The sequence below is a fragment of the Trichosurus vulpecula genome, chromosome 3 (assembly GCF_011100635.1).
Source record: "Trichosurus vulpecula isolate mTriVul1 chromosome 3, mTriVul1.pri, whole genome shotgun sequence".
Taxonomy (NCBI): Eukaryota; Metazoa; Chordata; class Mammalia; order Diprotodontia; family Phalangeridae; genus Trichosurus; species Trichosurus vulpecula.
Window position 1 is genome coordinate 211,549,372 of NC_050575.1, and position 1,153,433 is coordinate 212,702,804.

Here is a 1,153,433-nt window from a genome sequence, read left to right on the forward strand (position 1 = left end):
GGATTCTTCCCCTTGCCCTTCCTAGCAAACCATCTCTTGTAACTACTTCATTAACAACTCACAAGGATGAATTTAGAAGAAGGAAATTCAGCCAAGCAGGTCAGCAAAACTAACCAACCCATCAATTGACTGACAATATATACAGTATTACACACCCTCAATTCCCCACCTTTGCAAAGAAGGGAGGGAGGTATGTTTTTTCATCCCTTCTTTGAAGCTAAGCTTGGTCATTAAAATTACCAGTGTTTATATTTTAAGGGTATTTTTTTTGGTGGTATGCTTTCCATTTATACTGCTGTTGTCCTTATGTATATTGTTTTCATGGTTCTGCCTATTTCATTCATCAGATCATGCAACTCTTTTCCATGCTTTTCTGAATTCCACATATTCATAATTTTTTTCTGTGCTGTAATATTCCATTGCATTCATGTGCCAAAATTTCTTTAACCATTCCCCAATCATTGGACATCTAGTTTGTTTCTAGTTCTTTATTACTATAAAACGTGCTGCTACATGAATATTTTGATGTACTTGGAACCTTCCTTTCTATCTTTGGCCTCTTTGGGATATATGGCTGAGCAGTTAGATCCTTGGGTCAAAAGGTACAGACCTTTTGATCATCATCTTAGCTTAATTCCGAATTGCTTCCCAGAATGTTTGAACCAATTCATAGTTCCCACCAACAGTGCATTAAGGTGCTTGTCTTTCCGTGGTCTCTCAGATTCATTTTTGCCAAGGGAACAGTTATACCCAGAGGTCATTTGTAGAGTAGGCCTATTAAATATCATTCCAGTATTATAGTCATAAATTAGGATGTGGTATAGCTTCCTCCCATAGTGAGTAGCAACCCCACTCTGACTCCTGACACCTTGATACTCCATAGTCTTTTTACCCTTTCTTCCCCTCCATGTATTCTGTGATCTAGCTTCTAGCTATACCGGCCTATTCCCCCCACAAGACATTCCATCTTCCAACTCCAAGCCTTTGCATGGTCTAGCCCCCAAGCCTAGAATTCTTTTTGTCCTCACCTGTACCTCTTAGTTTCCCTGGCTTCCTTCAAAACTAATCTCAAATTCCACCATCTGTAAGAGGTCTTTCCCTCTACTAGTACCTTTCCCCCTGCTAGTCCCTTCCACCTATTATGTATATATCTTCTATGTACATAATTATTTGTGTGCTGTCTTCCTCATTAGAATATCGAAGGCAGAATCTGTTTTTTGACCTCTCTTTGAATTTTCAGCACTTTGCACAATGCCCAGCACATAGTAGCCATGTAATAAATGCTCATTGACTTGGTGAATATGAAAAAGGAAGACACTTCAAAGCTGATTTGCAGGTCAACCCCCTCTGCTCCCAATAGTCCACTGAAGGGTCTCTTTGGTATCTCTAATATCATCACAAGCTGCCTCTGTGGTCTCAGAATCCTGTCCAACTGAACAAATAATCCTTCTGCCCATGTTACATCTCAAGAAGGCTCCCTGTGGGTCCTCAGTTGGGCTTTCCCTGGTATACTTGCTGTTTGACCAACCTCGGTCTCTCAGGGTATTTGAAAGCAGCTAGCATTGGCTAATAGGTGTGTATGTGTGTGTGTATCCCCTAATTAACAAGCCAAATGACCCCCCATGCTGCGGCATGCAGCAAGCTCACTGTCTATACTTCTATGCATTGCCCGTTTTCATTACCTGGTAATATTGCCATCAAACAGTTGATTGGCTTTGTGATGTTTGTCGTTATTATGTTTTTATTGTTGTTTTTAACTTTCTTTTTTGTGAACAAATATGAACCTTTCAATATTTTTTGACATTTGTCTCTGTCGGTCCTTAGGCAGCTCCATTTATATGAATCCTCCTACACATATTTCCAGTGTTTTTGGCACTTCTGGATGGGAAAAATACGGAAGATACTAAAGAAGAGACCTATATGACTTAGGACACTTAAAGACATTTTGAGATCATAGAATTTGGAAGCAGAAGGGACCTTAGAGATCAAGATAGTCCAACCTCCTCATTTTAAAGATAAACTGAGGCTGATGAGTTGAGTTGCCCATAGCCCACCATAAATTAGTGTCAGTTCAGGGACTAGAATTCAGGTGTCTTGAGTCCCAGCCTATTACTTTTCCTACTTCGTCTCTTAAAGAAGCTACATAAAAGACCCAGTCAAAGACATGTACAGTTTGACTAAAAAAGGAGGTGAACAGGGCATGTAATAAGAGAGACCATAGATTGACAGCCCACATGCCGCATGGTACCCATCAAAATGAAAAGAACTATATAGGCATATGAAAAAAATGCTCTAAATCACTACTGATTAGAGAAATGCAAATGAAAACAACTCTAAGGTACCACATCTCTCCTGTCAGATTGGCTAAAATGACAGAACAGGAAAACGATAAATGCTGGAGAGGATATGGGAAAATTGGAACACTGTTACACTGCTGGTAGAATTATGAACTGATTCAGCCATGCTGGAGAGCAATTTGGAACTATGCCCAAAGGGCTATAAAAATGTTCATACCCTTTGACCCAGCAATACCACTTCTAGAGTTGTATCCCAAAGAGATCACACAAGTGGGAAACGGACCTGTATTTACAAAAATATTTATAGTGGCTCTTTCTGTAGTAGCAAAGAATTGGAAATCAAGGGGATGCCATCAATTGGGGAATGGCTGAACAAGTTATGGTATATGAATGTAATGGAATATTATTGTGCTATAAGAAATGGGGAAGATACGGACTTCATAATAACCTGGAAAGACCTACATGATATAATGCTGAGTGAGTAGAGCAGAACCAGGAGAACATTATACACAACCACGGATATATGGATTCTGTGATGACTAACCTTGATAGACCTCACTCTTCTCAGCAATACTTCTCAGCAATGTTCAAAGACAACTCCAAAGGACTCATGATGGAGAGAGCTGTCTACATCCAGAGAGAGAACTATGGTGACTGAAAGCAGATTGAAAGCTCTCCTTTTTTTTTTCCGCTTGCTTTTTTTTTCTCATTTATTTTTGTTTTTGGGTTTCTTTTTTTTTTGGTTTTGTTTCTTCTTTCTCATGATTCGTTCCATTGGTCATAATTCTTCTTTACAACTTGACTATTGTGTAAATAAGTTCAATGTGAAGTTATATGTGGAAGATATAGCAGATACCATGCCATCTTGGGGAGGGAGGCGGGAAGGGGAGGGAACAAAATGTGAAACTCAAAATCATGCGGAACTGAGTGTTGTAAACTAGAAATAAAAAATATTAATAAAAAAAAGCTTAAAAAAAAACAAAAAAAAATGAAAAGAACTAGAAAGCCTCATATCACACAGACAATAAGTCAGCGTGTTAAGTTTTGCACTTAGGTCATTTCCCTCTAAATCCACTGTTCTTGCTATTATACCAAGCCACCATGTTGCTGCCTCTAGCCATAGCCCAAGTCTGCCAACCATTGCCCTGCAACTGTTCCCAGATGAATAGTGGTGAGATGGGGGAAAAGCATTTATTATTCAGTATATGTGTGCGCTAAACCAAAAGACCAACGTAGTAGCAAGTAAACCCATTTTTATCTAAGGAAACAGCAGACGGAAATTGGAGAAGTTACACAGATTAGACTATACCAGAAAATACATGAGTGAACTCTTTAGAAGGGAGCAAAATGTGATCTCAGCTCAAATCTAGAGAGACTTAATCCCATTGACCAAGTCTCAATATCATTTTATTATTATTATTCAATTTTGTTTCATTTTCAATTCTTAATTCTTTCCTGCCTTTCTCCCCTCCCCCACCCATCAAGAAGGCAAAGAAATTATCTTTCTGAAGTTTAGCTGGGCAAGCTGGAAGTTGGGCTGTGTTGAGGAGCATCCCTGCAGCTTCCAAATTCTTTTCACATGGCTCTCCCAAAAAGTGTCTCATATCACAAGTGCCTTTCTGCCAAACAAACCCTAGCATCAACTCCACTCCTCACACAGGACTGCACTATCAACATTGTCTTGGCCAATTAGGAGTCACATCTCCATCTGTAATCACAGCAGTATGGAAAATGCCCCAGGTTTTGTTAGAAGCCCACTTACAGAAACAAGGAGAATTGCAGGTTTGTTCAGCAAAACACATCAGAACTGATTAAAAAGTAGAATGAACAATGAATTTGCAGTGTGAATGCAAGGGGCATTTCAGTGGCTCCTGGAAGACTGCTACTGACCTTGGAACCTCTAGTGATTTTATGGTTTGGTGTTTGGTGTCCTCCATGGATCCCCATGCTTGGAGATAATCCAGGAAGCAAATAGCATTCCTACAGGAATCAGGATGGCTGATCATTACTTGCCATATAGGAGGCAGAAGTACTAGGATTGTGGTGAGCTGAGAGTTGCCCCCTCCCCTTTGACCTTTGAATGCTCGAGAGGCAATCTTCCAATATGGGTTTTTTTTAAAAATTTATTTATTTATTTTTAGTTTTCAACATTCACTTTTATAAGATTTTGAGTTCTAAAATTTTCCCCTTCTCTCTCCTCCCCCCTCCCCAAGACAGCATGCAATCTGATATAGGTTATACCTGTACAATCATGTTAAACATATTTCCACATTAGTCATGTTGTAAAAGAAGAATCAGAACAAAAGGGGAAAAAAATGAGAAAGAAAAAACAAAAAAAAAGTAAGTTTCGATCTGCATTCAGAATCCATAGTTCTTTCTCTGGATGTGCCAGTATGGTTTTGAAGTATACCTGGATAATACTGTAGTTATGACAGGAATTTCAGATCTTCCTAGGAGTGACCTGCTCAGCTTCACAGGCTATTGGATTCCATTCAGTCTGGACTATTGCAATAGCCTCCTAATTGGTCTCCCTGCCCTCCAGTCCATCCTCCAGACTGCTGTCAAAAGGACCTTTCCAACACACAATTCTGACCATGTCATCCCTTATTCAATAAGTCCTACTGATTCCCTATTATCTCTAGGATCAAATAAAAAATCTGCTCTTTGGCATTTAAAGCTCTTTCCGACCTAATCCTAATCTATTTTTTCAGCCTTATTATGCAACGCAGCTCCCTTCCACACAATCCGCAGTCCAGCCAAACTGACTTTCTTGCTGTTCCTCACGTATGACACTCAATTTCCAATCTCCATGCCTTTACACTGGTGAGTCCTCCATGCCTGAAGTGCAGTCTCTTCTCGCTTCTACATTCTGAAACCCTTGCTTTTCTTTAAGACAGCTGAAGGGCCACCTTCTGCTTGAGGCCTTTTTAATCCTCTCCACAGGCTATTGTCTTCCCTACCAAGGCTACCTTGTGTTCTGTAGATTTTGTATCTACCATGTACCTACATATGTAGGTGTGATTTCTCCTTGAGGGACGTTTTGTTTTTATTTTTGCATCCCTAGAACCCAGCACAGTGCCCGGCACTTAATAAATACTTGCTGACTGATTGTTTTGTATTATGAGTATTTAATCCTTTTGGGTCATGCAGAGTTAGGAAGGAGGTTAGAATTTTGAAGAGAATGAGGACATGAGCAATTTTGATAAATTATAAATTGCTGGAACATATTTTATCCCCTAGGCTACACAAGATGAAAGTGAACCTGGGCTTTATAAGCCAGTAAAAGGAGTGGGAAGAGTCATGGAACCAGCGGTGTGCTGGAGCCAGCTCAAGCCCAACTGACTGTTCATTTTCAGTATGAGCATTTATTTACACTTAAGAAAATCGACAAACTACACCTCAGGGCTGGGTTTATTTTGTTGATTGTGTGGACTTTAAAAAGCTATGCAGAAAATTTTAATAATGCAGATTAAACTTAAAAGTGTGTCTAATTTATATTTCTTTTCAGAGAGCTGATTGTAAAACCAGCACAACCCTGAATAGGGCCCAGGCAAGTCATGCCCATGCATGTGCTCAGGGCTTTCCAAAGGGACTTAAGTTGACAGTTCAGAACCTGCAGGGCCACTGAAGAGACAAGGAGCCATGTGGGTGTTAGCTGCTCCTTAACCTGCCTGCCTTTCTGTGTTTACTTTCAATGTGGAGCAGGTGCTCTTGGGGAAAGGAAAAACCTTACACATACCTTTTACACACATTTCCAGAGCACATTAAAGTTTTCAAATGTATTCCTTAGTTTCTACAAAGTGTTAGAAGTAGGAGGAATCAGGGGATGCACTTGGGCTAGGGCTGGAGGGAGCATGGTACAATGAGCCAAGAAGACTGAATATGAAGTGAGAAAATGTGGATTCAGATCTTGACTCTGCTACTTACTGTCTATGTGATCTTGGGCAAGTCATTTCCCTTCTCTAGGCCTAAAGTCTTAAAGTATTCGTGTCAAAAAATCTGAATTTACCAATGTGTGGATTATTCATGGTAATTTTTAAAATACTAGTGTGGCTTTCTGCCATCTAGCACCTTCTAGGCTGTCTCCCCATACCCTTATCCTATACTCAAGGAGGCATTAGATGGGTGGACTAGATAATTTCTAAGGTCTCTTCTAGTTTTAATATCCTGTGATTTAAAAGCTTGGTTGTAATAGGACCAATAATAGCCCTGAATTACCCTGTGATAACACATCAGCTCATTTAGTGTGATTTCAACTAGCCCCTGTAATTGTCTGCACAGCTCCATTCCCCCTTCCCCCCACCTCCCTGAGATGGGAACATGGATCAGAAGGAGAAGGCATCTCCTCAGCTCCTCACCCTCCTCCATGGCAGCTCCTCCTCCTTGTAAAGCTCCAGGCAGCAGGTTCCCCCATCTCCCAAGAGTCTCAGACAGGAGTAGCGTACCTAGGGCCCTGCTCCCAGAGGCTGTATTTTTACAACATCTCTTTCATTTGCCATCTTCTCCCCAACTATACAGACAATGTCCTAGATCAGACGTTTCTCACTTCTTGACTAGTTTGAATAGTCTCTTAATTGTTTCACCTTGTTGCAACCTCTTCTCTTTCCAATCTATTCTGTAAACAGCTGCCAAATAGATATTCCTAAATATCCGGTCTGACCATGCCATTCCCTTCTCAAGAAGCTTCAGTGGCTCCCTGTTGCTTCCAGGATAAAGTCTAAATTCCTCTATTTGGCATTTAAAGTCTATATTTCCAGGCTAATTACACATTACTCCCCTCCATATACTCTGCAATCCAGCTGAACCATCTTACTTGTCTTTCTCCGTACGTATCGTTCCATCTCCTGGCTTTTTTCAGAGAGCTGGCTGTAAAACATTTACCAGCACACCCCTGAATGGAACCCAGACAAGTCACGTCTATACATGTGCTAGAGGCTTGAGACCTTTACGTATACCTTTCCAAAGACACTTAAGTCAGTAGTTTGTCCAGTCCCTTCTCATTCCTTTGCACCGGCTGTTTCCCCCATGCCTGGAATCCTCTCCCTCCTCGCTGCTGCCTCTTGGAAGCTTCAGTTCTCTTCAAGGCTTAGCTTGAGTGCCACTTCCTACAAGAGATCTTTTATGGTTTCCTGAATTCATAATGCTCTCTCCCTCTCTGAAATTACTTCGCATTTACTTTATATGTATTTAGTATTTACTTATCTGTGTACACATTCATTCTCACCAGTAACAAGTTAAGTTCCCTGAGGCCAAGGCCTGTTTTGGTTTTGACTTTGTGTTCAAGTCAAGAAGCATTTCTTAAGTGCCTCTGGTATGCCAAGCACCATGCTTGCTCTGCATTGGAGACACAAAAAAAGGCAAGAAAAACAAACTACGGGCCCGCACCCCCCCTCCCCCCACCAAAAAACCCCAACAAACCCCAACCACCCAGTCTCTGTTATCAAGGAACTCAGAGTGCCTAATACATAGTAAGTGCTTAATAAACATCTGTGGAATTAGATGGAATTGAATTAATCTCAGAGTAAAACCATGGTGGGTGGTGAGAATGGGAGTGGGGGTAGGGGAGGAGGAGGGAAACACTCTGACATCAGCTCAGAGCCAGCTCCCATACCAAGGCATTGTTTAGTGTGTCATTATGGCCAGATGACTTCATATTTGGGTGGGAGAGAGCAGGCAGGCTGTCTCCCTCCAGATACCCAAGGAGGTTTCTGACATTGTCTGTTTTCCTTGGCATATGAGAAGCAAACACTGGGCTGAGTTTTTCAAAGGCTGAGCTCATCTTGAGAATGGAGAAAGTGACGCCTTACTCTGTAGGGAAGAGGGTTTTTGACCTCTCCTCCCCAGGTTGTAAACATCCCCAGGATTGGGGCTAGTCCTGGAGAATATCAGCCAATAAAATAGAAGAGAGGTTTGGTCTGGAGAGGGATTAGTATTCAGCCTTGTCCTGTGTGACATCCATTTACAGTCATGAATCATCCCAGGATACTTTTGGTATTATCATAAATGCTGTTGGCTGAATATATATTTACTAAATATTCTGTAATATGATTTTGGAGATATGGGGCAGCACAGTGGAAAGAGCACTGTCTCTGGAGTCAGAGGTCCCGGGTTCAGATCCTGCCCCCGATCCTACCTATGTGATCTTGCTTGGCTCAGTTGTTCCTCTGGGCCTCAGTTTCCTGATCTGTTAAATGGAGCTGGACTAGATAATTTATGAGTTCTCTTCCAGCTCTGTGATCTACGATCCTATCAGTCTATGGCACCTGGAGGAGTCCAAGTGAGAAAATCAATCACTCAACAAATGTTTATTAAGTGCTTTCTATATGCCAGGCACTGTGCTAAGCACTGAAAGACAAAACCAAAGAAACATTCTCTGCCCTCAATGACCTTATATACTAATGGGAAAGACAGCTTGTGAATAAATGGGTACATGCAAGATACATATGGAGTAGAAGGAAGATAGCCCAGGTTATGTGATGAAGAAAGCCTCCTTCAGAAGGCAGTATTTGAGCTGAGTCAGAGTGGGGAGTCAAGGACCATTGTCAAGGATATTGTCAAAGACAATGCAGTTGCAAATCTGGGCGACTGGGAGGATGGTGGTTTTCTCAGTGGTAATAGGGAAGTTCAGAGGAGGTGTATATTTAGGGAAAAGATGATGAGTTCTATTTTGCACGTGTTGAGTTTGAGATGCCTACAGGACATCCAGTTCAAAATGTCCACTAAGTAATTGGAGATTCAGGATTGGAGCTCAGACAAGACAGCCCTAACTGGATGTAGAGATCTGGGAGTCATCTACATAAGAGATGATAAGTGAACCCATGGGAATGACTGATCACCAAGTAAGGTAGTACAGAAAGAAAAGAGAGCAGGGCCCATGGCGGAGACTCGGGGGTCACTCACAGTTCAGGGCAATGTCAAGGATGAAGATCCAAACTCAAAACCAAACTGAATTCCCTAAACATTTATTAAGTACCTACTGTAAAGAAGTAAAGAAGGCTGAGAAAGAGCAGTCAGACAGGTAGGAGAACCAGGGGAAAGCTGTGTAGCAAAAACCCAGAGGGGAGAGATAATGTAGTTCGGAGAAAGCGACTGTCAGGAGAGGTCAAGAAGCAATTTAAATTGTAGAATCACAGACATAGAAGGGGACCCTAACTCTCATCTGATCCAACCACCCTCATTTTACAGATAAGTAAACAAATCTGAGTTAAAATCCCGCCTTTGATGATTAATACCTGCGTAACAGTTGAGCAAATAAGTCACTTAACCTTGGCAAGGACTCAGTTGCTTCAATTGTGCAATAGGGTTTGGGGGGTGGGATTAAATGGCTTTTCAAATTCTAGATCTCTGATCATATAAATGGAACCACAGGAAAGTAAAATTATTTGCCCTAGGGCACACGGTGAGTTAGAAATGGAGCTGGAATTTGAAGCAGGGTCTCCTAACTCCCAGTCCCATGTTGTTTCCCCTATACCATGTTGCTGTCTCAGGTCACCGGGAGGGTCTGAGTTGGGCTTGGAGTTCCTGCATTACCTTGCTTCTTGCAATAGTTGCCTTCCTTCTTTTTCCCCCAGCAGTGCTGCCATGGCCAACCACCGCCCGCCCCAGCCCCCAACTACCACCAACACAGTGAGGATGACCACGTCAGCTCGCCTACTTGGGGAACCAAGAAGAAGCCTGGATATGTGGGTGGGGCTAAATAGAATGGAGACTGAGAACAGGGAATTTTTAAAGCTGAAGTTCCCTGGGAGAGTTTTGAGGAAGGGGAATAAGGAGTGAGGGTAGTGAGGTGTCACCTTGACTTCCCATCCATCAGTTTCCCGAGGGCACGGCTGGGCCAGAGGACATTGAAGCATCAATCCCAATTCCGCCCCTGGCTCCTGCCCCAGACATCCTCTCCTTGCTCCTTCCTCCCAGCTCCCAAGAGCCATCCATCTCCTTACTTGCTACAATTTTTGCATGTGCTCATCATACAATTTCCAGAGTTGGGAACAGGCTGTCCCCACCCAGCTGGCAGCAAACCTCAAATACCAATAAACAAGGGAAACTGAGGCGGCATGTTGGAAACTCAAAACCAAACTGAATTCCCCAAACATTTATTAAGCACCTACTGTGCTGAGAAGAGGTCCACAGGCTTCACTAGATTGACAAAGAGGTCTATAGCACAAAAATGGTCAAGACCCGCTTTGTGTACATGAATCCTGTAGTGCAAAGCAGAGCATTTGGAGGAGGGGGCCCTAGAGAGGGTGTTGCAGGATAGGTGGGGTTTCAGGAGGCTGGGATGGAGAGAAGGGCATTCCAGCTGTAGGCAATGGTGTCAACAGAGGGTTGCAGATGCCACAGGTGGAAAGTTTAGGGGCATGGGGAGAGTCTAGTTTGGTGGGAGCATAGGGTAAGTATGTGGGAGGAGAGGAGTTCAAGGCCAGGCTCCAATTGACTCTGGGCTGGAAGTCATCAGGCCTGGGTTCTATATTTGGCTCTGCCCCTAACCATATGCGGTCTTGTATCAATGTGGAGATTCTAGGGGAAAGACAGACAGCTGCATGGGGAGGTGACATTTGCACAGCTGCTTGCAATTGTTAATTAATGCACCAGCCTGCCCCTCCCCCCACAACAAAGCTTCACAGTGTTTTCTTGTCAGGCTGGTCATCAGCTGGTTGTCATGGTGGTGAGATGGAGTCCGACCTTAGCCCATTGTGTTTGTTATGGGGCAAGGTGAAGTTCTGGAGTGTGTGGTCATCAAGGAGAGAGCCCTGCATCTGGAATAAGAGGTCTTAGGCTTGGGTTCAAATCCAACCTCTGATTCTTACTCATTGTGTGAATTTGGGCAAGCACCCAATCTCCTTGGGCCTTGTTTTCCTTCTCTTAAATGAGAGGGGAAGACTAAATGGCCTCTGAGATCCTTTCCTGCTCTAGATTTTATGACCTATGATCCTTTGACATGGGGAGGGATACCCTGGTCAACTGATTTCCTTAGCCTCTAGATGGGTCAGTTGGTAGAATGTTGGGTCTTAGTGATGAAGGGAGGCCCTTGTTAGGGAAAAAGAGAAGAACTGAAAAATGAAAGATAGTGACTAGTACTGCTCATTGGGTTAAGGAAGGAGGTGCCTGCCTGCTCAGAGGTACCAGGAGAGAGAGGTTATGTGAAGGAGCAGTTTAGGGCCCAGCTAAAATGAGAGCAAGGAAAAGGAAGAGAGACACATTGGGAGGGGCATTCAGAATCTCCAGTCTTTGTGTCTGTCCTTTCCTTCTTTCCCACAATCCCCTCCTCTACTCCCCCACCAAAAAGGAGATGAGTTGTTGACTCATTGGCCCAAGTCAGCAGTTTTGTGTGTGGATGGGGATTTCCTTTGTACAGGCCTAAGTCTGACAGAGTAGAATGCCCAGGGTTCTCCTCTGGGGCAGGCAAAGTCAGGAAAAATACAGCAACGTGGAGATGTTTCTAATCACCCCAATATACTTCCTTGCAGGAAACACATCTTTTGCTCAGATCCCTGGATTAAAAACTTTGTTTCCTTAAAAGTCAAGAATCATTATTATTATTATTACTATTAACTCACATTTGTATAGCACTTTACAAAGTGCTTCATCACCAGGACTCTGGGGTCCTATTTGCAGATGAGGAAACAGGCTTACGAAGGTGATGGAACCTGCCCAGGTTCCTACGGCAAGTTAAATACTTCATCTAGGATTCAAACCCAGGTGTCTAACATTAAACCCAGCCTTCTTTTCATCGTGGCAGGCTGCCTCTCAGCATGGTGCCTTGTTACCTCAGTAGATAGAGAGATTAAACACTTACTAAGTTCTTCCCATGTGCCAGACACTATGCCTGGGTGCAAGTTCTGGTCCTCAGATTTGCAGATCTATTTTGTCAGTTCGATATTGGGGACTAAGCCATGATACTTAAAATCACAGGAGATTCCTGCAGCTCTGCTGGTCAGAGGAGGCCCCATTTCGCTGGGCTGGGACAACTCCCAGGCAGCTGGGCAAGAGCTAGTTGACCAGGAGACCTAGATCCTGAAAGTTGCTCAGACGGTAGAGGTACAAGGTGAATTAGAAATATCCGCTCAACATTTCTACAAAGGGCCTTTATCTTGGAGGGTGGGAGCCAAGTATAAATGATGGGCTATTTGAAATAATTTATACTTCTGTATTAGTGAGTCTTTTGTATCTTATGCAGGTTCTGTAATGGACAAAATAGTCATCTTATAACTGATATCCATTTTTCACACTGAGTACCATTTCTGGAAGGGTCATTGTTATTCATATTTTGGGAAGATCCTGAAGACATTTGGGAAGACATGAACTATACGTAATCTTTTGTTTTCAAGATTTTCCTGGAGTTACTCCAGAGTCAGAGAGAGAAACTTAATCTCTTTGGGGTTAGACATCCCCCTGGACTGAATTGGGTCTGTGTGAACCCAGAGCCCCTTGCTGAGGCCCCCTGAGCAGTGCGGTACACTAGTTTGATGAGGTATGTGTTTATATGTGTGTGTGGCATAGTGGTCTTGGAGTTAGAAAGAACTTAGTCTGAATCCTATCTCTGATACATATTCTCTATGTGACCCTAAGCAGGTCACTTAACGTCTTAATTCCCTAAACAATTTTCTAAGACTATAAATTGCAGAGTGGTTGCTGATTTACAGCAATGGAATAAGTTCTTCCCTACACTACTAAAATCACAAATTAGAAAAAAAAAGAATAACAGTACCTGCTTCACAAGGTTACTTGTGAAGGTCAAATGAGATAATATATGCAAAATGTTTTACAAAACTTAACATACTATTATCAATGTGAGTTATTCTTATTATTCAGAAATCCCTTGGTTCTCAAGCTCAATGTGGGTCCACATTGCTTATTAAGCACCTACTGCGAGCAAGCCTACTAGACTGAAGCCCTAGATTTGCTCCAGTGATGACAATCCCATTCCCTCCATGCCAGCCTGCCCGGTTTGTCCATACAATCTTCCTGTAAGTGCGCCACAAGGTCCACCCAACCTGCTGGTGACCTTCCTCAAAGTCTTTTGACATTTGGAAAGTACCAGGGGAAGCCAAAGAATGACCTCTTGTTTCCACCATGTGGCCCGTCCAGCTTCATATATAGGATATATATAGGATCATAGCTATAGAGTCAGAAGGGACCTTGGGGTCAATTAGTCCAGTCCCTTTATTTTACAGACAAGGAAACTGAGACCTTTGGAGGTTAAATAACTTGCCCAAGGTCACACAAGTATTAAGAGTCAGAGTCAGAATTTTAACTCACATTGTCTGTCTAAACCAAACATTCTTTTTCATTACACTGCACGCCTTATTAAACTTGTACATCCCATATTCCTGAGGGCCCTTTCAATCATGCATTTCTTTAAATCATATCATTTATATCAGTAGTGTTAAACTCAAATAGAAAGGGAGGAGCACAAAAACCATTCATAAGAATCCCTGCTGGCTGCATGTTGACTTTAAAAAAACATTAACATGATGCATGTTCTATTGCATTTTTAATTTATTTTGTTAAATATTTCCCAGTTACATTTTAATCTGGTTCAAAGAGTGTTGTGGGCATGTTCAACATTTCTGCTTTACATAGCTTCTCTTTAAAAATTCCTCATTCATAATATGTTGTTGTTATAATGCAAAGAGCTTGTACAAATCATGAATCTCCTTAGGCATTCGCATTATTTGGATCCACACTGCATATTTCCAGTCAGATAGAACCAATAACCATATTTTACATAATTATAATTTCAAGTAGTGTGAATTCAAATACATGTGTATTTATATAATACACTTATTGGAGTGTCATATGCCTGCGAGTCATGGAACAGTCTCCAAAGAATTGAAAATGAGTGTCACACAGAGGGCAACAGAAAGGCAGTGGTGGGTGGCAGCAGGCTCCCCTGTATAACCAGTGAGGAACTCTAAAGAATAGGAATAAAAGGTATCACCAGGGAAATGTAGCCTAGAAAGAGAAGATAGGCTGGTCACATGGGAAGGGTAAGAGGTGACAGGTGGACAGCCAGAATGTCCCATTGGTATCCTTGTGAAGTCAGGAGAAAAGTGAGGAAGCCCTTCCCACATGTTGGATGGACTTCTGCATGGGCAGGCATAGATGGACTATGATCATCATTACAGACAATGGCCAAACCAACGGGGGTCACAGGTCCATTGTAATCCTGTGGTACCAGAGTCATGTGCTTCAGTCAAAGGTCACAGAGGTACTAGGTCTGCCTGTAATTAGACCCTTGCTTTTTCAGCTTTAAGTTTAGTGTTCTTCCCCATATACCACAAGCAGGGCAGAGCTGCCAGAGAAGCCTGCCTTTAAAACACGGGGACTTGGTTTTCCACGCTGCCGCCTACAAGTTACAAATCACAAGTCACAGATGTACATGTACATCTTTATAGATGGGCGCCTATCTCTGTACCATGCCTAACTGGGGTGCTGTAAAACAGCGCCCACGTGCTCCCCTGACAGCATGTGGGCAGGGAAGCTTATATCCAAGTCCTTCATTCTCCCCAGATCCTCAGCATGGGCCTGACCTTGACCTTTACACCCTCAAATGTCAGAGCAATCCTTCTTCTTGAGCTCAAACGAACTTAATATTGGATAGTAGATTACATTTCCTATAGAATTTAAGCTCTGAGAGAACAAGATCTCTCTTTGTCTCTCTCTCTTTCTCTGTCTCTGCCTCTCCTCCTCTTCCTCTCTTCCTTTGTCTCTGTTTGTCTGTCTGTCTCTCTCTCTTTCTGTCTCTCTCCTCCTTTTGCTCTCTCTTCCTCTCTGTCTCTGCCTTGTCTCTCTCTCTTCTTGTTCTTTCTCTGTCTCTCCTTCTCACTTTAGCTCTTGCCTGACCCTTCCTCCCCTCTCCCCCACTTAGGTCCAGTCCTATGATTTCATTTGCATAGAGAGCTCCCAGTGAGAAAATCCCTTTTACAGGTCAGTACTTATTCTGCACCTTCCTATCTTAGAGATTCCCTGGGAGCACTGAGGCATTCAGTGATGTGCCCATGGTCACACAGTCAGGAGGTGTCAGGGGCAGGCCTTACCATCCCAAGTCTCCCTGACTCCCGGGCCACTTCTTTCTCTCCCTTAGGCCATGCAGTCTTCCTTGTTACATAGCAGCTGTTCCATAGATATTTTTTTTAATTGAACTACCTTGTGTTGAAGCAGTATGGCATAGGGAAAGCACTCTGAGTTTGGAATCAGAAAACCTGCATTCAAATTCTGGGTTCAAAAGCTCTGCTGCTTTCTGGCTCTGTGTGGTCTTGGGCAAGTAATTTTCTTTCTTTGGGCCTTGATTTAATGGGATCATATGGCTAGAGCCATAAGGGGACCTTTAAGGTCATTAAGCCCAACCCTCTCATTTTACAGATCAGAAAACTGAGGCCCGGAGAAGTTAAATGACTTACACAGCTAGTAAATGCAGTGAAGCAGGATTTAAACCAGGTTCATGCCCAACTCTAACTTTCCTTTACAGAGCTGTCAAACTCACTGTCCAGGGGCCATGTGTTGTCCAAACTAGATGAAAATGTAATTGGGAAATGTTTAACAAAATAATAAACATAGATAATGCTAATTCGTGTCTTTCTAAGTCAGTATGTGGCCAGCAGGGATCTGTATCTGAGTGTGACAACTCCACATGGTCTCCATAAAATGATGGGGTTTGGCCAGATGATCTTTAAGGACCCTCCATCTCAATTCTAAATCCTTTGATCTGGGCTTGAGTCCTCGATCCAGCAGGAGGACAATCTTGGTCAAATCCCTTAATTCCTCAGAGCCTTAGCTCCCTTATCTGCCAAACAGGCCCACTCTTCCCTTCATGGGGGGCAGCTTCAGGGAATCGAGAGGAAGGCGCTTTGTCAACCTGGAAGCTTCTCCTGTTATTTGCTTTCTTCTTGAAGGAAGAGAAAAGGACAAGAATCAGTCCTCCTCCCTCTCCCCCCTACCCCGCCCCCAGGAGGGCTTCTGAAAGAGAGAAGAAAGGGAGGTGGGTGTGGAGGAACGGGTGAGGGGAGGGGAGAGAGCGTGAGGGAGCAAAGAGTGAGCGAGGGAGCCAGCGAGCGAGCGGATGTCACAGCTTACCTCAGAGCCTGAATTAGAAGCCAGAAAAAAAATCACAGCAGGAAATAATGTGTTACCTAAAATAGCAGCATCACATGGGAGGGAGGCCTGGAGTAGGGATGGAGGAGGTTGCTGCCTCCTTCCTCCCCAGCAGCAGCTTGATGAGTGGCTGGGAGCCACTGTATTTATGTAACAAAGGGCAGGAAGGACTGAGATAGTGTTGTCGCTACCGCTTGGGGTGGCCATGGGTCGGAGTGGGGGGAGGGGGGCACTGTTAGCCTCTTGACATTTTCTGGCTTCGATTGGAAGGAAGAGTTGTCCTTTCCCATCCTGGGTCGTCCTCCTCCTCCCCGATCCCCCTCTCCCTCCCTTTAGTTGGCCATCTGGACTGATGGCTATTTGAACACAGTCCTGGCATTCTCCTTGCCGCAAGGTCTTACCTCAGTTCTTCAGCCCAGGGCCCTCTCTCTCAGAGCCTTGGCACCAGGATTTGATTAGGAAGCCAGAAGGTCTTAACTTCATGCCTAGCTTTGCCCCTGGTACTTCAAGGGCAGCTTCCTGCTGGAAGCCTTTCTCAGTCCCCAACCCTACCCCTTACCCCCAACTGAAACACTACTAAGACTTCCTTCCATCCATGCCGATTTATGCTGTAGGTGTCTTGTGTGTGCATGCACTTTGTACATATTTTGTATTCATTAATTTTTTTTTGGAGGCAGTCAGGGTTAAGTGACTTGCCCAGAGTCACACAGCTTGTAAGTGTCTGTGGTCAGATTTGAGCTCTGGTCCTCCTGACTCTGGGGCCTGTGCTCTCTCTACTGTGCCACCTAGTTGTCTCTGATTAGAATATAAACTGCTTGAAAATAAGAAGAGTTTTTGCTTTTCTTTGTATCCACAGAATTTAACACAATTCCTAGCACATAGCAAGCTTGTTGATTGGCTGCTCGATTGGTCCACGAGGAGTTGACTATCAAATAGGGACAATACGGTGACTAAGAGAGAAAAGACCTTATAGTCTCAACTTTCGAATTAGATAGAAGCCTGAAGCTTGAACAGAGGACAAGGAATGAATTCTGAAGATATTAGGATGGGAGTGAGGGAGACTTGTCTCTTGCGCAAGAGAGAGATGTAATAACGTCTCATAGTCCTACAGCAATTAACATTTTCCAAAATGCCTTATATACATTATCTCATTTAAAATTCACAACAATGCTGTGAGGTAGGTACTTTTATTATTCCCAGGAATAAATGACTTGTCCAAGGTCACACATATAGCAAGTGTATGAGTCATAATTTGAACTCAGGCCTTACTGATGTCAAATTGAATGATCCACCCACTATGCAATGCTTCCTCTCAGGAAAGGTATGGGGGATGGAAGCAGGGACTGTCCACAGAAGGACCTAAACCGAGATTCGAAGGTCTGGGGGATTCAGTAAGTTTTACCCCATCTGAAGTCCATGATATAAAAAGCCTTGGGCAAAATGCAGGGGAGGCACCGTGTAACAGAAAGAGTTTTGAACTTAGGAGACAGTAATGAACTATGCTTTGAATCCTGACTCTTTAATTGTGTGACCATAGGCAAACCATTTAATTTCTCTGAGCTTCAGTGTCCTCTGTGTGTAACGGGTAGACCTGTTGGCCTTTGTTTCACATAAAGCTTGGGAATCATTGGCAGATATTATCTGGAACACATTTCCCATAAGGCATAAGTTGTGTGTGAGTCCACAGTGTGGTATGCCACTAAGGGCTCTGATTGGTAGAGAATGCAAGTTTGGACAGTCAGAGGCTGGCATTTTGGGATCAGTGTATAGAAGTGAGAAGTTAGCAGCATGGACCGAGGAGGCAAGATGTAGGGTTATGATTCAGGGGGTGAAAGAAACCATTTGGGAGCACTGTGATTCATGGGCCCTTGGATCCTCAATGTAGTATCTAGACCATGGTGACTCCAGAGCTGAGGCTGAGAGCTTTCAGTTATCATCCAACCTGTCCCCCAAGGAGTCCCAGGAATGATACTGAAAGAGGAAAATGTCACCACACCACTTAAGCATCCACCTGTGGCACTCTGAATTCATCCCTTGAATACATCCATTTTTCTCCTCTGATGCTGTCATCACCCTGACATTGGCCCTCATCATTTCATGCCTGGACTATTTCTGGGTGGTCTCCTTGCCCCAAGTCTTTCCCCACTCCAGTCCATCCTTCATTCAGCTGTCAAAGTGGTCTTCCCTAAAGTACAGGTCTGACATGTCATCCCCCTACTGAATAAATTCCAGTGATCAAGATCATTCAAGATCATTCAAAGTTCTTCATAACCTGGCCCTACACTACCACTTTTCCAGTCTTCCTAAACCTTATGCCTCATTAGGCACTCTGTGATCCAGTGACAGTGGCCACCTTACTGTTTCTCGATTGAGACCTTCCATCTTCCAGTTTGGGACAATTTCTCCAGCTGTCTTCCATGCATGGAACGCCTTTCCTCCTCACCTCTGCCTCAGGCTTCCCTGGTGTCCTGCAGGTCCCAACTAAAATCCCAACTTCTACAGGAAGCCTTTCCCAGCGGCTCTTAATTCTAAATCCCGTTTGTCCGGAATATAGCTTGTTTGTACATCATTGTGTACTTATTTTCTTACCCATTAGACTGTGAGTTCCTTGAGGGAAGGGACTGTCTTTAGTCTTTCTTTGTATCCCCACTGCTTAACACAGCGCCCGGCACATAGTAGGTGCTAAAATGTTTATTGTCTGCCTGCCTGACTGAAGTGACTGTGCCTTTCTGAAATGCTGGGATATAATAGACATCAAAGGAAAATTAGATGGCAACTCCCCTAGAACTATAGGAGATTGTTCCTATTTGGGTATGGGTAACAAGGAGTGTTTTACTACTTAATTCTCTTCCATGTAATTTTCATCGTTCCATATCTTAATTAAATGATAACATTAATGAATCTCTGATATGATTTAGAAATACAGTTCCTTCTTGGATGTGGGCTTCAGCCACTAGCTAAATATTTACTACTTCCCTTCTTCTCCCCAACAGCCATGTTGAACCTGAGAGTAGCTAAGTGTGAGGGAGGGAGTGGGGGAGATATGTAAAATAGGAATGATAATATTTGTATTTCCTACTTTACAGGCTTGTTGTGAGAAAAATGCTTTGTAAATGGTAAAATATATAGACTTTTGATTTTTGAAAATTTTTCATTATATCCATGTAACCTTGGACAGGGAACTTCCTCTCTCTAGGATTCTGTTTTCCCATCTTCAGAATGAAGCAGTTGGATTAAATGGGAGATTTGCAACCCTTAAAGCACAATATAAATGCTAACTATTTCAGTAAATTGTGTGACGAAAGCAAAGACAGAGTCTGTAGTAGAAATTTTTATGGAAACCCTGCCTACTCTCTTCTCCCGTTTTCATCAAGAATACACTTCATATAGGTATAGGTCACTCTCATAAAGATTTTGCAAAGATGAGACAGTAGCCACATGGATCAGTAATTATTGACATCTGATTAATTGCTTTTTTAAGGATGTTAACGCTGCCTGTTTTTTTTTCCCATTCTTTTAGTATTTTCTCCCTGAGATAACTTACAAAATGATCCCTCAATTGGCCTTCCAGATTGTTTCACTTCAGCACAAATTTCCTCAGTGTATATTTGGCCAGGTCCAGATACTTTTCCTGACTTTTTCTTCTTAAAAGGTGCCATGCCTACTTCCTTATATGCATATCTGGAATGGGGGATGTTACAGTCTAAATGCAGTGATTCCACTGCCGTTTAAAATAGAAGAGTATAGAAATGATTACCACTCTGCTCTATTTTCTATTTTTTGCTTGTAATAATGTTGCCTAGTTGGGTATCATGCCAAGCTTCCCACAAACTTGTTTTCATCTCCACTACTTTTTTATCATTTCATTAGCAAAACTGCTTCTAATCTTTATATTCTATTTAGGTTATAAATAAGTGTGTTTATATGCTAAGTCTTTCCTGCCCTTAGTTGCCGTCTCTCTCTGCTTTGCAAGGAGACCGAGTGTTTTTGCTGACTAAGGCAGTTTCTGGATTCTTTAGGCCTCCTCTTTGTGGCAACTGTTTTACATTGCTTAAACTTTTCCAGGAAGTAGTGATAACCAAGTTCAGTATGTTTGCCTTTTTCCCCTTCTCATTTGACATCAACAACTTATTTAAAGAGGTCAAGTGGAAGTTGCTCCAATTGTATGCATTTTGAAAAAAAAAACATATTCTAATTTGATGTGATTTTGACCATTGCTGTAATGAGTAGATGATCTGATTGCACATTGGCATTTAATTCTGATATGACTCCAACGTCAGTAACTAATCATTTCCCATCTGTTAAGATGTAGACAATTTCATTTCTTCCCCCTGCTATTATTCGGCGACTGCCAAATTCAGTGAAGTCATCCAGTGCCTTCTAACTTGCTTCTCAGGGAAAGTATTCATGATACCAAGGCATGACACTTCTGAGGAGTCTACAGACCTCTGGCCTCTGTCATTTCTTAAACCTGAACAATATTTTTCAACATATTTTTCTCTTTCCTATCCCTAAACTAAAGTTATCAAATGTCAACATAGATGTTTGGATGATCTTGTCAAGTTCGTCAAACCTCACCTTTGTCTCTATCTATTTTATTCTATGTAACGGATATTCCTACATGAGCTACAGTGTCAACCTGGCAGGAGGTCTCTAGTGGAGGGCCCCAGGGATCTATTCTTGGCCCTGTGAGGTTTAACCTTTTTATCTATGAATTCAACAAAGGCATAGATGGTATGCTCATCATATTTGTGGGTGATGCAAAGTTAGGATGATAGCTAACAGGGTGAATGACAGATTTAGGATCCAAAAGGATCTTGACAGGCTAGAGCCTTGGGCTGAATCTGATAAAATGAAATTTAGTAGGGATATACGGAAAGTCTTGCACTTGGATGCAAAAAATCAACTTTTCAAGTATAAGATGGGGAGGCATGGTTAGAGAACAGGATTCTGAAAAAGATCTTGGGGTCTTAGTGTCAGTCAGTCAGCAATCATTAATTATTTACTATGATCTGGGCACTGTGCTAAGTCCTGGGGATGAAAAACAAGGTAAACGATAATTCCTGCCTTTAGGGAGCTTAGATTCTAATGGGGGAGACAACATATGAACAATTAGATGCATATAAAATAGAGTAGATGAAGCTAACCTGAGAGGGGGAGGTATTATCAAGGTGAGGGAACTGGGAAAGGCATCCTACAGAAAGTAAGATTTGAGCTGAATTGGAAGGAAGCTGGGAAAACAAGAGGTAGGAGTGAGGGGAGCAGAGCACTCCTGGTATGAAGATGCCATAAAATAGTTTCAACCCAGAGTAGAGAGATGGAGAGGGAACATGGTTAGGTTGTTCAGCAATCTAATTTCCTCCTGGAACAGAGAGCTTCTCTGCCACACTGGAAGACTTCTCACATGTACCTTTCATGCCAGAAAAGAGAGAGAGAGATGGGTCTCCAGGTCCCAGCATAGATCAAAAAAAAATTGTAGTTACTCGCTGTTCCATGTTAACCTGGATGGGATATTAGTAAACCTTTAGAATCACTGGTTGACCATGTTTGCCTCCCTCATATGTGGGCTACGGGCCAGTCAGACAATAATATATACTGAGTATTCAATGTGTATGAAAAAGAGAAGGACTCTCTAGAGAATATGGAGGCGATAAGCAGAGGTATACCTTACCCCTCTTCCCAGAACTTCGCAGCCACCCCTATTTGAAGGACTGAAGGAACTCAATTTTGCAAGATCTGAGGACAGTGAAAGGATTATGTGACTGAGACCCCCAAAATGTAGCTACTGGTATTTCTCATCAAGTCCAGTTTCCCAGATGGAATATAAGGTCCTTGAAGGCAAGAACTGTTTTGATTTTGTCTTTATAGCCCCAATACCTAGTAGAATGGGGCTCTTCCCTGCCTCTGGAAGTCTTTAGGCTCAGCAGTGAATAGGGGGACTCTTAGTGGATGGGTCATACATGGTGGGAAGCTGATCCCCATAGTTCTCCCCTAGTTGACTAAAAAGGGGGCTACATGTGTTGGGGATGGGAAAGGGTCCCTTACACAGTACCTGACACATAATATGCTTATAAATGCTTGTCAGCCAACTGGTTGATAAGGACAGCAAAGGAGAAGCAGTTTAGTGTGGTGGAAAGTGCTGTAGACAGGGAGTCAGGAGACCTCAGTTTTCATCCTTCTCCATCACTGGTGCTGTAGAAAGACTGCTAGAATTGGAGTAAAGACCTGTATGACCTTGGGCAAATCACTTAACCCCTATGGGCCACAGTTTCCACATCTGAAAATTAGGGTGTTGTTCAAGGTGACCTCTCTTTCCTGTTAGCTCCAAATCTATGATGACAGTAATTATAGTGATTAATAAGCTCCATGGCCTTCATTTCTCTGAGCCTTATTTTCCTTATGAATATATGGGGGATCAAATGATCTTTAAATTCCCTTCCAGCTGGAGCTGGAAGTTTGCTATTTTCTAAAAATGAAGAGCTTTGGAGGTGGAAAGTGGAAAGAAAGACTATAGATGTAGTGGGAAGAGGGATACTTGGGATGTTTCCAGACATAAGCTTGAAGAAAACAGTTTCAGCTGAGTGTTGAGGTCAGAAATCATACTGCAAATGGTGGAGGACTGAACAAGAGGAAAGGAAATGGAGGCAGCAAATGAGGACAGCTTTTTCAAGGAGTTTGGCTGAGAAAATGAGGAGAAAGATAGGGTAATAGCTTGAGAGGATGGTTAGCAGTGAGTGAATTTTTTTTTAAGGATGAGGGATATGTGGGCAGGTTTGAAGGTAATAGGAAGGAAGTAGCAGATAGGGAGAAGTAGAAGAATAGAAAGAGAGGATGATGGAACATGCAATCTGTTGGAGAAGATGGGATCCAACACCCATGTACAAGTGTTGGCCTCAACAAGGAGAAGGGCATTTTCTTCGTCAGAGACTCTTTTGAGAGGAGGAAGGAGTGTTTCATCATCAGTTCTCTGGGACTGAGATTAGTTATTGAATGAAGCAGAGTTCAATGGCTTTTTATTGTTGTTTTCATTCACACTATTGGAGTCACAGCGTAAATTGTTCTCCTAATTCTGCTTCCTTCATTTTGTATCATCTCACACAAGTATTCCCCGTTGGTCTGAATTCCTTATATTCATCATCATGACTGCTTATCATGCAGTAATATTCCATCTCATTCATACACCATGGTTTGTTCAGCCATTCCCTTACTGACAAGTATCTGACTTTGTTTCCACATTTTTGCCAGCATAAAAAGGCTATCAGTTATTTATTTTACTTTTTATTGATGTTTTCTGCTTCTTACATCACCATGGTATCCCATGTATCCCTCCCCCTCTGCCTTCCCAAGAGCCATCCCATATGACAAATAGTATTATTTTTAGAGAAGAAAAAAAGTCGGTATAACCAACTGACACATTGAGAAAGTCTGAAAATGTGTGCAATGTATAACACCTATGGACAAAAAACTATTGGTTATTCTTTTTTAGAGTAACCCCAGTGCATTTTATGAGTAGTAGCCACGAAGCCACAATTGCATCTCAACCTAGCTACTATAATCCTTCCCTCACCCTTCATCCCAACAGCATGGAGAGACGGTGAAGCAGAACAGAAAGAATATTGTATTTGGAGTCAGAGGATATGGATCCAAATCCTCATCTGTGTAACCTTGGGCAAATTGCTTATTCTCCCTGGATCTCAGTTTTCTCGGTTGTAAGTTGAAGGCATTATTCTAGATGACTTCTTATGTTCCTTCTAGTTCTAAATCTATGATTTTATGAACCCCTTGTCATTGTGGATGGACAAGTACTGATCTGTGTTTAATTCAAATATTAGATTCTCAAATGAATCCATGAACTCATCACTTTGTCCTCCAAGCCAAAGACTATGGCTCTGAAACTTAACCATCTTGGCTCTGCAACTCTTTCCCTAGGGCCTGTACTTTCCTGATGGGGGCACTTTGGCTCTGTCATGGAGTAGTCTCCTTATGGAGACATGATAAGATATAAGTCTAAGCTCTTTGAGACCTTCCAATACCAATATCTTCTCAAGCAGCTTGCTCTTAGAATTTGTATTGATTAGAGTAGATATAGGCAGGGAATCCATACAACTAAGAAATGCTTCCCCCTTCAATACTTCAGCAACTCTGGAGGTTTCCTAGTTTCTTATTGGATATGCTTATGCATAACTAGTGAAATGATCAGACGGTCACCACTAGGATGTTACTTATATCTTTAGTGTTCCTCATAGAGAGAAAAACTCAATGCAGACAAGTCCCAAAGATTTGTTGGTAGTTTTATTCTCCAAATATTCAGCATGAGTTGGCACAGTGGGCATAAATTTCACACTTCTTAGTGACATCTGCTGTCATCTTTGGTCAGTAAAATCTGTTTCCTATTAGCTTCAAGGTTCACTCAACACATATGGACAAAGTCATCATGTAGGGCTTTCGTGGCCATAGGGTGATATGCTCTGGATAGCAACAACCACTTCCTGATTCCATGTGTGGGATCAGTCATAGTCCAATATAGCATTCCATTGCATAGTTCCAACTTCTGACATTTTCCCAGCAGTAAGGTGCCTTCTGGCAATTGGAACTTGGGTCCGTCAGCATCACTTCCTTGCTTTTTTACTTTTATCCCCTCTCTTAGTCCTTCATCATCCATCTGCCCTCTTTGCTAGTCATCCACAGATAATTGAAGCAAGGAAGTTGATTCAATGAAACAAAATTCATACATAGAGCCTCTCTCAGTCACCCTCTTATTCATTCCTTCATATACCAGAGCATCTGTTTCCCTTAGTCCCTTATAAGTGGAAGTTCTATCCTTGACAATTAATGTTTATGTTTTTTTTTCTCTTGAAGTTCTCTCCTGCTATTAGAACTGAAGGTATTTTTTGAAGGTCATTTTAATTTGTATTATGCTTGGGATTTTTAATGATGGTTGCCTTTGAGCTGTTTCCTGGAGCAGATTTCTGTTGATACTGCCCAGAAATTGTGGAATTTTTTAAATGCCTCAGTCGTTAATTTCACTTCATATCTTTGTGCTTAGTCACTGATATAATTTTATTTTAAATAAGACATTTTTCAAGGTTTCATTTGATTCTTTGTAGATTATAGGATTCCATGATTCTCAACCATATGACAACACTCCAAGGATATTGGTATTAAAAAAGATCGATCTTTGTTTTAGAGAGAAGCTTGGGATTATTAACAAGAATTTCATAATTTGCTAAAGGTGATCCAGCCTGCATCTCTCCTTATGTCAGAGGAGAAGAACTCATTTTCCATTTTAGGTGCTTGTCCAGCACACACACACACATATGCACAATGTATCATATACCTACATACACACATAGACATAGACATATGTATATATATATATATATACATACATACACAGATACATATGCATATAGATTCATATATAAATGTAATATCACAGTGGATAGAGTGCTGGCCCTGGAGTCAAAAAGACCTTGGTTCAATCTAGCCTCAGATGTTCACTAGCTATGTGATCTGAAGCTGCACATTGATTTGGGAATGTCAGGGGTGGAGAACCTGTGACCTGGAGGCCGCTGTGGCCTCCAGGCAGCAAGCTCCCCACCCTTGGAACAAATTGTGATATATGGATGCGATAAAATATTATTGTAACATAAAGAATGGCAAATATAGAGAATTCAAAGACATGTATAAAATGAGGCAGATTAAATAAGCAGATCCAAGATAACATTTACACGATGATCGTAATAATATAGAGCAAAATTGTTGGTGGAGTTGTGAACTGATCCAGCCATTCTGGAGAGCAATTTGGAACTATGCCCAAAGGGCTATAAAACTCTGCATACCCTTTGACCCAGCAATGCCACTTCTAGGGCTATATCCCCAAAGAGATCACACAAGTGGGAAAGGGACCAGTATGTACAAAAATATTTATAGTGGCTCTTTTTGTGGTGGTAAAGAATTGGAAATCAAGGGGATGCCCATCAATTGGGGAATGGCTGAACAAGTTGTGGGTTATGAATGTAATGGAATACTATTGTGCTACAAGAAATGGGAAAGATACGGACTTCATAATACCTGGAAAGACTTACATGATCTGATGCTGAGTGAGGGGAGCAGAGCCAGGAGAACATTATACACAGTTACAGACACACAGTATCTGTGATGACTAACTTTGATAGACTTGGCTATTCTTAGCAACACAAGTTTCAAAGACAGCTCCAAAAGATTCATGGTAGAAAAAGCTATGCACATCCAGAGAAAGAATTGTGGAGTTTGAATGCAGACTGAGGCAAACTATTTGCTCTCTTTTTTTCCCTTCTTTTTTGGTTTTGTTTCTTCTTTCTCATTATTCATTCCATTGGCTATAATTCTTCTTTACAACTTGACTATTGTGTAAATAAGTTTAATGAGAAGGTATACGTAGAACCTATATCGGATTACATGCTGTCGGGGTGGGGGAGCAGAGGGAGGGGGAGAAGACTTGGAGCCCAAAAACTTGTGTAACTGAGTGTTGTAAACTAAAAATAAAAAATAAATTTAAAAATATATAAAGTAAAATACTGAATGATTTCAGAACTTGATGCAGTGCCCAGTCATGACTTTGGAAGCATATTGACAATGATACATCCTTCGTATCTCTTGTTAGAGAGGTGGTGGAAAATAAGTGTGGAATGAGGCATACATTTTCAAACATGGTTAAAGTACTGAATTATTTTATTTCTTTGTTATGAGGGAAGGTTCTGTTGGAATGGAAATGAGGAATATCTTTAGGAAGTAAAAAAGAAAGAGAGCATCAGGTTCCTAATTTTTCAATCCAGATTGGGCACAAGGTATGGAAAGTGCAGACTTTGCAGAGATCTGGTCCCTGGGAAGCTAGGTGTTACAGGTATGTTATTGTTCAATATAGTATTCAATATAGATCAGGGATCTAGATGTAATTCTCCACTTCTCACTTTCTCTCACCCTCTATATCCAATTAGTTGCAAAGTCCTGTCAATTCTACTTTTGCAGCACCTTTCCAATGGGAGCCTTTCTCTTCTCTGACATTGCTAACACCTTGGTGTCAGCCCTTTTCGGTTTACCTCTTTACTGTTTCAGGAGCCTGCTGGTCTGTTTCTGCCTCAAGTCTCTCTCTACTCCAGTCCATCTGCCACTCAGTTGTCCAAGTATCTTCCTAAAGCACAGGCCCGACCATGTCACATACTGCTCCTCCAACCCCAATCCAATGCACTCTAGTAGCTCCATATTACCTTTAGGATCAAATATAAAATGCTATCTGGAAGCCCTTTGTAAGCTGGATCCTTACACCTGACACCTCCACGCAGTCTGTAATCTAGTGACACTGGGTTCCTTGCTGTTCCTCACACAGAGCACTCTCTTGTTGTGGGGATGAAATGAGATATTTGTAAAGCACTCATTACAGTGCCTGGCATATTGCTTCATAAATGCTTGTTCCTTTTTCCCTTTCATCTCCTGACTCCAAGCATTTTCACTCACTGTCCCCCCTGCCTGGAATGCTCTGCTCCCTCTCCTTCACCTCCTGGCTTCCCTGGTTCCCCTCAAGTTTCAGCTAAATTCCCACCTTCTGCAAGAAGCCTTTCCCAGTCCTCCTTAATCTTAGTGCCTTCCATCTGAGGCTAATCCCAGTTTAGCCTGTATATGTTCTATTTGTACATAGTTGTTTGATAGTCTCTCCACCTCCTCAATTTGACTATGAGCTGTTTGAGATCAGGAACTATTTCTTGTCATTCTTTGTATCTCTGGGCCTAGCAGAGTGGCTGGCACATAGCTGCTTAATAAACCTTAGCTGACTGACAGATTGACTCACTTTAATTTTAGTGGCTATGGATATTCCATTCAGCAATGCAGATTGCAATCCTTTGAGATCTTAATACAGTCTTCATAAGAACTCACACTTATGGAAAGCTTCATCGTAAGAGAATATTCTCTCCAACACTTCTTAAACTGTGGGTCTCAACCCCACATGTGGTCGTGAAAAATTTGGCAACAGTAAAAGGTTTCTGAAAGCACAATGACCAAAAATTAATTAAAAATCAATGAGTGATGACTCCAAGGTGTTTCTGGCAGCACTTGCCTGTGTTGCATCATGCAATCTCATTGCAGCCTTGGTTCTGAACACAAAACATATGCACTTTGCACTGTGCATGCTCTCAGGCCACACAATGCCAGTGAAGCTGCCAAAACTTGAAAAGCTGCCTCACTTGAAAAGGGGTTGCGAGTGGGAAAAGTTAAAGAAAGCCTGCAGTCTAATCTATCTCTTCATGAAATGCTATGTCCCTCCCTCTCCCCCAGTTGACCCTCTACTGGCCATCCCTCTGTTGAGGAGCTTCCCCAGACTTAGAGTAGTCCTTGGCTAATAGACACACGCCTATCATCAGTTCCCTCCTTTCTAGCTGCATCCTGTTCCCATAGCCTTCAAAAACCCAGGGGCACTTCCATGCCACAAAAAGACATTGGAGGGGGAGCTCAGTGGAGGGTTATTGGCATAAGTGGGTCTCAATAGTGTTTGGACCTAGAAGTGTGTTATGTCAGATGTCCGCTAACAAGCAAGTGAGGAGGAATTCTTCACCTGACACAATCCTTTTATTATCACAAAAACACCCAGTTCAAAGTCAATTCCTAGAGACCACTATGGCTAACCATGGGGACTTAAAGAGAACAACATGCTAACAGGAACTCACAGTAAATAAACTGGAAAATTATACCACAGGGACCCCTCTGCACATATAGAACTCTCCTCCCCACTTAGTAGCCCAGCTACCTTGTCCCTTCACCCAGGTTGCTGCCCTCCTCATTGTAAAGCTCCAATGGATATGTTCTCATTGTCCCTCTAAAGACATGATTATAGCCTGTCATTTTCTGTGCAACTTCATTGACTGTGGACCCCTGGAAGTTACTCCCAGGGTAATGGCTCAGAGTCCATTATTTATTCAAAGCCCCTTATTTTCATTGGATCTCACCAGACAAAGTAAGATAATGCAAGAATTCAAAGCAAAAGATATTTAATTACAAATAATAGTAAGGTAAATTAGAAGGAAAAATTCCCCAGAGGCAAAATAGGGCATAATCTCCCACAGCTTCCTACACTGCCAATTGGAATAGGGACACTCCTTGGAAAACTCATGCTATTAGAATAGCATCCCAAAGGCAACTCCTCTCATAGCTCTCTGGTTTAATTTCCTACATAAAAGAGATCTAGCCCATGTGCGGAGATAGTGCCATGTGGAGAACCTGGGGAGCCTGTTTAGAGAGCACTGTGTTGATGGGGAAGGAAAGTGTCTAGAAGAGACAGTGCAGTATGCATAGACATTCTGTAACTGGTTCAGGCCAGCTAACCATGGGTTGAAGAGGAGCCTCTTTGGTTTGTGGTAGAGGCATTCCAAAAAGCTCATCAGTTTTAGCTACTTTGTCTTTTGTCTTACTGACTTTTGGCTTCATTTGGTGATTCCTTAGCTCACCGGTATCTGGTGTGAGACCATGGCAACCTTGGGAGTGTAAACCATAGGACTCTCAGAATCAGAATATAGACTGGATTTCCCAAGCCAACTCAGCATCCATGCTCAAACCGAATGGAACCTGATACAGAATGTCTACATGTGCTCCACAGTCTCTCCAAGGCACTTCCCCTTCCATACCACCAGGATTCTGCTGGAAGCAAGCAGCCCAGGCTCTCTTCAAAGAGAGGCACCATGGGCCGTGACATTAGCTTTGCTTCAATTTTACTGTACCTCTGAAGCTGCCATTTCCTGGTTCCCCCACAGAGTGGCTGATGTCTTCCGCTGCTGGGCTGCTTTTTCATTGAGCTGCTATTGCCATCTGCTGGGGAGCTTCTTTTGCTTCAAAGGAAGTGTTTTTTTTTTTCTTTTGAGGGATTACCCAAGCTAGGGTTCTTTTAGATTTCCTTCTTACCTTCTTCCCTTCCTTTCTTCCTTCATTTTCTTCCTTCTTTCCTTCCTTCTTTTTTCTTTCTTTTTCCTTCTTTTTTTTCTTCCATTCTTCCTTCTTTATTCTTCCTTTCTTCCTTTTATTTCTCTTTTTCTTCCTATCTTCCTTTCTTTTTTCTTCCTTTCTTCCTTCCTTCTTCCTTCCTTCCTTCCTTTTCTTCCTTCTTTCTCTCCTTCCCTCCCTCCTTTGCTCCTTTCTTTCTTTCCTTTCTTCTTTCTTTCCTTTCTCCTTTCTTTCTTTTCTTCTCTCTTTCCTTCTTCCTTCCTTCCTCCCTTCCTTCCTTTCTCTCTCTTTCTTTGTTTCTTTCTTTCTTTCTTCTTTTTCCCTGACAGACAGTAACACTCAAGCCATAGGGTACAGCTGGCCACTTTTTCCCTGCATTCCTATCTCTTCACCCACATTGCTGCCCTCCTCACTGCAAAGCTCCAGGGGTTATGTGTTCTTTTTCTTATGAGTATTTCTTCTAATTACATTAGAGTCCATTCATGCTTGCCTGTTTTGTAGAACTTCATGTCTCTCCATAAATCTATAAAGTCCATCCAAGGCCTTCCTTTTAATCAGCAAATGTATATGTTTTTTTTTTTTTGAGGCCATCTCTATGGTATATTAGGAGGGATAGAAATTCCAGTTTATTTCGCTTTAAGATTTGCCATGACTACCGAATTATTGCTTTTTTTACTTTACGATCTGCTGAGAAATAGGAGGCATAGCAAAAAAATCACCTACAAATAACTTGAGAAGAGCATTCTTCTAAAGGTCCCATTGTTGCCAAGTGTTGAAGGACTGAGTCAGTATTGTGCTTTTCTCCCCACTGGCTTAGGCAATTTTTCATTACTTGTGGCCACAAGGGAAGAACTGTGGACATGCAAACAGAGATCATATCCATATTCTCTATCTAAGCAGAATATAGTTAACCAGTTTATAGTCTTACAACAGAATTGAAACGACAAAGGAAAAACTGAGAGTGGTACAGAATTGAAAGACCAAGACAGCATAGTACAATTCTGAAAGACAGAGGTATAAAGTGATCAAATTTTGATTTGAATATTTTGAGAACCGGGAGTTCAGCAGATACTTTCCAATGTTCTGCCTAAAAACAGGACACTTTGACATAGAAAAGAAGTTTTCTCCTAGTTGTCTTTCAGGGTAGCAACGTTTAGTTTGCCTATATTCTCTAGAAATACAACAGAATAAGATAGGCCTAGCATCCTGATTCCACACAAGTCACCCCAAGGAATGGAATACTTTCACAGTTAACCAGCTCATCAAGTTGACAATGCTGCATGGGCCTATCTGCACTCTAGGCCTTCTAAGACAAAGCATTCATGATCTCATTTATCATGGTAGGAACCTAACTTACTTAAGATCTAAAATTCCTAACCAAGACTGACATACTAAAAATGACTGAAGACCAGATACAAAGAGAGAAGTGTCCAGAATGTGTTCTCGTATAGTTCTCTAAGTACTCCCCTGAGTTGGGGAAAGACCGTCAAAGCAAGCCTGGGCATGTTACCCCATTGATAATTAAGCAAGACTGATTCCTGTTGTTGAACATGGGCTGACATGCTGAGCAGTGGCAAGTCTTGACCAATCTTTAACAGTTCACTTCAGGGCATCTTTAGTAAGTTTGTACATTAAGAAACTTGTGCTATCAATGACCATATAAAAAAATGCTCCAAATCACTAATAACTAGAGAAACTTAAATTAAAACAACTCTGAGGTCCCACCATACACCCATCAAAACAATTGGCAGAAGAAGAAAATGAGGAATATTGGAGGGGCTAAATGCTAATGCACTGCCGATGGAACTGTGAATTATTTCAGCCATTCTGGAAAGCAATTTGGAATTCTGCCCAAAAGTCATCAAACTGTCCATACTCTTTGACCCAGCAGTACCACTACTAGGCCTACACCCCAAAGAGATTAAAGAAAGAGAAAAAGGACACATATGTTGAAAAATATTTATAGCATCTCTTGTCATAGTAGCAAAAAACTGAAAACTAAGAAACTGCCCATCAGTTGGGAATGGATGAACAAATTATGGCATATGAATATAATTGAATAGTATTGTGCCATAAGAAATGATGAAATGGATGATTTCAGAGGAAACTGGTAAGATTTCAATGAATTGATATATACTGAAGTGATTGGAACTAGGAGAACAATATATAGAATGTCAGTAGTATGAAGAAAATTCTGAAAGACTTTAGAACTCTGATTACTGCAAAGATAAATTGTTACTCTAGAAGATCAAAGATGAACAATGCTAGCCATTTCCTTCCAGAGAGGTAATGGACTTAAAATGCAGAATGAGACATTTTTGGGCAGGGCCACTGTGGAAATTTTTTTTTTTTGCTGGACTCTGTACATTTGCTATATGGGTTTTCTTTTTCTTTTAAAATTGTTCAATGGTGATGGAGAAATAGGGGGTAGAGATAACAGACACTTGTGAAAATATTAAAAATTAAATTTAAGAAAAGTATTCTGTACCATTCTTTCAACCCACTCTGGCCGTTTGTTTGAGATAAGACTCAACAGCAACTAGTCAAAATATTCTTTTCCACAAATTCCTTAAACTTAACTGATGTAAATGCAGACCTTTTGTCATAAATTACATTGTCTAGAAATCCATTTGTTGCAAATAACTAAGCAAAAACTATGAGTGTTGCTGCAGAGGTTTGGGATGAAATGAGGAATACTTTAGTTCTTTTTAAGGAGGAGATTACCACAATCAAAAAATTATTTCTTTGGGATAGTGTTGCAAAATTAATATATACCCGTGACTTAAAAGGTCACAGAAAACTATATGCCTTTGGCCAGTTGTACTGAATAAACCATCTGAGACTCCCTTAGACTCTTGTCAAAAGCAGAATCCACTTCAGACTACTTGATATAGCTTCTAGCTAATGCTTCCATGAGAATAATTCCCGGATGTGCTGCCTGTATTGTTTCTTCTGGAATAACAATGTGATTTCCCCATACATTTACCAGCAGATAACTAACGTGGACAATTAATGAATGGTTTGATTTCCTCAGGCAATTTCTCTGCTGGCTTCCCCCCACCCCAACCCCATTCAATTTTTTTTAGTTAGTTTTTCAGTCGTGTCTGATTCTTTGTGACCCCAATTGGGGTTTTCCTGGCAAAGATAGTGGAATGGTTTGCCATTCCTTCTCCAGTTCATTTTACAGATAAGAAAACTGAAGCAAACAGGGTAAAGTGACTTGCCCAGGTTCACATGGCTAGTAGGTGTCTGAGGCTGGATTTGAACTCTGGAAGATGAGTCTTTCTGACTCCAGACCTGCCACTCTATCTTGCACAATTAATAATAGAATTTATTTAGGAAGGGGTGGATCAGTGAGGTCTTCTAACATAAAAACTTCCAGTGGACATGGTGGAACATAATTTGAAATCTATCTTGGCAGATGGCAACAAGCCAACAACATTTTCTGTTGCTATTTCAAATATGTCTTTAGAATTATTGAACAAAGGACCTCAGAGCACCATAAATGGTAATAATGAAGGGTGCATTCTTATCCTTTGAAAAGGAGCTGCATAAAAGGCTTGTGAGTAGTACAAATTCTAAAGGAGCAATCATAAAGATAGCCATGAAATATCTCCACTCCTACACCCTCAGCCGTGTTTTCTTTGTCAGTTTATCAGTTGGTGTGCAACTCTGCTCTACGGATCATATTGTTCTGGAATAGCTGACACATCAGCTCCATCTGACATTTTGTCGCTAAGCACAACTGCATCACCGTTAAGTGTCACTGCTAAGAAACAGTGGCTTACTTTCTAGCACAGATGCAGGAGTCAATGACTGCTTGACATTTTTGAAAATGTCCTCATGTTGGCAACTTTCACGTGAGGAATAATGTCTTTCCAGTAGACAGCAGAGTTGCTTGGCAACAGTGGCTTTCTATGGAAGAAAACCTTATTTTGGGAAGAAAACCAGTGGCGTTGATATCACAGCTTGAGAAAGGAACACTGGGCATTCCTAAATTTGAGGCATATTACAGATGAGGGTCAACATCCTCTTTCTATATGTTTACTTTTACTAAGACAAGCAGAATCAGTTCAAAGCAAAGGGCATGCAATCAAACACCGTACTGAAGAAAATGACATTAAAAGATTCTTCAATACCCATAGTTGTATACTCTCCCATGTTACCACACCACCAATGGGGAAGCCTATAAGTGCAAAGATGACACATGACAAGGGAACGTGCTCACATAAAGGAAATGTGTGGTCTGAGCACACAAATGGAAGGTATATATGTAGGGATAAGTATGGTCAGGGCACATGTGTATCTCGGGCAAATGACCCCACCAGTGCTGTCCTCTATTAATATCATCATACCACTGATGTTGATCCTCTACTAGGCGTTGTGTTTCTATTCCTTGTTGGGAATTTCCACTGTTCTCTGACTAAATTGTTCCCTGAGCTGCTTTCTATTGCTATCTGCTGGTTTTTGGCTATTGCAGCCTCTTTGAACTATCTGCTGCTCTCTGCTACCATTTGCTACAGTCTAGCTGCAGATAAGTCTCTCTTCTTCAATGAAGGATGATAATCATTTCAGATCATTTGAACCCCAATAAGGGCCAAAGGCTGAACTAATCAACCAGACATGTTTTGCTTTGCTTTGCTCTAAAAATGCTCTTTTCTGTGTCAGCAACTTTAAGACCAGATGAGGCTGACCAAGAGCATTCTTCCTGTTTGTAACCACTAAAAGACAAGATACCTAGACTTATCTTGGTATCCTATGGACATATGCTATACAGGGGAAACACAGATATCCTGGGATCATAATTTCCCATTGACATTTTGTCAATTGTCTCATCTTATTGTATTTACAACTTATTCAACTAAGAAACTTCCTCTCTCATGGTATGGTTAAACACATATGGAGACCATAAATCTGAGGGACATAGACATCCTGGGATTGTCCTAAAACATATAAGAGGCTTGTTGTTCTTTTATCAGACAGTCAGAACTTATGTTTTGGCTCTGTGCATGCATGTATCTGCTAGGTTTAAGGGAATAAACAATATGAATTCATATATCACTTAGCCTGTTTGCCTCTTTTGACCAAACTTTCAGGTCAACAAGGGTTAAGTTAACTTTGTTCTCATTCACAGTTCTAGATCCCCACCAACTATCTGACTTGAGATCATAAAATTCCTTTGGACTCATATAAAATTCCTGATTGTCAGCCCATGTCCCCTCAGGAAATACTGGGAACCCCTTCTAACAATACTGCAAAATAGGTCTGTGAGGTTAGAGCCATGAGCCTACTTTTAAGTACCCATAATACATGCAAATTAATCTGGAGCAAGGAACAAAAGGAATAGCTAAAGCTATCAATTTTTGGCTTAGATCTTTTGTTCTGAATCCTGTGTTTGTTATTCACATCTGTCAGCAATAAAATCACTAGGTTTTGTTGAGCATTTCTATTAGGGAAAAACCTAACTGGTCTCTAAATATTTTAGACTACACCTATATATAGAAATGATTTCTATAATTTTATAAATGTTGCTTTGCAAAACGTAACAGTGCAAAGTCATAAATAACATATCACTTTACATGAGTCAGTGTGGAAGAAATACTGGCCCTGTGCCCAAATTCTGGTGCTTCCATCCACAAAAATTGGGCAAGTCAGTCATTCAGCCTGAACCTCAGTTTCTTCATTCCATATGCAACTAGTGGTGCAGCGTATAGAATGCTGAGCCTGGAGTCAGGAAGACCTGAATTCAAATTTGACCTCAGACATTTACTAGTTTTGTGACTCTGGACAAGTCACTTAACCTCTGTCTGCTTCTGTTTCTTTAGTTGCAAAATAAGGAGGATAATAATAGAATCTACCTCCAGGGTTGTTGTGAGGATCAAAATAGATTATATTAAAGCACTTAGCACAGTGCCTGGCACAAAATAGGTGCTTAATAATAAATGCATATTTCTTTCTTCCTTCGACTAAGGATAATACCTACGTAGGTACTATAGTTAAGGGAAGCCAGAAGGCAGAGATGAGGAGGAAGAGTATTCTAGGCATGGGGGTCCTAGCCCAGGCCTCTCTTGCTCATTGCTTGGATTTTGATGTCTCAGAATGAGTATAAATAGCAATTGTTTTCTATTCTGGTCAGAAACTCTGAGGGTCTTTCCCTTCCAGATTGATTCTTTTGTGATGGCAAATTAGGCCATCTTTTGCTTTAATGCTTACCTAGCCCTTAATCACTAAATGGGTGTTACCTCAGACAAACTGAGACCTGGAGAAGACCTTAGTTTAAAAAAGGCCAAAGTCACCCACTGGATCCTGGACCATAGCCAATTGTCCTGACTTTTGTCTCGCCACTGGATTCCAATGACTCTGGAGGAGAGAGTGAGGCTGATGACTTTGCTCTGCTCTGCCTGACTTAAATCCAGTTCACTTGCAAGTCAAGTTGGGGGAGGCACAGTGTTGGGAGATGTAAAGAACAGCAAGAAGACCAGTGCTCCTGGATTGTAGAATGTGTGAAAGGGAGTAAAGTGCAAGAAGATGGGAAAAGTAGGAATGAGTCAGGTTGTGAAGGACTTTAAAAGCTAACCAGACCACTTCATATTTGATCTTGAAGGTAATAGGGAGTCACTGGAGTTTATTGAGTAGTTGAGGGTTACATGAACAATCCTGCGCTTTGGCAGCTGAATAGAAGATGGTTTAGAGCAGGGAGATGTGGGAGGCAGGGAGATCAATTAGGAGGCTATTGCAATAGTCTAGGTGGGAGAGGATAAGCCTTTGTCCTAGGTGTCAGTGTGAGTAGAGAGAAAGGGATATGTATTAGAGAGGTTGGGAAGATAGAAACAACAAGATTTGGTAGCAGATTGGATATATGGGGTGAGTGGGAGTGGGGAGTTGAGGATGAGCCTCAGGTTATGAGCCTGGATGACTGAGAGGATAGTGTTGCCCTCTACAATAGTAGGGAAAGTTTGGAAGAAGGAGAATTTGGTGTTAAAGAGAGGAAGTTCTCTTTTGGACATATTGAGGTTTCTGGGGGACATCCAGTTTGAAGCAGTTGGAGATGTGAGACTGGAGGTCAGCAGAGCTTAGGGCTGTATGAGAAGACTTGAGAATCATCAGCATAGAGATAATAATTAAACCCATAGGAGCTGATGAAATCATCATACAAAATTGTTGTTTGTCCTTCATCTTTGAAGAGGACCAATGGTGATGTCTTGACTCATGGGTGAATTGGATTTAAGTGAGGTAGAGCCTCACTCTCTCTTCCAGAGTCATTGAAGTCCAGTGGCAAAATAAAAGTCAAAATGACTGACAATGACCCAGGATGCGGTGGATGACCTTGGTGTCTTCCATGTCTGACTAAACTCTAAGCCAGGGATGGGGAACCTGCAGCCTCGAGGCCACATGTGGTCTTCTAGGTTCTTGGGCGTGTCCTTTTGACTGAGTCTAAGTCTTGCAGAACAAATCCTTTTATTAAGGGGATTTGCTCTGTGAAGTTTGGATTCAGTCAAAGGGTTGCACTTGAGGACCTAGAGGGCCACATGTGGCTTTGAGGCTGCAGGTTCCCCACCCCTGCTCTAAATGCTCCACAGCACCTGCTTCAGCTGCTTTCATGGCTGTTGGAACAAATTGTTCTCATCTGCCCATTTTGTCAGGGGAAGTCTTCACATGCTTGGAAAGACAACCCCTAACTCACCAATGGGTTTCAGGCCTGTTGGTTACCCTCAGCCTGGTTTAGCCTATCTACTGAGATGGTTTTAGTAGGGTGTGGCTGCCATGCATGCTACAGCTTTTTGGAGTCACAAGTGAGAACTGGGTAAGAGGTGGACAACAACAGTGGATGAGCAGCCCTGAAAAGGGCTCAGCAAGGCCTAACACCAGAGGCTCTAGTCCTCCCTGAACACCTATAGTGCAAAATAGTACAGAGGGAAAAGAGGAGAGGGCCAAGGACAGACCCTCGGAGGGATATCTATGGTTAGTGGGAGTGAACCAAAAGAAAATCCAAAGGAGACTGAGGAGGAGTTGGGTGTGTAGGAGGAGAACCAAGAGACAGCAGTATCATGAAAACCTAGAGAGCAGAGAGTATCAAGGAGAAGAGAGTGATTGACAGTGTCAAAAGTCTGGAGAGAGGTCAAAAAGGATGATGATTAATAAAAGACCATTAAGTTGGCAACTAAGAGATCATGGGTAACTTTAGAGAGTACAGCTTCAGTTGAATGATGAGATCAGAAGCCAGACCACAAAGGGTTTAGAAGAGAGTGTGAGGAAAGGAAGTAGAGACTTATTTTAGACAGCCTTCTCAAGGAGTTTAGTCACAAAAGGAAGGAGGTTGATAGCTCCCAGGGATGGTCAAATCCATTAAGGGTTTTTCGAGGACATAGCTATATTTGTAGACATCAGGGAGTAGACAGGGAGAGATTTAAGATTAGTAAAAGGGTAATATAATAGAAGGGGCAATCTGCTGGCACAGAGAGTAGATTCCAAGGTTTATGGAGAAGAGTTTGCCTAGTCAAGGAAAAAGGCCACCTCTTGAAAGGAGATAGTGACATTTGATTGATGTGAGATGAAGAGGAAGGAGAAAAGGATGCTCTTAGCAAATGGCCTCAAGTTTTTTTCAGTGAGGTTAGAAGCAAGGTCCTTAGCTGAGTGAGTGGATGGGGATGGGATTGCCACAACAGTGTTGGGGAGGAATGGAAAGGTTTGGAATAGCTTTTGTGGTAAGTAGGATAGTGAATCAATTAGGGAATTGTCAGCAGATTGCCTTACTACAGAGAAGACCCAGTTCAGATTATGTAACAAATTTATTGTGGATCGTGTCAACACGGTTTCATGATTTTCTGTAGCTCCGTTCAATAGCACATAAGCAGGCAGTGAATGGTGAGTGTAATCCAAGACTGGGGCTTGGTAAGAAATGATCAGCCATAGGATAAAGGGGCAAGGGAGTTGAGTGTGGAGGATAGTATTAATTTGAACTCAGTCACCAAGGGGGAGAGACAAGGGAGGAAGGACAGTGTAGCTAGTGAAGTAGTGCTGACTTGGTCAAAACTAAGGGATGGAAGGGGTCATAGTGAGGATGAAGAACAGGTAAGGCAAGGCTTAAGATGGAAGGACAAAAAGTATGTGATCAGATAAAGGAATTTCACAGTTCAGCAAAATGGAGGGGGAACACTTATATGATGGCAAGATCAAGTCTACAGCCGTTTCTACGGGGCTGGAAAAGTCTTTTAATTGGCTGCTAAGCCAGAACTTTTTGGATAGATTAGGGGACAATCCACACTCCACAGGCTGCTATTCCTTTTGGCTTTGAAGCTCAAGGACAAATCCCTGAGATACTTTTTCCCCACTGAACCATAAACCATGAGCTCATGGCCTCCTGGCGCAGCTAAGTGGTGAAATGGATAGAGTGCTGGGCCTGGAGTCAGAAAGACTCATCTTCCAGAGTTCAAATCCGGCCTCAGACACTTACTAGCTATGTAACCCTGGGCAAGTCACTTAACCCTGTTTGCCTCAGTTTCCTCATCTGTAAAATGAGCTGGAGAAGGAAATGGCAAACCACTCCAGTATCTTTGTCAAGAAAACCCCAAATAGGGTCATAGAGAGTTGGACACGATTGAACAACAAGATGGCCTCCTAGGAAAGTCTGTGTCTGGAATGGGCCACCTTCTATTTGTGCCATTTCTTTTAATAATGCAGGGCCTTGTGAGAGATCTTGGAAGGTAACTGGCATCTTCCCCTTCCTGGGAGCCTAAATAGAAGATGGCAGCTATTGGAGCAGTTGTGGTAACAGCAGCAGAAGCAAACAGGCCAAAGGAGAAAGAGTTGCCTATAGAAAATTAAGAGACCAGTGGCAAGAAAGAACCCACTTGAGATTGGCTAGACTGCTCTCAATGAAGGTGAAATATAAAACGGCTAATTAACATCCCTTGGAAAGAAACTCTTTGCAAGGCTTGAATATTATCTTCTCAATTGATTGTGCTAGAAGTATGTTACTCAATTCTCTTCTAATTCTATGATTTTCATTGCTTATCATTCCCTTTTCTGTGTGGGAATAAAACTGCCTGTTCTATAACTGGCTCATGTTTTCTCCTCCCCCACTCCAATCACCAGCTTGTTGGCAAGAACCTTTGAATTAGAGCCAAAAACAGAATTGTTCTCAGTAGTTGGGGTTGAAGAGTCACAGATCATAGATTTGGAACTACAAAAGATCTTGGAGGTAATCTAGTCCAACCCTTCTCATTTTTTCAGATGAAGAAACTAAGGGCCAGAGAGATCCAGTGACTCAGTGTCACACAGGTGACAGAGTAGCAGAGTGGGGATTCAGATCCAAGTCACTGTCTCCAAGGTCTCTTTCCCTCCTGGCTGTACTTCTGACTTTCCACATTTTGCCTCCATGTTCCCACATAGGAACCTTCCTCCCCATTCCCTTTTATGTGTTGTCTTCTCCCATTAGAATGTAAGCTCCTTGAGGACAGGGTCCATCCTTTTTGTTTGTATTTGTATCCCCAACACTTAGCACCAGGCTAAGGAGGGGAGAACTAGTTTCATTCGTAAAAACAAATCATATGATCAGCCCATGAGTAGCTGCCGCACTTCTAACCTAGTCAAGTTAGGGAGACCCAGTCCCAAACAACCAAAAAGCAGTTTGTGTGTCCAACAACTGGAGAAGCACTGAATAAATAATGGTACTTTAAGTTACCATGTTAACAATAGTGTCCATAGAGATCCAGCCTTGGTGGCAGGAAGACCCTGCTTTAAGACTCCTGCCTCTGACACCTACTGGTTATGTGACCTCGTGTCAGTTGCCTCTCAGAGTCCCTAGGCAACTCTCAAAGGCTATTAGTTGTACATCTGAGCTTGATCTGCATTGGTAGAAAAGAGTTTCCCTATTGGGAGTTCTTTCTACCAAGAAAATCACAGGTCTAGACTGCCCCCCCCCAAATAATAATGTAGTAGAATATTATGGTGCTCTAAAAAAACAATTACTATGAAGTGCACAAGGAAATAGGGAAGGATCTCTGGGAGGTGATGCAGAGTAAAATCAATAAATATGCGACTGTCTACGGGTGCAATGCAAGTATATTTTTTAGAATAGAAGGGAAGAATAGAAAGAAGGAAGTAAAACAGGGCCAACAGTAGCATAAATTCACCCTGTAAAGGGTATTTTCTTTGGCAGTTAAATGGCACAACAGATGTAGCACAGGGCCTGGGGTCAGGAAGACCTGAGTTCAAATCTGTCCCAAGACACTTGCTAGCAGTCTGACCTTGGGCAAGTCACTTCTCTCTGCCTCAGTTTTCTCAACTATCAAATAGGAATAATAATAGCACCTATCTCCCAGGGTTTTTGTGATGATCAAATGAGATATTTTTGAAGTGGTTAGTACAGTGTCTGGCACGTAATGGACACTTAAGGAATGATTTTTTCCATTCTTTGCTTATTTATTGTTCGCCAGTTCGTTTAGTTCTGTTTTATTAAAGACTTACAGGGTTTGGGGTACAATTTGGTTTCCTGGTCTTAAGTTTATGCTTTTTCAGACAAGAGAGATTTACTTCCTTTGATCTGTGTTAAAGCCATTGCATCGAACATGAGTCAGATAGACTTGGTACAATTATCCCCACGGTGCCACATACTTCAGCCCTGAGCAAATGTGTCTCTGGAAGAGGCCAGAGTGTATATTCAACATTCCCTGGGAAGTGCTCCAGTCATAACATGTGTCACCAGAAGTGGCCAGGGCCCAGGCCTACCCCCTCACACGCTCCATGGGTCGGCTGCCGCTGTTATACCTGCATGCAATCTCTTTCTTCTTTGAGCTTTGTGAATCATGTGCTTGCTAGAGGAGCCAGGGACAATACACTTGTTATCATGTAATGAAGTTCCAAAGATTTTCTGGTTGGGGCAATGAGCCAGAGAAGTGAGAAATCCCTCAAAGTAAGCCTAGGCCTATTATGTCATGGGAGAGGCTCTCACACAACATTCATATTTGCCTTTTTTATTTTGGAAACTCAATAATGTTCCATTTCTTTGGCATATTTTAAGTTTAGTCATTTGTTCCCCAGATGCTCGACATGTAGGTCATTTTTAACTTTTCAGTATTATGAACAAAATAGCTATGAATATTTTTGTACTGACAGGTACTTTTTCTCTTTTAATAACTTCCTCAGGATATAGTAAGAGATAGTGTGGTCAAAGGGTATGGTCAGTTTCATGAGCCTTACCATATTTGCCAGGCAATGCTCCAAAAAAGTTTACACCCAATCTACAGCCCCATCAACAATGTAATAGGTTAAGTCTTAATCTATACTCCTGACCCATAAAACTGGGTGATGCGATGGATGCCAGTGGGTGAGTAAATAAGAGTGAGCTCCTAAGGCCAGGAACCTCAGAATTTTGGCTTCCATGTCCACCTTTGCTTGTGGTGGATTGTGTGACTTAACCAGTCTCTTCATTCTTCCCCTCCAAAGGGGACACAGGGAGCTTTCCTGAGCTATTTCAGGGGCATAAATGATGATCCTTATTATAATACAGCCTGTATCATAGCTTATAGTACAATTATGTATGTCTGTGTCTTACCTTCCTTATTTGATCTCTGAGGACAGGGGCCAAGCTTATTTATTTTGGTATTGCTTATCTTCCTCAGCATCTATCACAGTTAATTACATTACCTAGGAGTGGTTGTTGAATGAATGAATGAAGGAGAATGGTGAAGTGGCACAAATACTTGCTGAATTTGGGGTCAGAAGACCTCAGTTCAAATCCTAGCCCTGTTAATTAGTGTGTGGTTATGATATTAGTATATGGGCAAATCATTTAACCTCTGTTTCTGCTCCTCAGTTTTCTCGTTTGTAAAAAGAGAGACTAGATGGATGGCCTCTATGTCTCTGGTCAGTTCTAGAGCTATGATCCTATAATTCTATGAATGAATGAAGGAATGAACAAGCGAGTGAAAGGAGGAGTGAATTTGTTCTCAGACATGAAGCTTTACCCCTTAAAGGAAAAAAAAACAACAACCTTAGAACTTGTGGAACAAGCCAGTTTGGGTCACATGGAGAGACATGATGTAAGGCTATCCAGCTGGAGGAGGGGCATAGTTACTTCTTATCACACAGACAACTCTCAGAACCCCTGAAAGTCAGCTGAACTGGGGCTCTGACTCATTCCTGTGACTCATATACTGTCTCCCTAGGCTCTACTTTCTCTACAGCACATCCTCTGTAACAGCAGATCCAGAGGCCTCTGCAGTCTCAGGTGGGGGAGGGGGGATCCCTAGCTCCTTACCCCATAGGTGAGTCATCAGCCTGAGTGGGAGGCGAGGACTCTGTTACTCTGCATTGACCTTAGTGGGGAAGGAAACTGAGCTCTGCAGCTCTCTGGGTCACCTTGAGCAAGTCCAGGCACCTGTTGGGGAATCTATTTCCTCTTCTGTCAAATGAGGGGGTTGAATGAGCTGCTGTGCTTTCAGAAATAAAGTTCTCGGAACCTGTAAGTGGGGGCCAGTGTGACACGAGGCAGAGGGATAGCTCTGGAGTCAGTGGCCCTGGGAGCACATCCTGCCTCCTATGCAGTCCCTTTGGGACTTTCCTCAGTTTCCTCATCTGTAAAATGAGGGGGTGGGCTAGATGGCCCATGAGGTCCTAAGTGCCCTCCCAAAACATGCTTCCCTGATCCTCATCTCACCCTTACAAAAACAGCCATTTGGACTTGGATTGGCACACAGATGTTAGGAATGAGAATTCCCTGGTTTTCACTAGAGAGCAGCAAATGCAGACTGACTGACAGACAAGAAGGGTCATAAGATTATGCAACTCTATGCTAGTGCTGGAAGGGACCTTAGAGGTCATAGGATCATTGATTTGCCCCTGGGAGGGACCTAGGGCTCATCTAGTCCAGCTCTTTCATTTTATAGATGAGGAAAGGAAGGTCCAGGGAACCTGCTTAAGGTCACTTTGGTAGAAAAATTGAGCCAAAAGTTGAGCTCAGGTTCTCAAATTCCAAATCTAATAAACTTTTCACTTTCCCATGCTGTTTCCCACATCATCTAATCTAGCACTCTCATTTTACACATGAGTACAGTGAGGACCAGAGAAATTAAGTAACTTGCACAAGGCCACCCAGAAAGTGAGAGAGGAACCCTGTTTTTTTGATTCCAAATCTAGCACAGTACCTGCCAAATCACCTAGTCTTAGCCCCTCATTTTACAGATGAGATATTTGAGGACTCAAGGTATCTTCCCATTTCATATCCCAGAAGTCAGAATTTCACCTATCTGGTCCCATTGTTCCTTGATGGCTGGCCATGAATATCTGTGCCCCAGAGATCATCACAAAATAGACAGACAGCTACACAGACCAGGCCCAGACAGAAGTGTTCAGTCCCAGGCATGGCCTGTTAGCCAGGAAATGAACTCAAAGGGAATAGTTCCCTTAGGCAAGGAGAAAGGGGGTGGGCATGCCCCTGGGAAGAAGGCATTTTAACCCTTTGAGGAGAACTGGGAAGGATGTTGGAGGAGGGACTGGGCCCTTGGGATTAGAGAGGGTGGAGTCTCATGTCCAGGACATGTCATGGCCCTGGGAACTTTCCTCTGGCTGTAGGCTTCCCTGTTTCTGATCATTGAAAGACCAACATCCTCAACCTCCATCCTGCCTGGCTTGTCCAGGGAGGGGGTGTGTGTGTGTGTGTGTGTGTGTGTGTGTGTGTGTGCTCATGAGCCCAAGTGCTGCTAATTGAATGCTAGTGTTTCAAGCCACCTCCTCTGCCCAGAAACTCTCCACAATGAACAATGCTCCTGACATACCCGGGAAACCTCAGCTCAGATTCCCAGCAGGAAACTCTGATAGGGTACAAATTTCCAAGATGGTCCATATTCTCAGTCACAGGCCCTGTTGAGATGGACTGAAGGAAAAGTCACTTACAGTTAACTCAACATTCATTGAAGCCCAGGTGCTAGGCAAGGGGCAAATGAAACCATATATTATTGTTCAGTTGTATCCAATTCTTTGCGACCCCATTTAGAGTTTTCTTGGCAGAGATGTTGGAGTGATTGCTCTTTTCTTCTCCAGCTCATTTTACAGATGAGGAATTGAGGCAAACAGGGTTAAGTGACTTGCCCGGGGTCACAAAGCTAATAGTTGTCTGAGTCCGGATTTGAACTCAGATCTTCCTGACTCCAGGCCCAGGGGCTTGATCCACTGCACCACCCAGCTGCCCTGATGTTGGCTCTACCCTAAAAAACTTTCAAGTCTGTCAGGGAGGACAATATATACACAGGGGCAGGAAAAGTACCCTAGGTCCCATGGGAGGAAAATCCTGGAGTTTTGGGGGTTAAGGAATCATAGAATCTTATACCTGGAGAGAAGGTATCTTGGAGGTCATCTTTTCCAACCCTTTATTTTACAGATGTAAATGAGATTCAGAAAGGAAGTGACTTGCTCAAGGTCACACAGGTAGCAGAGCCCAGATGAAAACCTAGGTCTTTAGATTCCTGATCCAGTTTCTCTCCATCATATCACACTAACACCAAGCAGTTTTCTTCCTTCCTTCCTTCCTTCCTTCCTTCCTTCCTTCCTTCCTTCCTTTCTTCCTTCCTTCCTTCCTTCCATCCTACCTTCCTTCCTACCTACCTTCCTTCCTTCCTTCCTTCCTTCCTTCCTTCCTTCCATCTCTTCTTTCTCTCTTCCTTCTTTCCTTCTCTTCTTCTTCCTTCCTTCTTTCCTTCCTTCCCTCTCTCTTTTCTTCCTTCCTTCCTCTCATCCTTCCTTTTTTCTTTCCTCCTTCCTTTCATCAGAAGCTGTTAAGGAAAAGTAAATTCTAGGTGACATTAACTGTGGAAAAATTAAAGATTGGCTTTTATTTCCTTAGAAATGGACTGAAATCAGGATAGAGCATGAACCCACCATTGCCTTTATTATCTGTGCATTCAGGTCTCCCCAGTCTGAGGGAAAACAGGGGCCAGGATCACATGAGTCCAGAACTATAGTGAGAAAGAAAGGATGGAAGGTGTCTGTGACACACAAGGAGCCAAACCTCACAGACTGTAGCAATGGAAGGAATGCTGGATCGGAAGTCAGAAGACCTGGATTCAAATCCTGACTCTGTCCCCTTGCTACCTTTCTGCTTAACTTCTCTGGGCCTCATCTACCTAAACTGCCAAAAAAAACAAACAAAAAAAAACAAACCCCAAAACCGAGAGGGATGGACTTCTAAGATCCCTTCTAGCCCTAGTGCTATAATCCTCCAAAAGTGCAACCAATAGTTCTGGACTATTACTGCAGTGTTTATCAGGGGGTATGAGCTTTGCTGTGCTCAACCAATTCTCCTTGCCTCAGTTGTCCTTGCTGCAGTCATCAGTAACTGCATCCATCCATCCATCCATCCATCCATCCATCCATCCATCCGTCCATTCATTCATTCAGCAAGCATTATTTATTGAGCTCTGTTGTGGGCCAAGGCACCATACCATGGTGACACAAAGATAAAAAACGAAAAAATCCTCTCTTCAAGGAGCTTCTATTTTATTGGGAGATTAGTGACAACATGTACACAGATAAGTAAATGTAAAATATATCCAAAGTTAATAAAAAGTAATTTCCAGAGTGGAGCACCAGCAACTTGGGGCATCAAGATAAGCCTCTTAACATTTTACAGTGAACACCAAGATAAGGTCAAAATGGGTAACACATAAAGGGTGATACCATAAGCAAATTAAGACAGCATGGAATAGTTTATCTGTCAGATTTATGGATAAGGAAGAATTTAAGACCAAAGAAGATACAGAGCGCATTTCAAAATGTAAAATAGATCATTTTGATTATATAAAATTAAAAACTTTTTGCACAAACAAAACCAATGCAACCACAATTGCAAGGAAAGCAGAAAACTGGGTGGGGATGGATTTGCAACAAGTATCTCTGACAAAGGTCTCATTTCTCAAATATATAGAACATTGAGTCAAATTTATAAAAATGTGTCATTCCCCAATTGATAAATGGTCAAAGGATATGAACAGGCAGTTTTCAGACAAAGAAATCAAAGCTATCTATAGTAATATGAAAAAACGCTCTAAATCACTATTGATTAGAGAAATTAAAATTGAAACAACTCTGAGGTACCACCTCACACCTATCAGATTGGGGACATCTAGCTCTCTAGAGAACGGCAAAAGTTGGAACTCTGCAATGTATCATTGTTCTGATTCTGTCAGTGGTACTGGGAAGCAGGTATTGCTACACAAAGCATTTTACTCTATTACCATAAAAGTACTATTTGCTGGCTTTGGATAGTGGGGACAAGAAAGGATATTTAATCTAGTAAGAAATAAAGGTTCAAATCCCACCTGAGACACTTACTAGGTTTGTGCCCCTAAACTGTTAAACTGCTTTGTGACTCAGTTTCTTCATCTATAAAATGTTGGACCTGATGATCTCTAAGATCCCTTCCAATTCTAAAACTTATGGTCCCATGAATTGGTTCCCTTATCTACAAAAGGTAGGCACTCTGAGAGCAAACTACAATAGGAGGTGTTGGTTCTGATAGGAAGAACCAAGACCTGAGAGTTTTAGTCACACACTGCTTGTCTATGTGAGCAACTCTAAGGTGATGACCCCATCAAACCTGGGGTAGCTTTTCTGATGGACCCCGTGAGGAGGTGCCACAGATGCTACACACAAAAATAAAAAAGGAGCCTATTTAAAGGCTCCTTTATTGTATCTAGTGGCTGGAAGACAAAACACACATGATTAATCTTTATGGCCCCAGATGTATCCGCCATCCATCTATTCATCCCATGACCAAGAACTGGTCCCTTGCAGCCAGAGGTCCTTGACTGAGGTGAGGCTGGGGGTGAGGGATCAGCAGAGAGAATATGGCATTGCTTTACTTTATATCGCTCTAATGCTTTTATCGCAGCCTACCTTGGGTTAAGACTTTTTTCCTTTCTCTCAAAACGAATGATGCTGTCTTAGATTAGGAAAGCCATGTTGGAGGACATGAGAAATGCACAGGTTTCCCTACCACACCCAGTGGGTGGGTATTGAATAATACCACCCATTTGCCTAAGGGAGAGCTTAAGCAGAGAGAGAATTAGAGAGGAATTGGGGTTCCTTACTGGCATCTAAATGTGGGGTACATTCCTTTGCTTGGAGAATGCCCATCTCCAAAGGGAAAAAGGACTACAAGATTCCTCCTCACCATATCTGAACCTGGAGTTGATGACAGGGATTTTCTTGAAGCCGAAAGGTAACAATGTCTTGCTTGTTAGGAAGTTCTGGTGAAGTTAAAGCCTGTTGATGGTGGCTGCAAAGGGTCATAGCTGCAGGGACAAGACCTTAGACTGGGGCTGCATAGCTGCAGTTGCAACACAGGAAGCCTGTGTTTCCTACCAGACAGGGCCAACTATGAAAGCTTTACCTTCTGTGCTGGCCAAGACTGTTCAAATGACAGAGAAAGGGTTGACTCAGTAGAGGATTTTGACTATGGCTGAGATCAATGCCTGATGCCACACACTGGATACTAGATAGGACCACAGGAGGGACTATAACTGGAGAATGGAAAGAAGGCTGGATTTGGAGTCAGAGGCCTTGGGTTTGAATCCTGCCTTTATCACTTACCACCTATATGACCTGCCTATGTCATTTACCCTCTATGAGCATTAGTTTCTTCCTCTGTAAAATGAAAGATTTGGATTGAATGACCTCTAGCATCCCTTCCAGTGCTCAATCTTGTGCTCAAAATAGCAAGGAGAAAAACCTCTCTATTTGGTCTGAGAATTTGTTTAGATGTCAGGGAGAGGATTGCTCACTGGAGAGTATATTTTCTCCAGGTTCTGTCTTGGGTTCTATTTTTCTTTGATCTTTCAATAATATTTTGATTTTATGAATTCATGCTTTTGAGGGAAAGTTGTGTCAGGTAATGATTTCCCCAGATTTTGTGAGTGGAGGGTACAAAACAGAGAACTAAGAAATCCCACAAAGTGAACCTAAGCCATTCGTGGGGAGGACACCCCAAGAAGGAGAAGGCACAATCAAGGACTTCACAGTCTATTTGGGGAAACAAGATATTTCTGCACTTGAAACACCTGAATAAATAATATTATAGAGTGTCACCTATGCAAGTCAAAATGGGTAGATAAATACTTAGCTGCTCTGGCAGCACTGAGTGGAAAAATGAGCAATTACGTGGGAGAAACCTGGAGGAGGTGAATTGTGATCCATGTTTGGAAGTAAAAGGACATAGCATAGAGATGTTAGTGGCAGTAACTGTGAGAAACCCCTATACATCCCATCTCAAATGTACTTTGAAATGTTAGTTCTGAAGAAAGACATGGGCTTCAAAATGAACTTGGGGTATTCAAGTAGCACCCAGAGTGCTACTTGAGGACATTTCCCCAGGTTTGATGTACTTTGTGGGCCAGCATACACTCAAAACCATAATTTGTGAACCCTTACCAGTGTGTTTTATTTTATTAGGTCAAGTGGACCCTTCAGTTTAAAGCAGAAGGTATTTAATCTAAAAACATAGCATAATAAGTGCCAAGAAAGCTCCCTCACATACACACAGAAATATAATCTCCCAAAGATTATCACACCATCGTTGGAGGAAAGGGCACACACAATACAGGTAACACAAGTAACCAAAAAACACATATGAAAGAGCCACACAGAGGGAACACCTGTGGCATGACATTGCTCTCTGCTGCATCTGGCATCTCTGTGGCCTTCTGCTGGTCTTCAGTTCTGATGTGGCTTCTTCCTTCCAAGGGGAGATCTATGCCAACTCTAGCTTATAGCCTGTTTTATGATGCAGACCCCAGTCAACCAGATTCAGTAAGCCAGCTAGAAGAATCCTTAGGGCTATGTTTTGAACTGCTTTTCTCTTCCAATTGCTTGCAAATAAACTAAACTCTTAGCTGACTAACTGTGAAGAAATTCCTTTAATCTCCTTTCTACCCTGATGATACTTATAGCAGTTCATGTAAACTAATTTTTCTGTGGGAAGAAGACTGAAAATGATGAAGTTTAGACTGTGGAAACCCCCCTGAATCCCACCCTGAATCTGCCCACTTGATCTGGCTTTTCATGCCCAAATAGCCTAGTCTAGCCTAGCCTTCCATTGTCTGGCTGCCTCTGGATTGCCTTCTGGCTGTTTCCACCCTTGAGCCTGATCAAAATATCTATACCCTAGCTCTTTTACCCTAGCTCTCATTATCTGTCATCTCCAGGTAGCTTTCAGCTATTTCCCACCCTGGATGGAGTCTGAACTCATCCCAGTCCCATCAAGCACCTCCTTAGACTCCTCCTCAAGACCCTCCCCTCCCTAAACCCCTCTTCTAGTCACCCCAGACTACCTGACCACCCCTTAATCCCTCCCACAATCTTTCTGTACATAAACTCCATCTTGCCTCCATGAAGGCGCTCAGATTCAATCTAGCTCAGTTCAGATTGATCTGGCCCATTGGCATAAGCACCACAAATGCTTAGGATCCCTAAGAGTCTACACAATATGGCAAACCCTTAATAAACTTTGTTTTTCCTTGGCTGAGAAGGCTTGAGTTGAATCCATTTTGCAGGAAAACGCAGTTTGGGGGATCACTGGACTTCCTAGGCAGGGCCAAAGTCCTGAGAAAGAACCCTGTGATAGTCCCTAAGGAAGGCTGTGCAGACCACAGGACTCCCAGAGGAAGACGAAGTGGTAGCCCCCCCCCCCTTAATCTGTGGGAATCCCAGGGCCTCCTAGGGGCCAGACCCTAAGGAGGACCCAAGTGATGGCCCCTTAGAATGGTTGTGCAGACCACAGGGCTCCCCAGGGAGATCCTGAGTGGTTGCCCTTTTAACACTGCAGTGGGGATGTAATTTCCCCACTCTCACCCAAAGAACTCAGGACCAGAGTGGGCAGATGAAGACATTTATTACATTCCTCAAGAGAAAGCACAGGTGTAGTGCTCCCTGGAACACTCACATCAATACAGCCACAGGAGCAGGGGTAACCATTCCCTTCACTCCTCCTAGAGTTATGGTTAGTTTACAATCTTTATTTTTTTACATAGTTTTCCTAGGTTATACAGTTTATATAGGTAGGATAATAAGGATAAAGAAGCAAAAGTGAAGTTAATTAGATTTTCCTTGTCTTAGTTTAGGATTAAACTACATTCTTTTACTTCCCCTACTTTCCCTTTTTAACATATGCAAATTATGCAAATCAGTAGGCCTGGATTCTTGACCAAGACCAGACCCTAGATAAGCTTGAACTGGTTCAACCTGGTTTGGCCTCTCTAATTCCCCTGACTGTCTTCTCAAAAAGCATGCACATGTGTACAAGCCTCTGACCTCTCACCTGACTGACCTTGAGGCCTGATTTCTGCTAAAGCTGGGGTGGGGGAGGGGGAAGTACACTTTTAGTTCTGTGGAAACAAAACTCCTCCTCCCATTTCTTATACTACATATAAACCTTACCATGTGATGCACATTAGCTTTTACACATCATAAGACTTTAAAGCAAGAGATTTAGTCAGGGAAGGAGGCAAGTTGAGGAAAATGAATCCTGTATGATTGAAAGGGAAAAAAACAGTCATGGGAAAATGCAATACGTACGTAACAACCATTTTTCTTTCCGTACTGATTGTGAAAAGGAAAGGATGTAGCAAACAGGAAAAGAAAAGGTTTTATATTTTACTAAGGCAGGAGTTGTTAGCAGAACAAAGCTACAAGCTTCTATCTTCAGACATCAGGGAAGCTAGTACAACATGCTAGTGATGACATACTTAGATCTTGAATCCATATTTTCTTACTCTACATTCAGAGCTCTTTCAACGACAAGAAGAGTGAAACATGTATCAGAATAAGTGGTCAGTATTTCTATCAAGCAGTATCTGTTAATAGTTGAAATTTAGTGAGGAAATTATATCTATGTGTTTGTCTTTCTTTGTCTTGCTTGAATTGTATCATACTTTCAATTTATATGTAAATGTGATAGGGTATGGGACCTGGACCCCAAAAACACAACCCCACTCCTGAATCTTCCCACACATCCCTACCTAGATACTCAATAATCCTTTCAACTGTCCTTTCATTGTGGCCCCTGACCCAGCCCAACCCTTCACAGTTTGTTACCTCTGGACTACCCCAGGCTACTTCCCACCCTTAATCCCATCCAAATCTTCCCACTCTCTTTTTTCCTTAAAAAAGGTCAATCTTGTCCCTACCGGCTTCTATAGGCAACCAATAAATCTTGTCTCTCACCGAAAGAAGTCTTGAGTGGCTGAAATCTTTCAGGGCAGATCCGTGCCCTTTGCCCTGTCATTCCAGAGTTCTTAGCACAATATATGTAATGTAAATGCTAGTAATTAGATCCACTAATTATTATGACTTATTTCGATAAGGATATTTTTACATATTGAAAAACTTAGTTGACTTGATTATGTGCTAAACATTGTTTGATTTAATTCTTTACCGGAATGGGAAGGCTAACCAATCGGCCTATGATAGGCCAGGCACCACTGTCCATCTGGTGGCAGCTATCCAATTTTAAGAATTATTTTTAGGAGGAAATAAACAGCCTGGAACATTCCCTGGAGAGGAAACAAAGTGCTGGGGAAAGAACACTGGACTGAGTCTGGGGATTTGGATACCAGTTTTGGCTCTGATATGTGTGACCTTGGACAAGTCATTTTTATCTCTTTATGCTTTAATTTTCTCATTTATAAAATAATGGGGTTGGACTAGATCCAGAGTCCTCGGGCTATTTGCAGCCCTCCCCTGCTCCCCATATTGCAGAGCCCCTTGGTCCACCTGTTCAAATGAATATGTAATTGGACTAATGTGTCTTTTTGAAGAAAAACAAATATTTAGGCAGAAGTGGTTTAAAGACTTGATTACTATGAACTTAAAACAAACTCACAATTTGAGTCTGGCTCCCTTAGACTGGATGGACTATTTCTAAGGTTCCTTCTAGGAATAACATGATATGAGTCTATTCCTTGAAATAAATTGGATTTGGAAGCTCTCAGCATCTTGTTTCCTCCTGAAGGTTTAGGCCTGTGCTTAGAGTGTTTTTCTCATGCAATCGAACTTCATCGATACATACTATGTATTTGACAAATATATGGAATCCTAGAATCCTAGAGGTGGAAAGGACCTTAGAAGTCAGTCCAGCCCCTACCTGAAGCAAGAATTAATCCCCATTAAAGCCTATTGAGGGCCTGGCTTCTATTTAAGAAAGAAATGATACAGACATTTGCTAGGAGTATCCCTGTTTCTAGACTTAGAGCTTTAAACATGAATATTTGAATTTTTTTGCACTTAACAAGTTCCAAAAACCATTAGCAGTTCCATATACAAAATAAAACCAAAAAAGACAATTGCTTATGAAAACAGGAATCTCTTCTATGTATGACTTGCTTTCCAGGAAAATGCAATAAAAAGGAGGCAGGATGGGGTGGGAGGTTTCTGTGGCTTTACTGATTTCCTTATTCTGATTGGGGAGCGGTTTTTTGGGGGAAAGATGAATTGGGGGGAGGCCCAGATATGTGTTTTCATCATTGTAGGAAACTTCCAATGTGGAAATTCCCCCCTTTTCCCATGAAGATCTGCAATTCCTCTGCAATTTAAAGTCTTTGAGACTTGCCTAGGGCACTGAGAGGTTTAGTAATTTTCCCAGGGTCTCGTATCCCACGTATGTAAGAGGCTGGACAGGAACCTAGGTCTTCCTGACTCTCTATCCTTTCCTGCCTCTCTCCCTACTCTGTTATTACTTTACAGAAATAAACTGAGGAGGAATGAGCTCATATTTACAAAGTACTCCAAGTTCTCTGGCATGAATTTTTTATACTATGAATATTGTTCTTTTTATTACTATATTAACCAAGGCCACACCCTGCCTGTGCATTTTAGGGGGTGGGGAGGGAGGCTTAAAGAGAAAGTTTGGGATCATAGAATGTTAAAGAGCCAACAATGGTTCTGTTCCACCACCTCCCCTCTTTCTCCTAAAATGTTGAATTAATTTTAATTTAGAAACTTGTTCTCACTCTTTTGTTAATACAATAATGCAATAACCAGCACAATATCCCATCGAAAGAATGCTGACAGCCTGTGTTTGTTTATGTTGTGTCTGTCTCTGAGAAGTTGCAATTGCTAATGTACTTTTTAAAAAAATACAGTTAATTCTCAGAGGAGAGATAAGGAAAATTTTTCATTCCTTCTCCTTCTGCAGAAGGCCAGCGGTTTCTGTGAGGTCTCAACACAAGTCAGGGGCAGAGATAGCATGCTTTAAAAGTAAATATATAAAAAAGTTTGTACTTAATAAGTTCCAAAAACCACGAGCATCTCCACATACAAAATAAAACCAGAAAAGATGATTGCCTATGAAACTGGCACCCCCTTGAGAAGGGATTTAAGGCATTTCAGGGTCTCCTTTGGTGTTTGGTTACAGAGACAAACTACCAATCACCGTCAATTCATTTATTGCTGGCTAGCCTAATTAATAAATTGATTATTAATTGTCCAGGAACTTTGTCTCTCAGGGTTTTCATTCATCACACTGCCCTCGAGAAGCTTATGTTCTCCTGGGAGACATATAAACAGATAAGGAAATACAACATGAGGAGAGACTACTACTGACTGCAGGAATGCAATTCTATTAAATTCAACACACAAGCATTTATTGAGTACATGCCTGTACCAGGTGCTATGTTTGGTGCTGGAAATATAAAGGGTCCTCAAGGAACTTACATTCTAAAATATGAATGACAGAAGTGGCCTAAAAATAGCATATGAATGCATGTGGGGGGTTTTTTTGGAGGGGGGGAAGGCAGAGCAATTGGGGTTAAGTGACTTGCCCAAGGTCACACAGCTAGTAAGTGAGTCAAGTGTCTGAGGCCAAATTTGAACTCAGGTCCTCTGGACTCCAGGGCCAGTGCTCTACTCGCTGTACCACCTAGCTGCCCCAATAGCCTATGAATGTAACAGGGAATCTGGGCAAGTTCAGATGAGGCAAATAGTTGAAATATGTCTGAATGCCCTATTACATTTATATAATATTTTATGTTTAGGATGAGTTTTACATACCTTATCTCAGTTGATAAGGGAATGAAAGGATGTGCATGTATCCATGTCTTCATGTGTTCCCTTAAATATGATCCAAAGATATCTCTGCATCTGGCCTCAGTCAGTCTCATCACTCACAGACTAATCAGCACAAATCTATTCCTAATGTTCCCAGAAGAGGAAGGATGTCAGACTCCTTTAAGGAAAGAAAGAGAAACTAAAAATGACCAGTTCAGGATTCCTCTCATAGATCTTTGGGTTCAAATGCTGGTGCCAGATCAAAGAATCACCAGAACACATGCTTATTGCAGCCTGGAAATGAGCTGGCCCTGGGGATGGAATTCAGCTGAAGTCTCTCAGGAAGGGTCATTCACACCCAGCTGTCATGCTTTTTATCTAGGATTCCTAATCTTTTTTTAAACAAATGCTTCTATCTCTTCTTTACCCCCATTGCTGTTGGGAAGATTGTCTGGGGAAGGCACAGATAGATAGGAGTTCTTCTGAAAAAAAGAAAAAAAATCTGGGGGAGGTTAACTATACTGGAAGCGCCATATGAGTCAACAATGTTATATGGCAGTCAAGAATGTGAAATCTTTCTTAGTTTTCACTGAGAAACACAGGTTTTGAGAAGAGCATGATCCCATTGTACTTTTCCTGGCAAGACCACATCTGTAGTATTTTGTTCAATCCTAGGAATGACATTGTATGTAAGACACTAGAAAGCTAAAGGATATGTGGCTAATTCCAAAGGTTGCACAAGTAATGGGGATCTTCTGCCCATTCCCCAACATTTAGCAGCTAATGGTTTCTAAATGAATAGCTATTTGGTAAACATTACACTTGAAGCACTAAAGGCTGAAAGCAAAACCCAGTATCTGAAACAAGAGGTTCTATGCATAAATTTAGAACATCCTTGATGAAAACATGAAAGGAACAGGCATACTTTCATAGGCAATTGTCTTCTTGAAATGTAAAGGAGCCCATAAGCTCGGTCCTTATGACTGCACAGAGTGCTTCAGATGTTGGGGTATTTGCAGATATTCTCTGACTGGTTCTAGTCTGCTAACTCCATGGTGGACAGTAGCCTCTTTTACTTGTTGCAGTTGTAGAACTGAAAATGGGGATGCCTTCAAAAGGCCTTAGTAGACCTCTGCTCTCTCTTTTGGTTGGAACTCTCTGCTCTTGCTCTTCTTCACTCATGGTGTCTCAGTCTGTAACTGAGGCTGACATGTGGCCCCATGAATATGGATCTTGTTTTTTTTGTCTACCTGGGCACCTCTTCTTTCGTGAAGGAGATTAATCTGGAGGCTCCAACCTATTGAGTCATGAAAGGTCAGAACAGTAAGCCTATGGGGGTCGGGGAATCCATGGAATCCAGGAATAGAATTCATGCTGGGTTTTGCAGCCAATCTAGCATTGATGTCCCAAGGACCATGGATTGAGCAGCCTTTAGAATTCAGCCCAATGGTGGCTGAGGTGAGGGCTCAATCTAGCAGAGATTCCACATTTGGACATGAACTTGTAGGACCAGCACTATATAGAAACTGTGCTAAGTCTGAGCTCTGTCTCCCCAGAGACCAAGGTGGAATAGGAGAGAGCGAGCCCTCAAGGTATTAGAGGGCAATGTTTGTCCAGTACTTTTACTGTTGTTATATCTTTGGAGTAATTATCCCTTTGTGAAAACGAATTTATGTTAATTGGTTAAATGGAACTAGAGGGCTAGTAGCAGGCACCTAATAGCGGGGGGTGGTGGAACACAACTGGAGAGGGCCTAAGACAGTATTACAGACACCAGAACCCCTCCTGGGTACTCTTAGAACCCTGAGTTGAACATGTAGCAGTCAGGTACTGGAATAGCATGTCAGAGCACATACGCTACATTTTAAAGATACATATTAACACTTGTGACTTTGATACAGAAGACACCTCCCAATAATACCAATCAATCGATAAATGTTTATTAAGTACCAGTTACTGAGCTAAGCACTGGGGATACAAAAAGAGGCAAAAGACAGCCCTTGCCTTCAAGGAGTTTACAGTCTAGGTGAAGACAACATGCAAACAAATATATATAAAGCAAGCTACAAACAGGATAGGTAGGAAATAATGAACAGAGGGAAGGCACTGGAATTAAGAGAAGTTGGGGAAGGTTTCCATTAAAAGATGGAATTTTAGTTGGGACTTAAAGGAAGTCAGGTAAGTCTGTAGGCAAAGCAGAGAATGCAGAACATTTCCAGGTATGAGGGACAGCCAGAGAAAATCCCTGGAGCAGAGAGAAATATCTTGTTCAAGAAGCTCCATTACGGGGCAGATAGGTGTTGCAGTGAGTAGAGCACTAGCCTTGAAGTCAGGAGGACCTGAGTTCAAATTTGGCCTCAAACCTTTGACACACTAGCTGTGTGACCTTGCCCTCCCTTCCCCCCTCGAAAGAAAAAAAAAGAAACCCCATTACAAACTACAATCCTCAAAAAAAGTTTGTTGGTTGATTGTTAATAGAAAGAAAAATATGTCCTTTAAATTTGGCATGGTACTCACATTGACCTTTGTATTTGACCAGTTTTGTTCGTCTCTCAATGGCATCTTTATTTACATTCATAGACCATTTTCTACCTCAGGCCACATCTGCACAGTCCCATAGTTGACTCAGAAGTACATAGAATATGAGTGCCTGCTGGGTTTATTGTTTGTTGATTTTAGGCCAGGAAAACATTTGACTCAGGAGAGTAAAATACAGCCTCAAAGGCTCTCCCACAAGGTGTGTGTCTCATGCATATATTAAGATCATATAAGATGTAACCATAGATAGAAGTTTGTTTAACAATACTCTGATTTGCAATACCAAGTGAGGCATAAAACAGGGAAATGTATGCTTGCCAGAGGTGTTTTGCATTGCCATGCAGGATGTCTTAAGTAAAATCTAAATGGAAATTTAGAAATGGATTTCTTATAGATTCTAATAATTAATAATTGTGTGGCACTTTAAAATTTGCAAAGCACATTGCACCATTAACTCAGTTGAGCACCACCACAACCCTATGAGGAAGGTGGTGTTGTTCTGTTTTATCTGACTCTTTATGGCCCCATTTGGGGGTTTTCTTGGCAAAAGATACTGGAGTGGTTTGCCATTTCTTTCTCCAGCTCATTTGACAAATAAGGAAACTGAGGCAAACAGGGTTAAGTGACTTGCCCAGAGTCACACAGCTAGTAAGTGCCTGAGGCCAGATTTGAACTAAAGAAAATGAGTCTTCCTGACTCCAGGCCCACACTCTGTTCACTGCACCACCTCATTGCCCTTCCTAAGAGGAATGTACTACAGGTTTTATTGACTCCATTTTACAAATGAGGTACCTGAGGTTCAGAGAGGCTAAGCCCCATAGTCTATGAGACTAAGTGCCCATAGTCCCACAGCCAGTGAGTGTCAGAGGCAAAGACTGAACCCAGATGTTCCTGACTCCTATTCCATCATGCTATTTACCACATTACGCTGCCTCTGAAATGGTGAGACACCTATTTGGGGATGACATTGTGCTGATTGCCTCAAGTGACCCATAGAGAAAGATGTCAATCTACCAATCTGCAAAGGGAGAGCCGGCCTTGAATGGAATGGATGGAAGAATGCATACAGTGGAGTCACATCTTATTTGGGGGCTAGGTTCTAAAGTCAGCATGTAAGGTGAAAATGACAAATAATTTGTATGATCCTTAGATCCTTAGAATTAGAAGGGATTTTAAGCATCTTCTAGTCTGACTCCCCCACTTCATAGACATGGATACTGAGCCCAGAGATTTAAAGTCACTTGTCAAAGTCAAAGTTATCATCTCTTGAAATGCAAATCAGAATAACTCTGAGGTACTACATCACATCTATCAGTTTGGTTAACATGACAAAACAGTAAAATGATAAATGTTGGAGAAGATGTGGGAAAATTGGAACACTAATGCATTGTTGGTGGAGTTGTAAACTGATTCAACCATTCTAGACAGCAATTTGGAACTTTACCCAAAGGGCTATAAAACTGTGCATACCCTGTGACCCAGCAATACCTAGCAATACCAGTTCTAGATCTGTATCCTAAAGACATCATAAAAATGGGAAAACGACCCAAAATATTTATAGCAGTTCTTTTTGTGGTAGCCAAGAACTGGAAATTGAAGGGATGCCCATCAACTGGGGAATGACTGAACAAGTTGTGGTATTTAAATGTAATGGAATACTATTGTTCCCCAAGAAATGGTATGCAGGCAGATTTCAGAAAAACCTGGAAAGACTTATATGAACTGCTGCTGAGTGAAGTGAGCAAAACCAAGAGAACATTGTACACAATAACAGTAATATTGTGCAATGACTAATTTTGATAAACTTAGCTCTTCTCAGCAATGCAATGATCTAAGACAGCTCTAAAAGACTCATGATGGAAAATTCTATTCACATCCAGAAAAAGAACAATGGTGTCTGAATGCAGATCAAAGCATACTATTTGCTCTCTCTCTCTGTCTCTCTCTCTCTTTGTTTCTTCTTTCTTGTGGTTTCTCCCATTGGTTCTAATTCTTCTTTACAACATGACTAATGTGAAAATATATTTAATAAGAATGTATATGTAAAGCCTACATCAGATTACATCCTGTTTGGGGGAGGTTAGGGGGAGGATAAAATTTAGAACTGAAATCTTATGGAAGTGAATGTTGAAAACCAAAAATAAATAAAGAAATTTTAATAGCTATCCTTTCTTTCAAAACCTTTAAAATTACCTATAAAGTTCAGTATGTTAGTACAATAGTGCAGGCCCCTAGCTGTGATGATTGCAGACCCCTTTGCCCAGTTCTTCCCTACTTTGTGAGTGAGATGATGGGGAATAGAGGAGGGGAAGGGGGCAGCCATAGGGCACCTGGCTGTGAAATTGGAGATCCTTATCCAGCTGTTGCTTTGGCCCAGTTCTACTTTGGGTATATGCCAGTCTGCCTTAACCCTAAGAGTCTATACTTATCCTGAAGTTAATGGATAGAGTTTTTCAGTCATTTTCAGTTCTGTCTGACCCTATTTGTAACCCTATTTGAGCTTTTCTTGGCAAAGATACAGGAGTAGTTTGTCTGCTCCAGTTCATTCTACAGGTAAGGAAACTGAAGCAGACAGGATTAAGTGACTTGCCCAGAGTCTGTGATGAATGAAAAACCTGAGAGACAGGGTTTCTGAATAAGCAATAATAATTTATTAATTAGGCTAGCTAATAATAAATTGATGGTCAGTGGTTTGGTAACCAAAGACAAAAGACATGGAGAACCTAAGAGCTTTAAATAATCCTTGAAAGGGAATACCCTTGACATCTGAAAATTAATCCTGATTGGTGGACATTTAATGAGGCGGTGGGCTAGCAGGCTCCTTCTGCTGAGAACATAGCTTGATCATGAGACTCAGTCACCTCTAGCAATCTCTATCCAAATCACTCTGGTTGGTTTTCTCCTTCATAAACTGGGTAACCCTAAACTCTAATGGAAGGCTACTAGGACAGGGGCTCTTCTGGTAATCCAGAAGAACTAATCCAGACTAGATTCTGTTTACTCTCTAAACAGAAGTAAGGTCTCCTAGTTGGGTGGGGTCCTGCCCAAGATTGAAGGGCATGTTACTTGAAAGCTAGGATAATCTCTTCAATCATTCATATCTTTCAGAGACTGACTTTTTACAGGAGCTGGATCTTAAATGAGGAAATAAAGGAGAAAAGCCTGGATCCCAAATTAATAATTGGTTATTAATGTAATAGTAAAATAATTTTTCTCAGGTCACACAGCTAGTAAGTGTCTGAAGCTGGATTTGATCTTAGAGATATGAGTCTTCCTGATTTCAAGGCCAGTACTGTATCCCCTGAATCACTTAGCTGATCTAGTAGATGGAGTATTGAACTTGGAATCTGGAAGACCTGAGTTTGAATCCTGCCTCAGACACTTACTCACTGTGTGACTTTGAGTAAATTACTTAACCTCTCTGGGCCTCAGACTCTTCATGTGTAAAATTAGGGGGTTAGATCTGATGACCTTTCATGTCCCTTCAAAGCAGCATTTCATGACCTGGTCCGTTCCTACCTTTACAGTCTTCTTACACCTTACTGCCCAACACATACTCTTTGGTCCAGTGACACTGGCCTCCTGCTTATTCCATAAACAAGGCACTCCATGTCGTGGCTCTGGGTATTTTCTTTGTCTGTCCCTCATGCCTAGAGCATCCTCCTTCCTCTGCTCCAACTATTGACCTCCCTGGCTTTCTTTAAGCTCTAACTAAAATCTCACATTCTATAGGAAGTCTTCTTAATTCCTCTTAATTCCAGTGCCTTCCTTCTGTTAATTTCCTGTTTATCCTGCATATAGTTTGCTTTGTCTATATTTGTGTGCAAGTTGTCTCATTAGACTGTAAGCTCTTTGAGGGCAGGGACTGTCTTTTGCATCTTTTCGTAACCTGAGTGCTCAGCACAGTGCCAAGCACATAGTAGGGGCTTAATAAATGTTTATTAGTCTTTACATGTAATTGGAAAAAAATTATTAAAAATAAATGTTTACTGATTCCTTCTAACTCTAAATCTATAAACTCTACAAGCCAATTTTCCTTCCCTACATTATTCCAACATCTCAGAGGCTGTTCACCTTAAAGATCTGCTGTGGAAAAGCTGGGCTGGTGTAGAAGGTAGAGACATGACATACAAGACCCTTCAATTTTTTAGAGGGAACACGGTGTTGCTATGGGTAGCTAGGTGGTGCAGTGGATAGAGTATCAGAAAGACTTGAGTTCAAATCCAGCCTCCCAGACACTTACTAGCTGTGTGACCCTGGGCAAGTCATTTAATCCTTTTTGCCTCAGTTTCTTCATCTGTGAAATAAGCTGGAGAAGGAAATGGCAAACCACTCCAGTATCTTTGTCAAGAGAACCCCAAAAGGGGTCATGAAGAGCTGGAAATGGCTGAAAACAACAACATAATGTTGCTAGGGAAAGCAACTCTGGATACTAGCAGGGCCTGTGGTAGGGCATGAGACATACAGCCTATGGCAGAGTAATTCCCCATATCTGCTTGATGAGCTTGAATTTAAATTATTTTTCTTTTTTTTGTTGTTTAATCAAATTCTCCTAAGTCCAATGCACATACAGCTCAACTCTACTTTATTATCCAGACTAGGACATTCATTTGGATTGGCAGCCCATTGAATAAATCCGACATGAGATATATCCCAAGATTGGTTTTTAATGTAGGAGTCTTTTGGATGATTATCTGCATCAAGCCCTCACATAGTTTCTTGGGAACTTCTAAATGTCATCTAAATTCATCTTGCATCTTAATAACAGACCAAGCAGAAACCACAGATTGAATAAGTACACAAATATGCAAAAGATATGTGATTTCATCAGACTAGGGGACATCCTAGAGCTTGGAGCTTTCTCCATGAAAGCAGATTGCAACCTATTTATTAGATAAGCCTTAGGGAGTTTCAATCTGAGGTCCATAGCAGTTAAATTATTTTTGTTGTTATTTTCAGTCATATCCGACTCTTTGTAATCTCATTTGGGGTTTCTTGGCAAAGATACTGGAGTGGCTTGCCATTCCCTTATCCAGCTCATTTTACAGATGAGGAAACTGAGGCAAACAGATTTAAGTGACTTGCCCAGTGTCTCACAGCTAGTAAGTATCTGAGGCTAGATTTGAAATAAGGAAAATGAATCTTCCTGACTCCAGGCCCTGTATTCTATCCCCTGTGCCACCAAGCTGGCTGTATTTACATATAACCATACAGTGAAGAGAGGTGGGATGTAATCCTCATTCTTTTTGATTTCAAGCCCAGCACTCTGCCCATTACACCATTAAGGAAATAATAGGTAAAATATTTAATTAGGACTGAATTTCAAAATAACAGAAAAAATATCTCAATGCTTATTTCTGAATAGCTCAATCTCATACTAGATTCACATCAGAGTAGCATGGGAAAATAGCTTCTCCAAGGTTCTCTCTTGGTGTTCTCATTAGCTCCCATGGGTTCAATCATGGTCTCTGTGAGGATGACTCCAAGATCTATGTATGCAACTCAATTCAATTCAACAAACATTTATTAAGCATCTATCATATGTAAGGCAGCCAAGGGTGTGCCAGAGCTGTTCCTACCAGCTTAAGAGATAATTGTTAAATTTTCAGTGTGAAATCAACAAACATTACATATCAGGGCTTGACTTGTTTTGTTGATTGTCTAGACTTAAGAAAGTGAGGAAGAAAATTTAATAATGCATATTAAATTTAAAAGTATCATATATCCTTTTTTAAAAGAGATGATTATTAAACATTTACCAGTACACTCCTGAAGGCAGTCCTCATCTCTTGAGCCATTCCTTTACTACACCAACTTCCTGCAGGACATCTGAAAGTAGTTGCTCCCCAGGCATCTCAAATTTGACGTCTAAAATAGAATTCGTTATCTTTTCTTCTCCTAATTTTCTTATTTCTGTTAAGGGTACTACTATCCTCCTGGTCACCCAATGAAGTCAATAGCCCAATGCTATTCATTCTACCATACACCCCTTATCTAATCAGTAGCTAAGTTTTTTTTAAAAATTAATTAATTTATTTAAAAACATCTTTCCCCCAGTTACATTTAAACACAATTTTTAACATTCATTTTTAAAATTTTGAGTTCCAAATTCTCTCCCTTCCTCCCCCACTGAGAAGGCAAGCAGTTTGGTATAGGTTATACATGTGCAGTCATGTAAAACATATCCATAATAGTCATGTTGTGAAAGAAAACATAGACAAAAAAAACCTCAAGAAAAATAAAGTAAAAAAAAGTATGCTTCAATCTATATTCAGACACCATCAGTTCTTTCTCTGGATATAGACAGGATTTTTCATCATGAGACCTTCAGAGTTGTCTTGGATCATTGTATTGCTGAGCATAGCTAAGTCATTCACAGCTGATCATCTTACAATATTGCTGTATCTTTGTACACAGTATATTTCGCTTTGCATCAGCTCATGCAAGTCTTTCCAGGTTTTTCTGAGAGCATCCTGCTCATAATTTCTTACAGTACAATAGTATTTCATCATAATCACATACCATAATTTGTTCAGCTGATTAATGGGCTTCCTCTCAGTTTCTAAATTTTTGTCCCCAGAAATGAGTTGCTATAAATATTTTTGTACATATACGTCCTTTTCCTTTTTTAAATCTCTTTTGAGATACAGATCTAATAGTGGTATTGCTAAATGAAAGGGTATGCATGGTTTTATAGCCTTTTGAACATAGTTTGAAATTGCATTATAGAATGGTTGAATCAGTTCACAATTCTACCAACTGTGCATTAATGTCTCATTTTTCCCACATCCCCTACATTTGTCATTTACCTTTTCTTAGCCAATCTAATAGGTATGAGGTAGTACCTCAGAATTGTTTTAATTTGCATTTCTCCAATTAATCATGAATTAGAGTATTTTTTTATATGCCTATAGACAGCTTTGATTACTTCACCTGAAAACTGATCATGCCTTTTGACTATCAATTGGGGAATGGCTCTTATTTTTATAAATTTGATTCAGTTCTCTAAATGTTTGAGAAATGAGGCCTTCATCAGAGAAACTTGCTTCAAAATTTTTTTTCGCAGTTACTATTGCCAACTGTATTTCCCTCCATCCGATCCCCCCCTTTATTTTATTCTCTCTCTACTTTCACCCTGTCCGTCCTCAAGAGTGTTTTGCCTCTGACTACTCCCTTCTCCAATCTGCCCTCCCTTCTATCACCTCCCCCACCTCCTTCTCTTATCCCCTTTCCTGCAGGGTAAGATAGATTGAGTGTGTATGTTATTCCCTCTTTGAGCCAATTTTGATGAGAATAATGTTCATTCACTTCCCCTCACTTCCCCCCACTTCCCCTCCACTGTAAAGGCTTTTTCTTGGCTCTTTAATGTGAGACAATTTACCCCATTCTACCTCTCCCTTTCTCTTTCTCCCAGCATATCCTCTCTCACCTCTTAATTTTCTTTTTAGATATCATTTATATTAAACTCACACCTGTACCCTCTTTCTATATATAGTCTTTCTAATTATCCTAATAATGAGAAAGGTCTTATGAGTTACAAATATCATCTTCTCATGGAAGAATGTTAACAGTTTAATCTTATTAAATTCTTATGATTTCCCTTTCCTGTTTACCTTTTTATACTTCTCTTGAGTCTTGCATTTGAAAGTCAGATTTTCTTTTCAGCTCTGCTCTTTTCATCAGGATTGCTTGAAAGTCCTCTATTTCATTGAATGCCCATTTTTTCCTCTAAAGGATTATACTCAGTTTTGCTGGGTAGGTGATTCTTGGCTGTAATCCTAGCTCTTTTGCCCTCTAAAATCTCATATTCCAAGCCCTCCAATCCTTTAATGTAGGAGCTGCTAAATCTTGTGTTATCCTGACTGTGGCTCCACCATACTTGAATCGTTTCTTCCTGGCTGCTTGCAATATTCCCTCCTTGACCTTGGAGCTCTGGAATTTGCTATAATATTCCCGAGAGTTTTCATTTTGGGATCTCTTTCAGGAGGCAATAGGTGAGTTCTTTCAATGTCTATTTCACCTTCTGGTTCTAGAATATCAGGGCAGTTTTCCTTGATAATTTCTTGAAAGATAATGTCTCATGTCTTTTTTTGATCATGGCTTTCAGGTAGTCCAATAATTTTAAAATTATCTCTCCTGGATCTATTTTGCAAGTCAGTTGTTTTTCCAGTAAGATATTTCACATTTTGGGGCAGCTAGGTGGGGCAGTGAGTAAAGTACTGGCCCTGCAGTCAGGAGACCTGACTTCAAATCTGACCCCAGACACTTGACACACTTACTAGCTGTGTGACCTTGGGCAAGTCATTTAACCCCAATTGCCCTGCTTTCCCCCCTCAAAAAAAAAAGATATTTCATGTTTCTTCCATTTTTTCATTCTTTTGGTTTTGTTTTATTGTTTCTTGATTTCTCATATAGTTATTAGCTTCCACTTGCTCCATTCTAATTTTTAAGGAATTATTTTCTTCAGTGAGCTTTTGGATTTCCTTTTCCTTTTGACCAATTCTGCTTTTTAAGGCATTCTTCTCGTCATTGGCTTTTTGGACCTCTTTTACCATTTGGCCTAGTCTGTTTTTTAAAGGGTCATTTTCTTCAGTATTTTTTGTGCCTTTTTTTTTACCTGATGATTTGTTTTTCATGGTTTTCTTGCATCACTCTCATTTCTCTTCCCAATTTTTCCTCTACCTCTCTTACTTGATTTTCAAAATCCTTTTTGAGCTCTTCCATGGCCTGAGATCAATTTATAATTTTCTTGGAGGCTTGGATACAGGAGCTTTGACTGTTTTGTCTTCTGAATGTGTGTTTTGATCTTCCTTGTCACCATAGTAACTGTCTGTAGTCAGAGTTTTTTCCCTTTTTTGCTCATTTTCCTAGCCTATTACTTGATTTTTAACTCCAGTGTGGAGGGAGCACAGTCCTAAGCTTAAGGGGTTTTGTGCAACTGTTTCCATAGATACTTCTCAGGACCTGTAAGTTTTCAGTTCTTCCAAACCTGTGCTTTGGTCTGTGAGTAACCGCAAACACTCTTTTCTTCCCTGGAACTGTGAGGAGGGTCCCCCTTCCACTGTGGCTGCAAGCTCTGCTGTGCTAGTGCTCCTCCTTGCCCTGGGACTGTCACCCAGGACTGCAATCCAGATCTGAGTATGGGCAAAGTAACAGAATCCTGCCTCAGTGCTAGCAAAAAGACCCCTGTAATCAACTTCTGGCCAGTTGTTTGACCCCCCTTACCATCTGTGGGCTGAGAGTTCAGGAAGCAGCCACTGCCACTGATGATTCAGTCACTCCCAAGGCCTGTTCCTGATTTGCTGTGGCTGGGGCTGTGCTGGTGCAACCAGAGCTAGACTGCACTGCATTCTCACTCAGGTATGACAGCCCCTTCCTGCTCACCTAACTTTTCTTTGGTGTCTGTGAGCTCAGAGGTCTAGAAACCACCACTGTTGACAGTTATTCAGTTGCCCCGAAGCCTGCTCCAGGTTTGTTGGGGCCTAGTCTGTGCTGGCCAGGCCCGTGCTGGACTGTGCTCCTCTTTCACCCCGGGGCAACAGATCTTTCCTGTCGACCTTCCAAGTTGTCTTGGGCTGGGAATTTGTTTCACTCCAGCTTGTTGTGGGTTCTGCTGCTCTAGAATTTGTTTAGAGTCATTTTTAAGGGTATTTGGAGGATTTGGGGGGAGAGCTCAGGCGAGTCCCTGCCTTTACTCCACTATCTTCAAGTTTTTGTTTTTTCAGGCAATGAGGTTAAGTGACTTGCCCAGGATCACATAGTCAATAACAGTTTGAGGCTGGATTTGAACTCAGATCCTCCTGACTCTAGGGCCGGTGCTCTATCCACTTTACCACCTAGCTGCCCCCCAGTAGCCAAGTTTTGCTAAGTCTGCTTTCACATCAGGGTTTCTCTCTCTGGACCTGGAAAGAAGAATGTGTAAATTGGCCTTCAAGGCAAGCATCCTTGGTATTGCTACTTGAAAATCGTGTTTGTCAATATTGGACTTCTTCAATTTATCTCTCTGTTCTCAACAGTTCTTTTTCCTTACTCTGTGGAGTTTTGGGAACATGCCAGGACTCCTGAGATGCTGTCATGATAGATTTGGAAGCTCCCTCACTCAGACCCCATATACTCTCTTTGCAGAGTCTTCTGTTATCCCTCCATGATATAACCACTCACTCCATAAGCACCCAGTCTTATGAACAATGGAGTTTTGGAAATTTCTTCCAATGAGTGATCATTATTCAGGCCCAGGCATTCTGGGAAATGTAGTCTGCTTTTCCCTCCTTTATCTTACCAATGGTTGCTATGGACCCAAGTTGTTCGGTCATATCCAACTCTTCACCATCCCATTTGGGGTTTTCTTGGCAAAGATACTGGAGTGGGTTTGCCATTTACTTCTCCAGCTCACTTTACAGATGAGGAAACTGAAGCAAACAAAAAATTAAGTGACTTGCCCAGGGTGACATGACTAGTAACTGTCTGAGGCCAGATATGAACTCAGGTCTTCCTGACTCTAGGCCCAGGGCTCTAGGCACTATGGCCACCTAGCCCATGGAAAATGCACATCATAGATGTATGTATATTATAGCATGTTGCCAATGATGATATACATGTGAAAATGATAGAAAAGACATTGGTAAGGACATGTATGACCAGAAAAGGAGATAATGTGCTGAGAGCAAGGGATAACAGATGAGTAGTTCAGGTGTTGTACTAGGAGCCATGAAATAGCAAAGAAATAGAAGAAATTTTTTAATACATTCTGTAGCTCCTCTATGAAGGATTTTGGGAGGAACTAGATAAGTGTCGTGCAGGCTGAGAAGGCTTGGTAGGGTCAGATTCCCTGAGAAAGAAAACCTACTGTAAATGGCCTTCCTAGGGTCCTTGGTCCACAGATCCATTTTGACTCATGGAACCTCTCCCTGAATGCTATTGTAGCAATGATTCTAATCTCTCTTTTCCAGAATGAAGAAAGCTAAAAACCTCTCTCTCTTTCTCTCTCGGTTTTGGAGATACTCCCATGAAGGGCAATGGAGACGCTTTCTCTCATGCCATGAGCTTGAGCCCCCATTCTGGTTGGTAATGATTAATTCCTCAGTTCCACTTACACAATTAACATCAATTAGCTTTTACAAAGTGATATTTACTTCAAAGATATAGCAAGAAGAAACATACAAATATCTCCCCATAAAACTTCATTAGTATACTGTCCACTCTACCATTTTAGTCCCTGGGAAGCTGATTTAACTCAGTTTCTACATAGCATTAATGTTACTTCCAAATGTGGCATGGCTGCTAGATAAACTCAGCTATCACTGGGTTGGGTGCTGAAGGTCATTCCTTGAGGCCTTGATGCTGGACCTAGCATGGACTCAATTCCCAGATCTTCTGGTGGCTTGCTCTCCTAACATTTCCAAGATCCCAAGGTTATAGCTATCTCCAGCATCCTCCACCTAAAGGAGGAAAGAACAAATGCAGAGCAAAGAACTGAGGACTCTATTTATGGACCACACATTGAGCTCAGATAGGGAGGACCTGTGGCCTCTCCTCCTACGCCACAGTCTCTATCCTTTCATTGGAATGTAGCCAGGAAGGAAGGAGTCAGACCAACGGACTGTCCCTGACTTTTGAACATACCCCACTTCTGGCTATGTGCCAATCAATAGTCTGCCTCTTCATTACATAGGTAGCAGACAGGAACCAGTTACAGAATGTCTGCACATGCTCCACATTAGGGACCAAGACCCTCCAATTATACATCATTATGCCTTTCTGGAAGCAGGCTATCCAGACTTTTCCATGTTGGAGATTGCATCATTCCCCTCTCCCCTTCCCCCTCCCCAAACTCTTACACTGTAATTATCAGAGTGGCTAGCCATTCTAGTTAAGAAAAGGGCAGCTACACTAGCCAGTTACTACCTCTATTTCTCTCTGTACCCCAAATTGTCACTATGATCAGAACACTCCAAATTCTGAGTTTGCCCATCTGCTCTCCTGCAATTTCAAGTCAATCAGGAGAGCAAGCATGATGCAGTAGAAAGATTGGCTGGGTTTGGAGACAGAAAACCTGAGTTTGATTGCTAGCCCTGCCTCATACTATCTGTGTGATCTTAGGCAAGTCACAACCTCTCTGGTGAGGAGAGTTTTGTTATTTATAAAATGATTGCATTTGACTAAAAGACCTTTAAGGTCTCTCAGAGATCAAAATCAATCCTATGATGTAAGAGAAGGACTTATCTTATTTGGTTGTTGGCAAGAAATCAAATTCATTTGTATCTACAAACACACAGCAAAAAAGTATTAAAGTTATCATAATGTTCAAAAGTTAACTGATCAGTACAATTGTCCAGCAATACATTTCTTGGTCATGTTAAACTTACTCATCTAAGCTAATATCTGGTGGAACCCCTCTAGGACTCAGGAACTAGACACCATAAGTTGGAAAGTCATCCAGATGGTGGCATGGGGAGAGCCACACAATGTGACCTATTCCCTATAAGCCTTTCCTCTCACAGTGCTCAGCAAAGAACCTACCCTTCAGTTCGCCTGACCTAGGTCACTGTCAGGATCATGATCAGCAACTGGCTCCTGGGTGGGAAGACCCCTTAACTTGACCCTGCTCTAACCCACTGCTGTACTCATGGTGATCTTGGTGTGCCTCTCCCACTAGAGAACCATTACAGAAACGTGTATAGCCTACAGACAGACCATGCTTGCTACAGACCATAGCAGTCAACAGTTACTCTAAAATTCACAACAAAAACCTACTCTTTTACCAACCCTGCTCCACTAACTTTTGGTCTTATTCCCCAGCAGCTAATGCCCTCCCAAATTGTGTTGGATTTTGTCTTTACTTTATATGTATATACTTGTATATGTACATCTCTAGCAATAGAATGTAAGTCCCTTGGAGGCAAGAACTGTTTCCTTTTTGTTTTCGAATTACCAGCACATACTGACACCAAATCGACAATTAATAAATGCTTGTTGGTTAATTAGAAAGAGTGTGTAGTACAGTGAAAAGAGCATTGGTTCTGGTGGCAGGAGATTCAAGTCCTCTCTCTGATATTTCTTTCTTATACCTTGTGTAAATCATTTAACTTCTCTCAGCCTTTATTATCTTCCCTGCAAAATGAGGCAATTGAACCAGGTGGCTTCTAAGGTCTCTTCTGGCTCTAGATTTATGATCCTATAATTATTTATCTGAAAGGGCTTATATTCACTTATGTCTGGGTACATATTGTCTCCCCCACAGAACGTAAGCTCATTGTGGGCAGGGACAATTCCTTTCTGCCTTCATATTTGCCAGTGCCTAGCAATATACTGTTTTCCTGAATATTTATTTATTTTTAAATTTTTCCCCAGTTACATGAAAAATAATTTTTGACATTCATTTTTAAAACTTTGAGTTCCAAATTCTCTCCCTTCTACCCTCCCTCTCCCGCCCCGCATTGAGAAGGCAAGCAGTTTGATGTAGATTATACTTGTATAGTCAGGCAAAACATATCCCTAATAGTAATGTTGTAAAAGAAAACATAAATCAAGAAACCCCCAATAATTCAAGAAAAATTAAGTAAAAAAAAAAGCATGTTTCAAACTATATTCAGACACCATCAGTTCTTTCTCTAGGGATGGATAGCATTTTTCATCATAAGTCCTTCCTGTCTTGGATAGTTGTGTTGCTGAGAATACTAGCAATATACTTTCCACATACTAGGTAGTAGGTGCTTAATAAATGCTTGTGATTGATTGAATCTAATAGATAGATGACACATCCTCTACTAATGAGGATCATAGATTTAGAACTGGAAGGTTGTCTGGTTCAAGCCCTTGTTTTACAGATGAGGAAACTGAAGTTTGGAGGGGCTAAGTGACTTGCCACCATCTAGTAAATATTGAGGTAAGATATGAACTTGGGTCCCATCAGATGGTGGGCTTCATGAGGGCAGGGACTGTCTGGTTTTTGCCTTTCTTTGTATCACCAGTGCTGAGTGCAATGGCTGGCACATAGTAGGCATTTAATAAATGCTTATGACTGCCTGAAATAATGCTTCGCATACATTAGGCACTTAATAAATATTTCTCAAATTATAGTGATAAATGGAAAAGACGTTATGAAGGAAGAGTCAGCTGGAGTTGGTAGGCAGTTTTGGCTAGAATGTAAGGTGTGAAGGGTAATAGGTAAATCAGCCTGGAAAGATAGGCTGGAGCTAGCCTATGAATGCCATAGAGTGGACAGAAGATGGTGGAAAGAAAGAGGGAAAGTTGGGATCACCATCTCTCTGGATCTAGGAAGGGTTGGAATGGAAAGCACAGAGGATGAGGTTAGTTTTCCATTCAGGAGCCAGAGAGCTCAGCTTAGCAGTATGGGTAACCTGAGAAAAGAGGGACAATCCTTTTTGGTTTCTTCTCTAATTCTCACACTAGTTCCCCAGTGTGTGCACCAACAGTCAGGGATTTTGGTGTTTGTTGGTGGCTTGCTAGAAGAATTATCTTGGTGATCCTGCTTAATGATGTCATCCGCTGGCACTGAGCTGACTTAGGGCATTGGGCTTATGGGGCTTGCCTTGACTTGGCTGAAACTGCTGTGCCAGGAAGAACCCATGTTTTAGCTGCAGGTGTCTGAAATGGAAATGAGAATCCAAGAGCCCTTCCCTGTACATGGCAGGTTCAAGGATGTTTGCAGCCTCAGGCAAATTGCCTTGGCACACCTGGGATCCTGCACTGATGCCTGCCCAACTCCTCTGCCACTGCTCTCAGTTAGGGTTCCTTGATTGCATGCTGGAGTCCTAGGCCACCCCCACTCATGTCTCCTTTCTTTTTGCCTCCTGGCAGTGAAAGTCTGATCAGGCCTGGGACCTAACTTGGGACTAAGGAAAGGAATAAGCATTTATATAATACCTACTATGTATCAGGCACTGTGGTAAGTGCTTTACAATGATCTCATTTGATCCTCATGAGAAATATAATATTAATAATAGCTAACATTTAGATAGCACTTACTATGTACCAGACACTGACCTAGTGCTTTACAATTACTCTTTCATTTGAGCCTCACAACAACACTGAGAGGTAGGTGCTATTCTTATCCCCATTTTACAGATGAAGACCCTGAGAGAAGCAGAGATTAAGTGACTTTCCCAGGGTGACACATCTAGGAAGCATCCGGCAATTCCGGTTAATGCTGGGAAAGGATTGTGGTGTGGTAACTAGGACGTACAATGCCCAGATGTCTCCTCTAAACAATCTTCCATCCTCTCATCACCCCATATCTACTCATTTAAGTCCCGCCTGTCTTTCAGCAGCTGGCTTTGGCGCTGTCTTCTCCCTGAGACCTCACCATGGCACATACAATTAGGTGCAACCGATTACAGGATCATAGCTATAGAGCCTGCAGAAGACCTCAGAGGCCATCTGGTCCCACTCGCTCATTTTATGAGTGAATGAACTGAAGTGTAAAGAGCCAGGTCAGACAGGTAGACAATGGCAGAGATAGGATTTGAGCCTCTGACTACAAAGCTGTAGCTCTTTTTATGCTGCCAGGCTGATTTTGCCCCCTGGTGAACCCTGTACTGCTTTGTTGTTTTCTTAAATGCATGTATAGTAGGTTCACAGGTGATAAAATATAAGCTTGAGGGTAGAGGCTTGTTTCATTGGCACAGTATTGGACACACAACATGTATTTAGTAAAGTCTTGTAGACTGATTGAAGCTTCCTAGAGTTTGAGCCAGAAGGGACTTTCTAGTAGCACAGTGGGTAGAACACAGTCTGATATCAGGAAGACCTGAGTTCAAACGTGGCTTCAGACTCTTACTGGCTGTGTGACCCTGGACAAGTCACTTAATCTCTGTTTGTCTGTTTCCTCAACTGTAAAATAGAGTTGTGGTGAGGAACAAATGAGAAGATTTTTGTATAGGACTTAGCACAGTTCCTGGTACATAGTAGTTGCTAAATAATGCCCAATGTTGTAGAGTCATAATAAGCAGCAGAGATGGTCTCCTACCCGTGGGAGGGAGATTTGAACCCAGGTCCTCAGACTACAGAGCCAGTGTTGTTTTTTTTTCTTTTTTACTGTACCATGAAAACTCAATTCTAGAAGTGATTTTTTCAGTGCCTGTTATGTGCCAGCCCCTGGCTTAGGGACCAGGATTATAAAGCCTATGACATCTTGTTTCATAAGTGTTTGAAATAAATTGAATTCCTTTCTGCCCCATAAACCTCTGGCTGCTAAGTAATTGCACTGGCTGGGACCACCCCCACCTCACTCCACCCAAGGCTGTACATGCAATTTCCCACAAACCACCACTTCAGAGATGTCAAGGGAAATTCGATGGAGGGAAATTACATGTTTTCCAGCAAACTCATTTGTATAACAATGTCATTTGCATACTGGTGGGGACACTGGACTGCCTTTCCTACCAAGTTTCCTTCCTGGAGGACACCAAGAACATCCCAGATTTCTTTTTTAGGGAGGAAGCAGTTGGGCAGAACAGAAATCCCAAAGGATATAATTTTGTTACAGAAAAATACTCTTTTAGTAGAAGGCTGGAGACAATGGGACCTGAAGGGCGCTCAGTGGGTAGTTTTTTATGCTTTATCCCCCTTTCACTCACCTCCAGCACTTGTCTGAAGAGACTTAGAGGCTTCTAGTCTATCAAATACGCAGACTTTTTTCACCAATTTTCTGTGATCCTTGACATAGTCTCCCCTTTACACTCCTAGGTCTTTGTTGTCTTTTCTTGGAAGTAACCTGTGGAGAATGACATCCATTTGGGGAGGGTTCATAAATCCCCTCATTTTACAGATGAGGAAACTGAAGTGTAGAGGTGCTGTGTGACTTGCCCCAGGTCATAGAGATTCAAATTCAGGCAGCCTGACTGCAGATCCAGGGTCCTGTCCACTTTTTGGGGCGGCCAGTCCTTGGAATGAGTGGATGAAGTTAGAGGGCCAGATGTGTCTGCAGTTTGCAATGCCATTTGTTGGAGGTTGGGCCAAACCTCAGACAATATAATTACATTAACATTTATTATTAAGTAGTACTCTATTCTAGGTGCTATTCTGAGGGTAAAGTAAGAAAAAAAAATACCGGGCCTTAAAAAGCTTACATTCTACTGCAGAATAGAGCAGGTACTAAGACAAGGAAACATTGAATCATAAGAAGTAGGCATTTCTAGAGAGCAAGAGCTGTGTCCTCTCAGGGAACCAGGAAAGGTGTGTAGGGAGTGAGTAGTCACTGAGCTGTGCTTGAAGAAGGCTCAGGGGTCTAAGAAGGGGAGCGGAGGAAGAAGTGCCCCCCAGACATGGGGGATCACTTGTGTCATGGAGATGGGAGATGGGATGTTGTGTAACAGAACAGCTAGCAGGCCAGTTTGACCGAACAAAGAACGTATGAAGATAAGTCATATGCAATATGACTGCAGAGGTAGGCAGAAACCAGATTGTGGAGGGCTTTAAAATCCAGGCTGAGAATTTAATCCTAAATTCTTTGAGGTCAGGGTCTATTTGGCTTTTGTCTTTGTATGCAGCCTAGAGGCAGCTAGGTGGTACAGTGGATTGAGCACTGGGCCTGGACTCAGGCCTTACTTCAGATACTAACTAGTAGTGTGATCTTGGGCAAATCACTCAACCTCTGCTCTTCAGTAAAATGGACATAATGATGCCACCTACCTTTAGGGGTGAGGATCAAATGGTGCTTTGCATACCTAGAAGTGCTAAATAAACACCATTATTATTACATATTCTCTCCCTGAGGACAGGGATTGCCTCACTTTTTTGACTCCTAGCACAGTGGCTGACATATTGTAGGTGCTTAATAAATGCTGATTGGATTGGATTGGACTAGACAGGGGGAGAGATGCCTCAGGCCCAGGGCACCAAGCTCTCTGTGCTCACTCTAGTCTTATAAGGAGGGAGGGGAGTTTTCTGAAGTCTAGCTTCCCTGATGATGAGTCACCACAAAGCAGAAATCTGACCCCCTTGACTCCCATCCCCACCCAGCCAGGAGTGCCTAGGAAGTTGGGGGAGCCAGGACCTGCAGCCTGGGAAGGTAGCCAGCTGCTTTGGGGTGGGAGGGACTTTACTGGGAAGTGACAAGAGCAGGAGGTGTGGTGGCATTTTTTAGTCACTTGCCCAAGGTTGGGGGTGGGGGAGGAGAGGGAGATGGTGCAGGGGCCAGGGAGTCTCAGAGCCCAGATCACTTCTGGGAGACCGGGACAGATGAGACTGATGATTTCCTGACCCTTTAGCTGCTGATTCCCAGGGGCTCCACCGTCACAGTATCACATAAGCCGATTGGCGTCAGGCACTCTCCTTCTCCCTGGGTGCTCAGCCAGCGACAAAGTTGCTGTAAGAGACACCAGGATATCCGGGAAAGAGGAGGGTGGGGGGTAGCTGGGGACTGGGTGGAGAGGGGGGGGGGACCTGGCAGGGAGAATGCTGGGAAATGGGCAGCCCCCTTCTGGGAAAGGGCAGTGACTCACCAGCCCAGCCCCCTGCCTACCTTCTATCTAGGCTCTGGAAAGATTCACTGGAAGGGGGTGGGGGGTGGGAGGAAGGTGCCGGCCTGCCTGGTGCTAATCAGAAGGCCTACGAGGAGCAGGAAGAAGGCTTGCATCACTTGGCTCTGAGCCTGCTTCCTGGGCCTGTGGCTTAAAGCCAGGAGGGATGCTTGCTGCTGCTCCTGTGACACAGGCCAACCTACCTTCCCAGGGCCATTGTGTCACAGGATATTGGCAAATGACAGAAAAGGAGTCCCCCAAAAAGAACTAGAAATAGAACTCAGACCCTCTCTTCCCATCCAGTTGTCACAAGGATCCTAGGATCATACATCTGGACTTGGAAGGGACCTTAAAAATATCTCATCCAATATGCTCATTTTAGAGATATGGAAACAGGCTCAGATAGATGTGACTAGTCAAAGGCCATTGAGAAAAACAGCAAAGATTTGAAGCCAGTCTTCTAACCTCAGACCAGCATAGCTTAGTAATGACCTGGACCTGATGTCAGGAAGACCTGGGCTCAAATACCTCAGCAGATAAGAGCTGTATGCCACTAGGCAAAGTCATTTAACTTTTCTGTGTGTTTTCTTCATGTGTAAAATGAGGGGAGTTGGATCTGATGGCCTTTCTAACTCTAAATCTAGTATCCTATTGTAATGGGGGCAAATGCCCTCTGATCTTTGGGACTACAGGTTGTGGCTCACCATTGGCTCACATCCTGTAGATCATTACATACATTGGCTCCTATGGTATCCCTTCCACTGCACCATGATTTAGAAGGACAGAATTTGAAAATAGGAAGGAACCTCAGAAATCATCTAGTCCAATCGCCTTTTTCTGCAGATGAGGAAATTGAAGATCAGGTAGGGAAAGTGATTTTGTGAAGTCATACAATTAAGGTGGGATCTGCTACCCTAACTGGTAACTCAAAGTCCAAAGCCAGATCTTCTGACTCTAAGATCTAAGGGAAATTTTGGAGCAAAACAGGATCTTAAGCCTATTTTCCACACCGAAAATGGCAGTAAACAATAAGTAATTTTGAGATATAAGAAAGAAATGTGTGTCTAACTGATTATTTTTTCATAGATTCCCTAGTCACACAACCAGAGTGGGAGGGTGAACTGGAAGACCTTCAGCCAGCATTGTGAGAAGTCATTCAGAGAACCCAGGATCCAAGGCTAATGAATTCAAGGGATCCCTCAATAAGGAAAGAGCTGACAGCCCTTTGATTATCAAATCCAGATACTAGTGATTTAAAGCTAGAAGGCATCTCAGAGATCATTTCATTTTCCTCCTCAATAAGCACTGATTAAACACCTACAATGGGCCAGATACTATGCTAGGTACTGGGGTTAAAAAAACAACAGCAAAACAACCTTTGCACTCAAAGAGCTTACATTCTTTTTTAAAAAGACTTTTTGTTGATATCTTTTGTTTTTATATCACCAACATTTTCTCAACATCTTTCCTCCTTCCAAAGAGCCTCCCATGTAACAAATTTTTTAGAAATTTTTAAAAATTTTGTATTATTTATTCAATATTTTTAGTTTTCAGCATTGATTTCTACAAGATTTTGAATTACAAATTTTCTCCCCATTTCTACCCTCTTCCCCACTTCAAGATGGCATATATTCTGATTGTCCCATTCCCCAGTCAGCCCTCCCTTCTGTCACCCCACTTCCCCCCATCCCCTTTTCCCTTACTTTCTTGTAGGGCAAGATAGATTTCTGTGCCCCATTGCCTGTATATCTTATTTCCCAGTTGCATGCAAAAACAACTTTTTTTTTTAACATCTGCTTTTAAAACTCTGAGTTCCAAATTCTCTCCCCTCTTCCCTCCCCACCCACCCTCCCTAAGAAGGCAAGCAATTCAACATAGGTCACACACATATCATTTTGCAAAACCTTTCCACAATATTCATATTGTGAAAGACTAACTATATTTTGCTCCCTCCTATCCTGTCCCGCTTTGTTCAATTTTCTCCCCTGACCCTGCCCCTTTTCAAAAGTGTTTGCTTTTGATTACCTCCTCCCCCTATCTGCCCTCCCTCCTATTATCCCCTCTTTTTTTATCCCCTTCCTCCTTCTTTCCTGTAGGGTAAGATACCCAATTGAGTGTGTACGTTATTCCCTCAAGTCAAATCTGATGAGAGCAAGATTCACTCATTCCCCCTCACCTGCTCCCTCTTCCTTTCCCACAAAACTGCTCTTTCTTGCCACTTTTATGTGAGATAATTTACCCCATTCTACATCTCCCCTTTCTACCTCTCTCAATATATTCCTCTCTTATCCCTTAATTTGATTTTATTTTTTTAGATGTCATCCCTTCATATTCAACTCACCCTGTGCCCTCTGTCTATCTATCTATTTATCTATCTATCTATTCCCTTCAGCTACCCTAATACCGAGGTCTCATGAATTATACACATCATCTTTCCATGTAGGAATGTGAACAAAACAGTTCAACTTTAGTAAGTCCATTGTGATTTCTTTTTCTTGTTTACCTTTTCATGCTTCTCTTGATTCTTGTGTTTGAAAGTCAAATTTTCTATTCAGCTTTGTCCTTTTCACTGAGAAAGCTTGAAATTCCTCTATTTTATTGAAAATCCATATTTTGCCTTGGAGCATTATACTCAGTTTTGCTGCATAGGTGATTCTTGGTTTTAATCCTAGCTCCACTGACCTCCGGAATATCATATTCCAAGCCCTTCAATCCCTTAATGTAGAAGCTGCTAGATCTTGTGTTATCCTAATTGTGTTTCCACAATACTCAAATTGTTTCTTTCTGGCTGCTTGCAGTATTTTCTCCTTGATCTGGGAGCTCTGGAATTTGGCGACAATATTCCTTGGAGATTTCTTTTTGGGATCTATTTGAGGAGGTGATCTGTGGATTCTTTCAATTTCTATTTTACCCTCTGGCTCTGGAATATCAGGGCAGTTCTCCTTGATAATTTCTTGAAAGATGATATCTAGGCTCTTTTTCTGATCATGGCTTTCAGGTAGTCCAATAATTTTTAACTTATCTCTCCTGGATCTATTTTCCAGGTCAATGGTTTTTCCAATGAGATATTTCACATTGTCTTCCATTTTTTCATTCCTTTGGTTCTGTTTTGTAATATCCTGATTTCTCATAAAGTCACTAGCTTCCACTTGCTCCAATCTCATTTTTAAGGTAGTATTTTCTTCAGTGGTCTTTTGCACCTCCTTTTCCATTTGGGTAATTCTGCCTTTCAAGGCATCCTTCTCCTCATTGGCTTTTTGGAGCTCTTTTGCCATTTGAGTTATTCTATTTTTTAAGGTGTTATTTTCTTCAGTATTTTTTGGGTCTCCTTTAGCAAGTCATTGACCTGTTTTTCATGGTTTTCTCACATCCTCATTTCTCTTCCCAGTTTTTCCTCTACTTCCCTAACTTGCTTTTCCAAATCCTTTTTGAGCTCTTCCATGGCCTGAGCCCAATTCATATTTTTCTTGGAGGCTTTTGATGTACGCTCTTTGACTTTGTTAACTTCTTCTGGCCGTATGTTTTGGGCTTCTTTGTCACAAAAAAAAGATTCCAAAATCTGAGTCTGAATCTGATACCATTTTTTGCTGCCTGTTCACGTTCCCAGCCAACTACTTGACCCTTGAGCTTTTTGTCAGGGTACGACCACTTGTAGAGTAGAGAGTACTTTGTCCCAAGCTTGAGGGGCTGCGCTGTTGTTTTCAGAGCTATTTCTACACAGCAAGCTCTGCCACACCAGTGCTCCTTCTCCCTCAAGAACCGCCAACCAGGATTGAGGCCCAGATCCAAGCAGGGCAAAGCAGGTTTTATTCTTCTGCTCTAATCCACCACTTAATTTCTCCCACCAGGTGATCCTGGGGCCTGAAGCAACTGCAGCTGTAGCTCTGGAAGCAGCCTCAGAGCTGCACCACCTCCGCGGCCCCTGATGCAATGGCTGACCGCAAACTCCTTTCACTCTGTCCCAGCAGCTTTTTCCACCAACCTTCTCTGTTGTCTTTGGTGTTTGTGGGTTGAGAGGTCTGGTAACTGCCACAGCTCAATGCTTCAGGGTGCTAAGGCCAGTTCTTCCCAGCTCCCGGTCTGGTTGGTCCTGGTGTGTCCCATGCTGGGGTCTGTTCTGCTCCACTCCCAGTGCCGTGCGATAGACCCTTCCCAGCAACCATCCAGGCTGTCCTGGGCTGGAGCCCTGCTTCCCTGTGCTATTTGGTGGGTTCTGCAGCTCTAGAATTTGTTCAGAGCCTTTTTTTGTAGGTGTTTGGAGGGGCCTGGGCCAGAGCTTAAGCAAGTCCCTGCTTTCCAGCTGCTATCTTGGCTCCACCCCCCTTTTTTAAATTTTAAAGTGATATTTCATTTCCCCCCAATTATGTGTAAAGACAACTTTTAACATTCATTTTAAAAAAATTTTAGTTCCAAATTTTCTCCATCTTTTCCTCAGCTCCCCATCTCTGACAAGGCAAGCAATTTGATATAGGTTATGCATGTACAATCATGCAAAGCATAACAAATAATATTTTTAAAGAAAACTCAGCAAACCCCATTAATACATTGAAAAAGTCTGAAAACATATGTTGCATTCCAGACCTGTATACCTCTCACTTCTGCAGAGGAGTGGGGTGGGGCAGGAATGTCTTTCATATCTCTTCCCTGGGGTCATGCTTGTTCTTTGTAATTTTGCAACATATACTTTTGATTGTTTAGTGGTTATTGTTCCTTCTATTTATGTTGTTGCAGTCATTGTGTATACAATTTTATACACAATCCATTGTGTATTGTTTTCTTGGCTTTGTTTATTCATTCTGCAACACTTCTTGTAAGTGCAAGCTTCTCTATATCTTTATTCCTCTCCTGTTTCTTACAGTACAGTAATATTCCATTACACTCATGTATCACTACTTGTTTAGACACTCCTTCAATTGATAGGCATCTACTTTGTTTCGAATTCTTTGTTATTACAAAAAGTGTGAAGCTTACATTTTAGTGGGGGTTTCCAGGAATGGAAAGGGGAAACAACTTGTATACGTATAGGTAAATACAAATATGTGTACCAGATAAATACACAGTAATTTCAAGAGGGCCAAGGCAATTGGCGGAAGCAGGAAAGGCCTTCTATAGAAAGTGCTTCCTGAGCTGAGCCTGAAAAGAAGCTAGGTATTCTAAGGAGTGGAAGCAAAGGAGGAAAGCATGGTGACCAACTGGTAGAGCAAGGCTTCTTAAACTTTTTCTACTTGGGACCCTTTTTCATGTTTTGGCAGTGTCTGTTGGCTTTGCATGGCTTGAGTGCATGTGCTGTATGAAGTGCACATGCTTTGTGTTCAGAGCCACGGCTGCAGTGAAGTTTTGTGATGCAACACAGGCAAGCACTGCCAAAAACACCTTGGATTCATAACTCATTTCATTTTTAATTAATTTTTAGTTGTGCATTCAGAAACCTTTTATTGTTGCCAAATTTTTTCTTGACCTGGGGTCTCCACCCACAGTTTAAGAACCACTGTTGTAGAGGATAGATTCCATCCCATAGAAAAGGGCTGTCCAACCTTAGGTTATCTTAGGGCCTCATTAAAATAAGATAATTATTTGAGGGCCGCACCCAGAATAAAAAATACAGTACACTAATAGTAAGTGGGGGAATGCATGTCATCAATATGACAGGTGAAGGTGCAGAGCGGGAAAGCAAACACAAAACAACAAAGAGACAACAAAACAGTATAAAGATAGGTGCATACTGACTAGTCTGCATCATGCAGACGGAATGCATCCCACAGATAGATTGAAAATTCTGTGCGATATGTTCCATCCGTAATACTCCTTAAAAACACCAAAGAAAATTAACATCAACGAGATCATTTTTTACTGATAGAATTAAAAAATCTAATATGCATTCCATGCAAATTATTATTTTATTTTTTCGCTAGTAAAAATTAAAACCCGTAAGCAGGCCACATAAAATCTCACTGTGGGCTGCATGCAGTGCATGGGCTGTATTTTGGACAGCCCTGTTGTAGAACATAGATTTGAGAATGAAGAGACTAGAGGCAAGAAGACCAATTGGGAGGCTATAAAATTTCAGGCAAGAGGTGGTAAAGGCATGAACTTGGAGGATGCCTATATGAATAAAGGGAAAGTGAAGGATGTTGTGGACAACAAATGGCAACTCATTGGACACGGGGGATGAGGGAGGGTGAAAAGTCCAAGATAGCTCCAAGATTATGAGCTTGGGTGGCTGGAAGGATTATGAAATGGGAAAGTTAGAAAGAGGTTTGAGATTGGGGAGGGAGATCAGGGATTTTCTTTTGGACATGCCAAGTTTGTGCTGCTTATAAGACTTCCAATTGGAAAAATCCAATAGCCAGTTAGTGATGAGGGACTGTAGCTTAGGGGAATGACTAGAGAGGTGAAATAATTTACATAAAACTGCAAGGTTGTAAGTAACAAAGATGAGATTTAAATCCAGGTATTCTGAGCTCTTTCTACTGTGCCCTCATGCAAGGTCCTCAAGAATAAGCTAGGCAGCCAAGTGTGATGCTCCCGTGTTTGCTTATGTCATTTTCTTTTATGGAGTGTAGTGCTTTTGCTCTATGCATTGAGGAGGCCCAAAGGATTGGTTTTGGTTTTTGTTGTCGTTTGTTGAATAAAAGTTTATTGTGGTTACTCTTCAAGCACTAAAGCACAAGTTAATTCAATGAGTCTCCTTGTACTGGCTCAACATCAGCTCTTCTCTATATGACCATCATGAAACCTCTTTACAGCAGAATTATTGACTGCTTTCAAAACCAAAGAGGGGACAGTCTGGCACATGGAATATGCATGCTGTTGTTATTCTGTAGAAATCAGGTGCAGAGCTTCAGCAGAAATGGAAGCCTGCAGGTTGAATCAACATGCCAAGTCATGTTTTAGACAACTTCAGTGGCCCCCATCAAGAGGAAGCAGGGGCCCATAAATGGGCAGAATGGAAGCCCCAGCAGCATGGGTGGTGATTTTCCCAGGGCCCGTATCTGCCCACACCCTTTCTAGGTTCCATTGTTTGGTGGAATCCACTGTTTAGCCAGCATTCTTGTTGTTACTTGCCTAGCCTTCCTCCTAGGAGGGAATCAGACAGGAACATAGCTACCTCATGGGTGTTGTTGCAAAGCTGAAAAATGAGATCATGGATTGTCAAGTGATTTGCAAATTTTAAAGCACTATGTAAATGTCATCTATCACTATTTTTTTTTTGAAGGCAGCATTTGAATGCTGCATCTAGTGCTGTATTTGGAGTGGTGAAAACTTGGGCTTGAATCCTGTCTCAGGCTGGTTGAGTGACCCTGGGCAAGTCATATGATGGCCCTGAGCCTCAGTTTGTAAATAGAAATAATAATAGAGGATCAAATGAAATAGTCTGTCTGTCTATCTATCTATCTATCTATCTCTATATAAATTTATATAAATGTCATAAAAATAATGTTGATGACAATAAGTATTACAATTATTAGACAGTGTGGTGCAATTGAATGAGCCCTGGATTTAATATCAGAAGCACTGGGTTTCTGTCTCTTATTGGTCATGTTATTATGGAAATAGAATTTTGGCTTTTTAATTTTTTGAACCTTTGTTTCCTCATTAGTAAAATGGTAGCAACCATAATATTTATACAATTCATCTCACAGAGTTGTGAGGATGAAATAAGATGATGTATATAGGGTACTCTATAACCACAAAGAATTATGTGAATGCTAGCTTTTACAAGCTTACAGGGGTCCTAGGGCCCCCCCCCCCCGCCCCACCACCCAGTATCTCCACCAGTGTACAACTCACGAAACCATAGAAATATGGTCAGAGTCTGCATTGCATAGCATTCCTCTCTTCATTGGACACATACATACTACCCACCCACTCCCCCACCCTGGGGGGCACTCCTTCTGTCAGGGCCCACACATTCCCAGGACTCTAGGGATAGGATCTGGGGGAGCTGGTGATCTCAGGCAGGGAGGTGGGGTACTAATACAGATTCCAGGATAACACTGTTTTCCAACTTTCTTCTAGTCTTGTGATATGGTCAGTTGATTCTGTATTGTGTCGATTCCGTAGGTATTGTTGACAATAAAAAGTATGATAAGTACCTTAGGAGGAAACTAGGTAGTACAATGATTAGAGCATTGGGCGGGGCTTCAAACACAAACCACTTGCTGTGTGTCCCTGGACAAATCACTTGACCTCCGTTTGTTTCAGTTTCTTCAACTTAAAATGGGCATAATAACAGCATCTACCTCCTAGGGTTGTGTCATGTTGTTGTTGTTGTTGTTGTTGGGGCAGCTAAGTGGTGAAGTTGATAGATTGCTGGGCCTGAAGTCAGCAAGACTCATCTTCCTGAGTTCAAATCTGGCCTGAGACACTTAGTAGCTGTGGGACTCTGGGCAATTCCCTTAATCCTGTTGGCCTCAGTTTCTTCATCTATAAAAAATGAATTAGAGAAGGAAATGGCAAACCACTCCAGTATCTTTGCCAAGAAAACCCCAAATGGGGTCATAGAGTCTGACAAGACTGAAAGAAATGACAGAAGAACAACTGGATTTCCTGACTCCTACCTAGCTGCCCCTCCAATGAGATAGTATTTATCAAGTGCCAGAAGTGCACAGTGCCAGAAGGTGACAAAGGGTAAAGAGAAAGTCATTGAAACATAGAGAAAACAAACATTCCACACCCTGGGAAAGATCAGAGGCTTGAACAGCTCAATTGCATTAGTAAGAAGGCTTCAAAGACAATGAACTTGCCTCTAGGGCCCAAGTTGTAATTCTACCTTGTCCCAAGCCACTCAACCACAAAGACCTCCAAAGGAGTCTGGGAAGTATGTCTGACTACTGAGACCCACCACCATAAGGTAAGGTAGAGTACCTTACTAGGGGAATTGTCACTGAACAAGGAAGGATTGTTAAAGAGAAGACTAAAGTTTACTTACTGCCTCCCTGGCAGTAACATAACTCGGATATGAGAGATTAAAAAAAGAGAGGCCTCTGCCAATCCTAGGCAAGGAATCTTTGCCTCGCGATGAAAGAGCACAATACCACCCTACCTGAAAAGAGCACTATGATACACCAGCTGACAAAAGCACAGTATCGCTCAGCCAAGCCATTTGCTGAAGGTGGTAAAAGACTTAAGCTGCCCATCAAAGAGTAACTCTGGAAGTCTAGCATATCCACCCACATCCAGCAAACCAGGTGTAGAATTAGAGATGCTAACTCTGAGAAGAGCCCAACAGTTAAACGGCATGTCCAGGCCAGTATGGCAGCAGCTACCCAGCAGTTTAGTAATCTGCCTGATACAGCCTGGCAGCAGCCAAGTCACCTGTTTGACCAAGCCCAGCAATGGATCAATCCAGTTAGCAGAGGCTCTGTACCCTAACAAGAAGCCAGCCCAACTTAGCAATAGAGCAATTTATCCATTTCCAAGTCTGTATCCTATAAAGAACTTTTGAGGACTCTCTGGAGAAAAATAGTTCCAGAGTTGTGAGTTGCCTTGCCCTTGTGTATGCCTCACTACCACTGAACTTTAAGTTTGTGTGTATTTGTGGGATAGTCTACCTCTGATTTGGGGAAAAATGCTTTGTGATTTCTGTTCCTGTTGTGCCATTTGAGTAAATGATTTTTGCTAAAGAAGTAACTAATCTAGGGGTTGATTGTTAAAGGGAAGCACACTGGTGGTATTGCAGTCAAGGGTGCTGGGAACCCTGAAGTTCAAGGACAAAAGGCTCAGGTTCCGCCTCAAAAGAATTTGACTCAAGCCTTCTTTCAGTGAGAGACAAGGTTTATTAAAAGACATATTGAGGTGGGAGAGATTTTAAGAATCTGAGCAATTTAATGGACCTTTTATACAGAAAGACTGCAGGAAGATTTGGATGTGATCTAGGAGTGGTCAAGAAGTCTGGGGTGACTGGGAGGTAACAGAAAAGGGGTCTAGATGGAATTAAAGAGTGGTGAAATAGCCTGGAGTGAGGCCAGGTGCAGAGAATGAGGGGCACAATGAAAAGTCAGTTAAAAGGATTACACTGGGATAAGCTGAGTGGCTCAGACAAATGTCAGATACTTGGTTCAGGGGCTTTGGGGTCCCTTTAGGAGTCCAGCATGAATCCCATGCCCCATCATCGTTGGGTGCTTATGAACCAGTATTGAAAGATAGCCACCCATAGAGTTACTCTTATAACCCTGAAAGTAGTAGTATCTGTGTACCTCTGGGGACCCAATCTATCAATGATAGTACAAGTTGGGGGAGTGAACCCAGAGGGGATGTTATAAAAGTGAGTACAAGATACTATAGGGTATACCAATTGAAATTTCAAGAGAGAAATTTCCAAGTTGATTTAATTGATTTATTAGTTAGGCTAGCAATAACCAATAGATTGAGATCATTGGTCTTTCTTGGTTACCAAAGACCCATCTGAGGATCACAGGCTCTTCAAATCCAGGTGTGTCTTCCTTCTGATTGACCTGACAGTACATCCTTGGAACCTCTCCTGGCAAATGAAGGCAACTGTAATTGGTAGATGTTTGGCCTTCAGGTGTGGCTGATTATGCCCCTCTCTGACACTCAAGGAATTCCAGTTACTCCATGAGACAGCTGCCTCCAGCAACATTGGCTCAATTAGGTCCTCCCTGGTTTTAACTTCCCTACTGGAGACCAAGTTGCCCCAAATCTTGATCAGAAAGCAAGGTCACAAGAATCATCCACCGGGTAGTGTGGCCTTAGCTCAAACTGGAAGCAAGGGACCTCATGCAGGCTAATAAGCAGATACCTTGGGGGCTGGGAGTAATTACCTTAATCACTCCCTTCAGAAACTGCCTGTCCTTCAGATGTGGGTCTATCAAAATGAGGAAAAGGTTGGATCTCATAGAACTATTGGCTATTAAGTAGGACAATTCAATATTAATTAATTAATATTAATGAGAGACACAGTCTCCTCCATGAATCAGTAACTGATATGACAATTACAGATTTCAGGATTAACTCACCAGAATACAAAAAGGCCTGAAGGTACTAAACATGTCATCAAGGGTTTTCAACTGTGGGACTAAAGTGTTTTAAATGATGGGAATAGTGTGAGGGGAAGAGGGAGAGAGATTGACTGATGCATTGACAGGAACCATTGAGGGCAGTCCCCGTTGGTAAGGCATCCTTACAAAGACAGAACCACATGGGGAAAGAGTGAGAGGGAAGGGTAAACATTCAGTCTCTTTTTCAGTAACCCATTTCCACTGTCTATTTCACCAATTCATCATATCTTAGGGCTTAGACATATCATGCAGTGTCTGGTTTCTCAGAACATCTCCTAATACAGTTGTCTGGTCTTCCTGAAATCTCTCCTCTTGGTCTTTCTGGAATGGGCTTGTTCCCAGAGCAACTTCTTTTAGCAGATCTGCTTCTCTAGTTCAGGTTACTTGTAGAGATCCCTGGATGTTTCTGTTAAATTCTTTTGCAAAGCAGATCTCAATACAATTTAATACAGTCACTTTAATGTTGCTTTGCCAGTAACTAGGTCATGTGGTAAAAACTAGCTCAAACCTTATGGTATAAGAACATCGAATTAGTAACTTTTAGACCAGAGGATTTGCATTTTTTTTTGTATACTCCTTGCTGCTCATATCTTTATCTAAACCAGATATTTGATTTAGATACTGCCAACAATAGGCTGAAGGGAGGATCTAAAAGAATCTATGAAGAATCTTGTAGAATGAGCTCTTCTAGTTAAAAAATTTGACAATTACCATTGTAGTTATAAAAAGCTAAGGTTATCAGTGCCTTTTAAATTGGCATTGACTCCACTTTCATTTAACTTCTTTAGACTGGAATTCATTTATTTCATTCTTGGGTTTAATCCCCACAGAGGGAAGAAACTTCAGTTTTATTACCTTTAACTTCCCAGTGATGTAAGTTAGTAAATTGTCATATTGACATATTTAGGCATAACATAACACTACTCAACATGACTATATACATATCATGCCATGTCACAGCTGTGCCTTGCCATGCTACACCTGCATCGTGTCACGTTATGTCTTTTCAGGCATGTGTCATACCATGCCATGTTAAGATTCATTTCCTCCAGCCAGGGACCAGCACACATGTCCTATAGAAAGGGGGCAGAGCATGCGCCAACTCCACAGAAGGAGCCTTAAGCCAGTTGCACATGCTCAGATCACCAAAATGGAGAGCAATGTCATGCTGTGGCAGACCATGCCACACACCCTGGATATACTAGCTGCGTAACTGTGGACAATTCACTTAACCACTGTCTGCCTTAGTTTCCTCATCGGTAAAATGTGGATAATAATAGCACCTCTTTCCAGGGTTGCTATGAAGATAAAATGAGATATAATAAACAGCTTTCCTCCCAGCTGTGGTAAGTCCTAATATTGCTAATGAGGCCCATAGGAAGAATGAAGAATGGTAGTAGTGGGTGTTCTGTGGTTGGTGGAGCCTGGAGCCTGTGATTGGGCCACTCTTTTGCTTGCCTATAGTTTCCGCTGGGTAGCTGGAAGCCTTGTAGCTTCCAGATGGCTAATTGCTTTCTGCAAATCACCATGATTCACTGTCCCTGTTCAGAACATGGTCTCTTTTCAAAGATTTAATGGCTTCCAAAATTAATTTAGCCTGAACTGTTTTGCCCTGGCTCCTATGTACCATCTTCCTCCCTCTTCCCATCCCTCAGGAGGCAGGGAGACTGGCACCAAGAAATTTAGCATTTTGTCCCATAGGAAACAGCAGGATGGGAACATGACATGTTCGTATTTTGGGGAGAGCTTTTATTTGAGATTGGGATAGACCCTGATTTTATATGTGGGTCTAACATAGAGACAGTGCTTAGCTGGGACTCAGTGGACTCACCTACACCAACTGATATTGTGGACCCAGCCATTGAATGTGTACCAGGTTAATCCTTGGGAAAGTTTCACTTCTAATTTGGTGATTAGGTTCCCCATTCTTTTACTCACTGATTCCCTAACAAATCCCTCACTCCAGCATCCTGGAGAAAATTACTAATTATAGTAATAGTAATGATTTAAAAGTCTAAGGGGTTCCCCACAGGCAGTGAAGTAAAAGATACTCAACTTACAAAGAAATCCTATATGGGACAAGTGATTTATTCTAACACAGAGAAATGCTAAACCTCAAACAGAAGTTAGTAACAATTTATAGTTGCTATTACAATCTGCTGAGAGTTTGGTAGTTAAGCATCATCAGTACATAAAAATTTGAGAGGCCACTCATTAGATATACTGCTAACAATGTCATGCCAGTGGATGACACCACCACCAGAACCACAGGCCTTCAGACCTTCTGAAACTCACAAGGTCACCTGGTTCCTTCCAGTTAGGATACCCTTCACCTAAGAACAGGAAAGAATAAACACAAAGATAAAAAACAAAAGTCACTATCCTTCAGAGGGTTACATCTTATCGAATCCCTTAGGTAAAGAAGATGCCATATCTGGGACTCAGGAGGAGGATGAGCCCCTGGGGAGTCATGCTAATGGACAGATATATTTCTAGGTATAGCTCTCAGATATTGCAAAGAGATGGCTCTCATCTGAAGCAGATTGTTTTTTTTTGTTGTTGTTGTTGTTCAGTCATTTCTCAGTAGTGTCCAACTCTTTGTGACCCCATCTGGGGTTTTCTTAACAACAATACTAGAGTAGTTTGCCATTTCCTTTTCAGGAAACTGAGGCAAACAGGGTTAAGTGACTTGCCTAGGGTCAAACAGCTAGTAGGTGTCTGAGGCTGGATTTGAACTCAAGAAGATGAGTCTTTTTGACTTGAGGCCAGCCCTCTAGTTACTGTGTCCCCTACTGGAGCCAATCAGTTCATCTCCAATCATGATATTTAAGGAGATCTCTTTTCCTGATGAAATATTAATGGACATATCCCAGCAGACGTCCCCCTAGTCCTCTCAACAGAAGCTGACAATGCATTCACTAACTTGTACCAGGATGGCCATTTTATTCCTACACAGTCTGATGACATTCTCTTATAAGGGTGTGGTTCTATCCCCACCCCAATTAATCCAGGAAGCCTAGACTGCTTGAGTGAATCAATCAATCAAAAGTACTGGATGCTTAGGGGCAGAGGTGCTAAATCAATTTGAGAAAAATAAATTGTTTTGATCATTGGGTAAAGAACAACAACCACCACACAGGACATATGATTGGCTGTAAGTATCAGATACACTTTTTAACCAGCTTGTGTATGCCTCTAGTTTTTTTGGGGGGGCAAGGAGGGAGATGTTTTATACTAATAGTTCTTGCTATGGTGTCTAGCAAGTGCTCTTTTTAAAAAGCTAATGGAGGTCAGCTGGTGATTGATAAAGGGGAAATACATAGGCCCTCTCAGGATTACTGGTTAGAACCCTTAGGGAAAGTAGGTTAGCATCTGCCCTCTGGGACCTCATACTCCCAGTGTGAGTACCCAGTTGGAGTAGTAGCCCGTGGTGGTACTGTAACTATAGGACAATTTGGATGCTTTCCATTTGCAAGGACCCACTGGAGAGATTCTTTGTCTGGGACTCTTGTTCTTGTATGCATAATCCTAAATGCAGGGTCTAGTTTTGCCTTGAAGGATCCACTAGAGAAAAATCAATATTTTCTCTTTTGCTTTAAACTGTAATTGGATAGTGTTTTTCGAGGTATTTTCTTTATAAATTTTCCCAGTTCCTTTGAAATACCTATTGCTTGTTTGAATATTTAAGTGATGATATCTTATATACCATTATGAGTGTGGAAGCTGTGAGCAGTATGGATTTTGCAGCCCTAAAATACTGGTACCTAGAAGTTCACCCAAAGCACATTATGGGAGCTCAGAAATATTCACTTTTTTCTTTTTTTTCTTTTAAGTAGATCTAGACAGTTTGCTTTATTGCAGCATCAATCTAGGCAGTTTGTCTAAATCCTTAAGGATTGCAGGTCTGTAGCAGGGGCAGACTGTTGACCCTTGGTCTGTAGAATAAGATTTGCCTGCTAGCCTAGGAACCCTGAATAATAAGCCCCAAGTGCTTTAGAGATCATAGCAGGCCCTTCCCCACCCCCCCACGCCCCGCCAGAGAAGAGTGCTGGCTATGGGCCAAAGGCAACGACCCTTGAAATCCGACAAAGAGTTTCACTTAAGGGGAACTCCATGAGAATTCAATGAAGGAAGAAAAGGATTCCCAGTAATCTAGAGCTGTGACTTATCCCTTTGCCACTGTGTGTGTTCCCTACACATGTGTCTCCAATATTTTTGTGCTTTAAGGTTGAATTCATTCTCCCCATGGACCTTGTGTGTGCAAGGAGAGTGTGTGACTCTGGTTTGATGGGGGATTGTTTTTCAATAATTGCTTTTTGATACACCTGATTTAGTAAACACCCCTTCTAAGAGCTAATTAAGTCATGCCCATAATCTTTGGGAAACACACAAGTCCTTGTGAGTCACATTACTAGAAAAACCCAGCCCCTAACTGTTAAACCTACAACCCTGCATTGTAGTAGCTGCCCTCTGAGAAAGATGGAAGGAAAGAAGGAAGGGAGGGAGGAAGGAAAGAAAGAAGGAAATGTTGAGGTTTTGGATGAATCCAGGAACCCCAAGACTGGAGTTCCCAGACAGGGTCGTTGAGGCAGGGTAACCCTCAAGGACCAGAGTACTAGAGAGGGTTGAGGCCATCTGGAATGAATTCATGATTTCAAGCATTTTTTAAGTCAAGGTGGCAAAGATTTATTATGCTTTTCAGGGGACAAGAATTCTTAGGGAACCTACAACCTTACTGGGGTACAGGTAAAGTTTATATAGGTTAAACTTTAGTAAAACATGTGCTAAAAATGTTAATTAGGTGATTCAGGGTGGGATTAGGGAGTGGTTAAGGAGTGGTCAGTTCTTAAAGGAACATACAATTTTGTATCTACTTCGCAGGTATCTTACCCAGAGTACACTGGGGAATAGCCCAAAGGGAGGCTACATGGAGTTGTGATTTTAGGCCTGAAACATCACTAAGTCAACTCACTGTCAGGGATGACTGGGAAATACCCAGTCTGCTTCCATCAATGTCTTGTTAGACACGATAAATGTAAGGGAGTATACATATGTCTAGGTCTAGCATGCATATGATAGGTCAGTGAGTAGTAAATATCCCTATGACCTAGTACACAGCCAGTTCAGCACAGCCAGTTCTCATGTACACAGCTGGTCAAACTAATAAATTCTACAGGTACAGCTGGCCACTGTATCAGGAAGAGAGATAAACATTTTGCTAGGGCATGCTGTCCTGTTTTGCTAGAGAGAAACTGCTAGTGACAATGTTTTGAGGCCAGGGAGAGAAGTGATTTTGGAACTGTGGTCCAAGCACAGGCACCCAAGCACCCCATAAGAAGGAAGGGAGGAAGGGAGGAAGGAAGGAAGGGAGGGAGGGAGGGAAGAAGGGAGGAAGGGAAGAGGGGAGGGAGGGAGGATGGAAGGAGGAAGGATAGAATGAAAGAAGGAAGGAAGGAAGGAAGGAAGGAAGGAAGGAAGGAAGGAAACAAGCATTGATTAAGTGTCTGCTACATGCCAGGCATTGTGCTAAGAGCTTTACAAATATTATCTCATTTGATCCTCACAACAACCCTGTGTGGTAGTTGCTGTTATTATCCCCTTTTTACAGTTTAGGAAGCTGAGGTAGACAAAGGTTGAATTATTTGCCCAGAGTCACATAGCTAGTAAGTATCTGAGTCCACCAATGAGAGTAGGAGTTGGAAAATTAGTCTTAGAGGGAGTGTTACACTCCTCAAGTTCATCCCCAAGGGCTTGGTATTTTACTACCTAGAAGATATTTGTGTCCATATATAGAAGTTGTATATTCCTTCTTCCAGATCATTTATAAAAAAGTTATAACTCAGACTAGTCCATAGGTCTGCCTGCCTCAAACTCCTCCCCACTCTAATCCATCCTCTATTCAGCCACTGGAGTGATTTTTCTAAAGTTCGAATTTGACTATATTGCCCCACCCCTACTCAATAAACTCCCGTGGCTCCCAGGATCCAATACTAAATCCCTATGTTTAGCATTCAAAACTCTTCATAACTTTGCCTCTTCCTACCTTTCCAGTCTTCTTATACCTTATTCTCTGCTATGTAATATTTTTTTTTTGAGGTAATCAGGGTCACACAACTAATAAGTAGGGCTGGGTTTGAACTCAGGTCCTCCTGATGTCAGGGGCTGGTGCATTATCCACTGCACCACCTAGCTGCCCCTACTATGTACTCTTTAATCTAGAGACATTGGCAAGACACTCTATCTCTCAGTTCTGGGAATTTTCTCTGGCTATTCTCCAGGTCTGAAATGCTTTCCTTCTTCATCTCTGCCTACTGCTTTCCCTGGCATTGAGTCCCAACTAAAAACCCTTTCCTAACCCCTCTCACTTCTAATGCCTTACCTCTGTATATTATTTTTTAGTTTTTCTGTATATAGCTTGTTGTCTTCTCCCATTAGGTTATGAGCAACTTGAAGTCTTTTGCCTCTTTTTGTATCCCCATCACTGAGCTTAGTGCCTGACCTCATTACTCCGGGGATGGAAAGTGCATAGGAAAGTACCCATTTATCCATGCTTTGGGTTTCCTGGCTAAATCTAATATTTATTTACTGTAATAGATTTTACCAGGAAACCAAAAGCAAGAACCTTCTTTCTCTGGGGCAATGGGTTAGTCAGTCAATAAACAATTATTAAGCCCTCACTATGTACTAGGCATTGTGCTCAGTGATGAAAGTTTGTTTATTCCATAAAAAGCCATTTTTTCCTTAAAAAAATGAAAAAACCCTAGCAACATTGACAAAATCTTTTTGTAAGTTTAAATAAATCATAGTCTTTTCCACTATCCTCTCAGTGATCTGAGCACTAGCAGGTAAACATGACTCTTGTCCTCAAGGAGATCTCTCCAGGACCTGGCATGCCATCAATTGCCTCTGAATACATGTTGAAAACCAAGGTGTGGCCATTATTTGTTTAACCTAAATTTATAGAATCTCTCTGGAGGTTTACAATGGGTTCTCAGGTTACTTCTGACTGTTTCATCTAAATTGGTTTTCTGTCTTTGGTAATCATTCTGTGAACCCCAAGCTCAATTCAATTTGATAATTATTTATTAAGCACCTACTATGCATCAGGCACTGTGCTGGGCACTGGATCATGACACATGGTCTTTCAAAATATATTCCTTTTGCAGAGCCTCAATAGGAATATACTTTATTTTCTTGAAATCTAGACCACCCTGGAAAATACAGGCCATAGGGTTGTTGCCATGGTCATACTTGCTTGACACTGTCTTTGGGGCATTTTGTGTTCCATAATTAACTATTTGGAAACAGTAACCTGAGCTTGAGAGTGAGTTAGGGGTTTTTTTGATGGAGGAGGGGGGTTGGAAGTCATGACATTGAATACAGAGGCATGAAGAGTTCATGCCTTTTGCAAGGTAATGCATCCCTGTGCTTGGAAGCACTGTGCAGTGAGAGTGTGGTTTTGGGTAAATCACTAGCCATCTAGTGGCTAGCCAATCACTAGCCAAATTCTAGCCATCAGCTCCCTCATCTGTGGAGGTTGCACTAGAGGATCTCTAAGGTCCCTTCTGGCTCTAGATCTGTGGTCCTATGATGCTCTCCTTGGCCCCGAAAAAATCCCTAACGTCCTTCAAGGAACAGCTCAGGCACCTCCTCTTATGAAATGAGGCCTTCCCTTGTCCTCCCAGTACATTTGAAATTGCTTTGCATATACTTATCTGTGGGCATGTTGGATTCCCCTTAGTAGAATGTAAACTGCTTAAAAGTGGGGATGATTTCATTTCTTTCTTTGTATCACAGACCCCAGAGCAATGCAGCCAGCTAGCATTTAATAAACTGGTGTTGGATTGCATTCTCACACTACTTTCCCCAAGGCTGGCATTTTATGCTATGGAATCAGCTGTAGGGAAGCTGAGCTGGTGACCCACCTCATCTCTTCCCCAAAGTATTTTATCAGTCATTGAGGAAGACCTTCCCTCCCTGCTTAAAACTTCATCCTATCTCTTCCTAGATGGCATCAGCTGAAATGACTTTACTGGGCTACCCACACCTATACCCCTTTCCCCTAATAACTCATTAATCCAGGAAATGATCTCTTTGTTCTTCTTGTACTCTTTGACCCTTACACACCCTGGGGAGGAGAGAATGAGGAAACTCATCAGGAAAGTGAGGTTGGTATCTGATTAAGGTAAAAGGTAAGTGTGTCCGGCTGAAGCCTGATCTTCCTTGTCCAAGGAATACTGCAACTACTGCCTTCCCTAAATCCAGTTGCAGGGTTTCCAGGCCCCCAGGACCTCTAGGATGTGAAACCACTGGAAATCTAGGCAGGGAGAGGATGTTTGCAATGGATACTTGTCTTCTGGCCCTTAGTTATCTGTGGACCTGACTGTAAATAGAGACATCTTCTTGGTGCCTTGGCACAAAGCTGCCCCCCCCCGCCCCCCGCCGCCTGGAATGCTCTCCCTCCTGGAACCCCTAACTCCCCTGAAGTGCCCCCTCCTACCAGAGGCCTTTCCTAAGTCCCCCAGTGGTTAATATTCTACACCCCGCTCCGCCCATCACTGTGTATTTATGTTGTCTATCTCATCCCATAGGTACTTGTCCATCAACATGTTATATCCTCCTAGTAGAATGTAAGTTTCTTGAGGGCAGGGACAGTCTCCCGTAGTTCCTAGCACAATGCCTGATGCTTCTTTTCTTTCTGGCCAGGACCAGTGATTTCTTTGGTTTAGCTCTTGATGAAGAAAGTCCTTCCATCTATGCACCTTCTTTGCAACATATTGCCTTAGAAGTTTGCATCGTGAAGCTAAGAGGCTTGGTTGGGGTCCCACAGCAAGCATGTGTCAGAGTCAGGATTTGAACCCAGTTCTGAGATCAGTTCACTATCCTGTACTATGTTGCCAAGTGCTTAATAAATGCTTAATGATTGCTTGATTAAGATGGGGACTATGTAAAGTTCCCTCCCCAGAAATCTCAAGAAGCAACATCATTTCATCTGCTGTATATCCCTACTAGAAGGTAACCTCCTTAAAGGCAGGACCAGTTTTTTGCTTTTGTTTTAGTCTTTGTATCCAGCACCTTGCATGTGCCTGAAAATATTAAGTGCTTAACAAATATTTGTTCAATTGAACTGAATATAGATTTATATGATTTTTAATAAAAGTAAGGAAGGCACCTTCATCAACAATCCTGGGAATCCAGTCCAACCCACATGCAAAAGAAATCCCAACCATAACATACTTAGCAAATGGTTGTTCAGTCTCTGCTTGAAGCTCTCCAAGGAGATGGAACTCATTCTACTCTGGGACAGCTCAAATTGTTAGGAAATGTTTCCTAACACTAAGTCTAAATTTTCTTTGTAGCTGTTACCCATTGCTTCTACCAAATGAAGGGATAGGCCAAACAATCCTATTCCCTCGCTTTACAGATGAGGTCAGCTGAGGATCAAGGGATTACCACTTGCTCAAGGTCACACAGATAAGTGTCAGAAGCAAGATTCGAATCTGTGCCTTTTGGATGATGACTGTACTGCCACCATACATGACTGCTGAGGGCAGAAGGGAGAGCACCATGACAAGTATCTACCCCCAAATTGCCCAAGGGTCTTTGATATGATTGGTATTGCTATGCCAGGGTGGAAATATTCACTAGAATGAAGCCAGGTTTGGGCCTGTACTCTGCAACATTTGGTGAACATACCACCTACACCATTGCCCTTGCCCTCATCCTGGGAATAGGAGAGGTCAGAGCAAGCATGAGTTAAACTCTTGGAATTTTGTCAAACAAGAAAAAATGTTAACAACACCTGATGGTGTCCCATATCCTCTCAGCTGAACTCTCCCCTTGTTCCTGTGGCATGAGGCTCACCCCTTACATTAGTGCACCCTCTACTGTTCTATAGTAATGTGGAATTACACAGTAAATCAGGGTCATGTACTTTCTGCCCCACAATCTCTTCCCCACCCCCAACCCCCCAAAGTGTGGAGAGAACTTTGGACTGAAAATCAGGAAATCTGGGTTCTAGTTTCTGCTCTGATATTATGGGACTTTAGGCAAGTCACTTAACCTCTTGTGGCCTCATTTCTGTCATTAATTAAATGAGAGGCTTAGGGGCTAGATTAAATAATTCTGTAGGTAGCTTCCAACTCCAACACTCTATGATTCGAATGCTAAAATGCTTGGTATAAAGAGAATAACACGCACAATAATCACAATAACATAAAAGAAAACAATGTATTATATGTAATACATGATATATTTATTATGTTTTAATATAATGTTTTATTATATAATATTATATATGTATACAGAATATAATTTTTTCTTTCTAATAACTCTACTTCCTCCCCACTATATATACAAAACAAACCCAACCCTGAGCCTAGACTGAACCTCTACCTTTTAGAATCTCTAGTTTCCTTTATGACTTAGCTTGAATGCCACTTTCTGCAGGAGACTTTTTCTTGTCTGCTCAGCTGCCGGTGCACTCTTGTCTAGGGTTACTTATCTTCTACTCCATATGTGTCGTGTATATGTCTATTTATGTACATGTGGTCCCTAGCCTACTCCCAACAGAATGTAAGCTCCTGGAGGGCAGGGGTGGTTTTGCTTTAGTTTTTAGGTGCTTAATATTCAATTCATCTCAATAAACGTTTATTAAGCTCCTGCTTTGTACCAGATATAGTGCTAAGCTCTAGGGATCCGAAAAAAGACAATAAATAGTCTCTGCCCTCAAGGAGCTTAATCGATAATACTTATCAATTGATTCTTTTTTTAAATTGTTATACTCAACTTGATACACACCAGCATTGATTCTTTATGATCCTCCCACAGCTTCTTCTTCTGTCACCTTACAGATCCTTCCTCACATTAGCCCCTTTTCTATGGGGCTCACAAACTCCAGTCCAGGTCACTAACTACTCTGAGATGTCACTATGCCCAGGTTGAAGCTCAAGGGGTTCATAAACCTGGTAAAAGAGTCCTATTGTCCCTATTGAGACTTGATTTATCTAGCCAGCTAAGTGGCACAGTGGATAGATTGTCAGGTCTGGAGTCATCTTCCTGAGTTCAAATCTGGCCTCAGACACTTGCTGATTGGGCAAGTCACTTAACTCTGTTTCCTCATCTGTAAAATGAGTTGGAGAAGGAAATGGCAAAGCACTCTAGTATCTTTGCTGAGAAAACCCCAAATGGGGTCACAAAGTTTTGGACACAATTGAAGTAACTGAACCACAATGTATCTGTACCCCAGGCATTGTAAAGAGCTGAACTATCACAAATGAGTACTTGGAAACAGGGCCAGGAGACCTGGATGGAGTCAGATGAGTGGTATTCACCTGATGGTGTCAAGTTCACAAGTCATAGAACCATAGAATTAAAGCCAGAAGGGACCTTCAAGGTCACCTTGTTCAGTCCTCTAATTTTACAGATGAGGAAACTGAAGCCCAGAGAGGTGAAACTGGGCTAAGGTCACAGAGGAAGTAAATGCCAGAGCTGGTATTTGAACCCAAGTCCTCTGATTTCATATGCAGAGCTCCTTCTGTAGCACACCAGTGCCCTGTGAGCTGAATGGCAGGAAGAATAACTACCTGTACCTTGCTAGACAGGCCAACCCTGTTCCTGTGAAGCCCTGTGGGACCTGTAAGACCTGTGGGACCCATTCTTATCGGGGGCAGACTTGGGCTATTTCGCTTGGCTCAGAGGTTTGCCAACCACTGCAGAACTTTGGGTCTCCTGCAAGGTAGACAGTCTAGTACTTTGTATCATACCTTGCACTAACGGGGAGACTAAATAGCCTGGACTTAGCTGAGGTTTTCTGAAGCTCTTCTAGAATGGATTTCATTGCAGGATATGGTGGCAAATACCCGTAATCCCTGCTGTGAGGGAAGCAGAGACTATCCCTTGTGCTCTGGAGATCTGCATTGCAGTGAGCTAAGTGTACCAGGTGTCCACACTAAATCTGATACTAATATGGTATGTCCCCCCGGGGAATAGGAAGTGGGGGACAATCAAGCTGCCCAAGATAGGGTTGAACTGGTTCTGGCTGAACAGTCAGATGAAGCTACCGTGTCAACCAAGAGCAGAATTGGGCCTGCGAGTGGCTGCTGTAGTTCTAGCCTGGGTAAAATAAGGAGACCTAGACTCCAAAAAAAAAAAATCAAAATGGATTTTACCTCCCCATCAACCTGCCCTGGTGGGAGCCTAATTAATCTCTTTGGGAGTGATTGCTTCTGCCAATCTATACCCATTTTTTGCCCATGCCCTTGACAATAATCAATCTACAAAGATTTTTGAATTCACCACTGATTTGACACTAAAATATTGGAAAGCTGCTTGAGCCCACGCAGTTATCCAGTTCATCTTACAGTAATTCAGAAGAAAAGAACACCCATTGATCTAACTTCCTACTGGAGCCTCCCGTCCAAGGACCAACTAAACTCGAGCACTTAGTCCTTATCAGCTCTTGCAAATGCAGTTGAAGGACAGAGCAGTGGCTGGACATCAGGTAACCTCTGTCCTGGTCATACTCTGCTACTAGCTAGCTGAATGACTTAAGACATTCCATCTCTTGGCTTCTGGTATTTTTTTCTGGTTTCCCCCCACACCTGAAATACTCTCCCTTTTCATCTCCACCTGCAGGCTTCCCTGGATTCCTTCTAGTCCCAGCTAACACCTTCCCCAGGAAGCCTTTCCCAATCCCTCTTAATTTTAGTATTTTACCTCTGTTATTTCCCATTTATCTTATATATAAATCATTTATACATAGGTGTTTGCCTGTTGTTTCCTCCATTAGATTATGAATTCTTTGAGGGTAAGGCACACTCTTTTGCCTTTCTTTGCATCCCCAGAGCTTACCATCGTGCCTGGCACATAGGAGGCACTTAAATGTTCACTGACCAACTGACAATCTCTCTAAGTCTAGGTGTTCTCATCAATAAAACAAAATGGGTTGATGATCTCAAAAGTCCTTTCTAATGTCTAATATTCTGTGATTCTGTCATCCCCCAGGCAAGATGACCATACAAACTCAAAGTGTGCCCTTTTCAATTCAGATAGAAGCAGGAGAGAATAATAGATGGACTGCTGGTACACCTACTGTATGGAGGACTATGGGGCAGAGTTTGTTTGTTGCTCTTTGGATTACAAGTGCTGCCTCGGGAGAAGAACCATTGGGTCACTGAAGGGGTTAAGCTCAGCCTCTCTCTGTTCCCGGGCAGTTGCCTCATAAGCTATTACTTAACTTGACTTACCACTTTCCAGGGGGTATCATGGAAGGACAGATGCCTGATGCAACAGAGAGATGAAAGTCCTTGCTCATCGGAGGCCAGGAAAAGGTCAGACTGGGCCAGGCCAATCTAGGATTTCAACCTAGGATTGCAAAGCACCGTTCCTCTAGGTTCCTTGGTTTCCTTTCTCTTCCCTCTTCCCCTTCCTCTTTGCTGGGGGGGTGGGGTGGGTGGGGGTGACTTTTCAGTCTTTCACAGTGATTAATGCTTTAATCTCCTTAACCTGTAACCTGAACATATATGACTTCCAGCCTTAAGGGGTTACAAACCAAGTTATAATTCAATAACCATAGTTTGAAGAATAGAAGAAACTGAAGCATACAGCCAGCCAGAAGATGGCTCCTCTGGAGAATAAATTCTCATTCAAAGTATGCTTTGGGGAAGGGGGAGGTAAGTCTTTACGATGATCAGAGAGAGAAGGAATATCTTAATTTGGAGTTAAAGAACCTGGGTTCAAATCCTAGCGCTGCTGGTTGACACCTAAAGTGAGCCTTAAAGGAGACCAGGGATTCCATAAGGCAAAAGTGAGGAGAGAGAGCATTGAAGGCATGGGCAAGTCCAGGCCTCAGTTTCCTTATTTGTAAAAAGAGAGTATGGGATGAAATGACATCTAAGGTCCCTTCCAGCTCTATTATCTTATGATCTTCATCAACAATGCCACAGACTCTTTGTGTGACCTGGGAAAAGCCTTTTCTCTGCTCTAGTAGAATAGGAGTGAGAATACCGGCCCCTTTCCTACTTCACAGATTGGTGGAGCGAGCACACAAGAAAACTGGGCTTCATTGAAAATTAAATGTGTAGGGAGGAATAAGAGCCTGTATATAAAGTAATTGGAGGAAAGAAAATTGCAAAGCACTATATTCTGCCTGCAGCTTCCTCTGTAATGAATAATTGGATTCTTCAGGGCCCTGTGGCTTTCTTTGGGAAAAAAGTACTTGGTTTCAACAGTTCCCTGGTAGGTATTTTTTTTTAAATTAAAGGGGCCATCCCTTGGCTCCCCTCTTAAAAAGCACTACACTGAATGGGTTCTGCCTCAGTCAAAGTGAGAACTCTGAAAGACCTTAGCTTAAAAAGGCCGAGGTCTCCCACTGCATTCTGTGCCATCTCTAATTGTCCTGATCTCTGACTGCTGGACCCAAATGGCTCTGGAGGAGAAAGTGAGGCTGGTGACTTTGCACAGCCCTCCCTCACTTAAATCCAATTGACTTGCAAGTGATAGCATCAGATTCCCGGTGTCATGGTCCTCTTTGAGAATGAAGGACAAACCATAACAAAACATAATTTTTTGGTAGACTTAGGGAGACAAAGATGCTAAATACAAGTGGGCCCCCACTTTAAGAAAATCCAATCTATGAAAATCCAAATAGACAAACTTATTGGCAGGTACTGGGGAGGGGTTCTATTCATTTAAAAGGATTGACCACAGGCACTTACTATTAAATGTATTGGCCCAAATATAGGCTGTATGTTTTTTCCTAATTCTGGCTTGTATTAAACCTTAGTGCAACCTGTAATCAGTTTTTTTTTTTTTTAATGATTTATGCGCTTGTTTTTTTTTTTTTTGGCTTTCAGAGAACTCTTTTTTTAGGGGACTAATCTATATTTAGACCATAAAACCATAGACTGTCTGAGTTGGAAGGATCATCTAGTTTAATCTCCTTATTTTAAAGATGAGGCCCAGAAATTTGCTCAAAGGTATATAATTTAATAATAACAAACTAATTCTATATAATTAATATATAATAATATAATATAGAGAAAATTATATAATTATTATAATTATATAATTAATTGATTAAGTTAATTAAAATATGATAACATTAAAATAATATTATACCATGCAATATTTAATAATACAATACATAAATGTAGATAACATCTATTTATATAGACATAAATGATAATAATTAGATTGATAATTTAATATTTTTGGAATGGATTTCATATGTAGGTAGAGGTTATGCAGTGAGGTCTACAATTCATTGAATAATTAACTAGGTCAATTCAAAGGTTTATAAGATAATAAATATCTGTAAATGGGGCAAGAAGAGAGCCCTAGGAACCCAATTTGACCTATAACAATTTTGCTTTCCCAGGCCATTCACCGGAAAGGAATGTGGATATTTACTCAGATTACAAACTACTCTGCCCTGCTCCCTTCATTTAGTTTAGTCAGTTTCAATAAGAGCACTGGTCTCTCCTCACTTAATCATTAATGCCCTCATAGGTTTATTTGGTGAATGGAATTTGGTCAAAGGTATGGGAATGATTGTCCTTGCAAAAGTAGAGGCATATGTGGAGCTCCTACCTGTTTCCTCTAAACTGGGGTGGGATACTTCACTTTACACGAAATTTTTATGAAAACCAAATTTATGCAAATCAAGTTGGAAAATGTGTGCTGGCTGCCCTTTTGTGTGGAATGCATCTGACAGTGTGCCTACTTACTCTTTGGTAGTGTACTACTGTGCCAGTTAACACCTTTGAAAACTATGACAGAGCAGATAAGCAAATGAACACTCTGCTTGCACCTGTCCTATAGCACTTAATGCATCTGACTTTGTTTTCTAGTTCTTTACTCTGATGCCCACATTGGTGAAGGTGGGGAGGTGATTGTGGCAGAAAGGCACAAGCTTTGGCACATTCTACCAACTTGAAAAGAATGGGCCCAGGGAAGTACTGCAAGTCTGTTTTCCAAGGACCAGTCTATGTTATCATCAGAGTATTAGCCCCTAGGTAGTGACTTTTTTTTTTTTTTGACGGCAGTTAATGAAACTTAGAGGCCCTACAGTCTTGCCTTCATCAGTGGAAGAACCACATCAGTGACATTCCGGATCTTTGAAATATTAACATTTGTATCACTTCTACTAGATTCAAGTCCTTTGAGGGCAGCTACTGGGCCTTATGAACTCTGAGAAAAGTATCTAAAATTGGTGCCTCTTTCTTTCCTTTCCTTTTACTCTCTTCTTAACTCTGTAGTTTAGCTTCTGACTTTATCATTTGCCTGAAACTGTTCTTTTCAAAGTTACCAAGATCCCTTATTTGTCAAATCTAAAGGCCTTTTCTCAATCCTTATCTTTCTTGACTTTTCTGCAGCCCTTGACGCTGCCGGCACTGTCTTGACACTCTTCTCCTTAGGTTTTTTCTAATCTGTTCTATCCTAGACATTCTCCTAACTGCCTGACTGATTCTTCTCAGTCATCTTTTTGTCTCTTCATCCAGATGGCTTCCGCTAAGCATACGTGACCTTCCCAAGGCTCCATCTTAGGACTTCTCTTCTCTCTTTATATCATTTCTCTTGGTGAGCTCATCATCTTCCATGGATTCAGTTAGCATCTCTATACAGATGACTTTCAGATGTATTTATCCAGCCCTAACCTTCCTTCTGACCTCTAGTCTTCTTTCTCCACCTGCCTCTTGGACATCTCAAACTGGATGAGGTAGACACCTCATACTCAACAAATCCAACTCCAGACTCGTTATCTTTCTCCCCAAGTTGTCTCCTCTTCTGAACTTTCCTATTTCTGTTTGGTGTACCACCATCTTTCCAGCCACCCCAACCCCAGACCTAGGTGTCATCTTTGACATCTCATCCTCTTTTTCTCATTCCCCTCTCCCCATCCAATCTATTGCCTAGTTCTGCCGATTCTATCTTTGCAACATTTCTTGAATACAATCCTTTCTCTCCTCTGACACAGCTGCTGCCCTGGTGCAGATCCTCATGCCCTCACCCCTGGATTATGGCAATAGCCTCTGGTTGGTCTCTGCCTCAAGTATGCACACCCCCACCCTACCCCCATCTCTAGTCCATCTTCCATTCAGGTATAAAAGCGATCTTCCTAAAGTTCAGGTCTGATGATGTCACTTCCCTGTTCAAAAAATTCCAGTGGCTCCCTATTACCACTAGGATCAAATATAAAATCCTTTGTGTGGCTTTTAAAGTGATTCATAGCCTGGCCTCCTCCTACTTTTCTAATCTTCTGACACCTTACTCCCCTCTGTGTTCTAGTGACACTTGTCCCTTTGCTGTTCTTTGTACAATCCCTCCATCGCCCTACTCCACGTCTTCTCATTGGCTGACATTAATGCCTGGAATTCTATCCTCTGCCTCCTGTTTGCCCAGCTACTTGCAAGCCTCAGGTAAAATCTTGCCTTTCACAAGGATCCTTTCCTGGTTCTCATTAATACTAGTGAATTCCCTCTGTGATCACCCCCCCCCCCATTTATCCAATATAAATCTTGTTTGCATACAGTTGTTGGAGCATTGTGAGCTTCTCGAGGGCTGGGGTTGTTTTGTTTTTGTCTTTGTATTTCCGCTGAGCACGGGGTTTAGCACCTAGGGTTTAAGAAGTACTTCCTGAAGGGGTTTGTTTTGTTTTTAAATTTGGGGTGGGGGGGACATGGGAGGGAGGAAGTAACAAATGCTTGACAATTTTTAAAAAATGAAGTTGAATTGAAAAAAGAAAAATGGTCGTTGAATTGCCTGATATTTATAGGCACCCATGTGATCATGGCAGACACTTCCATTGGCACACTGGAACTTGCCAGCTGAAGACAGGTTAGGCTTTTCTTCCAACATTCCCAATGCATTAACATCCTCTTTTGTCTCTTTCCCAGTTATGAGTGCCTTTCTTTTATTTTTTTTCCTTTGGAGGTAGTTGGAGTTAAGTGATTTATTTGCCCAGCATCACACAGCTAGTAAGTGTCAAGTGTCTGAAGCCTGATTTGAGCTCAGGTCCTCCTGATTCCAGGGCTGGTGTTCTATCTACTGCTCCTACCAGTGCCTTTCCTAAAAACTTAGCTGTACAAGACAGCTGGGTGGAGTAGCGAGCATGCTGGACTTAGGACTCAGGAAGAGCTGAGTTTGAATCCTGCTAACTAAATCCTAATGAGACACTAACTCTGTGACCCTATACAAGTCACCTAACTTCTCTCAGACTAAGTTCCTTCATTTGTAAAAAGAGAATAATAATAACACACGTCTTATAGGACTATTGTGAACATCAACTGAGATAATATGTGTAAAACACTTTGCAAACCTCAAAGTGCTCTTCATTATTAAGACATTGTGGCAGAGTGGATAGAGACCTGGCTGAGTGATCAGGAAGTTTTATTGTATAGTCATTTTTCATCTCAGAAAGATACTGGAGTGGTTTGCCATTTCCTTCCCCAGCTCACTTTACAGATGAGGAAACTGAAGCAAACAGGATTAAATGACTTGCCCAGGGTCATGCAGCTAGGAAGTGTCTGAGGCTGTATTTGAACTCCAGAAGATGAGTCTTTCTGACTCCAGGCCCAGCGTTCTAGCCACTGTGCCACCTAACAGCCAAGTCAGAAACACTTGGTTTTAAGTCCTGCTTCTGACATTTACTGGCTTGTCCAGTGAGACACTTAACTTCTCAGCGCCCTAGACAGCTCTCCAAGACTATAAATTGCTTAGAAGGTGCTGATATGTAGTGGTAGACAGAGTTTCCTCATCAAAAGTAGCCTACGCTAATGAAAGAACCATTCCAAAAAATCATATACACACACATATTTATGTATACATTATTTATATATACATATATAGTTATATATAAGTATATGCTTTATATATTTATGCATAAATTATATATAACATAAACTTATATGTGTTCATCTTGTCTTCTCTGATAGAATGTAATTCTTGTCTTATTTTTACCTCAGTATCCCTAGTGCCTAGCACAATGCCTGGCACATAGTAGGTGCTTAATAAATGACCACTGATTGATTGATTTCCCTGCCTCACTTCTGTGTTATGGGTTCCCATGGATTTCTGCGATCATTTCCCATGGTGGGAAAGTGGTTTGGAAATAATAAGTTACAGAAGCTAGTTCTCAAAGTTAGGTATATGTTTTCACTGGCCTTAGAACAACATTCTGGTTGAAACATACAGAACAGGAAGGGTGATGCCCCACATCAGGTGTGGCCAGACACCTGATGCGTCTGTGTTTCTCCTTGGCTGCTGTGTGTGTGGGTAGGGGAGGCACAGCTATTAATTTTGGGGGTGGAGGGACGTGGAACTTCAACTTTGATTTCCTTGACCCGCTTAGTTTAAAATTTTAATTTACCTTTAATGATTATAACCCTCCATGAGAGCTCTCCTCTGATGCCACATCAAGGCGTGGAAATGACCTTGCTTTATTCTACAGGCCATGCCAGGGGAGCAAAAGCCCTGGCAGGTCTTACCCAGCTGACAGGGCTTTGAGCATGGGCTGGGCAACAGACTCTATGTCTAGCCAGTCTCCATGAGCTCCGGAAGGCTCATCTCCAGGTCAGGCTGCTGCATGATGGTTTTTCATTAACAGCAACTCTTGAAACCGCCTCCTGAAGTCGTGATCTGAGTAAGACTCCCCACACTGATGCACTCACGTTCCCTTGAAGTATTTAAGAAATATAAGTTATCATTCTCAAGAATTTTTAAAATGCTTTTTAAGGTGTTAAGCTGAAGCTCCAATGCCTTCTGACATGTCTCCTGTGTGAGTGACTCATGCTCAGCTCTCCTAGACCCTTGAAGAGGAGGATTCTTCTCCAGCTGTGCAGGTGCGTCTCCACCTCTCACTGGCAGCCAGGAAATTAACCACAATCTCTTGGCTGCTGGCCCCCAGACTCCATCTAGCCCGGGATGGAAAACAGGCCCAAACCTCAGAGCTTATATGAGGTCATCCTTGTCAACATGACAACTTAGCAAAAAGAAACACAGAAACACAGATCCATCTGGGCAGACCACTGAGGCATGAAGCTTTTGTGGCTCCCCATTGCTGCTAGGATTAAGTACAAACTCCTTTCCTTTTGGCATTTAATGCCCTTCACAATCTGGCTGTTGTTTAGTCATTTTTCAGTCATGTTCAACTCTCTGTGATCCCATTTTGGGGTTTTCTTGGCAAAGATACTGGAGTGGTTTGCCATTTCCTTCTCCAGCTCATTTGACAGGTGAAGAAACTGAGGCGAACAGGATTAAGTGACTTGCCTAGGGTCACATAACTAGTAAGTGTCTGAGGCTAGATTTGAACTCAGGAAGATGAGTCTTTCTGACTCCAGGTCTGGCACTCTAACCACTGTGCCCATCCGTGGTAGAGCATTCAACCTCATATTGGCCTAATTAGCCATAGTTAGACACATTGTGCATTGACTTCAACATAGTGGTGTCATTCTGGTCCTCTTGGAAGAGGAAGGACAACTACCATTACCATTACCATTACAATCTGGCTCCAGCCTGACTTTCCCAGCTTGTAGTATATTCCTTCCCTTCCCTCATTCTCCTTTCTGGATGAACTGGAATTTGTGATTCCCAGGACACAAGATTCCATCTCCCTCTTGTGTGCTTTTGCCCTGGCTTTCTTCCATGCCTGGGATGTTCTCCTTCATCGTCTCCACCTCTTGGAATCCTCTCCTTCTTTCAAGCCCAAGTTCTGACACAAGGACTTTCTAGACCTCTCCAGTTATTCGTACCCTCTCCTCTCTAATATTATTTTGTATTGATTTGGTGCATATTTTGTATTTAAGTTTAAAGTTTAACAACTTTAGACCAAAGAAGTAGCCAGTCTAGAAGGAGTTGTTAGAAAAGTGATTTTGCTTTTTGGAAATTCCTTCATAGGGTACAAAATGACCATATCTGTTTTGCTAGTAAATATAGTCGTTTTATTTTACCTTGACAATGACTTCAGCTGCTACTAACCAAAATAAGTGTGATATGAGTTTCATCCATTTGTTTATTCAAGTCAATGGTGCCATTCGAGCAATTCAAGCGTACCTTTTGATGAAAACATTGCTTAGCTTTGTCATACTGAAATAGTGCTTAAACTATTTTGGTGGGGTGCAGAAAGACATTGCTTTAAGACATTGCTAGGCATCTTTAGCAGGACATGTGGGTAGAGTGATATGGCAGTGAAGGTGTTAAGAGTTGAACTATATGTTAGCTAATGTCAGCATTAGCCAGATAGATTTGGTTGATGTTACTTTTTTTTAAATTCTGAACTAAACAAATAACAAATAAAACCAGTATTTCAATATGCATAGTAGAACAGGGGGGAAAAAAAGATCGTACATGAAGTTGTGAATCCATATTACAGAGGGCTTGTTTTTCAAGCATATAAAAAATTCAACATGTAACTTTCAAAGCTGTCCTACTTGTCTGTTTTTCCTTCTGACGTTTCTGTTCTCTTTTGTACAGTTAAAAAATGCTTCCACTACCCTCTTTTCTTTCTTTTTTGGTAATTATTACTAGCTTTCCTTCCCTAACCCCTAACCCCGTTAAAGAAAAAAGGAAAACAAAACTTCTGCAAAAAGAATGCATAGCTAAGAAAAACAAATTCCCTCATTGATTGACTGTGTCTGAAAATGCACGTTTCATTTAGCACTTTGAATCCGTCACTTCTCTATCAGGAGGCCTGTGGCCTGTTTCACTATCGGTTCTCTAGAATTGTAGCTGGTTATTGTGCTGATTAGTAAATGTTTCTAGGATGTTTTTCCTGGCAATGTTGTAGCTGTTGTATAAATTGTTTTGTTCTGCTCACTTTTTTCTGCATCAGTTCATACAAGTCTTACCAAGTTTCTCTTACAGTGCATTAATATCTCCTCACCTTCATGTACCATAATTTGTTCAAGCACAGTCTAACTGACGAGGTACTCTTTTAAAAAGTTTCCAGTTTTTTGTTATAACAAAAAGAGTTACTATAGATACTTTTGTACCTATGGGTTGACCTTGTTATCCTGGGTTCTGATTTTGAATTTTAACACTGACATTTACTTGCTGTATGACTGTCCAGTCATTTAATGACTGACCAGTCATTTAACCTTCCTGGGCCTCATTTTCCATAGCTGTATAATGAGGGTATTGGGCTAGATGACCTTTTAGGTCCCTCATGTATCTAAATCTATGATTCAGGGATCCTAGGTATGGGATCTTATATGGGGCAGCTATGTGACCCAATGGATACAGCATTGGACCTGGAATCAGGAAGACTCATCTTCATGAGTTCAACCCTGTTTGCTTCAGTTTCCTCATCTGTAAAATGAACTGGAGAAGGAAACAGCAAATCATATCAGTATCTTTGCCAAGGAAACCCCCAATAGGGTAATGAAATGACAGACATGACTGAAATAACTGAATGAGAAAAACATGACCTTATATCCTGGTCCAGTAACTGGGTCCCTATTTCATTTCTCTGTCTAGAATTCCAGTTCTTCTAAGACTAAAGTCCTACTTTGAGGCCTGTAGTCCTTCTAGTGACTGAAGTCCTGTCTCTGCCTTTATGGCTGGATTATTCCTCTTCCCCAGGCCAAAGTAGTACATGCCTGGACTTCTGCCCAGCCCCTGATGTCTAATCCTCCTCATACTGTACTCAGACCATCTTTCAGGACCTCCATCTATAACTATTGCTAAATCTCTTTATTGTTGACCTTCAGTCTGCTTGAATTTTCTCTTATTCTTTGCTCAGACCTTCCTTCATTGCTTGATCTGCCCCTGTGGATATATCTGGTTTCTGAGTCCTGGTCATTCGTTGTCTGGTCTAAATTCCTGTACAGTTTGTACAAGGATAATAGGATCAAAGATTTGTAGATGGATGGGACCTCTGAAATCATCTAGTCCAACACTTTCAATTTGCAAATAAAGAAACTGAGGCCCAGAGATGTTAAGTGATTTGCCAATAGCCTTATTACCTACTACATTCTTTCAGGAACTCTAGAGTACGATCAAACCAGCCTAGTTACTATTCCTCCCATAAGATATTCCATTTCCCACTTCCATTCCTTTGTCAAGGCTGACCCCCAGGTCTGGGATGTGCTCCTTCCTCACCTCTTCCTCTTATAATCCCTCTGTTTCCTTCAAAGCTCAGCTTAAGTACACATTTTCCCATGGGGCCTTTCCTGATTATTCCCTTGCCCCACCCCCAGTTGCTAGTGCCTTCCCAATCACTATGTGTTAATTTTGTAAATGTTTATATGTTTACATGTTCACCTCATCCCAAAATGCAAGATTCTTGAGAACAGGGACTGTTTCATTCTTTCGTCTTTGTGCCTGGCATGTAGTAGCTGTTCAATAAGTGTTTCTTGATTGATTTCCCTAAGGTCACAAAAGTATTAAGTAGCAGAGACAGGATTTGAATCCAGATCTTCCTCCTCCAAATGCACCATCTTTTCCTCTCTACTATTCTGTCTCTGCTAACTGGGTGCTCTTTCTGAAACTGGGCAGCAACAGGGTCTGTGGCCACAGCCTAGAGCTAGCGGTTGTGGACAGAAGGGTGGGAATGAGATAAAAGCGTATGTCTCACAGAGGTGGGGGTGGAATAGGAATACATCAAACTGTCCATTCTGGCTCTCCATACCCTCAGGATGGTCCTATTCCCCATAATTTGTTTAGCTATCCTTATAAACATCTTTCCCCTCCTCATTTCCATCTATTAATTTCTCTTCTATTACACTTGCATGATTTAATCCTACTGCATTTCATAGATCCCATATATCAAAGCCTTAAAAATGAGGATCTGGTCAGGTGATTTATGTTTCTTCTTACAGATTTTGATTTGTGAGGTGGCGTGATTGTTAGCTGCTCTTGGGGATTTTGCCTTGTCCTAGTGTCTCTAGCAAGAAGAGTCTTTTGTCATTTTGGTTACTAGCAGAAGGAAACCAGTTTCCTTGTCTAGAAATTGCTTTTGGGGAGGAAACTTTCATTAATCAAAGAGTTGGAGGGGAACTTTGAGGTCATACAATCTAATCTCCCACCCAATGCAGCAATCAATCTCTTTCCCAGACAATGGCTCAAATCTCCCATTCCAATCTCCAGTTTCTTCCCAGATATCTCCACCCTTTTTCAATCTCTTTACTTCAGCTTCTGTAGATCACCTTCCACTCCTCAACCCAAGTAATCTCTCAGCCAAACCACACATATTTAATTGGTTGGATTTTTCCCATCAGTTGGTTCTGTCATCTTTTCAATTTTACAGCTCTCGGAGTAAGTGAAGTATGTGGGTGGGAAGGGTGTTATCGGCTGAACTCACAATCCTTCAGGAGGAAAATTTAACCTCTTGTTTTCCTTGTATTTTTATTAAGAAGTATTTGAAATAAATCCTCGCTACTTTATTTTGCCCTCTGGAAATTGTAGAGCCTTCTGAGACCTAGATGGACAATGAGGGTTCTGCTTTTTCACAATGCCTCAAGGCATGTTCCTCCTCCCAATTTTGCTTTCCCCACCCTCCTTCCCAGACAGTTAAGGAGGTCATGCTGGGCATTACACAGTCAGTCCCTGCCCCACCGGAAGGGAAACCAAATGAGATGCATGTTTAGACAGGATGGAACCAGGAAGATTTACCAAGTCTCTTCTGATTAATGAGAGAAAGTTTCAGGGAAGAATTGGAATTTCCGACAGTGCTCAACTGCTGAAGGTTGGTGGGAGAAAAATATGTTCCAGGTATAGGGTGTGATTTGACAGAAGCTATTTCAGGAGAGCTTTTGGACAAGCTGATGAGAAGCTGGCTTCAGGTGTAGAAAGTAATGTAAATTCAATAAAGAAAAATTCTCTATACCCTAAAGCATGTGATTATTGAAGGACGATGAAAATTGTCAATATTGAATGATAATTCAACATTTTGTTGAATTGATTGAGCTTCATCGAAGCGCAATGTATATGTGATCCTTGTGCCAGAGGTGCCTGCAATACCTAGGGGACCCAGGTGACTTCCCTTTTGTGGACCCAAGTTTTCCCATTTGAATAAAAGGATTAGGTGTTGAACTAGTTGATCTCCTAAGGTCTCTTCTAACTCTGACTGACATCTTCAGGAGTCTTTTTTTTCCTTGCACAGAACTGGGTTAAGTGTGACCCGGGAACCACAAAAGATACTATTTGGCTATAGAGGAATAGTGACTAGGACTGGGAGATACATTCTGTCCTCAGACCACATCTGGAGTATGTGTTGTGTTCAGGTCAGGTTAACACGTTTAGGAAGAACTAAGAAGCTAAAGAGTGGCCAGTGAAGATAATAAAAATAGTGAAGGGCCCGGAATTCATGCCATATGAGGATGGGTTGAAGGAAAAGGGGATGTTTATCCTGAGGAGGAGAATCTTTAGGGGGATATGATACCTGTCTGCAAGTGCTTGAAGGGCTGCTCCATGTGTAATGTGGGGACTGGCCAATGAGGGCCCAGTCCTTAAAGTCTTTCCTGTTGGGTTATACAGAGAATGTATATTTCCTGGCCTGCTTTCAATCTGTCCTCATTTAGAGGCTATGAGTGATTAGGGGACTGGTGCTTAGAGTGTACTGAGACAGAACTGAATTCTCATACAAAATGACTGTTCTGTTCCTTCTTTAACCTTCTCTACTTGCCCCTCCTCTCCCAGTTCCTTCCTCATTACATATTGAAGGGGGATTAAGACTTACTCTGCTTGACCATAGAGGGCAGAATTAGGAGTGCTAATATATAGAGTATAATTATATGGAAGTTATAATGAGGAAAATTGAGACTTGATGTTAGGGAAAACTCTCTCTCCACTAGAACATCCCAACATGGAATGGGCCATCTAGGGAAGTAGTCGCTTCTCCTTACTAGAGGTCTTCCGGCAAAGGCTGTATGACCTCTTGCTGGGTATGATGGAGAGAGGATGTTTGTTTAGATGTGGGGTTGTGCCAAATAGGTTCTGGACCTAGAACTCATGGCCCTTCCCCTCAAGAGCTGATAATTTAGTTAGGAGGCCGAACATCTGCCTAAGAACGAGTTCAACGGCAGTATAAGATTATGAATAACTGACAGTTGTCACAGGAGGTCCAAGGTCAGGGTAAGGAAGACTTAGTCATGAAGCTGCTTCAGCAGTTGGGGGACGCTTCATGGAGGAAAGGTACTTGGACCTGAGAGGATGGTTAGGACTAAAAAACACAACTGAATTCAACTCAACTCATTATTTTAGACAAGGAGAATAGCATGGTTCAAGGTCTGGAGCATGTGGCTAGCTCATAGTAGGGATTCAGTTACTACTTGATGAGTAAATGTTGTTAAATTTGGGATGTGTGTGTGTGTGTGTGTGTGTGTGTGTGTGTGTTGGGGCGGGGTGGAGGGGTCATAGGAATTTCAGAACTGGGAAGAACCTAAGGGGTCATTTTACAGATGAGGGAAATGAGGCTCAAAAAGGTCAAGCTTTTGAGGGATTAAGAATCAGGGTCAAGATTTGCACCCTGGTCTTTGACCTCAAATTCAGCTTTCCTTCTATTATATTGCACTCGATGAAGAGACAGAGAGATCACCTATCAGGCAGAAGGCTGATGTTAGGCAATTATAGGAGACAGGGATGGATGGATAGAGCATGTGTAGATTGTGGAAGGTCATAAATGCCAGGATGAGGGAACATTGAACGTGCCAGCAAGCTGTTCACTCCATGAGGCTTTGTTTCCTCATCTATGAAATGGGGATAGGAATGTTGACACTATCTATTTACAGGGTGGTTGTGGAGATAAAGCTGTGAAAATTTTGAAGAATCATGTTATTAGTAGTAAAATTCTTGCTTTTAGGCACATAATGTTTGTTGACTGATTCATATTAAGTTACTGAAAGGGAAGGGAAGAACATTGTGGGAGATGGGTATTAAAGGCAGAAGAAACATAATTTTTTTTAGGGTTTTGATTTTTTTTTTTACCTTGCAGTCCAGAGCATAGCATAGTTTATGGCACCCTGGTAGGAGCTTTGTAAATGTTTACTGATTGATTGATTGTGGCAGGTTTGAGTGTATTGGCCTCAACCAAGGTCCCCAAGCACTCAACAATGTGTTCTTTCACATCTCTGTGTGGAAATTCTCTCCTAGAGCTCCTTACCCGCAATCTGAACTCTGGGAATGTCTATCACTAACTTTGTACTCTATGAGGGTGGTCTATGGAGAAAAACCACTTTTCTTGATGTGGGTGGGGACTGTCTATGCTATCCCAGTAGATGTAAAATGTTGAAATGTGTAAAACTCTATCTTGGGATTCCAGGAAGGAGCCACTCCCCAGTGGGGAAGGGTGGGAACCAACCTGGAAATGATTCAGCGTTATGAGCCCAGTGAAAAGGTGGAGCCAACAGCTGGATCTGGACCCAAACCAACATGACATCTTAATTCAATCTGAGGTAGTGAATCTTACCTGGACTTGAAGTGGGATCAAGGGGATGTCCTTGGATGTCCTGGAATTTACTAGGCACAGAAGGCACTGGTAATGATGTCAGAGGCAACTTGTTTTACGCGCTGACAAGGAGACTCTGCCAAGGGGTGGTATGAAGGCTTTAAATGATTAAGGCTAGTCTGAGAAACTAGCTGGAGGTGAAAGGGATTAACTTTACCCCAAACTAGAAAACTGGCCTCATCCAACCTTATTGATGCCCCTACCCTATGGCCTTGATACAGTGGTGGGTCAAGGGTGAGAGTAAGACTCTCAAGAAAAGACAAGGTTTGATGGGCTTGTAATGAAGACTCTTTCTCTTACTCTTATTTTAACCTTTCATATCTACTTTGGTTTATTTAAAAATAATATTTATTTTTCCTAAATTAAACCAATCACAAGCAGCAGAAACCTCAAATCTGGAAAACACTTAAGCAAAGCACAACAATATAAAAAAATGGTTTCAGATGATTATATATACACCTACCTTGTGGTTAAAAGAATCAAAGACCATTCAAATTAACTTTAAGAAGGTAACACTACCTATTGATTGAGGAATGCCTAAACAAACCATGGTATGTGAATGTAATAGAACATTACTATATTGTAAGAAACAAGGAACATGATAAATTTAGAGAACCATAATAAAACTTATATGAACTGATACAAAGTGAAGTTAGCAAAGTCAGGGGAAATTAACAAACATGCACACGCAAAACATAAATGAAAAGAAAAATAACAAAACAAAAAAATTGAATGTTGAAAAATTATAGTGACCAAGGTTGGCCCCAAAGAAGAGATATGAAAAGACACTTCTTATCCTGCTTTGCAGAGGTGGATGCCCATGAGCATGGAACATTGCATATAATGTCAGATGTTTTCTTGGTGTTGCTTGGTTTTGCTGAATTTTTTCCTCTTCTTCTTTTAAAATTCTTCATGGAAAAGAATAGCACTCTTGGTTGGGGGAAATGTAGGTGCTATAAAAACAAATATATCAATAAAATTCATGTTTAAAAAGTTTGTACTAATGTTGTCCATTGTATTTACTATTAGTTTTGGGGCTGTTTATGTTATCTTCCTTCATGCTTTTACTCATTCATCATGTATTTTGTTTTTGTTTTGTCTGGTTTTTTTTGGCAGGGCAATTGGGGTTAAGTGACTTGCCCAAGGTCACACAGCTAGGACATGTGTCAAGTGTCTTAAGGCTGGATTTGAACTCAGGTCCTCCTGACTCCAGGGCCTGTGTTCTACTCACCTAGCTGCCCCATTCAATCATGTATTAATTAAGTACAAGGCACTGGGTTAGGTATTTTAAAAAAATGAAAATGTCCTTGATGTCAAGGAACTTAGATTCTTTTGTTCTTTTGAATCTGCTTCCCCCCACCCCGTCCTCATCATCATCACTTTATCCACTTCCTGGATTTCTTGGCATCTTTAATATTCATTTTTCCTTATGGCTGCTTGGTTTTATGTTACGCTTTTCCTCAGTTCCTTAGTAAATCTTCTTTACTCCAACCCTCCATTGGCTGAATTAAGGAAAAATAAGATTTCTTGATAAACTTGTCCAGAGAATTGAGGAATAGTCAATAATAATTCTCATTTCTATAGTGCTCTACAAAGTGTTTTCCTTACAACAAAACTGTGGAATCAATCCAAGTGTTATTGAATTGGAAGATACGACTGCTGATCTACCCTTAGTGAGCTTTGAAAGGCAGTAGAGAGTAGGAGAGGTCCAGCAAGACTGAAGAAGAGCAAATGTCCTGATTTTCATGAAGGGAAAGAAAATTTGCAAATTATAGGTCATTGGCCTTGACTTCAACTCCTAGCCAAATTCTGGAATGTGTATTATTAAATGTATTGTTAATGAATATTTAGAAATGGAAGCAATGGTAGGTATCTATCAATTGAGGAATGGTCAAACAAATTATGCTCGATGAATATAATGGATATTGCAGATATGACAAAGCGGGTGGATTTGGAGAAATCATGAAGACTTGTATGAACTAATATAGGGTGAAGTGAGCACAACCACGAAAACAGTTTATATAATGACTACAAAACTATAAAGTAAAACAACTGTGAAAGACCTAAAAACTGATTAATCCAGTGACCAATCATGACTCCAAAAGAATTATCTGCTCTTCCCTTGGTAGGGAGTTGATGGGTGAGAGGAGCTGAAAGAGACATGCATTTTCAGACATGGTCAATGTGTAGATTTGATTTGCTTCACTATAGTTATTTATTACAAGGGAGGGCTTTTACTTGTTTTGGGGTGTGTGTGTGTGGAAAGAGCTAAAGGAAGGATCATGATAGCAAAGGAAGAAAAGAAAGTGTCAGTGCAACATTTGAAAATACACAGAAGAGAACAGAACAAAGTTCCCAAGTGGGCAAAGACAGGTATATTTAATTATGTTAAATTTAATATACATTTAAAAATTCTATTTATAATAGATATATGTAGTATTAAATACATATGCAGAAGGAAAAAAATAGCGAAGAAAGTGGTAATCGGAAAGATCTAGCAGGGTCATGCCTGATATTTCTTTTTTTTGATAGGGTTACTATATTGATAGATCACACAAATGTGGTAGAAATAGTGTGCCTATAGTTCAGCAAAACAACTGACAAATTCCATCATGCTATTTTTATATACAAGATGGAGGGATGTGAACTTGACAATAGCGGATGGATGTCTGGATTTAGAAATGGCTAGTGGTTGGGCTCCAAAATGCTTAGATATTAAATTGGAAGGTCTCCGGCAGAGTACCCCAGGGATCTCTGCTTGGCCTAGTGCTGTTGAACATCTTTTCATGGCATGAATAAAGTTATTGGTGGCATTCTTGTCAAATTTGCAGATGATATCGAGCTAAGAAGGATAGCTAAAATGTTGTAGGACAGTCAGGATCCAGAAAGGTATCAGTGGGCTAGAACATGGGACCAGAGTTAACAAGTTGAAATTTAATATGGATAAATGTAAAGTTTTTCAGTATTGCATGAAACCTCTACAAAAAGTGACCACGTTAGGACATAGAGAGCTCAAATAAATGCAGAAAGGTGGGAATACTGAACACAACCTTTACTGAACACAAATTGTGATCAGTGAGGGAAGCATGAACAAAAGAGAGCTTTAAATGGAGACTAAATAATGAATGGGTCATAGAAACACTAAGTAACTACATTCAAGAAATAACAATGAGGCAACACATTGAATTTCATGGGAGGCAGCTAAATCAGTCCTTAGAGGAAAATTTATCTCTGATCAAACAAAGAAAGGGAAGCCTAATCACTTAAGCATGCAATTTAAAAAACCTGGAAAAGAGACAAATTAATAACCCTCAAGTGAGTACAAAAGCAGGCATTTTGAAAATAAACCAAGATCAGGTTTCAGGCAAAAGGTCAATAAAATTGGTAAACCATTAGCTAATGGGGAGTGGGGGAGGGAAAAGGGGAGAGGCAGAGAGAGAGAGACAGAGACAGGGACAGTGTGTAAATGACCGAAATCACAAATGAGACGGTAAAATTAAAAATGACTATAAGAATTAAAGAACATTGTCAGAAACTGTTATTTATAACCAGCCAACAAAACTGAATGAACTTAAATGGAATGACTACTTACAAAAATATCTAAATTAACAAAACAGCTATTAGGGAATTAAAAAACTTGGTCCCCGATAAAAGACATTGTCTTGCACATAGTAGAGGCTCAATGAAATGTAGTTGGGTTGAACTGATGGGGCCTGTCACTTCCATAAAGGTTTGCACTATTCACTGGAAACTCTATACATAGAAACATGTCTATAAAACTTCCCAAAATTTTGAAATCCCGCTAAGTACATCACTCAAAGTCTGGATGGGAAATTATGCTCAATGCTGAATGGCAAGACCACAGGTCGAGAAAGACAGAGGCTTTCAAGCCGAGGGGTTAGAAAGTGACCTGAGGTGGAAAGGTATCAGGGGAAGGTGGGGCTTCAGCAGCGCCCCGGAAGTGGTTTGCGGTAGCCCACCAGCGCGCCGGAAGCTGTTGCTTGCAAAGTAGCCGGAAGCGCCCCTCGCAGCTCGCCTTGTAGCGAGTTGGGAAGGCCGCCCTAGTTTCTGTCACCATGCTACTCTCCGCTGTTTGCCGTAAGTGGGGCCGAGGGCAGCGGCTGCGACTGCTGAGGGGTGGCGGGTCACTAGTGATAGCGCAGGGATGGCAGCGGTTTGGCGGGATGCCGGAACTAGTGGTCTCTCGGCAGGCCTCTGATTTGCAGGCTCTCGGCACTACAATGCCCAGGAGGCCCCGCGCTGCGCGTCTGCGCACTCTCCGCGCCTACCCGGGCTTCTCCCCTCAACTACAACTAAAGCGTAGAAGTTTTCGGCTTTGGTGCTTAGGCGATCGAAGTTGTTAATTATCTCCCCCCCTCCCACCCGCCCCGCCCCCAATGGGAAAAGTCTAGACAAATTTGTAAAACTTTGTAACGTATGTAAACTTGGTAAACGTCTGAGCCTGAGGGACGTGTCCTGGACCTGGCCTGGCCCTGGCCCATCCCCTGGTCTTAGAGTGAACGTTGTAGAAGTCAGAATTTTCAGTTTTGAAAGGCTGGACGGATCGACGGAAACTAAGTCCCACCAAGCATTCCAAACCCAAGTTTTGTGCCTTGCCTGGGTGGGCTGTTAATAATTATTAATAATTTGCAGCCCTCCCACGAAAGTCTTAACTGTATTGAGGGGAACTTGGTGTCTTGAGTGTGTTCCCCGATAGCAAGCTATAGTGATAACGGCGGTCTAACCGTATGTGGTTAATTTCGTGGGTAATGGTAGTTGTGTTCTGTAAAATTAGAATGGAAAGCTGTGGGTAATGGGCTTAACAACAAAGGTAATTGGTGTATTTTTTCTCCACCTCCCACCTTCGCTTTGCTGTCAAAAGTTGCCAAGAGCAAGTCAAAGTAAGTAAAAGTTTCCGTTGTTTTATAATGTTAAAGAAACCTTATTTTATGGATCTTTTTATATCATCTTCATTGTCCAACATGTTTCTTTCCTTTCTGGTATCCAACAAGTTTCTTTGTAACAAGATTAAAAAAAGAGGAAACAAAAGTTTTGAGAAAAAAATACATTAATTTTGCCTGGCATTATATGCAATATTTTTATACTCACAGCCTCCCAACCTTTGTAAGCAGGGAGGGAAGGTGCATTTTCACACCTCTTTGGGGCCTAGCTGGGTCATTATAATTACAGCGTATGGTTTTTTTTTTATTTTGTTTTTTTCATTTACATTGCTGTAGCCATCATGTAAGCCGTTTTCCTGGATTTTCTTATTTCACTCACTCTGCATTAGTTTATGTCTTTACATGCTTCTCTGAGTTCTTCATGTTGTTTCTATGGGGTCATAGATCAGGAACAGCAAAGGACATTAGAAGTCATTGAGTTCAACCACCTTATTTTACAGATGAGGATACTGAGGCAAAGAGGCAAAGTCACTTGCCCTGGGGTCATACAGCTAGCAAGTATCTGAAGTAGAATTGAACTCAGGTTTTTCTGACTCCAAATCCAGTTTTTTATAGCACAGTAATATTTCATTATATTTATATGCCACAATTTGTTTAGTTATTCCTCAATTGATAAGCATCTATTGCGTTTCCATTTCTTTGCTACCATAGAAAGTATGGATATGGATATTTTCTTGTATATGGGACCTTTCCATTTCTTTACCCCCTTGAGGGAGATATCTAAGCTTTCCCTTTTTTAAAAGTTTATTAGCTTCCTATGTAATTTAGAATAACTAGGTGAGCCACCATAAGTCCATTTTTTAATTAAAACTTTTTTGGTAATTTAAATAGTTCAAAAAAAATTAAAACCAAACCCTTTTCCTGCCTGTCCAGTTCTTCAGTGGACATCTCATGGAGGGGCAAAGGCGTGGTGGTGGGGTCTACCAAACTTGAACTCAACATCTTCTACCTTAAATCATCATCCCTTTTTTCCTTTTGCCCTATATTAAGGGCCCTACCATCATTCCTCAAATTAGGGGGTATGTCTGAGGTTTATTCAGGGATGCTAGTGGTTCAGATTTAACACTGATGAGGCCACAGGGCCTGTTTCACGTCATATAAGTTTCATTTTCGGGACTGGATTATTATCATTTCAAAAATATCAAAAACACAAGACCAGAGAGTCTGCAAATAGTAGTACCCCACTACTGGGCGGTTAACCATCATTTCAAAAAAGGTCTCATAGCAGATGACTAGAGTAAGGTCTCCTCTACTGAATAAAGCTTGATGTTTTGAAAGGGCATTTGTCTGTAGTTTGTTTAAAAAAAAGTAAAATTAGCAAAGACTAGGTTTCCTTTGTCAAAGTAAATGGATGAATTTTTGCTATTTTGTAACGCTTTAGTAAATGTGCTGTGGGGACAGTTAACAAAGAAGACAGCCCCTGCCCTCACGGAGCTGAATCTGATAGGGGAAAGAATAGACAGAACTATAATACAGGGTAGTCTGTGACAGTGCAAAGAGATGTATTATGGGAATAAGCTATTCGCTTATATAAAATTTCAAATAAGAATTTAGTGGGTTTCTTATGATTTTATGGCAAAATGGTCTTAATTCTCTGTGCTTCTCTCATCTGTTGTCTCTATTAAGGGAATTGATGATGTTATGTTTTGTATTAGGTAGTGGAGTGCTTGTCATTACCTCTCTGTCATAAGCTTTTTGAGGGGCCATGGCTTATGTGTCAGTATGTGTCCACCTGGCGTGGTGTAGTGATCATGACGCCTAAGTTGACATTTATTAAGCATGTGCTTTGTTAGTGCTGGGGATACAAAAAAAGTTGTTATTCCATACTTCACTCACGTGTTTTTCATTTAACTCTGCAAGATACTATTAGGAATACAAAGTTACATAAGAGTCCTTGCCTTTGAGAGTCATAAAATCCAGGGGTCAAGTCACTTAAGAGCCAAATCAGTGGCGTACTTTACAAATCTTGGCACTCTTTTGCTATGAACATAGAAAACACTCCTTAGACCAAATAGGAAGTAGCTATTAAAATCTTGCCTGACAGATACCGAAGAGCAGATGGGAGCATGTACTTGTAATGGTTCATAACTACTGCTTATGGGTAGGCCATCAACTGTAGTGATTCAAAGGTTAAGACCAACTTATGTTGCGGAATTCCTATTTCGTATTCTTTGTATCCTGATACCTAGCCTTATCCTGATATCTGACCTTAAGTGGCAGCAAGGATATCTTTTATTAGACAGATAATAGACAGATATCCTTATAGTTTCCTGAATTAGCCTACAGGTTCTGCTGAGATTACTTAGTTAATCCTCTAGATAGAATTATTAGGTTACCATACCATATACCATATTATCATGCATATTATAGAGCTCAGGAAATAAGAAACTAGGCTCCCCTGCATACCTCCTGAAAATGCAGGACCTCTTATAACTAAAAATCTTCCACCTGATGGGTACAAATAAAATAGTGCCTAATAGTCCAATTCCTCTAATATTGTACTGTGTGCTGTCAATATATGCCAATGCTCAAATGGCTTTGTAGTTCTTTTCCTCATTTGGTGATAAATTCCTCTGTAATTTTAGGACCCTCCTTGTGAAAATGCTGAGCCAAGCAGGGACAGGCTACACCTTCAACACCAAGAGAAACCGATTACGAGAGAAACTGGTCCTTCTGCATTTCGACCCAGTTGGTAAAAATGAGAGAAGTTGCTTCATGGAAGGTTTAGGGTTTTCCAGGGCTTATTATAATTTCTGGACGTGCACAAAGCAACTTGGAAGTTTGTCCGCAGGGTTTAGATTGGTCATCTAAGTCTTTTCATGCCCATATCCTTCTGCCAGTCTGTTTCTCTGAATGTAGGAGATTCTGATAAGGGATAGGGGTAAAGATTTGAGGAGACGGAGGTGGTGATTTAATTTTGGTATAAGATGTAGGAAATCAAACTTTTCATGCCTGTCATTCATTTAAATGTTGTTTAGTTCAGTAACTTTAATTAAGTCATATGCCCGTAATAATGCCTAGGGGGAAAAACCCCTTTTCCTCAAAGAGGCTAGTGTTTGCTTTGTCTGCTGGTGGCTCCAAGTATCCTTTCAGGTGTGAACCATCATACACTCTTAACTCCTAGGTAGGCCTAATCTTGCTCAGTTCCCAGGAGAGTGATTTAGTAGTCAGCCAAAGCCTAAGACTTATTTCCAGCTTTCTCTCTTAATTCTCTCCTGTTTGGTGCCCCAAGGGGGCTCATGCTGGCCAGCTCCTCAGCACTTCAGTGATTGGCGGGTGGCTGTGAATTTGTTTTTTTGGCCAGTGTTCCTTTCGTTGGCTGCCAAATCATTAACTAACTAAACTGGATGCTAATGTTGAGTGGATCTTTCTAAAAAAGTAAAAGGAGAAAGAATGTATAGGAGAATTAAGGTAGAACATGGAGAAAGCTCATTTCAGATAAATGTTTTTGGATGATAAATGTAATCAAATCTAAGTTTTTCAGATTTTAAGTTTTCCATTAAAATCTGCTTCTTTGCAGTGAAAAAACGGGTCCTCTTTGTGGAGAAGAAAAAAGTGCGCTCCATTTAAACAATGGATTGAAAATGAATTTGATTTATAAATGAGGAAGACTCTTGCGGGGGGGAAACACTGATTCAGAAATCCTGCAATGTGCACCCAAAGGAAAGGAAGTGGCTTGGAATCACTGCCTCCTGTGATTTGAATGCCATTGTGAAGGAAAACAATGCGTTGAAAGAAAATTCTTTGCTTTAGGACATAGATCATTGCATCAACATTTATTTATCTTTCTGGTTATTTTTACAGCCTTCAATAAAAAAAAATGTTAAAATAGCTAGTACTATTGTCTCTTGGTGAGTTTTTTCCACTGATTTTTTTTAACAATATGGTTGATTTTTTTAGAAATGACCATTGTTTCATATAATAACAAGAAATAAAAATTTTCCTAACAGAACTTCAGGTGTAAGGGTTTCTAGCCCTCCTTCTTACCCCAGAGAAGAGCAAGAATTAGCCTTCCAGAATGATCATTCAACAAGTGCCTAGGTAGAGGCAGAAATGAAAAGGAAAGGTTAGGAACGTCCCCCCCTCCCCCCCCCCCACCATATGGAGAATTTAGAATACCAAGAAGCCTCAGAGAACCTACTTTGTGCTCATGCAATTAGAAAAATTTGCAGATAGCCCACCTTCTTAAGCCCAGATCACCTAAAGTCTATTATTTTTTTAGTGCTGATAGGAAGTGTTACTCATATTTCTACCTTAGAGAATCTCAACCTTGTTAGGAAGAGCTATTTTTAATTTTTCAGAAGGTTTGTGATTACATTGTAGGAGGAGGAAGGTCTAGTGCCTTCACATGGTTGCAGCAACTAGCTTAGCATCATAGAATTTTAAAACTGAAAGAAACCTTGTATATTTAGTCCAAATTCTTCATCTAGATTAAATATTCCCAGAGACGTTAGGAAAGTTGCCCATGGTCATGCAGCTGGCTGGTTGGCGGCACCAGAACTAGAAAGCATCACAGTGTAATAAAAGCACTGGGCTTAAGAGACAGAAGATGTGGTGACTCCATCACCTACATCTTCATGACCTTGGGCAATTCCTTTGGCTTCTGTAAAATGAGGCAGTTGGATTAGTAAATCACTGAAGTCCATTTCAGCTCTTAATACTCTGTGACCCTGTTTCCTGTTGAGTATGTGTCAGATGAGGCTTGAGGTCCTCCCTATCTGTAGATTCCTATATCCAGGCGGAGGAATCCTGCCCTTTTCAAAGAAGCACCTGCCATTCTCCTCAACCATTTCTCAGAAATTCACTCTTCCTGAATGCCTGTCTATAAGGAAATCTCCAGTGGGGAACCAAAAGGGAATAGCTCCCCCTCAGAACTACCTTGGTTTCCATCTCAGACTGAGGATCTCACTACTAGCAATGGTGAGAGAAGAAATGACACCTTGGTTGTAACCCTCTAGGAGGTTAATGCAGTTACAGAAATGCTAATCCTTCCATGGCCACAGACCAGCCTGTGGGACATTTAAAATCTGCACTTCAGCTTCAGAATGGAGAAGGGAAGGTGCCAAGTGGTCTCTGGAGTCCCATCCTAAGTTTTTGTCTCCTACACAGGCTCAAATAGTGCTGAAGCTTGGGAAGAGGAGTTGGCTATTTCAAGGCATTACTTTGATAAATATCTGTAAGGATATATGATTAAGCCTTGGGCCAAATAGCTTGTTTCATTCACTGTCCCCTGTTGAGCCAGTATAGAATGTATATGCATGGGGACCCACTGTTTTTTTAACACTTAAATTTAGGAACCTCAAACAATTGTTCACTTATTTGTTCATTCCATTCATTCACTGAACATTTATTGAGTGCTGATTGTGCAAGGCAGTATAGGCTATGTGATGCTACTGACCCACTATCATTAGGATGTCTTTGAATCGTTTTTCAATCAGTTTCATCAATCGTGATGAAATTGCAGATCCCTTCAAAATCCTAGCCTAGCCTCAGGCTGCACCCCTAATCCTGGCCAGCTGCTTTGCAAATGTGTGTAAGAGGAATCAGTCATCATTACTTTATAAACAACAGAAAGCAAGTACCTTATGGATGGTGGGTGAACATCCTTTGTATGTAAAGGAGAACACACTGTTATAGTGTACAAGGTAGTTGAATTCTCTGCCTTGTACATACTAATTGCAATCATATGAGCCTTAGAATGTTAATCAAAACAGATTAAGTGGCAGGTCCTTCTTGTAAGGGAAAGAAGTCTGGGTTCCTGAGGATTGGACGCTGACTGATGCAACGAAGTTGGCTCTCTTGATCATTTCTTCCATAGGCAGGTTAGGATAATAAGCCAGGTAGAAGGCCAATGCTCCCACAAAACTATCTCCAGCCCCCTGCGAAGGAAAAGCATATTTATATGAACTAGAACATAGCCCAAGATATTTCCAAGGAAACTTAGATGATACGTGCCTACTGTTTTTGTTTAAAAATGCTTCTATGAATAATGGAGATGATCTCAGAGAATCCTGAAAAGTATGAACTGATGCAAGTAAAGTCAGTAGAACAAGGAGAACAACAATGACAGAAAAAAAAAAACCTCTGGTCAGGCAATGACCAACCATGTCTTCAGAGGACCTCTGATAATGGAGGTTATGCACCTCCTGACAGAGAGGGGGTAACTCTCAAGATGCTGAAAGAAAAGGACATTTTTCAAAATGGCTACGGTATAGCTTTGTTTTGCTTGACTATGCTTATTTGGTAAAAGGCTTTTTTCCCTCTTTTAAATTCGTGTTCAGGAGGAGAGGGGGATTAGTAATACTAATGCCAAAAAAAGAGGGGTGGGGGCTATTGAAACACTTCTAAAATGCACAAATGAGAAGAGATGGAAGTTAAAAAGGAAGAATGGATAACTGGGGTAGTTCTGAAAGTAATGAGTAGAATTTATTAAATATTTTTTATAGAAGGAAATGGTATGAAATACAGACATGGTTTCATATAATTGGGTTCTGCTATGTATATCAAAATGCTAATTTTTCTTGCTATTTAAATTCAGAATAATTTTTATATAATTTATTTTTAATTTTCAGCATTCACTTCCATAAGATTTTGAGTTTTAAATTTTCTCCTTCTCCTGCTCTTCCTCCCCAAGATGGCGTGTAATCTGATATAGTCTCTACTTATACATTCATATTAAACATTTTTACATTAGTCATAATGTAAAGAAGAATTAGGACTAATGGGAGGAACCACAAGAGAGAAGAAACAAAGTAAAACAACAAAAGAAAAGGAGAACAAATAGTATGCTTCCATTTGCATCCAGACTCCAAAGTTCTTTCTCTGGATGTGGATAGCATTTTCCATCATGAGTCCTTTGAAGTTGTCTTAGATCCTTGCCTTGCTGAGAAGAGCTAAGTCTATCAAAGTCAGTCTTCACACACTGTAGCTGTTACTGTGTACAATGTTCTTCTGGTTCTGCTCATTTCACTCACCATCAGTTCATATAAGTCTTTCCAAGTTTTTCTGAAGTCTGCCCGCTTATCATTTCTTATAGCACAATAGTATTCCATTATATTCGTATACCACATCTTGTTCAGCCATTCCCCAATTGATGGACATCCCCTCAATTTCCACTTCTTGGCCACCACAAAAAGAGCTGCTATAAATATTTTTGTACATGTGGGTCCTTTTCCCGTTTTTATGATCTCTTTGGGATACAGCCCTAGAAGTGGTATTGCTGGGTCAAAGGGTATGCATAGTTTATAGCCCTGTGGGCATAGTTCCAAATTGCTCTCCAGAATGGTTAGATCAGTTTACAACTCCACCAACAATGCATTAGTGTTCCAATTTGCCCATGTTTTCTCCAACATTTATCATTTTTCTGTTTTGTCATGTGTTAGCCAATCTGATAGGTGTGATGTGGTACCTCAGTGTTGTTTTGATTTGCATTTCTCTAATCAATCAGAATAACTTTTAAAAAAGTATTAAAGATTAAGTTCCTATTCCTTTTATGTGTAGTTCTAAAGATTGGGTTGGCGAAGATCTTATGGGGATTGGAATTGAGTAATGAGCCATTTGGATTAGAAAGCCACTAAAATGACAGTACTTCTATAGCACTGGCCTTATAAAGGTTGCCTAACTGGGCAGCACATGAAATAATAAGAGAACAATTAAGTATCAAATGGTACTGCCATGCTAGGCTCTACAGTTTAGATTGTAGAGCTGTAGGAGTTCTGAGAAGCGAGAGGAAGGCTGGACTTGAGTTTAGCTGTGATGGATGAGTAAGACTTGGATAAGTAGAGAAAAATAGATTCCAGGGAAAAGGGTGGTTCTTTTATGAAAAAGCATAAGGCAGGACTAATCCTAATAAGACTGGTCTGGTTAGGGTGTAGAGTTCATGTTTCAAAGTACAGGAAAATAAAACTGACTGGGTAAGCTGGAATCAGATCGTGGAGGATACTAAAAGTCAAGCAGAGGAGTTTGGACTTAATGTAACAGAATAAGAAATCATTGAAAGTTTTTCAGCCGTATTTTACTTGAATACTTCACTGGAGTGCATGCTATTTCCGCAGATGCACACAACAACCCCTTCCACACCTTAGTAGGTGAATGTTCATAAATTAGCACTGGTGCTACGGTCAAAACTATTCATCAGCTGGTGGCTAATAATCTGGCAACAGGCCTCTATGAAGCTGGTGAAATGGTTCCTCAGATGGCTGATGCTGAGTTTGTCACCAGGCATTGTCACCTTGAAGCTAATCCAGTTTTGAAGGATTATAAAGTATCAGAAGTATCAAAACATTAAAACATGATAGACTGACTACTGGCTGAGGCCCAAAGTTCCAAGGAACCTCATCTTCATAGGATCCTCAAAAGGGATCAAAATGAATCACTCAATCAAGTGCTCAGTAAGCCACTATTACGTGTCGGGAACTGTGCTAAGGGCTGGGGATAGGAGGACAAAAGTGAAACAGTCTCTGTCTTCAAGGAGTTTATATTCTAATGGAGGAGATATACACATTTTAAAACATTTAAATAATATATACAAAATGAATACAAGGTGGGTTGGGTTTTTTTTGGGGCGGGATGGGGAGGCAGGACACACACTGTTAGCTGATTGGACCAGGAAAGGCTTCATGCAGAAGGTGGCACTGGAGCTGCGACTTGAAGGAAAACAGAGATTCTGAGAAGCACAGGTGAGAATGGAGTGAGTTCCAGCCAGGGGGGCCAACCAGTACAAAGACATGGAGATGGGAGATGAAGCAGCATGTGTGTAAAAGAGCAAGGATGCCAGTATGGACGGATTGTAGAGCGAATGGAGGAGAATCACATCGAAGAAGACTAGAGAGGAACAGAGAATACACATCATGAAGAGATTTGAAGACAAACAGAGAGGTTTATGTATGAACCTCGCGATAATAGAGAGCTACTGGGACTTACGGGGGCCGAGAGGAAGAGAAGCTGGTGATGTATTCAGATTTGTGGTTTAGGAAAATCACCTTGGCAACTGTGAGGAGGATGGATTGGAGTAGGCAGCAGCCTGAGGTAGGGAAACCAAAGAGGTTACTGTAATGGTTCAGGGGAGATGATGAACCTCTAAAGTAGGGTGGTGGCCTTGTGAGCAGAGATAATGGGACGTATGTGAGAAATACTGTACAGACGGAAATGATACAATTGGGCATCTGATTGCATATGTGAGGATAGCAAAGTTGTGAACCTGAGTGACTGGAAGGATGGTGGTACCTTCAGTAGTAATAAGGATACCAAATACGAAATAGGTCCCAGGTTTATATAATCCTTTTAATTTATGCATTGATGGTGGTAGAATGATGGAAAATGGGGCAAAAGGTTACCAGAAACACACAGTTCTTAGGCTGCTAATAAATATTCATTTACTGTTTATACTCAATGTGTGAGCAGCTACAGTGGATACAGTGACAGGCCTAAAGTCCGGAAGATTCATCTTCCTAGCTTTGTGAGCCTGGGCAAGTCACTTAAACCTATTTGCCTCAGCTTCCTCATCTGTAAAATGAGCTGGAAAAGGAAATGGCAAACCACTCCAATATCTCTGCCAAGAAAACCCCAAATGGGGTGATGAAGAGTTGGATACAACTGAAAACAACTGAACAACTCAATTGTATTTTTTGTCCACTGACCAACAAATCAACATGTTATTGAAGCAGGTGAATAGTATCCATATTGACATTTCTGCCATAAATGAAACCAAATGATATAATGCTGTTGCAGATAAATGAAAGGATATCTATACTGTATTATCAATGATGACTTATGTATAAGTAGTCTAAAAAATCATTAAAATATGTACACTGGAAAAGAAGATAAGTGAGTAATCATGTATTGAGAATGTGAGACAATAGATAGATAATCCAAATTGTATAATGGTACTCTTGAGAAAGCAAAAGAATCAGAAGGAAGGCTCACAGTATGGCAGGGTGATTTGTGGAAAGACATGAACCAAAATTGTACAGGCTGATAAGTTGTGGAGGGATTGTGATCTGTACTAGTGAAGGGATTATAAACATCAATTGGATGCTGTCTGGTTCCTCCACTACTGTATCAATTTGTTGGTCATAGGACAAAAATTGGACAGAAAATGCCAACAGTTAAAATAATATTTTAGATGGCTTCAGAACTATGTATTTTTTTAGACCTTATGCCCCATTTTCAACTGGATCACAGATCCATCTAATTATTTAAGGGGTACCAATTGGGAAGCTAGTTTATTGTCCCAGATATATGAAGCAACAAAGGCTTAGGTTTAGCATTAATGGAAGTAGAAAGGAAGGAATAAGTGACAGACACTTCAGAGAATAAGCAACATGATGATAGATTAGGTAAAGGAGACCAAGTCAGAAGGGGAAAATGAAGATCATCATAATAATAGTTAACATTTATCTAGAACTTTAAGATTTGCAAAGCACTTTACATATATTATCTCATGTGATCCTCACAACAACCCCGTAAAGTAGGTGCTGTTATCATCCCTATTATACAGACGAGAGAAGTTAGTGCATTGCTCTGGGTCACACACCTAGTGTCTCAGGCAGTGTTCAAATTGCCTCCTCTACCTCTCCCAGCTGCCCAAGACAAATGAGGTGTTAAGCCTGGGAAACCTGACAGAAATGGGGAAACTGGAGAGGGTAGGAAGCAGGAGTGAGGTTGGCATTGTAGGAAAAGATGATGAGCTTTGTTCCACCCAAGTTTTATTTGAAGTGACACTGGGACATCCAAGCGGAAATGTGGAAGAAGCAGTTGGGTCTACGGGACTCAAAGTCCAAGGAGAATTCAGAGAATTGAGATAAACATTTGGAAATCATCAGCATTGTTATGGTCAAAGCCTTGGCAGTGGATAGATAAGCTTATGGAAGTAAGAATACAGAGGAAGAAATGCAAATCCCATTGATTGAGTCTTGATGTCCACAGTTAAGGGGAGAAAGAATAAGAGGAATCCATGAAGGTGATAAAGAAGGAGTGCTTGAAGAAGTAGGAAATGAAGGAGGATAATGCAGTAATGGAAGTCAAGGGAAGAGAGAGCTTCAAGATATGGGGAATGAACAAAAGTCAAACACAGCAATATGGAGATGACTGGTAGATCCTTAACTGGGGTGTGACATCAGTGGGGAGCCTGGATTTAGTGACAGCCAGAAGATGAAAGGAATGGGAAGGAAAAGATAATGATGAAAGCAAGTTTGTTGCCCATGGAACAGGCATTCCAGAGGGCACAGTGAAAGTGGTGGATAATGTGAAGGGGCATAGGAATAAGCATTGAGGGGGATGGGAATAAGGAATCAGGAACGGGGTTTGTATGATGACTACGGGGGGTTCTGAATCACTGGAATATGTAGGGTATTATCTGGCAGAGGCTGGAAATTAGGCAGGAGAAGGTATAGCAGCAGATAGAAGGTCCCTTCCTGTAAAAGATATGCAGTAAGCAGGAGATGGAAAGCATGCTGCCTGATCTTTCCTCTTCTCTCTAGGCTGGGGATCGGGCAGGAGAGCAGGAGCACACAGAAGGAGTGCCAGTTATCCTCTCACTTTACCAGCTTTGTTCCCACCATTCTCATCAACTAGCTTTACAAAGGGATATTTCCTTTGAACAAGAATAAACTACAAACATTTTGGAGAGCAGGCTCTAAACTTAGTTCAATTCCTACACAGCATTAGTGCCACCACACTTATATCCAGCTGAGGTATAACTGTTGCATGAACCTGCATCTCAGCTTTCTGCTGTGCTGGTGTATCATAGGTCATTGCCAAAGGTTACAAATTGCTCCTCAGGGCATCAATCCTGTGCTGGCTACAAACCTGAAATCTGGAAGGTGGGATGCCAAGGCTTCCTCTGGGACTTCTGAATTCATGACACTATCAGCTCTGCTCCCTTCACTGATGGCTGAGCAGTCCCAAGAGCTCGGAGGCAGAGCCCATGGCTGAAGCTGATGGGCCTTTTTGAATGCCTCCTCTTTGACACATGGTGAGTCACCCAGAACCAGTTACAGAATGTCTATGCAGGCTCCAGTCTGTCTCTCCAACGCCCATCATAATGACTCTCCCAGAAGATGCTGCCTAGAGAACTTCTACATGGAGCGATGCCATCTTCTCCCTAGCATCCTCCAAATGAAGGAACCATCTGAGGCACTCAGTGGATATGCCAGTCTCCCATCACACTGAGTAGGAGAGTCACATCTATGCTTCAGGGAACTTTGTGGAAGATGGTTTGGAGAGGAGAGACACTTGAAGAGGGAGACCAGGTAGGACACTATTGCAATAGTCTAGTTGAGAGGTGATGTAGCAGCTGTGTGAATAGAGAGAAGGGGCTGGATGAAAGACATTGGAGAGGAAGAAATGGAAGCTCTTTGAGATATCCCTAGCCCTGTCCACTTAGACCAACACGAGAGAGAGGAGAACCACTTCTGTCATGGATGGAAATTTTATATATTACAATTGGCTAATGAGACATTTCACAGTAGAGGGAAATTTTATGCATTTTTTTGCATACTGTGCCTAAAAATACTGTACATATATTTAAAAACATACTATGCTGTTTAATGTATTTTTTTTCCTATAGTAAGATTGAGGAAACACTATTCAGAGGTTGATTAGTGTATGCTGATAGTATTATTGCTATCATGGCTTGTTCTATATCTTACTCCTTTTTAACTTCCGCTGAAGTATTGCAAATTGCATTGCTAGAGATGAGTGTAATATCAATTAAGTTGGGACTTTTTGACTGTTTTAGAATGATAAATTAATTGTCTTTGATTGAGCCTTACTAGGTGCAAAGCCCCAGGCCCAAACCCCTATCTACTAGGTGCTATGCCTATGTGGGTGTGAAGCCCTCAGGGTTCTAAGGGGAGTTGCTAAGATCAGAGCCAATAACAGTATGTGCCTAAGTTCCAGACTCTCAGATAACATTTGAAGACTGTATAAAAAGAGAGAACAGAGCTATTTGTTTGAGGCTTTCACTCCTGGAGGCAAGAGACTCTGGACAGCTGCTCTAAGAGCCTCCCGGCTCACCCAGATGTTGATGGTTTCTTGGTAACTATTTGGTCTGTTTATAATGTATGTTTGTAATTTGTTTGTACTTGCTCTGAAGTTTGGGGTGCTGGCCTTTTCCACTGAACTAAGTGACTGGTATTTGCAAGTTGGATTGAAATAAGATTGTTAACCCCTTAACGTTGCTTCCTTAGTAAAGCAGATCAAAAGAACCTGTGCTGGCAGTGTTCTTGTTGTTGGGCTTGTGTTGGTCTTTCACCCCACAGCAGCTGATAGCCAAATTGTTGCAACAATGAGAAAAGTAATCAATAAATTAATCAACAGTTATTTATTAACAAACCCTACCATATGCCAGGCATATAAGTACAAAGAATGAAAAGTTAAGACCTTTATGAAAGTTATATAATTGAGTAAAGCCAAAATGTTTACGTTTGAACCAGGACAACATTTAACAAACACCCTTTGCTAAGTACTGATTTATTTCACAGTGAACAGTTAGGGTTAAGTGTTATGATTTCACATTTTGGAACTTGTGCTATCCCATAATGAAAGACTTTGCTTCCACATTCACTCTTTCCCTCCTTTTTACGTATGTATATTTGACTCTCTCTTGGTTGCTTCCCTCTCATCCATAAAAAGCACACTTATGTCTCACCTACATTGACAATTTCATCTCTCCTTCCTCTTCACAATTAAAGGCAATGGAATAATTTTTTTATACTCATTTGCTTTTGTTTTGTCTCTTCTACATCTCCCTTGATCCCCTGATATCCAGCCTACAATAAGACTCTGAAACTACCTAGATTAGTCTTGTCTTGCCATGGCCATTCTAACCACTTCAATATCCTGCTTTTCCAGGTTCTAAATTTTCCCAGCCATTCCTCCACACTTTAATTTCATTCTCTGTTCATTCAGTCAACAAATACATTAAATATTTACTATCTTCAAGGCACTCTAGTGGGTACTAGGGAAACAAAGACAGTAAATAAACAGTCTCTGTTCTCAAGAAACTTCCAAAGAAATATGTATTAAATGATAAAGTGATGTGCTTAAACTGCCTCATTTGCATTCAAACTGGCATATCTGTAGCTGTACAGAAGAAGCCTACCCAAATGTGGAGAAAAGTTTAAGTCAGGAACTAAAAAAATTAAGTTAACTTTTAAAAGTTTATCTCTTGAATTGAAAATGTTTAGATCAATCTCTTTAAGGTCAATGGAGAATTTAAGTTTATTTCTTTAATTTAAAAAAAACTTATTAAAGCCATCGATAAAGGAGCTTTATAAGTTGATTCATATTCTTGAACTGTCAACTTTAGAAATTAAAGTCATCATTTCTAAGCTTTTTGCTGCATTGGATTTGGGCCTGTCTACCATTCTGCAAATGGGTTAGTTTGTGCATAAGGGCTATTACACAAAGACAAACACAAATAGGGCTACTAACTTTCTATGTAGCCTTGGTCAAGTAACTTCCACAAAATGAGGGTGTCAAGATGTGATGATATCTAAGGTTTTGGGGAACTTGAACATTTTCAGAGTCCCGAGTTCTGCTTTCCTATCCCCTGCCCATCGTTATGGCCCTGCTGGCAGGCAGGAAGCTTTCTTTGTAACTCTACACAGCATATAAAACCTTGTGGGTGCTCTACATTTGCTGTCTCACTGATATAGGTCAGTAGTCTTGTATTGTGCTAGTTCTCAGTTCTCTTTGTGTTTTCCTGTTTCTGTAATCTCTTCTATGGTGAATTAATGCCCCTTGGTGGACTAAATGTTGTTTTCTTTTAGGTCAGTGAAAGTGTGGATTTGGTTGCTATGGACTGAAGTTAAGTATTCAGACTCTGGAAAAAAATAACCTGTTATTTCTATTTATACCTAATGGCTTCTAAGTGCCAACAGATTACTTGGTTGTTGATTCACATCTCCAGCATAACTATTTTTATATAGTAGTAAGATGCTTCTTATGGAAAGTGTTTTTTAAGTGGAAACTATTGGGTCACTGTGATTTTCCTGTAAATAACATGCTTTCTAATCAACTACACTCAGAATAACAGAATAGCTATCATTGATACAATGGAATGATTTTTAGCCTTTTACTGAAAATAATTTTTGTGCCAAAAAGGTAATCACGTGAATAATTTTCCATCAGTAAAAATAACTGGTTGGCTTCTTTCTCACTCACTGTCATTTCCCTTAAGGAGGAGGCACTGTTACCGGTTAAAAGGCCTGCATGGGGTTGACTGAAACCATTGATGAACGTCCAAGCCCTAATACAAGGGCCTACCTGATGACACTAGCACTAGGTAATTTTGGTGTTGTTCTGATTTGTTGGACTAGGATTCCTCTGGTACCAATATTCTATGATTCACTAAAAGAAATTAGTATAGAGAAAATTACTATGTAAGGGAATGAGACACTATGGAAGAAGAACTATGTGGAAATCTTTTGATGCCACTTATGGGGGTCCTCAGTAGCTTAGGGGAGGGGGAAGGGTGATGACACACAAAGTGACAATGCTTCGTGCAGATGGAGTTCCTGCTTATAGTGAGTCCACAGGAGCCAATGAAAGAACTCAATGAAGTGCTACTGCAGTATTTTAGAAGCCAAGAACTTTGGATCTGAAAGGGGCATTAGATAATATAGCATCATAGATTTAGAGCCAAGGGATCTTACAGATGATTGAGTCCAGCTTCCTCATTTTACTAAGACATGGAAACTAGCTCAAACCTTAATTTCATTCATTTATTAAGTGCTTACTATAAGGCAATATCCCAGGCACTAGGGCTATAAAGTTAAAAATGAAACTGTTCTTGCCTGTAGGGAGCTTTCATTACATTGAGAGGGAGGGGTTATGACATGTATATAGAAAGGTATAATATAAAGTATTTTGAGGAGGAAAAGAGCAGCTGGATATATCAGGGCAGGCAACCAGAAGGAAGGAGCATTTCAGCATAAAGGAGATGAGGATAAGGAAAAGTGGATATGAGGACATTGTGGAGTCCAGGCATGGGGAATAGCTTATAGAACGTTTGGAGACAGAAGATAGGATGCCAAGTTATGTAATTCAGTTTGGTTGGAACATAGAATGAAAGGGGGTGGTGTGAAATAAGGCTAAAGTGGTAGTGTGGATCCAGCACATAGAGGGCATTGAATGCCAGAGGGATAAGTCTTTGATCCTAGAGACACTGAGGTGGCACCAAATGGTTTTGAGTAGGGAAAACTCAAACAAACAAACAAAAAACCACTCTCAAGTCCATGATCAGACTTGGGCTCTAGAAGGCAGCTCAGTGACAGCACTGGAGAGGGGACAGATTGGAAACAGGGAGACAATTTAGAAAGCTTCTATAGTAGTCCAGCTGATAGACATTGGGTAGTTGATGAGACATGGGCAATGGTTTGATATAGAGAGTGAGGGAGAAGAGCTAAGAAGGATTCCAGAGTTATAAACCTCAGTGTTAAGAGGATATTGGTTCCCTCAACAAAAAATGGGAGACTTGGGAGACACATGTGGAAAAATGGTAAGTTCCATTTGGGGCATACTGAGTTTGAGATGCCACCATCCAAGTACAGATGTGCAGCACATCTGGAGTTAGAGCTGTGGGCCTGAAGTGAGATTAGGGTTAGAGATAGAGTTTTAGGAATCATCTGCATCAAGAAAATACTTCAACTTATGGAGGAATCACCAAGGAAGAGAGTATAAAGAGAAGAAGGCACAGAGCCTTGAGAAACCTCTATGGTCCAAGGACAGGAGATGGATGGTGATCAAAGGAGCCTGAAAGGAGACTCTATCATGGTTAGACAAAGAGAACCCAGAAAGATGAGCCTCAGAGAAGACAAGGGAGGGCATAACATCTTGGAGAAGGGTGTTAATATCAAGAGAGCAATGAGGCTTGGGGATTTCATAGAATCTTGGGTAAGTACTATCACTAAGTTGTGTTTTGGGCACTTTTCTGCTTCTTTTGGCACTTCCACCATCACCATGCTTTCTCCCTCTGAAGCTCCTCCATTTTTATCTCTCTTTGTCCTCACGTTGCCTTTGGCTACCCAGGTACTGCACTAGGTTCCTGTGCTCCCAACCTAGACCTTTCCATTTTACTTATCTGTCTGCTAGGTGACAGGGTTAATTTAATAAAACAACTCAAGTTAAATTGTTAATGATTAAAAATAGATTAGTGTGTGTCACCTCTTCAGGTCATATTTACCTTTCAATAGGGTCTTTAATGCTTTTACTTGGTGAACTGGGGTTAACTTGGGATTTTAGACACCCTGGCTGGATCAGGTGGGAAATATTTTGGCGCAGAAGATCATTTTTAGCCACTCACCACATCACATAGACTGTTATGTGTTCACTTCATCCTTGTGTGGCCCTCACCCCAAATACACCATATTTGGGAATACACACTTCTGAGGGCTCAGACACTGGGGATTACAGGGAGGTTTCTGTGCAATTAATCTTCTTGGGCTAAATTCAAAATCATGATTCTTGGTAGGTACATGATACATGATCTTTTAAGTTTAAGGCTTTTTTAATGGAGACATTTTCTAGGTCCAATTTTAGAGCAACTCTATGTTCCAGTGTTCACCTTCCTTGAACACTACTGGAGGAGAGAAAAACTGAATGAGAAAAGAATGGATTCACTCTCATGATCCTACTACCTCCCCATTTCAAAGAGAATTCTATGTTATTAGGAAGATAAGAAAATATGATGATCAGTTATAAAGAACAGGTACAATCTAACACTGAATTGGCACCTCAAAAACAGGATGTTAGACAAGATGATACTGCAGGGGACAGTTATAAATACTACAAATGTCAAATATGGTGGTAAACTAAACAATGTTGCAGTGGGGTTTTGCAACTTTAACTGTAAAGTTTGGTTAGAACATTTTAGAAATATTATTGTGAAACAGCATTAGTTGGGGCAACCTTATATAGAATATGCCTTTCCGTTACATTCAAAATAACATATAGACAGAAGGTTCTAGATTTATTCCACATTTTTTGCCTTCATATACTCTGTGTTCCAGTTAAATTGGCCTATTTCTCCACACTTTTGCATAGGCTATCCCCAATACCTAGAATGTACTTCCTCCTCACTTTCCCCACATGGAATCCTTCCCTTCCCTTAAAGATTCAGTTCCAGTACTAGCTGCTACAGAAAGCCTTTCTTAAAAGTTGTAATACTCTTTCCCTACTCAGATTATCTAATAGTTTCTTATCTTATAAAGGCAAAACTACCTTTGGGATTCTGTGAATGCTTGAATAGAATGTGTAGATAGGGCTGCTTTTGGGGAGAAGGAAGGGCAGGGGGTGCACCATCAGCACCTAGCCCAGGGCTCTGAACACAGCAGGCACACAATAAATGCATGTTTAGGTGAATTGAGAGAATAACTAAAGCAGAGCAGAGTATCTCGAATGGGAAGTTAAGTCAACTAGTAAGATAGTTCTAGTTTACAGAAAGCTGGATAAATCAGAAGGAATCATGAGTATCTGATGTAGCTAGGAGAAGAAGTAAAAAAGGATGATGCTAATCCCAAAGGTAGCTTTTCATTTATAAGATAGTGATGATATTTCCACAATCATGCCAAGAACAATGGGGTCATCCAGTACCTCACACATCAGGAATTTGTACCCACTTTCTGATGCTGGATGATTCATTAACCAAACTGCCAACTGGCTTAACGGTTGAAGCTTTTGCATTCCTAGAAGATGTCTCAACAAATTCCATCTAACATGTAGAGTCCATTTTTCTTTCTCCTCAAAAACCTCTTCCTACACCAAGCCATTTATCACTTCAGGCTGTCAAAGTCTACAATATGGACCTAAATTCCTTGGGCAACTTAGCTGACTTAGAGTGGTGTGGGAGGCAGGGAAAAGGGAGATGAGTTAGATCATGATAGAACCAAAATTTAATGTACGTTTTCCTCCCTTCCCCTGCAAACCATCCAAAGAGATGTTGAAAGAAGTTAAGTGGCCAAAGATAGATCTCCTACAAGTCTTTAAAAGACATCAAGAATGATCTATTTAGCAAATCTGGCAGATATATTTAGAAAGATTTAGGCATATCTGCATCAGGGAGAAAAACTGGAACTAGTCAGTTCTGAATCCCTTAGGAAATTGAAATTACTGTTTGGTCTGGTTCAATTTGAATCCTTTGGGGATAAGTTAGAACTAAGATGATATCCTTTCAGTTTGGAGGTAGAGAAATAATCTGAGGTTGGTCTAGTATCCCTTTGTAGCTATACCCATTAGGAACTGACCTCTAGGTTATCATATCTCTGCCAGAATTGAAACTGTGTCACCTTAGATATATTGTATGCCAAAAGTCTATTCAACTCACTATACTATAATTTCTGTGCCTTGTCCAAGTAGATGCTAATGTGAGGGAAGAAAGCTATATATTGCTGTATCTGGTTATGTTTTAGGTGTTTACCACAAACATACATACAAAGTAGGCCATCTGAAAAAGGAGAAATAAATCTGTATATCACAGATCCCCTAAGCAGGAAGTTATGGGAAGGTATGCTTCAATGCAGTCAGGCCTGCCTGCCTTACTGACCAAGTGTGGTACCTTGGAGGGAGCACACTGACTCTTTGACTTTGTTTCTTGCCTTCATTTCCTAACTCTGTGTTCTTAATGGGCATAGGTCTTTGCTTGGTTCACTCGTGATTAATTAGCCTTATGTTAATTAGCCCTATCCTCTTTAAGAGGCAGAGAGCATGAGAACCTATAGAGTGGGTTTAATATCAGCCATACTTTCTATGACTATTCTGAGGTATGGTTACTGATCTATGCTTGGATTCTGGGTTCTGAGTTTTGCACTATTCATTCGAGTCTGGTTACTGCTGTGTGTGCTGGCTGCTGACTGATAAGAGGCCAGTTTTGGGTTTTTTTTTTGCTTGCAATGCTTTGGTATCTTTCTTATAAATCAATCCTGTCTTATACCCACCAGAGTGCAGAATACCATTCAGAGAACCTGATAGCCTCAAGACTTGATATGAAAAAAATGTGTAAAAAGAGTACGCTAAAAGACTCAATTTTGCAGCTCAAAAGCTAATAGTTTTTTGAGAAAACAAAGAGTCCCAACAATGTTTTGAACAATGGTAGCCCTCCATTGTGGCTCATCTAGAAGAAATGAGGAGTGGGATAAGTCCTAGTTTAAAATGATACAGTTTCATTTTTAACTAATTTTAATTATTTCATTGGATGTGATAAATTATATACATTCTTTGCTCTAGCTTGCACCCTGTTCCTCTAGTCTCTCATACCAGTTTTGTTGACCCTCACTTTGGTCTCAGACTCTTGATGCTGCCAGGTTCCTTGGATCCTGCTGATCCTAAATAGTGACCATACTCATCTAGTTTGTAAGAATACTTCCTGCTTCTGGCCCTACTCTCATGATTCATCTTTCACTTGATTATTGGTCTCCTTCGCTATTATGATCTATTCTTGGCCTCTGGACACTCAAACTCAATATTGTATTAGCACAGACCTTTCCATCCCACCTGGTACTACTCCATCTAATATGAAATCTCAACCTGGATCACAGAAGTCTCTTAGTGAAACCCGATGGAGGGAATGAGGCTGGGCAGTATCAATGGAATAAACAAGATACTCATTTGGATATGTAAGCTGTGTTATATTTTTAAAAAATAATTTCAGTATTTTATGGACACACCTACTATGACATCACTACATAATCATAGAAACTTAGAAATGGAAAGGACTTTAAATCTAGTCCAATTCCCTTGTTTTACTAAAGATTGGTGAAGTCCGAAGAGATGGAATGTCTTGTCCAAATCTCTACAGCTAGCTGGGAGCAATGCCAGGGCCAGGACCAAGTCACATTCCTAACTTCTAGTCCAGTCTTCTTTCCACTATACCACATTGCCCAATCTTCACCAGCTCTAGCTCTAGATCAAAACCCACAAATGATGGAGGTGACACCTAAATCAGAAAGAACCAGTATCCCTATAGAATTTGGGGTCCCTCACAGCAGCAGCATCAGTAGCAGGACCAGCAGGGTGTCCATGGATGGCAGTGGCAAGTATTAGCAATGTGAAAGATCATGGGAAAGCTCTGACTCTTTCTAGTCTGGACCCTTCTACAAGGATAAGTCATATAAAATTAAGAAAGGCCAGGAATAAATGGAACCCAGTCTCAGATACACAAGACAAATATTCAATATTCCATGCAGAAAAAAGCCTACAAAAAAACAGAATAACTAACTATTCTTCCTTAAACCAGAGAGGACTCAGTGTCACACAAGGAAAGGAAAGGAGAAGCGTGGCTAAACATTGTGTTTTTATTCTCCATTATGCTTATACTTTTCTTACTTCTGTTTAATTTGTGGCAAATGCTGACACAAATCAGCGTGCTATCTTCTTTTTTTGACACCTGTATTTTTCTTGAATCCTGAATTTCCACCTAGATTGAAACTGTATAGGGGCTAAAGGCTTCTTTCAGAAAGAGACAGGCAAATGGAGTACTAGATCAATGGATAGTTGATAAAGAGTAAGGTCGCGTGGTCTGTGTACAGTGCCATTTCACTGCCAGATAAGGTTACATATGCTCTTAAGTAATGATAGCTATTTCATTTTTTGTACATTGATTAAACTTGAGTTATTAGGGGTAAAACCACTGTCCTTCATCCCAGGCACACATATTCAGTTCAGTGAATAGAGTTTAGAAGATATCAAAATGATTCCATCTATAATAGAAACTGCAATTTGATATTGATTTACACTCAAATAAACCGAAGGCAAAATAAAGCTCTATTTTAGGGCGAAAAGTTCCAATTGCACAGAATTTCACAAACATATTCAGATCCACCATATGTCTGGAGCAGGCTGAATTCATTAGATTCAAAATTCAAGAGATCAGCAACCTATGGACCATTAAAGGGCACCAAATAGCTTGCGGTGGGTTTCAGGCCATGGTCCAATTTGATAGGCTCTATCTTGGGGCCTAGTTATGTTTCTGCCTATGCTCCTGAACTTTTGGCTTGAAAGGTGGATCAGGGTTGTATTCTAGGCTCGTATGTGGGTTTAGCTATGTCAGAATGCACCAGCTTAACCAGACATTTAATGGTGAGATTGTCTGGTGACTGTGGGGAAGTGTGTGCTAGAATATAGGTTAGCTTCAATCTGGGAGTGAGTATCTCAGTAACAGAGAAGCAAAAGGGGCTGTGTCTTTGCAGTGAATCAACCGTCCCATTATTAATCTTTTAGAGTAGTTTGGAGAAGGGCTGTAGAGGTAGCTGAGCCCTGAACCAGGATCAACAGATGACTCTTACTTACTTGGAACAATCTCTGAGCCAGTGTGTGTCTAGATCTTAGTTTACTTATGAATCCAAATAAGAGATTGGCTCTCTGTCACTTAAGTCTTGTCAACCCCTCCTCCAGCCAAAATATTTGTGGTGAATTAATTTATTCTAAAATTCAAGGAATTCTATTTCATGAAAGAGAAATGTGGGTTGTAGCTGAGTGTGGACTAAAAATGGAACATAAAAAGTCCATTCTTTCATCATTATTAATGGAAGCTTTGTATGTAAATAACCCAAATACTGGTAAGTGACTTAAAAGATGTTAGTGAGATACCCTTTTTTAAAAAATGGTCTTACTCTCTAGACTGGTAATCTTTTTCTATGGGCTTCCACAATTCTGGTTAGAAAACAGTTAATCCAATAAAATCTAGCAATTTTCAAAAGAATCTGCTGAAATATTTCTGCCAAATGTTCATCTTCTAACAGCTGCTTTTTTATTTCAGTGAGAGGTACTTGAAATAAAATCATTGTTCTTTGTGAAAATTGCATGCTAAATAATGTACAGTTACCAGATTATTAAATAGCAAAGGCATCTGATAATATTAGCAGCAACCACAGGTTCCACTTCTGCTGATGCACAAAATTCTGAGTAATTAGTCATTGTGCAATATTGTATTTATATCCTTTCTGCCAGAGCCGTTAGGCCACAAAATCAGCAGGCAGTTGCTATTATAAAAGGACTCTCTAGGTTATTTATAATGTTTTAGCTTCAGTACAGTTGCTGCTTCATTCTTAGTCCAGGTCTAAGTTATGAAAATAAAGCAGAGAGTTGAGCAATTATGCAGTGAATTCAGGCTGCATTGATAACTAGGATAGATAATTCCTTACAAAATATGGATCTTGGAGTATGAAAAATGTGGTATATTTGTCTAAGAAGTCTACTTCACAGATCTCAGGTTGACATAATGGAAACAGCAGTGGGCTTGGAATGAGATGAGTTTGAATCCCATTTACTATGCATATGATCCTGGGCACATCAGTTTATCTCTATGAACCTCAGTTTCCTCATTTGTAAATAAGGGGGCCATAAGGGGAAAGTTCCTTTCCTGCTCTGATCTATGATCTCAACAGCTAAGCAACTCTGCTTCGAGAATCTATCTATAAAACTTCCTTAAGCATGAAGGTTGTCCTATCTTATCAAGAATAGCTGGGTGGTACAGTGGATAGAGTGCTTCAAATACTTCCTAGTTGTGTGACCCCAGGCAAGTCACTTAACCCTGTTTACCTCAGTTTTCTCATCTGTCAAATGAGCTTTAGAAGGAAATGGCAAACCACTCCAGTATCTTTGTCAAGAAAACCCCAAAAGGGGTCACAGAGAGTTAGATACAACTACAACAAATGAACCTCCCCCCCAAGAATGGCTATTCATGAAAAAATGAAGGGAGGCTTGGGTAAATTAAGTTTATTTATTTACACATTCATTTAATAAACAATTTTTGAGTATCCATTATAAGTATGGTACTGTGTTTGACGCTATGGGGGAATGGAAAGAAGAAATAAAGATAGAAATAATCCCTAGCCCTTCATGAAATCTACTAATTTGGCTAAATGAGTCCTAGATGTGAGGCAGCTGTGGTCAGAGCAGATAGGGCAGTGGATAGAGTGCTGGGCCTGGAGTCAGCAAGACCTCAGTTCATATCTAGCCTCAGATACTCACCAGCTGTGTGATCCTGAGCAAATTTCAACCTCTGTATGGGTTTTTACTGTAAAACAGGGATAAAAGTAGCACCATTTCACAGAATTGTTGTGAGGGTCAAATGGAGAAATAATATCTACAAAAGCATTTAGCATAGTGCCCAGTACATAAGACGTGCTATGTAAATTATTTATTCCCTTTGCCCTTCCCTTAGAGTTTCCATCCAGCTCAGTGATTCATTATTTATATGAAATATAGTCTCTTTGAAGAGGTTTGGATAATACTTTATCCCAGCTATTCTCTAAGAAATATCATTCCTGTGCTCATACATCTTTAATATCTACCTACTTCCCATCAAGTAAAGTTCAGACTCTTGAATAGAAATGAGAAAGGAGAAGATGATGTAGAATCATTGATAGCTAAGGTATCATACTCACATTTTGAGACCTACTGGCGAGGGAGTGTTGGGGCTTAGGTGAGCATGGGGTTCAGAGGGAAGGTCCTTGCCTTGCCTCATAAACCTGGACCTGTAAAGGAGCTGTTGCTTGGATTCTCACTATGGTTGTCATCCCCACATGGGGTTGCAGCCCACAGTTTACAGATGAGGCACTGAGGGAAACAGAGGTTGAGTGATTTGCCCAGGATCACACAGCCAGTAAATGTCAAAGCTACATTTGAACTCAGATCTTCCCGGCTCTAAGCCTAGTATACCACCTAGCTGCTTCTTAGCTCTAGGATTTATTTGGTCAAACTACTAGATTTTATGAACACAAACAGGGATTATTTCTATTTTTATTTATTCTTTTGATTCCTCCATAGCATCAAACACAGAGCCGTATTTATAGTGGATACTCAATAATTGTTTGTTAAATGACTTTTACCAAGGCTTAAAATGAAGGGCAATATTACTCCCTAGGACCATATAAGTTTGGCACTGGCAATTGTGTTTCTTCTCTCTACCTGATTTTTAATCCTCTCCCCTTCTAACACTCCCTTCCATTACTTCTTTAGTCTTTGGTCTCTTGTGGTATACCTATGGAGCTTAAGACTGGGCACATGATTGGGAGAGCTTAGGTTTGACCATGGGATAATGCCAAGAGGTTGTGTGGTGTGGTAGAAAAAGTTGTAGATTTGGAGGAAATACTAAAAAGGGAAAGCCCACCAAAATAACTGTATAATCCATAATCTACACAAGGTATCCAAAAGACTCATGTACAATTGTAAAATATCCTTTAAAGAAATAAAGAACTTCATAACTGGAATGACATTCAGTGCTCATGATTTTGCTCTTGTAATTATTTTATAGTGTGAATGTGAAAAATCAGGTATCCATTTTGAACTTAGGGTACATGCTGCAATCAAAATCTAATTTCTGCCAAAACTTCTTTCCAGTTTTCTTAGGGAAAAGAAGAAAAAGTAGGAATGAAGTGTAAATAACACTTCCAGACCTCAAATTACACTATAAAGCAGCAAATATCAAAGCTATTTGGTGCTGGTAAAAAAAAAAGTGGATCATTGGGACAAGATAGAGAAGAATCAGCACAATTGAACGGGATAACCTATTATGTGAGAAATCTGAGAACATAAATTATGAAATGAAATCTCAGGGTTGGAAACAGTTAATGTTGGAAGGGATGTAGGAAGTCAGGTACGACTCTTACAGTAGGGCTGTGAAACAGTTCAACCATTTTTGGAAAATAGTTTTGAATTACAGGAGAAAAGTCTCTAAACTGTTCACATCCTTTGACCCAGGAATCCCACTACTGGGCATAAATCCCAAAGAGGACAATGACAAAAAGAAAGGTCCTATATACACAAAATATTTATAGCACACTCTTCATGTTAGCTAAAAATTGGGGAAAAATGTTCCAATTAATTGGGGAAAAGCTGAACAAACAGTGGCTATATTTTAATGTACTGAAATAAATTATTACTGTGCAGTAAGAAACAATTAATATGAGGAATTCGGAGAAGTATAAGAAGACTTTTATGACCTGATGCAGTATGAAGAAAGCAGAAACAAGAGTACAAGATACATAATGGCTTCAACAATGCAAATGAAGACAACTCTAAAGGAAACTAACTACTGTGAAAAATCATGGTTCTGGAAAACATATCATGAAACATATATCCCTCCTCTTGGCAGACAGGTAGGGAACTATGGACGCAGAAACTGTTAAATGTGGATACTTTGTTTTGTTCTTGCTTAACTGTTTCTCTCTTTTTTTTTCATACATGGAAGGTTCAGTGGTAGGAACAGGGTGGGGAAATATATTGAGAAATACCCTGATGTTTAAAAACAACAAAGGTCATCAATTTAAAAAGAAAAAAGAAAAAGCATTGAGCCCTCCTCCTCTCTGATGATGAAACTTCTTTTCAATAGCAAGGATGAGATTTTTTAGAGTCCTGAGTTTTATAGTTGATCACACACAGAATGAAGATAGATAATTTAAAATGTTTAATTCTGTCTTATTAGCTAACATAGGAGGTAATTTTCTGAGGTGAAAGTAATATAATAATGCTAAAACTGTATCTTGTGGGTGACAGGCATTATGCCTGTCAGTTTTTTCAAAAGACAATTATTGCATGAAATGTCCTTTCTTTGTATTCACTGAACCTTTTTTTTTTTTTTTTGATCTTCTTTCTATCTTTCCCTGGACAGCATGGAAAGGAGAATTTTCATAGATGATTCAGTAAATTCAATTCAGTTCCCTTCAACATATCTTAAGTTCCTACTATGTGCAAGCCAGTGTTAATTTTTAAGTAGAAAAGGGAAAAAAGAAAATAAAAGTATGTGTGGGGATGTGTGCACAATAATAATCTATTAATTCTCTAAATTCAGACATGTTTTTCCTTATTAAATTTTACTTTTTGCTATTATGAAACTGACAAAGACCAACAAAACTAAACCTTCTGTATACAAAGAACTTGAAATCTTATTACATACATCATATTTTTTTTTTTACCATTTTAAAGGTATTTATTAAATTCAGTACATTAGCCAGTCAGTGAGTCAACAAGTATTTATTAAGTATCTACTAGTGTACCAGACACTGTGCTAAGCTCTGGGGATGCAAGGAAAGGCAAATTCAGTCCCTGCTCCTAAGCAGCTCACAGTATAATGGAGGAGATGCCATACAAACAACTATGTACAAACAAGGTATATACAGGATAAACTGGAGATGATCAACAGGATCCATGAAATGATACTCAGGAGTAGTCAGAGAGGTAAGTGGAAAACTTGGAGAGAGCACTGACATGAAAACTTAGAAGACAGCATCAAGGAGAAGAAGCTAAATGACAATGTCAGAGGCTGCAGAGAGGTCAAGGAGAATGAGGATTGGGAAATGGCCATTAAATTTGGCAGTAGAGATCATCATTGGTAACTCTGGAGAAAGAAGTTTCAGTTGAATGACAAGGGTGGAAGTCAGACTGCATAGAATTTAAACGAAGGAAGTTATTGCAGTCAGCCTTCTCAGGGAATTTGCCACAAAAGGGAGAGAAGGTAGGGGTAATAGCTAGTCGGGATGAATGAATTGAGTGAGAGTTTTTTAAGGATAGGTATGTTTGTAGGCAGTAGGGAAGCATCTAATAGACAGGGAGAGACTTAATGAGTGGGGATGGTAGAAGGGTCAATCTGCTGGAGATGGGATCACTTCCAGGATGGGACAGAATCATTTATGCATGTAGAAGAGTTTGCCTTGGCAAAGAGAAGGACATGTGAGACAGAGTCTGTAGAGGAGATAGTGGCAGAAGACATGATCAGGAGAGGAGACGACAGAGCTCTTGGAGTGGTCTTAATTTTTTCACTGAAATATGAGGTGAGGTTCTCAGTTGAAAGGGTAGCGGTTGCTATGGAAGGGTTATGGTGAAAGGTTTGGAAAAACAGCTGTGGTGAGTGAGGAAGTGGGTCAATTAAGGAGGTGTAAAAGAATTACTTTGCTGCAGTGAGGGCTTATGGTGAGACCTCCTATGGCTCCCCCTCTCTCCACTCTTTCATTTGAGATCCTGGACTCTTATTTTACAGAAAAAATTGAGGTACTTGTTGTGAGCTCCCTCTTTCCCCTTTTTTCCTCATCTCCTGTCACTCATATGACTTCTGATACTATTTCCTCTTTCACCCCTGTCTCACACGATGGGGTGGCCTTACTCTTTGCCAGGGCTAATGCCTCTACCTATCCAAGTGATCCCATTCCATTCTGTCTTTCAACAGATCGACCCCTCTGTAATCTCTATTCTCTCACCTATTTTTAATTCCTCCCTATTCCTGGTTTATTTTCTATTTTCTACAAAGATGCTTTTGACTTCCCCATCCTGAAAAAAAGCTCTTCTTTGATCCTTCCATCCCTGATAACTATTGTCCAGAACACACTCTCTAATGGAAGGTGTCTCACAAGATTCTGTCCTGGGCCCTCTTCTCTTCCTCTATACTACTTCACTTGGTGATCTAATTATCTCACATGGATTTAATTACCATGTCTATGCTGATATTTTCCCTATTACTGTAGAGGACAATTAATATCCTCCCGGTACCCTAGGCTCACAACCTAAGAGTCACCTCTATCATACCCACTATCTCTCATAGACCCCCTCCTCCCACTCCCCCATATTGATTCTGTTGCCAAGGCCTGTCAATTTTGCCTTTGCAATATTTCTTGAACATGCCCCCTTACCTCCTCTGACATGAATACCATTGGCACAGGCCCTTATCACCACATGCCTGGATTATTACAACAGCCTGCTGGTGGATCTGCCTGCCTTGAGTCTTTCCCCATTCCAGTACATCCTCCATTTGGCCAATGAAGTGATTTTTCTAAAGCGCAGGTCTTACCAAGTCACTCCCACTCAATAAACTCCAGTGGCTTCCTATTGCCTCTAGGATCAAATATAAAATTCCCATAATTTTTATGATGAGGATAATCTACATATGAATTGAAGTAATTTTCAATGAGGGTACTAGTAGGGAACAAGTAGGCTTTCCCAGGGTATATGGAACACAACAATGGAACATATCTCTATCATCTCACAATTACCTGAAATGAATAATGTAGAGAATGTCAGATCTCAACGGGCATAGTGTTTGTTGACTATGAAAAAGACATTTGATTGAGTAGAACAAAACACTACTTTATAAGCTTGTTTGTAGAATGATATCTCCTATCAGTTTCAAGATAATTTAAGATTCCTTGGAAGAAATAAAAACAGAAAAAACCCTGTTCATTAACTTTTTTATAATAAATGTCACACAAAACACAGAATAAAGATATATATGCTTGTCAAAGGTGTTTGCTAGTGTAATGGAAGAGTAAGACCTTGCAGAGACTCCTGGAAGAGATCTGTAATCACTAAAAAGTGTCTGGTCTGTCCATTTACACTGGAAAGACTAAGTGGATAAAGAATGTCCGTTGTCTAGGGTTCAACATTAATTTCAGTGGATATCTTATAGAGCTTGCCCAACAATATGTATGTCTGGGTCAGATAGTTCAGAGAGACAATGAGCTGGGGCCAGAGTTAATAAGGAAGGGAAGATACACTAGACTGCTTTTAGGAAATTGCAAAATGCTTTTAGTAATCCTAAGGTTTCTATGAAAGCAAAGGCCCACCTGTTTAATAATAACATTTTTACCAGTGTTACTATATGTTACTGAGACTTGGAAAATTGCTGCCTCTGAAGAACTAAAGATGATTATCACACAACGGGCAGTGAAAAAGCACAACATATTCTCAAAAGGGAATGGAGAAGAGAAACAGGTGTGAAAGATGTCATCGAAAAATTGTATAACAGGAGGAGAATGTGTAAGAATATGGGATGTTAGGTAGACAGCCAGAGTACACTACTGTTACCTTGTGATAAGTAGAGAAACTGAGTTAGGTTTCTAGTATATTAAGTGGATGCACTATGGCAAACTTTTGTGAGAACATAGATGAGAAAACAGGATAGGGAGGCATGTGATCTGTATCACTGGAGGGAACTCCCAGATTGATGAAATCACAGATGCATTGTATGGTTTATTATGTTTATGATTTTCCTAACACTGAACCAACTCTGCATTCCTGATATAAATCAATAAAAATCTTTTTAATATATGTATGTAGCCTCTTTGTTAATATATTATTCAATATTCATTAGATATTTGGTCTTTTGTTTTCTATTATTTAGTCTACAGTTTTCTTTCTCTGCTTAGTCTCACCCTGATTTTTTATGTTTCTAGTAAACAACATATTGCTAAATCCTGTTTTTTAATCCATTCTGCTATTATCTTCTGTTTTATATGTAGGATTATCACATTAATAGTTATGATCATTAATTATGTATTTCATATACATACATATAATATATCACACACACATGTGTATATGTATTTGTAATATATATATATATATACACATCACATATGTATGTATGTATGTACACACATATACATTTTATATTCTTTCGTTGCTTTTCTGCCTGGTTGTTTACATGGAAGGAACTGGTGTAATAGAAAGGATGTGATCAACACTGATTATCTGTAATTGAAGTAATCTTCTTCCACTAGACTATCCCTCTTCTCTTTCTTTCACAATGGCTTTGATCACTGCTTCTTACCTGTTCTTTTTTCTTTTCCCTTTTCCTTTTATGCCCTGTTTAGATTGTCCTCTATCCCCTTTTCCTTCATTTCTTCCTTAGTGTACTACTTTTCCTCTCCCTTTTCTTTCCTCTTAAGACCATCAACACAGGACAGTATTTAATTTTTGTCTTTTGTTTGTCTTACTTAATTCTCCCAGGGAACCTTGGAAACATTGGCATTCAGCATTGTTACATTGTTAGTGGAGTTGTGAACTGATCCCCCCATTCTGGAGAGCAATTGGGAACCATGCCCAAAGGGTTATAAAAATGTGCACACCCAGCAATACCACTTCTAGGGCTGTATCCCAAAGAGATCACACAAGTGGGAAATGGACCAGTACGTACAAAAATATTTATAGCAGCTCTTTTTGTGGTGGTAAAGAATTGGAAATCAAGAGGATGCCCATCAACTGGGGAATGGCTAAACAAGTTGTGGTATATGAATGTAATGGAATACTATTGTGCTATAAGAAATGAGGAGCAGATGGATTTCATTACAACCTGGAAAGACTTAAACGAACTGATGCTGAGTGAGGGGAGCAGAACCAGAAGATCATCATACGTGATTACAGACACACGGTATCTGTAAGGACTAACATTGATAGACTTGGCTCCTCTCCTCAATGCAAGGCTCAAAGACAGCTCCAAAAGACTCATGATGCACATCCAGAGAAAGAATTATGGAATCTGAATGCCAATTGAGGCAAACTATTTGCTTTCTTTTTTTTCCTCCTTTTTTGGCTTCGTTTCTCCTTTTTCATGATTCGTTCCATTGGCTATAATGCTTCTTTACAACTGGACTATTGTATAAATAAGTTCAATGTGAAAGTATATGTAGAACCTACATTGGATTCCATGCCATTTTGGGGGGGAGGAGGGAAGAGAGGGAGGGAGAGAAAATTTGGAAGCCCAAAACTTGTGGAACTGAGTGTTGTAAACTAAAAATAAAAAATAAATTTATTAAAAAAGAGAAAACACTGGCATTCAGAAGAGTTCCTTTGATCTTCTCTCACACTAGAATGTAAGTACTTCATCATTGTTTAGGCCCTGCCAAATGCTCAACTGTATTTTTCTTTATTAGGGTTCTCTGGACTCTTATCTTTGCGTTTCTAAGTTTCTCTTAGCTCTGTCCTTTCACTAGGAGTACTTGAAAATTTTCTATTCCATTAAAGGAAATTTCATTTCCTCTCAAACCTGCTGGAGGATTATACTCAGTTTTGCAGGATTAGTTATTCTTGGCAGTAAGTCTTTATCTTTCGCCCTCTGGAATATTTTATTCTAAGATTTTCTCTCCTTATAATGGTTGATGCCAAGTCTTGTGTGATCCCAACTATAGTTTCTTTCTGGCTGCTTGAAGTATTTCCCCCTTTGACCTAGAAGCTCTGGATTTTGGCTATCACCTTCCTTGGAGTTCGATTTTAGGGCTTCTTTCAGGTAGTGTCTTTCTATTTTTACTTTGCCCTCTGATTCTACTAAGTCTGGGCAGTTTTTATACATGATTTTTTCAAATGTGCTATGCTAACCAAACTTTTTTCTTGGTTATGATTTTTAGAGATTCCAATGAGTCTTAAATTCTCTTACCTATTTCTTAGATAAAGGTAGCTAGGTGATGCAATGGATAGAGTGCTGGAGTCAGGAAGACTCATTTTCCTGAGTTCAAATCTGGCCTCAGACACACTTGCTAGTTGTGTGACAAGTCAGTTAACCCTGTTTACCTCAGTTTCTTCATCTGTAAAATGAACTGGAGAAAGAAATGGCAAACTACTCCAGTACTTTGCCTGAGAAAACCCCAAATGGGGTCACAAAGAGTTGGACACTACTTAAACGACTGAACAATAACAAATTTCCTAGATGAGTTATTTTTGATTATAGATATTTTATATTGTTTCCTATTTTCCAATCTTGATTTTGTTCTAATGTTTCTTGTTTCTCAGAATCATTGAGGGTTTTTTGATATGTCACCTGGCCAATTTTCATTTTCCTCCTGCCTCTGCTTATGACTTTCTGGACTCTGCCACCTTGCCTCAGCTGCCATTTCATCCTGCAGCTTCTTTTAGCACTTAGTGCTTCCTCACTCTGGAATAAGCCTCTGCCTTGCTGGCCCACTTCTAATGGCCAGTTCCTTCCAGGGCCTCCACTTTGGAGAGAGGTCCAGGACAGCCAAACTTCAATCCCTTTCTGGCTTTCTCTAACCTCCCCTCTTACCTGGCCTTTTGTAGCTCCCTTTATGAGCTGTCTTCACCTATGTAAGTTCCTTGAGGGCATGGCCTGTTTTTCTTTTTGCTGGTATTTGTATTTCTAGCACAGTGCTTGGCATATAAGGGCTTAATAAATGCTTATTGCTTTGTGCTCCATGATTGCTGGAGTAAATGTGGGAGAGCTAGGTTCCTTGTGCCTTTTCACAATACTATTATTAACCAGAACTCTGTCATCCCTTATTTTTAACTTGAGTTCTTTACCTGATTCTACTTATAGTTAAAATAAATGCATCCTTGTGAAGTAAGGAAAAATTAAGAATACTAGATGCTTTAAAATAGAAAACTAGGTCAGTTTTGAATTCTCAGATCTTAGAAAAAGAAAATTTGGATCTGATGGTTGTTCTTTTCCTATGTATATCCTCATCATACCACAGGCCCAGAAGGCTAGTTCAGGAATGTTAGCAAGCAAGGGAGAAACAGTTTTGTGTAACAGAAAAGTCACTATTCTGGAAGTTAGGAGATCCGGGTTTTAGTCTGGCCCTTCTATTAACTACTCACATGATCTTGGACAAATCATTTTACTTCTCCGGGTCTCAATTTCCACACATGTTAAATTAGGAGCATGGGTAAGATAATTTCTAAGGTTCCTTTCAGCTCTAAAACTGTGATTTTTGTGGTGCTATTTTCACCTTCCTGTAAGGTTACTAGAGCAGACATCCTCATTTTAAGCTGCTTGATGTGAAAATAAGTTTTATATTCTTTAACGTCCCTTTGAATTTTCACATTCTATGAATCCTTTTGGTTCTTTTCATAATAATTCACATCTATATTGTACTCTAAGATTTGCAAAGTGCTTTCCTCAAAACATCCCTGTGAGGTAGGTTGTACAAGTACCACCCACATTTTACAAATAAGGAAAACTGAGGTTCTGAGTGATTAAGTGACTTGCCCTTGAGTGCACACCAAATAAATGTTTGCGGCAAGATTCTTCTGATCCAAGTCTGGCATTACACCCACTATGCTACATTGCTCCTTACATATCTGGTTTAATCTGAACAGGGCTAATACGGACATACAAAAGTCTGATATAGAACTCCAAGTGTTTTTTTTTTCTATTTCTTTTCTTCTTCCTTCCTTCCTTCCTTCCTTCCTTCCTTTCTTTCTTTCTCTTTTCTTTTTTTGGGGGGTGGGAGGATTAGGATTGGGTTTCCCTATCTCACTCAGGCTAGAAGTGTAGCAGTCATTACAGACTCAATCTCTCTGCTGATCAGCAGAGAAGCTTTGACCTGCTCCTTTTCCAACCTGGCCTGACTCTACCTTCCTCAGGCAGCCTGGTGGGCCCCTACTCCTAGGGGCTCATCATATTGGTGCTGGACTTAATGTGGGTACCTGACTGGCTTTAGTTATATGACAGCTCAGGACTCCTTAGCTCAAGCCTTTATCTCCTCCCTACTTTTCAAGCATTCTACTCCTGTTATGTGCTCTATGCTATGGCCAAACAGGCCTACACAAGGTTCTCCAAACTCATCCTGCTTTCCTGTGTCTCTACCTGTTTACATCATTCTTTATGAGTTGAAAGCACTGTCACCTTCATCACTTGTTGAAATCCTAATCTTCTTTTAAGGCCTACCTCAAATGCCACCTCCTCCATGATACCTTTCCACATCCCCGTATCCAGTTCAGATCTTTCACTCCTCTATTAATATAATAATAATCATAACAATAATAATAAAAACTTAAGACACTTTATACATGAGTTTTTATGGATGCCTTTTGTTTTTTTATACTCATCAAAATGCTCCTTTGAAAAATGAAAAACAGTGACATTTGACAGAATATGTAACATTTTCTACCTATGTACATTTAAGTTTTGCAGTCTCCTCATATCAATTCTGTGAACAATAATCTTGTTTTATACTCAGAGAGAGAAGTAAAGTGGCTTGCCTAGTGGGGTCATATAGTATACTGTGAAGCTCCCTGACACGGAGACCATGACATTGTTGTTACTTCTCTTAAGCTATGTAGCATACTTTTTATTATGCTTATTTCTTCAATTATGTTGTAAAATTCTTCAAGGCAGGGGCTATGTCTTATATATCTTTGCATTCTCCTTAGTCCCTAGCACTGTTAATATTTGTTGTATTGATCCTTATCTTAATTCTAATGCTAGTTGATGTCCAAGGATTCACAGAATCATGAGAATTGGAAAATTGTCTAATTCATACCTTAACCAGAATTCTCTCTATAATCAGGGGTTCTTAATCTGATGTCTATGAACTTGTGTATTTTTTTAATATGTTGGTAAGTATATTTCAATATAAGTGATTTTCTTGGTAATTATATTTTATGTATTTTAAAACATTATTACCAGAAGGTGTCCCTAGGTTTCATCAGATTGACAAAGAGATCCAAGGCACACTAAAAGGGTTAAGAACTCCTGCTCTGTATCATCACTGAAAAATGGTTATCCAGTCTTTGTTTGGGGATCTCCAGTGGAAATGGCTGGGGTAAGACCCAGTACCTCCTGAGGGGTCCCATGCCACTTTAGGATAGCTCTAATTAATTGTGAGGAATCTTTTCCTCAAAACCAGCCCAAATTTGGCTTTTTGCAACTTTCACACATTGCTGATAGTTCTGCTTTCTGGTGAAGCAGTACAAGTCGCATCCTGCTTCTATGTGCGATCCTTGTTCCTCTTAGGACTTCTTTTCTCCATGCCAAGGTTATTCAACAAGTCTTCATATGGAAAGGCTATGTACCAATTCAACTGGGCTCTATTCGGCAGCAATGTCACCGTTCTACTCCTTCCCAAGTGATTCACTACCTTATCCTTCCATAGTGGTTGTTCCAAGCCTTCTTGTCTTTCCTCAAGCATACCCTGGCACCTCTTCCCCATATGCTGTCTGCTGAGAATCTCACATTTCACTAGAGTAACTGCAACTATTTGCCAAAAGCTTCCTTTCTCCCCTTACCATCTCCTATCACTCATATATTCTGCCTCACTGTCTCCTCATTACTTGCATGTCAGATGTGGAGGTGGCCCTTCTCACTGTAAAGGCAAAGCCTTCTACACGTGCCCTTGATCTCCCCCCTTCCCCCTTTCCAGCAGATACTCCTACTCTCATCCCCACTCTATCTTTTATCTTCAGTTTCTCCCTATCTTCTGGCTCTGGTCATGCTGCCTGCAAGCACATCCATGCCTTCCCTACCCACTATCCTTGCTAGCTGTTGTTCCCTCTCTTTCCTCTGTAATCCAGCCTCAGACACTTAGTAGCTGTGTGACCCTAGATATGTCACTTTACCTCTCTTTGGCTCAGTTTTCTCAACTGCAAAATGGGGACAAATAATAGCACTTACCTTGCACAGTTGTTGTGAGGATTAAATATTTCTAAAAAGTGCTTGGTACAGTGCCTGGCACATAGTAGGTGCTATATAAGTGTTTATGCCCTCCCTCCCCCCATTCCTTCTTGGCTAATCTCCTTGAGAAATTGTTCTACAGTAAATGCCTCCACTTCTTTTACTCTCCCTCTCTTCTGAACTCTTTGTGAGGTGGATTCTGATTTTATCATTCAACTGAAACTGCTTTCTCTAAATTTACCAATGAACTTTTAGTTGTTAAATCTAACAGCTTTTTGATCATTCACCCCTTCTGGATACTCTCTCCTTTCTAGGTTTTTGTGACACTGCTGTCTCCTGGTTCTCTTCCTACTTATATGACTGCTCTTTCTCATTCCCCACAGGTTCCTTTTCCATGTCACGTCTGCTGGTGTTCCCCAGTGCCCCATTCTTCTCTTTTCCTTCTATTGTCTCACTTGTGATCTCAACACTTCTAATTGGTTTAATTATGATGATTCCTAGGTGTATATATCCAGGCCTAGTCTCTCTCCTGAGCTAGTCATGTATCACCAATTGCCTTTTGGACATCTTGAACTGGAAATCCTTTAGACATCTCAAATTTAACATGTCTAAAGCAGAGCTCATTATCTTCTCCCAAAACTTTCCCCTCTTCCCAACTTCTCTATCACTATTGAAGCTGCTACCATCTTCTAGTTATGCAGGCTTGTAACTGTTGTTTTCCTTAACTTTTCACTCTCACCTGCATCTGTTGTCACCAATCTATTGTCAAATCTTGTTTCTGCCTTTACAATATCTCTCATATACGTCCCCTTCACTCTACTCACACAGCTACCCCTCTAGTTCAGGTCCTCCTCACCCAGTGCTTAGACTATTATAAGAGCCTTCTAATTGATCTCTGTACCTCAAATCTCTTCTGTCTCCAATTCATCCTCCACTCAGCTACCAGAGCATTTTTATTTATAGTTCTGACCATGTGGAGATCCTCCCCTCCCCCAACTCAATAAACTCTAGTAGCCTATTCTCTGGAATCTGATATAAAATCCTCTGGGCATTTAAAGCGCTTTACCAGCTGGCCCATTCTTACCTTTCCAGTCTTACTTTTTTCCCCCTTTCCACATACTCTATGGTTCAGCTACACTACCTTACTATTTCTCACACACAACACTTATTTCATCTCTCATAATGCACTGGCTTTCCCCTATGCCTGGAATACTCTCTACTTCTTGGCTTCCTTCAAGACTCAGCTCAAATTCCACATTCTTCAGGAGGCCTTTCCTAGTCTTCCCAGCTGCTATTACCTTCTCTGAATTTACCTTCCATTCACTCACAGCATATATCTTGCATATAGTGATTTACATGTTAGAATATGATCTTTTTGATGGCAGGGACTGTTTTAACCTTTCTTTGTACCTCCAATGCTTAGCATAGTGTCTTAAATATAATACATGGTTAATAAATACTTTTTGATTGGTTGCCCTCCTTTGCTGTCAGGCACCAAACTCATTACTCTAGATATAGTCAGACCAAGGTGGACTACAGCAGTATTCTTTATTATCACCTCCCTAGTCTTGGACACTATGCCTCTCAATGTAGTCAAAGGCTGCATTAGATTTTTTTTAAGCTGTCAGATAACATACTACTCTTGAGGTCCACTAATTCTCCCAGATCTTTTCAGGTGACCTGTTGTCTAATAATCTTATGTCTTACGTCTGTGAAATGTGTAAGACTTTATATTTAATCTCATTAAATTTTATTTTGTTATTGGATCAAGAATTTGGAGCTGGAAGAACATCCAGAGAACATCTAGACCAACCCCTTTATTTTACAGATGAGAAAATTGAGGTCCAGAGACATGAAGAGACTTGCCCAAGATAATACAGGTTTTATGTTTGTAAATCCAGCACGTTTCCATTATATCATATTGGTTATATTATATTCAGCTCAATATTCTAGCCTATAAAGACCTTTCAGAATGCTGACTATCATCTAATATGTTAGTTATCTCTCCCAGTTTTGTGTCATCTGCAAATTTGCTATGTGTGGCATCTATGCCTTTATCTAAGTCAATGATAAGAATCTTACCAACAAAGGACCAAGCAAAAATCCCTGGGGTACTCTACTGGAGACCTTCTTTCAAGCTAACAAAATTTTTTTTAAAATTAAATTAAATTTTTTACAATTATCAATAATTATTTTTATAATTTTCAATTACTGTTTTTTGCTCTCTAACCTCCCTCTCAAAAGAAAAACAAAACTCTTGTAACAAATATGCAGTCAAGCAAAAAAAAAATCCCACACTGGCAATGTACAAACATGTGGTATATTTAGTCCATCATTTCTTTGTCAGGAGGTGGGTAGCATTCATGGAATTATTAATAGTTACTCTGAGTCTAACCAGTTTTGAATCTTTCTAATCGTACTACTGCTTAATACACATTTCTTCTTTCCATAAGAAATGTCCATCTACGTTATTCCCTTGATCTTCCAGTTTAGAAGCCCAAAGAAGGAAATGCCGATGGCCTGGCATGACTTATTCTTAGAGAAACTCCACCCTTTGCCATCATCACTTCTTTTTCACTAACCATTTCTTTCCAGTCCAAAGATTGTTCTCCTTCTCAGAGAAAACAGATGCAACTTAAGAGTGAGGTTTTCTCTCTTCCCCTCTCAGGTATCTTTGTTTCATCACCATGTGTGCAAAGAGCCTTTGCTTTCTTTGCTCTTCCTCTTTTTCACAAGAGGCCTGTAACGACAACAGCTGTAAGACCCCTTGATTGCCCTTGGCTTTCCTTGCCAGCCTTAGTTCATTGGAAGTTTTACCATTCTTGATAGCTATCCTTAGAAGATCTGTGCCATGCTTTTATATTCATCTTCGGAAACCTCACTTCTGAAAATGTCTTTTACAATTTAATTGTGATTAGACATAATCCCACTTTTACTTCAGACAACTCTCATTTTTACTCATGGGTGGAACTATTTCTCTTTGTCTTCATATTTTCATTCTTGTTTCCTTCCCATCCCTCCTGGGCTGACTGCTACAGTAGCACTTTATGCTAGAGAATCCTCCTTATCTTCCTGAAACACTTTAAAACTGCTCTCCCAAAATTTAGGATGCAAGTCAGACTATGCCTCACTTTCATTTCTTTCTCAATTACAGACTCTAAGATAGAATGTTCACTTCCTGCTAGGTTCTCATCATTTTCACCCTAGCAACCAGTTCCTTTCCTTGGTAAAAATTACCCAGGGCAGATTTTCCCTCTTATTGGTTCCTTTACTTTTTGAAGAATGAAATTATCATTGAGTCAAGTCAGGAGGTTATTATCTACTCTGCTTTTGACACAGAGAGAACTATTGGCTATGTTGATAATGGGAGTTCTTCATTACCTCTGTATGATGACTTTGCCAGGCTTGTGACCTGTTTCCTGAGCTTCTTTTCATTCCTTTGCCTAGGCCAGGGCTGTCCAAAATATGGCCCATGGGCTGCATGCGGTCCGCAGTGCGATTTTACGCGGCCCTGCCTGTGGGTTCTAATTTTCATGAGTGAAAAAATAAAATAATAATTTGCATGGAATGCATATTAGATTATTTAATCCCATCACTAATAAATAATCTCATTGATGTTAATTTTTTTTGGTGTTTTTAAGCAGTATTACGGACGGAACATATCGCACAGAATTTTAAATCGATCTGTGGGAAGCGTTCAGTCTGTACAAGGCAGACTAGTCAGTATGCACCTACCTTTATACACTGTGCTGTCGCTTTGTTGTTTTGTGTTTGATTTCTCGCTTCACACCTTTGCCTGTCATACTGATGATGCATATTCCCTCACTTTCTATTAGTGTACTGTATTTTTTATTCTGGGTGCAGCCCTTGAATAATTATTTTATTTTAATGCGGCCCTAAGATAACCTAAGATTGGACAGCCCTGGCCTGGGTAGTCTTCAATGACAACTGATATCTCCATTGATCTTTGCCCAAATACTCTCCACCATGCTTCCCCCCTCTGATTTCTAGACTTACTTATGTAAATAAATATTATTAATATACAATCCCACTTTGCCAGCCCCTCCCTTTTCATGCCCTTTTTCAACTATTAAATCCTTCTAGAGGCATGTTTCAGTTACGAGTCTCATTCTCCCAGACGTCAGTGAAACCTGTGAAGTCCAGTTTGCCTCTCTGCATTAGGACCTCTAGTTCATCTTGCTGGGTACCCCTATTTTGTGCAGAGGCATCTGAGGCCATGGGTTTTATTGACTCTTTTCGTGAACTTTTTCTCTGGTGAACTTTTGGGTATTCTCTATTGCTATAAGTGAGTGAATAAGCACTATATAGCGCCTCCATATGTGCCTGCTCTGTGCTAGGCACTTTACAAATACTTTCTCATTTGATCCTGAGAAAAATGATTATTTTCTTCTTATATTAATAACCAATTTTGTATCTGGGACTCACAGATTCTTTCTTTTGCTCTTACTCATTCAAAACCCACCCTCTCCAGGACACTTCTGACCTTGTCCAAAATTGATCTCACCCAGACTATCTTATCTAGGTGGAATTTTTACAGTAACCCCACTAATGTTCTACTCAGGTGGGACTGGGTAGAGAACAGATCCTTTTGTATAGATTGCTGGAGGCAGAATGATATGAGTGAAGATGAGTCTCTTTGTCCAAGAGAGCTGACATGATCTGAGTCCTTCATTAGAAAATGCCCAACTCTCATAATATTCATTCTATTGTTAATTGCTAACCAATCAGTACTGATTTTCACCCCCAGGAACAACCCCTTTTCCAAAGGTATTGAAACATTCAGCAGGCTTTATGCGGGGTCTTTGCTTTCCAAGAGAACCACTGACCTTAATTTATTATCTGCTAGCCAAATTAATCAATTAATTATTAATTACCCAGAAACTATATCTCTCTGGCTTCTCATTTGTCTCAATCCTCACAACAACCCTGGGAGGTAGTTGCTATTATTCTCCCCATTTTACAGCTGAGGAAATTGAAGCAAACAGATGTTAAGTGACTTGCCCAGGGGTACCCATTAAGTGTCTAAGGCTGGATTTGAATTCAGGTCTTTACGATTTCAAGTTCTGTGCTCTATTCCCTGTATCATCTTGCTGCCTATATCACAAGTTGGAGTTAATCTTATATTAGCATACAGAACTAAGGCCTCAGTTGTGTTCTAAAATATTAAGAAATAATTAGCATAGTAGGCTGGAGTCCTAAGTCTCATTTAAATCAAAGACCTAATCAATCTTTCTTGAAGAAAAGACCTAATCAGGGAAGGAGCTTAATTCTCAGAAATGAAAGTCATTATTAATAATCTGTGAACAAAAACGAGTATGAATATCTTTTTTTACTTAATCCAGTTAAGGAAGGTATCTCTGTTCACTTTTGATCAGGATGAAAGAAGAAGCTTTAGAGCAGGGTTTCTTAACCAGGAATCAATGATATGGATAGATTTCAGGGGATTGGTCTGTGAACCTGGATGGGAAAAAAATTACATTTTTATTTCATTAATCTCTAACTGAAATTTAGAATTTTTTTCAATTATTTAAAAAAATATTCTGAGAGAGGTCCATAGGTGCCTCCAGCATGTACCCAAGGGGTCCATGACACAAAAAAGGTTAAGAACCTCTTTTTAGGAAAAGTAGTTATAGTGGGAGTAATGGGCATCAGAAAGAGGTTTTTTTTTAAGAGGAAGCATTACTTATGTTCTATGTAAGTAGATCCAAAATCTTAAACTTAAACTACATATATTTATTTTACTTAACTATGAAATTTTGTAGTTTGTTTCACAATTACTATAAAATGAAACTGGAAATTGCTTGGGTCAGAAAGCATTCTTTTTAGCAGCATAAACTCTCCTAGTCTGAACTTCCCTCAAGGCAGAAATGCTTGTATAAATTGTGTCTGAACAGTTTTCTTTCATGATTTCCGGTATTTTGTTTGGTGGATATACATGGGCAATTTTCTCCTTTCCCTGTCTTTTCAATTTAAAGGGCTTCTGCTTTGTAAGGCATTTTTGCCATTTTACCCCAAATGCGCATTTAGGGTTAGGGTTAGGGTTAGATATACCCCATGCTGGCTAAGAGTCTGTCATCCCAATAAATATTTTAAGTCATAAATTCCCTTTCTTGGACATATCCACTTAACTAGCTGTTCCCCAAATCTGCTTTTCTCTTTTTAAGGCCTTTTCTGTGATGAACATTGGTGAGGAAAAGACCACCTCTGCCCCAGGTCTTCAGTTTCTTGGTCAAAACTGTCATTTTTTTTGCAGTGCCTTCTAGATTTCTTCTGGCTTCATCTTATGTGCCCACATGAATCACCAGAAATGAGTAGTAGTCATCTGCATTGACAAGTCTTGGGAGGTTCTCAGCCCCCTCTTATATACATGTCGCAGCTAGGTGGCACAGGGAGTAAAGTGCTGGACTTGAAGTCAGGAAGACCTGACAGCAAATCCAGCCTCTAACAGTTGCTAGCTGTGTAACCTTGACAACTCACTTAACCTGTCTGCCTCAGTTTCCTTATCTATAAAATGGGGATAATAATTGCACCTATCTCCCAGGTTTGACAGAACTTCCCAGGTGAAAAATGGGGCAGGTAAGGCTGTACAATAGTTCATCTGAAGAATATTTGAGGGTTTTTGTAGACCACAGGCTTAATATTCTTGATGACTCAATAAATACACTATACACTCACATGAGCAACAAGATGATAGACTAGACATTTTCTCTGATCCCTTGACCTCTGAAACCTGTCTAAAATATAGTTTATGTGCCAGTGATAAAGTAACTTCATCTGTCTGTCTCTGTGGTCTAGAACACTTAATATCTAAAAGAAGGTAAAAATGAACACTGAAACTAAACAAAAAAACAAAACCCCAAACCCAAGAACTCACGTTCACTGATTCTGAGCTCACTTAGTACCCTTCTTCCATCTCTTGTTCTACTGGAAGCAAGGCTGTACTAGCAGACCAAAGGACATGATCCTATGCTCTAGTCCTGTCTCCCTCTTTTCAGTGCTGTGGAGACCCTGGCTCCAGGCTGTGGCAGTTGCTCAGGCCTCAAAAGCCAGCTTGGTCATAGCCCTTCAGAAGCAAAAGCCTGCTGAATCTGCAACCTGGAAGCACCAGTGCTGCAAAGCTCTGAGAACAGGCTCTGAATGGCTGCTGCAGAGCCAGAGAACTGAAGAGCAGAGTGAGATACAGGTCACCAGGACAGGACACTATACATGTGGGAGGCTATGCAGAATTCCACCAAGCCTGAGAAAAAGAGCATACCACCCAGCTGTGGCCAGTTTTGACCACCCAAAAGTTGTGGCAGAGACTTAAGCTGGTGAGCTGTGAATTGCCCAGTGTTGGAAAAGGCTGAGATGCTTTGAGATCCAGCCCCCCAAAAATCACAGTCAGAGGGAAGGGAGTCAAGAACTAAATATAAGCAAAATAAGGGAGAAAAAAAAGACTGGAAGTATTAAAGATTTCAGGAAGAAGAAAACTCAAAGTCCTTGAACATAAATAAATCAACAGGAAAAACAGTAACACCAGAAAGATATATGGCCTCTAGATCTAAATGAACTCAAGCATCTATGAACAAACACTGCAAAACAAAGGAAAATAATTCAATACTTGATCAGACAGAGGACCCTGTGCAAGTTGAGGAGAATATGGAACTACAATATGCTGTTCCTGAGTGGTTTAAAAGAGAAATCAGAGTTATGAGAGCTGAATTTATGTCCTGTACAGCAAAAACAATGAACACAATAGAAAAACTTGAATCTGCAATGACAAGGCTCACAAGAAGAAACAAAAGAAAGAATAAATTAGTAATGCAAATGCACAGAAGAGAAGGATAACCTAGAAGAAGAGAAGCAAAAAAACAATATCAAAAGAAAATATGTTCACTGTGCAACCAAAACATTCCAATCTTGGAAGGAGACAGGATGCATAGGAACAACCTAAGAACCACAGGTTTCCCAGAACAGGACAGGACAAAAATCCTTAACGTCATAATGAAGGAAATAGCAGAAGAGAACTGTCCAGAACTTCTGAACACAGAAAATGAAATTCCAATGGAGAGAATTCACAGATGGCCTCCGGAAAAAAAACTGAAGACTGCAAACTCTACAACACATAGTAGTTAAATTTAACAATTCAATTCAGAAACAAGTTCTGCAAGTCATCAGGAGAAAGACCTTCAAATACATTAGAATAATGCAAGACTATTCTGTACTCACTAGAAAAGTAGGAGGGAATGCAGTAATGTGTTCCAAAGAGCAGAGGATCTCAGGATGCCGCCCAGGGTGACACATCCTACAAATCTGAGTTTAACTATACAGGACAAAAGATGGATGTTTAATCATAAAGAAAAATTTGAAACATTTTTAGAAAGAAAACCAGAACAGACATGATTATTTGCTTCTCAAACACTCCAAATGACAGAAAGGTATGAGTGAAAAAATGTAGCACATGAGGACAGCAATAGATTGACAATAGAAAGACCAGTAAGATACTTCTCTCTAAACACACATAAGGAGACAGGGGTGACAACAGAAATCTGGTAGAGGTAACAGTGAAGAGGTGGACAGGGGATTACAGACAGAACCAGCTGATGCCATTCTTCCAGGTGAATCAATACTTCTTTTGTGAGACTCCATTACAACACAGGAGAATATCTTGCAGTTTCCCCTCAAACCCTATAAATGAGCAAAAATGACAAAAAATGGCAACAGTCAATGTTGGAGGGATTGTGGAGTGATAGGCACTACTAATACATTGTGGTATAGCTGTGAGATGGTACAACCATTTTGGAAAACCTTTGGAATTCTGCAAATGAAATGACTAAAATATATACTCTTTGAATCAGAGACTTTATTACTGGGCTTATATTCCAGGAAAGCTATCCATAAGAAGAAAGTCCTTAGATACACCAAAATATTTATAGCAGCACTTTTTATGATAGCTAAGAGTTAGAAACAAAGTAGATAACCATCAACTGAGGGAGGGTTAAATAAATTGTGGTACATGAATGGAATAGAATACTACTGTGCTGTAAGAAATGATATATATGATGAATACAGAGAAACATGGAAAAATCAGAGAACAAAGAAAAGAATTAGGAAACAGACACATCTGTCAAGTCTTCCAAACTGAGCTGGGGACATCTGTAGTTACTGCCACCATTTCCTTCTAGCACAACTTGGGAAAAAAAAAAGAAGCAAAAATAGAAATGGTACACTCAACTATTAGCATTAAATTTGAGGCAAAATTTAATATAGCAACCTGCAGAATTACTGACGTAGAAGAGGGAATGGTTTTCATTGGGCAGATATCTCAAATGGACATTGTTTCCATCATCCAGATCATCAATAATTCTTTTATTAGGAAAGCAGAAAGGATATATAAGAGAGATGGTTAAAAAACCAATTGGGACTGACTGTGGTCCTAGCAAAGAGATAAAAGACACATTCACTGCAACTTCTCACTTAACCACACAAATTATCCAAGCCACATTAGACTTATAAAGAGGTAAACTGATTAAGTGGGGGCAGCTAGGTGGCATAGTGTATAGAGTGCCAGGGCTAGAGTCAGGAACACTCATCTTTGTGAGTTCAAATCTGACCTCAGATTTATTAGCTGTGTGACCCTGGGCAAGTCACTTAACGCTATTTGCCTCAGTTCCCTCAACTGTAAAATTAGATGGAGAAGGAAATGGCAAACTACTCTAGTATTTCTGCCAAGAAACTCCAAATGGGGTAACAAAGAGTCAGACATGACTGAAAAATGACTGAACAACAACAAAAGACTGGTTAAGTACAGAATAGGCAAGAATTTTAACAATGAGAGTGACTAATGTGAGCAGTGAATAAATCATAATGCTGGCAGTAAAGAGAAGCATGAGATTCTGAGCCAAAAAACGAACTTTGTTTTCTGTCAGTATCCCCTCTACTCCACAATACGCTGCTGTATCCCACCTCCAATTATGCAGATGATTTATTATAACAGTATCTGTCAAATAAAATATTTGCTAGACTGTCTTAGATTAAGCATTAGCAGTATTGAAATGACTTCTGGAAAAATCATAACTTGAAAACGGCGATACATTCTTATTTGAAGATACTGTTGCTGGTGTCATATTCTGAGAATAATAATTTAATACAATAGTGTGGTAGTACATAACTTCACTTGGCATCAAGTGTGGAAACTAATTGGATAAGGCTGGGCACAGGAAAGGAAAGGGTATATGTGTTAATTCTATACAGATTAATAGTTCATTTATTGATTTAATAAACATTTTTTGGCTATTTTTTGGTGATGGGGTGCTATGGAGATGTGCAAGAAATAGCTGCTGACTTCCATGAGCTTATATTCTAATAGCAGACATTATACATATAACAATAATACACTACACCATATAATTAATGTTGCATGACTGGTGTAAATAATAATTGCTGTAGCAGTTGAGAAGAGGGAGAGAGTACTTCTGGCTGGTAAAAGGGGCATCTGACCAGTCCTTGAGAGATGAGTAGGATTTCAAAAGGTAGAGATGGGGAGAACAGAATTCTAGGCAGAAAAGAAGGCACAAAAAAGATATGTTTTATAAAACTATTAAACAAACAAAATATAGAAACATACATATAAATTTATAAATAAATAAGAACTTACATAAATGTGAGATAATAGTATTGAACTGAGGAGTGACTTGGCTAAAGTGGTATTTTCAGATTTATCTGGCTACAGTACATAGAACAGATTGGAAAAGGGAAAAGATTAGAGGTAGGAAGACTAATTCCTTAGCACAAGTCTTAAAGTGATGCTCCTTAACTAATATGGTGACTTGAGGGGAAGGCCAGCCCCTCTTTAATGACTCTCAAGGAGGCTGGTTTCAGTGAAATGGGAATTTCTTAAGCAGGTATTTGGTAGCAAACTTGATGATACATATTAGCTTTGAAAGTGTCTATATCTTCTAACTCCAGAGAAGCCACATACAACTACATGTTACAGGATTAAAAACCGGAGTTCTCCAAAGCATCTGGAGGTTATTAAGGGCCAAGAGAGCTTACTGTGTTCTTCCAGGCTCCAGGGTAGCTGAGATCCCTTATAGTATTTCTCTTACCCAGATTAGGATGTGAGAGTGACCGTGTTCCTGTTATCATCCTGGCTGCTGAGGTCCTATAGAGATGTACAGTATCTAGGGACAAGGTTACATGTTTAAATGCATGCTTCCTTCCACATCAACCATATTGCTCCTAGGGCAGAAAAGACCTATGTGAAGACCTTACTGAGAGAGGTGAGGAGAGATACTCTACAAAGATAACAGCCATTGCACATAACTCAGGTACACTTGTAGGGGCTTCCCTCAGAACATGAACAGGAATAACCTTGGCAAAGAATGGTTAAGACCTGCAAAGAATTCCTTCTCCTGATCAAGAGAACATCTATTTGTCCAATGATGAGAATTCTTTCAGGCAGTTGAGCAAATGAGACTGTACTTTGAAAATAGTAGGCACTCAAAAAATAGCTACTGAACTGGGTGGTAGATACATTTGCCAAAGATGTGGCAAAGGCTTCATTTACAGGGTGCTGGGTGATAGCTTGCTGGGGACATGCTAGGGAATATTTGTGCTTCAGGCAGTGGCTGGATGGGATGATCTAATGTTAGGATTCTACAATGAAAAATGCCCTCTATATATTATAAATAATCATATTTATCGACCATGATCATAACAGAAGTGGTAAAATTGGGAAGGAGAAGAAGGAAGGCTGCCAACTGTTTGTACTAAGCCAGACAACCCATATCTGGAATGTCCATATCTTTAATCAGTTAGCAAGCATTTACTACATATGATACTACATACTACACTATGCTAAATACTGAGAATACAAAGAAAGAAGAAGACAAGGTCCCTGCCCTCAAAGAGCTCACATTTTAATGGGAGAGAAAACATGCAAACAACTATTTACATACAAGATAAACACAGGTGTAAACGGGAGATGATCTCTGAGGGAAGGCTCTAGCCATAGGGGAAAGGGGCAAAGCAGAGACTGGGAAAGACTTGAAGAAGGTGAAGTTTGAGCGGAGTCTTTAAGGAAGCCTCTGGCGGTGAGAACGGAGGGCATGCCAGTTAAGGGACACCCAGTGCAAAGGGACAAAGAGTCAGGAAACGGTATATTGTTTTAAAATAAATGAAGGAGAAGAGAAAAAGAATGAGAAGGAGAGAAAATTACCTTTTGAGCAAAGCAATTACAGGTTAGTATTCACCTTTGAGCTCTTGAACCCTTTCCCACAAGCTAGAGCTATTACTGCAGTGGACAAACTCTGATCTGGTATTACACTGTTTTATAAAAGACCAAGAGTAGCATAACAAGTGCTTACTGAAATACCAATCCAAATGAGAAAGGAGAATATAGCCCTAGCTATCCAGGACAGGCTCCAAAGGCAGGCGGACACCCTAAGCATTCTCCTACTTCCCATCCCTCAGGGCCAGCTGATGATAAAACAGTAGTCGCACTTGCTGCTTACAAGACCCAAAAGTCAGAGAGAAGGAATGTGGCTTCTTTTGCCATGGAGGAAATGGAAGGTATTTTTTAAGGCAATAAATATAGGTAAGTTACAAAGGGAATCTCCATTAAAAATAAAAAGATTACTGGAGGAAAAAACTTGACAAATACTCACTGAAGTAACTTGGTACAAATGTTGTGACATTTCCTAGAGGGAAACTGCTGGCTTTTTCTAAGCCACCATTATTCCTTAGCTGAGGAAATGGGATTTTATAGACTTTGTCATAGGGGGAACTCCCCTGATTACTTTCCTCTTCTATTACAGGCTGAAGAAGATAAGACTGTTTTATGTTCCTACAACTAGAAAGAGATATCTGAGCAATGAAAATAATTTAAGGCTTCTTTATGTCCTGGAGGTAGCCATGAGTCCCCAAAGGCTATCCCAGGGGGGTATTTATTAGGACAGGTTTTCAGCATAAAGCCAGTGACAGACTGTTGCCTGAGGCCAAGTGCAGCTTATAACTTTTAGATTATCTAGTAGTTGGTTAAGGGTTTGGCCAAGGCAATTCACGAAACATGGAAGAATAAAAAATAACCCTCAGTCCTTACAATCAAAGTTTCCAAGTCCTTTCTTTCCTATTATTTCTGGTGACAAAGCAATCTTTTTTTTTCTTGTAAGAGCTCTGTGAGATAGTTAGAAAAGATATTTTTTTTTTTTGCAGATTTACCAATTTGTAGATTTTTATCAGAAAACAGAGGTTCAGAGAATTGTGAAGAAGGATTTGGTTGGATCACTGGATTGGAACCCAAGTCTTCTAATTTGTTCACTAATCCTGCCATTCTATCCCACTGGCTCCCTGGGCCTTCATATCCTCACTCTGAGATTAAAATTGGCTAATTAGTTACTAAATTATTTTTTCCCTAGAGTGCTAAAAAAAGTTTTATTAAATCTCAAGACATACCGTAGTATCCACAGGCTTGAGGACCTTCTGTGTGGGAATATGCTTTGGGCCAGGTTCTTCAGCTGATACAAACACACATCCTTCAGCACCCAAGGTAATGATTACTATTTTGCAACCCCTTTCTATCAGCATGGATCCAGCCTTTCCAGCTGCTGCAGGGTTACTAATTGTCAACTCAGTTAAAATCTCAGCCTAGAAATCAAACGGGAAAGTAAAGAAATTGACAGGTAATTTGTGCCAATTTATCTGAAGTTATTTTATTAGAAAACTGTTTCTATTCCTTTCAATTGATTTGGTTTGGAGACTCTTGACAAAAGTGGAGTGGTGATGCCACTGAAGCTGGATTACCTTGCAGATTACAGGTGAGAACAAATGACATTTATATAGTGCTTTAAAAGTTTTGCAAAATACTTTATATGCATAATCATAATAGTGGAAACTGATAATTATGTAGCACTTTAAAGTACACACATACAAATATAAAGGGTGTGCCAAAAATCTTAGTGCAGTTTTAAATTTTAATAGCTTAAGGCTTTTGGGATACTCTTTATGTTCTCTTATTTGAATCTCACAAGATACTATAGGTATAATTATCCCTTTTTATAGATGATGAAACTGAGAAGTGGAGTAGTTAAGTGATCTGGCCCAGGTCACACAGCCAGTAAGTGTCAGATGGAATGTGTACCCAGACATTCCTGTGTTATATGGGAGATTCCTTCCATGGAGTGGAAAGATAGACTAGATGGTCTCTAGTACTTTCCAGCTCTAAAATCACATGATTCCATGAGGACTAGATTCCTGTAGTTTACCAAATGAATTTATTGAGATTTCAGTAATCACACTAGTTGGGATGGGGAGATTTTTCTAAGATCATTTCAGTTTTTACAGAAAACTATGAGGAGAACTGAGGATGGGTGGGAGGAAATTCCCCTTTACAAGTATGAAGAAGCCATATGGCTTCTTGGTGCTGTATGAGGTCAGGGCCATGCTATGGGTGTAGTACAGTCTCACAAAAGCTTAGGTATGGCAGTCAAACATTTATTCTAAGCCTACAACTATCTAATTAAGGCTTTAAAATATTCCTAGCATATAGGGAAGAAACTCAATCCCAGGTCAGGTACTAGGAGGACTCAGGGATACAGTCCTGGTATTGGCTGGGTACCTAATGATTTTGGGGAAAATAGTATTTAACTATTTATAAAGCTATAGTACCATAGAGGGTGGTGGACCCTCCTGTGATATTTCCTTCAAAATCAACCAACTAATCACTCAATCAACAAGTGTTTATTAAGCACCCACTATGGCTTACATCTAGAGGCATCAGGTTTGTCTCTTTCTCCTATCGCCAGATCAAGGTGTGAAACTCCCTTATTGCCTGACTGGTGTGGTTTTTGCTAAGGCAGTAGCAGCAGTGGTCACTGAGCTCATACCACAATAAAGTGAGTTCATACACTCAAGCTGGCCCTTGGATTTGGCTTTTAAAACCAATGGGGACATATCAAGAAGCAGACACAGATGAGAAGCTCATCTATGTCCATCAAGTACATATGAAGACTCAGAGATGGGCACAGACACAGAAATACTGGGTACAGGTGAACTTGGAGAGAAACCTGAATAGGTATCTGTACAGTGAAACATGTGCACCTAGAGGCTGATGACAGACGAAAAGATGGAACTTCAATAAGACAAAGAGGAAAGGGATTTTGGTAGGCAGAAAAGAAGATGAAGATACTCAGCCCTACTGTGGCCTAGACAGGGCTTGGCAGGATGCTCCATTTGTGCAGGCCCAAAGAATTAGAAGAATTGGCATGTCAGGGAACTTCACCTATACTGAGGAGTAGCCTGGACCTCAAACGTACAATGTGTCATATGAACTATAAAGGTCTCGAGGGAATGCAGGATCCAAAAAGGAAAAGCAGGTAATTTAGTGGTGCTGGGAAGGGAGGGAGAGGGAGCAGGAGAAAATGGTAAAAGCTTTAAACCAAGCAGAGATGAGGAGTCTGCTTCTGATAAGTAGAAAGAGGTGCTGTGGTCCTGAGAGGGTCCAGGGAATGAAGATGTCCATCAATGAGGCTCATGGCCACTAGTAAGACTGGTCCCAACTTAGAATCATGGGTGAAGAAAGTAATCTTCTCTGATGGGCAGAACTGACCTTATCATAGAACTAGTAAATCTGCTTCAAGCAAGCTCACTGAGAAACAGAATAAGGTACAAAATTATTTGGCTGCTTCCTTCCACGGTGCTTATCACTGCCACAGCACTAAGCAGTTCTTGTTGCTCAGAATGAAGCCCATTCCTTTGTACTTCTCTGATTCTTCTGTTTCCTGGGAGATGAAATTGTAAATAAGGAAGTAAAGAATTATAAATCAACAAGTATTTATTAAGCATCTCAAGCATATTGAGTATTTATTAAACCTGTACAAGTTTCTCTACTTGTACAGGGGATATCTATGCTGGGGATACAAAGACATAACCAAAAGCTTAATAACGTAACACTAAGCTTAACCAGCATTTATTAGGTGCCTACTACATTCCAGGCACTGTGCTTGGTGCTGTGGATACGAAGATAAAAATGAAGTATTTCCTGCTCAAGGGGCTTCCATCCTATTGGGAGAGAAATATGAGTAGAGAAAAGTAACTACAAAATAATATATACAAGGTGGCTACAAAGTAACTTTCGTAGGGAACTGGCATCTAGGGAGACCACGACAGGTCTCCTAGAGGTGACGCCAGAGCAGATGAGCTTTGGCAGATGAGAGGAGAGAGTGCCTTGTAGACCTATGCAAAGACATGAAGACAGCAGATAGAATGTTATGTATGGCAAGCATCAAGTACACTAGACTGGCTGAACAAAGCAGGTGTGAAGTAAGGTGCTGTGCAATAAGCCTAGAAAGGTAAGCAGCCAGGCGCCATATGGTGAAGGGCTTTAAAAGGCAAACACAGGAGTTTGCATTTTATTCTAGAGGCAAAAGGAAGCCAACGGAACTTTTTGAGCAAGGAAGTAGCACAGATAGATTTGTGCTTCAGGAATGTCTGTTTGGCAGATATGTAGAGCCTGGATTACAGAGGAGATATGCTGGAGGCAGAAACCAATGATGAGGGAATGTAATAGTTCAGGTGATGGGTGATGAGTGACAAGACTGGCTGTGATATGGGTTAGGGACAGAAGGAAATGGATTTGAGAGATTTTGTGAAGGTAGAATTGACAGGGTCCAGTGACTGGATATGAGGGGTAACAGAGAGAAGAGTCAAGGATAACTCTGGGGTTGTAATTAAAATGACACAAATGATAGCACTGTACTCCAAAGAAACAGGGAAGTTAGGAAGAAGGAGAGGTTTTGTGGGAAAGACAGCAAGTTCTGTTGCGGACATGTGAAGTCTGAGATACCTTTGGGAAGATCCACTTGAAAATACTCAATAGGGAGCTGGTGATACAGGATTGGGTCTAGGAAAGAAAGGAGATCTAAGAATTATCGACGGAGGTAATGGATAAATTCATGGGAGTTAATGAGATCACTGAGAAAAAGCATAAAGAGAGAAGAGGTTCTAGGATGCAGCCCAGGGGCCTACCTATGCAGATGGGATGGGACAAGGATGTCATGAAAATCTGGAGAGGGGAGTGTCTAGGAGGAAGTGAAGGTCAACAGTATAAAGTACTGCAGAGAGGTCAAGTAGGATGAAGACTGAGAAGTGGTCAATGACTGGTGACCAAATGGTCACTGGATTTACCAATGAATAAATTATTGGCAGGAAGACAGGTTATATGGGAGTTAAGAAGTGAAGGAAGTATGGAAATGGTGGCAATGAATATAGACAGCTTTTACTAGGAGTTTGGTTGTGAAAGGAGCAGAAAAATAGAATGACTGCTTGAGACGATGCTAGAATCAAGTGAAAGTTTTTTTTTTTTGAGAATGAGGGAGATCTAGGTCTGTTTTTAAGCATTAAGGGAGGAGTCTGTGGATAAGGAAACATCAAAAATTAGAGACAGAGGTGGTATGATCAAAGGAGCAATATCCTGGAGGATAAGGGAGGAGATGGGATCAAAGGAACAAGACAGAGATTGGTATTAGCAAAGAAGAGTATGTCTTCCTTCAAAGCTGGAGCTAAAGAGAAGAGAGTAGGGATCGATGATGTTGAGCTAATTTGGCATAAAGAATTGAGGAAAAGAGAGAGTGCCTCAGAAAGAGGTCAGGGTGCAGAGGAAGGCTGTGAGCCAAGTACTAAGCTCCTTGAGAAAGGTGGGAGAATAACCTGTGGGGCCAGGGAAGAACAGCTGCTAGGATCTGGACAGCATATGTTTTATACTCTTGTCTTAGGATAGAGCTCAAACTCAGGAAGGTTTTTGTTTGAAAGGTAGCAGAATTTAGGTTTTGTTTTGAAAATTCCCAGTAAGTGGCAGATCTAAATAGATTTATGGATATTCTGAGTAAGGATTGATATAGCATCTACTCTTATCTCATTAAATCCTCACAACAACTCTGGGAGGTAGGCATTATTACCATTCTACAGCTAAGACATTCACTTCCAACTCTGCCCCAGAAATGAATGACTGAGTAACTACACAACCAGGCTCTGTCCCTGTACTTTATCCCTCAAGAAAACAGTTTTTCTGCTTGTCATGGAGTGATCAGGCCCTCTTACTATATTACCTCAGTCTCATTGCAGCAAAATATATCTGAGACGGTATAGAACTGGGCATCGAGGTCGGCTGTGGCAGGAGCAGGATTAAACAGGGTCTTCACTGCAACAGAATAAAAGAGTTGTATAGTGGCTGGCATTTGGATACTATGCATTTTTAAACATGCCTCAGGGGAGACCCTGAAATGGCATCTTTTTGGTCCTCTTAATTTTTCCACCATTTAAGATACCTCAGGGAACACCTGGAGAAGCAAGCAGTGAGTAAAGAGAATCAGCATGGTTTCATCAAGAACTGGTCATGCCAGACTCACCTCATTTCCTTTTTTGAACAGGGTCAGTAGACTGGTGAGAATAGGGGGTTACTGTAGAAATATTTAAAGGCAATCAACCCTTAGACACAGAGCTTACCTAAATTTCAACAAAGCATTTGGAAATTGAATTCAACCAATATTCATTAAGCTTCTTTGAGGTGCCAGACACTGTGCTAGGTTCTGGGGATACAAAGCCCGAAATAAAACATTTCCAGGCCTGTAGGAGCTTACAGGAAGGCATTCTAACTGACGAGACACAATATGTTCGTGGAAAAATATAATCTAAGTTAACGTGAGGAGGAAAGCAAAGGAACACTTCATGGAGAAGATATCACTTAAATTGATCCTTGAGCATAGTTAAGGAACATGACAGGAAGAAGTGCAATTCAGGCCTGGAAGATGGTTTATGTACATCTAAGAAAGTGGAAGATTGGGTAAAAAGCTCAGTGGCCAGCTCACAGTCCAGTCTGGTGAAAACAAAGTATGTGAAGGAAAGTAATGTGAAATAAAGTTGGATAAAACTGATCATGCTATGGAGGATGGTGGTCTATTAGGTAGTCTCAGAACCAGTTGAATGACTGTGCTCAATGAACAGTTGCTCGATGTCACTCTGGATGGAGGTCTCTGGCGAGTGCTCCAGGGATTGATCTCTCCATGGCCTTGTGCTTTTTAACCGTTTTTTTTTCCCAATGACTTGGATGAAGGCATAGACAAGATACTTGGTGTTAAAACAAAGCTAGGAGGACTAGCTAACACAATGAATGGTAGAATCAGAATCCAAAATAAATCTCAATAGATTGGAATGGTGGGCCAAACCAAATAAGATGTGATAAATATATGGCCCTAAACTTGGGTTCAAGGTATCAACTTCGCCAATACAAGATGGAGGAAATGTTCTTAGACATCAGTTCATCTGGCAAAGTTCTGGGGGTCTTAGTGGACTGCCAGTATGATAAGCTGACTGTGATATAGCAGCCAAAAAATGTTAATATCATCTTAAGCTATTAAAAGAGGCATAACATCCATAGTGAGAAAGGTATTAGTTCCCTTTTGTGTGCTGTCTTCCCTCATTAGAATGAAAGCTTTTTGAGGGCAGGGACTGTCCTGCTTGCTTATATTTATATTCTCAGCACTTAGCACAGGACCTGTAGTAAAGTAAGCACTCTACGATATCTGTCTATTGAATTTGAAGGAGAGGAGGTAAAGTACTAATCTAGAGCCCACTTGGGGAAACAAAAATGCCCTACATGAAGTTCCCAAATCTAAAAATAGTCCCAAATACACAAAGATAAACTGCATGAAAAAAAAACCCTACTTTAAAAAATTCTGAAATTTTGAAAATAAACCTTCTGTTGCAGAAAAGGTTTGGAACTTTTACAGACCCGAATGAGAACGACTCTCTAGCTTCTGAAGGTGTTTATCAAATGGTGACTATGCCGTTACCATACACGTTTATGTGACAAGATTCACTTCCAGATTCTCTAAGCTAAAATAACATCACCAGAAACTGTTTATGTTGGGCTGCTTCAGTGGTGATTCAAGTCAGTCCTGGCATTAGGCCTGGGAACTGGGCTGAGGGTTTGTATTGGGGGACATCTGACATGCTAGTTTTTAGAGCTCTGTGACTGGTACTGAGCCAGATGGCTCGGTTTTCACCATATTTGTAAAGTTCCCTAACATTTGCTAAAACTAAAAGACAAATGTAAAGCCAAGTAGATATAAGAAGGCACAGTAGTTTGCTGTGAAAAATTGTTAAAGAGATCAAAATCAAAATAAAGTTGCCTCTTAAAAATGCTAATTTTAAGCTACCATGAGAGAGAAAGAGAGATGTTTTCATAGAAAGAATGACAAATGTGCAAAATTACCTCCGCTCTTGCGGGCCATTGTCAGGGCTTCCAGAGAAGTAGCTGGAGATATTTCTAGCTGGCAGATAATTACTCTGGCTCTGCTAATGATATCAGCTGCCTTCCTCAGGTCATCAGAATTCAACAGCAAGTTTGCTCCGGCCACGATGACGATAATATTCTGTCCTAGAAAGATATTTCTGGGTACTTATTTAAGTTACAAAAACAAGCATCACAGAATGTCTGAGTTAGAAGGGACTTCAGAGGACATCCAGTGTAATCCATCCCAGAATAAGAATCCATCCTACAACACACTGACAAGCTTTTGTTCCAAGACCTCCAAATGGGAGGAAAACTTCCTAAGGCAGTCCCTTTCACTTTTGGATAGTTCCAATCATTGTGAAGTTTTTCTTCACATTGAGCCTAAATTTGATTTTTTTTCACAACTTCTACCCATTGATCCTAGTTCTGACTGCCAATCAGGACAATCAAGGCCAAACAGAACAAATCTAATCTGCTTCTCATATGGCAGGCAGCCCTTTAAATATTTGAGGTCATGTGTTATGTTCTTCTTAAGTCTTCTCTTTTCTAGGCTAAACATACTCTGTTCCTTTAACCAAGCTTTGTTCGACATAAACTCAAGGCTGGTCACCATCCTGTCTGTCCCCCTTTGGACACTCTCTACCTTATTAATGTTGTTTTTTAAATGTGGTACCATTACTTCACTTGTGGTCTGACCAGGGCAGAGGGTAGTGGGATTACCACCTCCATATTTCTGGAAGCTGCGCCTCTCTTAATGTAGCCTAAAACTGCATCACCTTTTCTGGATGCCAGCTCTCATGGCTGCCGTATGTTAAACCTACTAAAGCCCCTAGACCTTTTCCAGATGAACTACAATCTAGTCAGACTTCTTCATCTTAGATTTGTAAAGCTGTTTGTTTGTTTTTAACTGAAGTGTAAGACTTTACATTTAGGTCTATTAAATTTTATTTTTATAGAATCAGGACCACAGAATTTTCCATCTTATTTGATTTTGCCCAGTGTTCTAGCCTGTCATAATATTTTTTTAAATCTTTACTGTCTTCTGGTGTTAGCTATCCCTTTGAGCTTGGCATTATTTACACATTTGATAGGTCACTGATAAAAAATGTTATCTAGCACAGGACTTAGCATAGATCACTAGAACAGTCAATAAGACTCCACCTTCTAAATGACCTTATCTTGTAATCTTATAACATCTATGAGCAAATAATTTTTGGATGCTAAATGATATAGAAAGTGAAGCAGTTGGATTGGATAAGCTCTCTGGTCCTTTCCAACTCTAAATCTATAATCCTATTCAATTTATTACTTCTCTTTCCATGAAGGGTAACTTTGGTAACTACAATTTTTTTTCCTCTTTGCATATCATATTTTGATCACTTTCAATCTTGATAAAATAGTAAGTTACTTATCAATGTTATTTAGCAATACTCAATAATATTAGGCCCACATACCAATGAATGCATTATGATTTTGTTGTTATGGAAACTCTATCCACCAGAATAGATCAGAATCTGAATGTAAGTTAGCAGATAAATCTTAGAGGCTTAGAGAGAGTAAGTGACTTCCCCATAGAAATACAGTGTGTTGAATGTCAGAGACAGGATTTGAATTCAGGTCTTCCTGACTCATAAGTTTAGCACTCTGTCCACTATGCCATGGTATTTAGAAATTACAGAATAATAATAATAATGATAACTTATATTCACATGGCACTATATCATTATTCAGCAAGTTGTATGGAAGGATATGAACCAGAATTACACAGGATGGATGAGAAGGGATGGATAGGCTTCAATCTGAAATGGCAGAAGGAGGACCCACATCAATAAAGTACTGAAATAAATACCTGAGTATAAAATACCCAAGCTTCAGAACAATCTTGTGAGGCAAGCAAGGCAAGTATTGCTATCCCCTTTTTACAGATGAGATAACTGAAGTGCACTGTGATCTAGTTGAAAAACTGTGGGTCTGGAGTCAAGTTACCTTGGCTCGGTTAGAGCTTTGACACTTGCTAGCTGTGTGACCATGGACAACCTGCCTGGGCCTCAGTTTCCTCATCTGTAAAATGGAAACGACAATGCTTGAAGTGTGTATGTCACAGAGAACTTTATCTATTATGTGCCATCTGTAAGTCTCCATGCTAAGTGATAAGAAAACAGAAATGAAAAATGACACAATTCCTGCCTTTAAGGAACTTGTAATCTAATAAGGGTAATATGACATGAACACCGATAACCATAACACAAGGCAGAAGTTAAGAAGTATAAAGGAAAAGTCTAAACAGAAGGCCATAAAAATATCTGAGAAGGGAGTTTACATGTAGCTGGGGTGATCAGGGAAGGCTTCATGCAGGAGATGATACCTGAGTTTGGCCTTCAAAAAATGGAGGCATTTCAGAAAGCAGAGGTAGGGATGGGGAAATGTGGGGCAGGATAAGCAAAAGCACAAAGGAGAGACGGGAGGACAAACACAGGGCACAGTGAATGGACTAGTAAGAAGGAGGGAGGTATGAGATAAAACTAGAAAAGTAGGCTAGAGTCTAATTGTGGTGGGGATTATACTTAATTCAGTGAGCAGTGGAGAGCAGCTGAAAGTAAGTATGCTTATGGGGAATGTCATTTTGAAAAGATATATAAAATACATCTTTCTTTTCTTTCCTTTCCTTTTTTATTTTTGGCAGGGGATAAACAGAGTGATGATGGTGGGCAAAGAGGTGGAATTTGTTGTAAGGGCCTTGGAAACCCAAGCGCAGACTTCACTTTTGTTGGTAAAAATAGGAGCAAAATTTGCATGACACATATCGTCAATTACCTATGTGCAGTCAGTTTGTACGTACAAACAAATGAGGCATCAAACGTGGCAGAGTTTTGTATTACAAAAAGTCTATAATTTGAAATACATTTAAAAATATTTAACAGATGTGAAGCTGTGTCTGATACTGAAAGAATCCAGTGCCAATGATAATACTTAATAATATTACAACCCCAGAATTATCCCTGTATATATCATCTTAGGGGAGGGAGAAATGGGACATTGCAACCTGTCCCATTAAGCAAGCTTGGATCCACTGTCATATGACACAAGAGCCTGCACCAAGATGCTCCTGGCCATGTTGTTTCTCTGGAGAGATGAATGCTGTAAATCATAGAGGCTGTTCTTATGGCAGGCTGATTTGTTGCTAAAAGATGTGGCCTAAAAATAACTTTGAACAAACTCTAACCAGTCACCTGACAAAGGCATGGTGCTGGTTGGAAGAGAAGATGAAGGATATATCAGCATAAACCCTTCCTTACTATCAGAAAAATAAATCGAAGCATATGTCCTCTGGGGTCATAGCAATGCAAAAGACAGCATTATTATCTTACAGCAAGGATAATCTCTGAGGTCCCTTTCACTCTTCCCATTCTATGACTCTAGGAAAAAAATAAGGAAAGTGTATACACAAACACATAGACACAGCACTGAGACTTTTGGAATACCTTGTGCACATATACATCTTCCTTATTTCTTGACATATTTATATTTATGTTCGTGTCAAAGTATACGTATATGTATACATACACATGTACCTACACATACTTCTAGTTCTTATATATGTATATATAAGAATACCACATTTAGAGTCAGAAGACAAAGGTTCAAATTCTAGTTCTGTCATTTGTTACCTTGGGCAGATCACTTAATCCCTTTGGGCTTCAGTTTCTTCTGTGAAATTTAACCTGTAATATAAGAGGGTTGGACCAGATCCTTTTGAAGGTCCCAAGTTCTCTAAATCTATGGTCCTCTGAATTTGAAGCTATCACTAACGTACAAAAAGAGGTATTAGACAAAGAAGAATTAGCTGTTGTTGGTAGCCATAATTATTCAAAATGAAGTTTAAGGTGGATAATGATATATTCAGACTTTTAAATATTGGAATATAATGGAAACCAATCTGCCTACTGTCACAATATGGAGAACTCCTAATCAATTCTATAATTCTTGGCTTACCAAATTCAAGCAAAAACTGAAATCAGGAGCAAGAATCTAATTGGAGGAAATATGACGAGCTTAATTTTTCACAAATGTAAGCTTTTGTAAGATTCTGATATAAACAGAGAAATTTATAATTTGGTCACTTTCAAATATAGGACCCAAATGAACACAAAAGACAAGTTAAAAGCAAATAGTTCCTGCTTGGCACCCAGGGGATGTTCAAAAACTATGATGTGTCAAATTGTTTTCCCTGCATGTACTTTCATTCACCACATTCAGTAAAATTAGTAATACTGAACTGCTTTTATAGATAAATATGAATCCAGGCTTACATGAAAAGTACAACTGGATAATAAGGAATAAAAAGTTCATCTATGAGGATTCAGTGCAGCTAGGTGGTGCAGGGATATAGTACTGGGCCTGTAGCCAGGAAGACTTGAATTCAAATCCAGCCTCAAATACTTCCTAGATGTGTGACCTCAGGCAAGTCACTTAACCCTGCTTGCCTCAGTTTCTTCATTTGTACAATGAGCTGGAGAAAGAAATGGCAAACCACTCTGGTATCTTTGCCAAGAAAACCCCAAATGGGGTCACAAAGAGTGACTGAAATGACTGAACAACCACAAAATGATGATTCCAAAACTCTATAAATAGCAGCTGACATTATACCTGAATGAATAACTCAGGAGAAAATCAGTGGAAACAGTTGATTTGATAAAATTGTATTTTGGGACTTTTCAAGGAATATCAGTGGCAGGATGAGAATTATGTAGTTGGTTGGGGCAAAGGTGATGCTTCTTTTATAGTTTTGAAAGTAAAATATTCTTTTATAAAATGGTTATTTAACATAAGAAATAACTACCTTCATTATTGACAATTATTGAAGCAGCTCCTGTAGAAGCATCTTTGGTCTGATACATAAATTCTGAAAGAAAAGAAATACAAAATAGTAGGTAGAATACAACATGCATAATATACTTTGACAAAGTAACAAAAAAGATATGAACAAATAATTCAATTCAACCAACATTTATTAATCACCTATTCTGTACCAGGCAATGATTGTGTTAGGTACTTGGGCTATATGTACAAAACAAAACAGTTCCTTTCTCAAGGAGCTTACATTCAATTGAAAAGTACTAATTTGTTACTACAAAGTAAAAAACAGGAAGCAAAGGAGTTTACATTTTGATGAATTATTTCATAGCAGTGGCCACAAATTCCATAGCCTTTATAGATAATGCAATGGCATTTTCCTTTTTAAAAAAAGTTTGTTTAAAAATTTAACACGGCAAATCAATACAAATATATGTACATGATGACAATTTACATCTAAATTAATTTCAATGAATAAAAATCACAAGACTATTTCAGTCATTGCATTCCCTTTGAGTCCCCTTTAAAAATCTTTGTCTATGCATTCTCATTTTCTTTTCTTCATATGACCACATTTAGTGAGTATACAGATATACTCCTTTCTTTTAGTTCTGCTTTTTTTTATACTTTGAATTATTTCATACAGGTTTTTCTAGATTCTTTGTATTCGTTGTATTTCATCAAAGTACTATAATTTATCTAACCACTGTCCTACTGTTGGCCATTTAAGTTGTTTCCAACTTTTCCTAACTGTGTATTAATTATGCTGCTATGGAAATTTTTGCACAAATAGCTTTTTGTTTTTTATAGCACTTTCAGGGTTTATTCTCCAAAATGATACTATTAGGTTAAAGGTTATGATCATTTTTTTTTGGCAGATTTTACTTAACTTCAACATTACTCTCTAAAAAGATTCTGCAGGTTTGCAATTCTTCCAGCAATGAATGAACCTATCTTTTTTTTTTTCCCCACAGCAATGCTGACTCTGAATTTTGTTACATTTTATTATTTTTGCAAATTTGGTGGATGTGAGTTGATATCTTGGAGTTGTTTTAATTTGCACCTCATTTGTTACTAGTGAAACTAAGCATTTTTCGAGCAGTTACTAATATTTTGTATTTTTTCTTTTGAAAATTATAAGTTTATATCTTTTGGCCATTTATCTCTTGTGGTCTAGGAGTAACTACTGTGACTAGCTTAACAATCCCTCATATATTTCAGATGTTATTTTAAAAGTCATTTTCTATAAAAATTTCCTAACCTTCCTGTTTCTCATATTCCTTTTAATTCCTTCCAGTTAGTTATATTCCTTTCTGTGGCAGAGAAAAATTTTAATTTTAATGCATGAAAGTACACCTATATATCCTCAATAATTCTTTAATCTGCTGAATTTAAAAAAAATTAATCAGCACAATTCAGATATTTTATTCACTTTTCTTTCATTTTTCATGTTTAAATTTCTCATCCACTTGGAAATTAATGGAATATATAAAAAAAGATCTGAGTCTAAATACTTTCCCACTACATTGACAGCCAATTTTCCAAACAACTTTATTAAAAAATGAATTCTTTTTTGAGTTCTTCAAGTACTAATTTTTATACTAATTTGTAAACTAGTACAAATTTTTTGATGTCTGGTATGTTTATTTTATTAGATCGAACTATTTCTCTGTTTATTTGTCCAGCTTCGGATTGTTTTGAGGATAACTGCTTTGTAATATATGTTAAAATCTGGGCATGTAAAATCCCCTCTTCCCCCATCAGCTTGTCTTTTCTAAATCACTTCCTCTTTTTTTTCTTTTGTTTACTGAAAAGACTTGAAATAAGAGGCAGGTAAGATGTCAAAACCAAAAAGCATACTTGTTTCCTTTTGTAGGCCTTCCACAAAAAAATCATGGTAGGTGAAGCTGTGAGAAGGTGAAGCATGGGTGGTGGCATAATGTTACATAATGTCACAGTAATGATAGTTGTACTACTAACTAAATGTGTGACTTTGGATGAGTTGCTCCACCTCTATACGCTTGTTTTCTTTTCTGTAAAATGAGCGAAATGTACTAGATATGTCTTGTATAATACACACACATACACATACACGTACATGCACACACTTGGATATGTATGTACATATATACATGTGTGTATGAATAGGTGTGTGTGTAGTGTGTGTGTGTGTGTGTGTGTATACATGTACGTTATGTTTTCTGGTCTAGGCCTGGGTGTTCATTGGTCCAGGAACGCTCAATGAGGAAACTGACATCAACATTATAGATAGCCATCAAACTAGGAATATACAATTTTTTTTGGAAATTGTCCTGAAATTTATACTCTTAGAGAGATGCCTGGGGCCTTAAGAAGTTAATTTTGCCAAGGGTTGGAGTATGTGTCAGAGGCTGAGCTTAAACCCAGGACTTCCTGATTCCCACGCTGTTTTTGATCCTGTCTCTTAATTAATGCATAGCAGGTATCTGATAAATGTTTATTGAATGGAACTTCTCTACATTAAGGTCTTTTCCAGTTCTACCTTTTCTGAATTTATCCACTTATATCCTAAATGCTTTAAGTTTGTACATTATTGTTTTCTCTGCCACCTCAGTTTGAAGCAAGGCTACCTGATAAACAGTAATAACCTGCTTTTGCTTAACCTCTGCTGGAAGAAATGATCATTAAAGAATTAAATTACACAAACTAGGCTAGGGAAAATACTGATGGAGAAAAAAATCTTTGGCCAATAGAGGATAATACAATAATAAATCTTTTTATAGCCAACTGTTTTCCCCTCCCAAAACAAGAAGAAAAAGATTTTTTTAAGCTCTAAAAGATGAAATTTTACCTGTAGAAATAGCATTCTGTTTTAAGTTTTCTATATAATCACTGCCAAAAGAATCTTTGCCAACCTGTACCAAAGAAATGATGAATATTAGAGCTTTTACATTTAGCAAAATGCTATGGTGTAGTTTTTAGAAAAATTAACATTTAAAAAGGGCATATCTGTACTATACTTTATAAACATGAACTAATTAATCCTCTTAATGTAAGATGTTAGACTTGATATTTTAGCCCAGAGAATTACAACTATGAATTAATGTTCTAGTTACTTCCTACCTAAAATGAAAAACACTTCCTGACTATTTGAAGTGCTGACACGTGAAAGATGGATTAGACTTAATCGGCTTGGTCCAAAAGGATAAAGCTGGATGGAAGTTACAGGGAAGCAAATTTTGGTCTAATACAATGGAAAACTTCCAATAAGAACAGTCCAGTAATGGAATAGGTTGTAGTGAGGTTCATCACTACTTAGCATCCATGGTGCTAAGAGGCACGATGGATCACTTAGCCAGAATATTGTGAAGGAAACTGACTAAATGAAAGTTTTTGAAAGACTGGACACCTGAGCTAAACCTCTGAAAGAAGAGAAAGACTTTGAAATGAGGAGATAAGGGGGAGGGGGGATTCAGTCAGACAATAAGCATTTATTAAATGCTTACTATTTATTAGTCATCCCTGAACTCTGGGGATTCGAAGAAAGGAAAAAAAATTGTCTCTGTCCTTAGCAAATATACATCTGAATGGGGGAGACAACAGGTAAATAATGAAGTATTTGTAAGATGTATTACAGAATAGATGAAGGTAATTTGAAAGGGAAGGAATTAGCATCTGGAGGGATCAGGAAAGGCCTCCAGTGGAAGGTAGGATTTGAGGAAAGCAGGGAAACTAAAAGGCAGAGGGGGCAGGGCATTCTAGGTATGTGACAGAACAAGCAAACAAAGATGGCATCCTTTTTGAGGAGCTGCAAGGAAGCAGGTGCAGCTGGATTGTAGGGTCCGTGGGGAAGAGAAAGGAGTAAGAAGGCTGGAAAGGCAGGAAGGGGCTGGGTTTATGAAGAGCTTTTAGAATGCCAGACAGCATTAGATTTGATTCTGGAGGTAACAGTGACTCACTCGTGCTCATGGAGCAGGCGAGGTGATATGATTAGAACTATGCTTTAGAAAAATCACCTTGGCAGCTGAGTGTATGACAGAGTAGAGTGGCGAGAAACTCGAGACAGGAAGAATAGTTAGAAGGCTACTGAAACAGTCCAGGGGAGAGGTAATGAGGTTCTGAACTAGGGCTGTGAATGTATGAGTAGAGAAGGAGACACACATGAGAGATGCTGTGAAGGTGCCAAACTGGTAAGCCTCGGCAGCGTACTGGATATATGAGATGAGTGATAGAGAGGTATCTAAGAAGATACAAAGGATGCAAGCCTGGGTGACTGGCAAGATGGTGGTATTCTCACCAGTTATAGGGAAACTGGGAAGAATTTTGGGGGAAATATAATTCTCTTTCGGAAATACTGAGTTCGGGTTATCTATAGGACATTCAGTTTTAGATAAAAAAGAGGCAGCTGTAGATGCATGATTATAGGTCAGCAGAGGGACTAGGGATGGATAAATAGATCTCAAAATGATTTGAAAAGAGATGAAAATTGAACCCATAGGAGATGATGAGATCATCAAATGGGATAGTGTGGAGAAAAAAAGAAAAGAGGGGCCAAGACAAAACCTAAAGGGATACCCAAGATCAGTGGGCGTAACATGGATGAAGAACCAGCAAAGTAGACTGAGAAGCAGCAGCTGGATAGGAAAGCCAAGAGAGAAAAAAGCATCAAACCTAGAGGATAGAGAGTATATAGAAGAATGTGACTGACAGTGTCAAATAGAACGCAAGGAGACTCAAGATTAAGAAAAGGCCACGGGGGGGGGGGGGGGGGGGGGGCAGCTAGGTGGCACAGTGAATAGAACAACGGCCCTGGAGTCAGGAGGACCTGAGTTCAAATCTGCCCTCAGACACTTGACACATGTACTAGCTGTGTGACCTTGGGCAAGTCACTTAACCCCAATTGCCCTGCCTTCCCCACTCCAAAGACAAACAAAAAAAACCCCAAAAAAACAAAACAAAAAAAAAAAAAGAAAAGGCCACTAGATTTGCCGGTCAAGAGATCATTGATAAGATTGAAGAAGACAGTTACAGCTGAATGATGAGGTTGAAAAACAGTTTGTAAGGGTTTTAGATGAGAGTACAAGGTCAGGAAGTAGAGGAACCTATATGGTTTTCTTAAGGAGTTTAATTATGAAGAATAGAAGAGACATAGATCACCTAGTGGGGATATTTAGGTTGAATTTATTTTATTTTTTAAAGCATGGGAGAGACAAGTGCATGCTTCTGGGATCAGAGAAGGAACAATTAGAGAGGGATTAAAGACAAAAGAAAGAGTGTTATGACAGTGGGAGCAATCTGCTGCAGAAGGGAGGAAACAATGGGTTCAAGGATGCATATAGAGGCATGGCAAGGAGAAGGGCCAGCTTTAGAAAATTTTTTTACTTTAATTTTCAATTAATAGGCACTTAATTTCACTCCCTTCTATCCCTCTACCCCAATTAAAAAAAAACAACACCAAAACAAAACCCCTGTAACAAAAATGCATAGTCAAGGAATGCAAATTCCCACATTGTTTGAGCACAAGTACATCTCATTCAGCATCTTAAGTCTATCCCCTATCTGAAAGGAGGTAAATAGCATAGATCGTCATCAAGACTCTGCAATCATGGTCACTGCATTGATCAGAAAGCTTAAATCTTGGTTTCTCTCTACAATGTTATTGTATTAATTGTTCCATAACCCTTTCAAACAAGGATTTGGTCATCAATTCTTTCCCTAACTTCTTCTGTTTCTCTAATTTGTTTATGATGTGAGAAGGATTACTTCTTTGTTGAGACCAAAGTGAAGGAACAGACAGTAGAGGAAGGTGTCTCAGTGATCTGAAATGAGGACAACGGAAGAAAAGAGAGGTCTTGCCAAACGGCCTGTTTTTTTTTTTTCAGTGAAGTGTAAGACTGAGAGGAGTAGAGGGAGTGCTCAAAGAGAGAAAGTCTGTAATAAACACTATGGAGAGAGCCTCCACAACCCAAGGAGAGAAAGGACACTTGGAGGCTCAGAGAGAACATTTGGAATAGACACTATGGAAAAAAGGCATAAAAAATAAGTTAGGAAGTAAGTGAATGTTTTTGCCTTGCAGCAGGTTAGGGCCCAATAGAGATTAGATCACCTATGTCTGCAGTGTGCCCAGTCAGCACAACTTTGTGATTTCCTTTAGCTCTTTTCAGCTGTGCTAATAAAAGGAAGTAGATGGTGGGAGTAGTTCAGGGTTGAAGCTTGGCAACGTATGACTGGCAATAGGATGAAGGAGCAAGGAAATATAGGGTGTAGGATAGTGTAGAGTTGACTTGATTCACCAGAGTCGAGATAGGAAAGAGAAGATAATCTAGCCAGTGCAGGGATAATAACGGGAAAGAAATGAGGGGTAGAGGAAATACAGATCATGTTTTGGATGAAGAACTGTGTTAGAGGTCGTTAAGGCATATGGAAAGATAGAGTGCTAAAAGAGTATGATCAGATGAATGATTTTCAAAGTTCATGAATATGGAAGTACAGGATTTATGGGTGATGTCAAAGTCAAGGGTATGGCCAGCTCTCTATGTAGGTGAGGTGGAACAGAGGAGTAGGCCATAGAAATTGAACAGATTGAGGAACTAGAATGTTAGGGTATTTGAGAGGATATGAATATGGATGCTGAAGTCCCATAGTATGAGAACAAGAGATGGGAAGGAGAGAAAGACTGTGAGCCAGGCACTGAACTCATTGAGGAAAGAAGGAGAGTGTCCTGGTGATATATAGATATTAACTGCCAAGACCTTGATTGGGTGATTAATTTGAAGAGGGAACATCAGAGGAAGAGAGGTTGCTTATAGAATGAGATTAAAGGAAAGCCTATTACTGTCTTATTTTTTTAAATTTATTTTTTTTTAATTATAGGAAATGGGGCACAGAAATCTAAGGCCTATTACTGTCAATGTGAACAGTGAATATTCCAGCTCCCTCATCATAGCCAGTGAGTAATGGGTTACAAGAGAAAATGCAGCCAGTGCTATAAAGGGAGGGTAGTGAGGGAAGTGTGTTGTTGGGAGAGAGCCATGTCTCAGGGAGCGCCAGAAGATGTAAGAAAGAAAGAAGTTTAAGATGAAAGAAATTTGTTAATTATGGAGTAGGCACCACAGAGGGCACAGTGGAAGGGGCAGGTGATGTAGCACACTGGGGGCATAGGGTGAAGGTAGGTAGGAGTGAGGCAGTCAACCTGAAGTTATGAAATGGGGTTTGTACACTGACAGCAGGGGGTTCAAGGTCACTGGAATGGGCTAAGTTTAAGGGAGCAGGGGTATGCTAGCCAATGAGAATATTAGTGATTCAAGTGAACTCCAGGAACGGGGAGTAACCTGTGCAAATGCATAGAGGTTCTTGGGAGAGTGGTTAGGGATTGTGGGTGTGGAGTGTAGCACATGCCGTCAGAAGCAATCACTATGTCAGTTGGTTTTGATTAACTTCGGTTCCATGGGGATGGACACATACTTTGGCCACTTGCTAAAGGGCATGAATCACCAGAGGCTCGTTGTTAGTCTTTTAGCCCTCATGGGGGTAGGGGAAGGGGTGTGTGCTGCTGAGAGTCTCTGAATGAATAAGTCCTTTCGTAAGAGATTAAAACATATTTCTAAAAGACAGGCTTCATTCAGGCATTCGGCTTATTAATTTGGGGGTGGGGGATGGAATAGTGGCACATCTGGAAATAAGTGTGATGTCAATAAGTCAGTCAACATGCACTTAATAAGCCCTTATTATTACCAGGCACTTCCTGGAACTTCCTCTACACCTGGAGCCTTCTTGTCCTGGAATATTTTATTATCCCTGCGGTCTGTTCTCCCTGTAATTTCTCTCTGCAAAGCCTACACCCCACTCCCCTCAACTCCTACTGCTGATTTCCTCCTGGAGCCCACATTTTGTGGAGAGGCTCAGTCCAATATAGACTTTAAAATTATGCCCACATTGTGCTTATATTTGTATCTCTTTCCTTCCCTGTTCCTATGCTAAGTGCTGGAGAGATAAAAAAGGGAAAAAGAACATTCCTTGCCTTCAAGGACCTTACATTCTAATAGAGGAGAGATATGTGTACATATAAATAACATGCAAAAACATAAATAAATAGGCATATATAAGATACATACTGATACATGGAAGATAATCCAGAGGGAAATCTTAATAGAAGCTTGGGGGAGGGGGGATTAGGAAGGGGCCTCTTGCAGAAAGTGCAATTTGATGTGAAAACAAAAGACATGAATAAAAGTAATTTTTACAAACAAAATTCCAAATGCATGGCAGCAGTAGACAGTATGTCCAGTTGGGGAATAGCTAAGTATTCTAGTAGGGCAGGTATGTAGCATGGGTCAAGGAGAGTAATGTGAAACAAAGACGGAAAGATAGGAAAAGACCAAAATCTTCCACTGGTTATGGCAAAAGTGATGCCAGAGACCAATGGTCCAGTGGGCTTCTAGATGATCTGGAAGTCTCCTTTGATATCTGCTTCTTCAGAGAACACAATCCTTCATCCCTTCTCTGACCTCATAGGAATTTCAAAGATTCTTATTTCCATTCATTTCATATTGTTAGGATCTCAATAATAACAGCTAATTCCAATAATAATAGCTAACATTCACTAGTGCTTCAAGATTTGCAAAGCACTTCAGATATAACATCTCATTTGGTACAATAAACTTGCAAAATAGATGAAGAAACTGATGCTTTGAGAAGTTAAGTGACTTGCCCAGGATCTGAGGCAGGATCTAAACCTAGGTCTTTCTGACCTATTGAATATAATATTGAAAGCTTAATACAAAGAGTTTTTGCTGCAGGGGAATCCTCATACAGTAGGAATACCTCTGCCAAAGAGGAGTTATCTATAGCAAGTTGGCCTAACTCCAATGCCAGGTAAGTACTGAATTATTCTATTTCTTACTTCTGTAAGTCATACCAAAAAAACTCTTCTTTCTTTTAAATTTCTTTCTAAGTCTTTCCTTTGGGAAAAATCAAGTGTTGCACAGTTGGGTATATATCCAGCATAGGATATGACAAATAACTAGAATTATATTGTTCATTTCTAAACAAGTGTGTAGATCCCAAGTTAAAATCACATTGTAATGCTCTCCTCCCTCTATCTAACATTTTTGTATTGATGAAATATGACTAAAATGAAGATCAAAGGTAAATATGAATCAAAAAGGTAAAAATTAGTAATGGTAGTTGGTGGTAGGTCTCACAGGGAGGTATTCCAAAAGGGAAATAAACAGTCTGAAGGTCATTAAGTCATTTGAATAATTATTGAATAACTACTGTATTCAAATGCTTGTGCTAAGTGTTGAGGAGAATACAAAGATTACTAACACATGGGTCATGTCCTCAAGAAACACATCATCTCATAGTTACAAGGGGGCAGTAGAGATGTGCATGCTGAGGTAAATTATATTTTAAAAGTTGAACATCACTGTAGCTCAGTCTGTTATTATTATTGAATGAACTGAGCCCTCTTATACTTTATATACAGAATTTGCCCCACGTGCTTAAGGGCTTTCTCTAGTTCTTTTAGCATTTCAGTGGTAGTAGCAGCAGTAGGCTTGCTATCTGATATCCTTTTCTCTCTCTCTAGGATCAAATCATCTCCTTTTGGAGAGTAGGTGGGTCTGAATCAACTTTCACAGTGTAGACTCTTAAAATAATGCAGTGTGGGTCCTGATTGAAAAATCTCCTTTTTTTAGAGAGAATGTAAGTGCAATAAATACTAAATCAAAATATTGTATTTTTTTCCAAGTCTTTCCAGTCATGACTCTCTCCAATATACATTATTATTTTTGGATTTAGGTTAAAGAGATAACTGAGTGAAGGGAAAAATCTCTTAGTGAATGAAGTATTAAGAAAACACTTATTATATGCAAAATACTGCTCTAAGCATAGGGATACAAACAGAAGATAGTCATTGCTCTCAAGGGCCTCTCATTCTAACGGGGGAGACAACAAACACGTAAGGAACTTTCAGCTAAAAGTCAGACAGAAGGTTCTCCAGGTACTTAGGATAAAGCAGCGCGGGCAGATGGTAATACTTCTTCTTATTACTACCACTGATAAAATATCAGTTTCTGAGGCTGAACCATTGACATCGCTAAGGACTTTGGTGATAAGAACTTTGTTTTCTTCAACAGATGTGGCTGTAGTCACTGTCAGGTTCCATCACAACCCAAGTTGCTTCCCAGGATGATGGCTATAGATGCTGTGTTGGAAGCATTGCCATTCCCAGTGTTTCGGGTTCAGGGTCCATCCAGGTCTGGAGGGTGGTGGTGCCCTGATCTGCCAGGTATATGCTGCCTCCTGTCTCTCCTCCAAAGGTACCTTGTTGCTTCAGCTAGGTTCATTTGCCTGCCCTGAGGCAGTCGATTGGGATAGCTGCTTCCCCAGATGAAGGCTGTGAGGCTGGGGCTGATAGCAGAACTAGTGGTCTAGGGGAGGGGAAGGAACATTCCCATTCTTGGGCTCCCGTACTTATCTACTCGTTGGTGGCAGCTGGTCAGCAATTATTACTGGTGTTGATGGGAAAGGTGGGCCCCTTCTCAATAATGACTACTCCCTTCAAGGATGGCTGCAGGTTATAGGTTGTAATTAGGTTTGGTAGTTTAGGAGATACTGCTATTCTAAGAGTTCTTGGGTTCAGAGTCCTGGGCTGCGTCCATCAAGGTCTAAGGGCATGTGCTGGTTAAGGTGGTGGGAATGGTGTGAACTGCCTGGCACATGCTGCTTCCTATCCTTCAGGGACTCACATGTACAAAATTCTTTGTGGCAGTTCTTTTTATGGAGTCAAAGAACCTGAAACTAATAGTGTATGCATCAATTGGCAATGGCTGAACAAATTATGGCATATGAATATAATGGAATACTATTGTGCCATAAGATAAGATGAAAGAGATAGTTTCTGAGAAACTTAAGACTTATATGGATGGATGTAGAGTGAAGTGATCAGAACTGGGAGAACAATTCTCGGTTTTTTTTTTTTTTGGCAGGGCAATTGGGGTTAAGGGATTTGCCCAAGGTCACACAGCTAGTACATGTATCAAGTGCCTGAGGCCAAATTTGAACTCAGGTCGTCCTGACTCCAGGGCCGTCAGGGCCGGTGCTCTACTCACTGCGCCACCCAGCTGCCCCGGGAGAGCAATTCTTACGGTAACATCATCATTGTAAAGACAACGTTGAAAGACTTAAGATTTAAAGATTCAATGCAATGACTAGCCACAATTCTAGAGAACTGATGATGAAACATGTTACTCACCTCCTCACAGAGAGGCGATGGATTCTGGGTGCAGATATTTTCTGGACATGGCCAATGTGGGAATTTGATTTGTTTGACTAAGCATATCTGTTCCAAGATTCTTTCCTCCCAGTCCCTGCATGTAGGAGAGATATGAGGGAAAGAAAATCGAGTGCTAATTTCTATTTTACCAGGTTGGTACAGAGGCAACCTCTCTATCTTGGAGAGCTAGTTGCCTCCTGTGTATGCTGTTTCCTAGGAGACTGAGATTCAAATTCTGCCTTAGGCACTTACTAGGTGTATGATTCTAGGCAAGTCACAAACTGTGTCGGTTTCTTCATCTCTAAAATGAGGGGGTTTGACTTAATAGCCTCTAAGGTCCCTTTCAGTTCTAAATCCAAGATCCTATGAAATAAAAACAAGAATTACCCATTTTCAAAAAATTTTATGGCAAATGGAGACATGTTAGATGTTGGAATATACTTCAGTATGTTTTGAAATGATTTCCTCTTTCTGCTTCCACGTTAGCAGTGCTAATTTGATTTATGGCCAAAGAACATATGAGGAGGAGGGGAGTACTCAAACAAATCTGGTTAGGTCTTGTGCAGGATGCCTGTGCAATCTCTTCATCCTGGGGATATTCACTTTGTTTTTCTAAACATCTGTAGGAATTTTTATCTTCAATTATCATCAGCAAGCATCACTGGGCTACCCTGGCCTATGACTTGGTTGTACATGGACTACACACACCAAACTCCTGTAAGTGTTTCATTACATGTCTCTCTAGTGGATGTATCATTACAAAAATATTGATGTAATTCATGCTTCTTATTCTTATTCACAATTTCTTAACATATATTTTCCCTTAGCTCAACATCAGTGGTTTTTCCATGTGCCACCAAATGGACTTACATCATCACAGCTGGAATTCTGGCTTACTACAGGGAAGTGTGGTTTATAGAAGTAAATTAACGGTGCCAAGGAAAGAGAAATTTCATATCAGTTTATCTTGTGTCCCATCTGTTCATTTCTATAATAAATAATCCTATGATTTCTTCTTTCCTTTGGAAATTTTTTATTTTTTATGCTGCTGTAAAGCAAGTTTAACCATTTTGGTTATTAAAAATAAGTGGCTTTTACCACTGCTAGGTCTATATCCCTAAGACATCCAAAAAAAGGGAAAAGGACCTATTTGTGCAAAAATATTTATAGCAGCTCTTTTTGCAGTGGCTAAGAACTGGGGGGAAATGGCTAAACAAGCTATGGTATATGATTATAATGGAATATTGTGCTATAAGAAATGACAAGCAGGATGATTTCAGAAAAACTTTCAGAAAGATTTACATGAACTGATGCACAGTGAAGTGAACAGAACCAGGAGAACATTGTACGGTAACAGCAATATTGTACAACGAAGAACTGTGAATGACTTAGCTATTCTCAGCAATATAATGATCTAAGACAATCCCAAAGGACTAATGATGAAGCATACTATCTGCCTCCAGAGAAAGAACTGATATTGACTTAATATAGACTGAAGCATGCTATTTTTCACTTTCTTTCTTTTTTTTCCTTTTATTTGAGTTGTCTCGTACAAAATAACTAATATGGAAATGTTTCATATAATTATACATGTATAACCTATATCTGATTGCTTACTGTCTCAGGGAGGGGGGAAGAAAGTGTAAGAGGGAAGGATATAACTTAGAATTCAAAACTTTAAATAAAAATGTTAAAAAATTGGGAAGAAATAAGTGGCTTTCACACTGGAGAAAATACTATTGTTTCATGTAACAAGAACAGCCTGCATCAACATTAGCGGGGCAGCTAGGTGACACTGTGGATAGGGGGCTGGGTCTGATGTCAGGAAGACTCATCTTTGTGAGTTCAAATCTGGCCTCAGACACTTACTAGCTGTGTGATTCTGGGCAAGTCACTTAACCTTAACATTTTGCCATATTATTGTGATTAAATAAATTAGTGTTCTAGGTTGTCAAGTCCAGGCCAACCTGTTTAGTTTTAGCAGAAACTGTATTATCTTATTTCTCATCGTGGTCAGCAGTGCTTAAGTTCTATTACAAGCACACAGAATAGATGTATAAACCAAAAAAAAAAAAAAGAACAGGTGATGTGATTCCATAAGTTCCATGGCTGCAGTCTATAAATATAAACTTCAATCTCTATGCAATAGCCATGATATTCATTCATTCATCAACAAAAACCTGTTAATTGCTAATAATATACTTTGCTAGATGGTAGGGAAGTAACAAAGACAAATAAAACTCAGTACCTGTCTATGATCAGCAAAGTCTTCCCTGATCTCCCCAGATGTTACTGCCCTCTCCTTCCTTAAATATTCCTAGAGTGCTTGGTCAGATTTCTTCTTTTCCTTACTAACTCTCCACCTTGTATTATGTTTATCTGTATATATGCTACATGTCCTGCATACAGTAAGCTTCTTGAAGGCAGGGATTGTCTCTTTGTACCTGTAATCCCCAATACCTAGAACATTGCCTGGAACATAGTAGGCACTTAATAAATGTGCGCTGAAATGCTATTTTGTTTTCTGTATCAGCATCCTCTAGATCTAGTGGCAGCTAGGTAGTGCAGTAGATAGAGCTCTGGGCCTGGAGTCAGGAAGACTTGAGTTCAAATCCAACCTTAGACACTCACTAGATCTGTGACCCTGGGCCAGTCACTTAACTTCTGTTTGCTTTAGTTTCCTTATCTGTAAAATGGGGATAAAGCTAGTACCTATGTCTCAGGGTTGCTGTGAGGATCAAATGAGATAAAATTTGTAAAGCACTCAGCACAGTGCCTGGTACAACACAGGCAGGATATGAAGGTTGACTCTTGGCTATTATCGATATCTACTATAGTACTTGGGGAAAGTGCTAACGTAGTACTCACTACATTGTAGGTGGCTAATAAAAATAAGCTATTGGATTCACTGACTGTTCAATTCCTTTGAAATTCTCAAAAATCTCCAACGGTTTTCTTAGGGCTTACAGTGAACGTTTCATAATTTGGCATTTACCTTGCCTCTTTCCAATCTAGCCATGCTGGCTTTCCTTTATCTCCTGAAAACACCTTTAAAATTCTTGCCTTCTTTCCTTCTGTCCTATCCAAGCCTCACTAGGGTTTAAATGCCCATCTTAAGCCTCACCTCTGATCTGGAGCCTTCTCAGATCATCCTAGCCCCCAGTGATCTCTTCCTCCTCCTACACCACTTCTTGACACATCAGACACAAATTTGTATTGTTGGTTAACTATATGAATATGCATTATCTCCTCAGCTAGGCTGTAAACTCCCTGAAGGCAGACCACTCTCATACTTTATAACACTTAAAAGTTCACTGTATATATCCTGCTCATAAACATTTGTTGATTGATTTAATGATGAACAATTCAGCTTAAAAATATATCCTAAGACTACGCCCAAAGGGCTATAGAAATGTTCATACCCTTTGACCCAGCAATACCACTTCTAGGGTTGTATCCCAAAGAAATCACGCAAGCGGGAAAAGGACCCATATGTACAAGAATATTTATAGCGGCTCTCTTTGTGGTAGCCAAGAATTGGAAATCAAAGGGATGCCCATCAATTGGGGAATGGCTGAACAAACTGTGGTACATGAAGGTGATGGAATACTATTGTGCCATAAGAAATGGGGATGATGCAGACTTCATAACAACCTGGAAAAACCTACACGACATAATGCTGAGTGAGCGGAGCAGAGCCAGGAGAACGTTGTGCACAGCCACAGATATATGGATTCCGTGAGGACCAACCCTGACAAACTGTGCTTTTCTCAGCAACCTAAGGGGCAAGGACAACTCCAGGGGACTCACGATGGAGAATGCTATCTTCATCGAGACAAAGAACTGCGAAGTTTGAATACAGACTGAGGCACACTACATGCTCGCCTTTTCTGCTTCTCTTTTGTTTTTGTTTTTGGGGTTTTTTTTTTGGTTTTTTGGTTTTTTTTTGGTTCTGTTTCTTCTTTCTCATGATTCATTCCATTGGTCAAAATTCTTCTCCACGACTTGACTAGTGCATAAATTAATTCAATGTGAAGTTATACATGACAGTTATATGAGACTTCATGCCGTCTTGGGGAGGGAGGGGGGAGGGAGGGGAGAAAAACTGGAACTCAAAACTATGTAGAACCGTGCGTGGTAAACTAAAAATAAATAAAGAAATTTATTAAAAAAAAAATATATATATATATCCTAAGACACTCTTGTAAAATGAGGTTTTCTTCATTTGAATTCTTCATTTTGCATGTGTTTGATCAAGCAGGGAGAGGTGAATTCTATTATATTATTAATAAAGCTGTACTTCAGTAATAGGGGAAACGATAATTGCATAGCCTGTAAATCATTGAAGGAATCCTGTGGAGAGAAAAGTGCTGTACACAATAGGGAACTGAAGGCTGACAGTTCAGAGATGTTTCAGTAAAATCTGCAACGTACTGAACTTGCTCTTTCCACCTTTTCCCTAAGAAAAAATCAGTCAAGCCTTATTTCCATTAAAAATGTATAAATACCCTTTAAAAAATATCCCAAGGTATAAATGAATCTTCAAATTTTATTAAATGCAAAAGATGAAGGCAACAACCCTTTCACCTTTGGCAAGAATGTAGGTTCTTGCCAAATATACCATACACAGCAAAGCTAAGCATAATCCTGAATGAAAAAAAGGACATTGAATAAATTGTCAGACTTTCAGGATTTTGTTGGAAAAAACCCCACACTTGAACTTAATAGAAGATTTGACATATAAGATCCAAGAGAAATACAAAGTACATATCAAAGACTAATTATAAGGGACTCAATAAGGACAGGGTATTTACTTTTTATATGAGGAAATGTAAAATGTATGTCTAATATTGTTATTAATAATTGGGTAGCTTGTAACACAGATTGGGGTAGACCTGACTATGATATGATTTTTAAAAGTAAAACCATTTAGGAACAGCTAAGAAGAGTAATTATCTTATACAAATGAGATATGAGAGGAAGAATCAACACAGAGGGAATTAGATGGGGGAGGAGGGCTAGTAGTTCTGAAAACCTACTTTCATGGGGAATGGGTTCAAGAAGGAACAATACATATATATCTATCTAGAAGGGTATAAAAGTCTTCTAATTTCAGGAAGAAATAAAACACTATGGGGATAGGGAGGGGGGAGAGAATAAGAGAGGAATCTTTAGAGAGGAATATGAGGGGATAGGACAAATGGGGGTATAGAAGGGTGTTTAGATTAATGGGAATGGAAGGATAAGGGAGGGATTCTTGGGGGGGGGTAGGTTAAGTAACAGCAGGGCAAGGTAGTGGGTAGAAGTAAAGTAAAGGAGTCAGGAAGGATAGGAAATAAGAGATACACACAAATATAAAATAAGACCAGGAGTAGAATTTGTTAGGGAAAAAGAAGAGGTGGTAATTATGATCTTGGACAAAGTGAGAAAAATAGGGAAACTACACTGTCAGCCATATTCATCAATGTTGTGTTGGACTATATAAAATAACTAGACAGTATAAGGTTGGAATATTGCTGTGGTGTAGGAAATAAGTTGGTGGATTGGAAAAATATGGAAAGACCTGGACTTATGAAGGAAGAGGCTATCCACCCTCAGAGAAACAGAGGACAAATAAGTATAGTATGGTCTTACATAGATGGCATATGAATGTATTTGTATATTTATGAGTATGATTATAGATATCTAAATATATGTATGTGCATGTAAGTATGTACATATGGGTATATGTATGCATAATACACATATCTTTGTGTGTGTGTGTTTATGTGTATATGCATATGTGTATGTATATGTGTATGTACATGTATATATGTATATATACCTATAGAGACACACATATATGTGTGTATATGTGTGTATATATATATATGTGTGTATATATATAAAAATATCTCTGAGCTTAGGTGTAAACTTGGGGAGAGGGGGAGAAGAAAGGGGAAAAAAGAACAAAGTAAAAAGTATACAGCAGAGAAAAAATTAAACTTACAAGGAAGCAAAGAAAAGATGGACAGCTCTCAACACAATGTATAGTATTTATTATACAGGTTTTCTTGAAATGCAAATTTGTTGCTGTATATTTTGAATACTCTCTTACATTCTGCTGTGCACAAGGCAATGCTTTTTTTTTCTTTTTTTCTTAAGTTCTTAAGTTTCTCTTTTCTTAAGTTCGTAATACGTTTCTTTTCTTATTGTATATTTAAGTTTTAGTATTTAATAAAAAAGTTTATAAAAAAAACATAGGTTCTTATGGCTTATTTTCAAATAGTTTCAGTAAAATGGAGAGAAATGTAAATAAAAACTTATGTGTGTCTTTTGTTTGCAGGAGAGTCTGAAAATGTTTATCACAGCAAAAAACAAAAAGTTTGCCACTCATCACACCAGCTGGAAATAATTTAAAGATGAGTAAAACACCAGCTACTTCGCTAAGTATCTAAAAAGCTTTGTTGCTGAAGTTAAATCTATCCAAACACAATCAATTCATTTCGTTCAATTATCACCTTTATGAAGATGAATGCCATATCTATATATCTAGCCTTAATCTCTCTCCTGACTGAATCCCACTTCTCCATCAAGTAACTGCCTGTTGACAATTGTAACTAGATACTCCAGACATCTTAAGCCCAAGGTGTACAAAATTCATTATCTTTTTCCCTAAAACCCACCTATCTTGGGAATTTCCCTACTTCTATATCAGATACCAATCAAATTAATCAGTGAACATGTATCTATTAAACTTGTTGTGCCAGACATTGTGCTAAGCACTGGGAGATACAAAGAAAAGCAAAAATAGTCTCTCTTCTCCAAGGAGCTTATCTGTATAGAAACAGATATATACAATATGCATACGGAGCAGATAGAAGATAACAGTAAAGGAGAAAGTCCCAGAAGCCGAGATCAGGAAAGGCCATTTGGAGAAGTGACATTTGAATCAAGCCTTGCAGGAAGTAAGGGGTACTCAGAGGCAGAGGTGAGGGGTAGAGAGGTCCTAGCACAGGGAAAAACCAGTAGTGGTGACAGGAAATGGAGTGCTGTACGTGAAGAACACCAAGGTGATTGGATGTTATTCTAAATATGGTTGGATTGTAGAATGTGTGAAAGGGAGTAAAATGTATGAAGATTAGAAATGCTGGAGGGGGTCAGGTTGAGAAGAGCTTTAAATGCTGAACAAAGCACTTCTAATTTGATCTTGGAGGTAATAAAGAACCACTGGAGTTTATTGGGGGGGGTGTCAGACATTTGTTTTAGGAAAGTCACTTTGGCACTTAGTGGAGGAGGGATTGGAGTAGGGAGAGACCTGGGGCAGGGAGACCAATTGAAAAGCTATTAAGATCATTCAGGAGAGGCAATGGATGGCCTGAACCAGGGTGGCAGAGTAGAGAGTTGTAATAGTAATTAAGGTGGGACTTTTTGCTGTTGACCATTAATGATTCTGGCCTTTGTTTGAATGGGGCAGATAAAGTGGGATGTTTTTGTATTTCTCAGCACTGAGACAATTGGGAGCCATTGATTTGTATCTGATGTGATACAAATTGGGGGAGGGGAACTTTTCCACACCCAGCCTGGGTGAGGTCAGGGCCCTTTGGGGCCCTGAACAGCATATATAAGCAGAGGTTAGCACTCTCACTCTGAGCTCTGAGCCACAGCAGGAGTGGCATGTGACTCTTGGCCAGCTGTTCTAATGAGCTCCCCAGCTGTACGCCCAGATGTTGATAACTGCGAATTGTATTTGGTCTGTAATTCAGGGTGCTGGCTTTTTCCCCTGAACTAGGTGGATGTTATTTGTATGCTGGATTAAAGTAAGATTGTTAACCCCTTAATGTTGCTTTCCTTAAGTAAAGCAGATCAAAAGGACCTGTGTTAGCAGCTTTCTGGGTGCTGGTTGTTGGTGGATCTTACACCCCCACAGAAGCTGTTAGCTGGATTGTTGATACAAGAGTAATGTGAGCAGAGAGGGAAGGGGACTTATATAAGATGTATTGTGGAGGTAGAAACAAGATTTTGCAATTAATTGGATATGAGAGATGTGTGGAAGTGAGAAATTAAGGGTGACACTGCAGTTGCAATCTCAGGTGACTGGAAGGATGGTGGTGCTCTTGACAGAAATAGACAAGTCTGGAAGGAGGGAGAGTCTGTGAGGAAAATATAATGAGTTCTGACTTGGACACAGTGACTTTGAGATAATTATGAAATGTTCAATAGGCAACTGGCGATACTGTTGTTTGTTGTTGTTCTTGTTTGTCTTTCATTCTGGAAGAGGACCGTGATATCAGGAAGGTGATGCCATGACTTGCAAGTGAATTGGATTTAAGTGAGGGAGAGCTGTGCAAAGTCACCAGCCTCACTTTCTCTTCTGGAGCCATCTGGGTCTAGCTGCAAGACTCAGGGTGACTGGAGATAGCTCCCTGATATGGAACTATAGCTCAGAAGAGATATATAGACTTGGGAATCATCTATACAGAGATCATAACTGAATCAATGAGACCTGTCGAAACTACGTAGTGGAGAAAGAAAATGTAAGGGGGCTCAAAACATACCTTGGGAAATCCAGAGTTAGTGGGTGTGGCATGGATGAACATCCAGCAAAGAAGACTGAAGAAGAGTCAATTAGATGAATAGGCAGAGAACCAAGAAAGAGTAGTGTCACAAAAACCTAGAAAGGAGAAAGAATCCAGGAAAAGAAGGCAGTCAACAGTGTTAAATGCAATAGAGGTTAGAAGAATAAAGACTGAGAAAAGGCTATAAGATTTGGCAATTAAGAAACCACTGGCAATTTTATGTGCATAATGAGGTCAGAATCTAGACTGCAGAAAGTTAGGAGAGGAGAGAAAACAGAGACAGCTAGTTTAGATGGTTTTCATAAGAGGGCTAGTAGGTGGCACAGTGCATAGCGCCCAACCTGAAGTTAGGAAGATCTTCATGAGTTCAAGTCTGGCCTCAGATATTTACTAGCTGTGTGATCTCAGACAAGTCACTTAACCGTGTTTGCCTCAGTTTCCTCACCTGAAAAATGAGTTGGAGAAGGAAATGGCAAATCATTCCAGTGTTTTTGCCAAGAAAATCCCAAATGGGGTCATGAAGAGTCAGACATAGCTGAAAAACAACTTAACAACAGGAGTTTAGCTAAGAAGGGGAGTAATAGATATAGAATAATACATAGTAGGTCTAAGAAGATCAAGTGAGTGGTTTTTTAAGCATGGGTAAGACATGGGTGTATTTGTAGGCTGCAGGGGAAGGAGCAAGTAGAGAGGGATTGAAAATTAAACAGAGTGGGGATGATGGGAGGGCAATCTGCTGGAGAAGACAGGAGGGGATGGAATCAAGGGTGCATGTAAAGAATATGGCAAGGAGAAGGGTCCCCACTTCATCACAGACAAAACTGAAGGAGATAGTGGGGAATATTATCAGAATGATGTGAGATAAAGATAAAGGAATTCTTGGCCTATAGTTTCAATTTTTTTCAGTGAAGTGTGAAGGTGAGGTCTTCTGTTGAGAGGGTATAGAGAGGAGGTACTGTAGGAGTCTTGAGAGAAGAGAAGTTTTGGACAGCTCTTACGCAGATTGGGATTGAGAGCTGATTAGGTTATAGAAGCATTGCCTTGTTGCCTGAAGGCCTAGTTAGGATCAAATAACATAAATCTGTAGTGGACTCAATCAGCAAGGTTTTGTGATTTCCTTCATGTCAATTAAGTAGAATGTGAAGAAGAATCACAAAGAGGAATGGTGGGAGTGATCCAGGGTTGGAATTTGGCAAGATGTGATCAGCCTTCTCATAACCCTAATATCAGTCATCCTTAACTCTTTGTTCTCCCTCGTTCTCTCCCCTCTCCCCCAAATCTGAGAAGCAGTCAGTCAATAAACATTTATTGTTTACTGTGTGCCAGGCACTCTGCTAAACACTTGAAATACAAGGATAGGCAAAAGATAACCTCTGCCCTTGAGGACTTCGCAATTTAATGAAGAGAGACAGCATGCCAACAACTATATACAAAAAAGATATATACAAGATAAATAGGAAATAGGAAGGCACCAGAATTATTAGAGATTGGGAAAGGCTTTCTACAGAAAGTAGGATTTAACAATAGCCGTGTCTATTGGAAGTGAGGTGGCCCAGTGGCTGGGCTTTGAGTTAAGAAGATGAGAGTTCAAATTCAGTCTCAGACACTTACTAGCTGTGTGACCTTTGGCAAGTTATTTAACCTCTGTTTACTTTAGTTGCCTCTGTAGGAAAATGGGGATAATAAGAGTACCTACCTCCCAGGGTTGTTGTGAGTATCAAATGAGATATCTGTCAAATGCTTAGCACAGTACCTCCCACATAGTAGGTGCTATATAAATGAGGGCTATTATTATTATTATTGTTATTAAACCTCCACGATAATTTCTGAATATGTCATTTTCTCTTTATTCATATGGTCACCATTCTACTTCAGAACCTCATCACTTCCAATTTGGAATACATAAATAGCCTTCCAAGTTGTTCCTCTCTTGCCAATCTCTCTTCCCCAATCCATACTTCACACTGCTGCTGAAGGGATATTCTGGGTCTAACCATGTCTTTTCCCTACTCAAGAGGCTCCAGGGGCTCCCTAATCCCTCTTGAATTAAATCAAAACTCCTCTATTCTGCATTTAAAAGCTCATCGCAATCTGGCTCCAACCTACCTTTCCAGATTTATTACATATTACTCATGTCCCCCGCTCTTGCCCAGGCTTTCCCCCATGCCAGGAACGCACTCCTTCCTACATGAGGCCTTTTTCGGATACAGTTTCTAGTGCTTCCTTTCCAAAAATAATTACTAAGTACTTGCTTTGTATCTATCTTCCCATAATATACAAGCTTCTTAAGGGCAGGGACTATTTGATTTTCATCTTGGTGTCTCAGCACCTAACACAGTAATTATCATACAGCAGGAAATCATGTGGAACAGTGGAAAAAAGGCTGGATTGGGTGTTAGAGGGTACCAGGAATCCTTCTCTCCCTCACTACCTCTGTGACATTAGGCAAGTCACTTCCTTTCTCTGTGGTTCATTTTCCTCATTCTTAAGATGAAGGGAAAGGGAAGGATTAGATAAGATCCCTTCTGGCTCTAAATCTGTGATCCTGGGTGCTTAATAAATAATAGCTGATTGGTTGTGATTTAGAGGCTGGATGAGAAAATCCACAGAAACTCTATTAATGTTTCTCATATTCACTTTAAATACTGGTTCTGAGATTAGTAAGGCAGTGTATCTTGCATAATTTACACTTGCCATAGAAACCAGTGATGGTAAAACCAATGAAGAGTTCTGAAGGACAAAAGAATCAGGACACTTGGCCCATATAAATCTCTCTGTTCTCCCTTATACTTACCTTGCACACCATGGAAGTCTTGGCTCCAAGCCGGGCTGCTTGCACACACTGGTTAGCACCTTTTCCTCCAAAGCCAATAAAAAACTTATGTCCATGGATGGTTTCTCCAATTTTTGGCAGACGTGATGTAAGGCTATTATAACCAAGAAAGAAAAAAAAACCAACATGGGTAACAGAAATGGCAATTAAGTTGTTCAGAACAGAAAAATAAACTTTAAAGTGCCATATTCAGCTATTACTATTCTTTATTAAGCCTTTTCAGACTAACCCAGATCAGTGTTTTTTTTTTTTTTCAATGAACTTTAAATAGCACTCATACCTATCAGATCTATGTGGTATGCTATATGGGGCTACCAGATGTCTGCTCTGCTCCTGAATCTCTACCTCTAACCCCAAGCTTGCCTTCCATTCTTCATTTTGCTCTACTGTAAGAAATTCTACTAATTAGAGATTTTCTCAAGTTATTAATCATAATGATACTCTTCAGAGAATTAAGGGGCTCTCCTCATTCATTCCTCAGTGTGAATTAGGGCAATATGATTTCCTCCTGGTTCACATCAGACACAATTACAAGAAATTGGGAGTAGTGTTTGGAGCAGGAAAAATAACTAATTTTGAAGTGTGGGAGAATCTGGAGGGGGGTGGGATGAGGGAAAGGAATAGAACAAGGGTGAGAATAGAGATTTTTAGCTAGTAGAGAACAGCAAAAAGATACCAAGTACCCTTGGAGATAGGGAAAAGAAGCTCAAAATCATCTATATTTTAATTTTTGTCTCAGGTAGGGTTTTTTTTTCTTCAAGAATACTTTTGGTATTTAGTGATATGCTACTGTGCACATTCTGTAACTGTATTTCTTTTGTCTCTCTAATAGGATATTATACTCTTAGAAGGCAAAGAGTACTCAATAAATGTATTGTTGATTGAACATCTTCAGCTGCTTTGTTCTTCCCCTTTCCCCCCCAAGACTAGGACAATGCTCAATGGCCAGTGAACACTTTATAAATACTTGTTTGAATGACTGGCCTTGTCCTCGCCACTTTAGCTGCCTTACTCAAGTCTGCTCTCACTAGCAGGCAAATATATTGTTCTCCTTCCTGCTGATCCAGGGCTTTCATCATGTTCTGCCTTTTCACCAAAATCAGACTCTTTCCATCTAATTTCCTCAGGGCTAGGTGCTTTATCAGGTAACAAATAATGAAGCTAAAACAGACTGCCCAGCCACAGAATCTAAAGGGAGTATGCTGGCCATCTAGTTCAAGCTGCACTTGAGGAGGGACTCTTCCTGACTCTTTCCTCAATGAAAAGTGGTTACCTAGTCCCCTCTTGATGATCTCAAACGACAGGGCATACTAAGCAGCTGTCAAATGTTTAGACAGCCCTAATTCTACCTTTCTGCAATGTCTACCCACCAAAAAATTCAAATGTTTCATGGTGGCTCTCATGCTCTCCTAAGTCCCTTCTTCTCTTGAATGTATACCTCTAGCTTCTGCAAGAGATGATTATATAGAATGGTCTCCAAGTTGCCAATGTCCTTCCTAAAAGATGGTGTCAAGAAGTGAATATAGTACTCGAGGTCATACAATGTGATCAAAGTAGGGTCCAGTAGGAATATCAGCTATGGAGAGGCCACTGTATAGTGGACATAATATTAGATTTGGAGTCAAGGGGTATAGGTTCCAGTCTTGGGTCAGTACCTGTATAACCTTGGACAAATCATTGAATTTCTGTGGGGGGAGGGTCTCAGTCTTTAAAAATAAGGGGGATGGACTATCAGGGGTTTTTAACATGGGGTCCATGAACTTGTTTTTTGTTTTTTTAATATTTCAATAAATATATTTCAACATAATTAGTTTCCTTTGTAATCCTATGCATTCAAAAACATTCTTTGGGGGGGGGAGGTCCATACATTTTACCAGAATGTCAAAAGGCTCGATGATACAAAAGATCCCCTGGACCACAGGATCTCTAAGGTTCCTTCCAACTGCAAATCTTTGACTTTCCTCATTCTGGACATTGTGCTTCTGTTAATTCAGCCTGAGATCATGTTGGCTTCATTCTTTGTCACATCATGCTGTTGACTAATAGAGCTTGCAATTTATAAAAATCCTGTATCTTTTTCATGTGAGCTGTTGTCTAGCCAAGGCTTCTGTTTTCTGTACTTGTGAAAATAATTTGATTAAACCCAAGCCTTGCACTTTATATTTATCCCTATTAAATTAATCTTCCTTTTCTCAGACTAATAGTTGTATTTGTACCCTTAATTCCATTCCTTTCCATCACATTTGGCAGCTTTGACCTCTTGATCATCCTTCAGCTTCTTGTCACTCTTTTTCTATCTCTTAGATTCGTCTAGTGACTTAAATATTTGCACAGGACTCCTCATTCTTAAAGCGCACGCACCCCCACCTCCACTCCTCACCCGTACCCCTTTCTCTTGAGCTTGCCATTATCTCAAGCTATCATTCTATATAATTTCTCCCTTTCATTGCTACACTCTCAGGAAGAAAGAGTACTTTATAATCCTTGCCTCAATTTCCTCAGTCTCCACTCACTGCCTTTATCCCTTTTATTATGGTTTCTGATTCTAGCACCCTGTTAAAATTGCTCTTTTACAGGTTACCAGTGATGTCTTTTTAAAATTGTTATTGCTATCTTTGGTTGTTGCATCACCTTCATTTTCCAATATATCCGTCCTCCCATCAATAGTCATTTTCTTACATCACAGAATAAAAAAGAAAGAAAAGCAATTCAGCAAAACCAAAAGATTAAGTCCAATGGTATATTCAGTCTCCCACACTCATAGTTTCCCATCTTTGTAAAGAATGGATGGAGGGAGGTGCATCCTCATATCACTTCACTGGAGCCAAGCTTGGTCATAATTAGAGTCCAGTTTTGAATTTTTTTTTGTTCTTTCCACTTACATTGTTATAGGTATTGGACATCTTGTTTTCCTGGTCTTTCTTACTTCGCTTTAGTTCAGAAGTCTTCCTGTGGATCCTCTACATTAATTATTTCTTGCAGCAAAATAACTTTCATTCCATTCATATACCACAATTTATTTAGTTATTTTCCAACTGATGGGCATCTATTTTGTTTATAATTCTCTGTTACTACAAAAAGTGTGCTACAAATATTTTGGTGTGTATGGGATGTTCTTTCTACTTCTTTGAGATATATGCCTAGTGGTCAGATATACTACCAATGTCTTAATTTCTAAAGATATCCTGGCTCTATTCATTCACTATACTTCATTTCTACCTCCTCACTGAGAAACTTCACCCTGAGGCCCTGCTTTTTTCTTTCTTTGATGACTCCTTGGCTTGTAATACTACTTTAGAAAGGGCTCTAGATATACTCATTTTACTCTTACTTGAACTTGCTCTGTAGACATTTCTACCACATCACAGCAGCCTTGCCCCCACTCTCTTCCTCATCCCTTCCCTCCAATTCCCCTTTATGTGTTTTCCTTCCCCATTAGAAAGTAAGCTCCTTGAGGGTAAAGATTATCTTGTTTGCCTATAATTTTATCTCTAGTGCTTATCACAGTACTTAGGACATAGTGAGTACTTAATAAATTCACTCTCTGTGTATATATGTATACATACACACATGTATGTATGTATGCATGTATGTATGTATGTAAATACACATAGAGTCTTCATCCTTGAAATCTTAGTGGTTTTCAAAACTGTTGAGGATCCATTCTGCAGGAAAATCCCTCCTCTTACCTGACTAACCTTAGTCTCTGTTGCTAGTTCAGCATCAATCTTTCACTCCCTAAAAATAGGTTTCTATATTATAGAGCAGGGCTGTCCAAAATGCAGCCCGCCAGCCGCAGTGCGATTTATGCAGCCACCTACAAGCATAAAAATTTACATGAATGCTTTAGTAAATGAAGCTGAGCTAATGCAGAGCTCTCACTAAAATGGCAAGTCAAAATATATTGTCTATTGTTTCAATAAAAACCTAAGGTTGGACAGCCGTATTTTAGAGTATTAATCAATTTCTCAATTCTACATCCTTATCTGGATGTTCTACCAGCAGCTTAAATTCATCATTTACAAATCAGAACTCATCTTCCTCTATAAACCATCCTCTCTATTCCACCAAACTTCCCAATTCCTTTTGATGTTACTACCATCCTACCAATTATCCAGGTTCTTTGATTCTTGCTTCTTCATGTATAACCTTTAATCAGCTGTCAGGTTTTATTGATTCTAACACCACCGTACCTCTCATATAAGTCTCTGCTTTATTCACTTTGCCACAACCTTAGTTCATATCTGAATATGAACTTCTTGTCTGAACTATTACAATAGTCTCCTAATCTTCCTACTTTTAGCCCCATTTCCTATTCAATTCATTTTCCACACAGCTGACAAAATAATATTAGTAAGGCACAAATCTGAGTGGGTCACTTCTTTGATCATAAACCTTCAGTGTTTTCCCAAAAGCTAAATGGTAAATGGACATGAATATTCTTTGAAAGAAGAAATGCAAGCTATCAACAACCATATGAAGAATGCTCTAAATCACTAATTAAAAGATAAATGCAAATTAAATGAAATTTTAACTCATACCCATCAAATTGACAAAGATAATAAAAGATAAAGAGAGCAACTGTTTGAAGAGCAGGGGAAAGACAAGCATATTACCACGCACATTGGGGGAGCTGTAAACTAGCATTTCCTGAGGGCCTACTGTGTTCCAGGCACTGTGCTAAATGCTCCTGGGATCCTCACAACAACCCTGTGGGAGGTGCTGTCATTATTCCCATTTTTTACTTTTTGTAGTATCAGAGACCTGAGAGGAAAGTGGGCTTTCCTTTGATTGGAGAATGACTGAACAAACTGTGATATATGATTGTGTGAACATAATGGAATATTACTGTGCCATAAGAAATGATGACTATAAAGAATTTAGGGAAACTGGGAAGACTTGTGTAATTGATGCAGAGCAATGTAAGCAGAACAGTTTGCATGACGACTACAATAAACATAAAGGAAAACAATTACAGACTTTAGTATTCGGATCAATGTAATGCCCAACTGTGACTCAACAGGGCTAATGGGGAAGCATGACTTCCACCTCTTGGCAAGACTATCATCTCAGCAGAGAGCTGGTGAATAGATGCAGACATTTTCAGAAACAGATAAACTCTACACGTACAGTATATATTTTTTAAAACTAAACTTCTTTGTTACAAAAGAGGGTTTCATTGGTGATGGTGCTGAACCATTGGGGAAATGACCATAATGCCTTTTTTAAAAAAATAAAACACTTAAAAGGAGACCTTCAGTGACTCTCTATTGTGTTTAGAATAAAATATAAATTCCCTAGCTTGATGTTGAAAGCCTTCTACCATCTGGCTCCTAAATACCTTATTTCATTCATGTATTCTACATTTCTTCCAAGCTTGACCACGTAGCCTCCTACCTCTACAGAGACACATGACTCCCATGCCTGGCATCTGCCTAAATAATTTCTCTCTTTCAGAATCCCTTTCTTTTCTTCAAGGCTCAGCCCAGATGCCACTTCTTTAGTGTAGCCTTTCTAGATTTCCTCTGGATGTTAGTTTTCTCTCTCTCCCAACATATCCTTTGGGCACTTTACCATGATCTCTTCTTGATCCTAATCACTCCCTACCTTGTTTATTAGTGTGTATGTAAAACCCCCTCAGTAAAATGTAACATCTTTGAGGGCAGGGACGATTTTGTTTTTGTATCCGCAGTCCCTGGTATGGTACCTTACTTATGGAAGGTACTGAAGTAAACTACAGAGTTCAGGCAGATGCTAACAATTACAAAAAACAATTACATTGTAGAATCAATACAGTAGGAATCAAAAGTAATGTTAATTTTTATCTTCCCATGGCCAATAATTCTAGATCATCAAACATTTTTTTAGATCCTCACTCTAGCAGGTTAGGTAGCACTCTAAACTTTGTGTCGGACAGTTAAGTGGCACAGTGGATAGTGTTAGATTTGCAGTTGGGAAGATAAGCTCAAACCTTGCCTTAGAAACTTATTAGCTGTGTGACCCTGGGGAAATTACTTAACTTCTCTCAGCCTCAGTTTTCTCAATTGTAAAATGGGATAAAATAGCACCTAGATTATTATGAGGATTAAACAAAAAACACATACAGTGCATTGTTAACCTTAAAGTACAAAAAAATCCTAGCTATTATCATTATTATTGATTGTGGATTTGTACCTCTCTCCTGACAGGAGGGCTGGGATGTGTTTCATCTTCTGTTCTCCAAAACCAAGACTGTTCATTGCAATTAATTCAAGTTCATTTGCTTCTGTGATGTTTTCATTTTTATAACTGTAGTCACTGTACTGTATATTCTATTGGCCGTTTGGCCTTAGCACGTACACATCTTCCAATGTTTCACTTAATTTCTCACAGTCATTGTTTGTTATGTAGAATAATACTTCATCATTTTCATTTACCACAATTTATTCAGCCATTCCTCAATTAATGAGCACCCACTTTTTTCCTCTGGCCTTTTTTTGGTGGTTATTAAACAGTGCTACTATGAATATTTTGTTTTAAGTGGGACTTTCTTTCATTGAGCTTGGGATTACACATAGTAGTGTAATTGCTAGGTCATATGATATGAATTATTTAGGGACTTTTCTCAGTAATTCCAAATTGTTTTTCAGAATGATTGGAACAATTTATAGTTCTACCAATAGTTTCTTTGTGTGCTTCCTTCCTGTAGTCCCCTTTGACAATGACTGCTTTCATTTTTATGACTGTTACCCACTTAATATGTATGAGGTAAAATAAATGATGTTTTTGTTTATATCTGTTAATAATTTGCATTTTAAATGAAAACTGATTATTAATATCCTTTATAAAGAGATTGGGCCACCCAAGCCATTTGTCAAATGCCCTTCTAAAATCTTGACAAAATTATTTCTGTATTTCAACAGATTCATTACTTCACTGGTGTAGGTACTCTCTTCACATTGCAAATCATCTATGCCATCTCATGTTGTGTGATTCTTGTCCATGTTTTTCCATAAAATCCTCCATGAAGGATTGACTCAGCAGGATGGGAGACTTTCCTCGATGCTTTGAACATTTCATGCATACCAGTAAAGCACCTGAGATGTGTCCTTTTGTTATCTCTCACTTTCAATACATGACAGGCTTACCTCCTTTCCTGCTGATACAAATGCTTGGCATCTATTCTGCAGACTACTTAAATCTACCATGTGTCTTTTCATTGCCATTTGGGTCATATACAATTGGTCTTTTCTGAGACTGTTGCATTATGTGATTTGCAGTCATATATTATTGGGAGAATATCAGTGTTAGGAAGATGGGTTTTGCAGTAGCAAAAAACTTAGATTCATAAAGCATTTTTAAAATTTCTGAATTCACTCAAAACTACTCCCCTCCTCCTAATAAATTCTGGGCCCAGTTCATTGGCCATTTGTAGTGTTTTTCCAAATTGTATGTATTGATGGACTACCTCAGTGAGTTGCTCATCTAAATGCATGTCTAAATTTAGCCATTATTAGTTTTCTACTCATTTTGCTTCTCCTGTGTGGACAGCTGGGTCAGCTTCTTTTGATCTCTTTTAGAAGGCCTGTAATGTTATAGGCTTTGATATAATAAGCACACTGTTATCCGTAACTATAAGCATCTGCAGTTTATTAGTTAACAGAGAATCTTTCTTCTATTTGTACTTTGCTTCAAACATCCTCCATTGCTGGGAATATATGTCTTCTGCTTTGCTTTATGCTGATACTTCTCAGTCCACTGAGCAAAATTGTTTTAAGATATCTCATATATATAATGGAATCTTGTATGATCAAATGCTTTGAGGGCTTAAACATGTATTCTGATCTATTGAGTCAAATGCTTTTCTGTAGTCAGTAAACAACACACAAAATCTTATATTTTCTATAATTCCCAGGCAAATGAATACATAACACCTATAGAATACAATGTGCAAAAGTCGGCCTATTTCCTTTTGTTTTCATCCAGGATATCTATCATTATTGAGTTCACAAACTATTTTCATAAAAGTTTTATATAGATGAGGGAGCAGATATGTAAGATGGTACATTGTGAATAGGGTGATGGACTTAGGCCTGAGTTCCACCACGGACATAGTGGTAGATGGATTCTTCACGAGTCCCTTAACATATGTGGTCTTGAACAAATCCTTTTGATGGAGGGAGTACCTGTGATGAGGAAATCATAGATCTTCCATCTATTTGCATGTCATCCATAATCTTTTCCACTCCTTGAGATATCCTGAAACACTGATCCTTAACGTGTTTTCAAAGTGGTGTCACTACCAGCACAAATTTGTTCTGTATGTATTGTGTTAGATCCAGACACTCTTACTGACTTCACATCTTTAAGCGCAATCACTAAGTCCTGATGTAAGGAATGAAGTGTTGAGAGTCAAAATATAGTGGTTCTACTATCATCACTGAAGAGAATAGATCACTGCAGAAATGCTGACAAATATGTTCGAATTTTTTTTTTATCGATTTCCTAGTCTTTCAGGGTCATATTAAAAAAAAAACCCAACAACTAGATTAGTTCTCTACTGGAATGTTTTCCACTTAATGTTTTGCTGTTTGTGGAGTGTTAATCTTGTAATTTTTCACCTTGGTAATGTTTTGCAAATGAATTTTGATATACTCATATACTTGATAAACTCAAGGGTCTTCACATTGAGTGCTATGTCTCTTGCCTTGGCGAGATGATCAAGTGTTTGCTGGCTGAAACATTTTCTTTTTCTGAGGGTTTTTTTTTTGATCTTCTTCCTTCTGGTGACTATTTTCTATCAGCTAAACATCTCTGAGAAACAGCGGTGGTAGAAGTCAATGTCTTCAATTTTGTCCACTTCCCATCATTTATAATCAAGGGTTTGTTTAAATAGGTCAGGTTGGAGTTCTCACAATTGCATAGACTGTCTTCTCATTTTTATCCTTTCCTCTAATTTGGCATTTAATCTTTGTTCTAACTAGTTAGTCATTGGGATGCAAACAGATGACTGATTCTAAAATTCTGTAACACTGAAATAGCATCACTGACTCCATTTTGCCTTTATCCATTTTGTGAAGTCTCAAAGTCACCTGAGTTTGGAGAAGTCACAAGATTACTCTCTCCCCATCCCACCCCTACCCCTGTAAGACTCAGCTGACTCAAAGAATGTCACAAAACTATCCCTTTTTCTTCTCTTCTCAGTGTCTCTTGTCTCCCAATCCCCTCCAGCCAACTGTCATCCTTACTTCACTGTCTCTAGATCTCCTCTTCCAAAAACAAACCAGGTGTCTTAACCCTTTCATTCTGTTTTTCATCCCTTCCAAACTGTTTATTAACAGAGTAAAAACCAAAGTTCTGGGTTCTTGGCTACTGAGAGCCCTGAACCCAGTTTGTTTCTGTAATTGCATGTACTACTAAACAAATTGCTTATTTGGATGATGCCCAGTTTCATTATTTAACAGTACAGTTCTGGCAAGCCAACCAGGATGGGGACGATGTGAACAGCTGTAGGGATCAAAGAACCTTCACTGCAGAAACCCCCTAAAGAACACTCTGGTAAAATTTTCCACCGAGGGACTTTCTAGGTGAAGGAACACCCATCCTTGGACCTCCACACTCTTCAAACTACACTCAGCCAAGGTGAGTAGACCCTGATGACGGTATCATGGGGGCCAGTCCTAATAAGCTGATGGATACCCCCTTGAAGATATTCTTATTAGCCTGAGAGGAGGGAAAACTTCCCACTCACAAGGGGATGACTAAAAATAAAACTCTAAAATTATGTGAAGATTGGTCTAAAATATTAAAAAAAAAGTCCACATGGGTCTCTAATCTGGTCCAAAGAAGGAAACTTTGATCACTACTAATGAAAAGAATTAAAACTTCTTGAGATCTAAGAATGTAGGCTATTAAAATATTGGGTGTTCTCTTCCTGACATGGTCTGTCTCCTTGATTCTCTCTTGCCTGCACCCTCTGTTCTGGTGCCTCTCCTTTCTCTATCCTGCACTACCTCCTTCCACTTATACCCCACCTGTTACTAATATACCTCTTGATCCTGACTTTGTTACCGTGCCTTTTATCTTTCTGCAAGAACAAATTATTCCAAACCCTCGGGGCAGGGGAATGTCTGGTTCAGAATCCACTAGCCCTTCATGCCCTCTGACTTAGCCATCTGGCAGGCCAGGACACTCCAGTTCAATGAAGATTCTGGGACAATTATTAGGCAGTGTCAGGCAACAATACATAATCCCACTTGGGGGGATATGACTGACTTATTGGACATATTATTTTCCTCAGGGAAAAGAAAAGCTAGCATTGAAGCTGTTGTTTCCCTCCTCCTGGAGGCAAACAATAAGGCAGTCAACCAAACTGGGGTCCCCCTAGTATCCTCAATGGAACCCAAATGACCCTGCTGACCACACTAGGTTGAAGCTGGCTAGAGAATATTTAATTAAGGGAATGGAAGAGTGTGCTAAGAGGCCTGAAAATTGGAATAAGTTCCAAGACACCACTCAAAATAAGGATGAATCTCCAAATCAGTTTTTTGAAAGGCTGTGTGAGAACGCTAGATGCTTTGCACGTCAAGATTTTTAAATCTGAGATGCTTGCATACTCCATAATGCCTTTGTAAACTGGTCTTTCCCAGACATTAGGGGCTACTTCTTAGTGCAATGCCCTGGGTGGCATGGAAAGGATATCTGTGAACTGCAGGGAACTGCCACCTATGTTTATGAAGGCCAGGGAAAGCTAATGAATCAAAACCCACTGTGGCACTTCCTGATATTCCCAATGACACTCAGAAAGGGAAGTCTGATAGTTTTCAGCTCTTAAAGCTACTTGCAGAAAGAAGCCATAAAATCTCTAAAGACAAATTGCAATCATGCAAGAGTGAGGTTGAGTATTTAGGCTTTCTATTAAGTCACAACTCTCTGTGGATCTCTCCAAAAATCATCTGTCCTCCAAAATCTCAGCCTTCCAACAACCAAACATCAGATGCATGCCATTCTGGCTATTGCAGACCCTTGGCTGGGCTGACAAGGAAGGATATTTCTGAACTCTTGATCATCACCAATGAGTACAAGGATGTGCTGGCTACTTTGAAGGCAACCCTTCTCCATGCTCCTCTACTTGGAATCCCTGATTATGAGAAGTCATTCTCCTTGTTTGGACAAGAACAATGAGGGGTGGGGTAGCCTCTGGGTTCTTCACTCAGACCCTTGGCCCTAAACACAGGTGCACTGGGTACTTTTTCATCTTACTGGACCCAGTGGTTAAAAGGGCTCTGTCTTGCCTCTGTGATGTGGTAGCTACAGTCACCTTGGTGGACAAGGTCTGTGACCTAGTCCTGAGCAATCCTTTGACTGTTTACTGCCCCCATGAGATTGGGTTGAGGTCTTACTGCTGTACCACCAGATCCAAGCATTCTCTAACCAGAGGCTGGCACAATACAAGGTAGCCCTGCTTGCAAATGACGATGTGTCTTTAAAAAGATGCAGCCTCCTGAACCCAGTGTCCCTTCTTCCCGATCTGCCTGTGGGGGGTGCAGCCAAGTTGCCCCCTTATAACTGTAACAGTGTAGTAGATTTGACTGACTACCCTTGCAGTGACCTGACATTTTACACTGATGACTCCTGTTTTGTGGAGATCAGGTAGTGCCACACCAGAACTGTGGCTGTCTCTGACAGAGACCATCTGCCCTGCACCACTTGACACCTCCTTCAGCACTCAGTCACTGAACTTGTGGCTCTACCAAAGGCTGCAAGCCTGCAAAAGGGAAATCTGTCAACATGTACATGGACTCGAGTTAGGTGTGGGGCTTGGGAAGGTGCCAGAGGCCTCAGCCCCACCCTCCCTAGTCCCCTCATAGGAGCTTCAGTATCAAGATCCTGAGATACTTCAGTGTGGTGAAAAAGAGAGCAAGCGCAGGGAACTTAAGTATGGGGCTAAACAGGTAGAAGGAGTCTGGGTCACACCAGAAGGTAAGTCATTTCTACCTCCGAGTGTCTATAGCCAGTTTTGCCTTTTAGTGCATACTGGGGTCATTATGGAACTCAGGGGATTGCTGATACTATCGGAGGGCACTGGGTGGTTCCTGGGATCACATCCCTTTACTCTACTTGTCAGGTATTCAATCAAAAAGCCTTTAGGCAGTTTTCCTCTGCCAGATTGCCACTTGCTTGTATACCTTTGAAATCCTTTCAGATAGATTTTGTCCAGGTCCTGCTCTGGGTCTTTTGGGCCTTCCTGCTATTGCCTTGTTACTGTTGATCAGGTGAAGGCATTCCCCTAGGTTAAGAAAATTGCCTTGGTATTTAAGAAAGGTCTTTTACACTAGGTGATTCCTTGCCACGGCCCTTCTGCTGGCATAGACTCTGATAGGGGTTCACATTTCACTGAATAGATCCCCTCCAAAATATACAAAAATTTAGGCATCTTCCCATCTTTCTATGCAAAACCATATGGTACTAGACCCCATCACAGCCTCTGAGGGAGAAACCTGCTGCTCATATATCAATTGATCTGGAGTCATCCAAACTGCATATATACACACAATAACTGAGGAATCCCATGCTAACTCCCAAGGTTCCTCCTGGTGGGATCCCACTTTCTAGATGTCCTGGTTACAGTTATGAGGTTTTGGGCAAAACATTTTATGATCTCTACTCTTTCTGCTTACAATCTTTGCGATTCTTCACATGTACATAACTGTAATAACATGGTTACTAGCAGCCACTGTGGAGGTGTAGGACCAACAACACCAGCACAGAAGAGTGCTGCTAGCACAGATTCTTTGATGTGCTTTTCTAAGGAAAGCAAGTTTAAGGGGTTTACAATCTCACTTTAATTAGACATATTCACTTAGTTCAGGGGAAAAAGTCAGCACCCTGAACTTCAGAGAAAACACAAACAGAAATTACAAGCAGAAATTATATAAACAGATGGTGGCTGGAAAGCAGGGACTTGCATGAGCTCCCCCCAGGTCCTTCCAAACACCTATAAAAATGACTCTGAGCAAATTCTAGAACTGCAGAATCCACGAAATAGCAGAGGTAATCAGGGCTCCAGCCCAGGACAGCCTGGATGGTCACGGGGCTGAGAGCGGAGCAAAGCCCAGCATGAGCCGCGCCTGGACCAAGCAGACCAGGAGCTGGACGAAACAGTCCCTAGTGCCCTGAATCAGTGAGCTGTGGCAGTTACCAGACTTCTCAAACCACAAACGCCAAAGACAACAGAGAAGGTTAGTGGGAAAAGCTGCTGGGACAGAGTGAAAGGAGTCCACAGTCGGCCACTGCCCGGGGGGCGGCAGAGGTGGTATAGCTCTGAGATTGCTTCCAGAGCTACAGCTGTAGTTGCTTCAGGGCCCAGGCGCACCTGGTGGGAGGAATTAAGTGGCAGATCTGAGCGGGAGCACAGAAGCAGCTTAGATCTCAGTCCAGTCCGGGTTGGTGGTTCTTGGGGGAGGTGTAAAGCTGGTGTGGCAGAGCTTGCTGTGTAGAAATAGCTCTGAAAACAACAGTGCAGCCCCTCAAGCTTGGGACAAAGTATTCTATACTCCACAGGCAGTCATACCTCAACGAAACACTCAAGGGTCAAGTAAGTTGGCTGGGAATATGGCCAGACAGCAAAAACGGACTCAGATTCAGACTCAGACTTTGGAATCATTCTTTGGTGACAAAGAAGACCAAAACATACAGCCAGAAGAAGTCAACAAAGTCAAAGAGCCTACATCAAAAGCCTCCAAGAAAAACATGAACTGGGTCTCAGGCCATGGAAGAGCTCAAAAAGGATTTGGAAAAGCAAGTTAGAGAAGTAGAAGAAAAATTGGGAAGAGAAATGAGAGTGATGCAAGAAAACCATGAAAAACAAGTCAATGACTTGCTAAAGGAGACCCAAAAAGATACTGAAGAAAATAACATCTTAAAAAATAGACTAACTCAAATGGCAAAAGAGCTCCAAAAAGCCAATGAGGAGAAGAATGTCTTGAAAGGCAGAATTAGCCAAATGGAAAAGGAGGTCCAAAAGACCACTGAAGAAAATACTACTTTAAAAATTAGATTGGAGCAAGTGGAAGCTAGTGACTTTATGAAAAATCAAGATACTATAAAACAGAATCAAAGGAATGAAAAAATGGAAGACAATGTGAAATATCTCATTGGAATAAACACTAACCTGGAGAATAGATCCAGGAGAGACAATTTAAAAATTATTGGACTACCTGAAAGCCATGATCAAAAAAAGAGCCTAGATATTATCTTTCAAGAAATTATCAAGGAAAACTGCCCTGATATTCTAGAGCCAGAGGGTAAAATAGAAATTGAAAGGATCCACAGATCACCTCCTCAAATAGATCCCCAAAAGAAAACTCCTAGGAATATTGCTGCCAAATTCCAGAGCTCCCAGATCAAGGAGAAAACACTGCAAGCAGCCAGAAAGAAACAATTTGAGTATTGTGGAAACTCAAGATCTAGCAGCTTTAACATTAAGGGATCAAAGGGCTTGGAATATGATATTCCGGAGGTCAACGGAGCTAGGATTAAAACCAAGAATCACCTACCCAGCAAAACTGAGTATCATGCTCCAAGGCAAAATATGGATTTTCAAGAAAATAGAGGACTTTCAAGCTTTCTCAATGAAAAGACCAGAGCTGAATGGAAAATCTGACTTTCAAACACAAGAATCAAGAGAAGCATGAAGGGGTAAACAGGAATGAGAAATCACAAGGGGCTTACTAAAGTTGAACTGTTTTGTTTACATTCCCACATGGAAAGATGATGTGTATAATTCATGAGACCTCAGTATTAGGGTAGCTGAAGGGAATATACATATATATATATACACACACATATAGACAGAGGGCACAGGGTGAGTTGAATATAAAGGCATGATATCTAAAAAAATAAAATAAAGGGATGAGAGAGGAATATATTGAGAGAGGGAGAAAGGGAGGGATAGAATGGGGTAAATTATCTCACATAAAAGTGGCAAGAAAAAGCAGCTTGTTGGAAGGGAAGAGAGGGCAGGTGAGGGAGAATGAGGGAATCTTGCTCTCATCGTATTTGAATTGAGAAGAAAATAACATACACACTCAATTGGATATCTTACCCCACAGGAAAGAAGGAGGAAGGAGATAAAAAAGGGGGCACGATAGAAGGGAGGGCAGATAGGGGAGGAGGAAATAAAAAACAAACAGTTTTGAAAAGGGACAGTGTCAAAGCATAAAATTGAATAAAGGGGGATAGGATAGGAAGGAGCAAAATATAGTAGTCTTTCACAACATGAGTATTGTGGAAGGGTTTTACATAATGATACACATGTGGTCTATGTTGAATTGCTTGCCTTCTTAGGCAGGGTGGGTGGGGAGGGAAGAGGGGAGAGAATTTGGAACTCAAAGTTTTAAAAGCAGATGTTCAAAAAAAAAAGTTTTTTCATGCAACTAGGAAATAAGGTATACAGGCAATGGGGCATAGAAATTTATCTTGACCTGCCAAGAAAGTAAGGGAAAAGCAGATGTTGGGGGGAGTGGGGTGACAGAAAGGAGGGTTGACTGGGGAATGGGGCAACCAGAATATATGCCATCTTGGAGTGGGGGGGGAGGGTGGAAATGGGGAGAAAATTTGTAATTCAAACTCTTGTGGAAATCAATGCTGAAAACTAAAAATATTAAATAAATTAAATAAATAGAAAAAATGAATGCTAAAAATTGTTTTTGCATGTAACTTGGGGAAAATAAAATATTAAATTAAAATTAAAAAAAAGGTACTGATAACATGAAGGTGTGAAGTTTATGAATAGCCTTGTAAAATAAGATGACTGTGAAAATTATCCCATGTAATGATGACAGGATCTTTGGATTACAGATTTAAAGTTGGAAGGGACCTTAGAAGTCCATCACAGCCCCTTCATTTTACAAAGCCAATGAGGTCGCCCAGAGGATAGAACACAGGACTCAAGGCCAGGAAGACCAAGGATGAATCCTTTCTCAGACACTCTTTAGCTGTTTGATCCTGGGCAAGTCACTTAATCACTCTCAGCTTCAGCTTCCTCATCTAAGAAACTGGGATAAGGGATAGAACCTGCCTCCCAGCTTGTTGTGAGAATAAAACAGAGATGACTGGTGATTAGACAATATCCTTGGTACAGGGATAAGTGTCTGAGACTTATAAATCAGAAAAAGTTAGTGGCACCATGGGTTAAGAGGACTACCAGAATAGAGTAGAGGAAGCAGGTAAAGGACAGGGAGAGCTCAGAGACAGGGATGAAAAAAATGTGAAAAGAGAAGCCTTAGAAAGGAGAAATAGCAATGATGAGCTAATGGAGGACTTGAATTTAGTAGCTTGTAAATGACACTATGATAAATTAACTTTCCATGCTAAATATGAGATATTAGGTATTAATAATTTGTTTTGGCATAATATAACAATGAAAATGTATGTGAGGCATAAATATTTTGTTGGTATTGTGATGATACCTCTTTATTAAAATAATAAATGAATAATATGAATAAAGGACAAATTTAGCCTCCAATTTGAACTGCATTTAAATCATGCTGAAAATCTTGATAAATTAGGCTACACTATTCTTTTTTGAGGCAATGAACTGTTAAATATTACTATTTTAGATCCAAAGAAGACTTACCAATAATTTTGAAACATTCTACTTCTTCCCCTTTCCAATTCTAATTTTACCTTGGATTCTAAACACCTTTTTAGTGCTGATGCATACATATGTACATATATGTTAGTAATACCTACACAAACACACATATACAGACACATATCTGGAAGGTTAACTTCTTCTAAAACTGGTACTCAATTAAGGGAAAAACTATTTTTAATGTAATGTTATTATCCTGTTATTCAATTTAGCAATGACAAGTGATTATGAGACTTTGATTTGCATCAGAAATCTTTATAACATAACAGAACATTCTGTTATGAAATGGCAATGATGAGTAATCTGTGAGATTGAAAAAACAGAAAAATTCTTGGCTTGTCACTGGGGACTATTGAGGTGTTAATGGAACCTGTTCCTTAGGCTCAATTCCAGGAATTGGGTGCCCAATCAGAAGATGCCATCTTAGGCACCTTCCTACAGTTTTAGCCTTACATGGTACTATTCTTCCATCAATTTATCACAAAAGACTGAGTCACCTATTCTCTCAATATAGACATATGAGTCTCTTAGAGGGCAGGAGACCTCCCTACTCCCCAGGGGAACAACTAAGACACAATTCTGTCTGATGGTAGTTACCACTATTTCCAGCATCGGAGAGAAAATAATAGACTCACAAAACAGGAAGAGGGGCTAGGCACTCAACTGCATAAATTATTTAATACAGTACTCTGCATAGTGGCCCCATTTCCTGAATAACAAGATTGGAGGCTGATTATTGTGACATATAACCAGTATCTAGGAAGACTTTTTACTTGTTGATAGGGTCAACCTAAGCTACAGCTTTGGTTACCCTAAGTCAGAAGTTCCCAAACTTATTCGGCCTACCACCCTCTTTACCAAAAAAAAATTACTCAGTGGTCCCCCTGGAAATCTACTTTCTTTAACCCTTTAATGGTTTTCTTTTTTGAAATTTGTGTCCTTTCAAAAAAAATAAAATATTTTTTTAAAAAATGATACATCTTAAATTTAATAATTTATTGTAAATTTGTGGATTTTTTCCTGCATTGAAATTTTGATGATGTGATATTTCATCATGTAACTGTATGAGATTGTATTGTAAATAAGTCATTACACACACATATTCCTGACAATGCAGGCTGGACTTCCCAATCACACGTGACATGTTGGCCTGCCAACACTTGCTTGTTAAGACCTGTCAGCAGGCTTGACCACTAATTGGTTATAACTTGCATTTTGTGTGTTTATTTGGAAAATAATGTAATCACTATGACTTTAGCTCTGTTACACAACAGATGAAACACGTGTGAATGGCTTTTCAAAATTTTCTTACCTTCTCTTCTTTTCTTAGCTCCCTTATTTTTATTCAATGCCCCCCAATTGCACCTGAGGCTACTACCACCTCCCCCCCCCATCATTCCAGTGCCCCCAGAGGGTGGTACCGCCCACTTTGGGAATCTGTGCTAAGTGGTAAGTAACTTTATATGGTATACAGTCCTAACTGTCCACAGGTGCCTAACAAGGAGCCTTCCTCAAAGTATTAATGGCTCGGCTGTTAAGCTAAATTATCGACAGTATTATTAACATTCATTCGTTGTTGTTCATTCTGTTTAGTTGTGTCTGACTCTTTAGGATCCCATTTGGGATTTTCTTGGCAAAGATAGGGGAGTGTTTTGCCATTTCCTTCTCTAGCTCATTTTACATATAAGGAAACTGAGGTAAATAGGGTGAAGTGACTCTCACAGGGTCATACAACTAGTAAGTGTCACAGGTCAGATTTGAATTCAGGAAGATGAGTCTTCCTGACTCCAGGACTGGCACTATTTCCACTGCACCATCTAGTTGCCTATTATTAATATTCATCACAACATAAAATGGTAATATATCTGGTGAGGCTAAAAGTCTGTCAAACAACTTAACAAACTATCATGTGTCTTATAGACAATATTGTTTTATAGATAAATTTTCAACTTTATCTCAATCTTAACATACTTCTAGGTCCCTAGACTCGCTGGTCTGACATGACGGTTTAGAGGCAATATTTGGGGCTTCCAATAAGGTGGCAGGCTGAATTGGCAACAGGTCAGCCACTTCCCTCCTCCTTCTCCAGCAAAACCCTAAATTTTAACCAGAATAGGAAAAGGAATAGGAAATCCAGTGAGAAGCTATTGTAACTGACATCTTCCACCCCAGAAGCCCAAAGCTAATAGGAAAGGAGACTCTTTTAGCAAAGCAGGTGATAGCATCACCAGAGCTTCAAGGCTCTATGTTTGGATTCGGAAAGCCCCAGGTGTTTAGAATATCCTACTGGAGGCAAGGGCACTGCAGGGAACAGAAGATGGCATTGAGCACCTCAGTACTGCAACACTCAGACCAGGTTACCCCAGGCCCAGGGGATGTCCCTGAAAATCTTTTCTGAAATGCCAGAAAGGGCTTTGAAGATCCAGTGATCTGAACCTCAAAGATCCAGGGTGGTTCAATCCCAGGAGGCAGATGTCAGAACAAGAACTCAGGGGACCCAAGGCTAACCAAGTCACCCAAAAGTGCAACAAGAGGTGAGACCTGGCCCTGGCACAAAGCCCCAATTCATGAACTCCAGATGGGATGCTAACATTCTAGCAGGGGCGAAGAAACAAATATCCTTTTAAAAACCTTATTATCTTCAGAGATAACTGAGGGAATAAAACAAGCAATAAAGAGGACCTGGGATGGATTCTGTTCTGAGGGTTTTAAGAAGGGAGAGAGAAGAGAGTGTACAACAAACAATAAGGGAGTAGAACTTGCTATTACTCCTAACAGGGGTGCATGAGAAGAATATACAAACATGGAGGATGTTGTGGGGGGGGGGTAGGGAACAGATGAACATAACTTATCTGAAATGGACAAAGGAGGCTGAACGAACACACACACACACACACACACACACACACAGTTGAGTGAATAAATACATTGAAAACAAGCAGGGATTTGTGGAGGGGGAATATTCACAAACAAAATAAACTTTCTTATCCAGGAGGGAATAAAAAGGCGGGGGTCGGAGGGAGAGGAGAAAAGCAAAGAACTAGAATCTAAAGGGGTTGCCTCTTAGATACCTGGAGAATGGTTGAACAAATTGTGGTATATGAATGTAATGAAATATTATTGGGCAATAACAAATGATGAGAGATGATTTCTGAAAATACTAGGGAACACAAACTGATGAAGAATTAGGTGGTATAATTAATTTTTAATTAAGAGGAATAATTTATATAAGGACAATAACACTGGAAAGAAAAACATCTCTGAAAGGCTTAAGAACTCTGATCAAAGCAATGACCAATCATGTGTCCAGAGGACCTATGATGAAACATGTTACTCATATCTACACATCTATAGCTATCTATATATCTTTATCTATATGAAAGACATGGCTTCTATGTAGTTGTGTGGATCTGCTTGGCGTATATTCTGGTTGCCCTGTTCCCCAGTCAGCCCTCCCTTCTGTCACCCCACTCCCCTCCCATCCCCTTTTCCCTTCCTTTCTTGTAGGGCAAGATAAATTTCTAGGCCCCATTGCCTGTGTATCTTATTTTCTAGTTGCATGCAAAAACTTTTTTTTTTTTGTTTTTGAACATCTGTTTTTAAAAACTTTGAATTCCAAATTCTCTCCCCTCTTCCCTTCCCACCCACCCTCCCTAAGAAGTCAAGCAATTCAACATAGGCCACATGCGTATCATTATGTATAACCCTTCTACAATACTCATGTTGTGAAAGACTCACTATATTTTGCTTCTTCCTAACCTATCCCCCTTTACTGAATTTTCTTCCTTGACCCCTGTCCCCTTTCAAAAGTATTTGTTTTTGATCACCTCCATCCCCATCTGCCCTCCCTTCTATCATCCCCCCCTTTTTTTATCTTCCTCCTTTTTTCCTGTGGGGTAAGATACCTAATTGAGTATGTATGGTATTCCCTCCTCAGGTCAAATCTGATGAGAGCAAGATTCACTTATTCCCCCTCACCTGACTTCTCTTCTCTTCCTACAGAACTGCTTTTTCTTGCCACTTTTATGCGAGATAATTTACTCCATAGTATCCCTCCCTTTCTCCCTCTCTCAATATATTCCTCTCATCCCTTAATTTTATTTTATTTCTTTTAGATATCTTCCCTTCATCTTCAACTCACCCTGTGCCCCCCCCATATATATACACATACATATATACATACATACTCACATATACATGTATATATGTAAACACACACATACGCATATATGTGTGTGTGTGTGTGTGTGTGTGTGTGTGTATATATATATATATATATATATATATATATATATATATATATATATATATATATATGCATATTCCCTTCAGGGAATCATACACATCATCTTTCCATGTAGGAATGTAAACAAAACAGTTCACCTTTAGTAAGTCCCTTGCAATTTCTTTTTCTTATTCTTTTTCTTGATTATCTTTTCATGCTTCTCTTGATTCTTGTGTTTGAAAGTCAAATTTTCTATTCATCTCTGGTCTTTTCACTGAGAAAGCTTGAAAGTTCTCTATTTTATTGAAAATCCATATTTTGCCTTGGAGCATGATACTCAGTTTTGCTGGGTGGCTGATTCTTGGTTTTAATCCTAGCTCCATTGACCTCCAGAACATCGTATTCCGAGTCCTTCGATCTCTTAATGTAGAAGCTGCTAGATCTTGGGTTATTCTGATTGTGTTTCCACAATACTCAAATTGTTTCTTTCTGGCTGGTTGCAGTATTTTCTCCTTGATCTGGGAACTCAGGAATTTGGTGACAATATTCCTAGGAGATTTCTTTTTGGGATCTATTTGAGGAGGCGATCGGTGGATTCTTTCAATTTCTATTTTGCCCTCTGGCTCTAGAATATCAGGGCAGTTCTCCTTGATAATTTCTTGAAAGATGATATCTAGGCTCTTTTTTTGATCATGGCTTTCAGGTAGTCCAATAATTTTTAAATTATCTCTCCTGGATCTATTTTCCAGGTCAGTGGTTTTTCCAATGAGATATTTTACATTGTCTTCCATTTTCTCATTCCTTTGGTTCTGTTTTATAATATCTTGATTTCTCATAAAGTCACTAGCTTCCACTTGCTCCAATCTCATTTTGAAGGTAGTATCTTCCTCACTGGTCTTTTGGACCTCCTTTTCCATTTGGCTAATTCTGCCTTTCAAGGCATTCTTCTCCTCATTGGCTTTCTGGAGCTCTTTTGCCATTTGAGTTAGTCTATTTTTTAAGGTGTTGTTTTCTTCAGTGTATTTTTCAATATTTTTTTGGGTCTCCTTTAGCAAGTCATTGACTTGTTTTTCATGATTTTCTCACATCCTTCTCATTTCTCTTCCCAATTTTTCTTCTACTTCTCTAACTTGCTTTTCCAACTCCTTTTCGAGCTCTTCCATGGCCTGAGACCAGTTCATGTTTTCTTGGAGGCTTCTGTTGTAGGCTCTTTGACTTTGTTGACTTCTTCTGGCTGTATGTTTTGGTCTTCTTTGTCACCAAAGAAAGATTCCAGAGTTTGAGACTGAATCTGGGTGAGTTTTCGCTGCCTGGCCATGTTCCCAGCCAACTGACTTGACCCTTGAGTTTTTCAGCAGGGTATGACTGCTTGTAGAGTTAAGAGAACTATGTTCCAAGCTTGGGGGGATGTGCCAGGTCTGCCACACCAGCAGTCCTCCTTCCCCAAGAACCCCCAACCTGGACTGTACTTAGATCTTCAGCAGGCTCTTCACTCCTGCTCTGATCCGCCACTTAATTCCTCCCACCAGGTGGGCCTGGGGCTGGAAGCCACTGCAGCTGTAGTTCTGTAGCTGCCCCACCTCTGCTGCCCGCAAGGTGGCAGCCGAACCACGAACTCCTTCCACTCCCGCAGCTTTTCCCACTAACCTTCTCTGTTGTCTTTGGTGTTTGTGGGTTCAGAAGTCTGGTAACTGCCACAGCTCACTGATTCAGGGTACTAGGGCACCACCTCCCAGCTCCTGGTCTGGTTGGTTTGCGCCGCCCACACTGGGCTCTGCTCCGCTTCGCTGTGCTCCCAGCTCCACGCAGGATAGACCTCACCCAGAGACCATCCAGGCTGTGCTGGGCTGGAGCCCTGCTTCCCTCTGCTATTTTGTGGGTTCTGCAGTTCTAGAATTGGTTCAGAGCCATTTTTTATAGGTTTTTGGAGGGACTTGGTGGGGAGGTCACGCTAGTCCCTGCTTTCCAACCGCCATCTTTGATGATGCTTATTTGTTACAAGGGATTTTCCCCCCCTTTTCTTTTCCTTGATTAACTGGGGGTAGAGATAGAAGAAAGCAATAGTACTACTAAGAAAAAGAAAGCCATTGTGACATTTTATAAAATGCATGGAAGGGATCAGAAGGAAGTTAGAAGGAAGCACAGATAAGCAGGGAAGTTTTGAAAAGAACATAATGAATTTACAATATACTTCAAAAAAGTGGTAAAAAGTAGAGACACAGTTTCATATACAACCCTTTTTTGTATGTTCTGCTATATGTATGCAAATAATCTTTTGGGGTTCAGAATTTTTAAAAAAATTATTAAAAATTTCTGTGGCCTCATACATATTTTGACAGTTCCTATTCCAATAAAGATTTTTCATACATGCTTTTGTATGGAAATGCAGCTATCATTCTTCATATTTTAGAAATTAAATATAACTAGGTACAAAAGATAAAGAAATAAAAGTATTCAATGTAAAGGGAGCAGACCTAGTGGAAACAGTGAGTGACATCACTTAAAAAGTTAAAAACAGAATCTCAAAAGGTGCAGCTCAAAAGGGTAGTGATGTAAGAGAGAAAGGTTATGTTTAAAATGAATTCACAACTTTAAAAATGTTAACCTGGGAAGATTGAAGAATTTATCAGTTTTAGTAAATGACCTAACATTTGCTTTGCCTAGTTTTAGGTGTTGGGCAAATCTCAAGTTCTGGGCTTCAGTGTCCTCTTCTGTAAATGAGGGGTTGGCCTACATGATCAGAGGTTCCTTCCAGTTCTGGATCTATGATTCTGTGTCACATCACTGAAAGGTTGTGTGGCTTGAAGCACTGGTGTGAGAGTCAAGAGACCTGAGCTATTGATTTGCTGAATTCTCTCTGCATAGTCATCCCTCTTTAAACCAGTCTCTTCCTTTGCAAAATGGATTAATAACACTTGTCAATCCCTTAAGTTTCTGGGTATCTTACTTGGAATTACTCCACTGAAAGGGGGTTATCAGCAAAAGGTATCTAAATTTTGAATAATGTTGTGGTTGGTAGTGTTTTATAAATATTACTCATGGCAGAGGAATGATCTGTGAGATGCAGATGAGAAATCTCTAACTCAAAGAGGTCATGTGCTAACACAAAGGGCTAATGCATTTTGGATGCCAAGTTCCATCAAAAATTCTGTGATTATGCTGCCAAAAGGCAGGAAAGCCTTTTGAATGAAAACATTTTCCTGTTCTCTCTGGCACTAGGCTTCTTGTTCATTATAAGATTCTATGTACATGCACTCTATTAATAATTGCTGCCTAATGAAAATTCATTGTTAACAATTCACTGCTAGTGTGTGTAGTGTGATGCCTGATTTTACAATTAATTCTATTATTAAAAAGCTAAATGTCTTTGATATCCTTGGAAACATTTTTTTATTTGACCATCATCTCTGCTGTTTCTCATTATCTGTGTCCCAGACACATTCACATGAATAATAGTCATTTTCAAAACAAAAATAGGGATAATTTTATACCCAGAATAAAAGAAGGTAGTAAACTAACTAAAAATTATTGCTTTAGACCTTCATGATAATTTAATACAGAGGAAACATGACTTCCTTTACAAAAACAATTGTTCAGTGTTAGCAAGTTCTTCCTAGCTAGTATTATAAAATGAAAGAGTCCTAGATCTGGAAGTTCTAGAGCAGAAATTTAGGGCTAAAAGGGACCTTTGAGGTTACCAAGCACAACATGAGACAGTGACCAGCAACAATCCCTTCTACAACATATCTGACAAGTATCCAGTGAGAGGGCACTCAGTGCCTTCTGGGGATGCTTGTTCTATCTTTGGACAGTTACAAGTGTTAGGGAGTTATTCCTAAGGTGGAGCTGAAATACAGCTCTTCAGTTTCTCTCTATGGCCCTCAGAACCAAGGATGGCCTTGTTCTTTTTCCACATGATAACTGTCAGCTAGACGACTAACATGTTCTTTTTTTCCTTAATTTTAAACATTGTAGTTCCTTCAAGAATTCCTCACAGAGCATGGTTTCCAGTCCTCTCATCATCATGGTCACTTTCTTTGGATACACTCAAACTTGTCAATGTCCTTCTTAAAATATGTACTGAAAAACAAACTGTGCTCTGACATGGATCTTAGTGAAGAGACTTGCTTTGAATTTCACCTCAGATATTTACTAGCTTTGGTCACAGGCAAGTCACTTAACCTCTCAAAGCTTAGTTTCCTCATCTATAAAATGGAGATCACATTTGCACTATCTACCTCATGGGACAATTGTGAGGAAAGTACTTGGTATACTTTAAAGTGACATACAAATGTGAGTCATTATTTTTACACATTATTGGAGAACCAGGAGGAGGCAGCTGCTTGTAGGGGTGAGATGAAGCAGAATTCAGTGTATGCCCCCTTTCAGAAGAGGTATGCAGTGCAGAAACCCTATCCTTCTGTAGTGTATGAAGAGCCTGAGGAGGCACAGCAGGGGCCCAAGGAGGGCACCTTTGCTCCAATAGATCTCCTCTACTCATTCGATAATTCAATGAATCCCTTAGGCAGGGTCCTTTTTCCACTGTGCAGATCTCAAACCACTCCCAGCTTCTACAACCTGAGTGAATCGTGTTTAAATTTTTCAGTAAATCATCTATAGAGGATTCACACAACAAGCTGGAGGGCCTCCTCCACATTCTTCTCATGTTTAGTGGATATGAGCACAACCTGTCTGTCCACATGTTGTCTATCTCATGCCCTTTGCACGTGCCTGGCCAACCACCTGTTTGGGTCAGACATGACTGTGATAAAGTCTTTTATGTCACTTTTTATACGCAAATCATTGCTGGTTATGTACCACAGGCAACTACCACCCATTCTGTGTCTTTCCATTGCAATTTAGGTCACCTCGAATTTAGACTTTTTCTGAGATTACGGTGTTTTGTGATTCATAGTCATAACTTTTTTTTTTTTTGCATCTATGATTTCATTGTAGACTGAACTTGCACTAGAGTGGATCTATTATGGACTACAAAGAAGCCAGTTCCCTGGGAGGACCCTGAAATGGCCCAGCTTCCTGGGTTAAAGTGGAACTTAACATTTTATACCCACACTCCTAGATCTACTTTGGAACCAGAAGGGATGATGGGGCTGAAGAACACAGGTGGCACATGGCAGTGAATTCAGTATACTCTGCACATATCAGAGAAGACAAAGGCTCATAAGAGGCTATTTCGAATAAGATGGAACATTGAATAAAATGCCCTCTTGTAGATGACAGTGTTATAGAACAGAAAATGGACAAATTTTGTGCACTTGAGGGCACTGCATTGGAATTTTCTTTCCTTTTCTTTTTTCTAGTCTAGTCCTTTTTTTACTCCTATTTTTACTTCCCTTATACCAAGACTGACATTTTATAGAATGCCTTGAGATTCTTAGGGGAAAGGTAAGATCCTTAGGTAAATATAAAATGACTTAAAAATGTATTTTAAAAAAACTCTCTTCCACTGACACAAGGAATAGCAAAGATGACATATGGCGCTGTCTAGGTTATATCACTATGTACAGTAATCCTGTGCATGGCCAGAAACTCCACCCATGAATTTTGAAGATGGAACAAGATGGAGCAAGAATACAGAAGCAAGCCTATTGGTTTAGCTGTGGGTGTTTTAACTGGTGGGAAACCAGCCCACAACAGTTACTGGCTCATTTGGACACTCTCCAGATTGTCAATGTCCTTCCTAAACTGTGTTGAAATTCCACTATATGCAAAGTTTTGTACCTTATAGGTCCTGAAGTGAGATATAATAGAAGAAAAAGACGTAATCTCCATGCCTAAACATATTCAAAGAAGAAAGACACGGACATATCCCATGACATAATGCTGAGTTCCTCATGGTCAGGGGCTGCTTCATTTCTGTCTTTTTATCTCTGGTGCCTAGCATAGTACCTGGCCCATAGCAGGAGCTTAATAAAGGCTTGTTGACTTACTGATATATGGTAATACAAGTATTTAGTACAGTGCCATGCACAGAGGAGTTGTTTAATTAACGTTTGTTGAAAGGACATGATATGAGAATGATTCAAAATGCAACTGATTCCTACTTATTCATATCGTTGATTGTCTGAAACAAAATTTTAACTCCAAGTTACTTTCCAGTTATTACTCTACTTATTTCTAAGCTAACTCTTCCTTCCATTTTGTTAGACTTCAGATTTAGCCTAAGGTAAAAAATGAGAGGTAGTATGACTTCTTGATTAGGGTAGTTTTGGAATCAGGAGGACCTGGTTTTAAGTCCTATCTGCCTTTCAGAGTTCTAGGAGAATCCTGTAAGTTGGATAAGCCATTGCTATACAACAATGGAAAAAACTTCCACACCAGATGTTTTGCCTGACTACACATGTTTAACCTATGTGGAATTGCTTGCCTTCTCAACGAGGGGAGGGTGGGGAGGGAGGAAGGGAGAGAACTTGGAACTCAAAGTTATAAAAACAAATGTTAAAAACTGTTGTTTACATGTAACTGGGGAAAAATTAAATACTAAATAAATAAATAAACCCCCCCAAACCTTCCACATCAGGATCTCTCAATATGGATGAAATAATAGGTCCCATCTATCTTAAAAAGGAAAAAATATAGTTAGGAATGTAAATCTACAAAAAAAGAAATAATGTTTTTTCCAAATCAAATACTGAGTTAAGAAATCTTTTTTTGGATTCTTGGTGCTAGTACACTGATATGTGTCATGGACAACTAGGAACTGGAATTATAAATGTGAAGCCAGTGGTAGCAGACCAGAAAGATGTAGGAGTTAGGAGACCTGGATTATAGCCCTGGTTCTTCCACTACTGAGTTGTGTGATATTGACCAAGTCATTTAATCTCTTTGTGCTTCAGTTTTTTTTATACCTAATCTCACAGAAATCTCATGAAGATGAAATGAGAAGATGTGGGTGCAAAGTATTTGGAATACAGAGGTACTACATTCTTCATTCTTCTCTGTTAAAGATGTACCATTGTGGCATGAAGGTGATCCTGCATTCTCAAAGGGCTTTCCAGTGTAAGTCTTCCTCAAGCTGGGAAGTTTGGAGCCCAGCCCAGTGATAGACTGTGCCTGTCATCCAAGAACCCAACAACCTAGCTGGCCAGCTGGCCAATCAGGAGGCACTTATTCAGCACCTATGTAGTACTGGTATTGTGATAAGCACTGAGGATATAAAGTAAGGCCAAAAACAATCTCTTCAGGGAGCTCGTATTTTAATGGGAAACACAAGCATGAAAATAACAAGATATATACAGAGTCGACAGAAAGTAATCTTAGAGGGAAGTTAACTTTAGTATCTGAGAAGACTAGGAAAAGAACTGCAGAAGGTAGGATTTGACTCGAGTTTTTAAGGAAGCCAGGGAAACTAACAGAAATGAGGAGGGAAGAACATTTCTGATATTGGTGGGGAGAGCCAGTACAGAGGCATGGAGAGATGGGAGACGGAGGGTCCTGTTGGAGTAACAATATGTAGGCCCATGTAGCTAGATCACAGGGTATGTGGAAGGGAGTAAACTGTAAGAAGAATGGAAAAGTAGAAAAGGGCCAGGTTGAGAATAGTTTTAAATGCCAAAGAGGCCTTTATATTTGATCCTAGAGGTAACAGGGAGCCCCTGGCCTTTATTAGAGTATGTTGGGGGGTTGAGGGGGTGGCAGTGACATAGATCTATGCTTTAGGAAAATCACTTGGGCAGCTGACTGAAGGATGGATTGGAGGGGGACAGACTTGAGGCAGGGAGATGTATTAGAAGGCTATTGCAATAGTCCAGGTGAATGGTATTGAGGGCATGTTACTGAGGTGTTGCTGTGTGAGTAGAGTGAAGGGAAAATATAAGATTTGTGAAAGTAGAAATAACAAGATTTGGTGGTAGATTAGATATATGGAGTAAAAGTGAGGAGTTGAGGATAACACAACAGTTTCAAACTTGGATGAATGAAAGGATGATGGTTCCCTCAACAGTTACAGGGCCATTGGGAAGAGAGGGACGATTTTTAAGGAAAGAGAATAAGTTAGTAAGAAAGATAAGTTTTGGAGATGCATCCAGTTTGAGATGTCCAAATGGCAGCTGTGGTGTGGAACTAGAGCTTAGGAGACTGGAACTAGAAAAAAAGACATAGGAATCATCTACTAGAGGTGATAGTTGAACCTATGGGAGCTGATAATAATCAAGGGAGACAGGGTAGACAGAAAAAGAGGAGAGTCCAGAACCTTCAGGGATACCAATGGTCAGCTGGTATAACATGGATGAAGATACACTAGAGGACACTGAGGAGTGGTCTGATAGATAGTAGGAGAACCAAGGAGATAATAGTGTCACCAAAATTTAGAAAGCAGAGAGCACCTAGGAGGTGATCAATGGTATTAAATGCTGCAGAGAGGTCAAGATGGATAAAGACATAATTGGTAATGTTTCAAAAAGTAGTTCATTTGAATGATAAGGTTAGAAGCCAGATTACAAGAGTTAAGAGTGAGACGACTGGAAACGTCCACCTTATGTGGATGGCTTTCCCAAGGAGTTTATACAAGAATGGTAAGAGAGATTTACTGAAAGGTTCATCACCAGAAAAATGGCAAGGAGGTCATGAATTTCTTCAGGTAGGCCAACTCCTGGGGGTTGTGATCTATATTAGTGATGTGACTAGCCACAGTGATGAAATATCAGATCCTTTAAAGTATCAAAATACTGTATTGATACAAGTTATTCTTTATACCATAAAGTAGACATCTGAAAAGCAGTGTGGTGTAGTGGGAAAAGGGCTACACTTGGAACCAGAAGACCTGGGTTTGCCCCCTGACTCAAATATGTTGGAGCTGAAGCACCACAAGCAAATTCATCGCATCTCAAAGCCTCCATTTACTCATTTGCAAAATGAGAATGATATTTGTAATGCTGACTTCACAAGGCTGCTGTGAGGGGAATGCTGCACAAACCTAAAAACACTACAAAAATGAGGCATTTTCATCGGATAACTATTGAGTACTTGGGGAGTTGGGACGTTTGAATGATGCTGGGCGAGGTGGTATTGGACTACTGATACAAGTACAAAGGGAAGAGGAGAGAACATCCTTCCTTTAATTTGCCCTGAACATTAAACCCTAGAGGTCTATTACACATTTTGTCTATAGCCTTATAATGTATGATATTTGGGCCAAAGAGTAGACCAGGAAATCCAGATGAATACATTAGAAATGCAACACTTCCATTTAAAGTATTTTATAAAATAATAAAAATCTAGAGCTGTGGGTTCTGAACATTATTTACTGAAACTCACTTAATGTTTCTTTCTTGTCACCCTGCCTCCTGCAAAATAAATAGATAGGCTTAGTTTCCCTGAGGTGAAAAGAAAGATATGGCCAGGGCATACCTGGTGTGACATCTGTAACAGGGATGCTGCTGTCATTCAGCACCTGCCTGTAGACATCCTCTCTTTGAAGGTCTACAGTAAAATCTCCATCCTGGACCTCAGAGGACGAAGGTGAAGGCAAAAGTAATGCCTTCTTTTTCAGTGCAGTAGGGTGTAAAAATCTGGGGGCACAGGAGAAAATAATGAGGTAGAAGAACTTTGTATTTCAGAAGGGAAAACCTACCAGGACAGAAAACATAGAGAATTCTGGAGACAGCAGCCCAACAGTAATGTGACACCCTATTTTAGAATCACTGATCAATACAGTTATGAATAGTTCAAGAGCTTATTCACAAGTTTTGGGTTTTTCATACCTCAATCATTGACAAATTAATATTGGAATTTAGTAATACAAAGAGAACACTTATAATAAAGCTAGGAATCTCCAGTCTTTGGTTTAATTCAATGTTTTATAGGACAAGTACCAGGGTATTTCTAGGATCTGAAGAATTAGAGCTCAAAGGGATTCTGAGTCTAATTCCCACCTTTAATATATTAGGAAGATGAGGACAAGAAAGGAGAATTGCTCAAGGTCACATGGATAGTAAGACTTTTTTTAGGTCTGCAGTGGCAAAAACCAAAAACATGCCTTTAAATACCCTGTCAGTAATGTTTTCCAAAGGCCATAGAGTAAATGGTAATGTTCCACGGAAAGCTATTGTCACAACTCTGCTTTGCTTTTTCCTTCTATTTAACAGGTTTCCATAGGCTTACACATTCAGAGGTGAAAGGGACCTCAGAAGCCATCATCTATTCCAACTTTCATTTTATCAAATAGAAGAATGAGACCCAAAGTTCATGAATGGGCTTGCCCTAGGTCATATGGGTACTAAGTGGCAGAGCTGGGAACTGAAGCCAGGTCCTTTGACTTCAAATTCACTACTCTTTTCTGTGTCTCTTTCCTTCTATGATGTGTGTCGGTTTCCTTTTTCAGGTACTTGTTTCTTTAATTTACCAAATGTAGCGCTAAGGTTCAGCTTTGTTATTTATTCAATATTTTTTTTGCTCCCTATTTTTACTTTAAAAGATCAGCAGAATGTTGCATATTTCCCAATCCTCCCAAACTTAAACTTTTCTTTTTATGTTTGTCTCTTGATGGATTTTTTTTTCCCCTGTGGCCCTTGTTTTTTAATGCTGATTAGTTACATTCCATAGTTGTTTTCCATCTACACAAATGAATACATTAATAACTCATATTTTCATTAATGCTTCAAAGGTTTACAAAGCATATTGCACTACTGGTTAATCAATCTTATGGATAGCTTTTGGTAGGTCTAACTTTATAAGTAGATGGACATATATTGGGAGATGAGGAAGGAGTTTCCTGTAGAAATGTCATTAGATATCTATTTTGGGGGATCCTGAAAGCTTCTTAGTTTCCAATGGTCCCCTAACAAAATGTACATATTAGTGGCTAAGATAACACCCAAAGCTTTACTTGTTATTATCTTAGCTTGAAGTCAAAGCTGGGAGACTGGGACATATGATCAGTACTCTGGGATAGAGTAAGACATAAACTGAGAAGGGAGACAGAAGAGGCAATTTCTTTGTCTGTAAAATGACAGTAATGATACTTATAATACCTATCTCTTAGAGCTGTTGTAAACAAAGTCCTTTGTAAACCTTAAAGTACTATAGAAATGTGAGTTATTTTTATCGATGTATATGGGACAAAGTGGTGTAGTAAGTGTGGGATTGCTTTTATATCCCACTTCTGACCTTGCAGACTCATCATAGAGATGTCATCTGTATTCTAGCCTCAATCCAGCTGGGGAGACAAAATAAATATATTTCAAACAATTAGGAAATAATTAAGTTCTCCAGTTTATGATGATGACAGTAGGAGTTCAGAGAGGGAGAGATCAATTAGTACTCAAGCAGATGCTTGTTGGATGAATGTTGAGTGAATGAACGAAAGAGAAGACTTCATGGAAGAGATATGATCTGAAGAATGCTTATCTAAACAACCTACTCAAAGAGAAGAAAGGGCATGCTAGTTGGAGAGAATAACTTGAGGAAAGGCCCAGAGGAGGAAATGAGGTCAGCCTGAGCAGAGGATCGTAAATAGATCTTTCTCATGGGAATAAAGGTTGTATGCTGTGGAGAGAAAAAGGGAAAAAAAAAACAGAGAAAAGAAAAACTGGATTTGGAGTCACGCAATCAGTTCAAGTCCTTGCTCTTCTATTTAGTGCCTATGTGATCTCGAACAAGCTATTTAATTTCTTTGGGTAGTATTTTATCTGCAGAATGAGAGAGGTTGAAATGGTAATTGCCAACATTCCCCTGCCAGGTATATAATCCTAAGATGAAAAAAAATTTTTAGTTGATGAATTTTCCTATGGCTGGCTCTAATTCTTTCGACATGAGAAGATTCCAAACCTGGGAATTTTTCAGGATTCTGACACCCTCTATTAATGAGACATAGTAGCTCATGATTTTATTTCTGTGGATAAGATGATAATAATGGTGTTAGTTGCAACTGTCAACTAAGATCTAAATATTTCATGTAGAAATATAGAACTTTTTAGTCTTTTTAGTAAAAATAACAGTTCACATTTATATAGTGCTTTAAGGTTTGTAAAATGCTCGACAGGTATTATTTCATTTAACACAATAAGCCTGTGAAGTAGGTGCTATTATCATCATTTTAAAGTTGAGGAAACTGAGGCAGAGTAAAATGATTTGTCCAGGGTTACACAACTAGTAAGTGTCTAAGGAAGGATTCAAACTCAAGTTTTCCTGACTCCTAGTCCAGAATGCTATCTATCCACTATCTATTTACTATCTATCTATCTATCTATCTATGTATATCTACCTACTATATATATATATATATACAAACTCCTCAATATATACTACATATATGCACTCCTTAATATATACTATATATAATATACAACACATACTATATACTATACAATATATACTATATAGAATATGTACTTAATATATACTATACTACTTAATAATATAGTACTTTACATTTGTATAGGCATTTATGATTTCTCAAAGCACTCTTACATACACTACCTCATTTCATTCGTACAAAGACTTTTGTAGTAAGCAGGTGATATTATCCCTATTTTTCTGATGAAGAAAATGACGCTTAGAGAAGACAGATTTATATGGCCTGGAGTAAACACTTGACCTTGGTATTATTTGCCCTTGATCATGGAGAGAGCTGAGGTACTATCATAATAATTTTTCTGAGTATTGGGTATAATGCCTTTTTCTTCCTAGAAATAGATTCAACATTAGAATTTCTGATATGTAGAAATTTGTTATATATTTACATATATGTATGTAGATACATAAGTGTAGTAACACATGTTAATAGTTCAAACAATTTTTATCTGAAGTTTGTTTTGTTTGAGGACACATTGTTTGGCTACAGGCAATCCTGCAGAAAAAAAGACCACAGTAATATAGTTGTTTGCAAATTCAGCTGATCAGTTAGATGGCTGCCAAGGTCATTCCCAATTATAGAATTCTATGACTCTGTGAGCAGGCCACCAATAATGAATTCTTCTTAATGCCTAAATCTGGGAATAGATCATATACACATTGATGGGCCAAAATGCTATTCTTTAGCCTTTCATTTATTAATAAATAATCTTTTGGACTATCATGAGGCAAGACTTGTCTCAAGAATCGATCATGCAAAATAAATCTAGTTAAGAAAGTAAAGTTTTACTTGATTCACTAGGATTCTCTAAATAAATCATCATATCATCTGCAAAAAGTGATAATTTAGTTTCTTTTTTTCCTATTCTAATTCCTTCAATTTCTTTTTCTTCTCTTATTGCTACAGCTAACGTTTCTAGTACCAAATTGAATAATAGGGGTGATAATGGACATCCTTGTTTCACCCCTGATCTTATTGGGAATACATCTAGCTTATCCCTGTTACAAACAATGCTTGTCAATGGTTTTAGGTAGATGCTATTTATAATTTTAAGGAAGGTTCCATTTATTCCTATGCTTTCTAGTGTTTTTAATAGGAATGGGTGTTGTACTTTGTCAAAGGCTTTTTCCGTGTCTATTGAGATGATCATATGGTTTCTGCTAGTTTTGTTGTTGATATGGTCAATTATGTTAATAGTTTTCCTAATATTGAACCAGCCTTGCATTCCTGGAATAAATCCTACCTGGTCATAGTGTATTATTCTCGTGATGAGTTGCTGCAATCTTTTTGCTAATATTTTATTTAAAATTTTTGCGTCAATATTCATTAGAGAAACTGGTCTATAATTTTCTTTCTCTGTTTTGACTCTACCTGGTTTGGGTATTAGTACCATATTTGTGTCATAAAAAGAATTTGGTAGGACTCCTTCTTCACTTATTTTCCCAAAAAGTCTACAAAGTATTGGAATTAGTTGTTCTTTAAATGTTTGATAGAATTCACATGTAAAACCATCTGGCACTGGAGATTTTTTCCTAGGGAGTTCATTGATGGCATGCTCAATTTCTTTTTCTGAGATGGGGTTATTTAGAAATTTTACTTCCTTTTCTGTTAACCTGGGCAGTTTATGTTTTTGTAGATATTCATCCATATCTCTAAGGTTGTCAAATTTATGGGCATACAGTTGGGCAAAATAATTCCTAATTATTGTTTTGATTTCCTCTTTATTAGAGGTGAACTCACCCTTTTCTATTACTTGAAATAATAAACAACTTTAGCAAAGTTGCAGGATATAAAATAAACCCACATAAATCCTCAGCATTCCTATACATTACTGACAAAGCCCAACAGCAAGAGACAGAAAGAGAAATCCCATTCCAAGTTACTGTAGACACTATAAAATATTTGGGAGTCTATTTGCGAAGACAAACCCAGGGCCTATATGAACATAACTATGACACACTTTTCATGCGAATAAAGGCAGATCTAAATAAATGGAAAAATACCAGTTGCTCACGGTTAGGCCGAGCTAATATTATAAAAATGACAATTTTACCTAAATTAATCTATCTATTCAATGCCATACCAATCGAACTACCAAAAAATTATTTTACCGAGCTGGACAAAATAATAACAAAATTCATCTGGAAAAACAAGAGGTCTAGAATATCTAGGGTATTAATGAAAAGAAATGCTAGAGAAGGTGGCCTAGCCATACCAGATATTAAACTTTACTACAGAGCAGCAGTCATCAAAACTACCTGGTACTGGCTAAGAAACAGGGGTGTGGATCAGTGGAATAGGATAGGTACACAAGATGGAGAAGTCAACAACTACAGCAATCTACTCTGATAAACCCAAAGAGGCCAACTTCTGGGCTAAGAAATCACTATTTCACAAAAACTGTTGGGAAAATTGGAAAATGGTAGGGCAGAAACTGGGCATAGACCAGTATCTTACACCATATACCAGAATAAAGTCAAAATGGGTTCATGATCTAGGAGTAAAAGCTGATACTATAAGTAATTTGGGAGAGCAAGGAATAGTTTACTTATCAGATTTATGGAAAAGAAAAGAATTCATGACCCAACAAGAGATAGAGAGCATTACAAAATGCAAAATGGATAATTTTGATTATGTTAAATTGAAATGTTTTTGTACAAAAAAAGCCAATGCAACAAAAATTAGGAGGGAAGCAGAAAATTGGGAGAAAATCTTTGCAACTAGTATCTCTGATAAAGGCCTCATTTCTAAAATATACAGGGAACTGAGCCAAATATATAGGAATACAAGCCATTCCCCAATTGAGAAATGGTCAAAGGATATGAACAGGCAGTTTTCTGAGGAAGAAATTAAAGATATCTATAGCCATATGAAAAAATGCGCTAAATCACTACTGATTATAGAAATGCAAATCGAAACAACTCTTAGGTACCACATCTCTCCTGTCAGATTGGCTAAAATAACAAAGCAGGACGATGACAAACGCTGGAGAGGATGTGGGAAAATTGGAACATTGTTACATTGCTCGGGGAGTTGTGAGATGATCCAGCCATTTTGGAGAGTAATTTGGAACTATGCCCAAAGAGCCATAGGAATGTTCATACCCTTTGACCCAGCAATACCACTTCTATGGTTGTATCCCAAAGAAATCACACAAGAGGGAAAGGGACTCATATGTACAAGGATATTTATAGTGGCTCTCTTTGTGGTAGCCAAGAATTGGAAATCAAAAGGATGCCCATCAATTGGGGAATGGCTGAACAAGCTGTGGTATATGGAGGTAATGGAATAGTATTGTGCCATAAGAAATGGGGATGATAGGGACTTCGTAACAACCTGGAAAAACCTACACGACATAATGCTGAGTGAGCGGAGCAGAGCCAGGAGAACATTGTACACAACCACAGATATATGGATTCCATGAGGACCAACCCTGACAGACTTTGCTCTTCTCAGCAATGCAAGGTGCAAGGACAACTCCAGGGGACTCACGATGGAGAATGCTGTCTTCATCCAGAGAAAGCACTGTGAAGTTTGAATGCAGATTGAGGCACACTACATGCTTGCCTTTTTTCTTCTCTTGTTTTTGGGGTTTTTTTTTTGGTTCTATCTCTTCTTTCTCATGATTCATTCCATTGGTCATAATTCTTCTCCACAACTTGACTAGTGTATAAATTAATTCAATGCGAAGTTATACATGATAGCTATATGAGATTCCATACCGTCTTGGGGAGGGATGGGGGGAGGGAGGGGAGAAAATTTGGAACTCAAAATTATGTAGCACCGTGTATGGTAAACTAAAAATAAAAATATTAGAAAGTAAAGTTTTGATTGTTGATGAGGTGTGTTGGATTTCAGTAAGTATTTATTAAGTTCCCGCCATGTACCAGGCATTCTCCTAGGCACTGGGAAACAAAGACAATGTGACAGTTCTTGCCCTCAAGAAGCTTCCATTTTATAAAGGCATCTTTGGCCTAGATATTAATCTAATCCTTATCAAACCGCAGCTGCTGTTCAATAGGCTCACATTTCTCATTACTAAATGTAGATTTTAAAAGCTTTTGTTATGTATATGAGCTACATTTCAGCTAATGGCCCAAAGAGGTGAGAAAAGTGGCTAATGAATTAGGGTTCTAGTTATATTATGTACGACAATCAGATGGCAGGTCCTATTTCCACAAGTAGGTTGGATTTATTTCCTCACCACCTCACACATTACCACCATCAACTCTCATGTGAACTATTGTAATAGCTTCCTAAATGGCTTCTTTTCTCCAATCCATCCTTTACATTGCTCCCCAAATACTCTTCCTAATGCAGAGTTCCTACCCTCTGTTTAAAAGCTTTCAAGTGGTTTCCTATTGCTTGTAAATTTAAACTCCTTATTGCATTAAAGACCTACTACAATCTAGGTCTAATCTACCTTTTCATTGTTAATAAACTTTTGTTCAGCATTTGCTATGTACAAGATACAGTGCTTAGCACTGGGAAAACAAAGATGAAAAAATGATACAATCTCTGACCTCAAGGAGTATAGTCTTGATTCCAGAAATATGACACATAAACAAACTGATATAAGGTTGGATTTGATAGGACTTCCAAAAGAGAGCCAAAGTGTTCACATCAATTCCCAAAATATTTTCTGCTTTCCAGTCAAACTGGCTGCCTACACATTCACTGGTCTTATCCTGTACTCTCCAGCGTCTGGGCATTATTGCAGGCTGTCCTTTTCTCTATAAGGGAGGCCTTTCTCACCTTCCCCTACTGACCTCCTCTGGTTCTTTCAGACCCCTGATCAGGTGCCAGTTCTTCTGTGAAGTCTTCCCTGATCCCCTGGCTGAAAGACAGTCATCAATGTCTTTTCATTTTTCCTGCAGCACACTATCTGGATTTTTTATTGAGTCCTATCAAGTTCTAGCATGCTTCATGTTTATTGCTCTTAAGCAGATAAACAGCTGACAAATCATTAATGTCTCTGCAAAGTTGAACCCTATGAGACTATCATTGATTATTTCTCAGACCACAGAAAATATAAAGGTTTTTTTTTTCCCCCACTGAATTTTCAAAAAGACTTTTGGTAGAATATCTTGTAAGGAGTTTTGCTAATTTAAGGCCTGTATTTATATTTCCCATTATCTACTGATAAGACTTAAAATTCAGAAGAATTCAACTTTATTAACATCACAGTCTGGGGACTGGGCACAAGGTTTTAAAATAAAGGTGTGAATTTCTATTTGTAAGTGACATTTATAAAGGAACATGTGATACTTCTGTAATATTATGGAAGAAATGGCAGTTGGAATTATTTTTGACCACAAAAATAGCCAATATGAATGTTATATATTTGGGAACCCAAGGAAAAAAAAAAACTAGTTTTATTTAGAAAACAAATCAATCACATAAACAACAAAAATAATTTATAGTGTTCTTTAGTGCATAGACAAGAAATGCCCCAAGTCAAATGGCTAATTTAAAACTTGTAAAGAAAAGCAAAAAGATCACTTTGGAATATCCATGGAGAGATTTTTAAAATTACAAAAAATGGATTCTATTGCTGTTGCCACATATAGGAGATAAAACGCTACATAATCTAAATAAATCTTGCTTTTGATGATCACGAAATCTAAGATTTAACCACCAACATTACCACATGATATATTTTTGAAAAGTAATTTAAAATTTTACCCACTAAGTCATAACCTAATTTGACATAAAAAAGTACAAGAAATATGTTATGCTGTCAATATGAAAATGAAATAAAATTCATTTATGTAGACTGGTTACTCAAGTTTAGCTACATTTAACTGGGCTTCCACAGATTTGAGCACTCACATTTTTCTATGTAAGGGTTAAGTTAAAAGAGGTACCTGGGAGGCCTGAAATTCACTACAAGTTACTTCGTACAACCTATCCTGAAGATTATTAGAATTAGCAGGATGTGTGCTCCTTATGGGCAGAGATTGTCCTGTTTTTCTGTTTGTATCACCAATGCTTAGAACAGTGGTTTGTACAAGGTAATTAACATAATAAATGCTTTTTTATTTTAAGAACTTTGTAATATTATAGTTAGAGAATGCATGAGCAGACTTATTACTAATGTGAAAATCATTCCTGCATCAATGGTTTGTGTACAGTCAGACCAATGACTTGTAAGAATAAAAATCAAAATTAAAATATCAAAACTAGTAGAATAAAAATGAGAAAAAGCATGGCACGTAATGAAAATAATCCCATCCTGACCTACTTAAATGCATTATTCATGATGAAAAATGCAAAATGGAAATAAAAAACAGACCTAGACTACATCAATGTTATCTAAAATTGTAACTGATACAAGGCAGTTACCATAACATGGAGAGCAAAAGTGCTTAAAAAGTGCCTTAGTCATCTGATACTTATTTGCCAAGTGGGGAGAGCTAGCAGCCAAGGATAACACCAGTTTGGAATATAAACTCATTTGTAAAATCTTACAGAGAAGAATGATAGATTCTACAGGGTGTTCCTAAAGTCTGGACACATAGGCAAAAATGAAATGAATGAAATTTTCAACATTTCATTTAATTGGAATGTGATATGGATATGATTTCCATCATTTGTGATGCTAAGGTTGTAAGCTTTGTAAGATTCATGTGAACTCGATGTAATAACTCCACATTGCCACCAATTTTAGCACATTCACTATGCGTTTTATGCGTTCAAGCAAGTGTGTTGCATCTGTGATTTTCATTGAGTACACCTCCTTTAGCATGAACCAGAAAAAGAAGTCACTGAACAACACAGAGTCTTTGGTGAAATGGTTAATGAGATGTTAATGAGATTTCCTATGTGTCCAGACTTTAGGGACACCCTGTATATATCATCACTTCATAAAACAGAGATTAGCAGTAGAGGGCAAAATCATTTTAAACAGAGTTTGGAAACCAGCCCAATCAGTCATTATAAGAGCATGTAAGACAGAAATTGAAAGGAAGACAACAAACATGAGAAAAATGGAAGAGACATTTAATGATCTTTATAACGAACTTTTCTTTTCAGAACCAAGGACAGTAGAGCCACCAAACTTTGGACTCTAGAATCCTAGTATGTACTTAAAGGCAAGAGAAATCACACTGACGACAAAGAAAGGAAAGGCAACTGGATTATGTTAAGTACACCTGGAAGAGATGTATGATAAAGGGGGTACAATTGTGAGAGTACTGAAGAACTGATTCATAAGGTATACAATAGAGGGGATGACACCAATGATGTAGAAAAAAATTATAGACCTTCTTTATTAATTCTGGAAAAAGACCACTGAGAGAATACTGACAACTATCAATCTATGTACCTAGTTTGTCATTTATTATGAGAATTTACACACACTCCGAAGCTGTCCTTGATAAAGGTATTTGTAGGAAACAGAGAAGTGTTTACAGGCAGAATACAATATCACATTGTCCTTATTGTGTATTGACTATTAAAAAAAGGCACTTGGTTTGGTAGAGTAAAACACAAACCTTTTATAACAAGATGTCTCCCAAGTATATATCAACACTAGTCAAGATTTTTGGAACGCTAAAACAATTGAGATAATCTTGTTTGATAACTTTCTAATCATTAATAGCAAATGAAACAAGATATATGCTTGCCAAAGGAATTCACCATAATTACAGTGGAAATCCAATTCGGTACTTGAATTGAGGAGCGATTTCTGATAGATGATAAAGTCCTCTAGATGTTTTGTCTTTTCAATGACATCATGGTCATTGAATCAAATACTGTAACACTGCAGAACCTCCTGAGATTTATAATCACTCAAAAGAATTTGGCCTATTGACACAAGAAAAATCACATGGACAGAGTATCCAAAGTGATGGAATCATAAATCAATTGAAGAATGTATCAAATTTTAAAAAGATATAAAATTATTAATATGCCAATTTTAGAATAAGCAAACTAGTTATATGGCAAACACTAGAACAATGAAAATTAGTTTTAAACTTTTAGTTTCCCTGTGTTTGAAAGAGAATGAAAGATGGTCAAGTCTTGGTCTCATTATATGGCAGCAGGCACATAAGACACTTGGAGGAACACAGCCTCACTCTCCCTTCATAAAAATTCAGATGACCAGCACAGCACACACAGACAGAAAGCAAACATCCAGAGACTGCAGACAATTTGCAACCTTGCACTAGCTGATTGTTGATGTTAAAGTGATGACTTACTGAGTGGCATTCTGTGTTAATTGCTTTTAATTATTTCCTTAACCATTTTCTCTTGTTTCACAGAATCCCTACTTTCTAGGATTATAAGCTTATAACTAAATGATATCCTAATCACCAAAATAACAGAAGATAAACTGTACAAATATTTTAGAATATCCTACATAATTTTGATATATATCAATGAAAAAAGAGAAATATAAAATTTTCATTGTTACTCTACCAGTGTTATTTGGTGTTCACACAGCTCTAAGATAAGAAAGGTACAATCCGTGATACACTTACTCTAAAAAAACAAGAGCAAGAATTACTCAACTGTTTCCTGTACTTTTTCTAGTAACTTCTAGCACTGGGGACAGCTATGTAGTAAAGTGAATAGAGTGCCCAACCTTGAGTCAGGAAGACTCATCTTTTTGAGTTCAAATTTGGCCTCAGACATTTACTAGCTGTGTGACTCTGGGCAAGTCACTTAACCCTGCTTGCCTCACTTTCCTCATCTATAAAATGAGCTGAAGAAGGAAATAGCATCTAGCCACTCTAGCATCTTTGCCAAGAAAACCCCAAATGGGGTCACAAAGAGTTGGACATGACTGAAAATGCCTGAATAACAACTAGCATGAGGATTTCCCATTCTTCTGAGTCAATGCTAGAATACTACAATGAACATAAACTACTATTTCTTGACATGGATATTTTACTGTATAATTTTACTGTTGATTGTGATGGATGTATGCTATCACACAAAATGCTACTAAGGTTCAATTAAAAAAGTTTCTCAGGTAGCTCTTGTTATTATTGAAGGAGTAACAAGGTTGAATGAATTCTATGCATTTACAAATGCTACTGATAAGAAGCCTCTTGTGGAACTCTTGGACTACACACTTAATTATGTCACCATGTACACTATATTAGAGTCTTTTCCTTAGTGCTTGAGATTTATCTATAAGCCTTGAAAAGTGCTACTTAATGCTGGTACTCTCAGTACCCTGCTATTAGGAGAACACTGACAACATCTAATGCTCATAAAATACCATGCTAGGTGCTAAGAACCCACAAGATTTAAAAATGACACATTCCTTTTCTTAAAAGAATGTACATTTTACTGGGGGAGGTGTAGAGAACAGTACTTATCTATAAATGGCATAATAGGATTAGTATTATAAATTAGGAACATATAATTCTTGACTGGACAGTGATTTCACTGCTCTGACAGGCAGTGCAGAGGCAGTGCTGGACCTGGAGTCAGGAAGACAGTAGTTCAAATCTATCTTCAGAAGTTAGGAAGGTGAGGTCAGAGCAGGGTGATGAATTCATAGACTAAGAAGGGACTAATGGCTTAGTAAGGATAGTCAGGGGCAGGTTTAGGAGAGGTGAGGCAGTGAGAGAAGTGTGACTCTGGGCAAGTTACTTAAACTCAGTCTGCCTCAGCTTCCTCATTTGAAAAGTAGGGATAACAACAATACTTGCCTCCCAAGTTTGTTGAGAAGATAACACGAGATATTTGTGATATACTTTGAGAAACCTATACAAATGCCAGCTATTATCATTTTTATGTTTTTTTAATAAAACAAAATTTTATTAATTTCTTGTAATTAAATACTGTAAACTAGCATTACCTCCATTTATGCACCATTCAAAACAAAGGAATAATTCTTTGGGTATTTTAAAAATGATGCATAACTTTTTAATACGGCAAACAGAAAGTTAAAACTTATGAAACACCTTGATTAATTATGTAAATTGATAATTTAAAAAAAGGAGAACTAATAATTTGGTTCTTTTCTTCATAAAGTGGAAATTTAAACATTTTTCCTGATAGTCTTGAGGTTATCAACACGTCAAGAGTAGTGCAAAGTGTGGCACATGTAGGATCATTTAGGAAGGCACATAACTGACATGTCTTATTGGAATTAATAAATTGTGCATAATGAAATCATTCAGTCAATGCATGATAGAAAGCATCTTTCCAATTCAAAGCTATCCTTGGGCTCCTGTATTAATTCAATTTTGCATTATCCTTTATGGCATCATAGAGTAATAGTTATATATAGCATAACCTTGAAATTGAGAAGGAAAATAAATGCTGCTTGAAAAGTTATTCTGGGTAGCCATTTGGTTTGAATCAGGAGAAACAGACTCTCAGTGTTAGCCTTTGCCACATAGAGTGTCCTCAGCCCTGGCCATTTACTTGGTTATGCTGGATATCTCACAGTGACCATTCTCTTAGTTGAGGCCAGGCATCTTCTCTTATAGCGGTCCATCAGAGGATCATTCACCTGGACTGAAGCCACCCTAGCTTTGTCGGCTTCCCTTTCTGCTGCATTAGTTGTATGATTTCCTCTCCCTTACCACCACTGTTTTAGATCTCTAGAAGCAGGAGCTCTGGGGACGAAAAGTCCAAGGGAGCAAGGTAGGGGATAGGAATGTCCTTGGCTTTCCCTCTATTTGCTGCAAACTCCTGCCAGGTAGTCTCTGAAGGGGGCAGCAGGCTCCATAATTCAGATTTTTCTACAGTCAGTATCTAGATCCAATTCCTTTTCAAGTGAAGCCTTTTGGAGTCTAGCCTTTGCAGCTTGGAGCTGCTCATTTTCTCTTCTCAACCTTTCATCTGTCAGCCAGAAGAAACTCTATGTGTCACTTCAGGTCAAAAATCTTCGTTGACTGCTCTTCTATTATTCTTTTGTCATCTTTTGGGGCTTTGCTGTCTGTACATGGTTCTGTTGGGTCTTTCCTCCTCTTAAGGAGAAAAAGTAGAATGTCTGGGTCCGTGCTGAAGACCCCTCACACTGCTGGTGAGGGATTCTCAGGGGCAGGACTAAACTGCTGAGACCTAGGTACACTTTGGCCCCCAGACCCATGCTTGGCAGATGGCTTGCATGATGTCAGAAGATGAGGGGTTCCATCAGAGGTCTGCTGGGCTTTCCACTTTTCCTGAATAAGCAAGAGTTATTTCATGTGGCTAGCCCTTTATAATTCTAGTGGTAACTGAGCCTGCTCAGTTCGTGGCTTCAGAAAGATATGGCCTCTTTTTATTTCCTCGTAGCTAATGACCAATTTGCTTTCCTGTTCTGCTGTCAAGCCAGGCTGAGGGGCCTGTCCATCATTTCTTTTGTTTTTTTCCTTTTTGGAGGAGAGAAGGCAGGGCAATTGGGGTTAAGTGACTTGCCCAAGGTCACATAAGCTAGGAAGTGTGTCAAATGTCTGAGGGTGGATTTGAACTTGGGTCCTCCTGACTCCAGGGCCAGTGCTCTCCTCACTGTTCCACCTAGCTGCCCTCCTTCCCTTCTTCAGCCCTTGCTGGAACCAGAGCTATTTCTGTTATTGATAATATTATCGTCACTCCCTTGCATTCAGCAATTCAGTCAAACCAGCTTTCTCTCTATTCTTCACACTCCATGTGCCATCTTCATACCTTTGCACTGGCCATCCCCCATGCTTGATACCTCCAACTTGCTGAATCCTTTTCTTCCTTTAAAAAGCAGTTCAAGCATCATCCTCTACATGAAATCTTTTCTGGTCTTCCTAATTGCTAATGCCACTCTTTCAAACTACCTTGTATTTAACATTTTACACATTTGCGTAAATTCATTTTTACATTTATGCTATACTCACAAACTTTTTGTGGTATTTGTTTTCTCTCACATGAGAATGTAAACTCACTAGTAGGGAGTGTTTATTCTGTACCCATACCATAGTACCTGGCACATAATTAGTGATTAATAAATACTTGATTGATTACATGGTCATTTCTTTTTGACAATAAATTTTAATTTGCTTTGGTTCAGTGCAGGGAAATTGAGGAGAAACTTTTTACCAAGTTGTCACACTCTCAACATATGGGTAGAAGACTGAGAGTACAGTGCAGACCAGAGCTGCACAACATACGGCCTGTGAGTTTTGGAGGGGGGCAGCCTGCAAAAAATATAGAAAATGTGAAAATAAAGATATAATGAATGCTTTGTCAGTACCCACTTAACCTGCCTTCCACTAGTCACTATCGTGCCCATCACGTAACTTGGTGGGCTGGTTACCACTATACACTCTCTCCTGTTTGTCATGTGACCCACAACCAACAACCAACCATCGTCAGTCTGTCTGTAGTCTGAGAGGGGCGAGAGTTGGATCTTTTTGCTGTGTTTTTAGTTGTTGCTAAATGTAAACAGTAAGAAAACCTGAAAAAATGTTTTAAATTTGTACCACTTAGCAAAGTAATTTTTAACATTAATGTGATTTCATGATAAATAAAAATCTTAATAAGTGTAATTGATATTAATTGAACTTTCCTTTTTAAAATATGGTTTATTTGCAAAATAGTTGGGAAATGAGCTGCTAAAAACCTATCTGCAGCTCGAAATTTAGCCTATTTAAACCCCTACCTATTGCCAAGTTGTGCAGGTCTTTTGTAGAACAAACATGTCAAACACATGGCCTGTATGTGGCCTGCAACATTGTTGAGTGTAGCCTGAACTAGATGAAAATGTAATTGGGAAATATTTAACAAAAAAAAAATACAAGAGAAAATAGATGTTAATATGTGGTTTTCTTAGTCACTATGTAGCTCACAGAGACCCTTACCCTCATTTTTATTTCAATTTGGGACAACTGATGTAAACTATTAGGAAGGTTTTGGTATAGTGAAAAGAGTACTGGCATTGGTACTTTACCTTCCAGTTCTGACATTTGCTAGCTATGGGATCCTGAGAAATATCATGTACTTTCTCTATGCCTCCTTATGCTAACCCATAAAATGTGGGTAATAATATGCATACTACCTACCTCATAAGGTTGTTGTGCACAAAGTATTTTGCAGAGTTTAAAGTGCTAAATAATGTGAATTATTATTATCATTACTATTGAGGATGCTGTAAATTGGCTAACAAAACTTGTTAGGTTTATCATTATTTATCATTTTAGTTCAAGTCCAAAAATTAATTAGTTCTCAAAAGACATCAAGACCTGCCTTGACTGCCTCCTTTGAAACAATGATGAAATCTGTGGGACAAACAGTAACATATTATTGATGCTACTCTGGCTGCAGTGACTCTTCATTCATTTTTACTCTAAGAGGCATTATGGAGCTGTCCAAGGTGAATTCCTGCACTTATAATTGAGAATGTGAGGTATGTGTCAACAAGGTCCAGATTGTGGATGTACCTGTGTGGTATTGCCAGGCATATGGATCATGTAAGAAAACATTGCCTCCAGGCTCACTTGACAACATCCTTCTTGATCTGTTGTGTTTAATATTGCTGACTATTTCTTCATACTAACTACTTTCTCCTCCCCTAACAACAAAGTTTTAAAGTTCAGAGAACTTTACCCTTCTAAAACATACATTCTGCTTCTTTCTGAACTCTTATTGTGAGAGTTCTCCAACTGTTAGGTCTTAGCCCTCTTATCTCTACATTTTCTTTCTTGTCAAGCTCATTTATACCCCATTTCAATTACTGCCTCAGCATAGATTACTTCTAGATCTACATGTTCTCCTAACTTTTCAGTTCTAGACCCACATCTTCAGCTGCTTAGATTCATACCTTAATAGCACTTTGAGATCAGTGAGTCCAAACTAATCTTATCATTTCCTCTAAACCTTCTCCTCTTAATTTCACTATTTCTGTCTATAGTGTCATTTGCTCAGTCTCTTAAGGATGAAACTTTGTGGTTATCATTCACTCTTCCATCTACCTCACTTCTCACAGTCAATGTTATCCAGTCTTTTTAATTCCACCTTTGCATCATTCAATCTCTTTTCTCTATTTCTACTGCCACAACACCAGAACAGGTCTTTTGCAGCCATTCTACCTTTTTGAATTATGTCCACACAATGCTGAGCATGAAAGTATTCTCAGGGGCAAGGGTATACACGCAGACATACACTCATAGATCAACAAAGCTGCAAGGAAAGATAGCATTTGGTTTAACCTGTGGAATCTGCCGGCACTTAGTTTTTTCAAGGCTTGGACTATTATAACTTGAATCCTGGACTTTGCCTTTTGCTAGCTGCCTTCTCTTACCTTGACTCAATTCTTGGTTTTGACACTATTTCTGCTTCAGGCATTACCTCTCCCTTTAACCTTTTCAGCTCTGACTTCTATATCTAGAGCTTGGCTTGTTCACATCATGATTCTGACCCCTATGCAGGAATTTCTTAGCTGCCCCTCCATACCCATACCCATATTGGGGAAGATTCAATCAGTACAATAGATCCAGCTTACTTGTACCCCTTAATGGAAGTGGATTAGTTTATCCCTGCTTGTTTTACTGATACCCAATACACCATGATTATTTGGCCTCTATTCACGACTGCTGTTTATTCCAATTGCTTCCCTTTATGTATGACTACAGGCTTACTACTACTGTCTCTCCTACTTTGTACCTATATCTTATTTATTACCAAAAACTAAAGTCCTGGCCTCAAACCTTATGAATTCCACCTAAACCCATTTCCTAAATAGTCCACCAATTTTCTCTTCTTAGGGTCCATATCACAGTCTTTCTAGACATTTGATGTCCCTTCAGGAGACAAAATAGTCTCTGGACCATGTATGTCTGTCCTTATGGTCAGATTTGCTTTATTAATACAGTTTATCAATAGGGTTAAATTTAGCTGACTTCCAATGAACTAATTCTTTTGATACTAATTTGTACAACTAACAGAAAAACTCTTATTAGAATATTTAAAAAAACCCTACTGGCAAGTAACTTTAGGGATCAATCAAATGTGGATGAAAGGTGATTTAGTTTTATTTCTCACAAGTAGGAAAAACTTGATGTTTTTAATGACTGAACTTAACTTGGCTTTGGATCTGCTGAAAATATGACTGGAAAGAAGGGTTATATTAGGCTAAAGCACGATGGAAGTTACTTTTGGTACTGCACTATGTTAAAATGATGTCAGCAGTTTCTAAGCAGACAACAAAACTATAGTTGATTTTAAAGGAAAAACAAGCAAACCAAAACAACTATGGCCAACTTATCACCTGCTTTGAATCTAGTCTTTTTAATTAATTTATTCTATTACCCAACTAAAATTTCCTGAGAATTAGGCAATCATTTCCTGACTCTATATGGATTAAAATTAAAAGCACGAGTGAACATGAGTCTTCTCTCACAAGCTATCATTTTAAACTACCAATGTGCAAAATGACAACATAATTTTCTGTCTGACATCATAGCTTACCGCCATGTAAATGACTGTTGTGTCATTAACACAGGTTTTTAGTGAGATCCCTACAGAGCAACCTTAGGGGTATTGAAGCAGGATATGTACTCTTATGTAAAAGAATGCGTGACCCATTTCATAAGAAATAAAATCATCAATTAAAAGTGACATGTCATATATTAACTCTGTAAATAAGCATGAACCTTATATCATGCCACATAAGCTCAAAACACATATGCAGCCTGAGTATAAAATGCCACACAATAAAAAATTTAGAAGATAACAAGATCAGGCACTTTTCTAAACTAAACTGGGATAGAGAGAATCATTAAAGATGAGATAGTTTATTTTTACTATAAAATTAAAAAGCCTTTGCATAAATAAAATAGAATCAGAAAAAATGGAAGAGTGGGAAAATATTCACTAAATATATCACCAATAAATTTTTGATATCCAAAACATATAGGAAATTGAAACAAACATATCATACTAGAAGCCATTTCCCAATTAGATATGTGGCCAAAGGATTTACAGTTTTCAAAAGAACTGCAAACCACAAATAATCAGGTGAATAACATGCTCCAAATCACTAATAAGATACATATTAAAATTGCTGAGTTTTCACCTGAAACTATCTATGCAAATTGGCAGAGATGAAAAAATGGCAACAATCGAAGTTGGAGATGCTTCGGAAGGACAAATACAATGTAGGTGATGCTGTGAAGTGGTCCAGCCAATATGCACAAAAAGGGACTACACTGTCTATATATACTAGAGTACTACGCGAATACTATAACTGAGGACGTCAAAGACAGAGACAAACGTCCAATATATTTCCAAAGTATTTGTAGCAGCACTTTGTGATTGCTAAGAATTAGAGACTAAAGTTGGGCATCCACTGATTCAAGAATGGTTGAAAATGTTTGATATATGAATATAACAATATGATATTGTACAGTAGGAAATAATATAACGAATCGGAGAAATATGCTGCAGCAAAATGAAATAAACAGAATCAAAAGAACAATATGCATGACTATAACAATATGAATGAAAAGATTGCTAAAAGGAATAACAGAAAATTTGATAAAAGTCCCTGAAAACACTTCCTCAGAGCAGAGAGATGGGGAACTGCTAGGTCAGAATACTATATACCAATGTGGTCTCCACAGCAGATGTTTTAGCTCTAATTGTTTTTCTCAATAGGTCGGTGGTTGAAACAAATGGGATATAAAAAAAAAATACTTTTAAGTGATTAAGCAAGTATGGAACTAAGTTTATGCTCTGGGCTTCCAAAGATTTAACCTACTTTGCGGCTTTGTTTTTCATAGCATTCAGTGTACATAGGGAACTTAGTATATTTGCCACATTTAGGGAAATGCTTGTATTCATTCATTTATTCAGTAAGTGAGTACTATGTACTAGGCATTGAGGTAGGTGCTAGGAATAAAAAGAGAAAAAAAATAGTCCTTGCTCTCAAGGAGTTTACATTTGATCGAAAGGAAACATTCACACTTCTAAGGGGGACTGGCCAAGCCGCTTAGTGTGTGCTATGAGCGTGTGTAGAACGCTAGGCTGATGCGATACCAATGTGGATTGCCTGCAGACATCCTGTAACTGGTTTTGGTCTGCTAGCCTCATGATGAAAACCAATCAAAAGGTACTGGTTGACCAGAACCTGGTCCTTTTCTTCTTCTGACTTCTTCTGCCTGGCAGTGAAAACTCCCAGAATGGTCTCAAGGATCCTAAATAGCATCCCAGAATAGTTTCAAGGATCCTAGACAGTAATTCTTAGAATCACAGTGACACGCAGCCCTACTGAGGCTGTCCTGTGAGACATAGGGGTAACATAACTGATATTTAGTACGCTTGTGCGGAATGACTATACTGTTAAAGTGTTGGCAAGATGCCTTATCTGTTGCCCTATAAAGCAAGAAGGCACTGGTCAGTGAGTGGGGAATCCACAGGGAAGCCATAGGTAATGCACAGAGGAATGATACCTGCCTCAACCAGACCCCACTGAGGCTTCAGGAGATTCAGGGGAGCTCATGAGATGTGCTTGTCTTGACTGACCCCCATCAAGGCTTAGGGGCAGTTGCCCTCACTTCTCCTGGGTGATTAGGGAATACTTGGTTAGAGAATGCTATAGGGGTTGATTCTCAGTGACCTTCTAAGAAGACCAGACTAGAATAAAGCTTACTATTAACCCCTCTAAAACTCTTTCCTGTCTGACCAGATCAAGAGTGAGCCTGTTAGAGGCCAGAGTCCAGAGCTTCCCAGTGCCTCCTGTGTGTTATCTGTGAAACATATACCTGGGCCCAAATGCCCCATAATAATTACCTGAGTTTTACCTTAGACTTACTACCTTAGTTTTAGATACACTGCAGATCGAGTCGGTGCTATTGTTATCCCCATTTTTTACATTTGAGGAAAGTGAGGCAAAGGTTAAATGAGTGGCCCAGGATCAAACAGCTAGTGCCTGAGGCTGGATTTGAACTCATGTCTTCCTGACTACAGGCCCAAAGCTCTATTCATTGCACCATCCACCAGCCAAATAGAGAGTTAACATTCTAGTTATTTGACAAACATTCACTAAGTATTTACCACGTTTAAATTTCTGGGAATGGAAGCAAAAATTTAGCCACTCTCTTCATGGAATTTATAATTTAAAATGGGAGTAAGATAATTGTTGTCATTCAGTCATTTTTCAATCCAGTTGGACTCTTTGTGACCCCATTTTCTTGGCAAAGATACAGCTCATTTTACAGATGATGAACTGAGGCAAACAGGGTTAAGTGACTTGCCCAAGATCACACAGCTAGTAAGGGTGTCAGGCAGGATTTGAACTCAGGAAAATGAGTCCTCCTGACCCCAAGCCAGGCACTCTATCCCTTGCACTACCTAGCTGCCTAATAAGACATATACACAAATAAGAATGATACAACTATGATAATGACAAAAGAAAAGTCTGAAATTCTCTAATCCCACATATCTCATTACCTCAATGAAGTGTTAATAAAACATGTTATTGTCTATTACCTCATTTATTTTTTTTTCTGTACTTGATTTTTGAGTTTCTTTCCTTTAAAAGTTTAGGAATCTCCAGCCACCATGGCTGCTTCAACAGGAAGCATTCAGCCCAGCTTCAACAGAGCTACTCCAGCAAAGACCTCAATTTTGTAGCAGACCAAAAAATGGTCAAGAAAGTCAATAAGAAACTTTTTCTACCCAGAATTTCACCTCCCCCCCCACCAAAAAAGAATCAGCTAGAAGCCTATAGGCAAAAAAATGCCAGTTCAGGCAAATAAGCCCGTAGCCTTTCGGTTGAGCCTTTGATGGGCTTGAAAATCTTGTAGCCTACAGGGTTCTGGGTCATGAAGGAGTAGGTTTTCTTCAGAAAGTACCAGGGAACCAGAAGTCTACAAGGTAGTCAGAAAACTCCAGTACCCTGAAGAGCTCCAGTGGGCCACTGTGGCATAGAAATGCTCAAGTCTAGGGGCTCCAAGGTCCATAGTAGTCTGCACTGAGTTGCCATAGAGGTTTCTCAGTCCCATCACTCTGAACCTCAAAGATTTGGGTCCAGTAGGTAGAGAGAATTGCAAGAATTTAGGTGACTCAGTGTAAGATCAAACAAGGGCCACTACCCCACGGAAAATTATAGCAGTGGGAGGAGCTTGGCTCTACCCATTTCAGGAATTAAAGCTAGAGAGATGAGTAAATCAAAGAAGATAGTGATTGGTATAAAAACTTACTGCAGCACTAGAAATAAGTAATCCTGTAAACACTGCAGGCACAGATAACAAATTGAAATTCTTAAGGAAAGAACTGGAAGGAGAATAAATGGTTTAGAAAAGAAAGTGGTTCACCTTATCCAAGTAAAATGAGAAGAAATCCCAGAAAATTAGAAGATCTGAAAGAGAAATCAATGACTTCATGAAACAGCAAGAAAATTAGAATAAAATAAAAAAAATTTAAAAACATAAGCCATCTGGTACCAGAAACAATTGACTTGGACAGTAGGCCAAGGAGAGACTGTTTAAGAATCATGGCTCCCAAGCAATCTTATTTCAAGTTCTCTGCCGTATTCGAGATAGGTATTTCATGTCAGTGGAACTGATAGGTAAAGTCTTGGCTGTAATTTCCAGAGTTACTACACTAATAAAAGACTGAAATATTCACTGCAATTACAAAATACTACAGAAGTACTAGTAACAGCAATTTAATCCACATGACCTAAAATCAATATGATGATATTGACAAAATGGAGAGACAGAAGGATGGTGAAGATTTGAAACCATGCCATTGGAGGAAACTAGCAATACTTATCCTGGTGAAGTCTTGGGGTGAAGGGAGCAGGATGAGATATGAGAAGTCTTTATATATTTGAAAGACTGCCCAATTCCAGGGGCAACTCTATTATAATTAAAAATCTTCTAATCATTAAGTGGGGGAATGAACTCATCATCATTGCAGATGTATTTAAACAGTGGCTGGAAGATTCAATAGACCGGATTCATGATTTGGGTAGAGTTGGAGTTATACTTTGTGTATTTTGAGGTCCCTTTTAGTCAGAGATTCTGATTTCTTCCAACTCAAGGATCCCATGAATCTTTGCTTGGGCTTCTCTCATTTTTAGTTCACACATTGTAAAGGAAGAACTTACTATGAGAACCTCCAAGGCTCCAACTTCTCTTTCCAGCCTTTTTTCCTTCATAGTACTCCAGCATATTCTTAAATTCTAGCCAAACTGAACTACTACCTATCTCCTCACATGGTGTCTCCACGCAGGGTGTTCATGTCAGTAATGTACTTCATCTTGGAAAAGGAACTTATTCCTTCAAGGATCAGCTCAGCTGTCACTACTCTTGTGAAGGTTACCTTCATTCCCTCAAATAAAAGTATTCTTTCTGTCCAAGTTTTCGCAGAGTACTTCACCCGAATCACTCCTTCGCCTCAATCACTCATTACTTTGCATTAAACTGAAAATATAGATTTATCGCTAGAGGGGAAGTTATGGGTCATATAGCCTAACCTTATTTTACACATAAGAAAACTTAAGCCTAAATTGGGTGTGCCACGTTCTAGGCTGAAATCTCTGTACATATCCCATAGCTATTTAGTAGACTGTAAGCTCTTTGAGGCTAGTTTTTTCACTGTACTTCCAAATTCTAGTACAACACCCTGCACTAAGAAATGTTTGTTGAATTGTATTAAATTAAGCTGAAGTTCTGGCAAAGTCTTGTTCACGTTTCCAGCTTCTCCAATGACCACCTTAGTGTTTACCTGAAAAAATTCTTTTCCAGGTAAGCTGTTGGGGCCTTAAAGATAGATAATCCAGTCCAATCCAGTTAAATAAGTTTCTTAAGGAGATAAGAAGTTTCTTTATGTGGATTGGATTGGATGATCTCAAAGGTCTCTTTTCCAGTTCTAAATGTATGGTCCAAAGACAATATGCCCACCCTCCCCAATAATACTTATTTTTAGGTTGTTTTCTCTTGAGAGGCAGTGGGGCACAAAGTCAAAGGGTCTAAGCTCTTTTAGGTATTAATTACATGTGTGACCTTAAGCCAATTCACCTTTATGGGCTTCTATTTCCTCATCTGGATAAGAGGTGGGGAGGGTTTAACTAGAGGACTTTGAAGTTCCCTTCCAGCTCTAGATCTATGATGCCATGTACATGTCTTCTCCCCCCCCTTACCTGGTCCACCTTTCCCTCCTAGAATGTTGGCTCCTGAAAGGCAAAGCCTATTTTTTTTATTTTTTGGTATTTCCAGTTCCCTGCAGTTAGCACAAAATAAATGTTTGCTTACAAGAATTCACAGAGTGCCCCTACCATAGTTAGCTGAAGCAACAGCTCCAGAGATGCTGGCATTTATTATTTGTACTAACGATGTAAAAGCATCTTTGCATTTCTTCATGTCCAGGGCAGAATCAATCACTCAGCAAACATTTATTAAGGGCCTATTATGTGCCCAGTGAAGGCAGGGTGCTGCAAGGGAAAAGAGTGCTGCATTGGGAGTCCGAGGGCATGGCTTCGGGTTCCAATCTTGGCTCTGCCCCTAACTCCATGTATGACTCTAGGTGGGTCACGCCACTTCTCTGGGCCTCATTTTGTTGCCGTTTGTCCTCCCTTCTCAAAGAGGACCCTGACATCAGGAAGGTGATGTCATGACCTGCGAGTGAACTGGATTTAAGTGGGGCAGGGTCACCGGCCTCGCCCTCGCCTCCGGGTCCACTGGCGAGATACAGATGCGGACGAGGGGAAATGGTCCCCGGGCCTCGTTACAGATCCTTCGCGACCCTCCCTCCCTAACCTTGTGTCCCGGCTCCTCGCTCAGGAGTCCGGGGCAGCCTGCCCGCTCCGGGCCGCCAGCGGGCTCCCCGACAGCGGCGTCCCCCGGCACTAACCTGACCAAGTCGGTCATGCAGGAGCCCACCACCACCACGGCCGAGTCCGCTTGTAGCCCCGCCGCGCAAGCTGCCATTGTGAGCACCAGTCAGGCCGGCAGATTCGCACTTGAACTTTGCCCTTTGCCCTCCACCTCGGAGTTAAGACACCTCGTCCTTCCCCTCCCGAACGACTAGACGAGGGCCTTTCCCTTCTCCCTCCCCCACCTCCCTCCCCTCCCCCAGCCACCGGCGGGCATCTTTCCAAGTGCCTGATATAAATTAGCCCTCTAGCGGTTCTATTGCTCTTCCGTTAGGGTTTCCTCCCCCAAGTTCATTCCTTCCTCACATTTCGGGCCCTGTTCGAGGTTATCTGGTTATTTGGTTATCAGAGAGAGGAAAGCGGGGTGGGGGGGAGGGGAACTTTCAGGCGGCGACTTGGCTGCCCCCCCCACCTCCATGATTTTTCGGTGCTCGGGAGCGCGCACGTCGCCAGGCTCGAGGCGGGTTGTCGCGGCGGCGCGCACGTCCCCGGACGGCGCTGCGCGTTGCGGGCGGGGGCGCGCTCGGGGAGTGTGCTTGGCGCGCGCGTTGTAGCCGGTGTCTGCGTCTGTCGGGCTGTAGTCGCAGGTACTCGGTGTGGGATTCGGTTGTGCGGGCGGCGGGGAACGGAACTGAACAGGTGACGGCAGGAAGGTGGCCGGAGGGCGCCGCCTCTTCTCCTGAGAGAGCCCCCGGCCCGCCCAGGCGCCTCCTTTCCCCCCCTCCCCACCCCCGCGCGATATTACCCTTCAGACTGAACCCACCAGGCCCACGCCTCGTCTTCCTTCCTTTTAGGCCTGTTCGGCCTCAGGCCCTCACTGAGTATGACTTGGGAAACCTGTATGGCTAAGGAGCGTGGCCCAGAGGGCATTGAACGCAGGACCTGGTCTCAGGAAGACCTGGGTTCGAATCCCGCCTCAGACACTTACTAGCCGGGTTGACCCCAGGCAATCATAATACTACCACATCCATCATAGTGTTATTATGAGAAGCAAATGAGAGATTAGACGTAAAACGTGTCACAAATCTCTAAGCGCTCAACAAATGCAAGTTATTCCCATTTTGCAGATGTAGAAATAGGCGGAGAGAGGCTGAGGGTCTGTGTATTTCGCAGAGTTCCCAAAGTGGTTGTGAAGCGCAGATGAGAGAATTTGATCCTGGCTCTACTTTCTACCGCCTTGTGACTTCAGACAAGTCAGTGGTTTCAGTTTGTCCATCTGTCAAAGGACAGGGTCGGACTAGACCTTTCAGATCCCTTCTCGTTCTAAACCTGTGATCCTAGGATTCTAAAGGACTTTGGAAATCTTTAAAGCCCTATCCAAACACCAGCTGTTATTAATCATTATTATTATTATTGGTTGAGCCGAATGAAATTTTCATTTCAAAGCTACCATGGAGGTACCCTGGAGAGGGACTGCTTATTCTTTTCTTCTTTCTAGAGGGTTTTCTCCCATGCCCTATCCTGGGTTGTGACAAAAGTACACTCTTCCCCTGGTCTCTGCATGATGTTTCAGGGATTCAGCACATGTCCTTCTTTCCTCTCACCCTTCTGCTTTTCATGGCCTCGATGTGGCATAGTGTAAGTGGGTTTACCCTTGGCGCCCGACATGGGCCTCATAAGTCAATCAATTTGGAGGTTTTCTGCTGTGGAAGACCACACAGGTCTTTCCAGTGGGTAGGTGTTATCTGATTTCTATGAGCAGTACTGTACTGCCTTCCCCATTCATTTGCAAGGCCCACATCAGCTTTACAGTTAGACCTGAAGTGGCCTTTGACCGTGGAAATAGTATAGACAGTTCTAGCTTTACCTAAGTGGACCTTTCCACAGACCTCTACACAAAGCTGTTTTTACCTAATGTGGTTTGTGGGGAAGGGAGGGAGGCAGGAAAGGGGCCACTTGGGTCTGGGGGCTGGGAACAGAGAAGTTGAAAGCAGGAGGAAGAATACATGGACCAGCAACATGGACACAGATGAGAAGATGGGAGACACATAGGGCAGGCACCGACACATGAGGACGGGTGGAAGACAGGCACTCGGGCACAATGTGGGGTGGATTAACAAAGGTCTCAAATTAATCCCCTAGCTGGCAATGGCAATGGGGTCTCTTCTTCTGGTTTCACTTGTACGATATTTCTTTTTGGTGGTGAGGGTGGGAAGCTACAGAGTACCAAGTGGAGGGGCAAGAAGGGGAGAGAGAGCACAGTACTGTACAGTAAAGTTAACATAGGTTATTTTTTTGGAATGTGGATTTCTTTCAGAATTCTTTACAAAGTCATATTTACCTGTCAAATTAAAGTCTGTATAACTTCTTTTTGCCTTTATCTCCCCACTCTGGATGGAAGGCAACTTTAACTGAAGCGCATTGCATAGATGTATATTTCACTATAAAGGAGTTTGCAAACTATAGGCCAGTGAACTTGACTTCCATTCTTATGAAGATTTTAAAATACATCATTAAAGAAATTAGTTGGTAAATATCTTAAAAGGGAATCAATCAGTGATTACAAAGAGCCATCATGGCTTCATCAAGAATAAGTCATGGAAGATGTGATTACTAATCTAGTAGATTAGAATTCTGTGGTTATAGTTTACCTAGATTTTTTCTTAAGTTTTCTACATAGTATCATACTATTCTTGTGGAGAAAGCAAAGATATTGTATGGATTAGATTATACAATCAGATGGATTCAGAATTTGTTGGATAGGTTGATTCAGAGGAGTAGTTGTTTATGGTTCATTGCCTTCAAGGAGGTTTTCAGTGGACTATTCCAGGGATCTGTGCTTGGCCCTGTGCTGTTTAATATTTTTATCAATGACTTGAATTAAGGCATTGTTGGTATTCTCATCAAATTTGCAGATGACACAAAGCTAGTAGGAATAACTGTCACGGTGAATGGCAGTGATAAAATCCAAAAGGATCTTGACAGGCCAGAGTATTGGGTTGGAATCTCATAAGATAAAATCTAGTAGGAATAGATGCAAAATTTTGCATTTAGGTGCCGAAAAATCAACTTCACAGGCAACTGTTTAGATGAAGAAGATCAACTATGTTCACTCCTTAAAATAAATCAAGAAACATTATTAATTTTACTATCTTTTTTTATTTGGTAAAATCTAAATTAACTACTTGACGTTTGTAGGAATTGGAGTGAAACAAGCTGCTTAGTTAGAAATCTGTAACTGTAGGTGTTCTTTATAAATGTAGGACAGTTGGACAAATGGAAAGTCCTTTGCATTTGTTATTATATTTCTGTATCTTGTTCATTGTCTAAGATGCTCTGCTTATGCTAATTTTACTTCACATTCTTTGTGGAGTAGTAGGAATGTTTAGAATTTTGGGGGAAGTCAGGTAAGGAAATGGTTATGAAATGGTTATCTGCCAAGCATAGCATGTAAGTGCATAGTGACGTTACCTTTTTTGTTTCTAATACATTTTTCACTACTGCTTGTTATTGATACTCTTCTTTACATGTTTACAGTTTGACTAGGGAAATTGTACTGCTTAGTTTCATTCAATAGCATTGAAAGAGAAACAGGTTTCCCAAGTTACATTCTTTCAAATAAATCTTTGAAAAACATGTCTGGTCTACCTACTTCAAAGGGGAGCTTATGTTGGTGGAAAATAACATCTAATACCTGTGTGGGATTAAACAAGTCTTTCCCTTACATAGTGGGAACGAATGGCATCTGTAGGATAAGAGATGAGGTGTGCTTATGGATAAGTAGAAGCCTTCAGTAATAATAATTCTTAATGTAGCTTACATTTATTTAAAAAGTCCCTTACATATCCTATGTTATCACATTTGATTCTCCCAGTAACTCTGTGACATAAGAAATATAAACATTATTGGCCCAGTTTTGCAAATGAAGAAACTGAGGCTTAGAGAGGTTAAGGATTTTACCTAATGTTACATAACTAGTAAATGGCAGGGCTATAGCTTCTCAAGCCCAGCTATTCTGGCTCATTGCCCTCCTTGAGGACATAGACTGTATCTTAGCCTTTCTTGGTATCTCTGCTAGCACCTAGCATAATGCCTGGCACTTAGTAAGTGCATGATAAATTTATTAACTGACTTTCTGTTACAAGTGCCATGATCACCTCTCTTTTGGAAAATTCACTTCAGCATCTCTCCTGTATATTATTATTATTATGACAAATGAAGTTTTACTATGGGAAATACCTATGAAACTTCCCTTAATGAGTTCTCTCTTTGTCTAGGTCTTAGGATTTAAAGTTGGAAAGGATCTTAGAGATTATTTAGTCTAACTCCTCATTTCACAGATTAAATTGAATCCCAATATGAAAAGTTAGAATGAAACATTGCTTGTCTCATTCTTTCCATGTTGTACCTTACTAGAAATTATTGGATTGTGATTTAGGGCTATTACTTATTTTGAAGCATTAAGAAAAATGTGTTCATTTTAAGTGTTCTTTGTTTACGAAAAACGGTTGCCCATGTAAGAACCTATTAAAAGGCATTCATAGCCTATTCCATGAAGTGATCTCTGCTGGATTTATGAAATGGTTGCTTTTGTGCTTCTACTTAAAAAAAAAAATCTCTGGTTAAATTTTCACAACTCATTTAGCTTTAACTCTTCCTACAAGTTGGAAGGTAGAGTAGAACATCTTTTAGTAGTAAGCGGTAATATAGAAGTCATTTATTAAGTGGAAGAAGAGTAGAATTGTATTTCTGTCATTCCTTCTTGTCTTTGGGAAGCAGTGGAGGATCTGTTCTGAGCAGCCAGTGGAGTGGTTTTTCCCTTGGAAGCTTCTTGTGAAGGGCTAGGAAGGCCAAAAATAGTGTGAGCTTAGGAAAATTGAGTGATTCTTGTTTTCTGGACTTTTCATAGATAGGTGAAGGGAGTAAGTGTTATTGGACTCCAGTGTTTTCCCATATATTAGGTCATTTTCCAATCAGCAAACATTTTTTAACACTTACTGGGACTGTGCTAGGTGTTAAGGATACAAAGACAACAGTGAGACAGTTCCTACTCTCAAGAGGCTTAGATTCTATTTAGGAGAAACAACATTCACATAAATAAGTATATGCAGGGTATGTTTATGTACATGTGTGTATATATATTTGTGTTTGTATTATATATGTATGTATACATATTTGCATATACATACATACACACACATATATAAATACATATATGTAGGCTTTGGAGGGAGGGTATTCGAGGCTGGGGAGACATCAGGAAAAGTTTCATGTAGAAGGCAATACTTGACTCTTTTATTTTCTTGTGCTTTTGCACTCCACTTTGTATTACATTTATTTGTTTATATGACTTGTTCCCCTCACTGGAATGCAAACTCCTAGCACAATGCCTTGCTTATATAAGCACTTAGTGCCTTTAATGGATGGAGCCCGTTGATGTTTTCATATAGTAGAGCTCTTAAGTGTTTACTCATTAATAAAAGAAACTATTTCATAGCCAAGAGATCTAAAATTGGTAGGTAGTGAAATAAAAACTGTGGGCTGATTAGGGGGCCATATGGGATAGGAGGAGCATGCTGCCTGAAGTCAGAAGACCTAGGTTTAGGTAACAGTCTTGTTACTCATCATCAGTGTGATGTTGAACAAATCCTTTAATCTCTTTGAGCCTGGTCTTCTTTATCAATAAAGTGGCAATTATATTTACTATACTTATCATACAAAGATTTATTAATTACATACCCTTGTATGTAAAATTTCCCATGGCAGTAGAAAAATGGACAATGAACAAATACATTGAAATTATCTTTTTGTGTTCCCTTTGTGTGAGATGATATTTAAACATAAGAAAATGCACTGAATGTATTTTGTAAGCATCTCAAAAACTGTATAGAATGTGAGGTTTGCTGTGTTTGACCGAAATTTCTTTACTTTTCCTTGCAGAGTGGCGAGTTGCAGGTTAAGCTAAAATGTCCCCTGAAGTAGCCTTGAACAGAATTTCTCCATTGCTTTCTCCATTTATATCCAGTGTGGTCAGAAATGGAAAAGTAGGACTGGATGCTACAAACTGTTTGAGGATAACTGACCTGAAGTCTGGGTATGTATCAGAAGTAGGGTAAAGAAGCCCTTTTCATAACTCTTTTCTTAGGGGTGCATATATGTGGCAGACATATTCTGTTGTAAACATTTATTAATGCACTTAGCTTTTACACAGTTTTGATACTAAGTTTTGAGATTCTTTCATTTGCATTTTAGACCACAGTCTTGTCAAATTTTCATTTATTTTGCTTATTTTTGTGTCATATGCAGTGGGGCAGGAGATTAGTAAGCATGGTTTTCATTAATGTGTGGATTTTCTCCTAAGGTCATAGATTTTTTGTTGTAAGAGAGCCCAGATGGAAGTCATCAGGTTTTATCTATAGAAGAGGAAACTGTGACTTAGAGAGGTTAAGAGCTTACTACCTGAATGACTTCAGGGAAGGTCACATAGGTTAAGTAGAGAGCAGGAATTTGAACCTAGGGGCTCCTGATGTCAAATCTGATATACTTTCCACTAGGCCAGAGGTTGGCAGACTATGACCTGTGGCCCATATCTGCTGCTTGTTTTTTTATGGTCCATAAATTAAGAGTGATTTTTATGTTTTCAAATAAAGTTTCATTGGAACACAGGCATGCTTGTTTGTCTATGTATTGTCTGTGCTTACATACTACAAAGGCAGAGTTGAATAGTTGTGATATAGACCACATGTGACATTGTCATCATTTTGCACTGCTGCTTTGAGTACTACGAATCTCAGTGACACAGTTCAGTCAGTTAGTCATCAAGCATTTATTAAATGCCTACCGTGTGCCAGGTACTGTGCTAAGTGCTGGGAATACTGAAAGAGGCAAAAACAGCCCTTGCCTTCAAGGAGGTCATATTCTAATGTGGGAGACAATAAGCAAACAAACACATACAAATAAGCTATATTCAGGATAAATAGGAAATAATTAAGAGAGGTTGGGAATGGCTTCCTATAGAAGGTGGGATTTTAGTTGGTTCTTGAAGGAAACCAGTAAAGCTCGGAGGTGGAGCTAAGTAGGGAGAGCATGTCAGGCATGGGGGACAGCCAAGGAAAATGCCCAGAACAGAGAGATGGAGTGGCTTGTTCAAGGAACAACCAGGAGGCCAGTGTTATTGGATCACAGAATATGTGGGATGGGGGCAGGGAGGGTGTAAGGTATAAAAAGATCAGAAATGAGTATATGGGGGGGTAACTTATGAAAGACTTTGAATACCAAATAAAGGACTTCATATCTGATCCTGGCGGTTATAGGGAGCCACTGGAGTTTTTGAGTAGGGAGTAACATGGTTGGACCTGTGCTTTAGGAAATCACTTTGGCAGCAGAATTAGAGCATGATTTGGAATGAGGGGTTGGGGTTATGGCAAGCAGACCAGTCAACAGGCTGTTAACAAAGATCCAGGCATGAGGAGATGAGGATCTACAATTGTGTGATGGCAGTGTCAGAGGAGAGAAGGGGATGTATTTGAGAGATGTTACAAAGGTGAAACTGACAGGCCTCGGCAACAGATTGGCTATGGAGGCTTCTAGGTAGTGCAGTGGATAGAGCGCCAAACCTGGAGTTGAGAAGACCTTTGTTCAAGTCTGACCTCAGACACTTAGTGGCTGTATTACTTTGGGCAAGTCTCTTAACTTGTTTGCCTCAGTTTCATCATCTGTAAAATGAGGATAACAACAGCACCTACTTCCCAGGGTTAGTGTGAGGATCAAATGAGATCCTCATTGTAAAGCATTTAGCATAGTGTCTGGTACATAGTACCATTTCTATAGTGGTACTCTAGTGGTACATTTCTACAGAAATGTTTGATATTCTTATTTTTAATAAGAGATGATACTGAAGTTTCAGGTCTAAGAGATTGGGAAGATGGTGGTGCCCTTGATAGTAATAGGAAAGTTTGGAAGGGGGAATGGTTTGGGAGAGAGAAATAAGCTTATTTTTGGACATGATGAGTTTAAGATGTCTAATGGATATCCTGTTCGAGATTCCTGAAACACAGTTAGAGATATAAGACCAGAGGTCAGCAGAGGTTGAGACTGCATATGTAGATCTGAGAATCATCAGCATAGAGATGATAGTTGAATCCATGGGTGCTGACAGCATCATCAAGCAAAGTAATATAGAGGGAAAAGAGAAGAGGGCCCAGGTTAGAGCCCTCTGGGACACCCGTGACCAGTGGGCATGACCTGGATGAAGATCCTGCAAAGCAGACTGAGAAGGAGTGGTCTGAAGGTAGAAAGAGAATGAAGAGAGAGGTGTCTTGAAAACCTAGAGAGAAGACAGTATTAAGGAGAAGAGGATTATCGATAATGTCAAAGGCTGCGTAAAGGTTAAGAAGAATGAGTATTGAGAAAAGGCCATTGGATTTGGCAGTTAAGATCATTGATAACTTCGGAGACGATAGTTTTGTTGGAATGATGGGATCAGAAGCTAGATTGTAGGGTGTTAAGAAAAGAGTGAGAGGAGAAAGAGTGGCAGTACTTATTATAAATGGCCTTTTCAAGGAATTTAGACACAAAGGGAGAAGAAATATAGGACAATAGTTTGTGGGGATGGAAGAATCAAGTGAGGGTTTTTTGAAGATAAGGGAGATATGGGCAGCAGGGAGGGAGCCAGTAGACACAGAGAGATTGTAGATAATTGAAAGAGTAGGGATAACAGAGAGGGCATTCTCTTGGAGAATGGGATTGCTTTTCTAGGTAGAGGAGTTTGCCTTGGCAAGGAGTAAGGCTACTTCATGTGAGACAGTGGCGAAGGAGGAGATAGTGGCAGAAGGCATATGAGTGATGAGAAAAAAAGAAAGGAAAAAAGGCCATGGCAGATGGCTTCATTTTTTTTTTCTGTTAAATATAATGACAAGTTTCTCAGCTGAGAGGGTGGGAAATAGGGAGAGCCATGGGAGACTTGAGGATGGATGAAAAAGTTTGCAAGACTTGCTGTGGAGAGTGCAGTAGTGAGTAATGAGGGGAGTATAGTATGATTGCCTGCTAGCAGTGAGGGCCCAGTTGAGGTTGTATAAAATAAATTCATAGTGGACCCAGTCAGAATGGTTGTGTGATTTTTCTCTCTTGTTCAGCATGGGGGAGAGAAGGCAGTGGATAGTGGGAGTGATCAAGGCTGAGGTTTGGCAGGGCACAATTGGCCATAGATAAGGGGTCCAGGGATTTAAGAAAAGAGGACATTGTGGAGGTGAATTAGTTGGCCAGGAGTTCAAGATGGGGAAAGGGACAGGGGTAATAGTCGAGAAGAGAAGTATAAGAAGAGGGAGGTAATAGTAGAAGATGAGGGAGAAAACTGATAGATTATAGTCAGGTAAGGGGATTTCAGAATTCTTGAACATGGAGGGTGGTTCATTTGTGGATTATGGCAAGATCAAGAGTATGACCGTCTTTGTGTGTGTCTGAGCTAACATGGAGGAATGTTTCTTGGGACTTGAGAAACTCAGTAACTCAAGTGTTAATATATGTATATTGAAGTCTCCTAGTGTGAGGACAGGGGTTGGGGGGGGAGAGAAAGATTGAGAGCCAGGTACTGAATTTGTTGAGGAAGGAAGGGGGATTGAAAGAAGAAAGTCTTATAAGACTTTACACAACATCTGCCAGGACTTTGATTGACTGGAAGATGTGGATTTTATGGGACTCAAAGGAGGACAGGTTACTGAGTGATGGAATGGAGGTAGGGGGAGAATCTGGAAGTGGCACTGGGGAGCAGGGAGTATTTTAATGCCATACCCTTGACCAGTGAGCTGAGGAGAATGAGTGAAAATTCAGCCAGTACTGGAAGGAGTGAGTGACTGGGGAAGTGGTGTCTTTGGAGGGCAGCCAGGTCTTAGTGATTGCAAAAGATAAAAGGAGTGGGAGAATTAAAAGTTTAAGATGAAAGTAAGTTTTTTACCTATGGAGCAGGCATTTTAGAGGGCACAGTGGTGGGCTGGATAGCATTTGCTTGGGACTTTGAGGTGGAGGGTTGAAGAAAATGGGAAAAAGGAGTCTATTGGAGGGGAATGGGGTTTAGATAATGATCTACAGAGATTCAGAATCAATGTAATGTGTAGAGTATAAACAGGTGCGAATATGTTAATCATTAAGGGGAAGGCACTTCTCCTTTTCCCAGAGGAACTTGTTGATCAGGCAGGAGACACTCACGGCAGAAGATGGAAGTTTTTCTCCCCATTGTACAGTCAGATGGAAAGACACTGATATTGGGGGGAAAATGAGGCAGCAGAAGGTTGAAGTCACCTGGAGCAGGGGTGGGAGATGGAAGTCATACTGGTGCAGATGCAAGTTTTCCCCTGACCTGGGCTGCCTTTCCTCTTCCTCAGCCCAGGAGATGGAAGATGTGAAGTTAGATGAAAGGTCATGTCTTACTTCACCTTTCTTCTTTGTTTGGAAGATGGAGATGAGGGAGACCCAGCCGGAAGTGAAGTCATATCCCAGGAGGTGAAGTGGGGTTGATGCAGGTTACCTTTTTTATAACTTGACAGCATTTTGAATGCTGAATGGCTTTGCAAATTAGCTTTTGCTTCAGACTTGATAATGTTTCTTAATTATTTCAACTTTAAATTACAAGGCAGAACTGCACTTTTATGTGAAATTTGTGTGGCAAAGTCAATTCCAGGACCATTAACATTATTTGAATCACCAGTCATGTCAAAAACTTCCTGTGCTGTCAGAAGTTAAAAAAAGAAGTGACCTCCATTGCCACACAAATTTACAGAAGATATGTTTTCTGAGCTCCAGCTATGGTTCCAACAGTGTTTTTTGGATCTTGGTGCAAGTACAAAAGATATTTCCATAATTCAAGATTCATTTTATTATACATTTGAGAAATTTTGACCTAATCTTCAATTGGATTAATTTCAGTGTTAAGGCATGCTAAAAGGCAGATATCAAGAGAAAAATCTAATAGAATTCTATAAATGTCTTCTATCTATGTGATTCCTTCACTTCTGGCTTTACTTATGCTTATCACAAAGTATTCTAAACAATGAATATGGTTAATTAAAATCATGCTTGTGGGTTGATATCAATATTTAACAGTACCTCACTGTTTGAAAAGACATTTTCGAAACTGAAATACATAAAATCCTATTACAGATCAGCATTAACAAATGAACATTTGCAATCAATTTTTATGAGAGCACTAACTTTGAACTTCTAGTAAGTGAAATGTTATCTTCCCAAAAAAGGTTTTTTTTCTCATTAGCAGACCTTTATTACAAAAAAATGTACTCAGTTATATTATTACTGTATTTTGAACTGCATCAATAAAATATTTGTGGAAATTTGCTTTCTCTCTTGTTTTATAAGCACTTACATAATATCCTCGATTTTGCTCTTTGGCATGCAACACTTAAAGTGTTCACTGTCTGGCCCCTTACAGAAAAAGTTTGCCGACCGATGCATTAGACATGTTGCCTCCTCTTCCAGTCTGGTTCAATCAAATAGGCACACTGTAACTGTTGAATTTTTAGATGTAGGTACTTGACTTATTTTGATGACTAGTCCTGATGTGAGATATTTAGGCATCCAGATTATGTTAGAAGGGTATATACTTGCCTCTAGCACCCTGGCCCCTCTGCATCTTAATGCAAGTTGTTGTTAGTTTAGTTTCTTTCTCTTCTCTTTATTCTTGCTTTACTGACTTCCTCTTCCTCTCTTACATATATTCTCTGTTTTAATAACAATAGCTAACATTTGCCTAGTACTGTATGGTTTAAAGTGCTTTACATATATTATCTCAATATATTGTCACAACCACCCTGTGAGGTAGATGCTATTATTATCCCTATTTTATACACAAGAAAACTAATTTTATGAGGTGAGGTATCTCAGGAAGATTTTAAATCAGGCCTTTCTGATGCCATGTCCTGCACTCTGTCCACAGTGCTTCCCAGTTCCCCAAATCAACTGAACACTTGGGTATAGTATTTCTTTGGTACAGAGACATATCAACCATTTGGTTGGTTGGACAACTCTATGGAGTAGTAGAAGATAATTGTTGAGATCTAGAATCACCTGTTTTTGATGATGGGGTAAAAAAAGACTATTAGTAGAGGTGATGGGAAAGAAGCTTTAAGGCCGATGTTGCCAGTTTCCCAAATGTAAGAGAGTTCTTTCATTCATTAGTTTTACAGATATAAAAACATACAGCAGTTACTGTGGGCAGTTGGGTGTATAATGGGAAGAGCCTAGGACTTATAGTTTGAATACTTGGATTTAGGGCTTTTATCTTCCCCTTACTATATGACTTTGGGAAGCACTCTTTTCCTCACAGGGTCTCAGAATACTTTCCTTTATTATGTAGTTGTCATCAGGAGATTATGCAGGAAGGGTATTTTGCAGTTATTTTTGTTAGCAGTTCTTCTGAATAAATATGGTATAGTGATATGCTTATCACAAATGTGTTATCTTAGTGTGGTATTTCAGTTTTGATTTTTGTCATTCAGGGACTTGTATTATAATTGTTTTTTTAAAGGTCCAAGAATAAAGAGTATTATTAAAGTAGTCCATGGATATTATCTATGTGATCCTTTACTTCTGGATTTACTTTGTATTTCTCACCTTCCTGCTTTTCTTTATGCCTTTCTTCTTACCACTTCTATTTCTTTTGTAGTATTTTTTTCTGAGTTTGTATTAGGGTTTTATGTAATGTTCCACTTACTCTTCTGTGTACTTCCTTTACCCAAGTAATAGCTATCATGACTTTTCTTTATATATCCCTCTGTTTGAAATAAAAATCAATATTAACTAGGAAAAGGGCCTAGAAGTTGTGCCTTTGTTTGTAATTTACTACCCAAATATTTTTAAGGGTTACAACTCATTTTGCAGGTGTTAAACTGCTGTAGATTTGCTTATTGTAAACTTAGAACTTTTGTTCTCATTTTTGGTTAGCCATTGAGGGATATAGACTTCCTTTGTACTCAATTTTGAATGGAAATGAGGATAAAGTAATTTTATGGATAGAGCATTGAAGTCAGAAGACTTGGGTACAGTGGCATAACCAAGTAATGTAGCTTCTTTCCTGAAGAGTGTGCTTTTGGGCAGTTGGTGGCTCAGCCAATAAAGTACTAGACTTAGAGTTAGAAAGACCTGAGTTCCAATTCTGCCTCATACATTTACTAGCTATGTGACTCTGAGCAGGTCATTTAGCCATTTTTTGCTTCAGTTTCCTCATCTGTAAGATGGAGATAATAATAGCATCTACCTCCCAAGGTTATTATTAGTATCAAATGAAATAATAACTTGTAAAGTACTTAGCAAATCTTTAATGCAAGGTGGTGTTGTTGTTTTAGTCTTTTTTTAAAATTTAGTATTTTTCCCCAGTTACATATAAAAAACTGTTTTTAACCTTCATTTTAAAACCTTGAGTTCCAAATTCTCTTCTTTCCTCCCTCTGTACCTCGCCTCATTCAGAAGGCCAGCAATTCGATATAGGTTATACATGTGTAGTGATGCAAGACATTTCCATAATAGTCATGTTGTGAAAGAAAACGCAGAAAAAACTCGAAAAATAAAGTAAAAAAAGGATGTTTCAGTGTGTATTCAGACACCATCAGTTCTTTGTCTGGGAATGGATAGCATTATTCATCATAAGTCCTTCAGAGCTGTCTTGAATCATTGTATTGCTGAGAATAGCTAAGTCATTCATAGCTGGTCGTCACACAGTATTGCTGTTACTTTGTACACAGTACATTTCACTTTGCATCAGCTCATGTATGTTTTTCCCTGTTTTTCTGAGCTCATCCTGCTCATCATTTCTTATACCACAATAGTATCCATCATAATCACACATCACAATTTGTTCAGCTATTCCCCATTTTATGGGCATCTCCTCAATATCCAATTCTTTGCCACCAGAAAAGAGCTGCTATGAATATTTTTGTGTGTGTGGGTCCTTTTCCTTTTTGTTTTTTTTTTGGGAGGGGGGCGGAGTATAGACCTAGTAGTGTTATTGCTAGGTCAAAGGGAATGCATGGTTTTATAGCCCTTGGGCATAGTTCCAAATTTCTCTCCAGAATGGTTGAATCATTTTACAACTTCACCAACAGTGCATTAATGTCTCATTTTCCCCACAATCCCCTTCACCATTGGTCATTTTCCTTTTCTGTCCCATTAGCCAAAGGTATGAAGTAGTACCTCAGAATTGTTTTAATTTGCATTTCTCCAATCAGTAGTGATTTACAGCATTTTTTCATATGACTATGGATAGCTTGAATTACTTCATCTGAAAACTATTCATATCTTTTGATCATTTATCAATTGGGGAATGGCTCTTAAGAAATGAAGCCTTTATCAGAGAAGCAAGTTGTTATTGTTGTTATTATTACCTGAACTGACAGAATTTCCAGATTTGGATCAAGATGTAAAGAGGAGGTTTTAGTGGTAAATAAGAAAGGGGAGCCATTAGTTTCTGTCTTGCTGCTATTTAACTACAATACTTTTGTATCAGTCATTTAATATTTGCCTTAGTTTTTTCACCTCCAAAATGGAAATAGAAATATCTTCTACTAGGGTAATCCTAGATGTCATCTGTGTAGCACTTTAGAAAAATTCATTAAAATTCTTTTAGGAATGTAAGAAAGCGGGGCATGGGGCAGGGGAGGTGTTTTGTTTCCACAGACTTGAAGGTGTACTTCTAAAGCTTCCCACCCCAGCTTTAGCAGAAACTAGGCCTCAGGTCGTTTGGGTGAAAGGTCAGAGGCTTGATTAAACAAGCCATTTGAGGAGGGCATGATGTAGGCAGTCAGGGGGTTGTATCTGGCCAATGAAGAGCCTGGTGGGAGATTCGAGGTGGAGGTCAATAAAAGGACTGACGTCCATCTGAATCCTTTGTACTTTCTCTTTGTACTCTTTTCAGGGGAGGTACCCATTTATTCAGGGGGAATAAATGTAAATTATAATTAAAACGTTCCTGGCTTCCCAATGAATATTGTTTATTCCTAGACAATGTAGGTATGTTTCTAACAAGAAATAATTTCTTTTGATTTCTTAGCAACCATTGCTTAAATTGCTCAAGTTTCCATGGTGGGCCAGTGCCAGAGTTAGGAATGGAACTCAGACTAATTAATGCTCAGTGCTCCCTTTGAACATTTCTCTTTCCTTCAGTGCTGATATTTAAAATCATTATTCACAATGTTACAGTAGCAGAATCTACTATATAATTTGTAACTATAAAGTAGTAAATTTTTTCTTAGACACACATCAATCATTGAACAGTTATTTATACTATATATTTCACTTGATCATCTCACCAATTCCCATGGATTCAACTATCATCTCTGTGCTGGTGATTCTGATCTACCTATCCTGCCCCAACCTCTCCTGCCAATCTTCCAAGTTGTTTTAGGCTCGAAATTTGTTTCATTCTGTCTTTTTGTGGGTTCTGCTGCTGTATAATTTATTTAGAGTCATATTTTAAAGGTATTTGGAGGGGTTTGGGGAAGAGCTCAGGCAAGCCCCTGCCTTTGATTCACCATTTTGGCTCTGTCTCACTCCTCCTGACCTCTCTACTGACCTCCAGTCTTGCCTCTTGTGAGGACAAGCAAAGTGGGATTTTTGGTGCTTTTTTCTTTTTGGAATTAAGTTTCCCAGGTTTATGCTAAATTGTATATACTTGAAGGATTAATCTCCTTTGAACCCTGGTAATCCACAGCTGTAACACTTTAGGTGCTGAAGCATAGTTTTTATGCCTTCAAGCACTAAGCCAATTAGGTGCTGAGGCACGGGGCTTTCTCATCTTTGAGGCACTTAAGTCAGTCAAGTGCTGAGTTTTGGCTCTCTGTGCTGAGCCAATCAGGTAACACACATGAGTAAAACCACATATAACCTGGAAGATTGATATCCCCTCAGGGTTCACTCATGGGAAGAATACTTCGCCTGAGAACTTTTGAGAGGAAGACTAGACTCTAGGTAGCCGTTGTTTAAAGTCCACTCCCCCCATGAATGTGAACCTAGAAGAAGAAGATGAGCATTGAGCATCAAGCTTGAGCTTCAGGTGTGAAGAAGAAGAGAACAAGCATGAGGAGGAAAATGAGCGTTGAACGTTGGGAGAGCTGGCAGCCGCAGCAGCTGAGCAAAGGGAGCTTGCATAGGGATGGGGTTTGGTGAGACTGGGATAGCTAAATATTCTCATTCAGCAAAAGCAGTGCCCCCAAGGCAAAATGACTACCAGAAGAATTAATGTCTACAAATTAGAGCTCTTCTCTGAGCTGTAACAGTTTGTTGCTGACTTGGAGGGAAAATTGAGCCCACACACAGTTGGCAACAGTGGAGTAGAAAAGGAGTGGGCAGCTTTCAGAGATTTGGTGTACAGCACTGCATTTGCTCATCTGGGTCAGAACACTTGCAAACACCAAGACTGGTTTGATGAAAATGGTGAGGAAATTCAGAAGCTTCTAAATGAAAAACGGGAACTCCACAGGGTTTATCAGCAGGATCACTCATCCATCTCTAAGAAGGCAGCATTTAATTCCATCAGAAGTAAAGTACAAACAAACCTTAGAGAGATGCAGGATTCTTGGCTCCCTAAGAAGGCAGATGAGGACACCAGCAGTTAAGGGCATCAAGGAAAGTCTTACAGAACGTGGTATTTGAGCAGTGTCTTAAAGAAAGGGATCCTATAAGTTGATGAGAATGAGAAGTGTGTTCTGGGTGTGGTGGTGGTGGTGGTGGTGGTGGTGGGTATAGCTATTATAAAGGCAGGAGATGGCATATGGAGTGTCATGTATGAGGAACCAAGAATAGGCCACTTTGGTTAGACCAGAGTGTGAGAGGAGGAATAATGTACAATGATATTAGAAAGATATATTGGAGAAAAGTTGTGAAGAAAGGGTTTTAAAAACTAAATGGAGGAATTTATATTTGATTCTACAACCAATAACATGCTGCTGGAGTTCATTGAATAGAGGAGTGACATGGTCAGATATATGCTTTAGGGCAGTCAGTTTGGTACCTATAAGGAGAATGGATTCAAGTAGAGAGAAACTTGAGACTGATTGGATATGTTGGGTGAGGTAGAGTGAGGAGTTGAGGAAAATGCCATGGTTGTAGATCTGTGAGACTGAAGGGATGATGACTTCAATAGAATTATAGAAGTTTGGAAGAGGAGTAGATTTGCAGGGAAAGATAATGAGTTCTATTTTGGACCTGTTAAATTTGAGGTGTCTGTAGGACATCCAGTTTAAAATGCCTAATTGGCAACTGGTGCTGCTAAATTAATCATATATTATGACATTAGAGTCACACCTTGTAATATATTTTAATATATAAATTAGAGGTTTTGAAGAACCTCAGATAAAAGAGCCATATACTAGTCAAGGGCCAAGGTCTGAGTGTCCCTGCTCTATATTCATATCAAATAGAAATTGACATAAAGCCCATTCATATGTCTTTCTTCTCATGATATGAGGTGGAAAATTGGAAGCTTATGTGAAGGGTGCTTTCTTAGTTTTAGATTCTGGATAATTTCAACTTTTGGCTGGGTTATTTTTGCTTAAGATAGTGTTAATCTGCTTAAATTCAACCTTACACAAATCCACTTTCACAAAGTTTTTTGATGAATATAGCACCTGTGAAGTTTCATTACAGTGAGTTAAAGAAGAACCCTCTTATGTTCACTGTAGTAGGATTTCACTTAGTTTCAAAATGTGTTATAATTTTGGCAGTTCAGTCATGACAAATTTACTTGGTTTACTCCTCTAGGTGGAGTGTATGCTGGGATTTAATAGTGATGATTTCTGCATTTCAGGAAGCTGTGCCAAGAGCCTACAGAATGTGTAGTAACATCTTTGCTCCGGGTTATTCTGATTACAAGTATAGTGCCATCTGCAAGATGCCGTACTTTGCCATTATAAGTGATACTTATAATCTGGAAGATGTCTAAAATGTCTCCTCAGCATTTTGGAATTATGCCTGGAAATATATAACTTCTTAATAGTGGGAGAAGAGCAGAGGTCTGTCTGCAACCTGTTGTAGCTAAACCTTAATAAGCTCTTTTTAACATGTCCTGGTGACTCAGCCCTACTGGCAAATGGCAGACTTCTCTGTCGAGGGCATCTGCTGTGGCATCTCACCCTCCCACACCTACCTGTTGAATTTTCTACCCATATTCTGCATTTGATTACCGAGTTAAAAATAGATTCTTAATTCAGATACTTTGTTCCATTGTTCTGTTGATTGCTGGTTAGATACAGCTACTGAAAAACATGAATACACAGAGAGTCTTTTTTGGCTAAAGTCGTTTTGGACAAACAATTGTCTTTAGCTGGCAGGCTAAATTTTTTCCATCTCATTTTATGATGGAAAAGGTAACAGGTTACTTTAGATTGAAGGCGATTCTTAAGGATTTAAGGTTTTAAAATTTCACTGCTTATTTTTTTCAGCTATTTCTTTCTCTAAATTATTTTCGTTTTCAGTTTCAAATTTTTTTCCTCCCTTCTTTCATTCCCTTAACCATTAAGAAGGCAAGAATTATGATAACCATTATACATAGGAAGTCATGCAAACATATTTCTGCATTAGTCATGTTCTGGGGGAAAAAAGCAAGAAAAGTAAAGTGAAAAAACATGTTTCAATCTGCAGTCTGAGTCCATCAGGTCTCTATCTGGAGGTGTAATACATTTTTCATCATGAGTCTTTTGGAATTGTGATGGATTATTGTATTGATTAGAGTAGCTAAATCTTTTGATTATCTTTACAGTATTTCTGTTACTGTGTACATTGTAGTCCTGGTTCTGTTTATGTCACTCAGCATCAGTTCCTATAAGTCTTTACAGGTTTTTCTGAAACCATCTCCATCATTTCTTAGAGCACAATAGTTTTACTGCTTATTTGCACTTCTGTCAAAAGTGGTAACAAAATAAAAGTCATTCAGTTATGTAATATGTTAATGATAATAGCTGACATATCTAAAACATTTTAAGGTTTCCACACTTTAGTATGTACTTATTTCATTTAATCGCAATTCTGTGAGAAAAGTATTACATGTATCAGAAGTTTTATGTGATTAGTCCATATTCACACAACTAGTTAGTATCATATTTGGATCTAGGTCTTTCCTAGTTCTAAGTCCAATGGTCATTTATTTTCATAGCCCTGTTCTATGCTGCCTATTATATTTTAAATTATTCACTGCTGCCTGATTCTTTCTCTGCCTTCAAACGTATAAATCTCCCTTACTTGAAAAAATAGTGACTTGACCTGACTGTCCCTTGTAAATGCTCTATCTCTCCCTTCTTTCACAACCAGTTTTCTTAAAGGCTCTGTTTTTCTCCTGTTACTTCAGGGACCAACTGATGTGAAATCTTTTCCATGAAGTCTTTCTTCATTCACCCAACTGAAAATTATGTCTCCCTTTTCATATTTTGCTGAAGCACTTTTTTCTTGATTGCTTCTTTGCCACATTTTATCCTTTATCATTTTTATTTGTGTACGTATTATGGCCTCCCTATTGGAGTATAAACTTTTTGATTTCAAGAACTATGACATTTTTTAAACTTTGTATCCCTACAGCCTAGCATAGTACCTTGAACACAGTAGGCACTTAATTAATGTTTATTGAATTAAATTTGTTGAATAAATGAGTGAATGAAATTGTGATGGTATAGATGGGATAATAATAAATAACATGAAGAGGCAGTATGGTACAGTGCAAAGAGTGCTGGATTTGGAGTCAGAGGCACTGGTTGAAATCTTGGCTCTGCCACTTGCTACCTGTGACTTTGGGCAAATTGAATAAACTCTCTGGGCCTCACCTTCCTTTTAAGTAAGAGGTTTGGACTAGTTCGTCTCTGGTGTCCTTTCCTGTCCTAAATCCATGATCTGCTCTTAATTGGTAGTACCTACTTTGGGTGGTTTGTGTGAATCTTTGCATTCTAGAACAGTGGTTTTCAAATACAGTAGTATTTGAAGTAATGGAAACCAGAACCTCAGCCAACTCCCCCCGCCCCTCACAAATTTTTATGTTTATTTTTATTTTTAAGATTATTCATTATTCTGCAAAAGTACAAGCATCTTATTTAATTTGAATATCTTTGGTATAAAATTATGAGTGAACTTGATAGTGATATAGAAACCGGGGCACTGGATTAGAATCTAGGGTCTTAAAGCCATCTGTGGTCCCAGCAGTGATAAGGAACATGGAGACAAGGTAAGTCAAGTGAAGGTCATCAAGCATTTATTAAATGCATACTATGTGCTAGGCACTGTGCTAAGTGTGGGAATACCATCAGGCAAACAAAAAGAAAGATAGTCCCCTGTCCTCAAAGAGCTTACATTCTAACAGGGAAGAACAGGCTTGAAAGGAAGCTAGAAGGGTTGGAGGAGATAAAGATACACACTTGAGGGAATGGTAGAGAAAGTCTATAAAGTAGAGCCCAAAGAGGAAGCAAGACATTGGACTAGACATTTTCCTTTAAACTGAAGTTCTAGATATCCAGACCAAGAACTCTGAGGTAAGTTTGGCTGTGCAGGATAGAGGAAAGACATAGGAACAGGCCAGACCCAGTTCAGGGTCCAGGAACCAGCCAAGCAACATTTTGGCATAAGGGAGCCTGTAGAGGCACTCGCAGTCAGAGCTAGGGTATGAATTAGAACCTGGTTGGTGCTCTACAGTTAGAATTATCCATGAGGAATGAATGTCAGGACAAGCAGCAAGCCAGAAATCAGATAGTCACATAAAAACCAGGGCAACAGAGCAAACTAGGAATGTTGAAAAATTTTAAGAATAGTGTTAGGATGTTGAGAAAGGAAATCCAAAGTGTGAGCAGTTCATTGCTAATAGAGCTTCAGGACCTGAATAAACAGGGCAAAGCCAGTAGATGAACTAGGAAAGATTTTACTTCTGAGCCAGTTTTCTGCCTCAGGCCTGTAGCTTTTGTAGAATTTATATGGAGTCAAGAATGAATCCAGAATGATTAGCTTGGGAATTGCTGGTAGCAACAGAATAATTGGCAGTGTTTGGCTGAGGGGAAGAATATGTGGGCATCTGATGGGCAGCCATTGACAATTTTCAGCATTTGTCAAAGATTTAAAACCTACTATGTAAGCATAAATCTCCCAGCATTTATTAGTTGTGAAGAGTGAAGTAACATTAGTCTCTTAAGGAGTTGATGTGCTAAGTGGGCAGATGGAGTATATAAAGTTTTGGTTTTAAGTGGTTGAGGTTGTAGACAATGGACTCTTGGAGACAGTTGTATCAGGCAGTTAGGTGGTCCGATGGATGGAGCTTGCGACTTGGGGTCAGGAAGACCTGAGTTCATATCCTGTCTCAGTAACTTACTAGTTGTGTGATTCCGGGCAAGTCACTTAACCTTTCTGTGTCTCAGTTTCCTCATCTGTAAATGGGAATAATAACAGTACTTATCTCCCAGGTGTGTTGTGAGGATCAAAGGAGTGAACATATGTCATGCTCCTTACAAACTAAAGCACTATAGAATAGCAAGTATTAATATAGCACTGTATTCTGCATTTTTGGCAAAAGTCTACCAGAAATTTTTTTATTAATCTAATGTTAATCTAATATCTAGGAATTTTTAGCCTAAGAAATGTCAAAACTGACATAGTCTACCCATGCCCTAGGACATTTCTTTTGGTAGACAATTTGAGGTAGCATTTGTAGGACTCTGGAACTAGGAAAATGTTATAATATGTTAAAATATAGTTTTGGTTTAACATTCCAGAATGATAATCGCTACTCAATTCCTTAATCATTCCCCCCCTCAAGGGTTGAAAAATAATAACTATAATGGTAATGATAATGGCATTTGCATAGCACTTTAAAAGTTTGCCAAGGGTTTTACGTATATTATCTCATTTAACCCTCACAACAACCTTGTGAGATAGGTGCTATTATTATTATCCACATTTATAGATGAGGAAACTGAGACTTGCCCTTGTTCACACTACTGGGGAAGATGAGAAAGGCATAGGTTTAAACAAATGTATTGATAAATTTGTTTATTACCCTAGATCAAGGGTGGAGAACCTGTGGCTTTGAGGGCACATGTGGCCCTCTAGGTCCTCAAGTGCAGCCCTTTGACTAAATCCAAATTTCACAGAACAATTCCCCTTAATAAAAGGTTTGTTCTGTAAAACTTGGACTCAGTCAAAAGGCTGTGCGTAAGGATCTAGAAGGCCACAGGTGGCCTTGAGGCTGCAGAGGCCTCTCCCCTGTCCTAGATCCTTATTCCCAGGGCCTTTAGTCTTTTTTCTTTACTTTCCCAACACCTTCCTTAAGGGAATAATCTGGAAAAGGTATAGACTGGACAACATATTTATTTTTTAATATAGCTAGTTGAACTAAAAAGGAGATTTTTAATATGCTCCTACATAATACTTCTTGTGCGTGGGTCCTGCCAAGCCCACTCTTTTCCCCATAGCTGAGAATCATAGTACTCTGAAGAACTTTAGAATGTGGAAGGTATCTGGAACTGCTGGAATGGATGGAAAATGGGTTTGCTAGGCATTATGGGCAGGTGTTGATCTTTGGTCCTATTAGCAATATTATCTCTGCAGTACTTAGTACCTACTGTTACTTTGTACACCCCACCCTGGCTTAGTACTCACTGGGGCTGTGAAAATGGGATTGTACTTACTGGGGATTGCAGGTGTCTAGAATGCACTGATTACCCTGGTTTTAGAATTTAGGGGCAGAAAAACAAAGGTCATTTTCCTGGAGTCATTGGAATGGGACCAGAAGTTTTACTTGGGACCACTACAAACACCTTAACCAGTTTTAGTGTTAGTAGTTTAAAGAGGATTTTTGTGCTAACCTTTAATAGGTGTTTGGAGTACTGCATCTTAGTCTAATGGATAAAGGAAGGAACTTTGTTAGTGGACATAGTTATTCTCTTCCTGACTTTGTGACTCTGGGAAAATTCCTTTTCCTACTATAACTATGATTGTGAAATTAAGATACTATTTCCTGTCATCCTACCTGTCCCATTGTGATTTTATATATATAGAGTCTTTAAGGCCACATAATAAAGTTAGGAGAACTTCATTTAGCACATTAATATTCACAAATTTATATTCATGCCTAAAATTTGTGCCCTAACTTATACATTAGATGACTCAGTAATGTATTATCTTAACATTTCCCATTTTGCTTGGATAGTCTTACTTTCTCTCTGTTGCTTGTGTAGTTCAGTAATCCTCTTTTTTATATTTCAGCAATTCAGAATATTTCTTCCTTTTGGGATATTAAAGCAAACTTTTTTCAAGGACCTTTTAAAAATTGGCTCTCTGAAATTTTTTTGCAGCATATTGCAGTGGAAAGAGCATTGGCTCTGGAGTCAAAAGAACCTGGGTTCTAGTCATAGCTCTAACACTACCTGTTTGATCTTGGGACTTGGTTTCCTCATCTGTAAAACGAGGGGGTTTATATAGATGGCCTCTTGGATCCCTTCCATCTCTAGATCTGTGGGGATTAAAATTGTCCAACCTACAATAAAAGACACTGAGCCAATGTACGGTGGTACTTTATTAAAGGGTCCATGGTCCCCTTTAATGAAGTGGACCTCAGATCTTCCTCATGATCTGAGATGCCCCCTTCTTCTCAGACCTTGTTTTTATGTGATTTGATACCCAAATATGCAAAAGAGGCATGGCAAAATATAGAATCGCATTGGTTGATAGATCTTGCTTTTGAGGGCCAAAAATGACATATTTGCAGGGCGGTCCCAGGTTGGGTGAAGCATGGAGTACATAAGATGGTCACCTGCTCATGTTGCACAAGAGAGAATGGTCCAGAGGTACAGAAATAAGTTGGAGGACTTTCCAAAGCATCAAGGCGTCTCATGCATGTTGGATTTGGACGTGGAATTTCAGCAAAACAGGATGGGGATATCTTTGTCAGCATTCTTGTGGTTGCACAAGTGAGCCTTATAACTTGGTAAACAAGTAGCGAACGTTACATTTAAGCCTGAGACCCACTACTAGAACCTATCTATCCCAATATGATTTATATAGAATATCAAACTGATTAATACTGATTGGAAAAGAGTAGGGATCCATATGAGTTATTTCTCACAGAGCCGTGACCCTGTGATCTTACTGGATTTTTAAAAATATTTCATTTTTTGGGGAAATAATGATTTTTATCTTCTTGCCTCTGTCTTATTGAGAACAAGGGCTGGTAACAAATGGAGTGGTATTTTCAAAAATGTTTTCATTTTTGTTCCTATGTGATACTTTCAAGGATACAGTAGTACAGGGCTGTCCTACGTGGCCTGCCTACAAGCATAGAAATTTATAGAAATGCTTTAGTAAACGAAGCCGAACTACTGCAGAGCTCTCACTAAAATGGCAAATCAAAATATAGTGTCTATTGTTTCAATAAAAACGTATGGTTGGACAGCCCTGTAGTAGTATATTGCCAATGCCATACACACAGCGGCTGCTATGAATATGCTGGCATGTTTACAGGTTTGAATCACAAGATATAACAGAATCTCTGGCTCAAAGACAAAATCAAGACATTTATTCAAATACCAGAAAGCCAAATCCATCATAGTAATAAAGAAGTCTATACACATTACCAATGCAGAGAGCACCTCCATCCCCAAGCCTTCCTTCCATCAGGCCTCCCCACAAACAATCTCCTGTAAACAAAATCACTCCCTCTCTCACTCACGCTAGCTGCTCTTCTCTCTCTCTCTCTTTCTTTCTCTCTCTTTCTCTTTCCCTCTCTTCGCTGTCCCTCTTTCCCAGCTCTAACTGGTATCTCACCCACTCAATTCTTGCTCCACCCCTTCCCCCTCCACCTGTTTGGCAAGCTCCTCCCACCATAGGCTCATGTGACTCAGGGGCTCAAAGCAGGTTACATAGGCCTATTAAAGGATGGGAAAGATCTTCCCATTGCATTAACATTATAAGTAGCTCTACTTCAAACAAGCTCATTAAGGCTTGTATGTATGAACTTTGTGTTTTGTAAAATATTCATATCCAGGTATGGTTTGGGGTTAAGTAGAGTAGTATAACTTGTTCTGGTTTTGTCTTTATATTTTCTTTCCAGGCTTTGGTTTAGAGTATGGGTTCCCAAACTTATTTGGCCTACTATCCCCTTTACAAAAAAAAATTAACTTTTTAAAAAAAATTTATGGTGTTTCAAAAAAATATAAATCCTTTTTTAAAAAATGGCACATCTTAAATTGAATAATTTATTGTAAATTTTTGGGTTTTTTCCTGCATTGAAATTTTGATGATGCAATATAAACAAGTCATTACATGCACATATTCCTACCAATGCATACTGGACTTCCTGGGTACCCGCCTGCCAGCATTTGCTTGTTAAGACCTGTCAGTGGACTTGACTATTGATCAGTTACAACTTGCATTTTGTGTGTGTATTTGGAAAATAATGTAATCACTATGATTTTAACTCTGTTACACAATAGATGAAACATGTACGAATGGTTTTTCAAAATTTTCTTATTTTCTCTTCTTTCCTTATGCTTCCACTGCCCCCTTATTTTTTTCATTGCCCCCCAGTTGCATCTGAGGCTACTACAGCCCCCCCTGGATTGTTCCAGTGCCCCCCAGGGGTTGGTATTGCCTACTTCAGCAATATATAGTTTAGAGGGTAAACAAAAATTTAGTGCACTGAAGTAAAAGAAAAACTTTTGCACCTTGAAACTTATTTTCAAACTGGAGTATGCCCTATAATGGTAGCAAGAACAAGTGGGAGAAGACTAAAGAGAGACGCTTGATTGTAGAGGAACAGAAGTTCCTCATTACAATTTTTTTTCTTTTAAAAAATTTAATTAAATCTTATTTTATTTTTTCAATTAACAAGAAGTTATTTTCTCTCCCTCCCACTCTTGCCCTTCCTCACTCCATGGGGAGAAAAGGAAAAATTAAACCTTTATAATAATTATGTACAGTCAAGCAAAATCAATCTGTGCATTGGCCATGTCCAAAAATATGTCTCATTCTTTATATTGAGTTGGTCACCTCTCTGTCAGGAGGTGGGTAGCATTCTTTGTCATTCGTGCTCTGGGATCATTGTTGGTTATTGTTGATCAGAGGTCTTAAAATTGTTTCTCTCGAAATCGAGTCCCTCAAAATTGTTCATTTTACAGTATTGTTACTGTATAAGTTGTCCTGGTTCTTAGGTTCTGCTCACTTCACTCTGTATCAGTTCATATAAGTCTTCCCAGGTTCCTCTGAAGCCATCCCTTTTGTCATTGCTGATGGCAAAATCCATTACATTCATTCATTTGTTCAGTTTTTCTCCAATTGGTGAACATCCCTTTAGCTTCTATTTCTTTGCCACTACATAAAGAGCTGCTATAAATATTTTTGTGCATATAAGTCCTTTTCCTCTTTCACTGATCTCTTTGCATATGGCCCAGTAGAGATATCTCTGTGTCAAAGGGTAAATACAGTTTAGCACTTTTTGGGCAGAGTTCCTAAATGTTTTCCAGAATGCCTATACCAACTCACAGTTCCAACAACAGGGTATTAATGTGCCTGTTTTCCTACAGCCTTTCCAACATTTGTCATTTTTCTTTTTTTGTCAACCTTGCCAATCTGATAGGTATGAGATTACAATTTTTGAAGAGGCAGTTCATCCTTGTTCTCAATTGTGCAAGCATAAAATTACATTTCCACTTCACTTGCATCCCATATCATAAAGAGAGCCAAAGATACAAGGAAAAGAGACTACTTAAAAGCTAACTTTGAATAGTTTTTTGAGCTTCATTTGCTGTTGGGTGGTGGGGGAGAATAGGAGGGAGAGAGAGGATTGTGGGTATTAATAAAGCTTGCCGTCAGCGACATCAGAAACTCTTTCCTTCCCACATCTTATTGGCTCTGACTTGTTTTTAGGATTGCAGAACTGCATTTTTAGTGTATTATATGGCTTATTTAGCTTTAATTTTTGAAAATTAATCCATTTTCTGTTATATATGTAAGTTTTAAAAGTTGTGTTTCTGTATTATTATTGTGTCTTTTGGGGTCAAATTTTTGTCATGGTAACATATCACTGAAATTATAATATGTCATTTGGAAAACAATATTCAGTTTACATTAAATATATCAAATATCACTTATTGAATCAAGTAAGATTTGACATTATAAAATCATATTTTAAAATGTTTGAGAGTGAAATTCCATGTAGACAGTCATATGGCAAAAGCCCTGTTGAATAAGTACACAGTAGAGGTTCAGATAGGGAGGTGAGTTGGTATTAGGAAAGGTCCATAGGAGGTTTTAGGAACCCAGACATGGAGAGTTTCAGCAAGATGGGAGCCTAGATCTCCGAGGCTGGAAATGTTGTGTGCGTAGTTTGTCCTTTATTCTCAAAGAGGACTGTGACATCAGGAAGATGATGCTTTGACTTGCAAGTCATTTGGATTTAAGTGAGGGAGGGCTGTGCAAAGTCACCAGGCTCATTTTCTCCTCTGGAGCCATTTGAGTCCAGTGGCCAGATATAGATCAGGATGACTGGAGATGGCCCAGGATGCAGTAGTATTAAATTAATAGATAATAAGGAATGCTGCTCTATGTTATACATAATCAGAGGAGGGAGAGGTTAGGATATATCACTAGCGGACATGACATTTCTAAGATTTACCAATCAATACCCAGAAAAAGACCCACTATCTTTTGGTTTTATATTACTTGCTTCCTCCATCCTTCCCCTTCTCCCTTCCCAGAAAGCTTTATGACAAAGATTTTTTAAAAAGAGGAAAAAAAGAGAAAAAACTCAGCAAAGCCAATAGATATATCAAAAAAGTCTGTTTTATATTTGTGGACCTCCTCCTCTCCAAAAGAGAGTGTGTGTTGAGGGTGTCTTCTTATATGTCTCCTTTAGGGCCAAACCTGGTCATTTTAATTCTGCATTATTCAGTTTCAGTGGTAACAGTAAAGTTGTTATTTCCATTTTTATTGTTGTTTGTTAAAGTTGATTTCTGTCAACTAGGAAGTGACCAAAAAAAGTTGTGATATGTGGATATAATGGAATATTACTGTGCTGTAAGAACCAATGAACATGATGAATAGAGAAAAGCATGAACTCATGCAAAGTGAATTAAGCATTACTAGGCAAACAGTAGACGTATACAACCACAGCATTGTAAATTAAAAGAACAACCAAACTATTTAAAAAGGAGGCAATGTTTAGTGTTGCTTGTACCTGGGATTATGTTAAAAATTGAACCTTAAGAATATTTTAAGGAGATTATGTCTAGGTTTCATGTTTGGAAAAAAGAAGGGAAGGGAATAAGCATTTACATAGGGCCTACTATATGCCAGGTTCTGTGCTAAATGCTTATACAAATATTTTCTCATTTGATGATATTTGATAATGATGAAGAAACATGTAAGTTTGATAGAAAGACCTTTTCCCACAAATATTTTAGCATAAATTCTTTCAAAATTTCTCACTTGGCTGTACTGCCTTGCTGCTTTTCTGATTGACTTTTTCACCACATAGTTCAGTCAGGTACCTTCTCTTGTATCTCCCCCCTCCTCTTCCTCATCCTTTTCAGCCTCCTTTTGTGCCTTGTCTTCCCCCATTCAATTGTAAATTCCTTTAAAGCAGGAAGTATATTTTTCACATTCCTATCCTGTAGAGCTCAACAGTATCTTGCACTTAGTACGCCCTTAATAAATGTTTATTGATTGATATTGATGATGGGTAATATATTATCAACAAATGCAGTACAGCTTGGGTAGAAGATTGGGTGTTTGGACCAGTGTCATTGATCAAAAGAAAAATGAGCAAGGCCCGTGAGGTGAAGCCTCTTGCAGAAAGAGGGCATACTTATAGGAGAACTTTTCTCTGGAGCATCCTTTTTTAGTCTTTTTTTTTTGACACCTTCATATTTTGCCTTGTATTTTATGTGTTTGTATATATGTCATGTCCACCTTTTAATAAGAACCTGAAAGCAATGACATTTTTATCTTTGTCGCCTCAGTAGCTCATATAGTACCTTGAACATTGTAGGTGCTTGATAAATTTTTATTGCATTTTTTAAAAAAAGCATTACTAACAAAAATTCAAATAATAGTTAAAGGTTTTAAAAATATTCTGGAGGGCTGGATAACCACAGGTTGTTTTAGCTATTTTGTTTTTGTAGAAAGAGTGTCTAGGAGGTTATTCAGTTACATACCCTTAGCCCACCTGTATGAGAGACAGGCATAGAGTTCCAAAGCACTCAACATCAGTGACTTTCTAAAGAAGCAAGTTACAAGGAAAATCTTGGAGTCAGCACTCATTTTGCAGTACATTACATATTGTCTAAATCTGTGGCTGTAACTATAACTATATCACAGTGAAATAACTGATGTCCATGGCAACCCTGAGTAATAAAGAAAAGTTTAAATTTTGTTATTTATACACAATTCACCAAATACTTTTTTCAAGGATCATTTAAATCTTTTAGAAAGATTTCTGTTGATTAGTTTAAAATAATTTAAAGAAAGAAATACTATTTATTTAGAAAATTTCATCTATTGGAGTCACTTCATTTATATTGTATAACGTGCTTTTCTGTATTATATTCTTCTTTTTTTTTTTTTTTTTTGGTTTCCAGTCTGTCAGACTTCTCTGTCTCTTAAAATTATATTCCTTTTAATTTTCTCTTTGAAGCATTCTTTAACTTATTTCAAGGGACAATTCATTTTCCCTGATCAGAATGGAGATATTTTCCTTCAACTCTTTTCCTTTTTCTAGTATTGGTACCAACATGTAATTTCTATCAACATAGATGTTTCTTGGCTGTGGCAGAAACATAGCACACTTTCTATGGTCTACTGCTGCATTCTCTCTTATTTTTTTGTAGCTGCTAGAAAGTTTCCTTATTCTCTTGTTTTCCTTATTTGTAGTTCTTATGGATAACATACTTGGTGAACTGATATTCCATACTGTTTGTTGGATGAAGTGGGGACTTGTTTGTTGGAGAATTTTGAAAATGGTGTTTTTTATTTATGATAAGATTTCTGTTGTATCTTATGACAGCTGCTCATTTGCTTCGTTCCTGTAATTAGCACATTGTTGGAAGACAGTGTGATATTGTAAAAACGCAGTAGATTTGGTGTCGAGAGACTTAGGAAAGTGAGATTTCAATCTCAGCTCTGTTACGTACTAGTTGTACATCCTTGGGTGATTCACTTAGCTTTTTTGGTCCTTTCTTTCATCTGTAAAACAGCGATTGGAAGAGATGACCTCTCAGGTACATTCCAGTTCTGATCTTATATGATTTGGCATATGAAGTAAAAAGTTGCAGTGGATTTTGAAGTTGTATATGTGTAGGCCTCAAATAGAAATCCATATCATCATCCAACTACAGTGACCTGTCGACATTTGCGGGTTTCACAGTCATAATTTTGGTTATTTACGGGTTGGCCATTGATAATTAAATGGGAATTTTTGGAGATTTACAATATACTGTGGAAAATTGCAGATCACATAGGTATGTAAATAAAAGAAAAAAATTGTTTTAAGTATATTGTAAAAGCATAAATACTGTACATTAATCTCTTTTATAATTTACTACCATAAGACTACATACATAAATTTATTGTAAACAGTTAGATTTTGTCAGATTTCAGTGCACTAAAGAACTAAGGGATTTGCATACTCTTTGGGAACTCCTCCTCAAACTCAATCATGTGCTGTTCTCCAGCATTGATCCTTGTCTTTTGGACTTTTTGTAGGAGAAGGAACTCTGTGAAGCAATTGCTGCAGCTATGCTGAGGGCTGTGAAGACTCTGCATAGTGCACGAGATATTACTCTTTCTTGTGTAGTAATTATTAACTTTTTTATGGGTACAGTGTGTTGTTTTACTTGTTTTATGTGTTAAATAAATATGATCAGAATTATTAAAAATAAAGGTTTGCGGTAAGGCCTTGTTCTGGGTTTTTTGCATTTGCAGAGGTACTGTGCCCCTAATGCCCACAAATAGAGGGATGATTGTATTTCAACACATACCTGAAGAGGAATCCCTCACTATACCATACCTGGAAAAATAGTCATCGATTTGGAGGCATCCATTTCTACTTTTGGATAGTTCTATTTGTTAGCAAGCGTTTATTAAGTGCTTGTTATATGCCAGACACTCTGCTAAGCTCTAGGAATACAAATAGTTGTTTTTCCTTATATCAAGCCTAAATTTGTATTATTGTAATTTCCACCTATTATTCTTGGTTCTGCCTTCTTGGCCTGTTCAACAAAACAGGTTGAATATGTTCTCTTAAGTCAGCTTGAAGACACCTATCATGTTCATTTCTCTCTTTCTCCCCTTCAAGTTTTATGTTCTGTAGGTTAAATATCCCTGCTTCCTTCAGGTGATCTTCCTAAAACATGGATTTAAGGTTCTTCCCCATCTTGGTTGTCCTCCTCTAGATATTCTCTAATTCTCCTCAGTATCCTTTAAAAAATAAGTTTTTATTGATATTTTCTGTTTCTTACATCATCATAGTTGTTCCAAGTATCCTTTTCTTCCCCTCTATTCCATATCAGAGAGTCCATACCATGTGACAGTGTTTTTTTTTGGAGAGAGAAAAATCAGCACAACTGATTGATGCATTGAAAAAGTCTGAAAACATATGTAATGTTTAACACCTGTGGACTCCTACCTTCTCAGAGGGGTAGGTTGGGGGTGTTATTACATTTCTTTATTCTAGTCCTGCTTGATCTTTATGATTTTCTTACATTTAATGTTGATTGATTGATTGGTGTGTAGTTATTCTTTCCATTTACATTATTGCAGCTTTGATTTTCACAAAAGTTTAAATTACAAATTTTCTCCCCTTTTCTACCCTCCCCCCCAACTCCAAGATGGCATATATTCTGATTGCTCCATTTCCCAGTCAGCCCTCTCTTCTGTCACCCCATTCCCCCCGACCCCATTTCCTTTTCCATTACTTTCTTGTAGGGCAAGATAGATTTCTATGTCCCATTGCCTGTATATCTTCTTTCCCAGTTGCATGCAAAAACAACTTTTTTTTTGAACATCTGCTTTTAAAACTTCGAGTTCCAAATTCTCTCCCCTCTTCCCTCTCCACCCACCCTCCCTAAGAAGGCAAGCAATTCAACATAGGCCACATGTGTATCATTATGTAAAACCCTTCCACAATACTCATGTTGTGAAAGACTAACTATATTTTGCTCCTTCCTAACCTATCCCCCTTTATTGAATTTTCTCCCTTGACCCTGTCTCTTTTCGAAAGTGTTTGTTTTTGATTACCTCCTCCCCCCGTCTGCCCTCCCTTCTATCATCCCCCCTTTTTTATCTTCTTCCTCCTTCTTTCCTGTGGGGTAAGATACCCAATTGAGTGTGTATGTTATTCCCTCTTCAGGTCAAATCCGATGAGAGCAAGATTCACTCATTCCCCCTCATCTGCCCCCTCTTCCCTTCCTACAGAACTGCTTTTTCTTGCCACTTTTATGCAAGATAATTTTCCCCATTCTATCTCTTTCTTTCTCCCTCTCTCAATATATTCCTCTCTCATCCCTTAATTTGATTTTATTTTTTTTAGATATCATCCCTTCATATTCAACTCACCCTGTGTCCTCTGTCTATATATATATATATATATACACATACATATATACATACATATACGCGCACACACACACATATGTACATACCCACATATATATATAATACACACACACACACACACACACATATACATATATATGCATATTCCCTTCAGCTACCCTAATACTGAAGTCTCATGAATCATATACATCATCTTTCCATGTAGGAATGTAAACAAAACAGTTTAACTTTAGTAAGTCCCTTTTTCTTGTTTACCTTTTCATGCTTCTCTTGATTATTGTGTTTGAAAGTCAAATTTTCTATTCAGCTGTGGTTTTTTCACTGAGAAAGCTTGAAATTTTATTGAAAAAATTTTATTGAAAATCCATATTTTGCCGTGGAGCATGATACTCAGTTTTGCTGGGTAGGTGGTTCTTGGTTTTAATCCTAGCTCCATTGACCTCCGGAATATCATATTCCAAGCCCTTAGATCCCTTAATGTAGAAGCTGCTAGATCTTGTGTTATTCTGATTGTGTTTCCACAATACTCAAATTGTTTCTTTCTGGCTGCTTACAGTATTTTCTCCTTGATCTGGGAGCTCTGGAATTTGGCGACAATATTCCTAGGAGTTTTCTTTTTGGGATCTATTTGAGGAGGTGATCTGTGGATTCTTTCAATTTCTATTTTACCCTCTGGCTCTAGAATATCAGGGCAGTTCTCCTTGATAATTTCTTGAAAGATAATATCTAGGCTCTTTTTTTTTTCAGGTAGTCCAGTAATTTTTAAATTATGTCTCCTGGATCTATTTTCCAGGTGAGTGGTTTTTCCAGTGAGATATTTCACATTGTCTTCCACTTTTTCATCCCTTTGGTTCTGTTTTAATATCTTGATTTCTCATAAAGTCACTAGCTTCCACTTGCTCCAATATAATTTTTAAGGTAGTATTTTCTTCAGTGGTCTTTTGCACCTCCTTTTCCATTTGGCTAATTCTGCCTTTCAAGGCATTCTTCTCCTCATTGGCTTTTTGGAGCTCTTTTGCCATTTGAGTTAGTCTATTTTTTAAGGTGTTGTTTTCTTCAGTATTTTTTTCAGTATTTTTTTGGGTCTCCTTTAGCAAGTTATTGACTTGTTTTTCATGGTTTTCTCGCATCATTCTCATTTCTCTTCCCAGTTTTTCTTCTACTTCTCTAACTTGCTTTTCCAAATCTTTTTTGAGCTCTTCCATGGCCTGAGACCAGTTCATGTTTTTCTTGGAGGCTTTTGATGTAGGCTCTTTGACTTTGTTGACTTCTTCTGGCCATATGTTTTGGTCTTCTTTGTCACCAAAGAAAGATTCCAGAGTCTGAGACTGAATCTGGGTGCTTTTTTGCTGCCTGGCCATGTTCCCAGCCAACTTACTTGACCCTTTAGTTTTTCAACGGAGTATGACTGCTTCTAGAGTATAGAGTACTTTGTCCCAAGCTTGAGGGGCTATGCTGTTGTTTTCAGAGCTGTTTCTATACATCCAGCTCTGCCACAGCAGCACTCCTCCTTCCCCAAGAACCGCAAACCCAGACCTGACTCAGACCTTAAGCAGGCTCTGCACTCCTGCTCTGATCTGCCACTTAATTCCTCTCACCAGGTGGGCCTGGGCCAGAAGCAACTGCAGCTGTAGTTCTGTAGCTGCACCACCTCTGCTGCCCCTGGCCACCGCAAACTCCTTCTACTCAGTCCCCTGTGGCTTTTCCTACTAATCTTCTCTGTTGTCTTTGGTGTTTGTGGGTTGAGAAGTGTGGTAACAGTCACAGCTCACTGATTTAGGGCGCTAGGGCCTGTTCCGCCTGGCTCCTGTTCTGGTTGGTCCTGCCGTCGCCCACGCTGGGCCCTCCTCCTCTCCCCTCCCAGCTCCATGCGCGATAGACCTCACCCAGTGACCATCCAGGCAGTCCTGCGCTGGAGCCCTGCTTCTCTCTGCTATTTTGTGGATTCTGCAGTTCTAGAATTTGTTCAGAGCCATTTTTTATAGGTTTTTGGAGGGACTTGGCGGGAAGCTCACACAAGTCCCTACTTTCCAGCTGCTATCTTGGCTCCCCTCCCCCCCCCCCATTTGGACTTTTCTTATTGATGGCTTTTTTAGTCAAAAACAAACCTCAAAACCTGAAATAGTTTTAGAAAGAATTTTATTAGGTCATTTGGCAAAGAAGAGAGTAGGGTACAAGAAGGTATGGCTCTCCCTCCAGTATTTCTTTTTTAGGTCCCATTATATGGATTGCAGATAAGGGAGTAAGGATATTTGTAGGGCAGTTTAAGATGTATATCAACAGGTAACTATAAATATTCACATTTGGGGAACCCAAAACACAGGCTTTGGGTAGACCCAAAATAAGACCTGAGTAGAATCTGTTCCCTGCAGCTATCCAGCTTCCCCAAAGCATCTCTGAGGTCAGTCTGACCTCTACCTTAAACTTCGAGTTAGACAATTTTCTAGTCACATAAATCTAGGTTCAAACAGTATTAATAAATACTAAATAAATTTTTTTCCTCACAGCTTCCTTAGGGCATTAGCCCAGAGTCTCAGATTCAAAGGATATGGACATTTTAGTCAATTTATTTGCATAATTCCAAACTGCTTTTCAAAGTGGTATGCCTATATTCCTATAACCCCTTGAACATTGACTGTTATAATTTTTGTCATTTTTGCCAACTTGCAGTATGTGAGGTGAAATCTGAGGATTGTTTTGATTTGCATTTCTCTCATTATTAGTGATTTAGAGCATTCTTTCATGTGGCTGGGAGTATTTTTTCTTTGAGATTTTTTTGTTCATGTTCCTTGACCATTTATGTTTTGGAAAGTAGCTATTAATTTTATATATGTTTATTAATTATTTACATATGTTGCACACCAAACCCTTATCAGAGATATTTGATAGAAAAATTTTCCCATTTGACCACTTCCTTTCCTATCTTAGATGCATTAATATTATCTGTTCAAATGATTTTCAATTTCAGGTAATCAAAGTTATTCATTATCTCTTTTGAAATTGTTTCTATCTCTTGTTTGGTTAATAATATTTCCCCTACCCATAGCTTTAAGAGGTATACAATCTGTTTCTCTTCTCATTTTTCTATAGTATGATCTTTAATATTAAGATTGTATATCCATTTAGAATGCATCGTGGAGTATGGTGTAAGGTGTTGGTCTAAGTCTAATTTCTGCCAAAATGTCTTCCAGTTTTCCTAGCAGTTTTTAATCAAATAGGGCATTTTTCCTTAGATAATTTGTATTTTCTGCTTTGTCAAACACTGAATTATTGAGTTCTATCATTTCTGAATCTCCCTGGTCTAGTCTGCTCTGTTGATCTATCTCTCTATTCTTTAACCAATACCAGTTGGTTTTGATGACTGCTGCTGTTTCATAGTACAATTTGAGATCTGGAAGCGCTATCTTCTTTGTCTCTACTTCTTTTTGTCATTTTTCTTGATATCCTAGCTCTTTTGTTTTTTCCAAATGAATTTTGTTTTTATTTTATCAAGTTCTGTAAAGTATCTCCTTGGTAATTTGGTTGCCATATGTCCCCCTTAAATTGTGGCACTGAGAACTTTAAAGAATACTCTAGATAAGGTTTGATGAGGGCAGCATAGAGAGGGACAATCCCCTCTTCATTCTGAAGCCCATCCAAAGGCGATTGAAGAACACATTTGCTTTCTTTGGCTGCCATTTCACAGTGCTGACTGAACAGTAAACTTGATAGTCCACTAAATGGTAACCTACTATAATGGGATTTTCTCAGTTCTTCTAACCTGTTGTTTGATGTATGCTTGCTGCTGTGCCAGTGACTAGAACTTAAACATCCTGATTGGTTCCAATAATAAACCTTTGATGACTCAGATAATTAGATCATATCCTTCTTTGCTTTAGTTTATACCAGTAGGCTTAAATCCATATTGTAAAATGTGTATACCCAAAATGAAGGGCTAAATTGGTTAACATTACAGATTGAACGCAAGAAGGCTTTGGAAATTCTTGAGATAGACACATTGAGATGGTGGTGTGAGAGAACATCTTCTGAGCAATAGAACAAGTATCTGCTATTTGAGAAACATAATAAAAATCCTTCTGTTTGCTGATGTTGCTGTTCAAGTAAGCATAAATATTGTGAGAACATATATAAAAATGAATTAGTGTTCTAAGTTGTTGTGGAAAGGGAATTACAAGAAATATAGAGATTGATGAGTATCACAGTAAATATAATTATCTTCTTCTTGGTCCTTTAGCATGCCTAAGAATGCTTGGGGTAATTATATATAAAAATAATAATAATAATCATCTCTGAATACCTGTAGAATTACTGTATTCTGAAATCACATCAGAATATGGTACTTTATAATAATTGGCATAACACTGATAATAGTATGTTATTAATTGATAGTTCTGACATAAATATTAATATCTCCATAGTAGTATAAATTAAAGACAGATTAATCTGAGGGAAAAAAAAGATCATGTTAGTGAATTATCGTTTTTAGAATTACAAGTATTTTCTGGAGAATAGAGGTTAAAAAGTGGAGTAAAAAGTCCAACTGGATAACTACTTTCTTCACCTTTTCATATTTAAGTTAATAAAGAACAGCACTTAAGAGTTGGAAAGTTGAGAATATTTATATAATTTGTAAATATTATCTCCTTTTTTCTTCAGTTATAAAAATCACAGTTTCCTACTTTGCATTTGTCAAAGCTATATATGGATTTATATTTTCCAAGTTGATGAGCATTTTAGCAGTATGTCAGTGACTTGGGTGGCATTTCAAATTTTCTTTCAAATTTTAACTGATGAACATTTTTAAAGTCTGCTAGTCACATTAAGTCAAGTCGTGTTAGAATTTTTTTTTTTTTGTTAAAAGAAATATTTACCATTTGCCTTTTCAAGTTTGCTCTCTGTTGTGGTTCATAGGCATTTTGAAAACTTTAATAATGAACTGATGTCCAATCTAGAAGACTTATAAAAGTGCCATATGCTCTTAATTCAGTCTGCTCAGTAGGAGTTTAATACAAATGGAGAAGTCACACATGTTAAATATGCTTACTATTAGAGTACAAATTAAAAATTCTCAAGTACTGTAATCTTCCATTATCTGAATTTTAATTATTCCTTATTTTTTCTTCATGGCATTATGTTACTTCTAACTTTCTATTTTGCTTACACTTAGTTTTGTAAGAGTGCAGAGCTACTTTTTCCTTGGAGAATTGAGCTTGGCAACCTAGGTGTGGGATTAACAGTGAGGTGGGGGTTTGCTGAAATTGTAAGACTGGTGGAGCAGCAAAAGGAAATACAATTAACATATTTATTGAGTGCTGTGGGGGATACTAGAATAGATGAGGTTTATTATAGTTCACTATTCTTAAGGACTAGGACACTGCAATCTATCAGTTAAAAGAGAGAATGTAAATCTAATAAAAGATAGTGTACTGTAAGCACCATAGAAACTGTTGCAGTTCTACATGAGAAACAAGTAGATGTGAAATTAAAAAACTATGCTTTTACCTGGAGTCATTGAACTTGTTTTTAAAAATATATATTGACAACTATATTTCCATATAATTGGTTTCCTTTGTAATTCTGTGTATTTCCTTTTATATCTTTAAAAAACATTCTAGAAGAGACTCCATAGGCTTCAACTACAGGGATTCCTCCCAAAAAAAGGATAAGAACTCCTGTTTTAATGAATCTGTAATCTTATGGGTGTGAATATTCCCTAGAACAATACAAGTTGCAACACATTCATTGTCTTTTTCATCCTGTTTAGATGTTTTCCACATTCTGTCATATCATCCTTTTCTTATAATGGGGATGTTCATAATGAGGGCCCTATCCTGTAGATATCTTTAGATTATGTGGATACTAATATGGCACACTAGCTCTCTGTAATTCTTTGCTCTTGATATATGATTGGCCTATGTTTCTTTGTGGTTGTCCATCTCTTTGAAGATATTTTATGTGTTCTTTTTGGTTGTAAGTCATTTTTGGAAATATATTGTTTTATTTATGCCCTCTTTAAGTTTGCATTGCTTTTTTGGTGATCCACAGTCTTGATTCACAGAATTACAGAATTTTAGAGTTATGTGGGAACTCAGCAGCCTCATAGACCAAACCATGTCTAAAACTAAAGCCCTACTATAGCTTATCTAGCAAGTGGTCATCCAACCTCTGAATGAAGACTTGCAGTGAGGGGGGCAGCCTGCCATCTCTTGAGATATTTTATTTCACTTCGGGAAAGCTATAATTATTAGGAAGTTTTTACTTACTGCAAGCCTAAATTTCTCTCTTTGAAACTTCTACCTATGAATCTTGGTTCTGCCTTCTGAGGTCAAACAACAGATTGAATCCCTTCTACATGATGACCCTTGAAGACAGCTGTCATATCCACCCAAGTCTTCTCTTTTTCAAGCATATTAATCTAAGTCAGAAGTTCTTAACCCTTTTTGGTGCCATAGATACCATCCCAGAATGTTTTTAAATGTATGAAATAAAATACATAGGATTTGAGGGAAAAGAAATAGTTATTCAGAAACACCTCCCCCTCCCATTCTACAGAACCCTGATTAAGAACCTTTGCTTTAAGATAATTATGGCATTCTATGACTTTTAGTTATAACATTACTGGAAGAAGAGAATCTCAGTGATAGAACCCCAGAATTAGATGTGCCTCAGCAGCAGTCATCTATTCCAACCATACCTGAAAAAGAATTCTTCCTACAAGTAATCATCCAGTCTTTGCTTGAAGACCTGCAACGAGGGGGAACCCATGACCTTTAGAGCTAGACCATTATGAATGTGGGTAGTCCCCCCTCACTTCCCCATTGTGTCTAAATTTCTCTCTTGGCATATTCCACCCATTTCTCTGATATGCTAGGAAGCTCAGCAAGCTTAAACCCAGATGTCAGAGTGACATAAATGACTGAACTAAAGGATATAAAAGAGTACATTTATTTTAACAGGATATAGTAATTGAGCAGAGCAATGATATATGTTGAAAATTTTCGTTCTAATTCTAGTTCTGGTTCTTGTGGACCTCTGTATGTCTCTTTTTCTGTCAGGGAGATACCAATTACAATGGTGGCTGCTAAAAGCTTGTGTGGTTTGGGAAAACTGCCAAGTCTGAGGAGGCTCCTTCCCATATTCTTGGCACTGGGTATTTTTTATGTCTATGGGGCTGCCAGATACCACATCAACAGTGTGATGCCTTCAGCTATACATGAAACAAAGAAACTTTTATATTTTAGGTGACTTTTTACTATAAGCAACTGTCAGCATCACTTAATTTCCAGTGGTTTGTAATCTTATCTTCCCTACTGTCTAGGCTAGGGACTTCACTTGAAATCCTGTTTCCTTCTAGACACTGCTTCCTCCCTTATAATATGTATAGGCTTCACCATAGCTACCATTATCTGAGTTCTGCTCTTTGGGGGTAAACAGAATAAGTCTTATCTTTCTGAGTGACGTTTTCATTCGCATACTTGAAGATACCTAACATGTACCCTTTAAATCTTCTGCTTTTTAGGCCAAATGTCACTCACAGGCCAAACGTTGTTTCATCTGATTTCTTGGGTATGATGTATTTAAGGCTCTTCACCATCCTGGTGGTTCTTTTCTGGGTATTTCTAGCTATTCAGTGTTTTTCCTAAAATATGGCACACAGAACTGAACATATTAGATGAGATGTCTTCCTAGAGCAGAGTAGAGCTGAACTATCACCTCCTTATACCTGGAAACTATGCTTAATGTGGTCAAAGATTATATTAGCTTTTTGGCTGCTATAGTACTTACACTGTTGACTCCTATGGAGCTTGAAGTCCACTGAAGCACTTAAGGTTTTTTTTTTTCTTTTTAAATTATGAACTTAATCATCAACAACAGGAACAATTCAATATACAAATAAGAACAGAAAGAGACTTGTATATGGAACTGTAAGAGAAGTGGCCTGCTCTGTGGTCCTGCTCTGAACTTTCTTCTCTTCTGTACATTTTAGAATGTTTTGTTGAAGCTCTTTTCTTTCTTTCTTTTTCTCTTTTTTTTTAGCATTACTATATCAATACCTATTCTGTTGGTTTCCTTTCCCGATTTTGACTCTCCCTGGTTTAGGTTATCAAAACTGTATTTGTATCAAAAAAGGATTTGTACCAAAAGAAATAAAGATTTGTTCTTTGCTTACTTTCACAATTTGTACGATATTGGAATTAATTATTCTTTGGATGCTTGATAGGCTTTGCTTTTAAATTCATCTGGTCCTGAGTTTTTTTCCTTTGGGAGTTCATTTATGGATTGTTCAATTTCTTTTTATGATACTGAGTTGCTTAAATTATCTATTTTCTGTTTTGTTAATTTGTGTATTTGGTGTGTTTTTTGGGTAAATATTAATTGATTTCATTTACGTTGTCAGTTTTTTGGCATATAGTTTGGCAAAATGTATTCTAAGAATAACTTTTATTTTTTCATTTGCTATGATCTCTTTCATTTTTGAGATTGGTAATTTGCTTTTCTTTTAAAAATCAAGTTGGGTAATGGTTTATTTTATTGTTTTTAAACCAGTTCCTAGTTTTATTTATTAATTCAGTGGATTTTTGAGGACTTTCATTTGGTTCATTTCTTTTTTTATTTTCAGAATTATTATTTTATTATTTAATTGCATTGTTTTAGTTTTCATTTTTTTAGTTGCAAGCTCAGTTCATCGATCCATTCTTTGTCTCTTTTGTTGATGTAAGTATTTTAAGATAGAAAGTTTCCCTATGGAGTACTTTCTGTGTCAAAAGTTTTGTGGTCTTATCATGTGAGATGTTTCTCTACCCAACCTTTCCTTCTCCTCCCCCCCCCCCCACCCTCATTATGTCTCCTCCCCTCTTCCTTTGTCATTTAAAATCAGCAGAACTTGAAACCATTCCTAGGACAATGGTCCTATTTGACTCCCTTAGAATTCTGAAGAGATACTGTTATCAGTAAACTAGTCAATTACATTTTTCAGCAACTCTTGCATGCTAGGCACTGTGCTATACAAAGAAAGGCAAGTGAGAGTCCCTGCTCTCTAGGAGTATAGTCAAATGGAAATGACAACATGCAAACACTATGTATAAGCAAGCTATATACTGGTTAAATTGGAGCTAGTCAATAGAGGAGAGGATCAGAAACATTTTTAGTAGAGGACAAGATTTTATCTAGGGCTTGAAGAATGCCAGGGAAACCAGGCAGTGGAGGTAAAGGGAGAAAGAATTTCAGGCATGAAGTGCTCCCAGTGAAAATGCCTAGAGTTAGGAGGTGGAATATATTGTTTATGTAAGGAATAGCAAAATGGCTAGTTTCACTGGATTGCAGAGCATGGGGTGGGGGGCAGATTAAGCCATAATAATGACAGGAAAGGTATGAAATGGTCAAGTTATAAAGCCTTTAGATTCTATCTGTTTTATCATGGAGATGATAGAGAGCTACTGGAGTTTATTGAATAGGAGGGTGATATGATCAGACCTGTGCTTTAGGAAGATCAATTTGATAACTGAGCAGAGGAAGGACTAGAGAGGAAAGCAGACCAGCCAGAAGGCTGTTGGAATAATCAAGGCATGAGGTGATATGGGCCTGCACTAGGGAGGTGGCGGTGTTAAATGAGAAAAGCAGACATATTTGAGAGATTTTATAAGGTAGAAAAGACAATGCTTGACAATTGAATTGATATGGTTGGTGAGAGATGGTAGTGAGAAATTGAAAATGATACCTGGGTTGTGATCCTTGGTGACTGGGAGCATGGTAGAGCCCTCAAAAGTAATAGGGCAATTTGGAATAGGGAAAGATTTTTTTTGGAGCGGGGAAGAGAATGAGTTCAGTTTTGGACATGTTAAGTTTAAGATGTTGATGGGACATCCAGTTTGAGATGTTCAACAGGCAGTTGGAGATGCCAGTCTAGAGATCAAGAGAGAGGTTAGGGTTGAATAAATAGATCTGAGAATCATCAGCATAGAGATGATTATTGAATCCATGGGATCTGAGAAGATGACTAAGTGAAAGAGTATATATAAAGAGAAGTGGTGGGCCCAGAATAGAGATACCAGTCAGCGTGACCTAGATGTACTTCCAACAAAGGAGAAAATAGGAGAGGTCAGTCAGGTAAGAGGGCTGGAACAGAGCAATTTAATAAAAGCATAGAGAGAAGAGAGTATCAAGAGGGTGATTGACACAAGACAGTAGAGAGGTCAACAGAGATGATTGAGATTGGATTTTGCAATTAAGAGATCTTTTTTTTTTTTTGCATTTTATTAATTTTTAAACATACACAATTAATTTATTTTTAATTATATTCCATAAGATTTTGAGTTTTGAATTTTCTCCTCCATCCTCTCCTCTCTCTCCCCAAGATGGTGTGCAGTCTCATATTGGTTCTACTTATATATTCATGTTAAACATATTTCCACATTAGTTATGATGTAAAGAAGAATTAGAACTAATGGGAGGAACCATGAGAAAGAAGAAACAAAACAATGGAAGAAAAGAAGAGCAAATAGTATGCTTCCGTCTGCGTTCAGGCTCCCAAGTTCTCTCTCTGGATGTAGATAGCATTTTCTATCATGAATCTTTTGGCATTTTCTTAGATCCTTGCATTGCTGAGAAGAACTAAGTCTATCAAGGTCAGTCATCGCATAATGTGGCTGTTATTGTTTACAATGTTCTCCCAGTTCTGCTCATTTCACTCAGTATCAGTTCATACAAGTCTTTCCAAATTTTTCTGAAGTCTGCTGCTCATCATTTCTTATAGCACAGTAGTATTCCATTACATTCATATACCACAGCTTGTTCAGCCATTCCTCAGTTGATGGGCATCCCCTCAATTTCCAATTCTTGGCCACCACAAAAAGAGCCTACTATAAATACTTTTGTACATGTGGGTCCTTTCCACATTTTTATGATCTCTTTGGGATATAGACCTAGAAGTGGTATTGCTGGGTCAAAGGGTATACACATTTTTATAGCCCTTTGAGCATAGTTCCAAATTGCTCTCCAGAATGGTTGGATCAGTTTGCAGCTCCACCAACAATGCATTAGTGTTCCAATTTTCCCACATCTTCTCTAACATTTATCATTTTTCTGTTTTGTCATGTTAGCTAATCTGATAGCTGTGATGAGGTACCTCAGAGTCATTTTGATTTGCATTTCTCTGATCAATAGTGATTTAGAGCATTTTTTTCCATGTGACTATAGATATCTTTAATTTCTTCCTCTGAAAACTGCCTGTTCATGTCTTCTGACCATTTATCAATTGGGGAGTGACTTATATTCTCATAAATTTGACTCAGTTCTTTATATATATAAGAAATGAGACTTTTCTCAGAAACACTGGCTGTAACAATTCTTTTCCCAAGCTTTCTGCTTCCTTTCTAATCTTAGTTGCATTGGTTTTATTCATGCAAAAGCTTTTCAGTTGAAAATAATCAAAATCATCCATTTTGCATTTCGTAATGTTCTTTCTTTTGTTTGGTCATAAATTTCTAACCTCCATAGATCTGACAGGTAAACTATTCCTTGCTCATCTAGTTTGCTTTTAGTATCAGTCTTTATATCTAAATCATGTACCCATTTTGGTATATAGGCTGTAAGCTGTTGGTCTGTGCCTAGTTTCTGCCATACTATTTTCCAGTTTTCCCAGCAGTTTTTGTTAAATAGTGAGTTCTTATTCCAGAAGCTGAAGTCTTTGGATTTATCAAATAGTAGATTACTATAGTCATTGAATGTTATGTCTTGCATATCTAACCTATTCCACTGATCTACTACTCTATTTTTAAGTCAATACCAAGTAGTTTTGATGATTGCTGCTTTATAATACAATTTACGGTCTAGTGCAGCTAGGCCACCTTCCCTAGCATTTCTTTTCATTAATTCCCTTGATATTCTGGACCTTTTGTTCTTCCAGATAAATTTTATTATTGTTTTTTCTAGCTCTATAAAATAATGTTTTACTAGTTTGATTAGTATGGCACCGAATAAATTAATTTAGGTAGAATTGTCATTCTTATCATTTTAGCTTGGCCTACCCATGAGCAACTGATGTTTTTCCAATTATTTCAATCTGACTTTGTGTGAAAAGTGTTTTGTAATTGTGTTCATATACTTCCTGAGTTTGTTTTGGCAGGTAGATTCTCAAATATTTTATAATGTCTACAGTAACTTTAAATGCAATTTCTCTTTATATTGCTTGCTTTTGGGCCAATGAAGAGACCTTTGGTGGCTTTGGAGAGAACAATTTCGTTTGAATAATGAGGTCAGAAGTTGGATTGTAGAGAGTTAAGAAGAGAGTGAAAGGACAGAAAGTGTCTATACCAGTTGTAGTTAGTTTTCTTCTCAAGGTGTATACCCAGGAAAGAGGACAATATAGGACAATAGTTAATGGAGGTGGGTGGATTATGTGAAAGTTTTTTGAGTAAGCAACCAATAAAGATTGAAGATTAGTGAAAAAGTAGGAATGATAGACGGGACAGTCTGTTCAAGAAGAAAGGATGAAATGGGATCACTTGTGCATGTAGGGGTTTCCTTTGGCAATGAGAATGGCTACCTCTTAATGTGAGACAGGGATGAAGGAGAAGATAGTGGTAGAAGGCATCTGAGTTGGGTATGATGAAGCATTAGAGGGTGCTTTCAAGTGAAGGGCCTCAATTTCTTTTTTCAATGAAATCTGGGACAAAGTTTTCAGCTGAGAAGGTAGGGGAAGAAGGAGCTATAGGATTTTTGAGGAGGTATAAAAAGGTTTGGAAAAGCCACTGTGGTGAGTGGAATAGCAAAGATTAGGAAGTTGTGAAAGGGTTTCCTTGCTGCATTGAAGGCCCATTTGAGATCACATGACATAAATTTGTAGTTAACTGAGTTGGCGTGATTTCATGATTTTCTCCAGTTTCTTTCAACACAATGTAGGTAGGAGCAAAGGCAGTAGATGATGGGAGCAATTGGAAGCTGAGGCTTGGCAGGCAAGATCGGTGATAGGATAATGGGGTAAGGTACTCAAGGGAAGAGGATATTGTAGAGGTTGAACTGGTTTACTAATGAGTCAAGATAGAAAAAGGGGAAGAGAGTATAGTCAGTGCAGGGGGTGATGGCCTGGGAAAGATTTGAGGAGTAGAGGTATTGGATAATGAAAAATGAAGTTAGGAGTTTCAAAGCAGAAAGAGAGGTGGAATGACAATAGATTGTGATCAGATAAGGGAATTTCTGAGTTTTTGATCATGAACACTTGGAAGTGATGACAGTTTCAAAGTTATGGTTATATTTGTGTGTAGCTGATGTGGGGTAGAGGAGTAAGTCATGGTAAGTGAGTAAGTTGAGAAACTGGGATGTTAGAATGTTTGAACTAGTATCATTGTGTATCTTGAGGTCTCCTAATATGAGTTTTGGAGTTGGAGAGGAGAGAAAAACTTTGAGCCAAGCACTGAACTCCTTGAGGTAAGAAGGGGTGTATCTTGGAGGTCAGTAGACAAAAAACTACCAGAATTTTTTGGGGTGGTATATACGAATTCAATGGACCTCAAAGGAGGAGAGGTGATTGAGGTAGAGGGAAAGGAGAGCCTAGAAGTGGCAGAGGGAATCAAGCAGCGTTCTAGCTCTCCCATCTTGAGCACTAATGGAATACAGAGTAATGATTGAAAATGCACCAAAGGGTTGCTGGTGAGTGCAAAATAAATAAATAAAAGCAGTGAGAAAGGAAAAGGTTTAAAGTGAAAGCAAGTTTGTTAGCTGTGGAGCAGGCATTCCAGAGAGCACAATGGAATGAGTGAATATCTCTAGGGTGGCACATTTAGGAAGTTTGGTTGAGGACAATGGGAATAAGGTAGGAGACCATAAGGGATGGAGAATGGGTTCTGAATGACAGTCAGGGCTTTAGAATCACTGGGATGGGGAAAGGGGAAGGGGGTCGGAGTTTATGAATAATTGAGGATGAATTCAGATAGGCATGAAGCATTTTGTTACAAGAGAAGCTGTTTTTAGAGGCGAGTATTGTATAAGTGCAAGAAAAAGACAGCATCCCCTCTATAAAGGTAAAAAGAAAACTGGAATCTCAATTAATGCTTGGTATTTAATGGTTTGTTTAATGCAGAGGGCATTTATAGTGTTTGTTTTGCCCAGAAAAGAATGAAGATAAAAATTTCATTTTAGATGGCTAGAGACTTTCTGGCTCAGGAATCAGAAGACCTGGATTTGAAAATTCTGACTCTGAAAACAGTATACATAATGATTACAACAATGTAATTGGAATGACTAGCCACAGAGTGATCAAAATTGAATGTTGTAAAATTTTAAAGAACAGGCTTGGAAGTGATATGAGAAGATACCACCATTCCACAATCTTCCTATGCACAGGTAGGGATCATGGGTATTTAAGTTTACATAAAATGTCAGATTTAAAAAAATATGTTGTTTGGTTTTGCTAATTTATTTCTCTTCATCTTTTTTTTTCATTTTTAAATTTATTACTTATTTTTAGCATTCCTTTCTTTTTAAATTTTGAGTTCCAAATTCTCTCCCTCCCATGCCCTCCCCCACCCACTGAGAAGGCAAGCAATATGATGTCAGTTATACAAGTGAAATCATGCAAAACACATTTTCATATTGGCCATATTTCAAAAAGGAAGAAAAATAAAGTGAGAAAATTATACTTCAGTTTGTACTCAGAGGTCATTAGTTTTCTCTCTGAAGGTGGATGGCATTTTTTCATCAAGAGTTTTTTGGAATTGTCTTTAATCATTTGTAACTAGAGTGACCTTTGTTTTCTTTGAGTGACTCAGCTTACCTCATTGAGCCTCGCTGGGCGCTGGGGCTTCTCTTCCGAGGCAGGAAGCCCAGAAACCATGCCAGGAAGAAGAGAACTTCCTGTGTGATGAGTCATGAGGCTGGCTGAGGGGAGGTGTTGACTCCAGAGCCACGCCCTATTGGGTGTTAACTTAGTCTATGCTAGGGGGAGAGGCCAACTCAAGAACCAATCGGCCCTGGTCATTCAGGCGGCACTTGATGATGTCAAAAACTCTATAAGAGGGGAGAGGACAGCTTGAAGAGCTCTCTTTCCTTTTCCGGTTGGCGCGGCAGCGGTGGGGAGCATGACTGTGGGCCAGCCCTTGCTCTCGGGCCGAGCGCAGATGTTGGTAACTATGAATTGTATTGGGTCTGTCTGTTGATATTTGTAATTTGTTTGAATTTTGGTTTTGAGGTTCGGGGTGCTGCTTCTTTTCCCCCTGAACTAAATGAATGTTCTGAACCTCAGGGTGCTGGTTTTTTCCTCTAAAGTATGTCTCTTGATGCTTGTGTGTATGCTCCCCTGAACTAACTGAATGCTAACTGAATGCTGGTTTTTCCCCTGAACTAAATGAATGTTGTCTGTATGCTAACTGAATGCTGGATTAAAGTAAGCTGGTCAACCCCTTCACTGTGCTTTCCTTGTTTAAGCAGATAAAAAGAACCTGTGCTTTCCCGTCCCGGCAGCCTCCTGGGTGCTGGCTGGGGGGGGGGGGGAGGGATTCTTACGCCCCCTCAGAAGCTGCTAGCCGGGTTGTTAAAACATCTTTGTATTGATCAAAGTAGCTGAGTCTTTTGCAGTTGATCATTATTACAACATTACTGTTACTGTGAAATATGGTCTCCTGGCTCATCTCATTGCACCGTTATCAGTTCATATAGATCTTGCCATGTTTTTCTGACACACCCCCCCCCCCCATCATTTTCCGCAGTACAGTAGTACTCCATCATAATCATATGCCATGACTTGTTCAGCCATTCCCCAATTGAAGAGCATTCCATCAATTTCCAATTCTTTAACACCACAAAAAGAGCTGCTAAAAATATTTTTATACATTTAAGTCCTTTTCCTTTTTCTTTGATCTCTTTGGAATACAGACTTAGCAATGGTATTGCTGAGTCAAAAGGTATGCACAGTTTTATAGCCCTTTGGACATAGTTCCAAATTGTTCTCTAGAATGGTTTAATCAGTACTATACCACCAGCAGGTCATTAGTGTAGTATTTTCCCTCATCCCCTCCAGAATTTTTGTTTCTAACAGGTGTGAGGTGGTACCTCAGAGTTGTTAAAAATTAAAATTTGCCTTTCTCTAATCACCAGTGATTTAGAGAATTTTTTTCATATGACTATAGATAGCTTTGATTTCTTCTTCTGAAAATTGGCTGTTTATATTCTTTGAGCCATCCTTTGGGGAATCGCTCTTAATTTTTTTAATTTCACTCACTCTACACTCAGTATATATTTAAGAAATGAGGCTTTTGTCAGAGAAACTTACTGTAAAAGTTTTTGATCTCACTTCATTGTCTATGGTACCTTTTAGCAAAATGTAGTTTCCTTGATCATCCCTTTAAATTAGTTCTATTTTTGCTTTTGTTTTGTCTGAGATCATGATTGCTACCCCTGTCTTTTTTTAGTTTAGCTGAAGCATTTTAGATTCTGCTCCATCCTTTTATTTTAACTCTGTCTGTTTCAAGTGTGTCTGTTGTAAATAACACATTTTTGGATTCTGGTTTCTGCTCCATTTTGTTATCTACTTCTGTTTTATGGTGAATTCATCCCATTCACATTCTTAATTATGATTACTTAATTGTGTTTTTCCTTCTATCCTATTTTCTTCTGTGTCTTCTTCTTTCCTTCTTTTTATCCTGTCCCTCCTCAAAAGTCTATTTTGCTTCTAACCACTGACTCCCTTAATCTGTCCTCCCTTTTATCATCTGCCCCCCGACCCTTTTCTCTTATCCTCTTTCCCTCCTATTACCCTATTGGGTATGTTATATTTCTATATATAACTGAGTTTTTGTGTGTACAAGTATGAGTGAGTGAATGTGTGTGTATGTTTTTTTTCCCCTCTTTGTATCAGTTCTGATGAGAGTGAGGTTCACGCTTTGCCCACCACCCCCATCCCCACCCCAATTTCCCTTTCCACTATAAAAGCTTTTCCTTGTATGCCTTCTGTGAGAAAAAATTCCGCATTCTGCCTCTGCCCCTTCCCTTCTCTAGTGTGTCCCTCTTTCTTACTCCTTCATTTTTTTGTAGATCATTCCAAGACAATTGACTCCCATTTGTGCCCTGTCCTCTGTCTATGTAAACTCCTTTTAGCTGCCCTAATAATGATAAAGTTCTTAGGAGTTACATGTATTATCTTCTCATATAGGAATGCAAACAAATTAACTTTATTGAGACCCTTATTATTTTTTTTCCTGTTTACCTTTTTATGTTTCTCTTGAGTCTTGTATTTGAATGTCAGATTTTCTATTTAGCTCTGGTCTTTTCATCAGGAATGCTTGAAAGTTCTTTATTTCATAAAATATCCATTTTCCTCCCTGAAGGATTATGCTCAATTTTGTTGGATAGCTCATTCTTGGTTGTAATCCTAGCTCCTTTGCCTTCCAGAATATCATATTTTAAGCTCTCCACTCCTTTAACTTGCATGCTGCTAGATCTTGTGTGATCCTGACCATAGTCAGACTCTACATCTGTGGCTCTACAGTACTGGAATTGTTTCTTTTTAATTGCTTGAAATTACTGGGCGTTTTTATTTTGGGATTCCTTTCAGGAGGTGATAGGTGGATTCTTTCAATTTCTACTTCATCCTCTGGATCTAAGATATTGGGACAGTTTTCCTTGATAATATTTTGAAATATAATGTCTAGGCTCTTTTCTGATTACAGCTTTCAGGTATTGTAGTAATTCTTAAATTATTCCTCTTTCATTTTCCAGGTTAGTTTTTTAAAGGAGATGTTTTGTATTTTCTTGGTGTCTCATGGAATCATTAGCTTCCACTTGCCCAATTCTGATTTTTAAGGAATTATTTTCTTCAGTGTGAGCTTCTGTACCTCTTTTTCTATTAGGCCAATTCTGTTTTTTAAGGTGTTATTTTCTTCAGTATTTTTTGATGTCTCTTTTACCAAGATGTTAATTCTCTTTTCTTAATTTTCTTGCCTCACTCTCATTTCTTTTCCCATTTTTTTTCCTCTACCACTCTTATCTTCTTATCTCTTCCAAGAATTCTTAATGGGCTTGGTTCTAATCAGCATTTTTTCTTTGAGGATTTGTTTGTAGCTGTTTTCACATTGTCATCTTCTGAATTTATGTCTTGGTCTTTCCTGCCACTGTAGTAGCTTTTTATAGTGAAATTCTTCTTTTGTTGTTTGCTCAGTTTCCCAGCCTATTTTCTGAATTTGAACTGTCTCAAGCTTTGGGCTTTTTTGTGCCACAGTTCTGGGGCTAGTTGGAAGTCTGCAGATTTTTGGTACTTCCAAGGTGGTGTGATGTAGAGAGAGGTGTAGTCACTGCTTTCCTGGTCTGCACTCTGGTCTTTACCCAAGAAGGGTCTCTGGTCTCCTGTAGCCACAAGCGTTAGTGCTCCTCTTTGCCTTGGACCTGTGACCAGGGCCCCTACTCCTTTGTGACTGATGCCTAGTCACTGCATATGGGCGATAGAGTTGACAGTCAGTGCCAGCAGTACCCAGTACCCTTAGAGGGTCCCCTGTAATAATCTCTTTCTGACCAGTTGTCTGACCCCCTTGCCATCTCTGGGCTGAGACCTCCCAAAGCTCTTGTTGCTTGGGCTGCTGTTGCAGCCAACATATGTGTGGGCTCAGGAATGGCCTCCACTCCAGGTCTGCCTTCTGAGTACTTAAATTTTCTTATGCCAGAAAAATGTCTCACCTTGACTTTTTGTTGGCTGTGCTGCTCCAAAATTTGATTTGAGGCATTATTTTAAAGTTGTTTGGAGGGAAATGTCATGTGAGTTCAGTTAGATTGCTTCTAATTTGCCATCTTCCTCTTTTTCTTTTAAAAATATTTTCTAAGAGATGGCTTTATGGGAGGGTATAAACAAATGCAACAAGGGGGATGATGTCTAGGTGATGTAAAAGTAAAATGTATATCAACAAAATTCTGTTTTTTAAAAAAAGAAAATTCTGACTCTCACATTTACTGTTGTATGACTTCGAGCAGTTCACTTAACATCTTTAGACCTATTATATCCTCATCTGCAAAATGAGGTGGTTGAACTAGATGAAACAAAACAATTGAGGGGCTGGGACTTTTGTGCCCTTTTAATTTGATTCTCTAAGGACCAGTGGTTGAGTTATCTTCGTTAGTCTCCAGAATGATCACCTATACGTATCTCATTTTCAAACTTTTTGAATTATTTAGAGAATTTTTCTTTTTCCCTCTCTCCCTTACCATCTATCCATGATTTATTATATAGAAAAGGAATGCATTAAATATATTCTCTTGAACACATTTATACTATTTTTTTCTGCTATCCTTGATATTTAATTTCAACCCTCCTCAGTGTAAAGAAACTGCTTGAATTGTTTGTATTATTTTTCTCTTCTGATTCACTCCAAGCCCTTTTCTTTTTAAAAGAGTATGTTATCAGTTGTTTAGATTACCTGTTTTGTTGCTTTAAGATTTCATAGGATTTTGATTTTTTTTATGTACAAAAATTTAGAATTTACATATTTTGATCCTTCTTTGTAACATTATAACAAAAATACAGATGTAATTGCAGTTTTTCATTTGTCTGGTTTTCTTTTCAGCCATTGGGGAATGAGAAGTAATAAACTTTTTTTAGATTGGTGTTGCTTGCTTTCAACATATTGATAGTATTTTCTCAAGAACCTACTGAATATGTCATGAATTAAAGCTGTTTTATTGGCACACATGAAGCCACATATGAAGGTGTACCATATGACAGAGAACCACAATGTCAGAGTACAAGTGGGTTGAGGAGACCACATGCAGCTAAGTTTGACTGGTAGCTTTTCAAGTTTTATTGCCCTTCCCAATGAAAAGGCTTGGGGGAAAAGAAAGGGAACCAGTATTTATTAAGCACTTACTATATGCCCGACATAAGGCTAAGTGCTTTACAGATATTTCTTTTGATCCTTACAACAACCCTGTGTGGTAGGTGCTGTTATTACTCTTATTTTACAATTGAGGAAGGAACCTAGGGCAGACAGTGGTTAAGTGACTTGCCCAGGTCCATACAGGACTTAAAGACCAACTTCTCTTGCCTTAGGGTGATCAGAATCCTAATGGGGTGGGAAATGAGGAAGATCACAGTATAGTAGCATCATATATTTGGAGCTGGAATGGGCTTTTGAGGGATCTTCAAATCTAACCCCCTTGTTTTATGGATGAGCAAACGGAGGTGCAGAGAGTTGAAGTGATTTGCTGAAGGTCATATATCTAGTAAGTGTCCGAGGCAGAATTTAAACCCAGGATCTGCCAATTTCCAAGTCTAATGCCCTACCTAATATGCTGTGACACTTCTGAATAGATACCTAATAGAGGCTGGTAGTGAAGAAATTAGTTTACAGTAGGCGAGAGATTTTCGTTCTTAGATATGTAAAACTTGTCAAGAGGATATAGGACCTATATGTTGAATCACAACACTGTCTTATTATCCTGTATTACCTTTCCTAATAAATAAATTATTCAAATTATGTTAGGGTAAGTAAATTTATTAACAGATGAAATATTCTAAAAAGTAAAAATGCTAGTGAAAAATTTGTGGATTCGAGAGAGAACAGTGAAGAGGTCAGGGGTGTAGTGAGAAAAGAAGGAAGCATAATTTTATAGTGCATGTGGAAAATTTGAAAGAGATAGTTGAAGAAATAATTTCTACTGATCAAAATCAAATGAAGGTGACTTGGATATGAAAACCTTTTAATGGTGAGTTAGAAAAAATAAGTGACAATGAAAAACAAACTAATTTATCTCTATAATAAACAAGAACTGATTGATTTCTAATCGATGAAGTTACAGAATTTTTGGTTTATCCTTTGAGAAACCTATCTCATTTTTATTAATTGTGCTCATAAGACTTTAATTCTATTTATGACAACTTATTTCTGTGAATTAAGATTTTCTTTCCTGTTCTCAGTTAAATTCAAAGGAAGAAAAAAATTGGAAGCTTTATATGATGTATAGATATCTCTTTCAAAAAGAATACTTAGATTAAAACTGTTCATTGATAAGAAATAGAATCAAGAGTTTCACTAATATATTTGACTGTGTTCTAATAAACATGTAACAACTTTATGATATTAAAAATATATACCACATAAAGTTTTCATTATGAAAAATTTATCTTATTTTTATGTGCATATGCCTGGTGAACTCTAGAATTTATTTTCTTTCATACTGAATAAGGGGTACAGAAATATACGGAAAGCCAGATTGTATAGGCACCAAAAAAGATTAAGAATTCCTGTTCTAAACTGTTTCAAATTCAGGTGATTATCACAAAAACGAAACATTTTTTTCCATTATGAGATTCTCCTAGTCATATAACTTCCTTTTGACGGTGAGCTAGGTCTTTGTACACATACTTCTTTTTGTGTATTAAAGGAGACGTTCTGTTGAGCCCAGGGACCTGGTCATGACTGTTGTATTAACCAGACAAACAAACAAAATTATGTTTTTATAATGTAAATGGTTTAGAGATTCTCAGAGTTTTGAAAAAAAGTGACACGTTGGTAATGGCAATAGTTTTTCTCCCACAGTGGATATTCTTGGAAAACAGAAAGTATTACATAACTTTTTGTTGATAATTTCTATTTATATATTACCTTAGTTTCATTACTCCTACTTCTTGTGCTTCCTTGTGCCTCTCTACTCTCCCATTTTGCCCTTATCTGGCCAACTCATCACCTATTGTGAAACAGATTTGTTGTTGTTCAGTCATTTTTCATTTGTGTCCGACTTTTTGTGACCCCATTTGGAGTTTTCTTGGCAAAAATACTGCGGTGGTTTGCCATTTCCTTTTCCAGCTCATTTTATAGATGAGGAAACTGAGGCAAGCAGGGTTAAGTGACTTGCTCAGAGCCACATAGCTAGTAAGTGTTTGAGGTCATATCTGAACTAACGTCTTCTGGGCTCCAGGTCTGGTGCTCTATCCAATGCACTACCTAACTGCCCTAGCATAATGCAAAGGGCACTGAATGAGGAGTCTGGAGACATGAGTTCTTTTATGGTTTTGCTATTAGCTTGCTCTTTGAAGTTCAACAATTTATTTTGCTCTCTCTGGGAATCACTTTCCTTATTTATAAAATTTGAATGTTAGCCTAGATCAGGGGTAATTAATTAATCTTTTTAATGCAATGGGTCCTTTTGTTAGGGTGAATCCTTTCTCAAAATAGTGTTTTTAAATAAACAAAATAAGAGAAAATATAGAATTACAAAGGAAAATAATTATATCAAAATACAATTATCAGAATATTTTAAGAAGAAAGTTTTTAGACCCCAGGTTAAGATCCCCATGATTAGATAAACTCTTTGGATTTTCTGTCTAATATTCCATGATACTGTTAATTTTGTAGTTTTATTACAGGAAATCTGCTTTAGTCGGAAAATTGCGTATCCTTTGTCAATTTTACTCCAGAAATCTCTCACTTCCTGGAATTTCTTTTATGTCATCAACAAGTGAAAAAGTAGCATGTATGTTATTAATGTCAGTATCTGTGATGGCAGAAAAAGTTGCCCAAGAAACATTCTTTTGCTTCTCTGAATTGCTGCCTTGATACAAGTAAGCTACTGATAATGATGAAACTTGTTCTCTGTTAGTGACAGGGCCTTGAAGCTCATAAACTGTTGCCACTGACAAACTTCTGTCACTGAAGATGAATTAAGTCTTCTTTGACCTTGGAGTTGAAATAGACAGATTGCTGTCAGTGGAATTTGTCAGTTTTCTTTGCTATGAAACTCACTCTGAGTAGACGTTGACTAGACGTTCTCTTGCCTTGTTTAACAGTTATGCCTTTGTTGAAATGAGTAATACTAGTGAAGTATAAATGAAAGAAAAGCATTGTAGTTAGAGAAAATCCCAAAACATTGTGCTTTAAAAAATGTTTTATTCATAACTTTTGTTTTCATTTCAGTTGTTTCTCACTAGCGCTCCCATATCAAACCCTCCCTTGTTAAAAAGAAAAGCCCTAAGTAAAAATACCTGATACAGAAACCTTGTCTGAGAATATTTATTTTATTCTGTCCTGTCTCTCTTCCATGAGGTATTTTTATTATTTCTTTCCCCAAGTGATTAATTGGTTTTACTAGTACTGAGTTAAAAACTTCCTTTTGGCAATCTTTTCATTCACATTGCTCTACTCATTGTATCATATTGTTTTCTTGATTATGCTTATTTCATTCTGCAACGATTGATACAAATTCACATTTTTTGAATTCTTGCTAATTTATTCATTTCTTACTTCATGGTATTATCCTATTTTGTTCACATATCATCATTGCACCATTCTTCACTTGAGCACCCACTTTGGTTTAATTCTTTGGTACCACCAAAATTTTTATTATGAATATTTTGGTATGTATTAGATCTTTGATTTGTCTTAGATTTTCTTGGGGCATATGCCCAGTATCGTTACTTTTGTTTGTTAAGTCAAAGGTAGGGCACTTTAGTCGCGTGCAAAATTCCAAATTCAAATTCAGTAGAGTTGGACGACTTTCTAGTTTCATTAGAAGTGCATCAGTGTACCTGTCTTCCCACAACCACTCCTTTGTTGATTGTTGCCAATTTTTCATCTTTGACAGTTTGCTTAGAGTGATATTTTATTGCATTTTTTCTTACTATTATTGATTTGAAGCATGTTTTCATGTGGTCATTTATAGTTTGCAGATTTTCTCTTTAAAACTTTTTTATTCCTCTCACCCTTTTCCTAGCTTCTCTTACTTTCAGGGGTACCATCATACTGTCATCCTCTCAGTCACTTGAGCTCACAGTCTACCATACTCTCTCTAATCTTTTCCCTCTTCCCCCACCAATTCCAACAGTATTGTCGTTTATACCTTTGTAACATCTCTCATATAAACCTCCTTCTGTCCTTTGACGTTCTACTTTGTGTACTCTGACACTGGCTATGACACTGGACTTATTCCTTGTACTTGACACTCCGTCTGTCCACTGAGCATTTTCAGTGGTGATTTCCTATGCCTGGAATACTTTTCTTCCTCATCTCTGCCTCCTAGCTTCCCTGACTTCAGCTGAAGTCCCACCTTAAAGCAGCAAGCTTTCCCAGCTCTCTTTAATTTTCTTTCCCTCTGAGATTACACCCAATTTATGCTGTGTGTAGACAATATATACACACACATATATAAATACAATATACATAGTGTGTATATATGTATACAGCTCATACATAGTTATTTGCATGTTGTTTTCTTGCCACCACTCTGCGTTTCCCCCCCTCCCCTAGCTCCTTGAGAATAGAGACTGTTTTTTTGCCTTTCTTTGTATCTCCATTGTTTAACATAGTGTCTGGCATTTAGTAGGGCATTAATAAATGCTAGTTTACTGACAGACTTTTCAGTTTATAAAATATGTTTTAATTCAGTGGTTAATGTGGTGAAAAATGGTTTTTGTTAATATAAATAATATTTCTCAAGAAAACCTTTGAGAACTTTCCCAATTAATTCAGTTCTACCCTATATTACCATAAAAATGTTGCGAACCAGAGATGGTAGACTATAGTTTCATGATGAATGAAGATTTGTTGTCTCTGTAGAACAATATGTAAGTAGTAACTTTAAAGTTTACAGTCTGTGGTTTGTTCAAAATATGAATTACTTTCTTTTGAGGTAGTGTAGCATTAACTATAATAAAATCCTTTTTTTTCTTTAACTCAAATTATTGGGAATCTATGATATGTGTAAATAAGAAATATTTTACTTAGCAACACAGTTTTAGTTGGAATGTTGGTTTTCTAAATTTTTGGTGTAGGAATTTGAAAAGGTAGCCTTTGGGAGTATGAATTAGTTTTATTATGGAATGCATTTTTAAGGAAATCATGTTTATTCCTTCAGTGTTAATCAGCCTGATTCTTCATAATCCCATGCGTGTGATCATCTTTGTTAGCTTTTATGGGAGAGTTAGAAAAACATCTAATGCTTGCCATTACCAGAAGTGGCGAATCAGTACCATAAGCAATCTCTTCGTACTTACTGGAGTACATAGCTTGCAATTCATTCTGTGAAGTGTTTTTTCTGTAGTGTCATAATCAGCACTGGCATGATGCCAAGAGCATGCTGTATACTAAGGTCATCCAAAGTAGGAGGCACTGAATTGGGTTTTTTTTTTTTTTAATCTCTTCTTGTCCTTGGATAATTGACATGATATAGAATTCTGAGTCTCCTCCTCTTTTTTGATTCTCACAAACTGATGCAGCATAGAGGAGAGAAAAATACTTAAGTGAAGAAGAGAACCAAGAGTCAAGATATACACAGTGACTTACAATAATGTAAATGAAAAGATTAGTAAAACGAAGTTGAACTGTGAGTAATGGAAAAAAGAAATGAAGACCTTGAAGAACAGATAATGAAACATACTTCCCTCCTCATAGCAGAGATGGGGGACTGCCAGCAGAGAATTGTTACATTATCAGATGCAATTATAGTGTTGGAGGTTTTTGCTTAATTTTCTACCTTTGTAGGAACCTCACAATAGAGGGTTCATTTTTGTGGGTAGTCAGAAAGGAGGCCTTCCCAGAAATGACTCTGATTAAAAGACAAATTGCATCAATACATTTTTTAAAAAAATATTGATTATTTTCCCCTCCTTTTGGCCATTCCTTTCTCTAGATAATACCTTATATATACTTATTAATTTCTTCCCACTTCCTCCTAAATGAGAGAGTTAGGTAGGAAGCATAACTTGGAGCCAGGAATACTTGAATTCAAAACCTGCCCCAGACACTATTTCTGTAACTTTGGGAAAGTCACTTATGCTCTCTCAACTTCACTTTTCTCGTCTCAAAAATAGGGACTCTAATAGCACCTATTTCACAGAGTTGTTGTAAGGGTCTAATGAGGTAATATATGTAAAGCACTTTTATCCCTTAAAGAAGTGATGAAGGGATCAGGAGTGGAAAAAGTTTAAGAAACCCTGACTTGAAGCACCACATAAATGAAATGTAGCAGCTGCAACAGCAAATGGCTACATTGTTTGTGCTGAGTTAGCATTTTGAGACCAAGTTGAGGGTGAGGTTGGGGGAACATGGCCCAAGAAAGGATGGAAGTGGGTACCTGGAGGTGAGTAGGGAGTATATGTGTTTGGGGATGGTGTCATAGTAGGTAAGGGTCAGGTGAAAGGATTATGGTTGGTGAAGAGTCCTTTGGTAGTACTAGCTAGATCTCTATATAATTTCTCTCCAGACTTTTTAAGACGAAGCTCAGACCCAGTTCCTGCTGTATCTCCTAGATATTTCTCCCCCTTCCCAGTGATTTTGGGGAACTGTACTTATATCCATGTGCTAGAAGATCAGAAGCAGTGCAGTCTTAGGTTTACTTTACTGTAAGATCCTTTTTCTAAAGGTGTTTGGAGAGCTAACTTCCAGGCAATGGAAGTGAGAAACAGAGATGAAAATCTGTACGCTGTCTCACTAAGGAAGCCCATCCTACCAAATAAACCCATTCCCAATTCCCTTTTTCTCTAGTGTTTACTGTTCTAACGCTCTACTCTGCTGAATAGTATCTGGAATAATTACCTCAGTAACCCTAGTAACATAAATGTTTGTAGAATGATTGGAAAACTAATTGAAGAAATTAAAAAACAGTTGAATCCTATTGTACCAGTTATAGTACATAAAGAAGAAACTTGAAAAATACTAAGATATATGCCCATATAGAGAGGAATATGTATGTGTATGTCAGTGAAGATCAACAAAAACATATAGTAAAAAAAATACTCTTACGTTTCATTGATTAAGCCCCTGCTGGGTATTGGAGAGTCCCCAGTAAATTTATTAATGTCTTTTAATGGGAAACATTAATTATATAAAAAAGTACAATCATTAAAGAAGATTTTCAGTTTCCCAGAGGCAATCCAGACCACTTTTTTCATTCTGTCTAATTCTAGACCCAATTGTCCGTTTGTACTGTCCAGGATATCTGTGTATATGCAGATGGGTCAGCATTATGTATTGTTTATACTTCTACATGTCATAATCTGGACAATAGCCATTCTTCTTCTCCTTTGTTTTCCCATGTGGATGATGATGATGAACTCAGTTGAGTGATAAGAGATTTTTTTCTAGGAGGTTCTGTAGTGTTCTAGTATAGTCAGTGGTGCTATAACTTGACATGTGTTCCCAAAAAAGCACCATCCTGTACAAAATTGAGCAATAAAAACCACAGGGATTATGGGGAAAACAGGCTTAGGGTACAATTCTTAAAAACTTCATCTGTGACACATTAAAAAAAGATAGGAATCTAATAAAAATGGTAGTACAGTTTTATATATGTGAAAAGGTTAAGAAATACATATACACTATAGTAAATAGTGGCAGTGTAGCCTTGAGTTGCTGCTCAGTGGTTCCCCCCAACATCCCCCTTTCTTTCTTTGCAAAGTCTGGCGCAAGTTGGGCACACCAAAACTGGGCCATGGTGAAGACAGATGGTGGTGGTGGTGGAGTAGATCAGTCCTTTTCTGCGTGCTTTTCCTATGCACTAAAATATATACAGTATATATGGTACTTTATCTTACCAGAGGATGGAAGTTTGGAAATGAACACCAGAAGGGTTACAGCTTGTGAGTTATTGTGAAGTGGTGCAGTTTTCTGCATTCATGCTGTTTCTTGAGGAAGAAATTGAGCAGAAGCAAACTCAAAATGAATTTTGCTCCAAACTTTCCCTGATATATCTGTCTTGTTGGAACAAATATGTGTTGTTTGAAACAAGCATCTAATCTAGCAGAACTGACTGTACTCAATGCAGCCAGCATAGTGGCATATGAAGAATCTTACCCCCATAGGGAATCCATCTTAGGGGTTTGCACTATATCTACTTTATGTCAGTGGTAAATACCTGTCAATCAGTCAGTAAGCATTTATTAATAGTCTACTAACTGCCAAGGAGTATGCCAGGCATTGGGAATACAGAGAAAGTCAAGGAACAGGAATTGCCCTTGAGGACCACATAATGTAATGGTGGAGACAACATGCAAACAACTATGTGCAATATGCAAACAAACAAAAATATATATGTATCTATATACATATTTGCACATACATACAGATACACACATATGTAATATATACATAAACACATACATATATATGACAAATAGGAAATAATCAGCAAAAGAACTAGTCTTAAGACTTAACACTAGAATTAGGGAGGATTGGGAAAGGCTTCCTATGGAATGTGGAATTTTATCCGAGACTTGAAGGAAGCCAGGGAAGACAGGAGGTAGAGACGAGGAGGGAGAGCGTAACATGTATGGGGGACAGCCAGTGGAAATGCCTGGAGCTGAGAGATGGAGTATCTTATTTGACCAGTGTCTTTGGCCTCTGGCAAACATAAACTTCTCTCTCTCTGACTTTCATTGATATTTATGGTCAGAACTGTTACAGGAAAGGCCTGACTCAGACTAGTACTCTGGCAGTTTAGGCTCAAAAATGCAACAGGGAACAAGGGCTGGGCTATTGATGTGTCTTTCTAGTTATCTAACCTCTAACTTGGCCCAGAGGCTTGGGGAGGCAGATACACCCAAACTGATACTAGACTCAATCCATATGGTGTCTTTGTTGAATGGTCCTTTCTGAATATCCTTCCCTTGCCGTGACCAAGTAAATCTCTTTATCTTGACTGCTAAATGTTCCACAAATATAATTTTGTTCCATTCTTGAGCCTAAACTGCCAGAGAACTGGTCTGAGTTAGGCCTTTCCTCCAACACTTCTGATAATATCAGTACCTAGTTCAGTTCCTAGTAGGAAAAGACCTAGTTGAGCCCACATCAGGACTGGGGGAAGAGGGGAAGATCTACCACAAGAGAGTTATTGAATAGAGTTATATCTGTTTTTAATTCTTTTAAGGAATCTTAAATTTGCTATATCAATGGAAGACATCTTAGAACATTTAAAAGTGGCATTTTGCTATTCTTCAGCATTCAAGTATTTTTTTAGTCAGCAGTCAGCATAGGGAGATCTTGTACTATAGTCTTCATCTCCCAGTCAGTTGCCTGATGGTAAAGATCTGGTCTACTATGGAATATCGCTTACAAAAGCCTATCTGTTCTCTACTAACTCAAAAACAAAGGCCTGTCTTTTTAATGCCAGTATTATTCTGATGGTGGTACATATCTGTGATTCATGGACCACTGCATTCTCTGAAGAACTAAAAATTAATATCACATAAAGGGCAATGGAGAGGAACATAGCGTATGTGAACAGGCTGCAACATACAACAAACCAGAAACTTTGAAGAAGAACCAAAGTAAAGGATATCAGAGAAATGTATAATCATTTAAATGAAGATGGACTAATTATGTGGTAAGAATGAGGGATAAGTAACCCCTTGATAGATTGTTCTTCATTGATATCCTAGAGGTGGTAGGAGAAAGTAAGGAACACCTCTAGCATGTTGAATGGGTCCTATGTGGCAGAGTTCTGGAGGATGTGAATAAATGAATGAAAAAACACCTGTCTGACCTTTCCTTCTTTGTCTCCTTTGCTAGAAGTTCATCTAGGTTACTGTGACTAACCATAGATATTGCCTAAGGCTTTATCCTGACCCCTCTGTTCTTTTCCCTCTCTACTTTTTTCCTTGTTGATATCAGCAACTTCTGTGGATTCAGTGATCTTTTCTTGCTGATGATTCTCAGATTTACATATCCAGGTCCAACCTCTTTGCAGACCTCTAGGCTAGTACCTCCAGCTTCCTATTGGATATCTCCAACTTGATGTCTCATAAACATCTTAAACTCAGCTTGACCAAAACTGCTCATTATTCTTCCACCCCAAACCCTCCCTTCTTTAAGATTTAAAAAAAAATATTGCAAGAGCAGTCACCCAGGCTTGCCATCCTCAGCTCTTTATTCTCTCTTACCTCCCATAAGCAATCATTTGCCAAATCTTGTCAATTTTACCTTGGTAAGATCTCTCATATACATTCTTTCTCTTTTCTGAATTTACTACCACCTTAGTGCAGCCCCTCATCACCTTATTCCTGGATTATTCCAATAGCCTTCTGGTTGATCTCCTTGTCTCATATCTTTACCCACTCCAGACTGTTCTCCACCCAACTGTCAAATTTGTTTTCCTAAAGCACAGTTCTCATCAGGTCACCTTCCTGTTCAACAAACTCCAGAGACTGTTTGTCATCTCCAGAATTAAATATAAAATATTATTTGTCATTCAAAGTCTTTTATAACCTGACCTCTTTCTACCTTTCATGTCTTATTATACCTTACTCCTGCCCACATACTCTGCAGTACAATGGCATTAGCCTTCTTACTATTCCTCACACAAGATACTCCATCCACTTACTCTGGACATTTTTACTGGCTGTCTCTCTTGCTTGGAATGCTTTTCTTCCTCATCTCTTCTCTCCCTGTCCCTCCCCCCCAACACCACGCCCCCATTCCCTCTCTTAACTCCCAGCTAAACTACTACCATTTTCAGGAAGGCTTTCCTGATACTGCTTAATACTTGTGCCTTCCCTTTGTTGATTATCTCCTAGTTATCCTGTCTGTTTGTATATAGTTGCTTGCATGTTGTCACCCCCAGTAGATTGTGAGTTCCTTGAGAGCAGGGACTGATTTTTAGCTTTTGTATCCTCAGTGCTTAGTAGAGTACTTGACAGAGTAGGCACTTAATAAATGCTCATTGATTTGTCTATGCTATACCAATAACCAAGAATTCTAAAGGAAAAGGGGCAAATCTTTTAATAAAATCTTAGAAGGAGTTCAAAGTTTCTAGCCTTTTTAATAGGTCACATTATAGAGAATAACTTTCTTAGGAACTGCAAAGGTGAAGTGACAGCAGCTTTTTGGGTTATAAGAATTTGAACATACTTCGTCTTATTGTGTTTTTCAGGCATTTTGAAGTAGTCTGTGCTATATAGTTCTCTGTTATGCAAAGAAAAAAACTAGGTAACTGACAGGTAACTGACTCATCAAGAGCCAAAGGTGACATCCATTCAACCCACTGTTAAAAATATCGGCAAGAAGAAAGCCTACCTATGGGAGATTTTAGACACCTGGTAGTTGCTGGAGCAAATAGTTGAAATAGAAAGGGGGCAGACCAAGGTGGCAGGGTACTAAAGTGGCTTTTTTCAGCAAGATATAAAATGTTGTAAAAGAGTATCGTACTGTATGTAGAAGTATCCTTCACAGCCAATAAGAAACTGTTGCTTCGTGCTCCTGATTGGCAACTTTCCTGGGGATCATCATTTTAGGAAGGATTCAACTGTGATTCTGTTCATTTCTTGAGGATAAGTATGGTATAACTGGTTTTCTTTGTAGTTCTACATATTTTCTTTTATAAATTTACAAATGTTATTCTGAAAATTGGTCCACAGACTTCACCAGACTGTGCCAAAGGGGTCCATGACATAAAAAAAGGCTAAGACCCCCTGCCTTAGACTAATCCTAGGGCTCTCCATATTTCTACTATCCTTCAGAATCTCCAAGGTAACAGAGGAATGATTTGGCCAATGATAACACCTCTTCACTGCCTCCTGCACCCAAGACATTTCACTTGGAATGTTGATCATTTCTAGAAGAGGAACATTTAAAAAATATTCCAAGTAGACTATAATGTCTGGGGGGAAAATGCTTAGTGTTACTTTTAATGCCATTATCATCATTAGGCTACACTTTTTTAGTGTGCATCAGTTAATGCTTTTTACGCAAGCATTTTCAAATAGCATGTGTTATAGGGGACAGAAATGCTTAGAGTGAAATATTTTAAGTACTATTTATGAAATCTGCCCCCAAAATATTTTTTTGTATGTAGAATGGAAAGGAAATCAAATCATTGCAACCTGTAAGCTTTGAATTTAGAGGCAACTATGTGGCATAGCAGATAGAATACTGAGCTTGTAGTCAGGAGGATCTGAGTTCATATGTAGTTTCAGACACTTCTTAGCTGTGTGACCCTGGGCAAGTCACTGAACATTTGTCTGCCTTAGTCTCCTTAACTGTAAAATGGGGATAACAGTAGGACCTACATCCTTGGTTTTTTGTGAGGATCAAATGAATCTTAATTGTAAATCAGTCAACATAGGGTCTAGGATGTAATTGGTAGTTGCTTAGTAAATGATTATTCTCTTCTCCATTCTCTCTTACCTGTAATAATAAAGTTAAGCTGTTAAGCTGCTACTTCTGTATTAAATCTTGAAGTTTTCCAGTAAGTTTACTAATTATCCAATATAAAGAGGAATAAGTGATTGTAATGATCAATATAGAATGGCTCAAGCACAGCCATAGCCATGTTAAGTTTTGTTGTGATTTAAGGGAGGCAGCTTGGTACAGTGGAAAGAGTACTTTTATTTGAAGTCAGAGCACCTGGTTTTGAAGTGTGATTCAGTCACACGCTGCCTGTGACATTGGGCAAGTCACTGAACTTCTCAGGGCCTCAGTTTTTTTCATCTTTCAAATGAAAAGACTGGACTAGATTAGCTCTTAAGATTCCCTCCAGCACAAACTCCTTTGAAATGGAGTGATTTGTACTAAATTCACCGTGAACCTGAGATTAACATCCTATGTAGCTCTTCTGTCATCCATTCAAGTATGAACAGTGGCTGCTTAAGTGTATTACTACCCAAGGTGTCTAGATTAAAGGGCTCCACAGTCATTTGGATGTATATGTTTGTAATAAAGACAAATGTCACATTATTTTGTAGTCATATCTCAGGTAATTTATTAAGCTTGTAGAAAAATTCTTTCGGCAGGTTCTTTCTACTTTAAAAATTCCTAAGGAATTTTGCTCAGCGCCCTGTTTTATCATTTGACATTTTTAATTATAGCAAGCTACTCACTTGTAGCCCACAGTATGAGTGTTTCCTAGATGAATCTCTAGATGCTTTGTTTTTTCTCTGTGACACTTTTCCTTTCTTCCTACTGCCTTAGAGTATACCTCTTTTCTCCTTTGTTTCCTGGTAACTCTGGTTCTCTAGTCTTTGTAATTCTTTCCCACCTCTACCCCCTATTAAGTTACCTTCTTCTGTTTCAATTTCATTATGTATTTATGATAGATACTATAACAATTATTTAGTAAAAATTAAAAATGGTATTTTCACATTAAACCAAAATACACAACTCCTCCCCGATTCACTTTATAGTGATATTTTTATTTGTTTATTATGTTGTTGTTAGCCTGCTGACAATTATGACTTATGATCATCAAAGATCCTTCTTTTGAGTAACACATCTGTACTTGTGGTTATCTTTTTGTAAGGTAATAGAGTTAAAAAAAACTCCTAGTTGAGTCCTGGATGATTAAGATTCTAGATTGGATATTTTCATTTTATAGTAAATAAAGCTTAGTTTATTGTCCTTCTTTTCTAGTTTAAATTATGATATGCCAATTCAAGAGATTCGCATTTACAATGGAAGAAAGGAAGCTGTATGATAGTATAGTCCAAAATTAGCTCATTTTGGATGTAATGACCGACTGTAAAGTATCTGCATACACATATATCTTTAAATGTGCTCATTTATTTTTGTGGTGTATATTTGGATCTCAAAGAATAGAAATTGTTTTGAATTATACTAGTTCTGAAAGTTGAGATTTGACTCTTGGTGTTACTAGTTGGAAAACTTTTGGTTATTTTGCTATAGTAGTAAAACCTTTTTGTTTTAGGGCCATTGAGGTTTTTGCTTCAAGATAGTCACTGTCTCCCTTATTAACATACCTTTAAAATATTTATATTTACTTGCATTTATAGTTTCTCCCTCCCACAGCCCACATTTCCTCTCCTGTTAAAAAGAAAAGGAAAAGAAAACCCTCATCATAATGTTTGTGTGTGTGTGTATGTTTATGTATATATGTGTATGTGTGTGTATGTATGTGTGGGTGTGTGGGTGTGTGTGTATTCTAGGAAGACAAATTCCCACAAGAATATGTATTCCCCCTCTTCCCCCACCTCTCTCTCTCTCTCTGAATCTCAGTAGTTATCTCTCTGGAAGGATGAAAGTGGAATGACTATTTCTGTAACCCTTTCATCTGTATATATAAATACATTTTGGTTAATTGTTTTCTGATTTTTTTTTCTTTTTGAAGCTGTACCTCCTTGACTCCTGGACCTAGTTGTGATCGATTTAAATTGCATATACCATATGCTGGAGAAACATTAAAATGTAAGTAACTGCTGCTTATTTTTCAGAGAAACACCAGTTACTATATTTTCTTTATCTCAAATGATATTTACTTACACATTAAGAAGTGCTCCTGCTCTGCATTTATATCTTTGTGGCATGCTTTCCATGATTCCTTGGAATTATGCTTTTGTTATTAAGGTTATGACTTGGTTAAAACACCTCATCTCTCTGCCATGTCTAGTTTTACCCACAGAAAGAGAACTGACAGGTATTAAAGTGCAAATAAAAAAGCAGGGATTTAAGTCTTTTTTTTCTCCTTAGCAACAGGAGACTGTTACTTTCATTCATATACTGCCAATTTAAGAGAGACACCAAAATGCAGTCAGTCACCTACTTATGAATACTTGCCTTATGAATGACCACTTAAAATCACTTCTTGTAGAGGATCCTAGGGGTGCTCTCACCTTTGGGATTATCATGAGCAGATAGGTGTTCTTGGCATTGTTTCCCTGTAAAATAATGATCTGAAAGGTGTGATTTTAAAGCATAATTATAAACATATTCCACATAAAATTGTCTGCATGAAGTTAGTATAAATATTGATAGTAAAGTAGAGATCATTAATTCTCAACTTGGAATCAAAAAGAACTGAGTTTGAATCCTCCAACAAATGGTTACTAGCGGTGTGAATCTAGGCAAGTTACTGAACTCTTCAGCTTCAGTTTCACCATCTGTAAAATGGTAATAATAATATCCATACAAAGTTATTTGAGATTCAGATGAGATAACATTTGTCAAGTGCTTTATAAACCTTAAAACATTGTTATCAGTGTTAATTATTTTTGTCAATAAAATATTATTAAACTAGAAAGCAAGATTTGCCTGCTCCTTGAAGGCTTTCTTAGGCCACCCATCTGGAAGTGGTCTCTCACTTAGCCTTAAGGCCTTCTTAGTCTTAAACACTCATAAGGCTAAACATTGTCTTATCATCAATCCTTAGGATAGTACATTGCACATAGAGTGTACACTTAAATGCTTTTGAATGAATGAATAAATGAATGATATAAAAAACTGAGCATAGTAAGAAATTAGGTGCTTTCTGAGAAGTTTAATATTTCTACTATGCTGCTTGGCATTATGTTAGTCAGCATCTTTTTATATTTTTACAAGATTCACTTACTTGAAGATTATTATTCTTGAGCATGCATGGTATTTTTAGCATCTAATTAGAGAGGCAGGTCACCTCAGATTTAGCAGGTATTCTAAAAAGGGCTTTTTGAAAGGAAATTAACAAGTTTTGTACATTAGACATTCTCTCTCTTCTAGTGGTAATGCCAGTTTTTATACTTTTTGGTATTTTTCTGCTTTTTGGAATGAAGTAACTATTGGCATTTTGAGATACTATAATAGTTTATTAGAATCCATAATGCATCAAATATATTATTTTGTAACTAGCAACAAACCTTTCTTAAGAAAATCATTTTTCACCCATATGTACAAAAATATTTATAGCCACTGTTTTTGTAGTAGCTAAGAATTGGAAATCAAGGGGATGCCCATCAATTGGAGAATGGCTGAACAAGTTGTGGTATATGAATGTAATGGAATACTATAGTGCTATAAGAAATGGGGATGATACGGACTTCATAACAACCTGAAAAAACCTACACGATATAATGCTGAGTGAGCGGAGCAGAACCAGGAGAACATTATACACAACCACAGATATATGGATTCTGTGAGGACTAACCCTGATAGACTTTGCTTTTCTCAGCAACACAAGGTGCAAAGACAACTCCAAAGGACTCATGATGGAGAATGCTATCTACATCCAGGGAAGGAACTGTGAAGTATGAATGCAGATTGAGGCATACTTTGTACCCACCTTCCCCCCCCCCTTTTTTTTTCTCTCTTTTGTTTTTGTTTTTGGGGTTTTTTTGGTTGTGTTTCTTCTTTCTCATGATTCATTCCATTGGTCATAATTCTTCACAACTTGACTAGTGCGTAAATAAGTTCAATGCAAAGTTATACATAGAAGATATATCGGATTCCACGCCGTCTTGGCGGGGGGAGGTAGGAAGAAATTCTGGAAGTCAAAATTATGTAGAACTGAGTGTTGTAAACTAAAAATAAAAAATAAATAAATTAAAAAAATCATTTTTGTTGGAAATAGTAACAAAATATAATCTATTTGTTGTTTTTGTAATGTATTTTACCAGCATTTTTTTTTATTTGGGTTTAAACACCTTTTTAACCTCTCACAACAAATCATAGGATATTAGAGCTGATACAAAAGATTTTTTGGAAGTCACTTAGTCCAACTCATTGCTTATGTGAATGAGGCAATTGATCTTGAATATAAGATGAAAAGAGGTGAGCTAGGAATTATAGGTCTTCATATAATCCAAAGGAGGTATAGCATATGGGATAGAATTCTATTGTTAATGAGCAAAATCTATATTTAGACTCCATGTATCATACTTATTAGCTTTATGGCCATGGCAAAGTTAATTTTAGGGTAAACCTAACTACCAATAATAGTACATTTTCACTACCAACTTGTACCTTGAAGGTAGTACCTACCTCATAGATTTCCACTGTTGCCAATTGCATATTGGCTCAGCTTTCCCTCCAAGTTAGTAAAAAAAACTTCGCATAAGAAGTTTTCTAATCTGGAAGGTATACTGCATTTATATATTGGTATTTAATAGACTGTGTCATTGTAAGGAGAAGAGACAGACAGGATGTGAGAGTGATGAAGGTGTTGTGTGGCACAGAGTACTGGATGTCGGTCACAGACTTATCCTCTCCAAGCTAAACATTTGCATTCAACAAAAGTAGCAGCCCCAAGGCAAGACCAGAAGACTTAATTTCATCATCTATGAGGTTATTCACACATTGCCAGAGCTAGTTCAGTGTTTGGGAGTCTCCAATAGAAAGTGTGGGAGAGAAGAGGTATTAGGCTGCCTACCAAACTGAAGGTCTACAGAGCTGTTGTGCTGACCTCATTTTTTTATGCCTGTGAAACCTGGACAGTCTACCAGCACCATTCAAAGAAACTGAGTTGCTTCCATTTGAATTGTCTTAGGAAGATTCTGAAGATTGCCTGGCAAGATAAGGTACCAGACAGTGAGATCCTTTCTCAAGTTGAACTGCTAAGCATTTAAACTCTCCTGCAGAGAGTGCAACTCTGATGGGTTGGCCACATTGTTTGAATGCCAAATATACATTTGCCTAAAAGACTATTTTACAGAGAATTAACCCAAGGCAGGTGCTCACATGGTTAGAAGAAGTGATATAAGGCCACTCTCAAGGTCCCTGAAGAACTTTGGAGTTGATTGTGAGACATGAGAGATACTCTCGCAGAAGACCACCCAGCATGGTATACCCACATCAAAGAAGGCACTGTGCTCTATGAGCAAAACAGAATTGCAGTAGCTCAAAAGAAATGTGAGATGCACAGATTGACAGATATTTCCACTCCAAATGTTCGTAAAGATTATTTGTGCCTGACCTGTGGCAGAGCCTTGTGAGCTCCTGGTCTCATCAGACACAGTTGGACACATTTTACCTTGCCTCCAACATAGTGATGCCATTTTGGTACTCTTTGAGCATGAAGTACAACAACCAACCAACCTCAAAAAGTTATTATTATATAAAGTGCTTTAAGAAACTTTAAAATGCTGTTTAGAAACATTGTTCCAGAAAATTACCCATAAGAATTAGGAAAAAAAAAGGCAGGGTAATGATTAATAGAATCTATAGGACATTGAAATAGAATCCTCAGATTTACTTCACCAAGAAAAGTCATGGTCAAACTTCATAATTTCATTATCAAGCAACACATATTTCATGTATCCAATTTACTGCAATTATCTTGAAGTTACAGTCCTTAAAGATGCAGAGAATATCCATGTCTCTCCTTGCTGAATGGCCACAGACCATAGTTTACTCTTTAATCTACCTGATGTTGAGGATGCCTCTCTGTAAGCTACTTCCATCTGTAGAGGCATCACCAAAAGCACAAATCAGAAGCATGAAAGCCAATCTAGGCTCATCTTCTTTTATATTCCTGGCCCCCACTTCAGTTTAATTCGTTCTGTTCCAATCTTGGGAGACTGCTACAATTGTTCTGGTCTGGGCTTCACTCAAACCAGTTCCCTAATAAATTAGGTTTGCTCTTTGAACAAAAAGAGACACTCATAGGTCATTCAATATTTATCAAAAAGAGATTTACCTCACCTATAGCAGGATAATTATAGATAGTTGATAAGGATCATCATGGAGGACACTTTGATTTCAATTAGCTGAGCGAAGCTTCTTTGCCAGTTACCCTATTGTGATATATCAGCCAAGCATGAGAGCATCTACTTCCTTGTGGACTGAATTCCTGATCTTTGTCTGGAACTATGACCTATTATGACTTCTTTTTGGATTTTCTGATCGTTATTTGGTCTCATTTTGGGGGGAGGGGTGCGGTACTTGTGGGAGAGATCTTGGAACTGCTTTCCTCCTACTCCACCATCTTTGTCTGTCTTGGTATATAGGTTCTTAAAAGATAACAAACTGAATGCTAGTTGCATTGAATTTGAAAGACTTATGGCTTTATATCAATTGGAACATTAATGAATATACATATTTTACATCATTATCTGGCACTTGTAAAAATAATTTATCAAATTTTATGGAATAGAAACATCATAATAGAAATAAACATAAAAGTTATAGAAATAATTAGCACATCCTTTATAAAAAGTAATTCAACAAAAGTAGTAGACAGTAATGGAAACATGAATAAAAGACTATGAGTCTAAATGGAGAGCAAGAATATCCCAATAATGAGTTGGCTAAAGGAAAAATCATAGAAGCAGTTGGTAATTATTTTCAAGAGCTTTAATGTGGCAACATACAAATTTTTATCAGAATCTTCCAAGCAGTCCTTTAAAGAAAAATTCCTTAAAAGAAAATAAATACTGAAAAGTTGTAAAAGGGAAGTTAATGATTTTGAGAATTCATTGTAAAAAAATATAAAGTCAGCACATTTAAAAGCCTAAAGAAAGTCGAAACATTTATTTTTAAAAATGAGAGGAAAAACAGATAAAAGGGAAAAACATTAAATTCATAAATAGAAGAATAAACTGGCTTTATAAAATGATTTTTATCAAATATGATTCAAAAAGAGACAGCATCCAATTGATTTTCTGTTAAAGAATCTGGTGTTAGAAATTGAGTAAATCATAAATGAATTACTAAGGAAGAAAAAAAAAACTCTTGGTCCAAATTTTTTTTAAAGTTTTTTCACCACATATTTAAAGAAAGATTTAATATAAGTGCTACAAAAATTAACCCCAATAATAAAGAACATTATCTACCAGATTCCTTTTATGAATAAAATATTATTGTGACACCCATACAGGGGGATAAAGCTAAGAAAGATAACTTTATAATAATGTGAGCATTTAATTAGAATTGTGGCAAACTACAGTATCATGGTATATCCAAAAATTAATTGATTAAGAACAAGTTAAATTAATTGTAGTCATTGATCAAAATTAGGAAAACAATTAGTATTGTTCAACAAATGAACAGAAATTAAAATATTACGTTAATTGGAACAGAAAAAGTGTTTAAGAAAATATGGCATGTATTTATATTAAAAAAAAAAGCCTAAAAAGCACAATCAGGGAAAGGTTATCTAATACCAAGGGCTAATTTTGTTTATCAAAACATATTATGCTAGAATCTTTCCCAATAAGTTCAGTAGTAAAGTAAGAATGACCTCTTTGCCCATATATTTGACATAGTAATAGAAATATTAGTTCTAACAGTAAAACAAAAGAAAGTACATTTTAGCAAAGACAAAGAAATATCATCCTTATTTGTGGATTGATGCTTTGCTTAGATGGTCTCAGAAAATCAGTCAAAAAAGTCATCCAGATGCTTATTCACTTAAGTAGCAGGTTATAAACAAAATCTACAAATATCATTGGGATTTCTGTATATTGGTAACAGAATCCTGGAAGAAGCATTGGAAAGGGAAATTCCATATCACATCACTATTATACATAAAATAGCTAGAAGTTATACTATCAATTCACTGATAGGTTTTCCATAAATATAACTAAAAAATTCTCTTTACAAAAGTAAAGGAAAACAAATAATTGGTCTCATATTCACTGCATTTAGACTATGTAGACATAATAAAATATAAAGGAACTACTCAAATTAATACATTGATTTTATTCTCTATGAATCTAGTTACTAAGGGAGGGAAAGAGAGAGTAGGAGATACTTTATAGTAGTAGACAAAATAAAAAAATTAGTGTAAAAGGCTCAAGAACTTCATGATTTATAATTTTAGAAAATTAGTAATGTTGAAGATCTTGTATTGGTAAGCTTTAAGTAACATTATTAATTAAAAAAGATTGGCAGCTTAGAACGGAGAGAAAAAAATACTAATAAATTACATAAACTCTGTGAAAAAGTGAATGGAAGAAATAGAACACAAAAATGTAAGGATGGAAGAACAAATATCAAAACCACACCAGGAGAGCAAAATTGGAAGATCACTTAGGTCTATGCAGACCAAAGCAATTAACCTCAAAGACAAACCTTTTCAGACAATCCAAGAATGATTTGAACTATAGAAAAGTACAGTGAAACACCGTGTCCTGCTACCTTACTAGGTTTCCAGATACCTCTATTGCCAGTCATGCCTTGAGTCTGGTGGAGACAACGCATTACCTTCTGCTTTTGCCTGATGGAAGAGTAGTCTTCAGGATGCCTCATAGGAGAAAGCAACATTGCACATAGAGTGGGTGAGAAATCTACCAGATCAGCTTTGGCCCTTTTAGCTTTCTATTCCGTTATTCCCACCTATGCCTCATTTCTACCCTGAAAATCCCACACCTCCCCCCACCCTGCCCCTGCCTCACCATGCCCCATTTCAGATTTGCCCACCCTTTCTGCCCTCTGGAACTCAATGTTCTACAAATAACAAACTTCCTCTTGGAACCCTTCCGCTTTTGCTCCTTCCTTCCACCTTCTGGTACTTAGTGAGACCTGATTTCTTCTAGATAACACTTCATTCCTGGGTATGCTTTCCAGTGCTGGATGTACTTTCTTTCATACCCTTTGACTCACTGGTTATGGTGAGGGTATTAAAATATTCCTCATTCCAGATCACTATTTTTAAACTTTCTACAACCATCATTCGAAATCACTATCCTCTTTTGAGGTTCAGCCAATTGAAATTTATCTCCCAATCCAGATTCTGGCAGTTGTTATCTACTTATCCCTAGAAAATTTTCCCTCCTTTCTCTGAATTCAGTACCTGGCTCATGGTCTAATTTTCTACCTCAGCTCCTACTTTAATTCTACAGAACTTCAACATAGATTTTATCTTCCCTCAGATTCCCCAACTTTCTGGTTCTTCACCTTCAGCATCCATAGACTTACTCCTTCACTTCACCTTAGTTATACATTGGGATGTTCATGTCCTTGATCTTGCTGTCTCTCCCAAATGTTAAACCTCCATGTTCAAGAACTTCAGGTTTTCTTTATCAGATCATAATATATTATTTTCCCATCTATCCATATACTTTACTACTCCTACATCTATTCTTCATATTCACTGGGACTTCTATTCACATTGCACATTAGGACTTTCTTGGGCAATTTACTCCTCGTACTGATTTCACAGTCTCTTGACATCATCTCCATCATCTCCTTTGCTTCAGGCTGTTCTGATGTGATGACGCTACTATTTGCCAAGGCCAACTGCTATACATGAACCCTTGACCCATCCCTTCCTGACTTTTCTAGAAGATTTGTCTCCACTATTATTTACACTTTGTCTTTAATCTTTATCTGTTGACTCCTTCTCTATTGCCTACAACTCTGTCTATGGTTCTTACATACTTAAAAAAACAAACACATCAAGTATCTTTCTGTATCTTTCCCCTTAGCTACATGCCTTCAACAAGTTTTCTATATTAGGTGCCGCTACTTCCTCTCCTATCACTTTCTTCTAAACTTGCAATTTTGACTTCCAGTCTCATCATTTAACTGAAATAGATTTTTTCACAGTTACCAATGATATCTTAATTGCAAAACCTAATTATCTTTTCTTAGTCCTTATCCTACTTGACCTCTTTGCTGTATTTGAAATCATTGACCATGTTCGCCTCATAGGTACTCTTTTTTGGGTTTTTGATAGTCTTTTCTCTATTTGATCTCCTCCTCTCTGTCTTCCTGCTCCCTCTAAGCCTTTTTTGCTAGATCTGCATCCATGTCTTACCCACTAACTGTGGGTATTCCACAAGACTCTGTCCTAGGTCTTTGTCTTGTTTCCTTCTATAGTCTATCATTTTGTGATTTCAGCAGCTCTCATGGGTTAAATCATAGTCACTCTACAGATGATTCACAGAATATAATTACAGTCCTAGTTTCTCTTCTGATCTTCAGCCATGCATCACCAACTGCCTTTTGGATATTTTAAATTGGATGTTCTATAGTCATCTCAAACTCAATATATCCCAAACTGACTTATTATCTGTACCCTCCAAATCTTCCTTTCTTCCAAACTTCCCCATTAACTATTGAGGGCACCACCAGTATGTCCATTCACCCAGGTCTGAAACCTCAGTATCACCCTTGACCTTTCATTCATCTTACATACTAATTAATTGCTGAGTTACAACAGCTCTAGTATGTTTCCCCCTCTTTTCACTCACATAGCTACTACTTTAGTTCAACTCTTCATCATCTGTTTTCTGGACTATTGCAACAGTCTGATGATTGAACTGCCTGCCCCAGAAGGGTGTGTGAGGAGTAGAAATACTGTCATCAAACTGGTGTACAAATGTAAAAAAGCATTGGTCCAAAATGGGAGGGGGATAGGTCAAGAATGAGATGTAACAGAGGGACAGTCCATATGTGGCACTGGTACTCGCCTGATTGCAAGGATACAGGAAGGCTCCCAGCATATATTAGGCTACTACCTCAGTAGAGAATTTATAACAGGACATTGACAAGAGTTCAAGGCAAAAAGTCCTGAATGGGACTTCTACCACTGGAGAGAATACTCAAAGTCATAGTTACATTGAGTATTGAACTGTGGCACATAGATACCTTTCTATCCACTGTGCCACAATGCCTCTCCAAATAGGTGTATTAAAATTCTCTAGTTGTAGTAGGTCCTGTGGATTATTTCATGTAGAAATAGGAAGTAACTCCCTTTGTATCACAGCCTTCATATTTCTTGTCAGTTCAGAACTACCTATAACTTTGAAACCTTACTGTACTAGCAGCACTTTGGTTTTTCAGGGTGTTTTGTGGCTGAGATATTGGTAAGGCTGACCCCTTAATACTTCGATGGATCTATGATTTCATTGACTTGAGTACTCCTTCCAGCAATGCAAATCACAACCCATTGATTCTCCTATAAAGCTTCCACTGAGAGTTCACTCATTAGTCTGGGAGTCTTCCTTTAGATCTCCTGGCAATCCAGTGGAGCATGTCTCCTTTGCCCACTCTTCATCTCTTGTTTTTGCTTCTATTTGGAATCAACTCACAAGTGTTGATTAAGTGCATACTGTGTGCCATGACCTGCTTTTTAGTATGGTATCCTCAGCCTAAATCGTAAAATATTATAGATGAGTGCAAAGCAATTATAAGAAACAGCTTTAATCTTATTATTATAAAAAATGAAATGAATAGAAATTTTATGGGTCACGGAAGAGCTGAAGAATCTGAGGTGATTGAAAATCTGTGCCTAACACAACCTTTAGATGTGCAACATAATAAAAAAAATGGATGGCAAAAATATAGTCTATCTTGAATGATTTTAAAGAGGAGATGGGCATACTTAGAATGAAATAAAAAAAAACTTTTTTGAGTTTTATGGCAGGAATCCAACTCATAGACCAAATATAGCAAAATAGAGATATTTTAAAAGCTGGTATCTTATTTCAACCATCAGGAATGAAAACATCCAGCCACAGTCCCTAATAAAGTCTAAAGGACCTGAACACAACAGCCTATGCTGCAGCTATACAAGCCACTATGGGAGAGTAGCTTGAGAATGCTATTGAAGACCTTCCGAAAGGCACTGGAAGATTCTAGCAGTGTCTTTGAGCATCATATTCCTCAATTAATGGCGATGAAAAAGAAACATGTGGAATGAAATTCAGAAAACAAAAGTAGATAAAAAATTATGGATGCCCTTAATAAGTAATTGAAAGTGAAAGCTAAAAGATTAGCACAGTACAAGGTGTCAAGGTAGTTAAAAAAAAAAAGGGGGCAGCTAGGTGGTGCAGTGAGTAGAGCACCAGCCCTGGAGTCAGGAGAACCTGAGTTCAAATCCGGCCTCAGACACTTGACACATGTACTAGCTGTGTGACCTTGGGCAAGTCACATAACCCCAATTGCCCTGCTTTCCCACCTGCAAAAAAAAAAAGAAGATAGTTAAAAAAAAACCCAACAAAATCAGCAATTCAGTGTCAATGAAAAACTGAGCTATAGAGACTTGATTTTGTCTCAACAATCCGGCTGGCAGCTTCTGTCGGGGTGTAAGATCCACCCACAGCCAGTACTGGGGAAGCTACCAACAGCACAGGTTCTTTTGATCTGCTTAACTAAGGAAAGCAAGGTGAAGGGGTTGACAAGTTTACTTTAATCCAGCATACAGACAACATTCACTTAGTTCAGGGGAAAAAGCCAGCACCCTGAACTTCAGAACAAAATACAAACAAATTACAAACATCAATAGACAGACCCAATACAATTCATAGTTACTAACATCTAGGTTCAGCCCGGGAGCTCAGAACAAGGGCTGGCCCAGAGTCACGCGCACCACCACTGCTGCAACAAAGAGCTCCAAAGAACGGACAGCCAACCCCTGGTTTTTATATCTTTTTCAGCGTCAGTTGTGAGTCACACATGCGACTCACCCACGTGACCTAGAATCATCACAAAGAGGTGGATGTAAACCCACAGTGGTCTAAGAGCCTCTGCTCTCCCAGACATGTAAACTAGGCCCTCCCTGGAGTTAGCCCCACCTTGGGCCCCACCTTAGTTGCCAATCCACACCCACTAATGTTTTAGACCTAATAGCGTTTGGGCCTGGGGCTTAGCACCTAGTAAGGCTCAATGAATTACTCAAAGGGAACAAAAGCCAAACTATTCAAGGGCACTTGTTGAACTAAGTGCTAAGGAGCCTATTTTGCTTACCAGCACAGATTTGGCCAACATATTATAAGAGATCAAAAACTCCTGAAGGAGGATAAAAAAAGTTTCTGGTTATTCATATTGTTGGAAGAAATATAATACTTCTTTCAAAGTGAAAAGTTTAATTAAACTGAAAACAGAAATCAGTTAATCAACAAGTGTTTATTAAGTGCCTATGTTCCAAGAATTGTGCTAGGTGCTGTGACAGAAATAAATGAATGAAATAATCCCTACTCATAAAGAATTTATATTCTAATGGGGGAAACAAGGAAATAAATAAGTATCTAGGAAATTAATACATATCCATATAAAGTAGTTAAATGCCAGGTAGTTTGACAGGGAGGGCACTAACACTTGGTAACAACAGGAAAGGCTTAGTGTAAAAGGCAAGACAGGAAACAATAATTAAGCGTTTCCTAGGTGATGGGCACTAGTCTAAGTGTTGTTAATACAAATACTGGCATAAATTAAGAGGGTTCCTGCTCTCGAGGAGTTTACATTCTAATGGGAGAAGATATTACACAAAAGTGAGCTGAAAAGGATAGTGGGAGGTTTGGGGGCGGGGGGGGGCCCCCCCCGTATGGTACCAAAATCTGGAAAGTCAGCAGCAGAGCCAGGATAAAGGATTAGGATTAAGGGAAGTTCCAGGGTAAGAAGACTAGGGAGGGTGGATGTGCCAGGGTCAAGAGGCTGTAGGTGCTGATGGGAGTTCCAGGGTGAGGCTGCAGCTGAGGCATGATGCTGCAGAGCCAGGGAAGAAAAGGTGGTGCTTTGGTTTCATCTCGAAGGAAGAGAGGGATTCTTTGAGGCCTCAGTGAGGAAGGAGTTCATGTAAACATGAAAAAAAAAAAACCAAAAAACAATCTACCACAAGCTGGGGGCTTTGTCTTTCTGGTTGCTGTTTTTTGCTCTTTACTTTTTAAAAAATCTACAGGAGCAGAACAGTAATAATTCCTCCCCTCCCTACTAATAGCTATTGACCACCAATATTTATTGCTGCAGAGCTAACTGTTAAAGACCACATGGTTTTTAACTTCCTTCCCTGTTCTAAAGCCCACAATTCTCTGATCTTGTGATCTAGTCCAGCTGCCTTATTTTATAGATGAGGAAATTGAGTTGCAGAAAGAGTCAGTGACTTGCTGAGGTTTATTATGGCTCATTAGTTATAGAGCTAGATCTGAACCCCATGTTGTAGCACTCCTTCGAGGATGTAAAATTTTTTTAACTTATTACACCTAGTTTTTTTTGAGAGGAGTGATGAGTGTGACTGGAAAAGGGAAAGGGATGAATTTCTATATTTGGACTTTTTCTAAAATGTTCTCTTTCCCTCCCCTTTTTGGAGGGTTCTTTAAAAATTTGGGGTAAATAATTTGTGCCTATCCCTTATGGGCATACATGTGGCATATTTATTGATGATAATTGGAGCCTAACACAAAGTGGTTAGTTAATATATGTCAAAGCTAAACTTTTTACTACTAGAAGGTCATACTTTATACTTGTATGTAAAACTCTCTATTGCAAAAAAGGCCAGTTTGCCAATTAATTTAAATAAATAAGAACATTCTTCATCAATATGAGTGGTGAATTTAACCCTCTTTGGAATACTGAGCAATTTGTGACCATATGTTAAATACCATAAGACAGCTTTAAAGATTTGGTCTCTGGCCATTGCCAGATTGCATCGTAGGAGTACAACAGCATTGAAAAGCATTGACAATGTTTTCATTGGCTCTTGGGGGACATAACAGCTCCTTGATATAACATATAAAAAACCCTGTTTTCAAACAAACCCATTATATGGAAGTGAAGTATAACAGGAATCTATTCTCCCATTCAAATGTGTAAAACTTACCTCTGACTGCAAAGTGGAAAAATCAGTATGAAAAAGATTGTGTGGGAGGACAGGTTATTTAAAATAGTAGCAATGTATACGGAAGATAAGCCAAGGGATAGTTGACAAATGCTCTTATTCTTTTTAAGAGTATGTACTGGTCTTTATCAAACATAAAAAAATAAAAATCCCATGTTATTCATTTTCTTTTTGCCAACTTTTATGGTATTAAAATTGTTTTTTAATGTTAATGCTGATTTCATGCCATAAGGGCTGCCAATTAGGGATTTTTTTCCTTCCAGGAGTATGATTCATTATCTGGTGAAGTCAAATATTAATTTTTCTCCTTACCATAAGTTCAGAATGCCTATGAATCATTTGTGGCATTCAGTAGGATCGTGGCTAAGAGAATGAAATTTTGTGCCAGGAAACATAAGATGGTTTTGGAATTATATAGTATTTTACAACTTCTTCACTTGGAGTCCAAGTCTTGGACAATCAGTCACTGGATAGTCCCACTGGCACCAGCTGAGGACAGTGTTATTAAGTATATAGCAGGACCAAGAGCCTCATGAAAGATTTTCTGGTCATTCATTAATTGAATAGACACTCAGTTAACCTCTCAGTGCCCTCATATAACTCTAAGACTAAATATTTTCAGTGCACCTTCTGATTTGTACTGGTTAAGGGAGTTTCTTCACCTGGAGCTTCTTGTACCAGTGAATTCAGGTCAGGTCCAAAAAAACCCACCCCCAAACCCTGTGTAGTTTTAGGTAAGGAAACAAAAACCAACACTACTCCTTAGCTGGAGGAGGTAGGCAGCAATTTGGAATCACTATTATTATATTTTATTAGTCTGGGGCAAACATTAGATTGATTTCAATAACTTCTTGCTCCTGCTACCTCCTATCAAATTTATTTTTTATTTGTTTTTTATATTGTATATACTTATGTACATGTTTTCTCCTTAGATAAAATGTAAGTTCTTTGAAGACAGATGCTGTTTCAATTTTATTTTTCTATCCTTAAAGCCTACTATTTTCTTTCATATATACATACGCACATATATACATACTCTCCATATATGTGTAGTATATATGTAGAGAGAGTGTGTGTTTATACACACACATAGACACATACATATATGTACATACATTAAGAAGTTGAACTCAAATGAAGAAATCCAAGGATCAGAGCAGGGAAGCATTGTAGAGATGATGTGGGATGAGGGACAACCAGAAGGGATATTGTCACTAGAGTAGCTGGAAGAGATGATGAAGAGAACAAAAAAGAGATCACAAATTGGGCCCAGGGGCATAATACAATAATAATGAGGACTTCAATTATCTGGACATTTCCTGAAGCTTTCTTTTTCGAAAGCAGAGTGACCGATTCATTTTTATTTTGTTTTGCTTTAATAATTATTTCATCCTTCAAGAAGTGGAGGAAGTAATGGAGGGAACTGGTACCATGACAATAATAATAGCTAGTACTTATATAGTACTTTACATTTTACAACTTGTTTTGCAAATATTAAATCATTTTATCCTCATAACACAGGTAGGATTTGGAAACTGAAGCAGACAGGTGACTTGTCCAAGGTCATACATTCATGTCTGATTTGAACTCATGTCTTGCTAACTCCAGGTCCAGTGCTCTATCCACTGTACCAACTTGCTGCCTTTTAAATAGTGAGCATCTACTTTGTGGAAAAATATGCCAGATTTGAACACAGAGGATGTGGATTTGAATCCAAGATCTGCTACTTAATTTAGTGAGCTGGTCATTGAACCCATCTGGACTTTAATTTCCTAATATATTAAATGAGGTTACTGGACTAAATAAAGGACCCTTTCAGCTCTAGATCCTTTAGTCTCTGATGCTTGTCTAGACATGATTCTTCCCAGTGAGGAAAACCTAGTTGCTAAAGTAGGACTGTGAGCATCTTCCCCACAGACTATTGTTAACGTTTATTGCAGCAATTTTGCGGCATAGAGTAGATTTAACACAAATGTGTAGAGCATTAGGCCTTTATTGTGGTACATTGTACCTTATGTAAAGGAAGACCCAAGGGTGATAATGAGACATTTGGTGGTGGGAGCATGGGAGCAATGCCAGTGAAGGAAGAATATGGCCATGTATATATTATTGGACCTTTCATTCATTGGTCTTCATGCATAGATCATAAGGAAGATGGTGGTGATGGTCAAGTGGAGAAGCAGCCTTTCTGACTTGGCATCCCTAGCTTTAGCAGCTCTCCACCCCTTCTAGTTAATGTGGGAAATAGCTGAGGTCCATCTCTGCCATGATGCAATGATGTGAAGCCATACTTTTATATACAGAGGTTAGGTTCTTGCCCAGGGATGTTTGTTTGGTTTTCCTTTGCTAATGAGATAGCTACAGAGAGACTAGAGGTTGATTTGCAGAGAGATTATTTTACTAGCATGAGGCATGGCAACTTATTTACCTTCCCAGAAAAGTTCAGTAAAGAGCATAGCTAGAGCTGAGGCAGCCACCCATAGGAGAGGGTTAAGTCCCAAAATCAAGACAGATATTTTGGATTTTGTCATGTGTTTAGATAATAGATTGTTGGAAAAATTATGAGGGTTTTAGTAATCTGACAACTGAGAAAACTTAATACAATTTAGATTGTATTAAGAGACGTGTAGTGTCCAAGACTAGGGAAGGGGTAATCCCACTAGTTTGCTTTGCTTGGACTAGAGAGAATTGTGTTCCTTTCTGGGTACTATATTTTAGGATAAATATGGGGATGTTATATGGGAGAGAGATTAGGGCTCATGCAGCTTGGCCTTGGAGGTCAGAACTCATGGCAATTAGTTGAAAGTTTCAGAAAGGCAGATTTAAGTTCAGTGTTAGGAAGAAAATCCCTAATATCAAGAGCTATTCAGAAGTGATTTGGTTCCCTTAGGAGGTGGATTTTCTTTCTTTGGAGGTCTTAGGCAGAGTTTAGATGATCACTAGTCTGGCATGTTGTAGAGAAGATTTTCTTTTTCATTTTTCGTTTTGACTAGGCAGCTTATGAAGTCTCTTCTTTTCTTGGAGATTGTGAAACTCTCTCCCTGATTAGTCTGGAGTGTACCATGATTCCATTTTCTTCTTCAGTATGGAGACCACCTATGTTTTAGTGTTCCAGGTTGTAGATGGAGAGTTGGAAGAGACCTTAGAATTCATCCAGGCTAACCTCTTCACTTTAGAAATGAGGAAACTGAGGCCCAGAGAGGTGAAAAGACTTTCACAAGGTCATACTGGGAATATAAGCACCTGGATTTTAACCCTAGTTCCCATATGACATTTCATTTGGCTCTATTAAAAATGAAAACTAACTATAGCAGGTGGCTAGAACCCTTACTTTCTACACTTCCTGAACTTGAGGTCCTTAGTTCTTAGTTTTCCTTATGACTAACTGCTACAATAATATGCCTGGGTCATGGGGGCAAGGCATGAGGAGAGGGAATCCTGATTGAGGATTTTCTATTCTCAGTTTTTCTGCCTCATCTAGCATAGTTGGTTTAGGTCTCTTTTATCTGGCAACACCTTAATACAAATAGTGGCTCTGTTCACATGTTTTCTGGAAGTAATTGAAGAAATTGAACATTTTCCCTTTTATCCTTTTAAACTGATCAGAAGCTTATGTCCTTTCTTTTTTTCTGTGCCCCTTGTTTGTCCCATTTTATTTCCTGCAACTTTCTTACTATAACATTTAGAGAGGCAGTGTGGCATAATGGATGGAAGCACTTGGATTCAAGAAGACTTGGGTTCAAGTCGTGTCTCTGATTAGCTGGTTAACTACGGGAGAGTCACTTGTCTTCTCTGAGGCTCAATTTCCTCATCTATAAAATGGCGATAGTAATATCTATTCTACCTTAGTCTCTTCATGTTTTTGTGAGACTCAAATGAGAAAGCATTCTGCAAAGTGTGCATAAATGGCAGTTGTTACCGTCGTCATCATCATCATCATCATCATCATTGTTGTTGTTATGTTATAGCCAAATTGCTCTACTTATTCATTGTTCCTCAGATGTGGCTTGTATTCTAACACCTGGTATTTGTTCAGCAGCTTTCTCTGTTTAAAGAACCTTCTTCCCTCTTTTCTGCTTGTTGAAGCCTTTACTTTTCTTCAAAGTCCAAGTTAAGTCTCACTACTTCCATGGAGATTTCCTTTACTGCCCTGATCTTTTCCTCCTCCAAATTGCAGCACTAATTAGTTATGCAGATCATTTGTCTCTTAGCACAATGTGCTAATTTTATTTATCATTTTATATACATTTTCTGTTTCCCAAATTAAATTATGAATCCATAGAGGTCAAAGAATCTGTCCTTATGCCTTTCTAGATCCTCAGCACAGGACCTTGCATGCAATTAATTAATACTCAATGAGTGTCTGTCTGAATGTTTGCTCTTGATGCTGCTTCTATATCTGCCGGATTTCCCCTTTTACCAAGGAAGTGCATATGTGTAATCAAATATACATGTACAATTAGCTTCTTCCCAGAGGTTGCCGGTGTAGATAACCAATGCTTACCTTGATTACAGCATCAATTTCTGAGTTATGGCTTCTTACCCTGAGAAAGTACTAATTCTTTTGTGAGCCAAAGGAGAAGGAACTAGTTATTTTATCATTACATTTTTGGACTGTCATTGCTTTAGAAAGTTCCTTAAGTTCCTTAGAGGAAGGGTGTTATATACATATATGTAAAGAAATAATAATTGAAGTGATTTCCACCTAAAGGGAGTATGCTGAGTCCTTTGCAGCTTTCTGAATATGGATTTTCCAGGTGTCAGTCAGTCAATAAACATTTGTTAAGTGCTTATTATGTACCAGGCGCTGTACTAAGTGCTGGGGGTACAAAGAAAGGCAAAAAATAGAATTTGTACTCTAGTTCCTTACAATTTTATTGGGGAGACTATATAAGTACACAAATACATACCGACAAGCTATACACAGGATAAATAGGAAATAATGGGTTACGGCACTAGAATTAAAAGGGTTTGAGTTTCTCTAAAAGGTAGGATTTTAGCTGGGACTTTAAGGAAACCAGGAGTGGAGGAGGGAGAGAATTCTATGCTTGGGAGACAGCCTGTAAAAATGCCTGGAGTCAGGAGATGGAATATCTTGTTTGAGAGTAGCAAGGAGGCCAGTGTTACTGGATTGCATTGAACACTTAAACCAGAGACTTTTCTTTAGAATCATCAGAAAGTTGTTTCTAGTAATGATTAAAGAGATCAGGCATACTGGAGTAGATTTGGCTCTGCGCTTGTTGAGTGGTGGGACAACGGATCTGTGTTTCAGTTTTGCAAGCTCTAAAGTGCTTTTGCTCACAGTGAGAATTCAGTTAAGTGTTGTTGACTGAATGACAGTTCAGTCTATAAATATCACGTTTGTTTCTGTTGCATCCAGCAGTCTGGCTACCAGCCACACGCAAGTCAGTTTACTGTCTCTCAAAACGATTATGAACTTCTTGTCTAAGTGTAGTCTTTAGTGTCTGGGAATCATGCTTGTTTTAGAATCCCATCTAGTGGGATAAGGTAGCTCCTTTGTTGTTAAAAAAACATTTTGTTTAATGTTGTGTACAATAGAAACCCTCTACAAATATTCTTGTTGGGGGAGAAGGAAAAACTTCTGATATAGACTAGCCACATTTATTATAATCTTTTACCTTATGTAGTTGTTTTGTTTCACGGTATACATTTGATTTGTGGTCCAGCTAAATCTGTGCAGAAATGAACAGTGTCATAATGAATTTCAAATACCCAATTTTGTTATCAGTAGTACCTGATCTTCCCCCCCCTCCCCACTTTCCCCAAATGTTTGTTTCATTTTATTCTGCTGTTCTCACTGACCTCTACACTGTTGAATGCTTTCTTTTGTTCCTGAAGACTTTGGTATGTGTGAATACTTTGCTCTTACAGAGATTATATTTGAATTGTTTCTGTTCTTTTGAATGTAGTTTTCCAGACTGTGATGTCTTTTTGTTTGCCTTTGGCTTTTGTCAGCTGAAATTTAAATAAGCAAATAGTTTATTGTTGCTCTGATGTTACCATTATTTTTTGTGGCTTCTTGTTTCTATTTTGTACTTCTTGAGTTTTCAGTGAATGTTGTTTCCAATTAAAGAGACTCTGTAACACTTTCGTGATCATAAATATTAAACCTTAGGATATCATCTGGTCCAACTCTCTCATTTTAAAGTGGAGAAACTAAAGATTAGAGAGAGGTTAGCGCTCTCTCTCTCTCTCTCTGTAGTCATGCTTAATTTCTCTTCATTCTCTCTTTTCAATTTTATTTCGTCTTTGATTGTCCAAATTTCCATACTTGTTTTTATTTTTTAAAAATTGGTTGCTTTTCCAGGTTTTTTTTTAAAGTTGTGTTCTTAATTCATTCGTTTTTCTTTCCCTTTTTTGTTAATGACCATGTTAAGAGATACAGATTTTCCCTAAGGACTTTTGGCTTCATTATTTTGTTATGTTACCCCCTGCCCCCTTGTTAAAATTTTCTTGAGCAAAATTATTTATGGATTAATAAATCTTTGCCATCATTCTGCAGTTGCCTTCTCACTGCTCCTCTCCTATTTCCTTCTTCCATTGTTGATTTCTTCTTGGAACTTCCTAGTTTGAAGAAGGACCCAGCCCCTTTCATGTTTTGGACTTTGGCACGTACCCCTACTGGGTGCTATCCCCTTCTCCCCCCTTTCTAGTCCTTTTTGTGTATATATTGTCATTTTCTGTCAGAATGTAAGCTCTTTGAGGTTAGGCACTGTCTTTCTTTTTGTTTGTACAGTTATATCCCTGATGAGGTTTGATGTTGAGGGGTGCTCGAGACCCCCAAATGCTGATGCATTGAATCCTGCCGAATGAATTTGACTCATGCCTTCTCAGCCAAAGAAAAAGACAAAGTTTATTAAAGATTCGCCATATTGGGTAGACTCTTAGGGAGCCCAAGCATTTGTGACACTTATGCCAGCAGGCCAGATCAATCTGAACTGAGCTAGATTGAATCTGTAGGTCAGCTTCCTTTACTAAAGCATTTATGTAAATTTCTTTGCTTGTAGGAGGGCCATGGGACCCATGGGCTGCATTTTGGACAACCCTGAGGTACTGTAAACACCCCATAAAAAAAAAAGAATAAGAAAAAGAAAAAATTAAGACTTCTTCTCTGGTATGAAGGGAGGGCCAAAAAAATTTACTTGGATTTTCCAGATCATGGGGGTGCCACACTCCTAACTGGGGTATGTGGAAGGGATAACTATATTTGTATTTTTAGAAGTTAGCTTAGTGCCTGACAAATAGTAAGGATTTAACAAATGTCTGTTGACTCGACTTCTTTATTGTTTATATGATTTGTTCTTTGACTTACTAATTCTTTAAGGTTATGTTCTTTAATCTATTGGCTCCTTCCTACCTTTTGAGCTTTCTTAGACCTTACCACCCTTTGTCTACTCTCTAAAAAAAATTAAATTTATTTTTAGTTTTCGACATTAGCTTTTATAAGATTTTTGAATTCTAAACTTTTTCCCCCCTCCCTCCAGTCCTTATCTCCAAGACAGCATGCAATCTGATATAGGCTATACATGTGTGGTCATATTAATTTCCACATTAGTTATGTTGTGAAAGAAGAATCAGAACAAAAGGGAAAAACCATGAGAAAGAAAAAACAAAAAAAGAGAAAATAATATACTTCTATCTGTATTCAGACTCCATAGTTCTTTCTCTGGATGTCGATAGCATTTTCCATCATGAGTCTTTTGGAATTGTTTTATTGCTCAGAAGAGCTAAGTTAACAAAGTCAATCATCACACAATGTTGCTGTTATTGTGTATAGTGTTCTCCTGGTTCTGCTCACTTCACTCAGCATTAGTTCATACAAATCTTTCTATGTTTTTCTGAAGTCTGCCTGCTTATTATTTCTTATAGCATAATAGTATCCCATTACATTCATATACCACAACTTGTTCAGCTGTTCCCCAATTGATGGACAACCCCTCAATTTCCAATTCTTTGCCACCACAAAAAGAGCTGCTATAAATATTTTTGTATATGTAAGTCCTTTTCCCATTTTTATGATCTCTTTGGGATATAGACCCAGCAGTGGTATTGCTGGATCAAAGGGTATGCACATTTTTATACCCTTTGGGCATAGTTCCAAATTGTTCTCTGGAATGGTCGGATCAGTTCATTACTCCACCAACAATGCATCTCCAACATTCCTGTTTTGTCACGTTAGCCAATCTGATACATGTGAGTTGTTTTAATTTGCATTTCTCTAGTCAATAGTGATTTGGAGCATTTTTTGATATGACTATAGATAGCTTTAATTTCTTCATCTGAAACCTGCCTGTTCATATCCTTTGATCATTCATCAAATGAGGAATGACTTATGTTCTTATAGATTTCTCTCCCTGTATATTTCTCTATATATTTTAGAAATAAGGTCTTTATCAGAGACACTGGTTATAAAAATTCTCAGTTTTCTGCTTCCGTCCAAATCTTGGTTGCATTGGCTTTGTTTGTGCAAAAACTTTTAAATTTAGTGTAATCAAAATTATCCATTTTGCATTTTATAATGTTCTCTATCTCTTGTTTGGTCATAAATTCCTCCGTTCTCCATAGATCTGACAGGTAAACTATTCCTTACTCTCTTAATTTGCTTATAGTTTTACCCGTTATGCACTCTTAAGATGCAGCTACACATACATCAGGGAGCTAATGGCACAGTGGGTAGAGCACAGCCCTGGAGTCAGGAAGACTGATCTTCCAGAGTTCAAATCTGGCCTCAGACATTTACTAGCCATGTGACCATTTACCTCAGTTTCCTCATCTGTAAAATGAGCTAGAGAAGAAAATGACAAACCACTCAAGTATCTCTGCCAAGAAAACCCCAAATGCTGTCATGAAGAAGAGTTGGCTATGAGATCAAATCACTGGACAACAACACACGTGAACTCTTTACTTCCATCTCTGTGTAGTGGCTGTCCCTTGTGCCTGGAATCTTCTGCTTCCTCAATTCTATCTCTTAGTTTTCTTGTTTGTCTGTTTTTTTCAAAACTCAGCTCAAATCCTGCCTTCTGCAGTAGGCCATTCCTGGTCTTCCCTATTACTGATGCCTTCTACTTTCAGATTACCTTTTTATATATCTTATATTTACCTAGATATTGACCTGTTGTCTCCTGCACTAGAATGTATACTACTTAAGAGGAGGAACTATGAAATTTTTTTGCCTCCTTTTTATCCTCAATGCTTATGTATTGCCAACACAATATTCACTTCCCTGACAGCAACTATGAATATGCTGGTGTAGTTCTGAATGGCAAAATATAACAGACTCTCTCTATATAAGACAGAACCAAAACATTTATTCAGACACCAGAAAGTCAAATCCCAACACCAGTAAACCGAATCTGTTATAGCAACAAAGAAGTTAATACATATTATCACAGCAGGGAACAACAGTGCCTTCCCCCTCTGCCCCCCTTGGCCTTCTCACAAATAAAAACTCACAGCTACCTGCCTGCTTGACTGAACTGCCTGCTTGCCTGCTTCCTCTCTCTCCCTTCACTCTAACTACTCTGACCAACTTCCTGCTCCACCTTTCCTGTTCAGCAAGCTCCTCCCACCACATGTGACTCAGGCTTCCATGTGACTTAAGTAGGTCGCATGGGCCTCAATGGATGGGAAAGATTTTCCAAGTAAGCAAAAATACATTAACAGTACAGCTTAGGACATGGCTTGGGACATAGGGCTCTTAATAAATACTTGTTGACTTACTGACTTCATTTGAGTTTAAATCTTTTCTTTAGATTCCCCTTATTGAAGATAATTTTCATTGTATTATATTTAATGTTTCTGTTATTTTGCATTTGTTTTTGAGGCTTTTATGACTTACAACAAAACGTTTCATTTTTAATGGGTTCTATACAAATCTAAAAAATAAGTATACTTCTTAGTATTCCATTCAGTAATTTCCAGAGAGCTATTATATCTATTTTTTAATAAAAATTCTATTTAGTTTCTTAAATTCTTGTTTAACTTTAATATTTTTTCTAGATCCGAAATGGTCACATTGGAGTCCCTTGCAATTATTGTTTTACTGTCTATTTTTCCTTGTAGTTTTCGTAGCTTTCCTTTAAATTCATAGATGCCATATCATTCAGTGCATGTACATTTAGTACTGATATTTTTTGTTTTCTGTGGTATCATAAAGCATAATGTAGTTTCTCTTCTTATGTCTTTTAACCATGTGTGTTTTTACTCTTGTCAGGATTAATGCTTACTACCTCAGCTTTTTAAAAATTGCTTTTTTATTCTGAACTTAAGCAGCACCCCCAAATAAGCATTTATATATACACAATATAACACAAAAATTTTGAAACCTTATATGAAAACCATATAAAATCATATATGAAGCTATAGCTCTCTATTTCATACTCTTTTATTTATATATATGTATATATATATAAAATAAATTCCACATGTTGTTTTCATAACTGTACTGTTTGTTTATGTTTCCTTCTGAGATTCCTTCTTAAAAATGTTTTACTAGCCCTTCTCTCTTTCTTTCTCTCTTTCCTCTCCATTCTGTTTCTCTCATTATAGGTACTTATACCCCTTTCTCCAGAGGTGGGAGGAACTATGTTCCAGGAACTGTGCTGAGCACTTTACAAATTTCATCTTATTTTATCCTCATGACAACCCAGTTAGGTAGATGCTATTATGATCCTCATTTATAGTTGAAGAAATTGAAGCAGATAGAGGTTAAGTGATTCACCCAGAGTCACACACTAAGTGTTTGAATCCAGATTTGAACTCAGGTTGTCCTAATTCCAGACTTCCTGCTCTATGCACTGTCACAAGTAGTCAAGTATAAATTAATCTATATAATAGCCATATTTGAAAATGTATTTATGTCTCCTTCTGCACCTTGAGTCCATCACTTTTCTGTCAGGAAATGGTCAACATGTTGCATCATAGGTCCTTTGGTGACATGGTTGGTTACTGCCTTTAATCAGTAGTTGTAAGTCTTTCAAAGTTGTTTTTCATTACAATGTTGTCCTTTTATAAATTGTTCTGATTCTACTTACTTTACTCTGTATCAGTTCATGTTAGCATTCCCTAGAATATTCCCTTTTGCCATTTCTTATGGTGCAGTGGTATTCCATTACATTCATATACCACAAGTTTTGTTCAACTGTTCTCAAATGATGGACAGCTTCCTTAGATTTTAGGTGTTCACCTCCTACCCTCCTCTTTCAATCCTCCCCTTTAGGATCTGGGAGTCTGTTTTGCTTCTGACTGTTCTCTCCTCTACTACCACCAACCTCCCCACCCCCACCTACCATCTCTCTCCAGTGCCCCTATTCCCACTCATTTTCCTGTTGAGTTTGATGTACAGATTTATAGCAAACTGTGTGTGTACATGTATTCAACCCTTCTTTGTGCATTTTCCCTGAGAGTGAAGTTAATCATGTTCAGTTTCCTCCACTCCTTCATCCAAATTTGTATCCTCTACTTCCAGAGCACCCTGTTTTTCTTCTGTTTTTGTTATTTAATGCCCTCAAAACCCTTTGAACACATTAGGCTTCTGAAAGGAATACTTGTTTCTTTTCCCTCTATTAGAATGTTAGTAGTACACCATCATACAGCCCTTCTTTCTCAGATCAATTTACCTTTCAAGGTTTCCCAGGACTCTTGTGTTTATATTTTTGACTTCCTACTTAGCTCAGGTCTTTTTATCAGAAATATTTAAAGGCCTTTTTTTCCAATAAAGATCCATTTCCCCTTCATAAGATTATGCTCAGCTTTTCAAAATAAGTTATTTTTAGCTGTATGCCTTTATCTTTTGCCTTTTAGAATATTGAATTCCAAGACCTCTTCCCATTTTGACAAGAAACTTTCTAGGATTTATATAATTATGACTGTGGCTCCTTGGTACTTGAACTTCCTTCTTTGCTTGCAGTATTTTTTTTTCTTTTATGTCTAAGCTCTGGATTTCAGCTATGACATTCCTGGTCCTTTTCCTTTGAGGAATTTTTAAAGAACATGATGGGTGGATCTTTTTCTCTCTTTACTTTGCCCTCCGGTTTTAATCCATTTGGTGAGTTTTCATTTATGATTCTTTGAAGTATAGTGTCTATAAACTTTATATGTAAAGTTTATAGGTTTAAAAAAATAATGGTTTTTAGAAAGTCTGATCATTCTTAAATTATTTCTCCTTGACCTATTTTCCAGGTCAGTTGTTTTTGATGTCATATATCTTAAATTTCCTCTTATTTCTTCAAACTTTTGGTTGTGTTCTAACATTTTTTTCTGTCTTATGGAGTCATTGCTTTTTGTTCTATTCTAGTTTTACTAGTAAACTAAGATTTACTAGTTCTAAGCTATTTCTTTAACTTTCAGTTATTTCCTCCAGAGCTTTTATTCATTTATTTCTTGCTTCATTTCTTTTAAGTATTCATACAATATTTATAACAAATCTATTTTAGGCCAAACTTTTGAATATCACTAGAGCTACAGTAATTTTTTTTTATAGTTGTCAGTTTCCTCTTTGATTTATTCATCTTTCTAGCTTTAGTTCCTAAATTGAGGCATTGTACCAGGGCTAAGATCTGTCCCATATGGTACCTCCTATTCATTGCCACTGGGGTCTGCTGTTCTGTCCCCTGCCCTTGTGCTGTCAGAGTCAACAGTTAACTCTGGCACCAGGGCAGGACACCTTGCTTCCAGTAGGTTTTGTCCTGGGACAGTGTTGTTGGCCTGAGTAGACTTTGACTCTTACTTATTGTGGTAGGCCTGCATTGCCACTCCCCAGGTGGGCACTGCTACTGCAGGGATTCTGCCTGATTTTCTGGGGGCAAAGACAGAGCAATACGAAAAGCAGCAAGGCCAGAGACTTCTCTAGGCTCTCTTTTCCATATTGTAGTAATTTCTGCTGGTGTTTTAGAAGGGTTTTTACTGGAGTCCGAGTTTTGTGCTTGTCAAGGGATCTTCAGTGGATGAAGGTTTAGAGTTAGAGTTTTATAGTTTACAGTTCACAGTTTGGAGGTGAGAGAGGAAACTTTTTAATTGATGGCAGCATCCTGGCTTGTTCTCAGCTAATTACATGGAGTACATTTGGCACATTTGTCTATATACCTAATTCTACAAATATCCCTGAGTTTCTGGAGAGATTTAACATTGTCATTTCAGGTGCCTCCCCCAGTGGCTTGCACCAGTGAATCATAGCAAAGGCCATCCAGCAAAATTATAGTTGGACTCTCAAATTTCAAACTATAAAAAAAAACAAACTCTTTTTTGTTCATTTGCAGACTACTTGCAGGGTTTTCCCTACCATATTAGACATAAATAACTCTATTTGAACTGATTTTTAAAAGTATTGAGTGAAACATAAAAAAGAATTCAAGTATGTTCTAATGGTGCTTTCCATTATCACGCACTATGTCAAAACCACAGCCAAATGGATGAAAGATTTTTTATAGATATTCTTTATGATATATTCTATATAGTGAGGTGCTCCAGATGCTTTTGTTTTTCATAAACATTGTGCTAGTTTCATCAAGCTCAGAATGTTGTAGAACCTCCTAATGAAGACTTCTTTAAAGGGAATTAGGCTTAACTCTCTGCACATGAAGAATAGTTATTGTCCAGACTAGGATGTACAGTTGAATTGGGAGCTCATAGAACTGATTCATTAGTGTATATCTTGGAAGATACTGAAAATAGATAGTTAACTGGGTATATAATTGAATAGGATATAGAAGTAGCCTGAGTTGCATTTGGAATATTGTGCAGTGCTTTTAAGTACTCCAAGCTCTTCTTTAAATTGAAATAACTTTTTGTAACATCATATTTTTGAGCGATGGTATATGTCTCCAAATCATGGAATATTTTGAGGAATCAAGACTGTGGGTCTTCCAGAAGGCAATGGAGAGATAGACAGATAGATGGTGCATATAGATAGCCAGTAGCATATAGCCACCATGATTTGTATTAAAAAAAGAGGATAATATTCAGGATATATGTGACTGGTAAAGGAAGTAGGTTTATTGTGTAGCTCAATTGAGAGATAATAGAGAGGGGTGCAGATGTTAAGAAACCTAGCAGAAATCTGCCATCCTATTGGGGGGACCATTGGAGAGGATTTGTGGGAGCACAGGATGAGAAAACAAAGCTGGGTACCTACATTTGTGAAATAATTGATCTTTTGGAGTATTGAAGTTTCTGCCTTACAGATCTATTGCAAGGATCAAATGAAATAATGTAGCAAAGTACTTGATAACCATAGTGTGCTATAGAAATGTAAGCAATTGTTTGTAGGCTTCCACAGAATTTTCTTCAATTTTTCAGTATTATGCTACAGAGTTCCTTTTCAAAGTTATACTCATTTCATGTCTGCTTCTAAAAACCACAAGCAAAAACATGGAAAGGTTGAGAAAATTCAGTCTCTTTTTGTGGTGTCAGATACATTGTAGTCATTAAAAATGAATTTTAATAAATTGAACTAATGAAACAGTTTGTGCATATCCCTGTGAAAATTATCAAGATGGGAAATTTCTGCTTGAGAATATTTATTGATCAATAAAATGATGCTAATTCATAGCACTTAACTTTAAAATGTGCTCAATTTAAGTACTCAAAGCAATATTAGGTTAAAGGTTTAGTTTAAACCTGTTATAGTATTTTAAGATTCATTATACACCTATCCTTAATTAATCAGAGCACAACATATTAAGGTTTTAACAATATAATTGTTTCCCTGATATTTATAAATAAGAACCATGTTGCCCAGTTTTCTGGAAATAATGTTTCATGTTGAGTGATTGAAGCAAATGAAGATGTTTAACCCAGAGAAGAAAAGACTTAAGACAAGATGTGATCACTGTCTTCATATATTTAAAGAGCTGTGAGATTTTTGTTACTTCTAGAGGAAAGAACTTGGGCAAATGGGTAGAAGTTATAGGGAGGCAGAAAGAAATACTTTTCTAACAACTAGAACAATCCAGCAGTGGGATGGACCTTATGAGATGGTGAGTTCCCAGTCACTGAAGACATTCATCAGTATTGACTGTGCTCTTTCATATATTAGAATTAGGGGAGTTGGACTAGAGCAGGGATCTTAACCTGGACTCCATGAGCCTAAAACACACTTAAAAAAATTATATTCCAGTTGTATTCCATAATTAGTTTTCTTTATAATCCTATGCTTATTTTTATGCTTTTACAAACATTCTGAGAAGAGGTCCATTGATTTCACTGAACTGCCAGAGGGGACCATGATGCAAAAAAGGTTAAAATCCTGACTAAATGACCTCTGATATAATCATAACTCATAACTTTTATTGAAGAATACAACACCTTAAAAAAGGGACTAACTCAAATGGCAAAAGAGCTCCAAAAAGCCAAAAAGGGAGGGAGGGGCATTCTCTTCTGTCTTCTTTGTGGTCAAGCTTAGTCATCATTATTCATCATTTCTTTAGCACAATAATATTCTATTTACCTGTTGTTCTTTTTCTAGCTATTTCCCAGTTGATAGGCATCTACTATGTTTTCAGTTTTTTGGTATTACAAAAAATGTTCGTTTAAGTATTTTTGAGATTTTTCTTTGTACACTGACTTCCTTAAGATTAATTCCTAGGCATAATTCCAATTGTTTTTCAGAATTGTTGGACCAATTCACCAATTCACAGAATCATCAGTAGTATATTAGTGTGCATGTCTTTCTATAACCTCGGCAACAATGATTATAACTAACTTTTATATTCTTTCTATACTTTTATTCTGATTCTTTTGTAATAATTATCACAATAATAATATTATTTCTCATTTAATAATTAGTACAGCGTTTTGTACAAGTTGTTTCCAATACGTCCTCACTTTTATTTTTAGCATAAAAATAGTGATAAATTTTATTTATGGCATGAATTTAGAAGTGTCAAGGCAAGATATTTCAGAAATTTATCCAGTGAACATTTGTTGAGCACCTATTTTGTGCATAGTACTGTATTAGGCACTGGAGATTGGAGACAAAATGGTGAGAACTATAAAAGGTAAATTTTGTCAGTGAACTTGCATTTCTTAAGTTCTTTCTATATGCTCTCAAGAGACTCACAGTCTAATGGCGGGGACAACATGTAAACAGCAATATGAAGGAGAATGGGGGAATGCTTCTTGCAGGAGGTGGTACTTCATCTGTGACTCGAGTAAAACTGAGGAAGGTAAGAGGTGGAAATGGGAAAGGAGGGCATTTCAGGTATGGAAGACCATACTCTGAGGCCAGAGATATATTAAGAAAAGCAGAGAAGCTAGTATCTCTGGATCACAGAGTATATGGAGGGGAGTAAGGTATGAATGGAAAAACAAGAAGTGGCCAGGATATGAAGTAATTGGAAAACCAAAGAATTTTATGTTTGATTCTGCTTGCAGTAGGGAACCATTGGAGTTGATTGAATAATCTAGGTGCATGATGAGGGCCTTACATCATAGTGGCAGTGTCAGAGAAGAGAAGTGGTTGTATACAATGGGAAGAAAAGGGAAGGGAACAAGCTTAAATATAATGGCTACTATGTTCCAGGCACTGTGCTAATCATTTTTACAAGTATTATCTCATTTGATCCTCATAGCAACCTTGTGAGGTTGGTGCTTACATACCAGAAATGTTGCAAACATGTAAAAGACAGGACATGACAACTGAATGGATATGGGGAGGGGGGGCAGCGAGAGAAAGTGAAGAGTCTAGGATGAAACCTAAGTTGAGAGTTTTAGAGACATAAAAATCCAACTGTGTTCTTTTCATTGAAATTTAGATTTAAGTTACTTTTGCAAGTGACAATATAATCGAGCTGGCTTTCCAAAACTTTTTAATCTGCGAGAACATAGTAGGAAACATGGAGTAAATCAGTCTTTCTGCTTCATCTCATCAGTCCACTATAGTGGGAGATATAGCTAACTTTGGATAATTGTATGGAGAAAATAGTTTCAGTGAAGGTGAAGACAGAGAGAATGCTGGTGGAGAGCCAAGGGGAGGGTGGAGTCAGGATGGAGGCTGGAAAGCAGGGACTTGTGTGAGCTCCCTGCCAGGTGCCTCCAAAAACCTATAAAAAATGGCTCTGAACAAATTCTAGAACTGCAGAACCCACAAAATAGCAGAGGGAAGCAGGGGATCCAGCCCAGGACAGCCCGGATGATCGCTGGATGAGGTCTATTGCGCACGGAGCTGGGGGCGGAGGGGAGCAGAGGAAAAATTGGAACGAGAAATGAGAATGATGCGAGAAAACCATGAAAAACAAGTCAATGAATAGCTAAAGGAGACCCAAAAAAATACTGAAAAAATATTGAAGAATACAACACCTTAAAAATTAGACTAACTCAAATGGCAAAAGAGCTCCAAAAAGCCAATGAGGAGAAGAATGCCTTGAAAGGCAGAATTAGCCAAATGGAAAAGGAGGTCCAAAAGACCACTGAAGGAAATACCACCTGAAAAATTAGATTGGAGCAAGTGGAAGCTAGTGGCTTTATGAGAAATCAAGATATTATCAAACAGAACCAAAGGAATGAAAAAGTGGATTTTTCTGACCCATTCCTGAATATCCACACCAGTGTGCATTCAAGAGCCTCTCAGGCTCTCCCTGATCTCCTTTATAAGGTACATAGTTTTAAATAGTTGGAAAAGAAAGAACTTTACCACTGAGTTTCTTTCTTGCTCACTGATAAAATGATATTAGTTTCTGATGTTGAAACATTTGATAGCTCCAAAGACTTTGGTAGCGAGAATGTTCTTTTCTGGGTCTTTAATTGTAGTGGCTGTAGCACCTGCAGGAGCAATTGCTAGGCTGCATGTCCACACGGGTTGCCTTCTTCCTTCCTTCCTTCCTTCCTTCCTTCCTTCCTTCCTTCCTTCCTTCCTTCCTTCCCCTTTTTCTTCCTTCCTTCCTTCCTTCCTTCCTTCCTTCCTTCCTTCCTTCCTTCCTTCCTTCCTTCCTTCCTTCTTTCCTGCCTTCCTTCCTTCCTTCTTTCTTTCCTTCCTTCCTTCCTTCCTTTCTTTTTCTTTCTTTCTTTCTTTCTTTCTTTCTTTCTTTCTTTCTTTCTTTCTTTCTTTCTTTCTTTCTTTCTTTCTTTCTTTCTTTCTTTCTTTTCTTAAATTTGTAAGTTGTTTTATTTTAAACTTGAATACAAAACAAGAAGAGAAAAAACCAAACTTAAAGTAAAATAATAAAAAATAAGAAAAGAAAAAAAGCATTGCTATGTGCACAGCAGAATGTGAGAGAGGATTCAAAACATACAGCTATAAATTTCCATTTCAAGAAAGCCTATATAATAAATACTGTGAATTTTATTGAGAGCTGTCCATCTTTTATTTGCCTTCTTGTAAGTTTTCTTTTGCTCTCTGCTGTGCTCTTTTTACTTTGTTCTTTTTTCCCCTTCCCTTGTTGACTGAAGACCAAAATTAAGCACAGATATGCATACATGTATACACATATGTACACATACATTCACATACATGCATATACAGACACAGACACACCAAGATATAAATATATAAATATACACACACTTACCTATACTTACATATACTTAGATATCGATAATCAGTCATATGCAGACATGCATCTGTGTAAGGCTGTACTATACTTATTTATCCTCTGTTTCTCTGAGGATGGATAACCTCTTCCTTCATAAGTCGAAGTCTTTCCATATTTTTCAAAGTCTACCACCTTGTCATTTTCTACACCACAGCAATATTCTCATCTTATATTATCTAGTTGTTTTAAATAGTCCCCCAAAACACTGAGATGTGTGTGTGTATGTGTGTGTATGTATATGTGTGTATGTATATGTGGCTGACATATAGTGTAGTTTCCCTATTTTTCTTTTGATTAAATCTATTTTAGCCTTAACTTTGTCCAAGATCATGATTACCATCCCTGCTTCTTTTTCCCTAACAAATTCTACTCCCTATCATTATTTTATGTTTGTGCATATTTCTTATTTCCTATCCCTCCTGACTCCTCTACTTTACTTCTACCCACTACCTTGCCCTCTTATTACTTAACCTACCCCCATCCCTCCCTTACCCTCCTATTTCCATTAATCTAAAATGCCTTCTTATACCTCCCTTTAACCTATTCCCTCAATCTCCCCTCTAAAGATCCCTCCCTTATCCTCTCCCCTTCCCCTTTCCTCTCAGTGTTTTATTTCTTTCTGGATTTAGAATACTTTTATACTCATATATATATATGTATGTATGTATGTGTATGTATATATATATATATATGTATATATATATATACATACACATACATACATACACAAACACATTCCCTCTTGAACCCATTCCCAGTGAAAATAGGTTTTCAGAACTACCAGCCCTCCCCCTCCATCTAATTCTTCTGTGTTGATTCTTCCTCTTGCACCTCATTTGTATAAAATAGTTACTCCTTTTACCTGTTCCTGAACAGTTTTGCTTTTTAAAATCATATACTCAGGTCTACCATAGTCTTTCTTTTTTTCATATTTTATTATTATTTAATATTTTAGTTTTCAATATTGATTTCCACAAGATTTTCAGTTACAAATTTTTTCCCTCTTTATACCCCCCCCACTCTAATATGGCATATATTCTGATTGCTGCATTCCCCAGTCAGCTCTCTCTTCTGTCACCCCACTCCCCCCGACCCCATTTCCTTTCACATTACTTTCTTGTAGGGTAAGATAGATTTCTATATCCCATTGCCTGTATATCTTATTTCCCAGTTGCATGCAAAAACAACTTTTTTTGAGCATTTGATTTTAGAACTTTGAGTTGCAAATTCTCTCCCCTCTTCCCTTCCTACGTACCCCCTAAGATGGCAAGCTATTCAACATAGATCACATGTGCATCATTATCTAAAACCCTTCCACAATACTCATGTTGTGAAAGAATAATTATATTTCCCTCCATCCTATCCTGTTCCCCTTTACTCAGTTTTCTCCCTTAACCCTGTCCCTTTTCAAAAGTGTTTACTTTTGATTGCCTTCTCCCACTCTCTGCCCTCCCTTCTGTCATCCCCCCTTTCTTATCCCCTTCCCCCTGCTTTTCTGTGGGGTAAGATACCCAATTGAGTGTGTATGGTTATTCCCTCCTCAAGTTGAATCCGATGAGAGCAAGATTCACTCATTCCCCCTCACCTGCCCCCTCTTTCCTTCCAACAGAACTGCTTTTTCTTGCCACTTTTATGGGAGATAATTTACTCCATAGTATCCCTCCCTTTCTCCCTCTCTCAATATATTCCTCTCTCATCCCTTAATTTGATTTTATTTTTTTAGATATCATCCCTTCATATTCAAGTCATCCTGTGCTCTCTGTCTATATATATGTATCTTCCCTTCAGCTACCCTAATACTGAGAAAGATCTCATCAGTTCCACAAATCATCTTTCCTTGTAGGAATGTAAACAAAACAGTTCAACTTTAGCAAGTCCCTTATGAATTCTCTTTCTTGTTTACCTTTTCATGCTTCTCTTGATTCTTGTATTTGAAAGTCAAATTCTCTATTCAGCTCTGGTCTTTTCACTGAGAAAGCTTGAAAGTCCTCTATTTTATTGAAATTCCATATTTTCCCTTGGAATATGATACTCAGTTTTGCTGGGTAGGTGATTCTTGGTTTTAATCCTAGCTCCTTTGACCTCCAGAATATCATATTCCAAGTCCTTTGATCCCTTAATGTAGATGCTGCTAGATCCTGTGTTATCCTGATTGTGTTTCCACAATACTCAAATTGTTTCTTTCTGGCTGCTTGTAGTATTTTCTCCTTGACCTGGGAACTCTGGAATTTGGCTACAATATTCCTATGAATTTTCTTTTTGGGAACTTTTTCAAGAGGTGACGGGTGGATTCTTTCAATTTCTATTTTACCCTCTAGTTCTAGAATATCAGGGTAGTTTTCCTTTATTATTTCTTGAAATATGATTTCTAGGCTTTTTTTTTTTGATCATGGCTTTCAGGTAGTCCAGTAATTTTTAAGTTATCTCTCCTCAATCTATTTTTAGGTCAGTGGTTTTTCCAATAAGGTATTTCACGTCGTCTTCCATTTTTTTCATTCCTTTGATTCTGTTTTATAATTTCTTGATTTCTCATAAAGTCACTAGCCTCCACTTGCTCCAATCTGATTTTTTAGGTGGTATTTTCTTCAGTGGTCTTTTGGACCTCCTTTTCCATTTGGCTAATTCTGCCTTTCAAGACATTCTTCTCCTCATTGGCTTTTTGGCACTCTTTTGTTATTTGGGTTAGTCTATATTTTAAGGTGTTATTTTTTTCAGTATTTTTTTGGGTCTCCTTTAGTAAGTCATTGACTTGTTTTTCATGGTTTTCTTGCATCACTCTCATTTCTCTTCCCAATTTTTCCTCTATTTTTCTTACTTGCTTTTCCAAACCCTTTTTGAGCTCTCCCATGGCCTGAGACCAATTCATATTTTTCTTGGAGGCTTTTGATGTAGGCTCTATGACTTTGTTGAGTTCTTCTGGCTGTATGTTTTAATCTTGTTTGTCATCAAAAATAGATTCTATAGTCTGAGTCTGAGTCTGCATCCTTTTTCGCTGCCTGTTCATGTTCCCAGCTAACTACTTGACCCTTGAATTTTTTGTCAGGGTATGACTGCTTGTACAGTAGAGAGGACTTTGTCCCAAGCTTTAGGGTCCAAGAACTGCTGTTTTCAGAGCTCCTTCTACACAACAAGCTCTGCCACAGCAGCACTCCTCCTTCCCCAGGAACTGCCAACCAGGACTGTGACCCAGACCCAAGCAATGCAAAGCTGCTTCTGTGCCAGCAAAATGCTCCTTGCACTTCTGCTCTGATCTGTGTGAGCCCAGTTCTCTGTAAGGAGCTGATGCTGGACCTCTGGAAGCTCCCACTGGAGTTTCCTGCTGCTGCTGCTGCCTCCATTGCCGCGCCACTTCCACCATCCCCAGGGCTGGGGCCAGACAGCTCTCTAACCTGATTCAGCAGTTTTCCCACTAACCTGCTCCGTGGTCTTGGGTGTTTGTGCATTGAAAAGTCTGGTAACTGCCACAGCTCAGTGTTTCAAGGCCCTAAGGCCTGCTCTGCCTGCCTGACTCTGGGTTGCGGCCCACGTTGGGCTGCACTTGGCTCCCAGCACAGTGTGATAGACCCTTTTCAGCAACCATCCAGGCTTTCCTGGACTGGAGACCTGCTTCCCTCTGCGATCTTGCAGCTCTAGAATTTGTTCAGAGCCATTTTTATAGGTATTTGGAGGGATTTGGGGGAGGGCTTAAGCAAGTCCCTGCTTTCCAGCCACCATCTTGGTTCTCCCCTGAACTTCCTCCTACCCTAGTCTTTCTTATAAACTACTCAATTACTAATAACAATCTTAAGCATGTTTTACATTTTATATAGATAAAATAAATAAAATAAAATCTTTCTCATTTGATTTTTAAAGTCTTTTTTAAGTTCTTCTTTGGATTCTTTATGAACCGGCAACCATTTTGTATTATTCTTTGGGTGTATAAGCTGGCAATAATCACAATATATGATAATTGTCATTATGCTTATGTAGTTCTGTATCGCAAAATATAAGAGACTCTCTATATAGAAGGGACAAGAAGTAATCCATTTCTTCAGACACCGGAGAACCAGGTCCCCACACCAATAAGTCCGACCTATCCAAGCAGTGAACAAATTCCATAACCAGTAAGTCAACTTTGTAATAACAGCAAAGAATCTCAAACACAACATCACAATAGGGAACCAAGCCACCCCATAACCTTCCCACCCCTTGCTGGGAAATTGCCATCCACAATCACTTACAGCACAGCTAGCATGTCTGCTCTCTCCCTCAGTTCTAACTTGCTCTCTCTCAGCATTTCCTGTGACACACTTATTTTCCTCTCAGCGAGCTCCTTCTACCACATGTGACTTAGGCTTCCTGTGACATGAACAGGTTACATGGTCTCTTAATGAGTGGGAAAGGTCTTCAAATCTAAATTGTTATTAACATTAGGTTAGAAGAGGGTTTCTTTGCTTTGGTGTTCTCCTCTGAATATGAGCCCTGGTTTTCTCTATTTCCATAATAATTCTCTGATTCTTTCTCCTTTGCCTGTTCATTTTAGTGTTTTTGTTTATAGCATGTTAGTTTTTGTAATCATCTCTACTTCTGGAGTAGGGGGGATGCTCCCTCTTGCCTTAGATCCTCCTTCATTTCTCCCCCGAGGCCTGTAAGTGAAACCAGGACATCTAGCCTCCTGTAAGTGCCCACAGCCAGCAGTGTTCCTGCCCTGCTGCACTTAACCTGGTATGTGGTTGTTTCTTCTAGCCTCCCTGCCGTGTCTTCACAGCACAATTTGGTATGGTGTTACTTGTTAGTAGAGCTTCCCTTGATCTTCCTTGGCTCAGACATCCAACTCCCCTCACTGTTCTGGGGATAAAAGTTCCTTTGGCTGAGACTGAGGCGGCCTCCCAACCCAGCTAACCCCAGGGCTTGCCTCTTGTTGTTTAAGTGGACCTAGCTTGGCGGTGTTTATTCTTCACAGGGACCAAATCTCCTCCTCCGATTTTTCTTTAGGTCTTCTTGTGGATTGTCCCAGGAGGACCATTGTTTTGCCTTTACTCCTATTTATTTTTACCAGCTCTAAGTTTGCCCTGAGGTGCTGTTTTATCTCCCTTTGTGGGGAAATCTGGAGAGCTTAGAATGTTCTGATCTGCTCTGCCATCTTCCCAGAATCCTCTCTCCATGGGTTGCTTTCTAGAATGATGGCTGAGGGCACTGGGTGGGAAGCATTGCTATGCCATTGCTTTTGGGCTCAGGGTCCTCGGCTGTCTCCATCAAGATCTGAGGGGAGGTGGTGATCAGGGTGTTGGTTTGACTTGCCTAGCGCATACTGTCTCTCCCTCAGGGTCCCCAACTTTTTGGCTCAGCAACCTTGTCTACCCTTTGTGTAGGAGATTCTTAGGATGACTGGCCCCTTCTCTATAGGAGCTGCTTGTCCAGATGATGACTGTGAGGCCTGACTCAACACAGGGCTGCTGTTCTGGGTGGGATTGTGGAAGAGAAGGAACATAGGAAATGGCATTAATGCTTTTACTTGGGCATGCTGTCTTGCTCAGTCATATCCCAAGGCTTCCTGTTGCTGTCACAGGTGTTGGAAAGGGACTAAGGCAGAAGTTCCCAAAATTTCTTGGTTCATGGTGCCTTTGGTATCTTAGTAAATTTTTCATTGCACCCCTATACCAAAAGAAATACCTAACAGTTCTATTTATTAAGTAGTTAGGGAAAAGATTCAAAATATTCTAGTCTGCCCCCATAGGTTTTATATGGTACCCCTGGCCACCACAGGGCACAGTTTGGGAACCATGGATGTAAAGGGATCAATGCTTATGTTCAGGGCCCAGCTCTGATTCTTAGAATGGAGTCGTGGATAAAGTCAAGCAAGTGCCAGGAGGTTCATTAGTCTCCCATCCTCACACCCCTCCCCTGCAAAATAATTTAGCTTTCCTGATACCTAAAGATTTTCAGTCTCAAAGCCAAAAATGTCCTTGTGGCTGGCACCCCTTTTTCTCATTCCCAGTGTCAAGTGGAATATTTGACAGGAAGTCTCTCAAGGAAAGAAAAAACATTGGGAAGGCAGAACCAAGATGGCAGAGTAAAAGCAAGGACTTGCTTGAGCTGTCCCTCAAATCCCTCCAAATACCTGTAAAAAATGACTCTAGACAAATTCTAGAGGTATAGAATTCACAAAATGACAGAGTGAAAAAAGTCTCCAGCCAAAGACAGCCTGGAAGGTTGATGGGAAGTGTCTATCACACCCTGCTGGGAGCACAGCCCAGTGTGGGCACAGCCAGCACAGACCAGGTGGAGCAGACTGGGTGAAGCAGGCCTCCGGGCACTGAAGCATTGGCAGCTGTGGCGGTTTCCAGACTTCTAAACCCACAAACCCCAAAGATATTGTAAAAGGTCAGTGGGAAAACTCTGTCAGACCTGGCTGAGAGAAGAGTGGGGTCTGGCCCCAGCCCTGGGGTGGTGGAAGCGGCTGTAGTGGTGGCAGTAGCAGTGGCAGCTGCTTCTGGAGGTCCAGGCCCAGAGATGATGGGAGGATCAAGTGTCTGATCAGAGCAGGAGTGCAGGGATCTCTTTGCTGGCACTGAGGCAGGATTCTCTTCCTTTGCCCTGCTTGGATCTGGGTCCCTGTCCTGGGTGGTGGTCCCGGGGTGAGGAAGAACACTGGTTTGGCAGAGCTTAGGGCAGTTGTGGAGAAGGAATGCTCCTAACATTTCCAGGGCAGAGAAAGTGCTTGAGGTCACTCACAGACCAGAGCACAGGCCAGGAGAGAAGTAATGCCTCTCCTTGGATCATACTGCCTCAGAAGAACTGACAATTTACAGGTCCCTAGAAATAGCCCTGAAAACAGCTGTGCAAGACACCTAAAGCTTGAGACAGAGCACTTTCCACTCTGGAAGCAGAGTCCTAAATTGACAAAGATTTCAAAAGTCAAGGAATTGACTGGGAAGATGTGCAGAACAGTGTAAAAAAACCTCAGACTATAGAATCTTACTTTAATGACAAAGAAGATCAAAACATACAACCAGAAGAAGAAAACAAAGTCAAAGATCCTACATCCAAAGCCTCCAAGAAAAATATGAATTGGTCTCAGACCATGGAAAAGCTCAAAAAGAATTTGGAAAAGCAAGTAAGAGAAATAGAGGAAAAATTGGGAAGAGAAATGAGAATGATGCAAGAAAACCATGAAAAACATGTCAACGACTTACTAAAGGAGACTCAAAAAATACTGAAGAAAATAACATCTTAAAAAATAGACTAACCCCAATGTTAAAAGAGTGCCAAAAAGCCAATGAGGAGAAGAATGTCTTGAAAGGCAGAATTAGCCAAATGGAAAAGGATGTCCAAAAGACCACTGAAGAAAATACCACCTGAAAAATCAGATTGGAGCAAGTGGAGGCTACTGAATTTATGAGAAATCAAGAAATTATAAAACAGAATCAAAGGAATGAAAAAATGGAAGACATTGTGAAATATCTCATTGGAAAAACCACTGACCTGGAAAATAGATTGAGGAGAGATAATTTAAAAATTATTGGACTACCTGGAAGCCATGATCAGAAAAAGAGCCTAGACATCATCTTTCACGAAATTATCAAGGAAAACTACCCTGATATTCTAGAACTAGAGGGTAAAATAGAAATTGAAAGAATTCACTGATCGCCTCTTGAAAACCATCTCCAAAAGAAAACTCATAGGAATATTGTAGCCAAATTCCAGAGTTCCCAGGTCAAGGTGAAAATATTGCAAAACAGCCAGAAAGAAACAATTTGAGTATTGTAGAAACAGAATCAGAATAACTCAACATTAAGGGATTGAAGGGCTCGGAATATGATATTCTGGAGGTCAAGGGAACTAGGATTAAAATCAAGAATCACCTACCCAGCAAAAATGAGTATAATACTTAAGGGTAAAAAATGGACATTCAGTGAAATAGAGAATTTCCAAACATTCTTAATGAAAAGACCCAATTTAACTTTCAAGTACAAAAATCAAGAGACGCTTGCAAAGGTAAATAGGAAAGAGAAATCATAAGGGAATTTAAAGTGTTGAACTCTTTACATTCCTTCATAGAAAGATGATATTCGTAACTCATGAGACCTTTCTCAATATTAAGGTAGTTGAAGGGAAATACATCTATATATATATAGACAGAGGTACAGGGTGAGTTGAATATGAAGGGATGATATCTAAAAAATAAAATTAAGGGGTGAAAGAGGAAAATATTGGCAGAAGGAGAAAGGCAGAGATAGAATGGTGGTAAATTATCTCACATAAGAGAGGCAAGAAAAAAGTGTTATAATGGAAGGGAAGAGGGGAGACAGGTCAAAGGGAATGAGTGAACATTACTCTCATCAGATTTGGCTTAAGGAGGAAATAACATACACACTCAATTGGGTATCTTACCCTACGGGAAAGTAGGGGGGAAGGCAATGAGAAGGGGGGAGATGATAGAAGGGAGGGCATATTGGGGGAGGGGGTAGTCAGGAGCAAACAGTTTTGTAAGGACAAGGTCAAAGAGGGCGGGATAGGATGGAGGGAAATATATTTAGTCTTTCACAACATGACTATTATAGACGTGTTTTGCATAATGACATGTGTATAACTTATATTGAATTGTTTGCCTTCTCAGTGCGGGGGGTAGGCAGGGAAGAAGGGAGAGAATCTAGAACTCAAAGTTTTTAAAACAAATGTTAAAAATTGTTTTTACGTGCACTTGGGAAGTAAGATAGACAGGCAGTGGAGTGTAGAAATCTATCTTGCTCTACAAGAAAGTAAGGGGAAAGGGGATAAGGGGGCTGGGGTGATACAAGGGAGGGCAGACTGGGGAAAGGGATAATCAGAATGTATGCCAACTTGGGGTAGGGGGGAGGAGAGAAAAGGGAAGAAAATTTGTAATTCAAAATCTTGTGGAAATGAATGTTGAAAACTAAAAATAATAAATTAATCTTAAAAAAAGAAAAACCAGAAAATCTTGACATCTTCCATTTCTTCTCAGATAGCTTCATATTTTTTGAACACATTCACAGCATACCCACTTTCATTGCCTTCTTCCTTGAGTTTCTTTTATGGGAAAACTTGGAGTCTCTGTGGTCCCAAGAGATGATTTGAATTCCCAGGACCTGCTAAACTCTACTTTTTCTGTTATATTTAAATTTTGTCTTGCATTTTAGTTTTTCTGTACATTTCTCTCATCAGACTACACGTTTCATGAAACTAAGGAAAATATTCGGGTCTTAAATTTATGTTCCTATTTTCTTCCTTGGACATAGTAAGAACTTAAAATTTTTAGTCACATGATTGTTAACTAATCATAATTGCACAGGAAGCTGTTCTATGTAGAATAATCAGCAAATACTCCAGATATGATTGTATGTATTTACCTACTTTTGATTGTACTCATAATGTTTTGTTTTGGACTGGATTTGTGATTTCATTGGCCAGGGGAACGGTCAGTGAAGAAGCTCCCTCTACCATTGCACATTTTAATTTGCTTGCAACTTAGAGTTTTAGAAAGAATACTGAGTCACTGCAGGGTTAATTGAATTGCCCAGAATTGCATAGCCAGCATGTATCAGAGGCAAGGCAGAGGTTAGGTTTTCCACCTCCCAGGCTAGCTCTCTATCCAGCATGCCGTGATATTTCTGTTTACGATATATTACATTACAAATCTGTTTGTAAATTGTTTACATGTTAGTAAAAAATTCTGTTTACATACTGCTTTTACTGTTTCCATATTTTACGATGCCCACATAATGAAGGACATGGTCCTTTTAGAAAAAGAATTAATAATTATTACTTCAGTTGTTTTCTCTTGAATTGTATTAAAAACAAAAAATATCTGAAGTTTTGTGTATGGCAGTAAGGATATTTTGATTTTAACACAGAATTATAAAATTCATTTAATTTTCTTCTATCTTAGGGGATATTATTTTCAATGCTCACTACCCAGAATTGCCCCCTGATTTTATCTTTGGTGAAGATGCTGAGTTTCTGCCAGATCCCTCTGCTCTGCATGTGAGTATCTTTGGCATTCTTATATGATGATTATTTGATGTTGAGAAAAAGAATGGCTTTAAATAGAGAAATTTGCTTGTTATGCAGTTTGCCACCCACCCCACCTTTTGCTATCCATACCCACATCCATTTTTTCTCTGATGTGAATAAACATCCCTTTGCTGCTGTAATGTTAATAATTAGATCATTTAGTGTAGTTTTATTTTCAGACTGTTTAAATCAATTTCAGAGAGGATAGCTGTCTGAAAGAGAGGCAGGTTTTGTAGTTCCTCTATACTTACCGTGCAAAAATGGTGAATTTCGTACATTACTAAGTAATGATCAAGAAATCCAGTGAGAAGTTATATAAAGTGACCTCTTTAATCCTTGAAAATGTCCTCCAGAAAAGCAGGAAAGGAAACTCCTCAAGCAGAATGAGGGCTAGCTCAATTAGTGACAGGACATATGTAGCCTGCAAGACTATACCAAAAGCAGCAAGAACAGAGTCTTTTCCATTTTTTCCTCCTTCCCCAAGAAGGCCTCAGGGTGGGGAGCTGGGAACCCAGAGGAGCCCTTGTGATTAATGTGGTTCCTCAATGCTCATACCTGGAGAGTCCAGGCCCAGGAGATTTGAGGTGCCTGACACTGTCCTGAAATGCCAGAGAAGACTCTGAATACCTAATGCTTTTAATTTCAAATATCTAGGAGGATCTACTACCAGAAGGTCAGAACCTCAGAGATTCAGGGTGAAAACAAGCAGAGCGAACCACTCTGACTTAATAGTGAAGCAGGAAGCAGAGTGTGGCCCTGGCATCAAGCCCCATTTCAGGAATACAAACTAGAGAAATGAATGAATCAAAGAAAACACCAACCAGTACAAAAAAATTGAAAATCTATCTTCATAATAATTGCAAGTAGAGACTTAAAAGAAAAAGAAATTGGTTTTCTGCAAGGAATATATAAATACTGGAAGAAATAAAGGAAGAAAATTTTAAAAACTCTAATAAAAGCTTTTCTGAAAACAAACAAACAAAACAAACAAACTCCTAGTAGTTTAGAAGAGAAAATACTAAACCTTAGCCACGAAATGGAATCCTTGATACTAGAGAAGACCCAAAGAAATTGTTGATGCCATTGAGAGTGTAAGAAATGTTAGAAAAATCAAAAGATTAAAATAGTAGAAGAAAATATAAGATTTCCAATGTACATAGCAACTGACATAGAAAATAGGCTAAAGATAGATAATTTTGAGAACCATTGGTCTTCCACAAAACCATGATTAAAAAAAAGAGCTTGGACATTATATTCCAAGCAACCATAAATAGATCCCTAGATCTATTATATAAAGGGCAAAGTAAAGTTGGAAAGAACCCACCAATTTTCTGAAAAGAACCTCAAAAAGAAAATCCCAGGAACATTATAGCCAAAATCCAGAATTTCCACATCAAAGAAAAAAAATGCTTCAAGAATCTAGAAAGGAACAATTAAAGTATTAAGGAACTATAGTCAGGATCACAGAAGGCCTGATAGCTTCAGCCAAAAATGAGAGAAGTTCTTGAATTTCAAGATTCCAAAAAGCAAAATATATAGTCTTATAACCAAGAATAAACTAATAACCTTATCTACCAAGTTGAGCATAATTTTACCAGGGAAAAATATATCTTTAATGAAATAGAGGACTTTCAAGTATTTCTTATGAAAAGATTGATGTTGCAGTAGGAATTGTGAAATAGAAACACAGAGTCAAGAGAACTTAGAAAAGAAAATTTATCTGAGCAATTGGAAGAAGGTGTGTGATGATGGAGTGGTAACATTCTAGTGGGTGTAAAGAAATAAGCATCCATTCAGAAAATTATTATCTTCAAAGGATATTGAGGCACTAAGACAGGAAAAATAGAGGACTTGTGGGTAAATTGGTTTTTTCCTGAAAGTTTTAAGAGGGGAAAGAGAAGGGAGGATAAAATGAGAAATACATTATTATACAAAGAAGGAGGAAGGTGATGGAATTTGATGTTTCTCATAATTGTGGTATGTGAGAATATACAAATGTATTGAAGTGGGCATCAGATAAACCTAACTTGTATTTGAAATGAATAAACTGAAGTTTGAACTCATACACACACACACACACACACACACACACACACACGCACACAGACACATGCATACACATACATAGAGTTTGGTATTGAAGTACATCAAACTCAACTTGGAAACATTGAGGTTTGGGGTAGGATTGTTAAGAGGGAGGAAGAATAGTTATCACAAGTAAGTCACATTTTCTAATCTTGATGGGGGAATTAAAAGGCAAGAGGAAAGAAAATACAAGAACTAGATTGTAAGGGGAGTACTTTAAATTGCTTTTTAGACAATTGGAGAATGGCTTAACAAATTGTGGTATGTGAATATAGTAGAATATCATTGTGCCATAAGAAATCGCAAAAAAGTGAATTCAGAGAATTCACTTGGGGAGTATGAATTAATGTAGAATGAAATGGGCAGATCCAAGAGAATAATTTATACACAAGGTTAACAACGTTTTAAGCAAAACATCTTTGAAAGACTTAAGTCTAACCAATGCAATGACTATGTCTTCAGAGGACTTCTGATGAAACCCACCTCTTGCCAGAGAGGTGATGGATATAAGGCATAGAGACATACATTTTTGTATACAGCAACATTTCGAATTTGTTTGATTAAGCTTGTTTGTTAGGAGGTTCCCTGCCCTCTTCTTCTTTATCTCCATTAATTTGAGGTAGTGTCAGAGGGAGTGTAGAGTAGATTAACAATAGTGATTAAAAAGAAAAAGAGGACCATTGAAACATTTAAAAAAAATAGCAGAGAACAGAAGGAAGTTCAGAAGGAAGCATGAACAAGGATGACAGTTTTGAAAGTGACATGTAAAATTTATTACATGCTTTTTAAGAAGCAAGTTCTATGAAGTAGAGATTCATGGTTTCATGTAGAATCCCATTTTTGTGTTCTGCTGTGTGTATGGAAATGTTCTGTTCAGTGATCTAGTTCAGTGTAAAAAATTTTTTTAAAAATCACTGCATTACTATAGGATACTGGTTAAAGTATTCTACATGTCAGTTTAATGAGCCACATCTGAAACAGTTTGTTTGAGCATAATACTTAGTGCTTACAATAGTTTTCTGTTGCACACTGCAAATTAACATTTTAGTCAGCAGAATATTTTTTTTTTATCGTTCCAGTGGTCTTTTTGTGTGGTAGAGTAAGGGGCAAAATTCGACTGGATTTCAGCATCGTCTGAGGAGTGAAGACCATGCCCTGTGCATGGTGGGTTATGCTGCCGTAAACAATTTATTAGTTGGAATGAGAAGATACTGGAATTAAAATCTGATTTTACTTGGACAGGATTGTATTTTGCATGGTTACTGTAGGGAGAATGTGACTTCTTGATTTAATATTCCTGCCTATTATATAAAAAGTGTTGCTTTATCTTTGCTTGCGCAAGAGAAGCTCTGCCAAGTTGCTAGTGTCTTTTGAACTATATGTCTGTATAATTCATATACCTATGAACTATAAATGAACTATGAGCACATATCTATGTGCCTAATGGAGAGGGTTTTATTAATTCCTTAGAAGGTTTTCATAACCTTGTGACCTTTTTTTTTTTTTTTGCAGAGGAATGGGTAATAAAGCTATAGTAACAAATTTTTCAATGGAACCTCGATTTTTAGACAGTTCAGAATTTGCTATATTAAAGAGATTGAATAGCACTGCAAACACTGTTCCTTTATGTTGATTTATCTCTTTCCAGTTTACAAAGTGCTTTTTCATACATTATCTCCTTGTATCCTTACAAGAATCATGTGAACAAGCAGAGGCAGATTTTAGCTACATATTCCATGGCTAAAACTTGTCTTTTCAAGGAGGAAAATTATAACTCCTGAAATCGCACATATGTATCACTGAATAAAGAGACTGTTTCAGCTGACTAATAGTAAATATGTAGTATACATCTAAAAGAAAAGCTATAACTTTTTTGCCAAAAATTTTTTTTTTGTAATTTCAAAGGATTATAATGATTTGTTACCCAAAGAATGTATGAAATTCCCTGTAGTGTTCTTTAGAGCTTCTCTATGAGTCAAAACCATTTTTGGTTGAGAGAAATGATACTTAACTTTTCTGAGCTATTATGAGGAATAACTCAATGTTGATTGGCCTAGGAACATTGCCTAGGGGAGATGGGATGATGGTATATGAAGATGTAGAGTGATAGCTGATAATAATAGCTCACATTTGCATAGTGCTTTGAAGTTTGCAAAGTACTATTGAATCAGTCCCTTCCTTCCGTCCTTCCTTCTTTTTTTCCCTTTCTTTCTTTTTCTCTTTTTCTTCTTTCTTTCTCTCTTTCTTGTTCGTCCTTCCTTTCTCTCTCTCTCTCTCTCTCTCTCTCTCTCTCTCTCTCTCTCTCTCTCTCTTTCTTTCTCTTTTGTGTTCATCATTTTTGGTAATGAAATGATTACTTCAAGATTACTGTCAAGGGTACCACTCTTCTCCCAGTCACTGAGACTCTTAACTTAGGTTCTTTCCTCAACTTCTTATCATTTTCACGCCCCACCCCCCCTTTATATACAGGTGTTTGGTCCTGTCATTTCTACCTTCACCTTCACAACACGTCTTTTATATGCCCCCTTCTCTCCTTTGACACTGCTGTCATCCTGGTACAGGCCCTCATCACTTCATTTCTGGACTATTGCAATGGTCTGCTGGTTGGTTTATTTGCCTCAAGTCTCTCCCCATTCCATTCCATCTTCCATTCAGCCATCACGTTGATCTTCCTACAGTGCAGGCATGGCTATGTCATAACCTATTGAGTGAACTTTAGCGGTTCCTATCACCTCCAGCATCAAATATAAAGTCCATTAGTTGGCTTTTAAATCTCTTCACAACCTTCACAATCCCTTCACAACTCCATCCTACCTTTCCAGTGTTCTTTACCTTACTTCTCTCCACAAATTCTGTTATCCAGTTACATTGGCCTCCTTGATGTTCCTCATGCATGACACTCCTTTCCACTTTCAGTGGCAGTTACCCATGTTAGTAACACTCTCCTCATCCCTGCTTCTTAGCTTCCCGGCTTCTTTCAAGTTCCAGCAAAGTTTCACTTTCTGCCATAAACCTTTCTAAGTCCTTGTTAATCTTAGTGTTTTCCCACTTTTGAGTATCTCCAATTTATCCTGTGTATTTATTTGAATGTTGTCTCATTCATGTGAGCTCCTTGGAAGCAGGGATTTTTTTTTCCCTTTCTTTGTATCACCAGCACTTATCACAGCATCTGGCACATAGTAGGTGCTTAACAAATGCTAGTTGACAGACTCAATGGGCCATGAATTTTTTAGGCATATCATATTGCTAAGAATATCTACTAGGATGCCTTAGGGTAAAAATCTGTTACTGAAGGGAGTCTCCACATTGATTAAATATTGACTTCTTGAAGTGTGTCTTTAACATTTGTGTGCTATTTCCTGAAGAAGTTTTAGATGCTCAATCCCAAGGCCAAAGCCTAAACTTTGGAACTTTCTCTCTTGCTCCAAAGTGGTACTAGTTTAGCTGGTAGCAAAAAATATAAGAATGAACTAATCAAAGAATTATCAAGCTCATTCATGAACTGCCTCAGTTGACCTTGAAACAGTGGCAGAAACATCACAGCAGGAGAATGGAAAGGATGAAGGCATATGCTTGTAATTTTTATATAGTTGATTACTAGCAATTGAACAATCCTGTCCAATGAATATTTGTTTAATAACTTAGCATCAAACTGGAGAGAGGCCTTCTTTTCAGCAGATTTATTAATAACTCAAATGAAGACAGAAAGTGTGGCTAATATTAGACTGACACAAATATTAATATTACATTTAAAAGATTAAGCATTTGATATGACATACTTAATATAAAAGTGACACAAAGTCGAGAGGTATAGTTAATATGATTTATGAAAGAGTCAGAATTCAAAGGACCTTGATAGGCTAGAATGAACATGGGGCTCCAATCAATAAGCTAGACATTTACTAGACACAAGTATAAAATCCCGTACTTACATTTAAAAAAAATTGCCCTTGGTCAGGGTAGGGGAAACCTAAGAAGGAGTTTGTGTTCTATAGACCTGATGCCTTTAGATACATGGATCCTGGTTAGATGCTAGAGTATGTTGTGACTCTTTTAAAAAAGTATATAGCATACACAAAGACTAGTGAAGAGCCCAGTCCCAGGAGCATTCCTGCACTCTGCTGTTGACATCTAGCATATGACATCTGGAATACAAGGTCAGGAGCCACATTTTAAGAACAACATTTTTTGTACTAGAGGACATTCAATGGTGACTTTTAAACATTTTGTCAACCCGTTTATTCAGGAAGAACCTACACAAAATCCCAAGGGACTCAGTGCATTTCTTCTGTGTATTCTGAAGTGTGACTTTTTATGTAAGAAAAGAAATATATGACCATCAGTAGTGTTAAATAGTTAACTTTCAACAATGTTTGAAAGAATTGTGAATATTTGGTTGCACCCAGGTTCAACTTTGCATCCTCCTTCTTCTGTGCCTTTGGGTAGGCTGCTGCCATGCTTGGAGTATCCTGCCTTTTTGTTTCTACTTATTAGAATCTTTAGCATCCTTCAAAGCTTGGGGAAGGTGGTTTTTTGGCTTTGGCTTTATTTTGGTCAAAGTATGCTTTCCTTCCTTAGCTTATCTTGTATTTGCAAGATGTCCCAAAAGTTTTAGTCTGGTTTTAAACTGGCTGTTAAAGCTTAAAACTATAAAGCTATTACGACTTAAAACTGCACTAGGGCTTTTAGAACAATCTGTACTTATCTGTGTACATATTTCGTGGTGTGTTGCTCCTTACAAACTCCTTAAAGTCAGAAACTTTTTCATTTTGTCTTTGTATTTTGCTTCCTTGCATTCGGTAGATGTTTAATAAATTCTTACTGAGTTGAATGTGTAATACAGATAAATGTTAAGAGGAAACATGACAACTACCGTGAAATATTCATAGGACTATTAGAGAAGGAAGAAACAGCAGATTTATTCTGCATTCATTGTTCCAGAAGACAGAATCAAGACTAATGGGTGAAAGTGGATTTTTCCTTATTATAAGTGGATTTTTATTTATTATAGAAAAACTTTTCTTTGAAGTAGAATTCTCTATGCAGTAGAATGGGTTCCCCTTTCACGAAATTAGTTCCTTATCATTAACCTATATAATCAAAGATTTGATGGCTTACATATAGTCCTACTTAAATTTGCTAGAGCTTATCACCAGATTGGCTATAAGGTGATTTATATTTTGGCCATGGAAATACTCAAAGACCAAGTTTAGAAGAGTTATGACCTGTGCCAATAGAAAGAGAACATACACTGACAGATTTACAGTACATTTTGCATCAATAAATATTCATACTCAAACACATGTATGTTCTGATCTGTGTGGGTATTCCTTACAATGATATAGATCACAGTTAATCCATATTTCTGCCTCTTCTGCAAACCTTATCCATGACCTTTTGCAAGTTCTCCACAGGACTATCATATAGTATGACTGGTGTTCTTCCTCACCTTTTCCTTATTATTATTTATTTATTTAATATTTTTAGTTTACAGCATTGATTACCACAAGAGTTTGAATTACAAATTTATTCCCCATTTCTGCCCTCCCCCACACTCCAAGATGGCATATATTCTGATTGCCCCATTCCTCAGTCAGCCCTCCTTTCTGTCACCCCCCTCTGCCCCCATCCCCTTTTCCCTTACTTTCTTGTAGGGCAAGATAGATTTCTAAGTCCCATTGCCAGTATATCTTATTTTCTTTTCTTTTTTTTTTTTTTTTTTTAAATGCAATTTATTTCTTTAACATATTTGGTTTTCAGCATTGATTTTCACAACAGTTTGAATTACAAATTTTCTCCCCATTTCTGCCCTCCCCCCCACTCCAAGATGGCGTATATTCTGGTTGCCCTGTTCCCCAGTCAGCCCTCCCCTCTATCACCCCCCTCCCCTCTCATCCCCTTTTCCCTTCCTTTCTTGTAGGGCAAGATAAATTTCTACGCCCCATTGCCTGTGTATCTTATTTTTTAGTTGCATACAAAAAGTTTTTTTGTTTTTGAACATCTGCTTTTAAAACTTTGAGTTCCAAATTCTCTCCCCTCTTCCCTTCCTACCCACCCTCCCTAAGAAGGAAAGCAATTCAACATGGGCCACATGTATATCATTATGCAAAACCCTCCCACAATACTCATGTTGTGAAAGACTAACTATATTTTGCTCCTTCCTGTCCTGTCCCCCTTTATTCAGTTTTCTCCCTTGGCCCTGTCCGTTTTCAAAAGTGTTTGTTTTTGATTACCTCCTCCTCCGTCTGCCCTCCCTTCTATCATCCCCCCTTTTTTATCTCCTTCCTCCTTTCTTGTGGGGGTAAGATACCCTATTGAGTGTGTATGTTATTCCATCCTCAAGTTGAATCCGATGAGAGCAGGATTCACTCATTCCTCCTCACCTGCCCCCTCCTCCCTTGCAACAAACTGCTCTTTCTTGCCAATTTTATGTGAGATAATTTACCCCATTCTATCTCTCCCTTTCTCTCTCTCTCAATATATTCCTCTCTCATCCCTTAATTTTATTTTATTTTTTTAGATATCATCCCTTCATATTCAACTCACCCTGTGCCCTCTGTCTACACATATGTATATATGTGTATATATGTATATGTATATGTGTACATATGTATATGTGTGTATATACGTATACATATATACGTATACATATATACACATATACACATACATACATACACACACACATACATACATACATACATGCATGCATGCATAGATATGTATATTCCCTTCAGCTACCCTAATACTGAGAAAGGTCTCTTGAATTCCACACATTATCTTTCCATGTAGGAATGTAAACAAAACAATTCAACTTTAGTAAGTCACTTATGATTTCTCTTTCTTGTTTACCTTTTCATGCTTCTCTTGATTCTTGTGTTTGAAAGTTAAATTTTCTATTCAGCTCTGGTCTTTTCACTGAGAAAGCTTGAAAGTCCTCTGTTTTATTGAAAGTCCATATTTTGCCTTGGAGCATTATACTCAGTTTTGCTGGGTAGGTGATTCTTGGTTTTAATCCCAGCTCCATTGACCTCCGGACTATCGTATTCCAAGCCCTTCAGTCCCTTAATGTAGAAGCTACTAGATCTTGTATTATCCTGATTGTTTTTCCACAATACTCAAATTGTTTCTTTCTCGCTGCTTGCAGTATTTTCCCTTGATCTGGGAGCTCTGGAATTTGGCAACAATGTTTCTATGAGTTTTCTTTCTGGGATCTTTTTCAGGAGTTGATCTGTGTATTCTTTCAATTTCTATTTTACCCTCTAGTTCTAGAATATCAGGGCAGTTTTCCTTGATAACTTCTTGAAAGATGATGTCTAGGCTCTTTTTTTGATCATGGCTTTCAGGTAGTCCAATAATTTTTACATTACCTCCCCTGGATCTATTTTCCAGGTCAGTGGTTTTTCCAATGAGATATTTCACATTGTCTTCCATTTTTTCATTCCTTTCGTTCTGTTTGATAATATCTTGATTTCTCATAAAGTCACTAGCTTCCACTTGCTCCAGTCTGATTTTTCAGGTGGTATTTTCTTCAGTGGTCTTTTGGACCTGCTTTTCCATTTGGCTAATTCTGCCTTCCAAGGCATTCTTCTCCTCACTGGCTTTTTGGAGCTCTTTTGCCATTTGAGTTAGTCTATTCTTTAAGGTGTTATTTTCTTCCGTATTTTTTTTCTTCAGTCTCCTTTAGCAAGTCATTGACTTGTTTTTCATGATTTTCTTGCATCTCTCTCATTTCTCTTCTCTATTCTTCCTCTACTTCTCTAACTTGCTTTTCCAAACCCTTTTTGTGCTCTGAGACCAGTTCATGTTTTTCTTGGAGGCTTTTGATGTAGGCTCTTTGACTTTGTTGACTTCTTCTTGCTGTATGTTTTGGTCTTCTTTTGTCACCAAAGAAAGATTCCAAAGTCTGATTCTGAATCTGAGTCTGTTTTCATTGCCTGTTCATGTTCCCAGCGAACTACTTGACCCTTGAACTTTTTGTCAGGGTATGACTGCTTGTAGAGTAGAGAGCCTGTTGTTCGAAGCTTGAGGGGCTGCACTGTTGTTTTCAGAGCTATTTCTACACAGGAAGTTCTGCCACAGCAACCCTCCTCCCCCACCAAGAACCTCCAACATGCACTGCGACTCAGATCTAAGTAGGCTCTGCACTCCCACTCTGATCTGCCACTTAATTCCTCCCACCAGGTGGGCCTGGGACCTGAGGCAACTGCAGCTGTAGTTCTGTAAGCAGCCTCAAAGCTGTCCTACCTCCGCTGTCCCTGGGGCAGTGGCCAACTATAAACTCCTTTCACTCTGTCCCAGCAGTTTTTCCCACTCGCCTTCTGTGTTGTCTTTGGTGTTTGTGGGTTGAGAAGTCTGGTAACTGCCACAATTCACTGATTCAGGGCTCTAGGGCCTGTTCCGCCTGGCTCCCAGTCTGGTTGGACCAGGTGCAGCCCATGCTGGGCTCTGCTCCCCTCTGCTCCCAGCTCTGTGCAATAGACCTTAACCAGCGACCATCCAGGCTGTCCTGGGCTGGAGCCCTGCTTCCTTCTGCTCTTTTGTGGGCTCTGCATTTCTAGAATTTGTTCAGAGCCATTTTTTGTAGGTGTTTGGAGGGTCCTAGGGGAGAGCTTTAGGCAAGTCCCTGCTTTCCAGCCACTATTTTGGCTGTGCCTTTTCTTAATATTAAGGGATATGTCAGTAGAACAATTGGGCTATTCATTGATTATCCATTGCTTTTGCCAACTGGGCAGGCCTGTATCTTTTCACTCATACAGTTCTTTGATGACCTCTTTTATTTTAATTTTCTTTAATAGTTCAGTATGTACCATGTGTTACAGAAAGCTTATACCCACAATGTACCTCTTTACTGTCCTCTGGCAGTACTGATTTTTGCTTCTTTGAAGAAGCATGTAGATAGGGAAATGGTGATTACAAAGCCAGCATGGCTTCATCAAGGTCAAGTCATGCACAGCAAACTAATTTCTTTTTTTTGACAGGTTTGGTAAACTAGTATATTATGTTGTGGATATATAACTTAGCTAGGTTTGATAAAGTACCTCATACTATTTTTATGGAGAAGATAGATATAGATTTAATTCAGAACTCGTTGGATGACCAGACTGAAAGAGCGGTTGTTAACAGTTTAATGTTACCTTGTCACATCGTTGGTGGAGTACCCCAGTGATTTGTACTTGGTTTTGTATGTTTTAACCTTTTTATAGATGACTTAGATAATGTCATTGATGACATGCTTATCAGATATGCTCATCAGATTTGCAGATGACATAAACAAGAGATATCTAACACAGTGCATGTTAGAGTAAGATTTCAAAAGGATGCTTCTAGGCTGTAAAACTTTGGGATGAACCTGTTAAGGTATAATTTAGTAGGAGTAAATGTAAGGCTTTACAGCTTCATGAGTACAAGATGGAGGAGACATGGTTCAACAGCCATTATTGTGAAAAAGATCTGGGGGTTTTAGTAGACTACGAGTTCAACAAATCTGCATTGTGATGTTGCTGCCAGAAGAGCTAATAATTTTTGGGCTACATTAAGAAGAGCATAGCTTCTAAGAATAGTGTACCTGCTCTTGTCAGACTTTGCCTGAAATACTTTGTTCACTTCTAGGCATGACAGTTGAAGAAGTACATTGATAAGCCAGAAAATGCCCAGAGGGGCATCATCAAGGTGGTAAAAAGGCCTTGAGTCAGTATTATCTGAGGATTGACTGAAGGAACTGGGCATTTTTTCCCTGGAGAAGAGAATACTCGGCAGTGGCATGGTAGCTGTCTTCAGTATTTGAAGGGCTGTCACAAATTTCATTTTAATATAGAAATAATCAGACATTTTTATTTCCACTTCTAAAAATTGTTTGCCTAAAAACTCTAGATGTAAATATTATATTTGTGTGTAGGGTAGAGGAAAAAATTCTTAGTTACATGAAAAGGTTATTGCCTCCTTTTTCTGCATTGATGCATTTTCGTTATCAGTTATTAAAAATGTAAACAAACAAATCCTGTTTTCTGTCATTTATTCTATTATCATAAAGACCCAATGTGCCTAAATTGAGGTAACTGATTCCACTACATAAATGAGCCATATTTTGCTACTGTTCTCCTGATACTAGGTTGAAAAATACAATTTTTGTTTTTATTCATGGTAGATTTTATATATAGACCATTAAGTAAGTCGAGATAGACATTTCAACCGTAAAAGTCAACCAGTTAATCATGAAATAAGTGCCTACCATGTATCAGGTACAGTGCTAGGTGTTTGGGATAGGGGTTGAGATAGTACTTGTCGTCTCATTGGTGTATCGGTGATGTCCTGGGTAAGGAAATTCTCTCTCCTGCTGGAGATTCTTATTCTCTCTAAAGCTAAGAGTCTTAGAGAGTTTTCAAGGGCAGTGAGAGTTTAAGTGACTTTCTCTGGGCCACATGGCCAGTGTGTCATAGATAGAACCTGAACTCATACCTTCCTGACTTAAGAGGTCCTGTGCTCCCTCTCTCCTTTAATAGCATTTATGTTTTAATTATCTTGAAAATGAAAGAAGACACTGGATATCAAGTATCTATTGATACTTACTATGTTAAAAATTTAAACTGATAATTTAAAATGTGTATTAATTTAAAAATAATAATAGACCCATGACATGTTAATTTAAATAATATGTATTTACAGAATAACGATATTTTCCCAAGTAAACGAAAATGAGAAGAATTGCATTGTTTTACATTTTTACAAATTTCTTTAATGTCTGACTTAATAGAAGACAGCTGGATTCTCATGCTTTCATATTCTTTCTGTTGTGATATGTTGTTATGATTGAAGTATATGAAGAAAATCTGGCTTCACACAGATACGTAGTTCAAAAAGGGAAGAAAGAGTATTTTCATAGCTTTTTTCAGATAATTGGGTTAGTTGTAATATGGGATTTAAAACTATATTAGTGAATTTTTCATGTTATGTTAACATTAAAATTCATTGGTCTATCTTGCCCTTTGTCTTTTACTCATGTATGATTTTGCAATATTATGTATTGGTCATTTGGAAAATACTGGTTCACTCAATTCTGTAGATCTTTCAAATGTTGATACATTTCATTATATACGGTATCCAAAAATAGCCTTCATTAATGTTATCCAGTGCTCTCATAAGGTAAGTCATTAAGTATTGGGAAGCTGTCAGAGTCATTATGGTAAAAACAAGTTTTCCAAAATTCTAATATTTACTTGGAAGCTCAAATTTTATCACTGACAATAAATGCTGTCAGTTGTTTCCCTTGAACTGATAGGTTCATTTGTTTCATTTTTTAGAAAATGTCTGCTTGTTACTCAAGTCTGAATATCCAGTTTGCCTCTCGGTTGTTCTATCTACTAAAAATGATCCTCTGTGGAAAAAAAGTGGTTCATTCATTTAGCAATTCAAACAATTGCACAAATGATTGTCTTGGAGACAACCATCATACTTTGGCATGCATCAGAAGTGCTTTATATATGTTTCCCATTTCATCACAAATTATTAAAAAGATACATATATTCAAAGGTTGAGATTTTTTTATTGATTCATTAAGGACATTCTTAAATGAAATCTCCTTTTTATTTTTTAAACTGTTAGTGGGTGATCCTAAAGAATATGACAACTAGTAAAGTTTGGTGCCACTGCCTTGATTTGGGCTAAGGTGCCACTACTTTTACCCACTATTGCTTTCATACCATTAGTACAAATATCAACATTCCAGAATAAAACCATGAAATTAAGAAAGTTATTCAACACTTTGGGTCTGTCAGCTCTACTTGTTTTTCTTGTCGAACAGTCACATAAAAGATCTTATCTAATACCATATAAATACAAGCAAAACAAATCAATCCTTTTTAAAAATTTTTTATCATTTTTATTTAATATTTTAGTTTTCAACATTGATTTCCACGAGATTTTGAGTTACAAGTTTTCTTCCTGTTTCTACCCTCCCCCTATTCCAAGATGGCATATATTCTTATTGCCTCACTCCCCAGTCAGCCCTCCCTTCTTTCACCCCACTCCCCCCGACCCAGCCCCCTTTCCCCTTACTTTCTTGTAGGGCAGGATAGATTTCTATGCCACATTCACTATATATCCTGTTTCCCAGCTGCATGCAAAAACAACTCTTTTTTTTTTTTTTGAGCATGTGCTTTTAAAACTTTGCGTTCCAAATTCTCTTCCCTCTTCCCTTCCCACCCACCCTCCCTAGGAAGGCAAGCAATTCAACATAGGTCACACAAGTTTCATTATGTAAAATACTTCCACAATACTCATGTTTTGAAAGGCTAACTATATTTCCTTACTTCCTATCCTGTCCCCCTTTATTCAGTTTTCTCCCTTGACCCTGTCCCTTTTCAAAAGTGTTTGCTTTTGATTACCTCCTTCCTCTATTGTTTCAAGAATCCAGCTAGCAGCTTCTGTGGGGGTGTAAGATCCACCCACAGCCAGCACCCAGAAAGCTGCCAACAGCAGATGTTCTTTTGATCTGCTTAACTAAGGAAAGCAAGGTGAAGGGGTTGACAAGCTTACTTTAATTCAGCATACAAATATCATTCACTTAGTTCAGGGGAAGAGACCAGCACACTGAACTTCAGAGCAAATTAGAAACAAATCACAAACATCAACAGACAGACCAAATACAGATTCATAGTTAGTAACATCTAGGTTGAGCCCGGGAGCTCAGAACAAGGGCTGGCCCAGAGTCACGCGAGCCACTACTGCTGTGGGACAGAGCTCCAAGGAAGAGGAAGTCAACCCCTGGTTTTATATCTTTTTCAGCTTCAGGGGTGAGTCACACATGCGACTCACCCATGCGACCCACCCATGCGACCTAGAATCATCACAAAGAGGCGACTTAAACCCACTTGGTCTAAGAGCCTTTGCTCTCCCAGACATGTAAACTAGGCCCTCCCTGGAGTTAGCCCTACCTTGGGCCCCACCTTAGTTGCCAATCCACACCCACTAAGGTTTTACAACTAATAGGGGTTTGGACCTGGGGCTTAGCACCTAGTAAAACTCAATGAAATACACTAAATTACTCAAAGGGAACAAAAGCAAACTATTCAAGGGCACTTGGTTGAACTAATTGCTAAGGAGCCCATTTTTCTTACCAACACACCTATCTGACCTCCCTTTTATCACCCCCCCTTTTTTATCTCCTTCCTCCTCTTTTCCTGTGGAGTAAGATACCAAATTGAATGTGTATGTTATTCCCTCCTCAAATTGAATCCGATGAGAGCAAGATTCACTCATTCTTCCTCACCAGCCCCCTTTCCTTCCAACAGAAATGCTTTTTCTTGCTACTTTTATGGGAGATAATTTACCCCATTCTATCTCTCCCTTCTCCCTCTCTCAATATATTCCTCTCTTACCCGTTAAATTTATTTTATTTTTTTAGATATCATCCCTTCATATTCAACTCACTCTGTGCCCTCTGTCGATATATATGTATATATATATATATATTCCCTTCAGTTACCCTAATACTGAGAAAGGTTTGATGAATTCCACACATTATCTTTCCATTTAGGAATGTAAACAAAACAGTTCAACTTTCGTAAGTCCCTTATGAATTCTTTTTCTTGTTTACCTTTTCATGCTTCTCTTGATTTTTGTGTTTTAAAGTCAGATTTTCTATTCAGCTCTGGTCTTTTCACTGAGAAAGCTTGAAAGTCCTCTATTTTATTAAAAGTCTATATTTTGCCTTGGAGCATTATACTCCTTTGACCTCCAGAATATCATATTCCAAGTCCTTTGATCCCTTAATGTAGAAGCTACTAGACATTGTGTTATCCTGATTGTGTTTCCACAATTTTCAAATTGTTTCTTTCTGGCTTCTTGCAGTATTTTCTCCTTCATCTGGGAGCTCTGGAATTTGGCAACAATGTTCCTATGAGTTTTCTTTCTGGGATCTTTTTCTGGATTCGATCTGTGGATTCTTTCAATTTCTATTTTACCCTCTGGCTCTAGAATATCAGGGCAGTTTTCCTTGATAATTTCTTGAAAGATAATTATCTAGGCTCTTTTTTTGATCCTGGCTTTCAGGTAGTTCAATAATTTTTAACTTATCTCTCCTGGATCTGTTTTCCAGGTCAGTGGTTTTTCCAATGAGATATTTCACATTGTCTTCCATTTTTTCATTCCTTTGCTTTTGTTTTATAATATCTTGTTTTTTCATGAAGTCAGTAGCTTCCACTTACTCCAATCTGATTTTTAAGGTAATATTTTCTTCAGTGGTCTTTTGGACCTCCTTTTCCATTTGGCTAATTCTGCCTTTCAAGGCATTCTTCTCCTCCTCATGGGCTTTTTGGCGCTCTTTTGACATTTGAGTTAGTCTACTCTTTAAGGTGTTATTTTCTTCAGTATTTTTTTGGGGTCTCCTTTGGGAAGTTATTGGCTTGTTTTTCATGGTTCTCTTGTATCCCTCTCATTTCTCTTCCCACTTTTTCCTCTATTTCTCTTAGTTGCTTTTACAAATCCTTTTTGAGCTCTTCCATGCCCTGAGGTCAATTCATATTTTTCTTGGATGGTATTGATGTAGGAATTTTGACTTTGTTGACTTCTTCTGGCAGTATGTTTTGATCTTCTTTGTCAACAAAGAAAGATTCTTTGGTCTGAGTCCTTTTATACTGTTTGCTCATTTTCCCAGCCAATTACTTGACTTTTGAGCTCTTTGTTAAGGTAGGACTCTGCTTTCAGTGTGGAGGTTATACTATCCCAAGCTTCAGGGGTTTTGTGCTGCTGTCATTAGAGATATTTCCAGGAACCTGTAAATTTTCATTTCTTCCAGTGTTCAAAGGAGAGGTGTTTACTCCTCTCCTGGCCTGTGCTCTGGTCTGTGAGTGACCAGTAAGTACTCTTTTCTGCTTTAGGTCTGTGAAGAGGATTCTGTCTGTACCACTCCCCCAAGCTCTACCACACCAGTGCTCCTCCTCACCCCAGGACCACCACTCAGGACTGTGACTCAGATCCAAATATGGACAAAGCAAGAGAATCCTATCTTAGAGCCAGCAAATAGATCCCTGCAAATCCCTTTGAGCAGTCATTTGATCCCCCCACCATCTGCGGGTCAAGAGCTTTAGAAGCAGACACTCCTGCTGCTGCCTGTGCCACTCCAGGGCTGTGGCTGGACCTCACTCCTCTTTCATTTAGGTCTGACAGAATTTTCCCATCGTCTTTGTTGTTTGTGGGTTGAGAAGTCAGGAAACCATCACAGCTGCCAGTGATTCAGTTCCCTGAGCCCTGCTCTGTGTTTGCTCAGGGCAGGCTGGTTTTTGAAGAGGCAGAAGAACTAAGACCAAATTGCTAACATTCACTGGATTATTTAGAAAGCAATAGAGTTTCAGAAAAATAGCTGCTTTTGCTTCATTGACTCCACCAAAGCCTCTGACTGTGTGGATCACAATAACATGTGGCAAGTCCTCAAAGAGATAGGAGTACCAGATCATCTTGTCTCCTGAGGAGCCTGTATGTGTGTCATGAAGCAACAGTTAGAATTGTAAGGGGAAAAGTTGATTTTTTTAAAATTGGAAAAGGAATATGACAAAGCTGTTTATTGTCACCTTATTTATTTAACTTATATGCAGAGCATATCACCTGAGATGCCAGGCTGGATGAATCAAAAGCTACAATTAAGATTGCTGGAGGAAATATTCATAATTTTAGATATGTAGACTGCTACTCTGGTGGCAGAAAGTGAAGAATTTAGAAGACTCCTAATGAAGGTAAAAGAGGAGAGTGTTAAAATTGTTTGAAGCATAAACATAAAAAAAAAACAACTATGATCTTGGCAATTGGTCTCATTACTTCCTGGAAATGAGAGGGAGAAGAAATGGAAGCCATGTCAGATTTTATATTTTTGTGCTCAAAGATCATTGCAGGCAGGGACTGCTGCCATGAAATTAAAAAGACATTTGCTACTTGGGAGGAAAGGTAGGACAAATCTGGACAGCATATTAAAAAGAGATATCACCTTTCTGACAATGGTCTGCGTAGTGAAAGCTGTGGTTTTTCTAGTATCGATGTGTGGCTATGAGAGTTGGACTATATAAGAAATGGTAATTGCTGCAGGATGAAATGATTTCCAATTGTAATTCTGGAGAAGACTTTTGAGAATCTCTTGGACAGCAAGGATGTCAAATCAGTTAATACTTAAAGAAATTATTTCAGACTGTTCTTTGGAAGGACTGATACTAAAGCTGAAGCTGAAATACTTTCGTTTCATAATGAGAAGATGAGAATCATTGGAAAAGACCATGATGTTGGGAAAGATTGAATGCGAAAAGAGAAGGGGATGGCAGAGATTGAGATGGATATATAGTTTCATGGAAGCAATAATTGAGAGCCTGGGTAGACTTTTGGAATAGTGAAAGATAGAAAGACCTGGCATGCTATGATCCATGAAATTACAAAGAATTAGACTTAATTAAATGACTGAAAGATAATTGCAACATATTTGTAGTACGTGGATTTGTTGTCCTTTAGTTTAGGAAGGAAAGTCTTTTTAGACATTTGGGGCTAATTTTTTGCAGCCCACACTGATATGTTATACTTTGGTCACTAAGTACAGGCCCATTCTGGATTAACCTCTCTGTAAATTTTGTTGAAGATGATTTGGTCCTGAATTGTTACCATAATTCTTTCCATTTCTTTAAATAAATCTGCATTGCTCAGCCATTTGTTCAACATTTTTTTTTTGTTGACATTATTTAAGTTCTAATGGATTTTATTGCCTACCAAATGCCTTTTGATTCCACCCTTGGATCTTGTCAATTTCATAGGCTCCATCCTGAAACAACCACTTTAAGTTATATTTGACAAATCCAGTAATATAATGTCAGCCTTTTTACTATTGCTCTGTGAAATGATGTATGTTTATTCCTAAAGTGATTCTGTAGGCTTTTGACTTATTTATCAAGTGCTTTGTGAACATCATTAATCTTATTCTTCCATTTTGTGTGTCATTCTGTAATGATAGCTCTCTTAATGTTCTGTGCCATTTGTTTTGTTATTAATACTTTGATTTTTGTTATAGTATCTGTTACAATAGCAACACCAGATCTGTTATTGTCCATTTTACAGTTCAGGAATTATATGTTTAGATTGGTGTAGGTGTTAGTTACTTTAAATATATTTTGCCCATTTTGCTTTTAGAATGCCACTAAGTTTCTTAACATATTCAGCCAAAGCCATAACCTTTTCCTTAATATCTTTATGCTTAAATGTGCCTTGCTTAGAGGAAATCAAAGTATTTGTAGGTATTGTCTTTTTCTTTGGTTAAGCATGACCCTTGGATGCCAACTCAGATTTCAATTTATCTTTCCTTGCTATAGGTTAAGAATTTTGCACTTATTTAATCCAGCTGATATTTTGAGATCACTGGAGAAGGATTCTACAAGATCAAGCAGCTGTTTAATTTGTTTTTTGTTGGAGTCATGTAACTTGATATGATCCATGTATATTAAGTGATCTGTACAGTGTTTTAGTTTGACTTCTTCCTTAATATGGTAACCATATTTAGTTCCATTGAGGAGAGATTAAATGGATTTAAGGCTAGGGCAGATGAACAGTAAGCCCAAATTGTGTTTCTGAAAAATGCTACTTTTTAAATAACAATTGTTCTTGACATTTTGTTGGTGGTATGTTTTCAGTAAAAAAGTTTTCCATGTTGGCATGAAATCCACTCTTGTCTTCTTAATGTACTTTATACAAAACTATAAAGATTTATTAATTACCTACTATATGACAGGCTGTATGCTAAACACTAAGGATACAAATAAGAAAAAAAAAGTCTCTGTCCTCAAGGACCTTACAACCTGATGGGGAAAGACAATACACAAAAAGAACCTGAAAAGTGCATCAAGGATCATGCCAGTGAATACCTGGTGTATGGGGCATGATGATGGTGTTTTTGAAACCAAGCAGAGCAGCTCATGGCAAATTAAGAGGCTTGGATTTTGAGCCCTCTATAAAGGGAAACTATGGGAGGAGTTTTTTGCTCTATCTTCCACTTAGGGAGGCAGGAGCACCTGAAGGTATTGATGGAGGAGCAAAAGTTGAGCATTCTCCATGATGATCCGTTTCCTGGTAATGAGTTTTTCCAGAGTGGGCATGATGAATATGGTTGTGATGGAGTTTCCGTTTCTCATCAGTTGCTCTTCTGGGTTTCAACTCTCGGGAACACCCCCACACCTCACTCCCACTCCCAGAATAAAGCTGATCACCTGAAATCTCATTATTATGCTAATTGACTCAGTTTTTGATAATCATCACTTTTCATCTTCCCAGTCCCCTCTAACTGGAAGGCTGGAGTGTGGAGCAGTATACTTCTTTCAAAGCTTTCATTTATAGAGAGCTCAGAACTTTCCAGATATCTTTCCATTTTCCATCAGCAGCTCTTGCTTGGTTTGAACTCCACAAAATATCATGCCCTTTTATGGGATATTGTCTGGTGGTTTTCTCTCTCCTGCTTTTGAGCTTCCTTTTGCGTGTCATCTTCCCCCATTAGACTGTAAGCTCCTTGAGAGCAGGGCTGGTCTTTTTCTTATTTATATCTGCAGCACTTAGCATAGTGCCTGGCACGTAGTAGATGCTTAATTAATATTTATAGAATTGAAACGCTGGAGTTGAAATCAAGCAGAGCAACTGGTAGTAAATGAAGAGATGACTGGTATTTTGAATCCTCTATAAAGGGAGGATAATAGGAGATGTTTTTTATTCTGTTCTCTAGACTTCCAGTCTGAAAGGCGCAAAGCAACTTAGAATGCTAATGAGATGTGAATAGCAAAGCTCAAGCAGTCTCCATGATGTTGAGTTTCCTGGTCATGAATTTATGTGGTCAGGAGTTTATTCCGGGGGGTGGGAGGTAGGGCATGCTTGGATTTAAAAAAAAATTATTTGCAGTACATGAATAAGGTATAGGTTTGGAACTGGGTGTAAGACTATAGTAATCAACAAACCAAGTATATATGTTACAATGCTTTTGGGCAGCTTTTTCAGTAATTACCACATTGATAATAATGTGCTCCTTAAAGTCCTTGCTGTGTAGTGAATATATTTCCTTGTGTTGTGTGTGTGTGTGTGTCTGTGTCTGTGTGGGGTGGGTGTGTGTGTCTGTGTGGTGTGTGTGTGTCTGTGTCTGTATCTGTGTCTGTTTCTGTGGGTGTGTGTCTCTGTGTGACAGAAATTGTGAATTCTTTGTGAAAGGTCTATAAATGTGTAATTGCCTTATAGCAGAAGTGGTGATTAGGATCCTCATTCTTTGTTAATAGATGTTTGATGCCTTTTGTTAAGAAAGGTGGTTTCATGCGTATACCTTAAAGGAAGCAGATAAAATGCCTTGTATCACATTTATACATCCATGTGAAGCATTTGAGCCATTGATGTCTGGTTTTGCAGAGAGGCTAGAGTTTTCATCACCTCTGTAGATGTAATTATTCTGTTTTTCCTTACATTAAGGGTAAACAAACTTTTTGTTTTTTGCTCTATCCAGTGTGTGTTTTGTTGTGTTGTACTTTGCATGACCATACAGGATGGTATATAAATTACCTGAGACAAATTGTACTTTTGATATGGTTTCATGTGTGTTTCCTCTGACATTAAGTTGATTCAGAATTTGTGAACTTGGGCAGATGAAACTAGATTGAGCTGGTTCCTTCACCTCTAGTTAGTTTTCTGTTAGTTGAGAATGGGATTTTGTGCCATACATTTTTTTTGTACTCTTTTATTGTATTTTTAATTTTGTAGTTTTGAAGAGTGTATTATTCCAAGGAATGCAAAGATTTGTAGCTCCTACAGAGCACAATTTGATTTTTCTAAGATCAAAGTGGTTTTGGTTTGGAATATCAAATGTTTCAGGTATCATTAAAGCCAGCAGTGAAATAGGATCAATTTCATCAAAATACAAAAGAGAATACAGTTGAAAACAGAACAGAATCCTGAGAACCAACAAACTGTTGCTTAGAAGTGGCCTTATTTATCGTTAGAAATCAGGGAAAGATCTTCATAGGTATTTGGCAGCTGGAGGGGTTGTTAAGGAATGCTTTCCTATGTAGCATAGGATGACTGAAGTTGAAAGGATAATGAGAAGAACAGTAAAGAGAGAGTTGCTAATCATCGATATGAAGACAAAGCACTTGTCATGGGCGAGACAATATTAAAAAGCTGGAATACTAAAATTGGAAAAAAAGTAAATTTTGCTGATGAAATTCGCTTTTTCATTGAAAGCTATAGCAAAATGGCATATAGAAGAAGACCAAGTAAGCATGTAAGATCTGCATATCTTCATTAGATCGTAAAACATTCATCTCCAAAAAATGTTTTAAGGATGGGAGAAGGGAGAAGGGTAGAAGCATTTACATAGCACCTACTACATGCCAAGTACTATGCTGAGTGCTTTACATATATTATCTCACTTCATAACAACAGCACTGTGAGATCGGTGCAGTTATTATCCTCATTTTACAGTTGAGGAAACTTAGGCAAAGAGGTTAAATGACTTGCCAGGGTCACATAGCTAGTAAGTATCTGAGGTCACATTTGAACTCAGATATTCTTGACTCAAGGCCCAGAACTCTTATCTACTGCACTAGCAGCTACTTCTGTATAATTTACTTCCAGTGAGCTTAAAAGTTATGTGTTCATTGAGAGAGTGATGACTTCTCTGACAAACATTTTGTCGTACAGAAACAGAATTGATCTGGAATTGACAATAATTCCAAAATGTAGAATATTGCAATACAATTTTGTACTATGTCATATGTAATGAATGGTTAAGAAATTAATCTAAGTGATAGAGACAAATCTACTCAAGTGTCCTTGGAAATTTAATTGATTTATACCTCATTGAAAACCCATGGACTTTAATCAAGGCTATACTTGCAAAAATGTACTATTAATTAAAGGTAACCAATGTGATAAATGTGGTTTCACAATGAAAAATTTTAAAATGTGTCAAAATCTTGTGTACTCAGTTGAAATCATGAAAAATAAGTTATTGTAACAAAATGAATTCATATTGCAAATTAAAAGGTTTTTTAAGGTGCAAGAAATATTATGGCATGTTGTATAAGTCAAAACATGTTTTACTTTATCCCAGTTAATGTGCACACCACTGTAGATGACCAAAAATTTTCCATACTCTCCTTTATGCTTCTTCCTTGCCTCTGGTTTCTTTACTTTTTAATCTTCTATAGTGATATTTTTGACTGAAATTGGATTTTTTATTTTGTTTTGAGGTGTGTGTGCATATGTGTGTGTGTGCGTGTGCGCACGTGCGCATGTGTGCATGTGTTGCTTTGACTCCTGGTATCATTTTATATTTGATTTTGCTTTTACTTATTGATTAAGGGAAGCTAGAATTTTTGAATTAATTATTTTGTATTTTTTTTTCTTCCATTACATTTAAAAACATGTTTTAACATTTGTTTTTAAACTTTGAGTTCCAAATTCTCTCCCTTCCTCCTTCACCACTCTCTTCCCCATTGAGAAGGCAAGCAATTTGATATAGGTTATGCATGTGTAGTCGTGTAAAACATTTCCATATTAGTCATGTTGTGGAAGAAAACATAGACAAAAAAGGAAAAACCTCTCAAGAAAAAAGTTTAAAAAAAGTATGCTTCAATCTGTATTCAGATACGATCAGTTCTTTGTCTGGGCGTGGATACTATTTTTCATTGTGAATCTTTCAGAGTTATCTTCAATTTACATTGTACTGCTAAGAATAGGTAAGTCATTCATAGCTAGTAATTTTACAGTATTGCTGTTACTTTGTACACAGTGCATTTCACTTTGCATCAGCTCATATAAGTCTGTCCAGATTTTTCTGAGAGCATCCTGCTCATCATTTCTTATAGTGTAATAGTGTTCCAGCATAATCACAAAGCATACTTTTTTAGCCATTCCCTAACTGATAGGCATCACCTTAATTTCTAATTCGTTGCCACCAGAAAAGAGTTGATATAAATATTTTTATACATATAGGTCTTTTTACTTTTTGTTTTTTTAAATCTCTTTTGGGATACAGACCTAGTAGTGGTATTGCTGGGTCAAAGGGTATGCATAGTTTTTTTTTTTTAAATTTATTTATTTAACATATTTGGTTTTCAGCATTGATTTTCACAACAGTTTGAATTACAAATTTTCTCCCCATTTCTACCCTCCCCCCCACTCCAAGATGGCATATATTCTGGTTGCCCTGTTCCCCAGTCAGCCCTCCCCTCTATCACCCCCCTCCCCTCTCATCCCCTTTTCCCTTCCTTTCTTGTAGGGCAAGATAAATTTCTACGCCCCATTGCCTGTGTATCTTATTTTTTAGTTGCATGCAAAAACTTTTTTTTTTGTTTTTGAACATCTGATTTTAAAACTTTGAGTTCCAAATTCTCTTCCCTCTTCCCTTCCCACCCACCCTCCCTAAGAAGTCAAGCACTTCAACCTAGGCCACGCATGTATCATTATGTATAACCCTTCCACAATACTCATGTTGTGAAAGGCTAACTACATTTTGCTCCTTACCAACCCATCCCGCTTTATTGAATTTTCTCCCTTGACCCTGTCCCCTTTCCAAAGTGTTTGTTTTGATTACCTCCACCCCCATCTGCACTCCCCTCCATCATCCCCCCCCTTTTATTTTTTTTATCTTCCTCCCTCTTTTTCCTGTGGGGTAAGATACCCAACAGAGTATGTATGGTATTCCCTCCTCAGGCCAAATCTGATTCACTCTGGTTCACTCATTCCCCCCTCACCTGCCCTCTCCCCTCCCCCCACAGAACTGCTTCCTCTTGCCACCTTTATGCGAGATAATCCACCCCATTCTATCTCTCCCTATCTCCCTCTCTCAGTATGTTGCTCTCTCATCCCTTAATTTCATTTTATTTCTTTTACATATCTTCCCTTCATCTTCAACTCACCCTGTGTCTGTTCTCTCTTTTACATATATATATATACATATATATGTATATACATATATATGTATATACATATATAAAAGCACACACATATATACCTACATACACACATAGATACATACATACATACATACACAATCACTTATATGTATACATAAACATATATATATATATGCATATTCCCTTCAACTACCCTAATACTGAGGTCTCATGAATCATACACATCATCTTTCCATGTAGGAATGTAAACAAAACAGTTCAACTTTAGTAAGTCCCTTATGATTTCTCTTTCTTGTTTACCTTTTCATGCTTCTCTTGATTCTTGTGTTTGAAAGTCAAATTTTCTGTTCAGTTCTGGTCTTTTCACTGAGAAAGCTTGAAAGTCCTCTATTTTATTGAAAGTCCATATTTTGCCTTGGAACATGATACTCAGTTTTGCTGGGTAGGTGATTCTAGGTTTTAATCCTAGCTCCATTGACCTCCGGAATATCGCATTCCAAGCCCTTCGATCTCTTAATGTAGAAGCTGCCAGATCTTAGGTTATTCTGATTGTGTTTCCACAATACTCAAATTGTTTCTTTCTGGCTGCTTGCAGTATTTTCTCCTTGATCTGGGAGCTCTGGAATTTGGTGACAATATTCCTAGGAGATTTCTTTTTGGGATCTATTTGAGGAGGTGATCGATGGATTCTTTCAATTTCTATTTTGCTCTGTGGCTCTAGAATATCAGGGCAGTTCTCCTTGATAATTTCTTGAAAGATGATATCTAGGCTCTTTTTTTGATCATGGCTTTCAGGTAGTCCAATAATTTTTAAATTATCTCTCCTGGATCTATTTTCCAGGTCAGTGGTTATTCCAAGGAGATATTTCACATTGTCTTCCATTTTTTCATTCCTTTGGTTCTGTTTTATAATATCCTGATTTCTCATAAAGTCACTAGCTTCCACTTGCTCCAATCTAATTTTTAAAGTAGTATTTTCTTCAGTGGTCTTTTGGACTTCCTTTTCCATTTGGCTAATTCTGCCTTTCAAGGCATTCTTCTCCTCATTGGCTTTTTGGAGCTCTTTTGCCATTTGAGTTAGTCTGTTTTTTAAGGTGTTGTTTTCTTCAGTGTATTTTTCAGTATTTTTTTGGGTCTCCTTTAGCAAGTCATTGACTTGTTTTTCATGGTTTTCTCGCATCCTTCTCATTTCTCTTCCCAATTTTTCCTCTACTTCTCTAACTTGCTTTTCCAACTCCTTTTTGAGCTCTTCCATGGCCTGGGACCAGTTCCTGTTTTTCTTGGAGGTTTCTGTTGTAGGCTCTTTGACTTTATTAATTTCTTCTGTCTGTATGTTTTGGTCTTCTTTGTCAGCAAAGAAAGAATGCAAAGTCTGAGACTGAATCTCAGTGCGTTTTCGCTGCCTGGCCATATTCCCAGCCAACTAACTTGACCCTTGAGTTTTTCAGTGGGGTATGACTGCTTGTAGACTAACGAGTTCTATGTTCCACGTTTGGGGGGGAGGTGCCAGCTCTGCCACACCAGCACTGCTCCTTCCCCAACCCCCAACCCGAACTGGGCTTAGATCTTCGGCAGGCTGTGCACCCCTGCTCTGATCCGCCACTTAATTCCTCCCACCAGGTGGGCCTGGAGCCGGAAGTAACAACAGCTGTAGCTGCCCCACCTCCGCTGCCCCCGGGGCTGGAAGCCGAACTGAACTCCTTCCACTCCCGCAGCTTTTCCCACTAACCTTCTCCTCAGTCTTTGGTGTTTGTGGGTTGAGAAGTCTCGTAACTGCCACAGCTCACTGAATCAGGGCGCTAGAGCCCCCTCCGCCCGGCTTCTAGTCTGGATGGTCCACGCCGCTCAGGCTGGGCTCTGCTCCACTCAGTTCCTAGCTCCCAGCTCCGAGCTCCGTGTGGGATAGACCTCACCCAGAGACCATCCAGGCTATCCTGGGCTGGAGCCCTACTTCCCTCTGCTGTTTTGTGGGTTCAGCCATTCTGTAATTGGTTCAGAGCCATTTTTTATAAGTTTTTGGAGGGTCTCCGTATGGAGCTCACATTAATCCCTGCTTACCAGCCGCCATCTTGGCTCCGCCTCGGGTATGCATAGTTTTATAGCCCTTTGGGCAGAGTTCCAAATTGCTCTCCAGAATGACTGAATCAGTTCACAATTCCACTAATGGTGCATTTGTGTCTCATTTTTCCCACATCCCCTCCACTATTTGTCTTTTCTGTCCTATTAGCCAATCTAATAGGTATGAATGAGGTAGTATCTCAGAATTGTTTTAATTTGCATTTCTCATTGATAGTGATTTGGACTATTTTGTCATGTGACAATAGATAACTTTGATTACTTCATTTGAAAACTATTCATATCTTTTGATCATTTATCAGTTGGGGAATGGCTCTTATTTTTATAAATTTTACTCAGTTCTCTATATGTTTGAGAAATGAGATCTTCATCAGAGAAACTTTTTTTTTCTTTTGCCTAATTTCTAAGGAAATAATAATATTTATTTATTTTTAGTTTTAGTTTACCACACACGATTCTACATAATTTTGAGTTCCAAATTTTCTCCCCTCCCTCCCCTCATCCCTCCCCAAGACGGCATGGAATCTCATATAGCTACCATGTATAACTTCGCATTGAATTAATTTATACACTAGTCAAGTTGTGGAGAAGAATTATGACCAATGGAGTGAATCATGAGAAAGAAGAGACAGAATCAATAAAAAAAAACAACCCCAAAAACAAAAACAAAAGAGAAGAAAAAAGGCGAGCATGAAGTGTGCCTCAATCTGCATTCAGACTTCACAGTTCTTTCTCTGGATGAAGATAGCATTCTCCATCTTGAGTCCCCTGGAGTTGTCCTTGCACCTTACGTTGCTGAGAAGAGCGAAGTATGTCAGGGTTGGTCCTCACGGAATCCATATATCTGTGGTTGTGTACAGTGTTCTCCTGGCTCTGCTGCACTCACTCAGCATTATGTCATGTAGGTTTTTCCAGGTTGTTACGAAGTCCCTATCATCCCCATTTCTTTTTTTTTTTTTTTTTTTTTTTTAATTTATTTTTTATTTATTTTTAGTTTACCACACACGGTTCTACATAGTTTTGAGTTCCAGTTTTTCTCCCCTCCCTCCCCCCTCCCTCCCCAAGACGGCATGAAGTCTCATATAACTGTCATGTATAACTTCGCATTGAATTAATTTATGCTCTAGTCAAGTCGTGGAGAAGAATTTTGACCAATGGAATGAATCATGAGAAAGAAGAAACAGAACCAAAAAAAAAAAAACAAAAAAAAAACCCCAAAACCAAAAACAAAAGAGAAGCAGAAAAGGCGAGCATGTAGTAGTGTGCCTCAGTCTGTATTCAAACTTCGCAGTTCTTTCTCTGAATGAAGATAGCATTCTCCATCGTGAGTCCCCTGGAGTTGTCCTTGCCCCTTTAGGTTGCTGAGAGAAGCGCAGTATGTCAGGGTTGGTCCTCACAGAATCCACATATCTGTGGCTGTGCACAACGTTCTCCTGGCTCTGCTCCGCTCACTCAGCATTATGTCGTGTAGGTTTTTCCAGGTTGTTATGAAGTCTGCATCATCCCCATTTCTTATGGCACAATAGTATTCCATCACCTTCATATACCACAGCTTGTTCAGCCATTCCCCAATTGATGGGCATCCCTTTGCTTTCCAATTCTTGGCTACCACAAAGAGAGCTGCTATAAATATCCTTGTACATATGGGTCCTTTTCCCGCTTGTGTGATTTCTTTGGGATACAACCCGAGAAGTGGTATTGCTGGGTCAAAGGGTATGAACATTTTTATAGCCCTTTGGGCATAGTTCCAGATTGCACTCCAAAATGGCTGCATCATCTCACAACTCCCCCAGCAATGTAACAATGTTCCAATTTCCCCACATCCTTTCCAGCATTTATCATTTTCCTGCTTTGTTATTTTAGCCAATCTGACAGGAGAGATGTGGTACCTAAGAGTTGTTTCAATTTGCATTTCTCTAATCAGTAGTGATTCAGCGCATTTTTTTCATATGACTATAGATATCTTTAATTTCTTCCTCTGAAAACTGCCTGTTCATATCCTTTGACCATTTCTCAATTGGGGAATAGCTTGTATTCCTATATATTTGGCTCCGTTCCCTGTATATTTTAGAAATGAGGCCTTTATCAGAGATACTAGTTGCAAAGATTTTCTCCCAATTTTCTGCTTCCCTCCTAATTTTTGTTGCATTGGCTTTTTTTGTACAAAAACCTTTCAATTTAACATAATCAAAATTATCCATTTTGCATTTTGTAATGCTCTCTATCTCTTGTTGGGTCATGAATTCTTTACTTTTCCATAAATCTGATAAGTAAACTATTCCTTGCTTTCCCAAATTACTTATAGTATCAGATTTTACTCCTGAAGCATGAACCCATTTTGACTTTAATTTGGTATACGGTGTAAGATATTGGTCTATGCCCAGTTTCTGCCCTACCATTTTCCAATTTTCCCAACAGTTTTTGTGAAATAGTGAATTCTTAGCCCAGAAGCTGGCCTCTTTGGGTTTATCAAAGAGTAGATTGCTAAATTTGTTGATTTCTCCTACTTGTGTACCTATCCTATTCCACTGATCCACACCCCTGTTTCTTAACCAGTACCAGGCAGTTTTGATGACTGCTGCTCTATGGTACAGTTTAATACCTGGTATGGCTAGGCCACCTTCTCTAGCATTTCTTTTCATTAATACCCCAGATGTTCTAGACCTCTTGTTTTTCCAGATGAATTTTGTTATTATTTTGTCCAGCTCAGTAAAATAATTTTTTGGTAGTTCGATTGGTATGGCAGGCACTGAATAGATAGATTAATTTAGGTAAAATTGTCATTTTTATTATATTAGCTCGGCCCAACCATGAGCAACTGATATTTTTCCATTTATTTAGATCTGATTTTATTCACGTGAAAAGTGTGTCATAGTTATGTTCATATAGGCCCTGGGTTTGTCTTGGCAAATAGACTCCCAAATATTTTATAGTGTCTACAGTAACTTGGAATGGGATTTCTCTTTCTGTCTCTTGCTGTTGGGCTTTGTCAGTAATGTATAGGAATGCTGAGGATTTATGTGGGTTTATTTTATATCCTGCAACTTTGCTAAAGTTGTTTATTATTTCAAGTAGTTTTTTACTTGATTCTCTAGGATTCTCTAAATAAATCATCATATCATCTGCAAAAAGTGATAATTTAGTTTCTTCTTTTCCTATTCTAATTCCTTCAATTTCTTTTTCTTCTCTTATTGCTACAGCTAACGTTTCTAGTACCAAATTGAATAATAGGGGTGATAATGGACATCCTTGTTTCACCCCTGATCGTATTGGGAATACATCTAGCTTATCCCTGTTACAAACAATGCTTGTCAATGGTTTTAGGTAGATGCTATTTATAATTTTAAGGAAGGTTCCATTTATTCCTATGCTTTCTAGTGTTTTTAATAGGAATGGGTGTTGTACTTTGTCAAAGGCTTTTTCTGCGTCTATTGAGATGATCATATGGTTTCTGCTAATTTTGTTGTTGATATGGTCAATTATGCTAATAGTTTTCCTAATATTGAACCAGCCTTGCATTCCTGGAATAAATTCTACCTGGTCATAGTGTATTATTCTCGTGATGAGTTGGTGCAATCTTTTTGCTAATATTTTATTTAAAATTTTTGCATCAATATTCATTAGAGAAATTGGTTTTTAATTTTCTTTCTCTGTTTTGACTCTACCTGGTTTGGGTATTAGTACCGTTTTTGTGTCATAAAAAGAATTTGGTAGGACTCCTTCTTCACCTATTTTCCCAAATAGTCTACAAAGTATTGGAATTAGTTGTTCTTTAAATGTTTGATAGAATTCACATGTAAAACCATCTGGCCCTGGAGATTTTTTCCTAGGGAGTTCATTGATGGCATGCTCAATTTCTGTTTCTGAGATGGGGTTATTTAGAAATTTTACTTCCTTTTCTGTTAACCTGGGCAGTTTATGTTTTTGTAGATATTCATCCATATCTCTAAGGTTGTCAAATTTATGGGCATACAGTTGGGCAAAATAATTCCTAATTGTTGTTTTGATTTCCTCTTCATTAGACGTGACCTCACCATTTTCATTTTTGATACTGGTAATTTGATTTTCTTCTTTCTTTTTTTTAATCAAATTGGCCAAAGGTTTATCAATTTTATTGTTTTTTTCATAAAACCAGCTCTTTGTTTTATTTATTAATTCAATAGTTTTCTTGGTTTCAATTTTATTACTCTCTCCTTTGATTTTCAATATTTCTAATTTGGTATTTAATTGGGGGTTTTCAATTTGCTCTTTTTCTAGCTTTTTCAGCTGTATGCCCAAATCATTGATTTCCATTTTCCCTATTTTATTCATGTAGGCATTTAGGGATATAAAACTTCCCCTAAGAACTGCTTTTGCTGTATCCCGTAAGTTTTGGTATGTTGTTTCATTATTGTCATTCCCTTGAATGAAGTTATTAATTGTTTCTCTGATTTGTTCTTTGGCCCACTCATTCTTTAGAATTAAATTATTTAGTTTCCAATTAGTTTTTAGCTTATTTTTCCATGGTTCTTTATTAAAAATGATTCTTATTGCATCATGATCTGAAAAGGATGCTTCGACTACTTCTGCTTTTCTGCACTGGATTGTGGGGTTTTTATGCCCTAGTACATGGTCAATTTTTGAGTATGTGCCATGTACTTTTTTTTTTTTTATTTATTTTTTATTTATTTTTAGTTTACCACACACAGTTCTACATAGTTTTGAGTTCCAGTTTTTCTCCCCTCCCTCCCCCCTCCCTCCCCAAGACGGCATGAAGTCTCATATAACTGTCATGTATAACTTCGCATTGAATTAATTTATGCTCTAGTCAAGTCGTGGAGAAGAATTTTGACCAATGGAATGAATCATGAGAAAGAAGAAACAGAACCAAAAAAAAAAAACCAAAAAAAAAAACCCCAAAACCAAAAACAAAAGAGAAGCAGAAAAGGCGAGCATGTAGTAGTGTGCCTCAGTCTGTATTCAAACTTCGCAGTTCTTTCTCTGAATGAAGATAGCATTCTCCATCGTGAGTCCCCTGGAGTTGTCCTTGCCCCTTTAGGTTGCTGAGAGAAGCGCAGTATGTCAGGGTTGGTCCTGGAATTCATGACCCAACAAGAGATAGAGAGCATTACAAAATGCAAAATGGATAATTTTGATTATGTCAAATTGAAATGTTTTTGTACAAAAAAAGCCAATGCAACAAAAATTAGGAGGGAAGCAGAAAATTGGGAGAAAATCTTTGCAACTAGTATCTCTGATAAAGGCCTCATTTCTAAAATATACAGGGAACTGAGCCAAATATATAGGAATACAAGCCATTCCCCAATTGAGAAATGGTCAAAGGATATGAACAGGCAGTTTTCGGAGGAAGAAATTAAAGATATCTGTAGGCATATGAAAAAATGCTCTGGATCACTACTGATTAGAGAAATGCAAATCAAAACAACTCTTAGATACCACATCTCTCCTGTCAGATTGGCTAAAATAACAAAACAAGAAAATGATAAATGCTGGAAAGGATGTGGGGAAATTGGAACATTGTTACATTGCTGGGGGAGTTGTGAACTGATGCAGTCATTTTGAAGAGCAATTTGGAACTATGCCCAAAGGGCTATAGAAATGTTCATACCCTTTGACCCAGTAATACCACTTCTAGGGTTGTATCCCAAAGAAATCACGCAAGCGGGAAAAGGACCCATATGTACAAGAATATTTATAGCAGCTCTCTTTGTGGTAGCCAAGAATTGGAAAGCAAAGGGATGCCCATCAATTGGGGAATGGCTGAACAAGCTGTGGTATATGAAGGTGATGGAATACTATTGTGCCATAAGAAATGGGGATGATGCAGACTTCATAACAACCTGGAAAAACCTACACGACATAATGCTGAGTGAGCGGAGCAGAGCCAGGAGAACGTTGTGCACAGCCACAGACATGTGCCATGTACTTTTGAGAAGAAAGTATATTCCTTTTTATCCCCATTCAGTTTTCTCCAGAGGTCTATCATATGTGCCTTTTCTAATATTCTGTTTACCTCCTTAACTTTTTTCTTCACTTAACTTTTTATTTTGAGGTTAGATTTATCAAGTTCAGAAAGGGGCAGGTTGAGGTCTCCCAGTATTATAGTTTTGCTTTCTATTTCTTCCTGTAAGTCCCTTAACCTCTCCTTTAAGAATTTGTATGCCTTACCACTTGGTGCATATATGTTAAGCAATGATATTGCTTCATTTTTTATGGTGCCTTTTAGCAGGATATAATGTCCTTCCTTATCTCTTTTAATTAAATCTATCTTTACTTTTGCTTTGTCTGAGATTAGGATTGCTACACCTGCTTTTTTTACTTTAGCTGAGGCACAATATATTTTACTCCAGCCTTTTACCTTTACCCTATGTGTATCCCCCTGTTTCAAATGCGTTTCTTGTAAGCAGCATATTGTAGGATTATGGTTTTTAATCCATTCTGCTATCTGCTTCTGTTTTATGAGAATGTTCATCCCCTGCATAGAGTTATGATTTCTATCTGTGTCTTTTTCTCCATCCTAGTTCCCCCTGTTTATGCTTTTATTTCTCCCTTTCCCCTTCTCCTCAACAAAGTTTTGCTTTTGACCGCTGACTTCCTCAGTTTACCCTCCCTCTTTATTCCCTTCCCTTATCTTACCATTTCCCACTTGCTACTTCTCCTCTCCCTTCTGATCCCCCCTTCTCCCTTTCTCCCCCTTCCCCTCCTACTTCCTGTAGGACAAGTTAGATTTCTAAACTTATCAGGGTATTTTATTCCCTTCTTGAACTAGATCAGATGAAGTAAAGCTCAAATACTGCTCTTCTCCCTCCCTTCTTTCCCTCTACTATAATATGTTTTTGTGCCACTTCATTTGGTGTAATTTACCCTTTTCTACTACCTCCTTACCCCTCCTCTCATAGCCCTCCCTTTATATCTCTTACTTATATTTTATATCTTTACATCAGTTAATTTATACAGGCATTCACAACCTATGTATATCCCTTTTAATTTTCATAATAGCTGTACCATTCTCAAGACTGACTTTTATATGTGTGTGTGTATATATATATATATATATATATATATATATGTATATAAAACATACATAAGATGATATAATCCCACATAAAGATGTAAACAAGCTGCCCTTATTGGTTAATAAGGTTTGTGGGGTTTTCCCCCCTGGTTACCTTTTTATGTCTCTCTTGAGTTTTGTATTTGGAGATCAAATTTTCCATTGTGTTCTGGCCTTTTCATCAGGAAGGTCTGGAATTCCCTTATTTCATTGAATGTCCATCGCCTTGCCTGAAAAATTATGCTTAGTTTTACTGGGTAGTTGATCCTTGGTTGTAGTCCCAGCTCCTTTGCCCTTCGGAATATCATATTCCAGTTTCTTCTGTCTGTTAATGTGGAAGCTGAGAGATCCTGCGTGATCCTGACTGTAGTTCCACGATATTTGAATTGCTTCTTTTTGGCTGCTTGCTGTATTTTCTCCTTGAGTTTATAGTTCTGAAATTTGACTCTAATATTTCTTGGTGTTTTCAGTTCGGGATCTCTTTTAGGGGGTGATCGGTGAATTCTTTCAATGACTATTTTGCTCTCTGGTTCTAGGACCTCTGGGCAGTTGTCTTTGATAATTTCTTCAAAGATACTGTCAAGGCTCCTTTTTTCATCGTGGATTTCATCGTGGACCAATAACTCTTAAATTGTCTCTCCTGGATCTATTTTCCAGTCAGTTGTTTTCCCAATCAGATATTTCCCATTTTTTTCTATTTTTTCATTGTTAACATTTTGCTTTACTACTTCCTGGTGCTTCATAGAGTCATTAGCTTCCACTTGCTCAACTCTAATTTTTAATGAATTAGTGTTTTCATTTTGCTTTTGAGTCTCCTTTGCTAATTGGTTGATTTTACATCTCAAGGTGTCATTTTCTCTCTTTAGATTCTATATCTCTGTAACCATTTCACCAATTTTATTCTTTAGGGACTTGATTTCGTCTTCTTTTAGCTCCCTAATTTGCTTTTTAAAATCCTCCTTTAGCTCTTCCAGCAATGCTTTTTGGGCTGGAGACCAGTTCGTATTACCTTTTGAGGTATCAGACACGTTTATAGTGTCATTGCTGTCCTCTTCCATATTGATATTTTGATCCTGCCTGTCTCCATAAAAAGAATCTATTGTCCTCGGTTTTTTTGTATTCTTCTTCACATTTGTTGTTTTGCCTTTTCCTGGCGTTACAACGAATTTCTACCTTTGGGCCTCAGGGCTCTCTGTCCCAGCTTTCTTATTCTGGGGGTTTTGAGTCTAGAATTATAGCCTTCAGTTTCCTGAGGTGAGGGGAGGGGTCTGGCTCCCTGGCATCTCACTCACTATGGGTGCTCTCCAGCACTTGCTTTTCAACAGTGGTCTCAGGTGTTTGTTGTTTGAGCTGATCTCTGGCACTTCCCCTGGGGAAGCAAGATTACGTCTGGGCTCCTGGTGTTGACCCCTGCCGACTCTGCCCCTCTGGGACTAATGAGCTTCTACTATTTGTCCTGTGAGGCCCCACTACTTTCTCCTCTGTTTCAGCTTTCTTTTTTTTCCCCGAGGAATTCTCTGGGTGAGGGGGGGAGGGATTAGAGCCATTTATCTGGCCATTGTGTCTCCCGGAAGTTCAAGAAGCCGAGTTTCTGGGCTGCAAGCGTCAGGAGTGGGTATTTTCCCGGCCGGTGGCGTTGCGCTGCCTCTCGTGGCTTCCACAGACTGGTGTCCTGTGTTGGGAGGCCTGGGGATCTCCGCTGGTTTCGGGCGCCCAGCTTTCTCCCAGCCTGTCTCCCACGTGGATTTCCTGGCCAGCTGCTTCTGCTTTGGTCTGGAGCAGCTCCGCCGCCGAGCACTCTCCCAGCCTACAGATTCGTGTCTTCAGCCTTTCAGACTCTTCCGGCTCAGAAATTTGCCCCACGGAGACTGCTCGCGGTTTATGACTCTCTCAAATCTGCTCAAATTCACTTTTTTATGGGAATCTGACAGACCTTGTGAGAGAGCTCCGGTAAGACGCTGCCTACATGCAGCCATCTTGGCTCCGCCTTTATCAGAGAAACTTGCTTCAAAATTTTTTTCACAGTTACTATTACTAACTGTATTTTGCTCAATTCTATTTCCTACCCTTTGTTTATTCTATTTTCTCTCTCTTTTCATCTTGTCCCTCCTCAAATGTGTTTTGCTTCTGATTACCTCCTTTCCTCATTTGACCTCCTTTCTATCCCCTTTTATTCCCTTCCCACTCCCCCCCCCCCATCCCCTTCTTTTCCTGCTTTCTTGTAGGGTAAGAGAGATTTCTATACCCAATTGAGTGTGTATGTTATTACCACTTTGAGACAATTCTGATGAGAGTAAAGTTCACTCACTCTGCCTCATCTTTCCCCCTCTTCGCCTCCACTGTAAAAGGTTTTTCCTTTGCCTCTTCTATGTAAGATAATTTGCTCCATTCTTCCTTTCCCTTTCTCTTTCTCCCAGCATATCGTCTTTCACTCCTTAATTTATTTTTTTAGATATCATGCCTTCATATTCAACTCACAACTGTGTATTTTGTCTGTATATACTCCTTCTTACTGTCCTAATAATGAGAAAATTTTTATGAATTACAAGCATCATCTTCCCATGTTGGAATGTAAATAGTTTAACTTAATGATTTCCCTTTTCCATTTACCTTTTTATGTTTCTCTTGAATTTTGTATTTGAAAGTCATATTTTCTATTCAGCTCTGGTCTTTTCATCAAGAATGTTTGAAAGTCCTCTATTTCATTGAATGTCCATTTTTCCCAGTGAAGGATTGTATTCAGTTTTGCCGAGTAAGTGATTTTTGGTTTTAATCCTAGATCCTTTACCCTCTAGAATATTATACTCCAGTCCCTCCAATCCTTTAATGTAGAAGCTGCTAAATCTTGTGTTATGTTGACTGTGGCTCCATGATACTTAAATTGTTTCTGGCTGCTTGCAATATTTTCTCCTTGACCTGGGAACTTTGAAATTTGGATGCAATATTCCTGGCAGTTTTCATTTTGGGATCTTTTTCAGGAAGTGATGGATGTATTCTTTCAATTTCTGTTTTGATATTCTAGAATATCAGGACAGTTTTCCTTGATAATATTTTGAAAGGTGATTTCTAGGCTCTTTTTTTTGATCATGACTTTCAGGTAGTCTACTTATTTTTAAATTATATCTCCTGAATCTATTTTCTAGGTTAGTTGTTGTTCCAGTGAGATATTTCACATTGTCTTCTATTTTTTCATTCCTTTGATTTTGTTTTATTGCTTCTCGATTTTTCATAAAGTCATTAGCTTCCATTTGCTCCATTCTCATTTTTAAGGAATTATTTTTTTCAGTGAGCTTTTGGACCTCCTTTTCCATTTGGCCAATTGTACTTTTTAAGGAGTTTTTTTTCTAGAGAATTTTTGTGCTTTTTTTTCTATTTGGCCAATTCTGCTTTTCGCGGCATTCTTCTCTTTTGCTTTTTGTACCTCTTTTACCATTTGGCCTTGTCTGTTTTCTAAGTTGTTACTTTCTTCAATGTTTTTTTTTTTTTTTTGGTATCTCCTTTACCAAGCTGTTGACCTGTTTCTTGTGATATTCTTGCATGGCTATCATTTCTCTTCCCAATTTTTCTTCTCCTTCTCCTACTTGATTTTCAAAATCCTTTTTGAAGTCTTCCATGGCCTGAGACCAATTCATATTTTTCTTGGAGGTTTTGGATATAGGAGCTTTGATTTTGTTATTTTCTCAGTGTGTGTTTGATTTTTCTTGTCACCATAGTAGCTTTCTATGGTCAGAATTATTTTCTGTCGTTTCCTCATTTTTCCAGCCTATTTCTTTAGTTTTAGCTGTTTGTTAAAGTAGGGCTCCGCTTCCAGGGTAGAGGGAGCACTGTCCCAACCTTCAGGGGTTTTGTGTAGCTATTCTCAAAGGTGCTTCTCAGGAACTGTAAGTTTTCGGTTCTTTCATGGTGGTATGATTTTAGAAGACTTTTTTTTACCACTTTCTTGGCCTATGTTTGGTCTGTGAGTGACAACAAGCACTCTTTTTTGCTCTGCGACTGTGACAAGGGCCCACACTCCACTCTAGTTGCAAGCTCTGGTGTGCTAGTGCTCTTCCTGGCCCTGGGACTTCCACCTAAGACTGCAACCCAGATCTAAATATGAGCAAAACAACAGAGTCCTGCCTTAGTGTTAGCAAAGAGACCACTTTAGTCTCCTTCAGACTAGTTGTTTGATCCCCTCACTGTCTGTGGGCTGGAAACTCTGCATATATTTACTGTGTGTGTATACAGAGAGAGATGTACAGAGAAAGAGATACCCACACACACCTTTGCTGCCTCAGTGATAGACAGTGATAGAAAGGAGCAAAGATTCATGAAACAAGGAAGTTGGAGAAAAAGTTTTTGCTCTTGGATAAGTCATTAAAAGCACTTTATATAACTTTCTTAAGGAGTATAGCCACAAAAGGAGGAGATATACATATACACACATACGTATATGTATACACACACTATATATATGTACATACACAATATAATATACTGCCATAACTTGTTTTATTGCACTTCATTTTATTGTGCTTTGCAGATTTTTTTTTTGTTTTGTTTTGTTTTTAACAATAAAAGGAAACTTTCTGGCAACTCTGTGTTGAACAAGTCTATCAGAGCCATTTTTCCAACAGCATGTGGTCACGTTGTGTCTCTGTGTCACATTTTGGTAATTCTTGCAATATTTTGAACTTTTTCATTATTATGTGTTGTCATGATTTTTTTTTTACAAAAGTGACTATTTTATTGTAAATGCATTACAAGCTGCTTTTCTTTGCTTTGAGAGACTTCCCTACCAGTACATCACTTCCAAAGTCACAGGTGACATCAGTGATTTCATTATTCTTACCCCTCTATCGGTGCTTTCCTCTTTCTATTGAATAATTTATATGCATTTTTGAAGAGGCATAATTTCCATTTCTTGCAATGTGCTGTGATATACCTTTTTTAAAAAATTAATTTAATTTTTTTAGTTTGCAACACTCCAGTTCCACAAGTTTTTGAGTTCCAAATTTTCTCCCTCTCCCTCTCCACCCCTCTCCCCCCAACCAAGATGGCATGTAATCTGATATATGTTCTACATATACCGTTACATTAAACTTATTTTCCCAATAAGTTATGATGATTTTTGATTTGTAATTGTTGATGCTACTATTGTAATTGTTTTGGGGCTACATGAACCACACCTACATAGAAGGTGAATTTTAATTGATAAACATTGCGTGTGTTCTGACGGTCCACTCTCCTGTCTCTCTCCCTCTCCTTAGGCCTCCCTATTCTCTGAGACATGACAGTATTGAAGAATATTACATAAACTTAGTTGATAAATCAGCAGCAGTGTTTGAGAGGATTGACTCCAATTTTCAAAGTCCTACTGTGGGTAATATACTATCAAACAGCATCATATGACATAGAGAAATCTTATCTGAGAGGAAGAATCAAGCAATGCAGCAAATTTCATTGTTGTCTTATTTCAAGAAATTACCATAGTCACCCCAACCTTAAGAAACCACCCCTCTGAGTAGTCAAAAGCCATCAACATCAAGGCAAGACCCTTCACTAGTAAAAAGATTACAACTCAATGAAGGCTCAGATGATGGTTAGCATTGTTTAGCAATAAAATATTTTTAGGTTAAGGTATGTGCATTTTTTAGTCATAGTACTATTGCATACTTAATAGACTGCAGTATAGTGTCAACATAACTTTTATATGCAGTGGGAAAACAAATAATTTGTGTGACTTTCTATATTACTATATTCTCTTTCTTTCAGTGGTCTCGAACCAAACCCTCAATATCCCTCCTTTCTTGTGTGTGTGTGTGTGTGTGTGTGTGTGTGTGTGTGTGTGTACATACACATATCCACTTATGCTTTTCAAAGTAATTTAGCTACAAAAGCAAGGATGGAACTATACAGTCATACAGAAAAAGTATATGTATATGCATATTGCATGTGTGTGTATGTATATATATCTCATATGAATACATACATTTATGTATAAACACAAGAGAGACATCTTTCTTAAGGAGTTTACCTATAAAAGGGAGGATGGAGATAGAAATTTGTATATCCATGTATATCTATTTGTGTGTATATATGCATATATACATATCTCTATACATCTCTGTATAGGTAGATATTTTAATAGATATGGACATACATACATATTCATATTTCCATTTTCTGCTTTGTCGCTGAACCCCTTAGGAAATCTGTCTGCATTTGGTCACTCAGTCAATATGCATGTATTAAATGCCTACTATGTACCATGCACTGTGCTAAGTGCTAGGCATACAAAGAAAGGTAAATAACAATCCCTGCCCTCTAGGAACTCACAATCTATCAACTGGTACTTCCACTTTTGCTTTTCTAACTCTCTGTGATCTAGCTTCCCAACCTGAACATTCAGCTGAAATTGCCCTCTCCACAGTTACCAGTAAACTCTTAATTGTCTTATCTAATGGCCTTTCCCAATCTTGATCCTCCTTGACCTCTCTGCAGCATTTGACATTGTTGATAACTTTTTCTTCCTGTATACTCTCTGTTAGATTATCAAAATACTACTCTTTCCTGGTTCTCCTCCTGGGTGTTCACCTGTTCCTTCTCACTTTCCTTTGCTAGTTCATCATTTATGTTATACTTCCTAACTGTAGTATCTTCCAGGGTTGTTCTTGGGCACTTTTTTCCTTCTCTTGGTGGTCTCATCAGCTCCCATGGGTTCAGTTTATCTCTTCTGGTCTTCCATCATGTATCACCAAGTGCCCTTTTGACAGTTTCATCTAGATCTCTTATAGGCATCTCAAATACAGCTTATCTAAATATGAACTCATCTCTTTTTCCTGTCTTTATCCCCCAAACTCATCTTCATCCAATTTCTCTATCAATGTTAAGGGTACCACTATCCTCCCAGTAATTTAATTTTGCAACCTTGGTATCATCCTCCATTCTATACTCTCACTCATTCCACATATCACTCTCCGCCCACCTCCTCCACCCCCATCTTGTTATTTTTACCTTCACATTATGTCTTATTTATGTAATATTACTTCTTTTTGCTCACATAGCCATCACCCTAGTTCAAGATCTCATCTTTTTCTTAACATCTTAACTATTATAATAGCTTTCTGGTTGAACTCTGCCTCAGGTGTCTGTTTCTCATTCATCCTCTGCACAATTACCAAGCCGATTTTCTTAAAATGTAGGTCTGACCATGTCACATACCCCTTCACCCCCTCCCACCCCCCATTCAGTAAACTCCTATGTCTTCCTGTTACCTCCATATAACACATAGTTGACAAAATGAATGGAATTCTGTGGCTTCCTTTTGAGCTGGGGCATGAAGGAATTTTCTTGCTCTCCTGATCAGAATAAGCTAGATAACTCCCACTCACCTCTCTTTCCTCCTGAATGGACAGTAATAGATAGGAACAAATGTTCATGAAACATAGAATTTGGGGGAAAAAGTTTTAGCCTTTGGTAAGTGATTAAAAGCTCTCTCTACTTCAGTTTCTTTAAGCAAATTAGAGATTTGGAGCAACTAACTTCTAAAGTCTTCCCACCTATGAACTTGTATGATCGTTTGAGAAATAAATTGTGAAAAGTCTGTGGAATGCCTGGCTATAGAGTCCTAGCTAACATGTAATCATTCTCATGATTTTTAAAGTTGCAACACATTTCTCTCCATATATTACTTTATTAACTTCTCTCATGGATTATTAAGGAATTGAAACTTTTCATTACATTAGTATTCTGAAGAAAAAATGTTTCCTTTTGGGATGTTGAGGATTCAAGAAATGTTCATATATGCTTTTTATAGTTTCCCTTTTTCTACTATTTGTAGAAATAGTGTTGAGCTATGTTGTGTGCACAAAGATATAAGAGAAATATAACTTCTATCGTACATGTTACATGTCCCAGTACTTTATGTTATGGCGTAAGAGCAGATGACTAATGAATCTGCTCAGAAGTCCTTTGTTTCATGTATGAATGAATGAATGAATTAGTGAATAAAAAACTTAAGTACTTACTCTATCCTATCCACTTTGCTAATACACTGGTAATAAAAATAGAAAAATGAGACAGTCCCTCCTCTCAGGGAGCTCACATTCTAATTGGTTAGGTGTGTTCAATTCTAGGTTTGGTGGAAAGGTCCATGGTGAAGCTATAGGGTGGATGGGAAAGCCAGTTATCCTTAGAGTGTGTTGGCAGGAGAGATGTCAATGCCCAGAGGTCAGCAGGGAGGAGCAGTAAGCAGATGGTAAGGACTGAACAGCATAGTGGCAGGGTAGATAATAAGGGTCAGTGGTTCTCAATCTTGCCAGATAAATAAATTGGGAACTCCCTGCTTAGCAGAGTAGCCTGAATGCTCTCCAGCTGGGTTGATTGGAAGAACCCAGGCCATAGAAGAAACATGTTTACACATGATAAGCCTTTCCTTCTGTGTGCTCTTAGCTTATGGGATGTTGTGAAGAAGAGATATAAAGCACAAGTATCCCCACTGATCTTTTATTTAAATTTTATTCATTTTAAAAAACCCAAACAATTTATTTATACATCTATTATGAGAGCTGGAAAAGGAACTTCATTTAAGAAAAAAAAGAAAAAGAAAGCGATGTATGATATAGAGTCTTGTACAGAAGAGGGAAAAGACAAGTCACAAGAGGGGAAAAGATACACACACACACACACACCTCAGAAGAACTCAGAAGAGGTAGATAGATATGATGGTAGAAGCTTTTGGAGGAAAGAAGCTGGGCAGCCAAGGTCCAGGATCTTTGCTAGTCATCTGCTTCATATAGGCTTCCTGCAGATACTTTTTTTAAAGGTTATGGGTTTGTCCAGAGCTTGGCAGCATGTGGATCCACTGGATTGTCGATATTACATTCTCCCAGCAAGTTTTAGATATAGAGTATGATAGTTCTGACATCTTACGGGGCTGTTGTTGTTCAATTGTTTGTCATGTCTGACTCTTTGTGGCCCCATTTGGTGTTTTCTTGGCAAAGATATTGGAGTGGTTTGCCATTTCCTTCTCCAGCTCATTTGACAGATGAGGAAAGGAGGCAAACAAGGGTAAGTGACTTGTCCAGGGTCACACAACCAGTAAGTGTCTGAGGCTGTATTTGAACTCATGAAGATGAGTTCCCCTGATTCCAAGCCCAGTGCTCTATCCACTGTGTCACCTAGCTGATCACCTGTCTTTGAAGAAGACCATGCAGATGCTGTCTGTGTCCACTTTGGTATGGTAAGAAAGTGTGACAGACTTCATAGTTGGTGCATTGAGAAGTAACTTGTGTAATTCTAGTGAGAGCTTGTACCTCAGGACTTCATATACTATTCCAGCTGCCTCATGGATGGGCCCAACCCATTTAAAGAAATTGACTTAAGGAAGACAGAAATTCCTTTGTCTGTAGATATCATTAAGGTTGATGATTCCTGCTTTTGCCTCTCTAGGGATCTTTTCCCTGCCTATTTCCTTCCATTCTAGTCTTGGTCACCTTTTGGGTGATGATGGTAGCTAGGTCATGATTCTGAGAGGCTATTGGGGAAAGGATATACCAGGTGGCAACTGCTATAAATTCTGTTCTTGCATTGAGCTTTCTGGAATGAATCATACAGGGATGACACAATTTAAGCAAGATTAATAAAAGCCTGTCTTTTCATTGTTCTTCTAATGAAGTCCTTTGACTTTCCCTTTTTAATTTTAAGAGGTTTGTGTTGATTGTTAGGATTTTGTTTAGGCTTACGTAGTGATGTTATATTACTAGTTAAAGGCTATTAAAAAAGTCTTTCAACTTATTTTGTTATAAAACTTGGATGCCTATAGATTTGAGCACATTAAAAAACAAAATACTATTACAAATTTTGAACCCAATTCCAATGTATGTTTTTTCCAACATTTTGAAAAGCAGAAAACCTTAGCTTAAAAAAAAAAACAGTTTCAGTGAAATTCTCTGCATCCGGCTGATATTGCATGCCAAAGTACAGCCCCCACAGAAGTCTTCAAGAGCCAAGATTTTTAAACTTACAAATAAGCCTATGAGGAAATTGCCAATTCAACCTTAAGATCATCCAGTGAAATCCTTCGTAATTCATAATTGCAGTCTTGAATTGATTCTGACTTGGATAGGTATTACTTTCCAAAGTCAAACCTCTCTTTCTCTTATAAAATAGATTTAAGTTGTTAAGATGGTGAAACAGATGAAATTACACCTATGCAAAACATTAAACTTCTTTCAGAAGTTTAAAGCTGTTTCCTGAAATGAGAAAGCATTGACGCAACATTGTAGTAGACAGTGTGCTATACCTGGAGTTAAGAAGGACTGGGTGCAAAGCCCCTCTCTTTATTGTTGTTTGACCATAGGAAAGTCATTTGCCTTTCTGAGCCTCAGTTTCTTCATCTGTAAAATGAAGGGGTTAGAATAGATAACCTTTCATTATCCCTTAACTTTCTAAATCTGTGACCTGTCATCCTATCAATGAGTTTTCCCCATGAACACTACATGTATATGCTAGATGGCTACTTTTTATTGGTAATTGTAAGGAAGCATTCCTTAAAAGACAGTAGAAATTTGTACTTTTCCATTCCATACTTATGTTATTCTTTGTATAGCAATGATATAAAAACAAATGAAAACCAAAATTTCCCTTAATTGTACCAGTTGAAGGCAAGGACAGTCTCAAAAAGTAAAAAGTAGGAAATATGGAAGTCTTGTAATCTTGGCACTTGAGAGGACTTCAGAGGTCCACTCAATCCCTGAGCAGGAATCCTCTCTATATTGTCCAGTCATTGTAAATTATATACAGCAACTTTAATAAAAATTAACTAATCTTTTGCTTTCATTTAGATCCTTTAGGATACCTGTTTCAGTCAGTTGATGGAAATAGTTTGAAATAGGCTATTGATTAATGGCTAATGTTTATATGGATACTTAAGGTTTATAAAACACTTTGTCTTTTGAAAATAAATTTTTATTCATATCCTTTTTTTTAATCAACAGATTTTCTCTCAATATCTCTCTCCCTTACATTTCTTTTTTGTTATTATTTTGGTTCAGTCTTTGTTATGGTTGTTCATAGGATAATAGAATGGGCCACATTTATCATTTCATCTAGTGTAGTCCAACCTCCCTAATTTGAATTTACAGAAATTCTTTTGAAAATCAACAAAATACCTCTTGGTAGAATGCCTCTTGATCTTAAATATTTGTGTTAATTTGCTGTGTATCTTGGATGTCAGAATTTTTTCAGATATTTCATGCAAAGATTTTTTCCCCCAGTTTTCCTTTTTACCCTAGATGTATTGATTTTATTCATGCAAGAACTTTATAATTTACATTGTCAAAATTGCTTATTGTCTCTTTCATGATCTCCTACATCCCTTGGTTAAGAATTTTCCCTCTAGTACTTGTTGTAAAGTGCCTCTTTCCATTCTTCTCTAATTTTTTATGATGTGAACTTTGATATTTAGGTTGCCTACTGTCTTTTTACCTGACTCTTCACTTCCCAAATATCTCTGTCTTTTGAACTCCATTGCCTTGATGGGCAGTAGTTATGAAAACATCACTTAAGATCTTCATTTCCCCTCCTTTCCCTCTTTCTCTCTCTTTTTCCTACCACTTCCTCTTTCTCTACCTCTTCTTCTCCTCCTCCCAACTTGGACTTCTCCATACTCCAGAAACCTTCTCATCCTGGAAGTTGCCTTTATTTTGTGAACTTCTCACCCAGAAACATCTCTTCACCTCTTCTGCCTCATCCTGTGATTAGTTGGAACCTCCATTTTGTACCCATGCTAGCCCCATGCTCACTCTTTTTCTTCTCTTATGGAGTAATTTCTAAGTCTTTGGTCTGCTCATGCCCCCACATGGGTACATTCTCTTACTTCCCTCTTGCTTTTTAACTCATTTTTATATATTATCTTCCTTATTTTTATATATTATCTTCCTTAGTACTGTGTGTGACATATAGTAAACACTTATTAACTGCTTGTTGACTTAAATTCCTTTTTAAAAAGTATTTATTAATTAATTTATTTTTAGTTTTCAACATCATTTCCACAAGATTTTGAGTTCCAAATTTTCTCCCCTCCTCTCCCCTCCCCCACCACCCCAAGATGGGATGCATTCTGATTACCCGTTCCCCCAGTCTGCCTTCCCTTCTATTGCCCCCCCCCCATCCCCTTCCCCATTACTTTTTGTTGTAGGGCAAGATAGATTTCTATACCCCATTGCCTGTATATCTTATTTCCAAGTGGCCTGTAAAAACAGTTTTTAAAATTTGTTTTTAAAACTTTGAGTTCTAAATTCTCTTTCTTCTTCCCTCCCCACCCACCGTCACTGAGAAGTCAAGCAATTCAATATAGGTTATACATGTGTAGTTATGCAAAACATTTCCATAATAGTCATGTAGTAGAAGACTATATTTCCCTTATCCTATCCTACCCCCTATTTATTCTATTTTCTCCTTTGACTCTGTCCCTTTTCAAAAGTATCTGCTTCTGACTGCCCCTCCCCCAATTTCCCCTCCCTTCTATCATCCCCTCCCCCCATCACCTTCCCCCCTACTTTCTTGTAGGGTAACATACCCATCAAGCCAAATCCTGTGAGAGTAAGGTTCACTCATTCCCTTTCACCTCCTCCCTCTTCTTTTCCATTGTAAAAGCTTTTTCTTGCTTCTTTCATATGAGATAATTTACCCCATTCTATCTCTCCATTTCTGCTTCTCCTAATACATTCCTTTTTCATTCCTTAATTTTTTTGATATCATCCCTTCACACTCAACTCACCCTGTGCCCTCTGTCTATATGTGTGTTTGTGTGTGTGTGTATATATATATTTAAAGATGTGTGTGTGTGTGTGTGTGTGTAGTTATAGATATATAGTCTGATGAGTTATAATTTTCTTCTTTCCGTGTAGGGATGTAAACAGTTCAACTTTAATAAGTCCCTTATTATTTCCTGTTTACCTTTTCATGCTTCTCTTGATTCTTGTATTTGAAAGTCAAATTTTCTATTCAGCTCTGGTCTTTTCACTGAGAAAGATTGAAAGTCCCCTATGTCATTGAATGTCTATTTTTCCCCTGAAGTATTATACTCACTTTTGCTGGGTAGGTGATTCTTGGTTTTAATCCTAGCTCCTTTGACCCCCAGAATATCATATTCCAAGCCCTCCAGTCCCTTGATATAGAAGCTGCTAGATCTTGTGTTATCCTGATTGTGTTTCTACAATACTCAAATTGTTTCTTTCTGCTGCTTGAAATATTTTCTTCTTGATCTGGGAACTCTGAAATTTGGCAACAATATTCCTAGGAGTTTTCCTTTTGGGATCTCTTTCAGGAGGCGATGGGTAGATTCTTTCAATTTCTATTTTACACTTTGGCTCTAGAATATCAGGGCAATTTTCCTTGATAATGTCTTGAAAGATGATGTCTACGCATCTTTTTTGATCATGGCTTTCAGGTAGTCCAATAATTTTAAAGGTATCTCTCCTGGATCTATTTTCCAGGTCAGTTGTTTTTTCAATGAGATATTTCACATTGTCTTCTATTTTTTCATTCTTTTGGTTCTGTTTTATAATTTCTTGATTTCTCATAAAATCATTAGCTTCCATTTTCTCCATCCTAATTTTTAAGGAATTATTTTCTTCAGTGAACTTTTGGACCTGCTTTTCCATTTGGCCAATCCTGCTTTTTAAGGCATTCTTCTTCTCATTAGCTTTTTGTACCTCTTTTGCCATTTGGGTTATTCTTTTTTTTTAAGGTTTTATTTTCTGCAGTATTTTTTTGGTTTCTCCTTTAGCAAGCTGTTGACTTGTTTTTCATGATTTTCTTGCATCACTCTCATTTCTCTTCCAAATTTATAATTTGCTTCTCTTACTTGATTTTCAAAATCCTTTTTGAGGTCTTCTGTGGCTTGATACTAATTCATATTTTTCTTGGAGTCTTTGGATGTAGGAACTTTGACTTTGTTGTCTTCTTCCGGTTGTATGTTTTGATCTTTTTTGTCACCAAAGTAAGATTCTGTGGTCCAAGTTTTTTTCTGCTGTTTGCTCATTTACTTGACTTTTGAGCTCTCTGTCAAGGTAGGACTCTGCTTCCAGAGTGGAGAGTGCACTGTCCCAAGCTTCAGGGATTTTGTGCAGCTGTTTTCAGAGCTACTTCTAGGCACCCATAACTTTTCAGTTCTTCTAAGGTGGTATGATCAGCGGAGAGGAGAAGAGAGGTGTTTACTCCTCTCTTGGCCTGTGTTCTAGTCTGTGACCTCAAGCATTCTTTTCTGCCTTGGAACTGTGAGGAGGATTCCCTTTCCACAGCTGCCACACCAGCGTTTCTCATCATCCCAAGTCCACCACCCAGGACTGTGACCCAGATCCAAGCAGGGCAAAGGAAGAGAGTCCTGCCTCAGCACCACAAAGAGATCCCTGCAATCCCCCTATGATCAGCTGCTGCCCCCCCTCCCCCATTTGTGTGCCCAGAGCTCCAGAAGCAGCCACTGCCACCACCACCACCTCCACCACCTCCACCACCTCCACCACCACCACCACCCCAGGGCTGGGACTGGACTGTGCTCTTCTCTCACTGAGGTCCAACAGAATTTTCCTGCTGACCTTCTACATTGTCTTTGGCATTTGTTGGTTGAGAAGTCTGGAAAGCACTACAGCTGCCAGTGATTCAGTCCCCTGATGCCTGCTCTAGCCCCATCTGTGCTGGCGTGACCCACAGTGGACTGTGCTATGCTCCCAGCCCAGCGTGATAAACCTTTCTTGTCTAGCTTCCAGGTTGTCTTGGGCTGGACATTTGTTTCACTCTGTCATTTTGTGTGTTCTGTAGCTCTAGAATTTGTTTAGAATCATTTTTTTAAAGGTATTTGGAGGGGTTTGGAGGAGAGCTCAAGGAAGTCCCTGCTTTTACTCTGCCATCTTGGCTCTGCCCCTCAAATTAAATTCTTTGACCCTTTATTGTATGAGTCAGAGATGAAGAAAATGATGTCACAACCTTTGTGGAGAAAAGGCTAGTCATCCTAGCTACTGCCAACACCAACTGCAGATCAACTGCCACCTATGGGCAAATGGGCCCAAGAACCCTGGGAACACCAATGTCTTCAGACCACCCGGCCATGCTTACAGCCTGACCCCACAACCATTAACTTTTGACCAACTGTCACTGACGTGGCAGGTGGACTAACTAGTGGAATGCAGTATCTTCTCTTTTCTTGCCCTCTTTCCATTCTAACACTTGTAGGCATCATTTCACAGATCAATGCCTTTTTGAAACAGGGCCTGTCATCCCAGGTTCCACTACCACTAGCTGCTGACTAGTTGCTAAACATGTGAGCCCAAGAGCCCTAGGAACAATAGCACCCCATGGACCACAGACTTTATAGCCAGCTCAGCCACCTTCTGAGGGAGTAACACTTGAGGAGATATGACTGATCTGCTGCTTCAGGAGCTTCAGCCACATATTGGCCTCCTCAATTTCTGTAAAAAACTCATGAATAAATAATAGAGTTTTCACCACCAGAGTCCTTGGCACCTTCAAATAATTCAATGGATCTGATTTTATTAATGGAAATAATATTAAAGAACCCCTTGTACCCTAAGGACCATGGCATCTTTCCATCTGGTTTAGCTTCCTTCCTATATGTTTTACCTTCTCCTGATAGTTAGAATATTAGGTATTTGAGAGCTAGTGCTCTCCTGTTTTTCTATTTGTGTCATTAATGCTTAGTGCAGTACTTTGCACATAGTGAACGCTTGATGGTTATTCATCCGTTCATAACATCCTGACATATATAGAGCTTAAAAGCTTTCTATAAATATCAGTTTTAATGTTATTAATTATATAGATATATAGAAATTGCATATTTTGACAAAAGCATTATAATTTGATTAAATCTAATTTTACATTATCCATACACTCAGATACAAACACAGACTCAGGCATAATAGAATCCTGCTTTGTAATTTGGAGGCATTCTAGGACAGTGTGTAGTCTAGGGCTCATTGGGTGCTAAATAAATGTTGATTGGGGTGGAATTGAGTCTATTTTGATTGTATTATAAATATATAGTAATTATGGTAAATAGATTTCCTACAGAATGCAGTATAACAGATTTCACTGAACAATAAGAAATCATAAACTGCATATTAATGGAATATGATCATCAATATTCTATGAAAAAACCTTTTTTGTATTTATGCATATATGTGTATATACATTACATATGTGTGTGTGTATATATATATACATATATATATATATTTACATCCAACTTATATATACATGTCTGCCTCCTAAATTTGGTGAAATCTTTATATATCATTCTGTGGGAACTTTTTTATCCAACCTCTCTGTATAGATACAGTTCAGTGCTTATTGATATTCATTAAGTATTATAGGTATGTGTATATATATGTAGTTGTATATATACACACACATATATATACACACACATATATATACACACACGTATAGATCTCTGTGTATATATAGTCACATGCACATACATTTATATCTCTTTGTGTGTGTATGTATATATATATGTATAGTCCATATCCAACTTTAATCTAGTTTAGTTTTGCCATAAAAACCAATATGGCACAAGCATAATTTGAAGAAATTTGACTAAAATGTATTGAGGGGAAATTGGCTACAAAGCAAAGTGATTTTGGCCTCAGACTATAGTGATACTGGCACATTATACTATCTGTTTCCTTGTGAGAATTCCAAGATTATAAGAAATTGCTGGCTTAGAGGCAGCAGCTTGTTAGTTTTCTGGAAGCACATTCACAAAGTTTATTTGGAAAAAAAAAAACCCAAGATCTTTTTCAGGTCCCTTGAACTGTGAGTACATTTAAATTTGATTTTATGTAGTCCTTAGACTCAAATTATTCAGTCATGATTATTTGTTTTCCTGTCTGTTAGAACAAGGAGAGTAGCCTTCTCTGTTCCAATAAATATTTGAGAAAACGAAAGTATTAAATAAAATGGCAAGTTAACTTTGTGGCAGTAGTCCTGGTTCTGTACAGTTCTATATGGTTGCCTTGCCTACCTGGGAAAGAGAGGAGAATCTTAGTCTCCCTGAATCAGTCACTTGACCTTGCTTCAGGCCTTCTACACCTCTAACTGTTTGCCTTGCCCCCTCCCTCTTTGGGGTGGGGGGTGGTAATTCCTCTCTTCTTCTAGCTTTACATTTCTACCTGAGATACTAGGACAACTCTACCCTGAGAATGAACCTCTAGGGACTATGAAAACCTATCAGAATGCCATCCTCAATGATTAATCTACTTTCCACCCTGTCCTACTTTTCTTATTTCAGAAATCCTGAATCCTTGCTTTCATTGTTCAGAACTTGTTCTCTATCCCACATTGGCCACTCCCTCATTCTCATCTGCCTCAGCTGAACTCCTCAATGTGCCACCTTAAAGTTACCCCACCCCCCACCCTTCTTTTCCACTATGCCCTCTAGAATGTCTACTCCCTAGGTAACAACCTTTTTTTTTTAATCTTAAAACCTTTTTTTTTTTCCCCATTCATTCCATCTTATCATATCCATTGAGACCTGGCTCCCTTCTAATGGCTTAGACTCCTTGGTCACCCATTCTAGCACTGGTTATTCTTTTCCTCATGCCTTCATTCGCCATGGTGTGGAAGTCAGAATACTCCTTGCTCCCATTGTCACCTTCAAGCTTTCTTTCTACCACCATTGCCCAGTAACTGCTCCCAACTGTACCCCTGGAGGAACCAATTCAAACGTTCACTGTCTTCTTCTGTTGAGTCCCTAGCCACCTTATGTTAAGACTTGTCTTTGCCTGCCAAGTCTCCCTCTCTCCTTTACCTTTGCTCCTCTACGTGTGCTGCTGAACAAAATAGTGAGAAAAATCACAAAACCATGATGATTGAATCTGCTACAGATTTATACATTATGTAATCTCAACTGGGTCCTAATTGTAGCAAGGCAATGCTTTTACACCCCCTTAATCAATTCTTTGTCCCAGCCACCAAAATAACTTTTTAAAACCTTTTCATCCCTCCTCAAACCTTTCATAGCTCCCATTTCTCTCATCCTCTCAGCGAAGAATGTTGCTTCATATTTCACTGAAAAAATTAAAATCATTCTCTGAGAGCTGTCTCATATTTCCTCCTCATATTATTCATATTCCTCCTACCATTATCTCCTACTTAACCTCTGTTTCATATGAAGAAATGGCTTTTCTCCTTGCCTAGGCAAATCCCTTTACATGCACAAGTCATCTCATTCCATACAGAAGATTGCTTCTTTAGTGAACCTACTCTCTCACTAATCTTTGATTCCCTGTTTTAGGGGTAATTCCCTACTGCCTAGAAACCCATCCACATCTCCCCCCACTCAAAAAACCTTCACTTGATCTATCCATCCCTGCTAGCTATCATTCAATCTCCCTTTTCTTGCTAAACCCCTGGAGAAAGCAAAGCTGCCTACAATAGGTGTTTCTACTTCCTTTCCTCTCACTTCCTAACTCTTCAGTCTAGCTTCTGACTTCATCATTCAACTGAAACTGCTCTCTCCAAAGTTACTAACCGTCTCTCAATTGCCCAATCTAATAATTTTTAAAATTTTTTAGTCTTTATTCTTCTTGACTTCTTAGCAGTCTTTTACACTGTTGATCATTTTCCTTAATCAGGGATGGGGAACCTGTGACTTCGAGGCCACATGTACCTAGTTTCTTTCTTCTTTGTCTCTGTTTCTTTTTTTTGGGCCACTACTTTCTCAAAGCTCTCCTTCTACCTGTCCAACTGCTTCTCAGTCTCTTTTGTTTGTTCTTCATTCTGGGTGCTCCTACTAACAATGTATGCCCCTCAGAGCCTCTGTCCTGAGCCGCCTTCTCCCTCTATACTCTTTTCATTTGGTCATCTCATTAGCTCCCGTGGATTTAGTTATTATCTCTGTGCAGATGATTCTCAGATCTTCTTATATAGCCCTAACCATTTTGCTGACCTCCAATCTTACATCTCTAACTTCCTGTAAGACATACCGTACTGGAGGTGCTGTAGACATTTTAAACTCTACATCTCCCAAACTCAACTCATTTTTTCTCCCAGATCATCCCATCTTCCTCACTTCTCTTTTACTGTCAAGGATATCATCATATTCCCAGTCATCCAGGCTCACAATCTAGGTGCTGTCTTCTACTTTTCTCTCTTACCCCATATCAAATCTCTTGCCAAGTCTTGTGAATTCAACCTTTCTAGTATCTCTCGTATGTACCTTACTTTCTGCTCTGATATTGCCTCCAACTTCATATAGGCTCTCACCCATCTGCTAGACTGTTGTACCAACTTTCCGATTAATTTCTCTGTCTCGAGGCATTCTTTAATCCATCAGTCCTCAACTCAACTGTTAAATTGATTTTCCTAACACTTAGGTTTGAGTATGTCATTTTTCTATTCAGTAAACTCCATTGATCCCGTGTTTCCTCTAGGATCAAATATGAATTCCTCTGTTTGGTTTTCTAATCCATTCCTAACCTGATACTCTCTTAACCTTCCCGGTCTTCTCACACCTCTTCACCCTTTATATGTTTTCTGAGATCCATTGACACTGGCCTCCTTGCTGCTTGTTCCTGCATACTGCGCTACATCTCGTGACTCAGTGAATTTTCCCTGAATGCCCTCCAAGTCTGGAATGCTGTCTTGTGTTTTTCTGGAATACTTATAGTCTTTAACTTGGCTCCATTTGACCTGTCTTCAAGAGCAATATGTTTTGCTTATTTGGAGATCATATTTTCTTTTAATGATACTTCTTTTTTGCTTCTCTTTGTGTACTTTCATGTATTTGCGTTTTTAATCAAATATTCTCTCTTTTGTTTCTCTGGTGAGACTTGCCACTGTACATTCTAGTTTTTCTCTTCTGCCAACGATTCTTTCATAATTCTTATTTCTCTTTTGAAACCATTCAAGAACATTCTGCTGTGGTTCCAGTCTCTCTTTGGAATCCACAGGTTCTTCTGCTTCATCAGATGTTGAACAATTTTTGTTTGTCTTATAATATTTATTCATACATATCTAGACTCTTAGCTTATCTGGAGGTCACATTCCATTGTGTTATTAATATTTTTTCATTTGGTTAATCGACTTATGCTTTGAGGGCTTTAATTGCATTTTCTTGCTCATGAGATATATAGTTATTTCAGTCTTTTGTGCTTATATTCCTTTATTGCTCACCTTTTGTGTCCTCCTTTAATTTGAAATGATTTCACTGAGGTCTGGACCTTCAAGTAATCTCTGTTTCTATCTGTGTTGGGTAATTCATGATTCACTAGCTTGAATTTCTGCCCCATGTGAGGTCTGGGGGATCAGAACTGGCCCCAAATAGATTCTGGGCTGTTTCCCTCAAGCTTAGTAGAGTGCCACAAGCATGGCACATGTGCCGCTCCTCAGCTCTGTTGGACCACCGAGTGTTGCCATACTGTTGTATTTTCCTGGCATTGGAAAGAGTGAAGGTAGTGTAGAGTTGAGTTCTCTTGCATGCTTATGAGTAGGCTTATGCAAGTCTGCTGTTGGAGTAGTGGGTGGTGAAAGATAGGGTCTTGAGTGAATATGTTAGGAGTTAGAGATTATTAGCCTTCTTATTGTTAGTTAATTTTTTTTACCATCATTTTTACCTCATTTAGATTCTTGTTTGCATAGACAGTAGAGATAGCTAAAAATTATTTTATCTGTTATGCATAATTCCTACTTTTACAAAGGATTGAGAGGTCATGAGAATCAGAGAAAGTGCTTCTTCTACCATCATGCAGTCATGGGGTATGGAAGTTGTTTGGACACTGGCATGCCTCATCTCTTTCTCTTATCTTTTCTGACTTCAAGTCCCACTTGAAAACTCACTTTCTCCAAGAAGTCTTCTCCAAACCCATTCATTGCAAGTCCCTATCCTTTAGGTTTATCCCCAGATTATCCTTTCTATATCATGTTTTTGCATGTTGTATCCCCTTTTACACTATGAACTCCTTGAGAATAGGGACCTTTTTTTTCTTGAGGGAGGACATTCTTCATATTCTCAGTACTTAACATACTTCTTGGCACACAGTAGGTGCTTATTAAATGCTTCTTGACTTGATGTGACTTTATTATATTTCAGCCTTTTCAGATCATAAGATCGTAGTTTTAGAGTTAGAGACCTTTACTGAAAACTCATCTAGTCAAATTCTGTCTTTTCCAAATGAGAAAACTTAGTCTACAAGGATCATGTAGTACTAATTACCAGATTCACTATTTAGTCCTCGGTCCTCTTATTCCAAATTCAGCTCTCTTTCTAATGTACCATTCCAGATATAATTTATATTATTTTATCTAGTGTTACATTCTAAGTGTTTTAACTCTCATTTTAGATGGAAAATTTCAGCACAGCTTTCTTTTGGAGGTCAATGAGATCTATATCTCTTGTTCACAAGTCTCTTTGTGGGTGGCTGAAGTGGTGTACAGAAGTAGATCAAGTGAAATAAATGTGTTGAGAAAAATTGTAAGGTTAGAGTATTTGATAGGATGTGAATATGCATGTTGACATCTCCTAGTATGGGGGCAAGGGTTAGGGAAGATCAAAAGAATGTGTGCCAGTCACTGAACTCATTGGTAAAAGAAGGGGAGTGTCCTGGAGATCAGTAAAAAATTCTGACTGGGTGGTATATATGGATTTGAGTGAACCTCAAGGTTAGAGAGCTTACTCAGTTGAGTGTTGGAGGAAGAACCTGGACATGACAGTGGAGAGCAAGGAGTATAACAATTCTCCCACCTTGATCACTGAGTCTGTGGTATGAATCAAAGTGCAATCAGTGCTGGAAAGGATGGCCAGGGAGGCTGTGTCACAAGGAGGGAGTAAAAAACTTTAAGATGAAAGTAAGCTTGTTGCCTATAGAGTAGGCATTACATAGGGGACAGTAGAAGAGGTGGGTACATTTTGAGTGGGTCATTGGGTAGAAGGTGTGGGTTGACAGCCATTGGAATTAGTGATGGGACATGGCAGGCTATGGAGAATGTGTTTTGAATGATTACCTTTGGGGTTCAGAATAACTGAGATGGGGAGAGTATGACAGGTGGAAACTTGTTAGTTGTTGAGGAAAGAATTTAGATAGATTTTTCATTTTTCATTCCATAAGGGTTTGGCCTGCGAGTGGAGTTCTTATAGCTTGCATTTGAGAAGGGATTTGATTCCAGGTCTTTCTGGTTCCAAATCTTTGCCGTATTCTCTATGCCCTAAATTTAGTACATTATGATCTAGAGAGTATTGATGTTTTTTCATTTAGAACCAGTTTTAAAATTAAGATTTATAAATCCTGAGGCTGAAGAAAAGAGGTTAGATAAAATTATGTTTAACCTGCTATGTGTCAGTAGGGGTTTATTGTTGCATCTTTCTCACTTCCTCCTCTAGGGCTCATCCTGTTGGTTGGTCTTTATACCACCCCAGGCATCTAGAGATATTTTCTTGCTTCTGACTTGGAATCATTTTAAGTGCTTAATACATTGTTGTTGATTGATTAATTGAATTGAGCACACTTATTTTTCTATTTATTAACTATTTCCATTAAGATATAATGTTAGGAAAGATAGTTACATTGGACATTTAATTCCATAGGAACAGTGCTATAAATGAGAGTATTTTCTTCATTAGTTAAATGTGATATGACATTCATTTCAGTATTGATAATGTTAACTTGAAAGTACATTGGTTGGGGATAAAGTTATACAAAATATATCTGTATTCCATAAGTAATTTGATTGATGTAGGGTACAGGGGGACCTCCCTTGTTTTTCACATTACATTTGTTAATATTAGGTAGTCTAGGATTGCCTTCACTTATTTTTTCAGTAGCCATATTACACTATTAACATATTAAGATAATTTGGTGGAAAAAAAATCTTTTCAGAAGATCTGGGTTGACATTTCAAATAAACCTCTCTGAGTCTCATTTTCCTTATTATCTTAAAGGTATTGATAATAATACATTGTCTGCTAATAGAATTATCATGAAGGTCTGTATGGAGGGTGCTTTGGAACTGTTTATAAAGAGCTAATACAAATGTGAGCCTTTATAGTTAACTAAAACCTCTTAAGTTTTTTTTTATTTTGTTTTATATGAACTTCATGAAAGTGTTAGCTAGATTTTATATATTTTTAAGCATGGAACTTTGTATTTTTGTCTCTACCTTGACAGTGTTAGTCATAGTTTTAACTACACCCTTAAGCAGAGGACCTCTGAATTTCTATCTGTAGTCTTGACCTTTGGTTTGAGCTTCAGATCTGTATCTTTGCCGACAAAACATATATCCCATAAGCATCTCAGAGTTAACATGTCACATCAAAACTGAGTTAATTACTGTTATTTATAAAGTTACTCCTTATTATCTCATACTTATTAAACATTTAAAAAGAATAATTTATTTCTGTGTGCTGTGCATTTCTTTAGGTATAAGCTCCCTGAGATCAGTTCCTCTGTCTTATCAAAGCTAAATCAGTATGTAGCATAGTGTTTTGTACACAGTATTCCTTAATAAATATTTGTTGAATTTAATTGAATTTTTATCAGTTGAGTTTGGCCCAAGAAGTAGCAAAGCATAGTCTATAGAGAACAAGTTTTGAAATGGGTAAACCTAGGTTCATGTCCCACCACTGGCACATACTGATTAAGTGACCCTCAGTAAAACACTTAATCTTTCCATGATTGCAATCCTCTTAGACCCTGATTTTCTGAGAAGGTGCCAAACTGCATGTGTAAAGACAGTATCCTCACTCAGGAATTCCCTATATCAGTGAAATCACAGGTCTAGTTCCTATCCCTTCCTTACTCCCCTTACTCCCCACCCCTTACCTCCAAGTTGGTCCGTAGTGGAAAAACCAAGTGAATAAAGATTATCTATTTCCCATATTATGACATACAGTTGAATGCATAATATAAAAAACTTCCGAATATGTTTATTATCCAGGATCCACATGGACAGTGAGTTGGGCCCAGACTTAAGCTGAAAAGGGATTTACTATATTGCTTTCAGAAAATTACAAAGCTTCTTTAATGATCCTGAAATTCTCTCAGAAACAAAGGGTTGTCTTTCATTGCCAGCATTCTGACACTTTTGTGTGACTTTGAGATACGGTCACAGAAGTCTGAAGAACTAAAAATGACTATCACACAGAGGACAGTACAGAGGAGCATTGTGGTTGTGAGCAAATTGTAGCACATAGCCAGTGAGGAGTTTCATAGAACAGGAATAATAAAAGATGTCATCAGGGAAGTATAGAGAGAAAGAATTGAGTTGGTCATGTGAGGGCTAACAGGTGAATAGCCTGAGTGTTCTATTGGTATCTTCTTTATGTCAAGACAAATAAAAAACATTATTCCATTACATTTGGTGGACCTCCTGTGATGTATTTATAGGAGAACATGATTAAGAGTCACATAAGGTGGAGAAGCATAGATGGATTGTTATCTTCATCTTTAATGGGAAGATCTAAAGAGATTAGATTACAGATACATTATAACATTGGAGAAATTTTATCATTGCCAAAAGGAAATCATATATGCAAATTATTTCTGCCCCTGGTTGAAGCATGTAGCCTTTTATCATTGCTTCTTATTGAGGATGATTGTAAAATAGATTTCCTTATAGATCTTTATGATTTGATTAGGCCTCCAGTATAGCTTAGATAAATCATTACTTTGATGCAAGAGAATAGATTTTACTGCAAGCACCTTTTCTATAATTTTGTGAGTTCTGTTATGAGAAAACTTTGGTAGCTATATGTTATTTGGCTACGTGATCTGTATATGTACTTTGTAACATTTGTTCATAATTTGGAATGCAGTTGGATAGAAATGTAGGATTGTAAAATTTTGGTGTTTGAGACAATCCTAGAGATGACTGACATTTTCTAATGAAAAATGGAAGCCTGTAAAGTGTTTGCTGTAGCTAAATGATTGCAGTTAATTTCTTGTAAAGAAACACAGAAGCAACTTAAAATATGATCATACTGTTGTTTCTTGTAGTACAGCCAGGAAAAACAGTAACAAGCTGTCTTAAAAAAAATCATATCCCTGGATGATATTCTAGCAACCTGGAAAATTTAAATATATCTCCAGGAAAAAAAACCAGTTTGTATTCAGTTAGAACTCATATTTGCTAATTTTTTTTTTGTTTTTGCAGTTACCTTTTACTCCCAAGGACTATATGGTAGTAATGGAGATTCTGAGTGACATCAGTGACTTAAACTGAGAGATGTCAATACTGATTATATAGATTCCCAGAGCAAAGACTAAATATGCCTGAGTGAGGGATGATTAAACCATACTCTCTCTAGTCTGTTCTGGAATTTATAACAATATTAACAAAAGGAATATAAGATTATATAGACAAACGTTTGTAAAAGACAATGTCTACATGGTTCTTTAGCATTTTGCTACATAAATGGGCTTTGGCTAAGAATGATATCATATGTGCTATACAAAAGGATAATTCTACATTTAAAAGAAATCAACTTCAACAAAGTGCTGCAGTGGCCACAGAAAGGAGGCAATCCATTACTCTTCAAGAGTGAGCTAACTTTCTAGTTTTCAATAATTCTGTGGTTTATAGGTTTGGTGCTTTTTTATAGGCTATAAAGAAGACACTGCTACTACCTGTTAAGTATTTGTCTTTTAAATGCTTCCAGACAGAATAATTTTATTCTCTTTGGACAACTGTTTATTCTTTTATTCTGTCTCTTGTCCTTTTTCAGGGTATGGAATATATTTAGGGTAAAATCTACTTTTTACTTTTACTTAATAATTAAAGGAAGCTGTACTCAAGAAGTGGGGCTTTAAATTTATTTTGAATGAATTGAAGGAGTTCCTCTCTGGACAGTCAGAGGTTGTTTTAACTGATGAATGACTATAGTAAGAAGTTCACAGTTGAAATTGTTTAAAGGGGGCTAATGAAAATTTTCTTTGATATGAATTCCAGTAGAAGTTGGAGAAGTTGGGGCAGGGATGTGTTGGTAAATATTAGCAGTGGTGGGAAGGGAGTGATGGGAAGTCTTGTAATTAAAACCCAGTGCTAGAGATGGGGGGAGTTTCATAAAGAATATATTTTTACTAGGTATAATGGCATATGAGGAATCTATTAACATTTTGAACTGTTTAGAGAAAGGAAGTAATCATAGAAATTAATTTTGGTACCTTTCCCAGGTCTCATACAGGTTCTATTTGGTTGACCAGTAGAGGGAATTAGAAGTGATTATGATGAGAGTCTACATTACTTCTTTAGAAATAGCAAATCGGGGGGCGGAGCCAAGATGGCAGCTGGAAAGCAGGGACTTGCTTAAGCTCTCCCCCAAATTCCTCCAAACTCCTGTAAAAAATGGCTCTGAACAAATTCTAGAGTGCAGAACCCACAAAATAGCAGACGGAAACAGGTCTCCAGCCCAGGAGAGCCTGGGAGCAGAGCGCAGCCTAGCGTGGGCCGCGCCAGGATAGACCAGACCGGGAATCAGCCAGCAGAACAGGCCCTAGGGCCATGAATCATTGAGCTGTGGCAGTTACCAGACTTTTCAACCCACAAATGCCAAAGACCACTGAGAAGGTTAGTGGGAAACTGTGGGATCGAGTTGAGACTGGTCCAGCCACCAGCCCTGGGGAGGAGGAGGTACTGCAGTGATGGTGGTGGCAGCAGCAGGAAGCTCCTGAGGCTGCCTCCAGAGCTCCAGTGTCAACTGCATCCCAAGTCCCTGGCTCACACAGTGGGAGGAATCTAGCAGCGGATCAGAACAGGAGTACAAGGAGGGCTCTGTGGGCACAGAGGCAGATTCTCTTGCTGTGCCCTGCTTGCATCTGGACTGCGGTCCTGGTTGGTGGTTCTTGGGGGAGGAGGAATGCTGCTGGGACAGAGCCTGGGGTGACTGCGGAGCAGAAGTAGCTCTGAAAACAGCAGTGCTTGGACCCTAAAGCTTGGGACAAAGTACTCTCTACTCTACAAGCAGTCATACACTGACAAAAAGCTCAAGGGTCAGGTAGATGGCTGGGAACATGAACAGGCAGCAAAAATGAACTCAGACTCAAACTCAAACTCTAGATATCATATTCCAAGCCCTTCGATCCCTTAATGTAGAAGCTGCTAGATCTTGTGTTATCCTCATTGTGTTTCCACAATACACAAATTGTTTCTTTCTGGCTCCTTGCAGCATTTTCTCCTTGATCTGGGCGCTCAGGAATTTGGCAGCAACGTTCCTAGGAGATTTCTTTTTGGGAACTTTTTCAAGAGGGGATAGGTGGATTCTTACAATTTCTATTTTACCTTCTGGCTCTAGCATATCAGGGCAGTTTTCCTTGATAATTTCTTGAAAGATGTTATTTAGGCTCTTTTTTTGGTCATGGCTTTCAGGTATTCCAATTATTTTTAAATTATCTCTCCTGGATCTGTTCTCCAGGTCAGTGGTTTTTTCAATGAGACATTTCACGTTGTCTTTCATTTTTTCATTTCTTTGATTCTGTTTTGTGATATCTTGATTTGTCATAAAGTCACTAGGTTCCATTTGCTCCTTTCTAATTTTTATGAAATTATTTTCTTCAGCAAGCTTTTGGACTTCCTTTTCCATTTGGCCAATTCTGCTTTTTTAAGGCACTCTTCTTCAGGTACATTACCTCCCCTGATTCTATTTTCCAGGTCAGTGGTTTTTCCAATGTGATATTTCATTGTCTTCCATTTTTTCGTTCCTTTGGTTCTGTTTTATAATATCTTGATTTCTCATAAAGTCACTAACTTCCACTTGCTCCAGTCTGATTTTTCAGGTGGTATTTTCTTCAGTGGTCTTTTGGACCTGCTTTTCCATTTGGCTAATTCTGCCTTCCAAGGCATTCTTCTCCTCACTGGCTTTTTGGAGCTCTTTTGCCATTTGAGTTAGTCTATTCTTTAAGGTGTTATTTTCTTCCGTGTTTTTTTTTTCAGTCTCCTTTAGCAAGTCATTGACTTGTTTTTCATGATTTTCTTGCATCTCTCTCATTTCTCTTCTCTATTCTTCCTCTACTTCTCTAACTTGCTTTTCCAAACCCTTTTTGTGCTCTGAGACCAGTTCATGTTTTTCTTGGAGGCTTTTGACGTAGGCTCTTTGACTTTGTTGACTTCTTCTGGCTGTATGTTTTGATCTTCTTTGTCACCAAAAAAGGAATCTAGAGTTTGAGTTTGAGTCTGAGTTCATTTTTGCTGCCTGTTCATGTTCCCAGCCATCTACCTGACCCTTGAGCTTTTTGTCAGTGTATGACTGCTTGTAGAGTAGAGAGTACTTTGTCCCAAGCTTTAGGGTCCAAGCACTGCTGTTTTCAGAGCTACTTCTGCTCCGCAGTCACCCCAGGCTCTGTCCCAGCAGCACTCCTCCTCCCCCAAGAACCACCAACCAGGACCGCAGTCCAGATGCAAGCAGGGCACAGCAAGAGAATCTGCCTCTGTGCCCACAGAGCCCTCCTTGTACTCCTGTTCTGATCCGCTGCTAGATTCCTCCCACTGTGTGAGCCAGGGACTTGGGATGCAGTTGACACTGGAGCTCTGGAGGCAGCCTCAGGAGCTTCCTGCTGCTGCCACCACCATCACTGCAGTACCTCCTCCACCCCAGGGCTGGTGGCTGGACCAGTCTCAACTCGATCCCACAGTTTCCCACTAACCTTCTCAGTGGTCTTTGGCATTTGTGGGTTGAAAAGTCTGGTAACTGCCACAGCTCAATGATTCATGGCCCTAGGGCCTGTTCTGCTGGCTGACTCCCGGTATGGTCTATCCTGGCGCGGCCCACGCTAGGCTGCGCTCCACTCCCAGCAACGTGCAATAGACCCTTCAAACCAACCATCCAGGCTCTCCTGGGCTGGAGACCTGTTTCCGTCTGCTATTTTGTGGGTTCTGCACTCTAGAATTTGTTCAGAGCCATTTTTTACAGGAGTTTGGAGGGATTTGGGGGAGAGCTTAAGCAAGTCCCTGCTTTCCAGCTGCCATCTTGTCTCTGCCCCCGACATTTGTCTTCTTATGTTTATAATTTCTCTTTCGAATCATTCTGTACTATGTTGTTATTTTTCTGTGTCTTTTTTTGATTCCACAGCCTCTGTGTTTCATCAGGCATTGCCTTGATTTCCTTTGTCTTGCAATATTTATAGAAGTTTGTATTCTTTTTGATGTTTTCATATTTAGCCTTTCTTCTAATTTTAGTATTTGTTCCATTGATTTATTCACTTATCCTCCAGCTTTTTAAGAGCATTTTCTTCCTCTTGATATATTTGGAGTTAACCTTTTGAAAATAAATTCATTGCCCTTTCCTTTCTAACTTTTCCACTCTTTTGTGTATATACCTCATAGCCAGATTCTAAATCTATATCATCCTCCTTTCATGTTGGGGGGTTTGCTTTTCCCAGCTTTCTTCCTTGCCCTAGATTAGGTAGCATTATCTCACATAATTATTACATACAAGTAAACATCTATATGAGCATGATGGAGGAATGGGGGTACCAACTGGCTATTCAACGTCGTTCTCATCTGAACTGGGTAAAGAAAGGAGGACACGCACACAGAGTTCAGAAACACATTTAATTCAATAGGGAAATAGGGAGAAGAGGCAACTAGAAGGATGGTAGATTAAGAGAGAGATTAGTCTTAAGCAAAACAAATGCCTTCGGATGTACAAAAATGTTTATAGCTCTTTTTGAGGTTGCAAAGAATGGGAATTTGAGCCTGTGGCCATAAATTGGGGAATGGATGAACCAATTATGATATACAAATCTGATGGAATACTGTTGTGCTGTCAGAAATGATCGAGAGGTTTGCAGAAAAACCTGGAAAGACTTATTTGAACTGATACATAGTGAAGTGAACAGAACCAGGAGAATAATTTCTACAATGACCATAAAATAGTAAAGGGAAAAAACTTTGAGAGAATTAGGTACCCTTATTAGTATAATGATGAACCATGATTCTAGAGGATTAATAATGAAATATGCTACCCTCCTTCTGATAGAGAGATGAAAGTCTCAGAGTTCAAGACAGATTTTTTTGTACATGTCCAATAAGGAAATTTGTTTTGATTGACTACACATTTTTATTATTTGCGATATATTAAAGTAATGGGAGGCAGGGGAAGAGTCTGGAGTTCAGAACATCACCAAAGATGTTGTCAGTATAACATAGCTTTCCAGTGATGAGGGTGTCTATGTAAGAATTCTGGAAGGACTTAGGAGGAAGATAAGATCCAAGAGAAATTTCTACTCAAAATCGACATTTGAGATGAAGGACAAGATTGAATCAAAATCCACCTAAGTGTTTAAGTGTGAGTGACTAGGACAGTGGTGTCAGAATGACTTTTTTTGCCTCCTTGTAACAGTCTTTAGTCTTATGATCTTGTTCTGACCTTGTTATGGATATAAAGGATTGTTAGCGTTTCTTTCCCAAAGGTTTTGAAATTAGGATATTCCACAGGGCTCTTTTCTGTTCCCATTCTCTTCTGTTTGAGATGAATGACAAGTCCAAGAAACATAGTTTCTGGGTCATTGTAATGTTAATGTAATGGGAAGATCTTTCCTGTCCACTAATGTGACCTGCACTGAGCCTGAGTCACATGGATACCTGAGCATTAGTCACATGGAACTTGACAATTTGATGGAGGAGGAAGTGAGAAAGTGAGACAGAGCTAAGAGAGAGAGAGGCAGAGCAGTTAGTGTCAGTGAGGGAGAGGGGAACTTTGCCTAGGGAAGCTGGTTTGTGGGGAGACCTGATGGAGGGAAGGCTTGAGCATGGTAGTGCTCCCTCCATTGGTAATGAGTAGAAACTTTTTTGTTGCCATGGTGGATTTGGCTTTCTGTTATCTGAATAAATATCTTGGTTTTGCCTTTGAGGAAGAGAGTCTTTTATATTTTGCTGTTCAAACCTGGAAATATGCCTGCATATTCAAAGCAGCTGCTGTATCACCTTGGCAATATGGTAATTAATAACCAATTCATTAATTAGGCTAGTAGATAATAAATTGAGGTCAGTGGTTCTTTTGGAAACCAAAGACCAGACTTGGAGGTGGCTTGGATGTTTAAATATCTTTGGAATAGGGGGTGTCCCTGAGGGTGGATACCAGTGCTGATTGGTTAACAATTAATGAGAGAATGAATATTATAATGAGAGGTGAGCTTATTCTAATGAGGGGCCTGGAATTGTGACTGATCAGTCCCTGGACCAAGAGACTCATCTCAACCCTGACAACTCCTGCTTCAGGCAATCTAGACAAAGGGATCCACCTCCACCTAGTTTTACCTCAGTAGAACAATGGGCTGGAATTCACCTAGATTAGCTCCTTTTTATCCTTTAGTCAGAAATAAGCTCTCTCAGTTGGGTGGAGTCCAGCCCAAGATTGAGGAGAATTTCTTGTTTTTTGCCTTGTTCTTCATTAGGAAGTAAAAAGAGAAAAAACTCTCCTAATAACTGACCTATTAATAATTGGTTATTAATAAAAAAGAGAATCTTTGCATTCTGTATGTAAAATTAGTTATTAATATAATAAGAAAATAATTATTTTCTCACCTTTGTACTATTTCATTTGGTGATCTCATCAGTTCCCTTGGATTCAGTTATTGTCTTGATACCAACCAATGCTGATTTCTGTGTGATCCCCAGTTTCTTATCTTCAGCTATCTGTTGGACATCTTGAACTGCATGTTCTGTAGGCATCTTAAATTCAACATATAGATATGAATTCATTATCTTTCCCTCAAAACTCTATCATCTTTCTAACTTCTCTATTACTATTGAGCATATGGCCATCCTCTCAGTCACTGAGGCTTGCAACCTAGACATCATTCTTGACTCTTCACTCTCTCCACTCCCCCTTATATATCTTACTGATTTTTGTAATATCTCTCATATATGCACTCTCTTCTTTTCTGACACTGCTTCCACCTTGGCACAGGTCCTCATTGCCTCAGGCATGGACTGTTGTAAAAGCCTGCCACAAGTCCCTGTCCCACACCATTCCCCAGACCCCCCATCTAGTTCCTTCTTCACTCTGCTGGTAAAGTGATCTTCCTAAAGAACAGGTCTAACTGTGTCACTTCCCTGCTCATTATTTTTCAGTGGCTCCCTCACACCACCATGATCAAATATGAAATCCTCTGATTGATATTCAAAGCCATTCATAACCTGCCTCCCTCCCTACCCCATCTTTACAGCCTTCCTAGGTTATACCTTTTCCCTTTCCCTCCCCCAATCCATCATGAACTTTGTGAAGCAGGGACATTGGCGTTCTTGTTATTCCTCTGGACGTTTTCACTGACTTTTCCCCATTATAAGAAAATCTCATCATCCTCATGTCTACCTCCTAGCTTCCCCGGCTTCTTTCAAGTCTTAGGTCAAATCCCACCTTCTACAGCAAGCTTTTCCTGATTTCCCTTGATCCGAGTGCCTTTTCTCTGTTGATTATCTTGAACTTACCACGTATGGAGCTTGTTTATTAATATTTGTTTGCTTGTTGTTTTTCTCATTAGATGGTGAGCTACTTGAGAACTAGGACAGTCTTTTGCTTTTCTTTGTAACTCTATCAACTAGCACAGTGCCTGGCACATAGTAGGTACTTACTAAATGTTTATTGGCTGATAGAATATCCTGCATTTGGTTTCCTATTGTATACATTTATTGTCGTACTTTACCTCCTTGTTCTGTTATTAATTATCAGAGCCAGAATTCAAACCCAGATTCCTGACTCTTAACTCTATTATCTGTTGTCATGTTGTAACATTAAATAATGTGCTAGGAATAAAAAGACAAAAATGCCATAGTTCTTGCCCTCAAAAAGTTTACATTTTACTGGAGGGACACAATGTGAAGTAAATACAAGATTTTCTTTTTTTTTTCTTTCTCTCTCTTTTTTGCTTTTTCTGGACTAGACCTGTGATTTCATTAGTTTGAGGAACTCATGATGGAAACTCTCTCTGATGATGCCACTCAGCCACAACCCTGCAGCTTAGCAGCTTTAAGGGGTAATAAATGCTAGGGGTAATAAAAGAGCAAGTGACTCACCCAGAATTACTTGTAGCTATTATGTGTCAGAGGCATGATTTGAACTGGGGTTTGTCTTGATTGAGGCCAAGTCTATCCAGTATACTCTGTGTGTGTGTGTGTGTGTGTGTGTGTGTGTGTGTGTGTGTGTGCAGATATGCATATACATGTAGATATGTGTATATATAGACATATGCAAAAAATAATTACAAAGTAATTTGGAAGTATAACAGAGACTATCAACTGGGGGAATCAGTAAAGGCCCTTTTTAGAGGTGGCAGTTGAGCAGAACCTTAAAATGTAGGTGGAGTGGGATTTCCAAAAGTTGAAAGTGAGAGAGTATTCCCCTGCATGGGGCAGGTGAGGGTGGGGGATGGCTTATGCAATTCAGAAAGGCAGGAGATAGAGAATATCAATTATGTAGCACAGTGCATGATTCACTTTGGCTGACGTGAAGAATGCATGATGGAGAATAACGTGGAATCGGCTTGGAGAGAGACAGACAGACAGACTGACTAGAGGCAGAATGTAAAGGGTTTAAAATCTCAAAGATGGGACTTTATATTTTCCTAGAGACAACAGGGATCCACTAATAGTGACATGGTCACACTTTTACTTTAGGAATGGCCATTTGGTTTGTATATGGAGAATGAATTAGATAAGGGGAGAGGCTGGATTCAGGGAACCACTTAGAAGGCTCTTGTAGTAATCTATACAAGACGTAATGAGGTCCTGAAGTAGGGTGGTTATGGTGTGAATGGAGAGAACAAATTCTGGAGAGAGATGTTACAGGGATAGAATGTACAAGACATGACAACTTGGGGATTTTCTTCTTTACCCTTGATAAAGAAATAAGTAGCATTCTTTTGCAGGTAACAAACTTGGTAGGGATATCTAAAAATGGATCAATAATACTTAGAACTGTCTTTACAAATGGATGTCTGGTTAGTAATATGTTGCTTTAAATGAAGTCATTTCCTCTTCCTCCTTAGGATTTGTGATATTACTTAATAAAAAGTAAAAACATTAAAGTTTTACACAAAGTAAAAGTCAATAAGAATTTTAAAACAAAAATGACATTTCATTTGAGTGATGATAATGTAGGGAGAAATGATGAAAACCTACTGTTTGTAGATAGTCATTGTTGACACACATAGTCGTCTTAAAATAGTTTCATGAAGTAGAGGCCATGTTTTTCCTTTTGCTATCTTTTGTGTTCTCCAAATGAGGTGACTTTTAAAAAATTTCATGCCCCTCCATCTACAATTAGGTTAACAGTATAAAATTCCATTGATCATTTCCTACAACTTCATTTTCAGACACTGAAACTCGTTAGAGTTTGGTGGAGAGATTTGTAAAAGATTCTTATGCCTGTGACTATTACATTCTAATAGATTGTGTAAAGTTTTCTGGAAATGTTATCTGAGGCTCAAATTTTAAAGAAGGAGCTCAAAGTTACATGTTGCATTTATTTGATCAAGTAGGACAGTTTGGTTTGATAACAAATTTGATTTAATGTATGAGTGTAAAGTATGTCTTAGAACTTGTTTAAATCATAATTCCCTGAATCTTGAGATTGAAAAACAATTGACAGTGATGTGGATTGTATTGATTTTCTTCTAAATTTCATAAGATTTCAAAGAAACCCTCTCCTCACACCTTCCTCAATTCTTTAGTACTCTTTGACACTGTTGTTTCTTCCCTGTTATTATCCCCGCCAAGCTCAGCCTAGCTTATTGTGGTGAAACTGATGTTCCGTCTCCATTGCCATCGCGCTAGAGCTACCTTGTGATAAATAGGCTATAGGTTTGAGGTCATCACTGTTCTGAAATCAGTAAGTACATAAAGTTTAAATATAGCTAGAAAACCTGCAGACTGGATTGTGATAAAGAAAAAACATTCATGTAGAGCTGAACTTAAGGTATCAGGTTTTAGTGATACCTTATTTTCCCATAGCTCTCCCTCTGTTCTGCTGCTCAACTCTTAACATCTTCTTAATAATAGCATTTTATCTTTGTCAGGGATACATGAAAATACAAAGGATCTGTGGTTTTGTCAGAACAAAAATATTCCTGGAAAGTGTGGAATTCCCTTTACCAACACAGATTGCAAACTGTGGCTTAATTACTTAAGTCTTTTGAGAGTTGCTTAAGAAGTAAAACAACTTACCCAAGATTAAAAAGCTAATAAGTATCAGAAATTGTATTTGAACCCAGGTCTTCCTAATTATAACTACATCCAGAAATCTTATCTACTATCCAACATTTTCATTAAAATGGAAGAAAGTCTAGAACAGAGAGAGCTGAAGTCAAAAGAAGCTTATAACTTTAGTTGTGTGCTTATGGCTTATTAATAGCTCCAGTACCTCTGAGACTTTCTGAGGCAGTTTGGCCTCTGTATTTAAGCAAGACTATGATAGCGAATTTTGTAAGCATTTTTTTATCTGGTCCTTTGTTCATGTCATCTGCAGAACCTTGCATCCTGGGATCCCTCTAATCCTGACTGCCTTCTGCTTGTGGTAAAGGAGCTTGTGCAGCAGTATCACCAATTTCAGTGTAGCCGTCTCCGGGAGAGCTCTCGCCTCATGTTTGAATACCAGACATTACTCGAAGAGCCACAGTATGGAGAACACATGGAAATTTATGCTGGGAAAAAAAATAACTGGGTGAGTCTTCAGGAGAAATAAACTATAAGCAAAACTTAAAAAAGAGTATTCTCAAAAATCCTTTCCTAGTAAATATTAGTTGTAATAGTAGATGTAGTATTGGAACTGGTGTCAGAAAGACCTGAGTTCAAATTCAGCTGCAGGGCACTTAATAACAGTGTGACCCTGGGCAAGTAAGTGAACATTTCCTAGCTTCATTTTCCTCATCTGTAAGAAAAAAGATAATAATAGCGTTTATTTCTAAGGGATGGTGTGGAGTCAAATGAAATAACATGTATCCACAGTTCTGTTTCTTTAGAGTGGAGGTTCTCTACCCGGGTTCTGTAAATTTTCAAAAAAAATTTTTTAAAAATTATTTTGCTTTGTAATCATCTTTATTTTATTTTATTTTATTTAAGTACATTATTCTAAGAAGGGGTCCATAGGTTTCACCAGACTGCAAGAGTGGCTCATGACACACACACATCAAGGTCCAGCTGGGTGGAGTGTGTGTAGCTATCACAAGGTCCAGAAGCCCTCCTTTAAAGAGGCTCCTGTCTCAAGATCCATTAATAGTACAAAATCAGCGAGGGGGTTATATATATTTAGAAGTTGTGTTGTGCTAGCAGACATGTTGGTATCATTGAAAGCACTGCAAACTGATGTGACATGTTTGTTCAAGATCATTTAAATTTATTAAATGACTGCATGTATAAGGGTAATTTTTAAGATCTTTCTATTCCTAATGATAACACTACCAATATTATAGAGCCATTCACACACAAATAGTGAACTCATACATACTATTATAGGTTGTGTGCTATCACAAAGGAAAACCTAAAAGTGTTATACTCTGTAGTCACTGAGTCTTCAAAAAATAGTACTTTCTGGCTCAGAGAACAGTATGAAAATATAGAAATTATTCTCTTTTTATAATTCCAAAACTTCAGTGTTGGTTTGTCATGCTTTATGTTTTGATTCATTCCAGTTAAATATAAGACTTAGAAAACCAAACATATTTGAAAAGCAAAATCACTTCATTTATTCAAGAGCATTAATTTCTTATTGATGGGTTGTTAGGTGAACATACTTGTTTGAAATTTAAACAATCTATTTAATGACTGATAATTTTTCTTTGCTATGGACATTACCCTAAGAGTGATATATAGTTATATGCAAGACAAGGTCACAAACTAATTACATTTGCTTCAATTCAACAGTTAAATTACATTTGCTTCAGTTCAACAGTTATTAATTTATCTGTGTTTTTTAATTCATTATTCTGGGAATGAAAATCTCATGGGGAACATGATACAAAAATGAGTAAGACAGTACCAGCTTTGCAGAGGAACAAGGGAATAAGCATTTATATGGTACCTACTGTGTGCCAGATACTATGCTAAGTGCTTTATAAATATTTTCTCCTTTCATACTCTGCCCTATGAGGTATGTGCTGTTATTTCCCTATTTTACAGTTAAGGAAGATGAGGCAGACAGAAGTTGAGTGACTTTCCCAGGGTCACACAGCTAGCATGTGTCTGAAGCTAAAATTCAATGTAGGTTTTTCTGGTTCCTAGTCTAGTGCTTTATCCACTTTGCCACCTAGCTGCCTGTTCTGAGAATTTAGTGTTTTAGAAAAGGTAATATAAGGGCACAGATCCTTATAGTACATATTAGAATCTGTTAAATATGTAAGATTATTCAGTAACACTTTGGGGAGGAGAAATTACTTATAATGCGGTGAATTAGGGAAGACTTAATTAAGAAAGCTACTCTTGAGCTGTTCCTTGAAAGACAGACTTTTGATAGGCATGGAGTTGGCAACAGATGAGGTAGGATTGGAGCAGGTTCCAAGTATAAGGCATGGAATAACCAAAAGTATTGAAATGGGAAAGGACAGAATTCATTTGGTGAACAGAAAGTAGTTCAGTTTTATTGGAATATAGAATTGTGAAGGGGAATAGTGACTGATAAAACTGAAAAGATGAGAGTGCATTATCTCCAGAAACTCAGCTTCCCACAAGATCAGATCAACTCTGAAACTCAGTCTCTTTTCTACCACGCCCCTCCTCATTGCACTTCTCTCTCCTGCTAATTGTGGTGGATTGTGGGTTGACATTGAGAGCTCCTCCCAGATCCCTTGTGTAAGGGAAGGCAGTTAAGGCAAAGGATGCATCATTTCCCCTTGGCCATAGGACTTCATCTTACCTCTGTGTTGGTACTTTTCCTTGCCTTCCTCTCTCCCTCTGCCTTCATTTTTAGCTTTTTTTATGCTGTTCTCCCTCGTTAGATTTTGAGCTTCTTGATGCGTTTAGCATAGTGCTGGGCATATACTGTGTCTGGCACACAAGAGCTTAATAAATGTTTATTGACTGAGTCTTGAATACCATGATTAGGAAAATGGAAATTAGGAATTAAGATTTAGGAAAATATATTCAGTAAACATTGAAGAGTCTGTGAAGGTTTTTTAGGGTGAAAATAATATCTGAATTTGTTATTATTCTCCTTCAACTATTCAGTCCTTGAATACTCAAGTAGATCTGTAGTCTTATCATTTTAAGAGCTCTCTCCAACAATGCAGATCGTGGTACATTTATATCTGCCTATCCTCTGAAACTCTTGTCTATATACTTCCAAAGTTCACACAAGAAGTTCTGTTATGTGAAGCCTCCTCTCCTTTTTTCTTTACTTATGAACTCATTTTGCCACAAAATACAGTAAAACTTTTAAAACCAGTTTCTTTTCAAATCAAAAACTGACCATATAAAAATGTAGCGTAGTACAGTGCCAAATTATAGTTAGAAAATATAGGTTCTAGTTCTGTCCCTGCAATTTACTATTACTACTTCTGCCACTGCCATTATCACTGCTTGACAAATGTCAAATGACAAAATTTAGGATTTAGATTTTAACAAATGCTTTGCTACATTTTCTCCTTTGGTTGGTTCCTTTGTTAGTGAGATGTGAGTAAATGAGATAAAGCACTTTATAACCTAAAACATCATAATAGTAGTGCAAACATTTAAGTAGTGCTTTAAAATTTACAAGGCACTATTCATATATCATCTCATTTGATCAGTAAATATACTTTTTCAAGAAAAAATTCTTATGACAATATTCTTTGTAGTCTAGACTGTTATTTATTGTACTGCTATATTCTTAAGACTAGCTGAGTTCTGCAGATAGTAGTACCAGGAGTTACCTAGATAAGTATAATCTAGATTTTTTCTGACTGGAAAAGTTTTTTTTTTTTTTTTTTAAGAAAAACTGACTAGATTTTCAACTCCTCTTAGGCAGTGGGACCAGTAATAGAAAGAACATGCAGTTAGAAATCTGGAGACCTGAGATTATGATCTCACTAACTGTGTTGGAGGCAAGTCACTTAGGCAGATGTAATCAGTTTCTTATCTATGAAATGAGGATTTTAAAGAATTTATCTACTTTAATGTTATGAAGATCAAATAGTCTTAAGAAAGAGGAACAGCAGTATGCAAAAGAAATATATGCTTATTTTCTACCTTTTTTTTTTAATGTGAAGCACTTTAAACACAGTAGGTATTTAACATAAGCCCATTTACCAATTGACTTCCTGCATAATTTCCTTGAAATTACTTTTGAATAAAACAAAGTACCACGAAATGTCCTGGTCAAGTTGGAGATAAGTTTATGTTTATATTCAGCAAGCATTTAATAGAGTGCCTTAAGTGCCTGCCTCCTGTGCTAAGTATTATGAATGTCAGGTTAAAATAATAGTACTTTATCTCATGGACCCATACAATAAGCTTATGAGGTTGGTAGGTAGGTAGAAGTATTATTCTAATTTTATAGAGGAGAAACATGAAGCTTATAGAAGTTAAATTATTTTACCAAGTTCTCACATTTGGTAAACAGCAGAATCAAGATTTAAACTAGAGCTTCTGAACATATCCAGTGCCACATCAATATTAAATAAGAGAGCTGAGTTTTGAATGCAGTCCTTTTGATTCTAAATGAAGAGCTCTTTCTGCTACCACAGGTTGTTTCTCACATTCAGATCTGAAAGAACTTTTAGCTGCTGCTCTAGATCACTCATATTCCTTAAAAGCTAACAGCATTTACAACACTCTTCCATTCAGAATCTTAGATTTTCAGGGATCATCTAATCCATCCTGTACTGGAAAAACAGCATACCTGACCATTTGTTATCTAGCCTCTCTTTGAAATGTACCAGAAGCGAGTGAGACATGCCACAGAGTATAAGTTTTAAATGGAGAATTTATTAGCTGGTGGCCATTGGGGTCTTGCTACCCAAATCAATGGCCCCGTGTTGGGGTGAAGGTGTGGCTTTTAAAGGACATATGGGGTACAGAGGTTAATTATCTCCTGGAACTTACAGGCCAGGTCACAGGGTGGGGGGAACAGGAACAAAGGGTCCTGACTGATCAAAAGACTCTGATAGGTTATCGTTAAATGGGATAATCTTATTGACATTCCTTTGTGGAGTCACGGAGCCCCAGGGATATCTACTAGACAGAAAGGGTCTGCCAGGTTATCCTTCAGTGGGATGGTCCTATCTATTGACATTCCTGTGAGGAGTCACAAGGCCCCAGGGATATCTGCTAAATGCCAAAGAGATCTGAGTCCATTCTTTCTGGGGGTGCTTGTCAGTAGCTAGGGGGTTTCTCAGGGGTCCTAACAGTAACTGATTTTTCCAGTACCACAAAGATCTCCAAAAAGGAAAAACTCAATGCCTCCTAAGGCAGTTAATTCTAGTTTTGGATAGCTGTAATTGCTAGGCAGTATTTTTTTTTTTACATCGAGTTTAAATTAGCCTCTTTGAAAATTATTCCTTGTGCCTCTACCTGAACCAGTTGCTCCTAGTTGTTCCCTCTGAAACCAAAGACAAAAATCTAATCTGTCTTCCATATGATAACCTTTCACATACTTGAAGAAATTTATCATATCCTCTTTGAATCTTTTTTTCCAAGCTAAAATCTTCATTTCCTTTATGTAGATTTTTAATGTAGTATGAATTTGAGGCCCTTCAGTATTTTGATTACTCTCCTCTGCCTGCCCTCCAACTTTTCAATGTCTTTCCTAAATTGTGTCACCCAGGATTAAATGCATTACTCTAGTGATGATATGCTTAGGGTAGAGGACAGTGTAGCTCTTATCTTGTTTTTTTCTCAAAACTGCCTCATGATTCACTAAAACACTCAGATGCTTTTCCTAACAACTTCTGTCTAAACATGCATCTTTCATTTTATGTGTGTGATGTTGATTTTTTGAACTCAATTGTGAGACTTCACATTATCCCTAGTAAATTTCATCATGTTAGATTTGACCCTGTACTTTAGTCTGTCAAGATAAGTATTGACTGTCATCCATTTTTAGATATCCCTACTAAGTTTGTTACCTGCAAAAGAATGCTACTTATTTCTTTATCAAGGGTAAAGAAGAAAATCTCCATGTCTATAAGCTTCTTTACATTTAGCAAGTTCTTAATCTATGTGATGATGCTGTCTTTTAGCCCACTAACTCTATAGCCCCATCTACTCATTTTTATTTATCTTAAGATTCTGGAAAATGTTTATTTATTAGCAGATGATAGTAACAAATCTGCTTCTTTTCTTCAACCCATCTCTCTTCCTCTTCTATAATTGGGAAATAGCATTAAACTCTACTTAAAAAGAACAGAAAATTTTTCATCATAGACCACAGAAAAAATTAGATCCTCTCATGTTTTCCCAGTTACAGTAAACCTCAGACCCCCTACCTGACTAGAAATTATCAACATAGGGCAAAAATCCTTTTCTTTCCATTTTTTAATCTTAAGGGTAGATATTCTCCTTTTTTCTTCCTTTAGTCTAGAGCACAGTTACCCTACTCCAACTTCCTGTAGGGAAAGGATGGAATTTGCCCCTTATTGTTATAGCAGCCACCATATTATATCCTCTATTTTTCTGGCCGATTTCAGGAAGGACTCTAATAAAAAATAGCTACTTTTCGTTCTGCTCCCCTCACTCGGCATCAGTTCATATACGTCATTTCAGGTTGTAACGAAGTCCCTCTGCTCCTCATTTCTCATAGCACAATAGTATTCCATTACATTCATATACCACATTTGTTTAGCAATTCTCCAAGTGATGGGCATCCCCTTGATTTCCAATTCTTTGCCACCACAAAAAGAGCTGCTATAAATATTTTTGTACATGTGGGTCTCTTTCCCACTTGTATGATCTCTTTAGGATATAGCCCTAGAAGTGGTATTGCTGGGTCAAAGGGTATGCACATTTTTATAGCCCTTTGAGCATAGTTCCAAATTACTCTCCAGAATGACTGGATCAGTTCACCACTCTACCAACAATGTAACAGTGTTCCATTTTTCCCACATCCTCTCCAGCATTTATCATTTTCCTGTTTTGTCATGTTGTCCAATCTGACAGGAGAGATGTGGCACCTAAGAGTTGTTTTGATTTGCATTTCTCTAATCAATAGCGATTTAGAGCATTTTTTCATATGGCTGTGGATATCTTTGATTTCTTCCTCTGAAAACTGCCTGTTCATATCCTTTGACCATTTCTCAATTGGAGAATGACTCGTATTCCTATAAATTTGATCCTGTATATTTTAGATATGAGGCCTTTATCAAAGACGATGGTTGTAAAGATTTTCTCCCAATTTTCTGCTTCTCTCCTAATCTTTGTTGCATTGGCTTTGTTTATACAAAACTTCTCAATATAACATAATTAAAATTATCCATTTTGCATTTTATAACACTCTATCTCTTGTGTCATGAATTCTTCCCTTTTCCATAAATCTGACAGGTAAAATATTCCTTGCTCTCCCTAATTGCTTATAGTATCAGCCTTTATATCTAAATTGTGTACCTATTTGGACTTTATTTTGGTATAAGGTGTAAGATATTGGTCTATACCCAGTTTCTGCCATACTATTTTCTAATTTTCCCAGGAGTTTTTGTGAAATAGTGAGGTATCTGTAAGGACTAACTTTGATAGACTTGACTCCTCTCATCAATGCAAGGTTCAAAGACAGCTCCAAAAGACTGATGATGGAAAAAGCTGTGCATATATCCTGAGAAAAAAATTATGGAGTCCGAATGCAGATTGAGGCAAAGTTTTTGCTCTCTTTTTTCCTTTTTTTTTGGTTTCGTTTCTTCTTTCTCATGTTTCATTCCATTGGTTATAATTCTTCCTTACAACTGGACTATTATGTAAATAAATTCAGTGTGAAGGTATATGCAGAACCTACATTGGATTACATGCTGTCTTGGGGGGAGGAGGAGAGGGAGGGAAAGAAAATTTGGAACCCCCAAACTTGTGGAACTGAGTGTTATAAACTAAAAATAAAAAAGAAATTGTTATAAAAAATAAAGTGTGGGAAAGGCAAGAAAGAAAGAAAGAAAGAAAATAGCTACTCTAGGTCATTCTACCAGCAGCCCCAGTGATAGGATCTTCATTCCCTCAACAATTTCTATGACAAGTACCCTATACTCAATACTATGTTCATTTCTGAACTTATAGTTAGGGAAAGGCTATCAGGATGATAAAAGGCCTTGAATCCATGTCATATGGGGATCATTTGAAGGAACTGGGGATAGTAATGGAATACCCAGGTTGACATGAGACCTGTCTCGAAGTATTAGAAGGGGCATCATGTGAAAATGTCCCCTTCATAACTGTAAAATTCCTTGAATTTGTGATCCTTCCTCTTAGAATCTCTAGCTCATTTCAAAAGCTCAGTTTAAGCATTGTCTTCTACATGAGACTTTTCTTGATCTTCCTAACTCCTAGTCCTATTCTTCCCTACAAATTTTTTGTATGTACTTTGTGTGTGTGTATGTATGTGTATATATGTATGCATTGTTTTTATTATTTGTAATCTGTGTTCATAAAGTAAATTCCATTTTCTTACTAACATGTTATGCTTTCTTAGATGTGTGTTTGTGATGGTTGGGGGGGGGGGTGCGTTGTGATATTTAGTTAAATAAAAGATATTTTCAGAATTTCCCAGATCACAAACAGTTAGAATTTTTTCATCCTGTCATGTATTGGGGGGTGGAAATGGGAATTCCCTGCATTCAAGGAATAATGCTTAGGGTCACCCAAGGCTAAACTTGGGAGGTCCCCTAAAGTAAGATGCTTACTTCTCTCTTGGATCTAAGTACCATTTCCCCCATCCCCCATGGGTTGGATTGTGTATCTCATGTGTCATAGAGTAGGTATGATATTTTTTTTTCAATCAGCAAGTAGAAGTGCCATGACTATGTGCCAGGTACTGTGCTGTATAGATTGTACCTGTTCTCAAGAAATTCATATTCTTTTGTTGAGAAATTGTACATATGTAATATGTGCATGTGTAAAATACATATGTATGTATATGTATACACACATATATGTGCATATGTATGTGTGTGTATATATATACATACATATATATATATGTGTGTGTGTGTGTATGTGTATATATATATATATATATATATATGTGAATACAAAATAATTTCAGGAGAAGGCAGCACTGTCAACTGTGGTGATAGGGAAAGTGTAGGAGATGACAGGAATTGTGCTTTTAAAGATGCAAGGTGGTAATCAAGAGGAAGTGCATCTATTCCAGGCAAGGGATAAACTTGTGCATAGATATGGAGATGGGAAATGGAACATCATATGTGATGAACAACAACTGTGTAAGTTTGGTTGGTTTGTAGAGTGTGTGAAGGGGAGTAATGTGTGATATACCTGGGAAGGTAGACTAGATTAGAAGGGGATTTAAATGTGAAACAGAAGAGTTTATATTTTATCCTAGAGGCAGTAGGAAGCTGCTAAAGAGTGTTGAGAGGGGGAGTGGCATAGCCAGACCTGTACATCAGGAATATCATCTTGAAAACTATGTGAAAGACAGATTAGAATGGAGAGTCCAGCTCTTTGTGATCTGATAGACCATGACATACCAGGCCCTTCTCTCCTCCGCTATCCTTGAAATCTGTTGAAGTTCATGTTCATTCCTTCCATGACACTCTATCTATCTAATTCTCTGCCATCCCCTTTTGCTTTTGCCATCAATCTTTTCCAACATCACGGTCTTTTCCGTTGAATTCCATTTTCTCATTATGTCACAGAAGTATTTAAGCTTCAGCTTCAGTATTTGACCTTCCAGTGAATAGCCTGAATTAATTTGTTTAAGTATGGACTGATTTTCATCTCCTTGCTGTCCCATGGACTTTCAAAAAAGTCTTCTTCAGCATCACAATTCGAAAGCATTGATTGTGTAGTGCTTAATTTTCCTTATAGAGTTCAATTGTCACAGCCATACATTGCTGGTAGAAAAACCACAGCTTTGACTATACAGACCTTTGTCATCAAAGTGATGTCTCTGCTTGTCCCTGTATGCTGTCCAGATTTGTGATAACTTTTCTTCCAAGGAACAAATGTCTTAATTTCATGACTGCAGTCGCCATCTGCAGTGATCTTTGAGCCCAAGAATACACAATCTGACAGCGCTTCCATTTCTTTTCCCTTTAGTTGCCAGGAAGTGATGGGACCAGTTGCTAAGATCTTAGTTTTTTATGTTAAGCTTCAAGCCAGCTTTTATACCCTCCTCTCTCTCCTCTCTTACCCTCATCAAGAGGGTTCTTAATTTCTCTTCACTTTCTGCTGTCAGGATGTATCTCCTTTACCAAGCTATTGACTCGTTTTTCATGATGTTCTTGCATTGCTCTCATTTCTCTTCCCAATTTTCTTCTGCCTCTCTTACTTAATTTTCAAAATCCTTTTTGAGGTTTTCCATGACCTGAGACAAATTCATATTTTTCTTGGAGGCTTTGGATGTAGAAGCTTTGACTTTATTGTCTTCTTCTGAGTGTGTGTTTTGATCTTCCTTGTCACCACAGTAGCTTTCCATGGTTGGAGTTTTTCGGTTTTTCATTCATTTTCCCAGCCTATTTCTTGACATTTATCTCTTTGTTAAAGTAGGGCTCTACTTCTAGAGTGGAGGGTACGCTGTCCCAAGCTTCAGTAGTTTTGTTCAGTTTTTTTCAGAGATACTCTTGGGACCTGTAAGTTTTCAGTTCTTCCAAGGTGGTATGATCTAAGGAGAGGTATGTTTACCACTCTACTGGCCTGTGAGCAACTAAAAGCAGTCTTTTCTTCTTTTTTTCCATTTTTTTTAGTGAGTTACTCTTTAAAAAAATTATTTTAGACCAATGCTAAAACTTAAATGCATAATAAGAAAAGGCAAAAACATGTCATATGCACAGCAGAATGTAGGAGAGAATTCAGAGTATATAGCAATAACTTTCCATTTCAAGAAAGTCTATATATTAAATGCTGCACATTATGTTGAAAACTGTCCATCTTTTCTTTGCTTCCTTGCAGGTTTTCTTTTGTTCTCTCCTGTACCTTTTTACTTTATTCTTTTTTCCCCTTCTTCACCTCTTTTCCCCCATCTCCAGGCTACCATTAAGCATGGATATATTTATATGTAGATATTGATATATTCATACACATATACATATATATATATGTAGACATACATATATACATACACATATGGACATATACTTTTCTCTAAGAGATTCTGCCCCTAATCTTTGTTTTTATGCTTGTGTGTATCTCTTTCTTCCAATCTCTCCTAACTCCTCTACCTTACTTCTGCCATCCTATTGACAAGCAGTATTTTCTTTTCTTTTTTTCCCATTCTTTTCTTTCTTTTTTTTAAATTTATTTTTTAGTTTTGGTTTACAACACTTTGAGTTCCACATATTCTCTCCCTCCCTCCCCTCGTCACTTCCCCCCAAGACGGCATGTAATCTGATATATGTTTTACATATATCTTTGCATTAAACTTATTTACACAATAGTGAGGTTGTAAAGAAGAATTATAACCAATGGAATGAATCATGAGAAAGAAGAAACAAAACCAAAAAAGAAGAAAAAAAAGAGAGCAAATATTTTGCTTCATTCTACATTCAGATTCCATAATTCTTTCTCTGGATATGGATAGCTTTTTTCATCATAAGTCTTTTGGAGCTATCTTTGAACCTTGTATTGCTGAGACAAGCCAATTCTATCAAAGTTAGTCATCACAGATACCATGTGTATATGGTAATCGTGTATAATGTTCTCCTGGCTCTGCTTCCCTTACTCAGCATCAGCTCATGTAGGTCTTTCCAGGTTATTATGAAGTCTTATGTCCCTCCTTGTATGTAATTATGTAGATCTTCAAACCTTACTTGAAAAATGCATGATGTGTTTCTCTGAAAGTGGAAATAACAGGTCGGGTTGGCCACTTACTTCAACAAATATAATTTACCTTATTTTCTTTTAAAAAAAATTCATTGATATTTCTACATCATAGTTATTTCAGCCTATGCCCTCCTACTGGGGAGTATTCTTTTGTAACAAAGAAAAAACAAAGTTAAAGAAAACCACTTCACTTATATCCATGTGTCTGATAGCTTATCTCTTGAAGGAAAGGAAGGGATTCCTTTCCACTTTTCTCCTCCAGTGCCATGGTTGCTCATTATAATTGCATTTTTAAAATTTATTTTTCTCAGTTACATGTAAAACATTTAACATTCATTTAAAAAAAATTTGAGTTCTAAATTCTCTCCCTTACTTCCTCCCCTATACCCCATTTGGAAGGCAAACAATTTGATATAGATTATATTGTGGCGTAGTAGATAGAGTGCCAAGTCTGGATTCAGGAGGACTTGAGTTCAAATGTGGCCTCAGACACTTACTAGCTATATGACCCTGGGCAAGTCGCTTAACCCTGTTTTTCTCAGTTTCCTCACCTGTGAGCTGAAGAAGGAAATGGCAGACCACTCCAGTATCCTTGCCAAGAAGATCCCAAATAGGGTCATGAAGAGTCAGACATGAAAAACAACTGAGCAACAATAATAACATACATGTGAAATCATGCAAAACATTTTTCCATATTAGCATCGCTGCAAAGGAAACAGAAACCAAAAAAACACCCCCCCCCGAAAAAAACAACCCCAAGAAAGTGAAAAAAAAAGTATGCTTCAATTTGCATTCAGACTCCATCACTTCTTTTTCTGCTGGTGGATAGCATTTTTCATAAGTGCTTTGGAATTGTCTTGGATCATTGTATTGATCAGAATAGCTAAGTTATTCACAGTTGATCATCATGCAATATTGTTACTGTGTACAATGTTCTCATGTTTCTTCTCTTTCACTTTGCATGAGTTCATATAAGTCTTCTAAGGTTTTTCCTAAACCATCTTGTTTGTCATTTCTTATAACACCATAGCATTCCAACACAATCATATACCACAACTTGTTCAGCCATTCCCTAATTAATGAGCACCTCCTCAAATTCCAGTTCTTTACCACCACAAAAAAAGATCTCTTTGTGATAGAGATCTAGTCATGGTATTGCTCTGTCCAAGAGGATGCACAGTTTTATAGCCTTTTTGGCATAGTTTGAAATTGTTCTTCAGAATGGTTGGATTTACTCCTTTTGTTCCTTAGAACTTTGAATAAGAACTAATGTGTTCAAGGAAACTAAAGGCACCAGTGGTGCATTAGTGTCCCAAGTTTTCTACATCCCCTCCAACAGTTGTCATTTTGCTTTTCTATCATATTAGCCAATCTCATAGATGTGAGGTGGTACTTCAAAGTTGTTTTAATTTGTATTTCACTAATCAATAGTGATTTAGAACATTTTTTCATATGGCTATAGATAGTTTTAATTTCTTCTATAAACTGCCTGTTCATATCCTTTGACCATTTTTCCATTGAAGAATGACTTGTGCTTTTATAAATTTGACTTAGTTTTCTACATATTTCAGAAATGAAGCCTTTGTCAGAGAAACTTACTATAAATTTTTTTTTCTCTGATTTCTACTTTCCTTCTAATCTTGGCCGAATTGATTTTGTTTGTGCAAAACATTTTTAATTTCATGTAATCAAAATTATCCATTTTATTTCCCATGAGCCTCTCTAATTTGGCCATAAATTCTTTCCTTATCCATAGATCTATTAAGCAAAATTTCCCATGCTCCCGTAATTTGCTGATGACAACACCCTTTATGTCTAAGTCATATGCCCATTTTCACCTTATCTTGGTATGTGATATGAGAAGTTGATTTTTCCTTAATTTGTGCCAAACTACTTTCAAATTTCCCCAGCAATTTTTGTCATATAGTGAGTTCTTGTACCAGAAGCTTGGGTCTTTGGATTTATCAGACACTAGATTACTATGGTCTTGGTATTACCATGTATTGTGTACCTGATCTATTCCACTGATCCAACATGCTATTACTTATCCAGTACTGTATTGTTCTGATGATAACCACTTTATAATATAGTTTGAGATCTGGTACTGCTAAGCCACCTTATTTCACTTTTTTTTTTCATCAATTCCTTTGATATTCTTGACCTTTTGTTATTTTTTTCTAGCTCTATAAAATAATTTTTTGGTGGTTTGATTTACATGGCACTGAATAAGTAAATTACTTTTGGTAGAATTGTCTTTTTTATTATTTTGGCTCAACCTACCCATGAGCAATTAAGAGATTTTTAATTGTTTAAGTCTGACTTTATTTGTTTGAAAACTGTTTGGTAATTGTATTCATATAGTTCTTGGATTTGTCTTGGCAAGTAGACTCCCAAACATTTCATAATGTTTGCAGTTATTTTAAATGGCATTTCTCTTTCTATCTCTTCCTGTTGAACTTTATTGGTAATATATAGAAGTGTTGATGATTTATGTGGGTTTGTTTTATATCCTGCAACTTTGCTGAAGTTATTATTTCAAGTAGTTTTTAGTTGATTCTCTAAGATTCTCTAAGTATACCATCATGTCATCTTCAAAAATGATAGTTTTATTTCTTTATTGTCTATTCCAATTGCTTCAATATCTTTTTCTTATTGCCATGGCAACATTTTTTGTACAATATTGCATAAAAGTGGTGTTAGTGGGCGTCTTTGCCTTACACCTGAATTTACTGGGAAGGCTTCTAGTTTATCCCCATTACAAATAATGTCTGCTGATAGTTTTAGATAGTTCTCCTTTTTGTTTTTTAGGAAAACTCGATTTATTCTTATACTTTCTAGTGTTTTTAATAGAAATGAGTTTTTGTTACTGATAGGGTTAGTTATTCTGATAGGTTTCCTAATATTGAACCAGCCCTGTGTTCCTAGTATAAATCCCACCTGATCATAATGTATGATCTTTGTGATACATTGCCGTAATCTTCTTGTTAGTATTTTATTTTAAATTTTTGCATCAGTCTTCTTTGGGAAAATTGGTCTGTAGATTTCTTTCTTTGTTTTTGCTCTTCCTGATTTAGGTATTAACACCATATTTGTGTCACAAAAGAAATTTTGTAGAACTCCTTTCCCCATTTTTCCGCATAGTTTGTATAGTATTGGAATTAACTGTTCTTTAAATGTTTGGTAGAAGTCAATTGTTAATCTATCTGATCCTGATGATTTTTTTCTTAAGGAGCTCATTAATGGCTTATTCAATATCTTTTTCTAAGATAGCTTTATTTCAGTAAGTTTCCAATTAATTTTTAATCCATGTTTTTATTTAAGGGAAACAGTCATAATCTCGGAAAAATCAAAAGCAAAAATAGACCTAATTAAAAGAGTTAAACAGGAAAATTACATCTTTCTACGAGGTTCCATAGACAGTAATAGCAATACTAAACACATATGCAACAATCACATAACATCCAAATTCTTAAAGGCAGTATTAAATTACAGGAGGAAATAAACAATAAACTCTGCTATTGGGGAACTTTGACTTTCTCCTCTCAGAAATAGATAACTCTAGCTATAAAATAAACAAGAAAGAACTTAAGGAGATGAACAGGATTTTAGAAAAGTTAGATATGACAAAACTCTGGAATAAAATAAATGAGAATAGAATGGAATATACCTTTTTCTAAGCTGTATGCGGCAACTTCACAAAAATCAACTATGTATTAGGGCATAAAAACTTCACAACCAAATTCAGAAAAGAAGAAATCTTAAATCAAGCAACAGAAATTACATTTATTAAAAGGCCATGGAAAGATAGATTAAAAATTAATTCAAAACTAAATAATCTAATCCTAAAGAATTAGTAGTCAAAGATCAAATCCTAGAAACAATCAATAATTTCATTAAAGAAAATAACAACAATCAGAAAACATACCAAAATTCATGGAATGCAGACAAAGAAGTATTTAGAAAAAAATTTATGTCTTTAAACACTCACATCAAAAAAATAAAGACCAGATCAATGAATTAGGAACTCAATTTTAAAAACTAGAATTAAAAAAAACAACTAAAAATTCCCTATAGGAAGTTGGAAATCCTAAAAATCAAAGGAGAGATGAGTAAAAGTGAAAGAAAATCACTGAACTAATAAGTAAAACTAGGATCAGATTTTATGAAAAAAAATCAATAAAATAGATAAACCTTTTGTTAATTTCATATAATTTGATTTTCTTAAGTGATCTAAAAAAGGAAGAAAATCAAATTCCCATTATCAAAGAGAAAAGGGTTAATTCAATGTGAACAAAAAGAAAATTACGGCAGTTATTAGGAGCAATTTAGCCCTATTATATGCCAATAAAAATGACAAAAGATGAATATATACATAGAAGTAAATTGCCCAGATAAATGGAGGATATAGAATATGTAAAGCCATCAATGAGCTCCCTAAGAAAAGATGGATTAACACCTGAATTCTACCAAACATTTAAAGAACAATTAATTCCAATACTATATAAACTATTTGGAAAAATGGAGAAAAGAGACCTACCAAATTCCTTTTTATGACACAAATATGGTACTGATACCTAAACCAGGAAGAGCAAAAAATTTCAATAAAATAATAGTGGGGAGATTACAGCAATATATCACAAAGATCATACATTATGATGAGGTGGGATTTATAACAGGAATGCAGAGCTGGTTCAATATTAGGAAATCTATCAGTATACCTAACCATATTAATAACAAAAAACAACAAAAACCATGTGATTATCTCAGTAGAAGCAGAAAAGGCTTTTGACAAAATGCAAAACTCATCCTAATTTTTACTCTACGTTTCTTATTTGATTTCTCAAATCCTTTTTGAGCTCTTCCACTAATTTTTGTTGGGCTTCTGTCCAATTCACATTTTTCTTTGAAATTTTGCTTTTAGCTGTTTTTATATCGTATTCTGATTTTGTATCTTCATCTTCCTTATCAACATAATAACTTTTTATGGTCAGTTTTCATTGCTGTTTGCTCATTTTTCCAGCCTATTTCTTTAATTTTTCATTAATGTTGGATTCTGCTCCTGGGGTGGAGGGGGCACTGTGTTAAGCTTCAGGATTTTTCTTGCTGTTATTTTCACACTACTTCTGAGAGTCTGTAGATTTTTGATTCTTCCAAGGTGTCATCTAAGGCAAGGCTGTCCAACCTTAGGTTTTTATTGAAACAATAGACAGTATATTTTGTTTTGCCATTTTAGTGAGAGCTCTGGGGTAGTTTGGCTTCATTTACTCAAGCATTTATGTAAATTTCTATGCTTGTAGGTAGGTGGGCTGCATAAATCTCACTGCAGGCCACATTTTGGACAGCCCTGAACTAAGGAGAAGTGTGGTCACTTCTTTCCTGCTCTATCCTCTTGTTCTTACCCCAGAAGGAACCTAGTTTCCCTGTAGCCACAATTTCTAGTGCTCATATCAACCCTGAAACTATGACCAGGACCCCTGCTTTTCTGTGGCCATAAGCACTAGTGCTTCTTTATCTCTTGGAACTGAGGCCAGGTACTTTACTTTCTTGTGAGTGACTGCATACACTCTTCTCCACTCTGGAACTATGATCAAGGCCCCTGTTCCTTGGTGGCAAGAAGGGCTATTGTGTTAGGGCTCCTTTTGTCGTGGAACTGCAACTTGGAACTATGAATGGGCAATGCAGCAGTGTCCTGAACCCAGTGCCAACAGAGGATCCCCTTTAATCTGTCTTTGACCAGCTGTCTGACACCCTTACAATCTATGGGCTGAGATCTCCTGAAGCTGCTGCAGCTGCTTCCAAGGCCTGCTGTTCATGTTGCTGTGGTGGGCTTACACTATGCTCTAGCCCCAACCATCACCCTAGTGTTTCCTGCTATCCTCCTAAGGTGTTTTGGGTGGAAAGTTGTTTCATCCCAGGCTTTTATTGCTTCTGCTACTCCAGAAATTAATTTAAAGCATTGTTTTATAGCTGTTTGTAGGGGAATTTGGGAGAATTCAGATGAGTTCTCGCCATTACTCTGCCATCTTGGTTCTGTCTTTGGTATTATAGTTACATAATATTAAGCCTCGTTTTATTGTTCTTTTCCTGAAAGTTTCTTGAGGGCAGGGACTGTCATTTCTTCTTTTTTTTTTTTTATCCCCATTGCTTAGCATTATTCCTGGTACGTAGTAAGGACTTAATAAATGCTTGTTGATTAATTACCTCAGTCTTATAAATAACTGTGATGGAGATTTAATTAATTAAATTTAATATCACATAGTTTATACTCTAATCTCTCATCTCACCTACCTTATGTTTTGGGAATGCTTCCACATCCAATGCAATGAAGTGCTCAGAGCCTAGGGGAAAGTAAACAATAACTTTGATCAAAATATACTTAACTCCTGGGTAAAAGCAGCCCACAACAAGCTTCTGTGAGGTTTGGAAGACTGCTGTTCAATACATATAGTTGTCTTTCTGTGCTCCTTACCCAAAGAGCTTGTCAAGTGGTTGTGGGTGAAAGGTGAAGTTAGTTCAAATTGCCTAGGTTCTCTTTCTCATGGTGCTTGAAATCCTTGCTCACAGCCTTGCTCATAACACTCAGAATATTGCTATAACATCCTCTTGGTTTTCTTTCTTTCAGTGTCTCTCCTTTCTAGTCATTTCTCCAGATAACTGACAAATTGACATTCTTAGCAAACAGGTCTTACTATATCATTCACCCCCTTCACTCATAAAATCTTCTTTGCTCTCTCCTCCTTGAGATTATTGGAATATTAGTATTGGATATTCATAATGATATAATAATGAGATATTGGAATTTGTATTTATAGATATGTATAGAATATTAGGGGCATAGATTGAGAGCCAGAAGAGACCTAAATTAAAGGTCCTGGAGGACAAATTTGCTTGTTTCACAGATGATAAAAATAATGCTCAGAGAAGTTAAATGACTGGCCTAATGTCATACAACTGGTAATATTGTCAGAGGCAGCATTAGAACTCAAGTCTACTTGACTCCATGTTTCTATTCTCTATTGTATTGGCCATACCCCAATAAAATGTAAGCTTTCCCCTGTCTCTAAATCTTTGTTATCACTCAATAAATGCTTTTTATTGTCAAACAGTTGTTCTCATTGCATACCCTTTTAATGTTACTATCCCTAGAGCAGTCCCAGTGCTTTCTGCAGCTGATCTGAACTACTGGAATACTGATCAAGGAGTCCCCAGACTCATAGATATTGCTCATAGCTGGTAGAAAGTGGCAATCCTTGGAAAATGTCCAATGATCAGTCCCACTGAAAACAAGAATAAGTATAGAAAATTTTAAAATTGGTCACTGAGAATGCCTTTTGATACTATAATCCCATTATTCACTTTTCTGGGGATAGTTGGATATAATTTTAAAAGCACAATGTGAACAGAAGAGAGTTCAGACTGAGGCACTGTCAGTATTAGAATAGTTGTAGTATTTGAGTGACTTGACTCCCTGAAACTCTTTGCTATCGTTCTCTGAGATGAACATTCATGTTGTTCAAAGTTTTTTTTTTTTTACAGTGGAGGTAAGTAAACTGAGTACTGTTTTTTGAACAAAGAGTGTATCGATTAATTGAAGAATGGCTAAACAAATTGTTAGAAATGGATGAAGTGAGATATTGTTGCTTTGTAGCAAAAGATGATTATGAGAAATTCAAAACAACATGGGAAAATATAACTGAACTGATACAGAGTAAAATAAACAGAACCAGGGAAATGGTGTATTTAACATTTAGTTTAATGGAAGGAAAGTCATCTCCTTTGCTTGATATTCTTTTATTTTTCCTTCTGTAAGTCCTCACTTTCCATATCCTGCCTATTATACCTATCTTTTTTGGATTCTCCTTGCTCTCACCTCTAAATTTGTGTTCATTGAAGTTGGGATTGGCTCCAGACTATCACCTGCAATTATATTCTCCTTTTAACAGAGAAAACAGGTCTTACCTGTTTTTGAATTTACCTTATGAAAATCTGCCTTTTCACCCGTCTGATACTTTTCCCCATCTCCCAATTGCTTTTGCCCAAGAATGGAAGTTCTTCAGAACTAATTAGATGTCCTATATTGAAGAAACTTTTGCCTCCTTTTTTTAATGGGTAATCAGTAATCAATTTATTAATTAGGCTAGCTGGCAATCAATAAATTGGTGGTCAGCAGTTTCTCTTGGTAACCAAAGACCTTTTTCTCAGTAACCAAAGACCACTTTTACCTTTTTGTTAAACTGTCTCATTAGTAGATATATATTTGTGTATACATATATATGTATATGTACATATATTTATCTCTATATATAGCTTTCACCAAATTGATAATCATGATTAAATAATAAAGTATTTTTTAATTTATTGTTTTATGTAGAATACACTTGATGTTTCATTGTCATACAGTTTTTTGTATTTTAATGACAGTAATACGTGGCATCAAGCCAGTGTACTATAAATGTTAAGAGCAATGGTTTGAGTGCTTCATTAGAAGTCCACCAAATAGGATACTGCTATAGCATGATAATTGCAATGTATTTTGCACTCTTTATTAATATACAGTTTAATCTTCTTAATTGTCACTTTCATCCTTCCTCCCCATAGTTAGAATTCCTTTCCCAATGTTAACTGATAGACTTCAGGCCTTAAAGATAGGTGTTATAATAACTATTCTTCACCCTTTTGGTAAGTTTTTGGTCTCATTGTTATGGTTCTTTTTCTACAGACTGGGGAATTCTCAGCTCGCTTCCTTTTGAAGTTACCAGTAGATTTCAGCAACATTCCCGCATACCTTCTCAAGGTAAAAAGAAAAAAAAAAAGACTCTCTATGTTTATATTACAAATGAAGTGTCATGTTAACTATTTAACCAGAAATATTAGTTAGCTAGTAATTCCTCAGGATGATGAACAATGTTTATTGCCTGTGTCATATCTTTGTAGTTTAAAAATTATGACAACTTCAAGTTACTTAGAAATTAATTTTCTTTTGAAAATATAACATAGGAAAACTAAGCTTAGAAATAAAATAAATCATTTGGAATTCTTATTTGTGAAGTCTTGAAAGAGTTATATTGCTCCAAGTAGAACTTCATACAAAATAGTATAAGCTAATGGATTTCTTACTTTATTTGAGTATTGAGATAAATTACAAAAGACTGGAAATAGGAATTAAGGTTGTTCTGGTAGGATGGTTGGGCTAAGAGATAAGATTCAAACATGAATTGTGACCTAGAGTTCACAGTTCCTAGTTCAAGACCTAGTTCAAACATAGATACATGAATACTGAGCCACTAAGGGTGCATCAAATTTTTTCCTCATTTTTCTTTTTTTAAAAAAACTTTTTGATTGCTACCTATTACATTTATTGCCTATTACCTTGTATTACTTTCACTATTAATTATCTCTCCTTATTATCTTCTTTATAAAACTCTTGTTACAGAAATTCTAAAAGAAAGGGAAAGAATGTACATTTTGGCCAAAAAAATAAAATAAGCACATCCTTTATGTCTGACTATAAATACAGTATTCTGCACCCATTGCTCCTCACTTTTGCAAAGAAATCTTCTCTGTTAATAAAAAAATAACTTTAATAACTCTCTTCCCAATGTCTGATTTTACTAAAATCCTGCCCTGTTGCCTCATCCTAGTGTTGGAGAGCATTCTGGGTTCCTTTTCAGATGGAACTGTTTTGCTTTGTTGTAACAATAAGCAATTCCTATGTTACTTCCCCACTGAGGGGGAAAAAGGCAGTTGAAGGTTTGTAGGAAGATGTCAGGACCCAGGGATTTCCTGATCCCCCCATACAGAGGGACTAATAAAACCCTAAAATTGCATGAGAAGGAGCAATGATAATGAAAATGAAAGAGAAATAGCCATGAGTACCTATGAACACCTATATCCTGTTGAGGACTTCACCAAAATACCGTCAGAATCGGCAGAAACTTTGAGCTGTGACAAGCTAGGGCAGGCAACAGCATCATAGTTGTGTCATAAGAGGATGTTGGTAGAGTCTTTCTTTCTCAAGGTATAAGAACAATTTATGTAACAGTATATAATTGTTCCTTAAATGTTAATTAAAATCTATCTGGCCTAGAAATACAGACCTAAATAGAGAAATAGTAATTGGTGATGTTTATACCATATCAGTATGAAAATATGACAGTATTGCCAAAATTAATTTAGTTGTTTAATGTTATACAAAGCTAAACCGCCAAAGGATTGATTTATAGAGCTGGAAAAAAAACAGAAACAAAATTCATCTGGGGGAACAAACATCAAGAATCCTATAGGAAATAATGAAGAAATATGAGCCTACTAGTACCAGATCTCAAACTGAACTGCAAAACAGTAATCATCAAAACTATTTGGTACTCTCCTGATAGATTTAGAGTATTTTTGTTTTGTCAAACCTTTAAAAAATGATTAAAACTTATGTTATACTAGTTACATTCTAAAAAATGTTCTCATGTGTGTTTTGGCTAATTGAATTTCTATTTCTGAAATTGGGTTGTTTAGGATCTTTTGTCTTGATTTTAACAACTTGTCTATTTCATATTTTTGTAGATATTCCTCTATTTCCTTTTAATTCTTAACTTTGCCGGTATATGAAACTGTGTATGTTAATTTCTGGTAATTTTCTTTGTTTCATTTCTGATTGTCATAAATTTAGTCCATTCATTTTTCATTTTGGCAGTTTGCTTTCCGTCTCTCTTTTTGAATAAAATTAACCAATAGCTTACTAATTTTGTTAGGTATTGCGTTTGTTTTTGTTTTCGGAATATCAGCTCTTTGTTTTCAATTTTGTTTCTCTTTTATTTTTTCAAAGTATCTTCTTTTGTGATTCTTTTGGATTCTTAATGTACTGATACCTCAGCAACATATAAAGAACAAAAAAATGTGTATGAATGAATCACATAAAAAGGAGTCACAGTTTAGAGAAGGGAGGGAAAGAAGTGAGGGAAGAACAAAATGATTATTTTTTGAAATTGGGTGGCAAATGTGTTGATTACTCAAGAAAAGAGGGAGATCAGCAGAAAATAAGAACGATCTAGAAACACTCATTTGGTTGAGCAAATTCTAAATTCTTTGTATTTTATTTTTTTAAATCTGCTAATTTTAACACAGTAATTTAAAAAAATGTTGTTTTTGCTGCTCTATCCTTCTTGAGCAAATGATTTTGAAAATGGCAATGGACTTAGTGTTACAGAATCTCCATGTTACTCCCGGGGTCTCTTACTTTTTAAAAATATTTTTGCCAATTTAACAAGTAATAATAATTTCTCAATGCTGTTTCAAGTTTAAATTTTCTTTTTATCGTAAAATTTGAATAGTTTTTAAGATGTTTGTCATGTTCCTTTGAGAACTGCTTATCTTATATTATTTAGCAATTTATAGATTGAGGAATCCATTTTACTTTTATAAATTCGTATTAATTTGAGATTTTGGTTGACATTTTTATTAGTTATTACAATTATTATGATGTCATTTCTATTTGTGTACATCTTATATTTCCTCAGTAAATTGTAGACACCGGGCAACAGAGATAGGACTGTTTGGTTTTTGTCTTTCTTTTGTCAACACAAGTGCCTTGTACAATGCCTAGTTCATAGTAAGAGATTTAATAAATGTTTATTGAATTATATTGAGCTAAATTATTTTTTAATATTGTTCAGTGAGGCAGGTAGTACAGTGGATAGGAAGACCTGAGTTCAAATCCAGCCTCAGATGCTAGCTGTGTGACCCTGGGCAAGTCAGCTCACCCTGTTTCTTTCAGTTTCTCATCTGTAAAATGAGCTGGAGGAGGAAATGGCAAACCACTCCTGTCTCATTGCCAATAAAACCCTAAAAGGAGTCATGAAGAGTTGGACACGACTGGAAATGACTAAGCAACAGCAAACTCCTAACTAGCCCTTGAGTTGTTTTGAGGATGTTATGAGATGATATTTGTGAAGTGCTTTTCATAGTCCCTCACATATAGGAGATACTTTTAAAATGTTTGTTCCTTTCCCCATTAATAGCACCAACTTCCTAGGGTTGTTGTGAGAAAAGTTGTAAAGTACATTATAAACCTTAAAGGCCTATGTAAATGCTAGTGTTTGTTACAAAATTATTTTCATGTAATAAAATACATTTGTTTTTCTTCAGTAGTTCCATTTTTTAAAAAATAAGTTAGCATTTCCTTCTTCACAATTGTGACAGATTTCATTACATTTTCTAGATTTTTTTTTATAAAATCTTGACATGATTGAGCATTTGACATTTATAGTATGGCATGATATCTTAAGTTTTTAATATCTTATTTTTGATTTCTCAGCAATTTTTATGGAATAATAATTCCCCTCCACCAAACTCTGTTGTATTATGTGTCTTTGTCTTTAATGTTATATTATTTGTTATAATCCATTGTTCTTTTTCATATTTTTTCTACTATTATGTAGTTTTGATAATTACTCCTTTACAATATAATGTGCTATCTAGTAGCACATGGCTCCTTCACTTTTTGCTTTAATTATTCCCTTTGATTTTCTTGTCCATTTGTCCTCCTGTATAATTTTTATTATCAATATAATTTGTTGTAGCAGCCCCTTGGCATTTTGTTTGATATTGCATTAAATCTACAAATTAATTTGGGTAATATTACTATTTTTACTATATTGCCCTGACTTAATTTTGTACATTTTGTTCATTTTAGATTTTTTTCTTGGTGTAACATATCTTACTAAAGCTATTTAGTGTGTTGATTAATTATTTTTGGTTGAAACTCTTCAATTTTCTAAATATACCATTGTATCTTCTGGGAGTATAGATTTTTTCTTCTTTTCTTTACCAGTGTTTATTTTAACTTCTTTTTCTTGTCTTATTACTATAGCTGGCATTTAAAAAATGATGCTAAATAGTAATTCTGTTCTTAGTAGGATAGAATCTGTTTATCCATTGTATGTTGTAGTGTTAATGGAATATAAGACCTTCCCTGGCCATTAATAGGCCTATGTGACCAAATGTGTTCAATCACAGCTGTGATACATTCTGAGTCACATAGAGCCCATTGGGGGAGTAACTTGTCTAAGGAGGAGCTTTCTTAGGGGGAGGCTTGCTTGTAGGAAGGCTTTCACACCTTTTGGTGCTAAGCTAATTAGGCATTGAATCATGAGGGTTGTGATGCCTTCTGGCTCTGAGCCTATTAGCCAGAAGTGTGTGTATGTGTACATATAAATATATATAAATAAATAAGGAAAAATATATATATATATATTTTCCCTGGACAGGACTCTGAGTAGCCGTTTTGTTAAGAGCACCCCGCCTCCACCCCCCCACCCCCCCACTACTCAGATATTAGTGCTTCCCCAATGTGGTGATATATGTAGGTGTCTGTATTACTATGTTCAGACAATTGGAGCCTTGTCTGTTGAATCTCTGTGCTAACTTCTCTGCTTGTATTCCATGCTTATATTTTCTCCACATTCAGGGTGCTGACCTTTCCCCTGAACCAATGAAAGCTTTATATATGTTTGATTAAAGTAAGACTATTGACCTGCTTAAAGTTGCCTTTCCTTTAAGAAAATCAGATCAAAGAACCTGTGCTAGCAGGCCATTCTGGGTGTGCCAGGCTGCTTGCTGTTATACATGTACTTGTGTAACATCAATTCTTTTTCATCATGTGAAGGAAATGTCTTATGATTAATACAGGTTTTAGAGCTTTAAAAAAGAATTATCACTCATAATTATGGAGAAGCACAGGTATATAAAACAGGTGTTTAAAACAGACTGTAAAAACAGCAGCCAATATCAAACTATGAAGAATTATAGTAAAGCATGTTATCAGTCATTCATTGACTACTATTAAGCACCTGCTTAATGTACCAGGCAGTGTTATAGGCCAGGGGTGGGGAACCTATGGCCTCGAGGCCATATGTAGCTTATTAGGTCCTTGGGTGTGGCCTTTTGACTGAGTCCAAGTTTTACAAAACAAATCCTTCAGTGAAGTTTGGATTCAGTCACTGCGCTGTACTTGAGGACCTAGAGGGCCACATATGGCCTTGAGGCTATAGGTTCCCTACCCCTGTTCTAAGTACTAGGGATACAAGAATAAAGAACAAAAGTCTTTGCTTGCAGTGAGCTTATATTCTAATGTTGAAGGCAAGTACATATATATGTGCGTATATATACAATATAAACACAAAATTAGTAAAAGTACGTATAAGTAGTTAAATATAAAATAAAATGAGAGGAGGTGCAGTAGCAGTTGACAGGATCAGGAAGTTCTTCATTCAGTAGATGGTACTTGAACTGCATCTCAAAGGAAATGAAGGGTTGTGAAGCGGAAGTACATTCCTGACATGAGGAACAGCCAGTGCAAATAAATGCGGAGTGAGGAGATGGAGTGCTATTTGTGAAGAATAAAGGAAAGGCCAGTTTGGCTGGATTGCAGAATGCAGGAACTGAGGGGGAGTACAATATTCAATGAACCTGAAAAGGTGGGTTGGGGCTAGGTTCTGTAGGGCTTTAAAAGCTAAATAGAGGTGTTTATATCTGATTAGAGGTAATAGGGAGTCCCTAGAGTTGGTTTAGTAGTGGAGTCACATTGTTAGATGTCTAAAGAAAAATGCTTTGGCAGAATGTAGGTTGGATCTGCATAATGATAGTTTTGAGGCAGAAAGACCAATTAAGAAGCTGTAGAAATACTCTAGAGAAGAGATGATGAGGGCCTGAATGAAGGTCATAGATTTGGCCATTTATTGGATATGTGAGGTGAGAGAAAGATAGAGTAAGGAAATGCAGGATAATGCTGAGATTCTGAACTTGAAATACTGGAAGGATGGTGGAGCCTTGGATAGAAGTAGAGAAGTTTAGGAGAAGGAGAGAGCTTGGAGGAACAATAATGAATTATACCACTAATAATTTCTATTCAATAATTGCCATTAGGCTTTAGGAAAAGCTAGCCCAGGAACTGTGGCTATGACTCTAGCGGATGTCATTGCTATCACACCAGTGTTCAAGTCTTTCCTCTTCGTACACATTAGCTGTGTGATCCTGGTCACATCATTTAATCTCTCAGTGAAGGTACCAATCTGTATTGGTGTAAGGACTTTCCCCATGAAGAGTTTCCTGTAAGAATCCCATCACAGGTCTAACCTAAAAATAATGTTATTTATGTGCCTTTATGAATAAAATAGTTTTCCTTATTTCTGTATTCTTATCTTTTTTTTAAACTGTTGCTTTGGTCAATATTGCAACACCTATTATTTTAGCTGAGACATAAATTCATGTGTTATCTCTCTGTGCTCTATTATACAAATACATTATTTTTTACAATAAATGTAGTACATGTGTTTCTAATTTTTCTCTTTTTCCTTTCTTCAAATTTTCATTAGAGTATAGAATTTTCATGTTGTTTCTTTTAATTCTTTTTTTAAAGGCCCCATATTTATGCTATATCTTCTACACCTATGGTTTCAAACTCAAGTAGAAATGGATCCCTGAGGGCAACATAATAACTTATAAAATCACAAATTAGAGGCAGCTAGGTAGGTAGCAGTGAGTAGGCCCTGGAGTCAGGAGGACCTGAGTTCAAATCTGGCCTCAGACACTTGACACACTTACGAGCTGTGTGCCCTTGGGCAAGTCACTCAACCCCAATTGCCCTGCCTTCCCCCTTCCAAAACAAAGAAAATTACAAATTAGTATTACCTATATTGTATTTTTATTTCATTAAACATTTCCAATTACATTTTAGTCTTGTTTCACTGCACTCAGTGAGTCCGATGCCTCCGTTTTAGATTGTGTACAGTAATGGGGCTTGGAGGGATGGTGCTTATTGACTGTGATGTACTGTGGTAAGGTTGACCGATCAGTTAATAAACATTTATTAAGCACCTACTATGTACCAGGTACTATACTAAATCCTGGGGATACAAAAAGAGGAAAAAGACAAGCCCACACCTTCAAAGATTTTACAGTCTAATGGGGGAGAGCACCTTCAAGGATTTTACAGTCTAATGGGGGAGAAAACAAATATGTACAAACAAGCTGTATATAGAATTAATAAGAAATATTTAAGAAAGGGAAGGTGTTATATGGCTTACATTCAGACCTGACCTTTAGGAAAATTACTTTGCGGCTTAAAAAGGAAAGACTAGTGGTTTCAAACTACAATTTGTTCCAAGATTTCTTTGACTCAGTAGCCATCTTAGCAACCACATTTAAAAAATATATTTTTTATTTTATTAAATATTTCTCAGTTGCATGTAACGTTTTTAAACAATTTTTTTTAAAACTTTGAGTTACAAATTCTCTCCCCTACTGCCCTTCCCCCATGTCTTGAGGAGGCAAGCAACATATCAGTTATAAATGTGAAGTCATGTGAAACATTTCCATATTAGCTATGCTTCAAAAGAAAACACACAAAACCAAGAAAAATAAAGAAAGTCAAAAAAGTATATATCAATCTGTACTCAAATAGCATTTTGTATCATGGGTCCTTTGGAATTATCTTAATCAGAGTAGCCAAGTCTTTCACAGTTGATCACCCTCATATATATGGTATTACTGTGTAGTGTTCTCCTGGTTCTGCTAACTTCACTTTGCATCAGTTTATGTACGTCTTTCTAGGTTTTTCTGAGAGCACTCTGCTCATGATTTCTTATAGCATAATAATATTCTATCACAGTCATACATCACAACGTGTTAAACCATTTCCCAAGTGATGAACATCTCCTCAATTTTTAATTTTTTTTGAGTACCAAAAGAGCTGCTACAAATATTTCTGTGCAAATAGATCTTTTTCCCCTTTCTTTGAGCTCTTTGGGATACAGACCTAAAAGTGGTACTGCTGGGTCAAAGAGTTTGCCCAGTGTTGGACATTGTTCCAAATTGTTCTCCAGAATAGTTGGACTAGTTCGCAATTCCACCACCAGTGTATTAGTGTCCCAGTTTTTCTACACCCTCTCTAATATTTGTCATTTTCCTTTACTGTTGTGTTAGCCAATCTAATAGGTGTGGGGTGGTACCTCAGAGTTGTTTTAGTATGCATTTCTCTAATAAATAGGAATTTAGAGCATTTTTTCCATGACTATTGATAATTTTGAATTCTTTTTTGAAAATTGCCTGTACATATCTTTTGACTATTTATCACCAGGGGAATGGCTCTTATTTTTATAAATTTGACTCAGTTCCCTATATATTTCAGAAATGAAACCTTTATCAGAGAAACTTGCTGTAAATTTTTTTCAAGTTTCCTGCTTTCCTTCCAATTTTGGCTGCATTAGTTTTGTTTGTACAAAATCTGATTAATTTCATGCAATCAAAATTATTTTACTTCCCATAATACTCTCTATCTCTTGTTTAGTCATAAATTCTTCCTTTCTCCATAGATCTGACAGGTAAAATTTTCCATGCTGTCCTAATTTACTTATATCACTCCTTATGTCTAAATCATTTTATCTATTTTAATCTTGGTTTACAGTGTGAGATGTTGGTCTATTCTTTCTAATTTTCTGAGTGATTTTTGTCAAATGATGAGTTTTTACCCCAAAGGTTTGCATCTTTGGGTTTATTAAACACTAGACTATTATAGTCATTTACTACTTTGTATTGTATACTTAATCTATTCCACTAATCCACTAACCACTTTATTTCTTAGCTAGTAACAGATTATTTTCATGATTCCTGCTTTGTAATCTATTTGAAACCTGATATGGATAGGCCACCTTCTTTCACATTTTTTTCATTGATTTTCTTGATATTCTTAACCTTTTGTTCTTCTAGATGAATTTTTTTTTATTATTTTTTCTGGCTCTATAAAATAATTCTTTCGAAATTTGATTGGTATGGCACCATGTAAGTAAATTAACTTAGAATTATCCTTTTTTGTTATATTGGCTCAGCCTACCCATGATCAATTGCTGTTTCTCCAGTTGTTTAGATATATCTTTATTTGTGTGAAAAGCATTTTGTAATCATGTTCATATAGTCCCTGGGTTTAACATCTTACGGCTAGTCTCCTAAGTATTTTATGTTGCCTGCTATTATTTTAAATAGAATTTCTCTTTCTATCTCTTGCTATTAAGTTTTTTAGTAGCATATAGATATATTGATGATCTGTGTGGATTTCTTTTATATTTTACAATTTTGACAAAGTTTTTAATTTAATTATTTTTTTTTAGTTGATTCTTTAAGGTTCTCTAAGTATACCATCATATCTCCCTATTGATTCTTTAGGGCTCTCTAAGTACAGTCTGTAAAGAGTGATGATAGTTTTGCTTCCTTTTTGCCTATTTTTATGCCTTCACTTTATTTTTCTTGTCTTACTGCTATAGTTAGCATTTCTAGTATGATACTGAGTAAAAGAGGTGATAATGAACATCCTTGCTTTACCCCTAATCTTATTAGAAGTGTTTCAAGTTTATCCCTGTTACAGATGATGCTTACTCTTAGCTTCAGATAAGATTTAAGAAAGGCTTCATTTATTCCTTTGCTTTCTAATGTTTTTAATGAAAATGAGTGTTGCATTTTGTCAAAAGCTATTTCTGCATATAATTACATGATTTTTATTTTTATTATTGATATGGTCATTTTTGCTTATATTTTTCTCAATTCTAAACTAGCCCTGCATTCCTTATATAAATTCCTCCTGGGCATCATGTGTGATCTTTGTGGTATATTACTGTTATCTCCCTGTTAGTATTTTATTTTAAAATTTTGCATCAATGTTTATGAAGGAAATTTTCCTATAATTTTCTTTCTTCCTGCTCTGCTTGGTTTAGGTATCAAAACCATATTTGTGTCATAAGAGGAATTTGGTAGAATTCCTTTACCCATTTTTTCAAATGGTTTATATAGCATTGGGATTAATTATTCTTTAAATATTTGAGAGAATTTACTTGTCAAGCAATCTGCACCTAGCGATTTTCCTTGAGGAGTTCATTGATAGCTTGTTAGATTTCTTTTTCTAAGATAGGGTTATTTAAGTATTCTATTTCTTCTTCTGTTAATCCGGGCAGTTTATATTTTTGTCAGTATTGATACATTTCACTTTTATTGTCAGTTTTAATGACATGTAATTGGGCAAAATAATTCTTAATAATTGCTTTAATTTCCTCCCTGTTGGTGGTGTGTTCACCCTTTTCTTTTTTGATACCGGTAATTTGATGTTCTTTTTTTTAAATCAAATTAACCAATGGTTTATCTATTTTTTTAAACAGTTCCTAGTTTTATTTATTAGTTCAATGGGTTTTTTGCTTTCAGTTTTATTAATCTCTCCTTTGATTTTCTGGATTTCCATTTTGGCATTTAACTGGGGATTTTTAATTTTTTTTTTTAGTTTTTTTTTAATTGAATGCACAATTCATGATCTGCTCTTTCTCTCTATTATTGATATATGCATTTAGAATTATAAAATTTCCCCTAAGAACTGCTTTAACTGCATCCCACAAATTTTGGTATCTTTTCTCATTTTCATCATTCTCTTTAATGAAATTATTCATCATTTCTATGATTTGTTCTTTGACCTGCTCATTGTGTAGGAATAGGTTATTTAGTTTCCAATCAATTTTTAGTCTGTGCTTCGATGGCCCTTTATTGAATGTAATATTTGTTGCATTTAAAACTGATAATGGTATATTTAAAGTTTCTGCTTTTCTGAATTTGGTTGTGAGCTTGTTATGCTCTAATACATGGTCAGTTTTTGTAAAGTTGCCTTATACATCTTAGAAAAGATATACTCATTTCTGTTCCCATTCAGTTTTCTTCATAGGTCTGTCATATCTAACTTTCCAAGGATTCTATTAATTTCTTTAAATTTTTTCATACTTCTTTTGTAGTTAAATTTATCTAGTTCTGAGTGGGGAATGTTCAGATTCCCTACTAGTATAGTTTTACAATTTCCTCCTGTAACTTGTTTAACTTTTCCTTTAAAAATTTGGATGTTATATCTTTTGGTGTATATATGTTTAGTATTACTATTACTTAATTTTCTTCTTTTTCTTAATTATTTTATTATTTATTATTTTACTTTTCAACATTTATTTCCACAAGATTTTGAGTTACAAATTTTCTCCCCATGTCTACCTTCCTCCCCACTCCAAGATGGCATATATTCTGATTTCCGCATTCCCCAGTCAGCCCTCTCTTCTGTCACCCCACTTCCCAACCACATCCCCTTTCCCCTTACTTTCTTGTAGGGCAGGATAGATTTCTGTGCCCCTTTCCCTATATATCTTATTTCCCAGTTGAATGCAAAAACAACTTTTTTTTATGCATCTGCTTTTAAAACTTTGAGTTCCAAATTCTCTCCCCTATTCCCTTCCCACCCACCCTCCCTAGGAAGGCAAGCAATTCAACATAGGCCACACATGTATCATTATCTAAAACACTTCCACAATGTTCATGTTGTGAAAGACTCTATTTCCCTCCATCCTATCCTGTCCCCCTTTATTCAGTTTTCTCCCTTTTCAAAAGTGTTTGCTTTTGATTACCTCCTCCCCCTTTATGCCCTCCCTTCTATCATCCCCCCATTTTATCCCCTTCCCCTTACTTTCCTGTGGAGTAAGATACCCAATTGAATGAGTATGTTATTCCCTCCTCAAGTTGAATCCGATGAGAGCAAGATTCACTCATTCCTCCTCACCTGCCCCCTCTTCCCTTCCTACAGAACTGCTTTTTCTTGCCATTTTTATGTGAGATAATTTACCCCATTCTATCTCTCCCTTTCTCCCTCTTTCAATATATTTTTGTCTCATCGCTTAATTTTATTTTATCTTTTTAAATATCATCCCTTCATATTCAACTCACCCTGTGCTCTCTGTCTGTATATATGTATATTCCCTTCAACTGCCTTGAGAAAGGTCTCATGAATTACACACATCATCTTTCCATGTAGGAATGTAAACAAAATAGTTCAACTTTAATAAGTTCCTTATGATTTCTCTTTCTTGTTTACCTTTTCATGCTTCTCTTGATTCTTACATTTGAAAGTCAGATTTTCTATTCAGCTCTGGTCTTTTCATTGAGAAAGCTTGAAAGTCCTCTATTTTATTGAAAATCCATATTTTGCCTTGGAGCATTATACTAAGTTTTGCTGGGTAGGTGATTCTTGGTTTTAATTCTAGCTCCTTTGACCTTCAGAATATCATATTCCAAGTCCTTTGATCACTTAATGTAGAAGCTGTTAGATCTTGTGTTATTCTGATTGTGTTTCCACAATATTCAAATTGTTTCTTTCTGGCTATTTGCAGTATTTTCTCCTTGACCTGGGAGCTCTGGAATTTGGTGACAGTCTTCCTAGGAGTTTTCTTTTTGGGATCTTTTTGAGGAGGTGATCGATGGATTCTTTCAGTTTCTGTTTTGCCCTCTAGTTCTAGAATATCAGGGCAGTTTTCCTTGATAATTTCTTGAAAGGTGATATATAGGCTCTTTTTTTGATCATGGCTTTCCAGTAGTCTAATAATTTTTAAATTATCTCTCCTGGATCTGTTTTCCAGGTCAGTCTTTTTTTCCGATGAGTTATTTCACATTGTCTTCCATTGTTTCATTCCTTTGATTCTGTTTTATAGTATCTTGATTTCTCATAAAGTCACTAGCTTCCACTTGCTCCAATCTGATTTTTAAGGTGGTATTTTTTTCAGTGGTCTTTTGGACCTTCTTTTCCATTTGGCTAATTCTGCCTTTCAAGGCATTCTTCTCTTCATTGGCTTTTTGGAGCTCTTTTGCCATTTGAGTTAGTCTATTCTTTAAGGTGTTATTTTCTTCAGTATTTTTTTGGGTCTCCTTTAGCAATTCATTGACTTGTTTTTCATGGTTTTCTTGCATCACTGTCATTTCTCTTCCCAATTTTTCCTCTACTTCTCTTACTTGCCTTTCCAAATCCATTTTGAGCTCTTCCATGGCCTGAGACCAATTCATATTTTTCTTGGAGGCTTTTTGGAGGCTCTTTGACTTTGTTGACTTCTTCTGGCTGTATGTTTTGATCTTCTTTGTTACCAAAAAAAGATTCTAGAATCTGAGTTTGAGTCTGATTTCGTTTTTTGCTGCCTGGTCATGTTGCCAGCCAAGTATTTGACCTTTGAGCTTTTTGTCAGGATATGCCTGCTTTTAGAGTAGAGAGTGCTTTGTCTCAAGCAGTAGGATCTGCACTGCTGTTTCAGAACTACTTCTGCTCCACTGTCACTGCAAGGTCTGCCACAGCAGCGTTCTCCTTCCCCAAGAACCACCAACCAGTATTGCGACCCAGATCCAAGCAAGGCACAGCAAGAGAACCTGCCTCTGTGCCAGCACAATGCTCCTTGCACTCCTGCTCTGATCTGTCATTTTATTCCTCCCACCATGTGAACTAGGGACTGTAGAAGCAGCTGACTCTGGAGCTCTGGAAGCAGCTGCAGGAGCTTTCCGCTGGAAAGAGATTGTTTTTAGCTGCTCAAGCTATATTCACCTTTTGGGGAAATTCAAATTACAGTGTAACTACAAACTTGAAAGTAATAGTGTAGGTTCCTGTGGCAAAGTTGGGGACCCACCACCCTGTCAACTCAAAATTCAGTTTCTTTCTGATGAAAGCTAGTGGGGTATTTCATTGCCTTAGCATCTATTGATGGGCTCCAAATGAATTCTTGGTATCTTCTATATTTTCTGTGAAATCAGTGTTTCCTGTGTAAGCCTTTGAATACGTTTAGGGTAGTTTGTACCCCATTCTCTTCCTCTGGGAGAATCTAGATGTGAGTCACACATAAGATTCAGGCTTCTATACATCTTTGCGAGTCATGAGCCAGACAGACAGTGCCTCTAGTCATCCCTCAGATTTAAAACAAGGTTTGTGTGAACTCCATATCTTGGAGAGTTCTTGCTGGCAGAAAGTAGCAGCATGGGAAAGGGAAAGGAGTAGAAAATTTGGAACCAGAAGCCACAGGTGGGGAATTTAGATCTTTAATTTCCAGGACAGGGACTCTGAGGAAGTCACTTTGCTGCCCTGGACTTAACTTTTCTTATCTGTACGGGGGAGTTGGGGTGGAGGGGTGGCATCTCAGTGACCTCTAAAATCCTGTAGTTCTATCCACTATCCTGTGATCTTCTGGCCTTTCTTAATGGCTTTTTGTAGGATAATTTCTTTGTCATTTTAGTCTTGAGTGTTGTAGTAGTGACCTTCTTATTTTTTTTTCCTGGTTTCCTTTTTTCCTAGGCATATGTTTTTGTTTTTAAAGGATTTCTACTTTCATCTGAGTCCATTACATTTTGGTATAAGTTAAGTATATGTTCCTCACTTGAAGCTTTTCAGGAACTTGATGGCCTCTGTGATTGCCTAGAGGCAGGACGGAATCTTACATGGTTTTGAATAACTAAAAATAATTCTTAATGTTGGTAATAATTGAATATATAACCATGAACAATTGTAAATGTTTGCCAATTAGTGGAATTTTTTCAGCAACTAACTCAAAGGAAAAGAACATACTTAAAAAAAATTCCTGAGTAAAATACGGGTTTCCTGCTTCATTAAGCCTTCATTTTCAATTTCCATTTGACTAATTCTCCACTTTGCACCCATGGGTTATAAATGTCTAAATGAGGGTGGAGCTCAGCAATTTCTATCAATTTCTGTACCTCCTGTGTTGTGGAAAATATACATATTAGGTCTGTGATTATAAAGCATAATTAATTTGGTTTCAATAATTACTTTGCTCCAGTAGAATAGTAAGTAGTTACCATGGCAACCCTTTTGACACAGATTCACTGACATCATCCATATGCCTCAGTTAAGTCTCTATTTACGCTCACTCAAAGACAAATTCAGTAATATTTAAAAGCACTTTATATAATCACTATAACCCAGAAATTGCCATGATAATTTGTTTGTTTTTATTTATAAATAACATAGCTTTTGAGTATAATATGTAGTCTGATAAGTTTAGGTGCATCAGCCATATACATATGTATGTATGTGTTTTTAAAACAGGCCTTTCTTTTTTACATATTCTTGAAGGTCATGAAAAAATACATGACTCTGGAATTTAATATACTCTAGACTATCATAATTCCCATTGGAAATTTTTAATTTTCTTTGTATTAATATTAAGAATGCTAGTTTCGAGAAATATAGGATAGTGAAACAAAAAGATGGAACACACCCATTCACTGTGTGTTCCACAATAAAGTTTTGTTCTAAGATGGAACATTTCACTCTTAAAAGTAAAATATCTTCATAATAGTAGGATGAAAATAATTCATGTCTGTTTTCAAATTCTATATAGAAATTTAGCAGTTCTTTTTCACTCCAGCTGAGAAGTACAAAATAAATACTGTCCCTCTTTGGGTTACAGGTACAATCATATCACTCTCTATAGTGAATAAATTCCACTGGCTCCCTGTTACCTACAGGATCAAATACAAAATCCTCTGACTTTCAAAGCCCCTTATAACTTGGCACCCACCTCTCCTCCCCCTTTCCAGTCTTCTTACACTTTTTATTCTCTCACATACTCTTTGATCCAGTGACACTGGCCTCTTTGCTTTTGCACAAACAAATATACTCTATATCCAAGCTCTGGATGTTTTTTATGACCATTTCCCATGCCTGAAATGTTTTTCCATCTTCATCACTGCTTCTTGGCTTCCCTGGCTTTCTTCAAGTCCCAACTAAACCTTTCTCACAGGAAACCTTTCTCAGTCCTTCTTAATTCTAGCCTCCTCCCTCTCTTAATTATTTTCTATTTATCCTGATTTTAGCTTGTTTGTATATATTTGTTTGCTTGTTGTCTCTCCCTGCCCCCCCCCCCCATTAGACTGTGAGCTCTTTGAGAGCAGAGAATATATCTCTTGCCTTTCTTTACATTTCCAGCACTTAGCAAAGAACCTGGCACATAGTAGGTACTTAGTAAATGCTTATTATTTTCCAGCAGTCCAAAAGATATCACTATTTTTGATGTACTGAATTTTGAAAAATTATTCTTTTCATTATTATAGTAACCAACAACCTAGGAACCTTGGGCCTTTTTTTGTTTTCCTCAAAGAAGGTTTCCAATAGATAGAACTGCTCTTTAACTTAATATTTAATATCTGCTTAATTATTTTCATTGAATTGAACTTAAACTGTAAAATGAGGTGGCTTGGTAAGATCCTCTCTAAGTGTTCTAATGCCATGCCTTGGTTACCTTTCATTTTGTATTCATTAGATTATTATTAATTATTTAATGCTCCTCACTTGCAGTACATTTTTTAAACCTGCACCCTTTTGCATCCTTTTACTTAAATATTTTTGTATATGTATATTTTGTATTTGCATGTCAATCAATCAATAATATCTGTAAATTAACAGAAAGATGCTAACTTCAATGCTATTTTGTTCCCCCAAATGATTTCTACACATACGTGTATGTGTGTGTGTGTGTATGTGTGTGGGTATACATATGTGTGTGTACATACGTGTATATACACATACATCTCCTTGCTCACTCATACATACACACATAAATATGTAATGGAATGTTTGTGTGAATAATGGTATGGAATTTTACTGTACTCAATAACTATAAAAATTATTATATTATTATATTAAGATGGTCCTTTTAAAGTCATAATTAGCATCTGATTATTCATTCTTTTTAGTAATACTGGCAAATCTAAAAGCCTTTTCTCTTTCTATATCCTTTTGACCTCTCTACAACTTTCAACACTTATGACTACTCTCTTCTCCTGGATAGAACATTATCTTTTCTCTGTTTTTGTTACATTGCTCCTTCTTGGTTCTTATACATGTCTGAGCACTCCTCATTGTCTCACCTCTGCCCTGACCCCTTTTCCTGACTATCCAAGGCTCTTTTGGGCCTTTCTTCTCTTTTCTTTTTTGGTTCTCTCCCTTGGTGCACTCATTAGGTTCCAAGGATTCAATGATTATTTCTATGCATATGCTTCCCAAGTAAAGCCCTTAACTTTTCCATAGTATCATGTCATATATGTCCTACTGCCTGCAGGACATACCTACTCATAGAAACCTCAGACTCAGCAAGTTCAAAATGGATATCATTATTTTTCCTCTTAAACACACTTTCCTTCCTAACGTCTCTATTTTTTGTCAAGTACAGCACTTTTGCTCACTTGGATTCACAACCTCAGAATCATCCTCAACTCTTCCCTCTCCCTCACACCTAACATACCCAGTCAGTTATCAAATTCTGTTACCTCTAGTACATCTCTCATATGTGTCCTGTTCTCTGTAGAGGGCCAGCTCTGAGAAAGTACTTTCTGGGATATAGATACATGCCAGATTTTCCCTGAAGCCTGTTCTTGCCCTTGGGCTGATAGCTCAGCATGTGGGCTCTCCAAACTCCGCCTTGGCACATGTGCTGCTCAGAATGAACGCTCTCCAAGCCTCCTTGGTACACACGTGCTCTCTCTAAAACCTCCACGGCACACACATGCTAAACATCACCTGTGGGCTATTAACACAATATTGTTCACAGCAAAAGGGGAACATAGCATGAGAAAGTCATGCAATGCAAATGTTTTCGTATGTGAATTTGTTGATCTGCTTGCCTTAAAAAGTATATAAGCCCTGTTCCTCAGTTTAATAAACGGAGCTGTCCTATACTCTCCCTCCTGGCCCGTGTAATCTTTTCATTCTCCACAGCATTCAGCCATCTCCGGCCATTTCAGTGCCACAGCTGCTGGCAGCAGTCTCTACCTTCAAATCGTTATGACTTTAGTTGGTTCTCCTTCCTTGGTATTCCTAAAGCACAGATCTGATCTGGTTTCTCCCCTTGCTCAAGAATCATCTCTGGATCATGGGGATGAAATAGAAATTATTTTGTTTGGGTTTTTCTTTACCCAGTATGACTTTGTTTTATCTTATTTCGTGTCACCTTCTCTTATACATGTAACATTTTGTTCTGACTAGTCTCCCCATTAAACCCTATACATGAAATACCTTCCTTTTTGTCCATGTCTGGAATACTATGTCACTTCTTTCCCTCCCAGAGTCTTTAGGTCCTTTCATGACTCAGATCATGTGTCACTGTAATCCTTCTGTGATCCTCCTAGTTCGTATTCCAAAAAATTAGTGTGTTTTTACTTATCTTTGTAAAGTTTGTCCTCACCTTCTCCCCCCCCCCCCCATTCCCAGTAGTTTGTTAGCTCCTTGAGGGCTATTTCATTTTTGCCTTTTTACCCCCTCCTTCTTGTTCAGTGCCTGGCACTTGAGTATATGCTTAGTAAATGTTTTTTGAATTAAATTGGATTGAATTTGATACTGCTTATTGTAGTCCTCTAAACAGATTTTTAAGAATATTAAAGTGAGGAGAATATATCCAGAAGCTAGACCCTAGATATAGTGCAGTTTTCTAAACTGTTATTTCCAGATGGGATTTAGGAAAGTTCCATTCCTCTAGTTGGCATCCACTCTTCCAGTATCACTGCTGAAACACATAGGTGATACGTAGTGTACCATGCCCCCAAAGTACTGGAAAATTAAATATCACTGTTAGCTATTTAGTTCTTTTGCCAAGCATAAGCTTATAAACCACAATCTTCTCATTGTTATACTTAAAAATATCAAGGATAAATGTGAAATCTAAATCTAAATATAACAATTAAGTTACATCATTGTTTGACATAGGTGTGTTAAGATTACCCCATATTCAGTAGCTGTTCACGGGACAGTTTTATGGTACCATGTCATCCTGACTGATCTGAGTTTACTTTCTCTACTTCCCCAAAGCCATGACAATGCACCCTAGCCATCTTCGTGTTGTGCCCCTGAATGCCCTCCCCACCCTCCATCTTTGGCCTCCACCCAGTATTCTAGTTCTAGCCCAGGACCCTATGCTCCTGATGACTTGAGATTTCATAGCTAGATGCCCCCATACATATTATGATGCACAAAACATTCTTACATGTGAACCCTCTACCTCTTGCTCATATTTTTCCCATTTTATATTTATGCTTGAACAGTAATAATCAACACTTCTATTCCTGGAAGGAATGTATCAATCAGTTGACATATGATTCCACTTACCATACTCTTTACTTCCATATCACATTGGCCACAACTCCCCTATCCTTATTGTCTTCTCTGTTAAAATGCCAGCTCCTTAAAAGCAGGGATTGTCTCTTGTTTTTGATGTTTATGGAGGGGGCGGGCACGGTATCCTCATTTGTTTTGCACAGTGCCTGTCACATAATAAGCACCCAAGTGCTTATTTATTCATTTATTCAGTCTTGGCCTGTTGAGCTTTTGCCTAGAATCAGAAAGACTCATCTTCCTGAGTTCAAATCTGGCCTCAGACACTTACTAGCTGCATGACCTTCCTCTCATAAAAGGAGCTGGAGAAGGAAATGGCCAACTACTCCAGTATCTTTGCCTACAAAACCCCAAATGGGGTCATGAAGAGTCAGATATGACTGAAAACAACTGAATAACAATAACAAGAAAAAACCATGTAGTCCCAATCCTCAGACCACTATAGAATTGCTTAATAAGGGTGTATTTTATTATGTTTGAAGCATCCACACTTGCCACAGACATCATTTCTAGGTTTTATGCCAGTTTTATCAGTATCATTGAATTTCACAAGGCAAGTATATCACTAAGGCAAGATTCATGACCTCGAGGATGACCATGAACATGCCTGTATGGTTTAGAATCGCAAAGTATGAAAAACTTTCTAGGTAGAAGGCAGAGGAAGTATAACATTTATTTAGACACCAGAGTATCAGATCCCAAGACCAATAATCGCAGTTCAATATAGCAGTAATTATATTCCAAAACCAGTGAGCCCACCTCAATGTAGCAACAAGGAAATTGTAACACGGTATTGTAGGAAGGAACCAAGTCATTCTATAACCTTCCCTCCTGCTAGGGCCTTCTCCTAAACAATCACTCATGAATCCTAACTGTCCGCTTGCCTGCATCCTTTCCCACAGTTCTCAGAGTCCTTGCAGTCTCCTGGATTCTCTGGATTCTCAGTTCTCCAATATCTAGATACTGTAGATTCTCAGTTCTTTGATCTTCACAACTCTCCGCTCTGCAGTCTCTCTCAACACTGGCTCTCTCAATGTCTGCCCTTCAATGCCCTCTTGATGTGTGCTGCCTCAATGTCTTATTGATGTCTGCTTCTCAATTCTGTTTCTCTCACATGGTGGGCTCTCCTTACACAGTTTTAGCCAGTGTCTGATTGTAGAACTCAGGTCTCTGATTGACTGAATCCATGCACATCTGATTGGCTAGAACTCAGTGCACATCCAGTTGGCTCTGGTCTTAGCACCTCTCCTCAGGGCCCTGAGGGCTTCACGCCTCTTGTGACCTAATTAGCAAAAGGGTGTGAGCCTGGGGCTTCCAAAGTAAAGGCCCTGTTGAATGGGCGGAGAAGATCTTTAATCACATTAACACCACAGCAAGACAAAATTAATGACAAAATTAATAATGAAGCTTGAGCTTGCTTTCCTTGCCTTTCTACTTGCTATTCCCCATGCAGGGAATACTCTTCTTCCTTACCTCTTGCTTTTGGCTTCCTTGGCCTCAGCTTATATCCCTTCTGCAAGAGGCCTTTTCTGTCTTGGTCACTTTCCTCTGTCTTTTTCCCTCCCCCAGCCTTGCTTTCCATATACTATGTATACTTTCCTCCCCACCCTGTATAATCTGTGTAGTAACCTACTTTTGCTATTCCTCACATGTGATCTCCAGTCTCCTAGATCATTACCTGCCGTCCATGTCTAGAATGTTCTCCTTCACCTCTGCTTCTTAGCTTCTCTGTCTTCCTGTAGGTCTTCAAATCATTCCCCCAGGAGAAAGTGAGCAGCTTGAGGACAGGTACTTTTCATTTCTGTCTTTGAAACTCTATCATCTAGCACTAGCCACAGCACATAGACTTATTAAATTCTTGTTGAATTCAATTGTATTTCATGAACCAAATCAGGGAGGAAGGTAGAAGGCTGACCAGCCTACAAAACAGATAGGAGAGGATAGAGGTTGGAGGATCCATTTACAATATAATATAATGCAATAAATATTTTTAAGTACCTACTATGTGCCAGGCACCATGCTAAATCCTGGGGATACAAAGAAGAAAAAGAAAGTCCCTGTCTCAAGGAACTTAAAGTCTCTAACAGGGCAAGATATCATACAAAAGGAAGCAGCAAAGAGGGGTGGGCAGAGAGGAAGAGGAGGTATCTAGATAGCTCAGGGGCATTTTGATGCTGGAGTTGAATCCAAGTAGTGCAGCTGGTGGGGAATGAAAAGTTGGCTTGGCTTCTGAGCTTTCTTTAAATAGTGGTTTGGGAGGAATTTTTTTTTTTTTTGCTTCACCCTATAGCCCTCCAGTAAGAGGGGTAGAGGTAACTGATGGTACCTGAGACTGACAGTGTACTGATGGTAACTGACTGTATTGATGAAGTGTGAGTACCAAAGCTGATGCAATCTCCATGATGATGAATGCTTCCATTTTCTGGGGATTGTTTGCTGATGCTGAGGTTAGTCTGTGTAATAGGCTGGAAAGGGTTTCTAGCATTAAGGTGAAACGTAAAGGGAATCTGAGTTGAGCTGACTCAAACTATTTAATTATGTTAACTGATATTTCTCTACCTCATGAAGTTTATACTTTGAAATTATCTCCTTTCACTTGAATCAAGTTTAGTTTTACATCAAAACTGTTTGTGTGAGACTATTGATGGCCTATGAACTATTGTGGCCAAGGTGAAAAATGTTGATCACACTACAGAAGACACTGAGGATATCAGTAGGAGCAGACTGGGCTCTGTGGAATGGTTTCTTCATGTCAATAAAGAGAAAATCAGTGGATTTTTTATCAAGGATCCCTTTGGGCCAGGATATTACAGTCTTGGTGAGTATAGAAAATGTGAGGAGATATGTATTATACTTTAGGGACTGAAAGTAGAGAAGTCTGGCCAAAGTGGAAAATTATTATGGGTGAGGGTAGAAGATTTTCACCCAAAGAGTCTAGAAAAATTGGACTTTATTCATTAATTCGTGGGAAGATTTAATCAATTCATATACAGATTACTTCAACCAGATCTCATCTGGTCTCCCTCCTCCAGACTTTCCTACTTCCAGTCCATCTTGAATGATTCTGTCAGACTGATCCTTCTAAAATCCCGTTTTATTCAGGTAGTTTCCCAGCTTGAGAATCTTTAGTGGCTTAATTATGTATGTAATCAAATCCAATTTCTTCTGCCTGCCTTCAGGTCCCTACTTTACATGTCTAGCCTTGTTTCCCAATATACAGTCACCATTTTAGTCAAAAGAAGTTCCACATGTTTCTTCACATAACTCGCAAATTCTTGACCCTTTTCCTTTACTCATAATGTTCTTTCTCCATAGGAGTTTCTTGCTCATTGTTTTCCTCATCGGTTTCCTCATCAGTAAGGTACAGAGGAGCTAAGTGGTTTGTTCAGCACACACAGATTAAGTTTCAGATTGTGGAAGGGCTCCTAGGATGATGTTTTGTAAGTGTAAGGACATCCAAAATTGGAGAGAGAATAAAAGGTGAGGACTGGAGATGGAAATATATGAAATATCTGCCTATAGGTGGCATTTCAGACCATGAGAGTGGATTTTATTTTTGAAAGATTTAAATTTAAAAAGAGCAAAAGGCCAGTTTTTCTAGGACCAGCTCAGAGGAGCCAGTGAAGATGAGAGGTTAGCCATCCTTGTAGGAGAATAGGAAAGATGTCATATAAGCCAAGGGTGAAAAATGATTCAAAAAGGAAAACATATTGTTCAATAATGTCAAATGATATTGCTAGAATAGGATTAAAACCAAGAAAGAATCATTTGATTTGACTAGGAGCACAGTGTTCATGAACCTAGAGAGCAATTTCAGTGAAGTGCTGAGGACAGATACCAAATTATAAGGTGTTATGGAGTAAGTAGATGGGGAGGAAATTTAGTCAGTGGGTCTTTGAGAAACTCAGTTTGGGGAATGAATGGAATGGCAACTCAAAGTGGTGGCAAGGTTAAGTGAAGATTTTTAAAACAAAGATTTAAATCAGTAATATGGAAGCAAAATTATTATAAAGAAGTATGTAGAAGAATGGTTTTATTTTACCTTATGCTTTTACATATTTTTATGTTTATATTAGCTCTTTTAATTCCTTTTGGATTATCTAAAGGAACCACATTTCAAGTGGTGTAGTAATTGTTTTCCATTAGAAAACATAAGTGTAAAAATATGCGTATTCAAGTAGCATGATTCTGAAACAGATTTATAGAGGATTATGGATGTTGTCTAATTTTTCTGATTACTTAATCCTCAACTGGTTCAGATATTGTAAACCTGTAGTATTTTTTCTTAAGTTCTTCACAATTCCTCTTGAGAGCCATTATTGAACCAGAAGAGTACAATTGGGTTGATTAAATCTGTTTGAATTTTTCTTGATTTTATTTATTTTTTTTAAAGGAATCTGAACTATGTATTGTCAATTGGAATTTGAGAGTCATTTTTTAAAATGCATTTTCTGGAAAGAAGACTGGCAATTTCCCTACATTTACTTTTCATTTAAATTCCAGGCCTGCTGTGTTATATGGCAAGCTAGTTAGGCTGTTATGGATTGATTATAGTTGTTTCTCAGCAAGTTCAAGATAGGTATTATTAGCATGCTCGCATTTTTGATAAATGAATATGTATTCAAAAGCTGACCCGAAAAACAATTCTCCCTAAACCTCAGATGGAATAATGCTTTAGAATATGTTTTACTCATTTAGTTAATTTTTTTTCTCTTGGATAAAAATGACATGCTTATTAGGCAGCTTTTAGAAATAAAATTCTCTTTAGCAAACCCTTGTGATTCTGGCTTTAGAGCAAAGCACAGTTGTCTGGCACTTACATGAAAGACCCTGAAGAATTCACAGGAGCCCTCCTGTTCTCATCTCATCTTAAAGGAGAGAATTTCTGCCTAATCAAATAGATGTGGGCTTGCTTTTATAAATGTCAGAATGTATGCTCCATGAATCATAAAAGTAAAATGCCATATGCATCAGGGTGGATACATCTGATTTATTGTGGATAACATAGAGCCTGAATCTTAATTTAAGACAGTCTAGTAGAAGGTGATCATAATGCTCTTACTCTAAATACTAACCCTGCCCAGGTAGATAGCTTTGTGTCCAGCATAGAAGGGTCAACCTTTCATCAATTGGAAGAGGAGAGGATAATTGTCATTCATCATTGCTTCTTGCTTCTTTATGTATGATACACTTTCATCATTGCTTCTACTTCCTTTACATGTGACACACTTTTCATCAACAGAAAAATCAGAGGTTCCCCCAAGAGGGGAGCATAAGTTAATAACTTCAGTGTGAGGGTCTATGAGCTTTATTTTTACTTGCCTTTCATTGTTAAGGATTGTTTTTCCTATAATTTTTTTCTTCTAGGAAACTATCCTTTCTTTTTTTAAAAAATTATTTTTACCCTCACACTAGATTGTAAGTTCCTTGACTGCAAGGACTCCTTTTTTTCTTGTTGGTATTGTATCCCCAGTGTTTAGCACAGTGCATGGCACATAGTACATGGTTAATAAATATTTATTGACTATTTTTATATTTGCTATATTCTTTCTTATGTTTTTTAATAGTTTATAATTTCTCACAAATTTTTTTTCATATCTTTTGACCACGTATCTATGCAGGAATTGCTTTTGGTATTACATATTTTTGCTAGTTGTCTATATATCTTGTATACTACCCCTAATCAGAGGTATTGACTTCAGATTCATAAACTGTTAAATGGTGATTATGACTCAAATGGTAACTTGTGACTTTTTTCATAAGAGCATTGAGCATCTTGGAATATATAGTAGTTATAATGAGTATTTCATAGAACTTCTGATTGGGAGGGGACCTCAGCAACTATCTCTGTCAAACTATATCCCAAATGAATTCTCAATATAACCTACCAGAAAAGTGATCATTTAGACTCTGATTGAAGGCTTTGAGTGAAAGGGAACCAATTACTTCCCAATTCCATTTGGAACTTTTTTCCCTACTTCAAGTTTAATTTTACCTCTATGTAGTTGCTAAACCTTTTGCTTGTGATTTTTCCCTTGGAGCTTCCATTAAGCACAATATTTCAGATGTAGTATAAGTTGGGCAGAATAAAGAAGCTACAGTTGCATCCTTATACCTAGTTTTGCCTTTCTTAATGTAGACCTAGCTCACATTAGTACTTTTGACTGGCACAACATACTGCTGACTCATATTGAACCTTCTGTCCACTAAAACTTCTGAATCTTTTTTTTTTCAGGAAAAATTGCTTTTTACCATACATCTCACAACCTATATTTGTGAATTTAATCTTTTGTATACATGTAAAATATTTTATATTTATCTTTATTAGATGTCATCTCATTAATTTACCCCAGTGCTATAGTTTTTCAAAGTCTCTTTGAATTCTTACTGTCATCCAGTGAGCTAGTGAGCTCTCTCAACTTTGTGTCATCTTCAGATTTGATAAGTATGTATTACATGCCTTTATTCAAGTTATTGATAAAAATATTTAGCAATTCAAGACCAAACATCTATCTCTGGGTTGCTACACTAGAGACCTCCTGCCATTTTGCCTTTAGATCATTGAAGATTATTTTTTGAATTCAGGCATTCAACCTGTTGCAACTATATCTAGTTATATTATTTTATCTTTGATGTTTCTCTCGAAAATATCATTTATCATATGTCTTATATACATATTCTTCCATACCTAAAATGTACTTCTCCTTCACCTTCACTTAGAATTTGGTATTTCCTTTAGTACTTCTAGCTAGCTGCAAGTACCTTTCCCCACAAATTATCCTGTTTTTCTATATATTTTGTATAAATTACATATATACAGAGGGTCACAGAATCAAAGAATTCGAAAGGAACCTTAGTGGCAATTCAGTCCAATGCATGCAAGAATGGAATACCCCCCAAATAGTTATCCAACGCATCTGCATGAAGCCCTCTAAAGAGGGGTAACTCATAACCTCTCCAGAACAGCCGGTGTCACTTTTGAACAGCTTTCATTTTAACTAATTGTTTACTGACATCACACCTAAATTTACCTCTGTGTAATTCCCATCCATTGTACTTGGTTCTGCTGTCTGGTTTCAAACAGAACTAGTATAACCAACCCCTCTCTTTTCCAGAGTAGATGACCTTTAGTTGATCTTCACATGACATGCACTCAAGACCCTTTAGCATCCTGGCTGTGCTCCCCTGTCCTTGAACTCTGACACTCAAGGCACAACATAATATTCCATATGAGATATAATTAGTACAGAGTAAGCAAGACTTTCAGCTTCCAATTCCTGGAAGCTATGCCCCTCTTATTACAGCCTAAGCTATTTTGGCAGCCACATCAAAACAACTGCTATCTAGCCATGCCTTCCCATCTTGTACTTGTGAAGCTGTTTTTTCTTTCATACCAAAGACCCCTCTGATAAAATGTAAGCTCCTTGAGGCTGGAACTGTTTTATTTTTGTCTTTGTGTACTGAGTGCCTAGTGCAATGCCTGGTGTACCCACTGATTAAGAAATACGTGTTGATTGATAGATTAATTAATGATATCCTCCCAGTTTAGTAACCTTGTCTCCCCCCCCCCCCCAAAAAAAGGAAACAGAATTCATTTGGTAATATCCCATTAATAAAGTGTTCAATAAAGTATTCTAGAATTCTGGGTCATGTGACCAAAAATATAAAGGACTAGATACTTTCACCATTCTACATCTCTCAAGCCAAAATAGGATATCCACGAAAAAGCAATTTCAGCTGTCCTCACGTACTAAGACACCAACAACCTAATGAGATTTTTTTAAAAAAACCCTGAAGAATTAGAAACAGAGGAAGTTAATCTTTAATCCTTAAGGACTTATTCAGCACCCTGTCTCCCACTGGATGCCATACTCTGGCAGGGTTGCACAAGCCAACCAATGGGCTTGCAACAAAACTCACCTCTACCCCTAGAAAACGTTTTCTGACTGGGACTGCATTGTGGCAGATCTCTGCACTATAGCAGCACTTACTCGGTAATTAAGGAATAGAGGGACCTGGGATGGAATGGCAGTGTACGATACATATCTGATATTCTACTAAACCTGTCGAAAAGTAGATTGGCATCCAGATGGGGCCAGTTCTGTCCTCCCAGAAGTAACTTGGGGCAACACTGAAAGAGGGAGGAGGTTTAGATGGCTTTAAGGTTTAGCCCCAAAGGAAATCATAGTTAAAGGGGAAGGAACCAGAAAGTAAGTAATAAGGAAATATAAGGGAAAAAAGATATTAATAACAAAAAGGAATATGACCCTTTAGACCAGCCAAGAGAATTCAGGCATTTATGAATAAATATTGCAAGACAAACCAAAATGAATCAACACCCGATGAGGCAGAGGACTCTTTGGATATTCAAGACAGCCTGGAACCACATAGTAGAATGTTCCTAAGTAGTTTAAAAGAGAAATGAGAATTGTGAATACATAATTTATGGCCTGATTGGCAGAAATAGTTGATGGAATGGAAAAACTTAAATTCACAGTGGCAAAATTCACCGAAGAAACGAAATAGAGAATAATTTATTGGGAATATAAATACATAGAAGTGAAGGACAATCTACGAGAAGAGAAGTGAAAAAGCAATACTATTAAAAAGAAAACATAATATACATACAAGCAAATATATTGATCTTAAAGATGGGATATAGAAATATCTGAAGAATTATAGGTCTCCTAAATGAAAAAGACAAATCAAAAAACCTGAACACTCTAATGTAAGAAATCATACAAGAAAACTTCCCAGATCTTCTGAACTCAGAAATGAAATTCTACAGTGGTCTTTTGGATCTCCTTTTCCATTTGTCTAATTCTGCCTTTCAAGACATTCTTCTCCTCATTGGCTTTTTGGAGCTATTGACATTTGAGTTAGTCTATTTTTTAAAGTGTTGTTTTCTTCAATATTTTTTTCAGCATTTTTCAGTATTTCTTTGGGTCTCTTGCTAAAGCAAGTCATCATTGACTTGTTTTTCATGGTTTTCTGGCATCATTTCTCATTTCTCATCCCAATTTTTCCTCTACTTCTCTAATTTGCTTTTCCAACTCCTTTTTGAGCTCTTCCACGTCCTGAGACCAGTTCATGTTTTTCTTGGAGGCTTTTGGTGTAGGCTCTTGGACTTTGTTGACTTCTTTAGGGCATATGTTTTGGTCTTCTTTGTCACCAAAGAAGGATTCCAAAGTCTGAGACTGAATCTGGGTGTGTTTTCACTGCCTGGCCATGTTCCCAGCCAACTTACTTGACCCTTGAGTTTTTCGTTGGGGTATGACTGCTTGTAGAGCAAAGAGTACTTTGTTCCAAGCTTGAGGGGATGCGCCGTTGATTTCAGAGCTATTTCTATACAGCCAGGTCTGCCACCCCAGCACTCCTCCTTCCTCAAGAACCACCAACCTGGACCTGATGCAAATCTTCAGCAGGCTCTTAACTCCTGCTCTGATCTGCCACTTAATTCCTCCCACCACGTGGACCTGGGTCCAAAAGCAACTGCAGCTGTAGTTCTGTAGCTGCACCTCCGCCGCTGCCCCTGGGGCTGTGGCTGAACCGGGAACTCTGTCCCCCCGCAGCTTTTCCCGCTAACCTTCTCTGTTGTCTTTGGTGTTTGTGGGTTGAGGAGTCTGGTAACTGCCACAGCTCACTGATTCAGGGTGCTAGGGCCTGTTCTGCCCGGCTCCTGCTCTGGTTGGTCCTGCTGCCACGCTGAGCTCTGCTTCCCTCTACTCCATGCGCGATAGACCTCATCCAGCGACCATCCAGGCTGTCCTCGGCTGGATCCCTGCTTCCCTCTGCTATTTTGTGGGTTCTGCAGTTCTAGAATTTGTTCAGAGCCATTTTTTATAGGTTTTTGGAGGGATGTGGTGGGAAGCTCACGCAAGTCCCTGCTTTCCAGCTGCCATCTTGGCTCCACCCAGAAATGAAATTCTAAATGAAATATTCCACAGATTACCTCCTTGGGGAGAGAGGGAAGAAGAAACCTTCTGTTGCAAACTCCAAGAAACATAATCGTTAAATTGAATAACTCCAATGAAAAAAAAATTCTTCAGCTTACCATGAAAAAAGACCTTCTCTGTACCCACTAGAAACCTAGAAGAGAATGGAACAATATATTCTGAAGAGCAAAGGAGCTCAAAGTACACCCCAAGGTGTCATACCCTGCAAATTTCAGTTTAATTATTAGTGAAGAAAGATGGGTGTTAATTAAAGAAGATGCACTTGAAGCATTTACACAGTGAAAACTGGGCCTGAAGGAACTGTTTAATTTTCAGATACCTCAAACAACAGAAATACAAGAAATACAATAAAGCAACTTTGAATAACAAAAAAAAAATCAGAAATTAAGAGACTTCTTTCTAAAAGCACACAAGGACGAAGAAAACAGAAATCAAACAGAAAAGAAGATGGATTAGAATCAAGCCGTTACAACACTCCATCTACAAAGGAAAGGGCAACAAGCATTTTTTAAGCACCTACTATATGCCAGCCACTGTGCTAATTACAAATATTATCTCATTCGAACATGGGTGAAGCAAATGCTTTTTATAAAACTAAATTGCAGAACGGGAGGGCATGTAAAAGAGGAGAGGGGAGGAAGAAGATAGTGAAGAATTTGTGATATGCCCTGATCAAGCACTGTTAAACTCTTACTTGATTAGGGCATATCACATAGTCAGTGGCTTCAACATTGATTAATGATGGTCTGTTGAGAACACAGTAGAATTGTTCAGCCTATCTGTCCAGGATCATGTTCTTATCACTAATCACTGTGGCTCCATTAGCACTGAGTAGTTGGCATGACTTCATGGTTGGAACAAATTGTTCTCATCCGCCCATTCTGCTGAAGGAAGTCTTCACATGCTTGGGGCAGACACTCCCCTAACTTGGTTACCCTCAACCTGGTTTAGCCTGTCTGCTGAAATGGTTTACCTGGGTGTGGCTGCTGCCTATGCTTCAGCTTCTTTGAGCCACAGGTGAGAGTTGGGTGAATCAGGTGGACACCAAAGGTGGAAAACAGCCCTGAAAACAGCTCAGCAGCCCTCATACCACAGGTACTAGTCTTCCCTGAACTCACAGTACACCCCAAATAGTGAGATAAGTTTTAGGAAACATCAGAAAGTCACTAAAGTATAATAAATGTCAGAGGATCATACAGAGAGATAGGTTATAACACCCACCCAGGATTACTTTCGTTTGTGAGAAATCAGAGGAGATAGAATAATAGTATCTAAAAGCAAAGGTAATTGGATCGCACCACGAGTTAATTTATTTTGCAAAAATGAGCCTTTTTTTCTTTTCAAATTCAGTTTTGCTTTATTTTCAGTTCCAAATTCTCTCCCCCTCTTCTCACCTCTCCCAACCAATGAGAAGGAAGAAAAACAAAATTCATTATAAATATGTGTAATCATGCAAAATAAATTCTTAAATTAGCAACAACCCCTGTTTCCCCCCAAAAAGAAGAAAACAAAATCCATTTCAGTTTGCACTCCAAATCCATCGGCTTTTTATCTGTAAGTGAAGTTGCACACACATCACCAGAACTAGGCCAGTGTTTGGGAGGCTCCCTCCAGAGGAAAGCATGGGAGAGAAGAGGTATTAGACTAACTACCAGATGGAAGGTCTGCAGGGCCGTTGTGCTCATCTCATTGTTGTGTGCCTGTGACAGCTGGACAGTCTGCCAGCACCATGCTAGAGGATTGACTTTCTTTCTTTTGCATTGTCTTAGGAAGATTCTGAAGATCACCTGGCTGGATAAGGTGCCAGACACTGAGGTCCTTTCTCCAACTAAACTGCCAAGCATTCAAACTCTGCTGCAGAGAGCACAACTCTAATGGGCTGGCCACATTGTTCGATTGTCCAGCTTATGCTTGCCTAAAAGACTATTTTATGAGGAACTCACACAGGGCAAGTGCTTACGCGGTGGTTAGAAGAAGTGATGCAAGGATCCCAAGGTCTCTCTTAAGAACTTTAGAATTGATTGTGTGATGTGGGAAACACTGGCACAAGACTGTCACCCAGCATGGCATGTCCTCAGCAGAGAATGTGCTATGTTCTGTGAGCAAAGCAGAATTGCAGTAGTTCAAAAGAAATGCAAGATGCTCAAGTTTAGAGAATCCACCTCAAATGTTCACATGGACTATTTGTGCCCGACCTATGGTAGAGCATTCCAAACTCATTACTGGTCTGATCAGATGCATTGTAACTTGACTGTAACATAGTGATTTCATTTCGGTCCTCAAGAACATATACAAAGCCATCTGTAAGTGGATAGCTTATTTCATCATGACTCCTTTAGAACTATCATTGGTCATTGTGTTGATCAGAACTACAGTTTCTAAGTTTAATATATTTGCAATATTGTTGTTATTGTATAAATTGTTCCATTTGTGCTCACTTTACAATGGATCAGGTCATACATGTCTTCTCAGGTTTTTTTTTTTGAGACCATGCCCTTCATTTCTTACAGCACAATAGTATTCCATAACATTCATATACCATAACTTGTAAGCCATTTTCCAATTGATGGACATCCCCTCAGTTTTCAATTCTTTACCATTACAAAAAGAGCTTTTTCTTTGATTTTTGTGGGGAACAATGATGGTGATGATGATGATGATAATGATAATCATACTGACGATAGCAAAAATTTATATAGCACTTAACTATGTGCCAAACGCTGTGCTGTGTTTTATAATTGTTATCTTGATTGATCCTCACAACAACCCTGGGAGTAGGTAATCGATCTGGTATAGACTTAGTAGCAGTATTAATGGGTTAGGATTTAATACTTTTGGGGACATAGTTCCAAATTGCTTTCCAGAATAGTTGGACAACTTCACAGCTCCACCAACAGTACATTAAAGTACCTGCTTTCCATCAACTCCTTTGCATCTGTCATTTTCTTTCTTTGTTAATTTGGCCAATTCGAGGGGTGTGGGGTGGAACATGAGTTGCTTTAATTTGCATTTTTCTGATTATTAGTGATTTAGAGCATTTTTTCATGTGGCTATCGACAACTTGGATTTCTTTCTTTTCTGTTTTTCCAAAGATTAAAAAATATGCTTTAAACAAATGGGAGACATTTGAGTCATTCTTCCACACAAGAAATTTGAGATATGCATATTCAATATGCAGGCACTTAAAATAAGAGAAAAACAGCCAAAAAAGTATCATGGACAAGAAAAGATAAAACAATAAAATCAACTGTATTATGACTGTAAGGTAATAAGAGATTTTGGTCTGTTAAGAGTTATTGTATTCCTTGAGACTCAAAGATAGAACAGAGAGAGAATATGGACAGATAGACCTGAAGATTTAAGTATATTAAAAGAATTAGGAGAAGGTAGTGAGCAACAATAGAATTAACATTCTGAGCATTAAAGTTGACATTCCCTCATAAGTGATAAAAAAAAATCTGGGAAAACTGGAAAGCAATCTGACAGAAATTAAATTTAGGCCAATATCTTACATCATATTCTACATTGCATTCTAAATCAATACATGGCCTTGATATTAACGATACAGTATAAAAAATTACAACAACTGATCTTATATCTTTTGAAGGAGTAGGAGATAACAATTGATAGAAGCAATTACAAATGATAAATGGATAACTTTGATTACATGAAAATGAAAAACTTCTACAGCAACAAAAGTTAATTCACCAAGGGTGAGAACAGGAGTTGTTGAATGGGGAAAAAAATCTTTGTACTGTCATTTCCAATACATTGGCTTATTCTAGCCATGTACAATTAATATGCCTCTACATATTTTATTTCTGTAAAGATAGTTTTATATTTGTATTCTTTTCATTCTAGTTTGTATCCTCTAGGTGATTTCTTGATTTTTTAATATATTACTTTGAGTGAAATTTCTCTGTCTACTTCTTCCTGCTGACTTTTGTTGATAATGTATAGAAAGGCTGCTGGCTTCTGTAGATTTATTTTACATGCTAGAACTTTGCTGAAGTTTTAATTCTTTCAGTTAATTTTTGGTTGTTTTTCTATGGTTTTCTAAGTAAGCCATCATATCATCTGAAAATAATAATGTTGTTTCCTCTTTGCCTCTGCTTATTCCGTCAACTTTTTATTTCTTTATTGCTATAGCTAACCTTTCTAGCACTATGTAAAATAATAGTGGTGATAATGGATAGTGCTTTACTTTTGATTTTATTAGAAAAGATAAGAATGTTCCTGGCATCAGGAAGATCTGAGTTCCAATCTAATCTTAGATGCTTTTTAGATGCCTGACACTGGGCAAGTCACTTAACCTCTGTCTGCCTCGATTTCCTTAATTGTGCAACTGGGATAATAATACATCTCTCTCTCAGAGTTATTATGAAGATCAAATGAAATAATATTTGTAAATTGTTTTGCAAACCTTAAAAGGCTGGCTAATTGCTAGATAGTATTAGCTATTAGCAAATTCTTTGATTTTCAGCATTTCTATTTTGGTTTGTATTTTTTAAGTTTTGGTTTTTCAATTTTCCCAATTTCTATGCCCAGTTCACTTTCTGTTTTCTCTTCCCTCCCCTCTTCCTCTCTCCCTTTTTTAAAATTCTGAGTGTTTATAGATATATTTCCCCTTCTGACTGCTTTGACTGAATCTCAAAAGCTTTGATGTATTGTGTCATTGTTGTCCTTTTCTTTGATGAAATTCCATATTGTTTCTAGGATTCTTCTTTGATCTACCAAGTCTTTAGAATTAAGTTATGTAGGTCCCAATTTTAACTGTTCTTTAAAAGCTCCCCAGTTCTTCAGTTCTTATTGCTTAATAAATGATAACTGATATTTCTGCTTCTCTCTATTTGTGAGGGCTTTTTTTTTCCTGTAGTACATGTTCAATTTTTTTAAGTGCCATAATCAGTTAAGTAATATGTATTCTCCTTTCTGTTTCCATTAAATAATTGTCAGAGCCCTATCTTATTTTACTATTCTCAAATTCTTGTCAGGTTCTAAAATTGTTTATTAAATGTATTTCTGTACAGATTCCTTTCCCTAGGCCCTAAAAGCTTCTGACTTTCTCTTTTTGTGTAGCAGAGATGGCATAATGGACCTACTGTAGTTTCTTTTAGGATTTCTTGATCCTTTCTCATCTCTGGTACTCATTTTTTATCCTTGCTGGAGTTGTTAGAAAGCTGGAGTGTTCTTCCTTTATGCCATCTTTTGCTTTTATTCTTTTTTTTTTTGTGAAATTTCCTATACATCTGTATTTTTTAGTTCGAATTGTACCATTCCTTTTTTACAGCCTCTTCTACCTTGGATAGATTTTCCGTCATGTTTTCTAAATTGTCTTGTATTTGTCTTATTGACTTCTTTGGGTGTTTTGACTTTTATCCTAATTTTGCTATTTTTCTAATCTTTTTTGTCATTCTGTAATTTCATAGAATTTATCTGGCTGTTTTGCTTATTTAGGTCTTTTATGTTAATTTTTATCACAGTGTATTTCTTCATTGTTTTATATCTAGTTTCCTAATTCATTTTCTTTCTTCCTTTTTGATGTCTGCTCATTTTTCTTCTTGGCATCTGGCTTTATTCCCATCCTTTCCTCTGTTGACCTTCCTGGCACATACTTCTTTCCTTATGATCAGTTTTTGTTGCATCAAGCCTATACTGTTTGATCACTACTTTTCCATTTCTGTGGGAATTTATCCAGTCTGTACCAACAAAGGTGGATTATTTAAAAACATTTTTTGAATTGTGCGTCTACCTGGTTCTCCTGATCCAACTTTCTAAGTAGGAACAAGTGTAAATGGAATTTTATTGTTCTCTTTCCTTAGCATGTATATCAGAGGTGAGTTCTGTAGTTCTTGGTATCCTATCCTTATACAGTTTACCCTCTTTGGCCCTGGAGCTTAGTGAATAAATGCAAAGCTGTCTCCCATCCCTTAGGAGTTATATGTTAAGAAAGGCCAAATTGCTTGCTTTGAGGAGAGAATGATAAAAGCCAACACATGCAGACTCAGAAATGGAAGAAAGTTTTTGGGGTCAGCAGAACAGATGTAGAGCCATCTGGGGAGAGTGGTTTCTTTATGCAGTCCTTTGTTGGTATTTACATTTTATTCTATTCTGGAAAAATTAACCCTTTCTGCTCCAGAGCTCTTCATCTTGGGCCCTGCTTTTCCTGATTGGTGAGTGTATCACATGGCCCATTATATATACGTATACGTATATATATTTGTTTCTTTTGACTAAGTCATCTTTCCTTCATTTCTCCGGCTCTGGAATGGTAACTAGATCAGTGGTGCCATTACCATTCATTCATGGCTTTACTTTATGTCCATGTACCTTTCCAAGCCAAAACATGACTTGGCCACTGTTCTGCTTTCTTCCATGTAATCTCTTGAATGTTGGCATTATTTCTCCTTCTTGAATGTATGCTCCTTGGGGTTAGGGACTGTCTTCATTTTTGTATATTTAGAACTTAGCACAGTGCTTAACACATAATAAATGCTCAACAAATTTTTTTCATTTATCATTTCTGCAAGGTCCTTCAGAACAGGTTAATACCTGTTTTACTTTTGTCTTTTTTTCTTCACTTTCTAGTGTAGCACCTAGTACATAGTAGGTGTTTAATAAATTCTTGTCAGTTGTTTCTCTGAGGTTTCTCATTGTTTAGAGGGGTTTCCCATCTTTTCTTCTACTGCAGTTTTAATTATGGTATCTATCATATTACTTGTTGATCAAGTGGATCTTGTGGAACTAGAAAATGATTCTAAGAAGAAACTTATTCTGTCATCTTACACTCTGGTCCTGAGATAAGAAACATAGTAAAAAGCCATTAATTAGCCAAAACTGTTCTAACTTGCTGTTCCATAGGTTTTATTCAACTGGAATATTCTTTAAGAAAACAGGGTTACCTCACTGTTAAAATAAAGCATCAGAGTTGGACTCTAGTAGGGGAAAAGAACTATGATCAAGATAGAGAGTATTTTAATTTATTTGCAGAACTTTCATCTTAATAAAAATGTGAAAATTTATAGTTGATCTTGACAACTCATGTTAATTTCAGCTTTTTATCAGCTCAGTTAAATTTGGTTGCTAGTAACTAGCAACATATAGATATGCCAGTGTCAGAGCCATATGTTGAAAGTCAAAAGAATTCTTTTTCTATTAGAGTTGCTTACATTTTATTGGCAGCTTTTCTTGGTGAGATCTGTCATCTGGAAGAGCTCATTTTGCACAGTTTATGATTTCTGTAGATTATGTTTTCTGTCTGAATCATAGTCTTTTGTAGTCATACTCTGCTTAAAATCTTATCACATTCATATCATATTTAAAACATTTGTAAAAATGATAACATTAAAGGTTCTTCCCTACCATCTTTTAAATTAAATCAAAATCTTGTTGGCTTGGTAGAATTTATTTTAGTATGAATTTGTTTAAAAGTCTAATATTCTAGAACTTAATATATATACTTATACATACATACACACATATATTTTAAATGAATTTTATATGAATTACCTGAAAGTTCACAAGTATTTTGCATTGCGTGACTTGATTCAAATTTTTTCTTAATACTGTTAGGACCTGTAATTTATGTACACAGTAAATATTTCATCAGAAGATTGGCATGCAATTGCCATAAAAATAATTGCAGGTTATTATATAATCATATGTCTGTTGCTTATTAGTCCATTCTTATGACAAGAAGTAAGATATATATAGACCTAAAAATAGAATGAGTTGAGGAATCAATTTTGTCTTTTATGTTTTCTTTAGCTTTAAAATTCTAATAAGGTTAAAAAGATGGGATGAAGAGGCAATTTCTAATTCCTTTGTAACTAATAGTGGCTCTTTAAAAAATCATTAGGAATGAAGAGCTCATTTATGAATTATATGACTCCATTTTATATATATATATATATATATATATATATATATGTATCTGTATATGTATATATATGTATGTATTATAAGACCTGTCATTAAATCAGAAAATATTTTAATCTTCTAGAGATTATTGATTTGTTTTTATAATAATTATTTAGAGTCCTCTCAGATAAGGGACCTCAACTTCTTTATCTTAATAGTTCTCTATCTTCTTCATGGCAGGAAGTAAATTTAATATAAATTTGTAACTTTCTTTGGACCTACTCTGCATACAGTAAATGCTTAACAAATGTTTATTTAATTGTATCTCACCTAATTCTTAGCATGATACATTGCATTATGAATATATATGTGTGTGTGTGTGTGTGTGTTTATATACATACACATATACATTGAGAGAGAGACAGAGAGAGAGAGAGAGAGAGAAAGAGAGAGAGAGAAGTTGCTTTCTAAATGGTTGTTGAATGAATGAATACAAAGGTAACTTAAACATGGTCTTTCTCCTCACCTTATGCATGTATGTACAATAGCATTCCAACTTGTATCCTCTCATCCAGATTCCAGCATCTTACAATTAGTTCTACATTCTTTGGCCAGATAAATTTTTTTTAAAGAACCAATTTGATTGTGTTCGTTCCCTGTTCATAATCTTTACCTAAAAATCTTCTAGCCCTAAATCTGTGTTATTATTGCCTTTTGAATAAAGACCAATCTATTTAGCTTGGCATGAAGGGGTCTCCAGTACCTGAATCTAATCTCCTCTTGTTTCCATTCAATAAGATGAGATAAGATAACCTTTTTGTTGGAGGGAGGCAGAAAATTGGGAGAAAATCTTTACAACTAGTGTGACTGATAAAGACCTCATTTCTAAAATATACAGGGAACTGAACCAAATATATAGGAATACAAGTCATTCCCCAATTGAGAAGTGGTCAAAGGATATGAACAGACAGTTTTCGGAGGAAGAAATTAAAGATATCTGTAGGCATATGAAAAAATGCTCTGGATCACTACTGATTAGAGAAATGCAAATCAAAACAACTCTTAGATACCATTTCTCTCCTGTCAGATTGGCTAAAATAACAAAACAAGAAAATGATAAATGCTGGAAAGGATGTGGGAAAATTGGAACATTGTTACATTGCTGGTGGAGTTGTGAACTGATCCAGCCATTTTGGAGAGCAATTTGGAATTATGCCCAAAGGGCTATAAAAATGTTCATACCCTTTGACCCAGCAATACCACTCCTAGGGTTGTATCCCAAAGAGATCACACAAGTGGGAAAAGGACCCATATGGACAAAAATATTTATAGTGGCTCTTTTTGTAGTAGCTAAGAATTGGAAATCAAAGGGATGCCCATCAATTGGGGAATGGCTGAACAAGCTGTGGTATATGAATGTAATGGAATACTATTGTGCTATAAGAAATGGGGATGATACGGACTTCATAACAACCTGGAAAAACCTACACGACATAATGCTGAGTGAGCGGAGCAGAGCCAGGAGAACATTATACACAACCACAGATATATGGATTCTGTGATGACTAACCCTGACAGACTTTGCTCTTCTCAGCAACACAATATGCAGAGACAGCTCCAAAGGACTCACAATGGAGAATGCTATCTACATCCAGAGAAAGAACTATGAAGTGTGAATGCAGATCGAGGCACACTTCATGGTCGCCTTTTTCTCCCCCCACTTTTTTTTTCCTTCTCTTTTGTATTTGTTGTTGGGTTGTGGTTTTTTTTTTTTGGTTCTGTTTCTTCTTTCTCATGATTCATTACATTGGTCATAATTCTTCTCCACAACTTGACTAGTATGTAAATTAATTCAATGCAAAGTTATACATGGAAATTATATGGGATTCCATGCCATCTTCAGGAGGGAAGAAAATCTGGAACTCAAAATTATGTAGAACCGTGTGTTGCAAACTAAAAACAAAAAGAAAAAAAATTAAAAAAAAAAGATAACCTTTTTGTTATTAGATTTTGTATTCTAATCTACCTTCTGGGTTCAGAGGGTTTTCTCTGGCTGGAGAAATTCCTTATGGCTGGAATACTCTTCCCTCATCATCTCCACCTCCTGGCTGCCTCAGTTTCCTTCAGGTTCCAGCTAAAATCCCATCTTCCACAGGAATCCTTTGCCAATCCCTCTTAATTCTAGTACTGCCTCTCTATTATTTTCAATTTATCCTGAATACAGTTTGTACTTTTTTTTTTGCTTGTTTTCACCTCCCTTGGGTTGTGAGCTCCTCGAGAGCAGGAGCTGTCTTTTGCTTTTCTTTGTATCCCAGGTGCTTAGCACAGGGCCTAGAACATAGCAGACTCTTAAATGCTAATCGAATGAATGGCTTTTTAAAAAACTTTTAAATTTTTTAGAATTAATTTTTTATTTTTAGTTTACAACACTCAGTTCCACAATTTTTTGAGTTTCAAATTTTCTCTCCCTCCTCCTCCCTCTCCCCACCCAAGACAGCATGTAATCCAATATAGGTTCTACATATACCTTTCCATTGAACTTACTTACATAGTAGTCCAGTTGTAAAGAAGAATTAAAACCAATGGAATGAAACATGAGAAAGAAGAAACAAAACCAAAAAAGAAGGAAAAAAAGAGCAAATAGTTTGCCTCAATCTGCATTTCAACTCCATAATTCTTTCTCTGGATGTGCATAGCTTTTTCCATCATGAGTCTTTTGGAGCTGTCTTTGAACCTTGCATTGATGAGAAGAGCCAAGTCTATCAAAGTTAGCCATCACAGATACCGTGTGTCTGTAATTGTGTATAATGTTCTCCTGTTTCTGCTCCTCTCACTCAGCATCAGTTTATATAAGTCTTTCCAGGTTATGATGAAGTCCATCTGCTCCTCATTTCTTATAGCACAATAATATTCCATTACATTCATATACAACAATTTGTTTAACCATTCCCCAATTGATGGGCATCCCCTTGATTTCCATTTCTTTGCCACCACAAAAAGAGCTGCTATAAATATTTTTGTACACATTGGCCTATTTCCCACTTGTGTGATCTCTTTGGGATATAGCCCTGGAAGTGGTATTGCTGAGTCAAAGCATGAGCATATTTTTATAGCCCTTTGGGCATAGTTCCAAATTGTTGTCCAGAATGGCTGGATCAATTCACAACTCTACCAACCATGTAATAGTGTTCCAATTTTCCTACGTCCTTTCCAGCATTTATCATTTTCCTGTTTTGTCGTGTTGGCCAATCTGACAGGAGAGATGTGGTACCTAAGAGTTGTTTTGACTTGCATTTCTCTAATCAATAGAGACTTAGAGAATTTTTTCATATGACTATAGATATCTTTAATTTCTTCCTCTGAAAACTGTCTGTTTCTCAGTTGGGGAATGACTTGTATTCCTATAAATTTGACTCAGTGCCCTGTATGTTTTAGATGTGGGGCCTTTATTAGAGATGCTGGTTGTAAAGATTCTCTCTCAATTTTCTGCTTCTCTCCTAATCTTTGTTGCATTGGCTTTGTTTGTACAAAAACTTTTCAATTTGACATAATCAAAATTATATATTTTGCATTTATAATGCTCTCTATCTCTTGTTTGGTCGCGAATTCTTTCCTTTCCTATTAATCTGACAGGTAAACTATTCCTTGCTCTCCCAAATTGCTTACAGTATCAGCCTTTATTCCTAAATCATGAACCCATTTTGACTTTATTTTGGTATATGGTATAAGATGTTGGTCTATACCTAGTTTCTGCCGTACTATTTTCCAGTTTTCCCAGCAATTTTTGTGAAATAGTGAGTTTTTATCCCAGAAGCTGGATTCTTTGGATTGATCAAAGAGTAGATTGCTATAGTCATTGACTACTGTGTCTTGTGTATGTAATCTATCACACTGATTGAATGATTGACTTTTTAATCATTGTTTCTCACTCTTTCACTCCCTCCCACAATAGAAATATCTTCCATTCAGTATAGTCTATTTATTTTTCCATGAACAGAGATCATACTTTTTTGATTATGCATCATTACTCACGGTGTTCACTCTACTTGGAATGTCCTTGGAATGGCCCCATCTTTGCCTATCAGAAGGCTTGCTAACATTCAAACCCAGTTTATATGATGCCTTCTCCACGAATCCTTAACTGATCATCCTTCCATGTACCACTAACCTGCAACTCATACTTCCTTCCTTTGTAGTTCGGGAGCATTTAAATTATATCACTCATAAGATTGTTATCACCTACTTCCTTATATTTTTCAGTGCATATTTTTGATTAGATGAACATGTTCACAAGGCAGTGTAACAAATTATAATTGCCATTAAAATAGTGTAAAGCATTCTGTGATTTCAGAGTGGGAATATATCACTTCCATCTGAAATACTCAGGGTTAAAACTTCATGGAACTCCTTGATCGCAGAGACTGTCTTTTGCCTTTCCTTGTATCTTCAGTGCTTAGCACAGTCCCTGGCACATGTTGTTGTTCAAGTTGTGTCCAGCTCTTTGTTACCCCATGGACCATAGCACACCAATACTGTCTGTGGAGTTTTCTTGTCAGAGATGTTGGAGTGGTTTGCCATTTCTTTCTCCAGTAGACTAAGGCAGATAGGTTACGTGATTTGTCCAAGATCACACAGCTAATAAGTGTCTGAGGCTGGATTGAGCTCATGTATTCCTGATTCTAAGCCCAGTGCTATATCCATTGAGCCACCTAGCTGGTACACAGTATACATTTAATGTTTATTACTTACTGACTGACTCATGGAGAAGGTGTCATTATATTATATTATGCTTCAGAGTATGAGTAGGATTACACCAAGTAGATATGGACACTAGATATTTTGGGGGAGGCCAAGAATGATAGAACCAATATCTACCAGGGTTCTCTCTCCTTTTTTCCTTCCTTCCCCATCCCTGTCACCTCTTCCCCCCTTCACTCCTCTCTTCTATCTGTGCCACCACATGAGTTAGACTAATTTTTTATTTCTGACCTTTTATCAGGTATATATTCTATTCCATTAAAGGTCCTCTAGGATTATGCTCAGCTTTGTTAGGTAAACTATTCTTGGGCAGCCTATATCTTTTATCTTTTGGTATATCATATTCTAAAATCTCTTAAAATATCTCTCTTTGATTTGTTTTCCTGGACCATTAGTTTTTATAGCAGATACCTTAAATTTTCTTCTGCTCCCCCCTCCATCTTCTGGTATTGTTCTAAGACTTCTTGCTGTTTCATGAAGTCATTAGACTCTGAACAGACTTTGTTCTTGTGTGTTCTAGTCTTCAGGGAATCCATTACTTGGGTAGGAGTTGCTGCTTTCTAAGATACTCATTCTCCTTCCAAATTGTTCCTCCAGAAATTTTATTTTATTATTTATCCCTTACTTCATTTCTTCTGGGTAGTGAGAAAAAGAGTATATAAACGTGGAGTAAGGGTAGCAGAAGCAGGCATCAGATGAACCTTTATACAGAGGAAGGTTGAGCTCAAAAGTTTGGTGTAGAGATAGAGAAGCAGGAAGAGATGGGATATGTATGGAGTGGGTGAGTAAGCTCATAGAGAGGACAGTAGTGAGGAGGGAATGGTATAACTAAAATAAATTTCCTGAATTAGAAGGTGGTGTAAAAGTGGGGAAGGGGGAGCAAAAACTGGAAACAGAGGTGCTTCTTTCCAGTTGGGGAATTGGTGGTATAAAAATTAGCAGAACATAATTGAGCCATAAGAAATTATAAAAGAGGTCATTTTAGAGGATCCTTTGAGGGTTCTTAATCCCCTCCAGCTGCTAATGCCTTAGTCTCTGAGATTACTTTCCATTTAATCTTTATATATCTTGAATGTACTTGTTGTTTACATGTTGTTTCTCCCCATTAACCTATAAATTTATTAGAGGCATGAATTTTTTTTAACTTTGCATTAGCACTAAATATAGCACTTAGCACATAGTAAATTCTTAATAAATTCTCCTTGACTGAAAGAACCAGGGAGAATAATTCATACAATGATAACAGTATTGCAAAGAAAAAGAAATTTGAAAAGTTTAAGAACACTGATTGATGCAACCACATATTCAGAGTCTACGATGAAACATTTTCCCCACCTTCTAAAAGAGAAGTGATGGACTCAAAGGGTTGAGGCAGTCATCCATCTTTGGCTATGGCTAATGTGTGGATTTGTTTTGTTTGATTTTGCTGAATTTTTTTTTTAATCTGGGGACTTGGGAGGAGTAGGGGTAGCAATAATGATGTAAAAAAAGGTTTTTTAACAGGGTGAACTCTAAATTATTTTTACAAATACAGAGCAGAGAACAGAAGTTCAGAAGGAAGCGCAGGTAAACTTTAGATCACTTTCTCAATCATTAAACATTTATTATGTATCTGCTATGTGCTAGGTACTATGTTAGACACTAGGGTTACAAAAAGAGGCAAAAGAGAGTCCCTGCTCTCAAGGAACTTACAATTTAATGAGGAAGACAACATGCAAACAAATATATTCAAAGCAAGCTAAATGCAAGCTAAATAGGAAATAATTAAAAGAGATAAAGCACTGAAATTAAGGGGTAATTAGGTGTGGCACAGTGGATGGAGTACCACGCCTGGAATCAGGAAGACTCACCTTCCTGAATTCAAAGCTGGTCTTAGACACTTACTAGCTGTGTGATCCTGGGTAAGTCACTTCACCCTGTTTGCCTCAGTTTCATCATTTGTAAAATGGTCTGGAGAAGGAAATCGTAAGCTAGTATTTTTGCAAAGAAAACCACAAACGGGGTCACAAAGAATTGGATATATTGGAAAAAAACAAAAAACAACCCCAACTGGAATTAAGAGAGGTTAGGGAAGGTTCCCTGCAGAAAGCAGGATTTTAGTTGGGACTTAAAGGAAGCCAAGGAGGTCAGTAGTCAGAGGGGAGGAGGGACACTGTTCCAGGCATGGGGAATTGCCAGTGAAAATGCCTTGAACTGAGAGATGAAGTTTCTTGTTCATGGAATAGCCAGGAGGCCAGAGTCACGGCATTGAAAAGTATGTGTCGGGGAGGCATGTTTAAGTAGACTTGAAAGGTTAGAAGGGGCCTAGGTTATGAAGGGGTTTGAATGCCAAATAGAGTATTTTGTATTTGTTCCTCGAGGCAGTAGGAACCCACTGAAGTTTATTGAATAGCAGAAAAGGATTGATGGTGGTATGTGACACAATCAGATCTGAGCTTTAGGAAAATCACTTTAGTGGCTGAATGGAGGGTAGGCTGGAGTGGGAAGGGACTTGAGACAGGTAGACCCACCAGCAGGTTATTGTAATAATCCAGACATGAGATGATAAGTGCTTGCAATAGAGTGGTGGCAGTTAGAAGAGAAAGGGGCGTATTCTAGGAGGTTGCAAAGGTAAAACTGACAAGGAGAGATAGTGAAGAATCCAGGACGACAGCTAGGTTTTGAGCCTGAGGAACTGGGAAATTGATGTATATTAGCTTCTACAGTAATAGGGAAGTGGGGAGGGAGGAAGAGTTTTGAGAGAAAGATAATAAGTTCTGTTTTGGACATATAATATGTCTACTGGACATCCAATTCAGGATGTCTGAAAGACAATTGGAGATGTGGTATTAGAGGCAGGTGAGGTAGATTTGAGAATTGTCAACATACAGATGTAATTAAATCCATGGAACCTAATAAGATCACCAAGTAAATAGTATAGAGATAGAAGAGAAGAGGGCCCAGGACAGAACCGTGAGAGATAACTATAGTTACAGCAAGATCTGGAAAAACATTAAGCCAAGGAGAAAGAGAAGGAGTGGTCAGATAACTGGGAAGAAAATCAGGAGAGTGTCCTGTTCCAAAAACCTAGAGAAGAGAGAGAGTGTCAAGAAGGAGAGAATGATCAACAGTGTCAAGGGCTAGAGAGAGGTCAAGGAGAATATGGATTAGGTCCTAAAAGTAACACACTAAATTCATTTTATTCTTTAAAAAAGCAAGAGTTGGTATAGGATAGAGTTTCACAGTTTCATATGTGTCTTTTTGTGTTCTTATTTGCCAGTGGAAATGCCCCTTCTTGGGGTATTTGTCAGAATAAAAAAAATTAAAAATAAAATACTTTGAGTTAACACCTAGCTCTGGGGGAGGTGGAATTTTTGTTTTTAGAAGTGAAAACTATGAAGATAGGAATGACCCTTGATGGGTTAAGAGGATTTTTGCCTTTCTCAAAAATACAAGCAAGAAGGTACCAGTTATTAATATTAAATTGTAAAAGGAAATGGGAAAAGAAGAAAAACAGATTTAACTGTTTATGCAGTTTTACTTTTGACTGTGGTAACATACCGACCACTTGTAGCCTCCATAAGTTCCTAATAGCCATTGAGATATCAGGACTGTTTTATTAGGCTGACAGCTTGACTTCCCCAGTCTGCCTCTGCCTTCTCACCTTAGCACAGTCCAGGTTTCTCCCAGTGTCTCCTCATCTAGTTCCTGCCCCACTCATTAGTGAGACAATGGATAAAAAGAGGCAAAGAGAAAATGAAGGAGGAATTAAAGCAGAAACTTTGTAAGATATATACCTGTTCCTCAGTTTATCGATTTCTACAAGTATTTATTGAGCATTTAATTAGGTTCCAGGCCTTGTGTTGAACCCTTGATATGCAAAGACAAAATAAAGGCATAAGTGAAAGGCCTTACCTTCAAGGAGCTTTATTTCTAATGGGGGAGCTAACATGTACATGTGTATAATATATATGTAAGGGAGTTGGCCTTTAAAATCTAAGACTCAATTATAGAATGTAAGGAGCCAGAAGTGTGTTAAACTGCCAGAATGAAGTAAGGCTAGGCAAGGTCTTTATGAGATGGGGGAAAAATGCCCTAAGTGTGTTAGAAAGGGAGTGATCTTCGTTGTCCAAATAATGTTTAGACATACCCAAAGGAGACCGTTAAAAAACAGTAGAAGAGATTGAAAGGTCAGTTTCAGTGGATACAGGGAGGAGACACACCTGATGAAGAGTCCCATCTCAATGAGACACATAGAGATAGAAGAAGAGGCCAGGAGAGATTGCATGGAGCCAGGAGAGCAGAAGTTGGGGCAGAGGCATCCACCAAAGGGGTTCAGGTAGGAGCTAATCAGAAAGGGTGCTAAGGATCATGGACCAAAGACTGATTGGCCCCTGCTGGCAAGTGCCATTTAAAAAACAATGGAAGAATTTGAGAAGTCTGGATTAGAGTCTAATCCTAATTCATGGTTCCTTTAAATTGGTCAAAGAAGCTAGACCAAAGGAGGAACTTAGCTCCCTACTGGACTTTTAAAAGATAATCAGAGCTGGGGAAGGAAAGACTATGAGTTGCTAGGAGACTGGAAGCAAAGAAGAATCCTTCTCTATAAGCTCCATGTGTCTGTATCCCCAGAGAAAACAGAGTTAGCTATGAGCCTCAGTCAGAGACAAAACACATACATTTATCTCTTTCTTTTCCCTGGTGATAATCTTCCCCCAATTCTTCCTCCCAAGTTCATTGCCATTGAGTACTCCCAGACTAATAAGTGCCTATGGTTAACATTGTTTATAAAGAGAAGGTAAATTTTTGAAAAAAGATTAAATGTATTTTACCCTAGCCAGTCCAAAGAGGCGGGATCCCGGCTCCTATGAAGGGACTCCAAAGGAAGAAAGGAAATACAGAATTGCCAACTTTGGGTCTGTATTCTGGAAAGCTACAATGACTCAGCCTTTTGTAGTCTATGCTTCTCTGGTCCCATCTAAATACAGCCTCCAGGATGCCTTTCTCCATCTCTCTGTTGATTATTTCAGATTTATCATGTATGTAGCTTAATTGTTCATAGCTGTTTGTATGTAATATTCCTCACTGGACAGTGCAAAGACTGTATTTTTAGACTTTCTTTGTATCCCCGGCATTTAGCATATGCCTAGCTCATACTCAGAACTTGATGAATACTTGTTAATTGATTGAAAGAGTTGAGGAAGATAGCAGCATAGTTTGGAAATGGCTAGGAAGTAGAAAAGAAGAGCGACTACCCAGGACAAAGCCTCATTTATTAATAGGGCCCAATAAACCATTCCTGGTATCTTCCTTTTTGATAGATATGTGTGTGTGTGTGTGTGTGTGTGTGTGTGTGTGTGTGTGTGTGTGTGTAGATAGATGGAATGATAGCTGATATTAATATTGGACTCTAAAGTTTGCAAAGTACTATATGTTATTTTATTTGATCCTCAACATTGTAAGGCAGGTACTATTATTATCCGCATTTTACAGATGTTGAAGCTGAGGCAGGAGAGATTGAAGTGACTTGCCTAGGCTCATATGCATTTTAAGCAGGAGATATAAATGTGTATATTTTGTATGTGTGTATGTGTGTGTATACATATATAATTTATATCAAATATCACTCAGCCTTAACTTACAATGAATGTTAATTGAGGATCTACTATACTTGAAATTAATGGGAAGACAGTTGGTGCTTGCGCCTACCCCCATTTTTAGTACCGAATGTGCCATGCCTCCTTTGTAGCTCATGCAGGTTCTAACAAGCAAGCCTTTTCCTTAATCACAGTGGGAGCCAGTTGGATCAAGAAGAAGCATTGCATTTTGGAAGCCATACCATACCTTTGTTTAAAAGATAAGAGGACTAGAGATGGCTTTTTAAAAGTGCAAATTAAATTGGTGCGAACAAGTTGGGAAAGCGACCTCATGGAGTTGGTGCCCTACCCTGATAATAAACAGAGGTTCTCTTCACAAAGCTGAAAGGGACATCAGCTTTGAAAGTCATTTCTAGTTGTAGCTATTATAAACATGAACTATGTATAGCGTTCTAGACTAGGTGTATCTTTGGAGGCTACAGATTCATATACAGAATTCCCCAAAAGTCTTAGTGCGTGTGTGTGTGTATGTTGCTTTTGTTTCTTGTGAAGTGTTGGATATAAAAAATCCTTTTTAGCTGACTGATTCTTTCTGATGCTTGGCACATAGTAGGTGCTTAATGCTTGTTGATTGATTATAGGTTAATTTTCTGTTAACCTTTGAATGCTTGGAAGAACCTGGTAATCATATGGGATAACTAATGACAGAGGAGTACATTCAGTGTGCTGTCATTTTTAATTTCTGCAGTATTTTTTAAAGAACATTTAATCCTGCCTCACATGGATGAGCATACAATTCACAGATTGTTGCATTAAATTATGCCTTTTCAAAGAAGACATTTTACCTTTCTAATTAAAAGGTATTTGTGGTATGAAATACTATTGTAGTTTTAGATATTTTAGTACAAATTCATTGTTTTGGAAGGAAAGTTTTAATGTAAAATTTCTTCTTTTTCTGTTCTTTTTGATCCTGGAAGTTTTGCTTTTAAAGTTTTTAATTACTTGACCCCTTCCTACCTTTCCTATATATCTTTCTTATATCTTTCTCCCTCCCTGCTTACTCTGAGATCCAATGACATTTGTCTATTTACTCTCCCTCTCACAGAACATTCTGTTTTCATTCATTGTACCATTTGCCTCTATCTTCCAGTCTCAGTCTCCTATTTTCCCTTCTCAGTTTTTCAGTTCTCGATAGATTACCTTTACCTTTCACCTTTTACAAGATGTTTTCCCCACTTCTCCTTAATCTGAGTGCCTTCTTTCTCCAGTTTATCTCCAGTTATCTCCAATTTATCCTGCATGTATCTTGTTTGGACATAGATATTTTCACATTCTTTCCCACATTAGACTGTGAATTGCTTGAGAGCATGAACTGCTTTTTGCCTTTCTGTCCTCAGCACTTGACACAGTTCTTTCATATAGTATGCATTTAATAAATCCTTGTTGACTTGACTTTTTAAGAAGGTATTTTAGTTGTCATAAAGCCTGTACTGATACCTTATCTCAAACCAGGTATATATAATCAAATTGAGAGCAAATAAAGTGTTAGAGAAATTTAGCTTTAAATTTTTTATATCAACTTCGTGTTCTTTGATTAATATTTTGTTGAGTAAAATTGTAATCATAGTGCATCTCAGCAATTATGAAATATTTATTTTATATTTTTGTGCTCATGGGAACATGCTCAGTCCTCAATTTAAAATCTTAGAGTAATTTGAATTCACAGCTTTCTCTTCCAGTTATACCCCTGTGATTACAAATTTGTCACTTCAGGTTGGTAGCACTCAAAGAAACACCTCTCCAAACAGTTACAGGTAAAGGGCTCTTCACCTCAACAGCATAGTCAGTAACTTACTCTCTAATAGCTGCTCTCTTAGAGTATAATTCTTAGTGATAAAGAGGATAGAAAAACAGTTATTTATGATGAGTTTCTCCAGAGAAATGTATATGGAAATTCTGTGCCCCCAGTGAAAGTGTCTCTTCATCATATGATTTGTTGTTGTACTAAAAAAGCAGGAATTATAAAGATGTAAGAAAACAATTTCCTGTAATATGTTATATCACATTATATTGAATAAAATTATACTTTTGGTTATTGTATTGCCCTGTTTAGTTAGTATATACCTTAGAAAACTTCCTTTTCTTGTTTTACTGGTAGCATTTGTAAGTGGCTTAAATATAGTGTTTGTGGAAATTTCTTTCTTTTTTTAAATTAAATTAATTTATTTTTAGTTTTCACCATTCACTTCCACAAGATTTTGAGCTCTGAATTTTTTCCCATCTCTCCCATCCTTCCCTGACCCCTAAGACAGCATGCATTCTGATTACCCCTTACCCCAATCACTACCCTTCCTTTCTGTTTTCCTGTAGGGCAAGATAGATTTCTATACCCCATTGGCTATATATCTTATTTCTCAGTTTCATGTAAAAACAATTTTTAACATTCGTTTTTAAAACTTTTGAATTCCACATTCCCTCCCTTCCTCCCTCTCCACCCACCCTCTTTGAAAAGGCAAGCAATTTGATGTAGGTTATACATGTGTAGTCAAGCAAAATACTTCTATAATAGTCATGTTGTAAATGACTGACTGTATTTCCCTCTATCCTATCCTGCCCCCCATTTTTTCTCTTCTCTCCTTTGACCCTGTCCCACCTCAAAAGTGTTTTCTTCTGCTTACCTTTCCCCCATTTGCCCTCTTTTCTATCATTTTCTCCCTCTCTTATCCCCTTCCCCCCTACTTTCCTGTAGAGTAAGATAGATTTCTATACTTGATTGAGTGTGTATGTTATTCTCTCCTTCAGTCAAATCTGATGGGAGTAAGGTTCGCTCATTCCCTTTCATCTCCCTGCTCTTCCCCTCACTGTAAAAGCTTTTTCTTGCCTCTTTTATGTGAGATAAATTACTCCATTCTACCTCTCCCTTTCTCCTTCTCCCAGTAAATTCCTCTCTCACCCCTTAATTTTATTTTTTGGATATAATCCCTTCATATTTGACTCATCCTGTGCCCTTTGTGTGTGTGTATATATACGTATATATGTATATGTATATATGTATATATGCATATATATGTATATATATATTCCCTCCAACTACCTTAATACTGAGAAAGATCTCATGAGTTACAAACATAGCAAGTGGCTTAAATATAGTGTTTGTGGTAATTTCTATAAAAAGTTGATCATCAAGCCAGTCAGGAATCCTCTCTTTATTATAATATCATTCCTGTGGGAGTATCAGATTCATTTTATGTTATGTAAATGTAAAACAGAGAAATACACACATATATCCTTTTCCCAGCAATCTAATATGTGAGCATTGACTGTAATTTTAAATGATGATTTAAGAATTATTTCAGAATTTAATAATGCAATACTACATTTATCAGTAGGTAAGCATATCAATATCTGAGTCTATATATCATTATTGATTTTGCTAGTATTTTAAAACAGGCTTAAATTTAGCCCATTTGTTAACTGATAGAAAGTATAATAACTAGTAAAAGTGATTTTATAAAGGTATAAAGTTGCATTTTGGAATAATGTGGACTCAGGTAATCTTAACCTTTATAGATTTTCTGTTCCCTAATAAAATATATTCCTTTAAACTTACCAAACAGTGTTTTTTTGGTTCATTTAAAATATTCTTGAAAGGAAGCTTGCAATCAATCTATTTTTGTGTGTGTGTTCCTGATGTAACTCATTTAAAGGTATACTTTTTTATATCAATTCTAAATCAGTATGCATCTACAAGTGTTTTATTTCATATTATCAGTGTATTTTAATTTAAAATCATATCATGATAGCAAATCTTCCAGAGGGAAAGTTGGGATTTTGTACTTGGGTCTGTTTTATTCTAAATGTTTAGATTGTTTTATGAATGGTTTCTGGTGAGAAAATTCTGAAACTTAGGATAGGTAAACAGCTTTTTTCAGTATTTAGTAGGCTGGGAAATATTTACACCTGAAAAGACATTTTGAAAATCTGGGTGGTAATAGGAAGCCTCAGGTATAGTTTCCCTATTGCAAGTCTGAGATAACTAGTTAGACCTAGTAGTAGGAAACAGGCAGGTCCAAAACATTTCTTTAGAGTGTGACAATGATCAATTAATAAATGAAAATTCTATACATCAACCTAAAATAACTCTATGAAAAAGTTAGCTTTTGAAGTACAAACTTTAGTGACAAGACACAAGAATACTTCTATTTATTTTTGAGATAGTAGATTGTGTCTGGATATACTTTACACATCATGTGGTAGAAAGGAATTATCTCTTTGGTAAGTAAACTGACAGATGAAGACAGTGGAATCACTTAGATAAGATAGTAGCCGCAGATACAGGTATTAAATGCTAGAATAATATTAAAAATGAAGAGCAAAACCAGGAATGGACCAGTGTACCACACATGGAGAAGGCAGAACATATACTAAGATTGAAGTGAACTATGAGATCAGAGTTGATAAGAACGAAAAAACCTCACCTTTGCCTGTACATCCTGTTTCTTTAATTTGCATTTATTGTGTTTCTGTCACTTGAACTTTGAATCAGAGAATTGTTAGTTACTTAGAAAAATCAGTTTCTTAATTTATAGTCTTTAAAATATATAGATGAGTCTTTTAAAGAAACTAAGTCAAGAGCTAGATTACATATTGTCTTTTCCTAAGCATGGTCATTAAGGGTAGCTAAATTGCAGAGGCTGATGTTGCCCTGAACAATAGCACTTTTTACCTAGTGGCAGTCACACTGAAGAAGAAATATCCAGGGTCTAGTGGCTTTATTTTACAGATTCAACCCTATATCAGGTATATGCACTGTTTTGTTATTTTATTAAGACATTGAGGATTCAGAAAAAAAACTGTCCAGGGACAATTATGACAAATATGTATAAGCTTAATAACTTAGTCACCTCTGCATAAGTGATAACCAACCATGCCTTTATGACACTCTCAGGTATTTTTAATTATTCATTTTAGTTGATTTAGGTAGTCTGGTAAGTAATATGGAACGGTAGTAGTATATAGAACACTAGATTTGGAGTCAGGAAGCCTGTGTTCTAGTTCTGATTGTCACAAACTTGCTAAATGATCTTGGTCATTTATCCTCTTTGTGCCTCAGTTCTCTCATCTGTAAAATGAAAGGTTCAAAGCTATTTCTAATGTCTTATTTATATCAAAATGTCCATTTTATTATTCTGATTTTAAAAAAATAAATGCTATTATATTATGAAATACTGCTAGGAAGTTGGTACAGAGTGTAGAATGTCACAAAATGAAATGAATTTTTTTTATCCAGTTAGATGAAGTGAAATATCCCATAAGTAGAAAAGTTTGGAGGTTGTATAAAATCATATTGGCAATCACTTATGTAATTAAATCATTAATTAGAAGGGAAGGGTTCTCCATTCATGTTATCTACTTTCATTCTAAATGGCTCCAGTTTTTCTTTTTATGCCTTATTGCCTTCATTAATGCAATGGGAAGAATAATGTTCCATAGATTATCAACTACATCTGCTTTCACTTGTCACTTAAAAAAAATCAGAAATAATGGGGAAAATGGCACTGTTTTTTTCTAACTAATGAAGTAATAATTGTTTTTTATTAAGGAATGAAGGATGAATGACAACAACAAATTAATTACTAACTTATATACCTTGAACATAATAGGAGCTTAATAGACATTTATTGGATAGAAGGGAATACAGGTCCAAAGTTTGGTCACAAGATTTGGTCATAAGAATCCAATGATTATTTTTGTTGAATATGTTGAATCATTAAGTTATGCAAAAATAAAAATGTGGGCATTTTACATTGTAAGGTTTGATAAGATGGAATTACCATGATCTATCAATCTTTAGAAGACTGAAAAGGAACATAAACTACTTTTATTGTGTAATAATATCTTGCTAATACAATTTTCAATAACTATAAGTATTTTTCATTGAATGCCTTGTTATATTTATTCTAGTAAACATTTCCATTAAAATATATCTTCTCTGCAGATATATTTAAGTTTGGATGATTCTAGGTCTCTTTTATTATTAAAGCTCCATTAACTTAAGAAAGTGTTGTGGTAATAATGTTGCACAATTGTCTAAGAACATTAAGAACCTCAGTCTGGATCTTTTGTAACCATAAAAGGCAATGTATCATGCTTTCCTGTTTTGCATGTACTAGAGGGGAGTAAAAAATACCAAAAGAATTTTTATTGCATAGAAATATTTCCTTCCTAGCAGTTTGTGAAGCAATAATGTCCCTTAAAAAACAATCTTCATTTAAGTGGGGGAGGGATAGGGATGGAAGAGAAGAGAAATGGAGCTATAGGGTAAAACATACCCAAGCTTCTTTAAACATTTTGATTCATGAGCATCTTATGTTTTGTTTTCTTTTAACAATATGTGAGTAAAGTGACTGAGTTTTATGACAACATGAGGAAACACTTAATCTTTGTTGGAAAATGACCCAGTATAATTATAGAGGTGCTTTTAGTGTATGTTGGAGGTGAAGAGATAATGGCTTGGGGTTCTTCCATTTCTAGTTGCAGCCCACAGGCACACAGGTGGATGTGTCCAAATTAAATACTTCCAAATGAAAAAAGCCCATAATTAGCAAAATCTCAGAAGACTTAAATGTACACCAGTTTATACAGTTCATGTTATGCTCAAATTTACTGGTGCTACTCTCATTACCTTACTGCTGTTACCCTGATAACTAGTCTAAAGTATACAAACCTGCTCAAAACAAATTCCCCTTCCCTCACAAACACAAATGGCCACAAGGATGTTGCCAGACCAAACTAGAAAGGAGTCATGTAATTTATCCAATTTATTTTTGGCTCATTGACTTTTAATAAACCAAACCTGATTTGTTTTTGCATATGACATAAGCTAATTGGTGTGGCTATTCGAAAGACATAGGATATATTTCATCAAAAATGTCATTTGAAAAATGTTTGCCACCCAAGATGCTTATTGAGCAGCAAGAGGTTCACAGAAGTGAACAATATTTTTTTTATTCTTTTTAGCAGTGATTAGAATGAAAGTTAATCTTTGCAGAGGTGATATAGAGACATTTATTTTCCAGTGGAAGTGAGCAAGTGTCTATAAAGGCTTTAAATCATGATAGAAGTCAAAAACCATGTGACCAGATAATGACACGTGTCAGAGAAAGAGGAACTGTATACTTCACTGGTCTCAGTCACATGGAAGGGAAGAGAACATTCACCATTCGGTACACTGAAGTTTCCTCTTCCAGATTGAATATACTTTTCTAAGGTCTAACTAACCATGTTTGTAACCTCCTTATCATTCTTGACTTCTCACTCTCTTAACACATCCAGGCAGTAGCCAGATCCTGACATTTCCTACAACCTCCACCCTGGCTCAGGCCCAAATTACCTCTTGACCGGTCTTTTGAAATAGCCTCCTAATTGGCCTTCCTCCCTTAGTCTATTCCTGCTCTAATCCGTCCTCCTCACTACTGCCAAAATTATTTCCCTAAAGTGCAAGTCAGATCACACACAGAGTAAATTTGAGGGATCAGATACAAACTCGTCTTTGAGTCATTTCAAGTTCTTTACAATCTCTTCACTCCTGCCTTTTGTTAGTTCTCTCACTTGACATTTGACATTCCAATGCTGAATTAGTAGTTTTGTACTAGAGACACATCCCGCATGCCTGGACCCTGCCTATTTCTCCTCTTGTTTGGCGGGTTAGAATTCCCTTCAAGGCTCAGCTGAAGCAGCATATTCTGCACAAGCCAGTTACCCACAGCTACGAGTGCCTTTCTCTCCAATGTTACGTTGTATCTACTTGGTATATAGCTTTTATATGCAAATTTGTATACATGCTGTCTTCCCTACTAGAAAATAAGTTCTTTCAGAGCAAAGACTATTTTTGCCTTAATCTGAAAAAAAAAAATTCCCCATTGCTCAGCCCAGTGCCTGGTGTGTGACTGACTGATTGATTTTTGTGGTCACAGCAGACAGAGCGCTGCAGTTACTGCTGAGTGCAATAGAAAGAAACACTCATGCGGCTGGGATTTGTGATAGAGAATTTCTTAAGCATGTGTGTGTGCTAGCCGCTGTGTTAAGCACTGGGGGTTACAAATACGAGCAACACCTTGATGGAGGTGACCCTACCTGAAGATGAGGGAAGACAGCGCATAAAATACTTGAAAGGAAATAGAAGAAAGGGGGAAGGGCTGCTTATGAGCAGGCAGGAAGATCCAGAGAATGAGCTGAGCTGGAAGTGGTGAGCTTGGTTAGGGTCTCTCATGAAATGGTTGTCAAGGTTAGGTACTCAAGCAATCAAGAGGAAACTCTGGAGGGACAGTATTTCCTGAATAGTAAGGCTACTGGAGAGAAGGTAAAAAAAATAAAGTTGAACCATTTTTTTCTTTTCATTTAAAATGTTACTATTTCTATCATAAAAATAATGGAAAAAATAGTATACTGAGTAATAATTTATTTTTTCACTATCATATTCCCTTGAAGTTCTCAGTTGAATAATGAGGTCAGAAACCAGATTGTAGAGAATTTTGAGCAGAGGAAGAAGAGAAGTGAGGAATTTTGTTTTAAGTGGTCCTCAAGGAGTTTATTGAATTTTGAAAGCCAAACATGATTTTATATTTGTTCCTGGAAGTGATAAGGAGTCCCTGGAGTCTGTTGGGTGGAAGGATGACATGTTTGGACCTGTTTTAGGGAAAATCACTTTGGCAGTTGAATGGTGGATAGATTGGAATAGGGAGAAGCTTGTGACAGTCTGACCAACCAGCAAGCTATTGTAATGGTTGTGGTGTGAGAAAATGAGGCCTGAATGAGGGTGGTAGTTGTGTCAGAGGAAAGAAGGGAGTATATTCAAGAGATATTGAAAAAGCAAAATTGACAGGCCTCGGCAACATATTGTCTGGGGTGTGTGTGTGTGTGTGTGTGCGCGCGCGTGTGAATGAAAATGAGGAGATGAGAATGATAGCTGATTTCTAAGCCTAGGGGACTGGGAGGATGGTGGTATCCTTATCACTGATAGGGTAATTATGTGGGTGGTGGGGGTGGGGTGGGGATTTTTTGGTAAAGGTAATGAGTTCCGCTTTGGACATGTTGAGTTTTAGGTATTTGTAACATCCAGTTGGAGATATTTGAAGGACAGTTGGAGATGCTAGACTGGAGGGCAGCAGAGAGGCTAGGGCTGGAGAAGTAGATTTGATAATGGTGATAATAGATATAATAATTGAATCCATAAGAGCTGATAAGATCACCAAGTGAAGGAGTCTCTAGGGAGAAGAGAAGAGGGCCCAGGACAGATCCCTGAAATGATAGTGAAGTCAGTCTGTTAGAGAAATTGGAAGTGAATTGGATCAAGGTTGTGTGTTCAAGATTGATTGTGAATTAATATGAGAAGATAATACTTCAGTATTTTAATGAATGGGAAACAGCCTCTGTTAAGTTGAATATCAAACTTAACTAGTTGAAAAGAGAAATATTTTAACTCCTTTATTTAATTTTGGTGACAGTAAATCTAAAAGTGCACTAAAATATGAAGTCCTTGTACAGCATATGGTACTTTCTGGAGGTTGCCTTTAGAAGCAATTTATGGATTTTATTTTCATGATAGTGAACTTCATAATCTCATTAGAAAGTAGTTTTGGGGAAAAGTCATATTGACTTGCTTTCAAGGAAGCTAAAATGTGCATTTATGATCATATCAAGGCTAATATGAATTTTGGGGAAAATGTTAGTTGACTTGGCATAAAAGATTTATATGACAATGTTTATTTGATATTTTACTTTGTTGTTGTTCAGTTGTTTTTCAGTTGTGTCTGACTCTTTGTGACCCCATTTGGGATTTTCTTGGCAAAGATCCTGAAGTGGTTTGCTATTTCCTTCTCCAGCTCATTTTATAGATGAGGATAACTGAGGCAAGCAGGGTTAAATGACTTGCCCAAGGTCACACAGCTAGTAAGTGTCTGAGGCCAGATTTGAACTCACGAAGATGAATCTTTCTAACTCTAGACCTGGCATTCTGTCCACTGTGCCACCTACTGCCTAATATTTTACTTTTATTCAGTATTAATTATCTCAATGAAGAAAAAGATTATAATTATTGAGTGTCTCAAAAAAACCTTTTCAGTCACTCATGACACAAAATATGCTACTTGTATATCATGTCAGTAATTTTGTAGTGTCATATGAAAATCAGGAAAAAGCCTAGAACAATGCTAGGGGCTTTTTTTGTAGCATAAATTACTTCTCTTTATCTTACAAAATTGTGTGCCAAGTGCCTTTATTATGTGGCAGTTTAATATTTTGGCATAGACTATAAATTGACTTATCCTAGAAGATTATTATGCTCTTATAGTATTGCAAATAACAAACTATTTTCAGCTGTGTAGTTTCCTTAAACCCATCTGCACTTGAAAATGTAATTAATCTGACATTTATAAAGGTTTCATTGAATTACATACTTATGTTATGTAGGAATATATATACATACATAGGCATATATACCCAAAATTTTAACTCTAGAGTTTAGGGAAGCAAACTTAATAGAAGTAAGGATTCAGAGTACATCTCTCCATATATAGGAGCTAACTTTTGTACATGGACTACTTCATCTTCAGATTAATACTTAAATTCTGCCTGAGTGCAACTGAAAGCTTGTCAGACTTTTTAAACAATGAAGCATTAAAGTAGTATTACCAGTCTTTTGAGTTTACAAAGCAGTCTCACTTTTCTTTTGCCTCATAAATATTTTTTAAAATAATTTAATTTCTTTATTACCAGTGGCTTATTAGGGTTCCACATCTACTTAAGTATTTTTCCGTCTTTAAGCAAGCCATTTTGGAGCTTTACACATGTATAACTATTTAAAATATTTTCATCAAATTAATATATTTTCCAAGGCTTTTTGTTATTTAAAAGTGTAGCTTTTTTAGAATACTTTAGGTGTGTTTGAAGGCAAGGGAATTTAGTAATTTCCTTCAAACATCCTTTACCTGCTTTTCTTCTGATTTTATAATCTGGTTTCTGTAAAAGTGCATTCTATGCATCAATGATATGAAAGAACTGTATTTTCCCCAGTTACTCCATCTATTGCTTTTCATGGGCTTTTAGAAAATACTTGTAGACTGTAGACATGAGTCTTCAAGGTCAGTTGAGGTCAACAATCATTAGGAAACACTAGCCTTGGTTAATTCATCAGCTGTTGACCCACTTTGAGGTCTATCAAAGGTATTCAGAAAAACAGATACGTGTAAATAACCCATTTCTCCCTGGGGACTCAAGATCACTTCCCATGGACCAAGCTCAAGGTATGGAGACATGAAGAAGCAAAAATCTTTTTATCTATAGCAACACATTTTATTTACATATTAATTAGTGTAATCATTATTAACTGACATTTATATTTTTAAAATTTTCAAAGTAATTTATACACATTATCTCATTTTAGCCCCACAGCAACCCTATGAGACAGGTTCTGCAGATATTGTGAGCCAAACAGGAGATGAAACTCTTTATTTTGTAAAAGAGTAAAGTTAGTCTCAGAGAGGTTAAGTGGTTTGCCCATAGGCACATAGCTGTGTAAGCTAGTAAGTATCACAGGTGGGATTTAAACTTCACTTTCCTGATTTCAAATCTAGCACACTATCTACAATGCCCAAATGCTTTAGAGGGGAGTTCTATAGACTGTGGATCCCACTGTGATCTTCTAAGACAGGGATTTTTAACCTGATTTCCATGGGCCTCTCTCAATGGGGTCCAAGGATAGATTCAAGGGAGTCTGTAAACTTGGATGTTTTCACTAACCTCTTACTGAAATTTAACATTTCCTTCCATTATTTAAAAACAATCTTCTGAGAAGAGGTCCATAGATTTCACCATATTGCCAAAGCCGTTTATGACACAAAATAGCTGAGAACCCTTGTTCTAAGTACTTTTCTGTCTTGAGAGTATAACTGGGGTGGCTGGAAAGCAGGGACTTGCATAAGCTCCTCACCAGGTCCCTCCAAAAACCTATAAAAATGGCTCTGAACAAATTCTACAACTGCAGAACCCACAAAATAGCAGAGGGAAGCAGGGCTCCAGCCCAGGACAGCCTGGATGGTCGCTGGATGAGGTCTATTGCGCATGGAGCTGGGGGCAGAGGAGAGCGGAGCCAAGCGTGGGTAGCAGAAGGACCAACCAGACCAGGAGCTGGGCAGAACGGGCCCTAGCACCCTGAATCAGTGACCTGTGGCAGTTACCAGACTTCTCAACCTACAAACACCAAAGACAACAGAGAAGGTTAGTGGAAAAAGCTGCGGGGGACAGAGTGGAAGGACTTCGTGGTTCGGCCACCACCCGAGGGGGAAGGAGAGGTGGTGCAGCTACAGATCTACAGCTGCAGTTGCTTTTGGACCCAGGCCCACCTGGTGGGAGGAATTAAGTGGCGGATCAGAGCAGGAGTGCGCAGCCTGCTTAAGATCCCAGTCAGGTCCTGGCTGGCAGTTCTTGGGGAAGGAGGAGTGCTGGGGTGGCAGAGCTGGCTGTATAGAAATAGCTCTGAAAACAACAGCGCATCACCTCAAGCTTGAAACAAAGTATTCTTTACTCTACAAGCAGTCATACCCTGACAAAAACTCAAGGGTCAAGTAAGTTGGCTGGGAACATGGCCAGGCAGCAAAAACAGACTCAAATTCAGTCTGAGACTTTGGAATCTTTCTTTGGTGACAAAGACCAAAATGTACAGCCTGAAGAAGTCAACAAAGTCAAAGAGCCTACATCAAAAGCCTCCAAGAAAAACATGAACTGGTCTCAGGCCATGGAAGAGCTCAAAAAGGATTTGGAAAAGCAAGTTAGAGAAGTAGAGGAAAAATTGGGAAGAGAAATGAGAATGATGCGAGAAAACCATGAAAAACAAGTCAATGACTTCCTAAAGGAGACCCAAAAAATATTGAAGAAAACAACACCATAAAAAATAGACTAACTCAAATGGCAAAAGAGCTCCAAAAAGCCAATGAAGAGAAGAATGTCTTGAAAGGCAGAATTAGCCAAATGGAAAAGGAGGTCCAAAAGACCACTGAAGAAAATACTACTTTAAAAATTAGATTGGAGCAAGTGGAAGCTAGTGACTTTATGAGAAATCAAGATATTATCAAACAGAACCAAAGGAATGAAAAAGTGGAAGACAATGTGAAATATCTCATTGGAAAAACCACTGACCTGGAAAATAGATCCAGGAGAGATAATTTAAAAATTATTGGACTACCTGAAAGCCATGATCAAAAAAAGAGCCTAGGTATCATCTTTCAAGAAATTAGCAAGGAGAACTGCCCTGATATTCTAGAGCCAGAGGGCAAAATAGAAATTGAAAGAATCCATCTATCACCTCCTCAAAAAGATCCCCCCCCAAAAAAACTCCTAGGAATATTGTCACCAAATTCCAGAGCTCCCAGATCAAGGAGAAAATACTGCAAGCAGCCAGAAAGAAACAATTTGAGTATTGTAGAAACACAATCAGAATAATCCAAGATCTAGCAGCTTCTACATTAAGAGATCGAAGGGCTTGGAATAGGATATTCCGGAGGTCAATGGAGCTAGAATTAAAACCAAGAATCACCTAACCAGCAAAAGTGAATATAATAGTCCAAGGCAAAATATGAATTTTCAATAAAATAGAGGACTTTGAAGCTTTGTCAGTGAAAAGACCAGACCTGAATAGAAAATTTGACTTTCAAATACAAGAGTCAAGAGAAGCATGAAAAGGTAAACAAGAAAGAGAAATCATAAGGGGCTTTACTAAAGTTGAACTATTTTGTTTACATTCCTACATGGAAAGATGATGTATATGATTCATGACACCTCAGTATTAGAGTAGCTAAAAGGAATATGCATATATATATGTGTGTGTGTGTATGTATACATATACATATATGTATATGTATATATGTAGGTGTGTGTGTATAGATAGATAGATAGATAGATAGATAGATAGAGGGCACAGGGTGAGTTGAATATGAAGGGAAGATATCTAAAAAAATAAAATCAAATTAAGGGATAAGAGAGGAATATATTGAGAGAGGAAGAAAGGGAGAGATAGAATGGGGTAAATTATCTCACATAAAAGTGGCAAGAAAAAGCAGTTATGTAGGAAGGGAAGAGGGGGCAGGTGAGGAGGAATGAGTAAATCTTGCTCTCATCGGGTTTGACCTGAGGAGGGAATACCATACACACTCAGTTGGGTATCTTACCCCACAGGAAAGAAGGAGGAAGAAGGTAAAAAAGAGGGGACAATAGAAGGGAGGGCAGATAGGGGGAGGAGGTAATCAAAAACAAACACTTTTGAAAAGGGACAGGGTCAAGGGAGAAAATTCAATAAAGGGGGATAGGTTAGGATGGAGCAAAATATAGTTAGTCTTTCACAACATGAGCATTGTGGAAGGGTTTTACATAATGACACGCATATGGCCTATGTTGAATTGCTTGCCTTCCTTGGGAGGGTGGGTGGGGAAGGAAGAGGGGAGAGAATTTGGAACTCAAAGTTTTAAAAACAGACATTCAAAAACAAACAAAGAAAAGATTTTTGCATGCAACTAGGAAATAAGATACACAGGCATTGGGGTGTAGAAATTTATCTTGCCCTACAAGAGAAGAAGGGAAAGGGGGGATGAGAGGGGAGTGGGGTGACAGAAGGGAGGGTGACTGGGGAATGGGGCAACCAGAATATATGCCATCTTGGAATGGGCGGGAGAGTAGAAATGGGGAGAAAATTCATAACTCTTGTGAAAATCAATGCTGAAAACTAAATATATTAAATAAATTAAATAAAAAAAAGAAAGTATAACTGCAGTGCCAGCCACTGTGGAGAGAGAGTCTTGCTTTGAATGTTGTCTTGTTCTGACTTTAGTGTTTGGTATGGCCCTTCTGCTTCTTGGAGCATTGATATGCCATGGATTGTACTCTCTCTTCTGAGTTCATCACCTCTCTCTCTGTGCCACCCTTGTTGTCCCCACAAAGGAGGGGAAATTGAGGCCTCTATGTGACTTGTGCTAAGATTTAGTAGTGTCATTATATTATTTCTTTTAAAGAATTATTTTCTTCAGTGAGCTTTGGAAGTGTTTAGGTGTTATGATCCAAGGAGGGGTGCTTACTCCTCTACTGGCCTATGCTCTGGTCTGTGAGTGACCTCAAGCACTCTTTTCTGCCTTGAGCTGCTAGGAAGACTCCCTCTTCACAGCCACCACAAGCTCTGCCACAACACTGTTCCTCCTCACCCCAGGACCACCACTGTAACAACAATGTGGCTTGCAGCTGCTACTGAAGTGTGTGACCCAAGAAGACCAGCAACAATAACTGCCAGCACAGATTCTTTGATCTGCTTTTCTAAGGAAAGTAACTTTAAGGGGTTAATGGTCTTACTTTAATTAAACATACATTTATCATCCACTTAGTTTAGGAGGAAAAGCCAGCACCCTGCACTTCAGAGCAAATAAAAATAGAAATTCCAACAGAGAATATCAACCGATCAAATGACACAATTCAAATAGACAAGCTTTGTCTGATCAAGACATCACATACATAGTTACCAAGAAGAGCAACACCAATATCTGGGTTTTCTTCAAAGCTGAGGGACTCTGAGCAGCTACCCAGAGTCTCCACACCAACACTCTTACAGTGAGTAAGAGCCCCAAACAAAATGCTAACCTCAGAGTATATATACAGTACTTCAGGGTGAGAGCACTTCACACCTCTCCAGGGTTTCACACCTCTAGTGACTTAATTAGCAAAAGGGTATGGGCCTTTCTACAAACAAAGACAAGACTCAATCAAAGGCATTTGATTGCCTTAGTGCTGAGAAGCACTCCAAAACAAAAGACAACAAAAAGTCCCACTTTGCTTGCCTTTACCCAGGACTGTTACCTAGATACAAGCAGGGCAAAGCAAGAGAATCCTAGCAAAGAGATCTTTACACTCTTTCTCTGATCAGCCACTTGATCCCCCCCCCCCCCACCCCCCACCGTCTGTGGTCCTAGAGCTCTGGAAGCAGCCTCTGCTGCTGCCACCACCACCTCTGCCACCCTGGGGCTGGACCGTGCCTTTCTCTCACCCGGGTCCAACAGAGTTTTCCCACTGACCTGCTAAATTGTCTTTGGCATTTATAGATTGAGAAGTCTGGAAGCCGCCACAGTACAGTGATTCAGTGTCCTGAGGCTTGTTCCACCTGGTCTGCTCTGGCCTGGTCTGTCCCAACAGGGCCCACACTGGGGATGTCATGTTAGACCCTTCCCACCAACCATCCAGGCTGTCTTCAGCTGGAGACTTGTTTCACTTTGTCATTTTTTAGGTTTCTGTAGCTCTAGAATTTGTTTGCAGTCATTTTTATGGGTATTTGGAGGGATTTGGGGGAGAGCTCAAGCAAGTCCCTGCTTTTACTCATTCATCTTGTCTCTGCCCCCCCCATTATATTATTTCTAAATCTTATTTAAAGTTAAATCTCAATTTCCCACATTATAAATTGTCCATGAGAAGTTCGTTTTCCTCCTGATGATCTGTTATGCATGCTCGAGGGGGACATTCATGATGCCATTTGGGATTTTCTTGCCACAGATACTGGTGTGCTTTGCATTTCCTTCTCCAACTCATTTTACAGATGAGTAACTTGAGGCAAATAGGGTTAAGGATCTTTGGCTGGATTTAAACTCCAGAAGATGAGTCTTCCTGACTCCATGCCCAGCACTCTATCCACTGTACCACCTAGCTGCTGTCTATATTGCAGACTGAATTCATATTACCACTCTGATAATATGTTTGTGCTGTATGATTTCAGTCATTTAAGTAATTAAATGTCAAATATTACTCTCAAACAAAATTATTTGAAGATTTATCTATACTACTTTCCCCTTTTGTTAGTGTAGCCAAGAGTTGAATGTATGTATAGTTTAGTTAAGGACTTACTGATGACTGTCTACAATTGGAATGGGTGAACATCTACTTTTTAATGCAGAACTTATTTTCTAATCTGTCTCTCCTGATCATCTCCTGACATGTGACTGAAACGTGCCCAATAGAATCATAGAATCCTCATGTTGGAAAGGATCACTCATTTATTCTTGCCTGGCTCTTTACCTGAAGCATGAATCAATCAACAGTCCATCATCGAATATTAATTAAGCATCGACTGTGCATCAGGAAGTGTATGTAGGGCCTGGGATACAAGTATAAAGAATGAATCCCTCCTATAATGGAAGTTCTATTTGAATATATACAATGTTGGAAAACTCATTACTTTCTAGGACAGCTATTTCAGATTTTTAGGAGAGTCTTTATTTCGAGTAAAACTCTCCCTCTTTCAAACTTCCATCAATTGATCTTAGTTCTGGCTTCCAAGGCCAAATAGAATAAATCTAATTCTCCTTCAAAAGATTGAAAATACTTGGTTGCTTGCTTTGGATATTTGACATTCCTTTCTTCCTAAGGCATAATTTTGATGACCCTCACCATTGTTTCTATTTCCTTCTAAGACTGGTTCTTAATTCTTTGCTCCAGAATTGAACACAGTAGTGTAGATGTCATCTAATAAGGCCAGATTACATTGAAATTATCTTTTAATGTGTGTTTGAACTTATACTACTTAAATCCCATTAGTTATTTTAGCTGCTACATTATACTGTTTGATTCTGCTCACTTTGAGGTTGCAATCTGCCAAAACTTCCAGGGTTGTTTGTTTTACCTAAATTCGTTTCCAGCAATTATTTCTCTATCTTGTACATAAATGATTCCTTTTTTGAAACTCAAGAGCTCAAGACTTTACATTTGTCCTTTAAAATTCCAAATTTTTAGATTTCTCTTTTGAGTTCCAATTCATTAAAGTCATTTAGGAAATACTACTCTCATCTAATGTTATTGATACATCCCAACTTAATGTCATTCACACAGGAAAAAAAATATATATATATATATATAAATATATATAAGATACTTATAGAGATACATAAGATACATATAGAGAAACATACATATCCATGTATGTATATACCTCAAATGCATAAAAACACAGACTTAAGCACCAAAATTTCAGTTACGAGTGTCCTCAGAGACCATCTAGCCCAGGGATTCAGTCAATAAGCATTTATTAAGCTTCTAGGTATCAGGTACTTTACTAAGTGCTGGTCATAGAAAGAGAGGTAAAGGACAATCCCTGATTCAAGGAACTTACAGTCTAAGAGGATATTCTTAACCTGGGATCTTATGAATATATTTTTAAAACATTTTGATAACCATATTTCATTATGATTTATTTCCTTTATAATCCTACGTAGTTTATGTTATGTATTTAAAAACATTATTCTGAGAAGGGATCCATAAGTTTCACTAGGCTGCCAAAAAGGTCCATAAACAGAAAAGATTAAGAACCTCTCAGCTAGTTCAACTAATATCTGAATAGGTTAGCAATTTCTTATCACTTGTTTTTTTTTCCTGTCCATATTAATTAATCACAGGCCTCATAAGGGAAAGTTATCCCTAATCCCCAATTCCTGTTCTCTTATCCATCCCTATTTTCCTCAACCCTTTGTCACCTATATCCCAATCCAACCCTGTTCACTGCCTCCACTATGCCCTCTGGAATCATATTCCATACTGAACAAATTTCCCATCATTCTGGACTTTCTCTCACATTTCTTTTATTTACTAGACCTCACTAGGACTCGGATCCACTGTGACAACACTTTATCCCTGATTCTCTTCTCCACTATCAGCTATACCTCAGACACACTTGTCTGGGAGGAGGGCTTACAATACTACTTGCTCCCCATTGCCACTTCCAGATTCTCCCTTTACTTGGCAATCTCTCCATCTTTGATGCTCATCATTGCAAAATTTTCCACTCAATCCAGATTCTGGTGGTTGTTTTATATTGGCTCCTGGATCACTTTTTTTTTTTTAAGGATTCTGTATCTAGCTCAGTGACTTCCTTTCTCCCCTAACTCTTACCCCTTGTACTAGAAATTTCAAGAATCCATGCTGATTTACCTTCAAACTCTTTAGCTTCCCAATTTCTCAGTCTCTTTGAATGTCAGAACCTACTCCGTTGCTACATATCAGTCACATATTAAGATGCTCACGTGATAGCTTGCAGAATTACCCAGATGTATTTTTAGTTAAAAACTCTGAAATTCGTCTATTGGACCACAACCTCTTATTCTATCTCTCCCTATGCCTGATCCCTCCTAAATACATTCTCTTCCCTCACTGGGAGTTTCAATGCTTCCATTCTTCAGTATTTTTCGCCACTAACTGTGCTCTAATCTCATTTTCTTCCTTCTCTAATATTAACCAGTAGTTAACCAGTTCAGCTTTATATAGTACTCTACTCTTGAATCTCTTGCCCCTTTTGTCTCTACCTACCTTCTCCCTCTTTCAGATAAGGACCTTGCCTCCTACTTTACTAAGAAAATTGAGGTAATTCTTTGTGAAGTCCCTTTTCTTCCCTTTATATTGAAACATCTTAACATCATCCTCCACTTTCTCTTCTTTTCCCCTGGTTTTGGGCAATGAAGTGGCTCTTCTTGCCACTATATGTCCCCTATATCCCATGTTCTGCACTCTTTTCTAGCAGACTGCAACCCCATTCATGTCCTCCACCCTCCCCATTCATTCTTTCCTTAAGGTTTTTAAATATGCCCAACTATTCCCAATTCTTAGAAAACTAACTAGAATCTACCATCTCTTCAGGCTGTCGTTTTATATCCCTCTTCCTTTTCTCAGCCAGACTCCCTAAAAAACAAACAAAAAAAGCTGTCTGTACTCACTGCTAGCAGTTCCTTTCCTTTTACATATTCTTCAGTCCTTTGCATTCTGACTTTGGACATCATCACCTGATGAAAGCTGCTCTTTTCCAGGCACCAAAAATCACTTAATTGCCAAATGGGATAGTCTTTTTTCAATCATTATATTTTTCAACCTCTCTGCTGCACTTGACTCTGTTGACCACCCCATTTTCCCCGGATATTCTCTCCTGTGAATTTTCTTATTACTATTTCCTGGTTCTTCTACCTATGTAATCTGCCCTGCTCAGTCTACTTTGATAGTTCATCATTCAGATCACAGTCCTTACCTGTATATTCCCCACAGGCTGTGTCTGAGGCTCCATACTCTGTTCTCTTTACACTTTCTTCTGGTGACCTCATCAGTTCCCATGGCTTTAATTATCATCTCTATACTGAGCCCCAGATCTCTGTTGCTATCCTTAATCTCTCCCCTGAGCTTCAATCCTACATCAGCAGTTGATTATTGTGACAGTTCAAACTGGAGATCTTGGAAAAATCTCAAATTTATTATATCCCAAACAAGTATTCATTATCTCTCCTCTACCCCTATACCCACTTCTCTTCTAAATGTCCCTGTTTCTTTCAAAAGCACCACAGTTCTTCTATTTTTCAAATGAATAACATTGGCTTTATCTTCATTTCTTTCACATATCCAATCAGTTGCAAAATTTTACATTTTCTACTCCCACAGTGGGGCAGCTAGGTGGTGCAACGAATAGAGTGAAGCACCTGGACTTAGGAAGATTCATCTTCCTGAGTTCATGTCTGGCCTCAGACACTTCCTAGCTGTGTGACCCTGGGCAAACCACTTAACTCTGTTTCCCTCAGTTCCCCATCTGTAAAATGAGCTGGAGAAGGAAATGCCAAACCATTCTATCTTTGCCAAGAAAAGCCCAAATGGGGTCATGAAGAGTTGGACACAACTGAAGTGACTGAACAATTCCCACAATATTTCTTATATCTGACTCCTCTATTCACAGAGGTACTGTCTTCATTCAGGCCCTCATCACTTTTTTCCCTAGATTGTTGCAGTGGCCTTCTAATTTGTCCCTTCCTTTGTTATCTCCCCACCTTAGTTTATCTTACTCATTGTGACCAGCTTGATTTTCCTTGAGCTCAGCTCTGACCATATCGCTGCCATACTTAATCAACTTTAGTGGTTCCCTATTTATTGCCTGTAGGAAAGAAATAGATAAATTCTTTTGTTTAGCTTTTAAACTCCTCTACCACCTTGCTTCAACCTGTCTTTGCCTCCTCATTGTAGATTTTTTCCTCTACCACATGTTTTGATTTAGCCAAACTGGTCTTCTATATTCCTCACAAATGAAACTCCATTTTCTTTCTCTGCACTGGCTGTCCTCCATGCCTGGAACATACTTCCTCTTGACATCTGCTTCACAGAATCCCTCTCTTCCACTCAAGCAACACCTTCTAAAGACATTCTCAATTCCTTCAACTGCTAGTGCTTTCCCTCTCAAATTATCTTTCATTTAACTATTTTATATTTGTTCTGTATATATTTATATGAGTCATTGCAGTCTTCTTATTAAAATGAATGCTCCTTGCAAGTTGGGCTTGTTTCATTTATTGTATTTCTTTCCTCAGACATAGTACACTTAATAAATGCTTATTGTTTGAATGATCAAGTTGAAGCTCCACAGCTTATTAAAATATATCCATCTTTAACTCTGGGCAACATTTTAAAATTTAATTAATGAATTTTTCCTTATTCTGAAATGAGTTTCAGCCAACTGGCCTAAAATTTGAGGTACATTGATATTTAGGTGATCAGAGGAAGAACTTTGACAGTGGATGTTTGAATGGCTCTATAATCTAAATGGTGTGGTTATTTCCTCCATTTGTGAGCATGGCAATCTATCCTTGATTGATTCTTAGTCTTCTATAGCTTTTCTATACTAGGACTATCGTATGTGCCACAGGCCTTTCTATAGATCACGTACTATTATATGGGTATTAATGAGGACAATAGCTGTCTATCTGTTATCTCACTCGTGGTAGATGACCTCGTTTTTTTCTAGTCACACAACTCTTTGATGTTTAATTTTGAATTGGTAATATTTTGTAGGCTGTCATGGGATCCATCACTGGTTTTTGGTTTAATAAGAGATTTTTAACTCTTCTGAGACCATAGTATTTCATTATTCTGTTCTGGGCCCTATATTATTACCTATTTGTAGTATCTATGCAAAACATACATACACACACACATACATACATTCATTCATGCATGCATACACATGTACATACACACGTACGTTCTTATACACCAGTTTATATACATTGGTTATTCAGAGTTTGGATGATAGGCATTCTCATTCGCTTGTTTTTTTCATGGATAGGGGCTTTATTCTATTCCTGGCATATCATTATTGCTTAAGAAATGCTTGTTGACTGCCTGACTGAATGTTTCGATACTGGATGCATAGTATAATGTAATCCTCTAACAAGATAATCTGAAGCAATTCATCAGTTGGGAATTCCTTGTTCATTTTGGACACTTCTTTTGACATCTACTTTGACCGATACTTATAATGACAGAGTGATTAATCACGGTCACTGTTTTCATTTTTAAATTTAAATTATTTTAATAAACCAAAATCTGTTTTCTTCTTTGGGAGAAAAACAGCCTTGTAACAAACATTCATAGTGAAGTAAAATAAATTCCCATATTGGACATATCTAGAAAATATCCCATTCTTCACCCTTAGTCTGTTATCTCATGGTGGGGAAGAAAGTGGGAAGGCAGGCTCATCATTGGTCCTCTGGAATTTCATCTGGTCATTGTGTAGACCAATGTTCTCATTTCATTCAAAGTTATGTGTCTCTGCACTGTTTTTGTTATTATATAAATTGTTGTCCTGGTTCTATTTATTTCACTCCACAGCAGTTCATCCCAGTCTTTCCAGGTTTCTTTGAAACTCTCCTTTCATCATTTCTTACAGCATAATAGTATTCCATTACATTTATTTAGTATGATTTCTTTAGTATCCAGTTGTTTTTCACCACAAAAAAGTGCTGCTATAAATATTTTTGAACATGTGATACTTTCCCCTCTTTGTCCAGTCTTTTTTGGGCATAATTGCATAAGTTTTTACTCCTTTCAAGAAATTTTTTGTGATTTTGACATTCATAAGGGCCATCTTATTGGAAGAGAGTTCCAAAAGTACCATTTTGATCTACAAAATTAACCGCTTTTCATATTTAAAACAATAGGCACAGTGAATATTCTCTGCATGTTTTAGTCAATTATGTGTAAAAATATGGTCTGCTGTAGAATATTATTTATGAAAACCTACCCGCTCCTTTTTTACACTTTCATCAAGGATATACTTGTTGTAAGTCCAGATTATTCTCATCAAGATTTCATAGAGATGGAAAATTAGGCATATGAATTGATATTGTATTTTTTTTTGTTCATAGGGATTTTTTTCCATAGCAGCTTAGCATAAGTGGATTAAAAAGCTTGTCTTAGAGTCAGGAAGAGCACAATTAAAATTTTGCCATTGACACGTACTGTACTAGCTGTTCTACTCTGGTCAAGCCACTTAACTCCTCAGTGGTGTAGACACTTTGTAAGGACTTTAAGTTGCAGAGAAAGTTCCAACCTAAATTGGTAGAGAAAGTTCCCTTACCTGGGAGTTTCCTATGTTGATGAAATCATAGGACCAGTCTCCTATCTCTATCCTTAAAAATCTTAGGTTTATGTATGCTCTTTGATGAATTTCTTATTTTTGGAAACAGTAGCTGCTTTTGCCACCTTGAAGCTATTTTAAATGAATTTATACTATTCTTTCTGTTATCAGGTTTAATTTTTGTGATTTTATTCAAGTGCTTACTATGTACCTTGACCTCTAACTCCCTTCTTGAAGAAAGTATTTGTGGCATGTTATCCTGAGGTTTTTGTGTAGTCTTTAGTCCATTGGACTTTTTTTACTCCATCTTCTGACTAAGCATTATCATTGCCTCCCCCATGCTTGGAGTGCTCTGCCTCCTCAGTCTCTTCCTCTGGCTTTCTTGGCTTCCTTCAAGACTCAGCTAAAGGCGTCCTTTCTCCAAGAACCCTTCCTTCCCCAATCCTCCTTAATCTTAGAGCCTTCCTTCTGAGACTATGCACTATTTATTCTGTGTATATCTTCTTTTTTTATAGTTGTTTGCATGTTTTCCCCCTCATTAGATTCTTAGCTCTGCTCCTTGAGAGCGGGGACTTTTTTGTTTGTTTTATTTTATTCATTCATTCATTCATTCATTCATTCATTCATTTATGCCTTTTTTTTTGTATCCTTAGTAGTTAAGCACAGTGCCTAGTACATAGTAGGTGCTTAATAAATATTTGTTGACTTTACTTGTGAACAATATTTTTCAACTTATTTTTCACCATTCTCTCCAATGTTTACCTCTAGTTCAAAAAAGAAAAAAAAATAACCTTTTTTCTGGGTGGGGGCCTCTGAGATTCAAGTAGTTTTTCCTGCTTTAGACATACCCTCTCTCCTTGCCTTGAATTCCCACTTATCCTTTTTCCTAGAATTTTCAATATCTTGAATTTTGTGTGCTAGAATCTTTCATGCTGAAAACTTCTAGATCCCTTCTATGTACTTGACCAGAACTTGCTAGCCAATCCCTGATGTCTCTGCCAGTATATATGTGGGATAGAAAATCAGTAAAACGTGGCTGCTAGAGACCCCGCCCTCTTTAAATCCTATGGTTCTTACCTGTATCACTGAATTGCCCTGATAGAAGATGAATAGGTGAAGGATAGAACCTAGAGAAATTAGAGCATAGTAGAATCTGGGCACACCTGTTCTGAAGGTCATTCTCTTATATGATCATCAAGTTTCTTCTCTTCCTGTGGCCTGAAGATTATTAAATTCAAGGACCATCCATGTCTGCTTTTCATTTGCTCTTGCTCCTCGTAGGCCTTGTGTGAATTTAAAGAAGCCTTTAATAAAAGACTATTGCTTTTTAGCATTACTGACCAGTCTACTTCTTTTGGAAAAATGTCTAAGTCCTAAAGCAGCTACAGTGAACCGGGGTATGCCAGCTGTGCTTTGAGGTCACCAAGTCTAAGAGCGCATGGTAATTTAATTTCAAAGTCTTTCATAGAGCTCGTTCTCTGCAACAGACTTTTGCTTATTTACCCTAATGGTGGTAATTTTACAAATGCTAAACATTGCATTATGAAATGACTTTGTCCGTTACTATGAAGTTTGTTGTTACCTTTGGGATACAATAAAAACCATTTCTACCAACTCCTTTATTTGCTTCTCTATTCATCTGTGACTTTCTTTTATCTTTTAGTTTAACTTTCAATGAGTCTATCCTATTGATATTGTTTAGCTCCTCTAAAAATATAGCCACTTAGTCACTGGGTAAGAATCTCCTATTTAGATTACTGGGCACTTAGTTAATATTTATGGTTTATCTCAAAATTGTGATTCTTAGTACTCATTTTTACAATAGAAGTAGGAGGGCATGGGGTAAGAAAAGGACCATTTTGTAGTTTTCTTTATTTCATGTTGTGCCATGATCCACAAATTGATCACCTGCTTCCCTTACTGCTTACAGGTGGTGGAGCCGCTCCATGTTTAGCTAGGCTAAATACATACAGTCTGTTGGCAGGACCAAAGCCAGAGCCTATCTAACATAGAATAATAATAATATCAGCAACAGTAGCAATCATAGTTGTCATTTATATAGCACTAAATGGTTTATAAAGCAGTTTCTATGTCTCATCTCATTTGATTCTCACAACTTTACGAACTAAATACTATAGGTTTTATTGTTTACATTTTCCAAAGAAGCAGCGGAGAATGCGAGGGCAGTAAATTTTAAAAGTTCATATAGATGATAAGCCTCAAAAGCAGGCTTTGAATCCATGTTTCTCTCAATTTCAAGTCCATTGTTCTTTCCGTCATACTGTGTTGCTCCCTTTAAACTGTTAGGGCTTATACTCAAACCGGCCTTGCCTCTTAAAAACCCAGAGTCACTTCCGCTGCATGAAACATCGGAGTTGGATGTTTATTGAGGATTGACATTAACGATGTCTTTCTAAAAGGAGTTACCGGAAATGAAATAAAAGTACTTGTATTTACTGTTTTCTAAATGAAGAAATTCTGTCTATGTTACAATAACTCACTTTTTCTTTTTGGCAGGGGGGAAGAATGGTCAATTGGGGTTAAGTGACTTGCCCAAGGTCACATAGCTAGTGAGTGTGTCAAGTGTCTGAGGCCGGATTTGAACTCAGGTCCTCTTGACTCCAGGGCTGGTGCTATACTCACTGCGTCACCTAGCTGCCCCAATAACTCACTTTTATATAACATTTTAAAGTTTACTAGCAAAATAAAGGGATTTGAAGTACTAGAAAAATGGTTTCTCATGAATACTAAAGGAGAACTGAGAAGGAAGGCTCTAAGTGCCACTCTTTACACTTGTCTGACTTAGCATCAGCTCGTTTCTAAGACAAATACTGTTAAGTCTAGGAGGAATCAGAGAGATGGTCTAACCAAACCACTTCATTTTAGGTCCAGAGGTTTTAAATAACTTGTCTAAGGTCATATCACTAATTATTTGTTGAGCTAAGACTAGAATTCAACTCTCCTAACTTATAGTCTGTTTTCTTTTCTGTGTACCATGTTGCCTCATATTTTTGACTATATTATAGAATAAAACCATAACATTAGGATAAGAGATCTAGATTTGGAAGGGACCCTAGAGATTATCTAGTCCAGCCCCCACATTTTACAGAAAAGGAAACAGACCCAGAAAAGTGAAGTATCTTACCCATTGCCACACAGACAGTCGATTAGACACTAGATTTGAACACAGGTCTTCTGACTCCAATCCTAGTACTCTTTCTATGTCATGCTGCGTCTTATTTAGTTTGTTACATGACAACAACAAAATTACTTAACTCATGGAAAAATCAGTCAAAGCAAATGTTTACTTGCCATTGTTTAGAGATAAAAACCAATGAATCAATTTGGATTTTTTAACTTTTCAGCCACGTTTTGTAGAGGCAGTCTAAATGAAACCTCATGAAAAATGCTAAAGTTGATTTTATGGCACTTTACAGCCCTATTCTCCTCTTATCTCTATCCCAGACCATTATTTCATGAGGTGCTCAGGCCATGCTTACTTTACCCTCAGCTCTACTACTCACTCTCCAGACTTTTCCATGTCCTCTCTAGCACCAATTTTGTGGCACTCTTTTCTGATGTGTGAGTCCCTGGCCTGGAACATCATTTCATGTAATATCTAGACTTTGCTTACCTTATTCCTGGCTTCATTCCTCACAAGTATCCTTTTCCCCTTCTCACTTTTTAGCTTTGTAGTGTAATACTGGAAAAATCAGTTACTGTTAGGAACCCCTGAGAAACCCCCTAGCTACTGACAAGCACCCCCAGAAAGAATGGACTCAGATCTCTTCATTTAGCAGATATCCCTCTGGGGACCTGTGACTCCTCACAGGAATGTCAGTAGATAGGACCATCCCACTGAAGGATAACCTGGGCAGACCCTTCCTGTCTAGTAGATATCCCTGGGGCTCCCTGACTCCACAAAGGAATGTCAATAAGATTATCCCACTTAAGGATAACCTGTCAGAATCTTTTGATCAGTCAGGACCCTTTGTTCCTGTTCCCCCCACCCTGTGACCTGGACTGTATGTTCCAGGAGATAATTAACCTCTGTACCCCCGTATGTCCTATAAAAGCCACACCTTCACCCCAACACGGGGCCATTGATTTGGGTAGCAAACCCCGATGGTCGCCGGCTAATAAATTCTCCATTTAAAACTTATACTCTGTGGCGTGTCTCACTGGCTTCTGGTACAACAGTAGCTCCCTTTTTTGTTCTGTCTTTTCCCATTAGAATAAAAGCTTCTTGAAAGTGGGATCTGTCACTTAGGGAAGCTCTTGTTTTTTTTAATCTGTTTATCTATCTATCTATCTATCTAGCTAGCTAGCTAGCTAGCTATCTTATTCTAATTAGTATTATATCTCTATGCTTTTCTCATTGTCTTATTTCATAGTCTTATCTCATTTCTCCCTTTCTAAAATTTAAGTTCCTTGAGGGCAAAGACCATACCTTTTTTCTCTTTACTTTGTCTTTCTGTGCTCAGCAAAGTGCTTTGCTCACTGAAGTTGTTTACTAAATGAATTGGCAAATGAATAAATAAATTAGTGAATGAATGAATGAACTTCAATGCAACTCGATAAACATTTGTTAAGTATCTACTATGTGCCAGGCCCCGGGCTAAGGCATGGGGATATAAAAAGAGGCTAAAGACTGTCCCTGCCCTCTAGGAGCTTAATTAAGGTCTAATGAGGCAGATGACATTCAAATAAACATATACTAAGCAAGCTATATACAGGGTAAAATAGGAAATAATTAACTGAGGGAAGGCACTGGAATTAAGAGTGGTTATGAAAGGCTTCCTGTAGCAGATTGGTTCTATGAAACTACTTTAGAAATATATGAATTGGGGCAGCTAGGTGCTGCCGTGAGTAGAGCACCAGCCCTGGAGTCAGAAGGACCTGAGTTCAAATCCGGCCTCAGACACTTGACACACTTACTAGCTGTGTGACCTTGGGCAAGTCACTTAACCCCAATTGCCTTGCCTTCCCCCTCCAAAAAAGAAAACTTTAAGGAATATATGAATTATAGAATTATCCTTTTTTGTATGTGTATATAATGTAGAAATATGTATTGTAATGGATTCATACATCTTTGGCAGAGAAATGGACCTTTGGGATCATCCAGTGCAGCCTTCTCAGTTGATAGATGATGAAGCTGGAATCTAGAAAGAGGACACAACTTGTCCAAGGTCACATGTCTAGTCAGTTGCAGAATTAGAATTAGAATTTGGGTCTCTTGGCTCTTTGTGTAGTATTTCTCACAGCAAGAAATTAAGTAATGGTAAAATGGTTGAAAATAAAGGAGAAATTAGCAAATTTGAGAATAATGAGTGATTTATAGGTATATTCCATCTGTTAATTGGTTCAGAAAAGGAACATTATTAGGGGAAATGATGTTATATAGGGCTGGCATGATCATGAACAATACTATAAATGGAGAACTGGCTAAACAACTTTATAACAACATTTTAGTGGGGTTTGGCCATAATGCATTAACAATGTGTTACTACAAAATAAGGTGGGTCAGGGTAGCTGAGTTTCAAGTCTGAGGAATTGGGTTTGCCATTGCAGCTCTGCTACATAGGGCCTGTGCTGCACTTCATTTAAACTCTCAAAGCCTCTCTAAGGTGTCCTCCAGCTATAAATCATCTGATGTTATGGAGTCTGCCTGTGGGAAAACTTCAGTTGAGTATAGTGTGGATATAAGAGGCAGCTTGGCTTAGAAGATTGGGGCCAGCCCAGGACACAGGAAGACTTGGGATCGAGTCCTGCCTCTGACATATACTGGTTCTCTGACCACAGGCTGCTCAGCTGTCAAAATTATTTTCCTAAACCTCAGGTCTGACCCTGTTAGCCCTCTACTGATTAAACACCAGGGTATCCTTGTTATATTCCCATGATCAAATAGAAAACTTTCCATTTAGTGTTTAAAGCCCTTTTCAACCTCCTCTATTCCTACCATTCTAGTCTTCTTGCACCTTGCTTTATTCCATACACTCTATGATTCAGCTACACTGGCCTACGTTTGCTTTTCCTCAGATTTAACCACCCATCTCCTAAATCCTTGCTTTGCACCAGCTATCCCCTGTGCCTGGAATACACTTCTTCTTCACCTCTCTCTGCCTCTTAAGTACCCCTGCTTCCTTCAGGACTCATCTCAAATCCTATTTGCTGTAACAGGGCTTTCCACGCCCCCTTGCTGCTAGTTCTTTGTCTCTAAGATAATCTATCTATTCTATGTATATCTTGTATGTGCCCTTTTTTCACATCTACAGTGCCTGCAACATAGTATATGCTTAATAAATTTTTGTTAACTTACTGATTTCGCTTCTCAATGCCCAAAGCAATTTTCAAAGACTATTAAGTTACAAGGAATTTTCAGTGTTAAGTAGAGGGAGTTCCTTACACTGATGAAATCACAGGTGCAGACTCCCTTCTCCATCCCACCCTAAACTCCATAATGAAGGGGTAAGAGTCACCAAAAGGATAAGCTAGTGAAAAGGAATAATTGAAAGCAATAATATTATCTGGCAGCATGGAAATATTAACACAAAGCATAAAACTCTATGTTATAATGAATGTTATAATTCTACATGTAATTAGAATATGTGGGTCACTGGTCCACTGCAGAAAATGAATGCTAAGCAGTTGAAATAATTTATGATGTTTAAGGATTATTCCAAAAACTATAGGTAGAAGTATAGGAGTTGATTGAATATATTCTAGCAAGGAAACTGAGAAAAATAATAATTTCATGGCCATATCATGATGAAAGGCATTCCTAAAGAGCAAAGCAGACCCTTGATAAATATTTAAATAAAACGGACTTGTCCCTATCTATCTCCAGCCCTTGGATTGGAGATGCTTAAATCTGAAGTGAGAAGCTCTCACCACCTATGTGCTGGAAATAATACACACTCTTCTGCATAAGAGTGAAGCAGAACTGTTCATGTCCGTAGACAGTTTGTTCTCTGGCCATGTGCACCCTACTTATTCTCTAGGCAGCAAAGGAAAATAAAGGCGACAGAAGAGATGTGATGTTCAGGAAGGGATTGAGCTCCTTAGTATTTGGCTGATGATAAAAACAGGCAGGAGAATTCGTGGAAGACTCAGATGCGCCCGTTACTATCCTTTAAGACTTTTAGTTTTTTGACTTGTCACTGTACTGACAATTAGGTGTTTTCTGGCTAATTTTAACATTTTCTCCCCGCATTCCAATTTGAAGTAGCAACTGATCCCTGTAGTGAGATGCCAGTGCTTCTGGTGTTACTGTACACTGCAAGGTCATTTTTACTTATCATTTTTGGTTTTGTATCCCCAGACCCTGGCACATAGAAGACACTTAGTAAACAATAATAATAAATAATATTTATAGAGTACTTTATGGTTTGAAACACTCTTGATAAATATATATATCATTTTATCCTCATAACAACCTTATGAGATTTTTGTTCAGTCATTTCCATCAACTCTTTGTGGCTTTTCTTGGCAGTATTACTGGAGTGCTTTGCCATTTCCATTTCCAGCTCATTTTACAGATGAGGAAACTGAGGCAAACTGGGTTAAGTGACTTTCCCAGGGTCATATAGCTTGTAAGTCTTGAGATCAGATTTGAAATCAGGTCTTCCTGACTCCAGATCCAACACTCTTTCCACTGTGCCACCAAGCTGCTTCTTACCAAATGAATGAATTTCCCAGACTTCAATATTGAAGTGCCCTAAGGTGTCACGTATTGGTCAAGAGAGCCCAGGACCACATACAATTACTTCAGGGTTTCATTTCCAAGCCAGAATAGGCCTTCATTGTAGGGTATTACTATGAAGTAATGTTCAGCCCCTGGATTATTTCTGACCCACCATGAAGGATCTATTTCAATCAGTTTACCTTTTCTTGGTCCCATTGGATAGGTATAGAACTGTCTTCACATTCTTCTACTCTTCCTCATAATATAAGGAAATGTATCTTGCACCCACTCAAGTTTAAGATTATATACTCTGTGGAAGTTCTGCTCAATAAATCTTGGCTTCTCCACAGACATTGATGTTGAAGAATTTAGGAATTATCAATTTTGCCAGTGGGATTTAATCAGCCTGGATCAAATTATTTCATAGCCCTTTCCAACATAGCCTTTTTAAAAAACACTTTCAGTCTTCTTACTCCTAATACACCATCCTTGTTCCTCACACAAAACAATCTCTTCTTTACTAGAAGTATTTTGCTGTCCTCCATGCTTGGAACTTTCCCTCCTTATTTCTGCCTTCCACATTTCCTGACTTCCCTCAAGTCTCAGCTAAAATGCTATTTTTTTCACAGTTTTCCTAAACCACCATTAATGTTAGTGCTTACCTTCTAAGACTATACACAGTATTTCCTGTATATATCTTCTTTTTAAATAATTGCTTGCATGTTGTCTCTCCCATCAGACTGTGAACTCTTTGAGAGCATAGGTTGTTTTTTGGATTTTTTTGTAACTCTGGTACTTAGCACTGCACCTGGCACACAAACAATACTTACTAACTTGCCAATTACCTGACTGACAGACCTTCTCTCTAATTAGAATCCTTCTATATAATGATAATGAGAGGATTCTCAGGGTTAGAGTTAGGGTTACATGTATCACTACCCTTGTTCAGTTCATTTTGATTGTTTGTTCATGTTTATCTTATTATCTTTCTCTTGACTGCTGTATTTGTACCTTAGAGTTTCTATCCATCTCTGATTTGTTTTTGTTTTAAATCAGAAGTACTTGGAAGTTCTCTATTTCCTTAAATGTACTTACCCCTTTACCTGCTTCCCCCAGTCTCCTAGTATTATATTCATAGGTTTATTGGTTAAGTTTTCATCCTACATCCTTTGTTTTCTGGAATATCACATTTTAAGCTCTTTACTCCTTTATAGTGGTGGCTTCTAAACCTTGGGACTTGAAATTCTTTCTTCCAGGATTTTAGCAGTATTTTTTCTTTGACCTAAAAACTTAGGATTTTTCTTTATAATGTTCCTGGGAGTTTTTATTTGTGGGTTTATTTTAGTAGGTGAACTGGTAAGTTCTTTCTGTTTTACTTTACTCTCTCATTTTAAGAGATCTAGACAGTTTTTTAAAATGCTTTTAAAAATATTTTTGCCTAGGCCTCTTTATTGGTCATAGTTTTTAGGTAGTTCAGTGATTATTAAATTATTTCTCCTGGATACGTGTAGCCAGAGTGGCCTTTGTTTTCTTTGAGTGGCTCAGTTTATCTCATTGAGCATTGCTGGGCCATGCCTGGGAGCAGAGAACTTCCTGTGTGATGAGTCATGGGGCTGGCTGAGGGGAGGTGTTGACTCCAGAGCGACGCCCTATTGGGTGTTAACCTAGTCTACGCTAGGGGAAGGGGCCAACTCAAGAACCAATCAGCCCCGGTCATTCAGGTGGCGCTTGATGATGTCAAAAACTCTATAAGAAGGGAGAGGACAGCTTGAAGAGCTCTCTTTCCTTTTCCGGTTGGCGCGGCAGCGGTGGGGAGTGTGACTGTGGGCCAGCCCTTGCTCTTGGGCCGAGTGCAGATGTTGGTAACTATGAATTGTATTGGGTCTGTCTGTTGATATTTGTAATTTGTTTGTATTTTGGTTTTGAGGTTCGGGGTGCTGGTTCTTTTCCCCCAAACTAAATGAATGTTCTGAACCTCAGGGTGCTGGTTTTTTCCCCTGAAGTATGTCTCTTGATGCTTGTGTGTATGCTCCCCTGAACTAACTGAATGCTGGTGTTTTTCTCCTGAACTAAATGAATGTTGTCTGTATGCTAACTAAATGCTGGATTAAAGTAAGCTGGTCAACCCCTTCACTGTGCTTTCCTTGTTTAAGCAGATAAAAAGAACCTGTGCTTTCCCGGCGTCCCGGCAGCCTCCTGGGTGCTGGCTGTGGGGGGAGGGGGATCTTACGCCCCCACGGAAGCTGCTCGCTGGGTTGTTAAAACAATATGTTCTCCAGATTACTTTTTTTTGCTATGAGATACCTTCAATTTTCTAATTTTTTTTTTTAGTCCTTTGACTATAGTACGTTTTCTCTTGTGGTGTCATTATCTTCAATTTGGTCCATTCTAATTTTTGGGGAGTTTGTAGTTTGGGTAAGGTTTTCTACCTCTTGTGCCAGCTGTTAATCTCCTTTCCAGTTTTTTCTTCCAAGAATCTAATTTCTTTAATAATTTTTTCCTCTAGTGCATTAATTTCATTTATCACATTTTAAAATTCTTGCTTTATCTCTTTCAGGATTCTAAATGAACTTATTCCCAAGCTGCGTTTTTTTCTCAAAAGCTTTACTTGTAGATGTTTTGTAGTTATTCTTTTTTTCTGGGTTTATGTCTTAAGTGTCAGTATTACCACAATACTGTTTTGTTATGGAATTCTTTTCTTTTTTTTTTTCCGTTTGCTCATTCTTCCAGCCTGTGTCTGGATTTTGGATTTTATATTAGAACTTGACTCAGTACATCTCTAGAGGAACTATTTCAACTGAGCTTGTGTCCTCTTAGGTTGTGCTGCTACTTTTCTTGGTATGTTGAGTTTTGTTTTATTCTTGGACCTCAGGGAGAGTTCGGACCAGGGACCCTGCAATCTTTTAGTACTCCAGAAGTGTTTCGATCTATGGCAAAATCTGATCACTGCCCTCCTGGTCTGAGTTTTACAATTTCTTGGCCTAGGTTTGAGCAACAAACCTGTGGACTTGCTCCTCCTTGGAGTCACAGTCACTGTTAGCCAGCTGGAAAACTTTTCTGGTTTAGTGACAAAATTTCTGTTTCTGTTTTGACTTGGTATTCCTGCCCTGTTTATTCTACTGTAGGCTTCAGATTCAGCTGGAGGCTAAGACTGAGAGCTGACTCTACTCCTTAGGTCTGAGCCACATAGTTACTGCTTGCTTAACTTAATCCTTTTTTAGTACCCAGCCTAGGGCATGTGATCACTTCTCACTATCCCTATCACCTATCTATCCCTTCACCTAGATCTTTGATCCAGAACTAGGTGGTGAATAACAAAGTTGCCTTTTGGTACATATTAGATCCTGCACAAGGCTAGGATCCTTCTGTGCCTTATCTAGGACCTCTTCTTGCTTTGGTGCATGGCTTTTCTCTTTCCTAGAATGCGCCATGGCTATTCCTGGCTAGACCCTGTCCTCAGTGTCCTCAAACTTCTCTGTCTCTCTTTGCTGTCCTGGGCTTGAAAAATGATTTGCTGTAATTTTTTTTTCATAGATTTCCTAATCAGGACTCAGTCTGTTTCATTTTCTACATCTATGTAGAGGAGTTATGAGGTAGTGGAATGGTATACTTCCTCCTACTCACTGTTTGGTTTCTAAAGGTCTTCATAACCTTTTTTACTTCACACATCTCTGTGTACTCTACTATCCAGTAGCACTGACTTCCTCTTTGCATAGAACCTTACATCTCCTGACTCAGAGCATTTTTACTGGCAGTCCCATATACCCAGAACACCCTCCCACTTCATCTTCATGTCCTGGTCTCCCTGGCTTCCTTCAAGTCCCACCTAAAATCCCACCTTCTATGGAAAGCCTTTCCTGAGCGCTCTTTATCACCATACCGCCTCTCTGTGCTGATCAGCTCCAGTTTATCCTGTGTATAGCTTGTTTATACATAGTTGTTTGTATGTTGTCTCCCCCAGTAGACTGTTAGTTCCTTTAGAAAAAGGACTATTTTTTTTTTTTGTTTTACTTTCTTTGTATACTCAGACCTTTTTCATAGTGTAGCGGCTTGTCGATATGATTTAACTTGAGGTCAATTTCCTACTCTAGAGTTCAAATTGAGAATTTTTTTTCCTCTGCTTTTGTATTGAATCACAATTGAAATAAGAGATCACATTGCTTTTAGGTCTTCCCTAGTCTTAGTTTCTTATGGAAGTATTCTTATGGAAGTAGTAATGTAAGTTTATTTTCATGTTTGTTAGAATTTCAGCATGTCATTTTCTATTGATTCAATTGGTTCAATTCTTTTCTAGTAGTTAAATGGAGCTGTCTGTAAGAATTGAACCAAAATAACACAGTTAATGGGAATTTTTTGTTTACTTTCCAACAAGTATCATTTGAAGTAAAATTTTGAAACTGATTTTAGGACCGTATCTTCTGTGTATTATGCGAATTTTATGTATGTATGTGTATATGGATATATATGTTCATATATATACATTATGACTCATTATGACTGGACATGAAAAGATAAAAAGTGAAGAATAATACACTGAACTTTTCTGAGCATACTAACATATGTTGAAATACTTAAGGAACTTTAATGATGTGCTTATTATGTGATGTGAAGGGGATTTGGTATACATAGCAGTAAATTCAGATACATTTTAAAAACACTAGGGCACAACTAATTGGTTTTGTTGCCATTATAATATTTTGCCACTTATGCACAATTTCTTTCTTATACATTGTACTTTACTATTTTAACAAGTTAGCAGTACGTTAGAGTGCTAGTTTGTGTTGTGAAGTGCACACTACTGATGCTTTGTTTATGCCCCTGTACAAGCTGGCACAATCATAGATGTGATGCCAAAGGAGAAGCAATTTTGTCTTTGATTTTGTTTTTGTCCATGGATTTCAGACCTGTCTTTATTGCTAGGAATTTCATTTGTAATTTATAAACTCCCAATAAGCGAGCATTAGGAGGGAAAGTGCTCACCAAGAAATGGCTAGATAATATAGTTCACCTCTGTTTTCCATAAAGAGTTTTCACATCATACAAGACGTGAAAAACACTTTGTGCTCCTTTGTAAGTAACATAAACCAACTATTAAGAGAATAACAGTTCAGTTTCTTTTATCCTAAACCACAGTTAAAGATATATTTTCTCTTTGGCCACACTCAGAATCTCTGGAACTATGTTGAAGGTAACAGTAGGTAAGAGGAGACTGAGAAATCTAAGGAGTCAGGAGATGGCATCTTTAGTCAAAGTGACACACTCCCCCTATCTCCTGACATTTAGGAAAGGCAGAGAGATTATTGTGAAAAACATGCTGAGTTAAATAAATGTGAATGGCTTTCATACTTGTGGTAAATTATTTTTAGAAGATAAGGAATTGCAGAATCATAACAGAGTGTTTTTGTTATTGATTTGGAAGAAGACATAGCTCCCGTGCTTATAAAATGTGTGTATAACGCAAAACTAAGAGGGATACCTCATATGTTTCATTACAAAACTACATCTCAACTGACTGCAGTGCTGGGCAGAATCTAAAAAGACATAATTTTAAAATGATAAATCATACTTAGATTCATAAAATACCCACAGTGATACAGAATGTGGAAGACTTGGCTTAACAGCAGTTTGTGTAGAAAAGGTTTAGTAGTTTCAGTTGGCTGCAATCTTAGCATGAGTCAGAAGTGGGATTAGGCTTGCCCCCAAAGCTAAAGTATTATTAGACTACATTTTAAAAAATGCTGATCATATAACATCTGGAGTATCGTGTTTAGTGTTAGCTACCACAGTTTTAGAGGGACATTGCAAACTACAACAAATCTAGAAGAAGGCAACAAGATAGCGAAAAACGTTGAAGTCATGACATAGGAGGAATTGTTGAAGGAAGTGATAATGTTTAGTGTGGGGAAAAAAAGAATTAGGGAATAAATGATAGCTGCCTCTTGGAAGAGGGATTAGCCTTTTTCTCTGTGACCTTAAACATAGACACTGCAATTTATAAGTAGTTACCTTTTCGCTTAATATAAGGAGGAACTTGTTAACAGAGCTATTAAATCAATTCATCCGCCTCTTGAGGCATTATATTTTTCCATGATTAAAAGTATTTAAGCAAAGAGATAGACACCTGTATCTTAGAATTTTTGTACAGATGATTATGTAGAGATGCATGAGGTAGGGACTTTGATTTGAAAAATCTATTCCATTTCTAAGATCTTATGATAATTCTAGGTAAGCAGACACAGATATTTTTAATAATTGCTTCATATTCTCTGAATAAAAGCTATTTAAAAAGGACATGTAGGGTTGAATTAAAAAAAAATCTTCAGTGTTAAATGTGTTAGTTTTTCCTTTTTTGTAATCCTGAACTAATAAGACTTATTACGTATTTCACATGAAAAATTATGTCACATGTTATCAGTGTTATCATTTCTCTAATTTTCCTACAAACCATGTTTGGCATCTTTTAAGCACTTTGGACTTTGTTAAGGCTTGAAATTGAAATTCTACAAAGTGGTTCTGTTTTTTATACATTTCTGCTTGTTAATGAAGTCCAGCAGTGCAATCTGTTATATAAACCTAATGGAATCTATGCTCTTCTTTTGAGAAGGAGACTGGAACCAAGTTCAGCTAATACACTTCAGAGAGGCAGTGCTAAGCTGGGTATGACTTCATAGCTTCATCATCACTTGTTTTTTCTGAACTGATACCACAGACATGAATAAACAGATACCACAGTGATGACACAGAGGAAAGAGACCCAAGGACAAATCAGCAAGTGTTCAGCCTCATGCTTCTCAGCCTCCCCAACAGGAATTTCTTTCTTCTCTGCACGTCAAATAATGTATTCTCTGCTCAGTCACTCTAAACCACCAACCAAAGTGTCAATCAAAAAGCATATTTTAATCAATTACTACGTGCCAGGCTCTGTGCTAGGTACTGGTGATGTGAAGACAACGTTGAAAGAGTTCCTCCCCGCAGGAAGCACACATTCTATGAGAATAGATGGATAAGGCTAACATGTACATATATGAACATATGCAAGAGAAATACAAGGTAAATTGGCAAGAGAGGCCCTGGCATCTGGGTGATCTGGAATGTTTCACATGGAAGATTGCACTTGGACTGAACTTTGAAGGAAACCAGGGATTCTTAGAGATAGAGGTGATCAATCGTTGGCTCTGGGCATTTAGGACAGCCTGTGAAAGGCATGATGATGCAAGATGGAAGACTGACTTTCATGTGGTTTGTAAACAAACAGTAGTTTGGCCGAACCATAGAACTTGTCAAAAAGAGCAATAAATAATAATGCTGAAAAAGTAGGTTGGAGCTGTCTTGCCAAATACAGGCATTCATATTTTATCTTAGATATAGGGAGACTCTGGATTTGATTGAGCATATGGGTGACATGACCTGACAACCCAATAATGACCGTGTTTTGCTTGGTGCAGACCTCTTTCCTATCCTCTGACGTTCCTAATTGGGCAGATTATTTTGTGCCAATCACAAAAATTGTTCTGTCATTAAGTGGCACAGGGCCTTGTGCTCACACTCGCTTTTTACCCCTGAGTGTATCATTATGTCATGATATTCTAAGAAAGAGCAAGCACTAGAGCCAAACTCAGACTGGACTTCTGTTGTATGAGGCAGCGTGGTGGCATGAGTAGACTGCTGAATTTAGATTCAGGCAAATCTCAGTTCATGTTCCAACTCCAGACACTTACCTAGCCAGCTGATACCAGGCAAATCACCTAGCCTTTCTTGGCCTTGGTTTTCTCATATGTAAAACAGGAATAACAGTAGTATATACTTCCAAGAGTTATTGTGAGGATCAAATGAGATCCTATTTGAAAAGTGCTGTGCAAGCCTTATGTAATATGCAAAATCTCACCTGTTGTAATTATTCAGGTCAAAGACTTCTTTTAGAGAAATGTTATTTGTAAGAGGATGTGATATGGTTACAGTGCTGTAATATTCCATTATATTCATATACAGTCAGTCTTCAACATTCATATTTAACTTTTGTAACTTCAACCTTCCTACAATTTTATTACTAACCTCTTTTTCATTCTCATGTTGACAACTAGGATCATTCGTGGTTGTGCATAGTAGAGGGGAAAAAATCAATATGGATAGTTTATATCCACAAAAAAAGAGGAAAGTATTCATAAATGTGTTACTGAATCTGTTCCAGAAAGTACTAAAGTAAACTCTCAAGTGTGCAGTGAAGAAATTGAAAAAAAAGTTTGTAGGTAAATGGGATGGTGGTCACCCCTGTCCTCTTGGTATCCTGTCTCCCCCAGGGCCCATTCTGCCAGGCTCCCAAGCATGCTGGCCAGCTTGGCAGCTAACAGTGCAACCCAATCCACTGTGTCAGGCCTGCAGAGAGCTTTGCTGGTCAGGGCCTGGCCCAGCCCAGCTGGCCCCTAGTGGGAGTTCTGAGCTCAGACCAGTGCCAGGGACTGTATCAGTAAGGCAAGATTCATAACCTCGAAGGTAACCATGAACATGCCAGTATAGTTTGGAATCTCAAAGTATAGGAGATTCTTTAGGTAGAAGGGAGGGGAAGTATAACATTATTTAGACATCGGAGGATCAAATCCCCAAACCAATAACCCCAATCCGACAAAGCACTAATTGTATCCCAAAACCAGTAAGTTGGCCTCAATGTAACAGCAAGGAGATTAAAACACAGTATCACAGCAAGGAGCTAAGCCATCCTGTAACCTTCCCTTTTGCTAGGGCCTTCCCATGAAAACTCACTCACAAATCCTAACTGCTTGCCTGTGTCCTCTCCTCCCTCAGTGCTCTGGTTTCCACTCTCTGCTCTGCATTCCATCTGCAGCTCTCTCATCTCTCCAAGTTCTGTAGCTCACTAGTCTGAAGATTCTCAGTTCTGACATTTTGAACTTCTTACTTCTCCTTGGGCTGAATTCTGACCTTAATGCCTACCTTCTTAGGGCCCAAGGGCCTCAAGCCCAGTCAGAGAAAGGGTGTAGGCCTAGGGTTTAGCACTTAGTAAATAAAGGGTATAAGCCTGCCTTTAATCAAGCCTCCCTTAACTAGCCCCACCTGAGGGCTATTGAATGGTGGGAAGATCTTTAATCACTGATGGGCATCACAGCGACTCATGTTGCTGTGTTAGGAAAAGTGCATATTATCAGAATTAATGTTTTTTTTATAAAGAATTCTATGCAGAAAAGTGTATTCCCAGCAATGTCTAGCAAAAAATTACAGTTTGGGTGGTTGGGAGAACCCAACCCCTTTATTTCCTGTCAGTTCAATGTATCAACCTTCATGTGTTTTTACTTTCACACCGTGTTCTAGGAATGTTACCTCCACAAAAATTGAAGATTGACTGTACCAACATTGATTTTCTTTTTTTTTCTTCTACCACCAACTGCTGCCATGAATATTTAGGCATATATTATTATTTTCTTTCTGTCTTTTAACTTCTTTTGGATCCCTAGGTCTCTCTGGGTATGATCAGCCTGATGATTTTTTTTCATAATTCTTATTTGATGTGTGAGAGTTGTTTTAATTTACATTTTATTTATTATGAATTAAGAACTTTTTCATATGATTTTCTTATTTTGAAAATTGTTCATGTTCTTGGACCATTTATCCATAAGTGAATGACTCTTTGTTTCATTTGTATTATTTCCATATCTATCTATCTGTCTTTGATATAAGTCTTATATCAGAGATATTTAATGTAAATATTCTCCCTACTCTACAGCTCCTCTTATTCAGGCTGTAAAAATTGTTTGTGCAAAACTTAATTTTATGTACTCAATTGTCTTTATCTTTTGTCATCTTTATCACTTCTTTGGACTTGCTCTAAGAATTCCCTTCTCAGCCATAATTGTAATTTGTCTCATAATTCTATGTCCCTTTATGTTTAGGATCTTTGCCCAGTTGAAACTGGATTAGATGACCTCTCAGATTCTGTGGTTCTTTAAAACTTAGTAGGGAAAGAAATCCTTTGTAGAATTGTGTAAAAGTCAAGTGAATTTGGTTGAAGAACCCTTTGGAGTATTTTCTATCACTTGTGGTTTCATAGAGTGTTTTGTTGCTCCCTGTGAAGCTAAAATGAGAGAACAGGAATGATATAATGCTATTGTTTTTAGTTACACTAGATTGTGGTTCAGTTGTTCATTCATGTCCAACTCTTTATGACCCCATGGATCATACTGTCCATGAGTTTTCTTAGCAAAGACACTGGAGTGGTTTGCCATTTCCTACTCCGGTAGATTAAGGCAAAAAGAGGTTAAATGACTTGTCCAGGGTCATACAGCAAGTTGTATTTTAACTCAAGTCTTTCTGACTCCAGGCCCAGCCCTCTGTCCACTGAACCATCTAGCTGTCTCTTAACACTAGAAGCAATATTTAAATATTCAAATTTTCTCTGTAAATAGGATATATTTAATTTCATGTTTGTTCTCTAATAGCTATCTAATTAAATTCATGAATCTATTCCTGTCTATCAATATGTTTTAAAAATACTTTGTGACATAAAATACACACAAAATAACACTGGTGTCACATTTGGGTTTAAACTACTAAAATGTATATGAAAAGAGACAGTGTGATGTACTAGAGAGTGAACAGCCAGGAAGATCCAGCTCCAGTGCCTCCTTCAGTGCAGACAACCTCCCTGGGAGAGTCACCTTACCCCTCACTGCTCTAGGTAGCTCTCTAGGACTAAGTTATAGGGAAGGTTGTGACCTGTACTAGTAAATGGAGTTTCCACATCTGAAAATTCTCTCCATAAAACTGTATCTCCATCCCTAAAATGTGTTTGTGTTCTCAGCCCAGGTGTGTTTGAATTTAGAGGTTAGAGCATCTGGCGAATTTTTATTAATTACTAGAACACATAGTAACCACCACTTTAAAAAAATGTATTTTATTTTGATTGGTAACTCTCGTTTTTATATCACATTTATTTCCAATTATATCCCTCTCCTTCCCTACCTAGCAAGCCATATTTGGTAGCAAAGTTCAAAATAAAAAGAAAAGGAGACCACTTTCATTTCTTTTTCAACTTTTATCAGACTGTAAAGCCAGACATATGAAACTCTGATTTAACTAATGAGAAAGCTAGGTAATAATTCATCTTTGTAGTTAAAAAGCTTAAAGGACCCTTCCAGTCATCTGTCAATTAATAAACCTTAGGGTCTTGGGGCTTCATACTATGCTGTATAGTAGTATGCAGTTTTATATGACATTTCCCTTTGCTTCCAAGATTTTAAAATAGAGTTGGAGAGTATTTTTTACTCCAATACTTAATTCCATTTTGTACGTATTGGTGACAAGCTTGTGAAATGTTTGGGACTAAATTTGTAACTGATTATGAAAAACTTTACTACTAAAGCCCCAAACACTTAGCTGTGATACAAGGTAGTATAAAGACCTTTGACCTTTGTGTCAACAGACCCAGATTTGAATCTAGTTGAGAAATATATTAAAAGTTGTGTGACTCTGGGCAAGCTAGGTGATAGAGTACATAGAGTGCTGGGTCTAGAATCAGGCAGACTAGTTGAAATCCAGTCTCAGACACTTACTAGGTATGTGATCCTGGGCAAATCACTTAACTTCTGTCTACCTCAGTTTCCTCAACTGTAAAATCAGGACCACCAACCTCTTGTTGTGAGGATCAAATGAGATAACATTTGTAAAAAGCACTTAGAATGGGGTCTGGCACATATGAGGTTCTTAATAAATCTCTCCCTTCTGCCTTTTCACCCTCCCTATTTTGGGGACTGAAAATTGGTATGAAAAGTATACCTGTTTTGGAATAAATGTATGGTTTTATTCATGGAAATTACATTAAAGAAGATATATATATATATACTTGCTATTGTAGCCTAAGAGCTACTGGGCTTTTGTATCTGATTTGCCCCTAAAACCTCTTCTATATATTGTCTCTCCCCATTAGAATGTGAGTTCCTTTGAAAGTAAATACTATCTAGATTTTTTTTGTTTTTAATCACCCAAATAACTTTTTCAATTGACTTTGTTTAATAATAAAAATATTTCACTTTTCAGTTTAGTTTTTTTTTAATGTCTATTAATAAGCAGAAATCCATTTTCTCTCCTTCTCCCTTTTGGAAGAAAACAATACAAATAATGACTACAGCATTGTAAAAGAGAAAACAAAAAAACAAAACTGAATGCTTATTTAATCTGAACCTTAGTTTTCTCAAAATTATATCAAATGATAGTTGTACTGAGGGAAAAGATTTCACAGAATCTTCACATTTAAGCTAATTTGATTATAATTAAATACATGTTCAAAAATGAATTGATTTAAAATTTCCCTTCTTGTGTCACCTGGTGTTCATAATTCACCTTCTTGTTTTTTTTTTCCATTGGATATATGTTTTTGTTTCAGCCATATTTGAAAATGGTGTTTCAAAGTACAGAAAAAAGGCTCAATACCAACCCCTATCCCCAAAATATTCAGCTTCCTGTCAAAGCTACAAAGTAGAAATTGAAACCAATGTAATATATTCAGTCTAAGTTCTATTTTCATTAAACTGGTTGCCCAGTTTCATTTAGCCTCTTTAATCCATGTGTGCACAAGTGTATCTTCATGGATACATTTTGAGTTTTGACATACGTATTAGCCGAATGGGCTATTTCATTTTATGAGACTACTTTGAAAAAAAACATTTTGAGTCATTTTAATTCTTGATCCACAGCAGAACAAGACTTTCAAGGACTAGAAGTTCAGCAAATCATGAGTAACCCAGATATTGAGACTTATATGGGCAAAGGGTAGTTCATAGTTTAGGGGTTATGAATATCAGGATTCTAAAGGGTAGAGCATTTTCCTACATCTAGGGTATCTCTGTACCTAAAAGAGGACAGTAAGGGGAGTGGTTTCAAAAGAGTCAAGTTAAGTTCTGCATCTAGGAGTTCAGTACAGATAGGGAAATAGTGGATTCTGAGAAAACAGACTAGGTTTCAAACTCTAGAACTTAAGCATCTGTTAGGATATAAATGCATATTAGGTGTCAAGGTGGTCAGTCTGCAAATGGTGTCCAGAAGTCCAAAACAAATGAATTGGGTACACACAAATGGAACAAAGGTTTATGGTCATTGAACCTCAAACAAAGGTGATGTGCTCACCCCCTTGGCTTTATATATCCTCTCTAATGTGATCATAGGAATATTACTGATTATGAGCTCATATCTAATATGAGGCAGGGCTCCATGGTTTCCTATAGAGACATCATGGTATGCAGGGGTGGGGAACCTGTGGATTTCTAGGGCCTCGAGTATAGCCTTTTGACTAAGTCCAAGTTTTATAGAATAAATCCTTTTATTAAGGGGATTTGTTCCGTGAAGTTTGGATTCAGTGAAAGGAGCTGCACCTGAGGACCTTGAGGGCCATATGTGGCCTTAAGACTGCATGTTCCCCACCCCCCGGTAGTGGATACAATGGTAGACCTGGAATTAAATAATTCAAATTCCCTCTATAAACAAGCTCTCAGAGCTTTATTTTCTTGATCTATAAAATTAGGATAATAATACTTGTACCTATGTTGGTCCTGGGGTTGTGAAGAAAGTACTTAGCGAATCTTAAAGCACTGGAAGGTGTGAATTATTATCATAGATGGCTTGTAGTGCCATTAGAGGTTTGGCTCCTTAAGGTATTTCTAATATTCAGATGATCCTGACACATTCTCTGTGGGTTTTATCAGCTGTTATGGGAAGCTCTTTGCACATTTATGTGGTGAGGGTTGAACTATGGAGAGAGCATCCTTTTTCCTGTATGAGATTGGGATTTTTGATTTGTGTAGGTATTCCTTAACTGTGAGTCATATAGTCAGTCCTCACCATTTGCATGTTTAACTTTTGTGACTTCAAACATTCATGTGATTTTATTAGTAACCTCATTTTCACTTTTGTGTTGGCAATCACTCTTTTGTGACTGTGCATAGTAGAGAAAAAAATGAGAGGCACAATGTGCACAAATTTGTGAGTGACTGGTATCCTACTAGGAACTTCATTTGGTGTTGGTTCATCCTACCATGGTAAAGAACACCATGTGCATCTATTGCATATTTTCATTGTTTGCCTTTGAAAGTGAAGGTTTTTTGAGGCAATTATGCCCCCAAAATGTAGTGCAAGTCTTTTGAGCTCTAAGGTTGTGTCAAGATGTATCCAGTCTTGGCATTTTCTAAGAGTAGTGACTAAAGTCCCAACTATCTCTCCCTTGGTTTTTAGAGGGCTGCCAAGATAGAGCAGTTTCTAGCACTATATAGTTTACCAGGACAGTGCCCCCACATTGCCACAATGGAAGCTAAGATTCAGGTTAAAAAAATGTTTTCGTTTTAAGAATTTTATTTGTCATACAATACGTATAGTACTGTAACTTTAATGTGTTAAGGAAAGTGAATATTGTCTGACATCAGTGTTTTTTTATTGAGATGTTAGGATAAAAGGTAACAATTCTAGGGAATTGCTAGTGGGAAAAATGTTTTGCATATTACAAATTTTATTTTGTGTGTGATATTTTTAGGAGTTATTTCATGGTTACTGGATTAGGAAAATGCACATTATAAGAATTCATGTTTTGTTATAACAATTATATGCAGAAAAATATGTTTAGAGTATTCTCTAGCAAAAGATTACAGTTTTTGGTGTTTGCAGGTACCTAATTCACAGTTTTGATTTTGATGCTGTTTTCTAGAAATCTTACCCTTGCAAAAGTTGAGCATTGACTTTGATTGTAATTATCCCTTTCAGGTATTCTTAAGGATCTGCCATATCACTTTCCAACCTATCATCCAGAGAAACAAAAATGTTTAAGGTAGTACTTACAATTGGGCTATTGGCCACAGGATAGTGATTCTTGTGACTGAACATAATCCACTCTCCTCCCTGTTTGGGAAACAGGTGCCCCCAGCACCGTTTATAATGTTTGGACAAGGTGTTTTTAAGGGAAAAGGAAAATTAAATTTACTTGTACCTGAAAGTATATAGAGTAGGATTAAAAACTACTGAAGTTGCTTTATATGATCTGTTGAAAATTCCTGATTATCTGGAAAAGCTAATTATACACAGTTTTTAAAAAATATACAAAAATTAGATTCATTGCCTTTCTGATAGGTTTGACCTTGTCACTCCCTGTATGAGAAACTTCATAAGTATCTTCTTACCTCTAGTGTGAAATACAAACATCTCTGTCATTTAAAGCTCTTACAATCTGTCTATAACCTCTTTCTAGATTGATTTCATATGCTATTCTCCCTCATTTTTTTTTGCATTTCTGCCATATTCATCTCTTACTTCCATGCCTTTGCACAGGTTATCCCCTATGTCTGGCTTGCTCTTCTTCACCTTACGTCTTGAAGTCTCTGCCTTTCTTCAAGGCTCAGTTCACATACCATGTCCTACACAAGACCTTTTCTAATCTTCTCAGTTTTTAGTGCTCTCTTTCCACCACTCTCTCATTCTTCTCATTATATCATATTTATGTATATATGTATGCATTGTTTCCTCTCATTAGAATGTAAGCTACTTGAGAACAAAGACTGTTTCACTTGTGTCTTTGTATTCCCATTGCATAATGCAGTGTCTGGTACATAGTAGTAACAAATGCTTGTTAAATGAATTGCATTCTTCATTTTGCTTTTCTACACACTGTCAAGGAATGAAATGGACATGGAAGTGGGCATGAATTGCTTTTTTTAAATTCATGGTCTCATTTTTATCCTCTGTATCTTTAAGATAAACAACCCTAATCTACCACTTGGTCATTCTCCAGATTTAAGAGGAAATGGATTGTAGCAGTTGCAACTGTGTAGAACAGATGTTTTGGTTGGAAGGGCTATCAACCATCTGACTCATAATAAATCCTCAGTTCCAGTAAATTCCCAGTTTTCAGTTACTGTAGGTAGGATGCAGGAAAAACATTGTCTTCAACTTTGGGTTCTTTGAACTTATCCCACATGTTATCATTGTTCACTGTGCGTTGCAATTTGTGAGAGGACAGAATTCTGGGGGAGGAAAGAGACAGCTTTTCCAGTAAAATATGCAGGCAGGTGGTGTTTTTTAGAAGGACCATTAAAGGTGAACGAAAGCCACTGTATTTACTTAAAAAGCACTGATGACAGAATATAAATACATTATTTTTATTCATTTCCTTCACTAAAATATATTATAAGGTTGCACGCGTATAATCTAACAAGCTTTATGATTTTTACCCCTTTCTGTTACCACAGAATCTTAAAGCAGCATTTCCATGGTACTATATATGCATTCATTCATTCATTCAACTGTTATTTTTAGAGAGGTAGCACCACATAGTGTAAAAAGCAAACCAAGAAGACCTGGTCACAAATCCTGCTTCTCTCACACACTAGCTATCTGACCCTGGGCAAATTTGTTGATGATTCAGTGCTCTAGGTAACACCCTTAAGATTGTACGTTGCAGAGAAATTGCCAGCTTGCATTGGTAACAGGATTTTTGTTCACCTTGAAGTTCTCTCTGTCAATGAAGTCACAGGGTCAGCCCTTATGCTTATTAGAATTATTATCATTATGATTCTAATTCAGTTAAGGGACTTAGGAACAGTTATACCATTACAGCAATAATCTGGACAGGGTAATATAGACAGATGACATGAACTTCAAAGGAGAGAATATTGTGGAATGGAAGTCTGGAAGTAGCAGGAGCCGGTTGAGTTTTCCTTTTGTCTCAGCATAGAGAGCATGCTCAAAGTAGCGGTCCATATTGAAGAGGGTCGCCAAGGATTCATAGTCTTCCCAAGAGAGCCTGGTTTCCATGATTACTGCATAATGTAAAGACTATGACATTTAGAAGTCTAAGATGAATGGGAAAATTTTAACAATAGATTGGGAGTTTCAGTAGGCATAACAGAATGAAAGGGTGGAGGAGGATTTGAACAAGGGAGGCACGGGATCAAGGTTGATAGAAATGAGTATGGGGAGAGTTAGCCATGTCCCACAACCTTTATCATCGGGGATTTGTATGACTAGAAAAGGAGGTGGGTTAGTCATAAAGAAGAGTAACAGGTAGACAGACCGGATCTTATACTGGTTTCCCTGAAATATTTAAAGTGAATCTAGAGCACATTAAATAGAGCCTCTGTGAACGATTTATTGGAAAAATTGCTTATGGACAAGATGACATAGATGAATTCTTACATACGCCAATTAGCTCAGAGTTGCATTGAGGTAAAAATTGAATAAGTATTTGTGGTCAAACTGGAAATGTTCATTTTTAAATAGTGATTCTCTTGGATTGCTTCTTGTTATGAGACACCAATACCTTCATCGTAACTTAAGTATAGAAATTATTCATGATTTCTGCTCATAAGCATGAAATTATAAATCTTCAGTCTTTTCATGGATTTAGCACTATTAATTTAAGCAAAACAATTGTTTTGTATTCAACCTTAGTATACGATAGCATTAGAATCTAAGTATAAGCCCTGTTTATGTTCAAAAGTACTACTTTAAATTTAGTAATTTTTTAAAGCTGAAGAATTCTACTCAGCAGTTGCAAAAGACACAGTTATGTAGTTAAAATTTCTGCTGTTTTAATGTCATTGATCTTCTTGTATATGGCACCATCTTCCTTTTTTGACTTTCTCTCCATTATATACATCTTTATTAGATACCCTTTTTGATTTGTCCCAACTTTAGCTTTTGCCACGTCTCTTTTTACCTTAACTTCCAAATCCCTGAAATTTGTCATGCTCTGATTAATTGTAACTCTCTTAAATCTTCTACTGGCCTGTTTATCCCTCTTTAGTGTCAAATGAAACTACATAAGACATCAGGGACCATTGTCACATTACCAGAAGAGTCATTCTGATTTTTCACAATCTCTCTCTGGTGTTCTTCTATTTTCCCTAGGTGCCCACACTTTGTTACGTCATCTATTCTTGTGTGGCTCAACTACGTAGATGGGGAAGCTTATCTTCTTATCTATCCTCGTATTTTGATCCTTAGTTCTTTTCCTACTTTGGGAACTAAACATCCTATTACCAACTCTCCTTGAATTTGTTAGCTAGAGGCTGTAGCCAAGCAGGGAGGCAGTCACCACAGCCCAGAGTGCTGGATTTGGAGTTAAAGGACTTGTTTTTCTCTGCCCTATCTGTTTGACCTTGGGAATGTTGCTTTTCCTCTCTAGGTTTCATTTTTTTTTCCCCTGTAAAAATGACAAGATTGGACTTGCGATCTATGAAATTATGAACCTAATTATCTTCTCCATAATCTTCATTAAGGACGAAAATAGACAGCCAGCTTAGGGTCACTTAATATCTGTACCTGTCCTAGGGAAAATTATTAAGTTAACAATTTTTGGTGATGCCAGCCTCCCCCTTTTACTATCTCTGTGGTATTCCCTTTGATTTTTTTTTTTTAGCCACCAGGCACTTTGTACTTTGATGTCCTCTCCACTCTGGAAAGTATCTGATTAATCCATTTCAGCTACAGTATAAATAACTGATAAGATTATCACTCCTTTGACATCCTTTAGTACTGACTGTCTATACTTCAAACTCAAATTTCAGGTTTGTTTCAGCTTTGTAGTACTGTTTTCATTACTGCTGTCTAAATCTATTTCTTTTCACAATAAATAGTAACAATAACAACAAAAACAACCACTACAATAGCTAGCATTTATGTGACACTTAATTTGTGCCAGGCCCTGTACTAAGCACTTCACAGTTATCTCATTTGATCTTCACAGCAACCCTGGGAAGTACATGCTATTATTATCCTCATTTTACAGATGAGGAAACTGAGGTAAACAGAGGTTAAATGACTTGCCTAGGGTTACCCAGCAAGTAAGAATTTGAGACTAGATTTGAACTCGGGTCTTTCTGGCTCCATTCCTGGTACCCTTTGCAGTATGCCACCTAACTGCCTATGTAATCAAATTGTGTATTAATCTGAAGAGCCAGTCACTTAATATGGGGGAGAGGGGTTGTGGGGGATAAGCTGACCTGGGCAAAGCTATGGGTTTGTTTTCTCTGATGTATACCATTTGTTTGGCAATTTACCTTGTATTGTGTGGGTTCATTATTGTCTTGAGCCATTGTTTTGTGTTACATAAATGTTCATGTTTGTATCTACTTTATTGAGAAAAGAGCATCTTATACGTTGTTTCTTCCTTGGGAGATAGGGCAGAAGTCATTCAGTAAATATCTGTTGGTTAAGAGACCTCATATATACTCTTTTATAATGCTTTAGGCACTTAGAGTCTTAGAGGTGATCGGTGGTTAGGGATCAGGTCTGGGGATGTACAACCTCAATTTTTAGCTCATTCAAGAGTAATCAGGCCCTGGGAAAAAAGAAACTAGTATACTTCATCCAAATTCACATAAGATTGATTTGTACAGGAAAGCTGATTTAAATATTTGCTGTAGAAAATAGCTCTTCTCTGTAAAGAGGACTATTTGGGAAATAAGGTTCTATTAAGGTTGTCTGGCAAGCTAATATATGTCAGTAAATTTTGATGTACCCAATCCTAATTCACTTAGCCAGTGCTAGAGACAGTTGTCCTAAACTTCTCTAGTGACATTTTAAAAACTTACTTCTTTCACTTTTCCTCTCTGAAATTCATTGTCTTCATGGGGAAATATTCCCTGTAATCCCTGGGTTATAGGGTTGTTGAAAGGATCAAATAAGATGGTATATGCAAACTGAAAATCCTATATATGTGTCAGCTATTATTATCTCTCCAGTGGCATCCAGAGTTACTGGGAAAGGTCCAAGATTGCTTCTTGGAGAGTGCCTCTCATAGACACTCTTTCAACACTTTGTAGTTTCTGATTGTATCAAGTGAAGGACACTGGGACTCTGCTTTTTATAGGGACTCAGGCATTTAAATAACAGGTTTATCCTGTTGCCATGGGTACCAAAGAGTAGGTGCCAGGTGACCTACTGGGTGGGTAGGTACAGGGGTGCTCTTTTTGGTTTCTATAGGCCTTTTTCCTCTCATTGTGAACCACCTCCAAAGTGATTATATATAATCATCTAAGATGTTTCAGACCTTTCCCAGCTTCTAATCAGAGCAGAATAGCTTTCACCTTTCAGACTCCAAAAGTACAGTATCCAGACTAGGATAATTCTTAAAACTAAGTGGTCACCTACTTGATATAATAATTTGAGCTGGAGCAAATATGGTCTTTATTTCTCACCCCAGAATGTCACTGATTTAAAATGCTTTTAATGGTAGTCCTATAAATGATTCAGCCATTATCTGGTTAGAAGAATTGGTTGGACCACTGTTGGTCTTGCCACTTAAAGGTATCACAGATTTTGAGAGTTAAAAAGAACCTCAGTGACTACCTACTTCAACCCATACCTGAAAAAGAATCTCCACTATAATGTGTGATAGTAGTACAGCCACAACATGAAGACTTCCAAGGACAGGGAGCCCCTTACCTCCCAAGGCAGCCCACTCTCATTGTTAGTGTGTGTGTCTGTGTGTGTGTGTTTGTGTGTTAAACTAAAATTTGCCTTCTTTGCCACACCTACTTATTGTTCCTGCTTCTTCCCTCAGTGTCCAAAAAAAAAAAACCAAAACCCTCAAGTCTATTCTCTTCCTTTTCTATATCACATCCTCTCAAGTATTTGAAGATAGCTTTATATTCCCCTCCCTACCTCTCCTCCCCCAGACTTTCCTCTCCAGGCCAAACATCCTTCAACAAATCTTCAGAGATACAGCTAGGTGACACGGTGAATAGAGTGCTGGGCCTGAAATCAGGAAGATCTGCACTGTCCTAAGCACTTTTACAGAGTCATGTGAGTATAGTACATGTCATAAAGAATACTGGATCTGAATTTAGAGAGCATAAGTTTGAATCCAGTGTCTGCTTGACATTTAGTAAGCACTTAATACATACTTGTTGATTGATTTTATATTATTCTGTATACATTTTCACTAGTCCTCATGAACTCTCAAAACTCTTCAATCTAGGAATTATGCTCAAGGGGTAAAATAACTGCAGCTGTCTCTTCAGAAGACATTAAGAAATCTAATAAGGTAACAACCTGATGAATTAACAGCTGAAAAGACTGATCACTAATCTCTTTAACTGGCCTACTCAGAGCCACCACACCAGCCCCCATGCATTGGTAGAAAAGTACAGTCCATACCTGGGTTTGTATCCACTAAGTAATTTCTTTGATGTTTCTGCAGTCTCCACCTTCTTCCCCTGCCCTCACCCTACAGACCTCTACCTCAACATACCTTTCTGCTCTCACCCCTTTTCAGAGAAGATGGGGGTCAGCTCCATAAAGACTGTTTTCCCCTTTCTTTGTTTTCTGATCTTTAGCACAGTGTCTAAAACATAGTGAGCCCTTCCCAAACTCTTGTTGGTTGATTGATTGTATCTCACACCAGCACTATGAGGTGTGTACTAGTATTCCTATTTTCCAAATAAAAGAAATGAAGCAAAGAATGTTTTTTAAGTGACTTGCACAAGGTTACTTAGCTAGTAAGTATCCCAAGAAGGATTGACATTCAGGTGTCTTTAACTCCAAGTCCTTCACTCTATATACTATACCACATGTGGACTTTCCTTTGAATCTTTCTTTTGGGATTGAAGAATCTTTTATTAATTAGGGAACTAAGGTAGAGAGGTTTTTTCTTGGTATTCTTTTTTAAAATAGTATTTTTTTTCCAACTACATGTCATTTTTAGCATTCATTTTTATAAGATTTTGAGTTCCAAATTTTTCTCCCTCCCTCCCCTTACAAAAATGGTGGTCAGTTTGATATAGGTTACTGTAATTGGGCATTTTGACAATTATTATCTATATTGTGATTATTGCCTTGCTGATACAGTTACACATGTGCTGTCAGGGTCCAAAAAAATCCCGAGTCTATTCCTTCCCTGTTTTCCTGGTTCATTTTTCCTATTTTACTTTGCATCAGTTTGTACAAGGTAAGGTACAGTTTTCTTTTCTTTTTTTCTTTTTTTTTGCCAAGGAAAAAGACAAATTTATTAAGGATTTGCCATATTGGGTAGACTCTTAAGGAGCCTGAGCATTTGTGATACTAATGCCAGCAGGCCAGATCAATCTGGCCCGAGCTAGATTGAATCTGAGCAAGGCGGCGTTTTTAAGCAACTTTAAGTTTCTGAGATGACCTTTCTCCTCTAGTGAGCATAAAACACGATTTTCTTTTTGATTTCTGTTTTCTTTCTTTTTCTTTCTGTATTATATGTAGAAGTAGGAGTTGCCAGGGGGAGTGAGTGATGAAAGAAAATTTCTGGGAATATTTTAAATTATTACTAAACTGGTTTTGAGGAAAGTCTCTGTGTTGCCATCCATGCTTTATGGGATGTTTGAGTGGGAAAGATCATAAGATGCATGCCTATCCTTTCCTAAAATAAAATCAGACTCTCAGATAGTTTCCTACAATTTTATTTTTTACATTTCTAAAATTTTATGTTAAAAATCTTGTCGTTTTAGTTCCACTTTATTGAAGTACCTAGCTTTTCTAAATGAGTTAGTTACTAGGGTAAGACAAGCTATGTTTCAGCATACTGAGTGAATTGACCAGTGTCATTTCTGAACTCCTTTTAGTGGTCTTTGAAAAATCAGGGCGAAATAGGGAGGAAGGCAAATCTTCTAATTTTCACAAAAAGGAGAGGGTAGCTTCTTTAAACTATAACCAGAGAATTTGCTTGGAATTCTTGGCAAAATCCTAGAATGTATTAATAAAAGAGTGATATGCAGTTATTTAGAGAAAGGGAAACAGGCTCTGGAAGAGCCAGACGGGACATTTCAGGCTCAATCTCTTTCCCTTTTTGACAGGGCTTGGAGATTAGTGGATCCGAGGAATCTCATAGATATGCCCTACTGTTTGGATTTTAGCATGACATTTGACAAGACTTTTATGATATTCCTGTGGATGAGATGGAGATGGAGAAATGCAAACCAATTATCCTTTAGTTCTATTTAGATTTGCTTGAATAACTGGACCCAATCATTCACACAATTTTGTTCCATGTCAATTTGGAGGAAGATTTCTGATAGGTCCATTTATCACTGATATAGAATTGAAAGGGACTTTAGGGGCCCTTGGAGATGAAATACTTGCCCAAGGTCATATAGTTATCATTAGAGGCAGAATCCACACCCACATCCTCCAGTTCCAGAGCTAATGTTATTTCCACTGTACCGTGCGGCCTAAAGTGCTTCAGAAAATCTTTTCTTGTCCCCCTTGATGCAGTCTGGTTGGATTGGGTTTCTTCCTTTGCGGGGCGGGGGTGGGGGGATGGGAAGGTAGATGTAAGGCATCTTCATGCCATAGAGCAGAGGACTTAAATAGAAAGGTCAGAATTCAAACCTTTCTTCAGACACTTGGTAGTTGTGTGATCCTGAGTGAGTCATTTTGATCAGCCTCAATTCCCTCATGACTAAAATGAAGATAACAATAGCACCTGCACTATGGAATTCTTAGGAGAATTGCATGGGATAATACATGTAGAGCACTTTGCAAACTTTGAAGTGTCATATAAATATTAGCTATCAATATTATTACAGTTGTGGTTATAGAAATAGCTGGAATGGTTCATGTCTCTAATACCATAAGTATAGCCACTGTGTTTATCCTCATTTAACTTGTACGTGATTGGTACATTCAGAAGTGCCTGCGTTCTACATTTGTTAGATTCCTGTCTTTGTAAAAGACTCCCAAATCCCTTTGTCTATTTCATCATCAACACCATAGACCTAAACACTTGGGTGGCTCTAAATCAGTTTTTTTTTTTTATGTATGTGGTTTCATTTCCCAGAACTAGAACAAGACTAATCTGAGTGGCAATGGGATAGTGGCACATATGTCCCATTTTTTTCTGTGAGTATTCCATTGATGGTTTTACATTATTAGCAATCTTTGTCCTTAGATGAGATGTGGATATGGCTGTGTTCTATTCCACAATATCCAGAACCGCATTAAAGCAGCTATGCTCTGTTTAATTTTTTTTAATGAATGACTTGAAGTCATAGGTATCCTGCTTATCAAATTTGTTGATCTGAGAGGGATAGCTAATATGATAGATGACAGAATAAAATAAAGAGCTACAGAGAAGATAAAGATATAACCTCTAGGCTCTCAAGGAGCTTCTGATTTCATTCGGGGAAATTAAAATAAATCAACACTTCATATTTTTATATATCACCGTCCTCACAAGTGAGGAAAGATATAAAAATGTAACAAAAATCAGTTCATTCGTGTAATAGAAGAAATGTTGCAAGACAGTACATGATTAAAGTACTAACATTTTCCCCACCAAGATATATGGTTGTACTTGTTTTCGACTCATCTAACATGAATCAAATCCTGGAATTAAGGTTGTTGGGAAAAATATCAACAATTTCAGATATGCAGATGATACCACTCTGATGGCAGAAAGCAAAGAGAAATTAAGAAACCTCTTCATGAGAGTAAAAGAGGAGAGTGTAAAAGCTGGCTTGAAGCTTAACATGGGGAAAAAAAAACAAAAACAAACTTAAGATCTTGGCAACAGGTCCCCTCACTTCCTGGCAAATAGAGGAAGAAGAAATGGAAGCAGTGTCAGATTTTATCTTCTTGGGCTCAAAGATCACTGCAGATGGTGACTAAAAACGCTTGCTCCTTGAAAAGAAAACTATGGAAAATCTGGACAGCTTAGTAAAAAGCAGAGACACTACCTTGCCAACAAAAGTCTGTATTGTTAAAGCTATGTTTTTTCCAGTAGCAGTGTATGGCTGTGAGAGTTGGACTATAAGGAAAACTGAGTGCTGCAGAATTGATACTTAAGAATTGTAGTACTGGAGAAGATGTTTGAGAATACCTTGGACATCAAGGAGAACAAATTAGTCAATACTTAAATAAATTAATTCGGGTTATTCACTGGAAGGTCAAATACTAAAGCTGGAGTTGTAAGTGCTTTGGTTACATAATGAGAAGATGGGACTCATTGGAAAAGACTCTGATGTTGGGAAAGATTGAAGACAAAAAGAGAAGGGGATGGCACAAGATGAGATGGATAGATAGTGTCACAACAAACATGAACTTGGACAGATTTCAAGAGACAGTGGAGGATAGAAGAGTCTGGTGTGCTATGGAGTCGTGAAAAGTTGGACATGACTGAACAATAGCAAACATGTATTGACTATCTGCCCAGGTAAAGTATGTTGGGATCATTTTCCCATTGATTTTAAAATCTTTCTTCCCTTGTAATGCACAGATTCCTTTAAACAAAAACAGAAAGATAAAAGCTAGAAAAATTCTTTTAAAAAACCCAAAACCAAAAAAGGGAAAAAAGTTAAAAGTAAAAGAAAAGAGAGCTCATTCTCTGTGTGCTGTTTTTGCTTTGTATTTAATGCACCTGCATGCTGCCCAGAATATGAGAACATAGAGCAGCTGACTCCTCTTATTCCTTTTTCCAGGATAAGAGGGTGCAAAATAAAAGAAACATATGTGGGGCCACACTCACCACAGAGAATCTCTCTCTTTTTTAATGATGGGGATTTTACTTAAAATAAAATTTTATTTAACTTCCATTTTTATTGCATCTACATTTCACAATATATCAAGAGCAATTTCTTATAAGGAAGCATAAAAAACAGGGGAAAACAGGTCAACAAGACTAAACAAATATATTAGAAAAAGCCTTCATATGTGTAGTGTTCCACCTCTATAGCATGACATGCCCCCTTCCCTCATCTCTGCACCTCTGCACTTAAGTGTGAAGGAGTGCTCTCTCATATTGCTTTTTTGTGAATGAGCTTATTTTGCATTATTAATTTTTGATTGTTTTGATGTTTTTGTTCTTTTTGTTCTTTCATTGTTAATGTCATTGTGTAGGTTTTTTTCTTGGATGTTTACTTTGTATCAGTTCATCCAAGTCTTTCCATGCTTCTCTGTATTCATCATATTTATTTTTTTATTACAGCACAGTGATACTCCATTATATTTGTATACCACAACTTACCAACTTTGTACCCATTCCTCAATTGATAGAAATCTACTTTGCTTCTAGTTCTTTGCTATTGCAAAAAGTGCTGCTAGAAATAGTTGTTTTGTGTGTTTATAAAAATATATGTGTGTGTATATGTATGTGTGTGTGAGAGGGAGAGGGAGGGAGGGAGGGAGGGGAAGAGAGAGAGAAAAAAGAGGGAGAGAGAGAGAGAGAGAGAGAGAGAGAGAGAGACAGAGAGAGAGAGACTTCCTGTCAACAGGCATGCAGAAAACTAGGACTCAAATAGCCTAATATGGAACATTAAAAAACCCCAACAACCATAAAACTTTGTAATTCTGCCATCTTAAGAAGAGCCCCAAAGAGGCATTTTTTATGTCAACAAAGCTCAGTGATGTATATTATATTAGTTTTTCAGAATAGTTCTCACCTATATGTATTTTTTACTTTTCTGGTTTTGATGAGGATGTAGAACACACTGTTGTTCTAGTGAAATAGTAGTTGCCACAAAAAAAAAAAAAACAACTTTAGGAAAGTCTTGAAAATTCAGGGAGAGTTATCTCTCAACTGCCTCTTTTGGCACCTTCATCGCTATTTCTTTCCATCCCTAGCCCACATCCCCTGAAATGTTTTAGTTACCTTATTTAACCACTTCACCCTTTCCTTTCTTGAAACAGTGCTATATCCTATCAGCAAAACTTTGATCTTTTTTTCAGAGTATACCTTTTGGGGAGAGCTGAAGAGATGACATTTGATTAAGACATCATAGTAGCATGATTTATTTAGAAGGGCCAGAATTTTTTCCCATAGTTTATTGGTTCTACAAGTCATGGGAACTGTAATTTCATTGGAATAGAGCAGGGGTAGAGAACCTGTGGCCTTGAGGCCATATGAAGCCCTTTAGGTCCTCGAGCAGCCCTTTGACTGCATCTGAGTTTGGTGATGTTTGGATTCAGTCAAAAGGCAGCTCTTGATGACCTAAAGGGCCACATGTGACCTTGAAGCTGCAGGTTCCTCACCCCTGATATAAGGAAATCTCCCAGGGAGAGAACTTCATATATCATGGAAGGTTGGCACCTTCTCTACAACTTAGCATCTTAGAAATTTACCTAGAGTACTTAAAGTCTTACAGCAAGACGCAAAGGTCTTCCTGTCTTCAAAATTAGTTCTCTATCCACTGAACCTAACTGCCTTTCTTATAGGTGTTTCAGTATAACTTTATTAACAGCATACACTCCCACAGGCAGATTTCTGCATGAATAAAAACATTGATGTAGTCTGTGCTTCTGATAACAATAAGCTGTATATGATTTTTTTCTTATTTAATTTAATTTATTTAATATATTTAGTTTTCAGCATTGATTTTCACAAGCGTTTGAATTACAGATTTTCTCCCCATATCTACCCTCTTCCCCACTCCAAGATGGCATATATTCTGGTTGCTTTGTTCCCCAGTCAGCCCTCCCTTCTGTCACCCCACTACCCTCCCATCCCCTTTTCCATTCCTTTCTTCTAGGGCAAGATAAATTTCTACGCCCTATTGCCTGTGTATCTTATTTTCTAGTTGCATGCAAAAACTTTTTTTTTGTTTTTGAACATCTGTTTTTAAAACTTTGAGTTCCTAATTCTCTCCCCTCTTCCCTTCCCACCCACCCTCCCTAAGAAGTCAAGCAATTCAACATAGGCCACATGCGTATCATTATGTATAACCCTTCCACAATACTCATGTTGTGAAAGACTAAGTATATTTTGCTCCTTCCTAACCTATCCCCCTTTATCCAGTTTTCTCCCTTGACCCTGTCCCTTTTCGAAAGTGTTTGTTTTTGATTACCTCCTTCCTCATCTGCCCTCCCTTCTATCATCCCCCCTTTTTTTATCTTCTTCCTCCTTCTTTCCTGTGGGGTAAGATGCCCAATTGAGTGCATATGGTATTCCCTCCTCAGGTCAAATCTGATGAGAGCAAGATTCACTCATTCCCCCTCACCTGCCTTCTCTTCCCTTCCTACAGAACCGCTTTTTCTTGCCACTTTTATGTGAGATAATTTACCCCATTCTATCTCTCCCTATCTCCCTCTCTCAATATATTCCTCTCTCATCCCTTAATTTGATTTTTTTAAATTTGTTTATTTATTTTTAGTTTACCACACATGGTTCTACATAATTTTGAGTTCCAGATTTTCTCCCCTCCCTCCTCCCTCCCTCCCCAAGACGGCCTGGAGTCTCATATAACTACCATGTGTAACTTCACATTGAATTAATTTATACACTAGTCAAGTTGTGGAGAAGAATTATGACCAATGGAATGAATCATGAGAAAGAAGAGACAGAACCAAAAAAAAAACAAAACAAAAAAGCCCGAAAACAAAAACAAAAGAGAAGCAAAAAAGGCAAGCATGTAGTGCGCCTCAATCTGTATTCAAACTTCACAGTTCTTTCTCTGGATGAAGATAGCATTCTCCATCTTGAGTCCCCTGGAGTTGTCCTTGCATCTTACGTTGCTGAGAAGAGCGAAGTATGTCAGGGTTGGTCCTCATGGAATCCATATATCTGTGGTTGTGTACAATGTTCTCCTGGCTCTGCTCCGCTCACTCAGCATTATGTCGTGTAGGTTTTTCCAGGTTGTTACGAAGTCCCTATTATCCCTATTTCTTATGGCACAATAGTATTCCATTACCTTCATATACCACAGCTTGTTCAGCCATTCCCCAATTGATGGGCATCCCTTTGATTTCCAATTCTTGGCTACCACAGAAAGAGCCGCTATAAATATCCTTGTACATATGGGTCCTTTTCCCGCTTGTGTGATTTCTTTGGGATACAACCCTAGAAGTGGTATTGCTGGGTCAAAGGGTATGAACATTTTTATAGCCCTTTGGGCATAGTTCCAAATTGCTCTTCAAAATGACTGCATCAGTTCACAACTCCCCCAGCAATGTAACAATGTTCCAATTTCCCCACATCCTTTCCAGCATTTATCATTTTCTTGTTTTGTTATTTTAGCCAATCTGACAGGAGAGATGTGGTATCTAAGAGTTGTTTTGATTTGCATTTCTCTAATCAGTAGTGATCCAGAGCATTTTTTCATATGCCTACAGATATCTTTAATTTCTTCCTCTGAAAACTGCCTGTTCATATCCTTTGACCATTTCTCAATTGGGGAATGGCTTGTGTTCCTATATATTTGGCTCAGTTTCCTGTATATTTTAGAAATGAGGCCTTTATCAGAGATACTAGTTGCAAAGATTTTCTCCCAATTTTCTGCTTCCCTCCTAATTTTTGTTGCATTGGCTTTTTTTGTACAAAAACCTTTCAATTTAACATAATCAAAATTATCCATTTTGCATTTTGTAATGCTCTCTATCTCTTGTTGGGTCATGAATTCTTTACTTTTCCATAAATCTGATAAGTAGACTATTCCTTGCTTTCCCAAATTACTTATAGTATCAGCTTTTACTCCTAAATCATGAACCCATTTCGACTTTATTTTGGTATATGGTGTAAAATATTGGTCTATGCCCAGTTTCTGCCCTACCATTTTCCAATTTTTCCAACAGTTTTTGTGAAATAATGAATTCTTAGCCCAGAAGCTGGCCTTTTTGGGTTTATCAAAGAGTAGATTACTAAACTTGTTGATTTCTCCTACTTGTGTACCTATCCTATTCCACTGATCCATACCCCTGTTTCTTAACCAGTACCAGGCAGTTTTGATGACTGCTGCTCTGTAGTAAAGTTTAATATCTGGTATGGCTAGGCCACCTTCTCTAGCATTTCTTTTCATTAATACCCTAGATATTCTAGACCTCTTGTTTTTCCAGATGAATTTTGTTATTATTTTGTCCAGCTCAGTAAAATAATTTTTTGGTAGTTCGATTGGTATGGCACTGAATAGATAGATTAATTTAGGTAAAATTGTCATTTTTATTATATTAGCTCGGCCTAACCATGAGCAACTGATATTTTTCCATTTATTTAGATCTGATTTTATTCGCGTGAAAAGTGTGTCATAGTTATGTTCATATAGGCCCTGGGTTTGTCTTGTCAAATAGACTCCCAAATATTTTATAGTGTCTACAGTAACTTGGAATGGAATTTCTCTTTCTATCTCTTGCTGTTGGGCTTTGTCAATAATGTATAGGAATGCTGAGGATTTATGTGGGTTTATTTTATATCCTGCAACTTTGCTAAAGTTGTTTATTATTTCAAGTAGTTTTTTACTTGATTCTCTAGGATTCCCTAAATAAATCATCATATCATCTGCAAAAAATGATAATTTAGTTTCTTCTTTTCCTATTCTAATTCCTTCAATTTCTTTTTCTTCTCTTATTGCTACAGCTAACGTTTCTAGTACCAAATTGAATAATAGGGGTGATGATGGACATCCTTATTTCACCCCTGATCTTATTGGGAATGCATCTAGCTTATCCCCATTACAAATACCTTAATTTGATTTTATTTCTTTTAGATATCATCCCTTCATCTTCAACTCACCCTGTGTCCTCCCTCTCTGTCTTTCTCTCTCTCTCTCTCTTTCTATATATATATGTGTATATATATATATATATGTATACACACACATACATATATACATACACACACACATATACATATATGTATACACACATACGTGTGTGTGTGTATGTATGCATGCATGCATATTCCCTTCAGCTACCCAAATACTGAGGTCTCATGAATCAAACACATCATCTTTCCATGTAGGAATGTAAACAAAACAGTTCAACTTTAGTAAGTCCCTTGCAGTTTCTTTTTCTTGTTCTTTTTCTTGATTACCTTTTCATGCTTCTCTTGATTCTTGTGTTTGAAAGTCAAATTTTCTATTCAGCTCTGGTCTTTTCATTGAGAAAGCTTCAAAGTCCTCTATTTTATTGAAAATCCATATTTTGCCTTGGAGCATTATACTCAGTTTTGCTGGGTAGGTGATCTTGGTTTTAATCCTAGCTCCATTGACCTCCGGAATATCATATTCCAAGCCCTTCGATCTCTTAATTTAGAAGCTGCTACATCTTGGGTTATTCTGATTGTGTTTCCACAATACTCAAATTGTTTCTTTCTGGCTGCTTGCATTATTTTCTCCTTGATCTGGGAACTCAGGAATTTGGTGACAATATTCCTAGGAGATTTCTTTTTGGGATCTATTTGAGGAGGCGATCGGTGGATTCTTTCAATTTCTGTTTTGTCTTGTGGCTCTAGAATATCAGGGCAGTTTTCCTTGATAATTTCTTGAAAGATGATATCTAGGCTCTTTTTCTGATCATGGCTTTCAGGTAGTCCAATAATTTTTAAATTATCTCTCCTGGATCTATTTTCCAGGTCAGTGGTTTTTCCAATGAGATATTTCACATTGTCTTCCACTTTTTCATTCCTTTGGTTCTGTTTTATAATATCTTGATTTCTCATAAAGTCACTAGCTTCTACTTGCTCCAATCTAATTTTTAAGGTGGTATTTTCTTCAGTGGTCTTTTGGACTTCCTTTTCCATTTGGCTAATTCTGCCTTTCAAGGCAATCTTCTCCTCATTGGTTTTTTGGAGCTCTTTTGCCATTTGAGTTAGTCTATTTTTTACGATGTTGTTTTCTTCAGTGTATTTTTCAGTATTTTTTTGGGTCTCCTTTAGCAAGTCATTGACTTGTTTTTCATGGTTTTCTCACATCCTTCTCATTTCTCTTCCCAGTTTTTCCTCTACTTCTCTAACTTGCTTTTCCAAATCCTTTTTGAGCTCTTCCATGGCCTGAGACCAGTTCATGTTTTTCTTGGAGGCTCTTGTTGTAGGCTCTTTGACTTTGTTGACTTCTTTGGCTGTATGTTTTGGTCTTCTTTGTCACCAAAGAAAGATTCCAAAGTCTGAGAGTGAATCTGGGTGCGTTCTTGCTGCCTGGCCATGTTCCCAGTCAACTTACTTGACCCTTGAGTTTTTCAGCAGGGTATGACTGCTTATAGAGTAAAGAGTACTATGTTCCAAGCTTGGGGGGATGCGCTGTGGATTTGAGAGCTATTACAGCCAGCTCTGCCACACCAGCAGTCCTTCTTCTCCAAGAACCCCCAACCCGGACTGAACTTAGATCTTTAGCAGGCTCTGCACTCCTGCTCTGATCTAGCAGGTAATTCCTCCCACCAGGTGGGCCTGGGGCCGGAAGCAACTGCAGCTATACTTCTGTAGCTGCCCCACCTCTGCTGCCCCCGGGGCGTTGGCTGAACTACGAAGTTTATCCCCCTGTCCCCAGCAGCTTTTCCCACTAACCTTCTCTGTTGTCTTTGGTGTTTGTGGGTTGAGAAGTCTGGTAACTCCTGCAGCTCACTGATTCAGGGTGCTAGGGCACTCTCCACCCAGCTCCTGATCTGGTTGGTCCACACTGCCCACGTTGGGCTCTGCTCTGCTCCGCTTCGCTTCCAGCTCCGTGCAGGATAGACCATATCCAGAGACCATCCAGGCTGTCCTGGGCTATAGCCCTGCTTCCCTCCGCTATTTTATGCGTTCTGTAGTTCTTCTCTGCTGTCTTTGGTGTTTGTGGGTTGAGAAGTCTGGCAACTGCCACAGCTCACTGATTCAGGGCACTAGGGCATGCTCTACCTGGCTCCTGGTCTGGTTGGTCCACACGGCCCACGCTGGGCTCTGCTCCACTCTGCTCTGCTCCTAGCTCCGTGGGCGAAAGACCTCACCCAGGAACCATCCAGGCTGTCCTGGGCTGGAGCCCTGCTTCCCTCTGCTATTTTGTGGGTTCTGCAGTTCGAGAATTGGTTCAGAGCCATTTTTTATATGTTTTTGGAGGGACTTGGCGGAGAACTCACGCTAGTCCCTGCTTTCCAGCTGCCATCTTCCTGTATATGATTTTTAATCCTCACATATGTAATAGCAATTGTACTCCGTAACATATTTGGCAATTTGAGCTAGCTAGCAAGCAGAGTTATTGCAAAAATTGTCAAGTCAAAATTTGCTCACCTAACTATTAGCTCCTATACTTGACTTTCCCTTTGATGTTAGTTGGTGATGATTACCTTAGAAAGAAAGTGCACAGATAGGCTATTATTGGGAACTCACCTGCCCTTAAGAGAAAATAGACAAAGTAGGTAGTTGTTGGGCAGTAAGAAATGTTCTACTTCCCCAAGATCTCTCTGTGACTAGTGCTACAGTATCTGAAATACTATCTTATACATTCACATCTTAGATCTTCTTTCTTAAGATTATCTTTTAATCTATTAATAAAAGTAAAGACATTAGTGTAATTTACAGTTAACTGTGATTTAATTGGTTTGCTTTCTCATTAGCCAAATGGTCTGGTCACTTCTTGGCTTTTGGAGGTGTGAGGATGAAAGAGGAGAAGGGATTGGAAAGATGCCCTCTTCCCTCCTTTATACTTGTTCTTTGGGATTATCCTGAGTCAGGTAGGAGGCTGGGAAGCATCAGCTTTTGTTGGCAAGTGATGGAACCATCCCAGGTTACCTTGCCATGACCTTAAGCAAGTGATTTAGCCTCTCCAGCCTTCTTTTTCCTCACCTGTACTGCTAGCGGTTGGACTAGGTGGCTTCTCCGGTTCTGTTCAACTGTAGATCTGTAATTTTGCAACCTTCTTTGGCTTAATACAATTTTTCACATCTTTAAAAAGACTCACTCTATTGTAATAATATATGAGGTAGAGCTCCCAGGCTGTTTTAGACCTGGTTAGGCATTTTTGGGTAATGGCTTATCCTTGGTTGGAATGGCCTTCCTAGAGTCTTTTACTGAGCCTTCTTCTGATTAGTCAGTTATGAAACTGGAGATACAAAGACAGAAAAGAAACGAACTTGTCTTCAAGGAGCTTACATAAAGTACATACATAATGTATACAAAGACAGTACAATGATTGAAGATAGATACTGTGAGAACATAACTAATGTAAGAGGGTGGCCCTTGAGTAGAGTTTTGAAGGAAGTTAAGGATTTTAATATATGAAGAAAAGGGAGTACAGTCCAAGCATGATGACAGCCTATGCAAAGGCACAAGGGATATGTACTTTATACATCTTCTTAGAGTCATTTGAGTTTGAGTTTTTAACTTTGGCAATAATACGTCTTGGCAGGTTATACCTATAAAAGGAATGTAAATTTATTAAATGTGCAGAAGATACGTGAATTATTTTGTAGGAATTTTCACACAAAAATCAATATGCAAATCATTATGATGCAAATCTACAAATAGTGTTAGCTCAATCAGACGATTAATTTTTATGAAAACATAAAATTCTTAGTCTAAAATTTTCCCTTCCTTCCTTCACCTCTTTTTCCTTGCCCTTTCATACTCCCCCTAAAGAAACTAGAAGAACATAAATGATCTTGTAACAAATATATATACTCAAAGAAAACAAATCCCCACATTGGTCAAGTCTGGAAATGTACGTCTTTTTCTACATCTTGAGTCCATTTTCTCTGTCAAGAGGTAGGTAAGATGACTTCATCAAGCAGAGAAGAAACACAGAATATAGACGTTCTGTGATTAATGATGATTATGATGGGGATGATTGAGGTTCTAAAAAAAAGAGAAGGTATACATGAAGGAATTGAAAACTGCAGATTTAAGGAAAATACTTCTGAGAATATAGGACAAATAAATCCAAATGCCTTTTCTAGGGTCTATTCTTCCTGACCTCTGGTTTCACATCTTCACTGGCCTATTAGACATCTCATATTGGATGTTTAATAGCTATTTCAAGCTCAGCATGTCCAAAAATGAACTTATTTTCTTTCCTCCAAAGGTTTCCCTTTTACTCAGCTTCTCTATTCCTCCAGTTCCCCAGGCATCTAACAGTGATGAAGACCAGTATCATCTTCATTCACTCTCAGCTCATACATCCAAATTTTTTGCCAGATCATGTTGTTTCTTATATTGATCTCCGTCTTTCTACTCATCTCTCAACTGCTGTGGTACAGACTCTTATCTCACAACTATACTATTGCAGTTGTCTTTCTGATTGATCTCTCTGCCTCGTGTCTACTTTTCACTTAGCTGCCAAACTGATCTTCCTAAAGTACAGGTCTGACCTTGCTATCTCCGCTACTCCATAGTAATTTTCCCCAAGATCCTTCCCCCTCCTAGAGAGCCATAACATACAGTAAATTGTATTTTTTAAAGAAAAGAAAGAAAGAAAATGAAAAGGAAAAAATCAGCACAACTGATCAATACAATGAAAAAATATCTGAAAACGTTTTCAGTATTTAATATGTGTGTATCTCCCACTTCCACAAAGAGTTGGATTAGGGGCATCTTCTGACATTTCTTCATTAGAGTCATGCTTGATCTTTATGATTTTGCAACATCCATCTTTAATTTTTTATATGTGGTTCTTTGTATTTACATTGTTGTAACTGGTTTTCGATACTGTTTTCTTGGCTCTACTGACTTCACTCTGCATTGGTTCACATAGAACTTTCCATGTTTCTCTGTGTTTATCACAGATATCATTTCTTTTTTAATTTAATCATTTTTATTTAATATTTTGGGTTTCAACATTGATTTCCACAAGATTTTGAGTTACAAATTTTCGACCCATTTCTACCCACCCCCCATTCCAAGATGTCCTATGTTCTGATTGCCTAATTTCCCAGTCAGCCCTCCCTTCTGTCACCCTACCCCACCCCCCCATCCCCTTTCCCCTTATTTTCTTGTAGGGCAGGATATATTTCTATGCCCCATTCCCTATATATCTTGTTTCCCAGCTGTATGCAAAAAAAAAGGCTAACTGTTTCCTTCCGTCCTATCCTGTCCCCCTTTATTCAGTTTTCTCCTTTGACACTGTCCCTTTTCAAAAGTGTTTGCTTTTGATTACCTCCTCCCCCATCTGCCTCCCTTCTATCATCCCCACCTTTTTTATACCCTTCCCTTTACTCTCCTGTAGAGTAAGATACCCAGTTGAGTGTGTATGTTACTCCCTTCTCAAGTTGAATCCGATGAGAGCAAGATTCACTCATTCCCCCTAACCTGCCCCCTCTTCCCTTCCCACAGAACTGCTTTTTCTTGCCACTTTTATGGGAGATGATTTACCCCATTCTATCTCTCCCTTTCTCCTTCTCTCAATATATTCCTCTCTTACCCCTTAAATTTATTTCATTTTTTTTAGACATCATCCCTTCATATTCAACTCATCCTGTGCCCTCTGTCTATATTCCCTTCAACTCCCCTAATACTGAGAAAGGTCTCATGAATTCCACACATCATCTTTCCATGTAGGAATATAAACATAACAGTTCAATTGTAATGAGTCCCTTATGAATTCTCTTTCTTGTTTACCTTTTCATGCTTCTCTTGATTCTTGTATTTGAAAGTCAAATTTTCTATTCAGCTCTGGTCTTTTCATTGAGAAAGCTTGAAAGTCCTCTATTTTATTGAAAGTCCATATTTTGCCCTGGAGTATTATACTCAGTTTTGCAGGGCAGGTGATTCTTGGTTTTAATCCTAGCTCCTTTGACCTTCAGAATATCATATTCCAAGCCCTTTGATCCCTTAATGTAGAAACTGCTAGATCTTGTGTTATCCTGATTGTGTTTCCACAATATTCAAATTGTTTCTTTCTGTCTGCTTGCATTATTTTCTCCTTGACCTGGAAACTCTGGAATTTGGCAACAAAATTCCTAGGAGTTTTCTTTTGGGGATCTTTTTTGAGAGGTGATCAGTGGATTCTTTCAGTTTCTGTTTTGCCCTCTGGTTCTAGAATATCAGGGCAGTTTTCCTTGATAATTTCTTGAAAGATGATGTCTAGGCTCTTTTTTTGATCATGGCTTTCAGGTAGTCTAATAATTTTTAACTTATCTCTCCTGGGGGGCGGAGCTAAGACGGCAGCTGCTAAGCAGGGACTAGTGTGAGCTCCTTACCGAGTCCCTCCAAAAACCTATAAAAAATGGCTCTGAACCAATTCTAGAATGGTAGAACCCACGGAACAGCAGAGGGAAGCAGGGCTCCAGCCCAGGACAGCCTGGATGGTCTCTGGGTGAGGTCTATCCCACACGGAGCTGGGAGCTGGGAGCTGGGAACGGAGTGGAGCAGAGCCCAGCCTGAGCGGCGTGGAACAACCAAACTTGGAGTCGGGTGGATGGGACCCATAGCGCCCTGAATATGTGAGCTGCGGCAGTTACCAGACCCCTCAACCCACAAACACCAAAGACTGCGGAGAAGGTTAGTGGGAAAAGCTGTGGGAGTGGAAGGAGTTCGCGGTTCGGCTTCCAGCCCCGGGAGCAGTGGAGGTGGGGCAGCTACAGTTGCTGCTGCTTCCGGCCCCAGGCCCACCTGGTGGGAGGAATTAAGTGGCGGATCAGAGCAGGAGTGCGCAGCCTGTTAAAGATCTAAGCCCAGCCCGGGCTGGGGGTTCTTGGGGAAGGAGTAGTGCTGGTGTGACAGAGCTGGCACCTCCCCCCCAAACGTGGAACATAGAACTCATTAGTCTACAAGCAGTCATACCCCACTGAAAAACTCAAGGGTCAAGTTAGTTGGTTGGGAATATGGCCAGGCAGTGAAAACGGGCCCAGATTCAGTCTCAGACTTTGGATTCTTTCTTTGGTGACAAAGAAGACCAAAACATACAGCCTAAAGAAGACAACAAAGTCATAGAGCCTACAACAAAAGCCTCCAAGAAAAACATGAACTGGCCCCAGGCCATGGAAGAACTCAAAAAGGATTTGGAAAAGCAAGTTAGAGAAGTAGAGGAAAAATTGGGCAGAGAAATGAGAAGGATGTGAGAAAACCATGAAAAACAAGTCAATGACTTGCTAAATGAGACCCAAAAAAATACTGAAAAATACACTGAAGAATACAACACCTTAAAAAATAGATTAACTCAAATGGCAAAAGGGCTCCAAAAAGCCAATGAGGAGAAGAATGCCTTGAAAGGCAGAATTACCCAAATGGAAAAGGAGGTCCAAAAGACCACTGAAGAAAATACTACTTTAAAAATTAGATTGGAGCAAGTAGAAGCTAGTGACTTTATGAGAAATCAGGATATTGTAAAACAGAACCAAAGGAATGAAAAAGTGGAAGACAATGTGAAATATCTCATTGGAAAAACCACTGACCTGGAAAATAGATTCAGGAGAGATAATTTAAAAATTATTGGACTACCTGAAAGCCATGATCAGAAAAAGAGCCTAGATATCATCTTTCAAGAAATTATCAAGGAGAACTGCCCTGATATTCTAGAGCCACAGGGCAAAATAGAAATTGAAAGAATCCATTGATCGCCTCCTCAAATAGATCCCAAAAAGAAATCTCCTAGGAATATTGTCACCAAATTCCAGAGCTCCTAGATCAAGGAGAAAATAATGCAAGCAGCCAGAAAGAAACAATTTGAGTATTGTGGAAACCCAATCAGAATAACCCAAGATCTGGCAGCTTCTACATTAAGAGATCGAAGGGCTTGGAATGCGATATTCCGGAGGTCAATGGAGCTAGGATTAAAACCTCGAATCACCTACCCAGCAAAACTGAGTATAATGCTCCAAGGCAAAATATGGATTTTCAATAAAATAGAGGACTTTCAAGCTTTCTCAGTGAAAAGACCAGAACTGAATAGAAAATTTGACTTTCAAACACAAGAATCAAGAGAAGCATGAAAAGGTAATCAAGAAACAGAAATTGCAAGGGACTTACTAAAGTTGAACTGTTTTGTTTACATTCCTACATGGAAAGATGACATGTATGATTCATGAGACCTCAGTATTAGGGTAGCTGAAGGGAATATGCATATATATATATATATATATATATGTTTATGTATATATATAAGTGAATGTGTATGTATGTATATATCTATGTGTACATGTATGTATTTATATATATGTGTATATATATGTATATATATGTAAAAGAGAGAGCAGACACAGGGTGAGTTGAAGATGAAGGGAAGGTATCTAAAAGAAATAAAATGAAATTAAGGAATGAGAGAGCAACATACTGAGAGAGGGAGATAGGGAGAGATAGAATGGGGTGGATTATCTCGCATAAAGGAGGCAAGAGTTAGCAGTTCTGTGGGAGGAGGGGAGAGGGCAGGTGAGGGGGAAATGAGTGAACCTTGCTCTCATCAGATTTGGCCTGAGGAGGGAATACCATACATACTCTGTTGGGTATCTTACCCCACAGGAAAGAAGAGGGAGGAAGATAAAAAAAAAAAAAGGGGGGGGAGGATGATGGAGGGGAGGGCAGATGGGGGTGGAGGTAATCAAAACAAACCCTTTGGAAAGGGGACAGGGTCAAGGGAGAAAATTCAATAAAGCGGGATGGGTTGGGAAGGAGCAAGATGTAGTTAGCCTTTCACAACATGAGTATTGTGGAAGGGTTATACATAATGATACACATGTGACGTAAGTTGAATTGCTCGACTTCTTAGGGAGGGTGGGTGGGAAGAGAAGAGGGGAGAGAATTTGGAACTCAAAGTTTTAAAAACTTATGTTTAAAAAAAAGAGTTTTTGGCATGCAACTAAAAAATAAGATACACAGGCAATGGGGCGTAGAAATTTATCTTGCCCTACAAGAAAGGAAGGGAAAAGGGGATGAGAGGGGAGTGGGGTGACAGAGGGGAGGGCTGACTGGGGAACAGGGCAACCAGAATATATGCCATCTTGGAGTGGGGGGGAGGGTAAAAATGGGGAGAAAATTTGTAATTCAAACTGTTGTGAATATCAATGCTGAAAACTAAATATGTTAAATAAATAAATTTAAATTAAATTAAAAGATGAGGCTGTAAAAAAAAAATTATCTCTCCTGGATCTGTTTTCCATGTTAGTGGTTTTTCCAATGAGATATTTCCCATTGTCTTCCATTTTTTCATTCCTTTGTTTCTGTTTTATAATATCTTGATTTCTCATAAAGTCACTAGCTTCCACTTGCTCCAATCTGATTTTTAAGTTGGTATTTTCTTCAGTGGTCTTTTGGACCTCCTTTTCCATTTGACTCTTTCTGCCTTTCCAGGCATTCTTCTCCTCACTGGTTTTTTGGAGCTCTTTTGCCATTTTGGTTAGTCTATTCTTTAGGGTGTTATTTTCTTCAGTATTTTTTGGGTATCCTTTAGCAAGTCGTTAACTTGTTTTTCATGGTTTTCTAATGCATCTCTCTCATTTCTCTTCTCTATTTTTCCTCTACTTCTCTTACTTACTTTTCCAAATCCTTTTTGAGCTGTTGCATGACCTGAGACCAATTCATATTTTTCATGGAGGGTTTTGATGTAGGCTCTTTGACTTTGTTGACTTCTTCTGGCTGCATGTTTAGATCTTCTTTGTCACCAAAAAAGGAATCTAGAGTTTGAGTTTGAGTCTGCCTTGGAGTCTGAGTTTGTTTTCGCTGCCTGTTCGTGTTCTCAGCCAACTACTTGACCCTTGAGTTTTTTGTCAGGATATGACTGCTTATAGAGTAGAGAGTACTTTGTCCCAAGCTTTAGGGTCCAAACACTGCTGTTTTCAGAGCTACTTTCACCCCACCATCACCCCAGGCTCTGTCACTGCAGCGCTCATCCTCCCCCAAGAACCACCACCATGATCGCAGTCCAAATCCAAGCAGGGCACTGCAAGAGAGTCTGTCTTTGTGCCCACAAAGTGCTCCTTGCACTCCCACTCTGATCCACGGCTAGATTCCTCCAACCATAAGAGCCTGAGACTCAGGAACAGCTAACATTGTAGCTGTGGAAGCAGCCTCAGGAGTTTACTGCTGCTGTCACCACCACCACTGCACCACCTCCGCCACCCCCAACGCTAGTGATTAGACCTCTCTGAACTCGATTCCACAGTTTCCCTCTAACCTGCTCTTTGGCGTTTGTGGGTTGAGAAGTCTGGTAACTGCCACAGCTCCCTGATTCATGGCCCCAAGGTCTGTTCTGGCTGGCTGACTTTGGGTTTGGTTTGTCCTGGTGTGGCCCACGCTGGGCTGTGCTCTGCTCCCAGCACCATGCGATAGACCCTTCCCGGCGACCATCCAGGCTCTCCTGGGCTGGAGACCTGTTTCCCTCTGCTATTTCATGGATTCTGCAGTACTAGAATTTGTTCAGAGCCATTTTTCAGGTGTTTGGAGGGATTTGGGAGAGAGCTTAAGGAAATCCCTGCTTTCCAGCTGCCATCTTGGCTCCACCCACACATATCATTTCTTATAGCTCAGTATATTCACATACAACAATTTATTTAGCTGTTCCTCAGTTGATGAACATCTAGTTTGCTTCCAGTTCTTAGCTATCACAAAAAGTTCTGCTAAAAATATTTTGATGTCTATGGAGACTTTTTTTTATCAATAACTTCCTTGGGTTAATTAATGGCCCAATAATGAACTTTTAGGTTCAAATGGCATCATTTTATTTACATATTTTCAAATGGCTTTCCAAAATGATTGTACAAAAACATTTAAATGTTGTCTAGGACTTTCTATTCTTAGATGTTCACCTGAGGACTTAATCACTTGTCAGTATGCTAAGAGTAGTCAGCTACATAATTGTTGCTCTATTCCAAGGAAGAAACCTCTAGGCCTTAGAAGAGTCTTCCGTTCAATCTTAGTGTCCAGTGTTCCCATCAATACTAGGTGTCCACATTCCCCTCAGAGTATATTGTTGTTTCACTATGACCAATAAGCACTCCAGAAAATTGTTTCTATTCAGTTATTTCATCTGTGTCCCACTCTTCATGACCCATTTGAGGTTTTCTTGGTAAAGAAAAAGAGTGGTTTGCCATTCCTTCTCCAGCTCATTTTACAGATGAGGAACTGAGTCAAATAGAGTTAAGTGACTTGGCCAGCTAGAAAGTGTCTAAGGCCAGATTACTCTATCCTCTGCATCACCTAGCTGCTGATAACTTAGTTGTTTACTTTGTAGTTCAGTCATTAAATTTAGAAAATCACTAACCAATAAGTTCGCTCAGGAGCAATTGGACTCAGAGGTTATCATGCCCTCAGTAGATTTTCTTTATGCTAACCAAACTCATGAGACTGATTTATATACCAAAATTCCAATCAGTGTGTTAGTTTACATTGAGAAACATACCTTCCCTAGAGACCTGGAATACTTTTGTTTGCTGGTCACTGTGGGAAAACTTTATGATAGGAATCCCAGTGAGGAAATTGAGGCCTATATGGCTTAAGTCATTTGTTTGGGATTAGATAGGTGATAAGTAAAAGAATCAACATTTGAACCTAGGTCCTCTACAAATCTAGTATTCTTTCCAGTGCCCTAGGCTTTCTGACAACTAGTAGATTATACCTGTGCTTACACTTCTTTTCTCAGTCTATCGATCTCTTTTCTTAATATCTGCTATCTGCTTACATGTTATTGGCATGCCACGTGGATTTTTTCCTTACTTTGAGAGTAGTAATAAATTGTGCTTTTGTTGGTCATCTGGTTCCTAAGATTAAAGGTTAGTTCAACTCTTCATTTGAAGTAATAAAAGATTTACTTGGTTGGGTAAACAAAATATTAGGTCGGAATCTCCAATCAGTTCCTAGTCTGGTACTTGAATCTGGGATTTTGAAAGCCATGACAGTAGAACAAAAGGTCCAGTAGGTACTACCAAGTTGCAGAGGTATTGGGTTTTGAGCCTGATGAAACTTTTGTCTTTGTGGGTCTGTTGAGGACTAGTCAAGCCAAGTCAGAGAGACTTATCAGTTGGATTCAGGATGGTGACAATAATACGAGGGAAAATAACCCCAAAATACTTCAGATCTCTGATCTGTATAGTGATCAGTTATAGCTTCTGAAGGCTGATGATGAATCATGATTCCCACCTCTTGGCAGGAATGTGATTGAATAGAGGTGCAGAGTGAGACTTCAGATTTCCAACATAGCTGGTATATTGATTTGTTTTGCTTAACTAGACATTACAAGGGAAGGCTTCTATGGGGGATTCACAGGGGATTGGTGGATAATTAGAGTGATGTACAAAAAGAAAAGAGCATCAGTGAAACATTTTAAAAATATACAAAAGAAAATACAAAGAAGTTCAGAAAGGGACACAGAAAAGCTAGGCAGTTTTGATATTATTGGTAAATTTAATATGCATTTTTAAAGGCTGTATGTAACAGAAGTTCTCAGTTTTATATACACTTCTCTGGAGTTAGAGCAGAGCATTAGGGTGATTAATCATTGGTTCATTATAAATAACCCTGCAAATGTGTTCCTGCTTAGCACTATTTTGCAAAAAGGAAAAAAAAATCCTTTAAAATCCAGCCCCACAGGTCTCTTTGCTTTGGCCCAATTTTATCTGTTGCAATTTCAAATGATTTAGATTGCATAGTTCTGAAAATCCAGACATGTACATTTTTAAAAGTCCTCTTTTCTTCCGCAAATTCTACCATTAGTGGTTACAATAATCATATATAATGTTAGGTTCTGAGAACCATAAGAACAGGAGCTTTTATCATTTTCCTCATGGAAAGAAGAAAATGTGCAATACAGTAAGAGTCCCAGAAACTGGAAAATAATATTTTATAGATGCATCTTTTTGCAGCTCTCTTAACTTATTTAAAAGTACTGTAGTCAAACTTAATGTATCCGTTGAGAATCAATGCCAACTCAACGAGAACTTATCTACTAAACCAATCAGAATAAAACATATTAAAGTAGCTAGCAATATCCTGGAAATCACTATTTTCACAGTTGAATTAATAACATTTATTCTTTTCAGAATACCAGATGAAGAATACTTAATATGGAAACTAGGGTCATTTCAGTTGCTTAGAAATGGTGTATAATGCCTTTTCTAAAATTCTTTGCCTTGAGAAAAGAGAATTTGTTAGAAAAGGGAAAAAAAGTAAATATCATGAAAAGGTATACTGTGGTAATAGTATAGTAAATATAGACTGTCTCCAGATCTTGATGAAGTATTTTTAATGTATTTTTCATAGTCTGTAAAAGTGCAATGAACATTTTCAAGTTTTGTGAATTACATTCATGGTATACAACCTTGACTATTAGCAAATAATGCAGTCTTCATGAGAAAATATATGAAAATCACTGTCAGCCAATTATTAATGAACGAATGATAAAATTTCAAGCACTTACTATGTGTCAGGTACTGTGTTTTATGCTGGGAATGCAAATAGAAATCAAGAGAGTTCCTCTTCTGAAGGAGCTTACTTTATAATTGTGTGAGATAACCACTTGTAGGGTTTCGTTTCTGCCACAGGTTGGATGGCAGGAACTCACATTCTTTAGGGCTCTTTGTTAGGTCTAAAGCAGCGACTGGGGGTCTGGAGGGCACTGTAGCAGGTAGTAGAGCCAATGGTTCTCCATTTTACCACAAGGATTGTAATTAATGACTCTCTGCTCATCCAAGTGGATGAATGACAATGTGGACAAAACTGTCCAGCCCAAATGCAAATAAGGCCATTTTTGCCTAAGTTTTGAACCTTGGTTTTGAAACTCAAGTTCTAGTGATTTATAAGTGTAAGCGGATGTTTTCTAAATTAAACTTGTACTTTAGTTTTAAATTATTTTATAAATTCAGGAATAATGCTTTTGAATAATTCCTTTCTCTAAAGTTACCATTGAACTTTTAATCACCAAATCTAGTGGTCTTTTCTCAATCCTCATCCTTTTTGACTTCTCTGTAGCCTTTGACATTGGTGATCACTCTTTTTTCCTTGATATTCTTCCATCTAGTTTTTTGTGACATTGCTGTCTCCTGGCTCTTTTCCTATCTATCTTATCACTCCCTCTCAGTCTCCTTCTCTGAATTTTCATTTAAATCACATCTGCCAACCATGGGTATCCTCCAGGGCTCTCTACTGGGCCCTCTTTTCTTCTGCCTCTATTCTGTTTCCCTTGGTGATCTCATTGGCTCCCATTGATTCAACTATCCTCCATCTCTCTGCTAATGATTCTCAAATCTATTTACCTATCCCTAACATCTCTTCTGACCTCCAGTCTCCTATCTCTAACTGCCTCTTGGACATTTCAAACTGGATGTCTCAAAGACATCTTAAACTCATTGTGTCCAATACTGAATTTCTTATCTTTCTCCCCAAACCCTGGTGTCTTCCTAACTTCCTTAATATTGTTGAGGGTACTGACACCATCTCAGTAACCCAGCCTTGCAGGTGTTATTATTGACTCCTCTCTCGTGCCCATATCCAATCAGTTGTTAAATTCTCTTGATTCTACCTTTGTAACATCTCTCCTATGCTCCTTCTTCTTACCTCTGACACTATTACCACTCTGGTGTAGGCATTTATTATCTCAGGCCTGAACTATTGCAGCAGCCTTCTAGTTAGTCTCCCTACCTCAAGTCTCTCCCCATTCAGTCACTCTTCCACTTTGTTGTCAAAGTGATCTTCCTAAAGCATTAAGTCTGACCTTGTCACCCTTCTCCCTCTCCCACTCAGTAAATTCCAGTGGCTCTCTATCACCTCCAGGATCAAACATAAACTCTGTTTGGCTTTTAAATCTTTCCATAACTTATCGCCTTCCTACTGCTCCATTCTTCTTATATTTTACCACCTCTTCTCCTCCCCATTTTCCCTATACCCTGTCACTCCCCCCGCCCCAACTTACTGTTTGATCCACAGACACTGGCCTTCTTGCTATTCACCCCCTAGACATTCAAGTAAATGTCAGAATTAGGATTTAGACTTCGATATCTTGACCCTAAATCCAGTGCTCTTTCTATCAAAGGACATTACATCTTTTTCCCATCATTTTTACTGCCTATAGGCTTTTAGTATTCCAAAAAGAATCCTTTCCTTTTTCAGGTATGGTTTCCAGTGATTAGCTAAGTGTGATGCTTAATAAAACTTCAAATGAGAATGGGCCATGAGAAAGAAAGAACGCAAGAGAATCTCAACCCTGCAGAGGCAGAAGTGCACTTAGATGGAGAGTCAGATATAAGACTTTTTCTTTTAATGTGAGAGAAAGTGAGGTTGGGATATGGAAGGACAAAACTTTGCAGACTCCAGAGAAAACTTTCACCACTGATACTGTTTTAGATACAGGAAAGGTAACCAAAGAAAGAAAAACAATAAAAACTTGATTTAGCCATGGAAAAGTAACACATTGCAGTCATTTTATGTGAATTGCTTACTTACTATTTTCTACTAATTATTCTATAATTATAACTAATTATTCTAAAGAGCTGTCAGATATATTCAACAAAATTTATTTATTAAATGCCTCTTTTAGGCCAGGCACTGTGCTAAATGCAGGAAATACAAAAACAAAACTAAAGTAGTCTTTGCCCTCAAGAAGGTTACATTGAGAGGGTTGGGGGTGTAGGGAAACAACATCTATACTAATAAGTAAATACAAATACACACACACACACACACACGTAATGAGTGTATATATGTATATATATATATATATATATATATACATATATATATGTACACGCACATATGTATGGAAAATTCAAAGTATCTTGGAATTCGGAAAAAGAACACTAATAATTGGGGAGATTAGAAAAGCTTGATTATAATATAATGTGGCATATAGACACATGGCATATAGAAGCATTAAAGTAAAAGATGACCTTTTCTGTATCATTGACCCTTTTGGCAGTTTAATGAAGCCTATCTCAGAGTAATATTTTTAAGTAATAGAAGAAAATGCCAAATTTCAACCAAACTTTTAGTGAAAATAACTGTTTTTTCCCATCCAAATTCATAGACTTCCCACCCCGTTCCCTTTCCCCCAGTCTTTCCATGACCTATTGGAGGTCTATGGACCCTAGCTTTAGAATAACTTTAGAACCTTTACCACTAAGGGGTTTGGTGTGGAGTGTGTAGCATCCTAAAGGAAACTAGGTATTCTGTGAGCTGGAGATAGGGAAAACACTGCAGGCATGGTAGACAGCCTGTGCAAGGGCACAGTCAGGTAACTGAATGTCCTGAAAGAGGAAGAACAGGTGTTCCAGTTTGGCTTGAATGAGGAGTAACTAAGAAACAAATATTTATTAAGGCCTTTTATGTGCCAAGCAATGTGCTAGGCACTGAGGATATAAAGACAAAAAAGAAAGCATCTCTGCCCTCCAGGAACTTAACATTCTATGAGAGAAGACATCATGTAATTGGGGGGAGGGGGGAGGTGTTGAAATGAGAACAATCTCATGTAGAAGATAACCCTTGAGTTGAGCTTTGAAGAACAATAGTGGTTCTAAGTGGTGAGGGTGAGAAACGAGTGCATTCCAGCGATGGGGAATAGTCAATGAAAAGACATGGAGGTGGGAGATAAGGTGTATCATATGTGAGAAACATCAAGATGGGCGGTATGGCTGGACTGTAGAATTGCATTGTTGAAAGTGACCAAAGCAGACATCTAATCCAGTCTGTCAATGAAAAGAATAGTACTATAACGTAATTGATGAGGTATTATCTGGCAACTGTTTAAAGACCTCTAATGAGAAGGAACCTCTCAAGATAGTCTATTCTGCTTTTGGATGATATGTTAGGAAGTTTTTCCTGATATCTAGTTTAAATTTACCTGTTTCAGTTTTCACTGTTACTCCTGGTTTGTCCTCTGGAGCCAGATAGAACAATTTTAATCTCTCCCTAACATGACTGAACTTGAAATACTTAAACACAGTTATTATATCTTCTTTGAGCATTTTTTTTCTCCAAACTAAATAAATATTCTCAGTTTTATCAACTGATCCTCATATGATATGGATTCCAGACCCTTCATCCAGGTTGCCTTCCTGTGCATACTCTTCATCCTTATCAGTGTCCTTCTTAAACTGTGATACCAAGAATGGAACCCAGTTTTCCAGATTAAGTCTGACCAGGGAAGAGTGCAGTGAGACCACCATGTCCCTATTCCTGGAAGCTGTGCCCCTTAATGCAACACAAAATTACATTAGATATTTTTTGGCTACCACATCACTCTACTGACCAATAGTCAATATACAGTTCACTAATAGCCTTAAATCTCTTTCAAAACATCTCCTGTCTCAACTATTTCCCCAATCTTGTGCTGGTAAATTTTACTTTTGGTACCCAAATGAAAGACTTTACATTTCTTCCTGTTGAATTTAATCCTCTTAAACTCCACCCAGTGCTCCAGCCTGTCAAAATCTTTTTTGTTTCTATCACTTGGTGTTTTAGTTATCCCTCTCAGGTTTATGTCATCTGCTGGTTTGATGAGCGTATAATCCTAAACCTTTAACTAAGTTGTTGTTTAAAAAAAAAATTTAACAGGAGATAGCCAAAAAGTCTCTGTGATACCTCACTGGACACCTCCTTCCAGGATAACATTGAACCATTAATAACTACTTGTTGAGTATATCTATTCAGCTAATTTTGAATCCATATGATCAGACAATTCTATAGTCCACATATTTCCATCTTCTCCAAAACCTTTAAACTTTGCTAAAATCTCGGCAAATTATGCCCATTCCATTTCCTTCATCTACTAGTTATTAACCTATCACTCTAGGTAGTTATTAGGCTAACATTGTAAAATGTGAGAATCAAATGAAATAACATTTTATTTAAAAAAAGACAGCACAATGACTGGCACATAGTGGTCCTATATAAATGCTTATTCTTTTCCCTTTCCTTCCATAGTAGCATACATGTCAAAGAGGGAAAAGAACTTTAAATGCCAAACTGAGGAGTTTGTATTTTATTCTATAGGCAATAGGGAGCTCCTGATGGTTCTTGAGAGAGGGAATTTTATCATCAGTCCTTTCTTTTAGCAATACCGTGTGGTAGGTTTATTTTATTTGATGGTATCCCTAAAGTCTCTATACTTAGCCTTGTTTTATTTTTTTATTTTATGTTTTATATATTAGTACCTTGAAATAAAAATATACCATTTTACAATTATGCACTAGGTAATTGCAATATTTTGTTTTGTTTTGTTTTTAAATTTATTTTTTATTTTTTGTTTACAACACTCAGTTCCACAAGTTTTTGAGCTCCAAATTTTCTCCCCCTTCTTCTCCTTCCTCCTCCCCCAAGATGGCATGTAATCCGGTATAGGTTCTACATATATACCTTCACATTAAACTTATTTACACAATAGTCAAGTTGTAAAGAATAATTATAACCAATGGAATGAACCATGAGAAAGAATAAACAAAACCAGAAAGGAAAAAAAAAAGAGCAAATAATTTGCTTCAATCTGCATTCAGATTCTATAATTCTTTCTCTGGAGGTGGATAGCTTTTTCCATCATGAGTCTTTTGGAGCTGTCTTAAAACCTTGCATTGCTGAGAAGAGCCAAGTCTATCAAAGTTAGTCATCACAGATACCATGTGTCTGTAATTGTGTATAATGTTCTCCTGATTCTTCTCCCCTCACTCAGCATCAGATCATGTAAGTCTCCCCAGGTTATTGTGAAGTCTGTCTGCTCCTCATTTCCTATAGCACAATATTATTCCATTACATTCATATACCACAACTTCTTTAGCCATTCCCCAATTGATGGGCATCCCCTTGATTTCCAGTTCTTTGCTACCACATAAAGAGCTGCTATAAATATTTTTATACATACGGGTTCTTTTCCCACTTGTGTGATTTCTTTGGGATACAGCCCTAGAAATGGTATTGACTCAGCCTTATTTTATGTGGTTATCTTGCTTATAAATTAAAAATATTAAAAGGAACGTTTGTATTAGCCATGGAGGTTAAGAGGAAGGGTTCAGTCTGAGAAGTATTATGAAGGAATATCATTATCTATCAAACGGAAGAGAAATTTGGGTTGACAAATTAATGAATAAATGAGTAGTAGGAAAAATGAGGTAAATTTAAGTAAATATAGTATCATAGAACTCAGTAAAGTTGAGTTTTGGAAAGGAGAAGAGTACTTTTACAGTCTTAGAATTAAAAGGTATTTTAGAAATGATCTAGTCAATCTTCTACCTCCTTTCCAATTTAGTGGGTGAAATCCATGGAGGTTAATTGACTTCTCCACAATCAAACAACAAATAAGTAGCAGATCAGACACTTGAGCATAATCTCTGGACTCCTGCTCCTGCTAACCATGCTGCAGCCACTGTGGAATTAAATGAAACACAGTTAAACACTGATAAAATCACTGGATTTGGCCACCATGAGATCTTAGAAGGACTACTTTGAATACTGAATAAAGAGGAAAACTAAGATTGCAAGGGCATGGGAGAAATAAGTGATGAGCAGTTAGAATTGGTTACTAGTGACCACTTACTTGAGACATTTAACTTTGTTAGAAGAAGTAGCAAGATGTTCAGTAAAGTTGATTATTTTGCTTTTTTCTCAAAATGCATAAATGGATAGAGAGGTAAAAGAAACAGTGAAAAAGCCAAGATTGGTTGGGGGTGGGGTCCCCCTATTTCTTGTTGAATAAAATACTCCTTAACCTGGCTCTCGAGGATTTCTGTAATCAGGATTCATTTCACCACCTTAATTCACATATTCTCCTTAATATCCTTTACATTCCAGTTGAAAGCTACTTTGTATTGTAGTTAGTCAGTAAACATTTATTAACCACCTATTCAGTGCCAGGCATTGTGCTAAGCCAAGAAAGGCAAAAAGCAGTCCCTGCCCACAAGGAGCCCCCTGTCTAATGGAGGAAGCACCAAGCAAACAACTATGCAAAAACAAGTTAGATACCAGATAAATCAAAAATAATCAATAGAGGGAAGACCATAGAATTAAAAGAATCAAGCAGGGTTTCCTATAAATGATGGGATTTTAGCAGGGATTTGAAGGAAGTCATCGAAGCCCTAGGCAGAAATAAGGAATGAGAGTATTCCAGTCATGAAGAACAACTAGTGAAAATGCCTGGAATTCTGCTTAACTCTTTGCTTGTTCCCTCTAGTATACCCGAATATCCTTGAGCACAAGTGGGATTGCAACATGTTTATATCTCCTTTGTGTGGCACAGAGTAGCCATAAGTATTTGTCCAGTAAGATATATTAGAAAGGAAAGAATTTAATATGCAAAACCCATATTTCTCAAGATACAGGAAAGGAAAGAACATAGAGCATGTATAAATGCTTATTGAATTGAATGGGTGAAGCATTTAATTTTAGAAAGGGAAGAGTGCATCTCCTGTGTCACTGTAGAGAAGGATGAAAGGGTAAGTTGTATGAGCAAAGTTATGTTTAGAAGATGGAAAGGAAGATGCTCATGTCAAATGGCCTTATCTCAGTAAAATATGATGTAAGATTATCAGCAATTAGATATTATAAGAGCAACAACCAAAGGTTATTCCATTTCTTTTTATTTAAGGATGCAAATGAAGATCCAGGAGAAGATGTGGCTCTCCTTTCAGTCAGTTTTGAGGACACAGAAGCTACTCAGGTGTTCCCAAAATTATACCTGTCACCACGCATTGAACAGTAAGTACCAGTGCATCTGACTGTTAATGCCTTCTTATTGTTATTCGGAAGGTAGCATTATTGAAGTGTTCTTTACTTGTATTGTTTTAAATAAACCATTTAAATTATACTTTCTCCATAATTGATGCTTATTTGCTTGAAAATGAAGTATATTGGGAGTTTGGAGTAGAGAGAAATAGAGTTCAAAGTTGCAGTGATGGTTTGGTGAATCTTGTAGGCAGATAATTTGAGACCAGAATAGTGCCTTTAGTGGGATAATTTGAGACAGGCATAGCGCCTTTATAGAGACGGATTGTTGGAATGCAACAATTATAGTAGTAGCTCAGAATTATGCTGGGCACAGTAGATAGAGTGCTGGGCCTGGAGGCAGGAAGACTCTTCTTCTTGAGTTCAAATCCAGCATCAGACACTAGCTGTGGACCTGGGCAAGTCACTTCACCCTGTTTGCCTCTATCTGTTAAGCTCCTCTGTAGGCCCTCTCTTCTCCCTATATCAGCCTTTTTTTGTGTGGTGATGGTGTTCCAGTTGTTTTTCAGTTGTATCCCACTTTTTGTGACCTTTTCTTGGCAAGGATACTGGAGGGGTTTGTCAGATGAGGAAACTGAGGCAAACAGGGTAAAGTGACTTGCCCAGCGTCGCACAGCCAGTAAGTGTCTGAGGTCAGATTTGAACAAAGGAAGATAAGTCTTCCTGACTCCATACCTGGCACTATTCATTGTGCAACGTAGCTGCCCTTTACTTACTTGCCCTCATACTCCTTATGACCCTGGTTGCCTACTTCTTGACACTCTCCATCTCATCAATGGTATTCCTTGTGTGTGTGTGTGTGTGTGTGTGTGTGTGTGTGTGTGTGTGTGTATACATATATATCACTCAAAATTAAACACAGTACTCCATTTCTTTTCTTTCATATTTGGCATCTTTGTTTTTCTTTTTTTGTTTATTTTATGTTAAAACAGTTTTTTCACATTTGGGTTTTTTTTTTTAGCTTTGATTTCCAAATTCTATCCCTCTCTTCCTATTTCCCTTTCCCCCTCCCTGACACAGTAAGCAAACAGATATAGGTTATACATGTGTAATTATGTAAAAAATTTCCATATTACTCATTTTGTCCAAGAAGACTCGAATTAAAAAAAAAACACAATAAAAGAAAGTGAAAAACAGCATGCTTCTGTCCATATTCAGCTAATATCAGTTCTTTTTCTGGAGATGGATAACATGCTTCACCATGAGGCCTTTGGGATTGTCTTGGATCATAGTATTGCTGAGAATAGCTAAATCATTAACTTTTCTTCATTGTACATATTGTTACTATATACAACATTCTTCTGGTTCTACTCACATCACTGTGCCTCAATTCTTGTTAAGTCTTTCCTGTTTGCCATTTCTTATAGTTTACATATTCCATCACAATCATATACCATAACTTATTCAGCCATTTCTCAATTGAAGGGTACCCCTTCAATTTCCAATTCTTAGCCCCCCCCCCCAAAAGAGCTCCTATGTTTTTATAAATAGTTCCTTTTCCCTTTTTTGGATCTCTTCAGGATATAGACCTAGCAGTGGTATTGTTGGATCAGTGGGTATGCACAATAGTCTAGGCCTTTAGGCATAGTTCCAATTATTCTCCAGAATGGTTGGATCAGTTTACAACTCTACCAGAAGTGCAATAATGTCCCAGTTTTCCCATATCCCCTCCAACATTTATAATTTTCCTTTTTTGTCATATTAGCCAATCTGGTGGGTATGAGGTGGCACCTCAGAGTTGTTTTAATTTGTCATTCTCTCCATTTCTTTTCTGATGAGAGGAGAGGGAATACAGCAACACTATGATAATGCCTCTCTTAATGCAGCCTAAAGTTACATTAAGTTTTTTGCTTCTGTATTTCAATGTTAATTCATATTAAGATTATAGTTCAAAAAAATGCCCTGATCTTTTCAGGTAAACTATAATCTCTCAATCCTTCCTCTGGCTTGTATTTGTGAAGTAAATTTTTGAAGCCAATTGTGAGATTTTATATTTATCCTTATTGGATATTATCTTATTAGATTCAACCCAATGTTCCAGTCTTTTAAGATCTTTTTGGACATTGATTTTATCATCCAACACAGTCTTTTTGTCCCTTCCTTGTGTCATCTGCATATTTGATAACTATCTGTGCCTTTAAGTCATTGATAAAATGTTGGTAGTACAAGACCAAGGACAGATTCTTGAAACACTCCACTTGAGACTACTTTATTTTGACACATTAATGGTCATTCCTTGGTGTAGCAGTTCAAAAATGTACAAATATAATTAAATATGCTACTGCCTTACCTGTGTCTCACCATCTTAATCATAAGAATAAAATGAAAAACTTTATCAAATATTTTGCTGAACTCTATCAGTCTATTAAACTTATTCAAAAAAGAAATGAGATTTGTCTGGCATGGCTTGTTTTTGATGAAGCTGTGGTGGTTTTGATTATTACTGCTTCCCTTTTTCAGTTTTCATCAGGTAACCCTGTAATAATACCTGCTCGAATCTTCCCTGGAATTGAAGTCAAGCTGCCTGACCCGTAGTTTACAGATTCAATATTCCTTTTTTTGGAAATTGGGACATTAACATACTTTTGAGCACTATGGCTCCTCTCACATTTTCTTTAATTCTTCATTGATGTTTTACATTGCAGCAGTAATCACTTTTAACAGTAATTTTTGACTTGAGCATGTCACTCTTCTGGGTCTGATAATTTGAACTTTGTTCTCTCCCCATCTCTTTCGAATGGAAGCTACTTGCAAGTACAGATTGTTTAATTTATTATATTTGTGTTCCCAGTGCTTAGCATAGTGTCTGGTACATGACAGGTCCTAACTAAATGCTTGTTGATTGATTCTTTTCTTTTTTTATTTCTTTTTTTTTCTCTTAGCAATTATTTTAGTTTTCAACATTGATTTCCACAAGATTTTGAGTTACAGATTTTCTCCCCATTTCTACCCTCCCCCCACTCCAAGATGGCATATATTCGGATTGCCCCATTCCCTGGTCAGCCCTCCCTTCTGTCACCCCAATACCCCACCCCATTCCCTTTCCCCTTACTTTCTTGTAGGGCAGGATAGATTTCTATGCCCCATTCCCTATATATCTTATTTCTCAGTTGCATGCAAACCAATTTTTTTTATGAGCGTGTGCTTTTAGAACTTTGAGTTCCAAATTCTCTCCCCTCTTCTCTCCCCACCCACTCTCCCTAAGAAGGCAAGCAATTCAACATAGGCCACACATGTATCATTATCTGAAACACTTCCACAATACTCACGTTGTGAAAGATTAACTACATTTCCCTCCAACCTATCCTCTCCCCCTTTATTCAATTTTCTCCCTTGACCCTGTCCCTTTTCAAAAATGTTTGCTTTTGATTACCTCCTCCCTCTATCTGCCCTCCCTTCTATCATCCCCCTTTTTTTATCCCCTTCACCCTACTTTCCTGTGGGGTAAGATACCCGATTGAGTGTGTATGTTATTGGCTTCTCAGGTCAAATCTGATGAGACCAAGATTCACTCATTCCCCCTAACCTGCCCCCTCTTCCCTTCCAACAGAACTGCTTTTTCTTGCCACTTTTATGTGAGATAATTTACCCCATTCTATCTCTCCCTTTCTCCCTCTCTCAATATATTCTTCTCTCATTCCTTAAATTTATTTTATTTTCTTAGATATCATCCCTTCATATTCAACTCATCCTGTGCCCTCTGTCTATATATATGTATATTCCCTTCAGCTACCCTAATACTGAGAAAGGTGTCATGAATTCCACACATCATCTTTCCATGTAGGAATGTAAAAAAAACAGTTCAACTTTAGTAAGTCCCTTATGATTTCTCTTTCTCGTTTACCTTTTCATGCTTCTCTTGATTCTTGTTTTGGAAAGTCAGATTTTCTATTCAGCTCTGGTCTTTTCACTGAGAAAGCTTGAAAGTCCTCTATTTTATTGAAAATCCATATTTTGCCTTGGAGCATTATACTCAGTTTTGCTGGGTAGGTGATTCTTGGTTTTAATCTTAGCTCCATTGATCTCCAGAACATCATATTCCAAGCCCTTTGATCCCTTAATGTAAAGCTGCTAGATCTTGTGTTATCCTGATTGTGTTTCCACAGTACTTGAATTGTTTCTTTCTGGCTGCTTGCATTATTTTCTCCTTGACCTGGGAATTCTGGAATTTGGTGACAATCTTCCTAGGAGTTTTCTTTTTGGGATCTTTTTCGAGAGGCAATGGGTGGATTCTTTCATTTTCTATTTTACCCTCCAGTTCTAGAATATCAGGGCAGTTTTCCTTGATAATTTCTTGAAAAATGATGTCTAGGCTCTTTTTTTGATCATGGCTTTCAGGTAGTCCAATAATTTTTAAATTATCTCTCCTGAATCTATTTTCTAGGTCAGTGGTTTTTCCAATGAGATATTTCACATTGTCTTCCATTTTTCCATCCTTTTGTTTCTGTTTAATAATATCTTGATTTCTCATAAAGTCACTAGCTTCCACTTGTTCCAATCTAATTTTTAAGTTGGTATTTTCTTCAGTGGTCTTTTGGACCTTCTTTTCCATTTGGCTAATTCTGCTTTTCAAGGAATTCTTCTCCTCATTGGCTTTTTGGAGCTCTTTTGCCATTTGAGTTAGTCTGTTCTTTAAGGTGTCATTTTCTTCAGTATTTTCTTCAGAGAGCAAGTTATTGAGTTGTTTTTCATGGTTTTCTTGTATCCCTCTCATTTCTCTTCCCACTTTTCCCCCTATTTCTCTTAGTTGCTTTTCCAAATCCTTTCTGAGCTCTTCCATGGCCTGAGACCAATTCATATTTTTCTTTGAGGCTTTTGATGTAGGCTCTTTCACTTTGTTGACTTATTCTGGCTATATGTTTTGATCTTCTTTGTCACCAAAAAAAGATTCTGTAGTCTGAGTCTGAGTCCTTTTACACTGCCTGATCATGTTCCCAGACAACTACTTGACCCTTGAGCTTTTTTCAAGATATGACTGCTTTTAGAGTGGAGAGTGCTTTATCCCAAGCTTCAGGGGCATTGCGCTACTGTTTTCACAGCTACTTCTACTCCACTGTCACTGCAAACTGTGCCACAGCAGTGCTCCCCCTCCCCCAAGAACCACCAACCAGCACCATGACCCAGATCCAAGCAGGGCAAAGCAAGTCCTGCATTCCCGCTGTGGTCTGCCTCTTGGTTCCTCCCACCTTGTGAACCCAGGGACTCTGGAAGCAGCTGATTCTGAAGCTCTGGAAGCAGCCACAGGAGCTTCCTGCTGCTGCTGACACCACTGCCACACCACTTCTGCCAGAGCTGGTGGCCACACTGCTCTCTAACTGATCTAGCAGTTTACCCAATAATCTGCTCAATGGTCTTTGGTGTTTGTGGGTTGAGAAGTCTGGTAACTGCCACAGCTTAATGATTCATGGCCCTAAGGCCTACTCCGGTCAACTCCCGGCCTGGTCAGTCCTGGCACGGCCCACGCTGGGCTGCGCTCAGCTCCCAGCACAGTGCGATAGACCCTTCCCAGCGACCATCCCGGCCATCCTGGGCTGCAGACCTGCTTTCCTCTGCTATTTTGTGGGTTCTGCAGCTCTACGATTTGTTCAGAGCCCTTTTTTACAGGTGTTTGGAGGGATTTTGCGGAGAGCTTAAGCAAGTCCCTGCTTGCCAGCTGCTATCTTGGCTCCTGATTGATTCTTTTCTAAAGATTGTTCACCTTGACAGGAAAAAGAAGTAGAAAAATCGTTTAGTAGTTGTACCAGCTCTCTGTCATCATATCAACCCGATGCCATCCTATACCTGATCCTTTTCTTTTCTCTACTAAGAGCTGGAGAAATCCTTTATTTGTAATTCTTGGCATTTATTGTCAGCCTCAGCTGAGCTTTGAATTTGAGGCTTTATTTATCTTGGCAATATTCTTTTTTTTTTAAACAAGATTTTATTGCTATATTCTGTTTCTTCTGTCACAATAGTATCTGATGTATCTCCCTAACTTCCCCTCCTGGAGAACCATGCCATATGACAATAGTATTTTTTAGGGGACAAATCGTATTTGTTTTGTCAGGACACATTGAAAAGTTCTGAAAACATGTACAATGTATAACATCTGTGGCCCTCCCACCCCCCACAAAGGGGTAGGTTTGGGTGTATCTTCTTGTCTCTCTTATTCAAGTCTCATTTGTTCTTTATAATTTTCTTATATTTCCTGTGTGTGTGTGTGCATACATGTGTGTTGCATGCATATGTGTATGTCTTACTCTTCTTTCTGTTTACACTGCAGTGGTCACTGGAAAAGTTTTTTTTCTTGATTCTGCTTATATCATTCCACATAAATTCATAGAGAATTTTTCATACATCTCTGTATTCATCACACGTATCATTTCTTATAGCACAGTAATGCTTTATTACATTCACAGTTTATTTAGCCAGTCCTCACTTGATGAACATTTATTTTGTTTCCAATTCTTAACTATCACAGAAAGTACTGCTAAAAAATTTTTGGACTATATGGGGACTTTTTTTTTTATTTTAATTAATGGCTTCTTTGGGCTATAAACCCAGCAATGGAGTCTCCGGTTCAAAAGCTGTGGGCCATTTAGTCTCCTTTTTTTTTTTTTTTTTGCTCAATTCAAAATTGCTTTCCAAAATGGTTGTGTTATTTCCCAGCTCCATCAATGATGTATTCAAATAACTATATTTCCGCAATCTCTCAAACATCATTTGTTTCCATTTTTTTGTCATTTTTGCCAATTTGCAGGGTATGGGGTGAAGCCTCAGGGTTGTTTTGATTTGCATTTCTCTTGTTTTTTTTTCCAAATGAATTTTGCTATTATTTGATCATGTGCTGTCCAGTGTTCCCTTGGTTATTTGATTCGAATAACATTAAAAGTGTACATTAATTTTTCTGGTATTGTGATTTTTATTATATTGGTATGGTCTACCCATGAGCATGAAATATTCCTCCAGCTATTTAAATTGTTCTTTATTTCTTTGAGGAGTGTGTTGTAATTGGATCTATACCAGTCTTTTCATTTTTTGGGAGGTTAATCCCAATATATTTTATTCGTTTTGTAGTTATTTGGAATGGGATTTTCCATTCATTAATGATATTAGGCTATAATTTTCTTTTTGTTTTATCTTTCCCTTGTTTAGGTATTAGAACTATTTGTCTCATAAAATAAATCTGATAGTATTCTTTCTCAGTTTTTGAATTTGTGATTTTGCGAAGTATGGGTACTAACTTCTTCAAATGTTTATTAGAATTCTTCCATGAATCCATTAAGAACATGAATTTTTTTCTTTTTTCCTTTTTCTTTTTTAGCTAGATATATTTCTTCTTTCTGAGATTTGGTTATTTAATATCTCTATATGGTCTTCTGAAAGTTTGGATATCTTACATATTTGTATAAATTTCTCTATTTCTTTAGTGTTTGCATTTTTGTTTGTATATAACTATGCATAATATGGCTTGGTTATTCTTTTTATTCTGATTTTACTGTGATTTCACCTCACTTTTTTGCTCTTTTATTGATTTAATTTTTCTGCTCTTTTTTAGTCAGATGAGCTAAGGATTTATCAGTTTTATTGGTCTTTTCCAAAACTTAGATTTTAATTTTTTTATCATTGTTATGGCTTTTTTGGTTTCCAGCATATCTATTTTTTTCTCTAATTTTTAATATTTTCTCTTTTGTGCTAATTTTAGGTTTGTTGATTTTCTAATTTTTAAAAATGTATATTCAATTCCTTAATCTATTTCAATTTTTTATATAATTCTGTAATTATGTAATATCATTTTTTAATAAGGGTATGATTTTACCCTTGAGGACTGCTTTAGCTGCATGCTAGAAATTTTGGTATGTTCTTTCCTCATTTAATTTTACATAATTATTGTTTCTATATTTTGTTCTTTGGTCCACTCATTATTTAGGATTTCATTGTTAAGTCTCCATTTGGGTCTGCATTTTTGTTTGTGGTCCCTGAACCAATTTCTCTTTATTGCATTATGGTTTGTAATATTGATCATTTCTGCCTTTTACATTTATTTGCAATATCTTTGTACCCTAGTATATGGTCAATTTTTGTGAAAGTCCTATGTGTTGCAAAGAAATATATGCAGACACACACAATATGCTGTCCCATTTAAAAGTTGCCATGAGTTTTTTTAACTTCATGTTCTCTAGAAATTTGTCCAGTTACATATTTTACCTTTCGGTTATCTTTCTGGAAAGATGGAGCAGTAACTGGAGTATCAGGGTGGGTTTTGATGTCAGTCTGTGTTGAGTTCTTGGATCTACTAGTGTAGCCTTGCTTCCAGTAATAAGCTTAGAGCATCCACAGAAAGACAGCCAAATTGTTGAAGCACAGAATTTATTCTGTTTAAAAATTCATCCATGGGACTGGGAATATTTAGTCTGAAAAAGAGAAAATTTACTAGGACAAATGTTCTTAACTTTTCTTAACAGTCTGGTGAAGCTTATTTACACCTCACAATAATTTTCTTAAGTAATTGAAGAATTATTTTCATTTTTCAGTTAGAATTAGTGAAAATAAAGCTGTTATTTTTCCTTTCCGAGTTCATAAGCCCACATAAAATCTATTCATAGATTTATGTAACCCAGGTTAAGCTCCCCTTTCATAGTGGTGTGATGGCTTTCTTTAAGTATTTGAAGGACATGGAGGAAAAGAAGTGAAAATTGTCCTGCTTAGCTTCACAGTGTAGAACTAGTAGCAGTAGTTCAAAGTTGCAATGATAAGAGTTTAGGCTTGTTGGAAGGAAAATTTTCCTAATAATTAGACTTATCAGAAAATAGAAGGAGCTACTACCTCAGTTTATTTTCACTGGAAATCTTTAAGTAATTATACAAAAAGGGCCTCCTAGGTGCAAAGCACTTTTACAAGTTTTAGGGAAACAAATAGAAAATCAGGTTAGTATTTATTCTGAAGACAGTTACATTCTACTTTGTGGAGACAACCTAAATGAGAGATTTTAGCTGCAAGTCAGTTGGAAAGACATCCATTGGATAGAGTGACAAGCATCTGTATCTTCTTTATTGTCATTTCCATTGATAAAAGCACATAATTTTCTTATGTTGAATCATATGAATGTGAGAACTTTATTTTCTGGGTTGTCAGTAGCTGTGGCTACTGAGGAGTTAGGGGCTGTAGCACCTGCAGAGGCAGTTGCAAGTTGGCATCTATACAAGAGTTGCTTCCTGGTCCATGGCTGTAGGACTGGGCTTGAAGGTTAGTGACCTATTTGATGTTTCTGGGGCTCTTGGGTTCAGAGCTCTTATTTGCCTTTTTCACCATTTGAAAGTGGTGAGTGGAAGATGGATAGGGGTGGAGGTTGTGGGGAGCTTAAGGTAGTGATTGTTTAAATCTGGAACATGCTACTTCCTGTCTGTTCTTTGGGAAAACTTGCTAGGCCAGAGTGCCTGTTAGTTTGGTAGAAATTCACTGGCACTTAGTGTTTGACAATATAATGGTTACTGGGTCCCTTCTTCATAAGGGTTACTCACCTAAACGATGATTTTTGCTGAAGGCAAGACTGGTTTCTGGGGAGCTCTGCTATTTCTGGGGTTCTTACACATACCTGCTCACCTGTGGCAATTGGTCAATACTTTGTGACCACTTTATATTATAGAAAGAGGTTATTTCTTCAGTAGGAATTGACCTAGATCAGAGGTGTCAAATTCCCAGTTGCTGACTAACAGATTAAAATGTAATTGGGAAATTTTTAACAATAAATAAAAATTCAGTACAACATAGAGAATGTTAATTTGTGTTTTTTTTAAGTCAGTATGTGGCCCACAGGGCTCTGTTTCTGTTTTAATTTAATACCACTGACATAGATGGTCCCTGAGTCCCTTCCAGCTCTTAAATTCTGTCTGATTTTGTAAGAGTCAAGCCAAGTTAACAAACATTGATTAAGAGCCTGCTATGTGTCAGCCACAGTGCTTAACAGTAGCCATATGTGGTAGGCATTATTCAGGAGTGTGTTAGAACTAAACTGAACTAGCTTATTAAATTTCCAGTGTGAGCATTTAAAGCTTGGAAATTGGCAAATATTAGATATCAAGACTTGATTTGTTGTTTTGTTGATTGTCTAGATTTAAGACAGTGAGAGTGGAAATGTTGATAATGCCAATTAAACTTAAAGTGTGGCATGCATACATTTGTCCCTGAGAAAGTTGGTTTTTAAACATTTGCTACCATACCACTGTACATATTATTATTCTTGCTAAATAGGTAAAGAAACTGAGGCATAGAAAATGAAATGGCTTGCCCAGGGTCACAGAAATAGGGGCAGAGTCAGGATTTGAACCCAGATCTTCAGATTCCAAGTCCTGTGTTTTTCTCCTTATACCTGGTTGCTTCATATAGTCTTATTTTCTTCAACCAGTCTTTGTATGATAGAATTTTGAGCCTCCTCATTATCCTGGTTGCGCTCCTTTGGACAAACTCTATCTTGTTGAAATATTATACCCTAAACTTAACATATTATTCCATATGCAATGTTTATAAAATAAAAATGGGGCATAAAATATAGCAAAGCTATCACCTCCCTTTTTTTTGAAATATTGAAACAATGTTTAAAATCTTATGTACAGAAAATATTTAAAATTTAAATATTTAAATCCCACAGGTTTTTCAAGTATTTGTAGGCAAGAGAGTATTGGCTTAGTTTAAATCAAGTACAAGGCCTTTAATAAGAATTTTTTTCTTAGCAAAATAGCAATACAATCTTTCCAACTGAAAGTAGCAGTCCTAAATTGCCCTAGATGGAGTTAGTACTTGTCTGACTGGCTTCGTCAGGTATTTGTGATTAAAGTGCTTTGTAAATTTTCAAGCACCATGGAAATCTGTTCTATTTTCATATTACTACTCCTCCTCCTACTAGTTCTCATGGTAATTTTATTCTATCTAGACTTTTTTTTAACTTGTTATCTCTATCTAAGTAGTCATAGATCTATGATGATCAGACAAGGTAGCCTTCATGGATTTTTGTTTAAAAAAACGAGCAAGCCAGTTACAACGATAGCTTTTATGCCCTTTCAATCTCCCTTGCCCCCCTTGCCATACTACATAACCTCATGCTCTCTTCTTTGAGACTCTCTGATTCCACCTGTGATGTCTTTACCCCTCTGCCCTAATGTTACTTACCCACTTAGTGGTCCCATATTGATGTCATGTATGCCAGTCCCAGAAAGTGGAAGAAGGTCTTTCTAGTTCCCTGCTTTCCCATGTGTAAAAGGAGAAAAATCAGTTGTCCCCAAAAGACTTGTACTGACATGGAGACTAAATTCCCCTCAAATGGGTCAATCCCTTTAAAGGGACCATTTGGTAGAAAATGTGGGCAGGAAACTCTCATGTGTGTTGTGGTTCTGTGAGGCTCTGAAATATCATATTTCTGAAGCCTGCTCTTTTTGCCCAGGACAGTAGAATGGTTCTTCCTTGTCTCTGGCAGCTAAAATGACTACAGCCCATTACATGTTTTAGATGCAAATGAGGGTGTATGGTTTAGCAAAGAAAGCCCAATTTAAGAAGGACGTCGTGTTCTCAATGCACAGGAAACATTTATAAAATATATATATTTCAGATGTCTGTTTTCCCAAGAACCAAAATCAGTTAGTTCTATTAAAGAATGAGGATGTTATTTGATTTTAGAAGAAAAAAATTACCATTGGTGAATTCTGCAAAACAGAACTTCTTTCTTTTCTTTATAGACTTAGCTTGAATATTAGGAGGGAGGAAAGCAATTTGATTCTACACTAGTTGAATTTTCCACTTGGCAGAAAAGCTTTAAATTGTAGTTACCTCACTGGAGCTGGCAATAAGCATTCCCTGCCCTTCCCTTCTTCTCAGACTGTTGGCAATTCCAACAGTGAATCCAAAGGTTAAATGGGCACCAGAGACTATCCAGTCCTCTCCCTACAAAAGTGTAGGCTTCCAGTTCTTGATTAAGCTGCCTTGACAGGGAGTGGCCTGAAGAAAACCAGGTCTGTGATTCCATCCTATAGCGTTCTCATCCCAGGGATAAAAAGACTTCAGCCCTGAGGCAGTCCAGGTGGCATCTTTCACCAGGCCAGCATTTGTTTTTAGAACTTTTTGTTGTTAAGTTATAACAGCTTTGGAAATAAGTACTAAATATTTACAAGCCCATAAAAGTGATTATTAACCAGCACTATTTATGCCAGTAATACACATTTCTGATATGGTCAGCCTATTAATCCTAGGTGCTTTTAGCCTGTCTTCCTTAATATCTTGTGCACCATCCCATACATGTAGATGATTTTAGCCATGGAAAGTAACCAGCGTGATAGCCAATGAAGGTTAAAAGGACATATTTTCCCACATAATTTAAATAGCTAGTTGTAAGAAAGAAGAAAATGGAGATTGGAAATCAGCTGAGATTCAGAAGAAATTTGTTTAATATATATTTTGTTGATTTATGAAACCTATTGGAAAAGGACAAGGGAAGAGAAAAGGCAAGGATCCAAGAAAGGGGAAAAGTTACAATGGATAGAAGAAACAATAGAATATCTAGACACCAGTTCTGTAATTACTTCTCCAGCAATAGGAACATGGAAGCTTTGTGGAATACCATTTTACTCTTTTAGCAAATATTGGTGTACTCCTCATATTAAAAGATGATGCTACTATGACTCACTGTGCTTTAAATTACTTCTCAACCAATAGAAATGGGTTTCACTGAGCCATGTACACTTTTCTCCAGATCCCAACTGCTTGCATTTTTGCAGTAACTGGCCATATTCTAGATTTAGCAACAAGGTGGGCTTTTTCCTTTGGGTTAAGCTAATTTTTTTGTCAACATAGACCTTGATCCTTATTTTAATCTGTTTTTTATGAGAAAGGGGTGAAACCAGAGAATACATAAATTTCTGAGATGTGTCTTCTTTGGAAGCTTATCTATGGAGCTTACAGATCAAGGACCTCCTTTCATTCAAAGTACTATATCCTTAGTAGGGAAAAACTAGTTTTGAACTGTAAAACTTGAAATGTTTAGAGCATCTGGGTCTGCTTAGTCTATCATTGCCCCAAAAGTTGTCAGTATTGTATAACGAAAAGAACACTGGGAGTCAAAAGACCTGGCTTTGAGTACTGATGGTATGCCCTGATGAAATCACTGAGTTTCTTATTGCTTGTCTGTAAAACAAGGAAGATGGGCTAGATGTTTCTAAGGTTCCTTGAAAGTCTACTACTTAATTCTAGAATTTTTTCTTGCCTGCGATGCTTATACATTAGGCAATTCAGGTAATCTTTCTCAACATTGGTTTATTCATATATCTGTAAAATGAAAGGATTGGACTAGAATCAGGGGTGGGGAACCTGCGGCCTTGAGGCTACGTGTGGCCTTCTAGGTCCTTGGGTGTGGCCTTTTTCACTCAGTTCAAGTTTTACAGAACATTCTGTGGACTTTGAATTCAGTCAAAGGGCTGCACTTGAGGACCTAGAGGACTACATGTGGTCTTAAGGCCCCAGATTGCCCACCCCTGGACTAGATAGCTTCTGAGGTCCCTTCCTGCTTTGGATCTTTGATTCTGTGATCTCATTGCCCAGTTAGAGGTGAAGGAAAATATCATTGAATCATAGGATTTAGAGCTGGAATGAGAACTTAGAGATCATCTTGTCCCAACCCCTTATCTTATAGCTGGGGAAACCAAGGCTCAGAGAAGTTAAGTGAGTTATATTCGAGGTCATGCATGTAGTAAATAGCAGAACTGGGGTTAAGAACTATGTCCTTTAACTTCAACAGCCCTTCTACTGCACCATGCTGTCACCCAAAATATCTTTCTTTCCTTTTAAGCTAAGTGACTAAGTGTCAACTTGTTTCCTTTGCCACATCTTGCAAAATCTGTTAGGGATGGAATTATATATCTTTAGAATGATTTATCAGCCAAATCCTGGACTTGGTGCATATGTATTTACTCCCACACACCTTCCCTTTATTCCTATTGTGTCTACCCTAGAGCATTTTTACTACTTCTGCCCCAGTGTCATTATGTCTGAGAATAACTGTTGAACACTTCAAATATGACCTGTAATCTTAAAGATAACTAAAATGGTAACACTTATATAAAAATCTAGTGAAGGAAAGATCCCAAAATTAAAAAAAAAATCTTCCCATTAGTATTTTTGCCAGTGCTTGATGATATTAAAATCAGGTGAAATCACAATGGCACAGGTTCTCAAAAGATTGTTTGTAGTGGCCAAAATCCAATGTTAAATAATAGAGATATCAAAAAAACAAAACAAAACAAAAAAAAAACAAAGCTGCCTCTAGCTATTTTATTCATTAGTGAATTGTCCCAGAAAAAGTTAGCCAGAATCTATTGGGGCTATCTTGCGGCAGGATTTCAGTAAGAGAACATCATAGTAAACGTAGTTTAATTTAGCCTTCCTTGGACTTATTGAGTCCCTGAGATAATCTTATAATAAATATTGTTCTCCTGGAGGGTTTTCTTCCATGATAAATATATAGTCTTGAGTATGCTAAGACAACCAGCTGTCAGGAGGAGATGCGTGTTTGGCTTCAGTGGAGAAGGCACTGTGTGTTAGCCTTTGGGGACTATGCCGTTCATTTGACTAGTCTGGGAGCATGGCCAAAGGGGCTCTTCGTGACTTAGAAAGGAATTCTGAAAAGTAAGTTCAGCAAGTTTTCATTAGTAAATTTGGCCTTTTGTCTTGTCTATTCCTCACATAAAATCAAGAGCTCAGCCTCTACTTTGAAACTTTGAAAGCCTATTTTTAAAAAAAAAGCAAAGAAAAAGAAAGGAATTTATTTGTAGAAAGAAACCAGTCAACCCTAAAATAAAATATTTGTGGAAACATTCTGATATGTAACTCCTACCTCCCCATCCCACCAAATGGGAGGTATCCCAGTGTTTTTATTCAATCATCCTTTTAGAAGGGAATTCTGCACAGGAAGCTGTATGCATACAAGTATAAGTAAAAACTTAAAAGCTCTCAAATCCTTCATCTCTTCCACCAACCTTTTCTGCTTCCTTACTGCAGGTTGCTTATTGTACCTACCTTTACAATATCTTGTGTTGTTGTGTTATATCTATTAGCTGAATGCTTAACACAGGATCTTACTATTAATTATAGGCTCTATTGCTAAAAAGGGACCTTGCAGATAATCTAATATAATATTCTCCTTTTATAAAAGAGGAAACTGAGACCTAAATCACACAACTAGTAAATATCAAAATCTAGTATTTGAACCCAAATCCTTTTATTCAAATCTATTGCTTTCCCCTCTTAGTAATGTTTCTTGGACTAGAAGAAACAATAATGTCTACCTAGTTATTCAAGGAACTGATTTAATTTGTTTAGGTTCTTATTCCATTGACAGTGATAATACCTTAATGGGTGATGTTCTTGAGATGTAGTCTCCCTTACCAAAATCATTACTCAATGGGTAACCTTTTGATAAGGACCTTCGATGTCAGATATATAATCTGTAGGTCATTGGAATAGTTTAGGTATACAATATACAGTAGTAACCATAGTAATCGAGTGATAAATCCAAAGATCTAAGCTTTTGAGACAAAAACTTGCCATTTGACAAAAGTTGCTGGGAATATGAAAGCAGTTTAGCAGAAACTAGGTATAGACCAACATCTCACACCATAGGTCAAAATAAGATCAAAATGGGTTCATGCTTTAGACATAAAGGGCGAAACAATAAACAACTTAGGGAAGTATGGAATAGTTTACCTGTCAGATCTATGGATAAGGGAAGAATTTAGGACCAAAGAAGGGATAACATTACAAGATTTAAAATGGATAATTTTGATTGCATTAAATTAAAAAGTTTCTGCACAGTGGGGAAGAGCCAAGATGGCAGCTTGAAAGCAGGGACTCTCTTAAGCTTTCCCCCAAATCCTTCCAAATACCTGTAAAAAATGGCTCTGAACAAATTCTAGAGCTGTGGAACCCACAAAATAGCAGAGGAAAGCAGGTCTCCAGCCCAGGACAGCTTGGATGGTCGCTGGCAAGGGTCTGTCACACGGTGCTGGGAGCAGAGCGCAACCCAAAGTGGCCACACTAGGACCAACCAGACCAGGAGTTCAGCATTTCTCTAACCAATAGTGATTTGGAGCATTTTTTCGTATGATTATAAATAGCTTTGATTTCTTTGCCGGAAAACTGCCTATTCATATCCTTTTTGACTATTTATCAATTGGGAAATGACTTATATTCTTATAAATTTAACTCAGCTCTCTATATATTTAAAAAAGGAGGCCTTTATCAGAGACACCTGCTGTAAATTATTTTTCTAGCTTTCTGTTTTCCTCCTAATCTTGGTTGCATTGGTGTTATGCAGAAACTTTTTTTAAGGACACTCTTCATATTTTATTATTTAATATTTTTAGTTTTCAACATTGATTTTGGTAAGATTTAAATAATAAAATATGAAGAATATAAGTTATTTCCCGATTGAAATTAAAACAACTTTGAGGTTCTACCTCACAGTTATCAGATTGGCCTAAAGGAAAAGGATAAATGATAATTGTTAGAGAGGATGTGTGAGAACTGGGACACTGATGCATTGTTGGCTATGAACTGATCCAATAATTCTGAAGAGCAATTTAGAACTATGCCCAAAAGGCTGTGAAAACTGTACATATTCTTTGATTCAACAATACCACTACTATTTCTGTATCCCAAAGAGATAGTATTTTTTTAAAAAGAGAGGGAAGGTCCTACTTGGACAGAAATATTTGTAGCATCTCTTTTTGTAGAAATTGAGGGGATATCCATCAATGGGGAAATGGCTGAATGAGTTGTGGTGTATGATTCTAATGGAATACTGTTGTGCTATAAGAAATGAAAAGCAGGCTGGTTTCAGAAAATCCTGGAAAGATTTACATGGACTGATACAAATTGAGATGAGCAGAACCAGGAGAACATTGTACATAGTAACAGCAATATTGTTTGATGATCAACTGTAAATGACTTAGTTATTTTCAGCAATATAGTGCTCCATGACAGTTTCAAAGGTCTCATGATGAAAAATGCTATCAACCTCCCGAGAAAGAACTAATAGAATCTGAATGCATATCAAAGCATACTAGTTTTTTTTTTTACTTTGTGTGTGTGTGTGTGTGTGTGTTTGGTTTGTGTTTTCTTTCATTATATGACTAATGTGGAAATGCGTAATTGCACATGTATAACCTATATCAAATTGCTTACTATGTCAGGAATATGGGAAGGGAAGGATGGAAGGACAGAATTTGGAACTCAAAATGTTTTTTAAAAAGAATGTTAAAATTGTTAAAATATCATTTTAAAAAATAAACAAAATAGGGGAGCATGGAAAATTTTACCTGTCAAATCTATGGAGAAGGGAAGAATTTAGGACCAAACAAGAGATACAGAGGATCACAGGAAGTAAAATGAGCATGTTAATTGAAGAGGTTTTGCAGAAACAAACCCAGTACAGCCATGATTCGAAGGAAAGCAGGAAATTGGGTGGAGTTTTTTTTTTTTTACAAGTTTCTCTGATGAAGGCTTCATTTCTGAAATATATAGGGAACAAAGCCAAAAATAAGAGCCATTCCTTAATTGATATATGGTCAAAGGATATGAACAAGCAGTTTTTAGAAGAAAAAAAATCAAAGCTATCACCAGTCACATAAAAAATGCTCTAGGGGCAGCTAGGTGGTGCGGTGAGTAGAGCACTGGACCTGGAGTCAGGAGGACCTGAGTTCAAATGAGGCCTCAGACACTTCACACTCTTTCTAGCTGTGTGACCTTCCTCCCTGCAAAGAGAGAGAGAGAGAGAGAGAATTTTAAAAAATGCTCTAACTCACTAATGGTGAGAGATCTCTTTTGGCTATGTAACTAGTAGTGGTGTAGCTGGATCAAAGGTCACATACCATTTAGTAACTTTTTGTGTATAATTCCAAAGAGCTTTCCTGAATAGTTATACTAATTCACAGGTCTACCAATAGTAAATCAGTATCCCTGTTTTCCAACAGCCTCTGCTGCATTTATCATTTTCCTTTTTGTTATTTTTTTTTTTTGCCAATCTGATGATTGCGAAATAAAACCTCACAGTTGTTTTAATTTACATTTCTCAAATTATTAGCAATTTTGAGTATTTTCATATGGCTTTGGATGTCCTGAGTTTCTTCTCTTTAGAATGTCCTGTTCATATCCCTTAGGTGATTTATTAATTGAGAGAATGTTTCCTTTTCTTTTAAATTTGAATGAGTTCTTTTTCTGTCTTAGAAATTAGATATTTGTCAGATAAATTTGCTGCAAATATTCTCTACCCAATTAATTATTTACCTTTTAACCTTAGCATAAATTTGTTTTGCAAAAACTTTCTAATTGTATGTAATCAAAATTATCCATTTTACCTTCTGTGATCTTACCTATTCCTTGTTTGGTCATGAACTTATTTTCTATCCAAAGTTCTGATAGGTATTTCCATGTTTCTCTAATTTATTTATAATGTGACCTTTTATATCTAGGTCATTTCGCCATTTGCAGCTTATCTTTTTGTAAGGTGTGAAGTGTCAGTCTGAATCTAATTTCCTTGATATCACTGTCTAATTTTCCCAGCAGTATTTGCTAAATAATGAATGCTTATTCAAATATCTGGGGTAAAGAACCCAGTGTTTATAGAATACTAGAGTATTACTTCTATACTTTGTGTACCTAATTTGTTCTCTTGATTGATCTATTTTTAACCAATACCAAATTGTTTTAATTTATTTAATTAAATAATTATATAAAAATAATGAGACTACACATCAAAACTTTCAGTCAAAGCAGTCTTCAGGGGAAAGTTTATATCTCTGAACACTTTCATTAATTAAAAAAAAGAATAGTCAACAAATTGAACCTGCAACAAGAACAAAAATCTCTAGAAAACCAACAAATTAAAAACTCTAATTAAATACCAAAATAAAAATCCTGAAAAGCAAGGAAAAGATTAACTTCAAAACAAACAAATAAAACTCTATTGAATTAATAAACAAGATGGGGTGTTAGGTTTTTCTTTTAAATCAAACGATAAAATAGGTAAACCGTTAGCCAGTTTCTTTAAAAAGAAAAAAAGAGGAAAAACCAAATGTCCAGTATCAAAAATGAAAAAGGAGAATTTATAGCAAATGAAGAAGACATGAAGGATATTGTTAGAAACTGATTTGCCCAGCTATATGCCAATAAAACCAAAAGCTTAAATGAAATCAGTGAATATTTACAATACAAAATATCTCCATTAACAGAATAAGAAATAGAGAATTTAAACAACTTGATTTCAGAAGGAGAAATTGAACAAGCTCTACATGAACTTCCATAGGAAAAATCCAAGATCAAATGAATTCATAAGTGAATTCTTATAACCATGTAAAGAACAATTCCATTGTTATGTACTGTTTGCAAAATAGTGAAAGAAAAGATCCTATCAAATTCCTTCTTTGACAGAGATCTAATTTTGAATCATTAACCACGGAATTAAAACAAAACTATAGAACAGTATCCTTAATGAACATTTTTTTTTCAAAAAATGCAAATAAAATATTAGCAAATCAGCTAATCCCTAAAATTATACACTATGACTAGGTCGTATTTATACTAGGAATAGAGTGTTTGGTATAATATTAGGAAAACTATATATTTAACCAAATTTATAATAAAAATTAAAAATGATTATATCAGTGTATACAGAAAAAAGTTTTGGCAAAATACTAAAAAACAGGAATTAGTGTACTTTTACTAAATGTAATATGTAGTATATATCTAAAACCAAGAACTAATTTATATAATGGAGATAAACTAAAATCCTTTCCATCAAAATCAGGGTTGAAACAAGGATATCCTTATAAACATTTTTATTTGACATGATATTAGAAATGTTGGCAATGAGAAAAAAAGAAATAGAAAGAATAAGCTTAGGTGAAGAAATAAAACAATTACAGCTTTTGTCTATGATATAATGGTATATTTCTTTTAATTAAAACAATAAATTTAGTATACTTGGAAAGTATATATAATAAATCCACGAAAAACTATTAGTATTTCTTTGTAATACCAATAAAATCTGACAGGAAGAGAGAGATTCCATTTAAAATAACTAAAAGATATATTAAATATTTATGAGTCTACCTATTAATATAACAAAACAACTAAATAAACCACCATTGATAGAAATGCAGGCATAAATCATTAGAAAAATATTAATTGTTCATAGTTAAGAGGAGCCCATATAATAAAAATGACTACGCTACATAAATTGTTTGGTCAGTGTCATACAAACTCAAACTACCAAAAGGTAACTATATAAAACTAGAGAAAAATAATTAAATTCATATAGAGACAAAAAAGGCAAGAATTTTGAGGGGAAAATGGGGGGGGGGAGAAGTGGGAAAGGACCCAGGCAATAACAGATCTCAAACTATACTAAAAAGCAATAATTTTCAAAATAATTTATTTTGAGAGAGCAAAATCAGAATTTAGTTTTTAAAAACCTAATCTGTTATCATGTAATTTTTCTTAACGTTCTTGATGTGCTCTCAAATTTGTTTCTATAAATAGCTTGAAATTAGTGGTCACTGCTTCATTGAACCAACTCAGAGCCTGTCTCTAGCCACCCACAAAATACATGGAGACAAGCTAAGACTTTATCTTCTGCTGGATACATAGAAGACAAGACCTGTTTCCCCTGGACTAGTGCCTAGGATGCTGACCTAGAAAGAAATCATTCAGTTCACAATATGTAGAACAAAGGCATCCTATGGTCACTGGACCCTTAGGGGATGTACGTCTGTAGTTGAGTAAATCCAGATATGAGCTCCTTTGCCCATTAGGAGGCATTAATTTCTTTTCAAAAAAAATTTAATTTTTTTTCCACAATTACATGTGAAAAATAATTTTTAAATATTTTTTGAAGTTTTGAGTTTCAGATTTTTCCCTCCCTCCTTCTTCTCCCCCCTCACTGAGAAGACAAGCAATTTGATATTGATTATACATGTGTAGTCATGCAAATCATATTTCCATATTAGTCATGTTGTAAAAGAAAACACAGAACAAAAGAAAAACACCAAGAAAAATAAAGTTTAAAAAAAAAGTAGGCTTCAATCTTCATTCAGACTCCCATCATTTCTTTCTCTGGAGAGAAATAGTATTTCATCACAAGTCCTTTGGAATTGGCTTGGATTATTGTATTGCTGAGAATACCTAAGTCATTCATAGTTGATCTTCATATAATATTTCTGTTACTAGGTACAATGTTCTCCTAGTTCTGCTTATCTCACTTTGTATTAGTTTATGTAAGTCTTTCCAGGTTTTTCTAAGAGCATCTTGCACATCATTTCTCATAGTACAGTAGTATTCCATTACAATCATATATCACAACTTGTACAGCCATTCTGCAATTGATGGGCATCCCCTCAATTTCTAATTCTTTGTCACCACTAAAAGAACTGCTATACATTTTTTGTACATATATGTCTTTTTCCTTTTTGTTTTTTATTTCTTTGGGACACAGATCTATTAGTGGTATTGCTGTATCAAAAGGCATATGTGGTTTTATAGCCCTTTGGGCATAGTTCCAAATTGTTCTCCAGAATGGTTGGATCAGTTCACAACTCCACAGACAGTGCATTAATGTCTTAATTTTCCCACATCCCCTCTAACATTTGTCATTTTCCTTTTCTCTCCTATTAGCCAAGAAGTGTGAAGTGGTACCTCAGAGTTATTTTAACTTGCATTTCTCTATCAATAGTGATTTAGAGCTTCTTTTCCTATGACCATAGGTAGCATTGATTACTTTGTTTGAAAACTGCCTGTTCATATCCCTTGACCATTTATCAATTATGGAATGGCTCTTATTTTTACAAATTTGATTCTTTTCTCTATATATTTGAGTAATGAGGCCTTTATCATAGAAATTGCTGTAAATTTTTTCACACTTATGATTATTAACTGCATATTTCCTTCCATCCTATTCCCCCTATTTATCCTAATCTCTCTCCTTTCACCCTGTCCATCCTCAAAATTATTTTGCTTCTGACTACAGCCTCCCCCCAATCCTCCTTCCCTTCTATCAGTACCACCCTCTTCTCTTACGTTCTTCCCTTCCTACTTTCCTGTAGAATAAAATAGATTTCAGTCTCCAACTGAGTGTGTATGTTATTCCCTCTTTGAGCCAATTCATATGAGAGTAATATTCAAGTTTCCTCTCCTCCACCAAGTCTTCTGCCTTACCCTCCATTGTAAAAGCTCTTTTTGATTCTATTATGTGAGATAATACCCTATTCTACCTCTCCTTTTCCCCTTCTCCAATTGTATTTCTCCTTCTCACCCCTTAGTGTTATTTTTTAGATATCATCCCATTGTATTCAACTCACACTTATTTTCTCTATATGCCTTCCAACTGCCCTAATAATGAGAAAGTTCTTAGGAGTTACAAGTGTCACCTTCCCATGTAAGAGTATAAAAAGTTTAACCTTATTAAATCCCTTATGATTTCTGTTTCTTGTTTACCTTTTTAGGCTTCTTCTGAGTCTTGTATTTGAAAGTAAAATTTTCTCTTCAACTCTGATCTTTTCCTCAGGAATGCTTGAAAGTTCTCTATTTTATTGAATGTCCATTTTCACCCCAAGGGATTTTACTCAGTTTTGATGGGTAGGTGATTCGTGGTTGTAATCATTGCTTCTTTGCCCTTCAGAATATTATATTTCCAGTCCTCTGATCCTTTAATGTGGAAACTCCTAAATCTTGTACTATCCTGACTGTGGTTCCACAGTATTTGAATTGTTTCTTTCTGGCTATTTGAAATATTTTGTCCTTGACCATGGAGCTCTGAAATTTGGCCAATTATGCTCTTTAAGTTCTTTGGTGAATTTTTGGAACTCTTTTTCCATTTGACCAATTTTGTTTTTTCAGGAGTTCTTCTCTTCAGTGGATTTTTGTGCTTCTTTCTTACCATTTGGCTTATTCTGGTTTTTAAGGTGTTATTTTAGTCAGTCTTTTTTTTTTGTGTTGGCTCCTTTTTTCATGATTTCCTTGCATCATTCTAGTTTTTTTCTCAATTGTTCTTTACCTGTCTTAAAAAATCTTTATTTATTCTAGTAATTCTTGTTTGGTATGAGACCAATTCACATTTTTCTTTAAGGCTTTGGATATAGCAGTTTTTACTTTGTTGTCCTCTTCTGGGTGTGTTTTGATTTTCCCTGTCACCATAGTAACTTTCTCTGGTTAGGTTCTTTTTTGGTTATTTGCTTGTTTTCCCAGTGTATTTCTTGACTTTTAACTTGATGTTAAAGTTGGGCTCTGCTTCCAGGGTCTAAGTGGCACTGTTCCAAGCTTCAAGATTTTTGTTCAGCTGTTTTCAGAGCTAGTTCTAGTGATTTGTAAGTTTTCAGTTCTTTCAAAGTGATATGACCTAACGAGAGATGTATTTACTTCTCTCCACACTTGTTCTCTGTTCTGTGAATAACCACAAACATTTTTTTCCTGCCCTGGAACTGTGACCAGGGTCCCTGCTCCCCTGCAGCAGCAAGCTCTGGTGTTCCTAGTGCTGCTCCTTACCCTGGATCCTCAATCCCACAATCTGGATCCTCACATGGGCAGTGCAACAAAGTGCTGTACCTAGTTCCAGCAAAGGGACCCTTTAATCTCCTTCTGGCCAATTTTCTGACCCTCTTATTATTTGTAGGCTGAGAGCTCCAGAAGCCGCTGCTGCTACTACTACTGATTCACTTGCTTCCAAGGCCTGCTGCTGGTTTGTTGGGGCACAGCCTGTGCCAGCACTAGACTTCTCTCTCACCCCAGTGTAACACATATTTGTTGCAGACCTTTTAAGTGTTTTAGATTAGAAAATTTTTTCACCCCATTCTTTTGTGGGTTCTGCCACTTAAGAATTTGTTTTGAGGCATTATTTAAAGTTGTTAGGAGGGCAATTTGGGGGAGGTCACAGGAGTCTTTGCCTTTCTTCTGTCATCTTGGCTTCATGCTTTCAAGGCATGAACTGTCCAAGAGTAGGAAAAAAAAACAAGTTTTTATAATTAGCCAACCTTTTCAGCCACATAGAATACTATGTTACACTTGGTATCTTTCAGCCACATTAGACCACTCTGTCTCTGAAATATACAACACAGTCATGGTCTGAGACTTTATAGCTAACCCAGGTGACCTTATGCCTTCTTTTGGTGTGGTAGTTTCTTGGGCTGACTACAGTGCTTAGCATCCAACATCTCTTTTCAACTCTGTTACCTACATGCTAAAAAGCAGTGTGGCATTGTGGATGGAGAGCTGGTCTTAAAGGTAGAAGTATTTGAATTTAAGGCCCACCTCTGGAGATATACTGGTTTTGTGATCCTGGCCAAGTCACTTAACCTCTTTGTGTCTCAGGTAGCCAACTTTGTAGAAATGGTACCAATATACATTAGTAGAGGAAATTCCTACACTAATAAAGTTACAGTTCTGGCTTTTTTAAAAAAAATTACATTAGTCCTGAGTTTTACGAGGCTATTCTCAAGAAATTATAGTCCCTAAAATATCAAGCTTTTCAATGTGTGTGTAAGTTTCCCATTGCATGCAAAATGAATGAATAAAGCATTTGGAAAGTGCTTAGTTTGTGCAAAACACTGTCCTAAACACTGAAAATATACATAGAAAAGTGAGATAGTTCCTGCTCTCAAGGAGTTCATCTTGAGGGAGACAACACATGTAGAAGATTTTAGCTGCAAGTCATGTGGATAGGTCTAATGGGTACAGTGGCAAAGCAAATCATAATTCCTCTTCTTTGATATCATTTCCATTTGTTAAATATCAGTTTCTGATGTTGAACCTTTTGACAGTGTCAAGGCCTTTGGTGCCCAAGAACTTTCTTTTTTTTGGGTCTTTAGTAGCTTTGGCTATAGATGTGAAGGAGCAGTTGCCATTCTTTATCGTCATAGGGGTTAACTCCCAGGAAGGTGCCTGAGAGCAGTGGGTTGGAAACATTGCTTTTCCCAGGGCTCCTGACTTTGGAGTCCTGAGCTGTTTTTACTGGAGTCTGAAGGAAGACACCGATCAAGTTAATGGTAGTGTCTTGACTTGCCTGGTACATGTTTCCTTTTCTTTCTCTCTCAGGGTGCCTCCCTGCTTTAGTTAAGCTGGCTCACAGTTGTCAGCTAACTGGTAGTCAGTTGGTAAGAATGGCTGGACCCTTCTCCTTTGAGTTACTTCCCCAGACAATGGCTCTAAGGGATAGACTGGAAGCAGAAGTGGTGGTCTTGGCAGGGCTGCCACTCTCAGATCTCTTTTGACTATCTGCCTATGCAGTTGCTGCTGGTCCTGACGAGAAAGGTGGAGTCCTTCACAGCGATTTCTCCTCTCAAAGATGGGTGTGGGGTCTGGGCTGGAAGCAAATCTCGTAGTTTAAGAGACACTTGGGCTCAGGGTCCTGGGACAATATTATCTTCTCCTAGTCTGAGTATAACTGATATTCTATCACTGCAATATACTTGGCCTTAGCCACTGCAGCAGTTAAACCTAGACAAGCAGAAGATCATGTTTTATGGAGAGCTTAAGTGACTTGTTCAGAGTCACATCACTAGTGAGTGGTAGAGCTAGGCTTGTTCATGGTGTGGTAGAAAGACCACTAAAGGCTTGCCAGAGACCATGGAGGAAGAGGAGGAGGCGGAGGAGGAGGGAGGCTTTGTGCCCTTGGCTCTGGGGATGCTGTATATGAAAGAGAATTGCAGGCTTTTCAAGAATGTGGAGATTCAGGAGAAATATGGTTTGGAGAAGAAAGTATGAACTGATTAATCAAGTGGATGGAAAAATGCAAGATCCCACTGGATGCTTCAGTGCTTGACATTGGAAATGGAAATGGGATCTTTCTGGCTGAACTGGCAAAATTGGGATACTCTGATGTTACTGGAATTGATTACTCTCCTTTGGCAATACAGCTTTCCAGAAGAATAATGGAAAAGGAAGGTTTATTTTGAATATATTTTATATTTGAAATGGACATATTTTCATCTTTGATTAAAACAAATCTCTGTAATTGCTGAGCAATTTGAAATGTGAAAGCAGTAAAGTAACTGTAGTTTTAATTCTGTGTCTTGGTGTAATTTTTTGAACATTGCTATTTACCAAGACTTGTTCAAAACACCATTTCAGATTCAGAATATTTTTTTTAAAAAATCTGTTATTTTTGTTTTTTATTAGACTGTTTTGAAATTATAGTTCGTAAAGATGCCATTTAATTTTAATTTAGGATTTCTGTTTTTTTCTACAATAAACTACCTTTCAGTTAAAAAAAAAGACCACCAAATTTAGAATCAGAAGGCCTAGATACAAATCCTGGCTCTTACTTGTATTAACTGTGCCACCTTTGACAAATTGATTCCCCTCTTTGGGCCTCAGTTTCTTGTTCTGTTGAACTGGATAGCCTGTAAGGTTACTTAGCCTTCTGCTTCTGTGGATTCAGGTATACCACTTCTCACATTCAGGGCTCTTTGCATTGTACCACAAGAACTGCCAATACTTACATTTACCTTTGGAGGGAGATCTGGAAACAGCGTAACAGCATTGGTTTTCAAAAAAAAGTGAGGTCTTTCTCTGGACAAATCAGTTTTCCTTTTGAAAAGCCCGAATGTCAGATTCATTCTGACAGAGATAGACACGTGGGCAAATCACACTTTAAGAGCTTTTTTCAACTTTTAAATTACTCATTCCCTCTAGCCCTGAATTCCTCATTCACTCTTCTCTTTCTTCTGTGTTTTTGTGCCCAGCCAACATAAAGAGGCAGCATTGTGTAATGAAAAGACCCCTGGATCTGAATTAACAAGACTTGATTTAATCCTGGCTCTGCCATTTAAGACCTCCAAGCCTTGCTTTTTCCTCACCTGTAGAATGAGGAGTTTGAACAAGACAGCTTCCCAGGCCATTTCCCAGCCTAAATATGTGGTCTTCTGGATTCTCTTAGCTCTAAATTTATGATTCTGTGAGACTGTGACCTAAAACTTAACATGTTAACACCCAGGTTTATTGTACGAAATATTGTTGTGTAGTGGAAAGAATAGTAGAGTCAGAGGACCTTAATTCTGCCACTACAAAATGGCCTTGGACAAATCACTTAACCTCTCTGATTCTAAGTTTCTTTTTCTGTAAAATGAGAGATGTAGGTAGATGATCTTTAAAGTCTTTTCCAGCTCTAGAGTTTTTGTTGTCCCAAATAGGTATCTCTTTCTAGCTTGGCCCATAAGGCCATTGACATGATCATACCTCCCTGGTTGGTCAAGCTTATTATTAACTTTATCCCTTGTTCATTTCCTTTGTCTAATAGATCACCAAATTCTAGCACCTCTTCCCATTTGGTTATTTTGGTTTACTTGCCACTTGACCTTCCTTATTACTGAAGAAACTAAGTACAAAGATAAGAGAAGAAAAGGAAGCCACAGTTAAATTCATGAAATCATGAATCTATCAAACATTTAACAAATTCCAGAAATTATAAAGTGAACAATTATGCAAGAAATCCTCTGTTGCTTATACATATAATATATACATATATGTACACACAAATGTGTATATAAGACCTTGTTTATAACTCAGAATATCTTTTAACCTGTCACTCATTCTCAGAATAATTTGTTACATTTATGTGAAACCCTTTTCAACTTTACTAGGTGTCCAAACAATGGTGTAACAGATTGATCATGATCCTGTTCCCTATTACCAGGCAAAACACTGATTCCTCATGTCCATTCTAAAATTTTTAAATTTGCCTCAGGGTGGGAAGCAAGGAATACCAATAGGAACAGGGGTCTTGGTACTGAAAATGAGAAGACCTTCAGAACTCACTTTTAGAGTCATTGATTTTAACTGACATTTAACTCACTGGTTGTAATACTTCCATTTTTTAATGTTCTGTGTCTCTAAGAGTCCAACTTCATCATTGCCCCAACCTGCCTAACATACCAGAATACCATTTTAGAATGTAACTTATTCCTTTAATTTGTGGAATCATTGAAGTTATTCCATAGTGTGATAACAAAATGCCATGTTGTTTTATTTCCTTGGAAACAGGGTCCCTGAAAAATCTTATGGTTGGGGCTGGTGGAAAAAGGATTTTTTTACTTCATTTCCCTGAGTCTTATTTATAGAGTTATACTTAGAATGTTATGATTTGAGCATAGTATTTGGAATCAGAATCTTTTAGTATTGCAGAATTATCCTGAGCTTATTAAAATTCAGATACTTCATAATTCATTGACAGATACTAATGGATGCAAGAGGCTTTAATTCAAACCAACAAATAATTAGCATTGCCAGTAGAAGTATAAATGAGTCCAACTAAAGCCCACAAGTGATTAGGGTTGACAATAAAACTATCAATGAGAACTTATTAATGTATGCTCTTCCATTCTGTGGACATTGCCCTATGTGTATAGTTTCGATAACCAAGAGATTCCTGCCAAGTTTCATCTTAAAAAAAAGTAGCTATAGACCTCTAATGAGCTTCTTTTCACTGATTGACAAATAACTCTCTTATGCCCTTCCCCCCACTCCTCTTATTCTCTCATTGAAAGACTATGAGGCAAAGCTAAATTCTCTTGCGCCAAGTTTTCATCCCAGAACAGAATTTTACAGCCATGTGTTTCTGAGAAAAGGAGTTTAACAACCAAAGGTGACAGCACTTATGTTTTAATGTTTTCCTCTGACATAATACTTTTCCTTTCCCTTAACTTCATCTAAATTAAATTGAGCCATTTAATATATTTGAATGTTTAAAGAAAAAAACATAAGATCATAAGGGTCTGCTAAATATAACAATGTCTTGTAGTGTTCCTCTTGAGTTTGAACATTGTCACATATCTATGATTTTACATGTCAAATGCTGTATTGAAAGAAACAAAGCAAATCATTAGTTGATCTCTGTAGTGACATAAAACGTTCATGGAATTATTAGGGAAAAGTTGAAGTGAAGAACCTTCATTCTTTATCATTTTGGGCTTCTGGGCAACATTTAGCCAAGAACTCACATTGTAGCTTCATGAATTTTTTTCTGAATAGGTTTTATAAATTCATGGATTATTAGAATTGGAAGGGATGGGGGCGGAGCCAAGATGGCGGCTGGTAAGCAGGAACTAGAGTGAGCTCCCTACCGAGTCCCTCCAAAAACCTATAAAAAATGGCTCTGAACCCATCCTAGAATGGCAGAACCCACAGAACAGCAGAGGGAAGCAGGGCTCCAGCCCAGGACAGCCTGGATGGCCTCTGGGTGAGGTCTATCCCACACGGAGCTGGGAGCTGTGAACGGAGTGGAGCAGAGCCCAGCCTGAGCGGTGTGGAACAACCAAACTTGGAGTCGGGCGGATAGGGCCCCTAGCGCCCTGAATATGTGAGCTGCGGCAATTACCAGACCCCTCGACCCACAAACACCAAAGACTGAGGAGAAGGTTAGTGGGAAAAGCTGTGGGAGTGGAAGGAGTTCTCGGTTTGGCTTCCAGCCCCGGGGGCAGCGGAGGTGGGGCAGCTACAGTTGCTGCTGCTTCTGGCTCCAGGCCCACCTGGTGGGAGGAATTAAGTGGCGGATCAGAGCAGGAGTGCAACAGCCTGCTGAAGATCTAAGCCCAGCCCGGGCTGGGGGTTCTTGGGGAAGGAGTAGTGCTGGTGTGACAGAGCTGGCACCTCCCCCCCAAACATGGAACATAGAACTCATTAGTCTACAAGCAGTCATACCCCACTGAAAAACTCAAGAGTCAAGTTAGTTGGTTGGGAATATGGCCAGGCAGTGAAAACGGGCCCAGATTCAGTCTCAGACTTGGGATTCTTTCTTTGGTGACAAAGAAGACCAAAACATACAGCCTAAAGAAGACAACAAAGTCATAGAGCCTACAACAAAAGCCTCCAAGAAAAACATGAACTGGTCCCAGGCCATGGAAGAACTCAAAAAGGATTTGGAAAAGCAAGTTAGAGAAGTAGAGGAAAAATTGGGCAGAGAAATGAGAAGGATGTGAGAAAACCATGAAAAACAAGTCAATGACTTGCTAAAGGAGACCCAAAAAAAACACTGAAAAATACACTGAAGAAAACAACACCTTAAAAAGTAGATTAACTCAAATGGCAAAAGGGCTCCAAAAGGCCAATGAGGAGAAGAATACCTTGAAATGCAGAATTAGCCAAATGGAAAAGGAGGTCCAAAAGACCACTGAAGAAAATACTACTTTAAAAATTAGATTGGAGCAGGTGGAAGCTAGTGACTTTATGAGAAATCAGGATATTATAAAACAGAACCAAAGGAATGAAAAAATGGAAGACAATGTGAAATATGTCCTTGGAAAAACCACTGACCTGGAAAATAGATCCAGGAGAGATAATTTAAAAATTATTGGACTACCTGAAAGCCATGGTCAAAAAAACAGCCTAGGTACCATCTTTCAAGAAATTATCAAGGAGAACTGCCCTCATATTCTAGAGCCACAGGGCAAAATAGAAATTGAAAGAATCCATCGATCGCCTCCTCAAATAGATCCCAAAAAGAAATCTCCTAGGAATATTGTCGCCAAATTCCAGAGCTCCCAGATCAAGCAGAAAATACTGCAAGCAGCCAGAAAGAAACAATTTGAGTATTGTGGAAACCCAATCAGAATAACCTAAGATCTGGCAGCTTCTACATTAAGAGATCGAAGGGCTTGGAATGCGATATTCCGGAGGTCAATGGAGCTAGGATTAAAACCTAGAATCACCTACCCAGCAAAACTGAGTATCATGTTCCAAGGCAAAATATGGATTTTCAATAAAATAGAGGACTTTCAAGCTTTCTCAGTGAGAAAGACCAGAACTGAATAGAAAATTTGACTTTCAAACACAAGAATCAAGAGAAGCATGAAAAGGTAATCAAGAAACGGAAATTGCAAGGGACTTACTAAAGTTGAACTGTTTTGTTTACATTCCTACATGGAAAGATGATGTGTATGATTCATGAGACCTCAGTATTAGGGTAGTTGAAGGGAATATGCATACATATATATGTTTATGTATATATATATATATATATATATGTATGTATATATATATATAAGTGAATGTGTATGCATGTATATATCTATGTGTATGTGTATATATATATGTGTTTATATGTGTATATATATATGTATATGTGTATATATATGTATATGTGTATGTATATATATATGTAAAAGAGAGAGAGCAGACACAGGGTGAGTTGAAGATGAAGGGAAGATATCTAAAAGAAATAAAATGAAATTAAGGGATGAGAGAGCAACATACTGAGAGAGGGAGATAGGGAGAGATAGAATGGGGTGGATTATCTCGCATAAAGGTGGCAAGAGGAAGCAGTTTTGTGGGAGGAGGGGAGAGGGCAGGTGGGGGGGGAATGAGTGAACCTTGCTGTCATCAGATTTGGCCTGAGGGGGAATACCATACATACTCAGTTGGGTATCTTACACCACAGGAAAGAAGAGGGAGGAAGATAAAAAAAAAAATAAAAGGGGGGGGGATGATGGAGGGGAGGGCAGATGGGGGTGGAGGTAATCAAAACAAACACTTTGGAAAGGGGACAGGGTCAAGGGAGAAAATTCAATAAAGCGGGATGGGTTGGGAAGGAGCAAGATGTAGTTAGCCTTTCACAACATGAGTATTGTGGAAGGGTTATACATAATGATACATGTGTGGCCTAGGTTGAATTGCTCGACTTCTTAGGGAGGGTGGGTGGGAAGGGAAGAGGGGAGAGAATTTGGAACTCAAAGTTTTAAAATCAGATGTTCAAAAAAAAAGTTTTTGGCATGCAACTAAAAAATAAGATACACAGGCAATGGGGCATAGAAATTTATCTTGCCCTACAAGAAAGGAAGGGAAAAGGGGATGAGAGGGGAGGGGGGTGATAGAGGGGAGGACTGACTGGGGAGCAGGGCAACCAGAATATATGCCATCTTGGAGTGGGGGGGAGGGTAGAAATGGGTAGAAAATTTGTAATTCAAACTGTTGTGAAAATCATGCTGAAAACCAAATATGTTAAATAAATAAATTTAAATTTACAAAAATATGCAAATTCAAATTAAATGTTAATTTTTACCTAAAAAAAAAAAGAATTGGAAGGGATTTTAGAGGTCATCTAGTAGTGCTTCATTTTACAGACGACATTAAAGCCTAAAGAAGCAAAATGACCTTGCTAAAGAGCACATAACTAATTAATGGAACTCAAGCCCAGGCCTCTTTTCTTCTAGGTTTGTATTTTTTCCTGTGTACCATGTTGCCTTACCCTGGTAAAGGAGGAATTTGATAATAAGTATTAAATTAGAAGGAGTTCATGAGATGTTTACAACATGCAAATAAATTGAGTGATTTTCTGACAACTATGTTACAACTAAGAATGCACTTTGTGATAATACTAGAGATTTCATAATTAGCTACACTGTAGTGTCACTAATCCTCACATTTCACATTCATCTCAAGGAACATTTATTAAGTACTTAATTGCATATGACAACATGATAGACATTATATGAAACAAATTAGAAATAGTCTTTGCTCTTGAGAAACTTAGAAAACAAATAACGCTAGTGTCGACACTTGTAAGGAAAATGTAAACTACATTCAAAAATCTGTCTACATTTTATATAGGTAATTATGTACAAGCCCTGAAAAATACATATAAAGGAAAACTTGACTAGGTTAAGTAAAAAGTAACATGCCATGTCACACAAATTTTTTTTAAAAAAATGATCTTGAACCTTTCAGTATTATCTAATGATTATTCCATCTTTTCTTCTTTACCTTCAAGCTCCTTGGATGAAGTATTTACAAATCTTAAATGAATTTCTGACAGCCACTTCTTAGATCCTCTCCAATCAGGTTTTTGTCTTTTGAACTCTGTTGAGTTTTTTTAAGGTCATTGATCAAATATTGACAAATAGCATTTCTCTCCTCTTGTCTTTGAGCTCTTGACATCTTTACCATAGATAAACATTCACTCCTCAGTCACCTCTTCAGCTGTGGTATATACAATATTCTTCACCTGGTTCTTCTTTTTTCATTTTTTTCTCCCAGTGCCTCTGGAGCAGGTCTCCATAACAGTAGATTATAGTGAATCAGAAAATCTTGAAGATCTTGTAAATTTTACAGCCAAGTGTGGCAGTCATACTTCTCAGTTCAAAAGTTGCACAGATTTCTAGTGAGGAGAGTGAAGTTCGTGTTAGTGCTTTTTCCTCATAGATCCCTGTTGTGAGAGTTCCACATCAAATCATATTCTTTGGGACCCTTATCCTTCATGTCACTTATAGTGTACTCTCCTAAAGATGAGTCATTCTGGATACTGCTACCTCAAGGAAAACAGTGAAAATGTTGCTGTTCTTTCATCTTCCCTCCATGACCCTTATTCATGATATTCCACATTATAAGAACAATGAAAGCATTTCTCTAAAATCATTGAAACCTTGGAGAAATTTTTAGCTCGTAATACACATGTAGTTTTCTGGAAAATTTTTCTTCTACTGTATAGTCAAGTTTGAGGCAGTGTGTTAGAAACTAGTAGGCCCTCTTACTTCCCACTTTTTTTTAAAAAGCTGTTTTTTTCTTTCTTTAGTAAGCTTTTATTGATATTTTCTGTTTCTTATATCACTATAGTTACCCCAAATATGTCTCCCCATCTCCTTCCCAGAGAGCCATCCCATTTGACAAATAATAACTTTTTTAGAGAGGGAAAAAAGTTAGCCAAACTGATCAATACATTGAAAAAATCTGAAAACGTATATATCGTCCCAACACCTGTGCACCTTCTACCTCCGTGATTGGGTAGGTTGGGGTGTTCTCTCTTTTTTCCACATTCAAATCCATACAATTCAAATCTTTATAATTTTGTTAAATTTATTTTTGATTTGTATGTATGGTTATTTTTTCCACTTGTATTGTTTTAAATAATTATGTATATTGTTTTCTTGACTCTGCTTCGCTCCGTATCAGTTCATACATGTCTTTCTGTGCTTCTCTACAGTTATCACACACATCTTACAGGGTGCTAATATTCTGTTCCACATTTTGTGCCACAAATTTGTTTAGTCATTTCCCAGTTGATGGGTATCTGCTTTGTTTCTAATTGTGAGCTCTCCCAAAAAGTGCTGCTGTAAGTATTTTGTATTATATGGGGACTTTTTTCTTAATTACTTAATTGGTTTATAAGCTCAGTAGTGGAGTCTATAGTTCAAAGGGTATACACAGTTTAGTCACTTTTTTTTTGCATAATTCCCAATTGCTTTCCAAAATGGTTGTACCATTTCACAGCTCCTCCAACAATGTATTAGTGTACCTATCCTCCTACAACCTCTCCAACATTGACTAATTGCCCTTTTTATCATTCTTGCCAATTTTCTAGTTGTGAAGAGAACCCATAGGGTTGTTTTAATTTTCATTTCTCCTATTACTAGTGATTGAGCATTTTTTCACATGGTTGTAAATGCTTTGCAATTCTCCTTTTGAGAACTGTTTGTTCATATTCTTTGACCATTTATCTACTGGAGACTGTCTATTAAGTATAACAATAAAGTCTTTATCAATTGTTTATTTAACTTATACCAAACTCTTACCAGAGAAATTTGATACAAAGATTTCCCCCTCCCATTCAACCACTTCCCTTCTTGTCTTAGATTTATTAATGTTGTCTGTTCAGAAGTTTTTCAGTTCCACTAATTGAAGCTGTCCGTTTTCTCTTTTAAAATTGCTTCTATCTCTTGTTTGGTTAAGAATACATGTCTTATCTATGCCTGTGAGAAGTGTATAATCTGTTTCTCTTCTATTTTTTCATAGTATGATCTTTAATATTAATTAATATTAATAATAATAATTAATATCTATTTATATTGTAGTGTATAATACGGTATAAGGTGCTAGTCTAAGCCTAATTTCTGGGCTACTTTCCCATTTCCCTAGCAGTTTTTATCAAATAGGGAGATTTTTCTTAGTTACCAAAGACTAAATCATCTCACTTTTTTAATTAATTTCCTTGATTTTCTTGCTTTTTATTCCTCCAGATCAATTTTATAATTTTTTTTCTAGTTCTTACAAAGTAACCTTTTGTCAGTGTAATTGGTATGACACTGAATATGCCCATTTAATTGGTATGACACTGAATAAGTAAATAAATTTAGGCAGTACTGTCATTTTTTGGTATTAACTTGACTTCCCCTTGAGCAATTAATATTTCTCCAAGTTTCTTACCCTTGTCTTTGTTTGTGTAAAGAGCATTTTGTAATTGTGTTCATATAATTCCTGTGTGCGTCTTAGCTGGTTTCCAATGTCTTTTTTACTTTGTAGTTATTTTAAATGGAATTTATCTTTCTATCTCCTTATGCTGGGTTTTGTTGGTAATGTACAAAATTACTGACAATTTGTATATATTTGTTTTATATTCTGTAGTTTTACTAAAATTATTCATTGTTTCAGTTAATTTTTGTTGGCTCTTTAGGGGTCTCTAAGTAAATGATCATCTTCAAAAGTTATACTTTTGTTTCTTCTTTACCTGTACTTATTACCTCAGTTTCTTTTTATCTCATTGCTATAGCTAGTGATAATATATATCCTTACTTTACCCCTAATCTTATTGGAAAAGCCTTTAGTTTATCCCTGTTACAGATAATGCTGGTTCTTGGTTTTATTAAGGAAAGATCTGTTTATTCCTTTCATTTTTAGTGTTTTATTAGGAATGGGTATTTATCTTGTCATAGCATTTCCCACATCTGTTGTTATGGTAATATGATTATTGTTGTTGGCTTTGATGATGATAATGATGATGATCCTTTTATTCCTGATGTTGCTTTCTTGGGTTCTTGAGAATTGTGTTATTTGAAGATTTCAGGGACAGTTCCAGATGCAGAACTGCTAGCTTTGGTTGTGCCCAAAGTAATTTGATCCAAAGCAAAGTCTGAAAGTCCCCCTTCTGATCTGAACTCTTTGAGTTCCTGGCCTGGGTTTGGGTCTGAACAATACAACTGTGGGTTTGCTCCTGCTTGGAACTCCAGTAAAATGCTGCTAGACTTTACCACTGTTAGCTAGCTGAACACTCTCCAAGTTCATAGTAACGGGACTATAGTTCTCATTGGTACAGGGCTCCTTGCACTAGTTATTCTGTTGGAGGCTTCAGATTGGGCTGAGGACTAAATCTGATCTTCTGTCCTGCTCTCAAGTTCAGAGCCACATAGCTGCTGTGTACTTTTGTACCTACTGCTAGCTCAGCACATAGCTGTGACAGTTCCTTGTCCAGGAATCAGCCCTAGGTGCAGGTCCCCTTCTCACAACCCACTACATCTGTAACCAAGCTGTAGGCAATTGACACCAGGTGACACCTGTTCCTGTTCCTTGCATAAACTCTGAAACTTCTGTGTTGGATCTAGAACCATTTCTTGTCCTGACTGAACAGCATCCAGTAGGCCTCATTCAATCCCCAGTACTTAAAGGCTCTGAGTGCTGCATTCCTAGCTATATCCTATCCCCAGCATCCACAGACCTCTCTTTCCATCTTCTGATACCAACTTTGCCTGGAAAAATGAGTCACTATAGTATTGTTTCTTGGATTTCCCAATCAAGACCTGCTCTGTTGTGTTTTTTGGATCTTTGTGGAATAGTTGTAGGGAGAGCTTGGCTATACTATTTCTTTTTACTTCACTATCTTGGTTGGTCTCCCTGTTATTATTATTTTTGTAATATCCTTATAGGGGATTCATTTAGCAAGCTTCCAAATCAACATTCTTACCTGTTCAAACATTAGGTCTTTCTTTGGCTTACACTAACCACTCTTCCTCTGAGACCCAACTTTTGACCTTGCTCATCTCAGGTATAAGAGTTTGAGATTCTCAACTTCATGGTAGGAAGAGAGTTCTAGAAATATTAGGAATATTTGATTTCTATAGTCATGTCTCAAGCATTTAAAATATTGGTTATTTCACATTTAAGAATAGGGTGTCTCACAAGAGATTGATTTCATATTTGTCATTCTAAAGTCCTTCAGGTTTGTAGGGGACAATGACTCTGGTGTCTTGGTAATTCAGTACCACTTCTGATATGTTGGATTTTGTAGCTACCTATAATTAAAAAGCACTATAGTTCAGTGAAAAGAGATTTGGATGTGGATTTGAAGTCATATAATTTGGGCTTAAATCCCCAGTCTGCCACTTGTCAAGATTAAAATCTTGGCTCTTCCACTTACAACCTATGTGATATTGGGCTGGTCACTTAATCTCTTTGGGTTTCAGTTTACTCATCTGTAAAATTTAGGCATTAGACTAGATAACCTCGAAGGTCTCTTTGTCATCCAAGCCTGATCCTTCAAATTTCTGATACTTTTGCTTCAGAAGCATCTGCTTTGATACCATGCCAAGACTAACTCGTCCATTTTTAAGGCTCACTTACTTTTAACATGTAGATAAGTAGCTTCCTATCTTTTGAAAAAGTTGAGTTCCACTATGTGTTTCTAAGTCATTTGTTTGTAATTTGAAACCTGTCTTCTCATGGGAACAATTATATAAATGGTTGGTTTCCAAAGCTTACTTAACCCGCGATTAAAGCTCTTTAATACTAATGGTATGTGTTTTCTATTCTATGAACACATATCTAATACACATATCTTGCCAGAATAAAGGCAGAAAGGAGAGTGGTATGCCCATACTGCTATAGGGGAAGGACTTTAGCATCTATGGAGGTAGAAATGTCTACAGTTATTATTGATAGAAGAATAACTAGAGGGAACTTATATAGGACAGGTTTAAGATGCAAGATTGGTTAAGACCTTCTCCTGGGCAGTGCTGGACTCCCCAGCAGCATTAGGATCTGTAGCAATGGAAAGAAGTAGTTCCACAGGATAGTGGGTTAGGACTATAGGAGGGACTATAGGCATAGCCACTCCCCAGGTATTAGGGAAGGTTCCAGCCACTAGGGCATGGGAACCTTCATAAACTGAGTTATGTTAGGTAATGCTGAGTACTATCTTTTCTCTAATCTTCAGGTATGCTGGCTTCAGCCACTCCCATTTGGTCATCTCCTGGTGCTTTCTTATTTATATTAATTTTCTATGGTCATCATCACCATCATTTTTATTGTTGTTATATAAATTACATTTATATAGCCCATTAGCATTTTCAATGTGTATGCACATCCATTTTCTCATTGGCATCCCACAACAATCCTGTATAATAAGTAGGACTGATATCTCCATTTTACCTTTGGTCAAACAGCTAAGTAACACAGCTCATCCAAAACTAGAGAATTTCGGAGTTGCAAGGGACCTTAGTGGCCATATAGTCCAATACACACCAAAAAAACAGAATCTCCGTGATGACATACTTGACAAGCCAGGCTGTGTTCAAAGACCTCCAGTAAGCAAGAAATCACCATTTCCCAAAGTAATCTATTCCATGTTTAGATAGTTTTAATTTTTTCTTTCCATCAAGTCTATATTTGCATTTTTAAAACCTCTACCCATTACTCATGATTTTTAGTCTGCTTGCTCTTTCTACTACATCACACTGCCTCTTTCTGGTGTTCTTTGTAATTGAACAGTATCTCTTAGTTCCTTTTTGATTTAGTTTAACTGAATAGAGAATTGACATTCCCTCTGTCTGCTTTACTGAAATTCTTTTAGCACTTTGACTTTTGTTGACCTTTTGCCTCAGTAAATTGGCACCTTTGGACTAGCTCTTACCATGACATATTTATTAGAGAATTATTGGCACCTTTGCATGTTTTACAAAGTTCATTAATGCCTTAGGTTACCCATCTTGATGATTAATGATCTTGCTAGGTTTTATATAGTATCTTTCATCAAAGACCTACATTATTACTACATTTTATGGAGAAGACTTATTGGGTAAAGGGGTTAAATCACTTTGTCTAGAGTCAAAACAGCAAATCATTAACAAGATAGGACCAGCCTCAGGGCCTAGAACAACGAAGAAGAGACAGACAGCATGAAACAAACAACATATATTGTAAGAAAAAGCCTCAGTTATCTAACTATTAACCTTTCATGGCAGTAGCTTACATCATATTCTCTTGATCTCTGAAGCCCAAGCATTAGTATATGTGATTAAATTCTTGATTAAAAATTCAGTAAGTTGTCTGTTTAAAAATATTTTCTTAATGTTCTTGTATAGGTTTGTATTTAAAACTGCAGCCTTTAGAGAGGAAAGGAGTCTTTATTAGAAGATAATTTGTAAGTTGCTTAAGGAGCTATAGTAGTTATTGAATGAAACATTTTAAGTAAATTTTGTATCATTTAGCTAACAGCTAGAATGCTATTTGGAAAGAGAAGTGTTTCTCATATCAAGGTAGACTGGCTCAGAATTAGGTATCAAGACACCTGGGTTCTAATCCTGGCTCTGCCTCTAAATAACTGTATGATTTTGTGAAAATCACTTCACTCTTTGGTTCTCAGTTTCTTTATCTGTAAAATGAGTTGGCTGGACTCAGTAGTCCTTCCCACCTACAAATTTCCTTAAGTGGAAAATAACATTTTTCTAGTCTAAACATTCTGAGATTAAAGAGAAAATTGTTTTCAACTTCTCAAATATAGAAGTATTTATATGTATTCCCTTGAGGAAAAGAAGGAAAATAAAAAGCTAGAGAGGAGACAGATGTGGAGACTATATTGTCTTCCCAATGGAAATTCTCTCTCATGCTAGTTTATAGAAGGAGGGTATGAATGAATGGATTAAAAACATTTGTTAAGTGCTTACTTTGTGCAAAGCATAGGGATAAGCATTGGGAATATAGGTAGAAAAGTGAGAGTCTCTGCTTTCCAGGAACTCACATTCTAATTGGGGGAGACAATATATGGGTGAATTTAGCTGCACAGCAGATAGAAAGGCCATGTGAACCTTAAGGTGCATTGAAAGGTCAGATGGCAATTGGTGGCAACCTTGAGGATAAATGGGAAAGCCATGAGGACCTTAGGGCACACTGGTGGCGCTAATGGTTCTTCTTACTAACTGAAGGATTGCACTTGGTGATTCTCTGTTCATCCAAGTGTGTGATGTCCCCTGTTTGGTACGGGTCCCCAGCCCACCATCATTGGGAAATGAGGAATGGCCTCAGGGTCACAGTGGAACAAGAATTTTGAGTTCCTTTTCACAGATGTGGAAATGGTGGGGTCAGTGCCCATCCAGGAGGTGGGGATTGTGGAAGTAAGATGGGAGAGAATGGTCCTCTCTGGTGACTATTTGCATTGGTCTCCTGTTTGGGATCTTGTATGGGTAGGAAGGGGTAACGTATCCTTAAAGAGCATACAGTTTGCTAGAGTGATAAGACAAACACTGTGGTAATATGCAGCATTACATAGTATATATGAGAGGAGCAAGCCAAGTGCTATAAGGAGTTCAAGGAAGATATCATTAGTAATGCAAGGATATTAGGAAAGGCTGTGGAAAGAAGGTAGCGTTAGAGTTGGATTTTAAAAGGGAAGTAGTAATTCAGTAATCAGAAAAGACATTTCTGGAATAGCTGCTTTTTATGCTTTGAAGGAAAGAAGGCATAGAGTGTGTAATCTAAGGGGGCAAAGTAATCTAGTTTATGTTGGGGTTTTGGAATTATTGATACCTCCTCTCATCTCTCTTAAGCACAACTGCAATATTCCTCATTCCGAAGAGGAACGGCCTCACTTTGCTATGCCTCAGGACCTCCGTTAACAATCATTTTATTCTCCTCCCCTCAGCTTATTAATGATATGGGTAAACACAGAGGCTCAGGGGGATTTGACAAGAAATTTCCCCCTCCCCTTCTTAGTAAATTAGTGACTAAATAATATTTGTAGGATCATAGTTACAGAATTTTAAGGGTCCTTTAGATCACCTGGTGCAAGCCCCTGATTTTTATAGATGAGGAAATTGAGGCTCAGAGAGGGTAAGTGACTTAACCAAGGTTCATAAATAGTAAATGGCAGAGTTGAGATTTGCACCCAGGACCTCTGACTCCTAAAGCCATTGCTCATTCTCCTGTACCTTATAAAAAAGCTTTTACCCCAATCCAAACATTTTCTCTTCCCCCTCATGCCATTCATGTGCATATAGGTAATTTGTTGTATGGCTTTTCCCATTACAATTCAAGTACCTCTAAATCAACCAAGGTTTTAGAAATGGTCATTGTAAACATGCACAGTTGATTCAGTGCCACTCAAATGGAAACTTTCCCTGGTAAGTTCTCTGTGACATTTGCTTTCTTTGGGGCAAGTCTTTAGTTTCTGCTATAGCAGTGTGTTAATAGTGCAGTGGGGATTGTCTGACTTCTACTGCTCAGAAGCAATGGCCCGGTACTTTCATACTTTGAAGTTACTAATAGATGGATACTTACAGGACCATCATGTACACTGTCTCAGAATCCCCAAATTGTAGTGTTTGAGTTTGTTTGGTTTTTTTTTGAACATTCACCAAATAGAAATGAACTGGTTCTTTTTGGGGCCTCTAGGTATTTTTATGAAATAAGCAGCAAACATAAATGTGTATTTATTTATTTGTTTGTTTGTTTATTTGTAGGTATATGTGTGTATACATACATACATACATATATATATATTATTTATTTGTAGGTATATATGCATATGTATATCACTGAACCGAGTTATGTCCTAATAACAATAAGATACTAGCCTGACTAGCTATGGCTCCAGAGTCAAATATTTTAAGCCTGGGCTGTGGGAAGACACTGGCCCTAAGAGGGCCTAAGTTTAAATACCTCCTTTGATGCCTATCTGTAAAATGATGGGGTTGGATTAGATAGCCTCTGGAGTCCCTTCCAGCTCTTGTTCTATGAGCCTATAAAAAAAAGTAAGATACACAACACTTCTGAGATCTGAAACAGTTACTAACACATCTTTTGGCCACCACGATAAGTCTTTAGGACTGTTATAGTTACCCAGTACCTTCAAGTCCTTACAGAATTGAATTTTAGGAAATACAAATCTAGTCATGCATTTACATATTCCCTTTACCTAATTTTATGTCTCTGAGGTTACTTTTCAGTATCCCTATGTGTGAGATGTTAGAGTTAGACTAATTACCTTTCACTGATATCCATTTTTGTTGCTGAAGAAATTAGCTCCTTCAGAATGCCTCAATCATTGTTGGAACCGAAATCATTGTTACTTTTTAAAATTTTATCATTGGTTGCTCTTTGGGGGAATAGTTATCCCATAAGAGCTGTCCACCTTTCCAAGGGCAGTGGTTCTACATGTGATAGAAAGCATCTTCCTAGATCATGAATCACTGTACATTAGAATTTGGAATATAGCTAGGCTAGGCTGGGGATTTTGTAATAATAGTAATTACCATAATGATACTTTTTACTTCTCTAGTGTCTTTCAACTGAAAGCCCTAAAGGGACATATTAAATACTCACTACCCTTGCAAGAGAGGCCAATGTTAAATTTCCTATTTTAATGATTGAGAAACTAAAGCATGCAAAATTTAAGGATTGCCTGGACCAATTTAGTTGTGATTACAGTATCTTGACCATTCATCCTGTTTTAATACTCTGATTTTTGTGTTGGCTGACTAGCTATTTAGAGGTTTCAGAGGAAACATTTGTTTATTGATTTCTTTTGGGGATGTCATTGTGCTTTCCCTGAGGAAATCAATAAAGAAGTATCTTATTAAGCTCTTACTACGTGGCAGACCCTGTATTAAACTCTGGAGATGGATAAATAGAAAAAGGCATTTATTAAACATTTACTATGTGTTGGACACTACCCTAAGCTCTGGAGATAGATAGATAGATAGATAGATAGATAGATAGATAGATAGATAGCAACTTATTAGACACTTAATATGTGCTAGGTCATATTTTAAGCTCTGAGGATGGCGGAGGGAGGCAGAGAGAAAGGGAGGAGAAGTTAAATCAGTGGGTGGATACAGTATTTATTAAATGCCCACTATACTAAATACTAGGGCTACACATACAAGCAAGTAAGACTTTTCCTGCCTTCAAATATAGGTCAGTGGTAAAAAAAAAAAAATAAGGCCTCCTATATGCCAAAATATTTATAGCAGTACTTTTTAATAGTAGCAAAAAGTGTGAAACAAATTAGATGCCTGTCATGAGCAATAGCTATACATTATTGTGGTACATAAATGAAAAGGATTTTTATTGTGCTGTAAGACAATGTGAATATGTGAATACAGAGAAGTAGGGGAAGTGTGCCAAGTAAAGCAAGCAGAACTGGGAAAACATACAATGACTTTGTTATTGTTGTTCAATCATCTCAGTTTTCTCCCACTCTTTGTGACCCCTTTTGGTATTTTCTTGGCAAAGATACTGGAGTGGTTTGCCATTTCCTTCTCCAGCTCATCTGACAGATAAAATTGAGGAAAAAGGGTTAAGTGACTTGCTTAGGGTCACACAGGCAGTAAATGTCTGAGGCAGGATTTGAACTTTAATCTTCTTGACTCTAGGCCCAGAACAGTATCCATTTTGCCACCTAGCTGCATAGAGTCAGGAAGATCTGAGTTCAAATCCAGTCTTAGACACTTACTGGCTGTGTGACCCTGAGCAAATTACTTAACCATATTTTGCCTCACTTTCCTCATCTGTCAGATGAGCTGGAGAAGGAAATGGCAAACCACTCCAGTATCTTTGCCAAAAAAAAAAATAAACCCAAAAACCAAACCACCTAAAATGGGTCATGAAGAGTTGGACACAATTGAAAAACAGTTAAACAACAAGAACAACTTCCTGACTCCAGTCCTAGCACTCTATCCACTGCCCATCTAGATGCCCCATATGCACAGTACTGGCAACAATGTAAATAGAAAAGATAACACAAAAAAAATCAAAACCTTGTTCTCAAAATTACAATGATCAAGGTTGGCCCTAAAGAAGAGATGTAAAATTATATCGACTTCCCTTCTTTGTGTGTATGTGAGAGTAGAGAGATAGAGGGGACATTGTGGCAGACAGAACTTTATTTTCCTCTTTTTTATTCTTTGTTATAAGGGGATTGCTCTTGGGTTGGTGGGAGGTAAAGGCATTTATTGGAAATTTAAGATTATACAAAAACAAAAGATATCATTTTTTTTCTTATGGGTGAAGGAATAATTGTTGAAAATCTCCATGACAGGAATTGAGTCTGAGCCTAGCAGAGGTTCCCAAAGTGGATGATACCACCTTCTGGGAGGCATTGGAATGATCGAGGGTGGGCATAGTAGCTTCAGGTGTAATTGGGGGGGGGGCATTAAATAAAAATAAGGGAGCAGTAAAAGCATAAGGAAAGAAGAGAAGATAAAAAAATTTTGAAAAGCTGTTCATACATGTTCCATCTGTTGTGTAACAGAGTTAAAGACATAGTGATTACATTATTTTCCAAATAAACACACTAAATGCAAGTTATAACTAATCAGTGGTCAAGTCCACCAACAGGTCTTAACAAGCAAGTGTTGGCAGACCATTGTGTCATACATTGTCTGGAAGTCTAGCATGCATTGGAAGGAATATGTGTGAGTAATGACTTGTTTACAATATAATATTATATAGTTACATGATGTAATAGTGCATCATCAAATTTCAATGCAGAAAAAACCCCACAAATTTACAATAAATTATGAAATTTAAGATGCATCCTTTATATGTGTGTATATGTGTGTGTTTATATACATACATATTTGAAATGGCTCAAATTTAAAAAAAAAAACCCCTGTTAAAGGGTTAAAGAAAGTAGATTTCAAGAAGAGGATTCTGGGAAGATGGCAGAGTATATCCAAAAATTCCAAGCTCTCAAGATATTCCTCCACAAAAGAGATAAAACAATGCCTTGGGTCAAACAAAGAATGGTAGAAATCAATGAGAGAAGGGGTGGGACAGGAGCCCTAAGGAAGAAAATGACTCCTTGAAAATCAGAATTGGACAAGGGAAAGCTAGTGAAAATAGATCAAGAAATAATTAAACAAAATGTAAAGAATGAAAGAATAGAAGTGAGTGTGAAACACTTCATAAGCAAAACAACTGATCTGGAGAATAGATCAAGAAGAGAAAACATAAGAATAATTAAACTACCTGAAAGCTATTATCAAAAAAAGAATCTTCATACAATAATACAAGAAATATTTAAAGAAAATTGTCCTGAAGCATTAGAACAAGAGGGGAAGATAGAAATAGAAAAGATCCACTGACCACCACCTGAAAGAGATCCTACAAGGAAAACCCACAGGAATATTATGGTCAAATTCTGAAACCCCCAGCTCAAGGATAAAATATTATGAGCAAGAATAGAAAAATTACGTGCAGTGGTGCCACAATTAGAATCACACAAGACCTAGCAGTGGCAACACTAAAAGACTGCAGGTCTTGGAACACTATATATTGAGTAAAAGAACTGGGCTTCTGGCCAAAAATATCATACCCAGCAAAGCTAAGCTTAATTCTGAATGAAAAAAAAATGGATATTTAATGAATTGTCAGACTTGCAGGACTTTGCTTTAAAAAAAAAAACCTGAATTTAGGAGAAGATGAGACATACAAGAGCCAAGAGAAACATCAGGTACATTACAAGGGACTCAATAAGGACAGATGGTTTACCTTTTACATATGAAAAATGTAAAACATATGTCTAAGATTGTTATTAGTAATTGGGTAGTTCATAAAAAAGAGTGGGGTAGACTTGAGCATGATATTACTTCAAAAAGCAAAACCATTCAGGAACAGCTAAAAAGAGTAATTATATTATTCAAATGACATACAAGAGGAAGAACTTGACACAGAGGAATTAGATGTAGGAGGAGGGCTGTTAGTTCTGGAAACCTACTTTCATTGGGAATGAGTTTAAAAGGGGAACAATACATATACATTTATAAGAGTATAAAAGTCTTCTGAATTTAGAAAGAAATAAAATACTAAGAGGATAGGGAAGGGGGAGAGGATAAAGGAGGAATCTTTAGAGGGGAGGGTGAGGGAATAGATTAAAGCAGAGCTGTCCAAAATGCAGCCCCATGGGCCACAGTGCAATTTGTGCAGCCCGCCTATAAGCATAGAAATTTACATAAATGCTTTAGTAAAGGAAACTGAGCTACCACAGAGCTCTCACTAAAATGGCAAATCAAAATATATTGTCTGTTGTTTCAATAAAAACCTAAGGTTGTATTGCCCTGGGTTAAAGGATTGTGTAAAAGGCTGTTTAGATTTATGCGAATGGAAGGATAAGAGAGGGATCTTTGGAGGGAGGGAGGTTAAGAAATAGGAGGGCAAGGTAGGGAGTAGAAGTAAAGTAAAGGAGTCAAGAGGGATAGGAAATAAGAGTTACAGGCAAACATAAAAACAAAGATTAGGAGTAGAATCTGTTAGGGGAAGCATATGTTTATATATTTATGTATGTATGTGTATATATGTATACATGTATGTATATATCTACAAATATAACTAAGCTTAATTATAGCCTGGGGGAGGGGAGGAAGGGGAAAAAAAAGAACAAAAGTAAAAAGTGGACAGCTGGACAGCAGAGAACAAAAAAGCTACGAGGAAGCAAAGAAAAGATGGACAGCTCTCAACACAACGTATAGTATTTAATATGTAGGCTTTCTTGAAATGGAAATTTATTGCAACATATTTTGAACTTCTCACATTCTGCTGTGCAGATGACATTTTTTTTCTTATCTTATATTTGTTTTAATATTTAAGTTTATATTGTGTTTCATTTTCTTTTCTTATTATATATTTAAATTTTAATAATTTAAAAAATGCTCTCTCAAAAAAAAAGAAAAGAAAAAGAGAATAGATTTCCAGGGGGGGTGCCGAGTAAATTTTTTTTTAAAGGGAGTAGGCCAAATAAGTTTAGGAACCTCTGGGCTAGAGTTTGACACCTAGATTACAGATACTTGAAGATTTCTATCATGCCGCAGATCCTCTCTTTTCCAGGCTAAAATTGCCTAGTTCCTTCAACCAACCTTTACACATCACTGTCCAAAGGCCCCTCACCAACTTGGCTATCCTTCTCTGGGTATTCTCTAACTTGTCAGTGCCATCCTTAAAAACTGTGGTCCAGAAAAACATATTGCTCCAAAGATACTCTGACTAGAATACAGTACATACAATAAGACTATCACTCCCCCTGTTCTATATACTGTGTATGTGTTAATGCTGCCTTAATGAGCTTGCGGTTCAAAAAGAAAATCCTCAAAACAAAAACCAAATCTTTTTTCACACAAAATATTACGTAGTCATACTTCTTGCAACTTGTACTTTGGAAGTAGATTGTTTTGGACCCAAGTATAGGGCCTTTACATTTAACTCTACATTAAGTTTTAGCTTGTTGGATTTAGATTATTATTCCATCCCGTTGAATAGGTCAGTTTCAGAGATCCCTAGGATTCTTAGTTATTTTGGAAGATAACATGCATATCAAATAAAATGCCCATGCTCTCAGCAAGTGGCTTAAAGCCTCTTAAAGCCTGTGGGCTGACCTTCTTTGGGAGTCGTCCAAACCCAGAAACTGTTTCTTCAAAATCAACTATGAGTGTTAAAATAGTAACAATAATTACAAAAGAATTTAAATTTGTCCGAAGGCTGAATATTAGTGTAAAGCAATAGCAACAATTAAAACTCATTAATTTAGCTTTCATATTTACTTGTAACACTATGAGGTAGATGGTGCAAATGTTAATCGCCTGCATTTTATGGAGAAGGAAGTGGAGTCAGAAAGGTTAAATGACTTGCCCCAAGGCCAGACAGCTTGAGGATGCAGCATGGCATGGTAGAAAGAAAACTGGGTTTGTGGTCAAAAGTCTTGGATTTTTCATATTCTGGCTCTGATACTTAATACTCTCGTGACCTTGAAAAAGTCTCTGGAATCATCAGATCAGGTCCCTCTGACTCTCAAATTCCCTAAAATAGGAATAATACTATCTGTATTACCACGTTTACATGCGTATTCTGGGGGAAATTCTTTGTAAACTTTTAAATGCTATACATATATAATTATTTTATATTTATATAAAATTATATAAAATATTTATATAAAGTAAGGTTAAAGTATTGAAGTGGGACTCAAAATCAAGTATTCTGACTTACGGACTTGTGTTCTTTCTACTATATTGTGCAGCTCCAGAAATGGCAAGAAATTATGTTTTTGATTAAATTGTAGCATTATCTTCTGGGCTTTGTTTTCTAGTTCTTGCCTCTGCAGAAAGAGTATGGTTAAAGAAAAGTACTCCATTTTCTACTGAGGTAAATGAAGTCTCAAGGTTCTCTTTTTAACATAGTCCTTATTTAAACATTTGCATTTTAAAGCATCTTGACTGAATATGACACTGAAGTGCTGACATTTTGATAGCTGTCATTGCATGGTATAGTTCCAGCATTTTTCAGCACATTCACAAGCATCAACCTTTATATGTTGGGGCTCCTCCAATAACAACTATACCCATAAGATGAAGAAATGCTATGCCTGGGAACATTATCTAGCTTTAAGGCTAATGTCAGAAGCCTTTTATGACAATTGTATGTTTAACTGTCACGATGTCAGGGAGATTTTGCTTTTTTATTTTAATCTTCAAATAAAATTGAATTGGAGAAAGAATAACAATGGCCTACAGAGCCTTTGACATTGCAGAATTTCCTTTTTATCCATAGTGTTGTGGAGAATAAAAACCTATCCTGAATTCTTCATTTAAGACCTCATTTTGTTTTAGTGCGCAGATTTATAGAGTGACCAAATATTCAGTATAGGAAAAGAGAACATACTGCTTTTCTCCAGGTCAACCCATGACTTTGTCACTTATTGTGATAGCTGCATTGAGGGTCAGATCCCTATATATACAGTTATATCCCAAAGAAGCATAGTTATCAGTCTCTCTAGGCCTACTCATTAGCTAGACTAGAATGGGTTTGTTCATTTTGGTTATGTTTACTCTTATCCTCATCCCTAGTAAGCTGCTATCAAAAGAGTATTTCCCAAATGGCCACTTATTCTGTTTGATCTGTTAAGTCATCAATTGGCTCTACCGGGAGAATTGAGGGAATCAAAATGCCATTCACACATCCATGAGCCAGTGGTAGAAACACAGGTATGTACTCTCTGGACTTGAGACAGCTCATACAAAAGTGCATAGTTTTGAAAAATTACATGACTTGCCACAATTAGGAAGTTGAAGTACAAGCATCAATTTTATATACAACCATTTCTCAGTTTTGTCTTGAAATATAGTTCTAATTTGTGTCTCTTTGAGAAGTGTGTATATATGTGTGTGTGTGCATGTTTATATATACATACATATATACATACATACATATATGATTTATATAGTAACAGAGGGAAAAGGAAAGGTATCCTGGGTTTCTGTTCAATTTAGCAAAGATTTACTGAGTATCTATGAAATGCAAGGTATTATACTGGAAGATGAAGGGACACAAAAGAACTATGAAGTAGACATAATAACCTCTCCTTTGGATTTTGGTAGTACTTTGTACTTCTCAAGGGGACTTTTTCTGTAGAGACAAAGCAGTCACTTTATGACAATGATGTCATAGCAAATACTCTTTCCATCTTCCCTGTGAGGTAGGTGTTATGCAGGAATTTTGTAGTAAGGCAGACCTAGAAACAGTTATGGAGAACATGAAAGAAAATCAGAACATCAAGGTGAGTGGGGTCAAGGGGTCTACAAATGTACCATTGTGACTTTGTTTTATTCCCATTTTTCACTTGGGGAAACGGAAGCCTGTGAACTTTTGCCCTTCTCTCCTAATTTTTTTTTCTTAAGTAATTTGATTTAAAGGTACTGAATAACTATCTTCAGACCTGGATTTTTAAACTTTGGCATTCCTATGTCTTAGTCTTCCTCTCAGTTTATTAGAGTACACTAATTAATTTTGGTTTTAAAAGATCCATTGTATTGTCATTATTTACGTATCTTATTTCCCCCACTAGTATGTAAACTCTTTGAGGATAGTCACTGAGTGGGAAACGTTTTCTATTTCTATCCCTGATCATAAGAAAATGGAATGTTTTAGCTTTCTGTACTTTGCTCCTAGACTCAAAGGAACATAGAGATGAAAAATATAATCATCCTCTCAAGGGTGACATCTGGTCATTTGACAATCAAGTCGTGAATATCCAGTGTTATGGAAAAATCTGTACAAATAGAGCAAGGCAGTTTTGCACGTAGATTCAGTATTTGCTATTCCCCTCTGTTTGGTTTAGTACTGTCAAACATTATTTAGCTAGAGGTAACCCTGCTACTGGAGTTTTTCCTAGCCTTAAATAGGCCACTTTCTGGATATTCCAAGTAATAGACGTGAAGATAGAAATCCAGGGCATCTAAGGACATAAGGCCACAAAGCTCATCAAGGTCCCTATCATGTTCAGCACAAACAGATGTTTATTCTACAATATTTTTTTTCTTGGTGGTTTTTCAATACATTTTAAAATCATTTATTATGATTATTCCCTTTTTCTGTTATTACTTATCTCTCCCACTGCTGCCCTCCCTCTACTCTTCCCCTCCTTCCCTTCCCATTTACCATACATTAAGAACTATTCCTACAAGGAAATTCTGCCCAAGTGCTTTCTGGAATTGGCCTTCCCATAGCTCTAACTGGGGTACCTTTGTTCTTCCATTTGAGGAAAGTTCAGATTACTTTATGTCATTTATCCAAGCTCTGAAATGTAAAAGGAACAGACTTTTAAATCTTTTTCACATTTTTACCACCCAGATAATTGATGATTCTAACTTAAAAGAAACAATGTTGCATCCCCTTATTTATCTAGGTTCAGTTCAGTAATTTTCAAGATTTAGCTTAATAAACTTCATAAATTTTAGTCTCTATCAAATCAATTCATTATCATTCACACTGAATTTTATCTTTGGGCTGTTAGTGAAGAGGCTGATATTTTTCTTTCCACTATATATGAAGAAAGGTTTTTTGAAGGTAAATATGTAAATAGATAAAAGTTTAATTAGAATGTTTAAACTCCTTAAGAAACTATGATTTTAAACCACTTCAAGCAACTCAAAACATGTTTAATTGCAAATAATTGATGCACTGATTACAAATCATTTGTAGCTTGTTAAAGCAATTTCTCTAAACAATTTCTTTTTATAACTTTCTGAAGCCTTCTCAGGTTCTCCCTTTAGAAAGGGGAAGAGTCTCAAAATACTTACTACAACTTGTCAGGATCCACCAACTACTGTGTGTCAGGGATATAGCTGTCACTGACCCTGTGACACAAAATTGTATTACTCTTCTCTTAAGATCTCAACATTTTTCTACACAGCCCATTAAACATTTCTTTCGAAAGACACTGACAGCCCAGAGGAAACAAAAATTCACACACACACAAACATGCGTGCACGCACACACACACACACACACACACACACACACCATAGAAAGAGAGAGAGAGAGAGAGAGAGAGAGAGAGAAAACCACCCAGCTACCCAGACTTCCCAAAGCTATCTAGCTTTGCGACAGTAAGGTTTTACCAGGTTCTCTTGCTTTCGTCACTGTCAAGAAACTCGGTTCTACAACCAGTATTTAATAGCCATTTTAGAAATACAGCCAAGATCTCTGGGCTCTACATTTTTTAAAAAAAATGCTATCTATAGACATTCTGAAAATGGAAGAGAAGTTGACACTCTCACTAGGGCTTTTGACAGGAGCAGCTGCCTTCCTGCTCTCCCAGTTCAGCTGCCATGCCTTGTGGTAACATAACTGGTCACTGAACCTAAATTATAGATTCATCACAAGTTTGCTCCTAAAGTGTGACTGACTGAATATACTGCTCCAAGCACAGCTCAATGTTTGAAATACCAGAGGGAGTAGAAAACAGAGAACAAACACATCTTTGGCTGCTTTCCCAGAGAATCAGGACATAGGCATAGTACAAATAAGATCCTGGGGGTGAGGGGGGGCATCCTAGTCACAAAGGCTACTTCAGCCTTGCTTTTTCACTCATGGAATAGAAGTTATGTGATCAATCACAAAATATACCCACAAATAGAGGCATATTTTCCCTTCCTAAATATATTAACAGAACATCATGGCCATGCAGTATCCCTAAGTACTTCCCTCTACCTGTATGATTCAGTCGAATCACCTACATTCCCATGATAATAGTTAATACACAATACTTTGTTAGCTTAGATTCAGTTATCATATATATTTAAAAATAAAGTTGCATTTATTTCTCTATGTCTTGTACATAATAGATATTCAAAACATATTTGCTGAGTAATTCATTTACATATGCATATATAATTTTACTAATTCAAAATGACCTTTTAGTTTGTCTATAACAGGTAAATGTTTACACAAATGTGTCACTATGACAAACATAGAATGAAATTCTGTTAACATCATTCCAGGATTCCATTGAAAGGAGCTTAGTAAAGTGCTAAAGAATCTCATTATTTTTGGCTGTTCCTTTTCCCCCACACATACAATCACCATGCAGTACTTGCCCTCCTGCCTTTCCTTATAAAACCTTACTCTTCATCCACATCATGACTTCCAGTCGCTCAGCCTCTTAGTTCTTTCTCGGGACATCATTCTTGTATTAGTCACTATTTCTTGAGTCTTTGTTTCCCCTCCCCCCCACCCCCCACCCCCGATTTAACATATCACCAGTTGTGCCCTGTCGTTCATCAGCTTTGGATCAATCCCATCATCTTCCACCTTCATCCCTACACACATGCTACTGAACAAAGATGGAGAAAATAACACATCCATTCTGACTGGGTCCACTACAAATTTATGTTGCACAGCCTCAACTTAGCTCTCACTGCTTCTAGGCAATCTTTCTATATTTCCATCATCAACTCACTATTTCACTCTCCATAGAAGCTCTTCCAAACTTTTTTTTATCCTTCCTCAAATTTCCTATGAATCTCCTTACCCTCACTCTCTCAGCTAAGGAGTATACCTTGTATTTTACAGGAAAAAAAATTTTTAAGCCACTCACCATGAGCCTCCTTTTCCTCATTTCTTATCAGTCACATGCCTTCTGCTACACAAAGAGGTGGCCTTACTCCTTACTCCTCTACCGGTATAAGCAATTCTGTTCCACACCATCTCTCCAACAGATAGCTGTTTTCTATTCCCATGCTCCCATCTAACTTCAGTCTCTTGTCTGATGGCTATTCCCCTGCCTGCAAACATGCCCATATCTCCCCCATTTTCAAAAAACCCTCACTTGATCCTTCCGTCTCTGCTAGTTACCATTCTATATTTCTTCTGCTCCTTATGGCCAAAGTTTTTGAAAAGGCCATCTACAATAGATGACTACACTTTGTTTCCTTCTTAACCCCTTGCAGTTCCGTTTCCAATCTTTTCATTCCACCAAGATTTCTCTCGCCAAAGTTACTAGTGAACACTTAATTGCCAGTTTCAATGGCCTTTTCTCAATCCTCATTCTCTTCAACCTTTCTACAGCCTATCACCTTCTGCTCCTTTATGCTCTCTTCTCTCTAGGTTTTTGGAACATCACTCTCTCTCCTGGTTGTCATCCTACTTATTAGACTGCTCTTACTTATCAGTCTTCTTTGTTGGATACCCATCTAGAATATGTTCTCCCACAGGGCTCTGTCCTGGACCCTCTTCTCTTTTCCCTCTGTACTACTTCACTTGGTGATCTCATCACCTCCTGTGGATTTAATTACCATCTATGCTAATGATTCTCAATCTAAGTATTCTACCCTAATCTCTCTATTGACCTCTAGTCTTGCATTTCCAGCTGCCTTTCAGATGTCTAGAAGTAGATATCCAGTAGACATCTAAAATTCAAAATATCCAAAACAGAACTAAGTATCTTTCCCTCTAAACCCTCTCCCCCCCTTCAAATTTCCCTATAACTATAGAGGTCACCACCATCTTTCCAGTACCCCAGACTTGCAACCTAGATGTCACCCTCAACTCCTCACTAACTCTCATCCCCCATATCTAATCTGTTCCCAATGCCTGTCAATTTTACCTCTGCAACATCCCTTATAAATATCTACTTCTCCCATCTGACATTGCCACCATTCTGTTGCAAGCCCTCATTACCTCAAGCCCAGACTATTGCTTGCAATAGCTTGTCGATGTGTCTGCCTGCCTCAAGTCTCTCCCCACTCCAATCCATCCTCCATTCAGTCACTAAAATGATTTTCCTACAGTGCAGGTCCAATCATGTCACTCCCATTCAATAAATCCAATGACTCTCTATCATCTTGAGAATCAAATACAAAATCCTTTATTTCAAGTCCAAAGCCCTACATAATCTACCCCTCCCCAACCTTTCCTGTCTTCTTATACCTTATTTTCCACCATGTACTTTCTAATCCAGTGGCATTGGCCTCCTTGCTGTTCCATAAACAAGACACTCCATCTCTCAGCTCTGAACATTTTCTTGGGTTGCCCCTCATGCCTGGAATGTTCTCTTTCCTCAACCTTTGCCTGTTGACTGTCCTTGTTTCTTTCAAGTCCCAACTAAAATTTGAGCTTTTACATGAAGTATCTGCTTTTAATTCTTAATTATTTCCTATCTGTCCTGTATGTGGCTTGTTTTTACATATTTGTTTGCTTATGGTCTCTCGAATTATATTTTCAGCTCCTTTAGGGCAGCAACTGTCTTTTATCTCTTCTTGTATCCCCAGAGCCTGGCACACTGCCTGGTATACACTAGGTGCTGAAAAAATGGTTATTAACTGACTGACAATAATTCACACTTATTCCCTCCTTACCATTCCTACCAATACTATTCTAGGCCAGAACCTCATTAATTGTCACTTGAACTGCTGCTATTGCCTTCTAACTGGTCTCCCCAACTCTAGTCTCTTCAGCCAACCATCTAGAGAAACAGTGTACTATAATGAATAGAGTACTGAAAATAGAGTAATGAAGACCTGATGTTGAGTATTGCTTCTCACACTTCTAGATCTGTGACCATAGGATGACCATTTGACCTCTCTGAGCCTCTTTCCCTCCCTGTAAAATGGGGATAATGATACCTCTAGTACCTATCCTATCTCAGAGTTGTCAAGAGGCTAAAAGAATGAATGTATATAAAAATTCTTGACATACTTTGTCGTAATTGTGTAGTAGTAGTAGTAGTAGTAGTAGTAGTAGTAGTAGTAGTAGTAGTAGCAGCAGCAGCAGCAGCAGCAGTAGCTTTGTTGTTGTTGTTGTTGTTGTGTTTGTCCTTCATTCTCAACGAGGACATCAGGGAATGATGACATGACTTGCAGTTGACTTGGATTTGAGTGGGGGAGGGCTGTGCAAGGTCACCAGCCTCACTTTCTCCTCCAGAGCCATCTGGGTCCAGTGGCCTGATATTCACCAGGATGACCAGAAATGGCCCATGATTCTTTGGGAAACCCTGGCCCTTTCAGACTAAGGTCTTTTCAGGTTCTCACTTTGAGTGAGGTAATGCCCATTCAGTGAATAAGCCTCTTTCAGAAGTGAGTCAAGAGATGGCCCCTTTAATCCAAAAAAAAAAAAAAATCAAACCTCAGGGTTGTTGGCTAAAACAGTTACTATTTACTATTTACATTCACTCTGTGTTAGGAAAGCAGGGACCTATTGTTGTCTAATCTACAAGCTCCAGAGTGAATTGGGTAGCAGTAGTCTTAGTGGTAGAGGTATTCATCTTACACCCTTCTGTAAAATTGATTTTACTGGTATATTATTCCACTACTTGGAAACTTTTAGTTCCCATCCATTTCCTATCAAAAGGGCCCAGATTTACCAAGCTTGATATTTAGCTTAACTTAGCACAGCACTTAACTGCCACAGAACAGGTACTTAATAAAATGTTTATTGACTCAAACTCTCTATAATCTGGCTTCATCCTGCCTCTTTGGCCTTTTCTCACTTTACGCTCTCCTACCTTGTGCTTCAGTGAAAGTGAACTGCTCACCATGATCTAAATTTGCTTTATACTTTCCTACTTCTTTATAGTTGTTCATCCCTATAACTAGAGATTCTATAACTAGAATGTTTTCTGCCTCACTTCTGTTTTTAGGTAGTATAGTAGATAGAGGACTGAACCTGGTTTTGGGAAGACCTGAGTTCAATATAGCTTCCAGTGCTTACTGTGTGATCCTGTGCAAATGACTCAATCTGTCTGTCTCAGTTTGCTGATTTGTAAAATAGGAATAATCATAGCACCCATCTCCCAGGGTTGTTGTGAGAATCACCTGAAAAAATATTTGTAAAGCACTTTCCAAACTTTAAAGTGCTGTCGTCGTTGTCATTGTCGTCACCTACTCAGTCAGGGCCCAGTATAATAAGTCTTCCCTGATCGCTCTGGTCAAAAGTAATTTGTGCCATTTGATCTCAGAGCACATTTTACTTTATGCAATTATTGTATTCTAATTTGTTATGTCTAGAGGTGCAAATGTTGTCTCTCTCCCCTACTCCATCCTCTTATAATTCATCAGCTCCATGAGGGTGAATCAATCTTAATTATTTTTCTTTGTATCTCTCTTAAGCTTAGCCCGTTTCTTTTAATAAATGTGGATTAAATGAACTAAAATTATATATCAAATGGACTTTCAAGGTATTCCTATACCAAAGCACTCTGAAGTCTAAATTATAGTACTGTTATTTATTTTATCAAAAAGATCTAGAATTAGTAGTATACTCTATAGATAAAATATACTCATCCTTTTTTTAACATACAGCATTTTTGTTTCAAATTAGAAACTGTTCCTACAATCGATTTAATTTGGCATATATATTTATGTATTTATAATATATATAATATATATTTAATTCATCATATATTAAAATCTGTTATGTGCAAGGTCCAGTTTACAGAGGGACTTGTGAATAGTAAGTTATACATTTGATATTTTTCTAAGTAGGGAGAGGTAATAGCTTGTTCTTCCATTTCTAGAGACTGTCTAGTGTTCTGGAATCATGAGAACTTACCAGGCTAACTTCATATAGGTAGGGCAACCTTCATCCCATCCAAGGCATTAATTTTAAGTTTCTTACTTCTCACCACATTTTTCTCCTGGTCAGTGCCTTTCATTATATAAATATAAAGATGTTATTTGTATATTGATCCCAGTAACTTGTAGAGATCAAAACATATTCTAGTTAAACTAAGTAGTTCTTCATAGCATGTGATCTCTTTGTTTCATGATGGATTGTTATAATATAATAATAATATTATAATAATTTGTGATGAAAATCTGGAGGAGCTTTCCTAATCAAGTTCAGGGAGGGAGAGAGACAGAGATAGAGACAGACAGAGAGACAGAGAGAAATTGACTTAACATCCACTGGAGGAGAAGAAATTCCTTTATCAATATGCAGAAAAAAGTAAGTCCCTCAGAAATAGTGTAAGTAAAGGGATAAAGTGTTGAGGAATATGTGTTAGAGATACTGAAATGAAATGAGAGTGTTTCTAACCCAAAAGTGTAGCTCTCCACTTGAAATTACAGGTCAGAGGTACAGATTAGACTTCTGGGTTAGTGTTAGTGTAAGTGAGAAGTAGGGGTCATAGAGATAACATATCCATGCTTGGTTCCCCAGGCTTCACATATAAGTATTACATCAGCTTGGCTGAGTCAATGAGGAATCTTTATGGATTATAAGATTTGCTTTGTCTGGGTCCTTGACTCCCAGACTTGCTACCCCTAGATTGCATCCACAGAAGCCTATTCATCATCTCACGCTCAGTAAACAACCCTGTTTCTCTCCCTGCTGGCCCCTTCCAGTGTTGTATCCAATAGGGACACAAGTCTTGTAACTTGACCCAAGCTCAAGTAGAGCTAGTTTTTTCTCCATTCTAAAAATGAATCCAATCAAATGTCAATAAGGCGATGACACATAGCAGTAAGGGTTCAGAAAAATTCATGGCCAGAGTGAGTCATATGGTACTTTATTCAGTGATTTGGCTAAAGAATTAGGCTCTTTCTTTCTTGATTTTGGTTTAGAACAGCTTATAAAACTTTTTTCTGTGGTACAAGACATTTTTCACTGTTAATGGTGTCTTCTTATGGCTTTGTCATTTTCTTGCTCATCCTAGTGAAGATTTGGTCGCTATTTTTGTTAGAATCTTATTTAAAAGTTGATTCCTTTAACACTCCCAAAGTGATAGGGATCATTTAAAAAAATATTTCATTTCCAATTAATGAGCATTTATTTTCTCGTTCCCTCTCACCCACCCTCTCAATTTAAAGTCAAAATGGGTTCATGATCTAGGAGTAAAGGCTGATACTATAAGTAAGTTGGGAGAGCAAGGAATAGTTTACTTATCAGATTTATGGAAAAGAAAAGAATTCATGACCCAACAAGAGATAGAGAGCATTACAAAATGCAAAATGGATAATTTTGATTATGTTAAATTGAAAGGTTTTTGTACAAAAAAAGCCAATGCAACAAAAATTAGGAGGGAAGCAGAAAATTGGGAGAAAATCTTTGCAACTAGTATCTCTGATAAAGGCCTCATTTCTAAAATATACAGGGAACTGAGCCAAATATATAGGAATACAAGCCATTCCCCAATTGAGAAATGGTCAAAGGATATGAACAGGCAGTTTTCAGAGGAAGAAATTAAAGATATCTATAGCCATATGAAAAAATGCGCTAAATCACTACTGATTATAGAAATGCAAATCGAAACAACTCTTAGGTACCACATCTCTCCTGTCAGATTGGCTAAAATAACAAAGCAGGACGATGACAAATGCTGGAGAGGATGTGGGAAAATTGGAACATTGTTACATTGCTCGGGGAGTTGTGAGATGATCCAGCCATTTTGGAGAGTAATTTGGAACTATGCCCAAAGGGCCATAGGAATGTTCATACCCTTTGACCCAGCAATACCACTTCTAGGGTTGTATCCCAAAGAAATCACACAAGAGGGAAAGGGACCATATGTACAAGGATATTTATAGCGGCTCTCTTTGTGGTAGCCAAGAATTGGAAATCAAAGGGATGCCTATCAATTGGGGAATGGCTGAACAAGCTGTGGTATATGAAGGTAATGGAATACTATTGTGCCATAAGAAATGGGGATGATAGGGACTTCGTAACAACCTGGAAAAACCTACATGACATAATGCTGAGTGAGCGGAGCAGAGCCAGGAGAACACTGTACACAACCACAGATATATGGATTCCATGAGGATCAACCCTGACAGACTTTGCTCTTCTCAGCAACGCAAGGTGCAAAGACAACTCCAGGGGACTCACAATGGAGAATGCTATCTTCATCCAGAGAAAGAACTGTGAAGTTTGAATGCAGATTGAGGCACACTACATGCTCGCCCTTTTTCTTTCCTTTTGTTTTTGTTCTTGGGGTTTTTTTTTTTTTTTGGTTCTGTCTCTTCTTTCTCATGATTCATTCCATTGGTCATAATTCTTCTCCACAACTTGACTAGTGTATAAATTAATTCAATGCAAAGTTATACATGGTAGTTATATGAGCTTCCATGCCGTCTTGGGGAGGGAGGGGAGAAAATCTGGAACTCAAAATTAGGTAGAACCATGTGTGGTAAACTAAAAATTAAAAAAATTTAAAAAAAAACAAAACAAAGCAACAAGAACCTTGTAATAGATGTACATACTCAAACAAAACAATTGTCCATGTGTATTAGTTTAAATTAGCCATTTGGAACCACAAATTAAGGTTTTATTTCAAACTGTGATCCAGAGAAAATTTGAAAGCACTCATTTTAACTATCATGATAAGAATCTATGTTTAGGGAGAAAATATTTAGGCATATTATAAATATACTTTTAACGTAATTCTTCCCTAAATATATTGTCATTAATTTGACTTATACTTTGCTACCCCAAACACCAACTCATTCTAATATATAAGTAGAAAAAAATCTTGAATTTTACTTCTTATTTTGTAATTGTCATTACTAAAAAAAATTGATCAGCTATTAATGAGGAGATAAAGCCATAGTGAGTAACTTTAATTATAAAAAAAAGCATGACAGTACTTCAACTATGATTTGACTTTGAAAAGTGTGTCTTGAGGCAAGTGTATGTTGGCTGCCAACCTACAGAAGCACCTAAAGATATCTGGTTCAGTTTGCAGTTACATGAAGATGAGGAAGACATTGCCTTATAGATAATTCTCTCTGTATTGATATGTAGCTTTTAATTCAAACTTCAGAAGAGATGGTTGACTTTAATTTCTAGTTCTGCCTCTAACTCACTATGTAATCCTGGACAAATCATTTCATTTGTCGGATCTTGGTTTTCTTATCTTTAAAATGGGAAGTGGTATAAGTCACCTTGTAGAAAATGATCCCCACCAACATACTGACTTAGAATACCACAAATTAACATAATCTATGTTGTGCTATACTTTTATGTATTTTGTTAAATATTTCTCAGTTATATTTTTGCCTGGTCCTGGCCCCCCAGCTTGCCCCCAGCTCGACCCCAGCACCAATGGCAGCAAAATTGACCACTGGCTCTAGGTGATCTTTAAGATTCCTACAGAGATTGACAGCTCTGTCAAAAGAACTGGGTATGTCTAGCCTGGAGAACAGAAGACATTGAGGGTGAGATAAAAAATGTTTTCAAGTCAAGTATTTGAAGGGCTGTCCTATGGAAGATATTAGATTTATTCTTCATAGCACCAGAAAACAAAATAGAGATAACATGAAGATGTTTCAGAGAAGCCAAAATAAGCCAATTGTAAGAGGGAAAAAACTTGCTAACAATTAGATGTGTCCCATATTGGAATGCTTTTAGGAGACAATTCGCATATCATTGGAGGTCTTCAAGCAGAGGTTAGATAACCCTTGCCAGGGATATTATAGAGGAATTTACTGTTCACACACAGAGTTAATGAGAAGACCTCTCAGCTAAAGTCCCACATTCTGTAGGAGGCCTTTCCAAGTCCCCCCAGCTGCTAGTGGCTTTCCCTTTGACCATACCTTCTCTCTGCTCTGTCTATATGGGTCACATTGTCAGTAAATCTTCTAGTCAGGATTTGAACCCAGGTCTTTCTGACTCCAAGTTCACTACTTTTATTTATTCTGCCAGCTTACGATAAATCACTTAACCACCCTGTGCCTCAGTTGCTTCATGATTAGACAAATGCTAAGATCTTTTCTAGCTCTAGGTTACAGATAGGAAGTATCAGGCAGGATTTCAGCCCAGGCCCTAACTCCAGAGCTGGTATTCTTTCTGTTATACCACATATTATATTGAGAATGTTGTTGATGGGTAATTTATTATAAAATTGAATGACTCCTTTTTTGTGTATGTCCAAAGACAAAAGTTTTAGATAAAATGTAGTCTAATTTCTCACATGGCCAGGAAAGACTAATCTAATAATAATTAGCTGTGGAAGTTCTATCAATTTATATCTTTCCTTTATCATAAAAATAAAGAATATTTTAAACATATCACTTTGTAATCACTTCCCATTATCTCTGGAAAGTAGTAGGAAAAAAGAAATATCTTTATTCCTATTTTGCAGTTGGGAAAACTGATGAGGTTATTAACTTTTTTTTTTAAGATCAAGTGCCCATTCAAGTAGATCTGTATCTTAAAGAACAGAGTATTAGAATATCACTGGATGATAGGTATTTGTAGTTGTACTTAGATAATTAAATTTTTCTTTACAATTTTCAGCTACAAGCAGGAAGAAAAAAATTTCAGTTTGCTGTCAATTGGCAAGCATTTATCAAGAGCCTACTATGTTTCTAGGCAATGTGCTAAGTGCTAGGGATGCAAAAAAAGACAAAAAATAGTATATGCTCACAAGGAGCTTGCAGTCTAATGGGGGAGACAACATGCAAGCTATGTACGTATAACATAAATACATGATAAATTAGAGACAATCAACAGAGGGATAACACTAATATTTAAGGAGGACTGGACAAAGCTTCTTAATAATCAATCAATAAATATTAAACACCTACTATGTGCCATGCACTGTGCTAAACTCTAGGGATACAAAAAGAGGTAAAAGACAGTCCCTACCCTTGAGAGGTTCATAGACTAATTAGGAAGGAACATGCAAACAAAGATATACAAAGCTGTGTATGGGATTAATAGAAAATAATTAACAGAGAGAAGGTACTAGGATCATGAGGAGTTGGTTAAGGCTTCCTGTAAAAGATGGGGTTTTAGTTGGGACTTAAAAGAAGCCAGAGAAATCAGTAGACAGAGTTGAGGAGGGAGAACATTCCGAGCAATGGCAACTACAAAAATGGAAATGAGAACATGTGGTTGCCTAGTCAACTTGAATCTCAGGAACATGATTCTTTTGTCTTTCTGTTTCATGGATCCTGGGTCTCATCTGCCTTTTCATTTGGAATGGCAGTGCCCTAGGAATGGAGGATGGGGCCTGAAGCCCTGGGATACCTAACAGTAATTGGCTCTAAGACTCCCTGAATCACCTTGATACTTTGAAATCAACCTTTATTTGTGTCCCTAGTTCAATACTAAGAAATGAAATGTTTCTTGGTGCAAAAATGTGGCTATACTTGTGACTGAGGAGTTCTTCAGGAGTCAAAATCTGTAGACCAATGGGGTGCTCGGTAGGTATGAGAGTATGTACCATATCCTCTTGCTCTGAGTTTTATTTAAAAAAAAAAAAAGAACAGAAGCAGAAAGAAATTGTTGTATCTTCTTGATTCAAAGAAAAGATCAGTTTGGTTGGCCAACTACCATAAAGAGAACATGTCAGTTGATTTTGTCCTTGCCTTCTTATTCTTTAAAATTGAAAGCAAGGTTTTATGATACATAGCCCTACTGTGTTAACTAGATAGTCACTTCTTGGCAAGCTATCTTGCTATCACTTATTTTCTACATAGGTGCAGTTTGTTTTATTTTGTTTCCCCAAACTCCTAGGATTTCCCAGAAGGGCAGGTCAGGAACTTGGGAAACTATCCCAGGAAGCCCACTTCTATCAAAAACAATTCCCCAAAGTCTAAACAGAACTTGGGAAAATGATGATTATCTTTAGGATCCCCTAAAGGTACCCTAGGTTTCATGATATAGATGGGTACATTCAATGATTTCATTCAACAAGATTTTAAATGACTACTGTGTGCCAAGTCACCATGGTATATTTTAAAGATACAAAAGCAAAAGTGAAATAATGCCTGCCCTCCAAGTAGCTTACATTTTTTTTTTGATTTAACAAGAACTGCTGTGCCCCAGGTCACTCCCATTGAGCCAACTTAAATTCAGTATAGAACAATTTTCAGCAAGTTACATCTCTTTATTTGGGCATAACTTGAATGACAGCATAACGGGAGCATAGTATTATCTCTTAATGTCATTTTGAGACTTTGGAATGGATGTTAGATTGAAATGTTAAATATTTTCTGTTTTATTTATCAATTCACCATTTGAAAATGTATTGCCAAAAATTCAGTGGCAATTGTATTGTCATTGATGTTTTCTGACCTCAGGTAGCATTTCTCTGGTACAAGTTAGTATGTGCAAACCCTGGCAAGTGTCCAGAGAAAAACAAAACAAATAAAAAATTGAAGGGGGAATTGAAAAATAGAATTTATGAAGAAGGGCTAAAAGGAATTAGGACTTGAATTTACATTCCTGATTTATCAAACTTTGGAGTTGTTACTTTTTAAACAAATTTCTTTGTCATATTTCATAAAGAGTATGTACCACATGCTACAGTATGTGGACAGTGACTGATGATTGAGAACAGAACAAAACAAAAGGGGCATACATTTATAGGAGAAGTAATTTAAGTCAGATCTAAGGAACAACTTCCTGAGAATATTGTTAGTTTCCCAATAAAGTTTATTGAATCACCACCCAGGAGGATTTTTTAAAAGGAGATTAGATAAACCACTTAAGTTGGTTTATAGACATTTCTGTGTAGGGGCAAGAAATAGGACAAATAACTTTGGTTGGTCTCTTTTTGCCCAGTAGTTTTAAAAAATTTTAGACTTGCCATATTGTTGCGCATTGTTATGTTTTAGTACATCCCAGTTGACTGTCTTGGAACCTTCAACAATGCTCACTGATGTGCTTAACTGATGAAAGTTTTCTAGATGGCAAGAAGTCAGCTTTTGCTATTGTGTTCTTAAACGTATATTGAAGTTATTCTCCCTTGCTTTTGCTCCACTTGTGATGACTGAGTGGCCCTAATATAACTAGCTTTATCACTGTCATAGCTCGGGGGGGGGGGGTGGTGGTGATAATCAGATATACTGACAGTATCTATTTGGATCTTCTGACATTATTATATTCTTTAATGAATTATTAATATTCTTTAAATCTGTGATAATAATGATAGAATTAGTTATTTCATATTGTCACCTATGAGAACACTATAATTTGGGAAAGTACGTACACGGTACTTGAAGAATCTTCTGCTTAATTCTCTTAACTTCACAAATGCTCTCTGAGGGAGGGACTATGCTTCCTCCATGCTAGTGGGTATAGAAAAGCTACGTAAAGAGCCATGTGTGTTTTCAGGTACTTTTCCAAGAGCAAAGTGGATCCCTGAAGAAATTTCGTATCATCTCTATGAATTTTTTTCAAAAAATATTCATGCAGACCTCTGTCTTAGGAAGAGCACAGTGTCTCTTCTCAAGAAACTCAGCATATGGTTGGTCCAAGGAAAGCATATCAGAGTGATCACAAAAGAGCTTTCTTTCCTCAGCACTTGGGAAACATAAATTCCTCACCACACAAAAGAGAATTGTCCTGATTACTTAGCATTCCTTTCTAATGAGAAACTTAGGGTGCCTTTTACAATGTATCAGAATCAGAGTCATAGAATATTAGACCTGGAAAGGACTTTGGACATTATCGTATCAAATCTTACTCTTCTACAGGTGAGGACATTTAAGGTCCAGAATGCTAACATGTTGGACCCAAGGTCACTCTACCATTTCATAGCAGGTTCTTTCCACTCAGCCATTTTGCTTCCCATTATTTTTTAACAGATTGATGGGTTGAGAAAACATATAAAACAAACTTCTCCATTAGCAGTGAAAATCATAGAAGTGATGGGGCGTTCCATAAACAAGTGCTACATTTGTTGATGAAATATATCGATCAACAAGAATTTATTAAGTGCCTACTACGTGCCAACACTATTAGTCATTAGAGATACAAAGACAAAAATGAAAGTCCTTGATCTCAAAGAGCTTACATTTTATCAAGGAGCGTAAGACAAACAAGACACTCTATCTCTCGACTGAGCATTTCCTTTGGCTGACCCCTATGCCTGAAATTCCCTCCTTCCTCAATTTGGGGATGAGGAATGGGAATAGTAATTGGAGTTATAGGGAAATGATTGGCATGTCCTTTCCAGGAATGGTAATACTGACTTGATTACTATTCTGAATGCCAGAGTTAGAGAGTGTGTGGCAGGAAAGAGGGCAGAGCATAATGGCCTAACATCAGGCGAGATAAAGAGAATGCTGTTCACAATGGCACTATATCTCTCCAGTATTTCCTCTGACTGTTCCCATGGCTGAAACGCTCTCCTTCCTTATCTCTACCTCCTGGTTTCCTTGGCTTCCTTCAGGTCCCAATCTTCAAAATCCCACTTTCTATGGGAACCCTTTCCCCATCCATCTTAATTCTAGTGCCTTCTCTCTGTTAATTATTTCCTGTTTATCCTGTATAAAGCTTGTTTGTACACATTTGTTTGCTTATTGTCTCTCACCATTAGATTGTGATCTCCTTGACTGACTGACTGCTTGACGTGTATACATACAGACAAATTACAAAGTATATATAGAATATTTTTGGCAGTAGCTTCTGGGGAGATAAGAAAAACAAGTAGCAGCACTTAAGGTGAGCTTTGAAGAAAACTAGGGATTCTGAAAGGCGGAGTTGAGGAAGTAGTACTTTTCAGACATGTTTGGGGAGATAGCCTATGCAAAGGGATGAAGATGGGTCTTGGAATTTGTGCGTGAGGAACAGCAAGTTGGCCACTTTTACTGTCCTGGAGAGAGCATGAAGTGGGGTTGGAAGGCAGTAACTTGCAGTTAACCTGGAAAGATACTCTTATTCAGATTGGGAATGGCTCTAAATGCCAAACAGTGATGTTTGTATTTTATTCTAGGGAGAATAGAAAACCACTAGAACCTTTTGAACAGGAGAATAGACATGTTTATGCATGTGCTTTTGAAATATCAATTTGCCAGTTATGTATAGGATGGATTGGAGAATAAAGAAAATTAAGGCACTGAATTCTGATAAATTAGGAGACTATTCCAGTAGTACTGGTGAAAGTAATGAAAGTTCTGAACTAGTGAGTAAAGAGAAATGATGAATTTTGATAAATGTTTTGAAGTTAGAATTGACAAAATGTGGCAACTGTTTGGATAAGTGGAATTAAGGGATATTCAAAACTTGAGAACTAAGGTTGTGAACCTGGGTGTCCAGAGGGATAGTGGTACCCTCAAAAGAATTAGAGAAGTTCGGATTTCAAGAAAAAGATAGTCCTAGTTTGGTCATGTTGAGTTTGAGATACCTATGGGGCATCTAACTGGAAATTTCCTATAAGCAGGTGGTGATTATGGATTAGAACTAGGGCTTGAGATATACCTATAGGCCTAGGAGTAATTTACATAGAATTAATGATGATAACTTACGACAGAGCATTTATTAAGCTCTTTCTGTATGGCAAACACTATGCTATGTGCTGGGAACGCACACATAAGCAAGCAAAACAATCCCTTCAAGAAGCTTAGAGTCTAATGAGTAAAAACAGCAAATAAAGGGGAGCTGCAAGAGATATAGGGAATATTCCCTATATTCCCACATGATTTGGAAATGGCTGAGAAATTACCCAAAGGCATGGTTCTGGATAAATTAAGATAAATGCTCAACTATCAGAGCCTAGGGACTCAAGGTCAGAGACCAGGCGGATTTAGTGGGAGATGGTCGAGGAGGATGGCTAGAGTGGAGGCTTCATGGCCTGGAAATGGCCAGAAATCACAGAAATGATAAGTGAATCCATGGATATTACTGATTAATAATAGAATCCAGGTTCCCTTAAAGGCTGAAGGTTTTTCCATTCTCCTGTGCATATTTATTCTGGACTGGATCTATTCACTAGCTCAGACCAACTCTAGACAGTTTTGACAGATATTCACTTACTCTCTTTATATAAATTAGAGTTTGCATATATGCCATCCAAGCTGCTGCACTGTGTCTTAGGATTTTTCTTGGATGAAAGACATTTTGCAGAAAATAAAGTACATTGTCTTGTTTGCAAGAATTGAAAAAAGACACTAACATCTGTTAAGCAAATGGTGGTATTATTCTGAATTCATATGTTGATATTTATCTTTCACCTCGTTTCATAGGTAACAAAAATAATAACAAATAATAGACTAAATTTCTCATGGGAAGACCTCATGTCAAAGAATCACTGCTTGCCCACGTAGCCACCAGCATAATCATTATTTCCTTCAAATACTTTCCCCCTAATTTGTGTTTTGTTGGGTAACCAGAGTTTGGATTTGGGTAAAATTGATCTCCTTTCCTCTTGTTCAGTTGGATCAGTAAGTCCCTGGCTATTGCTGGCCTCTTTTTGCAAATGAAAGAAACCTCATGCTTATTGTAAAGCTCTCTTTTAAAAAGGCTCTTGGTTTTTGGTGGTATCTCAGACTCATGACTAAATAATTTCCCCTACTGCCTTGAATAATAACCTTTCTTTAAAAAAAAAAAGAGTAATAGCCTTTCTTGTCAGTAGATTTTTATCTTCCCAGTGAGAGTGTATGCATTATAAGGGTAGGGCCTATATCTTATGACTGTTTAAATTTCCTTTGATATTGTGTTTATTGCATGGTGTCTTTGAATGAAGGAATGCTTATTGAATTAAGAAAACTCTTCACAGAACAGTGTTTTTAATAAGACACTTGAATTTCTAAGAATCCACCTTTGATTATTGATTTTTTCAGTCCATAAAAAATGTAAGGGAATAAAGTGTCCCCTGATGAAATGGATTAGTGAAGTTGGACACTCAAATTGAGGAAAGCACAAATCTTTTTATTGAGAAAATGGTCTTTAAGAGTTTTTAAAGGAATGCAAGGACATGTGAACAAGGTTCCATAATCTAAAAAGATTCCACCCAGGTTAAAGTTACATTAATGCATTAAAAACACTTTCCTTATCAGTTCAGCTTTAGCTCAGGAAAAAAAAAAACTCCAGAGATAAATTCATCTAATTTGCCCTGTCTTGTACCTGAACTCTTAAGTGGATGTTTGTGTTTTGCATTTGTTTCTAGGTGGAATTATCCAATGTTCTGCCTTTACCACAGAATTGCACAACACTGATACACACCTGTGTTTTGATCTTTAAAATCTGCCTGTTGTAGGTATTTATCAGCCAAATTTAGGCAAATTCATGTGTGATCTAAAATGTACATCATCTGGTTTCATCAGAAATACTGTTATAACATAGTTTGGCAGCCAAGTTAGATCTCCATTCCCATTGTATAAAAGCAGTTTTTTTTTGGTTTTGACTTTTTTTCCTCTTATAAGTCTCTTTGCTTGCCTTCTATGTGTCATGATATGGACACATGGAAAGTCACCTAGGCTATTTCTAATGAATGAGGCCAGGTTTATATATAAAAGAGTGGAATAAAATTTACTTTCCATATGTTTGTTCGTTCATTAAACAAGTATTTAGTATATTATTACTAACTTTCATGTTTCCTATCTTAGGGTTGAACACTTTTAGACAAGAAGACTCTATAAAGTGTCTTAATTATTGTCAGTAATTAAATTGTGATGACTGCTAAATAAAGTTGGTCTCATGTATACTATCACAGATTATTAAAAAAATAGTTTTAAAAAGTGCCAAGTTAATAGTATGGCAGAAACTGGGCATAGACCAATATCTTACAGCATATACCAAAATAAAGTCAGAATGGGTACAACATTTACATATAAAGGTTGATACTATAAGCAAACTGGGAGAGCAAGGAATAGTTTACCTGCCAGATTTATGGAGAACAGAAGAATCTATGACCAAACAAGAGATAGAGAACATTAAGAAATGCAAAACGTATAATTTTGATTACATTAAATTGAAAAGTTTTTGTATAAACAAAGCCAATGCAACCACGATTAGGAGGGAAACAGAAAACTGGGACAGAATTTTTATAACCAGTATCTCTGATAAAGGCCTCATTTCTAAAATATATAGAGAACTGAGTCAAATTTATAAGAATACAAGTCATTCCCCAATTGATAAATGGTCAAAGGATATGAACAGGCAATTTTTAGAAGAAATTAAAGATATCTGTAGTCATATGAAAAAATGCTCTAACTCACTATTGATTAGAGAAATGCAAACCAAAACAGCCCTTAGGTACCACATTACACTTGTCAGATTGGCTAACATAACAAAACAGGAAAACTATAAATGCTGGAGAAGATGTGGGAAAATTGGAATACTAATACATTGTTGGTGGAGTTGTGAACTGATCCAGCCATTTTGGAGAGCAATTTGGAACTATGCCCAAAGGGCTATAAAATTGTGCATACCCTTTCACCTAGCAATACCACTTCTAGGGCTGTATCCCACAGATATCATACAAATGGGAAAAGGACCCACATGTACAAAAATATTTATAGCAGCTCTTTATGATGGCCAAGAATTGGAAATTGAGGGGATACCCATCAATTGAGGAATGGCTTAACATGTTGTGGTGTATGAATGTAATAGAATACTATTGTGCTATAAGAAATGATAAGCAGCCAGACTTCAGAAATATCTGGAAAGACTTATATGAACTTATGCTGTGTGAGGAGAGCAGAACCAGGAGAACATTGTATACATACAGCTATAGCCACATTGTATGATGACTAACTTTGATAGACTTGTCTCTTCTCAGCAATGCAAGGATCTAAGACAATTCCAAAAGGCTCTTGATGGAAAATGCTATCCACATCCATTGAAAGAAATATTGAGTCCAAATGAAGATTGAAGCATACTATTTACTCTCTCTCACTCTATCTCTTGTTTTGTTTTGTTTCTTCTTTCTCATAATTCACTCCATTGGTTATAATTCTTCTTTACAACATGACTAATGTGAAAAATATGTTTCATATGAAAATATATATATATATATATATATATATATATATATATATATATATATATATATATATATATGTATGTATGTAGAGCCTGTATTAGATTGCATGCTGTGTTGGGGAGTGGGGAGAACAAGAAAATTTAAAACTCAAAAGCTTGTGGATGTTGTAAACTAAATGTTTGTAAACTAAAAATAGATTTAAAAATTTTTTTTTAAAAATTGAATACCAAAAAATTTTTAAAATGTGCTGTGTTGTAAGGTATTTGGTCTTTTGTCAAATTGTTGGCTCTAGCACAGTTTGTCACACAGATAGGTGCTTAATAAATTCTTGTTAGTTGACTTCCCTGATGTTTTACACTGTTTATTGTTTATGATCAAATTGCTTTCAAACTGAAAAGGATTGTTGCAGGTATTAATTTTTGAATAACGGAACAGATCATTATTTTTCTTTTTCTGTCTGCTGACATCTGTAATATACCTAAGTTACTAACAATTCTCCTCCAGCTATATTTAATGACCTTATAATTGTTGACCTAGAATGTATTATTCTACTACCTATCCCAGACTTTACCCTGGGCAGAAAAATGATTATCTGTCACTCTCAGATGCTTCCTGCATTGCACTCCTACTGATTCTTAGGTAGAGATATTTTGGGGGGTGGGCTTAGGATATCTCAGATTGTTCTTTTGTCAAACAAGAATGAATAAGCCAAGATTCATCAATATAGCATAGTTATTATATAGTATATATAATATAGTATTTGCTAACACAAACTCCATCTGCTGGCTTTTATAGCATGTCTTTAGGTGAGTGGGTTGTACCATTCGGTCCATTTAGTGACAACAACTGTGGCTACTTGGTTATTTCATGGCTCCTGCGGTAGCCTGGTGTTTAATGCTAGTGCCTTCCCTCTGTCAGTTATCTCCAATTTATCTTTTATGTATCTTGTTTGTACATAGCTGTTTGCATGCCCTCTCCTCCATTAGACTGTGAGTTCCTTGAAAACAGAGACTGTATTTTGCCTTTATATCCCTGGTGCTTAGCACAGTGTCTAGCACATAGTAAACAATAAATGCTTGTTGACTTGACCAGTCAGTCAATAAACATTTGTTAAGCATCTACTATGTGCTAGGTGCCGTGCTAAGATACAAATACAAATGGAGATTTTGGGGAATAGCTGTCCTCTCCACCCTCCATTTAGAGGTATCCCAGAAGAAGTGATGAGGTATAAATGCCAAGACTAATTTGTTCTCACAGGATGGTATGGTTCCTAGGGGCATGATGAAGTCCAAAGGAATATAGACTTTGGGAAAACCAAGATCAACCTAACTATCCACATTTTTAAAAAAAAAAGCATGCAGAATGCACATTAATTATAATGTGAAGTTGGATAATAAGTCCATCTTGACCAAGCACTAAAAATGGGCCATGGGATGGTTAGATCACATTTGGAAAATTTTAGAACATTCTTAATGATCCTTTTGTTTTTCATTTTCAAATTTTTTTATTTGTTTTTAGTTTTCAACATTCACTTCTTTAAGACTTTGAGTTCTAAATTTTCTTCCCCTTCCTCCACTCCCCTCTTTCCAAGATAGCATGTAATCTGCTATTGGCTATACATGTACAATCATATTAAACTTATTTCCACATTAGTCATATTGCAAAGAAGAATTAGAACCAAAAGGAAAAACCACAAGAAAGAAGAAACAAAAAAAGGGAGAGAGAAAATAGTCTGCTTCAATCTGCATTCAGATCCCATAGTTCTTTTCTCTAGGTGTGGATAGAATTTTCCATAATGAGTCTTTTGGAATTATCTTAGATCCTTGTATTGCTGAGAAAAGCCAAGTATATCAAAGTTGGTCATCATACAGTTTGGCTGTTACTGTATACTCCTGGTTCTGCTCACTTCACTCAGCGTCAGTTCCTGTAAGTCTTTCCAGGTTTTTCTGAAATCTTCCTCCTCATCATTTTTTTCAGAACAGTAGTATTCTTTACATTCATCATCTTGTTCAGCCATTCCCCAATTGGTGGGCATCTCCTCAATTTCCAATTCTTGGCCACGACAAAAAGAGGTGTTATAAATATATTTGTATGTGTAGGTCCTTTTTCCATTTGTATGTTCTTTTTGGAATCCAGACCTAATAGTGGTATTTCTGGGTCAAAGTGTATGCACATTTTTATAGCCCTTTGGGCATAGTTCCACATTACGCTCTAGAATGGTTGGATCAATTCACAACTCCACCAACAATGCAACAATGTTCCAGTTTTCCCACATCTTCTCCAACATCTTAATGATCCTTAACCTGGGGTAGGGAACCTGTGGCCTCAAAGCCACATTTGGCCCTCTAGGTCCTCAAGTGAAGATTCAGTCAAAGGGCTACACTTGAGGACCTAGAGGGCTACATGTAGTCTCAAGGTCACAGGTTCCTCACCCCTGTACTTAGCTGCTCCCTGCATCCAAATTCATCTTTTTAAAACCAATGTTATCACAGCATTGCTGTATGGCTATGAATCATAGGACTATGGGCTTTAAAGATTGTGATGGAAAGAAAAATAGAAAGAGGTTTATTGAGTTTAAGTACATGGCAGTGTATTGCCAATAGTGTCTTGAAAATTCCATGAAAGATATCGTCAAAGACAAATATAGCTGTAAAAGGACATGGTCTGGGCATTTATTAAGAGCATAGCATAGCAGATAGACAGTCCAAAACTTGTACTGTTATTTAAGAAACATTAAAATATTCAGGGGAAGCCCTCTGATGTAGTGGGTATATCCTTTAAGGACAGACATGGACCAAAAAAATCACAAAATTTAAGAATGCATGGGTAGATTGTAGTTTGTACCAGTGAAAAGAATACCTACTGATGAGATCACAAATTCAAATATACCAAGATATAATTCCAGAAACAAATATGGTATTTGAATTTAGGATCTTTGGGATGGTGCTGGCTGTGACAGGGATTTACAGTTACCCTGAATTCCTTTGTGTCTTTCGTTTCTCCTGTAAAACAGACAAAATGACATGTACCTGTCTATACAGAGACATTATGTTGAGCTCACATTAGCCTTTCTATTCTCTGAATGATATAGCCTTTTTATAGCCACCACTTAATCACACATTGCCTTCATATTTTTACCAAACTGCTTCGCATGTGTACAATTAATTCTTAAAAATTGTACATATGAAAATTGCCTTGAAGGTATTATCTTATTTTCTTTGTTCTGAACTTAAACATCAGAAAAGGTCATTTCCATACGTAAAACAGAACGCAAAAATAGGGTTCTATATGGAAGCATGAATTTCCATTTCCATTTCACAATATTTACTTTTTAAAAAAATTAAATTCCACATGTTACTTTCAAAATAATCCTGTTTGTGCTTTCTTCTGAACTTCCTTCTCTTTTGTACATTACCAAAAAAAAAAAATGTTACAGTGGCCTTGTGGGGTGGGGGGCCAGGGCATTATTGCTCCTGACTCGTCCCTCAGCTTCACCCCTCTGAATAAATTGAGTCAGAGAAAGGAGGGGGGTGAGAAACATTTGCAAAAAGTAACCATAGTCAAAGTAATACTATTCACACAGTAGCCATATCAAAAAATGTATATCTCTGCATCTCAGAAGATAGGTAACAACATGGTCATTGCTTTAATCTGAGTTCTTTCAAAGTTGTTTGTCTTTACAATGTTGTCTTTGCATAAATTCTTTTTCAGGTACTGCTCATTTCACTCCACATCATCATAGGATTCACTGAAATTGTCTCTTTCATCATTTCTCATGGCACAATGATATTCCATTATGTTCATATACCACAGTTAAGCTATTAGCCAGTTGTCTAAGAGGCAATCTAAGGTACCCTCTTAGATTATTTTTTTTCCTCTTCCCATTCTTTTAATCTCCCCCAGGATCAAGAAGTTGGTTTTTTTTTATTGTGATTGTCCCCTCCCCAGTATGATCCTCCCTCTTAACCTCTCCTCCCCATTCTTGCTTATTTCCTTTTTGAGTTTCATATATTTGTACCCCAAACTGTGTGTTCAACCTTCCTTTGTCATGCACCCTAATGATGAGAAAAAGAAAATTCACTTCCTCCTCCTTTCTATGTTACTGTGTTTTTCTTTTTTAAATTTCCTTCTTTTTATTCTCTTAAAACTCTCAGAATAGAACCAGTCCACCTACACCCCCCAGGACTTCTTTTTTTAACTTTCTCAGCACCCTTTGAAGATGAGGTTCAGAGGTCCCCGAAGTGAGTGATACCACCCCATGGGGCTTGCTGGACCGATCCAGGGAGGTGGTAGTAGCCTTGGGTATACTTGGGCGGCATTGAATAAAAATAATGGGTGGTAGAAGCATAAGGAAAGAAGAGAAGAGAATTTTGAAAAACTGTTTGTATGTTTCATCTGTTGTGTAACAGAGTTAAAATTGTAGTGATTACATTACTTTTCCAAATAAAAACACAAAATGTAAGTTATAACCAATCAGTGGTCAAATCTGCCAACAGGTCTTAACAAGCAAGTATTGGCAGGCGAGCGTGTTGTGCATTTTCAGGAATATGTGCATGTAATGACTTGTTTACAGTATGATACCATATAGTTACATGACACAATATTGCATCATCAAAATTTCAATGCAGAAAAGCCCCCACAAATTTACCATAAATTTAAATATACATATATACACATATATATTTTTAATATTTTTTGTAAGGATGCAAATTTAAAAAAAAACCATTAAAGCCCTAAAGAAAGTAGATTTCCAGGGGAGTGCTGAGTAATTTTTTTAAAAGGGGGTGGTAGGTCAAATAAGTTTGAGAGCCTCTGTTTTAGAAGGACACCTGTTTCTTCCTTGCCCTCCAATAGAATGTTAACACTACATCATTATATAGCCCGTTTCAGTTGCCCTGCAAATCTGTCTTGATTTCTCTTGACTTGTGTTTCTATTTCAAAATTCCTACTAAGTCTAGTCCTGGTCAGAGGATTGCTTTTCCTTGCTCCCCAGAGCCTCCAAGTTTGCTCTGGGATTTTCTGACACCATGGGGCTTTTTAAGGGGAGCATTCTGCTCTTGCTGCCTCAGGACGCAGAGCTTTGAAGTCTACAGATGTCCTATCTCTAGTATCACTACCACAAGGAGTCCCTTTTTATTTGATCTGTAGGCTTCTGACATACTTTTTATGCAGTTATGGGGTGGAAGATGTCGATGCTACTTATAATAGTTTCTCATTGGATTTCTTAATCATTATTCAGTCTTGGGCAAACTTCAGAGAAGTTTGCTTGAGAAGATATCCGGGACCTAGGCAGCCTGACCCTTCTTTAGGTGGCCTTCTTGGGTAGAAATTAATCATCTTTTATTTTCCCAAATGATTGGGTGAGTTTCTTAAGGGGAAGAGATATATTTCATTCTTTTTCACTTTCTACAGTATGTATACTGAGCATAAATAGATAGTAAAGTAATCCTGTAATTGCTAATATTATTGTAAACTTTAGAGAACTTTAGGACCACTGCAGCTTGTAGAACATAATTCTTAGACTTGTTAAAGTCTTTTACCTTCTTTATTTTAATGTTTTGACTATTATGTTGATTCACCTATTTTTACCACACCTCTAGAATAGCTCCTTTTGCTACTAACAGGAGGGAGGGGGGAAAATGAATGAAAGTGGCAAATATATGAATAAGTATGATATTTAGACTGAAAGTAGAATTTTATTAGTATATTATATGAATATAGACATGACCAAATTTAAATTTTTATGATATGAATTCAACATTTATCTCACAGTCATGTAGAATTAGTACCACTAAACAATATATTGCTGGTCCCTTAAGAGACTTACTTCATATATATGGGACCTAAGTGTTGGCACCAAAGTGTCAACATTTTAATTATCTTCAGTTTCATTGTACCTCACTCTCTATATAAATATGTCCCATTTTTTAAAAGTCTCACTTTATAATTTAGAAATTTATGATTGATGATTTGCATTACCAAGGGATTCTTTATAGAAAACGATTCTTTAAATAGCCAGCTCTACTAGTACTTTTAAAGTGAGATTTGGTTTATGAAAATCAAGTTTACATACTTTCCAGGAACATATCTCTGATATAGGGCAAAGTCCAGAAGCATTTGTTTCTAATCATGATTACCAGACTTCTCCTAGACCCTCATAATGATTTAGCTTTTCTATTTTGGAGATAGTAAAGGTCTAAGAAGTATTTGTTGGTATGTTTTTATTTTATTTCATTTGTTGTGTGTATCATATGAATTCTTCTATTTAAATGGTAAGATCCAAACTCCTGCCATTTTTATTTTTCTTAGATGGCAAAACATCTGCTTTATTTGTCAGCACTTAACTGATCGGACAGCTATGGCTTTTTACCAGTGTACCTTAATGATGCTCTGGAACTAGTTTATACTGGCTCAAGATTAAAATTTCAATATGAGAATTTACACCTTGGAATTTGGCAAATGCTACAAAACAAGTCTTGATTTATTGTTGATTGTCTAGGCTAAAGAAAATGATAGAGAAAATATCAATAATGCATATTAAACTAAAAATGTGTGTATATTTTTTCCAGTATACCATTGCTTATAATGGTTATTTTGTGATGAATCTTTATTAGTTCTTATAATGTGATGTTTTTTTCATATACTAGATCATAATTAAGTTATCTTTTGTGCCATTTACTTTAATCCATATCTGCTGAAACACTGTTTCAAATTACATGCTATGTTCATTTGACCATATTATCATTTGCACCTTTATTATTCACTGTTAATAACTTTATTATTAACTTTGTCTATATATAACTTTGTCTACCTAGAAATTATAGGATGTCAGAACTAGAAAACACTTTAGATACTATCCAGTCTAGGTACTTCATTTTACAAGTGAGGAAACGGAGTCCCAGATTTATAATAAGTATGCATCATATTCTAAGTCCAGTGCCCTTTCCACCGCACTATGCTGCTGTGTGGTATGCCCTTAGGTGAACTGTCTTAGGTAAGTACCATTCATCTTCTCTTCTTTCAAAGTCTATATTTGGTAGTCAGTCATCTTCAGATTTTCTGGTAGATAATGTTTTATACCCTTACATTTAAAAACTGTTAAGCCCTTATTAGCTTTACTGACCAATTTACTTGGACTACAATCTGCCTTGCCATAAAAGCATTCCCTCAGTTTTACTATCCTAGAACAATACAGGCTACTGATGTTAATTACACCTCTTTTACCTTCTTCATGTGGCAGGATGATCCTCTGAATTGTAGCCTTTGGGTGATGTACATAATTTTTGGTCATTAACATTCTGTAGGTTCCTATTGAACACTTTTATAGTTTTAAATGCATATGTTAGAACTAGAACTACAAAGTCATTTATAGCCTTAATCTTGTTGTGATACATTTTCCCCTACATATGAACTAAATATTCTCATCAGCTTTTCTCTAATTACAGTGTCATTAATTCCTGTCAACTGTAAGAGGCCCACATATTTATAAGTTTCCATTTGAACTGAAATTTCCATAGTTGCATCCTTACTAACAGAGAATCCTTCCATCACTTATTTACTAATTGCACTAGCTTTCAATTTATACATCCCAGATTCCATTTGTATGCCTGAAAATTTCACTGTCTTTGTAGAGCTGGCATACAACTTCAAATGTACATGTACAACAAGTAGCTGATACTATAATGTTTTGTATGATATTTTCAGATGCATCTTTTTGACATGATAGCATTAGGTAAAGAGAGTCCAGAAATCGTCTATGCCAATCTCCCACTTTATATATTTCCCACTTCTCTGGCATTACTGGCATATAGTTATCCAGTCACCCCATGAAATTAGTCTTTATGTTGAGCCCCCAATCACCTCCCTGTTACTTTTAGTCATTAATCTTATTTCCATCTAACCACTTTTCTATATAACAAACCTTCAGATATTTGATAATAACTATTATGTACCCCCTAAACCTTTTCTGTGTCTCATAAATATAAACCCAGCTGCAGCACTTTCAGCAGAATGAAGAGGTATAACCAGCTTCTCACTTCCTTAAGAGATATACCACCACTATTGAACTACTCAGATTACCTTTTCACTATCTTTATTTCCAATCCCTCTGCCTTCTGCCTGACCCATTCCCACCTTCCTAGTTCTTCCTGGTTTTTCAGTCCTTGCTTCCTGCCTGGTTCAAAGCTCCTGTCACAGCCCCTTGGTCTCTGACCATCTTTGGAGTTTGTCACTCCTGGCACTGTTTTATTGATAAGTCACTGGTGATTCTCTGCTTCATCAGCCTAACATTGTTTGTCTGTCTAGTTGAACTTATACTCTAAACTGGTATTGTCCTTGACCATCATATTTCTTCTCTTGAAAGCATGATCAGGTTTGCTGATTGAAGGGATTTCTGGGCTCTTAATGACTTTCCGTTCTGGTAACTTTTACATGTGGTTAAACATTTAGGAAATCGTTATACTTAAAAATCAATGTCTTTTCTTTTGTGCATTTCCTGTTTTTCAAAGTTCATAGCCAGTTTGATATTGGTTTTGAATTTTGCCCTATCCACCTGATTTGAATACACACAGTTTATGTATTTCAGTATTTTTCAATTAACAAGCATTTATTTTCACTGCCTTCCACCTTCCTCCTTCCCCCAACCTGGAAAAAAAGGAAAAAGAAAAACAAAAAACTTCTAACAAATAAGCATAGCCAAGCAATATCTGAAAATTATGTCTCATTCATCTTGAGTCTGTTATCTCTCTCTCAGTTTGTAGGGATCATGCTTCATATTTGATTCTCTAGAGTTTCTAGAGTTCTCTAGTCTGAACTCTCTAGAGTTCTTAAGTCTTTCAAAGTTTGGTGTTTTTTCTACATAGTGTTGTTGTTACTGTATAAATTGTTTTGGTTCTACCTACTTCCTTCTGTATCAGTTCTTACAAGTGTTCGCGGATTTCTCTGAAATTATCCTTTTCATCATTTCTTTTGGTATCCCATCATACACATACACCATAATTTGTTCAGGTAGTTTATGAGCATCCCTTTAGTTTCCAGTTCTTTTCTCCTACAAATAAAGACTAGAACTGTTTTTGTATATATGGGGCTTTTTCTTCTTTTTTAATCTTTTCATAGTATGGGCCTAGTAGTTGTATTGTTGGTCAAAAGATCATAATTGAGTAATTTGACGAGCATAGTTCCAAACTGCTTTCCAGAATGGTTGAACCAATTCATAGCTCCACCAGCTATGGAGCTTTGCCTATTTTCCCACAGCCCTTTTGACATTTTTTTCCTTTTTGTCAACTTTGACAGTATAATGGGCACAAGGTGGAACCTCACAGCTCCTCTCTAACAATTAATGACTTGAAGCATTTGACCATATGACTGTTAGTAACTTGGATTTCTTCTTTGAAAACTACCTGTTCATATTCTTTAACCATTTTATCAAATGTAGAATGGCTTTTATTCTTATAAATTTGAGTCAGTTCCTTATATGTCTTGGAAATAACACTTTTATTATCAGAGACAATTGCTGCAAAATTTTTTTCTAGTTAATTCTTTCCCTTCTAATTTTAGCTTTATTGGATTTATAAATCTTTTTTAATTTTCTGTAAATACTTGTCAGTTTTATCTTCTGTGATCATCTCTAACCCTTATTTTATCATGAACTTTTTTCCCTATACATAGATCCAAAAGTTAGTTTCTTTGTGATATCTAAGTGATACATCCATTTGGAGTTGATCTTGTTATACATTGTAAGGTGTTCATCGAAACCAGATTTCTGCCATACTGCTTTCCAACTTTCCTAACAGTTTTTACTTTAATAGTTTAATTGTTATTCCACTGAGTAATTTAGGTAGTATTATCATTTTTACTATGTTGACTCAGCCTAACCAAGAGCAATTCATATTTCCCCAATTATTTCTGTCCTCATTTCTGTAAACATTGTTTTGTAGTTGAATTCATATAATTCTTATATATGTCTTGGTAAGTAAACTCCAAAACAATTTTACAAACATTATAATTATTTTAAAAGGAATTTCTTCTGTTTTCACTTTGTGTTATGTTTTGTTGGTATTAGACAAAGATACTTCTGATTTTTATAGATTTATTTTAGAACGTACCAGTTAGCTGACATTTTTGATTGTTTTGATTACCTTGTAGTCGATCCTCTGGATTCTTTAAGTAAACCATTATGTCATCTGCAAAAAAATCTTGATTTTTTTCCTTTTTGTGATACTTATTCCTTCAATTTCTTTTTCTTATTCCTATAGATAGATTTCCAACACTGTGATCATGGACATCTTTGCTTTGCTTTGCATCTTATTGAAAAGGCCTTTCATTTATCCCCATTAAATATAATGCTGGCTCTTAGTTTTAAATAGATACTACTTGCCAAGGAAAAGTCCATTTATTCCTGTTTCCAATTTTTTAACATAAATATATAATTTTGTCAAAACATTTGTGCATCTATATAATCATGATTTTTGTTCTTATTATTTATCGTGTTTACATTTTTCCTACTTTTCAACTAACCGTGCATTCTTGCTATAAATCCAATCTTATCAAAGTATATAATCCAAAAGGCAGATAGGTATAGGAGCCCTAGGAGAGGCAGCACCCTTTACACTACCATTTCTGATTCTAGCCCAGCCCTCTGGAGCAATTACTGTGGAGAAGGAGCAAGCTGTCCTTACTAACAAGCTGCAAGACACCTTGAAGGGAGAGGTAGTGTACTGTATGTGCCAGTCAATTGAATCCATGACCACTACCTTGACCAACTAACATAAAGAAAGTTAGGTTGAAAACAACCTAAGACCTGAGCCCCTAAACTTTGGGAGTAATGATGCTTTCAGCCTACCCTTAGCCATGATCTTGGAAGACAGCTCCTGTAAAGATTCAGCCTGGCAATTGTTCCTGCAGTTGCTACAGCCTTGGCTACTGTGAACTCAAAAAAGAAAGTTCTTGCTACCAAAATACTTGGCATTGTCAAATAGTCTGACATCAGAAACTGATATCATTTTATAAATGGAAATGACATTAAAGAAGAGGTATTAACATCTGCTTTGTTGCTGTACCCTGCCCAGCAGAGGCTGTCTTATTTTTCTGTTTTTATCTTGAGTGCCTTGTACATCATAAACACTTAAAAATGCTTTATTCTTTTATTCATAATCTTTTTGATACTTCACTTTAGCCTCTGCTAATATTTTAGGTGAAATTTTTAGGTCCTTTCATTAGGGATACTGGTCTATTATTTTTGTTTCTTTGTTTTCACTCTCCCTGGTTTGGGTATATCAAAACTACATTTTTATCAAAGACAGAATTTGGTAGGATCCCTTCTTTTCCTATGTTTATGTAATATTTTAATTAGGTGTGCTTTAAATGTTTGGGAGAATTTGTAAAGCCACCTGGTCCCATTGTGAGGAGGGGAATTCATTGTGGTTTTTTTTTTTCAATTTCTTTTTCTGAAATTGAATTATTTAAATTCTCTATTAATTCTTCAGCTAATTGAGCATTTTATACTTCTTATAAATATTCATCCATTTCATTTGAATTATGTTTTATTGGTATGTTGTTGGGCAGAAGAATTCCTAACAATTTTTTTTATTCTTCACTTGTATATTTTCTTTTTTCATTTTTGGTACTAGTGATTCAGTTTTTTCAATCAAATTAGTTATTTTATTGTGTTTTTTAAATAGATCATAGTTTTATTTATTAATTTGATGTGGGTTTTTGTTTGCTTTCAATTTTGTTAATCTCTTTTGACTTTATCCCATATTTTTTATTTATTATCTCACAGTTGTGATTATATTTATTGAAATTATCATATTGTTTCTATGATTTGTTCTTTTCCCCACTAATTCTTAGGATTAAATTCTTTGGTCTTCAATTAATTTTTAATCTTATCTTCAATAGCCCTATATCGAATGCAATTTCTATTTCATTGTGGTTAGTAAAGGATATGTTTACTATTTCTGCTTTTCTCCATTTATTTGTGAGTTTTTTATGCCTGAAAATACATGGTCATTTTTTGTAAAGGTTCAGCAATTCACAGCTGAAAATTATTAATTATTCCTTCCTTTCCCATTTCATGATGATCAGAGAACTATCATATATAACTATTGTAAAATTCTGTTTAGATCCTTAACTTCTTTCCTGTTTATTTGTTTTGGTAGCTTGCTATAGGTCTAAAAACAATATATTAAAGTCCCTCATTAACATAGTTTTGCCCTATTTCTCCTTGTAGCTAATTTAGATTTTCTTTTAAATATTTAGGTCTTATGCCATTCAGTACATATATGTTAAGTATTAATTTCTGGTCTGTAATAACTGTCAAAATAATGCAGTTTCCAGTTTAACTCTTTTAATCACTTGAATTTTTGCTGTTGCCATGCATATCAAGATTACTATTCTTGCTTTTTTTAGTTCAGCTAAGCATGATGGATTTTGCTTCCAGCCCCTTATTTTAACCCTCTGTGAATCTTTGTATTTCAAATGTATTTGTTCTAAGGACCATAATGTTAGAATTTGTTTTTAATTCATTCTGTTATCTTCTTCCATTTTATGGGTAAGTTCATCCCATTCATCCTCACTGTTAGGTTGGTTAATTGTGTTTCCCTCCATCCTATTTAAGGGCAGCTAGGTGGCCTGGAGTCAGAAGGATATCCTAAGTTTAAATCTGGCCTTAGACACTCACTAGCTGTGTGTGACTGGGCAAATCACTTAACCCTATTTGCTTCAGTTCCTCATCAGTAAAATGAGGTGGAGGAGGAAATGGAAAAAATATTACTCTCGTATCTTTGCCAAGAAAACCCCAAATAGGGTCATGAAGAGTCAGCCACAACTGAACAACAACCACCATTCTATTTTCATATAATTTTTCCTCTTTACTCCCCACCCCTGATACAAAAAGAAGATGATGGCTAGGAGGAAGGCCTGCACTGAGCACCAATACTCTAGGTTTGCAGTCTGCTTCTGCCTCCCTACCTCTCTTCTCTTCCCCTTGCCCAGACTGAATTATAGAGTTTTACTCTTTCTTTCCTTTTAAATCTTACTTTACAATCCACTTTATAATCCATCCTTGGAGTTAGAGTTTATTTTGCTTATGAGTAATCCGTTCTTTCTTCTTATTACTTTCTCTCCTTTCTCTTATTTTTTCTATTTTTTTTTTCAGTATTTTGACTTTGTTTTACTATTTCTTGTTGTCTCATTGAGTCATTGACTTTGGTCCATTTGAGTTTTCAAGTGGTTTGTCACTTGGGTAGGGCTTTATGTCTCTTGTTCTAAGATATTAATTCTACTTCTAAGTCTTTCCTCTAAAGCTCTCATTTCTCTTGAGTCAATGTATTTTTCCATCAAATTCTGTTAAGTGTATATTTGTGTATGTATATGTACATGTGCACATATTCTACTTTTCTTTGACTAGTAAAGATCAAAGTGATGTTCAAGTATTGCCTGTTCTTTCAACCTTTTCCTTCTTATTTGTAGTCTTCTACTTATGCACCTTGATTATCTGAGATAGCAAGTTCTTCCAACAAACTCCTTCCTCCCTAATATGTTCTTTTTTTCCTTCCCTTTCCTTTTTCTTTTAAGCTCATCAAAGTACAACAAAATCACTCCTTGGCCCTCATGTTTAAGTTCTTCTATGATCCCTGATAACTTCAAGATTCTGATGGGAAAATTATTTCGTCTCCTCTCTTAGAATGTAAACACTTTATTCTGCTATAGTTCCTTCTGATTGCTCACTCTTACTTACCTTTTTATATTTATTTTGAATCCTGTATTTCTATTTCAGAATTTCTGCTCTGCTTTGGTCTTTTCATCAGGAATGTTTGAGTGTTTTATTTGATTAAAAAAGCCAGTTTTTTCCCCTGTACAATTTTACTCAGTTTTGCTGGGCTAAAGGTTATTGTTGGTTGTAAGCCAGTTATCTTCTGTGGAATATCATATTCCAAACTTTCTGCTTCTTTATAGTCATAGCCTCTAAATCTTCTATTATCCTGACTGTGACACTTCTATACTTGAATTCTTTATTCCAGACTACTTTCAGTATTTTGTTTTAACCTGGAAGCTTTGGATCATGGCTGTTATAATCCTGGGAAGTTTGTTGTTGTTGCTGTTGTTGTTCATTTTCTTTTCTTTTCCATAGGAAAATGACTGTTGTATTCTTCCAAATTCACTTTGCTATCTGGTTCTAAGAAATCTGGGCAAATTTCTTTCATGATTTCTGGAAATAAGGTATCTAAGTTCTCTTTATGGTCATGGCTTTCAGACAATAGAGTGACTTTGAATTATCTCTCTTTCATCTGTTTTCCATATCAATTGCTTCTGATATGAAATACCTTTCTTTTAGTCTTTTAATGTTGTTTTAATATTTCTTGTGGTCACATGAAATCATTCACTTCTCTGTTCCATTCTAATTTTCTAGAAGTATGTCACTTGCAAAAGGATTTATACTATGCCAAAAGTTCTTAACTTGGGGTCTGTTAACTTTTTTAGAAATATATTTTGATTATTATATTTAAATTTAATTGTTTTCCTTTAATCCTTTTTATCTTATGTGATATTACTGAAAATTCTCATCTTGTGGCTTCTTTCAAAAGGTGAGTAGTGGATTAATATCTTTTCACTTTGCCATCTGCTTTTAAGAGATCCTTTTCTAAGTCCTGTCAATTCTACCTTCATAACACCTGTCAGGTACCCTGCTTTTCTCCTTTGACATTGCCAGTACCCTGATATAAGGCATCATTACCTCACTCCTAAACAATTGCAATAGCCTATTAGTTGCTCTCCCTGCCTCAGGTTTCTCCCACATCCATTCCATCTTCCCCTCAACTGTCAAATAGATCTTAAAGTATATGATAAATTGGGCATACAGCTTTCTAAGCAGCCATGATTGTCTTTGTTTCCTCCTGGCCTTCCTACTGTTCTTTCCTGTACATTCTTCAAAAATGCTCCAATGATCATTATTTCTTTTTTGTCCCCCTTTTTGGCGACCTTGTCACTTAGTCCTCCTCTCCTAATTCTCCTGTCTAAAACAAAAGAAAAAAGGGGGGAGAACAATCGTAACATATACATAATCACACAAAATAAGTCCCTGCATTATCCATGTATAAAAATGTAAATCTCATCCTATACCTGTGTCCATTGTCTTTTTGTCAGGGTATGGGTATACTTCTTCGCTATTCCTGTGTAATCATGGGTGGTCAATGCATTGATCAGAGATAATAATTCTTTCAAAGTTGTTTTTATTTATTACTGTTATTGTGTGAATTATTTTCCTAAGTCTGATCACTTCATTCTATGTCAGTTCATAAAACTCTTCCCAGTTTTGTCAAAAACTATCCCTTTCATCATTTTCATGGCACGGTTACATTCCATTACATTAATATTCTGTAATTTGTTTAGGCTTTCTCTAATTGATGACCAAGGCTTCGTTTAGTTTTTAGTTCTTTGCTCTAATTAAAAGCTGCCATAAATATTTTTGATCATTGGAATTTTTTTTCTTTCTTTTATCCCTTTGTGGTATAGGCCTAATTGCAGAATCATGTGGTCAAAGGTATGCTCAGTTTAGTCACTTTGGGGGCATAGTTCTGGATTTCTTTCCACAATGGCTGAACCAATTCCATAGCTTCATTCAGAGTATATTAATGTACCTTTTTTCTCCAAAGGCTCTCCAGAACATACAACGATTGTCATTTTCCTTTTTCCTTAATTTTGCCAGTCTTGTGGGTATGCCCTAAGAAGAAACTCTAAAAGGAAGCAACAGAAAAGCATGGTGCACAAATTTATTCATTGCCTACTGTTTGTAGAGGGTAGGGCATTTTTTCTTAGGCCCTGTAGAACATACAAAGCTTAGATAAGATACTTTCTCTGCCGTCATAGATTTTACTGCCTAGTAAAGAAAATAAGATCATTGCACAAAAAACTATATTACAAAATAGAATATAACATATGCATAGAGAGATGTAAGATACATGCTTATTAAGTGTCTGCTATGTGCCAGGCACTGTGCTAAGTATATAAGAAAAAGACAGCCCTTGCCCTCATAAAGCTTATATAATTGATTGGGGGAAAAACAATACACAAATGGAAGCTGGAAAGCATTGAGAGGTATGGAGTGCCAGAGGGTCAGGGGCATGATGAAGACGATGGTGGAGTGGCAACCAAGGAGAGCACCTGGTGGCAAATAAAGGTATATGGCTGGGGTTTTGAGCTTTTTATAAAGGGAGGCTTTAGGAAGAATTTTTTGCTCCACCCTGCAGCCCTGCCAAAGAGATAGAGGCCATTGAGGGTACTAATGGAGTGTCAATAACAAAGCTGAAGCAGGTTCCATGAAGTTGAGTTTGGTGGAGCATGATGAAGATGATGCTGGAGTTGAAACCAAGCGGAGCAGCTGATAGCTAATGAAAGTACAAATCAGGTGCTGAGAACACGAAGGAAGGAGAGATCATTTGAGATTGGAGATCAAATAAAGTTTCGTAGAGCATTTGAGCTGAGCCTCAAAGGGTTAATAGAATTTCAATACGTGGAAAGAATGGCATGTTATACAGTGATGCCTAATCATTTGTAGTATATGGATACTGAGAGTACTGTATGTAGTTGTATGATGTATGAATGTTGAGATTGAGAAAATTCCTAAAGGCATAAAGCAACTATGAAGTCAGTAATGCTTTTAAATGAATTTGTGCCTTATTATTCATAATAGGGTTTGCATACTTGGAAAAATTATAACACATATATGATATTATTTATTAGTCTTCCAAAGTTATGTTTGTTTTACTTATAGTTGTACAGATACCACCATGCCCTTCCAGTTATTTGGCAGGGGCCCTTGGTCCACAGATTGGAAACCTGGTATAATGGAATATGCGAAGGCATCCCAGTTATAGAGAACTGTCTTAGCAAAGGTGAGATAGTAAAGCATGAAATATGTTTGGGGGACAATGAGTATAATTAGGCTGTTGCATGGAGTAAATAAAACTAGAAAGTAGTTAGGAACCCAATTGTGAAGGTCCTTGAATGCTAGATTAAAGAGTTAAAACTTCTTGGTAGGCACAATGGAGTCTTGAAAGTTTGTTCTTGTTTCTTGGTGGTAGAGGGGAGGAATGGGGATTGATATCAAAGCTATTCATGGTGGCATGTAGGATGAATTGGGAAGAGAATGAAGGTGAAGAAATTGATTAGAAGTCTGACACCTGAAATGGCATGGTACTTGTGGTGAGTCAGTAGATGTGAGAAATATAAGAGTTTCCATTCTTTAATAATTTATTGTATGGTATTCAAAATTCATTTTTATGGATTGTCATTAAATTTCTATGATCAGGTTCTTTCCATTGAGATATCAATATATATATATATATATGTGTGTGTGTGTGTGTGTTTTATATACATATATACACACACAAACATACAATTATTGACTTCTCATGGAAAACAGAGAGGATAATTTGTTAAGGAGACTGATTAAAATGTACATGAAATATAAGTATTAGCTCTCTCCTCCACTCACATGTTATTTTAATAGTGTGTAACTTTAGGAGGGAGAAGAGATCATAAAACACTACCCTTTTAAAGCCATAACACAAAAATACTTCCCATTTTCCTCACACTTTACAAGAGGGTTAACGGACACACTGGTGTAAGCATGTGAACTTGCTAAAGCCTTTGCTTTAGCTATTCATCTGTAAATAATGGCTTAAATAGCTTCCTCTTATTGCTTACTTGCCTCAAAAAGCCAATCAAACACAGAATAGTATCATTAACCTTTCTAAAAATAGATCAACACTAAAGCTATTTGTTTGTCTTGTATTATGTAAATCCACTTACTAATTACAGATTCATCAAAAATAAGGGAATTCCATATTCCTTGGGGAAAGACTAAGCTTAAAAAAGGGATTTATATCACATGGGCCCTTCAGTAAAGAATGTAATAGTTATTCCAAGATCTGTATAAATATTAGCTATGATATTCTGTAAATGGTAAAAAAAAAATTTTTTAAATAGTCGCATCCTCCAGTGCCTTATATCATGACATGGAGATGATCCAATAGAGGTGTTTTAGAAAGAGCCAGATCCAAGAGTGTTAAGCATTTAGCCTGGTCCAAAGTTATACATGTTAAGACTGGTCTTGGGGTTGTAATTTTACTTGCTTAGAAGAAATCATCTTTAGTTAATTTAAAAACAGCATAATATAGTAAAAAGAGCACCAGACATGGATGAGATCAAACCCCAGCTCCATCATTTGTTTCACCTTGAGTCACCTAACTTCTCTGTCTCAGTTTCCTTATTTGTAAAATAAGGATAATACTACCTACTGTACCTCTCTCACAAGATTTTGTGAGAATCAAATCAAATTATATAAGGAAAGCGTTTTGTAACTATCAAATACAATATAAATGTTTAAAAACTGTCCTGTTATCTTCAGTAACCCTTCTTCCAGTCAAGGATTTCATTTCCATTTTGTAGCCTGTTTTCCACTAATCCTCTTCAATTTCTTGCAAAAAACTAAAATCTCCTTAAATCTTAAGAAGTCATCAATCTGGCAAGAAGGTGCAGAGAATCATCAAGGACCAACTTGTAAAGTATCAATATACCCTCTGCTGGTGAAAGGCCATGGGGAAGTCACATTACCGAAACAAACAAGTGATGCCCCTCCCTGCGGAGAATGTCTTTGAGTTAGTTATAGGGGAAGTAGAGCAGTCACTAAGATCCTTAAAACTTTAGACCAGGTAATTCTCATCTGGAAGAAATCAAAAGCGGTCAGGTCAGGAATCATGCATAGTTTAGAAAAGGGAAGTAAGAAAACAATTTGTACTTATACCTTGAAAAGTATCCTGGAATAGGTAAAGGAAGAGAGAAGTCAGAGGCTAAGAAGAAATCCTGAGGAAGCTCTGTAGGTGAAAGAGGTTTAGAGAAGCACGAATTTATAGTAGTTTTGTTACTGGTATCTAAAGTGTCATTATTTTGAAACTTGCTCTACTTTGTGAATCATTTTAAATTAAGAATGAATCAAAATAAATTATGTTAATAAAGAGGGTTTTTTAAAAGAAATTATTTTAATAGATCCTAGGCTATATACTTTTTTTTTTACTTAGTCATCCATACCTTAGGGAAACCTAACTGATGTTTCTATATGCTCATGAACCTGAACGCAAATAAATACCTAATATATAGTCATAATACTCAAGAGAAACTTCTGTAGGGTGTCCTACTCCTGCAAAACTCTGTTATTTACAAAACTTTACATTGTCTGTAATTGTATCTCTTAAATGCATGCTATTTATAGTACCTTTCTTTTTTAAAAAATTCGTTAATGTCTGATTGTACATTGCCAGATTTGCTTATTAGTTGGCATACAACTATGCCTTATCCATAATCACTGGGGTGTCTTTTTATTCTTTTCAAAAAGTTATGTGTACCTTTTGTTTTTACATCACATTTATATAGATGTATATATACACATACATCTCTGTGTGTGTATGCATTCATGTGTGTGTGTATTCTTTTCCCTCACCCCTACCCAGTGAGCCTTAGGAAAGGAAAAAAACTACTTCTGTAACACCAAACAATATTTTGACCATGGCTCAATGTATACACTGTATTTCACACCGAGGGAAGGTTAATTTTCTTAACTCTTCTCTAGGGAGGGGCAGTATAACTCTGTGTGTATTGCACGTATGATATATATGTATATCAGTATGTACGTAAATAGATAGGTGTGTCTGTGTGTATGTGTGTGTACAAATATATATCTTTTCTTAGTATAATTACACGGTGTCCAGTTTTGTTCTGTTGTTCTTTCTGTTTACATTATTGTAATCACTGTGCATATTTTTTGCTGATCCTGTTAACTTAAATGTGCATCAGTTTATGCAAGCCTGCTACATTTCCTTGAATTCTTCCTGTTTGTCATTTCTAATGCTGCAATATTCTATTACATTTCAGCATATACTATATCTTCTTGATTATACTTTTAAAATAGAAAATTTACAAATTCCGTAATATATACCTTATCCAAAGAACTTTTTAAAGGATAATGTTTATGTCCTGTTAGGTTAAAAAAGTTCCCCAAAGGACATGAAATACACCATAGTACTACCTTGAAGTTCCCCAGATGTGACCATGTAGACTAATTTAATGCTATTCCTTGATAACATTGGTGATGGGAAATTAGTTTAATCATGCACCATCTGACACATTTAGGTTGAAGATAGTGGACAATGGCACTATGGAACTTGTTCATAATAAATAAGGGACCCAAATAAAAACATAATAACCATTCTTTTGCTTTTTTTACCTGCATTCTTATTGAGTTCTCTTTTTTGTTGTTCAGTTGTTTCAGTTGCGTCTGACTCTTCATGACCCCATTTGGGGTTTTCTTGGCAGAGATATTGGAGTGGCTTGCCATTTCCTTCTCTAGCCTATTTTACAGATGAGGAAATGGAGGCAAGCAGGGTTAAATGACTTGCCTAGGGTTGCACAGCAAGTTCTGAGGCCAGATTTGAGCTCAGGAAACTCAGGTCTTCTTGATTCCAGGCCTGACACTCTATCCACTATACCACCTAGCTACCCCATTTTTGAACTTTGAGTTCTTTTACTTTCTCCCTAAGGAGCCATTTGTCCCAAGAAGCATAAAAATCCTTAACTGAAAAACATCCAAAATACAGCCCCAAAACCACAGAGGCAGCTTTTAAAAATCAAATTTGGGCATGGCATTCTATTACTCCTTCAGCCCTCAGAAATGAGTGACAGGAAAAAAAAAAACAGAAACTGTCTTTCAGTACAAAGTCCAAGAACTTCCACCCTTCTGAGCTAATCTACCCTCTTCAGAGTTAGTGATAATAAAGTTCTTGGAGTTTGGGAGGGAGGGAGGGAGGTCCGCTTTAAGCTTTAAGGAATATATATAGGTATACACAGAACTATAGTGTAAGACAATATACAGTAAGTGTCTTGTACGGAAAAAGTACTATAGGTCACCTGGTTCGTAAACATCCTGTACGTATAAATGGTTGGTAGGATATATACCCACCCACTATCACTACTTGGTGAGTGGTATAGGAAAAAAAAATGATTTTTTTAATGTATTCTCCACTGCTTCCTGGTCCAGTATGTATTATCTGCTATTTTCTTTCTTCTTCTGACATATCACTTTTCTTATCTTCTCTCATAAGTCATTAATTCTACCTCAATCTATCTTCTCTTTTTTCTGTCTATGAACGAAAAACAACCTCAAATAAGATATTTGTCCTTTTGTATTCTTTCTTGTTTAGAATATATATAGTGTTTTCAGTTTAGGGTACCTCTCAATAGGAAGGACATTGACAAACTGCAGTACAGAAGGTGAGAGTAACCAAGATAGTGAAGGTACTTAAAACCTTGCCATAAAAAATTAAAGAAATTGGAGTTGTTTATCCTTGAGAGAATAATTAAATGGACACATCAGAGAAGTCTTAAAGTATTTGAAGGTTGTCATGTGGAAGAGAGAATAGACTAGTTCTGCTTGGTCCCAGAGTAGAACTAGGAACAGTGGGTATTTGTGGCTTATTTGAGCTAGATATTAAGAAAAACCTCCCAGTAGTTAAAAGTTGTCCTAGAGTAGAATGGGCTGCCTCTGAATGTAGTCAGTTCACAATCACTGGAAGTCTTCAGGAGGCTAGAAAAACACTTGTCAGGAACGTTAAGGAAATTCCTGTTCAAGTACAAATTGTACTAACTGACTTTATGTTCTACCCTGAGATTCTCTGATTCTATGGAATTAGCCTTTACAGCACAATTCATTTGGAAATTGGGGGAAGCCAGTACAACTCTTCAATATATAAGTGTAGTACTTCTTACTTAAGGAGAGCTGTGATCTAATTAATGTAGTTATTTCCTCCAGTAATACAGATCACAACACATCCCCTCCCCGCTGTTTATGCAGTTCTTGTCCTTGTCCTCCCATAAATCCTCCAGAAAAGGTCAACCCAAGATAGAGATCATCTTCCTTTAGATTTTTTTGACTTTGTGTAGATGCTAATGGAGAAAGCAAGTTGTTCACCAATTTTTCCTTGCTTTTACCGCATGACAAGCCCATCTTTTTTATGTTCATCTATTTTTATGATCACATCCTTTGGCAATTCTTGGCCAACTCACCACATAGAACAACTTCCTTTAGGGTTGACTTTTGTTTGTTTGTTTGTTTGTTTGTTTTTGATGTGGTATGGATACCAGTGGAGAAAGCAAGCTGTTCTCCACTTTTCCCTTGCTTGACAGCTCATTATTTTGCATTCATGTATTTTTACAATGACATCATTGGGCAGTTCTAGGCTAGTACTGTATTATAGCCTGCTCATGCCTGCCATGTCCCTCATTATTGCCCTTTAGGCCACCCTTAACTGTACTTCTTCAGAGCTTTTGGTATTCCATGACTTATTGTGGTGTAGCCTTGCCAGAAGAATATTGTTTAAAGGACAGCTTTGTTTGTCTTTAAAGAGGAGAAGCTTTGGATCCTTAAAAGTACTGTGTAATTTCCCAAAAGCAATACAACAGCACCCCTAACCCTGGAAACTGCTAATCAAATCTGGACCCAGATCACTGTGCTTTTGAGAGTCTGCCCAGCAAATAAGTATTGATAAAACAGTTCCATGAGTTGTCTATCCAATTCCACATCATAATCTCTACCATAGATATTCTTTATCCATTAGATTTTTCCAGTGTGGGTACTTAGTCCAAACCCCTTTTAACGATTGTGTATCTAGTTTAAGAAATCCTACATTGTTCTAGTGCTTGATGGCAGTTAGCACAATGTCAAGCATATTTGGGGGTGGGGTGTCTCATCATTTATAGGGAATTTCTCTTCAATTTGGACTCTGCACTGAACTTTGTTTATTCCTTTCTTGGTTATGTTGATCAGAAAGTAATCAAACTAAGTTTTCTTTATCCTGACATCTTATACTAAATTTTGCCTAGTATTTTGATATTCAATTTTAATGACTACAGGTATTAGTAATAACTACTAGGATTTTAATAGCTACAAGTATTTTGGGGTAATTGAACCGGCACTCTTTTCATGCAATTTCAACAATTCTGTCTATAGGAAATGAAGATTATTTGAACATGAACAGATGATTTTTACAAAAATCTCTACTCTGGTTATTAGAGACATTTGTCCATATTTCATCCTGGAGTATTTTCTGATTTATTCAGCAAACATTTGTTTATCACCTACCCTGTACAAACCATGCAACACTTAATGAAACAGCTTGGAACAGTGGGTAGAGCACTGGATTTGGAGTTGAGACCTGGGTTCAAATCCTTTCTGTGCTACTAGTTACCTGCAAGACTTTGGGCAAATCACCTCACTTCCCTGGGTCTCAGTTTCTTTCTCTGATTAAAAAAGAGAGGAAGTTGGACTAGACAATCTCTAAGGTCTCTTTCACAGCTTTTTAATTCTATTGTATTAGGAAGCAAAAGTGATAGCTACATATTTTTAAATATAAAATTATAATATATGATCAGTATTTTGGTGTTTAAGGGACAAATTGGCCCCAGAATTGATCAAAGTTCTAAATGAGGTCTGATGGGAGAATGTACATTGGGATTATGACCTATCTATTCACATAAACTATGCCTCTCTTAATGCAGCTCAAGATTACATTAGACTTTTTGGCTGTCAATTTACGGTACTGAATCATATAGTCCACTAAACCCTCTAGATATTTTTCAGAACAACTGCTAACTCACCATACCTCCCTTATTTTGTGCTTGAAAGAAAACCTAAGTGTGAAACTGTATTCATCCTTATTGAATTTCATCTTACTAGATTCAGCCCAGTACTTTAGTCATTTCTCTGAACCAATTTGGTAGTCATCATGTCTGTCCTAGTGTCCTTTATGAAGATCAAATGAGATGAGTGTAAAAGAACTTTATAAACCATAAAGCACTGTGCAAGAAAGAATATTGTTATTGCAGGGGTGAGGAGTAGTATGAGTAGAGGCTTAGAGACAAAAACAAACACATATGAGGGAAACGAAGGTATGAACCACCTGGAAAAAAATGAAAGATGAAGTTGGAGAGATAAGGGAGGGAGCTAATGGAAGCCCTGTATGCCAGACAAAGAAGAGTTTAGATTTAACATCATGAATGATATTGAGACATTGCAGGTTGAAGTGAATGAATCAGTTCATACGCTGATGTAGTATGATTCCTCATTTGAACAAGACAGACTGACAGCTTCTGATGTGAAACAGGAATCCACGTAAGCCCTGTTCTGCCAAGGCTTCTTTTGTACCTTTAGCCCATTCCTTTTCTTTCATCTTTCTTGCAAGATAAAAAACACCAACATCTCATTATAGCCATGCAGAGAATTCTTGTTTTCTTTTATTCAAAGTTAACTCTCTAGTTGAATTATAAGTTTGAAGAAAATGAAACAATACAGAATTATTAGAGGCCTGCCAACCAGTTCAGGCTTTCCACTGGGTCTTAGACAAGTTCACATTTCGCAAACTTATTCATTTGGCTTTTGTTTCCTTGCCATAACAAAGTAAAGAAATTAAATCTATCAATAATCAATCAGGAAATATTTATGGAGTGCCTACTTTATGAAAAGCACTGAAATACAGAATCAACAGTAATTATAAGGTTAGGCAGCCAGTAACTGATTTTATTATTCACATTATGGTTCTTAAAGAAAATTATTAAACTAGTGAAACTTGGGCTTTACCTTCCTAAAAGGCTCTTTTCATGTCAGTGGAGAATAGAAAGGATAGTTTGTCCATCATTTGTATTCAAAATTTACCCCAGAATACCCATGATTTTATCTAAGACTTACTGTATTATTATTATTAATGCTCCCTTGCTCTTGTCATATTAGGCATTTTACAGAGCATAGAAAAAGACATAGTTCATAAGATCTTAGATTTAAAGCTAGAAGAAATTTTAGCAGTCATCTAGTCCAAACACCCTTATTTTACAGATGAGGAAACCGAGGCCCAGGGAATTGCCTAGGTAATGACTGACAGAGTTGGAATTTGGACATAGATCCATTCCTTCTAAATTCATTCTTCTTTCCCCCATACCATGCTGTTTCCACAACTTCAAAAAGGATTTGATTTTATCTCTTGAATACAGCAAATGAACACTAATACCTTTTTGTGGCTTTTATAGTTTTTTTCTTATATGGTATAGGAGAATGGTTCACTGATCCTGTTAGTTTAAGGAAGATAGCCCTATCTCATTTTTGCTTAATTAGAAATATTAATCTCAGAGGACTACAAGTGAAAGAAATCACATAGAAACTATTCCATGGGAAGTTGTTTCATATGTAGGTAATAGGAATAGGCTTGTTCTGTCAGGGTGTGGATTGAGAAGAATATGGAGAATTGATAAACCTAGCACATAATTTTGTGATGGCAAGAGCAGGCTTTTAGAGTTCAGTAGAAGATCAAGGAAACACGTTGGGTCAAGCAGAACCTAATATGTTACTGGTATTTTTGGACAGTGGAACATGGCTACATAAATTTCAGTACCTCTAGTCCAGTAGAACTAATAAGATTCCCATATTAAAAATAGTTATGGCTAAGTTTCTGTGTTGGCTGAATAAAATCTCTCTACTTGAATTATGGTTCCTAGATGCTCTTTTAGTTATATGCCTGTGGTAATCACTGTTCTTCAGTTTTGTTCCAGGAACAGTTCCCAAGGGAAGAAATCCAAGCTATCTATAGTTGTATGAAAAAAAAATATTCCAAATCTCTCTTACTTAGAGAAGTTTAAATTAAATCAGCTCTGCAGTTTCATCTCACACCTCTCTGATAACATAGTTGACAAAAAAGGAAAAATGACAAATGTTAGAGAAACTGTGGAAGAACAGGCACAGTGATGCAGTTTTGGTGAAGCTGTGAATTGGTACAACCACTCAGGAAGGCATTTTAAAACTAGGTCCCAAAAGTTATTAAATTGTGCATACCTTTTAACCCACTGATCCATTAGTAGGTCTAAAATCCATAGAGATCAAAAAAATATTAAAAGATCCTATTGTACAAAAATATAGCAGCTTTTTTTTAATGGCAAAAGAACTGGACACTAAGAGGGTGTCCATCAGTTGGAGAATGGCTTAATAAATTGTAGCGTGTGAATATAACAGAATACTATTGTGCTATAGGAAGTTGGGAAAGAGATAGAGAATTTTTAGGAGATTTGTATAAAATGACGTAGAGTTAAGTGAGCAGGGCCAAAAGAATAATTTATCCTATAGCATCAGTATTGTAAAAACCAATAATTCTGAAAAACTGTTAAATAGAGTAATCGACAATGATTCTATAAGACCAGTTATGAAGAGTGCTATCAACCTCATGACAGAGAGGTAATAGACCAATAAATAGAATGAGTCATGAGTTTCTTGCATAAGATCAATATAAGAATACTTTCCTTGACCATGCTTATTTGTTATAGGGATTGTTTGTTTCCTTCCCTGCTACCCACAATGGGATGGATGCTGGAAGAATGAAAAAAAAGTGCTTGATAATTAATTTTTGTGTGTGCCAGGAAAATTTTAAATGTTATACAAAACATTCAATTTTGGTTGGTTTGGAGGGAAGGAGGGGATGTTTAAAGTTTACTAATATAAATGTAGAACATCTTCAAAATATTTATCTACCATCTTCCTATTTATTCATAAAGACATTCCCATTTACACAGAAAGGAATGCCTAGGAGACAAGTTAGAAAACCTGGCCCTCTGGTACCCTAGTTCCTTCAGAATCCCAACTAGAGATAGAGTACAACTAACAAAAGCTAGTAAGAATATAATTGCCATGTATCTTACAAATCTAATCAAAGGAGGATCAAAGATGGGATAAGACCTTTGACTAGGGTGGATAGGACGATAATAATTGACAACAGAGAGAAGGCAGAGATGCTGAGATCACATTTTGTGTATTTTATCTGCAAAGGAAAATGATCTTTACATAGAAATAGCAGAATAAGAATTAATAAGAGTCCATGCTCAAGTACAGAGAGATAGTAAAAGAGTACCTAGCTGCCCCAGATGAATTGAAGTGACCTGACCCAGATAAACTACATACACAGATCTGGAGAGAATTGGCCAATATGATTTCTGAACTATCATTAGTGATATTTGAAAGATCGTGGAAAATGGGAACAGTACCATAAGGCTGGAGAGAGGCAGTTATTTTCCCTAGTTTTAATAAAAGGGAATTGAGTGGTCTGCAAACTGTAGACCAGTGAGTTTGACTTCATTACCTGAAAAAATTGGGGGAAAGATCATTAAAGAGATGGTTGGCAAAAATCTAGAAAAGGGGAGTCATAATTACCAAGAGACATCATAGCTTTATCAAGAATATAATATATTTCCAAATGGCTTTCTGGAATGGCCGGACCACAGTTCCACTAGCAGTGCATTAATATGCCTCCTTTCCCATAGCATTTCCAACAGTTGTCTTTGTCATCTTTGCCAATTTAGTAGATATTTTATACACACACACATATGTCAGTCTTCACCTTATGGCTTTTGTGGGATTACTGTATGATTCTAAGAATTTTAACCTGTTTCTTCCTTTTCAGGAAAAGTTGCAAAGAGCCAAGTCCTCTAACTTGAATTCTAAGCACTCCCTTTTGTGTAAGGGAAATGACTTAGAAATATACATTTTTGAGGAAGGCAGATAGATATTTTGAAGATTTTTTTACATGGGAGGAGGTTGATAGCATGTTTCATCATCAGTCCTCTGAAGTCATAATTAGTAATTTTGCTGATCAGAGCTCCTAAGTCTTTCAAAGCTTTTTGTCTCTAATATTGTTGTCACTGTACAAATTATTCTCCTGTCTCTGTTAACTGTAATCTGCAACAAATAGTACCTACAAGTCTTTGCGGTTTTTCCAAAACCATCCTTTGTCATTTTATGCAGCACAGCACTACATTATATTCCTATACCATAACCCATTCAGCCATTCCATCGCTGATGGGCACCTCCTCAGTTTTCCATTCTTTGCCACCTAAAAATAGCTGTAAATATTTTTCTACTTCCTTAGTTTGTTTTCCTTATGACTAATCTCTCCTTTTAATTTATCTTTCCTCTAAGTCCCCCTTCCCTTTTCTCCGCTTTCATTCCTGTTTTCCGTGTTGAATGAAAAGTGTTTCCATACCCAACTCTGTATGTATATTCTTCCCTCCTTCGGCTAGTTCAAATGAAAGTAAGATTCAGATGTTAGCTGCTCCCCTTTTTTGGATAGACATCTATTTGTGCCCAGTGATTATGTGAGATAATTTTCCGTACCCTTCCTTCCTCTTTACCCCACAGTGTATTTTTCTTCTCCTTTTCTATTCTTCCTTTAAGATCAGCAGTCTCTTGCAGAAAACCCTCCCAGGCCTGTCTGATTTGAATCCCTTTATGATTGACCTCCAATGTGGGAAGCAAGAGTGAAGGCCATTATGTGGCTCAGAATATATATTCCCTCTAAATATCCTCATATTTGAATGTAAGCAGTTTATCCTTGTTTAGTTCCTTATGATTGTTCATTAATGCTTACCTCTTATGTTTCTCTTAACTCCCAAGTATCAACTTCAGAGTTTCTATGCAGCTTTGGTCTTTTCATCAGGAATGCCTAAAAGTCCTCTGTTTCATTAAAAATCCATTTTTCCCCCTAGGATTATACTTAGTTTTGCTTGGAAAGTTATTCTTGGCTGTAAACTATATCCTTTGCCTTTGAGAATATTGTCTTCCAAGTTCTGTGCTCCTTAATATTGGTGTTTTATACAGTTTTATGTATAACAGTTTAACTGTGTATACCCTTTGACCTAGCAGTACCACTTCTAGGTCTGTATCCCAAAGAGATCATAAAAATGGGAAAAGGATCCACATGTGTAAAAATATTTGTAGCAGCTCTTTTAGTGGTGGCTGAGAATTAGAAATTGAGGGGATGCCCATTGGTAGAATAGCTGAACAAGTTGTGGTATATGAATGTAATGGAATACTCTTTTTCCATAAGAAATGATGATAAGGTGGACTTCAGAAAAACCTTGAAAGATTTACATGAGCTGATGCTGAGTGAAGTGAGCAGCACCAAGAGAACATTGTACATAGTAGCAGCAACATTGTGCAATAACTAACTTTGATAGACAGCTCTTCTCAGCAATGCAAGGATCTAAGACAACTCCAGAAGACTCATGATGGAAAATGCTGTCCACATCCAGAAAAAGAACTATGGAGTCTGAATGCAGATTGAAGCAGACTATGTTCTTTTTCTTTTTTTTGTTTCTTCTTTCTCATGGTTCCTCCAGTTAGTTCTAATTCTTCTTTCCAACATGGCTAATGGAAAATATGTTCAGTATGAATGTATATGTAGAACCTATATCAGATTGCATGCTATCTTGGGATGGGGGGGGGGGAAATTGGAACTCAATCTTTTAGAAGTGAACGTTGAAAACTAAAAATTAATTAATATTTTAAAAATAAAGAATATATCCTAAAAATTTGCCAGATATTGAAGTCAGACTCCCTGACTTATAGTTTATACCTTTTCTTCTTCTTTGAAAACAGACGCACTTTTGTCCTCCTGCACTATGTTTCCTGTTTTCTCCAATTTCAAATATTATTACCATGTGTTGATTGTTTTTGCTTGACTTAGGGAATTTTCAAATGGGGGGTTGAGTAAGTAGTTGGTGATAAAGATTTTAAAAAGAAAGCATCAATAAAACATTTAAAAATACATGGATTGAAACAAAGACATTCAGAATGGGACACAAGCAACATTTTTGTTACTGCCTTGTTAAATTTAATAGATGATTAAAAAATAAAATAACTAAAATTCACAGTTTTATCATATACTCTTTTTGGTACATCCTTGGACATTAAGAGGTTTATTTTTATTGATTATTAAATTTGTAGTTAAAATATATATACATATATGTGTATGAGTGTGTATGTATTTGTGGTTTAACTGTCACCACTACCCTCCAGTTTCTTTTAGTACATAGTGGTGTAAATCAAGTCAAATCACAGGAATTAAGGAAAACTGACCTTTTGATCCTGATGTGCCCACAACTTCTTCAAATAATTCAGTTCCTGTCCCCCCTGCCCTACCCATAAGAGCTAAAATGTAGGAGTATGCATGGATGGAATCCACTCGCATTTTACTATGCTCTGTTAGGCTCTAGAATCATGCATGTTACACCAATGACACAGATTTACTGACTGTTAAAGCTGGAAGGCATCTTAAATACCTAATGTAACGCTGTCATTTTTCTTTTTTTATTATTAATTTATTTTCAGTTTTCAGCATTCACTTCCGTAAGTGTTAAATTTTCAACACTATCATTTTTCTAATGGTTATTTTAAGAACCCTAGAGATAAAGTCATTTGCCCAAGGTCATACAACAGATAAGCGGCAGAATCTGGATTTGAACTCTGGTCTTTTTCCACTACAATGAACTGAAGATTCCCTTGAGAGCTAAACTAAATCGACTAAAGCAACAATATGTGAAATTTGCTAAAGGCCTTCTGCTGACATTCATTAAAACTTCCCTGCTTTCTTTGACAGATACAGCATGTGAGCCAATGTTTATTTTTGTAGTAAAAATAACATTTTTTTAATTGTAAAAGATATAGGTGATTAAACTATGACACCCAGAAAAAGGATCCTGTCTTTACACAGAAGGATGTTAGCAGAACTGAACTCCCACTTTCTGTAATGGAAAATAAACACTTTAGTCTGGGTTTTGTTTTATTTTTTAAATGATAAGATACCACTGAAAACGTTGTTTCTGTTAAAATAGCTACTTTAATCATTATCTCTCTAAATTGATTTTCTTTGTTATTTTGTCATTTCATAAACCCAGGGACATTAAAGCTAGAATAAATTTTCAAATTGATCTAGTTCAGCCTCTTTATTTCATAGGTCAGGAAAGTGAGGAAGAGAAGAGGTGAAAAGCTTCCCCAAGGACTCACCAGCAGAAAGTAGCACAAACTAACTTGAACTCAAATCCTTTCAATCTAAACCAGTGCTCTTAACACTACATTTGTGCTCTGTTCTCTACACATTTTCTTCTGTTATTAGACTGTAGTAGAAAATTAATCTTTGTATTTCCTAAGCACATTTTGGGGTAGACTGTAAAAGTAAAAAGCATCTATGTCCTTATCAAGCAGTTGGGGCTTTCATGATGTATAGCGAGTGTTCTAGGCTTGCCTCTATGGTCTGTGGTTAATCAGTCAGTCAGTAAACATTCACTGAGTACCTACTATGTGCCAGGTATTCTACTAAGAAAGATAAAAGATGGTCCCTGCTCTCAAATAAGTCACAGTCTAATGGGGGAGACAACATCCAAACAATTAGATACAAACAATCTATAGAAGAGATAAATAGGAAGTGATTAACAGAAAGAGGGCACTAGAATTAAGAGAGATCAGAAAAGGCTTCCTGTAGAAGGTAGATTCTAGCTGATATTGGAAGAAAGCCAAGAAAACCAGGAGGCAGAGATGAGAAGAGAGTCAGTGAAAATGCTGAGTCAGGAGATAGGCTATCATGCAAGAAACAAGAAGGAAGGCGGTCAGTATTGCTGGATCACAAGTGTGGAGAAGGGTAGGGGGCATCAAGGCATAGCAAGACTGGAAAGGTGGGGATTGGGGCAACAGGCTGTACAAGTCTTTGAATACAAAACAGAGGATTTTGTATTTGTCCTTGAAGCTGTTAGGGTGCAACTAAAGTTTTTTGAGTAGGGAGGTAACATGAACGGTCCTTCACTTTAAGAATATCATTTTGACAGCTGAGTGGATAATAGATTGGAGTGAGCAGACCAACCAGCGAGCTGTTGCAATAGTCTATGCGTGAAATAACAAACGGAAAGCACAGTGAAAGATGCTAGTAAGGTAAAACTGACAGACCATGGCAACTGATTGGATATATTATATTAGGAAGGCAGAATTTATGATTTCAAAGAGAATCTCATATGTGCCTAAAAGGTCCGGAACCGCAAGATATAAGGAATTCTCTAGGCAGAAGGCAGGAGAACTAAAGCATGTATTTACACTCCACAATAACAAGCCCACAAACGAGCGTCCCCATTTTGATATTTTCATCAAAAGCTTCCAGGCCCAATAAGTCCGCCTTACAAGGGTAATCAGGAGGCCACAGAGAAGTGAGATGGTATAAGGCAAAATCGTATACATGCTTCCCCTCTACGGTAAGAAGATTACCCACTAGCCTCTAGTCAGCTCTGCTACCGGCAGCTCAGCTTCGGCTGTAGGTGTCTCTGGCTCCAACCGGAAAAGGAAAGGAGGATCTTCAAGCTGTCCTCTCCCCTCTTATAGAGTTTTTGACATCATCAAGCGCCACCTGAACGACCAGGGCCGATTGGTTCTTGACTTGGCCCCTCCCCTTAGCGTAGACCACGTTAACACACCTCCCCTCAGCCAGCCCCACGACTCATCACACAGGAAGCTCTGGTCCTGCCCCGGAAGAGCAAGCGTCCAGGGAAGCTCAACGAGGCAAGCTGAGTCATTCAAAGAAAACAAAGTCCATTCTGGCTACATATATAAAGTAAGAGAGTGAGAGATTTAGAATGACACCTAGATGGTAAGCCTAGGTGATTGGGAGGATGGTGGTACCCTCAGCAGTAATAGAGAAGTCAGGAAGAGGGCAAGGTTTGGGTGGGTGGGGGGGGTGGAAGATAAGGTCAGTTTTGAATTTTGAATTTAAGATGTCTATTCAACTTCCCAATTCAGAATATCTAAAAGGCCATTGGAGATGCAAGACTGGTGAGCAGCAGAAAAATTAGAGCTGGATAAGTCGACCTGAGAATCATCATCATAGAGATAATGATTGAATCCATGGAAGCTGATGAAATCATAAAATGAAATAGTAAGAGGGAGAAGAGGAGAAGGCCCATGAGAGAGTCCTGTGGGATACCCACAGTTAGTGGGTATGAATTGATTGAAGGTTCAACAGAGGAGAATGAGAAGGAGGAATCAGACAAGTAGGAGAAAATATTGTCACGAAAACCCAGAGAGAAGAGAATATCAGGGAAAAGAAAAAGATTGATTGATAGTCAAAGGCTGTAGAGAGGTCAAGAAGAATAAAAAGTGGGAAAAGACTATTAGATTTCACAATTAAGAGATCATGAATAAATTTGGGGAGAGGAGTTTTGCTTGAATGATTAGGTTAGAAGCCAAAATGTAGAGAGTTAGGAAAATAGGGAGGGGAAAGGGAATGGAGGCACCTATTACAGAGGCCTTCTCAAGGAATTTAGTTACAAAAGAGAGCTATGGGATGATAGCTATCGAGGATAGATGGAACAAGTGAGGGATTTTTGAGGATGGGGAAATATGGATATATTTATAGGCAATAAAGAAGCAGGCAGGTGACAAGGAGAAATTAAAGATAAATAGATTGGGAATTAGAGAAGCAGTCTGCTCACAGCACTTCTTAAACTGGGTCTCAACCCCATATGGGGTCGAGAAAACTGGCAACAGTAAAAGGTTTTTGAACACACAATGATCAAAAATTAGTTAAAAATCAAATTCATAATGAATCCAAGGTATTTTTGGCAGGCTTGCTCGTGTTGCATCTCACAACTTCCCTGGACCTTGGTTCTGAACACAAAGCATATGCACTTTGCACTCTGCATGCACTCAGGCCATGTAACACCACGGAATGCTGCCTAAACATCAAAGGGGTCAAGAGTGGGAAAAGTTTAAAAAGCCCTGCAATGACAGAATGAAATGGAATTACATGTAAGCGTAAAGGGGTTAGCCTTGGCAAGAAGGGCTGTCTTATCATGTGACACAAGTAAAGCAGGAAGTAGTGGCAGAAGGCGTCCAAGTGAGGTGAGTTGAAGAGGTGAGAAGAGGGAACTCAGCAATTTTACACTAAAATTTGAGGCAAAGTTCTTAGCTGAGAAAATGGAGAGAGGGAAAGCCGTGGAAGGGTTTATGGAGGGTTGAGAAGGTTTGGAAGAGCTGCTGTGTTAAGTGGGATAGTGAGTTAATTAGTAACCTACAAAATAATTGTCTTGCAGCAGTAATGGCCCACTTTAAGTTATGTAATATTAATTTGGGGTGGACCCAGTCAGCATGGTTTTGGGGATTTTTTTCCAGCTTCATTCAGCAGCACACATGAAGGGAGTGGATGGTGAGAGTGATCTAAGACTGATGCTTGGAAGGGATAGATCAGTTATAGAATGGGGGACAAAGGACTTGAGGACAATGAAGAGTTGAACTGGTTTACTAGCAGAGTCAAGATGGAGAAAGGAGAGTGCAGCCAATGCAGGGGTGATGGCTTGGAAAAGAACTTAGGAGTCAAGGGAGGAGAGGGCACAGTATGAATGAAAAACAGGATTTGTGGTTGCAAGGCAGAGCAAGAAATGGAATAACAATAAATTGTGATCAGATGAGGGAATTGCAGAATTCATGAACATGGAAGTGGAACATTTGTGAGTGATGGCAAAGTCAAGTATATGAAATCTTTGTGTGTGCCTCAGGTGAAGTAGAGGAGTAGGTCATGGGAAATGAGTAAGTTGAGTAACTGTGAGATTAGGGTGCTTGAGGAAGCATCGTTATGTATGTTGAAGTTCCCTAATGCATAGACAGAAGTGGAGGAGGAGAGGGACTGTGAGCCAAGCACTGAACTCATTGAGGAAAAAAGGAGAGTGTCCTGGTGGTCAGCAGATGGCAACCACTAGAATTTTGATTGGATGGTATATATTAATTGAATGAATCTCAAAAAAAAAGAGGAAAAAAAAAAGGAAAGGTTACTGAGAGATTGTGGTAGAGGGAAAATCTGTCAGTGACATGGGTGAGCACAGAGTATTCCATTTTCCCCCTCTTGACCTAGGGAGTTAGAAGAAATAAGTGAAAGTGCAGCCAGTGCTAGAAAAGGAGGCCAGGGATGTTGTAACATCAAGAGGAAACTACGTCTCAGTGACAGCCAGAAATTGAAAGAGCGGGAAAGGAAAAGATTTATGATGAAAACATGTTTCTTGCCTTTGGTGTAGTCATTCCAGAAACCACAGTGGAAGGGGTGGGTAGCTTTAGAGTGGGACATAGGGGAAGACAGTTGGTTTGAGGAGCATGGGATAAGTGTTAGAGTAGTGGGAAATGGGGAATAGAGTTTGAATGAAGACTAAACCTAACCCTAAATTCACTTGGTGTCATCATGATAACTGGGATAGAGAGGGTGTCAATAACCAGGGGAAAGTTTGTTTATCTTTGAGGAATGTGGTTGGGTAAATTTTCATTGTCTAGTGAGGTTTGCCTGCAGGGTGGAATCCTCTCAGGACCTTAAGTAATTCAAGCAAAAGGACCAGTGCTTGGGGCTAAAGGAATGGTGTTATTCCCCTTCTCCTGAGGCAGCAGACCAGACTGGAAACTTGCTGGAATGGCCTTTCTCTTTTCCATGGTAGGGAAGATGATGGAAAGATGTTTCTCCTCTCTCATAGCACACAAGAGACCTAGCTTGAGGAAATAGCATTATGCCAAAGGTAGGAGACTGCTGACTGATGAAATGATGTTACTCCTCTTCTCCTAGAAGACTGGAGACCAGGCAAGAGGTCTGACACAGTAGAGTGGGTTGGTGGTACTGGCGAGAGAGCATGCAATGATAACAAGCTCAATACTTTTACTAGAGCAATAATAAACACTATGATCCAGATAAGTGGAATTTGGGCTCTTGGTAGCTGTCAAACAAAGATCATAGATCTAGAGCTGGAAGGGACCTTAGTGACCTTCTAGTCTAACCTTTTATTTTACAGATGAAGATACTGATCCTTATAACTATTATCTCCTTATACAGGGTGTTCAATGACTTCCCCAAGGTCACCCAAGTATTGTCAGAGGTGGCATTTTTGGACTTCAGAGTCAATGCTTTCTGCCACTATTGGATGCAAGAGCTGGGTTCAGTCTCTCAGCGACTATTCAAATCTGGCTACAGTCTTTTTTCACATCCTTAGCTCTTACAATACCTGTGCTCCTGTTATTTGGATCCTACTCTGAATGTCCCAGAACTACTTTGACCAGCCTGTGGTGGAGCAGTTGACCTAAGTGAGGCTTTGGGAAATAAAGTGAGATTGGGAAAATGTCAGAACAGAAAGATTATCCATATAGGCTTACAGATTGAACCTTTAGCTTGTACTGATCTTTTAACCTTTACAACTATGAGGGCAAGTCCTTTTTCATATATATTACAGGTCATGTTGGAGTTCAGAATAAATGTCTAAATTACCTCGGGATTAACAAAATGTTGATTATAAAGTAGGTAATCTTCTCTCCTTTAGGTGTGAAAGGTTTAATTTGTCAAATCAGTCACAAAAAAATAAACTCATTAAATTAAGGATATATTTATACCATTGGGTATTTTCTGGTGTTTTAGTTTATACTATACATTAGTCTGCTTTGTTAAAAATTAGCTGTAACATATATAATCGAAACCTATAGCGGAATAATTTTTAAGTATTTTGAGAGTCGTGACATCTTAATGTTGTGTCTTTGCACCATAAGTCCTAAAGATTTTATATTTGAATTGATTTGATTTGATATATAATTAAATTGAATCAGAATCATTTGTTTTCAGTATTTCATGCTGAAGAGATACCCTAGAGCTACCATAGATATAGGTCTAGGAAGCAGGATTGTAAGGGACAGAAGTCTTCCAAATTTTTAGACAAGAAACTAGATCTAATTAGTCTCTAGCCCCATAAAACCTTGTGAAACTTTAGTGGGTTCTAACTGGGCTGATTGTCAGCTCTTTGAATTGAACAAATGCAATTAGAGAAGACTCAGTTCAATGTTAGAAATCCCTAGGTGCTAATCAAATTCCTAAAGGTTTTTGGTTACATAAAACAAGAGAAAGCCTAATTCTAAGCCCAGAACTAGCCTGAATTTAAAAGTAAAAGAAACCCTTTGTTGTTCTGTTTTACTGTTTAGCTCTGGATTGCTGATTGAAGCAGAATTCCGATGTTTTGACACACCACCACATTGTTAACACGATAGGGAAGATTTGATTATGGGAGAACAAGTCCAAAAACGGGAAATTGACCAAAAAAAAAATCTGGGATCTTGGTTCTCAAAATGGCTTTTGTGGTTGAATTCTTTTATTTGATGTGGTTCCTTCTTTCTACTGTGCCAAACAGTATAATGTGGAAAATGATGAAGCTGCAGAGGAAAGAAGAAAGAGAAAAGTAGACTGTTTAGTTACAAGAGAAAAATGAAAGAGTTGGAGATCAAAGACAAAAATACCTATCTCTCCAGTTGGGAGAAAAAAAGACTTTCTTTTCCCAATCTTGGCCAAGAACTTGACAGCTGCCTCTCATATAACCTAAGCCAAAGGAAGGAACACAAGGCTAGCTCTCAGGTAGAAAGAAACAAGGGAAAGTGCTCCTTCAGCACGCCAAGTGAGAGGACCGGCAAAGTAGAGTAGACCTTCCATCATCAAATAACAGGACTGAATACATTTTAACATTGGTCAAGGTTGGTGAACTGAAATCTAGAAGAGAAAAAAAAATCCATGCAGATGTGGGTTCTTATTTACATTTTCAAGGCTGGACAGATTTTCTGCTGTGTGGTTTATGACTACCCAGAATGACATTTTCTGATATTTAAAGTATCTTGTGTTTTTTCAATGTGAAAAGAGCATGTGTGATTCATCTTAATATTTCTAAGGGTCACTATCACTAATCACTGTCTCAAAGCTGGTGATTGAGGTAGGAAGAAGGATTTTGTAGATAGTGTTTCACTTAGCACATAGGTACTAAGTGAGTCATATGACTAGACTTATTAGAGACTCATATTAGAGTTATAATACAATACCACTGTATAGAGATCTTTTATGCCCTACAAAGTGCCTCATCTTCATGTCATTCTTCACTGAACATGGCTGAAAGCTATACTTTCCCTTCTGATGATAACATTTCTTGAGGTAGAATTGGTCGCATGATTAGCTGGTTATTTTTTCTCATCTAGCATTCTGTGTACCATCTTCTTCTGGATACCTTTCATACTTTGGGGTTTTGTAGCACTGTCAACTCTTGGTAGTTCAGTGTCATCTTTGCTAATTTATCCTCCTACCCTCATCCACTATCCCAGACCTGCTGGTTATAAATGCTTATATACTTATTATTTATTGCCCTGTACAATAGTTGTGTACTCTTTACCTGATCAAATATATCATGAGCCGGTGTGTCCCTCTTCTCACTGTCAGTGCTCTGCCCAAAGGAAGGTACATTTTGATGGCTGAAGGCTGACTCCTTAACTTCAGGTTTGCTGTCTAGATTTCTTTCTCAAAAACCAAGCCTTAAACCCAGTTCACTCTGGACCTCATAGATTGGACAACAGGTCCCTGCTCTCCCAGCAGAGAGTGAATGTAAATATTAATTAGTAACTGTTTCTCTTTTGGCCAGGAACCCTGAGAGTCTTCCCCTCTCAGTTCGATTTTTCTTTTTTGGTTTTTGATTAAAGGGACCATTTCTTGATTAACTTCTTAAAGAGGCCTATTCACTGAATGGGTATTACCTCACTTAAAGTGAGAACCTGAAAAGACCTTAGCCTGAAAGGAGCGGGGTCCCCCAATGCATCCTGGGCCATCTCCACTTGTCCTGGTGAACATCAGGCCACTGGACCCTGCCTCTGGAGAAGAAAGTGAGGCTGGTGACCTTACACAGCCCTCCCTCACTCAAATTAAAGTCAACTGTAAGTCATGTCATCATTTCCCTAATGTCATAGTCCTCTTCAAAAATGAAGGACAAACACGACAATGGGGTATTCAGGGAAAACTAGCACTTCTGGTGTGAGGCCTTGCTGAGCTCTCTTCAGGGCTGCTCACCCACCTTTGGTGTCAACCTGTCACCCAACTTGTGGCTCCAAGAAGCTGGAACATGCACAGCAACCACACCCAATAAAACCAGCTCAGTGGACAGTCTAAACCAGATTGAGAGTAATCAACAGGCCTCAAACCCATTGCTAAATTAGGGGGTGTTTACCCCAAGCATATGAAGACTTCTGGTAGAATGGGTGGATGAGAACAATTTGTTCCAATGGCCAGGAAAGCAGTTAAAGCAGGTGCTCTTCGAAGACACTAAGGTCATCCATTGCTCCCCAGGCCATTGCTAGTCGTCTTGACTTTCGCCCTGCCACTGGACTCTAATGACTCTGGAATTGTGAGGCTGAGGACTTTGTGTAACTCTGCTTCACTTAAATCCAATTCACATATGAGTCAAGACTTCACCCATAATGCCGTTGGGTCTCTGAAAATAGGACAAACAACGACATCATGAGCTCCTGAAGGCAAGAACTCCACTACTGGATGGTTATCTATCTGACTCAGCACAATGATTTATACATAGTAGACAGATAATTGGTGAATGCTTGATTAAATAACGTCATCTACTACTTCGTCCCATACTCACAGTCTAGTGGCCTTGACTGCCTCCATGTTCACATGAGCTTTAATCCTTGGGGTCGGCGTGCTTTGAATTTTTCAGCTGGATTCTTAACCCTGGTTTTCTCTTATCCATCCATTAGCTGGCACTTCTCTCACTCTAACTTGCCTACTGTTGTACATCCCTAGCCTCAGCTCTCACAATCCAAGTTCCTTACCCAGTCTTTATAATCTGTAGCGACGTATGTTCCAGGAACTGACAGCCAGAATCATTGTATAATCTTCAGTGCCTCTTTGTCTTCCACCACATAATCATTTTCCATGTCCAGCCACTTTTTTCTTACAAAGCAAGGAAATTGAAAAGTTACTGGTTGCTTTGTAAGAGGAAGAGCTAGGAAAGAGTACTGAATTCAGAAGACCTGAATTTAGATCCCAGTTTTGACATTTATTAGTGATGTGACCTTATCACTTAAGTCTCAATTTCCCCATCTTTAGTGCTATAATATCAATCATAATGAACAAATGAAAAGCGTTTATTAAGCCCTTAATATGTACCAAGTTATTTTACATAGTACTTTCCTCACAATAATCCTTGCATTGCTACAGTTCCACTAAAGCTCTGCTTTGATACCTTATTATGGTTTGGGGTAGACTCTGGAATCTTCAAAGACTCTTCCAGAGAGCACAGTCTCTGTTGAGTCCTACCAAACTAGAAGTATAGAGCTAGTGATGGACTCACTGTATATACTCTTTGTCCAAGGACCAATGCAGCTAAGTTTAGAAAACCAATTGGCCAAAGGTAATAGTTCTTTTTTACTATCAAATTAAAATTTTTCAATGGACATATTTCTACTTTTTCTCCCTCCTATTTCTCTTCCTTCCATCAAAAAAAGAATTCCAGTAGTCATTACTCAATTGATAAATGGTCAAAAGAAATGAACAAGCAGTTTTCAGATGAAGACATTAAAGCTATCTATAATCATATGAAAAAGTGCTCTAAATCACTATCGATTAGAGAAATGTAAATTAAAACAACTGAGAGGTACCACCTTACACCTACCAGATTGGCTAGTATACAGAAAAGGAAAATGATAAATGTTGAAGAAGATGTGGGAAAATCTGGGTGCTGACACATTGTTGGTGCAATTGTGAACTAATCCATCCATTCTGGAGGGCAATTTGGAACTATGCCCAAAGGGCTAGAAAACTGTGCATGCCCTTTGATCCAGCAATACTACTACTAAGTCTGTATCCCAAAGAAATCATAAAAAGGAAAAAGGACCCACATATATAAAAATATTTATAGTAGTTCTTTTTGAGGTGGCAAAGAATTGGAAATTGTGGGGATGCCAATTGGGGAATGGCTGAACAAGTTGTGGTAATAGAATACTATTGTGCTATAAGAAATGATGAGCAGGCAGATTTCAGAAAAACCTGAAAAGACTTAAATGAACTGATGCCAAGTGAAGTGAGCAGAACCAGGGGAACACTGTACACAGTAACGGCAACACTGTGCAGTGGCCAACTATGATAGACTTAGCTCTTCTCAGCAATCCAGTCATTTGGGACAATTCTAAAAGACTTGTGATGAAAACTGCTATCCACATCCAGAGAAAGAACTATGGAGTCTCAATACAGCTTGAAGCATAGTGTTTTCACTTTTGGGTTTTTTCTTTCTTGTGGTTTTTCTCTTTTGTTCTGATTCTTCTTTCACAACGAAAATATGTTTAACATGTTTGTACACGTATAACCTATATCAGATTGCTTGCTGTCTTGGGGAAGGGGGAGGGAAGGAAGAGGGGAAGGAAAATTTGGAATTCAGAATTTTACAAAAATGAATGTTGAAAACTATCTTTACATGTAATTGGAAAAAAATAAACTACCGTTAAGTGAAAAAAAAACTACCATTAAGTGAAAAGATTCCCTCTGTCAGGAGGTGGCTAGAGCGCTTCATCATCTGGCCTCTGGAATTGTGGTAGATCATTTTGTGGATAAGAGTTCTTAAGTCTCTCAAAAATTTTTTTGTCTTTACAGTATTGTCTACGAGCAATGTTTCAATCAGTCATTTGTCAAACAGTTACCATGTGTCAAGTGCTGAGAATGCAAAGACAAAAATGAAACAATCTCTACCCTTAAGAGAGGAAGGAAGAAATGAAAGAAGGAAGGAAGGAAAAGGGAAGGAGAGAGGGAAGGTATGGAGCACAAAAGATTGAAGAGTCAAGGATAACCCCAAGGAAGATGATGATACCCTTAAGATAAATAGGAAAGTTCAGAAGATTTGGAGGGAAAGATGTTGAGTACTCTTTTGGACATGTTCAGTTTGAAGTGTCTGTGGAAAAGGACATGTGGAGATCTTTTCTGGTCTTCCCAGTGTTTAACAAAAATCCTTGGAGAAAATGTGTTCTATGGTGCTTCAGGGACCCAGTAAAATTTCATAACATTAGACTTGTACTATGAATGTGGGTCCAAAGCAGAGGATAAGAGTGGGGTTAGTAAAAAAAAAAGAGAGAGAAAGGGATAATGCCCTGTCCCGCTTGCACCCAGTGCCAATTGGCTATAGCACTTGATTTCTGAGCGCTACATGTGCACTAAATCAGATGAGTTTGTTTTTTCAACTAATGGTAAGGGAATTTTCCAGTCCACTCCAGATCCTAAATCCCTTTGGAGAGACCTCTACAAAGTCTAGGAAGTTCTATAGAGCCAAGGTTTCCCTCTGAGAGAAAAAATGCTTAACTTTCTTTACTTTTCTTCCTTTCTGTCTTTCTTTCTCTCTCTTTCCTTCTTCCTTCCTTCCTTTTTCTTTCTTTCTTTCTTTCTTTTTTTCTTTCTTCCTTTCCTTCTTTCCTTTCTTCCTTTCTTTTGCCTTCATTTGGGGAAGGCTGTTTCAAGCAACAAGACAGACCCTTCAATAAGCACTAACTGTAGATGTCCCTCAAGGGTCTATCCTATATCCTTTTCCATTTTCCCTCTGTATTATCTCAATTGATGATCTTATCAGCTCTCAAGAGTTCAATTAGTACTTCTGTGCAGGTGATTCCCAGATCTTTATGTCCAGACCGAATATCTCTTCTTTCTCCAGTCTCTTACATCACCAATTCCCATTTGTACATTTCAAACTAGATGTTGTGTAAGTGTCTCAAACTCAATATGTCCAAAAGAGAACTCATTATTTTTCTCTCCAAATCTTTCCCTCTTCCCAGATTTCCCTTTACTTATCCCTTTACCACCATTCTCCCAGTTATTCAAGCTCATAACCTCAGTGTCATCCTTGAGTCCTCATTCTTAACCAGCCCCACAGATCCAGTCTGTTTGCAAGTCTTGTCATTTCTACATTCTATGTTCACCACATCTCTCTTATATGTCCCCTTCTCTTCACTCACACAGTTGCTACTCCGGGGCACGCTCTCATCACCTCATGTCTAGACTATTGTAATAGCCTCCTTATTGGTCTCTCTGCCTTGAGCCTTTCTCTTCTCCAATACATCTATTCAGCTGCTAAAGTGATCTTCCTAAATTGCAGGTGTGACCATATCACTTCCCCTGCTCAATAAATTTCATTGACTACGTACTTACTGCCTTTAGGATAAAGTATAAATTCTTCTGTTCATATTTTAAAGCCTATCACAGGTGGCCCTTACCTATTACCAGCCTTGTTATGCTTTATTCCCCTTCCTACCCTCAACAGTTCAGTCAAATTAGCCTACTCCCTGTTCCTCACACATGGTATATACCATTTCCTTTCTCCTTGCTTGGGATACTGAATGAATGGCAATGCCTTTAACAGAAATAGATATGTTGGCAGAGAGGGTCAGTTGTGGGTAAGAGAATGAGCTCCATTTTGAACTTGTTGAGTTTAAAATATCTTGAAGACCTTCATTTTGAAATATCTAATCAGTAGTTGGTGAAACTAAGGGGGGAAATTGGGGCTGCTTATATAGAGTTGAGTCATTTATATTGCAATAATTAAACCCACGTGAGCTGTTGAGATCACTGAGAGACAATATAGAAAGAGGAGAAAAGAGGGCCTAGGACCTTGAAGGAGATGTGATATGGATAAGCCTGAACTAAGGTAATGACTATGTGAGTAGATTTAAGGGGTTATGTAGAGATAATTAAAGAAACTATGAATTCTCTTAGCAGTATCATTGTCTCTTGGCTTCAGTTGTCACTTCTTTGCTCATGACTCCCAATCCTCTGTTCTTAATATCTCGGCTGATCTCCAAAGTCATTTTGCTAGTTATCAATAGAATTTATTTTTGTTTTTATTCAGTACAGTTTTTATTTTTAAATATAACTCTCATGCCCTCAAATCTCCTTTATTTAGACTTCAAGTTATTTCACATTTTTCTATTTGTCAGAGTCCCTATATCACCTGCTAGCTATAGAATTTCAACTAGATATCCCACCTTCAACTCAGATTTAATATATGGAAAGCCTGATTCCTCCTTGCCTCTCAAGCAAGGTCCCTCTCCCAACTTTTCTTTTAGTTAATGGGATCAGCATCTTTGAAATCCCAGGCTCAAAATTTCTGAGTAAACTCTGACTGTTTCATCTCCTTTATCACATGAAATCATTTACCAAGTGCTGTTGAAATTTCTTTAGAAGTATCTTTTGGAGTGCCTCTCCCTTCTTCAATCCCACTACTCTTATACTTTATCCATCCCCTCATTACCTCAGCCTGGGTTACTGCAACTGCCTCTTTAAAAAAGAAGTTTTTATGATTTTTTTTTGTTTTTTATATCACCACAATCTCTCCCATTATTCCTCCCACACCTTCTCCCAGAGAGCAATCCCATATAATGAATAATAGTTTTTAAACTAAGAAGAAAATCAACATAATCAAACTATATATCAAAAAAGCCTAAAAAAATTATATGTCCCATACTCATGGACCTCCCATTTCTGCAAAGTAGTAGGGGGTATCTTCTCAAGAAGGGATGTGCTTCTTGTTTGTAATTTTGCAACATTTACCTTTAATTGTTTTGTGGTTCTTTCCATTTATATTGTTCTAAGTCATTATGTATATTTTTGCAATTGCCCCTTAAATGATGTTCCTTTTCCTCCTGTCCCTGACCACTACAATCTCTCCTGTTTTTCTTCCCAAAGTACTGCTTTCATAATCGGCCTCTTTCAGAAACCTGCACTCTCCATTTCAGATTAAGTCTAAATTTCCCAATGTAGCATGCAGAGCTTCTCATAATGAATTTTTGTATTATGGTTTTGCACATTTTTGATGCTAATATCTTCTTTCACTGTTTCCCAATGCAAATCCTCTGCTTCAGTCAGGCTGATCTCTGTACATTCCTCTCCCCACCCCAATCCTAACAGCCATTTCATTCCCACTTGTATCTTCTGTCAGGTTGTTCCTCCCCATTCCACCTCCACCATTTCTTATTTGCATCCTATAGTACCTAGCACAATAGACACATTAGCAAGTATTCAATAAATATTATACTTGCTGATTAATCTTCTGTGAATTTATCTAAGCTTTCCCCAGAATTATATTTTCAGGCTATGCTACCTTTAAGGGATACTTAGTTATATAAAATAATATTTCCTTTTTTTTTTCTTCAATATGTCTCTTTCAAGACTCACCACCACTCCACTTCACGATTTTATAATCACTCAGGACCCAAGTTTGCATCTAATTCTTCCCCTGCTTTTGCCTCTGTTTCTAATGAGTTGCCAGATCTCAGTAAATACTACCTTTACCTCAGTGATATTGCCATCTCTTGTATCTATTTCCTTCTCTCCAGTCACACAACCTCTATGCTAATTTAGGCCATCAACACCTCTCCCCTGGACTGTTAAATTGGCTTCTTATAATTTTCCCTGCCTCCAGACTCCTCCCCCTCCAGTCCATCCCCATATGTCTGTTAAATTGTTATTCCTGAAACACATATCTAACCAACCCACCCTTCTAATCAAGACTTTTCAATGGCTTTTTAAAAACTTCTAGATTAAAATACAAACTCCTCTGTCACTTAAAGCCCTTCACAAGCTGACTCCCATTTACTTCTCTAGTTTTATTATACATTTTAACCTACCACATGCTTTCTGGTCTAGCCATACTGACCTGTTCCTTGTTTCTTATACATGACATTCCATCTCCTACCTCCACACCTTTGCACAAGGAATCACCATCCCCCCACCCCCAAAATGCAGTCCTCACCTCTGTCCCATAAAATCCATGATTTCCTTCAAAGTGTAACTCAGGTAATACCTCATGCAGTTTTTGCTGATATTCTCAGGTAGTAGCACTCTTGAAATTATTTTGTATTGCTTGTATGTACTCTGTATAGATACTGTATCCCATAGTAAAATGTAAACTTCTGTAGGGTAGGGACTCTTTTGTTTCTACTTCTGTATCCCCAGTGCCTAACATAATACCTTCCACATAGTAAGTGCTGAGAAAAGTTTGTTGTATTGAATTCGGGAGGATCCTGCCTTAGTTCCAATATTCAGAGTATGCTAAACAAATCCCTAATGATGCTATCGGTATGCTCCCTGATTTTTTGGCAGGCTACAAAATATCTCTTTTAATCTTTCCAGGTTAAAAAGTTGTAATTTATTCTCTCTTTTCATCATACTGTCCATTTCAATCTGCCCATTTCTCTAATCATTTTATAATTTCTCTTCTATGGATCTTTTGCATCTCCATTGTTTTTCTTGAAGTATAGTGACCAGAACTTATTACGTTATATTTTATTTGTAGGGACACAGTGGTTCCAAATAAGACCAGAATAATAACCAATATTTCTGTTGGCTTTTTTTAAAGCTCAGTAGTGCATTATTATAATGTGTTCAAGAAGTAGTTTACAGTAATGCTAACATCTTTATCCTCTCATAACGGATAGCTCAATCCTGTCAACTTGTCAGTATAGTTGCCTTCCTCTGAACGTGTTATATCATGTTTGTTTATCACTAAGACTTATCTACCACCTTATTATTTATTCACATATCCTCAAAAGATATTTCTGCAGTCATTCTTTATCAGGTTGGCATTTCACTACCCAGAGAAACCTGGTGTCTTTGTAAAGTTGTAGACTTCACTGCCCAATTCATGTTTCAACTAGTTTATATAGTTATTAAATAAAACTATTCCCAGCACTGATCCCTAGGAGAACATTATTATTTATATTTTTCATTCAGATAAGTACTTTGCTGAACATATTTGAAGCACCTATCTAGAACAGAACTTCCGTCTCAAACACCCAGTCAAATAATAACTAATTTAACAGAATTTTTTGTGAAATCATGTCAAAAGCCCTTACATCTGATTATGTAATATTTTTAAAGTAAGTTTATTGGTATCTTCTGGTTTTTTTAATATCATTGTAGTTTTTGCCAGCATCTCTTCTTCTTCCAGAGAGCCACCCCATAAAACAAACAGTATTTTTGAAGAGAAAAAACCACCACAATCAATACATTGAAAAGCTTACCTTCTATTCCTTTCTCTGTCACTCATTGTACTCTAATAGATTAGTGAGGCATCATTTCATCTTAAGCCAACTTATGGTTCCCCCAATAGGTTATATTTGCTTGTGTGCCAAGTTACCTAGCCCTTCATTATTTCTCCCAACTTTGGGGAGATTTATGTATTTTAGTATTACATTTCTGTACTTTTATGGTGCTATTGGAAATGAGTGAGCAACTAAAGTAACTAAAGTAAATTTAAGCATATCAAAATGCTTCATTTTAGAGCAACATGAACAAAAGTGTTGCTAACTTCACATTCAATATGTAATAATAATGGCATATAAAAATTAGTGCTGCCTTGATGAAAAGTATCTATAAAAATATACCACTGTTATCCTCTCTTCATATTATCAATATATAATTTTTTCAATTGTATATGTTTCTCCTTCCCTTCACTGCTTCTGAGCCCCATTTCTCCCTAACACACAAAGCCTAGTAGTATATACTTCAAGTGTCTGGCACATCATTATTCACCAGGGCTCCTGTTGACTATTTGTTGACTGGCTAAGTAAGGAACAGATATTACTCTCCTCTTTACTAGTGATAGAGTCATTATAATCTATAGTTGCCTTTAAGCACAGGCACAAAAAGTATGACTCATTGAGGATAAGCTTTGTGGAGATTTTTTCTGAGAAGAAAGTTTTATTTATTTTCTGTGCAATTAAATATCCTCAGTAGGAAAAGATCAAATAAAGGGTCATGTATTGTGGTGCACACCTGTAATAGCTGCTACCAGATAGACTGAGAGCTCAAACATTCTAAGCTACAATTGAGCTAAACTAATTAGGTGGCTACTGAAAATCCAGCATCAATATGGTGAACTTGCAGGAGTAAGGGACTTCCAGGTAGCCTAAGGAGGGACAAACCTGCCCTACTTGGAAACAAGCAAGTCAGTGGTACTGTGCCCATCAGTAGTTGGATCAGGACCATGAGTGATAAGTACACTTTCAGCCTAGATGAGATAGGTAGGAAGGAAGGAAGGAAGGAAGGAGAGAAAAATAAATCAACAAGCATCTATTAAAGCACCTACTATGTGACAGACACTATGTTAAGCACTGGGGTTACAAAGAAAAGAAAAAGAAACAGTCCCTGCTCTCAAGGAGCTCACAGTCTAATGGAGGAGACAACATGCTAGCAATTACTATGTGCAAATGAGGTATATACAGAAAATTTTAGGGATAATTAACAGAGGGAAGGCACTAGAATTATGAGGGATCAAAAAAGGCTTTATGTAGAAGGTAGGATTTTAGCTGGGACTTGAAGGAAGCCAGGATGCAGAAATAAGGAGAATATTCCAGAGATGGGGATAGTCAGTGAAAAAAAACCTGGGTTCAGGAGATGGACTGTTTTGTATAAGAAACAACAAGAAGGTCAGTATCCCTGTATCACAGAGTATGTGAAAGAGAGAAACATGTAAGAAGGCTGGAAAGGGGTGGTGGCAAGACATAGTAGATTATAAAAGGCTTGGCATTGATAGGGAGCCACTGTAGTTTACTGAGGGCAGCCAGAGAGTAACATGATCAGACCTGCACTTTAGGGACATCACTCTGACTGATGAGTAGAGGATGCACTAGAGAACAGAGAGACTTGAGAGAGGAAGACCAACCAGTAGGCAAATAAGTAAAGAGTTGGGCTTTTATGGTTTGTTGACAGGTGAGCACTAAACTTGTTCAACTGTAAAATGATACTAGCTCTGAATAAATGTATTTTGCCTTGACTAGTGACAGTTCACAGTGACTCCCTATGGCACTACTTCAGCTAGCCATCCGATTATCTAGTTGCTGTGAAAGAAAGATTTTTTTTGTTTGTTTGAGCATGATCGTGCCATGGGTGACTAGGCATAACATATAAGGTTGTTCATACCAAATTATAACGTTACAACATCTGCTAAGACCTTTTTTAAAAAAAGTTTTTTATGCTTTTCCACACACTAACGAAATCCTGATGGTGGGACATCTGTTAAGATTACTGCTTTTTAAAGACCTCTTTGCAATGTTAGCAAATTCCTTTTAAAAAAATAATTCTGAACAAAAACTTGGTTAGTTTTCATGTAATTAGGCATATTCTGTTTGCAATTACTATACCCCAATCTTTTTTTATAATGTGTTTAAACTAAAATCATGCCAACTCACATTCCACCCTTGTCTGGGAAAGTTTTCTTGGGGTGCAATGAAGCAAATCATTTGCACCTCAAACTTTGACCAGACTTATAGGTGTTAATTTTATTTGTCCAAATGAAGAGGACATTGATTTTTTTACCAGAACTTAATTAACAATTTTAACAATTGTATACTAAGAATTAATAGGAATTGAAAGGAACCTCAAAGGTCATCTATCACAGAATCCTGCTTTTGAGCAAGGTCATGATTGAAATATCTGAGCCAGGTGATTGTCTGTTTTTTCTCTGGGGAAAAGTTCAATTCAGTTCAAGAGTTATCTATTCAATCTTAACTATGTGCCTAGCTCTATACTTTGTACTATGATGGCCACTGAGGTAGTGGTACATGACTGATATCTGCCTTTAGAGAACTTAGAGCCTTACTGAAAAGAACAAATTCACAACCATACCCATGAACATGAAATAATGTTATGATGGAAAATGTAGTCAAGTGCTGTGATATATGCAGTATACAGTAAGTGCTCTGGATGGTCAAGAAAAGAAAACGGGATCTAAACTAATCTCTGAATTTGGTCCACTTTAAATAGATGACAAGGAAGGAACATAGACTTCTAAGTGAGGAAACAACTTGAACAGAGGCATATAATGAACGTGGTCAAGAATAAGAATTGCATTAGAGAAAGCAAGGTCAGCTTGACCAAAGTGAAGCATATATAGATTATATGAAGGTCAGAAGGAGAGAGAGGCCTTGCATTCCAGGATGTGGAATTTAGAGTTGATCCTTTGGTCATTGGGAGCCAGTGGGCTCTTGAACAAAGAGATGGTAATGAAAGAATGAACAAAATGATTAATTGGGCAGCAATATTCAGAATATGTAGAAAGTAAGAAAGTAAGTAAGAAACTTGAGGGAAAAAAGCCATTGCAAAAAAAATTAAGTATGAAATGGTGGCAGTGATAATAGAGAAAAAAGTTTGAATCTAAGAAAAATGAGAACTGAGAGACAGAAATAAGAGATAAAGATAAGTTGAAAATGCTTCCTAGTCCTTGAGTTCAGACCCCTCATAGAATGCTGATATCATTAATGGGAATCTAGAAATGGTTGTGTGTCGAGGGACAGGGTAAATCTTTCCTCCAAGATCTCATTTTCGGTCACATTTACTATGTTCTCAGAACCCTTCAATTTTTGCATATACCTCTAAAAGTGTGAAACACAAAACTGAATAACAAAGACCTGACCTATGGTTGGGAGATTATTTCTGTCTCATGAGACTGTCAGGACCATGCTAGGGATGCACTATATCATATCTGTTCTCAGCTAGTCAGTCTTTATCCAACATCATTTATTTAACCTCTAATAACCCTTCACCAAAATCTTTCTGTTATGACCCTGGGTTCTCATGTGATCTACTTGCAAGCTCTGGTAGCTCCTGAAAAACTGTGAAAGTTTTACATTTGGACCTACACAATGACTGTCATCCAGGACCAGCCTGGTTGCCATCCCCAGAACATTGGTTACCAGGTGATAAAAAATTTTGGTCCCAACAATTTATGAGACCATCTGCTATGTGAGGCATGGAAGGGTTGCTGTTTATGCTGCTGGAAGGAGTAACTATACCACATAGAGTCACAGATCTTTTAAAGCTAAAAATGCTTCCTTGTTTTTAAAATTCGTGCCTCAGCTCAAATCCCACCTTTTGCAGGAAGCCTTTCTGGGGCATTCTGTCCTTTTTCCTTCCTTCCCTTCTCTACTCCCCACCCCTACCAGTGCCTTTTCTTCTCAGATCAATCCCCTTTTGCCTACTCTGTATGTAACTTAGAGGTAAGTAGTTATTTACATATCATCTCTTCCATTAGTATCCTCCCTGAGGATAGAGATTATTTTTGCCTTTCTCTGTATCCCCCATATTTAGCACAGTGCCTAGCAAATAGTAAGGATTTAATAAATGATAGTTGACTAAGATTGAAATGAAAAAAATTGTTCTCTTCTGAGTACTTTTTCATATTGAATTACATCCTCATTTTTATTGCATGAGAGAAGTAACTGTTCATATGCTTATTCAAGTAGCTGCTTGAAGGTAAATAAATATATCAGACTCATTCTTCCCATATCCACTTGGTGAAATGCTATGCGTCCTAGGTCAGCCTCAAATACATCTTCGATGAAGTTTTCCCTATTCTACTTCTTCCTTATATGAAATTGTCTTTTCTTCATCTTGCATAGAATTTTTGCCTTTTATCCATCCTTGCATTTTGATCAGCACTATATTTTTGTATAGTTATTGAATAATTTATATGTGGATTGTATCTTAGCTAAATTGTAAACCAAGCAAGGTGATAGACTGCATGTTAGATCAAGGAGATCCAATGATAAATGCTTTACCTATAGTGCTTAGTGCATAAGGCTTAATTAATGGTTGTTGAATGAACAAATGAAAGAATTTTCTTGAAATGTTGAATCATAAACTTAGATACGACTTCAAAGGCTAAAAAAATGCTCTAAACAAAAGAACTTGCCATTATCTTTAAAAACCAAATTTGTATTTCCTTCACCAACTCCCACAAAAGAAAATAACTACACCCATCCACATACAATAACCTAATTGTTCCTTTTATTCTTCCCATGTTCTTTATCCCAGTTAATGAGATGAAACATTCATGTAATCCTTTATTATTTTGTAATGTCCATTCAGGGCATTATAGTACCAGATATATCTCCCTGTCCCATCAACCCACCCCTAGTCACTCAAACACAAAATCTGAAAATCTATTTTCTCTTCCATTTCCATAGCTAATTAGTTGCTATCACAGGGTTTCTAGATCTTTTGGAGTGGGTAAATCTACTTTGGTAATATACAGATGTTTAAATCATATAAAGTAGCCAAATATTTGAAGTTTCAAATAATATTTCCATTTATAAAAGTATACATTCTATATAACCAGTGATAGCTAGTTCTCTAAGTACATATTCAGAATAGGGAATTTATTTGCACCCTTACCTAATGCTTCTCTTCATCTAGAGGTCAGGGAAGGTGTTAACAGCTTGTATGTAGATGAAGCCTGATGCTTGTACAGCTCCATGTTTTCTTGGTTTGCCACTTTGAGTAGTTTTCTGTCATTTCCTTCCTGCTGGAGATAGCAACCATTTAATCCCTTCTACTTTCAGAACTCCAGTGCAAAGATCATGACTAAAACAGAAAGTATTCCCTCGGGTCTCCTTGACAGTGTTGGATGTAAACACCTGGAACACTGAACACTCCAGAAAAGACATTATAGAAGATCTGTCTTAATGAGATCAATGCATTTTATAGTCAATTACAGTCATTTTATAGGATTGTACCCTGCTCACTGTTTGAGCTATAATGACCATCTTGGGGATATTTTTCCTTGGTGTTTTGTTCTGTTACGTTTTGTTTTACAGCATCAAGAGTTCTCATACACGTTGGGGGAAATTTCTCTGAGACCTCTCTCAGTAACTCAAGTCTTTATATTCTCTTCTACACATCAAATAATTACTTCAGGAATCACTGTCATATTTCACATCTCGCTTATACCCTCTGAATAATATAAAGCAATTTCCCTTATCAGACCAAGTGGAATGCATCCTTTCCATTTCCTGGACTTCCCCCCACCTTTTTGCCCATGAAAAGTTTCCTCATTTTTCCCTTGACTGCTCTGAGGATCAGAAGAATCAAGCTGTTTCTTTCATCTCAAGTTCACCACTTGTGGTATAAGTGGTATTCTGGTCTTTGCCTTTGCTCCACTTAATCCTGTGTCTGCGAGGAGAGCCAAATACTAAGCTGGTCATGGAATCACCATGTGTTTGCTTTTTTGTTCTATTACTCTGGCCCAACTTTATGTTTCTTTCAGTTCATTAATATTAAGCATCTAAACTCACAATCTCTTTCTCTTTTTTTCATGTTGTAGCCTTTGAAACCTCTCATACTAGTGATTTTGTTTCATACTGCTTTACTTGGTTTATTCAGCAAGATCAGAGCCACATTCAAACTATAGTAAGTCTGTTAAATATTTACTAATGAGGCAGATATTTATATGAGTCAGCAGCACTTATCAGTGTGTGATGGTCTGGATATTAGGTTCAGTAGGCTAACAGGCTAGGAAACTACTGAATTAAATAATGAATGAAGTAAGGGCCTTTCAAAAATAAACAGTTAAACAGTTGTTCATAGTAACTGAAATGTCTCACACATTAAGACTCCTTTAAAAAAAAAGAACTAAATCATTCAAAATTAGATATGACAGAAAATTCATTGACTTACCACAGTCCATTGTCTGGTGAATTTGGGTGTATGTCTTTGCAGAGGAGATGATAATGAAAAGTATGAGCAAGACTAAGTCACTTGAGAATTCCTGATCTGTTGTTGGGACTGAGGAACAGAAAAAGAAGGTATATGTTGGATTATCTTTATTGGCACAGCAGCTGGAGAGGGGGGAACACTTTGGCACCACTTAGAACCTGACAAAGCTACATGGCAGAGGATATCACTGTGGCTTCCCTCCACTATATACCTAATCCCATCTTGGTTTTGGAGCAATCGTGTAATCAGTCCCACACCTCTTCCCCACTTGCTGTTCCTCATCATCACAGAAGCTGGGTATTCTAGTGAAGTTTCTTGACCAGGCAAAGAACCTACAAGCTAGTTCTTTTGGTTCATCTTGTGGAATGTTATGCCACGAAGCAGTCCTGGCTGAGCTCTGGATTCCTTGATGGATAATCTGTCAAGTCAAGCACTGAGAGTGCCAGCAACCATCCAACTAGGTATTAACCATGGCCCCCTTCAGTTCTTAGGGCATCCAGAAACACCCTTTCTCCACTATACTGCAAAGAAATGGAGGGGATTGGTGAACATAGAATTTTTTTAAATCTAAATTTTATTGATATATTTTGTTTTTATATTACAATCATCTTTAGATGTACCTTACTCCTCCCCTGGCTCACTCACTACTTCTCTTTTAATAAAACTATTCGTAAGTAAAACCAACTGATACATTTGTCACATTTGACAAAATATGCGACATTCCATATTCATAGTTCCCTTCCCTCAACAAAAAGATGGTAGTACATATCTTCATGTCTTTTCTGGGGCCAAGATTGGTCACTCTAAGGATGTAGAGTTAAATTATATGTGGTTCTTTTTAATTTACATTGTTAAAATCATTATTTATATTTTCTTGGTTCTCCTTTCTGTATCATTTCATATGGCTTCCCATATTTCTCGGCATTTCTCATATTTGTCATTTCTTATGGCACAAAAATATCCCATTACATTCACATGCCAAATTTTATTTAGTCATTTTGCAGTCTATGGACATTTACTTTGTTTTCAGTTTTTTACTATGACAAAAATTTCTGCTGGAATATATGGTTCTCTCTCTCTCTCTCTCCCTCTCTCTCTCTCTCTCTCAGTCTCCCTCCCCCCCTCCCCCCTCCCTCTCCCTCTCTCTCCCCCTCTCCCTCTCCCTCTCCTTCTCCCTCTCCTTCCCTCCCTCCCTCTCATCCTCTCCCTTTCTCCCTCCCCCCCCCAACCTCCTTGGGATATTTGCCTAAGAATGTTCTAAATGATTTTCCAGAATGTTTGGGCCATTTTAGAGTTCTGCCAATAGCATATTACTGTGCCTTTCTTCCCATAGCCCCTCCAACATTGACTGTTTCCATCTTTTGTCATCTTTGCTAATTTCTGAATGTGAGGTGAAGCTTCAGAATTGTTTTAATTTTCATTTCTCTTATTAATGATTTGGAGCAATCTTTTATAAGGATGTTAATAATTTACAGTTCTTTTGAATCTTTGTTCATATCATTTGATCAAGTTCTTATCTATTTGGGGAAGGACTCTTGTCAATTTCTATGTATCGTGGATATCAGAACTTAATGCAGAGTGGCTTATTTCCCCAACTAAGTTTTCCTTCTAACCCTAGCTATATTGATTTCTTCATGCATAAGCTATTAATTTAATATAATTACAGTTTTATATTTTATCATATATGATCTATTCTATCCCTTGATTGTTCTCCCCTGGCTGCAAAAGGTAGCTGTTATTATAGGATTTAGGGCTGAAAGGAACTGGTAAGATTATAGATGATGAAACTGAGACCCAGAGAGGTAAAGTAACTTGCACTGGGTCATGCAGTTGTAAGTATTAGAAATAGGGTGCAAACCCAAGTCCTTAGATTTCAAATATTCAAATGTATTTATGATCTCACAAATTGAACAGTTCCCTCCAACAGCATAGATGGTAATCTGTTCATGCCTGTTCTTCCTTGTGTAATTCTTGTCCACATTCTCCCAAAAATTCACCATAGGTAGCCCACCTAAAATACTGGAGACTCTCCATTCTTTGTTCTGACATCATGAGGGTACCATTGGAGCCCTCTTGTTACTTTTCTATCATTCTTGCCTCTTTCCATGAGACCAGCTCATTTTCTCTTCCTGTCATACAATTCTTGATATTTCTTTTACTCCTTCAGAGTTCCTTATTTATTATATATTGTAGCCTGCTCACATGAGGTACCATGTACCTCTGTGTCATCCTCTGTATGATGCTCATCTTTAGTTCACTGGGGGCGGTAGTATTTCAGGTCTCATTTATATAGAGCAAGACCAACAAAATGTTTAATTGAAAAAAATGGACCTTTGTTTTCATGGGAAGCTTGAGTTCAGTAAAAAAAAAAAAAATTTCAATTCCCCAAAAGCAAGCCAGCCTGCTCTCTTTCCCCTTTTCAATTGTGCTCAACTCTTGTCCAACTGTATTGACTATCCCAGCTATGAATATTGAAATCTGGGCAATAGACAATCTTTATCCATTTAGTCTTTCCTGTGTGCATGAACAAGCCATATTATTTCAAGTTATTAAAGATTTCTTTCAAGAGACTTTGCAACATTTTGGGGCTTGAAGCATTAGTTCTCATCTGCAAGCAACACCTTCTGGAGGACCTCACCATACACAGAGATGTTTTATGCTGCTTAAAGATGCTTGTTGTCATAGGGTCACTAAAAAAGATTATTTTTGTTGCTACATCTTCCAAAGAATTCTAAATTATTTTGATGTATGAATTGGAGACACCTTGTTATAAAAGAGCTTGTCACAAGAAATAAATTATTAAAAATGTTTCCACGTTCATTTGTCTTCCTCTCCTAAACCTGTACTGTATTCTGTGAACAAGTCATTATTGGCTGAAATATGAAGATTCATTTTTAAAAGTCAGAAGTTTATTGAGGAATATGATAGGACTGTCATTATTTTAGTAGCACATTATATTAACCCCCAAACATGAAGCCTAGTTGGAGAGTCCAAAACCATTCAAAATTGTTTAAAGCTCAAGTTCATGAATGACATATTGAATGATCCTACTAGAAGAAATTCTGAATTTCTCTATCAAAGAAGGTTTTCAGTGGCAAATTTTTCTGATAATTCCCCTGCATTATAATTATATTGCAGAATTTATGCAGAAATTATAATGCAGAATTTATAAGTCTATATTAGTCAAGTTTTGTGATTTTCTCCTGTTAGGTGTGTCAATGAAATTATCTCTTTCATTTCCAGTAAAATATAAGCTCTTTGAGGTTAGTGACTTTCTTGTCTTTGTCTTTATATTCACATCTCCTAGCACAGTACAGCCTAGAACATAGTAAGACACTTGATAAAAATCAAATTATTGAATTTAATTGAATTAAAAATCATGTAGTAGATATAGAAGACGGGGGCAGAGCCAAGATGGCAGCTGGAAAACAGGGACTTGCTTAAGCTCTCCCCTAGATCCCTCCAAACACCTGTAAAAATGGCTCTGAACAAATACTAGAGCTACAGAACCCACAGAGGGAAGCAGGGTTCCAGCTCAGGAAAGCCTGGATGGTCACTGGGAAGGATCTATCACACTGTGCTGGGAGTGGAGCACAGCCAAGAGTGGACCACACCGGAAATGACCAGGCTGGGAATACATCAGGCAGAACAGGCCTCAGGGCCATGAATCACTGAGCTGTAGCAGTTACCAGACTTCTCAACCCACAAATGCCAAAGACAACTTAGCAGGTCAGTGGGAAAACTGCTGGATCTGGGTGAGAGAAGTATGCGGTCCGCCCCCAGCTCCAGGACAGCCGAAGTGGTATGTGGCAGGAGCAGGAAGCTCAGGTGGCTGCTTCCAGAGCTCCAGCTGTGGCTGCTTCCAGCCCCAGGCCTACCTGGTGGGAAGAATCAAGCAGCACATCAGAGCAGAAGGGCAGTGAGCGCTTTGCTCGTGCAGAGGCAGGTTCTCTTGCTTTGCCTTGCTTGGATCTGGGTCTTGGTCCTAGTTGGTAGTTCTTGGGGGAGGAGGAGTACTGGTGTGGCAGAGCTTGAGGTGACTGTGGAGTAGAAGTAGCTCTGAAAATAGCAGCACAAGACCCCTGAAGCTTGGAACAAAGCACTCACCACTCTGAAGGCACTCATACCCTGACAAAAAGCTAGTCAAGTAGTTGGCTGGGAACATGAACAAGCAGCGTAAAAGGACTCAGACTATAGAATCTTTTTTTGGTGATGAAAAAGGTCAAAACATAGAACCAGAAGAAGTCAACAAAGTCAAAGAGCCTACATCAAAAGCCTCCAAGAAAAATATGAATTGGTCTCAGGCCATGCAAGAGCTCAAAAAGGATTTGGAAAAGCAAATAAGAGAAGTAGAGGAAAAATTGGGAAGAGAAATTAGAGTGATGCAAGAAAATCATGAAAAACAAGTCAGTGACTTGCTAAAGGAGACCCCCAAAAAATACTGAAAAAAATAATGCCTTAAAAAATAGACTAACTCAAATGGCAAAAGAGCTCCAAAAAGCCAATGAGGAGAAGAATGCCTTGAAAGGCAGAATTAGCCAAATGGAAAAAGAGGTCCAAGAGACCACTGAAGAAAATACTACCTTAAAAATTAGATTGGAGCAAGTAGGAGCTAGCAACTTTATGAGAAATGAAGGAAATTATAAAATAGAACCAAAAGAATGAAAAAATAGAAGAAAATGTGAAATATCTCACTGGAAAAACTACTGACCTGGAGAACAGATCCAGGAGAGATAATTTAAAAATTATTGGACTACCTGAAAGCCATGATAAAAGAGCCTAGACATCATCTTTCAAGAAATTATCAAGGAAAACTGCCCTGATATTCTAGAACCAGAGGCTAAAATAGAAATTGACAGAATCCACCGATCGCCTCCTGAAAAAGATCCCAAAAAGAAACCTCCTAAGAATTTTGTAGCCAAATTCCAGAGTTCCCAAGTCAAGGAGAAAATACTGCAAGCAGCCAGAAAGAAACAATTTGAGTATTGTGGAAAAACAATCAGGATAATACAAGATCTAGCAGCTTTACATTAAGGGATCAAAGGGCTTGGAATATGATATTTTGGAGGTCAAAGGATCTTGGATTAAAACCAAGAATCACCTACCCAGAAAAACTGAGTATAATACTCCAGAGCAAACTATAGATTTTCAATAAAATAAAGGACTTTCAAGTTTTCTTGATGAAGAGACCAGAGCTAAATAGAAAAATTGACTTTCAAATACAAGAATCAAGAGAAGCATGAAAAGGTACACAGGCAAGAGAAATCATAAGGGACTTATTGAAGTTGGACTGTTTTGTTTACATTCCTACATGTAAAGATGATGCATATAATTCATGAGACCTTTCTCAGTATTAGGGTAGTTGAAGGGAATATACATATATATAGACAGAAGATATATATAGAAGACAAGGTACAGGGTGAGTTGAATATGAAGGGATGATATCTAAAAATAACTAAATAAATACAATTAAGGGGTGAGAGAGGAATATACTGGGAGAAGGAGAAATGGAGAGATAGAATAGGGTAAATTACCTCACAAAAAAAGTGGCAAGAAAAAGCAGTTTTATTGGAAGGGAAGAGAGGGCAGGGAAAAGGGAATGAGTGAATCTTGCTCTCATCAGATTTGATTTAAGGAGGGAATAATATACATACTCAATTGGGTATCTTACCCTACAGGAAAGTAGGGGGGAAGAGGATAAGAGAGGGGGGATGATAGAAGGGAGGGCAGATAAGGGGAGGAGGTAATCAAAAGCAAACACTTGAAAACGGACAGGGTCAAGGGAGAAAATTGAATAAAGGAGGACAGTACAGGTTGGAGAGAAATATAGTCTTTTACAACATGACTGTTATGAAAATATTTTGCACAATGATACATGTGTGGCCTATGTTGAATTGCTTGCCTTTTTAGGGAGGGTGGGTGGGGAGAGAAGAAGGGAGAGAATTTGGAACTCAAAGTTCTAAAAACAAATGCTCAAAAAAAGGTTGTTTTTATATGCAACTGGAAAATAAGATATACAAGCAATGGGGTATAGAAATCTACCTTGCCCTATAAGAAAGTAAGGGGAAAGGGGATGGAGGGGTGGGGTAACAGAAGGGAGGATACACTGGGGAAAGAGGCAATCAAATATATGCCATTTTGGGGTGGGGGAGGGTAGAAATGGGGAGAAAATTTCTAACTCAAAATCTTGTGGAAATCAATGTTGAAATATTAAATAATAAAACAATTAAAAATCACGTAGTGGTTAAAGTTGTTAGTAGGTGGGATATAGCATAAATGAATTATTGACTGTTCTAGGTAAATATTTCAATAATTACTTTATATCTAGATGTTCTGGATACATAACTTTATGAATCCTAAACATATAGAATCAGAAAGAATCTTAGAGATAATCTACTCCAGTTTGCCCCAGACTTCCATCAAATGTGTTGTATACACTTTTAACAGTTGTCTTTTGTGAAAATGTCAATATTGATGACATTTCACTCTCTAAATTAGGAGTTCTTAGTCTTGTGTTATGAGCCCTTTAGCAGTTTGTTGATGCATGTGGACCCGTTTTCAGAAAAAAATAATAATGCATAAATTAAATATATAGGATTACCGAAGAAATCATTTATATGGAAATACAGTTATCAAAATACTTTGAAAACAAATTCACAAACCTCAGGTTAAGAACTCCATCTTTGAGCTATTAAACAAAATATTCATTTCTAAAAAGACATTTTATACATTTCTGTTTATGTATGAAAATAAACTAGATTGAACTTTCTCTATTTCGCCCCAAAGTTTCTCCAGGCTCCCTTTATCTCAGAAGGTATTCCATATGGCCAGGACCATAGACTGATATTTATGAATTATACCAATGTACTTCAAACCCCCTTAGTGTTCTGCACCCAGGTTAGTTTGGAATATGGTAATTTTTCAGATGCTTATTTTTATATGAGTAAACTAATGACAAGAAATTTAGTAATTTGCCCAAAGTCATACAGTTATTAAATGGCAAAGAGAGTCTTCTAGTTCTTGGTCCATTGCTCTTTCTATGATGCTACATTGTCTCAATTCAACTCAGTTCAATGCAACAAGTGTTCTTTGAATACCTTCTGTGAGACCGTCACTGTCAGGCCCTTCCAGGGGTACTAAAGATAAGCAGAATGTTTCAATAAAATGTAGAGTTTAAATATTGTTAAGATATTTTCTGATGCCCATTAAAATGGAGACTTTGTATTATTGTATGACAAAGACACAAGTTTATAGTTTTGATGTATAATTATTGCTATAATTCCTGTTTGAGTTTTTTAAAAAACGACGAGAAACTCTACACTACAGTGGGACTCATATCTGAGGTAGTTGGTGCCTTGGGGGATAATCGAAGGAGTTGACTTTAGGATATCATTTTTTAAATAGCTTGAGTTCCAAGAGAAGTGAACTGCCTGATGTACTGTTATCTTTTCAGTGCTCTTGGAGGTTCCTCAGCTCTTCACATCCCAGCTTTTCCAGGAGGAGGATGTCTAATTGATTATGTTCCCCAAGTATGCCAACTGCTGACCAACAAGGTAAGCAAATACCACTTCCTCTTCTGTTTTGTGAAATACTCCCTAGAGCCCACTGTTTCTTCTATACATTGCTAGCTCTCAAGATGCCTTGGCCTTCTCCCATCTTTCCAGTTCAGGTTCTTCCTCACTTCCTTTTCTTAATTGGAACTTAATTGGAGCTTCTATCTTCTATTCTTGTGAACAGGCATTTAGCCCCTGACCCTGCTTTCTTCTCTGCTGAGGACTTGGTCATCTGGTTCTCTTTTATCTTCTTGTTGCCATCTCCTGTTTTCATTTATCCTTGAGCTGCAAATCATGACTACATTATGTAATTCTCACCAGATCTTGACCTTTTTTTAGTTTTAAAATTCAGAGATCTTCCTCATTTCATCAGGGTCGTTTATATCCCAAGATCTTCATTTTGGGACTTTTCACCACTATCCAATGTGCACCACCAATTTCCAATTGACAATTTTTGCACAAAATCTCTTCTTTCTGCTTTTCTCTTCTCTAACTTCTGCTCTATGATGCCCACATATGTCTATTAGAATTTTTACTTTTTTGTCTTTGTGTTTTACATGTATCCATTTTTTTTCAATAAAAATCCACTGTTTTTATCCAGTTATCTATAAGAAGTTTGAAAGCAGTTCTCTTCTATCCAGGTGTCGGGGCCACAGGATTATAGTCTAGCTTTCTTGTGAAGTTTTTCCTATATCTACTCCAAAGAGCCTAACTTATCTCTTTATCTCCATCAGTAGGCTCTTATTACATAGGCAGATAATTAAAACTTTGTTGTAATGATTAAATATTGTATTTAGCTGTATACTATTGCTTTAAGAATATAAATATTAATTAATATCTATCCATTACATTTTTCTGTAAGATCAGAATAATTAATCCACATATGAATGTTGGATTCATTTTTTATTCCACATTGATTATGATTCAATTTGTCAGATTGTCCAAACTGTTCATTTCTTCTTTGCTCTTACTGAATTGCTGTTAATGAATTTTTCACATTGGCTTTGAAAGTAGGCCTTTTGATTGCTTCTGTCATTCAATAGATAGACCAGCTCTAAATAGAAAACACTTCCTAAGCACAATAGTATCTCAAAGATTCAAGTATTTTTTAAAATGTCAGCATAACTCAGATTTGGCATTTGTGGGACTGGCATCTTATTCCATGGGATTTAATTCTCATGGCATGATTAGTTCTAACTGAGCCAAATACCCATTGCCTTCATTCCAACTAGAAATCTGACATGAGGACAGAATTCATATTTGCACTCAGATGCCTTGCCCTTCCCTCAAACTTGTGTCACTGTGTTATATAGAAAATGCAGATTTGGTCTCCAAGAACTGAGAATAAAAGCCTTTTTAAAGCTTTCCAATTGAGATTAATTTCTAGTCACACTTTTTACTCAAAAAATTATAAGACTATTTTCCCAGAAACACAAGAATCAGTCAGTTTTTCTTATCTGGATCCATTTCATTAATTTTACTTGTCTTTTTAAATTATTTTTCCTTGGCTTTTCACAAATGAGGACAGTACATGGCAGCTTTTGGAAACAATGTCTTCAAATGAATTTCCATAATTATACTGGAATCTCTTTATAGCCAGTTTTGTTGTGGGTTTCTATTAAAGTGATTTTCTGTTTTTAAAATCAAGTACACAGAGCTGTTTTCTTCCCTTTTTAAACAAAACCACTTAAGCAAACTTATCATCTGTTTTCTTTTCCCAAAATAACATTTTTGATCCTACATTAAGCCTGCAAAGTAAGCAGTGTTTTTTATAAATTGCCATAAACCCTATTTTATAAATAGAATTGTTTTACTTTTTGACGGTACAACATAACTATCAGTTCTGACTTTATCAATGTTACTCCAAATAATTTAGCATAAGCTTTAGCCATGGAAATTGTATGTGTTGGCCAATAGAAGAAAAAATTTTGCAGTCTTTATTTCTTTCTTTCTTCCCTCTGTAATAAAGACACACAGAATGTGTTTTCAGTCTTAAAAAGTAATGTCTACTAATAAATGACCCCAGAAATTTAGAACTGGAAAGGGTAATTAGAGATCATCTTTGCACAGCAGGAAAAATTCAGAATGAAGTATTTTTTCAGTAGACTTGTTCGCTGATAACAAGGAGACTCAAAATGAGGAAACATTAGCTATTTTATTTCACTTTTGCTTCTTTTTTCTTTTTTAGGTGCAGTATGTCATTCAGGGATATCATAAAAGAAGAGAGTACATTGCAGCTTTCTTGAGTCACTTTGGAACGTAAGTTTTCCTTTACTTAAAACTTTCCCTTCCTTTCATGTATCTATTCATTCATTCATTCAACAAGCATTTGGTGAGCCCTTCCTTTGTACAAGATAATTTGCTAAACACTAAAGAAGGAGAAGATACCAAAGAAAAATAAGACATTATTCCTGCTGTCAAAAACTTCATTATCCATTAAGGGAGATATGTATACGAACAACTTAAAATGGAGTATGATGGAAAGTGCGCTCCTTTCATTTTTGTTATTGTATCCTCATTGCTTAGTATAATGCCTGACACATAATAGGTGCTTAAGAGAAGACTGTTAAGAGAAGTTCAGAGGAGGGAGAGATCATTTCATGCTATAAGTACTAGGAAAATCTTCATGCCAGTAGTGAAATTGTAACTTGACTTTAAAGGATATGTAGTCTGGTTTTAATCCCTTTTTAAACAAAACCACTTATGCAAATTTATTATGTATTCTCTTACAAAAATAACTTTTTAATTATTTGTGTATGTGTTTGAGTGCATGTGTGCATGTGTGTAGGCCACACTGTCAGGTGGCTGCATAGCTCTCAAGGGAAGTCATTGTGGTAGAAACTTATGTAGTCCTGGCTGGCTCCTCCATAGAAGAACAGATGTACAGATATACTTGTCCACCAACTTGACTGATTAAGCTAAGTTTAATTGCCTTTGTACAAATGTACTAGCATTTGATATAATGTGTTTAATTTTTTTATTATCCAGTCACTTACTAGAACACAACCTCAGGAACTCCCTTTGCAATGAAACTACCAGTGTGAAATTTAGTATATTAAAGTAAATTTTGGAAAAGTAAGAATATAGCTGGTTTAATAACTTAAAAGCATCAATTTAATCTTTCATATGGTTCCAAGGCCTTTATACTTTATACTGATTGTTATATATATATATATATATTTTTGTTTCCTAGAGGAGTGGTGGAGTATGATGCTGAAGGCTTTACAAAGCTCACCTTGCTGCTGATGTGGAAAGATTTTTGTTTCCTTGTACACAGTAAGTATCATTTTGCCATTAGCAAAAATAAAAGACTTAACAGCACCTATACCAACATGTTTGAAAATACTTAGCGTAGTGAGCTGTTTCTGTTCATTCTGGTGGCTATGAACTTTTGGTAGTGCTCTGCTAAAGACAAACACACATACACGCAGATTGCTGTCTCAGGGTTAAACTATTAACCTTCCATTGTCAAGTCCTGTAACTTCAGTGCTGCTTCTGTGATTCACAGTTTGGGGATCAGATGGTGTGTGTGTGTATAATCAGATATATTTATCTCTCTCTCTCTATCATAATTTCTGATCCAGATTTTTTTTCCCTAGATGAGTTATTCTCTCTTTGTGTAATTCCTTAGTATATAAGAAATGGTAAATAATCAGGTTGATCCTTCTTGTCTAGATCTGTGAGAGAAAGGAAAAGTAACTAAGGCTTTCATTTTGAAGTTATGTACTATATATATAGTTAGTGCCATTCTTCAGGCCAAATGCATGCTCTGTCTTCGCAATATGGGCAAAGAGAGCTTGTTGTATTTTTTTAGAGTGAGCTATGAAATTGTGACACTGAGCTAGACCAATGGTATCAAATTCAAATAGAAACAGATCCCTGCAGGCTATATATTAACTTAGAAAACCACAAATTAATATCCTATATGTCGTATTGTATTTTTATGTAATCTGATTTGCTGGCACTAGGGAATTTAAGGACTGTGAGGGCTGGAAGGGGTGAATTTGACACCTTTGAACTAGATAGCCTGGAACAGTGTAAAGAGCCCCAGGACTTTAGAGCCCAGAAGTGAGGCCTTGAATTCTCACTCTAGGGCTTACTGACATGAGATAGATATAAAGCTCTTTGCAGACTTGACAGCTATAGAAATGTCTTTATGACTAGCTGTATGACCTTAGTTAAGTGACTTAGTTAAGTCAAAGAAACAGATTTTTTCAAGTTCATAGAAGTCTTTTAGCCCGACCCTTTCATTTTATAGATAAAGAAATAAGGGCTCAAAAACTCTGAATAACTTGCCCAGGTCCCACAATTAGCCCTAGTAAATCTTGATGGGGAAGCTGGAGCTCAAGCTCAACCCTTTGCTGCCAGATCTTTCTACTTTACCATGCTGTCTCCCTGGTTGTGACTCCTAAGGTAGCTGTATGACTTCTGAATCTCAGTTTCCTCATCTGAACTTAGATTCAAATCCTGCCTCTGCCACTATCACCTTGGGCAAGTCAACTTCTGTCATCTTTAGTTCTTCATCTGTAAACTGAGAGGGTTTAGACTAGATAACCTCTAGAAAGTCCCTTCTACAATTAAATCCTCTCATTCTAAATTCATATAGTTGTAGAAAAGTGCTTTGTAAACTCTAAAATGTTAAATAAATGAGATATTTTTAATATTAATTTTTTCTGAAGGCAGTACAGATACTATTTATCCTAAATATATGCTTTGGAAAATGATTTTACAATTTCCTCCCTTTACCCCAAATTATCCTCCAAGTTATACTTTGCTTAGTCTGAATTAGTTATGAAATTAATTTTTTCCCCAGAATGGACAATCAGGGAAGGAATCCCAGATGTGTGTAAGGTGGCTAAAGGAAACTAGCTTGTAATTTTAAATTTCACTAGAATAATCTGTATGTATGAAGATAATTGAAAGTCAATGTTACTTTTGAAAACTTAGGTCTCCTTTCCTTTCCAGTGTGATTTCAAACATCATTGCTGAACTGCTTTATAATAGTCTTCTATTAATAAGCAAATACTTTTCAGACACTCCATGAACTAGAACTATCTTTTCAGATATCTCAAAAAAAAAGTAAACATAACATTTTATTTTCATGTTGTAAACTGCTGAGTTTTTACAGAAGGACAGTGGACTGGATAGCCTTTAGAAAATTGTATAGCTCTTTTTATTACCCTAAGCTTTACTAAGAAGCAAAGATCCAGCTTTTTTTATTGTTCTTTCTTTTATTTTGTTTGGTTTCAGGTAATGAAGTCAGTAGTATTTATAAAGAACTGAAGCTGAGGCAATGAAGGAAATAAGTGTGAATAGGCTACAACGCAATACAAGTGAGGAATTACTTAGGAGGAGCAGCATAAAAGATGACATAGAGAAACGGATGGCCAGGGAAAAAGATGGGTCAATCATATAGTGATAGTGAAAAAATAACTGTTAGACAGATTTAGTGCTCCTTTGGTTTCTTTTTAATGTCAAGAGAATTAAAGGAAGGTTCTCAGAATGTTGGGTGGACTCCTGTGATGGATTTGTGAGAGCACATAGATGTATGTCACATAGCATAGCCAAGAATGGATTAATTATGATCACATTACTATATCATTTGAAGTTTATTGAACAACAGCAGTGGGCTGGAAAGTAAGAAATCCAGAGATCTTAAAAAATATTTTATATGTTTAATATATTTACATATATATAGTATTTTACTTCCTAATTACATATACAATTCATTTTTAATATTCTTTTTAAGATTTTGAGTTCCAAATTCTCTCCATTCCTCCCTTGTCTCCCATCTTCCTGAGACAATAAACAGTTTGATAAAGGTTATACGCATGTAATCATATAAAACATATTTTCATATTAGTTGTGTTGTGAAAGAAAATGCAGTCAAAAAAAGCCGTGGGAAAAAAAATAAAGTGAAAGATGTTATGCTTGGATCTGCACTCAGACTCCATTAGCTCTTTCTCTGGAGGTGGATGACATTTTTCGTCATGAGTCTTTTGGAACTGTCTTGGATCATTGTTATTGCTGAGAACAGCTAAGTCATTTGTAGCTGATCTTGTAAAATATTGTTGTCATTCTGTTATTGTGTACAATGTTCTACTGGTTCTTCTCACTTCACTTTGCATCAGTTCATGTAATTCTTTCCAGGTTTTTCTGAAATCATCCTACTCATCATTTCATATAGTTCAATAGTATTCTATTCCATTGCAAACATATACCATAACTTGTTCATCCATTCCCCAATTGATGGACATCCTCTCAATTAATTTTTTGCCACTACAGAAAGAGCTGCTGTGAATTTATTTGTACAAATAGGCCTCTCTCTCTCTTCAAATCTGTGGGATACAGATCTAGTAGTGATATTGCTGGATCAAAGGATATGCATGGTTTCATAGACTTTGTCCAAATTGCTCTCCAAAATGATGGGATCAGTTCATGATTCCACCAACAATGCATTAGTGTCCCATTTTCCCCACATCCTCTGCAACATTTATTATTTTCCTTCTCTGTCATATTGGCCAATCTGAGGTAATACCTCAGAGTTGTTTTAATTTGCATTTCTCTAATCAGTACTAATTTAGAACATTTTTTCATGTGTCTATAGATAGCTTTGATTCATCTGAAAATTGTTCATATCCTTTGACCATTTATCAATTGGGTAATCACTTATATTCTTATAAATTTGACTCTGTTCACTATATTCTTGAGAAATGAGACCTTTATGAGAGATACTTTCTGTAAAGATTGTTTCCCAGTTTTATGCTTTCCTTCTAATCTTGATTACATTGGTTTTGTTTGTCCACAACCTTTTTAATTTAATATAATCAAAATTATCCATTTTATATCCCATAATGCTCTCTGTTTCTTGTTTGGTCATAAATTCTTCCCTTATCCATAAATCTGACAGGTAAAATTTTCCATGCTCCCCTAATTTGCTTATACTATCACCCCTTATGTCTAAATCATGTACCCATTATGACCTTATCTTCATATACAGTGTAAGATATTGACCTTTACCTAGTTTCTGCCATATTGTTTTCCAGTTTTCCTGATGGTTTTTGTCAAATAGTGAGTCCTTGTCCCAAAAGCCTAGGTCTTTGGGTTTATCAAACACTAGACTACCATGGTCAATTACCACTGTGCATTGTTTACCTAATCTATTCCACTACTCCACCATTCTATTTCTCAGCTAGTACCAGATTGTTTTGAAGATTACCACTTTATAATACAGCTTAAGATCTGGTATAGCTGGGTTACCTATTTTCACATTTTTTGCATTGATTCCTCTTATATTCTTAATGAATTTTTGTTCCTCCTGATGCATTTTGCTACTAGTTTATCTAGCAATATGAAATAATTTTTGTTAGTTTGGCATGGTACTGAATAAGTAGTTTAATTTAGGCAGAATTGTCATTTTTATTATATTGTATCAGCCTACCAACTGATATTTTTCCAGTAGTTTAGATTTGATTTTATTTGTGTGAGAAATGTTATGTAATTGTGTTCATATAGTTGTCTTGGCAGGTAGTGTCCCAAGTATTTTATATTGTCTACAGTTATTTTTAATGAAATTTCTCTTTCTATCTCTTCCTCCTGGACTTTGTTGGTAATTTATATAAATGATGATGCTTTAATGTGAATTTATCTTGTATCTTGCAGCTTTGCTAAAGTTGTTAATTATTTCTAGTAGGTTTTACTTGATTCTCTAGGATTCTCTAAGTATACCATCATATCATCTGTAATGAATGCTAGTTTTGTTTCTTCACTGCCTATTCTAATTCCTTCAATTTCTTTTTTTCCCTCTTATTGCTGTAGCTGGCATTTCTAGTATGATATCAAATAATAGTGGTGATAATGGGTATCCTTACTTCACCACTGATCTTATCGGGAAGGCTTCTAGCCTATCCCCATCAATGATAATGCTTACTCAAGGTTTTAGTTAGATACTACTTATCATTTTAAGGAATGCTCCCTTTAGTCTTATGCTCTCTAGTGTTTTTAATAAGAATGGGTCTTATATTTTGTCAAAAGCCTTTTCTGTATCTATTGAGATAATCATATGATTTCTGTTCATTTTGTTTTTGATATGGTCAATTGTGCTGATAGTTTTCCTAATATTGAACCAGCCTGGTCATAGTGTATGATCCTTGTGATATATTGCTATACTCTCCTTGCTAGTATTTTACTTAAATTTTTTGCATTGATATTCATTTGTCTGTAGTTTTCTTTCTCTGTCTTTGCTTTGGCTGCATCCCATCAATTTTGATATGATATCTTATTGTTTTCATTCTCTTTAGTGAAATTATTATTTCTATGATTCATTCTTTGACCCGCTAATTCTTTAGGATTAGATTATTTAGTTTCCAATTAATTTTTATTCTATGTTTCCATAGCCCTTTATTGATTATAATTTTTATTCCATTATGACCTGAAAAGGATTCATTTAATATTTCTGCTTTTCTGCATTTGGCTGTGAGATTTTTATGCCCTAATACATGGCCAGTTTTTGCGTAGGTTTCATGTACCACTGAGAAAAAGATATATTTCTTTCTATTCCCATTCAGTTTTCTCCAGAGATCGATTATGTCTCATTTTTCTAAAATTCTATTCACCTCCTTAACTTCTTTCTTCTTATTTTTTTACTACATTTCTCTAGTTCCAAGAGTTTTAATAGGGTTTTACTGTTTATTTCCTCCTGTAAATCATTTAACTTCTTTAAACATTTGGATGCTATACAATTTGGTACATATGTATTTAGTATTGATATTACTTCATTGTCTATGGTACCTTTTCGCAAGATGTAATTTCTTTCCTTATCTTTTTAAATTAGATATATTTTTGTTTTTTTTTTCTCTGAGGGTCATGATTGCTACCTTTTGTTTTTTTAACTTCAGTTGAAATGTAATAGATTCTGCTCCAGCTTTTTACCCTTACTGTCTGTGTGTCTCTCTGCTAAAAATGTGTTTCTTGTAAACAACATATTGTAAGATTCTTGTTTTTAATCTACTCTGCTATCCACTTCTGTTTTATGAGTGAGTTCATCCCATTCACATTCACAGTTATGATTACTAACTATGTTTTCTTCCATCCTGTTTGTACCTTGTTTATATTTCTGTCTCTCTCCTTTCACCTTGTCCCTCTTTACAAGTGTTGGTTCTGACCACCATCTCCTCCAATCTGCCTCTCTTCTATTAGCTTCCTCCACCATTCCCTTATTCCACCCCTCTCCTGCTTCTCTGTATGGAACTCTAGTTCCATACCCAACTGAGTGTGTACGTTTTTCCCTCTTTCATCCAATTCCAATGAGAGTAAAGTTCAAGCATTGCCTGCCACCCCTCATCTTTCCCTCCATTGTAATAGGTCTTTTAAGCCTCTACATGTGAGATAATTTACCCCATTCTAACTCTTCCTTTTCTCTTCTCCCAGTGCAATCCTCTTTCTCACCCCTTAATTTTGCTTTTTTGGATATCATCTCATCAAATTCAACTTACATCAACACCCCCAGTCTATGTATACTCTTTCTAACTGCCCTAATAGTGATAAAGTTCTTAAGTATCATCTTTCCATGTAGGAATGTAAATAGTTTAACCTTATTGAATACCTTATGTTTTCTCTTTCCTATTTACCTTTTTATGCTTCTCTTGAGTCTTGTATTTGAAAATTCATCAACTCTGGTCTTTTCAACAGGAATTCTTGAAAGTCCTCTATTTCATTGAATCCTCATTTTGCCCCCGATGCATTATGTTTAGTTTCATTTGGTAGGTGATTCTTGATTATAATCCTGGATCCTTTGCCTTCTGAAATGTCATATTCCAAGCCCTCTGATCCTTTAATGTAGAAGCTGCTAAATTTTGTGTTATCCTGACTGTGGCTACATGATATTTGAATTGTTTCTTTCTGCCTGCTTGCAGCATTTTCTCCTTGACCTGGGGTCACTGAAATTTGTCTATAATATTCTTGGGAGTTTTCCTTTTGGGATCTCTTTCAGGAGGTGCTTGTTGGATTCTTTTAATTTCTATTTCACCTTCTGGTTCTTGGATATCGGGGCAGTTTTCCTTGATAATTTCTTGAAATATGATGTCCAGACTTTTTTTTGGTCATGGCTTTCAGGTAGTCCAATAATTTTAAAATTATCTCTCTCCTAAATTTATTTTACAAGTCAGTTGTTTTTCCAATGAAATATTACATATCCTCTTGTATGTTTTCATCCTTTTGACTTTGTTTTATTGTTTCTTGATGTCTTGTGGAGTCAGTGGCTTCCATTATCCAATTCTAATTTTTAAGGAATTATTTTCTTCAGTGGATTTTTGTATATCCCTTTCAATTTGGCCAGTTCTATTTTTTAAGAAGTTATTTTCTTCAGTGAATTTTTGTACATCTTTTCCCAATTTTTTGTACTTCCTTTAATAAGTTATTGACTTTTTTTTTCATGATTCTCTTGCATCGCTCTCATTTTTTTTCCAATTTTTCTTCTACATCTCTTGATTTTTTAAAAATCCTTTTTGAGCTCTTCTTAGGGTTTTTTTTTGGGGGGCCTCAGACCAATTTACATTTTTCTTTGAAGCTTTGCATTTAAGTGTTTTGACACTGTTGACCTCTCCTGAATTTGTATTTTGATCTTTCATGTCACTATAGTGACTTTCTATAGTCAAATTCTTTTTTTTTTTGCTCATTTTTATAGCCTGTTTCTTTTGCCAGGGACATTGGGCCTCACTGCTGGCCAGCTCCAGGTTTATGGGGCCTTACTGCTGGCCAATCCTAAGACTCAAGGCCTTGCTGCTGGCTTGCCCAGACCCATCTGTGCTTAACTGCATTTCCCTTTTACATGAGTGAAACAAAATTTTCCTGCAGACCTTTTAAGTTGCCTTGGGCTAGAAAATTATTTCACCCCATCCTTTTGTTGGTTCTGCCACTCCAGAATTCATTTTGAGGCATTATTTTATAGTTGTTTAGAGGTGAATTTGGGAGAGTTCAGGTGAGTTTCTGCCTTACCCTGCCATCTTGGTTCTTCCCTCCCCCCCATCCAGAATTCTAATCTCAAGGGTACTGGACTAATTATTGGACTTTCATTTTCACTATTTATCTTAGCCTCTGATTTAATTTACTCATATGTGAACTAAGGATATCTATTCAGTTCAATTGAACTAATAATATTTGTTGAGTGCCTACCAAGAAGAGGCTTTGTCAAGATTGCCGGGGGGGGGGTGGGAATATGTGGGCAAGACTAGTTGAGGTTAGATTGCGAGCTAGAATCAAGTCATTGTATAAGGAAGAGACATCATTAAGTGTAGCTAGAAATTTAAGCACTCTAAATCTTTCTAATGACAATGTTTTCAGGTCCTACTTTATTTCAAATAATTCAAGTCAACATTTATTACATATCTATTTTATACTGAGACAGCAAAATAGTGTAGTAGATACACTGCTGGACTCAGAATCAGTAAGACCTGAGTTCAGATCTTGCCTCTGATTCTTACTTAATTGTGTGACCTGAGCAAATGATTTAATCTCTCTCAGCTCCAGTTTAATTCATCTGTAAAATGGAATAAAGTAGCACCTGCCTCACAGGGTTATTGTAAGAAACAAATGAAAAAAGTGATACATAAGTGATAGGCATTATTATTAGCCGTTATTTCTAGGTGTTAGTTATATGGGAAAGATAAGGCACAAAAACAAATAACTGTAATACAATATACATATTATATGTCTATTGTATAACTATGTAAGAGAGTACAAAGAATGTGGAACAAGAGATATGAAGGAAAGACTACTTCTGGCTGAGAAGACCAGGGAAAACCTCATGGTATGAGTGACATTTAATCTGGGCCTTGAAAGAATAGAACTTCAGCAGGTTGAAATGTAGGAAGACTACATGCCATGCTCTAGAGGATAGTGTGGTCAAAGATGTGGAGACAGAAAAGGGCATTTAAGCTTGAACTATGATGTTCACCCATCTGGCCTTTTCTTTTTGTGATCTCATTTCCTTTTTGCCACATCTGATTCATCCCAGACTTTATGTTCCATGTTATTGACCGTGGCTCTTGAGTGTGCCCTCCCCTCTTGGTGTGTTTTTGTGTTCTTGACCAAAGACTGTTATTAACCCAGCCACAAAAGCCCGGTAGGCAGGGCCTAAGCTCTTCACTTGATGGTGACAATAGTAATGGCCCCCTGTCTTACACAGTAGCTATGAAGAATATCATCAGAAAAAGGATTATTAACAGTTTTGCCAAATAACTAGCTTAGTTGGATGCTTTCAGCTATCTACTTCCTCTTCAACTGCTCAGGAATCTGATCTCTTTTCATTCAAGGTTACTTTTGGTCTCCCTGTCTTGGATCATTGTACTTTCACTTTGTGTAAGCCCATATCAAATTTCAAAACATTGTGGTTATGAGCACCATGTAGGGCTTGACCCATTAACAGCAGGGCTTTCCACATGGAATTCAGGGGTGAGTTTTCTGGTGGTGGTTGACAGGAGGAAATTGTCATTCACAGGGATGTTCAGGGAAAGAGGAACACCATGGGGTGCATCCACCCATTTTATAGCTCCTGCCAACTCCCTTTTAAATGTATTCAGCGTTATAGCTATTCTTGTTCCTTTTGAAAGCATGTTCCACACATAATACTTTCTGCCTGGTGCCATGTGTCCTGTATCTCTGACAGCTCTTTTCCCTGCTTTCTTAGCTTTTCCAAGTCTGACATACAGAACTGAAATATGTCATATTTTCACTTGGCTTTGAATTATCTCGTTCAGAAGGAATAAGGCCCCCAGGTGATCAATAGAACAGATGCCAGACACCTTGGGATTAGCTTAATTTTTTTTTTTTCCACAAATGTTTCCACAGTATGTCATAGCTTTCCTCCTCCCCAGACCGTTTGTTCTTCATCTCTTAGCATCACTGCATACGTTGTGTTGGCTTTTCTGGTGGATGGGGCACTAGACTAAAAGTCAGGGGACTTTGATTCTATTCTCTGTTTTATCACCAAACACCTCTTGATTGTAGGTAAATTGTTTTCCCTAAATTGTTTCTATTTTTTTATCTGAAAAGAAGGAATGTCCGTCTCCCACATCCTTCAAAGTCGAGTCAAAACTATTAAGTAATGCATCGTCCATATTCACCTACTTAAAAGCCCGTCATTTTGGCTCCCTTAGGATTGTCACTGTGCAAAGCTAAAGCACTTGCAGCAGGAGTACCTACTTCATTCCTTTCATCTGAAGGTGAAGGGAGAAGCAGAGTAACAGAGGCGCCACACAATATTATCATCATTCCCCTCCCCCCAAAAGTACCAATTATATGAGAAGAGGAAAAGAATGTATTCTAGGATTGGGATCATGTTCCTGTGTCTCCCCTACTTCACAGAAGCTCACAGTCAAAATGAACCTTAGCGACAAGATGGTTCAAATCATACTTGACTAACTCTGCTAACCAGTGTTCATCCAACCTTCTTTTGAAAACTTTCCTTGATAAAGAACTTTGGCCTAGTCAAAGAACCTAAGCAGCCCTTCTTTCTCCCTTCTTTCACTAAAAACCTAAGAGTTAGGAAAAGATTGCAGATGGAGCTCTTGGGAACTGGCTGAGATGGGCAGTCTCATGATGCTTATAGAAGGAAGGCACCATTGTTTCTTTGAGGCAAGTATGTATGCCTTTGCACTTCCAAAACACTGTAGAAACAAAAAAAAAAGGTGTGGGGGGAAAAGTCATTATCACATTTGAAGGTGTCTAAGAAAGTTCTGGAGCATCCTGGCTGACTGCCATTTGGGGCAACCGGTATGATGAATGATGGACCATGGTCATGGCTTAAAGCCAAGGTGGACTTGCTATTGGATCACGAGGAGCATCCAGGCTGCCCCAGAAATCTAAGCATGAACTGGAACAGAATAATTTTGTATAGTCTTTCCTTAGAAAAACTTACTTACAATCAGGAATCATACACAGTAGGTATGTAGGTGAGTAAGCATTCATTTGATTGTTTTAATCTATTTGGAAGTAGAGATTATTCATCAGCTACTCAATGTGTTCCTGTGCTTTAAGAATCTGTGTTTGGAATGGGGTACCAGAAGTGCTAACAAAAGGACAAAAACATTGAGCACATCAACATGTTTGAGAAAATGAGAGGGGTACAAATGATGGGAGCAGATGTATGAGACATGTCTCTGTTGTAAATGGTTTGTTTTGAACTTAACTTTAAACATCAACAAAACCAATTAAACTGACTTTATATCCATTTACATTTGAATTAACTAATTTCAATAAACAGAATATCTATAAGGCCCTATCAGTTACTCCTCTGTGACCTTTTAACTTTTTTACAGGAATCATACATGACTATGGCTGATGTCTGCTGTATACTTTGTCCTTCAGGTTTTGCTTTCTTCACTTAACATATTTTTACCAGCTCTTTACAGACTTTTTTACATTCCTCATAGTTGTTGACCTTAATTATGTTATGAGAAGGCATTGTGGCATAGTATATAAGGGAGTCCTAAGGAACTGCCTCTGACATATATTAGATTTGTGACCATGAGCAAATTTACTTTTATTACTTCTCCTATTTTATCCTTTCTTTCCTCTATGAGATTTCTTTTGTCTCAAAATTCCAGTTTACAAATATTTGTTGATCACCTGCTGTGCATTTGGCATAATACTTAGATGCTATAGAGAATGTCAGATATATAATCCATACTTTAACCTCAGAGAAATTCCTGTCTAGTTAGTGGAAAAAGGTTGGTTAAAACAGTTAGGTAACCATATATTACATTAAAGGCCAGATCAGTGTAAGCTGGAATTGTCAGAAGGCATCACAGAAGAGATAGAACTTCAGTTGGGACCTGAAAGACAAGTAGAGTTCTGATAATTCAGGATTAGAAGGAGGGAGTGAAGAGAGAAAGGATGGCCATTTCAAATATGAGAAAGAGCATGAACAAAGACATAGAAAGAAGAATAAGCATGGCTATTTTGGCAGCTACTAAGTAGGTTTGCCTGCCTGAAGTTTATTCTGAGCAGCGTGAGAGGTAAGGTTCAAGGCTAGATTATGCCACAAACACAAAGTGGGCCATGTTGCCTAACATTGGCCTTCGAGGTTAGCAGTAGCTAATTTGTACTTTATAGATTTCAGACTGTTCACATGCCAAGTGTGCTCCCTGTCCTTTTCACTTACAACCCTTCTGTTGAAGTCTTGTCATCCTGACCTCTGGGTCTTGACCTAGAATAGCACCTAATGGCATATTGCATTTATTAAGTATCCTCTGTAGTCATGGCCTCAGCCTCCCCCACTATCTTCAAGCTGGAACTCAGCACTTCTTTGATGAGGCCGAGGCTATCACCATCTACTGTATGATTCTATCTACTCCCTTCTGTCCCCTTTTAAAAACCATACTCTCCCATAGAGCAAACAATTTAATACTTATAGGTGAGACTTATTATGTATGTTATTTGAGAAACATGATTTTTGTGTTAATATTCTTTTATTTCATTTTTTGATTTCTTAAATTACTTTTCTATAATTTTGTATAATTATAATTTCATTCGGTTTACAGTTAACATATATTTTGTGTTATCTGAATCCACTTTTGCAATTTTAAAATTCCTTATTCCAAGAAGAAAACAAGAAGAGAACCTTTGGCATGTTTTGTTTTTAAAATATAAATTAAAACTTTTTAACAACCTGAATAGAATAATAGAATAAGCTTGTTTCCCATTTTTTAAGTGCTAGAGTGTTTTTAACTTTTTAGTTTCAAACCAGAACACCATGATATGAGTTACTACAAAACATTACAAATGAGAGAAAACCCCTAAAATCTTGGTGCCTGTAGCAGAGCCATAGTTAGTAGTTCTGGCACCTTGAGCAAACAGCACAAACCACATGTTAAGCAAACAGAAGGTGAGGTATACTCAGATAAACTTAAAATCAAATTTGTTTGAGTGGGGTGGGGTAGACACTGGGGAAAGAAGCCTTAGATCTTCAGATAATAGGGTCTAACAAATAAATGGGAAGAATAAGATGGGACAGAGTAAGAAGGAATTCAACTGAACTGAGATGGGGGCCAATGGAGGCAGGGGGATGGGTAGTAGTGGAAGTGTTGTTTTCTGTTTTCCTATTTTAGCCAATTATTCTTGCTATCAGGATACTAAGTTCACATACCACCTTTTCTACCCACTAAAGTGCAGAGTTAAAAGACCTAATTTCTCATCCTGGCCCTACTACTTACTAATCATGTGAATTTGGGCAGTACTGGTTCTGACATTGACTAACCTCATTAGCTTTAGCAACTTACTTAACTTCCCTGATCCTCAATTTTATTATCTCTAAAATGGGGGCAATAATACACTTCCTACCTAAATCATGATGTTGGTTTGATGATCAGTTAAGATGATGAAAGTTTAAAAAAAATTTTAAAGATAATGAAATTTAGTTATGAATTATAAAATAATTTATAATATATGATTTTATCATTGTTATTCTATTTCAGTCAGCAGGAAGAATGGGTGAGAGAGATCAGAATCAGGTACACTAGTTGTTAGGAGGCTATAGCAGTAATCTAGGGAGAATAAGGAGGATATGGATAGGGACAAATGTGAATAATAGTTTTTTTTTTCTCTCCCATACTTCCCAGTTTGGTCTTCTTTATTTCATAATGATCTTTATCTACTGTTCTTTGTTCTGTCAATTTTGCTCACTTCTTTAAGTATGCTATCTGTCTTTTACTTAACAACTTTCTTTTTGATGTGCCATATCTCTGATTCCTCTTTCCATTGCTTCCAGGAACTAGGAATGAATAGCCCTTCTGTACTCTGCCCTGGTCAGACCACCTACTCCAGAGGTGGTTCAGTTCTGGCCAACACAGTGTAGGAAAAGCATTGAGAGGAGAAATGGATAGTATCAAGAGGGCCACTAGGAGGGTAAAAGGCCTTGAGTCTATGACATTTGAAGATCAATTGAAGGAACTGGACATATTTAGCCTGGAGAAGAGAAGACTCCAATAAGACATGTTAGTTGGGTTTAAGTTCTATATCTAAAGGTCTGCCATGTAGACAAGAGGTGAAGCTTGTTCTACTTACCTTCAAAGAGCAGAATTAGGAGCAATGGGTGGAAATGGCAAAGAAGGAAAATTTGACTTAATGCAAGGAAAATTTGCTAACCATGGGAGCAACCTCAAAATGGAATGGACTGCCTTGGGAAGTAGGAGGTTCAAGCAGAGGCTAGATGCCACTTGTCAGATATGTTGTAGTGGTGATGCCTTTAAAGATATGACAAGATCACTGAGGTCCTTTCCAAAATTCTGTGACTATGGTCATTTGTTAATTTGGAATCTCACAAGGATAAACAGTGGACATTTTACTTTTCTGTCCCTGTTTTTATTTACTTTGTTGTAAGAGTACTTCAAATAAATGAACAGTTTCCTAATTGGACTGATTTTGCTTAGAGGTGAAAGGCAAATGACTTCGCTGTCCTAAATCTGATACTCATTTTAATAATGACTACATGGATCAATGAATAACTTAATATCCATCAGTCAAAGAGTAAAAGTCTTGAAAAATTTAATTCACAATCAGTTTCAGTCTAGTGAACAAAAGATACTTTAAATGGCTACTTACTTATCTATAGACAGGTAGCATTGCTGTGTATTCAGTTGTTCACAGTTTACCAAGAAATTACTTTAGTCACTATTTATTAAGAGCCTACTAACTGCCTGGGGACACAAAAAGAGTCAAAAGACAGTTCCTGCCCTCAAGGTGCTTACAGTTTAATGGGGGACACAACATATAAACAAATATATGCAAGCAAACTACATACAGGAGAAAGAAATAATTCACAAAAGGAAGGCACTAGAATTAAGAGGAGTTGGGAAAGCCTTCCTGTACAAGATGGGATTTTGATTCGAACTTAAAGGAAGCCAGGGAAGTCAGCAAGTGATCAATAAGTAGACAGTAGTCCCTCAAAGCTGTACTGTCCAACCTTTGGACCTTAAAGGCATAATAATTTGGATTTAGAAAATGATGTTATGGGAACAACTAACTGTTCATTTCCTGAATTTAACACTAAAAGGACTTTCATCCATGAGCCACAAAAAAAAAAATGTGTGTTTTATGGTAGAATTTTTGCACTCTACAAATGTAATGGTTGACAGATAATTCTGTAAAACCAAAGCTAAGATCTGTATCTATACTTATGCATAAGAGCTATACATATATGTATAAAATAAATCAAAATCTTAAGGCGATTAACATTAGGAAGAATGATGGGATGCAAAGGAACTTATCCCAAATTAACAAATAGAAATGATGATCCTGTTAAAGAATTAGCATGTTACCCTCAATTAGGAGCCATATTTAGGTTTTAATTTGTAAATGAAGATTAATGTTGAATTTTATTATCTCCAATGGTGATGATAACAACAGGAAGTTAAATTAATTATGATGAAAAAATGAAACCAGCCAGCCCTCTTTATTATTTGAGATAATAAAAGTACAGAAAGAAAACAAGGCTCAGGATAATTCACTTCATTTTAAAAAAAAATCATCATCTTAAATAAGCACAGGGGCTGGACAAGATAGCTGTTTTGAATAATATTTGTCATTTTATCACACATGACTCTTAGGAAGAAAATGGTCAGGGCTTCATGACCCTAAATTCAGTTTACTGTCTTGACTATAGGTACAGGCAAATAATGTTGCTTCAAGTTCTTTTTTTTTTTAATGTGAATTTAAATGTAAACAAACATGCATGATTCATTATACAAAGAACAAAAAAAGAAAATTTATAGGAAACTCAGGTTCCTTTTCTTACTTTGATGTTCTTCCTACCCTTCTCATTTCAAGGATCTATAACTCTATGACATGGCACTGTAACAAATTTATATACTCTCCAGTGAGGAATCATTTTCTTCCTTTTCCATCCAACTTCCACAAAATCTTTCTAATTTGAAATCTCAAGAGAGATATTCGTTTATTCTTAAATATGATTAAGAATATTAGCATAACACATTGTTTTCTGAATATTGCAAATATCCTCTTCATAACACTTTGTAATTGCATCACTTATTTCTATTTTATGTTTAAAGAATGGTTTCAAATAAGTTATATGTTAAATGAACAGATATCATGTTACAAGATGGCCTGACCTACAGACTTAATCTACGAGGGAGGACTTTTTTTTTTTTGCCTACACTTTAGGTCTCTTTCAGTTCTACGCATGTAGAAATAGAGACTTAGAGTTGAAAGGGATCTTAGAGGTCGTCAAGACAAACCTCCTCATCTTCTAGATGGACAAACTATTTCCAGAGAAATTAAGTGATTTGCATAGGGCCATAGAGCTAATTAGCGTCAAAGTGGGATTTGAACTTAGGTCTAATTGACTCCAAGTCTGATGCAAGTATAGTGCTTTTAAAATGTATATTCATTTAAACAGCCAGAAATCATGATAGATACAAAGATAAAAATTACAGAGTCCTAGCCAATAAGAAGCAGGGAATATACTGTCTAAGAGAGTACAGAACATGTATACAGATAAGTATTATATTTATATTTCACAGAGGATTTCTAGACCACATACTCTGGGAATCCTTGAGGTAGGAGAGATCAGGAAAGAAGTGACACTTGTGGCTTAAAGGAAGTAAAAGTTTTCAACTGACAGTTGAGGAGCGATGTTGACAAATCAGGCATGGAGAATGGCCTAGTGATTGTATAGGATAGTACAGCATGAGATTCAGGAACAACTGAAGTCTAACTTGGCTGGTATGTAAAGTACATAAATTGCAAGTAGTATGAAATAAGACTGGCAAGGTAAATTGGAGCCTGCTGTGGAAAACTTTAATTGCTAGAATAAGAAGTACGTAGTTTTTCCTATAGGCAATAGGAAGTCACTGATGAGTTATGAGGGGTGGCATGACAAGGTCCAATCTGTGAATTAGGAAACTTATTTTGCCATCTGTGTAGCTAATTAATTGGAAGGGGGAGAGATATGAACACCAATTAGGAGGCTACAGTAGTTCAGGCAAAGGTAGTAGTGACGGCCTGAATTAGAGTGGTAGCAGCGTTGAGTATATATGTAGTAGATGTGGAAGCAAAACCTGTAGAAGACTTGGTGGATAGAAGGAACAAGGGAGAAAGAAGAGTAAAAGATAAACCCAATCAACTTAAACCTTAGTAACAAGTGGTGTTTCTGTAAAGAAATAGGATTGGTTGGTAGGAGCTATTCCATACACACACACACACACACACACACACACACACACACGATATAAGAAGAGGATGAGGATACATACATGCAATACAGGCATACAGATAAACAGACAGACATATTTGGGAGTCATGTGCATAGAAGTTTTGATCAAACCCATGGTAACAGCCAGGAGAGGATAGAGAAAGAGAAAAGAGGAGGCCTAAGGACAGAACCTTATGGAGTGATCTTGCTCAGAGGACAGGAGGAAGACAGTGGTCCAACAAAGAAAACCCAAGGAGAGGCCAGAAAGATAGGAGGAGAACCACCAGAAATCATGTCATAAAAATTAGATAATAGCCAATGGAAGTTAGCAGTATTAAAAACAGGAGAAAAGTCAAGGAAGATAAGAACTTAGACAAATGTTTTAGAAATTGAGGTTACTTGTGAGAGAGCAATCTGAGTAAAGAAATGAATCCAAGAGCCAGAGCCAGGTTGCAAACGGTGGAGGAATGCATGCATGCATGCATTGTTTGGCTTTTTTCCTCCAGATAGAATTTTTGAATTAAAGTAATTATATAAAATCAAAGAAAGGCCACTGTGACTGATTTAGTGGTTTTCTGTTCCAAGACTTAATCAGGCACTTTCATGTGTATCACTTACAGCAAGAAAAATGTACACCTAAAGAAGATCATGTTCTTTCAGTAATTGGAAGTTATCTACCTCAATGGGCATTGGTAGTATTGGTATATCATTTATTAGTAACTTTGCCTTGGTTTTGATGCTAATGTATTCTTGGTATAGATGTTCTGTGCTACTGTGTTGTAGGGAAAGACTGATTCTGAAAAAAGCATTGGAGGGGCAGCGAGGTGGATAGAGCACTGGCCCTGGAATCAGGAGGGCTTGAGTTTAAATCCTGCTTTAGACGTTTACTAGCTGTGTGAGCCTGGGCAAGTCACTTTACCCCAACTGCCTTTAAAAAAAAAGCATTGGACTAAAAGTCAGAAAACCTGAGTTTTGTTCCTGGTTCCAAGATTGGGTCTAGATACAGACAAATTAGACAGATGCCTCAGGTTCAGGATTCAGGGATGTATGATAATTTGAGCAAAATTGAGAACTGGAAGGTAATTCTAATCCAGTGCCCTCATTTTACAAATTTTACATACAGTGGAGTGACTTGCCCATAGTCATGTAGATAGTAATTAGCAGTCATGATTCTTAACCAAGCCCTCTGCCTAAATCCAGTACTTTTTCGTCAGGACTATGCTGCCTTACTATAAATGTGAGTCAGTATTGACCAAAATGTCTGTCCTGCATCACCGTATTTATTTTGAGAGAAGTCAACTTACATGTGTTACTTTGAAAACAAATGGCTTTCTATAGCTAGTAATAAACCAGTCATACAGTTTTCCAGCACCAGGAAGCACAGTTTTCAAAGTGTTTCCCAAGGTTCTGTCCTCAAAGTGCTCTCTTTATTCCCTTTATAGCTTCTCTCAGTGACCTCTTCAGCTTCCATGAGTTTTAAGCATTATTGCAATGCAGATGACTCTCAGATCTGTCTGTGTGTCTATCTTTCTTTCTTTCTGTCTATCTATCTTGTCTATCTTTGTGTATATCAGGCACAACCTCTTCCCTTGGTTTCAGTCCTGGATGACCAATTGGATTATTTGTCCAACGGATCAGTTGTCTATTGGACATTTGAAAAGATGTCCCAGAGACATCTTAACCTCAATGCAACTGAAATTGAACTTGCTTTTCCCCGCTAAACCAATCCCTCTTTCATTTTTCCCTATTTGTCTTGAAGACACCCCCATTCTTCAGAATCCTAGCATTTTCCTGGACTCCTCACTCTGCCTCACCCTCAATCAGTTAGAAAATCTTGATGGTTCTACTTTCATATCATCTCTCTCATTTGACCCTTTCTTTCCACTCATAGTGGAAATATCTTAGTTCAGGCCCTTACTACCTCTCACCCCAGTTTATTCCAGCAATCATCTAATTGGTTTCCCTGCCTTGAGTTTCTCCCATTCCAAGCCACCCTACAATGGTCTAACAAAGTAATTTTCCTTAAGCACAGATCTGACCATGTGACTATCCTACTTAATTAATTCCGGTGGAAACCTATTACCTCTAGGATAAAATATAAACTCCCTTGTGTAGCTTTTTAAGGCCATATATAAGCTAACCCTAACCTACCTTTCCACCCTCATTTCCCTTCCACATACTGAGATCCAGCCAAACCAGTCTTTATTCTGTTCTTCACTCATGACAATCCATCTCCAATTTCCAGGCCTTTGTGCTAGCCACCCATCCCCCATGCCAGAAATGCACTCCTTCCTTCCCTCTCATAGAGCCCCTCTTATCATTCAAGATGCAACTCAGGCACCATCTTCTACCTTTCTTGACCTCCCCCAACCCAACTCTTAGTGTTCTCTTTTCCAAACTATCTTGTATTTATTTTTTCTATGCATTTATTAACTTTATATCTTGCAGTATATGTGTATGCACACGCACATGTCTGTCCAATTACAATGTAAGTTCCCTGTGAGTGGGGATTATTTCATTCATTGTGTTTGTATCCTCAGGGTCTGTCACAATTCCTGGGACATACTAGGTACTTACTAAATGCTTGTTGATTGGTTGACTGATAGTCTTCTACTGGGGAACAGAGCAGAGCTAGCAGGCTTGGATTCAAGGTTCTTAACCTAGGCACTTCAAACTAGGGATGTCCAGGTGTTTTCCAGTTTTCTGATACTATAAATATAATAGCTATGAATTTTGTGCACTGATACATTATCTGTGACTTTTTTAGAAGAATGGCCAAGCAGCGGAACCACTGCGTCAAAATTATATAATCACCTTTGGGATTCTTATTATGTATTTCCCTATTGCATTCTAAAAAATTTGGACTGGTTTCTTTATTCTCATAGCACTGTGATATTTCCCTGTAACCCTGTCCGTATTCCTTGTATTCTTAATGACATAATAGTATTCTACATTAACATAACCAAAAGTTAATCAATCAAACTCTCATTTTTGAACAGCATTGAGAAGGCATATGCCCCAGAGCTTGCCATAGTACTTTGTACAGTGTGGGTGCTTACTATGTGTTTGCTGAATTGAATTAAGCCACAAGATTTAATCATGTAGTCCAACTTCCAGTTTTGCAGATGAGAAAACTGAGACTGAGAAAAGTAGAAAAGTCACTTGACCTCTCTATGCCTTAGTTTTCTCATCTGTAAAACATGGATAATAACTACCTCCTAGAGCTGTTGTGAAGGTCAAATGAGATAGCATCTACAAAGCACTTTATAGACCTTAAAATTTATATCTATATCTATATATTTGTAAAATATATATATATAAAAAACTTGATTTTTTTTCCATGTCATACAACTAGTAAGTGACAGACTTTGGCTTGGAACTCAGATCTTTTCATTCCTAAACTAGTGATTTTTCCATGCTGCCAATTTGTATTTATTTTCCATAGAATAAACAATATAAATTGCTGAGATTTAAGAATCTTAAAAGCCTTTTTAAAAAGGCAGATTATGCCTTTGTTTTATTTTGAGGTGCTTGCTGAAGAGCTGTAGGCTCCCTGAAATGCTTCCCAACAAAAATCAAATGCATTTTTAAAAAATTTCTTTGGCTTCAGTTGAAATTTCCAGTTTTTTACTTGGCTAGACTATTGGAAACCTCATATGCATTGTGAACTGTATCCTTTGCTAGACAAATTAAAAGAATTTTCAGAATTTATTCCTAAAATCTTGTTTTTTGATTTAGACCTCAGAAATGAAATGTGGTCTCACTAAAGTGTCCCCAAACGGCTTTACAGTTGTTTTATGTTGGAAGCATAGAGTTGGCAACAACTCTTAGTTCAAGCTGTTCTCCTGCAACCCGTGAATGAGAAGGTGAAACCCAGTCAACAAGGCGGTACTTGAGCTCCATATTTACAAGAAGATGAAATAATGTTCAGTTTGTTTCTAACCAGAGAGGATGGAAAACTTCAAAAGGCCAGTTCTGCTGGGAGGTGAATAGCCCAAGATTGCAGGCTCAGTGGATTCCACACAAAGTAAACAATATGAGTCTATGCGCTCTGTAATGTTCAAAGACAGTTTATTCCATCATCACTCATTGTTTCCATTATTCCAGAGATCATGGGGACTACAGAAAACCACCACAATCAAAAGGAATTGCTTCTCATTTTCAGCTTTTCAAGTTTGTTTCTTCTAAACAATGGTTAACTTCTTTGAACCAGCCCAGATTAACATCAGAGCCTTGAGAGAAATAGTCTAAGTTTTCTGAGACATTTCATATGATCAAATGTAGCACTATCTAGCAACTACCACATAAGAGTAGTACTAGCTTCTATTTTGTTTTGTTTTTATTGACTTCCTTAGTTTCCCCTGAGTAGGTTTTTTATTACTCTGTTGTCAATTTTGCCATCTCTATGTACAGGTGATAATATACTTGAACTTTTAAAATAGATGTCTCTTGTTATTATATCACCTTCATCTCCCAATATATCCTTCCGCATTCCCCTCAAGAAAACCGTTCCTGTGGCAAAGAATAAAGACATAGCCGAAAAGAAGCAGTTCAACAAAACTAACCAACCCGTCAGTCAAGTCCAGGAGACTATGCAGTATTCCACATCCATAATGCCCCCAGTGGAGTGAGATGCATTCTCATTTCTCTTCTTGTCATTATAATTACACAGAATTCAGTTGCAGTTTTTATTGTTCTTTTGACTTACATTGTTGTAGACATTGTGCATATTGTTTTCCTTCTCTTTAATATTCCATCACATTCGTGTACCACAATTTGTTTACCCATTCTCCAGTAGATGAACACTTACTTTGTTTCCAATTTTTGCATTCTAAAATATACTGCCAACAATATTTTAGTGTATATTGAACTTTTTTTGTCTTTGACCTCCTTGGAGATCATATGTTTAGCAGAAGAATCTGGTGAAAACATATGGACATTTTACTCACTTTCTTAGAATAATTCCAGATTGTTAGATTGTTCCTATCTTTTGTCATCTTTGCCAGTTTGCTGGATATAAGGAGCTGGATATAAGACATAAAGCTGTTTTGTTTTGTATTTCTCTTATTATTAGTGATTTGGAGCAATTTTTATATGGTTATTAATAGCTGATCATTCTTTGGAGAATTTTTGTTCATAACTTTTGATCATTTGTAGATTGGTTGTATGGCTTTTAGTGTTAGTTCCATACATATCCTGTTTATCAAATCCATATCAGATGTGAAGATTTTTCACCCAATTGATCACCTTCCTTCTTATCTCCTTGCATTGATCTCAGCACTACATAAATTAAAGATTTAGATCTATACCAGTGAAACTACTAAGGGGATAGTACTTCCTAAAGGAAGACAAAATAATTGCAGAATCTAATAGGAGGAACGAACAGTCTAGAATCTCAGGGAAAATCATTTTTTAACAAGTAATGAAAGAGGGTTAGCAGTTCCAGACCTCAGATTATACTATAAAGCAGTAATCATGAAAACTATTTAGTTCTGGTTTAAAAAAAAAAAGTAGTTGATTAGAACTAAACAAGAATTAATCAGAAACAATTGAATTCAACAATTCAGTGTTTGATTAACCTGAGAACTTAAATTACTTTGGGAGATCTCCCTATTTGTCATGAACTACCGAAAAAAACTGGAAAAGTAGTTTTACGGAAACTAGCTTTAGACCAGTATCTTACAGTGTATCTCATAATAAGCTCAAAATGGCTATGCAAATTGAATATTAAAGATTATATCCTAAAAAAATTTAGAGAACTAAATCATGTACCTTTTTCAGTTATGCTACAGGGAGAATTTTTAACCAAAGAAGGGCTGGAGGCAAACCAATGATTAGATAATTTCAATACTTAAGAATATTAGAATCTTTCAGTGATGAGAACTTTTTACAAAAGACTAACCAGAGAATTGTGGTTATGAAGTCTTGAACCTGACTCCCACCCACCCATGGGGTGTTGCCAGTGAGTTTTATTTGGAGATGGGGGAGGGGGAGTAACAAAGTTCAATGGCACACCTTCCTCCCTATAACAACATCTTTTCTCCTCAGCTGAACTTACATGGAGACTTTGCTATTAGCACTCAATTCAGGGACTTTACCTTTAACAAACACCTCCTACCACCACTACCATTCAGTATTCTAGACCTCTTCTTCCCTTTGTAATCTCGGGACTTTGGGAAAAATAACTCTCCCCTAGAAAAGATTGGGGATCCCTGCTTAAAGACAATTTATTTTTAAATGTTGCCTTGGGAATACAATTCATTGCTACTCCTCAAAATATCAGATGTTGGGCTTTGAAGACATGGTTGGGATAGAACAAAGAATCTCTTCTTGAAAATTGGTAGCTCTTCTTGGCTAAGTAATTCAGATGGTGGATCTTTGTTTCCATTACTGCCAGTCCCAATTATAATTAGAAAAGCCCATTCCAACTGCACAGGAGAAAAGAATTTTTTAAAAGATATTTAACTTGTTAATTTATCTGTACATTCTCTGTGTTGTAATTCATGCAGTTTATTTTTTGTTTTATTCTGTTTTTTATTCCTTCCAAAATTTAGTGTCTATTGGATTTACAGACAGATCAGTGAGAGAACTGTCAAATTTCATGGTTTGAAAGACATTACCTACCCAGTGTTCTCTTTTTAGTCCTTCATATGCAGTAGCATGCCCTCTAGATCCCCAGAGAGGAGAAAACTCGATCTTCATCCACTGCAAAATCACTCAAACCTGGGCTTATTCTTAATTGGAGCTAAAATTTGTATGCCTAAAGTTTTTGTCTTCTGCATTTTCCAACTGTTTTATTATCTGTTCTTTCCTGTAGAGTTATACAGGAAATCAGTGGAGTCAGGCAGGTGGGCTGCTATAGACTGAGGGAAGCATGACCATCTAGCTAGATTTGCACATGTGGATACAAGGTATTGCATCCTCGTTCTATTCCATGGAGGAGATAATCAAGCTGAATGTTTTAAATAACAAATAGCAATTATGCTTTGGTTTAGGAATGACCATAAATGTAAAGATTTAAAATTATATTACTGTAATAATTATATCTATCATTTATATGTACTTTAAGGTTTGCAAATCACTTTAAAAATGTTATCTCAGTTTATTCTCACAACAACCCCAGGAAGATAGGTCCTTAATATATTATGATTTATTATGTATTATATATTATGAAGGCAGAATTTATGATTTCAAAGAAAATCATATATATGCCTGAATGGTTCCGAACCGCAGGATATAAGGAATTCTCTAAGTGGAAGGCAGAAGAATTAAAGCATTTATTCAAGCTCCAAAGTAGCAGACCCATGAACCAGTGTCCCCAATTCGATATCCTGGCCAAAAGCTTCCAGGCCCAATAAGTTTGCCTCACAAGAGTAACCAGGAGGTTACAGAAAAACATGATGACATTAAACTAAATCATTTTCATGCTTCCCCCCTCCGGTAAGAAGATTGACCACTGGCCTCAAGCCCTTGCTCAGCACTCCCCGGTCCACACACGGGTCAGCCCTGCTACCAGCAGCACCTGCTTCTTCAGCTCCTTTGGCTTCAGCTTCAGCTTCGGCTGCAGCTGTCGCTGGCTCCAACAAGTCTCAATCTCTAAGCTGTGTTCTCTCCTCTCTTCCCATTTTGCAAATGAGGATGCTGAAGCAGACAAAGGTTAAGTGACTTGCCCACCATCATCACACAGCCAGTGAGTAGCTGTCCGGACCCAGCACTCCATGCACTGAGCCATCCTGGCACCCAGGTGCAGGAAGGAACAGTGACACCCCCAGTCTAGGGCCTTCTAGTTGTTCTGCAGAATTCTCAAGTTTCACGGAGCCTTGCTAATGTTTCTTGCTCAGTTTTGTAAATGCAGTTATGTTTTAGGTGTGTGTAAACAAGTTACTGATTTCATATTTTAAGTCTTTGTAAAGATTTCTTCCTAAACCAGATCCCTTTTTCCTTTATCCATCCCCTCCCTATAGCATCTGTTTTGAAGGGTGGCATGGCAAAATGGGAAGAACACTAGACTTGGAGATGGAATCAGGCTTAGTTTTAGTTCTGCTGTGTGCTAGCTGCATGACCATACAAGGCATTCACATCTCTGAACCTCTGTTTTTCAAATAGGGATATTACCATCCAACCCATGTCACAGGATGATTGTGAGGAAAAGACTCTGTTAACCATAAAGCACTTTACATATCTAAGTTATTGTTGTGGTTGTTTTCATCATAGACTGGGCCAAAAACGAGTAGTTCTACTTTTGTCACTTTTATATCAAAAACTTATTTTTGTTTTCCTTTGACCCTGATGAAAAACTTTGAAAATAGAAACATTTTATTGTGACTTCCATCCTTAACCTCACTACTCTAATCCTTTACTATACAAAGTTTCTGTAATATAAGATTTTTTTTAAATTGTGAAATCATCTTACTCATAGTCAACCCTTGTAGAGCTAGAAAAGACCATAGAATTCATGTGGTACAAACCCTCATTTCCAGATGTCTCTAAGCAAGAGTCCGCTAACCCAGAATAGGAGACCCTTTCTTCTCTTCCTCTCCAAAACCACAATCACAGGTCATTGGCCAACAGGGTAACATACAGGCAAAACACAACTTGCCCTTAACTTTAAAGAGAACAACCATAACTCTTATTTATATAGGACTTTGTAAAGTTTACAAAATGTCTTACGTACATTTTATTGTCTGATTTTTACAACAACCCCTTGAGGTAGGTAACACAATTTTATTATCCTTATTTTTACCAAAGGAGGAACTGAGGCTGAGAAGTTATGTAACTTGCCCATTATCACAAAGCTAGTGAGGGTCAGTCTCCTGACTCCAAGTCCTTGCTCTCAAGAAACCAATGCTACACAGCATCTTAAACCTTAAACTCACCTGCTATTTGAATGACATGGGAATATAAAACTGTATTCAATAAATACAAGTAAAATATACTTTCATGTAATATTTTGACTGGCTGGGAGGAAAAAGAGAAAGAGAGAGATCATGAACATGAGAGATGGGAAAGGGATTAGAAATAGGCAAGAAAAGAAAAGCCAGCATATTCTTTCTGCCCAGCTCCCTACAGCAGCATTCCCTGCCTGGTCTACCTTCCTCCTTCTTCCTCTGTTACTTTGCCTCCATTCCAACTCTCTCCTGTCTAAACTAAGTTCATCCTAGTCACCACAGATTGCCTATAAGCCCAATGCTGTGTCATAAAAAGATTGCCCTGTGGTTTCTCTTCATTCCAAGCCATTAAACCTATTGCCATACTATCCTTTCTAGTAGTGGTAGTTCATCCTCTATTATGTATCTCTTGTGGTTTACTAATGCCCTTCAAATCCATCAGCAATTCTCTTTCCACTATTCAACCATCTTATCTAGATCCTTAGCTAGATCTTGTTTTTCCTTTTATAAATAAAGTGGCCATTTAGAGGAAGGATTAAGAAGAAAAAGTTCAAATTCTGTGGTACAGTTAAGAAGTAAATCCTTATTTTTCTAAGAAGTCAGCAAAGAGTAATATTTGAGCAGATGACTCAGCTGTTTTCATTTTTCCTTTCGATATCAAGATTAATTCAGTTTTTCTGCCTGGTATTATTAAAAGTAGTCTGAGGAAAAAGGTGTACTCTTTAGTATTGGTCAAAATATGACCACCCATGCCTGCATTTTGCAGACTTCTTAGCCACAGTGGGATGGCCAGAATTCTCTGGTGGCAAATTTCAGGTGATGTGCAGGTAGCGAATCAAACATGGAACAACTGATTGGTTTAAGACCAGAAATAGAACACAATAAGGTTGTATATTGTCACCTTATTTATTTAACTTATAGGCAGATTATGAAATCATGTGAAATGCTAGGCTGGATGAATCAAAAGCAAGAATTAAGGTTGCTGGGAGAAATATCCACAATTTCAGATATACACATAATACCACTCTGATGGAAGAATTTGAAGAATTAAGAAGCTTCTTGATGAGGGTGAAAGAGGAGAGTGTAAAAGCTGGCTCGATGCTGAATATTAAAAAAAAAAATTAAGATCTTGGCAGCTGGTCCCATCCTGGCAAATAGAAGGAGAAGAAATGGAAACAGTATCAGATTTTTTTATTCTTGAGCTCAAAGATCACTGTAGATGGCTTCTGCGGCCATGAAATTAAGACTCTTGCTCCTTGGAAGGAAAACTATGGCAAATCTAGACATCATACTAAAAGGCAGAGACATCACCTTGCCAGTAAAGGTCCATATAGTCAAAGCTTTGTTTTTTCCAGTAGTAGTGTATGTCTGTGAGAATTGAACTATAAGGAAGGCTAAATGCTGCAGAATCAACATTTTTGAATTCTGGTGCTGAAAGACTTTTGAGAGACTCCTGGATGGTAAAGAGATCAAATTAGTCAATAATTAAAGAAATCAATTCAAACTATTCACTGGAAGGTCTAATACTGAAACTGATATCTATAGTTATATGGAAAAAATGCTCTCCATCCCTATTGATTAGAGAAATACAAATTAAAACAACTCTGAGGTACTATCTCACACCTATCAGATTGGCTAATATGACAGAAAAGGGAAATAATGAATGCTGGAGAGGATATGGAAAAATTGGGACATTAGTGCACTGTTGGTGGAGTTGTAAACTGATCCAGCAATTCTGGAGAGCAGTTTAGAACTATGCCCAAAGGACAATAAAACTGTGCATACCCTTTGATCCAGCAATACCACTACTAGGTCTGCATCCCAAGAAGATCATAAATAAGGGAAAAGGATCTACATGTACAAAATATTTATAGCAACCCTTTTTTGTGGTGGCAAAGAATTGGAAATGGAAGGGATGCCCATCAATTGGGGAACTGCTGAACAAGTTGTGGTATATGAATATAATGAAATACTAGTGTGCTATAAAAAATTATTAAGTAGCTGGATTTCAGAAAAACCAAGAAAGACTTGCATGAACTGATCCGAAGTGAAGTGAGCAGAACCAGGAGAACGTTATACACAGTAACGTTATGCAGTGATCAGCTATGAATAACTTAGTTCCTCTCAGCAACACAATGATCCAAGACAATTGCAAAGGACTCATGATAGAAAATGCTATCTACATCCAGAGAAAGAACTGATGGAGCCTGAATGCAGATCGAAGCATACTATTTTCACTTTATCTTTTTCATGATTTTTTTTCCTTTTGATCTTTTTCTTATTTCACAACATGACTAATATGAAAATGTATGTGTATATATACATGGAGGTATGTGTGTGTGTATGTATATATATAAAACCTATTTAAGATTCTTGCTTTTTTAGTGAAGGAGAGGGAGGAAGAAAATTGGAGACCCCCAATTTTTTAATGAATGTTAAAATTTGCTTTCCATGTAATTGGAAAAAATAAAATACTAATAAAAAAGAAAACAAAAAACTCCAAAACAAATACTGAAGCTGAAGCTTAATATTTTGGCCATATAATGAGAAAATTGGACTCATTGGAAAAGACCCTGATCTTAGGAAAGATTGCAGGCAAAAGGAAAAGGGTACGGTTGAGAATGAGATGGTTAGACAGTGTCATGGAAGCCATGAGCATGAACTTGGGCAGACCTTGAGAAGTAGTAGAAGACAGAAGAGCCTGGCATATTATAGTCCATGGGGTCACAGAGAGTCAGACACAGCTGAATAACTGAACAACCACAAAAAATATGCTTAATTTCATGGTGATTATTCAATTCAACAAATACCTACTAAGGACCTACAATGTGCAAGGTACTTTGCCAATTATTGGTGATATGAAAAAAATGAAATAATCCCTATCCTCAAAGAGCTGACATTCTTCTGAGGGACTCAACATGCATATAAGTAAAAAAAAAAAAAATCAGTCAGTCAGCAAGTATTAGAAAGTGTACATCTGTACATAACACTTCATAGTAGGGGGTATTAATCTTAGGCCCATAGAGTCCAAGTGAATCCATGTATAAACTTCAAAGAGTTTCTAAACTTGGATATGAAAAAGTGTACTTTTTCACTGATCTCTAACTGAAATTTAGCATTTCCTATACTTTAAAAAATTTTTTAAAACACACATTATTCTTAGGAGACCATCCACCTCACCAGTCTGTCAAAAGAGATCTGTGATACTAAAAAGGGTTAAGAATCCCCTGCTGTACAGGTTTCAATGTGCTTTCATGCACATGATTTTATGTGATCCCAACAGCAATCTCTAAAGCAACTCAATAAGCTAAAGCATGCTGTAGCTAAGGGAACTGACTCTCAGAAAGGTTTGGTGACATACTTGGTTATATAGCTAGTGGCAGAGCCAGAAGTCCATTGCTCTCTTTATCCTGCCACTCAGATTCTGTTATTATTAATGTAGTGTCTTAGTGAACAAAAGCCTTGCCTTACAAAAGGAATGGAGTAATTGCAGTGCAGTAACACCGTAGGTATATGCCTAAGATCCAAAGCAACCACATTTCCTATTAAACATTTCAAGTCCATTTTGTCTCACATTGGGATCAATCTAAGCCATTGGGATGTCTAGTCCATCCCTTATCTCCTAGTTATAACTAAGCAATCTAGAAATATGCCCCTGTTCTGCTGTTCTCTCTCTCTGGACATAAAAACATGCTGCCTTTTGAAGCCCCACCCTACAGAGGCAATTGTGTGCTTTGTGCCTACCTGGTGAGTCATGATGTGGAGATGTGCACCACCTTTGTAAGGAAAAGGACTGACCTATCAGAATGTAATCCTCTGGCCAGAGAGGACAATTTGGGTGTACTATAGGTATATAAAAGGCTAATTCCAGAAGCCATAGTCTGGAACCCACCATACAATTTATTTGGGAATAAATGACTGAGGAATGACTTGTGTTCTGCTGAGCCTATTGCTCCCTTCAGGTAGTAAAACCTTTGTAAATTGCCTATTAAGCTTCTATCAAAACTTGGGTGGCAGCAGGAGATAAAATGTGGCTACTCCCATTTAAGTGTTTGTCTTCCTGGTGGGGATTTTATTTAACAACAAGGTCCTTCCCTTATCTGCCCTCTTCTAGATTTATTGGTACCAAAGACCATAAAAGATAGGCTACAGATATCAACAAGGGCTTAGGAACAATTCAAAACAAACCTGGGTCCATCTAAGTAGTCCAAGAGACTCTTTTTTTCCTTTCTTTTTTAATGTTTCATTCTTGTATTTTGTTTTTTACACCACAGTGATTTCTCGGTAATCCTCTCCTCCTACCTTATACCACCAGTAATACACATTCTCATAACAACAAAACATCTATTAAGGAAAACCATCTAATGCATCAACTGTGATGTCTTTAATATTACACACCCATAGACAACCACATCTAATCATCTGGAACCAGTATTGCATTGTCCTTGATCTGAGTCCTATTATCTTTTAGTGTTGTAAATAACTCCTTTTTTTTAAACACTGCCATGTGCACAGCAGAATATGAGAGGATTAAAAATATAAAGCAATAAATTTCCATTTCAAGAAAGCCTATATAATAAATACTACACATTGTTTCCAGAGCTGTCCATCTTTGCTTTACTTCCTTGTAGGTTTTATTTTGTTCTTTCCTGTGCACTTTTTACTTTGTTCTTTTTCTCCCCTTCTTCTCCCCCTGCCCCAAGAAGGCTACAATTAAGCGTGGATATATACATACACACAGGTATACACACAAACGTATGTATACATAAATACACATTTACATAGATATCTATGATCATACACATATATACACATACATTCATATGCATCTATGTAAGATTGTATTACACTTAACTTGTTTGTGCCCTGTTTCTCTGAAAGTTGATAACATCTTCCTTCATAAGTCCAAATCTTTCCATATTTTTCAAAATCTACCAACTCATCATTTCCTACACCACAGCAGTAGTCCAACCTTATACGATCTAGTTATTTTAAATAGTTCAAAACAATATTGATTAATGTGGCTGACATGCAGTATAGTCTCTCTAATTTTCTCTTTTGATTAAATCTATTTTAGCTTTAACTTTGTCTGAGATCATGACCACTACCCCTACTTTTTTTTTCCCTAATAAATTCTACTTCTTATCTTTGTTTTATGTTTGTGTGTATCTCTTAATTCCTATCCCTCCTGACTCCTCTACTTTACTTCCACCTGCTGCTTTGCCCTACTGTTACTTAACCTAACCCCCGCCCCCGCCAGGGTCCCTCCCTTGTCCTCTCCCACCCACCCACACACCCTTTCTCTTTGCCCTCTTGTTTCTTTCTGAATTTAGAAGACTTTGATAGCCTTCTAAATACATATGTTGTTCCCTCTTTACCCAATTTCCATTAATCTAGACCCCTTTCTATACCCCCTTTATCCTGTTCCCCCACCCTCTTATTTCTTTATAAATTCAGAAGATTTTTATTTTTATTCCCTTCTAATGTCTATATTGTTCTCTTCAACCCAGATCTGATGTGAGTAGTTCCCTCTAAAAATCCCTCTGCCTCCCTATCCCCTTTGCCATTTATTTCTTTCTGAATTTAGAAGTCTTTTGTGCCTTTCTAGATATAGATGTATTGTTCCTTCTTTAACCCATTACTGATGAGAATAGGGCTCCAGAACCACCAGCCCACTTTCTCCCTCTAATTCCTGTGTCAGTTCTTCCTCTCACACCTCATTTGTATAATTACTCTTTTTACCTTTTCCTAGATAGTATTACTTTTTAGAATCACATCATACTCAGCTCTACCCCAATCTTTCTTACTACCCATTATTAATTATTATTATTAATTACAATCTTTAGAGATACAGTTTACATTTCCTCATACAAAAAGTAAACAGTCAATTGAGTCTCTTGTAATTAGTTTTTGATGTTTATCTTATATTTCTCTTGGATCTAGTCTGTCAAATTTTCTGCTAAGTTCAAGTCTTTTTGCAATAAAATCCTGAAAGTCTGGCAATTCATTGTATGTCCATTTTTTTTTTCAATCAAGATTATGCTTAACTTTGCTGAGTATGATGTTTTTGGCCGGAACTCATTCTTTTGCTTTTTGATATATGATATTCCAAGACCTGCGGTCTTTTGGTGTGGCCACTGCTAGATCTTGTATGATTCTAATTCTGACTCTACTGTGTTTGATTTTTTTTTTCTTGTTTCTCTTTATATTTTATCCTTGAGCTGGGAGTTTCAGAATTTAGCTAGGCTATTCCTGTAAGTTTTCCTTGTAGGATCTCCTTCAGGCGGTGATCAGTGGATTTTTTCCTGTTTCTCCTTTCCCCTGTTGTTCCAACACTTCAGGACAATATTATTTAACTATTTCTCGTATTATTGTATCAAGATTCTTTTTTGATCATAGCTTTCAGGTACTCTTGATTATTCTTACATTTTCTTTTCTTGATCTGCTCTCCAGATCAGTTGTTTCACTTATGAGATGTTTCACATTCTCTTCTATTTTTTCATTGTTTATATTTTGTTTTATCATTTCTTGGTCTCATAACTTTGCTGGCTTCCTCTTGCCCAATTCTAATTTTCAAAGTGTCATTTTCTTCCTTAAGATTCTGGATCTCCTTCTCTAGCTGGTTAACTTTCTTTTCATAATCTTCTTGTTTTTCTTGGGTTGTTCTTTTTTATTTTTCCTTAATCTCTCTCATTTTATTTTTAAAAGTCTTTTCTAAGTTCCATGAATTCTTTTTGGGTAGGTAACCATTTGATGTTACTCTTTGGGGTAGAAGAGGCTTTTTTTGTTCCATTATGCTCTTCTGAAGATGAACCCTAGTCTTCTCTATTCCCATAGTAACTTTCAATGGTTGGGTTCTTTCTCCTTTGCTCATTTTTTTAAACATTTATAACAATTCACCTCTAGTCCTGGGGTACAGGATATGGTGCCTTTGACCTTAGGTCTTCCTTCAGTTCTCCACTGTGGCCTGAAACTGAAACCAAGAACTCCACCCTCCTGTAAGTGCCCACAGCCAGAGGGCATTCCTGCCCCACTGCTTCTACACTCACCAGGTGTGTGCTGGTTCCTTCTTGCCCAGGACCACATCTTGACAGTACAGCTGGACCTGGCATCCCTTATCAGGAGAGGTTCCCTCAGTCTTCCCTTGCTGAGACACCCAATTCCTCACACTGTCTGGCAGGTGAAAATTCCTGTGGCTCCCAACCTGGGCTAGTAGTGCCAGGGCTCACTGCTTGCTGTTTCAGAGGAACTAGACTGGAGGGGTTTACACTTCACAGGAACCAAAGCTCAGTCCTGGGATTTTTCTTCCATTCTCCTCCAGTTGTACTGGAAGGACCACTGTTCTGCCCCAACTCTTGTTTATTTTTACCATTCTACATTCGCCCTGAGGCACTATTTTGTCTTGCTTTTGGGGAAATCTAGAGAGCTTGGAATTTTCTGACCTGCTCCACTATCTTTCCAGACTCCTCTCTGGAACTCCTTTTTAAAAAGAAAGAAAATACTTAAGATTAAGCCTCTAACTTGAGTCAACAGTATTTAACATCATAGTGTGGTGTAAAGAGCACTAGACTGGAACCAGTTCTGACCCCACTTGGCCACTGAGTAGCTTTTGTTATCCCAGAAAAATCACTTAGACTCCAAAGATGTTGTATTAGCTGCACCTCTCATGGTATAACTATGATATGTGGACTACTCTGGAATACAGTTTGTAGAATCATGCCTGTCATATACCTATGTAGATAATTCACAAAAAGATACCATATGGGTGAGAAATGAAGCATTTGGATTAACTGATTGGATTGCTGATGTGAGTTACTGTTGTCTTCTGTCATTTTCCCAGCCATCTCCATACTGCAAGTCTAACCTTCACCTCCTACTGAAACTCAGATTCTCATCCTTGTGACCTTGGATTCTGATTGGTTATCATCCACCTTTATCTTGCCCAGTTTCGACCATACCATGCCACTTCCCAGTCATCATAATGCTGTGTTGCCATATGTACCATGTCTGCCTTTTACCTTCTAGTCAATCCCTCTGACCCTTCTTTCCAGACTTACTAGACGTTGTATTTCCTTCTGTACTCTTGTGATTGAGCCAGTTCATCTTCTCTCTGTTCCTCACATATGACACATCTCCCATATTCTTGTGTTGTATTGTCTCATCGATATGACTAGTATATTCTCCCTCTTACTTCTGCCTTATAGAGTGTGTCTCTTTCTTTAAGATCCAGTTCAAGCGCCACCTTCTTCTGCATGCTAATCCCACCAACCTCTAATAGTCTTCCTCCCAAACTAAATTGTATATAACTACTTTGTATATTTGAACCTATTTATTTTATATTTATGCCATTCAATTATGTATGTATTTGTTGTCTTGCCATTAAAAAGTAAGCTCCCTATGAGTGAAAATCATTTCTTTCTTTGTATCCCCAGCCCCTGGCATACTTCTCGACACACAGTTTTAGGCTATTTAACAAATGCTTTTTTGAAAAAATCCTTTTTGTTTTCAGGCCTGTATTCTTTCCTTCTCACCTCCATCTCATACATCTTCTGTCCTCCCCCTCCCCCATCCTGCATTGGTAAGCATGAAAAACAAAACCTTTTACTAACTTGTATAATCCAGCAAATAAATTTCTGCATTGAGCTTATCCAAAATATGAATCTGTGTTTTCTCACATGTGCCCGTGTGTGTGTGTGTGTGTGTGTGTGTGTGTGTGTGTGTGTGTGTGCGTGTCTCATTCTGCAGTCTGAGTCCATTATCTCTGTAATCTAGAGGTGGGTAGAGTGTTTTCACTATGAGTCTTCTGAAACTGTTATTGGTCATTTTGTTGATCACACATCCTAAGTTTTGCAAAATTGTTTGTCTTCCCTACATTGTTATTATATAAATTATTCTTTCTTCTCACTTTGCTTTGTATCAGTTCATACAAGTCTTCCCAGAATTCTCTGAAACTAACCCCTTCATCATTTCTTATAGCTCAGTAGTATTCCATTACACTCATAGCTATAACTTGTTCAGCCATTTCCCAATTGATGGGCACCCCCTTGGATTCTAGTTGTAACAGCAAGAAGAGCTGCTATAAATGTTTTTACTAACATGAGTCCTTTTCCTCTTTCTTTTATTTCTTTGGGATATAGACCTAGTAGCATTATTTTAGGTCAAAGAATACGCAGAGTTTAATAGCTTTTTGGGCATAGTTCCAAATTGCTTTCCAGAATGGCTGGACCAGTTCTTTCAACATTGAATTAATATGCTTGTTTTCCCACAGCCCCTCCAGCATTTGTCATTTTCTTTTTTTTTTTTTCAGCTTTCCCAATCTGATGGGTATGAGATAAGTCAGAATTGTTTTAATTTTCATTTGTCTAATTATTAAGTAATTTAGAGCCTTTTTGATACTTTGATTTCTTCTTCTGAAAACTGCCTTTGACTTTTTATCATTTTTAGAATGGCTCTTATTTTTATTCAATTAAGGCAATTCCCAGTGTATCTTAGAAATGAAATGCTCTATTTGACATTCAAAGCCCTTCATAACCTAGCCTCCTCTTACCTTTCCAGTCTTCTTACACTTTACTCATGGTTATTCCATGAACAAGACATTCCATGTCTTGGCACTAGGCATTTTCTCAGGCTAAGCCCCATGCCTGGAATGCTCTCCCTCTTATACTTTCTGAGTATTGACTTCTCTGGCTTTAAGTCCCAACTAAAATCTCGTCTTTTACTAAAAGCCTTCCCCAATCCCTCTTAATTCTGGTCACTTCCCTCTGTTAATTATTTCCTATTTATACCGAATGTAGCATGTTGTCTCCCCCATTAGATTGTGATTAGATTTTTGTATCCCTGGTGCTTAGCACATGGTAGGCACTTAATAAATGTTTATTGACTGATTGATTGAAATGAAACTTTTGTCAGAGAAACTTGCTGCATAGGGTCTCCCGCCTGCCCCCCCCCCCCCTTCCTGGTTCTCTTCTAATTTTAGCTGCATTTATTTGTGTGTGTGTGTGTAAAAACTTTTAAGTTTTATATTATCAAAAGTGTCCATTTTATCTCTTATGAACCTCTCTCTCTCTTATTTGGTCATGAACTCTTCCCCTATCCACAGATATGAAAGGTAATGTTTTCCATGCTCTTCTAATTTGTTTATGATGCCACCCTTTATGTCTAAACCATGTACTTATTTGGAGCTTATCTTGATAAATAGTATGAGATGTTGATCTATACCTAGTTTCTGCCAACTGCTTTCCACTTTTCCAAAGACTTTTTGTTGAAAAGTGAGTTTTTGCCCCAGTAGCTGAGATCTTTGCATTTATTAAAAAAAAAAAAACTAAGCTACTGTACAGAAAAGCAGTGCAGTGAATAGAGCACTGGGGCCAAAGTCAGGAAGACCTGAGTTAAAATCCAGCCTTAGGCACTTCCTTGCTGTGTGATCCTTGGTAAATCACTTAACCTCTCCAAGCCTCTGTTTCCTCATCTGTATAATGGGGATAATAATAGCATCTTCCTCTCTCAGAGTTCTTGAGAGGAACAAGTAAGATAATATTTTAAAAGTGCTTAGTCAATTAATAAACAAATATTTATTAAGTGCCTATTAAGGCATTGTGCTGAGCACTCAGGATACAAAGAGTCCTTGCCCTCAAGGAGCTGACTCTCTGGGCAGGGGAGACAACAAACAGACAAATAAACTATAAGATATATACACTGTAAGTCAGAAGTAAATTAGAGAGGGAAGGCACTAGAATTAAGAGGGATTGGGAAAGGCTTCCTATAGAAGATGGGATTTTAGTTGTGACCTAAAGGGAAGCAGGGAAGCCAGTAAGCAGAGATGATGAGTATTTCAAGAATGTTGGATAGCCAGAGAAAATGCCTGGAACCAAGAAATAGAGTATTTTGTTCATGGCATAGCAAGGTGGCCAATGACACTGGATCTAAGAATATATAGCAGGAGTATGGTACAAGAAGACTGGAAAGATTGAAAGGGGCTAGGTAATGAAGGTCTTTGAATGCTTAACAGAGGGTTTTTTATTGGATCCTAGAGGCAATTAGGGTGCCACTATAGTTTGTTGAGTTGGGGAGGTGACATGGCTAGACTAGTGCTTTAGGTAAATCACTTTGGTGGCTAGATGGAGGATGGATTGAAGTGTGAAGAGATTTGAAGCAGGCAGACTCACCAGTAAGCTCTTGCAATAATCCAGGTATGAGGTGATGAGGACCTGCTCTAACATGGTGGTAGTGCCAGAGAAGAGAAGGGGATGTAGTGGAAAGATGTTTTAAAAGTGAAACAACAGGCTTTGGCAACAGATTAGCTATGAGAGGTAAAGGTTAAGAATTGAGGACGACACTTAAGTTATAAGCCTGGGGGACTAGGAATATGGTGGTGTCCTTGACAATAATGGGGAAGTGTGGCAGGGGAGTATTTAGAGGGAAAGATAATTAAATTAGTTTTGGACATGTTTAGTTCAAGATGTCTACTGGTCATCCAGTTTGAAGTGTCCCAAAGGCAGTTGGAGATGCAAGACTGGACATAAGCAGAGAAATTGGGGCATGAAAGGTAGATTTGAGAATCATCAGCAAAGAAATAGTAATCAAATCAGTGAGATCTAATGAGATCACCAAGTGAGGTAGTATAGAAGGAGAACAGAAGAGGACCTGGGACAGAACCCTGTGGGGTGCCTGCAGGTAGAGAAGGTGATTTGGAGGAGGAGCCAGCAAAGGAGACTAAAGAAAGAGCCATCAGATAGTTTGAAGGAGAATCAGGAGAAGAGAGTAGCGTACTGAAAACTTAGAGAGAGAGGAATAGAATATCTAAGAGGAGAAGGTGAAGAATAGAAGCATAGCCAGCATGCAAATTTGCAGATTTGGACTGATAGTCAAGATCCAAAAAGTTTCTTCTAAAAAGTAGCTAGAAAACTAGATTGAATATGATACTATGAAAATTAAGATAGATAAATATAACATCTAAAACTTGAGGACAAAAATTAATGTCCTAAGTACAAAGTTAGGGAGCCATGGGTAGTTAACAGTTTGTCTGAAAAAGAAAAATGTTGGGGTTTTAATGGATTACAGGCTGTATGGTAGTTCCCTGCTCCCCTTCTCAAAAAAAAAAAAAAGTTAATGCACTCTTCAGCTGCATTAAGAGGGACATGGCTTCCAAGAATAAGGAGGCACTAGTCCTTCTCAACTCTGCCTTTGTTAAACCATAACTGAAGTATTGTTTTCAATCTAGATGCCACAGTTTAGGAAAAATGTTAATACAATGGAAATTGTTCGGTAGAGGGCGGCTAGAATGGTGAATAACTTTGAGTTCATGCCATATGAAAATTGACTGAAGGAACTGGAATTGTTTAGCCTGAAGAAGAGAAGACTCTGGGAGACATGACAGCTATCTTCAGTTATTCAAAGGACTACCAAATCTAGAGGAATTAGATTTGTAATTCTGTTTTGATTTCAAAAAAAACTTCCTAACAGAGTTGTCCATAAGTGGAATGAGCTACTTCAGGAGGTAATGGTTTCTCTTCATCAGCAGTTGTCAGCAAGAAACTGAATGCACCCTTGTTGGATATGTTGTAATATAGATGCTTTTGAGCATATGAGTTGGACTAGCTGGCCCTTGAGATCCCTTCCAAATCTGAAAATCTGTGATTCTGAGTGAAAACCCCAAGGTTCCACACTGGGAAACTGGTTGAATAATGGTGAGAGAGAAATAGTGAAATCAAGATGAGATATAGGTCTAGAGGGTTTAAGTAATACAGTTTTTGCATATGTTATATGTTCATTGCTAGTGAAACATACACACAGGGATCTTTTTGAAGGCAGCTGGAGATGCAGATCTAGAGTTCAGATAAGAAATCAGAGCTCAAGATATAGAGCTTGCAGAATCTACGTATAGTTCTATAATACTTAGCGGAGTTTGGCCCATCCATTCACACAGGAAAACCAAGTGAATAAAGTATCTTTTGCTTGTATTTCAACATATATTTGGATAGAACCCTTGCTAGAGCTTGTCTAACAGAGAGAGAGAGAAAGAGAGAGAGAGAGAGAGAGAGAGAGAGAGAGAGAGAGAGAGAGAATACACACCCATAGTGTCTAGACCTTACAGATGGATAATTAGTTGGGTCCAGAGTTCAAAGAATGATTGGATTGCTTTTGGGAAGTTGCAAAGCACCTTTACTGACCATCACACTTACCAAAGAAGCAAAAGCCCACCTTTCAGCACTAACACTTTACTGGTATTGCTGTGTGACTACAACATATGGCTTCAATATGGCTTCCAGAGTACAATTATCTCCATTGAATGAAAAATAAGTATCACACAAAGGGCAACGGGAAGGCACATGACAGTGTGAGCAGACTACAACATAAAATAAACAAGGAACTCTTAAGAAGAATAGGAGTAAAGAACATTGTTGAGGAATTATATGTCAGAAAGAGAAGGTGAGCTGATCACATGGCAAAAGTGAGGGATGACTGGTAGCTAGCCATGGTTTTCTACTGATACCTGAGTATCAGGTATCACAAGATGAGGAAAATCTTCAACTTGTTGGGTGGACCCCCTGCAGCAAATTGTTGGGGGAATGTGGAAAAGCCTCCTATAGGATGGGTAGGCATGGATGAGTTTGGTCTTTGTCTTTTGAAGGAACACATCAATTGATGAAATAATTGTTCCAATTATGCATAGTATTTTAATAGTTGAAGTTGCCTCGTCCTCTGGTAGCCAAGTCAGGTGGTGTTTTTAACAAATTTTTAGGGCCTGGAATGAGCAATTGGTGTCATTTTATTCTAAAACACTACTGTGCACTAGGATATGTTGTTCAGATAATTATTCTAATGAGACTCAGCAGTGCGATCTGCTAAAGAAAGAAAAAAACGGTTGTGGAAAATTATTTTTAGACAAAAGATGTGTCAGTACTTCCATTTCTGACCAAACAGGCGAGAAATCCTTCCAGTACTATCAGGCAGATGCCTAAGTATAGACATCTATTTTGAAACTTCCTCTTATAATATTTTCCTTCATCAATGCTACTCTATTACTTTTGATGTTTAAACAATTTTGTATAACCTCCAAAAGTGCTTGGTCTATGAGGCCACAACCTATTCACAGAGTATGACTAGACATGAAAATGGTGATAGTGATACATAGTTACACTAAATACATATGCATTTCTATGTGACTGATTTTTCAGTCTTTTCTTTATCAAAAATGTGTCAAATTCAAAGACTGGGCCGTTACTACATTAAATTGCTGACATTTCTTGCAACACCAAACAAGCACCACCATCACACCCCAGGAAGAAAAATGAAGAATGATTGACTAATCTTTTAGAGATCTGTTTTTCTAAGGCAATGGAAAGCTTTCAAAGGAATTATTTTCCTTTAGGGGGAATATGGAGTAAAACCACATTTCCCCCCAAAATATCTTAAATAATACTCCTCCCTCCCCTACCTTTTGCAGATTCTGGTTACAAAAACCAAGGCTAATATGACAGCAAGATTTGTACCTTCACAAGTAAATATTACAATTTAACCAGATAACTTGTGGAAGCTTGTTAGGTGAAGTGACTCACTTACGTAGATGAAATTATTTTTAGAGATGTAATTTGTAGTGTTTAAAAAGGAATAAAGAGATGGTAAAAGGCTAGATCCCTTATTATAGTTTACAGAGCTCATGAACCCAGCATCCATGTAAAAGATGACTAAGCATGGGGTCGGTTGGTACTTTCTCTCAGAATTTTACAGACATGAATCATCTACTTTTGTCTGTAGACACAGCACTGAGGTACCTGTGACTCAGCCCCTGTTTGAAAATAGCACTAGTATTCAATTCAGATATACTCTTTTCCTTAAGTAGCAAGGAAATTACATACCAAAGCTAAATAGGCCTTTGTATTGTTCACCAATGGGATGCTTTTAATGCAATGATTTCTCATCTGTGGTCTTTTGGAGGACCTCTTTGTGACTGGTACTAGGAAAGACACTCTCTTACTTGTTGCCATTCCAGTGACACCTACCTCATTTCTGGCTCACTGACCCCATAAGCATGGTTATCCCTAGGAGAAAGCTTGTTCTTGTCCCTCTGGCTCCCAGAGTCATGAGCTCTCCAGCACCCAGGCTTAATTCTTCTATCAGATAAATCTCTGCAATGTGGCTGAGTCACAAAGAAGTCTCAAAAGTAAATCAATCAAAGTGTCCAAACAATTGAATTAGGCTCTGCTGCCTGGTTCTTTTCCCCTAGTCATCTGCAGAATTTAACAGTCCATAGTTCAGCAGGCCTCTCCCAGTATTCATGCTAATCATCTGGTTCACCAGCCTTCATTTCCAGAAGCCAAAGCTTCCAGAAGTTTGACCTCAGAAGGCAAGGGTAGTAATGCGAGGAGGAGGCCTAGATATTCAGATTCTCTTTGGATAGGCAGAGTGATATGTCCCTGCTTCTCTCAGCCACACCTAATAGAAGTCTAATTGCTATAACTACACTCCTTTAATATTGAACCACCAGTCATCTGGTAACAGCTACTTGAGGCAAAGCTTGTAAACCTGAACTTTAGGACTTGCCCTGCAATCTCAAAACGTTTTTATTGATAGAAACTTCATGAAGGGAAAATCACACATATTCAGGGTAGTGACATTTTAGGGGGTAAGTACAAAAATATGATACTGCCATTAATAGAAATGGGAAATTGGGGGAGAACTTGTTTGGAAATTTCACGGAGCAAGAAATTGTATTAATTCTTGCCATAATTGAGTTTCATTGATAGTATAATATCCTAATGATGATGTGAACAGTAAGGTATAGCAGAAAGAGGACTGTACCTATAACAAGAAGACCTGGATTAAAATCCAGCTTCAGCATTTATTATCTGTATGACCTTAGGCAAAATCACTTAACTAACTCCTCTAGAGCCTCAGTTTCCTCATTTATAAAATGAGAGGGTAGGACTAGATGCATTTTAAAGTTCTTTCCAGCTCTAAATGTATATGATGTTATGATAGATAGAAGTATACAAGAGAGATGCGTGGATGAGAGGCAAATGCTAAAAATGTAAATTTAAGAATTATCAGCTTAGAGATGATCAACTTTACAAGCATAAGATAGGGAAGGAGTGACTAGACAGCCATTTGTCTGAAAAATATATGGGGATTTTAGTTGATAGCAGGCTCAATATGAGTCAACAGTGTGATACAGCAGGCCAGAAAGAACTAACACCCTTTCCCCCTAATCATTTAAACATTTTTATTTAAAATTTTAAGTTCCAAATTCTGTCCCTCCCTCCCTTTCTCCCTTTCCTCTCTCCTCCCTGAGATTGTAAGCAATCAGATATAGGTTATACATGTGCAATCATGTAAAACATTTCCACATTAGTCATTTTGTACAAGAAGACTAAAATAGCATGCTTCAGGCTGTATTCAGTCAATATCAATTCTTTCTCTGAAGGCAGATAGTATGTTTCATCATTAGTCCTTTAGGATTGTCTTGAATCGTTGTATTGCTAAGAATGGCTAACTTCATCGAACAATATTGCTGTTACTATGTACAACATTCTCCTGGTTCTGTTCACTATGCATCAGTTCATGTAAATCTTTCCAGGTTTTTCTGAAATCATCCTGTTTGTTATTTCCTGTAGCACAATAGTATTCCATTACAATCATGTACCACAGCTTGTTTAGCCATTCCCCAGTTGATGGGCATCCCTCTGATTTCTAATTCTTAGCCACCACAAAAAGAGCTACTATAAATATTTTTGTACAATAGGTCCTTTCCCTTTTTTGTATGTCTTTGGGATATAGACCTAGCAGTAGTATTTTCTAGATCAAAGGGTATACACAGTTTTATAGCCCTTTGGGCATAGTTCCAAACTGAAGAGCTAATACTCTTAAAAGAGACTGCATTAAAAGAAAAATAACTTCCAAGAATAAAGAGGTGATTAATAATCCTAGTCTGCTCTTCCCTAGTCAAACCACATCTGGAATAATGGGTGAAATTTTGCTTACCACATTCAATGAAGAACATTGATAAACTATAGAACATCCAGAAAAGGATAACCATATGGGAAATGACTTCAAGATTATGCCATCTGAGAATTAGTTGAGGGAACTGGAGAGAGGAAGATTGAGACACTAGGGAGGTAGGACATGGTAGCTACTTAAAGTGTTTGAAAGTATGGAATATTTTCCTACTCTTTTTATTGTATGCACAACTCTAATAAGCATGGTCTAAACTGTAAACTACCACAGCAGATAAGAAGTAGCAAATGAAGAGGTTTGTGGATTTGCTAAAGTCAGCCTTGCTGACAGGGAGAATGAAGGTAAGAAGCCTCTTAAAAAGCTAACACAGGAACTCATCAAATATAGCAGTTTGGAACTATTCAATGTGGGGACAAGTAGACATGTATGCCACACTAATTCCTAAGGGCATCATTACATTAAAAGCCCAAGAGAATAATTGATAAATATAATGAATGACACCAAGTCATCAAAAAAAAGATTATATTGAGTAGGGACCACCATTTTCAGTAATGGGCCATATAAGAAGTCTGTAATTATAGGTGCCTGATTTTGAAAATTCTTAACATGGCTAAGATATCATAGTTCTTTAAGAGCATATATTTTTAGCAAAAATACAAAAAGTCCCAAAACAGTTAGTATAATGTTATTAATACAGAAGTACAGTTAATAGACCTACTGATCAATTTTGATAAAGTCAGTGAGAGTACTTGTAAAAACGTTCTTTAAAAATTTTTTTTGAGTTCCAAATTATCTTCTTCTCTCCCACCCCTCCCCCTCCTTGAGAAGGCAAGCAATTTGCTATGGATTATACATACATTTCAAAACATATTTCCATTTTAGTCATGTTGCAAAAGAAAACAGGAAAAGAAAGTCATTTTCCTTTTCTATCATATTAGCCAATCTGATAGGTGTGCAGTGGTACCTCAGAGTTGCTTTAATTTGCATTTCTCTAATCAATAGTGATTTAGAGCATTTTTCATATGACTGTAGATAGCTTTGATTTCTTCCTCTGAAAACTGCCTGTTCATGTCCTTTGACCATTATCAATTGGGGAATGACTCGTATTCTTATAAATTTGACTCAGTTCTCTATATATTTGAGAAATAAGGCCTTTATCAGAGAATCTTGCTATTAAAAAAATTCCCTCAATTTCCTGCTTTCCTTCTAATCTTAGTCACATTGGTTTTATTTGTGCAAAAACTTTTTTAAATTTAATGTAAGCAAAGTAATCCATTCTGTATCCTGCTCTCTATCTCTCTGGTCATAAATTCTTCCCTTATTCATAGACCTGACAGGTAAAATATTCCATGCTCCCCTAATTTGCTTATGATATCACCCTTTATGTGTAAATCATGTACCCATTTTGACCTTATCTTTGTATTTGATGTGAGGTGTTGGTCTATACCTGCTTTCTGCCAAATTGCTGAGAAAAGCTATTCTTAAGAACTGTGAGTTGTAGTCACTGTCAGTCAATTTGTAATCTGATTTAAGGTTTCTATAATTGATGATAGTTTTCTGCTTTGATTTCAGCAATTTCATGTAAGACACTGTACCCTCAGTCAGTTATTGCCTTAGTTTCATCCACATAGCCAAAAATTCTAGATAGACCTTTTTAGCCCACTATCGGTTTTATATGTGCTCCATTTTTTTTTTCATCTTGGGTTGGCCCCACCCAACATCATAAGTGATGGTTAGATTCCCAGAGTGTTCACCGTTTTCTATTATGTGCAGAAATGTGTCATCATCCATGTTACACTTCTCTCAAAAACTTTTTTTCTTTTTTTAAATTGAAGTGTTAAAAGGAGGTAACCCTCAACTATCTGGAAAGTTGAGCTGCCTAGACCAACTTGTTCTGCAAGAGTTCTAAATAAGGTTTTAGAAGAACAAGCTAAGCCCAATGCCAAAATTAAGTACTTGCTCCATGAATTTCTACACCTAATATTCACTTATCCCTGGCAGTTAGTGACAGGAACATGCTAAATCAAAAAACCTCACTGAGAGTTCCTTATACTATAAATTTAGAAGTACCCTCTATAATATTTTCTATTCTTTTTAGGAATATGGAAGTTTAAAATACCTGACTGCTTCAAAATATTGCAGAGATTTACTGTGTGTTTTTGGTCAAGTCAAGCTGTTCTTTTTAATTTCCTCTTCTTAAAAATAGGTACTACTTAAAGAAACTTGGCATGTTTAGTTTAAAGAAGACTCATATCTGTCTTCACGTATTTGAAGGACTGTCAGAGTGGAGGAGGGATTTGCCTTTTTCTGTTTGGCCTCAGAAGACAGAACCAGGAGGAAGAATAGGTGAAAGGTGCAAAAAGCACATTTAGGCTGAATGCCTAGAAAAACTTTGTAACAATTAGAGCTGTCCAAAAGTAGAATGAGCTGCTTCAAGAAGTGGTGCATTCTCTCTCCTTGGAGGTCTTCAAGCAGAGGTCCCATCTTTAGTGGTCAGGTAGATTCTTATAGGAAATTCTCTCTTGTATGGTTTAGATTGTAAGGTCATTGAGATCCCTTCCAATTCTCATAGTCCATGATTCTGTGAAATTTGGTTTTCACTCTCTCACATAAGTCATCTGGCATTAAAGTGGAAGAGTCTACATATGAAGATTTCACTATCATTGCTAACGAAACTAGGTCAAAATAAAATCTCTGATTGATTTTGCATCTGTTTGTTGCCTTCCTTGTACTTTTGTTTACAGTTGCTCTCAGATGATCTGGCTTAATTGGATCTCACACTAAGCTCCCTCCTAGATTGTTTTCTCTCCTGCTTTGTTAGATGAAAGTATAGTTTTCTGTCATTCTACTCGATAATGTTTTACAAATGTGTTTGTACTACGTATTGGTATTGCCTTTGGCTATTACGGTTATATGCTTTGACAAGAAGATATATATATTTTTTTTGATGCAGAAAGTTGATAGACTCTTTTGTCTATGTTTTGGTGTTAGTTTTATATCATTTAAACATTTCTAAAAGTGTAGAAGTCAAAGTCAGTCTCTTTATTCTTTTCTTTTTCCTATTTGGGGGGATTTAATAGCTTATTTAAGTAAGATGAGCCAGTGTCTGTTAATTACAGTGTTTTTTTAAATCTTTATCTTTTCTTCTAACCTCATATTTACTTTGATCTTTGCTCTAATTAGTCAATGATTTGACTGAAAACAGACACCCGGTTGTAGAATGACCTCTACATCTGTAGATGTTAAGATACTGACAGTTTTCATTTTTCATGATGTTGTTGGGTGTGTTTACCATAGCCAGTCCCTTCCAATTCCCTTCTTAAAGAAAGTATTCAAGATTCAAGGGTATGAGGCTTCTGAGTAGTCTAGAGCCTTTGAACTAATCCATTTCTTGATCCAAAGCCATCTTTTCCAACCGATTTCCACATCACCTTAATTTCCCAATAACAACCCCCTTCCAAGAGCCATCCTTTATAACAGAGAAGAAAAAAAGAGCAATTTATTAAAACTAAAAATGCATCCAGCAAGTCCTACATTTTATGCAGTATTATTCATTCGTTGTTCCTCCCCCACAAACACCCCCTGAAAAGAATGAAAAGAAGCATATTCTCATATCTTTATTTTTTAAAAGAACAACCTTGATTACTATAGTTACATAGAATTCATGTTCAATTTTTTATGTTCTTTCCATTTTCATTTTTGTAGTCGTTGTGTCAGTCACTCACTCAAGTTATCAAGCATTTATTGGGTACTTACTGTGTGCTACCCTGTGCTAAGTGCTAAGGATACCAAGAAAGGTAAAAGGCAGTTCCTTCCCTCAAGGAGCTCCCAGTCAGATGAGACAAGCAATATGCAAACAACTAATGCAGAACATAATCCAGCAGAGCAAAGACATATTAAGAGGTATCAGAAAAGACTTCTTTAGAAGTTAGGATTTTAGCTGAGACTTGTAGGAAGCCAAGGAAGTTAGGAAGTAGAGATAAGGAGCATTCCAGGCATGAAGCATAGCCATCAAAAATGGCTATTTTCAATCAAGAGATGGAATGTCTCATTCAAAGACCAGCAAAGAGGCTAGTGTCACTAGATTACAGAGTATGTAGAGGTAGAGGTGACACATAAAGAGTAAGAGGACTGGAAAGGTAGAAAGGGGTCAGGTTATTGTATTGGTAATTAAGGTGGGACTTTTTTTTATTGTTTTCTCTTTTAGAATGCTAAAATAATCAAGTGCCTTTGATTAAGTCTTACTAGGTGCTAAGCCCCAGGCTCACACCCTTTTGCTGATTAGGTGTGGATCCTTCAGGCCCTGAACTGGGCATAAAAATTCAGAGGTTAGCATTTTGTCTGTGGCTCTCACTCACTGGAAGAGTATAGATGTGGAGACTTCTGGGTAGCCTATGTAATGGCCATGAAAGATCTTGGGGCCAAATGTAAAGCCAATCAGTAAGTGAAAAGATCGTTCTCACCCATTGAATAGGCTTGAGGTGGGGCTTGAGGTGGGGCCAACAAAGGGAAGTCTGATTAGAGACAGGTCCATACCCTTTAACTAATTAAATGTGAGGCCCCAGGCTGTTTAGCAAACTAGTGCTAGTTTGAGGGATCGGTAAGCCCTCAGGGCCCTAAGGGGAGTTGCTAAGACCAGAGCCAATGGTATGTGCCTGAGTTCTAGTCAATCAGATGACATCTAAGGACTGTATAAAAAGAGAAAATGGTAAAAAAAAAAAAAAAAAGTCCCACCTTAATTACCAATACAGTTATGGAGGGCTTTAAAAGCAAAACAGGATTTTATATTTGATCCTAAAGGCACTTGATTCGAATGGAGTGCGGGGAGGGAGACGTGCAACATGTTCGAGCTTGTTGTTTCCTTGGTTCTGTTTACTTCATTCTACATCATTACATATGTCTTCCCATGCATTCCTTAATCTGCCATATTCATCTTTTCTTATGGTACAATAATATTCCATCACATCCACATAACATAATTTGCTTAGTAATTCCCCAGGTGGGAGAGGATTCTGGGAAGGTGGCAGAATAGTTCAGAAAAGTTTTGGCTCTCCAGATTTCCTCCACAAAAAGAGACAGAACATCACCTCAGAGGGAAAGTAGAACAACAGAAATAAACAAAAGTCTGGGTAAAGTTGTTGTTCTCCTAAGACAACTTGAGAAGACCCCCCTAGGAAAGACAGCCTCCAGGAGTGGTCTGAGTGAAGTGCAGACACCTCTAGGCCAGCTCTGTGAAACTAACAAACAACCAGCCCTGCTGGCAGATGGGGTTGGGAGGCAGCCTCAGCCTTAGAAACTTTCATCTCACAAACAGTGTGTGGGTCTGATGGCTGAGTAGGAGAAGATTGAAGAACCTTCCACTGTCGAGGGATGCTAAGCACAGCTGTCCTGACCAGATGAGTCTCAGGCTGTGGTGGGGAGAAAGAGCTAGCAAATACCTGGTGAGTGCAGTAGCCGAAGGGTGGGGACCCAACTGGCTGGGGGCACTTGCAGAAGAGCACAGTCCCAGGTTTCAGTGTCAGGGCAGAGAAGACATCTATAGTTTTCAGCCACAGGAGGGACCATAAGGAGCAAGAGTATTTGTAGGACAGTGTGGCTGGGTGCCCTAGCTGTAGCTTAGGAGTGAAGAGGAGAGCCCAAGTTTGAGCCCTAGGACAGACCTCAGAAAATTACAGTAAGAAGGGCCTGAGACTTGGGGCATCGTTCCCAATATCTCAGAACTAGAACTTGATTACATTAGTAGCTGCTAAAAATAAAATAAAACAAAAACTAAATTAAAATGAGTAAACAAAAGAGAAAGAACTCAAGCCAAAGATAGCTACTATGGGAATAGAGAAGATCTGGGTTCACATTCAGAGAAAGGTAACAGAGTGAAAAAAAGCCACTCCTTTTTCAATGAGAAATGTCAAGCACAAAAAGAGTTCTTGGAAGAACTTTAAAAAGACTTTAAAAATCAAATAAGAAAGATCAAGGAAAAATTAGAAGAAAAATAAGAGCAATCCAGGAAAATAAAGGAAATTATGAAAAGAAAGTCAACCAACTTGAAATAGAGAATCAAAAACTTAAGGAAGAAAATAATCCATGAAAAGTAGAATTAGACAAAGGGAAGCTAATGATGTTCTAAGACATCAAGAAATAATGAAACAAAATCAAAACAATGAAAAATACAAGAGATTGTGAAATGCCTCATCAGAAAAAACAACTGATCTGGAGAATAGATCAAGGAAAAATAATATCGGAATAGTTGGACTACCTGAAAATTACAATTAAAAAAAAGAATCTTGATATCAAGAAATTATCAAGGAAAATTGCCCTGACATTCTAGAACAAGGAGGCAAAGCAGAAATAGAAAAAAAAATCTACCAATCACCACCTGAAAGAGGTTCCAGGAGGAACACTTATAGGAATATCATAGCCAAGTTTCAAAGTTCTCAGGTTAAGGAGAAAATATTGAAAGCAACAAGAAAAAAACAATTTAAATATCATGGAGCTACAATAAGGATTACACAAGTCCTAGCAGCTACTACGTTGAAGGACTATAGGTCTTGATATAGTATATATCATAGAGCAGAAGAGGTAGGGTAACAACCAAGGGTAACTTACCCAGCAAAGTTAAGTATAATCCTGAATGGGAAAAATGAGTATTAAACAAAATAAAAGACTTTGAGGTATTTGTGAACTTAAGGGAAAATTCAACATATGATGTCCAGGAGAAATATAAGGTAAACATTAAAGACCAATTATAAAGGAACTCAATAAGGCCAAATTGTTTACTTATATGTGACAATATTATCAATGTTTTTATTACTGTTATCATTATTTGGATAGTTTGAAAAAATAGAATAAATTGTGAGACAGTTCATCAGAAAAACAACTGATCTGGAAAACAGATCAGGGAGAGATAATTTAAGAATTATTGGACTGCTGGAAAGCCATGATCAAAAAAAGAGCCTACACATCATATTTCAAGAAATTATCAAGGAAGACTGCCTTGATATCTTAGATCCATAGGGTAAAATAGAAATTGAAAGAATCCACCAATCACCTCCTGAAAGAGATCCCAAAATGAAAATCCTAGGAATTTTATAGCCAAATCCAGAGCTCCCAGGTCAAGGAAAAAAATGTTGCAAGCAGCCAGAAAGAAACCATTCCAATATCGTGGGGCTATAGTCAGGATCCCAAGATTTAGCAACTTCCACGTTAAAAGATCAGAAATCTTAGAATATGATATTTCAGAAGGCAAAGGAGCTAGGATTACAATCAAGAATGCCCTACCCAGCAAAACTGAGGAAAAAATGAACATTTAATGAAATCAAGAACTTTTAAGCATCCCTGATGAAAAGATCAGAGCTGAATAGGAAATTTGACATTCAAATACAAGACTCAAAAGAAGCATAAAAAGGTAAATATGAAAGAGAAATTATAAGGGACTCAATAAGGTTAAACTCTTTGCCTTCCTATATGGGAAGATGATTCATGTGACTCCTAAGAACTTTATCATTAGTAAGGCAATTAAAAGGAGATTTACATACAGAGGACATGGATGTGAGTCAGTTATGTTGGAATGATCTCCAAAACAAATGAATGGATGAGAAAGAAAGATTCACTGAGAGAAGAGGGAAGGGAGAAGTAGAATGGGGAAAATTAGCTCACATAAAAGACGTACATAAGGGAAAGCTTTTACACTGAAGGGGAAAGTGGGGTGGGGGAACCTCACTCTCTTCAGAATTGGTTCTAAGAGGGAAAAGTGTGTTTGTTTAGAAATCTATCTTACCCAATAGGGAAATAAGAGAGGAAGGAAGATGAGAAAAGGGGAGAGAGGTTGATAAAAAGGGAGAGTGATTTAAGAGAGAAGCACAATAGTCTTTTGAGGAGGGAAAGGATATAAAGTAAGAGAAAAGAAGAAACAGAAGAAAATGGGAGAGAAGGAAATACATAGTTAATAATCATAACTGAATATGAATGGATGAGCTCATCCATAAAATGCAAACAAATAGCAGAGTGGATTAGAAACCAGAATCCAACAATATGTTGTTTACCAGAGAAACACTTGAACAGGAAGACATACAGAGTTAAAATAAAAGGCTGGAGCAGAATCTGATATGCTTCAGCTAAAGTGAAAAAAAAGTGAGTAGAAATCATGATCTCAGACAGAGCAAAAGCAAAAATTAGCCAAATTAAAAGAGAGAATCAGGGAAACTACATTTTGCTAAAAAAAAAAAAAATAAGTACCATAGATGATGAAGTAATATCAAAAAATTTTGAAGAAAATTTCTCTGATAAAGGCCTCATTTCTTGAATATATAGAAAATTGAACCAAATTTATAAAAATAAGAGCCATTCTCCAAATGACTAACGATCAAAGGATATGAATAGGCAGTTTTCATAGAAAATTTTATAAAACATTTTCAAGAAGAAATCAAAGCTATCTATAGGCATATGGAAAATTGCTCTAAATCACTATTGATTAGAGAAAGACAAATTAAAACATCTACTTCGCACCAGTGAGAAATGGCAAATGCTGGAGGGAATGAGGAAAAATAATGAATTGTTGGTGGAATAGTGAACTGATGCAGCCATTCTGGAGAACAATTTGGAACTAGATCTGTATCCCAAAGAAAAAGAAAAAGGGCCTATATGTACAAATATATTTATAGCAGCTCTTTTTGTGGTGGCAAAGAATTGGAAATGAAGGGATGCTCATCTATGGAGGAATGGCTAAACAAGTTGTTGTATATAATTGTTATGGAGTACTGTTGTGCTGTAGGAAATGACAAGGGGTGTAGCTTCAGAAAAACATGGCACGACCCATATGAACTGATGAAACGTGCAGTGAGAAAGACCAGGAAATCATTGTACACAGTAACAGCAATGTTATAATGATGATCAGCTGTGAAAGACTTAGCTATTCTGATCAATATGATGACCCAAGACAATTCCAAAGTACTCATGATAAAAAAAAAATGCTATCCACCTCCAGAGAGAAAACTGCTAAACTCTGAGTGCAAATTGAAGCATAATTTTCTCACTTTTTTTGCTTTTTTTAAAATATGGCTAATATGGAAATATGTTTTACATGATTATATAATCAATATATTGCTTGCCTTCTCACTAGATGGGGGAGGGGATGGGAGGGAGGAAGAGAATTTGGAACTCAAGATTTTTTGTAAAGTAAAATAAACAAGTCGCGGAAAGATTTTTAAAAACCCAGATGAGAAATTGAGGCCCAGAGGTCAAGTGACTTACCCAAAGTCACATAGGAAATAAGTATCAGACCTGGGTTTGAGCATAAGTCTTCAAACTCACCAGCCACTCTTCTTTCCACTCTACCATACAAGTAGTAGAGGCAGTATTGGAATTTGAGTAATATGACTTCAAACCCAGGAATTAAAACTCAGAGTTCAATGGAAATGAGTCCTGAGAGGATAGAGATTTTAAAAACCTTGTGCAATCATTCCATATTGAGTTTTGTTGTTGTTCTGTCATGTCTGATTCTTCATGATCCTCTGGACTCTACAATACATGGGGTTTTCTTGGCAAAGATACTTTAGTGGTTTGCCATTCCTTTCTCCAGCTCAGTTGACAGATAAGGAAACTGAGGCAAAAAGGATTAAGTGACTTGTCCAGAGTCACACATCTCATGATTGTCTAAGGCCAGATTTGAACTCAGGTCTTCCTAACTCCAAGTCCAGTGCTCTATCCACTAAGCCACCTAGTTGCCTATATTGAGGTAACCAAATATTAACAAATTCCTTTCTGACTTTGTGATTCCTGGCTTGAGATGCCAAAATGAAGTATTGCCTAAATTCCTAAATATGCCCTACCGTCTTCCAATTGCTTTGTTTCTGTTTAAATTGTTCCCTGTGTCTGGAATGTCCTCCTCCTTAGTTGAATACCCATCTTTAAAATCCAAATCAAATGCTACCTCTTGTGTTTGTGTCACATTATTTCACTAGAGTTCCATGAAGGTATGGACCATGTCATATATTATCTTGAGAAGCAGTGCAGTATAGTGAAATGATTGCTGGCCTTGGAAAAAGAAGAGACCTAGGGTCCAAAACCTTCATCTCACACTTATCACTCTGGTCATTCATTAATAAATTGTTTAACCTTTCTGAGCCTCAATTTTATTATCTCCATAATGAGAATAATAAAATTTGCATGTTCTTGCAGGGCTATCTGGAGATACAAATGAGGCGATGCATGTAATATGCCTTAAATAAATATTAACTATTTTTAATACACCAAAAATAGTTTAGTCTATATTGGACCTTGAGTTCCTTAGCAGAAAGATCACTGGGTAAAATGGTATAGACATTGTAATCTTTTTGTTTATTTAATTCCAAATTCTACTACAGAATTGTTGGACCAATTTGAAGCTCCATTAGGAGTCCATTAGGTTTCTGCAGATCCTCCCACATCTCTTGTCATCTCTGCCATTTATTGAGTGAAGGGTGAAATCTCCCAGTTATTTTGATTTACATTTATCTTATCATTAGTGATTTGGGACAGTCTTTCATATGGTTGCTTATAGTTTGCAGTTCTTTTGAGAGCTATTTGTGTGCTTTGACAACTTAGCCATTGAGGGATGTGTTGCTAAATTTTTGATCATCTCTTTAGTTCATTTTCTAAAGTGATTATTGGCTTACAAGCTACAATAATCTTCAAGGTAATTTGTTTGCTTATGCTCCTCATGAGCAAGGTAAAACAACCTAATGTCCCAGGAAGTCATGTTACTTGTTCCTTTTGGGCAAGTGATAAAACTAATTCAAATTCAGCCAACTCCTTTGTTTAGCTAAGGAACATTTTCAAGCCTTTCTTCCATATAACTGTAATTTCCTTTAGGCATTCTTACTTCATTTACATTGAAAATGTTAGTATGGAATCGACCTAATACCAATGATGTGTCACGTCATTGGTTGATAGTACTTTGAAATTTTGATCCCTAACAGTTATATTTATTTGTTGATTCTTACTACTCTCAGCCTTATTTTCTGCCACCATACTAGTCTCATGGTTGAAGTAGACAGTTTATGTAAAACATTGTTTCTGTCATCATCATAACAATACTAATAGTTAGCATTCATATAACTATAAATGCAATTAAGGGTTTACAAAGCACTTTACCAATATTACATCATTTTGTCCTCACAACAACCCTGTGATGTAGGTGCTGCTATTGTCACCCTTTTGTGTTTGAGGAAACTAAGGCAGACGTATTAAATGACCTTCCTAAAGTTACACTGCTAGTGTCTGAGGCAGGACTTGAACTCACATCTTCCTGATTCCTATATTCACTATACCACCTAGCTGCCTTATGAAGCTTTAATTCTGGTAGCAATAACAACTTTAAGGCTTTTCAAAGTCCTTCTCCGCTCCCCCCCCTCCCCAATCATTCCATGATCTAGATAACACAAGCATTATTTTCCCCTTTTCACATAAATTTAAAGAAACTGAGGCTCAGAGAACTTAATAACTTACCTCTACTCACACAGGCTCTTTCTACTAAACTAAGCTGCTTTTAACCAACTCTGTTGTTGGTTGGTTGCCTCTTTGAATATAGGCACTACCAGGCCAGCTTCAATGAGTGCAGAGAGGAAATCTCTGAATATTGCATTACCAAAAGCACTAGTTGACCTCACTCCACTCCTCATATGGCCAAGTTTTCTACTGAAGCTTTTTTTTTTTTCATTTCTTTTTTCTAGTTTCTAGTCAGCTATTACTTCAGGACTACTCTGATCTCATGGTCTTTGAATATATAGTTTCTTATATGAGGGAAGGAGAATTGTATATTTATAGATAAGACAGTTTTTGAGATCATGAAGGCATCAGTTTAAAAGTTGGCAAAAGTGAGTTGGAAGTTTAATTGAATGTGTGTCTACCTTTGATCCCAAAAATAATCTTTTTCTCCTCTGGTAGTCAGGTTAGCAGAATGAGTGACACTTGCTTCCCTGAGAAAAAGTTGGCTTAGCCTCCAGAGATAAACTAATCTGTGCTCCTGCCTCCAGATAGGATTGTAGTTTAAATCACTCCAAGCAAAGAATTATTTATATATATCTTCCTCTCAAAGATTTCCAAGAAGATTTTTCCTCTAACCACCATTCTAAGGTTTTACAACCTCATAATCAGAAATATTTTTCTCTAAATTAAATCCCTCATCATCCAACGTAAATGTGGCATGTGCAAGGTGGAACACAGAAATTTTCCTGTTGAACATGGAAATAGATCCTCACTATGCCCTTTTCACAGAAAGTTCTTTAATCTGTCAGTCTTCTCTTCTATAGGCTACATAATCTTAATTCTTTTCGCCTGTCTGCATAGACCAGACCTCATTTTTTCCTATCAAAGGCCACTAATAGTAGGGAACAAAATCAAAGGACCCAAATAAATAAAAAGCAACTTAATTTTAAGAGACAGAAATATAAAATACTTTTACATACCTTAAAAAATAAGAAAAACAAAAATGAACTGAATAACCCTTATCTGATCCATCTTTTTCAATCAGCAGGTGTATATTGAGAATCTGTGTAAACTATGTGTTCTACCTGAGAAACACAAGTTTAAAACCTTACCTCAAGGAGCTAGCAGTTAAACTCCTAGAGAAAATTCACAGGGCAGCTAGGTGGCATAGTGAGTAGAGCACTGGCTCTGGAGTCAGGAAGACCTGAGTTCAAATCCAACCTCAGACACTTGACACACTTATTAGCTGTGTCACCTTGGGCAAGTCACTTAACCCCAACTGCCCTGCTTTCCTCCCTCTAAAAAAAAAAAAAGAGGAAATTCACATCATTATTTTCTAATTGTTTAACCTAAGTACTAACCTAACTATGTGGCACTGAATATAAATATAGTAGAAATCATGTGGTTTGGAGGCGTCAGACAAAGCTTCATGGAAGAATGGAACATGAGTTGATTGTGTCAAGTATTGCCTCAGGTATAAAGGAATGAATGGGTAGCTGGGACACCTACTACTCACAAAATATATAAATCCCCAGATCAGGGAGATCAAAAACCAGGTTAGCAAATAAAACAAGAGAGCACAGATACCAGAAGACATAGTGCGCCAGGAAACCAGTTAGTGCCTGCCGAATCTACAGGAACTGAAGGTGCAGTGTGAAATGGGTAGTTAGACAGTCATTAGCTGTATGGAGTTCCTGAAGTAAAAAAGTGGAGGAACAGATAGTTAGCACTAGCATCAAGGAAATTATCCTGAGGCAGCTACTATGCAAACCTCAGGTATGATAATTTTTCTCTTCCTCCAGGTAAAGCCACTTCTGAGTAAGGGAACCTGGCCTAGAGATATGCAGTGAGGTGACACAAAACCAGCTGGCTAGGAAGTGCAAGAATAGGGAACATGGAAGGTGCAAAGGCTTGACGAGCTAAGCCTTGAATGAATAGAAAGAAGAAAAAGCACATTTGAGGCAGGAGAAACAGAATATGCAGAGGCCAGGAGATAACACATGAATATGGGAGATAGTGAACATACCAGCCTTACTCCTGGAGCTGAAGTTACATGTTAGGAAAAAGCGGAAAATAAGATTGCATAGCTAGGCAGGGACCACATCATAGCTTTCTTGAATTTGGGACAAGTAAGCAATGTGGATAGTGGAAAGAATGCTGGATGTCAAGCCAGGAGAGACTTGATTTAAAATTCGTGTTTCATTTACTAACTGTGTGTGGCCATGAGCAACATTTAACCTCTCTGAACCTGTTTCCTCATCTGTAAGATGGAGTTGTACCTACCTCATAGGTTGTTTCAGAGCTCTATGTAAGTGTCAACTATTATGAGATCTCTATGCTGATAATACCAGATAGGAACTTCACAACAACCCTGTGAGGTAAGCACTGTCGAGATTATCCTGTTTTGGAAGAAGGGGAATCAGAGATTTATACAGGTTAAATGACTTGTTCGTGGTCACACAGCTAATAAAGGGTCAGATCTTCCAGACTTCAAGTCCAGCATTCTGTTCACTACTGCCACACTGAATCTGATACCGAAAGAGCCCATTGAAAAGCGGAAAAACTTGAACCAAGCAATTGTTTTTCCAAAACAATAGGGAACAAATGGTTTGAGTAGTTTTTTCATTGAATGATCTGAACTAACCAGTTGTTTTTGCATCGTGTAAACACAGCCTGATTGTTTTCCCATAAGACACTTCTTTTTGTGCCCTTCCTTAGAATTCTGGCCTAGTTTCTATCCTTTATGCTACTTTTACTGATTTCGTTCAGTAATTTGTTCTCCATTTCTTCATAACCTTGCTATTGTTTTCATTAATCAGGAGTGATTCTTCGATTCCAGCTCATTTAACTACCTTTGTTCCTTCAGTAACTTTCCCCTGAAACTCTTCCTCTCCCTAAGCTCCTTCATAGGAAGAATCACAGGGTGCTGTGATGAGTAGTTAACTTCGCACATAGTGGCAATGAGGACTCATTTGTTCTGAAGCTAGTCTTTAGTTAATTTCAGCCTCCCAGGACAGTACCATGGCCAAATAAAACTGAAGAGCCGGCCCCTGAATCAGGAACAACAATGACAGTTTTTCCTTAATATTTTCTTAAATAAATTAGTTTTGATGTAAGTTACTAAGAACTGAAATTACCTAATCATTATACTTACATAATTTTAAAGTCTCTCAAAGATGGATTTCCAGAATATCAGGAAAATCCTCAAAGAATGGGAAAAAAATCAAAAACACACACAAAAAGAAGCAACCAGGAAGATATCCGTAGTCATCAATACATATGCCTATTTTAATTAAATCTTTATTATAATGGTCTGAACATATAAGCTGTGAGAAAACGCAGCTTTGGGGATCACTGGACTTCCTAGGCAGGGCCAAAGTCCTGAGGAAGAACCCTGTGATAATCCCTAGGGAAGGCTGTACAGACTTTCAGAAGAAGACCAAGTGGTAGCCCCCCCTTAATCTGTGGGGATCACAAGGCCTCCTAGGGGTTAGACCCTAAGGAGGACCCAAGCGATGGCCCCTTAGGACGGCAGTAAGACCACAAGGCTCCCGAGACAGGGCCCGAAGTCCCAAGTGATGTCCCCTTAAGAAGGCTGTGCAGACCACAGAGTTCCCCAGGGAAATCCCGAGTGCTTTCCATCTTAACACTGCAGTGGGGATCACAGGACTCCCCAAGGCAGGATCAGGAAGTAAGCCCAAGACGAGCTTCCACTGCTCATTGCTTTCCTTTCCTTAACCTTAGGAAAATCCATGTAATTTGCCCATTCTCACCCAAAGAACTCAGGACTAGAGTGGGCAGAGGAAGGCATTTTATTACACTCCTCAAGAGAGCGGGTGTAGTGCTCCCTGGAGCACTCACACTGATACAGCTGCAGGAGCAGGGGTAACCATTCCCTCCACTCCTTCTAGAGTTATGGTTAGTTTACAATCTTTATTTTTTACATAGTTTTCCTAGGTTATACAGTTTATATGGGTAGGATAATAAGGATACAGAAGCAAAAGTAAAGTTAATTAGATTTTCCTTGTGTTAGTTTAGGATTAAACTGAATTCTTTTACTTCCCCTACTTTCCCTCTTTAACATATGCAAATTATGCAAATCAGTAGGCCTGGATTCTTGACCAAGACCAGATCCTAGATAAGCTTGAACTGGTTCAAGCGGTTTGGCCTCTCTAATTCCCCTGACTGCAAAAAGCATGAGCAAGCGTACAAGCCTCTGACCTCTCACCTGACCGACCTTGAGGCCTGGTTTCTACTAAAGCTGGGGTGGGCGAGGGGGGGAGAAGTACACCTTTAGTTCTGTGGAAACAAAACTCCTCCTACCCTTTCTTACATAAGCTTCCTTTGTTGTTCCTGTTCAGTTGGGTCCAACTCTTTGTGACCCCCTTTTGGGGTTTTCTTGGCAAAGATTCTGCAGTGTTTTGCCATTTCCTTCTTCAGCTCAGTTTTACAGATAAGAAACTGAGGCAAAGAGTTTAAGTGACTTGTCCAGGGTCACAGAGCCAATAAATGTCTGAGGCCAGATTTGAACTCACAAAGAGTAAAGACTTCTTTACTCCAAGCTTGGCACTCTAGCTGCCCCTGTATTGAAGTGGGATGAAAACATGAGAAGGAACAACCACTTTTAATGGATGGTTTTCCATAGTAGACGCATCTTTATAGCACACAACTGGCTGAGAGGCGTAGAGAATAGAAAATTCTTTTGTGTTTTTTGTTTGTTAATAGAGTTTAAAATAAAAAAAAAATCATAAAGACTTTTTTTCTACAAGGTTCCTCATGATTAAATTAAGGACCACAAAAGATTCCATTATAGACTTAGCCTCAGAGTAAACTTTATTAATTGATTCTGAATTTCACCATAAAGGCAGTCACAAAACAGGGAAACTTAATTTTATTAAAGGTATTAGCCATTTTCTTGGAGGATAAGAAGTCCAAATAGAAGTTGGATTTCCTCTGGATGGTAAGGTTCTCCAGATGTTCCTGTTTGCAAATGATATTGTGCTGATTGTATCAAGGACTATTTCATTTGTATTCCATTTATCTATACAGTTTTTTATGTTCTCAACTATATTTTAAGCTCTCTGAGAGCAAAAAACACATCTTATTTTGTGTCTCCTCCAATGCCAAGTACAATACGTGGCACCTAGTAGGTACTTCAGAAGCGTCTGTTGAATTAACAAAAGAAACAAAATGATTCCTTCCGGTCAAAATGAACAAAAAAAGAGTTTTGATTAGACTTGGTTGCTAATTATTTGGACTAGACATTACAAAATATAAAATTGAAAATAATTGATATAGCAAGGAAGTATTTGGTCCTCTGGATGAACTTGTAGGTTCAATTCAGTTCAGTAATAATCTGTTAAGTGCCTACTATGACAGTCAATAAGCATTTACTAAACACTCATTACTATATACCAGGCACTGTGTGAAGTGCTGGGGATACAAAGAAAGGGAAAAACAGTCCTTGTTCTGAAAAATCTCACATTAATTGAGGAGATAACAGTGAACAAACAAGCAGTGTTTAGGATAAATTGGAAATAATCGACAGAGGAAAAAAGCACTACAATTAATGGAGCATGGGAAAAACTTCCTGTAGAAGGTAGAATTTTAGTTGGGACTTAAAAGAAGCCAGCATAGCCAGGAGGCAGAAATGAGGAAGGAGAGTATTACAAGTATGGGAGACAGCCCATGAAAATGCCTCAAGTATATGTGGTGGAGTGTGAAGTATCTGAAGACTGGAAGAATTAGGCAGGGGGTGGGCAGAATAGGAGCAGGTTTTGAAGGGCTTTGAATGTCAAACAGAAGATTTTGTATTTAATCCTAGAAGATAAAGGAGCCACTGGGGTTTATTGGAGCCATAGTCAGATCTTTAGGAAGATTATATCAACAACTGAGCAGAGGATGGACTACAGGAGAGAGAAACTAATAGCAGGCAGACCCACCAGCAGGCTATTGCAGTAGTCCACAAGTGAGATAATGAGGGCATGCACCAGGATGGTGGCAGTGTCAGAGGAGAGAAGGAATGATATGCAAGAGATGTTACAAAGGCCTTGACAACAGTTTGGGTATAGGGAATAAGAAAGAGAGTGAGGAGTCAAAATCGACATCTATATTGAGAGCCTAGGTGACTGGGACAATGGAGGAAGCTCGGAAGATAGAAAAAGTTGGGCAAAGATAATGAGCTAACTTTTGGTCATGCTGACTTTAAGATGCCTGTCTCATGGGCAGTTAGAAATGGGAGTAGAGAGGTCTAGATAAGGAGATTTGAAAGCAATCAACATAGAGATGATGATTGAATGCAAGGGAGTTAATGAGATCACCAAGTGAAATAATATAAAGGGGGAAAAGAAGAAGGCCCACAAGAGAGCCCTGTGGAACACCCATGGTTGGCTGATGTGACCTGAATGAAGATCCAGACAAGAAGACTAAGGGGGTGGTGGTGCTCAGAGAGGTAGGAGAACAAGGAAAGGGTCACAAAAACCAAGAGAAGAGAACATCAGGTTGAAATGGGTGATCAACAGTGTCAAAGGTTGCAGAGAGGTCAAGAAGGATAAGAATTGAGAGAAGGCCATTAGACTTGACAACTATGAGATGATAGTAACTTTGGAGAGAGCAGTTTGGTTGAATAATGAGGTCAGAGGTTAGACTGTGGAGAGTTAAGAAGAAAATGAGAGGAAAAAAAAGCAAAAGCATTTATTACAAATGGCCTTCTCAAAGAGTTTAGCCACAAAAAAAGGGGAGAAAAATGGAATGATAGCTAGTAGTAATGGTTGGATCAAGTGAAGGTTTTTTTGAGCACGACATTGACATGGACATGTTTGTAGGCAATGAAAAAGCAGTCCGTGGACAAGGAAAGAATGAAGATAATTAAGAAAGTGGGGGTAATAATTGAGACAATCTGTCTGAGAACGTGGGATGAAATGGAGTCAGTTGTACAAGTAATGTGCTAAGGGGTCAAGATGGAAAAGGAAGGGGAGTGTAGCCAGTGCAGGGGTGATAGCCTGGGAAAGAACTAAGGGTTCAAGGGATTGCAGATGACAGATAGAATGAACAACAGAGTTCAGAATTGCATGAGAGAAGGAGAGGCTGAAGAACAATAGATTGTGGTCAGCTAAGGGAATTTCAGAGTTCATAAACATTGAAGTGGAGCATTTATGGGTAACAACAAGACCAAGAGCATGACCATCTCTGTGTTGCTGTGTGGAGTGGAGGAGCAGGTCATGGGAAATGAGCAAGTTGAGAAACTGGGAGAAAGGGGTATTTGAAGGAATATCAACATACTATAGTCTCACAGTATGAGGGCAGGACTCGGGGAGGAAAGAAAGACTGTGAGCCAGGCACTGAACTCATCGAGGAAAGGAGAGTGTCCTGGAGGTCAGTAGAGTATTAAATATGGCTTGAATGAACCTCATGGGGGAGCCATGGTGGTAGAGTGAGAACCTGCATTGGGGAACAAAGAGTATTCTGACTCCCCGATCCTGGCCAGCGAGAGGAGAATGAGTGAAAGTGCAACAGTGCTGGAAAGAATGGCCAGGGAGACTGTGTCATCAGGAGGGAACTGGGTCTCGCTGAGAGCCAAAAGATGAAAGTAGGAAAAGAAGAGATTTAAGATGAAAGCAGATTTGTTATCCACTAAGTAAGCACAGATTCCAGAGACTATATATACAGTGGGAGATGTGGGTAGTTTTCAAGTACAACATTGTGGACTGGAGGAGAGTTTCAGTTCAGAGGCTTGGTAATAAGGAATCAGGCAATGAGAAATGTGGAATGGAGTTTGTATGATGAAAGCCAGGTGTTTGGGATCACTCAAATGGGCAAAGTATGATGGGAGTTTGTTAATTATTGCTGAATGAGTTTGGAAGAGTTATTAGCACTACTAGGGGTTCAGCCTCAGAGTGGTGTTTCCCTTTCTCTGACATTCAAACATCACCCACAATCTGACAGCAACCTACTTCTCCAGCCTTATATTCTACTACTCCCCAATATGAAACCTCTGTTCTAACTAAGGTGGTCTACTCACTGTCTCTCTGAAACATCAATGAATCAACAAGTATTTATTAAGAGCCTACTATGTCCCTGGCACCATGCTGTGCACTGGGGATATGAGTACAGAGAAAGAAATTATCTCCACACAGAAAGAGCTTATATTCTAATAAAGTAGGCAAGTATATGTGTAAATATGTATAGCATCACTATAAAGGCAATAAATACAAATATATATATATATATATATATATATATAAAATATAGTTCACTATAAGCTATTTTGGGAGGAGAGAGCATTAGCAATTGGGCAGATCAGGAAAAGTTTCATGTAGAAAATAATGCCTGACCTGCTTCTTTAAAGGAAGATGGAGAGAGAATCCATCAGGCAGAAGTATGCTATGTATGCCAACTGTGGCAATCAGCCAGTTAAAAAGCACAGAGACAAGGGATGGAATGTTGTGTATAGGGAATAGAATAAAGTCCAGTTTGATGATTACAGAGAGCAGGAAAGAGAGTAATATCCAGTGAGGATCAAAAGATAGGTTGGAGCCAGGGCATATAAGACTATAAAAGCTAAACAAAGGAGCTTATACTTTATCCTAGAGACAATAGGAAGCCTGTAGAGTTGACTGAGTAGGGGAGTCACATGGGTAGATCTGTTCTAAGGAAAATCACTTTGGCAGAAGTTTGTGGATTGACTTGGAGTCAGAAGAGACTTGAAACAGTAAGACCAAATATAAGACTGTTCTGATAATCTCGGTGAGAGGTAATGAGAGCCTGAACAAGAGATTGGAAAGAAGGCATTGGATACAAAGATATTACTGGTGTAGAAGAAATGACAGGATTTGGAATCTCTTTGGATTTGTAAGGTGAGGGTTAGTAATAAGTCCAGGGTGATATCTAGGCTTTGACCTTGAGCCTTTAATAGAAATAGGGAAGTTTGGAAGAAGGAAGAGCTTGAGAGGAAAGATGATTTCCGTTTTGGACATGTTGAATTTAAGGTATCTCTGGGATAGCCACTTGTCAATATGCAATGGGCAGTTGTTGATTGGGACTGAAGCTTAAGGAGAGACTAGACTGGATGTATAGATCTGAGCATCATCTGTATAAATATAATTATACTCATGGAAAGGTTACCAAAGGTTAGCAAAAAGGAGGAGGAGGAGGAAGAAAAGATTTTACATAGTGGATACTCAAGAAGTATTTGTTGAATAAATGAATTTTTTTAAACTTAACCTGACACTACCCTTCTACTTATCTAAACCATCCTCTAAGGGTCATCTCGTCTTGTCTTCTCTGAGCACTCTCTCCTTTATCTAAGGTTCTGTAGTACTTATCAGCAGTCATTAATCATGTAACATGTACTCAGTGCACCTTGTACTGTTAGTAAACTTTTCGTGTAGATCTTGCTTCATTGCACTAGATTATAAACTCCGTAAGATCTTAAATGGTGTCTCAAACTTCTCTGTCAATGGCCCAGAATCAAACACAGGCACCAAGATGGCAACAAGGGCAATACAGAGGCTTGCCCAAAGCCGTGCAATTACTCACTAGCAGAACTGGAACTAGAATCCCATCCTGGCCATGTAGTGGTCACTCAGTACACATCTGACGATTAATTATGACTTTAGCCTGAAGTCAAATGAAGCTGAGAAAATGTCTTCACTTCTATCAATGCATTTACAGTTTTTCTTTTTAATTTTGTCTTTGCAGTTGACCTTCCCCTGTATTTTCCTCGAGACCAGCCTACTCTCACCTTCCAATCAGTCTACCACTTTACCAACAGTGGACAGTTGTACTCTCAAGCCCAGAAAAATTACCCATACAGCCCACGATGGGATGGCAATGAGATGGCCAAGAGAGCAAAGTAAGTAAAATTTACTGCGGCACTTGAGTATAGCTTTTTATCTTATCTGTCCATATCCTAAAGGATCTGGAACATGAACATGCCCTTACATACATGCATACATACATATATATATACACACACACATATATATATGCATATGTATGTTTATATATCTTCAAAATTTGAAGAAGCTATGATTTCACTGTGGATACTCACTCCACTGATAAAGATCACAACCCAGCTGTCACTAAGTAGAGAGTTTTCATGAATCACTGTGGCCAAAAACTTCATTTCTTGGTGACCGAGCTGGTACCAAGCATCTCCCAGCTTATGTAAGCTAGCCCTTTGACAATGGTTAGCATCAGGGCTTACCAGAGCTGTGCTGCACTAATCAGTTGGTCAATCAACGGGCATTTATTAAACTCTTACTTTGTGTTAGGTACTGAGCTAAGCTCTGGGATACAAAGAGAAGCAGAAAATAGTTCCTGCCCTATCAGTCTGTATTTCAATTGGCAAGGGCAGGTGGGGTGGGGAACAACATGTAAATTTCTGAGTACATAATAGCTAACATTTCTATAGTACTTATTATATCCCAAGTGCTTTATAACATTTATCTCACAAAATAATAATAGCTAATATTTCTATACTGCTTACTCTGTGCCAGGCACTGTGCTAGGCATTTACAATCATTGTCTCATTTGAGCCTTACAAGAACCCTGGGAAGTAAGTGTTATTATTATCCCCATTTTACAGATGAGGAAAGTAAGGCAAACAGTGTCCAAGGCCAGATTCGAACTCAGGTCTTTCTGCCTCCAGGCTTAGTGCTCTATACATACAGAGTACATAGAAAGTAATCTGAAAGGAGAAGGGATTAGCAGCTGGGGGAAATCAGAAAGGCCTCCCGTGGAAGGTGGACTTTAAGTTGGATCTTGAAGGAAGTCAGGGAAATTGAGAGGTGGGGACGAGGAATTAGGTGTGGGGGGCAATTTGTACAAAGGAATGAGACAGGAAATGGAATGTTGTGTTCAAGGAACATATTATAGTTGCATTTAGCTGTATTATGGAGAGCCTATGGAGGGGAGAAAGATATAAAAATACTGGAACGGTAAGAAGGGGCCAGGTTGTAGAAGGCTTTTAATACCAAATAGAGTACTTTATATTGATCCTGGATGGAGGTAATAGAGAACCACTGGACCTTATTGAGGTTGAGGGTAGCAACCCCACCCCTCAGGAATGATATCATTAGATCTGTGCTTTGGAAAGGAACAGCTCAGTGGCAGAGTAGATAAGAGTGCTGGGCCTAGAATCAGGACAGCTCATCTTCCTTACTTCAAATCTATCCTCAGACATTTACTGGGTGGGCAAGTCACTTAAACTGTTTGCCTAAGTTCCTTATTTGTAAAAATGAGCTGGAAAAGGAAATGGCAAACCATTCCAATATCTTTGCCAAGAAAACCCCAAACTAGGTCATAGAGAATCAGACATGACTGAAAAACTACTTAATATAACATATCATAACATGCTTAGGAAAAATCATCTTGGCAGTTGAGTGAAGAATAGATTGAAGAAGGGAGAGGCATGAAGCAAGGAGAGCAATTAGAAGGCTCTCATGCTACTTGGGGCAAAAAGTGATGAGAGCCTGTATAAGTAGCTATATGAGTGTAGAGAAGGGACATATAGAAGAGATGTTGTAAAGTGAGAAGCAACTAGATTTGACAGTGGAATGCACATGTGGCATGAGTGAGAACTTTGTGACACTGTGATTATGGCCTTGGGTGAATAGGAGGATTCTGGTACCCTCAACAGCAATAGGGAAATTCAGAAGTGGGAATTGTTGAGGGAGAAGAATAATGAGTTCTGGCTCATACATGTTGAATTTGAGATGTATATCCAAGAGGCAAGTGGAGATGTGTGACTGCAGCTCAGGAGAGAGACTAGGGCTGGTTATTTAGAGGTGAAAATAATCTGTATAGAGGTGGTAATTGAACCCATGGGAGCCATTGAGATCACCAACCTAGCCAAATAGAGCAAATAGAGATAGAGCCAAAAAATAAAAGTTAGTGGATACCAAAAATGGTGGTTATGACAGCAAAGGCAACTGAAAAGGAGTGGTCAAACTGATAAAAGAACCAGAAGAGGCTGATGTCCCAAAAACCTAGAGAGGAGAGAATATCCAGGAGAAAATGATCAGATGTGAAGTGAAACCTGACTATCAGATATTTCAGAGAGGTCAAGGAGAATCAAGATTGAGAAAAGGCCATTAGATTTACCAATTAAGAGATCAATGGAAACTTTGGAAAGAGTAGTTTCATTTGAACACTCAGGTTGGAAACTAGATTGCTGAGGATTTAGAAGAGAGGAAGAGGAGAGAAAATGGAGGCACCAATTGTAGGCAACTTTTTCAAGTTTATCCACAAAGGAGAGGAGGAATATAGGACAACAGCTAACAGGGATGACTAGATCAAGTGAGAATTTTTTTTTTAAATGAGGGAAAGACAGGTGTTTGTAGATAGCAGAAAAAAATACAGTAGACAGGAAAAATTTTAAGAAAAGAGAGAAAATTTGACAAAATATAACACCCATTCCTATTAAAAACACTAGACAACATAGAAATAAGTGGAGCTTTCCTTAAAATGTAAGTAGTATCTATCTAAAACCATCAGCAAGCATTATCTATAACAGGGATAAGCTAGAAGCCTTCCCAGTAAGATCAGGAATGAAGTAAGGATGCCCGTTATCACCACTATTATTCAATATTATATTAAAAATGCTAGCTATAGCAATAAGAGAAGAAAAAAATTAAAGAAATTAGAATAGGCAATGAGAAAACAAAGCTATTACTCTTTGCAGAAGATATAATGCTATACTTAGAGAACCCTAGCAAATCAACTAAAGAACTAATTGAAATAATTAACAACTTCAGCTGAGTTGCAGGATATAAAATAAATCCACATAAATCATCAACAGGTCTATATATTACCAACAAAGTCCAGCAGGAAGAGATAGAAAGAGAAATCCCATTTAAAACAACTATAGACTGTATAAAATACTTGAGAGTCTACCTGCCAAGACAAACCTGGGAAGTATATGAACACAATTACAAAACACTTCTCAGACAAATAAAGTCAGATCTAAATAATTGGAAAAATATTAATTACTCATGAGCAGGCTGAGCTGATGTAATAAAAATGACAGTTCTACCTAAATTAATATACTTATTCAGTGCCATCCCAATCAAACTACTAAAAAGTTATTTTGTAGAGCTAGAAAAAATAATAATAGAATTCATCTGGAAGAACAAAAGGCTAAGAATATCAAGGGAATCAATGAAAAAAATGTGAAGGAAGGTGGCCTCCCCATACCATATCTCAAACTGTATTAAAAAGTGGTAATCATCAAAACAAATCTGGTACTGCCTAAGAAATAGAGTGATGGATCAGTGGAATATTTTAGGTACACAGTATATTATAGTGAATAACCATAGTAATTTAGTGTTTGATAAACCGAAAGTTCTAAACTTGGGACAAAAACTGTTGGGAACACTGGAAAACAGTATGGCAGAAACTAGGTATAGACCAGCATCTCACACCATATACCAACATAAAGTCAAAATGGGTACATGATTTAGACCTAAAGGGTAATACCATAAGCAGATTAGGATAGCATGTAGTAGTTTACCTGTCAAATCTATGGATAAGGGACAACTTTATGACAAAACAAGATATAGAGACATTAAAATGGATAATTTTGATAATAAAAATTAAAAAGTTTTTTCAGACACAAATCACATAGAGCAGTGATGTCAAACTCAAATGGAAACAGGGACCACTAATCCATACATGAGGATCCCTACAAGCCACATGTGGACTTAGTTTTGAAATGTAATGTTATATATGTTTTATTGTATTTTTATTTATTTTGTTAAGTATTCCCAGTTAGACTTTAATCTGGTTTAAGGACATTAGGGGCTATGTATTTGACACATCTAACACAGAGGGAGAAGAGAAGAGAGACCATGAGAGAGCTCTGTGGAACACCCGTACTTAATAGGCATGACCTGGATGAAGAATCAGTCAAGACTGAGAAGGAGCAGTCAGAAAGGTAGGAGTAGAGAAGGAGAAAATAGAGTCAAAACCTAGAGAGAAGAAATGATCAGCAGTGTCCAAAGTTGCATAGAGATCAAGGATGATGACTGAGAAAAGGACATTAAATTTGGCATTTAAGAGATAATCAGTAACTTTGGGGAGAGCCATTTCAGTTGAATGATGAGGTTGGAAGTCAGATTGTGGACAGTTATAAGAGTGAGAAGGAAGGCAATGGAGACACCTGTTGTGTGTAGGCAGTAGTGAAACAGCCAGTTGACAAAGAGTGATTGAAGATAAAAGAGTGGGGATGACAAGGAGTAACCTGCTGGAAAAGACAGCGTGGAATGGGATCCCTTGTGCAAGTAAAAGGATTTGCCTTTTCAAGAAAGGTCACCTCATTTTGTGAGACTGGGACAAAGGAAGCCTCAGTTAGCAGAAAGCATCTTGGTGGTGTGAGGTGAGGAAGAGAATATAAGGGAGAGATCTTGATGAATGGCCTTTTTTTCAGTTCAGTAAGATATGAGACAGTTCTCATCTAAGAGGGTTAAGGGAGGGAGAGCTGTGGGAAGTTTGAGAAGGGATGGAAAGGTCGTCTAGTCCAGCTTCTTTGTTTTAGAGAGGAGGAAATGAAGCTCCAAGGTATTAAGTGACTTGTCCAATTTACATGGCTAAGATGTGTATGAGGTTAGACTTTAACCCTTGTAGTCCTGATTTCAAGTTCATTGCTTTATCTACTTTTATGTTTATGCACTATTCAAAAGTCCTAAACGTGGCAGAAAATTTATTAATTTGCTGCCTAGTTTAGGATCTTCAAAGTTGTCTTGGTGGGTGACTTACAGTTTGGCAGGAATAGATGACTACCCTTATGGATGAGAGTTCAAAATATATGCCCATGAGCCTGTGCACCAGTCTGGCAGGCTTATGATCAACAATGAAAGAAGTGGGTTATGTAGCATTAAGGTACATCAGTGCTTTGATGGAGCCACGATCTCATCAATATGTAAACTCCCTCTCCCAGATTAGATCACAATCCATTTTAGATTTCAAGGTCTGTCCCTTTTAAGTGACCATAAAGGCCTTCTCTTGAGGAAGTCTCTGGGGTTTGCAGGATCATTTGCAAGCAAGAATGTCTTAATAACCAGGTAGATATGGAAATTGTAAGATTGATAAAGTAATTACAATTCACACTTGATGGAATAAATAAAAAATGTTTATTAAATGCTTGCTATGTGTCAATCAGTATGCTGAGTGCTAGAGATATAAATAAAAAAGCATGGTCCCTGCCAACAAGAAGCTTGGGTCCTAGTGGAAGAGAAAGGGAATGGTGACCGGGGAGGGGCACTTTTATTCCTAAAGTTACAAGAATGGTGAGTGGGCAGTTGGAGAGTAGATTGACATACTCCATTCAGGAACAAGGACAGAGTTGATTTGAGTCAGGAGTGTAGTAAATCATGACCAGGGCTTGTCTTGAAATAATGGTTGAGAGGCAGTCACCAATCGTGAGAGAAAACTATAGGTCAGGAAGGCAGCTGGTGAGGAGAAAGCTGGAGAGGCTATATAATTTCCCAAGTGCTTAGCTCATAACAACCTTCTGTGATAGGTCACACAATTATTATTTTCCCCATTTTATAAATAAGGAAACTACCTCTGTAATGCCCAAGTCTGGTATTTTCTTTTTTGAAATGGCAGTAACTTGTGTAGATTGAAGTGTGCCCCAGAAAAGGAATGGTACCGTGAGTTCCATATTTGTAATGTTCAGCACATTACAATAGTCTGATCATTTTCTGGGTTTTTTCTGTGTAAATATACAATACATTTTGAAGAGATAGGCATTTTATTTGTGGTGTGTGTTATGTAGACTGAACCAGACATTTCTGTGGGGTTTCCATGGCAAAGGAATCTTGTTTTTTTTTCTTAAGCAGACAGTTAAGCATGCATGAATTGAGCCTTTAAGAAGCTGTAGGCCATAAGCCTATGATTTCAGTATAGGAATATTGTAAGCAAAGCTTGTTTATCTTAGCAGATTAACTTGGAGTGTCTAAAGACATTTGCTTTATGTTAACACCACTTTAAAGAAAACATCTGAAGTGACCTTAAAAAAGTAGCAGCTTTTCTCCCTGTAGCGGAGAGGGATCTATTTAAATGCAATAAGAGAAAGACAAAGACGATATCACATGCTGGCAAGAAGAAATAGTAAAAAGGCAGGCATGAAACTTGAAGCATTTGGCAACTGGAATTGTGCTTTTAGTTCTACCTGAAGGCTACAACAGACTGATCTAACCAGGAAAATCACCTCCATTAACTGATGGTTAGTGAGGAAGGCTGAAGAGGTCAAATGCAGCATTGCTAAATTGTCTTGTTTGTCTTATGAAAATATTTGTATGTCAAGAGTGGGTAGAAGACTGTAATTCATCCAGGGAACTTTGTAGAGGATATAAACACTCTCACGGTTTTTGTAGAGCAGTAAAGCTCTCTGAGTAGAGTCAGCTGTTTATTCTCTTTTTGGAACAAAATTATAAGCACAGAAACTTAGGAAGGGACACAACCCTATACTGCCCATGACTCTTCCCCTGTCACTGACCAAACATATTCTTACGTTCATTGAATTTAATGAAATTCTCTTATGTCAGTTAAGGAAACCCTGTCTCTTAAAGTAAAATACACTACCAAGCCATGATAAGAAATATGACCCTTCACAATATTCACATTCATTTTAGTGAAGTTTGAGTCATAGTTCCAAATTGCTTTCTAGAATTGCCAGACCAATTTACAGTTCCACCAACAGTAAATTAATGTGCCTTTTATAAAATTTATTTTTTTTAACAAGCATTTATTTTTCTCCCTCTTACTTCCTTCTTCCCTCCTCCCTCATTCTTGGCTTGGTAAACAAAACAAAACAAAGAAAAAAAAAGCCCTTGTAACAAATATATGCAGTTAAGCAAAACAAATTCCTGTATTGGCCATGTCAAAAAATGTGTCTCCCTTTACACTCTTGAGTCCATCACCTTACTGTCAAGGGGTAGGTAGCATTCATCATCAATTCTCAGGAATTATGGTTGATCATTGTATTAATAAAAATTCCTGTCTTTTAAAATTGTTCATTTTTACAATATTGTATATAAATAATTCTCCTTGTTCTGTTCAATTAACTCTCATTAGTTCACACAAGTTTTCCCAGGTCTCTCTAAGACTATCTTCATCATTTCTTGTAGGATCGTAGTATTCTAGTATATTCATATACTATTACATATACATATAATATTCCCCAATTATTAGACACCCCCTTAGTTTCAGGTTCTTTGCCACCACGAAAAAAGATATAAATATTTTGTACATATAAGACCTTTTCCACTGTCTTTAATCTCTCTAGATTATAGGATTAGTAATGGAATTGCTGGTATGCACAGTTTAGTAATATTTTGGAACATTGTTCCAAATTGTTTTCCAAAATGGTTGTACCAATTCACATCCCCAGCCTGTTTTTCTAAAGTCCCTCCAACATTTGTCATTTTTCTTTTTTGTCAATTTTGCAAGCCTGAGGTGAAATCTCAAAGTTGCTTCAATTTTCGTTTCTCTACTCATTACTGATTTGGAGATTTTTTTTTCACGTGGCTGTTGTTACCTTGGATTTCTTTGGAAACTACCTGTTCGTATCCTTTGACCTTTTGTGATTTGGAAAAATGGCTTTTACTCTTATAAATTGGAATACACACACACACACACACACACACACACACACATCTTGAAAATGAAACCTTTATCAGATAAATTTACTACAGAGATTTTTTTCCCCTAGTTACTTACTTAGCTTGTAATTTTAGCTACATTGGTTTTGTTTGTGCAAAGCCTTTTAAACTTTATGTAATCAAAATTCATCTTTTTACCTTCTGGGATCTGTTCTGTCCCTTCTTTGGTCATGAAATTTTCCACTAGCCATGCAACTAAAAGATAATTTTGTCCTTGGTCCTCCAATTTGTTTATGATGTCAACAATTATATCTAAGTCATGCATCCATTTGGTGCTTTTCTAGGTATATGACATGAGATGTTGATCTATACTTAGTTTCTGCCAGATTGCTTTCCAGTTTTCCCAGCAATTTTAGGCGGTTTAATGAGTTCTTACCACAGTAGCTGGGGTCTTTGGGTTTGTCAAATGCTAGACTATTACATTTGGTTTTGTTTTTGTTTTTCTGTAGGCAATATACCTAATCTGTTCTGTTGATCAGCCTTCCTAATTATTAGTGATTTAGAATAATTTTTCATATGCTTTTTGATAGCTTGGGTTTTTTCCTCTGAAAATTGCCAAATTGGGCCATTTATCAGTTGAGGAATAGCCATTACTTTAACAAATTTGAATCAATTTCTTATATATATTATAAATGAGATATTTATCAGGGAAATTTGCTACAAAGGTAGTTTTTTCCTGGTCATTTCTTCTCTCCTTCATTTCTCTCTGGACCCTGGTCCTAATTCTCTGGACTTCTTTCTCCAGCATGTGCAGGCTGCCTTCTTACCCTAGAAGATTACTATGTCCTGGATGGCCCTTTCTCCTAACTGGTCACTTACTCCTGGAAACTACATTTTTAGAATAGTGCCAAAGCCAGTCATGTTCATGCCTTCATTTTTGTCTGGGTTTTGTCCCTGATATATTTCCCTACCATGCTCCCATCCCCCATGCAAATACCTTCCTTCCCCACCTTTTTTCCTTCCTTTTATGTGTTGTCTTACCCAATTAGAAACTCCTTGAGGGCTGGAACTGCCTTTCTTTTTGCTTCTTTTTTTTTATTCTATATACTTGTGAGAGTGAGGAGAAAATAAGTATTTATATAGAGTTTACTACGTGTCAGGCACTATGCCTAGCACTTTATGATCTCATTTGATCCTCATACAACCCATTAGAGGCAGGTACTGTTTATGTTTGAGGAAACTCAGGCACAGAAAAGTTGAGTTAGTTGCCCAGGGTCACACAACTACTAAGCGTCTCAGGCAGATTTGAACTCAGGTCTTCCTGACTAAGGCCAGATGCCCTATGCACTCTGCCACCTAGTTACTTAGTATAGTGCCTAACATCCAGTAAGTCCCTAATAAAGCTTATTGACTTGGCTTGGCCTGTTTTTCTTCTAATATTAGGTTTTCTTTGTGCAAAAAATTGAAATTAGCCATTCATTTTCTGTGATGTTCTCTATCCCATATTTGGTCATGAGTTCTTACTAACTTATCCATAGATCCAAAAGGGAATTTCTTTCTTTTTCCTCTAATTTGTTGATGATAGGACCTTTTAATATCTTTGTCAAGAAAACCCCTATGGAGTCACGAAGAGTTGGACATGACTGAGACGACTGAACAACAAAAAGATGACCTTTTATATCTAAATCAGGTATCTACTTGGAGCTAATCTTAGGCTGTGGCCTAAGGTGTTGATCTAAGCCTAATTTTAGCCAGACTGCTTTCCGGTTTTCCTAGCAGTTTTTGTTGAATCACAGCTGAGGTCTTGGAATTTATCAAGCACAAAGTTACTACTTCTTTGCTTCATTTATGTCATATGCCTAATTGTTCTATGGATTGATTTATTATTTAACCAGTTCCAAATCATTTTTATGATAACTGCTTTGTGATCAAGTTTGAAATCTGTCACTGCGAGACTCCCTTCTTTCCCACCTTTTTTCATTATTTCCCTTTTTATTCTTGACCTTTTGTTCTTCCAAATGAATTAAAAAAATTTTTTTAGCTCCCTGGTAGTTCGATTAGTATAGCGCTTAATAAATAAATTTAGGTATCATTTTTATTATATTAGTCCAAGCTACCTTTGAACAATTAATATTTAGGTCTATCTTTGTGTAAAGAATGTTTTGTAGTTGAATTCATATAGTTCTTATGTGATAGGTGAACTCCTAAATATTTTATACATTCTGCAGTTATCTGGGGGGGGGGGGATTTATCTTATCATTTCCAACTGGATTTTGTTGATGATATGTATAAATGCTGATGATTTATGTAGATTTATTTTATGTCCTGAAATTTTGTGAAAATTACTGTTTCAATTAATATTTTTGGTTACTCTCTGGGGTCTTTATCAAATTAGTAATTCTGTCATTCTGGAAATGAAAATGAATAAAGAAATTATGAAAGAGACAGTTTCAGAAAAACCTAGGAAGCTTTGTATGAACTGATACAGCTTACACAACAGCATTGTATAGTCAAACAACTTTGAAAGATTTAACTCATCAATGCAAAAACCAATCACAATTCCCTATTAAATAATGATGAAGCATGCTACCTACCTCCAAAGAGAAAAGTGATGGAATTAGGATGTCGAATGAGAAAGACTTTTTTGGACACGACTAATGTAGGAATTTGTTTTGCCTGACCATGCATTTGTTACAAGGGTTTTTCTTTTTTCCCCTACTAAGGGAGAGGCATGGAAGAAAAAATAAATTACCGTTCATTGAATTTTTTTTTTAATTATGGCAGAGGATGCTATACTGAAGTAATTGAAGATGTTTAGTCTCCAGAAGAAAGACTTTGCAGGAGACACCATCACCATCTGCAAGTTTTCAAAGGTCTCGCACACAGAAGAGGAATTTGCTTTGTTTTCTTTGGCCCAGAAAGGCTTCAGAAGTAAGAGCAACAGCTAGACTACTTTGGCTGCATAGAAGGCAAATGTTCTTAACAATAAGAGCTATACAAAAATGGATTAAGCTCTCTCGGGAGGGAGGGGCCTCTCTATCTCTTTAGGTCTTCAAAGAATGGCTGAATATCTACTTCCTGGAGATGGAGCTGATTCTAGCTGATGGAATCCTTGATTGGCTCTGGAATGGACTAAATGCTCTCTTTGTCTCAGATGCCTCTTCCAACTCTTGAGATCCTGTAGTCTCCGAGTCCAATGATCACCCCACTGTATTACTTTGCCTTTCCTTACAGTTTTCATTAACAGTCTCTGAATATAACTCCCCTCAGTCATTCATATTTTACACTTAAATTAAAGGAATCTTAGCACCCGGAGGAAAGTACCATATCAGTCTGAACATGGCCTGTGCCCTTCTTCCCAGTATGATTTGTATAAACCTGGGGTATGGTCTATATTTTTCTATATTTGTCCAACACAGAATCATATAACTAGAGCTAGAAAAGGTTCCAGAGGCCTTTTTTTTTTAAAACTCTGATTTGATTCTTCTAGACCTAAGTGTCAAGAACTTTTTTTAATCATAGAAGGAATTTAGTAGAATTTCCAATTTTTCCAGTTTATAGAATATTAGGAATTAATTGTTCTTTGAGAGTTTGATACACTGCTCTTTTAAATCCATCAGGTCCTGGAGTTTTTCTTTGGGAAGTCAATTATGGCTTTAAATTTATTTTTCTGAGACTGAGTTATTTTAATTCTTTTGCCTTCTTATGCTAATCTGGAAATGTGTTTTTATAAATATTCATATCTTTCATTTAATTTCTCAGTTATATTTGTATATTGTTGGAATCATTTCTAATGATTTCCATTATTTTTCCTTGATTTATTGTGAATTCTTTTTTATTTTTTGATACTGATTTATTGCTTTTCCTCTTTAATTGGCTAATGGCTTCTTTTATTCTGTTTTTAAAAAAATTATAGATTTAGTGCTTTTTATTTTCAATTTTGTTATTTCCATTTTGGTGTTCATTTGGAGAGTTTTTGACATGTTGATTTTCTAGGTTTTTAAATCTGCACTTTCTTTTGTTTATGAAATTGTTTAGAGCTATAAATTTTCTACAATTGATTACTTTGGCTGTTATGCTTGTTCATGTTGCTATGTTTGCTCATGGTTGCCATTTTCTTTGATGCAATGATATATTCTTTGATTTGTTCCTTGACCTACCAATTCCTTAGCATCAAGTTATTTCTTCTCCAGTGATTTTTAATCCTTTCTTCGATGGCCCATTATTACATGTTATTGTCATTTCAATATGGTCAGTAAAGGATGTATTTAAAATTAACATTTTTCTGCATTCGTCTGTGAGGTATTTATGCTCTAACGCTTGGTCAGTTTCTATAAAGGTTCCATAAAGAGCTGATAAATACATATGCCCTTTTTATTTCCATTTGCCAGAGATCTTTTATATCTAACTTTCCTAGGGTCCTTTTTAGGTCCCTAACTTCTTTCTTCTAAATAAATAATGATTTGTTAGATTTATCTAGGTATGAAAGTGGTACATTGAGTTCCTAGTTTTTCAGGTCTTACTATCTATTTCTCCCTATAACTTGTTCAGTTTTTCTTTTAAGTATGTAGATGCTATGCCATTTGGTGTATATATATTAAGTATTGATATTAATTGTCTATGATACTTTTCAGCATAATGTACTATCCCTGTTTATCTTGTTATTGCCTGGTCAGAGATCATTATTGTGACCTTTTTTGGTCTAGCTAAAGCATAATAGATTTTGCTCTAGCCCCTTATATTAATGCTTTGTACATTTTAAAGTTCCAAATATATTTCTTATAAACAACACATTGTTAATTTCTCATTTTAAATCCATTTTGCTTTTACCTTCTGTTTTATGGGTGAGATCATCACATTTTCCCCTTATACTTTATTTAATATTTTTAGTTTTCAACATTGATTTCCACAAGATTTTGAGTTACAAATTTTCTCCCCATTTCTACCCTCCCCCCCACCCCAAGATGGCATATATTCTGATTGCCCCTTTCCCCAGTGTGCCCTCCCTTCTGTCACTCCACTCTCCCCCACCCCCTTACCCTTTCCCCTTACTTTCTTGTAGGGCAAGATAGATTTCTATACCCCATTGCCTGTATAGCTTATTTCACAGTTGCATGTAAAAACAACTTTTTTTTGAGCATTTGTTTTTAGAACTTCGAGTTCCAAATTCTCTCCCTTCTTCCCTCCTCACCTACCCTCCTTGAGAAGGCAAGCAATTCAACATAGGCCACACATGTATCATTAGGCAAAACACTTCCATAATAGTCATGTTAAGAAAGACTAACTATATTTCCCTCTATCCTATCCTGTCCCCCTTTATTCAGTTTTCTCCCTTGACCTGGTCCCTTTTCAAAAGTGTTTGCTTTTGATTACCTCCTCCCCCTATCTGCCCTCTCTTCTATCATCCCCCCTCTCTTATCCCCTTCCCCCCACTTTCCTGTAGGCTAAGATATCCAATTGAGTGTGTATGTTATTCCCTCCTTAAGTCAAATCCAATGAGAGCAAGATTCACTCATTCCCTTTCACCTTTCCCCTATTCTCTTCCATTAGAACTGCTTTTTCTTGCCACTTTTATGTGAGATGATTTATCCCATTCTATCTCTCCCTTTCTCCTTCTCCCAATATATTCCTCTCTCACACCTTAATTTTATTTTTTTTTTAGATATCATCCTTTCATATTCAACTCACCCTGTGCCTTCTGTCTATATATATGTATGTTCCCTTCATCTACCCTAATACTGGAAAAGGTCTCATGAGTTACAAATATCATCTTTCCATGTAGGAATATAAACAAAACAGTTCAATTTTAGTAAGTCCCTTATGATTTCTCTTTCTTGTTTACCTTTTCATGCTTCTCTTGATTCTTGTATTTGAAAGTCACATTTTCTATTCAGCTCTGGTCTTTTCATTGAGAAAGCTTGAAAGTCCTTTATTTTATTGAAAGTCCATATTTTGCCCTGGGGCATTATACTCAGTTTTGCTGTGCAGGTGATTCTTGGTTTTAATCCTAGCTCCATTGACCTCGAGAATATCATATTCCAAGCCCTTCGATCTCTTAATGTAGAAGCTGCTGGATCTTGTGTTATCCTGATTGTGTTTCCACAATACTCAAATTGTTTCTTTCTGGCTGCTTGCAATATTTTCTCTTTGACTTGGGAACTCTGGTATTTGGCTACAGTATTCCTAGGAGTTTTCTTTTTGGGATCTTTTTCAAATGGCAATCAGTGGATTCTTTAATTTCTATTTTACCCTCCAGTTCTAGAATATCAGGGCAGTTTTCCTTGATAATTTCTTGAAAGATGATGTCTAGGCTCTTTTTTTTTATCATGGCTTTCAGGTAGTCCAATAATTTTTAAATTATCTCTCCTGGATCTATTCTCCAGGTCAGTGGTTTTTCCAATGAACACTTCCATACTAGTCCAACACTTCCATAATAATCATGTTTCCGTTTTTTCATTCTTTTGGTTCTGTTTTATAATTTCTTGATTTCTCATATAGTCACTAGCTTTCACTTTCTCCATTCTAATTTTTAGAGTAGTATTTTTTTCAGTGGTCTTTTGGACCTCCTTTTCCATTTGGCAAATTCTGCCTTTTAAAGCATTCTTCTCCTCATTGGCTTTTTGGAGCTCTTTTGACGTTTGGGTTAGTCTATTTTTTAGGGTTATTTTCTTCAGTATTTTTTGGGGTCTCCTTTAGCAAGTTGTTGACTTGTTTTTCATTATTTCCTTGCATCACTCTCATTTCTCTTCCCAGTTTTTCCTGTACTTTTCTTCCTTGCTTTTCCAAATCCTTTTTGAGCTCTTCCATGGCCTGAGACCAATTCATATTTTTCTTGGAGGCTTTTGATGTAGACTCTTTGACTTTGTTGACTTCTCTAGCTGTATGTTTTGATCTTCTTTGTCACCAAAAAGAGATTCTGTGGTCTGAGTCTGAGTCCCTTTATGCTGCCTGCTTATGTTCCTAGCTAACTACTTGACCCTTGAGCTTTTTGCCAGGGTATGACTGCTTATAGAGTGGAGAGTGCTTTGTCCCATGTTTCAGGGGCCTTACTCTGCTGTTTTCAGAGCTACTTCTACTCCACAGTCACCTCAAGTTCTGCCACACCAGTGCTCCTCCTCCCCCAAGAACCGCCAACCAGGACCAGGACCCAGATCCAAACAGAGCAAAGCAAGAGAACCCTGCCTCTGCACCAGCAAAACCCTCCTGCTCTGATGTGCCACTTGATTCCTCCCACCAGGTGGACCAGGGACTTGGGAAGCAGCTGCAGCTGCTGCTGCCTACTGCCCCCCGGCTGGGGCCAGACCCTGAACTTCTCTCACCTAGATCCAGCAGTTTTCCCACTGACCTGCTAAGTTTTCTTTGGTGTTTGTGGGTGGAGAAGTCTAGTAACTGCCACAGCTCAGTGATTCAGGCCTGCTCCACCTGGTGGTCTATTCCTGGCCGGATCTGTCCTGGTGCAGCCCACGCTGGGCTGCGCTCCACTGCCAGCATGGTACGATAGACCCTTCCCAGCGACCATCCAGGCCATCCTGGGCTGGAGACCTGCTCCCCTTTGTTATTTCATGGGTTCTGTAGCTTTAGAATTTTTCCAGGGCCATTTTTTATAGGTGTTTGGAAGGATTTGGGTTAGAGCTTAAGCAAGTCCCTGTTTTCCAGCTGCCGTCTTGGCTCCGCCCCCTCTTCTTCCAAGTTCATCACATTTGCAGTTATAATTTTTAATTATGTATTTGTTTCTGCTGTATTTCCCCATTATTCTCCTTTTTGAGAGTGAGGGGGGATGAGAAAGGAGTGTGCTCAGTATCAGTGCTCTGAACTTAATACAATCCACTTTTGCCTCATTTCCTTGCCCAGCCCCCAAATTCAGGGTTTTTTCCCTCTGATATCCTCTCCAAGGTTAGAGTTTCTTTTTCTTATGACTAATCCCTCTCTGACTACCATCCCTCTTATTCCTCCCTCTTCTTGTTTCCTTGGTAAGTTGAAAGTATTTCTATACCAAATTCATTGTGTATGTGTGATCAGTTCAGATTAAAATAAATTTTAAGTCCCACAGATATCCTCATCCCTTCCTTATTATTTGTATAGTTTTCTACTTATATACCCTAATTATGAAATAATAAGTTCCGCTGTTTTTCATCCTCCTTTCTTCCTTTTTGTATTCATTTTCCCCTCCCTTTTCTTCTTTTTAAGATCTTCAAAAAAATGACAAAACCACTCCCAGGCTCCCTGTCTTATCTAAGTCCTAAGGATATTAGAATTCTAAGGAAGAACTTCTGTCTTCTCCCTGTTAGAGTTTAAATATAAACATTTCATTCCATTTTGGTGGCTCGTTTTTATTTACATATATTTATTTATTTATCTTGACCATAGTGTTCCTATTTCAGAATTTCTACTAAACTCTGGTCTTTTCTTCAGGAATGCATAAAAGTCTTCTGTTTTATTAAAGATCCATTTCCCCATCTGTAGCATTATACAGAGAGTTCTCATTTTACAAAAATGGACCATTCCACAGATCTCTATGTAAAGCAATTTTTACATAATGCAAATTTGCCCAGAGACATGGGGCAGGGAGGGAAGAAGGGAGACAGAAAGGGAGCCTCATGCCTATGGGGGAAGAGGACCAGCACATGGTTCAAGAACACTTGGGTGGTAAAGGACAGACACATAGTACCCAAGTGAGGACAGACATGCAGACAGGTGGGTAGGCTGGGGCAAAGGTCTTCTCTCTCAGCCCCAAAGGTCTCAAGCCAAGCCCCTGATCCATTGGGAGCAGTGGCAGTCTCTCTGCACATCCATTCTTCTGCTTTCAATTAGAGGAGAGATTTTTTTAGATTTTTTTTTTGTAGGGGGGTGGGAGGCCATGGAGTGCCTGAGGGTCAGGCCAGAGAGAGAGAGAGCATACAGTACTATATAGTAACTATATAGTAACTACTATATAGTAACTATACAGTTACTATATGGTAACTATATAGTAACTATACAGTTATTATATGGTAACTATATAGTAATTATACAGTTACTATATGGTAACTATATAGTTACTATGTAGTAACCGTAAAGTTAACATAAGATTTTTTTTTTTGGAATGCAGATTTCTTTCAGAGTTCTTTACATAAAGAACAAATTTGCACAATGCAATTTATATCCAATGAGAACTGTCTGTACTAAGTTTTTCTGAGTAAGTGATTAATTCTATCTTTAGCCTCTATCTTTTGTCTTTTGGAATATCATAGACCAAGCTCCCCACTTCTTTAAGTGGTAGTTGCCAAGTCTTGTGTGATGCTAACTTTCATTCCTCAGTTCTTAGTTCTTTCTTTAGGATTGTTGAGCTAGAAAAAATAACCTTCTTCATCTTTCAAGGCCTAATTCAATCCTTACCTTCCCCAGGAAGCCTCCCCAGAAAAGTTACCTAATGGGGATCTCTCCCTGCACTTGCTCTCTCTACTCCATATATGCTCTGTGGTTCCATCCCTCTTCTAGTTTGCCTGGCCAGACTCACTGGTAACATTACAATAAGACATATCTGTGCCAGTTGGAAGGGGCCTCCTCTAGATAGCTCTTCTTTCATGTACTGCCCAATGCAAGCACATGATTCTTACTGTAACATTATATGCACAATTCTGTCTACCACACTTCTTGCAGCTATATCCAAGGTATTGCTGGACCTCAAAAGCGTCTGTGCTTGTGTTTCAGACTGAAGGCCTGCTTGCCAGCTCCTCTCCTTTTCCCTATTCCAGACCTTGGTTCAAGACTCTTATCACTACTCTCTCCTCTGAGCCATATCCTTAGCATTTTATTTCCCTTTGTAGTATCCCCTTCATGACTCCAGGGTACAAAGTTAGTTTTAGCAACTTTTCTTGCCTTCTGCATTTCTAATAGTAATCAAATTTCAACATTTTACTTTTTTCACAGACTTTTTCATAGATACAACTTCATTTTCATACCCCTGACAATCTTCCCCAAATTTACAATCTTTTTATGAGGAGAGAAATTGTATCCCTTTGCCTTAAGGTTTTGTCAGATTGTGCCAGAACAGATATTCTTTAAGGGATAGCCTTTAAGCCTTGTCATACATTCATTCCTTAGCCTGAGTGAGTTTATCAGCTTCTTTCCAACTAAGTAGTTTTTGATAAGGGGAAGAAGGGTGGGGTGGGAAGTTAGGAATATGAGCAGTGTGAGTGAAGTATCACTTAGAGGGAAAAGTATTTACGTGTTAGTGAAACCTTATCATCAGCAGTATATCAATTAGATTTCCAGAGGCTTGCCCCACAGTATCACTTGGAAGTAGATAATACTGGTGTTATCATCCTCATTTAAAGCTGAAGAAAATGAGGCTCAGAGAACTGAAGCAAGTTGCCCATCACATGGGGATTGTCTAAACCAAGATCCAAACTCAGGTCTCCTCATTCTGGGTTCTTGCTTTTTTTTCTTCTACTACCCAGAGCTGCTTTTTAATGATGCCTAGACTTTTATAAGCAGCAGAAATGTGGATAACTCAGTCTTTTTTTTTATATTTATATTCATTCCATCTGCCTATCTGTTTTGATCAAGCTTTTGACTATTAAAGCTGGTATTCTGATTGAAATTATCTCTTTCCAGTATTTTTCTCTCATTAACTTAAAATAAATTTAAAATATATCTCTTCCATAGTTGAAAAGTATATTCTTGTAGAGTATATAGCACTTTATTTCCCATATCCATGACTTCATACTGACTATCCCCTATAACTTCATCTTCACTTCTGGGTTTCCCTGGCTTCCTTTCTATCTTCCCTAGGAAATCTTTCCTGGTCCTCCCAAGTACTAATGCCTCCTCCTTTCAGATTACTTCTTCTAATCTGTATATATCTTATGTGTACCTAATATTTTATATATTGTTTCTCCTTTAGAATGACCATTTCTTGAGGGCAGAGACTGCTTTTTTGTTTGTTTTCTTTCTCTTGATATCCCCAGCAGTTAGCTTAGAGTTGTCCCTGGCACACAGGATGCACTTAATAAATGCTTATTGATATACTGACTGACTGATTGACTGGCTGGACAAGGCAGTAATAGGAACTCTATTCCAGTATTTACTGTGGGCAAAAGGGAGGCTTATCCAGAATTTTCCTTTGAATTTCAAAGATTAACCCCTAAATGTGAGACTATCTGGGCAAATCTAAACATGAATCTCATGTGAAATTTTTCTTTCACCACATTTATAGGATATGTGGTTGGAGGTTGTTTTATTTTACTTTTTGCTCATGTTTCCTCACAAAAACATAATTGAAAATTGAATCTAAGGGTAGATGTCTGCCCTACTAAACAGTTCAAAGCCATATGTGAATCAGTGGAAAACCCTGCAAAATGTGCCAGCCAATCCTCAGTTAGTTATCTAATAGTGTTGACATAATGGCATGCTGAGCCATTCACATTCTTTAATGTGCTATATGTTTTCTAAATCAGGGGAAGTGATAATTCTATTTAGTCACTAACTATATGACCATGGACAAGGCTCTCTGAACCCTCAATTTCTTTATCTTTAATGCAGGGATAATGCTTGCAGTAGCTATTTCACAGCATCATTGAAGGAAAGCCCTTTGTAAACCTTAAAACACTGTGTAAATGTTAGTTATCTTACTATTACTACTTAGCCCAAGACAAACCACATCTCGAATGTTGTGTTCTGCTTAGGAGGGACATTGACAAATATTCAGAAGAAAGCAACCAGAATGATGAGACCCCCAAATGATTTGATATAACAATTAGTAGACAGATTTAGAGATCTTTATACTGTCCAAGAGAAGATTTGGGAGGATGTGATTGCCATCTTCAAACATTTAAACAACTGTCATGTAAAAAAAGAATTAGATGCTACATCTTGCTAAAAGGTACCATAGACAATGAAGTTATATCAATACTAAAAATATGTGCCCCAAATACTATAGCATCCAGATTCTTAGAGGAGAAGTTAAGTGAGTTACAGGAAGAAATAGACAGCAAAACTATACTATTGGGGAACCTCAATCTTCCCCTCTCAGAACTAGATAAATCTAACCACAAAAGAAACAAGAAAGAAGTTAAAGGAGGTGAATAGAATTTTAGAAAAGTTAGATATGATAGACCTCTGGATAAAATTGAATGGGGATAGAAAGGAATATACCTTTTTCTCAGTGATACACGGCACCTACACAAAAACTGATCATGTATTAGGACATCAGAACCTCAGAATCAAATATAGAAAGGCAGAATATTAAATGCATCCTTTTCAGATCATGATGCAATGAAAATTATATGTAGTAAAGGGCTATGGAAAAATAGGTCAAAAATGAATTAGAAACTAAATAATCTAATGCTAAAGAATGAGTGGGTCAAACAACAAATCATTGTAACAATCACTAATTTCATCAAAGAGAATGACAAAAATAAGACAACATACCAAAATTTATAGGATGCAACCAAAGCAGTATTTAGGGGAAATTTTATCTGTAAATGCTTACATGAATAAAATAGAGAAAGAGCAGATTAATGAATTGAGCATGCAACTAAAAAGGCTAAAAAAGAACAAATTTAAAACCCTCAATTAAATACCAAATTAAAAATTGTGAAAATCAAAGGAGAGATTAATAAAATTGAAATTAAAAAACCCATGAAACTAATTAAAACTAAGCTGGTTTTATGAAAAAAACAACAACAATAAAATAGATAAACCTTTGGCTAATTTGGTTATTAAAAAAAAAAAAGAGGAAAACCAAATCACCAGTATCAAAAAATGAAAAGGGTGTATTCACCACCAATGAAGAGGAAATTAAAGCAGTAGTTAAAAGCTATTTTGCCCAGCTGTACCCCAGTAAATCTAACAATCTAAGTGAAATAGATGAATATTTTCAAAAATATAAATTGCCCAGATTAACAGAAGAATGCTTAAATAACACAATTTTAGAAAAAGAAATCAAATATCTTCAGGGCCAGATGGATTTAGAAGTGAATTCTACTGAATATTTAAAGAACAATTAATTCTAATACTATAGAAACTATTTGGGAAAATAGGTGAAGAAGGATTCCTTTTATGACACAAAAATGGTGCTGATACCTAAACCAGGAAGAGCCAAAGCAAAGAAAGAAAATTATAGACTAAACTCCCTAATGAATATTGACACAAAAATTTTGAATAAAATATTAGCAAAGAGATTAGCAGTTTATCACGATGATAATACACTATGCCCAGGTGTGATTTTTACCAGAAATGCAGGGCTGGTTCAATATTAGGAAAGCTGTCAGCATAATTGACCATATCAATAACAAAACCAACAGGAATCATTTCATTATCTCAATAGATGCAGAAAAACCTTTTGACAACATACAGCACCCATTCCTAGAGAACATAGGAATACATGGAGTTTTTCTCATAGTGATAAGTATCATCAGCAAGCATTATCTGTAATGAGGATAAGCTAGACGCTTTCCCAATAAGATCAGGGGTAAAGCAAAGATGCCAATTATCACCTCTATTATTTAATACTGTACTAGAAATGTTAGCTTTAGCAGTAAAAGAAGAAAAAGAAGTTGAAGGAGTTAGAATATACATTGAGGAAACAAAACTATCATTCTTTGCAGATGGTATGATGATATACTTAGAGAATACTAGAGAATCAACTAAAAAACTACTTGAAATAATTAACAACTTTAGCAGTTTCAGGATATAAAATAAACCGACATAAATCATCAGCATTTCTTTATGTTACCAGCAAAACTGAGCAGCAAGTTATAGAGAAAATTCATTTAAAATAACCATAGACAAAATAAAATACTTAGGAGTCTACCTGCCAAGACAAACCCAGGAACTATACGAACACAATTACAAAACACTATTCACACAAAGTCAGATCTAAACAATTCGAAAAATGTTAATTGCTCATGGGTATCTGAACTAATATAATAAAAATGGCATTTCTACCTAAATTAATTTACTTATTCAGTGCCATACCAGACTCCCAAAAAATTATTTTATAAAGCTAGAAAAAAAATAATAAAATTTATCTAGAAGAACAAAAGGTCCAGAATAGCAAAGGAATTATTTTTTTAAAAATGTAAAGGAAGGTGGCCTAGCTGTACCAGATTTAAAACTATATTATAAAGCTGCAATCATCAAAATAATTTGGTACTAAGAAACAGAGTGGTGGATCAGTGGAATAGATAGGTATGTAAGACACTAGTAAATGACTACAATAATCTACTGTTTGATAAAACCAAAGACTCCAGCTTCTGGAATAAGAACTCACTATTTGACAAAAACTGCTGGGAAAACTAGAAAATAGTATGACAGAAACTAGGCACAGACCAACATTTCCCACTGTATACCAACATAAGGTCAAAATGGGTACATGATTTAGACTATAAGCCGATTAGGAGAGCAAGGAATAGTTTACCTGTCAGATCTATGGAGAAGGGAAGAATTTATGACCAAACAAGAGATAGAGAACTTTTGAAGTGCAAAATGGATAATTCTGATTACATTAAATTAAACAGCTTTTGCATGAACAAAACCAATGCAACCAAGATTAGAAGGGAAGCAGAAAGCTGGGAAATAATTTTTACAGCCAGTGTATCTGAGAAAGGTCTCATTTCTCAAATATGTAGAGAACTGAGTCAAATTTATAAGAATATATTCCCCAATTGATAAAAGGGTATGAACAGGCAGTTTTCAGATGAAGATGTTAAAGTTATCTATAGTCATGTGAAAAAAAATGCTCTAAATCACCATTGCTTAGAGAAATGCAAATCAAAACAACTCTAAGGTACCACATCACACCTATCAGATTGGCTAATATGACAGAAAAGGAAAATGACAAATGTTGGAAAGATGTGGGAAAACTGAGACACTAATGAGACAGGGTGGATGAAAACACTTCGTAAAAAGCCATAGACAAATATTTCTTGTTATTTCTTGTTGTTGTCATCTCAGTCATCTAGCGCCCCTCCCCCTTTTTTTTTTGGTGTTTTGACAAGAATTTTCATTTATCCATTTCTCCATTTAAAACCAACAGTCAAGTAAGGGTGACAAGACATGAACACAAATTATTATAATATAAAGCAGAGTGTGATAAGTAAATAAAAGAGGTACAAACAAACTTCTGAATTCAGAGAAGCAAGAAATTGCTTCTGACTTGCTTTGGGTTGGGAGTAGAGTTTGAAGGCAGGAATAAAGGAAGACATCATGAAGGAATTAGCATTTGAGGGAGCTCTTGAAATATGAGTTAGTTTTCCACAGGGAGAGGTATCAAGAAAGAGAGGTCATTCCAGACATAGAGAATAGAGGTGAAGAACAAGACACGTGTAGATAACAGGGAATACTCCAGCTTGGCTCGATCATAAGGTCTATCGTTATCATCAAAACAACTCATAAATGTCACTTTATGGTTTACAAACTGTTTTTTCTTCATTGCAATACTATGAGCAGGAGAGTGAAGGAGACTAGTGTGAGATACTGGAAATGGAGGTTAGAGCTAAATTAGAGAAAGCAGTGATTTCAGACTGAGAAATATGGACTTTATTCAGTATACTGTGGGAAACTATAAAATATTTTTTACCTAAGTTATATGGATTAGACAGTCTAAAGGTACTGTGCTTTGCACATAGTAGGTGCTTGGTTGAATGAATTTGTGGAGACAGTTAACTAGTTATAAGTCTGTTGTGACATTCCAGGTGAGACATGATGAAGGCCTAAAGTAGGGTGGTGGCAGTGAGAATGGAAAAGGAAAATAAGAGAGAAAACATAGAAGCAGAAGCAACAGAGCTTGACTATTGATTGGATGTTGGAGGCAGATAAGAGGGAGGAATTAAAGATGACTAAGGTTTCTAGCCTTGGAAAGAAAGTCAAGAATGAGAGCAGATGTTGGGGGAGAAGTGAGAGAAGACAAGGGAATAAGCATTTATGTAGCATCTGCTGTGTGTCAGGCACAGTACTAACACTTTATAAATATTCACCCATTTTGATCCTCACAACAACCCTATGAGGTATGTACTGTTATTATTCCCATTTTACAGTTGAGGAAATTGAGACAGAGGGAGATTAAGTGACTTACCCCTGGTCACAGAGCTAGTAAGTGTGTGAGGCCTGATTTGAACTCGGGTGTTCCTGACTCTAGGCCCAGCACTCTATCTACTGCACTGCTTTAATGATTATTGCTAAGACAATTCATGTGCATATTACTAATTCTAGATGAGTTAGATTTTGGATGTTAGTTTTCAAGTGTTAGGGGGCAACTAGATTGAGATATTGAGTAGAGAGTTGGAAATGTGAGACTGAAACTCAAGAGAGAAATTGGAGCTAGAGATGGAGATATATTTGCCAAGAAGGGCTGGTTGAAGCCATGGACATGTAAAAGATTTACAAGGAAATAAATGTAGAAAGAGAGCCAAGAACAGCATCCAAAGGAATGACAACTTTATTGGTGTCTTATTAAAACACCTCCATTCTTCCCTTAATTCTGGAGAGCTGTTTTGTAGTGGCAGAAATGCTAGGCAATTCAATAGATCTTCTATTGTTCCTTCCACCAAAAACAGGGTCTGTCTACAAGAGTTATCTATACTTTAATCAAAAGATCCAAACAGTTTTCAAAGGAAGAATTGCAAATTATCAACAATCATAAGAAAGATTACTCCAAATCACTTATGTTAAGAGAAATACAACTTAAAACAGCTTTGAGATTTGCCTCACATCTAGAAAATTCAGAAAGATGACAAAAGAAAGGACTCACTACTATCAGAAAGGCTACAGAAAGACAGGCTAATACTCTGTTGGTGTAGGTATTAATTGGTCCAATCATTCTGGAAAAGCTTTTGGAGTTATATGTACATGAGGAGAATCATTGAACTATTCATACTCTTTGACCAATAAAATCTTATGCTGATTATATTCTTTAAAAAGGTAAAAAGAAAAAGAAAGAAAAGTTCTCTGTATCTACACACACACACACACACACACACACACACACATACACACACACACACCCCACCCCACCCCAAAATGTTCATAGGAACTCTCTAATAGCAAAGAACTCTAAACAAAAATGGGTGCAAATAAGTTGGGAAAAAGCTGAACAAAATGTGAAATATGAATGTAATGGAATATCATTGTGCTGTAAGAAATGATAAATAAGAAGCATTTGGAGAAATGTGAGGGGACTTGTTTGTGCTAATGCAATTTAAAGTAAGAACGAAGTTGTACAAAATGATTTTAATAAAAAGAATACTCAAAAGAAGTTCGACATAGTAATTTTAATGATTAATCTGGGCCCCCAGAGAAGAGGTGAAGAAATGTACCTCCCTCTTTTTAGTGAATAGGAGATTTTGAGTATAGAATGTTGCATACCCTGTCAGATGTGGTTGCTGTGTTAATTTACTTTGGTTAACTGCTTTTATTTGTACATTGCTTCCTGGGTCAGAGTAGGGAGGCAGGAAATATATCCAGAAATAACTGCAATATAAAAACAAAAAGCACCAGTAAAACTCTTTTAAGGGTCCACACACATCTCATTTGACCTCTCTACTCCATCGCTTCTGCAATACACTTGTCATTATATTCACCTATTGCTCCACTCACCCTCGCTTTAACTTTCTAAAACCAAAAACACTCTTTCTTGGCCACCATTCCCTTATAGCTATTGTTCCCCCTTACACATCAGAAATGATTTGGGCCATTCTGCTTGGAAAAGATAAAAGGGTGGGATCTTCAAACAAAAAGGCAAGGACTTTTACTTCTTGCCAATTTCTAGAAAATATTATTAAAATGATGTTATCATTTACAAAGGGAAGTAATAATCACTAAGAGCTAGTAACAGTTCATCAAGGACAGGTCATGCCTAACTAACCTAATTTCCTTTTTATGACCCTTGTAGTCCAAGGGAATGACATAGTCATGGGTCACCTAGATTTCTTCTGAGGATTTAACAGAGTTTCTGGTGCTAGCTTCATGTACAAGATGGAAGATAGATGCAAAATAAAGAATATTCCAGTTAGATGGATTTAAAATCAAATGCCAGTTTTGAGTGAGGTCCCCAGTACATTACCCCAGAAATCTATCCTTGGCCCTGGGTTGTTCAAAAATTTTCATATGTGACTTTAGATGAAGGTGTAGACAGTATGCTAATCAAATTTTCAGAGAACAGAAAGCTGGAAGGGATGACCAACACATTAGAATCTGAATCAGGATCCAAAAAGATTTCAGCAGGCAAAGACAATGAGCCAAATTTAACTAGATGGAATTTTAGTAGAGATAAATGGGTTTTACTCAAGCACAGTATACTTATTGACCAAAACTGTACTTTTTTTTAAAAAAAGAAAGAAAATAAAACCAAGGTTCCAGGTGAACTTGGAAGGTGAAAAAAGAAAGCACAGTTTTTTTTGTTGCTTTGTTAGTTTAGTTAAACTTTATTAAATGTGAATTGTTATATACACATATATACACACATATATATTATATGTGTATATTATATATTATAATGTAAAATTATATATCATATAATATAGTAAAATATATTTTTGTATGTTTGATTACCTTTTAAATCAGTTGCATGACTGTAGGATGGGAAAGGCATGTGAAAAATATCTAGGGATTTTAATGGGATGATGGAGAAGTATGGCCTAGAAAACAGTACAAGTGGGGGAATTTAGAACTGGTTGAATGCCCAGACTTCAAAAAGTTGATTAATGAATTCATGTTGTCTTGGAAGCAGGTTTCCAGTGGAGTGCTGCAAGGATCTATGGTTGACCCTGTGGTGTTTAATATTTTTATTAGTGTCTTGGATAAAAGCAAGTTAGCATCCTTATCAAATCTGCACATGACACAAAAGTAGGGAAGATCGCTGACATGTTGAATGAGTGAGTCAGGATCCAAAAAGATCTTGACAAGATTGACTGTGGGTTGCATCTAGTGAGATGAAATATAGTAGTCATATATGCAAAATCTTATAATAAGGTTCAAATATTGAGAAGTACAAGATGAGGGAGGCATGGTTAAGCAGCAGTAGGTCTGAAAAACATCTGGAGGTCTAGATGGACTACAAGCTGAGTATGAGTCATCAAAGCAAAAAAAAAAAACCTATTGTGATCTTGAGCTGCATTAAGAGGACATAACTTCCAGAATAAAGAGGTGATAGTTACTCTGTTTTCAGCCCTGATCAAACCACATCTGGGGTGTTGTGTTCAGTTCTGTGCACATTTTAGGAGTGTTAACAAGATGCCACAGAAGAAGACAACCAGGATGGTGAGGTACTAGAGACCATTCCATAGGCAAATATGTTAATGTAACCAGGCATGTTTAGCCTGAAGAAGAGTAGATGTGTGTAGCAGGAGAAGTTGGGAGTTGTTTGAAGTTCTATCACATTTAAGAGGAATTGGACTTTTTTTGGCCCAGATGACAGAACTAGGAGCAAAGAATGACATTTGTAGGATTGCAGATTTATAATCAATGTAAGAAAACAACCTAGTAATAGACCTGTCTCATAGTGGAATGGACTGCCTCTGCTTCACAGTATCTAGGGCTGCTAAGCAAAGACTAGATGACCATTTGTTGGGAATCTCACCTAGAGGTTCTGTCATTCTGAAGTTCGGCAATTCTTCTAGTAGCTAGAGCCAGAGTATGCCGTGCCAATGAAAGCCTTCAACAGGAAGGGTTTGGCAAACACAATCCTACCTGACCTCTCTCTATCTTAATCATTTCCCTCCACCCATTCCCACCCCCTAGCCTGTCTAGGCCCTAGCTCTCGCAGGTTAAAAGGGGTAGGAGGTGGGGGGAACAAAAGAATAAAAGAGACAGCTTTGATTTCTGATTCCATTTGCTCTGGGCTTTTCCAGCTTAACTGGTGACCAGCACCAGGCTATATGCCTCTGAGACTTGACTACTAACCTTTTACCAGAGATCTCAAAGTAGGTAGAATTGAGGCAAAGCATACAAATCAGGATTTGATGAAGCAAACAAACCAACCTGTGACTTATCAATCTGCATACCAATATTCTTTTCTCCTTAAGTTTCCTAGTGAAAAAGACTTTTGGAAAAAATGGCTTTGTCTCAACTAAGCAAAAAAGAGATTTTTGACACTGAGCCTAGTTTAGCTGAAAAGTCCAGAGGCTCAGAGTACCCCCAAGAAGCCAGAAGCAGCACAGACTTGGGAAGAACTAGAAAGTGTCTTCTCTAAATCACTTAAACCTCTCTGAGCCCTATTTTCCACATCAATAACATGGGGGTGAAGGAACCTCTAATATTTGTACTATCTACCTCACAAAGTTGTTGTGAGGAAAGCTTCATAAAAACTTCAAAGTATTGTAAAAATGTGAGTTGTAGGGGCAGCTAGGTAGTATAGTGGATAGAGAGCCCTGGCCCTGGAGTCAGGAGGACCAGAGTTCAAATGTGGCTTCAGATGCTTATTAGATGTGTGACCTCAGGCAAGTCAGTTAACCCTTATTACCTCCAAAAAAAAAGGGAATTGTAATTATCAATAATCGCAATAATGACATTATATTATAATTCAAATATTAATAATAATTCAGTTTGGCTAAGAGGAACACATTTGGGAACCAGTGAGATTGGTAATACTTTCTCACCTAGTTTTTCCATCACAAGCAATTTTGAGGTTTAGGAAAATGAGAATTCCAAATAGGGGAAAAAAAAAAAACATTGAATATCAAGTAGTAGCTAGATCCTTGGGCTTTGGAAGAAAAAGACATTTTGAAAAGCATCTCAAAGGGTTTTTTTTTCTCTTTTTTAGTGGAGAAGTGCAACAACAAATTGAGATGAATCCAAATCTGCCTGACATACAGGCATCCTCTCCAAAATGCGTAGGTCAGAGAGAACATTTTATTTATTAGAACTTGACATCTGTTACTGTGAAATGATAAGATCCATTTCTGAAGCTGGCCATCAATTATCATTACTATGCCTGCGCTTCCCCCTGCCCCCCAATCTACCAATGCACTGATTATAACCCTCTCTCCCTTCACAGTCCATGCTGTACCAGGCACAGAAAGTATTTACAGCTCAGCCCTTTCCCTTCCCTAAGGAAAAATGTATCAGTGTAGGTGTATTGCCTTCCCCAGCATCCCCTCTACCATTCTGGACTGCTGTTCTCTTGCCAAAGTGCTGTGGCTCTCTCTTCCACCTACTGCATTTGCTTCTGTTCCCTCTCCCCTTGAAAGAATATTTAAAGTAGTGAATTCCCAGCACTTCCAGTTTCTCTGTGGCAAACTGCTTTGGCATTTGTTCTTAGCATCTGAAGTGCCTGAGACAGACATGGCCTTGACTCATGGCCTGAAAAAAAAAAAAAAGATGTACAAAAAAAGGTTTTTCTAGTGTCTTTGTTGGGGGAAGGAGAGGGATTCATTTGTTTGTTCCTATAATCAAAGTGACTGAAATATTCCAGAGGGACTAGTCTTGAGTTCTCATGAGCATTCTTCTAGTCATTAGGAAAATATGAGGAATAATCAAAAAGTGCCATTTCCTAATTTAAGTTGTCATGCTTTATTCCTCCCCCTGCCCCAATATTGAAAAAAGATATGCAGATATCTTATAAAGAAGCAGTGGAATTTATAGTATACCAAAGAAGGAACATGCTTTTACTAATTGGATCAATATCCATTCTTCTGCATCAGGTATGAATTGTTAGCAAAGTTGGGCAGTAAGCGGAAAAAAGAGAAAGGGCAGTAGACTAGTAGTCAGGAGACCTAATCTTGGTTCTGCCACCAATTTCCTATGTGAATTTAAACAAATTTAACCTCACTGGGCCTCAGTTTCCTCATGTCTAAAATGAAAGAGTTGTATCTTCTTTAGATCTATAATCCTATGAACTTCTCTAGGGCTTTCTTTCTCAAAAACTAGGTAAGCTGAATGAAGGGCCCTTCCAGCTCTAAAAACTGTCTGATTCTAAGTGAATATTTTGCTCAAAATATCCTTGCATACTCTTATTATTTTTCATGCTTAAGAGAATTGTTGCCAGAGGTTAGCACAAACATGAATATTGAAAACTACCAAATATAATTAAAGAAATAATTATGAATGCTATTTAATGCATCTATGCAAGCACTATTCATATATTCACTGAGTTGCAGTAGAGATCATCACTTACATTTATGTATTACTCTACAGTTTACAAAATACTTTGTTTATAACAACTCTGAGCTAGGCAGTACAGGTATCCCCATTTTATACATGAGGAAAATTAAACTTGGCTCAAATGACTTTTCTAAGCCATGCAGCTATCTAGTCACAGAGCAAAGACTGGGTTTCCTATTCAGTATTCTTTCCATTTTTCCATTTTATATTTCTTCTTATTTTACACCAGTTTATTCTAGATGTTGAAAAAGTAATTTCCATTGCAGTACTAAATACAGGAAGCCAGTACTTAAGCATAGATCTTCTAACTACAATTCCAGTGGCTTTTCTAATATCCAGACTGCCTCTTTAATTCATATGTATGCACTCTTCTAAAATCATTTTGGAGATAATACATTATATATACATATATGTATATATACACATTGTGTACATGTATGTATACATGTGTGCGTACACACAAATGCACACCATATCTTCCAGCGTAGTGATGTTTGTTCAGCTTGACTGCACAGTGGATAAAGTGCTAGAGTCCGGAAGAGCCCAATTTGAATCCTCCCTCAGATACTCTATGTTTGTGTCACCTTAGTCTAGTCATTGAACCTCTGCCACCCTCAGTTTCCTCATTTATAAATTGGGGATAATAATAGCAAAGTTGTTGTGAGTACACATGTCAGTGGTTTAAAGTGCCACCATGTGTAATGTGGATTTCAGCCAAGTTAGGAAAGACTGACTTCCTGGTTTCTAATCATTTGTCATTAGGGCATGGAAACTTAAAAGAAGCAACTCATAAAGATACAGACAGCTTATTGTGTGCATACTATTTATTCTAAATAAAAGATCTAAAGAAAACAGCATCTGCACCTTCGAGTATCAGATCACAAAGTTTATGGACTATGTTTGAGCATGTATGTGGAAGAATAAAATTAGTAGATGGGAGAGGGAAGAAGCCAAGTATGGTCCTTGGCTGAAACCCTGGAAGGACTTTAGACATACCAGTTTTATTTTACAAATACACGTATACACACACACACACACACACACGTATGTATATTTGGGACCTACACAGAGATCTCTGAGGTAGCATGGAGTAACTAGCTTCTATTATCCTGGAAAGATTTTGAGTAAGGTTCCAGAAATGAACTCTGCCTGCCTCTGTTTTTAAAGAACGGACCATCTTAAGTTTAGGGGAGGATCTTCACCAGTATGTTGACCACTGGGTGGTGAATTCTTTGGCCTTAGTAAACCATGAAACAAACAAACAACAACAACAAAATACAAGATGGCTGCCAGTCCTATGTGATCTCCTTCAACTTCTGCAACAACAGTGACAGAAAGAAGGTAAATGTGCTCAGAATCACCATATCAGATCCAATTCAGAACATCTATAAATACTACTTTACCTATTATTCCTCCAAATAGGAAACTTTGTCTGATGATTTACCGTACTACTGAGGAACTGAATCCTGTTCTATCTTGAGACACTATGAATGAAACCAGAAAATATAAAGAAGTTGAAATTTAATAGAAGCTTACAGCTTGTTCTTAGAGAAGGAAATGAAAAAGTTAGTGGAGTCAGTTTGATTATAAGTACAAAGGCAATGAAAACATAATTTTATGGAATACATGGCTATTCTTTCAGTATTCCTGATAATCTGAAGCCAAAAAACCCAAACCATGAAGAATATTGTGGTTTGTGCATCAGAATCTGTTGCACAAAGGAAGTAAAATTCTACAAATGTTAGGTTACAAACCTGAGAGTCATTTCTGAATCGGTCATTTCTCTCATTGGCTTGTTAGAACAAAGATAAATATCACCAAATTAGAAGACCAGGATAAAGATGAGAAGAAGCTACCATACACAATTAAAACAACATATATAAATGTCTGTTCCTACATCCATTTTCCATTTTGGGTGTAGATAACTTGTTTAAATAGGTCAGGTTGGAACTATCACCGTTTCCTATGTAAATATAACTAGTTAGTATAGCATCACCCCCAACAAAAAAGTAAAAAGGGCCTTAAAAATTTCTTCAGCCAGAAAATATTTGATCTTCTTGCCAAGTGGAAAGAGATGGCATCTAAAGTGTGACATTGGTATGAAATACAAACATATTTGCAAAATCTTACAGTAGAGGATGCTGAAAGATAGAAAAAAAAAAACAGTTCATTAAACATTGAGCATCAGTAGAGGGGAATACTGCTTTGTAGAAAGTTTGACACAAGATTAAGTTAAACCCAATTATCCTGAGTAATTAAAAATTAAACTAGAAGGAGGATAGTAAATAGACAGAAAAATGGAAAAGATCTCCAAATATTTCTATAACATACTTTTTCTTCATCAGTGACAGTGGGTCACCACATTTGGACTCTACCATGATATAGTTCCCAATATGCTACATGAGAAGATGGAAAGCATACCTTAAAAAAAAAAAGATGCAAATAACAGCTAGGCAAGGCCAAGTGTATATAAATGGAAGAGGTCTCTGGTAGGGATAACATGATTTCAAAGGCAATGAGAAAGTGATTTTCAACATATCTGAAATAGGGGAAGATATCAAACAACTGGAAATAATTATGAAAAGCATTGCTATTTAAAAGAGAAACTCAGTCAAGATCAATAACTATCAACCTAAGTGCCTCTTTCTTACACTGTATAAAGTACTTTTGAAAATGGTTTGTATATGTATCCTTGGCAGTCCTGATGAAAATATAAGGGAATAAGCAGTTTTTGCCAAATAATATAATAAAGCATGTATCTTTATAGTCATGCAGCTTACTAAGAGGTATAGAGTATAAGATCTCCCACTGTGTTTATTGTATTTTGACTAAAAAACATTTGATTTGGTGTAAACACTGCCTTCAACACTTTCTTTCAAGAAGATGCCTCCCATACATATGATAATATATAATTCCTTAGTAGATGTAACAATGGAAAAACAAGGTAGTGTTCCCCAAAATTAATTTTTTCATTGTCAAAGAAAAGGTTCAATACAGAATCCAAATTGGATTTTTTTATAGATGCTAACAGATGACATTGTGCTGATAGCATCAAACCCTAGAACACTGCAGTACTTGCTAAGTGAGAGTCATAACCAGTTAAAAACGTTTAGCTCAGGGATGAGGAACCTGCAGCCTCAAGGCCACATGTGACTCTCTAGGTCCTCAAGTGCAGCCCTTTGACGGAATCCAAACCTAACCCTCTAGGCCTTCAGGTGTGGCCCTTTCACTGAATTGGATTCAGTCAAAGGGCTGCACTTGAGGACCTAGAGGGCCATATGTTGCCCCAGGGCCACAGGTTTAGCCTAACAATTCACACATGAAAAAACAGGATGGCTTATTTTCTTCTTTTTAATTTTTTTAAGGATTTATTGTAGACTTAAATACTAAAACTTAAATACACAATAGGAAAAAAAGCATTGTCATGTGCACAGCAGAATGTAAGAGAGGATTCAAAATATATAGCAATAAATTTCCATTTCAAAAAAGCCTATGTAATAAATGACACATTATGTTCAGAGCTGTCCATCTTTTCTTTGATTCCTTCTAAGTTTTCTTTTGTTCTCTGCTGTGCACTTTTACTTTGTTCTTTTTCCCCCTCTTCTTCTCTCCTCCAAGAAGGCTAAAATTAAGCATGGATGTGTGTGTGTGTGTGTATACACACACATATATATATGTATATATATGTATGTATGTATATGTTTGTGTATGTATGTATATGTATATGTATTGTGTATGTATATACACATCCACACAAACATATATATATACACATACATACACTTACATGTACATACATATGCTTAGATATCTGTAATCACACTCATATGTAAACATATACATTCATATGTATCTATGTAAGACCGTACTGGTCTGTCCTTTGTTTCTGTGAGAATGGATAACTTCTTCCTTCATAAGTCCAAGTCTTTCCATATTTTACTAAGTCCACCAACTCATCATTTCCTATACCACAGCAATATTCCAACCTTATACTGTCTAGTTATTTTAAATAGTCTAAAACAATATTGATTAATATGGTTGACACATAATGTAGTTTCCCCATTTTTTCTTTTGATTAAATCTATTTTACTTTAACTTTGTTTGAGTTCATGATTACTACCCCTTCTTTTGTTTCTAATAAATTTTACTCCTGATCTTTAGTTGATTATGTCTTTTATTTCCTATCCCTCCTGACTCTACTTTACTTCTACCTGCTACCTTGCCCTCCTATTACTTTCCCTACCCCCCACCAAAGATCCCTTATCCCTCTCTCCCCCATCCTTCACCCTTTCCCCTTGTTTCTCTTGTTTCTATCTGAATTTAGAAGACTTTTATAGCCTTCCAAATATATATACGTGATTTATTCCTTTACCTGCCCACCCCTTGAAGAGTCCCTCCCTTATCCTCTCTCCCCACTCCATCCACTTACCCTCTTATTTCTTTCTAAATTTAGAAGACTAAATATATTTATTGTTCCCTCTTTAACCCATTCCCAGTGAGAGTAAGATTTCAGCACTACCTGCACTTCCCCCACTAGCTTCTTCTGTATCAATTTTTCTTTTTTTGCCTCATTTGTATGGGATAATTGCTCCTTTTTGTCTCTCCCTACACAGTTTTAATTTTTAGAATCAACCCATCATACTCAGCTCAGCCCAAGCCTCTCTTTCAGACTACCCAAATAAAAGTGATGATCATAAAAGAACAAATAATGTTTTCCTATGCAAGAAGTATACAATTTGGCCTTATTTAGTCCCTTGTAAATGGTCCTTAATGTTTATATTTCTCATGAACATGTCAGATTTTCCCTTAAGTTTTACTGTTTTTGTCACAAATACCTGAAAGTCTTTCAGTTCATTAAATGTGATTTTTTTTTCATTCAGGATTACACTTAACTACTCTGGGTAAGGTTCAGCTGGGTCATAGCCCCAGCTCTGTTGCTCTACGAAATATTATATTCCAAGACCTACAGTCCTTTAGTGTAGTAGCTGCTAGATCTTGTGTAATCCTTACTGTAGCTACATGCTATTTTAATTTTTTTTCTTATTGCTTCTGATATTTTATTCTTAACCTGGGAGCTTTGAAACTTGGCTATGATATTCCTGTAAGTTTTCTTCCTGGTGGTGATTGGTGGATTTTTTTTCTATTTCTGCTTTGTCTTCTTGTTCTACAACATTAGGGCAATTTTCCTGGATAACTTCTTGTAATACTATATTAAGATTTTTTTAATGATAATTTTCAGGTAGTCTGACTATTTTTATATTCTTTCTCCTCGATCTGTTCTCCAGATCAGTTGTTTTTCTCATGAGATGTTTCACATTTTCTTCTATTTTTTCATTCTTTTGATTTTGTTTTATTATTTCTTTGTCTTACAACATCATTAGCTTCCTTTTCCCAATTCTAGTTTTCAAGGAATTATTTTCTTCCTTGGGTTTTAGATTCTCTATTTCAAGTTGGTTGACTTTCTTTTTGTAATTTTCTTGATTTTCTTGAATTGTCATTTTTTTTCCTATTTTTTCCTCAATTTTCTTCTCTTATTTGATGTTTAAAGTCCTTCTAAGAAACCTTTTTGTGCTTGGGACCATTTGATGTTTCTCATTGAGAAAGTAGTGGCTTTTTAAGCTCCATTATCTTCCTCTAAATATGAACCTGATCTTCTCTATCACCATAGGACTTATCTATGGTTGGGTTCTTTCTCCTTTGCTTGCTCATTTAAATTTATTTTTTGTTTGTTTTTAGCAGCTATTAGTGTGATCAAGTTCTAGTCCCAAGGCATGGGGAATGATGTACCTAAGGCTCAAGTCCTTCTTACTGTTATTTTCTGAGGTCTGTCCCAGGGCTCAACCTTGGGCTCTCCCCTCTACTCCTAAACCATGGCTAGAGCCAAGTGCCCCGCCCCATCCCCCTGCATTCCTGTCCTGCAAATGATCTTACTACCTGTGGGCAAACTATAACTATTCTCTCTTCCCTGAAACTAAAACCAGGGACTCTGCTCTCCTACATGGGCCCACAGCGAGTAGGGTCCCCACCGCTCTGCTACTGCACTCAGCAGGTATGTGCTAGCTCCTTCTCCCCAGAGCCACAGCCTGAGACACATCTGGTCAGCACAGCTGTGCTTGGCATCCCTCAACAGTGGAAGGTCCTTCAGTCTTCTCCTACTCAGCCATCAGACCCCCACATTGTCTGTAAGATAAAAATTTCTAAGTTTGAGACTGCCTCCCAGTCCCATCTGCCTGCAGGGCTTGCTGTTTATTGATTCCACAGAGTTGGCTTAGAGGTGTTTGTACTTCACTCAGGCCGAACCTCTGCCCCTGGAGGTCAGATCTTTCCTGGGGTCTTCTTAGGTTGTCTTAGGAGAACAACTGCTTTACCCTGACTTTTGTTTATTTCTGCTGTTCTTCATTCCCTCTGAGACAGTGTTCTGTCTTTTTCTGTGGAGGAAGTTTGGAGAGCTGAAAGTTTTCTTAGCTATTCTGCCATCTTCCCAGAATCCTCCAGGATGACTTATTTTCTAGACTTTATATGCTATTATTGATATTCCAGTAAATTTCTCTGTCACTACATGTATCTTTAAACTTTTCAGAGAGATAGTGAACTAGGCCTATAATTAAATAGAAGGATAAGAGTGGACTAGATTTCATTTAGGAAATTGCATAATGCTTTTAATGACCTCAAGCTTCTCTCTGAAACAACAAAAAAAATTTTAACATCAATGTTCTTCCCACAATGTTTTATGGCCTGAAATTTTGGAATGCCACAACTCTTAACATATTAAAATTGCATGGTACCCAATGGACAACAGAGAGACTTATGGTGGGTGTAAAAAGGCTGAGGCATTATTATGTATAATGAATTATACTCAAGTCAGCATAAAAGACAGAATCAAACAGATATATGACTGGAAACAGAGGTGCCCAGTCGTGAAGCAAGAGCAGGAAATAACAGATGAAAGATTCACATGTTACACTGGTCCTCACCTAGAAGAAGACCCCCCAGCACATCACGAGCTGATTCTGTGGAGTCTTATGAACAAGAGAACGTGTGAATTGGTGACAGTACCACTGGAGGGATTAACTACTCCACAAAGGTCTAGTCCAACTACACATATAATCCAGTGTATCAAGCAGCCCTGATGTACTCAGTATCTGTTGCAGTGAATGGAAAGAGCCCTAGATTTAGAGTCAGAGGACCTAGGTTAAATCTTGACTTTGCTACTTACTGTGTGGTCTTGGGAGCAGCTAGGTGGTACAGTGGATAAAATACTGGCTAGGCCCAGAGTCTGTCCTCAGACACTTACTAGCTGCATGAGCCTAGGCAAGTCACTTAACCCTCTTTGCCTTGGTCTCATCATCTGTAAAATGAGCTGGAGAAAGAAATGGCAAACCATTCCAGTATCTTTGCTGAGAAAACCCCAAATGGGGTTGTGAAGAGTTGGACACGACTGAGCAATAAATATGCTCTTTGGGTACACTGCTTCATCTCTCTGAGTCCTAGTTTCTGCAAATGATAGTGTTTACCTAGATGAGCTCTAGGGTCCCTTCTGGATCTAAACCCTAAAACTCTAAGATCCTTTCTTGGCACACTGAAGCCGTATTTCCTACCCCCACGTTGAGTAGACTAAACTTTTAACAAAGATGATCCAGATTTAGCAATGTTACTATTTACTTTGTCTGTCTGTAGATCACGCACATCTCACTCTATAACCCTCAGACAAAACACTTGGCCAGACCTTGAATTGAATTCCTTCAGTGTCCCATCCTTTTAGGTGCTCTAACCAGCAGCAGTGAGCATGATGAGGCCAAGCTGCAATACCTAGTTAAAAGAATTTTGTTGGAGAGTGAAAGATGAGAGCATTAGAGTGAAAGTCTGGAGAAAGAGATACTGGATGTCTTAATGACACTAGTCTGGGCTACAGGAAGACAAGCCAAATAAGGCCCCTGTGACTTCCGGGAGGGCCTGAAAAAGCAAATGGAGTTAGAGTAAACTCCATAATGAAATTAATAATTATATTCCTTTATGCCTACTCCAATCACACAGCCAAGGTAGCCAAGGTATAGCGTGCATTCCAGAAGCATGAGGGATATAACAGAGGTCCTTCTTAGAACTTAGAATTCTAGGTCTAAAAGGGACCATTTAGGCCTGGAGAGGTGAAGCAATATGCTTAAGGTTGCCCAAGAAGTTCAGCACTAGAACCCAAGGCTACTGACTTCTCAAGAACTTTCTATTTTTGAGGATAAAATAAATATTTCACACATTTCACTGTTTTGTTTATTTGCTCCCAAGATCTTTACAGGCTGGCTTAGTGGAAGGTAAGCATGCCCACATCTATTCATGTGCTCACAGACAAGGTTATACATCTCCCCATCAGGTTACCTAAGAAATTGAAGCATATTTGACTATGGAACATCTCAGGTTCAGAGGAACAAATTGTTTTGGGGGCATCCATAAAGGACCATTAAGCAGAAATATCAGTAAAGATTTTATAGACTTTGAATAGGATCTCTTTAAGACTCAAGTTCTTAACTTTCTTTGTGTCGTGAACTTCTTCAGCAGTCTAGTGAAACCTAATTCTGTTATGGTTTGTTGCTTACATTCATAATTGAAGGAAATGCTAAATTTCAGTTAGAGGTTAGTGAAACCTTATGTTTAACTTTTTTCCAATCTGAGTTCTCACATCTCCTGAAATCTATCCCTGGACCCAATGGTCCCTGGACTATAGATTAAGAACCCCCACTTTAGGAAAATCTTCAAGTATCCTCAATGAAAAGAATGAAAATCCAATAATCCTTTCATACAAATGAGGAGATAGTGCTTTTTTGAGAAATTCTCCTGTGCCAACCCACTGTTTCCTTAAGATCATAGATTCAGAGCTGGCATGGGTGTGCTGGAGCCAGCTCCAACCAGGTAGTGAGACCCAGATGTTAAATTTTCAGTGTGAGCATTTACACCTTTGAAATCAAAAAACAGTATAAATTATATATTGTATTGATTATCTAGACCAGAGGTCAGCTTACTATGGACTCTAGCATGTTTGTGTTCAATCCAGGAACTAAGAATAGTTTTTGCATTTGTAAATAAAGTTTTATTGTATTTTAAAACATAAAAAACATTCTCAGTTCAGGCAGCAGGAGTTATTTGACCCCTGCGCTTTAATTTTCAGGCCTCTGATCTAGACTTAAGAAAGTGACAGAGAAAATGTTAATAACGCAAATTAAAAGTGTGTCCTACGTAGAATTTGGAACTTGAAACTTAAAAAAAAAATACCAGATGTTAAAAATGGTTTTAACATGTAATTGGGGAAAAAAAACAAAATACTGTTTTAAAAATGTAAGTTCCTTGAGGGCAGGGACTTTGTATCTGGTGTATGATGGGCATTTAATAAATGCTTATTGATTAATTGCCCAATGTCACATAGTGCCCAAGTGGCAGAGCTGGAATTTGAACCCAGTTCCTCTAGCTCCATATGCTACCTCCAAAGGAGCATAGAAGTCTTTAAAGACCTGAAGTTCTTAACCTTTTTTATGACGTGGACTTGATAGTGAAGCCTGTGGACTCCCCAGAATAATATGTGTTGCGTACATTCATAATTAAAAGGAGATGCCAAACTTTAGAGCTTAGTTTAAATAGAGATGCAAAAATTTTTTTCCCATCTAAATTCACAAACCCCTCTGAATTCTCTCCACAGGCCCCTTGGGAGTCCACAGACCCCAGATTAAGAACCCTTGATCTAGACTAATATCATTTTATAGATGGGGAAAACAAGGCCCAGAAGAGATGTGACTCATCCAAGGTCACATAAAAATGAATTATGAGCAGAGCTAGTACCAGAACTCATGTCTCATGATTCTGTGTGCTCTTTCAGCAATTATCTAAGAATTTAGATGTTTCCAGCTAGCCTACTTAGATAATTCCTAATCATTTTCCCTACGTTTTCTGAAACAAAGGTGTGCAGTCCCAAACTGCTTGTTAATTATCGAAACGCCTCTTTCCTGTGTATTCATAGACCCCTTTTCAGTGCTTTTATCTATCCCTTTACCCATTCTGTGATCTATACAGCATAGTGATCACTGAAGTGAGTTAATGACCTTCTCTTGGAGTCATGTGTTCCTTCTCCCCATTAGTATGACTTTCTTGATCTTCTGCCCCTCCCTCGCCAAGCATTCTATAACTGACATGGAGAAACCACCTTAAAGTAATGGCTTTTACCTTTGTCCACATAACATGAGGTAAAAATGAAAACTAAGCAGGGTGTGGGTCTGAACAGAACAGCACCCTTAGGCTTAAGAGTGACTTTGACCTATTCCTCCCAGACTGGAATCATTGTCCTGCTGTCAAATAGTTCTTAGTGGAATAATTTTATTTAAATGATGTCAACAGCTAGGTGGTATTAGCCCTAAGACAGCTTTATCTGAACTCTCTGAAATATGGCTTGACTGTACAGACAGATATACCCGTTTGAAAAGAGAGTGGGGATCATAGGATCTTCCCGCCTCCCTCCTTTCTTGTTCTTGCCACAACTTGTCATGAAACCATGAAAACTTGTTTTGAAAATGCTTGACAACCCAAACAACCTGTTCTTAAACCTTTAGCAAATGGGTTTGTCTTCCACAGCTATTTGTGTACTGTTAGACATGTGTGTTTGACTGGAAGAAAATAATTTTCTTCCTATGCCCTGAAGAAGTCAGCTAGAGGGTAGAGACAGTTGAACTTGGTGTCACAAAAGATCTGGGTTTGTATCTTACTCCCAATATTTATTAGCTGTGTCACCCTTGTAAGTCATTTCACCCTCTCTGAGTATCAGTTTCCTTTAGTATAAAATGGGGATAATAATAATTTCACTGCCTTCATGATTATTGTGAGGAAAATGCTTTATAAACCATATATCACCATAGAAATGAAAGGAGCTGCTATTATATAATTAAGAGCAAGTGTCAATGATTTTCCAATTCCTCATTTCTCTCCCTTACAGCACTACGTGATCAGGAACTAGTAACATGTACTTAACATACAGTTAATAATTACATTTCTGCAAGCCCAGCTTTATATTTAGGTCATGTTTCCTAATCCCATTTGAGAGATTTGTAACCTGTGATTTTCTGCCTGCTTTTCTTGCTACTCCAAGAGTACATCAGCATGAGTGAAGTGGAGCATTTGTTCCCTTCACATGTAATAAATTCAAAATTCCCAACAGCCCAAGTGGTTATTTAGACCTTCTACTCTGAAAGCAGCAAATAATTACAGAAAATGACATGGGACTAGGAAGCTGAATTCCTAAATTTAAACCCCAGCTCCACCTGGAAAGAGCAAAAGGCCTGTATTCTAATTTTGACTGTGCTTCCTGCTACTTCTGTGACTTTGGGTAAGGTTCAAAGGCCTCTCTGGGCCTCAGGTTCTTCATCTGTAAAATGTAAAATTAGACAATATGACATCTAAGGTTCCTTTTAGCTCTAAATCCTCTATTCTGTGATCCTATCTGTACGATCTTGAGCGAGTCACTTAAACTCCCTGTGCCTCAGTTTCCTCATCTATAAATGATGATCAATGAGAAAATAATTAGGGACATCAATATCTCCCCACCATAGGGCTTAGAATATGATAAATTAGAAGGCAAAGGAGTTAGGATTACAACCAAGAAACAGCTACCCAGCAAAATTGAATGTAATCTTTCAGGAGAAAAAAATGAATACTTAATGAAACAGAGACCTTTCAAGCATTTCTAATTAAAAGATCGGAGCTGAATAAAAAAATTGACCTCCAAATACAAGACTCAAAAGAAACATGAAAAAAAATAAAGAAGAAACAAGAAAGAGAAAACATAAGACATTTAATAAGATTAAACTGTTTATAGTTCTATATGGCAAGATAATACTTGTAATTCTTAACAACTTTATTACTATAAAAGCAATTAGAAGGGGTATATATAGACAGAGGGTATGTACATAAGGTGACTTTGATGGGATGATACCCAAAAAAACAAAGCGGTGAGAAAGAATCTTACACTGGAAGAAGGAGGAGGGTGGAGATTGAATGGGGTAAATTATCCTGCATAAAAGAGCTATTATAATGGAGGGAAAGATGGGTGGGGTGGTGGCAGACAAAGCTTAAAACTTACTCTCATCAAAATCGGCTCAAAGAGGGAATAACATTTACACTCAGTTGGATATAGAAATTTATCTTACCCTCTAAGGAAGTAAAAAGCGATGGGGATAACAGAAGAGGGAGGGGGTACTGATACAAGGGAGGGTATATTGGGGAAGGTGGAGATCAGAAGTAAAACACTTGTGAGGAGGGAAAAGGGAGGGCAGGATATACAAGGAAAAAATAGCATGGAGAGAAGTACACAGTTATCATAAATATAAATGTGAATGGGATGAACTCACCCAAAAAACAGAAGTGAATCACAGAAGGAATTAAAAAATAGAATCCTACAATATGTTGTTTATCAGAAACACATTTGAAGCAGAAAGGTAAAGGTAAAGGGCTGGAGGAGAATCTATTATGCTTCAGCTGAAGCAAAAAAAGCAGGGGTAGCAATCATGATCTCAGACAAAACAAAAGCAAAAATAGATCTAATTAAAAGAGATAAAGAAGGAAACTATATCTTGCTGAAAGATACCATAGACGATGAAGCCATATCAATACTAAACATAGATGTACTGAATGGTATAGCATCCAAAATTTTGAAGAAGTTGAATGAGTTACAGGAGGAAATAGATAATAAAATTATACTATTGGGGGACCTCAACTTTCCCCTTCTGAGACCTAGATGAATCAAACCAAAAAATAAACAAGAAGTTAAGGAGGTGAATAAAATTCTGGAAAAGTTAGATATAATAGATCTCTAGAGAAAACCAAACAGGAATAGAAAGGAATATACCTTTTTCTCAGAAGTACATAGCACCTACACAAAAACTGACCGTATATTAGGACATAAAAATCTCACAACCAAATAGAAAAGGAGAAATAGTTGATGCATTCTATTCAGATCATAATGCAATAAAAATTACATTCAATAATGGACAATGGGAAGAGAGATTAAAAAGTAATTGGAGGAGTAGATAGGTGGCGCAGTGAGTAGAGCACCAGCTCTGAAGTCAGGAGGACCTGAATTCAAATCCGGCCTCAGACACTTGACACACTTACTAGATGTGTGACCTTGGGCAAGTCACTTAACCCCAATTGCCCTGCCTTCCCTCCTCAAAAAAAAAAATTTAATTGGAAATTAAGTAATCTAATCCTAAAAAACAAGTGGGTCAAAGAACAAATCATATGTCAATAAATCTAACAATCTAAGCAAAATTGATGAATATTTTCAAAAATATAAATTGCTCTGATTAACAGAAGAGTAAACGAGATGCTTAAATAACACAATTTTAGAAAAAGAAATTAAATGAGCCATCAATGAACTCCCTAAGAAAAAATCTTCAGGGACAGATGGATTTACAAGTGAATTCTACAAAACATTTAAAAGAACAATTAATTCCATTACTATATAAACTACATGAACTACAGACCCTTTGAGAAAATAATTAAAGGAGACCTATGAAATTCCTTTTGTGACACAAATATGGTGTCCACAGACCAGGAAGAGCCAAAACAGAAAGAAAATTATAAACCAATTTCCGTAATGAATATTTATGCAAAAATTTTAAATAAAATATCAGCAAAGAGATTGTAGTCATATACCACAAGGATCATACACTATGACTAGGAGGGATATACACCAGGAATGCAAGACTGGCTCAATATTAGGAAAACTATCAGCATAATTTTTACCCGTTCCTATTAAAAAACCCTATTACAGGTAATGCTTGCTGATGGTTTTAGATAGATACTACTTATCATTTTAAAGAAAGCTCCATTTATTCCTATGCTCTCCAGTGTTTTCAATAGGAATGAGTGTTGTAATTTGTCAAAAGCTTTTTCTCTATCTATTGAGATAATCATATGATTTCTGTCGGTTTTTGTTATTGATATGGTCAATTATGCTTACTGGGATCAGGGGTGAAGCAAGGATGTCCATTATCACCTCTGTTATTCATATTGTACTAGAAATGTTAGCTTTAGCAATAAGTGAAGAAAAAGAAATTGAAGCAATTAGATTAAGCAGCAAGAAAACAAAACTATCACTCTTTGCAGATGATATGATGGTATACTTAGAGAATCCTAGAAAATCAACTAAAATCTACTTGAAATAATTAACAACTTTAGCAAAGTCAAAAGACATAAAATAAACCCACATAAATCATCAGCATTTCTATATATTATCAACAGTCCAACAGCAAGAGATAGAAAGAGAAATTCCATTTAAAATAGCTGTAGACAATATAAAATACTTGGGAGTGTACCCACCAAGACAAACCAAGGAACTATATGAATACAACTATAAAACACTTTTCACACAAACAAAGTCAGATCTAGACAACAGGAAAAATATTAATTGCTCATGGGTGCAGGATGAGCCAATATAATAAAAATGACAGTTTTACCTAAACTGATCTATTTATTCAGTGCCCTAACAATCAAACTATCACAAAATTAAAACAAAATTCATCTGGAAGAAAAAAAGCTCAAGGATATCAAGGCAATCAATGAAAAAAAAATGTGAAAGAAGGTGGTCTAGCCCTGCCAGATCTCAAACTGTATTATAAAGTGGTAATTATCAAAAACAATCTAGTACTGGCTAAGAAATAGTGTGGTAGATCAGTGGAATAATTACATTTACATTATATTTACATTATAGTGAATGACTGTAGTAATCTAAAATATATGATAAACCCAAAGATCCAAGCTTTTAGAACAAAAACTCATTATTTGACAAAAACTGCTGGAAAAACTAGAAAATGGTATGGCAGAAACTAGGTTAGACCAATCTCACACCATATACCAAGACAAGGTCAAAATGGGTACATGATTTACACATAAAGGGTGACATAAGCAAATTAAGAAAGCATGGAATAATTTATCTGTCAGATTTATGGGTAAGGGAAGAATTTAGGACCAAAAAAGATATAGAGAGCATTACAAAATGTAGAATAGATAATTTTGATTATATAACATTTTAAAGATTTTGCACAGACAAACTAATGCAATCAAAATTACAAGGAATGCAGCAAACTAGGGGGAATATTTATTTATTTATTTGTTTGTTTGTTTATTTTTATTTATTGTTTTCAACATTCATTTCCACAAGATTGTGAGTTACAAATTTTCTCCCCATCTCAACCCTCCTCCCTCACTCCAAGATGACATGTATTCTGATTGCCCCTTTCCCCAGTCTGCCCTCCCTTCTATCACCCCACTCCTCCCCACTTATCCCCTTCCCCATTACTTTCTTGTATGGCCAGATAGATTTCTATACCCCATTCCCTGTATATCTTATTTCCCAGTTGCATGTAAAAACTATTTTCAACATTTGTTTTTAGGACTTTGAGTTTCAAATTCTCTCCCTTCTTCCATCTTCACCCACCCTCCTTGATAAAGCAAGCAATTCAATATAGGTTATACATGTATCATTATGCAAAACACTTCCATAATAGTCATGTTGGGAAAGACTAACTGTATCTACCTCCATCCTATCCCGTTCCCCATTTATTCAATTTTCTCCTTTGACTCTGTCACTTTTCACAAGTGTTTGCTTTTAACTCCCCCTTCCTATGGGGAATTTTTGCAACAAGTATCTCTGATAAAGGCCTCATTTCTCAAATATATATTACAAAAATATGTGGTCAAAAGATATGAACAGGCAGTTTTTAGACAAAGAAATCAAAGCTATCTATAGTCATGAAAAAAAAGGGCTCTAAATCTCTATTGATCAGAGAAGTGCAAATTAAAACAACTCTGAGTTACCACCTTACACCTATCAGAGTGGCTAATATGACCAAAAAGGAAAACGTTGGATGTTGGAGGGGATATGGGAAAACTGAGACACTAATGCACTGTTCGTAGAGTTGTAAACTGATCCAACCATTCTGGAGAACAAATTGGAACTATGCCCAAAGGGCTATAAAACTGTGTATACCCTTTTGCAATACCACTCTACATCTACATCCCAAAGACATAAACGGGGAGGGGGAAGCACCTATTTGTGCAAAAATATGTACGACAGCTCTTTTTGTGGTGGCTAAGAATTGGAAATCAAAGGGTTGCCCATCAATTGGGGAAAGGCTAAACAAACTGTGGTATATGATTTTAACGGAGTATCTTTGTGCTGTAAGAAATGACAAGCAGGATGATTTCAGAAACACCCAGAAACACTTACATGAACTGATGCATAGTAAAGTGAACAGAATCAGAAAAACATTGTACACAGTAGCAGCACTATTGTTCAATGAAGAACTGTGAATGACTTAGCTCTTGTCAGCAGTACAGTGATCCAAGACAATCCCAAAGGACTAATGATGAAGCATACTGTCCGCCTCCAGAGAAAGACCTGGTATTGATTGAATACAGACTGAAGCATGCTATTTTTTACTTTCTTTCATTTTTTTTCTTTTATTCGAGTCTTCTTATGCAAAATGACTAATATGGAAACATCTTGCATAATTGCACATGTATAACCTATACCTGACTGCTTACTGTCTCAAGGAAGGGGGAAAGGAGGGAAGGAGGGAGAGATGAATTTGGAACTCAAAATTTTAAATAAAAAATGTTTTTTTTTAAATGGGAAAAAAAATCTTCCCTCCCTTCTCCAAGGGTTATTGTAAGACTCAAGTGAGATAATGGATATGAAAATGTTTTGTAAACTGCAGAATATTATACAAGGGTTTATGTTTTTGTTATCATCATCACCATCACCATATTGGGTTTACCAGACTATTTTGTTATGTTCAGCCCCTGAACATAAAGATCTGCCTAAGTAGCTAATGATTCACTCTGACTTTCATTGGTGCCATACTTAACATAGAATGTGATGACACATTCTATGCCACTGAAATCAAAAGAAAACATTTGCTTCCCATATCCAGTGCCTCTTGTGATCACTTTTGAAAAACTACCATAGCAAAATAGAAGTGATCAGGACAGGGTAATCTCCATAGTACCTTCCAGCTCTAAAATTCTACAAATATTCCGTGGCATTTTCTGCTGTAACATAACAACTTTTCCCCCTACATAGAAATGGCCTTGGAGATATCAGTCTCAAAGAAGCTATGTGACCTGTTAAAATATAACAGCAGCTTGCCAGGGTGAAACAGGTAGGAAGGATTGGAGCAAAGGTTGCATATTAGAGCGTGTAGAGTGCCATGTCTGTGTGTCTGTGTAGACTTCTATATCTAAGAAGAACCTTAATGAAATGGTGAGAGATAGAAAATGATTAGCTGCCATAGATGCAGAAAAAGGGGAGAAATTAAATAAAGTATAAACAGGGAATTGGGATACCCAGGTTAAAAAAGAAGGAAAGTAGAAAGGATATCTGAAGAAAAGAACCATGAACTTTGTTTTATTAATTGACCCTACAGTCTCATAAGACTTACCTTGTTCTTCTAAATACGATTGTCACTTATATAGTCCACTGCTCAGCACTCATGACCATACCTATACAGGGGACATCACAGAATTAAAAGGAGCATATTGAATGCCATTTACATACTCTGTGTCAGAAGTCTTTAAGGGCCTTCCTTGGGGCTCCTTCTGCTCTCTGCCAACAGGAAACTTAAGAAGCATAGATCAGCCCAACTTGGCCCTAATTCTTAAGATCCCAAGAGGACTGAGCCAGTTTTGGGGCCTTTCCTATGTACTTGAAATGATCATTCAACAGGCTGGTAGTGACTCCAAGAATGCCAGTCAAAATTAGTCCTCAGTCACCCCAAACAGTAGCCCCAAACCCCTTTTTAGATTCAGAAAACATAATAGTGGCTCAGTGTGGGAAACAAGATGCCTTGTAGGCAGCTTTTGGCATTATGTTCAGTAAAATATGTAGACTCTAATTCAGGTGCTTATTTTGGAGTGCTCAAACTTTTTTTGGTTGGGGGGCAATTTTGGGAATAAAAATGGCCTCATTTAAGGAATGCAAATGGCTTTCCAAGTAGCTAAATATCAGAGAACTAGTGCCAGGAGTGTCTTTGGATCAAAAGAAATGAGTGAGAACCTCAAACAAAGGTAATGCAGAGTGACCTAATCAACATCAGGCTACACTGTTACCCATATACTTGGTGACATAACTATGCCATTGCATAATTAAAATACAGGTTTAGAGCTCTTTTGCAAGGACTGTTGTCCTTTATAAGTTGTATTATGCTATGGTAATGTCAGATTCCAACACCCATATTCCTGTTGGGAGATTGTATTTGTGCCAGCCATATGGATAGTTTACAAAAACTTCACAACCTGGCATTTTCTCTCTGAATCCATCAGCAGTTCCCAGTACTCTCAAGGGGAAGGGAGTAGGAGGAGAGGGTGGAGAGCCATGGGAAGCTGGAGCCTCTTTGTCTCAAGCCCAGCCTATCATTAGTGCTACATGCTTTATGTATACCAGGAATAAGATGGAACAGATTTAACCCTTTTTTCCTCCCAATATATTTTTATCTATTTCCTTAAATATTTCTCAGTTATATGTAAAAAAATTTTTAATGTTTTTTTTTTCAATTTTGAGTTCCAAATTCTCTCCCTCCACACTCTTCCCCCTCCTTTAGCAGGCAAGCAATTTGATACAGGTTATACATATGAAGTCATGCAAAATGTATGTCCACATTAGCCATGTTGCAAAATAAAACAGACCCCCAAAATAAGAAAAATAAAGAAAACTTTAAAAGTATTCTTCGATCTATATTCAGACTCCATCAGTTCTTTGTCTGGGGGTAGATAACATTTTTCATTGTCAAATCCTTCAAAATTGGCTTGGACCATGGTCTTGATCAGAATAGCTAAATCATTCACAGCTGTTTATCATACAGTATTACTGTTACTGTGTGCAATGTTTTCCTGGCTCTGCTCACTTCACTTTGCATGAGTGTATATAAGTCTTCCCAGGTTTTTCTAAAACCATCCTGCTCATCATTTCTTATAGCAAAATAGTATTCCATCATAATCATATACCACAATTTGTTCAGTTATTCCCCCAATTAGTGGGCAGCTCTCAATTTCCAATTCTTTGCCACCATCATAAATATTTTTGTATATATAGGTCTTTTCCTTTTTCTTTGAACTCTTTGTGATACACACCTAGTAGGGTATTGCTGGATCAAAAGGTACGCATAGTTTTATAGCCCTTTGGATATAGTGCCAAATTGCTCACCAGAATGACTGGAACAATTTACAACCCCACCACCAATGCATTAGTGTCTAATTTTTCCATATCCCCTCCAAAATTTGTCATTTTCCTTTTCTGTCATATTTGTGAATCCAATAAGTCTGTACCTCAGGGTTGTTTTTTAACTTGTATTTCTCTAATCCATACTGATTTAGAGCATTTTTCATTTGATTTATAGATGACTTTGATTTCTTCTTCTGAAAACTTCCTGTTCATGTCCTTTGACCATTTATCTATTGGTGAATGACTTGTGCTTTTATAAATTTGACTCCATTCTCTATATATTTGAGAAATGAGGTTTTTATCAGAGAAATTTGCTATAAATTTTTCCCCAGTTTCTTGCTTTCCTTTTAATCTTGGCTGCATTGGTTTTGTTTGTGCAAAAACTTTTTAATTTAATGTAAGCAAAATTATCCATTTTACATCCTGTAATACTTTCTATCTCTAGTTTGGTCATAGATTCTTCCCTTATCCATAAATCTGACAGGTAAAATTTTCCATGCTGCCCTAATTTGCTAACATTATCACCCTTTATGTCTGAATCATGTACTCATTTTTACCTTATCTTGGCATAGGGTGAGAGATGTTGATCTATACCTAGTTTTTGGCAGACTGCTTTCCAGTTTCCCCAGCAGGTTTTGTCAAGTATTGAGTTCTTGTCCCAAAAGCTTGGATCTTTGGGTTTATCAACCATTAGATTACTGTGGTCATTTACTACAATATATTATATACCCTAATCTATTCTGCTGATAGACTACTCTATTTCTTAGCCAGCATCAGATTGTTTTGATGATTACCACTTAGTAATACAGTTTGAGATCTGGTACTGTTAGGCCACCCTCCTTCACATTTTTTCATGTATTCCCTTGATATTCTTGACTTTTGTTCTTCCAGATAAATTGTTATTTTTTTCTAGCTTTATAAAATAATATTTGGTAGTTTGACTGGTATGGCATAAGTAAATTAATTTAGGTGGAATTGTCATTTTTATTATATTGGCTCAGCCTTCCCTTGAACAACTAATATTTTTTCCATTGTTTAAATCTGACTTTATTCGTGTGAAAAGTGTTTTGTAATTGTGTTCTTTAGTTTCTGGGTTTGTCTTGGCAGGTAGTAGTACTTTATATTGTCTGCAGTTGTTTTAAAGTCTCCTGCTGCTGGGCTTTGTTGGTAATATATAGAAATGCTGATGATTTATGTGAATTTATTTTATATCCTACAACTTTGCTGAAGTTAATTATTTCAGGTAGTTTTTTAGTTGATTTTCTAGAATTCTCTAAGTAAACAATCATAATGTTTACAAAGAGTGAAAATCCTGTTTTGTCATTGCCTGTTCTAATCCCTTCAATTTCTTTTTCTCCTCTTATTGCTATAGCTAACATTTATAGTACAATATTGAATGATAGTGGTGATAACAGGCATCCTTATTTCACCCCCAATCTTACCGGCAACACTTTTGTTATCCCTTATCCCCATGACAGTTAATGCTCGCTGATGGTTTTAGATACATGTTACTTATTACTTTAACAAAGCTCCATTTGTTCCTATGTTTTCTACTGTTTTTAATAGGAATTAGTGTTGTATTTTGTCAAAAGCTTTTTCTGCATCTATTGAGATACTCATATGATTTTTGTAGTTTTTCTTATTGGTATGATCATTTATGCTGACAGTTTTCCTAATATCGACCCATCCCTTCATTCTTTATATAAATCCCACCTGGGCATAATGTATGATCTTTGTGATATGTTGGTGTATTCTTCCTGCCAAAATCTTATTTAAAATTTTTGCATCAATATTGTGTAGGGAAACTGGTCTATAGTTTTTTTTCTCTGTCTTTCCTCTTCCTGCTTTAGATATCAGTACCATATTTATGCTGTAAAAGGAATTTGGTAGGACCCCTTTGCCTGTTTTCCCAAATAATTTGTGGTTTCTGTGGTTTATGTAGTTTATATAGTGGTGGAATTAATTGTTCTTTTATATGTTTGTTAGAATTCACTTGTGAATCCACTTGGTCCTTGAAATTTTTTCTCAGGAATATCATTGATAGCTTGTTCAATTTCTTTTTCTAAAATAAGGTTATTTAAGTATTCTATTTCCTCTTCTATTAATCTAAGCAATTTGTATCTTTGTAAACAGTCCTCCATTTCACTTGGATTATCACATTTATTGGCATATAATTGGGCAAAATAGTTCCTAAAAATTGTTTTAATTTCATCTTCATTGGTGGTAAATTCACCCTTTTCATTTTTGCTACTGGTAATTTGGTTCTTTTGAGAATAAGGCAAAACCCTCTCTGTTACTACCAACTTTTATACAATGAAGAGGTTTTTATCAGGGTGACAATAGTACCTCAAGAGTCCATGAATTTGATCACTGTCCATTCATAGATCATAGCCCCTCTACAGCTTAGTAAACACTAAGTAAATAGAAAATCTTCATGAATTACTGTAGTAGAAAAAATGCGTTACCTGATGACCAACATTCTAACCACAGCCCTCCCTGAACTTAACTTATTCTCACATACACAATCCTTTGATGTGCCCACCTTAAAGTCTTTTTGATTGGTAAGACTTTGCCATAGCTTACTCTCTGCCAGCACAGTCTTCAGGGACTCAGGATTATTACCTCCATGCCATGATATAGCATCAGAAGAGTTAGGATTTTGGTGGGGGTATGGTGATGGCAGACAAACTAAAATGATAATTAATTTCTTTTGATACTACTATGCTGCTGTGATATAGGGAAAGACAGCATGGTTTAGTGGAAAGAATGCTGAACTGAGTTATGAGGGCTGCAGGTAAGAAACTAAATGATACTGACCAGCTTTGAGACCTTAGAGAAATCATTTCACTTCTCTAGGTCCTTGTTTCCCTGTCAGTAATACAAAGGGGTTGAATGGTATGATCTGGTAAGTTCTTTCCTGCCCTAACTTTCTATGCTTCTCTTTGAAAGTAAAGTAGCTTGACAACTCCATAAATTTTGTTTGGTTACCTAAATGGCATTGGGATAATAGCATTGCAAATTAACTTGAAACTACAGGCCCAGTACCTGAAAAAGATTAGTGTGGGCCTAAAAGAAATTCATCCGTCTATGAGTGGTAATTTTTAAATTTAAAAAAAACTTTCCTACGTCACTGGGATTGCACTCTCATCTCCTGCCATCAGCTTTATTATTCCTGTCACTAGACATCTCACAGGGTTTTTTTCAGCTTGTCAGCTTCCTCTGTGGTGAAGCACAGATACCAGAAGCAACATCACGTAATAATGCTATTCTACCTTGAACCTGCACTCTTCGGTGGCCCTCAAAAACTTCCAAATCATAAATCTAGGCCAAAAGACCTTTGATATATTTGAGGGAAGAGGGAAGATATAGAGTTCTGAGGTGAACCCTGCAACTTCTACAAAGGATTCAGTTTTGTCCAAGAGCTAGAAAATAGTGAGTATCCTCTCACTGAAAGTCTTCAGGAGGAAATGGGGTGACCATTCTTCAAGGATGTTGAAGCAACTCCTCTTCAAATAGGAGTTTGGAGTTCCTTCCAACTTTGAGGTTCTGCAGTTCATTGGAATATCTAGTTCATTTCTGAACCCACGAACCTTCACCAGAATTACTCTTCCTCCCTCAAGGATCTCCTGGATTTCCAGGAATGATGCAGGTCAAAATTCAACCCTGCAGCAATGACTGTAGGCCAAATAATGAAACCAGCATAAAATGATCAATGTGCATCAGCACTATAGTCATCAGCACTGGTCTTTTACACACCATTCCCCTATACCCCCCCCCCAAAAGCAGGTTTTAATAAACATGAATGGAGTCTACCTTCATTGAATCCCAGAAAGAAAAATTCTTCCTGGAAATCAACCACTCATCCAGAAGTTAACTTCTGGCATTACATTGTACCCTGAGAGCCCCAAAAGAGTTCATGAATAGGTAGTTTACTCCAGGGAGCATTGTACTTCACCAGAGAATCCAGATATTAAAAGTAAATAAATAAACATAATAAGTTCTTTCATTTAAATCCCGCCAACTGAGGGTACTCCTGTGACCCAAACTCTTCTGATGAGAATTGTCATCTGGTCTCACTCCTTTCATTTGATTGGTGTTCTACTGCCACAGTAAAGCAACACAGACAGATAGGACTGGTAATTCTTCCTTTCAAATTAAACACCAAGAAACTCTTACCAGTAAAAACCAGTGGAAGTACATTCTTGCATCTGGCAGGGACTTTTGGTAATCCCATGAGTTTTTGCAGTTGTGTGAAAGAGGTATGGGAAGGAAGGCTATGTTTGCTTCTCTGAAATGCAGTCCAAAATGTTACCATAGTAACCTAGAGATTTGCTTCCTTAGAATAGTCAGTTACCTGAAGATTTTAAATCTAAAGAATTGCAGGACTGAGAAGGAAATAAGAAACCACAATCAAAGAATACCTAAATAGTGACATCAGAGAGTCATCCTGGCCTTGCACTTTGGAAAACAGAGAGACCTTGGAATTCTAGCTTCCAGGCAAACAACCAACAAATGAACACCTACTATGGGAAAGGCTGTGGTAGGTGCTGCCAGGGATCCAAAGATAAGTACAGATTCTATTACTCTGTCTTCAAAGAGCTTACAGTTTTGTGAGAGAAAATAAGACAAAAGCATGAGAGTTTAGTAAAGGGAGATGAAACATATGTATACACATGGAACATTAACAATGCCAAGCAACACATTTAGACTCACTCTGTTGTTCCACTGAACAAAACTAAAACAAAGCGTTAGAAATTATAGGGAGGTAGATTTTAGTTAAATATAGAAAATAGGGACAAACTTGCTAACAATCAGAGCTCTTCAAAACTAGAATGAAATGTGACACTAAGTCATGAGCTCCCTGTTAGGGGTGTTTATGAAGAGACTATTTGACGACCTTGTCAGAGATGATTTTAAAACAAAAGTGTTGGAGGTCAAACTAAATGATCTCTGAAGTTCCCCTAATGCTTTAAAAAGGGAAAAAGGCATTTATACAACACCTGCTATGTTCTAGCTGCTGAGCTAAACATTTTGTAAATACTGTCTCATTTGATCCTCACAACAGCCCTCAAGGAAGGTCTTGTTCTTATTCTCATTTTACAAATCTCAGGAAACTGAGACAAACCAGTTAAGTTCCTTGCCCAGGGCCACACAGCTAGGAAGTATCTGAGGTCACATTTGAACTCATGTCTTTCTGACTCTAAGACCCACTCTACTCTGCCATCTCACTGCCCCTAAAGATTAAAGATTCCATAATTCTATGATATGATTGGTAAATGAGTGTTAGAGGTATCAATGCAGTTTGAATGGGATGATAATGAATGCCGACGAAAAGCCCGAACTACTCAACTTCTATTTCTCTTCTGTGTAATTTTCCAAGGAAAATGATCCTTGGAATGGGATGAATTGAACAAAAATTGTTAGAAAGGAGTAGAAACCCAAGTTAAGTGAGGATGTAGTAAGATAGCACCTAGTAGTTCTTAATGAGTTCAAATCACAGGGTCTGAATAAACTAACTGAAAAACTGGAAGATATAATTACTGAAATGTTGATGCTGACCTTATATTTTTTGCTACATTTTGAGTTCCAAACTGTTTCCCTCTCTCCCTCCCAATCCCACACTAGAGAAAGCCAACATTTGACACAAATGTGTATGTGAAACCATACCATACCATATATCAGTTCTTTCTTTAGAGGTGGATAGTTCCTTCCTTCATATGTTCTTTGTAGTTGATTTGAATATTTATAATATTCAGAATAGCTTAGTCATTCACAGTTGCTCTTCAAAAAATATTGCTGTTACTGTTTACAACATTCCCTTGGTTCTGTTCATTTCACTCGCCATCATTTCATGTAACTCTCTATATGTTTTTCTAACATCAGGCTGCTCATCATTTCTTATGGCACAATAGTATTCGATCATGACCATACACCACAACTTGTTCAGCCATTCCCTAGTTGATGGGCAGCCCCTCAAATTCCAGTTCTTTGCTGCCACAAGGAGTGCTGCTGTAACTATTTTAGAACATATAGATTCTTTTCCTTTTTCCCTGATCACTTTAGGAAACAAGCCTAATAGTGGTATTGCTAGGTCAAAGGGTATATACAATTTTATAACTCTTTGGGCATGATTCCAGATTGCTTTCCAAAATGGTTGGATCAGTTCACAGTTTTACCAACAATGCATTACTGCTTCAATTTTTCTACATCCCCTCCAACATTCATCATTTTCCCTTTCTATTACTTTAGCCAATCTGATAGGTGTGAAATGATATCTCAGGGTTGTCTTAATTTGCATTTGCCTAATTAATTATTTGGAGAATTTTTTCATATGGCTATATGTAACTTTGATTCATAGGACTGTATGTAACTTTGATTTCTTCTTCTAAAAACTGCCTGTTCAGATCCTTTGACCATTCATCAATTGGGGAATGGCACATATTCTCATGAATTTTACAAAGTTCTCCATAGAGATATGAGGCCTTTATCTGAGAAACTGTCTATAAAATGTTTTCCCCAATTTTCTGCTTTCCTTCAAATCTTGGCTACATTGGTTTTATTTGTATAAAAACTTTTTAATATAACATAATCAAAATTATCCATTTTACATCTCACAGTGTCTCTTATATATTCATAAATTCTTCTATCCATAAACCTGATAGGTAATTATGTTCCATGTTTTTCTAATTTACATATATCTCTTTTTATGTCTAGGTCATGTATGCATTTTGACCTTATCTTGTAAATGGTGTAAGATATTGGTCTATACCTAGTTTCTGCCTAACTCTTTTCCAGTTTTCCCAACAATTTTTACCAAATAGTGATTTCTTATCCCAAAACTTAAATCTTTACATTTATCAAACACAAAGTTGCCAAAATAATTTACTACTGTGTATTATATGTCTACTGTAGTCCACTGATCCACCATTCTATTTCTTAAGCCAGTACCTGATAGTTTTGATAACTACCACTTTATAATACAGTTTAAGATTTGGCACCTCCTTATACTTTTTTTTCTCATTAATTCCCTTGATGTTCTTGACCTTTTGTCCTTCCAAATGAATCTTATTACTTTTTCTAGCTCAATAAAAAATTGGGGGGGGGGAGGTAATTGAGATGGCATTGAATAAGCACATTAATTTTGGTAGAATTACCATTTTTATTATATTGACTTAGCCCACCCATTAGCAATTATTATTTTTAGTTAAATCTGAGTTTATTTGTATAGAGAGTGTTTTGTAATTATGTTCATATGGTTCCTAGGTTTGTCTTGCTGGTGTGCTCCCAGGTATTTTATATTGTCTATGGTTCTTTTAAATGAAATATCTCTTACTATCTCTTCTGGTAGGGCTTTGTTGATGATATGTAGAAATTCTGACAATTTATGTGGGTTTATTTTACATCCTGCTACTTTGCTAAAATTATTGTTTCAATTACCTTTTTAGTTGACTCTCCAGGATTTTTCAAGTATACCATTGTATGGTCTGCAAAAAGAGATAGTTTTATTACCTTATTGCTCATTCTGATTACTTCCATTTCTTTTTCTTCTCATTGCTATCGCTAGCATTTCTACTATAATATTGAATAATATTGGTGATAATGGACATCCTTGTTTCATCCCTGATCTTATTGGAAAGACTTCTAGTTTAAACCTCATTACAGATAATACTTCCTGATTGTTTTAGGTAGATGCTTCTTATCATTTTAAGGAAAACTCCATTTATGGGAGTTTTGGCAGTGTTTTTAATAGGAATGAATACTGTGTCTTGTCAAAAGCTTTTTCTCCATCTATTGATATAGTCATATGATTTTTATAATTTTTGTTATTGATATAATCAATTGTGTTAGTAGTTGTCCTTATATTGAATCAGCCCTACATTCCTGGTATAAGTCCCATTTGGTCACCATGTATAATCTTTGTGATATATTGTTGTAGTCTCCTAGTGAGTATTTTATTTGGGATTTTTGCATCAGTATTCATTAGGGAAATTGGTCTATAATTTTCTTTCTCTATTTTTGCTCTTCCTGGTTTGGTATCAGCACTATATTTGTTTCATAAAAGGAGTGTGGAGAATTCTTTCTTTGCCTGTTATTCAAAATAATTTATTTAATATTGGAATTAGCTGATCTTTAAATGTTTGATAGAATTCACCTGTAAGTCCATCTGGTCTTGGTTTTTTTTTTCTTAGGAAGCTCATTTTTGGCCTATTCAACTATTTTTTCCAAAGTAGGTTTATTTAAATATTCTGTTTCCTCTTCCGTTAATTTGGGCAGTTTATATTTTTCTAAGCATCCTTTCATTTCATTTAAATTGTTAAATTTATTGGCATGTGATTGGACAAAATAACTCCTAATAATTGTTAATTTCATCTCCATTAGTGGTATATTCACTCTTTTCATTTTTGATACTAGTGATTTGGTTTTCTTCTCTGTTTTTTTTAAATATATTAACCAATAATTCATCTATTTTATTGGGTTTTTTCATAAAACTAACCCTTAGTTTTATTTATTAATTTGATGTTTTATCAATCTCACTGTTAATTTTCAAGATTTACAATTTGGTGTTTAATTGGGGACTTTTAATTTGTTCTTTTTCTAGCTTTTCAAGTTGTATGCCCATTCATTGATCTGCTCTTTCTCTATTTAATTGATATAAGCATTTAGAGATGTAAATTTTCCTCTGATTACTTATTTTGCTGTTTTCCATAAGTTTTAGTATATTGTCTCATTATTATCATTCTCTTTAATGAAATTATTTATTGTTTCTATGACTTTTTACTTAAACCACTCACTCTTTAAGATTAGGTTGTTTAATGTCCAATTAATTTTTAATCTTTGTTTCCATGATTCTTTATTAAATGTAATTTTATTGCATTATGCTCTTAAAGGGGTACATTTAATATTTCTGTTTTTCTACATTTAACTATAAAGTTTTTATGGCCTACTATGTGGTCAGTTTTTTTTTAAAGATGCCACATACCCCTGAGAAAAAGGTTTATTACTTTCTATTCCCATTCTATTCTCTCCAGATATCTATCATATCTAGCTTACCTAGGATTCTGAATGTTCATCTCTTTGACTCTTTCTTATTTATTTTTTGGTGAGATTATCTTGTTCTGAGAGGGGAAGGTTGAAATCCGCCAGTATGCTAGTTTTGCTTTCTATTTTCCACCTTAATTCATTTGCCTTTTCCTTTTAAAATATGGATGCTATAGCATTTGGTACATATGTTTAATATTAATATTATTTCATCATCTATGTTACCTTTTAGCATAATGTCGTTTCATTTCTTATCTCTTTCAGTTAAGTCTGTTTTAGCTTTAACTTTGTTTGAGATCATGATTCCTACCCCTGCTTTTTTTACATCACCTGAAGCATAATAAACTCTTTACTTTTACTCTATGTGTGTCTGTCATTTTTAAATGTGGTTTTTGTAAACAACATATTGTCGAGTTCTGATTTTTTTCCATTCTGCCATCTGTTTCTGTTTTATGGGTGAGTTCATCCCATTCACACTTATAATTTCTGGTTGTGTATTTCCCCCCATTCTATTTTTCCTCACTGTTTATCCTTCTCTCTCTTCCTCACAAGTCTAATTTACTTCTGACTACTGCTTTCCCTAAATCCACACACCCTTCTAAGAGCCTTTATCTTATCCTATCACCTCCTAGTTCTTAATCTGTACACCTTTCTATGAGTCCCTCTCTTATCCTATCCCCAGTCCCCTCCTATTTCTCTGAAGAAGAATTTTATGCCCTATTCAATGTATGTTATTCCCTCTTTAACCCAGTTCTGAGGAGAATGAAGTTCTCTCACTACCTGCCCTCCACCCCTTGATGCTGCCACCTACACACAGCTGTCCCCAAGACTTGCTGTTTGTTGAATCAGAACATACTGCCCAGTAGTATCTGGACTTCATTCTGGCCAGACCACCACCCTGGAAGGTCAGATCTTTCCCAGTGTCCTCCCAAGTTGTCTTAGGCTGGATGACCACTTTACCCCCATTTTAATTATTTCTGCTACTCTAAAATTCATTTTGAGGCATTGTTTTAAGTTATTTGGGGGAGAATTTGGGAGAACTGGGTAATTTCCTGCCTTATTCAGCCATCTTCCCATAATTCCCTCTGTTGATGACCTTTGAAAGATCTTGGAGAAGGGGAGAAGAGTTGTAAGGCCTGAGAAGAGTAAATGTCCTGTTTTTATTTTTAAAAAAGGGGTAGAATCTACAAACTGTAAACCAGTGAGCTTGAGTTTGATTCATTGAATAGTTCTAGAAGCCATTATTTTTTAAGGAATAGTTTGGATATTAGAAAGAAAAGGAGTAATCATTAAAAACCATCATGGCTTTGTTAAGAACAAGACATGGCTGACTAATCTCATTTCCTTTTTTGACAGAATAAACTGGTAGAGTAGGGGAAGCTGTGAATATTAGTTTTCAATAAAGCATTTGACAAAATCTCTGTGGACAAGATGTAGATATGGGCTAGAAGACAGTGTGTAGTCAGGTAGATTTGGACCTGTTGAATGACTGGACCTAAAAAATATCCTTAATAGTTTAGTGTTAACTTGAAGGGAAGTCATCAGTCATACAATCTAACTTGGCCCTGTCCTGTTCAACATGGTTTTTTTATCAGTGTCTTGGATGAAGACACAAGAGGCATACTTGTCATATTTGCCGATGATCCAAAAGTGGTAAGGATAGCTAACATGTTGAATGAGAATCAAGATCCAAAATTACCTTGACAGACTAGAATAGGAGTTGGCAAAATATAGCCAGCAGGCTAAATCCAACCTTCCCCAATTTTTTGTTTCACCTGTGACCTAAGAATAATTTTATATTTTTAAATAAATAAAGGTTTATTTAAAATATAGAAAGCATCATTAGTATTCACCAATTTCTGGACTAGAATAATGAGCTAAATTTAATAAGATGAAATTTAATTGGGAAAATTGTAAAGCTTTATACTTAGATTTTTAAAAGTCTACTTCACAAATATGAAGTGGGAGGTGGGGTGGATTGTGGAAAGACAATAGTGCCTGTAGAAAAGATTTGGAGGTTTTGGTGGGCTGCAAGCCCGAAAGGGACCAACAGTATTGTGACAAGCAGAAAAGATAATACTATCCTAGGGTGCACTAAAAGGCATAGTGTCCAGGAAAAGGGAAATAATTGGACGGTAATCCTTTGCCCTGGTAAAAACACATCTGGAATATTGTGGCCCAGTTCCACATTTTTGGATGGTTGTAGACAAATTGGTATGTATACGAATCAGAGTGACCTGGAGAGTGAGAATACCAGATATGTGCATAGAAGAATATGTTGAAAGTACTAGGTATTTTTAGCCAAGAGATGACTTCTGGGGTGGGGAGGACATGAAATGAGGATGATGATGGTGGTGGTGGTGATGATGATGATGATGATGATGATGATGATGATGATGATTGCAGCTTGACTTAACCCCAACCATGTGTTAGGCATTCTACTAAACACCTTACAGATATCGCTTTTGATCCTCACAACAACCCTGGGAAGTCAGTGCTCTTATTATCCTGATTTTATAAGTGAGGAAAATGAGACAAACAGATTAAGTAACTTGCTAGATTAAGTAATAGCTAGGAAGGCTGTATTTGAACTCAGGACTTCCTAACTCCAGACCTGGCATTCTATCCACCACACCACCTAATTGCCTGGGATTTAGATATTTGAAAAACTGTCATGTAAACAAGAAAATAGACTTGTTCTACTTGACCCCAGAGCACAGCTGATATTAGGCTCAAGGTAAGGAATATATTTCCTAATCAGTGGTTGTCCAAAAGTGGAATGGACTTTCTTGAAAACCAATGGTTTTCTCTTAATACTGGGGATGTTGTAGAGAAGATTCATGTTTTTAGAATAAATATTTCAGAGGTCCTTTCTAACTCTTGTATTCTGTGGTCTTATGATAGTTCAGTTGAAGCAATAAATCACTTTAGTCTGCTGTAGTAAGGGAGATTTCCCAGAGGAAGTGAGACTTGAGTGCCCACGGGCTTTGAAGGGTAGATAAGAGTTCTATTTCAGAGGCTGCTGTTGCATGCATGGCCTGAAGCTAGTTGATTTACCTGTTAAGTGTAGATGTTAACACCTACCTGCCTCATACTGCTGCAAAGAAGAATTAATTACTATTTGTGAAGCATTTTGAGACCTGTGGATGAAAGGCCAGCCATAAATGCAGATTATTATTCTTATTATTGTTGTTATTTTTTATTAAAAGAACTAGGTGTCTGCCCATGCAATAATGCCTTAGGTTATGCCCTGAGTAGAAACAAGTGCCAACTTCAGACACATGTTGTAATCTCTTAGCAGAAAACTGTGGGGACCCAGCCAGGGTGGGAGCTAAATTGCCTGGGAGTGGAGACAGGCCCAGTAGACTATGGGAACCTGAACAACTTATTTCATGACCATCTCAACCATTGTTGCTAGGGTATGCAATTGCAAAATGGAGTTTGGGAACACAGAAAAGAGCTTCGGTTCTCAAGAGTCTAGTATCCCCAGTCTTGTTTCTTGGGGGCAAGGACTAAAGTTAATTATTGTATCACTGTGTCTACTGAGAAGCAAATTCTAGCTCTGGTAAAAGGCAGCAGATTGGTAGGGGGGAAAGCCAGAAACCTGTTTTTTTTATTCCCTATATACATAGAGACATGAGATATAAGAGCTGGAAGGGTCTTAAAAGACCTAGTTCAGCTTCTTCATTGAGCAACCAACCCAGCACTAGAACCTAAGTTTCCCAACTAATTCGCAGATCCCATGCTCACATAACAAGGAGGCTTCAATGTGAACATATTTTATTCTACAGACCATGAACATTTCAAATGCCATAACATGAAAAGCATTTTGCAAACTTTATTGTGCTAGCTCTCATTGACTTCTCCACCTGAGAGGCTGCTGGGCCTTCGACTCTGGATGTGATAGAAGGGATCTCACCTCAATGCAGGTTCTCACACAGACTGCCTTGGGCAAATGGCTTCACTTCTCTGGACTTTGGTTCGTTCATCTATAAAATGAGGGGATTAGACCAGGTGTTTTCTAAGGTCCCATCCAACTCTGAATCTGTTCCTCTAGTAAGAGCTATGTCTGTTTTACTGTTCATTAGCAGGAAGCCCCAGTGAAGATCATTTCCTCTTATCCATTCAGTAAACAACCATTTATTAAGTACTTAGTATATACAGAGCACCATCCTAGGCATTGGCGGAGAGATAGAGGTAATTAGGATAACAGGACAGACACAACACTACATAAATATACAATCTGCTAGAATGTGAACTGCACAGGGGTTCAGTTTCTGAGCATGTTGAGCTTGAGATGCTCATTGACAGTAAAGACTGTTTCATTCTTTCTTTGTGCCTACCACAGTGCCTGATACAGAAGTAGGCATTTAACAAATGCTTGTTGATCAGTTGATTGACCATCCAGATAGACATCTGCAGCAGGTAGTTGATGAAAAGAGACCAAAGTTCTGGAAGGAGAAAGGGGTTGGACATGTAGATTGGGGAGTCACCTACAAAGATGTGATAGTTGAAACCATGGAAACAAATGATATCACTGAAAGATTGTGGAGATACAAGAAGAGTGATCCCAGGATCATCCTGAGGTATATCCACATACAGAGAGCAAGACATGGATGATGATCCTGCAGAGGAAACTGAGGAAATGACAGATAGGAGGAGAACCAGGAGAAAGCAGTTTTCTGAAAGCCCGAGCAGGAGAGTATTCAGAAGGTCGGGGTGGTCAGAACATCATTCCTCAGAGGGTTCAAGAGGGATGAAGACAGAAATACTTATTGGGTTTAGCCATTAAGAGATCAGTAAAGACCTTGTGGAGAGCAGTTTCAGCTGAGAATCCCATAGTACAAAAGTGTAAGTTGTAGAAACATAGATTTAGAGCTGGAAGGAACCTTAGAGACTATTTAGTCCAACTCCCTCGTTTTAAAGATGAAGAAACTGAGGTAAACATAGATTGGGTGACTTGTAGTATGTAGCAAAAGTGACATTTGAACCCAGGTCCTCCAATTTCAAATCCATTTCTCTTTCCACCGTGCCATGCTGCATTTGAATGGGATATGAGCTACACCAGCAGAGATGAATGCCCACATCATTGAGATCACGCGTCTGTTAAAATAACGAATCCTAATTGTTATCTCGTAGGGCACGGAGAACCTGTCTCCAAAGAACAGTAAGTTTCATTTGAGGGAGAGAGATAAAAGAGAGCAGTGGAAGAGTGGAGAGAGGAGGAGAATGAGACAGAAACCAAAAGACAGCATCTATTCAGATATTCATTTACCATGTGCCAGACACCCTCATGCATAAAGCACAGCAAGTCACCATACCAGGTACTAGAGAGATCTAGAGGAGAATAAAAGATAATGCCTGCAGTGAGAGTATACAAATGCAATAAGCAGGGTATAAGATATGATCATTTTGAGGAAAGAGAGATCATTCTTGCATTGGGGTTTGGGACTGGTGTTGGAAATCAGTACTTCTGTTTGGAGAGCTAAAGACACAGACCATAGAGCAAGGCCTGCTTGTTTAAAAGGCTGCCAAGAATAGGTGCACCAAATTGGAGTCACCAGAGGTAAAAGTCTTCTCCATGCTGTTAACCAGAGGCCTGCTGTGGTGGCTTATACCCAAAAAATCAAAGATACGCACCCTGCATTCAGAGAGTGCACTGTGTAGTTGAAGAGACCATATATATACCCAAGGAGTTGGGGGAGGAACAAGGGACTACACAACAGCAAAGGACAACAGACATCCCTTGGAGGATCACAACCAGATTGGCCTACCTTATATTTTTCACTCCAGGCCTTTGTGTGTCTGTTTCATCTGTGACAGCTTCGATTTCTGCTACCAGTGAACTGAAGTTTTGAGATTCTCCAGACATCCTAAAGCCATTCTAAATAACAGAAGCACTCAGTGTGCTTGTGATCTGTGTTGCTGCATACAAGGGACAGTTGTTCAACACATGATACCCAACAGAACCTCTAACACTCTTGGTCTTGATGAAGTCAGATTTGGGCTGAGACTATGAGCACTTCCTCTTTGAAAAATGTACTTTCAGGTTTTCCCCTTCTAATGATATAAAAAGTAGTAGCTAATCTGTGGGATCAGTGATTAAATCAACAGTCTCTTCACAGAAAGGTCTCTGTAACTTTGCCCAGCCTCAGCAGCTGAGTTTTGTTTTTTGGTTTTAACTTGCCTTTACTGTATGATGGGTCAGGAGTCCACAATGACTTCAAACTAACAGCTACATTACCTTGACCCTATTCACAAAGCGCAAAACTTTGTGGTGTTGTACAAAGTAAATTAACAACAACACAAAGAACAACAAAAATTCATTGCTCAACCACTCAACAAGCATTTATTATTGCTTACTATATGTCTGGCACTGGGCTAAGTGCTGGCATGCAAAAAAAGGGCAGAGGCAAAAACAAGGTCCCTACCCTCAAGGAGCTCCCATGCTGATGGGGGAGATAACATGCAAACAACTATGTACATATGAGATATACACAGTGTAAATGGAAGGTGATCTCCAAAGGAAGTGGAGTTATGGGAATGAAGGCCTGGAAAAGGTGGGAAGAAGAATTTCCAATGTAAAAGAGACACTAGTGATACAAGCAGAGATTTTCAAGACAGACACTAAATCAAGGCCTGTACTATTTATTCTTGAGATTGTGTATTCCTTAGCCTTTCATCCTTCTCTTGTCCAGTCCTGGCTGTCACTTAATACCTAGTCTTCCAGGTGGCCTAGTTTTTGTCAGAGTTCACACTTCCTGCATCCTAAAAAGTCCTATATTAAATAAATATATACTAAGGAACAGAACTCCACACCCAGGAAGACAGAGTAGGGAAGTAAGCAGCAAGGCAAAGGATCTAAATTTCACAGGAATAAGGGCTCTAGACAAGAAACTAAAGCCAGAGAGTGAGGTGCAGAGTCAGAAGGCAGAAACCTTTTTAATGGAACTGGAATAGATGAAGGAGGGGCTTAACCACAAGTAGCAAGGCAAATCCCATTTGCTAGAGTTGAGGTATAAAGAGTGAACCCAGCAGGAAAAGCATCTTGATGCTGAGCCTTCTATGGGTCTAGGAGCCCTTATGTTTCCCCTGCCCAAAGACTGTATGAATCCTAAAGCCTAGGATGGGCTTAGCTGACAGAGGAAGTATAAGTGGTCCAAGTATGGAATTTGCAAGTCTGCAGGGAAGGAAGCTAAGCCCCTTATTGACCTTTAGCTACTGAGGTCACAGCAGAGGTTACCTATAAGTATTACCTGAGAGCCCACAATCACCCCCACATGATAGAGTGGCATCAAAATAGAACATTTAGAAATTATTTAACATTAACAGTCAATGGCACCTCAAATGTATTATGTGTTTGCTTATACATCCTTTGGTCTCCAGAATCTTTAAAAGACAAAATTGAGCTTAAGAACTTTAATGGAATGGTGAATGATGTTGTTGTTCAGTCGGATTTGGGGGTTTATTTTTTAGTTGTGTCTGACTCTTCATGACCCCTTTTGGGGTTTTCTTGGCAAAGATACCGAAGTGATTTGCTATTTCCTTCTCCAGCTCATTTTACAGATGAGGAAACTGAGGCAAACGGGGTTAACACAGCTAGTAAGTGTCTGAGGCCAGATTTGAACTAAAAAAAAAAAAAAATGAGTCTTCTTGACTCTAGGCCCAGCACACTATCCACTGCACCAGACCAACACAAAAACTCATGTGCACCAAGACTTTACCAGTGTCTAAAGATAACATGATTCTGGCAGAGGCATTACTATACCTACCAAATGTGGTTACTTTCTAATGATAGTGTCAGATTTTTTGCTTTCCTAGGCACTTCGGGCTCAGGTAGTAAAATTCATAGAAACCCTATATGAAGACTTGAGAAAAAGGTCAGTTTAACAGCAGTAATAGCAGTTTTATGGTTATAAAACATTGATGGCACTCACAATTTTATTTGATATTCATAGCAACTCTATGCCACATTCTTATCCCATTTTACAGATGAAGAAACTAAAGCCCAGAGAGGTTAAATGATTTGTATAAGCTAATGTGGAGGACCTCAAACCCAGGTCTCCTCCATTGTTTGTTTGGCGCTTTTTCTACTACGCCACACTAGCCAACCAATTTCATTGTCATGTTCGCCTTTATTGCAAGGATGGTCTTTGGGCCATAAAGAGTAATTCAGAATAATTCAGTGTTTATACTGGAGCTACAAGACAATGAGGAGAAGAGGAGACCACGAGAAATGATTAGCTGGGTTCCTCTTGCACTATTTACAGAACTGCTTTGATTTTCAAACCACAGTCGGTTTTCAGATGACTGATTAAAAACATGTGCCAGAAACTGAAGAAAACAAAACCAAAAAAATTGAGACCCAGATGTTTTGAAAGTTGGCCATATTTGCACAATGTCCTCCATCTGCAGGTAGTGTGGCTCTGCAGTGTCCTTGCTCAATGGCACCTCAGCTAAGACCACTCTTCTCATTTGACCTTCCTTCATGACCTCAGTATAGAGCCATCAACCAGACCTTATTCCTGCCCAAAGAAAATCATGTGGTAAAAGATATCTCCAAGAGCCCTCGTGTGTACTCAGAAAACAATGTATGGCAATCTGCCTTCAGTCAAGATGTTTCAAGTCATACTGCTAAAGGGAATAAAGATCTGAAGCCCCTTGGAATATGATCTTCCTTACCTGGTATTTCCCTATTTCTAAATCTCCACCAGTTGAAACACTATTGCCTCAGTTTCTTCATCAGTAAAATAACATATAATATATATCTATCTCGCCAGGGCATTGTGAGGAAAATGTTTCATAAATAAGTGTAAAGTTTTTATTATTAAACCTAAAAATATTGGATATGTTAGAAGAACAATGAGTTGCCTGATTTAGTTATGGTATTAGATATATAAAATAGAGTAATATGGGTAAGTCTGGAAAATTAGTTTGAAGGGCCTTAAATAGTAGGCTAAGGAGTTTTTACTAAATTCAGTAAACCTTTGATGTTGATGATTTCTTCACTGGGTGGAGGGGGGGGCGGAGGGAATGTCCTTCTTTAGGACTGTCTCAGCTTCCTCCCATGATGAGGAGTTCATGTTTCACTGGCCTTGGTTTCTTCCCCAAGTGCTTCTAGGAGGCAGAACTGGCCCCAGCTGGATGCCAGTCCCTTCTCTCTTAGGCCTAGTGAAACATCATATACACAGGCATTCTACCCCAGTTCCCTCTCTTCCTTATTCTCTGGCTGAGTACTATTGCAGGTCAAAACAGGTCTAAACGGGGCAACCTTTTGCTGTTTGGTTTTCTGTGATGCTGGAGGAAGGCAGGGTGGGGCACAGATGACAGTGGGGTGGGTAAGGTAGAAGACAAGGAGTTGAGTTCTGTTGCAAAGTGAGTGAGCACATTAGGGATTAACCTATCCTGATGATGATGGTGATGATGATGATGATGATGATGATGATGATGACCATGATGATGATAACTACCATTTGTTGTTTCTGTCAGGGACCAGTAGCATTAGCTAAGCATGCATATGCACATGATGCAAACAAAGCTAATTAAACAGGCTACTAAGAGCTTAGAGTCTAAATACAGCAGCTTCTTCCATGAGTTTCTGTGAGCTGAGTGTCTAGTGACTTCCTCTGTAAAGCTCCTATTCCTTGGAACCCCTTGGGCTCTGACAAGTGAATTTTCATCTTACTTTAGTAGGATCAAAACTTTCACCTCACTTCCTGTACATCTTTAGACCGCACTGCTGTGTGTGTGTGTGTGTGTGTGTATATGTGTATATATACATGTGTGTGTATGTATATATACATGTATATATCTCCTCCCCCCTTCTCCCCTCTCTAGCACCCCTTGATATGTTAGTTTCTTGATGGTGAGGCGTATCTGGCTGGCTTGTGTTTATATCCTCAACCACTTAGCACAGTCACTGGCTATAGCAAGTGATTAATAAATTATCTATCTATCCTATAAATTAAGATTAGAATGACCTCAGAAGTCCCTTCCATCTCCAAAGTCTCATGACTCTGTCATATTAAGAATGTCCCCCAACAAAACATATCACTGTGCAAATACAAGGCAATGAGTTAAGCATATAAAGACACGTATTTATTATCATCCCTTACATTTCTTGGTATAGTGCTCGGTCCCTTACAAAACTATTCACTGCATCACTCTGTATCATCCTTCCAGCAGCCTGTTTTAACAATCCGGCTACCAGCTTCTGTGGGAGCGTAAGATGCACCCAGGAGGCTGCCGGCACGCCAGGAAAGCACAGGTTCTTTTTATCTGCTTAAACAAGGAAAACACGGTGAAGGGGGTTGACCAGCTTTCTTTAATCCAGCATTCAGTTAGTTCAGGGGAGCATACAGACAAGCATCAACAAACAGACCAAACACAGATTCATTCACTTACTTCAGGGGAAAAAGCCAGCACCCTGAAGTTCAGAACATTCATTTAGTTCGGGAGAAAACAAAACCAGCACCCCGAACTTCAGAACAAAATACAAACAAATTACAAATATCAACACACAGACCCAATACAATTCATAGTTACCAACATCTGGGCTCAGCCCGAAAGCAAGGGCTGGCCCAGAGTCACGCTCACCACTGCTCCCGCACCAACCAGAAAAGGAAAAAAGGAATCTTCAAGCCGTCTTCTCCCCTCTTATAGAGTTTTTGACATCATCAAGCGCCGCCTGAATGACCAGGGCCAATTGGTTCTTGAGTTGGTCCCTCCCCCTGGCGTAGACTAGGTTAACACCCAATAGGACGTGGCTCTGGAGTCAACACCTCCCCTCAGCCAGCCCCATGAATCGTCACACAGGAAGTTCTCTGCTCCCTGGCATGGGTCTCTGGGCTTCCTGCCCCGGAAGAGAAGCCGCAGACCCAGCACCCAGCAAGGTTCAATGAGATAAACTGAGTCACTCAAAGAAAACAAAGGCCACTCTGGCCACACAGCCCGAGGACATGGGCAAGGCAGATCTCATCGTTACTCCGCTTTTTCAGATGAGAACAATGACGCTGGAAGAAGTTGCAGTTTGTCTGTCCAGCATTGTGTGAACAATTAGCTACAGTGCTAGACCTAGAACTGCATTCTCCTGACTCTTAGTCCAGGACTCGTGGCCCCTTTCTCTCCATGAAGAGGCCTTGTGGATGCGGGGCTGGGCTTAGAATAAGAGGGTGATGAAGTCAGAGGCTCAGTGCTGGAAGAGGTCTTAGGGGCCATCTGGGGCCTCCCCTACTCTGCATAATCTGACCCCAGTTCCAGCTCTCTTTCTGTTATACCATCCCACCGCCTTTCTATAGAGGAGTGTGACAGAGTATGGAGTCTGGGGACCTGGTGACAGTCTACCTCTGTGTACTTAGTCCCATGGCACAGAGCATGGAGCACCAAGTCTCAAGTCAGACACTTGCCAACTGGGTGACCCTGGCCAAGTCACTTAACCTCAGTCTGCTTCTTGGGACTATGTGTTCCTTATAGCCTTTCATCCTGTTCTTGCCCAGCCCTGGCTGTCACTTAATACCTAGTCCAACAGGTGGCCTAGTTTTTGTCAGAGTTCACACTTCCTGCATCCTAAAAAGTCCTATATTAAATATAAACTAAAGAACAGAACTCCACATCCCAGGAAGACAGAGTAAGGAAGTAAGGAGAGAGGCAAAAGATATAAGTTTCACAGGAATAAGGGCTCTAGACAAGAAACTAAAGCCAGAGAGTGAGGTGCAGAGTCAGAAGGCAGAAACCTTTTCAATGGAACTGGAATAGATAAAGGAAGGGCTTAACCACAAGTAGCAAGGCAAATCCCATTTTACTAGAATTAAGGTACAAAGTCAGAGTGAACCCAGCAGGAAAAGTATTTTGATGCTGAGCCTTTACATTATGGGTCTAGGAGCCCTTATGTGTCCCCTGTCCTAAAGCTTAGGAAGGGCTTAGCTGGCAGAGGAAGTACAAGTGGTCCAAGTATGGAACTTGCAAGTCTGCAGGGAAGGAACCTAGGCCCCTCATTGACCTTTAGCTGCTGAGGTCACCTTGATATGTCCACAAGGCAGCTGAAAAGATGAGCCTGGTGTTCAGGGGAGATAGCTGGATTAGGAATCATTTTCATTAAAGCAAGGACTGAAGCCCTAGAAGCAGATGTTACCACCAATAGAGAAAGTGTGGATTCAGGACAAAAAAAGATGTCTAAAGGCATAACCATGAGAGCACTCACATTTAGGAAGTGTAAGAGAAAAGCAATCAGAATCACAGGGAAAGCAGGACAATTCAGTGTTAAACAGGAAGCCAAGGCAGGAGTGAGTTTCAAGGAGAAAAATTGCCCAACAGCATCATCGAGGACTGAGAAAAGGCCATTGGATTTCGATTTCAGAGTTCATTGCTGACACTGGATAGAGCAGAAAGCCAGTTGCCTCAGTGAACATAGTGTTTTAATTTAGCCTTATCTTAAGGGGGTTTTGATATGTATATTTCATATGATTTGCTGCTTCTAATTTTCTATTAGCTGGGAAATTATATCACCAGTCATTTAGATTAAAGAAGCCCTGAGTGAAAATTGGTGGGAATCTACTCTTTTAAAAGTTCATATATTTGAATGTACAGATTTTGGGACAAGTTGTTTGGCTTTTTTTTCTTGATTCCTGTTTCTCAGTTGTGTTTCCTTCAAGTGAAGTTTATCAACTCGTAGGATAGAACTGGAAAGGACATTAGGCAATATCTAATCCAACACCCTCATTTTACAGTGGGAAATTGAGATTCAGAGAAATTAAGTAGTTTGTGTAAGCTCCCACAATAATCAGCCAGGCCAAGATTTGAGCCTGGGTCCTTTGATTTTAAATCTAGTGTTCTTTCTACTGTACTTCCTTGATAAGTGATATCTAGATAAGTGAAATTTTCTATATTATTATCCTATTCTTAGGTTTAGGAAACTGTGGAGAGAAAATGATATGATCTCTCCAAATGTTACCACTAGTCTTTGACGAGAAAAGTTTGTATGGCCAGCCCATTTTCTTTTCGGTAAATTAGACTACTTATGTATTCAGATGCCAATTTGAGATCTTAAGCCATTTGTAAATCATTTTTCAATCCTTTGTTCTCCTTAAAGTGAAACACCCACCCAGTTGGAAAATGAAAAATTCCTTTATATGGATGTTTCAAGTAAATAAAACATCTGTATGATTGCCTGAATTCTTCACATTTTACCTATGTGCTTGGCTGTCTGGCAAACCACAGAAAGCAGACTGCAGCCTTGTGCTCAGAGAAAACCCCTTTGGGTTCCCTCTGGCTCAGAGACACCCTGCAGAAGCCCTGTTGAATACAGAATGTACAAACTGTCTGCAGCCAAGACATCCTAAGAGGGGGCTATGGATACGCACAATTCCTCTAAGTGGCCCAGAGAATGTTTAATTATGCCTCAGTTGAACAAATAAAGAGAGGTCTGTGCCAGCAAAGAAAGAAAACAATTTTAAAATGCACACGTGATGAATAACAACTGTTCTGAGTTAGGTCTGAAAGCTCAGAATTGCTGGGTCTTCATGCTGGTTTGTGCTAACCACGATTTCTTTTTTCTCTCCCTTTTCCCACCAGGGCTTATTTCAAAACTTTTGTCCCTCAGTTCCAGGAGGCTGCCTTTGCCAATGGAAAGCTCTAGGAAGCACCAGCCTTCTCTGTCCACATGCATGTCAGCACATAAGACAACTTCCTGGAAGCCACTTGGAACATCTTCATGGGAGCATTTTGCTTTATCAGCAGCGCAGCTCAGATCACCACAGACAACAATTACTCTGTGGAGAAATCAAGATTGAGTTCTAACCTGAATGTTTCAGCTCCGTTTGTTGGCTCCCAGTTTCTTTCTCTGTATTTTTTGTCAATCATAAGAAGTTAAACAACAATATTAAAATGCAGTATTTTTCCAGGGCAGGTAATGTGTTACAAATTCAGATATTCTCCTTCAGAATCATTTGTCCCTGAGATCTCAATAAAAGGAAATTTTTCTCTCATACCAGTGTTTTAGATGTGTTTCTTTAAAAGTCAAGCAAAAAACAATGGCAAAACCTTTCTAGTTTAGAGTTAATTTTCTATTAGAAACAGAAACTGGATAGGCTTGGTGGCACGTACCTGTCATTCCTGCTATTATAGGGGGAGGTTGAGGCAGTCAATCACTTGAGCTTAGGGGTTCTGAGCTACAGTAGGGCTAAGTCTGGCATAAATGAGGTGAGCCCTTGGCCGGGGGGATGGTAGCATCAGGCTGCCTGAGAAGGGGCAAACTGTCCAGGTCAGAAACAGAGCAGGTCAACATTTCTGTGCCCATCAACAGTAAGATTGGTCTGTGGGTGGCCACCGCCCTTCTAGCCTAAGTAAGAGAGAAGAAAGGAAAAGGAAAGGAAGAGAAAGGGAGAGGAGAGGAAAAAAAGGAAAGTCCTAAACTGACTACCTGGGGGCTCAACTGAGGAAACCAAAAAAAATCTATCTTGTCAAGTATGAATGAAGCTAGAGATCTTGAGTTATAATTACAATCCCTTCCTCCTTGGGCTATTAAGATTAATTCAGCAGTGTTCATAAAATGCCTAGAAACCTGTGGGTAAAAGGTAAAGTTCAAGTAATATAGCCTGTTAAGATTAATTTAGACTCTGGGCTCAGGCCAGATGGCTTTATGATTTTTTGTCTAGTAATGGTAGACAGGGAGACTTTAAGCAAGATCCAATTTTCCTAGAACCATAGGCAACCACAGGCTGGATGAGACCTTAGAACCAGCACTGAGCACAATGCCTGACACATACTAGGTGACTAATAAGTGCTTGTTGGTTGATTGATAATCTAGTCCAATCTTTCATTTTACAGATGGGGAAACTGAGCCCCAGAGAGGGAATGTAAGATGTTTGTAAGACACTTACATCATGGTGCCTGGCACAAAGTAGGTGTTTAATAAAGGCTCATTCTCTTCTCTTTGCCCAAGGTGACAGAGCCAGATCTCCTGACTCTTTATCCTGGTGTTTCTTTTCTTTCTTTGACAAAGCTCCTTGTAGAGATCCAACTTCATCTAGGTTATTTCATAGGATCACAATTTTAGAGCTCAAAGGAAACTTAGAAGCCAGCAAATCTACCCCTGCTCATTTTACAGATGAGGAAATAGGCGAAGAGAAGTTAAATGTGGCTGGCACACAGTCAGTGTGTCACACAGTCAGTAAGGATCCACGATGGGACCCAAGGCTTCCTGACTCCAAGTCCGATGCCTTAACCACTACACTACACTGCCTTCAGTAGCACCCACCACAGAGGGTATAAAGTATTCAAGGAAGACTGACACCTCTGGTGTGAGGACTTGCTGAGCCCTTCTCAGGGCTGCTCATGGACCTTTGGTGTCTACCTGGCACTCACTTCCTACCTGTGGTTCTAAGAATCTATAGTATGCGCAGCAGCCACGCCCTGGTAAAACCATCTCAGCAGACATGCAAAACCAAATTAAGAGTAACTGTTGAGCCTCATACCCCTAGGTGAGTTAGGGGGGTGTCTGTCCCCCAAGTATGTGAAGACTTTTCCCAACAAAATGGACAGATGAGAATAGATTGTTCCAATGGCCATGAAGGCAGCTGAAGCAGACACTGCAGAGTGCTTAAGACCTTGGTCAGACATGGAAGACACCAAGGCCATCCACTGCATCCTGAGCCATCACCAGTTGTCTTGACTTTGTCTTGCCAATGACTCTGGAAGAGAGAGTGAAGCTGATGACTTTGTGCAACTCTGCTTCACTTAACTCCAATTCAGGCATGAGTTAAGATGGCGCCCCATGAGGTCATTTGTCCTCTTCAAAAACAGAGGATGAACAACAATACCCACCATGGAGCATGAACCCACAACCCTCAGATCATGCTATACTGATAGCCCTGGCATTTCATGTCCTCAGAGATTTGAAATGACTAGATTTCATCATGCCATTCTTTGAATGCCGGTTGTGTTCCATTAAGGATGACTGTGCATTTAAGTCCCAGTATACCATTGCAACTCATCATATGTCACTATTTCTTGAGTGACAAAGAAGAGAATGATTATAGCATGGAGACCCCAGCAAATAGCAACCCATCTCCTTCTGGGTTATTCTTATCCATGTCCCCCCTAAAATATTCCTTAACAATTGATCTGACATGAAGTTATTCTGGGTCTCTTGGCATCATGTGAGCAAAAGTGCAATTCAATCAAACCAATATTTAATAAGTTCTTATTGTGCGGTAGGTTCTAGAGATTATTGTTGGGTTTTTTTAATCTAGATTTGTAACTTCATTGGTGTATGGAGCTCTCAGACAACCAACCCCTCTACTAATCCAGATCAACACTTGTGCAACTTAGACCCTATGAAAATTACCTGGACAACTGAGAGGTTAAATTACATGCCCAGAGTCATAGAGCCAGCTTTTGTCAAAGGCAGGACTTGAATCAAGGACCCTAACTCTGAATCTAGCTCCCTAGCTCTTAAACCACACTACCCCCATGGCACTGAGGACAAAAATGAAAGGTCTCTGCCTTCAAGGACCTTGCATTTGACTGGGAGATAAAACAATAAACAGATGAGTAAGTAAATACAAAATTATTTGAGGAGGGAGAAAGCGCTGTCATAAGGGGATCAGAAAGTGGGACCTAAGCCAATCCTTGAAGGAAGCTAAAGATTCTAAGAGAAGGAGGGATTGTATTCCAGGATGGAGAACAGCATGTACAACCCAAGTTTTCCTGACTCCAAGTCCAGGCAGGGAGGCATGAGATGGAATGCCCAATTCAGGGAATAACAAGGAGTTCATTTTGGCTGGAACATAGATGTGTGAAGGAGGGCAGTAGAAAAGGACATCCAGAATGTGTCACACATGAAGTGCAACAATGAACACCTCGCAACATGACTTATTCCAGCTATATTTGCACTAGATTACATCTTTTATGCAGCTTTTGGCATGCGATTTAGTAACATTAATATGCTACATATAGCCTAGAAGGCTCAGTGGATAGAGCACTGGGCCTGGAGTCAGGAAGACCTGAGCTCAAAGCTGGCCTCATACACTAGCTGCATGACCCTGGGCAAGTCACTTAACTCTGTTTGCCTGAGTTTTCTCTAAAATGAGCTGGAAAAGGAAATGGGGTCATGAAGAGTCCGACATGACTGAAATGACTAAACAGCAACATATAGCCCACCACATAGGACCATTAGATTTAGAGCTGGAACAGACCTTAAAGATTATTGGGTCCAATGCCCTCATTTTGCAGATGACAAAACCAAAACCCAGAGAGATGAAGTAATAAGTTATTTAACTTGCATTAACTAAGATTACACAGCTAGTATGGGTCTCAAGCAGGACTCGTATTTAGGTCTTTCTGACACCAAGTCAAGCATTCTGTATTCTACCCATTAAGCCTCCTAGCTAACATGTTTGGGTTACCTACAATTTTGGCTCTTTGGAGATTTCAATGTTCCATAAGTCAAAGGCATATATTGTTAATAATGGGCTTTGGAGGAAGGAGCTTGGAATCACTCAAAGCACTTTATGGTTCCCCCAACACTATCCAGACCTCTCCCTTTCTCCTCTTCAATTCTGGGCCCAGTTTATTATCCATCTGTATTCTGTCCAAGGAACTGATGGACCAAATCAGTAGGATGTTCATCCAACCGTGTATCACAGTCTAAACAATGAGCATTCTTCATCGATTTGATTTTTCTTGTGTGGATTGTTAGACCAAACTCTTTTAAGTAGTTGTGCATCAAACTAAGGAAGCTGCATAGTATTCCAGTTCTTCATATAGTCAAGATATAATCATTGATATAATCAATTTGTCATATGCAAATGGAAATACCTAAAGGACCTCACTATCAGGAATCCCGCTTTGACTTGGACTCTGCATTAGATATTCTCCACAAATACCTGTTCTATGCTTCAATTAATATTGAAAATCAGGACCTTTGAACAAAGTCATCTCTGTTGCATCTATCAAAGAATCTTGTGTGATTTTAGCATTCATGAGATTCTTTGTTGGAGGAGAAATGTTAAGGCACCATAACAAATGCTTTTTTTCTTAAATTAAAAAGCAGTGAATACAAGACTAATAGGCTCTTATATTCTCTATACCTTTTCATCATTTGTGTGACTGAAGATATGGGCTGTGAAAACCTACCTTCCTTTTGCATATGTCTATTAAGGATACCTTTAATAAACCCTACAGCTCCTTTCATAAAAAATTTTATAGAAGGGTGAAGCCAAGATGGTGGAGTAGCAGAAAAATATATAGCAGCCTCACCACACCAAAAAACAAAACAAAACAAAAAACCTCCAAACATCTAGAAAATATACCAGCCCACATGCTAATGGGGCAGGGGGAAATGTCTGGCCTAGGTTTTTATGTCCTGCTTCTTTCATAGCTAGGTCTGGGGTCCTGTCAGTTTTCAGTACTTCCAAGATGGTGTGATCTAGAGAGAGTTCTGATCACCACCCTCCTGGTCTGCACTCTACTCCTCATCTAGGTAGAGATCTATGCCTCACAACCACAACCACTCCTCCCCATCCTGGAACTGTGACCTGGAACTGGGTAATGGGCAATGGAGTTGCCAAATTATGTTTGATTTGGCAGCCAGTACTAATGTAAGGGTCCTTTGGAATTTCTTTCTGACCAGGCCTTCAGTCCCCTTACTGTCCCTGGTGCTCTTGTTGCTACCCTCCCAGCCCACAGCTAGCACCACTTCTGCCACACTAGCCAGCCCCCACCCCGGTGTTCGCAAACCTTTTTTTCTGTACCCCAAAGCTGCCCTGGGATGGGGAAAAATGGCCTGCTGTGGACTTTTTGTTGTTTTTTTCCTTTTCAGAATTAATTTTTGATGCCCTTTAAAGTTATTTAAAGGGATGTGTTAGTAGAATTAGCAGGAAATCCTCGCTTCACTCTAACATCTTGGTCCTGCCCCTGAGTTCCCACTACTCAGTTCTTGATCACACATCCCGACTGGACTGAGGAGGAGACCTGTGCTCAGGGGTGGGGCCATGAGCTCTGTACCAAGAGGAGCAAGTTCTGAAGCAAACAGCAGCAGGGTGGTTTAGACCTCAGGAGTGGTGCAGTATTCCAGATACAGCTTCCAGTGGAGTCTTAAGTCTGCAGAGGAATATGTAAGGCAGGAATCCCAGGCCAAAAGGAGACCTAAAGTTCAGCCACTCTGAACCAGCAGAACTTTGCACCTGGCTGATAGTGGCTGAGTTCAACAATAGTCTGCTTTTCCTTGGGCCCAAACTTGAGTCAGGAACTTGTAGGCATCAAAGGCCAGGGGTGGTGGTGGGTAGTGGTGGTGGTGGTGGTTGATCAGTCTAAGCCTTGGATCAGAACACTCTGAGAGTACTGAAAGCTTATAGGTACCCAGCCTGAGCTTTCTTGAGATACTGGAATAACACAAAATTCAATATCCCTAAGAAAGCAACAGCAAGACCAGGCTAGACTTTCCCTCCAGAAGTGCAAAGAGCATGGCCCTAACAGAAAATATGAATGCAGAAAGTAGGCTGGGAGAATGAACAAAGAAGAAAAGAATCCTTCCATAAATAACCATTGTAGTAACAGGGACACTCAAGACTCCAAAGCATCTACAAGCAAAGCCTCAAAGAAAAACACAGGGTGGGCACAAATTCAACTAGAATTCCTGTAAGAGATGAAACAAGTGTTAATTTTCAAGTGTTAAATTTATAAAAAATAAATTCAATGAGAGTACTTGAGGGGAAGAGTAACAGCTAAGGAAGAAAGGAAGGAAGAAGGAAAGAAGAGGAAGGAAGAGAATTAATAGATTGGCACAAAAAACACAAAACCTTGCCCAAGTAACAAACTCTCTGAACATTAGAATGAACTAGATAGAAGTTAATAACACCACGAGATAACAATAAATGTTAAAAAAAAAAGTCAAAAGACTGAAAAAAATAGAAGAAATTATAATCTGTCTCACAGCAAAAACAACCAACCTAGAAAACAGATCAAGGAGAGATCATTGGAGAATCACTGAACTACCTGGAAACTATGGGGTGGGGGTGGGGGAGGGAAGAGAAGAACTAAACATCATTATTTCAAGAAATCATAAAAGAAAACTGCCCTGATCTCTTAGAACCAGAGACCAAAGTGGAAATTGATAGAATCCTTTAGCCACCTCCTAAAGGAAACCCCAAAGTGAAAACTCCCAGTAATATGATAGCCAAAATCCAAAGCCTCTAGATCAAAGTAAAAATACTACAAGCAGCCAGAAAGAAAGAATTCAAGTACTAAAACAATCACACAAGATTTAGTAGCCACCATAAAGAAGCAGAGAGCTTGAAATATGATATTCCAGAAGATGTATAAGAATAACTTATCCAGCAAAACTGAGTATAGTGCTATAAGAGAAAAATTAGATCTTTAATGAAATATACCAAGCATTTCTGATGAAAAGACCAGAGCCATGTCTGAACTTTTAAGTTCAAATATAGTAGTTAACAAAAAAAAATAATGAAAAGGTAAACAAGAATAAGCAATCAAAAGGATCTAAACAAAGACAAAATAATTACATTCTAATATGGGGAGCTGATGCCTATGTCCCTTCTGAACTCTATCATCATCAGGAGTCATAGAGTCTAATTAGATAAGACCTGAAAGTGGTTCTGTTTTGTCTTGATAATCTTAAAAGAATGGAACTAGAGAGGAAGAGGAATACACTAGCAGGGAAGGAAGGGAAAGGAAGGTTAGGAAAATCATTTTACATAATCAAGGGTGCGCAAGTAGACAAATATAAACAAGGAGGAGAGGATGGAGGGAGCAGCCGACATTTCAACCTCACTGTCATATGAACTGATCAAAGGAGGGAAGAATATACACGTGCAGCTGGGTACAGAAATACATTTCACTCATCAGAGAAATAGGACGGAAAGAAAAAAGGGAGAGGCAGAAATTAGAGGGAGGATAGATTAAGGGAGGGATTCTTCCTAAGAAAGATAAACTCTAAGAACATAAGAAAATATTTATAGTTCTTTTTGAGATGGCAAAGAATGGGAATCTGAGTGGGGTAGCCTTCAATTGGGGAATGGCTGAACAAGCAATGGTATATAAATGTAATAGAATACTATTGTGCTGTAAGAAATGGTGAAGTATATAGTTTCAGAGAAACCTGCAAAGACTTGTATGAACTAGTAGAGAGTGAAGTGAGCAGAACCAGGAGAAGAGTTTATACAATGACAATGTACTAAAGACAAACAACTTTGAAAGACTTAAGAACTTTGATCAGTGTAGTCATCAACCACAATTCCAGAGAATTCATGATGAAACATATTACTCACCTCCTGACAGAGAAATAAAAGTTTCAGAGTGCAGAACAGGACATGTGTGTATATGTATGTGTATATGTATGTATGTATGTAAGTTTTTGTGTGTGTATGTATATGTGTGTATGTGCAGATATATGTTGTGCATGCATATATTATATATACAATGGTTATACACACACATACGTACACCATGACCAATGCAGAAATTTATTTTTGCATAGATTACAGACTATACATGTCTGTAACAGTGATTTTATTTTGTTCTTAGTTGGTGTGGAGGGAGGGAGAGAAGGTGAATTTTTTCCAGTTTGGAAAAAAAATTTTAATGACTTTATAGAGATGATACAAGACAGTACTTACTGATGTCCTTTTAGATAAAACCTCATAAATCAGGGCACCTTTGAGGTAAAGGTATACAGTTGAAAATATGGTCCTTGCCTTTACTAAGCATTAACAATATAATGAGCACCACTAGAACCAGGACAAGATCTTGGTCCTGGACAGAAGACTTTCAGCTAGAATCTCAGAGTTGACAGTGACCTTAGAGATATTCTAGTCCAAACTTCTCAGTTTACAAATAAAGGAACTCAGTAACAGAGAGGTGGAGTGACTTTCTCAAAGTAACAGAGATAATTAGTGGAAAAGCCTAGATGAAAATCCAAATCTACCGATATACCATACTATATTGCTTCCCTTACCTTATATTCTAAATAACATAAAATGCTATGATCATAACCACCATTACTATTGCCATCCACTGTCACCATCACTCATTATCGCTGTCACTATTACTATTCCCATCATCACCAACAGGCACCATTACACTCACTGCTAAGAATCATTGTCAATATTACTGCCATCACCATAACCATTGCTACCACCATCATTACACAATCTATTAATATTGCCAAATGTTTGTTGAATCTGAATAGAGTACATAGCACCACACTAGTCAATATGACATCTATAATTTGGATTAAATTCAGTCCTTTCCCTCGAAGAATTTTAAAGCTGATAGAAAAATAAGGTAAACACCAATAGAATAATAATGATACTTTTAATCTCTTAAATGAGAAATAGAACTTCACAATTTAAAATACTTTATCTTACACTGGGAAAGTTTTACCAAAGAGAAATAAATGGAAGTACATCTATAAGTTGAATGGAATAATTCAATTAGATATATACATATATGTTTGTGTTTGCGTGTGTACATACACACCCACTAGCCTTTAAATATTTCTTTGTCATTCATAGGATCATAGGTGAGCAATTATGTTACACATTTGGATCACAAATCTTTTTCAGAGGTTTTGCTCTTTTGGAATCATAGATTGAGAACTGGAAGGCACCTTAGAGGCTGCCAAGTCCAATCCCTCCCTTTTGTAGATGAGGAAAATGAGGCCCAGAGAAGTTGATAAGGGTCTGAAGAAGGATTGGAATTTGCTTATCTCTGACTGTAAGCCTAGCACTCTACCCACTGTACCCACCTAACTTCCCTCTCTCCCTTTACCACATTGATCATCTTATGCACCCCCAGGAGCATATAGGCCCCACTTTGGAGACCATTTGGTCTTTTAACATTCTATGGATAGGAATGCAACCCCTGGCTCTCCATGCATGTGGCATCTTTCATCTTCCTTAAATGATCAGCCCACCTCCTTTTGCAATCAGACATATCCTCGTTAATATCTGACTCCACTAGTCACCAAGGTGGAGTGGCTGGGAGAGGATAGATTGTATATTAGACAAATTGAGGTTTATTGGGGGTTTGGGTTGAGATCTGTGATTTCATCAAAAAAAAGAAAACCCCCAGTAAAGACATTACCTCCTCTTCCTTTCCCTCCTCCCCCACTCCCTCCTCCCCCACTGATTCAGACTGGCAACTCATTGGCCACTAAGAAAATTGTTTGAGGTACCAAGAGTTGAAGTGCCTCAAACATAGTCACACAGCTAGGATGTGCCAGAGTTACATTCAGGTCTCATTGACTCTCTTCCTCACTTCTATGGTGTTCACATTAGCCAGCTACAGAATGAAAAAAAAAGCTTGAGGTCCCCCACATCATAGTCATCCCTTTGTATAAATATAATAATTTTGCTTGGTTCTTAAAAGTAGAAAACAAAGCTCCTCCTCTCTTCCTTGCAGAGGTGGAACATTCCAAGTATTGTCAGCCACGAAGTATTGGCTAATTTTGCTGAACTGCCTTTGTCCCCTGCTCTTTTTCTATTCACTGTTGTAAGGAGTGGTTTGGGGGAAGAGAGAAAGAGGGAAGTATATATCTGGAAATGAAGGTGACATAAAAACAAAAGTATTAATAAAAAATTTTTTTAAGTTTTAAAAAATAATGCTATGTATGATAGCAGAGAAAGCCTGGGTGCTGGCATCCTATGCCAAGGTCTCATCTCGCTGTGGAGGTGACCGTGGATTCTTGCAGGCTGTGTTAGCAGCGTACGAGCTCTACAAAGCTGGAGACGCCTCTCCAGTGACATGCACATCGGCTACCCAAGGACTAGCAGAGCTAAGCTTAGGGAGGTCCATCTCCTGATGTGCTTCCAAGTGATAGATCTCTCTACCACATCTAGACTGAACCACGGAGGAGTTGTGACCTCCCTCAGCACTGGGACCATCCACACAGAGGGAGTCACGGATCCTTGAACTACTGAAGTGATAGATGATTTTCTTGATAGGAAGCAAACCAACACAGGGTTGAGAATAACCAGCAATCTCACTTTGGAAAAGCCTGTGGTTCAAATACTGGGTGGTTCAAGGGGCTTATCTGCACATCTGAGCAGAAAGACGCCTTGAGAAACAAGTGTCTCTGGGTGCCAGACGGGCAAAGGTCTCCTGTGTATTTCTGTCCTGTATCTTTGTACCCGCATGTGGATTACATCTCAGAACCAATTAGTTAATGTTTATAAAAAGTTTCAAAGATGAAAGGTTCAGGATATAAAGACACATTATTATAACCTTGTAAATCCTGGCTCCGGGCCCCTGCCTTTCATAATTTAAACTGTATCTTAAATGTAGCACAAACAGACTAAAAAGGTTTAGAGGTATTTACTCATAATACATCGATGAGATCAGAACACTGCAGCTCCCCAGAAAGCAGGTGCTCCTGGGAATGTAGACTCCAAAGCCAGTTGCCCAGTTTAGCTGTGTTTTCAGGATTCTGATGAGACAGCCTGATGAGACATTCTGATGATGACAGCCAAAGAACCCGGGGCTCACGTTCCGCCATGCCTTTTCTTTTTTCATTTAAACTCAATGTGTAGCTCTAGATGGCATTGATCACCAGGTGATGTCAGGTCACCTTGTATCTGCTTTAATATGACTTTGGTATATAAACCATACATGTATATGCTATCTATCTCTCTATTACAGTGTGAGTTCCCCGAGATCAGGGGCTGGTTTTGTCCTTGTCTTCGTCTCTCTAGTGCCCAGCACAGTACTTGGAACATAGCAGATGCTTAATAAATGGTTACTGATGGGTGGATGGATATATTAGAGCAGACCTGCATAACTTGGCAGTAGGTAGGGACCAAAATCAAAATAAGCTAAACTTCTTCGGATGGCAGATAGGTTTTTAGTGGCTCACTTCCCAAGTAAAGGTACATTTAATGATTAACTATTTTCCAAATAAACCATATTTTTAAAGGGGAAATTTCAATTAATATCAAATTAATTACACTTATTACTTAAGATTTTTATTTATCATGAAATCGCTCCTCTCAGACTACAGACAGACTGACAGTAGTTGGTTGCCATGAGTCACGTGACAAACAAGAGAGAGTACGCAGTGGCAACCCACCTGCCAAGTTACGTGACAGGCATAATAGTGACTAGTGGAAGGTGGGTTGAGTGGGGCATGGACAAAGCACTCATTAAATCTTTACTTTCTTTTACATCCTCTACATTTTTCACAGGCCACTTGAAATCCTGTGGTGGGCCGCAAGTGGCCTGTGGGCCATTTGTTGTGCAGTCCTGTATTACAGAGAGCCCTTAGTGGCCTTAACTCAAATACTCCTCTGTATAGTGTGGTAAGACATAGGCAAACCTTTGCATTTTCATCTGCATTGTAGCTGTAAGAAGTCGATGGATATCCGAGAGCCCTGGGGAACACATCTGAAATGCTGGAGAATTAGTTCCAAGGTCCAGCTTCTTGTTGGAGGGTGAACTAAGCATATCACTGCCAAACACCAAGGCTCTGCCATTCAGTGAGGAAAAGGGGACAGGGGTAGAGAGGAAGGTAAACTGATAGGTACAGAAGACAGTTTTCTGATATGGATTTTGGTTGGGTTCTCATCCAGAAGGTCAGTATCCTGTTGTGAGATATCCCACTGAAGAACAGAGCTTCAGAAGGGGTCAGAAGACAGGAGTACATACCACTATTCACCTTCTGGAGAAAAACTTCTGAACTTCTGGAGAGAGAAAAAAAGATCACACACACTTGGGGATTCCCCCCCCCCCACCAAAAGAAAAAACATTTCATGCTCTTGCATTCATCCTGACAATGGACACTGATCAGAACTGCAAAATAAAAATAAATAAATAAAACCAAACCCAAAACAAGCCTCCTGCTCTGTTTGCTTCCTCTGGCATTTCTTTCACCAAGATGGGGAGATCGGATGGGGTGGGTGTGATGTTGCTTCAACTCCCTCTCAGTTCCTGATAGCCACAAACTCTTGCTTTGAGCTCCACAGCCTTGCAAGGGAAAAAAAAAAATTCCATGTGTTTTGCATCTGAGGCCCATTAACTTTTAAATATAGTAGAATGGTCCCAAGAGGCCCAAGGAAATGTTTTCTTTTCACTGGTCTCTTGACTGGCTCCTTTCCATTTCTTGCTCTCTCTGGGAAAAGGCACTTGGCAGTTCTGAGAGACAGCACTGGGGGCAAGGATGAGGTCCTTAGGAATAATGGCAGTAAAAAGGGCACCAAGAGTAAGCAGAACAATCCTCAATGTCTAAGCATTTCACATTCACTTGTTCAGTTTTTTAAATTAATTTTACTGATACATTTTATTTTTATACAGCCTAAATTTTTCCCATATCACCACCCCTCACCCTCCCAAAGGGTCATTCCATATAACAAAGATTTTTTTAAAGAAGAAAGAACAATGAAGAAGAGGAAAATCAGCAAAACTGATCAATCCATCCCCCCCAAATCTGACAATACGTTTAGCGTTCCATATCCGTGGACCTCTGACCTCTGCAAAGAAGTCAGAGGGAGATGTCGCCTCACATCTCTTCTTTTGGGACAAGTTTATTCTTTGTAATTTTATAATATCCACTTTTGATTGTTTTGTAGTGGTCGTTCTTTCTATTTGAATTGTCGCAGTTATTGTATACAGTATATTTTCTTGGCTTTGCTTATTTCCCTCAGCATCAGTTCATATAAGTCTTTCCATGGTTCTCTATAGTCATCATTTCTTAAAGCCCAGTAATATTCCACTACATTCATGTGTCACTGCTTACTTAGATACTCCTCCGACTGATGGGCATCTACTTTGTTACTAATCCTTTGCTACCGCAAAAAGTAATGCTATAAATACTGTGATAGTTTTTGAGTCTTTCTTTTTATTAATGACCTCCTTGGGGGTTGTAATGCCAATGTGATATGAATATGCACAGACATTTCCAGGGTTAGTTCACAAAATATAAAAAACTCTCTTCCTCTAAGATAAAACCAAAATCTTTACTCAGATACTGGAAAGCAAAATTTAGCTTGGTAATGAAAATGTTTGTACATGTCACCAATCCAGGGAACACGGACATCTTAAGTGTTCTTTAAGTTCTCCTAGGCAAGTTCTTCCTTCCACCAGTTTCTCTTTCTGCCTGCTTCTCTCTCCACCCACACCTCTCTCTCTAAGCAATACAATATATACAGTTTCCAATCAAAGACTAGGCATTTAATTGGCTTAGTGCTGAGAAGCTTGGAAATCAGCACTTAATTGGAAAGGTGTGGAAATCTCATGGCCCAGAGCCTAGCTGGCTTTGAGTGAGGGCTCTATGTGAGGCCTATTACTGGGCAGGGAAGATCTTATACCCCATTAACCTTACAGGGGTATATGCCTAACAGGGGAATATCTTGGTCAAAAGGTGTGGACTCAATCAATTTTAATATATTTGCTGCCGGAATGAGCAATATTTAATCAATAAGTATTTAGCAAGCCCTATGCTGGGTATTGGGAATACAAAGACCAAAATAGAAAGAGCCCCAGCTAACAAGAATTCTCTCTGAGTCTAATCAACTGTGACTGACTTTGCTCTTCTCAGCAATACAATGATCCAAGACAATTTCAAAGAACTCATGATGAAAAATGCTATCCACCTCCAGAGAAAGAACTGATGGAGTCTGAATGTAGATTGAAGCAGACTATTTTTCACTTTCCGTATTTTTTCATATTTTTTCTTTTTGTTCTATTTCTTCTTTCAAAACATGACTAATATGGAAACATGTTTTATATGATTGCATACACATAACCTGTATCAAATTGCTTACCATCTTAGAGAGGAAGGAGAGGAAAGAGGGAGGGGAAAAATTTGAAACTCAAAATCTTATTAAAAATAAATGTTAAAATTGTTTTAACATGTAATTGGAAAAAATACAATTAAAAAGAATTCTATCAGGGGAAACAAGTACACATATAAGTAAATACAAATGTACACAAAACACAAGCAAAATAACATGCTATGGGGTTCTAATAGCTAGAAGGATCAGAAAAGATGTCCTATAGGGAGTGCACTTGAGAGGAACCTTGAAGGCAGCTAAGAGGCAGAGAGGAGGAGAGAGCGTATTCCAGGCATGGGGGAGGGGAGACAGCCTGTGCAAAGGTTTAAAGATGGGAGATTGGAATGTTGTGTATGGGGAGCAACAAAACAGCAGATGTGACCTGAACATAGAGGGCATGAAGGATTAAGAATGGTTAAAATTTATGAAAGATGTATACTAGGTCTAGAAAGATGGGTTGGAATCAGGTTGTGAAGGATTTTTAAATGGCAAACATATAAGTTTCTATTTGATCCTCAAGGCAATAGGAAGTTGCTGACACTTCCTGAGCAGATGGGTGGCATGATCATGTGTTTTAGGAAGATCAGGTTAGCAGCTGTGAGGGGCATAGATTGGCAAGGGGAGAAACTTGAGGCAAGGAGACCAAACAAGAGGTTATTGTGATCAGTAAGATGAGGAATGATGGGGACCTGAACTAGGGTGGTGCCCAAGTGACTCGAGGGAAAGAGATGGATGTAAGAGAAATGTTGTGGAAGTAGTATAGCCAAGACTTGGCAACTGGTAAGAGAAGAATTAAGGATGACTCCAAGGTTACGAACTTGGGTGACTGACTGGAGAGATGGCAGCATCCCCAACACAAATGGGGAATGAATGAAACCAATCGGTAGCCTTGGAAATGCCTTGTATAAAACAAATAGTCCATACTTGGTGTGACTACAAAGTAATGACAAATATTTTTAACAAAACACACTGGGGCTCAGACATTTCCTTCAAAATAATCACCTGTGCAGGCCATCACTTTATTCTAATAATTCTGCCATGGTTCAGAACTGATTTGAAACTGTTCTTTGAGAGGTACCTTCAGAAGCCATTTCTAAGTAACACAAGAAAACCGCTTCCCTTACTTCAGAGTCAAACCAGAAGCAGAACCCCTAACTTGGTCACTCACTTTATTCCCCCAGGGATCACTCTCAAGTGTTGACTTTTTCCAGAAATCAAACACACTCTCAAGGGGTAAGAATCTGCTTGAAGAAATTCAAGATAACCATTAAAGATAATCTCTTCCTTTAAGACACAGCTCGAGCACCATGTGTTGGTAAACAAAATGGGCTCTTAGCACTCAGTTCAACCAAGTGCCCTTGAAGAGTTTGGCCTTTGTTTCCTTGATTAGATTTGGGTGTCTTTGGTGCCTTCTTGCCTCAGGGGAGGGCCTAGTTTCCACATGAGTTTGAGTGACATGTTTGGGACATCAGAGGCTTTTAGACCACGTGGGTTTAAGTCGCCTCTTTGTGACAATTCTAGGTCATGTGGGTGAGTTGCATGTGTGACTCACCCTCGACCCTGAAAAAGATATAAAACCAGGGGTGGGTGTTCTCTTTTTAGGAGCTCTTGCCCACAGCCATGGTGGCACACATGACTCTGGGCCAGCCCTTGTTATGAGCTCCTGGGCTGAACCTACGCTTTGGTAACTATGAATTGTATTTGGTCTGTCTGTCAATGTTTGTAATTTGTTTGTTTTTGTTCCGAAATTCAGGGTGCTGGGTTTTTCCCCTGAACTAAGTGAATGGTATTTGTATGCTGAATTAAAGTAAACTTGTCAACCCCTTAATATTGCTTTCCTTGCTAAAGCAGATCAAAAGAACCTGGGCTTTTGAAGCGTGCTGGTAGCTTGCTTGCTGTTGGGCTTGTGTTGGTCTTTCACCTCCACAACAGCTGCTAGCCAGATTGTTGAAACACACCACTTCAGCATGAAGCTTTTCCTGAGCTCCCCAAACACTGTTGTCCTCCCTCCCAAAGCACCTTGTATTTATCCACTTTATATTTATGCTGTATACATTTGTATATCTACTTGTTGTCTCCATCATTAGAATGTAAGTTCCTTTTGAGGAAGGATCATTTCACTCTTTGTATTTGTACCCCCAGCACCTACCTAGCACAGGGCTTGCCTGTCACAGAGCAGACTCAATAAATATTATTAACAGATTGATTAACTAAAGACATAATAATAGTAATGATAATACAATGCCTGATATTTATTTCTCCCTTTTCTTACTAATAGCTATGATTTACAGAGAAATCAGATAGTCTGCTGCCTCCATTTTGCCTGGGGGCTAGACCTTTTGACTTCAAGGTCAATACCATTTCCAATCTAATCCAATTGCAAGAACAAGGACTGTATTTTATTCATTTGTATCCCCTAGGAACACCTAGCAAATGGCCAAACACATCACGAATATTCAACGTGTCTGTTGAATTAACTGAATTAATTACTTGAATATGTTGAGTTAAGTAACAATAAGAGAAAAATCAAAGAACGTCAGAGCTGGAAGGGTCTTCGGCAGCCATCCAATCCAAATGATCTTTTGTTATCTGTATGATCCAGGATCAAACAGAAAATCTTGTTTGGATTTTAAAACCCCCTATAACCTGGTCCCTTCCTACTTTCCATCCCCCATCCCCAACTACCACATGGTCTGGAAGCCAGTGGCATGGGACACCTTGCTGTTTCTCTCAAACAACAATCCATCTCTGGCTCCAGGTATTTTCTCAGGCTGCCCCCCATATCTGAAATGCTATCCTTCCTTATCTCTACCTCCTCACTAAAGCCCTACCTTCTCTAAAAAACCTCTCTGGTCTTGCATAATCTTAGTACCTTCCTTCTGAGATTATCTCCTACACACAACATACACACACATATGTATATATACATATATGCATGCACATTATACAATACACGTATCTATTCATACATATGTATACACATAAATATGTATATATAGGTACATACATACAGTACACATCCTACACATATGTATATCTGTTCATAGATGTGTATATATAAATATATGTGCATATATGTATACATATATCCTGTTTGTATATAGCCGTTTGCATGTTGTCTCCCCATTTAGACCATGAGCTCCTTGAGAGTGGGGCCTGGGTTTTTTGGTTTTGGTTTTTGCCCCTTCTTTGTATCCTCAGAACTTAGCACTGTGTCTGGCACCTAATAGGCACTTAATAAATGCTTATTGATGGATTGATAAGCATGCTCTCCATGTCTTAACAGATTTTTTTTAAAAATGAAACTAGATGGACAATCCAACTTAGAGCCTGGATCGCATGAAGCCTGGAAGCTGAGAATTAAGTTGCCTGAAGGAGACAAACTGAAATGGAGAATACAGGATCCTCAGCTGATAGGAATGGCAATAGATCTGAATGAATCAAGGCCAGACTGGCTGGTTCATTGGTTCTCATATACAATATTCCACCTTTTCTCTGTGCCTTTTGTGCTGTATCTGGTATGCACTCCTTCCTCGTCTCTGGATCTTAGAATCCCTAGATTTCTTCAAAGCTCAGCTTAAGTGCTACCTCCACCACTTTTCCTGATCCTCCCAACTGTTAGCGTCTACTCCACCTTAAAATTACCTTGTTATTTGTTTTGTGTACATGTTGTATAGCAAGTCCTCTGGCCTCATTCTCCCAGAACAGGGCAGTTTATATCTCTCCCTCAAGGTTCTAGGGCTACCTACCCCTTACAAGTTAAGACTGTCTGTCTCTAGTGGTATCAGCTCAAACTCCCATTCTGGTGCAAATTCTCTCCCCTGTTAGCCATGAGTGAGTGAATAGGGTACCAGTTTCATTTAACTAATTTATATCAATGCATTTTTCCAAATACTTATTTACTTCAAAGATATAGCAAGAACAGAAGTACAGTCAGTTCTGCTGTAACAAAACATGCATCTCTAAAAATCACTGAGCTATGAAAAATCATAATAAAAACCACAGGGTTCATGAGAAAAATGAGGCCAAGGGCATAACCCTCAAAAACTTTGTGAAAAAATAAAGATAGGAACCTAATAAAATGGCAGCACTGTTTTATATATATTAAACAGTTAAAATGCACATACACTATAATAAATAGTGGTGGTGTCTGCAGCCTCAGGCAGCTGCTCAACCTTCGCCTTGGTTCCCACAGGGCTGGAGCTGGTAAAGTTGAGTTAGTGAAGGAGAAAAGGCAGCCTTGGTGAATCCAAACTCCAGGGCTGGGAGTACTCGGCTCTGCCTCAGAAAATGGGAGAAGGGGTAAGAGCAGACCAGCCCTCCCCAGCCCACAGCTCCAACTGCACCAGAAGACACATAATAAATAAGGTGCTTTACCTTGCAAAAACCCTGAAGTTTAGTGTGGAAGTCATCATGGGAACATGTATCTTGTGAATTATTGTAAAATGGTGCAGTTTTCTTGCATTCTCTTGGTGCTTCTTACTGATGAAATCATGTAAAGCAAACAAAAAATTCCACTTTTGCACAAATCACTCTCTAACATATCAATTGAATTGGAACAAATTCACATTTTCAAAAAAGTATAATGGCAAAACTGACTATACAAACATATCACCCCAGCATCTCTGGAGCACACTCTTCCCTTATACCACCTCAGTCTCTGGGTTCCGATATTACGAAATTTCTACACAACATTGATTCCCTCCAAGTTCGTGTCTAAATGCACCATTGCTGCTAGATGAACCCTTATCTCAGCTGCTGCTGGGCTGGATCCCAAAGGTTGCTGAACCAACTGGCTGCAAACCCCAGCACACAAACTGCTTCCAGACATCTCGGTGGCTCACTCTCCTATCCTTTTGAAACTCAAAAGGCTGTAAGCCACCAATCTCCTTCACCTAATACGAAAGAACAAACACCAAGGAAGAACTGAGGTCCATACTCCTTTGATGGGAAGAGTCCAAGGTATCACCCCTTAATATCATTGACTTTTTTCTCATTGGAACTCTGCCTGACAGAAAGCAGCTAGACAACAGAATTGAAAAGAAATACCAAGTTCTTTTTGAGAGAAAACAAATTCTTTTTGACTAGTGCCATTTGAATATACTCCAGTACCAACTACTCAGCCATAGCCATTCAAAGAGGCTCCCCTTTACCATGTGCAACCACTTACAATTACAAAATTTCTGTGCCTGCTCCTAAGTCCATGTGGGGATTATACAGAGGCATTCTGTACATGCTCATAAGGACTGGCCTCATTGACCAGACCCCGTTACAGTTGTATATTCTTATATGTGTACATATTGTTTCTCGTACAGTTACACATTAGTTTGACTCTACAGACATCCCATTTTTTCTTCTAGAAAGAAAATCAAACAGTCTGTATGGCACACAATGCTCACACTCATGTGTGAGATCCCTCATGTACTCTCAACAAGCCAGCTGGGTACTCTAGGAGTGGGATCTTGCTACTGCTAGTCATTTTCAAGGCAAGGAGATGCTATTCCTAAGCAAGAAGCAACTGTGTGTGTATTTCTATGGTAATCTGGAGCAGTTATACAGTAAGTATGCCCAGGAGCACTCCAAGAAGAGCACCCCCTGCCTCTTGAACAGTGCCTGGTACTTGTTGATTGATTTTTCTTTCCTTCATAAAAAGCATGAATTCTTCTTGTCCTGAGTTCTCATCATCCCACTGATAGTCTTTTTTTTAACTGTTAACCAGTTCATGGCTAGCTAGCTCTCCCAATCTCCTCTTCGGTTTAGCCTTTCAAAAAGAACTACGCATACACAACTCCTAAGCAAAAGGAGAAGCACTACACACAGATTTAGATTGAGTCCCCTGGAGAGAAGCCCGCATATCCATGCAGCCCCTCCAGAGAAAAATGTGTGCCGAGGAACTGGTACCATATGGAGAATTGACAGGATGTCAATAACATCAGGAAAGAAGAAGCCATCTCTGGACAGAGACGAGAACAAAGGCTCATCATAGAAAGGAATGAGGATATGGAAGAGCAGCATGATTTATTCCTTTGTTGATACAATGAGAACAGTGAGTGGATTGTAGAGTTGTTTAATTTCCTGGCAACCCTAAGTTCCCTCCCTTGGGTGGGAGGGAATACCATGAGCCTTTAGGATTGTATAGGTATCTAGCAATGGTGGAGTTCACCAGAGAAGAGGACCTCTTGGCTATTCAGCTATTATAAAGGCTTTCCTCTTATGGGGGCACCTAACTAAGGTAGTACTATAAGTTGGGAGGGCCATATAAGTTATTGAGGTATATAGAGGCCTACCAGAGAAAGAAGGGGAGTTGGTTTGACTCTGTCAAATCTTTGCCTGATTTTTCTGTTGAGTGAAATAAGACCTGTCCTGTATTCATTATTTTGAGCCTTTTCCCTTTTTATAAATTTATCTTTTTAGTGGGTATACTAATAAAACACAAATTCTAGTGTTCTTAGGTTAAACTCCTCCTTCCCTACTCCCCAGCAAACTGAACTAAATTTTAATGTTCCCAGGGGAACCTAGGGGGTGAAAAATGGCATAGGGACCCCTGGTATCTAATAACAGTAATAGATAACATTAATATGGTGTTTTATATGCAAAGTGCTTTTGCAACCATTGACCTCACTGGGCCCTCACATCTTCTGTGAATTTGGTGCTATAAATTCTATTATCCCCATTTTACAGATGGAAAAAGGGAAATGCCCAAGGTCTTATTGTTAGCAAGTGGTAGAGGTAATGCTTGAATCCAGGACTTCTCCGACTCTAAGCCCCACGCTCTTTCTACTACACTACAAATGAAAACAAGTAGGTAAAATATATCTAGTAAACAATAAATCCTGAGTCAAACATGAAACAGTATCTCCCTTTCAGGGCTCCATGCATTTTGGGAACAGAAGACAAGGTCAAATGCTTAACTGGTGAGGCTGAGTAGCCATGGAAGGCTCAGATGCTAGCAAAGCTTAAAAGGGAAAGGGAAGAGGACATCTTTCTTTTATTGTTACTGGGTAAATACATAGGGTGCATTTCTCCTCTATGAACGCAGGAGGGGGGAAGGTAATAATCTTCCCCCCACCCCCATGCCTGGGGCATATAGTAGCGGGGAAAGACTCTGGTTGGTCTAGGAAGACTTCTTGGAGGAAATGTGATATGGGAGGCTTCCTGGCCCTACAGATATATGAATGATTGAACTGAGACTGGGATTCTTAGAACTGGAAGGAAAGTTAAAGGTCATTTAGGCCAAAGGACAGAGATGTCATGCTGCCCAAGAGAGTAAAGTGTCTGCATTGTCACACTCCTGCCTTCCACCCCCCAATAGAGGGCAGAAAACTCTCTTCCTTCCTCCCCTCTTCTACCTCATTTCCCTTCCAGTTTCCTTTTGTATGTCCTTTTCCCTATTAGAATGCAAACTCTTTGAAGGCAGGACTGTCTTCCTTTCAGCTTGTGTTTATATCCCCAGTAATTAGCACAGTGCTTGGCAAATAAGAAATAATAAAAGCTTGTGGACCTAATAAATGTTTGTTGCCTTGCCTTCCCTTTCTCACTAGAGACGCGGAAGAATTCTGAGAGCTCCCACAATTGTGTGTACGCTGACTCTTGCTGGGAATTGTGTTCACTGGGCAGAATCTGGCCCAGTATAGAGAGTGCACATCAGGTCCTTTCCTCAAAAGGAAAGGAAGAGCCTGCCCGGCCAACTAGCACGGAGAGATGGGACCCTGCAAGTGGCTGCGAAAATACCAAGAAGTACAAAGGAAATCAGATCTGACGTTGATCCTGTCATCTCAAGAGACCACAAGATAGCCCCAGTGCCACAACCCTGGGGTAAACAAGCAGGAAGGCTTTTATTTTTGAGGTAAAGAATTAAGGGGAGAACCAGGGGAACAATTTACACAGTAACAGCCATATTATTAAGATGATCAACTTTAAATAGTTAGTTAATTCTCATCAGCAACAATGTTCAGCCACAATTCCAAGGACTCATGGTGAAACATCCAGTGTACCTCCAGAGAGAGAGCTGATGTCCTCAGAGTGTAGACTGAAGTATATTTTCATCTATTTCTTTTTCTTGATTTTTTATGGGGTGGGTGGGAAACTAACGAAGAAATTTGTTTGCACAACTATACAGCTATGCCTTCCACTTCTCGGGGGTTAGGGGAACAGAGCCTCTGCCATCTGGAAGTTCCGTGTAAAATTTTTGGCCCTCCATTCATATGGGAGAAGAAGCTTGAATTTTTCCTTTTTCTTTTATGGGGTGCTTACAATACCTTATTCTAAAATTTGTGTTGATATTATGTAATATGATACATATATTTTATGCATTTCTGAGTTTCTAAACTTTTTCTGTGTCATCTGCTGGCCTTCACATGTTGTCTGCAGCTTCTGCAAAACTCCCCCCAAAATTCCCATTTAATTTCTTATGCCAACCTGTGATATATTGAAACCATGATGGGGAATGTTGCGATGTGTAAGGGATAACTGTATATATTTTGTAATGGTTTCTATTTGTCTTGCCTTCTCAGTGAGAACGGAAGAGGGGAGAGAATTTGGAACGGAAAATAAAATAAAATTTAAGTTTAAAAAGAATTAAGACAATACTTGATACAAGACATTAAATAAGTAACTAACTGGGACATCTCCCCATCTCCCTGCCCCACAGCCAATGTATTTTTGTTCTCATCTTTCCACACCCCTACACCAACCCCTAGGAGTCAATAACCAGTGTCTAATTTTTCTTTTCCAAAGGCATGTATTAAAAGGAAATTTTGGTTCAGGCCTCACCCTGGGTCAATGAGGCAAACTCAGAAAAAAAGCAGAAGTGTTTTGTTAGCACACCAAGGCAGAAGGCAGTTGGGTGATTTCAAACCAGGCATAGCTTTTATAGACAGGAGTAAATAACGTCCATATAAGGGCAAGGCAATGCTGGTTGATCCACATATGATGAAGCAATGGGTTTTTATGCCACCTCAACTTTTCCCCCATGCCTAAATATGCATGTGAATGGGTATCTCCATGGCTCCATTCTCCACAGGATGGTTGCACATGTACCCCAAGGTCAAGCAAATTTAAAACATGAGTCACTTAGGCTAGCTTTGCATAACCTGCCCCCACTTTGTAGCCATACTCATGGTACAGCACAATAATTGGACCTATATTATAGCTTCTCTACCCTCAACTGGATCATCTTAATCTTGACTGCTTATAATTTTGGGGTAGGCCTTGAAAGTAGCTCCTTACACCAAGGGAGATAGTGTAAACACACAGCAAACGATTCCTATAAGGAGGACCAACAGAAAATCTAACAACAAATACTTCAGCCATGAAAAATTGGGTAGTCATGATGTTAGCCATTCCCATGGAGACCAAAGCCCCTTCCTATCTGCCTGTAACTCATTCTGGGTTTTCCAAACTGAGTCCAGGTGAGTCTGAATGCTGTCAAAGTTGTCAGGAATCCAGGTACAGCACTCCTGACAGATGAGGGCATGTACCCCTCCTCTCTCTGCCAGGAGGAAGTCTAAAGCTAATCTATTTTTTGTAAGGCCACAACCCTGATGGCATGCACCTCACTAAGCTCCTCCACAGACCCTATGGTCTCAGTGATGAAGACTTGCAAAAAACCTGTTCATTCTGTTTAGAAGAGTAAGGCAGTATGGCAGTGCCATACATAGAGAATAGAGTTGCAAAGATACTCTCTGCATCAGTATGGCAAACACTTATTTTGCAAGCTGTGTACTTGGTAAGGTAGGCATGACAGGAAGGCCAAAAAAATTCAACCCATCACACAGTGTTCCTGACAATTTAGAGAAAGCCAATAATATGCCTTCTTATTGCATTTAAAAAGGTGGGGTGGTGGGGAGACTTGAAGGACTATCCTAAGGAATCCTTCAGTGAATTACAAATCCCTAGGTTAGTAAACATTATCTAAAGTTCCCTTGTCTCTCTGGATAGTCACATTTTTATGTAGCCCCAAGGTATAGTTACATCCTGGCTGCCACCCCATTTACCTGGCTGCTTGTAGTAACACAGCAGAGTTGGTCTTATAGTATAGAGCGACTGAAGTGGAGTATGGGAGTGGAGAGTGTTGAGCCCCTTCTCCAATCATAACTGAAGGGTAGAGAGGACTCATTTTTCCAACCTAGGGTGGTACAGTTAGGTAGGTACTTTTTGTTTTCAGGGTTGACTGTAAACCCATAATTGCAATTGTCCTGGATATCATGCCCCACACCCACCAAAGGTATCCCTTCCTCCAAAGTTAAAGGGACAGGGGTATATATCCAACAATCAGTACAACTAAAGGTGTGCCTGGCATTTTGGATCAAGTTCACATAAGTACTGAGTTCCTCTGTTCCTGCAACCCCAATTGCACAAAACAGGACAGAACAAAACAAATGCATGACAGGTTACAGGTGAGGTTATAAGGTTCTAGTTGTTAGAATCAAACAAACAGCTGGCCAAGGACCACTAGTTGGTGTCAGGGTCTCTTTTCAGGTTAATTGGGTTTACTGGCAGCTTGGGGTCTTCTTCATTGGTTAGGATGAGATCAATCACTGCAGGCTTCACATGGGAGGGATATAGCCAGGTCATACTTCAGCAGCCTTGATGGCAGGATGACTTTTCAGCAACATCTGCAAAGGTCCATTCTGGCAGGGCTGGAGACTAGATGTCTCCTTGAATTTGCAGTGGCTCAAATGCATGCACCAACTCTTTCAAAGAGTGTGTGTCAAGACTGCCTCCTTCCAGACCTGTCAAAGAGAACTAGAGAAAGAGATCACATGCCATTTCTAAGTTGGAACAACACAGGAACAGCCTACGGCCATTTTAACTACGTTTCCTGGCATAGTTTTCCCAAAAGGCTCTTCACTTCCTTATTTAGCCATTTAACTCTCCCTGCTGATTGTGGGTGATAAGGGGCATAAGGGCCCAGGATTATCCCCAAAACACTTGGAGAATTGCTTGGTAATTTCTGCAGTAAAATATGGCCCTTAGTCACAGTCAATAGTATATGGAAGGCCAAATCTTGGTATTATGTCCTTGATCAGACACCTTGTTACTATGTTTGCTATGGTGTGTGTCATTGGAAAAGCCTCTATCCAATGGCTGTTATTCTCGGCATACCAAAATGTATCTATAGCCTACTGACTTTGGCAATTGAATAAAGTCAATCTGCGGGCATTTAAATGATAGCCCTTCCCACTTTCTCCCCACTTTTGTCACAGCTTTCTCCACGAGGAATTAAATTGTCAAGAAAGGCAGCTAAAGACCATAAGATGGGCCTCTGCATAAATATCAGGGACAAACCATGACTGATGAATTTGTACAAGAGCTTCATTTTCTTTATGTCCCTGGGCATGGCAAAGAGGGCACACTAATCATCAAGGCACAATGGGATGGCCATCTGGCATAGCCTGCAGACTGTCCCAAAGAATGGCTTCATGTCTGGTCATCTGGGCATCAGTTTAGGTATCTGTGACTAAAGAGGTGGGCTAGCAGATAGCATAAGCAGTGTGTTTGGTGGTTCTCAAGGACCCCAGCAGGCAGTCCATTTGGACATTTCATTTGCAAATGTTATAGCAAGCACCCCGGCACACCCAGGATGGCCAGCTAACACAGGTTCCTTAATCTGCTTTACTAGGAAAGATAGCTTTTTAGAGGTCGACAATCTTCTTTAATTACATTCATTAGTTAAGAGGAAAAGTCAGCACCCTGAATGTCAGAGAAAGTATAAGCAGAGAAAATACAAGCAGAGAAATTAGACCAACAGACAAGCCTCTGACTACCTGAATCAAAGCAATATTGCTATATACTTTACATACACCACCGGTTTGAGAGAGCCTTTACATCAGAGCAGTCGGGGGTCTGAACATATGGTTACTCAGAGCCTCCATCAGGGAATCACAAAGTCCTTCTCATAAGGGAGCCCCCAAAGCAAAATACCAACTCAGAGTATATATACACTTCTCAGAGCAGCCAGAAGGCATCACAACCTTCTTGACTCAGTGCCTAATCAACTTAGTACCAAAAAGTGTGAAAGCCTTCCTACAAGCAAGCCTCCCCTAAGTAAGCTTCCCTTAATGGGCTCCATGTGAGTCCTATTAATGGTCTGGGAAGATCTTAATCCCATTAACATTATAGCAAAGCAGTTGGTGTCTTGCAAAAATGACTGCCCTCTGATATAGACTGAACAATGCATCATGGAGATGGCTGTGGGGAGCAAGATTGAAAGAGTAGGTCAATAAGTGAGGCTTGAGCTTACCATTTGGGTGATGAAGTCACCCTGCTTCCACAAAGTGCTAGTGGTATAAGACTTCAAGGGCATATTTGGAATCAGCAAAAATGTTCACTCAGAGTCCCTTGGCCAGCAGGCATGCTGGTCCTTGTGCCCCCAGTCCATAAGACAGCATAGTTACTCATTCAACACCTTTGAAGGACACAACCACTCTCCCAGTCACATGTCCCCCATTCTCATGAAAGGAGAAGCCATCTGTGAATAATGTGAAATCAGGCTCTTCCAAGGGGACATCAGTGAGGTCAGGCTGTGGGCTCTAAGTAGCCTCCATTACCTCAAGGCAGCAGCGGCTGCAAGGGCCCTTGCACTTTCCCAAGAAACACCCTGAGTTTCCAACCACCTCCTCTCTCCATCATTGTGAATATTTATCCCCAGTACCCAAAGCAGTGTACAGACTGGTGTCCATGGCTATTATGGGCATCATGGTAGGGGTGGTAATCCACATGGCAGCTGGCTTTTCATGGGGGCCCCCTTTGGATAGCCCAGAGGATGCTGCCCTCTGTCAGAGGCCTCTGTTTCCTGCAATCCCTCCTAAAGGGATTTTTACAGTAAATACTCTTTTACAGTAAAAACATACCAGCCCTTCCCCTTGCTTTCTAAATCTCCCTTTCTGGTCCTCTTCTACCTTTCTCTGTCATCGCCTTTGTGACAGCCACCAAATTCCTTAACTTCATCTTCCTTCTCTTTCTCAAGTTCCTTCTCCTTCCACTCTTCAAACAAATCCAATGCAATTCCCCTGAGTTCACTAATAGTTTTCCCACTAGCCAGGGCAGAACTTATGAAAGTAGTTGTGGATGCCTGCTGCTGATCCATTAACATAAGCTGAAGCAATTGCTTGTAGATCATGCTCATTTTCTGGATCCAACTGAGCAAATTTCTAGGCAGCTGTACACAAACAAATGTAGAAAGTATTGGGATGTCCAGTTAAATTTTGAATAGTGGCATGGAATATTTTCCAATTTACCAGTTGTTGTACTGCCTGCTTTAGAGCATCATGGACGGTCGTTTTTGTATCATTGAATATTCCCCAGTTCCCATCACTATTATAATTCCGATGTGGAGCCATTTGGGGCCATGTGGTACAATACAGGACAAGACCTTTGCTTTCTCATCTTTTGTGAGAAGGGCATCTAATAATTCCTCAATAGTCTCCCAAATGGGGTTATGGCTCCTTATATTGTCTTACTTTTCTTAATGATGGTGGCTGGGTCTGTTTAAAAGGGTGGAGTGGAATGCTGGCATAATACAGTATCTCCTGATTATTCCCTACAAAAGTGGTTCCTAAGGGTGCCATGGTCTTTGATTCTGAGAAATCTAGATTGCATGGTGGTAGTCCAATGGTTTAGACCAGTGCCTCTAATGGACATGGTAATGATGGGGCAGTCTTGGTTTGAAAGTTCTGCCCAAAAGCACCAGTGTTCCATTGCTGAGTCTCTCGATCTTCAATCTGACTTCTAGCATGCACAGCTGACCATAATCAGAGGTCCCATATTTGTCTGGCCAAATTTGTTTCCCACAATTCTCTAAATACTGAGTCCAGTCCTAACTGAGCTTTACCACTTGAGTCTTGGACATTTCCTGTTGAACTGGCAGTTTTCCTTTGTCTCAAGCTTTTAATGGCTTGCCCAGTGGGGAACTGGTAAGAGGCTTACTCTGTCCCAGTCCCATGATACTAATATCTCTTGATAGTTCTGTCCCTTGGTGACCTAATGTTGGGTCAAGACCAGTTACTCACCACTGCCTTTTCCTTGCCACTCCTGTAACTTTATACACAATAAGAGGATCAAATTTTGGATTCAGGACCAGTTTCTCCTTATACTTCCTAAGTTGGGAGAATTTAATTTTCTGACCACCTCACAACTGATTGACCACTGGGAGAGTCCGCTCCTGACCCAAAAGGTCTGAGCATTGGCTGCAGAATCACCTAGTGACAGTCATATGAGTGAAAAGTCCCTTTTTGGTCTCCAAAAATTGTTAAACGGAGCTCTTGGTTCAGGCCTTGCCCTGGTCAATGAGGCAAACTCAGGAAAAAGGCAACAGTATTTTATTAGAACACCAAGGCAGAAAGCAGTTGGAGTATGGCTGGTGCCAGTTTCAGACTGCCCATGGCTTTTATAGACAGGAATAAACAGCTTCCACATAAAGGTAAGGAAATATGGATTGTCTGTGTATGAAGAGGAGATGGGGGTTTATGCCACCTTAGCTTTCCCGCACGTCTACATACCCATCAAAAGAGTATCTCTAGACTGCCATTCTCTGCAGGACGTTTGCCTATGTACCCAAAAGCCAAGCAAGGTTAAAACACAAGCCACTTAGGCTAACTTTGCACACATTCATTCATAAGTGCCTGCAATGTTCTAGACACTGTCTAGAAGATCTAAAGGACGAGGGACCTGTTCTCACACTGTTGATGAAGAAGGCAAGCAACAGCACAGAGCCATAGGTCTAGAAGGGTTCTCAGTGAGCATCTCAGCTGACCAATTAAATGCGTCCTCTCCCTTCCAATCGGGTATTTATTGAGCATTACTTTAGGTACTGTGTGGGCAGGTCCTAGCCCACAAAGAGTTTACAATCCATTCCTACCATTAAGTCCCAACTAAAATCCCACTTTCTATAGAATGCCTTCCCTAACTCTTCTTAATCATAGTACCTTCCCTCTTTTAATTATTCCAATTTATTAGAATTAGAATAATTAGAAAACACACATGTATGCATGTATATTACATATGTATATACATATGTAACCTGCTTTTTACATATTATATATTCCCCCATTAGATTGTAAGTTCCTTGAGAGCAGAGACAGTCTTTTGCCTCTTTTTGTATCATTATCGTTTAGCAGAGTGCCTGGCACATAGTAGGCACCTAATTAATGCTTATTGCTTGATTGATACACAATCTTTGTGAAAAGAGCAATTAACTCTGTAGTCAGGACTTGGATTAAGATACTACCTTTGAGGGCAGCTAGGTGGTACAGTGAGTAGAACATCAGCCCTGGAGTCAGGAGGACCTGAGATCAAAACTGACCTCAGACACTTGACACTTACTAGCTGTGTGACCTTGGGCAAGTCACTTAACCCCAATTGCCTTGCCTTCCCCCCCAAAAAAAGAAAATTGAGAATACATATTGACACTTCCTTTTTGGACATGGCCAACGCAGGAATTTGCTTGATTATATATATTTGGAAAAGGGATTTTACTTTTCTTGCCTTTTATATTGGGAGTGGGGAGTTGGGAGAGAGAGAGAACTCAGATCTGAAAATAAAATAAAACTTAATTAAAAATCAAAATCCTACCCTTGCCATGAGTACTTGTGTGACCCTGGGCAAGTCACACAACCACCCCAGGCCCCAGTTTCTTAGTAAAATGACAGGGTTGGACTAGATCTCAGTGGCCCCTTATCGTCAGCTGTTATGAAGCAGGCTAAACCCTCTGGATTTTATTTTGTAACCAACATGGAGCCTCTGAAGTTTTTTGAGCAGGAGAATTAGAAGAATTCAGTAAGAAAAGAAGAGGACAAAGTAAGCAGAGACAGGAAAACAATATAGACAATGACTACAACAATGGAAATGAAAAGAATACTCACAAATGTAAAACAATTGAAAATGAAAGTTGGAAATTATAAGGAATTAGCATGGTCCCAATGGTTCCTTTGTGGGGTATGAGGTGGGGGAGTCGATCAAGGGTATGAATAGGGCATATAATAATCTATTTTTTTTGGACATAAGTTTTGTTGAATTTTTTTCTCTTCATCCTCTTAAAAAAAATCCTTTGTCATAGAAGATATCTCTCTGGGAAGGGGAAGGAAAAAATCTAGACAATGTGAAAAAGGAAGATACCAATAAAATTCTATTAAAGAAAAAAAAAAAAGACAGGTCATACCAGTGGTCAGAGAAAGAAGTGGGGAGGGCCCAGACCAGAGTGGTGTCTCTGAGGATGGAGCAGAAGGGATGGAAGAGTCTCAGTGGAGTATCAGCAGAACCTAGCAATGGGTTGGAAAGAATTGAATTCAAATCAGCAAACATGTATTAAGATTCTATTATGTATTAGGCCCTAAGGGGTTCCACAGAAGACAAACAACACAAGCTAAGCTCTCAAGGAATTTTACAATCTAGTAGAAGGATGATAATAATAAAACCCACATTTATTTAGGACTTTTTTTTCTTTTTCAAGAACATTTAGTGAATTCAAGTACAAAGTTCTAAACCAATCATCAGCAACATCTTTCCAGACAAGCCCTCAGCCTTTCTGCTGGGACTTTCCTCTACTTATGAATGGCATAATGAAATTCTGTCACGTCATTAACTTGGGCTGCAAGGGACCTTAAAGTTCATCTAGTCAAAGTCCTTCATTTTTATTTAGGACTTTTAAAGTTTGCAAAGCATTCTACATATATTATCTCCTTCCAGGCAAATATTCAAATAGGTATGTTAGAAAATGTGGAGGAGAGCTCGGTCAGAGTTGTCCAGCTAGGAGGGTTAGGGAAGACCTTACAAAAGAGGTGGCTACTAGGCCACACTTTAAAATCGGTGAAGACTGTCAGAAGGAGAAGATAAGGGGAGACAACAGCAGTAATAAAAGACCAGATGCACAAAGATAGAAGGCACAGAGGTAAGGAGAAAGGTGGACAGCTAGGGGTGCAGTGGATAGAGTTCTGGGCCTGGAGTCAGGAAGACTCATCATGAGTTCAAATCTGGCCTCATTCACTTACTAGCTATGTGACCCTGGGCAAGTCACTTAACCCTGCTTGCCTCTGTTTCCTCATCTGTGAAAAGCTGGAGAAGACATGGCAAACCACTCCAGTATCTTTGCCAAGAAAACCACTAATGGGATCATGAAAAGCTGGACATGACTGAACAATGAGGAGAAGGCAGGCTAAGATCAGAGAACAATAAGTAGCCAGTTTGGCTGGATCTTAGGTTGCATGAAGGGGTGTGGCATGAGATAAGGCTAGGATGATTTATTGAGTCAAACTGTGGAAGGTCTACAGTTTGGTCTTTGCTTTTGAGCAAAGGAGTGACCTGATCAGAGAGGAGCATTGAAAAAAAATTCTTTTGATGACTTCCTGAAGATCAACTGGAGAAAGCAGAGATTTGGCAAAGAGATTATAAGGGTACAAAGGAAAGAGCATTGGATTTAAAGTCAGAGGTTGTGGGTTCAAATCTCAACTCTGTTATTTACTACCTATGTAATTCTAGGCAAATGACATCCTCTTTCTGGGTAATAGTATCCTCAACCATAAAATGTTGGACTTAATGACTTCTAAGATCCATTACACCTCTAAATATATGATTCTATGATCAGTTGGATGGCTCAGGCCTGAATGGATGCCTACAGGGGGGAGTGAAAAGGTGGAAAGGAGGGGGTGGGTGGGAGAGATATCACAGGCATAGAATCCAAAGGATTTAGCAACTGATTGGATGTGTGGGATGAGGTGTTGAACTTCTAGAAGAGGGAAAGATGATAGAGGGAGTGAGTCAGGGATGAATCAAAGACCAGTCCTGCACGACTGGGAGAATGGTGACGCCATCCATTGACAAAGGCAGGGAGGTTGGGGGTGGGAAGCTTGTTTGGGAAGTGAGGGTGGGGGTGGGAAGAAGATGATGAGTTTGTTTCTAGTCCTCTAGTCCCAGAATTTTCCCAGGGGGTATAGTGGCAAAACTTGCTTTTTCAGAGTTAAATCTGAGCCTTCATAAGTCACGTGAACATACTGGATTCCATACTCACCAAGAATACTAGATCTTAAGGGGAAAAAAGAATTCAAAATCACTCCTCCGGTTGATAGATATGCCTGCTCCCCCAACCTTCTCCCACCCCACCCAGCAATCAGTGAAGAGGTGGCATATTAATGGGCCCCCTGGGAGATGTGTGTTTGAAGACTAGAGAAAACCAATGACTAACCTCATGAGGCAAAAGGATGGTGCAGTAGAAAGGGTCCCAGATTTGGAATAAAATCTGTGTTCACTGCCTTTGTTACCAGGGGCAAGCAAGTCCTTTAACCTTTCTGGGTCTCAGTTTCCTCAACTTTAAAATGAAGGGATTGGACTGTATGACTTTGGAAGTCCTGCCCCACTGTAAATCTACGATCCTGTGATCCCTCAGAATGATAACCATGTCCTTAGCTCTTGGGCTTAAATGGAGAATTTAAGCTAGTGAATTTAGCAGAGATGCCCACTGTGTTACTGGAAGTAGAGCTCACAGGAAAGAGAAGGAGATAGGTAGATAGATAGATACATACATACATACTCACACATACATACATACATACACACACATACATACATACATACATGCATACATAGTTAGATACATAGATATAGATAGAAATAGAGATAGAGATACAGAGATAAAAATATAGAGAGAGAAACGGAGAAAGAGAGAGATAGAAATAGAGATAGATGGATAGAGATAGAAATAGAAATAGAGAGATAGAAATAGAGATAGAGAGATAGAGATAGATAGAGATAGATGGACAGACAGATAGAGAGACAGAGTGTTTGTTAAGTACTTACTAGGTGCCAGGTACTGTGCTAAGCACTGGGAATACAAGTAGAAGCAAAGGAGACAATCTCTGCCCATTAAGGAGTTTACTTTCTGATGGAAGAAGATGACACATAATAAGGTTCCTGAAAAGGGATAGAAGAAAAGAGACTTACCTAGCAGGGTGGGAGCCAGAGGCAGAGTCTAAGTTGTTGGGAATTAGATTCAATTCAACCAACATTTATTAAGTTCCTACTGTATACAGAAACCTTTGTGACAGCTACTGGTGGAGACACAAAGCTTCAATAAGATCCAGTCCCTGCCTTCATGGAGATGACGTGCACTCCACTATTCCCAAGAACCAACCTGCTAGGGCTCCAAAATGAGACTAAGTTGTCCTTGTGTTTAAGCAGTCCGTCAACAAGCATTTATTAACTGCTGAGCACTTGGTACAAATATAAAGAATGAAACAATCCCTACTTTCAATGGACTTGTTGTTCAGTTATTTCAGTGATATCTGACTCTTAGTGAGTCACCAAACCCACGTGGGGTTTTCTTGGCAAAGATACTAAAGTGCTTTGCCGTTTCCTTTTCCAGCTCACTTTATAGATGAGGAAACTGAGGCAAACAGATTTAAGTGACTTGCCCAGGGTCACACAGCTATTCGGTATCTGAGGCCAGATTTTAACTTGGGTCTTCCTGACTCCAGGCCCTGTGATCTATCCGCTGTACCACCTACCTGCCCCAAATTTTTATTGTGGTTATTCTCAATTGTGTCTGACTCTTCATGACCCCATTTGGGGTTTTCTTGGCAAAGATACTGGAGTGCTTAGCCACTTCCTTCTCCGGCTCATTTTACAGATGAGGAAACTGAGGTAAACAGGATTAAGCAACTTGCCCAGGGTCACACAGCTAGTAAGTGTCTGAGGCTGGATTTGAACTCATGAAGATTAGTCCTGATTCCAAGCCCCACACTGTATCCACTGCACCATCAAGCTGCCCTAATTTTTTGTTAGTATCTTTTTTCATATTGCTTACATTTCCCAATGTGTTTCTTCCCCCTTCCAGAGAGCCCTTATAGCAAAGAACAAAAAAAGATGGGGGGCAGGGGTTGAAGTTCACCAAAACTTATCAACACATTAAAAAAAAATCTGACATCATAAGCAGTATTCCCAACCCACAGTCCCCTACCTCTGCAAAGAAGAGAGCTTTTCTTTGAGGCCAATCTTAGTTATTACAATTTCACAGCATTTAATGGCTACTGTTTTATTGTTATAATCTTGTTTGTTCCATTAACACTATTCTAGTCAATGTAGACATTTTACCTGGTTCTGTTTATTTCACTTTGCATCCATTCATTTATCTTCTCATGTGTTACTCATATTTATCTTTGTTTAAATTGTAATATTTTGTTAAATTCATGTATCGCTATTTGTATAGCCATTCTCCAATCAAGAGGGAAACAAATAAGCATTTGTACACCATCTACTGTGTGCAGGCACTGTGCTAAATGTTTTTTTTTCCTTCAAGTATAATCTCATTTGATCCTTGAAACAATCCTGCAAGGTAGGTGCTGTTATTATCCCCATTTTACAGTTGAGGAAACTGAGGCAAACAGAAGTTAAGTGACTTCTCCAGGGTCAAATAGCTTCTGAGTGTCTAAGGCTGGATTTGAACTCAGCACTCTAATCGCTGCACCATCTAGCTGGCCTCAGGGGTTGTTTACTTTGTTTCAACCAACCTGGAAACAAATCATATGATCATATATTTATGGCTGAAAGGAACCTTAGAGGACATGGAAGATGTGTCCCTCTTTTTACAGATGAGGAATCTAAGAGAGTTTAAGTGATTTGTTCAAGGTCACATAGGTACTAACTTTCTGAGGAGAAATTTAAATCTAGATCTTTGGGATGCTAAGTTAGAACTCTCTCTCCTACTTTCAAATCCAGAGAAGGGAAGGGACTTGACCAAGATCACAGCTAAAACTAGACTCCAGTCCTGTCCCCTTTCTATCGCACTATGCAATTCAAATCATTTCAGCAAACATTTATTAAGTGCTGACTGAGGGCAAAGCACTTATGCTAGCCAAGGGAAAGGTACAAAGTTTAGAGAGAATGTAGTGGTGTCTTCAACGAATAAATAAGTTAAGTTCTTACTCAGAGCTCAGCATTTTGTGCATTGCTAAGGAGAAAAAAGTCATCTCTGCCCTCAAGAAGCTTATACTCTAACTGGGATAAGACAACATACACAGGAGAATTCATCTGCAGGGTAGATGGGAAGGCCTAGAGGCACTGGGGGTATATCAGAGGTCAGTTGGCAGCACCTGTATATCAGGAGGGCTTAGCTGTGGGACAGATGATGAGGCCTAACAGTTCTACATCTTACTGGAAGGATTACAGTTAGGAATCTCAGCTGATCCAAAGTGTGTGAGCAGCCATGTTGATTCTGAGAATGTTGGGGCCGGGGATGGCACGCTCAAGGGCCAGTCTGCCACCATTGGGAGATAGGGAGAGGGTCTGAGTGCCTCATTGTGGGGGGAAGAGGGAGTCCTAGGATCCCTCCCACAAGGATGGAAATGGCGGAGTCTATGTCCAGGCAGGACAGGGGAAAGGGAGATTGGCGAGAAGGTTAGGGAGAGAAAGTCTCTGACTGGTGTCTTCTCCCACCTGGTGCCCAGATGGAGTTTGTGTGGCTGGTGAAAAGGAAAGGAGAAGAAAAGGGGCTCCTCAAGTAATGTTCAAACTACTTAAGGAGATAAGACACAAAGATAGCTGCAAATGTACATGATAAATATATACAAATATACATGATAAATATATAGCTCCTACAATCAAGGGAGCTACTGAGGACTATAGTTTGTTTTTTCCCATGTGGAATGAGGGATTGAGGGATCATGGGAGGTAGAAGCCTAGGAATTTTGGAATCTTGGGATAGGCACATGTGTGCCAGGCCAGTGGAGAGCCAATTGTGAAGAAAGGATCCTGTTATCTCAAACCTAATATACACATGAGTAGTCAGAGTCTTACCTAGCTCACTGATCCACTTAAGGAATGATCTGCTTAGACAGAATTTGCCGCCACATTGAGACCTAGTAAATTTATCTTCTCTCCACTTCCTCCTTTTCTGCCTCATAAATGGCTAGCAAGCCAGTGACAGGGGTCTGTCTGTACTTTTATAATAGATTTAGTCTACAAATAAAGACAAGTTGATTCTCATTGCATTCTGTACACGTTTGCATATAAATAAATGGATCACACCAGGAGGAAGGACAACCCCTTGACCAGACCAATGGCCTTAGATCTAACTGTAAATCTATAGTGAAGCTCTCTCAGTCTCTCTCTCTGTCTGTCTTTTTGTGTCTCTCTTTCTGTCTCTCTCCCTCTGTCTCTGTGTCTGGTGTCTGTCTCTCTCTGTCTCTGTCTGTCTGTCTCTCTCTCTGTGTCTATGTCTGTCTGTCTCTCTCCCTGTCTCTACCTCTGTCTCTGTGCATCTATGTCTGTCCATCTCTCTGTCACTTTTTGTGTCTCTGTCTCTGTCTGTCTGTCTGTCTGTCTGTCTGTCTCTTTGTGTCTCTGTCTCTCTCTCTCCACAAAGAAAGATTTCAAGTGCATCTGAGAAGAATAAAGTGCTTATGAGGGATCCATGGCGGGGAGGGGAGAAGAACAGGGAGGTCATTAATAATGGGGGCATCAGGAAAGACTTTGGGAAGAAGGTGGCATCTGAGCTGGACCTTAACGGGAAGGTAGGAATTCAACAAACAGGGAGGACATTCCTAGCATAGTTATCTCTTGTGGCTGGAGTCAGGAAGGCATGGGGTGTGTCCAGGGAACAGAATAGTCCAGTCTGGCTGGATCACAGAGCAGTGGGGTTTTGGAATTATTGACACTTCCTCTCATCGTAGACTAGAGGACTCTTCACTCCCAGGGTGAGTGGCCTCACTTCTCTATGCCTCAGGCCTCCCACTTATAGGCACATCTCTGATGATCATTGCATATTCAAAGTCTTCTGATTTGAATATGAATATAATAAAAGAGCAGATATGATTGTGGTAGTGCAGGAGACTCCCCCACCCAAGGGCTTTTTAGATCCTTTTAAACTGATATTTGCAGAGCCCAAGAAGATGGTCTCCCTTATTAATTCTACACCTCCCCCCACCCTTAGCTCTGTGACAAGGGGGAATTCTCTTCTGTCTAAGGAAGGCAGAGAAAGTCTCAGGGCAACTTGCCAAGCATTTCTCCCCCTTATTCCTCCTTAAAAAATCAGTGGCTAAGCCTGGATGAGGACACAAAGATTGCTTGGACCCAGGGCCCTCAGCTCTTAGTGGTTAAATTCAAACTGGAGGCATTCTCCTGAGACAGACTGTCAATGCTGGTTGGAGGGGAGGGATAAGTAGACAGAGAGGGTCAAGGCAATTATAGATCATTAGACTTAGAGCTGGAAGGGACTTTACTTTCAGTTCCACCTACTCTGTCCTTATGTTACAGATGAGGAAACTGAGGTATAATGACTTGTCTTTAGGCTGGAAGTAGCAAAGGCTGAATCTGAGCCCGGGTCATCTCCCCAGAGACAACATGATTTCTACAGTTCTACTCCACTAGCCCACGCTCACCTGGACAGGTGGGGCTCCATGCAGTTTTGAAAGGACAGTCTCATGCTAATGGAGTCATCTGGGCTGCACATGGATATTTCCACCCAGGAGGGGACTCTGTAATTATACAGTGGGCAGTGGCGTGTCTGAATCTAATGGCACATCGGACTCTCTTTGTGGATGACTCACCCTGGCACCAGTCCAGGGATGGATGAGTCACACTGAACAACCCAGCAACTTGATTGACTGACCACTCCACCCCTTTTCCCTCCCACTGAGGCATTGACAGCTTGGAGAGACCAGGGACCCTGTAGCTCCAGAAGCAGGAGCAAAGAGACCCTGAAGCCTTGAAGCCTTACAAAGCCTCACTGCATCACCAGGGGTGCTCTGGAAAACAAATAGGATTCAGAGTCCAGAGGATCTGGCTTTTGAATCTAGGGACCAGTGTGAGCTCCCTTCCAACTGTCACATTCTGGTATTTTGTGTGACTCTGCTACTGTATGACTGTTATTTTGTTGTTGTTGTTGTTATTCAATTATTTCTGATTCTTCATGACCCCAATTGGGGTTTTCTTGGCAAAGATACAGGAGCAGTTTGCCATTTCCTTCTCTGGGTCATTTTACAGATGAGGAAACTGAGGCAAACACGGTTAAGTGACTTTCCCGGGGTCACACAGCTAGAAATGTTTGAGGCTGGATTTGTACTCATGAAGATGAGTCTTTATGACTCCAGGCCCATCACCCTATCCACTTTGCCATCTAGTTGCCCCACTGTATAACTTTAGCCAAGTTATTTCATTTCCCTTGACATCAGCTTCCTCGTCTCTAAGATGAGGCCATTGGACTCAACAATGTCTAAGGTTCATACCAGTTCTCAAGCCCAGACCATCCCAGGTGCCCCTTTTATGGAGCACTATCTCTGTACTTCTCAGACTTGCCTTTCCTGTGAGCTGGTCCTCGGTTCCTTGCCTGTTTTCTTCATCTCCCCAACTAGACCATAAGCTCCTTGAGGACAGCACCACTGACTTCTGATCCTTTGGGCTCTGGCTCTGGTTCTGCCTAACCACATTGGAAAGTCAGTTTCTTCATTCGCAACAAAAGATGACAATGCCCACCTCACAGGCAGCCATTGTAAATGAGGATCATATGAGCTAGTAGATAAAAGGCAGAATCTTATCTAGATGGAAGGTGGTCTTGTCACTCTTATGGTTATCTCTCACTGGAACACCCGGTGGGTACAAGGCACCTGTAGTGTGTTCTCCCTGCCAGAGCAGGGGCAGCACCTGTTCGTGAACTCACCAGCCTTGGGTGGTGACCCAGGATTCTGCGCCAAGGCTCAGTGCTGTCTGTACAAGAAGCACAGCATCACAAGGCACCACGTGTTCTGAAACGCTAGTCATTTCTCTAGGCTAGCCTTGGTTTTCTGCCTCCAGAAAACCACTATGAAAACAACAACAACCACAAACAACTCATGTTTATATGAACCTGTTTTACAGCATAGGATAATAGGAAAAAAAAGATTTGGAGTCAGAGGTTCTAGGTTCAAAGTCTGCTACTCTGCTCCTAAGTCATTTAACCTAACTGGGCTTCAGTTTTCTCATCAGTGATATAATGATCCCCATCTGAACCGCACGATCTCTGAGGTCCCTTCCCATATAAATCTGATCTTCGAAGAGGAAGGAGGAAGGGCGTTGGGGATGGAGAGGTACCTTTAAGTTCCTTTCCATTAGCACATTCCAGTGGATTTGGTGCCTGCTTAGTCAACTGTCCCCTTAGAAAGCCCAGAGAGCAGATGAAGGCCAGGTGATTTTTAGCAGGGTGGGGAGACAAGCAGGCTGTGCTGGAAACAGCTGGGCACATTTATACACCTTGGAAATTGACAAATGTTACAGATCAGGACCTGATGTATTGTTTTGTTGATTGCTTAGAGACTTAAGAAATTAATAGAGAAAATGTTAACGCAGATTAAATTTAAGAGTGTGTTGTGCAGCTGGTTGTCTAGCATTTGCCGGCACATCCCTGGTTACGAGCCCTGACCGTGGAGGGCACACCCAATTACCCAAGGGTCAGGAGGGCCAGTATGGAGGTGCCAGACAGAGACTACAGAGACCCCCGACAATGAAGCCCCCAGAGTAAGTGTCTGCTGAGGAGGGAATGTCAGGCTGAGCTGAGGGGTGGGGTGTATGTGTGTGATGAGGCAGGGGTTGACACACCAAAAACAAACCTTTCAGCCTTCACAATTGTGCTGTGGGTAGCTCTGATCCTGCCTCCCTTTGTTAAGGCCTAAGACTTGGGCTTTAGGAGGAATGCGACTGACACCTTTTCCCAGCCCACATTCTGCCCAAGGCAAGGGAGGGATGAGTCAGATCTGGTGAGAATCAGAGGGGTTCCTTCCTGACCCCCAAAACACCCCTAGTCTGGACTCAGAGGGACTTAAGGGGGTGGGTGGAATGGAGCTCACAATTGTCTCCTATGCTTAATTGCTCTACATCATTTTAAGGTTAGGCTTGCTCACAATACTGTGAAGTGTAGCAAAGAAATAGTGCTACCCGCATTTCATCGATAAGGTGACTCAGACCCAAAGAGGTAAAGGCACTCACCCAAGGCATCCCAGTTAGTTAGTATCAGCCCCAGACCTTGCTCCCAGTTCTTCTCCATGTCCAATGTCCTTTCTCGCCTTTGGTCAGGTCTGTGCCTATGGCAAGCTACCAGATGAACTGTACTCTGCCTGTATCTTACACGTACGTAGTTATTTACATGTGCCTCCCTTGGAATATAAGCCCTCTGAGGGAAAGGAATGTCTTTTTGCCTTTCTTTGTATTCCCAGCTCTTAGCACAGTCCCTGGCACAGAGTAAGCACTTCATAAATGCTCGGTAACTGACTGACTGTATCAAGTTGATGCCCTTGCAATGAGCTTAGGGCCCTAGAGGAGCACGAGAAGCCTGGTGAGAGCCCATGAACATCACAGGTCAAGGACTTAGAAAAACTTTGGTGTTTGGCCTGGTCTTGCCTAGGCTAGGGGACCACCTGTGAGGCAAAGGACCACCATCCTAACTTACCCATACTGCGGCTCTAGATGAAAAAAAAACAAACTTTTTCATTCATATATTTTGTTTTTACATCATCTTCATTCCAAGTATCTCTCTCCTCCTTCCCCTAAGTTTTCCAAAGAAAAGGAGAAAGCAGTTAACTAAGCAACACATAAACCGAATAATGATAACTATTATTATAACTAGCATTTATATAGCACTTACTGTATGCCAGGCATGGGGCAGCTAGGTGGTGCAAGTGGATAGAGCAACACGTCTGGAGTCAGGAAGATCTGAGCTCAAATCTGACCTCAGATACTTCTTAGCTGTGTGACCCTAGGCAAGTCACTTAACCCTTATTTGTCTCAGTTCCTATCTGTAAAAATGGGGACACACTGGAGAAGGAAGGGGCAAACTACTGCAGTGTCTTTGCCAAGAAAACCCAATGGACAAAAGTCAGAAAAGACTGAACAACAGCAAATGTTCCAGGCTAAATGCTCAGCAATTATTATCTTATTTGAGCCTTATAACAACCCTGGGAGGCAGGTATTATTAGTATCTCCATTTTTTAGTGGAGGAAACTGAGACGAACAGAGGTTAAGTGACTTGCCCAGGGTCACACAGCTAGGCAGTATCTGAGGCCAGATTTGAACTTAGGTCTTCCTGACTCCAGGGCCAGCACTTATTCCATGGTACCACCTAGCTGCCTCATGTGTGCAATGTTCCATCTATTGTCCTTCCCCTCTGCAAAGACCCCTCTCGGTTTTAAATGTAACCCTGCAAAGGTTACAAGGGGTTTCTCCACTCATACTGACCTTCACAGTTCAGACTCCTTTCTGAGCTTGGGATTTTCCCTTGGCCTTGTTTCATTCTGTGGAACACGGCCCAGGTTGGCTCAGGGCATGGGGAAGGGCTTGGTAAATCCTGCCTTTCATTGTCTTACAAGCTAGGTGGGAGCTGGGCAGAGAACCCTTGATACCCTCCACTCCCTTGGCACCTCCCATGCCCTCCCCACGTTCTCCCCTGACACTTCAGCTTCTCATGTGACTCTCCTGAAACGCTTCATAGAGTGATTCATTGTGGGAAAAGGGACCAGGGCTGTCTAACCCCAGAGGCCATTGGGCATTTTCCCAATGGCTTCTGAATAATTTATCCTTTTCATATTCTTCCAACCCAAGGAGAAATAAGCAAAGGCCTTGTAGTCCTAAAATGCTGGACTCATGGGGATTGTTTGGTCTACCTTGTGGTCACTGACCCACCTGGAGAAGGGCAGAAGGAGTCAGTTACCAGCTTTCAGGTGCCAGGTTCTCCCCTCCAACCCACTGCTGGTTGGAAGGGAACCATGGGGCTCTAATTCTCCTCCCATGGGTGTTTGAATGAGTCCACTGAAAAAACCTGACAACAGTCTCTGCAGCAGGAGGACAGGCTCGGGACATCTGGGGGAAGAACAAAATGGAATGTGAACAGCAAAGCCCAGGGCCTGTCCAGGGCCATGTAAGTAAGTATCATATGTAGCTTTTCCCTACAGAAAGGAGTTCTGTGAGGGTTCTTCTCACCCCCGCCTCACCCAGGCTGACCCAGTATTTGTATTAATATTTCTTTAATACTTAGGATAGTTTCCATCACAATTATGAGATGACTTCTCTGTGGTAGGACCACTTGAAATACACACACACACACACACACACACACACACACACAAAACTTAGCAAAACACACACAAACATTCCAATATACAAAGAAGAACAAAAAAAGAGAATTGTATATGAGGTTGCGATTCTATATATCCAGCCCTAGCCTCTCTGCTGAGCTACATCACCAACTGCCTCATGGACATACCAAACTGGACATCCTGCTGGCATCCCAAATTCAAGGTACCCAGAAGAAAAGTAATTCTATTTCCCCCACAGTATTTCTCTTTCCTTAATTTTCCAATCACTGTCAAGGGCACCATCACCTCATAGTCACCCAGGCCTGCAACCTGTATTATCCTTCCCGGGAAGTCTTCACATGGTTGGGGTGGACATCCCCCTAACTCACCAGTGGGTTTGAGGCATTTCAGTTACCTTTAACCTGGTTTAACCCATCTGCCAAGATGGTTTTACTGGGGTGTGGCTGCTGTGCATGCTACAGCTTCTTGGAACCACAGGTGAGAGTTGAGTGCCAGGTAGACACCAAGGGTAGATGAGCAGCCCTGAAAAGGGCTTGGCAAGTCCTCACACCACAGGTGCTAGTCCTCCCTGTACACCCCATGCACCCTGGCACATAGGAAATACTTTAATGAATGTTCATTAACTAAATGACAAATTGATATACAGTTTACATTTTATAAAAAGTATATATTATAATTAAGACAGTATCAAAATGGCCTTTTTAAAAATTCTCTTGAAAATCTTATCCTTTCCTTTGGTAGATTTTTTTTAAGATGTTGTATTGATGAATGAATGAAAAAGGATTTATAAAGTGTTGAAGTTCGGGAAACTTCAGAATGCTGATCAATGCTGTGACCAGTCATGATCTCAGAAGACTGATGATAAAGCATGCTGAGGACAGGCTAGAGCTATATACTGAGTTATACATTTTCAGACATAGCCAGTTTGTTCATTTATTTTGCTCTGACTATGCTTATTTGTTTATTTCAAAAGGGTTTTTGGAGGGAGTGAGTTAATGGCAAATGACAAATATGCAAAAAAAAAAGTCTTGCTCCAAATCAGGCCCCACAAGATTGCCTAGACATTTCTGAACCAGGATTCGCTCTGCTTCCAACTGTAGCTTCCCTTTGTGTTGCCTTCTTTTATTAGATTGTAAGCTCTTGAAGGCAGGGACGTTCTCGTTTGCTTGCTTTTGTATATGCAGCACTTAGCACAGTGCCTGGAACAAAGTGCTTAACACAAATTTTTATTAAGCTTTGTCCTTACTAAGGATGCGGTGGGAAATGCTGGGTCCTATGGTTTGCACGTGTTTTGTCTCCCAGAGAGGTCTGTGGCCTGAGAAAGAATGAGGATCTTTAGCACCAAGGACAGGGGATTTCCCACCAAGTCAGTACCCTAGGACTCTTCATCTCCTTCCCAGTGCTGGTGCTGGTGATGGTGCTGGTACCCAATGTCTCCCACCTCATCCACTCCTTACCTCTCAGGGTTTACTGCCCCCAGTGCCTTGTTGAAAAGACACCAAATGTTCTTATTGGTTTTCTGTGAGTGGGGCATTACAATGTTCAATGCCTTCATTTGACAGAGGAGGCACTGAAGCCCCAAAAGATGAGTGATTTGTCCAAGGTTACCCAGCTAGTTAGGGGTCGAGATAGACTGGAACACCACTTTTTGTCTTCTGCCTCTTCAACCTAGGTCCTCTCTTCCATTATTCAGGGTTGTCAGGGCAGTGCCTCATAGTGAATAGAGTGCTAAAGTACATCCAGGATGTTGTTTAGTCATTTTCAGTCATGCCCCACTCTTCGTGACCCCATTTGGGGTTTTCTTGGTATACTGGCGTGGTTTACCATTTCCTTCTCCAGCTCATTTTACACATAAGGAAACTGAAGCAAACAGGGTTAAGTGACTTGTCCAGGGTCATATAGTTAGTAAGTATTTGAGGCCAGATTTGAACTCAGGAAGAGTCTGGGATGATGCAGTTTCAAATCCCAACAGAATGTAAGTTCCTTGAGGACAATATCTGTTTCTTTTCTGTCTTTGTATCCTGAGTGCCCAGCACAGTTGGGGTGCATAATAGGAGCTTACTATATGTTATTTGATGGATTGGTCTGTCTCAAATAGCTATTAAAATAGTTTCACAACCATAGGCAAATCGTTTAACCTATCTAGGTCTCAGTTTCCTCATAAGCAAAGTGGGGATAATTATACCTGTAGTAGCTACCTCCCAGAGTTGTGAGGCTTAAGAGAGATCACATCTCTAAAGTGCTTTGTTAACTTTAAAGTGCTTTGTTATGCATAGTATCACCATTGGGTATGGGTGATTCAGTGGAAAGCATTTAGTATATATTAACCATGTACCAGACACTGAGGGAAGCACTGGGGACACCAAGAAAAGCAAAAGCATGGTCCCTGACCTCAAGGAGCTCCCATTCTAATGGAGGAGACAACATACAAATGCCTATGTATGAACAAGTTACATGCATTGTCAATGGGAGTTAATGTCAGAGGGAAGGGACTGCAGGAGTGGGGAACAAGGACCTAGAAAAACCTCTGGCAGGAGGTTGGTTAAAGCTGAGTCTCAAAGGAACCCAGGGAAGCCAGGAGTCCAAGGTGAGGAGAGAAAGCATTCCAGGTGTGAGGGACAGCCAGTGCAACTGCATGGAGGCAGGGAATGGAATGTTATGTGGGAGGAACAGAAACAAAACCAGTTCAGACCAGCTGTAGAGTATATGAAGGGAAGTAAAGTGTAAGACTGGGAGGGTGTAAAGGAAAGGGCTAGGGTGTGAAGGGCTCTAAATAGACTGTGATCCTGGAACCAGTATGTAAGGCAACTGTAAAGGCTCAGGAAGGAGCAAAGAATCCTAGTGCTAGAAGGGAATCCAGTCCGGCTTTCCCCTTCCCTGCAGGAAGCAGCCTGAAGAGGTGCTCCGTCCTCTGCTTCAGCACATTCAGGAACAGGCAGTCCTGGGCTTCCACAGGACACTTGAACTGTTAGGAAGTCCTGGCTTATGCTGAGCCAATGTCTACCTCCCTGTGTCTTCCAGGCATTGCATCTAGTTCTGCCCTGTAACGAAGAACAGAGAATAAGTCTCTGTATGCTACCTGTGATGCTTTATAGACATGAATCATGGGATACCACGACCTCAGAAGAATCAAAATTGCTGGTGACCCAAAGGGCAACAGTGGGTGTAAACAGGCTGCAGCATGTAGACAGGCGGATTTGTGATCGAGAGATGGTGTGAAAGGCAAGGGCTAGGACATGTATGATTGGAAAATGTGGTGGGCCCGTCACATGTGGAAGTGGAGAGATGATCCGTCGTGGCCCTGGTATCTGCCACAAAATCCTAAAAGAATACAAGCAGGGTTTTGAGGGGGTGGGGAAGAGGAGAGAGGGCTGGACCCACTGGAGGATTTAAGACAAGATGAGGACGAGACTTGTACAAGATGGAAAAGCATGGATGGGTGGCAATCTGTACCTTGGTGGTGGGGGGTGGGGGGAGTTCCCACATTAGGGACTTCAGGGATCCATCCAAGCATTCTGTTTAAGGAGCCTGTCCCTCTGGCCTGTACTTCCTGCATTCTGCCTAGTCTTCCTCCACCTCCCCATTGGCCCCACTGGCACATCCCCTTTACTGTTTCCCCAATTTTCTCAGGCCGAGGTTATTTTTTTTCTTTTGCTGTTGTTCTGTTTTTATTTCCCAGAGGCTGTGTCTGGCCCTTTCAGCTCATTTCCTTACATTGTGCTGATTCCTGTATCCAGCTGCCTGCACCTGAACTTGGCTCCAGCTTCTTCCCTTAGCTTTTTGGCAAACATAAAGCCAGACTGAAGTGCCCATCCTCTTTACCCTCCTACCCCAGAATCACAGAATTTGAGATTCAGAAGAGACCTGGGTTATTAGCTAGTCTAAGCTATTCCAAGAGGAATCCTCACTATGACACACTCAACAAAAGGTCATCCAGCCTTTGCATGAAGACTCTAAACAAGAGAGAGCTCACTTCCTGAAGCACTCATTCTGCTTTTGGTCAGCTCTCATTTTTAGGAAGTTTTTCTTGACTGTGGAGAATGGGAAAATTACCACAGGACCAGGGAAGAGTAAATGGCCTAGTTTTCAAAAAAAAAAAAAAAGGAAGAGATCATAGCCTAAAAAGTACAGGGCAGTGTCCTTCACTTCAATACTTGGGCAAAATTCTAGAATGTATTATTAAAGGGAGGGTTTGTAAATATCTCAAAAAGGAAGCAGTGACCAAGGCTTCAAGCACAGGTCATGCCAGACTCGCCCTCTTTTTCTTTTCTGTCAACTTTACAAGACTGAACAGGGAAATGGCGCAGATACTGTTTAACCTAGATTTTAGCAAAAATATTTTATAAAGTAGCTGATGTATATTTGTAAATGAGATGGAGAAATGTGGGCTAGAGAACATCAGTTAGATGGTTTGGGAACAGCTGGCCAGATCCAAAGAATAATCATGGATGGTTCAATGCCAACTAGAAAAGATATGTCTGGAGGAGTCCTCTGGGGATCTGTGATCCCCTGGGGCCATTTTAACTTTTATCAGTGACTTGGATAGAGGCATAAATGGCATGCTTATCAAATCTGCCATTTACACAAAGCTAGCTAATGTGTTGAACTATAGACCTCTGGTGCATAGTCCCTCACCAGGAAGGAAGGGGACCCTGGGGAAAGTGCCTCCTTTCCCTCCTATAGCAGGCTTCAGAGACCAGAGTAGACACACACTACCGAGTCTTACCAGGAGAGCACAGCATGTAGGCAGCAGTAATCTCCTCCCCCCAGCTGCCTGAAGGACCGGAAAAGGATGGACAAGGACAGGTCCCTGGTTGACTACCCAGGGTCCTCCTGGCAGCTGCCCAGGCCCTGGAGAGCTACTTGTCACAGCTGGCACTTTGCAAAAGATTTGTATAAACAGTGTTCCAGAGAATGAGTTACGCACATGCAGTGGCCTTGACGATGACAGATCACTGTAGGTCCCTGATTGAGGTGGCTTGCCTGGGATTCCTCCAGGCCCAAGATTCACTCCCTCTACACATCCAAGGGGTAGAATCCCTAGCTCTCTTCCAAAGCACAGCTCATAGGCCACCTCCTACTTGAAGTCTTTCTGGATTCCCTCCCAGTTGTTAGTACCTACCCACCCACCTGCTTTCTATTTCAGATGTTTATATTTTGTGTTTTCTCATTGGTTTACTTACTGTTTGCCCCCAGAAGAATATAAGTGTTTTGAGGGCAATGACTAGTAAACTCCAAGCACAGCAGTTTCTAGCAAATAGTAGGTATTCAATAAATGCTTGTTGAATTGAAGGCATGTCTGGGTTTGCAATCAGTGAAGAAAAATCCTCTTGGACCTTGAGATGGACTCCAAGACTTCCCAGAATCCTCGAATGTTAAAGCCTTAAGGGACCTTAGAAATCACCTCATAGAACCTTCTTCCATCGTGCCCCACCCATTTCATAGCTGAGGAACTCAGGATCCGAGGAGGGATGGGTTTTGCCTCAGGTAACACAGAATTAGAGGCAGAAAGAAGATGGGTAGACCCTGTCTCCTGCCTTTTAGTCTAGTGTTCTTCCCTACTGTATCCTCCCATCTCCCAGCCACCCCAGGCACAACCCCTCTCTCCCTCACTTGCTCTCTTTCTTCCTCCCTCTCCTGTCATGAGTGCCAGGGACCAAGAGTTACCAGTTTCACAAAGGGACCAGTGAAAAGCCATCCAGGGACTGAACTTTTGGAGGCCACTTTTCTCAAACTACATAAAAAGTGACTTCTTCTAGGCCATCCTGTAGGCTCAGGATCACATCTCTCCCACATTAAGAAACAACAGCGCAGTTGATTCAATGAGGAGTGGGGAACCAAAGAGTAGAGGGCAAAGAGGATTCTGGTGCTTCCCTCTTGCATTCTTTGTGAAATCTTGGAGAACAGAGGAATTCTGGAAACAGCAATCTGGTTCTAGTGAATTGTTAGAGTCTCTCCCCGCCCTGGGTCTTGGTTTTCTCCCTTAAGGACCCAAGCTTTCTTCTTCCACTCCACCAGTCTGAGAGATGAGCTAATAATGGGGGAACACAGCTTAAAAAAAAGAGCTGTCTCTGTCCTCCTCAATAATGAGACCTGGTCTTGGAAGGCAACTCTCTTCCACGGAGCTCAAAGCACTTTTATTAGCATTAATCTCATTCATCCTCCCAGGACTGTTGTCTTGTTTTAAATTTTATTATGGACTGGGGAGTTGCATTTAAGCCTCCGGGCATGCCAGGGAGGGAGGAAGGGAGGAAAGAACAGGGCCAGGGAATTTCCACTCTTTGCGAGGTGAAGGAAGAAGAAATGGTCAACTAGCAAACCAAGGGAGAGATCCCAAGTGTCCTAGGCACTGGATGCCAACCTACTCCCTCCTTTCCCATCCCCTCTTTGAGCCTGAAAATCTCCAGGGCTGGTGGGGGAACACTGTGAACTGTAGGACCGAAAGATTTTGAGTTGAAAGGCATTAATGATCCAGCCCACACATTTTCTAAATGAGATGATATTTAGTACTTAGCAGTGTGCCTGGCACATAGTAGGTACTAAGCAAATGCTCATTCCCTTCCCTGGGAAGGAAATTTAGGGTCCCAAGAGGGGAGCTGGCTTGTCCAAAGTCCCACTTTGAATTAGTGGAACTACGAAGCAGCATAGATCAGTGGCAAGTACACTGGATTTGGAGTGAGAAGATTTCAGTTAGCTATGCTATTTACTGCCTACATGTTCCTGGGCAACTCACCCTTACTGGCTATCAGTTTCCTCAAATGTGAAACGTTGGGCTTGGCCTTTCAGACATCTTGAACTGAATGTCCAGTGGACATCTCAAACTCAACATATCCAAAGTGGAACTCATTGCCTTTCCCTTTAAAATCTATGCCGAGGGTGGGGAACCTGCAGCCTCAAGGCCACATGTGGCCTCAAAGCCACAGGTTCCCCACCCCTGATAACCCCTTCCAAACTTCACTATTACCATAGAGGGCAATACCACCCTCCCAGGCTACCAGGCTAGGAGGTTATCCTGCATTCGTCACTACCTGTCATCCCCCATATTCAATCTTTACCAAGGCCTCACTCCTGATACGGCCGGTGTAGGCCCTCATCCCCTCACATCCGGATTATTGCAGTGGTCTGCTAGTGAGTCTACTGCCTCAAGTCTCTCCCCACTCCAGTCTATCCTCCATTCAGCCACTAATGTGATTTTCCAAAAGCACAAGTCTGATCACGTCACCCCCTATTGCCTCCAGGATGAAATATAAATTCTCATCCTAACACCCTACACACACACACACACACACACACACACACACACACACACACGCACACACGCACGCACACGCCCACACACGCACTCGCACACATGCGCACCGCACACACATAATCTTCTTGCACTTGACTCACCACTATGTCCTCTTCAATCCATCGACATTGACCTCAGCTGTCCCTTGAACAAGACATTCCATCTCCAGACTCCTGGCATCTTTCACTGGTTTTCTTCCACTCCTGGAATTCTCTCTCTTCACTTACTGACTGCCCTGGCTTCCTTCAAATCCAGACTAAAAGCTCACCTTCCACAGGAAGTCTTGCCCAATCATTCTTAATTCTCGTGCCTTCCCCTCTGTTGATCATCTCCTAATTGTCCTGTATACGGTTTGTTTGTACATATTTGTTCGCATGTTGTCTCCCCCATTATGTTGTAAGCCCCATGAGGACAGGGACTGTCTTTGCCTCTTTTTGTATTTCCCAGTGTTTAGTATGGTGCCTGGCACACAGTAGGTGCTTAATGAAGACTTATCGACTGATTGGCAGAATGGTCTCTGAGGTGACTTCTAGCTCTAAATCCATGATCCTGTGACTGCAGTGGCAGTGGTGGGATTTGACCCTGGGTTATCTGATTCTGACTCATCCTGACTTTTATTTGGGCTCAGGACAGAGGGCTGCTTTGGAGCCAAGTAAGTGAGATCCTGGAGAGGACCTATTGGTGGCCGTAGCCCTAGGGTTCTCCTACTGCTGTTCTTCTCAAGGTAATCACATTTCTGACCTAGGAACTCGAGAGAACAGCTTGTGCTTCTCCTTTTTTCCCTGCCCCCAGGCTGAGCACCAAGGCAGGATCAGGAGGATTGTCCCCCTCAGCTGTCCCAGGGTTGGCCTAGTCTAAGCTTCAAGATAAGCAGAATATTCTGGTGGAAAGGAGATCTACATTTCTATCTGGAATTTGCCACTAGCTAGCTGTGTGAACTATTTGGGAGGTCTTATAAACAGCCACATTTCCCAGGCCTCCTACATCTCAGTCTGGAGCCTGCTTAGTTCCTAGATGGCTTCTCAGCAGGATCCAGTTGTAACACTCATAACATGGTACTCACAACAAGAGAGAGGCAAGAAAAAAGAGGGGAAGGGAGGGAGGGAGGCAGACAAGGAGAGATTGCATCTAGTGTGACTGGGAGGCAGCAGAGTATCCTGGGAAGAGCACTAGCTTTTGTGAACTACCATGTTCTCTGCCTCAAACTCAGCTATGGCAATTCACAGAGACAGAAAAGGCACTTCATAGTTTGTATACAACTGGCACAGGGTCTTCTCCACTCCAGTCTGGACAATTTGCCCATCTTGTCCAGTTGAGAGCTGCTGATATATTCACTGCTTCTCTGTCAACTAGATTGAAGTGATGGTTGACAACTAGGCCTATTCTGACCAAACCAGGTCTCATGTCACTGCAGGTTAATAATGATGAACATGCTGTCTCTGCTGGCTGGGTATGGAACCTCCCTTTCCCCCATGCCATAGTCTTGATTTTTGCTTCTACTTATTCTTCTATGTATACCTTCCCTGTCTGTCATGCAAAGTCCACAGTCCTCAGGTTCAATTAATCCCAAACAGCAGATAAGTTAAAGAAGAGAGGATTTCTTCTCTAAGCCTAGTAACCCAGAGCCACAACTAGGAATTCTTTGACCTAGAGCAAAAACAACTGGGTCACAGAAGGGCAAAGGATACTGGAGGGGGGCAAACAAAAGAGAGTCTGCCTGTGCGTGCAGTCCTGCCAGGAGAAGGGACTGCCCCACTCCCAGAGAACCCAGGCCCCCCTCCTTACTGGGAAAGTGGGCTAGACAGGAGTGCTAGGACAAGGAAACTCTTAGGTTGGAAGCATTGGGCAGTTGTGCTGTGGATGTAGAAACTTGAAGATGGCGAGACAAGGTATGGGTCAGTAGTTACAGCCGAGAAGTACGCCCATCCACAGAGGAAGCACCCTTGGACATTGGTGTTCTTGGCCAAAGCTCCCTTTGTCCCATGCTCACTCTGGCTCTGACAGTGAAAAGGGCCAAAGAAAACTGATCTTGCTTCTTGAAAGATGAAAAATCTAGGTGGCCTAGGCAGGCTAATATTTTGTAGCTACCTGGCCTAGGGACAATTTAGACCGATGTGTGAGCATCTGGAAATAAACGCTATCTTTTCTGAGCCTGATCCCACAGCCTGCATCAGGGTCTCACGAAATAAATAGATCACAGTCGTTAACAAGCTAGGGCAAGGATGCCAGTGCATCAGAATCAAATGCCTAGAATGTTAGATCTGGTCAGGGGGACCTTAGAGATCATCTGAGCTTCATTTTATTGATAAGAAAACTAAGGCCTAGGGAGGTAATCTAATTTGCCCAAAAATTAGTAGCTGAGCCAGGACAAGAATTTATATGGTTTCTCTTCATGCAGGAAGGCTCCTAGTTCCAGGGATCTGAAAGGGCTTTCTTCATTGGGCTTTCCTTGGGACCCGTGATGCCTGGTCTCAGGGAGATAGCTCTGGAGATAGAACTTCCCACAGCTTGGGTCCCCAAAGAACATTGAGGCAGTTAGAGCTGGTATTGCCCAACCCATCTGGGAGGAGCTTAAAAATAGAAGATGTTCCTTCCCAGGGACATTTTTTAAATTTCACAGGATTAAAACCAGATGAGCCCTGTCCAAAAACAAAAAAACAAAATCAAACGTGTCACCCAGGGGTTTGGGGCCCTCTTGGTGTAATGCTCTTCGTCCACGCCTCTTCCCAGAATGTTTGGAGGGAGCTGGGTTGGTAACGGCCCTTTGAGAGGCTCAGAGACAACTGCTCCAAGAGCTGTCTGGAGAGAGGTATGATACTAAAACAAACCATGCATGCCGGGGATTTACTGGAAGGGCCAGGGACCCAATCTCGGGGGTGTCACTGTTCTAGAGAGGGCTCCTTCCCAGGCAGGAGTTAGGCTAGAGTCAATTCAGTTCAAGTCTGGCCAACTAAACAAACATGTATTGGGCGCCTCAGAGCCAGGCTCTGAGAATACAAAGGAAAAAAATTGTCCCTGCCCTCCAGGAATTGTTTACATCCTCCTGGGGTGGAGAAGGGAGAAGGTGAGGAAGAACACAAGAAGTAAATGCAAAGTCTGTTTGAAGCAGTATAAAGTAAATTCATTAGAAAGAGAGTGTTAACCCCTTGAGTAGAAGGCAGGGCTGAGCTGTGCAGCTGAAGGAAGCTAGGGAGTTTATGAGACAAAGGTAAGGAGTGATTGCATTCTAGGCAGGGGGGGCTGTGCCTGGGCAAATGCTCAGAGGTAGGAAATGTAACGTTATGTTCAAAGTAATAGCTTCCAGGCCAGTCTGACTGGAATGGAAGGTACATGAAGGGGAAATGTGACATATGACCTCTGAGGTCCCTTCTAGATCTGATATTCTGTGACCCTATGTTTCTTTCCATTTGGAGGGCAGGGTTCCATATAGGCTTGTTCCTTGACCCCACTGGAGATGTTTTCTCAATTCTGAAGAAATCTGCCAGAATGTTCGAGGTCCTCCTATGACGTTGAAATCATTTCACTGTTATTGTTTATATGGGTGTTGTGAATTTCTAGAGCATGGCCCTCCTGGGAACTCTGAGCACTTTCCAGACATCATCTCACTTATTTCCATGCTCAGGAGCAGACAGAAACAGGGATCGTCTCAGTTTTGGAGCTGAAGGAACAGGCCCCCAGAGACAAAAAGCCTTCCCCAAGATGACAGAGCCAGTCAGTAGAAGTAAGGATGGAGCCCAGAAGGCTTGACTCCTATGGCCTGGCCTAGCCAGTCTGGTAGAGATGTGCTGGAAGTTGTGGACTGGTTATTGCAATCATTTGAACAGGGATCTCTGGCTGCAAGGATCTGGTTGGGTGGCTTCAGCAGAGGGGCCATCTCTCTTTTCCTCCCCTCTTCCTCCTGGGACCAGGGAAAGGACAATCATAGCTTACGTCTCTATCAGGTTTGCAAAGCATTTTCCCCCAAACCAACCCTGTGAGGTAGGTAATGCGTGTATGTGAGGTTGTTTTTTAATTCTCATTTTACATATGAGGAAACTAAGGCTCAGAGTTGTTAAAGGACTTGCTCAAGTCACATAACTAGTAAGAGACAGTAAGAGACCAGATTTGAACCCAGGTCTTCTGACTTCAGATGTAGTTCTTCTAAAACACCCTGTCTCCCCTGATACATCTGGATTGTCATTCGTCTCTACTAAGGGTGGGAAAACATCCACAGAGTCATAGCCCTATAGTTGGAATAGACATTGGCTGGGATGAGGGGCTGGGCAGGGGGTGTTACCTATTGCAGTTCCTACCCAAAGCACAAATCTCCTGAATAATTGTTGTTGTGTATTTGTCCTTCGTTCTCAAAGAGGACCATGACATCAGGGAAATGATGATATGACTTGCAGTTGACTTTAATTTGAGTGAGGGAGGGCTGTGCAGTCACCGGCCTCACTTTCTCCTCCAGAGCCATCTGGGTCCAGTGGTTTGATACTCGCCAGGACAACTGGAGATGGCCCAGGATGCATTGGGAGACCCTGGCCCTTTCAGGCTAAGGCCTTTTCAGGTCCTCACTTTGAGTAAGTTACACCCATTCAGTGAATAGGCACAAGTACCCTGTATGACATTCCCAACAGGAAGTCATTACTGTGATATCAGGTCACGGCTACTCCCTATCACCTAAAAAAAAGCACATCAAATATCTGACTAATGTCCACTAACCATCTCGGGGTAGGCAGACCTCTCAGTTCCCCCATCATTAGCCGCTAAGAGAAGGACAAGAGATTCATCCAGACCTCACAGATCTGATTTGATGTGGGAGGCTTAGTATGACTCCAGTCAAATAGGACTTTCCAGCATTCCCTGAGCTTGTTTTTACTGTTCCCCCACCTCCATGTCTCTGTCCACAATGTCCTCTATTCCTGGGATTCCTTTTCCCTCCCTTTCTTATCTCAACCTGCTGATACCTCTCTCATCATTCAAAGCCCAGTCCAGATGCCATCTCCTCCACAAAGGTTCCAATGATCCCACTAAGATGGAATTAGAATCATAGATTTAGCGTTAGAAAAGACCTTAGAGGCCAGCTAGTCTAACCCCCTCATCTTATAGATGAAGAAATTGAGGTCCCAAGAGGTTAAGTGACTTGCCTGAGGTCACACAGGTAGTAAGTGGCAGAACCAGGATCCAAACCCAGGTCCTTGGACTCCAAATCCAGCATTCATTCCACTACAACACAACTGTTCTCTCTTTCCTCAGGTCTCTCTTAGCACTTTGTATAAACAAAGAAACAAACAAATCTTATGGCCCTGATTACATTCTGCCTCCAGATAGACATAGTATATACATGTCAACAAAAATTGATTGAGCATGTTCTGTGGACAAGGCCCTTGGCTAAGGCGCTACTCTAAAGCCCCATCATGAAATGGAGGCCTCCTTGGTTTATGAAAGGTTAGGCATAAGCTCTGTTAATATGGAAGGCTTCAGGGATAGGCCCCAATGATGGACTGTGTATGTAAAGTCTAAGGCCCTGTTGCAACAATTCGGCTAACAGCTGTTGTGAGGGTGAAGGGACCAACACAAGCCCAACAACAAAAAATGCTGCAAGCACAGGTTCTTTTGATCTGCTTTACTAAGGAAAGTACCATTAAGGGGGTTAGCGATCTTACTTTAATCCAACATACAAATATCATTCACTCAGCTCAGGGGGAAAAGCCAGCACCCTGAGCTTCAGAGCAAATACAAACAGAGCAAATAAACATGAATCAACAGATAGATTTCCGTCTGACAAAATCACAATTTACAGTTACCAGAGAAGCATCAAACACCCGAGTTTTCTCCAAAGCGGGGGAGCTCATAACAACGGCCGACCCAGAGTTACGCGCCACTCCTGCTGTGGCTCAGAGCTCCAAAAGAGAAAGCCAACCTCTGGGTTTATATGTCTCATTCAGGGTCAAAGGTGAGTCGCACATGCAACTCAGCCACTTGACCTAAAATCGTCACAAAAATGCAACTTAAACCCACATGGTCTAAAAGCCTCTGATGTCACAAACATGCCACTCAAACCCATGTAAACTAGGCTTTCCCTTGAGGCAAGGAGGACATCAAGGACTCCTAATTTAATCAAGGAAACAAAGGCCAAACTCTTCAAGGGCAATGCCAGTACAGGCCCTCATAGTCTAGTGACAAAAACTCACATAAGAAGTAAAAAGAGTCAAAAGTTGTGTATTGATGAATTTGATAGTGGTCTGAAAACAGATGGGAAAGGTGGAGAGATCCACACTATCTTAATTAACATCCAGGATCACCAAGCACACACCATGGAGTTTGTCAGATCCATTTCTACTTTCTAAAACAAAGGAAGGAGTTCAGACAGAGATGACTCAAACTTGACTGGTAGCCTTATTCCAAACAGTTGCCAAATCGATATTCCTAAAGTACAAGTCTGTTCATACCATTCCCTTTCTCAAAGCTCATAAGTGGCTCCCTATTGCTTCAAAGATAAAATACAAATACAGTTTTGCATTAAAAGCCCTTCACAATCTAGCTCCAACTTATCTTTCTAGACCAATTTCATTTCACTCTCAAACGCTACTTGCCAGTCAACTGGTCTACTTTGCTAGTCTGCCTACACAACATGCCATCTCCTGCATTCACTATACCTTTGCATGGGCTATTCTCATACCTAAGAAGCTCTCCATCCTCACTTTCATCTCTTGTGATCCCTGGAGCCCTTCCAGGCTGAGCTTGGGTGCCACCTTTGACATGAGGCTCCAAGTCATCCCTCTAGTTGTGAATGCCCCTCTCCCATCCCCAACATCCAACACCCATGGAAATTGCTTTGTATTGATTCTGTATATATTTTATTTTTGTTTACTCATCTGTATACAAGCTAGATTTTTCCCCCAGTAGAATTTAAATTCCTTGAGGGTAGGGACTATTTCATTTTGTATTTGTATCCTTAGCACCTAGGGGATTATATTTATTATATTATATTATGATATATTGTGTTATATTATATTACATGTTATAAGTACAGGGTTTATAAAAAATGCTGATTGATTCCTTGTATCTGAGACAGTCAGGGGAAGCTTCTTAGAGAATATTGGACCTGAACTGGACCTTGAAGGAAAGGAAGGATTTCAGGAGACAGAAATATGGGAGAGGATTCTTCTAAGCATGGGGTGGGGGTGGGGAGGAACAGTGTGACAGAGTGTGGACACAAAGATATAGAGGCAAGAAATGACAGGACGAAATTGAGGAACGGAATTAGTCCAGAGGGGCCTACTGGAAGCAAAGAATGTGTATTGGAGACAAACAGTGGAGTGTTTTGAGGGCCAGGATGAGGAGTTTGTGTTTTGTTCAGTAGACTATAGGGAGCCAATGAAATTGGTGGGGTGTTTTGTGTGTGTGTGTGTGTGTGTGTGTGTGTGTGTGTGTGTGTGTGGTGGGGGAGGGGAAGGCAGGGTTTGCAGAGAAGCAACCTGATCAGACTTGGGAATTGGGAAACTTCTTTTGGCAGCTGTGTGGAAGAACAGATAAGAGAAGGAAGAAACAGGAGGGCAGGGAGGCCAGTTGGGAAGCTATTATTGTAGTCCAGGCGAGAGATAATCAGGACTCAAATGTATTTTCAGCTTCTTGATAGTTGACATCCTGTTTTATTTCAATCCAGTCCAATTGAATTCAACAAGCATTTATTAACCCCTGCTATATTCAAGGCTTAAATACTTTGGCCACATAACAAGAAGATGAGACTCTGTGGAAAAGACCCTGATGTTGGGAAAAATTGAAGGCAAAAGAAAAAGGGAACAGCAGAGGATGAAATGGATAGAGAGCGTCATGGAAGCCACAAATATGAACTTGGACAGACTTGGGGAGGATAGAAGGACCTGGTATGCTAGGGTCCATGGGGCTGGACACAACAACATATTCAAGGCATCTTGCCAGGTGCTTAGGAGACAAAGATAAAACAAAAAACAGTCCTGACCCTCAAGCTGCTTGCATTCTAGATGTGTGTGGGAAAGGGGGATGCAACAAATAGAAGGCTCTTGGGTATGGGTCATAATTAGGCCTGTGCTTCCGGAAGAACATTTTGTCAGTTTTGTGGAGTATTGTTTGGAGAGGAGAAAGAGTTGAAGGTGGGAGTCTAATTAAGAGGCTGTTTTAATAGTCCAGGAAAGAGGTACTGAGAGCCTGAAACAAAGTGGTGACCTTGTAGAAAAAGGAGAGAGAGAGGAAGAGAGAGAGAGAGAGAGAGAGAGAGAGAGAGAGAGAGAGAGAGAGAGAGAGAGAGATATGTGAAAGATGTCATGGAGGGAGAATTAACAAGACTTAACAACTGGTTGGCTCTCAGTGGATGAAAGGAAAGGAAGAATGGAGGATGTCTCAATGTTTTTGAACTTAAGTTACTGGAAAGTGGAGGTATTGTTAACAGTAAGAGTAAAATTTGGAAGAAAGAATGGTTTAGATAATGAATTTCATTTTGGATGTGTTAAACTGGAGATGCTGATAGGATATCAAGTCAGAGATGTCGCCCAGATGGTTGATATGGGGCTGGAGCTGAGGAGAAAGATTAGGGCTGGATGTATGAATTTGGCAGTCATCCCATGGTTGCACTCATTGAAACTGGTAAGATCAGAGAAAGAGAAGTTGATATAAGAGAGAAGGGGAAGAAGAGAAGGAAGAGAAAGAGAAGTTGGATACCTCATATCTTTTCACTGAGGCCTTAGTGCCTTGTACAGAGTTGGCACTTAATAGCAATAGGTGCAGGAAAAAGCATTGTATTTGAAGAGAGGATTCCATGTTAAAATCCTACCTGCGTCCTTAGTACCTATGTGACCTTGGGCAAGTCCAAATCCTTTATTTTACAGATGAGGAAACTGAGGCTCAGAATGGGACTTTCCACTTCTTAGAATCTCTAGTTTCCTTCAGAGCTCAGCTCAAACTCCTGTCCAACGCCTTTTTCAATCTGGCAGGTGCTCCCTTTATCCCAAAGGCACCTGAATTTGCTTTGCTTATAGTCTTCATCCACTCATCCATGTACAGATCGTTTCCCATGATAGAATGGAAGCTCCTTTTTTTCCTTTTAAATTTATTTATTTTTAGTTTACAACATTCAGTTCCACAAGTTTTTGAGTTCCAAATTTTCTTCCTCTCTTTCTCCTCCCCTCTCCCCACCCAAGGTGGCATGTAATCCAATATAGGTTCTACATATACCTTCACGTTAAACATATTTTCACAATAGTCAAGTTGTAAAGAAGAATTATAATCAATGTAGTGAACCACGAGAAAGAAGAAACGAAACAAAAAAAAAGAAAGAAAGAGCAAATAGTTTGCTTCAATCTGCATAGAATGGAAGCTCCCTGAGGGTAGAGATTACTCCATTTTTATCTTTGTATCCTCAGCACCTCCTACACAGTGCCTGGCAGATAGTGAAGCAACACTCTATTGGTTAATTGAGAATGATATTATTAATAATAATAATAATAATTTTAAATGGTATTTGTATAGTGCTTTAAGCTTTGCAAAGCACTTTCCATACATTACCTCACTCTAGCTTTTCAATAATGCTATAAATTAGGTGCTATTATCATCTCAATTTTACATATAAAGAAACTGAGGCCCAGTGAAGTGACTTGCCTACATTTGCACAACTAGGAAGTGACTGAGATAGGATTCAAACCCAGACCTTCTGTGATAAGAGCAATATTTTAGCCCCTATCCTGTGCAAATTAGGCTAGTTTCACCTTCAAAGGTAATTGATAACTTCCTGGAGACTTGATTGGCTTCTTCATCACCTGAGTACAAGACAGCCACAAGCAGCTTGAAGGGTTCTCTGAGACTTGGCTGGTAAAACCACTGATGCAATAAGCTGAGGTGTCCTCAAAGCCTATCCTTGTTGAATATTGTTCTCCCAGAAGAAGGGAGACAAGGACACTCTCAAGATCTCTCTTAAGAACTTTGGAATTGATTGTGTGACATGGGAGACACTAGCACAGGATCACTCAGCATGGCGTGCCCACATCAGAGAAGGTGCTGTGTTTTATGAACAAACCAGAATTGAAACAGCTCAAAGGAAACACAGGATGTGCAAATTTAGAGAATACACCCCAAATGTTCACATGGACTATTTGTGCCCGACCTGTGGTAGAGCATTCTGAGCTCGTATTGGTCTGATCAGCCATAGTCGGACACATGGAAACCTGACTCTAGCTTGGTGATGTCATTTTGATCCTCTTCAAGAATGAAGGACAACAACCAACAACCAACCTGCTGTGGCTAAGTAAATTTCTTTTTTTGTTAATTCTTGGTTTTATTGCAATATTGAACCTAAACTACCAGGGGATTGGCCATTTAAATTATTATTATTAATATTATTCTCAGTCAATCAACAAATATTTATTAAGTGCTCACTATGTGCGAGGCACTGTGCTGGCCCGACCTAGCCTGGAACATCTTCCTTGCTCCAGGTTCCTAACCCCAGTTGTATCCATTATACCCAAGGGAGTATCCATCAATTGGGTAGTGGCTGAACAAGTGATGGCATGTGAATGTGACAGAATACTATTGTGCCATAAGAAATAATGAAGGGGATGGTTTCAGAGAAACCTGCAAAGACTTATATGAGTGAAGTGAGCAGAACCAGGAGAACAATCTACACAAGGACAACAATATTGTAAAGACAAACAACTTTGAGAGACTTAGGAATTCTGATCATTATAATGACCAACCATGATTTTAGGGGACTAATGATGAAATATACCACCCACCTCCAAACTGAGAGGTAAAGCTTCCCCTTGGTCTGAGATTCTTGCCCTGCTTATTCCTCTGCAGGCTTCAGATTGGGGTAGAAGCTGGAACTGAGACCCTATTTCATTCCTGGAGTCAGAACCACCCAGTTGTTGCTTACTTCTGGACTTGTTGCTATGTTTGGCACATAACCTAGGGTATGTAGCTTATGGCTAGTGATCTCTTTTTTCCCTGTAATGTCTCCCCACCCCAGACTCATGTCCCTCCATTCTGCCCTGGATCTCTGACCCAGACCTGGGTAAGTGACAGATCTGCTAGTTGGCACCTCTTCCTATGCCCTATACAAATTTTAGGCCCCTTTCTGCTGGATTTGGGACCCCTTCTTGCCCTGGTTCGTAGTCTTTCTCTGTGTTAGAATGCTCCATGTGGTATACCTCAAACAAGACCCAGTTCTGTGTCTGTAGACCTCTCTATTTCTCTATGCTGACCTGGGCTGGAAAAAACAAGTCACCGTGATTTTTTTTTCTTGGATTTCCCAATCAGGATTTAGCCTGGTGCATTTTTTAGGTTTGTTTGAGGAATTGGGTTTTTGGGGTTGGGGTAGAGATGGAGAACTCTCTATACTTCTTCCTGCTATTTTGTCATATATTTCTCCATACACAACTCTTAACTCTTACTCACTGTTCCCCTGCCCCAGTGATATCCAATCAGGCCTTTCCTGATTTCCCCCGGGTCTTAGTGCCTCACTTTCCTCAATCACTTTGTACTTATTTTCCATAAATCTTATTTTGTTGCAAACATGTTATACCCTTCAGTAGAATGGTACTGCCTCGAAGGCAGGGACCGTCTTGCTTTTGTACATCTGCTAACACAGCTGCATCTAGTAGGTTCTCAATACATGCTTGCTGATTGAGCGAATCAATCAATAAAGATATTAGTTCTGGATGGGATCACCTAGTCCAGCTCCCTCCTTTTGAGATGGGGTGACTTACCCAGTGTCACATAGCCAATATGTGGCAGAGTTGGGATACAGAGCTTGGCTCCTGCCTTCAAACCTCCTGCTAAGATCATAACACTAATAACAAGACAAGGGCTCATTTCCACAAGCTCTGAGGTCTCCTTAACCTTGACCAAGCACTTTCCTGATGACAGTCCTAAGAGGGAAATCTACCTTGGGTGCTTGGCTCTGAGCCTCTCCCTGAGCAGGCATGGCAGAGCCGATGAGTTGGATGGCCAAGCTGACTGCAATGATGTCAGTTTCATTCTCCAACACAGCCCTGAATCATTAACATTGCAGGCCAGGGAACAGAAGAAAACCTGCTCCCACTGGATCAGTGCCTCAAATTTTGTTAATTGAAAAGGCATTTGTACTAGGTCATTCAATCTCAATCTTAATGCTTAATTAAGAAAACATCTTTTGAGTGCTTATTAAAAGTGCTCAACTTCCCCCCTTCTCCCTCCTCCCTCATTCCTAACCCCTTTTTCCAGATTGCCACCCACAGACCCAGAATGTTAGCTCAGAAGAAAGAAATCTTGAAGATGGTCTAGTATGATACTTTCCTCCCATTTACTCGCTGAGGCAACTGAGCCCCAGAAAGGGTAAGTGGCTTGACCACAGATGGTAAGAGTTATAGCTGGGACAAGAGGTAAAGGGCACAATACCCAGAGATATGAAAAGCAAGCTAGCTTATATAATATTTTTAATACATGCATTTTTCATATCAAAAAATTCTGCTTTTCATAGAATGCAGGAATTTATTCTGTGATAAATCACAGCTCTCAAATGCACTAGTACAACCCCTTCATTTTGCTGATGAAGAAACTGGGGCCTAGAAAGTAGATATGACCCTGCTCAAGATCACACATCCAGTATTTTCTGCCTGGTATTTTTCATTAATGCTGAAAGGCATTAATCTTCGGAGAGTCCCTCACATCAAGTTCCCCAAGTCTAAAGGGATATCAGATATGAATAGGGTAGCTTGCCTGTGATAACCTGGCTCCTAGCCAAATACTTCTGATTGGAGCCTAAGTTCATAAACCAATGAGGAAGAGCAGAAGAAGCTAAGCTTGTTAGACATCCTCTCTCTATGTCTTCGCTTAGGCAACATCTTCCTCCTTCTCCAACTCCTCCCCCTCCTTCTCCTCTGTCATTCCTTAAACCCTGGCCATTGGCATCCGGGCTGCATTCCTGCCTGGGCCTTTTCGTCCTGTGTGCACACACGGAACCTTGCCACTGCTCAGCTGAGGCCCAGTTAAAGGGCTGGGGGAGTTCCAGGCTTTGTGCTGTGAGACAGATGGAGGAAAAACAGAGGAAATGCCAGAGGGGAGAGGAAAGGGAGGCTGAGATGGGGTGAGGCACCCAAGAGGGTCAAATTGAGAATCTAGAAAGGAGGAAGGTTACAGAGGAATGCAGCTGCCTCTACAGACAACAGAATCACTGAAGGTCAGATCCCTTTTCAAGTTTTCTTATCGATGGAGTAAAGATTAGCAGGAGGGCAGAGTTAGTTCCCAATTCAGGAAAGTTCTTGGAGCCAGGAAGTACAATGGTGTAGACGTTGGGTTCCCTGCCCCCACTCCCCACCCCAGTAGGCATGAAACACCATTATAGTCCAGATCCTGAAGGCCGAACATCCTTATGATTCTAGAGATCCTTGGCCAGGGCTAAGAGCTGGTGATTATTAGGCTGCATATGGTTGGGAACAATGTGGGGAGTTTTCTCATGACATGTAGTAGGGTCCGGATAACTGATCCAGTCATTCAGTCCCTGTAGGGATAAGCCTTTATTTTCTCAAGATTTTTTCCAGCCAAGTTCTAGCATTGAAGGCCAAAAACATAATCAGCAGAGGGGCCTGGGGGAGCAGGTCAGGCCTTGGCTTCTGAGACCTCATCCCAGAGACCACCCATGTGGCCTCTATCAGCTTTTGTTCAGCTCTGACTCCTTCAGCCTAGCCAACAAACATAACTGAAAGGAGCCAATCTGCCTTGGGATAACCTGGCCCTGTCCACAAAGGATCAGCTGCTGACCTAGAATCATTGAATTTTCCACCATGGGACAACATGTCCAGAAAATGGGAGAGTCGAAGGCTGGCTCTGCATCAAATAAAGGCCATGGAATTATGGAATCAGAGTTGGCCGTGGAATAGTTGTCAAGGTCAGACTGGCGAGCTGATGTAGTCCATGACCAGAATCACAAGCAAGCAACGTATGCATGAAATGAAAATAGTTGATGCGCTCACCTTATTAAAGTAAATTCAGTTTGCGTGGAGGTGACACTTTAGGACCACAACCCATCCATGTTGGGGAGATGGAGACCCTGAGCCTGGGCCAAGGAGAAGTTCACTGGGGTGTGGCTATGAGGGAAAGGGTTCAAGTCATCTGGTAGCTTCCTATTTTATTAGTCCTATTTTAACTAATTATTTTTTAAATTAGATGTTTTATTTTTAGTTTACAACACTTAGTTTTACATGTTCTTGAGTTTCAAATTTTCTCTCCTTCCCTTCCCTCCCCTCTCTCCCACCCAAGAAGGCATGGAGTCCAATATAGATTCCACATAAACCTTGGCATTAAACTTATTTACACAACAGTCAAGTTGCAAAGAAGATTTGTGACCAATAACTAATTATTTTTTATAATTAGGGGCTAAACTTGGTTGTTTCAACACTGCTAAGGAACTGCAAGTGATGTCATCACCCTCTAAATTCTGGTATCCTGAGAAAAAGTCCCAGTTACTCTTCCTTAAATACAGCTTTGCCCAAGACTGTCATTCAGACACCCAGCATTCAAATCTGAGAAGAGACTGGAAGATACTGCAGAAGCCATCTAGTTGAAACCCCTTAATTTTTAGAGATGAATGAACCGAGACCTAGAGAGATTAGGTGACTTCCCCAAAGTTACGCAGGTAGTAAACATTAGCAGGATTTGAACCTAGATCCTCTGTCAGTCAATCAGTAAACATTTACCATGTGACAGGCAAAGTGTTAAGCATCAGTAATTTAAAAAAAAAAAAAGACAGTCTCTGCCCTAAAGGTGCTTACAATCTAATGGGGAAGACAATATGCAAAAAGAAACTGAAAAGTGGGAGGGAGGAAGGTACCTGGCATGGCAGGTTGAGGAGTCCAGAGGAATGCAGTTCTGTGAGAAATGAAGGTGCCTAGGCACCCTCCTTCAATAGAGATTCTGGGAGGAACTCTTCATCTCCACCCTCTCCAATCAGAGAGAAGGGCCCCAGGAGCAGGGGTTACTGATGAGGTGTGAGTTCCAGGGATGAAGGGCTCTTACAGGATGATGAGGCTCCATGGAGCATGATGTCCACAAAATCCAGAGGCGAACAGCCAGGTAGGAAGTGACTAGAGAGTCAATGCTCTTTCATGCTATAGACCTCGGTCTGATAGTCGGGTCCACTCAAAGTGAGTTTAGATGCCCCCAAAGCAGGCAGATTTAGCTCAGGAGATCACATGTGTGAAAACTAACAAGGAGGATGGTGGTTGTAGAGGGGGTGGTGGATGCGTATTTGATAGGTTTTGTGGCTATAAGGTTATTTACATATATGGGATCTCAGGATGGTAGAGCTGAGAGTGACCTTGGGGGTCACTTAGTCCATTGCCCTCAATTTAGAGATGAGGAGACTGAGGCCCAGAGAAGGAAGTGAATGGCTTACTGTCATGTAGCTCATTGGTGGGTCAGTTGGGATTTGAATCCAGGTCTTCTGACTCTCAGTCCAGCACACTTTTCATTGTAACATTATCTCATTTGATCCTCAAACTAGCTTGTGAGGTGCAAAGATGATTTTTCCCACTTTACATGAGGAAATTGAAACCCAGGGAAGTAAGTTGACTTATTCAAAGTTACTCATCTAGCAAATTGTACTCGATATCATAAATGGACTAAGGAAGGGAATTCTCTTATCAATACCAGAGACACTGAGAATGTGCCATTTCCTCCACAGGTATCAGTCTTCTGATCTGAGTTAGGGGTACCTTCTTCCACTAAGTGCTCTATTTAATTCCATAACCCATAGGCGTAAAGGTATTTTCAATCCATTTACTTGAATAATCTGTCATTTCGTTAGTGTGGGCATATTACTAATATAGATTACAGTACCTCAGTAACTTAGTGATGGTCTCCAAAGGTTAGTATGGCTGGATAATTCATCACCCCAAAACAAGAGAACCCAAAACTGTACTTGGCAGAAAAAGCTGAGAGACTGTACATTTGCTTAATATTGAAATCTCCATGTATGTGCTACTAATTTATAGGAATGCTGTGGTGTAGTGTGGGGGTGACTTTGGGCACTTGAAAGGGTATGCCGGTAGAAAGCAAACTCCAGTGGGTCTCTCCACATCAAGATACTCTCCATTCCATTCTCCTCATGGCCTCCTGTGATTTTCCTACAGAAGAAGTTTAACTATGTCACTCCCATACTCACTGACTCTGTGGGCTCCCTATCCATACCCCGTGCCCTGATGAATTACAAACTTCTGTGTCACCTTAAAAACTCTATATCTCCAGTCTTCTTCCAAGTTGTTCTCCCCCAGCATATCTGCCTTTGTGCTGTTCCTCACACGTCACACTACACCTCCCATCTTTGTTCCTTTGATCTGGCTGTCTCTCATGTTGGATAGATTTTCCCTTCCTTCTTCAGCCTCAGTTTCCATGATTTCCTTAAAATTCAGTCCAAGTTCCACCTTCTAGGTTAGACCTTTCCAGATTCCATCAATTTATCTCCTCCCAAAATTGCTTTGTATTTATTTGTAATATATTGTGGATACACGTATCTGCCATATCATGTCATGCTCTCCCATTAGAAGGTTAAGTTCCTTGAGAGAAAGGAATAGTTCATTTTTGCCTTTGTAACCCTAGCACTTAGCCCAGAGCCTGGCACTGAATAGGAGCTTACTAAATAGATACTTTTTAATTGAGTAATTAACTGAACCACTATGATGAAAAGGCTTCAAGTCTGAGTCTAGTAGCAGAGTGTTTATCTATTGTCCAAGGACTGGTCTAACCAACTTATAGATGAGCCTTAGCATGACTAGTCCTTGGACACTGGAGCTTTCCCTTCTCTACCTGACCCCTTGTCCAATTTGGGGAAAGTTCCCAGAGCAGTTTCCCCCACAGACCATGGAGTAATTGCTAGACTGCCTGCTGGAGTGGTTCTACTCTGACCAGTCCTATTCCTTACAACATTTGGCACCTGAAAGCAAAAATTGTGGTTGATTATAAAACTTAGTTTCTCTCAAACATCTCTGGTTTATTCAAATCTAGAAAATCCATGCCCCGTTTTGGAGAATCCAAGCTTTTTAGATTTACTCAGTGGATGGAACCCTATATTTTGGTTCAGGGTTTAGTCCAAACAAGTTCTAGCAGCTAGGTGGCACAGTGGATAAAGAACTGGGCCTAGAATCAAGAAGATTCCTCTTCATGAGTTCAAATCCAGTCTCAGACACTTACTAGCTGTATGTCCCTGGACAAGTCACTTAACCCTGTTTGCCTCAGTTCCTCATCTGTAAAATGAGCTGGAGAAGCAAAAGGCAAATCACTCCAGTATCTTTGCCAAGAAAACCCCAAAATGGAGTCATGAAGACACGACTGAAACAAATTGACAGTGTGACCCATGGCCAGTCCCTTCACCACACCTGGACTAGAATGATGTCTAAAATTAGAGCTTCTAGATCCAATGTTCTGTGATCCTAGAGCTGAACTGGACCTCAGAGATCATTTACTCCAACTCCCTCTTTTTTATAGTTAATACTCAAGCAGAGAGAAGTGAAGGAATCTGTAGATTGACTTTGAGTCTGGGCTAGATAGACTAGCCTACTTTGGAACAGTTGAGGGGCAGTAACTGGGTCATAGCATCATAAGATATCAAGCCAGAAGGAGCACAAGATCATGATGAATTTAGAGCCAGAAAGGGCCTTACAGACTGGCTAACCCAACCCCCTCACTTTATAGATGAGAAAAGTGAGACGTAGATAGAAGAGTTAAGTGATGTGCCTAAGATGACATAGGTAATAAATGTCAGAGGTAGGATTTGAACCCAGGTCCTCCAACTCCTGACTCAGACCTCTTCTTTGTACTCTACCTTTCTGAACATTAAATAGAAGTCATGAGTGGCAGACCCCATTACAACTGAAACTAGATGTAAGCAGAAATAACTTCTGATTTATCTAGAGGGAGGAAGATGACGTCTTGAGGTAAACCACACACCCAGAAACCGCCAGGCTGTTGGTGTTTGCTTTTCAGCAAAAGCCATTGATGTGTAAGGAGGGAAGAGGGGGAGGAGCCTGAGCCATTCCGGTCAAAGGGTGGATGGGAAGAAAGGGGGAAGAAATAAAAGGAAACCACAAGAAAAGAGAGTGCCCCTGAGAGAGAGGAATGGACGTCAGCACACTGGAATCAGGGCTCTCTCCTTCCAGGGATCTCTGGTTCAGCAATGCCATAGAAGGTCACCCACTGGGGTGTTCTGTGGGTGCCGGTTTGACCCTCCGCCCATTATCATAGAGAGGAAAATGTCCTGGGCTGGGAGCAAAGGGACCTAAACCTTGGACCAGCCCAGTCACCTTGTGGAGCTTCATTTTTCTTATATCTAAATTGATGAATTAGACCAGGTGGTGGTTAGAGGTTCTTTTGAAATTCTGTGTGCTGACCAGCAGTGCCTCTGGGGGTCTATCAGGGAGCTAACTTGTAGCCAAAGAGAAACTGCCCCAGGAAAAAAGCAAATACTAGTTCAGTGGCCCAAGAGGGAGAGTAATGGGCTGTTTAGTTTTCTTAGGAGCTGAGGTATAACTAAGAATTTTTATACCTGGAGATGGGAGTAGGGAGGAGAGATAGGGTAAATCAAACTGGAAAGAGCTTTCTGTGTGGATGAAAGTCAGGTTGTTGCTAAAGATGTAGCATTGGGTCAAGGAGGGCCAGGAACTAGGGTGGAAGGAGCTTCCCCTGGGATGATGTTATCATCACTCTCTAAATTTCCTGGTCCTGGGACGCAGCTCCAATTGCCTTACCCTAGTTATAGCTCAATTTTGGAGGGTTAGTTTAAAAAAAGGGTAAGAAATAGCTTCCTAGGTCCATGGACTTTACAAACATTGTGCTTCATAGAAGATGACCTAGCCTCAACTGATGATATTGAAAGGGACAGAAATCTTTCTGAGGGAAGGTGTGTGATGAGACTGAGTTTAGGATCTACCCTTTTCAGAAAATAAACTTGTCCGTCCATCCAATTAAAGAGCACCTGGGAGCTGGGTAGAACCAGAAACTGGAAAGATTATCATAGAAATTGTTCCCTTGCCAAATGGTCTGCTTTCTATTGGGGAACGATTTAAGTGGGTCATCCTGCCCTTGTAAACTTTGCCTTAATAAAAGAGTTCATGTATCCTTTTTACCACCAGGAGACAGGTAAGAGGTGAGGGGCATTAACCTTTCAGAAAGCATGAAATGTTGAACAAATATTAAGAAAATACCTTACCTGTTTCTAGTGCTTTAAAAAAAAAACCAGAAAAAGATTGGCACCTCACAATAACTCTGAGACATGTAGTCAGGGCAGGGAATGTTAACCTCATATTGTAGGTAAGGAAACTGAGTCTCAGAGAAGTTAAGTGATTAGCCCAAGGGTCACATAGCTAGTTGAGTTGTGACTCAAAGGACTTCTGACTCTAAGCAAGCAAGCAACGAGCAATTTTTAAATGCCTACTACGTCTTCAACACTGCTAGATGCTGAGGTTTTGCTGTCTTTTAGTGGCTTCAGTCAGGTCTGATTCTTCATGATCCCATTTGTGGTTTTCTTGGCAAAGATGCTGGAGTGGTTTGCCATTGTCTTCTCCAGTTCATTTTGCAGAGGGAGAAACGGAAGAAAACAGGATTAAGTGACTTGCCCCAAGTCACACAGCTAGTGTCTGAGGCTGGATTTGAACTCAGGAAGATGAGCCTTCCCGATTCCAGGCTCACTCTGTCCACTGTACCACCAGCTGCTAAGGATACCAATATATAATCAGTCTGCTTCACCATGACCCTAGTGGTCAGTCAACATACTTTTATTAAGCATCTACTTTGTGCCTAGAGTGCCAAGGATACAAAAAGAGGTGAAAGACAGTCCCTGCCCTCAAGGAGCTCCCAATCTACTAGAATCAATCTAGTGGTACAGAGAGATGGGGCAGAACGTATGGGAAACTCTATTCCACTGATAACTGGCCCCCATAGGGGTGAAGCCATGAGACAGTGATGGCTTACAGCCCTTACTCATTGGGGACTTTTGCTGGAAAGCCAGAACCCAGAGTAAAGGAGGCATACAGGTCAGACTGGAGGTTACTTTCCTTTAATCTAGGACTTTCCTGGGTCAACTGACAGCAAAGGTGACCTTTGCCTTTCTCTTGTCTGCCTATCCTGAGGAAGCTGGTTTTAGGATCATCAATTTAGAGCTGGAAAGAAACTTAGAGGTTACTTAGTCCAATCGTCTCATTTTGGAGATGAGGGAACAGACCCTCATCTAAAGCCTGGCAGCTAGAAAATGCCAGAAGCGGGATTTAAACCCCGGTCTTCTGACTCCAAAGCCAGTGATCTTTCGGACAGTGGTGCCTCTTTAGAGACTTTCTTGGGATTGGTATACATAACTGCAAAAAACTAGAACAAGGAGGGAATGGTTAAGTGATGGTTATGGTTAAATAAATTGTGGTCCATTGATGTAAGGGATGTAAGAAATGCAATTAATATTATTAATTTTAATATTATATATACATATTATTATATCGTATTATATGTTTATATTATAGTGTTTGCATATTATATTAATAATGTAATATTAATTATTAATAATAATGCCAAGTATAAGGAATATAAAATGCTTTGGAAAGGAGTACCTCCTTCCAGTAACTCCCACCATATGAGGAACAGTAGGTGACAACATACAGACAAAAGGTAGTGATGGTCCCTTAGAGGGAGGTGTCAGAATATCCCAGTGACATTTTATGACCTGAAACAAGTTCGTTTAACTATAGACACTGAGCAATTTCAGTTGTTTGTATTTATATTCGGGGTTAAGTTTTTAACAGTGACAGGGATTTAATGTGGATGGGAACCGCTGGAGAAGGAGATTCCTTCTATCCGTGCAGAGCAGAATCTTCTCTGCTGCTCCAAGTCTCAGAGTCTCACAGAGCCCTGAGGGTTAAATGATAATGGCCAATAGGTGTCAGAGATGGGAAGAATTCCCGGCTTCCAGGCTGGTTCTCAGACCCCTAAACTCTCTGGTGTTGGGACAAAACCACAGTAAGGAGTTTTAGTCACCTGGATAGTGCCTGGAGCTTGGTGCCTAGGGCAGAACCACTCAGGAAAAGCAACCTGCGACCCCTACAACTCTTTAAAGCTGTACCTTACAAATGAGCTATCTTGGGGACAGCTAGATGTCACAGTGGATAGAGCCCAGCCTGCAGTCAGGAAGATCTAAGTTCAAATCCATTCTCAGACCCTTATGGTCACTCTGTGACCCTGGGCAAGTCACTCCAACTATGTTTGCCTCAGTTTCCTCATGCGTGAACTGGAGATAATAATAGCGGCTGCCTCCCAGCGTTATTGTGCAAATCTAATGAGATAATAATTGGAAAGCCCCTAGCGCAGCGCCCGGCATGTAGTGCTACATGAATGTTCTTCTGTTGTCATTCTTATTCAGTTGTGTCCAACTCTTTATGACATCATTTGGGGTTTTCTTGGCAAAAAAGAGACTTGAGAGGTTTGCCTTTTCCTTTTCCAGCTCATTTTGTAGATGAGGAAACTGAGGTTTGGGTTAAGTGACTTGCCCTGGGTCACACAGCTAGCGTATGAACTCGGGGCTTCCTGACTCTAGCTGCCTCATATAGATGTTAACTATCTTTATTATTGCTGGCATTAGTAGTAGGTGTTTCCACATTGGAAATCCCTATGTTAATGAAATTATCAATCCAGTAACCCCTAAATCAAACATCTTAATGATAATGGTTGCCATTTATACAGGATTTTAAAGTTTGCCAGGTCTCTCATATGTGTAAACTCATTTGATCCTCGTAACAGTCTTGTGAAATACACACTATGATCCCCATTTTGCAGATCGAGACACAGAGACTTAGAGAGGTTTGGTGACTTGTCCAGGGACACACAGCTAACAAGCTTCAAGCCCAGAACCCTTTCCTCTCTTTATACCACAAAGTCTCATCTACATTTAGGTGAATAAGCTAATCAGATCCTTCTAGGGGTTAGCCAGCGGGGAGGGGAGGAACACCACAAGAGGGAGTGCTTTGAGCTTCCAGGCTTGGAGGGTGGGTGAGCTGGATAAAAGGAGGAAGGGGGACACTATAAGAGAATCTGGAAAAACACACTTTGCCTTCTTAACAGTTTTCCTAAGGGCAGGCCAGCATTTTGCTCTGTAGGCTTCCCACTAATTCAGGGGTGGGGAACCTGCAGCCTCAAGGGCCTCAAGGCCCTGAAAGGCCAAATTAACTGACCTGGTCCTTCAGTGATGATTTTCGGACTCATAGACCAATAGAACAGAAATAAGTCAAGGAACAAAGAGAATGTATTATGTAACAGGTCATTGACAAGGTCGTCTGCTGCATCCCAGGCCATTAGCAGTCATCCTGACTTTTGTCTTGCCACTGGACTTCAATGCCTCTGGAAGAGAGAGTGAGGCAGATGACTTTGTGCAACTCTGCCTCACTTAAATCCAATTCATGCCTGAGTCAAGACATCACCAGGTGATGTCATCGGTTCTCTTCAAAATAAAGGATAAATAACAGCAAAGCAGAATGAAAGAAATATTTGCCTCAGATACAGCCCAAAACAACTTTGGAAATTGTGTCTTAGCTGATTCTTAGAAAGATACTTTGGGGAGAACATCTTGGAGGACTTTGAGAATTCTGGGAAGTGACCCTAGTATGGCTCACCCAGAAGGGATAGAATGATTTTAACCAAGCAAGGAGAATTGGATTGTAGAACCAAAGCTGGAAAGGCCTTCAGAGGTCAATGAGTCCACATCCTTCACCCCATTTTATAGATGAGGAATTGATGACCAGAAAGATTAAATGACAATTATTTCTCCTCTCCCCCACACACACACATACGTAGTTTTATTCAGAGTCAGGATTTGAACCCAGGTCCTCTGACTCCAAAATTCAGAAGAATTTTGGATTGTACTATGCTATGAAAGGAGCACATCTCAAGTGAGGTTATCCTTCACAGATGCCTAGTTTCTGGTAGGCATAATTCTTTTTTCACAGTCCCATGTTCAGCCCTTAATGGAATATCTGAATTGGGGAAATGTCTGCTCACCACCCTTTTGATCCTAGCTTGAGTGTTGCATTTGACTCCAGTTTCCTCATCTGCAAAATGACAGCCTACTCGGCCTTTCCTAGGGCATTCTTGGAGTTTTTCTACCTAAGATCTGGCACTGAACATACAACTAGGGTGGGGATGGTAAGACCTAGCCTAGAAAATTTAGAGGGTGCTGAAGATACCATCATTCTAAAGCAAGCTTCCTCCCCACCCCAGCCTCATCCTTACCCCGGAGTTCCCTCCCCTTCTTCCTCCTCCTCGATCCACCCACTTACTTCAGGTACAAAATTGCTAGTGATTGCTTCTTCTTACCATTATACTACATTGTCATTCATCCTCTAGAATCCTTTGGCCAGAGAAATCATGAAGAATCCAGGAAGGAACCTTGGAGAAACAATGAGGCCAGGAAAGTCTTCTCATCACTATCACTGTTACTATCACCACCAGTTCAATCACCTCCCTCATCCTTAGTAGCATGGCCACTGCCACCATTTTGAGGCAACTTCTGGCTGAAGAAAACTCTATGGAAGCATTTCCCAAACTGTTTTCAGGATGACAATAGTGGGAAAATCTCTAGAACCATGTCACAAAAATCTTTATTATTTCCCTGGCAAAACAAGCTTACAACCTCCCTTAATTTGTTCCAAAATTTCCCAGAACCTCCCCACCCCCTGCCCAGCCTGACTACCACAGACATGCCTTATTCTAGGAGTAGGTACAGGAATTCCAGCCTCAGACTCCCCAGCCCAGCATTTATGGATTCTGTCAACATATTTCAAAGCCAAAATCATTCCACAGCCAGATTAGTTAGGCAAGTGTTGCCCGGGGGTGGGGGTGGGGGGTGGGAACCATTTCTTCAACTTGTCCCCTTCTACCACCTGCCAACCCCACCACAACACACTCTGCTCTAGTCTCTCTGTCTCTGTCTCTCTCTCCCTCTCTCTCTGTCTCTCTCTCCCTCTCTCTCTCTCACCAGGAACAGAGGCAATGGAAACCTAAACTCATTCTTTCCCAACAACAAAGCTGCCACCCCTAAGTAGAAAACTTCAGAGTTCCAAAAAAAAAGGCATCCCCACAGGAGGGGATGAAAGATCTCCAGTCTGGCTTGGAACTGATAAGAACTCCCTAGCATTATGGAGAAGCTGGGAACAAAAAGTCGAATTATCCAGAAAGGCCATGGAGTTCAAGCAGACAAAGCTTTGGTGCACAGTTCCAGAAAAGGGTCCACAGAGGGAGATAGCCAGCCAGGACCTAGGATGGCCAACCAGGGGGGAGCACAGCACAGTGGACAGAGTGATTGATTTGGAGTGGGAAAGATCTGGATTGGAATTAGATGTTTACTAGCTCTGATGCTGGGAAAATCACATCACCTTGTGAAACCTCTGTTTTCTCATCTGTAAAATGGGGGTAGCGAGTTCCTCTCTTGCAGGATTATTGTGAGGTTCATAGAAAAAAATGGAAAATAAGTGAATGAATGAATGAATGAATAAAAGTTCTTTGCAGATCTTAAGGTGCTATATAGCACCTTTGTTAAGACTAAGCACCTGACGGATGGGCTAAAGAAAATGGGAAGGAGTGAGGTGAAGACCAAGAGAAGATAATTGAAAAATCCGAGAGTTGCCTATTTATAGCAGTGTTAAGAAACCTAGGTTTTTTGAGTCCTGGCACCAACTGTGTGACCTTGGTCCTGTCATTTCATTTCTATGAGTCTCATCTTCCTCATCTATAAAAGGAAAGGGTTGAACTAAATGAGCTTTCAGGGTCCTTCCAGATCTAACAATCTATGAACCCAAGCATTTGCTCATTGGTTCCTCCTGTCCCCACCCCTAAATGCAGAGGAGGATATTATAGGAAGAGGAACAAGCTACGGATGCCACCCAGGTCATGCTGTTGCCTCCAGCACTCAGGGTTGGAAGGGCTTTGTGAGAGAGAGTGTTGGTCTATGTCCTTGGCCTCAAGCCATCGCAAAACAACTTGAGATCAGGGAGGGCAGTGCCTTTGGCCCCTGCTTTTTCATTGCCCTATGTGCCAGGACCTGGCTTGCCCACAGGTGGGACTTTAGAATAATCTGCCTCTGACCCATCTCTCCAAACTGAGCATTACACACTTTCATCGTCCAGTCAAACAAGCCTCCGTGCTGTTCCTTATGCAGAACATTCCAACCCCCACTACCATGCCTGCAACTCATCTCTTCCTCCCCTCTCTCTGTCTCAGAGTTCCTTGCTCTTCCCAATGCTTAGCTCCAGTGCCACCTCTGGCATGATTCTTTTTCTGATCTGCACCCACCTCCCCCTGCTAGTTATTAGCACTCTGTCCCTCTTAAATACTATTGGATTACTTTGTATGCTTTCCATTTGTTCCCTTGTTCTATGCACATATTGCTTATTCCCAGTAGAATGTAAGATCTTTGAGAATGGAGAGTGTTTTCACTCTTGGTTTGGGGGGTTTTTTTGTCTCTAGCACATAGTATAATGGCCAGTACATAGTAGGTACATAATAAATGCTATTGAATTGAATTAAGTGCCTGCTAGGTGATAAGCATGGGGAATCCAAACATAAAGAACAAAGTGATCCCTAAAAGAGCTTACATTCTGACAGAGAAGACATATATGTATGTATACACACACACACATGCATTCATACTACTTGTATGTACTAAACTACTTAAGTCTGAAGTGGCTAAAGATAAGATTTTTAGGGAAGGAGGCATAAGCAATTGGGGGATTAGAAAAGGCTTAATGTAGAAGATGATTCTTGAGCTGCATCATGAAGGAAGAGAGGATTCTATGAAGTGGATGGAAGGATGGAGTGCATATATTCCAGTCCTGAGGGACATCCAGGGTAAAGACACTGAGATGGGAGATAAAGCATCCTGTGTGAAGGACAGAGAGAAGGTCAATTTGCCTAGATCAAAGGGTCTTAAACTTTTTTGTTTCATGAACCCTTTTGGCAGCCTAGAGAAACTCGTGGACCCCTTCTTGGAATAACATTTTAAAATGTGTAAAATTAAATGCGTGATCACAAAGGAAATAAATTTTATTGAAATATAGTAATGAAATTTTTATAAAGTTCACAGATCCTACATTAAGAACCCATGACCTAGATTAAAGAGTATAGGATGGGAAGTAATGTCCAGTGAGATTTAAAAGATAAGCTTGGACCTGATTGCCAAGAACTTTAAAAAACTATTTCATTTATATTTTATCTTGGAGGCAATAGGGAGCCATGGGAGTTTTTTGAATAAGAGAGTGACATGGCTAGATATGTACTTAAAGAAAACCACATCCTCCATTATATGGGGTCCAGATTGGTGTTGGGGAGAGGCTTGAGGCAAGGAGAATGATTAGGATGCAACTTCAGAAATCCAGGCAAAAGGGATGAGGGTCAGAATGAAGGTGTTGGCAACGTGAATAGAGAGAAAGGTCAACCCCTTTTGAATCCTCTTCTTCCCAACATAGGAAGACCTTAGGGACTTCTGGAAAATGGCTGAAGGAAGGATTTCTTTGGAGGGAGTTGTGGAATGTACTGATCAGTTTTATCACAAAGGTATAGCTACTTTCCTATATTAGGATGTGCTGGCTGGCTAGCTCCATTTTAAACTAGGGAGAAGCATTTATGTAGCACCTACTATGTGCTAGATATGATACTAAATTTTTTTTAAAAAATACAAATATTATCTCATTTGATTCTCACAATGACCCTGCAAGATATTACCTCCATTTTATAGTTGAGGATGCTGAGGCCAGCAAAAGTTAAGTAACTTGCCCAGGATCAAACATCAAGTAAGTGTTTGAGGCCAAATTTGAACTCAGATCTTCCTAACTCCAGTATCTACTTTGCCACCTGCTGCCTCCATAACTAGAATTTATATAGTGCTTACTATGTGCTAGGCACTGTGTTAAGCACATTACAAATATTATATCACTCAATACCATAGAGATTTCCCATTCCTCCCTTCTCATTAATATCATTCCACTCTTCCTTTTCCCATCCTTAAATCATAGATACGTTGAGTTGGAGTCTCTAATATATTTCCACCTGGTTCTAGTTAGGGCATAGAACAATTGCCCCAGATATATGCATCTCCAGGGGAAACGCAGCATTTGTGAATGAGTTAGTCCAACCCCCAATATGTGTATCAAGCAAGATCATAGCTGAATTAGCAGAGTCCAAGAGGGACTACGCAAGGCTACTTACTTCCCACCTGCCATGCCCCCCACACATCCTGGTGGCTTTCAGCTCTGGGCCTCTATGGGACAACCTCTGAGGTAAATGACATTTTTTCATAGCCTGCATGTCCTCTTTACCCCACTTTTTCTCTCCAAAGTTAAGTGACAGGGGAAAGAAGATAGACAATGGATCTTCATGGAAACCTTCTTAAAATCACTGAGAATCCTCAGGCTCTAGAATGTTCTCTTCAAGAATTGAATGGAAAATCCAGTCCCAAGACTGACTTAATAGGGTTGTTCAGAGTGGCCCTAAAAAGAAAGACCTGGACTTCCCCCTTACTCATTATATTTTTATCATTATCAGCTCTTCCTCCACCCCATCCTTCTCTGGCCAAAGACACCCTACTAATGTCGCCACGCTCCATGGCATCAGTACTGCCCCATTTTAGGCAAGTCATAACACTCCTGATGTTTCTCTTTCCATGACTAAAAGGATTTTCCATCAAGAGCCCAGAGAGCACCTTTTCCAGACCATAGTTTGTAAGCTAGTTAATCCCATCCGTCTGCTCAGTTGCCAGAACCCGGCTGGGGGAGGACAGCATCCTTGTACTCTAAACACAGGGCAGCCCATTTAAAAGTTTCTTCATAGCAGTCTTTGTGGCTTGAGTGGGTGAACTCTTAAAAAAAAGACTCCACTGCCCCCTCTTAACCATGATGAAAGCAAAGAGGGGTGATTACTCACTACTCCTACAAGACAAAGAGTATTGGCCCAGAGCTAGGTAGGAGAAGAAGAGTACAGAGAGAATAGTCACTGGGAATCTAGATCCTTCATGGATAATGGATAATCAGAAGAGCTGCCTTATAGGCAGAACCATCAAAGCTTAGACCTGAGGGCCATTGAGATGAGGGGTGGGTAGGAGATTGGTCCTCTGGCTAATGTGGCAAAGCATTTGACATAGTCTCTCATTCCATCTTGGCAGACAAGATAGAAAGATGTGGGCTAGAAAATAGTATGGTTAAGTGGGACTGGGTGAATGACCAAACCCAAAGAGTAGTCATTACTCAATGTCATCTCAGAGAGAGATCTCATTAGGGAAAGCCTCAGGGATCCATCTTGTTATTCAACATTTTTTCCAGTGACTTGAATAAAGGAATGCTTTTTGAATTTGCAGATGATAAGAAGCTAGGAATGATAAGTAATTGATCAGTCAATCAGCAGGAGCTTACTATGTGCCAGACACTGTATACAAAAAAAAAGGGAAGAAAAAACTATGATCCTTGTCCTTAAGAAGCTCACATTCTCATGGGGGTAGACAATATGCAAACTATGTCCATACAAGATATGTAGGCTAAATGGGAGATGAGCCTTAAGAAGGCACCAGCAAAGGGAGGAATGGGGGTAGGGAACTGGGTCCAAGAAAAGCCTCTTGCAGAAAGTGGGATTTGAGTCTTGAAGGAAGGCAGGAAAGCCAAGAGGCAGAAGTGAGGAGGAGAGTGCATTCCTGGCATAGGGGACAGCCAATGAATAGGCATGGAGTTGGTAGACAGAGTGCTGTGTGTAAGGAAAAGCAAGAAAGCCGGTGTTGCTAGAACATAGAGTATAGGAAGGCACCAAGAAAACTGGAAAGGTAGGAAGGGGAAGGCAAAGAAAGTATTTTATATTTTGTCCTAGAGACAGTAAGGAGCCCTAGGAGTTAACATTGAGTAGGGAGCAGGGTGAAATAGTCAGGACTACGCTTTAAGAGAATTGCTTTAACAGAATGGACTGTTCTCAAAGTTTTTCACCAGTTTGGCCACCTTCTTCTGGCAGTGTTCCCACTTAGCAATGTCTCCTACAATATGGTGCTCAGAAATGACCACCATGCCAAGGCAAAGACTTGAGGCAAAGAGAACAACTAAGACGCTACTGAGATGATGAATCCCTGTACCAGGGTGGTGGTAGTGTCAAAGGAGAGAAAGGGACATATAGGAAAGCTGTTATGATGGTAAAAATGACTGGACTTGGCAACAGATTGGATATATGAGATGCATGTGAGTGAGGAGTTGAAGATGACACTGAGGTTGGGAGCTTGCATAACTGGGGAGATTGTGGTGCCTTTGGCAATAATAGGAAGTCTGGAAGAGGAGAATGTTTGGGGGAAATGATATTGAGTTTTGTTTGGGGCATCTTGAGTCTGAGATGCCTATGGGACATCTAGAAGTAGATGTCCCATAGGCAGTTGATGGTGTGGGATGGTCAGGAGTGAGGTTAGGGCTGGATAAATAGATCTGAGAATCAGTTACAAAGAGTTGATTATTGAACTCAAGAGGAGCTGATGAGATCATTAAATGAGACAATACAGAGGGAGAAGAGAAGAGGTCCAAGGACAGGATACTGGAGTCAGGATCTGAAAAGGTCTTAACAGGATGGAACAGTGGGCAGAATCTAAGAAGGTAAAATGTAAGTCTTAGTTCATATGTATGAAATAAGGAACACACTGCTGGGCAACAGCTTGTGTAAGAAAGATATGGGTATTTTAGAGTGTGATATTATGGCCCCAAGCCCCCAGATCCTACCCCAAGCTTCGTTTAAAAAGGCTCAGTGTTCAGAATAAAAGAGGTGATTATCCTGACAGTCCTAGTCCTAGACAGACTGTGCCTTGGTATGATGGTCATTTTTGAGCACAATATTATAGGAGACATTGATAAATGGGAACACAGACAGAAAAGGGTGGCCACCCTGGTGAAAAACCTTAAGAAAATGCTATCTCAGGATTGCCTGAGGAACAGGTGATGTTGACCCTTGAAAAGAGAAGACTTGGTGGGGATGATATTCCATGACTTGGCATAGACTGTCTGCCAAGCCTGGAGAAGGTGCTTCCATCTTATCTTCATTTCTTAGAATCCCTACTTCCTTCAAGACTTAGCATAAGTGGGTGGAGCCAAGATGGTGGAGTAAAGGCAGGGTCTCACCTGAGCTCTCCCCCAAATCCCTCCAAATACTTTTAAATAATGACTCTAAGCAAATTCTAGAGTGGCAGAACCCACAAAAAGACAGAAGGAAACAAATTTACAGCCCAAGACAACTTGGAAGGTCAGCAGGAAAGGCCTGCTACATCAAGGTGAGAAAGGAGTGCAGTCCAACACAGGCTGTGCCAGCATAGCCCTGGCCCCAGCAAACCAGAACCAGGCCTGGAGAGCCACTGAAACAGCAGAGGAGTGGCTGCTTCTGGAACTCTCAGCTCACAGATGGTAAGGAGAGGTCAAATAACTGGTCAGAAGAATATTACAGGGTTCTCTTTGCAAGTACTGGGGGTAGGACTCTTACTTTGCCCATACTCAGATCTGGGTTGAAGTCTTAGGTGGCAGTCTCAGGGTTAGGAGGAGCATTAGCACACCAGAGCTTATAGCCACAATGGAGCAGGGACCCTCCTCACAGTTCTAGGGTGGAAAAGTGTGCTTGTAGTCACTCACAGACCAGAGCACAGGCCAGGAGAGGAGAAAACACATCTTTACATCATACCACCTTGGAAGAACTGAAAACTTACAGGTCCCTAGAAGTATCTCTGAAAACAGCTGCCTGAAACCCCTGAAGCTTGGGACAGTGCGCCCTCCACCCTGGAAGCAGAGCTGTACTTTAACAAAGAGTAAAAAGTCAAGTAATGGGCTGGGAAAATAAGCAAACAACAGAAGACAATCCTGACCATAGAAAGTTACTATGGTGACAAGGAAGTTCAAAACACACACTCAGAAGAAGATAACAAAGTCAAAGCTCCCACATCCAAAGCCTCTAAGAAAAATATGAACTGTCATCAGCCCATGGAAGAGCTCAAAAAGGATTTTGAAAATCAAGTAAGACAGGTAGAGGAAAAATTGGGAAGAGAAATGAGGGTAATGCAAGAAAATCATGAAAAATGAGAAAACAGCTTAGTAAAGGAGACACAAAAAAATACTGAAGAAAATAACACCTTAAAAAACAGAATAGCCAAATGGTAAAAGAGGTACAAAAATCCAATGAGGAGAAGAATGCCTTGAAAGGCAGAATTGGCTAAATGGAAAATGAGGCATAAAAATTCACTGAAAAAAAATTTTCTTAAAAAGTAGAATTAGCCAAATGGAAAATGAGGCACAAAAGCTGACTGAAGAAAATAATTCCTTAAAAACTAGAATTGAGCGAATTGAAGCTAATAACTTTATGAAAAATTAAGAAACAATAAAACAGAACCAAAGGAATGAAAAATAGACAATAATGAAATATCTCACTGGGAAAAACAACTGACCTGGAAAATAGGAGAAATTATTTAAGAATTATTGGGTGAGGGAGCCAAGATGGCGGATGGAAAGCAGGGACTAGCATGAGCTCCCTGCTGAGTCCCTCCAAAAACCTATAAAAAACGGCTCTGAACCAATTCTAGAACTGCAGAACCCACAAAACAGCAGAGGGAAGCAGGGCTCCAACCCAGGCCAGCCTGGATGGTCTCTCAGTGAGGTCTATCCCGCACAGAGCTGGGAGCAGAGCAGAGCCCAGCGTGAGTGGCACGGACCAACCAGACCAGGAGCTGGGCGGAGTGTGCCCTAGCACCCTGAATCAGTGAGCTGTGGCAGTTACCAGACTTCTCAACCCACAAACACCAAAGACAGCGGAGAAGGTTAGTGGGAAAAGCTGCGGGAGTGGAAGGAGTTCCCAGTTCAGCCACCACCCCGGGGCAGCGGAGGTGGGGCAGCTACAGAAGTACAGCTGTAGTTGCTTCTGGCCCCAGGCCCACCTGGTGGGAGGAATTAAGTGGCGGATCAGAGCAGGAGTGAAGAACCTGCTGAAGATCTAAGTCCAGTCAGGTTGGGGGTTCTTGGGAAAGGAGGAGTGCTGGTGTGGCAGAGCTGGCACATCCCCCCAGGCGTGGAACATAGTTGTCTAAACTCTACAAGCAGTCATACCCCACTGAAAAACTCAAGGGTCAAGTTAGTTGGCTGGGAACATGGCCATGCAGCAAAAACGCACCCAGATTCAGTCTCAGACTTTGGATTCTTTCTTTGGTGAAAAAGAAGACCAAAACATACAGACAGCAGAAGTTAACAAAGTCAAAGAGCCTACAACAAAAGCCTCCAAGAAAAACATGAACTGGTCCCAGGCCATGAAAGAGCTCAAAAAGGATTTGGAAAAGCAAGTTAGAGAAGTAGAGGAAAATTTGGGAAGAGAAATGAGAAGGATGCGAGAAAACCATGAAAAACAAGTCAATGACTTGCTAAAGGAGACCCAAAAAAATACTGAAAAATACACTGAAGAAAACAACACCTTAAAAAGTAGACTAACTCAAATGGCAAAAGAGCTCCAAAAAGCCAATGAGGAGAAGAGTGCCTTGAAAGGCAGAATTAGCCAAATGGAAAAGGAAGTCCAAAAGACCACTGAAGAAAATACTACCTTAAAAATTAGATTGGAGCAAGTGGAAGCTAGTGACTTTATGAGAAATCAAGATATTACAAAACAGAACCAAAGGAATGAAAAAGTGGAAGACAATGTGAAATATCTCCTTGGAAAAACCACTGACCTGGAAAATACATCCAGGACAGATAATTTAAAAATTATTGGACTAAATGAAAGCCATGATCAAAAAAAGAGCCTAGATATCATCTTTCCAGAAATTATCAAGGAGAACTGCCCTGATATTCTAGAGCCACAGGGCAAAATAGAAATTGAAAGAATCCATCCATCGCCTCCTCAAATAGATCCCAAAAAGAAATCTCCAAGGAATATTGTCACCAAATTCCAGAGCTCCCAGATCAAGGAGAAAATACTGCGAGCAGCCAGAAAGAAACAATTTGAGTGTTGTGGAAACACAATCAGAATAACCTAAGATCTAGCAGCTTCTACATTAAGAGACTGAAGGGCTTGGAATACAATATTCTGGAGGTCAATGGAACTAGGATTAAAACCAAGAATCACCTACCCAGCAAAACTGAGTGTCATGCTCCAAGGCAAAATATGGATTTTCAATAAAATAGAGGACTTTTAAGCTTTCTCAGTGAAAAGACCAGAGCTGAATAGAAAATTTGACTTTCAAACACAAGAATCAAGAGAAGCATGAAAAGGTAAGCAAGAAAAAGAACAAGAAAAAGAAATTGCAAGGGACTTGCTAAAGTTGAACTGTTTTGTTTGCATTCCTACATGGAAAGATGATGTGTATGATTCATGAGACTTCAGTATTAGGGTAGCTGAAGGGAATATGCATATATATATGTTTATGTATGTATATCAGTGAATGTGTATGTATGTATATATGTATGTGTGTGTGTGTGTGTGTGTATATATATATATATATATATATAGAGAGAGAGAGAGAGAGAGAGAGAGAGAGAGAGCAGGCACAGGGTGAGTTGAAGATGAAGGGAAGATATCTAAAAGAAATAAAATCAAATTAAGGGATGAGAGAGGAATATATTGAGAGAGGGAGATAGGGAGAGATAGAATGGGGTGGATTATCTCACATAAAGGTGGCAAGAGGAAGCAGTTCTGTGGGAGGAGGGGAGAGGGCAGGTGAGGGGGGAATGAGTGAATCTTGCTCTCATCAGATTTGGCCTGAGGAGGGAATACCATACATACTCAATTGGGTATCTTACCCCACAGGAAAGAAGAGGGAAGAAGATAAAAAAGGGGGGATGATGCAGGGGAGGGCAGATGGGGGTGGAGGTAATCAAAAACAAACACTTTCGAAAGGGGACAGGATCAAGGGAGAAAATTCAATAAAGCGGGATGGGTTGGGAAGGAGCAAAATATAGTTAGTCTTTCACAACATGAGTATTATGGAAGGGTTATACATAATGATACACATGTGGCCTATGTTGAATTGCTTGACTTCTTAGGGGGGGTGGGTGGGAAGGGAAGAGGGGAGAGAATTTGGAACTTAAAGTTTCAAAAACAGATGTTCAAAAAAAAAGTTTTTGCATGCAGCTAGAAAATAAGATACACAGGCAACGGGGCATAGAAATTTATCTTGCCCTACGAGAAAGGAAGGGAAAAGGGGATGGGAGGGGAGTGGGGTGGCAGAAGGGAGGGCTGACTGGGGAACAGGGCAACCAGAATATACGCCATCTTGGAGTGGGGGGGAGGGTAGAAATGGGGAGAAAATTTGTAATTCAAACTTGTGAAAATCAATGCTGAAAACTAAATATATTAAATAAATAAATGAGGAAAGACAAAAAAAAAAATAAAAAGAATTATTAGGCTACCTGGAAGCCATGATCAAAAAAAGAGGCTAAACATCATCTTTCTAGAAATTATCAAGGAAAAATACCCTGATATTCTAGAACCAGAGGGAAAAAATAGAAACTGAAAGAATACACTGATCACTTCCTGAAAGAGATCCCAAAATGAAAACTCCCAGGAACATCATAGCCAAATTCCAGAGCTTCCAGGTTAAGGAGAAAATATTGCAAGCCCCCAGAAAGAAACAATTCAAGTATCATGTAGCCATAGTTAGGATAACACAAGATTTAGCAGTTTCTATAAGAAAGGATTGGAGGGCTTGGAGTATGATATTACAGAGGGCAAAGGAGCTAGGATTAAAAGAATCACCTACTCAGCAAAACTGAGTGTAATTCTTTAAGGGGAAAAAATGGATATTCAATGAAATAGAGGACTTCCAAGCATTCTCCACGAAAAGACCAGAGCTGAATAGAAAAATTGACTTTCAAATACAAGACTCAAGAGAGGCATAAAAAGGTAAAAAGGAAAGGGGAAGCATAAGGGACTTAATAAGGTTAAACTATTTACATTCCTACATGGGAATATGATACTTGTAACTCATAAGAACTTCCTCATTATTAGTGTAGACAGGAATATATACAAACATAGGGTGCAGGTGTGAGTTGAATATGAAGGGATGATATCTAAAAAAGTAAAATTAAGGGGTTAAAGAGGAATATACTGGGAGAAAGAGAAAGGGAGGGGTAGAATGGGGTGAATTGTCTCACATAAAAGAGGCAAGAAAAAGCCTTTACAGTGAGGGGAAGAGGGAGGAGGTGGGAGCAGTGAGTGAACCTTACTTTCATCAGAATTGACTCAAAGAGGGAATAACATATACACTCAATTAGATGTAGAAATCTGTCTTACACTACCAGAAAGTAGGAGGGGAAGGGGAAAAGAGAAAGGGGGGGGTGTGATAAAAGGGAAGGCATATTGGGGGAGGGGATAGTCAGAAACAAAACACTTTGAGGAGGAACAGGGTAAAAGGAGAGAAAGAATAGATTAAATTTGTGGGAGGAATAGGATGGAAGGCAATAGTTAGCAATAGTAACTATGAAAAAAAATTTTTGAAGCTAGTTTCTCTGATAAAGGCCTCATTTCTCAAACATATAGAAAACTGAGTCAAATTTATAAAAATAAGAGCCATTCCCCAATTGATAAATGATCAAAAGATATGAACAGTTTTCAAATGAAGTAATCAAAGCTATTTATAGCCATATGGAAAAATGCAAATTAAAACAATTCTGAGGTACTACCTCATACCTATTAAATTGGCTAATAGGACAGAAAAAAGAAAATGACAAATGGTGGAGGGAATGGAGGAAAAATGAGTCATTAATGCACTGTTGGAGTTGTGAACTGATCCAACCATTCTATAGAGCAATTTGGAATTGTAGGGGTATGAAACTGTGCATACCCTTTGACCCAGCAATATCACTACTAGGTCTGTATCCCAAAGGAGATGAAAAGAAAAAGGAAAAGGACATATATGTACAAAAATATTTATAGCAGCTCTTTTCTGGGGGTTAAGAGTTGGAAATTGAGGGCATATCCATCAATTGGGTAATGGCTGAAGAAATTGTGGTATGTGATCATGATGGAATACTATTATGCTATAAGAAATGACAAGCAAGATGCTCAGAAAAAAACTGGAAAGATTTATATGAGCTGATGCAAAGTGAAATGTGCTGTGTACAAAGTAGCAGCAATATTGTGCAATGATCATCTGTGAATGACTTTGCTATTCTCAGCAATTCAATGATCCAAGACAACTCTGAAGAGCTGATAATGAAAAATGTTATTAATTCCCAGAGAAAGAGCTAATGGTTTCTGAATACAGATTGAGGCATACTTTTTTTTACTTTCTTTATTTTTCTTGAGGGTTTTTTTTAGTCTATGTTTTCTTTCACAACATGACTATTATGGAAATGTTTTGCATGACTACACATGTATAACCTATATCAAATTGCTTGCCTTCTCCATGAGGGGGTGGGGTGGGGAGAGAGGAAGGGAAAGAATTTGGAACTCAAAGTCTTAGAAGAGAATGTTAAAAATTGTTTTTACATGTAACTGGGGAAAAAATAAAATACCAAAAAAAAAGACAGAATAAGTGGCACCTTCTGCCTCCCCTGATTCCCTCGGGGGTTAGTGCTCTCCCCATCTTTCTTATGAAAATTAATTTTTATTTACTTCATACACGTATTTTGTTATTTACTTATCTATATACATGTTGTTTTCCCCCAGTGGAATGGAAGTTCCTTAGGGAAGGGCTGATTCTGTTTTTGTCTTTGTATCACCAGCACTGAGCACAGTGCCAGGCACATAGTAGGTAGCTTAATAAGTGCTTATTAAATTGAAATATTTGAAAGAGTAAGTCCTTCTGCTTTCCCCTAGAGAACTAGTAGCAATGAGTTGAAGTTCTAAAAGGTATATTTAGACCTGATGTCAAGAAAAACTTCCTAACCGCAAATGGAATAGACAGCCTTGGGAGGGAGTAAGTTGCCCTTAACTGGAGGTCTTTAAGCAGAGATTTGTTCATGATGGTGTTAAGGTGTTTGGTCACATAAGGGTTGAACTAGATGGCCTCTGAAGACAGTGTCCTCTCCCTCATCTTTGCTGGAAGTCTGGTAACAAATTAATTAGAGTACTGGACTCAGAGTCAGGAACAACTACATTTAAATCCAGTCTAATATACCTACTAGTTGTGTGACTCTGGTCAAGTCACTTAACCTGTCTCGGCCTCAGTTATCCTTTCTGAAAAAAAGGATAACAATAGCACCTCCCAGGGTTGTTGTGAAGATAAAATGAGGCTATTTCTAAAGAACTCTGAAAATCTTGAAGCGTGATATAAATGCTATCTATTATAAACCATGTATACCCTTTGAACTAGCTATACCACTACTAGGCTTACATCCCAAAGAAATCAAAGAAAGAGGAATAAGGATCTATAGGCACAAAAATATTTTGGCAGTTCTTTTCATCATGGTCAAGAACTCTAAACTGAGGGGCTATCTCCTATTTTGGGGCAGTTTGGTGGCGTAGTGGTTAGAGGGTCTGGCCTGGAGTCAGGAAGACCTGAGTTCAAATTCTGTTTCAAATACTTACTAGCTGTGTGACCCTGGGCAAGTCACTTAACCCTGTTTGCTTCATTTTTCTCATCTGTAAAATGAGCTGGAAAAGGAAGTGGCAAACCACTCTAGTACCTCTGCCGAGAAAGCCCCCAAAAGGGGTCACAAAGAATCAAACATAACTGAATGACTGAACAACCACAAAACTCTAGCAACAAAGAATTCAGCTATGGAGAAGAGCAGACCCTAGAAAAACAGATGAGTGACCCATCCATCAGGGACACTGCACCCAGTGGGGAGTGGCTTGAGAGTACCATGAGAAGAGATAGGGCATTCATCCCCGCAGTTCTAGAGGTGTGAGCCGCCTATTGATGTGCCTCAGTACCAGTGTCCTCTAAGTCTGGCCTCCTTCTTCCTATTGACCCTGTGTTTGTGGGACAGCAAACTCCAGATTTATGAGGGGTGGGGGTTGGGAGATATTCTATACCATCTGTTCTTAATAAATACCTTTGTTTTAAACTAATTGTGTCAACCAATTGATTATTAAAGGTAAATTCACCCATGGGAAGATGTGAGATATAATTTTGCAATTATGGATCTACAGAGTAACTTTTTACTTGGTAATAGTCACTTTCCCTTCCCCAGGAGCCCAACCTGCAACCCAACCCTGTGAGTGCTAAGTTGAGAAGGTACCCCAGAAGGGCTGCTACATTTTGTAATCCATTTATTATAAATTATTTCTGTTAGAAATCACCCATTTGTTTCTGTATGTTGTGTATGTAATCTGTTCCACTGATATACTTTTCTATTTTTTTAGCCAGACCCGCACAATTTTGATAATTACTGCTTTGTAGTATCATTTGAAATTCAACTGCTTCCCTCCTTTACTCGCTACTTTTTTTTTCAATATTTTCCCTGATATTCTTGACCTTTTGTTTTCAGATGAATTTTGTTACAATTTTTTCTATTTACCTAAAACAATCCTTAAGTAGTTTGGGTGATGTGATACTGAACAAATAATTTAGGCAATATTATCATTTTTTGCATTTGCATGACCCAGCTATGAACAACACTTATTAAAGTCTGTCTTTATATTTGTAAAAAGTGTTCTGTGGTTGTATTAGCACAACTCTTGCATGTGTCTTAGTAGGTGTAGTCTTAAGTATTTAATACATTCTGTAATTATTTTGATGGAATTTCTTTTTCTATTTATTCCTGCCGAGTTTTGCAGGTAATATACAGAAAGGCTGATAATTTTTGTAGGCATGTTTTATATCTTGCAACTTTGCTGAAGTTGTTGCTTCAGCTAAATTTTTAGTTGACTCTCTCAGGTTCTCTACGGAGAACATGTCATCTACAAAAAAGAGGTAATTTTCTTTCATCTTTGCAATTAGATGGTATAGTGGATGGATGCTGAACCTGGAGTCAGGAAGATCTGAGTTCAGATCCAACCTCATACATTTACCAGTTGCATGACTCTGGGCAGGTCACTAAACTGCTATCACTCTGTTTCTTCATCTTTCCAATGGGATAATAACAGCGCTTACTTTTCATTGTTGCGGTAAGGATAAAATGAAATATTTCTAAAATGCTTTGTAAACTTTAAAGGGCTATGTAAATTTTATTTTTGTTGCTATTACCTTGATTTCTTTTTCTTTTCTTATTTCTATAGCTTGCATTCTTAACAATGTTAAATAATAGTGGTGATAATGGACATTCTTACTTTGCCCTTAATCTTATTAGAAAGGTCTCAAGTTTATCTCCATTACATACAATCTTGGCTTTAGGTTTTAGAAACATCCTATTTACCATTTACAGATATCTCCATCTAATCTTATTTTAGTGTTGTTGGTTTTTTTTATAACAGAAATAGATCAAAATATTTTCTCAAAGGCATTTTATGCATCTATCAATATAATCATGTGATTTCAATCATTAATATAGCCTATTATATTTATGGTTTTCCTAATATTAAGCTAACTTTGCATTTCTTGTAAAAAAAATACTACTTGGTCATAATGTATAATCTTTTTATATACTGCTATAGATTTTTCCTAATCATTTATTTAAAAATTTTGCATCAATATTCATTATGGATATTGGTTTGTAGTTTTCTTTCTCTATTTTGCCTCTACCTACTTTCAGTACCAAAACCATATTTGTATTATAGAAAAGATTTGGTAGGATGCCTTTTTTTTACTATTTTGGCAAATAGTTCGTGTAATGTTAGAATTAATTATTTCTTGAGTATTTGATAAAATTCACTTGTAAATCTATCTGAGCCTGCTTTTTTTTTTCTTTTGGAATTCATTTATAGCTTCTTCAATTTCTTTTTCTGAGATTGGGTTGTTTGCATCCTCTATTTATTAGTCTGTTATTCTGTGCATCATATATTTTTGGAGATATTGATCCATTTCATTTAATTTGTCAATATTATTGGCAAATCATTGGGCAAAATAATTTCTAATTATTTTATTTCTTCTTCATTTGTTGTATGTAATTTCTTCTTTTTAATTTTTGATACTGGAAATTTAGTTTTTCATATTTAAAGCTTTGATGGGAATATCAAATGAGTAATCAACTTCATTTTTCCTCTCCACCTCCACCCCCAAAAAACCCCAGCCCTAGGTTTATTAATTAATTCAATGGTTTGGGCTTTACTTGCTTCTGATTTTGCTAATTTCTTCTTTGATTTTTTAGAATTTGTACTTTAGTGTTTAGTTGGAATTTTAAAATTTGTCATTTTTCCAGGATTTTTTTCTTTTTTTAGTTTCATGACTAATTTGTTGATCTATTCCTTCTTATTTTGTTGGTGAAAATGTTTAGAGACATAAATTGTTCCCATCACGACTGCTTTGGTTGCATCTCAAAAGTTGTTGGGAGGTAATTTCATTGTTGTCATTCTTTGACAATATTTTTTTTATCGTTTCTGTGATTTCTCTTTTGATCCACGAATCTTTAGGACTCAGTTATTTAGTCTCTAATTAATTTTTAATTTTTGATAACTATGAAGACTGGATAGGACACTGAATTTGGTGTCAGGAAGACTAGGGTCCAAAACCTGCCTTAGACATTTACTAGCTGCGTAACCCTGGGCAAGTCACTTAGCTTCTATATGCCTCAGTCTTATCACTTGTAATGAGGGTGAGTGAATTAAAAGGTATCTAAATCTATAATCTTATTAATACAACTTTATTCTGTTGTAGTTAATAAAGGATGTGTTTAATATTTCTGCTTTTCTTTGTTTGGGAGGTATTTGTGCCTCACATATGGTCAATTTTTGTAAATATGCTATGCCAAACTGAGAAATATGTATGCTCCTTTCCATTTCTATTCAATAATCATCAATATCGGGGAGTGGAGCCAAGATGATGGCAGGAAAGCAGGGTCTTGCTTAAGTTCCCCCCCAAATCCCTCCAAACACCAGTAAAAAATGGCTCTGAACAAATTCTAGAGCTGTGGAACCAACAAAATAGCAGAGAGAAACAGGTCTCCAGCCCAGGAGAGCCTGGATGGTCTCCGGGAAGGGTCTATCACACAGGTCTGAGAGTAGAGGACAGCCCAGCGTGGGCCATGCCAGGACACAGCAGACCCTGAGTCAGTCAGCTGGAAGAGGCCTTGGGGCCATGAAACAGTGAGCTGTGGCAGTTACCAGACTTCTCAACCCACAAGCGCCAAAGAGCAGGTTAGGGGGAAACTTCGGGATTGAGTTCAGAGCGGTCTGGCTGCCAGCTCTGAGGGTGGAGGAGGTCAGGCATTGGTGGCGGTAGCAGCAGCACAAAGCTCCTGAGGCTGCCTCCAGAGTGCCAGTGTCAGCAGCTTCCCACGTCCCTGGCTCACACAGTGGGAGGAATCTAGCAGCAGATCAGAGCGGGAATGCAAGGAGAGCTTCGTGGGCACAAAGTCAGATTCTCTTGTTGTGCCCTGCTTGGATCTGAATTGCAGTCCAGGTTGGTGGTTCTTGGGGGAGAAGGAGTGCTGCTGTGACAGAGCCTGAGGTGACAGTGGAATAGAAGTGGCTCTGCAAACAGCAGTGCTTGGACCCTAAAGCTTGAGACAAATTACTCTCTACCGTACAAGCAGTTATCTCCTGACAAAATGCTCAAGGATCAAGTAGTTGGCTAAGAACATGAACAGGCAGCAAAAACGGTCTCAGACTCAGACTCAGACTCTAGATTCCTTTGTTGGTGACAAAGAAGATAAAATCACACAGCCAGAAGAACTCAACAAAGTCAAAGAGCCTATGTAAGAAGCCTCCAAGAAAGATACAAATTGGGCTCAGGCCATGGAAGAGCTCAAAAAGGATTTGCAAAAGCAAGTTGGAGAAGTAGAGGAAAAATTGGGAAGAGAAATGAGAGTGATGCAAGAAAACCATGAAAAACAAGTCAATGACTTGCTAAAGGAGACCCAAAAAAAAATACTGAAGAAAATAATACCTTAAAGAATAGACTAACTCAAATGGCAAAAGAGCTCCAAAAAGCCAATGAGGAGAAGAATGCCTTGAAAGGCAGAATTAGCCAAATGGAAAAGGAGGTCCAAAAGACCACTGAATAAAATAATACTTTAAAAATTAGATTGGAGCAAGTGGAAGCTAGTGACTTTATGAGAAATCAAGATATTATAAAACAGAACCGAAGGAATGAAAAAATGGAAGATGATGTGAAATATCTCATTGGAAAAACCACTGACCTGGAAAATGCATCCAGGAGAGATCATTTAAAAATTATTGGACTACCTGAAAGCCATGATCAAAAAAATAGGCTAGATAGCATCTTTTAAGAAATTATCAAGGAAAATTGCCCTGATATTCTAGAACCGGAGAGTAAAATAGAAATTGAAAGAATCCCCCTATCGCCTCTTGAAAAAGATTCCAAAAAGAAAACTCCTAGGAATGTTGTCACCAAATTCCAGAGTTTCCAGATCAAGAACAAAATACTGCAAGCAGCCAGAAAGAAACAATTTGAGTATTGTGGAAACACAATCAGGATAACACAAGATCTAGTAGCTTCTACATTAAGGGATCGAAGGGCTTGGAATATGATATTCTGGAGGTCAATGGAGCTAGGATTAAAACCAAGAATCACCTACCCAGCAAAACTGAGTATAATGCTCCAAGGCAAAATATGGATTTTCAATAAAATAGAGGACTTTCAAGCTTTCTCAATGAAAAGACCAGAACTGATTTTTTTTTAAGGAGGTCATATGTTTATGTAACATTTTTAGTTTTCAGCATTGATTTTCACAAGAGTTTGAATTGCAAATTTTCTCCCCATTTCTACCCTCCCCCCCCCCACTCCAAGATGGTATGTATTCTGATTGCCCTGTTCCCCAGTCAGCCCTCCCTTCTGTCACCCCACTCCCCCCCATCCCCTTTTCCATGACTTTCTCATAGGGCAAGATAGATTTCTATGCCCCATTACCTGTATATCTTATTTCCTCGTTGCATGCAAAAACTTTTTGTTTGAACATCTGCTTTTAAAACTTTGAGTTTCAAATTCTCGCCCCTCTTCCCTCCCCACCCACTCTCCCTAAGAAGGCAAGCAATTCAAAATAGGCCACATGGGCATCATTATGCAAAACCCTTCCACAATACTCATTTTGTGAAAGACTAACTATATTTTGCTCCATCCTATCCTATCCCCCTTTATTCAATTTTCTCCCTTGACCCTGTCCCTTTTTGAAAGTGTTTGCTTTTGATTACCTCCTCCCCCATCTGCCCTCCCTTCTATCATCCCCCCTTTTTTATCTCCTTCCTCCTCCTTTCCTATGGGGTAAGATACCCAATTGAGTGTGTATGTCATTCCCTCCTCAGGTCAAATCTGATGAGAGCAAGATTCACTCATTCCCCCTCACCTGCTCCCTCTTCCCTTCCAACAGAACTGCTTTTTCTTGCCACTTTTATGTGAGATAATTACCCCATTCTATCTCTCCCTTTCTCCCTCTCTCAATATATTCCACTCTCATCCCCTAATTTAATTTAATTTTTTTAGATATCATCCCTTCATATTCAACTCACCTTGTGCCCTCTGTCTATACATACATATATATATATATATGTATATATATGTATGTGTGTGTGTATATGTGTGTGTGTGTGTATATATATTTTCATTCCCTTCAGCTACCCTAATACTGAGGTCTCATGAATTATACACATCATCTTTCCATGTAGGAATGTAAACAAAACAGTTCAACTTTAGTAAGTCCCTTATGATTTCTCTGTCTTGTTTACTTTTCATGCTTCTCTTGATGCTTGTGTTTGAAAGTCAAATTTTCTATTCAGCTCTGGTCTTTTCATTGAGAAAGTTTGAAAGTCCTCTATTTTATTGAAAATCCATATTTTGCCTTGGAGCATGATACTCAGTTTTGCTGGGTAGGTGATTCTTGGTTTTAATCCTAGCTCCATTGACCTCCAGAATATCATATTCCAAACCCTTCGATTCCTTAATATAGAAGCTGCTAGATCTTGTATTATCCTGATTATGTTTCCACAATACTTAAATTGTTTCTTTCTGATTGCTTGCAGTATTTTCTCCTTAATATGGGAGATCTGGAATTTGGTGACAATATTCCTAGAAGTTTTCTTTTTGGGATCTTTTTCAGGAGGTGATAAGTGTATTCTTACAATTTCTATTTTTCCCTCTGGTTCAATAATATCAGGGCAGTTTTCCTTGATAATTTTTTCAAAGATGATGTCTAGGCTCTTTTTTTGATCATGGCTTTCAGGTAGTCCAATAATTTTTAAATTATCTCTCCTGGATATATTTTCCAGGTCAGTGGTTTTTCCAATGAGATATTTCACATCACCTTCCATTTTTTCTTTCCTTTGATTCTGTTTTATAATATCTTGATTTCTCATAAAGTCACTAGCTTCCACTTGCTCCAATCTAATTTTTAAAGTATTATTTTATTCAGTGGTCTTTTGGACCTCCTTTTCCATTTGGCTAATTCTGCCTTTCAAGGCATTCTTCTTCTCATTGGCTTTTTGGAGCTCTTTTGCCATTTGAGTTAGTCTATTTTTTAAGGTGTTATTTTCTTCAGTATTTTTTTGGGTCTCCTTTAGCAAGTCATTGACTTGTTTTTCATGGTTTTCTTGCATCACTCTCATTTCTCTTCCCAATTTTTCCTCTACTTCTCTTACTTTCTTTTCCAAATCGTTTTTGAGCTCTTCCATGGCCTGAGACCAATTCATATTTTTCTTGGAGATTTTTGATATAGGCTCTTTGACTTTGTTGACTTCTTCTGTCTGTATGTTTTGGTCTTCTTTGTTACCAAATAAAGATTCTAAAGTCTGAGTCTGAATCTGAGACCATTTTTGCTTCCAGTTCATGTTCCCAGCCAACTATTTGACCCTTGAGCTTTTTGTCAAGGTATGACTCCTTGTAGAGTACAGAGTACTTTGTCCCAAGCTTGAGGGGCTGCTATTGTGCTATTGTGCTGCTATTTTTAGAGGTACTTCTACACAGCAAGCTCTACCACAGCAGCGCTCCTCCTCCCCCAAGAACCACCAACCAGAATTGCAGCCCATATCCAGGCAGGGCAAAGCAGGCTTTGCATTCCCGCTCTAATCTGCCACTTAATTCCTCCCACTGGGTGGACCTGGGGCCTGAAGCAACTGCAGCTGTAGCTCTGGAAGCAGCCTCAGAGCTGCATCACCTCTGCTGCCCCCCAGGGTGGTGACCCACCATGAACTCCTTTCACTCTGTCCCAGCAGCTTTTCCCACTAACCTGCTCTGTTGTTTTTGGCATTTGTGGGTTGAGAAGTCTGGTAGCTGCCAGCAGCTCACTGATTCAGGGCCCTACGGCCTGTTCTGCCCAGCTCTCAGTCTGGTTGGTCCCAGCACAGCTTACACTCAGCTCTGCTCCGCTCTGCTCCCTGCTCTGTGCAACAGACCCTTCCCAGTGACCATCCAGCCTGTCCTGGGCTGGAGCCCTGCTTCTCTTTGCTATTTCATGGGTTCTGCAGCTCTAGAATTTGTTCAGAGCCATTTTTATAGGTGTTTGGAGGAACCTGGCAGAGAGCCCCAGGCAAGTCCTGGCTTTCTAGCCACCATCTTGGCTCCACCCCTGAATACAGTCTTTTAAGCTGCACTTTGTTTTCCAAATAAATTTTTTAAATAAAGAACAAAAACAAGAAGCAGAGTTGAATCTTGTATTCTTTGCATTTTTCAATCAAATATGTAATTATAAGGATATGCTCTACTGTAGAATATTTGCTGCCAATATCTGCTTATTCTCTCTGTATGTTTTTAAAGTCAAAGAAATCTTCAATACATGTGTAAATTATTCTCATGAATATGGTATAGAAATGGAAAAGTAGACAGATACATTACTCCATATAGGCATCCTCTTAATTACTTTTCAAAGTTGTAATAACTATTAACTGTTCTTTTTCCCCTAATTGTTTGTTATCTTCCCATCTTATAAATATCTTGGGTTTCAATCCTTCATTCCCCTCAGAAATATTTGGTCTTAGCCGCTCTTCCTATTTAAAAAAAATTTTTAGTTCCATTTTAACTTCCCCAGTTAGTATACCAAGAACTGTGATAATAGATACCAAATGGGTGATTTCCATTGTCATTGATGGAGAAAATGATTTGCTGTAGATATCTTGGCAGTTTTGTGTCTGTCTCCACGTCACTGCCTCTTTATCTTTCTCTCTTTGCCTCTGTATCTGTCTATTGTCCCTCTCCTCACCCCTCTTCTCCTCTCCTCTCCTCTCCTCTCCTTTCCTCTCCTCTGGCGGAGCTGACTAACCCATCCAGATACACCCTGATCTTTGTCCTACTTGTTCAGGCTCTGCAGGTTTCTGAGCCCTGGTTCAGGTATCCTACCCTATAAATTGTCTTGGTTCCCATCTCCCTACACCCAGCACGCACCATCAGAGTCTAGGCTTCTTTGGTTCGTCCTTGGTTTCTGCACTGGAAGGCTTCCATGTGCTATGCCACTGGTCTAGCTTTTCCTGCATGGACCCTTCCCCAGTGCCCACGGACACTTTGTAGGGATATGGACTGACAAGGAATTTAATGTAGTTTCCCCTTGAATTTCTTCATAATTTCTCAGTCTGGCACACTTAAAAAAAAACTTTAATGTGGTGTGTGTGTGTCTGTGTGTGTGTGTGTGAGAGAGAGAGAGAGAGAGAGAGAGAGAGAGAGAGAGAGCACAAACATACTGGTCTGGTCTGTCCCCATTCTAAAGAGTTATTTGTGCAGGAGTGACATCCATTCCTGGACTATAATCTCCCTGAGGGTTGCAACTTGTCTTACTAAAATGTGATGTCTTCTCCAGACTCCAGCACAGTGCTATTCACACAGGAGGTATTTAATGAGCCTTTATTGTATTGAATATCAATGATGACAATTCTAATGGTAGCAGTGAGGTTCAGAGGTTCATAGATTTAGAGCTGGGACGTCAGAGATTATTGACCTGGAGTCCTTCATTTTACAGATAAGGAAACTGAAGCTCAGAGAGTATAAGTGAATTGCCCAAAGACACAGGGAGTAAGTAACAGGGTTGGGATTTAGACCTAGGTCTTCTGAATCCAAACCCTCTGCCCTTTCCACCGAACCACATTGTCTTTGTTCGTAGTCAGGTGCATGTATGATCAGTTAGTGGTGCAGCCATGGATATGAGGGATGGGAAAAATACAGGTAGGTACCATGGTGGGAGGTGGGTTGGGAAATGGTCAGTGTTGGCTGGGAGCATAATTAAAATTAATGGGGGGGGTGGTGTTAACTACACTATAGGTTGGAGTTGAGGAAGGGATGGATAGGGTTGACCTGGAGTGTTATTGGAGTTGGTGACCATAGTGGAGAGGGGATGTTTAAGGCAGGCTGAGGTTGTGATCAGGGTGGGGGTTGGTGGGGCCAGAGTATGTTCCAGATTGGAGCCAAAAGGAGGGATGGTCAAGGTTGACCATCGGAATTGGTTGGAGGATGAGATTATAAACTGGAGTCATGGAGAGAGATAGCCAGGGTTGTCTAGGAGTGAGATCAGAATTGGGGGAGGGATTCACACCAGATTAGAATCATGGCTGGGGGAGAGGAATGGTCAGATTTGGCTAGGAGTGAGATCAGAGTTGGGGAGGGGGGCTCACACCAGATTAGGCCATGGTGGTGGGAGACAAATGGTCAGGGTTGGCTGGGAATGAGATAGAACTGGGGGTAAGTTTTCACACCAGATTAGAACCACGGTTGTGGAAGGGTAATGGCCAGGATTGGCTAGGAGTGAGATCAGAGTTGGGGAGGGGGGTTCACACCAGATTAGAACCATGATTGGTGGGGAGAAATGGTCAGAGTTGGCAGGGAGTGAGATCAGAACTGGGGGGGCAGTTTTCATACCAGATTAGAACCATGGTTGTGGGGGAGAAATGGTCAGGATTGGCTGTGCGATTAGAATTCTTTGTGGGGGGGCGTCACATGGCTGGAGTCATGAGAGGTAGGATAGTCAGGCTTAGCTGGGGAAAGGGAGCAGCAGGGAGGGGTCAGGTGCTGATGGTCATGGGTCAGTGGAAAACCATTCCAGTTCCTTTTTTTTCTCCACCTCAAGCCCAGTGGTTCCCCTATTCTCTGCTACTGCCTCTGGGGTGTACTGGTTCTTCCTCCTTTGTGTGCATGTTCTAACCCCAGGGAAGCTAATCTGCCTCATGTAAGGGCAGGAACTAAGGGAAGTGGAAGTGGGGGAAGGGAAGGAAAAAGGAGAGTGCTGCTTCAACCCCTCACCGCTCTTCACATGTTCCCCAGGACCTGAGGTATGAAGCTGGAAGGAGACTTAGAAGCCATTGAATCCATCCTGGAAATTCTGCCTGACCTTCCTTTGGCTCTCCACTTTTGCTATGGTTGCCAGACCACTCCTCACCCTGCCCCCCCCACCACCACTAGCAGTTTTAGCCTCTTTGTTAGGGGGGCTGCCACAGGCCCAGGAGCTTTGTCCCCACAATGTGGGGCACTATGGCTTCTGCCAGAACCTCTCTGTATGTGCTTAGTAGATGAAGGGAAGGACTGTGTGTGTTGGGGGTGGGGGAACCTTGGACTTTTTCCCTCCTCACGACTCAGCCTACTTTGTGAAGCTGGATACCCAACTTTATCAGATGAAGAAATCAAGACAGAGAGAGGAAGCCACTGGCTCATAGTTACAGAGACGTGGTTGAGCCAGGAAATAGACTGCTTCTCCCCACCACTAGTAAATGCCCTTAGGCCTTTCTTTATGGGTGATGTCAGCATTTGCTTCATACCACCAATCTTTGTTGTTAAGTCATTTTTCAGTCCTGTCCAGCTCTCCGTGACCCTATCTGGGGTTTTCTTGGTGGAGATACTAGAATGGTTTGCCATTTCCTGCTCCAGCTCATTTTTGCAGATGAGGAAACTGAGGCAAACAGGGTTAAGTGACTCACCCAGAGTCACACAACTAGTAGGTGAAATTTGAACTCAGGAAGAAGAGTGTTTCCTAACTCCAGGCCTGGTACTCTATCCACCAAGCCACGGAGCTGCCCCCTATCACCAATGCATTTATATAATTTGTGGCCTGAATAGCTCAGTTTACCTCTTAACATAGGGAGAAAGTAAACTGCTAGAGGACAGGGCCTAGCATAGCTACTACACAACCAACTGGAACAGAGCCAGTCCTTTTGATGGGGGTAGTGATAATAATAGAACCGCTAGTACTATGAACAATATTAATAAGAATAGGGGTTTGATGGAATAGCTAGATCTGCAGTGACGAAAACAGGAATTAAAAATCGGACCTCAGACCCTAGCTGTGTGACCCTGGGCAAGTTACCTAACCTCTGTTTGCCTCAGTTTCCTCATAGGTAAAGTGGGGATAACAATAGCACCTGCTTTCCAGGGTTATTATGAGAATAAAATGAGAGTATTTATAAAGCACTTTGCAAACCTTTAAGCCTTTTAAAGTGCCAGCTAGCCAGCTAGTAATAGTAATAGTGGCAGTAGCAGCAGCAGCAGCAGCAGCGGTGGTAGTAGTAGTAGCAGCAGTATTAGCAGAAGTAGTAGTAATAGTGACGCATTTAGATTACATTTTACTGTTTAAAAAGTATTCTCAAAACAGCAACAACAACAAACCACGTAAGGTAGGTTGTACAAGTATTGTTCCACCCAATTACAGATGAGGAAATTAAGGCAAAGAGGGTAAGTGATTTGCCTGCCTTTCAAGTTCTCCAGGTTGGAATGCTCTCTCTTCTCACCTCCACCTCTTAGAATCCCTGGCTCATCTCCACTTCAGTCTGAAGGGAATTAGAGGTCGAGACTGTGGTCTGGTTTAAATCAGCCCGGCACATGGAATGTCCTGGAAGACAGACACTTGCCTCATTCAATTTAATTCAACAAAGATTCATTAAATGCCAATTGGATGTAAGCCAAATTAAATAAGAGAAAATAAGCACTGCCCTCAAGGAGCTTACAGTCTAGTAGAACAAACTGGGCAAGTTCACAAACTGTAACAGTAAATTACCTTTGGACAAATGTGTGTCCAAAGTATAGGACAAGTATAGAAGTGTAGGGGGGATCAGGGTTGTAGCTCTGCAGCTGGAAGAAGTCACAGAGGCTATCTAGTTCAAACCCCTCAATTTACATATGAGGAAACTGAGGCCAGAGAAATTAAATGACCTGCCCAAGGTCACACAGCAAAGGCTAGATTTGAACCAAGGTCATCTGATTTCAGAGCCAATGTGACTTCCACTTTCAGGTTTGTGTGTGTGGGAAAGCAACGAGGTAGGGCTTCATGGCCCAGCTGGCACCTGAGATGGACCTTGAAGAAAGAGAGGCATTTAAACAGCTGGAGGGAAGGTATTTTAGTCATGGGAGACACCTGTACAGATGCACAGGGCAAGAGATGGCACTATGAAACTGGGTGGTAGCTGGCAGTTTGGTTTGGTTAGAATTTGTAGACTTCATAAAGGGAAGTAATGAAAAATAAGACTAGAGAGGAAAGTTAGCTCTAGGTAGGACTCTAGGTAGGGTTGAGGAGAAGGTAGTTTATCGAAGCCACTGCAATTATGTACGCCAAGCTGAGGCAGATGAGGCAGTGTGGAAGGTGGAAGTAACAGTTAAAACAACCATAGTAATAACTCCCATGGTTATACCTCTTTAAAGTTGGCGTATTTTCCTTACAACAACATGGTGAAGAAGGTAGTAATAATATCATTATTCCCATTTTGAAAATGAGGAAGCTGAGGCCAGACTAGATGAAGTCACACATATAACTAGTTAACTGTTGAAGCCAGGGTCGAGTGTCACGAGATATGGGTTCTAGTCCTAGCTTTGTCAATAATTGACAGAATAATCTTAAGCAAGTTACTTCCCTCTGTGAACAGTTTCCCATCCGCAGGAACAGATGCCTCATCTCCCCACCTCCTCTGTTCACCAGCCCAAGCTAGAGCTGCTGGACACAGACCTTAAAGAGCCGGAAGCATAGTAAATGCTTGCATAGGTCCATCGAGAAAGAACTGAAGACCCAGACTGATCACGGGAAATAGTTTGGGAGAAGGGGTGGGGCATAAGGCCAGGGGTCAGGCAGAGGAGGAGAAGTTGGAAGAAGCCAAGTCTGTATTTCCATCTTTAAATGAATAGAAGACAAGTCTATATTTCCATCATTAAAGGAAGATATGACAGTGCCAAACCACATGAGAATGAACCCTCCAAGAAGGAAGTGTCTGCCCTGTCTCTGAGCTCTTCCCTGTCTGAATTTCCCTGTGCCAGGATGATAATATTGTTTTTCTGTTTTTAAAAGCCTGAAGCCCAATTTCCCCTCTGGCGCTGCCCAGGTTAATTGTACTCTTTAGTAAGGTCTGAGAAACCAGCCTTGATGTCTTTCAACTTCCTTCTTTGTCTAGGATTATTCCTTTGGGCAACTGTCATGTAGGTAGCCTCCTCACCCAACACTAAGAATGGAAAATAGGATTCTCTAGTCCTCTCCCTCTTTGTGCCCAGCCCTTTAGGATTCCTTTAATTTAATTTTCTCATCTGAAAAACAGATATAATGATACTTGTACCACCTACTCCACAGCAGGCTCATGAAGGTGTCTTTCCCTTTCCAAGTGATGCTAATGAGGAGTTAATGTACTATCTCAATTCCCAGGCTGGCCGGTGGTTGGGCTTATGGTTGGATCCTGGTATCTTTGGAAGTTCCTAATGCCTAATCCTCCTTGATTGGCCAACAATAGGTCCTAATGTCATGGTCTTCTTTGAGAATGAAGGGCAAACAGCAGCAGCAATGGCTAATTGATTATAATCAAACTGACAAGCATTTTCTAAGGACCTACTATGTGCCAAGAACTGTGCTAGACACTAGTGGGACAAAGACAGAAGTGAAACAGCCCCTGATCTCAAGGAGCTTACATTCTCTAAGAGATCTCCCCAGGTTTCCTGATCTAGCCTGGATAAACCCTTTCTTTCCTTCAGTTCACCTAAGGCACAGACTTATTTTTATCTACCAAGGCCAGTAGAGCTGAGAAATCTGAATCTTCCCAAGGCCAAATGGCAGAGGTAGAGAGGGGCCCCATCCTAACAGCCTTAGGGTGCAGGCCTGTTAGGGAGAGGGTAAGAAAAATAATAATAATTCATGTTTCTAGAAAGCTTTAAGATTTACAGAGGACTTTCTTCATACCAGGTCTTCATGGTGAAGTGGAAAAAGTATTCCCTTTGAGTCAGAAGACTTGGGGTACTATCTCAGTGTTTCCTCTTCCTACCTGTATGACCTTGGGCTGTAGAATGGAAGGGTTGGGTTAGATTGTTCATTTAGAGCTAGAAGGGACCTTAGGGGCCATCAAGTCACACAGCTAGGTAGTGTCTGAGGTCGCATTTGAACTTGGGTCTCCAGACCCAAAGATCTATGCGTTGTGCCACCTAGCTGAAAGACAGACAGACAGACAGATGGAGAATGAATCGGAATAGAGGGCTTCATTATTTCTATTATGAATATGTCAAGAAGAGAAAGGAGGAAACTAACTAGCCTAGTGCCAGGATTTGCTCAATTATGTTTTCAGGTGACATCTGGATCTGTCTCTTAGAAGTCCTGAATCCTTGGAATGTTCTTGGGATCTTGATTGCAAATGCAGTCCTACCCCAATGGTTTATGTAGCAACACTGAAGTGGGAAGATCTAGGTTTAAATCTCATTTCTACTGCCACGTGTATGACCTTGGGCAAGTCACTTAATGTCTCTGAACTTTGGTTTCTTCATCTGTAAAGCAATGGAAAGGTTGAATTAAGTGACCCATTTTGGACTTTTCCAACTCTGATCTATGATCCTATGATCTTATAAATCATGACTCTCCTCCTTTCAGCCACCTCTCCCAATGATAGAGCTTTCCATCAAAAATCCTCATATTTAAGACTTGGATTTAGACAGAACTATTTGGATTCATCTAGCTCAACCCCATCAATTTACAGGTGAAGAAATTGAGGCATGGAGAAGTAAAGTAATTTGTTCAAAGCCACACAGATAGCAAGTAATTTAGCCTATATTCAGATCTAGAATCTTCTGGTTACAAATTTAATGCTCATGGTAGAGAGTTGGGATGGTGGGAGGGAAGGCAGAAGGCAGCTCTATACCTATCAGTCAAGCAAAGGAACCTTCTATTTCCTTCTTTGGCCCTGTTCTTAACCAGTCTAGACTCTCTGGTAGTTTCTCAACATCTTCGCTTCTCTCATCTTTAGTCTATTGTGCTTTCTCCCTTCAGGCTTTGAGCAAGGCCTTTCCTCCTTCTGGTACCATAGTTTTGTAGAACATTTAATGAGATTCAAAATTGTCAGTGCTCCTTTCTTGCCTCTCAAGACCAGGCCCAAAGAGCCTGGCACATAGCAATCACTTAATAAATGCTTGATTGAATCAAATCATTTTGGAGATGGGTTTGGAGATCCTTGCTGAGAAGCTCGAGCAAGTCGAGCTTCTTTGCCTGCTCAAGGAATAACCTGGGGAAGACTTAAATTTGGAGCTCTCATGCATGGGCTTCCAGAAACCCCTTCATAATCTCATCTGACTTATTTCTTCCATCCTTCCCCAACTCTGGACTGCTTAGGTCATCCTGCTCTATTGTAATTTCTTCAGGAATAATGAATGGCCCTTCTCTTTCTCCTGTACCTTTCCTTGGTGCTCAGGATAGAGTTCACCAGGTGGACAGCTCAAGCCATGGAATGAGTTACCCACTCATTTTCTTCCAAATAGAAGAGCCATCCTCATGGGCTTTCTCTGCCATGGGCATTCCTGGTCTGTTCCTCCTCTTCAGAGGGCTACTCCATGGAAGGGAGGGAAAAGTCCATATAGTGTTACCAAGAAGTATCTAGTTAGCGCTTTCTGTTCCCCATAACTTTGGGTCAGCCTTAGGTCAAATTGTGAGATGGACAATTTCCTTTTAATTGTGTCCCCATTCATTTAAGCATCGCTACCCCCATACCCCTCAGTTGCCCAGGAGAACCCGCACACCCCTGTGCCCTTCCGTACCTTCATAGGAACTGAATTATAGAATTAGAAGGAGTCCTAGAGACCATGTAGACCAGAGATGTCAAGCATTCTATTGTAGACAGTTCAAGAGTGCTGTCAAATCAGATTAAAATGTAACTGGGAAATACTGAACAGAATAAATAAAAATACAGTAGAGCATAGATAACAGTCCTATGTGATTTTCTAAGTTGACATACAGCCACAGGGATCCTGATATATAAATCAGTTTGCCCCAGTTCTATTTAAGTTCAGTATATTGATCTAGACCCCAACTTCCTAACCTAGAGTCTGTGGACTCTCAAGGGATCTGTGCATAGATTTCAAAGGCATCTATAAACTTGGAAGGGAAAAAATTACATCTTTATTTTCATAAACCTCTAACTGAATTTAGCATTTCCTTCAATTATAAGTATAGGTTACTCTAAAAGTGTCCATAGGTTTCAGCACACTGCCAATCTCTCTCTCTCTCTCTCTCTCTCACACACACACACACACACACACACACACACACACACACATACACACACACATTAAGATCCTATGTCATAGACCAATTGACTAATTTTATGGGGGGTGGGGGGAGGAGACTGAGGCCCAGATTTGTAAAGTGATTCGCCCAATGTCCAGAATGATGGCTCTTTCCTTACAATTACACTTTTGCTAATTAGGGGTGGAGATGAGACTGGAAGCTAGGATCGCTGGATTCAAATTCAGAGCTCTTTCTGCTATACTTTGTTGTTCAGCCATTTTCAGTCACGTTTGACTCTTTGTGAACCCTTTTTGGGGTTTTCTCAGCAAAAATACTGGAGTGGTTTGCCATTTCCTTCCCCAGTTCATTTTATAGATGAGGAAAGAGGCAAACAGGGTTAAGTGACTTGCCCAGAGTCACACAGCTGTAAAGTGTCTGAGGTCACATTTGAACTTAGGTTTTCCTAATTCCATGCCTAGCACCCTATCCACTGAGCCTTCTAGTTGCCCTCTGCTATACTTAACTGCCCCCTATCCTAGGTGGGGTTCTACACTCTGTTCTTTACCCCTCCCTCCATCCAGACTTATGTGACTTATGCCCCATTCTCTCCCAGCCATACTGTTTTCCCGATTGACAATTAGTTAATCTATTATGAACAACCTTCTGCAAATGTATTTATGGAAGGAAGGCAGACAGCATGGTGCCCTGGGAGGAGCACTGGGCTGAGAATCAGGCCAGCTCTGCTGCCTACTAGCCAGGTGACCTTGGACAAGTCATATGACTTCTCCTACCCCAATTATTAGCTGTGCATAAACCTCCATGGTTGTTTGAATTAATTAATTCATTGGTTTTACTTTATGCCCCTGGAATCCAGACTCCTTGACCTCAGTGTGCAAATGTGTGCAAGTTAGCTCTAAATGCCTGCTGCTGGGCCCTTTGCTTCCTTTTTATAGCAGGCTTGCCTACATGGCGCAGTTCCTATGAGCAGCTGGGCTGGCTTCATAGAGAAAGGGTCTCCCAATTATCTCCAGGAAGAAAATGAGTTGCTTTGTAAGGGGGGCTAATTAGCGTTTGAGTTCTGTTATGAATTCTAGAACTGGAAAGGACCTCAGAAACCATTGAATCCAAACCCCTCGTTTTACAGATGAGGAAACTGAGGCCCATGGAAGTTCAGTGACTTGGCCAAGATCACAATGACAATAAGCATCGGAGGTAGAATTTGAACCCAGGTCCTCTGACTCCAAATCTAGTGTTCTTTTCACTGCTTCATCTATAAAATGACTTGAGAGAGGGAGGGGAGGAGACGATCACTATGGCTCCTTTCTGCTGGTATTTCTGTGTTAACTTAAGGTTTGCAAGGCTGTTTCCTCACAACGGCCTTATTAAGTATCGTTATCCCCATTTCAGAGATGAGGAAACTAAGTTTCTGAGAAAACAAGTGATGTGTTCATGATCGCACAGGAAGACAGGAAACAAGCAGTTATTGGGTGCCAAGCATCATGCTAAGTAATTTACAAATATTATCTTATTTAATCCTCAAAACAATCCTGGGGTGTAAATACTATTATTATCTCAATTTTACAGTTGGGGAAACTGAGGCTGACAGAGGTTACGTGACTTGCCCAGGGTCACACAGCTAGGAAATGTCTTGAGGTTAGGTTTGAACTCAGGTCTTCCTGACTCGAGGCACAGGGCTCTAGCCACTTCGTTACTTAGCTGTCTTATAGCCAGTGAACATCTGGGGAAGGAGTTGAACTCAGGTCTCCTGGACCTAGTTCCAACAGCCCCTCCACTATATCGTACCACCCTCTTACCTATGGGCTTTGTTCTAGATGAGGGTTCTGGGATTTTCTGGGGCCAGCCTAGTCTAACTACCACAGGCCTGATTCCAGTCACCAGCCTCTAATCACTGAGCTGAACAAACACCGTGAGTTTTGAAAGGTCAGCTATCATGTGCTGTTCAGTCGTCCAGTCTTGTCCAACTCTCGGTGATCCCATGGACTATATAACATGCCAATACTATCCATGCGGTTTTCTTGGCAAAGGTACTGGAGCGGTTTGCCATTTCCTTCTCCAGCTCATTTTACAGATGAGGACACTGAGGCAGGTCACACAGCTAGTAAGTGGGGCTGGATTTGAACTCTGGTCTTCCTGACTCCAGGCCAGGTGCTCTATACAATGCATGAGAGGAATCTGAAAAGGAGAAGAGAGAACCGAGAGAGGTGAGGATGGTAGAGGAAATCCAGCATGGATGGTCTGTGTAGGGGAATTCCTTAACCTAGAAATCTTAAGATCCCCCTGGAAAATAATTCCTCCCATCTCAGACCCTTTGACTGAGGGTCAATACGTCAAGAAGCAAGGCCAGAAGATAAAAAGTTAATTATCACCAGCTGATGGGCAGTTGCCAGGTGGGGGTGAGGGAATACTTCATGGAACGGTAGGGTCAGGGGAGTTGGGGTCTCTAGCTCTCTGATCCCTTTGCTAGTACCATTTGTGTCAAGAGAGGAGGGGGTCTGGTTTAGCAAAGAAGGAGAAGCCCTGAGAGTGAAGACTCCCGGTTTGGTTCCTGCCTTTGCTATTCTTAACTCATGACCTGGTCTGACTTGGCTTCTCCCTCTGTTTAGGTTTTCCCATATGTGAAATGGGTCTAATCATCCTCAAAACACCCCTGCAAGGTACTAATTAGTGTCTATAAGGGGCTTTGAGATCCTTGGATGGAATAATGACAATAATAATAACGGATAATAATACTCTGCTCTTCTCCAGGGCCTTTCATCCACAGATCTCAAAGCATTTTATAAACCTTCATTAATTCTCACAACACCCCGGTTCGGGAGGCTGAGGATGATTAGTCTCGTTTTACTGGTGGGGAAAATGAGACGTGGAGAAACTAGGAGACTGGCTCGAGGCCACACAGCAAGCCAACGGGCACAGCAAGGACTAGACCCAGGGCCCCCGGCCTCTGGAGAGATGCTCAGATATTTCAGGCTCCTCAAGTCTGGGTAGCAGTGTCATCAGGGACCTAGGCAAGGAGTTTGCTGGTGGAGCGCCTTCCGATACTTCACCTCCTGCTCAGTGTCTAGTGTTGCTGAGTCCTTGGCAAAAGTGGGGAGAAGGGCTCTGAGTTCCAGTCTTCCTTGAGCCGCTGGCCAGTCCCTCAGGGTGAATGGGCAGGGCAGTGGCCCGGGGTTTGGGAGTATTGGTTTCTTGCCACTCACATTCTGTGACCCTAGGCAAGTCACTGATCAGCAGCTTTTCTTGGGGTCATCCCAGATTCCCCTGGACATCACACAGGGCCCTATAGAGAAGGGTCAGATCCCACCTGCAAGAGCTTCAAAGTCCATTACATTAAATTGTTTGTATTCTCAATTGGGGGAGGTGGGGCAAGGGAGGGAGAGAGGGTGAGAATTTGGAACTCAAAATTTAAAAAAAAGAATGTTGAAAATTGTTTTTACATGTAATTGGGGAAAAAATAATATATTTACATTTTTTAAAAGAGCTTTGAGGTCCTTATAGAATGGCAGCCCCAAGTCTTCCCACCCGCACCTTGCGTGTTCTCCCATAAGGAAAGTAACAAGGTAGTGCCAAACAAAGGTCATTCGCCCTACTTGGCAAGGAGTCATTCCTAGAGCCCTCTGCTCTGGGAATTCTCCAGGACCTGTTTAGAACATTCCCTGGTCTCTTCTGCTTTTCCTGGGGTCCTTATTTCGTGGAGACTGGTAACAGAGGAGGATCGCCCGTTGCCCAAGCTGCAGACCAAGGAATAGTACAGTGGTACTCTTACCTCCCTAGTCTGTCTGGAGGAGCATGTGTGAGTTCAGAGCACTAAGGGTAATTCCTAAAGAAAATTAAACATTCCCATCTATGCCCCATCTGACAACTTCTCTCTCTCTCCTCCATGGTCTGGCACCTCTTCCTGAATCACAGAATCAGAGTTATATGGAAATTTAGCGGCCATCTAATCCAACTGGAACAAACTGCCAGCATACTTGATAAGCCAGCATCCAGTCTTAGCCTGAAGATCTACAGTGAGGAGAGAACCCACCACCTTCTGAGGCTGCTGCCTGTTCCACTATGGTCCAGTTCTAATTGTTAGGAAATTTCCCCCAGAATCCTTCACTTCCTTCAAGAGGCGACACAAGCACCACCTTCTCCATGAAACCTTTGCTGTTCTCTTGTAAGTGCCCCTAACTGCTTCAACAACATTGTATTTATTTTTAATTTGCTCTATACATATTTACTTGGTTTATACTAACGCATGTTACCTCCTTTGATAAAATGTAAACTCCTAGAGAGAAGGGATTATTTAATTTTTTGCCTTTGTTTCCCCAGCCCCTGGCATACAGAAGGTACTTAATAAATGCTTATCAACTGATTGATTGGTTTACTCATATCAAATCTAATTTTTCCTCTTTGCAATTTCTACCTCTGCTCCTAATTTTGTCTTCTCTGAGCTAAACGCCCCCATTCCTCCAGCCATCTCTCATACGGCATGTGGTTGCCCTCCTCTGGACTTTTCAGCCTATCATCAATGTCCTTCAAATAAGATAATATCCTATCAGAAGAGATGCTCTTTGTAGAGCTCTCTACGCAGTGTCTATTGTTGTTCGTCGTATTCAACTCTTCGTGACCCCATTTGGGGTTTTCTTGGCAAAGACGCTGTAGCGGTTTGCTGTTTCCTTCTCCAATGTGTTCCCATTTTACAGACGAGGAGCTGAAGCAAACAGGAGTGAGTGAATTGCCCAGGATCATGCAGCTAGTAAGTGTCTAAGGTCAAATTTGAATTCAGATCTTCCTGACTTCAGGCCCAGGCACCACCTAGCTGCCCTTACCCTATGTTACAAAATTACAAAAAAATAAGCTTGGCCCACTCCTTAGCAGAGGTAGGAGGTCCGCAGGTATAGAACGTCGCATATGTTTTCAGATTTTTTCCTATATATCGATCCGCTTTGCTGACTTATGTCCCTCTTCTTTTTCTTTTAAAAGAGTTCTTTGTTATATAGGATAGTTCTCGGGATGGGAGAGGGAGGGAAGGCTATAGGGGAAAATTCAGGTGATAGAAAAAGATATCAATTAAAAGGTATTTTTAAGTGATCCTGCCATAAACCCCAAAGAGATGATTGACAAAAAACAAAAGCACTACTGTATTACATATTAAAGCAACACTTTTCATGGTAGCAAAGAAATGGAAACAAAGTAGATACCCATTGTTGGGGGAATGGCTGAGCAAATTGTGGCTGATAGAATGATGACCATGATGAATACAAAGACTCATGGAAAGAGCTACATGAAGTGATGCGAATTGAAGCAAGCGAAGCCCAGAAAACAATCTATACCAAGATTCCAACAACATAAATGTTAAGAACAACCACCATGAAACAATACCAACTGCATGTTTCAAAACTGAGCCCCAAAGAGGAAAAATGAGAAGACGCCTGCCTTCCCCTGTGTTCGCTGGGTTTTGCTCAGAGGTTGCTAGAGGGATGAAGCACTGGACCTGAAATTGGGAAGACCTGAGTTCAAGTGTAACCTCAGATACTTCCTAGCTGTGTGACCCTGGGCAAGTCAATTAACCCCTCTCTGCTTTGGTTTCCTCAACCATAAGATGGGGATCACAATAGCACTGACCTCAGGGTTGTAGTGAAGATCAAATGAACTAGTATTTGTGAAGTACTTAGCACAGGGCGTGGCACATAGTAGGTACTTAATGGTGCTTGTTTCCTTTCACATTTCCTTCCTGAGTCTAAAAAAAAAAACCGAAAACTTTTTTTGTTATAATCATTGGCTCTCTAGGAGGGGGATGGGCAAGGATACGGGGAGAAATCTAGATGACATAAAAACAGAAGATTTTAACTAAAAATCTATTAATTGAAAAGAAAAAATAATCCTGTAAAGAGAGATTAATATGGTGAAGAGAGTACCGGACTAGAGATCTGGACCTGCAGGTTCAAGTCCTTGTTTTGCCACTAATGAAATGGGTAACTTAGAGCCTTTCCCATCATGGACTTTAGTTTCCCTACCTGTAAAATGAAGAGGTAGATTATATGGTCCCTGCTGCCTTGCAGAGTCTATAAGAGTTTTATGATTTAAGACAATTCTTCACTGAATGGTGTGTTATTCATGAACAATCTTGTAAATGGAAAGTCACCCACCAGGAGAGTCATCCTGGAGCACCTAAAGGACCCTGGCAGTGGGGTCAAAGACTGACCATCTGGCAAAGATTTGGAAATTGAAGGGATGCCCATCAATTGAGGAATAACTGAAAAAGTTGGGTGTCACGGAATGCTATTGTGCTATAAGACATGATGAGCAGGCTGATTTTAGAAAAACCTAGAAAGACTTACATGAACTGATGCAGAGTGAAGCGAGCAGAACCAGGAGAACATCACACATAGTAACAGCAATACTGTATGATGATCAGCTGTGAGCCACTTACCTATTCTTGGCAATGCAATGATCCAAGACAATTCCAAAGGACTCATGATGAAAACGCCATCCAACTCCAGAAAAAGAACTGGTGGAGTCCAAATGCAGATCAAAGCATATTATTTTTCACTTTATTTCTCTTTTTGCATTTTTTTCTTTTGATCTGTTTCTTCTTTTACAACATGACTAATATGGAAATATGTTTTACGTGATTATTCATATATAACCTATATCAAAATGTTTACCATCTTAGGAAAGGGGAAAGTGAGGGAAGGAGGGGGGAAAATTTGGAACTCAAAATTTTTAAAAATGAATGTTAGACATTGTCTTTATATGAAATTGGGAAAAATACAATATTATTAAAACAAACAAAGACTGACCATCAGGAGACCAGGATTCTGAGTGGGGCTCATTCATTCACTTACTTTAGGCAAGTACTTTTCATTCTCCTTAACTCAGTTTTCCTGTCATGGGATGGTATACTGAAAAGAGCATTCGATTTGAAGTTAGAAGACCTGAGTTTGAAGCCTAGCTCTGGCACCTGCTTAAACTTGGACAAGTTACTATCCTTCCTTGAGCCTCAGTTTCCTCATGTATAAAATAAAGGCAAGGGGGGGGGGAGGATTGGACTATATGACTGCTAAGGATACTTCAATCAACAAGCATTTATTATGTGCCTACTGTATACCAGGCACTGGGCTAGGAACCAGAGATACAAAGACATAAATGAAACAATCTCTGTTTTCAAGGAGCTTACAATTTATCAAGAGCAAATAAAATGAACATATATCAATAGGTACATACAAAGTATTTAGGGGGAGGCGTTAGCAGATGCAGGGGGCTGTGGCGGGGGGAGCCAAGAAAGGCTTCTCAGAGAAGATGGTACTTTAGCTGAATCCTACAGCTTGAAGGAAGCTAAGGATTCTAAGAAAGAAAGGTAAAGAGGGAGTGTGTTCCAGGCACAGGGGACAGCCAGGGCAAAGATTTGGAGACAAGAAATGGAGGCTAGCGTGTGAAGAACAGCTGGAAACTTAGATTGCCTGGGAGAAGAGTCATGTGTAATAAGGACTCACGGGAAGGGCAGGGCCAGGTTTGAAGGGCTTTAAATGCCAAACTGAGGAGGTTCTATATTTGATCCTTTGGGATAATAGGGCGGCCTTGGAGAGAGAGAATGACACAGTCAGGTCTGTGCTTCAGGAAAAATTCCATTGGCAGCTGTGTGAAGGATGGACCGAAGTAGGGGGAGGAAAGGCAGGGAGAGAGATTAGGAGGCTTTTGTGATGGTTCTACTGAGAGGTGATGAGTGCTCAAAGTAAGGTCTTGGTCCTGCGAGTGGAGAGACAGAGAGTGTATAGAGATAGACACGGCAGGATCTGGCACCTAACTGGCTGTGTGGGCTGAGTGACAGTGAACAGTTTTGCATGACACTGAGGTTTCAATCCTGGGTGACTGGAAGGATGAGGGCACCCTGGACAGAAAGAGGGAAGTCTGGAAAGGGGGTGGGCTTGGGGGAAATGGATATGTTGAGCTTAAGATGCCCAGGAGACATCCCGTCTGATATGTCCAAAAGGCAGGTCAAGCAAGCCAACAACAAGAACCTACTCTCTGCAAGGCACTGTACTAAGCTCTAAGTATACAAAGACAAAAATGAACGAGCTCCTGCCCTCAAAGAGCTTATACTCTATACGGGAGACAAGGTGGACATATATACGGATATATAAAGTATAATTATTATGTATGTAAAAGTATATATATATCATTATTATATATTATTATATATTATATATTATATATATTATATATATATCATTATTATATGTAAGTATATACACACAGACTACTTGTTCCTGACCTGTGGTAGAGCATTCCAAGCTTGTATTGTTCTGATCAGCCACAGTTGGACACACTGTACCTTGACTCCAACATAGTGATGTCATTTGAGCCCTCTTTGAGAAGAAAGGACAACAACCATATTTATAATGTACACAAAATAAAATCAGGTGATTTGGGAGTGGGGGAGGCACAAACAGCTGGGTAGGTACCAGGAAAGGCCTCGTGGAGAAGGTGGCCCTTGAGGAAACGGGATTCTGAGAGATGAAGAAGCATGGGGAAGTGGCCTGTGGATAGGTGTGGAGCCAGGAGATGGAATATTGTATGTGGAACAGTAACATTGTGCAATGGTCCCCTTCTCCCCACCCCCTCTTCCTAACATTACTTTGTGTTGGGTTAGTATATATCTATATACGAGCATGTTTTCTTCCCTGATAGAATGTAAGATTCCTGAGGGCAGGGCTGTTTTGCTTTTGTTTTTGCATTCCCCAGTGTCTACAATGGTGCTTGGCACATAATGGGTGCCACATAAATGTCTGCTGATTGACTGTTGAAAGGACTGCCTTACAAGGCCATGGCACTGAGCAAGAAGGTAATGTATTAAGCTCTTAATGTGCGCTGAAGTTTAGAAACAATGACCCAGGTTCAAATCCTGACTCTGCCACAATACCCGTGTGAGACCCTGGACAAGTCCCTTACCTTCTCTTGGCCTCAGTTTCCTCATCTGTACCATGGGGACTGGGGGTGGACAAGCTAGGCCCATAGGTTCCTTCCAGCTTTGAATCTGTCAGCCTATTAAACAGGGTCAGGCAGGTGGCTTGGCATGGCAAACAGGCCCCATCTCTGCCTAGGCCAGGGAAGGTACTAGCTCACCTAAGCCCCAGAGAATTTGCTGCTGCCTACACAGCACAAGGCTGAGGTGGGAGGGAGGGGAATGGGGAAAACATTTAGAGCTCTTGCCAGCACTTTTGCCAAGAGCCTGCCCTGCTTGTGGAGAAAGGTCCCTGCCCTCCAGAGATGAAGCAAGTCTCTACTTCACTGTGCCAGAGGAGACGCCACGCCATCGCCTCTAGGATAAACTAGCAGCTTCTTAGCCTGGCATTTAAACCCTCCACAGTCTAGCTCAAGCCTGCCTTTACAGATATTACATAGCACTTCATTTTCCAGCCAAACTAGTCTCCTAGTTCCCCAAATTCAGGATTCCATCTTTCACCGTGGTGCTTTTGTCTGTAGAGGTAAGGCCTCCCCTCAGTACACAGAACACACTTCATTTCCCTCTCTTAAAGTCTCCACCTTCCTTCAAGACTCAGTGCAGGGGTTGCCTGCCTCCTATGGAGAACCTTTCCTAATTCCCTTAGTTGATAAAATGTTCCCTCCTTCCTCAAATTATCTTGTATCTACCTATCTATGAACATATTGTTTCCTTCAGAATATAGTAAGCTCCTTGAAAACAGGAATGATTTTATTTTCATCTGTGTGTCCTCAGCCCTCATTGCCGTGCCTGGAACGTAGTAGGAACTTAATAAATACTTTTTAAAAAGTGAGATCAGAGAAGGGGGCAGGGAAGGGGAGACCAATCTGAGTCCCAAGCTCGGAAGTGCCCTGATTCAACCCAGCCAGGGCCTCTGGTTACTCTTTCCTCTTCCATGAGAGGGAAGCACGGTGTATTCTGGGAGATACTGGGACTAGTCAAAGGACAAATCTGACCTTGCTAATGAGACAAAGTACACCCTTTGGATGGAGTTAGCCAAGATGTCAAAGAAGCTGGGCCAGAGAGACTGGGGTGGAGATGCCCTAGGCTGGAGTTCATAAGGGCTGGGTGAGGCTCAGAGAACAGGGTGACCTGGACAGGGTGACCCTGGAGATAATTAAATGAGACACCAACCCTGTGTGTGTGTGTGTGTGTGTGTGTGTGTGTGTGCTCGCTCGTGCTCAAGCATGTGTGTGCTCCTGCATGTGTGTCTTCAACAGGGCCTGTTGGAACATCTCTCAGCAGTCTGATCGGCAAGAGCTGCTGGGCACTCTCCATCATCTGTGTTTGCCACATCCAGAAGCTTTTTGGAGGGCCTTCCCCCTCTTTCTTTTGCTTCTCTAGAAAGTTTTCCTTGTGTCCAGGAGGCATCTGAAACTTTTTTTCCTCCCATCAGGTGTTCAGTCACCTGAGTGCCTGCTCAGGCTTGCCCACCCCCACAATGTACAACAGGGAACTCCCTCGGGCAAAAAATGTCTCTTCTTGAAGCCAGACAAGAGTTTAATTAAGCCCTAAATGCACACAGTTGAGCCTGAAATTAAGGCAGTGAGGGGAGGCAAGGTACCAAAAGCAGCTGAGGATAGAAAGGACTTCACCTTTAAGTTGCCTTAGAGTTTCTTAACTACAGTGGGAAAGAACTCTGGCTGGGCACTTGAGGGATCTGGGTTCAAATTCTGTCTTTGTCTCTTACTACCTACATGATCTTAGACAAGTCACTTAACCTCTTTGGCCTGTTTCCTCAGCTGAAAAAATGAGGTGGGTGTGGTGGTTGCACTATAGCCTGTGAGATCCCTTCAACACTAGGGTCTTGGGACTATGGGCCAGGTCCAGGAGAGGAGGTTTTTCCTCACCAGACTTAGGAAAAACAAGACTCCAAACCAAAGTTTTTACAAAACATCAAACGTTCTTTTACAAAGGTGTTTTCTGACTCTTGTACAAGGAAATGCCTTCCCACCCATATATACACACACACACACATATATACACACACACATACATACATACATATTTATTTATTTTTATTCTTTTGCTTTTTGGTTTCTCGAGAGTTGGGGGTGGGGAGGCAACAAATAGTTACAGGCTCTGGCCGCATTCCTGTCACTGTTGGGCTCTTGCATAAGCGATCATTGCCTTCAGAGGCAAGCAGGTAGGCCCACAGCACCACCGACCAGCCCAGCTGAGGCCCCAAGGGTTGGAGGGAGACGGGGTGGGAAGGCCCAAGATTCTGGCATCTGGGGCTCTGGCTTTTCTGTCAGTTCTCACACCGATGGTACAAGATAAGGAGCGTTTCTGTCTCTGGGCAGCTTAAGCCAGCCACGGTGGCCAATCTGTCTGCCGCTGGCCTGACAATCTGATGTATTTATTTATCTCTTCATTTTTTTAACGAATGGAAGAGATGGCCAGAGTACTGTTTTGTCCAACTACATGCACACATTTTTCATGAAAATTGGAGGTCCTGGCCTGGGAGAATGGTGAACAGACTTTTAAAATCAGGCTGCGGAGGGGTGGGGTGGGGGGGTGGGCAGAGTGGGTCAGGATTCAGGAAGTCTTATGAAGGAGGAAGGGTACCTTGTTTCACAGCTCCCACCCACCCAAAAAAAGGCCTTGAAAAGATACGGTCTCATTTTCCTGGTAATTAATGTTCTTTTGCCCTGCAACTTGGGCTGGTCCTAATTTGCCTGGGACTGAGGGCAAGAGTAGACGAGACAGACAGGCGTGTTATCTCTTGTCTTTCAACAGCTTCTAGGTTACAAAAGAGGGAGTTCGTGTAGAAGTGCACGCATGAATGTTAGAGAGAACAACATGTGTGTGTGTGTTTTGGTTGGACATGTTTATGTGCTTAAGGGGAAATGTGTGTGTGTGTGTGTGTGTGTGTGTGTGTGTGTGTGTGTGTGTGTGTGAGAGAGAGAGAGAGAGAGAGAGAGAGAGAGAGAGAGAGACAGAGGCAGAGACAGAGAGAGAGACCAACTCAGGACTGTGCTCTGAACCCCTCAGAGAAAATCCAAAAGACAGATAATTGAACTGAGCAACATAATCTACAATACACCAGTGAGATGAATCAAAATGTGAACTGACCCTCTGGTGATTGATGTCAAAGACAGACCTGACCCCTTTTCTAACCAGCCATCTGGTGGAGAGCAAAGCCAAAGAAACTGGTTTCAAATCTGTCACTCTCTGTGTGACCCTGGGCAAGTCACCAACCAACCCCTTCTCTGGCCCTCAGGTTCCTAGGCTCTTAAGTTGAGAGAGGTAGATTTCAAAAGCTTCAGAGGTCTCTTCTAGCCCTAAATCTCTGATCCAGTTGCCACGTGGGGTTTGACCACCCAGTAGGCAGTGGGGATCTAGACTGCACCAGCCTGGAGCCTCCTTACAAGTGTTCAGGACAGAGCCATGAAAAGGAGGTGCCCCCAGGTTTCGAGAGACAATGGTGCTAGCAGGATTCTGAGAAGTGATTTTTTTCCCCCATTGGGTTGCTTCCACTTGTCTTTCCAATTAAATGCTGCCTTAACCTTTCTGCATCCTGAGTAATATTCTTTCCAACCAGTAGGAGAGACTTGGGCATGGGTCACCTGATATCAAGTCAAAAGGTGAAGTGATGGGCCACCTCAGAGGGACGATTTAAATAACCTTTACTCATTCCCTTTCTAGTACAATTTAAACCCCTCCCTCCCCCCCACAAAAAAACAAAAAAAAAAAAACAAAAAAAAAACTAATCTAAGGCAGAAAGCCTAAGAGTGAATTTCTTTTTTTTAATTAATTTTTTTCAAAGCTCTGTCTTCTCTCCCTCCCACCTTCCCATCCCCATAAAGAAAGCAAGAAAAGTAAAATCCTTTGTCACAAACATGTATAGTCAAGCAAAACAGATTCCAGCATTAGCAATATCCAAAAGAACTGTCTTAATCTGTATTCTGAGTCCAATATCTCTCCACTCAGAGGTAGAATAGCCTGTTTCATCATGAATCCTCTGATTGGTCACTGTGTTGATCAGAGTTCCTAAGACTTTTAAATGGATTGTCTTTACCATATTGTTGGGGACAGCTAAGTGGCCAAGTAGATAGAGGCTAGGCCTGAAGTCAGGAAGACTCATCTTCCTGAGTTCAAATCCGGCCTCAGGCATTTACTAGGTATGTGACCCTGGGCGAGTCACTTAACCCTGTTTGCCTCAGTATCTTTGCCAAGAAAACACCAAAAATGGGGCCATGAAGAGTCTGACGTGACTGAACAACAACAACCCAATTGTTACCGTATTCATTTCACTCTGAATCCTTTTAAACAAGTCTCCCTGTGTTTCTCTGAAACCGTTTTCTTCATCATTTCTTAGATTACAACAGTATTCCATCACAATCAGATACTATAACTTGTTCAGCTATTCCCAATACACCTCTCTCAGTTTCCAGTTCTTTGCCATTGCAAAGTTAATGAAAATATTTTTGTACATGGAGGAACTTTTCCTCCCTAAGAGAATTTCTTCTAGCTTTGTGTGTCCTTGGGCAAATCATAGGAATGTAGATCTAAGCTGGAAGGAACCTCTGAGGTCATCCAGCCCAATCTGCTTCTTTTACAGATGGGGAAACTGAGACCCTGAGAGGTGAGATGATTTACCCAAGGTCAAACAGGTCATAGTTAATAGCACTGGGATTCCAATCTCAGGGCTCCTGACTTCCTTCCTCTTCTCTGGGCCTTTACTTTCCTTACTTGTAAAACAAAGGGATTGGAGTAAGTGATCTCCAAAGTCCTTTTTAGCTCTGAAATTCTAGGGTAAATTCCTTGTGGTAGAACTTACCTTATTAGAATTCAGCAGGTAGAATGGAAAGAGCCCTTGCTACAGAATCAGATGACCTGGGTTCAAATCCTGACTCAGACATTTACTACCTGTGTGATTTTGGTCAAGTCATTTAATTTCTGTGGCTCTCACTTTCCTCATCTGTAAAATGAGGGGGTTGGAGAATTTGGCTTCTGAGGCCGTATCAGCTCCAGACTTAGGTGCACAGAAGGAACCTAATAAATCCTTCTTAAGTAGAGTTGAAGTGAACTAGCTCTGTTCTTTTTTTGAGAGGGTCCCATTTTTAGCCCCATTCCTTAGTTATTTACTATGGGGGAAAAGACAGGTAGATTTGGAAGATGACTTTCTGTTGTCTGACAAATGAAACAGGCCCAAACTGACAGCCATATCTGCAGGCAGTTGGTTGGCCTAATTACCTCCAGGGAGGGCCTGTTCTCTTCCTGGAGGTAGGGACATAGTCATAGGGATTAGGTCAGCCGATGCACCTGGGACCCATAGGGACTGTAGGCGGAAGGAAGAAGGGGAAGATAGAGTTTCCGCTGGGTGGCTCATGGCAGAACATGGCAAGAGCACCGACCCTTGGGATTTAGACAACTTCATCTGAACAAATGGCTAAGTGGAGCTCAAGTCTGACTCCCCTGGGCCATCTGGGAGTGCACCTGAGCTGCTGGGAGTAGGGATGGGATAGGAAGCACATTGATGAACAGGAAAAGAAAGTGAGGCTGGATTCAACCTTGGGTGTGAAGAGAGGGAAAGGGATATTTGGATGTGACATTTAATTTGCATCTTGAAGATGGGAGGTAACTGACAAAGCCACCAAGTCCATCCCTTTGCCTTCAACCAAGACTGAACTTCCGCCTGGTAGAGAATTACCTTGGGGCAGTCGGATGGTTCTATGGCCTAGAGTCAGGAAGACCTGAGTTCAAATCCAGCCTCAGACACCTACTAGCTGTGGGACCCTGGGCAAGTCACTTAACTACTGTTTTCCTTAATCCATTGGAGAAGAAAATGGCAAACCACTCCAATATCCTTGCCAAGAAAACCCCATAGACATTATGGTCCATGAGGTCATGAAGAGTCAGACACAACTGAACAACGACAATGCAGTCTTTCTCAGCAAATCAATCAGTAAGTATTTATTAAATGCCTTCAATGTGCCCAGGCCTGTGATAAAAGAATAAAAGATAAAAATGAAATAATCCCTGTCCTCAGGAAGCTTACATTCTATTACTCAGTGGCAGTGCCTCTTAATTCTTTCTGTGCAGGAAGTTTTTCCTTATGTCTAACCCGAGGCGCCTCCTGTCCCAGGCTGAAAACATTCTAGGCTACTTGGCTCCTGGGGTAGAATCACTCCACCCCAACCTCAGCCTTTCCCAGTGATAAGCGGTGAGGGAGTGGACTCCTAATTGCTGGGGTGGGAATGTTTGCCTTTTGCAAATGAAAATAAGTAAAGGAGATACTGCAGGAATGCCCAGCCCAGTCCAGCAGTTCAGGCAGTAATTGGTGTCCCTAACAATAAAACTTTGTATTTGCCCATGTTTGTGCCCTGTAGTTATTGGCTCCAGTTCCTACTTAGAAGCACACCTCTAGGCACTAGGGCATGGTTAGGAGGCCAGTAAAATCTGCCTTCCGCTCTGGCTTAAAATCTAATTAGTAACTTGGAATAAATCTGGTTTTGAAATTCAATTCCAATTCAATTCAGTTCTATCCAACCCGGCAAACCTATATTAACCTCCTATAATGTGCAAGATGCCAGGACAATACAATAATGAAATCCAGTTCCTGCCTTCAAGGAGCTTACATTCTATTGGGTGTAAACATGAGCTATGAAAAAGCAAGAAAAGGAGAGTGAAAAAAAATATGCTTCAATCTGCACTCAGAACATATTTTTTCACTTTGCCTTGCCTTTTTTTTTTGGCAATATGGCTAATATGGAAATATGTTTTGCATGACTTCACAAGTATAATGGGTATCATATTGCTTGCCATCTCAATGTGGGGGGAGGGGCCTGAGGGAAGGTGGGAATTTGGAACTAAAAATAGAAAAAAATCTTAAAAACAACATGAGCTATGACTATTATTTGGCCCTGGCACAGGGTACACAGGCCCCTCCAAGGGTCTTTACTACTTGAGAAATTCTTTCTTCTCCTTTTCCTAACTCTAAGGCATAGCATCCCTGGGCTTCCTTGTGCTCCTAGATTTAGAACATCTAAAACATATAGGAAACCTATACAAAGATGGACCAAGAGTCATTCCCAAAGGATGGTCAAAGAATATACCATCTGAAATTCATAGACCTAGAGTTGTACTGGACCACATGGTCCCACTCCTTCATATACAAACAAGGAAACAGAGGCTTGTGGAAATTAAGTGATCACACAGGTAGTAAAAAGGAGAGATAAGACTTGAACCCAGGGTTGCCTGACTCCACATGTAGCATCTTCCCAGTCTACTGCACTGCCTCTCCATAGGAACAGTTCTCAAAAGAAGAACTGCAAACCTTAACAACCTTATCATAGATTGCTCTGAATCATAAATAACAGGAGAAATGCAAATTTAAAAACAAAAACAACAAACCTCTGAGGTTTCACCCCACACCCAGAAAATAGGCAAAGATTCCCTTAAACAAAGGAAGCATCAATGTTGGAAAGGCTGTCCCTGAGAAAGACAGGCATTCTGTATACTATTGGTGGAATGCTGAATTCATCCAACTATTCAGAAAATCAGAAATGTCCACACCCTTTGATCTAGAGCTCTCTCGCTCAGCACCTACCTACCACAAGGAGGCCAATAATTGAATGAAACATCAAAGTAGAAAAGAACATGCCCCTAGGCCTTGTCAGAAGAGTATTGAGGGGACAAGGTGGGATCTATCCCACCATCCTCTACTGGGAAGACATTGAACAAAGAAAGAAAAGCTGAAACCTACGAAGATTAGCCCAGCCCATTGGGGCAGAGTTTAGAGCACTGGGCAGCCAGACAGCTTTCCCATAGACCACAAGGAAACAATAAATTTCCATAGCACTTTCTCTGGACCTCTCCTTAGCCCCAATCATAGCTATTTGCAGACATTTCTTATTCCCTAGATTTTAAGCATCTTGAAGGCAGGGATCTTTTTTTTTTTAATTTTTGTATCCCTAAAGCCTACCATAGTCACTTTTCCATAGTAGATGGTTAATAAATGCTTGTTGGATTGAATTGGATTTCCTATTTCATCATCTAAGAACATTTGTGAGCTATTTGTCTTCCTGCTTAACTTCTTTCCTTCCTTCCTTCCTTCCTTCCTCGAACAGCTCATACCCTGCAAGTGGTGAAGAATCACTGGCAGGAAATGGTGAGATTTAGTCATTTCTGAGGACAAGGAAGCCAAAGTACCAGAGAGTTTCTATATTTGCTTGGGGGTAGAGGGGAGCACGTGGGGTGGTGAGAAGAGGAAATGACGTTTGGCTACTGGTTCCAATGGGGATAGCTCACTGACCCACAACTGTAAACACCACTGCAGAACTTCATTCCCTGCAGGTGTCAAATCCCAGGAGAGCCAATGCAATCAAAGTAATCTTCAGAACAAAAGTAGCTGAGGGGTTTTGTGTGTGTGTTAGAAGCTCATAGATTTCTAGAGCTAGAAAAGGCTTTAGAGCTCACAGATTCAAAACTAGAAGAGACGTAAGAGGCCCTCTGGTCTGACATCTTCATTTTACATGCAGAGAAATGGAGACCCAGAAAAGTTAATGATTAGCCCAAGGTCACACAGCTACTAAGTGTAGAAACTGATAGTTGAATATAGACACATAGAATCACAGATCCAGAGCTGGAAGTGGCCTCAGAGGCTATCTGGTCCAACCTTTTCCCCTTACTCCCATTTTACAGATGACTGAAAAGTTTAAATATCTTGTGAAAGAGCTGAAATATAAGTGTCAGAGGCGGGATTTTAACTCAGACCTCTCCTAACTCAGAAACACCCCTCTAGGCACTTGGGCATGGTAAGGATCCTAGGGCAATGCCAACCTTCTGCTCTGGCTTTAACTCTAATCAGCAACTTGGAGAACATTTAAAGATGTAAATGAGACAGCGGGTCAGCACCCGTGTGCCTGGCTCATTCTAGCAGCTAGCACAGCGTCATAGACCAAGGTGCATTTCACTGACTGCCCCTGGGTAAGGTGTCTAGTGATGGGGCCAGAGGGAGAAACCTGAAGTTCAGCCATCCTTTCTCTGAGCTACTCACTACCCTGTTTTGTTGTTGTTGAGTTGTTTTCAGTACTTTCCAACTCTCCATGACCCCATTTGGGGTTTTCTTCACAAAGATACAGGAGTGGTTTGCCATTTCCTTCTCCAGCTAATTTTTATAGCTGAGGAAACTGAGGCCCAGTCAAAGGGTTTACTGGCAATAAGTGGTAGAAATAGGATTTTGAACACAGAGTCCTCTGAAACCAGGGACAGCTATTCTCCCTGTACCACGCCCATCAAAGGGCTTTCCCTTATTTTGTTCCTTCTAACGCCCTCAGTAATTTTGTGACATAGGCATAGCAGGTATTATTATCTCCCTTTCACATGAGAGGGAGGGTGCTGTCAAATAGAAGCAGGGGCCACTAAATCATATGTAAGGATCCCTGAGGGAGGCATATTGACTCAAAAACCACTGGTTTATATGTTTCTTTTTTAAAAATTAATATATCAACACATTAAAATCAGATAGGAACCACATTTTCATCTGGTTTGGGCCACACTCAGAAGTGTTGTGGGCCTCAGCTGGTCTCCCCATGTTTGACACATTTACTATGATGGACAGAGAGATGTCCTCAGAGCTGAGCTAGGACTTTCTTGGTTAAATGCCTATGATACCTAGTAGCCCTGTTATCTTGGACAACCTCTCAGTACTTTAGGCATTCTCTAAGAGCAGGAGGGCAGCTAGGTGGCACCATAGTGCACAGAGCACTGGGCCTGGAGTCAGGAAGACTCCTCTTCCTGAGTTCAAAGCTGGCTTCTCACACTTACTGACTGTGTGACCCTGGGCAAGTCACTTAACCCTGTTTGCCTCAAGTTCCTCATCTGTAAAATGAACTGGAGAGGGAAAAAGTAAACCGTTCCAGTATCTTTGCCAAGAAAACTCTAAATGGGATCACAAGCTGGACATAAATGAGTGTCTACGACTGTTAGTTGCAGAGAAGATACTGGGCTGGTAGGGAGAATTTCCTTACCTGAAAGTTCCCTGTGTCAGTGAAATCACAGGTCTTTAAAGGTGAGGAAACTAAGAGGTTCCAGAGGGGTTTGGGGAATGCACTGGAGCTGAGGCTGGAGCTCAGGGCTCCTGCCTCCTAATCTGCTGTCCTTCCCCTCTATACACTAGTTCATCTCTAGAAAGGGAACTGAGAGGAATTTTTTCCCTGTTCCTCTTCTCTAGACACAGCAAACATTCCAACCATGGGTGATTTTTGTTCCTGACTTATAAAGATATTTCTGGATATGGTTGCTGTTTATTTATCATGGGATGCATCAGGCATTTAAAAAAATCTTTGTAAAGAAATCTCCTCTTCCCACCCTAAGCCCATCTACCCACAAAGTCAAGTGGATTCTTGGAATAGTTGAATGGGGCCAAATCTGGTTGTTCAGTAGTAAGAACTTTTTTTGCATATGGTTTGTGGGAGATTTTGCATCTAATTTAAATATGCTTGTATCAATTGTACCATCTGATCTTAGGAAAATTTCACTGTTTAAATGTTAACGTTGCCTTTAAAGTTGTCATTTTTTTTTTAAAAATTCTCCTTATCTAGATTCCTGGAAAGACTTGCATTTGAAGTCACTAACCTCTTTGAGCCTCTGACATCTTATTTGGGCTCCTGACTTGGACATTTACTACCTGTGTGACATTTGGCTAGTCATAGTATCTCAGAGCTGGAAAGAACCTCTAGTGTTTATGGGAATGAGAACATACCTGACAATTGTTCATTTAGCCTTTGTTTGAAAACTTCTGGGGACTGGAAGTCCAAGACATCCCTTTCTGTTTTTGGATAAGACTAATTGTTTGCTGAGGCAGCTAGATGGGTCAGTGGATAGTGCTGGGCCTGGAGTCAGGAAGACCTGAGTTCAAATCCAGCCTTAGATGCTTATTAGCTGTGTGACCCTGGGCAAGTCACTTAATCTCTGTTTGCCTTAATCCACTGGAGAAGAGAATGGTAAACTAGCCCAGTATCTTTGCCAAGAAAACCCCATACCAGGTCACAAGAGTCTGACCAGACTGAATGACAACTGTTTGCTGGGAAGTCCACTCTAAGTTTGCCCTCTAGGCAAATTCTGTCTATTGTTTGTTGTTTTAAATCCTAATATGATAGGCCAACCTCAGGCCAACCAGAACAAGTGGTGAAATAGCCCTCCAAGATCTGGAAGATAGCTATCATGTCCTCATTGTCATAAAACCATAGAATTTTAGATTTAGAGCTAAAAGGGACCTGAGAGGTCATTTAAGGCAACCTATTCATTTTACAGATAACTGAACGAAAAAGAAGTAAAATGACCTGCACATGAAAACATAGGAAATAAAAGATGAGAACCAGAATTTGAACTCAGGGCCTCTGATTCAAAATCCAGTATTGCCTCAACTCTTTAGAACAAGGAAAACAATATATACAATGATTTCAACAATGCAAGTGTAAAGAATTTTTTAAATTAAGCAGAATCTTGTGTAATTAAAATGACCAAGCTGGGGCCAGAAGAAGAGATGAAAAAAGAACTTCAGTCCTTTTTTTGTAGAGGTGGGGGACTATGGATGTGGAACATTGTATACACTGTCAGACTTGGTTGATGTGCTGATTTGTTTTGCTGAACTTTTTTTTCCTCTTTCTCTGGGTAAAATGGCTCTCAGGGTAAGAGGGAGGGGAGGGATATATTTGGAAATGAAGGAAATAGCAAAACAAAAGATTTCAATAACATTTTAAAAATTTTTTTATTTACCTCTTAACCTTTATTTAACCACTTAAAGAGACTCTCTGAGTCTCTTTCTTCATCTCTAAAATGAGACTTAAGGTGGATTAGGTGATCTCTAAGTTCCCTCCTAGTTTCAAATCCTAATATGATACTTAAATTCCATACATCACATAAGGAATGAACTTGGGGTAAAAGACATGTGCGTCAAACCTGGAACACCAGCTTTCCTTAGAACCTGAAGGCTTAAGACAGATTAAGGTAGTCCTCAGTAATTTATGAAATCTTTCTCTGAGAGAAACCTTTCTCTTTTGGTAGGAAACAAAAAGTATATGCGCTTCAAGAAGGATGGAGAGAAATTCAGGGGTGATGAATGGATGAGATTTTATTATTAGGAAGATTTAGAGATGTTTGGGCCATGTTTCTGAGATCTACATTACAGAAAACAAGTGCCATGCTCTCTCACAGACCATCTTCGGTGTTACTGCCAGAGATCAAATGCTCCTGGGTGGACAATTGAGTTAATTTAGTCTGGGCAGTGAGAATGACGGGAGCCAATAAAGTCAACAGAAGTCTGGAGACCTGGGTTCCAGTTCCAGCTCTGCCACTGATTCACTATGTGATGTAAGACAAATCACCTCTTTCCTCTGGACCTCAGTTTCCTTATTTGTAAAGTGCGTAGGACAAACTGACTTTAGGTCAGTTTGAAGAAAACTGATGAGAAGTCACCCTTTCCCAGTACCTTTTCCTCTGTACCCCCTATGGGAAGGTTCATTTATTTATTCATTCATTTAACAAATTTATTGAATACCTTCTTTGAGCTAGACTGACGAGAAGTTGTGAAGAATTAAAAAAAAAAAAGGCACAAGACAATCTCTACCTTAAGGATTTTATAATCTATCAGAGCAGAAAGCCCTGTGTAGATACACTTGCACCTAAGGCGCTTAATTGATTTTGGAAACATACAATGTTCAGTGAAACAATGTTATTGGGACCACGTAGAAAAGGAAGTGTGGAATAGTGAATAGGGTATTGGACTTGAAGGCAAGAAAATCTGGGATCAGATCCTACTTCTGGTACTTTCTAGCTGTGTGACTTTGAGCAGGTCACTTAAACTCTTTGAACCTCATTTGTTTGTAAAATGAGAATAAGAATGCCTGTAATAAGTACCTCCTAGGGTTATTGAAAGGTTCAAATGTAATAACATTTGTATGTCAATATGATTATGGGAACAATGTTCTAATAATAGCTGATGTTTATATAACCCTTTAAAGTTTGGAGCTCTATTGTCTTTTAAGTTTCACAACAACCTTCTAGATGATGAGCAATCTGTGGAATTAAAGTATGATTTGCATATAAGGTATTAATTAGGTTGGATCGAATTTATGCAGCATATTCCTTTACTGTATACAAATAACTAAAATGCAAGGCACCCTTGCCTAAGTGCCAGAAAGGCGATATAAGCAAACTTCTAGGAGGATTCTGAGCCGAGGTGGGATCCCTTATGGTTGGAATGATCAGCCTTAGATGGCAGAAAATAATAGTTCCAACCAAACAAACAAAAACCAGGTGTGGTAAAGTGCAAGATGAATGTGGAGGCTAGAGAGTAATCCAGTCCGTCTGGAGTGCTAAAGTAGTGTAGAGGGAGCAGAGGGATGTTTAGTTTAAAAACCGTTTATAGCGATACCAAGGCTACGGAGAGTTTGGGCTTTTACTTAATGAGCACTGAGGAGCCATGGAAGACTTCTCATTTGACCTATACCTGGGGGGACAAGGGGAGTGCTTGAAGGTTACATCAGCACCAGTTCCATGATGCTTTGTAGACGTATCTGGGACTCCCCAGCTTTACCGGAACCCTTAAGAAAGGAAGAAGATTGGGGGGGGGCAGGATGGAAGCAGAGGGTGGGCATGAGAGACAACGTCTGGGAGGGAACGGTTAGAGTCAGGGGGCGCAGCATCTAGCTCAAGTCCTCGGCCAAGCTCTCCAGTTGCAGCCTGAGAAGAAGCTTTCCCCCTCGCAGGTATGACTGGAAAGGGTGTGTGGGTGAGACCACGCAACATCAGGCTTTTTGAACGTGGAGGTGGGGGCAGGGATTCCACGGGGAAGTAGTTTCTATCGTGAAGAATCGGAAAACTAAAGCAAAACTAAAAGTGATCGTGGTCTGCGGCTCTCTCGCGGCACTGGGAAGGGGATCTGACAAGTACGTAGCCCGAAGGACAACCTCAGTCCCAAGTGCTTCCTTAGCTCTCCTCCTCCCCCGCCCCCCCACCCCGCATGAATTTGGTAGGGGCTGGGTGGGAAGTCAGTTTCTGTGACTGCTACTCCGGACTAGGCTAGGTGCTGGTGGCAGGAGGGGAATGAGGGTGGGGAGGTGAGTGGAAAAATCGAGATTTTTTTTCTCCGCTCCCCCCGCCCTGAGCTTTCGGGGTTTGCTGCCGGTGAAGGATCTGATCCGTTTTGCGTCAAAGATCTGCATTTACTCATCCTTCTGGGAAAGTTACATAAATAAATAAGCCAGCGAGGCCAAAAAGCCAAACCAAACACAAGCAAGAAACAAAACACAAGCAAACCCCTAAACCTTTGTTTCCACTGCCGCTGACATCTCTTCTCCTCCCCCTCAAAGCTCGGAGACCTGGCTAGCCTCCTTCCAAGCGTGCTGTAGCCTGGGCAGGAGAAGACGAGAAGCACTCTCTCAGAGCAGGCTGGGTCAGGGGCAGAGGCACGGCCGGGGCGCGCCCCAAGCTGGCCTGGGTTGGGACTAAATGTGCGTTAGAAATGTAAACAACAGCCCTGAGGGAGCACAGGGCCGCATTCCTAGGTTTCAGCGGCTGGGGAAAGGCTTAAATGCTCCCGACCCGGCGTCCGAGAGAATGCTCGGGGCAGAGAGTCCAAAGGCCCAAGCTCTGTGAAGATAACTTTCCCCTCTGCCCGCCCCCCCCATACACCTTGCACAAATAAAGAAATCTGTCACGAAAAGATAATCACACATTAAGGAATCGTTTATATAGCGCCTGTTTGTGCCAGGCATCGTGCTGAGCCCTTTACAAATATTATCTCATTTGATTAGGGACTAAAAGGGACCTTAAATGGGGAAACGGAGACTCAGAAAAGTGAAGTGAAATGTCCAAGGCCACACAGCCAATCGGTGGCAGATCTGGGATTCGAATGACTATAGATGCTGACTATAATAAATGTTCACATTCCACCGGACCAAAGATTTTCAGGCCCAGGGAATCAGTGAGAATTTTGACCCAAGAGCCCAGGCTCCCAACGTCTGGCTCTTTGGCAGAAAGAGACGAGGACGTGACCTAGTCTACAACCCCTCCTTTTACTCTCAGAACCCCCCCCCCCCCATCAATTATAGTTTGGGATTTGCTTATGACGTATTATTAGCACGTATCAGATGCGTTCTAATTGCACTGCATTGAAGCAACAGGGATGTCATTAGAATCATTCATTCCATCTTTGAGGATCCTAGGAAGCAGTCAATCCAGCTGCAAGCAGCTGGCATCACTTAACCCGGCACCCAGGTTCTACTGCGTTCCGCCGGGGCCAAGAACAGCACTCTGGGAGCGCCCGAGTACACCAGTCCCCGGCCCCACCCAGGGCTGCAAAATGCTTTGGTCTTTGGACCTCCACCTCTCAGTGGCCCTGAACACAGCAGGCAGCCAGGCACCAGACAGAGCTCTCAGCCGCGCCTCACAACGTTCCCTAAATGTCCTTTGTCACTGTAATTAAAACAAGAAAAGAAAAGAAAGGCTAAGCCGAAACCCAGTTGGACGAGGCCCCTCTCTATGTTCTCCCGCCCCAGTTCCCCTTTAAGTGGAGTTCTGAAGCCTCTGGTGAGCTAGGGAGCGAGGGAATCCCTCTCCCACCACGTCACCCTAACCAAGGAAACCCGCACTCACGTCCTGCAACGCAAATGACCATCTTTGGCAAAGTGCGCCAATGGAACAGACCAAAGCGAACACGGGGGGAAGGGTGGGGGTGGGGGTGAGAAGTGCCAGAAATTCACTCCGGTGCGTTCCACTCCAGGGGGGGAAGAGAAGCTCAAGCTCCGGGCGTACCCCCTCCCCCTTTCAGACCCCTTCCTCAGTCTCTACGCCCCCGCCACCTCCTTCCTTCTTTCCTCATTCCAGGGTGTCCGACTGGTGTCAAGTGCCCTTTAGCTGAGGAGGGGATAGAAAGAAAGAAGCCTCTTCTTCCTTCCTCCTCTCTCTTCCTCCCTCCCCTTTCCTCTCCTCTTCCTCCTCCCTTTCTTTCCTCCCCTCCCCTCCCCTCACCCGCCCGCTCCTCCCCGCAAGGTGGGGTTTGGTGAGCTGCGGGTTGACGTGAGTGAAAGATCCACATGGTACAAGGGGCTGGATAATAAAGAGTGTGGAGTTGAACTAATGCCATTGCACTGAGTCATCCCAGGCAGGCAGAGAGCTCTGGGGCTCGGAGCGCACCATCGGGAGAGAGCTAGAGAGAGAGAGAGAGAGAGAGAGAGAGAGAGAGACCCACTGAGACAGGGACAGGGCGAGGCAGGGAGGGGGAGCTGCAGTTGCAACCAGGAAAGAGAAAGACAGGAAAGGAGAGAGGGAGAGAGAAAAAAAGAGCCCCACCGCCACCTCTCGCGTGCCGGGGAGAGGGCAAGGAAGCCAGTGTAAGGATCCCTAATTAAAGGAGAGCGCAGCTCTACTCTAAAAGACAAGAGGGCTCCTCTCGCCCTTCGGCTTGACACTAAACAGCCGGGAGGACTCCGGCAGGAGGGACGGAGCTTTGCTCGGTGTCCATTCAAAGGAAAAAGATTTTTCCCTCCCTTTGGGTGGTGTTCGAGGGGAGCCTTCGGGCGAGTGGGGAAGATTTTTGGTTTTTGGTTTTTCAAAGCATTTTTTTTTTCAGATTATTATCGTTTTGTCAAGTGTCAGAGCCTCTTTGACACTCGGACATTCGATCCACAGGAAGTTTATTCTCAGCCTTTTTTTTTTTTTAAGGAGGAAATAGCCGCAGAAGTTTCTCAAAGCGATCTTTCTTAGCTAAATGTCCACGGCTGCCACTGACAGGGCTCGTTAGTTTGGTTTCCAGGCTTGTTTTTTCTCTTTACTTCCCCTGTCCCATTTTTCTTTGCGGACATCGATTCCGTTCCCCTTCCCCAAGGATCCAGGTTCCCCCCGCCCCCAATCGCCCGCTCTCCGGTTGAGAGGGGGAGGGCGAGTGGGAGGGCCCGAAGGGAGGGTCAGACTTTGGGGAGAGAGAGAAAGGGCCAGGCGGCCAGCTGGTGCCCGGCAGAAGTTCTGAGCGCGCCACTCCGGGGCTCATAGCAGTCGACTTCAGGCTTCTCGGCTCTTCGTCCCCCCCCCGGGAGCGTTTGGAAGCACTCGGCCTGGGGGTGGGGGGTGGGAAGGGTTTAAAAATACTGAGACTATCCGGAGAGGAGATCGTCGGGGGCTAGAGCGCTCCAGCAAGTGCGAGGCGGGGAGGAGGAGAAGGAGGAGGAGGAAGAGGAGGGTGGGGGAAAACAAACACCCTGTTTCCTCTCGGGCTCCCACCACGGATCATGTACCAGGATTATCCCGGGAACTTTGACACCTCGTCCCGGGGCAGCAGCGGCTCTCCAGCGCACGCCGAGTCTTATTCCAGCGGCGGCGGCGGCCAGCAGGTAAGCAGGAGAGCTCGCTGGCTTCCTGGATGCACCTGGCGGGGAGCGAGCCCTTCCTTTTCCTCTTTCCCTCCCTCCCCTCTTCTAGACAGCCTTTTTACTGCCTTTCTTTTTTCTCTTTTGTCTTTGAGCCAAGAACCCCAATCCTATGCGTTTCTTGGGGTCTCGTTTCTTCGAACCTCTCCCACCCCTTGCTTTTTTTTTCCTGGGGAAAAAGGGGAGCACGTAGATGTGAAGCGCTGACAATGACTGCCCACCTACTCCATCATCCCAACTCTTTCCCCAGATGGAATTGTATATTCCTCCAAGACCCCGTCCCTTTACATAAAATAACGTTATCCCAGGGCTAGCCTGCTGGCTTCTTGGTGTTTTCCCCCATCCTCACCCCAGAATCCTCACAGATGAACAGAGGAAGGCCTGGAAAACATCCACCTTCCCCAGAAACCATAGCTTGATATCCGTGGGCATACCCCTCCCTCCCTTCAGCCATGTTTGTAGAGAAACCCCCTTGATGGAAGAGGTTGGGGTCAAGGGGATATTCTTTGGACTACTTCTAGTTGGGGAGCAGCATATTACAGAGGAAAGAGTGAGGGGTCGGGAGGTGGGTTCAAACCCCAGGTTGCCACTTTGTGCCTTTGTGACATGGGACAGACAACTTTACCACTCTGGGTCTTGGTTTCTTCAGATGTAAAATGTAGAGGTGGGACTAGGTGACTCCCAAGGCTCCTTCTAGCTTTGGATGGAGAATCTATTCAGTTATGTGCCTAGGTCAGTGAGGGTAAGTGGTTAGAGGTCCAGGGCATGGCAGGAGTGAAAGGCTCATCATCAAAGAGTCTGACCTATGCTGAACTAACTAGCCTTTCCCTAAGGCAATGCGCACCAAAGGGATTCAGCCCATGTCATGCCCACCTTGAGAGGGGTCCACCTTCACCTTCAGCCTCTCTCACTTCTCACCTCTTCTGTAGAGTCTTCTCCATTCCAGAAAAGGCCTGACTGTACCTTTTTGTGGGCAACAAAGCTTTATCAAAGGGGGAATGGAGGGAAAAGTAGGGGAAAGGGGCTGTTGTAGCAGAGCCCTCTCTGGTTTTTTGGGTGGTACTTGGAGCTGAAAAAGCACATTGTGGGTATATTTTTAAAGTAGCTCAACTGGTTTGAAGTCAGAACAATTGTGTATATGGAGCTGTGCTTGCCTATAAAAACCAGAAAAATAGCGGTGGTGAGGGGCCCCCATGGAATATTATCATTTTCACACAGACCTTTACATGTATGGGCTTGTCTTGTGCATTGCATTAACTTATGATGTCCAATGAAATCCAGAGCAGCCTCTACTTCCCTAGGTTTACAGGTCTTCCTGAAGAGTTGGGATATGGACCAGAGGTTGCCCCAAACCAGCCTTCTGATCTGAGATATATATGGAAAGGGCTGTGAGAAGAACCCCAGAAAGAGGGTTAGGAGAACTCTGTCTTGGACTTTGAGGGAGAAGAGTAGAAACGATATTTTTTTGTACCTATGAAAGGATACTTTATTCCAAAGTGGTATTCAGAACTGGTGACATTCCACCCCTTGGTAGACTCATCCATGGTTTCTAATTCTACTTTCTTTCCTTTTCAAAACAACAGCCAAACACCACACACACACACACACACACACACACACACACACACACCCCTTCCCTAAACTGTACAATACAGTGTTCTGAATACTGTGACCACTCAATTGTTTTATTTAAGTCCAATAAAACTAAATTTCACCTGAAAGAGCTAATATAGGTTTATACCCTTGTCAAAAAGGTGCTATTGATTTTGTGTCCGTTTCTACCACTGGACTGGAATCATTTGCTCTCTCTGCCTTCCATCCCCTTCCCTCCAATCTCAAATCCACCCAGCTCTAGAGCAGACCACCTTGGTTTTTGCTTATTGCTTCCCTATCTGCTTTTGCTGTTGTTTGAGTGGGGACAATCATTTTCAGTTTTACAGTCACTTTGCTAACCCTATTTCTGACCTAGTTGGGATGGGATGAGAAGTTCAGGCAATCAAAGAATCATTCCCAACTGGATAATGTGTGTCACTGAGGCCTTGGAGCCCATGATATAAATTGAAGCAATGCCTCGCTGTGGAGCAAAATCCAACAGGGAAACAGCAATAGGAAGGAGGAAGAGAAATTACTCCAGCCGAGCATAATGGAGACTCATTAGCTAAACAGCAAGCGAGTGTTGGCTAATTCCTAGCATGCTGTAACACATGAAGGTTTTGCAATTGATAATAACCTGGTATACTGCTTCTCTCATATGGCCTGCCAGTTCTGCTCAGCCATCCGAAGTCTGAGGCGCCTTTCAAACCAGAGAGATTTTCAAGGTAATTCGGGCATTAGACAAGCTCTGGAGCCACCCTCGCCTTTTATAGTTGTGGAGGTTTTTTTTTTCTTTTTGGTCTGGTCACTAGGGTTTTTTCCATCATGGTTGTAGCTTCTGTGCAAAACTGTATTGAAGGTAGGGAGTGGTTGCTGGGCTGGCCTTAGTTACTTCACAAGTAGGTGCTAGGGCCTTTCTGAGACACAGACTGGCAAGGCTCATGGTTAATGACTGTAGGCCAGAGAACCCGCCATCATTTTATTTCCCCAAGTTTCCTTTAGTCTGGGACACGAATGGTGGGAAAAGAATGGACAGCTGCCCCTTTTCTGGCAGTCTCAACAGACTGGGTCAATTGAGTTGGGTGGTTCCTTTCTAAGAAAGTCTCCCCCAGCCACATTTTCCTAGCCTCTTGCTTCTCGGGGTACAAACCTTCCTGGTAGCACAAACATGTTGCCTTAACACAAACAGCAATCCTTGTCCACCCATCTCCTTCAAAGGGCTTGGGCTGACTTAGCGCAGGACCATGCGGGAGAGTGACATTTTTTCCAGAGAACTTTTTTTTTAAGCTTCTAGTCTTGAATGTGGCTGGAACTTGAAGCATGAAAAATATTTCCTGCTCCAGTTCATGATTTTATCCACCAAGACTGCTTGTCTGTGATTCTTTATCTCTCCCCCACACACCCCGTTTTCTTTATATATATATATATATTTTAAGTGACTTTTTTTCTTCTTCTTCCTCCCTTTCCTAAGAAAACACCTCCCAGATCTGTATGCCTTCTCTGCCTCCCTTCTCAACACTTACGGTCTCTGGGAGGGAGAGTTACGCAATCTAGCCAGTTACACAAACATAGGTTATTTCATAACTTGTTTTCATCAGCTGGGCCCCCTCTTTATTAAAAAAAAACACACACACAGTCACATAAAAGACAACAAAAACAAAAGCCAGAACTTTTCCAAGGCTGACCATTTCTCAGATAACTTAGGATAATAAATCAAGGGCACGAGAATCCTGTTTTCCTATCAAAGAATACTAGAATCAATCTCCTTTCCTCACAAACTCACCCTTCTCCTCCTCCCCCTCAGTCCTCTCACCCCATGCATGCACGCACACATACAATATTTCCCTGGGAGTGAACTTTACCAACAGTACCAGCCTGGGACATTCCTAAGTTTGAACAACTTTACCAGAAATGACTGAGATTCCCAAGGCATCTCCAGCCATACTTCTTGAGTGCCCCCTAGGGGGCACTCTTAAGAATGTCCCTGGAAATGTCTTGGAATTCCAGGCTTTAACTTGACTCTGAGAGCTCTTGTCTAGTTTTTAGAGGAAGATAAATACCAATATGCTTAATCTGTCCTTAACTGGGAAACTGTTTTCTATTCAAAATGTATCTCCCAATGACAAATGTATTCGTTAGGTTGAATGCACCTGGTTGAAACCGATATTTTTTTCATTTGGGTAACCAAAATGTACATGGGTAGTATCACTCATTTTCCACTGCTACTTTCCTAATGGCATTGAAATAGGGACACAGAAGTATTTTCCCCCTGAATTTGGCGATGGTGGTAGTGAAGATGCATTGTTTGTGCCTTGATGGGAAAAAGTTATAAATCAGGATCAGCTAACAATGTCGAAGGAATTTGGTCTGTTCTGTTGATTCTTGGTAGAAGTCAGCTTCACTTTATCATCAAAGTGAATGGATGTTTTTTTTCTCCTCCTCTGAGAAGATAAATGTAGTTCTCTAGAGTGGGGGCTTTAGTCTTCCAAACTGAAATCTTAATTAATTTCCATTACTTGACTCCTCTCCTGTTGAGCACCATCTTGCTGGCATGAGAAGCATGATTGTAAAGCAAGGAGATTGCTTCTCTAAGTAGTAAATCAGAACTGTGACCTCCCGGTGTGGTTTTCAGAGCAGCCCTCTGGAGGGACCATCCCCTTCACCTACTGATGCCACCTTGCTTCATATAGCATGCAGCACGTTCTTTTGGGTGACCTTCGTGGGGGGAAGAGGGTGGCAGAAAAGTGGAGCAGCAGTAAATCCTTAGCTTTTGAGGATGGACTTCATCTTTGAGGGTGGTCTCAAACCTCTGGAAGCTAGTGAAGGAGAGTGTTCAAGATATAACAGCCAGTTTCTGGTCAAAAAAATGAACTATGACTAGAGAAGTGATAGGCCTGAGTAGTGGCAACATTGTGGCACTAAGTATACAACCTCCAAAGGTTATTGCTTTGGGAGATAGCCTATTATAGTTGAAAGGGCTCTAGGTTTGGGGTCAAAGGGACCTGGGTTCAAATCCTAGCATCATCATTTAATACTTGTGTGCCCTTGGGCAAGTAATTTAATCTCTCTGGGCCTCAGTTTCCTGGTCTGTTAAAATGTGGGGGCTGGACTAGCTGACCTCTAAGGTCCTGTTCAAATCTAAGTCAGTCTAAAGGAGTGCTCATTTGCATATGAACATGCTGATTCTAGTGGAATGTTAGCTCCTGAAGGGCAGGTACCATGTGTTATTTATCCCAGTTTTGCCCCTTACCCCCAACCCCAGCATGGGCCTTGGACATAGATGGCACCTAACAAATGCTTGGCATTGAAATGCCCCCTTTCTTGATAGTCTTGCCACCTATGTCTTATGTGTGGTGTATTCTGGAGGCTGCAGCCTTTGTGAATGATGGCAGTAACCATACATTCTGTAACCCTATACTACTCTGACTGGCTGGCAATTTTAATTTGTTGGGTTTGGAGAGGGAAAATACAGTATGCAGCTTTTCTTGGTCCTCCCCACTGTTTCCGAGACCTACAATGTGGCAGGATTTCCCACAGTGCTCAAGAGAAAAGAAAAGATGGATGTTTGTTAGTTTGTCAGCTTTAGGATAAGTGAGGCAGATAGTAGATGCTTAGTTAATTCTTATTAACTTGATTTGAGTAGATAATCTAATCTCAGCCCTGAGCTAGCCCAGGCTCAGTGCCTTCTCTAAATGATAGAGAATTCAATCACTCATGAAAAGGTTTTGTTTTCAGAAAGTCCTTGATCCAAAGGGTCTCCTTGTGGTTTTCTTTTCATAGAATCTTTGGGAAGAAGGGACCCTGAAAGAAGAACTATGCGAATCACCACAGTGATCATTAGCTTACTCAACAACTGTTCTTAATGTAAGTGGTAGTTCCTAGCTTTAGGCCTAATATTAGGAGCCTTCTTCCCTTTTTCAAACATCAGATAATTTCTTAGTCTCTTCAAAAGGTCATAGAGAAGAAGTGAAATACAGTGGAAAGTGTGTGTGTGTGTGTGTGTGTGTGTGTGTGTGTGTGTGTGTGTGTGTGAGATTTGGGGCAAGTCATTCTACTCCTCTAGACTTTGTTTTCTCATCTGTAAAATGAAGGGGTTGACTTCCAAGCTCTCTTCCAACTCGAAATCAATGATTCTATGATCCTTCATTCTGATAGCTATGCACAGAATTAACCTACCACTAAATATGTCAGCCCTGAACCCAGAAAGAAGTAATTTACAAATCCCTGCATCCAGGCATGGTAGAGAAAACCCTGGCTTTAGAGTCAAAATCTAGATTTGAATCCTGGCTCTGCAACTTGCTACCTAATTCAATTTTCTGGGCCTCGGTTTCTTGATCTGTAAAATGAGGGGATTGGACTAGATGTTTCTCATCCCTTCCAGCTCCAAATTCAGGCTTTTGTAATTTTAAATGATTGTAGATTTTCTTTCTTCTTTTTCCTTCCTTGCCAAGATGGCAAAGAGTACAAAGGAAATCAATTAGATTGCATGCAAACTATTTTTTTAAAGTCCATAGAGTCCAATTTTAGAAATTTCAGAGGAATTTCAGAGGAAAGATGGAATAGCTTTTCCTAAGATGAGGTTTGCTTGTTAATTTAAGTAGAATAATTTAGTTCAATTTTATTTAATATACATTTGATGAAGTACCTGCTATGTGCCAGGCACTGTACTAGGTACCTGGGATTCAGAGATAAAAATGAAACAGTCTCTGCCCTCAAGAAGCTTATATTCCACTGTGGAGAAGAGAGTGGTGGGAGACAAAATATATTCCTTGTGAGATGAGTAGAAGTACCTCAGATAAATGAGAGTCTAATGTAGGATTGAGATACAGGGTAGGATATTCCAATTATTCAATCAATAAGCATTTCTTAAGTAACTACTATGTACCAGGTACTGTGCTAAATGCTGGGGACCCAGAGACAAAATGAAATTGTCCCTGCCCTCAAGCAGCTTATATTCTATCAGAGATGATGCTGTGTAATTTGCCACTTGGAAAGAAAAGTAATTTGGGTCTGGATTTACCCAGAACCTTTCCTAGGGGTGCTAGGGAGCAAGGAAAATGAAAAGATCCCTGAGGAATTCATCCTCATCCTTCAGAACTGTGTGCTTACCTCACCCCATTCATCTCCCATGAAGACAGGAGAAGTTTGCCCTGAACATCTTAGGAAGCTGGAGAGGGGATCCCTGGGAGAGGAAACGCTATTCCATCACATATGTCAGCGAGTCCCTCCTAGCCCCATAGCCTTGGGAAAAGACTGGGCAGTTTTGGTAAGAAAACACTCAGGGCCATTGTGTGGCAATGATGGAAAGCAGACAGAATTGAAGGCAGACGACCTTCTCCCTCCCACCCCCCGCCCTGGAAATTGCCTCTATGAACACAGGTTCGTATCCTGGCTCTGCCACCTACTATCTATATGACTTAGGACAATTTTATTTCCTAGGGCTTCAATGTTCTCATCTATAAAAGGAGGGAATTGAACTACATGACATTTAAGGTTTCTTCCAGCTCCAGATTTATGAGTTTATAATCCACAGATTCCTGACCTTTTTTTTTTTTTTTGGTGACATAGACCCCTTTGGCAGTCTGGTGAAACCTATGGATTCCTTCTCAGAGCAATGTTTTAAGTGCATAAAATGAAATACATAAGACTACAAAGGAAATCAATTATACTGAAGTCCAAAATTTTTTTTTTATAAGTCCACAGACCCCAATTTCAGAATCCCTGTTGTAATTCTGTTTGGAAGCCTAGTCCAAGATGACATTCCAGTTATGAAATGCCAAAAAATGGGTACGGAACAAGACCCGCTGCCTTGGATTTGCATCTGTGATGTCATTTTTTACCATCTCAGGTGACTTTATCTAGGACAAGCCATCTGTTTATTTCAAATAGGATTCCAAATCCTGACCCTTTCAGTACTTGAAAAAGGTGCTAAAGGCATTCATCATCTATAGAAAACTCAGAATTTGAGAGTAAATTGACTAGTAAAATATGGGACTCCAGATCTTAGAATCCCTGAATCTTCCCAGTTGGGAGGGAGCTCAGAGGTCATCTGGTCCAAGCCATGACTGATCAGGAGTCCCCTTTAGAACATCTCCCAGTGGTCACCCATCTTCTTCTTAAAGTCTTTCTAGCCACCTGGAAGCACACTGGAAGATAGCTATAGCTGTTAGGAAGTTCCTTCCTTCAATTTGCAGCTTTCATCTGTAACCTTCTGAGGCCAAGCTGGACAAACTTAATCTCTTTCACATGACAGTCCTCCAGATACTTAGAGACAGCTATCAAGTCTGTCTTCCTGTTGTGGTGGTGGTGGTTGTGGTGGGGTGTGTGTGTGTGTGTGTGTGTGTGTGTGTGTGTGTGTGTGTGAGAGAGAGAGAGAGAGACAGAGACAAGGAGGGAGAAAAAAAGAGAAGAGGGAGAAGAGCAGAGAGGGAGGGAGGATAGGGAGAAAAGGAAGGAGGGAGACAAAGAGAGAAAAATAGAGAAGGAGAGAGGCGAGGAAGGGAAGGCGGGGAAAGAGACAGAGACAGAGAGAGAGTGACAGATATCCACGTCTGGACCCAAGGCAGTAGTGTGGGTTCTCAGAAAGGTAGCTTTCCCTAAGGCTCGGACACTCTTCATCCTTTGGACTGCAGTGACCTGTCTGGCTGCTCAACTGCATACATCCTCAGGTGCTGACAATAGGCCCAGTGATATCATTTCCATACACAGTTTGGGTGGAGGTGGGGGTGGGTCTGAGCCCAGTATTTTCAGCCAACACCCTGCCAGGGTGTTTTTTGGATACTGGTCTATCCAGGAGTTTATTAGGGCCTGAAGATGAAACAGCAAGAATAGGCCTGTTGACCACTGGATGCTTTAACTCCCTCCCCTTGGTCCGGAATCTCAAGAAGCTTAGGGAAAGGAACCAGGACACAGTGGCCTTTGGGGAATGCTGAAGCTTGTTTTTACTTCTTTCTTTCTTGTTTCTGAGGATGTTCTTTCTCCAAAATTTCCCAGGGCCACAATAGATGCTCCCTTATCTTTTTGCTGAGCCCTCTAGCCTACCTGGAGACTGTCAAAGTACCGCAGGGTATGTTGCCTAGTGTATGGCATTTAACACAGTGCCCAACATATAGTAGGTGCTTAATACATGTTTATTGACTGACTGTTGCAAATGATTCCATCTTTGAGCTGGAAGATGACGTATGTCTGGGCACATGTGGCACACTAGAGTTCCCTGGCATCCTCAGGCCTGTCCAAAGAAAGAGAGTCTCCAAGTAGTCGAAGGCACCCCTAGGAAATCAATTCAACTCAAATCACTTACATTCAACAAACATTTATTAAAAGCCTCTGGGGTGCCATGCACTGTGCTAACCACTGAGGGTACGGACACAAAAATAAAATCAACCTTTCCTCCTACATTTATAGCTGCAGCACCTAGTACATGCTCATGTCGATTCCACTGTTCTATTCCATCAAATTTTATTTTAGGTTCCCTCCACATTATAGTATTCCCCATTAGTGCAGCACAGTGCCTTAGCACATAGAGGGAATTTAATAAATGCTTTTTATAAATGTTGAATGTGAAGAAACTTGACCTCCTGCCGAGTTAAGCTGCCCTCCTTAAGTGGTCTGTTGATGCTAACTCGTTCCTGGGGATGCATGATTTATTCTCAATGTGGCATTGACCTGATTCTAGGGTTATGTTTGCGCAGAGGGATGCCAGGATCATTTCAGGGACCACAAACTGCCAATCTCACCACTTCTCTCCTTCATCATCGTAACTTCCTGGCTAATGCTTTCAGAGCCAGGACAAGGCACATCTGCCAGATCTAATTTAGACTTTTGTGTGTCTCCCAGAAAGGCTCCTCAGAGACAAAAGCATTCTTTATCAGGGCCCCAGGCCCCTCTGGGGATGGGACATGGCTTTTCTTGCAGTTCTGTGCCAGGGTGTTATCCAGATGGATTTACCTCCTGTCTGAAACAAGGTGTACAAGCATTTCAGAGGCCCTCATTACCTACAACCTTGTTTTTACTGCTGGCTTGTTTTGTCTAGACAGGACCAATTGCTGCAAGGAATCTGGCGGACGGGATCTCTGGAATACATTTAGTAGACCTGCTGTCTACAAAGCAAACCAAAATGCCAGCAGCAAGCTTAACCAAACTTTTCTTGGGGGCCTTTTGCCTCTTAGTCCCAATTGTCCAACCTCTGTTTTTTTCCAAGACTTCAATGTGTGTGTGGGGGGGGGGAGGGGTTCTATTCCCTAAGAAAGTGGAATAAACTTTCTTTGAGTAAGATGCCTTCCTCAAAGCTGATGGTTCTCCTGAGATCCGGAGGGGTCAGGTCAAACGATTGAAACACCTATCTCCAGAGGACTCCACGACTGCCCTGCTCATTGAAGACCCCAAGAACCTGCAGTTAAAAGTAAAGAAGCAGAATGTAAATTTGGGGCACTCCCCCCGAAAAGAGAAAGAGGAAGCAGTTTTCCCAGTAGTTGCTTGCAGCATGACATGGGGACACAAATGACCCCTGATGTGATTTTGGGCAAGTCTTCTCTCTGTCAATTGAAGAGGTTGGATGAAATGACCTTTGAGGTTCCTTTCATCTCCTACAAGATTAAGAAGGATGGAACCCTGCATGCTATATGTTGAACCCAGTCACTCATATACATATACACATAGACTCTCTCACTCATTAGCCCCGGAACATCACTTTTCCCCTCCTGCCTAGCTGTTCTCTCAGGGGAGAATCATGCCCACTTGGCTTCCTGACCTTTCTCTTCCTTCTTTCCAGGCTCAGTTTGTATCACCTCCTACATGAAGTCTTTCTTGATTTCTCCAGTGATTGGTATTGCTGCTACCTCTTGAAATTTCTTTGCGTTCATTTTGTACAGATTTTGCACATATTTATGCTTACCTGTATGTGCAGTATTTTCTCACAGTATTATGTAAGCTCCTTGAAGACAGTAATGATTTCATTTTTAGTTTTAATGCACGGTGCCTAGCACATAGTAGATACTTAATATGCATCAGTTGAATAAGTGATCTCTCAAGCCTAGTCATCTTTACCCTTTAGTGTTCCTTGTGGAGTCCTAAAGGATGGGGCCCTTTGGCACTGGGTCCTTGAGGCAACCACATTCTTCTCAAAGGCAGCTAGTTCATACGATCTTATCTACAGAGGCAGAAGGATCTTTAGGGGCCCTCTACACCCCTCCCTCATTTTACAGATGAAGAAGCTGGGGTCAGAAAAGTTAAATGATTTGCCCAAGGTCACACAGGTAGCAAGTAGCAGAGGGAGATTTGAACCCTAAATGCGTTCTTCCCTCTGAATTGCATTGCCTATCTTAACTGAACCAGGATTCAAGCCCCCGTCTTCCTCAGTCCAGCCCTCCTCTGTCTGCTATAGCAACTAGCTATCTCTAGGTTGGCAGTCTTTAAGCCTTGTGGCTCCTTGTTTTGAAATGAAAAAGTTCTGTCTTTCCATCTCCTAGATCTCCATTTCCACTGAAGGAACCCAGGAAGAATGGGTGGATGATTTTTCAGGGCCTGTAGCAGTAGGTGATTCTGTCCACTCTGGGAAGACCAGAACACACAGACAGACACAGACACACACAGACACAGACACAGACACACACACACACACACACACACACACACACACACACGGATGCTGTGGTCACCAGTGAATTACCAAGTCCTGAGACGGGTCATCTAGCTAAGAGGAGAGATGCTTCCAAGTTGTGGGCTGTGTGAATCCAACCCAGGAAATCTATGGAGATCTTTGGCAGGGTCAGGCTAGATGCCAGAGTATGAGGTGATTCAAGGACAAAGCAGGATGTAGGTGTGTTATATTCTGTTTATCCCCCCGGTGAATTGGCCAATCAATGAGCATTTATTACATATTTACGATATGTGTGGCACTGTGCTATATATGGGGGAGTCACAGATAAAGATGAAATAATCTCTTCCTCCCTCAACAAGCTTCTATTCTATCTGTTAAGAGACTCTATAGGTTAGACATTAGGATATTTACAGAGGCTCAGGTGGACACATCAGGAGCATGAGGTTTTCTGGTTATTCTTCACCCCTGAAGGCTAGAAACTTGGGACAAAGGGTTCCAGCCCCTCTGGGCCTCTGTTCCCTGACTATAAGATGACGGGATTGTACAAGATGACTTCTGGGGCCCCTTCTAGCTCTAAATTCTATGGTGCTGTAATTTCTCCTTTCCCAATTGCATCCCCGAAGGATGTTGAGTTCTTCCTATAATGAGAAGCCATGTTGTTTCCCTTATTTTTAAAATAGATTTCTTCATAAAGCATACCCCAAAAAAAGCTTTACAGTGTGGTATGGCAGGGGTAGAGTAGAGACAAAAAGAGAGTGTTCTTCAAAACATTCTGGCTATGGGACTTTGGACAGACAAGTCATTATACTTCTCTCAGGGTTCCCAGGAAATTCTCTAAGACTGTAAATTACCAATTTGTATCAGTGGAAGGATTTTTCCACACTGGGAGTTTCCCACACTAATGAAATTGCAGATTTGAATATTTTATCATCTGCATTTCTTGGAGGCTGAGATAGGAGACAAAGAACATTTTATACCTATGAAATTTCTCAGGAGAAAGAATCTCCTAGTGACCTATATGAGGATGGATAGGTGGATGCATGGATAGATGGATAGATGAGTAGATGCATACATTATGTATATTCTGGCACAGATGAACAGAAAGGTGACCAGTATGGAGTCTGAAAGTGGAAAGAGCTGCCCATTTGCATCCCCAGGGGCCCCAGGACCCTCTCCCACAATGAAAATCCTTCAGCCCAACGGGGGTCCATCCTCTTAGGAAAGTGATGTGTTTTAAAGGCTTCTATCATTGGTCGTTGGCCACAGAGCTCCTGCACTGAGGGGAATGATTGACAGCTGTGAATCCCAAGCCTCTCTGAACACCCAGGCAGGAGGCCCTTCTGCTGAATACCACGACAGCTTGCCTGGGTGAGGTGCAGAGAGTGCCTGGTTGTGTGCATACTGATGGGCTGCTGCATCTATTTTAGAAGTCAGCTTTGGATGTGTTGACAGCCTTATTTCTCTGTCACATTCCTATAGTTGGGCCGCAGACTGGAATGGAAAGACTCGTGCCCATGCAGGATTCCTTTGCGTCATGGATGCGGCAGACTTTGCTTAAAGCCTCTGGGTCAGTCCCATCTTGGGTCCTACCTCCTCCTGGTTTTCTCCTCCTGGTACCTTCTCCTCTTCCTTTGCTCAGATTTGCTTCTCATCTTAGTCTCATTTTATTTTGTTTGTCTCTTTTTTTTCTTCCTCTTAGAAATTCCGGGTAGATATGCCAGGATCTGGCAGTGCCTTCATCCCCACGATCAATGCCATTACCACCAGCCAGGATCTCCAGTGGATGGTGCAGCCCACAGTCATCACCTCTATGTCGAATCCATACACCCGCTCCCACCCCTACAGCCCACTGCCAGGCCTAGCCTCGGTCCCGGGACACATGACTCTTGCAAGACCTGGGGTGATCAAAACCATCGGCACCACCGTGGGCAGGAGAAGGAGAGATGAGCAGGTAAAACACAGACTTGTGAAAATGAACCAGGCAAGGGAGCTTGGAAAACCTTGTCAGGGTGGGCACTTTTCTACAGAGATGGAGAAAATGGGGCTGAGAGACCTACAGCTTCGAGTTACTTACAGAGTCCTTGACTAGTGTGGACAGAGCATTGTACTTGGAGTCAGGAAAACTTGGGTTCGAATCCAGCCTCAGCCACTTATTAGCTGTGAGACCCTGGACAAGTCACTTAATTTCAAACCAGCTGTGATTTCTTAGTCTGTAAAATGGAGCCGAAATCACAGATTTAAAGATCATCTCATCATTATTGTTACTATTATTATTGTATATTCATTTCTTGGAGGACGAGACAGGAGAAGAGTATTTTATGTTTATGGAGTTGTCATCAGGGCCTTTGGTAGAATGGAAAGAACACTGGATCTGGAGCCAGAGGACCTGGGTTCAAATTCTGTCTCTGATGCTTCCTGTTTGTCCTTGGGTAATTTCCCTGGGCCCTCCATTCCTCATTTATAAAATTGGGAGGTTAGATTAAGTGGCCTCTGGGGTCATAAGATCATAGACTTTGAGATGGAAGAGATCCCAGGGCTCTCTAGACCAAACCAGAATTCTACAGTTGAGGAAATTGAAGCCTGAGGAAGTTATTTGACTTACCCAAGGTCACAAAGATGGTCATTGTCAGAGGTGGGATTTGAACCCTCATCCTCTGACTCTGTGGCTAGTGGGTATTGGTTCTGCGAGCCCGTGATCTGCCCCACAAAGGCAAGGAGCCGGTGGTCATGTGGTCAAAAGCCATCACAACAGGCCCTCTTTCTGCTTTGAGTGGCTTGGCTTCAGCCTCCTGGTAGGATGGCGTCAACCATTTGACGGAGGAGATAGAGCAGGGGCTCTAAGGCTATGCCTCTGAGGGGAACTCAGGGCTTGTTCAATGATGGGCATGTCCACCTGTGGGAGCCCATGCTTTTTAGAGAGGCTGGCTGGCTTTCGAATTGGGCCTCTTGGTTGGACTGGGCTTGGTGAGTATGCGGAGGGCAGAGCCCGACAGTGTCTCCACGCCCCGGAAGATCCAGGAAATGGTCCCTACTGAGCATTTATGGAGGCCTTAGAGAACTTTCAAAGGGTGTGTCAGGCTGTTTTATGAGCTGCTTTCTAAGTATCCTTATGAATGGGGTCAGCATCAAATTTTCCATGTTCCAGAGGAGAAGGAGGCACAGGTTGGGGAGTACAAGTTTAACACATTGTTTACCAGGGTCCAGACTTGGATCTGCCACTGTGACCAATGGCTGGAAGGGGCCTGAGAGGTCATCCAGGCTCCATCCCTGTCATTTTATGGGTAAAGAAAGTGAGGCCCACTGTGGGGAGGCAGGGGGTGACTCACCAGAGGAGATGCAGGTAGAGACAGAGCACGGATTGGATAGTTGCCCCCCGATTTCTCTCTTTCCACTGCTGAATGTTCTCGTAGTGTTCAGAGTAAAATATGATGGAGAAGAGGGCTGGCTCTGGAGTTTGGGGACCCAGGTTCAAATTTCACCTTGACATTTACTACCCTTGGTGCGGCCTTTTGACTGAGTCCAAGTTTTACTGAAAAACCCTTTTATTAAGGGGATTTGTTCTGTGGATCTTTGCATTCAGTCAAAGGGCCACATGTGGCCTTGAGGCCGCAGCTTCCCCACCTCTGCTTTTGACCTTGAGCAAGTCACTTAACCTCGGGTGGCCTCAGTTTCCCCATTTGTAAAGCGTTGCTTTTGGACTAGCTGGTGTCTGAGGTATTTTCCATCTCTGAATGTATGCTGTTATGATGAAAGAACAATTTTTTTTCCAATTCAATTCATTCCAGAGGAAATATGGCATAGTGGATAGTATTAGACCTGCCAATAGGACTCAGAATCCAGTCTTGCCTCCCATTAGCTATATGTAGCTCTGGCCAACTCTCTTAATCTCTTTGATCCCCAGAAATGATTCCTCATTTCTAAAAAGAGGCTTAAATAGTATCTGCTGACAGGTTGTTGTGAAGATCAAAGAAAATGTACATAAAAGGAAGGAAACAAGCATTTATTAAGTGCCTACTATGTGCTAGGCACTGGGCTCAGTGCTTTACAAATATTTTCTCTTTTGATTCTCACAGCAACCCTGGGAGGTAGGTACTGTTATTACACTCTTTTTACAGTTGAGGACACTGAGGCAGATAGAGGGTCGGTGACACACAGCTAGGAAATATCAGAGGCCAGATATGAACTCAGGTCTTTCTCACTCTAGGCCCCGGGCTCTATTCACTGTGCCCACTAGCTGTCTCTAAAATGCTTTGCCAACTTTAAAGTACTATATGCCTATCAGGGAATATTATTATTCACCAAATATTTCTTAAGTACTGCCAATGTACAAGGTACTGTGCTAGATACTAGGGCTATGAAGACAAATGAAATGATCGCTGCCCTCAGGATGCTTACATTCTTTGAGAGTAATATAACCTATTTTTGTTGTTCAGTCATTTAGTCTTGTCCTACTCTTCGTGACTCCATGGACCCATACTGTCCATGGGGTTTTCTTGGCAAAGATACTGGAGTGGTTTGCCATTTCTTGCCCCAGTGGATAAAGGCAAACAGAGATTAAGTGACTTTTCCAGGGTCACACAGTGTGACTAAGGCTGGATTTGAACTCAGATCTTCCTGACTCTAGGCCCAGCACTCTATCTGCTGAGCCACCTAATGTAACAGAGAAATAAATGCAAATTAATTAGAATAGAGAGAGCATCCGCAACCGGAGTGGGGTTCAGAAAGGCTCCACAGAGGAGGTGATATCTGAGTTAAGCCCTGAAGGAGGAAAAGGATCCTGAAAGGCAGAGATGAGGTGAAGTTTCCTTCAAGGCATGGGGGCCAGCTTGTGTAAAGGCTGGCCCAGGAGACAAAGGCTTGGAGGCCCTGCTCCCCAGTGGAGGCATCTTTCCCTGAAGCCTGGCCACACGCCTCCCAATTTGGTTCCCTGTCGCCTTGCATTGACATCGCTAACTTGCACAGAGCACACCAGGCCAGGGTTAGTGAACCTCCTGGAGATGCCCACCTTACTAATAGGCATCTTCTTGGAGAAGGATTCGCTCCAGGTCCTTCTTCACCCTGAACAGCTTATGAATCTGTCCTTTCATTGAGAGGGGAATAGTGGTCACCCGGCCATTATCATCAATAGTTTCAGTGTTATTTGGAATTATACAGCTTGTTTCTCCCAAGAGACCAGCACTTTCCTGGGAGACCATATGTTTATCCCAGCAGGGTTATAGGGAGGGCAGCTAGGTGGTACAGTGGATAGAACACCAGGCCTGGAGTCAGGAAGATGAGTCTTCCTGACTTCAAATCTGGTCTCAGACACTTACTAGCTACATCAAGTCACTTAACCCTGTTTATCTCAGTTTCCTCATCTGTAAAATGAGCTGGAAAAGGAAATGGTAAACCACTCCAAAGTAAACCCCAAAAGAATGGACATTCCTAGGATGGTAATTAGGATGGTCAAGGACCTCAAGGTCAGGCTATATGAGCATGTTTGAAAAAACTGGGGAGGGGGGAGAAGGGAAGAAGACTTGGCTGGGGCGTGGGGGAAGTGCTATCGGATAGCTGTCTTCAGTTATTTGTAGTGGAGAAAGAAAATAGATTTGTTGGCCCCCAGTGGGAAGAACCGGGAGCAAAGAGGGCAAGTTCCAGTGAGGGAGGTATTAATTTAGTGGAAGTAAATTAGAGCTAGCTGTTAGAGCCATCCAAGAGTGGATGGGTGGCTTTGAGAAGCAGTGGGTTCCCCCTCACTTCTGGAGGTAGTAAGTTCTTTCTCACTAGACATCTTAATCAAAGTCTTGGATGAAAACTTGGCTAGGGATGTGGTAGCAGGGATTCCTGTTCAGATTGTACTTTGTGGCCCTGAGATCCTTTTGAGCTCAGACTTTTTGTATTTCTGTGATCTATTAGAGTGATTAAACACTGTGCAAGTCAGACAGGGCAGCTCATATTAATCAGGCTTCATTCACTAAGTGCCCTGATGTTTCCAATGAGGCCTCTTGTAAGTGAGCCACCCTTAAGGATCAGCAATCATAATAATGTCTCCTATTAATGTGCTTTTCTCCACGGACCTCAAAAGATTTTACAGACATTGGTGAGCCAGACTCTCCCAGGACATAAATGACCCCAGGGATGAGTCAGGCACCCTGGGAGAGGCATTGACTCTTTAGGGCTGCAGGGGACCGTGGCGGGAAGATGCTGAATAGCATTCACTTCCTCTCTATGAGTGATGCCTAACTCACACTAATACCCTAATACAATCTGGCTGGAGGCTTTTATTTGTTTGTGAGAGGAAGGGAAGGAACAAGAGGCATTTTCTGATGACCCGTCATGAGCTAGGAACTCAGAACCATCACTCTTCAGGAAGAGTAGAAATATCACTGGACTGCTGGTCAGGACACCTGAGTTCTGGTCCCAGCTCTGTCACTAACCGGGTGGGTGACAAACTTCTTTACTTATTCGAGCCTCAGTAAAGTGAGGGGATTTGTCTTCTTTCATTCAGCAAGAATTTGTTGAATACTTGGTAGGTGCGGGGTGCTGGAGATACAAAGGAAAAAACAAAATGTTCCCTGACCCCAAGGAGCTTACATTCTATCAGAGGAAAACAACATGGTTGTGTTAGGTGATCTCTAGGTGATCTCCTTTACAGCTTTGTGATTCTATTCTAGGACCAAAGATCTAGAACCAGGAGGGATCCTAGAGGCCATATAATCCAAACGCCTCATTTTACAAATGAGAAAACTGAGATTCACCCAGGTCCCCCCACAGAGTGCGCAGTCTGAAGTGGGATTTGAACCCAGGTTCTCTGGCTCCGGAGTCCTCTATTTTCTCTGTTTTTCTGTCCTATTCTGTCCCGTCCTATCTGTCCTTTCCCATACAGTTTTCTGTTCCATCTCATAAGGCTCCCTTGCCTCAAAGTAAATGGCTCTTCCACCACACTCAGTTTCCTCTTAACTACCCCAGGAAGCAGGAGAGGGGATCCACAGCAGAGGAAATGCAGTTCCATGCTGGATAGCAGTGAGTCTCTCTTTCTCCAAAGCATAACAAACACCAGGAAGAAATGGATGTCAGCTTCATTAACAAAATGCCCAGGCTCTTGCATCTGGCACCATGGAAGGAATACTGAATCTGAAGTCAGTTATTCCCTTGGTGACCTTGGGCAAGTTACCCTTCTCTGACCTTCAGTTTCTTTATCTGTAGAAGGGAGGGGTGGAACTATATGGTAGGACCAAAGTTCCTCCTGTTTCCACTGCTGGTGTCCTAGGATCCTATCGCCCAGTGGGAGGGGTGCTCCAGCAGGAGCTGGGTCTGGCACCTGCTTGTGTTCCAGGAGCTTGTTTTCTAGAGGCCTGGGGCTAAGGGGAGGGTGCGTTCAGTGTGTGGGTGGGTAGGGCTGTAGTGCTGACACACACACGCTCTGACAGTGTTGATCTCATGTTCCCTGGATACTTCCTATGTTGACAGCTCCCACAACTTGCTGCACACCTCCCGAGACTGGGGTTTTGGAAGGAGGGGGAAGGGAGGTTGGGGCAGGCATGGAGACCTCTGGGCCAGATTTCTTCCAGCATCTAGGGATGGGAGGGAGGGCAGAACTGAAATGGTAGTGAAGATGCTGCCAGTACCATCCCTTCGTACTGCTTGTATTTGAACATTTCAAGGGTGTATTGTTGTTGGGGTGGGGGTCATCCCTTCACCAACCCAGATAGCAACTTCTCTCTTACTTAGTAGATGGTCTTTGAGACTTGCTGGGGTAAAAAACCAAAACCTCATCCTACATCCGGTCTGGTGATGAGCCCATCTAAGCTTAGCTAGGATGCTGCTCACACAACACATAGAACGTGGTGCCTACTTATGATAAATAAAATACTAGTAATAATCTGTTTGGGACCAGACCTGTGATTTCTCTGGTATAAGGAACTCTGAGGAATTCCTACTATACCAAAATATATTGGCAATAGTTCCTGCCACTATCCACAATGCCATAATAGCTCTCTAATAGTAATAATGGTCATACACATATTTGTGTCATATGTATACATAAACATGTGTGTCTGTGTGCATATACATGTACACACACAGCTTCATACGTATCCATGATCTCATTTGATGTCATACTCAAAAAAGTTGGCGTTTGCAAGCACCTGAAGAGATGAGCAGCTCTGAATCTCTTTTAGGAAGCTTTGGGCCAACCCATGTCAGCATCATGTGCCTATGTGATCTGGTGAGAACCCTTTGCTACCTTCTGGACAACCCCTAACTAAGGCCAATATTGAAGAATTAAGTACATAGTGATAACAGTGTTCCTGCTGCTACTAAACTTGTTACAACCTGGTCCTCTCAGAGGCTGCCAGCCTCACATAGAGCACCAGGTGAAGACCAGGGCTGAATATTTTGAGACCTTGGTGATGCCCCTCAGTGCCCCTTCCAGCCCAAATTTGAGGCCAGAGGAGGCACCCCCACTGGGTGATGAGAATTCTGTTGTGACCTGGGCCCAGATCTTTACCTCAGACCCATCATGTACTATCATGATAGAATCCCAGAGGTAGAAGGTACCTCAGAGGTCATCTAATCCAATCTGGAAAAGGTTTTGTTTAATCAATTAATCAACAAGCTTTTATTAGGTGCCTGCTATCGGCCAGGCACTGTGCTAGGTGCTGGGGATATAAAGTCAAAAATCAAACAGTTCCTGCCCTTGAGGAGGGTTAACATTCTGCTGTGGGGAAACAACACATCCATTAATCTGTATATATTGAAGAAATACCAAATACCTACCAGGTGGTTTAGAGACAGAGAGTGCTAGCAGTTGGATGACCTGGAAAGGCTTTGTGTCATCAGTAGTGAGCTGAGTCTTCGAGGCAAGATGAGGGGCTGCATTGACAGACGTGGGAAATGGTCAGCATAGAGCATGGAGAGAGGCGATGGAGAGTATTGTGGGAGGAAGAGCAAAAAGGCCGGTTTGAATAGAGGGTAGTCCTTGGGGAGGGCTTTAAAGGTCACAGAGAAGAGTTGACATGGTCAGATCTGCCCTGGAGGAAAATTACATTGGCAGCTTCATGGGGATTGGAGGGAAGAGAGGCGAGGCATCAATTAAGGGGTTGTTGGAATAATCCAAGTAAGAGGTGATGAAGGCCTGTATTAAGATGGTGGCTGTGTCTGTTGAGATTGGGGAGAAGAAGAACAAGTGTTGTGGAGATAGAGTCAACAAGATTTGGCAGCCGATTGGGTGCGTAGGGTGAGGAGGCTAGGATAACATTGAGGTCGTGAACCTCAGAGACCGGCAGGATGGTGATGATTGAGGGGACACTCCAAATGGTCATACCACCTATGGAAAAAGTACCCAACTGGCAGCTAGAAGACCTGGTTCTGAAGCTTTGCTCTGCCACTTACTGACTGTGTCATCTTGACAAGTCACTTAACTTGGCCCTAATGTCTTTGTCTATAAAATAGGGATAATAGGACCTGTCCAGTGCTCTATACAGAGGAGACAGTGTGGGAAAGTGGAAAGAGCCTTGGTTTGAGAGGCAGAGGATTTGAACTCATATTTTGTGACTTGCTGGCTGAGTGACTGTGGGCAAGTCCCTTTGCCTCTCTGGGCCTTGGTCTCCTCATCTGTACAGTGGAGGGGAGGGTTGGATTAGAAGGCTAAGGTTCCTTCTAGCTGTAAATCTATGAGCCCATGGTCTGGTGGATGTAAGGCATTATTATTATTATTCGTTAGATGCCATTGGCAGTTTGTTTGGGGAGGCTTATCATCAGATTGACTGCTAGGGGATGCATTTTTGCTGTAAATATTTGCTACTCTAGCAGGGAGCAAAAGTATATGTGAAGAGTAGGGGTGGGAGCAGAGCTTAGCCACAGCAAACCCTTAGGGCAAAGCTTTTTGTTCTTGAGTCATTTCAGTCATGTCTGGATCTTGGTGACCCTATTTGGGGTTTTCTTGGCAAAGATACTGGAGGGATTTGCTATTTCCTTCTCCAGCTCATTTTACAGATGAGGAAACTGAGGCAAACAGGGTTAAGTGACTTGCCCAGGGTCACACAGCTAGTAAATGTCTGAGGCTGGATTTGAACTCAGGTCTTCCTGACTCCAGGTCCAAGCTCTATCCACTGCACCATCTAGCTGCCCCTGTGGGTAATTGGAGAGCCAGAGAGTCAAGTCAGCAAGCATCTACTTAAGCTATACATCTGATGAGGCTGCAGTAGACAAGGGGTCCCAGGTGCTTCTGGGTGATGTTAGTATTGTCTCTTCTCACCTCCTCACACTGCGTGCTTCACTCTCTTCACCTTCCTCTGTACCCACAGGGTGCCTTCATGTCCAGGCAATGGCCTCACATATTTTCTTAGAGACATTTTTGACTGATGGAGGTAGAGGAATGCAGTCCCATCAGTGCTGGGTCTTTGAGGTTCTCTGCCTCAGTGAAGATGATGAGGTCATGTACACAGATCATAGACCGTGCAGCAGAATGTAAGCTTCTGCTGAACAGAGGGCAGATTGTCTCTGAGTCTTCATTGCCTTCTGCAATGCTCGGCACATAGTAGGTGCTCATGAAATGCCTGCTGAATTGAATTTGTTGTATGGGGTCATCGAATTTAGAGTTAGCTGGCCATGTCCTCTGCTGCATTGGTCAGTCTCTTTGTAGAGGACCATGAAATGAAGAATCCAGACACTTGTGGGGACTATAACATAGCTTTTTCTTTTTTATTCTCCTGAACTATCAGGGAAATGAGACTTGAACCAGATGTTCAATTCAGCATAATCAATCAACAAGCATTTATGAAGCACCAAGTATGTGCAAAGCCCTGTACTAGGTAGGTTCTGGGAATACAAAGTAAAAATGAATTGCCTGCCCTCAAAGAGCTTATATTCTTAACCAAAACAACAACCAAAGAGCTATTGAATGCTTCTGTGTTTACACCATAGTCATTTCTATAAATGTTTCTCCTCCCTTCCTCCCATTGAGCCCTTTGTCACAATGAAGAAAAACAGTTTGAATGTCTGACAGTGTATATATGATTCTCCTTCTGTGATCCACTCATTTCTTTTTGGAAAGTGGAGGGATGTTGCATTAGCTGTCTAAGGAGTTTATGTTCCAATGGGATGGCTGTCAGAATGAATGCCACACTCCATCCTTTGGCCAGAATGCCAGCTGCTTCCTGGGGGTGGGCAGCAGTCTCACACATCCAGTGCCCAGTGAGGATGATTCAGGCCCTTAGAGGTCACTAAATTGTGGCCGCATTCCTTGAAAGCAACATCCCCAACAGTGCCTGGCACCTTAGCAGAGTGTTTTACTCAGTGAGAATGTGTTGATTAAGCGAGATCGTGTATGCAAAGCATTTTGTTGACTTCAAAGAAGTATATAAATGTCAGCTATTATTATTAATATCACCATTATTATTATGTTAACGAAAAAGCTGTTGAATAATCATGTCCAACTCTTTGTGACGCCATTTGGGGTTTTCTTGGCAAGAGATACTGGAGTGGTTTTCCAGTTCCTTCTCCAGCTCATTTTACAGATGAGGAAACTGAGACAAACAGGGTTAAGTGACTTGCCCAGGGTCACAGCTAGTAAGTGTCTGAGGCCATATTTGAACTCAGAAAGATGAGTCTTCTTGACTCCAGGCCCAGCACTCTATCCATTGTGCCACCTAGCTGCCCTGAGAACATAATAGGTATGCAGTGATAGAATCCTAGATCTAGTGCTGGAAAGGACTGCAGAGACCTTGAACTTCAACTCTTCCATATACACTTGGGGAAACTGAGACCTAAACAGGTTGTGGATTTCCCAATGTGAGAAGTAGTAAGGGACAAAGGTAAGAATTAGAACCCATTGCCTCTGACTAACTCTGGATCCAAGGCTCTTTCGCCACTGTCCCATTGGAGTTGAATCATACACATCTAGGACTTTCTCCCAGAGCATGTGACACCTCCTCTCAGGTGAGGGTCTAAGGAAGATTTAAGTGTAGGTAGGGTCACAAGGTTCTTTCTGACTGTCCTGACACATCCCCCAAGTGCTGGACCCCAGTGGAACCAGTGTTTTTCTTTCTTCTCCAGGGGTTCCAGGGTTGGGTTCCTCAACTGCCAAATAGGGATAATGAATCTGGCAGGAATAACATGGGTGCTGGGAGGGATAATTAGTTAGAGTTTGGAAGAAGCTGCCTGTGCAGGTGGGGTCAGACCAGGCAATGAGTGGAAATCTCTCCAGTAGGCATTCCCAGCTTTTACTCTTTGTTCTTGGCAAAGCATCGGGGCTGACATGACTAAATATGTCATCTCACCACTCCTGGCAAACCCCAGGGTCCATTTCTGCCTCAGAGAGAACAGACCCTGTTTTCTTCTTCAGTATTGGACATCTCCCGCTTCATCTGTCTTTGCTTAGCGAACTACTTAATCCTAGCTGTGAAAGAGCCTTGAACTGTGGTCTCAAGTAAAACATCTCTCCCTGTTGAGCCCCGGTCTAGCTTCCTTCCTATGCAACTTCTTCTGGTTTCTACCTGGTTTAAAATATTGCCTTCTGAAAAAAAAAAACAATCTAAAGATTGGCCCAGTTCTCATCATTTGTCACTTCTTTATTTTCTCCTTTCTATCCTCATGTCTAGCTGTCTCCCGAAGAAGAAGAGAAGCGAAGAATTCGGAGAGAGCGGAACAAGCTTGCTGCGGCCAAGTGCCGTAACCGACGCCGGGAGCTGACTGAGAAGCTGCAAGCGGTAAGAGCTATTGATTGTGGTGAAGGGCACTAGGCTCATTGCTCTTACAACTTATCCTCCCTTGACCTCTGGAGTCTGTCAATCCTAAGAGCAGGTGACGGCATGGACCTACCTTAATGTAAAAATGTCCAGCTTCAAGAGCTTAGTTCTACCCACGGTCAGCCCACTCTCCAGAATTTAGACCCCTCCATTTCTAAACACCTCAAATGTTAGGGGCTAAATCTCGTAGAGCTCCCAGTCTAAGACCAATAAAAAGATGTTTTCCCTAAACTCTATAGTTTGGGTTCCATTCTTGATGGAAAAGATGAATCATATTCCATGACTGTGCACCTTAAATTCTTCATGTCCTTCATTGGCATGAACATCCTAACCTCACCCCACACCATGTCAAATGTCAAATGAGCCTTTCTCTGTGGTCTTGGCACTTCCATTCTGCCCTTGTGAGTCACTCTCTCTAGCTTCTTAATCACCCAAGCTCTTGGGTGTCCATGACCTTTCCCTCCCTGACCCTTGATCTGACCAGTCTCAACATTGTCCCAGTTAAAGAGTCTATAGCTTAACTGCCTAAGAAGAGAGAATAGAAGATCTGGATTGGGTCCAAATCCTTCTAGCCTCATTCAAAGCTGCCTATGAGAAGGAGACTATATCCTGGGTACATCTCTTTTGACATGAGAGATACTCTTACATATGAACAGCACTCTTAGTTTGCCAGGAACAAAGAATCTAGAGCAGGAAGGGACCAGGTCATCCACCAACCTCCTCATTTTATAGATGAGAATGCCTAGATTCAGAGGGTTGAAGGAACTTGCTCAGAATTACTGAGGTAAGAAGTATGAGAGTCAGACTGAGAACCTATGTCCTGAGTCCAAATCTAGGGTTCCATCTACCCTGCCTCTTCCTGTAGTCCATGGGGCCCTTCAATGATAACTCTTTCCCAAGTGAATTCTGTAGTGTTGAATTTTCAGGATTAGATGGCGGGGCTATTGTCAGAGATTGTATGAGGATGCTTTTTTCTTTAAACCCTAAGTGAGTGGACAAATCCATGAGAACAGATTGACAGAAATGGGTAGAGAAGGTGAGGAGAGGGTAGAAAAAGTGATGAAGTGAGGATGGAACCATATCATTTAGGATCATTGGATCAGAGCTTGAAGATTCAGAACCATCAAGTGCAAACCCTAATTTGATAGATGAGGAAAATGAGGCCCAGGATAGGTTATATGACTTGCCCAAGGTCACATGGAAGGCAGAGGTGATTAGTCTTTATCTTGGTATCTGGATATTGTTTTTATTGGCATCTGAAAACTTTCCACTTTCCAACTTTGTCTTTCCCCACAAATCCTAATTCAGTTAATTCATAAAATCCTAGATTTAGAGCTAGAAGGAATCTTAGGGCCCATCTGGTCCAATTTCCTCATCATTTTACACATAGGAAGACTTTGGCCCAGAGAGGATAAGTCACTTGTCCAAAGGTCACAAAGGTAATAATTAGCAAGAGAGCCTCCATTGCTTCTAAGCACCTGTGAGGGGCTGAGGCTGAAAATGCCAGAACAAAACAGTCCTTGCCCTCAGAAAGTTTACATTCTCCTGATCCTCAGAAAATCCTGACCCTCCAAAGCTAGAGTAAACACTTACAAAGTCCCCACGTTCCTGTTTGAGGCCATGCACTTTGCCCCTCCCTTCCCCTCACAGGTCCCTTGGCCACATCCTCCACAGGAAACCTCTCATAAGCCCATGACGCTTGTCAAACTCTTGAAGCAGATGGAAACTTTTCATGTCTCCTGTAACTGTCCTTCACGTCCTGCTTTGTATGACTTGTCTACTACTCTTCCTCAAACAGGACTTTGTATTGGGTGGAAGTGGGGGCAGCTTGTAAAAAGAGGAGTGGGGGCTGGTATTTACTCCCTTAGAAACACCTTAGCATACCCTCTCTGGCTATATGATTTACCTTGAAAGGTGAAGAACAAGAGTTGACTCCTGAAATCTTGAGACCCATTCTGATGGAATTGGGGAGGAAATGGAGGGAAGGGGAGAGAATAAACATCTATATAGTCCCTCCTATGCGCCAGGCACTGTGCTAAGTGCTTTTAACAAATACCATCTCATTTGGTCCTCACAGCAGCCCTGAGGTGTAGGTGCTTTTATTATTTCCATTTTACAGTTGAGTAAACTGAGGTAGAGGTTAAGCAACTTGCCCTAGGGTCACTCATCTAGTAAGAGTCTGAGGCTGGATTCGAATTCAGGTCTTCCTGCCTCCAGATACAGCACTCTATCTACTAACTCCATCGACTGCCTGAAGGAGAAAGTGAATTTGGATTTGAGGATAGCAGTTGGGAAGGAGAATGGAGCATAGGAAGAAAAGGGTAGATTCCCAGGAGATACTGGTTTTTCTGTTCTCATTTTAAATATACCAAGCACATGGGACATTGAACTGGAGACACCTCTGTGACATATACTACTGCTAGTACCTTGGGAAAGTCAGTCATCCACCCCAGGCCTCAGTTTCCTCATCTGTAAAATGAGGAGATTGGACTGGATGTCCCATGAGGTCTTTTCCACCTCTAAAACTATGATCCAATGACCTCACGCAATAAAGCATCTCCACGTGCTGGCAATGGAGGCCCGTGATTATTCTAGGAGATGACATTTTCCTCTCTTTTGGAAATACCTTTTCTCCACTTTGTGTGCTAACCTTGATTGGACTTTGGAGACAAGAATTATCTTATCTTCCAGGTGTTTTAGAATCCTTAACTTTGGGTCCAAGATGGTGAGGGGGGGGTGCTATCATTCATTCATGTGTTCATTCATTCGTTCAACTAAAAGACTTTAATTAAGCACCTACTGTAGGCTTGTACCTGAGGGAAAAACAAAGTTTCGATAAAACATAGGATCATAAAATAAAGGATAACAGATCTAGAACTTAGAAGAACCTCAAGATTATCTAGTCCAATCCCTTTAGATGATTTCTTCACGATGGGAACTTGCAGTCTAGTAGAGTATTAGCTGAATAAGGTACAAACACAGAAAATTGGAATACAGACATGACACATTCATTTGATGGTTGCAAATAAAGTGCTATGTGACATCTTGGGGGAAAGTCTTTACCAGTGAGGATATCAGGGCAGGCTTCATGGAAGAAGTTGGATTTCAGTTGTTGTTTAACAGATGGGTAAGAAATCACCAGGGAAAAAGGGGAGGGTGTGGCATTCTAGGCATAAAGAGCAGTATGTTGGGGTGGGCTAGAGAGAAGTTGACTTTGGCTTAGGGCATAAGGGGAATGTTAAAGAGATAAAGATGGAAAAGGAGGGTGGAACCACTAACAAGTCTCTCCTGATTCATCTGGGCAGTCTTGTTCAGGTCCAGGTTAAATTAGATGCTTTTACAGGATTCCTTCCAACTCTTAAGACTCCATGTTTCTTTGATTTTGTTTCTGGGTCCACAGAAATTGTTAGTGATCTCTCCTAAGTCTAGACTTGAGACATTGTACAGTGGTCCTCTGGAATCAGGGGCCTGGATTTCAATCCTGACTCTTAATACTTAGTACTTGTGTGACCTTGAGCCTTATTTTCATCGTCTGTAAAATGAAGGAGTTGGACCAGGTGACCTCTGAGGTTCCTTCCAGCTCTTGGTCTATGATCTTTTGGTCTTGTGGTACATTAACATTGAGAACATAGAAAGGAAAATGGGGGTACCTTCCTTTGACTTCACTCAATTTCTCTTCTTCTCCCAACAGGAAACAGAAGAGCTGGAGGAAGAGAAGTCGGGGCTGCAGAAGGAGATAGCTGAGCTGCAGAAGGAGAAGGAGAAGCTCGAGTTTATGCTGGTGGCACATGGGCCTGTGTGCAAGATCAGCCCCGAAGAGCGTCGGACCCCGCCATCCCACAGCCTGCAGTCCATGCGCCCCGGCAGCGGGGTAGGTACTGTTGTGGTGAAGCAAGAGCCCTTGGAAGAAGAGATCCCATCCTCCTCCTCTTCAGCCCTGGACAAGGCCCAGAGGTCCGTCATTAAGCCCATCAACATTGCTGGGGGCTTTTATGGGGAGGAGCCCCTCAACACCCCTATTGTGGTGACCTCCACTCCAGCCATCACCCCGGGCACCTCCAACCTGGTCTTTACCTACCCAAACGTGCTGGAGCAGGAGTCCCCCGTGTCCCCTTCTGAGTCATGCTCCAAGGCCCACCGGAGAAGTAGCAGCAGCGGGGACCAGTCTTCAGACTCCTTGAACTCTCCCACTCTCCTGGCTTTGTAACCCAGCTGGGTGCTGTCCTTCCCAGCTCTGGAGGGGAATGAAGGGAAGCCACCCTCCACCTTCTCCACTGTCTCCTTCCCAGGGACCAGCACACTGGCAATGAGTGACAGCAGAGGAGAGGGACACTACAGGAGAGTTTGGCTCTGGGGAGAATGAAGTGGACTCTGGAGATGAGGAGTACGAAGGACCGCAGGACAAACCAGTGGATGAAGTGGGGACTCCCTCATTAATCCCACAGGCAGTTCCTGTTACCTTCGAAACTTGGGAGAATTCTGTTTTGTGGATTCGTGTATCTCCCTGAAGTTGGTCTGGACCATTGCTTTCCCTTTCTTCTGATATTGTATCTTGGAGTGACGGTTTCTTTCCTTGGCTTCCTTTCCCCCATGGTGGCACATTCGGTGCCTTCCCTCCCACTCAAACCATTCCTGTTCAGCTTGATTCCCCTTATATCGATTTCTCTCCCTTTTTTGTTTCTCACCCTTCCGGGACATTTCACGAGGGTGGTCTCAGCACTTAAGACTCCCTTAAGAATCTTTATTTGTTTCTGGAGGTAGGGCTGTGAGTAAATAATTTTCCTTGAGTCTGAAGTGTGTGGCTTGGGATACTGGGCCTAAAACCAGGAAACAAGCCACCAAAGGCTCCCCCAGAGACATGTCCCATCCCTACCTCCTGGAGCTCTCGATAGAGACAACTCCGTGGCCTTTCCCACCCTCTGTGCAGAGCTGGGGAGAGGCAGTTGCTGTTCTAAGAAGAAGGTGTTCGTGGAGGCAGGAGATGAGAGGCACAGCTCCCCGTGGGTGCGTGCCTGCGTGTGTGCGTGCAGTCAGAGCTGGCTTTGCAAAATGCTTAATTACCAACCCAGGAATAGCGCCAACAAAGCCAGGAGGGTGCCAGCACTGGCTTCCCCCTCTTCGCTGCTGCCTCGAACAGGGCGTCTCCCATAATTACTGCCTCTCCACTTGGGCCAGGGACCCTTCTCTCTCCCGCCTGCCTGCCTGCCTGCCTCTGGAGGCCTCCCTCCCCTGGGAATCAAGGCAGCCCTCTCCAGGCTCCACCCTCTCCCCCTACAGACGCTCAGAGTGACGCCACCCACGGAGTTTTAATGAGCGTGGGCCAACTCTCCCCATCCCTACTGAGGCGGCCCCTCCCCAGCACTGAGGGGAGACACCATGATAAAGCATTGGCCTAGGATAAAAAGGGAATGGGGAGAGGGGTGGGGTGGAAGAAGGAGGTAGTTGCTAGGATGGTTTTTTGCAGCTCTCTCTGGCACCCAAGCGCAAACAGACCAATCTCAACCCCTATGCCCTTACTTGTCTCTGTTATTACACTGATGAGGACAGCTCCTGTCCCCTCTGGCACTTTGCTACCTGGTGGATTGAGAGTTTTTTTCCACTTTAATCTCCCTCCTCCCCCAACCTTCTCTTCTGATCCAGGCAATTCAATGATGATCACTAGTATGGGGTCACTGAGCTGATTTTGCTTATTCAGAGTGGGGCCAGATCTGTTTGATCCCCCTGCCTGCTAATGGCTGAGGTAAGCTTTCTCCTCCTGCTGCTGTGGGAGAGCAGAGAGCCTCATTTTACATGTGGGAAGAGAGTCATCTGGCCTCCATTGAGAATACAGCTTCTGCCAGGCCCAGCCCCTTTCCCTTCACCCCTCTAACTAAAGCCTCAGGTCCTGGGGTCAGGTAGGGGATTTTCTTTCGGGTCCATTAACTTGGTTCCTATCAATCCTCCTGATCAGTAACTAATTGATCCAGTCACCTTGGCAAGGTTTTCCTTTGGTTTAAATCCATTCCCACAGAGGCATTCCTTTGAAGGAGACCCACTTGCTGGGAATTAGGCTCCAAAGATTGGGTGTTATTTTTTAAAACATTTACTTCAATCAAGCCCAGTGGGGGCGGGTTTTCTAAATCGGACACTGGAGTGAGCAATGAGATGTTAAACTGCTTCATTGGCTCACTCAGATCAATTACATGGCCATATCTAATATAGATTGGGCACCCAACATCCATTGGTCACCTAGGAATTTGACATAGCTCCTTTCTACTGGTCCCTTATGGCTGGGGTAGTGTGTGTGTGTGATTGCTACATAAGATGCTGGGAAAACCTAGATTAGGAGGAGGATGGGATCTCATTAAAAATGTACATTTTTCTTAAAACAAAACACTTCAGTGCAAAATGCTTTAAAACCAGTTTCGTTTCCACATTCCCTGGCCCTGTTAGAAACTCCTTCATGATTGTCCAGGAGGCTCTGAGAACTCGATCCCTTAAGTAAACTTGAATGTTTTGGGTTTCTGACTTCCAGTTAAGCAAAGAACTCCTGAGTCAGCCAAGACCCAGCATGAGGTGGTGGAAAGTGAATGAGACAGGCCTTACTCTTAAAGGGTTAATCATCTCTAGTTGCATTGGTATCCAAGCTGGAGCCCTTTGCTTTTATATGCATATACATATATATATATATATATTAAATGAAGCTGCTTTTTTCTGGTCTTAAAAATACCCTTTACTTCCCTCTTTGCCCAGGACTGACCTGAAGGTAGGTCAAGTCTCTTCCACTGAGGCTACTCTGGACAATGAATAGGCATGGATCGTGGGGCTTCATTCATTCATTCAACAAGCATCTCTTAAGTACCTACTATGTGCCAGGAACTCCACTAGGCTCTGGGGATACAAAAACAAGCAAAAGTGCTCCCTAACCTTGAGTTCACATTCTTCACATTTAGATCAATCAGGCAACAAACATGAAGTACCTACCTTGTCCCAGTCACTGTTAGGTAATAGGGGCACAAAGACAAAAATGATAGTCCTTGCCTTCAGGGATGTTTGTTGAGTGGAACGGAAAGCCATGTTGACTTTGGGACCATTTGTAGGCCAAAGCTAGGTGACCCATATAACACCTTCAGAAGGTCTTATAGCTCGAGGCCTTCTCCACTCAGGACCTGCTCTTCTGTGGAAGCTCTCTCAAAGATAATGGTTTTATTCAGGGAAGATGAAATTTGCACCTACGTGATGATTAATATCTTCAGTTTTCTGACCACTCCTTCCAGGGAAAAGTCAGAGAGCTTGATGCATCTACACACAAATACACATATTATTTCTCCAAGCAGGAGTTAGTGTCAGGTCAGCTAGAAAAGAGTGTTGGAGTTGAGTTGTTTGGGATGGGGACTGCTCTGTTTCCCAGGGTATCAGGGTCAATGAGGCAGCTCTTTAGTCTGGAGTCAGCCTGGGCTGGGAGCAGCTTTCTGAGAAGACCAGGGCATGTTCTGAGCCAGAGTATGGAACGCCCAGTCCTTTCTGCTGCCTGGCTGACCTCTCTGAGAACAAGCTATTCTCTGGCTGGACTGAGGAGGGCCAACTGACTGGGAAGGGAGGGAGGATCTAGGTGAAACTTAGAAAATTGCCAGGGCCAGTTCCAAGAAAAGAAGATTGGTTTTTGTTTTTTTGGGGAAAAAAATAAACATTTTCTTCTGCCTGCCTGGAGGGCCGTGCACATCCATTCTGGTCCAATGTCTTGAGTCATCCTCTGAAGAATCTGACAAACAAAGCTAAGCAGAAGCTGCTGGTGGTGTTTCTCCTTTCTGCCTCCATGTAGGCTTTGCCCTTCGTTGGGCTGCAACCCTCCCCACAGCTCATGCTCTGGAGAGATGAAAGGTTTCTTCTCCTTTTCTTGTGGAGCAATCAGTGCTGGTCTGGTCCCCCGGATCTTACCCCTGCTGGGTAGTTTTCCTTCTCTAACCAGACACCCTGAGAACTACCTGTTTCCTCCTTTGTACCTCTAACACTTCCTGAGGTTAGAGTTGAGGGGACAGTGTCGTGCCCGCTAGGGTTCCACAGTAATGATCAAACAGCTTGTTAGAAATGAAAGGGTTATCATTACAGTAGCTGCTGTCTTTGTCTCCCTGTCTCCTCCCTTTTCTTCCTCCCATCCTTCTTCCTCATCCTCTTAATGAGGGGACTGGACTAGATGACTTCTCTGATCCTTCACAGCTCCAAATCTCTGACCCTCTGATTCTCTTCCTCCTCCTCCTCCTCCTCCTCCTCCTTTCCCTCTCCTCTCCCTCCCTCTCTGCTTTCTTCCTCTTCTCTTGAAGTTGACATTTTCCATCCCTCTACTTTGCTTCATCTCCTGTAAAGAATGGCTTTGGAGTCAGCCATGATTGCTACCTTTGTGAGCTTTGGGCAAGTCACAATCTCCTTGGGCCTCAGTTTCCTCATCTGTAAAACAGCAGATTAACTGGTCTCTGAGGTCCCTTCAAGCTCTAAATCTATGATATGATGATACTCTTGCTTCTCCTCCTTCTCTTAGCACCTTTACTTTGGAGGTACAGTCCAAGGCTAGCTAGTCTAGGACAAGATGGTTTTGGCCGATACGATTTTATTTTCAGTGCTTAACCAAATCTGTTTGAAGCCTTCATCATTTGCTTGTTTAGCCCTCTTTTTAAAAGCCAAGATCTCCTTGTTGGCAGGCAAATGTGTATATGTGTGTGACTGCTCCAGCAAATAAAACCCAATCTAACCACCACTAACAAAAACTTCCCATGTTCCTTCCCCCCCCCTAAAAATTAAAAAAGGGGTTATTTTGTGTGTTTTTATTTCCTAAATCCCCTAGCATGCTAGCAACAGCAGGATCCTAAAGGGGTGGGTCAAACATTGGGGGATGGAGGGAGAACACAATCTACATTTATTTCATTATTTATTAAAATGTTTACATTTTCTTTGTGTTATTCTAAACCTGACTATAAAAAGAAAGCATTAAAATACTCAGTTCTGGGGTTGTTTTTTTTGGTAAGATTTTTTTTTAGGCTGATGATGCTTTTTTTTTCCCTTCTAAAATGGTTTGTGACTTGTGTTTGTATAAAATGTACAAAGAGGTTTTGTGTCTAAAAATGGATGGTCATTCCTTTTGGGGCAGAGGTCAGGAAGAAGTCCAGCATGGTATGAAAATATGATCAGAGCCCTGTTCCCTAGAAATTGTTTTCTCTCCCTGTGTGATTAAAAGTCAGTTCCATTTATTCTAGTTTGTGGTTAATTAATAGTGAAAAAGAAACTACTCGTCTGTGTATAGAGAATAGGTATCAGGGTGTCTTTTTTTGGCAAGGGGAGGAGAAAGGAATTGTATATATTTTGATATATGTTCAAAATAATAAATCATTGTGTATTAGGAATATGTCGTTGACAGACATTGAAGTCTGCTTTAAAGACCTTGAAAGGCAAAACAAGTCCAAGAAGATTCATACGGATCTGTGGGGAATTGAACTATTTCTTGAGCATCAGTTTGGGCTTTTACTTTTTTTCGGTTTCCTTCTTAAAGTGACAGTGATTTTTTGCCTGGGATGAGACCCAAGGCAGGGCCTAGGGCCTGCGCTCACGCCCTTTGTGTAGTTGTGAAGATCATGAGCTTGCTCAGCCCCTGAAGCATCTCTGGCTGTGTATGTTTTTTGTTTTGTTATTTTACTGTAATACAAACCTACAGTATTTGCACTAAACAAAAAAAAATAAAAGAGAAAGCTTGTTAGAAAAAGCTTGCTGCTATGGAAGAAAGAACATATTGAAAAGTTTTTTGTTTTGGGTTTTTTGTTTTGGTTTTTTTTTTTTTTTTTGCTTTTTCAATTTAAACTGAGTAGCATTTTGTAGAATAAAATTAATTAAGATCGAAGAGCTTGATGTTGGGTTTTTTTCTTTCTCATCCCTCTTCTTGCCTTTGGTATTGCCTCTAGAGTTTTGGGGTTTGGTTTTTTTTTTTTTCAGTTTTTTACGCATCCTTTCTCCATAGTAAAATTGTCTATCTTTGGGGAACTGGACTGGTAACTGGACAGCAAAAATTCAGCAATTCAATTCAGAAAACATTTATTAAGTGTCTGCTATGTGTTGGACATTGTACTAGCCCCTGAGGGATAGGAAGACAAAAACCAGAACTGTCCTTACCCTCAAGGAGCTTCCATTCTGCTGGGGGGAAACATCTAGACAGATAAGTAAATACAAGATATACAGAAATTATTTCAAAGGAGGAAGCACTAACAACTAAGGAGGTTGGGATCAGGAAAGGCTTTTTGTAGGAGGGAATCAATCCATAAGCTGAGCCTTGGAGGGAACCAGGCTTTATAATAGGTGGAGGTGAGAGAGAGCACACCAGGTGGGGGGGACAGTCTGTTTTGGGGTATTTTGCAGGGTCTGCTATTAGCAAACTATAAAAAGAGGCTAAGCATAAGCTATTCTTTTCTTTTCTTTTTTTGGCAATGAGGTTAAGTGACTTACCCATGGTCACACACCTAATAAGTTAGGCTGGATGTGAATTCAGGTTCTCCTGACTCCAGGCCTCTCCACTGTAACCACCTAGCTTCCGTGGCATTCACTGTGAAAATGTCATTGGGTGTTAAGTGTAGGGCTCTCTCAGAAAGGGCAGTCCTGGCCTCATCAATACCCCTTATTGTCGGAATAGACCAGAGCAGTTCAATTAAATGTCTGTACACACAAATAGGCACTCGGATATTTATTAAGAGACTGCTAGGAGAAAGGCCTTGTCCTAGGTACTGAGGGGGCTGCAAAAACACATAAACACAGGCCTGGCTCCTAAGGAGCTGAAGGTCCTGAAGAAGAGATAAGACACCAACACCAATAATGGCAGTGCAGGATAGAACATTATAAATGCCATAATAGCGCAAGCAAAGCGATTTAATCTTTAGTATAGTAAGGAGATTCTTCCGGATGGGGTGGTTTGGGAAGGCTTCATGGAGGAGAGGGCATGTGAGGTGAGCTTCGAAGGGTGAGTAGGAGTTCAGAAACTGGAGAAGGGCAAGGGGAAAGGTCATTCTAGGAGAAAGGAACAACATAAGCAAGGGATACGATGGAGTTAGAAAAGCATGAACTGGGAGATGAATGGTTCACTTAGACTGGAAAAGACAAGGAAGAAGTAGGAGATAAAGCTGTACAGTAAGTGGGAGCCAGGTTGTTGAGGGTAGTAGGCAATGAGGAACCGTTGAAAGTTTATGAGCAGAGAAGTGATGTGATGAGAGCTGTGTATTAGGAAGATTAAACCAGAATCCACGGGTAAAATGATTTGAAGGTAGAGAGATATTGAGGCCAGTAAGGAGGCTGATACAAGAACCCTGGTAAGAGAGAAGATAGCCTGAATCAGGGCAGTGGCAGTGGAGCTAGAAAGAGGAAAACAGAATACATAACTATGAATGCACATCCCTGATTTTGTCAGTATAGACCCTGGTATGGAAGCTAGAGCTAGCAACATAGGTTACTAACCAAATCTAGGACTTAATGGCTGAATCCTAGAAAGTTACCTGAGGTTCACAGAGTTCACAGAAGGATTTGAACCCAGATCTTTCTAACTTCCATGGGATGAGCCCTACACCACAGCTATTTTTGTGAAAGATATTTACATTATTTATAATGAGAAGGAGATTACATTGTAATCTTGCTACAAGCTATATATAGCTTGCTAAAGGAAAGGTTTTAAAAAAAGCCCCCATCATCATCAATGCATCTTTAAGACAATCGTAGTAAAGATAAGCAAAAACTAATGAGAGAAATTATTATTTCTCTCTTGTATTAATAAGTAATTATTGAATTAGGACTAAGGTTTTTCTCCTTTTCTACTTCCTCATTTAGAAATCAGCCCCTGTAGGTTATTCAGGCAGTTTTTGAAGTGTAGGGTTGATACTGAGAGGGAGAACTCATACCTGTTCAAAAGGTAAAGAAATTTTTGGTTAGGTGAACTGACGGATTCCAAGCCATTGTATTTTATTTTATTCAGACAGGTCTGGGAAAATGTGGATTCTCCCTTTTGTAAGAGGGGTGATATGAATATAGAAAAGTCTCTTTAACCAAAACTGAGCGATCAGACTCACATACCCCAGGTCCTCATTAGAATATGTCCACCTCTCATTACAATCATTTTCTCATTAATTTTTAACCAATCAGAGTTGATTTCCACTCTCAGGAGTACCCACTCTTCCAAGGGCATATAAGCATTCAGGGGGTTCCATGAGGGGCCTTTGGCATTTAAGAGTGTCACTAACCCCTTTTATTAATTATATGCTAGCATGACCAAAAAAATGATTAGCTATCCAGAAACTACATCTCTCAAAATTTTTAAAACATCACACTAGGTATTTCTATTCTTCCTTTTCAGCCTACTCTTTTTGAGGAAAAGGAGCATTCAGATCAGTTCTGTTTCCAAATGATCACAGAACCAGGAAACACTTAAGTTGATAATTCCACTTTAAATGCTGGCCTTTGCCCCTCACTTAACATTTCTAGGAAGCAGCTAGGTGGTTCAGTAGATAGAACACTGGACCTAGAGTCAGGAAGATTCAAATCAGGCCTCAGACATTTATTAGCTGTGCGACCCTGAGCAAGTCACTTAACCCTGTTTGCTTTAATCCACTGGACAAGGAAATGGCAAAGCACTGCAGTATTTTTTGCCAAGAAAACCCCATGGACAGTATGATCCATGAGGTCATGAAGGGTCGGACATGACTGAGTGACTGAAGAACAACATTAATACTTCCAAATCCCTTGAAGGTCAGGAGGAGAGAGTGTGTCTAGATCAGAGTTAGCTTAGTTATACCTCCCCACCCCCAAAGGGGGTTTCTCAGACTATCTCTAGTTCTTGGCTGCCTTTTTTTCCCCTTTGCGTTCCATTCCCTGGGCATATGTGACTGAACAGATATCCCAAGATGGGTATTTCTAGCCTTGGTGGCAACCTTGTGAATTTGAGAGGCTGGGAGCTCCTGAATTTGGGTGCCAGTTTCCAAGGAGGAGGTGACCTCTGAAATACCTTCTCAAAGGAGATAAAGACTACCAGAAGATGAGTCCGAGTCATTCTCTACCTTGCCAGAAGATAGGGACCTTGAGTAAATTGTTCAGACAATTCAGAGCCAAGACAAAGGAGAAATACCTGCTCTACAATCCCATGAAGTGATTCATATTTTCATGTTTTAAGTTTCAACCTCTTGGGAGAGTATAATAGGAGTTATGGGTTATTGTATCACGATTTAAGTATCCATCAATATATTCTGATGAGTTTCTTGGTGCATTTCTTTTGTGGTGGAGAAAACCAATAGTTTTCCTATTGAGGCATAATTAACTAGAGAATATAAGAAAAACTAGACTCCCTTTTGTGGGGGGAGATTTCCCCAAGTCTAAACCCCAAAACACTTGAGCCCAGAGCCAGGATCCTTAGTAGGAAGGGGAGCTGCCTTAGATGTAAAAACCTTTAGTCCCAGGTCAACCAATGTGCCTGTCAATTCAATGTGCCTGAGGACCTCAGCTGAGGAGGAACTCACAACCTTCTGAGGCACCTCATTGCATTCATAGATAGCTCTAATTAATAGGGAACTGTTTCTTACATCAAGGCTATATTACTGGACTTCTTTAAACAGAGGATGGATAGCCACTGGTCAGATGTATGTTGTAGAGTTCTTTTTCAGGTATGGATTGGACTAGATGGCCCTACCAAGGCCTCTTCCAGTTTTCAAATTCTGTGACTCTGAAGGGTCTGTTCTTGAGATATCCAAGAGAGGGAAAGATATCAAAGGACTGAAAAAATCACAAGCCATATTATTATCCCCAAAAGATGACCGAGGGGACATTAGCCACTACTAACCCATATGCCTACTCTGGGAAATATCCATGAATGCATCAAGGGTATCCATCCTCAATGAAGATATGAGAAGAGAACAAGCAGCTTTTTTCAAATTATTTGGGCACAGGCTCCGGATTCATAGAACCTGGGTTCAAATCTTGCCTCTGGTTATCACTATCTGTGGGATCTTGTTTAAATGGAATTGGTCCCAGATGTCTTCTGACTCCAAATCCAGTGTTGTCTCCATGACACTACTCTGCCTTAGACTCTAAGATGCCTGTGGGGTCTCAACCCACAGTTGAAGAAGTGCTAAAGGGGTCAGTGGAAAAAGTTTAAGAAGCCCTGCCTTAGAGTACTATATAAATATGAATTTTTATTTTTATTCTTATCAGTAAGGTCTATTACAGCAAAAACTTTTCATTTTTTTTTCCTTTTTGCATGCCTAGTATATAGTGGGTGCTAAATAAATGATTATTAAATTAAAGTATAACTGGAAGGCTAAATGGACCCCCCAGAATTTCCATTGGATGGTTAGCATGGTGGAATATTGCTTTGGCTGAGGATGCTAGAAGGGCTCTTCCCTGCCTCCTCTTGTAGTAAAGGAAACCCAGGGCCTGGATTCAGAAGATATGGGTTCGAATACTGCCTCAGTACTTACTAACCACAAGTGTCAATTAACCTGAGTTTTCTCCATCCCTTATAAATTGAGGATAATACTACCTACCTTGCAGGGGTGTTTTGAGGAAAGGGCTTTTTAAAAAGTCTTAAAGTGTTATATAAAGATGAGTAATTAATATTAGGCTGGGCCTGATTGGTGACATTTCTTGAAGGTAGGGATGAGGGTGGGGACTGATGTAGTCTATAAAACGGGAGGTTGACCTAGATGGCCTCTCTCATGTCCCTTGCAGCTCTGCATCTGTGAGCCAGCTGTCCTAACACTACCCTCTCCTGGTCTCACCTTTTCTAACCTTAATGCATGCTCTTAAGTGGCACAAAGGTCACAACTTATTGCTTGGCGTGGTAAGGGCAGTTTGTAACCTGGAAGTCATCCTGGACTTTCCCTTCCTCCCCTCTTCCTCTTGAATTGCCTGTTCCCTTTAACGATCCTCTCAAGCATGGGCTCCTACCCAAGGCCTTTTCCAGTTTCCCCAGGGGATAGTGCTCCCCCTCTGGAAACTTTTTGTGTATATTTTGTATTTATTTCTCTGTGTTCACTTTGTGTTCCCCCAAGACTGTTAAGTGGCTTGAGGGCAGAGGCTGCTGTTTTCTTTAAATCTTCAAATTCCTACTACTTAACACAGTGCCAGGAAAATAGTAGGTGCTTAATAAATGCTTGTTACCTTATGTTGCATTAAATTGAATGAGGGTCTCTAGCAAAAAGGGTCTGGTTGTAGAGAGGGAGGAAAGGTAAGCAGGGTACCTCTTACAGGCTGGACTGCAGTACATGTGTCTGTTCAAATCTGAGTTCTTCACAAACTGGAGTTTTCAGGTATGGTTTGGACTAGATGGCCATGGACTAGATGCACAGGGTTCCAGGCCCTCCACATTCTTCATCCTACCTTCCTAGCCTCATCTCATACTGGCTAGCCTAGCCAGTCAGCCCCTAGTAAGCCAGAGCCTCCCCATTGTAGACACCTTGCGTCTGCCCTGGATGTGTCCATTTTCCCAGACTTCCCCTTTTTGTTATTGCTCAGGGAATAATAGCCAAAGCAGTGCTGGCAGTGCTACAGAAAGAGGCCCGACCATCTACCGTCCTGGGGTTCCACTCACAACCCCGTGCCAGTCTAGACCAGAACTCCCTTCCTTGACCCCCACTCTTCTGTGTGTGTTCCACAATTGGGATGTAAGCTCCTTGACAGTGGGGACTGTCTAGTTGTCTCTTTCTAACCCCTGAACTTAGTGCAATGTCTGACACATCTTTGTGTTGGTTTTGGAGGCAATCAGGATTAAGTGACTTGCCTAGCGTCACACAGCTAGTAAGTGTCTGAGGCTGGATTTGAACTCAGGTCCTCCTGAGTCCAGCCCCGTGATCTATCCACTGTGCCACTATCTTCCCCTTAGAATTGGCACTTTAAGAAATACTTGGAGACTGTCTCCTGGTCCATTAATTAGTAAGAACTAGGCCCAGGTTTGTATCATACTTATCTCAAGGGGGAAAGGGGTTAAGAAATTATCAGAATAGAATTAATTATTATTTTTTTCTTGTGAAGATATTTGTGTGTGTGTATGTATGTATGTATGTATGCACCAGGCTAAGTGGGGGTGGAACAGAATGCAATCAGACAAACATGGCTATGATGCTGTGACTCTCCAGGCACTCTTCTAGGCCCAAGTGCATTAATACCTGGGGACCACCAAGGAGAACTGTGCTTTGGAATCCTGACAACTCCGCAGGAGTGGGAGAAAGGCGTCTGGTTGGTGGGCATGAGGGTGCAGTAATATGGTCCCTCTTCTAGGATTTGGGGAACCTGAGGACCAGGAAGAGAAAATAGCACTCTCCACCCTCACCTCTACTTCCCCTACATTGGTGTAACAAATTCTCGGCTGGGCTAGGAAGCCCACCTGGGACTTATTAATACTTCTCTTTAGAGTTTGGTAGGGACAAAGATCTGAGGTCCCAATTTAATTCTTTGTTAGGGACTGTGGCTAGAAGATTGAGCCAGAGAAGAGGTTGGGTTAGTGGTAGGCCTGGTCTTAAAGTCAGAAAGCCTGGAAATAGCAACTTCATCTATGTCCTTTTGCTTTTCTCAATACAAATCACCTGAGTACAGACCCTTATCTCCACCCTCCTGGTTACTGCAATAGTCACTGAACAAGTCTTTCCACCTCTACCACACCTGCCCTTTCTAAACTGTGCTTCTTACCACAGCTATGCATGTGCAGGGATCTTTCTTAAGCATGGATCTAGTTGTCACTCCTCTGCTCAAAATCTTCAGTGGCTCTTTCTGACCTCCCAAATGAATTTTAAACTCTTTTGCCAAGGACTCCAGACCTCCACATTCTACATCTTACCTTCCTAGTCTTATCTCATACTGCTCCAGCCAAAACATATTTCTCTCTGTCCCCAAATCATAAGATCATGCCATATGAGGAGTGGCTGAAAATATTGGGGATGTTTAAAAGCCTTGTAAAGAGAAGACCAAGGGGCACAATCTGTTGGCTTCAAGTATTTGAGGAAGGGTTAGATTCGTTCTGTGTAGCTCTGAGGGAAGAGCTAGGAGCATGGGTGGAAGATGGAAAAAGGCAGATTTAAGTTCCATTTAAGGGAAAGCGGTTTGACAGCTACAGCTAGCGATGACCTGAGTTTTCCAGCCTCCCACCTTTGCCTAGGCTGTGCTCTCTGTTTGGAATCTCTATCGCCCTCCTCAATCGAATTCTTGCCTAGCTTTTAAAGCCCAACTCAAACACTGCCTCCTCTGGGAAGCCTTCTCTGATTCCTTCTGTCAGCAAAGACCCTGCCTGCTTTGAACCCCACCTAACACTTGGTTTTGAATGCACCCAACACATGTTGCTTTGCATTATGGTTATGCGTGCATGTGTTAATCCAACCTCAGATGCTTCCCCAACTGTGTGGCCAAGACAAATCACCAAACTCTCTGAATCTGTTTCCTGGATTGTAAAACGGGAATGGTGATAGCGCTCACTTTCTAGGGTTGTTGCAGGGGTCAAATGAGATAACGTTCGCAAAGCACTTGTGAGCCTTAAAGTGCTCTCCAAGTGTGACCTATTATGATTATTGTCATTGTTATGGCCTCCAACTCCTCCTAGGCCACAAGCTCTGTGAGCACAGGGGCCTTGTCTGATCTAAACTTTGCATGTCTCCCGGTCTTAGCTCTGGGGTTGCTTCAAAATATTTGTTTAATTGAAGTGTCATGGTATCTTGGGGGAGAGGGAGGCAGAGCCTAGGTAAGAAGCTTGTTTACCCTCCCAAGAAGGGAAGACCCGGCCTCAGCCTCAGCAGAATCAGAACCAAGTCTCTTCCTAAACTCGGAGCTGATTTCAGTTCCCAGTAGGATTAAAATGGGAAGAAAAAAAATCTCGGTTCTGTCTTCTATCTCTTTGTTATTGTTGTTCAGTTGTTTCTGTTGTGTTCAATTCTTTGTGACTCCATTTGGAATTTTCTTGGCAAAGACACTGGAGTGGTTTGCCATTTCCTTCTCTAGCTCATTTTACAGATGAGGAAACTGAGGCAAACAGGGATAAGTGACTTGCCCAGGGTCTCATAGCTGGTAAGTGTCTGAGACTAGATTTGAACTCAGGAAGATGAGTCTTCCTGACTCTAGGCCTGGCACTGTACCCACTGTGCCCCCTAGCTGAATTGTTTTTCAGTCATGTCCAAATCTGTGTAACCCCATTTGGGGTTTTCTTGATAAAGATACTACAGTGGTTGGCCATTTCCTTCTCCAGCTCCTTTTACAGAGGAGGAACTGAGGCAAAGAGGGTTAAGTGACTTGCCCAGGGTCACACAGCCTGTAAGTGTCTGAGGCCAGATTTGAATTCAGAAAGATGAGTCTTCCTGACTCCAGGTCCAGGAACTCTATTCACTTCTAGAACTAGCTGCCCCACTCCATGTCTTTAGTAGGGTATTTATTTTTCTAGCTTACCTCCTCTATAAAAAAGGTGGGAGAACAGGGCAGTCAGCTACCTCAGTATTTTAGATTTGCCCTGCATTCTGGTTTCAACCTCTTGTCCTGACCCTGCTGTCTCCTTTGGTTAAATCAGTCAGGCAATGAACATTTTCAAAGTGCCTACTATATGCCAGACACTGTACTAGGCACCAAGGATACAAAGAAAGGTAAAATGCAATCCCTGCTTTCAAGAAGCTCAATCTAATGGGGGAGACATCATGCAAACAGCTGTGGACAAGCAATCTGTAGACAGGGTAAATTAGAAAGAATCAATAGAAGGAAGGCACTAGAATTAAGGGGGATTGGGAAAGGCTTCCTATAGAAGGTAAGATTTTATCTGGGGCTTGAAGGAAGCCAGAGGTAGAGGTGAGGAAAGAGAACACTTCAGGTGTAGGGGACAGTCAGGAGATGGAATATCATGTTTGAGAAACAGCACTTATCTTTACCATTTTCAAAAGGAACTTTTTCCATCCTGAAAAATTTACTTATAAGCCATCTCTCTCACCCTCTGATGGCTCAGTCAGAAGGGAAAAAAGAGCTGCCCATCTTGTTCCCTCCCAAACTCTTGGCCACGCTGTCTCTCCCCAGTCCTACCATGAGCTTGGCATTCAGTCTTCCTTCAGGAAGGTCTGAGGAAGGCCTACAAAAATCTGAGCTGCCCCAGGAGATTCTGCTTCTCTGTGCTTTGGGGCCTTGATCTCTGACTGCCCATGTGAAAGCATCTGATGCCTTGTGAACTAGCCTTAGAGTTCCTTGAGGGTTCATGTCTTCTCCTTTCACATATCCATACCCCAAGCTCTTGGTATATAAGGATTATCTACCCAGGCCTGACTGACACACTGAGCAAATGAATGATCAAACAGAATCTATGACTTCCAGTAGGTTATAAATTCTGTTAGGGAAGGGGCTGTGATATTTTGAACTTTTCATCCCTAGTACCCAACACAGGGCCCAACACTTAGTGGGTGCTTTACTAAATGTTTGTTTCACTGAATTGCGTGTCCTTCAGTGCCGAGCAAAATTGAGGTCATCACTGGGTGTTGAGTAAAGAGGTCGTGTCTTGAGTAGGACAACCTGTACTTGCCAAGGAATTACAGTTCAATTCTAGGAGGCCTTCCAGGGGAGGAGGACCCATAGCAACTTCCTTCCCTGGAAAGGATCAGGGCCTGCTGGGAAGTGATGTGACATAGCTTTCGGTGCTGATACACCGGAGAGTAAAGACCAGGATGCAGCATGGAGCTGCATGTGTGCATTGGGCCATTGCTGAGGTATATATGCACAGGCTAGGCTGCAGCAGAGGAGAGAGGATTTGGAGAGTGCTTTGTGAACCTTAAGTCAATATATAAATAAAGTCCAAGCTATTATTATGATTATGCTATTATTATTATTAATTATTATCCACATTAGACTATGAGCTCCTTGAAAGCAGGAACTGTTTTTTTCCCTTGTTTTATTTTATTTTTTGCTTTTCTTTGTATCTTCGGTGCTTAACAAAGGACCTGCTACATAGCAGAAACTTACTAAATATTTGGTGACTGACCAAATGACTGATTAGTTCCTAGTGCCTGGGCGGAGTTGTCTTGGAGAGGATTGTCTATAGTTCCTAGGATCTGTGGTAACCCTCCATTGACTTCTCTTTTAGACAACCCCCCCCACCACACACACACACACACACACACACACACACACACACACACATCCATACACACCCCTTCCTTTGTAAAGAGCTTTCTTTCCCTTGGACTTCCAAAGAGGACTGGTTCCTCTGCTGAGGACCAGAACACATGCTCAGTTCCACAGTAGGTGCTCCAGTTCAGGGATTTCCCTGATCAGTGGAACCAGAAGACCTCAAAGGTCCCTTCTACTTCTAACCCACATCTAAAGCAGGAGTAGCCCCCAGAGACCATTTAGTCCAACCCTCTCATTTTACAGTTGAGGAAACTGAGGCCCAAAGAGGTTAAGTCATTTATTTGCCTAAAGGCCACAAAAAGTGTGTCAAGGCTTGAGATTTGAACTCAGAAACTCTTGATTTCAGAGAAAGTTCTCTTTTCATTGTACTCTGCTGCTTCCAGAGGTTTATCCCCCACTTCTGAGGCACCAGGAGCCCCTGAAGCAATTCCAAAACTTCTCTTGCAGAACTACAAAAGGCAGCAAGTTGAACAGTTGTGGCAGCATGGAGGTGGGCGTGTGATCGAGTCCCTCGCTGTGACACTGGGCGACTGGGTCATGCTCACATGCTGTGGGAGGCTTTGCCAAAGAGGCCACCTGAGCTCCATTCAGAAGTTTAATTAGGCCACTGTGCCAAGGTCGATGTCACATTGGATAGACTCATCATTAGACAGGCAGCAGAAGCAGATGGGGAAAGCCCTGAGTTTATCTTGCAGACTGATGGCCAGGTTACTGATAATATCAGAGGACAGACAGTACCTCGGAGGAAAGCTAAAGCTTTGGGATATTGCAGCAGGGTAGAGAGAACACTGGGGCAGGAATCAGGAGGCCTCGTTCTTTCTGTTCCCTTTCTGTTCTGCTGGTAACTAAGTTACATGAACTTGGGCAAAGCACTTAACCTCCTTGGGCCTCAGTTTCCTCACCTGTAAAAAATAAGAGGTTGGATCAGATCACTTTTAAGTTTCTTTCCATCTACAATCTTCTGAACTTTACCATTTAATTTGACAAAAATTGACTAGGGCTTGCTACGTGAGAGGCATTGAGGCGACACAAAGTCAAAACAAACAAATAATGCCTGCTCTCAAGGAGTTTACATTCTTCTGGGTGGAGGGGGAGAAGTACAGTATCTTAAGGAATACAAGACAATTTCAAGACGGAGAAAGTACTCAGTGGAAGGAGGAGGGGGCGAATCAGGAAAAGCCTCATGCAGGAAGGAGGTGGAACCTCAGCAGCCCTGGAGTATTGTACAAGGGAAATGCATTGCAGACCCCGGGACCACCAGAGCAAAAGGCACAGGGGAACACTTAGAAGGCCAATTTGCCTGGAATGGAGAGTATGTGCAGGGGAGTGATGGAATTACACTCTGAAATTACTTGCTCAAAGGCAGAATTTAAACTTAGGACTCCTGACTCTAAATGCAGTCCCTTCCTCTCCTCCCTGTATCATTTGGGGAAGCCTCTTCGCTCTGTGTATATACAGTTCTTCGGCTTCCTTCCACTCCCATTGCCCAGTAACCCTTTTTGTCCCGTGTCTTCCTGCAATCTTCCTATCCTGTACTACTTTAGATTAGTTTCCAAACCAGACAACTTGAAGTCCTGGGTTTAAATCCTGCCTCAGACATTAACAAGCTGTCTGACACTGGGCAAATAGTTTAAACTGCCTGAATCAGTTTCCTCATCTGTAAAATGGGGATGGTAATAGCATCCACTTCTTAATATCAAATGAGATAATATATATGAAGCGCTGTAAAACATTTTATAAATGTTAGTTGATGAATTTTTTATTATTATTCCATTGCCCCCTATAGGGTTCACAACCCATCGCTGTGGGTTACAAAGAGCTCCTCTCCTTTTGCTTCTCTCTCTCTAACAAGATTGGTGATCCCTCCACCCAAGCAACCAGGAAAGCCTGCATGAGGTCTCCATCCCAACAGGGAAGAAGTCCAGGATCTTGAGAAGGGAGGGCTGGGGTGAATGCAATTTATGTTGTCCCACTGGTCTGGCCCATTTTTGCTTGTTGAGTCTGCAGGTTCCAGAGGGTGTGATGCCCTAGAGACCTATCACATCCTTTGCTTATCACCCACCAGGCATTATTCCCCACCTAACTTCTATTTAGGTGGAGGCCATTTTTAATTCCTCAAATTAGGTTGGACATTAATGAGTGGGGAAGGTATGGAGATGAGGAGCACCAGCTGAATCATAAGTTCATGGAATGTTGTGGCTGGAAGGGACAGTGGTGGAGAGAGCAGCACAATTAGAGGCAGGAGACCCAAGTTCAAATCCTGGCACTGCCATTGCAGTGTGATCTTGGGCAAGTCACTTAAATTCCCTAGGTCTCAGTTCCTTCATCTGTAAAATGAAGAGGTTGAAATAGATGACTTATCAGGTCCCTTCCAACTCTAGATCTATGATCTCGTAACCCTAGGCAAGTCAATCAACCTCTCTGAGCTTGTTTCCTCATCTCAGTCAATAAACATTTATTAAGCTCCTGCTGCATGCCAACATGGCATGGTGCTACGTATGAGGGATACACATACAGATAAGAACAAAGAGAGTCTCTATCCTCAGAGAGCCTCAAATCTACTGGAGGAAGACAACACACAAAAGGAAGATGGGAAGTGTAGGGCAGGCAGGAAAATGGAGAAGTCCAAAGGCAATGTAGCTGGTAGGAAACAGGGAGGAGACTGTGCTGAATAATAAAGGCCCCAGAGCCCACGGCCCTGTCCTTCAGTCAGAGGATCCAATCAGAAGGGGCAGAGGGCACGGATGAGATGCGAGTGCCAATGAAATGGTGGCTGTGATAGGTTAAGTTAGAGAACCCTCATTTCAACAAGCATTCGTTAAGGGCCTACTAGGTGTAAGTCACTGTGGTAGATCCTGGAAATACAAAGACAAAAATGCAAAAAGCCTCACTTTTAAGGGGTTTATGTAGTCTATATAATAATAGAAATTAAAATTTATACAGCACCTACTATGTACCAGACTGAAATTACTGACCAACACGTGCCAGCCACTGTGCTAAGTGCTTTATAAATATTGTCTCCTAGATCCTCACAACTACCCTTTGAGGTAAGTGCTATTATCCTCATTCTGCAGGTGAGAAAACGGAGGCAAATAGAGGTTAAGTGACTTGCCCAGGGTGACACAGCTAGTAAGTGCCTGAGGCTGGATTAGAATTCAGGGTCTCCCTGACTCTGGGCATGGCACTGTATTTCTACGACTCTTCTAGATTTCAGTACAACAATCACTGAGAACATATGAACCTCTAGTTTTAAACATGAGGCCCAAGAAAAATTAAACCACTTGCCCAAGGTTGCACAGATGGTAAATAACAGAGCTGGGATTTTAACTCAGCTCTCTGGATGACAGATTGGGCTCTTTTCATTATCCCACACTGGACTAGAACCCTGGGTCAGTCAGCAATCAGGTCAATGATCCTTTTCTTTTTATTTTTTTTTTGGAGGGAGGAAGGCAAGGCAATTGGGGTTAACTGACTTGCCTAAGGTCACACAGCTAATAAGTATTAAGTGTCTGAGGTCAAATTTGAACTCAGATCCTCCTGGCTCCAGGACTGGTGCTCTTTTCACCATGCCACCTAGCTGTCCCTCAATGTTCCTTCTGCTCCCACCAAGATCCCTTTCTTTCAGTGTCTGTACTGTTTCAGGGCATACTAGACTACCTAGATTCATATCTGGGCTTTTTAGACAAACAGGTGTCCTGTGACCATGGATAGAGATCTCCTCCGCCCTCAAACACCTGATGTCACCAGGAAAAGCCCAGTTGCTGTAAATGTCTGCATGTCTCCACCCGTTGAACCCCAATCTGGTTAATCCTGAGTTAGCAAAAAACAGCATGATGAGATGATCCTGTTGGGTTAGGAAGCCCTAGCTTCTTCCTCATGCCACCAAGTGCCACTCTGTCTGAGTGATTTTTAATGTTAGTGTTTCCACGTACCTACTGTCTGGGAAGGCAATGGGGGGAGGGGGGAGTGGAGGGCAAGATGGGATGGGGAGGTTGTCCGCCTCTCTGGGAGAAGAAGACCTTTGGCAAGGAGCAGTCTGTTGGGTACTGGGTGGTGCTACCTTGACCTGGGCTCAGTGGCTGGCTTTAGAAGGACAAAGAAGAGAGCAGAGGGCCAAGCCATCCTGGGAGTTGTACAGAAGCCGGGTGTGTGGGCAGGTTGGCCAGATCCAGTTGGGGCATGTCCTTGCCCAGAACTGGTAGAACCAGGACTCCCCTGGGGCAGCTGAAAGGCACACTGGCTTTGGAAGGCCTAGATGGGGGGAGGGGAGGAGGCAGGGTAGGGAATCTGGAGGTGTGTTTGTGCAGCTGTAAGTTAACTAGGGAAGGGCCAGAATCAGGTTGGCTCTGCATTGAAGAGGCCAGGGTTTCCTTACCCATCCGTGAGGAAGGATGCCCTACCCAGTCTTCCCACTCTGCTACTTTGCCATCCCCCATCCTTTGTACTTCAATTTCCTCATCTAGAAAAGAGAAATTACAAGCCCTCGTTTTAACCTGTCTGTGGGGACCCTCACTGTAAGAATGAACAAATGAATGAATGAATGAATGAATGGACGAGTGAGCTCCTGTCAGTAGTGTGTCCTCCCCTGCTCAGAGAGAAGTGTTCTCCAAAGAGGATGAGCCTGGGGTTTTTTTTAATTGCTCTTGATGCTTTAAGGTTCCCCAAGGGAAATCTATAGACTCAGCCCTGTCTGTAGGGCCTGGCCGTGTGCTTGGGCCTGGGCTGTTTTTTGAACAAGTGAGAATGCCAAGCAGGAATCCTGAGCCCTTTGAGGCCTGAAGGCCCCAACCTGGATTAACTCTTTCAAAGCCTATTGTTCAGAGTGGAAGAAAACACTGCTGGCTGGCTCTGTGCATTCTGGGTAAGCCAGAAACCCTGCCAGGGCGTTTGCTGGGGCTTAATGAGAAGGGTGTGCCGGACTAGAGTTGCTGTTAGGAAAGGGGGTGGGCCCCACCTACACTAGGTAGGCGGGCTTTGCACAACAAGTAACCTGTGCACCAGAGAACTGGGCTGCACGGCTTGGTCAGGTGTTTATTTTTTAAAAGCAAACAAGGAACTTGGGGGAAAAAATTGAGGCACTTAAAAATATATAGCATATTAAAAAAAACCTGAACTTTATCCCACTGGCAAAGGTAATGTGGGCTGTAACCACACCTATTTTAAAAGGAGAATAATAAGATGTGTTCCTCCTCTCCGTGTGTGTCTTATTTTGCTTGTTGTGATTGTTGCTTTTTTAAGCCAGTTTTTCCAGAGGAGGGGGCTTTACAAAATCATTCTGTGAGTGTAAGTCTGCCATGGCCTCTTCCTACATCATAAGTCACCAATATAGGATAAACTTGCTGCTTTCTGGATGCCTATATGCAAGGCTGACTTCATATGGACTGTTCACTTTCCTTCTCTGAATTATTAGAGATAAAATGATCATGCATAGGGAAACAACCACATAGAACCATGTATCTAGACCTGGCCATCATTAAGTAGCTGTGTGACTACAGCCAAGAATCAATACCTTTCCAGGTTTGTTTCCTAAACAATGTGGTATAGAATTCTGGGCCTAGAGTTAGGGAGGTCTGGGTTCAAATTCCGACTCTGACACTTAGGGCAGCTAGGTGGCACAGTGGATAGAGTACTCAGGAAGACTCTGGCCTCAGACACTAACTAGCTGGGTGACCCTGGGCAAGTCACTTCACCATGTTTGACCCAGTCTCTTCATATGTAAAATGAGCTGGAGAAGGAAATGGCAAAAGCACTCCAGCATCTTTGCCAAGAAAACCCCAAACGGGGTTGTGAAGAGTCGGACACGACTGAAATGACCAAATAATGACAACAAAAGCTTACAGGGGTTGAGTGAATTGTACAGGTTACGTTGCTAGGGATGACCTCGGGCAAATCACATAACCTCCCGGGCCTCCATTGTCTCGTCTATAAAATGGGGGTAATGATATCTACAGCACCTACCTCACCGGGCTGCTGCGAGGGAGACTTAAATCAAGGAGGTAGGTGTGCCAATTCTCTGCCAATTTTAAAAGTGCTACATAAGTATTAGATCTGTTTGTGAAATGAGAAGATTGGTGTGAATTGTTTCTAAGACTGCTTCCAGCAGCAGAGTTCTGTGATTCTAGGAAGTCAGGGGTCCTCACCACAGACATCGGCCTTCCTGAGCAGCTTGGTTTATTCTAGTTATGGGGCTTTTAACCGGTCTGAGTGCAGTCCAAACTTTCTGACTGCCAAAAAAGGTTTTGGTCAAGTTGTCCTTCAGATAAAGTCAGCAAGCATTTATTAAGCTCCTACTATTTACCAGGCCACCCCATATATCAAATACCTTTTGGTGAATTGGGAACTCTGTTACTCCCACTTGGGAAAATCTAGACATGAGCTATCCTAAACGACATTTCGTCGATTTTCTTGGGGTTCTCCAGGTGGGAGCAATAAGACAAAGAGAGAAACTTAGCCTCTTGGGGTGAGGTCCAGGATCAGGCCTGTGGGAGCCTAGAATCTAAAGGACAGCCATTACTACTTTCAAATAAAATCTGGGGAAGTTTGGCAAGCATCCACACATAGGGAGTGTGAAAGGCAGTATGGCACAGACAGGGAATGGTGCTGGACTTATTCTCATAAAAGATTCCTGGCTTCTACACCTGTATGACCCTGAGCACCCTCCCTGACCCTCAGTTTCCTCATTGGAACAATGGGGATAATCTTCATAATTCCTACCTCGCAGGGTTGTTGTGGAGAAAGCAGTTTTGTAAGGCTTAAAGAGCTATATAAAGGTGACACGTTATTATTCAAACCTGTCAAGCCTCTTTTCCCCTCCAAGCTCTTAGCAGAACTAATTCATCTATGATGGTTAAATTCAAAATGCTCCTGCTAATGACAGTGACAGTGACCCACTTTCACAGAAATGAGCAGATTTTATGTGTCCTTTCAAGTCACACAGGACTGCATGACAGTATGGAGCATGATGCATGAAGGCAAAGACCAGGAAGGAGAAACCATGTCAAAGTTAAAGGTAAAAAAGCATACCTTCCCAAGCTGGCCCCACCCTATCTTTCCAGACTGATCACTCCCTGCCCCCATCCTTCCCCCCCCCCCACCCTCCAGCCATGAACACTATGTTCCAGGCAGATTGGCTTACCTACTGCTTCCCATTCGCGGCAGGCACCCCATCTCCTGCCTACAAGCTATCTCCCATACCCGGAAGGCCCTCCTTCTTCACCTCTGCCTGGCAGCATCCCTAGCTTCCTTCAAAGCATACTTCAAGAGCCACTTACTAAGGGAGGCTTTTCCTCTCCTCTCACCTCCCATTGTGTTCACCACCACCCCCCCAACACTTCATCTTCACTTTGTATGTATTTTTGTTATCTGAGGACTTACGCCATGTCCCTCCTCCCCTCCTCTCAAAAAGCTCCTTCAACATAGGGATTTTTTTTTAATTTTTGTCTTTATATACCCAGTACCTGGCACTGTACCTGGCACATAGTATACATTTGGTATATTTTTGTGGCATTACATTGAATCATTTTTGTTGCTGCTTAGTCATTTTTCAATCGTGTCCAACTCTCCGTGACCCCATTTGGGGTTTTCTTGGAAAAGATACTGGAGTGGTTTGCCATTTCCTTCTCTAGCTCATTTTACAGATGAGGAAACTGAGCCAAACAGAGTTAAGCGACTTGGCCAGGGTCACCCAGCTAGTAAGTGTCTGAGGCCAGATTTGAACTCAGGAAGAGGAGTCAGCCTAACTTCAGGCTTGGCATTCTATGTGCTACCCACTGTTCCACCTAGCTGAAAAACTATGAAAGTTTGAATCATTGTCCTCTCACTACTCTGAATCTTCTGCGGACTCTTTGAGGGAAATCTGTCTTTTTCCTTCCAGGAGAACTGAATTTATTTTTCACTGATCCAGATGTTTGTATCTGATGTGCTCTATCTATCCTTCTATGGTCTGGGAAATGTTCACTTCTGGGAACATTTGGGCATGAAAGTAGGAATGCAGTGGTGATTCTGCAATGAAGACAAGAATAAGAAGGCCTGAAGGGTTTCCAAATGTTATTAAAGGGGTTCCTTTCAGGTTTATGTTGGACTAGGTGACCTTTAGGGTCCCTTCCAATTCCAATATAATGGGTATTCCACACAAGTCTGGAATCATACTGCTCTTGTGTTCAAAGGGGCTTGAACCCCCATCCAATGCCTTCTGAGGTGTGGATTGGGTGAGTTTCACCTGCTATATCTCTCTGACCTGAGTTCTTTCTTTTTAATTAAATTAATTAATATAGTTTTAGTTTTCAACATTTGCTTCCATAAGATTTTGAGTTTTAAATTTTCTTTCCCCACCTCCTCTCTCCAAGATGGTGTGCAATTTGATGTAGGCCTTACATATACATTCATATTAAACATATTTTTACATTTCTCATGTTGTAAAGAAGAATTAGAACCAATAGGAGGAACCGCGAGAAAGAAGAAACAAAACAAAACAAACAAAGAGAGAGCTAATAATCTGCTTAGCTCTGCATTCAGACTCCATAGTTCTTTCTCTGGATGTGATTAGCATTTTCCAGCATGAGTCTTTTGGAGTTGTCTTAGATCCTTGCATTGCTGAGAAGAGCTAAGTCTATCATAGTTAATCATTGCACAGTGTTGCTGTTACTGTACAATGTTCTCCTGGTTCTGCTCACTTCACTCAGCATCAGTTCATGTAAGTCTTTCCAGGTTTTTCTGAAGTCTGCCTGCTCATCCTTTCTTATTGCACAGTAGTATTCAATTACATTCATATACCACAACTTGTTCAGCCATTCCCCAATTGATGAGCATCTGGCCTGAGTTCTCGTGGCTCTGTCTTCCCATAACCAACCATGCCTCACTGCTTCTTAGCTCTGCTTCTTGGATGTCCATCGGTGTGGTCCTGGAGCTTCCTTGCTGCTGTTATTGCTCTCCAGTCCTGGTGCTGTGATCCACTGAAACTTTGCTCTCTGCTGTTTCTCTCTCTGCCTCTGAAGCTTCCATTCTCTTCTTCCCCTCAAGCAGCTGCTGCCACCTCCTGAACCTACCTACCATCCTGAAATTGTCACATGCTTCTTCTTCCCCAGGGCAGTGTTGAGAGTGTCAGTCTGCCCTGGGTCAACATGTCTTGGGACCAGTGAATACATTTTTAACACTTTTGTCACTTAAGTCTTTGCCACACAAAAGGGCCAACCAGATATTTGTCAGGACCAAGACTTCTCATTTCCCTCATAGAGAAAGCCTCAGCTCTCATTTGCAGGTGGGTTAGGGCAAGTTAATTCCTCTCACCTCTTCTCAGTCTTAGGACACAGGGTGTAGCTCTTCTCCCCTTAGTACGTACTTCCTGTAAGTTGTTCTGAGGCTAGTGAAAGACACACACCCCATACCTCCCTTCATTTGCCATTTTAACTCTTATCATGTTCCTGGCAGCTGGCATCAAGGCCTCAAAATCTATTTTGAAGCTTCCATAAGACTCAGGCACTAAGTAACCTTGGTGAAGGAGGATTGGAGCTGGCAATCTTTGTCCTATACTTTTGCTGTAATGGAAAAAGTCTCTGTTCACCACACTCTAGGATTCTACAAAATATACTTTGACTCAGGATCAAATGGGAAGCCATCGAGGTCTGGTTAGAAGAACTGACAACCTTGACTCCAAGTTTGGCATCAGACATTGATTATTTCTCTCATTTTGAAGTCATTCAGAAATCATGATAGAATGGGAAACATAATAGAACGGGAAGAGTGCTGTACTTGAAATCGGGAAAGACCTGGTTCAAATTCTGCCTCCAAAATTTACTAGTTGTATGACTTTGGGTGAGTTGTTTATCTGCTCTGACTTCCCATTTCCTTATGGGGATAATAACAACATCTGTATTACCTATTTCACAGGATATTGTGAGAAAAAGTTCCTAAACCATAAAACACTGTAACATGCTATTGTTACCCGTAAAGTTTACAGTATGGCTATCCTCCAAAGTTGGAGTCTCTGGAATTACTTCTTTGGATACCAACCTCCTCGTTTTTCCTCAAACAAGGTATTCCATTTACTGACTGGGAAATTTCACTGGCTATTCCGCCATGACTGAAATGCTCTTCCTCCCATCTCTACCTCTTGGCTTCCCTGGAGTTTTTTTAAGTCCCAGAAAAATCCCCATCTTCTACAAGAAGACTTTCCCAATCCTCCTTATTTCTAGTTCCTTCCCTTTGCTAATGATTTCTAATTTATCCTTCATAGAGTTTGTACATAGTTGTTCTCATGTTATTTCTCCCATTAGACTATGAGTGTGAGAACAGAAACTGTCTTTTGCCTCTCATCAGTAAGGCAAGATTCATGATCTCGAAGATGACCATGAACATGCCTGTATAGTTCAGAATCACAAAGTATAAAAGATTCTCTAGTTAGAAGGCAGGGGAACTATAACATTTATTTAGACACCAGATGATTAAATCCCAAAACCAATAACTCCAACCCGACACAGCAACAGTTGTATCCCAAAGCCAGTAAGTCCATCTCAATGTAACAACAAGGAAATTATAACACAGTATTACAGCAAAGAACCAAGTCATCCTGCAGCCTTCCCTTCTGCTAGGACCTTCCTGTAAACACTCACTCATCCCACCTGTCTGCTTGCCTGCATTCTCTCCCTCCTCAGTTCTCTGGTCTCCACAGCTCTCTGGTCTCCACTCTCTCTGCACCTCTCTCACCTCTCTACAACTCTCTGAGTGCTGTAGCTCCCTAGTCTTTATATTCTCAGCTCTGTCATCTCAGAGTTCTTAGTTCTTCTCCTTGGGCTGAATTCTGACCTTAATGGCTACCTTCTGGGCGTATACACTCTTCTTAGGGCCCAAGGGCCTCAAGCCCAGTCAGCCAAAGGGTGTAGGCCTGGGGCTAAGCACTTAGTAAGTAAACGGTGTAGGCCTGTCTCTAATCAAGCTTCTCTTAACTGGCTCCACCTGAGGCCTATTGAATGGGTGGGAAAGATCTTTAATCACTGATTGGCATCACATGCCTTTCTTTGTATCCCCAGAGCTTAGCACAATGCCTGGTCCATAAAAGGCAAATAACTGACTGATAGGTCTCCAGAGACTGTGGATCTGCACATTCACTCATGAGAACTACTAGTATGAGGGAACTCAGATGGTCATGGATATCTCTTTACTCACTGATGAGGGACTGAAAATAGCGTCTTCCTGAGGATGGGGAACACTTAACGAGGATTTTCAGGTGGAAAGGCTAGGCCCAACACTGTGGAGATAATTGCTGAAGAAAACATGCCTTCCTTGCTGCTTCCAGGAGGATGCTGGGACCCTGGGCTTTAAATCTACAATGTGGCCTGCTTATGCTATAGTTGTGATAGCTGCTGCAGGCCAGTGCCAAAGCCCAGCCGCACAGGGAAGAGTTAGGTCCAGGAAGCCTTTGCTCAGGATCACTGTTGCTTTAGAGCGTTAAGGACACTGAAGTGTCAGAGGGTTGGACCAGATCCTCTCTCAGGTTCCTTCCCATTAAAGTGTTCCACAATCTTGCCATTTTCCTAACTCCAAGATCAGTCTGCTTTCCACTCTCCAGTGTTACCTGTCATTGTACACCCCATTCTACTTGGGGGAAGGCTGTTAGTCTAAGAGCCTTAGAACATTTAGCTCCTTAGTAGGCGGTCTGGTGGCCCAACACTCTCAGGGGTTCACCATATTAGTAGTCTGCTTAGTGCAGACTCCCAGTGGGCATTAGTCCCTCTCAAACTCAAATCATTTACCAATCTCAGCCTCTTCCAGAAGCAGAGATCACAAGAGTGTGCCACCATGTCCAACCCAGGTTCTTGACCTTTTTATGGTGCCGTGGATCCCTACAGCAGTCTGGTGAAACCTCCAAATCCCTCCCAAAAATGCTGTTTTTGGATACTTGAAGGAAATGTTAAATTTCAGTTACAGGCTAATGGAAAAAAAAAGATGTAGATTGTTTTCCTGTCCAAGTTCATGGCGCCCTGAAATCTGAGTTCTTGTTCTCAAGATCCTTATCAGCAGAGACTGATGGATCGGAAAGCAGAAGGCAGCAACATGTCACCTCCTGCATCTGCTGACATTGATATCATTACTGCCTCTTAATTAGCCTGAATTAATCAATGGAATGATATGCTTCCTAAGGATAACACTTCTGTTTACCTTCTTCCCCTCTTAGCTCTGCTTTTGTTATCCAATCCCATTCCAGGATAATCAGTGTTATTACTCAACATTGCAGGAGTGGCTGATAAGAATGCTTCCAGCATCAACCCTTCATGAATGCTCTCCTCAGAGGAAACGTGGCATGGCGGACTGAGTGCCAGACTTGATGTCAAGAAGATCTGGATTCAAATCCTGCCTCCCCTATGGATGAGCTGGGCGACTCTGGGCAAATCACTGGACTACATTTTCCTTCCCTGTTAAATGAGTTTAATAATAGCAACTACTCCACAGGGTTATTGTAAGGATCTGAAAAGATGAAGTCTATAAAGACTTTTTTCAAATCTTAAAGTGGTCTGAGTTATTCTCTAAGACATGCTCTTGGGTCTCCAGCTCAAAAATACGTGATTCTCTACCCCACTGGATTTGGAATTAGGCAATTGCCCACTCCTGACCCTGCCACTTACTACTCATGCAAATTGCATCACTTTTCTGGGCCTCAGTTTCCTCTTCTGTAAACAAAGGGGTTGGACTAGATAACTTCTGAGGTTCCTTCCAGCTTGGAGTGCTCCTGGTCACTGTCACCGATGAAGATGAGTGGTGGTAGAACAGAGAAGGGAATGAATCGCTCAGGATCACTGTTATAGAGTCAGAAGGGACCTTGTGGTCATTTGGTTCACCTCCCCCATTTTAAAGATGAGGAAACAGACTCAGCAAGCTGCACTGGCTGGATCTAGCCTACCTTTCCCAATTCATTTCCCATTATTTCCTTCCATGAGCTTGTGGTTCCAGCCAAACGGTCCTACTCACTTTTCCCAACCTGAGTTTTCTATCTTATTCACCGTGTCTTTGTGCAGACTGGCTGTCCCACGTGCCTGGCATGCACTCTAGTCTTCCATGGGAATTTGGCCTTCCATGGGAAAGGCCTTCCTTGGCCTTTCCTTCTGCTTCAAGTGATATGGTATTTATCTATTTAAACAGTGTATCCTCCCAGTAAAATATAAGCACTTTTAGGGAAGGGCCTGTTGCGTTGTGCTCCTTTGTCTTCCCAGTGCCTGGCACATAGTAGGTACTTAATAAATGCATGTTTCCTTCCTTCCTAAGTTCACTGCCTCTCTTTTAATCATGATAGCTGAGGGCAGCGGCCATGCCTTCTCAATGGTGAAAATCTGATATAGGGCCATACACATAGTGGTAGCTCATTCTTTGTACTAGAAGTTAAGTTTGTACTTAGGTCTCAGAGAGGAGCTGAGTTGGAGAGGAGCTAAAGACTACAAGGTGAACTTAGCTCTTGGAGATGAGCTATTTAAAAGCGGGGGGTGGGGGAAGCCCATCTTATATTTTGTGCCTGTTTAAGAATTTTAATAGCTCATAGTGTAATAACAGCTCACATTTATATAGTGCTAATGCTGTTTACAAAGCATTTTCCTTCTAATTACTCTCTGAAGTAGGTACCAAAGTATTTTTATGCCCACTTTACAGATGAGGACACTGAGGTTCAGAGAAGGTTGATGAATGGCTCAAGATCACACAGCTAGTAAACGGCATACCTGAGAGTCCAATCCAGATCTCCTGACTCAGGTAGAATTATCTTATAGGACTATAGGAATGCAGAACCTAAAAGTTAGTCAATTTTTTAAACCTTATTTTTTTAATAAAGGAAGAAAATTTGGTCCAATGAAAAGTGACTTTCCCAAGGTCATAGAAATAATGATTATTATTGATACTATTACTTACATGTTAATAATCTTTAATAATAAATCACATGTATAATGATGATGACACTTTTCTATGACATTTTAAGGTTTTAAAACATGTTTTTAACTTGATTCAGTGAACATGTGTTAAGCCCCTGTCATGTGCCATGCATTGTGCTAGGTGTAAGTGATTTAAAAAAAAAACTTCACCTTTTAATTCTTTCACTATAGCCCTATGAGATAGATAGCAAAGGTGTAATCTTAATTTTACAGATGAGGAAACTGAGGCTTAGAGAGGGCGTGACTTGCTTATGGCTATGTAAAGAGTGTCATAATCAAGATTTGAACCCACATCTTCTGACTCCAAGTCCAAAACTCCTTCTATTACAGGATTTAAAGTGTTTCACAGTTTTTGAAAGATTTAATTGATATCCTTTGTTCCCATGACAGTTAAGTTAAGGGTTAAAGCTGGCATTCAAATTCTGGTCTTCCAAGATTTCAAGAGTTGCATCTCTTCAGGCAGTCCTAGACTGATTCCTGGGGTCATCAGCAGCAAAGAATGACTTGGGGTTGGTTTCCTTATTTAAAGGTGTTGGAATCTCCTGGGTGCATTTCATCAGACAGATGGCTGAGCCCGGGAAGACTTCATGAGAAAAGAATCTCCAGTGTAACGATTCCAAATCAAGCCAAGTGCTGGCAGTTTGCTGCTGTGCCTACCAACGGGCACACCTCTGTATTCTTGGCTAGTCATGAACCACAGTGAAAGCAGATGGGAATGGAGGGATGGAAGCACTTTCTGTAACTGCCTTTTTTTTTCAGGGGGCGGCGGGGGGGGGGGGGGGGGGGTGGGGGAGGAGGGTCAGGAGGTTGGAATAAAAAGTCCAGGCCAGGGATGCTCTCCTATTCTCCCCCTCCCCCCACTCTGGAATGCTGGGTTGGTCCTGGAAATCTAGACCAGAGGAGAGTTTGAAGGGGAGGGAGGAAAAGGAATTTATAAAATTAGGGGTTAGACTGCCTTTTCTCACATGCTAGGATTCTATGAGAAAAGGTTTTCTCACATGAGATCGTTTTGAGGTTGAGAGCAGAATTTTTTTCTTTGGATTTTAAGTCATTTTTTTCATGTACCTGCATAGCTGTAGCAAGAAAATTTAAGCTGTTGTTGGTTAAATAGTTCATTGTTGGGAAGTTTTAGAAGATTTTACCTTTTCATTTCTGGCATGGTGCAAGGGAAAAAGCAATGGGAAATCCAAAGCCCGGGATTCAGATCTTGCCTCTGATGCTTATTCCCTGCGTGATTTTGGACGAGTCTTTTAAACTACCTAGGCCTCAGTTTACTTATCTGCAAAATGAAGGAGTAGGATTAGATGGCCTTTGAGATCCCTCCCAACGACCTCTAGCTTCCTGTGATCATGGGTTCAGCTGGCAGTATGAGAGGCAGCCCTATGTTGGGGTAAGAAATCCCCAGACTTGGAGTCAGGAGACCCCGCTTTGAGAGTCCCCACTCTGCGGCTTACCGACTATTCAGCAAATCACTTGACTTCAGTCTGAGCCTGCTTTTCTTATCTGTAAAATGGGCGTGATAATATTTGTCCTACCTATACCGTAGGGTTGTTGTGAAGGTCAAAGGTGATAATACAGGCTTTATGGTAATAAAACATTATATAAATTGGATTGGATCTGTTACTTCACCTATGTAAAGAACTTCCAGTAGAGAAACTCCCTCAATCGATATAGATCAGTATCTGCTTTGCAAATTCTATTCTCAGATTTACCTGGGGCCAACTGAGCGGTTGCCCAGGGTCATAAGCCCTTGTGTGTTAGAAGCAGCCCTTGAACCCAGGTCTTCCTGATCCTAGGACCAGCTTGCCACGGACTCTTCCACGCTGCCTCTCACTACATGAGACCTAGGTTCAAATCCTGCCAGTGGTACTTAATAGTTGTGTGACCTTGGGAAAGGACCTCAGAGGTGATCTAGTCCAGTGGTGTCCAACTCAAATAGACAAAAGGGCTCTGTGGGCTGCATATTGACTTAGAAAACCACATAGTAACATTATTTGTATTCTGTTGTATTTTTATTATTTTGTTAAATATTTCCCAGTTGCATTTTAATCTGATTGGGGGCACTTTGGGAATTTGGCACTTCTGATCTAGTTCAACCTGAGACCCAGGGAGAAGTTAAGTGACTTGCTTATGGTCACACGGAGAGCAAGCATCAAAGTTGTGATTTGAACCCAGGGCCTCTGAATCCAAAACCAGTGTACTCATTCCCCCAGCACCTAGCAGAGCACCATACCCGTTAGGTGCTTAGGCAAGGGTTAGCCAAATGGGACCTGTCTCTTTACAGAGAGGCAGAGTGGTGGGGGGGGGAGAGATTCGATCCCACAAACATTTATTTATTCCAAAGTATCTACTATGTAGGGCACAGTGGATAGAGCTCTAAGCCTGGAGTCAGGAAAACCTAAGTTCAAATCTGGCCTTAGACACATACTAGCTGTGTGACCCTGGGCAAGTCACTTAACCCTGTTTGCCTCAGTTTCCTCATCTGTAAAATGAGCTGGAGAAGTAATTGACAAACCACTCCAAGAAAACCCCAGATGGGGTCACAAAGAATTGGGCATGACTGAACAACAACAAAATCTACTAGTATTGTGCCAGGCAATGGAGATGATACGCCAAAGCAAACCAAAGCATGCCACCACTGTCCTAGAGGGGTTTCCATTCTACAGGGCCTGGAGAATGGCCCTGATACCCTGAGGCCCAAGAGGTGGAGCTGTGCTTCCTGGGGCTGCTGCTTGCCACTTATGTTTTTTTCCATGTTATTCTAGGACTTTGCTCCACCCATGTTAGGAATGGGGAAACTGATGCTCTAGCCAGTCCTATTTTTAAAGATGCCAGGACATCCTAATACGCACACTGTTCTGTGCGAGCCTGCCAAGCTTGAACCCTAAGTTCAAGGGTGTAAAATAAGAAGTGTAGTTAATTAACTTGAACGATCTACTGTAAACACATTCTAGACAAATGTTTAGGGCATAGCATTTGTGACACCGGATTTTTTAAGCTTGTTACTTTAATGGTGTTGAAGATTAGGAGACATAGGGAAAGAGAGAGAGAGAGAGACAGAGACAGAGACAGAGAGACACAGAGACAGACACAGACACAGACAGAGAGACAGAGACAGAGACAGAGACAGAGAGAAAAAGAGAGAGGCAGAGAGACAGAGATAGACAGAGAAAGAGACAGAGACAGAGAGAGAGAGACAGAGAGACAGAGACAGACAGAGAGAGACAAGAGACAGAAACAGAGAGAAAGGGGAGGAAGAGACAAACACACATACGCAGGATTGGTGGGCTCAGCCCCAGAAACATAGGAGTTTCGAGGCAGAACTGGCCAAGCAGCAGAACAAACAAGGAGATGACTTCTGGTCTGCAGGGCTGAAGTCAGTCAAAGACCAGAGTCTTCCCAGAAGATGTCCTGTTGGGAGCAGCACAGAGAGGGATGGAACTGTGGCCCCCACTGGAGGAGCTGTGGCCCCAGTTGGCAGACAGCCATGCTCACCTGGGCCCCAAGTCAGAAGTGAAGGCCAAGAAGGTCTAACACTAGTCTGGCATAGCAAATAGAGAGCTGGACTTGGAGGCAAGAAGCCCTTGGTTCTAATCCTGCTTTTGACATTTAGTAGCTGAATAATCACGGTCCAGTTACTTAACCTGTCTAGGCCTCAGTTTCCTCAGGCGTAAAATGAGTCTCAAAAGTCTCTAAGGTCCCTTCCAGCTATCAATCGATGATCCCACGATCATGATGAATGGCAGACAGTTAGGTCATGTCAGTGGTTGGAGTCCTGGACTTAGAAATGGGAAGACCTGAATCTCTATCCAGCCTTAGATATCCTAACTAGCTGCACAGCCCTGGGCAAGTCACCAACCTCTCACCCTTAATTTTCTGATCTAGGAAAACAGGGAGAATGATAGCACCTACTCACAGGGTTCTCGTGGAGATCAAATGTAATAATATTTTGTAAATCTTAAAGCCATATATGAATACTAACTATTACTGAGGGACGCTCCGGGTTCGGATGGTAGGGGAGTAGGTCATTATGAACAGATCCATTATGAAGTATGTGTGTATGTGTATGTGTGTGTAAAACACACAGTAGCGTGTGCACACGCACACATACACACACATACACACACACATACACACACATGCTACTGGTAATTGAGTTAGAACAAGAGCATCTTGATCCTGGAGAAGCATGGGAAGGGGAGAGTCAAGAAATAGCAATCCTCAAGGTTTGTTCCTCCTTCCTCATGCTTCTATTAACCCTTTAAGCTAATGTTGCCTCACTACCAACTTCCCTCTGCCTTAAAGAGTAAGCCATCAATCTTCCTGGCTTGGGTTCTGGGGACTGTAGGGAATGAAGATGAGGAGCTAGTCTTCTTCCACTGTACCCTTTATTGGGGAGGGGGAAGATAACATCAAATTCCTGATTTTTTTTTAAAGAAAAACAAATAATACCTGTATAACAGGAGACTGACCAATAAGGGCTCGGTCTTGGCAACATAGGGGTATTTGGTGAGCCTGCTTCCAAGCATGCAGAATGAAGGGTCCTGCTCTCTATGTTGGAGCCTGTGCATGTAATCCATGACTATTTCTAGGGTCTGCTTACTTCATGTTTCTTTGATGACTGCTGAGCTAGAACTACAAATAGAAGTCTCCAGTGGGGGTGCAACCCAAGTCCTTCTCCTGTCCCAAGTGGCAAGCAAGGAAGATGAGCTCTGAGTGGCCCTTCTTCACCTTGGAGCTGAATGAAGTCATGAGCACGTGACCCAGGGACTGAGGTGGTTTTAGGGAAGAATGTGCCTTTGGTTTGTAAAGTGCTCCATAAATGTTTAGGGCAGCTAGGTGGCACAGTGGATAGAGTGCTGGGCCTGGAGTCAGGAAGACTCATGTTCCTGAGTTAAAATCTGGCCTCAGACACTTACTAGCTGTATGATCCTGGGCAAGTCACTTAATCCTGTTTACTTCTGTTTCCTCATCTGTAAAATGAGCTAGAGAAGGAAATGACAAACTACTCCAGTGTCTTTGCCAAGAAAACCCCAAATGGGGCCATGAAGAGTTGGACACAATGAAAAAAATGACTGAAGAAGCAAAGTGTATTTAGGTATGTGTATGTGTGTATGCATGTGTACATATATATATATATAGATAGATAGATATATAGATATACACATATAGATATACATATACATGCCATTGCTAAATCCTAGCTATTCTAAGTACCTGCAGAGTTTAAAAGTGCTACATATGGATATAATGATGGAGGCAGGTGGAGTAGATATTATGTAAATGATAAAATAAGTAATTTGTATATATATATATATTTTTTTTTTAAAGAGAAGAGACAAGGATGAAGAAAAAGCAAGAAAAGGGGAAAAAAGAGAATAGAATAAAGAAAAAAGAAAAGGTAGCAGAAGGTGAAGTCGGGAGCGCAGCAGATAGATTTGGAGTTGGAATACCAAGGTGTGAATCTGGGCTCTGACTTCTACACCTGTGTGACATTAGACAAGTCACTTAACTTCTCTGGTCTCATTTTTATCACCTGTAAAGTGAAGGGTTTGAACTAGGTGACTTTTCAGATCCTTGTACAGACAGGGTTGTGCTGGTGTTTAAAAACCGAATCTCAAAAAAAAAGAAAAGAATACAAATGAAACATCTGAAGCTTAATCTGCATTGTTTTCTCCATCACTTAAGTCTGTATGCTCCACAAAATCAAGCCCTGACATAGCTATGGCGAGCACTGATTTCTGAGGTGTAGATACTCAGACTGAAAATTTAACAATCATATCTGGGGAGGTAGTCTGAGCCAGCTCCAGCACACCCCTGCTACGGCTCTGTGCTCCCAGGCCTGGTGAAGGAAACACCTGAGCGGGTCGCTTCTTCTGACTTCTTAAGTCAGGTACTGGCGTTGAACCTGGAGTGAGGGGGTACCAGCCCTTTACTCATCATCTGACCCCAGGGAAGTCAGCTCCTCTCTCTGAGTCTCCCCATGGGCAAGATGGCACTAACAATACTTGTGCTACCCGCCCTGCAGGTGGGAGAGCTCTGTGTAAGCCCGGAAGCCCTGCAGAAATGGGAGGTGTTGTCAAGAAAGGCCTTGCACCATCTCTGGGGCCCCAGGCCCCACCCATCTCTGCTCTTCCTCTCCGTCTCTGACCCACTGCCCATACCCAAGGCCCTAGCAGGCCCACTAGGTTTGGTGGAGAGTTGAACTCATTCACCCATCCTAACAGCCTTAGCAGGCTGCCTATGACGTGCATGAGACACTTACTCATCAGGAGGGATCAGTCATGTTTCCAGCAGGATGAGTAATCGGGGAAGGAGGAGGAGGAAGGAGGAGGAGGAAGAGGAAGAAGAGCAGCTCGAGCTGGTGGAGAATGTTCCTTAGAAAGGAGACTTGCTTAGGATGTGCCATCCCCTTTAGCTCCCATTCTGAGGCCTGAAATGCCTGCTTGGGAATAATGGGGAGAACCTCAGGCTGTGTAGATGGTAGATGACCTGGGAGCCTTGAAGGCAAACTACTCAAGTGAGGTAGAAATCAAAAGTCATCTTAGCCTAGCTCTAGAGTTGGAAAAGACCTTAAAGTTCATTGAGTCCATAGTGTTGTGTACATAGTTACTGGCAGAGTCAGGGATCTGAACCTTCAATCCAGAGTCAGGCCTCTTACAAGACATCTGACTTCCTTCAGAGAGATGCTGGAAGGAGGAGGAATGGGATGGGGGTGGGGGGAGGGGGGAGGTTCTTGCTGCTGGCTCCCAAAATGAATGACTTTCTTTTCTCCACAATAACATAACAGCCCCTTCCGGAGAGGTTCAGTCCTGACCTTAGATGGATGAGTACTCAGGACTCAGTACTTCTATGACCCTAACGGGGACAGACCTTTACTCCTAAAATCCGGTAGTGTTGGTCATGTTCATCCACCAACTTTCAAGTCCCATTTTTTCCTTTGTTCTTGTTTAGTTGTTTTCTGTCCTGTCCGACTCTTCTTGACCCCATTTGGGGTCTTCCTGGTGAAGACACTGGAGTGGTTTGCCATTTCCTTCTATCAACTTATTTAACAGATGAGGTGACTGCTGCAAATAGGGTTAAGTGACTTGCCTGGGGTCATGTTGCTAGTGTCCGATGTTGGATTTGAACTCAGGTCTTCCTGACCCAAGGCCTGACACTCTAACCATTGATCCACCTGGCTGCTCAGTATTTATTTAGTGAACTTCAATTTAACAACTATTTATTAAGCACTCCAATATGTGAAAGTACTGGGGATAGGAAGATGAAATAAGACACAGTCTCAGACATCAAGAGATTTCCCGGCTAGCAGGGCTGATGCCACACATGCGCAAGGAAGTGTAACAGGAAGTAGAGTGTGATAAGAGCACAGGAAGGGGGGCCGGATGATGGAATATGAGAAAAGTGAAGAGAGAGACAGAACATTCTGCTGTGAGATCCTAGGGAGGACGTCACAGTCATAGGCTTAGAGCCAGAAGGGACGTCAGAGACTGTCTAGTCTGACTGCCTTGTTTTACAGATGAGAACACCGAGGCCCAGAGAGGTTAAGTAACTTACTCAAGGTCACACAGCTATTGACAGTGGGAATATTTGAATCCAGGTTGTATGACTTTCTCTGCTGCCCTGAGGCAGGTGACAGAAACTGTGTTGGGTCTAGAAGGAAGGAAGGAAGGGGTTTCAACAAGCGGAGATGGGGAGAGAAGGAAGGGTCTGTTTCTGATATGGGGGTGGGGATGACATGAATTAAAGCAAAAAGATGGAAGGGAGTGGTACAAGAGCAAGGACCAAGTCAGTCTATCTGAGGCACAGAGTACAAGAAAGGCACCAATGTGAAATAAGGCTAAAAGGGTAAATTGGAATCAGATTATGGAAGGCTTAAGTGTCAGGAATAAGAATTTACATTTTACAGATGTAGACAATGGGGAGCCATTGAGGGTTTGGGGGAAGAGGAATGACATGATGCAGTCAGAGCTGGTATCCGTATGAAGGATGTAGTTGAGAGAAAACAGGCTGGGGACAGAAAGACAACTTGGTGCCTGTTCCACACCACCCCAGCCAGAGGGGATGAGGGCCCGACCCCAGGAGCTGCAGCTAGAGTAGGGAAGAGAGGATGGAAGGAAGAGATAATTGGGGAATTGGAAATGGGAGCTGGGGAAGGAAAGAGTCAAAGGTAATGCTGAGGTTTTGACCTTGACACTTGGGTTCAACAAATCAACTCCACAAAGATGGAGGAAGCATCACTAGACAACAGCTTGTCAGAAAAGGTTTGAATGGCTGGCAGTCTCAATGGGAGTCAATGGCATGATATGAGAGCCAAGAAAACAAATTTCTTCTTTTTGTAAAATTTATCTATTTTTAGCTTTTGACATTCATTTCCACAAGATTTTTAGTTACAAATGTTCTCCCCATCTCTACCCTCCCCCCCCACCCAACATGGCATGTATTCTGATTGCCCCTAAAAATATGGAAAGCTTCACGAATTTGTGTGTCATCCTTGCACAGGGGCCATGCTAATCTTCTCCAAATCGTTCCAATTTTAGTGTATGTGCTGCTGAAGCGAGCACACAAATTTCTTCTTGGGTTGTATTCAGAGAGGGTTAGAGAGGTCATAGGCCCCCTGCATTCTGCCCTGGTGAGGCCACAGCTAGAGATCACTTCTGGACACTGTATTTTAGGAAGGATGTGTCTACACTGGAGATCGGATCCAGTGGAGGGCAACCAGGATAGTTGCAGGGTGGGAGCACAACCAGGGAGTGGCAACCAGGAGGGAAACCACTCATACCATGGGAGAGGGACATGATAGCCATCTTCAAGGCTTTGAGTGGCTGTCATGTGGAGGAGGGAAGTAGAGCTAGGTGAATGGGTGGGAGGTGCAAAGAGGCGGATTTATGCTTGATGAAAGTAAATATTTCCCAATAATTAAAGGTTTTCCTAAAGTGGATTAGGTTGCCTCAGAGGTAGTGGGTTTTTCCTCCATATAAATCTTCGAATAAAAGCTACATTGGGTATTCTTTTTAAAAATTTATTTTTAGTTTTCAGCATTCACTTTTATAAGATTTTGAGTTCTAAATTTTTCCCATCTCTCCTCTCCCCCCTCCCCAAGATGGCATGCAATCTGATATAGGCTATACACGTACAATCATATTAAACATATTTCCACATTAGTCATGTTGTGAATGAAAAATCAGAGTAAAAGGGAAAAACCATGAGAAAAAAATTTTAAAAAAAAGAGAAAATAGGGGGCAGCTAGGTGGTACAGTGAGTAGAGCACCAGTCCTGGAGTCAGGAGGACCTGAGTTCAAATCCAACCTCAGACACTTGACACATTAACTAGCTGTGTGACCTTGGGTAAGTCACTTAACCCCAATTGCCCTGCCAAAAAAAAAAAGAGAGAGAAAATAGTATGTTTCAATCTGCATTCAGACTCTATAGTTCTTTCTCTGGATGTGGATAGCATTTGCCATTATGAGTCTTTTGGGATCGTCTTAGATCATTGTACTGCCTGTAAGAGCTAAATCTATCACAGTTGGTCATCGTACAATGTTGCTGTTACTGTGTACGGTATTCTTCTGGTTCTGCTCACTTCACTCAGCATCAGTTCATATAAGTCTTTTCAGGTTTTTCTGAAGTCCGCCTGCTCATCATTTCTTATGGAACAATAGCATTCCATTACATTCATATACCACAACTTGTTCAACCATTCCCCAAACTACAGATATCCCCTCAATTTCCAAATCTTTGCCAAGATTGGGTATTCTTGTTGGGTCAGCTGTAGAGGGAATTCCTGAGTCAGGCATGGGCTGGATTAGATAGCCTCTGAGGACTCTTCCAACTAGAATTCTGTGGGAGGCCGATGGTACCGCTCCTAAAAGTAGAGACCTTATTGAATGCTAGTAATGTCCCAGGTCCTTTGCTAAGAGGGTGACACAAAGATGAATGAGATGCAGAAAGGTTGGGTTCCATCCTGAGCTCTGAATTTTACTGCCTAGAAGATGATGGTGGCTAAGTAGCTTTCTCTCTGGGCCTGAGTTTCCTCATTTCTAAATTGAATTTGATCTCAAAGGCCCCTTCTTGGCCTAAATTCCTATGACCCTAAGACCTTCCACCTCGAGAAGTTCATGCTTTAAATTTGGATGAGATATGAAACCAAAATAGAATGTGGATATGCACAAAAGTAATAAAAATCACCTTTTGAGCTCAAAAGGACCTTTTTGATCATAGTAGACCACTTTCTTCTCCACTCCCATTTTAAAGATAAGAAAAGTGAGGCCGAGCAAGAGATCAAAGATTTATTAAAGGACTTAGAGCTGGAAGGGACCTTAAAGGCTATCTATTGCAAATTCCTAATTTTGCAGATGAGAAAATTTAAGGCCAGAGAGCTCATAGATCCCAGTAGTTAGAGAGGAGTAGGACCTTAGTGGTCACTTAGTCATGGGGTTACAGATTTAGAGATACCATGGCTCTTAGAAACCTTGGAGTCTTTCATTTTCTAAATGAGAGGGACAAATCCCCAGAAGGGATTTATTCAAGGCAAAGTTCTATGTACTATGAGGGCTCAAAAGAGAAAGGAATGATTTCCAGAGTGGGGTGTATGTAGAGGGAAGGTGGGTGGACATGGGAGAAATAGTGGGAATCAGAGGGTCAAGGAAGACTTTATAGAGGAAATCTCAGTGGTTTGGAGTGAACACTTACAGCTTATGAAGTCCACTTCTTTATAAGTACTTGGTTCCTATCCTATGTGGTTACTGTATCCCTGCTGTTCTGTGGTTAGAATGGCTTCCCACTAGGACTGATCTCCCTTGGTACGTGGATAAAGAAGAACTTCAGCTTGGAGATGGTCTCATAGCATGGGACTGGGATCTGGGAAACCTGTGGTTAGCTTGGGGGGGATTGTTTTACCTCCCCCTTTCCCTTCTCTTCCCCTACTCCTGCCAGTTTTATAATATCTCAGCTGACCTCTAGCCTCCAGGAAGACCACCAGGGCAATGTTTTTATGTTATTCTGAGATAATAGGACCACAGATTTAGATTTAGGGGACAGTTTTCTGATTGAGTCCATCCCCTTTATTTTACAGAAGAGAAAATTGAGGCCTATAGTTCAATGACTTGCCCAAGGACACAGAGAGTAAATGGCAGAGATAGCATCAAGAGATATCACTAGGTGAGAAGGGGCACCCGTTTTTCAGGTGAGATGTGAGATGAGGTCAAAGGGAGTGGAAAGGTGGTCATGGTACAAAGAAAAGTGAGGCATTCAGTGCTGTGACTGATATCAACCTAAGTAAACAGTAAACCATGAATAATAGGTAGAGATGAGAGGATGGGAGATTTATTGAGGAGGGTATGGCCAAATGGGAAGGTGGACTGGGCCAGTCAGTTTGGACTGTTAAAGCAGGATACTCTAAGTCAAGGTCAAGGAGGACTATGGAATTCCTATCTGGCTCCCAGGAAATAGGCTGGGAGAAGCCTTTTACCTGGAATGGAGGGAGGAAAAACCCTATAATTTATATGGTTCGCAGGTGCCTTTGGGTCCTTGGAGGAAAGGTCCTTTTTAGAAAGTCAACAGCAGCCTATATAGATCTACCTACAGGTCCCCTTTTGGGGTCTCTGCCTTCATTGCCTGACCTGTGACAAAGTTGGGAGGTATAGGAAGGGTTTATAATATAAACATCCCCTACAGACAGTCCAGGTTTTTTTCTTTCTTAGCATTCAGATGTAGAGCTGTGCAAATTGCCTACTTCCCCTGTTGAAATTCAACTTCCTGTTTCTTAGGAAAAACATGCTTTAAAGATCCCAGAAGGCATCCAGTAAACCCAGCAGCTCTTACCAAATCATTCTGGTTTTGATGAGCTCAGCGGGTATGAATCAGAAGCAGAGTTGCATTTCCCTTAAAATACACCCAAAGATGGAACATTTGGGAGAAGAGCAAAGAAAAAAATGTTTGGGAGTTTATAGCCAATTTGAGAATAACTGGAGATATTGGACCCCAACACTGGCCTGAAACTGAATTTTGTATATTATCTTGCTGGACTGTGTAGAGAGAGCCTCCTGATCTTGTCACTGTCCAAATAGCAATAGAACCTTCTGCCACCAGAATCCTGGAGTACATACTAAGGAAAAGAAAATAGAGGTGGGGGAGGGGTGGAGATCAGAAGAAGAGATACTCACCCTGGTCCCACTCCTGGAAATCCCCTGGTGTGTCTGCCATAGTTTGGAACAGGTCCAGACAACCTGACTTCCCATTCCTACAATGGAGAGGTCTGAAAGTGGAGTAGAATGGAAATTGATGAGGGTGGGCAAGTGCTCAGTGTGGTGTGAATGCATACCTTCTAGAAGCCCCCAAGGGTGGTAATTTGGGAAGTGGGGAGCCCCTGGCCTGGCTGTGGTTTGGGTGAGGTGAGCAGGGGAAAGGTTAGGCTCAAAGGGTTACTCAGAGTTGGAAGAGATCTGAGAGATCATCTGGTCTGATGGCCTGCTTCTATTGAAGTACCCCTTCTACAGCAGCCCCAGTAAGCATTGCTTGAGACTGTCAGTGACCCAGGAGAGAACCCTGAGAACATGGTGGTGGTAGAGCCCTTGGGGTATCCCATGAATTGGCTTATTCTCTATCTGAGGCAGTGGTTGACAGCTCAGTCTGTGTCACGCTCAGTGCTCTCTTTTTGATAGGGATCAATTGTCCTCACTGCAAAGGGGAACCCAGTCGTATATATGTCACAAAGCCTGAGTCACTCCATATTGACCCCATCCTGCTGACCCAGAGTGCAATGGTTCCCTTTGCTTTCATTTATTTCGTTTTTCACTGGTTACCATAAACTCTCCACATTAGAACATTTCTCCTCCTAATCCTCATCCTTCTTCTCTGCCTCATCCACTACCATCTACACCGCCATCTCTGTCCCATCCAAGTGTGGAAACAACACAGCCTGGTCTTAGAGTCAGAGGACCTGAGACTGAGTCTTGGCTCACCATTTATTAGTTGTATGGTTGTATGATCTTACACAAGTCACCAGCTTCCTTATCTGGAAAACGAGGGGGTTGTCCTGGATGTCCAAGGTACTGTCCAGCTCTAAATCTTAGATCCTATTTTCTCAATCTGTTCCTTTTCCTCTTCCTCTTTGGGACTTTCAATGTAATGCAACAAAATCATATAGAAATCCAATACGGTGATTATTGCTATCCTTGTCATTTTATGGATAATTTTATATTTCCTGGATTTATCAATAGGAAGAGAACAAGTATTTATTAAATACCTACAACGTGCCAGGCACTGCACTAAACCCTTTACAAACATCTCATTGCATCCTCGCAACAACCTTCAGAAGCAGATGCTATTATTATTCCATTTTACAGTGGAGGAAACTGAGGCAAGTAGAGGTTAAGTGACTCCCCAAGGGTCACCCAGCTAGTAAGCATCTGAAGCTGAATTTGAACTCGGATCTTCCTGATGCCAGGCCCAGCAATCTATCTATTACTTCACCTATGAAAATGTTCTTGGGTAACTTGAAGAGACAGGATCGTGAGATAAAGGGCACAAGGTAAGAAAGGGCACAGGGTTCCTGAGTGAACTATGGGGTTGTACAAGGTGGCCCTGGCATGGAGAAAAGAAGGGTGACCAGTTCTGGGGCCAATGCCAACCTGAATGAGCAGTCAACCACAAAGTAATGGGGGAGGGATTGGGAGATTTACTGAGGAGGGTGGGGCCAGAAATGGAAGTGTACTGGCCCAAGCAGTTTGGTCTCTTAAAGTTCTGACATGGATCAGTCAATCAACCAACAAGTACTTATTAAGCCCAGACTACATGTCAGACACTGTGCTAGGAGCTGAGGACAAAAATACAAAGAATAAAACAACCTGTACTCTCAAGGAGTTTACATTTTAATGGGAGGAGATAATAAGCACACACATGTGGATGTTACACATATATGGATCATGGATATCATGTATATGTATTCATACATATACATAATGTACACATACATGTATATAATGTGCATGTATGTGTATATAATATATACATGCATGTGTATAACATGCATATACATGTATATAATACATATACATGCCTATATGTATTAATGGGGAGACAGCAAGCATATATATACATATGTGTGTATATGTGTTTAGATATTTGTGTGTATATATATATATATATACTTATACACACATATATATATATACAGAATGAATATAAATAAACACAAGCTAGTTAGAGAGGGAGGAAAGGCTCATCCCCAGTGGCCATATCTGAGTTTCTGCATAGGCAGAAGGGCTGAGTTTCTGACTCCCAAGGAGTGGGTTTGAAGAAGCGTTTTATCTGAAGGGAAGTCCCTTGGTCCTCTGCCATGATCCGGCATTCCCTATGCTCAGTACCTTCTAGTAACCCTATTCCCCATACATGGACCAGCATCACACATCCATAATTTCAGCTACTGTCTCCATTGGAGGCGGCTTCCAAGTCTGAATCTCTAGCCCCATGCTAAGTCCTAGACTCTTCTGCACACCCCAAATTCCACATGTCTGAAGGAGAAGTCATTGATAGTTTTCCCTCCCTACCTTCTGACCAAGTCTGCTCCATCCTTGACTTTTCTATTTCTATTAACGGTGCCCTAATTCTCCCAGTTACCCAGACTCAGAACCTGTATTATCATTGACCCCTCCCTTTCTCTGACCACTCCTACCACCTAGTCAGTTACTTAGCCATCTTCATTCCAGTAGAATGCAAGCTCCTCAAGGGTAGGAACTGGTTTTGGTTTTGTCTTTCCAGTATAGTACCTGGTCCTTAATAAATGCTTTTTAGTTTGAACTGAATTGAATTCTATTAACATGTGGCTCTGTTTTCTAATTGCTCCCCCTTTCCATTCACTCTGCTCTCATTCTAGTTCAAGGTCTCATTACCCTCACCCAAAGCCTTATGGTAGTCCAATAAATAGTCTCCTTCCTTCCAGTTTCGTCGCCAATCCCCCACCCCCACCCCCATCCAACCTAGTGCTGGTGCCCAATCACTCTTCCTAATCCACAAGTCTGATGACAGCATCCCTTGCTCTCAAATCTTCAGTGGCCTCCTGTTGTCTACAGGATAAGGTCCAGTTCCTAAGCTTGGTAGGCATTCAAGGCCTACTACTATCTGTCTCCAGCCTTATCTCACACTTCCCAGTGCTTTAGCCAAGCTGGACTGGTTGACAATATTAACATGTCTCCTGATTTCCTCCCTTAGTGCATTTGCTCATGCTGTTTCTCAGCCCTGGAATGCCTTCCTTTTGGTCTCTTATTTGTTTTTCATTGCTCAGCTCAAATGCCACCTCTCCAAGAAGCTTTCTCTGGAGTAGCAAGGTTCAGGGGGAAAAGTTCAGTGCTTGGTGTTGGGAAAGCTTTGGGCTAATCCCTCCTCTCATCCTAGCCAAGTGACTGTGGGCACTTAAAATCTCTGAGCTTCACTTTCCTCATCTATAAGATGGGGATAAGAATACCTGTCATACCCACCCTCAATAGAGTTCTTATGATGATCAAATGAGATAATGTATATAAAGGGCTTTGGAAACTTTAAAGCATTGTACAAATGTCAGCTATTATTATCCTCCCAGCCAGAAATAGTCTCTTCCTCCTATGAACTCTGAGAACAATTTTAGTACCTCATGCATTTACCACACTCCACCTTATATTTAGAGTTATTTGTGTACATATTTGATAGGTATGAGATATGTTCATAAATATCTATACCCCAAAGTCATTAAATTGTTCTTGCATCCATCTCTTTCTATCCACTCCCATAATTGTCCCCCTCATTCACACCTCCTTACCTTTTGGCTGGATTATTGCAATAGTTTCCTAATTGTGCCCCCACCCCCTCCATGCTCTTTCCCTTTCAGACCATCTTCCAAATGACTGCAAAAACAATCTTTCCAAAGCATAGTCACTCCCTAAAGGGGTCACTCTCTTACTCAATAATCTTTAGTGGGTCCCCATTGCCTCCTAGGTAAAATACAAACACCTTAGCTTGGCATTCAAAACTTGTCTTTGCCTGACTCCAGTCTAATGTTACAGACTTATTTCACATTACTCTCCTTCAATATAATAAGTATTTATGAAAGGCCTACTATGTGCCAGGTAGGTACTAAGTTCTTGGGATACAAATACATACATTTTTAAAATAATATTTTATTTTTTCCCCCAATCACGTGTCAAGGCAATTTTTAGCATTCATTTTTACAAGATTTTGAGTTCCAAATTTTTCTCCCTCCCCTCTTTCTAAAATGGTAGGCAATTTGATATAGGGTATGCATGTGCTATCATGTAAGACATATTTCCATATTAGTCACAGTTGTGAAAGAAGAAACAGATCAAAAGGGGAAAAAACCACAAAAAAGAATAAAGCAAGTGAAAAAAGTATGCTTCAATCTGCATTCAGAGTCTACCAGTTCTTTATCTGGATGTGGATAGCATTTTCCTTCATGAGTCTTTTGTATTTGTCTTGGATCATTGTTTTGCTGAGAAGATCCTGGTCCTTCATAGTTGATCATCACACAATGTTACAGATATCGTGTACTATGTTTTCTTGGTTCTGCTCATTTCACTTTGCATCAGTTCGTACAAGTCACAAAGATATAAATTAAAACAATGCTTGTCCTCAAGGAGCTTCCATTCTTCTACCATCTAACTCTTCACACACTCTGGTTATCCCTTCTATAATCCATTGTCTGTCTCTATGCCTCTGTGTAGGCAGTCTCTTATGCCTGGAAAGCACTTCTTCCTCACTTCAACCTCTTAGAAAACTGGGTTTCCTTCACTGTCCAACTCAGGTGCTACTTCCTGGAGTAGGCCTTTCCTGCTCCCCAGCTCCCCCTAGTGGTTAGCACTCTCCCAATCCTCACTTAGCTACTATTTACTTGTATTGCCAGTACAGTGTAAGCTTCTTAAGGACAAGAAGATAGATGCTTTTTTTGGTTTGGTTTGTATCACTAACACCTAGAATGGTGTCTGATATATTTTTCTTTCACACTGGACCTATAAGTTCATTGGTAGGGCAGTTAGGTGGTGCTCTGGATCTGGAGTCAAGAAGACCAGAGTTCAAATCTGGCCTTGGTTCAAATTTATGACCCTGGGCAAATCATTTAACTTCTGCTTACCTCCCTTTCCTCATCTGTAAAATGGGAATAAAACAGCACCTCCCTCCCAGGATGGTTGTGAGGATCAAACAAGATAATAATTCTCTTCCTTCTCCTTCTCCTTCTCTCCTTCTCCTTCTCCTCCTCCTCTCCTCCTCCTCCTCCTCTTCCTCCTCCTCCTCCTCTTCTCCTCCTCTTCTCCTCCTCCTCCTCCTCTCCTCCTCCTCCTCCTCTTTCTTCTTCTTCTTCTTCTACTTCTTCTTCTATAAGCCCTCTCTACCAAGCAGATCTCCAGTACTCATGCACTTGTAGTCTCAGAGAGTGTTCTGGGGTCATTGAGAGATTAAGTGACTTGGCAGGGGTCACATACTGTCTGTAAGTATCAGAAATAGGACTCAAACCCCAGTCTTCCTGACCTTGTGGTAGGCTCTCTATATCTGTTGTGCCAGGCTGCCTCTCACCTAGTACATAGTGGTGCTAAATAAATTCTAACCAAACAAATGACTAACTACCTCCCTCACTAGACACGACGGAATATATTGGTTTCTTCCCCATTCCCTTAGTGCTTCTCAGTCTTGGCTGAATTGAATTGAAATGCTCCAGTGTTTCTTCCTCCACTCAGCTATGAGACTGCCTCCTGCTAGTGGCCCAAAGAGCATTGGTGTTAAGAAATGGCCCCTTTAGCTTGGGGTAAGTGGGAGGGGGGAGTAGTGTCATCCTGTTCCATCCTAGTCAACCAACTAGGTTTAACACTGGCCAGACTGTGGGCTGAGCATTAGGGAAGCAGAGAGAGGCAGAAAGGAGACATTCCTACTCATGTAAATTCATTGTCTTCTCTTTCTTATCTTAATCCTCATTTTTTCTCTAATTGGTAAGGCTAGGAAGCAGGAAGACTTGAACCAGATCCAAATCCTTAGTCAGGAAATGGACTCTTCACCTGCTACGCTTTTCCTTATGGGTAATGCCAACATTTGCCACATATCACCAATCCATTGCATCCCAGGTCATCTTGACTTTTGTCTTGCCGGGGGACTTCAACGATTGTGGAAAAGAGAGTGAGGCAGATGACTTTGTGCAACTCTGCCTCACTTAAATTCAATTCACATGTAAGTCAAGACATCACCCATACCCCAACATTGTGATGCCCTTGGTCCTCTTTGAAAACAAAGGACCACCACCATCCCCAACAACATTTGTGTAAAGTGAGGCCTGAATACCTTTTACTTTTTAGGGAGTCAGTAAAACTCCCAAAGGACAGGAAAGGACCTTCTTGATTTAAGTCATTTTGTGCAGGGCCTGGCTTAGTTACTATATACCAGCAGGAACTTAAACAGTCATTTCGATGTTGTTATTCATTCATGTCTGACTCTTTGTGACTCCTTTTGGGGTCTTCTTGGCAAAGATACTTGACTGGTTTGTCATGTCCTTCTCTAGATCATTTTACAAATGAAGAAACTGAGGCAAACAGGATGAAGTGACTTGCCTGGGGTCACCCAGCTAGTAAGTGTCTGAGGCCAGATTTGAACTCAGGAAGTCTATGACTCCAGGCCCAGCATTCTATCCACTGCACCTAGCTGCCTTACCTTTTGATGATGGCAGTGGTAACAATATGATCCATATGACCACGACTTCCTTCTGCTCTGAGTTCTCCTACTTCTCCCTTCCCTTCTCTTCTCCCTCCTCCTCCTCCTCTGCTTCTTCCTCCCCCTCCTCCTCTTCTTCATCTTCCCCTCCTCTTCCTTTCCTTCTTCCTCCTCCTCTTCCAAGAGCACTGGACCTGAAATCAGGAAGATCTGAGTTCAAATCCAGCCCCAGATTCTTAGTAGCTATGTGATCCTAGGCAAGTTACTTAACCTCTGTCAGTCTCAGTCTCCTGATCTGTTAAATGTGGATAATAAATAGCACCTATCGCCTAGGGTTGTGGCAAGGATAAAGTGCTATAGAAATGCTAGCTGTTATTATTTTTATTGTTATCAATATCATCCAGTGCTTTGCTTTCCTTCAGTGTCACGAAAGGCCTTTGTGGGTAGGAATTCCAAGGGAGGTGGGGTTGGTCTCCTATGGAGAATGATGAAAACACTTAGGACTCTCTAAACTGTAAGAGCCACAGCTTACTACTTGCGCTGGCAAAGAGAGCACAAGGGTAAAGATTTATAAAATCATGAAGGGAATCGATGTCTTAAGCAAAGGATTGAAAACACCCACCACCACTACCAGGAGTCTAGGACTGAGCAGCAGTTCTTAAAGCTGGGAAGAGATAAAGCTAGAATGAACAAAGCTACAGAATAGGATGAGTCTGGAGAAGAGCTCTCTCCAGGATTTCCAACTGCTCCATGATCCCCAAACCCATTGTTTCTAATACGTTTCCCTGGTGCTGCTGCTCAGCTCTGAGTCATGCAGCCCCACAGACTGCAGAGAATCAAAATTGTGGGCGGCCTGAAGGGCGATGAAGAAACAGATGGGGGGCGGGGGGAGGTTGAGCATTATACTCCTCAAAGATCATAAATATAGAGCCATCTAGTCCAAGAGATGAGGAAACTGGGCCTGATGACTTGCTCAGGGTCATACGGAGTGGTAAGCATCACAGGTGGGATTTAAACATAGGGCCTTTGATGCCAGGACCCGTGCTCATTCTACTCTACCATGCAGCTTGAGTTTGGAGGAGAAGAGCTGGGGAAGGAAGGGGAGGTAGGCATTTATTAATTCACTTCATTCATTCATTCAACAAGCATTGACTTGCATCTACTGTGGTCAAGGCCTTGTGCCAGGTGTGGGGATACAATGAACGAACTGTGGCCATATGGAGTTCCCTTTTTCCTGGGGGAGGCAATAGGTAAATTGGTTGTCATTCATTACCAATGATGAAGTGATATGAAAGATGTCATCCAGAAAATGTGGGATCAGAAAAGGAAGTGAGCCAGTCATACAGTAAGAATGAGGGACACACAAAGGGGCAGCCTAAGGGATCCCCTGACATCCCAGGAATGCTAGCAAACATATAGACCCTAGAAGAAAGCCTCCAGGGTGTTGGGTAGATCTGCTACCAAGGGTTTGATGAGAAGACAAGGTCCAGAATTACAAAGAATGAGTAGGTGCTCTGATGTGGTGAGAGGGGCCCCATTGGATGGGGTGTCCCCACGGATGAGATTTTGGATTCATTGAAATATTAAATTGTAAAATTTCAGGACTGGAAAGGATCTTAGAGATCATCTAGCACAAGCACCCCATTTTAAAAGTAAGGAAGCCCAGAGAGGTCAAACAATTAACCCAAAATCACACAGCAAGTTAGTGACAGAAGCCAGCTTATAGCATAAGCCTTCTGTGTCCTATTGGGTGTTCTTCCCACCATACCACACTGACTCCAGAGAGCACTCCTGGATAAATCAGGTGGCAAATTTGAGAATTTATCGTAAGAAGTAACATGGATGAGCTGCATGGCATAAAAGATAGAGGGTGAGCTTCAGATTCAGGAAGTAAAATGGGTTCAAGTTTTTTTTTTTTGATGTGCACAAGCTTTTTTCAGCCTAGAAAGAACACTGGATTAGGAGTCAGAATATTCTTCTCCTAAAAAGAGTGGGAATCTCCCCAAGCACAAGAGCGATGGGCAATGAATATGGTGTAGGGGTAAGACCATTTCACTTGGAAATTTGGATTCAAATCCTGACACTGCTATTTACAAGCTTTGCGACCTTAGAAAAGTTACAGCCTCTCAGTATTCCAGGCAACTCTCTGACCATAAGTTGGAACACAGCTGTTGATTGTATTTGTAGAGTTTTCTTATCAGGACTTCCTTAAACTGATGAAATTGCAAGTCCAGACCTCACCCCACCTCCTTAAAATTTTTTTTAAAAAAAAGTTTTATCAGAAAGAAATAACAGCAAGTTGATGGAGGATTTAGACAAATTAATGAATTTCATGGAACAGTAGATAAAAATAAATCACGAAACATGGCCACTCCAAAGTCATCCAAGGGAGTAAGTGTTAATAACCTAATAGAGGAGTGTGATTCAAGGAAGAGGGCCATACTGATCCTCATTACATGGCACAGTGGCAATAGCACTGCTTATAAAGTCAGAGGACTTGGGTTCAAATCCTTCCTCTGTCATTTACTACCTGTGAGACTCCTGAGGCCTCAGTTTCCTCATCTGTAAAGTGAGGGGCTTGAACTAGATGGCCTTGAAGGTCCCATCCAACTCTAGATCTATGATTCTATGGCCAAGTCAATCAATAAACATTTATTAAGAGCCTACTGTGTACCAGATATTGCGCCGAGTCATTCTCCTAAGAGCCTATGGACACCACTGTCTTCTTGCTACGGAGCCCAGCTCAGATCAGCCTTCCCAGTAAAGCTCCACTCACTCCTGTCTTTAAAGCTAAGCTTGGAAGAGCCAGGCAGGGGAGGCGAGCTGACCTAGTTAATCAGGATGAGGACCTGGGAGCATTTCGAAAGCAGGCGACTGGCTCCCTCTAGTGTTCTTGACTCCACAGTGGAGTTGCCCTCTTGGGGGACAACAGCCGAGCTACTGCAGAGTATATACTGTGGGGTGTATGTGTGTATGTGTGTGTGCACACATATACATACGTATGTGTATGTACATATATATATTTATTTAGATTTCTAGGAATTGGAAGGTCCCTTGGGGGTCATCTCATTCAATTTTCTTATTTTGCAGATGAGGAAATAGAAGTCTAGAGGGATTAAATGATAAGTAGCAGCAAACAGCCATTCCAAGATTTAAACCTGAGTCTTCTCTACTTAAACCTAATCTTACTGAGGAATTATGGTTCAGTGGAAAGAATGCTGGATTTAGAATCCCAGGCACCTGGGTTCAAGTCCTGACTCTACTACTTACTATGTGTGTAACCTGGAACGTGCCACTTTGTTCCTCATCTATTAAATGAGGGGGTGGGATGGAATTTTGGTCCCTAAGAGCTTGTGAGAGGATGGTTAAATTTAATGCGAGCGCGTTTACACCTCAGAAATCAGCAAATACTGCAAATTGGGGCTTAATTTGTCCTTTAGTAAATTAAAGTCAAAAGTGTGTTGTGACTTCATTTCCCCCCAGAGAGATGGTTGTTAAACATTTACCAGCATACCACTGCTTCCAGTTTGAAATCGATGATTCTGTTGGGATCCTTCCACTCTTGTTTTACTTCCATGGATCTTGTTTCAGAACCGGCTGTAGTGAAAAGTCTCCCGAGTAAGAAACCCTATACATGCTTTTCTCTCTCCATCCATGTCAGTTACCATGCATTTCTCAGTAATAAAAGGCTTCACTCTCCTTTCCCACTTCCCCTCACCACTTAGCTAAATTTTGCTTGTTCTGGGATTGCATTTATCTCTCTAGAAAAACGTAGGAGGCTTCATGTTCCCTTGTCAGGCTCCACTTCCTGAAATTTCAGGCAGAGGTAACTCTAATTCATTTGAAGACACAGAGGTTGCAATGGAGATGCCAGCCTCTCACTTGTAATACAGCCAAATGGGGATATTATTCCTGGAACCCCAGTATTTCAGGGACCAGTGAGTCTAAAGCATACATGCTGAACCAATCCCTTAACAACATACCCAGCAAACAGAGACAAGGAAGAACCGTGGAAAGAGCAATGGTTCTGGAATCAGAGATGCTGTGTTCAAATCCCACCTCGCCATTTACTATCAGAATGATCTTGGATAAGTCATTTAACTTCTTTGGGCCTTAGTTTCCTTATCTATAAAATGAGAGGAGTTTGGACTAGATGTTCTTTAAGGTCCCTTCTGGTTCTAGAGCTGGCTCTGCCATTTACTGGCTGTGTGACCTTAGACAAAACTAGATCCCTCAGGTCTCTTCCAAAGCTATGGACCTAAATTTGTTTGTCGATCTCTCTGTCCCTTCTACCTCTTGCTCCCTGTTCTTCTATCTGGTGGCCAAGCAGAAGGAGTCCAATCCCTCTTTCATGTCATGGTCCATCAAATACTTGAAGACAACTGTCATATCTCTCTCACCCCAAGTCTTGTCTTCTCCAGTATTAACATCCCCCAATTCCTTCAATCTCTCCTCAAGTGGCATGAGTTAGAATTCCTCCCCTTTCCTGGTAGTTGTTTTCTTTATGCTCTCTGGCTTAGGTGGCCAGTATAAGTCTTCAAGCCAATGTCAAAATCTTCATGATTTACATATATAGTGAAAAGAGTCCTGGATCTGGGATAAGAAAGCCTGGGTTTGAATTGAATATTGCTGCTGAATTCCTGTGTGATTCTGATCAAGTGCCTTCCTTGCTCTTGGCCTGGGCTTTCTCAATCATAAAATGGGGGCTTGGGGATAGATGAGCCACAAGGAACCTTCCAGCATAGACAGTTCTGTAATTCAGGTCCCCCTTCCTCTATCTCTCCTATGCCTGGGCTAGGCAGAGGGCAGAGGCTGAAGGGCTGAGGGGGTTTTTCCAAGCCACTTTGGCTCTCTGATTTCACTAGAAGCTGAGTGAGTGGGGGTGGGTTTCTGCTCAGCTTTCTCCATAGGAATCTCTGCCTGTCTCCTTTGGAATATTGATGATATCCATAAATGATTGATGAAGTCAGAATCACAGCTTGTTAGAGGTGAAGGAGACCCTCAAGATCACCTGAACCAGAGTTCATCCTCCCTGCCTTCCAAGACATATGAGGAACCCAAGACCTATGGGATCATGGGATTTAGGGCTTGAAGGGGTCTCAGAGGACATGTAGTCCAATTGCCTTATTTTGCAGATGATAAAACTGAGCCCAGCAAAGTTAAGTGTCATGACTGAGCACCAGAAATAGGTCTTCAGACCCCCAAACCATCTAGTTTTCTACTACACCACACAGATGGGGCTTTTAAAGTCACATAGCCAGCAAAGGAAGAACAAAGCACTTAAAGCCACAACCTAGTTCAGTTTTCTTTATAGAGATTCATTGGCTGGGACTGGGGAAAAATCTCCATCAAGAGAGTTGTCCTTGGGGTGGGGTTGAAGGTGTGCACCTGGTGCTCTGTCCAGGAAAGGAGGGTGGGGTGGGGTGGGGTGGGGGAGGGTGGGGGGAGGGATGAGGCTGACTTTTATGTTCTCCAAACCAGTTTGCCCACATCCTGGGCAGCAGCACCTACTAAAGCGTTTGTGCATGCCTGGGCCTGAGCAGGAGGCCGTGTCTACGTGAAGGAGCCCTTGTTCTCTCTGCCTGTGTTCTGCGGGAATGGGGCCACCAGGCTGATGTTTTGTGAAGCAGAGTAGAGCCCCAGGCTCTGTATGCTGCCACCCTGCTGCGTACGTTGGAGGGAGACCCTGCCTGGCAGCTGCTGCTGAACCTCATTAGGCCCCAGAACTACTCTAGGGCAGGGAGAGGGAGGGAGCCAGAGTCAGGGTGGGTCACAGAATCGCATTCTGCTGGGGTGGTTACCCGGCAACGTTGCATGCTCCCTCCTCTGAAGTTCATGAAGCCAGTCTGCACATGGCCTCTGCTCCCCACTTCACCGCACTAGCCAACCTAGGAAGAAGTAGACTGAGGTGTTTTTTTCCTCTCCCAAGCTTCTGATTGCCATACTCTGAACTCATTATTCACACTTGGTGACACACACACAGACCCTGTTTTCATTTACACAAAGACATCGCAGAGGCAGCGTAATATAGCGGAAGGAAGATCTGGGTTCGAGTCCCAGCTCTGCCATTTACTCACTAGGTGACCTTGGACAAGTTCCCTTACTTCGCATGAGAGGTATGATAAAACCAAAGTTCTCTGTTTCCCAGCAACAGGGATTAATTTTCTCTAAAAGCAACAACATTGTTCCTGGGAAATTGATTGGCCACTGACTCATCTGATAGTGGCTTCCATATCACCTAAGTCCCACCCACAAGGAGTTGGAGGCTTTCTGAAGACGCCATCACATCAGTCACCATCTATGGTCCTGCTGATGAGCTGCATTTCTAAATGGAGAAGAGGGAGGTGCATCCAGAGACACTAAGTATCACTGTACCCTTACTGCGTCAGGCCAAAGCAAACCGTTTCATAACTGTTCAGTGATGTTTAAGTGCCTTATTTCATATATATAATGAACCTGAACTACCAGGATGCAGGCGTTAAGACATGCCCTTATCAAGGTCAACTGAGATGATTTCTAAGTCCTTACCATCTCTAAATAGATGATCCTATCTAGGAAATCTACAGGCTAGTCCCAGGTCAAGCCACTAACCAACCAGAAATGTGACCTTGGACAAGCTACTCCATCCCTCTGAGCTCCTGTTTCATCATCTAACAATGAGATGGCTGGATTAGATGTCCTAATATCCCATATATTGTATCAAGTAACAGGATGTACACACGTTCTCTGCCCATATGGTACACACACTATGTTATCAAGTTCCAGGGGTTGCTGGTAAACACTTAACAATCAACTTGGGTGGGGTGGGGTGGTGGCGTATGCCTGATACCCTTTCAGGTTTAATCTGCACTTTTAATATTTTCTCCATGACTTTCTTAAGTCCAGACCATGTAAGAAGAAACAATTGCCTTACCAAGAACTCGACATGGCCATTAGTGAATTCAAGAAAAGACTTTTTAACAAGAGAACGTGTGACCCATGAGTAGGCAAACGCTTGCAGTGCAAAAACACAATCTTTCATTTTCCTGTCCCAAAGGCAGATCCCTCCCTTGGTTCCCCATTGGTTGGGTACTGCAGAGTTTACAGCATGTCCGAAGTGCCTAAACCACCCCACCACCCCCCCACACACACACAAGGGTCTATGCCCCTGTTTACTTTTCCCATTCCTCATGTTTCAGCGCCTCTTCCCATTGTTTTCTTTGGTAAAAGACTGACAAGTCTTAAATACTTTTTAGAAAAATCCTGTCTGCATCACTCAGACTTATGATCTCCATATGTGTTTAACCATAGCATGACAAAGGAATTTTCTCAATTGATAAGAAAGTTGGCAAAGTGTAAATTGAAAATACAACCCAGGATATTTGTATTTCCTTTACCATTAACATAAGAAAAGTCCCGTTATTCAAGATAGTGTGTGATCAATGCGCCTCTTCCTTAATGGAGCTTCATCTGGCCTTGTTGCCACTGGAAGAGGTATCCTCTGGGTCCTCAGAGAACAAAGAAATGTGTTGATAAGTAGGTGCCCACATAAGTAACATCCCCAACTACATTTTCTACAATCAGTTTATATATTTCCTGCATTGGCTGTAAGTAGCCAATAAGTGAGAGACTTTCTGACACATATGACTCCTTAGGTTTCACAAATCATGTATCATATGATTTATATAGAAACGAAAGTTCAATCATTCCTTATGACAATCAACAAAACAATAAATCAAACACTGGTTTGTAGCATTTGCCAATTTCTGAGGTATAAATGCTTAAACTAAAAATTTAACAATTGGCTTTCTTGAGCCAGTTGGAGCTGGCATCGGCTCTGTCTAGTACATACTTCAGGCTCTTTCCTGAATATAAAAACCTGACTTATTAGAGGATACCAGGAATTTCCTCTGTTCTGGTTTGATACAGGCTGAAGCTCCTCAGTCTAAAAATAAGGCTGTACTCAGAAACTAAAGGGAGGCTGGGCTTATTGGTGTGCTTCTGTAATCCTTGCAACTGGGGGAGGCTGAGGCTGGGAGATAAGCTTGAGTTCTGGAGTTCTGATCGGCAGTAGGGCTAAAGCTGATTGGCTGGTTGCACTGAAGCTGGGAGCTGCTGGGAACAAAGCTGCTTTAGGAGGGGGGAACCAGTCTAGGTTAGAAAAATGGAGCAGGTTAAAGTTCCATGCTGGTGCCTGAGAGTGGTCGTTGCACTGCCAGTCTGGGAAGAGATAGGGAGACCCAGTCTCCAAAAAAAGAGAAAGAAGGAAGAGAGGGAGAGATGGGAGATGGGAAGAAGGGAAAGAGAAAGAGAGAGGGGGAGAAGAAAGAAAAAGAGAGAAAGGAAAAAGAAAAAAAGAGGAAGGAAGGAAGGAAGGAAGAAAAGAAGGAAGGAAGAAAGGAAGAAAGGAAAGAAGGATGGAAGGAAGGAAGGAAGGAAAAAGAGACAATACCTCTTTATCTAGACTTTATCTAGACTGGCAGAATATTAGAGCTAGGATGGATCCTAAATATCATCTCATAGTCCAATGTCCTTATTTTATAGCCAAAGAAATTGGGCCCCAGAGAGAATGTAACTTTGCTAAATTAGGCCACGAAGCTAGTTATTGGCAGAACCAACCTTAGAACTCATGTTTCCTTAAGTGGTACAGTGGAAAGTGCACTGCCCCAGGAGTAAGAGAGCCTGCATTTAAATCCTGGCTCTGCCCCAACCTGTGTAACATTGGGCAAGTCATTTAACTTTTCTAGGCCTTCATCCCTAAAATGGGATAATGGGATACTTAGGCTAGAAGACTTTGAAGGGCCTTTCTAGATCTATGGTCAAGAACAGGACAGTGGTCTCCAAAGTATGTGTAAGACAGAGCTTTTACACACACACACACACACACACACACACACACACACACACATATATATATACATATATACACACACACATGTATCTATGTGTGTATATATTTTTATATTTGATATATTTTGATATGTCTATCAAAAAGGAAGCAATTAAACTTTACTAATATTTAATATGTGGATAAAAACTGGTACCCTCTCTTGATCCATATGTCATATAGTCAAGTATCTTGCAGGATACATGAGGTATCCTGAGGGAAGCGGAAATTTAATCATGTGTAGAGGTTGATGGGATATGTCATTCATTCATCAACTTTCTTTTTCTTTTTTTGAATTTATGGAATAAAACAAGTATTTCCATAACATAATATTATAAAAAAACGATGAATGCACATGAAACTGCAAATCTGTTATGTACAATTTGCTGTTCCTTTTAAATATATAATAAATCATCATGTAAATTTCTTTTTTTCATGAACTTACAGTGTATTATGACATGTTGTATTTTACCTGTACTTATTTAAGAGGATTTATGGATTATATTATCCAGTTTTGACTACGTTAATCTTCACAAAACAGACTAGTATTTTAAAACAGATTCCTTCAAAAAAGCTATGGATTGAAGATAATACTAATAATGTGAGAGCATGAAAACAAGGACAACGTGGCAGAGATGAAAATTTTTTTACTCCTAATATGAGTCATATTGTAAGATAAAAACAGTGACAATCTAACGAGATTTGACAAGAAATTATCCAAAAAATGCAAAATTATCAAGAAATGTATTTGAAATTTTGATTTACATTCACTACCTCTAATGATGAATCTTCCCCTACACATATATGGTGCCCTGAGTTATTAGCTGATGAGAGTAGGAAGCTGTTCTAATTTTTGTTGTTGAGTTGTTTCAGTCATGTCCAACTCATCACAACCCCATTTGGGGTTTTCTTTGTAAAGATACTGGAGTGGTTTGCCATTTCTTTTTCCGGCTCATTTTACAGATGAGGAAACCAAGGCAAACAGGATTGAATGACTTGCTCAGGGTCACACAACTAGTAAGGGTCTGAGGTCAGATTTGAACTCAGGAGGATGCCTTTCTGATTCTTAGCCCAGTCTTCCACCTAGCTGCCCTGTCCTAATTAGCAGGAGATATTTAAAAACTAAGCTTTTGTTGCCCAACACTATATAAAGGCGTTAGCTATTAAAAAAAAATTCTTGTGTTTATACACTCAAAAATGTGGAAACAGGATTTTCTAACCTTTTGAAAAAATCTTCCAAACAGAATTTCAGTGAGTTTTGGATCCATTTGTTGAAAGTATAAAAATGTAACACCTTCTGATTAGTTTGCAAGAACAACTGATTGAAATCAGAGAAGAAGGAAATTTATTAGCTGAATTTCAACAAAGACCTTTGCATAATTGGCATATGGGATTGAAAAATGAATGTCATGATTTAATGAAGACAGTCAATGATTCACTTCTTCCAATTGGATCTCCATATTTTTGTGAGGTATCATTTTTAGCTATGACAGCTGAAGATGTATTTTACTGAAATAAATTGAACTTGGAACCAGACCCTTGAATCCCTGCATCATGAAGTGTTAAACCACGATTTTCAAAATTAATGAAGCATATTCAATCACATGACTCTTTAGTGAGAACAAACAAGGTTTTGTAGAATTAATAAGTTAAAAAACTAAATATGGTATATTTCATCTTGATTTCATATTTTTAATTTCTTTTTTAAAAACACGTTTGACAATGTATGTCTAACAATTAGAATTGTTCCTTGGTGCAAGCAGCACAAGGGGCTGAGGCATTGTACCATTTCCCTTTCCACTAGTAGACCTGCTAGGGCCATTGACAGTCACCTTGACTTATGACCTGCCACTGGACTATGTTGTCTCTGGAGGACAGAGTGAGTCTGATGACTGTACAGCTCTGCCTTACTTAAAACCAATTCACTCCCAAGTCAAGATGTAACACTCATGATGTCATTGGTCCTTTTCGAGAATGAAGGAGGGCCAACAGGGGAACTATCAGTTCTGCACCCACTCTCTTAGGGGGGTCTGACCACCTAGAAGTAGCATCAGATTCTTTCTCTAGCATTCATTAGCTTGTTATCCCCTCCCCCACCCCATGCATTTGGGGGTAGGGGAGAAAGTGGAACGCAGAGGATTACTTTAAAGCTTAGATTTGTCTAATGTCCCCCAAGGAAGGCATGGAAAGATAATGAATGTACAATGTAAATCAAATATTAGATAGGTATTTATTTACTGCACACTAAAGAAAAACCTAACACAAAAGTCTTTCAAAAGCACACATTGACTGAAAAATTGAAAAGAAGCAGCAGTACAAACTACTATTACACTATTCCAGGAGGCTGAGATTTAACATCAGAACATGAAGCTATTTGAGATACTGCAGAATAAACATTTTACATTTTATCCTCATGTACTATACCCCCTTCCTTAAGATAAATGTGTTCTGGCCAGCCAGAAATGGATTGGGTTCATCCTACAGCAGGTGGTCATCTTCTCCAAGAGCAGAAACACCCTCTCTGCCATCAGTTGGCTCCAACCAAGGGATCCAGTATCACTGGACTTCTCAAATTCACACATTCACCTTAAAGGTCTGTCTTCAGAATGATGTTTGGTCAAATAGAAGCCCAGGTACGAGCTCCCCTAGCTGAACCCCCTGCTCTAACTGGGGGCTAGAGTCATCCTGTTTCCAGTTGGTACATGTTGGTTACAGTTGACATGCTGCCATGGTAGAAAAATGGACACGAGTCCTGCCTCCCCCTTCAAGGAGAAGCTTCCCCCACCCCAGTCTTGGCTGAAAGAGGGACAGAGGGTGGGTCACCCTTTTTTTAAATCCACCAAGCCAGCAGCTCTCCCTGCTTAGGGACTAATAAGGCAGGGCTTTGAAATCTTCTTTCTCCTCCATTTCCCCCATCCCCTAGTGTCAGTGCTAACAGCATGAATGGTGGGAAGCTGGTGAGGCAGTTTTATGCATGCTTCATTATGCATACATGTGTATGTGTATGTATATTACATATACTATATTAGTACAAATATATACATAATTTATAAATAAATATACATATATTGGGGTTGCATATTCAAGGTTTTTTTTTCTGATGTGATGCATAATTCAAAGAGTTTGGAGACCACAGATTTAGGATATAATACTAACTTCTCAGTCTGACATTTAAAATCCTCCACAATCTGGCTCCCACCTACCTTTCTATCTTATTTCACATTACTTCTCTTCCTACCCTCTCTGCTCTCATCAAACAGACCTGCTATCTGTTTCCTGTACCCAATATTCTGTCTTTGCATAAATGATTCTCATGTGTGGAATGCAGCCTCTCCTCCTCATCTCATCCCTAGCTTTCTTCCAAGCACAGCTTGCATACCATTTCCTACATTAGGCCTTTCTGGAGCTCCTCAGCTTCCTTTTTCTCTTAAATCAATAAGTAACTATTAGGCCATTACTATGTGCCAAAGAGAGCTCAATGGAGCTCCAGGAGCTGCTTTCAAGGAGCTTACATTCTAGTGGAGGAGACACCATGAATGTAAATGGGTATTTGTAAGATATATGTACTATATATACATATCTAAGATATATGTACATGTTATTAGATATATATCTTGGATATGTATAGACATGTATCTTGTGTATACATATACATGCATGCGTGAGTATACATACATACATACATATATGTATATACACAGAGAGAAATGTAGAACTGGAACCTAAAGAAGTGTCTATCAATTGTGGAACAGCTGAGCAAATTATGATATACGAATGTAAGAGAATACTATAGTGCCATAAGAAATGATAAGATACCTGAGATCTGTATGAACTAACACTGAATGAAATGAGCAGAACCAGGAAAACAATTTCTATAATAACAGTAACATCATAGAGACAAACAACTTTGAAAGACTTCAGAACTCTGATCAATGCAATAGCTAACCATGATTCCAGAGGACCCATGACGTCTCTCCCTTTCCAACAGAGAAGTGGTGCAGAATGAGACATACATTTTTGGACATGACCTGTTCAGGAATTTGTTTTTCTTGATTGTGGGTATTTGTTACAAGGGTGCCCTCCCCTACTTTTTTTCCTTTTCTTTCCCAATTAATAAGAAAGATGAGGAGAAAAGAACTTTTTGTTCATTGATTAAAATATTTTTAAAGGGGTCATATAGAAAGAGACATTTGAACTGAATCTTGAGGAAATGCAGTAGTTCTAGGAGGGGTTGGTAAGGAGGGAAAACATTCTAGGCATGGGAGATATCAGGACCATTGAGTGAGTAAAATTACTTTGTGTTACTTTGCATATACTTTATATTTATTTACTTACGTATATGTTGCATACTGCCACTCCTTCTCTCCCCTACCCCAACCCCCAAGTAAACTCCTTGAAGGCAGGCACTGTTCCTTTATACTGAACTGGCATTTTGTCACCTCTAGGATCAAATACAACCTCTTCTATTTGGCATTTGAAGCCATTTGTACTCAGGCCCCTTCCTACCTTTCCAATCTTCTTATAAATTCCTTACCATAAGCTGTCAGTTATACTGGTCTGCTCGATTTTCCTCACACACAATACTCTATCTCTGTACCTTTGGGCTGGCTATCCGCCATACTTGGATGTACTCTTTCCTCACTTAATGCCATTTGAAATCTCTCTTGTCCTTTGAGATTCAGCTCAAGCACCACCTTCTGAGGTAGGCCTTTCCTGGTGCTCCCAGATGCTAGTCCCTCAGGGGTTTTTAATCTGGGGTCTGCGAACTTGGTTTAAAAACTATTTTTGTAACTATTTGACTATTCACTATTTTTAAATTGTATACATTTTATTTTATGCATTTAAAAACATTATTCTGAGAATAGGCTGCACCAGACTGCCAAAGGGGTCCAGGAGGCAGAAAAGATCAAGAATTCCTGGACCTTCTTGTTACAGGTTACCTTGTCTGTATCTTCTATATACTTCTGCATGTATAAGATGTCTTTAATCAAAATGCTAGCAGCTCTTTATGGGAAGAAGTATTTGCCTTTGTCTTTGTACCTCCAGTACTTAATACACGTCCTTTCATTTTTTTTTTTTTTTTGGTCTTGACCTGTGATTTCATTAATGGGAAGTACTCCCTGTGCGGAAACTCCCTCCACCTATGTAGGTTGGCAATTCTTCTGTAGCTGAGAATGTTATCAAGTTGCCTGAGTCACTGAGAGGTTAAGTGATCTGTCCATGATCATACAGCCAATGTGCCTTAAAGGCAGAACTTGAACTTTAATATTTTCTTTGCCCACAATAAGTAGGTGCTTAATAAATGTTAGATCGATTTGAGTTTTCTTTCCATGCCTTCCCATGGAGAATGCTGAAGACACCACCCACAGCCTCCAAGGGAGAGGAGAAATGTCTGGTCCTGAATGGGGGCTCAGAGGACCCTCTTCCCTGGTGCCTCTGCCTGATTTGCTCGGCTTGCTCTGCAAAGAGACAAATTTAACAAAAACTTCCTAATAATTAGTGCTATCCTTCAGTGTACTGCTGTTGTCTCGGGGGGAGAAGAGGAGATAATCTGTCTTTGGAAGTCTTCCAAGCTGGATGACCGCTTGCTCAATATGTTGAAGTGGGAATTCTTTTCCCTGCATGGGTTGGATGAGATGATTGCTGAGGTCTCTCAATTTAAAGATTCTGTGCTTATGTGGCCCTTCCCAAGGCAATGTGTCTTCTGGACCCCAGAGATGAGGAGAGAATGGATCTACTCCAGTCCTTTTTGTGATGCCTGGTATGTGGTGGGTACTCAAACCCGGGTGAAATTCTTGCTGGTTTGCTCAGTCTTTTCTGGGTCCCAAGGGCCCTTTTTCCAGTCATCTATATCTGGCCACTGGACCCAGATGGCTCTGGAGGAGAAAGTGAGGCTGGTGACTTTGCACAGCCCTTCCTCACTTAAATCCAATTCACTTGTATGCCATGGCATCACCCTCCTGATGTCATGGCCCTCTTGGACAATGAAGGGCAACCATTAGATTGCACTTCCAGGCATGTCCAATAGGTGGCAAAACTGCCCCAGCCTTGCCATCTCCTTGTTTTGGGGGTAATTAAATATCTAAGGATATGTGGAGCTCTCTGTCTCTGCCTCCACATCAACAGCAGCCCTAGCTGTCAGTGATTCTTCTGTAGTGTGTGAGGGACAAAATAAAGACTGGATTTTTCCAGGCTTCTCTCAGACTTCTGTCACTCCCTGCTTCCCCCACTCCTCTTTTCCTTCCAAAAGTCACATTATCTAGGCACACCATTTCCCACCCCTGAAACCCAAGAAGCTGATGTGCCAGGTTTTTTTTTTTTTAATCTTTACAATTCCTGTTTGGGGAGAGAAGATAAAAGTTACCTTTGTTTGTCATCCCATTTATTCTCCTGGAATCCTTTTCCTCCTTTCTTCCTGTATCAGGAGGGCAGAGTTTATAATCTCAAAGAGGATCATAAACATGTCTGAAAGGTTCGGAACCGCCGGATATAAGAAACTCTCAAAGTAGAAGGCAGAAGAATCAAAACATTTATTTAGGCTCAACAGTAACCAACCCATGAACCAGAAGCCCCATTTTGATATGTTGATCATAATCTTCCAGGCCCAATAAGTACGCCTTGAAAGAGTAACCAGGAGGCTACAGAGAAACATGATTGCGTAAAGCAAAATCATGTTTCCCCCTTTATGGTAATAAGATTACCCACTGGACTGAAGTCTTTGTTCAGCTTCCTTCCGTAGATCAGCTCTGCTACTGGCAGCTCCTGCCTCAGCTGTGTCTGTGTCTGTAACTGAAGCTGCAACTGTAACTGACGATGTAACTGTCGCTGTAACTGACGTAACTGTCGTAACTGTCGCTGGCTCCAACCGGAAAAGGAAAAGAGAATCTTCAAGCTGTCCTCTCCCCTCTTATAGGGTTTCTGACATCATCAAGCTCCGCCCAAATGACCAGGGCCGATTGGTTCTTGAGTTGGCCCCTCCCCCTAGCATAGCCATTAACACCTCCCCTCAGCCAGCCCCATGACTCCTCACACAGGAAGCTGTCTGCTTCCCGGCATGCTCCCCGGGCCTCCTGCCCCGGAAGAGCAAGCCACAGTGTCCAGAGGCTCAATGAGGCAAGCTGAGCCATTCAAAGAAAACAAAAGCCATTATGGCTACACTTCCTACCCCACAGGCCGGGGAAACTCCTATGAGTTTAGACATCCAGTCAGTGGCACAGGACTAGAGAGAGCTACAGAAGGGGGCTTCTGCCCATAGCAGCTCCAGACCATCCTGCATTCAGCTGCCAAAGTGATTTTCCTAAAGCACCCCTGGGTCCGACCATGTCACCCCCCCCCCCCACACACACACATACTCACACTCAATAAATTCTAGTGGATCCTTTTCACCTTCAGGATCAAACATAAAATCCTTAGTTTAGTGTTCAAAGACCTTCATAACCTGACCCCTCCTCCCTTCCCCTCCCATCTTTCCAGTCTTCTTATACTTCATACCTCCTCATGCACTCTGCAATCCAGTGACACTGACCTACTTTGTAGCTCATCAACAAACAAGACATTCCATCTCCTGACTCCCAGCACTTTCTCAGGCTGTGCCCCATGCCTGGAGTACTTTCCCTTCTCAGCTCTGCCTCCTGGCTTCCCTAGATTCCTTGAAGTCCCAGCTAAAACCCCATCTTCTACATGAAGCCTTTCCCTATCCCCCTTAATTCTAGTGCCTTCCCTCTGATGATCATTTCCACTTTAATCTGTAGACAACTTGTTTGTACATCAGTGTTTGCATGTTGTCTTCTCCATTAGACTGTGAGTTACTTGGGAGTAGAGACTTTTTTTATACTGTTCCTGGCATATAGTAGACTCAATAAATGTTTGTCGATCAACTGGTAAGTAGCTTCATATGAATAAATGAATGAATGAAAAAAAACATTACTAAGAACTTACAACAAATCAAGAATGGTGCTAGGCCCTGGAAATGCAAAGCAAGACTATCCCTGCCCTCAGGGAGATTACAATCTAATAGGAAGAAATAAAACATTTTGGGGAGGTAGATTTTGGTGTGGAAAGTGACAAAGGGAGAGTCTGAGGTTACCAGGGGGAACCAAGGATATCACAAGGGAGTACATAGGATGCTGAAATGAATAATCTAGAGCTCTGCTTTTCCAGAAAAGTGAGAATTTCCCAAACATAATGGTCACCAAGCACAAGAGGGATAGGCATGGAATAGGGGTAAGCCCCAGAAATATGGGTTCAAATTCTGCCTCTGACACCTATCACCTATGTAACCTTGGGTGAGTCACTTAAACCTCTCTGGGTCTGTTACCACGTTGATAAAAAGAGAGCAGGATGGATAAGATGGCCTCTGAGGTCCATTCCAGCTTTAGATCTCAGATACTTTGACCACCCCACCCCTCCCTCTCCCACCCCTGCTAAGTTGGGCAGCACTATGGATAGAGTGCTGGGCCTGAAGTCAGCATCTGGCCTTAGACACTTAATAGCTATGTAACCCTGGGCAAGTCACTTAACCTCTGTCTGCCTCAGTTTCTTTATCTGTAAAATGGGAATAATGATAGCACCTGGCTCCCAGGGTTGTTTTGAGATCAAATGAGATCATTTTTGTAAAGCATTTAGCACAGCACCTGGCACATAGTAGACACTTAACACTTGTTTCTTTCCCTTCCTTCTTGTCTTCCTTCCTTCCATCCTTCCTTCCTTCTTGCCTTCCTTCCATCCTCCATTTCTTCCTTACTCTCCTCCCTCTCTTCTTCCCTCCCTCTTTTCCTTCCTCTCTTCTTCCCTCCCTCCCTCCTCCTGCTCTTCTTTCCTCCTTTCTTTCCTCCCCCCTCCCTTTCTTCCTTTTTGCTCCCTTCCCCCTCCCTCCCTCCCTTCCTTCCTTGACATATTAAAAGTTCGAGAGACACAGTTTCTGGGTAATTCATCATTTTATTAACAATGCTAGCATATTATTAATAAAAGGATGGTCATTTGGCTATCTTTCAGATCAAAGACCCCTCTGGAACCCACTCAATGCTTATATGCCCTTGGAAGAGTGGGTATTCCTGAGAGTGGACATCAACTCTGATCGGTTAAAAGTAATGAGGAGAATGAACATTATAATGAGAGGCTGGCTTATCTTCATCAGGGTCTGGGGTATGTGACTTGGATATCTCTCATTTGTGGTCAAAGAGAATTACCTGTATTCATATCACCTGTCTGAGGAAAAGGAGAATCCACATTTTCCCAGACCAGTGACAGTAAAACACAATGAGCAAGAATCCACCAATTAACCTAAACTTAGAATTTCTTTACTTTCTTTGATTAGATCTTAGCCTTCCTGGCCGAGGGAGTCTGGCTCAAGTTTTCCCACAATGGGTGATTTCTGGATGAGGAAGTAGAAAACCTTTTAGTCCTAATTCAATAACAGTTTATTAACATATGAAAGAAATAATGATTTCTCTTACTTTCTTCCTTCCTTCCATCTCTCCTTCCTTCCCCTATAATTTTTCTTATCTATAAATTGTGTGGTAATATGTGTATAACCTGAGACTCATTTTTTTTATGTGTGTCAGATTGGGTTTTGTTGATTGCTGTATCTGATTTCAGCAACACTCTGGAAGGATTCACTATAGTGGCAGAGTATACTGCATACAGTATTATGTATTATAGTATATGTACATCGTATTTAGAAGCTTTAGATGAGCTACTAATTAACATTATAAACTGTCTAGCTGCTGTCTTGGACAAAGATTTTAGGGGGAATTTCATTTTTTAAAAAATAATTTATTTATTTTTAGTTTTCAACATTCACTTCCCTGAGATTTTGAGTTTTACATTTTCTCCCTTACTCTCTTCCCCTCTCCCCAAGAGGGTGTGCAATCTGCTATAGGCTCAACTTATGCATTCACATTAAACATATTTTCATCTTAAGTCATTATATAATGAAGAATTTCAACTAATGGGAGGAACCATGAGAAAGAAGAAACAAAACAAAACAACAAAAGAAAAGGAGAGCAAATAGTATGCTTCCATTTGCATTCAGACCCAAAAATTCTTTCTCTGGATGTGGATAGCATTTTCCATCGTGAGTGAGACTCATTTTTTAATCTGTAAAATGGGGTAATATTTTTACAGCTTGAGTGTGAAGCAGATACAAAATAAGATGCCATGAGGGAGGTCTCTGTGGAGGCGATACAGACTCCCTTTGTTGGGGTGGTGTTGGCACAGCTGTGTGCCAGGGGCAGGAATCATATTTAACTCATCTTTGAGAGGCAACATGGTATAGTGAATAGAACTCTGGAGTCAGGAGGACCTGGATACAAAGTCTGCCTCTGATGTTTACAGGTTAGGTGACCAAAAGTCAATCGACCTCCCTCAGCTTCAATATGTATATGTACAATATCCTCCTGGGTTTGTTGTAACAAATAAAATGATGTGTGTAAGTGCTTTTTAAAAGTTCTACAACTTTCCCCACAACACCCTGTGAAGTATAGTAGGTATTCCAAATCTCTTTCTCCTAATTTTACAGGTGATAAAACCAAGATTAGAAAGAGACTAAGTGCCTTGCTCTGCGTCATACAGTTAATAAATGTCTGAGCTGGGATTCAAACCAACGGTTCCTGCCTCAGAGTCTGATCAATATTATTCAGTGACTCCTTGTTCCAGTCCAACACTCTTTCTATTGTGCCACACTGTCGTTTTGTTGTGGTCTAGGGGTGCTGGGAACCCTGAAATTGTAGGGCAAAAGGCATGGGGTCTGCCTGGAAAGAATTTGACTCAAGCCTTCTTTCAGTCAGAGACAAAGTTTATTAAAACACCAGTTGGGCTGGGTGAGATTCCTAGTGAGTCTGGGCTACTGGCCAGATTTTAAGAATCTGAGGCAATTTAATGGAGGGGCAAGATGGACCTTTTATATAGAAAGACTGTGGGAAGATCTGGGTGGAATCAAGGAGTGGCCAAGTAGCCTGGGGTGCGGCAGGTGCAGATCTGGAGGGCCACAATGAAAGGGCATTTAAAAGCATTATACTGGGATGGGATGGGTGCAAACACCAGAGACTTGGTTCGGGGGCTTTGAGGTCCTTTTAGGGGTCCAGCAAAAATCCCATCTCCATTGTTTTGAAAGAATTGGTTTGGACAGCTGCCATGGAGACCAAAGGACATGACAGATACATACTATGTAGATTTGAGAGGCAGCTCGTTGTCTTCAGAATCACAGAATCTTAGATTCTCAGTTTTTGGGAAGGATCACAAAGGCCACGCAGTCCAATGTGTAACTGACCAAGAACCCCTTCTATAGCCTCACAGACAACTCAGTCATCCTGCCTTTGCCTGAAGATGTCTCAGTAAAACCCTTTATTTCCTGAACCCATTGTACTTTTGAAAAGCTCCCTCCCTCATCCCACCTGCCATATCAAGCTTAAATCTGTCTCTACAGCATCTGTCTATCTTTCATTCATTTTTCCTCGTTCTATCCTCTGGGACTAGGCAGAAAAAGTCTAGCTCCTCTTCCATATAACAGTTTTTCAAATACATGAAAACTGCTATCAAACCTTACCTAAATTAAAATGGTAGTGGGTGGAGTAGAAATCATTTTGCTTTAGTTGAATCCAAAAAAAGCAGGAGTTTACATTCATGTCAATGGACAAAGCAACAGTGGGGGCAGCTAGGTGGCGCAGTTAGTACAGCACCAGCCCTGGAGTCAGGAGGACCTGAGTTCAAATCCGATCTCAGACATCCTCTAAAGACTATAGTGAGTTATATAATGAGTTAGCCAAAGTATATCCTCAGAATAAAAGTTACATCTCTGAACACTCATATTAAAAAAAAAAGAAAAGGTATGAACTGGGAGTGCAACTTTAAAAAACCTAAAATAATTCCTAAATGACTAAGGAGAGATAAACAAAATTGAAAGCAAAAGACTGTTGAACAGATAAACAAACAAAAAAAAGCCTAAAAAGAGGAAGCAAAATTGTTTCTATTTACAGATGACATGGTATTTTACTTAGAAAAAAAAATTTTTAAACACAAGGATAACTTACCCTGCGAAACTGAGCATAATCCTGTAAGAAAAAAATGAACTTTTAGAAGAAATGATAACTTCTGAGCATTTCTTTTGAGAACATCAGTGTTAGGAAGGAACTTTGAAATGTAAGCACAAAATGTAGAGGGAACCAACAATAATTAAGCAAGACAGTAATGGCAATTTTTAGTAGCAGGATATAAATAAAATGCACCAAATTATCAGATTTTCTGCACATTACTTAAAAAACTGAGAAAAAAGAGTGATTCCATTTAAGATAATAATAAAAATGCATCGAATTCTAGGAATTATCCTACTGAGCCACACTTAGGACTTCTTAAATCCAACTAAAATTTTTTTTATAGAAATAAAAACCAAGTAACTGAAGCGATAACAGTATAGTTATATAGCGATAATGATAGTTGGGTCACAATAAATAAGCAAAAATGATTTTATTTAAATTACTCTGGATTTGGTGCCATGTTAATCAAATTGTCAAAAAATACTTCATAGAATTAGATATAATAATAAGAAAATTCCTTTGGAAGAATAATATCTAGGGAATATCTAAGGATCTTCCACCACTCTAATGGAGCTATGATCCAATGGGACTTATTTCTCCAATGATGCACGTTGCAGTTTATCTGTACTTGCTCATCTCATACAACTTGAGTTATCCCACACATTTGCTGAAGAGGAACTACCAAAAATGCTAGGGACCTCCTTCCAGTTTTCCTTATACCATGAGGATAATAAGAAGAGCATATGGCTATTACCTCAGCTTTTCCTTGCTTTTGCCATGGGATCAGTTCATCTTTTTTTTTTCAACCACACGTTTCTTTGAGGATGTTATTTTGCTATTCCTCCTTTGTCATTTCTTATTTGTAATGAGTTGAGGCCTGGTCTGCTCCCATCATGCTCTTCACCTTTGTTGTTTGGGTGTTCCTCAATTTTATTTCTTTGGAGACTACCATTCCATCTCTTGTAGCTATATAATATCACTAGAAAAGTATTAGTATAAAAAATTTGGGCCTTTGTTTTGGTAAAAAGCTTTGACTTATTACATTAATTTTGCATTTTCTTAGACAAAATCCAGTCTTGGTTCCTCCTCCTGTTTAATTTTGGATCCAATTCATTGTCCATTTGTATTATTTATCCAATATGTGGATATTATATATAATATATTCCTTATATATGTATGCATATGTGAATGTATATACACAGGCATGTATAATATGTATATGCATATATATATATACAGTATATATCTGTATATGGGTGTATATATACATACTAGTGTATATGCATGTGTGTATCTACACATATACATATGTATACATACATACATATATACATCTGTGTATATATACACATATACATACACATGCACACCTATATATTGATGGTGTCTATGCTGGTTCTGGTCCATCACAATAGTGAATACTGTTGGCAAGCACACTTTGGTGTTTATGCTTTGTCTGATGTTTATTATCAAAGGATCATTGAACAGGATTATTTCTGTTGTTACAACTTCCAAGGAATCTTGAATAAAGGTATATTGATAGGAGAAATCCTTTCTTATGGGGAATGCCAATTTCCTTTCTCTCTGTTCCTTTTCTATATGGGATGATTCCCTGGGAGTCTCTGTCCCCACGGGGCCTTGTGTCTCAAGTTCTGGTCTCCCCTAAACCCACCACACTCAATTGAAATTATTCTGGGTACCCCCACTCCTAGATGGTGCTGCAGTTTACAGATTACATTCTCCTCTCTTTTGAAAATTAGAATAGTTGTGTTTGCCCTATCCTGTGTCACTTCTTTGTTCTTCATTATCTTCTAGGCGTCACTGACAGTGACTCAGCAATCACATCACCAAATTCTTTCAGTACACTGGATGTAATTCATTACAAGATACTTTTTCTTACTATCTTCAACATACTGGGGGATATCAATTCCCTATTATCATTTCTGTCCTTTTCACTACAGTGATCATTGTTCTCAACAGAGCAAATAGATACAAAACCAGACTTGAGTAGCTCTACCTACGTTCCAGTGACCCCTGTTTTTGTCTCATCTCCCACAAGTAGTGGTATGAGCTCTTCCTTGGTCTTTTTTTTGGCGGGGGGTCCTTAGCTTATCTTTAAGGATTCAGCTGATTTTGAACTATTGCGCTCCTGTCACTATTTCTATAGGGCCATGCCTCACACTCGTCCTCTACTACCTGCCCTTGTTTCCATCTTTCTGTATTTCTTTTAAAAATCTAAGTTGGTTGATGAGAACTCCCGGGTAGAGAAACTTCCTCTACCAATGTAGATTAGAACCTGCTAGGCAATCAATAGCCTTTGAGAAAGGCCTGCAGCACTGAGAGGTGAAGTACTTTGCTCAGAGTCAGATAGTACGTGTCAATGGCAGGACTTGGACCCAGGTATTTCTGACTCTTAGACTGGCTTGCTTTCCATTATGTCCCTGTCTCTCACTGTTCTGGTCCATAGGTTGGTGAAGGGAGTCTCTTTGCATTTACTTTGATCTTTTTAGGAAATGACCCCTTTTCTTCCTCACTAGAATTATTTCTTCTTGTAGCCTCAGAATTTCATTCTTAAGTACTTCACATCTCTTTCAGTCTATTGTTGCAGGGAAAACTTAATCAATAAATAAAAGGAGACCATTTCTTCAATCATAATATTTAGTAATAGGAGCATGTGATCTATTAATAAAGGACAGGTTGATGGCCTGCCTCCATTTGTGCCAAAGACTCAGAGTGAAAGCTGGCAGGGTCATTTATACCTAGGTATATCCTCTTTCTGCCTGGCCTGACAGTATATCTTTGGGATCTCCCCAAACCTGATTGGTGAACATTTTAATGAGGAGGTAAACTAAGAGCTCCCAGCTCCTCCTTATTAGTTTATCTGTGGGAGAGCTGGAGGAATCTGGGAAAAATAGGCTGGCCCTCAGATGTGCCCAATCGTGCCCCTCTCTGACTCATAAGGAATTAAAGTTGTTAGCAATCTTAACCAGAAAAACATAAGCCATCTCAATCAATTTTTCACCTGCTTGTTCTCCCCTTTGCAGACCAGGTCACCCCAAACCTTAATGAAGAAAGCAAGGACAAAGTTTATACTCTGTAGAGGAGAATCTAACTCAAGCTGCTTATAGAATAAACAGAAGCCAGAGTTCCATTCATGTGGGGCTTAGCTTAAACTAGTTAACAGGCAAATATATTGGGGGTTAGGAATGATCACATTACTAGGTCATGCTCTTTAGAGATGGCCTGGACCTTTCAGGAGTGGAGTCTTGACAAAAATAAGAGGAAAAAAGATAGATCACAATTTAATAATTGGTTATTACTATAATAGTATGATAGTATTTTCCCTCATTACATTTTAGGATTTTAGGCATTAGCATATCACTTAACCTTTCTCCAAACCTTTTGAAATCTGTTCTCTAGAAATTGAGGATGCATGTCAGACCATAGTAAGATTTCCTCTATCACAAATTCCAAGTTGGAATGTTTACCTACAAAGTTGTTATCATTTCCATCCTCAAAGACCAATTCCTCCATTGTCAGAATGTGGTCTACTGTGAACAATCCCCTTAGATGGTTCTTTCACCTTTTGAAAGAGGAAATTATTATTAAGGCAAGTCCAGAAATTATTGATTGTTCTGGTTTTGATTCAGAGAGAGCTCCAGCATGTGCCAAGATAATTAAAGTCCTCACTATCTGATGTTTCCATGCCAGCCTTTTGATCTGTTTCCCTATCTCATCTTTTTCTCCCTTCTGTTCAGATGGTTTTTAGTATCTTCCAATTATAATATTGCTTCTGTTTCTGTCTCCATTCAACTTCATCCAAGAAGATTGCTTTCTACCATACTTCCCCACTCTGCTTTCTAGACTTTCTCACATGACTACATCTTTTTACCATATGATGCTATACTGCTTTTGCCACCAACCCTTATTTAAATAAAAGATTAACTACCCAGAGTGATATTCCAGCCATATTTCTCATTTCATCAAGTCTCAGTGATACCTATGAGTTCAAATTTATCCCCTTTTAAGATCTGTATCTCCAGTTCACTTTGTTACTCATGTTTTAAAAATTTGCATATAGAGTCCAGGTTGTGATTTGCAGAGTTCACCAGCCTTTTCAACCATTTCTAGCCAGGCCAGCACTTATCATTTGTATAGAATATAGGAACTTGATGAAGAAGGTTAAGAACAGTATCCTTTCCATAGTTTCACTCAATGACTTTTTCTATGGAAAAAAGTAGACACCTGGAGTTATTTGTCTCAGCAAGAGAATGTGATAAAGACTAAGAACTAAATGGATTTTTGACTATCGGTCAAAGATGAAAGTTAAAGTAAGGGACTTAGAAGGAACAGTAGAGGAAAGAGTATTTCAAAGAAGAGTTCAAAGAGAGGATGCGATTATAGCCTGGGAATGTTCTACCTATTATGAGTAGTTTGACTGAAGAAGAGAGTCTTCATAGTTGTTGGTAGAGATGAGTTTGACAGCCTCTCTCCTTGATAGATTGACTGAGAGACCTGTTTAAATAGAACCATTGCCCTCCCCTGCAAGAGAGAGATTATCCACAGAAACTTCTCATTTCTGAGCTAGATGAGCTAGTCTGGGACTGCTCCAACTTCTTCACTATGCCCAAGAAGCTCATTATTGGGAAAACCTTATGATCTTGCAAAATCCCATCAACCTTGGAACTCTTCCTCATCACCCTCTGTCCCTCTGATTAGAGGATAGAGCCATGAGCTCTAAACCTTTGTTGGAGGAGGGAGCTCATCTCCTCATTTTTCACCTGGCTGTACAACTCAAGGATTTCTCTGACTTCTCCATTGCATCAGGTACCTTCCTTCCCACCCCACCCCCACTTTTCAACCTTTTGTATATTATCATCCCTCAGTAAATTGTAAGCTCTTTGAGAGAAAGAATTGCTTTTCTTTTCTTTTCCTTTTTTTTTTTTGCATTTGTATCACCAGTTCTTAGCACAGTGCATGGCACATGGTAGGTGCTTAATAAATGTTTTCTTGACTATTCACTATTGAGCTAATAGAGTTCAGAAAACCAGATGGCTAAAAACTAGTGCCTAAGCTGAAGAATATAACTCAGACCTAGTGGCTGAAGCTCAAAGAATTGCATTTCTCCTCTGCAGAGTAGAGGCTTACTAATCACAGCCTACTAGATGTTTTGGACAAAACATTAGGTGACCTTGGATGTAGTCAGTTCAAGGAAGACCAGCTTGGACAAAGAAATGAAGCAGTTGAAATACAATAACAGTAAAGGAGCAACAGTAAAGAGCAACACGGTGACTTCACCAGCAGATACCGCCAGTCCTGCAAGTTTTTAGATATATTTCTCTTCCACATGTGTGCCCCAGCCATATGTGTTTTTAGTGTACAGTTCCTTGCATGCATGTGCCATAAAACATATGTTCCTCATATGTATCTGCCCCATGTATCATCCCTATACCTACCCATTTGTCCAACTGAGAGTATGCGTATTTGTGAGAGATTAAACTCAGGGTTAGTAAAAGGACTATTCTACTTTTATTTTTGCTATTCTGTTATTTTATTAAATATCTTTGTTGAATTAAGCATGTCTTCTGGCTGAATAGCAAAAAATAAGATAAATACATTGGTATAGAATTATGAGTTATAGTTTGGAGGGGATTGTGACCAACAAAATACTTAAAATCTCTGGTAGCTTCTAGGGCCTGGACCCCGCAGACCATGCATGTACAGGCATCAGGGATTTTAAACCATGGACTTCATTACTGTTTCCTTTTTGGAATTTTGTTTCCTGTCCGTTTCTAGCATTTCTACAGCTATTCTTCCTTCATTACAGTTCCCCTCCACAGCATGGAGCTTGACAGATAGAGTTAGGTAATTTTCTCTCTTCCTCTTCCTTTTCTGTTTCAATCCTTTTCATTTGGATTAACAAGACTATAAGTAAATATCCTTCTCCCTCCCCCTTCACCCCCCCCGCCCCCCCTCACAGTCCCCACCCCCCCCCCCCCCCCCCCCCCCCCCCCCCCCCGCCCCCTTTCAGCCAGCCTTTGTTAGGTTCTCTGTTCCTGGTCAAGAGTCTACTCTGTGACCCAGAATTTCAGATGCTGATCTCTGATCCCAACTCCTTACCTGGTGTGTCATTCTCCAAACCTCCCTTTCTCTTCTGAAGCCCTTTACTTCAGTTGGCAGCATGATGAGAACACCATTTGTATCCCTAAGATCTCCAGTTCCTTGCCTAAGACATTGGCAATAACTTCTAGAATACTTCTGGCAGTATCATCTATATCCACAGGAATCAGCCAGAGTGGTTAATAGTTATTAGGTTTGACACATCTTGGGAGATCCTTCTCATCTATAAAACAAGAATAATGGCACAATTTCCATTTAAGGAGGATAGCCAGACCAGCCATCACTTCATTTCCTACCTGGCTTTACTCCAGCCCCTGCACAGGGCTCCTTCCTTCCCCCTGGCCTCTTTTCAGCTTCTTTTTATGTGTTGTCTCCCCTCATTAAACTAGAACAGACCAAACAGAAATCAATGACTACATAAGATGCCAAGAAATATTAGAAAAATTTCAAAAATGAAAAAAATAGAAGAAAATGTAAGATATCTGATATAAAAGAAAAGAATCCTGGAAAACAAGTCAAAGAGATATTTTAAGAGCCACTGGACCTCCTGAAAACTATGATTTTTAAAAAAAAAAAGCCTGGACATTATATTTGAAGAAATCGCAAGTGAGAACTTCCCAGGTTTATTAGATCTAGATGGAAAAATAAAGATAGAAAAAAATTTACCAATTACTTCCTGAAAGAAACCTCAAAAGGAAAAAATGTCATGGCCAAAAATCCAGAGCTTCCATTTCAAAGAAAAAACACTGCAATAATTTAGAAAGAAACAGTTCAAATACATAGAAACTATAGTTAGAATCATATGAGACTTAGCAGCTTCTACTAAAGATGAAAGAACTTTGAATATAATATTTCAAAAGCAGAAGAAATAGACTTACAAGCAAGGATAACTTACCTGACAAAGCTGAATATAGTACTATTAGGGAAAGAAAATGGACATTTACCTGTATAAAGGACTTTTAAATATTCTCGATGAAAAAGACCAGAGCTGAGTTGGAACTTTGAGATATAAATGAAAAAGAGAAGAGAAATCTAGGAAGGTAAAATTATTTGAGAAATTAGAAGGGTCTATGTGATGATTAATATTCTAATGAGGGAGAAGAAATAAATGTCATTTCAGAACCTTAATGTCTTTTTAGCGTACAGAGAGAGTTAACTAAGAGCAATGGAGGGTTTATGGTTGGATTGGTTTTGTTCTGAAGGTTTTAAGAAGGGAAAGAAAAGGGGGGAGGTGGGTAAATGAAGAAATATCTTAGTATGGAAAGCAGGAAGAAGAAGGTAGAGTTTGCTATTTCTCAGAATTGGAGTAGAGAGAATTAATCTGCAAGCATAGATGAAGGGGTGGGAGAATCGGACATCAGATGAACCTTACTCTTATATGAAATAGACAAAGGAGGGTTAAACATACGCAGACACACACAGAGTTTGATGTAGAGATATATCAAACTCAAGAGGGAAGCAATCAGGGAAGGGGGGTTAAGAGAAAGGGTAATACCAGGAAGGGAATAATCACAAGCAAAACCAACTTCCTTATCTTGAAAGGGGAGATTAAAAGGAGGAAAATGAAAAGAACCAGAATCTAAAGGGATGCCTTAGGTTGTCTCAGACAATTGGATATTTCTGAGCAAATTGGGATATAAGAATGTAATTAAATATTATTGCTCTGTAAGCAATGATGAAAAAGATGATTTCAGAGAATCCTAAATGGTATGAACTGATGCAGAATGAAGTGAGCAGAACCAGAAGAACAATTTATACAAGGACAATAATGTTGTAAAGAAAAACAACTTTGAAAGACTTAGGAGCTCCAATAAATACAACCATACCTGTTTAACCACTGCAAGTATAGAGACTAAAAAATCAATAGAATGGGTAGGTGAAACCTCTAGGTAATGGGCACAAAATGCAAAGACATACATTTTTGGACATGAGGGGAAAAGAACCAGAGGAAGGCCTTAGAAGATTGGGCAGGTACTCTATAGAGAGTTTTTGGAAAGGCATGGTGAAAAATCATAATCACATTGGGATGAGAAGGCATGAATCTGTAGAGAACTATACCGACAGAAGGAATTTCTACTCAAGTGAGATTGTGTATCTAATGAAGGAACTAAGCACTCAAGTCAGTTCTATAATTATAATTGCCAAAGTATGGCTATAGAATAACAAGACTATTTTTTTTTTAAAACAAAAAATCAAAGTCATACAATGAAATGAAGATCATCCCCTTCAAAAGATTGTCCCATGGGGCTACGTGCTTCTTCCAATGATCTATTGCTATTGCAATTGTTCAAAACATTTGGGTAGGATCTCTCTGGAAAGTATCTTCATGCCTTCAGGTATGCTTTTGTGATGACAAATCTTTGTCCATCAGTTGTGGGTAATTTTGATTTTGGAGAGTGGACAAAAGCCATTTGGAATTGAGGCTTATGAAAAAGGTAAGTTATGGTACTAGAGAAACTGTTTTTGGGCAAAAAAATGATTTACAAAAGTTGTTTGTCCATTTTCAAGGAGTACCAATGACATCACAGGGTGATGTCTTGACTTGCATAATGACTTGACTTGTATCTTGACTTGAATTGGATGTAAGTGGGGCAGAGTTGTGGAAAGTCATCGGCTTCACTCTCTCTTTCTGAGCTATTGAACTCCAGTGGCAAGACAAAAGTCACAATGACTGGCAATGGCCTGGGATGCAGTGACCTTGGTGTTTTTAATGTCTGACCATGCTCTAAGCCCTGCCTGCTTCAACTGTCTTCATGACCATTGGAACAAATTGTTCTCATCTGCCTGTCCTGCCAGAGGAAGTCTTCACATGCTTGAGGTAGGCATCCCTCTAATGTACCAACAGGTTTAAGGCCTATTGGTCATCCTCAACCTGGTTTAGCCCCAGATGGTTACTGAAGTATGGCTACTATGCATGCTATAGCTTCTTGGAGCCACAGGTAAGAGTTGAGTGAAGGTGGATGAGCAGCCCTGAAAAAGGCTGGGCAAGCCTTCACATTAGAGGTACTAATTCTCTCTGAACACCCCATATACCCCTTCAGAAAAGTATACTCTGAGCCAAAACTTTGCCATAGTAGAGAATCCAATCACAGTTACGTCAACAAATACTTATTAGGCACCTACTGTGTGCCAGCATTATCCCAAGTGCTGGAGATAGAAAGAAACCAAAAACAGTCCCTGTTATCAAGCAGCTTACTTTCTAATGGGAGTGAGATGTACATAAAGAGGTATATATAAGAAAAATACAGTGTTGATGGAAGGCAACCTTAGAGCAAAAGGTGCTAGCAGCTGGGGGGCTCCTATGGAAGGTGGTATTTGAGTTTAGTCTTGAAAGAAATCAGAGATTCCAGCAGGTAGAAGTGAGAAAGGAGAGCATTCCAGGCATGGGAGATAGCTATTTGTAACAACAATGTTGCCAACAGCTGCTGTGGAGGTGTAAGACCAACAACAAGAGCACACAGGAGGGCACAGGTTCTTTGATATGCTTTTTTTTTTTTTTACTGGAAAACTTTTTATTGTAGGTGGAGTGGGATAGCTGGACACAGTTTAGATGATTCCAATTTTGTTGGGAACATCTAAAGCATCGTAGTCTGGAGCAAGTCGGACATAGGCCTTCTTCTCTCCATCAGGCTGGATCAGTGTGTTGACCTTGGCCACATCGATGTCATACAGCTTCTTTACAGCCTGCTTTATCTGATGCTTGTTGGCTTTGACGTCCACAATGAAGACTAGGGTGTTGTTGTCCTCAATCTTCTTCATAGCAGACTCAGTGGTCAAGGGGAACTTAATGATTGCATAGTGATCCAGCTTGTTTCTCCGAGGGGCACTTTTCCGAGGGTATTTGGGCTGCCTTCGAAGTCTTAGTGTCTTGGGTCGCTGAAAGGTGGGGGATGTTCGGATCTTCTTCTTTTTGTGGCTGTGGACACCCTTCAACACCGCCTTCTTGGCCTTCAAGGCCTTGGACTTGGCCTCTGTCTTGGGGGGGACAACGGCTTCCTTCTTCGCCTTCGGCGCCATCTTGGGGGAAAGGGCTTGATATGCTTTTCTAAGGAAAGCAATTTTAAGGGGTTAATGATCTCACTTTAATTAAACATACATACATTGTTCACTTAATTCAGGGGAAAAAGTCAGCACCCTGAACTTTAGGAAAAACAAAAACAGAAATTACAAGCAGAAATTATATAAACAGACCAACAGACAGGCTTTTGTCTGACCATAGCAATACCTGCATAGTTACCAGAGAGAGAAGCATCAACATCTGGGTTTTCAAAGCTGAGGGGGGCTCCATGACTGCTTCTCAGAGGCTCCACACCAATACTCGTCCAATGAGTATGTCCTCAAAAGCAAAACACCAACCTCAGAGCTCATATATCTTGTTCAGGGCCCTGAGGGCTCAGAGCCTACTTAGCAAAAGGGGTGTGGGAAAGATCTTTAATTACTAGCACCACATCTTATACATTGTTTCCAATCAATGAGTCTTGATTCAAACAAAGACAAGACTCAGACACCCAATTGCCTCAGTGCTGAAAAGCACTCCAAGACAACAAAAGGTCCCACTTTACTTGCTATTACATTTGAAAGGCAAGACTCAAAGGTACTTGATTCATTGCCATCTACTATTTTCCTCCAAAATGTTGAATTGTTCATATTGCCTTAAAGATCAAAACAAAACCCCAGGATTTTCTGTTTCTCTTCTTCCCTCACAAGTGTGGGATAATATTCACAGAATGATAGGGATTTCAGAAGCACTCCAAAACAAAAGATAAAAGGTCCCACTTTACCTGCCAGATTCAAACAAAGGCAAGACTCATTAAAGGCACTTGATTGCCTTAGCAATCAATTGCCAAAAGAGAAAACAGTAAAAAAAAAAATCCCACCCTGCTTAACATTACACTAGTGGAAACACATGGGGATAGGAGATGAAGCATCATGTGTGAGAAACAGGAAGTAGGTTAATAAGGATAGAAAGCCCATGGAGTAACGTCTAAGAATATTGGAAAAAAAGGAAGGGCTCAAGTTGTGAAGAGCTTTAAACACCAGATATATGAATATTTGGACCTAGCAGCAATAGAAGCCACAGATTTTTTTAATAGGATAGTGAATAGTGAAATTGCCAATCCTACCCACTTTTATAAGCACTGAGTCTTTCAAATGCTCAAGAATGTCAACACAATGAACTGGATAGCTATTCAACTTAGCGGGATGAATAGTCTTTAGACAATGTCATTGAATTCTTGAAGGGTGTGACCTGGAAAAACCAGGCAAAGTCTTTCTGAATCCCTCTTATGTCTCCTTAAGGAGATGAATTGTTTTGTGAGGTAATGTCCTTGTTACCATGGAAGAGGCCTTTGTTTTAGAATTGGTAACATCTCCTAGACAAGGCATGACTTGGCTTACCCCAAGTAGTAGCTAGCCCATTGGCACTCCATTGAGGATGACTGATTCATGGCCAATTCTTACATCTGGGATTCATTCTTGCATTTGACATTTAAAAAAGAGAAGAGATAGACTTACCAGGTTCAGAGACAAATTAGCTATGTTTTCACTTGTGATGTGGACATATTTGCTTTTGTGAGTATGGGGCATTTGGTAATGTGCCTATTGTATCTATAGTATCTGTATCCACTGTATCTCCCCATCTTTGTTAGAGGACAATGCTGAAAACACCATGTTTCATTGACACCTACTCTTTTTCTCCAAAATGTTGAATTGTTCACATTGCCTTAAAGATCAAAACAAACCCAAGGATTTTCTGTTTCTCTTCTTCCCTCACAAGTATGGGATAATATTCACAGAATGATAAGGATTTCAGAATTGGAAGGAACCTCAGAAGTCAACAGCCTCTATCTGAACAAGAATGACCCCTTTTACATCCCCATGTGTTCTTGTAGAGCAAGACCTCTAGTGAGCGGGAACATACTACCTCTCAGGATAGTCCATCACAATTTTGAGTAGATCTAATTGTTAATAATATTTCCCCCTTAAATCAAGACACTATCCTATTGTTCAGGTTTCTTTATAGAATAAGTCTGGCTCATTATTCAAATACAACTCTTTGGCCACCCTCTTCACTATTAATTATCTGAACAAACTAAGACTCTGACATTTTCTTCATGTTCATCAGCCTGTGGGGGATTGGATGAACCTTTGTGTGTCATGGATACCCGCCTTCGTACATCATGGCTGCACACCTTTGTGCATCATGGACACTCACCTTTGGGGATACCTTTGGGGATGCATGCTTGCCTTACCACTTTTAAACTTTTTGTGTTGGCCAGAAGCTCCTCCTTTTTGACATTATTTCACATTCTCTAGCTCTTTTATTACATCACATGCCTCATTCGTAGATTTGTTTCCATGTTAACCCAAATCATTTCTTAATTCATTGCCTTAAACAATAGTCAATCATTTATACATTGCAATGAAACAATAGACGCTTCTCTTCATAATCCAAGGCTGACTGATGTTGAAAGTATTGGTGCTGCAAGTTGAACCATGTTGCAACATACTCTTGCTGCAAGTCTTTTTTCTCTGCTTCTACAAGTCACTAAAATAGTCAATGCCATTGCTTTATTGTCACACTTCATGCTGACAGGCTACCTGTTATAACGGTGGTAACTTCTGGTTATCAATGAAAAATTCTCCTTCTGACATACATGTAGGGAATGCATTAGGATGATGATTTTGTTGTCCATAGTATAAAAATTTTATTTTTTTAAAGACTGGGTCTCCCTATTTCACCTAAGCTGGAAATGCAAGACCTACTCATCAGCCCAACCTCACTTTGACTTGCTCAGTTTTCAACCTAGATTTGTTCAACCCTCCTTAAGCAACCTGGTGCCCCTGCTCCCTGGGAGCTCTCCATAGTGATGCTAACTTCATCTGGACAACTGATCAAAATAGTCAACAATAGCTCTCAACTCTGAAGCACAAGAGATCTGTCAGCTTCAGCCTCCCCAGTAGCTGATTTTATAGGAGTGCACAATCAGATATAGAATATTAGTATAAATGTGTATTTTATCTTAACTCATGTATGTCTATATAAATGTTACTTTGTAGGCCTCCTTACTCCCTTAACATAGGACCTTGAAAGTGAAACCCAAGTTCAAAGCCATCTTTGAGTCTTCTCTCCAAAATTACAGTGAATGTGTCTTCATCCAGTGCTTTTCTACCAGACCAAAGAAAGGAACACACTAACTCAAAATGAAGGCCAATAATGAAATAGAATAGCAGATGGATAACATTGTCATTTTCTGTTTCAGCATTGAATTGTTGCTATGAGGAGGCCTATTCCCTGCAGGGAGTGACCACATGTCTTTTTATTAGTTAACCTATAGCTTCAGATATATTTCAGCTCTTTTGTGAGTCAGATACATAGCTCTGCGCAACCAAGAATTGGATGGCAAGGTATGTTCAGGTTAAATCTTTCTTTCAACTGACCTTGCTCCCTTTTCCCTCATCATACACATGAATATCCTTGGTTCTGAGTAATATTTGAGTTGGGCTAAGTAAATTACTTTCAACTTTCATCATGCTTCTGTTAGAGCCATGATAATTGTACTGGAGATTTGCTTAGCAGCACTGAAGGCTGGTGACTTCTATCATCCCTGCTTGACCTATATTGTTAATCACCTTGCATTATATGTATGCATATATACACATATGTACATGTGGATATAAATAGATATATGAATATGAAGATATATCTGTATGTAGATGCATAACTAGCTAAAGCATTTATTAAGAACTTTCTATGTGCTAGACACAAATACAAGCACATAAAATATATTTATGTGTACATGTACACATATATATGCTTATATGAACAAATATGAAGACACACATATTCCTACGTGTTCATATATTCATTTTGTGTTTGTATTTGTGTATATCTGTGTGTATACTCATGCACATACATAAAAATACACACACATACATGCATGCATATACTTACACATACTGTATATTTGTGTTTGTGTTATCAGAGCTTAGCACAGTGTCTGGCACACAGTAAGCACTTAATAAATGCTTTGTTTGCATATCTATATATCCATATAGCTATATAAATGTATATAATATCTTCTGCAAATATCCAATTCTGATAGCCTACAATGGTATTCAGGTCATCTAGGATTCTTGAACTGTCAGGGAAACGTAAACTCTGGTGAGGGTAGAAGGACTTTTGAGAATAGTATTAGTCAGAGATTGAATCTGGTGTCCAAGGCCCAACATAGCAAAGTACGGAGAGTAACAGTACCATAGGTTGGCCACGGCAATCCATGAATCAGAGGAAAAACAATGTAAAGGGCATTCAGGCTTGTGTAACTCTTCCCTGCTTTGGTGATGATGGTAACAGCAGGCCGAAAAGCTTGCAATGAGCATTTAAAATCACACAATTTTTAGATCACTTGGAAAAGTGACTTGAAGTAGAGATTTTTGTTAAATGACCAATGAGTTGATGTACTACTTAAGGTACTGAACCCACAAATATTAAGGAAAGCCTCCAGTAACTCAGTAGTTAATCTATGTAGGCCTTATAAGTGATGGCCTAGAATCCCATAGGATGAGAAGGCATGGGTGGGTTGAAATCTGTACTGGTGGAGGGATTGGTAGGCTAAGTAAATTTCTTCCAACTTCCATCATTCCCCCTTCTAGTCTCATTCTAGTTGTCATACTAACATTAATGAGATCACAGATCCATGGAATAATGATAATTTATGTATAAAGAAGATATATTTGTTCATAATGATTCTAATTTGTATTCATAATTATATTTAATTCAATTTTAAAAGCTTTTATTAACTACTAATTATTTGCTAGACATTGTGCTATTATCTGGGGACACAAAGAAAAATGAAACTATCTTTAGCCTCAAGTAACCTATATTCAACTGGGGGGAAAGTAACATGTAAATAAGCAAGTAAATGTAAAATATATATGAGGTGAATATGTAACCCAGGGCCTAATGCTTTAAGTTCTGGGATTATAGTTAGTTGGTAAACATTTATTAAGCACATACTATGTCCTAGGTACAGCACTAAAAAAATATGAAAGTCAGTCCCTGCCATCAGAGGAGCTTATAATCTATCAGGGGAAAATAACTGAGAGTTGAAAGAGAGCTGAAAAGGAGAGGGGGAAGGTAGTTGATGTGGGGGTATGGAAAAGTAAGAAAAAAAATACAAAATGAGAGCAGCCAGGTGGAAATGAAGAAATGGCTTATGAGGGCTGAGGTCAATTTTGGGGGCAGCTCCTCTTTCCCTCCACTCTCCCCCTCACTCCCCAATCATATCTCTTTGGCTCACACTGCCCTGAGCTAAAGGTAACAAAAAAGAAATCTCATTTAGAGCTCATGTGTTGGTGTTCCTAGAAGTGGATGAAAGACCCCTAGATCCTAATAGAGTCATCAAGATCACTGCATATATTGAACATAGGACAGCCTCTATTCTGCCCCAAAGAAAATGCATTAAATGACTCACATTATTCCATAAACATTTATTATGATTCTCCCTCTCCAGTGAGAAGGAAGAGAATTTAGAGCTCAAAGTTTTAAAAAATGAATACTGAAAATTGTTTTTACATGTAACTGGGGAAAAACAAAATACTAAATAAACTTACCTCCTAAAGGGGCAGACAACATGTACATATTGCTTTATACTTAAAATGTTTTCCTCACAACAGCCCTGTGGGCATGGTTTAAGTGGAAATTTTCTCAGTGCAAAAGGAAATGGAACAACAGAGATTGAATCTCACCAACATCAGGCTCTAACCCACGGAAATCTTTTTTCTATTAAAGAACACCAACCTACCAAAAAGACATCAATCAAAGGCCACATGAATAAACATTTTTTTAATTTCTTTTAAGAAGCAAAAAGAAACTCATCTGTTTTTCCCAATTAAGAATATAAAACTACTCAATAAATACAAGAAAGAATAAAAAATATGTTGTACTTCTCTATTGGGGCTAGTTAAGGGAGGTAAAGGAGAAAGAAAGAGAGAAATGCAGAGAGGGAGAAAGAGAGAAACAGATGGAAAGAAAGACAGAGAAAAACAGGCTTAGAAAGATATGGAGAGGGAATGGCAGAGATGCGTGCAGAACTCACAATGAGCCAGACAAATAGGAAGGGACAAAAAGGAAAAATCAGAGAGATACCAAGAGAGACACAGATGTCAGAAAGAACATACACAAGTAGGCACACATAGTTTTTCATGGTATGATTTCCCTATGCTTTTCCACTTAAAATATTTAAATGTATTTGCCTTTTTACAACTCTAAGTACGAATGGGAATGGTGCCTCTTGGTACTTGCCTCAAAGGCTAGATATGATTAAATTGAAATAAGCCAGAGGTTTTTCATTTTTTATATAATCAATTGAGTTAAAGAGACCAGAGTCCCCTCCATATAGAGAGCTAAAGATAATACATGTCACTGAAGAAGTCATTTCTTTTTATGTAAATTTTATCACAACAGTGTGTTATATAAATATGAAAATGTGTATATGTATACACACATGCACATGTATGCACATGTGTATATACACAAATGTATACATATACACATATACATACACATATATGTATATACACACACAAATACATACATATATACACACACATACATACAAGTGACACTATGGCTATTGAATATTGAATGAGGGCCAGGAAAACCCAAGTTCAAAACCTTCCTCAGACACTATGTGACCTGGGAACGCCACTTAACCTGTTGCAGCCTCATCTGTAAAATGGGGATAATAGTTCCTAAAGGGGGCAGCTAGGTGGTGCAGTGAGTAGAGCACTGGCCCTGGAGTAAGGAGTACCTGAGTTCAAATCTGGCCTCACACACTTGACACACTTACTAGCTGTGTGACCTTAGTCACTTAACCCCAATTGCCCTGCCTTCTCCCCTCCAAAAAAAAGTAGTTCCTAATGTACAGGGTTCTTGTAAGGCTCAAGTGAGATAACATATGTAAAGTGCTTTGGAACCTTAAAGTGCTAAATAAATGTTAGGTGTTCTTATTGTTGTTGTAGTAGTAATATGGGGTTGGGGGGGGCAGCATACTACAGTAGACAGACCACTGGTCTAGTCATTACAATTGTGTGGAAAGAGTGAAGACCTCTCACAAAAGGGGACAAATTAAATAAATAGAAATAAGTAGGATCGTGAGTCCCATTTCTGTACTTATATATTTTCCTTTCTGTAAAGCCATTTCTCTACTTAGATATTTTCCTTTCTATAAGCCAAGCTAGTGGCCCTTAAGGCCCCTGAGGATAAGAATAGGACACCGGATATTCCCATCCTGTTTATTTACCTAAGGGTGAGAGGTCCAAAAGAAAGAAGGCTAGAGGTAAATAAGTCAGCAACCATAAAATCCTCTGAGAGTAAGGATAGGCTGCAGGATGCTCACCTCCTGTGTATTGACCCCAGGATAAGGGACCCTCGGCTTGGGAGAAGAATGGATGAAAAACCGGAAAGCCAGGTGCAATGTAGACGTGCAAGACCAGTTAGGTATGAATGATGGGAGACAAAACGTAAGGATGCTGGGGGATATCCGTCACAGATGTAAGGGTGATGGGAGGCATCCTTTGCAGAAGCAAGAGTGATGGGAAAGGCTAGTCTGCCACAGATGTGAAGATGAGGTAACCAACAACTGGCTTCTGCCTGTCACAGATAACCAAACCATTTGTTCATTGTCATTGTCATTAAGATAGATTTATCACTTCAATTTGATGGGAGAATGGGATAAGAATGGTGGGAAGGTTATGTCTATCACTTGCTTGTCAAAAATAACCATACTATTTGTTCTTTGCCATTGTCACCAGGTAGATTTATTGCATCCAGATTGTACCCTCAAAGCTTACATCTTCCAGGCGACAGGAAGGAGGTTGGGAGGGGGAATTGTGGTTAGGGACCTATATAAACACCTCAGTTCTCTGTGTCCAGTGTGCTCTGACACTGAGAGGTGCCTGGAGTTGCCCTTTCCTGAGGGATCGTAATAAATTTTCCTTTCTACTTTCACCTTGAGACACCTCTGTTTTAATTCTTTGATTAGTAAATTCATATCACACACACAATGGTAAGTCATTGAACTTCCCTATGCTTCATTTTCCTTCATTTTTAAAATATGAGAAAGTTGGACCATTAAGTGATCCCACACATACATTCTAGCTCTAAAAACTATGAATCTGAATAGCCATATATATTTAAAATTGATCATATCCATGGAAATGTACAAAGTTCCCTACACTAATCTGTCCCTTTGTCAGGATTGGTTCCCTGCATCAACTTGTCTATTCAGTTTTGAAGAGGTTTGGGGTTGAGGGGTGCTCGACACCCCAAAGTCCTGACACGCCGAGTCCTGCCAAAAGAATTTGACTCAAGCCTTCTCAGCTAAGGGAAAAGACAAAGTTTATTAAGGGTTTGCCATAATGGGTTGTCTTAAGAAATCCCTCCCTTTGTGACACCTGTTTTCACAAGTGGGGTAGATTCAATCTACTGAGCTAGATTGAATCTGAGCGCCTCCATGGGGGCAAGATGGAGATTATATACACAAAGATTGTGGGAAGGATTGGGGGAGGGGGTCTGGGGTGACTAGAGGAGGGGTTTAGGGAGGGACTTGAGGAGGAGTCTAAGGAGGAGCTTGATGGGACTGAGATGAGGTCAGACTCCAGGGTGGGAAATAGCAGAAGGCTACAAGGAGATGACAGACAATAGAGGGCTAGGGTAACAGAGCTAGGGTATAGATATTTTGTTCAGGATTAAGGGTGGGAAACAGCTGGACAATAGAGGGCTAGGCTAGGCGGAGACTTGGGCCCAAAGATAATGCAAGGCCCATGGTCTTAGGGGAAGTCCAGATCCAGTTGGAAGACTCAAGGAGAGTTCAAGGGGGCTCCCAGAGACTGTACTCCAGGTTCAAGGGGGTTCCCAGAGACTGTGCCCTCATCATTCCCTCCTCAAACAAATAGGACCCAAATTCTTTTGGGGTCCAAGGGAATTCCCACAGTCTAAACCTCATCAGCTCCATTCCCAAATTCTTCCTACATCTGGACCATTTTGGCATCCGGCTCTTAGCCTGCTCATGCCTAGCTACCAGAGAGGGACTTTAAGGTTTTCCAGTTTCTCATGCGATTGTTCTCGGTACTTAGCCTTATTCCCAGCCTTTTCCTTTCTTCTTACTCTAATGATCCCAGATCTAAAAACAATACCAGTCTCCGTGGCCTCAAGGTGCTAACTTTGCTGACAAAGAGCATCTGAGTGCACGCTGATGTGTGCATAAAATGCCTCTCTCTAAAACGAGTAGATGGATTTGGCCAAACTGGGCTACGACTTGGCATGTAATTAAGCCATAGATGTGCTTTTGTTCTTTGCTAATATTTCCCCAGGGCCTGGAGGCTTCTTTCTGAGAGATGTTGGATGTCTGTTGAAACTAGACTGGAGGTTAGGAGAGGGGAATGGATATTGGGCATGGGGAGCAGGAGGGGAATGGAGTAGGGCTGTGGTTATGAAAGAATTCAAGGCTTTGAGATTGGGAAGATAGGAATTTCCAGGAAATCAAGGAGAATTTGAGATGGAGACCTTGTCACTGAGATAGTCTGGAATTTCTTCCAGGTTTAAGTGAACGTCTTTTGATCTTTGGTAGGCTCAATTGGGCAATTTTTAGCATTCGTTGTCTCTGCTTGGTGTGATCTAGACATAGTGAGGGTCTGACCAAAGAACGGGTCTTAATTATGCAAGGAGTGGGAGGCACAAGTCTTAGAATAAAAAGCTAGACAGAAAGGTTGGGTGGAACAGACTCCCAGAAGAAGAACTGAGAGAGATGAGTCAGTGAAGGAGTCAAAGAAAAAGCTGGCTTAGTTCCATTCATATTTCGGTGAAGACCAGAAATAAATATTACCATGGATTTTTAGGATTTCTTGCAACTGTGTGACTTCCTCTCTCCATTATTGCTAATTCCTGCCTGTTCTCCTGTAGGGAGTCGCAATAAAAACCTTTTGGAAACCTCAAGAGGTTTGGAGTGGTTACTTAAGGGCAGGAAGAGTTAGGGACACACTGACTATCTAGATTCTAATTGGCACAGGAGAAGAATAGAGTGGAAGGGCAGGAATAGAGTGGGAACAAAGGAGGGGGATTAGGTAAAGTAAGCATAAGATCAAAGCTAATAATCGTGACAATAGCTTTTAATTAAATAAATAGCATTTATATATAGCATTAAATAAACGGCGTTTATATAGCATTTTATAGTTTTGCAAGGCATTTAAAATATTATTTTATTCTCACAACAACCTGGGGAGGTGTTATTATCATTCCCATTTTACAGATGGGGAAAGTGAGGCAGAAGGTAAGTGACTTGCATAGGGTCACACAGCTATTAAGTGACTGAGGCAGAATTTAAACTTGGGTCTTTAAGTCCCGGGTAAAATCTCATCTTTTACAGGAAGCCTTTCCCAACATCTCTTAATTCTAGTGCCTTCCCTCTAATTATTTCCTACTTATCCTGCATACAGCTTGTTTGTACCTAATTGCTCATCTCCTCCAATAGCTTGTGAGCTCACTGGGGACAAGGATTGTCTTCTTTTTGCCTTCTTTTTGTATCCCCAGACTTTATCATAGTGGCTGGCATGCGGTATGTGCTTAATAAATGTTTATTGACTGGCTGATTGGTCCCAAGCAATGTTGAAACTCCAGAGATATTGGCTAAGTCTAGACCTACCAGTACCATAATGTCTACTTTCTTGATGATGCCCACAACTTCCCTAGGAAACTCCAGAGTTGCTAATGACATAATCCAAACGTGGGTAGTCCTTCTCATTCATCCCACAGAGGCCTAGGCCCTGAATATGCTGTATGTCTTTCATAAAGTGCCTAGAATCTGATTTTCACTTGGAATTTACTATCTGATACAGCAGGACAAAGAATAAAATGGAAAGTGCTCAGGAAAAAAATGATGGAGAATAAAAATTAAATTTTGGTGGCCTGGAGCCCTTGTATCTGATCGCATCTCCAATCCATATATGCAACTAATGACATAGTATCTAACTACTTAAAGGAAAATTTAACCAATTTAAAAGAAGAAATAAACAGAAAAATTATAATGATTGGAGATCTCAGTGTGGCCTCTTCACATCTAGACAAATATAACAAAAAGATAAACAAGAAATAGCTTAAGAAATTGAATAGAATTTTAGAAAAGTTGGATATACTCTGGCAATCACTGAATAGGAATAGAAAGGCATACACATATTTTTCAGTGGTACATAGCACTTCTATAAAAGAAAACTGGCCATGTGCTAGTGATGAGGGCACAGTCTCTGGGAGCCCCCTTGAACTCTCCTTGAATCTTCCAACTAGATCTGGCCTTCCCCTAAGGCCATAAGCCTTACATTATCATTAGGCCCAAATCTCTACCTAGCCTTGCCATTTATTGTCCAGCTACTTCCCACCCTTGATACTATCAATATCCATGCCTTCATCTACTTCCAACCCTTAATTCCATTCTCTTGGTTCCTGGACTCTGACCTCATCTTGTCCTCCTTAGACTCCTCCTCAAGACCCTCCCTAAAGCCCTCCTCTAGTCACCCCAGACCACCCCTCAATCCCTCCTACAATCTTTGTGTATATAATCTCCATCTTGCCTCCATGAAGGTGCTCAGATTGAATCTGGCCCGCTTGTGAAAACAGGCGTCACAAAGGGTGGGATTTCTTAAGACAACCCATCATGGGGAATCCTTAAAAAACTTTGTCTTTTCCCTTGGCTGAGAAGGCTTGAGTCGAATTCTTTAGGCAGGACCCAGCGTGTTGGTATTTTGGGGTCTCGAGCACCCCTAGGAACGTATGGTTCCCTACTATCATCATTTTGATTAGACCTCTTCACTAGTACATAAAAGCCTCATAAGCAAATGCAACAAAGCAGAAATATTAAACATGTCTTTTATTGATTAGAATGTAATAAAAATTGAATGAAGGGCATTTAGAGAAAGGTTCTAAAATTAAATGGACACTAAATAAGAAATCCCAAAGAATATTTGGGTCAAAGAACAAATAGACAAAATAGGTCATTCCATTAAAGAAAATGACAATGATGAGACAGTACAAAAGACTTTGGGGATGCAGCTAAAGCAGCTCTTAATGGGCAAATTTACATCTCTAAAAGCTTTGGTCATCAAAAAAAAAAAGAGAGAAAGAAAAGAAAAATGAATTGGGCATACAACTAAAAAAAGACTTAGAAGAGCACTAAGTCAACTCCCCAACTAAATAAAAAATAAAAATTCTGAAAACCAAAAATAAAGTAAACAAAATAAAAACCCTATGCATTGGTAAATAAAACTAAGAACTTTAAAAAATATTAATGGAAGAGACAAACCATTAGCTACTTTAATTTTTTAAAAGAGAGGACTAAACTGAAATGAAAGAGGAAAACTTAACAAATGAAAAGGAAATAATGGAAATTATCAAAAAGCATTATATCTAATTATATGACAGCAGAACAAATAAAAAAGGCAGAATAAGAAATAGAAAATTTAAATAACCTGATCTCAGAAAAAAAAATTAAACAAATGATAAAGGAACTTCTGGGGAATAGAGAGGGATAAGCAGGACTAGATGAACTTACAAATAAGCTCTGTCACACATTTAAAAAACAATTCCAATGTTACATAAATTTTTTTGAAAAAATAGACAATATAGACATGTATTCTCATATCCAAAAATAGAGAAAGACGAGCTCCTACCTACACTTTCTATAAGACAATATGGTCCTAATACCTAAACCAGGAGAGATAAAACAAGAGAAAGTGAATTATATGCCAAAATTTTAGATATTGATACAAAAATATTGAATAAAACACTGGCAAAGAAGGGTATAGCAACATATTAAGAAAAGATTACATAGCATGATCAGGTTGGATTTATACCAGGAGTGCAGTGTTTTGACAATATTAGAAAAACCATATATATAACATAATTTTTTTTATAAAAATACATAAAACTTTGGATTCAGTCAAAGGCCCTCACTTGAGGACCTAGAGTGCCACATATGGCCTCAAGGCCACAGGTTCCCCACCTGCTCTATTCTCTCTCTCTCTCTCTCTCTCTCTTTCTCTCTCTTCAGACATCTGTATATATACATAAATCTGAATATATACAGATATGTGCATATATACAAATATACATTTATGACTGGCCCACCTTCTTTTTAGATCTCACGTCTCTTGGATGTTATCTTTTATAACATATTTTATGCATAAGCTATTGTTAGTAATAGGATGAGTATATTTTCAGCCACCATATGTTTCTCCATTGCTATTTCAGTCACTCACAATTTTGATTCTTCAGAGATTGTGGTATTTGATGACTTATGCACAGATAGCATCACTGAAATAGCTCTCTGGTTTCTGATTTTGGTCCAGACCTGTGATTTAATCCGTGGGATGTCCTCCTAGTACAATGTGAGCTCCTTCAGATGAGAGATTATCTCACTTTGGGGCTAATTGAAGAAACTCTTGTCAATGCATATTAGCAACTTCTAGCCTTAGAGAGTTGCTTGGGGGTACTGAGAGGTTAAGCACTTGAACTCAGGCCTTCCTGACTGTAAGGCCAGACTACACTAAGCTGTCTCTCCAGTAAAGATCATTTTTTGTTTGTTTGTTTCTTGGATCATTAGAAGAGCAGTACAATTTCTCAAATGTAAAACATTTATTCTCTTGCTTTTTCTGACTGAGCTCTCGGTCCAGCTCACTGTTTGTATGTGGTATGTGTTCTGATGGACTAGCTCTATGACTTCCTGTACAATTGCCCATCACTGGTTGGACAAGAGGCATTCTTTATTCACTTGCTTTTTCCTGTGGGGACTGTGAGGCTGGGCTATTTTGAATGGCTGCAGAGCTCATTATGGAAGTGGTACAGTATTTTGGAGCTGTCAGTTCAAGATTTTCTGCAAACAGGAGCATCTAGAGGACTTAAGCAACCATTGAGAAGTTCTATGCTTTTTAGACTCTGCCCTGGTCATACTCCATAATTTCACAAACATCTTGGGCAAAAATACATCTCCCTCTTTTATGCCTCACTTATTTCTACTGTTGCATCTGTCAAAGAATATTGTGTGATCTTAGCATATGCAGGTGATATGCCTTGTTGGAAGGGAGCTTTTAAGGTAGCAATTTATTCTTCTGAGTCAAATGTGTTCTTTAGTTTTGAATTTAGTTTTTTTAAATTAGTAAGCATTTATTTTCTTTTTCTCTCATCTCAGCTTTCTCCCTCCCTTGCCCCTCACCTCAAAAGGGGAAAAGAAAAGAAAAATAAAATTCTTGAAAGAAATATGTAGAGTCAAGCAAAACAAATTCCCACTTTGACTGTGTTAAAAATTGTTTGTCCTATCCTGCATATTTAATCCTTCTCTTCTCTATCAAAAGGTGGGTGGCATTCTTTATTATCAATCCTCTGGAATCATGGTTGATCATTTCATCGATGAGAGTTCTTAAGTCTTTAAAAATTGTTTATTTTTGCAATTATTTTGTTGTAATATAACTTTTATCCTGATTCTGCTCCTCTCACTCCATATCAAATATATATTTTATAATGAACAAATAACCAATATAGTAGATTTCTATTTATCTGCATCTTTCAGTCAATTGTATGACCATGAAGATGTAGTCTGATATAAGAAATTGTTTGCAAAAGCCTACCTCTTTCCTTCTCTTGTTATCCTCAAGGTTACCCTCAATATGTGTGCAGGTCATTTTCACAAAAAATTGATAGTTATGAGAAACCAGATACATTGGTGAATAGGGATGACTGTCTTTTAGGTACATTTTTTTTTTTTGGTTATACCTTCAGTAACTTTTCCCAAATGTTCAGTATTTTGTTCTCAGCTATCTTGAAATTCAATCTCCTAGTGCCTTCAAAATTGTGTCATTTTTTTTTCGGTGGGGGACAGGACTCTGTATTTGTCTACAGAGAATTCTACATTAATCCCCTTTATAAGGGTATGGCAAAAGAGTCAGGTAAACCAAGGTAAGGTGAAAGAAGTCCATGATTCTGCCAAATTGAATCTTAATTCTTCTCGAGTTCCTTGTAGGCCACCACCTCCCTCTGAGCCACATCTGGGGGAGGGCAGTAGTTATCTGCATAGGAAATGTCACCCATTGCATGGAATTATTTTGGACATATTTGATCTGGTTCAGTGGCTTTCCCTGACTTTACCTTCCCTTAGTGTCATTTCTTCCTCATCTTATAGAATATGAGGGACTGATATTTTAGGACCCAACTGTCTTGGTTCCATTGTAACTTATGATGAAAAATGCTTTGTCACGGAAATATTAAAAGATTTGTCCCATTTTTCATCTTTTTATTTTTCTCCTTTCAGTTTCATCTTTGAATGTTCTTTGAATAATATAGTTTAATTGGGTCTCACTCTAGACTTTTTTGCAATCATATTTTCCACCCACTTTTTGCTGTTTATGAGATGACGACTGCTCAAAATCTACCATCCTCCTCCATAACATGTCTTAAAAATCCATTTATTGATGACTTTTGTTCCCATATTACAAACATTTATTGGAAACAACCTTTCTCCCCAACAAGTCCTGTCTGTATACACACACACCATACACACACAAACACTTACCACCTCCAGACTGAAGCTTCCCCTATGGCAAAGAAAACTAATCAGGCAAAAACATCTGAGACAGTTATCATATGTTCATGTGTATAATGTTCTGTTTCAGTAGTCACTTCATCTTTATTTTGAAGATGGAGGTGTATTTCATTGCCTATTTTCCAGATTCATTGTTGATTTTTCTGTTATTCAGAATTCAGCTTTCTTTTAGAGATATTTTCATCTTTGGAATTATGAATACTGATCTCCTTGTTCTGCATACTTCCCTCTCTACCAGTTCATACAATTTTTCCTAGGATTCTCTGAATTTCTTATATTCATTATTTCTTATCATAAAATAACATTCCATTTTATTTATGCATCATAGTCATTCCCCCCCCTCCCCAACCATTCTTCATTTAATGGGCACCCACTCTGTTTCCACAAAGAATGCTAAAATCCTCTCTAAGGTTTTGTAAAAGAGTCTATTTTATAAACTAATGTTGGTTTTAGTTTCTTCTCTCTTTGTTTGGTAAGGAGATCAAGTGTTTGCTGGTTAAGGTAGTTTCAGTGTTCTCTTGTCCTCCTTTTTCTGGTGATTGATTTACATGAGTTAAAATTCCAAAATGATGATAGTACTGATTCATATCTTTTCTTTTCTTCATTTTCTATTTTTGACAACAATGGCTACTTTGAGTTTCTTTTTTGTTTGTTTGTTTTTTCTTGGCAGGGCAATTGGGGTTAAGTGACTTACCCAAGGTCACACAGCTAGCACGTGTGCCAAGTGTCTGAGGTGTCAAGTGTCTGAGGCCGCATTTGAACTCAGGTCCCCCTGACTCCAGGGCCGGTGCTCTACTTACTGTGCCACCTAGCTGCCCCAACAATAACTATTTTGAATAGGTGTATTGGCAACCAAAAATGGGCTCCTTAGCACTTAGTCAACAAGTGCCCTTGACTAGTTTGGCTTTTTCCCCTGAACTGAATACTGTTTGTATGTTGGACTGGAGTAAGCTTGTCGGCCCCTTCACCTTGCTTCCCTTGCTTAAGCTGATGGAAAGAACCTGTGCTTTCCCGGTCAACCCCTTCACCTTGCTTAAGCAGATTGAAAGAACCTGTGCTTTCCCCGGCGTACCTTACACCCCCGCAGAAGCTGGATGGTTAAAAGCAGCTCCCGTTGGAGCCAGAGGCTGCTACAGCTACAGCCGCAGCCACAGCCACAGCCGCAGCCGCAGCTACAGCCGCAGCCACAGCTGAAGCAGGAGCTGCCAGTAGCAGAGCTGACCTACGGGAGGAAGCTGAACAAAGACTTCAGGCCAGTGGGTAATCTTTTTACCATAGAGGGGGAAGCATGATTTTGCTTTATGCAATCATGCTTCTCTGTAGCCTCCTGGTTACTCTTTCAAGGCGTACTTATTGGGCCTGGAAGCTTTTGATCAATATATCAAAATGGGGTTGCTGGTTCATGGGTTGGTTACTGTGGAGCCTAAATATATGTTTTGATTCTTCTGCCTTCTACTTTGAGAGTTTCTTATATCCGGTGGTTCCGAACCTTTCAGACATGTTTATGATCCTCTTTGAGATTATAAACTCTGCCCTCCTAATACATTAGGCCAGATCAAATCTGTTATAATTGCACATGGCATCTTCTTATCTTTATTCCTTTTTTTCTAAATTGGTGTCAATTTTGACCTTTTATCTAACAAATCAATGGTCTGACTGAACACAGAGAGTTGATTTAAAAATTATTCCCACATCTATAACCACTCATTTACTTTTTTTTATGATACGGTTCAGCATTTCCCATGTCCAGGGCCTTCTAACTCTTTTGAAGAAAATATTTATGGTTAGAGATGCGATAATACACACACACACACACACACATCTGTGGTGTGTGTATGGGTACATACAGATATACACATATACATATGCCTGTATGTATATGTATTCTATATATGATATGGCTTCTAATTCCTACTTGTCCCATAGCCATCTCAAACTTAATTTGTCAAAAAAGAACTTTGCATCTTTCCCCCCAAACCCTGTTTTGCTTATTTCTCTTGAGGACTCCATCGTTATATTGGTTTCATCCTTGACTCTTAACTTTTATTTTCTCATATCCAATTAGTTGTTAATTCTTGTTGCTTCTGCCTCAACATTTCTTGCATCTTTTCCCTTCTCTCTACTCATGACCAGCCCAACCTAAGCCCTCATCACTTTTCCCCTGAACTACTCCAGTGATCCAAGGGGGACCTGTGAACCATCTTTCCATTTTACTGCAACTTTCTTATATCCTCTAGCTTTGTTCAGAGCAACAATACCAGTATAAGTCTGGACACATAGGAAATCTCATTAATGTCTCATTAACTGTTTCACAGAAGACTGTGTTGTTCAGCGACTTCTTCTTCTGGGGTATGCTAAAGGAGAAGGTGTACTCAATGAAAATCACAGGTGCAACACTTGATTGAATGCATTAAGAGTGAATGTGCTAAAATTAACAGCAATGTGGAGTTATTGCATCAAGTTCCCACGAATCTTGCAAAGCGCATCAACCTTTGCATCACAAATGATGGAAAGCATATTGAAGATGTTATCTGTTAATATTCCAATTAGATAAAACATTGTTGAAAATTCCATTTCTTGAAAATATGCATTTTTGCCTATGTGTCCAGACTTTAGGAACACCCTGTAGGTATGGCTCAATTTTCCCAATGTTGTTTCACTGATTATTAGACAAGGATCTCACATTTAGAGGACCAGTAGTAATATTAATTCTTATACAGACAAACACTCAAATGAATCTGTGAATCCATTTGTTTAGGTGATAGAAATTGCAACCCCTCTGTCCCTGACCACTCTTTGCAACTCATATCTATGTGGATCCATAAATTCACTACATGGGCACCACCTAACATGCTAAGGACTTTCCTTACTTTCTGACATCATGAGGATGCCAGTGGAGCAAACAGGCTGACTATAAAAAAGAGGCTCATATGTTATTCTCACCAGTAACCACCTAATCTTTTTATGCTCATACAGATCGATGAGATCCCTGATTCCTGTTTTCCTGCTTGTTTCCTTATTTATAATGTGTAGCAGACTGCTCTCACCCATGGATTTGCCTTCTAGGTGATATTTATTGTCAAATTTTTTGAGGCCATAGTGTCCTATGACTCGTAACTATAGAATATCACTGGAAGAATATTGTTATTTAAAATGTGTGCCTTTGTTCAAATGTTTGGGATCATTGAAAAAACTTTGCAATTTCCCAGAGGCAAACCAAAGAACTCCTTCTGTTCAATTCTGGGTTTAACTTGGTTGTTTGTAGTGCCCGTCCAAAGTGTGTATGAGCTGTCTCTATTGTCTATTTAACAATAAACATCCCGCATTCACTTTTGTTTTGTTTTGTTTTGTTTTTTGCTATATAGCCACAATTCTTTCTATCTTATACTTGTGGAGTTACTCGTTCAAAACCAAGTATTATACTTTACATTTTTCTGTTAAGCTTTATCTTATTAGATTTAAACCGATGTTCTAACCTGTCAAGTTCTTTTTGGATCTTGACTCTGTCATTCATTCAGCATGCTAACTATCCCTCCCAGCTTAGTGTCATTTGCAAATTTGAAAAGCATGCCATCTATGCCTTATCTAAGTCACTGATACAAATTTTAAGCATCACAGTGCCATCTATTCACCCATTCATTTATTTAATCAGAGCTGTAACTAGGGATTATGGCTCCTTAATGCAAATGCAAGTAAGGAGGTGGAGTTCATATTTAAGAACTAACTGTGTGGTTTGCATTTTCATAATGTCAGTTGGAACTATTTCACTAAATTTACTTGGTAGGTAGATGCTGGGATTTAAATCCTTGGCAGATATCTGGGAAATTGGTTCCAGCTTGTGCCCCAAATGGCTAGACCTCTCAGCTCCACTTCTGTAGAAAAGCAGGCCTTTTCTTTGCAGGCCAGGCACCTTTGATACTGCTCTGTCCCTGCTGCCAATTGCCAGGGTAATCTATTTCTGCCTAAAATGTTTATAAAGAAGTTATCTGGAGGATAGATTACTGATAATGACTTCCAAGAATTGGAATCCCAAGGCTATCAATAGAATCTGAGAGGAGTGGTGGTGATCTGGATTTTTTTTTAGGATAAGAGAACAGCATCTGTTATTCCCTTGTGAAGATATTCTGGGTGTTTTCCTCTTGTTCCCCTTTGACATAGAAATGGAGTTTGAAATGGGAATGGTTAAATGGCTCCAAGTAATGCTTTTCCCCCATTCTTGTTGGGAGGTAAGAAAAAGAGTATTTTGTATTGATAATGGTTTTTTAAAAAAATTACATACATGTTTGTTATTAATTTAACAATTATCAATGACAAACATTTTACCGTACGGATGTAACCCATAGTTGGGGTGGGGGGTCCTTTCCAGAAAAGGGTGCTCCTCTTGGGACTCATGAAGATCACATTAAGTCCTGGGATAGGTTAAACCTAAAGAGAGGAAATCTGGCTTTTCTGAAGCTATCTGGATCAGTATGCCCCCACCATGGAATGGAACTCTAGGGGAAATCCCTTAAACAAAACTTAAGTATGGCTTATGTCTCCTACTTAGGGTCTTCTCAAAAGGGGTAAATAGGGTCCCTCATAGAAAATTTACTCTTATCTACAAGTATATTTTCTTCCACTACAAAAGAAATGCTTATATAATAGAAGACAGTCCAGTGGGACCAGTCCTTATGAGCATGCACAGATTGCTCAATTGATGCTATTCCCACATGGAATTTGGAGTATACTCAGACATTCTCTAACTGGTTCAGGTCTGCTATTTGATTGGCTATGGAGTCAGAAATAGGGTGCATGCATAAAGTCATTAGTCATCCAGGGCCTGGTACTTTCCAGCTCTAGCTGGCATTGGAGAAAGGAGAAGAGCTGCTAAGGGCCTTTGGGTGGGGAGAAGGACCTTGGACCTTTTCTCCCTCAGGCTGGTAGGAAGCCAAGTGTGAATGACTCTATTGTTGCTTCTTTTTCTGTTGTGACCCTTCTTTCTTGCTTCTAGGTAAAGGAGAATAGAGATGGATGCGATCTTGTGAACTTTGAAAGGTCAGGAGAGCAAGCCACCTGTGCTCCAAGAATGTAGTCCATGATGGGTTTTGGGGGAAGTCAGGCATTACTAAGATCCTAAGAGCCTTTAGGACCCAGCCTAGCTGTAGTTCACACATAGACTCATCCAACAGCCATGCTCCATTGATTAGGTACTGCTGTCCACCACGGAATCAATGGGATAGTAGTCTGCAATACTAGAGATAGGAATCTGTAGTGTTTATTTACACTCAGATTATAGGCCTATCTATATGAAAAGTCCAGAGAGCCCAGAGTATCAGCTTCAGCAACTATATATAGAGTGTTAATATGTAAGCAGCATAGAAAAAAATAGAATCTTACAGAAGAGGAAGATAAGGGTATAAATGTCTTCCGATAAGGACCCCTGCTAACTGGTCAGAACAGGAGCCACGGTTTGTTTCTCAGCTTTGATTGTGCAGTGGGTGTGACTGAAGCACTGGACTATTCTTATTATAGGGGCAGGAGTCTGAGTCAGAATTTTTTTCTCATCACAGTCTTTCTCTTATCACAGGGGCAGCAAGAAGTCTGAGCTAGAAATTCTCTTGTCACAGATGGTGGTTCAGGGAAGAGTGTATTCTCCAGTGTAACAACAGTGCTGCTAGCAGCTGCTGTGGAGGTGTAAGACCAACACCACCAGCACACAGGAGGGCTGCTAGCACAAATTCTTTGATCTGCTTTTCTAAGGAAAGCAACTTTAAGGTGTTTACAATCTCATTTTAATTAAACATCCATATATCATTCACTTAGTTCAGGTAAAAAGTCAGAACTATGAACTTCAGAGAAAATACAAACAGAAATTACAAGCAGAAATTATATAAACAGAGCAAATAACACAAATCAGCAGACAGGGCTTCTGTCTGTCCATAGCAATACATACATAGTTACCAGAGAGAGAAACATCTGGGTTTTAAAAGCTGGGGGAGCTCCTTAACAGCTACCCAGAGTCTAGTCTGGAGAAATCACAGGAACGCTCTTCCAATGAGTAAGCCCTAAAACAAAATGCTAACCTCAGAGTATATATACACTTGTTCAGGGTCAGAGGGCATCACAACCATGTGACTCAAACTTATGTGACTTAGGCTTTCTTTTTTTTGTTTGTTTGGTTTTTTATTATTTTTTTTTGACTTAGGCTTTCTTGTGACTTAAGCAGGTTATCAAAGACTCTTGATTCAATCAAATACTCAATCAAAGGCACTTGATTACCTTAGTGCTGAGAAGAAATCCAAAAGAAAAAAACAGGGAAAAGCCCCACTCTGCTTGCCATTACACCCAGGTGTTGTGGAAAATGTTCATACTTCTTGCTATAAGGATGAAGTAAATATCCCTTTGTAAAAGTTAATTGATGTTAATTGGTTAAACCAACTGGGGAGTTAATCACTGGCTGCTAACAGTGAGCAGAATGCATTAGAATGGGGTTGTTGTTCAGTGTTTCAGTTGCATCCAACCTTTCATGGCCCCATTTGGGGTTTTCTTAGCAAAGATATTGTAGTGAGTTTGCCTTTTCCTCCTCCAGCTCATTTTACAGATGAGGCAAATAGGGTTAAGTGATTTGCCCAGGATCACAAAACTAGTTAAGTGTCTGAGGCTGGACTTGAATTCAGGTCTTCCTGACTCTAAGTCTGGAGCTCTATGCATTGAGCCACCTAGCTGCAGTTTGAGCCAAAGCAATAGGATATCCACAACTTCTGGGGTGGGGTACCCCTACAATTCTGAAGGGAGATGTCACTAGTCTTAATCTGGAAGAATAATGGCAAAGCATTTGCTACATTTAAAACACAAAAGTCTCATGAGCACACATTGACAAACACTTAAAAGATGAAACAGTAAATCATCACTTCTATTATATTATCACTGAGAGCTAGGAAAGACCCACAGGAGACTCGTGGGGCTGCTGAACAAATATTCACTTCAGGTCTGTATTGTCTGAGCAGCAACTCAACTCCATAACTTCTGTCCAGCCAGGAATGCATGGCTTATACTCCTGGGAGTGTTCCTCTCCTCCTCTGAGTAAGGTGTAGTCATAGGAGGCAGCAGAAGCCAGTATGGAATTCAGTGACTCTTGACCTCAAACTCATGAGGTTGCTACTAAGGCTGGAGTTCTCCATCTTTCAGGATTGCTGCTTGGTCACCTGTGTTTAGGGAATGAAGCAACAAGTAGAAGAGGTAGCTAGGGACTTGAGGTCAGTCAGTTAGTCAATAAGCATTGATTAAATACCTACTATGTGCTAGGCACTGTGATAAGTCCTGGACAGACAAAGAAAGACACTTGATATATTCTGACCTTCTGATTACAGAGCTGAAAGGGCTGGAGGAAAGAGTAATAAGTCCTTCCAAAGCCTCCATTCAAAGACAGCCATTTCTTCATTTTTTCACCCAATCTACTTCTTCTAGTTGATTCCATCAAGTCCCCAAGAAACTCATCATCCTTCCATATTACAGCAGCTTTGGAGCTCATACTTCATCAGTAATCTCAGGACATGCTTTCTCTCTGATTAGAGTGCTTGAGTGTGAAGTAAAGAACTCTTTTCAAAGCAGGCATTTTAAGAGGACTCCCAGGTCAGCCATCTGTTCATACATACATACATACATACATGTATATATATATATATATATATTGCTTGCATCTATCACTCATGTGTTACATATTATATGTTGCCCATGTGTTGCCTACAACCATAAGAAAGCCTCTTCCCTTTGTCCCTCTTGTATTATTCCCTCATAAAGTCTCTCATCTCCCCAAGGAGGGAATTCTTACTTAACGTTAGACACCAAGTTCTTTAGAATAAAGAGCAGGGAACTCCAATAAATAATGTCTTCAGGCTTAGTTGGATCTTTTCTCTTCTGGATGCAAGAACTTTCTTTATATAGTATCCCTAGACTCTGCACGGTACCTGGTATATAGTAGGTGCTTAGTAAATATTTGTTGATTGGTTGATTGGGTGTTTTTGTCATCAAACTCACTCTAGCTCAATGGGGGGGGGGCAGGGAGGCTCCAGATACTTCCCAATTTTAAATTCTGAAGGTTAAACTATAAGCCAGGTAACCGACATATGCCCAATAAGTAACTGCCAAATAGCTTTGAGGCCTAGGATTCCCTAGTTCTCTAGATGAAACCCTGAGGGTCTTCCCCTGTCGGATTGATTATTTGTTTATTTGTTTTTTTGACTAGGTAAAAGAGAACATTCTTTGCTCCATTTCTTACCTAGCCTTAGTCATGGAATGAGCATTGCCTCAGTCAAACAGAGACCTGGGAAAGACCTTAGCTTAAGAAGGTCCAGTTCTCCCACTGTATCCTTGGCCATATCCTGATCTATATCTTGCTACTGGGCCTAGATGGCTCCACAGGAGAAAGTGAGGCTGACAACTTTGACTTTGCATAGCCCTCCCTCATTTAAATCTAATTCACTTGCAAGTCAGGGTGTTGACGGGTCCCAGCACCCCTAAACCTCAACAATGGCATCACCTTCCTGATGTCATGGTCCTCTTCCAGCTGAAGGACAAAGAACAACAGTTCTCAAGATATAAGCCTTTTCCATTCTTCCATGCAAATTAGTGAGCAGAAAAAAAAAAGCAGAGAAATAATACCAAGTCCAGGGTCATTGTTATCTTCACCTGCTCAACTACAGTTCTGTCCCTCTTCTTATACAAATTCATCTAGTCAAAATCTGAAAGGATCATTAAAGACTATCCTTACATATAGATGCCTAGAGGTATATGGGACCTCTGGAAGTCTTCCTATTCATTCTCCTGCTCTCAGATGTGCTGGACTTGACTGCTGTAGACCTCTAGGACTGTGTCCATGGATTCTCTACACTCTGAGAAAGCTCTGTGTCCTATTCAAACTACTGTCAGACCTCTTTTGCCAAATCATAATGGGAAGGCAGTGGTCCCAAAGGAATATTCAATGTGTGCAAGATTTTTTGATGATTACAACCTTTCTGACCTTGGGTAAAACACTTCAACCTATATTGTTTTCAATTTCTTCATCTGTAAAATGAGGGGATTGGCCTAAATGAACTTTGAGGTCCTTTATAGGTCTTTTTTTTTTGGAGGGGGGAAGGCAGAGCAATTGGGGTTAGGTGACTTGCCCAAGGTGTCACAGCTAGTAAGCATGTCAAGTGTGAGGTCACATTTGAACTCAGATCCTCTTGACTCCAGGGCTGGTGTTCTACTCACTGTGCCACCTAGTGGCCCCTCTTTACAGGTCTAAATCCATGATCCTGTAACCTACCTCAGAAATTGATTCCACTCCTGGAGAACTCTAATTGTTAGGAAATTTTTTATTCTAATAGAGCTGAAATCTGCTTTTCTTTTGGTCAGCTTCCACCCACTGTTCCTACTTCTTTTTGAGGCCATAATGTAATTAGTTCTTATAAAAAACATGAACTCCTTTGAGGGAAGGGATTGTTGAGGGAGGTGGAGAAAAATATACAATTGTTCTTACTGGGTCCACCACAAATTCATTATATAACCTCACCTAGGCTCTCACTGATACTAAGCAATCCTTCCTCACCCCCTTCTCAACTCACTATCCCATTCGCTCTCTATAGGGGCTCTTCTGAAACCTTTCATCCCAAACCAAACCTCCTATTACTCCCCCTTTCCCCACCCTCTCTCCCAGCTCAGAACCTCACCTCACATTTTACTGAAAAAATTGAAGCCGTTTCTTACACATCTCAGAGCAACATCTGCTTGCTACATGTCAATCCTTACTTGTAGCAGCCTCATCCATTTGTGTCTTCTGATTTCACTGCTCCCTTGACTACTAACCTTTGAAGCAACCTCTCAATCTCATACCATGAAAACTGAGGGATGTCAAATGTTGACATATTTAATACAAGCTTACTTCGGGCTCTCCACAATGCCAAACTGCTTCTGTAGTCTTTCCAAGCATTCAAATACTGATTCAAATATTAGGGCTTTCGGATATCCGACCACACACCAGATCCAAAGCTGGTCTCTTTAGATTTTTATGGAGTCCCCTTTTCATTATTTTAGTCATCTGCTACGTCTTTCAATATATCTGTGTTATATCTTATCCAGGATCCCAGCTGGTTCCTTGATGGCTGAATGTGGTGACTCTCCTGAAAAGAAATGTAACTTGGCATGATGAAAGCCTTATTCTGGCTTGTAGACAGATCACTCTGAACTGTTAGATGTCAACTTTTTTTTCCTCTCATGAATGCATTAGACAGCATCTTCAGATAGCCTTCCCCTTTATAGTGGTGTCTTGAGTTTTATTTCTATCACCTCTTCTTCAGTTGGAGGTAGAGAGTAGGTTTTGTATGACGAGTTGCCAGACATTGCTACTGACTCCATTTCTTTAGGGTTGTCAGAATGTGCAGCTGATCCAAGTAACCTATAGACTGCAAACAGGGCTCTGTCCACCTCCTCACAACATTTATTAAGAATGTCACAACTCTGCATAATCACTGTTCCATTTGGTGATTTTTTTTTATCATCATTTTATTGGTAGTCCTGACCTCAGAAGTCTCTAGTAGGGTTTTAACTCAAAAGCCTTATACCAATACCATAAAGTTTATATATATATATATATATGTGTGTGTGTGTGTGTGTATATGTATGTATGTATGTATGTATATATGTATGTATATATACACATGTATGTACATATATCTACTATTCATTTTAGCTTAAATTGTCCTCAATGAACACAGCAATGCAATGAATAAAATTTAATCTCACAATAATAGAATTTTGCAATTGGAACTTAAAAGGATTAGATTTTACTCAACATATATCCAAGGAGCAATAAAAAACAATGCACAGTAAAATAACATATGATGATGATGATGATAGCTGAAATTTTATAGCACTTTAAGGTTTACAAAGTGCTTTACAAATATTGTTTCACTTTATTCTCACAACAAATTTGACAGGTAGGTGCTATTGTTATCCCCATTTTACAAATGAGGAAACTCAGTTAAACAGAAGTTAAGTGACTTACCCAGGGTCATACAGATAGTGTCTAAGGCTAGATTTGAACTCAGGTCTTCCTAACTCCAGGTCTAGAGCTCTATCCATTGGGCCACCTATCTGTCCTGCCATATCTATAGAATGAGATAAGGAAATTTACAGAAATTCAGCCACATTGAATCAGTAGAAGTTTAGTTCAGAAGTTTCCCAGAAGGAGAACAAATAAAACAGAGTGGGAAAAAACCTCCCTCTCAAGTCACAAAATTTTCTTCAAAATACAATTGTTGGGTGTATTTGAGAAGACTATAAAGATCTTTCTATATAATATCTATAGCCTTATGTATATTTATCCTATACTATATAAGCATATGTACATATGTTCATATATATTACATGTGCTTATACTATATGCCATATTTCCCCATGTATAAGATGCACCCTTTTTCAAAAAATTTGGGGTCTAAAAACTGGGTGTGTCTTATATGGTAGTAGTAGATTTTTTTACTTGCGTGCTTGTTGTCTTTGCACTCATTGTTTCGCATTTGTTACTGGTATATTAGGTTACGTTTTGCCACGTTCTGCCCAGAAATGGCTCAGAAAAGATTTTCTTACAATGCTGAATTCAAGTTAAAAGTGATCCAGTTTGCAAAAGTGAATGGAAATTGTGCTGCTGAACGTAAGTTTGGTCCTCTTCCAAATGAGAAAACAATCCAAGACTGGCTACGGGAAGAAGAAACCCTACTGAAAACACCATGACAGAAGAAGGCCATGAGAGACAAGAGTGAAGAAACCAACTGTAGGAGAAGTTTGTACCTGGGTGAAAAAATCCTGGGATAATATCAAGATTTAGATTGTTGTCAAGTCTTTTAAGAAGTGTGGCATTTCAAATGCCATAGATGGAACTGAGGATGAGGCAATATATGAAGACAGTGATTCATCATTAAACACAGATGAGGACAAGCTAATGGATGGGAGTTTTGACAGTGATGAGAAGTTGTATGAATTTTATGATGAATAAAACTTGAGTTCAATAACTTCATGTAATATTTTTTTTTTCAAATTTTAGGCCCCAAAATTAAGGTGCGTCTTATATGTGGGGAAATACAGTAAATGTGTGTGTGTGTGTGTGTGTGTGAGTTAGGTAATGTAGTAGATAGATCTCTAGGCCTGGAGTCAGGAGGATCTGAATTCAAATCTGGCTTCAGATACTTACTGGCTGTATGACCTTGGCTAAGTCACTTAACCCTGTTTGCCTGAGTTTCCTTATCTGTAAAATGAGTTGGAGAAGGAAATAGCAAACCACTCCAGTATCTTCACCAAAAAAGCCCCCCAAAGGGTCACAAAGAGTCAGACATAACTGAAAATGACTTAACAACAAATATCTATATCTATCTGTATCTATATATATATATCTATATATGTATATATATATGAATATGTACACTTAGACTACATATATCCATGCAAGAAAAAAATTAATCTATAATAAAAACAATTCTACCTAAATTGATTTACTTATTCAGTGCCACACCTATGAAACATCCAAAAAATTATTTTATAGTGCTAGAAAAAATAATAACAAAGTTCATCTGGAAGAAGAAAAGGTCCAAAATATCAAGGGAATTAATGGAAAGAAATGCAAGGGAAGGTGACCTAGCCACACCAGATCCTAAATTGTATTATAAAACAGTAATCGTCAAAACTACTAGGCACTGGCTAAGAAACAGAGTGGTAGATCAGTGGAACAGGTTAGGTACATAAGACAGTAATCAATGACTACAGTTATCTACTGTTTCATAAACCCCAAAACTCTAGTTTCTGGGATAAGAACTCACTATTTAACAAAAACTGCTGGGAAGATTGTAAAATAATATGGCAGAAACCAGGTATAGACCAACATCTTACACCATATACCAAGATAAAGCCAAAATAGGCACATGATTTAGATAAAAAGGCTGATACTATAAGCAAACTAGGAGAACAAGGAATAGTTCACCTGTCAAGTTTATGGAGAATAGAAGAATTTATGACCAAACAAGAGACAGAGAACATTATGAAATGCAAAATGGATAATTTTGATCACATTAAATTGAAAAGTTTTTGCACAAACAAAACCAATGCAACTAAGATTAGGAGAGAAGCAGAAAGCTGGAAAACAATTTTTACAACCATTTTTACAACAAAAGCCTCATTTCTAAAATATATGCAGAAATGAGTCAAATTTATAAGGATACAAGTCATTTTCCAATTGGTAAATGGTCAGAGGATATGAACAGGCAGTTTTCAGATGAAGAAAATGAAGAAATTATGAAAAATGCTCTAAATCACTATTGGTTAGAGAAATGCAAATCAAAACAACTCCAAGGTACCACATCACACTTATCAAATTGGCTAACAAAATAGGAAAATGATAAATGTTGAAGAAGATGTGGGGAAATTGGAACACTAATGCATTGTTGGTGGAGTTGTAAACTGATCCAACCATTCTGGAGAGCAATTTGGAACTATGCCCAAAGGGCTATAAAACTCTGCATACCCTTTGACCCTGCAATACCACCTCTACATCTATATCCCAAAGAGATCATAAAATTAGGAAAAGGACCCATATGTACAAAAATATTTATAACAGCTCTTTTTGTGGTGGTCAAGAATTAGAAATTGAGGGAATGCCCATCAATTAAGGAATGGCTGAACAAGTTGTGGCACATGAATGCAATGGAATATTATTGTTCAATAAGAAATGATGAGCAGGCAGACTTGAGAAAAACTTGGAAAGACTCATATGAATTGATGCTGAATGACGTGAGCAGAACCAGGAGAACATTGTTCACAGCAATAGCAACATTGTGCGATGATTGACTTTGACAGACTTAGCTCTTCTCAGCAATGCAAGGATCAAGGACAACTCCAAAAGACTCATGATGGAAAACACTATCCACATCCAGAAAAAGAACTATGGAGTCAGAAAGCAGATCGATGCATAATTTTTGCTCTCTGATTTGTTGTTGTTTCTTCTTTCTCGTGGTTCCTCTCATTGGTTCTAATTCTTCTTTACAATATAACTAATGTGAAAATAGGTTGAATATGAATGTGTATGTGGAGCCTATATCAGATTGCATGCTGTTTTGAAGTGGAGGGAGGGGATGGAGGGAGAGAGGGAGAGAAAATTTAGAACTCAAAATCTTACGAAAGTGAATGCTGAAAACTAAAAATAAACAAATTAATTTTTTAAAAAAAGAAAAAAAATTAGTCTCCAATCAGTTCCAACATTTAACCACTGTTAAACCTGAAAGTTTGGTTGAAGAAGGCAACAAGCCAGGTTATTAGAAAAATCCATGTTGTTTATTATTTTCCCTTAAAGCATAGCTAAGCTAGCTTACTTGTATGTACAAGGAGTCAGAGCATAAGCTCTGGCTCTCTGAACAAAGGAATGACAAAACTTATATACATTATTTTAGCAGACCCAGCAAGCCTGTGTTACCTCACCTCCATGACTCCCATGTATGTTTAATCATGATACAAGAAGAGGATTTTCCTTAATGGAATAGGGTTGTAAAGAATGTTGACAAAGGTCAGTCAATATTAAGTGAGGTAGTCTTTCTTGGGGTTAGGGTCTCATCCTTTAATGGCTAACAGGGGTAAGAATATCCTTAGATCAGTCTGATCTGGCCTTGTTGACAGTGGTAAGGGTATTTCCTGAGCAAACTCTAGAGAACAAAGAAGCCCAGGTCCTGGATCTTCTTCCAGTTACTCATTAATTCAGGCTCTGGGTCTGGTTGAAATTAAAAATGATATAAAATAGTATAATATTTTCCACACCACCTGGTAGCTACTCACTAGAGAGTACAATGGTGTCTGCTGGAGAGAGCCATGCCCCCACTGGGGGAGAAGTGCTAAGTAAATGCTGTACTTTCTATAGTTAATTGAGTCCTACTAAAATCATTCCCTCTCCTTCAGTACCTGTTTCGAATTTGCTACACATAATGGTGTTTGAAATTCCATATAAGAAAGTGGCACAAGGATGAGTTTAGATCATCCCTTTAAGCCTTCTCAAACTAAAGGCTCCTTGGGATATTTGCCCAGACTTACTTTGGTCAAAGGTGAGTCTTGGCGCATTCATTTACTCAGTAGAAATGTTGCCACTTTAAAACAAATGGTTTACTGCACTTCTTCCTATATTCTTATGTCTTCCATATTGTGGATTAGAGAAGTAATAAGGGGGCAGCTAAATGGTGCTTATCTTGGAGTCAGGAGGACCTGAGTTCAAATCTGACCTCAGACACTTGACATACTTACTAGCTATATGACCTTGGGCAAGTCACTTAACCCTAATTGCCCTGTCTTCCTCCTCCAAAAAAAAAAAAAGAGAAGTAATAAAGTTGTAAGAAACGTAGGGGGGGGAGGAGGGGAGGAGTTTTGTTTCCACAGAATTGGAGGTGTAACTTTCCCCCTCCCCCACCTCAGCTTTAGCAGAAACCAGGCCTCAAGTCCATCAGGTGAAAGGTCAGAGGCTTGTACGCATGCCAGGGGGTTGTATCTGGCCAATGAAGAGCCTGGCAGGAGATTTGAGGTGAGAGTCTTATTAAAGGACTGGCATCCATCTGAGTCCTTTGTATTTTCTCCTGTATTCTGTTCAGGGGAGGTACCCATTTATTCAGGGGGAATAAATGTAAATTATAATTAAAACGTTCCTGTCTTCCCAATGAGTCTTGTTTATTCTTAGACAATGTGAGTATGTTTCTAACAAAAGTATAGTGAGAAAAATGCTAGATTTAGAGTCTAAATATCTGGTTCTGCTACTTGCTGCCCTATGTGACCATGGTCAATTACTTCCTATGCCCAGGCTTCTGTTTCCTTATCTATAAAGTGTAGGAATTGAACTACATGATTTTTTTTTCATGAACCACTTCCCTTTCATGTTCTTTTATTAACTTTATCTTTACTTTCTCTAATTATCTTTTCTTGAAGCTGTTTTGATAGAAGTAATCAATTTATTTCATGGTCACCAGAATCAAGCTTTAATATCCTATGCATGAAGAGGTCTAATCAAAATGATGATAGTAGGCAAGCATAGGTTTCTGGGGGTGCTCATGACCCCAAAATACTGACATGCTGGGTCCTGCCAAAAGAATTAGACTCAAGCTTTCTCAGCCAAGGGAAAAGACAAAGTTTATTAAGGGTTCACCATAATGGGTTGTCTTAAGAAATCCCACCCTTTGTGATGCCTGTTTTCATAAGCAGGCCAGATTTAATCTACTGGGCTAGATTGAATCTGAGCACCTTCACAGAGGCAAGATGGAGATTATACAAAGATTGTAGGAGGGATTGAGGGGTGGTCTGGGGTGACTAGAGGAGGGCTTTAGGGAGGGTCTTGAGGAGGATTCTAAGGAGGACAAGATGAGTTCAGAGTCCAGGAACCAAGAGAATGGAATTAAGGGTGGGAAGTAGCTGGACAATAAAGGGCAAGGCTAGGTAGAGATTTGGGCCTAATGATAATGTAAGGCTTATGGCCTTAGGGGAAGGCCAGATCTAGTTGGAAGATTCAAGGAGAATTCAAGGGGGCTCCCAGAGACTGCATTCCAGATTCAAGGGGGTTCCCAGAGACTGTGCCCTCATCATACAGATGCAGCTGTCAGTTAAGACGCAATTCTGTACGATCATGATAGTCATTATCCTTTAATCATATAAGATTTTTTTTTGCCAGAGAGATTTACTTCTAATAGTTTCTTACTTGTATTTTGTATTTATAATTCTATCAACATTATATACTTTACAAATGGTCTTCTATGTTCTGCTTAAAAGATCTCTAGGAAGGGGGAACCTACTCCTTTCCCAGGTTTCATTTTAGCCTATCTCTGATTGTTAGAAAGATTTTCCCGGACTGGCCATTAATTCTCTGTGTGACCATGAGTGAGTCACTTAACCTTTGTGGACATCAGTTTCTTCATCTCAAGAACAAGAAGGGAGAAGGTGGCATCGAAGGGTAATAGTTGTCACTGAAGCTCTTGGCCAAACAATTGTGAGAATCACTCAGCTGAAGCCTACTGTGAACTGACTACTGCTAACCACTAGAACCTGAGCAACTTTGAAGCCCTTGTGTGGTGCCTTGAATTCTACCCCCTTAAGCTCCCATGCCAGGTTTTTCTGCCGATCAGTTCTTCTTCCTAGCTCTTATATGTTAAATGGGAGCCTCCTGACTCTCAGAGATTCGCTTACAAATTCACGACTCCCCAAACTTCTATCAAATCAGTAATCCTTTAAAAAAAAAAGACTTCAGCTTCCAGATGTTTATATGATTTTTCAAAAGTTTTACCCTCAGTCAAAAAAAGAGTTACTTACAAATGAACTGAAATACACATCGCGCTTGTATCTCTGAAGGCTTCCATGAGCATCCACCACTTTGGTACCTTGAAACTGTGTTACTATACATTTACTTATCTGGCTTTTAATAAACAAAAGATCTTCCCCTGCCTGCTTAAAACATTAAACTGTTCTCACACAACTGAGGGATCATCTTACATCATTCACAAAGGGATTTGAATCTCTATGTCATATACCAAAGATATTTTTTTGTCCAAATGTTATCTGAAAGCTGTTTCTTCATATATATTAGTGGCAAATTTTAAAACAAGGTTCTTTTGTTGTTGCTCTTTAGCTATTGATTGTCATCTTTAACAACCACATCTTACACCATTTAATAGTTAATATAAATCTTTTCCTTTACACAAAAATGTTTTCTGCCCTTTTTTGTGGACCTGTGTCAATCCTTTCAGATTATTTGAACCCCAATAATATCTAAAGCCTCCAAACTGCTTTCGCTGTTTTCTAAAAATGCCACTTTCCTGCGTCAGCAACTTCAAAGACCAGATAAAATTGACAAGGAGTATCTTTAAGTCTGTGGTGACAGAAAGTCTGCAGCCAGAGCTGCAGGCTAGAGACATTTGCATCTCTAAGTGACCCTACCTTGTCAATTGCCCGTTTACCTAAAAAATTCCTTTCTTTGATATGGAGATTCTGAATTGTTACTTAAACCTTGACTTTCTTGTTCAAATGAATCAGAAGCTCCAGATCATGATCTGCTAGCTTCAAGGGAATAAAACTATATGAATTTTTATATCACCTAGCCTGTTGTCTCCTTCAGCCAAACTTCTCTAGGTCGACACCTGACATTGGCATGACATTGTGATGTCAGCATGTTGTTGGTGTGACATTATGATGTCATCATGCTATTGGCATGTTGGTGTGAAGTGTCGGTGTAACATTGTGCGGTTGGCATGTTGTTGTTTGTTGTTGCTTTCCCGTTGCCAGTTGTCCTCACTTTTGTTTTGCTACTGGACTTCAATGACTCTGGAAGAGAGAGTGAGTCTGACAATTCTGCAACTCTGTCTCACTTAAATCAATTCACAATGGAGTCAAAACATCAATCCATGATGTCATAGTCCTTTGAAAACCAAGGACTAACAACTGGTACCAGGTAATTAAGGGTGACCCCCCCCACCCCATTGAATTACCCAAACAATCGTCCCAATTCACCACACTTGGTTGACTTATAAGATATTTAGATTTTTGTGATCAGTTGGTCCATCCCTTAGTTGTCAGTTTTTTTTTTTTTAAGTTCCTCCAGTTGGAGAGATCCTCCTGCTCCTGCCCTCCTTGTTCTCCACGGCAAAGGCTAAGTCTACAGTGGTGTTTGATGTCTGACTTCTTCTATTTAAATGTGAGCTTCTTAAAAGCAGGGACCATGTTTTTGCCTTTGATTCTTCATGACTTAGCACTGAGCATAACACATAATGAGTGCTGAATAAATTGCTTATTGACTGACCCTGTGCACATTTGGTATAATGCTATGAATGTAGAGTAGATGGACTAAGAAATGACACATTTTGGGGCAGCTAGGTGGTGCAGTGAGTAGAACACCGGCCCTGGAGTCAGGACGACCTGAGTTCAAATATGGCCTCAGACACTTGACATACTTACTAGCTGTGTGACCTTGGGCAAGTTGCTTATCCCCAATTGCCCTGCCTTCTCCCCTCCAAAAACCAAAAAAAAAAAAAAAAAGAAATGACACATTTCTACCAGATCAAAGTATTTTTTCATGTCACTACCTTGCTCATGAACTTCAGCAGGTCCCCAGTGTCAGAAAACATAACCTAAACCTGTTAGCCTGGAGCTCAGGATTCTAGAAAAAGCACTGAGTAGACATCTGAAGACTTAGATTTGAACTTGACTCTGCCACTTACCAGCTATATACACCTTGGCAATTCATGTAACATCTCTGTGCCTCAGCCTCCTCATCTGTAAAAGTGGGGAAATGACACTTGTACTACATACCAAATAGGACTATTGTAACAAAAATGTTTTTAAACTTCAAAGCACTATATAAATCTAAGATTTGGTTATTTATTACTACCCTGCCTCAACTTACATGTATCACCCCTTATTTTCTACTATTACCAAATTCAAACTCTGCTCTCAGTAGATCACTCTCCTCACTGTTCCCAGTATATGTTATGCTAATTTAAGCCTTGAAACCTTTGTTTATGCTGTTCTTCCTTCTCTCCTTGTGCTCCCCAGTGTGTCCTCCCCTTTCCCCTCTACTCGTCTTAACTCCAAATTTACTGCCTTTTTCCACAGTACCATACAGCACACCTGCTTCCCCTTTCTGCCGATTAGCCTCTCCCAACTTAAGCTCGATGATAACATGTCATCTAGCTCAATAGTAGTGTAGAAGCATAGAGTTCTGTTCTTAGAGCCACAAAGAAAGGCAGAATGGCGCAGGGGAAGGCACACTGATGCTGATGATCTAGGCAAGAAGAGCTGTGGTAGTTGTGTGAATGGCGAGAAAAGGTCATGTCAAAGAATATTTTGGAGGTAAAAAGGCAAAATTTGACCGATGACTGGGGATGTGTTCTCTTTGGCCATAGAACATTTCTCCAAACCTCTTCCCAATGTTGTAGAGACTCTTTTATAGACCTCCTTCCCTCCTGAATCTCCAGTCACCCTCAGTACAACCCTAGTTACTGGGGATTTTGTGTCATTGTGGCGAGAATTTTCTGATCACTTTTGCCACAACAGTATTGGACAAAGTCTCTCGTGTTATTCTCATGACCAGGATGAAAAGATGTGGGTAAAATTGGGTGGATGTGAAATGGATTGAAAGACTGGAATAATTGTTAATGGTTTAATGTCATCTTGGAAAGAGGTCTGTAGAAGAAAGCCCCAGGGATCTTTGTTTGGCTGTATGCTATTTAACATTTTTATTAGTGGGTTTAATAATAATAATCACAACAAGGATAATGAGCATTTATAAAGCACTTTACAAATGTTTCATTTTATCCTTAGGACAAGTCTGGGAGGCAGGCCTTATTATCATGCTCATTTTATAGATGAGAAAACTGAAGTAAACAGAGGTTAATTGACTTGCTCAGGGTCACAGTGTCACACAGCTAGTAATTGTGAGAAACAAAAGAAGGAATTCTGTTTCCACAGGATTAATACTACTCCCAGCTTTGAGTGATAACAGGATGTAAGTCAGAGGTGACTGGTTCTAATAGGAGCTGTGACCTAGCAGAACCAGGCTTCTGATCCAGTAAAAGGTCAGAAGTTTGTGTGCATGCTTAACGAGCTCTTTAATATTATCCAACACACCCCCAGGGCAGAGTGAGCTAATTTAAATGCACATGTGATGCATGAGAAGGGAGGGGGAACACAACAAGGAGGAGAATATAGAAGAGACCGTTCAGAAAGTTGCATTCAGCCCATGGGGAACAAGGGGGAAAATTTGAATTGGGAACAGGACATAAATAGCCTTGCATTTGTCTGAGCAACTTTAGGGAGTTACCCATTCACAATGAATGTAAAATAAAATAAGAGCTTTCCTGGCTTCACAATGAGTATTTTTCTTTCTAGAGTGATCAAGTTTCCCACATAAGTGTATAAGAGCAGATCTGAACTCAGGTCTTCCTGACTCCAGGTTCAGCACTCTATTGATGGTGTCACTAAAGGATTAGTGAGCATACTTATCATATTTGGAGATCATATACTACTAGGAGGGATAGCTAATACACTATAACAAAGTCATGATCCTGATTTTGAAAGGCTAGAACCCTAGGCTGAATCTAATTAGACAAAATATAATACGGATGCAGTGGGGATTTGGCTCATGCTTAGACCTCCTAAGATGGCTCCTACTTCTGGGAGACTGGAGCAACAGAGCATGGATATTCTGCTGTTGGTCTACCACGTGGTTGGAAGCAGTCTTTTCCATGGACTGTGCAGCCAAAAATGTTGATTTAAAACTGTCAGCAACTTGGGTGGCTTTTTCCTGTATTTGTATCTGAGGGTGAAGGATTCCTTTGCTCACTCCATTTGGTAATCAGGGAGGGCTTGAAAGCCACCTTTTTCACCTCCCCCTTCCCCAGTTTTGAGCCATGTGGCCCAGAGAAATGGGCCTGAGGTTTTGGCCTTTTCTTACACCATTTTCTGCTCTAGTATAAGGGAGTGGTGTCTCCAACCCCCAGAGCTCTAGCTCTGTAATCAGTGAGTCCAGGAATCTAGGTAAGGCTTTGTAACCAATCAGCCCAACATAAAAGCCCTGGGGAACAAGGATATGGAGGGGTTGTCCATAGGGCTTTGAGTTTGAACTTGATAGGACTAATCCAATGTAGGAATTGAGCTAAACTGTAAGTCTAATTTTCATTCTCTCCCCACCCCTCAAAACACATATGCCCTTGAGGGTTATTATGTCCTTCAGATGTGGAGGGAATTGTTTGTATATTTGTTCTTCCAATAACTTTAAAGTATCTCCTTTTAAAAACTAAATGAAACTGGGGGGCTAGTCAAGGCCTCTAAAGTGGAGAGAAGACAGATGGTTGGGGCTGGATCAATGATAAGGAAATGAGGCTTCTTAATCCCTTCACAATACTGGATGACCTAGTCGAGGCTAAACTATAATGGGTCTGGTCCAGAGTGAGTAGAGTCAGAGTTACACCTGTTAGGGAGATAAATGTGAAATCCTGCAATCATTGCCTTTTGGGTGTGGCAAGACAGTAGTTCATCTGAAAAAAGATTAGAGCTTTTCATGTACTTCAAACCCAATATGAGTCAACAGGGTGATACAACAGCCAAAGAGCCAATGTCATCTTGGGCGCATTAAGGCATGCTGTCCACTGTTAGGGAGGTGATGGACTTGGCTGTCCTCTGCCCTGGCCAGACCACGTCTGGACCATTGTGTTCAATTCTCCAAACCACATTTTGGGAACATTCTCAGTAATCCAGAAAGTTTCCAAAGGAGGGACATGAGAACCGTGAAGATGCTTGAGTTGAAATAGGGATGTTTAGCACGGAGGATTTGGTGGAGAGATAATAGTTGTACTCAAATATATGAATGGTTGTCATGTGCAAAAGGGAGTGGATTTGTTTTGTTTGGCTCCAGAGATCAGAACCAGGAATGGGTGAAAGCTACAAAGAAGCAACTTTAGGTGTGGTGTCAAGAAAAAAAAATTCATAATAACTAAAGCAATCTGAAGATGGAATGGATTGCCTTGAGCAAAGGTGAATTTGTTCAGGTATTGGTTGAACTAGGTGTTCTTGAAGTCCCTTCCAATTCTGAGACACTATACTAATTAATATGAGTATCAGAAAGCAAACAACCTCTAACTTTGTTTAATGTAGACCTCAGTTTTCTCATCTGTGAAGCAGGAGATTGGACCATGTAACTCTAACAATTGGTGATAATTTGATCTGCCCCAGAAATTATCTCGTTTCAGAATTCACTTAAAGAAATATGAACTGCCTTCTTTATGTCCTTCCTAATTCTAAAAGTTAATGATTCTAAGTATAGCAAGTCAGCTCAGTGGGTAAGAGGAACACTGGCCATTGAGAGAGAAAGGACCAACATGGAGGGATTTTTTTTAAAAAAGTTTTGGAGAAGAGAGAATGGATATGGGAGAATTAGCATAGGCGGGAGCGTTAGGGAGTATGGTCTTTTACATGCGATTAACGGAAGACAGGCTCTGAAATGAAATCAGAAGTCTTTTGTATAAGATTTAAAGCAGGCAAGAGATCTTGGAGAAGCTTTCAATCTTGGGAAGATTAGAGATAAGAAAGGGAGTAGCAGGAACATTTAGAAAAACTGAGTGTTCCTTCTGGCGATTATAGGAATTCAATGACAAGTCATAAGGATACAGTTTGGAAGCCTTTCATTCTGACAAGGCACACGTTGTTGAAAATGAATGGGCTTGGTAGTGTTCTACTTTGGTTAATATTGGACTTATAAGGAGAGTTCAGATAAGGTCTGCTTGAAGATGACAGGAGGGAATAGGGTCATACTTTTGAAAAATTTATTACTTTTATTTATTTTAAACATTCTTTTCTTTTTAAATTTTGAGCTCCAAATTCTCTTTCACACCCACTGAGAAGACAAGCAATATGATATCAATTATATATGTCAAATCATGCCAAACATATTTCCACATTAGCCATATATCCAAAAAAGCCAAGAAAAATAAAGTAAAAAATTATATACTTCAAATTGCACTCAGATCATCAGTTCTCTCTCTGGATATGGATAGCATTTTTTATCATGAACGTCTTGGAATTGTCTCGGATCATTGTATTGATCAGAGAAGCCAAGTCTCTCATAGTTGATCATCATTACAACATTGTTATTGTGCACAATGATCTCCTGGTTCTTCTCACTCCACTTTGCATCAGTTCATATAGGTCTTCCCATGTTTTTCCGAAGCCACCCCCCTTGTCAATTCCCACAGAACAATAGTACTGTTACAATCATATGTCATAACTTATTCAGCCATTCCCCTTTTGCTAGGAAGGTTGTGCAATGGTAGCTGCAGGTGTGATGTGATTTAAAGAGTCAGAAGGTCTGGGTTTGAATCTTGCCTCTGTCACTGACTACCTGTGTGGCTTTAAACAAGTTACTTGATCTTCCTGGATCTCATTGTCCTCATCTGTAAAATGAGGGGATTGGACTAGATTGTCTTTGAGTTCTTTCCAGTTCTAATCTAGAATCCTCTGATGCTAGGATGACTTCCTCATCCCCCTGTCTTAGTGTCTGACATTTCATTGGTCATTCCTTAAAGGTATCTATTAAAATGCACAAACTATGCAAGAGGAGCATGGGTGTATGGTTCATTTGGAAACAACAACACCCTTAGCCATCCTTCCCCTAAATTTAGATTTTAATTATCTTATTAGTTACCTGGCATAGTGCAGGACCTTGAGGAAATGAGATACTAGGTTGGATAGGATGAAGGGAGGGAGAGAAGGAATGACCAGGAGCCTGAGAGATAGCTGGTATAGCAAAAAGAGCTTTTTGTATCCCCAATGTTTAGCAAAGGACTCTAGAGTCAGAAGCCCTGGGTTCAATTCTAACCACTGGCATTTACTATCTATATAATCTTGTACAAGTCACTTGACTTCACTGGGACTCAGTTTTCTGATCTGTAAGATGAGGAAATTAGACTGGATGACACCTAAGTCCTCTTCTAGTTTTAAACATTTGATCTCTGGCCTTCAATGCTTAGCCTGGTGGAATTCTACAATGGGGAGCTCTGGACAGCTCATGGACTAGAAAGGACCTTGGAAACCATCCAGTCCAACATCTTTCTTTTATGGCTGAGGAAACTGAGGCCCATAGGAGAAGAGACTTGCCCCTTGTACACATCAAGCTAATTGCAAATCTGGGGCAACTTGTAGCCTACAAGTGAGCGGGGGGGAGGATATTCAATACTGAGGGGGAAGGAGGAAGAGATATACATTGGGACACGCTTCTACAGCAATCTGGATAGAGTACCAGGTTTAGAGTTGGGTAAACCTGGGTTCAAATATCACCTCTACACATGCTAGCTATATTTTCTTGGACAAATCTCTTAACTTCTTTGATCTTCAATTTCTTATCTTCTTATCTTCAGTTCTTATCTAAAAGTAGATATAATAATATAATTTCTGGAGTTGTTGTGAAGCCCAAATGAGATAATGTGTACAAAGTACTGTGTTACCACTGCCACCACCACCATCACCACCACCACCGCCATCATCATCACTATTATTTATACAGCTCCCAAGTCTGTTAAAAACCAGTCTTGGTCTTGGAATGTAGGCTCTCATTTTGGTCATGACTATCACAACTTTCGGCATTTTGAAGGTCTTGGCCCAGGTCTCATAAGGTATTTGCCGAAAGCAATCAAGCTTTGTGTTGAACTTCTTCTTCTTTGCATCTTCTGGGTCATGCTGGTGATGACAGGTACCATGGCAGACCCAGTCCCCAGCTGCTCTTCAGCTAGGTCTCCAGAATAGAATCCTAAAAGAGACCTCACCTCATAAAGAGCAAGGACACCTGGAGCTTTAGGTCCATGGTGAAAGAAATGGATGTCTTGGCTTAGTACTGGCTTCACTATGGTAAAAGCAAAGAGGAAAGAAAAATATTTAGGTATCTCACAGTTCCAGAGAGCTGAGATTTCCCAGAGTTCCAACTGGATGACAGATAGTTCAGGACAGTTACCCTTGGACCTTGTTGTTAAGTTTCAGACGCTTCATAATAAGAAGTTATTAGGCCCATTCCCATGAGACCTAGTCATAGTTTGCTTGGGGTTAATTAGCAATGAAGAAATCAAATGGGGGGGGGGTGGTGGTGGAGGAGAGTGGCGAGGAGGAGGGTTCGTAATCTAGTGCTGAGTCTGCCTGTTTGCAAATCCTCACCTGAAGCTTGAGCTGGTGAGGTACAGAACTGAAGGAGCAGAGGTTATAGAAAAAAGATTTACTGGAAATAGACTTTGAACCAAAGATCAAGAAGCCTAGGCTTCAATCTATCACTTATTTGCTGTGTGAACTTGGGCAAATCACTTCCCCCTTTCTGAACCTCAGTTTCTTCATCTGTAAAATCATGGTTCCTACCCTTTTTTTGCACGTGTGGTGTGGACCCTTTGGCAGAGTCTGGTGAAGCCCATGCACCCCTTTTCAGAATAATGCTCTTAAAAGCATAGAATAAAATACATTGGATTGCTAAGGAAGCTAATTAGGTTGAAATACAATTATTGAAATATTTTAAAAAGTAAGTTCATGGAGAGAATGTCCTGGTTCAGGATTCCATGGGCTGCTGTGCTTCATACTTCTCCTTGTAAAGGGCTGTGGGATTTTCTAAGTGGCAGAACAGTTGGAAGCAAATGTGAAATCCTATAGCCTGGGAGGAGATTGAGGAGCACAACTTCAGCAAGTCCATGGGTCATTCTTTATTACAAAGTCTGCAATTTGACCACATTCCTCAAGGAGTATCCTGGTAGAGAAGCTTAAAGGAAGTGAACTGGATGTGACGCCATTGAAAATTTAGAGGATGTTAGGCATTCCACAGACTCTCCCAAATTCCCCAACACATAAAGCATGGGGAAACTTCATCCAGATGACAGATGCAAAATAAAGAAACTTTCAGGTATTCTTTTCACTACTATTGATAACTGATAACTCCAGTGGTGGAGTATAGAGGGTGGACTAATTTAATTGGGTGATCCCTAGTCTTTGCCCTTCTGGTCTTGATGTATCACATTTACTAAGCACATTTGAAAAGCCAATGAATGGGGCAGCTAGGTGGCACAATGGATAGAATACTGGCTCTGGAATCAGAAAGACCTAAGGTCAAATCTGGCCTTAGACACTATCTGTGTGACCCTGGGCAAGTCACTTAACCCTGATTGCGTCCTTTCCCTGCCCCCCCACCCAAAGAAAAGCCAATGAAGGAAGAGATTGACTTAAACAAGGGAATTTTTAAAAAATGTCTCCATCCAATTTGCCTGACAGCAACCAACTTCATATACAAAGAGAATTTTAATGTGTCCATTTCCAAACCCTATCACCTAAAAACAAACATTGAGCTCTCCCTCTGCGCAATTTTTTAATAGAGGATGCCTTTTCGCTCAAATGATATAAAAAGCTGAAAAAAAGTGATATTTAAAGTCTGGTTTCTATTTTTGAATATCTTCCACTACTTTACCTTTTATTATTGGGGGCAGCTGGGTGGCCCAGTGGATATAGCACTCAGGAAGACCTGAGCTGAAATCCAGCATCGTATATCACTAGCTGTGTGACTCTGGTCAACTCACAACCTCATTTTTCTCGCCTGTAAAATGGGAATAAACCCTCACCCTTCCAGGGTTGTTATGAGGACGAATGAGGTGAGAATTGTAAAGTCCTTAACATAGTGCCTGGAACCTAGGAAGTGCCGTATAAACGTTAGCTATTATTATTGTTACATAATGAAGCAGCTGCTATAATTACTGTATCACCTTTAAAAACTATGGTATTGTGCATATTCATTTGTGTTTGTCTAAATTAGTCTTTGTTGCTTAAAAGCTTTTAAAAGTCTTCAGTGGACTACCCATTCAAACCCAAGCAGTCAGCATTCATGTTTCACTCTAAGGAAGTTTTTGGCTTCTGTGTTTCATGACATTATCTCTAATAGGACAATAATAATAGCGAGCATTTATATAATACTTTAACGTTTGCAAAGCACTTTGAAAATATTATCTCATTTGATCATCACAACAACCCGGGGAGGCATGAAATTCTTTCCATTTTATAGATGACTAACCTGAGGCAGACAAAAGTTAAATGACTTGCCCAAGGTCGCATAGCCAATAAAGATCTGAAGCCATATTTGAACTTGGGTCTGACTTACTCCAGCCCCAGGGCTACTATAATAACCTATTATGGCATTAGTTTCAAGTCATTTTCCATTTCAGGAAACCAAAGCCCAGTGGCTGTAATTTAAATGCTTCTAATGACTGTTCTGGTATAGATAACTACGGTAAGAAGTTGAATATCCAGAGGAAAATGACATTCACCAAGAAGCAGAATGCGTTTCTCTAGAGATCACAAGTGATAATTATCCCAAGATCCTCCCTCTCAAAAAAGTGACCTAAGACTCTGGTTCCTTGGCAGGTAGCGAGGAACAACTACCTTTGGAGATTGCTGTTTGGAAGATAAAAACCTAGTGGACTTTTCAGGCTCATTTGGCAGGACTGCGGATTTCCCAGTTTTTATTAAGAAGGACTGGAAGATGTGTTTTGTGGTGTTTGGACACTGATTCTTTGAGTTAATTTAGCTACCAACCAATGAATGATTTGACTTTTACACAGCTGTGTCCATTTCTTTTTTTAGGAGTTCTTTCTGGCTTCTTGCATTATGTCTGTGGCCTTCCTTCTCTGGCCTTCTTCATCTTACTCTTTCTTTGAAAGGTTAATTGTTGGATGACATGACAGTTGGGGGTGGGGTGAATCTATATGAAATATAAACTGCCATAATGGACTATGATCATGCGGCCTGATGTGTTAGTCGAGATATATTATTATTTCCCTGACATTTATTAGTCAAGCAGCAGGCACATGAAAAACCACTAACATACTAAAAAGTTAGATTTTTTCCTTCTTTTAAAAACATTAAACCATTGTAGATTTTATCGGGCAGAGTGCCAGGTCTCAAGTGAGGAATTCAAGTCAAGTTCAAATCTAGTCTCACACACTGACTAGCCGTGTAACCCCGGACAAGTCACTTAACCATGTTTGCCTCAGTTTCTTCATCTATACAATGAGCTGAAGAAGGAAATGGCAAACCACTCCAGTATCTTTGCCAAGAAAACTCCACATGGGGTGACAAAGAGTCGACTCAACTAAACAACAACAAAACAAAAAAGATTGTATAGTCAATTAAATGACCACCACCCTACCAATCTAAGTTAAAAACAAACAAACAAACAAACCTAGCATGGGGCCAGGGTCTTTCTAAGGTTGAAGGAGAATTGCTCATCTCATCTGTCACTGAAACTAACATTTAGGATGACAGTTCGGGAAAGGGTGAAATACAGAAAAACCTTTTGTTAAAAATTTTATAATAACACATCGGGAACAAAACCAAAAGAAAACAAGGCAACAATATAAAAAATAAGAAGAAAAAGTCCACAGACCCCAGGTTAAGAACCCCCGGATGACAAGATGTCTAAAGGCCCTTCTGGCTGGAACATTCTGTGACTCTGTGATCAGTGGCAATTTCAAGATTCCCTGGGCAGTGTTTGTATTTCCAAGAATCTGGAGCTCCCGCTGTGCTATGATGATATTAATGAGTGCTGTGCAAGGTCAACTATATCTAGGCTGGCTCCAGACCAGTCTTCACTTTACTGAAGCCATAATCAATGGCAGAACCTAGGTCCTCTGCTTCTAATTCTAATGCTCTTCCCACTCGGCCACACTGCCTCCAAAATAGGGACAGGGAAAAGGAGTAAAATAGGAAATCACTTGGCGCAGTGAGTAGAGCACCGGCCCTGGAGTCAGGAGGACCTGAGTTCAAATCCGGCCTCAGACACTTGACACAGGTACTAGCTGTGTGACCTTGGGCAAGTCACTTAACCCCAATTGCCCTGCTTAAAAAAAAATAGAAAATTACTAGTGAGGATGACAGGGAAAAATGTAGGATGTGCAAATAGAGGGCATACCTATTCTGTTAGAAATCTCAGGGCATTGGTGTGCGTGTGTGCGCGTGCGTGTGTGTGCGTAAGTGTTTTCAAAATCCCCAGGGGAAAAAAAAACTAAACCAACTCTTGATCTGAAATGTATAGCTGTGGCTTTACCTCTCACAAGAGTCCTCCAGGTAATAGTATTCCCTCCCACTTGAAATTCATATTGCTTTGTGTTTATTTGTATGCCTGTCAAGTCTCCCAAGTAGGCTCTGGAACTGTTTCCCGGTGCTCAACACAGAGCAGACAATGGTTGAGTTATGTTGAATTGAAATCAAAGGCAGAGCAGGGTCACCAGTGCATAAAGAATGGCACCTCTGAGCACAGAGAAGGGTCTTACTCTGTGGCTCCAGGCCTTGGAGTCTCTGGCTCTGAATCAGAGGCCTCAGGACAGTTACACTGGCAGAAGACTCATAGGGCTGTCAGATCAGCCTCTCCCCACCCACCTTCACGCCCCAACCCATTCCTCCCATGGTTTGATCTTAGGTAAACAGAGTGGAGTGTGAGCCAGCAGAGAAAACGTTAGAGGAGCATCATTGCCAAGCTATAAACACCTACATGCCTGAGTCTGAGTGTTGACTATGGAATGAAAGGGAGCAAGAAGGTGATGGCAACCAGAACAATTCCTGGCCCAAGAGACACTGGGAGCAAAGCCCCATTCTCGAGACCACTTTGATTCTGTTCACTGGGGGCAATGCCCTCCGACTGGTAAGCAACCTTGGGCCCCCTGAGCTGGATTCCTCTCTAGCAGGAAGTTGCAGAGTTCCTGTGGGCTCTGGAGCAAGATCTTTGCATGGCAGATGGTTCTCCCTGAATATGGGTCAAAGGGGGAGCATGTGGGTCATCTCCCATTTGAGCTAGGAGCAAAGTTAGTGCAGTTCCAGCAGATGAAGGCTCTGGTCTTGTAAGGATGATTCTTAGGGAAAGGAAGGTGGGATGGGATAATTCCTACCTGACCAGAAAAGCACAGGATTTTATAACCAAAAGAAACCTTAGAGATCATATAGCCTAACCTTCCCCCTCCCTCCATTTTGCAATTGAAGAAACTGAGACCTCTATGGGAGAAGTGATTTGCCCAAAGTCTCAGATGGCAGTAGGATTTGAACCCAGGTCCTGTTTCTTCCTCCTCTACCATAAAATTATAGACTCATAGGTTTAGAGTTGGAAGGGACCTAAAGTTCATCTGGTCCACCCCACTCTTTTCACAGAGGAGGAAAATGGGGTGTAGAGAGGTGAAGTGAGGCCCAGAATTTCATGGAGAGTAAGTACCAAAGTTGGGATTTAAACCTAGGAGGACATCTCGGTGGTGCAGCAGACAGAGCACTGCACCTGGAGTCAGGAAGACCTGAGTTCAAATCTAGTTTCTGATGGTTACTAGCTGTGTGACCATGGACAAGTCATTTCACCCTGTTTGCTTTGATTCCTCATCTGTAAAATGAGCTGGAGAAGGAAATGGCAAACCACTCCAGTTATCTCTGCCAAGAAAATTCCATGAGGCCTGCTTCTGATTTTTCTTAAAGGGCCTTGGAAGAAAAATTCAGGTTCATAGAACAGGTCTTTTTTTTTAAACGATAAATGATATTTGAGAAAGGGATTTTCATTTACAGACTACCGCTGAAGATCTTGGAAGAATAGATCTCAGCTACTATGCCTAACAAGGGTTGTTAATGATCTATTTGCCTGGAATCTTACAAATATAATAAAAAAGGCATTGAATCAAAAAGAAAAAGGGGATGGGTGGAGAAAACTGCCTATGCATGTTTATCTAAGTAGACACCATAGAGTGAAACTACAACTTAGGGAGAAGACAAGTAGCCTATATGCCCAGTTATTCACAGGAAGCAAAATTCAAAAAAAAAAAAAAAAGCAATCAAACCCACGGCCTAAGATGTCTACATACAAATTCACAAAATATGGATAGCAACAAAAGTCAACCAGAGCTCCTGGTGTAAATGGGGCAAATTTGACCTCACAATGTAGAAAGGAAGTTGAATTTGGAACCACAGACCCAGGTTTGAATCCTGGTTCTACCTCTTATTACCCCTCTGACCTTGGGTAAATTATTTAATATTCCTTGGCTTTAGTTTCCTCCCCTGAATGTAAAGTCTCTGTTCTTGGGGGTTAGGTTGTTTTTGCTGTCATGTAAAATGAGGAAATTGGATCAAATGACCTCTAAGGTCCTTTCCTGTTCCAACTCTATGATATTATCTTTATATGGCTCTGGAAGAATATAACTTAATCAAAATGAATATAATAAGTAAAAAAGGGAGAGGAATGCAAAAAGTACTACTTCCCCAAAAACCATGCAGCCCTTCATGATGAAGTTAAAGAAAATGGGTAGGGAACCATAGGCTTTTAGGGGTGCTTGAGACCCCAAAATACCAATGTGCCCCCGAGTCCTGCCGAACAAATTCGACTCAAGCCTTCTCACAGCCAAAGAAAAACAAAGTTTATTAAAGGTTCACCATATTGGGTTATCTTAAGAAATCCTACCATTTGTGATGCTTGTTTTCACAAGCAGGCCTTATTCAATCTGAGGTTGATTGAATCTGAGTGCCTTCATGGAGGTAAGATGAGACTTATATACACAAAGATTGTGGGAGGGATCTGGGGGTGGTCAAGTAGTCTGGGGTGACTAGAGGAGGTGTTTAGGGAGGGTCTTGAGGAGGAGTCTAAGCGGTGATCTTGATGGGACTAGGGTGACTAGAGGTCAAGACTCCAGGAGTGAGATTAAGGGTAGGAAATAGCTGAGGGCCACCTGGAAATAACAGACAGGCTAGATTGGGGAAGGGTAGGTGGACTCCTGTCCATCCCACGAAAGAGAAATGCATTTGAAGTTGTGAAGAGTCTAGCAACTCACTGTTCTAGTGAGCCATACCTCCTAGGGATTTATACAGCCCCCCAAACTTACCATATGGCCCTATGTGAGCCTGGAATGTCTATGACTGTCTCTTTATCTCCTCTGTGAATCTCTGTTTCTGTCTCTCTGTCTGTCTTTCTCCACCTCTCTCTCTTCTCTTTCTTTCTCTTTTCTTTTTCCTCTCTCTCCCTCTCTCTCAACCCCTTTCTCCCTTCCTCCCCCCACCCCCACACTGGCCTTATAACTCAATATTAGTAAAAAGCAAAGTCTGAATTTTTTGCTCAGCATATGGTAGGAAGGAAACAAGCATTGATTAAGTACCTATTATGTGGCAGGCACAGTGATAAGTGATAGGGATATAAATGCAATCAAAATGAAAGACAGTTCCTGCCCCCAAGAAGCTTACATTCCAATGGGTTGGGGCATGCAAAAAAAAAAAAAAGAAAAAAGGAGGGAGGTTTTATGGAAAGATATTCCATGGTAAACTAGCCACAGGGATGGTAGGAAGTTCTAGAGTGAAGAGGCCTCAGGCACTGCGGGAAGTCTAGAATGAGACAACAGTCTAGGCATGATTTTTGAATTCTAGAAAGTCAAGAACAGGGTTGGGAGAGGAATGAAGGCAGGATGGCCTAGTTTCCTTCATTGGCTCTGTCCCTTGATGATCTTCTGCTCTGTCTCACACATGGTTCAGGAACTCCACCTATGGTTCTAAGAGTCTTTCTCCAAGGTCATCATTGATCCTAGTTGTTAATTCCAAAGATGTTTTCTCAGTCCTCATCCTTCTTGCCTTCTTTGCCACTTTTGACAGTCCAGCATATCCTCTGATCCCTGGCTTTTCATGACATCATTCTCTCCTAGTTCTCTTCCTATTTATGCGACCATTCCTATCTGTCTCATTTGCTGGATTATTAGACACTTTCCATCTCCTATGTCTGTGGTCTGTCTTGCACCCTCTTCTCTTTTTTCTCTATGCTCTTTCTCTCTTGCTGATCTCACCAGCTCCTTTGGGTTTAATTATCATCTCTGCAGAGAATTCCCAAAGCTAGATTTCTAGCCCTCATCTCTGCTGAGTTCCATCCCCTCATCACCAGTTGCCTATTAGGCATCTCCATCTGGAGGTCTTCTAAGTATCACAAACTTAACATATCCTAAATAGAACTAATTATCTTTTTCCTCAAACCCTTCCTCTTCCTAACTTCCTTATTTCCGTTGAGGATATCGCATCACTCAGGTTTGAAGTCTCAAAGTGTCAGAGTTATCCTAGACACTCTCTGCCTCTCTCTCTGTCTCTCTCTCAGTGTCTCTCCCTCTCTCTCTCTGTCTCTGTCTGTCTGTCTGTCTGTCTGTCTCTCTCTCTCTCTGTCTCCCCCAACTCATGCCAAGGAAACCATTGATGGGTTTCTCTTGATAACATCAGGATGAACTTCATGTGTAGATCTGTACAGAAAAGGTCAAAGCAAACACTCAGGCCAACAATAACTCACTGAAAACAAGATGGACTTTATTTCACTCAACAGAAAAGGATTCCTAGGATTAAAACTGGAAGAGTCTCTCTCCTCTTACAGATGAGGAAACTGAGGCCCAGAAAGGCTATATGGTCAAAGGTCTAAAAGGTCTAAGATTGCAAAGATGGTAACAGAGCTCAGATTTGAACCCAAGTCCTCTGACTGCAAGTCCATCATTCTTTCCACAGCATTATGCTGCTGATTCATTCTTAAGGCTCTAGGTAATTATAGCTATTATAGAGTCCTTTATGGTTTGCAAAATACTTTATGTATGTAATTATGTCATTCACTCTTCACAAGAACCCTGTAAAGTAGGGGCTATTATCATGATTCCCATTTTATTGAGTAGGAAACTGAGTCTGAAAGAGATTCAGCGACTTACTTGCCCAGGGTTAAGGTTAATAAGGCCAAATTCTCCAGTCTCCCAATTCAGTGCTTTTCCTGTTATACTTTTATACTTCTTCCAGTGAAGACAACTTTCCATTCCCCTTCTAGTGAGCCCTGCCTCTCTCAGGTCTATCCAGGCCTTTATTTTTATAGGACTCATTCTCCTGAAGCTATTTCCACTGAAAGGAGAAAAAAATAGAATTCACTAGAGAGTCAGCCCCTCTTCCCAGAACCTGCTTAATCCTCCTCGTAATTTACAATACTAATAAAGGGCAAGGTCTAAGTTTGCTCTTTTGTATCATGAGCTCACCTTTTGTGGCTCCTCAGATCTGGCTCCTCCCTAATTCCAGAATTAGCACAGGAGCTCCTCACAGTCTAATAATTCCTCCTTTGCTGTCACTGCCTCCTGCTATTGCCAGGTCATGATCATAGGATTCGTCTTCTCTTGGGGCCAGAAGAGCAATTATTGGGTGCTTGTGGCCAAAGATGAGAGCTTTATTCTGGAGTTGATTCCATCTCTTTAACAAGTTGTGAAATTTCCTTGACAAGGTGAACTCCCTCATAAAGTATGGATTTCTTGGCATGTGCTGGGTACTTATTACTTCATTGGCACCTTATTGATATTAACTAATTGATTCGCTGCCAGTTTGTATATTTGTGGTACACTTTTGGGGTTTGCCTTAGATCTGGGTTCAAATACTAACTCTAAACTTACTAGCTGTGAGAAGGATGCTAGGGAGAAAGGGTAGGGGCTACACACAGATAGAAACTCAGTTCTCTGCAGGTCATCCATAGTTTTTTCCAGGTAGCCATGTCGCCCTTCAGGAAGCCATGTACATTGGGGAACTGGCCAAAGATGCAAGGACCAAGAAGAGAAAATCCTGGATCATTCCACAAGCATTTGTTTATTCATTTCCTGCTATAGTAGTGTGTAAACTACTTAGGATAAGCAATAATTTTGATATGCTTTCGTTCTGTGACAGCAGTAGTCATGCATGTATGCTTAAACTGACCCTAGGTTGACTCTGAACATTTAACTTTGACAAGAGGAAACAAAATTAAGCTGATTTTCCCCACCTCTAGTTAGTTCTCTTATTGGTTCAGTGCTAAATTTTATGCTACACACATATTTCACTGCTGTTTTAATTCTGTGGTTTTTGTTTTTAGCATATATTTTTCACTAAGGAAATATGCAAAAGTTGTAATTCTTAAAAATCACACTTAATAAATATTAGAAATATTTCAGTGTCTATTGCTATGGGGAAGCCAGACATTTAAAGGATCATTTAAGATTAAAATGATACAAGATTAATCATAACAAAGTGCAAAGGAAAAGAGATGAAAACAAAAGAAGTGTCAATGGTGATAAAAATCATGTCTTTGTATTCAAACACATATTAATGTCTCGCTAAAATTTTTTGTCTTCCCTCTCTGCTGCAAGAACTCAACCCTATTAGCAAGTATTGATTGCTTCTTTCTCTGATCCAATCGTGTTGCATACTTCTTCAGCTGTTTAAAACTGAATGGTTGGTACATAGTCTAAACCGAGAAACGCTGTAGCTTCAATTTCTTAACATTAAGGTTATATTAACACAGAACTCTGCACACAGTAGGCATTTAATAAATGTTGGTTGAGCTGAATTGAACTAAATCCACACTTTTAAATCCCCTGCCGTTATAAACTAGCTATGCATTTAGGTTTAGTCAAGCGCCACCTTGTGGATTCTTGGTAAAAACAAATGGTGAGTTCTTTCTTCTATGGCTGCTCTTGGCAGAGACAGGAGTTCTTACCTGATAACTGAAAGGTCAATAAAGAATGGATTTATTTGAGGTGGGGACTGGTTCCACCTACCCAGACTACAACCTGTTTATAATTTGTGCTTTTAGAAAATTGCCTGAGGTTCACAGAGGTTAAGTGGCTTGCCCTTGGTCCACTAGTCATCTAATCTGATGCCGCTCATTTTCTAGATGGGTAACCTGGGGCCCAGAAAAGGGAAGTTATTTGCCCAAGGTCACACTGGTGGGAGCCCAAATTTGGACCCAGATACTCTGACTTAGTCTTCTTTCCCTGGGATCATGTCTAGATTTATTTGATACTCCCACCACCTGCCCTCACTCTAGAAGGTCTTCTGCACTCCCAAGTCTAGATTTGTGTCCACTGTGCCTCCCATTTGAAAGATAGGGTAACCAAAACTGAAGCTGGAATTAGGAGGGGACCCAGGCATAATGGGATACATCTAAATGTTGGCCAGACAGGTCAGATACCAGCTACATGGCAACCCTACTAGAAGGTCATCTGTGAAAAATGTGTCCTCATGAGTTTATTTTGCTCTCCCCACAAAATTTAGGCAATCTTAGAGGTTACTTGTTTCAACCTCCTTTACAGGTTGAGCTCATTTCTTTTAGAGATGAGAAAACAGCCACATAGAGGTAAAGTTGACACAAACCTTTTGATCTGTGAAATTTGGATTCACTCAGAAGGTCAAACTTAAGGATTTAGAAGGCTATAAGGCTGTAGGTTCCCCACCCCAGATCTAGACAAAAGAATCTGTCTCCATCCAAGTTTGAATTTAGAACACAACCGGCTTCCCTACCTTAGATTAAATTGCTGGCTTAAGCTTGGGTTGGGGGCTGACTATGATAGGAAGTGTCAATGAAATCTCATTATCTGTAATGTCCTTCTGGGAAAAAAAAATGAAAACTTAAAATCAGGATTTTGGAAGAAGGAGGCTTGGAGAAGCTCTGAATTCTCCAAGGTATTGGTTATTAGAAATCATTTTCACAAGTGCAAACTCCTCGAATGAAAGTACTGTTTCTTTTTCGTTTCAATAAATTAACATTTATTAAGTACTTATGTGCCAGGCACTATACTAAATGCTGGGATAGAAAAAGAGGCAATAGTCCCTGCCCTCAAGAAGCCTACAGTTTAATAGAAGAGACATACAAAAATATATATATGAAACAAGATCTATACAGGAAATATAGGAAGTAATTAACAAATTGGAGAAGGCTTCCTGTAGTAGGTGGGATTTTGTGGTTATGGTTTGTCCTTTGTCCTCAAAGAGGACCATAACATCAGGATGATGATGCCATGACTGGCAGGTGAATTGGTTTTATGTGAGGGAGGGCTGTGCAAAGTCACCAGCCTTACTTTCCTGCAGAGCAGTCTGGGTCTGAAGAGGTTAAAGCAAAATGATGATAGATAGAGAACCATACGTTTCTAGGGGTGCTTGTGACCCCAAAATACCGACACGCCGGGTCCTGCCAAAAGAATTCGACTCAAGCCTTCTCAGCCAAGGGAAAAGACAAAGTTTATTAGGGATTCACCATAATGGGTTGTCTTAAGAAATCCCACCCTTTGTGATGCTTGTTTTAACAAGTGAGTCAGATTCAACCTACTGAGCTAGATTGAATCTGAGCCCCTTCATTGCGGCAAGATGGAGATTATATAACCAAAGATTGTAGGAGGGATTGAGGGGTGGTCTAGGGTGACTAGAGGAGGGGTTTAGGGAGGGTATTGAGGAGGAGTCTAAGGAGGAGCCTGATGGGACCAGGATGAGGTCAGACTCCAGGGTGGGAAGTAGCTGAAGGCATGGATATTGATTGTATCAAGGGTGGGAAGTAGCTGGACAACAAAGGGCAAGGCTAGGTAGAGATTTGGGCCTAATGATAATGTAAGGCTTATGGCCTTAGGGGAAGGCCAGATCTAGTTGGAAGATTCAAGGAGAGTTCAAGGGGGCTCCCAGAGACTGTATTCCAGATTCAAGGGGGTTCCCAGAGACTGTACCCCCATCAAGTCCAGTGGCCAGATATAGGTCAAGACAACTGGAGACCGCCTAAGAAGCAAAGGGAGATCTTGGCCTTTTTAAGCCAAGGACTTTCTGAGTTCTCACTTTGACTGAGGCAAAGCCCATTCAGTAATTTAGGCTGTTTCAGAAGGGAGCCAAGAGGTGGCCCCTTTAAAAAAAAAAATCAAACTGGGAGGGGAAGACCCTCAGGGTTTCTGGCCAAAAGAGAAACAATTACTATTTATATTCACTCTGATCCCTCAGGGCCCAAACAACAACCATTAAGTGGTGCTTGGGTAGGGGGCCCGTAGTTGGCCAATCCTTGAGAGCCCCAGTGAATTTGGGTTCAAGGCATGGTCTTTAAGAAAGAAATCTAGCCAGCAAACACCAACATATCTAGGTGGGTTTCAGCCTTCAAAATTTACCTTCCTTTTGGCAGAGTTCCTTCAGGTAAGGGGGGAGGGGAGGAGAGAAAGGGGGAATGGAGAGGGAGAGGAGGAGGGAGAGGGAGGAAAAGGAGATTGGCCAACTGGAACTGGCCTGTTGGGTCCCCAGTGTGGCAGCTCGGACTACTCACAAGTTGTGGTTTGTCCTTTGTTCTTGAAGAGGGCCATAACATCAGGAAGGTGATGCCATGACTTGCAAGTAAATTAGTTTTATGTGGGGGAGGGCTGTGCAAAATCACCAGCCTTACTCTCCTGCAGAGTCATCTGGGTCCAGTGGCCAGATACAGATCAGGACAATTGGAGACCGCCCAGGAGGCAATGGGAAATCTTGGCCTTTTTAAGCTAAGGTCTTTCTGAGTTCTCACTTTGACTGAGGCAAAGCCCATTCAGTAATTTAGGCTGCTTCAGAAGGGAGCCAACAGATGGCCCCTTTAAAAAAAAATCAAACTGGGAGGAGAAGACCCTCAGGGTTTCTGGTCAAAAGAGGAAGAATTACTATTTGCATTCACTCTGATCCATCCAGCCTCAAACTATAGCCATTAAGTGGTGCTTGGGTAGGGGCTTGTTGTTGGCCAATCCATGAGAGACTGAGTGAATCTGAGTTCAAGGCTTGGTATGGTTTTTAAGAAAGGAATCTAGCCAGTAAACCATTTTGAGACAAATCCCATTTAGTAATTTTGGCTGTTTTAAGAAGTGATTAGAAGGATGTTTCTTTAACCTCTCAGTTTGATTGTTTTTTTTTTTTTGGTAGGATTTTAATTGGTACTCAAAGTAAGGGAGATCAGTAATCAGAGAGAAGGTGGGAGATTATTATAAGCAGGGGGTCAGAGAGAATGCCTGGAGCTGATACATGGAGTGTCTTGTTCTGGGACCACCAAGAGTCCTGGTTATGATGTCCCTGGAGGATTTCAGGGAGTAAAGTGTAAAAAGACTGGAAGAGTAGGAGGGGGCTGGGTCATAAAGGGTTTTGAATGTGAATTTTCTATTTGGAAACCACTGGAGTTTATTGAATAGTGGAAATGACATGATCAGACTGTGTGCTAGCACATGATAGGTACTTTGTACATTCATGCTGACTTTCTCAAGCCAATCCCCTATCCTATACTTATGAAATTTATTTTTTGAACTCGAATATGGGTGAGCCCTGTTTATTTCTCTCCCTTTGTTTCCTTTCATGCAATATTAGCTATCCCTTCTAGCTTTGTGTGATCTGGACATTTTATAAGAATGTAGTCTATGCCTTTATCCTAGTCTCTGAGCATAGGATCAATCTCACATCCTTGGGGTTAACATGAACTCATTAAGGACTGGTCTTGGTTTCTACCAATCTACCTGTTTTTTTTTTTTTGTTTGTTTTGTTTTTTTTTCTGGGTTTTTTTTTTTTTTGGCAAGGCAATTTGGGTTAAGTAACTTGCCCAAGGTCACACAGCTAGTACACGTGTCAAGTGTCTGAGACTGGATTTGAACCCAGGTCCTCCTGACTCCAGGGCCAGTGCTCTACTCACTGCGCCACCTAGCTGCCCCCATTCTACCTGTTTTAAATCTGCTTATGGACTAATGGTCCCTTGATAATCTAGAAGAGTTTTAAACACCTGGTGGTTTGCATATCAGCATTCTTTGGAATTCAATAATTACTTCCTCCTCAGATATGATGAACTTCACCTTCTCCAGGAAGACTGTCATAGCTCCAAAGAGTCAGTATTTATTGTTCCTTTCCTTCCACACAGTGATAAGAAAAGATATTCTTAATAGTATATTTTTCCCAATTATATGTAGACAATTTTTAGCATCCATTTTTATGAGATTTTGAGTTCCAAATTTTTCTCCCTTCCCTCCTCTCCCCTCTACTCTTTCTAAAATGGTAAGCAGTTTGGTATAGGTTATATATGTTCAATCATGTGAAACATGTCCTTTTTAGTCAGTTGTGAAAGAAGAAACAGACCAAAAGGAAAAAAGTCATGAAAAAATAAAGTGAAAAAAGCATGTTTTGATTTGCATGCAGAATCCATCAGTCCTTTCTCTGGAGGTGGATTGCATTTTCCTTTGTGAGTTCTTTGTAAGTGTCTTAGATCACTATGTTGCTGAGAAGAGCTGTCATTTATAGTTGATTATCACACTGTATTGCTGTTACAATGTTTTCCTTATTCTGCTCATTTCACTTTGCATCAGTTCATACAAGTTTTTTCATATTTTTCTGAAATCTGCGTGCTCATCATTTCTTATTGCATAAATGTTTCATTACATTCATATTCTACAGCTTTTTCAGCCATTCCGCAATTGATGGGCGTCCCCTTAATTCCCAATTCTTTGCTGCTATAAATATTTTTGCACATCTAGGTCCTTTCCCCTTTTTTATGATCTCTTTGGGATACAGACCCACTAGAGGTATTGCTGGATCAAAGGATATGCACAGTATGTTTGCCCTTTGGGCATAGTTCCACATTGCTCTACAGAAGGGTTGAATCAGTTCACAACTCCACCTACAGTGCATTAATGTCCCAATTTTCTCACATCCTCTTCAACATTTTTCATTTTCCTTTCTTGTCAATCTGCTAGATATGAGGTGGTACCACAGAATTGTTTTAATTTGCATTTCCTTAATCAAAAGTGATTTAGAGCACTAGATAGCTCTGAAAACTGCCTGTTCATATCCTTTGACCATTTATCAATTGGGGAATGGCTTATATTATAAATTTCACTCAGTTCTCTTCATGTTTGAGAAATGAGGCCTTTATGAAAGATACTTACACTAAAGATTGTTTCCCAGCCTTCTACTTTCCTTCTAATTTTGGTTGCACTGGTTTTGTTCATGCAAAAGTTTTTTAATTTAATATAATCAGCATTATCTTTTATATTTCATAATGTTCTCTATCTCTTGTTTGGTCATGAATTCTTCCCTTCTCCATAGATCTGAAAGGTAGACTATTCCTTGCTCTTCTAAAGGTATCACCTTTTATATCCAAGTCATGTACCCATTTTGACCATACCTTGGTATGTGGTATAAGATAATGGTCTATACCTAGCTTGTACCCTATTGTTTTCCGGTTTTCCCAGCAGTTTTTGTCTCATAGTGAGTTCTTATTCCAGAGGCTGGGGTCTTTGGGTTTATCATACACTAGGTTACTATGATCCTTTACTACTGTGTCTTGTGTACCTAATCTATTCCACTGATCAAGTTCTAAGAGGGGATAGTCGAAGTCCCCCACTAGTATAGTTTTACTGTCTATTTCTTCTTATAACTCACTTAACTTCTTTAAGAGTTAGGATGCTATTCCACTTGGTGCGTATATGTTTAGTACTGATATCACAACATTGTCTCTGGTACCTTCTAACAAGATGTAGCTTCCTTCCTTTTAATTAGATTTATTTTTGCTTTTACCTTGTCTGAGATCAGGATTGCTACCCCCTGCTTTTTTAACTTCAGCTGAAGCATAATAGATTTTGCTCTATCCTCTTATCTTTACTCTGTGTCTGTTTCTCTCTGCTTCAAGTATGTTTCTTATAAACAATATATTGTAGGATTCTGGTTTTTGCTCCACTCTGCTATCCACTTCCATTTCATGAGAGGGTTCATCCCATTCACATTCACAGTCATGATTACTAGCTGTATTTCCTTCTATCCTATTTTTCTTCCTGTTTGCCTTCTCTCTCCTTTCACTTTTTTCCTCATCACCAGTGTTTTGCTTCTGTCTAGCACCTCCCTGCCCTCCCTTGTGTCAATCCCTTTCCCTCCTACTTCCCTGTTGGGTAAGATAGATTTCTATATTCAACTGATTGTGTATATCATTCCCTCTTTGAGCCAATTCTGATGAGGGTAAAGTTCAAGAGATGCCCATTGCTCATTCTCTCCTCTTCCCCTCCACTGTAATAGGTCTTTCACACCTCTTCATGTGAAATAATTTACCCTGCTCTACCTCTCCCTTCTACACCCACTGTATACCTCTTCCTCATCCCTTAATTTTTTTTATGTCATTCCATCAAATTCACCTTACACCCATACCCTTTGTCTACATATATTCCTTCTAGCTGCGCTATTAGTGGGACAGTTCTTAGGAATTAAACAAGTATCATCTTCCCATGGAGGGATGTAAACAGTTTAGCTCCATGGAGTCCCTTATGTTTTTTTATTCTTTTCTTGAGTCCTGATATTGGGGATCAAGTTTTTTGTTCAGCTCTGGCCTTCTTCTGAAAGCTTGAAATCCTTTTATTTCATTGAATGACAGTTTTTTTTCCATTGAAGTATTGAGCTCAGTCTTGCTGGGTAGGTGATTCTTGGTTTTAATCCTAGCTCCTTTGCCTTCCAGAATATTGTGTTCCATGACCTCTGATCCTTTAGTGTTAACAGCAGCGGCTAAGTACTGTGTAACTCTGATTGTAGCTCCCCCATATTTGAATTGTTTCTCTCTGGTTGCTTGCAAAATTTTTTTCCTTGACCTGATAGTTCTAAAATTTAGCTCTAATGTTCCATAGAGTTTCTTTTGGGGATCTTTTTCTGGAGCTGCACAGGTGTAGCCCTGAGGGGCCTGGGGGATCCTCTTGTCTGGTGCCATGATGAGGGTGTGGTGCTGTTGGAGGTCTAGCAACTTACCTGGTGCTGAGTCAGGATCCCAGCACTGGTGCCGGATATGTGCTGATGTCCGTGGAGGGCCTCTGCATTGTCATCTGCCTGTTTGCCTGGGGTGGCTGAAGCTCATGGCAGGTGCCAACACTGGCATCTGATGCCTGTGTGCTATGGTCTGGGGTGGGTGGGTCCACCTCCCAGGAGCCTACACTGAAGCACTTGGCAAGTCCCAGAGTTGGTGCCTAGCTATGCTGGGTTGGGTGGGGGGTTCTGGCACAGGTGTCAGCCCTTTGCTTAGGCACCTGTGGGTCTGGACATTGGCATCTACCTCTCTGCCTGGGGCTATGCTGGAGCTGGCCTCTGCCCATTCCCCTGACTAGGCTGAGGTCAAAGCAGGGAGCAGGGGGTGGAGGTGAAGGGTGGGACCTGGTATTGTCATTTGCCTGCTCTGCCACACTGGGGCTCAGGACCTCCCACTAGTTTCCTGAGGCCAGACTTGCTATTGG

General features: G+C 39.1%; 5 protein-coding genes, 1 non-coding gene and 2 pseudogenes across 12 annotated transcripts; 3 read left to right on the forward strand and 5 right to left on the reverse strand.

Moving 5' to 3' along the window:
• The first annotated feature begins 118,859 nt into the window (after positions 1-118,859).
• On the forward strand, positions 118,860-123,669 carry MRPL33 (mitochondrial ribosomal protein L33). The gene is made up of 4 exons (XM_036749446.1): positions 118,860-118,975; positions 119,760-119,778; positions 122,424-122,530; positions 123,359-123,669. The coding sequence occupies exons 1-4, from the start codon at positions 118,954-118,956 to the stop codon at positions 123,406-123,408; spliced, it is 198 nt and encodes a 65-aa protein (XP_036605341.1). The 5' UTR covers positions 118,860-118,953; the 3' UTR covers positions 123,409-123,669.
• Positions 123,600-259,150, reverse strand: RBKS (ribokinase). 5 transcript variants are annotated; one of them, XM_036749442.1, is made up of 9 exons: positions 258,688-258,771; positions 203,704-203,836; positions 192,331-192,445; positions 183,925-183,988; positions 181,081-181,143; positions 176,220-176,384; positions 174,055-174,146; positions 169,406-169,597; positions 123,600-125,717 (listed from the first exon to the last, which is right to left on the reverse strand). In XM_036749442.1, exons 2-9 carry the CDS (start codon positions 203,796-203,798, stop codon positions 125,544-125,546), a joined length of 960 nt encoding a protein of 319 aa, XP_036605337.1. In that variant the 5' UTR covers positions 203,799-203,836; positions 258,688-258,771; the 3' UTR covers positions 123,600-125,543. The 5 variants fall into 5 exon arrangements, with proteins under 5 accessions (XP_036605337.1, XP_036605336.1, XP_036605338.1 ...); XM_036749444.1 differs by lacking the exons at positions 123,600-125,717; positions 192,331-192,445 and adding exons at positions 166,101-166,505; positions 167,059-167,133 and having other exon boundaries at positions 258,688-259,142; XM_036749441.1 differs by lacking the exon at positions 192,331-192,445 and having other exon boundaries at positions 258,688-259,150.
• Positions 247,477-248,221, reverse strand: LOC118841803 (annotated as a pseudogene).
• A 53-nt stretch (positions 259,151-259,203) lies between the features above and the next one.
• BABAM2 (BRISC and BRCA1 A complex member 2) lies at positions 259,204-856,662 on the forward strand. Of its 2 annotated transcripts, none has more exons than XM_036752607.1 (12): positions 259,204-259,296; positions 264,590-264,743; positions 325,241-325,317; positions 366,815-366,909; positions 436,517-436,711; positions 456,653-456,727; positions 586,312-586,421; positions 717,100-717,199; positions 719,388-719,458; positions 720,393-720,475; positions 784,406-784,559; positions 856,250-856,662. In XM_036752607.1, the coding sequence occupies exons 2-12, from the start codon at positions 264,616-264,618 to the stop codon at positions 856,311-856,313; spliced, it is 1,152 nt and encodes a 383-aa protein (XP_036608502.1). In that variant the 5' UTR covers positions 259,204-259,296; positions 264,590-264,615; the 3' UTR covers positions 856,314-856,662. The 2 variants fall into 2 exon arrangements, with proteins under 2 accessions (XP_036608502.1, XP_036608503.1); XM_036752608.1 differs by lacking the exon at positions 259,204-259,296 and adding an exon at positions 259,327-259,348.
• On the reverse strand, positions 409,745-432,723 carry LOC118841219 (annotated as a pseudogene).
• Positions 856,663-986,404: 129,742 nt separating the features above from the next.
• Positions 986,405-1,020,050, forward strand: FOSL2 (FOS like 2, AP-1 transcription factor subunit). Of its 2 annotated transcripts, none has more exons than XM_036750624.1 (4): positions 986,405-986,540; positions 999,467-999,718; positions 1,010,349-1,010,456; positions 1,014,187-1,020,050. In XM_036750624.1, exons 1-4 carry the CDS (start codon positions 986,439-986,441, stop codon positions 1,014,700-1,014,702), a joined length of 978 nt encoding a protein of 325 aa, XP_036606519.1. In that variant the 5' UTR covers positions 986,405-986,438; the 3' UTR covers positions 1,014,703-1,020,050. The 2 variants fall into 2 exon arrangements, with proteins under 2 accessions (XP_036606519.1, XP_036606520.1); XM_036750625.1 differs by lacking the exon at positions 986,405-986,540 and adding an exon at positions 999,269-999,334.
• Positions 1,020,051-1,052,983: 32,933 nt separating this feature from the next.
• LOC118845245 lies at positions 1,052,984-1,053,090 on the reverse strand. Its single transcript, XR_005010103.1, has one exon. It is a non-coding gene; the product is annotated as a U6 spliceosomal RNA (small nuclear RNA).
• A 40,681-nt stretch (positions 1,053,091-1,093,771) lies between these two features.
• Positions 1,093,772-1,094,250, reverse strand: LOC118844883 (60S ribosomal protein L23a-like). Its single transcript, XM_036752893.1, has one exon. The coding sequence runs from the start codon at positions 1,094,240-1,094,242 to the stop codon at positions 1,093,772-1,093,774; it is 471 nt and encodes a 156-aa protein (XP_036608788.1). The 5' UTR covers positions 1,094,243-1,094,250.
• Positions 1,094,251-1,153,433: the final 59,183 nt, after the last annotated feature.

Excerpts from the sequence above, each read along its gene's own strand:
- FOSL2 (XM_036750624.1), top strand. The coding sequence starts at position 986,439 with ATGTACCAGGATTATCCCGGGAACTTTGACACCTCGTCCCGGGGCAGC. Across the intron at positions 986,541-999,466 it reads GCGGCGGCGGCGGCCAGCAG|AAATTCCGGGTAGATATGCC; the intron begins GTAAGCAGGAGA and ends TCTTCCTCTTAG. Across the intron at positions 1,010,457-1,014,186 it reads TGACTGAGAAGCTGCAAGCG|GAAACAGAAGAGCTGGAGGA; the intron begins GTAAGAGCTATT and ends TTCTCCCAACAG.
- LOC118844883 (XM_036752893.1), bottom strand. The coding sequence starts at position 1,094,242 with ATGGCGCCGAAGGCGAAGAAGGAAGCCGTTGTCCCCCCCAAGACAGAG.
- MRPL33 (XM_036749446.1), top strand. The coding sequence starts at position 118,954 with ATGCTACTCTCCGCTGTTTGCC. Across the intron at positions 122,531-123,358 it reads TCTGCATTTCGACCCAGTTG|TGAAAAAACGGGTCCTCTTT; the intron begins GTAAAAATGAGA and ends GCTTCTTTGCAG.
- BABAM2 (XM_036752607.1), top strand. The coding sequence starts at position 264,616 with ATGTCCCCTGAAGTAGCCTTGAACAGAATTTCTCCATTGCTTTCTCCA. Across the intron at positions 325,318-366,814 it reads TGCTGGAGAAACATTAAAAT|GGGATATTATTTTCAATGCT; the intron begins GTAAGTAACTGC and ends CTTCTATCTTAG. Across the intron at positions 717,200-719,387 it reads GCCAACTGCTGACCAACAAG|GTGCAGTATGTCATTCAGGG; the intron begins GTAAGCAAATAC and ends TTTCTTTTTTAG.
- RBKS (XM_036749441.1), bottom strand. The coding sequence starts at position 258,764 with ATGGCAGCTTGCGCGGCGGGGCTACAAGCGGACTCGGCCGTGGTGGTG. Across the intron at positions 176,385-181,080 it reads AATAATTGTCAATAATGAAG|GACAGAATATTATCGTCATC; the intron begins GTAGTTATTTCT and ends ATATCTTTCTAG. Across the intron at positions 125,718-169,405 it reads TCAAGCCTGTGGATACTACG|GGGGCTGGAGATAGTTTTGT; the intron begins GTATGTCTTGAG and ends TTTCCTTCGCAG.